The 997,408-nt window shown below is 38.3% G+C and overlaps 24 protein-coding genes and 2 non-coding genes across 66 annotated transcripts in view; 9 read left to right on the top strand and 17 right to left on the bottom strand.

Annotated features, from left to right (window-relative positions):
• Positions 1–22,444: 22,444 nt before the first annotated feature.
• Positions 22,445–36,017, bottom strand: LOC135698382 (phosphatidylserine synthase-like). Its single transcript, XM_065218340.1, has 6 exons — positions 35,399–36,017; positions 33,837–34,095; positions 33,312–33,764; positions 32,910–33,245; positions 32,759–32,843; positions 22,445–23,462 (listed from the first exon to the last, which is right to left on the bottom strand). Exons 1-6 carry the CDS (start codon positions 35,596–35,598, stop codon positions 23,380–23,382), a joined length of 1,416 nt encoding a protein of 471 aa, XP_065074412.1. The 5' UTR covers positions 35,599–36,017; the 3' UTR covers positions 22,445–23,379.
• LOC135698411 (U11 spliceosomal RNA) lies at positions 25,091–25,241 on the bottom strand. The gene has a single exon (XR_010517486.1). It is a non-coding gene; the product is annotated as a U11 spliceosomal RNA (small nuclear RNA).
• A 2,913-nt stretch (positions 36,018–38,930) lies between the features above and the next one.
• On the top strand, positions 38,931–50,423 carry LOC135698347 (endoplasmic reticulum-Golgi intermediate compartment protein 3-like). Its single transcript, XM_065218263.1, has 6 exons — positions 38,931–39,063; positions 39,130–39,288; positions 39,353–39,566; positions 39,634–39,995; positions 49,759–49,960; positions 50,191–50,423. The coding sequence occupies exons 1-6, from the start codon at positions 38,976–38,978 to the stop codon at positions 50,324–50,326; spliced, it is 1,161 nt and encodes a 386-aa protein (XP_065074335.1). The 5' UTR covers positions 38,931–38,975; the 3' UTR covers positions 50,327–50,423.
• Positions 39,970–40,696, bottom strand: LOC135698349 (reactive oxygen species modulator 1-like). The gene is made up of 2 exons (XM_065218265.1): positions 40,423–40,696; positions 39,970–40,197 (listed from the first exon to the last, which is right to left on the bottom strand). The coding sequence occupies exons 1-2, from the start codon at positions 40,557–40,559 to the stop codon at positions 40,089–40,091; spliced, it is 246 nt and encodes an 81-aa protein (XP_065074337.1). The 5' UTR covers positions 40,560–40,696; the 3' UTR covers positions 39,970–40,088.
• On the bottom strand, positions 50,359–51,597 carry LOC135698348 (transcription termination factor 3, mitochondrial-like). Its single transcript, XM_065218264.1, has 2 exons — positions 50,783–51,597; positions 50,359–50,715 (listed from the first exon to the last, which is right to left on the bottom strand). The coding sequence occupies exons 1-2, from the start codon at positions 51,564–51,566 to the stop codon at positions 50,438–50,440; spliced, it is 1,062 nt and encodes a 353-aa protein (XP_065074336.1). The 5' UTR covers positions 51,567–51,597; the 3' UTR covers positions 50,359–50,437.
• An 8,587-nt stretch (positions 51,598–60,184) lies between these two features.
• LOC135698381 (U4/U6 small nuclear ribonucleoprotein Prp31-like) lies at positions 60,185–62,051 on the top strand. Its single transcript, XM_065218339.1, has 5 exons — positions 60,185–60,596; positions 60,661–60,865; positions 60,927–61,181; positions 61,250–61,613; positions 61,677–62,051. The coding sequence occupies exons 1-5, from the start codon at positions 60,224–60,226 to the stop codon at positions 62,013–62,015; spliced, it is 1,536 nt and encodes a 511-aa protein (XP_065074411.1). The 5' UTR covers positions 60,185–60,223; the 3' UTR covers positions 62,016–62,051.
• A 143-nt stretch (positions 62,052–62,194) lies between these two features.
• Positions 62,195–145,350, bottom strand: LOC135698364 (kinase D-interacting substrate of 220 kDa-like). 10 transcript variants are annotated; one of them, XM_065218292.1, is made up of 10 exons: positions 110,005–110,388; positions 78,374–78,505; positions 76,490–78,308; positions 76,281–76,416; positions 75,386–76,224; positions 75,160–75,325; positions 74,147–75,092; positions 63,804–63,900; positions 62,363–62,530; positions 62,195–62,301 (listed from the first exon to the last, which is right to left on the bottom strand). In XM_065218292.1, exons 1-10 carry the CDS (start codon positions 110,371–110,373, stop codon positions 62,255–62,257), a joined length of 4,719 nt encoding a protein of 1,572 aa, XP_065074364.1. In that variant the 5' UTR covers positions 110,374–110,388; the 3' UTR covers positions 62,195–62,254. The 10 variants fall into 10 exon arrangements, with proteins under 10 accessions (XP_065074364.1, XP_065074354.1, XP_065074358.1 ...); XM_065218282.1 differs by lacking the exons at positions 62,195–62,301; positions 62,363–62,530 and adding an exon at positions 144,875–145,350 and having other exon boundaries at positions 63,423–63,900; positions 110,005–110,667; XM_065218286.1 differs by lacking the exons at positions 62,195–62,301; positions 62,363–62,530; positions 110,005–110,388 and adding exons at positions 121,421–121,576; positions 127,479–128,022 and having other exon boundaries at positions 63,423–63,900.
• Positions 145,351–158,718: 13,368 nt separating this feature from the next.
• eIF3b (eukaryotic translation initiation factor 3 subunit b) lies at positions 158,719–161,927 on the bottom strand. Its single transcript, XM_065218274.1, has 5 exons — positions 161,706–161,927; positions 161,047–161,558; positions 159,958–160,983; positions 159,391–159,709; positions 158,719–159,326 (listed from the first exon to the last, which is right to left on the bottom strand). The coding sequence occupies exons 1-5, from the start codon at positions 161,818–161,820 to the stop codon at positions 159,232–159,234; spliced, it is 2,067 nt and encodes a 688-aa protein (XP_065074346.1). The 5' UTR covers positions 161,821–161,927; the 3' UTR covers positions 158,719–159,231.
• Positions 161,928–171,706: 9,779 nt separating this feature from the next.
• On the top strand, positions 171,707–173,638 carry Usp12-46 (Ubiquitin-specific protease 12/46). Its single transcript, XM_065218262.1, has 5 exons — positions 171,707–171,864; positions 171,940–172,020; positions 172,082–172,843; positions 172,909–173,052; positions 173,111–173,638. Exons 1-5 carry the CDS (start codon positions 171,862–171,864, stop codon positions 173,216–173,218), a joined length of 1,098 nt encoding a protein of 365 aa, XP_065074334.1. The 5' UTR covers positions 171,707–171,861; the 3' UTR covers positions 173,219–173,638.
• A 5,560-nt stretch (positions 173,639–179,198) lies between these two features.
• Positions 179,199–183,573, bottom strand: RpL21 (ribosomal protein L21). Its single transcript, XM_065218369.1, has 3 exons — positions 183,477–183,573; positions 183,029–183,193; positions 179,199–179,625 (listed from the first exon to the last, which is right to left on the bottom strand). Exons 2-3 carry the CDS (start codon positions 183,155–183,157, stop codon positions 179,269–179,271), a joined length of 486 nt encoding a protein of 161 aa, XP_065074441.1. The 5' UTR covers positions 183,158–183,193; positions 183,477–183,573; the 3' UTR covers positions 179,199–179,268.
• Positions 183,574–184,541: 968 nt separating this feature from the next.
• On the top strand, positions 184,542–188,213 carry LOC135698345 (protein MMS22-like). The gene is made up of 3 exons (XM_065218261.1): positions 184,542–186,422; positions 186,477–187,455; positions 187,526–188,213. The coding sequence occupies exons 1-3, from the start codon at positions 184,628–184,630 to the stop codon at positions 188,037–188,039; spliced, it is 3,288 nt and encodes a 1,095-aa protein (XP_065074333.1). The 5' UTR covers positions 184,542–184,627; the 3' UTR covers positions 188,040–188,213.
• Positions 188,214–190,713: 2,500 nt separating this feature from the next.
• On the top strand, positions 190,714–207,552 carry scf (Calumenin scf). Of its 2 annotated transcripts, none has more exons than XM_065218360.1 (4): positions 190,714–190,855; positions 206,055–206,296; positions 206,427–206,945; positions 207,013–207,552. In XM_065218360.1, exons 2-4 carry the CDS (start codon positions 206,070–206,072, stop codon positions 207,236–207,238), a joined length of 972 nt encoding a protein of 323 aa, XP_065074432.1. In that variant the 5' UTR covers positions 190,714–190,855; positions 206,055–206,069; the 3' UTR covers positions 207,239–207,552. The 2 variants fall into 2 exon arrangements, with proteins under 2 accessions (XP_065074432.1, XP_065074431.1); XM_065218359.1 differs by lacking the exon at positions 190,714–190,855 and adding an exon at positions 199,044–199,350.
• Positions 207,553–216,898: 9,346 nt separating this feature from the next.
• LOC135698388 (LIM/homeobox protein Lhx8-like) lies at positions 216,899–512,817 on the bottom strand. Of its 2 annotated transcripts, none has more exons than XM_065218352.1 (6): positions 512,300–512,817; positions 501,033–502,191; positions 381,630–381,754; positions 267,478–267,940; positions 253,518–253,659; positions 216,899–219,758 (listed from the first exon to the last, which is right to left on the bottom strand). In XM_065218352.1, exons 3-6 carry the CDS (start codon positions 381,652–381,654, stop codon positions 219,387–219,389), a joined length of 1,002 nt encoding a protein of 333 aa, XP_065074424.1. In that variant the 5' UTR covers positions 381,655–381,754; positions 501,033–502,191; positions 512,300–512,817; the 3' UTR covers positions 216,899–219,386. The 2 variants fall into 2 exon arrangements, with proteins under 2 accessions (XP_065074424.1, XP_065074425.1); XM_065218353.1 differs by having other exon boundaries at positions 512,323–512,817.
• A 213,748-nt stretch (positions 512,818–726,565) lies between these two features.
• LOC135698377 (probable basic-leucine zipper transcription factor N) lies at positions 726,566–731,861 on the top strand. 2 transcript variants are annotated; one of them, XM_065218313.1, is made up of 2 exons: positions 726,566–727,564; positions 730,904–731,861. In XM_065218313.1, the coding sequence occupies exons 1-2, from the start codon at positions 726,831–726,833 to the stop codon at positions 731,859–731,861; spliced, it is 1,692 nt and encodes a 563-aa protein (XP_065074385.1). In that variant the 5' UTR covers positions 726,566–726,830. The 2 variants fall into 2 exon arrangements, with proteins under 2 accessions (XP_065074385.1, XP_065074383.1); XM_065218311.1 differs by having other exon boundaries at positions 730,883–731,861.
• A 110-nt stretch (positions 731,862–731,971) lies between these two features.
• ave (Protein aveugle) lies at positions 731,972–732,565 on the bottom strand. The gene is made up of 3 exons (XM_065218373.1): positions 732,471–732,565; positions 732,285–732,398; positions 731,972–732,222 (listed from the first exon to the last, which is right to left on the bottom strand). Exons 1-3 carry the CDS (start codon positions 732,504–732,506, stop codon positions 732,040–732,042), a joined length of 333 nt encoding a protein of 110 aa, XP_065074445.1. The 5' UTR covers positions 732,507–732,565; the 3' UTR covers positions 731,972–732,039.
• A 14,248-nt stretch (positions 732,566–746,813) lies between these two features.
• Positions 746,814–748,022, bottom strand: LOC135698344 (histone H2A-like). Its single transcript, XM_065218260.1, has one exon. It carries the CDS (start codon positions 747,562–747,564, stop codon positions 747,097–747,099), a length of 468 nt encoding a protein of 155 aa, XP_065074332.1. The 5' UTR covers positions 747,565–748,022; the 3' UTR covers positions 746,814–747,096.
• Positions 748,023–750,200: 2,178 nt separating this feature from the next.
• On the top strand, positions 750,201–752,674 carry LOC135698343 (helicase SRCAP-like). The gene is made up of 2 exons (XM_065218258.1): positions 750,201–751,150; positions 751,524–752,674. The coding sequence occupies exons 1-2, from the start codon at positions 750,447–750,449 to the stop codon at positions 752,650–752,652; spliced, it is 1,833 nt and encodes a 610-aa protein (XP_065074330.1). The 5' UTR covers positions 750,201–750,446; the 3' UTR covers positions 752,653–752,674.
• Positions 752,675–788,533: 35,859 nt separating this feature from the next.
• On the top strand, positions 788,534–810,153 carry Synj (synaptojanin). 2 transcript variants are annotated; one of them, XM_065218296.1, is made up of 7 exons: positions 788,534–789,084; positions 789,992–790,178; positions 805,457–806,893; positions 806,951–807,133; positions 807,194–807,305; positions 807,371–808,949; positions 809,012–810,153. In XM_065218296.1, the coding sequence occupies exons 2-7, from the start codon at positions 790,052–790,054 to the stop codon at positions 809,300–809,302; spliced, it is 3,729 nt and encodes a 1,242-aa protein (XP_065074368.1). In that variant the 5' UTR covers positions 788,534–789,084; positions 789,992–790,051; the 3' UTR covers positions 809,303–810,153. The 2 variants fall into 2 exon arrangements, with proteins under 2 accessions (XP_065074368.1, XP_065074369.1); XM_065218297.1 differs by lacking the exon at positions 788,534–789,084 and adding an exon at positions 789,154–789,798.
• LOC135698386 (gastrula zinc finger protein XlCGF8.2DB-like) lies at positions 809,919–811,869 on the bottom strand. Of its 2 annotated transcripts, none has more exons than XM_065218348.1 (3): positions 811,762–811,869; positions 810,991–811,708; positions 809,919–810,563 (listed from the first exon to the last, which is right to left on the bottom strand). In XM_065218348.1, the coding sequence occupies exons 2-3, from the start codon at positions 811,665–811,667 to the stop codon at positions 810,113–810,115; spliced, it is 1,128 nt and encodes a 375-aa protein (XP_065074420.1). In that variant the 5' UTR covers positions 811,668–811,708; positions 811,762–811,869; the 3' UTR covers positions 809,919–810,112. The 2 variants fall into 2 exon arrangements, with proteins under 2 accessions (XP_065074420.1, XP_065074421.1); XM_065218349.1 differs by having other exon boundaries at positions 810,991–811,689.
• LOC135698412 (U6atac minor spliceosomal RNA) lies at positions 810,707–810,808 on the bottom strand. The gene has a single exon (XR_010517487.1). It is a non-coding gene; the product is annotated as a U6atac minor spliceosomal RNA (small nuclear RNA).
• Positions 811,870–838,786: 26,917 nt separating the features above from the next.
• On the bottom strand, positions 838,787–841,708 carry Su(var)3-3 (lysine-specific histone demethylase Su(var)3-3). The gene is made up of 3 exons (XM_065218272.1): positions 841,627–841,708; positions 839,328–841,556; positions 838,787–839,262 (listed from the first exon to the last, which is right to left on the bottom strand). Exons 2-3 carry the CDS (start codon positions 841,408–841,410, stop codon positions 838,826–838,828), a joined length of 2,520 nt encoding a protein of 839 aa, XP_065074344.1. The 5' UTR covers positions 841,411–841,556; positions 841,627–841,708; the 3' UTR covers positions 838,787–838,825.
• Positions 841,709–851,472: 9,764 nt separating this feature from the next.
• Positions 851,473–875,172, top strand: Sec31 (secretory 31). The gene is made up of 10 exons (XM_065218271.1): positions 851,473–851,575; positions 852,005–852,888; positions 852,954–853,256; positions 853,320–853,563; positions 853,627–853,757; positions 854,430–854,685; positions 854,743–856,139; positions 868,394–868,876; positions 874,465–874,536; positions 874,593–875,172. The coding sequence occupies exons 2-10, from the start codon at positions 852,013–852,015 to the stop codon at positions 874,779–874,781; spliced, it is 3,951 nt and encodes a 1,316-aa protein (XP_065074343.1). The 5' UTR covers positions 851,473–851,575; positions 852,005–852,012; the 3' UTR covers positions 874,782–875,172.
• A 7,764-nt stretch (positions 875,173–882,936) lies between these two features.
• On the bottom strand, positions 882,937–884,744 carry LOC135698342 (bcl-2-related ovarian killer protein-like). The gene is made up of 2 exons (XM_065218257.1): positions 884,380–884,744; positions 882,937–883,964 (listed from the first exon to the last, which is right to left on the bottom strand). The coding sequence occupies exons 1-2, from the start codon at positions 884,482–884,484 to the stop codon at positions 883,365–883,367; spliced, it is 705 nt and encodes a 234-aa protein (XP_065074329.1). The 5' UTR covers positions 884,485–884,744; the 3' UTR covers positions 882,937–883,364.
• Positions 884,745–896,383: 11,639 nt separating this feature from the next.
• LOC135698393 (bcl-2-related ovarian killer protein-like) lies at positions 896,384–975,549 on the bottom strand. Of its 5 annotated transcripts, none has more exons than XM_065218362.1 (5): positions 975,370–975,549; positions 967,834–968,216; positions 896,976–897,423; positions 896,607–896,915; positions 896,384–896,547 (listed from the first exon to the last, which is right to left on the bottom strand). In XM_065218362.1, exons 3-5 carry the CDS (start codon positions 897,411–897,413, stop codon positions 896,395–896,397), a joined length of 900 nt encoding a protein of 299 aa, XP_065074434.1. In that variant the 5' UTR covers positions 897,414–897,423; positions 967,834–968,216; positions 975,370–975,549; the 3' UTR covers positions 896,384–896,394. The 5 variants fall into 5 exon arrangements, with proteins under 5 accessions (XP_065074434.1, XP_065074437.1, XP_065074436.1 ...); XM_065218365.1 differs by having other exon boundaries at positions 967,834–968,213; positions 975,377–975,549; XM_065218364.1 differs by having other exon boundaries at positions 975,380–975,549.
• Positions 918,808–921,261, bottom strand: LOC135698341 (uncharacterized). The gene is made up of 3 exons (XM_065218256.1): positions 919,994–921,261; positions 919,625–919,890; positions 918,808–919,305 (listed from the first exon to the last, which is right to left on the bottom strand). The coding sequence occupies exons 1-3, from the start codon at positions 921,171–921,173 to the stop codon at positions 919,012–919,014; spliced, it is 1,740 nt and encodes a 579-aa protein (XP_065074328.1). The 5' UTR covers positions 921,174–921,261; the 3' UTR covers positions 918,808–919,011.
• An 11,909-nt stretch (positions 975,550–987,458) lies between the features above and the next one.
• LOC135698378 (protein muscleblind-like) overlaps positions 987,459–997,408 on the bottom strand; it is an 847,806-nt gene continuing 837,856 nt past the window's right edge. For 18 of the 23 annotated variants that reach the window (XM_065218320.1, XM_065218321.1, XM_065218314.1 and 15 more), the window contains one exon: positions 987,459–994,463. In XM_065218320.1, the coding sequence (XP_065074392.1) occupies positions 994,312–994,463 (152 nt within the window). In that variant the 3' untranslated portion in view covers positions 987,459–994,311. The remainder of the gene's footprint in view (positions 994,464–997,408) is intronic. The other 5 variants (XR_010517479.1, XR_010517480.1, XR_010517483.1 and 2 more) reach the window with 1 other exon arrangement.

The raw sequence follows: 997,408 nt of genomic DNA, 5'->3' as shown, positions 1-997,408 counted from the left end.
TGCCGAGAAAACTGGAGCCAACGAACAGGCAGCGTCCAGCCTACTGGTGGAACGAGGAAATTAGCACCCTCCGTGCTACTTGTCTTCTAGCCAGAAGGCGTGCTCAGAGAGCAAGAACAGAAGCAGACAGAGAGGAGCGCAGGGTGGTGTTCCGAGAGGCCAGGGCTGCACTGAAACGAAAGATAAAGCTGAGCAAGTCAAATAGTTTCAAGGAGTTGTGCCGCGATGCCGATGCCAACCCCTGGGGCAACGCATACCGAGTTGCGATGGCGAAGATCAGAGGCCCAACGATGCCGGTTGAAATGTGTCACAACAAGCTGAAAGTCATCGTGGAGGGACTTTTCCCACAGCATGACCCAACGAACTGGCCACCTACACCATATGGCGAGGTAGATGAAGACAACGTTGAACAAGTCTCCAACGAGGAACTCATAGCAGCAGCGAAAGGGTTGAAAGCGAATAAAGCTCCCGGCCCAGATGGAATTCCCAACGTGACGTTGAAGGCGGCGATCCAGACGTTCCCGGACATGTTCAGGATGGTGCTGCAGAAATGTCTGGACGATGGTCAGTTCCCTGATAGGTGGAAGGTACAAAAGCTTGTGCTGTTGCCGAAGCCCGGAAAACCGCCGGGGGATCCTGCATCGTATAGGCCAATATGCTTGCTGGATACTGTAGGAAAGCTCTTAGAGAGGATCATCCTCAACAGGCTGACGAAATGCACGGAGAGTGAACACGGATTGTCGGAGAGACAGTTTGGATTCCGGAAAGGGAGATCGACGGTGGATGCAATTCGGACAGTGATTGACAGAGCCGAGAAAGCTTCCAAACAGAAGCGGAGAGGAAATCGATACTGCGCCGTGATTACGATCGATGTCAAGAATGCATTCAATAGCGCCAGCTGGGAGGCCATCGCCAAGGCGCTCCATAGAATGAGGGTTCCAGGCTACCTCTGCAGGATTCTAAGTAGTTATTTCCAGAACCGGGTCCTTGTCTACGTGACAGACACGGGGCAGAAATCGCTTAGAATCACGGCGGGGGTTCCCCAAGGCTCCATTCTAGGTCCCACGCTGTGGAACGGAATGTACAATGGCGTGCTGACGCTCAAGCTGCCCAAAGGAGTTGAGATCGTTGGCTTTGCGGACGATGTCGTCTTGACGGTAACCGGTGAGACGCTGGAAGAAGTGGAAATGTTGACGGCTGAGGCGATAGATACGATTGGTAACTGGATGCAAGGAGCGAAGCTGCAGATAGCCCACCACAAAACAGAAGTGATGTTGGTCAGTAACTGCAAAGCAGTGCAGCGGGCAGAAATTACCGTTGGAGAGCACACCATTGCTTCGAAGCGCATGCTTAAGTATCTGGGAGTGATGATCGACGACCGGCTAAACTTTAATAGTCACATCGAATATGCTTGCGAGAAGGCGACGAAGGTCATCAACGCAATAGCCAGAATCATGCCGAACAATTCTGGTCCAAGCAGCAGCAAGAGACGTCTTCTGGCTAGTGTTTCCTCATCAATACTAAGGTACGGAGGTCCAGCCTGGATTGAAGCGCTGAAAACGAAGCAGAACCAAAGGAAATTGAGCAGTACGTTCCGGCTCATGGCCATGCGAGTCGTGAGTGCGTACAGAACCATTTCGATGGAGGCAGTATGCGTTATCGCCGGTATGATCCCAATCGGCATCACCTTGGCGGAGGACTACGAGTGCTATATGACGAGAGAAACCAGAGGAGTACGAAAAATGGTGAGAACGGAGTCGATGGCTAAGTGGCAGCAGGAGTGGGATGCAGCAGAGAACGGTAGATGGACACACAGGCTAATACCGACTCTTTCGACCTGGGTGAACAGGAAGCATGGAGAAGTCAACTTCCACTTGACGCAGTTCCTGTCTGGTCATGGCTGCTTCAGGAAGTACCTGCATCGGTTCGGACACACAACGTCACCCTTCTGTCCGGAGTGTGGGAATGTGGAAGAATCACCAGAGCACGTGGTCTTCGAATGTCCTAGATTTGATGATGTGCGAGAGGATATGCTCGCCCTTAGCACGGAGAATGTCGTCGAAGAAATGTGTCGAGAGGAGGGCACCTTTAACGCCGTCAGCAGAGCAGTAACGCAGATCATGTCAGCGCTGCAGCGAAAATGGCGGGAAGACCAACTAGAAAGTAGTAATGTGCTCACACAAGTGCGAACTGAAAGCCGAAGCCGGGAGAACTCTCCGTCAGAGTAGGCTGTATCCACCACCAGGGATAACCGAGTAGAACGTGACGCTGGGAGATAAATGGCTCACAAATTGGAGAGACGATCAGCGAACTGGAAGCGCCAATTAGCTGAGGTAAAGTGAGGTGCGTAATGCACGGCCCCCTCCGAAGTAATACGACAAGTGGTTCCGGGGGAAAAGGGCAAGGCGTCTAAGGAGGTTTTAGTGCGGTAAGAATCCCACACACCGTGTCACCGCGACTGTGCGCCCAGTCGTCAAGCGGTGGCACGATGGCCTTTTTGAAGGTTTCCTCCTTGCCAAAAAACAAAAAAAAAACACACACACGCACACACACACACACACACACACACACACACACACACACACACACACACACACACACACAAGAATCAAAAAATATGTGTGGTGAAATAGTGTTAGGTTTTGAACGCTTGTAACTTTGTCATTTATAGATGAAATTAAAATCCAAATACGCCAATCAATAGGATATTACTTAACGAATCTGCTGAAATAAATACTTTTCCAATTTTTAATCAAAAAACTTTTGAAATAAGCGCAAATGATAATTTTATGCCTGCTTTTATGAACTAAACGTTTTCCCCAAGCCCAGTCATCATAAAAGAATACCACTTGGTTGCACATTATTCTGCTTGAACCTGAAAAGATATAAAACACCGCTGCTTTCCTGCCTCTGCTTATTACCGCTTCGGACGGCGTGGCACTAGATACTGCAGCAAGCAGGACCAAGACAGCGGCTAAAGGTGGATCACGGCGTGACTATGACCCCCCCCCCCCTAACAACAACCCGAAAGAGACATGGACTTTGACGATCACTTTTTTCCAGGAAATAAATTTTAAGCAAACCACAATCATGGGCTGTTCATTAACTACGTAGACAGTTTTTTGGGATTCCCCCCCTCCCCCTGCGTAGACAATGGTAATTTTTTCAATTTGTGTGAGCTGTGGATAATTGCCAACCCCCCCCCCCCCCCTTAAAGTCTGCCTACATAGTTTATGAACAGTCCCTTATAAGTAAAACATTTTTTTTTAACACGCAGAGCCAAAATTAAAAAAAAAAAAAAATGCTTAAGAGGAGACATACATTCGATGAATTACCAACAACATCAATTTTGCGTGGTTCTACGTCATACTGCGGTCGTGTCTAGGACACAACCTTTAATTTTTTATTTAGATAAATAATTTATCATTAACAATCGCTTCAAAAAGTTTTGGGATGCTAGAGATAATAGCCATAATATACCACGATAATTACGTATGTTTGATTTTTTTTACCAGACTTTAAAATAGGCACTAGAAATGAACTTTTCCATATTTTTGGGAAGTCTCCGGATTCCAATGACATATTAAAAAGCCAAAATAATGGAGCAGTAAGCTCAGTTGCTAATGTTTTCATAAAGATCGGATGAACTCCATTGGGTCCAGAGCCGTTGGATGCATCACAATGATTTAATGCATCCAAAATGCCACGCACATTGACTTAACAGACGATTATTATTATCATTAGAAAATTCAGGATGGAACCTAAAATATTCACGATTGCTATCTGCTTCCGAATATGTTGTATACATGTCTTGAAAGAAATCTACAGACAAATATATCTTCCGAGCTATTACCTATACTATCGTCAACATACAAACTGCATGGGAAATTTTCAGGTTTTAATTTGATCTTCCCACAATTAAACAAGTTTTTTTTTTACAAGATTTAATTTTATGTTCAGTTTTTGAATGATACTCTTCAAATGTGATATTAATAGCCAAATTAAGTTGATCGCAAATATTTAAATAGTTTTCCATATTTTCATAACTATTTTGCTTCTTGTAAACTTTATGTGCTTTTTGTTTACGTTTTCTTGGGTTTTTTATTTGCCTGGATATTTTGATGAACTTGACTTCTTCGTCTTTTTACCGTTACTTCACTTCTTCGCGTATTATTTTAAACTAGCTGATTCGTGGACGCCGTGGCGCCCATTGTAGTTGGTTTTGTGAAGATTTGAGAGTTAAATTTCTTATTTTCAACGGATTATAACAATTTTGCAAATTTTTGATTGTGCTATTTTGCAAACAAAAGACGCTAACTAATTTTTTGATATCGATTAATATCTAATTCTGATACACACATAAACATGTCACTAAATAATCGTTCCATAAACTTGCTGAAATGCTCCATAAACTACGTTGCCTTCAGATTAATTGTCCTATTCATATTTTTATGAAATAGAGGAGCATAGTGATGATCAAACCAATAGAATTTTATTTTGAAACCTTTTGTTAGAAGCATCTAGAGGAAGCTTGCCCGTCGCTACGCTCATGTAAGGTAGCCACCATCCTTTCAAGACTTGTCTTGTATGCAGCTCCACTTAATAGCAAGATCAATTTGAGCTACCGATATGAATTCACTATATCGCTGTATGAAGGGCCAAAAACGGAGGGGTGGACCCGTAAGTAGAGACACTTACGCGAAATCCACGGGAATTTAAGAATCTCCTTCCAACGATACGCTCCAACAAATCGAATAACACAATTCGCAATACTTATTAAGCTTCCTACTGGATGGTTTGTTAAGAAGGGCGCGTCAATCGCCCTGAAACTGTTGGAGTAGAATTCACACCACCACAATCGAATCGGTAGGATAAAGAAAATGATAGTGTTTATTCTCTCCTAGACTCCAGCTGTCAATCATACCATCGTCCAGTTTCAGTTTGAATGATACCCTGATGCTCCCTCCCAACCCAGTATGTATTTATATAATGAAAATATATGCAATGGAGAAATTAAATATATCAGAATATTAAAATATGACATAATGAAATACATGGATAATATAGTTGCTACTGCAATGAAGAAGTATTTAACATATAATAAGATGCAGCTCTATACCTCCTCAGCTCACAATGGCAGGTGGATGCACCACTGAAATGTATAGGATATATAAGGCAATTAAATATATTTTGCTCGAATGGTACTAACAATAATGCTAAGAATTGTGATGAATAACTAACAGACGAAAAATATAATCTTATTTAATGTTGTTATTTCCTCTGCTTCATCAGCTTCATATTAATTTAGATGACTTGCTTGGGTAACTGAAATATTAAGCTAATAGTAATAGTGTATCATGCAATGTTTAATTTATATAATATATGTAGTGAAATGCAAAATATAAAAAAAAATAAACAAGTTTTGTTATTTATAAATCATTGGTCGTGGTATGATTGAACTCAACTTTACATATTTAATTAATCCACAATTTAAATAAAGAATCAATTTGCTACATAATCGAGGATATTTGAGCATACAAGATTTATAAAAAAAAGTATCAATGAATAATTCTTGAAAGAGCAAAATTCTGCAAAAGTAAAACAAATTAAAAACATTGGCCTAATGTATGATGATATTCAATTTATTCTCTGGGTAGTCCAAATTCTGAAAACCATAGATCACATTATATAATAATAAAATAAATTGTAAATAACAATGATTTGCTATTTGATACACCTTCTGGTCCATCAGTATCTGCAGGACAACTGATATATGATATAATGAGATTTTAAATATGTGAAATAAAAATAATTTACAAGTCATGCAATATATAAAATATAATGAATGTCAAATAAACAAGTATTACAAAATACACATAAGCTCGATTTGAGTTAACCGCAGTACATATAACTGATTACAATTTTTGATATTTGATTGGAATTGAACAAACTCTTTATTATGCACCATGGAATGGTTTAACGCAATATGGAATGCTTTTAAAAATATTGGTAAAATTTAATAAAGAATCAATAGTCAGAAATATAGAGGTTATTTGGACAGTTAACAGTTTTCATGCAATTGTAATCATGCATTACAATGTTTTTGTATTTTCTGAACGAAGGCTGATAAAAGTGAATCATTATAATATTAATTTAAAAATGTTCCATCATCGAAGAGCTGAGAATATACTTAAAGATTTAAATCAATAAATCCAGCCTAAACGGAGGACTCGTGAACACAATAAGTTCCCTCTTCACTCATATTCCGAATCTGATTAAATAAGTATTTACAAGTATACACATAAATATATCAACAAGTAATGTAATTTTGTCTCCTGGAAAGGAAAAATAGAATGGTTAATTGCACTATAAACGGTATGCATACATTAGAGAAAATCAAACAATGTTGCTTTGCTTCTTCCAGTTTGTTTTGCTCCTGTTTTAAATATTTATCATTGAATATATAACAATAATATAATAGGACTCGGGATCAATTCAAACTCAAACTCCACGGCGGCGTCCCCCACACAAGAACAAGCCTCTACCACCAACGAGCCTCCAAACCTGGAAACAAAAACGCCACGAAAAAGCGCCCATTCCCTCATTCAATTCTACTCTTACACGACGTTAATAAAAAAAATAATAAGATTCTCTTCAATTGGTCGCGTCGCGTCCATTCCGGGCGCAGCCCAAGACGGGACTTTTCTTTTTCTAGTCACTCTGTGCACCAAAGCAATGCACATAGTAAACCCCTAACAATAGATCAGCGCCGTTCAAATCAAATTATCGTGCCTAGGACACAAAACACTTTCGTTCGAAAACACTTTTTTATGCAAGCGAACCAATCACACACGTATAAACGTGCGGGAGGCAGAGTGCCAGCGCTAATCCAGCCAATGCAGCTGAAAAATATCATAAAATAAACAGCGTAAGATTAAATTAAAATCACTTACCATAATTCCTCGTAATCCAAATAGTCCAGTAAACGTAACTTACCCTAGATACTCAATTCGCTTCCATTCCATACATTCATTCTCACGTTTTTCACTTTTCCATACATAAAACTCGCAGTCATACAATCACACAGAATGCCTTATATCTGTATTCCTAAGCTCCAGCCTAGATAAGTTGGTTCCACTGAGAGTGTTCTCTTTGTCTGATACACGTACTTCCCCTCTCGTTATCTCGGCCCTCTCCGCTCCAGAATCTCTACGCAGCGCAAGCACCGCTAGAACCATTCGAACACTGCTTTTTTTTTTATTCTCTTTTTTACCACTGCACACGCCAAATAACAGCGCCTTCCAAGTAACCATGGATCAATCACACTACCACTGTGAGCATATTTTTCTTTTCTGTGTTATTCTTACTATTTCGACCCTCCTCGCACTGCGGAAACTTCTTAGCCTGAGCACTCTTTTCTGTATTGGTGGAAACGATTTTTTTGTTCATTCGCTTCCTCCACACTTCACTTGCTGTAGATTTTACACTCTCTATTCGTGTGTGTGCGTATGAACGTTGTAAATCACTCACTTCGTTTTTTCCTATTTTCCCCTCCTTTGAGAAAATTCTATCGCCGTCAAAATGGCGCCCGAAAATTTTTGAAAATTTCACCAATTTGTAGCAAAATAAACACTTCACAGGTTATCCACTGCTGCCTTCTTCCGTCAAGAAGGAAATTTTGCCTCCCTACATATTCTTTGAGCCACTGGGTGGCACCAGCCAGAGACCTCACAAAAAAGAAAAAACGTGCATAAGTACGCTCGTTCCCGCACTGTGCAACACTTTTATTTTTTCAATTACTGGCCGTGAATTAAATGTCTTCCTCGCTGTGGTAGCAAAACACTTCCACTTCTTCTGCAAATAAAATTTTGCCAATTTTCACCAAATAGCACTGTTTTCACTTGATTGAACCCGGCGAAATCGTAATGTTCAAGAGAGATTTCCCGATGCGTTCGCGTTGCTCGACTACCAGACACCGAATGTAAATATGCTAATAAAGATCATGTGTCAAATAAGCTGTCCATGCATAATATGCTTGCCCGTCGCTACGCTCATCTAACTAAAAAAAAAAAAAACATGGGCAGGACAATAAATCTGAGGGCTTCGAGGTAATTGAGCGTTTCTTATTTATGGAGCAATTATTCACATTAAACGCTGCAAAAACCTTTTTCCAAAGGCATTGCATCGATGTTTAGCGAAATCTAATTAATTAAAGATGGAAAAAACTCCTACTGGATCGTCGAACGGCAAACTTGCAATCATTACTCAACCATTTGGTGAGAAATTTCAAATGCTTTGGAAAGTTAAAACTTGTTATTTTAATCAGCACCAGAACTTTTGAAATTCGTCAATAAATATATGTGTTATGATTTTTAAAAAGTTCGGCGTCTTTTCACAAAATCTGCTATTTAAAAAAAAACGAAGGACACGAAAAAAAAAAGCGTTTCTATGACCAAAAATTACGATTGGGTCTGCCAGAGTGTTGTGGTCCATACAAAATTTTAGACTTCCAATACAAAGGATCAAAAATAACCAATTTAAGCGTTACGTAATTTGCGAATGAAACCTATGGTACTTCGTATCAAAAACAAAAAAACGTTCCTACGGCCAGGAAAAGGAATTTTTAAGATTTTTACTCCAAAGTAGGCTTTAAACATTCCTACACTGATTTGATCTGTCGCATGATGGGTTTTAATTCAATTCGTATTCTGACCACTTCCCCTTCGAACCCGGATCATGTCCGGGTATGGCCAATGTGATCCTGGACACTTAATAGGGCTACCATTGAACTACGGCCAGAAAAAAGCGTTTTAAATATGTTGACTCCAAAAATGCTTAAAATTTTCCTAAAAAAAATAAAAAAAAAAATTAATGAAAAAAAAAAAATAAATAAAAAATAAAAAAAAAATAGAATAAAAAAAAAACAATATAAAAAATAAAAAAAAATGAACGATAAAAAAATATTAAAAATAAAAAAAATAATATTTAAAAAAAAATAAAATATTTCAAATAAAAAAAAATAAAAATAAAAAAAATAAAAAATAAAAAAAATGTTCTAAATAAAAAATATTCAAAATTTAAAAATATTAAAAATATAAAAATATTAGAAAAAAAAAATTTTAAAATAAAATAAAATATTTCAAAAATATAAACAATTTTATGGTCTGTTATCTGTGATCTTTCTGCGTCTGTTTCAATTGTCTAGGTGCATTACGGAGGGACGCTGGGCTTTTATATAATATATATTAACTAGCTGAGTGTGCCCGGCCTTGCTCGGGATTCAATATTAGCTTGAGTTTACGCACCAATTAAAAAAAGGATGCTATATTTTACGTAGCCCCCCCTTTATCTAAGGGGCCACCCCTTATGACCTCCACATGCCAACATGGTTCCATTTGCTTGATTAGTTCTCGAGTTATGCAGAAATTTCTGTTTAGTTTGTATGGGAGCCCCCTCTTACAGAGGAGGGAGGGGTCTCAAACCATCATAAGAACCTTCACCGGCCCCAAAAACCCCTGCATACACATTTTCACACCGATCGGTTCAGTAGTTTCTGAGTCTATACACAGCAAAAAAATAATTTTGATATCACGTCAAAGTGGATGCACTACAATCATGTCGAAAATATGGTGTAATATTACTTGCTAAAAAGGACAAAATTATCATTAATACAATGCATGAACTGCCATTACGCTGCTTTTACTGCATTTGTTTATTTATGTGGTCATAAAAATTACATGAAATTTTCGACATGATTGTAGCATAGATGTAACTCTAAGACCACTGGGTCCCGAAGAAAATCATTATTATTTTTGGCTCACTCAGTACCAGAACAACGGTCCCAAGCAGTCCCAAGCTATTTCACTCACCCCTGCATGTTCTGCATGAATCCACACACCCCTGATGTTATCTGTCAAACTTTCATAGCGAATCAAAACAAACATAGTGTAGTAATAGAATTTCAACTAGAATAGGGTACGTTAATCGTTTGCTTGGGACCAATAGGCTACTAAAGTGGTGAGCCTATTTAAAATCGTTAGTTTCGTATTGATTGTTGATTGTAGTGCATCCACTTTGATGTGATATCAAAATTATTTTTTTGCTGTGTAAGGGTCAGACAGACAGACAGACAGACAGAAATTCATTTTTATATATATAGATAGATAGATAGATAGATAATATATTATAGAATATATGAGTTGCACGTGCATTGCTTGGCGGAAAGTACACCGAAACAAAAATATGTGTTTCGCCTGCAACTTGCACTTCCGCCCACACATGCTCAAATTCTTTGAATTTTGTAGTCGTGATGATTTGAAACAGCAACTAGAACTCCACCCCCTCTTGTTTTTTTTCCCAGATCATTGATAATTGCGGTCACTGATATAAACATTGTAATTGCTACCAAAAACCTCTTCACTTCTTACACCTTCATCCCAACTAGTTTCATTGGCTAGAATTATGGTATAAGAACAACTTAGAATTTTGCTTTGAATCTCGTTAGTCTTAGCAGCGCCTCTCATTCGATTAAAGTTTTTACAATATGTATATAGAGATTTCATTCGTCGTATAAGGGTTAAGTGAAGAGCTTGATGGACGTTGAACTAACGTAAAATTAGAATTATTTCTATTAAATATATTTACCATTCCTGTCCGGAATTCGTCAAGTTTAGTGAAACGTCGTGATCCTTGCACAGCAAAAAAATAATTTTGATATCACATCAAAGTGGATGCACTTTAATTGTGCCAAAAATGCGGTGTAATATTACTTGCCAAAAAGGACAAAATTTTCGTTAATACGTATGAACTGACATTACGCTGATTTTACTGCATTTGTTTATTTTTGTGGCTTTAAAAATTACATTAGATTTTCGACATGATTGAAGTGCATCCTCATGGATGCAATATTAAAATTTATTTTTTGCGGTGTAGATGTTTCCAATCTTCCGTTGATTGCGATTGCACTTCGAGAAATTTTAAAAACTCGCAAACCCATCATGCGCATTTTTCATGCTTCTTAAAAATAAAACAAATGGTTTAAGGATCACACAAATTTTTTATCCCGAAAAATGAGTATGAATTTAATAAGCAAGATCACGGTTCAATTTTCAGTCTTCATTTCCTCACTCTGCACTCTTTCGTCTGCCACGATTTTTTTTAACACAAAATTTACTAAGTTGATATTAGATGCATATCGTGAATTGGTGATTAGATCGTAAAATTGAGGCACAGAGAATATGTTCAATTTAGATTTAGATCGAGATTTAGATTTAGACTAAATTTGACAATTTTAGAACAGTAAGTTCTAAACATCTAATATATAGATGAAGCGACTGCAGTCTAGAATTTAATTTAAGTTTGCCATGAGTTTTTTTTTAATAAAAAGATCGTTCTCTTCTTTGTAGTCGCTATAACAGACTGGTCGATCTTTTTACTTTGCTCTATTCCTCCCAAGAATAGCTTCTTCTGTAACACGTCAAACATGGCAAAATTTTCATAACTCATAACGACGAACGTTACACAGCTGAGTTTGACTACAATGATCACCTGCGTAATGCTGCTGCCAACTGAGCACGCTGTCTCTGGAGATACCCAAACCCAAGTACAACAGTTTGTTCGCTTCGATCCAAAATGTCAGTTTCATTTGCGACGGAGATGGTTACCACAAATTTGGTAAGACCCTGAAGGACGTGGACATCGGAGGCTCTCTGAGTAGCTTCACCATCTTTCGGACGTTCCACTGCAGTTGTTCCGTTAGGCTGACTACAACATTGATCACCAAATTTTCAACCGCTGTGCAATGGTGTAAGCACGCCATCCCGAAAGTACCAGCATGTAACTCTCTTGGATCCCAAATGGCCTTCTTCAGGGCCACTATATTTCTACGCTATAGAATTTCTTTTAAGATCTCTAGATGGTGGGTAAAACAGGTTCACAAAATTGAAATATTTTTGAGGCATGGAGAGAAAGAACAGTGTTCGGAAAATCACTATCAGATTTATGTCATTGAGTCTTCGTGAGAGTAGCAGACGTCAATTAGTAGCACGTTTATGCATTTCGTGTTACATCTCCATCCACTGAAGCAAATATAACAGCATTATCAACAAATAGCGCAAAAATAAAAGGAGCGCCAAAAGGCAACAACGATTAGTACCTATTCGTTCCGTACCGTTCGAAAAAAAAACAACAAACGGTCCTTTTCAGGGCCACCATTTGAAAAACAAAAGACCCTTTTCAGGGTCAACAACTAACAAACAAACGACCCTTTTCAGGGCCACAAATTCAAATACAGAAGGCGTTAAGATAATAGATTTTCGAATAATTAAAAAATAAGAGCAAACACGTTTATTCCGACCACTCACGACCTTTACGATACATATTTTTTACATCTTAGGTGTAAATTATTCATCACCTATTTCTCTTACCATCGGCCTATACTTCCTGAAATAGGTAAGTAGTAATATCATCATTTTTTTTTCATCAGCTACACGGTAGCCGTCCCAAACGATCAAAAGGACACCAGAAAAAAAAAACAAATAACGGCCCTTCTCAGGGCTGCCATTCGAGAAAACAACCGACCCTTTTCAGGGCCACCAATTCAAAAACGGAAAGATTTAAGATAATAGATTATCGATCAATGTTTTCAAGTACAAAAAACGATGCGTATTACTACTACAAATTCTGGATAGTGGACTATATAGAGAAGGAGCGGAACCAGATACTGGAAGCCTCGGAACCAATGCCATTGTGTCTATATGACAATGGAATTATCTCAAATAGTCGTCCATGTCCATATCCTACGATTTAACATGCAGTATGATTAATTTGCCATAAATATGAATATGGCCTAAAGCACTAGATTTCATGATCCCAGGAACCGATCTCAATTTGGCCATGTGTCACAGGATTCACGTCAAACTGTTTTCATTGGGCATATCTTGCCTATTAGTCGTGAGCGGTTTTCTTGAATATGATTATACCTTACCATACCATACCGTATTACGGAATCTATTAAACCGAATTCCTGAGCCCCGGAACCGTTGCCAATGTGGTCATATTCAAAGGAATTACACCAAATAACCTTTATTGACCATATCTTATCATGCTAATATGATTTGATATGCAACATAATTATTATATCGCGAATATAACTGTGAGGTTCACGACCCCCGAAACTGATGTCGATGTGGCCATATGTCATCATATACACTAAAACGTGATTTCATTGCTCATATCTTGTAATTTTGGAATCATTTGACATGTAACATGGTATGGTAACCTCAATGCAATTATATCTTTTTCCAATTACTTATTTGTTAGGCGCCAATGTCCAAAAAGACCCTACGGAGCCGAGAACCATTCAATAATGTAATGATTACATTAAAGTATGAAGATGGACAAAGCTTATAAGTTGTTCTTATACATACTTCATTAGAAAGCGAATTCATCCATGCCATCAGCTCCCTTGCTTCTTCCAATTGATTTTCATTCAGCAGCGCCCGCCGCTTAGCCTCCTCTTCGTCCTTTATCCGCTTCTTCTCGGTATAATCCACTATCCAGAATTTGTAGTAGTAATACGCATCGTTTTTGCATTTGAAAATAGGCGACTGCTGTTTCTTAGTAGCGCTTGCTTCCTCTCAACTGTTCTTCCACATCCATCACCACCACCTCTTCTTCCAGGACCTTAACCGCTTCCTCGTTGGCTGCGGCGATGCACCTCCAGTCACACTGGGAGAGTTCTAAGAGGGTGGTACCTATGTCAAAAGTTAATTCAACTATTCCCCTTAATTAAAAATCCAAGTTTATGAAAATCTAATGGGGCATTACTGAGAACGAGTTTTTTGAAAAACAAAATCGTTCTGGTACTTTACGGGTTACGAGAAAGTTGGTGCTAACCGTCGTTCTACCGAAACACAACAACCCCACTCACATTTATCATCAACGGAGGAACTTTCCCGTTCAGATTTCCTCCACCGATCCTGACACGTGAGTGCGTAGACTGTTTTCTTAGACAGTCCAATCCATAGTTACTCTATCTATTGGCGTTGACGGCACCGTCGAAAAATAGTCTCTTCTAGAAAAGATTGACAGTTTCTTATGGGATTTTTCGGTGGAGTGAAAGGATAGTACGAAGTCCGCCATGTTTCACGCACAGTATGACGTTTGCTTATGGATTATACCATAGGAGTAAAGAGCTACAGAGTCGCCATTAACGCCAATTCATCTACAAAAAAAACAAAACAAAATGTAAAAATCGAACGACGCCAAAATGTGAAGAATCGAAACAACCAAAATTTACTGGAAAAGCTTTTTTTTCCTTTATTAGTGAGACTTTCAGCCGTGGGCTGGTTCGCCTCTGAGAGGAAAGCTTTAATTTTACGAAAACAACATTTATTTCAGGGCCAATATAAACGGAAATCATTATATGATTTATTAGTGTTTCTATCCAAGTATTACTTAGGATACAAATGGTTTGGATGAACACGTCGTTAAACAAATTAACCATAACACATTTATTAAGGAAGATTTAGGAACCCGCATAAACGCGAACCATAACTTGACCTTACCAAAAATTGTTAAAAATGGTTTATAATCCCATTAAAGTTTCAACCTTATGTAATATGATTTTTTAGAACTGGACCTTACAAATAATAGGTTGTTAAGAACCATTACCATTCATAATTCTTGATATCTCCATACATTTTCAGAAAGGGAGCTGTATTAGATCCTTTTTATGAATGGTTTGAGAGCATTAATGGTAATGGTTATGGAAGTCAGTAAGGTCAATATATGGTTTTATAATATTGGTCAATTTTATGTGGAATATATCGTGAAAACCACATGGCGCAATATCGATCTCTTCTGCGCTTCTGTTTGGACGCCTGCTCGGCTTTCTCGACCACAGTCCGAATTGCATCCACCATTGATCTCCCTTTCCGGAATCCGAACTGCCTCTCCGACAATCCGTGCTCAGCTCACTCTCCGTGCATTTTGTCAGCCTGTTTGGGATGATCCTCTCCAAGAGTTTTCCGGGTGTATACAGTAGGCATATAGGCTTTTACGATGCCGGATCCCCCGGCGGTTTTCGTTTCGGCAGCAACACTAGCTTCTGTATCTATCACCTGTCAGAGAAGTGACCTTCGTCCAGGCATTTCTGCAGCACCATCATGAACATGGCAAAGTAGTACCAACACCTTCAACGGTGGTGGTGTTGGTGTTGAGCATTGCACCCCGGACTGGTGTGTGTGTGTTGGAGTTGGTACTAAAACTAGCGCCGATTGCAGGTGGCGCAGATGTCGACGAGGGGATCGTCGAAGAGGAACAAAACCGTTGGTTTACCTCCGGTTGGTTCACATGGTTGATATTGGCAGATTTGGCCAACGCTCTGTCGGAGAACAGTGTGATCATAGAGGTAACTCTAAGACTAGAAGGTCTCGAAATAACGTGCTCAACTTTTTGGCTCAGCTCTGGTACTCTCTCCGGTCCCAAGCTAATCGATTCACCCCTCGAAACATAGGAAAAACCAATAACCCCTCATTTTATCTGACAAACTTTCATAGCGAATCAAAACAAACAGTGCGTAGTACTAGAATTTCGACTAGAATGGGGTACGTTAATCGTTTGCTTGGGACCAATAGGCTAGTCAAGTAGTGAGCCAATTTAAAATCGTTAGTTTCGTATTGATTGTTAGTGTGATCGCGGACGGGTAGGATCCCTGGTACGGATAAGTACGGAGCAGGGGTTGAAACGGTTAACGTTTTTACTACACTCGCTTCATTGTCGTTCGCGAAAGTCTGTTTGAATTTAATTTATACTCTCGTGCTCTACCGTCGTCTCTCTTACACTACACAAACGGTAGAACAACATTCGAGCAAAAAGAAAATTATCAAATAACTATGATATGACATGGGTGATTTCGTTCTAATTCCTCAACTTGGTGTAAATTAAGCCATTTCTGTTCAGAAATGTTATTACTAGGACATCGTTGCTTGCTATTTTTAGAATTCACATAAGCACAACAACAACAGCTCTTATTATGAGAAAAACTAAAATACATGCATTCGTGGCGGTTTTCGGCGATAGTGTCGTATGACAGAGCCTGTCATATGACATTGTAGTTTGGTACTGTAATTTGATAGCTTATTTTGCAAGTGTCGGAAGCAAAGGCAGTCGATTATCACAGAAAATGTGTCGACCTCGGTGTCAGCTACACAGAAAAAAAAAAGTTGTTGAATATTACATCCAAACATGCACAGTTTTTTTTTTTTTTTTTTCCTTTATTAGAGAGATTTTTAGCCTAAGGCTAGTTCATCTCTTTTAAAAATTACACAAAAGAATTGGGACCTCAAAAGGAGGATCCCAATCTTGGCAAGTGGGCATTTAGCTTAATTATATAAAATATTGTAAAAACACTACCAAAAGGGCCAACGAATTCAAAAGCACAAACAGAAAACACTCAAATGTTGTAAAAGAGATTCACCTCCTTCAGGAAGGCGATGAGGGCGTCTGCTGCCGGGGACTCGTCGCCAAGCAGACTTCGTATGCTGGTTTCCTGCAGACCGAAGGCAACCCGAAGGTCCTCGAGCTCCACACAGTTGATGAGGATGTGTTCTACGGAGGCTGGCACTCCGCAGGTTTCGCAGGTTCTCCGGAACGGTGTTCCTCCGAAATTATGGGAGGCCCTAAGCTGCACAGAGGTCATTCCGCCGGTTGTGCAATATTACGTTGTACGATGTACAACGATTTTGCGAACAAAATTACATCTATTGATGTAATATTGTATCTGCTTTTTGCTATTACATAATTTTTTCGTACATCAGCTTGAATTACGTTGATCGATATTACATTTTTTTTGCTGTGTACGGTGACTGCTTACAAGACTGATACCATAGAGGTAACTCTAAGACCACTGGGTCCCGAAGAAAATCATTATTATTTTTGGCTCACTCAGTACCAGAACAACGGTCCCAAGCAGTCCCAAGCTATTTCACTCACCCCTGCATGTTCTGCATGAATCCACACACCCCTGATGTTATCTGTCAAACTTTCATAGCGAATCAAAACAAACATAGTGTAGTAATAGAATTTCAACTAGAATAGGGTACGTTAATCGTTTGCTTGGGACCAATAGGCTAGTCAAGTGGTGAGCCAATTTAAAATCGTTAGTTTCGTATTGATTGTTGCTGATACGGAGACGAATAAATGAAATAAAACACACCGATGTGCTCGGCCGTCCTGTCATGGCGGAGGCATGACTACTGATATATTGTTTATTTGTATTCGTTTGTATAGTAGCTACAGTGGGTACACACTTAGAAATTATTACCGTATTCGGTAATTTTTTACCGAACTTTCAACAGCTGAACGTTCGGTAATCCGTTCGGTAAACGAAATAACTACCGAACGATCGGTAAACAGATTTTTGGATTATTTGTCAAAATGACCGAACAATTCGGTGATTTTCTACAGAACAATTCGGTAGCTATTACCGAACTTCCGTAAAACGAGAACGAAATATTTTATTTAAATTATACTACTTTTTTCGATTCATTTATATTGAATTATCTTTTTACAATAATAGTTATTTGATTGTTTTTGTTGAGAAAATTTTGTCAGGGGGGTTTGGTGCAATATTTGAAACGGATAATGGCTGGATGAAAATAGCGAGCAGGAGATACCCAGCATATGGGGCAATCGTTTGTGCCCTCCAAGAATGGTCTTCTGACAAATAGAACGGGTGACATTGTATTTTGGATGGTAAAAATTTCTTCGGTCTATAAAATAGTAATTGTTAAATGTTTGTTGTAAAATACTTCTGTTTATAATACTGTACCTGGTTCCATTCATCAGCACTTTAAGTTAGTTTATCCTCGAAGCACGGTTCACTTATAAATAAAGTTTCTTCACGGTTTGACAGTTTGTACAAACCGAAGTTCGGTAATCTGATTTATGTTTTACGGTTTGTTCGGTGATTTTTTTACCTAACTCGGCGATTATCTCATTTTACAGTTCGTACTGTAATTTTTTTACAGAGTTCGTCACTTAAAAAATCAGACCACCGTTATTTCGGTAAAACTTTACCGAATATTGGTAATTTTTTTATGATTTACCGAAAAATCTGTAATAATTTTCGTTTACCGATTATTTTCGGTAAAAAATTACCGAACAAGCCAAACGTAGCTGAGTGTGTAGGGTAGTTGTACACGTAGATGACGTTGCACAAACACAGTGTAACCAACAATCAATACGAAACTAACGATTTTAAATTGGCTCACCACTTGACTAGCCTATTGGTCCCAAGCAAACGATTAACGTACCCTATTATAGTCGAAATTCTAGTACTACGCAATGTTTGTTTTGATTCGCTATGAAAGTTTGACAGATAAAATAAGGGGTTATTGGTTTTTCCTATGTTTCGAGGGGTGAATCATTAGCTTGGGACCGAAGAGAGTACCAGAGCTGAGCCAAAAAGTTGAGCACGTTATTTCGGGACCTTCTAGTCTTAGAGTTACCTCTATGGTGTAACCATAGAGATAACTCTAAGACCACTGGGTCCCGAAGAAAATCATTATTATTTTTGGCTCACTCAGTACCAGAACAACGGTCCCAAGCAGTCCCAAGCTATTTCACTCACCCCTGCATGTTCTGCATGAATCCACACACCCCTGATGTTATCTGTCAAACTTTCATAGCGAATCAAAACAAACATAGTGTAGTAATAGAATTTCAACTAGAATAGGGTACGTTAATCGTTTGCTTGGGACCAATAGGCTACTAAAGTGGTGAGCCAATTTAAAATCGTTAGTTTCGTATTGATTGTTGGTGTAACCGTGTAACGGCGTCTCCCTTCCGAATTCTACCTCGAACCCGGGAGCCTTGGCGCGTGGGGTCTAGAGAGCGCGATTTAATTTCTTGGGTGTGGTGTACCGAGCAAAGCCATCTATCGTTAGAAGCAATGCGGTGCAACTATCCAATCTGCACAAATAGCCGTCGAACGGCTTTCTATACACACATTCTTCTGACCTAACGTTTGAACTCTATAGGCAAGAAAAACGCACCGCGATACTAAATACACTTATGGTTGGTAAGCTCCAACCGGTATTATCCTCGGATTAAATCCCGATCAAGAATGTCTGGCTGGTTGAATGTCGACATCAGAGTTAATAAACACGATTCTAAGCAAACATTTGGCATATCATCCGAACAGGGTCGGTATTAAAAGTTAATTTACGTTGAAGCTTATAGTACGTTCAGACTACAGAGTTATAACATGTTATAGCGCTATCTTGATGGTGGTTTCTGTGTTGCAATTAGTTGACAACCGTTATAACATGTTATAACTCTCCAGTCTGGACAGCGTTTTACCACCATTAAGTACTAACTTTTCGCACTCCCGCCTCTTCTACGGTTCAAGTCAAAGTGCCGAGTAGAAGTTCCAGAAACCCTCAGATAGGTGTGACTTGAGCGGTCATTGTGACCGGAAGTACGTCAAATTACCAAAGTAATTCAACGACCTTTGAAACGACAATTCTCATCGTCATTCTCTAAAAATCATTCCATCTCTTTCCTTATCATGCAATTTCAATACACTAACTTGCTCAAATCTTTAGACTTGAAATGATCTTTATTTCTAGTTTTTGGTTGGTTGGTATGAATTTTCAAGTGACCGGTAAAAAAAAGAACCATAGAGGCACAATGAAATACATGTAACCATACAATAGAATTTATTGTATTTAAAATAAATCATATAGTCTGCAACAATAAAATAACCACAGCTATATTGTTTTCACAATAGAATCTATGGTGAATGGGGAGATCTACAATAGAACAAGGGGGTTGTCATGTATCTTAACCATAAGAAAAATCACTTTTTCCCGCCCAAATAAAAATTTACCATACAAAAACAATAGAACCTATTGTTACAATACAATAAAACCTATTGTAGCAACAATAAATGTTATTGTCAAAAACAATAAAAATACAATAGAACTTATTGTTATGTACAATATAATCTATTTTTAATGAGACATTAACAATAGAAAAAGGGTGTTTAGTTACCGTAATCATAAAAAATCATTTTTTTCTCGAACAAATTTGATCTTATTACAATACATTTTATTGTTTTTTTACCATTAATTGTCTTGTTGTTCTATTATTGAAAATTCTTAATAAATGGGACGTATTGTAAATCTATTATAACAAAAATATTTTAGGATTTCTTGTACAATATACGTACAATAAGATCGATTGTTGGCAATAGATTTTTATGTAATTGTATTTTATGTTATGGTAATTGTATGGTTATTTTTTTCCGGGGACACAAATGCGTCTTTTCGACTTGAGTTCATTTAAAATTTTAATTACCTATTATTTACAGTTCCTATTAAACGGGACCGTTTAGCGAACACCCACCTTGGTGCGATTGGTTTGTTTGAAATTGGGAAAAAAAGGTGCTACTTAGGGGAACTAGGGACATTAAGGACACCATAAGGATTTTGCCAAGTTTGATAGGAATCAAAATATCGTTATGTGATATTTACTACACACTTTTGTTACTAAGCAACAGTTGCACATTGATGCAAATTTTAAAAAACAATTTGAAAATTTGTTACATTACATTGACATCGTAAAGCTAGCGGGGCAAAATGGACACCCCTACGGGGCAGTATGGACACCTTAAAGTCTACCCCAACGGGGGAAGATATTTTATCGTTAGTTTTTTATTGTTTTAATGTAGGGTAAGGAGGGGCATAGTGAGCAGGTGGGGTATAGTGAGCATCCCGCAGTTTGGCGCTGGATCGCCAGCTGCATGAAACAAATCAACTGGTAGTAGGTTCAATATCATTATGATATTGATCCTACCACCAACCAATTTGTTCCGAACGGCCGGAAGTCCAAGCTGGTGCACAGGATGCTCACTATGCCCCACCTATTCACTATGCCCCAAAAGATCGAAAACAGTAGCGGTCCTAGGTTACTGCCTTACGGAAATCTCGAGTTGTTTAAAAAAACATCCGATTCCGACTCGCCAATCTTAACCCGTACATAGCGATTCACCAAGTAAGATCTGAACCAACCCACAGCCGTTGACGAGACGCCATGTATCTCCAGCTTTGCAAGTAGGATATTATGGTCCACCGTGTCAAATATAGCTTTTAGATCCATATACGCAGCATCCTGAATCCATGCATCGCAAACAGTTAGAAGTAAACTGCACCAGGTTCGTGGACACGGAGCGCTTTGGGTAAAAGCCGTGTTGTTCTGTATCGATATAATTTTTGCAACACGCGAACAGAGCATCATTTATGATAATCTCGAACAGTTTTGAGCAGGTACACAGGGAGGTCATTCCACGATAATTTACGACATTCCGTTTATCTTCTTTTTTGTAGACTGGGAACAGATTAGAAAGTTTCCAGCGGCAGGGGAACTCACATTGTTGAGCCGAGAGATTGAATAGCCTCGCAAGTGGAAGGCAGAGATTGGCTACACAACGTTTTAGAACTGATGACGGAATGCCGTCAGGTCCGGCGGCGAACTAGAGCTTCAGTTTGCGTGTTGCACCAATCACCATGTCTTCTGAAATGCGCGGAATATCGAAACTAAGCACAACACGTGGCATCCCAACAATAGTATCCAGTACTTGTGTCGGCGAAGCGGAGAAACACTTGCTTGAAATGACGAGCAAACAAGTCGCCTTTTTCTCTTTCGCTATTAGCCGCGTCATTCCCGAAAAACATGGAACAAGGCAATCCGGATTCCTTCCGTTTGGAGTTGACAAATGATCAAAAACTTTTCGTATTCGTGCGAGGGTTCGCTTCCGTGCGTCTCACGTGTCGATTATAGAGAAAACAATTGGAATTTCGATAACTACGACTCGCAAAATTGAACAGTCGTTTGTAGTACGGTGAGCGAGTAACAATACTTTCGGAGGGCGGCAGAGCGTTGACGTTTTAACACGCGTAGGCGTGGGTTAGACCAAGGAGGCTTTTGCGGGTGTTGTCGTGCTTTGGTGGTCAGGCTTCGGCCACTTATAACTCTGTCAATAGCGGATGGATTTTAACTCTAAACCAGCCAATGTATTGGACATTTTTCTACGAATCTGCTTAAATAAACACTTTATCAATTTTCTATAGGTCTCTATTGATAATTACACAAATGTTCAACTGTTGCAATGGTTATCAAAATAATCACCGATGTCCAGCAAAAAGCACTTTCCTTAAAACAGTCATCGAATATTGATACCGAGCACGTAATCCTACGTCAAATTTACGGTCGCGTCTTGGATACAACCTCTTACTTTTTTTTTATTGCAACAACTATTTCACCGCAGCACTTAAGAATGTGATACAATCCGACGTATTTAAAAGCATCTACTGGGTAAGTCATCAATGAATGAAAAGATTAACAGTTTGTTTTGTGAAAAGACTTATTTTTATTTATCTCTTAAAATTATGTATCATTCAACTGTCTTTCGCTTGAACCTTATTGACTAGAAACTTTTATCGACGAACGAAAATAGTCTATCTACACTACCGGAAATCTGTTGCGAACTAATTATATGCCTGTACTGCAGCATATAAATTGTAGAATTTGAAAGGTTTAGCATCAGCAAATATGTATTTATACTCCATGCCTCATCGTGCTGAATGTAAGCACCAGTCCAACGTTCCAAAATTAACCCGATAGATTTCAATATGAACTAAACTACATTTCAAATTCTATTGCTTCATGATCAAGTGGATTCTCAAAATGATATGTAAGTTTTTTTAAACAAGCATTCTGTTGGTCTATTTCGGGAGAAGCAATTAAACTATGCGAGTCCTGAACATCATTACAAATTATTTTGTAGTGCCACTAGGTTGAGACTGACTGACATTCTATTAAAACCAGTTATTTGTCAATCACATTCAATTTCATTTTTCAAGGCATACGTCGTTTTTGTTGCAAAACTTTTCTAAATTGGGTCATAACTAATAACCTCAGAGTATATTGACGCTAAAAGAGAACAATTTACATCATCAACTTAAAGTATAACTGAAACAACTAATAACAAAACCACAAAAGCTAAACTTTTTGAACTTATGTGCAGTCTGAATTCTATTCAATCTGTCTATATTTCAAACCGAAACCTAAATTTGGAATTGTTTTCTTCACCACTATTTGAACCTTAGGTTTGCAACTAATTGATAATAACATCAACAGAGGGTCAAATCCCAGTTAAGAACGGTACTATACTTTTACTATTTTTTCTACGATGAAGACAAATCGATAGTTACAGTATAGCATTTGGAAAACGATATGAACTGAGAAAAACAGTTTACGTATTCAGTCAGATGTTCTCACACTTTTGTAGTTCCCACAATATGTATGCTAAAATTAATCCTCTTTAACACTACTATGCTGAGATCTTGCTTTTTTGGTAGGAGTGGTTTTAGGAGAGTTTTTAGCCGATGATTTTCCTATAAGAAAAAAAAAATGAAAACAAATAAGAAACGAATATGGAACATATTTGAAATGCTATTGATCAGTAGGGGAAATGGCTCTAATGCTGGCCTATGGATCTAAGATTGGGCCCATCGCTAAAAATCTGCTATTTATCAATTTCATCTAGATTGGGGCGATACTAGTGGATATTTTTGGTCGCTATTGAATAGTTAGTCGATTGCTAAATTTATGTATGGGCCCACATTAGGGGCATTTAGGCCGACATTAAATCCATTTTCCCTATATAAAATAAACACAAAGCCACGGAGATGATCTCAGCAGGGTTGCCAAAACTACAGATTAATTTGTATTTCTAAAAGAATTTTAGATTTTTAAAACCATTTCATTTCTTTGATTTTGATAAATGTATTTGAAAGAGATCATGTTTCAGAACATAACTATATATTTTGTTCGTTCCCATAGACTTTTATTTCGATTTAAAAAAACAAGAAATATAATGCTTGATTTTTTTTTTTCACTTTTTCAAACAATTAGACACTTTATCTCATACTAAAGCACCATCGAAAAACACTTAGATAGTGATTCTGGCCACTGTAATCGCACTTAATAGTCAGAATAATTCCTGTGCATCAAAATTGATGAAAATTTAAATTTTAATTTGGCGACCCTGAAACAGCGATGCCAACTGGATTCTTACAGTTTTTATGGCGGCATCCAACCAAACAGCCAAACTTACACTTTTTTTAATCATCCATATTACTGTACTTACTGGTCATTATTTTACAAAGAATTGTTCAATACTATATAACTTGCTTGTTACCTTGTAAGACACATTACCATTATTATTGCTTGTAGAGTTTTGCACCAGTCATTAATGTAATATAATCAGTCTATGTAATTCTAAATATTTTTGCCAATCGACATGATGTAAAGTTAAACCACCCATAGATAAGTTAACCATTAGAGGTTGGTTAAACTAGGATTGTAAATTGCGACTATCGCGCAATTATTAAACTACAAATTAATTACTAATTGGAGCAGTTTATGATAGAGATTTAAAAAAAAACCGGGGTAATAAATTGCAAATTTTTTCTAAGGAAATGTTGAATAAAACCCTCTTTTATCAAACCTCCAGAAGAATACCTTATACTAATAATACTGTTTTTTCACCTAAAAAGTTAAAGATATGCTAAAAGATTTTCTCAGGCATAGTGAAAACCATGATATAGGGGAAATGGATGTAATGTCGCTCTAAATGCCTCTAATTTGGGCCTATACATAAATTCATCAATCGACTAAGTTTCCAATAGCGACTAAAAATATCCATTAGTACCATCCCAATGACGCGTTCATCTTGATAAGATTGATAAACAGCAGATTTTTAGCGATGGGCAAAATCTTAGATCCATAGGCCAACATTAGAGCCATCCCCTATCCGGAAACTCTTAAGAAAATGCTGGTTTTACATGAATCCTGATTTGCGCAGCCTTTTCAATAGAATTTGTCCAGTTATTTTTGGAAAACTGTTGGCCACGCTGTCCAGGATCTAAGAAGAGCAAACTTGCCTCATCCCCGCCTCAAATTTAATTCACTAGAGTTTCACGTTGTAGCAGCAACTAGATTATATTCCGACTCCATCAGGGAAGACGCCGACGCATGCAAGCAGCAGTCAACTGTCTTCAAGAAAAAAAATTATGTGCTAAGTATGTCTTGATAACCATACTTCACCTAACCGAACTTCCATTAGAAACCGATCAGATGTGCCATATAAACGTAGAGCAAGCACCCTTTTATAATGGTTCATCATAGTGCAACATTTTACTCATGCCTCTGCTACGACGTGATATGTTAGCGATACACAAATAATGTCACGTATGTCGGTAATGCAGGTTTGGTTATTTATGGAATTGTTACGAAAGGACGATTTGTTTGTGATTGTGTGCACTAAGGACATTGCTCGGGATATTGTGAATTATTGTGATTCTTGCCTATCTGACCGCGATTGAACTATTTTTTCGTACAAAGTTAAAGGAAAGGGATTTTAGAGGAATACTCATAACTTCATCAGTTTTGCTGTTTTATGACTAGTTAGTCCTAACTTTTATTGAAGCAATTATGTAGCATGAAAAGAGAATTGTATTTTAAAATGTTTTCAAACTGATATTTGTTAGCTTGCAGAAGCTATTTAAGTTATCACATTTGTTATGTATTGTTGCTGTTTACTGTTTGAACAAAAACAAATTGACTATCTGGCTACTATTGTGTATATTTGTCAACCTGCAGTTGGCAATCTAAACAATTTTGATTTTTATGTCGTAGTTTGTGCTGGTGATATCAGGGTGTTTGAGTTTTCCATGTGCATGTGCGACAAACAGAGGGTGTACATAATATTCAGGACCTGATATGAGAGTAACGTGGCAAATGATTAATAAGAGACGGGAGATGTGTGTTAAATGTATAAAATTAAAGCAGGGAAAAAGAGTGAAACGAAAAAGGGTAAAGAGCATTTCTAGCTCAAATCGTTAAAAAATATGTCAATTTTGTCTCGACCCCTTCTGATTTGAATGAAACATTGCTCACGTGTTCGCTGCTACTAATGGTTGCATTTTTCATTTAAATATGATTTTTTCCTCCAGAGTAACTTTTGAAAAGGGCGTATACAAAAATGGATTATTTTTTTTCAAAAAATCATAACTTGAAAATTATTGATCTGATCAAAATGGCATATGAGAAAAAGTTTTAGGTAGTTAAATTATCTTTGCGGAAAAAAATACACTGAAAGAAAAACTTAGTAAATTAGTATTTAAAAAACGTAAAACGATGATTATCTCAAAACACCCCCCCTTCGATCTTCATAATTTTTTTTTTTCAAGAAAACTGAAAAAACACCCTAATATTTGGTAAAGAGTGTATGCTGGTAACTTCCTTAAAAAGAAATCTATAATTTTTTAAATTTTTGTTGATTTTTACAAGTTGATGAAAATGCATATTTTTTTGAAAAATAATAATTTATTTGGATTTTACGCATAATTTTCGATAACTTTGCATATAGAAACTTTTTTCCTAAGTCCGGCCGTTCTCAAGTTAATGCAAATTAAAAAAATATAATTATAACAATTTTCAACATTTTAGGCCATTTTCAAATGTTCGTCGAGATGTCCAGCAACGAGATTTTTTTTCATGATTATATATTAAAAAACAAACAATTCATTCTCAGATATGGTAGCTGTCAGACTTACCCGTTTCTATCTAGAGGCAGCGGAAGAGAAGCACGTTGATGTGGTCAAATGAAAGATTTGTTGAGATAAAAAACAGTATATATTTATTATTTTATTTTACAACTCATATTATTTGAATACATTGAATAATTTGGGTGTATCGTTTGAATTAGAGAATATTTTTACTGCAATTTGGTTGTTTGAAACTGGAATATAGCAATGATATTTTCGAGTTCCAGGAATTGGTTTCACTTTCTTAAAAATTGGATCAAATTCCGTGTCAGCCTTTTTGTATTCTTCCGTAGAAACATAACAAAATGACATTTTTGTTTGAAGATCTTCTTTACGACCATTTGCCCAGTCGTACAGTTGTTTAGGGTTCGTTATAGGGTGCTCGTGTTGCTTAGCTAAACTTGCTCTGGTTGCCATTCTCTTAAGGGTACCGCCAATCGCATCACAAGAACCTTTGCCGTGTGAAGTTGCAAAAAAATGCCATTCAATTTCTACATCTACATCTACATCTGACATAAAAATACACTTTTGGACTGTTATTTGCAACTTTAAAAATTCTAATAATTTTGAGATAAACAACTGAACTGCTACTGTGTCATGCTTTGAAATTGATTTAGGTAGAGGTTTACAACACTTGAAATTGTTATCCATCGTAAAAAACTACTTGCTTTTTAACTTGAAACGCTAAGAGAGATGAACTGAATGGAACAGGTGAAGATCGTCCCAATATATATATATATATGTAGCAGAATAATTACAATGTTGACATTATACCTATCTTCATTAGGTACAATTGGCAAATCAAAGTTGGCACTCGTGGAGAATAGATGAACTATGAAAGTGATGATGGTTTCAAAATTTTACACGGTGAGGTATACGAGTTCAATCTTAAAATGCCTTTATTTTGCAAATGGAGCATTTTATTTAAATCTGGTTAGTGCTACGTTAGTAGAAAACTTAAGGACTACTCAATAGATGTATAATATAGAAAAAATAATTTCTTTTCAGATTTTTAAGTGTATGCATAGATTTCAGCTTTTCTACAACTGTAGCAACAACCAGATTTAAATTCAATGCTCAGTTTTCAAAATAAAAGCATTTTAAGATTGCACTCGTATACCTGTCCGTGGAAAATTTTGAAACCATCATCACTTTCATAGTTCGTCTATTCTCCACGAGTGGCAACTTTGATTTGCCAATTGATTATAGCAAACTTTTTTAGGTGTGAGTGTAAGAAGCCTCCACGGGGTGCTTTTTTATGTAGTTGTGATATCGCGGGATGAGCTCTTAAGGCACAATATGGTATACGTCAGAGAAGTACCTAGATAATTTACCTCAATTACAGGTTTAATAACATATTTGTTTACCTGTTTATGTTTTGAGCCTCTGTTATGACATACACAATTCTATCCAGGTAAACAACTAATAGACGACAGAAAAAAGGCACATGAGTGGGTTTGTTGATTATTTGGGTATATTTGAGAGTATTTACTTATAAACTTGTTTCTTTTCCGCTGCGTCTAAATAGAAACGGGTAAGTCTGACAGCTACCATATTTGAGAATGAATTGTCTGTTTTTTAATATATATTCATGGAAAAACATCTCGTTGCTGGACATCACGACTAACATTTGAAAATGGCCCAAAATGTAGAAAATTATCATAATTATTTTTTTTAAATTGCATTAACTTGAGAACGGCTGGACTAAGGAAAAAAGTTTCAATATACAAAGTTTTTGAAAATTATGCGTAGAATCCAAATAAATTACTATTTTACTAAAAAATATGCAATTTCACCAACTTGTAAAAATCAACAAAAATTTCAAAAATTATAAAAAAAAATTTAAGAAAGTTACCAGCATACACTCTTTACCAAATATTAGGGTATTTTTTCAGTTTTCTTGAAAAAAAAAATTATGAAGATCGAAGGGGGGGTGTTTTGAGATAATCATCGTTTTACGTTTTTTAAATACTAATTTACTAAGTTTTTCTTTCAGTGTATTTTTTTCCGCAAAGATAATTTAACTACCTAAAACTTTTTCTCATATGCCATTTTGATCAGATCAATAATTTTCAAGTTATGATTTTTTGGAAAAAAAATGATCCATTTTTTTATACGCCCTTTTCAAAAGTTACTCTGGAGAAAAAAATCTAATTTAAATGAAAAATGCAACCATTAGTAGCAGCGAACACGTGAGAAATGTTTCATTCAAATCGGAAACACTCATGACCAACCGGTTTACGTTTTGGGCTGGAAATGCTCTAAACTAAAATGTGTTTAACGCCCTATGCTTAATGCCAAGTATATTGCGAAAAGGTACCTAAATAAAAAAAAAACAAGTTATTCTTAAATTATACATAGTGTATTGCAAGCAATCCCTCACCGATTATTATAAATTTTGAGTTAACAACACTCTAAACTATCAATTAGCAATGAGAAAATCTCGTACTTTGTTCGATGGAAGATATATTTTCATAGGTAATTTGCATTGTCCCATACATAAATTGAATCCTTCAGAGATGAACACACAGCCATACAGCTCAACTTTTCGAGGTCTCAAGTTTAAATTGATAATAAATGCAAACTTTCCTGCAAGTGATTTTAATAAGCAAAATAATACAAAACTCCCCTTCCTCTATACTGCCCTTTTTCAGCATAGTTGTCCTATTAGTTAAAACAACAAGCTGAGAAAAACATTTTATCAATTTTCAATAGGTCACTAATGTCCAACTGCTGCAATGGTGATAAAAATTATCACCGATTGCCTACAAAAAGTGGTTTCCCTAACACAGTCGCCGAATATTGATACCGAGCACGTAATCCTACGTCAAATCTACGGTCGTGTCTTGGATACAATCTCTTACTTTTTCTTAATGGGCTCTTATGGATGGGACAACATAGTTTTGGTATTTTTCGCGACATTTAGTAGGAAGCTTTTCGTTTAGATTGAAAAGTTATGGTATTTGACAATCGATTCCAATGTATAACTCATTTCCGCCAAAAATGCTAATGGCACAGGGCAGTCAGTATACGACATAACAGCACCGACGAACAGACATGCCACTGGAGCATTTAGTTTGTCCGCAATTCAATTTGTCAAATGAGCGATTTGATCTGTCCAACGGGCGATCAGATCTGTCAAGCAAGGTGAGACGCAAACCAAGACAATATAAATTTTACGTGTGTTCGTGTCCTTGCGAAGATGACGCGATCGGATGAGTAGATGGCGGTAGTGTATAACATATTTTAAAAATAGCGTCTTGGGCAAGAATTTGAATGCAGCTGTCACGTCGGTTCGTCGGTGATAACAGTTTCATCTATGCTTGATGTCATATTCTAATGGGACTGTTATGCCACACATGGCAGTGTAGAAAGATCGGGATTCAAATGTTTACATTAGGGTCGGTCAAGTTTGCATGGTGGATCACAACCCCTAGCTGGCCAATCCTCTTTCAATCCCAACAACTTTGCCGAATTTGAACAAATTTGGTTGCTATCTGGTTTTGTGCGAGAGCTTTCATTTTTGAATGGGAATCGGAACGAAACTTTTAATTTGCTCGTCAAAAATTCAAAAGTTGGTCAATTTTTACCAAACCTGCGACTTAGATTCGGAAAACTTTGTAGAACATCTTTGTCAAGAATCGCAAATCTAAGATGAACTAGCCAAAGGATGAAAATCCCCATAATAAAGATTAAAAAAAATCGCAAACTAATCTTTTACTTAAGGCTTAGTGCTTTGCGCATACTTACAGGCGTATATATATAAGCTTGTAGGTATGCGTGGAGCACTAGGCTTAAAGTAAAAAAAATGGATTTATACACCTATGGTGAGATCTGACCCATCTTACTGATTTAAATTAATTTCTGAATAATATGTTGGTCTGTGTCTATTTTTTCATGCGAGACATTTTGGATCATGGCAGATTTTTTCCCCTTGCCAGTGAGTACTCCGAACATGACCATCGGCGCTCAAAATGTTTTTGAAAATATTGTCAGAATTTCCTTGGAATTTTTATGTTTTTAATATTTTTGATATTCTTCTCAGGATTGCTACTGAATTACCATAAGAATTTTCATTGTATTTCCTTTGGAAGTCTCTAAAATCCCTTGGAATTATTTTTAGAATTACATTTTTTTAACATTATTAGCGAGAGCTCATTAGCTAGTTCATCTAATTAAAATTACCGTTAAATTCTAGTCAGAATTCTCCTCAGAATTTGTTAGGATGTCTCATTTAAATATCACTACTTTATCCCACAAAACAAATATCAAATTTATAAAATATCGAGTTAGCTCCACCAAGCTCAATCGATTCTAAAAAAGGACTAATAATAACAACTAATTATCCTGATATCCTAAAAAGTGGTCTTCAGCGAATATGCAACTGAGAAAATTTCACACATGAGGGGGTTAGAAGGAAAGAGGTGTAAGTGACTTTGATCGATTCTCTTCATCGACTTTCTCTTTTGATAGCCACAGCATTATAAACAGATTTTGCGCAATTTCTGCCACATAGTTTGATAAAGGAGGTTCTCATCTAGCATCCAGAATGACACACGAATCAAGGAATGTGTTTGCAGCTGAATTATTAAAGAAAGAGAAAGTCGATGAAGAGAATCGATCAAAGTCACTTACACCCCTTTCTTTCTAACCCCCTCATATGTAAGTGCAGAAAGCAAGTTTACCTGTAACCGTTTATGGCCGAAGACTAGGACGAAAAGAACAAGAAGTTCACTTTTTCCATATAAACGTATAGGGCGACAAAATTGGCTCAAATTTTGGGAGAATAATCAGAACCTTATTTAGAATCGATTGAGCTTGGTTGAGCAATATCTATATTTTGAGCCGCCCTAATAGGTATGAACCTGGGTACTGCGGACTCACTCAATGTGCTTGTCACTTGGGAGCCAGTTAGAACTGTCAAACGGGAGCCAAACATTCAGAAGCAACAAACTCAGTTACTGTTCTTACCTCTCGTCAAGTATTGCAATCTCATAAAAATGATTCATACTTTTTCATAACATATTCTTAATTGTAAGCTCAAAGACAAAAACCAACAGGCTCCATGATGAAAGTATAAAAACCAGCATAGTTTTTATGACTCAGCTGAGTTTCCAATTGCAGTAAAACATACTTTGGCGAAACATGTTTGTAAACAAACTTTGATAGAGTCATGGGGGCTCGAGCACTCCTGGCTCAGAGCTTTTGGCGGGAATCAACTCAGAAAGAACAAACAATTTTAAACTTGAACAAATTTTCAAGTAGTTTTCCATTGACTTGCAAAATGAAATCGATTTACTCCGCAGTACTCAGGTATGAACATCCTCTAACTACAACTGGAAAATCTACTATACTTTAAGGGGACAAAAATTTACATTTGCCATAGTAATCCCTATATAAACGCGTCGTAAGAGGCAGAAGAAAATAAGGCAGAAAAAAAAATCAAAACGCAGAAAGGGAGACATTTTAAAAAGGCGAAAATTTTCAAAGGCGGAATTTTTTAAAAGGTATAACATTTTAATAGGCGGAAAGTTTTAGATAGCTTGTTTATATAAACGATACAAATAATTCGGCCTTTTTGGAATTCTTCGATGCAAGCAGTGTAAATATTTACGTTAAATCCCAGATAATCATGACATTTAATTATTAAATGAATTAAGAAAGGAGACCTACTGCTCTCATTATTACCCGACTTTTGTCAAATACTGTTATTATTATTGTTCCGTGCATCGAAGAATTCAGCCTTCAGGGATTCTGCCTTTTCAAATTTTAAGTCTTTTTTAAAGTTCCGCCGTATGTTTTTCTGCCTTTTGTCTCTGTTCGATGCAAGATCAAACTTAAAATGTTCAGTGTTAGCCTCAGATTGAGAGGATCACCTTGAATAGATTTGGAGCAAAATGGTTCATTTGAATCACCCAAAAAATAGTCAGCTGACGTAGCGCACAGTTGATAAGGAGTTTAAAACGCAGCATTGAACAAAAACGTGATAACGAAGCAGTTCCGGGATGAGCAAATATGAATATGATTATATTGTATAAGCATTGAAGCACCTACTGAGAAGTCCAATGTTCGTTACGTACCTTTGGAATCACCCGACACGATGGCAGAATCTTTGAACTCTCGGCTCAGCTGTTTTACTGGCGATGCCTCTTGCGATTCGTCACCCTACAAAAACAAGTAAGAAATAATCCTTATCTGAAATTAACACACCCCATGCAAATATATACTAACGTCGACGTATCTGTGCCACAACATACAACCGAATATGAACAGCATAGAAACAGCAGCTTGGACAAATAGCCAAAAGATGATGTTCTTAACTTGGGTTCGTTCAAACAGCTCCTTTCCATTTTTTATGCATAAAATTGCTTCCGAGACTAGAATAGCAATGTACACCCAACATTGCGTTCCCAACCGTTTGCATCGTGTGTCAGTTACGTAGATGTAGTACTGTCGAACGGATGGAGCAGTAAAGAGACCCACGAACATCAGTCGTCCAATTACAATAGGGTGTGAAGGCGGCATCTCGAAAATATGTTTCAGGAAGAATGTGTTCAACTCTGTCAGCTGTGAATGAGAATAATAGAATAGAATACATTTGTCAGCAGAATTATTAATTTTAAACGTTCTTACCTGCCACAACAACACAAGCTGACATACCGCTAAGAACCTCATATACGTACATTTTGGATCCAGCCAACGAACAGGGGCCCAGCTTTCTGGTGTAAATTGGAGTACAACTCGTTTGAGCTTTCCTTTCGTGGAAGAGATATCTCTAATACTAGCCCACTTGTACTCTCTCATTTCGAGCAGTTTGCATATCTTTAAACCACACCAAATACCGAATCCGTTGCAAACGAGCACATCCAGAATGAGCGCATCCCACCAGCACTCAGCGAAATTCGGTAGCAAATGAGCGAAGGTGATCTCCGTTATTTCCCACATAACCGAAATTGCCCACAGAATGCCCATGTGTCTGATAAGGACAGCCTTGAAGGCCCATCCCAGGAAATGTCCCCATGCGAAAACGTCCACGTGAGACCAAATGCGCTCGAAGGAAACATCTGAACAGTTCGCGCCGTATTCCTAAAAGGATAAAAGGATAAAAGTCAAACTAGAAAATTTGTCCTGCACTCGTTGGTAAGTTATCAGCCCTACCTTGTCCATATCAATGTTGAAATTACGTAACCTAGGATCGAACCAGTAGAATATGCCCATGATTGATTTATAGTCTTGGAACATCAGGAAGAGTAGAAACAGGAGATATAGGACGGATAAACCGAACAGCATACGCCACACCACCGGATGGGGTCGTGTGAAAGGACCGTTAGGAAAAGCGAGAATTGAAACTATCAGGAAGAAGAAAATAACACACACCATGCCAGCCCAAATGTTCTCTTGGATATCGGATTGATCACTATGGATGAAAGCGGAGAAAAGATTTAAAAGGTGTATTTAAGTCGATTTGGGAAGTATGCAGTGCCCGAAATCAAAAATCCTTAAAAAATAAAATTGACTATAATTAGGTTTCATGTTTTCTTTAATAAAATAGATATTCGCCTATCCTCCCTTTCCAAGCTGCTCCCCTGATCCTATCCTTCGAACAATGAATTATCGGCTCCGTAAAGCTAACGCGATTGAGCCTTCCAAATAAACGAAGAAGATAAAAGGATACCATCCCTTAGACAAGGTGCCTACTTAAAAGATAATGTTTTCACATGTTGTATGGCGCATTTAGCACCAAAGTAGACTCCTGCGCTGAACATAATCCCTCATAACTTTTTTAGCTCATTCAAGTAAAATTTAAAAATCTTCATTAATACAATAATGTACTAAAGTAGAATAATCATATTGACATACTAGCGGTAATAAAAATTAATTATCTTCATTTTTGGCCTGGGATTAAGTTCAACGCAGCACTCTATGTGGTGCAAAATGCGCAATATGATACCACATCACCGCCACCATTAACTATCCCCGTGGTATATGGACAGCCCTAAAGCATTTTCATTATTATTAAAATTTCGGGCCATGTAATAAAAATGTATTCCTTGTGTTCCACATAGCCCATACCGGATTGCATATGCAATGAGTTTTCAAAACAACCCAGTACGGTACACTAAATAGAACACTAGAGTCCTGATATATATGCTCACCAAGTATAATTAGGTATAACATAATAAATAGCTATATTCACCCATATTCTTGTTTTCGTTCGAATTGTATTTTCAATACAAAGAAAAAACTTTTTTATGTATCGAAAATACTGTTCTAACAAAAACGAGAATATGGGTACATATTTTATTACGAATAATTAATATTTGGCCTCTAAAGGCACATTTCCTGTCTTCTTCAAAAAAATAACAGGCACCTCAAATATGTTGATGATAGATTAAAAAAACTATCATAATATTATTATCTGATCAGTGTGCGCTTTACCCCATAAGTCATATTTAAAGCGCGTGGCGAACAGCAAAAAGAGCAAAGCAGAAAAACCACGACTAGCTCGCCTCACTCGTCGTATTGAATGACAGAGAATGCAAACCGCATCCCCACTACACACATTTTTATTCTCGGCCGATCGATTATCTAACAATTGAAAATATTGTTCCTAGTGCTTTGAGGGGACTGGCGTTTTCTGTTCTGATCTTCTAATATAATTGAATCAAAATCAATTAGGCCTACCCGAATTTATGAAATATGAAAGACCATTCACTCACCGAACGAAGGCAAAGTACATAGTCCCGATGATGGACACCGCTAGCAGGGTGATGGTGTGGGGCTTGTAGAAGAAATCCAGTGAAATATCATCCACAGGCCGCTCGTTTATGAACTTGAATTCATTCATTGTCGTCATGTTATGGCCAGTGCGCGCTGGAGAGTTTTCCAGCGTCGAAGGCGGAGACGTCCGCTTCTTCATCCTACGTTTTAGTACGATGACACCGTATGGAAAATTGTGAGATTCAAGCACTTCCAGCTGTCGGTCGGCCAGAATTTTTGTCGATAATTTCAGTAAAGTGCCCCGTGCGTGGGCACTAATTGCTATAGGGAACCACTACCGTTCTCCAAGAAAAAAGCTACTGATTCATGAAGCACCAACTATTGTGATAAGGCGGAACATCCAGAGCTTTAGGTACTGGTACTTATCACTAAGGGGTTTCTTCTCTAATCACTAAACCAATCAAGCAAACTGTAACATCACGCCACTTTCACGATTACCAGTTTCATCACAAGCTGTATCGATGTTCGAGGCGGGCAAGAAAAATCGATGTTTCTAGCACTAATTTTACACCACGACTGTGCGAACATTGATTATTATTCTTCACAGAAAATCAGCAAAACTAACAAGAAAAGCGGCGTGATCTGCCGAAGAACCGCACTCGTGTGAAAACACTTTGACAGTTTGATAAAAGAACCTTACAAAGTGAACGAAAAAAATACATACACAGAGAAAAAAATTACCCTAAATTAAGTTCTTTTTACTTAATTTTGGGTAATTTTGAGTTTGGCATCCCACTCTCTTTTTGTTGTTGTCAAGAACCAGCCCAGTGGCAGGCGCGTACACGGTAAGAAAAAAGTACCCAACGGCCAGTTCACTTTTACCTACTTTTGACTAGTTTGCCTCCTTTTCTCCTTCTAATGTTGTCAAAAACGGAGGAGCAAAACCACCCAACAAGGGTAGTAAAGTGTAGGAACCCAACGTTGAGTATAATCATATTTACCTACTGTTGGGTACAACTAACTTACTTTTGGTTAAAAAGCCAGTGGAAAATTCCATACGAACTGCACACAAGTAAATGAAAATTACTTTGACCCGCTTTACCTACTTTTGGGTTCCTGCACTGTAGTGCCGAGATGAGTGAAAAGAACTTAATTTTGGGTACTTTTTTCTAACCGTGTAGGCAACATGTTATACAGTGACAGCGGGCCCAGCACAGCAAAACAAATGATTTGAGCCCGGGACATGCTGCCTGCTGTCAAACGCTGCTGTTGGTATAGGCCTTGTCACTGGCCTGTCAAGAAGAGAACGAGAGATTTGACTTTCCCATGACTATCGTTCAATAAGCTACTATAGTGAGTTTATGAGATATGTTCAAATTTGAGTAAATTGAACTTAATTTTGGGTAGAAAATACACACGAGTAAGTTATTATTTTTGCCGTAGCCAAATGTAAACTATTATAAGCGGTTTACTGAAAATTAGCTTATTGAACGGAACATGGGAGATGAGTGAAAAGAACTTAATTTTGGGTAATTTTTCAGTTCCGTGTACACTCAAAAATATTACAAAACGTATATAGATTAAATTTTATGCATTTTATGGTTTTTCAAAATTTATACATTGGTTCGATCGGTTCGATTACAATTTTCGTTAAAATTATATTTAAACATTGGCCGGAACAAACCACTATAACCTCCGTCACATAATCGCAGTACTTTTCTAAGTATTTTAAATGCGATTGTTGTGATTATCACGAAGGAAACCACTGATTCCTTTAGCAAACTTCTGAAGAAGTTGATACAAAGCTGAAATTTTATTTATTTCTTAGTTTTATAAACCTATCATATTGATAAAAACTTACATTTTCAATGTCCTTATTACTAGCTCTGAAATCACAATGAATTCTATGTTTATACACGAAACGAAAATCAATTATTTTATTCATGTGTTTCACTTATACATTTTTGCCAAACATCAGCCTTATACATTCCATAAGACAAACCATATAGGTCCTATAAGAATGCATAAAAGGTATGTGTGACCGCTTATACATTTCATTTGACACATGATCTTCATAAACTTTTTGCAAGGCGTCTGCTCATTAGTTGACTTATACATTTTATGAATAATCAGCAATAGAAATTTGCCAAAAGGTATAAGGAGATTTCTATCCGTGTACATCGAACAATAGACATTGAGGTAAAATAATGCAAATCTACCGCACTGCAAAAACCATTGCACTCAAAACTGACACAACAGCGATTTTTTACCGATTTGCACGCAATATAAAAATGATTGCACATTCTGTCCTGCGCTTCCAGTTCTTTAGAGATGTCTCGAAGAATTGAATTGAAGACATGTATTTAACAATTTTAAGAGTAGAATATATTTTCAAAAATGGGGAAAAAGTACCTGCTTTTAATTTTTGGATAATATAGATTGCTGACGTTTATCGTACGCACACTACGTCGCGTATTCGCGAGCGTATACGTATACGCAAAATGTTTTCATCGGGGAAAAAAATTTCATAGCGGAAAATTTTCCCGATAAAAACAAATCACTGACACATACTTCAGCAATTTATATACCCATTTTTGACAGTTAACTTAAAAATATGAGTACAAGAAACCCATTTAATGGGTACTTTTGAGTTAGTGTGTAGAGGGCTTCCAACAATCCACTTTTTTGCGTTACATGATATTTTAACTGGCTCTAATGGTAAGCATCTAATGTCAAATGGGGGTTATTCAGATTTTATAGCGGGCTAGCGTAAAAAGTTGGATTGTTCTGTCCAGCAAACCCAAATCTGGGTAAAACGCTGTCCAGACTGGAGAGTTATAACATGTTATAACGGTTGTCAACTAATTGCAACACAGAAACCACCATCAAGATAGCGCTATAACATGTTATAACTCTGTAGTCTGAACGTACTATAAAACGCTGTCCAGACTGGAGAGTTATAACATGTTATAACGGTTGTCAAATAATTGCAACACAGAAACCACCATCAAGATAGCACTATAATATGTTATAACTCTGTAGTCTCAACGTACTATACGTTCAGACTACAGAGTTATAACATGTTATAGCGCTATCTTGATGGTGGTTTCTGTGTTGCAATTATTTGACAACCGTTATAACATGTTATAACAGTTATAACATGTAATAACGGTTGTCAAATAATTGCAACACAGAAAGTTACTCTCCAGTCTGGACAGCGTTTAAGTTGATATCCTAAATTAGGGTTTTTTGTTCTTGCGTGTACTTGTCGCGAATATGATGTAAGTGTTCGACATTTATACGGTTTCCCATATTGTACCACCTCTATGTATGTCAGTTGCCTCGAATAAAGCCGGTTTTCAATTTTCGTAACGTCATACAATTTTTTAATCAAAACAAAAAAAAATCACAAACGAAGCTTTTATCGATGGTGGTTATTGACGTGGTGGATACGTGTTTTTTTATCAGACTCTTAATTTATTTCCAGTGGATTTAAGAAGCGGTAATTTTGTTTTGTCAAATCTTCTTCTTGAAACGCGTGTGAATAATATCTGTTTGAAATTGAATTATACCATCATGGCTTTACTGGATTCTCTACGCCGGTTTGACGCGTACCCAAAAATTGATAAGGAGTTCAGCATTAGAACTGTTGGTGGGGCTACATGTAAGTGATTAATATTAAAATTCAGAATATTCTCAAGTAGAGAAATCAATCGTTTTCTACTTACAGTAACATTTATTAGCGGAACGATTATCATTGTTCTTATTTATTCGGAGCTTATATCCTACTTAACGCCAGTCGTTACCGATGAGCTTTTCGTGGACTCAACACGGGGGCAAAAACTGAAAATTAATTTGGATTTTTACATTCCTCGAATCTCATGCGATTGTAAGTTACACTGTGACAAACGTAAGCAATTTAAGAATTAAAAATTAATTCCATTTTTTATTAGATGTATCCCTAGATGCTCAAGATGCTACCGGCGAACAGCACCTACATATTGAGCATACAATTTATAAAAGAAGGATGGATCTTCAGGGAAATCCAATAGAAGAGCCAAAAAAAGAAGATATACAAGCGCCCAAACCACGCATCGAAACCACCGAAACTCCATCTACGGATGATAAATGTGGCTCATGCTATGGAGCTCAAAAGAACAGTTCCCAGTAAGTATTGAGTTATGTTTTTTTTTCATAACCCCTTGTGTAAATCATTCGTCTGGTTTCACAACAGTTGCTGTAATACTTGCCAAGACGTAATCGATGCCTACCGAGACAAGCAATGGAATCCTACATTGGAAGATTTCAAACAATGTCAGAATGATGTTATGATTGGTAAAAAGAGTCTCGAATCCAAAGCATTTAGCGAGGGATGTCAGGTCTATGGGTCAATGCAGGTGAACCGAGTGGGTGGAAGCTTCCACATTGCGCCGGGAAAAAGTTTCTCTATTAGTCACATTCACGTACATGACGTACAACCTTTCTCTTCAAGTCGGTTTAATACGTCCCATCGAATTAATACACTGTCGTTTGGAGAGGAGTTCGGCTACGGACAAACTAGACCATTGGATTTCACGGAGGAAACTGCCCACGAAGGTGAGTAGAACATTGTTTTATTGCTGTTGACATGCTCCTTTCCTTTGGTTGTTGGTTTATAATTGGTTTCGTTAACATATTATTTAAAGTAATTTAACATCTAATTCCGGTTCCAATTGCCATGAAGGTGCCGAATGTGCCGCCACCTTGGATCATGGTTTTGCCGACGTTGTTGATCAACTCACGCCCTCGTAGTCCGTATCTGTAAAAGAATTAAGTTATTCGACACATTATCCTATGGTATTAACGTGCATTATAGATGCAACATAATGCATATCCAGCGTTAACATGCTTGAATATAAAGTAACTAATGTAGGTTTGTTACCTATTTAGATTTTTTTTTTCAAGTTTGAAACAATAGGTAAAGCACAATGCAATTTTAGCAATTTGCATATTAAGAATACTTATTAGAAACTAAGTTGTATACCTCAAAGCAGAAAATCCACCAAACAATGCACCGCTGGCCATTCCTACGCAGAAACCGATGGTAAATCCTGTTTTCATCCGATCGAAACAGGACGGCTGTTGGTTCTGTCCATACATGCTTCCCGGAACAGCTGGCATTTTTGCAACGATGTGAGATTGAAGTGACTGATCTACAGACACGATTTTTAATGATTTTAAATGCTTAATACAGGAATTTTCTAGGTGCAACGCAGGAAAGCAATAGTTCTGATGTGTGATCGCATTAAATCACGTAATCTTGTGAGTAAAGTTTGACTGAATTTTGACAGTGACAATTTTTTGACAAGAGTTAATCACCCGCCTCGCCGAAGCGTTATAATATATTATATATAGCGTTTATGGCACATCAGGAATATTAGAGATGCGAACAGCTATACAATTCCGCGAGCACTGCACTGGGCAAAATAGGCAAAATATCAACCCTTACACGGCCGATGAGAGTAACTCAGTAAGTCGAATTTAACTCAAAATTGCGCAAAAAGTGCACTTAGGCAAAAGAACTTAGCCACAAGAAATCGGCATGAATTCCATTGGTTTGATTTATGAAAAACAATGTTGACAAAATAAATAATTAAACGGAGCAGACTGGAGCCGAACCATGAACGTTGAGACTACGAAGCACTTTTGTTCCCTCAATAGTTTTCGGATATGCAAATAACACGGGGGCAACAATCAAGCATTTCGTCATTGCTCACATCAATGTGATGATTATAGGGGTTAGGATGACTGCAACAGACTCTCGAACAGACTACTCTTTCTAGCATTCAGCACTGCGATGCAAGTGTGAAAGAGTAAGCTGTTTTGTTCTGTCGTACTTCCGTCAGTTTTACCGCTGTCAGTATGTCCAAAAGTGTCAGATTGGCATCAACGAGAGTACAATTTTTAGGAAAAATTCCAAGGGGTGCGTGGAAAATGCAATTCATATGTCGATATGACATTTCGGCGATTGTGACTAACATTAAGACTTATGTCTTTCGGGTTTTTGTGACATTCGGGCGCATGTTATAGAAGAGCAGTTCCAGGCAAAATAGCGAAACAAAAATTAATTTTTGGATCGATCTACTCTGATTTGTATTGCGTAATTGTTTGTTATGGGAAATTATTCACATTTTTGCTAAAATTCGGCCATTTTGGAGCTTGTGAATTTTTAAAAATTACGTACATGAAATTAAAAATATGTATATAACACGGAAACGACATTTCTGACCGAAATGACGTCTAAGACAAAGGTCTAGAGAAAAATTATTTCATGTAAAAATAAACAAAAAATGTTTTATTATACGTAACATTTGATAACGGCAATGAAAAATGTATCGGTTTTTGATGACGATGTATTCATCTGAAAGAGCTTTGTTTTCTGAGCACAACCATATTTTTTTTTCGATCTGTCTATGTCAAATCAAGATAACTAACTAATTAAGCTGTTTGATACTAAACGAACATTTGATAACGGCACAAAAGCTTTTGTAAACAAACTTTGTAAGGCCCTTTGCACACGAACCAAAGGACGCCCACGCAGGGCATCTGATCGTTCCTTTATTCTAGCGAACGGCAGCAGCAGTATGAATTCAATTTCACCACTCCCTTATGTGCGGTAATTTGTATACCATCCAATACCCCCACACTACGCTTTGCATTCATACATACCGATGCACAGTAAAGCGAATAGATACCAAAAAGCATTCCCACTTTCTCTTCTTCAAAATCCTCTCCCGTACAGTCGCTCCCTTTCGCTCTGGTTTCATTCCCATTTTGATTTCATTCAGGTTCCTTTTTGACGTAGGACTACGTCTTTAATTTCTATACTGGGGGACACATTAAAAAATCAAAATTCAGGCATGTAACGAAAAATCCCAAACACGGACGCAACGATAGAGCGCAAATCGATAAAACGACACATTGCGCATGCTCACATGAGCGAGCTCAATGCTCGGTTGATCGACCAATCAAAGGAAGGGAGGAGAAAAGGAGTGGTAATAAAAACGCTTGCCAAAACGTTTTCTTCGTCATGTGCTTTCGAGCACCGGACAGATAAGCGTCGGACACGACGTTTGAGTGGAACACAGGGTGTCGACTACCTGTAATCTTCAAGTAGATTATGCGTCTGCTCGATCCAGCTGTGTCCAACAAAAATCAATCCCTTGAGCGCATTGCATTGGAGTGCCTTTGAGTAAATGCAAGAACGATTAAGAGTTAAGCTGGGTTTAGATAATTCAGTTGAATTCAATTGGCTTGAAGAGTTGAGCCTAGATCACATTTTTTTTCAATTATTCGAGTCAGTTAAATGGCATAGTATGAATTCAACTGAGTTGATCAATTGAAACCCAGCTTTAAGAGAAGATAATGATTTTGGCTGAATACATCTAGTTCTTGTTCTTAATTGTGTTCTTAACAGCTTGATTAGCTCAGAGAACTAACTAAATGAGAATCCAGGATATTGGTCTTGCTTTTGAGTTTTTTTTTCTTGGAGTAGCACTTTTATGATTGAATAATGATTCAAAGATACGTAGACAAGCATTGCTTGGACAGCATAGAGGGGCTGTAGTAAGTATTCTAGGTCTTCATTGTTAACCTGGTTAGCTCGTAAAATTAGTTCACAGTAAAGTTTTAGTATGGTAATGTTGCTGCTATTGCAATTTAGATGGAATTAACTAACAGAACTTTGGAGATGAAAGCGTTGTGTTTACTTTATCCCACCGGAAGAATCCGCCCGTGAATTATCTTTTGGAATATTATCCGGAATAATTTTCTTACGGAGCTGGGTCTCAAAATGTGCTCAAAGCAAATAAAATATAATGGGATTAAAAACAAGTGTTTCATACGTGAAACGCAGAGTGACCAGTGAACCGGGAAACCGGAAAAATCTGGAATTTGAAGTCACCGGGAAAATCCCATGAATTTAATTGACAAATCTGAAAAAAATACCTCGTCCTCTCTTGGAAAAAAAATATGATTTCAAGACCCTTGAGCTGGTCTAGATTTTCAGGATAACTACAGCCACTTTGAAGAACAATTAAGAGAATTTAAGTTTTTGCCAAAGCAAATTTGAGCTGATTCTAGAATGAATTCTAGAGATAACACCAAGGTATTTCAGAGAATATGTTCTAGGTAGCTTTAGGAAAATCTCTAGGAGGGTTTTTACTAGATCTCCCAAGAGTGAAGAGGATGTCAGGAATCTTGAAAAATATCAAGGAACGCGAATTTTGAATTCCAAAATAATTATGCGAAGATCTATAAGGATAGTCGGAGTATAATTCCAAGCGCATTTCGAAAGGAATTTCTAGAGCATATTAATGAGAATTCCATGCAATGTTCAGAAGAATTTAGAGGAGCATTGCAAGATAATTCTGAGCAAAATTTGAAAATAATTCTCGGCGGGAGAATTTCCCCTGCCAGATGGTGTTGGCAGGGAAGGGGGATTACAAGTTTTGCTCACAAAAGCTAATAGTCCCTTTTCAATTGTTGGTCTGAGGTGAATTTCATGCGAATTTAAAAATGAAGCTCCAGTGAATTCTTAGAAAGAGTTTAAAATTAGAAGGAAGGATGAATTTTAAGAATTTTTTGGAGTGTTCTACAGAGAATTTCTGTACTATCATAAAAACAATTTCAAGGGATTTCCAGATAGAATTTCGAATTTATTTTAGAAGGATTCTTGCGAGATCTCTGTGAAAGGAAATTAATGTAAAGGAAAGACATGAGAACAATCAAATAAAAGCTTGTAAAGTTTTGAGCGAAATTTTCGTACACAAATTGTGAAAACTTCGAACCTGTCGCAGATCCAAATTCAAGATCCAGCAAAGGTGCTGCTGTCTTAGAAGCTACCCATTTAACCTTCGGCTTCGTTGCTTTTAGTTTTGTGCATAGTTAAAATACATAAGCCGCGATAATTTTCAAAATTCTGGAAGAAAAACGGGAAAATTGCTAATCGAGATTTGCTGGTCACCATGAAGATGATTTGGATGAATTTATGCCCCTTGGGTAGAATGCGGATCCAACTCGTTTTTGGCAACATGAGATTTCTGTCGTTTTTGCAATCTATAAAATGTATGGAACGCTTTATTTAATTTGGAATTGTACTGGACCACTCTTCGTGGGTTAGAGGTCCGTGTGGTATTTTTGAAAAAATGTACATAAATGTACCAATATATTTTGAGGAAAGTTATAGCTGATGGGGTTGTGTTGCCACTGCACCTCGAATTTTTTGAAAATTACTGGAAAATCAGGGAATATCAAGGAATTTTGTTTTCTTCGTTTAGTCGACACCCTGGGAACGGCACGCATCGCACCAATACGAAGACGACGATGACTACGAAAGCACCCACATCGACCGGAGGAAAGGCTTCCCGCAATAGGAAGCATGACTAGGCCGCCGTCATCCAGTCGGCATCGACTTGCACTGGTGTGGCCACCAATTCAAAACGGAAAGAGTTATTAACTAAATGATCAACATATTTGTTCCGTCCACTAGCGGTCCTACGTCAAGCTTCCGTTCGTGCCCCTAGGCACAGACCCTTCTACTTTTTCGTTTTGGGTTGGGAATGTCCGAAAAAAAAGTCAATGAACGGCATTCATCGAGCAAAGTGGTTGGTGTGTTAGATGCTAAAAAATAATATGTTGGTTTGAAAGAACAATGTTTGGTTTTTGAATAACAACATTCAAGAATCAATATGATTTTTGTTTATCAGAATGAGAGTATTTGAATGAATCTATAGTGCCTTTTCATATAGGATTGTTTAATAAATTTTATTTTTATTAAATTGTCAACCTATTAACTTCTACCTTTTAGAAATTCATCATAAATACATTCGCACGGGTTTCAGACCTTGCACTGGACAGTTTTTTAGCGGACATGTTTGGAGGCTGTCTAGCAGGTTCAAGCAGAGACCCGAAATGTATCCCAAACAAAACGCTTCCAGAACAGTTAAGTGTGTTTTGGATTGCGACAACCACACCATGTCAATGTTTGGGAGTACTGGGTACAGAAGAAAATCATGCAAAAGGATCTCTTTGAAGCAGCTGCTGTAATTTAGGCCGTTCCATCGATGCAAGTTTCAGTGGAACGTGCTTTCAGTGCTCTGGCGTTAACGATTTTAGATCAGCGCACATCCTTGGGTGAAAACACCCTAGAAGATTTGCTCACTATCAAAATAAACCAACCAACTTAAATAATAGAAGTAATGGAATGGTGATGATTTAATGAACTTCAAGGCAACGTGCAATCATTTTTTAACATGCAGAGACATAAAAACCTAAGTCTACTCTACTTAGGTTTTTTTTTATTTCTATGCTTGAAGTTCATTAAATCATCACCCTTCCATTACTTCTATTATTTGAGTTCAACAAGTAGTAGAGTAGATGTTTGGGGCCTCCCTTAGCTCAGTCGATAAGGAGCAGCTACAAAGCAAGATCATGCTGGAAATGGCTGGGTTCGATTCCCGGTCTGGGCCTAGAGTATGATTGGACTTGCCACACAATTATACTACTGCAAAAATGGTACAGGCATCGGAAGCGCTCAATTAATAACTGTGGAAGTGCATCTAGAACACTAAGTTGAGAGCACGAAATAAGCTAATATGCGATAAGCAATAAGCTTGAAATGCGAAGAAGAAGAAGACTAGATGTTTGTATATTTTTTGACTTATTAATGTCATGCCGAGTTCTTATATATCATCATCGTATGACATTTGACGAGTTTAGTCACGTTAGCTCCGTAAATATTAATATTTCAATAGATTTCTTGAGTTCTAAAATGGTATCAAACATCCATTTCCGACTTCTACAAGTTACGCTGTTTCCGGAAATATCCATGTTGTATGGTATTTGCAGGTTCATAGTGTTCTAGTACATCGGAAGTCGTTATCTTGTATTCCAAAATGGCGTCGAAGATCCATTTCTGGCATCTACATTCTGCACCGGTTCCAAAAATATCCATATTGTATGGTATTTGACGAGTATTCATAGTGTTCTAGCATATCGGAGGTCACCATCTTGGATTTCAAAATGACATCGAACATCCATTTCTGGTATCTACATTCCACACCGGTTCCGGAAATATCCATATTGTAAGGTTTTTGACGAGTATTTATAGTATTCTAGCATACCTGAAGTCGCCATCTTGGATTCCAAAATGGCGTCAAACACCCATTTCTGGCATCTAAATTCCGCACCGGTTCCGGAAATATCCATATTGTATGGTATTTATCCAGTATTCATAGTATTCTAGAATATCGGAAGTCACCATCTTGAATTCCAAAATGGCGTCGAACATACATTTCTGGCATCTACATTCCGCACCAGTTCCGGAAATACCCATATTGCATAATGTTTGACGAGTTTTCACAGTTTTATAGCAAACATAGGTCGCCATCTTGGATTCCAAAATGGCGTCAAACTTCCATTTCCTGCATCTACATGTCACACCGGTTCCAAAAATACTCATATTGTGTGGTATTTGACAAGTTTAATTGTTTGCCTAATCGTGCGGGAGTCCTTCATTTACGCGAAATCCGCGTCGCGGATCGCTGTTTTCCAACGCTTAACCCCCTTAATATGACTGCCGATGTATAAAAAAAGATATCATCGAGATGAATCGTATCATACGTATATATTCCAATCGCTGCTATTTCACACTGGAAAGGAAAATAATGTGTGTGCGAAATGCTTCCGTGCGGTAGCCGATAGGTAATCCGTCTGAATTTACAGCTCCCGCAGTTGGCGATCAACTTGACCAAAGCAGAAGGAATGAATTTAAAAATCGGCATCTGCAAAGCAACTGCACAAAGCACAATGCAGCGTAGAAAGGAAATCTGACTGTTTTTAGATCCCATTCAGTGCGACTGTTTTTTCATCAGGTTCAGTGAATGCCGATCACTGCGAATGATGAATGCGGAAAATGTACAAGTTCATGCAGTCACAGGCAGAATGCGTTCCCTTTTCAAGCCCTGCGCCCACGCAAACCAGTATCGCTTTCGGAAAGGTAAGAGTTGCCCCTACCCGATGATGTTGTTGGTTTGCGTGAGCGTACTTTGGTTCGCGTGTAAATGGCCTTACAAAGTTTGTTTACAAAAGCTTTTGTGCCGTTATCAAATGTTCGTTTAGTATCAAACAGCTTAATTAGTTAGTTATCTTGATTTGACATAGACAGATCGAAAAAAAATATCGTTTTGCTCAGAAAACGAAGCTCTTTCAGATGAATACATCGTCATCAAAAACCGATACATTTTTCAAAATTAAGGGATTTTTTTGTTTGGAAAATTTAAAGACGTAATTTCGTAAGTTCCAAAAGATGAACCAGCCTCTGACTGAAAGTCTCCCTAATAAAGATAACCTAACCTAACCTTCGTAAGTTCCACAATGGTAAATTTTATCAAAAATGTGAATCATTTCCCATAACAAACAATAATGCAAAGTTTCATGCAAATCGAAGAAGGTCGAGCTTCCGATTCGTCATTTGGCGTGAACTGCTCAGTACCGAAAAATACATAATAAATAAATAATGTCATCATCTTTTCTGGAGAATGGTTTTCGGGAGAATGTTATAGAACCGATTAGTTTTCCATATCCCGTGCAAAATCCCTTGTGTAGCAAACATTTTTCACAAAAAAATATCACTCTTCAATTCTCAACCGATTTTGCTGAGACAAATTACAATAGATTATCATTTGCTTCTAGTTTTTGACTATGTAAAGATTTTTCGAAGTTTTGGTATAATTTTATTCTGTTTTGTAAATTTCTTGAGGTCAAAACGGTTTTAATAAAAGTAATTTTAATATTTTAAAAGCGTTTTTAAATTATGCTTACCCTTTACTTAATAAAAAAAAACTAGAAGCAATTTCTGATCGCTTGGAAGTTGTACCATAGAGGTAACTCTAAGACTAGAAGGTCCCGAAATAACGTGCTCAACTTTTTGGCTCAGCTCTGGTACTCTCTTCGGTCCCAAGCTAATCGATTCACCCCTCGAAACAAAGGAAAACCCAATAACCCCTCATTTTACCTGTCAAACTTTCATAGCGAATCAAAACAAACATAGTGTAGTACTAGAATTTCGACTAGAATGGGGTAAGTTAATCGTTTGCTTGGGACCAATAGGCTAGTCAAGTAGTGAGCCAATTTAAAATCGTTAGTTTCGTATTGATTGTTGGTTGTACTGCCGTTCTACGCATAACTGTCTCGTGTTACTTTTGGGCATATTATACTTTTATTCATAAAACATTTTTTTTGCATAAACATTCGAATAAAAATGGAAAAACATATTGTTTGTTCTGAGTTTAAAAAAAAAAACTACATCAAGTGTTATTGTCTCCTGTTGAAATTCTAGGCATAACAGTCCTACTAAAACTTGATTGAAGAATGGGACTGATATGTATGCGTTGAATTTCCTGCTGCATAACAGGTTTCTAGGCCAGGCATGGAAAATCATTTGCATTCATTTCGTGCATTCATTTACATTCATTTGTCCCTAACTTTTTTCATCAACAGAATTCCGCAAAATGATGTGTGGAGTTATCATAGGCTTTGTTATTAGCTACAACTTTTTTTTAACAACTCAAATCCGTATCTCTATGCATGACGAACCAGAGCGAACAGAAGCCACTACTGTTTTTCAGTGAATGTATTTTACATTCACTGAAAAACAGTATCAAGTTCTGCCCGCTCTAGTTCGTGATGCATAAGAGATACAGATTTAAATTACAGCCAAAAGTTGTAGCTAATAACAAAACCTACAAAAGCTCTGTACATCATTTTGCGGATTGCCGTTGATGAAATAGTTAGAGGCAAATGAATGTAAATGAATGCATGAAATGAATGTAAATGATTTTCCATGCCTGTTCTAGGCATAACAGTCCCATTGAATATTTTACGTGAAAACAATAATTTAATTTAAAAAAGGCAGTTATGTTCAATTGGGGGTAATATAATATTTTATAGTGACGTATCTGCAATAAGCAAAAGTGATTCGAAACGTTAATCGCGCTTTTTTCTTTTATAAAATTTTAAACATGGGACAGTTATGCGTAGAACGGCAGTGTAGGTAACATAAAAAATAGTCAGGAACTGGCGAAATGGGAGTACGTAATATCAACATTTTCAGAAGGAAAAGGTTGGGTACGATGTACCTGCGACCCCGGTATAGTGGTTATCATCCATATCATATCACGAGTTCAAATCTCATACCCGGAAAAGTCACGAATGAATGACCCACGAGCGTTAGTGACTATGATAGATAAAAAAAAACAAAAACAAAAACAAATTATGTAGGTACCAGATACCAAACATTAAAACCTTTCCTTACTTCCAGGCGCAATCATGTTTCAGTACTACATAAAAATCGTTCCAACGGAATTTGTCCCCTTGAATGGACCTACACTACACACTAATCAATTTTCCGTGACAAAGCATCAAAAGAGTGTATCGGTGATGAGCGGTGAATCTGGAATGCCAGGTATTTTCGTCAATTATGAACTCTCTCCTTTGATGGTCAGGTTTACGGAAAAACGGAAGTAAGTTTTGAACGTGAAGTAAAAGCATATTTCGTTGTCAACATATTTCATTAGGGCGAAACTGCTTTTGTAAACAATGATTTCAACCGCCGATTTCTCGCAAATAAAAGCTCACTCCTGCAAACTAGCCAAACCAGCTGGTGGAGGAAACATTCCAAGCAGTTTCGCCCTTTAAATGTTGATGAAGATTTAACATTTCGTACTAAGATACGATTTCTCTTTCTTTACAGCTCATTCAGCCATTTCGCAACAAATCTCTGTGCGATTATCGGTGGCATTTTCACTGTAGCTGGTATTATCGATTCGTTGCTGTTTACATCAATTCACGCTTTGAAGAGGAAAATCGAACTAGGGAAATTCAGCTAATAGTGACACAACGAGCAACAAAAAACATGATCTGATTCAAAGATGCTTCCAACGCTTATCTTGGTGGATACTTATTTTATTTATACTACCTTATCTTACCGGAGCATAGCATTACAATGTTTTCAAATAGTTGCTGTAGCATTCCATGTTGGATTTGGCAATATTAATTGCAAACTCTATGTCGGTACCTTCTACTAGTGATTTCAAAGAAATATAAAGATCTTTTTTTGGATCATACTGAGCTTTCCCTAAAAATTTCAAAAATCCGTGACGCTGTTTCACACGATGATCTCGTGATTCAAGAATTTCTGGTGTTTTCAGTATCTCTGCGTGGGAAACTTGCATCTTTCGATGTACATAATCAAATCGATATGAAAGCTTGTCCTGATCTATGGATAGAAAAATATTCATGGTTAGATTCAGTTTAATTAAGATCTATAATTAAGTTAAACTTACTTATCATCCACAGTTTTGGTTTACTCAACAGCAACTCCTTCAATTCGTTTTGATCGAAACCCATCTCTTCTTTGATCGAGAAGGTACTTTTCCTTATATGTTCAAGACTATACGTTATAACTCTTGGCTGTTTAGTTGTTAGCAAGCGTACTTCGTCACCCATTAGTTCAAACGTTTTTTGAAAAAATCCTAACCGCCTATCTATCCGCCGAGTGCTTATCATGAGCCAGAATGGATTCTTCGACACAATCCTCGCTACCTGTTCTGGTTGAAACCTTTTCGATTCAAGGTAGTTGATTCGAACCTCCATGTTACCAAGGTCTTCTTTGAATATCAACGGATTTTTGGTGACAAATTCTCCCAGCTGATCCGGCGCAACACCAATTTCGGCAAGAAACTTCAAATGTTCCTTCATATCCCTTTCAAAATCTAGTTGAAGAATAAATTGTGGTATCCCTTTCCGTTTCTCCAGTTTGTGTAGATCCACGCCAAGCTGTACCATTTTTTGTAGAGTGTCGGATTTATTTACGTACGCTGCGAAATTAAACGATGGTTTCGTGTGCGGGTAAAATTCGACGGACCTATCGGCTGAAGCTGGTTCCAAAACCGAGCGAACATCATCACGCAGCATTTGTTTGAATTGCTTCTCCAAATCGTCCTCATACTGTTGAATAGATTGACTTGTAATTAGTGACGTCTTCTCAGCTGCATCATATGCGAAATTCTTTCGTGTAGCAGCGTAAATACTTGTTCTGCACCGCAGAAGTTTAATCACGGAAAACATATTAGTTTAAAATTGTAAGTTTGGTGAAACTTTATGCTTTTAATTTATATTCCAATCTCCGATGTAAACATTATTCTAACACGTGAAATTTCGTCTCACATCCCTCGATTATTAGCGTTAGCCGCCAAGTTGCCGCTTCGCATCTCGATGAGCCATAATCTAGGGGTGGAATTAAAGCATCCATTTTCGGCAGAGTTGCCAGAACTATATTTCGACATCGCAGTGCCAACATTTCAAAGGGGCGTAATTGCTTTTGCACACAATGACTTTAGCCGTCAATTCAGTACCAACATTTCAAAGGGGCGTAATTGCAGTTGTAAACAATGGCTTTAGCCGTCGATTTCTCGCGAATAAAAGCTTACTCATGAAAAATAATGATACTAACAGGTAGATGAATGTTTCTTCTACTAGCTAGCATTGTTAATTTGGAGGGGCAAGCTTTTAGTAGCGAGAAATTGACGGCTAAAGCCATTGTTCACAAAAACAATTACGCCCCTTTGAAATGTTGACACCAAATTTCTCGCGAATGAAATCTTACCTCTCCAAAATAACAATGCTAGCTGGTAGAGGAAACATTGTTCTACCTGCTGGTGTCATTATTTTTCATGAGTGAGCTTTTATTCGCGAGAAATCGACGGCTAAAGCCATTGTTTACAAATACAATTACGCCCCTTTCAAAGGTTGGCACTGATATTCGGTATTATCCGTTCAGCCTAGTACACAGCAAAAAAAAAATTAATATCGATCAATGTAATTCAAGCTGATGTATGAAATAATGATGTAATATCAAAAAGCAGATACAATATTAGATCAATGGATGTAATTTTGTTCGCAAAATCGTTGTACATCGTACAACGTTATATTACACAACCGATGGATTGACCTGGTTGCAGCAATTTAGATGTAATATTCAACAACTTTTTTTTCTGTGTCACTGCAAAAAAAAAATGTAATATCGATCAACGTAATTCAAGCTGATGTATGAAATAATGATGTAATAGCAGAAATCAGATACAATATTACATCACAAGATGTAATTTTGTTCGCAAAATCGGTATATCGTGCAACGTAATATTACACCACCAGTGGAATGAACTCTGTGCAGCTTTTTGGATGTAATATTCAACAACTTTTTTTTTCTGTCTACACTGAAACAAGGACCATGCACAGAAAAAAAAGTTGTTGAATATTTCATCCAGGTTAATCCATCGGTTGTGTAATATAACGTTGTACGATGTACATCGATTTTGCGAACAAAATTACATCCATTGATGTAATATTGTAACTGCTCTTTGCTATTACATCCTTATTTCATACATCAGCTTGAATTACATTGATCGATATTACATTTTTTTTTGCTGTGTAGTTACGAACACTATTTTACAGAAAACAACAATAACTTACTACCGTTAAATCTACTATGAATTCAGTATAGTTGACTATGAATGTTAACAAATTTACTATGAATCTGGCAAAACTACTATACTTGCTCAAAATGCATGGTAATTATGATAGAAATAAAAGTACACTAATTGAATTCCACATATTTTTATTGAAAAATTTCCATGTAAAATTCCACATGATTTTCATGTGACCACACATAAACAGATTACACCCAGAAGCATACATGAAATTTATGGGTCAAATGAATAATATGTGTATCACACAAAAAACAAAAATTGTACCAGTAAAAATATTGACCTTTCAATTTAAAAGTATCAACAAATTCGTTACCCTAACTACGAAGATATTTAATTTAACAATGTAATTTTCAATTCAAAAACGAATGTTTTGATTTTATCTTGTAGTTTTAAAAGCGCAAATTTTCAAATCGAAAATTGTTTTACTGTCAAAATTACTTCTTCATGAGTAGATTTCTACCTTTTATGGGTTATTCTACGGTAGCGTGAGTATATAAAGACAAAACGCGCCAAACAATAGGTGGAACATTTTACCAGCCACCAGCCTGTGCATCGACCCACACAGAAAAACAAAACTACCCACCGCTTGGGTTTTTTAAACTCAAATTTGAGTTATTTGACCTCTGTCCGTTTCATTTCCTCTCGCTATTGTTGTCAAAAATAGAACGAAAGATTCGACTCAACCGTCTAGTTCCGTACAAGAAGCCAAAATTGAGTAATATGCGATATACCCAAATTTGAGTTAATTGAACTTAATTTTGGGTAGAAAAAATTGAAAATAACTTAGTGATGGGTAATTTTTTTTGCCGTGCTTAAATGCAAACTACTTTGAGCCGGTTTACCCAAATTTGGCTTATCGTACGGAACATGGGAGATGAGTGAAAAGAACTTAATTTTGGGTTGTTTTGAATTTCTGTGCATGCAACAGTTCAGTATTGAAATTATTCCCTGTATCGATCAAGAATAAAATATTGTATCTTTCAGTAGAATCCGGTCGTCCATTAGAACGTGAAAACCTACCTGGAACTACCTGAAGGACGTCTATACGGCTCTAGAAACGAGCAGCTCGCCAATGCCGGTAGTGGAATGGAACACGAACACAAAAAACTCTCGAACAGACGCAAACCTCGCAAATGTCCGACAAAGATTCCAGTAAGTGACCTTAAATTTCCTCCTGCTTGGACAAGATTATTTCAGATTACCCCTCACTTTTACACTCTCATTAATTTCTATATACCATTCTAGATTAGATCCACGACGCTTCGCTGGCTGCTTCCCACATAGAACATATCCTCAGCGAAGCCACCAGTTCACTGAGTTTTGTTGCTCCGTACTGGACCACAACAGACATGGATGATGCAGTTCAAAATCTGACTGCTGCTATACGAGGTCTATCTAACCATACAAAAATCTAATAATTATCATGTAAACTGTAAAAACATTCAATATAAAAACATAAATTTATTTTTGGAACATGAAATTGAAGCACAAAAATAGGAATTTTATAATTAATAGATTTTTAAATGAAAATTTTGATTGTTATGATTGAAAATGCTGGTATTCATACTGAAAATAGTGATTTTTTTAATTCGAAATGGTACATATTATTGTAACAGTAAGGAACTTTTATGTTAATAGTTTGTTTTGGTTAAAAAATGATCAACTTTTAATTTCAACACTGTGATGCTTTTGATTTGACAGTAGTACAATTCATTTTGAAAGTTCAAACTTTTAAAAGTAGTGAGTGGACTACTTTTGATTTGACTGTTGGCTAACTTTTATTTTGAAAGCTAACCGCTTTCTACCAAAAAGAACCAACGCAAACTGTTAATTCTACCAACGATTTTTTTAATTTCATCAACGATAATTTTTTGTGTGTACTAGACTGATGCAAAATTTGACTTTTTCGCTCCACAGTGCTTAAATGGTTTCAAATCGGGTCCTGATTAGCCTCCCAAAGTTACAGCTCATTTGGTTAGAAACAGACTTCGCACAAGCCATTTGAAGTTTACATGTAAATTACTATAGGAAATCCCAACCTTTTGTTCATTGCCTTCTAGTCTTTTTCCATATAAGGCTACAAAACAGTTCGATAGCCACTCTTATAGAAAATTTTCTCAGCTACAACTTTGCTGAAGTTCATTTCTATGTAAAACGAGACAGGAAAAAGTTATTAATTATTTAAGAGATTGGTAAACTTATGACATGATTAAGCAGCTGCTCTGTAGGCAACACTGTATTTTGTAGTGTGACATAGTAGCCATGATTTTTGTGTCCTATTCAAAGCCCCAGAAACACCAATGTTGCCTGCTGAGCAGTTGATTGAGCATGATCATAAGACATCAGCGCATTGAACCATTGATAACTTTCGATCCTTGCATTTAATCAAAAAGTGGTCTTCAGCAAAGTTGTAGCTGGGAAAATTTACTACAAGTACAGTTGAAAGTTTTTGAAGCAGACCGATATGGTGAATTATTAGATAGACATGAACAAAAATCTTGGTTTTACCATAGTAATTCCCATACAAACTTCAAATGGTTTGTGCCATCTCAGTTTCTCACCAAATGGGTTCAAATTTTGAGAGGTTAGTCAAGATCCGATATGGAATCGTTTAAGTTGGTTTAAGTATTGTGGAGCGAAAATTTCAAATTTTGCATCACTCTAATGTGTACCCCGTAACATGGGTAGATCACCTTTTCGTGGTACGTTACGAGATGTAAGATCTACCACCGATTCCTAGTCCTTGCTACTTCAAACTACTGTGTTACCTGACTTATAACGAATATACGTTCTATACGAGTACCCCGAATACAACGTAAGACTCGTCTAATTTTGCATAGCATTTGCAATGTAAAATTAGACGAACTATACGTTGTATTCGGGGTACTCGTATAGAACGTATATTCGTTATAAGTCAGGTAACACAGTAGGGTTCTGATGCGTGGTCATTATCGGTGTCATACCTTAATTTTGTTGCTAAGGAATCCAATTTTGACTGACAAAGGGGCGCGCCTTTGGAGGGTGTTTCAACACTCCGAAGGGTATAAATAGTGGGACCTTTAGAGTGGCAACTGTAAAAAATCGAATAATACTTCATCATTTCTCAATAATGATGGAGTAATACCAACAATCAATACGAAACTAACGATTTTAAATTGGCACACTACTTGACTAGCCTATTGGTCCCAAGCAAACGATTAACGTATCTCATTCTAGTCGAAATTCTAATACTACGCAATGTTTGTTTCGATTCGCTATGAAATTTTGACAGATAAAATGAAGGGTTATTGGTTTTTCGTATGTTTCGAGGGGTGAATCGATTAGCTTGGGACCGAAAATAGTACCAGAGCTGAGCCAAAAAGTTGAGCACGTTTCTTCGGGACCTACTACCAACAATCAATACGAAACTAACGATTTTAAATTGGCTCACTACTTGACTAGCCTATTGGTCCCAAGCAAATCGATTAACGCACCCCATTCTAGTCAAAATTCTAGTACTACACAATGTTTGTTTTGATTCGCTATGAAAGTTTGACAGATAAAATGAGGGGTTATTCGACTTTCCTATGTTTCGAGGGGTGAATCGATTAGCTTGGGAAAGAAGATAGTACCAGAGCTGAGCCAAAAAGTTGAGCACATTTCTTCGGGACCTACTACTTTTTTCCTTCTTGTTTACATTCGGCAAACTTAACCGAAAACGGCCTGCAAGCGGTGAAACCGAAGTAGATGGTCCGGAAACCCACACAAGCAAGTGTTCCAAGCTCGACAAAACCGGTGGAACATCACAATATTAACATAGAGGTAACTCTAAGACCACTGGGTCCCGAAGAAAATCATTATTATTTTTGGCTCACTCAGTACCAGAACAACGGTCCCAAGCAGTCCCAAGCTATTTCACTCACCCCTGCATGTTCTGCATGAATCCACACACCCCTGATGTTATCTGTCAAACTTTCATAGCGAATCAAAACAAACATAGTGTAGTAATAGAATTTCAACTAGAATAGGGTACGTTAATCGTTTGCTTGGGACCAATAGGCTACTAAAGTGGTGAGCCAATTTAAAATCGTTAGTTTCGTATTGATTGTTGATATTAACGTCAATCCGTCGTTTCTGATGCCGATCCCCATATCATCCTCACCCCCCACTCGACGTCGAAAAAAAAACAGATCATCCCCGAACACTAAACTTAGAAAGACAAAATGACGTTAATATCACAAAGTTTCATCGGTTTTACTGAACTGGATAGGATCGGACACCCACCCCGACGGCCCCCCGGATCCAAACATCCACAGACTTTCCATAATCGCAGGAATTTCCATTTATTTGCTATCCATTTTATTTTGATTTATTCAGAATTCAAATGCTAAAATAATTTCAAAATATCTTTGTTTATTTTAAACATGAAAAGCATGTTTAAAATAAACATATTAATTTTTGATCGCATATAGTTTTCAAATAAATCAAAAATATTCACGTTTATTTTCAACACGAATGTTTTTAAAATAAACGTAACATTATTTTTGTTTTAAACATTGTTATCAATGGATTCAAACATAGAATACGTTTGAAATCAACCTAGTTTATGTTTGTGGCCAGAACAAACTGAGTTTACGTTTAAATTTGCCTCAAATATTTTTGTTTCGACGGTAAATTTTTCTGCGTGTAATACCATAGAGGTAACTCTAAGACTAAAGGGTCCCGAAATAACGTGCTCAACTTTTTGGCTCAGCTCTGGTACTCTCTTCGGTCCCAAGTTAATCGATTCACCCCTCGAAACATAGGAAAAACCACTAACCCCTCATTTTATCTGTCAAACTTTCATAGCGAATCAAAACAAACATTGCGTAGTACTAGAATTTCGACTAGAATGGGGTACGTTAATCGTTTGCTTGGGACCAATAGGCTAGTCAAGTAGTGAGCCAATTTAAAATCGTTAGTTTCGTATTGATTGTTTGTTAAATCGACATTCACTAAACTAAGGATACGGGATATACTACACAGAAAAAAAAGTTGTTGAATATTACATCCAAACTGCTGCAACCAGGTCAATCCATCGGTTGTGTAATATAACGTTGTACGATGTACATCGATTTTGCGAACAAAATTACATCCATTGATGTAATATTGTATCTGCTTTTTGCAATTACATCATTATTTCATACATCAGCTTGAATTACATTGATCGATATTACATTTTTTTTGCTGTGTACAATAGATCAATTTATTGGTCGCAGTAGTGTTAGGTCCCGAAAGTGAAAAAAAAAAAAAATATGTGTGGTTACACATGGTTTTTATGTATACACATATTAAGTATGTGTCCGACACATAGATATCATTTGTTGATTGGCAAATCAAAGTTGGCACTCGTGGAGAATAGAAGAACTATGAGTGTGATGATGGTTTCAAAATTTTACACGGTGAGGTATACGAGTGCAATCTTAAAATAACAAACGAAGTTACAGACGACTAACTGGTGAAGAAATCAATTAAAATAATGTGGTTTGCTGTAGTACAATTTTCTTATAAGCTTGTGCCATCAGTCACCAGATGGGCTAGTTTTTTTTTGTTTTGATTTGAACAAAGAGGATTTTGTGTTCAATGATCTTTGAGAGTGTGCAAAGAGTATACCATTTTGTCATTTTTAATGCATTTTAGCTTTGAGTAGAGTGAAAGAGATAGAACCAAAACATTCTAGTACATTTAGTGTTGCCATGTGGTTCAATCCAGTATTAGTATTGCCATGTGGTACACTGAAAAATTGCAATAGCAGGTTAGTCACCAAAATTTTCGAGCCGCTCCGTCTGTCACTTCGTTTGTGCTTAAAATGCTTTTATTTTGCAATGGAAGCATTTTATTTTAATCTGGTTAATGCTACTAACTTAAGGACTACTCAATAGACGTTATATTATAATATAGCAAAAGTAATTTCTTTTCTGATTTTTAGTTTTTTTTCTTTATTATAGAAATTTTTAGCCATATGGCTAGTTCATCTCTTAGATTTTAAGGTGTATACATAGATTTTCAGGTTTTCTACCACTGTAGCAGCAACCAGAATTATATAAAATGCTCCATTTGCAAAATAAAACCATCTTAAGATTGCATTCGTATACCTCCCCGTGGAAATTTTTGAAACCATCATCACTTTCATAGTTCTTCTATTCTCCACGAGTGTCATACTTTGATTTGCCAATCACATTGCAAAAAATCATGTGTGGGACACATAAAAATAATCATTGAATTTTTATTATTTAGTGTAGTAAAAATAACCATAACGACGTGTTCGGGGTATCATCCAAACCATTTGTGGGGTATTTTACCCATCCGGGATACAGCTCGTTTAGGCCGTTCGCAATGCTGTTGTATTTTATAAGGATTGTTTCAATTTGAAACTAGAACAGAAACGCACCTCTCGCAATGCTGAGTTGCAGTTTCATTATTCGAGCACTATTTTGCACCAGATTTGCAACTGCTCGACTATTCTGTTTTATTTCTGAGCGAGTTTGAAACACGAATGGAACTCTGTTTCAAATTTCTTTGTATGTATTTAAAGATGTTTCGAAGAGCTTCACAAACAACTCTATGAACTTCATAGAAAACAGTAAAGTTTATGGAACTTGATGATTACAAACATCTTTTAGAACTGTGCGTTGCGCTGATCGTTTTGCAGTTTTATTTTTGACAGTTTCAAATTATAGAATTGTCGAGGAGTTATCAGTGATATAGAAATTCTGAATTATATGTCGGTTATCGGTTTATCGGTATTTCTGGCAACGCTGCTGTTCACTCGTCAAAATACAAAACTACCCAAATTTGGGCAGAATCCACTCAGATCGGTAAAAACTGAACCTATCCAAAAATGGGTAAACTATGTTGGGAGTGACAAGTTGACAAATGAACAACGTTGATCGGATTCATGCCAATGTTGTTCATTTGTCAACTTACCACTCCCAACACAGTTTTCCCATTTTTGGGTAGGTTCAGTTTTGACCGATCAGGGTGGTTTTTACCCAAATTTGGGTAGTTTTGAAATAGCGTGTATCCTGTCTCTTCTGCTCGGTAAAATTTTCATCAAATTGTTTTTGTTTTGAATTTTCACTTGATTTTATTTGCGATTGTCATCAATGACAGCAAAGGCAGGCCTCTCAAATCATTTTGTAAACGTTCGTATGGTTTGCAGACACCGCAGACACTGCTTCTTGAGGTAAATTTTAAATTTAAATTAGAAACGTAATTATGTCGCTCGCCGATGAACTTCTGGCCGACCTGGAGGATGATAACGATGAAACCGAGGAACTGCTGGAAACCGTTAAGCAGGAAGCGCCTGACGAGGTCATAGAAGATCTCGCTTTATCCGGCGGTGAAGAGGAAGCGATTATTATGGATGTGAAGGATGAACCGATGGAGGTGGACGTAAAGGTTGCATCGATCCGAGAGATCTGCAAACTACGTGATTCCGCACGACTGTCTAATGTGCTGTCGCAAATAGCAATGTTTGTCAAGAATCCCCGCAAAACATCCGAAATGATTGGAAATGTAGAATCCGATCCCGAGTATCAGCTGATCGTGGAAGCAAACAACATTGCAGTGGATGTCGATAGCGAAATTTGTAAGTAATGCAGAATAATATAACAGTAGCAAAATAAGATGTCATTAAAAATGTTCTTCTATAGCAATAATTTACAAATTTGTGAAGGATAAATATCAGAAGCGCTTCCCAGAATTGGACTCGCTAATCATGGTGGAAATGGATTACGTACGTAGCGTTAAAGAGTTGGGCAATGATCTGGATCAAGCAAAGAATAATGAACGACTGCAGGAGATATTGACTCAGGCAACCATTATGATCGTTTCGGTAACTGCTTCGACTACCCAGGGGTAATGTTTTATTTGTGTTCCAAAGTAGCAGTAATTTCTCTAGCTTTTAAACGTTTTGCAGAACACGTCTTGAACAGCACGAGCTGCAGCAAATTTACGAAGCCTGTGATATGGCAATAGAGCTGAACGATTTCAAAACAAAAATCTTCGAATATGTTGAAAGCAGAATGACATTCATTGCGCCTAATTTGTCCATGATAGTAGGAGCATCTACTGCTGCTAAGCTGGTAGGACTTGCTGGAGGTCTGACCAGGTTATCGAAAATGCCAGCGTGTAATGTTCTTGTCTTGGGAGCTCAGAAAAAAACTTTATCAGGGTAAGAACCTTGGGTCATTATTATAATTACAGAAACAAATATTAATCAACTCGTTCTAATTTTATTAGCTTCTCCAAGGTAGCAATGTTGCCTCACACTGGATATGTTTATTACTCGGATATCGTCCAGGAAACACCACCCGATATGCGTAGAAAAGCAGCCCGTCTGGTGGCTTCGAAAAGCACTTTGGCCGCTCGTGTGGACGCTTGCCACGAAAGTCATCTGGGGGAGATTGGTCAAAGATTTCGTGAAGATATAGAAAAAAAGCTGGACAAACTGCAAGAACCTCCACCGGTTAAATTTATCAAGCCTCTGCCCAAACCAATCGAAGGCGGTAAGAAGAAGCGTGGCGGAAAACGTGTGCGTAAGATGAAGGAGCGTTACGCCATCACCGAGTTCCGAAAGCAAGCCAATCGAATGAACTTCGGCGATGTAAGTTAACCGGTTACAATATGCTATATAACTTTTCAATCAATAGTTTCAATATTCCTTCAGATCGACGAAGATGCTTACCAGGAAGATTTGGGCTATACGCGTGGTACCATTGGCAAAACAGGTACAGGTAGAATACGGCTACCACAGATCGACGAGAAAACTAAGGTTCGAATTAGCAAAACGCTACAGAAAAATCTTCAGAAACAACAACAGGTGTGGGGAGGAAGTACTACGGTGAAGAAACAAGTTTCCGGAACAGCATCCAGTGTGGCATTCACACCGCTGCAAGGATTAGAAATTGTTAACCCTCAGGCGGCGGAGAAACCTGCTAGTGAAAGTACGGCTAAATATTTCTCCAACACATCTGGTTTTCTTTCGGTGGGCAAGAGAACGACGTAGATGAATCAACTTTTCTTTCAATACTATTGCTACTATGTATTGATGTGTAATTGAATTAATGTTTCCTTTAATAAAAATAATATTTTGACTATTTTTTTTGTCGGACAGAAATTGAAAAGAATTGCATAGCAATGGTAAATTATGTTCTATATATAATGATTCAAAATATTTTCAGTGGGATTGTTCGTATAAGCAGGGATCCGTGTTGGTTTGCTCTATCATGATGGTTTGATTGTAAGTTAAGTAAAATGGCCATCCGGATCATTGACGCTGAATTGTCGTTTTACTGAAAATGATAAAAAGTTTAGATAGGAAGATCAGCGATTATGTCTTATTCAATATCTCACCAGATTTCCGAGCAAGGTTCTCATTCAAAATCTCGATGAACGTTGGCGTCAGATTACCCTCTCCGTCGCACATGGTTACACGTTTGTCACCTTTCCGAATGCTTCCAGTTGGCTTTAGAATAGATGTCATCTGCTTCGGTGAGGGTATTGGTGAACTTCGTATGGACACTATAATTGTCGCAATAGTTTTTTTGTAAATATATTCGAAAAGAATATCGAACACTACAATGACGTGAAAAAGCTATGAAGTTTATGTGTTAGTTTTGGTCATACATGTATTAGTAAATCACAATGACGAATTCTATTCACACTAATTCCACATCATTAGTAGTAGATTATTAGGAAATATAAGAAAAAGCTTTCTCACCTAGTTTTCAACCTTCAACGCCTGTACGATCCGGGTTGAACCTGTGCGATGGAAAGTAATTCACAGCAATTCACAACTCAAATTACTTACCATACCATAGGCCCATATTATTTAAGTCGAGTCGAGCATCACTTCTGGTCAATGGTCTATTTCAGAATTATAGAAGTAATACCAAATTGGACCAGTGACCAGAAGTGACGCACGACTCAAATTACGTAATAGGGCCCATAGCAGCAGATAGTTGTTCGGTTAGGTGCCGATTCAAAATCAAACCTTTAGTAGCAAAAGTGTGCAGAAAATCATTAAATTTGTCAACTGTGATCTCAATAAAATAACACAAACATATCATGTTCGACTGCATCGTAAATATGTATAATTCTGGTTCATTAGCTATACACCACTATGTTACGGTATTACTCTATGCGGCTGGTTTTAGAATCGAGGACCAAATCTGATTTCGTCACTATAATGGCATCTGGATGAAGGATGGAGGATGTTTAGGGCCTAGACTAAAAAAAGTACGAAAAAATCCTCTGGATTTCCGATTGTTTGTGCTGATGAAATTTTAATATTTTCTAAACTTCCGATATTATTTTAGGTACTTTTTCAATTGAGTTTTTCTATTTTTTTTTTCAATTGGCATAGTATGTATATATTTGAAATAAGGGTCAAGGCGACACCATGCCATGCTTTGCTAAAAGGAAGTTCTAGAGTTATAGAAATCAATAGCTTTCATAACTTTCTTCGATAATTTTCTATTTGTCGCGCTGTCGATCGTCTATTGAAGTGAATAAATTTTTACTAACAAAATGAGAAGAACAAAACAGAATTACACCTATAGTTTTGTATCATCCACGTTTGATGGGTGGTGCGGCATGATAATAACACTGGAAAGAGACTCGTCGTGCAAGCTGTGAGACCTTAGCTGAGAACGTTGCTGAAATGAATCTTCGCTACTAGCGGCAGGCGGGTGATCGAGTAAATTGGGGTTAGTGAAGTTATAGCTAAGCCTCGGCGGTGAACCAATTTCCGAGCTCTCACGGATTGGTGCTAGGTACTGAGAAAACATCTCACCAGTGGGGCTGGGACGCTCGCTGCCCGCTACGTCTTCAAATGCATCCTCATTCAGGGTTTGCAAGGCACCGCATATCATTTGTTCTTCCAATGTCACCTGTAATGCAGTAGTTTGGAAGAGCTGTATTAGTATACGCGAACTACATATTTCGATGACGAAAAGTGACTATCCTTATTCTAAGCGTACCGGACACATTTTGAAGGAACTTGTTAAAAGAGTGCGATAAGTGAAACAACATTGAACTAGTACCACGAGAATGAGGATAATAGCTACCTCGTCATCAAATACTGCTGTATTGCGTGAGTAATTGTAAATTGTAATATTGATAGCAAAGAACACACATAGAATCAAACGGAATACAAGAGTGGATTTTTTTTTGCATGAGACCGTATCATGCTGTAAGAAATCGTATGGAATTCATTTTTTTAAACATCTACACGATTTATAACTGCATTGATTATTTCTTGGCCCAATTCTGCTTGTCTAAAGAGCAAAATATAACATAAAAATCATAGACATTTTGAATTTACTTGAAAATCTATAGATTGGTATTAGTTTACTTGCAAATACCAAAATGAAAATAAAACGATACCATAATATACTACCAGTTTATCGGGCGAAATTAAGTAATGGCACTGAATTTAAGCAAATTACGATATCAGCTTAGATCTAGCATTTCTAGTATTGTTACTCCGAATTTCATGTTTGTGATACAGTGCTTTCTCGATCTTGGCAGCCCCTGTGCGTATCAGTCTTTTTTTCTTCAACTAATTCCACATAAATTTGTTCATGCATACTGTGGTATAATAAAACCACCGACAAGGTGCAAGGGCTATGCAAATGAGTAGAATAAAGTGGGCTCAAACTCAAAGCTGACTCCATGCTATTCGCACAAAGACAAATGTTAACATCATGGTGCTGTGTATTATTATCAATGTTATCCTTAATCGGATACATGAGAAAATCTACGACAGCAGGCAAGATTCAGTGCCGGAAGACCTTGTTGAAGAACCGTATTGTCACGCATCGTATCATCCTGGTGCAGATTAACGAGTTCTAATAGTCCCTGTATTTGGTATTCATTGTGGGTCACCCTGAGACGCTAAGAAGTCCCGGATAAAAAGGTCAACCTCAACGAATCGCAATAGGAGGCTTTCACGTACACCCGAGCGTACACCTGTAAAATTGAGCGTTGGAGGATGGAGAATAACCGCTAGTGTTCCTCATCGTATTCGTAGCTGCAATTGACCGTGTACCGAACCGTGGGCTGATTTTATTTTACCCTTTCCGAGTTCCATGAAACTTCGCATTATAATTATTGTTCACTAGGAGCAATGAACCAACGGGTGGAAACTGACGATTTTAAATTGGCTCACTACTTGACTAGCCTATTGGTCCCAAGTAAATTGATTAACGTACCCCATTCTAGTACTACAATATGTTTGTTTTGATTCGCTATGAAAGTTTGACAGATAAAATGAGTATGGTTCGTGGATTTTCCTATTTTTCGAGGGGTGCATCGATTAACTTGGGACCGAAGAGAGTACACTGAAGTTTTTACACGGTTAGTGCAGCAGAGTCGCGATGTACACGGTACGTTTTTAACGATTTCTCGACAACGATACAACCTATCGATTTGATTTCAATCACATTATCCGTTTCAAGCTAATCGGTAATCGGTTCAAGGTAATCGAATGGCATACTTTAAAAAAAAATCACAATTTTTGGTGCAAATACAGATTTTTTTTAAACATGTCTAAATGGACCATAGCATGCTATAATTACGAATGGAATCAAAATCCGATTTTTTTTAAATATTTAAACATGTGAAAAATAAAAATCTCAGTACGTTTTTTTACACGATTTTTTTACACGGTACATATCCCCCGTGTAAAAAAAAACCTGGGTGTACCAGAGCTGAGCCAAAAAGTTGAGCACGTTTCTTCGGGACCTTCTGGTATTAGAGTTACCTCTATGAATGAACCAAGTATGTGCTGTAATTCAACCATTTTGACTCTCGCCTATTTTTTTTAAAGAATGGCGTATTGAATATTTTTAAATAAATCGAAGCCGGGGATTACTTTTTTTCGGAAAAGTTTGGGCCGAAGGTTCTCAGAATGCTACACTGAGACAAAGGAACGTAAGAATTTCATAAGAATCACTTATGAATTTTCGACGAAAGGATTTCTTATGGAGTTAAAGTTTCATGGAATTCTGAGAGGTAACATCAGAAATTCATTTTTCTCTATTTGGCGTCGCTCTACAGAGCATCTCAATTACTTCGGTTTGGCTGATGACGTTGCTTTACTACAGAGATAAAAATATTTTGTAAATTTCAACTACCAACTGGAGCAGGTTATTTAATATAAAATTATACGTTTAACTATTTGAAACTCGCTGAATTAAAGTTGAAATGTACACGTTCATGTAAATTTATATCATAGAGGTAACTCTAAAACTAGTAGGTCCCGAAGAAACGTGCTCTACTTTTTGGCTCAGCTCTGGTACTATCTTTGGTCCCAAGTTAATCGATGCACCCCTCGAAACATAGGAAAATCCACGAACCCCTCATTTTATCTGTCAAACTTTCATAGCAAATCAAAACAAACATTGTGTAGTACTAGAAATTCGACTAGAATGGGGTACGTTCGAGGGGGACGACTCTATCTACGATGCAGAAAATATTGTGCTATGCTGTGGCTAGCTGCGCGCACGCTGAGTAGATAGAAAGAAGATTGATGACGATTCTGAAGATTTCCTGCAAAAAGATGATGCTCGATGCAAGTAGATGCAACAAATGAAAGAAGATTTTTCGAAGATTGATTCGCTAGTGTGAGATTTGTTGAGCATCTTAACTTGAGATTTAGATGTGTTGCCCCCCTCGGGTACGTTAATCGATTTGCTTGGGACTAATAGGCTAGTCAAGTAGTGAGCCAATTTAAAATCGTTAGTTTCCACCGGTTGTTTATATCGCTGTTCGTTGAAATTTAAATCAATTTCAATTGAGCTTTTGATATCCATGTAAAAACACATAAGCATGTAAAATGCAATGCAAATGAATGTATTATTAAATACTTTCATGTAAATTTATTTTTTTTTTCGAATTTGTGATCAATTTTTTTCCACCACAGGATTTAAAGGTTTTTTTTTTAATGTGTGTGGTTTGATCAATTTTCAATAGTTAACTAATGATACATTTTTATTATCTTCATACAAAACAAATCGAGGGGCACGCACTAGTCTTACAATACTACGCAGCCTGCTGACAAAATATTTAAAATCTTGCCATTACTACATTAAATACTTTAAATTCACCCTTAATTTCAATAAATACTTTAATTACTCACTATCTTTTATATTTAAATTATTTTCAATATAGTTAAACTATTTGTCATTATATAAATTATCGTTAATTATTTGTTGATTACTTTCAATGCCGCTTAAAGTATTTAAATTCAAATTATTAAATTATTACTGTCTTCAAGGTATTTAAACTACAACGATGTATTTTTTTTTTTTTATTATTATTGTAGTCACTTTAACGCTCTTGGGTCATTCGTGACTTGTCCGGGGGTGATAATTGAATTCGTGACTTTGGCGTGAGAGGTATGGATGCTTACCATTACGCCGGAGTCGCCACGCCCTTCCAGATATAATATCACGCACTTATATCTGGAAGGGCGCGCCCCTCGAAACAAATCTTTTATCAAATCTGAATCAAATTGGGTAGATAGAAATAAAATCGGTCTATAAACGGCCATGTTTGAGCGTTTAAAACCTGACATTATTTCGTCATACCATTTTTTGATTTGCACCCCAGTATATTCCACAAATACGTAGTCCTACGTAGATACTGTATACGGGAACCTTAAATTATTTCAAATTAAGGTGTATTTTGTTGTTGTTGATTATGTAGTAGGAATTGTTGTTTATTGTTTTATTGTTGTTTTACATCAACAGGCTGAATGAAGCCCCAATGATGTTAACCTTATCAACTATAGTAAAAAAAAATACATTCAAGCATGGTCATAATATAAAAAAAAACATTAAAAATATCTTATAGTCAGTTACTCCTGCCGGCGAAAAACAGAAGAAAACTTTCGACGAAGCGCATCACGGGAGAGATGAAAGTCGAAAACAAATGCAACTCTGTATATTCTCTGCAGTCCGCAAATCGCACCATATGCTCCATAATTTGTGCGACGTAGAGGCAGTCTTAGCATAAGGTTGAACATTAAGGTTAATTTACCTCAGGATAGCCTCGCAATCTGTCCTTCCTTGCAGGATATCGGCCACGGTTAGGGCTCTGCTTGTATCTCTTCTAGTCCGGAGAAGTTCTAGGTCGATAAGTTGACAACGGCTTTCGTAACTAGGTAAACGAAACGGATCATTCCAAGGCAATCTACGTAACGCAAAACGAAGAAAGCGACGTTGCACAGATTCAATTCTCTCGGCACCGTTGTTGTAGTTTGGGTTCCAAACCGCTGAACAATACTCAAGCGTCGATTGAACAACCGAACAATAGAGAGATTTTAGACAGTAGATATCAGTGAAGTTTTTAGGTATCCTAAAAATGAACCCTAAAGTTCTTGACGCCTTATCGACAACATATGCAATGTGTTGCTTGAATGAAAGCTGCGATTCCAAGATCACACCCAAGTCTTTCACCTGATTCACGCGTTCGATTGTCGAACCAAGCAGGTCATAGCTAAATATTATCGGTTGTTGTTTTTGTGAGAACGTAATAGCGAAGCATTTGGCTGGGTTCACTACCATTCTGTTTAAACTGCACCAACTAGCGAGTACATTCAGCTGACGTTGAAGAAACTGACAGTCAGCAATGGAGCAGATTTGTAGGAAGATTTTGAGGTCATCTGCATATGATAACCGTGGAGCTTCGATGACCAGATGCACGTCGTTGAAGTACAGTATAAAAATCAACGGTCCCATGTGGCTTCCCTGAAGTATACCTGATATGGCGAAGAAGCTAGCTGATCTGCAATCTCCTATGGCAACCTTTAGTTGGCGACCGGTAAGATATGATTGAAACCAACTCAAAAGATTACCGCATACACCGAGTCTGCCGAGTTTAGCAATTGCAATAGTTGGTCAATGCGAGCGACAATGGTTCAACTTGGCGGATGCTGCGGATAGGTCTGAATAAATAACGTCCGTTTGAACCCGATCCGACATGCTTTCGGTTATATACGATGTGAGACACAGCAGATTGGTGGTTGTAGAACGACGGACAGTAAACCCATGGTGATCAGCACTCGAATACTGCTTACAATGGGACAGCAACGGTTCCATAATCACTAGCTCGAATAGCTTCGAAACGGCACTTAACGATGTAATTCCTCGATAGTCATGCACAGCTCGTTTCCTTATTTTTTTTGTGGACGGGAAACATGTGCGCAAATTTCCAGCAAGATGGAAATATGCCACTGGAGAGAGACATTCGGAACAGGTGAAGAAGCGGAATTAACAAGCTATATGTCTCTTCAAAAATACAGATGGAACACCATCAGGTCCAGGATTGAAGGATGACTTGAACACAGTCGCGACCTTAGAAATCATCTCAGCATTAACATCAATTGCACCCAGCGTTTGATCATTTACTGGAACGTTCCTGGCAGCCAGGTTAATATGGTCGTCAGTTAGTATCTCATTAGTGAATACACTGACAAACTTGACCAATCATTCGCTTTGATGGCGTCTATGTAACTCTTTACTCCTATGCTAAAATACCGTAAGCAGCTGTTAGCCACGATTCACTGTCGAACTTCTCCTTACCTTTTCACTCCAAAGAAAAATCCCACAAGGGACCATCCATAAATGACGTTGCATATTTTTGATCATCCCCCTGGTAGCGTATTTTGCTATACACAGCAAAAAAAGTTGTTGAATATTACATCGAAACTGCTGCAACCAGGTTGTGTAATATCACATTGTACGATGTACATCGATTTTGCGAACAAAATTACATCCATTGATGTAATATTGTATCTGCTTTTTGCTATTACATAATTATTTCATACATCAGTCCCTCCCCATGGACATGGAGGTTGACGGTACTGAAGCAAAGGGCTATGTTTAATTTCTTTATATTTGCAACGATGATGATTTCCTATAGTGACACATATCACCTTCTTAATGCTTCAGTATGCCTCAAACGATTAATTCTTGGTTGTTAATAGAACTTTCTTGATGAAATCGGCTGCTTCATGCAGACTGAGCAATTCTGATTATAATATCAGATTTGTTCTGTATACAGAGGAACTGGGAGGGCTTATTAGAAACTTCTCACCAATAAAATAATGATCTTCTAGTAAATTTTGCACATAATTTTAATAATATTTTATTTTTTAAGCAAATTATTTTTGTTACAGTCAATTAGCATTAGCATACGATACAAGAGGTTTAATATTACTTGCTCGTTTTTGCGTAAAATAATCAATATTTATTTTATTTGTAATTACCTTTGAAAGTTTTTTTCAAGTTTTTTTTTTTGTGATCTGAAAATTTTCCCAGTTTGGTTAGAAGTTTCGAAGCTAACGCATGTCCACAGGCCTAATAGAAAGATAGGCAGAAAAAGTGAAGAATGGTTGCATGCAGGGTTGCTTCCACTCACTTGCTATAGATGAGTGATTTTCAGAGTTTTGAATTCGTTAGATGTTGTAATGGAGATTTGTGTTAATAGATGCGGGAGGGGATTGAAGGGCGGGTTGAGCTTATCAATTTCGCTTTCAGAGTGTCGCAGTCAGCGGTTTTATGATTCGTGAGCGCTCGTGATTCGTAGAATCGTTGATTGTGACTGCAAGTGGATTTGGCGGGTTTTGTGTGTCGGACGCTTGCTTTTTGGCCTCTTCTTGTGTCTAACATGTGCAGAGTATCATTATAGCGTCTAATGGTTTTGAGATTCCTGGTTGCGTGAAATACATTTGTGAGAATATCTTTTTGAGATTTAGTAGTCACGTTTTGTTTGTAGTTTATATTTTATTTCTTTCATGTAATTATGGTAAATAATAGTTATTCAATAATAGTTAGTTCATCCATATATTCGTACCTTGACGCGAAGCGCTGTGGATTATGAGATGCCCGATGACCCTGGAGGGATCGATTTTGCTTACTCAGCAGAAAATCATGGATTTAACCCCAAGCTCTTCCACAGCACAATAAGTCGCCACCATCATTTGTATATTTGATATTGAACATTAACCTCGGAAACTATTTGCATATTAAGCGAAAACGCAGTCCTGTATTGTCGCAAAGCGTTATAGTTCTGAGATGCTCGATGACCCTGGAGGGATCGTTTTTGCTTACTGAGCAGAAAATTATGGGTTTAATCCCAAGCTCTCCGTCATGACTCTTAAAATCCATGATCACTAAACAAAATGAATATGTTCTTTCGATAGCCGGCTATCGAGAGATTAAATAAACAACAAATAAACAATACATCCTTTTGGTTGCATCGCCAACTTGAGGTGAATCCTAACCGAATACCCTACCCAACCCTCCAACTCCGTAGCACTTATGAGGGTGTCGCTAAGTCGGTGGCCTCTCGTTAAGTAAGTACTACATCAACATTTCCTTCCCTATCCCTAGTTATGGTAAAGATGGGCGTGGCCGGGAATAGCGACAGTCATGCTTCTGTTACTCTTGTTTAGATTGGAACCAATGTTTACTCCCCAGCATTATTCCTGAAAGTAGTCTAACTGAGGATTTCAGAAGAGACGTGAGTGTCGCTAGTATCCAATCTACGAAGTATACCATAACAACGCGTACATCATTATTTCATACATCAGCTTGAATTACGATCGATATTACATTTTTTTTGCTGTGTACATAATACATGGTAGGTCACAACTTCAGGATACATAAGTAAGTTATTGGCCCCGGACCGATAAAGCAAGCTTAAATGAGGTAACGTCGGAAGCTATTGAGTTACTACCAGCAACAGTGGATCCAAAGATGAATACTAAGATGAAACTGTAGGAAGAATTTTTTTCTATTTTAGTGTCCTCTTTCACGGTCCCTTTCATCCAATGAATACCCCCCGTATTCAAGGTAATTTTGTGGTTTTGCTGCCCCCTCGGCAGAGATGAAATGTTGCGCTCATTTTTATCAAAACAAACACACCAAAATTAGAGGTGTCCCATTTTTTAATTACTCGATTAACAACTAATCGATTTTTTTTGTTCGCTGTGCTGCCATATTTCCACCAACGAGAGTGCAGCACATGTTTGAAACGATCGGTGATGATCCTGTGGAGAAGTTAATGCTTATATCGGCATGATATAACCGATTACAAATATTTTACTTTTCGGTTCATTAATCGATTAATCGATTATTCGAATGAAAATCGGCCATCACTAGATGAATGTGAAACGTCATTTCAAATATATGGACCGTACATAAATAATGATACAATTTGAAAGGGACCGGGGCTCATCACAAATTACGTCCACACGGTAACTGAAATAAACACGAGTGTTCACCGGTTGGTGGATCAGCCGAGATTCCAAGCGCTACAGGCGAGAAAGAAGAACACGGAAAAACAATCAAGAGCTCAATTATAAATAAAATATTAGACCCTCGCTTCTGTAGAGCCTACCAAATAAACATTTTGGGAAAAATCCATTGATGTTACCATGCCATCAATTCAACAGTGTTGAAACATTTAAATATAACTTATAAACTATTGCAAAAAGCAGATGGTTGTCTGTGATAATTTATATTACTTAGCACATTGTTATTTCTTGTATAACGAAAACCGCTTTGCTTATAACGCAACACGTAGGATCTCCCCAGTCTTAACATGGCATAAGAGATTTAAGCTGAAAGCACATATACATTCAGTGAATCTTTATCGATACCTAGTGCTGTATCTAAACTTCGAAATAATGCATTGAATCCAGAGTAACAATACATCGATGCGATCCTATGAAAACAAAACAGTTCATTACGACTTGTTGAACAAATAATTGCATCTTAGATAACAAAACTGACATTTAATTTAAAAATATTGGGTCATAATTTGGCTACCAGTCACTACATTGGATAACGCACAAATATACGAAAAATACGAGACGTTAGAAAATAGATTTCAATCAACAGTGTACGAAAAAATTTCAGTTTAATACGTTAGATAGGTATAAATGATAAGATATACCGTGTTGTACGAAATAATAGCACAAGGGCCGATTTTCATTCATACTGGCAAATATTGACATGTTGTAACTCTGTTTTTCTAAATTGGGGATAATGCTTTAATTATGTTGAATATTGCATGCGCGAAAATTTATTGAAACGCCTGTAGAAAAGTGAGACACCAGGTAAAATTGGTCGAAATACAAGTATTTTACGAGCAGAAATTCTTCGTACAGAGTAGGGTAAGGTGGGGCAAGATGGATCAGCTTGTATTGCGCATTTTGCACCAAATTAGACTCCTGTGCAAAAAATAGTTGCACAGTAATATTTTCGCACAGGCCAGAAAATTTAAAAATCGACTTCTTTGAAAACAGTAACAGCTTTAGAACATTACTAGCAAGCTACACTGTTGAATTAAAGCTCTAGAAAGCATTAAGAAGGTCTATATTTAACTTTTATGACCAGTGCGAAAATATTACTGTGTACTTATTTTTAGCGCAGGAGTCTTAATCAGGTGTGAAATCCCCAATACATTTATTACTTTATGTGTTTGTCAAAATCAACAGGTTCAATGCAACCCCAAATACTTTTTCAAACCAGCATTCTGGCTACTTGAGCCTGTTGATGTTGACATGTTGACAATCGAAAAAAATACTCAAATTCAGTGGATCATCCATCTTGTCCCGTGACCCATCTTGCGCCACCTCACCCTTCATATATAATTCAAAATATAGCTCAAATTATAAACTTCTAAACGTTTATAATTTCGAACAATTTTACTTACCTGCAAATGCTCCGCTAAATTCAACATTATTTGTAGCTCAATTTCAAATTTGCAGTTCAATTGGTTATAATACAACATTTCAGAGTTCTGGCTGATATGAATATCGACCTGCGCTAATATTATTCCGAACAGCACTGTTGGGATGGGGCGTGCGTTCTAGCATATACTGAAAACGCTAAAAAGTATTGTTACAATTCCGGATAGACATCCAACATTCAAACATCGAAGGTATCTTGAATGATTCCAAATGCAACCAATACATCCAGAAAAGGAATACAACCAGTACCTGTAGATACTCATAATCATGGACCTTGGTCGGCTGCACATCCAGACATGTGTAATTTGGTTAGCATAATTTAGATTTAACCCAAAACTATAGTTTTATGCTGTGTTTAAATATGCACTTACCTGTTTTTCCATATGAGATTTCTGTCGCACTGGCTGGAAAACAGATGGTGGAGCAGACGACTGAGTTGATGTGGGTATGTTGTCAGTTAATTCCAAACTGTCCCCGACACTTTTTGCGAACGTTGTGGTTTTGGCTTGTTTTCTAGTGGCATTGTTCTCTCTCAACTGCAAAATTAGCATTTTGAAGATTTCCCAGTGTCCAAAGCTAAGATTAAGTACGGATTTAAGCTCATCCAAGCTGCAGTAAGTTAGTACGCGACCAGATATTGCATTTTCTCTTAACACGGGGGACAGCTTATCTAGTGCCGGTTTAAGATCACCAACCCGAGCCAACAAGTCGATAAGCTCTTCCGCGGTAAGCTTATCAAGTTGAATGTTGGAGATATCAAAATCGATCGGTGGTGATCCACGAGATGAGGGATTCTTCAAATGCTGCTTGGTGCTCGCTGATTGCGAAGAAGTACCATTGGAATGATTATCATTGGCGTGCTCGATGAGTATGCTAGTAGAGTTGGTCTTTTTCAAACTGCTGTTATCGGGATGCATCAGACTAGCCAGATTTTGGTTGTAATAATTCATCATAGCCATGGCGGGCGGTGCATTATAGAAGCCAGCCCATGTTGGAAGACTCGGTGGATGCTGTGGTGTTGGATGGAGGATATGTTGATGCGAATGACGAGTCGGAACAAAACTGTGTGGTTTCATAGAGGGGAGCGTGCTCTTAATAGGAATGATGATCCCTTCATCCTCCAATGCTTGCTGATCTTCTTTTAACACTTTTCTTAAATATGGATCTAGATTGATGGTGAAAGGCAAGAATATTCGCAAATCCGATACTAGAAGATCGGACTTGTGCAACTGTAAAAAGGCATCTAGTTTGCGTTCGTCTCTGTCGAGATCTAGTAAATTCACTGCTTCTCTCAGGCAAGCAATTTTTGGCCGAACCCTGTAAGAAGTATATAGGTACATATATCAATAAACAACGCTGACAAATATCAACAGTTTTTTCATACTTATCGTAAACCGACTGTAGTGACATGGAATCTTCAAAGTTATCTCCGGCTTGATCATGTTCCAAAACAATCATGCTTGCACGTAAAGGCCACTGTTCCGTTAAATTAATCCAAGAGCTCAGCCGGTACCAACTAAAATCTATTTTGAATGCCTTCAATAGGCGCACTAGAAATATAATACTTGTAAAAGTTGCAGTTAATGGGGATTATATATTGGTCGACATACCTGTAATGTAAATAACGTTCATCAACCTTCGCATACTACGAGGATTCACGTCACTGAAGTAGTCATCAGTTAGGACGATCTTTGATAAATCTACCGGTGGATTTTGACCTAGTTTATGAAGATTTGATCCAATAGAACTTGCAATCGAATCTGAAACACGTAACTTTTTACTTCCCGCCCTCGACGTTCCAGGCATAGCTCTGAGCTTCTCTTGGCTGGACATAATCTCAGAAGCATTTGACAATCTTCTAGCAGAAACTGAGTGTCCTAAATGTGAATCATCATCTCTGGTTGAATCAGGGACAATCCGGCGATATGTGGCCATGGCAGTACTTTGAGCTCGCTGAACTTTCCGGAGACCTGAGTTCTGCAGATAAACTGGGAGATGAACTAAATTTCTGAGAAAATCGTGCCCTCCTATGCCGCCTTCAGTGAACAATCGCCTGCTATTAGCTTCGGCGGCTTTAGCTATAACGTGAGGATCAACGGCTAACAGCAACACGAAAGGTCGTTGTGGCGCTGAAAGCAGTGTTTGGATGGCGTTCAATATAGTTAACGTGCGTTCTGTATCACAGGAATCCAGAGCATCCACAACTCCAACTAGTCGGCTCTGTTGATTCGTAAATGCATCCAAACAGCGAATCATGTCCGTCATCAAGCTTACTTCTGCACCTAAGGCGGTCAGTGGTGCAGCTTCGTTGTTGTTGAACGCACGTTTTAGATGCTTTCCTTGCGACATAAACAATGCACCAATTAGTTTTGACCACGCGTGTAAATTAGCTATTGTGCCTGCTAGTAGGAACCCAATAAGGATATATATGGTGACGGCAATCTCATCCCTGAGAATAAAATTTACTTTAACAATTAAAAATGGTCAATTTCATCGGCAACTAACCTTCCACTACTTCCGTACTCCGAGTAGACAATAGATAACGAAGCAGTAGTAAGTACACCTAGTATTCCCAGTTCGAAAAGTAATACAACAGGCACACAGCACATACGGCGCCATTTCCAACCTCCACTAGCTTTCACTAAAATGAAAACAAGAATTTATTGTTGAGATTGATGATGGTCACAGTTCAACATCAATGTATATTTACATACATGGCTTTGGTCGAAACGCACGATACAATCCGGTCGCCAGTGATCCATAGTAAGCTTCGATGGCATCGAATATGGAAGCTAACATCAACGCAATAGCAGCATCTCCATTTGGAGCGGCACCACTGGCCTCTGCAAAATGAAACCGTACGGGCATCGGTTGGGAATCATTTTGCGGACCGGGTGGATGACAGAATGCAACTTGTAGAATCAAACGAAGCTTTCCTAGCTTTTTCGATAAGCCATAATTTAAACTATAAAGCCATTCTAGATCATACCGTCTGTCCAGAAATTTAAACAGATAATTAATGAAATAGATGAGAACCAACAATGAAATTCCGGTAGTAAGACCCAGGATGTAGCTCCAGGTAGTGAGACCAACGACGGTTCCAATTACCAGTGCAACGTGAAGACAAACCAGAAAGAACAAGAATGGAGCTCGAATTGGCGGTTCAGACCACTGCTGGGCAAAACATTTCATTTCCTCACGTAGTTTAGCTAAAAGAAAGCTTTTGCCACTGCCCCATTTTGCATATAATCCAACAGTAATAGGAGTTGTCAATGTAGGTTCACTTAGTACATCTGCTAATGCTGAAGAATATAATCCATAGCCTAACATTCCTTCCGAGTCCTCATTCGCATTAAGGCGCCGTGCTCCGAATACTTGTCCCAGAATCGTCTTCTGATGCATTGCATCGATACCATATGGAGTTTCTCCCGCTTTATTTGAACGGTACAGAAGTTGGCTGTATTTTGGATTGCTAAGCAATGCCTCGACAATCGCTTTCGAGCGGGCTCTCATTGCTACGTGCAAGCATGTATCTCCTCGTTTATCTGCTGCACCAACCTTAGCTTTCCGTTCCAACAACATTTGCACCATTTCTAGATTCCTATTACGTACCGCTCGCAAGAGCGGCGTGTCTCCATCTTTAGTTGATAGCTCCAAATCTGGATTGGATTGTAAAATCAGTTTCACTAGTGTAGTGTGTCCCTTCTCAACAGCGGTGTATAAGGCAGTCTTCCTATCTTTTCCCTGTATATCCACGTCAACGTGACGCTTCAGCAAAATTTCTACAACATTGCGGTATCCTCCTTTGACGGCATTTATAAGAGGTGTGTCACCAGCACGGTCCTGCACATTCACATAAGCACCAGCGGCAATCAAAGAGGACGCAATCTCCGTGAGGCCTTCTCGACATGCTATCGATAGTGCAGTCATCCCATCTTTGTCCAGTGCGTTGACATTCGGTTTGCGGTCCAGCAGCAATGGAACACATTCCTGATAGCCACCGCTAACAGCAACCAAAAGCGGAGTCCACGAGTACATACCTGCTGTATCGACGTTTGCTCCAGCTTTCAGAAGAGTGTCCACGATCTCTGCATTACCTTTTCGACATGCCCAAACTAATGGGGTTGTTCCATACTTATCACCCACATTAGGCTTGGCTCCGCCCGTATTAACTAGCACTTTGACAATTTCCGTATGTCCACGACCTGCGGCCCAGAGCAATGGGTTTAGGTGATAATTGCCATGAGCTTGAACATCGGCTCCTTTATGCACCAATAACGAAACAACTGATGTGTGTCCTTTATAAGAACCCCACATAAGAGCGGTCCAGCCACCCATATCCCGATGTTCAATGTCAGCGCCATTATCGAGCAGGATTTCGACTATATCTACGTTGCCAGCTTTGGCAGCAAACAGAAGTGGGGACCAGTTGTCTAAATCCTGTGCTTGGACATCTGCTCCACGTGCAATCAGCTCCTTGACGAAACTCGTGGCACCACGGCCACTAGCGATCATTAACACGGTGGTACCATTCTGTAATACGATAGAATTTAATACAAATCATCTTTGTATATATATTATTAAAATTCGTCTTTTACCTCATCACGGTCATCGACTTGCAGTTGGCGTGTGCCGAGAAATGACTTGAGGCCAGCTAAATCGTCCGATTCCAAATACTGAAGCAGAGCTCGATGACTCAAAGAGCCCATTGAATCGCACCGATTCAATGCCTGAAATGAAATCACAGATATGACGTAGAAAAAGAGCAAAGTAAAAACTGAGTTAGCAAATTTCGCAAAAACAGATCATTTCCTGCGTAAGGTTACGGATAAAAGAAGATAAAGGGTTCAACTCAATTCAAACGTACAAAACTCAATGTTCTGCGCAGTATAAAATAGCAGCAAATAGGTAGTAAAAATATCGGCAAGAGGATAGAGAAGAAAAACACTAGTTTGTGGTAGTTAGTTGGCATTATAATCTGTGTAGAGAGAGAGAGAGAGAGAGAGAGAGAGGAGATCTCTGGATAACGAGAATCAGTTGTCAGGCTCGATTTTAGAATTGGTAATGCAGGTTGATGTTTTCGCAATTCGGAATTACATTAAGCTGAATATAGACTGATAGGACTAATCCGGTTAGAAGAGTGGAAAAAAATACTAGTACAACTAACTAGAGTAGCGTTGAAGGTGTGCCATACGAGTTCTACACCTGCAGGGTGCATAGAAGCAAAGAACAAACAAATTGCACTATTTTAAATTAAACAAAATGACAATAGCAAACGAAATAAGCAATTTAACGAAACCTCTAAGCTGACAAACAAACGATATGACGGATGAAATAACTTCGATTCGAATGAGCTTTGATGAATGAGTATGGACATAGCAGGGTAGTGAACTAATTCGGCATAAGCGACCATTTCCGTCATATCGAGCAGAAACATCAAATTAATATATCCATGGTTTCGACGTGAACGAATCAATCATACGTTTGGTACGATAGTATAGTAGTAAAGCTACAAAACAAAGCCTATAAGAACTCTGCGGTAAGGGTTAACTCTTATGTTCACCTTGCAACTTCGGTACACACTGACTTGGACACAACTCAATAGGTTACGGCAACGGTTCACTGGCACTGAATTCTGGTTTGAAAGATATATTGCCACGTTGGGAGATAGTTTGTTACTGTCAACTCAGCAGAAAAAAAAAACAGACAAAATTTGCATAACATAATTTTCTTCTGTTGTAGTCGCTTGGTGGTAAGACTACACTCAGAAAATTTTTCACTTAGATGTTACATGAAAACATATATAGATTTTTTCCATCTTGCTTTTCACGTAAATTTTACGTTTTTCATATGTGGATTGGTTTGAAAGTTCTAATTTCAATCCACATACAACTCTAATAGGTAGTATAGGATTTGGAAATAAATTTCACTTTATTTTCATGTAGCATCTAAGTGAAAATTACTCAAAGTGAAAAGATCTTTGCCCAATCCACTAGAAAACAACATAGATTTTATGGTACTTTCTAAGTGAATTTTATTATGATTTCACTTAAATTTTACTAAGTTTCTTCGTAGCATCATCCATTGTTAGGAATTTAAAAAAAATTCGAGATAATAAAAATTGTATTGTTCAGAAAGCTGATAATATATTCTTATTAAAAAATACCATACACGAACGATAACCCACATAATAGAACTATTCCTCAAATGGTTTGCATAATTACCAAACACGTCGTTAAGCAAAATAACCATAAAATTTTTATTAGGGATGTCTTATGTGTTCCAGCAGCTTCCGGCCAGCTGCCCTTCCTTTGCCAATCTTTCGGGTGAGATCATTCCTCATAACATATCATAAATAAATGGTGCATCATGACAAAAATAAAACATCATACTTATCAGAAAATTCAACAAATCCAATGGTATTTGTGAATGCAGCAACAACTCGTAAGCAATGCACCGTTTGGACGCCATGTTAAGTTTTGTTTGTGCCATCACCACTCAGGAATTTTCACACTATAAATCCATGTAGAATCTAAGTGAAATTATCTTACATGAAATTCATATGAAACTTATATATATATATATATATTCATCTAAGTTTCAAAGCGTATTACATTGCTTTTAATACGATTTGTAATAAATTTTATTAACGTCATTCACGTTACAGAAAATTTTTAATATCTGAAGGTCACGTGTTTTTTCCAGTAAAATTTATGTGACAAATTTTTTGAATGTAATATATTTTGATTTCTAGTAGGTAGGGTAGAGCGCTACTTCGTCGTAATCGCCCATTTCCGTTCTATCGATCAGAAAAGATCAATAATATCAATGATTTACCGTGCACAAATCAATAATAGGTTTGTTCCGATGCGTTAGTTCATTAGCTACAACATTAATCCTGTTAGAGCGCATTGTATGAATATTTACACTCATTGTTCTCAAAACAAAAGAAGCGTTTCTAGCGAATCCCCTGTTTCTACGTTTATCCGTAGGACGAAGGAAATCAAATGGCGTTTCAATGCGTTTTGACGGAATTGAAACTCGTAGGACGGATTTAGAGTCAAGAAGCAGTATTAGATTTTAAACAATATCTCAACAATTTGTGACTCTTTATCAAATCCAACGGTATGTATGGAAAGGTGAATAAATTTAGAAGTCATCTCTGAAAAAAATATTCCATTTTTTGTTCAAATCCGTTCAAAAACGATAGGTAAAACGCGGGTTGTACTTAGTAGGATGGAAATTAGATCAAAAACCCTATTGATTACTTCATAATTTTTATTTATTTCAGGTGGAATGACTACTGGTCGACCGAAACAGACGCTCTTGGGCACGTCACACCTTTGTTATGGGCATAGTATCATTTTAAGCGGCGCCGGTGTTTTAGTGGTAAGCGTTAGCTCTCACCCCAGCAGGCCTGGGTTCAATCCCAGTCGGTGCCGCCGGGATGTCGGTGCCACGGGAAGTAAAGCCGATGGTCCCCGGTTTATGAGTTGATAGGTCGATATGTAGGGTCCAGGTGTGGGAGCCGCCTCCCTGGCCTGGCGTCAGTGTATCATTGGTGCTCAGCACGGAAAACAAGACCGACGGAGAATAAATCAAGGAAAAAATACATTTCATTTCATTTTAGTATAGAGCATGCTGTCCTTTTGTTTTTTTTTCCTTTGGTTTGTTTTTTCCGTCGATCTTGTTTTCCGTGCTGAGCACCAAAGCTACCGACGTGCCAGGAAGGCAGCTCCCACACCTGGACCCTACCTATCGACCCATCAACTCATGAACCGGGGACCAACGGCTTTACTTCCCATCCGAAGGAAGGCGTGATCAGAGATGTTATGCCTCAGATCATCCCGGCGGCGCCGATTGGGCTTGAACCCAGGCCTGCTGGGGTGAGAGGTAATCACGCTTACCACTACACCACCGGTGCCGTTGCCCTTTTGTTGCATTTTGCCCCGCATAGTTGAAAAATCTAGGATTTAGACGTTGTCGAAACTGTTTCTTAACTTTGCATTTTATATTCACGCATGGAGTAATACAAACATGATTAGTTAAAGTTGTAAGTATTGCAAAGCTGCGACTGAATTTTGAAAAATCGTAAATGGTTTTAACACTTTATTGCGTGAAATCGCCGAAAGCGACTATTTGGTAACTGGTTGCAAGAAATGCGGTTTTTTATGATTTTAATAGATGATGATGATGATGATGATGATGATGGTCCCACCTCTTACCCCTACAAAGGTTTGAGCTGGACGATTTATCTTTAAGATAATTAAATATGACATTTTAACCAGGTTGGCAAACAAAATCGAACTGGTTTCAGTTACAGATATAAATTCCCTCTAGAGTTTACAGTTGCTTCACAGCGATATAAATGTTGAAAAGCTCAGGTGTCCACCTCTTAGTTCACCTTTTTGTCAACCTAAAATATTCATAAGTATTACAAGCAATCAAGAGTTACAATCAACAAAGCATCCTATTACACTAGTAACCCCGCAATCTGATGCTATCATAATTTTCAGCAATGTCAGGAATGCTCACGAACCCCCAACATTTGCCAGAAAACTTACTACTAACTCAAGGTATCTTCCAAATAAGCTTCAAAATTGCATTTTTTTTTATCAAATGTTAAATTCAGTCCTCTATATCCGTAATACGCGCGCGAGGCTCAAACCTTTGTAGACTACTATTTTTTTTTACTACTACTATTAAATCATATATCAAAAATCCATCATCACCATCGTGGCGAACAAAACAGTGCTACAATAATTATTAAAAAGTCGTTATAACAGCTATCCATACAAAGTAATCCGTTAAAAATAACTTCGTCAAGATACATAATTTGTCAATTCATAAAAAAAAAATCACTGGATAACCGTTCAAAAGACAGTTTTAACGTGTGAAATGCAATGTCTCTTAAATTCTGCTAATGTTGTTGAACGTTTAATGTGTCTAGGCATCGAATTGAAAACATTTATTCCTTTAAAAAATAATGAATTCTGTGAAGCACAAGTCAAGAAATGTGGTGTTCTTATTTCAACCGCGTTTCTAGTATTATATCTATGAAAGTCACTTCCTCTTTCAAAGAGATGAACTAGCCTCAGGCTAAAAATCTCTATAATAAAGAAAAAAAAAAAAAAAAAAAACTTCCTCTTTCAATTCGATCACACAAATATCGAGGCAGCAAACCGTTAACTACTTTAAAAATGAACACCATAGTCAAATATACAATTCTTTGCTTCACCGACAACCATTGTAAGGCGTCTAGCATCAAAGTTGAGGAAGTGAATCTATTACATCTCAAAATCAAACGCATTATTTTATTCTGCAAGCGCTGTAATCTCGATATTTGTGTTGCATTAGACAGAAATAAAATGGATGGGCAAAAGTCTAGATGAGGAGAGATGATTGATTTGTATAGCTGTATTTTACTGGCAATAGTTAAATCGTTTTTCAATCGACATAGAATTCCATACTTCTTGGCAATTTTCTTGATGACATTGTCAATGTGAGAGTTGAACTTAAGTTTGTCATCAATAATCACGCCAAGATATTTAATCTCCTGAACGCGATCAATAGTCTCATCATCAATTACAACAAAGACGTTCTCATTTAATCGATTCCGCGAAATTAACATAAATTTAGTTTTACTTGTATTCAATTTTAACTGCTTACACTTCAACCATCTACTTAGATACTGCAAATCTTCATTCAAGTGTGAGATGGCAACTTCTAAATCCTTAGCTGCAATGAATAACACAGTATCATCTGCAAAAAGGTTAATGTCGCAAAACCGTAAAACACGTCGCAAGTCATTAATATACATAATAAATAAAAGGGGCCCTAATACACTTCCCTGGGGCACTCCAAGGTTGTTCTCCACGGGACTGGAAACAGAATCATTAAAAACAGTCCGTTGAGTTCTGTCAGACAAATAGCTTTCAAACCATTTATATGCAGTACTCGTAATTCCAAAGCGCTTGATTGTACTTAACAGTAAGGGCCTAGAAATTGTTTCAAAAGCGCGTTTCAGATCCAAAAAAACAGCAACAATCGTATCTTTACGCTCCAAGTTGTCTTTCCACTTTGCTAACACCAAATTCAATGCAGTTTCACAAGAATGACCTTCCCGATATCCCGATTGTTCTGGTATCAACAAAGAGTTGCTATTCAAATACTCCAACAGCTGGCCTTTAACAACAAGTTCTAAGATTTTCTCTAATGTGTGCAACATGTTGATGGGACGAAACTCTTCGGCTTTAATCGTCCAGCAACTTTTTGAATAGGAATCACTAAGGATTCCTTCCAAATTTGTGGCACATGTCCATTCTGCAATGATTCATTAATAAGGTCCAGAAAGATGTGGCCAATGACATGAAAGCAATCTTGAATAACTCTAGCATTAACATTATCTACTCCAGCCGATTTTCCTAATGAAAAACAAATAACTCTAAGTTCATCTAATGTAATTGGGTGAAAAACTTCAAATCTGCAACTACTATTAACTGGCTGTTTTATTTCGTCAGGTTCATCGACCAATTCAATAGATTGATTAATCAATGAAACACTGTCTACGAAATAATCATTAAACTTAGATGCAATTACTTGTTCTGACTGTTCTAATGTGCCATTAAAAGTTATGGACCGCGGTTTGCAATTACTAGGTTTTAATAAAGATTTCAAAATTTTCCATAACTCTTTGCTGTTGTTTTGATGCTGATCAATCTTCCTTTGAACATATTCACAACGAGTTTTCTTTATCGATTGTGAATACTTATTACGCGCGATTGTGTACCTAGTCCAATGATTGTCATTATTAGATCTACAAAACTTTTTGTACCATTTGTCCCTTTTCCGTTTAAGACGCAAAAGATACAAATTGTACCAGCTGTTCGAGTTTTTCAAAGAAACAAACTTTTGCTCAACTAGTTGATTGGTACACGTTTTCAAAGCGTTATTAAGAACAGCTGTAGATTCATCTAAGTTACCGGCCGCGAATGGAAAATCCAGGCTTCTCTCAACAAGATTTGAAACAGCTTGCTTCGAATATTTCCTCCAGCACTTCAATTTTACAAAATTATCGTTATCGTTAACATGGTCTAAAGTCGTTATCGTTATCGTTAACATCACTAAAGTCTCATGATCGGTTATTTTCAAATCAGTATCCGTAACTGAACAAATGGAATCAAAATTGGAATAAACGTGGTCAATTAAAGTTCTACTGTGCCTGGAAATACGCGTATATTCATTTACCGTTTGCTTTAAATTAAAAAACTCAGCTAAATGCTTCAAATGATTCGAATTATGGTTATCACGCCAATTAATATTAAAATCACCAGCCAATATATTTAATTTACTAGAATCAAGGAATGTCTCGAGCCAGTTCTCTAAAACTTCAACAAAACGCTGGTCACTAGAACTGGGAGAATGATACAAAACACCATAATTACCCATCTTCATGCCACGTACAACTGTAATGCCCAAGAACCAGTTGCCATCAATAACTTCGTTGGTACGAAGGTTGAATTGAACTGATTCTTTGACATAAATAGCAACACCGCCAGTGTGTCTAGAATGTGATAAACAAGCAGCAACAATATATCCCGGAATACTATACTGATCAAAAGCTTCAGTTTCTACAATATGAGTTTCAGATAATAAAACTAAAAGAGGACGTTTTTCCTCAACAATCTGACGTAATGCTACGTAGTTTGTTGACAACCCCGCAATATTCAAATATAAAAAATCGAATTGATTCACATTCCTGGAACTTGGCTGCTATTTATTGAAACGCAAGCTGCTTTTCTTCTGATCAAAAAGTCTTTTATAGAGCAAACATTCCGAGCTAAATGCGGCATGGTTGACGTCCAAGTTCATTTTTCGTTCTTTATTCAATATGATATTCGTTAATACAATATGATCGTATTTCGATATCGTGAAAATCGTTATTGGAAAGCCAGTATGTATTCATATGGCCTCTTTATGGACACATATAGCAAATATGATCATCTTATACGACTTATTTCGTTCATATCGGAATGGAATTATACAGACCAAAATGTTGACTGGAGATTTTCATGCTTTTCGCACTGTTGAACTTCGTTGATCAATTTAAGTTTGCACTTCAAATTGGCCGTCGGCGTGAATGCCGTGTATTGGTTGAAACCTTGGACGGATTCAAACGTCTACTCGAGTATCTTACTCGGAAGGAACACACATTTTTTTAATTACGGCGCCAAAACTGAACGTCTGTTCAAGGTTGTCTTGAAAGATCTGCCTAGTGGTGAAATCCTGGATCAGATCAAAACTGAATTAACAAAATTATTTGGAATTGAGCCAGTTCAAATAGGGTGTGGCATCATTTCAGCATATCTCACTTCACTTCGGCACACCTCCTTATATCAGTCTTCTACAGCCTTGCACAATGTTTCATAATTTAACTCTTGAGCATAGAATTTGATGCTTGAATGTTGAATGTAGCTGTTTGTCTTCATTGCTTTTGAGGCGTACGACGGAAATGGGTAGCATATGCCGAAGTAGTGCTCTATCCTAATTAAAATTAAAATTAAATCCCGTCCTGGTAATTGGCGGTGCGGGATTTCTAATGATTTTTAGTTAGTTCACCTCAAGTAAAAGAAAACAAGGCTTATTCTCCATGTCCGAGTAAAGCGGGAACACTTGAGGAAGACTGGAGGAAGTTTCCAAAACCTTAACCAGTGCCATGAGTGCCAGAGATGAGATCACGGGAAAAAAAATTGCAAGACATTTAAATGTACAAATTGAAGTGAAAATAACAAATCCATGTTTTGAGAATGAAAGACTCGAAAAACGATCTTGCAATCTCCTCTGCTGCTAACAAACATCAGCGCAGAACAAATTCTATTTTCATACCCATTAGAATGGTTCAAAATATTGATCTTGCTCCATCAAGCTCAATCGATTACAAATCAGGATCTGATAGTTCTCTCAAAATTTTAGTTCATTTGGATGCGAACTCATACAGCACTGGCCCTTTGAAGTTTATATGAAAATTACTATGGCAAAAGTGAACTTTTTGTTCTCAACGTTCTAGCGCTTTTCTGAAGTGATCTACGGAATAGTTTGTTATCTGATATTATGGGAGATTTTATCAACTGCAACTTTACTGAAGACCACTTTTTGATTTATTAATTGATTTCGTAGCCGATAACTTTTTGATATTATTAATCGGCTGCTTTGATGCACTCATGACATAGTTGCCTGGATGCAAATATAATAAATTAACTTATAAATTAATTTATAATATTTGCTAATACCCATAGGTACCAACAGTCAGCAACGTCCAAATTCTTTATCCTTACCAGCAGGTAACAATATTCAGCAAGTTAACGGACCTTCCTATGCTGCTATTGCAGCTGGTAGAGATCGAAATCAACGTTCTAGCAATCATAGCAATCAACGTTCTAGCAATCATAGTTCTAACCAATTTAATGATTTATTGATTTTGAATTGGGTAGCATTACTCCTCCTAAACTGGAGTTTTTACAGCAATCATTGACCGATTACTGATATGCTGAATATAAACTATATGTTTGATGCAATCACAAGTGGAGTTTAATTTTCAAATAAAATACCCTAGTAGCACGCTTGTCACAAATAGGTTGTGGCAACTTCTATACAACTAATATTAGTCATAAACAAGTTGCTGCAACTTATTGTGACGGAAATGTGCTACTCGGGTAATACTGACTCTGAAATTCATTAATGGATTCTAAATAGTTGAATATTTTGAATTGGCATGCTCGATATATTGAAGATAATGACGAGGAGCTCTTTAACTTTGTACGATTTCATAACACATATTGGTGTTATTACTGAAACTTTTTTAAAACCTGGCAATAAGGTAAACACCGATCTTATTTTCTTTGTTAATCGTAATGAACGCCTTGATGGAGCCGGTGGGGGCGTTGCTATTATTGTTCATAAGTGTCAACCAAACTATTTCTTCATTTGAAACCAACGGTTTTGAAACATTGGGGATTTCTTTCGATAAGAAATTTGGACAACTTACTTTTATAGTTGCCTGTGTGTTATTTTAATGCATAGGCCAGTAATTTTTTTTTCTCAAGCGTGACCTTTAGGAAATAGCCCGTAATAGGTATAAATTCTTCATTATTGGTGACGTTAATGCAATACACCTCTCATGGAACAATGCCCAAAGCTGTTCGAATGGAAAAATACTATTTGAATATTGTTCTGCAGGCTATTACACTATTCAATATCCATATCCATATCCATATCTGGCGGGATCGTCAAAAACAAATTAAAAAAAGATTTTCTACCCTAAGGAACAAAATCATTGATAATAATTAGTCGAAATTAGACCCGAGTTCCAAACCTTTTTGGACACTCACAAACATTTTGAAAAAAACCTCAAAAACTAATTCCAGAACTATAGGTAAAAAGTTTAAAAATATGAAAGCTCTAGGTGATGATAGAATTTTCCATATCCATAAAATCTCATAGAGAGTACCTTGTCTTTCTTGATAAAATTATTTAACAAATTTTTTCATTTGGCATACTTAACTGATAAATGGAAAAATGCCAAAGTAGTTCCAATTTTGAAGCCGGAGAAAAAAAATCAAGTTGAAGCTTCTAGCTATCGTCTACTAAATTTGCTTTCTTCAATAAGTAAACTTTTTGAAAGGGTGTTCATGAATAGAATGATACTTCACATCAATTCAAACTAAATGTTTGCAGATGAGCAGTTTGGATTTTGCCATGGGCTACTCATCAACTTTTAAGAGCTACTAATTTAATTCATTCTAACCCATCTGAAGGCTGCTATACTGTAGTTGCTCTTCTAAACAGAAAAAGCATACGAAAGTGTGAAAGTTTGATTGACAAATTGAAATAGTTAAATTTTATACTCCTTATTATGAAATTAGTTCAAAATTATTTAACTGATAGAACCTCTGCAAGTAAATTATCAGAATTCCTAATCTCATCGACTACCTGTTAGAGCTGGAGTTCCTCACGTGAGCATTCTTGAGCCGATATTGCATAACATTTTTACTTTGGACCTCTCTGAGTTGCCTCAAGGTTGCCACAAACGTGTTTTCGCCGATGACACAGGCATTTTTGAAAAAAGAAGTCTTCTTGCTATTTGCAGTAGATAAAAAAAAAAGTTTAGATAATTTCTCTTCTTATTTACAATCCAAAACTAAACTTATAATATTCCCGCATAAGCCCAGAGTTTCGTTTTTTAAACCTAGTAGAAGTCACACAGTCACTATGAACGGAGTTCCAATTTCTTGGTCAAGTCAAGTGAAGTATCTTGGACTAGTACTTGTTCATTCCTTTATTTAACGTCGGTCTCTGTTCCGCAATCTAGTGCCAATCACCCACGAACATCGATTGTCATCCATTGACGGCAATTGAATGTGCAGGAAGGCAGCTTTCACACCTGCTTGGAATATCGCACCCATTCAACACACATGGAACGGGACCGACGGTTTTACTTCCCTTCCAAAGGAAGACGTGACCAGAAATTTTTATGCCTCAGAAAAATCCCACGGACCTTGGCTGGGATTGAACCCAGACCTCAGAGGTGAGAAAGCAGTCACGCTTAAAACTACACCACCGACGCCACTTTTAAAGATCACATTGAGGGAATCCAAGCCAAATGTAATAAACAGGTAACCAAAACTATGCCTGAAGCGCAAACTTCTAATATTTAAACACATTTTTAGACCTGCCATGCTTTACGCTAAGGGGCCTCCCTTAGCTCAGTCGGTAAAGGCGCAGCTACAAAGCAAGACCATGCTGGAGGTGGCTGGGTTCGATTCCCGGTCCGGTCTAGGAATTTTTCGGGTTGGAAAATTTCTCGACTTCCCTGGGCATAGAAGTATGATTGGACTTGCCACACAATTATACCAATGCAAAAATGGTACAGGCATCGAAAGCTCTCAATTAAAAACTGTGGAAGTGCATCTAGAACACTATGTTGAGAGCACGCAATAAGCTAATATGGGATATGCAATAAGCTTGAAATGCGAAGAAGAAGAAGAATATAGTTGAAGTTTTTAGTTTTGAGATGACAATTGTTATACTAATACTCAGGTATAGAAAACCTGTTTAAAATACTGAACTCCTATTAAGGTAACAACAATAAAAACACACTTCGATATATATATATATCATAACAAATAAAGCTGGTAAGTTACTGTAGTAGGGGGCTGTTCATAAACTACGTAGACAGTTTATGGGGGGAGGGTTGGCAATTATCTATGGCCCATAAAATTTTTAATTTTTTTGTATGGACAATCGCCTACACAGAGGGGGGGGGGGGTCAATAATCCCAAAAAACTTTCTACGTAGCTAATGGACAGTCCCTAGGTGTCCACCTAAGTTAAAACATAAAAGTAAATCGATTTGAATTTGGAACAAATACAGAGTTAAGCGAAATGATCCAGAGCTCGTTCAAGGTAGAAACGTTTTATTTTCTTTTACAACTCCATTAATTAAAGTGAGATGGAGCGCGGGTTGTGCTCAGTAGGACGGAAATTATATCAAAAACCCTACAACTTCTTATGATTTGGATTGATTACGTCCCTACTGGGACTTTATGCCGGCTCTCAACTTAGTGCCTTTGTGCATTTCCACAGTTGTTAATTGAGAGGATTCTAAGCCTGTACCATTTTTACATTAGTATATATTGTGCAAGTACAATCAGGGAAGTTGAGAAATTTTCCAACTCGAATAAAAATACCTAGACCGAAACGGGAATCGAAGCCAGCCACCTCCAGCATGGTCTTGGTGGAGCTGCGCATTTACAACAAGATTCTAAATAAAGAATGGCTTTCATATTTGGGCCTTTAACTTGCACTACACGCTAGACAGAACGGATAACCATTGCACCCAACCATGCTTTGATTTGAGTATTGCATGAGATCATAGCTTGCTGTCCAGTTAAGTGTTCTACAGAATAGACTAGATCAACAAGACAGGATTTGAGATTACATCAGCAGTTGAATTTCCATACCCAACGGTTCAAACCTAGTCTTTGCTTTGGCAGTGGCATTGAAATGTTGCAACGACCGGTAGCGTAGAAAATCCAGTGCAGGAATAAGCACTGTTCGATATCCGGCTGCCGACTGACAGTAGCTAATGAGTGAATAATGTTTATGAGTTTGCTAAAAATTCGGCTTTGTAATGGGTATAAACTATCCGCACATCCCCGTACAGATACAAGAGTTTCTTCAACTATATTTGCAGCATGATGCGGTCCAAGTACAGTACATTCTCGGTTGAGAGGCAAGAGGTTGCGTGCATTCGATTCTACCAATTATTGATTGTTTCTAAACAAATAAGACGCGGCGCCAGACAAAGAAAGTTTTTTTTTAATGAAGCAAAATAGCATAATAACCTCTAGAACTTCCTTGAACCGGCGACTGATCTTCGGTTTTTATTGTAATTGCAAGCATCACGAGAACAATGTACATATTAGGGTGGATCAATATTGTATGGCGGGTCTAAACGCTCATGCTCCCCATTGCTCTTTATAATGAGGTCCTCAACAACTTTGTCAAATTTAAACGAGTTTGGTTGCGATGTGGAGATCACAGATCGGTTCGACTTCTGTACAAAAAGTTATTGACCATTTATTACCATTTAATTTTAGCGAAAATATAAAAAAATGCAAAGGGGAGCGAGAGGTTGTAAAGGTGACTCACCCTAATATAGGTATATTCTGCTGGCGGCAAAACATGACAACCTGCCTAGGTTTACACTTGGTGAAACAGAGCCCGGTAATAGGCAATAAATTGATTCTGATGGAAGATTGAATTGATGTGTCTCTTTCCGGAGATAGTTACAAAGTTATGGGCTGAATACAAGTAATTTTGTAGACATTTTGGGGGAAACATGGAGTAAGTAAATAAATTGAGTGAAGGCAATTTGAAAATGACCATAGCATATGCTACTACAATCTAAGGAAATCCCACGTCTGCATACTGGCAGATTCCCAAAAAAGATTTCAACCAAACCGGTAAACTTCGTAACACAGTAGTCTAGTTATTATGAACATACTGCTGGTTGGAATAGCTTTATTGATTGATACCAACGCAAAATGCATGAATTGTATGCAACTGGTATCACGAACAAACGTGACTCAGAACCTACAGCTCCGTTATAAAAATGTTTAAGAACTTATAAGAATTGGTATATCAGCAAAACGACGGGTATACACACTCAGTCAGTCATGGTAGTAATTTGAAGTCAACCGGTAATTAATCGGTGCGCGGCGGAGCTTTTGATTTCTGAATATCAACACCCGTATCATGGTGCATTATTTCATTTATGTAAAACAGTGATCTGTGCACCAACACCTCGCCCACGATCTTGACAGTCACCAGTCCATTATTTTTTAAATGACCGGTGGCTGACTGAATGGCTAGTCTCAATCAGGCTAGTATCATTACCACTTTAGCTGGAATGCTGCACAATGCTGTATTTACAGTACCAAAAGAATCTGGAACCACAATAACGAATATTTATTCATAATTTCTACGAAACCTGTTAGACTACTACGAATACTTCAGAATATATGTTTGGAGTCTAGAATTGAATAGAAAAAAAAAACATGATCAACAATCACTAACATGCACTTTGGACGATCTCGATATCCGGCGGCTGTACTCTTTTAGACGTTGGACGTTTAAAATTAACTCGTCGTATCCTATCATCTTCATCTTGATGTGTGTAGAGATGTAGCGGGCAGCGACGAATACTCAAGAATGTGCAAACGTTTCCTGCTGAGTGACGCTGAACGGCTGCTGGGAAATCAGTCTTGAGCTGCGTAATGGCAGTAACGATAAACGAGAGAAGCAGCATTCACGAGGATTTTTGGAACTACCGAATTTCATAAGAATTTATGCTGCCCCATCAAACCCCGAAAAAAAAACAGTCCGAATGTTGAGCTGTTAATATACAATAAAACATATGAATGTGGTTTTGCTTGTGCTTGTGACTCCCACTGGGCTTACCATGCAGATCTCTTTATTTTGCTCGGTTCTTCGAATCACTGATTGTACAGCAAAGCACTGCCGAAAATTTATTTTTATAAACCCAACAAGGCAATATCGTTTATTGCAAAAATTGCGTGCGAGCTCGACAATCATCGTGAAAAGTGCCTCCATCTGTCTCTATATTTTCTCAGAAAGCAGTTGGAGCTCGTAAATTACATGTTTTAAGTTGTCGGATTAATCAGCAAACGATGATTTAACTGCAGAATGATATATGTACAACGTATAGTCTGCATCACAAATTTATTGTACTGACCCTTGACTCACTCATTTAAACGCTTTCTTATTTAAGATGCCAACATTTGGTCAAATAAACTGTTTAAGAAATCGAATATGAAGTAACAGGCATTCCGGTACATATTAAACATAATGTTTTAGATAGCAAATAAAAATTGAGAATGTCAAGGTGAATTATAATATTGAAAAAAGAAAGAGAAAAAACATTACATACGACTTATACCTAGTTTACGAATTCAATGCTAAAACCTCTTTGTTTGTAGGAGCATGGACATGACATAGCGCTTTGGAATAATTTTGCCAATTGGATAGCGTAAACAAACAGTCTGATTTAGTATTCTACATTCATTCATTCATTGATGTGGTGCTTAAAAATCTGTACATGCCAATTTTATACAATACAATTTGCCTATTATAGTTAGGCAAACTCACTACAACGAGTAAGAAGAGTTTTGGGTTTGCGTCCTCTCTACACAAAACAATTCATTTTACCGTCTTCAAGGTGTGTATACTCTCAATCGAAATACACCTCACATAAACAGAGATGTTAATACCATAGAAGGTCCCGAAGAAACGTGCTCAGTTTTGGTACTCTCTTCGATTCCAAGCTAATCGATTCACCCCTCGAAACATAGGAAAATCCACTAACCCCTAATTTTATCTGTCAAACTTTCATAGCGAATCAAAACAAACATTGTGTAGTACTAGAATTTCGACTAGAATGGGGTACGTTAATCGTTTGTTTGAGACCAATATGCTAGTCAAGTAGTGAGCCAATTTAAAATCGTTAGTTTCGTATTGATTGTTGTTAATACTGCAACCTGAGCGGTTGAAAAGTGATGCATTTAATTATAAGTTCAAATAATAAATTGAAAATTGTTTGCCTCAATATTGCGACAGTATCGTTCAGGTCACCGTAGTAAGCGAAATCGGGATTAATTTTTAAATAGGTCCAATGTGCATTTGTCGATAAAAAAATCGATTCACCTTTTACCGCGACCAGCGCAGTATTTTCGCAATAATGATACGTACCTTTAATATAATCTTAGTACTTTAGATTGTATGCATCACTATTACAGATCTACCACTCAGGTCGCGGTAGAAGGCGAATCAGGGTAATCGATTTTTCGATTTTTTTTAATCAAAAAAAAAAAGATGGGAGTTTGCAAACATTAATCGAGAATTTATATTTCAAACATAAGAAAGATGCGTTTATTCGTTCTGAAAGTTATGGGTGATGAAAAACTCTTAAGAACAGAAAAATTATGTCTTGCGTAGCATGTCAAATGCGTATTCTTCGACTTTCTTCATCGATTTTCTCATTGGGTTATTCCGGCAATATCAATAAATTTCTGGTAATGTTCGCAGCGCGGTCGGTAGGAGATGTTTTCAGCTTGTACCTGATATAGCATGTCGGTAGGAAATGCTTTGGGCACATTCTACCATGACGTTACAACACTGATACCGTAACCGGGTCAAATTTATCGCTCATTATCGTAAGTATAGAAATACATTTCTACTAATATCAAAATAGACAAACTAATGCAGGGCTGTTACAAAATTTTAAAAATTTGAACTTTGCTAGCTTTCTACTTTCTATTTATAATTTTCACACTGCCGTACTGTAATGAAACTATCAACTCAATACTTTCATCTCCTCATCTATCGTATAAAATGTTCACTTTAGGGATCTACAACTACATAAAACCTGTCAATTTCGCTATCTGAGAGTCACAATCACCGATGTTTCGATTCGTGAGCCTTTACTCAGAGCGAGGTTTTATATATATAAAAAAAAGACAAAAATCCTAGATTTTTTTTTTTTTTTTCTATTCCAAACATCCCTTTTTTTAATTTTATGCATCTATGTCTATTTTTTTGCAAGGTATCCTGAACATCTCTGTTTATCATTCTGTCTATTCCGGTCAATTATTTGATTATGCACGTATGTCATCGGAGCAGTGCGAAATCTTTTTTTTTATCCCAGAAGGGGCGTTCCCACTGTGTCAAACAATAGTTTTAAACGTTTTGGTGAGTGTTTTTTGTTTTCTTTGATTTGTTTTCCGTCGATCTTGTTTTCCGTGCTGAGCACCAATGCTACCGACGCCAGGAAGGCAGCTCCCACACCTGGACCCTACCTATCGACCCATCAACTCATGAACCGGGGACCAACGGCTTTACTTCCCTTCCGAAGGAAGACGTGATCAGCGATGTTATGCCTCAGAACATCCCGGCGGCGCCGACTGGGTTTGAACCCACGCCTGCTGGGGTGAGAGATAATCACGCTTACCACTACACCACCGGCGCCGCTGTTTTGGTGAGTGTTAAAAACGTTTTGACTACTCAGTTCAGAAATTAATAATCGTCGTTGTGTCACATAACAAAACTGCTCACCAAAACGTTTTGGACTACCAAATTTCGTAAAAAAAAACAATTTCTGCCCGATCTAGTTCGTCATACATAAGATATACAGATTTGAGATATTCACAAAAGTTATAGCTAATATCAAAATCTACAAAAGTTTTACTCTTCATTTTACAGAATTTAGTTGTTTCATCAACTAATCAAGTTAGAGGCAAATGAATGTAAATTAATGCATATGATTTGCCATGCCTGGATATCACTAGAAAAAAGTGTTTCCTTGAAACTTTAATTTCACTGCAATTCGACCATTTCGACTGTTACCTCACAGCTTCACAAGCATTTTCAAAAATATTAGAAAAATGTTTCTTGGATTGTTTTCTACAAATAGTTCTTCCACGACAATTTACCACATTAATTGATTTGGCAGTATGTCCGAAATAGTGAAATCCCTATACACAAAGAGGGTGGCACCGAAAAAACGTGACGTGTTAGGGAATAAGTACAGGGTGACCAATGAATTAAAATATTTAAATTTAATTTCACCTTAAATTTTCGAGTTTGCCGGTTGTTTAACATACTTTTCCTGGTTTGATCGAAACAGCTAAATATGATACAAATACCCCAAGTAACATTGCAAGTTTTATCGAGGTTTTACAAGAGTGAGATCTAATAGAGCACGATAAAACCAACCATGTTACTTGGGACATAGATTATTATTTCGGATAACTTTTGACTCTGAAGAATGCGGTTTGTAGTTGTGAGATCAAAATACGTATCGTGGGAAATTTTAAGAAAATTTTAACGAAATTTCAAAACGAATCCTTGACAAATTTTAAGAAGAATCTCAACGGAATGGTTAGAAGAAACCCTAATGAATTTAATAAGAGAGAATTATGATATTGTTCAGGGAAATCCTGAAGGCAATTGGACATCTTGACATCTTGGGATGATTCTAAGGAAATCCTTGAGAAACGTCCCTATATATTAGGGTGCCAATAAAAATGGCCATCTTGAGTTTTCAAAACCGAACATATACAAAATGTTTATTGACTCGAAAAAAGACCCAGTACAAAATTTGGGCTCAATAGGACATGACTTTGGGTGGCGCAAAATCGCCCAAGTTTGTGTTTGTTTAAACCGAAAAATCACAAAAGTAGTTTTTCGTTAGTGGGAGGCGGGATTTACGTATAATATCACAAATATATTTTAAGATTGTAATCAAATTCCGGTTTTCCTTGGTTCATTTCGCTAAAGCCACATGCTTCGGTTTGGTAGTATAGGACTTGGGTCTGGCGAAGACAAATCGGTCTACTTCAGACTGCTGCGGTGGATTTCAAATCGATAAAAAAAAAAACAAATCAATGCGTTATACCTGTGATTTTGACTTTTTTACCTAGGGATGAGTACTTAAGGGGAAGCTCAACGCTCCGAAAAAATAATTACGTTTTGATTTTTCTAAAAATATTTGAAAAAGATATCAAAATTCTAAGAAAATCACATATTTTTTTAATTTTTCAAAGAAAATTCACGTGCAAAAACATTTTTTATAAGTCATTATGGCATAAAGTTGGACTCAAAAAACCACAAAACATCGACTTTTCGGTTTTGCTGAGAGTCCAATTTTTTTTTCATGATGAGATAGCAAAACAAATTTACATGTAATTTTTGACAAAAATCTAAGGAACAAACTGATTTGCTTTGATTTTTGTTATTTTTTCCCAATATTTTTAAAGAAATAAAAATGTACCGAAAATATTTTTTTTATTTTCGGGCCGGTAAGCTTCCCCTTAAGGGGGTTAGATTTTGATAAGTTCTCTAGTGGGAATGACACTGATGAAGATTGCACATTGTAGTCGAAATACGTATCTGTCATGGATACCAAAATTAATTAAGTGGAATTAAATGGAAGATAACCTTTTTTGCTGTTTTATTTATACCAAAATTCATAAAGAGGGCAATACCGAAAAAGCGTAAAAAGCGTAACTTTTTAACATTAAGGTGGTTCAAAATATTGATTTGCTCAGTTTTTTGAACTCATTTAGTTGCGATATCATACTGTATTATAAGTTTATATGCGAATTAGTATGGAAAAGTAAGCTTTTTGTTCACATTATCCTAACCTTTCACCTCAATGATTTATGGATAAGCTTGCTATCTGAACTTATGGGAAAATATATCAGCTACAACTTTGGTGAAGATGACTTTTTAATTGAACGACAGGATAATTAATAAATTAGGAAGATGATATTCTTCTGATATGCTCAATCAACTACTCAGTAGGCTACATTGACTTGAAGAATAGGACAAACAAGAACAAATCCAGGCTACTATGCCATATGCTATGCAGCTACTATGTCACTATGCAGTGTTGTTCTGCATCCAGTCGATTGATCATACCAGAACGTTATCGGTTTCGAAAACAAATAAAAACTAATTATTTTGCATTTCAATAAAAAATAGGTCTTCAACAAAATTGATTAAATTTCACATAAGACAGATATTGAAGACTGAACCAACCTAATAAGCATATTCCACACTTTAACTCAGGGGCAGTCTTGTAAGTGGTCACGATAGTCGACACATTTTCTATGATAATCGACAGCTTTTACCTCCGACAAAACAAGCTATCATAGTACAGTACCAAACCAAAATTACATATTACAGGCTCTGTCATACGACACTGTCGCTAAAGACCGTCACGAATGTATGTATTTTAGTTTTTCTCATAATAAGAGCTGCTGATGTTGTGCTTGTGTGAATTCTGAAAATAGCAAGCAATTATGTGCTAGTAATAACATTTCTGTTCAGAAATGGTTTAATTTACACCCAATTGAGGAATAAGAACGGAATCACACATGTCATATGATAGTTATTTGATAATTTTATTTTTGCTTGAATGTTATTCTACTGTTTGTGTTGTGCGAGAGAGACGACGGTAGAGCATGATTGTACGAATACAAACAGACAGTCGCGTACGACAACGAAGCGAATGTAGTAAAAAAAACGTCAACCGTTTCAACCCCTGGTCAGGGAACCACAAGAAAGTCAAATGTGGTCAATTTTTTCTGTCCTAGAAAGTCGTGTTGCACAGTGTTATTATTCTCTATATCAGTAATATGTAATTCTACTTTTATGAGATCAACCGTTTAAATAATTTTGTTAGGCTTTCCATAATCATTCCCGCAAAATAGTGGTAATGCAACTATAGCCACACTATTATTACTGAAACAAATACCCTAAATAAGGTAAGTGTACCAGTTTTGGCACTAGTGCTCTAGTTTTTGACCTTATGGCCTAGATCACATTTGAAATAGTTTTTCATGTTTTTGTTTGCTAAGATACCTGACAAAATTGTGAAATTTAAAATAGAGCTAACTATGATCAAAAACTGGCACACTTACCCTATATTAGCATAATATCAATTAACATTCAATACGTGCATTTTGAACACACCAAATATTTCAAGTATCACTAATTGGCTCTATTTCGTGCCTAAGGCACAGTATGTTTCCGGCAGTGTGCTACTGAAACGATATTACTATGGGTACAGTTGTAAACCGGAATAACCCACTAGCGACAATCGATTTTACTCTCGTTCTGTACGTTGAACATAGTGTCGAAAGTAGTGCGCTGTATAGCGCATCATTGTTCGATTACCACGCACTACTTCCGACAATATGTTTAACGTACAGAACGAGAGAAAAATCGATTGTCGCTATTGGGTTATTTAGGTTTTCAAGTGCACTGATAATATTGAAAACTTTCGACCAGATAATCAAAACATCGTAACTGCTTTTCTAAACCAGCTGAATCGCCTACGCAAACTAACACCACCATCGGATTGCTGAAACTTTGCTCTCATGGCGATGTTTGCGTGGGTGAGCTGACAGTTTCCACTAATTGTCAAAGGTCAATTACAAAAGCAGTTACGACGTTTTTACTATTTGCTCGAGAAGTAGTGTTTTGAACAAGATCTGCAATGGTAGTTTTTATTTTCATTCATCAATAAACACAGAGGTGTTTAAATTAAGATGTAAATTACTTTGCGTTTTTTCAACCTAATGGAACTATTCAAGCACAAGCAAAACCATATTTATCCTTTCTGCTGTAAACAAGTGTCGATAAACACTAGAGGTAATACTGATTCACGGCTTCACAAATAGAAATCGATTATTTTACTCGATGTAATGAACTGATGAAAAGAAAGAAAAATTCTGAACACACCGACACACACTACAGTTTGCAATTCAGTACATGATTCTCACAAAACCAATCACACAGTAAAAAGCCACTCGCACAGAAACCCGGCTTGATCTTCTAAGTTTGGTCAAGTCAGGTGTTCCAATCACAGATATTTCTTTTTCGAAACACATTGGCAGTAAACTATTTAAATGTTAAATTTGTTGCTGCAATGGCTGCCGAGAAGCTCGGGTGTACTTGCATACTGTTTAAAGCTAGATGGCACTGGTCATAAGATGCTGCATGCAGGATAATTAGGCATCACTCGATTGAAAAAAATTGCAGCCACCAGCACTTTGTCAACACGCACTACTTTTATGCGCCAACCGCTGTGTGTATGCATTGCAGGTAGTGATTTCACTGGTATTCCGTTAAATCACAGAAAATTGATATTCCTAGGGCTGTTAAACTTTCTCCGCTTTCCGAGATAGAAATTAGATCAGCTTCTTTAGACATTGCAACGGACACTAAAATAAATCACACCATCGTTACAGCCGTTTGTCTAGCCAAAACATAATTCCGTAAAATTTCAAAAACGATCGTTGATCTTTAGAACTAGAACACAATGATCGAACGCGCGCGCGCTACACTCTCCCGGGAGTTTACCAAACGGCGTCCACGAACACGATCGACAGGATCGCCCGCTCTTTCGCTAATGCAAACCGTGCTACTGTCTCGGCAAGTTTTATGTTTAAAATGCAAATAAACATCGGAAGCGAACTCTCTGCGACTTAGCACAGGTATCTTGTTTGTTGCATTGGACATGCAAGCTACAGCGCTCTTATGCCTGCTGCAAGGTATCTCCTATACGAGAGGGAGAGTGTTGCTCGAAGATTCATAGGGTAGGGAACTACTTCGGAATAAGCGCCCAGTTCCGTCATATCGAGCAGAAACATCAAATATGTCAATAATTTCAACGCGAACAAATTAATTATACGTTTGTTACGATACTTTAGTTCAAAAGCTACAAAGCAAATGCTAAAAGAATGCAAAGTAAATCCAATGACGTTTCAATGTGTTGAGAAGGAATTGAAACTCGTATTACGGAATTGGAATCAAGAAGCAGTGATAGATTATTAACAATATCTCAACAATTTGTGAATATTTATCAAATCTAACGGTACGTATGGAAAGGTAAATCAATTTAGAAGTCACCTTTGATTTTTTTTCCTTGATTTGTTTTCCGTGCTGAGCACCAATGCTACCGACGCCAGGAAGGCAGCTCCCACACCTGGACCCTACTACCTATCGACCCATCAACTCATGAACCGGGGACCAACGGTTTAACTTCCCTTCCGAAGGAAGGCGTGATCAGAGATGTTACGCCTCAGAACATCCCGGCGGCGCCGACTGGGATTGAACCCAGGCCTGCTGGGGTGAGAGGTAATCACGCTTACCACTACACCACCGGCGCTGTTGTCTTTGATAGAAACAATCAATTTTTTGTTCAAGCCCGTTCGATAAAGAGAGGTAAAGTGCGGGTTGTGCTTAGTATGACGGAAAATAGATCTTAACCCTACTATGAAGAGACCAGAGAGGAAAAATAAAAGATCTAGCAATATAAGCTACAAATGACCACAATGAATTGTAGCACGCAATCTACCGTGTACGGTTCTCTCTCTCTCTCTCAAACACGTGGGTATAAGATGCAAGTTGAAAATGAGTATAAAACTGGACTCTGCGTACGTACCGGAACAGCTGATCGACAGGGTTGAAGCTAATTTCGGTACTGTGTATTTATTAATAGAATAACGGGTCAAAATCAAACACTACGAACAAAAATTCATTATGCGGAAAAGATGTACTTCGGCCTAATTGCCGATTTTAGGCAATCGAGCAGAAACATCATATATATATATCTATGATTTCGCTGATAGCAATTCAATTATACGTTTGGTACGATACCTTAGCTCGAAAACTGCAACACAAAGTATTTAAGAGCTCAAAGTATGAATATTTACACCCTTTGTTCTCAAAAACAAAACACTCCAAGCGAATCCATGTTTCCATTCAATTTTTGCCTTCCTCTGTAATAGTCAATACGAAGTAAATCCATAAAATAAATAAGCTAAGATTTCAGAAATCTATCTATTCACAGTCTTTCAAAAAGTCAGCGGCGCCGGTGGTGTACTGGTAAGTGTGATTAGCTCTCACCCCAGCAGGCCTGGGTTCCATCCCAGTCAGCGCCGAGACATTGATTTTTAAAATTGCACCCTCAATGTTGCCTTAAAATACATGGTATGTTAGATTTAAACATATCGGAACTGACATCCGCTTGATGACCTTGACAAATGTCCAGAAAATACTCTTTAACAAATTGATGGTGGTCTTGAAAACGACCGTTTTGTCGTGATGGCTGAGTAATGCTGAGCTATTAAGGGTGTTCAACACAGATGAGGCTGGTGAGCTGTATGTTGTTTGGAACGAGGGTGACACGTTTGGCATAGATGGACCACAGCGACTCACGAAGAGAGCTACTGATTCCTATCAGTAGCGGTGCAGCTTCTTCCTCCTTCTGCGGTGAATGGACGCTCATGTGGGTTACAGTTGCGGGCAGCCTTTCGTTGTGTACTGGAGAACAATGTTCAACGCCACGCACCGAAAGCACTGTTGCTGCTGCTGATGATGATAACGGACACCACCACACACGGTGATTGAATAAGCACCGTTCGGTGAGATCGGATGGAATTCGATTTTGAAATCTGTGTTAGGGAAAGCACTTTTTGCAGGCAATAGGTGATAATTTTGATCACCATTGCAACAGTTGGACATTTGTGTAATTTTCAATAGAAGATTCGTAGAAAAGTTTCCAATCGTTTGGATTTTTAGAATTAAATCCATCCGCTATTGACAAAGTTATATGTGGTCAATACCTGACCACTTTTCGTGATGCGGTAATTTTGGTTTTTTTTCGAAATTGCACCCCCAATATGTTGTTGAAAGACGTAATCCTACGTCAAAACAAGAGAGATAGATAATTACAGGAAACCTATGAAGCTTTCGTTTCCATTCAGCCCTATACAGTAAGCCGAGTAAGCAAACCGCGCACGAAAATCAGCACCACTGTCGCTGGTGCGATAAGCGTCCGGAGCGGTATTTTTTTATTAGGGTTCTGCTGTTTAACTTTCACGAAAAGGAACCAATATTATACATCCAGTTATTTTGTACACGATCTCATTTGTTATTTCCCGATATTCAAATGAAACCAACCTTGATGCAACTGGTGTCAAAAAACCGAAAAAAAAATCAAAGAAAAATATGGTACCCATTTTGTTTCTTCATCACAACAAAAGAAAATAAAAAAAAAATAAATAATGGACCCGCATAAAAAAAAAGGTTGGGTGTAAGAGTGTCTGGAAAGGTCATGTGATTTCACACGATCTCCAAGAATTGGAAGCAACCGTTTTTGCATGCCGCTTTGATAACCGTTCGTGACCATAAGCTTTGAAATTGCGAACTTCTAACAGTTCTTTTATTATGTATTTCACGAGGTTATGCTTGTGATAAACACAGTCAGTAATGATTGTTATCTTAATTATGTATATACAGCCATTCCATAGCAAAACGTAAAAATGGTTAGTTATGTTCCTTATCGCAAAATATTAGACCCGTATTTTTTTTTATTTTGTCATTAGGGTGACCATTTCGAAAAAATCGATTGTTTTCAATAATACCTTTTAAAATAATTTTGTTTTTCAAGAATTCATAACTTTTGAACCAATTTTCAAAAATCAAAATATCAAACGAAAGGTAATTAAAACCCATAACTTGATAACTTCAAAAAATATAACTCAAAAACGAAGAAAAAACATTGTTAATTTTTTATATACACAACATAAAAAAGCATAAATTTTCAAAAAAAAATATATAAACATATTGCGGCCTCTGTCTACAAACCATGAATACCATTTAAAAACAAATACAATAAATGTTTTTCAATACAAAATTAAAATTTTGTTGCAGTACGCTTATAAACTACACACCAAAAAAATATGAATTGTGGTGATGTAAATATAGATGCATGCTTAAATTGTAGCATGTAAACTTCCTTTTCACGTTAACTAGCAACTTGCAATAAATATTGCTTACAAAGATAGATGATTGCATACAATATTTAGAATATTTCATTAAATGACTCATAAATTTACACGATCTGTAATGTGAATTTGAATGATATGTGACGCTCCATTTATGTACATCATAGTGACAGAAATTTACACTACTTTTTCGAACTGTTTATAAAGAAAATCAATTCATTTCATAAAATAAAAAAAATTGTTTTAATTATATTTCCTTGCTTTCGCCCTACAATTCAAAGAAAGTAAAATTCAATTGAATTTATTTTTTAAAACATGGAACTTGTAGAACAGGTAGAACTTTAAGTCACAAGGCGAGCCGCTAAAATAATGGCCTGAGACAAACAAAAATAGCTTTAAAAATCTAAATAGCTCAAATAACCAGAAATGCCAGAAAATGCCAAGAAAACATACAAATAAACGCTAAAAACCGGGGAATAGCTTATAAAAGACAACACGTCTTTAAAACACCAAATCAAATGAGCTTAAGAGCGCGCGAAACTGATTTAAAAACACCTAAAGAGCCATCAAGCTTGTATAGTCATGAAACGATAAGACAACATTAAAACGCTAAAAATTAAGATACCTATATAAAAAATCCAAAAAAGTCCTCAAAACGTAACTCCACATATGGCTTCAGAAACGCTAAAATTTAAAAAACTACAAAATGGACTTAAAATTTTCAAAATGGCCTTAAAATTAATGATAAATCAGGCCTAAAACCAACAAACAGACTTAAGCACGAAATGAAAATTCTAAATGATTTTGAAACTCTATAATATTTTAGGCTATTTAAGGGAATTAAAAAGAAATACTCAACCCACTCCAAAAGCCCTGAGAGATTTGATTAATTATAAGTTAATTTAAATTCTATCAATTTGGTTGATGAATAAATAGAAACAAATAGGGAAAATAGCTTTAATGATAGCTTATGGATCTTAAGAGTGGGTCTATCGCTATTCAGTTATCATTTTTTTCTTCTTCTTAGAACAATGTGTCATCTGATCAATGAAAATGGATATTATGGGATGCTAATGACGGATTTCACGCCAACTCGTCCAGTGGTTGGCAGCACCCTCTCAGAACCTTATGGAACTTTGTGGGTGTGGAGACTTAGCAATTTTAAGCAACTTTGCGTACTTATTTTTTTCAAAATTTATCTCGCCTAACATTTGATAAGGGTCAAAGTTTTTTGTCGATTTTTTTTTCAAATCGATATAGCTTAAAAATGACAAGCCCTACAAAAAAGTGATGTATGGCGAACTTTTAGCAAATAATCTGAAATTTTATAAAAAATTTAAATAAAATAAAAAATCGGTTTCTACACTCTAAAAAAATATATTTAAAAATTAAAAGTCATTTTCCCAAAAATGGTACCCCTCAGATTTGCTTGATATTTTTTCTCATGAAAGGCAATATAATTACCTAACTTTTCTTCATACATCGCAAAGTGGGCGCTTTTAAGAAAAAAAAGTTGTTCGAACAACAACTTTTTCATGTTAATTTTTTTTTAGCGTGTTTCACTCAAAGTCGAATAGTAATACGCGCACAACCTTATTAAAATTCGATTAAACTTTATGGGTATACTTTTCGATAATCTGGGCGAAATCTAGCCTAACATTTGAAAAGGGTACAGAGAAGTTACCTGCAAATCGTCCAATAAGAGTTCAGAACAAAACGTTCTAATGAGGAACAGCCATCTCAGCATGGTTTGCACTTTCCTGTGATGGATTGTATTATAATATATGCATACACTCTATCCAACTTCTATAAAACCACCCTCAAATTGTTCCAAATCAACAGGTAAACTAAGTAAAAATCACTTAGTATGTTTTATTCATGAAAAGATTTCAATTCATGTATTTGTGATTAATTTAATTAGAAAAATAATCATTCATTTATTTTTATGTATTAGGTGTGTCCATTAGTAAGCAATATGCATATATGTTTATACCTCATCTCTCAAGTGAATACATATAATAGCGCAGGTAACTTAACGATTATTTAAGGCATGCCTAAAATAATCGTTAAGTTACCTGCTATATAGCAAATCAAATGATTTTGACGAAATGATGATGCAGTTAAAGGAGAAATTTAATTTGCCTTCTACGAGTACAAATGACAAATTAAAAGTGTTATCAGTGCTCCCTAAATCAAGGAAGTAATGATTATGTTTCTGAATATCGAAATGGATATAAAGAGCATGTTCAGAAACGTTTATTGATGATGTCTCTTAAAGAGGCTTTTATGATTTTTGAAGAGAAATACAAAAGTGTTAAAATCGGATTTACTTCGTTCACTCAGCTCCGACCAAAGCATTGCATACTGTTGGATAGTACAGGTACACATAATGTATGTGTCTGTACTATACATGAAAATGTTAAATTGATTATTAATAGTGTAAAATTTGATTCATATAAAGAAATTGCAGACAAAATACTTTGCAGTAGTCCTATTAGAACCATAGATTGTTTTTATCGTACATGTGAAGAATGCATTTCCACAGATAGTATCGTGAGGGAACTTACATCAGTATTAGAAGCAGATGATATGGAAGAAGTTTTATTTCAACAGTGGTTGACTACCGACCGTTGTAATTTGGAAACTATTATTAAACCTGCAGATGAGTTTGTTCAATATTTGACGGAAAAAGTTGAAAAGCTCATAACCCATGATTTTATTCATAAAGAGCAATCATCTTACCTAAGTAATAAAAAAAATTCTCTTCAAAACGGTGAAATTTTAGTGATTTGCGACTTTTCTGAAAATTATTCATTTATTATTCAAAACTCAGCACAGGGGTATCATTGGAACAATAATCAAGCTACGATACATCCTTTCGAAATTTACTACATAAAAGAAAACAAGTTGGAAAATTTAAGCTTTATTATTATTTCAGAAGTATTGACCCATGATACAATAGCAGTTCAATTATTTATATCAAAATTGTTAGATTTCATTAAACAATCTATTAGTTTCACAAAAATTACTTTCATGTCAGATGGAGCAGCGGCTCATTACAAAAATAAAAAGAATTTTGCCAGTTTGTGCAACTTCAAGTCCAAGTATGGATTGGAAGCAGAATGGCACTTCTTCGCAACGTCTCATGGGAAAGGCCCATGTGACGCAATTGGAGGAACTCTCAAACGAATGGCAAAGAGAGCAAGTCTTGCTCGAGATTATGGAAACACAATCACAACTCCACAAGAACTGTATGACTGGGCAGTTAAACAAACAGATACAAGCATAACAAAATTGAACTTCTGCTTCATATCAAATGATCAATACACAGAGATGTCCGATGAACTCAAGGAGCTGTTCAGTCATGTAAAAACTATACCTGGTACACAAAAATTTCATTGTTTTGTACCTATTTCTCAAAACATAATTTCTACTAAGCGATTTTCACATTCAAAGGAAACTCCGAAAAATTTCACTCTGTTTCCGATAGACTAATAATCAATGAAAAACTCAAATTATGTATGGAGAATTATAGGAAAATAAATTATGCACTAAACAAAAACACTAGAGTTTTCATTTATTAAAACACCATTCGAAATGCAGGAAAATCCTCTGTATTAGGCCCTTTCAAATGTTAGGCTAGATTTTTGTTTTAAGCACGCCCAGATTATCAAAAGGTCAAAATCTTTATGCTCATTAAGTTTCAACGGATTTTAATAAGGTTGTGCGCGTATTACTATTCGACTTTGAGTGAAACACGCTAAAAAAAAATTAACATGAAAAAGTTGTTGTTCGAACAACTTTTTTTCCTTAAAAGCGCCCACTTTGCGATGTATGAAGAAAAGTTAGGTAATTATATTGCCTTTCATGAGAAAAAATATCAAGCAAATCTGAAGGGTACCATTTTTGGGAAAATGACTTTTAATTTTTAAATATATTTTTTTAGAGTGTAGAAACTAATTTTTTAATTTATTTAAATTTTTTTATAAAATTTCAGATTATTTGCTAAAAGTTCGCCATATATCACTATTTTGTAGGGCTTGTCATTTTTAAGCTATATCGATTTGAAAAAAAAATCGACAAAAAACTTTGACCCTTATCAAATGTTAGGCGAGATAAATTTTGAAAAAAATAAGTACTCAAAGTTGCTTAAAATTGCTAAGTCTCCACACCCACAAAGTTTCATAAGGTTCTGAGAGGGTGTTGCCAACTCCGAAGACGAGTTGGCGTGAAATCCGTCTAATGGAAAATTTAATATAAATGCTTTGTTTTGGAATTTATTCATAGGCCCAAAATGAGGGAAATTTTGGCCGACATTAGGAACAACAACCCTGCGTTATAGTTTTAGCTCAATTTTGATTATCCCAATATCCCACCTCAGTATTATGGGCTAGTTAGTAACTTTTATGGGCCAGTCAGTTCTGCGTGTTAACAAAATTTAAGTGGCCCATTTATATTGTGGGTGACTTATACTGGGTTGACTGAACAATACAATTTTCAATCAAATTTATAACAAAAATATGCCTAAGTTGTCTGAACTACTGCGACCAGGGCTGTTAATCGATAACCGTGAATAACGTCTGCGTTAATGACTGCAATGCAAATTCATCGTCGTGACTAGGGATAGTGAGAAACGCTGCTCTAAAGAATTTCTAAAACAATGGTTCTCATTACTTAAATAAATCATGTGGAACGATGTTTCATCGTCGACACTTTACTAGCTACAAACGGGATACCTCTCGCGTGTTTGCCAGCAAAACTAATGGGTGCATATGTTTCGACAGTGAAATGCAGCTGTTCATATGTAAGTTGCTAATTAGGATTACCCTTTATATTTTTCACAGATCTGCATAAAATGAACTATTTATTTATAGCCAAAATAATTACGAGTAGGTAAATGCATATTTGGTCATTTCCGCTTGTATCGTCATCGTCGTTTCGTAGTATTAGCACCAACGAAGTAGTAGACTCTAGTTAGATGGATGATGGAGCAATGATATGCGTACTGTTTTATATATGCCAATCTGCAGTTTATTTTGTGAAACGCATTCAGACAAAAAAATGCATGTTTATTAATGTTGTTTTTGTCATATACAAACATTAATAAAGGCAAAAAATCATATACATGGGACGGTACTAATGGATATTTTTGGTCGCTATTGAAAATTTAGTCGATTGCTGAATTTATGTATGGGCCCAAATTAGGGGCATTTAGGCCGACGTTATATCAATTTCGCCTAGAAGTTGAAAATTTTGGATTTCATACGATTTAATTTAAACATTACTAATTTAATTCTTTCTTTGCTTTTTTACTTAATCTGTAGTTATTTACGATAGTAAAGATGTGCATTCACGATATTAATGTTGGACATTGTTATACGACTTCTGGTTGTCTAAGTATAGTAACCCATTTCAAGTACACGATGCAAATGACGAATGACAGATCTCCAATTCTTGAAACTGAAACTATAACGAATGAAATGAAAAACAAGCCTGACACGACGATTTAAAACATTGTTGAACCTATTACTATAATACTGTCCAGAAGAAATCTACTAAGCATGCGTCTTTTTGAACAACCTTTAAACGACTACATTTAGATTAGTAGTATCACATAGGTATAAAACAAAACACAAAACACGTTTTAGTAACTCAAGGTGTCTATTGTGCAATGTATTTGGCTGATACAAAAGGTGTTATCAATATTTTTGAGAAGAGCAATGCTAAAATCAAATTGAATATGAAGGAATCCAATATCCTTTAGTGCCAATCGTTCTTTCAATAATTTTGGTTTATAAATTGAATCAGCCGTAAATACGAGGGATATCTAAGTGAAATTTACTAGGGTAAATTAAGGCTTCGACACTTCTTATAATGTGTTATCGTCAGGAGAGTAAATGAATTCCATTCGGGCTAATATTTTGCATGAATGTGGAATATATTCCAGAGTATCGTTTTGCAAAAAATGAACACTCTAAGACTTCATTTACCCCCTAACGATAATAGACAAATAAGTACCAAGCCGTCATTTCCCCTATGTATCGTCTACTGACACATAACATCGATGGATGGAAATACGGAGATGATTATAACATTATTTACGTATGTATTGTATTAGAGGATACAGCTGCACAGGATAAGGTCTAAAACTACGAGAGCTCAGTTGGCATAGGGAGTTTGAACATAGATTAGTTTGCAATAGCCATACAAAACATCCGCAAATCAAAAACGGAGCAACAGCTCCGTGCTCATCACGTCATATGGCAAATTTGGTGATTGACTAGATTTAGATACCGTGTTCGAGTGACGTCTCATGAGGGCAAAACTGAACCGTCGGAGAGAGTTGTCACTTTCGCCCGCTCCCGGTGGATTGCTGCTCATATGGTAAGGTGACAGCGAACCTGTCACTACCAGTGACGGTATCCTAAGCCGATAGGGCATTTTGCTTGGTGAAACGTGGCCAGATTCACTGGTAGTGTCGGCGGTCGGTGAGGCAGCATCAGCACGGGTGGGCTTAGAATGAACGTTGGTTGTTGCCTCCGTAGCGGACGATGAAGGGTTGCTGCTTGGAAACGCATTGTCAAAAAGAACGGCGCTTGGGAAGGAACCGTGGATGCTGTTCACCAAGGCTTTCACATGACCGAAGCTTCCCTTGCGCTCCATCCCAATACTTTTCAATCCGATAGAATTTGATTTTTTTTTTGGTATTTACGGCTGAGATTATGCTAACTCACGGATTGTCATTACCGTCATTCCTCATAATCACACAAGTCAGAATCAGGAATTATTACACCGGATAACAACGATAATGGGAGATATATGATGGATATAGCCACTTTCTGTGTAACTTCAATTAAATCACCTCCAAAAATAATTCTTTCGAATGTACATTTACGATAACAGACATTAGTAAATACGAGCAATTAACGGTATTGTAGGATAAATATAGTACACATTCTGGAAAAAATATGGATAAAAAACAATCGATGATATCTTGATAAATAAAAACGTAAACACAGAATGATTTATGAAAAGTGGGAAATGAATGTATGTGTACATAATATTTGTTCTATGTTTTGATGATATGACATGAACAAAACATGTTCTGTAAATCTGAAAATTTTAATCATTTTTCAAACTTTCAGAAACTTGTAGGCCTTTTCAAACAAATTATATTTTCCAAGATTTCAAGTTCTTACTTATAAAAGCCAATTTGATTATGCACTGTTATGAGTAATTTGATAAAAGCATTAATAAAAAGTATGCATTTACAAAGTGTTCGACAATATTAATAACTATTCTAGTGACCATAGCATGATTGAAATGGATTTATGTTTCTAATCAACGCTACAGTAGATTCACATTGAATAAAAAAAAAACTATGACGTTTAAGCAATCACTAAGCTCATTGCAGACAGGTCAGTTTGTCACGTTGTCGAGTAACTCCGATAGAGTGAATGCAAAATTTGCATCAGCGGATATCAATCAGTAGGTTCTAGACAGAAAACAACTTAACAAACTCACATTGCATACCAGAAGATCATTACAATATACAAGGGCTAGTAAGCTTGATGAATGAATAAACAGAATGTGTCACATGGTAACGATTTTGAATTTGCTCTCGTTTTATATTTTTGCTGATGCACTAGTAAACATCAAACTGGTCTAGTAGGAATACAATTAAACTCGGAAACAATGTATGTGCGGTCCTGTCACGGTGGCAACTGTTCAAAATGCGCAAAAACGCGCGCGGGTGAAAATTTAATTGTTGGTGAAGCAGACTCACATGAGATTCGTTAGACACCGCGAAGATGATGATGTTATATGAACCATGTGATGAATAATGTGTTTATCATTTTTAATATCGCTCATGAATTTAGAATAACATGTGTTGAGAAATTCGTGGTCTATCGTTGAGGCGTACAATGCAATGATTAAAGGTTCCGTGCTACATTTGCGCACGAAGTGACTGTTGTGTGGTGTCTGATCGGAAGTACAATCGTCAATAATCGAATTTACAGTTTTCAACTGATCCGACACTCTACGGAAGCTGTAGCGAATAACCTATGTTTCGCGGTCAATTTGCTTGTTCAGCACAATTAATTCGTGTTCGAGTTAAAGAGTGCTTTACAATATTCTCAATTTACGTTTCAAGTTCATTCGAATGGAATGTTTGCGGTAATTGTCAGCTCTGACGGAGAGCAGCAGAATGAATGCACTGTGCGGAGTTTGATTCCATTTCCTTACAGCACACTAAATCCCAATTAATGGCGGTAAAAGTGTTTGCAATAAGATACAGATGGAAAAAGAAATAAGAAGACATAAACAAACCCATTGTGAAAATCACAAAACCCCAATACATACACAGTTCAACTAATTCTGTTTATTAGTATATTCAAGTTTCTCGATAATAAAAACTGGTCCACGATGATTGTGTAGAGGAAAAGTCCATCTATACGATAGGATTGATGACTTACATGGACAGACTTAGAATTACGAGAAATTTGTGGAAAAAGCTATTGTATATGATAGCTACTTAAGTTATATTGGTTCAAATAATTGATTTTGCTCCACTCAGCTCAATCGATTCCAAATCAGGTCCTGATCATTTTTCTTAACTTTAAGCTCTTTTGGTTGTGATCTCGAACTGCACGTAGTTATATCAAACTGAACATTGCAATAGGTCGTAAGTAACATTGATCGATTCTCTTAGTCGATTTCTATTTCGTCAATAACTTGGATACAGAACCGTTTCTCGGCCGTGTTTTTCGTATTAGATGCTAGATAAAAGCTTCTTTCATCGATCTGTGTGCTGAAAATACCTGGGAATGTATTTACATGACCGTGGGGATATAAAGAGAAAGTCAACGAAGTGTTTACCACGTACCAGCCTTTCAACACAATCATTTATGGGTAAACCTTGCTATATGTATGTTTAAGAAAAGTTACTGAACTTCAACTTTGCTCAAAACCTTATTTCAATCGAATGCAAGGACAATTAGCTATTATTCAATGAAAAAGCTGATTTGTGTTCTGCAAAGATCTAGCTGAGAAATTTTCCTATGCAGATAGCACCCTTAGATTATTATGACGAAAGGCTAGGATATGGTGAATTAAATTTCCCATGTAAACTTCGCAGGGCCAGTGCAGTATGAGATTGTAACCAAATGAGCTCAAATTTTGGGAGAATGATTAAGGCCTGGGTCTCATTATTGAAGTCAAACGAAGTGAATTTCACATGAACTGTTTGTAAGAAAAAGAAATTTCGAATCTGTTGAGTTAGGGTGAGAAAAATCAATATTTTGAACCACCATAAAGACTATACGTAAAAACAAAAAAATACAGGGTGACGGGTAGCTCGTGGTAATCCCGCAAGAGGGTGATAGAGGACCAAAAACAATGCAAAACAAATCTTACACTGTACCTCAATTGTTGCCTAACTATTTCAATCATTAAAAAGTCGATACGGCCGTTAAGATTCACACTTTTAGACATTTAAGCAGCATAGATTTGGTATAGTAGAGAGTTATTTCTGCCTAATCGCCTATGTTCGTCCTATTGAGCATAAAACATAAAATATTGCTATGATTTTGCCCGAAAATCTATAAAATTTCACATTGTCCGAATATTCGGTGCACCGAATAGTAGCAATAATATTCGACCGAATAAGTCCACTTGATTTACTTGCATGTAGAATTATTATAGTTGAAGATACAGTTAACAGTTATTCATATCATGAATTGTTTCAATTAATGATTTTTTTTTTTTCAATTTCGTTTCAAGCATGTAGGGGAACTGGAAGTAAAATGAACAGATGGCTTTTTAGCGATGAAATTTTCAAGATTCTGCAAATGTAAGCCTCTAACTTAGTATTTTTTGAGCGCTTCTACACTGCCGTTATACGCATAGCATATCTGTCCCATGTTCTAAAAGTGACATCTGAGAAAATCGCGAATAATGTTTCGAATCATTTCTGCTCATTAGAAGAAATATAAGTTAAAATAAGTTAGTGCATTGTTAACATTTCAACAGAATCAATTTGTTTTAGTTAAACTACAGAAATTACCTTCAATGAAATTAGTCAAGCCTATTTTTATACGAAAACAATTCAGTGGGACTGTTATGCCGAGAAATTTGCTATGAATTAGGAAATTCTACGCATATCAATCCCACTAAGAACTATTACTTTTCGTGTGAATCAAACGTTGCGTTTGACGTCTTTACGCTTGTGGTTGTGTTTACATGAGCGTGCTTGAGTTCTCCGCGAAATTTTGAAAGTGGATAGATTGCATAGGTTTGCATCATTGACTGAAACCAACAATAAGTAATTCGACATTGCTGCAATCGTCGTTTGCTACATCTATAAAGCCTATGAGTATGGGCATCTTGAGAACAAATGATGAATGTTCTGTGTAGAACACAATAAGGTTGACGATCGTGGACTTCGATGATTTCAAGAAAGACTTTGGAAAAGTTAACATACACAGTAAGGATTTCATTATATTCCAAAAATGCATCCACGGTAGTATATTGAGAACATTATAACGACTAAATTTACGAAAGGACGATACGACAACGGAAATTCTGAATCAGTCAACAGGAACCTTATTTTAACTACAAAATATGGTAGCAGCTATCAACTAGATGAATGAACACATCATGTGACAGAAAGTACCATCATTGTTAACTGCAAAGTTGTTTTTAGACAATAATACGTACTTTTTTAATCATGCCAATATTGGAAGACGTTTATATATCGTTGCAACATACAATTTAATTTTAAATCATGTTATTTTGTCTTTGGTTTATTTCAAGAACATTACACTGCTTCTTATCAATTGATTATTGCCGTTTCAGGGAAAATAATTCGAAGCAACTGACAGCCACAGCATGCTATTAAAGCTGATAATCTGACGCCAAATGCTAATTTTTCTCTGAATTGGCAATATTATTACTCTAATAATGCACAGTTTGAAATGTGAACTATAATATGGTGTTTTAATATGAACTCCCGTTTCTCTCAATATTTTTCATCATAAAAAAAACCTTCTACTTCCCGAAATGACTAATTGAGTTTCTTTTGATCATATAAATCCTGTGTCAATCATTCGTGCACTCAAATCGATTCGTTGATAAAAGATTCAAATAAAAAATATTTGTGGGACAGTTATGCGTAGAATTTCAACATGAGACAATCAGACTTGATGTTGTTTTTAAAATAAGCCCACAACAAATAACATGGTTTTCAATTTTCATTCGAAACTTTACCTAAAAAGTACTGTTTTATGAACAAAAGTGAAAAACATCCAAAAGTAACTTGGGACAGATATGCGTAGAACGGCAGTACAGTTTTTAATTAAAAGCTTTGTATAAGGTCTAGTAAAAACGTGTATTACGTTGCGTAGTTTTTGTTTTCTCGATCTAATCTAGTTTGCGTTTCGCTGGAATAATCCTGAAGTCCAATTTAATTATATGGGAGAGAATGATAAAAAATGTAATGAACAATGATACAAAATGCGTAAAATTCTGCGGAAATTCAGAATAAACAAAAAATAATAGGCGGTTTGTTTAAACATTATGCGAATATATAAGTGAACATTATTTATTTACTTATTTATTTCGTCAATCAGTGCAGGCTAAATTAATATACAACCAAGACCATGCCTGGAGGTGACTGGGTTCGATTCCCGGTCCGATCTAGGAATTTCTCGACTTCTCTGGGCATAGAGTATGATTGTACTTGCCACAAAATATACTAATGCAAATAAGGGACAGGCATCGAAAGCTCTCAATTAATAGCTGTGGAAGTGCTTCTAGAACACTAAGTTGACAGCACGCAATAAGCAAATATGCGATAAGTAATAAGATTGAAATGCAAAGAAAAAGAAGAAGGACATATACAAATGTAAACGGCGCCGGTGGTGTTGTGGTAAGCGTGATTGCCTCTCACCCCAAAATACCTGGGTTCAATCCCAGTCGGCGTCGCCGGGATGTTCTGAGGCATGCCTTCCTTCGGAAGAGAAGTAAAGCCTTGGTCCCCGGTTCCCATGTACAATTTCACGTCATTAGCATAAGTAAGTGCATTGGGGCGGTTCAACAGATAGCAATCGTCAACAAAAATAATAAATAATAAAGGGCAGCAGAAAATCGTGGGTTCAATCCCAGGCCTCATAACATTACTGAGTTGATAGGTTCACTTCATTTACTTATAAGGTTTTCAATATGGGAACATAATTTTCTAGTACATTGATAATGGTTAGCTCACCCAAGCCCCAACCCTCATTAACTTAGAACTAATGTGCAATTTTGTTACTTCTTCCCTAATACCATAAAAGTACTTATGTTCGGGGTATTATCCAGATTTGTGGAATTATTTTATCATTCTGGTTATCGTTCGTGTATGGTGCCCGTTTATTAGGGTTGTCAATCATTGAACATAGCAACTATGAAATGCACGGTCATATAAGCTCAAGCTCGAAAAATTCCACAGCCGGCTAACGGGATGCACTGAACATGGCATCTTGCGCCTTTACTGCCTGAGCTAAGTGATCTCACTTTGCTCGTCAGCCTGTCATATACTAGCACACAAATGGCAAAAGTTCATTTTGAACAAATTAATTCAATCGCTAATTTATCGCGAAAAAACCACACGCCCGCAAACAAAATACAGCAACCGGGAGTATTCCCCTTCCTTGTGGGGATGATTAGTTTTCGTAGGTAAACTTTAATTTTCGAGAAATCGGTGATTGAAATCAGAGTTTACTGTAGAAAATTCACCCATTTGAAATGTTTGTGTTGGCATTTCGCTGCCGTGTTTGGCAACCTTTCATTTTGCGTTTACTTTGGGGACGTTCTGATAGTGTTGTAGATCCCTGGCGATAATAAGTATGGTAGGTGTACCAGTTTTGACAGTTGTGCAGCTTTTGGCCAAGAGTCTAAGTCAGGCCTGCCTAACATTTTTGAACTGCGGGCCAAATAATAGAATTCATATATACCGGCGGGCCAGAAATTTATATTGCATTATTCTTCCCACATTTTATCCGAAGAGGGTTTACAAAATCCAGAGGCGTCGCGTGCCTCATTTGTTTACCTGTGCACCTAGCTTTGTTCGCTATAGTTTACCACCACCATGAATTCGAGGGACATATTCTCAATTAATGTAACATTTCTTCTTCTTCTTTCCTTTATTTAACGTCGGTCTCTGTTCCGCAATCTAGTGCCAATCACCGACGGACATCGATTGCCATCCATTGACGGCAATCGAATGTGTAGGAAGGCAGCTTCCACACCTGCGTAGGATATCGCACCCATTCAACACACATGGGCCGGGACCAACGGCTTTACTTCCCTTCCGAAGGAAGACGTGACCCGTTGGGGTGTTAGAAAGCAGTGACGCTTACCATTACACCACCGGCGCCGGCTAATAATGTAACATTTGAAGGACCTATCATCTTGTGTAAACAAAACTTGTATGGCCCTTTTCGCGCTAACCGAAGCAGGAGGAATTGCAAAACCTAACTAATTCTTGTTTTTATCACAAGGCTAACTCTTTCGACTGAAGTGTAATGAAGAATATCCGCCAAACACTTCCGAAAACATTGTTTGATACAAAACAGGGCCAAAATCTAGAGAAAATTGATGTGGTCCCCTGGGTAGCAAACTAGAATTAATCAACTCTTTAGTCATCAAAAAACACTATCAGAATGAGCCAGGGGAAGCTCATAAGTTTTGACAGGCGCACCGGCGCAACCATCGGTAATTGAGAGATTTACAACTGTAAATAGAGTGAAAGCGAGCTTTTGCGCTCTCATTCTCCATTACTCTCTTTGCCTGCAATCAGATATCCAAGTGCACTGCGAGAATTGCACACTTTAGACACCCATACATCACAAATGATCTTCTAATTTAAACTCACACATTCAAACCGGTCTGCAAGTATGATACACGTCCAAAGCGTACCAGACTACTGTTTCCGTGTTGCTCCCGTTTGACGCGTGACTGCTGAAAATTTCAATAACAACTAGTGGTGCAAACCGCCATGTATCGTGGAAAATTTGTGGTATGTTTCAAGAGGTGATAGAAGGTCTGCTTGGCTTACATCACAAACTTGCCACCCGCCACCCAAAAAAGATCGCTTTTAGGTGCACTATTTGAAGAGTTTTGTCATGGTAGTAATATCAGAATGCATTAGAAACAATGCATTAGGGATTAGGCAGACCATCCGAACTGAATTTAATCATTTTTGAAGCAATCCATGGTCGAAAATTTAATTGAACCCCACTATAAAATAGTGTATTCATGGTCACATGTGGTCTGGAGTAAAGAAGTACATACAGCTATAATGTGACCATCAAATCTATAAAAATCTGAACGCATTTTTTTAAATTATTTACACCTGTGTCGTGCACAGGTTGCACATGTGGACGCGACACCACTGACAAAATCAGAAGCAGTCATTTTGCAAGCATTGAACATTGCTAAACTAAATAATGAAAACAAAGTAAGGATCGTCAGCAATGTTTCAAAATTCAACTCTTTATTTATTCTTGTTAGTTTTTAAGACAACACTTGGTTGATTGGATTCGCCTACACGAAATTGCGGATTTGGTTAAATCTGTAATGCAAATCCCTTTTCCTATAGCTGTTAGAAGGAACATTGAGTAGGAAGAACACTTAGAAATAACTAATTTTACACGAGACGTAATCCATATTGGACGTAAATCATGGAACGTATACAAACATTTGATGTAAAATTAAGTGTTCTCAAACCGAAACATAAGCAAGTTGACGAAGAGAACGTTTGATTGAATTGATTTGTTCGTTTCTTTCAACTGATTCTTATGTCAAAAGTGCCGCTTGCATGTGTCGGTCGCAGGAAACCGAAATTTACATGACTTTTCCGTGGTGTGCGCGTATGGCCAGGCATTCTTGAAATGGGTCGTTGGATGTACAGTAGAGCTATCACTTTCCTTCGCCAGGGCTAAAAATGTTTGCATCTATGTATAAAAATAGGTGCAAAATAATTTCTTCCATAAAAGCACTACCGGTCAGTGGTAAATCGATATTTGTGAACTAATCCCAACGTTTATTTAATGAGGTTCTATGGAGAGTGTTTCATAGCCTCAAAATATAAGACATTGTAAAAAATGTAACGATTAATGAATAATTTGCGATTTCGCATACTGTTCAAAGTTTGTATGAAGATGTTGATGAATTACTATGGGAATTTTTTAAATTTCCCTAATACCGATCTAACTTTAAATCGTGTTGTCAAATGCAGTCAAAATTGAATAAGTTGTTGCTATTAGAATAGTCAACAAGTCTTTTTCTGCAATAAAATTGTTGTTGCGGCCAAGCTCATTTTCAACCGTCAATTTACTCTACTTTGTCATGTTTAAGTATTGCTACATCTAGCTACAAAACCATAACAAAGACAGGGTGTTGTTTATTGTCATAGCAACATTAGTTGACCTATCTTAGTTGAAATTTCAAATCTTCCATAGTACTCTTCATATAGGCAGTTGTAGTTTGCGCGCCCATTAAACCTAAAGTCATTCATATTTTTTAACAAGTTTTTTTTTTGGGTTATGAATCAAACTAGAGGGTGGCTGTAAAATTTGCAACATTTACATATTTAAACATTTTTCAATTTTATATGGTAGGGGAAATGTAGGTAATGTCGGCCTACATGTCCCTAATTTGGGCCCATCGCTAAAAGTCTGCTATTTATCAATTTTATCTAGATGAACGCGTTATTGGGACGTTACTAATGGATATTTTTGGTTGCTATTGAAAATTTAGTTGATTGCTGAATTTATGTATGGGCCCAAATTAGGGACACTTAGGCCGACATTACCTGCATTTCCCCTACTATATCGGATTTGTTGCCATATAACTCCAAATTTAATTCGCTCTTCAGGCCCACGCACATTAGATCTGGATCGGACGCGTTGCGGCAAAGTGACAGCTAAATCTATTGTCTAACTGTCAAATTTACGTCAACGCAACGCAAACGGATCTAATGTGGGTGGCCCTTTATTGACTAGCAATACTGCATAAAAAAGGAACCACAGGTTTGAAATGTTAAATGTTATCTTTAGTAATAAATTATGTTCGAATAAGGTCGCTCTTAGCTGTCAACACAAGCAGCTGTGTGTATTTTTTGGTGCGAGTTCGTCCGCTTTGGCCGTTGCTCCGTTGGAAGCAAACAACTAATGGAGATGTCGGTGGAAATAAAACTGACGATTAGATTTAGCAACACACCTATCAGTGCAAATCTATCAATGGAAGACATTGTGAATTCTGTGAAATCTCTGGACGCGGATCCCACTGATCGCTACATATCACATAGCGGAGAAAAAATCTATGTTCATCAAGTTTAAATCAGATGCTTCATTGTTTGCTACAGAACCGTGAGCAACTTTTCATTATGCCGATAACAAGTCAGTAGAGGTACGCATATCGCCTGCTGGGGGCACCGTTCAATATGTGAAAGTATACGACCGCCCACCAGAAGTCCCTGACAGCGATCTAGTATTGGTGATAGTGAAGTACGGTGATGTAAAGCGTGTAGTTCGGGAGAAATTTTCAGCCGCCTTGGGCCTCGATATGCACACAGGCGTACGGGGATATATGGATGTAAAAAAGGAGAATCCCAACACGCTGCATTCCCTCAATCGAAAGGGGACATATTCTATCAAGGAGACGGAAGAAGAAAACACACAATGGAATGAGGAAGAGACCAGAACGTACGCTGGTATAGTGACTGGACGTGCATCGTCAAACGAGGAAGCGGTGGATGGATTTGACGTCTTCAGAAACCGAGAAGAACAGTGGACAGGAAGAACACGCTGCTAAGAAACAACTGGCGCCTGTTTTACAGTTCAAAAATGATGTGTATTAATCAGTGTTGAGATTTGTCATTGTCATTGACAGACTTTCGCGTGATATTGACAAAATTGTTCGTCACATAGTCACTGACAGACTTGATCCTCAAAAAAACCTTCGTCAAAATCTCATTCATTTTTTCGTCAATGACAAAGATTCACCTGGTAAAAAAAAGTGTAATTTAGTACATTCTGTGTCACATTTTTGTTATCCAAGTAGCTCAGGACGTAGATACTTGTTCACTGATATGGATCCATGTAATTGTTTTGCTCAAGTCATTTAATTTCGTTACAAATTTAGCTAATAAACAAATCTGCACATGTTCGTCACTGACACCATTGTCATTGACAATTGACATGGTTTGCCTTGACTATGACTGTTAGCTCAAATGAGTGACCAAAGCAGAATTGTCAATATCACCGTGTACTGTCGAGATTTTGCAGCACTGGTATTAATACTACAAATTTGGGACAGTGGAATATACCGAGAAGGAGCGGATAGAGGACGACGAGGAAGCCAAGCGGCGGGTGCTGCTGAAGGGAAAACAATTGGAAGAAGCAAGGGAGTTGAGGGCACGAATGAAAGTGGAAGCTAAACTAATGGAAGAGCAAGAAGAACTCATAAACAATGTCCCTCTTAATATTTTAGTGTACTTATTAAATTTTTTAATGGTTCTCTGCTCCGTGGAATTTTTTTGGGGATTAGGCCTAACTAATAAACTAATTCAAAAAAAGGTATATGGATCCGACACCAGTACATTTTTCACACTCAAGACCACCAAACATTGAAAACACATGAAGGACTATAAATATACACTATTTACCTGTTGTTGCTCACTCGTCGACGAGCGTAATTTGTTACGAAACATTATGCTCAATTATTATAACTTAAAACACTGTTCTTCTTTCCAATTTGCCACTTTTTCATGCACCAGAGCTATGACAACTAATTCGATTACATATCATCACACTGTTCACAGCTTGAGCATCGGAATGATACAGTATATACCGCAGGAATAGATTAACGTGACTGTTGAGAACATTTTACGATATTGAAAACAGTCGATCAATTACACCACTTCTAATATTCATCAATTTCGTGCCTATGATGTTGAGTGATAACGGAACGTCATAGTTCTAAATGATGCCTCGTAAACATTGTTCCAATTGGTTCGAAAGAAACCGAAACTTCCGAACTGGATTCTAGCTAACGACTGATATTTTCAGAATCGGCAGCTTTTACAGCTGCATACGATTGAACACGAACTATGTGGCTTTAAAGATAGTATGAGAGGCCCAGCTAGTGCCAGTAGAAGTGCATTCTGACTGTGTAGCTATGGTCCATCGTAATAGCGCTGCTATTGTACGTGCACTATTTTCAAAGTGCTGGCCTGGTGTATACTTACCTATAACCACTGTTTGTTTATATATTTGCCCACAGATAGTGAAAAGTTGCGACTGTTTTGACGAAGAAGTCGCATTGAAAAACGAAGCATTGACTTTGAACTTAAAGCCGAGTGCACAGGCATAATCGGTGTATCGATTATGCTGATGCCGGTTTTATTCTGGCTGCAAATTTGCATGTATGTATACTACTGAGTGATTGATATCATATTGATTGACTTGTACTGAATTGTATTTCATGCATAAAGACGTGACACTTTAATTTTATCTTATCAATCTTCTACGGCGATATGCTAAGCAGCTGGACAGTTGAGTATCGAGTCCTTTCATTTTACGAATCAAGCACTGAATTTGAGCTTTTGTAAATTTTTTACTCGCCCCATGTTAACCTTGTTCACGAATAAAAGGTCACCCACGCAAATCAACAAAACCATAAGGTAGGGAAGCACTCCTCTACCAGTTGGTGCTGTTTTGTTTTATTGTTTACATAGGTTGTATCGCCCATTTGAAAAGTTGGTATACCATATAGGGTAAACGCACCAATAGTGGAGGTACGTTAGTGCAATGTGTTCCTATAGTGTTCCTAGATTGGATTCTGATAAACCGAATACGTCAAGCACATAAAGTAGGCCATGCATGAGGTGGAGAGTTTTTTCTCTCTTGATTTGATTTCCGTCGATCTTGTTTTCCGTGCTGAGCACCAATGCTACCGACGGCCAGGCAGGCAGCTCCCACTCCTGGACCCCTACCTATCGACCGATCAAACTCATAAACCTGGGACCAACGGCTTTACTTCCCTTCTCAAGGAATGCGTAATCAGAGATGGTATGCCTCAGAACATCCCTGCGGCGCCGACTGGGATTGAACCCAGGCCTGCTGGGGTGAGAGGTAATCACGCTTACCACTACACCACCGGCGCCGCTGGTTGGGATGTCTTAAACCAAGAAAAAAAAAACCTTAAAATTAATCCACATGTTTTAATTAAAGGATTATCTATATACCGGGGACCCCGGTAATCTAACCTCTTATAACCAGAACACTACTTAATTTGAACCAAGCTAATCTGCACGTTATTCAAACGAACACACGGGTGATGAGAGTGCTCGGAATTGAGTCGAATTCGACTCGCAAACAGTGGGGTTATTCAGTGGATGAGTAAAATTATCCTTGATTTTCCTCAAAAATCAGCTCGAATATCATCGGCCGTACAACAGACAATCAAAGCAAAACAGTAGATAAGGTTACCGCTTTTTTAATGATCATGGGAGTACTAGAAGTTCAAAACAAAAATGAACCCCGTTACCATTAATAATACGTACTTCGGAATCCAACCTGGGAGCGAAACTTTTTTTTTTTTTCAAAATAGTGTATCTCTGATTATATTTATCCGTTTTCGTCTCTGCATTTTTGGCAGCTAACTCAACATACATTTATCAGTTATTGTCTCAGTATTAGGATTATTTGGATGATTTTACAAAAAAGTTAGAGCAAGTTAAGGAAACCGCCTTTTTTTTGAAAAAGCATATTTTCTTGAAATAAAATGATCATAACTTCTTGAAATTTTGTCCATTTTTAGTCGTAGTAAGGATCATTCATATGCCACTAATTTTACTAAAATTCGTCCACTCTTGAAATAAAATGATCATAACTTCATACAGGCTCTTCCAATAAAGATCAAAACTATAGCAATAAATCAATAATGTATAGACCAGGTTGAACGCGAATGACTGCGATCCTGGGCGACTGCTTGTTTTTGCTTTAAACTGGGCTCAGATTAAATTCATGTATACTTTCATGATTTCTTTGTTGAGGCTTCAATACAAATTAACCATTGAGCAAACTGTTTATGTTTGTATTTTTTGATTTGGTTGAAAATTTGCAGAAACATTCCTTGTAACCGACAATGCCATTTTGCATCTTCATATCACCATTTTGAATCCAGCCTTATTTTTGAAAAGGGCATATAGAAAAATATCAAGCTTATCTTCAGAAATTTTTTAATCGAAAACTGTTTGCCCGATCGGTTTGGTGTCTTGGGCAATATTGCAGACAATGGATAAGGCTATTTGAAAAAAATATGCACCCTAAAATTTTTTTTTTTTTTAAATTTCAAATAAAATTTTATAAACAATTTTTCTTAAAAAAGGATTTTTTGTATTTTTTTTATTTGTTGATATATTTTAGGGAACAAAAAATGCAATCTATTGCACTATAGGTCAAGATGGAGAAATAATGGACAAAAAAGTTATGATTTTTTTAAAAACTCAAGTTTTTGGAAAAATATTCAAAACTTGGTCCAATTACTTTTTTGACTTTATATAATGAAAGTACACCAAATTCACAATAAAAAAGCACCTGGGTAAAATTTTGCTAAGTCACACCGTTTTCGAGATGTAGCGGTTTGAAAGTAGATATTTTTAAAATGTAAAATTTGCATTTTTAATGTGAATTTTAGTGATCTTTCCGAAAAAAAATATTGTCGGAACTGGAGAACCGCGAAATACATTTAAAAATGGCCAAAAACTACCTCCTTCGGAAGGGAAGTAAAGCCGTTGGTCCCCGGTTCATGAGTTGATGAGTCGATAGGTAGTGTAATACGAAAAAGGACGCTTCAAGGAATCACATTTGATTAAACAAATTTAAATAAAAAAGGATTTGCTTTGTCCATTTTGATTTTAAATTTTTATGGAAGTCTTTCTGTAATTTCATTTCTAGAATATGTGAAGAATAAGTAATTTTTGTGCACTCAAGATTTTTAATCGCAGATCGTTTATAAAGCAGTTATTTATCATATATTCGATCAAGACGATATTTCAATTAGGCTTAAGAGGAAATGGGTCGCAGATCATTTGTCGAAAATTGGAAATAGCACTAACTTATTTTGTACCTGTTCATTAGGTAAACTAAGTGACTTTTAGTAAAACAAAATCAAAATTTTCTATAAGAACATTTCTATCCTATCAACAAAGCAATTGAGCAGTTCCAGGCCAAATAGCGGAATAATAAACAAATTTTAGATTTGACCTCTCAGAATTCCAAGAAATTTTGCATAATTATTCGCTAGGGGCAATGAAGCAAGTTTGTGCTGGAATTCAGTCATTTAGACTCACACCAATTTTTTAAAAAAAGGGTGTGTTCAATATGTTTCAATAAATGATAGCACGATAGCTCATCTAAACGAAATGACGTTTGAGACTAAGTTTAAACTGGGTTGCCTTAAAAATACACAATTACAATTTCGTCAAAAAATTTAAAAACTGATAAAAACTTCAATAATTAAAAAGCACATTTTTTAATTTTTAAACTTATGTTTTTTTGAAATAAGCTTGTAAACGTTTTAATGATAATTCATAAGATGCAAGTAGAGCAGGTAAAGTGTGTGTGTATGACACATAAAACCTGTCAATTTAGCTTTCAGAGGGTCACAAGGGCGATTAGCTGTAACGTGATGCAACGTGATTAGCGAGCAATCAGCGATCATCCCATCGCTAGCTGTGACCGTATGAAAGCAAAATTGACAAATTTTTTATGTCATACACAAACTTTGCCACCTATTCTTGCTTCTTACAAATAAAAATTACCATTATAGTATCTCATAGTTTCATAATTACAAAAAATAGCATTTTACCTGTAATGAGCAATTGCAAGCCTGATTTGAAATCTTATCCAAAATGGTAACTTTTCTTAAATTGACGCAATGGACATTTCATTGATCTAAATCGTAAACATAAACTTTTAGTAAAATGTTTGAAATTTTTCTTTCTGGAACTGTATAAATTCTTTGTGTAATTTTTTTTAGGGCCAACGTGAAGAAAAATTACTAATGTTGATTTTGTACTAATAGTTTGTTCAGTGTGTATTTGTTTTTTCCTGAAAAGATAAATCAGTTGTACTTTACCTCACACGTCATTTTGATTAGATGAGACGTTTTCGTGCTATGACTTATTGGAAAATATAGAATACGCCATTTTGAAAACTATCCAATTTGGGTAGAATCCACGCAGATCGGTCGAAACTGAACCAACCCAAAAATGGGTATGGTTTGGGAGTGACAAGTTGACAAATGGACAACATCAACATTAATCCGATCGACTTTGTTCATTTGTCAACTTTTCACTCCCAACATAGTTTACCCATTTTTGGGTAGGTTCAGTTTTGACCGATCTGGGTGGATTCTACCCAAATTCGGGTAGTTTTGAAATAGCGTTTAAAATCGACCCGTCAGTTGGCGTGGAACCAACCATGCCAGATATACAGACTAACAACGGCGCCGGTGGTGTAGTGGTAAGCGTGATTACCTCTCACCCCAGCAGGCCTGGGTTCAATACCAGTCGGCGCCGCCGGGATGTTCTGAGGCATAACATCTCTGATCACGCCTTCCTTCGGATGGGAAGTAAAGCCGTTGGTCCCCGGTTCATGAGTTGATGGGTCGATAGGTAGGGTCCAGGTGTGGGAGCTGCCTTCCTGGCACGTCGGTAGCATTGGTGCTCAGCACGGAAAACAAGATCGACGGAAAAAACAAACCAAAAGGAAAAAAAAAAAAGATATACAGACTTTTGTACACGATAAAGGTGGACACTATCTTTTTTGAACCCTTGTAACTTTAATTATAATAACGATTTTTCTAATCTCATTAGATATAAAAATAGTTACAAACATTAAATAGTTATTGCATTGATTGTAGCTTCACGAAATACTTCATTTGATATTTTTTGGATACAATTAAAAAAGAGTGACCACTTTTTTCGTGTACAGAAGTCTGTATATATGGCATCGTTGCGTGGAACTGCTCAATTCTGCCAAAAAGCTTCCCGTTTCATAGCACATGCTGTTCAACTGATGGTATGATTATCAACACTTAGTGATTGGAAGTTAATATTAACACTAGGTCAATACAACTTCATGTTTACATAGCCATATTATTCTGTCTTCGGTAAATACCGATCACACACTTTTAAATTTAAATATTGAACAGTTTTGTTTTGAAAAATTGATTTCAACTTATCTGTACCGCGCAGAAACATATCACAAGAAGCTGAAAACAAAAACGTGAATATTTCAAATACATTCATTAACTTTACACATTCTTCTTCTTTGGCTTTATTACGTCCCTACTAGTACTTTAGGATGGCCATTTTTGCATTAGTATAATTGTGTGGCAAGTACAATCATACTCTATGCCCAGGGAAGTCGAGAAATTGTTCAATCCGAATAATTCCTAGACCAAACTGGGAATCGGACTCAGTCGCCTCCAGCATGGTTTTGCTTCATAGCTGCACCTTTACCAATTGAGCTAAATTGAGCAGCACATGCCCCCAGTAATTCTAAAAAAGCTCAATGCAATAAACATCGACACGCCACACCACTAAAGTTTCATTATTAATTAATAGTATTTAGTTTGTCTATGTGCATAATTGATACGACTGTTTACAGAGATGATTAAACATGTTCTCAACACTCTTCACAATGAACACACACACATTAGAGCACAGCTAGGACGTATTAAATCACACAGCACTTTAACGCTTTAAACTAACACGTTGAGATGAACTACCCAAAATGCGTTTTCCACGAGCAACGATCGTGTATATCTAATCAGGAGCACGTCTAGCAGCGGTACTAAAGCATTACACGGCGTAGCTCAACGAACGCAAGTGACAAATATCACTCGCGATTCATATTCACACACCATCACTAAACGACGTACGACATCAACAAAAGGCTGCGACTGTGATTAAAGATCTTTTATGATTAGTTTATATATCTGCAAACAAAACGGTCCAATGATACCTATTATTGTTGTATCAGTACTGGACAAGCCATAGTCGTCGCGAAAATAATTCTCGCAACTTTTTACACTGTGTCCTAACGTAGTAACAAACGGGATGTCCACTGATGAGTACCGTACTAAAAAATGTTTACAACGGTCGTGTAACGCGGTAAAATTGTGGGTGTGCTATGGAGCAGTCTCTGTGTGAGTGCATCACCGGTGCTTAGCAGTTATCAACAAGTGCAAATCATCTGTCCATGTCTTGCAACAAGGCCAATTAAGCATTTAGTCATAAAAGATTTTCACCGAGACGAATGACATATGCACACGAAAGTCTACGCTCTAGGGTTAGATTTGTGTTTTAATTATCTAACACAATCAGTTTTAGGAAGAATGTTTGAAACAGCGACGCTACTATGTACGATGTTTTTGAATATGTTTTGTGTTTTGATTTGCAACTACTTTTATGCCATGGACATTTCCACAGTTTCACTATGATTCAGAACATAGAACTAGGAAGCACTAAAAAATTAGATTCTTATGATAATGCGCTCTACTACCTAGTGACAGTCTACAGCTTGGAATGGAATCTCATCGTTCTATTCATATAATTGGACGATAAGATACTTATTAAGCTCTTAACGATGATAATGACTTCGCTGTGTTCGAGTCGTGTATTTTATAGCCTTGTAAATTTCCAACTGGCTGTCAGATCGACAGCTGATTTGTCCATATCAAAACTTCACTCATATTTCATGGTTTAACGCCAGTGGAGAGATCTTAAGTTGTGTTGAATACTAAGACAAAATGATTATATATTAAAGATAATGTGTACAATCGTTTAGCAAGTATTCTCTTGAACCTAAGCTAAGCATCAGTAGGCATCATCAATGAAATGATTATTTTTTAAATATTCAAGGAAACCAGCAGATCATAAGCCTACATTAAGGTTTACAGAATTAGGCTGTGGTGGGCCTCAGATCACCTAGTCGGTTGCGATATGGTATTACCAAAACAGAGGTAGCGGCTTCGATTCCCGGTCCGGTTTAGAAAACCTTACGGGTTGGAAATTTTCTCGACTTCTAGGCATAGAATAATTATTGTGCTTGCCATACAATATATAAATTCATCATGAATCAGAACATCGAAAATACACTTTTTTATTTAATGGTTGCGTTGAAAGTTTAAATCGGATATCGGTAATTCAAATTACATGAGAGAACACGATGATTGGTGGTTATATTTAGTGTTCAAGGTGCCCGCGGGGAAGTGGCCAGAATGTGACTTGAGCTCTTATCTTGATCGAGACATCAAATCACGGGGGCGAAACCGGCGTAGTGGTTAAGATCCATACCTCTCACGCCAAAGTCACGAGTTCAACTCTCACGCCCGGACAAGTCACGAATGACCCTGGAGCGTTAAAGTGACTATAATACAAACAAAAATCAAGTCACACTGTTAAATATTGTTTAACTAGACCCTTGTATTCCTGAATGTATATAGTATCGTTTTGGTCAAAGTTTAATTTTGAGGACCAGATTTTAATAATTAATAAAATAATTATAACCGAATTCTTCAGAGTATCGAATTCATAAATCACAGGATAAAAAACTGTTCGAAATGGAAAATGTACCCGATGTTCCCATCCTCAGGTCGAATAACACAACAAGAAAATCGTATACTAGTTGTGTGTGATGTGCTCCACATCAATTAAGAAAGTGAGGGACACTCAAAATTAAAAACTAGCTGTAACGAACCAAGCTGATTGGCGTAACGTCAAATGAATGTGTAAATTAGATTATGATCGCTTTGGTGTTCTAACACATGTAAAAAATCATATCATCCAATCTGCGGCTAGCTACACTCCTAACACTGGAAATTTCAGTGAAATTTGTATAACAAAACACTTAGCTTTCACCAACCGCACAAACTCTGCCACTTGAAACTATATTTTTATTTTGCGGAGATGAACCAGCCCAGGGCTGAAAGTCTCCTTAATAAAGATATAAAATTATTGAAGACGACTCCCGACAGATCGAGATAAGAATTTATTATAAGCTAATTCATCGAATACTAGCGTTGCACCCCGTTAGTTTGAATACCTAAAATTGCATTTAAACGGCGCTCGCTTTGTTTAACTGGTACCTCCTACATAGGTGCCCAACGGCGCCAATGTCCTTTATATAAGCTCTGGGCCACCAGCCATATCGGTATTAGGGAAATGTTTAGTGGTGGTCGGATTCCATAGCAATGTTTATCTTTCTACACGAAAGAGCTGTTGACTATGACGTCACAATCAAGTATGGAATGCTGTGGTAGAGTAACGTCGTCTTTTGCGTGCTCAGTAATGTTTATTATTTTGCTTCTATTAACAGCAGCTGCCTGTTGACCCGGACCGTACCTGGGTACCAGTTAAACAAAACTTAAATGAGTGCCGTTTAATCATAATTTAAGCTATTCAAACGGGGTTCAATATCAAATTTACTCATAGAAATGGGTTGATCATAGTAAAGTTGTTTGGACTTTTTTTAGTGAACGTATCTTGAAAATAGGATAAAGACATGAATATTTGTTAAGCGGTCAACTCTCCAGCAGACGGTTGTGTACAGACAAACTTACTACCATATGAACAAAGAAGAATACTAAGTTGGAAGAATAACACTCTATTTTAGTGTCCCTTTCATCCAATGAACACCCCCCGTATGCACGGTGTTTTTATGATTATGCTGCCCCTTCGGTAGAGTTGTAATTTTGCGAGACCAGAGATGTCCCATTTTTAAATTACCCGATTAACAACTAATCGATTATTTTTTGTTCGCTGTGCTGTCATTTTTCCACAAATGAGAGTGCTGAACACGTTTGAAACTATGGGTGAGGATTCTCTGGAGAAATTAATGCTTATATCGGCATGATAAAATCGGTTAAAAATATTTTACTTTTTGGTTCTTTTATCGAATTGAATGAAAATCGGACATGACTAGATGAATGTGAAACATCATTTCAAATATAACGGCCGTTCATAAATAATGAGACAATTTGAATCACAAATTACGTCCCTATGGTAACTGAAATAAACATGAGTGCTGACCGATTGATATGAAAGTTCTTTCAGATACATGTACCTTTAGATGCAGCTAACCACAGTTGCAGTTCTGTACCTGAGAAAAATACATACCGTTCCGATTCAAATTTCGGACGATTCAAATTTCGGACACTTTCATTTTTAATTAAATATTACATCCAGTTAGAAACAAAGTAATAATGTTAGATGATCGTGGAGGGCACTAGTCAAAAAAATTTAAAATTTACAAGACATGTGGATCATATTCGACCGAGATAATCAACTTTTAAAAGTGTCCGAAATTCGAGTTTAAGTGTCCGAAATTTGAATCGGCACGGTACGTCGAAAATATGATGGAAAAACTAGCAAATTTACAACAACTCTTGAAGGAAGTTGTGCATTTTAAGTCAAAAAACAACTTGTACAACATTGTAAAGATGTAGAAGCTAAGAATAAATACATTTTGCTATACAAACTGTTTTTGGGGTCCATTAAAAAAAGATCTCTAAATTAAAAACAGTGCGATATGCGATTTGATTGAAACAATGTTTGCTACAATTTTGGCCGAAGGCATTAAACCTCTATCTCGACATTGTGAAAAAAAAATTATGCATCTCACATTTAGGGGGGATTAATCCCAAAAATTATATCTTTAAAAGATGCAGCAATTTTGCTTAAGATGTCATCACTATTAAGTGCTGAGATAATTATGAGACAGTATAATTATTTACATTGTCACTGGAAAGATTGATTCTAAAAAAAACTTCGTCAAAATCTCATTCATTTGTTCGAAAATGACAAACATTCACTTAAGGTCTGTGTTCACAATTATCCGGTCACATTAAAACTTAAGTAAAACACAAATTTCGCATTATATTTCTATTGAAGTTTCTTTCAGATTCATGGGATATGATTTAAAAATTCACAAATTCAAAACAAAGTTAATCGGAATTTGCATAAAATTTTCGAACTTTGGCCTTAACTGGTTTGTACAGACTCCTCAGATACCGTGGTGGCCATCTTTGTCCAAATTTGTTGGATGTGTTTAATATCTTTGATTCCTTGATTCTTTCCAGAAAGCTTCCGCTTCATCAGAGCCCAATATCTCTCGATTGGACGTAACTCTGGACAATTTGGCGGATTTGCGGTTTTTGGTACAATATTCACTTGATTTGCTTCGTACCACTCCATGACAGTTTTAGCATAATGGCATGATGCCAAATCGGACCAGAGCAAACGGTTTTCTTTGTGGCTTTTCATGAAGGCTAGCAATCGCTTCTGCAGGCACTCATTATGGTAAATCTCCTTGTTGATTGTGCCTGTAGTGACGAAAGGTTTACTCTTTCGGCCACACGTGCGAATTGCTTGCCAAAAAAGGTATTTTTTGAGAAACTTCGATGCCTTCTTCGTCCTTAAATATTCAGCTGTAGCATTTTTAGCCATAGAAGAACAGAAAACCAGCCCTGAAAGCTGCTTTATATCCTCCAGGACATAAGTTTCATCGTCCATAACAACGCATGAAAACTTCGTCAAATATTCGCAGAACAAACGTCGAGCCCGTGACTTTGGTGTCAAATTTTGTATGTCGTTACGATTTGTAACTTATACGACTTCAGCCCCAAACGCTGTTTTTAATTTTGGATAAAACCAGGTGACATTCCTATTTTACGAGCCACCGTTTGAACAGAGAGATTCGGGTTTTCCTTCAACATCCTCTTCACCGTTTGGTCCATCACAGGAGACAACATCAGCACGACCAATGTTTTATCACTTCTCGGTTTCCTCTCGACCGTCAAACGTTCCGAAAATGATTTGAGCACACCGTGAACAGTGGATTTAGGTAAATCCAATTTTTTCAATGCCCGTATTGATAAGTCAGGATTTGCATTACGTTCGTACAAAATCCGATCGCGCACGTGTTTTTCACAAGAGGGGGAGGTGGCTGTCAAATACGAACAATCGTCGCCTACCTCGCATAACTGGTTCCAAACGTAAACAAGCCATAAGAAACCTACAGGGTTTGTTTACGTTTGGAACCAATTTCATACAAGAATGATCAGTAGGCTAATTTGACAGCACGTCCCTCCCCAGGTTTTTCATTCGTCGTGGTAATCTTGAACACTAAACATGGAATGTAAACACCAATCATAGTCTTTTTCATCAATGACTTCCAGACTCACTCCTACGTGCAATATTTCAAATTTTACAGTAATTTGAATGTGTCCGGATTAATGTGGATACAGACCTTAGTAACAAAAAGTGTAATTCCGTGCATCGTGTGTCACATTATAGTTATCCAGGCAGCCAAATCTCGAATAGGATGATGTCCAGTTACGCCAGATTCTTGTTCTCATTGGAATTGTTTTGCTTAATTCATTTAGTTTCGTTACAAATTTCGCTAATGCATAATGCACGTATATTCTAAGTTGTGTCAAAGATATACATAACAAGCAAATCGTTATAAATGCAAAAAATTGCTTATAAGTACAAACGTGGAGGCCATATACGTGCACATTTTAATTTCGCTTTGAACAAGTTGATTTGACATCATATACGATTTAATGTGTAATAACAAATTCAATTTGAAAGGATTATTATGAAATCCGATTTAATTTGTGTAATGTCAATGTATTACATTATTATATACTATGTCGACATTACATTACATTATTATATACCTATCGACCCATGAACTCATGAACCGGGGACCAACTGCTTTACTTCCCTTCCGAAGGAAGACGTGATCAGAGATGTTATGCCTCAGAACATCCCGGCGGCGCCGACTGGGATTGAACCCAGGACTGCTGAGTGAGAGGTAATCACGCTTACCACTACATCACAGGCGCCACTGATGTGTTGACTTAAACTGTAGCAATTTACGATACTGTCTGTACATAATTATACGGCTTCTGGGTTGTCTGGGATGATCATCAGTGACAAATGACATATTTTGCCTTAAAGATGACTTTCAGCTCGAATACGCGACTAAAGCTGTTTTGTCAATATCGCCGTGTATTGTCGAGATTTTTCAGCACATAAACCCACTATTCCTAGTGCTATTGATTAACAGCGCGAAAAAGGACTTTTAAACCATTTAGGTACCTTTTTTGCATCGGTATATTAAGCCTGATTTATTTTCCGTAGGATTTACAAAAACAACATTGATGATCAACAATCTATAGACATCAATCTATACAACTGTTCCAGACTACACAAAATTGTCAAGTGAACTTTCAAAACAGAAGGTTGGGTGTTCCAAAACAAGCCTTAGTTTATGTGAAATTAGTCATTGTGTCCAATTATACACAAATACCATTTAATAACTGTGCAGATTTTGCCGAAATCTATCGCACGATTATACAGTGAAAATCAAAACTATACAAACTTAAAATGAGGCTGAGGATTTGTGAATTTTCACAAAGGTTTTGCCTTTATTCTATTTTTTGAAAGTTTGAAGTTACATTAGGTTAGATACAGTCCATATATCCTACTCGGCTAGAATAATTTAACAAATCAAGCTGAACATTGCATTAGGTCCTAAGTAACATTGACAGATTCTCTTCGTCGACTTTCTCTTTGTATCCCCACGGCCGTGTAAAGACATTTCCAGGTATTTTTAGCACACAGATCGATAAAAGAAACTTTTATCTAGCATCCAATTAGTTATTAACGTTATTAACGAAAGCGAAAGTCGACGAAGAGAATCGTTACTTAGGACCTAATGCAGTGTTTAGCTTGAAATGAGAAAGTTGATGAAGAGAATCGATCAACATTTGGGCCTTTGGCGTTATGGTGAAATTGCCGGCGCTGGTGGTGTAGTGGTAAGCGTGACTGCTTTATCACCCCAATGGGAGTTCAATCCCAGCCGAGGTCGGTGGGATTTTTCTGAGGCATATAAATCTCTGGTCACGTCTTCCTTCGGAAGGGAAGTAAAGCCGTTGGTCCCGGCCCATTATGTTTTGAATGGGTGCGATATACTACCCAGTTGTAGAAGCTACATCCCTGCACATTCGATTGCCTTCAATGGATGGCAATCGATGTCCGTCGGTGATTGGCAATTGCGAAACATAGACCGACGTTAAATAAAGGAAAAAAAAATGGTGGAATTATATCGGGAATAAAACTGTTATAAAAACTAAAACTCAGCGGCGCTGGTGGTGTAGTGTTAAGCGGGATTATCTCTCACCCCAGCAGGCCTGGGTTCAATCGCAGACGGCGCCGCCGGGATGTTCTGAGGCATAACATCTATGATCACGCCACCACTTCCGAAGGGAAGTAAAGCCGTTGGTACCCGGTTCATGAGTTGATGGGTCGATAGGTAGGGTCCAGTCCAGATGTGAGAACTGCCTTCCTGGTGTCGGTAGCATTGGTGCTCAGCACGGAAAACAAATCAAGAAAAAAAACGCAAACCTCAAGGAAAATTACGGGTCGAACTTCAGCCCCGGAACTTACTCCTCACTTCGGCCTATCTATAGCAAACAAATATTTTTTCAGCAATAATTCCAAATTTTAATGACACAAAAAGCTCACTAACTATTCATTTAAAACTGTGAGCCAAAAACGAATCTCTTAGTAATGAGACGAATTGAATACATATCTTGTGCTATTCTAATGAAAAGTTTATGTGCAATTCGTTCAGAAACTTCACCCCAAGCTCCTCCCCTGATCCTATCCTTCAGCAATGTACCCCTCTAACCTCGGGTAAGCCGCGAGTATTCGGCCCAACTCCTACTAGACATAGAAATAAGGGAATTTTTTGGCTCCGTTAAGCTAACGCGATTGAGCCTTCCAAATTAACGAACTAGATAAAAAAAAATCGTTCGATTTTTGCCTACGCTTTACACCGCCATTTTCTATCGCAATGCTGCGCTTGCTGGAGGAGGAACAAAGTTTTCGGTTTTTAGAACGCTTTTTGTTCAATTTAATAAGTGAAATTACTACTAAAATTAAGATAATCGTGTTGTGTACGAGGAATCCAAAATATCTCCAAATTACAAAATGACAAGCGATCAACGAACCGAATGATAACGCTATGTCAGAAGTGGAAAACAATAATGATATAATCTTTGTCCTTTTTTCAATGTCATTTCAAGGATGAAGGACGAGGGGCCGAAGTTACAGCCATTGTTCGGCCTAAGATGGGGACAGTAGGCCGATATTAAATCTATGTTTCTGAAATGTTTTCATGTGATAGTGGTAAGTTTAGTAACTGTTTATCGTGTCGAATTGTTACGGAAATGATAAGCGTATTGTCTGCAGGTCAATTATTTGATGAGATATGATTAAAATCATAATTGAAGGCTGTTTATTTGACCTAGGTTGGGGACATGTACCCTATACTAATGAAATTTAAAATCTACTTACTAATATTCTGAATATTTCCAGAACAGATCCGAAGACAAGATTAAAGATCGTAGCTCGAAGTCTTCGGATTTTAATGCAGTTCGGGATGCAGTGTTTTAATGAATAAGCGTCATCACTGAAAGTTATACAAACAGAAGTAGCAAATAACAATAAAATATACTCACGATTTTTTTTTTGTCGTTTCGTTATCAGTGTACATATCTAACTGTAGCTGTAACTGTGTATCTCAACTATGGAGATTGCTGACGTCGATCATATGCACACTACGTCGCGTATACATATACGCAAAATGTTATCATCAGGAAACAAATTTCATAGGCAATTTTTTTCTTGATGAAAACAAATCACTGACACAATCACACTTTAGCAATCTCTATGCAATGAACTGTCGTAATATGATTACAACGGGTGTTACTGCTAACGATCGTCTTCGTATTCTTGGCTTTTTACGCTTCTATAGCGAGAGTTTTGCTGGATCTCAACTCTCTCATCTAGATGCACTTTAACCGTTACTAATTGATTGCTTTCTATGCCAACTAATGCATGAATTTGTATATTGTTTGGCAAGCACAATGATACTCTATGCCCAGGGAAACCGAGAAAATTTCCTGCGAACCGGCAATCGAACCCGCCACCCCCGGCTTGGTAATACCGTACCCCTTTACTGACTAGAGGCCCTAACGATCGTAGAAACGCTATTATCAATGCATGCCATCTTCAAAAATTCATGCTTATCTTAAGTAATTTTCCATAACGTGGAAGTGTCAACCATCTGTGACTCAGCGCTAGGCAAATCCCATGTCACTAAAAATCTTCAAAGCTTATAGGCCTTAAATAAACCAACTGCAATGCGCTCAATATTCAAAATACGAAAATCAAACGCACTGATTTAAGTACATCAACTAACTAAAATTATTAATACTTATGACTTTAATCATAAGAGGCAAGACCAATTAAATTTATCATACCTATTTACTTAGATTCGACGTTGTTTATATTCTAAAAGTGAGTAATTGCTATTTGCTCTGATAATGTGTGGTACCTGAGTTGACGATGAAGTGGACGGCCTCAGTAAAGAGTTCCGCAAATGCCCAACATATGATATAAAACTGCCATAAGAATTGTTCCGCTGGATGTTGGAGCTGCTCGATGGCTGTGTCAGTGGCGACAGTTCGGACAAAGTCCGGTCCTTTATAAAGGGACGGTTTTCCATTACGACGTTGAAATTCTTCACTTGTAAAATTCCATTACTAGCAAAGAGTAAAACTACACCAGTATGTCACTTTGAATAATCAATGCATTATTTTTTCATTATTAGTATCACTGATTAAAACTTAGAAGCGAAACAAAAATAAATAACTCAAATGGAAAACGGACCGCTCCAGAAAGTGTGCGCACGAGTAAAATGATTCGGTTAGACTAGAGAAGATGCTAGCAGCTAAAAAAAAAAGAGTTACTCAAATCCTGATCTAGATGCATCAACTCGTTCCTTCTCTATCCCACATACTGTCTTCGAGTTGTGCCATGATAGGTGTGGAGCAAGTAGTTCGGAAACGAAGGACTTATCAGTCTGAGCTATACAAATTTACGCCACTATAAACAAAAGTTCACGGTTTTGCTGGCATCGAAAGATTGATGTGCACATGTGGAACGGACATTACTTAGTGTTTTTTTAGCTCAAGAAAAGAGATAGAGCATGCCTAGTAGCCTCGAATATTTACATGGTATATTGTTGCTGTATTTATATTGTGATTAAAATCAAAATGAAATGAACACGTTCCTACCCGAGTAATGAAGTAACTCAAACACTCATCGCATCTCTGTTTCTCTTTCCTGAGTAACCCTTTGGTAACTGGAATGACACAATCAATAGTTCAAGTAGCGTTTTGACATTTAAGTACGGTACGAAATTTTAGTACAAGGTAAAATATATTCGAAACGTTTTGAATGCTTAGAAACTTTAGGATATGCCAAGTAATAGACTGATGCAAAATTTGAAATTTTCGCTCCACAGTGTTCAAACGGTTCCAATTTGGTTCCTGATTAGCCTTCCGAAATTTGAAGTCATTTAGTAAGAAACTGACATGTTACAAACCATTTGAAGTTTGTATGGAAATTACTATGGGAAAACCAAATTTTGTATTCATATCTATATAATAATTAACCCTAATATTCTGCTGTAAAAATCGATAGCTGTACTTGTAGTAAATTTTCACACCTGTAACTTTGTTGAAAACAATTTTTCGATAAAATGTAAGCATTTCGTTGTTGGTTGCTAATCCTCGGGTCCACGGCTGCTGTTGAGCTTATCAACGACAGGCGAACACACTCTAGTATGTGGTTTATTGAAATTTCTGTAAATCTGTTCATACATGAATTCAATATTTATATAACCATCAACCAGTCCGCCATCTAGGTGTAATAGAGGTCAAAAAGGTATCCTCATTGGGTTCCAAATGCCGAGAATCCCACCACGCATGCTATCACGGGTTATTAAATATATAGGCGTAAACTTGAAGAACTACAATGGCAAACATTTGCTGCGTCGCGGCCATCGGTCTTCTCGTTCATTTACCGGCAGATTGCTTCTTCCGATGAAATGCCGAATATGTCGATAAATAATATAAACATTGCCATCTGTCACCTGGTGTGCCTCGAACTCTCTTTAACCAGCGATGCAAATCGATAACAAGGAGATTATAAATGTGCATCGATGGTAATCTTTGTTGTTTTTTGTCAATGTTAAAAGTTACGATGATATCAGTATTTAAATATTTATTGATGAATATTTGTAAAGAACACTAAAGTCCATGTGACATATCGAAATTAAAAGAAATTTAGTATGGCACCTTTATAGATTACTATCATATGACCGATGAAGAAATAATCTTAAATGTAAGCATCGATCAATAAAGATTTTTAAATGTGTACATCGAAATCATAGAAAATGTAAAGTAAAGAATTGCCGACATAAATCTTTATTTCTGTATAAAGAACTTTGAAGAAGTTTCACGAACGGTTGGTCGGGATATTCCATACTGCGAACAGGTAGAATTACGTCGCTGCCAACAGCTGTTTCGTGTAAAAATATAAACATACGGACACAACTAAACATTCGCACATTTAAGTAACATCAATAAGCGCTTTGGCCCACACCTTATATAAAGGACATTGACTTAAGCCTACCACCGACGGACTTGGGATGCATTTTTAATGCAGATTACACAGCTAGGTGGTAACCCTACCTTGTTTTCCTTGCCGTGACGAAATGAGCTAACACCGCTTCGGGCCCGCGATTACTGGTCCCTACTGACAGCTCATACTTTGTAAACAAATGGGAGATTCAAGAAGTCATCGCCACCTACTAGAAGGGAGGAAGAGAACGTCGAAGTCACCAACGAGGAACTCGTAGCAGTGGCGAAAAGATTGAAGGTGAAGAAAGCTCCCGGTCCGGATCAAATCCCCGACGTGGTTTTGAAAGCGGCGATCCAGGCGTCCCCGAACATGTTCAGGATGGTGCTGCAGAAATGCTTAGAAGAGGGTCACTTCCCTAACAGATGGAAGATACAGACGCTAGTGTAGCTGCCGAAGCCACGAAAACCAGCGGAGGATCCAACATCGTTTAAGACTATATGATACACTCGGAAAGCTCTTGCAGAAGATCATCCTAAACAGATGACGAAATGCATGGAGAGTCCGCACAGATTGTAGAAGTGGAAGTTTGGTCTCCGCAAAGGGAAATCAATAGTTGTTTTATTTCGGACAGTGGTCGAGAGAGTCGCGTCCAAACAGAAGCGGGGAGGAGATCGATATTGCGCAGTGACCATCACAATAACGATCGACGTCAAGAACACATTCAATAGCGCCAGCTGGGAGGTCATCGTCGAATCGCTGCATAGAATGAGTTTTATTTGTTAATATGACTACATGGTAATAACAGCAACTCGATGATTAAGAAGGAGCTCGTTTGACTAGTGGCAAACGTGTTTGCTTACTGAGTAGAAGACCGTGGGTTCAATCCCAAGCTTCTTCGCGTTATATGATCGTTAGGACATCAATTCAGCTTATCGTTAACCAAAACGAACCCTCATGCAAACCCAGTGATTCCTCGTGGAAGTGCAGAGGACTTGTCGGTTCCCATCGAAGCGAGTGTCACGTCAACAAATTCCTATTCATTCCTTTCTTGACCTCAGCTGTTCCATTTCAAATGACGATTTTTTTTTTAATTTTTTGATCGACCTTCTACGATTATGTTGAAACTTTGCACAGTTGTTTGTTATTGCCCAACATGCCATGTTTTGTACACGACTAACACTTGAAAAGGGCTTATGCAAAAATGATACGCATCAATAGAAAAACATATATCTTGCGAACGATTTGTTTGATTGAGATGGTGTCTTCGAAGAAGTTGCGGACAAGTATTGTGTCTTTCAAGAAAAAATATACACTGTAAAAAATTATAATTTTTTTTACATAAAAAATCAAAATTATCAAAAAAATATATCAAAAGAGCGAAAATTTCTTAAAATATGCGATAAGTGAATTTTAACCTACGAGTATCTCGAAAATAACAACTTTGGGCAATTTAAATTTAATGTGTTTTAATATTAACACTATTTTAAAGATATTCGATAACTTTTTTTTTCTTTATTTAACGTCGGTCTCTGTTCCGCAATCTAGTGCCAATCACCGACGGACATCGATTGCCATCCATTGACGGCAACCGAATGTGCAGGAAGGCAGCTTCCACACCTGCGTAGGATATCGCACCCATTCACAACAACACACATGGGCCGGGACCAACGGCTTTACTTCCCTTCCGAAGGAAGACGTGACCAGAGATTTTTATGCCTCAGAAAAATCCCACCGACCTCGACTGGGATTGAACCCAGACCCATTGGGGTGTTAGAAAGCACGGTTTTTTTTCACACGGTTTTCCACGATTTACACGGTACGTTTTAAACGATTTCTCGACTACGATACAACCTATCGACTTGATTCTAATCACATTATCCGTTTCAAGCTATAGGTAATCGAATGGCATACTAAAAAAAATCACAATTTTTGGTGTAAATACAGAATTTTTTAAAATATGTCTATATGGACCATATCATGCTTTAATTACAAATGGCATCAAAATCCGATTTTTTAAAAACATTTAAGCATGCGAAAAATCAATATCTCGTAGGTTTTTTTTACACGGTACGTATCCTCCGTGTAAAAAAAGACCTGAGTGTATGTGTCTATTTCCAATTCTAGTTAATACACATCGAAAAAAACACCTATATTTCGTCCTTATCCGTGTTTATGAACATTTTTTACGCGAATCTTACCGTCGAAAACTTTTTTTTTGCACGTAAAAACATTGACAAATGAAATTAAAATTCAAAATAAAATCTGATTTTTTTCTGATATTTTATAAAAATTTAAGTGTAAAGCATGGCCCACTTAGTAATGGAACAACATCTATTTCGGATTTCAAATAACGGATTTGAAAACGGTTTTCACTCAAGTGCATACTATTCCTTATATTGTAAGAAAAACATTTTGATGACTGTACCTTTTACCTTCAGTTTACTCTTTATAATTGCCAGGTAGTTTTCAATAGGCCTGAACTGGGACAATTGGGACAAGCTGGATTCCGTTGTCATTGTACCATTGTTGTACTTCCCAGCTGTAGTGCCAACTCGCAAGATCCGGCCAAAATGTCACCGGACCATCATGTGACTGGATGAAGGGCAGTGACGAAAACCTTTGTCTTCAGGCCGCAGCTGTAAAATCCTTGCCAGAACATATATTTGCGTGACAATTTATCAGCAAAAACAAATTTGAATCTGCTAGGAACACCTCCTCGAGCCTTCGCCTTGTAAATGTTAGTTCTGGGAGCTGTCCGAAGTCGGCCTTTACATAGGTTTTAGCATCCATAAGTATGCACCCACCAGACTTGGTCAGCATGTTTTTTCTTTTTTTTATTAATTTATTTGATAAGGCTCAACCGAATTAACTTTACAGAGCCGAGGATTCTTTTTCACTATACAATGCATCTTAAAACTATAGTCAAAAGTTACAACACAATAAACATTTTATCTTCCGCTATTCAATAAGCCTGCTCTACCAGAACGGGAGCCGCTTCCAGTGGTTTACTTGTATGGCAGATTCGCCAACGAGGGTCAGTGCGCTTCCATTATAGTAATGGACGCAAAACGTGGTCATCACTCACAACTTCACCACGAAACGTTTGCTTTCCAAAGTCGACGATGCTGATGAAGAACAATGAGGAGGACCACACAATGGTTGCTGCCGAGTAAACAGACGATCGCGTGACACACATTGAGAGTGGTATGGTTCTGTCTACAGTCGAGTGAACACTGGTCAGCAGGTTGTAATACAGCTTTCGAGCAAGGATTCTGACTACGATATTCTGCTTGAGGGATCGATTTGGATGCCTACTGGCATGGTATGCCTACTGGCATGGTATGCCTGTAAGCCTTCGTGGTAGCGAATTCGCTGCACTGTACTATGGGTGGCATCAGACTTTATACTCAAATCGCGTTCGGACATACCTGGGTTGCTTCTGATGAACCTCACGACCTTTCCATGGAACTGACGGTTGGCAGTTCCACTTCGGCGTTTACTTTGAAGCTTCCGATTTGTCGTCAAAGTTTCTCTGTACGTTTTGAGCACGCGCCATAAGGTGTTTCTAGGAAAATTCGACACTTTAGCATGGACGCGGACCACATTGGATTTTCCAGGTGACTCAAAGAAACATATGAATGGGGCTTAGGATTAGAAATCAATTCTCATTGTGCAAAATCCGGTGAATCAATATGGTTCATGGTCAATAATGGCGCCGGATACGTCCTTACGATCATCGGAGAGGAAAAGGATTGTTGGTTCGGCACTCGTTGTTAGTAGAGACCGATAGTACCTCTGGTACCTCTGGATCTCTACGGTTGTCATGGGAAAAACGTTTTTGTTAATGGGAAGGGTGAATTAGATCTGGATTAACTTGGGAAAGTGATGCGATCTTTAAAAACATAGTAAGCACATGATGCGATTATATCAACTCAATAAAGTAAAGGAGCTTGAGTTCTAACCCACGATCTTCTGCTCAGTAAACAAAAGTGGTCACTGTAAGGCAACCGTACCCCTCAAATCGTCTAAAGAGCGGAGATCGAGAACAAAGATAATACATTTATAAGAATGTTTTTCAACTGGAACAAACTCACCAAATCTAGCCATGAGCGATGTCTATGACATTAAGAATTAAAATTACACTTGATGGCATATAACGATTCGGAGCTCTTCCAACGTATACAACATGACAGACGAGCCCGAATCATTCTCCAAGATAACCACCGACAAATCTGGCCAATGCATGACCATCATTCCGCGCACATGATTGTACCATTGTTGGCCTAATAGTTTAGTGAACTACTTCACCCTAAGCGACCATGTTATGCCATATTGAGCAGAAAAACATCAAATAAATCTATGATTTCGGCGTTTACAAGTCATTTATGCATTTGGTACGATAATTTAGCGCAAAATCTACCGAACGAAGTCAAAAGGTACGCGTGATATGTATGTTTGTACTTATTATTCTCTAAAACAAAAAAAGCGCTCCGACCAAATCAATTTTTATCTTCATCCGATAGGCCGAAGTGAATTCAATATTTTTGGACAGCTGAGCACCCCCCTCCCCCCCTCCTGCCATGTAGTTGCACGGTTTTCAGATGTATCCCTAATCAAATCCCGCAACATGTCGAATGCACTTTTATATTCTGCTGATCATATGTATCTGCTTTTCAGTATCCTTTCCCTAAAACTATACCAAATCTAAAAAAAATCAAATCCTACAGAATGTTTCTATTTTCTTAATACCGTTCAAAAATGATCGAGATTGGTAACTACCAAGCGACGGTAAGAAGAATTGCACCCAAATATGCATTGGTTTCACCGCTACCTACGTTGACCGCTACTGTAAACGTGTAAACAATGCTGCAATACACAGCCTGTAACAGGGTCATGACTACTCGCATGCAATAACATTTCCTTCCCCAAAACCTTTAAAGGTTCAGTTTGCAGTTCAAAAACCAACCTACATACAGGCATATAACAACGGATTAAAATGAATAGATTGAAGAAGTGAATTTGCCTCCTTGATACGAGTAAATTCAGACGAAATATTTTGCTTTCTTCCATCATTGCTCAGGCAAACAAAAAACAAATACAAACATCACAACGCAAGCGACTGACGATAACACAGAATAATGAAGTGTATAAAAATACTCTTTATATATTTAGGTGTCTTTAAAAATACTCTCTCTATCCATGGGATTGCATACATGGGACAACCCCATGCGTCGAACTCTCCGGACACCGAAAATACGGTCAATTAACTTAAAATAGATTTTAATATTTCCGTTGTGGGACACAATGTTGGGAATTGTACGCATTGTTAGGTACATATATACACATAGTTTTGTATTTCGCTACAGCTTCCGTTTGACGATTTTCATCATTATTTACCAACATGTGTGTGAAAGAAAATGAAATACAAATTTTTAGCATTTGTTTTTCTTTTTCCCGATGATTTTAACTGCTATGAAATGAAGTACGAAAGAGTAGGTAATGAACCGAGATGTGCGAAAAATGATTGACGTATTGAAGACTTACCTGGTTCTATGGAAACACACTCAACCAATGCCAGAAGTTGAGAGCGCCTTATCAAATCACCAAGGGATACTCGAGAAAATGAGGATGAATTATGAGCTCGGGTTCAAAATCAAACCGATGTATTTATCCACTTGGTATTTAGGGTTTTCAATGTCACTTTAATAATCGAACAGCAGCAAAGATAGCACTTGCACAATGCTTTTTCCTTTCTTTATTTTCACTGATGATCACTTTCCATCCACTGATTCATAAACACACGCATCAATCGCGGCCAGGTTAGAAAATTTCATTCGAACTTTTCGTCTATGGTACCGCTACCTTGCAGCAACTATTTATTTATTCCGTACAATGGTAATCCTGGATTGAGAGCAAACAATGCAAAGAATTTGATTGGCTTTTTGAATGGCGAAAGTCGATAAAAATATTCATGCAGGCGAAGATGAGCGATTGCAAAATATTCCTAGATTTTTTTTCTCTTTCGACTTTCGTCACTGACAGAATAACCATCATCAGCGTGCATGACAGCTGTTTTGCGCGACGAGGACGACGAAAAAGATCATGGTGAGTATATACATGGTGATACAGCTCTGTCACTATATGAGCGAGGAGATCACGGGGTGGGGGGGGAGGGCTGATGTGCGGTTTTAGAGCCAAGTGTAAACAAACTCGATCGCTGCCCCATACAAAAATCCAACATGGCTGAATCATAATTTTGACACGTTAGAACACCTATATGTAGTCACCTTGAAAAAGATGATACTGGACTCAGAGGAGGCGGCAAAAACATACAGGTGGGGGCAGTTTTGACCATGTGGCAGATTTCAAAATAAACACGGAAAAGAATTCTGCCAATATGTTTTCAAAACTTGGCCCCTGCAGGGGATAGAAATCTCCTTTTAGACCTTTTTGACGTTTAATCGTCTTTCTCTTTCTAGCACACATGGATGAATGCATGGTTTGTTTTCCCACTAATCTGCTCGCACTCGTTCGATTTAAATAATGCAGTAGTGTGCGCCGATCAAACGTCAAAAAGCTTTATACCTTTTGGCAAATTTCAATTGCTGATTATTCACTAAGAGGAAGAGGTGACAATTGGTATCTTCCTCTTTTATTTCTATCTCTATCTCTATCTTTGTCTATTTCTATCTCTATCTCTATCTCTATCTTACGCACATGAAATCGGCCAATCAGGAGCTGGTTCACGTTTGACAGTAAAATGGTTCATTTTCGCCCCCATATATTGTCACCTCTTCTCTTAGATTATTCATAAAATGTATAAGTCAACTATTAAGTGTAGTAGATAGAGTTAGTGTTGAATAAATAATGAGTAGAATCAAGTAAGCGTGAAGCGTGATAGTTCGTATGTAAACAGAATCTCATTGGTTAGAGAATTTTGATAGGTTAGCAGGTATAAATATGAAGTACCTAAGCTCGTTGAAGTCATCGATTCTCTGCTTGTACGTCAAGCAGTACAGTTCGGTCTTTGCTCGCTCTGTCGAGTTGTTCTAAAGTTTCTAGTTTGTTCCAAAAATTCGCAGTTTAATCGCGTCGTCAGTAGTGTCGGTCGCTTCGTGTGATGGGAAGACAGCGCTCCCGGAGCAGGCTCCGAGAGAAAACGGAGAAGAAGAACAGCGGTGAGGGTAGCTTGAGTGTACCTATTTCGAATAGGTACGCTACTCTTCCCACCGATGTAGGGAATCCCACCTCAGCCACGGTGAAGCGGTCTAAGAAGAGGAAGAAAAATCAAGGCCAGTCCGATGGTGCGAGTGGACGGGACGATGCCACTGCGACGAACGTCAGCGTCATTGGTGATTTCGGCGACGCCGTCGACAACGAAACTGCTGCCACCCCGAGTGCAGCAAAAATGAAGCTTCCTCCACTGGTGGTGAAGCAAGTCCCACTCAACACGCTGATTGGCGATCTTTCATCGCTGGGCGTTGCAGCTGAGTTTAAGCTCGGCAGGATCGGCACCAAGGTGATGCTCCGAACAAAAGCGGAGTACGAAGTGGCCGTGAAATATCTGAAGGATACCAAGGCGGAATTCTTCACGCACGACATCCCCGGTGAGAAGCCCTTCAAGGTAGTCATCAGGGGTCTACCAAACTTCGACCCCAAGATGGTCGAAGCTGAAATCAACCGGTACAAGCTTGCCCCAATCGCTGTCTTCCGAATGACAAGGAGAGACGAAAACGTGAAGACGTACCCGGATTGTCTTTTCCTGGTGCACTTCCAGAAAGGGACGGTGACGCTCAATGCGCTACAAGCCATCCGATCAATCTGCTCCATCATCGTACGGTGGGAGCCATACCGTGGCGGCCATCGTGACGTAACGCAGTGTATGAGGTGCCTCAATTTTGGACACGGTACCCGCAACTGCAACATCAAGCCACGCTGCAGCAACTGCGCTCAAGAACACGCCACTTCCAACTGCCCTGCGGATGGAGCCGTGGCGATAAAATGCGCTAACTGTGGTGGTGCACATCAAGGTTCCGACAGACAGTGCTCCAAACGCGAGGACTTCAAACGCATCCGAAAGCAGGCGTCAAGCAACAATCAACCAGGACGCAAGAAGGACAAAACCCCAGCATTCAGGACGGAGGATTTTCCGCCTCTTCGTGCTCCCCAGCAAAGGCAAGCGAATTCGCGGGTGCAACCCGCCCCCCCTCAAGAAGCTTCCGGTGATTTTGCTGGCCAAAGCTCTCCATCCCTCCCTGGATTCTGGAGACAACCAACAGCGCAAAACAACAACCCCGATCTGTTCTCAGCGGATGAACTGATGGAAATTTTCGTCAACATGTCCGGTGCTCTTCGTAAGTGCCGCAATAAGCCCGAACAGATCCAGGTGCTCGGTAAGTTCATCATCCAGTATGGCGTCTAAACCGCTAACTATCGTCACCTGGAATGCTTGCTCTGTAAGAGCAAAAGAGATTGAGCTTGCCGACTTTCTCCGCAAGCACAGCATCGACGTGGGCCTTCTAACCGAGACCCATCTAAAGTCCGGCGACAGCTTCTGGTTGCCTGACCACAACATTATCCGGCTTGATCGCACCAGCTCCAGGGGGGGTGGTGTTGCGGTCGTCGTCAAGAAAGGAATAAAATACCACACTCTGTCCCATATCCGCACCTCTATCATCGAGGCCCTTGGTGTGGAGGTGGAGTCGTCGACTGGATACGTCCAGTTCATCGCCGTCTACTGCCCTCGACAGTGTGCCGCCAGCAGTGGACTAGCGGCAAAATTTAAGAAGGACCTGTCCACCATCACCCGTACCGGTTCCCGCTTCGTTGTTGGAGGAGATCTGAATGCTCGTCATGAGGCATGGCGGAACTACCAGCAGAACCAGAACGGTCGTCTGCTGTTCGACCATTCGCAGCATGGGCTGTACTCCGTTTGGTTCTCGGACGAGCCAACATTCATCTCACCGGCAGGCAACCCATCGACGCTAGACCTGTTTCTTTCAAATACCGGCTTGTCCAAGCCGGTAGCCTTAAATGAACTCAGCTCCGACCATCAACCGGTGGTGGCTGAACTGGGATACAACGTAGCTGCTGCTCCAAGCCTGCGCAAGGACTACCATCGCGTAAACTGGGCCCAGTTTGGACGCGTGGTAGACAGGCACATCATCGACAACCCGCCGCTTGACTCCGTGGAGAACATCGACCGAGCGTTGGAAGTACTCCACCAAGCCATAACCGTGGCTGACGAGGCGTGCGTCCGACGAGTTCCAGTGAGGGGTAAGTTTATTGCCATTGATTCCCACACCCAACTCTTAATTCGCCTGAGAAATGTTCGTAGACGCCAGTTTCAGAGGACTGGAGATCTAGCGAGGAAACGTGAAATGGCCAATCTGAACAAGGAGATTGCTTCCAGAATGGTCTCACTCCGGAACGAAAGTTTCGGGCGGCTTGTCCAGAATCTGGACGACCGCTCCAGACCATTCTGGAAAGTTGCCAAGGTCTTAAAGACGCACCCTAAACCCATTCCGCCACTAAAAGATGAAAATGATGACGATCGGCTCATAATCACCCCTCAGGAGAAAGCAAATGCGATTGGTGAGCATATTGCCAAATCGCACTTGCTTGGCTCCAACATCCAAAGTCCGCTCGAAGTTCAGGTTGAGCAATGCGTACTCAACCTTGATTCCTCCCCTTGTGCCATCCCTCCGGAGGATAGAATCACAGTGGAACAGATTTGCTCAGCGCTGAAATGCACCAAAAACATGAAGGCCCCCGGGTTTGACGGAATATTCAACCTAGTGTTGAAAAATCTCAGCATGAAGGTTCACTCTCTGCTGGCTGCTGTCTTCAACAGATGCTTGGAACTGCACTACTTTCCAAGTATCTGGAAGATAGCGAAAATCATACCTATCCGCAAACCCGGGAAGGACCCAACGCTAGCTTCAAGCTACAGACCAATCAGCCTCCTTTCAGCGCTGAGCAAATTGTTCGAGAAACTCATTCTCAATTGTTTGCTCAAGTTTGTCGAGGAAAATAACATTCTCCTTCCGGAACAGTTTGGGTTCAGAAAGGGGCACTCCACCAATCACCAGCTAGTGCGGGTGATGAATAACATCCGAAGTAACAAAGCTGTATCCAAGTCCACAGCCATGGCATTGTTAGACGTTGAGAAAGCGTTTGATAATGTCTGGCACAATGGGCTTGTATACAAGCTTTGTAACTTCAACTTTCCATTACATCTGGTTAAAATCACCCGTAGCTACCTCCAGCAAAGGTCGTTTAAGGTATCGTTGAATGGTTGTCTTTCAGACACGTTTTCCATCCCAGCAGGAGTCCCGCAAGGCAGTCTGCTGGGACCCTCGCTTTACAGCATTTACACTTCCGACATTCCTCCCCTTGGAGACGGTTGCGTGTTTTTCCTGTTCGCAGATGATACCGCAATAGCCGTCAAAGGAAGGATGCCTCGCGAAATAACGAACAAACTTCAACGATGCCTTAACGCCTTTGCTGATTATGCCACCACGTGGAAAATCAAAATCAATGCTTCCAAAACACAAACAATCATGTTCCTCCATCGGCAATCACCCAAACTAAAACCGGCTCCCTCTTGTACTGTAATCATGGATGGCACAAGGGTTGAGTGGTCCGCCGAAGTAACCTATCTCGGGATGTTGTTTGACGAAAAGCTCCTATTCCGCTCGCATGTGGAGAAAACCGTAGTCAAGTGTTCCGCCTTGGTTAGGAGTCTGTATCCGCTGATTTGCCGCAGATCCCGCCTCTCAAGGGTGAACAAACTGGCCGTCTACAAACAAATCGTAGCACCTGCGATCCTCTACGCAGCTCCGGTGTGGGAATCATGTGCACAGACTCACAGGAACAAAATTCAGGTCGCTCAGAATAGAGTGCTGAGGATGGTTCTTGATCGTCCTTTCGACACTAGAATAACAAATTTACATGAAGAGGCAGGCATTGCCAAAATAGATTCCAAAATTAACGAAATTAAGACTAAATTTACACAAAAATGTAATTTATCAGAACATGCTTTGATAAGCAATTTGTATATAGTAGGTTAGGTGTACATAGTAGTTGTAGGTTAGTTGTAGTTGTAAATAGTAGTTATAAGTAGTCTCCTTTTTCCAATTCAAATCAAACCAATCCCACCAAGGTGGTCATACTTTAAAATAGGCCTGATAGGACTAGGAACTGTAAATAATAATTAAAATCTCAAATGTACCAAAGTTGAAAAGACGAATCTGTGTCACTTAACAAATTCATACATGTAAACCACACAATCACAAGAAATAAAGATCATTTAAATGCAAAAAAAAAAAAAAATGCTCGTTGAAGTCATTCTTGTAACGAATTTTGGAGGTGACGGACCACCAGCAGCAGCAGAAACAGCAGCAACAGAAACAGCAGCAGCAGAAACAGCAGCAGCAGCAGAAACAGCAGCAGCAGCAGCAGCAGCAGAAACAGCAGCAGCAGCAGCAATAGAAGCAGCCGCACCCGTGGGAGCTACATCGCTTATTCGTGTTGCCGTGGCCGAGGCTGGAAACCTCGGTCCGGTCACGACAATAAGCAGACGGCTTGCAAAAAGTTAATGAATATCATGTGTCAAATTAAATGTATAAGCGGTCACACATACCTTTTATGCATTCTTATATTACCTATGTGGTTTGTCTTATGGAATGTATAAGCACAAACGAAGTGACAGACGGAGCGGCTCGAAAACTTTGGTGACTAACCTGCTATTGCAATTTTTCAGTGTACCACATGGCAACACCACTACTACTGGATTGTACCACATGGCAACACTACTACTGGATTGAACTAGCATTTTCACCAAACATACTACACGGAGATGAAAAACTACCCAAAATTAAGTACTTTTCCCTCAATTCCGGGGTTCTGCCCAATAACCCAAATTTGAGTAAATCGCATATAGTAGTTTCCATTTAACACCAGCAAAAAAAAATACCTACTCTTAAGTATATTCTACCCAAAATTAAGTTTAATTCACGTAAATTTGAGAATATGCATTTTACTCAAAAGTAGCTTATTGGGCTGAACTATATCGTTGGGTCGAATCTCTTGTTCCTTTTTTGACAACAATAACGAGTGCAAGTGAGAGGCTGAAGTCAATATTAAGTAAAAAGAACTCAAATTTTGAGTAATATTTTTTCTCCGTGTAGAGTGTTTTGGTTCTATCTCTTTCACTCTACTCAAAACTGAAATGCATAAAAAATTACAAAATGATACGCACTCTTTGCACACTGTCAAAGAATCATTGTACACAAAATCAACTTTGTGCAAATGATGGTGGATGATGGCACAAGCTTCTAAGAAAATTCTATTACAGCGAACCACATTAATTTAATTGATTTCTTCGCCAGCTAGTCGTCTGTCACTTCGTTTGTGGTATAAGGCTCGGTATAAGCATAGAGGTAACTCTAAGACAAGTAGGTCCCGAACAAACGTGCTCAACTTTTTGGCTCACCTCTGGTACTATCTTCGGTCCCAAGCTTGTCGAATCACCCCTCGAAACAAAGGAAAAACCAATAACCCCTCATTTTATCTGTCAAACTTTCATAGCGAATCAAAACAAACATTGCGTAGTACTAGAATTTCGACTAGAATAGGGTACGTTAATCGTTTGCTTGGGACCAATAGGCTACTAAAGTGGTGAGCCAATTTAAAATCGTTAGTTTCGTATTGATTGTTGGTATAAGGCTGATGTTTTGGCAAAAATGTATAAGTGATAAAATATAGATAGATAGAACATAGATAAAATAATTGATTTTCGTTTCGTGTGGCGGCTTTCTTGAAAAAAAGGCTTGATGAAGATTCCGAAATTTTTCACGGTGATGTATACACACAAAATCGATGGTTAAAAATACTATATTGACGGTTTAAATAAAATACTCTCACCACTCCGGTGGCAGAAACGTCATTCACCAACAGTTTGCTTGAAGCCAAAGTTTTTGGTTCTTTGGCTCGATTATCTGCCAATCTAACACAGCTGATACAAACATTGAGAAATTATGCTCCGTCCACATAGATGTTTGATATGTCGCGCATCAAAATAATCGTGATAAATGTTCAACAAGCGCGTACACACACTTAGAATAGATCACAGAATTCTGTGAAAAAAAATTACCGAAATTGATCTGTAAACGAAAACTTTACAGATTTTTTTACTGTTTTCTACTATTTTTTTTCACAAACTCGCCGAAAGATCGGTGAAATCAAACAAGTTTACAAAAAATTTGTGATTGAAAAATCACCGAACTGTTTACCGAACGTTCTGCTGTTGAGATTTCGGTAAAATTTCACCGAAATTTGTGAAATATTCTAAGTGTGGCTCCTTCTTGGCAGAGAAATTTGTATGGTTATTTTGCTTAACGACGTGTTTAGGGTATCATCCAAACCATTTGTGAAATAGTTCGACCATTTGGATTTTCGTTCGAGTATACACGCTAACTTTTGCTTACTCACCAGGTGAGTCGATCGTACTCACTTTCGTCCGATGTATCGAGTTGTCAAAAATTGAGTAAACTAGAAATGTCAAACTGAGTAAAAGCCACTCAGTCAGCAAAATCCTGGACTTGGAAAAAATGCCAGTCATGTCCGAGGGAAAATGTTACTCAAAACCGGCTGAAATGCCTTCAGGTAAGTACGAATTGCTTAGGGAAACGGTGTTGAACCGTGTTTTGCTCCGGTAGAATGAATCCGAAGCAGGCAATTTCCATTTTCTTGAATGAAAATCAAAACAAAAACCCTCCCCGCAACTGAAAATACCGGCGAGTGGATTTGACTCAGTCTACGTGAGAACGTAGTTTACTCAAAAGTGAGTCAACATAAGGCTACTCAATTTTGAGTAGCCATACTTGCCGCTGAGATGAGTACCTTCGACTCAATTTTGAGTTAACCAGAATAAGCGTGTAGTTTTTTATCGAGGGGGACGACACATCTAAATCTCAATTTTAGATGTTCAAAAAATCTCACACTAGCAAATCAATCTTCGAAAACTCGTCTTGCATTTCTCGCATATATTTGCATCGCGCATCATCTTTTTGCAGGAAATATTCAGAATCGTCATCAATCTTCTTTCTATCTATTCAGCGTGCACGCAGCTAGCCACAGCAAAAGACAATCTTTCCTGCAGCGTAGATAGAGTCGTCCCCCTCGTTTTTTATTAGGGTTTGCAGAAACGAATTTCATTTAATTTTACTATGTTTCTATCAAAACTACTATGCCGCTTGAGCAAGCATAGCAGTCTTGACAGTATCGTAGTATATTTGTTTACATTGATAGTCGACTATTTTGAAATCATGGTAGATTAGAATGATTTTATTGAAACGAAATATGGAGAAGGCAAGTTCGGTGAGCGAAGCGAAGCGTTGGTGACAATGTTTGTAAAATAGAGTTTATTGTTGATGCTCATGTGGTAACAATTACGAAGGTCTCAAAATACGGAAAACGGAAAAGGTTTAGCTGCTGACTATGAGGTCGCAGTTTTGAATACATAAAGTGTGTCATAAAATCTAGGACACACACAAGGAAGTATGAATCTATATTGTTGGGTTTTGACACATGTTAGCCATGTGCCCATTATTGGATGCTACTTTACATGGGAATTAAGGAAGAGTACGGCTACTACAATACCACAGACAAACAGACATAACACATGGAATATTTCTCACTGTAAAATATCGTCGCTAAAACATTACCACCATCTGTTGAGTACACCGTGGTGGGCACTACGCTGAACAGATGGTGGTAGTGTGTAAACGTCAAACGCAAGGGAATTGACACAGGTGGCGGTACTACCAACTACGATACTTTTTAATTGACCGTTAAATGCTGGTTCGATGAACAACTTGCGAGTGATATGTCTGTTTGTCTGTGGATATACAGAAACTAAGACTTGCTCAAGTGCTCAAGTTATTGACGAAAGAGAAAATCGACGAAGAGAATAGATCGATGTTACTTAGGACCTAATGCAATGTTCAGCTTGAATTCCGTTCTAAACGCAGTATCACCATAGAGGTAACTCTAAGACTACTGGGTCCCGAAGAAAATCATTATTATTTTTGGCTCACTCAGTACCAGAACAACGGTCCCAAGCAGTCCCAAGCTATTTCACTCACCCCTGCATGTTCTGCATGAATCCACACACTCCTGATGTTATCTGTCAAACTTTCATAGCGAATCAAAACAAACATAGTGTAGTAATAGAATTTCAAATAGAATAGGGTACGTTAATCGTTTGCTTGGGACCAATAGGCTACTAAAGTGGTGAGCCAATTTAAAATCGTTAGTTTCGTATTGATTGTTGGTATCACCAACAATCAATACGAAACTAACGATTTTAAATTGGCTCACTACTTGACTAGCCTATTGGTCCCAAGCAAACGATTAACGTACCCCATTCTAGTCGAAATTCTAGTACTACACAATGTTTGTTTTGATTCGCTATGAAAGTTTGACAGATAAAATGAGGGGTTCGTGGATTTTCTTATGTTTCGAGGGGTGAATCGATTAGCTTGGGACCGAAGAGAGTACCAGAGCTGAGCCAAAAAGTTGAGCACGTTTCTTCGGGACCTTCTAGTCTTAGAGTTACCTCTATGGTATCACCAACAATCAATACGAAACTAACGATTTTAAATTGGTTCACCACTTTAGTAGCGAGTTTAGTAGCGTGTTGGTCCCAAGCAAACGATTAACGTACCCTATTCTAGTTGAAATTCTATTACTACACTATGTTTGTTTTGATTCGCTATGAAAGTTTGACAGATAACATCAGGGGTGTGTGGATTCATGCAGAACATGCAGGGGTGAGTGAAATAGCTTGGGACTGCTTGGGACCGTTGTTCTGGTACTGAGTGAGCCAAAAATAATAATGATTTTCTTCGGGATCCAGTGGTCTTAGAGTTACCTCTATGGTATCACTGTTTGCAGTATGGAATGCTAATGGTAGAGTGACGTCGTTACTTGAGTGCTCAGCAATGTACACAATATGTTTGCTTCTAACACCAGCAAGCTATAGTCGCTATATTCATACTCTGGCGGATGGAATTTTGGGAACCAATTGAGCTGTCAAATAGCGGAACCAATCACGACCACGGAAACCGTTTTCTCGTGATTCAAGGCTTGCCTACGCAAACTAACACCATATTTGGGTTAGGGAAAGATTCCCCTATCCGATGATGCCGGTAATTTGCGTTCGATTGTCGAAGAAAGAATAATCAACGTTTGGTTTATAAAAGTTGATAGAACCTTTTCAATTGGTTCCGCTTTTTGATAGATCTAAATTCTATCCGCCAGACTATGAATATAGCGACTATAGAGATTAGTGACGTTTAACGCACGCACACTAGCGGGAGCACCACCGTGTAAAGTTGTTTATTATTTTCCTCTGGCTAACCTCGGCAGCTCGGCATTTTATTTTGCTGGTTCTCAGTGAAAAACTTGCCGAGATTCAGCTAACAAACGGGAATTTTGCCGAGATCTCAGCTAACAAACATATTTTTTGCTGAATTTCCAGCAAAATAAAATGCCGAGCTGCTCGGTGGTGCCCATCTCGGCAAAAAAATCTAAGTGTGTACATGCATATGCTGCTTCCCCAGCACAGTCGTCAGAGAGTAGTAAGTAGACGAAACAAGTCAAAGTGGCATTCGCCTCCGATCCTCGTGCGTGCGAATAGGGAGGATGGAATTGCGTAATATTTTGCACACTCATCGCCATATTCAGAACCAAACGCAAATTCTTCGAGATAACCACCATCCGTCGTCTGGCTCGCCGGGGCGGTGTCTGACGTGTCTCCGGTCTGATCTACGAGGTGTGCTGAAGGTGTTCCTGAAGAATGAGATCCGTGATGCTGTCACCTACACTAAACACGCCAAGCGTAAGCGGCCATGGATGTCATCTACGTTTTGAAGTGACAGAGACGCACTCTGTTTGGTTTCGGAGGTTAAATCATCACCAACGGAAAACAAGATCGACGGGAAAATAAATCAAGGGCAAAAAAGAGAATCGATCAATGTAGATAGGACCTATTGAAAAGTGACGCGAGATATGTTTTCCGTACTAAGCTCCAATGCTACCGACGCCAGGGAGGCAGCTCCCACATCTGGACCCTACCAATCGACCCATCAACTCAACCGGGAACCAACGGCTTTACTTCCCGAAGGATGCCTTAGAACATGCCAGTGGCGCCGACTGAGAGGGGTGAGAGGTAATCACGCTAACCACCGACGCCGATATCTTTCAAGGTGATATCACGGCGAATGAGATCGACCCAAATTTGAGTTTAGTTATCTCAGAAATAAGAAATAAAATGCAGGAACTCAGCGATGAGTAAATTTGCCTCATGCTTTCCCTGGTTTTTCCAGGATTTTCCAGGGAAAAAATCCAGAATTTGAGAAAAGTAAAGATTGGATTCACTCAGTCTATTGGTACTCCCCCGAGACTGAATAAAATTTTCGTCAATATCCTCATTTTCTGGCAGATTTTTTAGGTTTTCCAAAGGAAACCATGAGACAAATTTACTCATCGCTGAGTGCCTGCACATTTGGCGATTATGAGAGAACTAAACTCTAATTTGTGTGGTTCTCATTCGTCGTGTACGCAAAAGGAAAAGAGCCACCCTAATAAAAAATAACCATACACGAACGATAACCCAAATCATTGAACTATTCCACAAATGGTTTGGATGATACCCAGAACACGTCGTTAAGCAAATTAACCATACAATTTTTATTAGGGCAGTGTCGCTACTTGATAGCAAACAACTCATAATGGAAGGAGTCTTTGTAGCTTTTATACAACTTGGTTGCACATCATTCTGCTTTAACCTGAAAAGACATAAAATAGAGCTGCTGTATGGCTTTAACTCATTTTCGCTTCGGACGGCGTGGTGAACAGCAATAGCAGATAACAGATAATTGATCTCGCTCTTCACATTTATTTCGTCCACTAGCGGTCCTACGTCAAGCTTTCATTCGTGCCCCTAGGCACAGACCCTTCATTTTTTTATAGAAATGGACAGCAAGTGATCCAATACTATGAACAATTTAATAAAATTTCACAAAAAAAACATTTTTAGTAACTCTAAATTAATATCTACAAAAAGGCGTAACTGATTTTTGTAGTTTACTATAGTGAAGTTAATTTCGCCCCTCGGTTTGTTTGCCACCAGCGAGGGCGAAACTGCATCCAGGTTTGAATTGTGGCCTAATTTTTTAATTTCCGTATTTTTGATGGTTTTCATGCGAATATTTTAGTGTTTTTTATATATAACATAGCCTCGTAGCCATAGCGTTTATAAAGGTGAAAAAAAAATCTCCCAGAGTACTGCACCAACGCATTTCTAGTTGTAGTTGCTAAAATGCATTATTCTAAAATGAATATTACAAGATTGCCCACAACTAAAATTAGCTTAAGATTGGAAACCCCAGAACCCGATTCAGTTATGTTATTTTCGCGGTTCCAAATTAAAGATCATTAATCGTGTCCATCAATCGTCGCAAACGGAAAACGAGTAGCTGCTGGGTCAATTCGCTGCTATCGACGAACAATAGGTCCAGCTGATTTTTGATAGATGAAACAAAGATAAAACCGAGCAAGAAGAAGCAATTTATTACTGAAAAGTACCCGCAGACAAGTGGCCTCCGTTTGATCTAGCATGTTCAGTTTCTATAATTTTTGCGCGTTCATTACCACTTGGAGATACAATTAAAACTTTGATGGCAGTGATTTCTTTTTTTTTTTGTTTTCACAACCATTCAAATGTTGCATTTAATTAAATTAAAGAAAACGAAAGAAATCCAAAATATAAAATTTCTGCAAAAGGACGCAATTGAAAACCGAAAAAAAAAGGCGCTCACAGTGAGGCCAAATTGACAGCTTGTAAAACAAAAGGGCGTAATCAAAATTGATGAATATAAAGGGCAAAATATAATTTTGAGGATTTTTAACACTAAAAACACAAAATAGAAATCTAAACTTCTATGAACTGATTTACAAGGGTCAACTCAAGTTGAACGGTGCAAATAATAGACCTGCACTGTTGTCCGGACCAGCACTGATTTAAAATAAATCCGTTTTTCACAGCTTGACATCATTGTTAGTTTCGCCCTTTTGAAATGTTGATGCCGAATATATACTATTTTAAGCGTTCAGAATGATGAGCGGATATCTGCAGTGATCGATTTTTGGTTCATTGAACTGTAATAATTCAAAGTGAAAATCGATCATCGCTGCTTTTATGATTCTGAACTCTTGATTTTTCATTTATTTACCGTTTTCAAGAGTGATTTTGGTCAGACAAACGAAAATGAAAGGAATCCAGTAAATTCATGAAGGCAAGTTGTGAACTACCAGACGCGTTTGTAATATGCTAATAAGTGACATTTATTATAAGCTATATTGAAAAGTATATTCTCCATGTTCCACATTAAAATACAACTTACAAATCAAGATCGTTCTTGCAAATAAGTGTATATTCCACGAAATATGCGTTCAAACTATAGTTGCTATTGCTAACTTCACACACTGCCTTCCGGGATGTCCTGTTGAGTGGATGGCTATTATCTTTAACTCGCTGGAAATTTCTTTCTGGAAAACACTTTTGTCCGATATTATATATACTGTGCTCAATAAGTCTGTCGCAGTTGTTGTTGTATTAACTAGATGGAGGCGATGTTAAGTCCTGCACAGTTGATTTTTGTTGTTTTGGCAAGAGAGGATACGGTCACGATTTGAGGTGCACTTATCTCTCCCTTGTTATGCTACGATTATAAGCTTATCATGAAACGCTTCTGATCTCTTTTAGTGTCTTTCAGTTTATCTCGTTAATGATGAGATAACACTTGGTAGTCAAACGAGTTGCCTTATACGAACTACTCGAGGAGGGTGGTGTCTTCACGTACTAGAATTTCTACAATTTCTTCTTCAACATTTTCTGGATCAGCCTCCAGCGTATCAGTATCGACATCTGTGAAAAAAAAACGAACGCGTTATGTAAACCTTGCAATATTGTACCGGAATATTTAACTTACTGTTTCGCAATTGCATACGACGATACTTTTGCTCCTCCCATTCGCTTACACGCTTGGTACGGAATTCCACGAACTGCTCGCGCAGCTTGGCACGCTTCTCCAACAGTTCCTTGGAGGCACGAGTCATACGGACACGATCCTTGCTCTCAAATTGTGCGTAGTACTTCTTTAGGTTCTTGCGTATTTCCTTCTGCTTCTCATCAACAAGCAGGGTAGGTGGTCGCGGACGCCATAGGAATAGAATGAAATTCTTCAGATTGACGCGCTTCAATATTCGACCTTGGAAGGACCAAATGTAGTAGCCGTGATCTTCCTTGACCTGAAAAAAAAACATTCATGTGTTTAGATCTGGTAGTAAATTTTTCTGAAAAACTGCCAAAATGGCCTTAGAAACATGTATGACCCTCAAAAATAATTGTAGTGGTAAAAGAGTACCAACCGCAAACGAATTTCAAAGGACAGTTTTAATCTCGGAGGTAAACTAAGGGAAAATCAAGATGGTTATATTTGATAATCTCTAATGGACTCTCCGGTATCGCTGAAATTAAATAAGATAAGCTAACTAACCTTTCCGGACGTTCCGGTCACCACGTATCGTCCAGTAGGGTCCCATTCAACCTCAGAGGCGCGATAATGATCACCACTTTTCATAATGGTAAAGTCGTTGGTATCAACGAACTCAAACGATCCCATCTGGAGGTTCGCCAATACAATAAACTGCCCCCGCGGGGACCAAAACAGGTGACTGCAAATTTTCTTGTCCATCTTCTTCAGCATCGTAGGTTCCTGTCCCCTTTTAGCCTCATAGAAGCTCACATTAGCGTTAGCTGGCTCACCGTGAATGATGGCAAATTTAGAACCCACAGGTTCCCATGCAAAAGCCAGAATAGTTTCCTTCACCTCTACCGAGTCCACGGGAATATCCTTCTCTCGCATATGGAAAATTTCAAAGTTGTAGAACATACCCAGGAACTTCACGTCGGCATCCTTCTTGTCCTTTTTGGATTTCGAATAACGATCGACCTTTACACACAGGTAATCTCCGGACTTTTGCCAATGAATCTTACAATCAGCTACGTTGAACAAGTTCTTATTACGAATTTCCGTTTTCCTAGGAATTTCCATCAGCGTCACACGAGCCGGAGCATCAAGATCTTCCGACATCCAGTAGGCAATAATATTATCAGTCGGAGACCAGCTAAAGTTGCGGATGCCTTGAACCTTAATCGACTTCTTATCCAGTAGGTAGAAAGTAGACGTTTCATAAACGTGAACAGCGTTATCACCCATTCGAGCCACATACTTATCGTCGTGGGACCAACGGAACATCGACATGTTGGAAGAGCCATCCGAGGAAAACGAACGCTTTTCTGTTCCGGTACGAATGTCCCAGATAATAATCTTTTGGCCATTTGGACCATACGTAACCAAATACTGTTCGCATGGAGAGAAGTCCACGTACTGGGTTCCGGGATGGGCAAACTTATTGATCTTAATAAAGTTAGAACCACCCCAAATGACAACACCCTGCTTGTGGAACGTCACAATGTACGTTCCTAGTGGAGACCACTTGACATAGGTTTCGGTAAATCGCTAAAAATAGAAGAGATATATTTTTAACCAAGCTTATAAAAGTATCTAATATATCATTATTACCTCACGAGTCAATAGTTCCACCGGCTCCGGTTGAGTGTTGTGCCAAAATTGAACCTGTACGGCACCCGGGGATGATTCAGCTATTACACAGAATTGATCTTGCGCATCCGGCTCGGTCATGAAATTGTAGAGATCATTTTGCATCTTGTACGGTTGCGGTTCCGGAGGGCTCCAATCCTTGGGAATGTCCGAGTATTTCTGGAAATCCGAAAACAGATTCACCAGCAACGTATGCGACTTATCCATTCGATAGTTGTTGAACGTTTTGACGGCTTCTTCGGCCATCTCCGGATTTTTGAATTCTACGAAGGCATAACCCCTGGTGTTTTCTTCCTCATCCTTGGGATAGTAGAAGTTTACGATCGAACCGGCATTCTTGAACAACTTCTCCAATACTCCTTGAAGTTTGGGAAAGCGAGCCGGTCCCACTACTGGAATATTATCCACGACAATAACATTCTCGACACCGTCGGATTCGCAAGGTTTTTGCTTCAGAAAATCACCAAGTAGCTCTGAAATAACACGGAAACATTAGTTTGACATGCTCCTAATACGTGGACACCTTCGCTTGCGTTCCCACTTTCTTGCGCTTGTAAGATGACAAGCCGCTAATAAGAGAAAGAAGAAACAACCGTAGCACGTATGGAAAGGCAACTTACCGTCATCGGCGACATCGTCAACAAAACCCTCCGGATCGTCGAAGTTGGGCTCCTCATCGAAGTCTTGATCGTCAGCCCCATCGCTATCGTAGTTCTCGCCTTTCTTTTTGGCCATTCTAGCACGGTTCGGAGGCTATTTCACAGGAAAATCTGCTAGACAGTACCAGTAGCAAAAATTTCACGAATTTTGACACCTCTTACACCGGAAAAGAATGAATTTGGTAATTGGGTGCGATAAGGTTGGCAGCATTGGATTCGGTTCGCGAAGCGCCGCCGCTTTGTTGTATGAAATATTTCAACAACCGAGGGGGCTGCTAAAAAAACATGATATTTTCACGTCCGGTTATATTGGTGCGATAAGAGCAACCGTAAAGGGCCACCCACATTAGATCCGTTTGCGTTGCGTTGACGTAAATTTGACAGTTAGATAATAGATTTAGCTGTCACTTTGCCGCAACGCGTCCGATCCGGATCTAATGTGCGTGGGCCTTAACGGTCGTTGTCATTTGCGCGACTATTTTTAACAGCGCACAGCGCTCTCATTTTAGTTTAGTCACTCTTCCCTAATAAAAATTGTATGGTTAATTTGCTTAACGACGTGTTCTGGGTATCATCCAAACCATTTGTGGAATAGTTCAATGATTTGGGTTATCGTACGTTTATGGTTATTTTTTATTAGGGTTCTCCACACCGGTCGCTGCTATCGCAGTTATCAATTTACTCGCCGTAGTCCGTACCGGTAGTGAGCATTTTGACAATTCTACGAATAGAAACCTTTCTCCCGCGCTGCTATCAACAATCAATACGAAACTAACGATTTTAAATTGGCTCACCACTTTAGTAGCCTATTGGTCCCAAGCAAACGATTAACGTACCCTATTCTAGTTGAAATTCTATTACTACACTATGTTTGTTTTGATTCGCTATGAAAGTTTGACAGATAACATCAGGGGTGTGTGGATTCATGCAGAACATGCAGGGTGAGTGAAATAGCTTGGGACTGCTTTGGGCCGTTGTTCTGGTACTGAGTGAGCCAAAAATAATAATGATTTTCTTCGGGACCCAGTGGTCTTAGAGTTACCTCTATGCTGCTATCGCGCTGCTAAATTTGGTAACGCGCTTCTCACCGAGAAGCCGGCTGCTATTTTAGTTACTCGTATGGCAACCCCCGATACGGTAGTTGCGCTATGATGAGGGCTGCAAAAATGAGTTTAGCAGCGTTCCGTTACGGTTGCTCTTTACATCACATTGTGAGAGCGCGCTAGAGAAAATCCGAGGAAAATACATAACAAATCACTGTCAAACTTATTTTGAAAGATCTAATTTCATCGAGAATTTCATACATTTTTTATGTTAGCAATAGAGTACTCTTTCACCGTTAGTATTAGCACACACGAAGTGACAGACGACTAACTGGCGAAGAAATCAATTAAAATAATGTGGTTCGCTGTAATAGAATTTTCTTAGAAGCTTGTGCCATCATCCACCAGATGGGATAGTATTTTTGTTTTGGTTTAGCACAAAGTTGATTTTGTGTACAATGATTCTTTGGCAGTGTGCAAAAAGTGTATCATTTTGTCATTTTTTTATGCATTTCAGTTTTGAGTAGAGTGAAAGAGATAGAACCAAAACATTCTAGTACATTTGTAGCCATGTGGTACAATCAACAATCAATACGAAACTATCGATTTGAAATTGGCTCACTACTTGACTAACCTATTGGTCCCAAGCAAACGATTAACGTATCCCATTCTAGTCGGAATTCTAGTACTACATTATGTTTGTTTTGATTCTCTATGAAACTTTGACAGATAAAATTAGGGGTTCGTGGATTTTCCCATGATTCGAGGGGTGCATCGATTAGCTTGGGACCGAAGAGAGTACCAGAGCTGAGCCAAAAAGTTGAGCTCGTTTTTTCGGGACCTTCTGGTCTTAGAGTTACCTCTATGGTACAATCAACAATCAATACGAAACTAACGATTTTAAATTGGCTCACCACTTTAGTTGCCTATTGGTCCCAAGCAAACGATTAACGTACCCTATTCTAGTTGAAATTCTATTACTACACTATGTTTGTTTTGATTCGCTATGAAAGTTTGACAGATAACATCAGGGGTGTGTGGATTCATGCAGAACATGCAGGGGTGAGTGAAATAGCTTGGGACTGCTTGGGACCGTTGTTCTGGTACTGAGTGAGCCAAAAATAATAATGATTTTCTTCGGGACCCAGTGGTCTTAGAGTTACCTCTATGGTACAATCAACAATCAATACGAAACTAACGATTTTAAATTGGCTCACCACTTTAGTAGCCTATTGGTCCCAAGCAAACGATTAACGTACCCTATTCTAGTTGAAATTCTATTACTACACTATGTTTGTTTTGATTCGCTATGAAAGTTTGACAGATAACATCAGGGGTGTGTGGATTCATGCAGAACATGCAGGGGTGAGTGAAATAGCTTGGGACTGCTTGGGACCGTTGTTCTGGTACTGAGTGAGCCAAAAATAATAATGATTTTCTTCGGGACCCAGTGGTCTTAGAGTTACCTCTATGGTACAATCCAGTAGTAGTGGTGTTGCTATGTGGTACACTGAAAAATTGCAATAGAAAGTTAGTCACCAAAGTTTTCGAGCCGCTCCGTCTGTCACTTCGTTTGTGGTATTAGTGAGCAGTTTCACAAATACATGCATTTTAATGGTTGAAAAAAAAACAACCGTTGTCACGTCAAACACTTTGACAGCTGATTTTGTGACTGAAAAAATAAACAAATCGACCTATAGGTATATGTGTTTGCGGGAAATATTGAGCTATGCCATGAACCCGGATGCAAAAGTTTTGAATTGGTTCGTGTCTGATCTATTCTGGACAAATTATTTTGAGCTAGATCAATAAATCCTATGGTTTTGACAGTTCGGATCACTGCACATTTAAATCGGCCATTTCAGCTTTTCGGGCATAAGTCAGAGTTAAGTGTCACCAAAGATATTTAATTAAAGAGATATACCTCTACTCAATTCCTCGAACAAGGCAATGTGATCGCTGTGCCATCTGGTGAGTGCACATTGAAACTGTTAAGAGTCCCCCACCAACTCCACCATCAGCGCTCAATAACTGACAGGTGTCAGCATGACAGATGCTAACGCAGACGTTGATGATCAGACGAGGGAAGATGACTATATCATCCTCGATGTCATCATCATATCATCATATTGTGATAGCAAGATTGTCACTTTTTTTGTGATTGCTCCGACTTTCAATCATTACCAATTTATACGCAACAGATGCACTTGAGAAAACAATCGCACTTCCAAGCTCGCATCATGATTGGCGTGTAATAAGTTTTGCTTTCCAGTGAAAGAGTTTCCAATATCTTCATCGGTATCAGTAAGATGTAAATCTATAATAGTAATTGATGATTTGCAAAGCTGTTGCTCAAAATAATGTTTGTAAGCGTAGAAGCCCGAAAAACAAATTACAGTGGAAACAATGCTCTAACATTAACATACGCCTTTTTAATGCACCACCAACGTAGAGTGCGCCACGTGAGTTCGAGAAGAAACGTCAACCAAACCGTTTGTTTACATCAGAATAAGTATTTTCCCCAACGCAAATAACAGCATTTTTCATTCAAAATCTTGCCAATTTCTATCGGTAATTGTCGTATTGTACGATTTTCCACAAATCTGAACTGATTTGCACCTTAACTATTCACACACAAGAAATCTGGAAGATCATAACCACTAAGGCACTTTTCTAATTTTCCATTTTTCTCAACAAAAATATTCCTGAACACCAGCAGGATCTTTTCAAAAACGTTACAGAATAAAATTTTTCAACTGTAGATTAAGTTTTGCAGCATTTCTGATGAATCAATTTATCAGGAAAAGTCAAAAAGTGTTCCGCTTCCTATGTCTCAAGGCAAACATTTATGCTCACAACACTCTTTTTGACGTTCTCCTATTCACCACCAGAGGTTGAATCGATCGTTTAGTTTAATATTTATTGTCGACAATAAAAATTATTGTTATGATGTTGTACCCTTCCGAAAACGGCAAAACTGCTACCTAACTGTACAATGAATGTACATAGTAAAATGTTGTTACAATGATTTTTATCGTATTTTTCATTTATTTTATTGTTAACATGATTTGACAATTGTTGTTACATAAAATATTGGTGTGTTTTCATTGTGGGGTACTTCACGAACAATAAAAATAACTCTGATTAAAGCATGCAGACTATGAGAGGGTCAGCAACACACCGAAATGAACGTCCAGAAATCTGACCGATATCGGACTTACTCTATTCGTCAATTGAACGCCTACGACCAGATCGGTTTGAGTTGAATTCAAATCACCTGCCTAATCTAAATCCCGCTTAATGCAGACCTTTTCCGTGACTGCACGGAATACACGGAATCATACAATAATAATAAAAAAAAATCCACCACTTGAAGATGTCAGGAAGAAACTCACAGGTTGAAGCATATTTCATGCGCGATTCTCTCCAGTCGAATGCATTAACTTATCAACGACGCTCAACCACCAAGGAGACGACCTAGAGAGATGGAGTGCAGGGGAGTTGGCCTGCATTTTTCACAAGTTCCGGATCGAATCTCAATCCATAACCAGTAAAAAAAAAGACGCACCCGTAACATACATACCACTCCCTTCCCTTCCCGGGGCGATGTTTTATTTTTTCGATTTATTTTTAAAGTCGATAAAGTAGATCTGTCAAGCCAACACATACACTCTAAAGTACACTGTTATTATTTTTAATCAATAAATTCGCCAACCAACAGAAAATAACAATAATATATAATGTTATTGAAAAAAAATATATATATGGGGAAATCTCGAAAATTTCATTGTTAAGATACTTAACAACCCCCCTTTTTTATTGTAAATTTTCCATTTACCATGAAATTTACTGTTTAGTACAACAAAAATCAAGGTAAATTTATTGTAGACGTAACAATATAAATCATTGTTAAGAAAATAATTTTCGTCTTACTGTTACATTGTTTTTTTAATGTATTGTTGTCGTTATTTTTTTTCGGGAGTAAACATGGAGAAACATTCCCTCTCCCTTAACAATTATTCCAACACACCAGCCACTGGAAATGCAACGTATCGAAACCATTGCTAAACAAACGTATGTATGTATGTATGTAAGTAGCCACCATCCTAGCTTGGGTCTTGCCCTGCATGCGGCTCCACTCAACAGCAAGATCAAATTCCGTCATCATTCTGAATTCAACATACTGCTGTATGAAGGGCCAAAAAGGGTTGGACGGGCCCGTAAGCAGAGGCACTTACGCGAAACCCGCGGGAATAAGAGAATCTCCTTCCAACAATATGATCCAACAAAATGAATAACGAAATTCGCAATACATGTTAAGCTTTCCACGGGATGGTTTGTTAAAGAAGAGCGCGTCAAATTCATTGCAACTGTTGGAGTGAAATGTAACTATCTAAAATGACAGTACACATTCCCTCCTAGACTCCGGTTGGCACTCCACTCCATTGTCCAGTTACAACTTGATGCCCTGATGCTCCCTCCCGTCCCAGTATTTATTGTAATTTACATTATGAATTTATATATAATCATGTAATATATAATGTATATAAAATCTGTAGTAAAATGAAAAATATAATAAAAAATAAAGATGTTAAACAAATTACAAACAACCTAGATTATTGGGTCCTATACACACACTTTTTGTTTTATGTGCCGTGAAATGACATAATGCATCATTGTATGTTTTGAAAATATAATACTAAAGTATTGAATCAATAGACCGAAAATCGAGGTTCTTTGGACATGAGACATTATATTTAAAAGGATACTACCAAACCGACCATCAAACGCACTGCCCACAAAAGCAGACACGTCCCCTCGAAAATGCAATCGAGAAATGTACAAGAACAATCCTCAACTGGAACGTACTCACCAAATCAATATATCCGGGAGCGCATTCCCGATGTCGTCGAACGGCAAAAAAAGGGAACTCGGTGAGCAAATTTGTGATACGGAATTTTCACTGAAAACAACCACGAATTTCACCACATCCAACTGCGAAACACGTTCAGAAGCACTTTTGGTACACTTTCGATATCAATTTCTTTTGATTTTTTTTTTATTTTTTGCTAAAATAGTTGCAAGTGTACCAACATCAACACCAATCGTGCCAAGCTTTACACGCACCTTGCAGCGCATACATAAACTGAAATTAAAATTTTCACTCGCGATGCCACACATTTCTGGTCTGGGAGAAACAATCAAACCACGCAGCGCCACACCTTCTGATGCTTGTTATTTTGCAAACATCATGAATCATGTTTTCTTTCTCGATTCTAAAACTTCTCGGAAAGCGAGAAAACTACCACTCACACACGTATAACCGTCCGGGAGGCAGAGTGCCAGCGCTAATCCGGCAAATGCAGCCGAAAACTATGAAGGCGAACGCACGCACAAAACAGAGAACAAACACAACCTTATCCAAAGGGGTTCCGTGCGCGACTGAAACCATTGCTAAACAAACGTAATGAAATAAATATGCCGTCTTCCATGGCCAACACATCACGTATTCTATTCACAATTACGTTGGAATAATTATTACTTTCCTATTTTTAACGTAAGAATTACTTTCCTATTTTTAACGTAAGTTTGCGTTTTCATTTACCGGCGTATTTTTAAACGCCGGTAAATGAAAACGCAAACGGAAGCTGCCGAAGCTGACTGATGACGATGAATGATGAGACCGCTTAGTGTTTTGATTTGCGCTGTACCGTCAGACGTAGTGGTGTGAGTTCGTGCATGCATAGAGGTTGGTGTGCGTGTTTTCATCCAACGCTGCAGTTCAACTTTGTCTCGTCACAAACCTTTTGGATAACAGCAAACAAAAAAAATGTAATGTCGATCAATGTAATTCAAGCTGATGTATGATATAATTATGATGTAACAAAAAACAGATACAATATTACATCAATCGATGTAATTTTGTTCTCAAAATCGATGTACATCGTAAAACGTTATATTACACAACCGATGGATTGACCTGGTTGCAGCAGTTTGGATGTAATATTCAACAACTTTTTTTTCTGTGTATTCCAACGAGTGAAGGGGGTCGGGTGTCATGTCGGTTTGTCGGTGCCAATATAACCGAACGTGAAAATCTCAATAGATATTATTATCGCGCTTATGTTAAATTCTCATTTGGTGACAGTCGGAGCGCGCCGCTCATAAGCGCGCTGCAACCCCGACCATGAGAATTATACACAGGTGTGTAGCTTAGAAAGTATTTTATGGCAGCGGCTTGAGGGGCGAATCCTGGATAAAGAGCCGCCGTGTGTTAAATCCGAGGGGGGCGTCACATCTAAATCTCAATTCTAGATGCTCGAAAAATCTTACACAAGCAAACCAATCTACTAAAAATCTTTCTCGCATCTACTTGCATCGCACATCATCTTTTTGCAGGAAATCATCAGGATCGTCATACATTTTCTTTCTATCTACTCAGCGTGCGCGCAGCTAACCACACTAAAACAAAATCTTTTTCTTCGCATCGTAGATAGAGTCGTCCCCCTCGGTTAAATCAATGGGCGCAGTCGTACCAACAATCAATACGAAACTAACACTACTTGACTAGCCTATTGGTCCCAAGCAAACGATTAACGTATCCCATTCTAGTCGAAATTCTAGTACTACGCAATGTTTGTTTTGATTCGCTATGAAAGTTTGACAGATGAAATGAGGGGCTATTCGTTTTTCCTATGTTTCGAGGGGTGAATCGATTAGCTTTCAAACGGGAATCGATTAACAATGCCGCCCCTGTTAACGGAAGCCCATAGTGATGGTCCCGTGGTCGTATTACGCTCGATTCGCCATTAGAATGCAACTTGAAGAGATTTGTTGCTGGGGGAACGTCCAGTACCGTTTTTATCATGAATAGCCGAAGACGAAATCGATCAGAGCTATCGAAAACGAAAATCTAGGCAAAAATTAAGACAAACAGAAAGCTGCAGCAAACATAAACAACAACGGTGGAACGTCATTGAGTGTATACGTTAAAGTTACACTGTTATTTTTTTTACTTTGAAGCTTTCCGCTTGACAGTTAATATCATTAATATTTATACTAAAAATTATAATATCTACCAATTTGAGCAATCTTTACATCAAATATTACTTCAGATCAAGTTTTACTTCCCCTATAGGGGTGGCCCTTAAGTAAAAGTGAACTTGGGTACTTTTTTCTTACTGTGTAGGTCGATTTGACTACACTCAAAAGATTTTCAAATATAAATAGATTAAAAGTTACGCTAAATCGCAACTCTCCTGACCGACGCATAGCTTGGTATAAAGTGAGAGAATACGAACTTAGTAAAAAATGGTTTACGCATAGATAGAATAAAGTGAATGTATTTATTCGATTCATAACTGTCAGTTTCATTTGCTTTGTTTTTTAATGCAAATCAAAAATGCTGCTAAAATAACAAAAAAATATTTTATTTTCTTGGTACTAGGTACCTATCAGCATAGAAATAAATAAGGATATTTATTTATAAATTGTTCTGATCCCTGCGTCGTACAAAACCGCTCGAGTTAGAATCCGGTTCACTACCGGACATGGTACCGAGTTAATCAAGTTCAGCCGCATCGCCGCATCGCACTTGTGGACCACCACCATCGAATTACTAGTTAGCACTAATTAGTCCGGTGCAGTATAGGCACAGACAAACAGACATAACACACTGAATATTTATCAATGTAAAACATCGTCGCTAAAACATTACCGCCATCTGTTGCGAACACTGTGGTGGGTAGTACGCTGAACAGATGGCGGTAGTGTGTAAACGTCAAACGCAAGAGAATTGACTATGCGCGCCACAAGTGGCGGTACTACCAACTACGATACTTTTAAATTGTCCGTTAAATGCTTGTTCGATGAACAATTTGCGAGAGTTATGTCTGTTTGTCTGTGGTATAGGTTCTAGAACGGGGGCTTGTTGAACAAATCCGTTAAAATGACCAACAACCACGCGTCTTATCGATTCCCTCGCCAATGAAGTCAGCCGGTAAGCTGTTGATTAGGAAATCCGCAGCATTCGGATAGTGATTCTGTGTGGCATCGGGCATCGAACCGGACTCGAACCAGCAATCACTGTGGAGAATTTCCCAGGAAATTCGACGGGATTTCAAAGTGGTCGATGGCTCTATGGCGAACGCTCATTCGCACACATGAGTACCTACTTATCCAGCTCTTCAATGCTTCCGATGCATGCAACTGGCTGGCCAGCCGTAAAAATCCACGGTGATGTCAGCGATCCTGAGTATCTAAAATTGAGAACCTTGCTAAAAACTAAAAAAAAACTGAATTGTAATCTTAAAAGCTAACCGAACAACTGCAAGCTTCATCCTGTCAACGTTGCAATTTAATAAACATTGGACGAATTCCTCACCAATATTCGAACTTAGTATAATTATGGGATCAAATTTTAAGCCGATCTATGCATAAACATTGCTTAACCATAACATGTTTAAATTTTAATCTTTCTTCGATTAGTTATATTTTTGAGTGTACACATCCTGCCCCTCACGCTAAGATGCACATACCTAAAAGTCGGTAAAGAATACCTAGATATCGGTAAAAATTATCGAAGAAAGTGCACATACCTTAATTATCTGTAATCATGGATTACCAATAATTAACGTTAAAAATGTCCTAATTTATGGTAAAAAATATCCTAAGTAAAGAAAAAAGTAACGATTTTTATCGGTAAAAAATATCGATAATTTTTTACCTATAATTTTAGGTAATCGTAGCTTAGAGTGCTGATTTTCCCTGAATATGATTGAAACATTTCAATCTGACTAGATGGTCGGCACCATTTCTTATTGACATTTTGGCACATCAGCACCAGCTACGTGTTTCACATCCTCTTCAAGTGACATTTTCTGACGTCAGAAACAAACCTTTCAAAACAACATTGAAAATTTTTATCAGCTGTGCATACAATTTTCGCAAAAATGCACAAAAAATCGTGTAAATTGATCTTTAGATCATAAGAGTTTATTCATTTAGTTTTAAAAGCATCAAACCACTATAATTTAATGTTACTTTTCGTCGGTAGTTGTTAATTGTTACAGAAAATGGTAAGAAGTGACTTTTTGCATCATTGTTGTGACGCCTCGTACGCAAATGGAAATGACCTTTCTCTTTCATTCCAGGGAGCAAACGTTTCCCAGCTTGAACGTGATATCGGTGCCGATCAGTTCCCTCCTAATGAACATTATTTCGGTTTAGTGAATGTTAGTGGAATTAAATCCCTTTGAGGAACCGGTACTACGAATTTGTTTATTTTATTTCCAGTTTGGCAACACCTGCTATAGTAATTCAGTATTGCAAGCCCTTTACTTCTGCAGGCCATTTCGGGAAAAGGTGCTAGAATACAAGGCCAAAAATAAGCGCACGAAGGAAACGCTGCTCTCCTGTTTGGCTGACCTATTCTACAGCATTGCCACTCAGAAGAAAAAGGTCGGTTCGATCGCACCGAAAAAATTCATTGCCCGGTTGCGGAAGGAGAAAGAAGAATTCGATAATTATATGCAACAGGATGCACATGAGTTCTTGAACTTCTTGATCAACCATATAAACGAAATAATCCTAGCGGAACGAAACCAAGCGAAAGGTGGCGCAACGGGCGGTAATAAGAACATCGGCAGCTTGGGAGGAAGCCTGAATGGGGACAGCTCGGGACAACCGCAAGAACCCACCTGGGTGCATGAGATATTTCAGGGTATATTGACCAGTGAAACTAGATGTTTAAATTGTGAGACTGTTAGCAGCAAAGATGAAAACTTTTTTGATTTGCAAGTGGATGTCGATCAAAATACTAGCATAACACATTGTTTGAGGTGCTTCAGTAATACCGAGACCCTGTGCAGTGACAACAAGTTTAAATGTGATAATTGCTGCAGTTACCAGGAGGCACAGAAGCGTATGCGAGTTAAAAAATTGCCAATGATACTGGCATTGCATCTCAAAAGGTTCAAATATATGGAGCAGTATAATCGTCACATAAAAGTTTCCCACAGGGTTGTGTTTCCTCTTGAATTGAGACTGTTCAATACGGTATGATTAATGGTTCAACATGATGGCTTTAGGTTCATGCTTAATAATGGTTTATTTTTACCTAGTCGGATGATGCCGTGAACCCTGATCGACTTTATGATCTTATGGCGGTGGTTATTCATTGTGGTTCGGGGCCAAATCGTGGACACTACATTAGTATCGTCAAAAGTCACGGATTCTGGTTGCTGTTTGATGATGACATGGTTGATGTAAGTGAGAGTTGAAATTCAACAATAAGTCGCGTCTAATGTTGAATGATCGTTCTAGAAAATTGAGGCCTCAACAATAGAAGATTTTTATGGTCTTACTTCGGACATACAGAAATCATCAGAAACAGGTTATATTTTATTCTACCAGTCACGGGATGCAACCTGAAGCATGCGTAAGTAAGAAATTTGTTTTATTTTAGGGGAAAGTAAAGTCGTTGAAGTAATTTATTCTTGAGTATAATATATAGCAACTTGTTTAGCATGTCTAGTGGTGAAAAAAGAGCAGCAGAGGAGCACTGTTTTCATTTTAAAATTCTTTCTATTGGCGAAAATTTACAACAAATTCATTTTTGCGCTTAGTTAGAATGCGAGCCTTTAATAATTACGTACGAAAGATACAAAAAATGTTAGAATCTGTCCAAGCAAGTAGTAATAGATATCTAATGTCTATTAGATAAAAAGTGTAAACTTGCTGCAACAAAAAAAAAATAACATGAGTTGTGAGACAAAACTAGCAAGCAAACACAAGTCAACCGCCCGGAAATTATTTCGGATATCATGCTTAAATACAGCCGTTTAGAAGTGAGTACCGTCATCATTTTCTTCTTCTGACATATTCGAAATACCTTTTTTTCCTTTTATTTAAGGGCAAGATAGGCAGAACCCACAAATGACCGATATCATTTTGTGGAGTCATCGAGTCATCGCAATCGAGTGCCAATTCACCGACGAGCGTCGATTGCCAATTGGCCAATCAAGTGCCAGGGAGGCGTCTTCCACACCGGCAACCTCTAGGACACATGGGCCGCAATTTTACTTGCCGTGACTAGAAATGTTTTCACTGGAAATCCTACACTGAGGAAATAATTCGTTCGAATTTCATACGAAATGCTTATGGATTTTAACCAAAAGAATTTGTTTTGAATTTCATACGATAGCATTATGAACGCACGCCTTCGTTATCGTTTATGATTTTCGCTATATATTGATATGAGTTTCATAAAGCTGTCGTATGAAAATATTGTTATGATTATGAAAACCATATTTCATTCATATGGATTTTGAATGAGTGTAATACGGAATATAATCGTATCAACTATGAAATCGTGAATATTTATGCTCCTTCAGATTTTGTTTTATTTTTCATGTGAAATTAATTTAATTTAGTAAAACAAACAATTAAATAATTTGATTTGCATTGTCTATTTGATTTAACCTTAATATTAGTTTATATTAGCACGAGTCAATGCCTGAAATATCTTTTGCTTGGTCCACGTAATTAAGGCTGCCGTATTTACACCACACTCTGTAATTTTAGTCGAAATTCGTTGATTAAATAGTAATATAGATGCTAATTTGTACCCGGAACATCCTTTTACACTGAATTTAGCGTTTTTTACCTCTGAACACAGGCAAAGCATCCACCGGAACCTTGAGATCCGATAACAATTGCTGTTCGTACGCCATATTGTTTTGCTTTGAACAAACGTCATACGATCGTTTCATACAAACGACGCATCACAGACAAACATACATAACACATTGAATATTTCGCATTGTAAAACATCGTCGTTAAAACATTACCGCCATCTTTCGAGTACACTGTGGTGGGTATACTATACTATAGTACGCTGAACAGATGGCGGTAGTGTGTAAACGTCAAACGCAAGGGAATTGACTATGCGCGCCACAGGTGGCAGTACTACCAACTGAGATACTTTTAAATTAACCGTTAAATGCTTGTTCGATGAACAACTTGTGAGAGTTATGTCTGTTTGTCTGTGGACGCATTATTTTTTTCATACAAGGTAAACTAATAAAGTTCATTGTAGTCTCGTATGAACTTCAAACGCGTTTCGTATGAAAATCATGATTGAGACGTGCAATTTGTATAAGCCTGCTATGGAAATTTTCACAGTTCAAAATGCTCGTTCATACGAAACGTATTATAAAAATCTTAATTCTAGTTTTCTCAGTGTATGTATGAGTGCTCATTGCAAGACAGCCTATATTACATTTTTATTTGATCAATTGTAGTATATCCCGTGTCCTTAGTTTAGAGCATGTCGTATTACCAATCGGTGGAAACTAACGATTTTAAATTGGCTCACTACTTGACTAGCCTATTGGTGCCAAGTAAATCTATTAACGTACCCCATTCTAGTCGAAATTCTAGTACTACACTATGTTTGTTTTGATTCACTATGAAAATTTGACAGATATAATGAGAACGACCCAAATTTGAGTTTAGTTCACTCATAATTGCCAAAAGTGCAGGAACTCATTTGCCTCATGTTTTCCCAGCATTTTCCAGGGAAAAATTCCCGAATTTGAGAAAAGTAAAGATTGGATTCACTCAGTCTATTGGTACTGCTCCGAGACTGAATAAAATTTTCGTCAATTAACTCATTTTTCGGCAGATTTTATAGGTTTTCCACAGGAAACCATGAGACAAATTTTACTCATCGCTGAGTTCCTGCACTTTTGGTGATTATGAGTGAACTAAACTCAAATTTGGTTCTCATTCGCCGTGAGGGGTTCGTGGATTTTCTTATGTTTCGAGGGGTGCATCGATTAGCTTGGGACCGAAGATAGTACCAGAGCTAAGCCAAAAAGTTGAGCACGTTTCTTCGGGACCTTCTAGGTATACCTACCTAGATATAACGAAACTGTCACTGATTATCTCATCTATCCGATGGTGATATTACAGAAGAATACTAAGATGAAACAGTTGGAAGATTTTTTTTTTCTATTTTAGTGTCCTCTTTCACGGTCCCTTTCATCCACTGAATACCCCCCGTATGCAAGGTAATTTTGTGGCTTTGCTGCCCCCTCGGTAGAGATGAAATTTTGCGCTCTTTTTTTATAAAAACAATCACACCAAAATCAGAGATGTCCCATTTTTTTAATTATTCGATTAACAATCAATCGATTATTTTTTATTCGCTGTGCTGTCATTTTTCCACCAATGAGAGTGCATTATATGTTTGAAACGATTGATGATGATCCTCTGGAGAAGTTAATGCTTATATCAGCATGATATAACCGATTACAAATATTTTACTTTTCGGTTCGTTAATCGATTAATCTATCATTCGAATGAAAATCGGTCATCACTAGATGAATGTGAAACGTCATTTCAAATTTAAGGCCGTACATAAATAATGATACAATTTGAAAGGGACCGACGCTAATCACAAATTACGTCCCCATGGTAACAGAAATAAACACGAGTGTGGACCGGTTGATATTACCATAGAGGTAACTCTAAGACACGAAGGTCCCGAAATAATGTGCTCCGCTTTTTGGCTCAGCTCTGGTACTCTCTTTGGTCCCAAGCTAATGATTCACCCCTCGAAACATAGGAAAATCCAATAACCCCTCATTTTATCTGTCAAACTTTCATAGCGAATCAAAACAAACATTGTGTAGTACTAGAATTTCGACTAGAATGGGATACGTTAATCGTTTGCTTGGGACCAATAGGCTAGTCAAGTAGTGAGCCAATTTAAAATCGTTAGTTTCGTATTGATTGTTGATATTACTTTGCTTGTTTGAATGATAATTTGCGATAATCGTCGATGGAAGTCAAAAGTTATGTTATATGTATCGAGGTAGCCTTTTTTCGAAAAATAGGTAACTAGTGTAAAGTGAGTGATTGTTTGAGATTATTCAGCGTGCAGTGAGAAACTGTACTTTTCTGTTTGGTATTTTATTACGCTACTAGATGTTTTGACAAAACCTTAATTGATGATATCTTTCAATATTGATTTGTGTGTATTTTGGATGAATTAAAAAGAAACGGTGTCCCATTGAATAAAATATGTGGAAACAACAGTTTGTCATAAATTGTTTTACGCAAGATATCATGTAGGCTGCGCTGAAAATATGACGTGTTGTTTTTTTCAGCTGCGCTTCTTCCTTCCGGAAATTGAACAATTCAGGCATAACATTTGATAACGGCACAAAAGCATTTGTAAACAAACCTTCTAAGGCCCTCTACACGCGAACCAAAGTACGCCCACGCAAACCAATACCTTAGAAAGTTTTTTTTACAAATGCTTTTGTGCCGTTATCAAATGTTATGCCTGAATTATAGTTTCAAAATACTTTAAAGTATGTGCCAAAACTTATATCCAATCATCCAAGAAGTGATCAGTGTCGATTTTGCGTCGGTCGTTTTGTTTTTTCCCTTTATTTGGTTGATGATCCGGGTCCAACTTGCTACCAGAACCAAACATCAAAGTGCATTTATTCACAAGCTGCTTATTCATCTCTGTCTACGACTCTTTGTGAGACAACTGGCTCTGATCATCGCTAACGTGCAATATGAAAATGTACACTTGAAGGATCGAGGCTGGTCTTTTTCACGATGCGTGCACAGAGTGACATGAAGAAGAAAAGTGATATTTAGTTATTGTGTGGTTGGATTCGCTTTAGGAGGAATTGTTTAAAAATGACTAGAGAAAATTAAACATCGGGAATGCGCTCCCGAATATATTGATTTGGTGAGTACGTTCCAGTTGAAGATTGTTCGCTCTAAATAACCCTTTTTTGAATACATTTCATTAATCAAACATTATTATATGCTGGGTTTGGGGGGGCAGCCTAAGGGTTTCAACGGATTTGTAGACTGGACAAGGGTTCGTGGATTTGCCAGTCCCTTGTCACGTGTTGATAGACGTACATCTTGTCGTTTGTCTTCCAAAAGTCTTCAATGAAGTTGATTCACCCTGCTGCAACAAACCATCAGGCAGAACTTTACAACCAGTGAAGTATCTGCAGTCATAGGTAATCCTTGCACTGATGGTGGGTTCTATTCACATCACATCGCATCACAAATAGGTAACTAGTGTAAAGTCTCTATTGGTAAAGTTATGTTTTTCCAGGTTCATTAAAATAAAACAGTCTTTCAATAAGCTGCATGAAATTTTATTGGAAGCTAATATTTTTTAAATTAGTCTTAACAACTCTGCTTTATGTTAAACTATCATGCCGCCCACTTGATCACTTTTGCCGTTTTGTTTCGTATGGGATGAATTTTGGACATTGTTACCCTTATAAATTTATGATGCTCATCTCATTTGAAACTTAATAATATAATTTAATAAAAGCAAATCTATTGAAATTTAAATATTGAACAAGGTAACATTATGTTATTGTATTGTATGGAATGTTCGAATCAGAAAGAAAAGGTCACTAAAACTTATTTTGCAACATTAAAATAATATTTATTTATTTTTGCTAGTTTTGCCAACACTACCATAAATCATGCATAGTGTTAAGCGCTATGTATTTTTTCCGTATATTTTGCCGTACACTGCATAACAACTTAGGGGCTGTTCATGTACTACGTAGACAGTTCATGAAGGGGGAGGGGGGGGGGGGGGTAATTATCCACGCCCCATACAAATTTTAAAATTTGTGTATGGACAATTGTAGACGCAGAGGGGGGGGGGGGGGAGGTCAAGAATAAAAAAAAAATTGTCTACGTAGTTAATGAACAGCCCCTTACTAGTGGAGTGGTTTACTCTTTTCTGCCAAATTAACTGTCAAAAGTTGTGTTTTACAGACGATGCTCGTCTTGCCCCATATGGCCATATTACACCACTATTGTTACAGAGTTCTGTGTCGACTATTGTAAGCGTAATGAAAGTAGTTGTCAATGAGCGTAGCCTGCGGGAATATCGTCGTCGTTCGTCCGTTTGTTAAATAAATAAATAAATATTTATTTATGGTCCAGTAAGGGAAATAAGTTCATAGATAATATAGCAAATTGCAAATCAAGATGAGTAATGCCGAGAAGATCTTAACGGGATTCAAACTTGTTGCCTTCGAAATGGTATGCTTTGCAATCGCAATCACCAAACAAAGGTCAACGAAAACATGTTTAACATTAAATATGTACCTTATACCAAGTACAGACTATGGCTTATGTCATGTAATATAGGCTGTCTTGCAATGAGCACTCATACATTTAGTTTTCACTGGAAATCCTATGTGTGAGTGCTCATTGCAAGGCAGCCTATATTACATGATATAAGCCATAGTCTGTACGGGGTATTAAACATGCCTGCACCATCTTTGAACCCGTGCCTATTTTCTGTCACCAAAGAAGTTCGGACAAATTTTCATTACATCAAATATTTACCTTTAAATTAAATTTGTTTTTATTAAAGATGTACACTCACTCCTCGCCGTTCAAGTTTTCCCTTCTTATGCAACAAACTCGTACGGGATCGGAGCCAGGAAGACTGGCTCTGGTGGGTTCACGATGACCTGCTCGCCCCGTGTTGGATGTGGCTTGCGCTTCAGGCAGATCTTGGCCTTCGGGTTCTTCTGCTTCAGCTCGTGGCGGAGCGCGTCGTTTTCCTTGACACGGCGCAGGAAATCTTCACGGCAACGCGATGGCTTGACGTGTTCGACGCGAACGTTGATGCGCTTGGCTAGGATCTTGCCGCGGACGCGCTTGTTCACGATGACACCGAGAGCGTGCTTGGTGACGTTGTACACACGGCCGGTCTTACCGTGATACGCCTTGTAGGGCATACCCTTGTGGACGGCACCATGACCCTGAAAAGAGCGAAACATTCGTTAGGAGCTATTTACTGATCATCATTTACATCAGACGATACGAAAATCTACAAAATTATTAAAAGCCTCTCGGACTGCTGGGATCTCCAGAATATGTTAGGTATTTTTGCTCACTGGTGCTCAAGAAATTTGATGAGTCTAATACCCTGGACAGACTATGGCTTATATCATGTAATATAGGCTGTCTTGCAATGAGCACTCGTATATAGGATTTCCAGTGAAAACTAGATGTATGAGTGCTCATTGCAAGACAGCCTATATTACATGATATAAACCATAGTCTGTCCAGGGTATAAGCATAGAAAAATGTAACATTATTTCATATCACCGAAAAATTGAACCAATCATGTTTGACTATGTTCTCTACGGACGCTGTCTTGCTCGTGTAGAGCACATAAAGGATCTCGGCGTTACCTTGGACTGCAGACTCACTTTCAGAATCCACTACAATGACATCATCTCCAGAGCTAATCGACAATTGGGCTTTATTTTCAAAATTGCCGACGAGTTTCGTGACCCGCTATGTCTCGGGTCACTTTACTGCTCGCTTGTGCGATCCTTATTGGAGTCAAGTTCAGTTGTTTGGTGCCCTTTCCATGCTAGCTGGATCACTAGAATTGAATCCGTTCAACGCAAGTTTGTGAGATATGCTCTTCGTTTCCTCAACTGGCGTGACCCAACGAACTTGCCACCGTACGAGCAGCGTTGCCGTCTCCTGGGAATCGAGCCATTAGAGGTGAGACGGACGGTCGCTCAAGCTATGTTCGCTGGAAAGCTGACATTGACTGCCCAACACTGCTGTCACAACTAAATATGTATGCCCCTGAGAGGTCTCTTCGTCAACGCGACTTTCTGTTTTTGGAACCACGGAGCCGGAATTATACACAACACGAGCCAATTCGAGCAATCAGCCGGCAATTCAACAACTTTTTTTATATGTTCGACTTCAATGTATCAGCTGACGTGTTTCGTCATCGGCTACTTGGCCTTTTCCGTACCGTTGACCGTAACTATTTAGTTTAAGTTTTATTCATTTAGACAGTATTTGTCAGTTGAATTTTTCAATAAACAATAAACAACAATAACTATTTTTTTATATAACATCATTGGGGCTTCATCCAGCCCAGTATTGATGTAAAACAACAATAAAACATAAACTGAGTTGTAGCAAAAGGCAAAACCCTTTGGTTCAACGATATTGTAGCTACAAAAGAGACTTCTCCTTCGACGTAGAACTGGTAATCTTAGGTCACAGTAAAGGTTTATAGGGCAAAATGGGGCTGTCTACTTGATTTATTTATATTTTTGTTTATCAACAGGTTCAATGTAATCTCAATCAGAGGTGGTATATGTCATGGAAATTGTATGGAGAAAAAATGTGACATTTTCGCCACACACGATTTCATAGTGACATTTTTGTGTAAGTAAGTCTCATTCGGTGTTGAGATTTGTCAATGTCACTGATAGACTTTCGCGTGATATTTTTTTTTCCTTGGTTTGTTTTCCGTCGATCTTGTTTTCCGTGCTGAGCACCAATGCTACCGACGCCATGGAGGCAGCTCCCACACCTGGCAGTTCAGTACGTAGATACTTGTTCGCTTTAACGGCTCCATGTAATTATTTTGCTCAAGTTATTTAATTTCGTATCAAATTTAGCTAATAAAATATCTCTATATGTTCATCACTGACAGTTGACATGGTTTGCCTTGACCATGACTGTTAGCTCAAATGAATGACCATAGCAGAATTTTGAATATCGCTATGTATTGTCGAGATTTTGCAGCACTGGTCGTTAACACCTCTGACCACAATGCATTGAACCTGTTGATATTCACAAACAAATAAAATAATAACTGTACTAACTTATTAATACCCACCTTACCCTACTCTCAATAAGTTTTTGCGACACTAGCGTTTTTCTAGTTCATCAGATGTACCCACAGACCATCGATCATTCTATGCTCTCTAGTACTGTTTTAACATTATAATCGTACTCACGGAGATGAAAAACTATCCAAAATTAAGTACTTTTCCCTCAATTCCGGGGTTCAGCCCAATAACCCAAATTTGAGTAAATCGCGTATAGTAGTTTCCATTTAACACCAGCAAAAACATTACCTACTCTGAAGTATATTCTACCCAAAATTAAGTTTAATTCACGTAAATTTGAGAATATGCAATTTACTCATAAGTAACTTATTGGGCTGAACTATACCGTGGGGTTGAATCTCTTGTTCCTTTTTTGACAACAATAAAGAGTGCAAGGAGAGGCTAAATTCAATATTAAGTAAATTTTGGATACTATTTTTTCTCCGTGTAAGGCAAGGCGTCAACTGGTGTGGTGGCGATGCCATAAACCAGCAAGTTAAACAATGCGTCCATAGCGAGTGACGTGAAGCTCGCATCGACATATTTTTGACATAGGTACGAATGAACGGCACACAACTGGGCACCTGGCCTTGCCTAACATGTGATCTAGGAAATGAATTAGGAAAGGTTAGCTGAAGAGTATTGTTTTCAACGCAAACGGACAACTTTTAATACTGACCCTCATTTGGAGGATCTGCCAAATATTGTTTGTTTAGGATCGACATCGACATCCAAGCAGTTCTGCATTCCTCATAGGGATTTAATCCGATGATAAACCCGGTTGGAACTTACCACCATAAATGACGAAGAACCGTGCAATCCTTATATAACCAGTATTCAAATTTAGCATGTTTGGAAAAATATTTCCATGATCGCTTAGTTAAAAATACTTAGCTTGCACAAAGTGTAAGTAAACATTTTTCTCAGCTTTTGGCTTAGCTACAAACCACGAGCATCTAAAAGAACGACAGCTTTTAATTTTTACGAAATAGGGGAAATGGATGTAATGCCGGCCTAAAAAAATGCCCCTAATTTCAGCAATCGACTAAATTTTCAATAGCGACCAAAATATCCATTAGTACCGTCCCAATGACGCATTCATCTAGATAAAATTGATAAATAGCAGATTTTTAGCAATGGGACCAATCTTATTAATCCATAGGCCAACATTAGACCCATCCTATGCCTAACTATTTTTGTGTCTAAAAAGTAACTGCATTGATTTTGTAAACAAACATCCAATTCACAATCGGAGCTCGCAGGTGGGTAGGGAAGTATTTTCTTTTACCCTGAACTTTTAGATGAAATGTGTAAACATTACAGTTTTGCAATTACACCTTGATGCAACATACGGCAGACGTTGTTCCTCACTGCCACCTACTTTTTCTTCGGAATCACCGAACAAGATCAATTTCGGAGCATAGCTAAGAGGTTAACGGTGAACTTTTCGTACACCCATTCGGAACATTTCCGAATCACTTTCACCAACAAATACGTTCCATAATCTACTCACCTTAATGTCCACGTAGTCTCCGGCTCTGTAGACCTTCAGGTAGGTGGACAGTGGAATGGTACCGTGCTTTCGGAAGGGACGGGAGAACATGTCCCTGGTACCACGACGATAACCCTTCGAGTTGGTCATTTTGTTAGCTTATTGGTATTGTGAGCGGACCAGATGCTGAAATGATGAAAGGAAATCAATTAGAAACGACACTAGCAATTCATATTCAACGCAAGCCGCATTAGATCCATCAATTTTCAATTCAGCATCCAACTAGCAAGCGTTTTGTTTGGAAATTTCAAACGAAAATTACACAAAATATTCAAACAAGTTCGTTTGAAATTCACGATACTAAGATCAATGGCTACGCTGGAATTACTTTACTTTGCGAATTGATTGAAAATTATTAAGTTTTCACCGAAATTTTACAATTTTTTGAGGAAAATTTGTCGATACGTACTGTCAACTTCACGAATAACAAGGAAAAGGTTATGTTGAGGGATTTCAGCTGTCAACATATGTTGGCTGCACTGGCTTCCGGCTAAAAGTCACTAATGTCACAAAGGCCGCCCCGGTGGGATCGAATGCCTTTTGGAGGGGTATATTTTAAAATGATTTTGTAGATTTTGTTTAAAAAATTTGAAGATGATGTTTAATAATTATTCAAATTTTCTAAACCTTATGCACTGTAGTCTTTTTTAAACGATTTTTGCTATGCGGTTTTTATTACACGATTTTTCGCGATTTACACGGTGTTTTTAACGATTTCTCGATAATGATACAACCGAGGATACAACCTATCGACTTCACAGCAAAAAAAGTTGTTGAATATTACATCGAAACTGCTGCAACCAGGTCAATCCATCGGTTGTGTAATATCACATTGTACGATGTACATCGATTTTGCGAACAAAATTACATCCATTGATGTAATATTGTATCTGCTTTTTGCTATTACATCATTATTTCATACATCAGCTTGAATTACGTTGATCGATATTACATTTTTTTTTGCTGTGTTGAATCCAATCACATTATCCGTTTCAAGCTATAGGTAATCGAATGGCATACCTCAAAATCACAATTTTTGGTGTAAATACAAACATTTTTAAAATATGTCTATATGGACCATAGCATGCTATAATTACAAATGGCATCAAAATCCGATTTTTTAAAACATTTAAACATGTGAAAAATCAGAATCTCGTAGTTTTTTTTACACGGTACGTATCCCCCGTGTAAAAAAGGACCTGAGTGTACTAATAATCAAATCACTAGCAGCAAGAAGGCGCGAGGCTTTGAACAGCAGTAAGTCGTGTGATTCACCAGATGTGATAAGATCTTGATTGGAGAATTAATACAGAAAATAATATCCGACTCCCAGTCAAAAGGCCTTTTTATCATTTCGGCGCTCATGAATGAGATGGCCCACATCTTTACGCTTGTTTATTGTTCGAAACATTTGAGAGGTTTGTTTATGTTGTGATAGCTTGTGCTACACATCAGTTTCTCGCGCCAAGTTCAATCGGTGCAAAAAATGTTTACGCTCTGAATAATTATTATATTTTATAGTTTTGTAATTGCTATATGGCTTAGTTCTAGAATAACAAAATGTTTAATTGCAAACAAAGTTTTGTGGAGATTTCCCGTTTTGTGGGTGACGATGTCCGTCAGCTAGTGGATGTGGATAGGTTTCAACAGAACTATTCCGTTCCGATGTCATCCGTTGAAGATTCGCCGGTTCAGCTGTTTGGAATCGAATTCTACTACATGGACGAAGAGTTGCTACAGCAGTTGGTAAGGTCAGCTCGGGACACTATCGGAAAGTTAGCAGTTGATGAAGTTCGCCGTGATTTGGGAGATTCCGAGTGCGGAAGAAAAAGATCCGATGTCAATATGCTTTTCCGGGTGATCCTTGGGCAGATTGTGGAGTTCAACGAGAAAGAGTTGCTGGATGCGATTTTTACGCTGCAGGATAGTTTACCGGACTTCATCGGTGTCGTGGAAGATGCTGGGATGGTGATGATCAAGGAGTTGAGCTTGGTAAGCTACGAATTCTTGCATGCCGTGTTGGATTGGCGGTGGTTGGGATTGCTGCTAAACTTTGAAATGCAGAAAGTTGGGATGGCTTTGCCAGAGTATGAAGGGCTATATCTCGACGTGCTCGTTAGTCTGGTTCGGCTTGCATTGCTGAAATATAACAAAATTGGAAAAGATGAGTTACCAACCGAAAATCAGTTCTACTGCCCTTGTACGAGGAAAATGTGGATAGCAATGATGACGTTGTCTGAAAGTGAAAGTAACAAGCTGGATTTTTGGAATTGTTTGCAAAAAGCTCTAGAAACGGTCCAGTTGGAGAAACAAGAAGTATCCAGGAAGCAGAATAAAATGCACGGGCTTGCTTTGACAAAGGCGAATGACTTCTTGTTCCAAACTTGGATGATGAGTGGAATAGCATCTCTATATCAATATCATATGTTGGATAATGTCAGCTTAAAGGAAACTCCCGTTATTCGGATTAGTGCGGATTATACAATTTTGGATAGAGCAATTAAGGAAGTTATACAAGGAGAAAAATCAGAAGAGCAGCTGAGGGCTTTTCTATTGCTGCTCAAGCCCATTTACTGTCAATGGTGGCCAATAAAGCACGATTTCCTGGTTACGCTGTGGGATTACTTCAACAAGCGACTTAATTCTCCATTCCAATTGCCATCTGAAGCCCTGAGTAAGCTTGCTTGTATAAATCGATCACCAACTGGATTTATCGAGCAAGCTAATTACCGAGCTAGTCAAGAAGCATTCAATGCCCTCGATTCGAAAATATCCAGCTACAAGTGTTATTTAACTCTGATCGCCTTTATGCTGCGTCATTATTCTGAGAGTAACCAGAAAACAAAAGTACAGATACTCTTCAACCGCACTATTTTGAAAATGGCTCCTGTAAAGCTGGACTCCATGACCGAACAAGGTATCTATAACTTCTCGCTGTTGATGCTCACTATGATGGAAGCAACTCCTTATCAGGATGACTATCTTCGTTTATCGAAACAGCTACTGCAGTTCAAGTTGGATCAGCTGAGCCCCTCGGCGATACTAGATTCTACGATTCGTCGCATAACTACGATAGTCTTGGTGAATATGGCACTCATTATAGCATTCAATCAGCGAGGTTACGATAAGGCAAACCATCTGCAACAGTTCCTGGAAAGTTTAGACGAAGCTTGTCGAAAGTATGGGGACCGGTTGCAGCCCTCGTTGCACGTGCTTGCCGAAGGAATGTGCGTCGTCTACGGCAGAGCCATTTCCAAGGGAGAGTTTGAAAAAGGAGAAGAGAAATTTGTTGGCGCTTGGCTGGGGAAGTACCTGAATAGGTGTTCGGAAGGCGAAAGAGATGCGGTGTTAGATAGTAAGTACATTTTGATTTACACTGAATAGTTGCTGACTTGGTTGTCGTTTTCAGTTTTCGCCCGCTTATTTGATTGTTTCCGGTCCAAACAGCTCTGTCGAGTCGATAATAACAGCGACGATCTGCAACCATTGTACGAGGTTGTACTCCCCTATGTGAAGGATGCATTCAACCAACCAACGAACCCGTGCCTACTCATTGCGGACCTTGCGGCCCATTTCACTTTGTTCTCCACCGGGCAGTCATATGCTACGCCATTCATGGCCATGTTTACCTACTTTGTAGATAACGTCGGTGCCGACATAAACCTGCGACTACATTACATCAAGCTCATCGTAAAGAGTGATCGTATTGGTGAGATAGAGGAAAAATTGCTCGTGCGAAGTTGGTTGAAGTTTGCCCTGTTGAACGGTCGAGAACAGCTGCGTGATCTTTCACAGGCAGTTAACAGAATGAAGGAATTCCGATCGCTTTGTGAGATTCCAGAATATGATCTCTGTGATGGAGACGAGGAGCCGATAGGATTGTTTTTCAAATTCGTCGGGAAGAAGTACAGGGAATTCGAAGGAAAGGACAACCGTGCGCAGTACGATATTACAATCAAATTGCATGCATTGTTTCAACATTTCGACAAATGGATTACGAATCCTAGTGTGGTTATACTGAGGAGAGTGATGACAGTACTAGCTCTTGCCCTGAAGGAATGTGGATCTGCCATATACATCAAAAGCAATCCGACGTGCTTGTATCATGTGGCGTTCAATCAGTATTTTCTGCCAATAACCGTACTCACGGACCGGAACGTCTCTAACGATGTAATTCTGGCGATGGGAAAAGTGTGGCATCGGATAATGGATGCTGTGGGACAAATGAACTATACAAGCGATCCAGTAATTAGCGACCACGTGACGAACATGATGGTGAAATGGGCTCCTCAATTTTCCAAATTCAAAGACAAGAACGATGCCGCCCGGCCGTTTGTTACATTTTTCTCGTCACATAATGAGCCTTTTATAACATTCGCGTTCAACAGGTATGTGTAACTTGTATTTATCTAATCAATTGTTAACTTACTAAGTGCTAATTACATTCTTGTATTGTAGATATTTATTCGCGTACGTTGAACTGCAGGGTGCCCTGCCCAAAGCAAACGCTGAAAGCGGTATGAAAATGCTCCTGTACCTCCTGGGATGTTTACAGAGCACCCAGGACAACGGAAAGATAGCACTTTTTATTCGATTGAATGCCTCTACCATCATGGACCACGCGATGATATGCCACGACAGTTTCCCGAGCAAAGTCATCGCCTCCGAGCTCGTTTTCAACATGCTTGATTGCACCCACAACAACTCCAATCTCATTAAGTTGGAACTGAAAAACTGTCTGTCGTCGTTTACCAAGAAAAACCTCCCTATGGAGACTGGCAGTTACTTCCGTTTTATGTACAATCTGGCCGACAGAAATCCGGAATTTATAAAATCAATTATATCGACAATTCGGTCGGAGCTTACGGAAACAGAGCGCTTGCGGGGTGGCGGTGAAGACAAACATCTTCGTCGATTGCTGTTGCAACTGGAAGGAGCCGTAGAAGCTAGTTTTGCCAAACAAAAAGTTTGATTTTTTTTTGTAAATGCATGCGCCGTAAAAACAAAAAAGTCCGGGATTTACCAAGTCACGCAAGATTCCTGCTTCACTGAAATTTTATCAGCAAAACTCATCAAGAGTAAAAGGTGCGTCATGCCAATCAAAACTTCAAAACTTCAGCAAAAGTTATCAAACCTTCAAAGCTTAATAATGTTTCCTCTACAAACTTTGCACGGTGACCGCTTGATTCAGTCGCTGATTGGTTGATGTTCAAGTTTAAGATTGTATTATTTTTTTTTTAATGTGTACAACATTACTGCCAGAACTACTTGCATTTGTTTAGCACGAATAATTTTCAATATGGACTGCAGAAGCGATTAATGAACCTGCAACGAAGAATAAAAAGACGCCAGATGTCCTGGGAAACTTGGACTACCCATTAAACGAGTAAAATTTGATGTCGACATTAGAGTTAATCATCATGACTCTGAGCAAAACCTCTGCAGATCATCTAAATAGGGTCGGTATTAAAAGTTAATCCAAGTTGGAGCTTACCGCCAGTATTTTCTATGGATATTGGGGATGAACAACATGTTAAAATGTTCCCCCATCCCTAGGCTCATGTGTCAAAATACACTGACCATCGAGAAAGAAGAAGAAGAAAATGTTCCCCACATTCTACTGAACATTTTCTTATAATAATTTATGTGTTACATTATAGAGCTGGGAAATAGTTCCTGAAAATCAAATTTAATAGCTCGAATCTGTTAACGAATCAATTTTACGAGAAAACTTAAAAATCAATAATGATATGCAAAACATCGCTTCTACAACACGGCCAAACACAACACTCAAAATTGAGTCGAATCGAATCATAATTGCAAAAAGTGAAGTAACTCAGTTTTTTAAATTCAAATGGATATATTTTGGACTCAGGGCTTAATATATTTTTAATATTGTTTCAAATATTTTTTTTTTATTGTTAAAGTCACTTTAACACTCTTGGGTCATTCGTGACTTTTCCGGGGGTGAGATTTGAACTCGTGACTTTGGCGTGAGAGGTATGGATGTTAACCACTACGCCGGGGTCGCCCCTTGTTTCAAATATATTATTCGGTTAATTCTAAGAAAAATATTTTTTGAATCAACAAATCGGTTGTAGAGTCAATAATCTGTTTGTTGATTTTAAAAACCATTTTGTTGATTCAAAAATATGTTTTGTTGAAATAGTGATACAATATGTTTGAATCAATAACAAAATACATTAGGCCCTGAAACAAAAATCAATTTTTCTGTGTGAAGATTTTGAAAGTAGATTCTATGAGCTGTTACGTCGGTTCGTCGGTTCTTTAATTCCGAAATTTCAACTGTAATTAATAGAGTTAAAAAGTAGTTATATAAGTATTAGTGCAAGAAAACCTTTGAATTCACCCAAAGTTCTGCAGTAATACTTGTGCAATTCGCAAACGTAAGAGAAGTCTATAACATCGCCTCTGATAAAGAATAGTTACTCATGTCATTTTCGTTTTTGCGGTGTAGTTACACCGGTGTTACACCGCCGTTTAGCGATAAAATTCAGGGTGTAGCTATCGGTTGCACCTTTGTTTACAAACAAATGATGATGGGCTGTCAATGACTCACGCTTATTGCTGCTTACACTACACCGGTGTGGTATAGTAAAAACGAAAACGCCATCAGTTGTGCCATTTTTGTCTATTGGTGTTGATTGCGACTCTGTAGTTCTTTAGTCCTATGGTAAAATCCATGAGCAAACATCAGACTGTGCGTGAAACATGGCGGACATCGTACTATCCTTTCACTCCACCGAAAATTCCCATAAGAAGCTGTCAATCTTTGCTAGAAGAGACGGCTTTTCGACGGTGCCGTCAACGCCAATTATTGATAAGTGAGTAGAAGTGACCCACACACAGCCCAGTGGCAGGCGCGTAGGCAACATGTTATACCATGACAGCGGGCCCAGCACAGCAAAATAAACGATTTGAGCCCGGGACATGCTGCCTACTGTCAAACGCTGCTGTTGGTATAGGCCTTGTCACTGGCCTGCCCACACACTAGTCGGCCATACATGCTTTCTTTGAGACCGTTGTAGAGGATACGCTGAGCTACATGACGGTTTTATAACCTAAAATCACCAATGAATCGCTGAATTGATTTGAAACACCTCCTAATATTCACCAATTTGGCTGAGATGCTTATTTTGTAATAAAAAAAAAACACGAAAACAGAAATTTTGCTTAAATGTCTTAATCCCAGATTTTTTTTTTTAAGAAAAAAGAATGTCATATTACGGATGAATACTTTTGAGGTACACTATTAGGTACACTGATAGGTGTCGAATTGTTCTTCCGTACAACTTCTGCATGTTGCGCGTCACTGCAGCTGACACAACATGCGAATGTTACATGTCAATGAACTGGATTACAGAGGTGAAGCAATCGGTTAAGTTGTGTGAGTAAAACCCCTGTACGATACAAGCAATTAGTGATGTCACTACTTGCGTTTACGTTGATTTTTTGGTTTACTAATACAACAATATTTCACGATCTGCTTTACCTCTCTCTGTACTCATTGGTTACATGTCACATTCTCGGATGACAGTGGGAATCAAGAAGTGAAGATAAAAAAAACAGCAATCAGACAGAGACAACTCAGAAGCTTCTGGTAGAAGTCACAGTCAAAAAATCTTCCAAAATGATGTTTTACTAAATAAATTTACGTATGTTTACATACAACTGTGTGTTTCTGTGTAAGTTTTGCGAATCTCTTGTAACTTGAGTGCAATCATAAAAAAGTCGCTTTAAAAATTCAAATATTTATTGCGGTCCAAGGTAAGTCAGCTTCATGTTAAAAATTTGAAATAAATATTTTGTGGACCGGTATGTTGGAGCCGCGTTCATGATGAAGCATACTAATTGATTGTTTATTCTTGGTATTTAGTAGAGAGTAGAGTAGAATTTACCGTTATATGTCATTTCAGAAAGTTCCTATCTGTTCCTATCAAGTGGAACAAGAGCCGGTCTTTTCAAATTTGCTGACATATAAAAAAAAAGTTAACCCTGTGGAGACTGCAATGTTGCTTATAGCAGCTGTACATTATAAGGCTAAACATTAAACTCAAATTAGCACAAAATTAGTTTTACCAGGTTTTGCCTTAGATGCGGTTTCAGGCTTAGCTTACTGCACCTAATATGCTACTTTATTTGAATAACTAATAACACAGTGTTGCTAATAGTTTAAACCTACGTGAGAACCCGCGTCACTTGATACGTGGGCGAATTAATGTTCATACTGTCAAATTTTCTATTCCTACTGCCGTAATTGACGATATAGTAATTCATGAATGCGCCAGATCAGAATGATAGTTAGTTTGAGTATTTAAAAAATATATTTGTCTTTGTAAATATATCATATGTGATTGTAAATATTCTAGCATTCTGTTCCTCTTTTCTAGCTATGTTCCAACGTAAACATTGAGTCTGTCCTCATTTAGCTTCCATGATCTGATAAAAAGTGTAAAACTGCAGGCTAACGTTCTTCTAAATAAATACAAATATAGTTTAATAATTGAGAGTCTGTCATATTTTTGCATTTTTATATTGTGTGTTAATGTCGATCACAATGATACTAGACACTAGAAATTAGAGTGTTTTACGGGTTCGTCAATTCCTTGACTTACTCGTCAGTAAGGAAGGTGGGAAGTAAAATACACACCGGCTAAATAATCGATTTTCGCTTAGTGATCAAAACTATATACTTACATTCTATTTCAATGCCTTTGTCTGATGAATCTTCTTGATAGTACAGGTCGGACTCTATTAATCATCAAATTCAGTAAAATAGAGTACCAAGTTTTCAATTTTAATTATGATTTACTGAACAGTCAATAAAACGAAATTCCAAAATTGCTGATCTCACCAGTAAGTCAACTTGCTTGTGTCATCGTCCTCCGTTTCACCTTGCGCACTTGAACTCGAAAATCTCTATGATAACAGAAAACATTCGTGAAAATAGGTGAAACCTCTGCAAGCCAACGCAGGACTGCAGAACTGCCACGGAATTGGATAGTTTATGTACTACTGTATCGACTTCCAGATGTTCCTCTGATTCACTAACATTGCCTGTTGTATGTAGAGGTCCACGCAATTCGGCACACCTAGAGAACCACTAACCGGTTGAACCACCAGGAAGCGCTAAACATGTTAACCTCAGAATCGCCAAAAATTAGAATAATTTTAATCTTACCGAGAATCTTACCCATCGTATGGAACCCAAAAATAATCATGAACCATCAGTTAATTTTTTTTGATGGTGCGTTGAAGTTAAAATGCAATCAAAAGTACTTAAAGTAATTAATGCGTTTTGAAGTAGAACTGACAGTAATTAAAATTATCTATCCGTAATTATTGTAATTAAAAGTATTGAAAATGTAATTAATGTACTTTAATTACGAAATTTCAACTGTAATTCATGGAGTTAAAAAGTAGTTAATGTTCTACATTGTGTAATTAATGTAATTAGAGCAGTACCCAACAAACAATTGCCTATTGAAGAAACGACTTCTTGACGATTTTATTCCACTTCATGCTTAATAATACTTGTACTATTTTTAATAATAACTTCTGTTCAGGCTTTGTTCACACAAATCTGGAGAATTTATTCAACCACAACATCGAAATATTTGGTGTTGAATAAGGTATGTCTAGAAAGCTTTTATTCGACTTACAAAAGTTGTAACAGAGCTTATTTGACCAAATTTTTGATTATTCAGCGTTTATTAGACATCTGTACTTCCTTAAACAGCGATGGTATAAAGGTGTATATAGACGCTTGATTCTCATGTGAAACAATGTTTAATTATTACATCATTATACATTTATTAAACGATTATTCAACTACGGGATAGTTAATCCGAAAATAAGAACGGCACGAGCAGGGTTGTTCTCGTTAGTGATTGTTGTGTCACATTATTTCTGTCGAATTTATCACATACATACATACACACACACATGTCGTTAAATGGGATTCGAACCATGACCTTCCGATCACCAGCCGCTTGCCTTGCCATCTGAGCTATCGTAGAATACATCATATGAGCAGCTAAATAAGCAATTAAAGCTTGAATCTGAAAACCTATCAGCACTTCGAGCCGTAACTCTAGCTAATTCAAGGAGATGTGAGAATGATTAATTCATTCATAGTTGTTTAACATTAGACCAACGTTACCTCTCCATCTCTCTAATTTCGATGGAAAGGATGTTATTCTTTTCTATAGATCTATGAATTGGTTGTCGTGAGTGATACGATTTATGATTACGATTTAAATTAATTAGGAGTAGAACATAAATAAAAAAAAGGGTTGAGGCTGGGATTGAACTCGCGACCTTCTACTTGGAAAGCGGAAACGGTAACCACTATGCTACCAATTTCGTTTTGTTGTTAGTCTGAAGCACTGTTGTGGAATAATGAATGAATACGCCGTTTGTAAAGCATGCAATTAAAACATGGACGCATAGTGGTATAAGAGCTATGATGCTGACTGTATTCACCTTTATTCAGCAATATTGTTAAGCAATGCAATGGTATCTAGTAATGGAGCTAGAAAACAATTATTAGACGTATAATAAAGCATGTTATTAAATCAATTGAAACATTCGGATTAAAGCGTCAATGTATGTGCAAATTACACTTATTCAGTATGTTATTAGATCAAACTTCTGGTGTTGAATCAGGAAGACAGTCATCGTTTGTATTGATTTTAATAAGTATATTAATCAAATCAGAGCAATCAGTGGAATAAAGGAGCATCATCGATCTCAATGAGGTTTTCTGAGCACATAATTTGACAACCCTGTTTATTCAGCATTGTACACTGTTATAAAGCATTTATTCAATCTATATGCTTATTTGTGACTCTGAATTGTTTTTGGGCAGTGTTGTGGAATAATGAATCTAATACGTCGTTTAAAAAGCATTTGCAAAGCATTCAACTAAAACATGGACGCATAGTGGTATAAGAGCTATTTTGCTGTGTATTCACCTTTATACAGCAATATTGTAAAGCAATGCAATGAAATCTAATAATGGAGCTAGAAAACATTTATAAGACGTCTAATAAAGCATTTTATTAAAGCAATTGAAAACAGTCGAATTAAAGCGACAATGTATGTGAAAATTACACTTTTTCAGTTTGTTATTAGATCAAATTTCTGGTTCTGACAGTCAACGTTTATAAAGCTTTTAATAAGTAAATTAATCATATCAGAGCAAACGGCGGAATAAAGGCGCATCTATCGATCTCAATGAGCTTTTTTCAGTACATAATTCGACAACTTGTTTTATTCAGCATTGTACACTGTTATACAGCATTTATTCAATGTGTATGCTTATTTGTGACTGTGAATTGTTTGTTGGGTAGTTAATGGAATTAATTAAATTACTAAAAATTAGGAATTAGCTGAAAAACATCATTTTACTCGCTAAAAGACTGAAAGCCGATACAATTTATTTACAAATAGTCCACCAGTCGATAGCATAACGATAATTTACTGACTTATTCATCAAAATAATGAAAAATCAGCAGATAATAACGTAAACAAATAAATTACTTATATAGATAGCAACTATTTACTGACTTAAACGGTAATTTTTGACAGTTCAGAGAATATCAGAGTAAAATTTTACCGATTTCGGTAATCTGAACTCTGTGTGAATATTGTGTTAGAGTGCTCAGCAATGTTTACAATATTTTTGCTTCTAACACCAGCAAGCTGCCTGTTGGCCCGGACCTTATATAAACGTCACTGGCTTATATGCCGACGTAGTTGTCTATCCTAAAACACTCTAGTAAAAGTTTGGACGAATGTCACCACAAAACTGAAAAAGTTGTTCCAATCGAGCAAAGCAGTGCATTTTGAAAGGCGTCCATACTTTACTTAGAGGACTTTAGCACCCGGTGGAAACTTACGATTTTAAATTGGCTCACTACTTGACTACCCTAATAAACGGGTACGATACCATAGAGGTAACTCTAAGACCAGAAGATCCCGAAGAAACGAGCTCAACTTTTTGGTTCAGCTCTGGTACTATCTTCGGTCCCAAGCTAATCGATGCACCTCTCGAAACATAGGAAAATCCATTTATCTGTCAAACTTTCATAGCGAATCAAAACAAACTGTAGTACTAGAATTTCGACTAGAATGGGGTACGTTAAACGTTTGCTTGGGACCAATAGGCTAGTCAAGTAGTGAGCAAATTTAAAATCGTTCGTTTCCACTGGTTACTACACACATGCCACACAATACGCAGCGTTACCTACAACATATTTTACAAGACTGACTCAACCGCCGGTTGTAGATAAAAAAATCTCGATGCTCATCTTGCTCCGGGATGTGATCTTGCTCCTTCTACCCCTAATTCTTTGACCACAATTATTTTCAAAACAACGATACGGGGCTCAGTAACGACACCTTGCGAGCTATCCGCGGAACATAAGCTTGCTAGCTAAGTCAATGTTGCAAACAAGCAAATTATATTGTATAGAAACATAGGTAGTTCACGAATCAAGTAATATTTAAATAAAACTTTAATACGCCTTTTTAATGCACCACCAACGTAGAGTGCGCCACGCGAGTTCGAGAAGAAACGTCAACCAAACCGTTTGTTTACATCAGAATAAGTATTTTCCCCAACGCAAATAACAGCATTTTTCATTCAAAATCTTGCCAATTTCCATCATCGGTAATTGTCTTATTGTACGATTTTCCACAAATCTGAACTGATTTGAACCTAAACTATTCACACACAAGAAATCCGGAAGATCATAACCACTAAGGCACTTTTCTAATTTTCCATTTCTCTCAACAAAAATATTCCTGAACTCCAGCAGGATCTTTTCAAAAACGTTACAGAATTAAATTTTTCAACTGTAGATTAAGTTTTGCAGCATCTCAGATGAATCAATTTATCAGGAAAAGTAAAAAAAAGTGTTCCGCTTCCTATGTCTCAAGGCAAAAATTTATGCTCACAACACTCTTTTTGACGTTCTCCTATTCACCACCAGAGGCTGAATCGATCGTTTAGTTTCTATTAAAAAGGCCTATTGCATCATCATGGACGCTATTTAAAAACTACCCAAATTTGGGTAAAATCCGCCCTTTTTTGGGTAAGTTCAGTTTAAACCGATCTGGGTGGATTCTACCCAAATTATGGTACTTCTGAAATAGCGCGTACGGTACTATAGTCCTCTCCAGCCGGGTTCGTATTGGTGCGATTTGCGTGTGTTAGTGAAATGAAATTTTTTGTTAGCTGTGAGAATTTTTTGTTTGCTGTAAGAACTGTCATTCTAAAGTAAAAATAAACAACAAAACGAAAACAAACCCTACGTTTGCACGGTAATAGTCAAGCACCCTTTTGTGAGTAAATGTTAACCCAGTTTTGATAAAGGTGGTTTTACTCGAGGGCGACACATCTAAATCTCAATTCTAGATGCTCAACATATCTTACACTAGCGAATCAATCTTCGAAAAATTTTCTTTCATTTCTCGCATCTACTTGCATCGCGCATCATCTTTTTGCAAGAAATCTTCAGAATCGTCATCAATTTTCTTTCTATCTCCTCAGCGTGTGCACAGCTAACCACAGCAAAATAAAATTTTTCCTACATCGTAGATAGAGTCACCCCCCTCGGTTTTACTCATTAATGAGTAAATTATTTTAACAACAATGAGTTTCTGCTAACAGTAGCTAACAGTTACTACTTAGTTGGCATAATGAATTACTCAGTGGTGCCGCTTTTATTGACAATGGGTTCACTTTTACTCATAAATGGATGTTTGATTCTTACCGTGCACATGCCAGTATACGCTACACAGCAAAAAAAAATGTAATATCGATCAACGTAATTCAAGCTGATGTATGAAATAATTATGTAATAGCAAAAAGCAGATACAATATTACATCAATGGATGTAATTTTGTTCGCAAAATCGATGTACATCGTACAACCATAGAGGTAACCACAAACGAAGTGACAGACGGAGCGGCTCGAAAACTTTGGTGACTAACCTGCTATTGCAATTTTTCAGTGTACCACATGGCAACACCACTACTACTGGATTGTACCACATGGCAACACTACTACTAGATTGAACTAGCATTTTAACCGAATGTACTAGAATGTTTTGGTTCTATCTCTTTCACTCTACTCAAAACTGAAATGCATAAAAAAATGACAAAATGATACGCACTCTTTGCACACTGTCAAAGAATCATTGTACACAAAATCAACTTTGTTCAAATCAAAACAAAAAAACTAACCCATCTGGTGGATGATGGCACAAGCTTCCAAGAAAATTCTATTACAGTGAACCACATTATTTTTATGGATTTCTTCGCCAGTAAGTCGTCTGTCACTTCGTTTGTGGAGGTAACTCTAAGACCACTGGGTCCCGAAGAAAATCATTATTATTTTTGGCTCACTCAGTACCAGAACAACGGTCCCAAGCAGTCCCAAGCTATTTCACTCACCCCTGCATGTTCTGCATGAATCCACACACCCCTGATGTTATCTGTCAAACTTTCATAGCGAATCAAAACAAACATAGTGTAGTAATAGAATTTCAACTAGAATAGGGTACGTTAATCGTTTGCTTGGGACCAATAGGCTACTAAAGTGGTGAGCCAATTTAAAATCGTTAGTTTCGTATTGATTGTTGGTACAACGTAATATTACACAACCGGCGGAATGATCTCTGTGCAGCTGTTTGCATGTAATATTCAACAATTTTTTTTTTCTGTATACAAAGCAAAAAATGTAATGTCGATCAATGTAATTCAAGCTGATGTATGAAATAATTATGTAATAGCAAAAAGCAGACAATATTACATCAATGGATGTAATTTTGTTCGCAAAATCGATTTACATGGTACAACCATAGAGGTAACTCTAAGACCACTGGGTCCCGAAGAAAATCATTATTATTTTTGGCTCACTCAGTACCTCGCTCAGTACCAGAACAACGGTCCCAAGCAGTCCCAAGCTATTTCACTCACCCCTGCATGTTCTGCATGAATCCACACACCCCTGATGTTATCTGTCAAACTTTCATAGCGAACCAAAACAAACATAGTGTAGTAATAGAATTTCAACTAGAATAGGGTACGTTAATCGTTTGCTTGGGACCAATAGGCTACTAAAGTGGTGAGCCAATTTAAAATCGTTAGTTTCGTATTGATTGTTGGTACAACGTTATATTATACAACCGATGGATTCACCTGGTTGCAGCAGTTTGGATGTTATATTCAACAACTTTTTTTCTGTGTAGTGTGCGTAAAATTATATTATTAGTGTAGTGTTCGTGAGATCCTGCTTGGAGAACTCAATAGAAACGTAAAAGTGATATGATGACAGCGCTGTGGCGGGTGATTGACGAAACTAATAATATTTAAATTGAACGTTAAATGTGTGTACGACGAATGAGGAGAAAGAGTTGCGTCTGTTTGTCTGTGAATACATAGCGGAAATGGCTCTAATGGATCTAAGATTGGGTCCATCGCTAAAAATCTGATATTTATCAATTTTATCTAGATGAACGGGACGGTACTAATGAATATTTTTGGTCGCTATTGAAAATTTAGTCGATTGCGAAATTTATGTGTGGGTCCAAATTAGGGGCATTTAGGCCGACATTACATCAAATTCCCCTAATGTTTCGGTTAGTGACAACGACATCAGTTTTCCATATACCCCATAGTGTGAGTCAAAGTAAAAACGCTAACTATTATTGCATATGCCACTCAGCAGACAGAATCTGATCCACAGCATATATGTATACTAAAACAGAATGCTTGTAGGAGATGCTGGAAGCTGACTTTCTACGTGCTTCCTTATCGTCGGCATTTGTGATCGCCGCAGCCAATGTGCGTATTGAGTCTACAGTGGAACGATGAAATGAGTGGAAATATCTCGTAAAAATAACATGCACACAAATGAGTGGCATACATATTAAGAAAAAAAAAAAACCAAGTGCGAAGGAGGCATGAATAATGTACCACATACGTTGGTTAGTTTACAATTCTGCCTGATGCTCACCAAATGTGTGTATACATTTTCTCTACTTCTGGTTAGTTCTAATCTGCACGCCGGACGGTTCGTAACTTGAAATGTGTAAGACATCAAAACCAGAGAAAAGTGTAGATCGCGAACGACGGTTGATTTGCTGACGTGGATTGTGTAACGTGGCAAGATTTTAGCTGGAATATTTAGTGTATTTGCAGTTGACAAAGCCGAATCAGCGTGAAGATCCGGAGCTAGTATACGGTCTAAAGTGAGTGAGTAGGTTAAAACACTGGCAGTATTTCTGGGAAAGGAACGCTTTATAGTAAACGGTTTTAGTCATAAATGATGGAATTTAACTCTTCTATTTAACTATGATGTCACATGGGGAAATTTTATGCTTCTTAAGTTGCATTCCTTGAACCATGATTGAATACTCCCGGTTTTGATTCAGTTTTAAATTCCTTGATTAAAAAAAAACAGTCGAAGGCGAGGGGCACGCAATACAAAGAACCGGTGCGTTGAAGTTAAAATGCAATCAAAAGTACTGACGGTAATTAAAATTATCTATCCATAATTAATGTAATTAAAAGTATTGAAGTACGAAATTTAAACTGTATATAATGGAGTTAAAAAGTAGTTAATGTTCTACATTGTGTAAATAATGTAATTTAAGCAGTAGTTAATGGAATTAATTTAATTACAGCCGTTGCCTGGGTTGGAGTTAAAGGTTATTGCATGCCCCTAGGTCGAAGGTCAGTTTGTCTTGTTTTCGCGATTTTAAATGATGCACATAATCTTTTACAGGAAAGGTGTACCAGTTATGGCTGTATGATCCTATTATGGTGTGTTCCAGTTATGGCCTATTCGAATTCTATATGTCATAATTGGAACACAGCCTTAATTAAAGGTATTGAATAGAATAATACTGGCTAAAACTCCATCCGCAAACAGCGGTACCTCTCTGTAATCAGCTTAAACGGTATAAGACGGAGTTTCACGAAACTTTTGGGCTTAGATAAAAATTGGTCACAAATAAATTTATCAGTACAGAAAATTACGAAGTAAATTATGCACAAATTTGAATTCATAGGGTGTTACAGAACCACACGATTACAATAAGGTGAAAAAAAAAATACAATTTGTGAAAGTTTTATAGAATTTAAGCCAAAATTTCGTTTTGTTTCGTTGTCGTAGGGTTTTCATACCGCAAACCCCTATTCTCAGTACAGGTTGGACTCGAACAAATCAATCATACAAATCGATATTACCAACAGGTGGCGGATTGTCTTCGCTATCCGATGGTGGAGTTACTTTGCGTAATTGAATGGACGTTTGCTAGAAATCAGCGATGGAACTAACAAAAGTTAGTATCGGACAGTCCTATATTTAAAAAAAATATCGATTTTTGACTCGAAAATCGATATAACATGATTTGGTAGATCGATTCGTAACTATAAATGCCGAATCTACATGCACATGAAAATGTCTTTCGAAGTGTTTCATTCTTTTCGAAATGTTTCAAATTTCTTAAAAACATAATATTTTCCTGTTAGTTTTTTTACTACCTACAAAGCTAGGAAATTTTTCTGGAGAGGGCCTAGGCCCTCCTATTAATTTTTGATTAAACTACCGGTTGATAAACTCTCGTGAAAATGCTATTCAATCGTTGCCATATTGTATTGCGTTAAGTCAAGTTAACCTATTTCGATTCATATGTTTATGTTAGTTTCCCCTGCGACCAATTGATCTTTTGTGCTTATGCATACAATTTTTTTGGAATAACAATAATTTTATTATATTAGTTACATTACTTTTAACAACGCTTAGGGTCCAAAAAATATATAAATGGATCTGAAACTGAACTGCCAAAAAGTGCACGTTTCCGTCAAACCGTTTTGATGTCTTCGTTTCGGAGCACTTATTGCTTGTTTTATAAGGAATAAGTGCATCGAAGACACCAAGACGATTAGACGGAAACGCGCACTTTTTTATGAGTGAAAACGCGCTTATTTGTCCAGTTTGGTGTGAAATGCGTAATATTTTCTATAAAACATTCCATGTGGTGTCCGTTCACCGCTCATTTTAGAGCCAAATTTTGTTTACAACGTAAGTATAATAATTTGTATATGTGTATAAGCATATGTTTTATACAAGCGTTCACCGTCATTATCATAGAAATACGGAAAAAAAATTGGATTTAATTTTTTTTATCAATAATTAATTTGAGGCTCATTAGTAAATGTAAACAAGAGTTTATTTATGGCCCTTCGCTCATTCTCAACTTCTAAGAGTTTCATTCACCGCTGATTTCATACACAGCAAAAATTAAATTTTAATATTACATCCAAGAGGATGCACTTCAATCACCGGTTGGAAACCGGTTGGAACGATTTAAAATAGGCTCACTACTTGACTAGCCTATTGGTCCCAAGCAAACGTGTCACGTACCCCATTCTAGTCGAAATTCTAGTACTACAGTTTGTTTTGATTCGCTATGAAAGTTTGACAGATAAAATGAGGGGTTTGTGGATTTTCCTATGTTTCGAGGGGTGCATCGATTAGCATGGGGCCGAAGAGCGTACCAGAGTTGAGCCAAAAAGTTGAGCACGTTTCTTCGGGACCTTCTGGTCTTAGAGTTACCTCTATGCTTCAATCATGTCGAAAATCTCATGTAATTTTTATGGGCACAACAATAAACAAATGCAGTAAAAGCAGCGTAATTTCAGTTCATGATAATGTTGTTCTTTTTGGCAAGTAATATTACACCAAATTTTCGACACGATTGAAGCAACAATCAATACGAAACTAACGATTTTAATTTGGCTCACTGCTTGACTAGCCTATTGGTCACAAGCAAATCGATCAACGTACCCCATTCTTGTATAACTTCCAGTACTACACTATGTTTGTTTTGATTTGCTATGAAAGTTTGACAGATAAAATGAGGAGTTATTGGTTTTTCCTATGTTTCGAGGGGTGAATCAATTAGCTTGGGACCGAAGAGAGTACCAGAGCTGAGCCAAAAAGTTGAGCACGTTATTTCGGGACCTTCTAGTTTTAGAGTTACCTCTATGATTGAAGTGCACCCACTTTGATGTGATTTTAAAATTAATGTTTTGCTGTGTAGAGGAAATGTTTAATTTTTAAAAGTAATTTTTTTGACAATAATCAGTGCAATAATGTGTAGAACGTTTCAACTCATTAGCAGGCATCTAAAATGAGCGCATTTTGAAAAAAAGAGTGGTGAACAGGCACAACAAGGTCAGTAAACGTAAATCTGGTTACATGGCTTAATCCAAGTTTGGCAACCCACAATTTGGTCTTTACATCTAACGACTTTTAATTTGAGCGACTGTCGTTTGCTTCAGTAAAATGAATACATTTTTGACCGTATCAGTAGTGATTATTTGAAATATGCCATTGAAATGCACGGCATCATTATGTAAAAATACACCATAAAACGATACAAAATGTCAGTTTCTTCCGGTTTTCCAAAGACAGCGTCGTCGGAGCAAAGTGGATTCAATTCTGTTGGCTTCCTAGCGATCAAAGTGTGACGGTAAACTCTTGATTATGTAGCGTAAGTAATCTACCATATTGATACACTGCCGCTATTCGCATGTCGGTCCCATAATCGTTTTTCTCGAAACTGAGTTTTTCAATGCAAATTGTAGCTAATCACCTATATTTTCATAATACTGGATGAACTCAACAACTGTGTTCTGAAAAAGTTTGGAAAGACAGTCAAAGAGGCCTTTTTAATAGAAACTAAACGATCGATTCAACCTCTGGTGGTGAATAGGAGAACGTCAAAAAGAGTGTTGTGAGCATAAATTTTTGCCTATAGTCATAGGCAGCGGAACACTTTTTTACTTTTCCTTATAAATTTATTCATCTGAAATGCTGCAAAACTTAATCTACAGTTGAAAAATTTAATTCTGTAACGTTTTGGAAAAGATCCTGCTGGTGTTCAGGAATATTTTTGTTGAGAAAAATGAAAAATTAGAAAAGTGCCTTAGTGGTTATGATCTTCCGGATTTGCTGTGTGTGAATAGTTAAGGTGCAAATCAGTTCAGATTTGTGGAAAATCGTACAATAAGACAATTACCGATTGGCAAATCAAAGTTGGCTCTCGTGGAGAATAGAAGAACTATGAAAGTGATGATGGTTTCAAAATTTTCCACGGGGAAGTATACGAGTGCAACCTTAAAATGCTTTTATTTTGTGAATGGAGCATTTTATTTAAATCTGGTTAATGCTACGTTAGTAGAAAACTTCAGGACTACTCAATAGACATATAATACAGAAAACATAATTTCTTTTCAGATTTTTAGGTGTAAACATAGACTTCCGCTTTTCTACCACTGTAGCAGTAACCAGATTTAAATAAAATGCTCCATTTTCAAAATAAAAGCATTTTAAGATTGCACTCGTATACTTCTCCGTGGAAAATTTTGAAACCATCATCACTTTCATAGTTCTTCTATTCTCCACGAGTGCCAACTTTGATTTGCCAATGGAAATTGGCAAGATTTTGAATGAAAAATGCTGTTATTTGCGTTGGGGAACATACTTATTCTGATGTAAACAAACGGTTTGGTTGACGTTTCTTCTCGAACTCGCGTGGTGCACTCTACGTTGGTGGTGCATTAAAAAGGCGTATTGGTTGTCCCATCACATAAGAAGCAAGGTTGCTAATACTCATTTCAGCTAAAATAATGTTTTTCGGAATAATAAAACCAAAAGATGGTATGATGACATGTTTTACTTGTAACTTACAAGAAGAGGTTACAAAGTATACGTTTGAAACATAAAACCTGTAAATTTTGCCTTCTATGAGTCACAATCAGCGATTTGCTAATCGCAGAGTGAGTAAGTGAGTTAGTGAGTGTGTGAAAAATCGCTGATTGTGACTCTCATGAAGTGAAATAAACAGGTTAAATATGTCAAACACATTATTTGCAACCTCTTCTTGTATCTTACCAATTCAAAATATGATCATAGTATCTAATTATTTCATAATTAAAAAAAAAACATAATACCATAAGAAGCAATGGTACCAACAACCAATACGAAACTAACGATTTTAAATTGGCTCACTACTTGACTAGCCTATTGGTCTCAAGCAAACGCACCCAATTCTAGTCGAAATTCTAGTACTACGCAAAATACATCCATATACCATATAGGTCCACCGTTGTATAATTGGCAATGCACCCGTGTACTGAATGGGAATTGTGTGTTCGAATCCCACCGGTGCCCTTAGATTTTTACGCAAATTTTCTTACACACACGTCTCTTACCGATGATATGTGCTAACCTCTCAGTATGTTCAAACTATCTTATAAACAATTAAATTGAATGCAAAGTCGCTAAACCGTAAATATAATGATTAATTATATTTGCTAAATTTCAATTCCGGTTTAGATTTACGCGTGGCATTGAATACCTGAAAACAATTAACTTCGGATGCAGTTCCTGTTATTGAAGTCGTTGAGGATTTGAACGAGAGAACAGAGAATTAAATTTAATGTAAAACATTATGAAAGGCCTGACATAATTGATGATGTATACATTTATACACAAACTTAATTATAATTATCAAAAACTCAAAAATTTAATTTCAACCGCCATCTTGATACTCCCACACTTTTTCTTATGAAGCACTCGTGTTTATTTACATTGCTCGATTGGAACCGTGTCCGACGGTTTTATTGGAACTTTTGGTTTCAGTCTGAGAGCGTCTGTTAAGGGCCATCCACATTAGATCCGGAACTGACGAGCTGCGGCACAGTGACAGCTAAATCTACTCTCGAACTGTAAAATTTACGTCAACGCAACGCAAACGGATCTAATGTGGGTGGCCCTTTATAAAACATCGTTTCTGCACAAGGTAAGAGGAATTAAAAAAATACCTACTGGCTTTTTAAAGTATTTTTTTCTCGGTCCTATGAATGATTGTCTTTTTTTACCAAAGCAGCTACTTCTAAATGAGATTTAATCAGATCAAGTAATATTTTCAAAAGGAGAAATGCACGAATGGCAAATTTATGTAGAAAATGTTTTTGTTGTTGTTATAGTCACTTTAACGCTCTTAGGTCATTCGTGACTTGTACGAGGATGAGATTTGAAATCGTGACTTTGGCGTGAGAGGTATTCATGCTAACCACTACACCGGGGTCGCCCCCTAGAAAATGTTTGAAATATGAGGGATGCTCATTAAAAAGATACAGAATTTGTAATGTTTACTCCACAGTAGAGGTGATAAATGTACATTTTTACCGCAGAGAAGTAACCACTAAAATGTATGGGGAAAAACATGCATGTACATATATTTTTCCACAGTGCTCAAACGATTCCTGTCCTGATCCTCCCAAAATTCAAACTCATCTGTAAAACTTTTTTTTTCTAACTTGATCATTGACATAGCTGTTTTAAAAATTGCAGTTTATAGCATATAAGATCGTTTACATCTAAATCATCCCTAGATTTTTAGTGCCCTTTATAAAACTGCTATTTCATAAAGAATAATGGATCAAAATTCCAAATCTTTCCGATTACACACAACAGCTTGATTTGAATTTTCGCTATTTAACAATATGTATGATCAATTTATAAGATAATTTTCATTGCATGGTCAACAGTTTCGCAATCTCTGCTGTTTCGAAAATATTGAATTCCCAAATGATGTTATAAATTGGCCATACATTTCTTAGATGCTGTAAAAACTATTTCAGTTGATGAAAAAATCTATCGTTGTGAAATGAGTTTAGTTAACAAGTCTTCTATCACTCAAAAAATAGGGGTATTCACAAAGCGCATCGTAAACATATACATCCTTGTTAATGCCTAAACTTCCTTTAAACTCCAATGCACCCTGGTATTTTAACGATGCGCATTTTAAATACCCCCTTTATATCAAACGCGATATATGCACACATTTACGATCACATCTTGTGTTTCCCCCTGTAGCAATTTTCCGAAACCATGTTCCTGCTACTTCTAGTATCTTCCATTTGCCTTCTATTCAACTGCGCCGTTTCGGCGATTCCCAAGCCGGAAGAGAAACGCGTGCTGGATCATGAAGTCATCAATCGTGTGCAACACTTTCAGAACGATGAGCACAACAAACAGTATGACCACGAAGCATTCCTTGGGGAGGATGCGAAAACATTCGATCAGCTAGAACCAGAGGAGAGTAGACGAAGATTAGGGTAAGATTTGCTTTGCCTATTACTTAGGGTATGCAATCAGATGGCGCGTACGACGGATGTAGCCGATGCAGTTTAGATTAGCACTCGTAGCAGCAGCACTTAATTAATGTGTTCTCTTTTTGTGTTGCAGAATTATCGTGGATAAGATTGACACAGACAAAGATAATTTCGTTAATTTAGCAGAGCTTAAAGCATGGATTCAATACACTCAAAGGCGCTACATCGATGATGATGTAAATCGTCAGTGGAAGCAGCACAACACGAATGGCAGCGATCAGATTCAGTGGGAGACCTATCGAAAAAATGTGTATGGGTTCCTCGACGAAATGGATCCCAAGGATCTTGAACAGGGTGATGAACATTTTTCGTACAAATCCATGCTGACTCGAGATCGTCGACGGTGGAGCGTAGCTGATAAGGATGGTGATGATTCGTTAACTAGAGAGGAGTTTACTGACTTCCTACACCCCGAAGAAAGTCCTTATATGAGAGACATTGTCGTGCAAGAAACTATTGAAGACATTGATAAGGATCATGACGGTAAGGTGTCTGTTGAGGAATACATTGGAGATATGTACCGCGGATCGGAGGACAACGAAGACGAGCCGGAGTGGGTGAAACACGAACGTGAGACGTTTAATAACTTCCGGTAGGTGTTGTTTCAATTATGTGAGATTAACATTAAGAACAGGAAAATTAATCCTTTTTAATTGTAGTGACAAAGATAAGGATGGTTTAATGAATCACCAGGAGGTCAAAGACTGGATTATTCCAGCCGATTTTGATCACGCAGAAGCAGAGGCACGCCATTTGATCTACGAAGCTGATTCCGACGCTGATGAGAAATTAACCAAAGAAGAAATTATCGAAAAGTATGACCTATTTGTGGGGTCACAGGCAACTGATTTTGGAGAGGCTTTGACGCGCCATGACGAATTTTAAGCAATTTACAGGATTCTTCTTGAGTTGAAGATCACAATTACGTGAAGTTCAGGCGATAAAACACTTAAAATGTGCGATATTTTGAGCATAATTTTAACGAATGAATACTCGGACTTCCGATCCCGGAGGTATACAAAATAAGAGTTTAAAAGTGAAACTATTCATTATTAAGTTTATGTGAGTCTGTGCAACGTTTATTCTTTGTTTGAAAAAAATTAATAAATACGTAGTCTAATTTGTTTCAATCTCATGATGCTTAGGCTTATCGTTTTAGTTCAGTATTGCATGTAATAAATGGCTAAAAGTTTTATAAACTTGTTTTTCATTGACCATCTTCAACTTATGTGAACACTACTTCTCGATAACTTTTTCGAATGGACGTAGGGGGAGGATAGGCATAGTGAACAGGTGGGGCATAGTGAGCATCCCGCAGTTTGGCCCTGGATCTCTAGCTGCATGAAACAAATCAACTGGTAGTAGGTTCAATATCATTATGATATTGATCCTACCACCAACCAATTTGTTCCGAACGGCCGGAAGTCCAAGCTGGTGCACAGGATGCTCACTATGCCCCACCTGGGCTTTATAACATTCCCCAGAAAACCATTCCCCAGAAAAACATTCCCCAGAAAAGCATTCCCCAGAATGTACCATTGTATGTATGTATGTATGTAAGGTAGCCACCATCCCTTCAAAGATCTTGTCTTGTATGCAGCTCCACTTAATAGCAAGATCAATTTGAGCTACCGATCTGAATTCACAATATCGCTGTTTAAAGGCCAAAAACAGGGGGGTGGACCCGTTAGCAGAGACACTTACGCGAAATCCACGGGAATTTGAGAATCTCCTTCCAACGATACGATCCAACAAATCGAATAACGCAATTCGCAATACTTATTAAGCTTCCTACAGGATGGTTTGTTAAGAAGGGTGCGTCAATCTCACTGAAACTGTTGGAGTAGAATTTACACCACCACAATCGAATCGGTAGGATAAAGAAAATGATAGTGTTTATTCCCTCCTAGACTCCGGTTGTCATACCACTCCATCGTCCAGTTTCAGGTCAAATGATACCCTGATGCTCCCACCCATCCCAGTATTTATTTATATAATGTAAATATATGTAATGGTGAAATGAAGTATATCGGAACATTAAAATATGAAATGTAGGGAATACAATTAAATGGATGCAATAAAAATTATAAATTTTGTACACATAATAAGATGCACCTCTATGTCTCCTCTGCTTACAATGGTAGGTGGATGTAACACTGAAATGTCAAGGTTATAGTAATAATAGCAAGTAAATATGTTTAGCTCGAAGGATACTTAATATTCCCTTTTTAGAGTAATTGAAAAAAAGTGATGAATAACTAACAGGACTAACAATAAAATTGAAATTGAATCTCATCTAAATGATGTCATGCATGACGAGAAACAAAACCTGAAAAATAATTATTTATGTATATAAGTTATCCACTATCCCTTCCGATCTAAATTCACAAGAATAATAAAATAATTATCAAGCTAAAATTAAACGATCCATAAAATATTATGAGAAGTGCGTAACATAATAAGAAATACAATGAGATATGCATTCCCCAGAATGTACCATTCTCTAGAAAACATGATGAAATTAGTAATTTATCACTTTTTTTTGGTCATTTGATATTATACTTCAGTTTGATATTACAGAACAGGCGTCCATAAATAAACAGGTTCGCAAGTATCTTGCATACTGAATATGAGATACATCTTCTGAATACCAATTTTCTCGATAAATTTTACATATTTGATTTAATAATGATGAATTTGATAATGATAATGATAATGATAATGATAAATTTTCATGATAAAACTCTCTGATTAGTTTCACTTTACTATTGATGATACACTACGTTTACTTTTATGGAACTATGTATTTATCAATTCCAAACCATTTTTATGCATAGAACGTTGAACTACCGATTACAAATTTATAACATTATTATCCCGAATGGGCATTACCCCGAATCCCTTGCGAAAAACTTTTGATTATATATTTTCCTTATATATTAAAAGAAGGGAGTATTCCCTTCTTTGTCGAATATCCAAAGAATTAATTATTTCCTTTTGTTATATTTTCAAAGAAGGGAAAACCCCTTGATCCATTAAGAAGTTTTTCTCTTCTTTTTATATACGCGAAAGAAGATTCCAGGAGTGACTATAATAAACAAAAATAGTCAATCTAATACATGTCATACTTTTCTGGGGAATGGTACATTCTGGGGAATGGTTTTCTGGGGAATGGTTCATTCTAGGCAATGCTTTTCTGGGGAATGGTGCATTCTGGGGGCTGAGATTCTGGGGAATGGTTTTCTGGGGAATGGTTTTCGGGGGAATGGTTTTCTGGGGAATGTTATAGAATCCCCACCTGTTCACTATGCTCCTCTTACCCCTATCTGGTTTTGTAAACAATTGAACGTCGATTTGGCGTAACTGGTAGTTCGTCCAGGCATACGAACACCATTATCAGGTAGGGGGAAATTTCCCCATCTGATGGTAGTTTTAGCATTCGTAGGCGAGCTACCAGTTACGTCGATCAAATGCATTGTTTACAAAAGCAGATAAGCCCCTTCGAAAATTGAATAGAGACTTTATTTTTTAATTACAAGTAAAAGTTTAAGTGGTGAAACGAGGTAAAGGCAAAGTTTTTTTTTTTTATTTATTTAAAGTCGGTCTCTGTTTCGCAATCTAGTGCCAATCCGGATGTCATACGATAGATGGCAGAATTGGGTCTCTGTGGGCACATTCTCCACTTCGTAAAGAATCTTACCGTTAAAGCATTCCGTAGGAAGATGGGCGTGGCAACCAGGGCAGTGTCATTGTGGGCATCGTCTGATGGATTCCGTCTTTCAGGCGGTAAGATCTCTATTATTCACATATGTTCACACCATCAACGTCCTCTCAGCACCCCTATCTACATAGATGGGTCCGTTGTCCCGTTTAAAAAGACAGTCCGCGTGCTAGGGGTTCGTCTTCACCAGCACCTGACTTTTTCTGCACATTTCGACGATGTCAAAAGTGGTTGCAAAACTAGACTAAATCTTCTACGTTCTATCGCTGGACGTCACCATGACAATAACCGGTCCTCCCGACTCCGAGTTGCCAAGGCAATTCTCGAATCATGTCTTTTCTACGGCATCGAAATCATCTGTCTTGCCAGCAATCTTCTTATCTCAAAATTGCCCCCAAGTGCTGAGAAGCTGTCCGGATTTGCTACGGTCTTCTCCCGTCCACGTCTGACGTGGCCACCTGCATCGAAATCGGAATGTTACCGTTCCAACGACTGAACGCCGGCGCACAATAGATACGTTTTCGGGTTTTTTGACAGTTAGCCCATACATTATCTGTCAAAAAACCCGAAAACGTATCTATTGTGCGCCGGCCTTGACTACACAGACGTAAACGGCCAATAAGTTTCGCTGAGAAGACAGATGGCTCTGACGAAGAAGTTTTCCTCCTCAACGAGGCGAACCTACTTCTTTTTAAAACTGCTAATCTAGTGCTCCCCCCGGTGTCCAGGGTCCACAGGTGCGGAGCCAGGGGATGTCAAACCTGCCGTAATTGACTTGACAATTAAGAAGCAGTTTAAAGCAGGATACAACAAACTTACGATGGAAACTTACGATGGAAACTTACGATTTTAAATTGGCTCACTACTTGACTAGCCTATTGTCCCAAGCAAATCGATTAACGTATCCCTTCTAGCCGAAATTCTAGTACTACAAAATGTTTGTTTTGATTCGCTATGAAAGTTTGACAGATAAAATTGTTGTTTATTGTTTATTGTTGTTTATTGAAAAATTCAACTGACAATTATTGTCTAAATGAATAAAACTTAAACTAAATAGTTACGGTCAACGGTACGGAAAAGGCCAAGTAGCCGGTGGCAAGTTCGTTGGGTCACGCCAGTTGAGGAAACGAAGAGCATATCTCACAAACTTGCGTTGAACGGATTCAATTCTAGTGATCCAGCTAGCATGGAAAGGGCACCAAACAACTGAACTTGACTCTAATAAGGATCGCACAAGCGAGCAGTAAAGTGAACTAAGGCATAGCGGGTCATGAAACTCGTCGGCAATTTTGAAAATAAAGCCCAATTCAGTGCCAACATTTCAAAGGGGCGTAATTGCATTTGTAAACAATGGCTTTAGCCGTCGATTTCTCGCGAATAAAAGCTCACTCATGAAAAATAATGACACCAGCAGGTAGAGGAATGTTTCCTCTAGCAACTAGCATTGTAATTCGCGAGAAATTGACGGCTAAAGTCATTGTTTACAAAAGCAATTACGCCCCTTTGAAATGTTGGCACTGAATTGTCGATTAGCTCTGGGATTCCTTTTCTTTCCTTTATTTAACGTCGGTCTCTGTTCCGCAATCTACTGCCAATCACCGACGGACATCGATTTCCATCCATTGACGGCAATCGAATGTGCAGGAAGGCAGCTTCCACACCTGCGTAGGATATCGCACCCATTCAACACACATGGGCCGGGACCAACGGCTTTACTTCCCTTCCGAAGGAAGACGTGACCAGAGATTTTTATACCTCAGAAAAATCCCACCGACCTCGGCTGGGCTTGAACCCATACCCATCGGGGTGTTAGAAAGCAGTCACGCTTACCACTACACCACCAGCGCCGGCTAGCTCTGGAGATGATGTCATAGTATTGGATTCTGAAAGCACAAACGAAGTGACAGACGCTCCGAAAACTTTGGTGACTAACCTGCTATTGCAATTTTTCAGTGTACCACATGGCAACACCACTACCACTGGATTGTACCACATGGCAACACTACTACTGGATTGCACTAGCATTTTCACCAAATGTACTAGAATGTTTTGGTTCTATCTCTTTCACTCTACTCAAAACTGGAATGCATAAAAAAATGACAAAATGATATACACTCTTTGCACATTGTCAAAGAATCATTGTACACAAAATCAACTTAGTGCAAAACCAAAACAAAAATACTATCCCATCTGGTGGATGATGGCACAAGCTTCTAAGAAAATTCTATTAAGTGAACCGCATTATTTTAATTGATTTCTTCGCCAGTAAGTCGTCTGTCACTTAGTTTGTGCTGAAAGTGAGTCTGCCGTCCAAGGTAACGCCGAGATCCTTTATGTGCTCTACACGAGCAAGACAGCGTCCGTAGAGAACAAAGTCAAACATGATTGGTTCGATTTTTCGGTGAAAGGAAATAATGTTACATTTTTCTATGCTTAGATTCATCCAATTTCTTGAGCACCAGTCAGCAAAAATACCTAACGTATTCTGGAGATCCCAGCAGTTCGAGAGGCTTTTAATAATTTTGTAGATTTTTGTATCGTCTGCATAGAAAACGCGGCATCCTGATGGTATCAGCAAGGCGACGTCGTTTAAAAAGATCGAAAATAGTAGCGGTCCTAGGTTACTGCCTTGCGGAACTCCCGAGTTGTTTGAGAAAACATCCGATTCCGACGCGCCAATCTTGACATGTACATAGCGATTCACCAAGTAAGATCTGAACCAATCCACAGCAGTTGATGAGATGCCAAGTATCTCCAGCTTGGCCAGCAAGATATTATGGTCCACCGTGTCAAATGCAGCTTTTAGATCCATATACGCAGCATCGATTTGCCATCCTGAATCCATGCATAGCAGACAGTTAGAAGTGAATTGCACCAGGTTCGTGAACACGGAGCGCTTCGGGTAGAAACCGTGTTGTTCTGTATCGATATAATTTTTGCAGCGTGCGATCAGAGCACCATTTATGATAATCTCGAACAGTTTTGAACAGGCACACGGGAGGTGATTCCACGATAATTTATGACATTCCGTTTATCTCCTTTTTTGTACACTGGGAACAGATAAGAAAGTTTCCAGTGGCAGGGGAACTCACATTACTGTGTCGAGAGATTGAATAGCCTCGCAAGTGGAAGGCCGAGATTGGCTATGCCGTTGCGACTATCACCATGTCTTCTGAAATGCGCGGAATAACGAAACTAAACACATCACGTGGCATCCCAACAGTAGCATCCAGCACTTGTGTTGGCGAAGCGGAGAAATCGTGGAACACTTGCTTGAAATGACGAGCAAACAAGTCGCATTTTTCTCTTTCGCTATTAGTCGAGTTATTCTCGAGAAACATGGAACAAGGCAACCTGGATTCCTTCCGTTTGAAGTTGACAAACGACCAAAAACTTTTCGGATTCGTGCGAAGGTTCGCTTCCGTGTGTCTCACGTGTCGATTATAGAGAAAACGATTGTAATTTCGATAACTACGACTCGCAAAATTGAACAGTCGTTTGTAGTACAGAGAGCGAGAGTTACAATACTTTCGGAGGGCGGCAGAGCGTTGACGTTTTAGCACGCGCAGGTGTGGGTTAGACCATGCAGGAGGACGTCGAGCTGGGACAATGCGGAAAATAGCATCTTCCAGTGCAGCACTGAAAAAATCCAAATCACGCTAGCGGCTGTTTCGATAAATTGCAAATCAATTTCCGCAAGCGCATTGTTCAATGCAACATAATCGGCCCGCCGAAAGTCCAAAGAGTAGCAATCAGATGACAGCGTAAAAAGAATCGGCGTAAGTAAACTAAATGACACGACGAGAGCGGGATGATCGGCATCTAGATCAATCAGTGGCTCGACCGGCAAGGAAACAGAAGTGCCCGGTAGTGCTGAATCATTTTCCAGGACAAGATCTAGCAAACGTCCATTTCGGTTCGGAAAAGTATTCACTTGTGTGAACCCGTAAAAGTTAAAATCGTCCAAAAGAGTACAGCAAGCAACCGGCATATGCGAAAGCAGTGGATCAATTAATGGTGTGCCACTGTCTGTAAAGCGCCACTGCAGACCAGCTTGATTGTAGTCACCAAATACGAAAGTGGGAGAGCAGGGACTTAATTGTGACGACATTGAGCCTAACGATTCCACATGCTCGCGGATGATCGTGCAGTCGTTTTTGCGGTCGGGAGGCAGGTAGATTGCGCCTACACTAAGCTTGCTTTGTGGAAGTTCTATGACAATCCACAGCTGTTCCAGTTGACTGGAAATGGGTGACGTACTTACGTAGCTGGCTAGTCTCGTAGATACTGCGATCAGGACTCCGCCACCGCGCGATTTTTGACTGTTTAGGGCAGACCGGTCAGTTCTGAAGACGGAATAGAGTGACCCGAAAAGTTGCGATGAGCAAATTCGGTCACGTTTCCGTCAGCACAATCAAATGAGGGGTTCGTGGATTTTCCTATGTTTCGAGGGGTGCATCGATTAGCTTGGGACCGAAGATAGTACCAGAGCTGAGCCAAAAAGTTGAGCACGTTTCTTCGGGACCTTCTGGTCTTAGAGTTACCTCTATTATACAACTCCCCCGTGCTAGTGAAATCGGTAACAGAGCTTCAACGAACCGTATACAACGGCCATACAATCCGATATTCCGACGGCTCCGCAGCTTACGGGGGTGTCGGTATAGGAATTACGGATCAGTACTCCAAATTTTCGGTGGAGGCTGCCGCTGCATTCATCGCTGCCACCAATCGCGGTTTTCACGGACTCTCGATCGAAGCCATCGGATCAGATGTTTCCAAGCATCCCTGGATCCGGCTGATTGGCTTCGCTCTGATGGAAGACCAATGCAGAACCTTGACAAAATGGTTAATTAGTAAAATCGATCGACAAATAAAAAAGTGGCCTGGGGTCAAATTGCCCCCAAGGTACAAACAAAGGGTTAAATGTGCAGACGCAAAGCTTAAGAGTGGCGTTAATTTCTTATCGCTCAAGTTTTCGAAAAGTGGAAGGGGTCTGATTTAGCTCAACTCAGTCCTACCTCCTGCCGTGGAGGAGGACATTAGGTTGCTTGAAGCGATTGCCTTAGGATCGAGTTCAGTAGAGTACAATTATCCATTTGGCGAAGATTCAACGATCTGTAGTCCAAACAATAAATTTGGAAGGTTAGGTTAATCAATTCGATTTCAAGCAGCGTTTTAAACAATGTTCTGTAAATAAACAAGTCGCTCAGTATTTAAACGATGAACTTTTCATAAGTTCTGATTTCTAAACCATCAGTTTGTCGATATCATGTTTCATGGTTTTTTACGTCGATATTTTCGATTAAAAGTGATGTAGGGTTACGGTATGTAATGTGGGTCTAGTCCTTTCATTCGGCCTATCACGCAAATAAATAATTAATTAAGGAATATTACACAAAAAATAAGGAAAATATTGATCACTGATGGTTGATAAATGTGTACCACACACAAATCAATTTATATCACAACATTTCAATACATTTTCAGCTCTCGTAAGTAATAAAACTGGTTGAGAATATCACAATGTTCGGAGTTTTTAGCCGCCATGACTTATAAGGTTAAGATGGGAAGGTTGACTGACGATCATCAAATGGCCTGATTATGGCATTTATTGATTGGAATTACCTGATAATACACACTAGACGTAAAACTTACAGTTGCTGTTTGAATATTTTATGTTTATTTTAATTGTTTAACAACGTTTTCACAAGTAAAACATGGACCCAACTTTAGGGACACATTTCTTTTCTATGTTCCTAACTATGGCCCATGAAATTCATTTGACAGCATATAGCAATAAGAGTAACGTCAACAATGTTGTTTTGCATTTGGATGATAAGGAACGAACAGGAAGGGAGATTTTTTCTGCCAAACCTGTATAATGAACATCACAATGTTCTGATTTAGATATTCTGCGGTCAAAAGACGATAAGCGAAATTTTTAATTTTTAATTTTTAAATTGAGTGATTTAATGTAGTTTTCGTAAAATTTTCTCTAAGAAATGTTTTGAGGAATGAAGAGCATTAAGTTAACAGTGATAGTGATAAAAAAAAATACATCAGAAAACGTTACCAAGAGCGTTTTTTTGAGGATCAAACAAGATAGGACGAAGTTGCATCCATAAATAGACCCAATTTGGGGACAATAGACCCATATTACATACATTTCCCTCGTGAGTTATTGTCTTAAAAAAAGTAAGTTTTTCAACTTTTCGTGGTTTCTGATAGCAAACGACATGATAAGCATATCTAAGCATACCATTTAGCAGTAGAATATCGTTTGCAGGTAAATTCATTGATGAGTTATGATTAAAAACGTAATCGATGGCTGCATATTAGACCGAGGTTAGGGACGTATACCCATGGTTTTTTACGTCGATATTTTCGATTAAAAGTGATGTATTACCACCCCTCTCCTCGGCTAACGGATTTCGGATGACCCAATGAATCACTCACTCAGTATGTTTAATCATTTCTTTTTATTTTGCACCAGCTTTTTTTCAGTGAAACTGATCGTATTTACAGCGTTTATCTGCTCCTTGTTGTTTCTTTATCGATTTGTGCCTCCAATAATCTTCCTTCATTTTGCACTCCATTTTGCATAATTTCCAACATTTACCGTGAACAACATTCCATTAGTTTGCCTTACTTCATTCATCCCGAAATCTAGGATCATAATTCTTTGAGAAGCAGTGTCAGTTATGCAATTCTGGTTTTCACTCAAGTGCAATCTGGCTCGATTATTAAATAACACATTATGCAATTTGAAAACTGCTTTCATTCTTCAGCATCCTTTAAGGAGCTGAAAATTTCTGCATATCATGAATAACGATATAATAATGACAAAACAAATGTTTTTAAACGAAATATGTAAGTTGTACACAACTTTGTAGCAGTTGGCCTTTCTGCTTTGTCCTAGAGTAGGCTACGCACATTTTTTTTCAATTATTATTACAGCCTCTGTGCGTACAGTTATCTCAGGAACACTTTTAGGCTCATCATCTGTGTAGTAGAACGTAGAGATATGTTTTCAAAATGTAATCTTTCCCTTAAAACAATCTTCCTACCTTTTAAGTTTACTTTTCCTTATTATGTAGTTACATTAATTCGTTTCTTTTTGTTCGTTCTACAAGAAGAACTTAGCTTTGTATCGGTAATACTTCTCATACTCAATTTTGTTTATAAATTTGCCTATTGATTGCAATAGCTTATTCAATGTGTATCTTCTTGTTGGTGACAATATGTACAGTGCGAGAATCGAAATAAATTAACAACTTTATCACTTAAATGCTACGAGATAAACAATGGTTCGTTCTTATCTTTGATTTTAGGGAATTACATTACCAGTATTTGTAATATTTATTTCGACTAGACTATGTATACAAAGTTTTTTTTTATCTTTCCGTGTGTGTTTCTGCAGGCCTGATTTATAGTTTGTTTGAATGCTTCATGAACTGATGTTGTTGTGGAGTTTGGAGTACATATTTTCCCTAGTTATTTTGATGAAATTGGGTCCGATCTGTCAAGAGATCATTCTAGTTTTTAAATCTTCAAAATATTTCCAAATAATATTACTTTTGGTCCATTGATATACTTCGCAGTCTGACCTGAAGCATATAACAGTGAAACCTAAATTTTACATGAACACATTTAAATTTTTAAATTCGTATTTCAGTGCCAACATTTCAAAGGGGCGTAATTGTGTTTGTCAACAATGGCTAGAGCCGTCAATTTATCGCGAATAAAAGCTCACTCATGAAAAATAATAACACCATCAGGTAGAGGAATGTTTCGTCTACCAGCAAGCATTGTTATTTTGGAGAGGTAAGATTTCATTCGCGAGAAATCAACGGCTAAAGCCATTGTTTACAAAAGCAATTACGCCCTTTTGAAATGTTGGCACTGATTTCTTTGTTCGTTGAAATATGAATAAATCTCAGTTGACCTTTGCACTTTGACCACTTCGTTTTCAATGTGAAGTAACACTCGGCCTCGGCTTGCAAAAAAAAAATGCAAGCGAGTCTCAATGATTTTCTTTTCCCAAGGTCGAAAAATTTAAAAATTGACAGATACTCCTAAAACATAAATCATATTTTTGTAGAGACGAACCAGCCAACGACTGAAAGTCTCTATAATAAAGAAATCAATCAATCAATCATGTTTTTAAGAAGACCTGTTAGTCTTCATTCCTTTATTTAACGTCGGTCTCTGTTCCGCAATCTAGTGCCAGCCAATCAACGGCGGACATCGATTGCCATCCATTGACGGCAATCGAATGTGCAGGAAGGCAGCTTCCACACCTGCGTAAGATATTGCACCCATTCAAACACACATGAGCCGGTACCAACGGCTTTACTTCCCTTCCGAAGGAAGACGTGACCAGAGATTTTTATACCTCAGAAAAATCGCACCGACCTCGGCTGGGATTGAACCCAGACCCACCGGTGCCGGCACCTGATAGTCTACAGTAATAGTTTTAAAAGAATCCATCAATTTGAAAACTTCAAAAATGAATTTCGAAATGTGTTTTAGGTTTCAAAATTCACCGAATGTGGAAAATTTGAAATTTGTTTATAACAATTTAATAGAATTCACCCATCTTATGTTCTGCTTTATTTTCATTTTAGAGGAGGTAAAACAATACCTGACTCCAAATTCGACTGGGGAATTTTTTAAATAGCTAAGATTCTGATTCCGGTTCCAAATCACTAGGATTTTGATTTATAATTACTAGAAACATCTCTTGCGCTTACAGCTTTTACAGTGCCAGAGGATTCCACGAATGAAACAAACCTATCGACATCGTGTAGAAACTACTGTTCTGACGTGCAGGGATGGATCGCTCTTTTGGGACTTTTTCATTACTTTTTAGTATAGAATGCTTAAGTTACATTCAATTGAATTTTCAGTCAACCCATCTCCCTATCAAAATTCAAAATTCACACAACGTAGAGACACACTCTGTGTGTGTACTAACAAAGCACTCTCGAGTGAACCTTTAGTGTGGCTCTACGGTGCGAAAATTTTGCATTTTGATAGTGAGATAGCGTTAAACTATCGATTTTACGATGGGATAACTGAAAATTCAACTGGATTTTACTTTAGCATTACATAATAAAAAGTAATGAAAAAGCCCCAAAAGAGCGATCCATCACAGCCGACGTGGATCAATAGCTATACCAAAAAGGAACCATCAACATCACTTCAGAAACACGTCATTCAACTTGCACGGTATTGAACGAATGATAATAAACCATATCCCACTAGCAGTGGCCGCGACTAAATGGCCTCGCAGAATCAGGGTACTGGCCGTCATTGAGTGGCTGGAGTCTCGAAGGTTTCCGAATCGGGGCTCCCATAGCCGCTAGAGCCATCATCTCGGTGAGGGCCAAGATTGCTAGGATGATGCTGTTGCTGGGCAGGATTCTGGAGATGACTCCCACCAGCCGATTGCTGGGATTGCTGTGGCGATGGTTGGGGAGGCTGAGAATGGTGTTGCGTCGCGTGATTCGATGATACTGGTGGGTGCTGTTGATGTTGGGGTCCTTGCTGTTGCTGCTGCTGTTGCTGTTGCTGTTGTTGCTGCTGTGTTAGACCAAGTTTGTCTGCTACGTATGCAGATCGATTAACGGTTGGCGGCATACGTCCACTGCCGACATTACCGATGAGATTTTCTCCGGCTGGCTGTAAGGGAAAACAGAGAAACGAGAAGAGAGCTTTAGATTAATTAATTGTGAAAAATGTCCCCAGTGGACATGGGCGTGAAAGCACACGGTTCACAGGGAAAAGGTTGGACTGCAGGATTTCTGATGCGAGGGCGAGCAGCAAACGAAGCATCAAGCAGAAAAAAGTTAAATATCTCTTTTTCGCAAAAAATTAATTAACTTTAGCTAATTAAACATCGCAGAGTAGGAAAGTTTTTGTTTTTTAATTTTCAACTCCTTTCGCTCTCAATGCAGCATGATGTCAGCCCGAGAGCCTTTCTTTTGGCGAGTGCTTCTTGTTTTTTTGTGTGCTCCTTCGAGTGCACCCCACTTGGTTTCATCTTGGGAAGGTCCACTCACTGTGTTGCCTTTATTTCTACATGATATGATGGAAAGCTGCATTGTACGTTTTGTTGCAGATTTCATCAGCTCGTCCAGAAAAGATGAATAATGAAAATTAGTTCTTCCAATTATACCCAAATCCTCCGAAAAGTATGAGGAAGCGACGAAGTTGGGAGTGAAATAGAAGCGTGAAAATCATATGTACGTAAAATTCTCTGTTGGTGTTTTATTATTTCGCTCATTCGCTCTCGCGATATGCGCGTACATGCCTCTCTTTCTCTCTAATTATAATTTTTTAATTATCTGGAAAAGATTAAAGATGCGGAGGCAAAGTTATTATCCTTTTTATAATTAATTTTCTTTTGTCCCAGGCTTGATATTTTCCTTGACTTGTAGTGACTGTGTTGCCTCGCGGAAGCCAGTTGACGGACTGTGCGTTGTTTTGCCAAGCAGAGGAAAAAAAGGTCTAATTAAATTCAACGGTATGCTGCGACTCTGCTGGTTCGTAGATTTCTTTCCTGGTCATTTATCATCCACGCATGTTTGTAGAGAGCCTGTGAAGCAAAGTTTATCGCTTTCTAAGCCTCCCAGACGTTGTCTCGAAATTAATACTATTTATATTCTTTTTAAGATTATTATTAATTTACGTATCGATTATGTAGGGTGCGGCACCATTTCAGTATACCCACTTCTCTTTGGCACCCTTCCCTTAAATCCGTCTTAACCGTACAGACCCGTACAATTTATTTTACAGCATTGGTTATTTAACTCGAGAGTAAAGAATTTGATGCATAAATGTTGGATGTAGCTGTTCGTCTTCATTGTTTTGTCGCGCATGACGGAAATGAGTCCATCCATTTCAAACAAAATTTCAGTAAAAAACAAAAAAGTTGAAGATTAGCGTTACGGGAAAACTTTCGCGTTTATATAGGGTAGAGAACTGCTTCGGCGCTCATTTCTGTCATATCGAGCAGAAACATCAAATATATCATACGTTTGGTAAGCTAATTTAGTTCAGAAGCTACCAAACAAGGTCTATAAGAACGCATACCTAGTATGAATGGTTACATCCTGGGTACTGGAGACTCAATTGATTTTATTGTGCAAGCACATTTTCTCAAGAAGCAAATTGTTTTGCTCTTCTTCAGTTGAATCCCGCCACACTGCTTTCGTCGTTGAGCTTTTTTCTTTTTGCCTTTGAGCTTACAATCAATAATGAGTTATGAAACAAGTACGATTAATTTTTATGAGATGACAATACTTGACGATAGATAAGAAGAGTGACTATAATGCTGTCCAGACTGGAGAGTTATAACATGTTATAACGGTTGTCAAATAATTGCAACACAGAAACCACCATAAAGATAGCGCTTTAACATGTTATAACTCTGTAGTCTGAACGTACTATATATCTGTGGCTTCTGAATGTTTGGTTCCCGTTTGTCAGATCACACTGGTACCCAACCTGGTTTATACAAGGTGTGGAGATCTAGCCCTGACGTATGTGTTGGTAGAGGGAAAAATGTCATAACACTCTAAAGCAAATTTGTGAAATAAGAAGTAAACCAAATCCTAGATATTTTTACATGATGATTTTACTTGATTATATTATTTTGTAAAGTCGCCGGGAAATATCAGCTGGCGATTTGTTTTTTTTTTTATCATAACTCCTTACTTGAAAACAGGCAAAAACTCACAAACAGGCTGCTTTTTCATGGTATACAGTGTGATAATTCAATAATCAATATATTATCTCAACATTTAGTGATACAACATTCATAAATTTTGGTAACATACATAAATTCTATAATCCATATTAAATTTCCCATGCAAGCGCCGATCGAAACAAACGTTATGACGTCACTACAAGCAAAGATGAATACTAAGATGAAACTGTCGGAAGAAAAACTTTCAATTTTAGTGTACTCTTTCACGGTCCCTTTCATCCAATGAATACCCCCCGTATTCAAAGTAATTTGGTGGTTTTGCTGCTCCCTCAGTAGAGATGAAATTTTGCGCTCATTTTTATCAAAACAAACACACCAAAACTAGAGATGTCCCATTTTTTAATTACTCGATTAACAACTAACCGATTTTTTTTTGTTCGCTGTGCTGCCATTTTCCACCGATGAGAGTGCAGCACATGTTTGAAACGATCGGTTGTTAATGCTTATATCGGCACGATATAACCGATTACAAATATTTTACTTTTCGGTTCGTTAATCGATTAATCAATTATTCGAATGAAAATCGGCCATCACTAGATGAATGTGAAACGTTATTTCAAATACAAGGACCGTACATAAATAATGATACAATTTGAAAGGACCGGGCTAATCACAAATTACGTCCCCACGGTAACTGAAATAAACACGAGTGTTCACCGGTTGCTACAAGGGTAATTGAGTGAACGAAAAACGAATCGTGCGAAGCGGAATGAAAGCCGAGTGAAAAACGAAGCGCACCGATACATTCAGGCCTACACACTTAGAAATTATCGCAGACTTCGGTAATTTTTACCGAAATCTGAACAGCTGAACTGTTTGGTAAAATTTATGCAATTCAATTCAATTGCTTTTCAGCTACTTTGAAACTAAATCTCCACTAAAATGACAAGATTAGATCTTTTAAACAAGGTTTAACATGTTTTGAAATTATTTTCAAATTCAATAGCCTTTAAAATGAAGGTCAAAGTTTTACCGAACGTTCAGCTGTTCTGATTTCGGTAAAATTTACCGAAAACGGAAACAAAATCTTAGTGTGTACAATTCCACACCTTGTATAGACCAGGTTGACTGGTACCCAGTTGACTAGCATATTGAGTGAGTCCGGTGCGATTTCAATCATATATGGTCTGGAAAAACAGGCAGATTGCTGGTGTTAGAAACAGAAATGTTGTAAACATTGCTGAACAAGCGAATGACGATGTCACATCAGCACAACATTCCATTCTGCAAACAGCAGGCGTGACGTCACAGAAAACAGGTGTTTCGTGTTAAAATATAAACATTACGATGAAATACGAACACAACTAAACATTTCCACTTTTCACTAATACAAATAAGCCAGTTGGGCCAAACCGTGCATGATTGACATCGAGTCCGCAGTACCCAGGTTACATTCGATTCTTCAAAAGAAGTGCTACTAGCGAATTCTTTTTTACTGCAGTCATCCGTATCGCGAAGTGAATCCAATGACGTTTCAATGTGTTAGGACGGAATTGCAACTCGTATGACGGAATTGGAATCAAGAAGCAGTGTTAGATTTTTAACAATATGCCAACAATTTGTGACTCTTTATCAATGCTAACGGTAATAATGGAAAGGTATATGCGGTATAATAATATAAATATTTCACGAGCCTTGAGAAAACATATATTTAAGAGCTTAATGAATGCCAAAAAACATGGTTGCTGGCATCGGTTTGACAAAGGTTTTCGCGAGAGACTTTTATGAAAACGCTCTGCAGTTTCGGTAGAATAATGCAAAACGCGTCATCGCTGGTCATCGAAGACAGTATTCAAATAGGAAGTTGGATTTTGTTTTCGCACGTAAAGTTTGTCCTGATTCAGTGCCGGTTCAAACCCATGATCCTCCATCGGGTAGGAACGACATGGACTCCCTTTTTTCTTCTCACTTGCTCTCCTTTCATGTAACAATTAATATCTGGGAATGGATAAAATCAAGTTCAACTTGCTCAACAACCTCCCAGACGTCGCTAAAAGGCGCTTGTTGAACTTGCAGGAGAGTTTTTGGCATTCAAAAACCCGGTAAACCCGCGTCCGATTATAATTCGTACCGTCCCATTGCGATGCTGTCCTGAATGTCGATGTTTTCGTGAAAATGATTCTTTTTCTCATGGACAAGTGAGTCGAGCCGAATGGTTTATTCTCAGATACGCCAGTTGGATTTTAAAAAGGCAAAGGAACACACGAAGACCTTGCGTTAATTTTTACTGAAATATCACTGGCCAATGTTCAAAAACCAGCAAATGGGTTTAATTTCCTTTGTATCAACGTCACTAACATAAACTTCACTAAAGTGGGTTTTCACTTATTTAAGAAAGCCTTGTAACTAAAGAAAAAAAAACCATCTCAATACTATCACTGGTACTTGGGGGGAGCCCATCCGGATGAGTTGATTAGGTTATACCGACCTTTCGGTATTAGCATACGGTACCTTTTGCTTCCCTTAACAGATCGTTTCATCGTTCGCAGGAAATATTTAGCTAAGCCATGAACCCGCATGCAAAAGTTATGAATTAGTTTGTGTCTGATCTATTCTGGACAAATTATTTTTATCTAGATCAAAAAATCCTATGGTTTTGACAGTTCGGATCACTGCACATTTAAATCGGCCGTTTACGATTTTCGGGCATAAGTCAGAATTAAGTGTGATGTCGGTTTGTCGGTGGTTTCACTACACTTTCTTTTCGGTTTCTCATCCGTTTCAAAGCTAGGAACCCATTGGTGAACTTAGAGAAGTTGCTCGACCGAAATCCTCAAACACGAAGTCTGTACTACACTACGAGTACTGATTGTGCCGTCTTCGTTCAATTCCAATCGTGCTTGCTTCGATGACTTCTCAGTACCTTTTGATCTGACCATGAAGCAGTAAATCCATGGAATACTAGATGTCCATCGTCATATGTTCGTTTCCACAATTTTTGCAATCAATGAGTAGAGGTTTTTCACAGAATTTTGAGTATTCAATGGATTTCATTGCGCCTCCTATAAACTTCAGAAACCCTAAGCGCCTCCTATAAACTTCAGAAACCCTGAGCTTGACGGAGCTAGCAGCTACACGGAAAACAAATGGCATGAATATCAAATGTAGGTAAGGATTTTTTACGTCCTCTGCATTTTCTCTTACAACAAATGAAAAAGCGGTCCTTACAATTAATTATAGCCTACAAGCAAGTTTTTCCAGAATGAATATTTTCGTATAAAACCTTTCGAACTGGTTTCTAGCCACAGGGAATTTGAGGAAACAAGCTTTGTGTAGCTATCATAAAAATATCAAAAAAACTTAAAAAGTAAAGGTGAGGAACCAATCTGATCGGTTACATGTTATTATTAGTCCCAAGCCTTGCGTATTATAATTAAATTAAATTAGTTTTGCGCATACGTTTTGTTCTCGAGTTATTGTAGTTTTTTGGGTCTGTTATTGTGGACCGGTGATCAAATTTTATAAGTTTTATATCCCGTGCGTTATAATTTAATTTGATTGAATAAGTTTTTGCAATTGTTTTCGCATTTCCATTTGTTACTCGGTATGACCTCGATTGCACTGATTTATTGTTCAATTACGGCGATGAGCAACGCCTTTGTTCACGGAGTGTGATGTAAATGAATATATACCGAAAACACGTTCGATCATACAGTGTTTGAGCTTGACCTTTGGCAGATCGGAGTGAATTACCGGAATTGGGGATAGAAGTGCCAGCCAAGCAAAAATGAAAATTATATACAAGAAAAGTAAATCATACCCAAGTATTGTGTGGCTAAAATCAGCAAGTGGAAAATATGCGCAGAACGATGGTCATTAATGTCGGTTTTTCGGCGGTTATCGTGGAGAATGATTCGATTCCTGTATGCCTTATGCTGAATGGACGAGCTCCAGGTCCAAATGAGTGCAAAGGTGAGGTGTGAATCAAATGAATACAAAGTTGATGCAATTTGAATTCATAATCAAGTGAATGCAAAAGTGGAGCATTTGAATTCATAATGTATGAATTCACACATCGATAATTGATAGAATTGGTGAGTTTGTTCCAGTCGAAATACATTCTTATTTATGTATTATCATTTCCATTTGTTAGCCCCGCGGAATAACCTCGATCGCGCGTGGTCTATTGTTTGGTTGTTACGTTAGGTAGTTTTAATTCTTTTGGTTGAATCTTTACCATTAGACTTATTAGAAGCAATTGAAAATATTAAATATATGCGTTTGTTCATGTTGAAATCTCGCTAATAATGAAAAAAAAAGAAGCTTCGTTGGAGGATTAATCAATCATCAACTGTCAAAATATGGAAGCTTTGCATGTCTAAAAACGTATCCGAAGAATTGGTGTGATTCCGATCACGTTTTTTCACCGATTCGCCACTGTGTACCACAATGCTTCTCCCTCGATTAGTCAAATGCAGCAATACAACGGCGACGGACATTAAAACGTTATTTATTCCCCAGTATACCTATTTCCCAGTCCCTTTTCCACCTGTTGCGAAATTGTAGTATTTAACCTCGAGTTAGCCGTTAGTATTCAGCCTTTGTTTTACTAACTTTAGATCTAAAATTTATTGTGAAATTTACATAGAATTACGGCACCGCAAAGCTAACGCATTTGAGCCTTGAAAAATGAATGAACTATATACACAAAAAATATATCACTGCTTCTTGGTTTCAATGCCGTTTTAATACATTGAAACGCCATTGGATTTCCTCCTTCGCGGCGCCGACTGGGATTGAACCCACGCCCATTGGGGTGAGAGGCAATTACGCTTACCACTACACCACCGACGGTGCTAATTATAATATATGATTAATATACACTTCAGACGCCCGATATTAACTTTATATGGCAAAAAGGACGATAAGCAGAAATTGACGACGTCGATCTATGAATGTGATGAAAAATCGAGACGTGCCATTTTAACCCATGGTTGTATTTCAGCTGTCTTGACTGGCTTGTGTATATGCCAGACGTGCTTCCAAATTGCCGCCTATGGTTCATACCCTTACTGAGTTACTTTTTAAACCAGGAAAACATAACGGAATTAAATTTTAGTTGAGAGAGAGAAAACCCATGAAAATTCGTTTTCCAACCTACCCTCACACACAGTCAGCTGGCGCATTGTTCTCCATCGTTGACGTAATATCACCGCAACCCACCATCCGCAGAATTATTTTAATTACGAAAAAATTATACTGTATAAAAAATAAATATTGGGTTGAATTGAAAATATTTTTAATGAATTTAATTAAAATTTTGTAATAGATTGGTAGGGGATGTCATGGGGACATAAAAGGAAAAAAAAAAGTAAAACAACCTCACGCCGTTTGATGGTGAATGGTGGAAAAGAGTCATTGTACACCATCAGATAAGCAGCGAATACAGCAGACAGGCAAATCTACGCGGTAAAAGTCATTATCCTGTGTGTTTCTTTCGGTCGTAGCTGGTGGTGAAAGCGATGATGAGGAGGACTCCGTTGAGGGGTTGATAAGTGGTGTTCTTACGAGTAATGGATGTTATTTTTCGAAGTGATTTGCTGCTAATGGAGCTCAATGCGACGACGGACACCGTGGTTGACGAATGTCAGCATCTATCGAGATGGGCTTATCCACAATTTACATCATTTGAATGCAGTCTATTATAGGACTGTCTTGCGAAACAAAATGTTGGAAAGGATTCACTGAAATTTACGTGCTATTTTGAGCACTGTAGACAGAGATAACCAACGTTTAAAATAGTCCGGATTTGGACAAGTTCCCGGATTTTGAGCCTTTACGGTATCAGTTTTATTCTTCTGAGATATGATTTGAACACGTCTTAGAAAATATTCGATGTATTGTGCTATTTAGTCTTCTCTAGCTCTTATATTGCGACCCCTTTTCTTGGGTTCTTCTCAATACACACTTTCCATATGCTATAAAAGAGCTCTGCATGATTTTTAAGATGCAAATTTTTTGTCTCCAGCCTAGTGAAAATTAAATAAAAAAATGGCGACACAAAAACGAAACTTCTAACTACCCCTTGACATCGCCAAAATGGAGAGCACAGTAACAACATAACGTTTTTTTTTTAAATTAATTAATACGAATAAATCAGTCTGAGGTGGAGTAAGGCGTCTTCACCCTCCTAGTGGAGAACTGCTCGGGCGCAAGGTCTGTGTGCCAGAGGTCAGTCCGACCGTTCGAGGCATGGCATATCGTAGGAACTGGAGGGATGCATCATCGTATCGTACAATGAAGTAGGAGAGAAGTGAGAGAAGGTCGCGAAGACAAGTGAGGCAAAGCAGCAAATTGAAAGTGTTGTGTTGACGGGTTTCGTGGAAATTTTTGGCTTTTAATTTGATTTTTGGCGAGCACCAATCGAGCTTGCGCGAGCGTTTGTTCTTGTAGGGAAGGTCATCCTATTAAGTTTCAATGAAGCAATTAATTTTGTCTAGGAATTTTCCTGGTTTTTTGTAAGGCATGGCTTTTTCATTGTTCAATTACACGATAGCGTGGTTATTGAGTTTTACCGATTGTGTGAAACCTAAATAAGATTGATTGAATATTCCTTAAGATTCTAACAATATGGAAAAATCCACTGCATGCAAGATAAACCATTTCTGTCTTTAGTATCAATTAGTATTAAAAATTAAATTAAATTTTTCGAGTCATTTTTTTCAATACCTCTACTCAAGTTGAAATAATTGTTTTGAAAAGCTTACGATTCTATCGTAGTTCGTTATTATGATGCTCACGATGCGCTGTAAAAAGGATTTTTTACATAGTGGAAATGGCTCTAATGTTGGTCTATGGATCTAAGATTGGGCCCATCGCTAAAAATATGCTATTTATCAATTTTATCTAGATGAACGCGTCATTGGGTCGGTACTAATGGATATTTTTGGTCGCTATTGAAAATTTAGTCGATTGCTGAATTTATGTATGGGCCCAAATTAGGGACATTTCCGTCGACATTACATCCATTTCCCCTATATCTTAAAAAAAACCAATTTAGAACATTCCATACAAACATTTAAGTTGAATCGCAGTGACATCCTTATTCTCGGAACCACTTCGAAACTTTAAGTGCACAAATATCAGCTTCTACCACACGTGCAACATTCAAATTGTTACTCCACGTTTGGTGCAATGCAGCATACATGAAGTAGCAATTTCAGGTGAAATGGGGCACCGATTTTCGAGATTTGTGTAATTGAAAATTTGAAGTGGAAGTGCATGCATAACCTACGTGGCGGCCATTTGTGGACTCTGCAACCTTAAACCTTTATCATTAAAATAAAAACATTTAAGTTGAAAATGTATTCTAACTTCAGATACAGAGAAGTGATGATCTCTATGATTGAGATTAAAAATTGATGGGCTGGATCCCATTCGATAAACAGCTTATTATTTTCGATCTCATAAAAAGAAAGCAATTCAATGTTATTGCATAATTGATTCACGATGCTATAAATCAATTTCAAAAGCATATTTCAGGTTTAAAGTTTTTACAAATTTGAATCATCAGAATTCTAGGAAAAATTCCCAAATACTGGATATTATAACTATTACCTCTGCCGTGTCCACTTTTATTTCCAAATGAATTGTGGCTGTAGTGTTAGCCTAATTTATTGTAACTGGATTTATTACAACCTAATATTCCACGAAACTTCTACTTATTTAAAAAGAACTATCTCTGACAGTATGATTAATAATGAAGTGTCTCTTGACTCAGTCTGAAGTCAAGCAAAGACAGATCAGTGCTCGTTTTATCTCGCTTTGGATGGAGGCCGATGGAGTGGAACGCATCAACAAAAGAATTTGTAATTAAATTTTTGGGTCAAGTAATTTCCCGTTTAAATTTTTATTGTCACTTGGGGTGAGAAGGAGACTGTGAAACCTCCGACGCATAGCAACGGAAAAGGGCCATCCAGCAGCCACTCGCAGTAGCAGTAAATCATTTCCAGCTGGTGACTTCTTGAATGGTCCTCTTTCTTTTATACTTTTTCACACATTTTTGGAGGTCCACGATGAAGTTTGACACAAGAAACATTGAAATAAATTGAATAGCTTTGGGGGCACTTGCCCGCTTTCTGTAGGGAACTGGCTCCTTATACTGGGCCATCATCAGAAAATGTTCCTTGCTCCGGGTTGGTGGCACGTTTCGCTCGAATTACCACTCTGCTGATGATGCCGGTGGGATGGGATAGGGCACTGCGCATTCTAACAAGTGAAAATTCAACAACTTTTCCACACGTATAATAAAGTGAATGATTTCATGAACCCATTTTCTGTAGCGGCGTTTGCTGGTTGTCGTTCAGTGGGTGGCGAATACCCAACGTAGATTTTCCTTTTTGGGATCAGAAATGTATAGAGCATTTTGATATTGCAGCTCGGGAGATTTTATTTAGCAGGGAAGATATTTGATATTATTGATGATGATGATGATGATGGTCCCACCTCTTACCCCTACAAAGGTTTGAGCTGGACGATTTATCTTTAAGATAATTAAATATGACATTTTAACCAGGTTAGCAAACAAAATCGAACTGGTTACAGTTATAGATATAAATTCTCTCTAGAGTTTACAGTTGCTTCACAGCGATATAAATGTGGAAACACTCAGGCGTTCACCTCTTAGTTCGCCTTTTTGTCCACCTAAAATATTCATTAGTAATACAAGCAATCAATAGTTAATCAACAATCAACAAAGCATCTTATTACAGTAGCAACCCCGCAATCTGATGGTATCATAATTTTCAGCTTCGGAGACGAGCCAGCCAACGGCTGAAAGTCTCCTTAATAAAGATATAAAAAAAAAAAAAAAAAAAAAAAAATTTCAGCAATGTCAGGAATGCTCACGAAACTCCCAACATTTGCCAGAAAACTTCATTTTTTTTATCAAATTTTCAATTCAGTCCTCTATATCCGTAATACGCCGGTGAGACTCAAACCTTTGTAGACTACATTTTTTTTTAAATCTACTACTATGAAATCAAATATTAAAGATCCATCATCACCATCAAAGTTGAGGAAGTGAATCTATTACATCTCAAAATTAAACGCATTATTTTATTCTGCAAGCGCTGTAATCTCAATATTTGTGTTGCATTGGCCAACAATAAAATGGAAGGGCAAAAGTCTAGATGAGGAGAGATGATTGATTTGTATAGCTGTATTTGACTGACAATAGTTAAATCGTTTTTTAATCGACATAAAATTCCATACTTCTTGGCAATTTTCTTAATGATATTGTCAATGTGAGAGTTGAAATTAAGGTTGTCATCCATAATCACGCCAAGATATTTAATCTCCCGAACGCTATCAATAGCCTCATCATGAATTACAACGGAGACGTTCTCATTTACTCGATTCCGCGAAATTACCATAAATTTAGTTCTACTTATATACAATCTCAATTGCTTATACTTCAACCATCTACTTAGAGAATGCAAATCTTCATTCAAGTGTGAAACGGCATCATCCGAATCCTTAGCTACAATGAATAAACAGCCCTATTGTTGCGGTACGTTAGCAGCGTTAGAAGCCTATTGTTGTGTATGGAGACCTCCATATACAAAAATAGGCTTCTAACGCTGCTAACGTACCGCAACAATAGGGCTGTTTCCCCTAACACAGTTTCATCTGCAAAAAGATTAATGTTGCGATATCGTAAAACACGTCACAAACCATTAATATACATAAGAAATAAAAGGGGCCCTAATACACTTCCCTGGGGCAATCAAAGGTTATACCCGACGGGACTGGAAACACAATCATTAGAAACAGTCCTTTGAATTCTGTCACACAAATAGCTTACAAACCGTTCATATGCAGTACTTGTAACTCCAAAGCGCTTGATTGATCGTAACAATAAGGGCCTAGAAATTGTTTCAAAAGCGCGTTTTAGATAAAAAAAAAACAGGAACAATCGTATCTTTACACTCCAAGTTATTTTTCCACTTCGCTAATACTAAATTCAACGCGGTTTCACAATAGTGACCTTCCCGATATCCCGATTGTTCTGGTATCAACAAACTATTACTAGTGGCGCCGGTGGTGTAGTTTTAAGCGTGATTATCTCTCACCCAAGCAGGCCTGGGTTCAATCCCAGTCGGTGCCGCCGGGATGTTCTGAGGCATAACACCTGTGATCACGCCTTCCTTTGGAAGGGAAGTAAAGCCGTTGGTCCCCGGTTCAAGAGTTGATGGGTCCAGGTGTGGGAGCTGCCTTCCTGGCGTCGGTAGCATTAGTGCTCAGCACGGAAAACAAGATCAATGGGAAATAAATCAAGGAAAAAAAACTGTTTTTTTGATCATTAGATATTTTTTGCATGTAACATTTCTTAGGAATCTTAGGAAAAAACTGACTCTCTTCGATTTTTGATGTATTTTTCCAATATTTTTTAGTAAAATCAAAACGCGCCAGAAATTTGTTTTGCCGTTTAGTTTCCTCTTAACAACACCTGTATACAATATTTGTGGGTCGCGGGTCGTGGGTCAGAACCTCTGCGTCTAGGGTGTCAATTCCAAGGAGTTTGTATCGATCTTGATATGGTGGCAGGTTTAAAGCATCACGCCATGGGAGATGACGCAAAGCTTGTCGTACACATTTCTTTTGCACGGATTCAAGTCTGTCAATTCAAGTTGCTTGAAATGGACACCAAACTACGGAGCAATCTTTCATTTGAGATCGTACCAGTGAACAGTAGAGTGCACGAAGCTCGTCTGCAATTTTACGTGGATTTATACTGTGTGTCCTATTGGCCTTACTGCTCGCTGTAGTGAGGCCTTAAAGTAAGTTCCTGGTCCAGTATGGCTCTAAGGTCTCTAATATGTTCCATGCGTTCCTGCACAGAATTCGATATTGTTTATTGTGGCGTATATGTCAGCAGGATTCGCGTCCTATGATTTAATGAAGTTTGCAATTTCGTCCATGTTGGGTCTTGAACTCCCATGTGTATAGGAAAAACACAAAGCTTGTTTTATTTCCACCATTATTGGCGATAATTTTGCTGCAATGGAGACGAAAAAGAGCACTGAACTGCAAGCTATTAACAAAGCACACGAAAAGAATACCGCGATCGAGTAAACAACTGTCTATATCGTGATCGACACTGAGAGAAACAAGTGCCGACTGTGTTCTAAGTTGAAAGCAAACTGTAAATTTAAACTGTTTTAATGTTGGAGCTAGTCAGTAAAATTTGGTAGAAGTTTTCAAATATGTATCAAGCCAAGACCTTACAAGGTTTGTTTACAAAATGGAGTTAAGGCCATTTAAATTGTTGGTCTTGAAGTATTCAGTAAGTGAGTCATTTATAAAAATAATGTTTTTGATGCTAAAACTATTGAGTAAGTTGTTTAAATTAGTTTAAAGGCAGAAAATGAAGCAGATTTGAATTTTGTGTTCATTTGACTCTGGTATTCTATATATGAAAAAATCACAAGATTCGATATCTTTCTGATTTTGAGGCAAAATAAACGCCAAACGCATAGTTATCGTAAATTGCGCAGAGTAAACTCAAGCAGAATTGATTTTATGGACTTTTTGCCTTTAGAAAAAATATATTTATGTTATATTTTGGATTTTAGTCGCAGACAATTTCAATCCACTAGTAGCATAATCGTAGCCTCTGAAATGCTGATTTTAATTGAAACTCCTGAACAACAATAAAATTATGTGTAGGGGAAATGGATGAAATGTCGGCCTAAATGTCCCTTATTTAGGCCCATCATACATAAATTCAGCAATCAAATGGATTTTTAATAGCGACCAAAAATAAACATGAGTACTGTCCCAATGACGCGTTCATCTAGATAAAATTGATAAATAGCAGATTTTTAGCGATGGGCCCAATCTTAGATCCATAGGCTAACATTAGAGCCATTTCCCCTATAGGGTAAATGTCGGCTTCGGCACTGTTTTCGGCAATACAAATTCATTGAAATGAAACACACGCATTACAAAATGCTGCTGATTTCGAGTTGCCAATAATAGAAAAGTAGATCAAATGGAAAGGTTGCCGAAGAAAAAGAGACTGCCGATAATAGTCACACTCACCTGAGAAGTTTGGAGCGTTGTAAAAGTTTTCATAAAACAATTTTGTAAACAGTTAAACACGGCAAATTTGTCTGCTACTTAGAGAAAAAGCCCATAGAAGCGCAAGCGCTGCTTAGGTTGCCGAGAATACTTAAGTTCCCGGGTATATATATATTTCACGGGAGACTATGCATTCAATTTATTTTGCAGTGAAGAGCAAACAGCAAATCTGTTGTCAAACTTTTTAACCGACGTTGTTTTTTTTCATCGTGTACTATTCTTCCCTTTTCTTCTTGCTGAACCCTCGTGGCTCCATTTCCTTTTATTAGGTATATATTATTTTAGAGATAAACTGATTTAATTTTACGCTTCATATGTTTACAATCCTTAAAAGTAATAATCAATAACAAATAATCTGATTTCGATGAATGAACAGTCAAGTCAATTTATTTTTGCTCCCCCTGCTTTTCGGTTTGCCCTGGTCCGGCGTTATTTTTTTTCTTTTCCTACTGCCGTTTAGGATCAGGCACTACAGGAGGACTCTGTCGGTAAAGCTATTTTTGCCATGCTGTATATACATAGTCGCACTTTTACACCCCAATTGCACGTGAAGTGGGAGAGTGGTGTGCTACATAAACGAGAGTTTTTTCGTTTTTCCCCTTATTCCATAAGCGTTCAGTGGTGGATACTTTCATCATCTCCCTTTCCACATGTATCCGGGAAGATTTGGAGCAAGAGGGTGGCACTTTAGATGGTGGAAATGCGTTGAGGTAGGTTCAACACGCGCTCTTCGAAGGTGTTTTTGTTGGTCTGCTCTATTCGATGGGCTGAACAAATCCGGAGAGGCCTTGTTCGAATAATGGATCACTGGCAAAGAAAGTGAAAGAAAATACCGGCCGGTACGACGAGGAATCGCACTTCTCTCCATGTATGCCTACGCGGAGAGGTAGAGGAGGGTGCCTAGAATGCGATCAGTGATGGGAAGTGATGGAATTCATTTACAACTTTTAGGCGGGAAAAGTTTAAATTAGATTTGAAGTTTCCATCGAATGGACGCAGATTTGGTGTGGCGGCTTTTTGGAGAGGTTTCAGCAGTTGATTTGTTCACAGAAAAATAGATCGATTTTATGGCGGTATGATGAATGAGAACTGCAGTTGAAGCATGCAATTGTAGTCTGATTTGGTTGTAATATCTAATGTTTTAAATTTATTTCTATGCCCTCACAAAGACTGCGATGGCTTGTAATTGAGATCCAAAATGGGAATTTGTAGGCCAAATAGCAACGAATCGAATTGAATTTGAAATCCAATCCTCTCCTAAATCTACGAATCTTTGGATATTTGTTCACTAGACTGATGCAAAATTTGAAATTTGAATTCATTTGGAAATAAACTGACTTGGCAAAAACCATTTGAAGTTCAAGGATACGCAGCTGAAAAGGAAACGGAAAAGTAATTTTTGAGGGTTATTCCCAAAAGTAGATTTGACAGCTATAAGGAGGTGCCTTTTGCTAAATGTTGAGATCATTACGAGATGTCGATTTGCAACAAACGTTAAAATTAGCTAACGGAATTGATCAATTATTCCGCAAGGAAAGTGAAATTTTATTCGAAGTGCGCCACCTTCATGTCGATCACGATACTAATGTAATTGATCTTTCTTTTACCGATTTCTTTAGAACTGCGTACTGCAACCTTAATTTTTTTTTGCCGAGGTGGGCACCACCGAGCAGCTCGGCAATCTATTTTGCTGGATCTCAGTGAAAATGTTGCCGAGATTCAGTTAACAAACGGGAATTTTGCCGAGGTCTCGGCTAACAAACATAAATTTTGCTGAGATCTCAGTAAAAATAAAAGCCGAGCCTGCTCGGTGGTGTCAATCTCGGCAAAAAAATCTAAGTGTGTGGATCAAGAAATGCTAAAGGAAAATAATTTCTTTAGCATTCCGGGTCCTAAGCCGTAGAAGGTAAAAACGTAATTACTTTCAGCTGTGTACCAGGCTTTATATGGAAATTACTATGGGAAAATCAAATGTTTTGTTTATATCCATCAAACAATTCACTACATCACTCTGCTTTTAAAAAGTATAGTGTTTCACGTCAAATGACGACTCGATCAAACTCGACCTTCTCAGATTTGCATGTAACATAGCATAATTGTTTGTTGTGGGCAATTATTCACATTTCTGTTAAATTTTGACCATTTTGAATACAGTAATGACCCGATTTTGTCAGCCCTTCCACGCCTCAGACTGTTATTTTACAACAATTTCACATAACCGTAATTCCAAATATTTCTCATTCATCCTCAAGATGTATGTATAAGGTATATGCCCCGTAACGTGGGTAGATCACCTTTTCGTGGTACGTTACGGGATGTAAGATCTACCACCGATTCCTAGTCCTGACTACTTCAAACTAGGGGAACAGGATTTTGTCAGTAATCCAAGGAACACATCTTAGTCCTTGTTACTTTTTATGCCTTGTTGATAGTGACAAGACTCGGCTTTGTCTACCGAGGATGATCTTGAAACAAGGCAAAAAAATGAGTTAGTTGTCTTCATCTATGTGATTCCTAATTTTCTCTTCGTTGTTCCCTAGTTTGAAGTGGTTAAGACTAGGGTTCTGATGCATGGTCATTATCGGTGACATACCTTAATTTTGTTGCTAAGGAATCCAATTTTGACTGACAAAAGGGCGCGCCTTTGGAGGGTGTTTCAACACTCCGAAGGGTATAAATAGCGGGACCTTTCAATTAGAGTCGGATCCTTGCGATAAATGCAAGAGTAGCAACTGTAAAAAATCGAATACTTCATCATTTCTCATGCACTAAACTAAGGACACGGGATATACTACAATAGATCAATTTACTGGTCGCAGTAGTGTTAGGTCCCGAACAGAGGAAAAAAATGTATAAGGTATTCTTTGGTACAGTAAGATCACTCAAAAAGCACATGGGTTTCATAGAACATTAGAAAAGATTTTCAAAAAAGAGGCTGACAAAATTACTGTTTTACAATTTTTTTTCTAAATGGCGCGTTCGACAATTTTCAATAAATTGTTATACATAAACGTTACTTCTAATAGAAATGACGCCTGAGACAAAGTTGTAGGGAAATCTAAAGTCCAAAACAAAAATTATGCACGTTATTTTTTTTTGTAAGTCCGGCTAAAGAAAGTGATAAAAGTTTATGTAAAAAATAAGCTTTTGGAATATTGAAAACCATACACACTTAAACATTTTCATAGATAGTAGAATAACAATTTTTCGTCAAATTTTGATCTGTTTGTTCGTACATTTTTTTTTGTAATTTTTGCCCAGAAAAAAATATTTGAAACCATGTTTTCTGGGCAAATATTACTAAAATGATGCTTAAAAAAAGTTCTTAAATTTTACCACAAGTTGTTGTTTAACGATTTTTGTAAATTTTGATGTGCCCATGATTTTCAATATTCCAAAAGTTTGCTTTTTTCATAAGTTTTTATATAAAAATAGTTCAACCATATTGAACAAGGACATTTTTTGTTATTTAATGTTTTATCAATATATGAATATTGAATATGATTATTTTTACAAAATTACTAAAAATAATATACCGTTTATATATGCTTCCTAAGTGACTTTATTTTCACCAACTACTTTGTCTTAGACGTCATTTCGATTAGAGCTTACGTTTTCGTGCTACAATTAGTTGAAAAATGTCATTCAAAATGGCTGGATTTTAGCAGAAATGTGAATAATTTACGATTACAAATAATTATGCAAAGTTTCATGTTAATCGGAGAAAGGTGAGTCAACCAAATTTGATTTTTTTTGTATTTGGCGTGAAACTGCTCTAAAAGTAAGGAATACACGATATTTATCTTCAACGACAATATAGTGTTGTCACGAAATAGCTGATTGGTCATGCGATAAGATTATCAATATCTTAAGTTATTAATAACTATTTAATTTTACATATGACTGATAACCGTATGTACTTGCCCGGAGATGAAAGTGTCAGACTGTCAGGCAAGCAAAAATGAACATGATACGGAACATAAGTTAATCATATCTAATTAACATACAACTTTACAATTTACTAGATGAAACTATGCGTAGAAGTTTCAGGAATTCACACTCGGACATGGATTATGGATTGTTTTGGTGAGTTCAATCCAGTTGAAAAACATTAAATTTATTATTATTATTATTATTGATTCCCATTTGCCACCGCGAGTGATGTATTGCTTGGTTGGGTACGTGTGATGAGATGAGATTTTGTTCGTGCTAGGTCGAGATTGCATAATATGTGTAATATTTGTGCCAATTCTGATCGAAAATCATGGTTGAGCCTTCTGAGGGACAATACACTGAAAATAAAATTTCGTTTATACAACGAAATCGCTTGTTTGTCCTACGCATTTATTCGTTGTTTTCTGCAACGAGATTTATTTGTATACATTGCATGAAGCTAGTTTCGGAAGAACTGTCACACTCGCTATCGCTACACCCAACCAGCGGGTCACAAGTGTTGGTTGCGGAAACCGAAAAATGTGGAGTGTGTTAGTGAGGATGGGTAAAAATAACTTCATCATTGGAAGGAATAAACATGACAAAAAATTTAAAAACAGGCTTCAGACCGGACTTGAATCATGAACCTTGCGGTAGTTAGATCTGTGCTACGAGAAATGGTAAGGCTAAAGGCAAATAAGAAGCACTCATGGAACGGTAGTTCGATTTCGTTTGCTTTTTCTGCTTGCATGTATTTCTTTTGTCTGGCATAAAACCACCACGACCAGTAATTTGATTTATTGTGGTAGCCCAAGTATCCCATCTCCAACACACAATTAGCACTTTAGGAGCCAAGAAGCGCAGTTGTTGGTTTGATTGTACGAAGTTGAATTGGTATATTATACGAATATGGCGTAATATCAGCATTGCACCAGATGACAGGAAAAACGAATGATTCGTACCATTTATGAAAGATGTGTTTTATGTACGATATTCATTTTTACGAAACGGTCTTCAGAAAAATAACGAAAATACATTTTCAGTGTACGTAGACAATCGCTATTGAGATAAAACTCGGTCGAAACAGTGTCAAATATGTGTGAACAATAGTCGTTGGTAACGTAATGTAATATAAGGGACTCGGTTGCCTAGTTCAACCGTTTTTGCTTACTAAGCAGAAGCTCGTGGGTTTTATTCCAGGCCCCTTAACATTACTAAGTTGATAGGATCGCATAATTCACTCATCAAAAGATCGCAAATATTATTCGTGTGAATATTGACTACGATCGTAACGTGAATCCTAATCCAACGAACCCAACTTACTAATAAAATCTCCTCTCCTGTGACCTTTGTGGGACGTAAAGGTAAATACGATCCCCCAAAACAACAAAGGTCATTTTAATATTTCTTGCACACCTGATTGCAAGAACGTGCGTCATTATTGATCTTTAAAATATAGAGTCCTTGAAACTTGTACATTGAGAATGGACAGTAATTCCCAGTCCTATTCATTTGATTCCTTGTGCAATTTCGCTGATTTTGATTTATCACGGAGTAGAGCTGTTTTACACCAACTGACGAATCAGTTTCATTTTTCCCTCTCTGAAACTTCGTATAATTTCTCACTAGGAGCAGTTAACCAATTTTGTGCCAGACCCAAGTCACCAATAAGCCTTATAATTGTCTTTTTGCAATATAAATCTTATATACGGCAAACATAAAGTTCGGAAACCCTATTTTAACCTTATATTGCAAAAGGGTGATTATTAGACTGATGCAACATTTGAAATTTTCGCTCCACAGTGTTCAAACGGCTTCAAATCGGGTCCTGATTAGCCTCCGAAAGTTTAAACTCATTTGAAAAGAAACTGATTTGGCACAAACCATTTGAAGTTTATATGGAAATTACTATGGGAAAACATTTTTTTTGTTTATTGTTTTCTAGCCTTTTTACATATATTGTACTGTTAACCAATTCTATTGCTATTCTTATGGGAATTTTTATCAGCTACAACTTTGCAGAAAATCATTTTTTGACAAACGTCAAATTAAATAATTAAATTAATTGCTTAAGAGACTGATAATCTTATGGCAAGATTAAGCAACTGTATTGTGGGCAACACTGTATTCTGCAGTGACATAGTAGCCATGATTTTTGTCCTCTATTTTACGCGCCATAAACACCAATGTTGCCTGCTGAACAGTTGATTGAGCATAATCATAAGACATTAGTGACTTGAATCATTAATAATTTTAGTTCACGTTTTAGAGAGGTACCACTTAAACGTAGTCGTGGAGGGCCAGCGGTCGTTTCCGCCCAAATGAAATAACAGAGCATTTAGAAGCATTTAAGACCATACGATTCGTCTTGCACAAAGCTTCGAAGGCCTCTAGTGCTTCTTGAAGAAAGGAAGCGTCAATTGGTTTGTTGAGCTCGTCAGCGTAAGATTTTGACGTAAGACTTCCCAAGTAACCAACAAGCCCACTAATCGCCTTTTTTGCAATATAATGCTGATATGCGACTGATATAAAGTTTTAAAGCCCTATAACAGCCTTTTATTGCAGAAAGGGGGATTAGAGGGCTATTAACGGACTTGGTGGTTACTTGGGTACGTCTGTGATTTCTATATAAGAGTACACTTTATGAAAACCGAAAATGGAACATGTAGCAAAACTATGAAAGATTTTGAATGTTAATAACTCAGCTGCCCCTGGACCAAATTCAATAATTTTGTCACCAATCAATCAGAAATATTTCCACACATCGATAACAATGCTAAAAAATCTACCAATTACGTATATGCATATGTTGCCTCCCCTACACAGTCATCAGAGGATCGTTTCTAGACGAAACATGTCGATGTAGCATTGTAGGTTCCCTAGCACTCTCATCAGAGAGTCGTTAGTAGACGAAACAAGTCGAAGTGGCATTCGCCTCCGATCTTCGGGCGTGTGCGAATAGGGAGGATGCAATTGCGTAACATTTTGCACACTCATCGCCATATTCAGAATCACACACCCTCAACGATCACACAAAATGATCTCCAGAGTTGTAATCTTGTAACCAAACTTGGAAGCAGGGGTGATTTTAATCGACTTTTTGTTTCGTTAATAACTCGATGGCAAACACATTCATTGATACAATTGTTGTTCTGGATGATATAAGAGCATAAAGTCTGGAACGCGCAAAAGTTGGTCAACTTCAAATTGGTGTTTTTCTGTTAAAAATGCATAAAAAAACCTGAAATGCTGCATTTGGAAGTTGAGTGGTTGCTTTGATGAGTTTTCACCATTTGCTCTCCAGTTTTCAAAATGACGTCCCAGCAAGAGGAGTAGCGTGTCAAAATTTTGCTCGCGATCTGGGATGTCGCTGACAAACTCAATCACCCCTATTCTGTAATTCGTTTCGAACGAAATACTCATACAAAAAAAAATTTTTTGTATGAGAATTTCGTTCGAAACGAAATACAGAATAGGGGTGAATGTCTCCCATACTACTGTGCAGCGGGCCAAGAAACGAGCCGGGTTGTCGACGTTTAAGAAGGTGAAGGTGGTGAACCGAGACTACAAACAAAACACGTCGGCAAAGCAGCGGTCCCGAAAGCTGTATACGAATCTGCTCGTAACGTTCGACTGTGTCGTCAATGGCGACGAAACTTATGTGAAGGCGGATTTCAAGCAGCTTCCGGGACAGGAGTTTTATGCCGCATCAGGAAAAGGGAAGGTGGCTGACATTTTCAAAACCATCAAACTATCGAAGTTCCCAAAAAATATCTCGTCTGGCAGGCCATATGAACAACAAAAAGAATAAACGAACATTTTACCCTTAAAATATATGAATTGAACCACCAAAAGAAAAAAAAGAAGATTTTTGTGATATGAATTTTGACTGAAAGAAACGATTTTTTTTAGCAGGAATAGTGCGAAATAGGTTAGTGAACCCATGGTCATCAATAGAGGAAATCGATGAAGAGAATTTTAGGGATGCCTAAAACTTCAATTATTCGATTAATGATTAATCGTAAAGATTTTTCCAGCTATTCGATTAAATATTTATCGAATTTTAAATTATTCGAGCGCGTAACCGACATCCCATCTTATTTCTACTCGTTTGATTTAGCGCAGTAGAGAAAATAAATAAAAGTACTAATTTATCTGAACAGGCATAGAGAAGAACCATGACGTGAAACAGGATCATAAATTCGCCGAAAAAAGTGTTAAGCGTCTTTCTGCTAAAGGCTAAGATTTACCAACTGGTTGAGAGAAGGAGTTTAACGAGAAAAACTAAAAAGGGAGGAAATTTAGCTGGGTGGACTCTGATATTCTGAGGCCTTTCAATCTGTCGCAGACACCAGTTCAACCCCTGTCCAGCAGCAGACGGGCCGAGACTCTTGCGTGTGCCCAATTATTGAACCGGAGAATATGGGATTGTCCGGTCCGATTTGCTGATCCAGCTGCCTACACGTCATCATCATCTTCCAAAGCATGTACTACCATCGGTCTTTTTCAGGGCCACCAAGATTTTCCATAAGAGATAAATTTCTGAACATGTCCCAACTAAAATTCATATGAAAAGGTTCTGGGTAGGGTATTCGGTTAGGATTCACCTCAAGTTGGCGATGCAACCAAAAGTAGGTATTGTTTATTTGTTGTTTATTTAATCTCTCGATAGCCGGCTATCGAAAGAACATATTCATCTTGTTTAGTGATCATGAATTTTAGGAGTCATGACGGAGAGCTTGGGATTAAACCCATGATTTTCTGCACTCTTTTCGTTGATCACTAACATAGCGTCAAAATCCTTTTGGTTTCGATTTTAGACTCCGTTGCAAATGATTTGATCTGCGTGAAATAGCTGCTTATTCAGTTTTTTTTATATACCCTATTGGCTCTTAGGTAACGGGCTTTCGACGATGCAGTTTGCGCTTTGCTGATTTTTTTTCAATGCTTTCCTTTTAACCTTTCTTAGACGTTTCAAACGAGAGCTGGTCCAGACAGGGTCAACTTGTTCTTATTGTAACTTCTTCGGAACAAACTGATCGATTGCGTACAGTAATATGTAACAAACAGTGCTAGCTAGGTTGACATCGCAATCACGTATTAGTTCAGCGAGAAGGAGTTCGTACTGGCGTAATCAGCTTTACTGAAGTCGTAGTATATGGTATTAGCCCTAGCATCAACGAAAGTACTTCGAACATCACACTGCAACAATAATTGCAAAGGAGGATGATGCCTGCAATCTTTTACCAACGAACAAGGAGCTCGAATCATGCTAGAGTGAGTACCGAGTTCATCATTAACAAGACAAAGGTTCAACAAACGATAGTTTTCGTTCACGAAACTCTTCAGCTATCTAAGGCAAGCTGTGCTGAAACCGTCTAGCAAACATTCGGATGGAAACTATTCCCAGAACGAGTGGCGTCAGGATAGAAGCACCCATTGGGGTTAAACTGCCAAGTGATGCCATGGAGGTTGAAGTCGCCGATAAAGATGATGAGAGACATCCCAGTTAAGGGAGTTCACCGGACCTGAAAACTCAAAATTTATTCTTTACTAATCAAGATTTTTTTTGCGATGACGATTACAAAGTATGAGATGCTTAAGAAATGTCAATTATCAGACTTAAGGTGAACAGTTTTATACGATAGATGATAAGATGAATTTAAAGAATGTTTTTCCATTACGGCTGTGTGAAAATTGTAATAGAAAGTTGATTCCGAGCAAAGGGAAATTATTGATGACAGTATGAATTGAAATGAGGATTTCTTTTACCAAACTCTTCAGTTGGAAAGGGAAGGGGCGTTAACGAAGGGGTTGCCCCACCTTTATTGGCAAAATAAATGGTCGGATGATTTGCTCATATACCGTCAATTTGCAATTTTGCTAAATTTATGCTAGTCAAATTTTCTTTACGATGGTTTTATTCCTGGTCCGGTCTAGAACATTTTTTGGTTTGGACATTTTCTTGACATTATTGAGTATTATTGTGCTTGCCACACAATGTCCAAATCCTTCATGTATTGGATGGTATATAAAGCTCTCAATTAATAACTGTGAAAGTGCTTCAAAGAACACTAAGTTAAGAGCAGGCTTGTTTTAGTGCGTCAATAGCCATAAACAAGAAGATGAATAATATATTCGTAACGTACTTTATGCTGCAAAATGTTCACATGATGGACATACGTTGCTGTCCACTGCAATTTGTTCGTTTATTCCGCAATACGGCATCTCACTGAAAAGAATGCGTATCCATTATTTAGCGTTCATCAATACCATGGAACGATGCAAAGGAATCGAATGCGCTGCACATTTTCAAGATAAATCAAAACAGACGATAGCAGCGTACAAAATCTAGCCCCATTGCACTACTGGTGCAACAATATTAGCGACGGTTTTATTTATCGCTATCCCAACAAAGTCTAGTAATAGTCGTCCTTTTTTGGGGAAAGCGCAAACATATTACGGAATCCTAAGGGTAATCGTATATCTTCCGGTGGTGGCAACGACGATACGGCCCGGAGCTAGAGCGCGTTCATAAGAGTGATACCAGTAGTGTAGTGACACATCCTTTCTAGCATGTCGCCAGTTACAAATCGTCCTTTTTGGGGCCGTTGTGCTATTATCCAGCCACTTGCTCTCCGCATAAACGTTTGCATCCGGCTCCGACACTCGCTGGCCCCATAAAATTGTATGCGATGATGGAAAGACTTATGCATGCCGCATAGTTCCGCTGTATAGTGACGCCCCTGTGGAGAGCGTGAAAGAACCATATGCGATGAAATCTCGGGCCAAAATGATGGCCAAGTTTCGCTTCCTCTCCATATTCGCTGTCATATTGAATCCAGTAAATTTATTAAAATAACAACGCGACACTTTGTTTCGATATCCATCGTCGACTTGGTAGCTTTCATCGTCGGCGTCGTCGGCGTCGTCATCGTCGTTGTCATCATCATCATCATCGTCATCATTATCATCAAGCAAACGGACGAGCACCAAAGAGCAAAGACTACATCATAGCTCTGCATAGTTTACAGAAGAACGCACTGTGGAACTGCAACTATGGATTAGTTGCGGCAGAAACAGCAACACTTCACAGTGAAGCATGCAGTATTATGCTGGAGTTATTATCATTATTATTATAAACAATATCGTTCAGTCAAAAAACTAATTTAGCATATTATTTTTTCGCTTCTGGAGATTTTATGGTTGTTTTATTTTTTGCTGCTGTTGGTGAATGCAGTGGTGAGTGAGGATCAGTATAGCCTCTATCTGAATGAGAAGCAATGCTTCTGATTAGATTAAGTGTGGTTGGTTAGAAGGTTAACATTTATGATAAAGTTTTTTTTTTCATCATAGAGAAAATATAAAACTTATATAAAACATTCAGCTGTACCAGTACGGGAGTAGAGAATCAAATTAAACTAACAAAGTGTAATATTGTATGACAATTAGAAACTGTAATATAGAGAAATTGAATTAAAAAACAACAACAATGAAACTTATGATTTATTCATACGTTGGAAGGTTAATTCCAAAAACATCACTGAAAATAAAAGCAAAATCGATATTGAATCATCCTGTCAGTGAATATCTTTGTAGCCCTAGCATAGCATCATAGAACATAGTCTACCGAAATACCGACACATGAGAAAGTGACTAGCAGCGCAAAAAAACTATTTAAAATATGTAACTGCAGCGTTATCTATGATTGAGATCGGTTTGCTAACGGTCGAGCAAAAACGTTTCAGAAAAAAAAAAAACAACTGAAAGCTTAGAACCGTGCATACTCATGCATGAGAACGCAGGCACAACACACACCGATTCTAAACTTTTCATCGTACACGTAACGTCTATCGGGTGCCGTCATAATTTAATGGCTTCAATTTGTGCTCCCGCATCAGTCGTGGCTGGATCTTAGTATGAAGGTACGTTGTGGTGCGAAAAAAGTAGATTTTTGTGCGGTGATAAAGAGTATCGAAATTTAATTTAGATGCTTGGTTCTTCAACGTACAGTAGACTAAGCTCCGCATGCATAGATGTGCCTGATATGGTATTGATGGGTTTGATCAATATGTACAACGGGAGGCCTTAATTTACATTTCACGGTCTGTAGAGATTATAAGTTTATGCAACATCTTCTAGTGTCTTCTATGCATCAATACCTACAGATAACAAATATATCATATATCCAAGCAGTGCTCAGAACATAATTTTCAAACTGCATTTCATAGTATGAATCTTCCAATTTAGTGCATCAGAGTACCCTTCCGAATTGGCAAACCGATTGGAACGCTGGAAATCTTGTACGATGCATGCTTTGTTTAAAGCTGACTTTTATAAAAAGTGAATGTGCTTACAATTTTATTCATAGTTGGCCCTGATCGGTGGGTTTTTTTTGACAGCACCAGTTAGATTTTTTTGACAACCATTTCGAGTGACTCCGCACCTCCCTTTGCTCAGTCGGTAAAGGCACAGCGACAAAGCAAGACTATACTGGAGGTGACTGGGTTCAATTCCCGGTCCGGTCTAGGAATTTTTCGGGTTGCAAAATTTCTGGACTTTCCTGGGCATAGTGTATGATTCTACTTGGCACATAATTATACTAATGCAAAAATGGTACAGGCATCGAAAGCTCTCAATTAATAACTGTGGAAGTGCATCTAGAAAACTAAGTGGAGAGAATAATATAAGATAATATGCGATATGCAATAAGCTTGTAATGCAAAGAAGAAGAAAGAAGCACCACGTAGATGGAAACGGCTTGGAGTCAAGGTCAACGACTCTATTTTGGACTGTTGGACTGTTCTATCTAGTCATAAATTTACATTGCAATGATCGGCATTGAAAGATTTGAATGTATCCAACGAGCAGTTTTTAACCAAATTGTAATGATTGGAAAATAGAACAGCAGATCATGGTGTAAAATGCCCCGTAACGTGGGTAGATCACCTTTTCGTGGTACGTTATTGGATGTAAGATCTACCACCGATTCCTAGTCCTGACTAAAGCTCGATTCAAAGTAAATCTGGACGCACGGTTTAATACACCACCCTGGTGGTTGGAACAAAAAACGTTTGACAGGCATTTGTTGATGTTTCATTATTGACGAAGAAATTGGTAAAATGTTTTTCTCGATTGATCGACGCATCCCGAAATTACGGATCATGGAACTTGGGAAAAGAAAATTAAGTGTGCACAAACATCTAGAGAACCCTCCGTGGTCTGCCTCAAAAATAGTAAAAGTGTTAAAATTCCCAAAGTCAACGGTGAGTCTTGTAATCAAACGTTACAAGGATACTCTGAGTGTGGATAGAGCAGAGCGCATCTATCATAAAAGTAGTACTAGGGACAAAGAGCTGAGGGGAAAGGTGTTGAGGTACGTGAAAAGCAACCCAGGTGTCTCCATACGCGATTTTGCAAAGAAATACTATTCCAACTTTTCCACCGTGCGCAACATCCTTTCAAGAGAAGGATATAAGTCTTTTTGTGCCAGTAAACACCGAATCGCTCCCTGAAACAAAATTTAGTGGCCAAAAAGCGAGCACGATTACTATACGAACGAGTTTTGACGAAATTTGGTGGCTGTATTTTAATGGATGATGAAACATATGTCAAAATGGATTATAAACAAATCCCCGGACGAAAATTTTACCTGGCAACTGGTCGTCGATAAGTTTGCTCGGAAACTAATGATTTGGCAAGGAATCTGCAATTGTGGTCTTAAAGGTTTTCATCACATCTCACACAATGACGTCGAAAGTTTACATTAAAGAGTGTCTGAAAAAGCGGATTTTACCCTTCATTCGGCAACACAAGACCAACGTTATGTTTTGGCCAGATCTAGCCAGCTACCACTACTCTAAGGAGGTACTACAATGGTATGCTGCAAAAATGTTAATTTCGTCGCCAAAGAGATTAATCCTTCGAATTGTCCTGAGTTCAGACCGATCAAAAAATATTGGGCAATTGTCAAGCGAAAACTTCGAGGATGCGGTAAAGAAGTGACAAATACACAACAAAAGCGTTAAAGTGGAATAAGTTCGCCGGTACAGTGTCACCACCGACTGTGCAGATCATGATGGCATCGATCACAAGTAAAGTGCGACAGTTCGTTCGAAACGGTAAAATGTAATAACTTATTATATATCGTTTGAAAGCTGAATAAATACCCTTTTGTTTGACGTTGTGATCAACCGTGTATGTTGTTTAATTCTTGAGTTATGATCACTTGAATGCGTCCAAATTTACTTTGAATCGGGTTTTACTTCAAACTAGAGGAACAGGATTTTTCAGTAATCCAAGGAACACATCTTAGTCCTTGTTACTTTTTATGTCCACCGAGGATGATCTTGAAACAAGGAAGAGATGAGTTAGTTGGTCTTCATCTATGTGGTTCCTAATCTTCTATTCGTTGTTCCCTAGTTTAAAGTGCTCAAGACTAGGGTTCTGATGGGTCATTATCGGTGTCATTCCTTAATTTTGTTGCTAAGGAATCCAATTTTTACTGGCAAAGGGGCGCGCCTTTGGAGGGTGTTTCAACACTCCGAAAGGTATAAATAGCGGGACCTTTTTCAATTAGAGTCGGATCCTTGCGATAAATGCGAGAATGACAACTGTAATAAAATCGAATTCTTCATCATTTCTCAATAGTGATGGAGTAATACGACATGCACTAAACTAAGGACACGCGATATACCACAATAGAACAAATTACTGGACGCAGTGGTGTTAGGTCCCTAACAGAGAAAAAAAATGGTGTAAAATACCTTTTCTAATAATGTCTTAGTTTATTATTTTGTGTCTCACATAATAAGACGGTCCTGGCGAAGTGGCTAGCCTCACAAAAAGCTGCCTCGCACAAATTGTTTTGCTTTCAAAATTAACTTCGTTAATAAATTTTGTCTGTATTTTTTTGTGCATCGATCATTGTAATTAAAAATCGGCGGCGACCCCGGCGTAGTGGTTAGCATTCATACCTCTCACGCCAAAGTCACGAGTTCAAATCTCATGAATGACACTGATGAAGGCTGCACATTGTAGTCGAAATACGTATCTGTCATGGATACCAAAATTAATTAAGTGGAATTAAATGGAAGATAATCCCTTTTTTGCTGTTTTATTTAAGCATTCCGCTAACAACCCAATTTCATTACTTCATTATGATGGCTACCAAGCCTTTGGGATTTTCCTTATTAGAGTGTTGAATAGATTTTTTCCTTAAATCTTTGGTTTTAATTAGTTAGGTAGGTTCCGATTCAACACATTGTAGTTTCATTTTTATACCTGTGATCTTGACTTTTATACCTAGGGGATGAGTACTTAAGGGGATTAGATTTTGAAAAGTTCTTTAGTGGGAATGACACTGATGAAGACTGCACATTGTAGTCGAAATACGTATCTGTCATGTATACCAAAATTAATTTAGTGAAATTAAATGGAAGATAACCCCTTTTTTTTCCTTTTTTTATGACAAGAGTTGAAATTTTGTGTGTAGCGGGGATGATGAATTCGTTGAAAAACAGTGTCGATTTTATCTCTTGATCCAGAACACATAAAATGTGTATTGATATTAAAACAGACGTATACAACTACCCTGCCATTATTGTTTTCAACTTTACATGATCACTCTAGAATATTACATTTTTAAATACCTTATTTTGCACGCAAAATGGGGATTCCAGAGCATCATCCTACTTAAACAGTATTTTGATTACGATTTTAAACAGAAAAATCCATGCCATGTATCCTAATTTTTGTACACGAAAAAAGTTGGGACTACATATTTATTTCTGTGGATACCGTAAGGTACTGTAACAAGTTTGCTACCTAATAAAATTGTCCCAAAAATTAACAATTTTGACGTAGGATTACGTCTTTCAGCAACATATTGGGAGGAGCAATTTCTAAAAACCAAAATCGACCGCGTTACGAAAAGTGGTCAGGTTTTAACTCTGCCAATAGAGGATAGAATTTGATTCTAAACAAGTCAATCGATTGTAATTTTTTCTACAATTCTGCTGAAATGAACACCTTATCAATTTTCTATAGGTCACTATAGAAAATGACACAAATGTCCAACTGTTGTAATGGTGATCAAAATCATTACCGATTTCCTGCAAAAAAGTGGTTTCCCTAATACAGTCGCCGAATACTTATATCTAGCATGTAATCCTACGTCAAATCTACGGTCGTGTCTTGGATACAACCTCTTACTTTTTTTACACAAGCAAACTCGTTACAGAACCTTACGGTATCAAAACAAATAATCCTGTCCAATAATCAGGCATCCATTTGTACTGCTCCGATGAGGCATTGTTCTAAGAAAAATTAAGTCGGCAAAGGCACAGCTACAAAGCAAGACCATGCTGGAGGTGGCTGGGTTCGATTCCCGGTCCGGTCTAGGAATTTTTCGGGTTGGAAAATTTCTCGACTTCCCTGGGCATAGAGTATGATTGTACTTGCCACACAATTATACTAATCCAAAAATAGTACAGGCATCGAAAGCTCTCAATTAATAACTGTGGAAGTGCATCTAGGACACTAAGTTGAGAGCACGCAATAAGCTAATATGCCATACGCAAAATGCGAGGAAGAAGAAGAAGAAGACTGGGGGATCGAAAACGCCGCCTCTGACTTGGTAATGCCGAACCATTACTGACTAGACTAGGTTTTCAACTCAGCTCCACGAGATCGGAAAAGGTGATTGAGATTGAGGTGATTCCAAAAACGTAAAGTTAATGGACAAAAATTTGTAAAAGTAACCCTCAAATATTAATGCAGATTTGAAAAGTGCTATAAACTTTCTAGAACAATTGATCAAGGGTTTATGATTTGAGTAGCTCAAAATAATTTGGTGAGCGACTATGTTGCGTGACGTTACAACGTTTTGCACTTCTCAGCTGAACGACTCAACAATTGCTCACCAAAACGTTTTAGGCTACGCAAATCAGAATCTATTGAAACATTTTTATAGGGAATTTAACGCACTTTCCAATGTTGTAATAATATGTAAGGGTTACTTTCATTTTTATTCAGTTACAGTATAAAATCTGTACAAAATAGGAATAAAAAACCGTTATAACGTCACGTAGAATGTGTCAGATAAAGCTTGATTCATTTTATATCTGGACGCACTGTTTATTTTACTGCAGTGCTCCTAGCAGTCGGATCTGGAATGTTTTGACAGCAGTTTGTTTTTTTTTTTAATATATCAATTTATTTGTACAGGCTCAATCGAATAAACTTTACAGAGCCGAGTTATCATTAGCATTATACATGATTAATGTCTTAAATCTAGAATTAAAGGAATTGAACCGATTACTCGCGGTCGTCTCGAGGTTAGTGGAGATTTACAAATAGCAGTTTGTTTTGAAATGTTTCTTTTTTCAGTGTTTAAAAGTTCGTCTCGATTCATTTTGTTAAAAAAGTAATACTTGATGGAACCCGCGTGCCGAAAATTAATTTTGGACATCCACTTAGAAAATCCGACGTAACCGGGTTCAAAAATCGTGAACTCGTTGAAACTGGCTAAATCGACCATGTGCAGTGTTCTCAAATGTTTCCGTGAGCGGCATACTATCGATCGGCAGGATCATAGCAAGCGTCGTAGTGGAACTAAGGATCGGAAGTTGCATTTGAAGGTGTTGAGAACGGTTCGGGCAAACCCAGGGCTGACGCTGTCGGATTATGATATCGCCAAGAAATTCAATGTCAGCCAAAGCACCGTCAGAAGGATTTGTCAGCGAGAAGGATTTCGATCTTTTCGGCCAATAAGCAACCAAACAGGACACTGAAGCAGAATCTAGTGGCCAAGAGACGTGCCTGGAAGTTGTACAATGAGGTTCTTACAAAGTACGAAGGATGCATCTTCATGGACGACGAAACGTACGTGAAGATGGATTATGGTCAGCTTCCCGGACAAAAGTTCTATAAAGCCACTGGTTGAGGTGATATCCCTAGAAAGTCCAAATTCGTTTTTGCCGATAAATTTGCAAGAAAGCTCATGATCTGGCAAGGTAGCTGCAGACAAAAAACCCAGGTTTTCGTGACAAACAAGACTATGGATTCCAAAATGTACAAACAGGAGTACCTGAAAAAAACGTATTCTTCCGTACATTAAGGCTCACCTGTAAAGGTTTGGCCTGATTTGGCAAGCTGCCTCTACATCGTAGAAGTTCTACAGTGGTATCGAGACAACGGGGTAGATTTCATCGAAAAGGATATTAATCCACCCAACTGCCCTCAATTCCGCCCAATTGAGAAATATTGGGCCATTGTCAAACAGAAGTAAGAGAAGAGTCGAAAGGTGACTTGGGATGCGATAGAGATGAAGAGATGGTGGAACAAAACTGCCGCTCAGATTAGCCAACAGAGTGTCTTAAATATGATGAGTGGTATTCGAATAAAAGTTCGAGATTTCATTAAAACGGAAAATCGGAATAATTTGTTTTCCTATTTCTTCCTTTAAAGTGCAATAAATGACCTTTATTGTGAGGGTCAACATTTTTATTTTATTTAGATGGTTCCGAGATACATCCGTTTTTATGCTTGCAGATTTTAAATGAATACCTTTTTCATATTCCTTGTATGAGAAAAGCACGTGTCACCGCTAGATGGAATAATTTCTTTTTTTTTACTGACTTGCCTATGAATAAAAGCCTTTTGATTGAAGTTTGCAGCAGTCGCTATTATCTATTATAAAGATACTGCATCACAAATCATATTAATCCAATCTTGAAACACATGTGCCATATTTTTTAGAGCCTCACCTCCAAAGGTTCGCAATTTATATTCGAGACGCATCATTTAATGTCACATGCGTGAGATTGAAGTTAACAGGATTTTTACGGTGCATTGAATGCGCGGCAAACAGAAACTGACGCTCCCTACTTCCTTCTGAGGTAACCGGAAGGAAAGGCAGCAGTGACATAAATGTATCTTCGGTCCCTTCAGATCTTCGAAAAGAAGGAGCACTCTGATCCATTCTACCACCATCATCATCATCATCATCATCATCATCGGGAGCGCGTATGTGGAGTGACTGGTATGAGGACAAAGTTCACACACTTATTTCGCGCTGGGGACGTAAAATGATGATACGTGAACGAGCTCGAGCGAGTTCTCAAAAAGAGGGCAAGAGGTGCGACTTTTTTCAATAAAAGGATCGTGATTGGATTTTCGTGCTTTGTAAAAAAGTGTTAATATACGTGTATAAAAATGTGCTGCGTATCAATATTCAGCATAACCAATATATTTTATGACACTTAATGCGTGATTCGATATTTATTTATTGGGATCTTCTACTCTTTCAAGATGCGGAAGAGGTGTATTCACATCGTGGTAGTATACCGGGATTGTTGTTGTTTATGTTGTATAGGTAGGAGAGGGCTTAGCCAATGAAGCAAAATTTGATAGATTTGTGTTTCAAAACATTTTCATTCGGTTACATTACCAATATAGCATCTTTACAGGAGTGCTGCGACAAGAGTGTTTATTGAATTTGGTGGAAAATTATGGTTTTAAATCGATACACTGCGTTGTTGCGCTGTTCTAACATATTGGGATTTGGCATAGGATTGAAACAAAAGGATATTTGGCGGGTGAAAAAGGATTAAGAGAAATGAAAAAGTTTAATTCTAGGGAGCTGGTTTTACCTGTAAATTACTAACTTGCCTCCGTATATGCGCTAAACTAGATGGGTTGCATGCCATGCTGGCGAACACTAATCGTTCCTCGTAGTCGTATTCACATAAAATTTTATTATCACATAAATAAAAACGGTCGCCCACGCAGAACCTGGAAGCAAGGAGATTGAAAAAAAAAACGGTTAGGACATATTTCGGAAAATTTTGCAAGAGGAGTAATTATTATGCGCAGAACAATTCATAATTTATATTAATAGGGTTCTGTTGTTGATGCTTATCAGTTATAAGTAGCATGATATTCCTCAATATAATGTTACTGACACTATTCACTTCTATTGCCGATTTCTCGTATATGAACATTAGGGTGTTTCATTTTGAAAAAAAAAAGTAATAATTTTCTTATAGGCCACTCTGTAGTTGGATTCAAAACCCCAACATTTTTATTGATTTATTTATTTGGACAAGCAAAGTAGACTACATACAATGTTTATAATGTTTTACTCGTACATGCTATTCATTATTTCTATTTCCTCTGAGTCGAGTTTTTATTAGGTTTTTGGAGATGTCAATTTCTACGAAATTTATGCTATACAGGCGCATCATTCGATTTATGTGACCATTTTTTGGGTAATTTGTTATGCATGTGTTTTCATAGAATAATTTTCGAGTTCTAGGAAGTCTAAAGGGTGCATACAAATTTAGCTGAGAGAGAATAGCTGTAGATTGTATGCGATGAGAAATAATTTCATTGATAAAGAACAGCATTACAAATTCACGCCATTTCTTTAGTGTTTGTAGATTGATGAGCATGCAGCGTGCTTCATAGGATGGTAGAGGAAATGCAGTCCAATTTAGTCGTCGAAGTGCATTCAAAAGAAATTGTTTTTAGACAGATTCAATGCGTTCTTCGTGTATGGTAGTGTATGGGCTCCATACTATATGGCAGTATTCCTGAATGGGTCTTAGTGTTATGATGTTCTACAAATTTAAGTTTGGTGTCCAGTTTAACGCCTAAGTCCCTTAGCATTTTAGATTTGTCTGCTATTTTGTTTCCTTAATGTATGTTTATGCAAGAGGTTCCAATTTTGACGTAGGACTACGTCTTTGATTTCTATATGGGGGTACACTTTGTGAAAACCGAAAATGGAACATGTAACAAATTAAGAAAGATTTTGAACGTTAACAACTCAGCTGCCCCTGGTCCAATTTCAATAGTTTTATCACCAATCGATCAGAAATATGGCTACGCATCGATAACAATTCTTCCGAATGTTGATTTTCAACAAGAAACTATTGAAAAACTGGTAAATGTCCAGCATTGTCAAAAAGCATCGAATTAACTAACAAATCCACCAATTACCTACATGCATATGCTGCTTCCCCAGCACAGTCATTAGCGAGTAGTAAGTAGACGAAACAAGTCGAAGTGGCATTCGCTTCCGATCCTCGGGCGCGTGCGAATAGGGAGGATGGAATTGCGTAATATTTTGCACACTCATCGCCATACTCAGAACCACACGCTCCCAACGACCACACCACCGTGTGGTGGTGTTCGATCGTTGAAATTAGTAGCAGCAGTAGCAGTGCTTTTGGCGTGTGGCGTTGAAAATTGTTCTCCAGTAACAACGAAAAGCTGCCTGCAAGCAGCGAGCTGCAGAGCCCACATAAGCAACCATCAAAGGAGGAAGAAGCTGCATCGCTATGCTATGGATCGGAATCACTAGCTCTTCGTGAGTCGCTGCGGGTCGGTTATCTATGCCAAGCGTGTCACCCGCGCTCCAAACGACATACAGCTCGATAGCCTCATCCGTGTTAAACTAGCTAGGATTTGTTTTACTTCATATTTCACAAAATTGCTTTCGAGTGTTAAGACATCGTCTCCCGCAAAGTTTACATTTTTCCCTCTACCAACACATACATCAGGGCTAGATAGATCTCCACAGGATCTATAGAATCCACGCAATTTCAAAAAACCAAAATGCACAGCATTACGAAAAGAGGTCAGGTTTCGACCAACAGCAGATAGATTTTAATTCTAAACAAGCCAAACGATTGGAAATTTATCTATGTACCAATCTGCTGAAATGAACACTTAGTTAATTTTTAATAGATCACTATTGAAAAATACCAAATGTCCAACTGTTGCAATGGTGATCAAAATTATCACCGAATGTCTGAAAACAGCGCATTCCCTAACACAGACTTAAAAATCGAATTCGATGCGGTCCCACTGAACGGTGCGTATTCAATCACCGTAAGTGGTGGTGTCCAGTCCAGCAGCAGTAGTAGCAGCAGCAGCAGCAGGAGTGCTTTTAACAACAACAACGAAAGGCTGCCTGCAAGCAGTGAGCACACAACTCATATGAGCAACCATAGAGAAGGAGGAACAAGTCCCACCGCTAGGCTGGGATCGGAATCAGTAGCTCGCCGTGCTCAGCTCAGCATTGCTCAGCCATCATTACAAAACGGTCCTTTTCAGGACCACCATAAATTTGTTAAGAGTATTATTTGAACATTTGTCAAGGTCATCAGTTCCCGCAAGCAGCTAGCTATCAAGGCTCAACCTGGTCTCTATAGAAGGTGTGGATTTCTTGGCCCGAATGTATTGGTGAGATTAATCATCGTCCGACCATTTTCCAGAACACGCTGGTAGGAAGTATTAAAAATCCATATATAATTTGAGAGAAGTGGGAATAATTCGCTTTGGGTGTATATTCAGTCCCCAGAAAGCCAATAAAATCACATTTGCGAGAAAATTAGCTCTCACGAGTTCAATCTCTCGAAGTCCCTCCTTTTTTACATATTCTGCACAAACGATACTTTCCGCCCCGCCCCAATCATATAATTTGGAAGGAAATCCTGTGAGGGGTGAATTGAATACACTTTAATACCAAAATGCACAAAACTTAAAAAAAATCATAAATAACAAAAAATTCAAAATACACCTTTTAAAGTCGGGTAGATGAATCGAAAATACTCAAGTTGACAGTCCCTTGGATTCCCTTCATCAACTTTCTCTTTGAAATAAATACTACAAATTTGATACGCTTGCAAATAAAAAACGGAAAGAGTTAAAATTATTGATGATTGATCAATTAAAAGAACTAAATGTTCACATTTGTTGCGTCCACTAGCGGTCCTACGTCAAGCTTCCGTTAGTGCCCCTAGACACAGACCCTTCTACTTTTTCTACTAAATGTTTTGCGCTATTCTTGTCACGTCTTCCTTCGGAAGTGAATCAAAGCCGTTGGTCCCGGCCCATGTGTGTTGAATGGGTGTGATATCCTACGCAGGTTTGAAAGCTGCCTTCCTGCACATTTTATTGCCGCCAATGGATGGATTGCAGAACAGAGGCCGACGTTAAATAAAGGAAAGTTATTGCGCTACATTTTTTACGTTGAGTGGAGTAAACGTTTGCTACACTACACCAGGTGAAGAATAGATTTATTTCCTTCTGGAATATTTCTGCGTCGGAGTCATTTCTTATTTCTATGAAAAGCTTCATGTCGTCTGCATACACAACTACTTCAATGTTCTTAAGTATGAAGGAAATGTAATTTACGAACAAAATAAAAAGAAGTGGGCCCAAATGAGGTCCCTGGGCGACCCTAGAGGTGACTATAATTGGTGCTGAAAGTTTATTTGAAAGCGTACAATTTGCTTATGGTTTGTTAAGTAGGACTGGAACCACTTCAAAAGTTCGGCTTCCTTTCCTACTTTCTGCACCTTGAAGAGTAATAATGGTATGTTGATTCTGTCAAACGCTTTACTCAGTGTTCGGAAAAACTCAAAAGCTCAAATCTCAAGCATGAGTCTATGCGCCTATGAGTTTTGCCTTGCAAAATTCAACGTCGCAAAAATCACCGATGAGTTTTCAGTTTCAAAAATTCTTTGCTTTATATTTTGGCGTTATTCATTGTAATTACTATTGTTTGTGTATCAAGGGTTGGAAATCTAACACAACATGAATAGGCATGATATCAATTGTATTATTATTATTTAGCTTTATTAAGGAGGCTTTCAGTCTTGGGCTGGTTCGCCTCCAATGATATCAATTGACGTTTGAGTGGTTTTTATGAGTTTAAAGCTGGCATAATTTTCGGCGTTGTGAGTGTGAGTGCGTTAATATGCATGAGAGTCTCTAGCGTGAATTTCGTTTTCCGCATTCGCACGCGAGTTTATTCTCGCAGTGAGGCTCAATGAATGAGATTTGAGAATGATTTTCCGAACACTGGCTTTACTACAGTCAGTGTAGTAAAGAGAGAGAGCTTCTACGTGGTTGCCATTATCCATTGCGTTCAATGTAAAAGAGACAAACTCCAGAAGCAGTGCGCAAAACAGTCAGGTTCATTGAGTCATTTTGATATGAATATGAACTGCCATCTGCCTCATCATTCACTGCCTCGTGAGAGTCTGAATGATTGAGAGGTAAACGAGTCACTGACAGCCGAGCACTCAGTCAGTAGCTCAGTCTACACTTTTATTCTGCCGTGATGGTACCCAATATTTGTTTTGAATGACTGAGCGTACATTTTATATGGAAAAATGGCTCAATTACATGCTGTGTGAGCGAAGGCAAGCGGTGTGCGTCGCTTGCTCGTGAGTGACTGAATGTTTTTGTTGGTTCTTTCATTGCCTCGTCCTTTACCGTTTGGTACAAACGGTCTGCACAGAGCAATGGATTGAATAGACCTTTTTGACGTTTAATAGTCTTTCTCTATCTAGCACACATTAATGAATGAACGGTTTGTTTTCCCACTAATCTGTTTCCCTCTTGCTTGCACTCGCTTGATTTAAATGGTGCAGTAGTGTGCGCCGATTAAACGTCAAAAAGCTCTATAGTGCAGTGCTTTCACACTCAGCCTAGGCAGTCAATAATTTTACGCTCTGTCCAGAAGATTAGGAGCAGTGGAGCGGCCCTTGAAGAAGCAATGCTGTTGACTTGTTATTTGGTTTTTTAATTGTTGATTTTTTTGTCGTTTATGATAGATTCAAAAAGTTTTGGAATGCAAGAAATAATGGCGATTCCACGATAATTTCGGATGTCAGATTTCGTGCCAGATTTGAAAATAGGCACCATAAAAAAAGGCTGAGTCTATGCAAAAATGGTAAAGATTGATGAGGGTTTAGAGGTCCCGCCGATGGATTAAAGTTTGTATGAAGATTTCAGTGAATTACTATGAAAAAATATTGAGTATCACTCACATTGCTCTAACTTTGGTTGAAGTTGTCCTATCTTTAAAAAAAAATATATGTGGTTGTCATGGTTTTGATTATTGTCATTGCAACAACATATTTAATATTTCCAACATTTGGACCAGTACAACCAATGTTAGAGCGATTTAAGTGATTTTTTTTTATAATTCTTTCATAGTAATTTCCACACAAATTTAATACCATTTTTTTGCACATGCTCATATTTCGGGGTTATGAATCGAACTTGAGGGTGGTCTATAAGATTTTTTTTTAAATGAAGCACCAAAATGATTATTAAATCAAGGAAAGTAATATAGCACCATCATTATAACGAAGATAATTTCCCTCAGCTATTGGTAATGGTGATTTGCGTGGCAGACATGTTTTTTTGTTAATTACTTTATTTGTACAGGCTCAATCGAATAAACTTTACAGAGCCAAGTTATAATTAGCGTTATGAATTATTAATGTCTGAAATCTAAAATTAAAGGACCGATTACTCGCGGTCTTCTCGAGGCTAGTGGATGACAATTGTATGGATCAAGAAAGGGAGAAAAAGATTTGGAATATTATTTATGATTAAAACATTTCCCTATTTCGAAAACATGTACTTAATCCTATCAATGTAATATCAACTTTTTAATTATACAATTTTTTTTTTTTTTTTTGTAAAATATAGTTTATTTAGGTCTTAAATAACATATTCAAGATATTTAAAAAATATATCAATCTTCTAGAGTCAAAATGAAATCTAGCTCGCCTACATCTATTATATTATTAATATTCACATTGACAAAGTTGATGTACTTAATGAACGTTTTTAAAATTTGATTTCTTCTCGCTGTTGTCATGTTACCCAAGATTGGCCGTACAAGATCGTCGAAGCTCAGCCTCTGCCAGCCGCCGAGCGTCGTCGTCAATTTTCGCTGGATGTGTGCCCAAGCTGCAGCAACTCGAGGGCATTCGCAAAACTTATGTTGCAAAGTCTCGATTCCTACCGCACAGTGCTGACAGTTTGGGTCGTTTGCACGGCCGATGACGTTCATCAGTCTACGGTGCTCCGTCTTCTCGTTCACTAGCAGGTAGAGATCAGTACGCTGGCTCGACGATAGCCTTCTCGATGATATGTTCATCCAGATCTTTTTCCAATTGATGCCTGGATGGTTTCGTTCCACTCTGGGTAGCTCAGTTTGTTCCAAGTAGAAACGATGGATTTGATCGCTGGAGGGGTTTTGTTGGATGTGGTGTGGAAATAAGGGAATTTGCTGTGAGAGAAGTTTTAGGTAAGGAAGATCGGCGGGGGGAGGAATATTTTGGGCGAGAAGGGACTGATAATAGGGAAGGGAAACGATCTCCTGCAGGTGACGATTGACTAAAAGTGCTTTGCTTTTGATCGCCGGCAGTTGCAGTTTCAATCCACCCTGCTCTCTGCTGCGCGCCAACTGCTGCATTGGGACTCGTGCGGGTAGCCCACGAAAAAGGAAAGTCCCCATCGTTGATGTCAGCTTCGCCGTGTGAGCACATTGCGGTGGAATAACAGACGAGAGGTACCACACCTTCGCTGTAATGAAGATGTTCAGCAGTAGCACTTTCTGCTGCAGGGAAAGGGAGCGCATGTTATGCAACCATATGAGTTGCGAGATCCTCGATACTAAAGCGTCCCAGTTTAGTTTAACCATCAGTCGCACTGAGTTGGTGAAAATAACGCCCAGTACCTTGACATTCTCCTTTGTCTGCAGCCCTGGTAAAAAATACAAAATACAAAATACAGACACACACACACACACACACACACACATATATACACACAAGGAGGTTTTAGTGCGGTAAGAATCCCACATACCGTGTCACCGCGACCGTGCGCTCTGTCGTCAAGCGGTGGCATGATGGCCTTTTAAAAGTTTCCTCCTAGCAAAAAAAAAACACACACACACACACACACACACACACACACACACACACACACACACACACACACACACACACACACACACACACACACACACGCACACACACACACACACACACACACACACACACACACACACACACACACACACACACACACACACACGCACACGCACACAAACACACACACAGACACACACACACACACACACACACACACACACACACACACACACACACACACACACACACACACACACACACACACACACACACACACACACACACACACACACACACACACACACACACAAACAAACACACACACACACACACAAAATACAAACTAAACATAAGGTTAATCAAACTTACAATCTATGGTTAATATTCTTAAAGAAAACATACATGAGTTGCATAAACTCCAGATTGCATCTAGCTAAAATATCCCGAACTGGAGCAAATCTAAATCAATTTTTGATATCAATATCAAACTGAAATCATAATTTGATTTTAGTTTACACAATTGACAAATTTGATAACAAATTTTGTTTTGCATTTTGCTTTACATTTGCTCTTTAAAAATATGTTGTTGCGGTTTTGTTTTCATTGCTTTAGCACAATATTAAATTGAATACTCGTTTTGTTATCCACAGGAAACATTTACATCAAATTGAGTTTTCAGTTTGCTCTCACTGATAGCCCTAGTTTATTTGTGCCCTAGTAAATCACAACATCCAATTTAGTTTTAAATTTGATCTTAGACTTTGCTCGGGTGAGTTGTCTACCTCGAGCCCGAAGGGAATCGTACAAATCGGATCTGACTCCACGGTGCGCAGCACATGACCAAATAATGTGATCTGCGTCCTGGTTACCTTGTCCACATTCACAGAGATTACAACAAGGAACAAGTGAGCGTTTAGCGAATAGTGATAGGACATGAAGCGAGACATCTTCACACGGATCGGACATGTTCCCTAGATTTGTTTTCCGTCGATCTTGTTTTCCGTGCTGAGCACCAATGCTACCGACGCCAGGAAGGCAGCTTCCACAGCTGGACCCTACCTATTGACCCATCAACTCATGAACCGGGGACCAACGGCTTTACTTCCCGTGATCAGATATGTGAAAAGGTGATGACAACAGATCTTAAAGAAAGCACATAGAAGCTCTCGTATTTTCATTGGAAAATACGAGAAGTACTTTACCGGCCTTCATGGAGCGAATTGCCTCGACAGAACTAAGACTCTCTGTAAAAATTGAAATTCGTTATAAATACCAATTCCAGCGAACGCCTTAGAAATCCATCTGTGAAGAACGATCTTACGGAATCAACTTGGCCAAACTTTGCAGCGAAAATTGACGGACAAATCATGGATCTGGGATTCAGCAAATCTCTTGCGTCATGGATAAATCAAAATTAACTGAATTGCCGAAATCGGAGAAGCATACACGATGAGGATTATGCTGTGAAGGGCTAACATCCTGTGTTATGTACACGTAGTACAATGAAATAAAACGAGTTTGAGGGTTCAGTTCAAGGAGCTTCTTGTTGTTTGAAGACCGGTTACGTATCCTTCGCGCCGCGTTCCACAGCGTATTCATCAACGTTTCGCGCGATAACCCATCCATGAATTGCCGATGATCGCTACATTGCTTATTGCACAACCGCGAACAAATAATTTTCCATTGGTGCTAGGGAAATACGGTGATGTAAAGTTTGTAATCCTGAAGAAATTTTCAGATGCCGTTGGCCTCGATATGCTGACAGGTGTACGGGAAATTTACATGGACGTAAAAAAGGATATTCCCAACTCACTGCATTTCCTTCAAAGTGTTTTTTATGTTACTTCATACGCGAAGTTAACGATTTTCAGAGTTGGTTGGAAATGCTAACATGAAGCTTTAGTGTGATGATTTATTAGCTAGATAATGATCTTTAGAAGAGGGTAGGTGGATAGTTCCGTTAGAGTACGGCAGTATGAAAATTGAATAGAAGTTGAAAATGAGCAAAGGGCCATTAAAGCGACAGTTTTTCAAGATAGACGCACATTTTTGCCTAGCCCGTACGATGTACGCGGGGACTTGAAGTATGTCTCCAAGTCCACAGGCAAAAATGTGCGTCCCTCTTGTTGCTCATAAACTGACTGCGGCTGTGGAATAGTTCTAGCGACGTTTTCATCACTACCTATCCACCTACCCTCTTCTAAAGATCATTCTCTAGCTAATAAATCATCACACTAAAGCTTCATGTTAGCATTTCCAACCAACTCTGCATTTCCTTATTCGGAAGGGGAGCAGATTCTACCAAGGGAACAGAAACATGTGTTTCCTTTGTAAGATGGAGGGGCATCGAATGAAATCCTGCCTCAAACGAAAGGAACGGAAGCAATCAGTATTGCAATAACAGGAAGAGGAAAACAAACAACGGAACGGAGAAGAAACCAGTGCCACTACACACACTGGTGTGGTGAATGGAAGTGCCTCGTCAATGAACAATGATAAAGGGACAGAGGAAGCGGTTGAACTGCTGGAAGAAGATATAGTGGAGAAGGATGTGCCGTCCCGCGATGCTGACAAGATCAATATAGACCTTAAAAAATTGTTATAGTTATTTGGCTTATTGACGTGTTATGGGGAATTGGTGGAATAGTTGTATCATTTGTGTTATCTTTTGTTTATGGTCTTTTTAATTAGGAAAGGAAGCAAGCTTCGCGTTAGTGAACTATACCGAGAAAGAGCGGATAAATGGCGTAGAGGAGGCCAAGCGGTGGGTGCTGCTGAAGGAAAAAACAATTGGAAGAACAAAAGTAGTCGCTTCTCAAGAACAGTAAAAGGAACTCATAAACATTGTCCCTCATTAATATTTATTGACATTAAAAAAATTACTGGTTTTCGGCTCCGTGGACCCCTTTAGGCTTTGAGCCTAACAAATAAACAAAAAACAAAAAAAAAATATCGCAATTTTATAGGGATATGAAGTTTTGAGCCAAAAAACTGATCGGTGGTTATTGCGCTATTGAATTTTGCAATTTTAAACTCATAGGTAAATAATTTCGCGCATACCCCGTAACGTGGGTAGATCACCTTTTCGTGGTACCGGAATGTAAGATCTACCATCGATTCCTAGTCCTGACTACTTCAAACTAGGGGAACAGGACTTTTCAGTAATCCAAGGAACACATCTTAGTTCTTGTTACTTTTTATGCCTTGTTGATAGTGACAAGACTCGGCTTTGCCCACCGAGGATGATCTTGAAACAAGGAAAACATTAGGTAGTTAGTCTTCATCTATGTGATTCCTAATCTTCTATTCGTTGTTCTCTAGTTTGAAGTGGTTAAGACTAGGGTTCTGATGCATGGTGTCATTCCTTCATTTTGTTGCTAAGGAATCCAATTTTGACAGAGGGGCGCGCCTTTGGAGGGTGTTTCAACACTCCGAAGGGTATAAATAGCGGGACCTTTCAATTACTGTCGGATCCTTGCATTTAGAATGACTGTAAAAAAATCGAATACTTCATCATTTCTCAATAGTGATTGAGTCATACGACATGCACTAAACTAAGGACAAGGGAAATACTACAATAGATCAAATTACTGGTCGCAGTGGTGTTAGGCCCCGAACAGAGGAAAAAAATTTCACGCATGAGATTTGAGTTTTTTAGTTTTTTGCAATGGGATTTTTTTTTTCAAAAAAAAGCATTTAATTCAATATCTCAAATGCCGCTCGATATGATAGGATTTTTTTTCTTTCCTTAATTTGTTTTCCGTCGATCTTGTTTTCCGTGCTGAGCACCAATGCTACCGACGCCAGGGAGGCAGCTCCCACACCTGGACCCTACCTATCGAACCATCAACTCATGAATCGGGGACCAACGGCTTTACTTTCCCTACTAGAAAGGCGTGATCAGAGATGTTATGCCTCAGAACATCTCGGTAGCGCCGACTGGGATTGAACCCAGGCCTGCTGACAAGAAATCAAGGTTGTGCACGGCACGGATCATTTTCGGGTAGTTTGAGGCAAAAATAAGGAATTTTACCCTATTTTTTAGTGCCTAAAATTGCATATAGTCCATTACTAATTTAAAAAAACCAGTTTCATTCAAGTTTGCAAATACTCATTTCAGCTAAAATAATGTTTTTCGGAATAATAAAATCAAAAGATGGTATGATGACATGTTTTACTTGTAACTCACAAGAAGAGGTTACACAGTATGCGTTTGAAACATAAAACCTGTAATTTTTGCTTTCTATGAGTCACAATCAGCGATTTGCTGATCGCTGAGTGAGTGAGTGAGTGAGTGTGTGAAAAATCGCTGATTGTGACTCTCATGAAGTGAAATAAACAGGATTAATATGTCAAACACATTCTTTGCCGCCTCTTCTTGTAAAGGGTGATACGGTTAAAATTTGGTCAATATCAACTTGACGTATTTCTTTCAATTTTGCATTTAAAAAACCTGAACACCCCTCATTTTGAAGGTGTGTGTGTGTAGAATGTTGCTCCTATTTTGATTTTGGAATTCACTCTTCAGTTGTCAAAATGCCGTCCAAGCAAGAAGAGCAGCGTATCAAAATTTTGCTCGCGCATCGTGAAAATCCGAGCTACTCGCACGCAAAGTTGGCAAAATCGCTAAAAGTTACAAATGTAATTAAAGTGTTTGGGGAACGTTTGTCGACAGCCAGGAAGTCTGGATCGGGGGGAAATCGAAAACCGGAAGCCGCTGAGACGACAAAGAGAGTTGCCGGTAGTTTCAAGCGAAACCCTAACCTCTCTCTCCGAGATGCCGCAAATAAGCTGGGTGTATCGTCTACAACCGTGCATCGAGCCAAAAAACGAGCCGGACTATCGACTTACAAGAAGGTAGTGACTCCAAATCGCGATGATAAACAAAATACGACGGCCAAAGCGCGATCCCGGAGGCTGTACACGACGATGCTGACGAAGTTTGACTGCGTGGTAATGGACGACGAAACCTACGTCAAAGCCGACTACAAGCAGCTTCCGGGACAGGAGTTTTATACGGCAAAAGGAAGGGGAAAGGTAGCAGATGTTTTCAAGCACATGAAACTGTCAAAGTTCGCAAAGAAATATCTGGTTTGACAAGCCATCTGTACCTGTGGATTGAAAAGCAGCATTTTCATAGCTTCCGGGACTATCAACCAAGAAATTTACGTGAAAGAGTGTTTGAATAAACGTCTGCTGCCTTTCCTGAAGAAACACGGTTGTTCCGTACTGTTTTGGCCGGATTTGGCATCTTGCCATTACGGTAAAAAGGCCATGGAGTGGTACGCCGCCAACAACGTGCAGGTGGTTCCCAAGGACAAGAACCCTCCCAACACGCCAGAGCTCCGCCCAATTGAGAAATACTGGGCTATTGTCAAGCGGAACCTAAAGAAGACCAAAAAAACTGCTAAGGGCGAGCAGCAGTTCAAGGCAAACTGGCTTTCTGCGGCGAAGAAGGTGGACAAGGTGGCTGTACAAAGTCTGATGGCAGGGGTCAAGCGTAAGGCCCGGCAATTCGGATTTGGAAAAGCGGAAGCCTAACTGAATATTTTTCCTGAATTTTATACTAATTGAACTTGAAAAAGAAATTTAATTTGATTTTTTAAATAAACGATTTCACCGATTTACACGCGTTTTCCCTTGACCAAATTTTGACCGTATCACCCTTTATCTTACCTATTCAAAATATGATCATAGCATCTGATTATTTCATAATTTAAAAAAAAAAAAACATTGTATTAGCTGAAAAGAGTATTTGCAACCTTGGTTTCATTTTAAGGCTAAGATTGTTATTCATAATCGTATGTATCAAATTGAAAATAGGACTTAAAATTCTTAATATTTGGTGCTACCATTTTCAGTAAAAACAATTAAAATATGTGAAAATAGTACACAACTCATTGAATCATACAATTTCTAAACGGTGCAAAAAAAAGTATCCTACTGTTGTTTTCATTCTGTACCTTTTATTTCACACCGGAGTAAAAGTGACGGCGAATGGAAACGAATGGAAGCCAATACAAACCACCCAAAAATGACAAATCAACAGCTTTATTGTCACTTAACGATTTCCAATTGAAAATGACTTTCTCGGGCCCTGGTAGGCTTTACAAATTGTATTACTATACTAGTTTACGCTTGCAAAAGGCCACAATAAACGGCCGAAACGTCGGACAATGCATAACTGACTGTTTGGATTACCCTAGACTGAGAAGTAATACAAAAGAAATCTCCCCACACACCAGTCGAACAACAAATTAAAAAAATCTTCTCTTTTTGGAATCTGATCTCGATTTGTATATCCAGAAGTCAAATCGATTATATATTCGAGTATATTGGCAAATATGGGCCCATACATAAATTCAGCAATCGGCTAAATTTTCAATAGCGACCAAAAATATCCATTAGTACCGTCAATGACGCGTTCATCTAGATAAAATTGAAAATTGCAGATTTTTTGCGATGGACCCATATGTTCAAATCAAATCAATAGACAACTCTATGGCAGAGGTCTTGCTGATGTCTGAATCCGTCTTCCACAGTATATTGTAACAATTGTATACCGACTGAAAGATGAAACTAATGAAAATTACACGAGCCAAAATTAATTTTTGACTCAATGGATGGTACATAAATGAATATGTCATGTAAAATCAAGTGCTCCAAAGCCGAATACTATGACTATCTACGAAAAGTATGATCGATTGAGATAGTTTTGCGACTTTTATGATTTCATTTGACGTGAAATAATGACGTTCGTATGTGTTGCTCTCAGATCGCCGAAATTTACATGAGTTTTTCGTACCGTGCATACATCTGATATTCCAATCATAGCAAATTAGCAAAGCATAAGTATACCTACCGGTGATTGCACTGCTGACAGGCGAAGCATTCTAAATGGTAGACGTTGTTTTTGGCACGCATCACCATTTCGAACGCCGGTATCACCTTGTTGCACGCGGCACAGTACCCGGTAGTGCCGAACAGTCTGAGATAGTCTCGCTTACACAGTATTAGGTTTGCTTTAGTATACAGGGTAGAGCCGACCTCACCGAGCCGGCAATCACAGCAGCCGCACTTGAGGCAATCCTCGTGCCAGAACAGGTCCAAGGCTTTCAGCAGGAATCGCTCGGTGATACGTTTCCCGCAGCCAGCGCAGTCCTTGGCCATCCCAGTGCTGCTGATGAGATTCGGGGTGGACGAGACCGATGATTGGATTGCCGGTGCGTTCTGTGTAACTGTCGTGTGTCCCATAGCAGTAACACTGGCGGCGTTGAGGGTCCTTGTTGCCTGTACATTGACTGTGTGATCGTTGATCGGTTCCACTGGAAACAAGGAAAGAGGATAGGTGATTAGAGAATAATTCAAGATGTTGCTCTAGACATATGATTTCAACAGGTTCATATGAACAACAGAAAATTCGATCGTAAAAGTTATAATTTAATATGATCGGTAAATGTACAGTCCATACAAATGTCAATTCAATCTATTCACACGCATCGAAGTATCTGTTTTCTCTCTTTCTGCCGAGGCACCCGCCATTTCCCATGCGATAGATTTATCCCCAATTTCAATCAACCAATTCCATTATTATTTGAATCATCCTAGTTACCCTTTCCATATTGACGGGTCATTCTCCTTCTGTATCCCATTTTTGTTCTCTTTCACAAACTACGCCACATCAGCAAACGCTCATGTAGACGGGTAGTGCGACGGCGGTGTGACAATATTAGACTTTTAATATGTAATTTGATTTCATGCGAACTTGAATCTTGAATGATTTGGGCATCGGTAAAGCACCTAGAAATCATCCATAGTTCTTCTTCTTCGTCTTCGTCTTCTTCTCAGTAATGTATTATTATTTTCCTCAAAAATCATCCAAATGAGAAACATCGTTACTCGCATACGTTACGTGCGCCAGTGTACGACAACCACTTCCAACTGAGGCACACGGCCACACATCACATCGACGACGACGGTACATCCTTTTTTTCCTTTCTTCATTTCCGACTTTCAACTCCTTCCTTTTCTGGATGATTGGGCCATAAACTTTTTTCCCATTTTCAATTTTCCCACCCATCGGATATGGATACCCTACAATACGTTTAAGGTAGGGTACGACAGGGTACTATGCGCCAGTGGACAAAATGGCATTTCGTGGGTTTCAAGTGAGTTAATGAAGTTCATTAAGGGGTTTCTTAGAGTGGGAAGATTAAAATACCATTGACAAAAGCGGCAAAGTGTCGCTCTGTCCACTGGTGCGTTTTGAGCTGTCCTCCCCTACAGATGCACCAAGGCAACATTTGATTGTGTATTGCCGGATGGACGAAGGAATTCGCTCCGTCGCCATGTCTAGGTACACTTCCAATAGTCGCGAGGAGTGTTTTTGGAAATAGGAAAATTCCTTTGAATCCGCCAGCCCGCAGTGTCCGACTATGTTTTCGCCCGTACGGGGTGGGAAAGAGGTAGCAGACAAGATTAATGAATCTAGGTATCGTGACGACTGGACTGGTTGATTAAGGCAGGTGCAGACTCGGAAATTGCATTGAGGAAGCATTTATTTATTGAAATATATTGAAGGAATGTTATTGTTTAGATACACAATCCACTAAGCTATCAGTTTATCTGAGATCGAAAATCTCCATCAGCTCATCTAACAAGTGGCATCTATGTCCCACACTTGGATGCAGCTCGCTCAAGTAGATGGTGGGTACTTATCCGCTTTGCAATTCTATTTTTGCCGACTCTCTACTTTTCCTGCACTCCCTGTACATTCTCCCGCTTCCTCACGCGGACGTTCTTAATTACAAAATTTCCTTCTTAACTCAAGCCGAAGGTCGTAGTTAGTAGCTTCTGAAATCATTTAATTAAAATCCCGTCATGCAGATGTTGATTTTAGCAGTGTAGTCGTTTCTATAATTATTATTGAGAAAAGTAATTAGCATTAATTGCATCTCAAGCAATGAATAAGTAATTAGATAGCGAGAATATTTTGTATTCATTAATTAACATCTTATATGATGGCGAAGACGACGACAACGACGACGATGACAGCGATGTGGAAGTTTGCGCCAGAAGAAGCGCATTGCACACGTTATTTTCTTGCATCGCTGTCTTCGTTTCTGCTCTGGCTCTCATTAGGAACCGCACTCGTATTTCAGTTCTTCTTTGAATATAGTCAGGTGGTTCCTACCTAATAATACGTGTTGCAGAATTGGAATGAGTGCTAAGGATAAAGTTGGTCGTTTCCGCTTCAGAAATTCATCCTGTATTTTTTTTAGTCAATATTTTCGTAGATTGACACTCATTCGGTCTACGGTCATGGGATTAACCCGTAAAAGCCCGTGACAAACTTTTTATTTTCAAAAAAATTGTATCTCAGTGATTCCATTGCAAGAATGTGTTGGCACGGGCGTGTTTTTTCAATCTTTATCATATATCTTACTTATCATTGCAACAACTATTGATTGTTTTCGTGGAACTCTTGAAAATGATAGAGAATAATCATAAGACTCCATGCCTACCTTGGAACCGGTTCTGGATATTCCGGATTATGGATCCATATGGTCAAATTTATTATCTATCATAACCATATCAAGCGACATATCAAATCACTTCTACTCGACGAAATATGACCAAACTCCTGGAACGGATTTCATGGAACATTCCTCCTCGCAGATTTCGTAACTCCCTGTTACTGGCAATTACATTCCACAGAACTAACTTTTGATTCATCAACTTTTTTTAATTCCTGTCTGCGTTCCTTTAATGATGTTTGTAACGAATTTGATTTTACTGGAGTAATGGAGTAAAACGTTTATTCTTTTCCTTGAATTGTTTTCCGTCGATCTTGTTTTCCGTGCTGAGCACCAATGCTACCGACGCCAGGGAGGCAGCTTCCGCACCTGGACCCATCAACTCATGAACCGGGGACCAACGGCTTTACTTCCCTTCCGAAGGAAGGCGTGATCAGAGATGTTATGCCTCAGAACATCACGGCGGCACCAACTGGGATTGAACCCAGGCCTACTGACTGGGGTGAGAGGTAATCACGCTTACCACTACACCACCAGCGCCGCTAATAAGAAGTTTAGATTAAACAAGTTTTACTTTTAAGTAATCAGTCTGTACGACGTAGTCGAAGACGGTGTGCAATAAATAAATAAATTAATAAATAAATTAATAAATAAGAGAGACTGCTCCCAAGTAACCAAAAGTTCTGATAAAAGGCTATTTGTGGCTTAAGCAGCTTGGTTGAGGGTGGTCTATAGAATTCTAAGGAGCCTCATTTTTAAGTCGTTATAAGAACTTGAAAGTTCCGGTACCATAATTGAAGAGCATTCTAAGCAGCCTCTGACGGAACTTGAACGGAACTTTAAGAAAATAAATTAAAAAAGGTTTTTGTCCTCTACACTAAATTCTATATTAAGTTCGCAATTTTATGAAAGTTTTTCCTAAAGACAGGTATTTATTGTGTATTCATTTATCAGCATTAGTAGTAGTAACGTGGTTAACGTAGTAGTTTGAAGAATTAAACCCAGTCCTTCTGCGTGAGAGCCTCAGCACGTCGTCATCTGAAATATATTAAAATGAGCTGTTGTCCCGCCTATTGTTGGAGTTTTCTGAGCCAGCTGACTGACTTGAATACGAAACACAACACCTTGATGAATTTTAAGTTGGTGTTCACCCGCATGGTATTCCATCACACTTGAGGGCGCAGTGGTTAGCAATCGTAGATCGCATGCCGAATACACGGGTTCGAGTCCAGGAAATTACTTTTTATTTTTTTTATGTTTGGATTTATTAGGGCCACTGATCATTTCATATTTATGTACATTAAATTTTGTTACTAATAAAGACTTGTGCGAATTGCTTCATGTGGCTTGAAAGTTCTGTCGGAACTTTATTTGAACTTTATGGAACTTGAAAGTTCTGTCAGAACTTTATCTGAACTTTATGGAACTTGAATGTTCTGTCGGAACTTTATTTGAACTTTATGGAACTTGAAAGTTCTGTGATAGGCCGTATGATGGGTTTCAGCTTATGAATGATTTTAGATATTTCCCAGAAGGAAGCTGGAGCATGACCAAGGTGTGTCCGCGTGGTTTTCAATTTGACCACCGATGATTTTGAAAAGCTAATCTTGCCTGCAAATGATCTTTGATGAATCATGGTGAATTTTGGCTCAGCTCAGCTTCTGGTAGCTCTGTAGCAAGCATTTTGCCGGTTCTCAACTTAGTGTTATAGATGCAAATCCACAGTTACTAATTGAGAGCTTTGTATGTCAACCACTGCATGACTTTGTATAATGTGTGGCAAGTCCAATGATACTGCCCAGAAGACAAATTCAAACTCAAAACATTCGAGGGGAATCTTCCGAGTTTGAAATTTTCATGACTTCCGCGGACCGGGAATCGAACACGCAGGTTTGATAAAATATCGTGCTTTTACGGATTAGGTAATCTACAACTTCTCCCACTCCCTACCTAACCCAAGATAAGTATGTATAAGTTAGAGCAAGTATGGTCTAGGACAAACAATGTGAGCACCAATGATGTAGATTTTGAATGTTAATGTGATTTAATGCATCGCATGATGAGTTTTACATGAAGTCCGTGGGGGCCCGAACATGGCCGGATATTAGCAATATGGTCCAGAGTACTTATGACTGGCATTGAACTTGCTGTCGAGTTCTTAAATGATTTAATGTGTCGCATGATAGGTTTTGGCGTTGGTCAGAATCATCCCCTAGGGCACCCTGAGCATTTTCAGGTGTGGTCAAAGTGGACCATGTGGCCATCAATCACCTTCGTTTTGAATTCTTATGTGATTTTGTTGTGTCGTGCTTCAAGTCAAATTCTGAACACTTCATCTTGGGTAGCCGGAACTTGTTCAGATGGTACAGGTATATTGTCTAAGGTACACAGTTAAAAAAAGTTGTGTAGATTTCCGTTACTATGATGCACATAAAAAGAGCCGTCATATATCATACAAGTTTACGTTATAGATCTTGTAAAATAATGGGAAATGTCATGAAATATTCCAAACATTGTATGCAAGTGTCCAACTTTGTAAGCAATCATTCCAGCAAGTTGCTAGATTACGTGAAAGGGAAGTTTACATGCATGGATGTTTACATCACCACTAAAATTCAGAATGAAAATGAATACAATTGAACTTCACACTTAGAAAAAAATCATGTTAATTTAGGTGCTCTCAGACTGACATATACGAGCGTCAATTTTGACATAAAATTGAGTCATACCAGAAGCGAAATTCAACTCAATCAAACGTACTTTTCGACAAGTAACGAACTTTTCAGTCTCGGAACACTTAATTTTCCATGTTATATTTGTTGACGTCTGATCCTTTATGTCACAGATGGATTCCGTCCCGTGTAAAATTAGTTATTTCTAAGTGTGTTGTTTTTGAATTCTCATGTGATTTATTGTTCAATTCTTAAGTCATAAATGTGAGTTTTGGTGCTCTGGGAACTCTATTTCATTACACAGATAATTTGTTTTTGTAATTTCAGTAAAAAATATTGCCGGGAGCTCGGCTGTGCAAATCTCGGCTAAAATGGCTGAGATCAGAAATAATAATAATAAACATGCGCACATGCATGTAAAATTTAATGCAAATGAATGTATTATTGAATAGTTTTTGATCTAATTTCCGTCCTACTAAGCAGAACCCGCGCTTTACCTCTCTTTTCTGAACGAGTTTAAACAAAAAATGGAATATTTCTGTCAAAGATGACTTCTAAATTCATTCACCTTTCCATACGTATCGTTATACGTATACGTATTCGTTGGGGCCTCCCTTAGCTCAGTCGGTAAAGGCGCAGCTACAAAGCAAGACCATGCTGGAGGTGGCTGGGTTCGATTCCCGGTCGGTCTAGGAATTTTTCGGGTTGGAAAATTTCTCGACTTCCCTGGGCATAGAAGTATGATTGGACTTGCCTTGCCACACAGTTATACCAATGCAAAAATGGTACAGGCATCGAAAGCTCTCAATTAATAACTGTGGAAGTGCATCTAGAACACTAAGTTGAGAGCACGCAATAAGCTCTTATGCGATATGCAATGAGCTTGAAATGCGAAGAAGAAGAAGAAGAATGGATTTGATAAAGAGTCACACATTGTTGAGATATTGTTTAAAATCCAACACTGCTTCTTGATTCTAAATTCGTTCTACGAGTTTCAATTTCGTCCTAACTCATTGAAACGTCATTAGATTTTCTTCGTCCTACGGATAAACGTAGAAAAAGAGGATTCGCTAGGAGCGCTTCTTTTGTTTTGAGAACAATGAGCGTAAATATTCATACAATGCGCTCTAACTGGATTTATGTTGTAGCTAATGAACTTACGCATTAGAACAAACCTATTATTGATTTGTGAAATCATTGATATTATTGATCTTTTCTGATCGATAGAACGGAAATGGGCGATTACGACGAAGTAGTGCTCTACCCTACTTGTATTTAAAATTAATGTTTTGTCATTGTATGTTTCAACTAAGGGCAGAAAATAAATAAATGTACCAAATGTAAATTTATGAAGTTTTTGCTGTGACCATTGAACTTTGAATTCTCATTTGATTTGAGGTGTAGAATGCTCTCAATTAAGGTGAAAGTTTATGCTTTTCCGTTGATACTGAATACACATCCGTTCAAACCACACCCAAATTCAAAATGTACCAACACAAACAAGCATTGAAAATTAGGAAAATGAGAAGTATCGAAACCGTATTCGTAAACACAATATTCTTGTATAATTATAATAATTCTACTACTGAAATGACAACTTCAATTCAAAGATTCCATGTTCAGGGAAGTCCTACTAATGCTCAGGGAAGTCTTGCCGTAGTTCAGGGAAGGCCTGTCGAACTTCAGCGAAGTTCTGATGAAGTTCAGGGAAGCCCTGCCGAAGTTCAGGAAAGTTCTTCCGAAGTTCAGGGAAATCTTGCCGAAGTTCAGGGAAGTCCTGCTAGAGTGCAGGGAAATACTGCGGAAATTCAGAGAAGTTCTGCCGTAGATCAGGAAAGTCCTTCCGAAGTTCAGGGAAGTCTTGCCGAAGTTCAGGGAAGTCCTGCTGAAGTTCAGAGAAATCCTGCCGAAGTTCAGAGAACTCCTGCCGAAGATTAGATTTTTCAACTGGTACGTATGGAGATTTCTTTTATATGGCTTTCTCAGTCTTGGGTAATCCAAACAGGGATAGCAAAACTGACTGTTTGGAAGCTCAGGGAAGTCTTGCCAAAGTTCAGGGAACTCCTGCTGAAGTTCAGCGAAGTCCTGCCGAAGTTCAGATAAGTTCAAGGAAGGGCTGCTGAAGTTCAGGGAAGTCCTTTCATTTCAATTCTTGGAAATCAGGGAAGTCGTGATGAAGTTCAGGGAACTCATGCCGAAGTTCAGGGAAGGCCTGCTGAACCTCAGGGAAGTCCTGCGGTAGTTCAAGGAAGGCCTGTCAAAGTTCAGCGAACTCCTGCTGAAGTTCAGTGAAGTCCCGCCGAACTTCAGAGAAGTTCTGCTGAAGTTCAGGGGAGTTCTGCTGAAGTTCAGGGGAGTTCTGCCGAAGTTCAGGGAAGTTCTGCTGAAGTTCAGGGAATTATCTAATTATCTTTAAAAATACCAAGATGTATCAAAATACCTTCGTCAAAAAGGCTAAAAATTTTAAAAAATATACTCAAATACTTGTGAAACAACTTGTTAAATTTCAAGATCAAATTGGTTAAAAAAATATTTTTTTGATCAATGGCAAAGGTGGATGATTTCTACAATATTTGAAGATATAGGGTAAATTATGGCTTTGGCACCCATTGACTGTTTTCGGCAACCGAAATTGAAACGTTTATTTCACTGTATTTTCCCATCCAAACTCTTCACTGAATGTATTAAGCCGATTCCTTACCTTTTCAGCTTCAATCTGATTACATTTTTACGACTGTTCAATCCTGTTCTGCCATATTTTTCTTTAAATGAAATATAAACACTACAAAATACGGCTGATTTCGAGTTGCCGATAATAGAACAGCTGGTTAACACGCAGTTCAAATGGAAAGGGTGCCGAAGAAAAAGAGACTGCCGACAATAGTCACACTCACCTGAGAAGTTTGGAGCGTTGTAAAAACATGTTCAACCCGTTTTGATCAATTCTGTCGATTGGAATTGGTAGAACAGCAAGCAGCAGATAAATGTCAACAAACAAACCTGCCATGTATGTGTGTGACGCTGAGAAATCGCTAATAGAAGTTCAGACGCTGCTTATTTAGATTGACGAGAATACGTAAATTCCCCTAGTTCAATTGCAGTGATCTAATTATCTTTAAAAATACCAAGATATAACAGAAAACCTTCATCAAATAGGCAGAAATTTTCACAGAATATCCTCAAATACAAAATATTATTGCACATATACATGCAAAAGCCAGTTGATTTCTTTAGAAAATGAAATCTAATGCTTGGAATTGCGTTACAAAAAATGGTTTGCATTGAAATAATGCATTTTACAGGTATATTGTCTTCAGAGGAAATGTTCCTAACAATATTTTGAAACGATCTACGGGAGTGAAATATGTCCTTTCATACGAAATACTTGTGTAATTGATGAGCGAAGTTAGCGACCACAATGATTGTGGTCCTAAAATTGAACTTCAAAAATGCTTTTCAGAAAATTTAAACAATATACCAACCTTGTAAAAATTGCTAGAGATAGAAATTTTAGTTCTTCAATTTGGCAGGAAAGAGTTTTTTTTTCGATTGAGCGCTGCGTTTTGTAAAAAATCGATGAAGTCATCCGATTCACTTTCACCTTAATAACTATGCACAGTGTGTGTGTCATCCTCTATCCCTCACCCAGCCAGGGGTGTTGGACTAGTAGAACTGCGAATAATTTGATCAAATCTCATGCTCATTATGTTGTGAAGACTAGTACTTCAAAAAGGGTAACTTTTGAGGCAAGACAGGGTGTCCTCAATAAGTTAAGGGAACAGGATGTACTAGATATCCACAACAGGTACAGCAAAACATCACATAGACGCCCTTATTCACACTTACTACTCAGGGGGTAGAAGGTCAAGAAGAGCCACCGCCGCCAACTAAAGCTTGAAACGGGTACCTGGGACTTCCACGATATACCCGCGGAAATGGTCAGCAGACGATGCCCTGTTTGTATTTAGTATGTAATATGTTTTATTTGGATAAAATAAATGTTTGAAGCCATGCTTTACATAATTTGCATCACCAAAAATACATTTTTCAACATTCTTCAACTGGAACATATTCACCAAATTAATATATCCGGGAGTGCATTCCCGATGCTTCCACGCATATTTTTCTCTAGTTATTTTTAAATAATTCCTCCTCCAGCGATTCCAACCACACAATAACTAAATATCACTTTTCTTTTTCAAGTCACTCTGTGCAGACAAGCAATGCACTTCGCAAAAACCTAACAATAGATCAGCGCGGTCGAGTCACACCGGCAAAAAAGGGAAGCGATAGTACACCAGGTAAGGCACCTACGCAACAGGGGGAAACATCAGAACAAACCATTCCAAATCAAATTATCGCGCCTGGGACACAAAGCTGTTCAAATGCGAGCACCGAAAAACTACACGCCATCACAAAGACAGCCCGAGCTCAAACAAAATAAAATAAAATAAAAGTACGCAGCGAACAAAAACAACCGTTCTCGAACAATTCTCAAAGTCTCAATCAATAACTATGGACAGGCATGGAAAATCATTTACATTCATTTCGTGCATTCATTTACATTCATATACATTCATTTTCTTCTAACTTTTATATCAACTAAATTCTGTTTAATAATATATGAAGCTTTTGTAGGTTTTGTTATTAGATACAGCTTTTGTCTAAAACTCAAATATGTATCTCCAGTAAACTGTAATTTACATTCACCGAACAATAATTATGTTGTAAATGAATGCACGATATGAATGTAAATGATTTTCCATGCCTGTCTATGCAAATATCAAATTGATTGATAAGAATAAGAAGAAGTAATTTAATCAGCTATTTTTTTACAATCTTTTTTTCATTTGACCAAATAGCAAGTTCCAGAGAAGCACCAGTACTGTCAGAACACTAAGAGCTACAGGTAGTCCGATCTGAAAACCCCTATTGTAATAAAATGTGCTTTACATCCTTACAGCTTGTTGCGAATTGTGTCTAGACTAACCACAATAAGAGGGGCACATTCCCCCTCTTGACCCAGGGTTTACGTTGCATTAATTTACCGAAATAATGACAATAAATTAACAGTAAGCGGTGAAGGGAGATTAATGTCAACCTTACGGTATGTTTCTTTGCTTCATCTCCAATATTTTGTAACAATTCTGAATAAAAATAAACGCTGTTTTCTAGAACTCGGCGCATCCTGAAGTTCATCATCGAATTAGTGCCAGTGTTTTGCTAGCTCATCACATTATTTCCTATAGGTATTGATTTGCCAACTTTTCGCTGACTGCATTCATCCATTCCATATCGGTAGTTGACATTTATGACACCACCCGACAAATGTGCCCTCTTGTCCGCTTCACTGCGGCGTTGATGCCGTCTCTGCCTCGACGGATATAAAGAGGCACGAAGAAAGTGGAAAAATTCACCCAGAACGAAATTGCCAACATTTCATCTAAAACAATATTAAATCATAAATTTTACAGCTGCACGTTAGTCTTATTGCTGCGCTGCAGATCTTCGTTAGAGGCACATATAGTGTAAATACTAAATAGAAATATGTCTGGATTTTGGCTTCAATTTGTTGTCCTTCCCTGGTTTCTGAGTTATATCGACTCAGTCAGCAGATGTGCGACACGGGTTGGTCTCCCCTCGAAAGGGCGAAAGGGAGGCTGTTCCATATTTTTTCAGCTGATTTGAACTAACACATGATATCGCCTCACTCCGACACAGGCGAAATCATGCTGTTGTACACCGAGGATAATAAAAAAGATGAAATAAATCAATCCAATATTTAATTTTATTTATTAAATTTTGTTGGACTTCGGTGGTTGTTTCCCCTCCGACGATGGAAGCTTTTTGTCCCCGAAATCAGAATCCATATCACTTCACATCACACATGGATCGCTGATTACAGTTCTCATCATTTGGTTTTTGCCTCGTTAGGTCCGTTTGATTTTTTTATGAGATATTTTTTTTGCACCCTGTCCCCCGGATGGACGGCTGAAATGTGCTCTTTCCTCTGGGACGTAAATAAAATTCAAATATTATATTAAAAATATTTATATTAAAATCAAATAATGCGTTTCGCGCGTAGTTGAAAAAAAAAATCATTAACTGAAGCACACCAATATCATTGGGATTCCGCTTGGATACATGAGGGATCTGATGTTGGTTTTTTTATCTTCTATTTTAATTTTCCATTCTCAGGAAAAAATGGATCTGTTTAGTTTGACGGAAGAGTTTGCGCGAGGAATAATTTTAGTTTAACAAAATACATTTCCACAGCATGCCAATATTTTGTGAGCATGATAAATTGTATTTAATTGTAGCATGATCCTTCAGGGTTTCAAAGACTGATTAAAAATATTTCGTATATTTGCAAAATCATCTTTTATAAAATGAGCCATCTGGACTCAGACGTAAAGTGTCATTTGAATACTCATTTCCTTTCTTTTAAACTTTTTAAAAGTTCATCGACTCCATGGCATTAATGCGTAATGCTCGGGAGCTCATAATTTGATTAATTCTAGACCCTCTTAGGATTTTGAGCTCTACCAGACATTAATTTGTTTTTTTTTTCACATGTTTCAGAACCCTTCATATTTTTCTTAATATGGGAGATGGCAGTGTGGCACTTGTGTCTTTTCCTTTGAGCAAACATTTTCTTACCAATTAAAAACTCAGCACATCACACCACCACCGTCATCGCGCGTATTCATGGCTGAGCATATGCGAACACTTGACAGTCATCCCTAATTAACACAATTTGCTCACCTCCAGTCTCCTGATTCGAGACTAAAGAACCAGATGTGCTCTCAGAGGTGGGCGAAAATATGGACGAGGGAAAACTCTTAGGATCTCCGAGATCTAGCTCAGCGATGAAATTAGCATGTGTGAATTAAAAAAGGAAAATAAATTAAATCGTTTTCTCACGCTGACGTCTACTTCAGTAGCGATGGCGCTGCGCTGTGCATAATGTTGTACTTATTTTTGCTACTTCGCTGATGTCGTTTGGGAAAACATACAGAAATGTAATCTTGACTTTGAATTATGATGTTTATGTATGTACACTAAGGCACTGTTCCAGAGTGGGTTATGATGCGTGATACACAATTTAATTAGGATTTGAAAAGGTGACATCATCATTATAATCATAGATACGTAGAATGATTTGTGGATATATACTACCATGCGAACAGAAATATTTCGAACTACTGTCGCTTGTAGTTTGATAAAAAACTGGTATTGTCGAGCATATAAAGCAATTAGCACAGCTGGGAATTTTGTAGCTGAAATATTAACGTAGATGAGAATCAATCAATGCAGATTGGATTTTTCATAATGTTCTTGTAGAAATTTGTGAAGCCTCTTGTGAACGATTCAATCATAAATTTTGCGCTACTTTCCCTAATATAAATAACCATAAGAAACATTTGTGGAATGGTTCTACCATAAGGCTACCGTTCGTTTATGGTTTAGTTTATTAGGGTTCAAACCTTGCATCCCAATTTTTCCATATTAAATGCACACATTATCACTAACTGTAGGTATGACAGAAGGTTTTGATCTTTGGAATTGTTTGCAAAAGTGCCAGGTCGTTTTCGTTGTCGTTGTATTCGATCACAAAATGAACCTGTTGGATCTTCGAACCATCATATGTGTTGGATCATCAAAAGCATATAGCTATATCTAATGCCAAGATGATCTTATGCGTCTTGATAAAATCTTGATCTTGATAAAATCCCGATAGTTAGAGGAGGTTAGAGGTATTGACCCGTTCATGTGTTAGAATCAAAGAAACACAAATGTTAGACATTACTAACAAATGACTACCAAGATCAGAAATGAAAAGCTATATTCCGTAACGATTTGGGTTTGTGGTCTCTAGACCCTCTGTAATCCAAACTATTGTGCCGTCAAGTTTAACTTTACTGGAGGCACGAAGGTTGCTGTGGCGAGTTCCTCGGTATCAAGTGTTCCGAATGAGCTTTATCAGATCCTCGACGACGTACGGCTCTGATATTTTCCTCTTAAAACATCAGATCAATATACTATTCCAACTTCCCTGACGAATAGTGTTCATAAATGTGTGTACAAGATATCGTTCTTAATTGGACGTTCGAGTTCTGTCACCAGGGTGAAATTAACTGGCATAAGTGCCCTCCCTTAGCTCAGTCGGTAAAGGCACAGCTACAAAGCAAGACCATGCTGGAGGTGGTTGGGTTCGATTCCCGGTCCGGTCTAGGAATTTTTCGGCTTCCCTGGGCATAGAGTATGATTGTGATTGTGATCATTCCATAACGAACCACCTTTGCGTTCGGACGCGCTTTAGCAGCGCTCTTGTATATACTTTTAAATATCCAAACAATTTTTTTATCATATTTTAAAAACTGACCCGCGCGAACTCCGTGTTTATTTTAAACGTTTTTTTTTATCATCCGACGCGAGTGCAATGAAGTGCGGAATAGTGAATTGCGTGCAAAAAGACAATCGCTTTCTATGGCGCTGCCATGGCACCTGCAACCGGACCTTTCACGCAGGTTGTGTTGGTGCACAGCGAAATCATGAAGACATTCTTCGGACCTTCATGCTGCCTTTGTGCCAAGACTGCCAGGATAAGTTCATAAATGAACTTAATCTGAAGGAACTGTCTACAACATTGAATGGCATCAAAGAAAACATTGGCAATACTTTGGAAGCAAATCACAAATTGCTTACTAACTTCAAAAACCTCAGTGCGACGCATGACGCAGTGCTTGAACACATTGAAGAAATGATTGACAATATTAAGCGTAGCATGTCGACCGTCACCAGCAGCAACAAACTTATTGCGGTTGAAATGAAAAATGCAATTTCATCAATTCTGGACACACCTTCGGCGGACACCTGCACAGCTGTAAAAGCGGCAGCCAAATCAGCGGCAACAGCAGCAGTAGCGGCAATAACAACAACAACAACGCACTCAATTAACCAACTACCTGCAATAATTTCCACACTCAAGAATGAGTTAGCGGACTCCCAAAGTACTCTAGCATGTGAAATAAAATCTCACCTAGAAGAAATGGCAAAATCTCTTTCAACACCAGCCGTCATCATTTCCAAGAATTACACAATTGACGAACCAGCCCCCAGCTGGCGAATCTTGGGAAATAAAAAAGTATGGAAGCGTGACTGGACAGAATATGACGCCAAGCAACATTCCCGCCGTCTCCAGGAAAAAAACGAGGAAAAAGCCAGACTTAGGCGCAAAAAACGAGAAAAGAAACCAGGTAACAACCCCCACAACAATACCAACAAAAACAGCGGCAGTAACAACTACACTATTGGCAATTGCAACAATAACAACAACAACAACAACAACAACAACAACAACAACAACAACAACAACAACAACAACAACAACAACAACAACAACAACAACAACAACAACAACAACAACAACAACAACAACAACAACAACAACAACAACAACAACAACAACAACAACAACAACAACAACAACAACAACAACAACAACAACAACAACAACAACAACACCAACGACAACAACAACAACAGCAACAACAACAACTACAACTACAACAATAACAACAACAACAGCAATAACAACAACATCAACAACAACAGGACCCGAAGCAGCCATCTCTACAACAGCACTGCATTACCTTTGGATAAAGAACTTTTGGCTGCTGCACGAATACAATTTTCTCGGCCACCCAAAGAAAGCGGACTAAATTTCATTAATTTCGAAAAAGGGGAAACTATTAACCCTTATCGAACTGAAAAACCAACTGAGCGAGAACACCCTCCTCTTCTGGACCCCATGCGTCCGCCAATAGTGAGACTTACTGAACAGTCCGTAACTGGCGACCAACGCTTCCTGAAGGCCCGTCTAAGGGACCCGAAAATTATGGACATTGTTCGGACCTACCTCTCCTTCCTGCATGACCAGCCATCATCAACATGTATTCGCGGAATCACCAAAACCAGTGCTATTCTAATGCTAGCAGCTGAAGGACTACCAAAAGACAGAAATCTCCTGCACGAAATTTTCCTGGACGTCCATGAAGAACTTGGAATTACTCGAAACGACGCCTTGGCAGACCTGCAATCCTACCGTACATTCCTGTCCAGTGAACGCACGCAACGGCTACAATCTACTAGGGAGGCCGCCCTCAAATTTTACAATCCTGTAAATTTTCAACGCCGCTGACGCACCTTGAGGAAGACTCATTATTTCTATATAACGATGCTCGGCATGAGACTGAGGTAACTAATAATAACAATGACCATACTTTATCAACCGACGTATTTCCAACAATTTCTTCACACAGACAGAATGCGACTGAAATTTTGATTTATTGTCAAAATTTCAATCGCATGAAAAGCCCAGCTAAAATGAAGGAAATTTATCAACATTTATTATGCTCATCCTTTTCGGTCATTCTGGCAACTGAAACAAGCTGGGACGAAAGCGTAAAAAGTGAAGAAATCTTTGGAAATGCCTTTAATGTATTCAGAGACGACAGAAATTTTCATGCAACTCAGAAGAAGTCAGGCGGTGGAGTCCTTATAGCTCTTGCGACCTCAGAACTCATCATTACACCAAAATTTACAGAATTTGAGCATATTTGGGTGAAATCACACATAGCCGGTGAAACGCACGTGTTCGCCTCAGTGTATTTTCCACCAGACCATGCTCATAAAAGCACTTATGAAGCCTTCTTCCAAAGTGCTGAACAAATTCTATCTGACCTTCCTCCTGAGGTTAAAGTTCACATCTATGGAGACTTTAATCAACGCCATGCTGACTTCATTCTGGACTCTGAAAATGAATGTATCTTACTCCCAGTCGTTGGGGATAATGAAACATTGCAGTTCATATTTGACAAAACTGCTAATTTAGGACTGAACCAAATTAACCACATCAAAAACCAACAAAATTGCTATTTGGACTTTTTACTAACGAATATTTATGAAGATTTCTGTGTGACCGAATCATTAAATCCACTGTGGAAAAATGAAGCGTTTCACACAGCAATCGAATATTCTTTATTTATGCATGAAAACCAAAGACCCAACGACTGCGAATACGAAGAAGTCTTTGAATACAAATTAGCAGACTACGAAAAAATAAAATTTAAATTAAACAGTGTCAATTGGCAATTAATTTTAAGGAATGTAGGAAATGTCGAAATTGGTATAGACGTGTTCTACAAAATTTTAACAGAAATAATTTCGGAAGAAATACCTTTGAAGAAAAAAAGACGTAACAGAAACACACAAAATCCAGTCTGGTTTAACAGACAAATAAAAAACTTGAAAAATCGGAAGCAAAAAGCACATAAAATTTATAAAAAACACAATAGTAGTAATAATTTATTAATTTATTTGGATCTATGCGATCAACTGAATTTAGCTATCAGTACTGCATTTGAAGAATATAATGCAAAAACTGAACGTGAAATAAAGTCCTGTCCGAAGAACTTCTTTAATTACGTAAAAACGAAATTAAAATCTGACAATTTTCCTTCAATAATGCATCTAGACGAAAATGTCGGTGATAGTTCGGAAAAAAACTGTAATCTATTCGCAAAATTTTTTCAAGAAATTTATACGACATTTTCTGAAGAAGATCGTGACCGCGATTATTTTGCATTTTATCCAGAATTTTCAAGGGACATTGGCCTCAATCAACTTCAAGTGCAGGACATTTTGCAGGCTTTAAAAAATTTAGATGCCTCAAAAGGTCCTGGACCTGACGGAATTCCTCCAGTATTTATTAAATGTCTAGCAATGGAACTCACTGCTCCATTGTTTTGGCTTTTTAATATGTCCCTGGAATCCGGAACCTTCCCTAAAATTTGGAAAACCTCATTTCTAGTACCTATCTTTAAATCTGGTCGAAAATCTGACGTACGTAATTATCGTGGAATAGCCATTATCTCTTGCATTCCTAAGCTTTTCGAGTCAATTATCAACGAAAAATTATTTCTCCAAATCAAAAATAGAATTACTGACATGCAACACGGCTTTTTCAAGGGTCGTTCGACCTCGACCAACTTACTTGAATTTATAGACTATTCATTGAATGCAATGGATAATGGAAACCACGTAGAAGCTCTCTATACAGACTTTAGCAAGGCATTTGACCGCATTGACATACCAATGTTACACTTTAAACTGCAAAAAATTGGAATTAAGTCAGGGCTCCTGAAATGGCTTGAATCATATTTAACTAACCGCCAACAAATAATTAAATTCAACGGAAAGAAATCGAGCCCAATTCAAGTCACTTCAGGCGTCCCCCAAGGCTCTCATTTGGGACCTCTCCTTTTTATTCTATACGTAAACGACATATCTTACATTCTCAAAAAACTTAAATTGCTCATTTATGCCGACGACATGAAGCTCTTTTTGGAAATAAGAAATGAAGAAGACATCAATATATTCCGGAATGAAATACACATATTCTACATATGGTGCAAAAAAAGTCTACTAGAATTGAATGTAAAAAAATGTAACTTAATATCATTTAGTAGAAAAAGAACAACTTCAAATATTTCAATTGCATTAGGAAATCAAACTGTAGACAAATGTGAAAGAGTTAGGGACTTAGGAATTATCTTAGACTCTAAGCTAACTTTCATAGACCATTACAATACAATTATTCACAGGGCAAATAACATGCTAGGCTTTATCAAGCGCTTTTGCTATAACTTTCAGGACCCTTACACAATTAAAACACTATATATTGCCTATGTGAGGTCAATACTGGAATATTGCAGCATTGTATGGTCTCCATTTTCAATCACGCACGAAGAAAGATTAGAATCAGTACAAAAACAATTTCTATTATACGCTCTTCGTAAATTAGGTTGGACTTCATTTCCTCTTCCATCATATGAAGCACGCTGCATGCTTATAAACATACAAACATTAAAAGAGCGTCGTGAATATGCAATGGTTTCATTTGTAAATGATATCGTTTCGCAGCGAATTGACTCAACAGAACTTTTATCAAAATTAAATTTCCATGCACCCACTCGGCAACTCCGAAATCGAAATTTATTTGCCATAAAACATCATCGCACAAATTATGCAAAATATGGGCCATTAAACCGCATGATGGCCTCTTACAATAAACACTGCGAAACCATTGACTTTACAATGTCTCGGCATAAACTAAAGCAATATTTTTATTCCATAAGAAATAACAACTCATAAAAGAAAAGACAAGAAAGCTGACACTACTTTTTTATATAAATATATATTTAAGAAAACAAAACTGTATTAATTAATTGTACTAGTCTACGTTGGTTGACGAAATAAATAAATAGAATTGTACTTACCACACAATTATACTAATGCAAAAATGGTAGAGGAATCGAAAGCTCACAATTAATAACTGTGAAAGTGTATCTAGAACACTAAGTTGAGAGCACGCAATAAGCTAATATGCCATACGCAATAAGCTTTTAACGCGAGGAAGAAGAAGAAGAAGAAGAAGAAGTGAATTCTCGTGTCACTTTTCAAAAGGTACTAAGTAACAAATGTATAAAGAGAGAGAGAGAGAGAGAGAGATAAGGATTAGTAATTTCCATTTAATTCCACTACCTTATTTACTAATACTCGACTGGTAAATGTAAACAAATCGATTTAAGCGATACAAAATATTGCTCTTCTATCATTGTATGTGATACAAAAAAATACATCACAATATATTTTCATTTATTTAAGATAATTATAAGTCAAAAATTGTGCAATGTACAGTTTGAAATGATGGGTACATGATTATTACTTCGGTCATTCGGACTGCCTAACATGATTGGGGCTAATTTTCTAAAGGCGGGTCCAATCTAAAGTTAGGTTCTCTACTCTGAAATCTGTGAAAGGGAATCTAGTATCATGTAGAACAAAACGTCCAATGTAACACTCATTGATTATGTCATTGAGAAAAATAGTCCAATGTACAACTTGACTAGTCAAAACGGTCTATGTGGTTTTTTCTATATTGTAGCATGAAATTCAAAGTAAAATTGTGATTTTACCGTTTCTACTGGATACTCAACGTTATTATTCACTTATTAGTTTGTTGGTTTAAAGAAAGTGTGCGGTGTTTGTCCGCTCACGGACACTTGGAAGAGTTTGGCAATCCTTGGCTCGGAGGATCCCAGCAGATTGACCAATTTCTCCGTCAGGAAAAATGCCACGACAGGAACGATAGTGAAAATCCAACTCTTTTGAGCCTTGACAAAGGATATTTGATTCGGTTTGTGAGATAGAGAATAGTTTAGAACGCGGATAACCTTAAAAAAACGACATGAAATCTAGTAAAAAAAACAACATCTGTAATGAATTACTGCATTCACGGATTCCAAAAACTCACAATGAGAAAATCATAAACCAATTTGGATGCTTGCTCTCCACAGTAGTTTGTCAATAAAGTCATTTTCCGATTCAAAAATATAACAGAAAATGTAATAAACATATACCTACTTATATTCAATGTATTTGCCGTTTTCAGTTAATTCATCTCTGGACCATATGCACCTACTTTTCATATACCTTTTAGAATATTTCCAAATTTATCTCTTACAGCTGATCGTGCCTTATGTTCATCCTATTCAAAATTCCGATGAATTCACCTATGTGAAATAACGTGCAATTTAAATCATATTAATTCGTCTTTGTTATCGTTTCATTACTAGAAGATTACAATCGTCCTTAACCACCTTCCGCAACCAAATTCCACCGATTGAACCCACTCGTATGATACACCAACAAATATTAGCTCAAGTAAATTTCAATAACACTAGGCTTCCATTATTAGGGATAATAACGTTGAGATCGTCCTTTTGGGGCCCGCCTAACATTCTCAATGCCATTGCCTGTTCCATATGGGATAGCCATTGTGAGAGAACGTGACATCTTAAGTCTAATGAATCAGGGCTCTATAGAGTGTCATTTCTACAACTAACTTGAAGGAATCTTACCAAGCGAAGAACATCAAGACAGTAGTAGTGTGAGCACAAATATTTTAAAGAAAACGAAAATCGAGCTCAATTCTTCTTGTCATTGCCTCATACCGAAGCTTCTTAGGTGGCGAAAGGGGGCAGAGGGCTAAAACATGTGTTTGTTTGAAAACGTGAGTGCCGGTCTAAGTAAGTGAAAATGTGTGTCTCAAGCCGACGTGATTCTCTGTATCTTCTACCGCAGGATGACGTCGGCTGTCGGGTAGGAAGGACTCGAGAAGTTGTTTCTTCCCGCATGACCCAGAAGAAGATACGGCCAAGTTGGATTCAATTTGAATTCTCTTCGTGCATGGAGAAAATATGAAAATTTTAATTAATTTATATCTTTGTCATTCGCATTGTATGAAATTTATTTTGCAAATATTTGCTAAAACCTTCCGCCTTTCGGTTTTACAGCAAGATTGAGTAGCAGCAACAGCTAGGGAGCACACGTCGTTGAGTGTATATGTTGCTTGGTTGATGATGGCTTAAAAGAAAATGGCTTTCGCTCTATCTGAATACTATGGGTGGTGTTAGAGTGGAATGGGCTACGTTTGAATTGTAACAAGGTCGGATGTATGGGAAGAAGCCAGGTGTACACTTAGCAGTATTGCCAAACAAAATGTTTGGCGATGTTGATGCGAACGATGGATAGGGGTAGTGAAAGCGAAATAACTCATCAAAAGATTCATGGGACCATGCATAAACAAGTAAACTTAATTTAGAGAAATCGGGATGGGGCAGAAGAACACATCTGACACCTTGGAAAGTAAATGTGAGGATTGTGCAACTTCATTAGGAGTATAATTGAGAAATCTGCTGATAGAAGATTTAGTACAGCACTCGTTCGATTTTGGTAACGCATGTTTTTGTATTTGTTTACGTTTTACAAATTTTATCATTTGTATATTTGATTACCTGATAAATGTTGCGTGATTGTCAATATGCAAAAGAATGAGAAATTTTTAAAAGAATAGAGCACACAAATTGTGAGATGTTGTTTATTACATTTTGGTCATATATGTATATTGATATTTACCCTGTTGACTAGCAGCTTCTACTCAAACAATACGAGTGCAAGAGTGCTGTATGAAAGTTTATTTATTATTCATTAATTTCAAATGGTCTTCTCAAACGCTTTTTATTTAAGAAACATCACTTTAGCAAATTATTTCAAATCCTCATTATTAAAAGTGGATATTGTGTCCGTTCCGGCGTTGGTCTGTGTGGACCTACTTGTCTGCCGAAGGTGTATGGTTCGCTTTGCCCGTAAGCAGAAAATATATTTTAATTTCATTCGGTTTACATTCGTAAGAAAATTGGTTTGCTTTCTAATGAAAATCCTCAGCCCTGGCACGCTGTGTACTGCCCAGCTAAAAGGGGAGAAGATGTTCGAAATTTTTGAGGGTATGAGGGTGCATAATCTACATCCATCTTCATTTTGCATATTTGTTCTTCGGGTGGGACAGTGCTTCCGTGCGCCTTGCCGTTTGGATGGTCTGGCTTTTGGCTCGTACTTTCCCCAGTCGACATGGTGAAGGAAAGTCCTGGCAGACCAGTGTGTAGAGCAGCGAATCTTACGAACGTGAATCTGGCTCCACATATGAGCTCAAGAGCAACACGAACATTTTTTGTGGTGTGGAGAGTCTCGCATAATGTACACCTCTCTTGATCGGAGAGCTGCACTGTGGGAGAGTTATTTGTAGAATTTGTGCAGTTTAAGAAATTTGTCAAACATGTACATTATTAACATGTAAGCATTATTTTCTAGTAATAAGTTTATGTCTTCAGGGTTTCTCGATAGCCTTGTCAGTAAAGGTGCGACGTACCATACCGGAGAACGTGGATTTAAGCAGGTTGTGAATCCCATAGCTTTTAGTTTTTCCGATGCTTACAGATGTGGCACAATTTCAAGTGATTTTAAAAAATCCACGTAGATAGTGGTTTAGAGAATCAACCTCTCGGAGCAGTGAATAAGAACAGCACAATAAATTCTATCTTGTAGAACGATGCTGGAGAAATCTATGCTGAAATTCTGATATTAAAGGATGAACCAAATTGTTTAAAGCATTGTGAAGGTCTCTAAAACCTTACTTTTACAGCTGTGAAGCGATATTCCACAATAGTTCTCGATACGGTTTCGATTTCCAGATTTGTGAATTGGCACGATTGACAAAACACTGGGAAAAGATTAAATTGCGACCATAATTGGAGATGTTAAAATCTGATAAGATCGCACAGTCTTGTAGCCAGGTTTCTGTGAGGATCAGGGCGTGTTAATCGCAGCTTGGTAACATCAATAGGAGTTCGTTTGTTTTCGTACGTTAACCTCTCACCTTTTGGTAGTAGATGGTAAAAACGGGATCCGTTGAACTGCGTATGGATGATTAATGTCAATGATGTTGACATCTCAGGAGGAAGTACTGGCAGCGTTGGCGGTACGCTGAATTATTGCGGTCGATATAAATGTCGTCGTGAGCACCAGTAGGGGGATTAGGGGCATAATGAAGCACTTTAAGTTGAGGGAGATTAGGGGCACTTTAAGTTGGTTGCTGAATTAAGCATACAAAATGGCTGCAATTTTCAAATATCATAAGCTAACATTCTGCAGTACTGTACAACATGTATTGACAAGCTGATTGGGAAGAGGAAAAACAGAGTTTTATGCAAACAATAAGATTTGGATTTGTGGTCTCTAGATCCTCTGTAATCCAAACTATTGTGCCGTCAAGTTTAACTTTACTGGATGCACGAAGGGTTTTTTTTTTAATAATTCGTTTATTTTTCCAGGCTCATCACGAAGGGTTGCTGCAGCGAGTTCCTCGGTATCAAGTGTTCTGAATGAACTTCATCTGATCCTCGACGACGTACGGCTCTGATAGTTTCCTCTAAAGGATAAGAATAATACACTATTCCAGCATACTTGAGCAGGAGTGTTCGTTATTGTGTGCATAAGATATCATTTTAAACGTGATTCTGGAGTGTTCGGGTTCTGTCACCAGGGTGGAATTAACGGGCATCCGTGAATTCTTTCGAACAACAGGTGTAAAAATTTACCTTTTTGGACAAATCACAGGTAAACCTGACGTTTGATTATTGACAACAATTTGAATGAAGAAAAGAGATCTACTGCTGTTATGATTACCTGAGTTTTGTAAAATTATGTAAATATGTACAATGCTTGCACCGAAGAATATCGACTGAGTCAGACATGCGTGCTGTTGCTGCTGCATCCAGCATTGTAGTTTGTTGGTTTAAGGAAAGTTAACATCGGAATGCGATTGGCAGGCTTTTCCGATGATACGGATTGGAGGCGGAATGTGCATGAGTTCTTTCGAAGATCCGATGGAATGCTGTGAACAATTGATGTTACGCTAGAACTGGAAGCTGTAACCGTCTTTCAAAATTTTCCTTCACGGTGAAAGCATCGTTCATTTGGTGAATTCTCTCCTACAGTAATCCCTCCAGTTATGTAGTACCACTATTTCTCGGCTGTCCTTCAACCAATTTTCTGTAGATAACTAGTTTGTGGTTGACACTAATCACATAGAAAAAATCGGCGTACTTGGTACCACCCACCGCATAAACAGAGGGATTATAATATTTATTTATTCAGCTGTTGCGGCACCAATTTATCTAATTAACATTATAATTGAATATTTTTGGGAATACATGGTATCAGACAAATTGCATGTGTATGCAAATACATGCAGACATGACTTTTTGAAGACACAAACTCACACACAAATATTCGATTTGAGCTACTCACAAAGTATATATATAAAAAAGACAAGATAAATGATGGTCTATCCATAAGTTCCCAGGATGCCTTCAAGAATTGGTTTTGTTGGTGTTAGATTAGATTAGATTAGATCATATGAAAGGGGCGCTAAGGTAGATGTTACAGCGGTGCTTCGTGCAAAACTTCGAATAATGATATCTCATCACAGGCTCTCGAGCGATTGATGCGGTGCCATCGAGATTCAGATGATCAAAATGTTGATAGAATACCGATTGATCTATCGATTGGTTTGCTTGCTTAAGTTGATGATTAGTTTCGTATAGTGTTTTATTGATGTTTCGAAGATTGTCACGGTAGTTCGAAGCCATGTATCCATAGAATCCGTACGCATCAGTTGTTCACGAAGGGCTTTGATGCTCGTTTGCTCTCGTTCAACATTAGCACACCGCAGGATTGGAGTTCAACCGGTTATAATCACAAAACCAATTGTCCTGCTCCTGCTGTTTAAGCTGAATCTTGGTATTTAGTCAATGAAGAGCTTTAATTTCTCCTAATCGAGTTTAGTGGAAGGTATAAAGTAAGTAAAATATATTAACCATAGCTTTATTTATAGGTAAAATCGAAACTTCCAGCCTTAGACTGGTTAGTTTATAAATAAGTTGATACTCTATAATGAAATGGTCTTTTCAAGTTATAGATTTTTTTTCCCTTGATTTGTTTTCCGTACTGTGTACCAATGCTTCTGACGCCAGGGAGGCAGCTCCCGTACCTGGACCCTACCTATCGTCCCATCAACTCATCAGAGATTTTATGCCTCAGAACATCCCGGCGGCACCGACTGGGATTGAACCCAGGCCTTTTGGGGTGAGAAGCAATCACGCTTACCACTACACCGCCGACGCCGCTGAAGTTATGTTGAGTAATAGTTTCTAGCTATAGAACAACAACCACATACGAAATTAATTTAAGGCTACATCTAAGTAGCCATGAAAACTACGTGCTACTATTAGCGAATTTGTTTATTATCGGGGTTGGAACCAGTTCCAACCCAGTGCGAAACCGAACTTTTTGTCAGTGCGAACCTTAACCTGAGGTAGGTTTTAAAAACAAACGATCAAATTGACGTTTGTCAGGAAGCAAGCAGAGTCGATCTTGATACCCGATCCAGGTTGGAACTGAATAATAAACAAATTCGCTATATGATTCTTTAACTCGATATCGACTTAGCGAACATCGAGTTGTTAAGAGTTGACAGAGCATATTAGGTCAATGACCCACTTGATTTGAACCACTTCCTGCAGTCTAATGGTTGGAGATTCAAAATTACGCTAGAAAATATTTACGACCACGCCTTTGTTTATAGTTTACCCATTGTGCAGGGAGGAAATGAATGTGTGGCCAGAGGAGTGCATGCCAACCAGCTTCCAAATTAAAGACGAAATAATGAAGGAAGATGATGATGTGAGCGGATGCCCCCTTCGTTTTCTGGAGAAATGAGCCAACCATGTTGGCTGGTTGGCCGTATCTTGACATACATACATCCTTCCAGTGTGCAGCACGTGTTCCCGGTGGTTCCCGTTCCTTTCCGTTCCGTGTCGGAGTGGGTTGATGGCATGTGGACCTACTGTGCTGGAGCAGCACTTTCAGCTAACTGGTGTTGCTGGTTCAAATGGTCGCCAGTCGTCGGGTTGGTACACGGCTCTGCAGTGTGTTTTCTCGTGCATATAAGGCAAACCAACACGGAGAGTTGCTGCCGGCTCTGCGGAGCTTCGGAGCAGAAGTAAACAATTTTAATTAAAACAACGGATAATTAAACTAGACAAATTTTCTTTGGTAGCTTTTATGAAAATGATTTTATTTAGTTCTTTCCTTCCTTTAGCAGAATTAGTATCAGCAGCCGTAGCAACAGCACTAAATGAGCTTTTTGTGCTTTGGTTGCCGCTGCTACTGCACATTCTTGATTTCACTGGAAGAAAGTGGTTGCAGCGAGAAAGACGGCTGAGTTCCGACGGTGGACCATGAGCTTATTGTTCCTATACGGAGAGTGTATGGTTGTGCCGGCAAATAGGATCTGTTTGGTTTGCGAAGAGATGTGTATTTTTCATTAAAATGTTAATCTTAGAGGTTGGACTTTCGAAAAGGCAGTCACGGCAGTACAGTGTACCGGTAGTGCAAGTGGTTGGAGAAATTGTGTATAATGTTGACGATGATGGCTAGGGATTTTAATTTTAAGGATGAATGTCATTACCTTACTGTCTCATACAATTGTTAGCTTTTTTTTCGTTGGAGACTAACATTATTTCCATATATGGCTATTGATACATTAGGATAAATGATAACTTACAATGATAACACATGAATCCATTTCTCATTGTATCCTAACATAAGCACTAATGAATTGAATTTCCTTAGATGGCACTCAGCTTACCACCTACAGCACGTGATGAAATGCATTACCGGATATGAAACATTTCCACATTGCCTCTCACACGAACCACTAGACAAGGAAAACCTTTCAGGTGAAGGGTATTCATTTGCTTCCGTAGGTTTTCCGACGAGTGTACAAGTGTATATGCTCAACCAGGTCCGATGTCCGGTAATCTATAGCTAATTAATCACAATGGATTTCATTTAATGGTAATAACATCGTTCTACTATTTTTCCAACAGACTTTCTCACTCCGTGGTTTCTATTTCAATGTATCATCCGAGTTTGTCAAGTTGTGCGTGTATAGAGTAAATGGACTAATTATTTTAAAATAATTTAATCGCTTTTAGATGTTGTGATCTTACCCGCATTTAAAATTTCATCATATTGAAGGTTCAATGCATAAATTTAATTCGTCTTACGCAATCAACTATTTTTGCATTCCATCACTTGCCATATTTTCTTAAACAATCCAATATGGCTCAAATGGTAATTTAGCAAGATTTTTTTTTAAACCCTTTTTGTTCGTTCCTATGCGACTAGACTACCATGCGTTGTGACCATGTTGTCGCTATAAATCATTGGAGACGCCATGGAAATTGTCACCCAAATGACAAATTAAAAAAATATGGGTGTAATATTTTGCTATTTTGCTAACAGGGGGCGACCCCGGCGTAGTGGTAAGCATCCATACCTCTCACGTCAAAGTCACGAGTTCAAATCTCACCCGCGGACAAGTCACGAATGACCCAAGAGCGTTAAAGTGACTATAATAAAAAAAAAAAAAAAAAAAAATTTGCTAACAAAGCTATTCTTTAACAAAATTCTGAGAAACACTGTATCGCCTTTCTATGGAATGGTTTAATTATGAAATGTAAATGTAAATTAAAGGTATTAGTTACAGTTTACATTAAATTTGAAATGTGTATTTGAGAAACACAATACATATTTCTTTCAGATTATTAACTCTGTCATGTCAATACACTGCTTATGACATTTTGTTCTAATTAAGTGATCTGCCAAGTACAAAGGATAAGATGTATGTATCCTAAAGACTTCCACGTATGTGGATATAAGGGATCGCATTGCAAAAATGAACAACCTAGCTTGTTTACACTAGGAAACAAAAATGTTTGGAACATGCATTTTGTCATTTTGAAGTTATTCGACTATCATTGATTTATGAAATGCATATTTTTGTTTAGATCATAATCTATACAAATCCAGATTACACAATACGGATGCAATGTAAAATGAAAAATTACAGAACATTTTTGATGTTCGTTTTATAAGCTGAACTATGAACTTTATGGTGTGTTCCAATTACCTATGGCTATGGCATATGAGAGCTCAACAGGCCATAATTGGAACCCACCATAGTAGAAACGTATAGCTATAACTGGTACATTCTCACTACTGTGTTCAAATAATGATAGATAGTAACACTACTTTTTCGTAAATGAATAATGACACATAAACTAATGATCTTCTAATATAAAATATAAAAGCGAAAAACTTAAAAAAAAACTATCAATGCTACTCAGGATTTTAGGATAAAAGTTGTAAAGATCAAATAAATTCCTCGAATCATTAAATCTCTTGTTAGAAAACGTTACCCCCCTTCTCCTCTCATTCTAAGAAACTGTAAGAAATGAGGAGACCGCCTACTCCCCCCTTACATTATTTGTGGATGACCCGTAACTCGAATCATCTTCTTTTTCTTTTGGATCGCCTGAGAACAGAATGGCAAAAGAAAAGTGAGAGAATAAGACAATGAGTGTGCGGGAAGGACTGGACTTGTGGGGGGCAAAGGGGGAAATTTCCGCGACCCCCGGCCAAGGAGGCTGACCAAATATTTGTTGTAATTTATCATATTTTTTCTGCTAAAGCAAATAATCAATTGTCAATGATATATCTGAGCTTATTGGTCACCAATTAGTTAGTTATCTTGATTAAGGAGACTATCAGCCGAACGCTGGTTCGTCTTCGGCTTGGTCACCAATCGTTGAGTTGAGGTATAATCTTACAGCAAAAATGATTTGATGAATTAAAAATAAGGTCATTGAGGACATCGATAACTGATGAACGACTTAGATCTTTTTGTTTGCTGAATATCGAAAGTAATGTACTTAGGAATATGATTTGACGTTTAAATCGATGCTAAATGTAAGCATCAATGCTTCATGGATGTTTCCAATTCTTTTTACTGATTTGTAAACCGGTTCTCTGTGTGGGTAAGTGTGCTCGTGTATTTCATTGCAAATGCATTACACTTACGAGAACTCGGCAAAGCTTATCACGGACAATGCAAATGTTCTGTTCAAGTGTGATAATTGTCTATTAGTTGTGACGAGCAGAATGATCTGATCTCGCGCGTCAAAAGTATAGAGGAAGAAATGAAGAATGAGCATGAGGGGGACGACCCCAGCGTAGTGGTTAGCATCCATACCTCTCACGCCAAAGTCACGAGTTCAAATCTCACCCCCCGAACAAGTCACGAATGACCCAAGAGCGTTAAAATGACTATAATATAAAAAAAGAATGAGCATGAGCATGATTGACCGCCCACGGTTGCTACTTTGTTATTGCCAGATCAGCTGTACATACACAGAGAACCAATAGACGATGCTTGGGACTAGGAATCATCCTCAATGTGTAAAAACTGGTGATCTCAAACTAGGCAATACCAGCGCCGGCCGCGCCCGGACACAGGTCATGAAAGGAATGGGTAGGAATGTGTTGACGTGACACTCGCTTTGATGGAAGCCGAAAAATCCTCTGCACTTCCACGAGAAATCACTGGGATGTTGGATAAGAGGGTAGGGTTTGCAGCAGGGTTCGTTTTGGTAAACGATAAGCTGAATTGACGTTCTAACGATAGCGAGGGGTTACTGTATAAATAAATAAAAACGAATGATCTCACTCAAATAACCAAGTGAAGCTGCCTCAACAGCAACTGGCCTCATCGTAGACTTTCTTCGACCCATCGCAGGTATCTCCTTAAAACACAGACGTCAAAATTCCGGATCCATCTCGTCGATATATAATTAATAAAATATAACAAAATACAAACAACCTCGATTTTAGTCACTCAATTTCCTTAAACTCAAGCTATTATATGAATATTTTGATTGTATGGTGTGGTTCAACTCAACTTTACCTATTTAATGAATCCACAATTTAAGTAAAGAATCAATTTGCTAAATAATCGAGGTTATTGGAGCACATAAGGGTTATAAAAACAAGTATCAATGAATAATTCTTGAAATAGCAAAACACTGCAAAGGTAAAACAATTTAAAAACGTTGGCCTAATGTATGATGATATTCAATTTATTCTCTGGAAAATTCAAATTTTAAAAACCATAGATCATATTATATTATAATAAAATAAAATGTAAATAACAATGATTTGCTATTTGATACACCTTCTGGTCCTTCAGGATCTGCAAGACAGTTATTTTCTGCAGGACAATTATTTTCTGTAAATTAAAATGATAGTTATATTGATATAATGAGATTTTAAATATGTGAAATAAAAATAATTTACTGGTCATGCAATATATAAAATATAATGAATGTAAAATAAATAAGTATTACAAAATAAAAATAAGCTCGATTTCAGTTAACCTCAGTACATTTAACTGATTTCAACTTTTGATATTTTATTAGAATTGAAACAAACACTTTATTGTGCACCAGAAGAAGAGATGAAGAATGTATTCAAACTCTCGGACTCGATCACTGGAATGTGAGATCACAATGCTGCTCAGATGGACATCGCGTTAAAGAGCGGGATGGCAGACATTAGCCGAAATGTAAATGGCATTGAAAAATTAATTTGTGAGAAATTGGAAAATATGAAAATCTTTTTTTTTCTTCAAATTACTGCGGAAAAACAATTAGCTGTAACGAATGATCAGCGCAGTGTATCTAGGACGATGCAGTCGGAATCGGACGCAAAAAAAAAAACGTTTATTAGTAATTAGTAACAGTGATAATGATGATGATGTTTTTCAAAAAAAATGCAAGTTTAGCAGATGTTGTAAAAAGACATAGTCGTGCTAGTAAAAGTAAAAATATTAGTAACAGTAACAGTAACAAACAGAGTAATCGTAAGGTTCGTCCAGTCATTTTGATTGGACCCTGCCTATCGACCCATCAACTCATGGACCGGGGACCAACGGCTTTACTTCCCGAAGGGAGGCGTGATCAGAGATGTTATGCCTCAGAACATCCCAGCGGCGCCGACTGGGATTGAACACATGCCTGCTGGGGTGAGAAGTAATTACTCTTACCCCTACACCTCCGGAGCCGCTGTCTTGACTACTTAAAAAGTCAAAATGAAGACATTGCAGTAAAAGATGTAAAAGTTGTCAATTTGTTTCAAAATCCACGCTTCACTTACAACAAGTTTAGTGTTGTGGTTGCAGCCGATGTAGATACGTATAAATGTTTGTTATGTGCGAAAAAAAATAAATGTAGGGTTCGATCGGTGCTCGATAGTTCCCGCGATTAATGTGTTGAGATGTTTGTAATGTGGAGAATTTGGGCACAAGAGTATGGATTGCGATAATTGTGAGAGATGCTCAAGGTGCAGCCAACAACACAAAACGTCGGAGTGTACGTCAACTGTATTGAAATGTGTTAATTGTTTGAAAATGAATAAAGAACGTAAAATGAACTTGGACGTCAACCATGCCGCATTTAGTTCTGATTGTTTAGTTTATAAAAGACTTATTGATCAGAAGAAAAGCAACTTGCGTTTTAATAAATAGCAGCCAAGTTCCAGGAATGTGAATCAATTCGATTTTTTGTATTTTATTATTGCAGGGTTGTCAAAAAACTACGTTGCATTACGTCATTACGATTGTTGAGGAAAAACGTCCACTATTAGTTTTATTAGCTGAAACTCATATTGTAGAAATTGAAGCTTTTGATCAAGATAGTATTCCGGAACATAATGTTGCTACTTGTTTATCGCATTCTAGACACACTGGCGGTGTTGCTATTTATGTCAAAGAATCAGTTCAATTCAACCTTCGTACCAACGAAGTTATTGATGGCAACTGGTTCTTGGGCATTACAGTTGTACGTGGCATGAAGATCGGTAATTATGGTGTTTTGTATCATTCTCCCAGTCCTAGTGACCAGCGTTTTGTTGAAGTTTTAGAGAAGTGGCTCGTGACATTCCTTATATATATTCTAGAAAATTAAATATATTAGAGATTTTCAATTTAAAGCAAACGGTAAATGAGTATACGCGTATTTCCAGGCACAGAAGAACAGTAACTACAATTGATCATGTTAACTCGAATTTTGATTATATTTGTTCAGTTACGGATACTGATAATGAGACCTTAGTGATTAATGTCTTAGTCCATGTTAACGATAACGATAATCGTGTAAAGTTGAAGTGCTGGAGGAAATATTCGAAGCAAGCTGTTTCGAATCTTGTTGAGAGGAGCTTGGATTTTCCTTTCGCGGCCGGTAACTTAGATGAATCTACAGCTGTTCTTAATAACGCTTTGAAAACGTGTACCAATCAAATAGTTGAGAAAAAGTTTTTTTCTTTGAAAAACTCGAACAGCTGGTACAATTTGGAACTTTTGCGTCTTAAACGAAAAAGGGACAAATGGTACAAAAAGTTTTGTAGATCAAATAGTGACAATCATTGGAATAGCGGCGATTGTGTGCGTAATAAGTATTCACAATCGATAAAAAAAAACTTGTTGTAAATATGTCCAAAGGAAGATTGATCAGCATCAAAACAAAGCAAAGAGTTATGGAAAATTTTGAAATTTTTATTAAAACGTAGTAATTGCAAACAGCGGTCCATAACTTTTAATGGCACATTAGAACAATCAGAACAAGTAATTTTTTTTATCTAGTTCGTTTATTTGTAAGGCTCAATCGCGTTAGCTTTACGGAGCCGATAATTCATTGTTCTTTGTTTGTAACAAAATTCACTTAATTCTATGTCTAGTAGGAGTTGGGCCGAATACTCGCGGCTTACTCGAGGTTAGAGGGGTACATTGTCGAAGGATAGGAAAAGTGGAGGAGCTTGGGGTAGGGTTTCGTTGTCTCATCAGAGTGATGTCGCCAGTATGTACGGTAGTGTGGTTCTAGATTCGTCTGGAGCTCGATTGGCTATGGTGACCAGTGGACGACGATTAGATTCATCGAGACGGGGGACAAGACAAACAAAAACTAATAAAGAGATACAAAAGACAAACGAATTAAATTCTCATACTAGACATTTGCAGAAACACATAAATCGACTGCATATAGCAGAGAACAAGTAATTGCATTGAAGTTTAATTGCATTGAAGTTTAACGATTATTTTTTCGACAGTGTTTCATTGATTAATGAATCCATTAAATTGGTCGATGAAACTGACAACATAAAACAGTCAGTAAGTAGTAGTTGTAGATTTGAAGGTTTTCACCCAATTACATTAGATGAACTTAGAATTATTTGCTTTTCATTGGGAAAATCGACTGGAGTAGATAATGTTAATGCTAGAGTTATTCAAGATTGCTTTCATGTCATTGGTCACATCTTGCTGGACCTTATTAATGAATCTTTGCAGACTGGACATGTTCCAAAAATTTGGAAGGAATCCTAAGTGGTTCCTATTAAAAACGTTGCAGGAACGTTTAAAGCCAAAGAGTTTCGTCCCATCAACATGTTGCACACATTAGAGAAAATTTTAGAACTCGCTGTGAAAGGCCAGCTGTTGGAGTATTTAAATAGTAATAATTTGTTGATACCAAAATAATCGGGAAATCGGGAAGGTCATTCTTGTGAAACCGCGTTGAATTTGGTATTAGTGAAGTGAAAAGATAGCTTGGGGCGTAAAGATACGATTGTTGCTGTTTTTTTGGATCCAAACCACGCTTTTGGAACAATTTCTAGGCGCTTATTGTTACGATCAATCAAGCGCTTTGGGGTTACAAGTACTGCATATTTCCAGTCCCGTGGGGAATAACCTTGGAGTGCCCCAGGGAAGGGTATTAGGGCCCCGTTTATTTATTATGTATATTCATGATTTGCGACGTGTTTTACGATATTGCGACATTAATCTTTTCGCAGATGATACTGTGTTATTCATTGCAGCTAAGGATTTAGATGATGCCGTTTCACACTTGAATGAAGATTTGCATTCTCTAAGTAGAGGGTTTAAGTATAAGCAATTGAGATTGAATACAAGTAGAACTAAATTCATGGTAATTTCGCGGAATCGAGTAAATGAGAACATCTCCGTTGTAGTAGCTTTGAAAAAAATGAAGTCAACAATGATTTGAGCCTCACGCGTGTATTACGGATACAGAGGACTCAATTTAAAATTTTGAAGCTTATTTGGAAGATACCTTGAGTTAGTAGTAAGTTTTCTGGCAAATGTTGGGGGTTCGGGAGCATACCTGACATTGCTTTTTTTTATTAATTACTTTATTTGTACAGGCTCAACCGAATAAACTTTACAGAGCCGAGTTATCATTTTTGTTATACATTATTGATGTCTTATATTTAAAGTTAAAGGAGCTGGACCGGATACTCGCGGTTGTCTCGAGGTTAGTGGAGATTTACAATTTTTTTTTATGGGAAAAGGGAGAGGGAGGTTTGAAATGTGGTTTACGATACAAATATTTAGTTAATCCTAAAACATGAACTAATTTCTATTCATCTTGAAAACAAACATAAAAAAAAATCCCACATACAAAATACAACCTAAACACAAGGTTAATAAAACTTACAATCTAATGTTAATATTCTTAAAGTAAACATATATGAGTTTCATAAACTCCAGATCGCGTCTAACCTGACATTGCTGAAAATTATGATAACGTCAGATTGCGGGTTTTTTTTTTCCTTTGCTTTGTTTTCCGTCGATCTTGTTTTCCGTGCTGAGCACCAATGCTACCGACGCGCCAGTAAGGCAGCTCCCACACCTGGACCCTACCTATCGACCCATCAACTCATGAACCGGCGACCAACGGCTTTACTTCCCTTCCGAAGGAAGACGTGATCAGAGATATTATGCCTTAGAACATCCCGGCGGCGCCGACTGGGATTGAACCCAGGCCTGCTGGGGTGAGAGATAATCATGCTTACCACTACACCACCGGCACCGTTAGGTTGCGGGGTTGCTAGTGAAATGTGATGCTTTGTTGAATGTTCATTTATTCTTGATCGCTTGTAATACTTATGAATATTTTAGGTGGACAATAAGGCGAACTAAAAGGTGAACGCCTGAGCTTTTCCACATTTATATCGCTGTGAAGCAACTGTAAACTTTAGAGGAAATTTATATCTGTAACTGTAACCAGTTCGATTTTGTTTGCTTACCTAGTTAAAATGTCATGTATAATTATCTTAAAGATAAATCGTCCCGCTCAAACCTTTGTAGGGGTAGGACCATCATCATCATCATTTTATTGTTTATATGTAGCATTGAAACAAAGTGAACTCTAAATTGAATACCGTAATTCGGGGCAATTTGATCGCATAAAACGTAAATATGCAAATTAATTCTTACATTGATGAACATTTTCAAACTTATGGTATTGAAATCAATTAGCTATGATGATGCTATCGTTCCGCATGATTATTATATTGAGTATTTTATTTGGTTTTTGAACATTTTTGAAATCTCAAAAAAAAAAAATTATTCTTTATTTAAGAGATGTTTAGCCACAGGCTAGTTCATCTCTTAACAAATCTCAAATTGTAAAATAAAGATATTAGGTGAAATTGATAAATTCCTCAAATGGCTTTCGAGTGATTCTATACGATATTCTTATTAAATTTGGGATCTCAACATCCTTGTACGAAATGTATTTTCAGCAGATATGGATTTTTTAAAATACAGTTGCGCCTAAATTTAGGCATTGTTTTATATCATTGGTAATTTCACAGAAAATCATTAACTTCTATAATTGGACAAATTTTACCAAATTTAAATAAATAGATCGATTGACACTTAGTTCAAACAAAAATGTTACCTTCTAGTTAAGGACAATAATCGTTCCAACCCTATGAATCGTATGTTTGAAAACTAATGGTGAATGCTATTGAACGTCAATTCAATTGGAATTAAATTGAAAAATAAGCAGAAAACTTAACTTTTTTGAAAACAGAAACTCGTTAAAGCTACCCATGGAATCTCATAATGAAATACTATCAAGATTTCTCTTGATTTCTATCACCAACCAACCAATTTTACTCCGGTAATCAATTTGCACCAACAGTTTTATTTTTTTCAATTATATTTTTGTGCCGAAATGTAGATTGCATATTTTTATTACGAATATAGATGAAAAATGCGATCGGGCATTTGAAATTCAAACTTCTAAAGCACACACTTAGAAATAACTAATTTTACCAGTGACGTAATCCATCTTTGACATAAAAGATGAGACGTAAACAAACATGTCATGTAATATTAAGTGCTCCGAGACTGAAAAGTTCGTTGCTCGACGAAAAGTACGTTTGATTAAGCTATATTTCACGTCTGTTATGACTCAAATTTATGTCAAAATTGACGCTCGTATATGTCACTCTCAGAGCACCTAAATTTACATGAGTTTTTCTAAGTGTGCAGATAATATCGACCCCCTCCCTAAATTCAGCACTGTGTGTTGGTAAGTGAATGGTTCACCAGGGCATAAGGGAAGTGAGTTAGCATATTAATGTCACACATTTTCCCGAGCAACGCCGGGGTATTCAACTAGTTATTGATATTTTCAATTAAACGTGACTTTCACCACGTTTTGCCATACATTCTCAACTCGATTTTCTACCAGCTCATACGTTAAAAGGTGGCTCACCCTCTAGTGCTGTCAGAAGCAATGGCAAATACCATATTGTCTCGTCGTAAAATATACAAGGTCATACCTGAGGTCATAGAATGATTCAAGACATATCCTACCCTTGATTAGTAACAATGGTGAGTTGGCACCGGTGGTGTAGTGGTAAGCGTGACTGTTTTCTCACCCCAATTGATCTGGGCTCAATCCCAGCCGAGGTCGGGGGAATTTTTCTGAGGCATTCAAATCTCTGGTCACGTCTTCCTTCGGAAGGGAAGTAAAGCCGTTGGTCCCGGCCCATGTGTGTTTGAATGGGTGCGATATCCTACGCAGGTGTGGAAGCTGCCTCCCTGCACATTCGATTGCCATCAATGGATGGCAATCGACGTTCGTCGGTGATTGGCACTAGATGCGGAACAGAGACCGACGTTAAATAAAGGAATGAAAAAAAAAGTAATAATGGTGGTGCTGAGAACAAAAGTTGAGAGTATCCATACATTTCTAAAGGTACTTTATAAGCCAGGAGAAAGAAAATGACCTGATTTGCTAGAAATTCACCCATCAGTCATCAAAGTTTGTGTGTAAAACTGCCTTGTTTGTTTACCATTTGCTCCGGATTGCAAATGGCTAGCAAATTATAAAGAGCATTCAATTTACGATGGAGTCCTCCCCCCCTTCAATGAAATAGGTAGGTGAATTCCATGTAGTACGAGCTGAGAGGAACGATGACTACCTTTTTCTGTCCCTTCTTCCGATTGATTGATTGATTGATACGCGCGCATGGTATTATTCCACTCATCAACATTGGCATCAACATCATCTTCGTTAAGTACGTCATCATCAAGAGTCTGATTGTGAAGGCAATCGGTCGGCAGAACCATGCTGCAAATATTTCCACAACGATGTATACGGCACAGTGGTCGGTGCCGTGAGTGCGAGGGAGTGTATGGTACAGCACCAACCTATTGAGGAGGCGCAAGGAGTTTAACTTCTCCTCTTGCCCCCTCAACTGCTGTTCCTTCACTATGATGTTTCGTTGAGTGGAATTGAGGCAAACTTAAGTGGCTTTGGAGCGGAAAATGTGAGATCTGAAGGGTGGGAAGCAGCAAAAACACATGACGAAGAGGATTCGATGGAGGAGGGAGACGTACACTTTCTAAATTAGCGCACTCGAGTGCTAATGAGAAATGTATCCCTAGAGGAAAATGAAAGGATTATCTTTAATTAGTCAGATTATCATTTTCCATTAATTACTTCGATTGATCGTGAGTAAGCATTTTGTTGCGATGCTCGAACCATGTACACAGTGGAGCATCCAAAAGGGGAGCAGATTGTGAAGGTGAAATGTATTCCATGATTGGAAATGCTTATGCAAGTGGTATCAAGGATAGATTCGTTTTATTTATGCAAAAAAAAAATGGACGCCACTAATCTATTTATTAGACACAATGTATGTTTTGTTAAAAAAATGCTTTTTGTTCAAAGATTGACTCACCTGAAGTTGTTTGGTGCTCCAGGATATTTTTAATGGGAAACGAAGAGAACCCTAACCATATGGGTCATCGCAGTAGGTATGCAATCCTGAACGAACAACCGCTTTGCTAACAGGCCGAAGGGGACCTGAGGGCATCCCAAGGGTCAAGCTCATTAGAAGATATACACACAGCCGACAGTTGCGCCATAATCCTGCTGGTAGTCAGGAGTATACGTGGTATGTATGTTTACAAATGGGTGTGAAGCAGGACGAACACGGAGATGTTGAAGGGGTCAGAGAAAAGAATTGCCAGAAGCTCACTACTAATGAAGGCGTTGGCTGGGTTGCTGCTACAGTGTAGGGCCCATTATGTATTTGTTGCTGCCTCTTTGGCTGAGCTTGATTTTCTGATTGCTCTATAACCATCTCAATTTCTGTGTCCGCTTAGGCATTGACACACATTATCATTAAGAAGTTTTGTTTTGTATTTAATTTGTTTTGTACAATGTCAAGCATTGGATCACGGCCCAAGGCATCGATTGATCTTAAGAACCGCCAGATTCAGTTAAAGCTGTTGTAACATTGATAGATTCAGAATATAGAACATTTAGAAAATTCCATTATGAATCTTTTTGTAGATTATTCCTTTTTTTAAATGTTACTGATATTAACACTAATTATCACTAATTTTTTAACGTGATAGAATTTAATGTTGGCGAACAGGATGGAACATAACAAAAATAGACCGAAAAATACGAGTGACTAAACCAGACCGACACGAAAAGTTGCATCAACTTGATTATGGATGAAATAAGTCAGTGAGAGGTTTTTTCAACCGATTTGAGACAAGAGTGCTAGTAAGGGAGTTGCTATTCTCTTCAGTGAAAGCAAAGTGTAGAAATTAAAAGAACGCTCGCCTAAACAGCTCACCTCACTCGAGTGTGATACAAAGGCTCCTTTGTGCATACACACCTGCAGCAGCTTCGCGCTCCGGAGTACTTGAATTATCATTGAAAATCACCGTAGAGAGGTGTACTGCTCACTGGGGTGAGTCAGCGTTTGTTTTGCGCAGTGGATGCAAGTATCTGTAGCTTACTGTAAGGGGTCATCCACAAGTTATGTAAGGGGTTTTGAGTGATTATTAGACCCCCTTCTCTATTGTAAGGTACTGTATGATTTCAAGTATAATCTTAGTAAAAATTTCAGGAAATCGATCAATATGGAGTTGTGATCATCTTTATATAAACTTATCACTTTTTCATACAGTAATTTAATTTAGGCTCAGGTTTTTGGCTTAGATCAAATTATTTTCTTTTATCAATAAAATCTTATGTTATAAAATATCCAACCACTCCCCTCATTGTAAATACCTGTAAACAATATTGAGGCCACCTATTTCGTTAAATAATTTGTGAATGACAAGTAAACTGTGTTTGTTTATAAACAAACCAATATCGACCTGATATAACGTGACGTCAACGGTGGTGCTCCGTGGTGTTCTGTAGTGATATGGAAGCTCAATTTCGTTTTTCTTTTTTTCACTGTAGAGAGAGTGAAATATTGTTAACAGATAGTTGTCAAATCTCACGCTCTCCCGTTGTTCCGTCTCTGTTTTGTCTTTAGTGGTGCCCGTAGAGAATCTCTGCAGAGGCGCTTAGTGATTCACCCCTAAGAGGAAGAGGAGACCATACTTAAACGAACCACTTTTCTGCCAAACGCGAACCAGCTCGTGATTGGCCGATTTGAAGTGCGTAAGATAGAGATAGAGATAAAAGAGTAAGAAGCCAGTTGTCTCCTCTTCCTCTTAGATTCACTCCAATGAAAGTGAATCTCTCATCCAGGGGCAGCATACACTACGAAAATGTCATGTAAATTTAGGTTCCCTGAGACCGAACCAAGCGGCTTTTTTGACACCAGAATCAGTTGAAAGAAACGAGAAAATCAATTCAATCAAACATTCTCTTCGTTGAGTTGTTTATGTTTCGGGTTGAAATGTTTGTTTACGTTCCATGATTTACGTCCAATATGGATTACATCTCGCGTAAAAGTACACAGAAAAAAATTCGGAATTTTAATAGTGATGTAAACATTCATTCACGCAAACTTGTATTTAATTTCACTCAACCGAGCAACTTGTAAACAATGGTATTTACAACAATGGGCTTTTGTATACAATATTTGCTACATTGCATGAAATGTCTCAGAACTTTACATGATATATAATGTAAACTTATATGATATGTGACGCTCCATTTATGTGCATCATACTAAACAGAAATTTACACTACTTTTTCGAACTGTGTAATTATTTCTAAGTGTGTAGGGTAAACGCTCCTATAGTTGCGATACGTTAGAAGCGTCAGGTTCCTATAGTTGCTTATGGAGGTTCCTATAGAAACTATAGGAACCTAACGCTTCTAACGTACCGCAACTATACCCGAGTGGACGGGAATGTCAAATCAGTAGCAAGTTTTACTATTGAAATTGGGAAACAGGACATCAAAAATTGCTATTAGTTTCATTGATATAAGAGATCTAATATCAAAAATATGATCAAACAGTAATAGCAAAGTCATTTGTTGCCATATCTAAAGAATTGCAAAAATCAAAGCAAATTAATATCACAATTTACTATTATATTTCATCAAGCTATTGGTATGTTGTTTAAATTATTCAACTTAAGGACATATTAATAGTTTATTCTGCTATCAGATCAAAATAAGCTCTCGAATTCATGATACCAAAATATCATAACAATATCAACTAATAGTTTGATAGTAGAATAAACTACCAACTTGCACAACTTACCAATAACATAATAAATTTTGCTATTCCTCACTACCCAGATAAGAGGGTTTACCCTATTCCAGAGAATTTAGAATTTTCCCTGGACTGAACTGAATTTCACTTCTCCTATGCTATATAGGAAAAAGTGCTGAACTTAAATTGTGATGTAAACATTCATTTACATAAACTTGTATTTCATTTCACGCAAACGAGCAACATGTAAGCAATGGTTTTTACAAAAATGAGCTTTTGTATACAATATTTGCAACATTGCATGAAATATCTTTATATGATTGTAATGTAAACTTATATGATAAGTGTCGCTTCATTTATTACACTACTTTTTCGAACTATGTAGAATGTGTTGACATACACATCAAAACATTCTGAACTTTACTTGTGGTGTAAAAATTGGTACGTGTTAACTGATATTTAATTTCACGCGAACCAGCAACATACAAGAAATGTTGCTTACAAAGATGGAGGGTTGCATACAATATTTGCAATATTCCATGAAATGTCTCAGACACAGCAAAAAATTAATTTTGATATCACATGAAAGACGATGCACTCCAATCGTGTCAAAAATATGGTGTAATATAACATGCCAAAAAGGACAAAATTATCATTAATACAGTGCATGAACTAATATAACGCTGCTTTTACTGCATTTGTTTATTTTTTGATTGAAGTGCATCCGTTTGGATGTAATATTAAAATTTATTTTTTGCTGTGGAACATTACACGATTTATAATGTAGACTTGTATGATAAGTGATGCTCCATTTATGTGCATCATATTGAACATAATTTAACTACTGCGCAATAAATGACGCTCGTGGAAGTCGGAATTAGAGAACAAAAAATAACATGAGCTTTCACAATAGACGTCCACATTCACCACGTCCACGAAAAATTCCCCGTGTTATGTTGATTTATTATGTGTATGGGTCTTAGATAGCCTTATCAGTAGGGTGACCCAAAATAATGCTTTGACTGGAAACCTGGGAGCTCACCCTCCAAATGATAGCTAAGGATGTGTATAAACGGAATTAATTGTTGCAAATGACGAATGCAACGATTTTTGCTTGAAATTATTAATTATTTTGTTGGAAATTTGATCTTTTTACAATTAGCGTGATTAATCACTCTTCGCGAGCACTCAGCTGACATAACTAATTGTGACTCTTTGAAAGTGAATTTGTGTTGTTTTATATACACTGACACGACCTGACTAAGGTTCTAAAAGGTTCTGGAGCTTACTCACAAAATCAATACATCACGATCACATATTGTTTGGGAGCGATTCCTTTGGGGAAGTGGCCACAAACAAACGTGCTTTTCGTCTTGTAACGACATTTTCAGTCTCGGAACACTTAATTTTACATGAAATGTTTTTTTTTCCTTGATTCGTTTTCCGTTGATCAACTCATGGACCGGGGACCAACGGCAGAAAATCCCGGAGGTGCCGACTTGGATTGAACCTAGGCCTTTTGGGGTGAGAGGCAATCACGTGCATAAAACGTTTCATCCTTTATGTCAAAGATGGATTACGTTACGTGTAAAATTAGTTGTTTCTAAGAGTGCATGTATGCTGATGACAACGGTGACAAACAAGGTTATTTTGTTGCTTTCTGTTAGCGATCATCAGCTCCGTGCTCAGGATTGGAACTAAAAGACTTGAAATTGTTGGAAGAGCGTTTTGTCCAATATCAAAATGTCCTTGCAACGCCAAAATCGCTTTAAATATTAAAAATTGGCATTTTTTTTTTTTTTTTTTTTTTTTCCTTTGGTTAGTTTTTTCCGTCGATCTTGTTTTCCGTGCTGAGCATCAATGCTACCGACGTGCCAGGAAGGCAGCTCCCACACCTGGACGCTACACTGAGATAATTATCCCTACAAATTTCATAAACTACATCGTATGAATGCATGCAAATACAAGCCTGAATCAATTTCATAATTATCTTATGTTTTCATACTCCATCTATACTATTCATAATTTGATACAACAAAAGGTATACGAAAAACATAAAAATTTCATAAACACGTCGTATGAATTATTTCGGTTCAGCTTACGGCAAAAAATAATACGATGATCGTATGTAATTTATTTAGACAGTGCAAATCAAAACAACAACAAAACACAAGATGGCGGATCCAGCTTCAAGACGTGACGCAAGGCTCCGTAAACATGTAAGTAAATTAAATTCGTATTGTTTCATTGTAGTTTACAACTTTATTTACATTTGTAGACAGTTAAGCATGCTGCTGCTGCTGCTGCTGCAGCTGCTTCTGCTTTATCGATTTCAACAGCACGTCGGAAGAGACAACCGGATCGGGTAAGTGTCAGATTTATTTTTTTTTTGTTTTGATAATTTAATACAACAGAAACATTTTTTTAACAGGAATCGGACACGAGTACAATTACTGCGAGCCATCACAGTGAACGTTTCCGGGGGTTCAACAGATTCACCAGTCAACACAGCTGCCTCAACAGACATAGTATCTGAAGCGGCTGATCGAGTAACATCCCCGACTGCGACGAAGATTAATGCAACGACAAATTTGAAGGGTTTTGAAGAACTTCCCCCAATTTCCGCAGTTGTACCTGCCAATCTAAAACCCACACTGATTGCATCAGAACCAATATAATAAATATAATAAATAATTGCTTGGTTTAACGGCTTTCTCAGTCTTAATCTCACTCTAAAGACTACGATTTAATCTACCCGACGCTTCGGTCATAGGTTTTAGTTCATGGTCCATGGCCGAAACGTCGGGCAGATTAAATCGTTGTCGTTAGAGTGAGATTAAGACTTAGAAAGCCATTAAACTAAGCAAATCACTCAAGTACTAGTCGTCACCATCACTGATATAATAATTAATCAACTCAAACTATATTTTTCATTCATATCCTTTATGAGTTTCATACGAAATGACAAATGAAATTGTTCGTAATATCCAATGATAGCTATCGTTCGTTTATATTGAGATTCATAGTTATATGCATGAAAAATCATACGATGGCTGATTAACAACAAACTGACAGTTCTTCATAGTTCGGTCGTATGAAATTCAACATAAAATCTTGTCGCAAAAAATCATACGATATTTCTATGAAATTCGTTTGATTAATAATCTCAGTGTACCTATCGACCCATCAACTCATGAACCGGGGACCAACGGCTTTACTTCCCATCCGAAGGAAGGCGTGATCAGAGATGTTATGCCTCAGAACATCCCGGCGGCGCCGACTGGGATTGAACCCAGGCCTGCTGGGGTGAGAGGTAATCACGCTTACCACTACACCACCGGCGCCGTTAAAAAATGGGCATTGATCTAAATTATATTGACGCCAAGAATGCTTTAAAACCACAAAGTAAAAATCGCCAAAACGGACTAAAATACGCTAAAATCGTGTTATCTAACTGAACACGCCAAATGCACAGTAATGCCCTATCAATGCTAGTCTGAACTTGATATTGGCTTGCAAACACTGAAATCATTGGTTAGGTGCTAAATTTTTCATTAACCACTTGTTTTTAAAACGCTTAAATGGCTTAAAAATGTTGAAATTTACGTAATAACGCTAAAATTGATTTTAAACGCCAGCATTGATTTACGATTATTAAAACTCCAAAATAATCTGTAAAACGTCAAAATAGATTGAAATGGTCAAAAACACCAACATGCTTGAGAAATTTCAAAAAGGTCTTCACAATTTCAATATAGCACTAAAAAGTATCATCACAAGTCAGAAAGCTGCTCCGACTAAAGCCCTCCCCTTGGCTAGTTTTTGCACCTTGCTGTTGGTGGGCGGGCTTAATTTCATGCTTTATAGTGGAGTGTTGGAGATGGTAGGTTTGGGGCCGGCGTTGCTGGCTCATGCCGCGATAGAATGGCGTCATGGGCAGGCAATGGGGATTACTAAGCTTCCCCTCTATGATGAACCACTACATGAGAAAACCAAAGATCTAGTCCAGCAGTGATAGTATCACACTTGTTACTCCTTTGATTGAGAGCCGCGTCTGTACGCTTACGTACAGGCACTGACGTTGGGTGTGATACTGGCGGGTTTTGCCGCAAATCACTCTTATTTTATTTATTTTTACTCAGATAGATTTATTTGGGTTACAAGGGAATTATACTATTGAAATATTTCAGAAAGTGCCCATCGGTGCTCCTTCTATTTGCGTGACAAGCTTTCATTGTTGTTTTCATTGAAGTATTACTCAGGAAACAATGTTAAGCATCATTTTTGTACATGGTATTGTAACTAATCTTATATGTGCTTCATTTTGATTTGGGATAAGTGTTTGAACTATGGCTCGGGATTTCCACTGTGGCGTGCTTCTATTGTGACATACCCATACGTATTTTTGTGGTGCGACATAGTGGAAGCGTGTGAGCATAGTTGGAGCATATACCCTATATAATTTAAAAATCAGCTAGGAAACTAACTTCAAAATGAAGCATTTTAGTCACATGAAGGTGTTACCTGGGTCGAACTACGATATAATAAATAGGTATAGGCCAAAATCAAAAGTACTTGAAACACGTTTAATTTTAGATTACAAGCACAAGTGTAGGTACTTAATAAAGCATGGGTTATGATTGATTAGGTAAATTAGAGCTTTTAATAATTTATTAAATTAGACTAATGAGATATCATAATCATCAAATGAACTTAACTAAGAAACTTCAGAAAGTCTAATGACATTAAGTTGATTAACAAAAGAATTAGGATGCGGGGGGTCCGCTTAGGGAGGCAACTAACCTTATTTAGTCTAGAACTTTAATAAGAAAACGCAAGCAGATCAATAGCATTAAGCAGATTAACAAGGAGAGGAATAGTTTAGGAAATAAGTAAAAGTAGAGGTATGTGACAATTAATAACTTTTAAACTTTTGGAGGTATTGTATTCCCCTGAGTTTGTTGTACTCGATTACTATATTATTCTCTTGATACGTGAAATCTCTTATATTTACGGTTAGAGCATTTGAGTTAACTTATTTCTTAGTGTTCAAGTACTTACATTTGTAAACAGTCACTCAGTCACTTCGCATTTCAAGCTTATTGCATATATCGCATATTAGCTTATTGCGTGCTCTCAACTTAGTGTTCTAGATGCACTTCCACAGTTATTAATTGAGAGCTTTCAATGCCTGTACCATTTTTGCATTAGTATAATTGTGTGGCAAGAACAATCATACTCTATGCCCAGGGAAGTCGAGAAATTTTCCAACCCGAAAAACTCCTAGACCGGACCGGGAATCGAACCCAGCCACCTCCAGGATGGTCTTGTTTTGTAGCTGCGCCTTTACCGACTGAGCTAAGGGAGGCCCCAGTCAATGTTAATCTATGAACTAAACCCTACGTAAAATCGATCTTTCCTAATGTGGTATTGATGCATGTTTAACTTTTCGCCGCTGTCGGAATCAACGAGCCTACGTCTACGGAGCTTACGCAGAAGTGATTCGCAATGCGGTAGGGCTCATCAAAAGTTTTTTTGAGCTTCTGTAGTATAGAATTTGTTCGGTACGGTCGCGAAATCTTGAAATGATACGTGCGGTAAAATAACTAAATTGAAACAAAGCTCAACAGTAAAATAAGTTGGGAGGAAACCAAAATTAATCAACTTGCCAACATACACACTTGGAAAAAATCATGTAAATTTAGGTGCTTTGAGACTGACATATACGAGCGCATACTAACCTTAGATTGTAAGTTTGATTAACCTTGTGTTTAGTTTGTGTATTGTGCGCGTAGTTTTTTTTTAATGTTTGTTTTCAAGATGAATAGAAATAAGTTCAGGTTTTAGGATTAATTAAATATTTGTATTATAAATCATATTTCAAACCTCCTTCTTCCTTTCCCCATCCAAAAAATTGTAAATCTTCACTAACCTCGAGACGACCGCGAGTTAGGTATTTCTAAGTGTTTAGGCAATCACATTTATTTTGGTGGCACTATTTAAGTGATAATAAGCTGTTTTTTCTCTACAGTTGTCTCGCGTGGCGTTCACAATTTGCGCGATTTTCGTATCTTACGTAATTTAGATGTTTAGTTCTAAACGGTTTTACTGACTCGAGGTCGTTCCTTAAGCGGTGTTGGTACAGGTTAAACCTTTGCCGACTGTCGGATTCAACGCGCCTACGTCTACGGAGCTTACGCAGAAGTGATACGCAATTCGGTAGAGCTTGTCAAACGCTTTTGAGCTTATGTAGCATAGAATTTGTTCGGTGCGGTCGCGAAATTTTGAAATGATTGATACCTGCCGTTAAATTGCCAAATTTGAAACAAAGCTCAATAGTAAAATAAGTAGAATATCTAGGGAGGAAACCAAAATTAATCAACTTGCCAACATAGGCTATCACATTTATTTTGGTGGCACTCTTTAAATGATAATAAGCCTTTTTTTCTCGCTTCGGTGGTCTCGCACGGCTTTCGGAATTCGGGTGGTTTTCGTAACTTACATAATTTAGATATTTTGTTCGAAACGGATTTACTTATTCAATCGGTTTACTACGCGGATGTATCTACGCGCACACGTCACAGCATTTTTTCTATAACTATCTTTAAACAATACATACGGAATCCAGTGTTCAAGCGGCCAACATAGGCTAGTCCTTCTGCTGTATTGTCAAAGATAGTAGCGAAATATATTCAAATGGGTCAAATCTTGAAAACTAAGCTATCACGCAGCTCCAGCTTGATACCCAATAAAAAAAAAGTATCATTTGCCCCAGTTTCCCCTATGTACGATTGTATAGCAATCGTTGCGATGATGATGAGCAAACATAAAAGGTAGATAGGAATAGGTTATACGCATGCAGCTGCATGGGAATGAAATGAAAAGTGAAGCCTTGAAGGCTTACCTACAAAGGGCGGTCGCTGGTGGTGATGTAGCATTCCTCAGCGTGAAAAGCAGCAAAAGGCTGCAGAGCTGAACACAAAAAAGACAAGGAATAAGGAAGCGTTTTACCGCATATCGGATCGAGCTACTTTTTGTATCCCATGCTCGACTTGCGTTCTAGGGTGGATGATCCTTGTTGGTGCAGGTTATATAGCTCTGATAAACCCTTGTTAGCTGGAATGATTCTAGCTCCTGATTTTGAATGATGCAAATTATGGGAACCGTGCCTGTAGTGTGTGCCTGGAAGATGCTGAGCCTGGATGAATTGTAGAGCGAGTACTGTAAGAAAACATAGATCTTGATTGGAGCCCTCAATAGCAAGGTGTTCGATGATATGATCTGCCTTTTTTTGGTTGAACAAAAACTTGATTATCTGACCAACTATTTCATCGTTCAATAGCGATAAGTGTGCTAGCTTCTTATGAGTTGGTATAAGAACAAGTTATTAAATTATTCTGCAGGTATCTGAATTACACCCATTATATCGTACGCTCTCATGTTCCAGTGGCTAAATGCAACATTGTAACATTACAGAACTCTGCAGGGTACCAATTTGCTTGTGCCGATATTTTATTTTCCTGATTAATTTAGCTCAGTATCATATCATTTCAGTAATGATCGCCGCATACCAATGGCGTAGCGAGGGTAGGTGCGTTGAGGTTCAAATCACTCCCAGGGGGATACATTTTCTATGGGGTCCTTCTTCTTTATTCTGAAAATTGTATAAATCCACTACAAAATTTTCTCGTTGCGTCACTGTTGCATACTCAATGAGCAACATACATTTTATGATTCATGATTTAAAGAGCAAAAGCGAAGAAAGACCGATAACACGAATAGCAATATCCAAATTATTGGTTATCATTGAGAATGCATCTGTAGGTATCAATCGATGCGCTATTGAATGCTCATCAGATGGCAGTCAAGACTTTGCGTAAATTGGTATGTTTGGTTTCTGAAGGGTTCATTACTCTGCAGTGTTGATTCTTGACAGAGTATGGCAGAACGATCTTCTCGGAAGAGAAATGTACAAGTACACCCTGTTGAATGTCAGCATCACATTATGTAATATGCTCTATGTTCATTAGTATCTCTCCTCGTTACATACCTCTTCCCACCATTTAGGTGTCTCCTGACGAACGGCTGCTGTTCAGACATACAGCCTTGTACAATAATGACATTAAAAACTTAAAGCGATGTTTTTTGTATAATTATAACGTATCTTGAGGCTAGGCATTTTTTTTGTTATGATTGTTGCTTGTATTCCTCGTGGATGAAGGAAAGCGAGATACATTTTATATTGAAATCGTATAAATTATTAGCAAACTTCAAATTACAGATAAACAATTGATCATTGAGATATGGTAATGCATGTGGAACAAAACAGCTATTATTTCTTTACAAAGCATCCAAACTTTCACACACCGTCACACTGCAATCTGGCCAGCAAGTGGTCGTTTCTTCGTGCGAGCTATTTAACTATTCTGTAGACTAAAATAATTGACACTTGTTATTCATGAGCAGTAAACATGAATAAATTATAAAGTCGCTGGGAAGCGAGTAACTGTAGCTGTACAGCTTCATCGTGCTTTCGTTTCGCCTTAAGCGCTGACAGCGATATTATAAAGACACATACGCTCATGTGTACAGAGTAATATTTTTTACCTATCCTGATGGATCTGTTTCTTCGCGCTTTTGTTGAAATACTGCAATTTTTCAAATTGGTAACGGTGGAGATGGCTTTGTGTAAAAAAGAAGTACGTATCCTGCACCTGCAACGACGCGATGTTTCATTCACACCCTACGCTGGCGGCATACATCCTACCTACCGACATGCTTCGTTTGGAGATGCCCACCACCGTGGAGCACCGTGATACTACCAGCAGCAAGTGGGTGAGAAACATTTCCTGCCACAGCGCGATTTCTCTTTTCCTGCTAACACTCAGTATTCGCTAACAAGCATGTGATGAAGCATAACGAGGTGTACCTATTCTATAGAAACGTTAAGTTGCATAAAGTTAGAAGTAAGTATTAGAGACAAAGAAAAAGGGATAACTTAATTTGGGTAATTGGATAAAGTCACAGATAGTCAGGTTTGTATAATGTTATTATTTTTAAATAAAAATTCAATTGATGTAACGTCGGGTACAGCACTACTGCGTCATATGCAACCCATTTCCGTCATACCCGTCAAAAACAATGAAGGCACAAAACTACGTATAATATTTATGCACTCAATATTCTTGTTATAATACGATGTTGTGTAGTATGTCAAGTTTCAGCTTATGTCAAATTCTGGTCATTTCTTGAGGGAGTTCTGAGACTTGGCCAGGTATGGCCGATGTGGTCTTTTGTACTGAATATTACCGCCAGAAATGTTTTTTTTTAATTCGCATGTGCTTTGTTGTGTAGTATAAAGAGTTTTCTTCATGTCAGGCGTATGTGTTTGTCAGGTATCTGGAACATATCCGGGTATGAACAAGATGGGTCTGGGAATTGATTATGACCCCTAATGATCTTATAATTTAATTATCATGTGATTTAATGTGTCGTATGATGGGTTTTGACCTATGTCAAAAACTGGCAACGATCCAGGGTAAACCTGGAACGCGTCCGGATGCGGTGATCATTAATACTCGATATGATAACATTGAACTTGTTAATGAATTCTCATGTGATTGGATTTTTCGCATGATGAATTTAGTTCCAAGCCAAAAACTAGTTACACATAGGGGCCTCAGATATCCACCCTTATAAAAATGCCATAGGCGAACGCGAATCAAATGTGAGAACTATTCCACAAATAGATTGGATGATACCCTGAACACGTCGTTAAGCATAATCTTCTATATACATATATATAAATGAATTTCTATCTGCCTGTCTAACCCTTATAGACTTGGAAACTACTGAACCGATCGGCGTGAAAATTTGTATGCAGGGGTTTTTGGAGCCGGGAAAGGTTCTAATGATGGTTCGAAACCCCTCCCCTTCCCATAAAAATTAAACAGAAAAATATAGCATACTTTTTTGAATCGGTGCATAAACTCAAGCTAATATTGAATCCCAAGCAAGGTCGGGCACACTCAGCTAGTAACCATGTAAATTTGACTAGGGTAGTCAGATGAGGCACGCAATTTGGAGGCGATAGGATCGATTCCCGGCTGTCCATGAATATCTTCTTGCTTTCCCTGGGCATGTGCTTGATATACAGTATACAAAATCATGTATTGGTGTATTGGTTGGCATAGGAAGCTTCCAAATAAAGGCTTCAAAGAACACAGTTTATTTCCTCTGTTAGAAACATATCCCCTGCCACAAATAATTTGATCTATAGGGGATAGACAAAATGATCGGGGTAGGTAAAATTTTGTCAAAATTCAAATGGCATTGACTGTTTGGAAAATAAACCAATTTTGACGAAACCGGATGCATTTACCGTAAAATTTATAACAGTTTTAATAAATCATTTGAAAATTTGTGGTAGCCAGTGGCTTATTACGGTCTTTTGAGGGGTATGCCAAAAACTTTTTTTTTTCATTACTGAATACTGGCTATCAATATGGGTCAAACTTCAAGATTTTGCAAGCCAATGCCAAGTATAGACCAAATGATCGGAACAGGCAAAATTTGGCCAAAATTCAAATGGCACCACTAGCGCTCAGGCTGAACGGCAAAAGCAGTGCGGGGAAGAGGAGGCAAGCAACTGATGTATTTACAATTTTAATGAGATGAACTCGACCAAAATGACGACACTTTCAAAAGGCGAAGTAAAAAGATGTTTACAACTACCATTCTTGCGTCACTTTTCAAATAGACCAATCTACATCTCCACATCGACTGTCTCTTTCGTAAATAACTAATATATGCAAGATTATTGCTTCTTCAATAGAACTGTGTGTCGAAAATATCCGGTAATATCTTAACACGACCGTGTCAATCTAAAGAGAAAGTCTATGAAGAGAATCGTTCGATGTAGATAGGACCTATTGAAAATATATTAATAAATTCAATTTAATTTACTAAGTTGAAACTACTTTCGCATCACGAAATAAATAAATAAATAAATAAATAAATGCACAGTGTTTATTGAAACAAAAACAATAAAAGTGCTCTCGAGGCCGAACTTTCCTTTTCGATTTTTTTTTTAAATTACTTCGGAGCACACTTCACTTATTGCTATTTCATTACGTTTAAATTGTTTCTTATCTTATCTTATCTTTCTTTATTAAAGAGACTTTCAGCCATCGACGTTAAAGTGTTTCCACAATCACTTAGACTTTGTTTAAATAAAATTAACATCAATATTCACTTTTAAAATTTCGACTCAGCAGTTCGGCGGTCTGAACGGAAAAGATCTAATCGGTGCTCTTTCCGTAATCATAAACCTAATTTTATGACTTTTGTTTTTATTCCAGGACAACAGTGCTTGGCTCTAAATATTCGTATTCAAATTTTCGGGCCTCAAGATCAATTAATTGACCACTTTGTCAAGCAGTTTTGGCGTGACTTTCTACCAGCGATTTCACAAAACTGGACCAACAAATTTCTATTTTTTTATGAAACGCACAAATGTTGGCTACTTTTCACGAGATTCTAGAAGAAAAAAATCTCAAAATAATGTTTTATTTCAAAGTTCGAGTTTTTCGAGTTCGAGTTTTAACTGCTCGAATGAAGTGGTTAATTGACATGTTACCCCCCTTAATACCATCCTTCCCTACTGATTCGAGCAGTTTGGTTGCCTTCTTCGAAGGCGCAAATTTATACCAAAAATAGAGTTGTTAATGAAACGGTATTGGTATTGGCTTGTAAAATTTTGAAGTTTGAAAATCATATTGACATGTTTCCGGTCATGTTAGAAATTGGCCACTTTTCCAGACGCAGAACATGCTCCATGCTAGCCATGGCACGACTATTGGTATTAACTTGCAAAATCATGAAGTTTGACGCCGATATTGATATGGTTCCGGTCATGTTCCCAAAATGGTCACTGCCCCCGGCGAACCCAGAACCCTCTGGAGGATGGCCATCGCAACTTGTGCCACTGAAAACGTTCCAGTAATGTCTCAAATTGGTCACTTCCCCCGGGGCGTCCAGAACCTGCTCCAGAGTAACCGGGACAAGGGTGAACCTGAAAAGTCTACAATTGGCATTGGCTTGCAAAATCTTGAAGTTTGACAACCATATTTATATGGTTCCGGTAGGTCTCGAATTGGCCACTTCTCCCGGGGCATCCAGAACCTGATTCAGGGTAACCATGGTCAGGTGGGGACATGAAAAAGCTACCATTGCCATTGGCTTGCAAAATCTTGAAATTAGACCATATTGATATGGTTCCGGTCATGTTCCAAATTGACCACTTCCCCCGGGGCATCCAGTACCTGCTACCTATCATATCCGGTCTACGTAATTTATGAACAGCACATTAATTGAACGATAGAAGAAGCATTTTGGAATCAAATAGTTTATTTGTTTAACCCATGTCTTAAAAAATGCAATTGTTTGATTTTTTCATCGATATATGGAGAGTACAAGTCAAGGGACCATCGACACAGAGCAAGTTTTAAATTTAGAGAATATCTTGATGTATAGAAATTTATGTATGGGACTACCCAAATAATCGTGATAGGGAAAAATATCGAGATACAGTCAACTCTCAATTTCTCGTTTTTCTTTATCTCTGAGCAACCTTAAGATTCCTATTCAACCAGGTTTTCATATCTTGATCGTTCTCTACACGACCAATCGACTCAAAATTAAGTGGTTTTCAACTCAAAATTGCAAAAACATAGAACATAGGTCATTCATAGGTTGAGGAAAATTATCCTCGTTTTTCCACAAAAATCTGCTCGAATATGAGGAAAATCGACAAAAATTAAACTCAGTCTAGGAGTATAGACTGAGTGATATCTGATTTGCGGTTTTTGAGAATTTGAGTGATCGAACCTCTAATGATCGACCGTGCACGAAGCACTAGGCCTAAATTCAAAGGCTAGTAACTTTTTGCACAGCTGCAAAGAGTGCACTAAGGCTACGCAGAACAAACGTATTTCTCGAAGGCAATCTTAGTATACTGAAAGATTTTCTCATTAATCCATTAGTAATAATGAACGAAGACTGGATGGCAGAATGGTTAAATGGAAGATATACCGTATAAAGTAGTTAAAGCTAACCGTGAAATATGGAAATTAGGAGGGCCAATAATTCCACCAGGATCAATAATATTCTACACAGATGGTTCAAAAATTAATGATAGCAGGGATCACAGGCCCTGGGCTAAACGTTTCAATACCAACGGGAAAATGGATAACTGTTTTTTCTTGCAGAAATATACGCTATCTTAGAGTGTGCATATATTTGTCGAAAACGGAATTATCGACACACGCGAATCTGCATCTGAAAATTCAGATAGCCGGGCAGCATTGAATGCACTACAATCTTTCACATGCCAATCAAAACTGGTGTGGGAATGCATAATACTTCTGAAGCAACTGGCTGTCAAAACCAGGTTTATCTGTACTGGGTACCAGCCCCTTGCGGAATCGAAGGAAACGAAAAAGCCGATTTACTCGCTAGACAAGGCTCAAGTTTCCAATTTATAGGATTAGAACCTTTCTGTGGGGTATCTAAATTTGTAATACAAAGGGAAATGAAAAAATGGGAAGACAATATGATACAGTCATATTAGGCTGATACGAATACTTCAAGGCAATCCAAATTGTTTATTACTCCCAACAAAGGAATTACGGAAAAAAATACTAAAATTAAATAAAAAACCACTAAACATACTTATTGGGCTACTTACGGGACACTGTCTCGTTAGATATCATTTGAAAAAGATAAATCGAAGTCAAACAGATATCTGTAGGTTTTGTGACTGTGAGTGACCTCTCAACATTTGCTCTGCGAATGTTCGGCACTAATCGTGCGCAGAAGACAATATTTCAACAAAAACATACTAAGTCCTTCTGAGATTTGGTAAAAAAAATCCCAAAGTGGTGGTTGAATTCATTATAAGAATAATACCAAATTAGGGTACTCTGCATTATCAGGCAACAACGGCAGTTACCCTAAATGGTAACTCGTCGTCCTGAACAGATGCGATACTAAACAGGGGTATACCACAATAGATCAGCTTAATGGTAGTTTGAACCGTGGTTCAAATATCAACACAAAAAAATATATATTAAATTTGTCGAACCTCTTAACGGAATCTCTTTATGAAAAGCTTTGAGTGTGTTGGTTTATTTCCTTTTAATTCCGTTATAATTGCTTATCTTTTGACATATACGCGTATTTCGTCTACTATTTGCAGACTACTCTGCAAGTAGTAGACGAAATAGAATTAAAGTGAATTAAACCAACACACTCAAAGCTCTTCATAAAAAAAAATGAACTGCTAATCGAATTTTATCGTTTTAATCGTTTTATATCCCGTGCGCGATAAATTTGATTGAATTAGCTTTTGCAAATATTTTGTTCTTGTGAATACAAGCGAATTGAATTGAAAATTAGAAGACTAAGTTAATTAAAAATAGTAATTTGAGTCCTTGTTTCCCAATATGACCTCGACCGCGCTGAACTATTGTTCGGGGCGGTGATGAGCAACGTCTTTGTCTACGGAGTGTAGTTCAAAATAATACATACCGAAAACACGTTCGATCATGCAGTGTTTGAGCTTGGCCTTTGGATGATCGGAGTGAATAACTGGGATTGGTGATGAAAGTGCCAGCCAAGCAAAAAATAAAATGACATGGAAGAAAAGTAAATCATATCTAATTATTGTGTGGCTAGGGGAAAATATGGTAGAATGATGGTCGGTCTGCCGGTGTTGATTGTAGAGAATGATTCGGGGCTCGTCTGCCTTATGCAAAATGTAATCATTTTGTGTATGTTGAACGAGTTTCCAGTCACTTTTTTTTCCATTTCTGAATCACCCTATGGTACCTTTTTATTTATTTTTTATTATATTGATTTTCAGCCAGTGGCTGGTTCGTCACTTGGTACCTTTTTTAAACCAGTATAAAACGAGAACCATTAGAGAAAATCTGTATATTGCAAAGTTGATTCACTTTTTCTCTCTTTGATTTGTTTCCGTCGATCTTGTTTTCCGTGCTGAGCACCAATGCTACCGACGTCAGGGAGGCAGCTCCCACACCTGGACCCTACTTATCGACCCATCAACTCATGAACCGGGGAACAACGGCTTTACTTCCATTTCGAAGGAAATTGAATTATTTTGAGAATTATTTTTAATTTAGCCAAAACATTATTTCTGATTGATTTTCATGAATTAAATCTTTTTTTAAATGCCAAAATTATCGTTTGAATCATCGAAAATCTGAAATGTGATAAAAAGGGTTAAAATATAGTTGGTTCCCGAAAAAAAACGAATAATTTTGACACCGCGCTTTCCGAATTGGAAATATCGCAAAAAAAAAACTCTCGTAGAACGGTTGCTCAAACATCATGATTGCTTCTCACACCTATCGAGGATGGCAGCGTGTTGTCAATCGGTGACGGAACGCCCTATGCTCGGTCCTTGTAGTGGCGGCGAATCAAGGATGGATGAAGAAGACAAGCGAATTGAATTGAAAATTAGAAGACGAAGTTAATTAAATTAATTAGCAATTTGCGTCATTTGTGTGGAAGATCATTATTGATATACGTATGTGTGTGTGTGGTTCGTTTACAAGCATAGCAGCAACGAGGACGACGATGACTGAGGCAATGATGACAACGAGGCGACAGTGACGATTGGCGATGGTGGCGGTGACGGACGACGACGACGATCAATGACGTTTATATAAGGTCTGGGCCAAAGTGCTTATTGGTGTTAGTGAAATGTGCAAATGTTTAGTGGTGTTCGTATTTTATTGCAATGTTTATCTTTTTACATGAAACAGCTGTTGGCAGTGACGTATTTCTATCTGTTTTCAGTATGTTGGCAGTGACGTATTTCTATCTGTTCGCAGATGTTCAGCAATGTTTACAACATTTTTGCTTCTAACACCAGCAAGCTGCCTGTTGGCCCAGACCTTATATAAATGTCATTGGACGACGATGACAGCAACGATGTTGATACCTACTCAGAAAATGAGGAAATGAAATGTGAGCTGGAGATGGATGGACTGGAAAGAGGAGTTTGCGTGCATTTGGGGTGCTCGATTGGGCGAGGGTGTTGGCTTTGCACAAAAAGGGTGGATTTTAATTAACGAGATGAATGTTGGAATTGTAGACGTGGAACTGACTTTTCTAACGGATTCCCCACAGCCGTCTGACAGGACAGTGAGAATAACACCGGCGCAGGTATACTTTCAGTAATTATAGCGAATCCGTCCCGGCATCCCAATTATGCCATGGTCGTTAGTGAAAGTTTTGTTCGAGCAGCAAGAAGGATGTCAAATGACTATGGTTTACTATTGCACACAGTCACTGTCACCGCAATAATCGGATTGATATCACGATAGTGAGCCAACTTTTTAATTAGCAACTTTTCGAATTAAATTTCATTACACTGACACATAAGCCTCAATTACCACTTCACAATGTTATAATTAATCCTAAACTTGTATGTATGTACATATTTTTTTCTCTCTGCTGCCGTGGCGATGAGAACTACGATTCGCAGAATTATAACTCGCAAATCCGCTCCAATTAAGGGCAGAGTTGTTTGTTATTTTGACCAATTTCAAACTTACTTCCCTTGCCTACCGTCAGCTTCTTGAACATTTCGGAATGCAACCCTTACCTTACACCCCTTTATTCTGGCCTAGGCGGTGAAATCCTTTCCAACGTTTGCTACCTGTCACCATCCGACCACCTGATTTCACAGTTAGCAGCCAATCCTACTCCACTCCGACCGTGCTGGACCTCCTCCGGGGAAACTTTCACCTCATCCGGGGGTGGCAGTATACTTTTATACCCAACAGTTTTTCATTTCATTTATTAAAACTCTCCGCTTTTGCTCATTATGATTTGCATCGTTCTTTTCTCGTCCGCATGCTCTTCCTTTTCTGTGTCGTTTTCTGGAGAAGCGCAAAAAACTCGTAATTGTTATTGTTTCCCCAAGTCGTTATAATTATTCCACACAGCAGAATCTTGTTAGCGGATGGTTAGCAGTGGGTGGAGAAATAACACCACGTTACGGTTGCAGGAAAGAGATAAAGGATAGCGAAAGGTCATTGATTTATTCTATTTTATGAATATCACACGATATTTAGCGCAAATAAACGTTGCTTGGAATCTATGTGGTCTAAGTCTCTGTAGTTTTAGTTATTGTTATATCGATAGTCGTACCCCTGCCTATGACAGTTAGAATGCTTTTGCATGTGTGTTTGAATTGGTATCTAATTAATCCTTGTTTCATAATCCCTTATTTTTTCAATCATAGTCGGAATAAGGTTTTAATGTTGGGTGATAGAGCTCTATCAATCCACATAGTTTTGTCATAAGACATTAAATCTTTAAGAATAAGGTTTTAACATTTTTTTGCTCCCTTCTTTGAGCATGAGCATGAGCATGAGCATGATTGACCGCCCATGGTTGCTACTCTGTTATTGCCAGGCCAGCTGTAATTACACAGAGAACCAATATACGATGCTTGGGACTAGCAATCATCCTCAATGTGTAAATACTGGTGATCTAAAACTAGGCAATACCAGCGCCGGCCGCGCCCGAACAAAGGTCAAGAAAGGAAGGGGTAGGAATGTGTTGACGTGACACTCGCTTTGACGGAAGCCGAGAACACCTCTGCACTTCCACGAGGAATCACTGGGATATTGGGTAATAGGGTAGGGTTTGCAGCAGGGTTCGTTTTGGTAAACGATAAGTTGAATTGATGTCCTAACAATCATATAACGCGAAGGAGCTTAGGATTGAACCCACGGTCTTCTGCTCAGCAAGCAAAAACGTTTGCCACTAGGCAGACGAGCTCCTTTTTAATCATCGAGTTGCTGTTATTACCATGTAGTCATGTTAACAAATAAAACGATTGACGAATCTTGAATGTGGATGGGCTTGAGATTAGGCTCATGATGTTCTGCTAAGTAAGCAAAACCGGTTGCTCTAAGGCCACCGAACCCCTCATAGCACATTATAGCGTTACTCAAGTTTTTATAACTATTCAAACCCGGCACCGACGACAACGAAAAGTTTTACAAAATACACGATAAACAAGTGATCTTACCATAAATTTTTAATATGAATGGACCTAGGACCGCGTTTTTCTGCTCAGTAAGCAAGCCACTGCAACCGACGATCTTTGAAATCCTAAAACTAAAAGCTACGAAAGAGTACTTAGGTCTTCATTAAGATCCACTTTCACGCGACGTTCAATGTTTCGATTTTCTCTTTACGCATGGTTCAGGCAATCATAACAAGCTATGACCGCCGTGTTGATTGTTTAAGACCTGGTTAAACAAGCTATTCAAATGAAATTACGTTCTCGAATTTCACTTGGCATGCAATGAACAACAGAAATACGCGATAATTCATATGTTCAGCGGTTGATGGTTAATTTTAAATATACTAATGGTACTGCCTACGACTACGACGGCGCCTACGACAACGACAACAGCGAATTTGTAACTTACCATTTGTCTAGGATAAACATCTTTGCCCCGCACCTCCAATGGTTCTTCATGTCCGCTATCTGTCACTGTTTGCAAAATATCTAATAGCAATGACCTTTGCTGTAATACTTCCTGTATTGCCATGGCCATCTGGGAGGAGGGTCGCATCTAGTGCTTTCCCCAGGAACCGTTCACGGCCACCAGCTACCGCCCGTCCAGACTTGGGCATATCCAGCGAGACATCCTTCAGCTTACTCACAATCTCCGACACTCAATACAAATCGCAGGCACACTTACGCTAGTTATAATAAAAAAAAAACACCCGTGCAAAGAAACTGATCCAATAAACGTAACTCTTGCGAAAGCACACTCGTCGTCGTCGAACGGCAAAAAAAAAGGAATCGGTGGGCAATTTTGTGATACGGATTTCGACAATCAACCGGGAATGCACGAATTTCACCACACCCAACTGCGAAACACGTTCAGAAGCACTTTTGGTACACTTTCGTTCGAAAACACTCAAATTTTTTTCAAAAATAGTTGCGAGTGAACCAACATCATCACCGCGTAAATAAACTAAAATTAAAATTATCACTCGCGATGCCACACATTTCTCCATTTTTTTGCTCCCTTCTTTGATCGTGTTATAAACACTGCTGCCAACAGATTGATCTTTTGTCATATGTCAGTGCCCTTTGTTTAGGCTGTGGTCCATTTGGTGAATTTTCACTTAAATTTGACACTTCGAAACTAAATTATAATGTTCGAAAATCCCTCTGTTGTTGATCGGCCAATTTTCGAGAAGGTGTGTGTCAAAATTGATTCCTTGTCTGTCAGATATAAGTCTGCTGGAATAGCAGGTTTATTTGGAAATTTTCCATCTGTCAAGTTTAAGTGAAAATTCGCCAAATGGAACACAGCCTTAGTGCATGTCGTTTTCCGTTACTATGGAAATATAATGAGGTATTCGTTTTCGATGATACAGTTATTATCCATACTTGCTGTTCCAGCAAGAATCCTCATTTAATAGTGAATCTCCGCATAATCCAAAGAGTTCTGGGTTCCTTCCAAAGACGTGCTCTCTCGTAAATCAAAATAGGTGTCCTAGTGACAAAAACAAGCGATGATACTGATATTTGACGATGCATCAGATCCCTGATGCGAACCTGTTCTTGTTTCCAATCTCAGTTCCTGGGGCTCTTAAAACTGGAAATAGCAAAGTATCAAGAACTGCTGTCCGTACACAACATATCTTAGCCAGGACAACTTTACACAGAACTTATTAGACAATACACAGTAACGTGATGTCGCCTGGCAGATATGGCTAGATCCTCTTCTTAGGGACTTTCACTAAGACTAGTGGATCTAGTCAGCTGTAAGGATCACGGTATTCCAAATAGGGGCCGTTCATAATCCACGTAGACCAAAATTTGATACTTTTTAACCCCTCCCTCCCCTCACATAGACTAAAGTAAACTTTCCTGAAACCCCTCTCCCACCTCCTAAAGATTGTAATAATTGTGAAAAAAATTTTAAAATCATTGTGCTGTCTCAGATTATATTGTATTCGTAATTATTAATCAACTGTTTCAGGTTATATACCTATTCAATATGAATAAATCAATATTACTTCTTTCGACTTGTTTGTTGGCATCCACTGTACTTTTGTAAAAAAATTGAAAACTTGATACGAAATTGATTCAGTATGCGATCTACTTACTAGTTTTATTTAAACAAAACATGTTTTAAGCTATTTTCACTTTAATTTGCTAGAAATCGGCGATTGTCGTGTTTGTTTACAAAAGCAATTACGCCCTAATCTCAAAGTTCTCCGGAAATACTAGAATCTAACGCGAACCACAATGTATTTGAAACAGGTGAATTATATTCTCTAATCATCAACGGATCATTGGAGTATTTTAATTTACGTCCGGAGAATAATAGTTTCGGAGACTCAACAGGTGCGTAACACCATTGGTAAAACTCTTAATGAGCGCTATTTAATTACAACTGTAGCTATTCAAACTAACGGGGTTCTACGGTAATGTACTGACGCTGCTACCGCAGACAAACAGACATAACTTTCGCAAGTTATTCATCGAACACGCATTTAACGGTCAATTTAAATGTTTTTAATTGGTATTATCGCCACCTGTGGCGCGCATAGTCAATTCCCTTGCGTTTGACGTTTATACATCCGCCATCTGTGCAGCGTTCTGCCCATCACAGTATACTCAACAGATGGCGGTAGTGTTTTAGCTACGATGTTTTATATTGAAAAATATTCTATGAGTTATGTCTGTTTGTCTGTGCCGCTACCGTCACCACCGCTGAATAGGCTGCCCCTTCCGGCTGGGCTTGCGTATTTTAGTGAAGCATTCGTTGGTTTACCACTACTACTGCCGCCGCTGCTGCTACTGCAGGAATGAAATCACGCTTATGGGTTCATGGTATTATGAAATCATGATTTTATTTTGTATTTTCTATAGCATTACGAAATCACTGGTCTTGCTGAACAGGATGATGTTAATTCATTGATTTTCGATTAAATTTATGAAAAACCTATTTACGTGATCACTTTGCGAAATCTAAGTTATGAATTCAGTTCAGCTTATTATGATTTTTTTTTTCATGAACAACGAGACGCTTTTCTTGCGTGTATGAAAGAAATATTAATGAGAATATTATAGGAGAAATGGTTGTACTGTTAGTCTATGGATCTAAGATTGGACCCATGGCTAAAAATCTGCTATTTATCAATTTTATCTAGATAAACGCGTCATTGGGACGAAACTTTACGAAACTACATTAATATACCATTTTTGCGGATAGCTTGGGGTTAGGTTTGAACTTATATTTAGGGTTTCATGCTTCGAATAGCTGATTATATTTGCCGTTCTGATTGAATGAATATTTCATATTATCCAAATTTCATATTTTCATACTTTTTAAGGTATGTGCAGCAGAAAACGAACATATAATTTATCGTAACACATTATTTAGTTATGATACATTACTTAAGTATCCTACTTGAGTTTTCTAAGATGATATTTCAAAGTAAATATCAAAATTTAAAAAAAAAGTTATTTAACTAGGGCTGCCAACACTTCGGACACTTGTCTTTGAGGAGATTCAAATTTTGGACAGAAAAAGATTCAAATTTCGGATATCCAATTTTGTATATGGATTTTAAGCTACCTACACTGTATAATCTAATTTTATTTCGTTTATTATACCTACGTTATATTTGAATTCATGTGTTATATCGTTTAAGCTTATGAAATTATGAAATAAATGAATAAAACTGTCTTGTCCGCAAAAGGTGTCACAGTGAAAAAAAATGTGATTCATATTTCGAACAGTTTAGTTTTTAAGAATGTTGGAACCGCGTTAATATTTTCACCAGCAATGTTCATTCAAGAGTGGTAGCTATAACCAATGGATGAAAAACTGCGGGCTGACTAAAGAAATAAACGTGATATATTTTTCATACACCCAACCGGGGGATGCAAAATTCGCTTACAATTATGTGGGATTCATCATCAGAGGATGTTAGAGGAGACCGCATGAACCGAGGATGCGATGTACCTAGCTGCGGTCCAATGCAAGAAAATTGGAGACCGAGCAATGTGGAGTGTATCAGTGAGTGAAATGAATTATTTCGAAAAAAAAGGAAACAAGTTGCCGACTGGACTCGAACCATGCGTCGTTCTACTATGTTATACAGAAAAAGTTTACTGGTATAGTCGAAAGCGTAGATAGAACACGAAATATAAAAGACAAAAAACCATTACATCGCTTTCAAGGTCAACTTCTAACATTCACTGCGATGTTCATGAACAGAGGATGATAGGAAGTGGAACTAACACTCATTGTAATAAATTTTTGGTTTGCATGTAGGTTCATAGGTATTTCAAAATATAATAGTAAAGTGTCCGAAAGATGAAGGCATCCAAAATATGAATCAGAACGGTATTCATTTTCTTATACAATTCCTAACATGGAAAACCACTAGCGCTCATGAAAATTTGCTTGCCATTTCTAGCATCCACTTCCTGTGAACCCTACTGGCCGCTAACGAATGGCAAGTCATCCGCTAGCACTGCATTGTGTTCAGCAAAAATCCAATTAAAAGTATTGTACCAGACTTGGTTAATTAGCTTTTATACCCCAAACCATAATTTAATTCATTAAAGGAAATTTTGTGATACTTATTCTCCACTTTCTCCGCAGCCTTGACCCACCTAGCCGAGGATGTTTTCATTCCGCTCTCGTAAACTCCAAGCGGGCCCATCATTGCTATCAAATTAACCAACGTTGACGACGAAGACGACGACGACGCTGATGTTGCGATACTTCGTTGAGCAAACTTAGCTCTCCGCTCTCATGATGCTGGTGTGTATCATCCGAATGGATAGACAGCGAGTACATTAAAAGTGACAATAGAGAAAAACTGCGTGCAAAAACAACCACCGAACGAGGGTGACGTCGTCGAGCGGTAGCATAGACACAGAACGGTGCTGTTTTGCAGATCATGATGCCAAAATACGAAGCAAAAGCACAAAGTATGTTTTAGCGGAAAACATCAAAATTCGACCACCGTGGCTGATCCTATAGTGGAAAGCGAAGCAGTGAAAGTAAAATCACCGAGCTGATCTGCTGCCACGAGCATGGGTGGTGTTGCGAAGTTGGCGAGAATACATTCGCAGATGCTAATGGAGGGATTAACGAAGTGCGCGCTTCCTTATTCAATGCAGTAATCTGTAAAATGGAATATAAATGAATTACTGAATCTCGGCGATAGTGAGTGATTTCATGGCAGTTAGTGGGATGAGATTTCCAGAAACAATACCGCGAATGTCTGTACAGCCGTAAACGCAAAAGGGACTGTGGTGGGCTAGTTGCCCAAACTATAATTGCATATCAGTCCCATGTGGATTTTTGTCAATTTTGAGATAACAACGCTATCCACTATCAATTGGCATCATATTATGCGATAAAGCTACGGTCTTTGATCATGAAAAATGTGAAAAAAAAACATCAAGTTAGTTTGTTCCATCAAGCAAAGTAATGGCATATCAGACCCATCTTTAAATTAAAATTTTGCAGAGGTGAAGTTCCAGTTCTGCTTTTTTAGTTGCCATATTTTCATTCAGATAACGTAACATGCAAAATTTTAATGCAGCTGATTTTATGTTGAAAAAATATTTGAAAAAATTGATTTTCCAAATATTCACATGGGAATCGCACTTCGGAACTTAGACTACTATTTTCTTTTTATGATAGCTGCTACTAAAAATGTTCGAATTAACGGGTGTTCAATAAAAAATGAGAATGATATCAGTGCCGTCCAGTGCTCTTGTGAGAGCATCGCGACTAAGTTGCGTCGTACGCCTGACCAAGGCCCCTTCTCCAAATATTCATTGACGTTTTTTTGAAGACTATTAATTTTTTTTATTAGCTATATGACTGAAAAAATTCTCATTTTTTATTGAACACCCGTTAGTAGCCCCATCGTACTTTGTCGTGTTGCGGTTCCGGTTGCAAGTGTAGGCGTGAAAGAGATGTTCCATCAAGTCTGTACGAGAGGAGCGGATCGTTCTGCATCAAATTTCTTGTTTCGTAAGAACCCATTGATTGGAAGTACCTCAACTGTTCCGCATGTATGTTGCTATCTTTCGAGTGACGTATTCACCAGCCACCGTACAGTACGTAAAGAACGTCAACGTAAGACAGCTGGAGTTTACATGAGCTATTGAGGAAATCGTTTTCAACCACTCCTTAGACGACTACTGTTATTGGAACGACTCTTAGATACAATCCTATTGTTACGCTGAAACCCCGAGCTGGTATTCAAGTAGCTCAATGGTTAAGTGTGGATCAGTTAGAATCCGAAATCTCAGTTGATTTTGTAGCAGCGCCACTAGTGGTCTGTAACACACACGTTTGTGTCAGTACTGTCACAGCTATTGAATATTCAATTTTCATTCATAATACTTCCTCCTCCAGCAACATTGGCATACGAAGAAGTACTGGACTATCATAATACAAATCATGAAGAAGTAAAAAGTAGACTAAGTAAAATTAATTGGCAGCATGTAATAAGATTTCGTTTTTATGGCTTTCTCAGTCTAGGGTAATCCAAACAGTTAGTTGGGCAATGCACAACTAACTGTTTGGATTACCCTAGACTGAGAAAACCATAAAAACGAAATCTCCATACAACCAGTCGAACAACCAAAAGCATGTAATAAGTATTGAAGGAAATGTCAAGACCGAAGTTGACAAATTTCATGCAATTATGAAAAACTGAATTTCTGAAACTGTACCAGTATAAATAAGAAGAAGAAGAAGGACTCATAGCAGTAAATTGCCAGTGTGGTTCAACCCGCAAGTGAAACATTTAAGGAACGAAAAACATAAAGTGCATAAATTATACAGAAAGAGAAAACATCTGAGAATTTGCAGAGCTATCACAACATTTGCATTGAACTCAACACAGCCATTACCTCATCACATGAAGAATACAATCTTAAAGTTGAAACTGAAGTCAAATCATGTCTCAAGAACTTCTTCAATAACGTGAACACGAAATTGAAAAGTAGCATCTTTCCGTCACGAATGCACTTCGACAGACATGTAGGACATAACTCTTTAGAAATATACACTGCATTTTCTGAAGAAGACAGCGGCCGCATTCATCCCTGACTTTTCAAATGCTATGTCTGTCAACCAACTATTTCAACAAAAAATCCACAAAGTACTAAAAAACTTGAACGTATCCAAAGGACCAGGACCTGATGGGATAGCACCTGTATTCCTGAATTCAGTAGAACTCTGCCTTCCTTTAGAACGTCTTTAAAAAATTCAATATTACCTGAAATTTTTAAAATCTGGCACGAAATCAGACATCTGAAATTACCGTGGAATTGCCGTTATTTTTTGCATTCCAGAACTTTTTGAATCTATCATAAACGACAAAATTTATCAACAAGTAAACACAGCATGGCTTCTTCAAGGGCCGCTCCACTGCTTCTAATCTTCTGGAGTTTGTCTCTTTTACACTGAATAACATCGATAATGGAAACCACGTAGAAGCTCTTTACACTGACTGCAGTAAAGCATTTGACAGAATCGACATACCATTATTACTCCAAGCTGCAGAAAGTAGGAATCGAAACCGGACTTTTGAGCTGGTTCCAGTCCTACTTAACAAACCGTAAGCTAATTGTTCACTTTCAAAATAAATTTCAGAACCAATTTTAGTCACCTGGCTCGACCAGGGATCTCATTTGGGTCCACTTATTTTTCTTTTGTTCGTAAACGACATTTCCCTCATATTTAAGAATATTAAAGTACTTGTGTATGCAGACGACATGAAGCTCTTCATAGAAATAAGAAATGCCTCCAACGCACACATATTCCAGAATGAAATAAATCTATTCTAAACCTGGTGTAGCAAAAGTCTACTCCAACTCAACGTAAAAAAATGTAACACAATAAATTTTAGTACAAAAATTGGAACCCCTTGTATAAACACAATTTAGGAAACGAAATAGTAGACAATGGCAAAATTGTAAGGGACTTAGACGTAATTCTGGACGCCAAACACACATTTTGTAGAATATTTTAACACTATCATAAGTAAATACCCTTTCGAGTTGGCAAATCGATTAGGACACTGGAAATCTTGAACGGTGGTTACATTCAATTATTCCTAATGTTTCTTCGAGAACGTAGATTAAAGGCTTGGGCTTAAGCCGTGACTTCATTCGCGTAATGAGTAGACTTATGTCCAACCACTACTCGCTAGATGCGCATCTCAATAGAATAAACCTCGTGGACAGCAACATCTGTCGGTGTGGAAACGGTTACGATGACATCGATCACGCAGTTTGACAATGTACGGATAATGACGCCGCCAGAGAGCGACTTTTGAATACCCTCGAGGCCCAAGGAAGACAACCCTCCTCTTTTCCTATCCTTCGACAATGTACACCTCTAACCTCGGGTAAGCCGCGAGCTTTCGGCCCAACTCCTACTAGACATAGAATTAAGTGAATTTTGTTACAAACAAAAAACAAAGCTAACGCGATTCAGCCTTACAAATAAACGAACTAGATAAAAAAAACATAAGTATATGAAATAGCATGCTGGGCTTCATTAAGCGGTTCAGTTACAATTTTCAGAGCCCATACACTATAAAATTACTGTATACTACATATGTAAGACATATTCTGGAATACTGCCACATAGTATGGAGGCCATACCCGAGCAAAGTCGGTTAACAAAATGAAAGCAAATCGATATTAAAGATTGCAGTTCCTATCATAATGAATACTCATTTTGATTACAATTGTCACGACATTAGTCTGATATCATATTGTGCTTTCATTATGCAGTCAAGACATTTTAAATGAAAGCAACTTAACTTGAAGTTCTGCTGTTAACGTCTTGTTTAAAATTTAAGTTAAGCTTATCTGTCGTTGAACTAACGATTATTGTTTAATTGTTTTGTTTAACACATTTTAGGTCATTCGTAACCAACTTTTCAGTCTTTCAGCGTGAGGAGCTAGGATGCTAACCATTTACACCAGGCTCGTATTCAGTCAAACATTATGAATGCAAAATCAGTAATCAAATTGATTTCATTGAAAGCAGGATTAGTTTTCCGTTTGATTCAACAGTGTAAAATTTTGCTCTCATTTTTGTTGTGTTAACCGTTAAGTCAACCAAAATGAGATCAAATGGAGTATTCAAAATAAGTTACTTCATAACAGCAAATTCTGATTTCAATTTGATCTCTAACTTTGCTCGGGTACACTGCCGTACACGAAGAACGCATTGAATCTGTCCAAAATCATTTTTTTTGTATGCTCTTCGACGACTAAATTGGACTACATTTCCTTAACCATCCTATGAAGCACGCTGTATGCTCATCCACCTACAAACACGAAGAAACGGCATAGAATCTGCAGCAATATTCTTTCAACTAAATTATTATGCACCCTTTAGACTTCTTAGAACTCCAAAAATATTCTATGAAAACACATGCAGAACAAATTACGCAAAAAATGGTCCCATCAATCAAATGATGCGTCTGTATAACATAAATTGCGAAGAAATTGATATCACTATGTAACGATTCTGTCTGTTACGATCAGTTGACGGCTTAACCGCCACCTTCTTCACTCAGAAGGACCGTGAGCTGTGATTTAATCCCGGCACGAGATGTCTTTCACTCAGGGCAGGTTTTCTGTATTTCCAGAACAAAAAAAGCTAATAATTTGACTCGACCAACAAGTGACTCTCAAAACTCACTAATCCCCGATGATAATTCAATCACCGAAAACACATTCAAGCCGTCAATAAAAGTGTCTCGGCTTAACGCCACCCAATTCGTTCGTCACACAAAATTATTCGAACGCGATCTGGTGAAGTCTCAAACTAAACTGGAAGTAATTATGTTAGTCCGTCAATCAATCGAGAAATAATTACGCAAAAACTGAATACTTTTCGTTAGGTTAACAATAGTCTATTTGGAGTGTGCTAATGACTGAAGGAAAACCAATTTATTCAAGTTTTCGAATGAGAACAAACCTTACTCAATTGTGACGTCACAACTAACTAATAATCTTCGAAATCTTCGTTTTTCTTTCTTCGAACAATAGAGTTCAATTTCAAAAGCAATGAATTGATCTGACGTTGATTAACACGGCGTCCAGTGAAGCTGTAACTGTTGCTCAGTGTTGATTTCCTCTGCAGTTGTACGGACGGAGAAGTAGCATCGACGAACAAGCCCATTAATCGACGAACAAGCCCATTAATCGACGAACATCCACCGTGCCTTGGCGACCAACTTCAGGGTAAATGCGTCCCCGGAACGGATGGAGTGCCGAGCTCGATTATGACTGCTCGACTCGACGGGTTGGATTTCGGGTTCATGTACAGGCTGAAGAACTCGAGCTGTGGAAAACGTACAGCTGCTCGATATTTCGATGTATACGCGGGGGTCGACTCAAAAGAACGCCACGACCGCTAGCTCTTGACGTTTCTCAACGTCCTAGCCAGCTATGACCGACTACACGGCAAACGATCCGATTCCAACGGATCCGACACAAACCGCCCACGTTGGTAGGCTGGACCTGAACATCGTGGTATTTTAGTTTCTGTTCGGTCAGAATCTTAAGCACTTTTCTTACCTGAATTCTGCTATAAACTTTTTCACACGAATTCAATTGTTCTCAACGACCAAATACCCTATTCAACTCACAAAAAGAATTCTAAAAGAAATAAACTAGAAATCAACTTCTTCTAATTATTCAAATTTCACTCACGGAATTACTTCGAATTCAGTTTTACTTATTCACTTTTTCAACTTGATAACTTTGAGCAAATTTAAATTGCTTTAATTTCAAAATTAGATCACTTCGAAATTTGAACTACTCACTTCGAGCACTCCACCACTTATGAGCAATCGATCCCGTATAAAATTGGGTCGGAGTTAAAACGTACGACGCAATTAAATCGGCTTCCTGTGCGAGCAGAATATAAAACTTTTTGCGATTGGAAAATTCAAGGCCAGAAAGTTTTTCTATAGTCATAATAGGTCGTTTGGTGTATTCAAATTAATTTTCTCAAATTAAATTGCGCATTATTTATTCGAGTTTGATCATTCGCCTAACGTTATACCTACAAGCATGCAAAGCTATTCGAAGCAATCTTATGCCGGAGCTTTGACACAGTTTCAGGTTTTGACACACAGGTGGCTAAAATATCCATACGCACAATATGGCTACCAAATATGTGCATACAACCGTACGAAACAATATTCGTACACTCTAAATATTTTTTATTGTAAATAAAATTAAATCAAATGTCTTAGAGACAATTAAATATGAAATGGAACACATTTACTGTTACAACTATATCCAAAAACCATATAAAAAATCTACTAAGAGGAAATAGAAACAATGCATGGCATGTAAAAAAAGACAAAAGACAAGTTTGATGTGTCATAGTCCCTCAGGGAATAGTAAGTGTCGAAGTTCCCTACGAATTTCATGCCTTTCGCAACAACTACAACCGTAAATGGCCAAGTCTACATGAATGAGTGCCTGAAGAAACGACTGCTTCTGTTTCTCAAATCACACAACGTTCCTACATTTTTTGACCGGATCTAGCCTCTTGTCACCACTCCAAGGACGTTCTGGAGTGGTACAAGACGTATGAGGTCAATTTCGTGCCGAAGGATCTCAATTCCCCAAACACATCGGAGCTGCGGCCGATCGAGAGATACTGAGGTATAACGAAGCACGAACTCCGTAAGCATCCTAAGGTTTTCATTACAGAGCAGAAAATGTTGAAATCATGGTTGAAAGGAGATAAAAAATTGCCAATTCGACCGTTGTACAAAACCTTATTGGTCGAATTAAGAAGAAAGTATGGGCATTTGGATTCGGTGCAAAAAAAGAAGAGTGAAATAAATCGAATTTTGATGTTTAATGCTTTTATTACCAACCGTAGCGAAAATACCGGATGAGACCTCTAATCTGAGCAAAAGTTAAGGAGGGAATCCAGTGGAAGTGAGATCAACATGCATCACTCCTCCGAAAAATTAAATCGACTCCAACTCAATTTTGAGTCGATCTCATCGTCCGTGTATGTGTGGTTTGTATATTCTAAGTATTGCTGACATTTACAGCCTTTGATAAAGATTGAATGTGTTGTAGTGTTAATATTAATCAAAGAGAGTAATCCTCCTGTGTTCACCCGGGGCATCTTGACTTTACACGATCCGATACCGAAATGTAAGATGAATGGTACGCGAAAACGGAACCGTTTAATGTTATATAGAAACCGAGCGTTGTACACTAATTAAAAAGTATATACTTCATGGAGTGGGCGCTGGTTCCGTGGTTGCCATCGCAGGAAACGTGTTTAGGAAAATTGCGTTTTTCTTAATATGTTTTATTCCGGTTCTCCCTGGAGTATTGCCGTTTACTGGTTGGCTGCGTCTTTTATTGTGGCACGCTTACAATTTTTCTTCCGTTTCTTTCGGAAGTCTTAAACCAAGTGCAGGCACGGACGCGGAGGAAGTGGAGTGGCTTATTTATTTCCACCGTTTCATTTACTGAAATGCTTTCCGGGAAAAATTAAACGTGTTGTACAGCTTAAAGAAATGGCATCTTGGGGAAACTCAGAACTCATAGTTAGTGAATATCAATGTTTACAAGAAGTTTGTTAAATAGTTCAATTTGCCTACAGTAATTTAACACATAATGGACAGCACCTAAACGATTGCACAGAGGAGTATTTGGGTCGGAAAGCTGGCCAAAATTATGTTCATGTATCTTTGAGTTTAAATCTTTGCATATTGTTAGAATAACAATGGAATGGTTTATATTCACCTAGAAGTGATATATTGCTGCTACAGTTGAAATCAGAAATAACCCAATAGCAAAAATCGAATTTACTCTCGTTCTAAACGTTATGCATAGTGACGAAAGTAGTGCGCTGTATAGTGCATCATTGTGCGATTACAGCGTCCTACTTCCGAAAGTAAAAATTATTTTCGTAAGTGGGTTACAATGTTCAGTTTACAAGTGTAGAGACAATATCGACCTTTTGTGTTTTTTGGGTGTGTGTCCAAAATTTCAAATCACGTTTTCTCATGGTTTTCTGTTATAAAAAGCTTTTAATATACTTCAAATATCCCAAAGCCCGTTAATTGCCAATTAATAGCCCTCTTGCCTTATTTTTTGATAATTTTAAGGCTTGTTGGGTGTATATAAGCAGCATATTACAAAAAGATGCTATTATTGGGGTTGTTGGTTATTTGAGTTGTTATTTTTAAGAGTATTTTTTTTTCAATCTACCGTTGTTTGTCGTAAAAAAACAGCAAATATATATAACACAATATTAAAGTATTAATCGAAGCATAAAACATCGATATATCACGAATTCGAAAATATTCCCAAAATTGTCTTCCACAGGTAATTTCTTAGAATTCAAATCTATCCAACGGTATCACATATTTGGCTCGGAAAGGTCCGGAAGCTTAACAAAAAAATAAAAAGAAAAATTCTTGGTAGCTTCTTTCCTATTATAACTATGTTTATGCTTGAGAACTCAGTGGGCTATTAGCTGCCGACAGAAGCAGCTGTGTCAGTTGGTAGTAGGCAGCAGTATCCAGTATCTCCCGATGTGTACCTCGCGATCGTCTGTATACTCAATAGCAACTATTGTGTGGTGTTCAATGTTCATCATCTGTAGTTTCCTCGGTTGAAGTGATTCTTATTGGGTTTAAAATATCCTACATGCCTGTTAATATGTGATGGCATATTTTAATCATGATGTCGAAATTCGCGAAATCAGTAAACATCGTCAAACATAAAAGAAGGAAAAACACTTAAAAATATTGCATGTTAATTGTTTTAATTTCACGGTCATGCATGAAATTCCTTCGTTCCCGGATAATCAAAAAATCGAAGTCCGAGGTCTCTCAAAAAGTTTTACAAGTCCGAATATTTCGAAACATATCTTAGTGTTGAAAATCTTAAAAGCATATTTATAATAACTGGGTCAACATTTATTTAAGTCTGGGATAAATATTAAGCCTACTGACGTTTTAGCCTAATGGCCATTTGGTCTAATGGCCGGGCACCATTTGAATGCAGGTTGATTATTATCCCGACATTCGAGCAAACTTCGATTGATTTCTTTTTTAAATGAAGGCGCACTGTGCTTCAAACGGCAAGTATTTGACAGCTGCTGCTGTTTGTAAATAGATCAAATTAAACCAAAAATGATTGCCACACCAAGCATTGAGCATCTAGGAACACAGTGGGGTACAATGAACAGAGTTAATGCGAGTTATGAGTTTGCCTATTTTGGCCAGCTTTCCGACGCAAATACTCCTCTATGACTTGTCGCAAACTCAAACCCCGCACTGCTTTTGCAGGTTGCGGTGAAATTTTCTTCGAGGAAGTGTTTGCGTCTGACATTTTCCGGTTGCCTCGCACACGACGCCGATAGTGATGCTGGATTCGCTCTCAGCGTCCTCGCATTCTCCGGGGGGTAAATATGAGGAGGCCGCAGCTCGCTCTTTCTGTTTTCCGCTCAGAACGTGTCGGATGCCGTAGGTAGAATGCCAGGTATAAGAAGAAAGGAAGGAGGGGACCGATTTGCTTCTGGGAAGTGTTTTTTAATTAAATTTATCTCATATTAATTTTTTGCTCTGTTTTTAATAACTCGAAATTAAACTGGAACTGAAATGGAACAATGTGCGGCAAATGGGTGGCTTGGAATTAGAAAGTGTGGGAGGATGCGAGCTTTGCTGGTGGAATGTTTAAAGAAGGGCTCACTGGGGACAATTTCAAATGCTCTGTATAATTAGAATATAGCATTTGGGAACATTTGCCGGAGTTGTTGGAATGGATAATGGGGGCAAAAAAGGAATAGAGTGGTGGTGTAATCGACTTCGCGACAATGATGATTTTAGAGTCTGTTCATATTAGTAGTTTGTTGTTGCCGCATGACAAGTTGCTGTCGGCTGCTGGGAATGTCCGTTGGTCTCATTAATATTTCCATACGCAATCCTCCCAAACACAGTTTCGACGAGGAGACTTGGTATGCGGAACCGACACAGCACCAATGACAACCCGGGTAGAGGTGCATTGCAAGATCATATAAAAGTATTATTATGTTCTTTGACTATATGTTTAGTATTACTTCTGCGTGAAGTCAACGATTTACATAGTTGAAGATGCTATTTCGAATAACAGACTGAAGTGGTAGTTTTTATACGATAGATGAGGAGGAGATGAAAGTATAGAATGGATGGTTCCGTTTAAACGGAACTATCAATTCTATACTTTCATCTCCTCCTCATCTATCGTATAAAAACTACCACTTCAGTCTGTTATTCGAAATAGCATTATTATGTTGTTCAACTAAATAACATGCTATTAACTTATTCTAAAATCATAACATAATTTACTATTTTCATAATACTTTGAAAACTCATAAAAATATAATCTAAAGTTTTGAAAATATCATTATGATAACATAATGCGTTATTTGTATGATATTGAGTTGATTTATAGAACAACAAACCAATAGCTTTATGAGATACGATAGCAAGTTTTGATATTATCTAGTTATGCACATCTACCGGAAACCTCTTTCGAGATAAGCTGAATCTAGATTCATAGAATAATATAATATAATAATATCTCATACGCTGAAGACAATATCTTCTCTACGCTGAAGACAATATCTTCTAGAACTCACGTACATCCAAAGTGGTTTCTGTGATATACAAACATATATACAAACAAACAAATCGTATAGAATGCATACAAATGGGAGGCAAGATACAAATTAGATTTTTTTTTCGAGCGGATTTATTTAACATCGACTTACTTATCTGTTTTACGATATAATCCGATTTAATTTCTGATACAGTACGATGGAAAAATGATTTATTGTGTATAACTCGGAAATTCGTATTCTATACGATTTAACTTAAACATAAGGCGATGTATGTAATTTTTATATGGGTCATTCCAGCTCAAGTGGGTACACCACCTGTGGTCGATGTCACCGATTTGAGCCAAACTTGGCCAAAACGCTTATTTTGGCATTCTGAACAAACGCCTTTTTTTTTATTTTGCACTGATGTGCCTAGATTCCTCTCGGCTACAACCCTGGATTTTCGAGATTTTTAAAAATTTAAACTTTCAGAAGAGATTACTCCACAACCAAATAAGCTATTCGTGATCTTAGAACGTTAATTTGAAGGTTTTAATGTAGATTCTTATAGGTGTACCCACATTTTGTTTTTGTTATAGTAACTACAATAAAAAAGCTGATTACCGGCAGGTATCCAAATTGTCAAAAAATGACATATTTTCAGCATGGGCGGGATTTTTTATTTCTTCAAATGTATCGATTACAAATCAAGATATTCTTCAACAATCCGAAAATCACCCTTCACGCGTTCTTCTTTATTTCAGTCTCTGACTATAACCATGACAGTTTTCCGACAGCCTCGTAGATTTTACAGCATTCGTAATTTAACTCGTGAGCAAAGAATTTGTTGCATCAATGTTGGCTGCCCGAGTAGACGAGAATTTTAAATCAAAAACAAGTTTAACTATCAAATTTGTATTTGCTATTAATTTTATTGATATAAGAAGTAAATGATCATAACTGAGTAATATCAAAATCAGTTGTTGCCATATCTAATGAATAGCAAAAATCAAATCAAATTAATATCACCTGCTATTATATCTCATCAAGCTATTTGTATGTAGTTTGAATTAATTAAAGCTTATTCTGAGTTAAAAGAGTTTTTTCAAATTTCCTATTTTTGATTTCAAAATGAGCTATTCATATGGCATGATCATTTGCAAATTGTTATTATTCCGCTCTCAAAATCACGTGTGATCAGTGTTCCAAAATTCAACGTCGTGAAAATCATCGATGAGTTTCCAGGTTCAAAAATTCATTTCCTTATATGTCGGCACTATTAATTGCTATTACTATTGTTTGTCCATCAGGAGTTGGAAAAGTAACACAACATGTATAAGTCTGCTATCAATTGACGTTTGAGTGTTTTTTATGAGTTTAAAGCTGGAATGATTTTTCGGCGTTGTGAGTACGTGGATATGTATGAGAATCTCAAGCGTGAATTTTGTTTACCACATTTGCACGCGAATTAATTCTCCCAAGAAGGCTCAATGAATGAGATTTGGGAATGATTTTCCGAACACTGCGTGTAATATTGGAGCAAAATATCATGTACGATATTGATTCTACAAGCTCCTATGATATTGCGAGACTAAGCTAAGCTGAGAGTTGAATCGACGCAAAAATGATTCCGTTAAACCTGGTTTTCTTAGAAAGAGAAGGTATAATAATGCTATCTCTGTTTCTCTTCACCGATGGCAGACACGAAGCAACTGCTGCCAGCCGTTATGAATGCTTAGGTTGCGTTGGGGTGTATAGTAAAAATCATGAATTTCAGCGTTGCCAGATTGTTTTCATGCTTATCGGTATAATTTTTTTTAAATCGATGTTTATCGGTATTTACTATTTTAATAAATTTATGTTCATACCGATGAAATTCAAACTTTTGGACTAAGAACGGAAAATTTACTCTCCAACGAAGTCGATAAAACATACAATTAAAAAATAAAGAAGCTTTTCTGGAGGAAGTTTGAAGAAAGTTCTGCGAAAAGTTGGAAACACATCCGGAGAACTTCCAGGACGATTATTGAAAAACTTCTGGCGAAAATTCAACGAACCATTCGGGAAAAAACCAGAGGAAGCCAAAAAAGCTTCGGAAACCCAAAGAAAATTCCATGAGTTGTTATTTACAGTGGATGCGAGAAGATGCTCGGATAAACCTTCCAATAGAAGACGGAAAAAAACAACAGGGAATGGCTTATGGAGAAACTTCTGGAGGAAGACGACCGAAACTTCTGGGAGAATTCGATGGAGTAGACGGAAGAAACTTCCTGGAGACGCTGGAAGGTAGATTGGAAGAAACTTTTGGAGTAAGTCGGATGCCAGAGGGCTTACGAAACAGTCGTATGAAACTTAAAAGAGAAGTTGGGAATACATTCCGGAAGATAGAGATTTCTGGGGGATATTAGCACAACACTCCCTGAAGTCTCTTACATGTTCTAATGAACCAGCAGTTTATCTGATATTCATAAAATATCCCTGAAGACCTCGCAATGTCTCTGAAGTTTTTGAAAGATTGCTGAAATGCACTCCCATAATTCCTTGCAACTCCTTGAAAATTCTTGCAATTTTACTGAATTTAATGGGGTTGTTTAGAAGTTCTCTAATCATTCTCGGAGTATTTGTAGCATCAATGAAACAACGGGAAAATATTAAATCTTCTTTGAAGGTCTCTGGACTTTTTTGAAGATTTCGGAACTTCCCTAGCAGCACTTTCTGCTACAGTTTTGTGCTGCTTGGGTTCTTAAGTGCTCTCACAATTTTCATGACATTAATGGAACATCAACATTGAAATTCTCCGATATTTCCGATTATTTTTAATTTTGAAAAGTTCTTCAAACTGCCATTACGTTTCAAAAATTTTCATGAACCTCTCGGAACTTTGCTGTAGTTTTCGGAAATTCCCTGAGTTTCTCGAAAGTGCTTTAAAAGATTCAGTAATATCCTTGAACTTAATTGATCTGTACTGATGTTCTCTAAGCTTCCCTAAATTTATCTCAATTCGCCTGAAAACTACTCATTCATATAATTATGTTGAGTAAACTGCTTTACAACCAAAACCACTCATATATAGGTTGCATAAACTGTTATAGAACATGTGTGTTGCTTGGGTTATGTTAACTGGAGTTCTCTGGACATTTTTGACATTAATGTAACTGTCTTTAATTTGAAGAAACTTACCCTTACAGATCTTTCAACTTACCCAAAAATTTAGACATTTCAGAGGTTTCAGAACTTATTAAAAGTTCGTGTAGATTTCCTAAAACTAATGGAACTGAAACAAAGCTCTGGAAGCATCCCTAAAGTTCCGGGGAAGTTGAAAAAAAAACTTATGTGAGAAGACGGAAGATATTCAAAAAGACTGAAGACTCTCATAATAGTTTCTCCTGACAGTTAAGCGTGGGTAGACAATACACATTTTGATTATTTAAAAATATCGGTATAAATCGGTATAAAACCTCAAAAATCTGTATTCTGAAAAACCTTATCTCTATATCGGTATCTCGGAAATATCCCACAATATGCTTATTTTTGGAATCGGGATGACGTGTAGGGATGGACTGGCAATAAAGATCTTTAAGGGTTGATTCCAAGAAATTCACTTCAGTTCTATGAACTTTAGGAAATTTTAATGAACTTCAGATCAGAGAACTTTTTGACAGAAACCTGCAAGAAACTCCAGTAAACTTTAGGTAAGATCAAAGATCTTTAGCAAAATTCAGAAAGCTGCGGGTTCTAAAAAAATCATTTCCATTCCATGAACATCTGGAAAATTAGGAAAACTTAAGGGAAGTTCTCGGGGAAGTTCCAAAAACTTCTGGCGTTCGTTTTTTTTTATTAATTTGTTATAGGTCGATCTTGTTTTCCGTACTGAGTACCAATGCTACAAACACCAGGGAGACAGCTCCCACACCTAGACCCTACCTATCGACCCATCAACTAATTAACTGGAGACAAACGGCTTTACTTCCGAAAATCCCGAAAATCACCACGGGACCGACTGGGATTGAAGCCTTTGGTGGTGCGTTCGATTAAAACACTTAATTTTGTTTGTTGAATTTCGGAAATTTTAGCCGAGCTCACGGAAAACATATTTTGCCGAGAATTCAGCAAAACGGAAGTTAAGAGACCCATGAACGTCGGAAAAATGATAGGAACTTAATGTAAGTTTAAAGAAAATTTGGAAAAAAATTAAAACTTTATGTGAGTTCCATTAAAATCAGAAAAAAAAAAAATGCATGGAAGGTCTGATAATGTTATGGAAATTAATGTAAATTCCGAAAACATTAAGATCGCTCAAAACGATCAGAACAACATGGATGCTTTAAGGTTCAATTTACTTTGATGCATTTTTAAAAAATTCAAAAGCAGTTTTTTTTCGACGCATTATTTTAGATTGCAAAAAGCTCGCGTCATTTTGTGTAAAATATCAAAAGAAATCGAATAGTGCAAGCTTTTTGCAATCTGAAATAAGGCGTCAGAGAAAACTGCTTTTGAATTTTTCCAAAAAGCATCAAAGTAAATTGAACCTTAAGAGGTAGATCTCTTCAAGAAGTGCAAACAAATAATGACAGAGAACATGAAAAATGTCGGCAAATTCACAGTAAAAAAAAAACTATCACAGTACAGGTCTTAAAAAAACTTGAGGAAAATTGTTTCAATTACTTTTAGCCATTTCGCTTCGGCTTTCAGTATTGAAGAAAAAGTTTTACAGTTTTATTATTGTCAACGTTTGATCCAGGGGCTTGGATCTTCATCAGGGCTGGTTTTAATTTAAGATCGTAAATGTTTTGTGAGATATAACTCGGTTGAAAGTGCGAAAGAATTGGTTTCCCGGTAAAATATGACGTATGGTTGATAAGAGACATCATTTTATTTAAATTGCTTTATGCCACCGGGCATGAACAATCATAGTTGGCAATAGTTTGCTGTGATGTAAGGGGCTCGGTTGTCTATTCCAACCGTTTTTGCTTATTGAGCGGAGGACCGTGGGTTTTATACCAGGCCTCTTTACATTACTGAGTTCATATGGTTGCAACCTTATGGCAAGTCATATTCGCGATAATTTTGGAATCCTATATATATAAACTACGATTGCACCGGAAGCAGCCGGAAAAGTCAAAACAAAAACAGAACGAAGAGCATAGCGGTATCAGTACGTACGCTGGTGTGATGGCAGGAGTTGTATCGCTAAAGAACAATAACGAGACAACAGAGGAAGAGGTGTTTGATGAACAAGTAGTAGAAATGGACGTGACGACCCCGAAAGCCGAGAAGAACTGTGAAGAGAAAGCGAGCGATGCCCAATAGCCACCGGTATTCGAATGATGCGTATTTCTTCTGCAAATATGGCGCCTAAACTCAAGCTAATATTGAATCCCGAGCAAGGCCGGGGACACTCAGCTAGCATATAAATAAAAACTCTATTCACATTCTTATCTAAAATTTCAACTGTCACTTGGAGGGTTAATGAGAACAAACAGTATAGGGTAGGTGTACCAGCTATGGCTATGCGTTCCTATTGTGGTGTGCTTCAATTCTGGCGTATGAGAATTCCATAGTTCATAATTGGAACACACCATAATTGTAACGTATAACCAAACTGGTATTTACCCTAATAAAAAATCAGTCGGTCTACGCTGGATGTAGATGGTTTTATTTTTTTTTAAATATAGACAATCGATGTCATTACATTATAAATAAAAGTTGAACTGAACATCAAACATGGCCCCTTACTTATTTTCATGGTGTCAGTATGAGAAGGGAAAATAGCAATACGACAAGAAGTAGGAAAGCAACAAGCCATGTGTTGCCAACTATGTCCATCTTCTGCACAAAGGATAGTGTGGCACCAAATTTTCCAATAAACCATCATTCGGTTAGTTGAGCAAAGTTATTTGCATCGACAAGGAAGTGAAAGGAAAAGAAATTTCATTAAGCTCATTCATCGCTCATTTTTCTCTCTGCTTCCCCACAGTCCCGCAATGCTGAATTTAATTAAATATCAGTTTTCACAAGTTGGACAGGTGTTAGCTCGTGTGGCCGACTGGGAGAGTGTGAGTGTGTGGGTGGCAATTCGTACATATGTATGTTCGGATTATTTCTGCTCTGCAGTCTGCACCAACCAAGATGGCCAGTGGTTAGGCAAACGGAAAGAACTTCCAAGACATTTGCAGGACGAAGAAAAGCATTGCCGGTGAGAGCAAGTTTGCGGTACAGGAAAAAGTTCAACCGGACTGGGAGTGTGTGTATTATTTATATACGCCACTCTCTTCGAGTCCGACCTCGAGTTTAGTGAGTTCAAAAGTTGTTAAAATGAAATCTGAAACCTGACCCGTTGGACGTCTCCCTGTTGGTTGGCATTGTCGATGTGGGGAAGGTGGAGAAAGATGGCAGCACCCGATTATAAGCCAAGGCAGTCAAGAATCTTGAACTTTTGCGCTGTTGGTTCTTTCTGTTGGCTATACGTACACCACAGAAGCAGCAGCAGAGCAAGTCGTCGACAAAACGGCAAGACGATGATCGTCAGCTTAATATGTGAAGTTGCCACAAGGAAACTTCTAGTTTGCACTTTGCTTTTTCCTCACTCGATATCAATGGTCATTTAAGGGGAAGTGTGGGTGTTTTTGTCAGTGAAACGGAAATCCCCATTCCTGTATTTATTACGTACTGCTTTTGCTGTGCTGATTTTGTGTTATTATTAGCGTTATCGTCTCTGATGTGAATTGTTTCGATATCATACACGGAGCGAAAAAGATTTTGTTTGATTGCCGAGAAATGGCATCCCAAAAACGTTTCTTAAAAGTAAAAAAGGTACAATCTATTATTGGGAATTAATTCAATTGATTGAACAGTTTAAAAAAATAAAAGCATCCTCCAATCTCATTCAATGAACTCGCGTACGGAACAGCAAACAAATTTCATGCTATAGAATCTCATGCACGAACTCACAGTAACAACATTAAAATTTAATTACATCTGGTAGATGTCTCCCAATTATTGAAGTGTTGAATAAATTAAGTAAGATTTTTAGTTTGTATGTTTATAACCTTTCAGTACTCGCACCAAGTTTTGTCACACGAGCACTCGGGCAATGTAAAAAATACAACAGTATATTATATACCTTGAAGGCATTCCTTGAAACATGATATTCTCCAAAATATTCCAAAATATAAGAATCGTTCTATTGGATATGGGTATTAAATTTCATGAAACATGTTTAGCTTCGTCTAGAGCAAGTTCCAAAGTTAGTAGGTTTTTAATTTTTTTTTTTTTGTGTTTTACTTTGTACAATGGCGCGAGTACTGAAATGTTAAATAAACCACAATTAGTGACCCTTAGCCTATTGTCTCCACGGTGCCGGCTAGGGTACGAGGAAAGATCAGGTAACAAACACCTTGGTCGTATTCTGACAGGGAAAGGGGGTTCCAATCTCCGGAGGGTTCAGCCTACCCGAGCGTCTGTTCCCATGCACAGTTGTAAAGGTATGCAATCTAGCTGGACATAATAAATAACTCCAAAACGAAGTATTGAATTGGTTTCTGCAACAATGTTAATTATTATAATGAGGACCATCGATCAACATAAACAGACAACTCGATGTTCATATGCATATATGGCTCCAAAATTGGACTTTTCACTCTGAACCATTTTATGGCTATACGTTCATATTATGGTGTGTTCCAATTATGACTTGTGGCATTCTCATAGGCTATAATTGGAACACATTATAATAAGAACGTACAGCCATAACTGGTACACCTACCCTGAATTATTTTTTATGCACAACCAATAATATTTGATCGAAGTGTTTGATAAACTTTCCGTGTCTGGCTGTCTTCAATGCAGTTCCTTCCAGTGAATCATTGCTCTGTAGCTTAGAGGTTACTGTTTTGAAGAGCCAACTAGCTACGTTTGCATTATTTCGATAAATACGTGCACATAGGGTAGAGAACTACTTCGGCATAAGCGCCCATTTCCGCCATATCGAACAGAAACATCAAATATTTCGACGTGAACGGATCCGATACGATACGGATACGATAGTTCAGTTCAAAAGCTACATAACAAAGTATATAACAGCGCATAATATTAATATTTACAGCAATTCTTCTCAAAAACAAAAGAAGCGCTCCTAACGAATATCTTTTTTTCTGCCTTCATATGTGTGTCGATGTGAATCGAATGTTTCAATATGTGTTCCATATGACGGAATTGGAATCAAGAAGCAGTGTTAGATTTTCAACAATATCTTAACAATTATCAAATCTAAAGGTACGTATGGAATGGTAAATAAATTTAAACATCATCTTTGACAGCAAAATTCAATCTCTTGTTGAAACTCGTTCGAAAATAGAGGCAAAGAGCGGGTTCGGCTTAGTATGACGGAAAATAGATCTTAACCCTACTCACATTCACATCGGCAAACATACATGCATTGTTTGTTGTCATCGGAAAATCACAAACACTCACCACACGTGTCGGGTCTGCCAGCTTCAGAAAGTCTTTTCTAATTTAGTTCATTTCTTGGCCGGAAGTGGTCCGGTACCTTCCTGACGAAGCTGGCACGCTGCGCCAAAATCTTATGCTGTAGCAAAAGGAAGGAAGAGTGTGGAAGCCGGGTGTGCCGTATACGTACATAAATTAAGTTAGATTCCTTGCAACGATTCGACCAGCGAGAATATCGGAGAGGAAGCGTGTGAGAGGCGGCAGTTTGCTGGGAGTTGTATGAGAAAGGGCCGAAAGCTTCGGTGTGTAAGAAATTAATTAAGAAAATTTTCTTGATTGCGGTACTCCTTCCCACAGCTTGTGATGGTGTTGTTCCGTTCTTCAGTGACTGGCAGCACTGACTGTTGGTTTGGGTGGGTGGAACACATGTAGCGAAAAGGAGGAAACTCGTTTTCGGTGAAATAAGCGGGTATAAAGGTTAGGTATAGTGGAGTTTCCTCTGGCTTGGAAGAAGACGGGTTGGTGGGAGGGGTGGCAGCGTATAGCATTGTTGCTGAGAGATGGAGGGATTGCATGGTCTCGAGACTGTTGGTGCTATGCGATTATTATTGAATAGTTCATTATAAAGGACTTTGGCTAGAGGCAGGCTGCAAGCATGGAGTAAACTTGGATGGTCCTCACGCGTTGGAGGCAAGAAAACCGTAATTGAGTTCCGACGTAGCCTCACTGTGACGAAAAGTTTTTAATTGGAATTTTTTCGGTGATGTGTAGCCACGTCACAGTGAAACCTCGAGGTTTATTGCTGTTTGGCTGGGAGGTTTATATGAGGAAAAAAGGCGTGTGCTGGATATTTATGAATAAGTTGAATAATCGAAGTACGGTAATATATTTTCGTATTTACAAACAAAGCTAGAACAGAGGGTTCAGTATTGACAACCTGATGTCAGTTTCTAAATTGTAGCATGTGTACTATCGATTAACATAAACTGACGCTTGGTAATGTATTATATTTGTTAAAAACTTTAAAGACGTTAGGAATTAGTATAGTGTAATTCAGCCATTCTATAGCAAAACAAAATACTGGTTCTCAGAATTTCCTAAAAATTGTAGTTTTGTTCCTTATTGCAAAATATTAGACCCGTTTTTTTATTTTATCATTAGGGTGACCATGGTGCTACAAAAAATATTTTTACACAATTGACATTTTTCAAAAATTTATAAATTTTGAACCACCAAAGATCGAATTATCAAATTAAAGGCAGGCTTGCAATTGCTCATTACAGCTAAAATGCTATTTTTCGTAATTATTAAACAATGAGATACTATAATGATAATTTTTATTTGTAAGATGCAAGAAGAGGTGGTAAAGTTTGTTAATGACATATAAAATTTGTCAATTTTGCTTTCAGAAGGTCACAACTAGCGATTAGCTGTAACGATGAGCAACTCGATGAGCGAGCAATCAGCGATCATACGATCAACATATAAAAAAGTCAGCAATTTGATTTTTGTTATTTTTGAGTTATATTTTTTTGAAAACATCATGTTTTGGGTTTTCACTCAATATTCCAATGCGGCTATGTGATTATAGCTTTGCCCCGAAGAACGCGTTACCCACTGAGTTCTACCCACTGTTTTGTCTCTTTGGGTTTTCAACCAAGCGCCCTGATTTTCTGCTAGTGACTAGTTCTCAGACCGGTTGGTTGAAACCACGCCGAGAAAAAGCGGTGGGTGCAATTCAGTGGGTAACGCGTTCTTCGGGGATAGCTGTATGAAAATTATGTGACTTTGTTATCTACATATGTTTTAATGGAGACGCACGATCCTAGTCACATACTCATTGAGCAAAAACCTAACACTTGATAACTTCAAAAAAATATAACTCAAAAACGAAAAAAAACATTGCTGATTTTTTTTGTATCTTGTGTAAAAAAGCCTAAATTTTAAAGGAAAAATATAAAAACATATTGCGCCCTCTGTTTACAACCCATGAAAACAATAGAAAAAAAAACAAATATAATCAAAATCCCAATTTTTTAATAGCATTATGCTTTTCCTGAAAAGTATTTCGGACAAAAAAAAAACGGGTCAACGGGTGAACCACTATATGGTTTTGCTATGGAATGGCTGAACTAAAAAATTCAGCATACAAGAGACATCCGCGGCCATGATAATATATAAAAAATGCACAACATTTTCGATGTTAAGACCAACTGCCCACTTTCTGTCTTCGTGCAATAACAAAACATTGACAGTGCTGAAGCTAGGAACTTTCCTTAAACCACGTAAACAGTGTAAGATGTGATACATTTCTAAAAATGTTTATGAACGACTATCAACGACAGGGCTAGGGGCAGTCAATTGGATCAAAAATCCATCAACAACTATTTGCGTAATTTTTGGACTGCCTCGTATTCCTTTTATCAATTTAGCCTCCCATGATATCTCATTTTCTTCGAATTTCTCAATGCACACGACGACGTTGACGACGCGAGCTCATCTTGTCGTCATTATTACGTTGCGTTCATTCTCTCTTTTGCTTTTCGTGTACTTCTTCCATTCAGTTCAACTGTCTCGCCTCAAACTCCTACAAATTATTTAATTAAGTTTTCATTTAATTATTCCCTTCTCTGAGCTTGAGCGAAACATAATTATGATGATGTTTACATTACACATTTATTAAATTAATTTTATTCTCCGTAAAAATGGTGCATTCAAGCGACGGCAACTGGCATCGGATGGTGCTTCATGAGAAAATCTTATAGTAACCAAAGAACACCATATTGTCAACACGTAGTACACTTCTTCTTTGCTTCCCACAGGGTTTATCATATACAATTTTTTAAACCGGTTTCCTTCAAGTCCTTTCTTCATCATCCTCGCAAAAATTTGAAGCTTTCAGTTGGATTAAATAGCGATATATATTTTTAAGTATAATAAGGTACACCGGCGTAAGCTGAAATGGAAGCCGTAACTATATGAGGAAGTAAGTTATCGTTGTCAAAACAGGTACACACTTAGAATAACTAATTTTACACACAAACATGTCATGTGCTCCGAGACTGAAAAGCTGGTTGCTCGACGAAAAGTACGTTTGATTGAGCTATATTTCGCGTCTGTTATGACTCAAATTTATATCAAAATTGACACTCGTATATGTGACTCTCAGAGCACCTAAATTTATATAAATTTTTCTAAGTGTGTAGTTATAAACAGCTTAGCGTGCTGCTCAGCTTTGTTTATTTTCATTTGATATGCAATTTACAACACACATTTTTTAAGCATCGCTTAAAACATCCCTATGTATGCACTAGGGAAGCATATTGAGGCAAGTTGGAGTGATGATATAGAAAAACCCGGTAACAAATGAAGTTTCACAAAATATCCACAACAATTTAAGCATTTATTTTCAAAGTGTTTTTTATGTTACTTCATACGCGAAGTTAACGATTTTCAGAGTTGGTTGGAAATGCTAACATGAAGCTTTAGTGTGATGATTTATTAGCTAGAGAATGATCTTTAGAAGAGGGTAGGTGGATAGTTCCGTTAGAGTACGGCAGTATGAAAATTGAATAGAAGTTGAAAATGAGCGAAGGGCCATTAAAGCGACAGTTTTCAAGATAGACGCACATTTTTGCCTAGCCCGTACGATGTACGCGGGGACTTGAAGTATGTCTCCAAGTCCACAGGCAAAAATGTGCGTCCCTCTTGTTGCTCATAAACTGACTGCGGCTGTGGAATAGTTCTAGCGACGTTTTCATCACTACCTAAAGCCCCACGTTTTGCGAGAGCATTTCCAGTCGATGGTGTGTTATAATGCAGTTCTTCTTTACCCAACTATTGTGTTGCTCCTCTCGTCATGACCAACGTGATCATCTCAGAGAGGAAGCAGTAGGGTGGTTGTTGCGTGCTGTACCATCATCAGCATTGTTGACGGCTACTCCCGCCTTGAGTATGTAACAACAAAGTAACTGAATATATGAGTGACATAAAAAAGCTAAATTTATATTAATAGCATGTAGTGATCAGTCGTTAGTGACGCTAGACGATTACGTTTGACACAGGAGGGATGTTGTATAAAAGATGTACAAATTATGAATATTTTACAGATTCTGTATAACTGTCGTTTGTAGTATGCGATTCCACTTTTTCAAATGTGGTATTGTGAGGCACTTCTGTAATTCTAACGAAGCTGTTCGGAAGCGTATATTCGATTCTGCGGCATTCACATCGGATTATATCTGACGATATGCCAATTTTTCCGCTCAATTTCCGCTTTTTGTTCGTCGTTGGATAGCTTGAGTGCGGTGGCAAATTTATCACAATCGCCAGACGTGTCCATTTTGGGTTTTCTAAAGCTTATGCTCATTTTTTTTTCAACACTCTCCGATGTCTCGAATGTCTCGACCAATTAGTTGCTTCTCTGCCAACAGTCGAAGTATTTTATCCTTGACATCCAATGTTGACATGAAAAATCAGGTAGAAAATATAATAGCGTAAATATGCGCCTTGAAAATTTTGGTAATTTCAATATAGGTTTAATTGTGCTTTATGAAGAACGTGTTACTTGGGAATAATCATGATAAATTTAACCTAGTGACTTCTTTGACTTAATTTCATTCGATGTTATGCTCAATTTAAATAAATATTGCGCAACTGGGAAAATTGCCATATTCAGATAATAAAACGGAGAAAAACCAGCAAATTGATAATCGGCATTTTCTGCTAACCATGTTATTTTGAGAGCCCGCCACAGGCTTGACCGCATTCAGATTCTGTTTCTGACCTCTCTTAGTGAGTTAACAATTCACCTCTACCTTTGTTCTTTATTGTTTGTTATTATCGGTTCTGAGTAGAGAGGTTCTAGATTCCAATCCCTAGCCACTTGCTTGCACAGAATGTTATGTAATCTGCACCCCTTCCATGCGTTTCTCTACGATCACTTCATAGCAGTCTTCTGCAATCAATCGGGACTTGAGGCTTACCATCCGTACCTTGATTGCACTTGAATACCGGCTTCTAGCCAACAGTCTTTAACAATTTCAATTCCATTTTTTCTAAGGCTTATTTTAAGGAAATTTTTAAGTTCTTCGTTACCATCCAGCTATAATAGTACAAAATAAAAGAATTAATTTATTCTGAAGTTCAAACCTTAATCTTTAGAAGATTAAAAGGTATTTCCGTCCGTTGAGACTTAATTCAAAGATATGTATTCAAAAGTCCTCGTAGAGCCTAATTACACCACATTAATTTAAAAAAAACAGCATATACGAGGCAAATCATTCTGAAGAATTGGTCTTGAAGTTCTACATGCTCAATCAAGATTTCCACAACGTCCCGACTATGGGTTCAGTGAGCTAGCTTAGAGCTCATTATATCCTATTAGATTTATATTTGAATTAACAAAATATCTAAGATTCCCCAAATGTTCCTGGAGTACATATCTTGAAGTTCTACAGGCTCAACGAAAGCCTTGTATGATGTCCTGACCTATTATGTGCATCCATGGAACTACGTTGGGCCTCATAACATCAAGTGGGATGAGAAGTTGTACAAGCAAAATATGTTCTATTTTTCAAATTGTCTTGGAGTTCAGATCTTGATGTTCTTCAGATTCAACGAGATATTGTACGATGTCATGCGGGATATGTCGTTGTAATGACATCGGGGGTTATTACGGATGTCACTTCACTGTGAAAACTTGTCACTTGTCATCACGGTGAAGTGATTCCCATTTGATTTGTACGGCAAACACTGCTCTTATTCTGTGTATCACTTCCTTATCATCGTGTAGTGACACGTAATAAGGCCCATCATATTTTGGGGTCTCCTAGTTATCCTGAGGCTTGATGTTTTACAGGCTCAACAAAGTATTATGTGATGCACAGATTTGTTATACGGATCTATGAAGCTCCGCGGAATTTAAAAATACAAAGTGATAAGAATTTGTGAAATAAAAATATGTTCTATTCTCTAAATTGTCCAGGAGTCCTGATCTTGACGATCAACAGACCCTACGAGATATTGTACGATTATATAATGTAGGAAATATAGTTGAAATGACTAAATAATTCCAGTCCTCCAAATCAACCATAAATTAAAATCTTGAAGTTCTACAGGCTCAACCAAAGTCTTGTACGATATTCTGAATTATTTTTTAAATCCATGGAGCTACGTGGAACTTTATCGCATGATATCAGACATACAGATGTGTTGAAAAAATATCTTACATTATGCAAATGAGTTCAGATTTTATGGTTCTTCAGACTCAAGGAGATACTTTACGTTGCTACGACCACATTTTTTGAACACACAGAGTTTCATTGAGCCTTTCATATCATGCAGGATATATAAAGATTGAACACGTAAAAATCCGGACACAAACATTTACCTCTAACTTTTTTCATCAACATATTAGCTACAAGTTTTGTAAATATCCAAAATCTGTATCTCTTGGGTTCAGCAAAATCTGTATCTCTTGGGTTCAGCAATGGATGCTATACATAACGAATAGTAATCTATTCAGTCATATCGACACCTCACAGGAGGGACCATCACCCAATTGAAGCGATTTGGATGAGGAGAGTGAAGATGTCATCTCCCTGTTGCTAAAATTTCGTGGATAAAAGGCGGGCTCTCCTCCCCATTCATTGGGGCATCTTCCTGTTCGATGGCTCGTTTTCTGATCAATTAGCTGATCAAGTTGTTGGAATGAGATTCTTAACTATTTCAAGGAAATTAATAGGTCCTTCATACAGCGATTTGCTGATGACAATCAGAGGTTATTAAGCTTGATCAAGTTCAACAGTGAGGAGAGCCCACAGCTATCGGACTAATTTCCGTGCTACAATGATTGATTGATTGATTTATCTTTATTTAGAAGGCTTTCAGCCTGAGACTGGTTCGCCTCCAACGTGCTACAATGAGTGGTAGACCACTATCATCATTGTGTCAATTGTGTTTTATTGAGGACAAGGTTGATAGAATCCACTAATGCCCATTGTCATAGCTGATTTGCAATTTAAATTGAACCATGATAGCGGCCATTTGCGGGCCGTTCTTATTTTTTCTGAAAATAATGGAATAAGATATAAAAATTCAAGGAAATAATCTTCTTAGATTTCTGAAAAAAATTACTTGTTAAAAACTGTTTTCTTTTTCAACATGAATCAGTTTTAGGCTCTAAACAAAATCATAAGGTCAATTTTTGCGATAGTTTGACTCCAACTTGTGCCATGATGACCGAAGTGAAAACATATAAAAAATATATTTACACTTAGATTTTCCTTAGAAAATAGAAAAAAAAACATTTTTGTTATATTTTTTATATCTTTTTTCAATATTTTTAGAAAAAAATAATACGTAATTTATTTTCTCGGGGCTGTAAGCTTCCACTAAAGTAAAGGCTTTAAATTTAATATTGGAATTGCTGTTGTCCGAATAGCCATATGATTGCTCAAAAACTGGTTTTATCCGGACCATGAAAGCTTCAATAGATTTTCTAATAATTTCTTTCGAGTGTTCTCATCATATGTCTTGAAACATTAGAGCTTCGGGCGACCGCGGCGTAGTGGTTAACATCCATACCTCTCACACTAAAGTCACGAGTTCAAATCTCACCCCCGGACAAGTCACGAATGACTCAAGAGTGTTAAAGTGACTATAATAATAAAACCCGAATTTATCCACCTATGGTGTGATCAGACCCTTCTTACTTATTCAAGTTTATTTATTTTATTGTCATTATCAGTGACCAAGCCCCCCACCCCCGTGTCATCCAGTGACGCTACGCCACTGCCTGGGGGTACCCGGAATATATCCGGGTGTAGTCTATTTGGTGGGGCTACCAATCACCTTATCATCGTATTTTAATGTGATTTAAGGGGAGGTTTACTTGGATTTTTTCAAAAAAAAATTGATTTTTTTTGCATAAAATGAAAGCTACAAGTGTGTAGAATATGTGGCCAAAAGGATTTTACGATCCGAAACATATTTAGCGAGTTATGGCGCTGAGGGACGCAACAAAAACTTTAAACGCGTTTTTCTCGAAACCATATTTTTTATAACAACTTAGAGCATAGGGATTGAACAAATGATCCGATTTACAATCGGAAAATTGCGCTTTGAAGGATACTATTTTTTGTATGGCTTATATCTAAAATTAAAAAAAAATTGTTAGTTACTATTTTTTAAGCAAGGTCAAAGTGAGAAAAAAAGTTGTAAAAAAAGCACTAAATTTTCAAATGTCCATAATTTGGTCAATTTTTGTCGGATTTCGTTCTAGTTAGGTATAAGCCATAGGGAATATTATCAACTTTAACCACAATAAAAAAAATTTCATTTCAGTTCACCACCAGAGGGTGTGCACTCGAAGTTCTGCAGCAAAACCTGACTGACACTCCTCCACGCGAGCCGCCATTTTGAGCCGCCATTTTGTTTTTTTACCTTCAAGTATTCCAAGTATACCAAGTATTCAGGAATAGTGGACAAATATAATTATCGAAACCGGAAGTTCGTATGTCTTTTCATTCTCCTGAAAAAAAATTCCAAAGTTCAACTGTTTTTCAGCCAAATCCAAGTAAACCTCCCCTTAATGGGTTTTAATTCAATTCATATTCAAGCAACTTCACCGGGGTACCCGGAACATGTCCAAGTGTGTCCAATGTGGTCTGGAACACTTAACACGACTTGCATTGATCTTATTTTTGAATTCTGTAGTAATTTGATGTGTCGCATGATGGTTTTGATACGTTTTCCGTTAAATCCAGCGTGAAGGCCCATATTCACCGGATCTTATTCCGGCCATATCTCCGGAACCGGTTCACCGATTCCAAAACCGTTCAATAGCGTTCAATGGGACCCCAAGACCTATCATTTGGCGCCGAGTTTGTCCAAATCGGTTGAGCGGTTGCTGAGAAACGTGAGCGCATTCATTTCGTTACATACACACACACATACACACATACACAGGTACACACACACACAGACATGTTCCGATCTCGTCGAGCTGAGTCGAATGGTATATGACACTCGGCCCTCCGGATCGATAGTCGGTTTTTCAGGTGATATTTATACCCTTCTTTGTAAGAAGGGTAAAAAATAGAGCTTCGTACAACTACATGGTGGTTTCACACTGCGGGCAACTACTTAATGGCCGTTAGATTGTCTATACTCTAAGCCTTGCATTCGTGCATGTTGTGCAATATTCTGTTTATTGGTCTTCGGCTTCTTGGACGTCGGGACGTGTCAATTTCATCAAATCCCAAATCTCCATCTTTCAACTGTAGTTCACTCCAGGGGTTGTCGTAACGGAGAGTCTCTTTAAAAGAAACTTATTTTAATTAGCATACACAGCAAAAAATAAATTTTAATATTACATCCAAGAGGATGCACTTCAATCATGTCGAAAATCTCATGAAATTTTTATGGCCACAAAAATAAACAAATGCAGTAAAAGCTGCGTAATATCAGTTCATGCACTGTATTAATGATAATTTTGTCCTTTCTGGCAAGTAATATTACACCATATTTTCAACACGATTGAAGTGCATACACTTTGATGTGATATTAAAATTATTTTTTTGTTGTGTATTAGCAGTGATTTTTAGAGTTTGTAAACAAATAAAAAAAAATTTACATTTTCACACAAGACAACAAGGTTGTTGGACCGAAGACTTTCAAGGACACTAAATGTCTTCAATACTTACCAATATTTGTGTTAACAGATCTCCATACATCTGGATAATTGGTTCCATTGCCAACCACTGTCAAATAAATGTTACACAGCAAAAAAATAATTTTGATATCACATCAAAGTGGATGCACTACAATCATGTCGAAAATTTCATGTAATTTTTATGACCACATAAATAAACAAATGCAGTAAAAGCAGCGTAATGTCAGTTCATGCATTGTATTAATGATAATTTTGTCCTTTTTAGCAAGTAATATTACACCATATTTTCGACATGATTGTAGTGCATCCACTTTGACGTGATATCAAAATTATTTTTTTGCTGTGTAGATTATTAGTTTTCTAAAATAAATTACTGCATACCTTAATTTTCTTTGATATTAACCGGTTCGTCATCGTCGATCATTAAGGTTGGATTCTGGTTCTTCTCAATATATTCTTCAACAATAAATTCGGTAAACAATGTTAAGTCACCAATTCGCCTTTCCTGGTCTTCGTCGTACACATCTCCGCATTCTGATTCCTGATCTTCGCCATCGACATCTTCGCATTCTGATTCAGAAACAGATTTTGCAATAGACGCATTTCGCGCCAAATCGTATTCGGAGCTGGCAGCACCCTCTCAGATTTCAATGAAACTTTCTGGATATGTGGACCTTGACTAAATATGCCACTTTGCGTACTTAGTTTTTACAAAATTTATCTAGACTAACATTTGAGAAGGGCCAAACTTTTTCTGCCGATTTTTTTCAAAAAAATATTATGGAAAAATGACAACTCCTACAAAAATGTGTTGCATGGATGATTTTTAGGAAATTGTTCAAGTTATCGAAAAAAATACTGGAAAAAATTTCATTTGAGACCTACACTGAAAAAAATCGATTTTTAAAATTTAAAGTCGATTTCAAAAAAAGGCCTTTTTTGATTTTGATGAAATTTTGCCTCAAGATAGGTAATAATGTTTACTACCTACCCTCCAAGGGACCTCCCTTAGCTCAGTCGGTAAAGGCGCAGCTACAAAGCAAGACCATGCTGGAGGTGGCTGGGTTCGATTCCCGGTCCGGTCTAGAAATTTTTCGGGTTGGAAAACTTCTCGACTTCCCTGGGCATAGAAGTATGATTGGACTTGCCACACAATTATGCCAATGCAAAAATTGTACAGGCATCGAAAGCTCTCAATTTTAATAACTGTGGAAGTGCATCTAGAACACTAAGTTGAGAGCACGTAATAAGCTTATATGCGTATGCAATAAGCTTGAAATGCGAAGAAGAAGAAGAAGAAGAAGAACCAACCGTCCATACATTCCCTAATAAAAAAATACCATAATCGAACGATAACCCAAATTGTCGAACTTTCCACAAATGGTTTGGATGATATCCCAAACACGTCGTTAAGCTAAATAACCATACAAATTTTGTTAGGGTTGCGAGATGGGCACTTTTAAGGAAAAAAAGTTTTTCTTACAAAAACTTTTTCATGTCTGAACTGATTTTTTTTTTATTTGCCATTTTCACACAAAACTAAACCAGTGAAGCACAAAATCATCTCAGAATCCAATGAAGCTCAATTTGCAATTCAATTTTGTCTAATCAGCACTTAAGTTCACTTTGATTAATCGAGAATTTCATATGAAAAGGGCTCATGATGCATTTCTCGCCAAATCGTATTTGGAATTGGCAGCACCCTCTCAGAGTTCAATAAAACTATTTGGACATGTAGACCTTGTCAAAAAAATATCATTCCCTTTTTCTGTTGTCTACTACTGATGCAAAATTTGATAATATGTGAGAGAAAAAAGACAAGATTTTTCATATTTCATTTATTTATATATTTTCAATGTTTTAAACCTAATATAAAAATAAATATTTAAAACAGGAGCAAAACAAACTGGAATAAGCAAAGCAACATTGTTTGATTTTCTCTAATGTATGCATACCGTTTATAGTGCAATTAACCATTCTATTTTTCCTTTCCAGGAGACAAAATTACATTACTTGTTGATATATTTATGTGTATACTTGTAAATACTTATTTAATCAGATTCGGAATATGAGTGAAGAGGGAACTTATTGTGTTCACGAGTCCTCCGTTTAGGCTGGATTTATTGATTTAAATCTTTAAGTATATTCTCAGCTCTTCGATGATGGAACATTTTTAAATTAATATTATAATGATTCACTTTTATCAGCCTTCGTTCAGGAAAATACAAAAACATTGTAATGCATGATTACAATTGCATGAAAACTGTTAACTGTCCAAATAACCTCTATATTTCTGACTATTGATTCTTTATTAAAGTTTACCAATATTTTTAAAAGCATTCCATATTGCGTTAAACCATTCCATGGTGCATAATAAAGAGTTTGTTCAATTCCAATCAAATATCAAAAATTGTAATCAGTTATATGTACTGCGGTTAACTTAAATCGAGCTTATGTGTATTTTGTAATACTTGTTTATTTGACATTCATTATATTTTATATATTGCATGACTTGTAAATTATTTTTATTTCACATATTTAAAATCTCATTATATCATATATCAGTTGTCCTGCAGATACTGATGGACCAGAAGGTGTATCAAATAGCAAATCATTGTTATTTACAATTTATTTTATTATTATATAATGTGATCTATGGTTTTCAGAATTTGGACTACCCAGAGAATAAATTGAATATCATCATACATTAGGCCAATGTTTTTAATTTGTTTTACTTTTGCAGAATTTTGCTCTTTCAAGAATTATTCATTGATACTTTTTTTTTTATAAATCTTGTATGCTCATCCTCGATTATGTAGCAAATTGATTCTTTATTTAAATTGTGGATTAATTAAATATGTAAAGTTGAGTTCAATCATACCACGACCAATGATTTATAAATAACAAAACTTGTTTATTTTTTTTATATTTTGCATTTCACTACATATATTATATAAATTAAACATTGCATGATACACTATTACTATTAGCTTAATATTTCAGTTACCCAAGCAAGTCATCTAAATTAATATGAAGCTGATGAAGCAGAGGAAATAACAACATTAAATAAGATTATATTTTTCGTCTGTTAGTTATTCATCACAATTCTTAGCATTATTGTTAGTACCATTCGAGCAAAATATATTTAATTGCCTTATATATCCTATACATTTCAGTGGTGCATCCACCTGCCATTGTGAGCTGAGGAGGTATAGAGCTGCATCTTATTATATGTTAAATACTTCTTCATTGCAGTAGCAACTATATTATCCATGTATTTCATTATGTCATATTTTAATATTCTGATATATTTAATTTCTCCATTGCATATATTTTCATTATATAAATACATACTGGGTTGGGAGGGAGCATCAGGGTATCATTCAAACTGAAACTGGACGATGGTATGATTGACAGCCGGAGTCTAGGAGGGAATAAACCCTATCATTTTCTTTATCCTACCGATTCGATTGTGGTGGTGTGAATTCTACTCCAACAGTTTCAGGGCGATTGACGCGCCCTTCTTAACAAACCATCCAGTAGGAAGCTTAATAAGTATTGCGAATTGTGTTATTCAATTTGTTGGAGCGTATCGTTCGAAGGAGATTCTTAAATTCCCGTGGATTTCGCGTAAGTGTCTCTGCTTACGGGTCCGCACCTCCGTTTTTGGCCCTTCATACAGCGATATTGTGAATTCAGATCGGTAACTCAAATTGATCTTGCTATTAAGTGGAGCTGCATCCAAGACAAGTCTTGAAAGGATGGTGGCTACCTTACATACATACAGCATTGACAAGGTCATTACGAGTATTTTTATGTACCACTTCAATACTGTTATGCATTTAGCGTTAGCGTTGTTATGATATACTTCGTAGATTGGATACTAGCGACACTCACGTCTCTTCTGAAATTCTCAGTTAGACTACTTTCAGGAATAATTCTGGGGAGTAAACATTGGTTCCAATCTAAACAAGAGTAACAGAAGCATGACTGTCGCTATTCCCGGCCACGCCCATCTTTACTATAACTAGGGATAGGGAAGGAAATGTTGATGTAGTACTTACTTAACGAGAGGCCACCGACTTAGCGACACCCTCATAAGTGCTACGGAGTTGGAGGGTTGGGTAGGGTATCCGGTTAGGATTCACCTCAAGTTGGCGATGCAACCAAAAGTATGTATTGTTTATTTGTTGTTTATTTAATCTCTCGATAGCCGGCTGTCGAAAGAACAGATTCATTTTGTTTAGTGATCATGAATTTTAAGAGTCATGACGGAGAGCTTGGGATTAAACCCATGATTTTCTGCTCAGTAAGCAAAAACGATCTCTCCGGGGTCATCGAGCATCTCAGAACCATAACGCTTCGCGACAATACAGGACTACGTTTTCGCTTGATATGCAAATAGTTTCCGAGGTTAATGTTCAATATCAAATATACAAATGATGGTGGCGATTTATTGTGCTGTGGAAGAGCTTGGGGTTAAATCCATGATTTTCTGCTCATTCAGCAAAATCGATCCCTCCAGGGTCATCGAGCATCTCATAATCCACAGCGCTTCGCGTCAAAGTACGATTAAGTTCTCTTTAGGTATGTAACGAACGATTAAGATTTGCAGAATTCATATGCTATTATTGAATAACTATTATTTAAGATAGTTACATGAAAGAAATAAAATATAAACTACAAACAAAACGTGACTACTAAAACCTCAAAAAGATATTCTCACTAATATATTTCACGCAACCAGGAATCTCAAAACCATTAGACGCTAAAATGATACTCTGCACATGTTAGACACAAAAAGAGGCCAAAAAGCAAGCGTCTGACACACAAAGCGAATTTGACAGGCTCTATGCGTCCAATCTCCTCCCGCATCCAACAACACAAATCCCCATTACAACATCTAACGAAAACGAAAACTACGAAAATCACTCATCTATAGCAAGTGAGTGGAAGCAACCCTGCACGCAACCATTCTTCTTGATACGCTTTTTCTGCCTATCTTTATATTAGGGCTGTGGACATGCGTTAGCTTCGCTTCTAACCAAACTGGGAAATCTATCAGATCACAAAAAAAAAACTTTCAAATTACAAGTAAAATAAATATTGATAATTTTACGCAAAAACGAGCAAGTAATATTAAATCTCTTGTATCGTATGCTAATGCTAATTGACTGTTACAAAAACAATATGCTTAAATAAAATAAAATATTAATAAAGTTATATGCAAAATTTACTAGAAGATCATTACTTTATTGGTGAGAAGTTTCTAATAAGCCCTCCCATTTCCTCTGTATGAAAATTGATAAAGTCTTAATTTTAACAGATTCGTAGAAAAAAAATCCTATAGATTGGCGTATTAAGAATTGAAATCCATCATCTTTGGATCAAAATCAGACCGCTTTCATGCCGCCACTGACTCTGGGTTTTGAAATTGCACCCCCAAAGTTGCCTTAAAAATACATGCACATATGTTAGATTTAAACTTATGGGAACTGATATCCGATTAATTATCTCGACAAATGTCCAGAAAATACTCTTTAACAAATTTACGGTGGTCCTGAAAAGGACCGTTTTGGTTGAGTAATGCTGAGCTATCAGGGTGTTCAACACAGATTAGGCTGGAGAGCTGTATGTTGTTTGGAATGAGAGTGACGCACTTGGCGTAAAAGGCCCACAGCGGCTCACTGAATCCGATCAGTAGCGGTGCAGCTTCTTCCTCCTTCTTTGGTGAATGGACGCTCATGTGTGCTGTAGCTCGCTGCTTGCGGGCAGCCTTTCGTTGTGTACTGGAGAACAATGTCCAATGCCACGCGTCGAAAGCACTGCTGCTGCTGTTGATGATAACGACCGACCGGACACCACCACACACGGTGATTGCATAAGCACCGTTCGGCGAGACCAGATGGAATTCGATTTTGAAATCTGTGTTAGGGAAAGCGCTTTTTGAAGGCAAACGGTGCAATTTACAATAGTAATAAAAATTGAAAATTAATCAAGTGTTCATTTTTGCACATTCGTAGCAAAATTTCCAATCGATTGGCTTGTGAAGAATTAAAATCCATACACTAGTGACAGAGTTATAAGTGGTCAAAACCTGTTTTTTTTAAATTGCACCATCAATATGTTGCCGAAAGACATAATCCTACGTCATATATCATATCAATACAGTTATCGTTTACCAAAACGAACACTACTGCAAACCCAACCCTTTTACCCAAAATCCCAGTGATTCCTCATGGAAGTGCAGAGGACTCCTCCGCTTCCAACAAAGCGAGTGTCACGACAACACATTCCTACCCATTCCTTTCTTGATCTGCATTCGGACGTGGCCGGCGCTGGTATTGCCTAATTTAAGATCACCAGTATTTACACATTGAGGATGATTGCTAATCCCAAGCATCGTCTATTGGTTTTCTGTGTAATTACAGCTGATCTGGTAATAACGGAATTGCATCCTCAGGCGATAAATCATGCTCATGCCCATGCTCAGGACACAACGCAAACTGTGAGCGTATTTTTCATTTATTGGATCTCAGTGGAGTGATGAGAGGAATCGTCTTACGATAGGAACGGTTAAGCATCTATCAACTGTCAAATTTGCAGGCGCCGGTGATGTAGTGGTAAGCGTGACTGCTATCTCACCCCAATGGGTCTGGGTTCAATCCCAGCCGAGGTCGGTGGGATTTTTCTGAGGCATAAAAATCTCTGGTCACGTCTTCCTCCGGAGGAAGGCAATCGATGTCCGTCGGTGATTGGCACTAGATTGAGGAACAGAGACCAACGTTAAATAAAGGAAAAGAAGAATAACCGCAAATTTAATTTGAAATTTTTCCTTGTGTCGATTTTTTCATGCAGGGTAAGGTGGGGCAAAATGGGTCACGGGGCAAGATGGGTCAGCTAGTACATTTGTTAATTTACTTGATTGTTAAAATCACCAGGTTCAATGCAACCCCAATGATAGTTTTCTTTTCCAAACCAACGGTGGGGCTACATTAAGCCTGTCGATGTTGACAGTCAATAAAATAATAAATTAGGTAGATGAGCTATCTTGCCCTATAACCTATCTTGCCCCGTGACTCATCTTGCCCCACCTTTCCCTATTTACTTTTGCCTGGTCATTCGAAATTGTTCGAGATGATTCGATCGTCCGAGAAATATGACAAAATAGACTTGCTATCTGTAAGTATCGATGTATTCAGTATGAATGTTTGGTTTTAAATAACTTGTAAGTATTTTTAAATAAAAAAAATAAGCATAGTATCACTTTTAATAAAAAAATAAACAAAAATAAGCATATTACGCTATTTTATGCATGGTTTGATTTTCGCAGGCCGAAATACGGGTAGAAACCAACAATTATTAATGGAATAAATTTCTTGAAAAGGTACTTGTTACTTATTTCAAAATGTCCAGATTTTGAACCTTCACCAGATGGTATCCCTACTATTGACCCTTTTTCTTCGACAACCTTTTCATTTAAGCTGCGTGCTAACCAGCTGTTCTATTGTCGGCAACTCGAAATCAGCCGTATTTTTAGTGTGTATGTTTCATTTGAAGAAAAATCTGAAAGAACAGGTTTGCTCAATCGTAAAAATGTAATGAGATTGAAGCTGAAAGACTAAGGAATCGTTTAAATACATTCAGCGAAGTGTTTTCCTAACAAAAAGAGCGAAATTAACGTTTAAATTTTGGTTGCCATTATTTACCCTACATCCTTAGGATTTACAAGTTTTCTATTGATTTTGTTTACATTTTCACATTTGACGGCTCCCATACCAAGTTTTGTTTTCTAAAATGCTTCACATATTGTAAACTAAGAATGGATATGACACAAACCCATAAATCAATAGTTGAGCCGTCAAACAATCATCTGTCAGTGATAATTTAGACGCTCCATATTCTGTGTCTGGTGCTCTACACGGCAAGAAAAAAGTATCCCAACGGCCAGTTCACTTTTACCTACTTTTGACTCTTTTGTCTCCTTTTCTTCTTCTAATGTTGTCAAAAACTGAGGAGCAAAACCGCCCAACAGGGGTAGTAAAGTGTGGGAACCCAACGTTGAGTATAATCATATTTACCTACTGTTGGGTACAACTAACTTACTTTTTTAGCCAGTGGAAAATTCCATACGAACTGCACACAAGTAAATGGAAATTACTTTGACCCGCTTTACCTAATTTTGAGTTCCTGCACTATAGTGCCGAGATGAGTGAAAAGAACTTATTTTCGGGTACTTTTTTCTAACCGTGTAGAGAACGTTTGCCTCTCCAAATATGAGAGTTTAGTTAGAGAGCGTATGAGCAACTTTCGAGTGAGATAGTTGTTTACTTTAATGCAGGGTAGGGTTAACTACCCTATTTCCGGCCTATTAACCACAACCCGCACTTAGTCTTACTTAATCTACCGTATGCGTGATAATGTTTGCACCATCGTACAAATAAGGTTCCCGTTTCACCTGTGCATACAATGCCTTGGTTTTCTTTGCATGCACGTAACCTATAGCTCATACCGCAGTAGGCTTTATACACAGAAAATGATTAAGGGAAATAGCTCTAATGTTGGCCTATGGATATAAGATTGGGACCATCGCTAAAAATCTGCTATTTGTCAATTTTATCCAGATAAACGCGTCATTGGGACGGTACTACTTAGGCCGACATTACATACATTTCCCCTACTTAGTTTGACAGTTTCACCATGACGAAGTGGCAGCGTATTCGTGATTTGACCCACGCGCAAATGTCGCAAAAAGACATTTCAATCGCCGTGGGAGTGTCACGGTGGACTGTCAAAACGGTTTTAGACCGAGAAAAGAAAGGACAACTATCCGCGAAGGTGGCCACATGTCGTTCGAGGTCAGCTCGGGTTCCGAGGGTTATCGCTGCTATCAAAAGGAAGATTCGGGTGAATCCAGTGCGTTCAATAAGGAAAATGGCAAAGGAACACGGGATCAGTGACTTTAGGGCACGGAAGATCGTAAAGGAAGATTACTGGGCGAAGTCGAGGGCACGGAAAAAAAAACTCACATGATTACCAACCGCATCCGGGAGCTACGAGTCGAACGATGCAAGAAAATCTTGAACTTCCTTTAGCGAAAAAAATCCGGTAATCCTGTTCACCGACGAGAGCATGTATACCGTCGATCCCGTACCAAATTCCAGAACCGACCGGTATACTAGTTTTCTTCCGGTAAAAGACGTGGCCGACGAGCACAAGAACGTGTATCTGACCAAGCATCATGCTAGCGTTATGATGTTTGGATTGGTGGCTTCCGATGGCAAAAAAAATGGACCCGGTGTTCATTCCAGAAGGCGACAAGGTCAACACGGAGGTCTACATCGGGATTTTAAGTAAGTATGTTCTTCCGTGGATCAAAGAACAGTACGGTCCGAAGCCAAATGTTGTATTTCAACAAGATGGGGCTCCGTGCCACACCTCGAACCGCACTCAAAAGTGGTTGTAGCCGCCATCCAGCCCGATTACTCAATATGGCGCGTCATGAAGGCCAAGGCCTATTCTAAACGCCACCCGAGTACAGCAAGCCTCGGACAAACATTGACCCGTACCTGGAGAGAAATGGATCCAGACTACATTATTAGAACCTGCCGTGCATTCCGGAAGCGTGTGGAGGCCGTAATTACAGCAAGTGGAAACTCGATCGATGATTAACATAGTTTAAGACTCTTTTTTTTTATCTTTCCGTACGTACCGCAAGAGAAGAGAAGTTGTTTGAGATATTGATAAAAGTCTAACACTGCTTCTTGACACCAAACTTGGCCTACGGATTCTAAACTCGGTCTAACGCATTGAAACGCCATTGAAACGCCAATGAAATCACTGTGGCCTATCGGATGAAGATAAATAAAGATTGATTCGGTTGGAGCGCTTCATTTGTTTTTGAGAATATTGGGTGCAAATATTCATATCACGCGTTCTTATTGACTTCGGTAGCATTTGAACTAAAGTATCGTACTAAATGCATAATTTATCTGTTAACGCTGAAATCATGGATTTTTTTGATGTTTGCTGCTTGACAGGCCCAAAATGGGAGCTTAGGCCGAAGTAGTTCTCTACCCTACTTTTCATTAGTTCAATTTGACCAAACTGTGCTGAATAGTATCCCAACGATAGCGTTATGAAAGGTGAATGTATTAAAATTTAACTTGGGCTTTAATAAATAAACAACACCAATATGTATTATTCAATTAAACAAATTCTATACGAATTAACAGCAATTGTAATTAACTGTACTAGCAAACTTCGTTTCAACTGAAAATTAAATAAAAAAAAAATCAGTAACGAACATCAGGATAAAAAGAAACTCCCCCGAAACGTATACCGGCTAATGGATATTGGAAATTGTTGTTTTATTTATTGAATTTTTTTTGATGCTTCATCATTGTTTGTCAAGCAATCTATCTGCTGAGAATTCTGCAGGATATTGTTTTCAACTCGTTTTCTTGGCCTCCGGTGCCATTAAATCGTGGCGTCGCCGGTCGTTCCAGCAGTAAGGGCAAGTGACCATCCAGATATGTCAGCAGAGTCAATCTCTTCGTCTAGCCTTTTCTGCTGCTGCTGCTGCTCGGGGGTGGTGGGGAGTGAAACAATGGACTTACCGGCAGAAGAATGCTTCGGCGCTGGCTGACTGGGTTCTTGTTGAATGGAGAAAGGATAAAAACAGTAGAGAAAAGGACACAAACTGATTCGCTTCGCTCGAGAAGCCAGGACCGCCCGGTGGACAAATCGAAAGAGATATAACGGACGGATATGGCCAGGCGCGCGCGCTGATGGAAAAGAAAAGTCAATTCAAAACTGTCACCGAACCGGAAAAGTGAATTATATTGAAAGATTCCCAGTTTAGTGAAGTATTTCCAGATGGGATGATATCTGTGATCCGGGTTTTCGCATTTGTTTCTCGTTGTTGTTCTACCTATGATGTGTCTTGCCAGAGCATAGTTCATTTCAATTTAGATTTTGGAGTTTTGCTTTGAGTTTGCAATGACCTTCAAATCGCACAGATCACTTATCTAATAGTATTAACAAACCAATACAAAAAAGGCATAAATACTGATTTCGATTTGTTTTCTTATCCTAACGCCCCCATAAATGAGCCGTGTAATTGAATGACTGAATTGGTTTTTGTTGGACGATTGCTATATGGAACCCACATCCGAAGAAAACACTTGAAACAAGCGGCTCTATATTGTGCGTTCAAGATTAATGTTCACTGAATGTTCTGTAATGGTTTTATTTGTAGGCTTTAAAGACTCCATTGACAGCAGAAATTTCGTACTATAGTTGAAAGTCATTGTCCATTGACAAAAAGCTTTTAATTGCGATCATTCAGTAAAATTACTGCCTATCATTTTTCTCCCTTTCAAACATCATTAGAAGTCCACTTCTCATACCCAAAATGTCCTGCCAGCTTTTGTCTAGCAGCTTTTAACTGCCTCTACTTTCCACGATTCGCTTCAAAATAGAGTGATGCTTGGGTCAGGCTTGGATTCGTTCGGTATGGCAAACATTCGGGAGACGATGGAAAATGATACAGATTGCGGTTTTCAACAGCATCCTCTAGCACAAACACAGGCATACGCCACCCAATAGGAAGAAAAAATCAACTCTGACGAGGACAAGTTGAGCTGGAGAAGGGCGCGGAAGATAGACTTCCCCAGTCAAAGGCCATTATGGGCACCATAACGTGAATAGGGGGCAAAATTGAAAAAAAAGAGAAGACAAAAACGAAACAGAATGGATCGGAAGAAAAGGAAATTTATCCCATTAAAATGTTCTGTTCATTCTTAGAAACAAATGTGATCTGACGGACGACGGTTCGGTTTGGTGGAAGAAAAATCAACAAAAAGCTTTTCACTGTTCTTGCGCGAGTAGTACCTACTGGACCTAAAAATGGAAAGCGTACGACGGTTTTTAATGGTCGTGATATGGCTGCTCTTTAGCTTTGTTATAGTGAAAACAATTGCTAGTACCTACATGCCGATTTGCACTGGTGGTTAATGTATTATATTGTGTTTCATGCTGTGTCACATAAAACACTGCATATTCCAAAGATAATTAAACAGCAAAAAAAAAAAAAATAAAGCAGAAAAATGGCTCGCGTAATTTAGGCTCTAGCGTAGTTTTATGCAATACATCGCGCACATGAAGTGTATCTCACTAATCATTGCAATATTACCAACCGGTGGAAACTAACGATTTTAAATTGGCTCACTACTTGCCTAGCCTATTAGTCCCAATCAAAACGATTAACGTACCCCATTCTAGTCAAAATTCTAGTACATACTACACTATGTTTGTTTTGATTCACTATGAAAATTTGACAGATAAAATGAGGGGTTCGTGGATTTACCTATGTTTCCAGGGGTGCATCGATTTGCTTTGGACCGAAGAGAGTACCAAAAAGTTGAGCACGTTTCTTCGGGACCTTCTAGTCTTAGAGTTACCTCTATGATATTACGCTGCGCAAGTAATTCTCTGCGGCATCTCCTATAAATTTACACAACTTTGGCGCAGAATTTCTGGACGTGTTCAGCGTACCTGCCTGGAAGCAGAAAAATTAGTCTGCCATTTTTCTTGTGCGTTTTGGTTGGTTTCTAGTTTCATGATCAAACAAAATCTTCGTTTTTTTTAAATTATAAAATCTAGTAAATGGTTGGTTATGGCGAAGACAACAAATCAAGAAGCCAGGGTTACTTCCACTCACTTCGCTATAAAAAATATTTTTCGACAAATGGAATCTTTAGATGCAATAATCAGGCATAACATTTGATAGCGGCACAAAAGCATTTGTAAACAAACTTTCTAAGGCCCTTTACACGCGAACCAAAGTACGCCCATGCAAACAAATACCACTTTCGGAAAGATGATAGTTGCCCCTATCCGATGATGTTGTTGATTTGCGTGGGCGTACTTTGGTTCGCGTGTAAAGGGCCTTAGAAAGTTAGTTTGCAAATGCTTTTGTGCCGTTATCAAATGTTATGCCTGTAATGATATTTTGTACTTGTCAGATGGAAGAAGAGGTTGGAAAGTATGTATTTGACACAGAACACCTGTCATTTTCGCTATCAGTGCGTCACAATCAGCGAACTTATAACTCGTGAGCGCTCACTCAGAGTGAGCACTCACGAATCTTAAAATCGCTGATTGTGACGCACTGAAAGCAATGATGACAGGTTTTATCTGTCAAAGACCTAGTTTACAACCTTTTATTGTAACTTACAAGTACAACATATCATTATAATATCTAATGATATCATAATTTCGAAAAACATATTTTTATAGCAAGTGAGTGGAAGCAACCCTAAGACTGGCAACTCTTCAATTTTCTCATACGAACGCTATGAGACAGGTACAATCGCGTCATTTGCCGCTCAAAGGTAAATGCTTCGAACGAATTTGATAGCAAAAATTACATCCTCAGAAGAAGGGTTTGTGTATTTGCTCATTTTTCTATGCGTTGCTTCCACCTTCACTCAAGCGCAGCGCCATTGTATCTGTCGCTTGGATTCTGGCAAAATTACCAGTCTTCTTGATTTGTTGTCTTCGGTTACAGTAATGGTTGGTTGGCAATACGTGATGCGTCGTTGTTTATTCTTTTTTAGAGACTTTTTCAATTTCCACGGTAACAAAAACGGATTTCTGCTGGTCTGGCTGCCCAGACCGATAGAAGACGTTTCTAGCTTGAATATAGAATATTATGCACCAGTGACCAGAAGTGACGGTTGACTTGAATTACATAATAGGGCAAATAGTTATAATAAGATGGTCTACAGTAAATGTTATAGTAACTGAATAGTGAAAATTCATTATGGAATGCTTTGAATAGGATTAAACCTTAATACTTTTTCTACATAGGATCTTAAAATTTTGAGTCATATCGTCTTGGATTAATTATAAAGTCAACCAAGATGATCTTAAAAACAGGTCTGGCAATAAAATTTAAACCTATCTCAATTATACCATCATGAGTACCCAAGTAAGAAAAAAAAAAAGCATCAAAAATTCACAATCGATACTAATAGGAGTAAAATTATACGATCGTTGTAAACGTTTTACATGACAAGTGGCATGTAAATTTAACAAAAATTATGCTAGGCCACGTTCATTGTATGTGCGCTAGATTTAGCGAAAATTTACATGTTTTTTCGAACTGTGAACCAGAAGAAGATGATTTGTACAAACAAATTATTGACAGATACGTTCCGAAAAAGATGCATCATCATACGACCCATCCTCCATGGCATACGAGCGAATGTTGACTACTGAAATCCAGAAAGAGAGCCGCTCTAAGGAAATTCACCAAGCACCGCACACTATCCCTTCAACGTCACTATGTCATACTCGATCACGGATAAAAACGAGTTGCAAAACGTTGCTTTCTTCAGTATCGACGTTGATTGAAGAGAAAGCTTAAGTCACGCTCCAAGAAGTTTTGGAAGTTTGTCAATGAAAAACGTCATGAAGCTGGTCTGCCGTCGTCTATGATACATAATGGTAACGTGGCCTCATTTACGCAAGATATCTGTCAACTGTTCTCTGAAAATTTTGCTAGTGTCTTCACGGACAAGAGACTGAGTGACGACCATGCCCGACTGGCTGCCAGTTACGTACCACTCTCTGGCCAAACCATGAGCAGAATTGACATACATCCCGAGATGTTTTCCAACTTCCTCGAAGCTCAATTCGTCGTACAATCCGGGTCCTGACGGAGTTCCATAGGTATTTCTCAAAACGCACTTGGACAGTTTGTTGTCTCTACTGTTATAGACGGATGTTATTTATACTGACTTATCTGCAGCCTTCCATACATTTAATCTCCACATATCTATCGCAAAACTGGACAGGCTTGGTATCCACGGCTGCCTTTTGCTATGGTTTCAGTCGTACCTCACCGATCGCTATCTTACTGTGATCACTTACTGTCATTGGTGATCACCAGTCCTGTATGTTCGCTGCCACGTCCGGCATACCCCAGGGTAATCACATGGGCCGCTGATTTTCCTGATTTACTTCAACGACGTGAATCTGGTAATTGAGGGACCGCGATTATTTTACGCAGATGACCTTAAACTCTTCCTTCGAATTCACTCAATTGAAGACTATTGCTTCCTTCAACGTCAGCTGAATGCTTTTGCTGTATGATGTATTCTGAATCATATGGACCCGTCTAAATACTCGGTTATCTCTTTGTCGCGCATGAAATAGACTATTATGTTCAAGTATGTTTGGTTAGGCATTGAAATTGAGCGCGTCAGCCAAATTAAGGACCTAGGTGTGATTCTGGATTTACAAATCTCTTTCAAGCAGCACATCTAGTATGCCGTCGACAAAGCTTCCAGAACTCTACAGTTTTTCTTCAGGATTGCCAAAAACTTCACGGATATCTACTGCCTTAAATCGTTATAGTGCTCCTTGTCTCCCTCCATATTAGAATACTGCTCGCGGTTGTCTGGACTCCTCACTACAGCAACGGTGTCGAAAGAGTTGAGTCTGTTCAGCGACAGTTCCTGAGATATGCGCTACGTAAACTGCCGTGGACGGATCCTTTCCGATTGCCTAGTTACGAAAGCCGTTTGCAACTGATCCATCTAGAGACCCTGTCGGTATGAAGAGATACAACAAGGGCATTGCTGATTGCGGATATTTTACAAGGACGCACAGATTGCCCTGTTCTCCTTGAGCAAGTTGACAACAATGTTCAACCCTGAGCCCTACGGAATAATTCAATGCAGCGCCTCTCCATATATCGAACTAATTATAGCATGTTCGGCGCGATCGGTGGAGAGACTCAGAGTCTCTTCAATAGGGTCTCCGCACTGACTCACCAGCTGCTTCACCGGAGGTTTAGTTTTTTTTCTAGATCAATTTAGTTTGTCAAGTAATGTTCTTTTGACGTAGGCTTACGTCTTTCGGCAACATATTGGTGCGCAAAAAAAAAAAAAAGCAAAACCGACCGCATTACGAAAAGTGGCCAGGTTTTGACCACATATAACTCTGACAATACAGTGGTGGCGGTGGTGTAGTGGTAAGCATGATTATCTCTCACTCCAGCAGGCCTGGGTTCAATCCCAGTCGGCACCACCGGGGATGTTCTGAGGCATAACATCTCTGATCACGCTTTCCGTTGGTCTCCGGTTTATGAGTTGATGGGTCGAAAGGTAGGGTCCAGGTATGGGAGCTGCCTCGCTGGCGTCGGTAGCATTGGTGCTCAGCACGGAAACAAGATCGACGAAAACAAATCAAGGAAAAAATAAATTAAAGTGTTGTGTCCTAGACACGACCGCAGTATGACGTAGAACCACGCCAATTTGATGTAACGGGTGTTCAATAAAAAATGAGAATTTTTCAGTCATATAGCTAGTAAATAATAAATTTTTTCAACAAATTCTGTGTTTTTTTTATTAAAACCATAATGTTTATTCTTCAAAAAAACGTCAATGAATATTGGAGAAGGGGTCCTGGTCAGCCGTACGACGCAACTTAGTCGTGATGCTCTCACAAGAGCGCTGGACGGCACTGAAATCATTCTCATTTTTTAATGAACACCCGTTATGTCATGCATTCTTGACTATTATACTTTATCTTAAATTTTTCAAGTATTTAAAAAAAAATTACACATTTCTGTTGACAAATTTTCATGTGAAATTCCACATGATTTTCAGTTGACCACACACAAACAGAATCCACTCAGAAGTACACATGAAATGTATACGTCAAATGAATTGTGTGGTCAGGCATGGAATCTATATGTACCCATATTAAGTATGTGTTCAACACATAGATATCATTTGTTGATCACATTGCAACAATTCATGTGTGGGACACATAAAACAATATTTGAAATTTTGTTAGCGTTCAATGTTGGTTCAAGTATTTTTCCTGGAAGGTAATAAATTGTGAAAATTTAAATGTGCGCTCCTAAACAAGCCGTTATACATTTTAGCGTAGAAAGGGCTATTTGAATTTACATTATATGCAATTAAATTTTAAAATCAACTCTTTTAATTTTATTTGTGGCCATTTGATATTGTTGTTCCGAAAGAACCGTTGAGTGATTTTGATGATATTTGTCCCTCCTAATCATCGTGATCGTTGAAGTCCATGTCTTTTTCGGGTTGTCGTTATAGGGCGTGGAGTGGGGGGTGTTTTGCATATATAACTTTTCCGCGTTTCGTTTTAGTTAAACGGGAACCAAGTCTCATTCCAGCCCATCGCTGGTTGTAAGAAGGTGATCACGCCGTGATCCACCTTTATCCGCTGACTTGCTCCTGATTGCTGCAGGACCAAGTGCCACGCCGTCCGAAGTGGTAATGAGCAGAGGCACGAAAGCAACGCTGTTTTATATTTTTTCAGGTTCAAGCAGAACGACGTGCAACCAAGTGGTACTCGATTATGACGACTGGGTTTGGGGAAAACGTTTATTTCATGAAACAGAGATAAAATATCATTTGTACATGTTTCAAACGTTTGTTTTTGGAAAACTGAAGAAAAAATATTTATTTCAGCAGATTTGTAATGTAATATCCTTTCGATTGGCGTATTTAGATTTTATTTTCATCTATAAATGGCAAAATTATAAGCGTTCGAAACCTAACAATATTTCACCACACATATTTTTTTATTTGCACCCCAGTATACTCGACAAAGACGTAGTTCTACGTAAAAAAAACTCTGTCAATAGCGGATTTAATTCTATTAAGGACCGTTTTGTCGTGATGGTCGATTTTGAAATCTGTGTTAGGGAAAGCGCTTTTTGCAGGCAATCGCTGATAATTTTAATTATCATAGCAACAGTTGCACATTCGGGAAATTTTCAATAGTGACTTTTTGATAATTTATATAGTCTTAATTTTAACAGATTCGTAGAAAACAAATTCCTATAGATTGGCGTATTAAGAATTAAAATCCATCATCTCTGGATCAAAATCTGATCAGTTTCATGCCGCCACTGACTTTGTTTTTTGAAATAGCATCCCCAATGTTGCCTTAAAGTTCAATTTACTTTGATGCATTTTCGAAAAAATCGAATGCAGTCTTATTCGATGCATCATTTCAGATTGCAATAAACTCGCGTCATTTTGTGTAAAATAGCAAAAAGAATAGAATGACGCGAGCTTTCTGCAATCTAAAATGATGCGTCGAAAAAACCACATTTGAATTTTTCGAAAATGCATCAAAGTAAATTGAACCTTAAAACTACATGGTATGTTAGATTTAAACTTATGGGAACTGACATCCGATTAATTATCTCCACAAATGTTCAGAAAATACCCTTTAACAAAATTATGGTGGTCCTGAAAACGACCGTTTTGATTGAGTAATGCTGAGCTATTAGGGTGTTCAACACAGATTAGGCTGACAAGCCGGAACGAGGGTGACGCGCTTGGCATAAAAGGCCCACAGCGGCTCACTGAATCCGATCAGTAGCGGTGCAGCTTCTTCCTCCTTCTTTGGTGAATGGACGGTCATGTGGGCTGTGCTAGCTGCTTGCGAGCAGCCTTTCGTTGTGTACTGGAGAACAATGTTCAACACCACGCGCCAAAAACACTGCTGCTGCTGCTCCTGCTGACGACCGACCGGACATCACCACACACGGTGATAGAATAAGCACCGTTCAGTTAGACCAGATGGAATTCAATTTTGAAATCTGTGTTAGGGAAAGTGGTTTTTGAAGGCAATCGCTGATTATTTTGATCACCATTGAAACAGTTGGACATTTGTGTATTTTTCAATAGTGACCTATTGAAAATTAATAAAGTGTTCAATTTAGCAGATTTGTAGCAAAATTTCTAATCTATTCGCTTGTTTTGAATTAAAATCCATCCGCTATTGACAGAGTTATATTTGTTTAAAACCTGACCACTTTTCGTAATGCGATCGATTTTTTTTTTTTGAAATTGACCCCCTCCCCCATATTTGTTGCCGAAAAACGTAATACTACGTCAAAAATTACCTGTGTTTAGGTTATGGCAAAACATAGCAGCGCCCAGGATGGAAATCTTTCACGTTGACCTAATGCACTATTGTAGGTGCTCTGGATGCAAGAGTGTGTGAGTTATGTACATCCATAAAAAGTCAAAAAGTCATTTTTGATAAACAGACTATGTTAAAAAATAAGTTTCAAAAACTAGACGTACTGATATCAGCGGTTGAAGTCGTTTCATTTCTAAATGTGACCAAGCACGTTCATACAAATAATACTATCAAATCCACGAATTATTATCATTGTCATCAGGTTAGTAAAATGTTGTGTGCATGAATGTTTCATTCCAAAAGAATGCTTCAAAAGTTTAGCGAAAGTCATTATCTTGATATGTTGGTATCCAAACGTGATACCCAAAACAGATTACTTATCCGGAAATGCACTTACAGTTCAACTATGGGGAAACTATACCAAGCCTGCGTTCCACCCTTCCCTTGGCAGAAGGGTGAGGTAACAAAGAATCGAAATCAACTGTACAGCCCGCGAGCACCAAAGTGCAGGACAGGAAAAACGTATAAATCCATTTTAAATATGTGAACTTTTCCATCCGTCTCAAAGTAACTAACAGATGGAGGAACGAAGCAAAAACAGCTAACGAAAGGGGACAGCAATCGAAAAGGATTGCATTTTCTACTGGTGTCCTCCATGCCCTGCCCACAGCCTTGAGCTCTAGCAACAGCACCGTCTTCTCGCATCCCCTTCCTCCAAGACCGGCTCTCATTGCGATGTCTTGACAAACGACATAAAGAGGAACTTCGGCTGATTGAAAACAAAGTGCATGAGACCGGGCCCCCATGAATGAATGTATGCTGCCAGAGCTCAGTATATGTGTGTGATTGTATTCCAAGAGTCGGAAATGGAAATTGGATCTGAAATGCACTTAACGAAACGATTCGCCATCCATATATTGTACGTGGAGTTGTTGGACGGACTGACTGGGTCGCTTGCCAAATAATATCGAAATGGATTTAGTCAACAACATTTGAACGATTTGTTTAAATTGTTTTGTCTCTGTAATATTGATTGGGTATGAGGAATATTGGCAATGCATACGAAATGTGCAAATCTGACGAGTGAATAGAAGTATGTATAGCAAAAACAATTCTGGTTCTTTTCAGAACACTATAGTAAAATCCATGTTGCATTTTGAGTGAATGCAGGTAGAATTCTTAAGTATTGGAATAGAGTCCCATTTTCACATCGAAAGATGCTGGATCGCTTTGAAAATGTTAACAATATCAATTATCAATCAGTTATCAATAGGTGCTTCTATGCGAAATTGTTTTCGATTTAATAGGACTATACTTTAGCGAAGACTACAAATGAAGAAGACTGGAAACTCTGCCAAAAATCAGGAGACAGTAACGGCAACGCCTCTTCTGAGCAAAAGTGGAACCTGGTTATGATGGTGTGTGTAAATTCACGAGTGCATTCAAACACATAGAAATAAATAGCTGTCAATTATTGGTTTTGTTATGATTGTCGTAAAAAGTGAAACGTTTCTTTCTTTGCTTTATGCTGACAACGAGTAAAATTTCAGCTAAAATTGAATAGATGCATAAGTATTTTTTTTTTGAAAATTAAAACTATGGCAATGATGCCATTAGCAATGGGATCTTCCTCGATCATTAATTTGCTATCTCAAAATTATCAAGCCCTTGCATCACTTTTGGGCATTTGCATTATGTGCATTAGTAAGATGCATGCCCGTTCCGCACGGCTTTGGCACCTGGCCACTGGGCCTGGGCAGTTAAATTGTCCACATTCTGTACATAAAATAACCCAATAAGCTTAAGGATTGATGCCATCCAAACTCATTCAATATGGTTTATTATCCTAAAAGCATCCTACTACTTACTCATCGTCAATCAGCCTTTCCAGGATTGTGCTCTCAACGACCATTTGCAGGAGTGGCACCAGACCAGTGGCTTTACATCCACCTTGGACACTCAACTCAACCAATAGAATTGGCGCTGGGGATCGAGTTATCTCAACTCTGGCAATACATCACAATATTTATCCGTTAAATTATATCATCGATTACAAATCAACTGCATAGAAATGCTTTTAAGAATATTACTTATATATATGTTCAGGGATGAAGAAGGCGGGGATGATGGAACTCGAAGAGAAAGTTTTTTCCATCCTCTGCAGGACACACCTGAGGGAAAACCAAGCTGAAAGCGAATGAGACGCCGTGGGACGGTGGGGGTGTGATTTAGGTGCGATGGACAGCTTTTTTCGCTCCATCTCCTTCATTGCTAACTCTTTCGACTATTTTTTTTCCCTCGTCTGTCTGTCTTCCCTAGGAAGGGCTAATACAATTGTGGTTGCTTTCATGAATATGTATCCTCTTGGCGATTTTGGATCCTAATGCGTTCGATCCATCATTTTGTGGAGTTTGGACAAATTGGGAAGTGGCTTTTACTTCTATTTACGTGATGAGTGTTTGCTTGAGTATTTGATGATTCATTGTTCGGAATTGCTTGATTTATATGCAATTCACTATTATCAGATTGATTGAATTCAATAATGTGCCGGACATCAACTTACATACAAAAAAGGAGATAATGGAGTCTTATTGGAATCACAAATTAAGTATAAGGTGAAAATCGTTCCTTGGAAAGCTTTTTACGGATAGCATATAAGAAGTAATGTGCTCAATTAAAAAAATCCATTATAGAACACTTACCAGCAACATTTTCAGTGCTGTGCATTCCTGACACTGGACGCTTGACGTCACCGAAGCTTAAGTTTTTCACAGGAGGCTCATGTCCAGCCCCTCGGCGTTTCGGTGTCCCATGGGTGCCCAGTTTGCTGGAAATCAACAAGAGAAAAAAAAGAATATTAATATTTGCTTAATCGATGAATGCAGAAAAAACGACTCATCCCGCTGAACTGCATCTACTTTCATTGACCAATTAATGCTTGATGAGAGTGAAAAATATGGTTGGACAAGCACCAAATTAACATACCACCGCTGGCAGTTGATGGTTCATTGGAAACTGACGGAACGAAATTAATTTAAAATAATTATTACCATTCAATTAATATTATTCTCAACAAGCCACACGTTCGATGTGGAATAATATTACACTTTGAGAAGAGGATGGCTGAAATAAATTATGTTTGCTTGATGTTCTATCGGAAATCATTTTTCAGCAATCCTCATTCACTCTCTTGTTTCCCCCCTGAAGAACGTTGCAGCCAAAAAAATGCCAGATATTAATTGGTAAATAATATTTTAATTGAAGCCTGCCCATTTCATCCTATAATAGATGATGCTTCATTTATTTTAATTCCAGTGAACGAAAAGAGTCAACTTTTTGATGATTATATTATATTGTTTTAAGGTATGTTCTTGTGATTGTTATTTCTCCACGGTTGACTGTTTCACTAACATAAAATGATGTAACCGATTTAGTTTGATTTCTAGTCATGGACTTATTGTTATTCATATTTCAATTCCAAAAATATCTGTTCGAAAACAGCCTTCATCGTAGTCGTAATAGCTCAGATGAAGTCTATTATTAAGCAAATATGTGATTTTGAATCGATATTGATAAATTTTGTCAAACAAAGTGACGCATGTCATGCAAACATCTCTTTGATGAATTGTTGATGATGAAAATGTTGAAAAATATTGATCCAAATTTTTCAAACGTTGTATTTTTAAATGCTAAAATGTGAAATTTTTTCTGGTGAATACGTTACTTTGCCTTCAGATGGAGCTGCTATTGGTAAGCATAATGCACATAGAATCTGGATGCAATGAATCAGCTCTATCTCGCAAGAAAAATGTTAAGTAGTCAAATTATACCTTTTGATGTGCAGTTTCATAAAAAATGTCAGGCTCATGAAAAAATCTCGTGTTAATTAAATTGACAATATATTATTTGCACACTCTTCTGTCTAACCTCAGTAACCTCTATGCATGCACGAACTCACACCACTACGTCTGACGGTACAGCGCAAATCAAAACACTAAGCGGTCTCATCATTCATCGTCATCAGTCAGCTTCGGCAGCTTCCGTTTGCGTTTTCATTTACCGGCGTTTAAAAATACGCCGGTAAATGAAAACGCAAACTTACGTTAAAAATAGGAAAGTAATTCTTACGTTAAAAATAGGAAAGTAATAATTATTCCAACGTAATTGTGAATAGAATACGTGATGTGTTGGCCATGGAAGACAGCATATTTATTTCATTACGTTTGTTTAGCAATGGTTTCAGTCGCGCACGGAACCCCTTTGGATAAGGTTGTGTTTGTTCTCTGTTTTGTGCGTGCGTTCGCCTTCATAGTTTTCGGCTGCATTTGCTGGATTAGCGCTGGCACTCTGCCTCCCGGACGGTTATACGTGTGTGAGTGGTAGTTTTCTCGCTTTCCGAGAAGTTTTAGAATCGAGAAAGAAAACATGATTCATGATGTTTGCAAAATAACAAGCATCAGAAGGTGTGGCGCTGCGTGGTTTGATTGTTTCTCCCAGACCAGAAATGTGTGGCATCGCGAGTGAAAATTTTAATTTCAGTTTATGTATGCGCTGCAAGGTGCGTGTAAAGCTTGGCACGATTGGTGTTGATGTTGGTACACTTGCAACTATTTTAGCAAAAAATAAAAAAAAAATCAAAAGAAATTGATATCGAAAGTGTACCAAAAGTGCTTCTGAACGTGTTTCGCAGTTGGATGTGGTGAAATTCGTGGTTGTTTTCAGTGAAAATTCCGTATCACAAATTTGCTCACCGAGTTCCCTTTTTTTGCCGTTCGACGACATCGGGAATGCGCTCCCGGATATATTGATTTGGTGAGTACGTTCCAGTTGAGGATTGTTCTTGTACATTTCTCGATTGCATTTTCGAGGGGACGTGTCTGCTTTTGTGGGCAGTGCGTTTGATGGTCGGTTTGGTAGTATCCTTTTAAATATAATGTCTCATGTCCAAAGAACCTCGATTTTCGGTCTATTGATTCAATACTTTAGTATTATATTTTCAAAACATACAATGATGCATTATGTCATTTCACGGCACATAAAACAAAAAGTGTGTGTATAGGACCCAATAATCTAGGTTGTTTGTAATTTGTTAAACATCTTTATTTTTTATTATATTTTTCATTTTACTACAGATTTTATATACATTATATATTACATGATTATATATATAAAGTCATAATGTAAATTACAATAAATACTGGGACGGGAGGGAGCATCAGGGCATCATTGAAGTTGTAACTGGACAATGGAGTGGAGTGCCAACCGGAGTCTAGGAGGGAATGTGTACTGTCATTTTAGATAGTTACATTTCACTCCAACAGTTGCAATGAATTTGACGCGCTCTTCTTTAACAAACCATCCCGTGGAAAGCTTAACATGTATTGCGAATTTCGTTATTCATTTTGTTGGATCATATTGTTGGAAGGAGATTCTCTTATTCCCGCGGGTTTCGCGTAAGTGCCTCTGCTTACGGGCCCGTCCAACCCTTTTTGGCCCTTCATACAGCAGTATGTTGAATTCAGAATGATGACGGAATTTGATCTTGCTGTTGAGTGGAGCCGCATGCAGGGCAAGACCCAAGCTAGGATGGTGGCTACTTACATACATACATACTCTTCTGTCTAACCTCAGCATGTCTCAGTGGCTGCTAAAAGTTAACTGTTCAGCATCCTTGCCAGGTTTCTTCAACATCCGCTTGGATTGGGTGGAACTGGAGGCGATTGGATGGATTAATATATTTTTCGATAAAATCCACTCCGTTGACACGATACCACTAAAATATCTTCCAGTTGTTATGACATCTTCTCAAATCAGGCCAAAGCTTCACAAGTTCTTGGGATTTTTTGTGTGTTTCTTTCGATTTCATCGTCTTTTTTGTGGTGAAAATCTATGTATTTGCGGTCACAACTGCATCATCAGCCACACGACAGAAGTTTCGTCAATATTTCCATCAATATTTTCATCAATTTTTGCGTTAATATTTTTATCAATATTTTTCATCGTCATTGTCCTCTTTTTTCTCACACGAAAATCTTACTCAGTTGTGGGTCAAAAGGGACCATTTTCAGTCACTGAACTGCAACTGAGTAACATTTCTGTGAATGAAAAGAGAGGGCAATAAAATTCTACTCAGTCACTGAGTTGTATTGAAATAGAGTGTAGGGGTTGTGAGGTACACCATAAAATAGGCTGATTTCTGCTATATCGTATCCCTCATTCAGCAGTCAATCGAATGAACTTCGTGTTAATATCAACAAGAAGTAAAATGTCACCAAAATGGTGATATTTTTGTTTACTGTGTAGTGGTCAGCTGTCAACATGTGTTGTTACCGTTTGTAACATTTGTCTTTTTTGTACTATTGTTAGCTATATGTTTTCTGTATGTCCTTGTTAAAATTTAAATACTAGAATTGCCATTAAATATACCCGTAGGTTTAGTACACAATACACTACCACAGTACACTACCAACTGCTGGAACCTGAGTCGAAGTAATAGTTCAGTGGATAAATTAGAAGAAAACAACAAGAGAAGACCAACAGGAAAGGGATAAGTAATTTGCAAAGTTATGTACTCTTTCACTTACCAAGTAACCATAGAAGAGAGTAGAAGCGGATTAAATGTTAATAGTTGGTGAAAATTAAAGAAACCATTTGGAAAGTTGGAAAATAGAAATGAGGAAGTAAATTAAACATAATTAGAGTGTGAAAAGAAGAGGATCTGGACCCGAAAATCATAAACCGGAAACGAACTTCAGGGAAGGCTCCGATTAAGCTGTCTGGGACCATTCCGTCCTTTTAAGAGCCAACTTCGTTCTCCCACGAGAGATCTGGGCTGATCCTTGTTGCACTGATCAGGGGATTACCTAGTTATATACCCACGGACCCAGTTACGTCACCAATCGGGTTACCGGTGCCATAGTAGTGAGCAACTGAAACCTACTCTCGCCACGGCGCCCACTCACCACGGTAATTGTCGTCCTTCTCGAGCCCAGTCACCACCACGTTTCCCACCATCAAGCTAGCCATCATCATCAACATCACCACCACTACCACCCAGCGTTGTTCAGCAGTTGCCGGCCGGCCAGGTATAGTTTAAACGAACACACTACACACCACACACATACACACAGCATGTAAAATTTAGGGAATTAAGGAATTTAAATGTAAATCATTAGCTTTTTATTCTGTTACACCACACTATCCGAGTCCTGATTAGTCTAGTAAATCTACACCAGCCGACCTTGAGACTAAGTATAGTTATCCAGATCGAGCTAGCCATCACTGGTAGGCCGTTGCTTAGCCAAGCCCGCCGAGGTGTTTGTCTGGTAACCACCCTAGCAGCAACAGTGTTTGCATGCAAATCAGTTATCGCGCAGTTAGCGACCGATTTTTTCTATTGACTGGTGACGCTCGATAGATCAGGTATCTCGAGCAAATAATGTTCAATTGGCTTTTGAGTACCAAATACACTTTGAAAAGAACTGTATAAATATCTATATAGATGAACATATATGAGACATTTAAATTTTATAAGTTTATATTTTATTGTTTTTCAAGCGCACTTTACAAAATTAATGGAACCCAATACAAAACAATACGTCCAGATTTAAACTAAACATAACATGTTCTGTCTAAATCAGTTGGTTGCTTGCGACAAATCCTCGCACATCACATACATTGTTATTATAGTTAATGAGACACCATGCGTCTGCTTTGAAAACACATGTTAGAATTGTTAGAATTTAGAAAATTTGAGATTTTGGCGCAAAATGGCTCAAAATACCACTATGATTTTCGGAAACTTAACTAAAATCTACGTAATATGCAATAGGTGCGGTTCATTTACTAGCATTTACTGATAAGTGTATGACTGAACATTGATAAGACAAGTATCAATTATATAAAAAACATTATTTTGACAGTAACTTTTAGGAACTCCTCTTTGAAAGCAATTTCATGTATTCATGTAACCTCACCTTTTCAATTACAACAACTTTGGAAACATAATTTAAAGTCATATCTATTTTCAAATCGATTCTAAAATGCATAGGATCTTCTAGTTCCGCTGATTTGTATCGATTTAAAGAATATATTTTTATTTGATTTGTTTTAGAGTTGTTTAAAAGGTAGGGTATGAGCTCGAGTGGAATCGAAAATCTCCTCTACTTTGCAGTCATTATTCGCTGGAATCAAATGACAGCACAGCCTAATGAAGACACCTGCATTAGTTCATGAAAGTCGCATTAAAACCGGACATAATTTTCACATTACGCCCATAAAACACAAACCGCGTCACTTGCAGCGTAAAACCAACTCGGTCATCACGAGCACAAATAAAGCCAACGCATGTTCTCATTCCATTCCGAAAAAAAAACACTCCGCTTTGGTTGTTCTCTCCAGTTGATGATTATCCCTTGTCAGTATCCCGCTCAGCATGGTACACCGTTATGAACTTCCTCCTTTCACGCCAACCCGCTCTCGGTTCATCGATGATGATCCCGCGTGATGAATAAGCGTCCATGCGGAAAATCCATATCATGATTACCCACAGCCAGTGAAGTGATTTCCCACCAACAACGTGCGATAGGATTCCCCAAAACTGAAAGTCCGAAAATTGCGAACCAACCAGGTTCGAAACATTAACATTGATACCACTACATATATGTATTCAAAAGCACGGATTCATATCAAAGCTAAAATCGTATCTTTCCTTTCGTCTCTACCGAAATATCGGTGAACCGGTACCGTCCAAACAATTCGGAAACGCACCAATTCGCTTTCACACGCCCGTAATCACTAAACGGCTCGCATGAAGCCAGCATGTTTGCAAAATGCAACAGTTAAAACTATTTTGGTACGTGATTGTATCCCGTAAATAGAGTGGTGCATATTGAAAACATTTATGAATCCAATAACGTGCCTACCGAATCAGCCTTCAAATCAATGCCCGGCAACTGGCAGTTTCCTGTCCTCGACTAGGATGGGGATGATTATAATTACGATTGCTATAGAATAATTTCGATTGAAACGAAAATTAATTTAAATTAACAGGAATTGCTAAATGCAATTTACAAATTTATGCATCAAAATTGGCGAACCAACTGAGGAATTGATGACACGAGCCAGCAGGGTTGATGGTACAACGAGTCCGAGTCAGGAGATTGTGGAGCAGGAAATTTAAACCACGTTGACCATTCTCGGAATCATTTGTCGGCTGGTGCATTATTTGGTGAGGATTTTCGTGAACAGTGGGCTGATAGCTTTTCAGCGAATCAAACTGAAGAATTATGTCCTTATAACTTTTGTTTTCTTTTAGAGCATTCTAAGAAATGATCATATGGATTGTGCAATACAAGTTAACCAACCGCTTCGTCAATAAAATCTAAATCAGCAAATAAATACCATCAAATAAGCTTCCAGATCCACTATCCCTTCAAACGATGCAAAACAACGAAATCAAGTGCCGTGAATGCATTTTGATGTGCACTCCTGTGTTTATTGAAATAAGCGGGAGAAGGTGAACACGAGTTGGCCGTTCAATCCGGGAGGTCGATAAATTGTCGTTTCCGCTACTCATATCCTTTCTTCTCGTTCTCCCGCTCAGCTATGATGGGTGGATTTACGATTCTTCCCCATTTCACATCGCTTTTATGAGCTGGCTTCGATTGCGCTCCGGGAGGATGGTTTGAACCGCCTGTAGTTGGGTGAATGGTGATGATCAATTGGAACGAGGATTGAACCGTGGTATGCATGTGATTATATTAATTACATTTTACAAGCAATTATAATATAAATTAATTAACGCGTGCAAAATGCAGTTCACGTATCCTACGTTGCTTCTGTTCTGTTGCGCACATATTGAAATAATAATAATAATGAGTGCGGTGATGATTATACACTCGATGTGGTTTTTGATGTTGCTCTCCCGGTTTCGTCCCGGTGGGTGGTGCCGAGGAGGGCAGGGAGCACCTGAAACTGAGTAGGAGATTGGCAACCGATGAGAGTAGCACCATCTGGTAATGCATGGTCAGAGCGTTGCAATAGATTATACGGACCGAAAAGGTATAGATGCCGAAGAGTGCACAGAGGGTTGGCCGATAGGGTTGACCAAACTGACCTTTGATTCGTGTGAGCTTACGGAAGTGGGGTGACGCAATGGAAATAAGTTAATGAGAATCATTTTAATAACCGCTGGATCCCCGATAATTGCATCAATTTGTTGCACCGAACGGAAACGGAAGAATGCAAGCGTAACGGCTCTCAGGAAGTGCGGCACTTCCACAAAATTGCTGAAATAATATTGGTGCTCCTAGTTCTGTGCTTACACTGCTGTTACCAAAATAGAAATAACAAAACTGAGATTTGGAACATTATATTTGACACTGTCACTGGAAGAATTGACTCTGAGGCCTTTATGTTACTCTACCGCTTGATGAAAAAATGGCTATTATGATGCGGAACTGCAAAAATACATTGTGTCCGACGCCTATAATTTTCAATAGGGGCCACTGAACTGGGAAAACTGGGAGACCTGGGAATTAACCAGGAATTGGTATTAAAAAAACAGGAAAATAGTCGGTAATTTGAATACATCCATCCATTATGCAAAGCCTTTGTATAGCTATTTTAGTCCTGATTTATTTTTAAAATCAATCTAGGTCCTCCACCGCTGGATTCAAGATAGTTTTTGATAGTTAAATAGATAGTTTTTCATAGCTGATGATTTTTGAAGATGTAGAATTTTGAAATGTTTTGATCAGTTCTTAAAAATTTGTTCAAGTATGAGATGACCCTAAATTCAATTTCCCCGCATGATCCATCACCCAAAAATTTATTACTCAACTTTTAAAATAAAGTATGCAGAGTATACAATATTAGGACAATTAATTCATCCTTTGATATTTTAATTGAATATTCACTCACATGAAAAATTAAATAAAAAAGGAGACAAACTTTCTTAATCAAAATATAAAATTAAATTACGAAATTTTCAGGGAAATGGTCACTGGTAATTTTATGATTTACTAACCGAATCCAACCAACTGAATGATAACAGCTTTCAAATGGTGGAAAAATAATGCGATTTTGTTCATAGTGCCAAAAATCACGAGAACAGTAAAACTGCTCCTGTTTAAAAAAGGATTATTTTTTTAAATTTGTTTTAGATTTCTTCCTGAAAAGCCAGCCCTAGTTCATCGATAATTCAATGGATAGCACCTATTTTGGCCCTGTATTGGCATACATTTAGGATTTTTTGTTTGTTTTAGATTTTCAGATGTGGTAAGGTTGTTTATTCAAATCATATGCATCGGGATACACATTTGCATTGTGCCCAAACGGTAAGAAGATAGTGATTAAATATTTTTTCAGAGGTGACTCAACTCAGTATTCATAGGTAACAGGTAATGGGTCTGGGTTCAATCCCAGCCGAGATCGGTGGGATTTTTCTGAGGCATAAACATCTCTGGTCACGTCTTCCTTCGGAAGAGAAGTAAAGCCGTTGGTCCCGGCCCATGTGTGTTGATGAATGGATGCGATATCCTACGCAGATATGGAAGCTGCCTTCCTGCGCATTCGATTGCCGTTAATGGATGGCCATCGATGTCGGTCGATGATCGGTACTAGATTGCCGAACAGAGTCCGACGTTAAATAAAGGAATGAATGAAGAAAGTTGATTCTTAGGTCTTCAACCTACATTTGGTAACATTATTGTGGTTAACAATTCTGCCACTTAGGTAGCACTGTGCCTGTTCTAAACAGATTTCGATGAAACAACTTACTATGAATCAGAAATTGGTTCAAGTATCCATATGTGTAAAATTTGAACACACATTTTGTTTCAATTTCAAAATATTTTAAAATGTACTGGGGTATTTGCCCATTTTCACTCCACCGAAAAATTCCGTAAGAGACAATCCATATATGACGTAGCATATTTTTAACCAATTTTAGACTCCCCTGCCCTCCCGAAGTGTATTTTGCTATCCATAATACGTAGTCAGTCACAACTAAACCCTCCCTTTCCCAGTAAAATGCTAAGTAATTTATGCATGTTCCCGGAGAAACTGTCATTCTTTACGTGCATCGAAGTCTGGTTTCATGTAAATCTTTTAAAAAAATATATATATTTCAAATTCCATTTTATGTAACCTTGCGTTGATCAATTGTGATGAAATTTTCACCAATTATTCATCAAAGTATTATAAATAATGAGCTTTCAAAAGTTTCTGTTTTGAGTTTGTGGTGCATTAAAACCTGCGTTCCGAGTTATTGTGTAGTTGGAATCGCTGGAGGAGGAATTGCTTAAAAATGACTAGAGAAAAATAAGCATTGGGAATGCGCTCCCGGATATATTGTTTTGGTGAGTACGTTCCAGTTGAAGATTGTTCATATACATTTCTCGATTGCATTTTCGAGGGAACGTGTCTGCTTTTGTGGACAGTGCGTTTGATGGTCGGTTTGGTGTGGCTGGTGGCTCGCCTGCGCTGGCATGCGTGGGCGGGATGCCGGTTGCGCCGGTTATGCCGGATTGGGGATCGGATGCATTGTTTGCGGGAGCGGATGCGTCCCTTCGGGGGAATAATCGAGGTTTATATACATCGTTCCCATTTGTCAGAGGGATGACCTCGATCGCATGAAGCATGTTCTTCAGGTTTTTACGGTTAGGTGTCAACGAGTAATCCATTATGATTTTTTTCATGTTGAAGCATGATTCGTTACTTGACCGATTTTCTTTTCTTTTGTTGTGTTGTTAGCTGTGTGTCCTCAACACGGTCATAAGGGCCGTGATTGAAGACTGACGGCAGTCACGGCGAGTCGTGTTTGATTGTGGGGTTTGGTGGTTTTGACAACGAAATATGAAGGAGAAAACAGTCGTTTTAAAACGCAATGGAGTTCGGTCGAGATAACTTAAAAGATGTGCAATATTTGTACGCTGGTAAAATCGTCAAGCGTGAAGTAAGGGGCACGGTAGCTCAAAAATGTGAAATTTTTATGGATTCTGTTCACGTCTTACGTAAGGACCAAATCGAAATAACGAACGTCGCGTAAAAGTAGAATTTAATGAAGGCATAAGCGCTATTTCGGTGCTTTTTTGTCTCCAGGTTTAAAAGATCATCGGTAGTGAAGGCTTATTCTTGTTTAAATGGCACCACCGTGTAGTTTGAGTTTGAATAAGTCCCAGGTTCTATTATGTTATTATTATATATCCAATGATTAATATTTATAATAGCAGCAAAACACAACTGGAAGAAGCATCGTAGCATCATTTGATTTTATCTAATGTATGTTTAACGTTTATATGACAGTGCTTTTAACCATTTTATTTTTCCTTTCCAAGAGAAAATTACAATACTTGTTGATATATTTATTTGTATACTTGTAAATACTTATTTAATCAGATTTGGACTATGAGTGATGAGTGAGCTCCGTTTAGGCAGAATTTGTTGATATAAACCATTAAGTTTATTTTCAGCTCTTCGATGCTGGAACATTTTTAAATTAATATTATAATGAATCACTTTTTTCAGCCTTCGTTCAGGAAAATACAAAAACATTATAATTATGCAGCAATTGGATGAAAACTCTTAACTGTCCAAATAACCTCAATTTTTCTGACTATTGATTCATTATTAAAGTTTACCAATATTTTTGAAAGCATTCCATATTGTGTTAAACCATTCCATGGTGCATAATAAAAATTTTGTTTCAATTTAAAAAAAAAAAAATATCAAAAGTTGAAAAATGAATTGAGGTTCACTAAAATCGAGCTTATTTGTATTTTGTATACATGTTTATTTTACATTTTTTTTATATATTGCATGACTAGTAAATTATGTACTTTTTTCTTCACATATTTAAATTCTTATTATATCATTACAACTATAATTTTCATTTATAGAAACTGCAGATCCTGAAGGACCAGAATGTGTATCAAATAGCATATCCGGAGTGATTTGAGATTTGGGCGTGGTTGCTTTTGTGGACGGGAGCGTCGGTCGTTCGATTTCTCGTGAATGGGGCCTCAATCTCGTAAACAAGCTATGCCAAATAAAAGAGGAATAATTCCTTCACCTCATAGTGTTATTAGTTTTCAAAATTGAGCTTTCATTCGCGAGAGGTCGGCGATTGGCGTGTTTTTTTGCAGATGCGGTTGCGCCCAGGTCTCGAATTACTCCGGATATCATTGTTATTTACATTTTATTTTATTTTAATATAATATGATTTATGGTTTTCAATTTAGAATTCATTATATTAGGTCAATGTTTTTAATATTGTTTTACCTTTGCAGAGTTTCGCTATTTCAAGAATTATTCATGGACACTTGTTTTAATAACTCTTGTATGCTCAAATAACCTCGATTATATAGTAAATTGATTCTTTACTTGAATTTTGGATTCATTAAATATACAAAGTTGAGTTCAATCATACCTGTGTAATTACAGCTGATGTGGCAATAACAGAGTAGCAACCGTGGGCGGTCAATAATGCTCATACTCATGCTCATGTGGTGCATTCAAACCTGCGTTCCATATTTACATTTAACCATGATTTATTAACTGTTACTGAGTTTTTTTTTTGATTCAGTTCTAAAATGATTCGGGTATCAAGATTGGGCTTTCGGTTTTCTGAACGTTTGTTTTTAAAACCTACCTCAAGTAGGCTTCGCACTATTCGGTTCGGTTTTCAGTGTATTGCTATTCTTAATTTTCGTCGATGAAAATCTATGATAGGTTATAGACGTCTTCGACAATATTTTCTAAATTTGAACCAAGTTTTTATAATCCTGATGATTACAGCTTTCTCAGTCTCGAATGACTATTTTAATTTACTCTGCCATGGGTTTTTGCCTTTTTCTAGGGAAAATTGGTCTATTGTTGTTTTCAACTAAAACCGTGACAACAACGATAGACAAATTTTCCCTTGAAAAATGCCTAAACGTCGGGCTATTTAATTTTTAATTCTTTAATTCATTTAAAACTGAGAAAGCCGTTAACATCAGTGTTAAACACAATGTTAAAAAAAGTTGATCTTCTTATTGCTCGTGTGCATATATTTTACAAACCATTTATCTAGGCAACTATTATCTACCATTATTTGTGGTTGAGAAAATGTGATTGAATTCACAAGCATTTATTTTAAAGCCTATTGTAGCAATTTGCTGTATATTGGGAGATGCGGAACATTAGCACACAATGACAAACAAATTAATAAAAGAAACTTTAATGTGATACTAAACGTATAAATTATGATTATTTTAAAGTAATATATATTCGCAAAGAATATGCTGCAATTAAAGATTCAGACGAAATAGGTGAATATAGTTTGACAACCTTAATTTCTTTGAAAATTTACGTAATTACAACTGGCAGGACACCTTCAGTAATATTGTCCAAAAGCATTTATTTGTTGAAAAACTGCTCATGTTTTAAAGAAGGAGTCAACTACAAGAGAAAGAGAGGTTTACGAGTATTTCAATAAGATTGTTCAACAGATCATGTTTCAAAGAAAGAATTATCTTCAAATGCATCTCAAAGAGAGAGGCATTAATTGTTAGCCATCAAACTAAAAAACAACCCATCTCAACTCTATGATAATTTGAAAAAAAAAAACCGTAACTTTACATTACAGAAAATATGCAAAAACTCTTTAAATTTAATAAAGTTATTCCTGAAGTAGGAAAAATTTCCATCTAGGAATAAGTTTTCGAAATTCGGAGTAATAATACATTCGGGGTAATAGCATTAGGGGTAATGACATTCGGGGTAACGGGCCATTCGGGTAACGCCTTTGAGGTAATGTGGTGTTCGGGGTAGTGGCATTCGGGGTAATACCTTAAAGTCTTTTTGAAGACTGTATGGTGAATATTTTTTACAATTTACTTTTGTCATCGATATGCCGGATATACGGATTTAAAGAAAATCTGCTCTACGGCTTCCGTAGAGTTCTACCGCAGCGGTTTAAGTTTTACCGGTAGTCTGAAAATTAGCTGAATACTGAAAAAAAAAAAAACGTGTGAGGTAAAACTAAATTTTTTGCTGTCTATTCATTGAATTCTTGTTTATTTATTTATTTGTCATTAATCAGGTGTAGACCATTTTGTTACAATGATAATTATATTTTATGTCTTGTTTTTAAAAAATATATAATAATTAAAAATACTTAACTAAACAGCCATAGCGTTTAACGTTTGTTTAAGTTTCATGAAGTACCAACTTTGGTCCCCCTTGCCCTTGTAGCGTAATTTTCTACATGGATGGTTACTCTACGTTATCGTCCCTTATAGTATTCTCTAGAATTATCCATCAGTTATTATAGTAACTAAATTATTTATTAGTTTGTTATTCGTAGAACATTTTTGAGGTACTATTTTTGGAATTTTACCAGCGACGAACCGACATACCACAGGTGCCTTTCGTTTATCCACAATTCGATTTGTCAAACGAGCGATTCGAACTGTCAAACGATCAGATCTGTCAAATGAAGTGAGACGCAAACCAAGGCAATATAAATTTATGTTGTATGTTCATGTCCTTACTACGACGCGATCGGATGAGTAGATAGCGATACTTTTTAACGTATTTTAAATTTGGCGTCGTGGGCAAAAATTTGGATGTAGCTTGCATGAGCTATCACGATGGTTCAACGTTGATTTTACCTTTTAAGTGCACCCACACTACATAAATTGCGTCAATGGGGTTCGGGGGTTCATTAATACAGGGTCACTCCTCACTAACATTGATAGTTCCAAGTTTTATCACAACCATCTTGACAAAAGTTGCCAAGAAACAGACACCAACTGCTGCTGTAGTCAAACAGAACGGGAAAGTGAGGGGAAATATTGTAACAATCAAACTTTTCTAATTTTACGTCAATGTTTTCATCAGAATTTTCGTCGTCAATATTTGCATCAATATGATGGACAATATTTTGGCCCGTGTGGTACTTGCTTTATGCCAAGCTCGTCAATTTCATATTTAGGTTGCCAGTTATGCTATTTTAATACCTGAATTCGGTATATTAATAGGTTATTTTCTCCTGCTCGGGCAAGCATGACAGAAGATAGTAACCTAACAGTTATGGTAACAAATTTAAGGGTTGTGTCCTAGACACGACCGCAATATGACGTAGAACTACGCAAAATTGATGTGTCATGCATTTTTGATTATTATACTTTATCTTAAATTTATAAAGTATTTCAATGTTTCGGTTATGGTTCAAAACTCGTGACAATTCATGTTAGCATAATCAGACCACGGTTCATCTTATGCATGAGATAATGAATTTAAATTTAATGTAATGGTTAAGAATTGACAGAATTTTCCATACAGGAACTGACACAATTTCGTCACACATTTTTTGTTGATTTGCACCTCAGTATAATACACAAAAACGCCATGCATGTTGTGGAATAAAACAATTGCCAAAATATACATTAATTTTTTCAGTAGCTCCATCATTAGTTTTAAGTTAGGTTTCTGAAGCAGAGAAGAAAGTGAAGATTGCATGTTATGATAACGCAACAGGCAGTTGTTTTACCTGTCAGAAGGCAGTACTTTAAATATTGAACAAAATGTTGGTTCATATGTCAACGAAGTAGGGGAGGAAGGGGTATAACGATCATACGTTTAAGCATGTATACGGGTTTAAACAATGTGGGTTTAAGCACCTCTTTGTTCTCTAATTTGGAGGACAACCCTAACATAAAATTACCATGTATCATCATTATGTACTTTACAGCGTTTACTGTGACTTTTCTCAAAATAAACGTTTGATTTCCAATAAGTAGGTGCTTAGTACAACATTAATTGAAAAATAGGGGATTCAGCTATTGAATTTCAAAGTCAGAGCAAAAGCTTGTATACAGGTTCTCTACCTGTTTAATGTTTTGATGGTAAACATCATAGTTAAGGTATACCGGTGCAAGTTGAAACAGTACGTATATCTCTTTGGAAGTGAATATTCACTGTAATTATTTTTGAGAGGCATTGGAGGAAGTGAATAATCACTGAGATTATTTCTAATATAGTTTGCGGTTGTACAGCAAACTATATTAGAAATAATCTCAGTGATTATTCACTTCCGCTAAGAACTACATCTACCGTTTCAACTTCCCCACGCGTTTCTACTTGCCCCGGTGAAGGGTAATGGATTTTGGTTGGACCTATTCATGTCATTTTCGCACTGCGTCTAAGTGTATGCCGGGTTTTTTTCTATGAATATTACATATGGACATGAATAATGTGTGATTGTCTTTGTCTTTGATTGTTGATTGTCTAAATTTCTAGTTTCTAAAAATACTAAAAAAATGAACAATGTTCTCAAAACAGGATTTTATTGAAACGCGGGCTCGTAATCACACAAGCATTCCTGAGTAATTGTGCTCATTAGGTTCTTGAATTTAAAAAAGTGTGTTGATTTTTATACATCATCTGAAAGAGCTTCGTTTTTTAGCGCAACGATATTTTTTTTCGAAACCGTTGATTTTCATCTCAATTTTAAATTAAAGATAAAAGAAAATATTAACTCCACTGTTTGACACTAAACTAACATTGACAGCTCGCTTCCATACAAAGTCCCACTGAGGGGCGCTTAGATGGTGATATTTGCTAATGTAATCGCACTTATTTAAAATAGTTCCAGTGCTCCAATTTTGATAAAAATTTCGTATTTTGATGCAATGTTTAATGTAGATTACGAATATGCCTTTACCTCAATACCCTTAAAGAAGCCAATTGGAAACAGTAGATAGAGCTTCTTTCTCTATGATGCACCGTATATGCATTTGGGTTAACATCCGACGCTCCTTCTTCTTTACATATGATTGGAGGCGAACCAGCCTAAGGCTGAAAGCCTCCTAAATAAAGCTAAATAATAATAATTCTTTACATATTCTGCATAAAAAATACTTTCTAAGCCCCGCCCCTGACAGGATTTCCACCGTTTTTTTATGAATGGGGTGGGGCAGAAAGTATCTTTTGTGCAGAATATGTAAAAAAAAGGATGGACTTCGGATGTTTATCTGATTGCATATACAGAGGTACCAGATATGTTTTGAAGTCAATTGGTGGTAAATCACCCACAGAATAACATCAACATATTGTGAGCGATTTTTAGTTATAGTCGTTATAGGGGAAGGGGTGTTTTGCATAAATAACTTTTCCGCGTTTCGTATTAGGGGCTGTTCATTAACTACGTAGACAATTTTTTTAGGATTCTTGCCCCCTCGTTTTCCCCCCCCCCCTTCGTAATTAATGAACAGCCTCTTAGTTGAACGGGACCCACCTTTAACCATTGACTTGCTCCTGCTTACTGCAGGACCAAGCGCCACGCCGTCCGAAGCGGTAATGAGCAGAAGCGTGACAGCAGTGCTGTTTTATGTCTTTTCAGAACGATATGCAACCAAGTGGTACTCGATTATGATGACTGGGTTTGGGAAAAACGCTTATTTCATGAAAACAGTGATAAAATTTCATTTGTACATTTTCAACAGTTTTATTACAGAAAAAATTGAAAAAATGTTTAGTCCAACAGGTATGTAATGTAATATCCTATCGATTGGCGTATTTGGATTTTAATTTCATCTTTAAATGACAAAGTTACAAGCGTTCAAAACCTAACACTATTTCACCACACGTATTTTTTGATTTGCACCCCAGTATAGTCGACAAAGACGTAGTTCTACGTCAAAACAACATTAGTATAATCAGTTCGGTCAGGCTAACCAGCCTTTGCCATTTTGCAAAATAAACTGTTTACAAAATCATCTTGCCCTCCCGCCCAAAAATTTCATAAAGTTGGTGGTTCTGGTAGATAAAGACTGGAACGTGCAAAAATTGGTCGAAAAAAAATCGTTTCTTTCAGTCAAAATTCATATCACAAAAACCTTCTTATTTTTCTTTTGGTAGTTCAATTCATATATTTAAAGGAAAAAATGTTCGTTCATTGTTTTGGTTTGCCAAATCCGAACTGACCTGCCTTCCGCTTAACCCCTTCCATTAAGTTTTGCACAGTGGTCTCATCGACCTTATTCGCCGCCGAACGCCAGTTAGATTTAAACTGCTACTCGTTTTCCATAGATTTATTAGTTTTTTTGAGATTCCGTTTGACCAAGGCCCAACACCGTTCGATAGGGCGGAGTTCTGGGCTGTTGGGAGGGTTGTGGTCTTTGGGTACCACAACCACGTTGTCCGCATCGTACCACTCGATTGCCTTTTTCCCATAGTGGCAGCTCGCCAAGTCCGGCCAAAACAGCACAGGTCTATTATGTTGCTTTAGGAATGGTAGCAGTTGCTTTTCCAGGCACTCCTGGACGTAGATCTCTTGATTGATGGTTCCCGTAGTAATGAAAATGTCACTTTTTAGACCACACGTGCATATGGCCTGCCAGACGAGATATTTTTTCGGGACCTTCGCTTATGGTTTTGAAAATTTCAGCCACCTTCCCTTTTCCTGATGCGCTATAAAACTCCTGTCCCGGAAGCTGCTTGAAATCCGCTTTCACATAAGTTTCGTCGTTCATGACGACACAGTCGAATTTTGCGAGCAAATTCGTATACAGCCTTCAAGACCGCTGCTTTGCCGACGTGTTTTGTTTGTAATCTCGGTTCGCCATCTTCACCTTCTTAAACGTCGACAACCCGGCTCGTTTCTTGGCATTGAGCTTGCCAGCGACGTCCCAGATAGAGAGGTTAGGATTCCTCATATATTTCACCGCCGCCTTCTTCGTCGTCACTGTCACGTTCGGATTACGATTGCCGCCGCTTCCAGGCTTCCTAGCGGTCGACAGACTTTCCCCGAACACTTTTAAAACGTTTGTCACGGTCGATTTGGCCCCATCCAGCAATTTTGCCAACTTGGCGTGTTAGAACGTCGGATTCTCTTGCTGCGCGAGCACAATTTTAACACGCTGCTCCTCTTGCTTGGACGACATTTTGAAAACTGGAGAGCAAACGGTGAAAACTCATCATAGCAACTATTGTATTTACAGTCAACTTCCAAATGCAGCATTTCAGGTTTTTATGCATTTTTAACAGAAATGCACCAATTTGAAGTTGATCAATTTTTGCGCGTTCCAGACTTTACATTCCAAGTTGTTGTTCAAATCCATTAGTAAAGGAAAGGTAAACTGTGTGTTTTGCTTAGTGGGTCGGAAATTAAATTCAAAAGATTTAAATTAAGTTAAAAAAAACTATAGATTCAGCTGTTTATCATGTACTAAACTCAATTATAAATTTAATAAAATTTAAAAACCATCAAATACAGTTTATTTATAGCTATTGGTCACAAGTCATCACCATATATCCACATCATTTTAACTTATGGGGCTAAGAGTAGGTGATGAGATAGCTTACCCTCACACAGAGAATAAGGGTACAAATCGATGTGCAAAATTCATATACACTTTTTCTGAGATTTTGCTGTTCTGTTTTTTGTGGTGAGTATTTTCGGCAACCTGCTACTATTCGACAACCTGTCCATTTAACTTTCGTAATGTATAAGAGAAAAAATAAACTGTGCTTCCAGGCCAAAAATGACCAAAATGCACTAAGATGGTTTAACTGCATGTTTGACAGATGTTCTAAATATTATCGGCAACTCGAAATTAGCTGCATTTTAAAGTGCGTATGTTTTTGATAATAATGAGATACCAATAAAAATCACAATAATTAACGACCTGGCACAAATTTGCACAACATTCTATTGGCGTATTTTGAAAGGAGAGAAAAAATCCTACCAAATTGATTTAATTACATTTATACGAAATGATACGCATTTTAAACTTATAAAATGGTTTCCCAATCATATATAAATCACAAATTGAAATTAATGTTAAAATCTTAAATATCAAAAATTGACGCCCTTCAATTATTTTGTTCTGGTGACACTGGTGAAGACTGTACATTAAGGTTGAAATACGTATCAGACTTGCATACAAAATGTTAAGTAGAATTAAATGGAGAATAAACACTTTGTTTTGCTGTTATGTATATTTCACTATGAACCCAATTTCATAGCTTTCATTATTCAGGGATTAGTTAGTCTTTTGTAGCGGTGATTACTTTCAATCTGGTGGAATCCTAAATCTATGCAGCACAATTAGGTCTCTTCAACGGATAACATTCATCACAGCCCTCTTGATATACTGTCTGTAGCGATTCGCGGTGTTTATTTATACTCAATCAGTGTTTTATTAATTAGGTCCATTTCTCGTCACGAGAATCATACCCGTAGGCACTCGAAAACAACACGTGTCAGATTGACTATCGTTCTCTTTTCACGGAACCGGTATGTCCTAGCTGCAGTATCAACATATGAGTGGTTATCAGTCACTGTCAGTCCGAGTTGAGCGTGGCATTCTAGGTACCTAGTCCAGACATTAAATCAAAATTCGCAATCGACAGTACACAAAATTGCTTTGGTTTGGTACTCTGTTGCATCTAAATTGGACTTGAAACTAACACCGTTCACACTATTCTGCGATGCACGATGAAAATAATCACGCAGCTTCTCCATTGCAAAATTTTGCAAATGCTTTTTTTTTTAAATCAAAAATGTATTCATGAATTTAAAACAAAATCAATAATTCTGAATGAGCATCAAAACTATTAAACTATTAAAGATTCACTTGAAATTCTTTCAGTGCATCCGTAAACTGCACAGCTGCATTCTACGATGCTACGTTCGGTTGGTGTTGTTGTGTTCGGACTCTGCTGCAACAGAACGGAAGGACGAATGGAAATTAGACATGGAAAACGTTTATAATTGGCAAAGTTTATTATGAAATCAGAAAATTAAATTAAACTCCGTGCACCATACGTATAGGAAGGTATGTTAGAAGCAATCATCACCTCTTCACATCAGGATTGAATAGGTTCTATCGGAATGCGGAAGGAGTCCCATCGAGTATGTCGTAATATTCAACGTAGGTTTGGAATTCTCTTCTACGAATCAGCTTGGGGGAAAAATGCATTCTATTACAGCCCTTTGGTATGCTGTTCTTTTGAAACTAATTTAGAAATCGATGGTAAAATTACCACAAGAAATATTAATTTAAGTTTATTCAACAGAACTTTCCATTCACCTGCCCAGACAATTTCTGGACCCATACATTGTCCCGTTTGCATATTGGCAACAATGTGCTCTGAACGTCAGCATAGTTGCTATGGAACATCAATTCCCGGGGTTTCATCACTTTGGCTAATGAATAATTAATTTAATTGGTTATTATCACAATATGGAGGCCGAAAAGAAGCAACTCTCTGTAGGTAGTAATAATAGCGTATGAGATGCAATGTAGAACCGCGGTGCTGGTTACCAGTCCCTTGGAGGATGGTAGCTGGAATATGCGAGGAATGCGGTTGAGGCTATCATTAGCGATATTAATTCTCACACCTGGTTTTTGTTTGCATTGACCTTCTATATACACTGAAACAAATCGACATGTACCGATTTCTATCGTAATTTCACATACTTTGTACTTGATAATACTTTGCTTTGAACGTAGTTAGCGATAGGTAAAAAGTATATGAATATTGTCTGATATATTTCATGGTGAAAAATTGTTGATATGTCATGTTGATATATGTGGGAACAGACATCTAGAAAGTAATGGAAAATCATATAAGTTTGCATTATTAGATAATTCAGTACAATATACCTGTTTTCATGATGAATATTGCTCACTAAAAGATATATCTTATAAGATAATCATGTATATTTCATTGAAGTTGCTTTTAACGATTTTTGACGTTTGTTGATATGTCGCGTGTAAACAGACATGTAGAAACTATTGGACTGTCATTTAACTTTGCAGTATAGGAAAACATGTTGCCTATTGAAGCAACGACTTCTTGACGATTTTATTCCACTTCATGCTTAATAATACTTGTACTATTTTTAATAATAACTTCTGTTCAGGCTTTGTTCACGCAAATCTGGAGAATTTATTCAACCACAACATCGAAATATTTGGTGTTGAATAAGGTATGTCTAGAAGCTTTTATTCGACTTACAAAAGTTGTAACATAGCTTATTCGATCAAATTTTTGATTATTCAGCGTTTATTAGACATCTGTACTTCCTTAAACAGCGATGGTATAAAGGTGTATGTAGACGCTTGATTCTCATGTGAAACAATGTTTAATGATTACATCATTATACATTTATTAAACGATTATTCAACTACGGGATAATTAATCCGAAAATAAGAACGCCACGAGCAGGGTTGTTCTCGTTAGTGATTGTTGTGTCACATTTTTTCTGTCGAATTTATTACATACATACATACACACACATGTCGTTAAATGGGATTCGAACCATGACCTTCCGATCACCAGCCGCTTGCCTTGCCATCTGAGCTATCCTAGAATACATCATATGAGCAGCTATATAAGCAATAAAAGCTTGAATCTGAAAACCTATCAGCACTCCCAGCCGTAACTCTAGCTAATTCAAGGAGATGTGAGAATGATTAATTCATTAATAGTTGTTTAACATTAGACCAAGGTAACGTTCCCTCTAATTTCGATGGAAAGGACGCTATTCTTTTCTATAGATCTATGAATTGGTTGTCGTGAGTGATACGATTTATGATTACGATTTAAATTAATTAGGAGTAGAACATAAATAAAAAAAGGGTTGAGGCTGGGATTGAACTCGCGACCTTCTACTTGGAAAGCGGAAACGGTAACCACTATGCTACCAATTTCGTTTTGTTATTAGTCTGAAGCACTGTTGTGGAATAATGAATGAATACGCCGTTTGTAAAGCATGCAATTAAAATATGGACGCATAGTGGTATAAGAGCTATTATGCTGACTGTATTCACCTTTATTCAGCAATATGTATTGTTAAGCAATGCAATGGAATCTAGTAATGGAGCTAGAAAACAATTATTAGACGTATAATAAAGCATGTTATTAAATCAATTGAAACAGTCGGATTAAAGCGTCAATGTATGTGCAAATTACACTTATTCAGTATGTTATTAGATCAAACTTCTGGTGTTGAATCAGGAAGACAGTCATCGTTTGTATAGATTTTAATAAGTATATTAATCAAATCAGAGCAATCAGCGGAATAAAGGCGCATCATCGATCTCAATGAGGTTTTCTGAGCACATAATTTGACAACCCGTTTTATTCAGCATTGTACACTGTTATAAAGCATTTATTCAATCTATATGCTTATTTGTGACTCTGAATTGTTTTGGGCAGTGCTGTGGAATAATGAATCTAATACGTCGTATATAAAGCATTTACAAAGCATTCAACTAAAACATGGACGCATAGTGGTATAAGAGCTATTTTGCTGACTGTATTCACCTTTATACAGCAATATTGTAAAGTAATGCAATGAAATCTAATAATGGAGCTAGAAAACATTTATGAGACGTCTAATAAAGCATTTTATTAAAGCAATTGAAAACAGTCGAATTAAAGCGACAATTTATGTGAAAATTACACTTATTCAGTTTGTTATTAGATCAAACTTCTGGTTCTGAATCAGAAAGACAGTCAACGTTTATAAAGCTTTTAATAAGTAAATTAATCATATCAGAGCAAACGGCGGAATAAAGGCGCATCTATCGATCTCAATGAGCTTTTTTCAGCACATAATTCGACAACTTGTTTTATTCAGCATTGTAAACTGTTATACAGCATTTATTCAATGTGTATGCTTATTTGTGACTGTGATTTGTTTGTTGGGTATCTCATATCTCATTGGAATAGCTTCCTTTGATTTTTAAGGTTTAAAGATTGTAAACAGATTTATCCCAATCATTATATAGTCATATAGATTTGCCTTTTAAGAAATCCAACAGCAAACATTTGTTTTGGCATGTTTTTCTGGGATGAATATCGCTCAAAATAAAATACATCTTACATGATTGCTCTTCATAAATTATTGAAACAATTTTCAACGATGTTATCGTACACTCATTAAAATGATTAGTTGATATTGTTGATATTGTAAATATTGCTAACAACAATGATACTGTATTGAATAATCTTTGTTTGTTATTGTTTCATAAGATAAGGGGTTCCGGAAAAGAATGTATTGAGATTGAAAAAAAAAATGATTCTACTGCAATATTTACTTTGCTGTGATTCTAATTGTAAGCCTTCTACACAGCTAATTCAGATTCCAGCCCTAGTACTCGAACTTCATGAACCAGTTCCATCAACTCATATAATTTAGTCGTTGTTTTATTGCACACAGGCGCATTAAGAAAGATTTGAACAAACGACACCACCGAAACGGAACATAAACTTGTCAGTGCTATTTGTCTTCACTCTAGCAAAACGAGCATAAAGTTGCACTACATTCCATGTCGGGAGAGCTGTTCTTACTTCATGCTAATTGAACGAGCTCAATCTTGAAGTCAGCCGTGGCCCAGTGGAATCGAGCGCAGAAACCGAAAGCATCACACCTCAACAGTTCTTGATCGAATCCCAAATCAGCTACAATAAAAAAAAGACACAACTGTGAAAGCTCCCACTGCCTGATGTTTATTTTTCGATTTATTTTTAGAAATCGATTAAATATATGTGTCAAAAGAAGAAGTAAATTTCATGTGATTTTCACATAAACTTTACTTCGATTGATTTATGACACATATATTATATTGTGGTGAAACGTAAAGCTTATGCTTATGGGTTTCAAATCCATTTCAGTTAATTATTATAATTTGACTGATTTTCATTTATCATATGACGATCACATAAAAGTTACCAAATTATCAGCATTGTAAATGTATCAGATATTCATATAGAATTTACCTGACACATTTTCAATCATATCATTTTCAATGGATTATCTTATAGCGCAAATTTATTAGATTTCCACATAACAGGAATATGTCAAATTGGTTCAGTGTAGTAATAATGTTTTCCGTGGTTCTTCTTGGTATTCATAATTCAATGATGCTCAATTCCGAATGTAGTGATGACGCTAATAAAATATTGTTGAGTCAATAATTGTGATGCTCACATGAGCTGAATCAAGATGTAATTTTGATTTAATTTTATAAAACATCTAATTTTCATAGTTGAAGATGCTAATTTCAAATAACAGACTAAAGTGGTAATTTTTATACGATAGATGAGAAGATGAAAGTATAGAATTGATAGTTCCGTTTAGAGTACGGCAGTGTGAAAATTGCATATAGAAGTAGGAAGCGAGCTAGACAACTTTTAGGAAGGTACAAATCAGTTTTATCATCTCTCTTTACCAAACTCCCCTTTTGGAGAAGGATGGTGAGGGGTGTCCCCCACCAATTTTCATCATTTTCATTTTATAAAACATCTAATACAAGTATCATCACAGCCAGTTCTTGAAAGCATTCTGGGAGGATATACCTCATGCATTTTTTTTGTCTCACCGTAACGCATGTTGAACACCTCTTCGTGGTGCGTAGCGATTCAAGAAACAAGACAAAAAATGGGTTAGTCTTCTATGTGATTTATAATCTTCAGTTAGTTTGAAGTGGTTTAGACTACTTCCACGCACAATTGATCAGGTTGTGATACTTTACGACAGATTCTACAGATAATTTATGGTTAACTGTCAAATTGAACGAAACTATTCCAATCGGATCCAATTATGCGTGGCAGCTTAGAATTGGTTCCTTGCGATAAAGGCAAGAATGACAACTATATCAAAACCGTATGATTTTTCCAATGATGATGGACTAATACTACATGTATTAAACTAAGTACACCCCAACAAGCAATTAAGAGCTACAACTAAGCATAAAGGGTGTCCACAGTTAAATTGCATCACTTTAAAAAAGTTTGCCCTTTGGGTTAGTTTTAATTAAATTTTGGGTGATATTGGCCTAAGCGTGAGTTTCATTGTGAAATTTCTAGTAGTTTTGAAAATAAAGTTGAAGGAAAGATGTTGGGAATCCAACAATCTACTGTTTCTCGTGGTATAAAACGTTTCCCAGAAAGTTTAACTGTCGATCGGTAGCAAGTGAGTGCAAGAAAAAAATAATCCGTACTGCGTTGCAGATCACAAACGAGTGATTGCTGTCTTCAAATGCAAACGCAACTATTTCGTTCGGATTGTCGCTAAAAAACTGCGCCTGGCAAAAAGTTTCGTGCAGAAAGCCAAGAAACGAGCAGGACTACGTTCATTCAAGGTTCAGAAAGTACCAAACCGCTATGAACGACATAATAGGACAGCTAGAGCGCGGGCACGTAAGTTGTACACACAAATGTTGACAAAACCACACTGCTGTATCATGAAAGATGGAACATAGCGGACTTCAAACAAATTCAGGGAAACCAGTATGTGACTGCGATAGACAATTTTGTTTATTTCTCATTAGTTCTGGACTAAAATTAATAATGGTGAATAAAATTGGACTATAATGATATCAGAACCTGAGACCACGTCTGGCCCGCGGGCCGCACGTTGGACAGCGCAGGTCTAGACGATACTTTGTAAAAACATACCTGAAAAAAGTCTGCTCAGGATTTCGAGAAACCAAGGAGGGATCAAGCCTCCCCGAGGATCAAGTCTATTCACTCTTTACTTTCGCTGAAATACCATCGCAATGAAACCTAAAGGTCTACCCTTTCAAAGAAGATCAAATTGGAAATTTTTAGTATGGGATTCCACGATTTCAAAATGTTGTAAGCTAGAACATTTAGAAATTAGTATCAAATGAAAGAAAGGACTCTAAGCTTTCATCCGGCGAATGATACAGTGAACCTGATTTTTTAGATATTGGTTTCTTTCAGTGAAACCGTGATATCGGTGGTTCCGGAGCATAAAATGTCCATTTAAAAATTATATGGTCAAAATGCCTTGAATAAAGAACCATAGCGCGATCTGTTTTGGTGAAAACTATTGCATTGTTGATTAGGTTGGTTGGTTATCTTTATTAAGGAGACTTTCAGTCAGATGCTGGTTAGTCTCCGGGCTACTATTGTGTTAGTTAATCCTGGAAAGGTGATTGGTTTCATAAACAACGTCATACGTGACTGGAAGACTGGAACGTGTCGAGGCAATCAGCTGACCAGCTATTCAATAGTGGTCGACTTGCACGATGCGTAAATCAAATAGAGATATACTGCAAAAGTTCTAATAAATAGACGCAATAGTTTCTATGATCCAACAAAAAAAAAAGTATAAGTTGGAAAAATTTTGCAGGTAGGAAAACCTAATAATAATAATCGTATAATAATCGGTCTATATTTGACGATTTTACATCACTCCAAATTTGGATAAAAAATTGTTCACACCGATTATTTTTGTGATCCCCTAAATTACTAATTGCAACTCTCTAAAACACCTGCATTTATAAAAAAAAAACGATTTTCCAAGTACGTGATTTAATTACCTACACACTTAGAAATTATTATTTTTACACGAGACGGAATTCAGCTTTGACGTAAATCATGGAACGTAAACAAAAATTGCATGTAAATTTAAGTGTATTGAAACTGAAACATAGACAACTCGACGAAAAGTGCGTTTGATTGAATTGATTTTCCCGTCCTTTTTAGCTGATTCTTATGTCAAAAGGGCCGCTTACATGTGTCGGTCTCAGGGCACTGCAATTCACATGTCTTTTTCGTAGTGTGTATGACTCAAACTGAATGAAGCGGAATGAGATCGATAGGTTGTACCTTTTTCTAAAAATCGCTAAAATTCGAGGGGAAAATTCTGTAAAAATAAACTGCATTAAATCTTTAATTCCGAAATCCGCGAAAAAAAAATAAACCGCGTGAATTCCAAAATCCGCGTAAAAACTACTCCGCGTAATGTACTCTAACAGCTGATACAAGACATCAGTTTTAGCACTGAGCTACAAGTTGTGCTTCCGAACGATGGTAATATTTTAAATCTGAGCTGAGAATGTGTGTCCTTGCGTTCTGACAACCACCAAGTATTATGCTTGATGCCAATGTACCCCTTTTTAGTTGTACACAAATCACACGCTGCAGAAAAGTCATACCACTTACACATATTCACATCGACGATGGCACTCGCCTCGATGCAAGTGAGTAGCGAAAGCCCCCATCATACCATATATCCTAACAAGCTGAACGACAACAATGCTTTTAACGGAGAATGGGTTTTGCTTGTAGCCGATATAAATGTTTTAAAGAGCATTTTAATGTTTTCAAATATATACGCAACTCCCAGATCCTTGCTATTGCTGCTGCCACTCTTGATGGTTTGTGTTGCTGCTGCTGCTGCAGAAAATGCGGAAAAGAGCGGATCCAACTGAGTGAGTGAGTGAGTGAGCGAATGGGAAAAACGGCGGAAAAATACGATCCGAGTGACAGAAAAGCGGTAATTTCTCTTCATAAACCTTTCAACGTTGATGTTGGCGCGAGAATGGAGTAAGACACGTGGAACGAAAGTGCCATGTGGCAAATCGGGGGCGTGAATGGTGGGTTCCTAATAGGATTGTAGTAATGCAGTCAATTATAGGGGAGCACTAATATAATTACTCAAAAAGCCCCTGAAGCAAAGACAATGGCTCATTCGGTTTTAATACCACGAATGGTTTTCTTGTGATTCGCTATCTACTCGAAACCGTTCCGATCGATGACTGAACATTCTCGCCAAAAAGCAATTTTAATTTCCCCGCTAGTCACAAAAACAAGCACAATTCCGTGTCATTTATCTAAAAGCCAATATCGAATCAATATTTTATTTCATCAAATTAATTGAAAACGCGCCTGTTTCCATAAAAACCAAAGCGAGGAGAATGGTATTCTCTCTTCCTCTGTCTGTTGCATGGGTCTGGATGGGGAGCAGTTATTTGTGATGGTATCCACCCACAATCCTTCCTTTGTCGGGCTGCTGTGGCAATTCACTTCTGGATCTGGAAAACGATATGAGCTTACTCACAACCACACCGTTATGGTAGGTACCTTACCCTCCAATCCAGTTGAGAGTGGTCCCCAAATGGCGTCATTTTTAGAGTGGAGTAATAATAAAAATCAAATTAAATTAAATTGAAAAATAATTAGCGGTATGAGCTAAACCTATGTAAGGGGAATCAGCGTTGATGGTTAGGTGTGTGTGTGTGGCAATATTTGAATCGTTGTGTGATCCAAAATGATGGCGTTTAATTTCTACAGTCGTTATATCGGAGAAAATATTCGGGTTTATGAAATAGAGACGGCATCTGGGGAAATCTGATGATTATCGGTAAAATGGGTTACTTACTAATGTCGATATAATGAGCTCATTTTGATAATACAGTAGCTTCCTGTGTTTTTGGAAAGTAACTGTATTTCAAAATCTTCCTATGCTGGAGGCTGTGAGTGATGGAAACTACGTTGAGGACAAGCGTAAAGGTCCAGTTGAGACGTCAAGACAATTAGAAGGTATTTTTCCCTTGAACATCCCTAATAAATGGGACCCATAAATGAAAGATATCACGCATGGTAAAAATATTCCACAAATAATCTGGATTATACACCAAACACGACGTTATGCACCTTTCATGGTACTTTATTTAAGGATGTTAGCTCACAAGTAAAATCATGATTGGTGTATCAAAATTAGAATCTGAGCCAAATGTATAGGGGTATCCTGACTGGCGTAGTCTAGCGCAATGTAGATTAATTATTTTTAATTACCTTTACTGAAGTAACTTATGATTTATATCTAATGGTTCACGTTTTATACTTTTTTGTAATAAATAAGTTAGGGTGACCCATTAATTCTTTTTAACAAATAAAATTTATAATTTATTACGAATTATTGTTATAACTTTTGATCGTGCACATTTTTGTCGAGTCAAAAAATCGTATTTCTATTTTTGGAAAAGTTATAAAAAAACTGTTAAATATATATGGCTTTTACAAAAGTGGAGTAAAATATTTAAGTATATAAAAAGCTGGTAGTTTATTCACCGTAGATTAACAAAAGTAAGATTTTTTTTTATATTCACACAGGATCATAAAAATCCACTTGATTCATTTTAAGAAATATACATATATAAAGAGCGTATGTTTTAAATAAATTCATGAGGAAAATCGATTATAATGCCCCAACCAATAGAAAATTTCTAATTTAATAACCGCCCAGGTACCCAAGAAGTATTAAAACAGCACGATATCAGCAGTAAATGGTACTTAAAAACCACTTTCAACAAAATATTTGGTTTCACACTTAGGGTGCACCTTCTTGAGTTAGGGTGGTAAAAAAATTGACATTTTAGCCGATATGCCCAACTTTGAAAAATCATCACTTTTTAACTACTAAATCGTACGGGTTAGGCAAAAGATGACTTCAAAAATTGTCGCATTAATGGCCCTTCGCTCATTTTCAACTTCTATTCAATTTTCATACTGCCGTACTCTATCGGAACTATCCACCAACCCTCTTCTAAAGATCATTCTCTAGCTTATAAATTATCACACTAAAGCTTCATGTTAGCATTTCCAACCAACTCTGAAAATCGCTAACTTCGCGTATGAAGTAACATAAAAAAAAAACACTTTGAATGTACTAAATCAATTATCGATCTTCTTTCCAGCAATTAAAAGGTGTTTAAAAGGGCTATCTATGAAAATATTAAACTCAAGGTCAAATGAGTTTTATTTTTTTTTCCTTTGTTTGTTTTCCGTCGATCTTGTTTTCCGTGCTGAGGACCAATGCTACCGACGCCAGGGAGGCAGCATCCAAACCTGGACGCTATATATCGAGCCATCAACTCATGAACCGGGGACCAACGGCTTTACTTCCCTTCCGAAGGAAGGCGTGATCAGAGATGTTATGCCTCAGAACATCCCGGCGGCGCCGACTGGGATTGAACCCAGGCCTGCTGGGGTGAGAGGTAATAACGCTTACCACTACACCACTGGCGCCGCTAAATGAGTTTTAGTATAATAAAATATATTTTTCTTTTTATATGGATTTCACAGTACCGAGACCAAAAAGACCCTAGTTTATGTCTTATTTTTTTAAAAGCTCATTTTTTTAACTTAACCTATCAATATATCAGGCATTTTTTGTTTCTGTTTTTGAGATCTATTTTTTTTTTAAATTAATAAGTCTTATATTTTTGCCTCAAAATTACCATGCGTTTCCATTGGATAAAACTGACTGATCTGTCACTGGCTGGCTTGTTAAACAGACATTCCATAGCAAAACAATATAGTGGTTCCGAGAAAATTTTTACCAGTAAAAATTGGTAGTTGTGTTCTTTATCGCAAAATATGAGGCCCGTATGTTTTTATTGGGGTGGTCCAAAAATTCATTAAAAACGTTTTCGTTCCTCACACAGTAGCGTAAACCCTCATCAACCACGAAACATACTCGAGCTGCTCCAACTAGAGGGACCTCAGAAGAGAAAAAAAAAAATACTGCGCCAACTTTCCATCACCAAAACAACGACTAGAGTTCGCCAGAACACTGTCTGTAAGACCCAGTGCCAGCTCATTACCAGCCGAATCAACTCGCGACCAGTGGCGAAATCAGAACCGAAAACTCCAGTGACCGAAAACAAACGCGTGTCTAGTCACATAGGAGTATTGAGCGGATTCCGAAAACTTGATAATTTAAAAAATATAACTCAAACACGAAAAAAAAACACATCGCTGTTGTTTCGATTTGTTGTGTGAAAACGCCTAAATTTTCAGGATAAAATATACAAAAATATTGCGCCCTCTGTCTACAAACCACGAAAACGATAAAAAATAAAATCAAGCAATGTTTTTCAATACACAATCCCAATTTTTTAATATAATTTAGTATTTTTAATTAAGTTTCATTTGCTATTTTGATCTTTGAAATCGGTGCAGGGTACTGCAGTGGTTCAAAAGATATTAATTTTTGAAAAGTCATTTTTGGAAAAAATCGATTTTTTGACCACCTTAACATGGAAATGATCACTCTTATGATAAAATTAAAAAAAATACAGGAACAAAACTACAATTTTTTACGAAATTCTGAGAAACACTATATAGTTTTCCTATGGAATGGCTGTATATTTAAATTGAAGGTTCATTGAAGCATAACATACCGAATATTCAATAATTAAAAAGCAAGATTGTTCCGAAAAAGATCCACTTTTTCTCAGATGGATCATGGAGCCAGTACAAACATAAGATGACAGCTTTTAATATGTGCCATATGCAAAAAGACTTCGGTCTTCATGCGGAGTTGATTTTTTTCGCTACATGCCAAGGTAAAGGTCCATGTTGAAACAACTTTTCTATGACCCTGGAACCGCTGGGTACCAGTCAAGGACCCGAGCTGCTGGTCTTAAGCCAACGGCAGCTCCCGGAGTTGGCACTCAAGGCCATCTGTATTGGGTCCGGGTCCCAGGGCGTTTTTTTTTTGTTGCGTTCGAGGGGGTAGAGGGGTTTTCGTAACACGGAATCCTACATAATTATTCGCGGACAACGGTTCAATACCTTTTATTTGATTTATCCTCAGAGACGAACCAGCTGAAAGTCTTTATAATAAAGAAATCAATCAATCAATTTATCCGGTACACTGTCGGATGGCAGTGGCCGGATGGCAGTGGCCGGATTGAATCAATGAAGGTTCAGCGATCGTGATTATGGTCAGTGTTGCTAACAGCGCACGTGCAGGCACCAACACCAGATCGTGGTAGAGGCTAATATTGCTGACGGAACAGGCGGAATCGTGGCGGGTACCAACGACCGGTAAGGCAGCGGCCAAGTAGAATTCCTTGAAGCCCAACTCTAACTACAACCCTAACTCTATATTAGAAATTAGTTCAAAAATATTTAAAATTTCAAATCTGAACGACTACCTGTTAGAGCAGGAGTTCCTCAGGGTAGCATTTTTGGGGCTATATTGTATAACATTTTCATGTCGGACCACCCTGATCTACTTCAGGGTTGCCACAAGTCTTTGTTCGCAGATGACACAGGAATTTCCACTAAAGGAAGAAGTCTTCGTGTTATTTGCAGCAGACTGCAAAAAAGTGTGGATATTCTCTCTTCTTATTTTCAAAAATGTTAGATTTTTCCCAACGCTTCCAAAACTCAACTTATAATATTCCCACATGAGCGTAGAACTTAACGGCGCCGGTGGTGTAGTGGTAAGCGTGATTACCTCTCACCCCAGCAGGCCTGGGTTCAATCCCAGTCGGCGCCGCCGGGATGTTCTGAGGCATAACATCTCTGATCACGCCTTCCTTCGGATGGGAAGTAAAGCCGTTGGTCCCCGGTTCCTGAGTTGATGGGTCGATAGGTAGGGTCCAGGTGTGAGAGCTGCCTTCCTGGCACGTCGGTAGCATTGGTGCTCAGGAAGAATAACATTCGAGCTAAAAGAAAATTATCAAAATAGCTATCATATGACATGTGTGATTTTGTTGTAATTCCTCAATTTGGTGTAAATAAAACCATTTCTGATCAGAAATATTATTACTAGGGCATCATTGCTTGCTATTTTCAGAAATCACTTAAGCACACCATCAGCAGCTCTTATTATGAGAAAAACTAAAATACATACATTCGTGACGGTCTTTGGCGACAGTGTCGTATGACAGAGCCTGTCATATGACATTTTAGTTTGGTGTTGTACTATGATAGCTTGTTTTGCAAGTGTTGGAGGCAAAGGCAGTCAATTATCACAGAAAATGTGTCGACTACCGTGACCGCTTACAAGACTGGTCAAGTCAAGTGAAATATCTTGGACAAGTACTTGACCAAAAATTTGACATTCAAGCCAAATGTAACTAATATATAAAATGTTTGCATACTCTTATGAACAAGAAATGCAAACTTTGCTTGAAGAATAAACTTCTTATATCTAAACAAGTTTTAATACTGGCTGCTGCGTTAATATGGTCTAATTGTTGCCCTACCGGGAAAAAAAATCACTTCAAGTGATGCAGAACAAAGTTATTTTATTTCAAATTTGGAACAAATTCAGTGTTAAAAACTACAAGGGACAACCCTATGGGGTTGTACGCAATGGTGACGTAGGACTACGTGGTCTTATATAATATATGTTATTTGTTAACTGTAACAGGGTTCTCTCTGTTTATACTTTTTAATATGACTATGATTGCCCTGAAAAGAACCTTTTGATGTGAATTTTAGTTGGGACATGTTCAGAAATTTATCTCTTTTGGAAAATCTTGGTGGCGTGTAGGCAGCTTGATCAGTAAATCGGACCGAACAATCCCATATGCTTCAGTTCACTGATTGGGCACTCGCATGAGTCTCGGACCGTCTGCTGCTGGACAGGGATAAAACTGGTGTCTGAGACAGGTTGGAAGGCCGCAGAATATCAGTGTCCACCCAGCTAAAGTTCCTCCCCTTTTTAGCTTTATTCGTTAAACTCCTTCTCTTAACAAGTTGGTAAATCTTAGCCTTTAGCAGAAAGACGCTTAACACTTTTTTCGGTGAATTGATGATCCTGTTTCACGTCATAGTTCTTCTCTATGCCTGTTCAGATAAATTTGTACTTTTATTTATTTTCTCTACTGCGCTAAATCAAACGGGTAGAATTAAGAATTGATGTCGGTTACGCGCTTGAGTAATTGAAAATTCGTATAAATATTTAATCGAATAGCTGGAAACATCTTTACGATTAATCGTTAATCGAATAATTGGAATTTAGGCATCCCTAGAAAATAGCATAATTTAATGTTTTTTGGTGGTCCTTTGAAAATGTCGAACAGTAGAATTGCTACTAGCAAGTGTAACCCATTGCTATGACGACGACTGAATTAAGAAGCTTAGAAGCAGAGGAGTGAAAGTCAATTCTCTTCATCGATTTCCAATTTTTATGACCATGGCGTCACTAACCTATTTCGCACTATTTCTGCTATGCTTTTCTATCATCCAGAACAACAAACGTATCAATGAATGTGTTTGCCGTCAAGTTATTAACGAAACAGAAAGTGCTTCCAAGTTTGGTTACAAAATTACAACTCTGAAGAGCATTTTTTGTGGTCATTGGAGGCGTGTGGTTCTGAATATGGCGACGAGTGTGCGAAATGTTCCCTATTCGCACAAGCCCGAAGGTTGGAGGCGAATTCCACTTGTTTCGTCTACTAACGACTCTCCGATGACAGTGATGGGGAAACATCAATGCACAGTGGTCCAGAATGCAGATTTAGGTGGAATGATATGTTTTGAGCCTGAAATTGAAACTTAAGACTAAAAGTCTCTTCTACAAAGTTGTTCCTTATAGTTAGGCCCTCGTTTTTATGACAATGAATTCTAGGGTAGTTCCTATTATCATTAAAATCAAAAATCTAACTTTTTTGTTTGAATAAATTAAGGTATACATTCTTTGGCAAAGTTATAGCTGAACTAATTTCAAGCAACTTTGTTGAATATAACTTTTTTGTATCTCTTAAATTGGCCGATTTAGAGCTATTTTCTTGAATTGAGTTAGGGTGGCTCTTAAAAAAACAGTTTTTTGCTCTAATTTTATTATTTAGAATTTCTCAGCAAAGGTGTCTCCAGATAACTTTTAGATCTTAAAAAAGCGCAAATTTTTGCTGCACAAAGTTTGGCAATATCTTTCGCCGATCAAGAGTTATTGACGTTTTTATACTAAAAATATGCACTTTTCAAATGTTAATATCTCTGGTTGGGGCAAACAAAAAAAAGTTTTTTTACGGCATTTGAAAGGGCGTATATTATTCTCAATAATATGACAAAATTGGAGGTATGTTATTTTTTAAACTTTTATAAAATCAATTTGAATTTATTCATATTTTATCATGAAAGTCATCTTCTAGAGACTTTTAAAACTCTTTAAGACGAATGTTTTATAGCTGCATTTGTTGCCTGTATCTCTTCTAATAAAAAAGATATACCCAAATATAGTAAAAAATATGAATAAATTCAAACTGATTTTAAACGAGTTTAAAAAATAACATACCTCCAATTTTGTCATATTATTGAGAATAACATACGCCCTTTTAAATGCCGTAAAAAAACTTTGTTTTTGTTTGCCCCAACCAGAGATATTAACATTTGAAAAGTGCATATTTTTAGTATAAAAACGTCAATAACACTAGATCGGCGAAAGATATTGACAAACTTTGTGCAGCAAAAATTTGCGCCTCCTTAAGATCTAAAAGTTATCTGGAGACACCTTTGCTGAGAAATTCTAAATAATAAAATTAGAGCAAAAAAACTGTTTTTTTAAGAGCCACCCTAACTCAATTCAAGAAAATAGCTCTAAATCGGCCAATTTAAGAGATACAAAAAAGTTATATTCAACAAAGTTGCTTGAAATTAGTTCAGCTATAACTTTGCCGAAGAATGTATACCTTAATTTATTCAAGCAAAAAAGTTAGAATTTTTATTTTAATGATGATAGGAACCACCCTAGAATTCATTGTCATAAAAATGAGGGCGTAACTATAAGGAACAACTTTGTAGAAGAGACTTGTAGTCTAAAGTTTCACTTTCAGGCTCAAAACATATCATTCCACCTAAATCGGCATTCTGGACCACTGTGCAATGCTACATCGACATGTTTCGTCTAGAAACGATTCTATGATGACTGTGTTGGGAAAGCAGCATATGCATGTACGGAATTGGTGGATTTGTTAGTTATTTCGACGCTTTTGAACAATGCTTGAAATTTACCACTTTTTCATTAGGTTTTTTTTAAATCATCAGTCGAAATATACTGAAATATACAGAAATAGAAATATTACTGATCGTTTGCTGATAAAATTATTGAAATTGGTCCAGGTGCAGCTGAGCTATTAACGTTCAAAATCTTTCATAATTTCGTTACATGTTCCATTTTCGGTTTCCACAAAGTGTACCCTCATATAGAAATCACAGACGCAGTCTTACGTTAAAAATATAAAATTTCGTTTATCGCCTCACATAGTATGAGTACTTTTGAAGGAATTTCTATTGGTAAGGAGTGCCAAATCTCACCGATAGGGGATTATTTTGGGATTTATTATTTATATTATTATTATTATTATTATTATTATTATTATTATTATTATTATTATTATTATTATTATTATTATTATTATTATTATTATTATTATTATTATTATTATTATTATTATTATTATTATTATTATTTTTATTATTATTATTATAGTCACTTTAACACTCTTGAGTCATTCGTGACTTGTCCAGAGATTAGATATGAACTCGTTAGTATGGCGCTACACTGAGTCTACCTCCATAATTGAGCTGAAACCCGGCATGCCATACCTCACATGAGAATTCAAAAAACAGAACATTGGTAGTCTTATTGACTGATTGGCATCACATAGACCGATGCTGTACATGTGCTGGTGTCCCCTGGAAAATAAGCCAGAATCTGACTTGAAAATCTGACAAATCATATTAAAATCCAAAAATAAAAACATTTAGTAGTCATATTAAGTGTAAAATGAGTTCGATTTCACCATAGTTGCATTAATTTTGGTTTTTTATGAGTATGCATTTAAAATAATTAATTAGAGCTGATTTTATATTTCCAGATTCTAACTGAACTACTATGTATTTAGACACCAGGCTACATTCATGTGCTTATCATAGATCGACAACGAATTATACCCGAACAACTAGGTACCGTCTAATTGGTTCACTTGATCTTTTTCAACATCATGTTGTTTTTCCTCAAATTGCAAACTTCTGATCTCTCAAGGCCAAGGTTGCGTCGTTTTGCTACACTCACCGTTCATGAGAGTAGGTATCATGCTTGGAAAAGTGCATCAAGTCCTATGGCAGGAAAACAAATAAAATCGCATCAGTATCATCAACAAGTTATTCTGCTTTGCTTCTTCTTTCGCCCTTATCCTATCTCACTTTCACACTAACACATACCGTCAAACACACGCCGCCCATTCACCACATTCCTCTCTGCAGACATAGTCAAATACTGCTGAAAATGCTGAAAATCACACTCCCTACCAAGAAAGTTTAAATGGAAAGAAAACATCATTAAAGAATTTATTCAGACCTCGTTAGAGAAGTTTAAATTCAAAAGTTATTATAATTTAATGGTGGCAAATCAGGGCTGCATTATTATAATTTTCTGTATGACATTAATGATGACGACGATGACGACGAACTGGCGCATTCTAGGAAAGCGCCAGATGTGGGCCTAGTTAGGAATCTCCGTTTGAGATTATCCAGCCACGATTGAATTGGGGCAGCAGGGAGAAAGTCGTCGTTGTGGGCTGGCTGGCGATTGCGATCCTTATGCATGACAATTACAGTCAGCGTTGAGTTTGTTAGCTGTTTCCATCCTGCGTCCGGGTATTCTGGTGTGAACACGAGTATAGCAAACGAAAAAGTGCTATAATAATAACCGACACAATTTGCCAGTCAGAACTCCCAGTCAGACAGTGGTAGCCCGAATTGGTGGTTTTGCACAGATAGATAGTAAAAGAAGGGTTGACTGGAAACCGTAAATGAGAACGGAAAGAGAGATGGGAAGTTTTCGTCTTGATGCAAGTGTCACTTTTTCTTGGAAAGAGATACCAAAAGCCAGGATGTTAGTCTTTCCAGTTGGGCTTAAACTTTCTTTTCTTTATATATTAGAAATTGCAAGTTTTTGTCTCTCATTTGTAGAACGATAATAGGAATAATTATTTAAATTAAATGAAATTTAATAGTGTAATTAACATTTTCCATCATAATGATTCTTTAATTATAGAGGAATGGGATGGTCTTACAAATGAATATCTCCATATATTAGGAATAGTGCTCAGTAGATGGGTAGTCTGGATTTTGAAATATCAAGTCCATCCTCCACGTGTCACTATTTGTTACCAGTTATCAGTTACCGGTAATAAAATAATCAAACTGCACATACATAGCCATATTGATGTCACTTGCTCGTTATAATCCTAGAATAAAAGCATACTCACGTAATGTGTATCAAAATTAATTAAACTAACACAAAAGAACTGTAATTGCATATTCCATTTTCTACCACTCCCAACTTGTTTTTGCCAGTCGAAAGAGAAAACAAATTACAACTAGATAGTAGCTTGCACGTTGCCTCCCATATCTCTGGGAATACGGCATATATGAATATTGAAACACGATCTTACACTTTCTTTCTGTACAGTACTCGCGTAGGTACACCCAACTTACAGCTATGCCTTTCCCCGTGCAAAGTTCGCAAATGAGGTGTTGATGGTGTACAGACACACAATGATAAATACATGTACCGTTTTGGATCGAATTCCGAACACTTGGTTTCATATGACAACATTGGATTTTTTTTCAGGCGCAGTAAAAGTCCCAACTAACAATTTTTACAATGTAAACGCTTTACTCATTTCATTTATACAGCCTCAAGCTGTATTCAAACGTTATACGATTTGAGGCAACCTTTACTCAACCTCTATACAAGCAAATCTGGCGAACTTAGTCAGCTACTTATGGCTGTTACGCATCTATACAGCTGTTATTCTGCTGTTTAGTTGTCTGTTAACTTCAAAGGCGCTTATTCAACCTTTTCCCGGTTATCCAATAATCACTACACAGCTTTTCGTTGAAGCCGGGTTAAATATTGTTTACGGTGTTTTTGTTGGAGTAATTTATTGAGTTTATTTTGCTGTGAGAATCAAATTAATCGAAATTAGTTCTAAGCACACCACCAAATTATTTACCCTGCACCGGAACCTGGAATCGAACTCGAGACGACCCCAATACGCCCTGACACTACCAACTTCGCTACGCTAACACTTTGAACTGACGTAAACGAATATACATGAGTTTCTACAATAATATCGTTGAGTAGAGGCTTTATAATAGTGCTCATGAATCACTTTTCTCGAGTAGTTACTTCAGCTTTGTAAAGGAGCAGAGTAAAAGCTGTAAAACTTCACACGTCTAAAAATAAACCTAGTTGACAATACAAATGCTTCCAAAGTAGCGCTAACACAGTTTAGTTGAGTCCAGGTTGTTTAGTTTTTGAAAAAGCACTTTTGATGTTTATGTTATTCAGCAAGAGTGGTTGGTTGTATAGAAGCCATCAAATGAATAATATATTCACTTAATTAGCTTTGTTTTGCAGCTACAAAATGAAAGCGATTAATATTTGCATAGAAGTGGCATTAGCGTTTATTGGCTGCTGTTATTCAGTGCTACTGACAAATTAAATAATGGTTGTGAAAAAGTTGAGTAAACGCTCTCCAAAACTATTTTGCCAGCTTCTGCTTGTAGCTTTTTTTTCCCTTTGGTTTGTTTTCCGTCGATCTTGTTTTCCGTGCTGAGCACCAATGCTACCGACGCCAGGAAGGCAGCTCCCACACCTGGACCTTACCTATCGACCCATCAACTCATGAACCGGGGACCAACGGGTTAACTTTTCCTTCCGAAGGAAGGCGTGATCAGAGATGTTATGCCTCAGAACATCCCGGCGGTGCCGACTAGGATTGAACCCAGGACTGCTGGGGTGAGAGGCAATCACGCTTACCACTACACCACCGGCGCCGCTTCTGCTTGTAGCTGTATTTGCAGCTTTTTTCAGCTACTTTACAGCACAATGCTGGTAAAGTTGGCTTATAAAGCTGAAAATGTTAGTTGGGGTGAACATTTGAAGTGCATTTTCCAAATATTTGCGTAACATTTCCAGTAAAATACTTTGGCAAACTACTTTTCATCTAAAAAGGGAATTCATATCAACGTGTTAGAAACGCCAAGAAAGTTAATAAAACTCGCTTGCAGGCGATTGATGTCTTTATAAAACTTGATGCTCTCAAGATAGACATTTGAATGCTTTGATAGAACCATACGTTTTATGGTAGGCTAGAGATTCTAAATTGAAAGGAGGAAATATTACAACATTTGAGGAAATACTCCTTATTTGATCACATTCATCACATTCAGAACATTGTTATGGTGTACACTGACAGTGAGACTAACCCAGCGAGAGAGTCGTTTTTACTCATTTTAGTCAACGCCCCAAACCCCGGATTTTCAAAAAAAAAAAGGAAACCTGTTTGTTATACGCCAGTGAACGTCGATCTCCATCGTCGATGTCAACAGAGGCCGATATCAACAGAAATTAGAGAACGTTAGTGGGCAGTAACAAACTATGAAGAGGCGGAAACGGAATAATAAAACCAAAAGATGGTATGATGACATATTTTACTTGTAACTTACAAGAAGAGGTTACAAAGTATGCGTTTGAAACATAAAACCTGTAAATTTTGCTTTCTATGAGTCACAATTAGCGATTTACTGATCGATGAATGAGTGAGTGAGTGGGTGAGTGTGTGAAAAATCGCTGATTGTGACTCTCATGAAGTGAAATAAACAGGTTTAATATGTCAAACACATTCTTTGCAACCTCTTCTTGTATCTTACCAATTCAAAATATGATCATAGTATCTAATTATTTCATAATTTAAAAAAAAAAACATTGTTTTAGCTGAAATGAGTATTTGCAACCTTGGATTGGATCCCAGCAGGACACCGTAGCAGAGGCAGCCCTTGTACTCATGGCGGTGGAGCCTCATCAAAGAATTCATGAAAGTCGATAGGAAAAAAACCTGGCATTTCGGCAAACCTTCCGAATCGTGAAAATCTGGTTCGTGGTAGTGCGTATATCCACGAATTCCACTTGATCCCACGAACTCTGCTAGTATCGGTGATAAATGATAGATTTGAGAGACAACTTTTTATGTGGCGTTCAGCATTGTGAACGCTCGGTTGTAGCAGTAATTCAACTTTTCGCCGGTCATGTTCCGAGTGTGCTCTTGCCTAAATTTGCCATGAGCAAACGTATTGCATGTAAATTCAGACACATACCCACTATAGTCGCTATATTCATAGTCTGGCGGATAGAATCTCGGGAACCAATTGAGCTGTCAAATAGTGGAACCAATCGAGCAAATCACGACTAACAACAGAAAAAAAGCACATCAGCTATTGCGACCAAAACTTCGGAAACCGTTTTCTCGTGACTCAAGGCTCACCTACGCAAACTAACACCATGTTTAGGTTGGGGAATGTTTCCCCTATCCGATGATGCTGGTAATTTATCTTCAATTGGGTTCTTTAATGGTATTGAGGTAAATGCATATTCGTAATCTGCATTAAAAATGGAGCCCAAACCCAAAATTTCATCAATTTTGGTACACTGGAACTATTTTAAATAAGTACGATTACATTTGCAAAAATCACCTTATTAGCGTTTTTACCCTCGGTGTCACTTTGTATGGGAGCGAGCTGTCAGTTTGTTAGTTTAGTGTCAAACAGTGAAGTTATTATTTTGATTTAAATTTTGATTTAAAAATCAAGATGAAAGTATGTGGGTTCGAAAAAAATATCGCTGAGCTCAGAAAACGAAGCTCTTTCAGATGATGTATGAAAACCGATACATTTTTTAAAATTAAAGAACCCAATTGGCGCGGAAAGAATAATCAACGTTTTGTTTATAAAAGTTGATAGTACATTTTCAATTGTTGGTCTCCAATATATTGAATTGGTTCTGCTTTTTGATAGATCTAAATTCCATCTGCCAGGCTATAAATATAGCGACTATTATACCCACAGATCATTCAGAACAAATCTATACAGAGCTGGGAAAAGGGCCAATCTACTTTGATCGATTCTCTTAATCGAATTTCTCTTTTGATAACCACGGTTAGGCAAACAGTGTTCGTGACATTTTACCACATAGCATGATAAAGAAGGTTTTTATCTACCGTCTAAATCGTTAAATACAACAGAAAATGTTGTTGCAGCTGAGTTATTAACGAAAGAGATAGTCAATAAAGAGAATCGATCTAAGCAGATAGGTCCTTTTACCAGCTATGTAAAGAAATATCTTACTTCTCACGTAACATTTGAAAATGGCCTATCCTCGTTGATCGATTCTCTTCATCGACTTTCTCTTTGGTTTACCATGACAATATAAACGAATTTCTCGCTTTGCTCGCAGCACAGTTCTTCAGAAGATGATGTTAGCTTGCACCTGAAACAACACACTGCGTTGGAAATACATTTGCAGTCAGGTTATTCGCGAAAGAGAATATCGATGAAGATAATTGATGAACAATGATAGGGCCTTTTCTCGTGTTGCGCGAGTCTTCTGTTTCTCAAATGCGGACTGGAGCAATTTTGTCGGAATTTGAATAAGTAAGAAGGGTCTAATCTCACTATTGGTGGATGTATTCGGGTTTATTCAGTGCATTTACCAAACCTAAGCTTAGAATACCGCGAAAAAATATTTAAAATTTAACTTTTTCAAAAATCCTGATTATCAACATCATGGACCTGAGTTCAACAGTGTTCGTAATTTTGATCAGAACGGTACACACTGCTTCATCAGAAAATTTCCCTCTATGCGACCATTGCATCCCTGCCAATGACTGTAATGTTTGTAGAACGTAGCGCAGCAATTATGCGGACTTTGTTTGTTGTGTGCACAAACATATTGCACATGCACTTCACGGACGGTGTGTGTATGTATTGGCAAGCAAATAAGCGGCCACACTGGGAAAGCGATAGCGGTAAATGATTCCCTCATCAGTTTTCCGCCTGCTCCTAGCGTGAGGTGGCACTTTGAATTATGTGGCAGGAGAGATTCTGTGATGCATTTAGAGTGTGTTAAGAAGCAAAAGTTTGAATGGAATGTAGAAGTTTAGCGTTATTGTCTTTCCTTTTTAAACCGCAGTCTCTAATGGGAGGCCTGGTCAGTAAATGTGTGATTATAAAGCAGACACTTAGGGTAGCGCTTATACTTAAAACTCCCGTTACAAATATAAAAAAAGTCAGCCCTCGTCCAGCTTCCCACCCCTTCAAACCTATCACAAATTATCAATGGACAGAAAACTGATGTACTGCAAAAGTTGGCTCGCCAGCTAGAAGTAATGTTTTAACTTGTTCTCAAGACATATTATAAAAAAAATAAAAATATATATAAACAAAGACAAAATTGTAAACATAGCTCTTAAGACAACAATTGTAACATGGTCTACACAGTACACAGTATTAATGTTTTTGTGAATGCACGTAAGATCTTCGCCTTTGCTTTTATTATTTAACTTTGAATTTCTGGGAACATATTTGCCCTGGTGAAACAAAGTTGGAAGTATTTTGTTATGCACAATCATAATTTTGACCTGGTTCACTCTACCAGATGGAACCGAGGTGGTGAAGGTGGTACCCCGGAAAGCCATACAGAAAACTCATTTAATGGCTCTATCATCATTATCCTCACGGAAACTCACACACTGCCAGATCTATTTAATTAATTAATCTATTAATTAAAATCGATTAAGGTACCCGCCGTTCACGCAAATACACACTTATGTGTGCTTCAGACACACACTCACATACCCACCCACCCACATATGTGATGGTAATTTGAGCTGTGCATACAAAATGTAATTAACTTTGGTTCGGTTTCGGCACTCCGCGCCTTCCTCATCTACCAACTTCGGTCGGGAGAGGTCGGCCACGGGTTCGACGCAACCATAAATTAAGCGCGAAAATGTAGTACTTTGCCAGGAGGCACTCCAAATATTTGAGAGGAAATATCAAATTACTTACACTCGACTGATGGGATAGTGAGGATGGCTCGAGGGTATTTATCCAAGGGTTGGGTTTGTTGCATAATTAAGAACCTCCGAAGGCCACATGCACTGCTGCGGGCAATCAGATAATCACTTACTTATTAGACCCAGAGGCATTAGAGCAAAAAAAGACAAATGCCTCTAATTAAATCTAGGTGAGGCTATTGCTGCTGAAGTATTGAAGATGCTGATAGGTACTGGTTAATGCGCATTCAAATTACATTGTGTCGTATTGCTTACATCAAGCTAAAAAGTATTTGGAAAAATCAGGCATACAATATGTGGAACCAACATTAGCCGTTAGTCGTGAAATGGAGAACCATAATCAGGTTAAAGACGACGGGTTTTATTTCCGGTCCATTTGTTGATCAGTTCTGGTAGGAATTTTGGTAATGTTCATTTGGCGCGGGCAGTCATAGAGTTCTGGGAACTCCGATAAAAATACAAAGGGTCGTTGAATTAAAGGGAGCAGTGGCTAGTGCTGTATCCCAGGAAATACAAAGTACTAGATGTGAGCTGGAACAGACTGAAACTGCAATTGAAAAGTTATATGATTTTCTGTCTTCTAAGTTTGATATCATCGTTACTGATTTCCAAGAAAAGAAGAAAATAAATGAATCTTTAATCCAAGTAATTGATAAATTAAAGAATAATCAACCAACTTTAACGAAAACGGTTTATTTAACTATATTATATTTAAAATCAAGTAGATAAAAGCAACCGAGAAATAAATTGCAGTATTACGGTAGTTCTCAGTGTCCCATTTGTCCTTGATGAAATTACTCAAGATAATTATTCGGCCACCAGATTGAATGCAAACATAAAGTCCAACATTCATATTTATGTAGCCAAAGAGATTTTTTTTACCAAGCAAAAATTACTCTCATCATCACTAGATCCCAGTTATACGATCAATGGTAAGTCCACTATCCATGTAACTTTTAACTGAACTGAGAGGGTATCATAGAAAAAGTTACAGCTGACATTTGTTTGGTCCATCCTCCCTCTAGATGTATTAATAAAAAAAAATGAAAACTCTAAGCCTGATATTATGATGACGATTTAATTGAATTGGACCCGAAAATGCAACTCCTTTTCCTAAAAGGAAGCGTTGTAACAATAATTCTAGTAAGTATGCTTTTAAGAATTTATGTGTCCTATGATTTTTTTTTATCAACTATTGTCAACTATATTTGTCATAAATAAACTTAATTATAGAATACATTTTGACATGATAATAGAAATAAGTTTAACCCTAATTATCTACGTATATCACAATGAAAGTTGAGAGGAATGAATATCATGCATAAGTTTGATAATATTATTTTGTTTTGAAATAATAAAAAAATCCATATTGATATATTTGTTGTTATAAAAGTGTACTTGATTCGTATGATTATATTTGTTCAAATACATATACGACTCGCCTAAATCCTGTATGTTAAAAATCTGGTATGTAAAGAGGGATGGCAAATATAACCTGCCTTTTCATTTATTTGTTTGGTTCGCCCTTAAGCTAATAATACGTTCAGACTATACCTGATATCTCGTAATATAGGCTTTCTTGGTACCATATATATCAACTCTAGTCTGAACATAGTTAGCTGTCATGACGTCAGGGTAGGAGTGAAAGAATGCGTGAGAAAGCTGATACTGTCTGCCACACCTTTTATTTTACTAAACTTACGAATTGATTACACGCTGAAATAATGATACTCCGAATGGTTTTAGTCAGCTTTCTCACCGGGAGAGGGTATTACTGTTGTGTCTTTTCATAAGCATATGGGAATTCGGGAAGTGGATCTTATTGTTAATTTATAATATTTGGTTATATCAGCCGTATTCTCACTTGCCCCGGTGTACCTTACCAGGAAAAGAGATTTCAACCCAATGAGGCATGAAGAGCATTATGCGAATACAGGAATCACTCCAAATAGCGCGGGGGGTGGTGCAGTCCACCCACCACTGAATCATATACTAGTCACCTACAAAAATCAGCTCAAACGGTAGGATGTCAGCCGAGAAATAGCGGTAGGTAGATGCCTGTATACATACAGCTCTTCATGCCTGATTGGGTAGAAATTATCTCTGTTCCAGGATCAATTCACGAAAGAACAAAGTGACGAAGCCGCAGGTTAATTTAATTAGCAATAAACAATTTTAAATTCCATTTCAACATATAATCACACCTTGCAAGCACCTTCCGCATTCGTTCATTCGACATCCGATAATTAAAATGCAAATTCGTTCGATCCTGTCCATTGTAGTTAATTATAAATTGCAAAAGTCGAACACGATGCAATTACTCACGGTCTTAACATCCAGTAGATCCCATCGTCCGTGGCGTTGTTAAGTGAGCTATCCGTATAAATACATACACTCGGTATAAGTGCAAATGACCTCGGTGTGATATGATACGGCTGGGTTGATAGCGGTGCAGCTACAAACTAGTGGGTAGCAGCAGCAACTACGTCGGGATATTCTGACCGTTCAGAATAATTTCACTTACCTAAAACGAAAGAGAAGAGAGAGAGAGAGGATCAGTTTGGTGAGTGTGAGGATTGACAGTGATGAATGGATTCGATAAGTTGCGAAAGGCGATAATAATTGGTAATGGTCACATTATTTAAATTGAATTTTATGGTACGAAGAAGAGCAAGCACGAATAAGCTTCAGAGTAGTTTATTTCTGGAGAAAATTATGTAAAAGTATTTGGAATGGTTACGAACCATGGCTAGGATGGGAGACGAACCAGCCTTAAGCTAACAGTCTCGATAATAAAGCATACAAAATAGATGCCTTCGAAGATTTGCTCAGCATAGGAAATACCATCAGTAGAATGTTCTGATTAATTTACAATTGTGTTGCTAAAATTTTCATAAAATACCGATCATGTTGATATTGTTATGGATCATTCGAACTGTTAACTGTTGGTACATAATAACGCAGAATACAAACGCACTCTTAATTTGAACGTAAGTCAGCTGCGTGTATTTACGAGCTAACCAAAAAGGGTCAACCATCAACCTGACTCAATGCCGTCATTGTCGAACCGTGCCGCAAGCCGTCTAGTCGTCCTGAGGCACAATGTTGGAAAATAATTTGTATGTAAAAAAGTTTTATTTTCTCCATGCTATTCAAATGTTTACTCATCGAGTTAATGACTACAACGACACGCCATCCAATTAAAACTGCAGAAAACAGCAGCAGTCAGTGGAGGCACAACGCGCAACATAGGAAAATATACATTCTCTCGTATACATTTTTTTGTTGTTTCCTTTCTCCTCAACTAGACTCCCCTATTAAGCTGCTGGCGGCGTCCTTAGGATGGAAAAACTGCGAGAAATTACGATCGGTGCGGTACATGCTGCTGCCTTTGCTTGAAGATGAGGCAGGTTACCGGCCCGGGAAAGGGCAAAGCTGCAAAAGTATATACAGTTCAAATAATAACCCTTCTTTGCTCCTTCCGTTTTGGGAAAATGATGCTACTTTGAGCGAGGAAGCCTCCGTATCTGAATGGCTAAAACGTCGTAATGAAGAAAGTTAGTTTTTGCTATGGTTACAATTTTTAAATGTGCTTAAAAATTGCCTTTGCTGGGTAGAGGGGAGGGTTTGGTGTAGAGGTTATTTGAGGGATTCACCCAACTGCCCGGTGGCACTAATTGGACCAACTTTGGCCAGCTGCAGGGTGGGAAACAAGGTCCTCATGTGCTAATTGAAATGGTTGTGTCATTTGTTTCGCTTAGGTTTCACATGGCCACTAGTAAACGAATTTCTACAGGTCCTCTGGGATGCAGTATCGAAATTTCAGTTTTATTGATGTGCAAAAAGGAAAAAAGTAGGTTGGGAATGTTCAAAAGTGTTTGATTGATGATGATATTTACAGTAAATATGTAAAGTCTCTCATAACTCTCATGCAAATCGAATTTTCATTTTGTGCACTATTAAATGTATATCAGAAATTTTTCATCGTTGAATACTGATGTTGTGAGGCTAAAATTACCTTAAAATATCCAAAATGGCTATAACATGGCAGAAAAGGTTTTGAACTGCAACAACAAAATGGCATTCAAACGGTATTCAAATAAGCAAAATCAGTCAATAAAAAAGTCTAAAATATGCAAAACCGGTCTTAAAACCATCATAACGCACGAGTAGTCATAGACATATAAGAAAAAAATACATATTAAGGACGGACTGTAAAGGCAGCTGCTAGTAGACCTCTTACATGGAGCATGGTGAAACACGTGGAGAAAACCCGAAGGAGCAGGTCGTTTACGGGAATCTCATTCTACCAGGATCAAAGGTCTCCCCAAAGTCCACAAATCGGGGAATGAAATGCGAGAGATCGTGTCTGCAGTTGGTTCTCCTACCCACAAACTAGCGAAGTGACTAGTCACAGAGTTCCAGAGTATGCCGAATCAGTTCCAGAGTAAGGCAGTTACTAACACCCAGGAGTTCACCCAGTAATTACAATCTTCAGGAGACATCAACGAGGACGAGATTATGGTATCTTTCTTTTTCCCAGCGTACCGGCCAAGAAGGTAGCGATCAACCATTTGGAGGACTAGTTATCAACACAACAAAAGGATGCAGTATGGAGAAACAAGGTTCGCACGTACCTTAAAAGCTCACCCGCCTTTGAAAGGAAGAGAACTACTTCTCTTTCCCCTAGGTAACTTCTACAAGCAGAAGAAAGGAGCCACAATTGGAAATCCCTTAATCCCCATTCCTGTGTGATCTTTTCATGGTTAACTTGGAAACAATCCTGAAGGAGAAATAACTATTAACAAACCGTTGGTGGAGGTTTGTCGCCGATATCTTCAGCGTAGTTACGGGAAGCCCTTCCGCACATTTTAGATGAGATCAACAGAATTTACAAGAATATAAAATTCGCTCACGAGGTAGAAAAGACGGAAAACTCGCATTTCTCGATCTTCTTGTCATCAAGGAGTCGTCATCATCTTCTTCTTTTGAACACTTGAAGATTACTGGAAACCAACAAGCACGAAAAGAGTTATCCCTTATACTTCCAACCATTCATTAAAGCAAAAATGCCGCCTTCCATCGCATGCTTCATCGGATGCAGAATCTTTCACTCAGCGAAACAGGAAAGGTTACAGAGTTGCAGTACATCTTCGAAACAGCGAGAATCAACGGATACAAGGAGACCACAATCCAAGCAATCATAGATAAAAAAGCAAAAATTCTACAAAGGAGATTATTTACAACCCTCACCATAGCAACTGAACCCTTGAAACGAGTGTCCGTTCCATTTCAGATATTACTTGTAAGCTAAGACTACAGTTAAAAAAATTCGGATTTAGTTTTCACATAACCAGTTAAAATCATTGTTAGGATCCACTAAAGACAGCCAACTTACTGCTAACTTTCCATCTGTACAAATTGTAATCAAAAGTTAATATAAATCAGACAAATGGTTCATAGCCTAATCTGACAGATGGCAGATGGCCACGGGAAAACAAGGTGACGAATCGGAATCTCATTCTGTTATTGTTCGGAATCGGCAAATTGAACGAACAAATAAATTTGCTCTACATCATAGAATTCGCAGGTAATTAAAATGAAATTAATGCTTCTAAAACGTAATTCTATAATGTAATTTACAAAAGTTTATGTATAGTATATTATAGAACTTCATGAAAAGGCATGGATCTTCACAGAATTTCATGAAAGTGCTTGCGTTTTTCATTCCAAACATATATTCTCTCATTTCATTTCAAACTGCTCAGAAAATATTCCAAAGATCTTCACGTGGCTTAAAATCACCATGAAGTCCGATTTATTTTTTGTTTTAAAGACTTCAGGTTGATCAAGTATTATTCTAAATATCTTAAACTATCAAAAAATTCAAATCACGATTATTAGATGTTCTCTCATGATACCAGGTGGCTCAAAAATTATTCCGAAGTCCATTAGGTGATCAGAGATCCCCATGTTAACCTCAAGATACTCTTTCAAGATTTCAGGTTGATCAGGTATCATTTCGAAAATATTCAACAATCACATCTCTCATATATTTTCTCGTTTGATACCAGACAGGTCAGAAATTATTCCAAGGACCTTCATGTGTTTTAAGCTTTGTTATAGTCCTCTGGATACTTTTTCAAGACTTCAGGTTGATCACGTCTCATACTGTCCAACAATTCAAATCACATCTTCCAAATATTCTCTCATTATACCAGAAGACTCAGAAAACATTCCACAGACCTTCAGGTGATCAGAGATATCCAAAAACTTCTCATGATATTTTTTCAAGTCTTCAGTTTGATCAAGTATAATTCTGAAGATCTTCAACAGTCCAATATTTTAAATCACGTCTCTCTTATATTCACCCGCGATTCCAGGGTGCTCAGAAATTATTTCATAGACCATCAGATCAGATCAGAGATCTCCATAAAATAATCTCCTCCGTCATCAAATTGCACTTCAGATAGTACTATCTATACATGTTTTGACAGAAGAAGAAGTTACGTTGTTGTAATCATCTTGTGCCAGGAAACATGTTCTTGAATCAGAATCACCGCTGACTATGTTGCAGTTTCATTTTTGACAGTTTTAAATTGGCGAATAGTTTGAAACAATTTTGAAACTCAGCATTTGTTTCTTTGGCTTTACGCCGCAACCCCGATATTGCTGTCTTTGTTATAAACTTATGTGTTTGATCATATATACAATAGATAATCTCAATACCCATTCATCTGACTGATTAATTTACTTGTTGATGCCCAGAATTAAATTATTATTACTTTTCTTGCAGAGAAGGGTATACATTTCGTTACAAAACAAACAACTAAGCGTTTGACTCAGCTTCACAAGATCGGAAATTGTCGGAGTGTATGTGTGTGTGCGTGTATCACAAAATAAAGAACGGCTTGTTTCTGAGCACCAACTGATATGACCAGAACATGTTCCCGTTTGATTAAGGCCATGAGACTTAATCCGACATGAAACAAAAAAAAAACATCATACGACACATAAAATCACATGAAAATTTAAAAACCAGTTCAATGGTAGTAATTTAAACGTCCATGCTCACATCTGGCCATGTTCCGGGATTCCCGGAGAAGTTGCCAGTTTCTGACTATGGTCAAAATCCATCTTACGATACCTTAAATCACATGAGAATTCAAAAACCAGTTCAGTGATAGTAATTTAGAGTGCACAGGACCACGCTGTTCACATCCAGCCATGATCTGGGAATCTGCGGGGAAGTGACCAGTATCTGACTATACCAAACCAGGACAAGTAAGATTCTATTACAGATTTACATGTAAAGTATGCAGAATTTGCAATGTTTCGCTAAATTAATTAATTTAATTTAGTATTTTTTAGGATAGTTTATTTTTCGAACATTGTTTGTTTTCCCAAATACATTGCGTCTAGAAAATCATCTCGTGAAGGTTTTATAAAACAAATGCAGTCTGGAAAAACTGGATTACACGCTGTAGTTCATTATACAAACTCCCATTACATTTGTTCTATAAAACATATACAGAGGATGTTCTGGGTACCCCGGGGAAGTGGCCAATTTATGACTAGGGTCAAAATCCAGCATGCAAAACCTCAAATCACATGAGAATTCATTGTTCATCTCACATAAAATGAGCATTTTTTCTACTAGTAAGAAGGGTCAGATCTCTCCATAGGTGGATTGATTCAGGTTATTTCAATTTAGATTACACCCGATATTGCTTGGACCATACGTCCTCAAAAGAGTTGACTAGGCCTTCGTTAACATGTAAACCGATTCGAGTTGTTTTGGTCTTCGTCTGTATGCAGATAACAATCTTTCTGCATATCATCCCAAACTGCCGTAGAAACATTAAATAAATAATCCAAGCGATATTAAAAACATGCGCATCTACTTAGGAACTTTTTCTTCGGAAGTTGTCGCGTGATGGTAGCTGATTTCACTTCCTCCGATCCGAGTTCTCCGAAGACGATTCCCACATATGCAATCTACTTACTAATATATTTTACTTTCATCCAAAAACTAATAATAGAAAGAATGGAGCCACATTCCTCCCCTCTTTGTGCAATTTCTTATTTTTCTCTTTCGGTTTTTCGTATGTGTATGTGTGGTGGTGCAAACGTATGAAACTACTTGCCCCTTCCACGAAAGGGTGATAAAATGAAAATCTTTTCCATCCTTACCATTCCCCGGATCTCTGATCTCTCAGCAGGCATCCAGACTTGGCTTTCAGTTCCTGATGTTCTCCAAAGTGGCGGAGAGAAAATTGAAAATGGAAAAATATTAAATTGATTTCCCCTTGCTGGCATACATTCACATACCAGTGCAAGGGCACGGTGCGGCACCGGCTCCACCATCATCACCGTCTCGCGCTGTCATACACATTCGCAAACTGTCCATGTGTGGACGATGGGGATGCTCGAATTAGACCGACCCCATCGGTTTTAGTTGCTAGATGGAAAAACTTTACTTCATTGTATTGTCTCCTTTTTAAATCACGCACAAAACAAGATTAGAATCTATACAAAATCAATTTCTATTTTACGCCCTTGGTAAATAAGGTTGGACATCATTTCCTCATTCATCATATGAAACCCGCTGCCTGCTTATAAACATACAAATATTAAACGAGCGTCGTGAATATGCAATGGCTTCATTTGTAAGCGGTATGGTTTCGCAGCGCATTGAACTTTAATAAAAAATATATTATCACGCAACTCTGAAATCGAGATTTATTTGCCATAAACCATCATCGCACAAATTAGGCCATTAAATAGGATGCTGTCTTCTCATAATCAATAATGCGAAACCGTTGAATTCGGCATAAACTAAAACAATATTTTATCTCCATTCGGAATCATAACTAATTAGACGAGAATTAGGAAAGTAGACGATGCTTAATTCTTTATTTTGCAAAATTCAACTTTTTACACGTCTACAAAGTTATCATTCAAGGATAGAAAAAAAAAGCAGGCACGATTTTCATGATGAAAGGTTGTACCTTAATCTGTTCACCTAATTGGGGGGGACACACTTAGAAATAACTAATTTTACACGTGACGGAATCCATCTTTGACATAAAGGATCAGACGTAAACAAATATTTCATGTAAAATAAGGTGCTCCGGGACTGAAAAGTTAATTACTCGACGAAAATTACGTTTGATTGAGTTGAATTTCACGTCTTTCATGACTCAATTTTATGTCAAAATTGACGCTCGTATATGTCAGTCTCAGAGCACCTAAACTTGCATGATTTTTTTTAAGTGTGTAGATTTTCATAGTTTTGTTGCAAGATATGAGAAATTTGAAATGGATTACTGTGTTGTATTCAAAAGCATCCCTAACGCACAAGCCAATTTGGCTAAGATCTTTTTGAACTCCCCGCTGGTCAACTGGTGGGAGGAACTGGCAGGGAATCGAAAAGAAAGCAAGAAAGAAAGTGAATCAGATACGCTCGTAGATTGGATGGACAATAGAGCGATATTGAAAACGAGATGATGCGAGAGGTCAGCCAGGAGCAAAGGCGCATGATGTAGAGTAGACGAACGGAACGTGTGTACAACATCCTTTCTGGCAATACGTGCAAAAGAGGTTCATACAGCGTACAGTCATAAGGATATGCAAATAGCAATGCCGAGAAGTTTTTTCCGTCCGCGTACAAGGCAAAGTCATAAGATATTGGATTGTGAGTGGATATAAATCTAATGTTCACTGTAAAAGACCGATTTTGTTTTAGAAGGTTGGGGAAATCAACCAGTGTACTTGGATTTATAATCGATTTTTCATTCATCTTCATGTTTTATTTTATTATTGATAGGATTAATGTGGATTTACAAAAAATCACTAGATGCCCGTTCTTAAATAGGTTCTACGAGGATATAGGAGCGTTGATTATGATTGCAATCGAAAAATCTAATGCTAATGTTAAACAAATCTACGACAAACGATGGGATGCATACTTTTTGGATGTAGGTTAAAAATCTAAATTCCGTCATTCTAAGCACAAATTGCACTTTACCTCTCTTTTTCAAATGGATTTGAATATAAAATTGAATGTTTCTATCAAAGATGACTTCTACATTTATTTACCTTTCCAATCGTACCGTAAGCTTTGATAAAGAGACACAAATTGTTGAGATATTATTAAAAATCTAACACTGTTTCTTGATTCCAATTCTGACATACGAGTTTTAATTCTGTCAAACACACTATAACATCATTATTATGGACTTTGCATTGTAGCATTTGAACTAAACTATTATACCACGACGAAATCATTGATATATTTGATGATTCTGCTCGATATGACGAAAATGGGCGCTTATTTATACCTAACCCAAGCAACACGGCTTGTCATAAAGAAGTTGAAAAAATGTTTTAATGACTTACGTAAAGAATCAATAAAACTTTAATATACATCATTTCATACATTTATACTACCTAAAAAGCGCAAGACGCGGAGCTTATAAACCTAAATATTGGTCTTATAACATGTTTTGGAAACATAATAAAATCCAGCGGCAAAAAAAAAAACCAAAACAAAACTTCAGCAAGGGATTCGAACACTGGTCCATGGCATGGTAGACTTATTACGTCCTAGCTAAACCAACTCCGCTTGATGAGAGTTTAGTTATAAGCATGTATCATATTCTTGCCAATGGCATGAAAATTATATTCTCGTTCAACACGCCTTCGATCCGCCATAAAGACGTTTTGTTAGCAGCAAAGCGTACATTTAATTGCCAGGGTGTTGTTTAAAAGTACTTTCAACTCCTTATAAGACAACCTGCATATTTACAGTTTTATTAATTTATGAGATGTCAAACCTCCGAAAACCTCAAAAGAAACTGTCAATCACTGCATGAAGAGACAGTCCGGCTCAATGGTGCCGTCAATGTTTACGTTAATCTGGAAAGTAAGTAGATGTATACCCTACCACACATCTGAAAATAAATTTTGCTCACCTCTTTATTCAAGATGTCAATATTATTTTTAATTATTAATTCCCCTTAATCAATTTACGTATCCATGACAGATACGTGAATAAAATGGAATATCTCTGTTGAAGATGACTTCTAAATTTATTAACCTTTCCATACGTACCGTTGGATTTGATAAAGAATGACAAACTGTTGAGATTTTGTTTAAAATCTAATAGGGTTAACTACCCCATTTCCAGCCTATTAAGCACAACCCGCACTTAGTCTTTCTTAGAAACACTGGAATAAGAGATCAGCTGAGAAAAAAAAACATGAATTTAGCAACAAGATAGACATCAAAGCAATCCTGGCATCACTTGCATTTGTAACTGCTTTCGAGTGACTTCGCCAATGCACCGACGAGGGAGTTCATGAGTGATTGTTAAACGATGTTAATACTCCTTCCTAATTGAAGCAAACCATTTGTAAACATTGCAGATTGGAACCGCTTTTGACAGTTCGATTGGAATCATAACAGTGCCTCCGCTGGTCTCTTATTCCAGTGTTTCTAGTCTTTCTTAATCTAGCACAGTTTAGCACCAATCGGAATGTTATTATTACTGATGGCTTTTTTTTCCTCTGTTCGGGACATAACACTACCCTAATACAAAATAACCATAAACGAACGATAACCCAAATCATTGAACTATTCAATTAATGGTTTGGATGATACACAGAACACGTCGTTAAGCAAATTAACCATACATTTTTTATTAGGGTACTGCGACCAGTAATTTAATCTATTGTATTGTGATGGCTTCCAAATTTATTTTCCCTTTCCGTACGTACCGTAAGCTTTGATAAAGAGAAACCAATCGTTGGGATATTGTCAAAAGTCTAACACTGTTTCTTGACGCCAAACTCGGCCTACGGATTCTAAACTCGGCCTAACGCATTGAAACGACATTGGAACACCAATGAATTCACTTCGGCATATCGGATGAAGATAAAAATTGATTCGGTCGGAACGCTTCTTTTGTTTTTGGTTATAATGGGTGCAAACCTTCATATCACGCGTTCTCATTAACTTCGGACGGTAGCTTCCCTAATAAAAATAACCATAAAAGAGAGCTTAACGACGTGTTCGGGATATCATCCAAACCATTTGTGGGATAGTTTACCCATGCGGGATACAGTTCGTTTATGGTATTTGTTTATTAGGGTTACTAACTTAAGTATTGAACCAAACGCAGAAATTGACTTGTTCACTCAGAAATCATGGATTTATTTGAAGTTTTCTGCTCGATAGGCCCAAAATGGGCGATTAGGCCGAAGTAGTTCTCTACCCTACTGCTTCTTAATTCTAAATTCGTTCTTCGAGTTTCAATTCCGCCCTAACGCATTGAAACGCTATAAGATTTTCTTCGTCCTACGGATAAAAGTAGAAAAATTGGATTCTCTAGGAGCGCTTCTTTTGTTTTGAGATCACGCTCTAATAGGATTTATGTTGTAGCTTGTGAACTAACGCATCGGAACAAACCTATTATTTATTTGTGCATGGTGAAATCATTGATATTATTGATCTTTCTGATCGATAGAATCGAAATGGACGATTACGAAGAAGTAGTGCTCTACCCTATCGGCAACTAAAAATCTGCATCATTTTGCAGCGTTTATGTGTATTTTCAGACCGTATGCCGTAGGGGCTTAGCCTAGTGGAGAAGGCTCAGGCAGTGCTGATAAAAATCATTCATTCTACACTCAACATAGCTGAAAATGAAGACAACCTTAACAGATAGACCAACTACCTGCATGAATCCAATTTTAACCATAGAGATTGCTAAAGTATGATTGTGTCAGTGATTTGTTTTCATCGGGAAAATTTTTCGCTATGAAGTTTTTTTCCCGATGAAAACATTTTGCGTATACGTATACGTGACGTAGTGTGCGTACGATAAACGTCAGCAATCTCTATACATTCTCTTAATCAAGGCAACCTTTGAGTATCGAAGTCAACATTGTTTTTCTTCATTCGTGGCTGAATGTTCATTATCGCCTCCGTTGTTGTCAATATTAATATTCGTTTTCATCTTGGTGGGGATGATTTTGAGGATCAAATGCAAAATGATTATTTTCATTTTACTCAAATATAGCGCTGAAGGAAGTGTCGTGTTAGTTTTTACATACAAACCGATGGCAAATTATTGCCTCAAGCTGAACTGATGATAAATTCCCGGTTTTAGGCTCTGGAGTCGACAATATTCAAAATAATCATTTTGCCCAAACTGAATTTGATAATTTTGCTTTTGAGGAACATTTCTGATTTTGACAATTTTGGGTTGGATAATCAAGCACTGGAGAATATCAACAAACGTGTACTCGTTGATGTATAATGAACTCATTTGTTCATTTCGCTCGTACGCAAACGCAATTCATCTACACTGGGTTGAAGCGATACTCCATAGTCACATTCACTGTGAATGGAATTCCAATTTCTTTGTCAACTCAAGTGAAATATCTTGGATTAGTACTTGACCAAAACTTAGCTTTTAAAGATCACATTGCGGGCATTCAAGCCAAATGTAACATATAGGGGAAATAGATGTTATGTCAGCCTAAATGCCCCTAATTTGGGCCCATATATAAAAATATCCATTAGTACCGTCCCAATGACACGTTCATCTATATAAAATTGATAAATAGTAGATTTTTAGTGATGGGCCCAATCTTAGATCCATCCCAAGTAACACATAAAACATCTTTTTGAAAAAGAATTAGACCGGTTTGTTGTATAAATGTATTATAAGAGATGCAGAAAACATCCCACGTTATATATGAGGTTTAAAGATGTTTTTCCAAAATAGTTTTCTTTTGCTTTTATCTTTAAATGTTATTTGAACGTGCATCTTACTGTTTTAATACCACTATAAAACTTGTCGTATACAAAATCAATCCAGATTGACGTAAACATTGACGGTGCCTTTGAGCCGGACTGTGACGGATCGAAGGCGTGATGAACGAGAAAATAATTTTCATGCCATTGGCAAGAACATGCTAGATACTTATAACAAACCTTTCATCAAGCGGTGTTGGTCTAGTTAGGTAGTAACAAGTCTACCACGGCAAGGACCAGTGATCGAATCCCATGCTCAAGTTTTTTTTTATTGTTTTTTTTTGTCGCTGGTTTTTATGATGTTTCCAAAACATGTTATAAGACCAGTTTTTAGTTGTATAAGCTCCGCGTCTTGCGCTTTTTAGGTTGTATAAATGTATTAAATGATGTATATTAAAGTATTAGTGATTCTTTGCGTTAGTCATTACAAAGTATTTTCAACTTCTTTATGACAAGCCGTGTTGCTTGGGATAGGCAAACATTAGATCCATTTCCCCTACATAAAATGTTTGTATTCTCTTATAAACAGGAAAACCAAACTTTGCCTGAAGAATAAACCTCTAATGTTTAAACAAGTTTTCAGACCGTCCATGCTTTATGCTGTGCCAATATGGTCTAGTTGTTGCACTAACAGGAAAAAACCACTTCAAAGGATTCTGAACAAAGCTCCCTGTTACAGTACTACCGAGGTACAAAGAATTTCGAATGTTGAGACTTTAGAACAAATGTCCAACAAAATAATTAATAATTTCAGGAAATAATCGTTGCATTCCTCAAATGCAACGATTAATTCGCTTTATATTTTGATCAGGTTCAGTATTAGTTTTAGTTTTGAGATGACAATTGTTATACTAATATGCAAGTATAGAAAACCTGTTGGAAATGCTTAATTGCCAAAGCAAAAACAATGTAATAACAATTAGATATATATCATAACAATTAATGCTGGTAAGCTACTGTATTAACTGGAGCACGTAGATTAACATGAAATGTTATTTGGAACAGCTAAAGAGCAAAAAAAAAAATCTACAGGCAAATGCCAAACCCTATCTGATTTATGCCACAAAATTAGTTTAATATGCCAAATCTCGGTCATTTCGGTACCATCTGAACAGTTCAGCAATAAGTTTTACTGAGATCTCAGCAAAAATGAAGCTTGGTTTGCTGAGTGTCGGAAAATTTTATGCTGAATCTCAGCAAGCAAACGTTAGGTTTTGCCATGATATCAGCGACACTTATTGTGAACTCTAGTCAGAACTATAATGAGAAAAAATAAAAATCAAAATTTACAGGTAAATCGTGAGAGTTGGACTAGAACGTAACAGATAATGGGCACAGTTTTTCACAATTAAGGTTAATCAAAGAGACTGTTTTAATTACATCAACGCTAGACTGAGGCAATATAAAGAGTTTTCGTTCAATCTTAAATCGAAAACCCTGTTGCTATGGTCTTGCCATAATAGCTAAAAAGCAGGCAGCCAATTAACACCACCTCCCGATCTGACAAGCTTACCAAAACGGACAACTTCTGTCAACTATTTTCAAATAGCAATAAAATTTAATTTTTATCCTCGTGTTATTTCAATTTTCATTCCCAAATTTCCCATCCGATAAAATCAGAAAGAATAACATTTTATCGTGGCTTGCGGGTGTGATGCTCGGCAGTAGTAGGTAGATATACCTAGTAGGATGGTGTGTGACAATCAGTGCGATGCGGCGGTAGAATGCGAGAGCACAGAGTAGTCCTTTGCAAGTCGTAGTCGTCGTCATCATCGTCGACGCCGTCCCAATGATCCCAACGATTGCATCTATTTCTCACATCGTCGTCCCGTCTGTCTGCCCACCTACCATCATTTGCCGGATGGTTCTTGTGCCGTTCGGAAGTGATTGCCATTTTCGTCAGTCGGCCAACTAGACACCGAAATTGAAATGAAAACCCCAAAAAAGTCAACCACGAACCATTCTTGCTCGCAATCCCGTTCGGCTCGTCTGCTCTGTTGCTTTCGGGTTATTCCTCGGTTGTCCAATTTTTGTCATCCGAATTTTGCGGAGCAATCGGTAGGTGAAGACGGGGAGAAGGTCAAACTTGGTGGGAAAATTGCTGGATGGTGATATAGCTAGAAGTGGATTTTTCGGAGCTATTCCAAAGAGGAGAAGAGACATCATCGTTGGCAGTTTGAGTGCCTGCCTAGACTGCAAGCCAATGTATAAGGATTGGAACATGGGAGGCATAGCCATACACTGCTGATTTCCAACGCAGCATTGGAATACATATAATAGTTTTGGGGTGTCGACAGTAGAGAATTTGGTGCGTTTGTACGAATTCGGTAACAATTTTTGCAAAAAGTGGCGTTATGCCAGCTGGTTTGTAGGAAGAGCCAGCTGAGGGAAGGAGCTGCTATGAATTGCCGGTAGATTGCTGTTGAATGTGCTTTGACTTCGTTTTGGTGGATGGTCTTTTCTTGCGTCGTTTAGCAGCCGCGCTCCTTCGAATCGTTTTGGCTAGCAAGACTTCGAGGACTATTCGTGTCGAAGTGCATGGTGGGATTCAGCTGCGCAAAGATTTTTCTTTATACATTGTATCTTTCTGATTTCGAGCTGGTTGTGAAATAGAAGAGGAAATTTTAACCAGCTTTCCAAGATTGGGGAACATTGTGCCTTGGTCTGGAGAAATGCTAGAGACAGTGGAAACAGTGATTGTTTCGAAGCACTTTCCTCCAAGTGTATGCCACCGAGCTGCTTCGCCATGTGTATATCTGCTTGGATATAGAAATTTGCCCTCAGTGGATAAAGTGCCATAAGCAAGTATGATAATATCTCCAGAGCATAGCAACAGTTTAATATTATTATTATTGAAATGTTTCATTTTGATTCAAAATATTATTTTATATTTTTTTCTATCTACGGCTTCAATCGGAATTTGAGTCTAGAAGTTGAATGACAACTAGCATGAGTAGAAGCATTTGGGAAATTTCTTTCCAAGTGGATTTTAAGATATGACCATACCGAAACAATATAGGATAATAAAAAAAGCAGAATCTTCAAGTTCAAGGGTTTCAGCTGGCCTAGTCAGTATAGGGCCCGGTATTACCAAGCCGAAAGTGGCTGGTTGGATTCCCGGTGCGGTATAGAAAATATTTTGAGTTAAAAATTACCATTTCAAAAAATTCAAGTATATCAAGATATAGTATTCCAGAGCATAGCAATAGAAAAATATTATTATTATTCAAATATTTCATTCATTCAGATCATTGCGCATGAAATGAAGGCTACGCCAATGCGCATTAAATGAAAGGTATAATCCAAATAAGAAGGGAATTGAAGCTCGTAGGACGGATTTGTATTCAAGAAGCTAGTGATATGTTTTTAATAAAATAAAAGCAATTTGTAATTTTTCATCTCATTAATTGCTACGCATGTGTAAGATATATGATCTACACTTATCCTTGGTAGAAACATTTCATTTTCTTGTACAAATACATTCATAAAAGTGAAGTAAAATGCGGTCTATACTTCCTGCTGTAGTACAGCTGTGTTCAATATAATAGCAGCGCATGCCGATTTCACTTAAGCTCAATTCAGCTGAAACGTTCGCCAAAGAATTACAAATATGTTCAATACATTACAAAATACCAAATTTTTTGAAGCACCTGTTGGAAAGTGAGACGCTAGGTAAAATTGTTTAAAATAACAGCAGTTTTTGATTCGAATTTTTATGTACTGCAAATATTTTAAACATTTTTAACTATTATGTACATTTGGTGGGGATTTTTAGAATTTTGAGAAACGTAAAATTTTTAAATCTCAAACTTGAGCTGGAATGTTAATTATTAGTACTGCTATTATTTTGAACAATTTTACCTAGTGTCTCACTTTTCGGTAGGTGCTTCCAAAAATTTGGTATTTTGTAATCGTTAAATTGAACATATTTGTAGGTCTGTGGCGAACGTTTCAGCTCAGTTGGTAATAAGTTAACATAGTTACAACTTGTGAAAGTTTACCTTTTTGTGTGGAAATCGGCATGCGCTGCTATTATATTGAACACAGGTGTATATCAAAAGCCTCTCCGAGTAGACGAGAATATCAAATAAATAGCAAGTTTTACTATTAAAATTGGAAAACAGAACATCTATTGATTTTTTAATTATAGAGACTTTCAGCCATTGCACAGTGGGGATTTTTACAACAAAAAATATTGAAATTGTCTGCCGCTGAAACCACACATTTTAGCATATGAGTTTCTTTGGGAAAAATGTAAAGAAATTTATTCTTCATATTTTGAATCGGCGCACGCTGTGATAAGTGCATGTTTGGAGCCTGTTTTGCCCCAAAAATCCCACATTTTCTGTAGCTTTTTTTCCCATTATGATACTTCATGATTCAAATTTTCAGTACCTTTTATCAGAAGTAGCCAATATTTCTTCTAGTAGTCAACTTGTGCCTTTTAAAAACTATTGAAAACATTTATAGGGGCGCATGGGGTCAAATAAACCAGGCTTAAAAATAAAATAAAAAATAATTCCGAATTTAAACTCAATATTAAAAATTTAAATATGAGATGCACAAAACACTCAGAAAGTGGATTACAATAGTCTAAAAGACAAAACTTATAAAGCAAGTACCAAGGGTACTGGTGCAAAACAAAGTTTATGCTTAAACTTGGTTAATTTTGGTCTTTTAGACAAAACAGTATACAGCGTACATATTTATTTTTTAATATGCCATCAAAATGAGCAAACTTGTATATTTGACACAGGCTTATTTGACGCCTCATTCTCCTATGAATGTTTCCAATAGTTAATCAAAGCTCAATTCGTGGTTTCTAAAAGGTATATTTGGAAATTTTAAAAGAGAGATATTGTCTATTTAGGCCAATAAACCAGTTCAAATGCTTTCAATTGATAGAGGATTTTGAGGTTAATCAGGTTCTAAACGTGTATTTATTTGTGCGTACTCAGTATGCAAACAAGCACATTGGATGCTTAGACTCCTTTTTACTTCAAGAAAACCTAAATCTCGTGTTAGCATTTCAGCGGTAGAAATCTTTCAAATAAAGTGGATTATTTTGATATGAGATACCGGGGAAAAATACGCTCAAAACATGCACTTGAATCAGTTTTGTCCTTTAGACTATTTAAATCCACTTTCTGAGTGTTTTGTGCTTCTCATATTTAAATTTTTAATATTGAGTTTAAATTCGGAGAACTTTTATATTTTATTAAAAAAATCTGGTTTATTTGACCCCATACTCTCCTATACATGTTTTAAATAGTTTTAAAAGGCACAAGCTGCCTACTAGAAGACATTTTGGCTACTTCTGAAAATTTGAATCAATGAAGTATCATAATGGAAAAAAAACTACAGAAAATATGGGATTTTGGGGCGAAATAGGCTCCAAACATGCACTTATCACAGCGTGCGGCGATTCAAAATATGCATAATGAATTTATAGACATTTTTCCCAAAGAAAGTCATATGTTACAATGTGTGGTTTCAGCGGCAGACAATTTCAGGCCTTTTTGTTGCAAAAATCCCCACTGTGCATTGGCTAGTTCGTCTCTGAAAAGATAATGTGGGGTTCAGAAGGGACCTCATCTAGTTACAAAGCTGTCTTACTTTTTTTTTCATCTATAAAAGGACTCCTCTAGTTAAGTACTGAAGCTGTCAATGTGATTTCTTTCTTCGGGGTTTTGATTATTGAGTTTTACTTTTGTTTGAGATTATATTTGTTGGATGATAAGAGAAAGTCCATTGGTCCGGTGGTCGGCATTCTGACAGGTTTCATATGTGATCAAGGAGACTGGCCTCACGGAGTAAGTCCATTAGTGCTGCGGGTTGTTACTCAGTGCATCCCTAACGCTACCCAGTATGCCGTACAGTGAGTCTTTGTATTGAGTACAGTGGCAGATTATGTGTTCCACTGAATAGTTGGTGCACGCAAAATTTCCGGACGGCCCACTCACTGAAAAGTAATGTGAAACTCTGGTATGACCTGTTCTGCGTCTTGCGAGGACAACCTGAATTCGGTGGTCAGGGGGGTCTTCCCATCTTCGTGTGTCAGCCTTCACCTTTCTAAGGAATATGCTTGTTGATTGGGACCATGTATGTGACCATGAGTCTCAGATTTTGTGGGTAACCCATTTTTCAGGTTCCCCCTCTGGAACCTTCTTGATAAAAAGTTAAACTTGTCTTCCAGAAGCCACGAATGCCGCAGTGACCCGAAATCCATACAAATGTATTGTTTTCCGCTGAATGGCTTGGATGCATGTGTGATTGATAGAGTCTGAGTTGAGGGATTGAACTACACTTGCGGCGTGCGTAAATACGGCAATAGGCTTGTTTAAGGGAGTGGTAGCAGCAATAAAAGCAGGGACCGCTTCTACCGAGAATATAGTATACTGGTTTGGAAGTCGATGGAATACGGACATATGGAGGTCCTTGATGCCGATGCCAACCCCTTCACGGGCAACCGATCCGTCGGAGTAACGGATAGCGTGGTTGCAGTATCTGGTTCTCTGGAGTTCCTGGACAGATCTCACAAGTACCGTAGCGTTGGATCCTGCCTTGAACTTCTTCTTTATCACCATGTCAATAATGAGTTTGGGCAGGGTCCAATCTCTGAACACCAATGGATGCTAGACACTGGAGGGAGTTCCAGATTGGCGGTGGTTGGAAGGAGCTGTTTAACCTCGGTAGGGAGGACAACTCCTTTATCAGAGCCAGCTGTCTTCTCCTCGAAGCTAATCGATTGATTGCAGATGGCCAGAGCTCCCCGTTCAACGCAAGCTGCAATTGCAGGTGTGGATCGTAGTAGGCCGAATGAGATACGGATAGCTTGATGGTATGTAAAGGCTAGTTTTATGATATGTTGTTCGCGAGCGAGACAGTTAACTTCGATTCCGTAAAGGAGACGTGATTCCAGAATCGCTGTAGCAACTCGAAGCCGAATAGACCGGTTACTGTCTGAGTGTCGACCTGCTATGGATCGTATAAAATTAAGACGAGTCTAGCAGGCATTCTTGACTTCATCGAAGTAGGCAGAGAAGGTAAAATGTCAGTCGATTCAGACTCCGAAGATACGGACTGACCTCCTGATGGGAATAACTGTACCATTTGGTTTGTATAAGAGGTAAAATAGCAAAAATAATATCAAAAAATATATGGAACAGTAGCTGAGTAAGAGCAAAGTCAGTTGTTGCCATATAGTTATTTAATCAATTAATGACATATTACTCAAAATTAGCTCTTTAACTCATGATACTAACATTTCATAACAATAGCAAATATTGATAGCACAATAAGCTATTAACATGTTAGAACACACTCCGAGCAGGATAAATTAGCATATGAATTCTGTTCCTGATTCTAAATTTTTTGTTAAAGAAGTAAATCACTAAAGAATACTACCAACAAGTTTCATGCAAAATACTTTCTTAATAACAAACATTTACATTTTTTACGTAGGGGATGAGTATTTAAGGGTTTAGATATGCATAAGTCTTTAGTGGAAATGTTATTGATGAAGACTGCACATTGTAGTCGAAATACGTATCTGTCATGGATACCAAAAGTAATTAAGTTGAACTAAATGGGAGATAACCTTTTTTGCTGTTTAACTAAATATGGTAAAACAGGTATTCCAGCATGGTTGATTACAGCAATTAATGTAAATAAATTTGCTGAAATTGCTAAACGAAATCTTTGCAGAAGACTTTTAAACTAATGGAATTTACGGGAAATTTGAAGAAATATCAGGAAGATTCGGAGGATATTTTCAAAGAAACTCTAATAAAGTTCTAGGAGATTCTAATGAAATTTTCAAGAGATTTTCCAAAAGATCCTGCTCAACAGCATTTCTAGGAAATTCTGATGTATATTTCTATGTAAAATCCAAGAAAACTTTGGATCACACTTTTCTAAATTCAAAATGGTATTCCACAAGATATCCAGGATTATTTCAAATGCATTGTAAAAATTATAATGGAGAGAATGCTAAGAAATTTCTCGCGAGAATTTTTAAGAATACATAGTTAGTAAAGTTGAATTCAAGAGTTTTCTGGATGGAATTCATAAAGTGTTCTGCATAAAATTCTGACTTATATGCAGACAATTTCTAGGGATTACCGGACAAACCCATTAGATTATTGAGGGGAAGCTTGAAAGTAAAATTATTTCAGAAGAAATAATGCTAAGAAAATCCTTGAGAAATGTGCAAAAGTATCCTGAGATAAAGGTCAAAGAAATATTTTAGTTAAGATTAAGATTCCGTACATAGAAATTCAAAATCCAGGATTAACTGATTAGTTGTCAAGATTTTGATATTTTCGTTAGGAAAAATTTAAAGATCCTGGTCTTTAAAACATTTCAAGATTATGGGGTAGGATTCAAAATTCTAAGAGAAATATTAAAGACATCGGAATTTGAATGTTATGTTATGAATAATATGGTCAAGTTCCAATCAAATTCATGTTCGTGCAGGCAACAACTACTAGTTACTGTACCTAAATATAGATAACACCACTTCTCTTTTTATCATTGTCATTGCTTATTATGTACTGTTCTAAAGGGTGATACGGTCAAAATTTGGTCAATATCAACTTGACGTATTTCTTTCAATTTTGCATTTAAAAAACCTGAACACCCCTCATTTTGAAGGTGTGTGTGTGTAGAATGTTGCTCCTATTTTGATTTTGGAATTCACTCTTCAGTTGTCAAAATGCCGTCCAAGCAAGAAGAGCAGCGTATCAAAATTTTGCTCGCGCATCGCGAAAATCCGAGCTACTCGCACGCAAAGTTGGCAAAATCGCTAAAAGTTGCCAAATCAACCGTTACAAATGTAATTAAAGTGTTTGGGGAACGTTTGTCGACAGCCAGGAAGTCTGGATCGGGGGGAAATCGAAAACCGGAAGCCGCTGAGACGACAAAGAGAGTTGCCGGTAGTTTCAAGCGAAACCCTAACCTCTCTCTCCGAGATGCCGCAAATAAGCTGGGTGTATCGTCTACAACCGTGCATCGAGCCAAAAAACGAGCCGGACTATCGACTTACAAGAAGGTAGTGACTCCAAATCGTGATGATAAACAAAATACGACGGCCAAAGCGCGATCCCGGAGGCTGTACACGACGATGCTGACGAAGTTTGACTGCGTGGTAATGGACGACGAAACCTACGTCAAAGCCGACTACAAGCAGCTTCCGGGACAGGAGTTTTATACGGCAAAAGGAAGGGGAAAGGTAGCAGATGTTTTCAAGCACATGAAACTGTCAAAGTTCGCAAAGAAATATCTGGTTTGGCAAGCCATCTGTACCTGTGGCTTGAAAAGCAGCATTTTCATAGCTTCCGGGACTGTCAACCAAGAAATTTACGTGAAAGAGTGTTTGAATAAACGTCTGCTGCCTTTCCTGAAGAAACACGGTTGTTCCGTACTGTTTTGGCCGGATTTGGCATCTTGCCATTACGGTAAAAAAGCCATGGAGTGGTACGCCGCCAACAACGTGCAGGTGGTTCCCAAGGACAAGAACCCTCCCAACACGCCAGAGCTCCGCCCAATTGAGAAATACTGGGCTATTGTCAAGCGGAACCTAAAGAAGACCAAAAAAACTGCTAAGGGCGAGCAGCAGTTCAAGGCAAACTGGCTTTCTGCGGCGAAGAAGGTGGACAAGGTGGCTGTACAAAATCTGATGGCAGGGGTCAAGCGTAAGGCCCGGCAATTCGGATTTGGAAAAGCGGAAGCCTAACTGAATATTTTTCCTGAATTTTATACTAATTGAACTTGAAAAAGAAATTTAATTTGATTTTTTAAATAAACCATTTCACCGATTTACACGCGTTTTCCCTTGACCAAATTTTGACCGTATCACCCTTTAGTTATGTTACAATAAAAAAAATCTGTACCTCCGCCATGGCAGGACGGCCAGTGAATCGTATCAACGTACAAATTGTGCCCGAACCGAGCACGATCAAGAGACTTTCAGCCATTAGCTGGATTTTCTCTGGGAACCCTATGTCTCCTGGAAACGTCTTGTAGTCAACACACGATTACATTCACCGATTTTACGTTAAGCAAATTATCATACAGTTTCCGAGCCATCGGTTTACGAATTCGATATATTTCTGACATCCCTTCTGTATCCGCAATTTAAGATTTTTAGCATATCCCCTGATATGTCTGGCGTATCCCTGGAAGTACGCGTACCCCAGGTTGAGAAGCGCCATACCAGATGGTTTTGGAGTATTCCAATATTTACTTCCTCCTTTTTCTCCACACTCAAAAAATTCTACACGTCATCATCATGTGTCTCACACTTAATTTTGCGCTTATTGTGAAACACATCCATTTCATGTGTGAATCTTATGCTATGAACCATGCCTGAACACTATGGATTCGAATTGTGACACATTTGGATTCTATGTGCCTCATATGGTGATATCAATAGCTTTGCACATCATAGTTCAATATCCTACAATATTCTACTTTATCGACTTCTACTTTTCCGACCCTAAAAATGAATCGACAAATATATAAACAAAACTGCCAGAGGCCAAGAGCTTACACATTTAATGGGTCTGATTTGGGGTTCGATCATGGACTGTTGGGGTGTGCTGCTGCCGGAGTCTTCGTTCGATCCGACTGTGCCACGGTTGTTCTCATATATATGAGGCGGGTTGATAGGATAAAGTTACAACTCTTGTTTTCGATGTTTGCCTCTCTGAGCAAGCAATTCACATCGCATTGAAATGCAAAACACTTTAAATCCATCTGTTTTGAACAGTAGTGTGATTCAATGTGCAATACACATGAATAGATAGTGAAAGATTTTCAACATTTCAAAGTTTGAAACACTAGAAATTAACGTGTATAACACTTTGAACCAAGGTGAAATACACTTAAAGTATATGTGATTGTGCATTTAAATAATCAAGTGTTTAAACACTTCGATCACACGTGTGGAATTTTTTGAGTGCAATTTCTTGAGTGGTAGCTGGCAAAGCTGGCAAAAAGTGCATCATCAGCACGACCATTGAATTCAACTCAAATTTGAGTTTCGTTTACTGATGTTCTCAAAAAAAAAAACACTGATAACTCATGGACTAAGTAAATTTTCCTTAAATATCGTCAAGTATTAGTAAAAGACACTGAAGAAGTCTGCAAATTGTAGAGGAAATACGCGTATCTGTCAAGGATAAGCAAATAAGGTAGTGGAATTAAATGGAAATTACTAATCTTTCTCTCTCATTATACAGGTATTCCAGATGCCCACATTCATCAGGATTCTTAAATATCTGCCTGATTATGAGGAAAGTCGAAAAAAAAAATTATTCAATCTACGAGTACATTGATTTTCTTCATATTCGAGCAGGTTTCTGAGGAAAATCGAGGAAAATTCACTCACTCTATGAGTGACCTGCGTTGTTGCGAAACTAAGCAAACGGAACTCAAAAACTGAGTCAGACTCAACGGCCGTGTGTGCACAATCTGTTTGCGCTTTTCCAGGGAAATGTTTCACATTTTGATGATTTCGATTTAAAATTGCCACGCCTGCACTAGGCTAAGGAAAGCCGTTCGCCCTATTTTTTAATGCTCTTCTTTTCCCGGTTTTGTTCTTTGTTTCTTCCTCTTTCGATCAATTAAGGATTTTAAGTTATGCCTCGAAATTCCGTTTGAATTATTTTCAATCATTCTCAATTTCTCAAGCCCAACCCCAATGTTCAATGAAAGTTGCAATTAAACAACCGATAAAAATCTCACCGTTTAAACCCAATTTATTTAACCTGTATTTATCTGATAATTAAATATGCTTTTGTGTATACTCCGGAACCGGTTCATTTTCAAACCCCACATGAAAACCGTAAACTTTGGCTCAGTCGGAAAAGTGTAGAGAGAATCCGAAAAGCAAGAATTCACACAGTAAAATGCTTGCAGAGAGTAGCGGGGAGTCGATTTGTGCTTTTTGGTTCGTTTCTCCCTCGCGAACAGAAGTGCAAGTTTTCCCACCGGAGTGACCTCTAGTATTCCATACACCCCAAATAGTCCTGAACTGCAGTATTACATGCATTGGAGGTATGTTTGAGCCCGAATACATCATGCCTTATGTTGGCGAGTGAGTTAGTTTTTGTCATGTTTTGTTGCTTTAGACTATCGTCGTTTATGTTATTATTGACGGTGAACTTTAAAATTTCAACCCTCAATAACTGGATGTTATGCTTCTGCATCCAATATTCATATTCTAATCAAGTTTTCTATATCTCGGTATCTTATCTATCTCGATGTTGCACAGTGATCGGGGAAGTTTCAATTCGCAACATTATAAATAGATTCGGTGACATTAAGGTATTTCGGAATCCTACCACTAGAGCAGCGCTGGCTGTAGCAAACTTTTTAATACATCATTATAGTGAGATGGCGTCTTCGGCAAGTTTGTAGAGAATTCCTTTCGAGCAGCTTCTTTTTAGGTACTAGCTTTGCAAATCCTTTGCATACAAACATCTTCATTATAACCAAGCGCAATGGTGCCCAACACGAGACCCGGAGGCTACTTTTCACAGGTGAACAAAATGGTGATGTTTATTTAAATGCTGTAAGAACTAACAAAACCCGCTGAATTAGTGTTCGTGATATTCTGCTTTGAGAACGCAATTGTATCAAACATTAAACACTGCGCTGCACAGCTGAGCTGTTCTGAAAAAGGCGGTTTAGGCCTTATGATGTGTTAGTTTAGAGGTTATGTGTAAGAAGTTGCTTAAAATGTAACTCCGCATATTTTGAAATAGTCTCCAGAATTCATATTAAGCTAGCATTACACAATCAAATTCTAACTTTCTAAATTTTCGAGATAACGTATTAATGCCTTCGACAAAGTTGTAGAACTTTTTTTTTTAATTCTGCTGAATGCACCAAATTCATTCATCTGTACCTTAAAGAGGTATACAGTCAAATCTCTACAACTTGATATCGAACTATAGAACCGTAGTAAAAATGAATTTCATGGCTACTGCGATGGTGATTTCCTATGGGAATGTTGTTCTAAGACATTATATTTCTATAACTCCATGGTCCCTTCAATATCGAGTTGTAGATTTCTAGGACTATCCTAAAATTAGTTTCGTTTTGGTTGTATAGTATTTTACTCATATTAGATCAATCCTATATGTTCTAGAAAGCTTTAGATATCATAAACATAGGCAACTTTTCTGAAGATACCTTTTAGATGATACCAAACTGATATTGAGCAAATTTAAAATAAAAATAGATAAATTTTCTGATTTTTTTATATCTATGATCGACGGAAAACAAACCAAGAAAAAAAAAAAAGTTTGTGATCCAACTCTCCACATCAATAACTTGTGCAAGGTTTGAAGCATAAGCATAAGACTAATGCAAAATTTGAAATTTTCGCTCCACAATACTCAAACGGTTCCTATTTGGGTCCTGATTAGCCTCCCAATATTTGAACTCATTTGGTAAGAAACTGATTTGCCACAAGCCATTATTTATTTGGGAACTACTATGGAAAACAATTGTTTTGTTCATATCGATCTAAAAATTCACCAGTTTACTCTTCTTCAAAAAATGGTAGCTGTGCTTGTTGGAAATAACAGCTACAACTTTGTTCAAGACCACTTGTCGATCAATTTATAGGAACAAAAGTTATTAATGATGCAAGTCACTGATGATGTCCTATGGTTATACTCAATTAACTGTTCGGCAGGCAACATTGATATTTCTGGTGCATAGAATAGAGCACAAGAATCATGGCTACTATGTAACTCTGCAAAATACAGTGCTGCCCACAAAACAGTCACTTGATCATACCATAAGGTTCTCAATCTCTTAGGCTATTAACACTCCGAACACGATGCCGTGTAACGGAAAACTTGCAATGTTTGAATAATCATAGCTAAGTCATTTATTGACGAATTTTAAATCTATTTTCAAATCTATTTGAAGCTACATAATTTAGTATCAACGGAGTAAAAACCTATCGATAAATTGCTGAGCAATGATTATTTAAACAGTGTTAATAACTATATCATTTGGCTTTTGGTGATCTTGTACAAAGTAGTAGCTGAGATAATTTCCCATAAGAGTGGCTATAGATCTATTTAACAGTACAGTATAGCAAAAGGCTAGAAGACAATGAATAAAAGTTTGGTTTTCCCTTAGGAATTTCGTGATTTAGAACCGTTTAAGCAATCATTGTGTGCATTTGTGCATTTTTACTGAACATTTCAGCTGATTTCATGGTACTTATTAACCTTTCTACAGTAGCTTTTCCGATGATATATGGTACAATTACACTTCAAAATGGTGCAAACCGGTGCATACTAAGGAGCATTTTCAAATGCTTAATGTACAGTTTTCTCTATTTTAGGGAGCGTACTTTAAATATTTACTGAGCATTTTAAGATTTTTAACGTATTTTGATCAATCATTTAAGGAGCAACCCTATCTATTTTAAGGCGATTTTTTTTTACTTATTAAGTATAATTTTATCTGTTTTATTGAGCAAAAGTAGGGCTGCCCTGAGAAACATCCCCCCTTTGAATAAATAAAAAACTCGAAAACGAAATTTTTGAGAATTTTTTAAATTTTGACATTGCTCAATGGTACAAACATTATCACGCAAACGGTATATAAATGGTTTTACATTAAAGATAAAAAAGGTTTATTATTATATATTTTCATAAAACATACCTGTGGGAACAGTGAGACATGCCTGTATACCTTGTTTTGTATGAAGGTTGAAATGTATTCTTTATATAAGCAGGCATGGCAAATCATTAACATTAATTTCGTGCATTCATTTACATTTATTTGGTTCTAACTTTTGCCATCAACATAATTCCATAAAATCATACATAAAGCATTTGTAGATTTTGATATTAGCTAAAACTTTTGTCAATAACTCAAATCTTTACCTCTTATGCATGACGAACTATAGCGGGCAGAACTTGTTATAGTGAAAGTAATTTACATTCACTGAAAAACAGTGGTGCGTTCTGTTCGCTCTGATTCATCATGCATAAGAGTAATAGATTTGAGCTATTAATAAAAGTTGTAGCTAACCTCAACATCCACTAAAGCTTCATACATAATTTTACAGAATTCTGTTGATGAAAAAAGGTAGACGCAAATGAATGTAAATGAATGCACGAAATGAATGTAAATGATTTGCCATGCCTGTATATAGGGAATGTCATTTAATTGAGTCATGCAAAAGGCCCATTTTCAAGCCCCCTTTCCCTTTTGCCACGTTTTTTGTATGGACCTTAAATTTTGTTTGTATTGACCATATTTTTTTTGTATGGATCGTCATCTTCTTCTTCTTCCTCGCATTTCAAGCTTATTGCGTATCGCATTTCAAGCTTATTGCGTATCGCTCTCAACTTAGTGTTCTGGATGCTCCCACAGTTATTAATTAGTTCAGAGCTTTCGATGCCTGTACCATTTTTGCATTAGTATAATTGTGTGGCAAGTACAATCATACTCTACGCCCAGGTAAGTCGAGAAATTTTCCAACCCGAAAAATTCCTAGACCGGAACGGGAATCGAACCCAACCACCTCCAACATGGTTTTGCTTTGTAGCTGTGCCTTTACCGACTGAGCTAAGAGAGGCCCCGTATGGATCGTCATGCTTTTTCCTTATAGTGATGCTATAGCAACCTATAATATCATATTTTTTTCAGATGACGCATTGCTCTGAGAAAAACAAAATTAAAATCTGAAGATTTGTATCGACGGACACAATGTCTAGATCTATACACCAATATTAGAGCCATTTCTCCTACTTCTCTTTAGAAACATAAATACCACTTTGCTCAAATAGCGCATCATAATCATTTGGTTTTATGCAAATTTCAATTTTTCATCTCTCGCTGATGGTCATTAGAGAGGGTCTAGTATAATAGAAGACTGGATTCAAAACAAACTGCCTTTGCAACCCATGCCTAGGTGATTTCTAGTAACATTGCCAACCGTTTGGATCAAAACCAGCCGGTCCACTCCTCTCTCATACTAGACCCACTCTAATGGTCATGAAGTGATTATGTTACCGCTGTCAACGTTGAAAATAAATATCTCCGCATCACCTTGGTTACGATCCATTATGAAAAATGCAATGTAATCTTGCAAATAAGCATTGCATTTTTCTTTTGCTTCTAAGGACTCGCTAAGACCATGTAGCATTATTTTCCAATTGATTTTTAATTTCGAAATCCACTTGCAATCCTCACTCAACCGGTCAAATCCTGATTGCCCGTCAAGTGCAAATCTTCATAAAATTTCCCTAAAATGTCCCCTTTTGTTTCATGTGTGCCGTGTCATGTCCGTGCCTGCCGCAGGACATGGCACGGGTGACGTTCACCGGAAGGGAAAGGATTGCAATTGAAATAAAAACCTACATACGTCCAAAAATGTTTAATTAAAAAACAACAATTTAAATTAAATTGAAATAACTCCAAATATTTGATATGAAAGAGAAATGAAAAACAATCAATTATTATTATTTTTCTACCGTTCTGCAAAAACCGCCACCACAGCGAAACATGCGTCTACCAATAAACATCCTGCTCTCATTCGCTGCCACGGTTGTGGACTTCGTTCGTTCCACTCCCCTCTCTCAATTATGGTGCTCAGGACTAATCCGAAAATGGGGGATTTCTATTCGTGACCGCTTTCAAGCCGTAATAGGTTTCTAGTGGTAGTTTATCCTTCTTGATCTCTTTTCCCAAAATGTAGGCATTGTGCGACAATGTTTTTTTTAATTGTTTTATTATTGTTTATCAATACCAGCTTCCCTCTGAGCATGGTTTCCATTCTATGAGCTTTATTCTAAGAAGATATGAAATAATCTGTTCATATGTTGTTTAGAGCTCAGCGTTTCTGTGCCTAATGTCACGGAGAAGGGTTTTATTCAAAAAATTCCATCGTACACAAGATTATGTATGTTCTGAAACGTGATTCTAATCGTATGATTATAAATCAGATAACAGTAAATTTGGCGTTCATTTTTTATTAATTATCAACTATTCGTCTCAGTGTATAATTAGAAATACAATTATATGTATAAAAAACATGTTTAAATTTTTATATACACTAAACCTAATCATGGATAACAACCCTTACCCAGGAAAATTCTTGCAATTAATCATAACAACCTTCATAACGAGCAGAAAAGCATATCAATATTATATTATTAAAACAGAAAACATACAGTTCGCTTCCAGATATGACAATAAAAATTCCATTCTACGTAATTATCAGCATGACTGCTCGAGACAGTGCGCAGAAAGGAACATATATTCATCAATATATATGTACATGTGTGTGTATTTCCTATATTGGAAATTCCTATCCCATAGCAGCCGGAACGCGAGCATATGCAATATAACACCCACCATCGTCGTCTTGTAGTGTGCCCCAGTAAAATGTGGGTGGAGCAGATTAAAGTAAAAGAGGAAGTAGGTTTGGTGTTTGGTGGGAAATCCGTTCAAGCACATACACCTACATTTTTGATTGCTTGCGATAGTGGCTGGATAGTTGCTGAAAATTTTGCCGTTACAAAATACTTTTCGATTTGAAAAATATGACCTCAATTCCATGTAAAACTCAGGGCTACAAAACATGACTCTTTCAACACATTCATGCACCATATAATGATCAAAATTATCAATTGCAATGAAAGCTTCCGTTAATGCAGAAAGTACTAAAGCACAGCACAAGAAACTTATGCCCTAAGGATCATTCCCATTTCCGAATGCTGAAAAACGTTTTAGTATCCCCCTTGAAATGTCCTCATCCGCATTTTCCCTAATAGCATGCAGATAGTATTATTTCCATCCTTCCCTAATGAAAAACCACCATCTCGTATAAGCGACGGTATCATCATCAGTGCAAAAGTTTCCACCACACTTAGCCTTCTGCACATTTTCTGCCACATACATTTAATTCTATTTAATTAATCTAATTGGTTGGATTCGTGCTTTGTCTTCTGCTGCAGTCTAAATGGGTTGGCCTGATCGTCGCGCCTTCGGATTCTCTTTGGATACATTTCCTTTGGCAGCTGAGGGTCTCACTACAATCCCCACCACATACATTAGCTTAGCTGCAAGACAGGATGACCAACACGCTCTCAGACTGCCACTTACACATATCCTTTTTCCTTTCAGTTGAAAAAATACCAACGGAGCTCACGCACCCGACCAGGCTAATTATATTCGTCGAGCCATATTAAGTCGAGAGCTTTTTCCGCCAACTAGCGAGCTGATGGTTATAACTCCTTCACAAATTACGTATGGCAAAAAAAAATCGTAGATCCAGTGGCTCAGCAAGGGTTTCTGCATTGGGATAGGAGGGTTTGTAAAACTGACGTAATAACAAAAATTCCACAGTGAGCATGCATAAGGGCGTAAACGCAATGATCGCTTCTCTTCGTCGATTTTCTCTTTTGTTAATAACTCGCTAGATTTAACGTTTCTCGGTGCTTTTGCTGTTGCTTTTGATAGCCAATACAACCTGTTGCAACTCTGCATTGAACAAATTCTAGAAAATTGTTTCGCATAGCTGTAGTAATGCAAAGAGAAAATCGATGAAGAGAATCGATCATCGCGTATACGCCCTTATGCATGCTCACTGTCGAAATCATTTTTTTCCTGAAATTTTAAGTTTTATTAGTGTTTTGAGTAGGTTTTAATATTGTTTGTAAAACTGACGTGATAAAAAACATCAACTTTTCTACTGAAATTTTAAGTTTTATAAGTGTTTCCTACCAGTAAAGGGTGTCTACAGTTAAATTGCAACATATAGATGCATGCTTGGCATACACAGTTGTACACACCAACTGCTCATTTGTTAATAACTTTTCACTCAGTTGAAGAAATTTGTTTTTCTTTAAAATAATTGGTAGATTAGGATCATAGTTTACTAAAGGGTGATACGGTCAAAATTTGGTCAAGGGAAAACGCGTGTAAATCGGTGAAATCGTTTATTTAAAAAATCAAATTAAATTTCTTTTTCAAGTTCAATTAGTATAAAATTCAGGAAAAATATTCAGTTAGGCTTCCGCTTTTCCAAATCCGAATTGCCGGGCCTTACGCTTGACCCCTGCCATCAGATTTTGTACAGCCACCTTGTCCACCTTCTTCGCCGCAGAAAGCCAGTTTGCCTTGAACTGCTGCTCGCCCTTAGCAGTTTTTTTGGTCTTCTTTAGGTTCCGCTTGACAATAGCCCAGTATTTCTCAATTGGGCGGAGCTCTGGCGTGTTGGGAGGGTTCTTGTCCTTGGGAACCACCTGCACGTTGTTGGCGGCGTACCACTCCATGGCCTTTTTACCGTAATGGCAAGATGCCAAATCTGGCCAAAACAGTACGGAACAACCGTGTTTCTTCAGGAAAGGCAGCAGACGTTTATTCAAACACTCTTTCACGTAAATTTCTTGGTTGACAGTCCCGGAAGCTATGAAAATGCTGCTTTTCAAGCCACAGGTACAGATGGCTTGCCAAACCAGATATTTCTTTGCGAACTTTGACAGTTTCATGTGCTTGAAAACATCTGCTACCTTTCCCCTTCCTTTTGCCGTATAAAACTCCTGTCCCGGAAGCTGCTTGTAGTCGGCTTTGACGTAGGTTTCGTCGTCCATTACCACGCAGTCAAACTTCGTCAGCATCGTCGTGTACAGCCTCCGGGATCGCGCTTTGGCCGTCGTATTTTGTTTATCATCGCGATTTGGAGTCACTACCTTCTTGTAAGTCGATAGTCCGGCTCGTTTTTTGGCTCGATGCACGGTTGTAGACGATACACCCAGCTTATTTGCGGCATCTCGGAGAGAGAGGTTAGGGTTTCGCTTGAAACTACCGGCAACTCTCTTTGTCGTCTCAGCGGCTTCCGGTTTTCGATTTCCCCCCGATCCAGACTTCCTGGCTGTCGACAAACGTTCCCCAAACACTTTAATAACATTTGTAACGGTTGATTTGGCAACTTTTAGCGATTTTGCCAACTTTGCGTGCGAGTAGCTCGGATTTTCGCGATGCGCGAGCAAAATTTTGATACGCTGCTCTTCTTGCTTGGACGGCATTTTGACAACTGAAGAGTGAATTCCAAAATCAAAATAGGAGCAACATTCTACACACACACACCTTCAAAATGAGGGGTGTTCAGGTTTTTTAAATGCAAAATTGAAAGAAATACGTCAAGTTGATATTGACCAAATTTTGACCGTATCACCCTTTATAGATATGCAAAGAGTAGGTAAATCTTAACATTTGAAACAACGCCAATGATTTTTTACACTTTAAGTACGAGATGTGCAGCGAGCATTTCTCACTTCATTTTTACAACGCAAAAACAAACACAGTTTATTACTAGGATTAAAATCTTCTTGGTTTTACGTATCTATAATAAGCTTAAACTCTTTTCTATCTACTGCTTCAAAAAGAACTATGTTACGTCAACTGTGTGCGAAGTTATTAGTAAATGAGCAGTTTGTGTGTAAAACTGTGTATGCCAAGCATGCATAGATGTACTCGCCAAAATAAGTCTCTCAACCGATTGTCATGAATTTTTCAGGGAATGTAATATTATATATAAGCTTGTTTACATATCATTATTTCACTCTATTTCTTAACCAAATTCAAATTCCCGAATTATCTTCTAAATTCTACCCATAAGGTTTTGTACAACGGTTGAATCGACATTTTTTTTTTTTTGCTTTCAACCATGATTCCAACATTTCCTACTCCGTAGAGACAACTTTAGGATGCTTACGGAGTTCGAGCTTCATAATAGCCCGGTATCTTTCGATCGGCTGCAACTCTGGTGTGTTTGGGGGATTGAGATAATTCAGCACAAAATTGACCCCATTCGTCTTGTACCAATCCATAACGTCCTTGGAGTAGTGACAAGAGGCTAGATCTGGCTAAAAAATCGTAGGAACGTTGTGTGATTTTAGAAACAGAAGCAGTCGTTTCCTCAGGCACTCATTCATGTAGACTTGGCCATTCACGGTTGTAGTTGTTACGAAAGACTTGCTCCGTTTTCCGCACGAACAAATTGCTTGCCAAATCATGAATTTCTTGGGGAACTTCGACACTTGCTGCTTCCTGAGGGACTTTGAACTTGTCTTTCGCAGTCACATACTGGTTTCCCTGAATTTGTTTGAAGTCCGCTTTTACGTATGTTTCATCGTCCAGTGGTGTGGTTTTGTCAACATTTGTGTGTATAGCTTACGAGCCCGCGTTCTAGATGTCTTATTCTGTCGTTCATTGAGATTTGGTGCTTTTTGAACCTTGAATGAACGTAGTCCTACTCGTTTCTTGGCTTTCTGCACGTAACCTTTTGTCAGGTGCAGTATTTTCACGACATCCCGAACTGAATAGTTGAGTTTGCATTTGAAGGCAGCAACCACTCGCTTGTGATCTTCAACGCAGTACGGAATACGTTAAACGTTTTCCGAAACGCTTTATGATACGAGGGACAGTAGATTGTTGGATTCCCAACATCTTTCCGATGGCTTGGTTGTTGAGGTGAGTGTGCAAAATTTTCTCTCGAACGCACTTTTCCTTCGACTTTATTTTCAAAACTACTAGAAATTTCAAAATGAAACTCACGCAGTGTAAACAATACACGCTGTTACAGATTTTTGAAAGTGATGCAATTTGACTGTGGACACCCCTTATACGATTCCCGCGAAACAACTAAATAGGATATACTGAATATAGGGTAGAGAGCTACTTGAGCATAAGCGCCTATTTACGGCATATCGAGAAGAAAACATTAGCAATGATTTCGACGTAATCGACTCAATCATGGGTTTGGTACGATATTGAGCTAAACTACGCTACAAAATTAGACCAAAAGAGCGCATAATATCAAAATTAACATCCATTCTACTCAGAAACAAAAGAAGCCCTCCTTGCGAATTCGTTTTTTTCTGCCATCATCCGTATGCCGAAGTGAATCCAATGACGTTTCAATGTGTTTGGATGGAATTGAAATTCGTAGGACGGAATTGGAATCAAGAAGCAGTGTTAGATTTTCGATAGTATCTTTACAATTTGTAACTCTTTAGCAAATCGAACGATATGAATGGAAAGGTATATAAAATTAGACGTCATCGTTCCATTGTACGTTTGAACGTAACATTAAAAAGAGAGGTAAAGTGCGGCTTTTGCATAGTATGACGGAAATTAGATTGGTTGTTTTACTTGCTAACCGGCAAGTCACACCGATTTCAAAGTTTGCGTCGGATATTTCGGACTAGCGTAGAAACGTGAGATGATTTTGCTGGTCTGATCGTAACTAAATTGTATTTCGGTTTCTCTAGTTTTACACTTGTGTGGGGATGAGAATGTATGATGGCAATAGAAGAAAATGATAAAGAGTGTTGCATAAGAGCGTTCAATTTAAGGTAGATAAGTATCACATAGAAATAATTGTATAGTGTGGTTGTATTTCATATTTAATTTAAATTTTCTTATTTTATACCTTAGCTTAGATTCTTCCGGAACACTCCGGCCCCCGTTGAAACATCATAATGTTGCACTAGCAGCGATTGGCGGCAATTGATGCAGAGGCTATGTTTCTTGGCTAGATCGAACCGTTTGTATGATGTGAGCTTTTGGAACTTGTCACACAGGAAAAGGAAGTGTGGTTGCTGGTAACAGAGAGCTCCTGCTAAGTTGGGTGAGCTGAAGGGTTTGCAAGATACGTGATCTCTTTTGGATGAATTCGAGGATTTGTTTGTATGTTTGCCTGGCGTCCCCCACCGATTGAGTCTCCCATTCACGGAGTGATGTGCGATAGAGACAGCTACTCAATCATTTGACCAAGAACGAATTCCAGTGCTTTTCGACGTCCTCGAGTTTGCGAGTCTACACACAAATCATAACACGTGTGATCTTCTAGGCAGCTCCGGTGTGGAAATCAAATTCATGTCGCTCTGAATAGAGCGCTGAGGATGGTCTTTGATCGTTCCATGGACTTAAGAATTTTAGTCTTCCATCAAGAGGCGAACGTTCAAAAATTAGATTTTAAAACTCATGACATTAAAACTAGGTTTGTGCAGAAATGCAACAGATCAGAACATGCTTTAATAAGCAATTTACATATAAAAGGATACGTGTGTATAATACACGTATATAGTAGTTGTAGGTTAGTTGTAGTTGTAAATAGTAGTTACAAGCAGAGTGGCCATACTTACCGATTTATCGGTAGTCCTTCCGATTTTCGGGATGCCTGCCGATTCACAGACGAAAGGTTCAAAACTACCGATTTTTCACTTTTCCTATCGAGAATCACAGTTTTAAGTAATCTTGAAAAATTTTCAATACCTATGCTGACTTTCTCTGTTTATTTATCCCTTTTTTGATTTGTATTCCGTTCGTCCTACTCACACTTACTTGTTATGATTAGACTAGGGTCGGTGTATAATGAGTCAGGCCAAGAGAAAAACAGTTGAACTCGCATCACGGTTTTCTTCTACATCAACTTCAAATGACTTCTAGCGAGAAAAAATGACTTCTAGTGAGAAAAAAATAGCGGCTGTAGTAAACCATTATATCAGTGATTTTGTCAAATTATCTTTACAAAAAAAAAGAAATTTTTATTACTCACTGCGTGTTTATGATCATTTCGTCGATTATATTTGATATTTAATTGCAATACCTTTCGTGAACCTTTCATAGCATTGTAATGTTTGTTTACTTTGCACGATAGGTAGCTGATTTGACAGTTTAATAGGTAGACTTGGCTTCACTCTTGGTGTGACTCATTATAAACCGACTCTAGTTTCGACTATCCAATGTGTGAGGTTGAAGGACTGATGGCTCGGTTCGAAAGTTCAAAGTTGCGCGTGATTTATTTTCATCCTTTCCTCGTTCACAAAGGTTTTAAGTTTCGGGAAGCCTTCTTAAGACGGCCTACCGATAACTACCGATACATAGTTTATAGTATAGTTTTGAGAAGCTACCGATAATGTAAAAAAAAAATAATCTGGCCATCCTGGTTACAAGTAGTATCCTTTTTCCAATTTAAAACAAACCAATCCCACCAAGGTGGTCTAAAACAGGCCTGATAGGATTAGGATCATTAAATAATAATTAAAAATTTCAAACGAACTGAAGATGAAAAGCCGCATCTGTGTCACTTGAAAACTCATACATGTTAACCACGCAATCTCAAGAAATAAAGATCATTTAAACTCAAACATGTTACTAAATTAAATATATATACCTTAGAAAAGTTGTTGTTTTTGAAACTTCCTTCAATATGTAAAATAAGAATGTAATTTTGAAAACAAAAACTCTAAAACAGATTTCAAGGTAAAGGTATTCACACTAGATCTTTATGTTCAACAGTTTTGATTTTGTTCTGCAATTATGTCGTGATTACAGAAAGATACACGGAAACTAAAAAGGTGTGACATTGAGTGTTATAGTACGTTCAGACTGTTGCTCATATCATGTAATGTAGGTAGTAGGATGGGTTATCATGATCATTTTTTCAGAACAATATTTTTTTGGTTCCATTTGGGGTCCCAAACAACAATGCAAAATTTGGGGATGGGCTTTCCGCATTGCGTTTGAAATTTGTAAGGAAATTAGTATGGGTAAACCTACTTTTTGCATCTTTATTACTAGGGACCACAATACGCAAATTTAAATACGCATCTAAATACGTTAAAATATAGCCCAAGAAGTGCCTAACAACTTTGCTCAATGATGTATTGTTCTAGAATGCATCTAAAAAAAGTTATAGCTATTGAATGATCTATGTTGCGAATTAAATGCCAAAATTCCCTTTTCTGCCAACACTGCCGGTGTACCAAAGAAAGTCAGACTCCAAATTGAAATAAATAATTTTATCGGATTGGTATGTTCATATGAAATATTGAAAAACAATAGATCTATCTCATATGCGTAGTCAGAGGGGGGGGGGGGGTGTCACTCATATCAATAGAAGTAAAGTTTCAAACTGAAATAACTTCGGAGTTTCTTATCTTATCGATTTGGTATGTTCAGATGAATTATCCAAAAACAATTGTTCAATCTCATAGGCATAATAAGTGATGAGGGGAGGCTAACTATATCCCCACCCCCTCACTAATATAAATGGAAGTAAAGCTTCAAACTGCAATAACTTTGGTGTTTCTGATCTGGTCAAGTTGGTATGTTCAGATGTATTCAAAAACATGTGCTACATTTAAAAGGCGTAGTTAGATATGGAGAGGGGGGGGGAGCTTGCTGTATCCTTTCCGCCCATCACTTATATCAATGAAAGTAAACATAAAGACTTAAATAACTTCGGAGTTTCGGGTTATTCAAAAACATTTGCTCAATCTCATAAGAGTAGTTGGAAAGCTAGTACCCTCATTCCCTTCGCTACTCTTTTGGTGCAATATACAATGTCAGATATATTAACACAAATGTCATTGGATTGTAATGGTTATATTTAATTTTAATTTAATTTTTGCTGTTGAACTAGGTCTCGGGTGAATTTTTTTCATAAGTCAGAAATTAGTTTCACACCTTATTCAGCCATATCGTTGACAACCATCAAGGAAGCAACTCGTTGTATCGCATAATCTGTATCATTACTCCACTCGTTTGCCAGTTTTTTCATGGAGCCGGTCGAAATTTAGAAAAAGAATCAGCACTGTTCGAAATGACGTTTGACTTGGGAACCCAACTGAAACGTAGCCCACTTAAAGTTAGCCTAATAATTCAAATGACATCTCCTCACTAGCAAATGAACGAACAATTGGATATTATATATTTACACTACAACAATTTTCGTTTTAAAACTGCTTATAGAGTAACTCCCCCCCCCCCCGCCAGTTTTCTAACTACGGTTATGACATTAAGCAAATGTTTTTGAAGAATTCATCCTGAACATACCAAATCGGTAAGATAAGAAACTCCGAAGTTATTTCAGTTTGAGGGGGGTGGAGTATATTATTTCTCCCTCCTCCCACCCTCTCCAACTACAATATGAGATAGAGCAATTGTTATTGAATAATTCATCTGAACATACCAAATCGGCAAGATAAGAAACTCCGAAAATATTTCAGTGTGAAATCTGACTTCCATTGGTACACCGGCAGTGTTCGCAGAAAAAATGATTTTTAGTGTTTAACTCAAACCATAAATATTTGAATAGTTATAACTTTTTTTTAGATACATTATAGCATCGTACTTCTTTTGGCACTGTTAAGCACTTTCTGGACTATATTTGCACATACTTAGTTGCATGGTTCATGCAAAATTGTGGTCTCTAGGGATAAAAATGCAATGGTTTTCGCATACTAATTTCATTACAAATTTTAAACGCAATGCGGAAAACCGAGCTACAACCAATCGTCCCCAAATTCTGCACAGTTGTGGAACCAAAAAAGGGTTGTTCTTGATTGGTGAGGTAAAGTTTGCGTTTTTCCATATAACGATGACCCACTCTAATAGGCAGTCTTGCAATGAGCACTCATACGTCTAATTTTCTCTGGAAATCATAGGTATGACTTTTAAAGAGTATCAAGATAGCCTTTATTACATGATATCAGCTAAAGTCTGAACGTACTATTAGTTGTATTTCCTATCATCCACCGCAGCGAATGATATAACTTGACCTCGCAGACTATGTGTTTATTATATTAAAATATATAGTTATTGGTCATAATGATGTAATGAAATTGGAATGCTGAAATAAAATATCAAAAAAGATTGTTTTCCATTTAATTCCAAATTAATTTTGGTATCCATGAAAGATACGTATTTTGACTACCATGTGCAGTCTTCATCAGTGCCATTCCACTTAAAGAACTTATCAAAATCTAACCTCTTAAGTACTCATTACCTAAGGGGTTAGATTTTGATAAGTTGATGGAAGATAACCTTTTTTGCTGTTTTATTTGTTATAAGCATTCGACTATACGAGTAAGCTTTATATTTATAACATTGTAGAACGACGCACACACTTGCTTCAATTCTTTCCAATTCGCGTTCAGCATAAAAGCATGCGAAATCAAATTATCGTACTATGAGGGCTTCTTATTCGCTTTTAGCCTATCAGTGGAAAAAAGCACAGGTCTGAAAATCGCAACGTTTGTGGTTCGAGACTCGGTCGGCATTTTTTTTCTATTTTTTTCGACATGATTCATTTCACTCACTAAGGGGCTGTTATTAACTACGTAGACATTATTTTAGGATTGATCCCCTCCCCTCCTGCATAGACTATTGTCCATACTTCTTTTTCTACTTCTTGATCGCATTTCAAGCTTATTACATATCGCATATTAGCTTATTGCGTGCTCTCAACTTAGTGTTCTAGATGCAGTTCCACAGTTATTAATAGAGAGCTTTCGATGGCTGTACCATTTTTCCATTAGTATACTTGTGTGGCACAGAAAATCATGCTCTATGCCCAGGAAAGTCGAGAAATTTTCCAACCCGAAATATTCCTAGACAGGACCGGGAATTGAACCCAGCCACCACCAGCATGGTCGTGCTTTGTAGCTGTGCCTTTACCGATCGAGCTAAGGAAGGCTCGCCAATACACAATTTTTTTAAAATTTTTATGGGTCATGATATAAATCGTAGATAAAAGATGGATTCTTCAGTGGTGTTAAGTACTTGGCACTGATGAAGTCTGCAAGTAGTAGACGAAATACGCGTATCTGTCTGAAAGATAAGCAATTATAACGGAATTGAAAGGAAATTAATCAACACACTAAAAAAAGCTCTAGATTGTAGTGTTTTTATTCCTGGCGATGATTACTAGAGCAATTCTTGAGCCACTCCAAACCATCCAAGCCCTATTAATTGCATCCCTTCCTAGTTGTTTAATAACTTTATCTATCGCGCTTTACTGGAGGAACTAAGTAAAGTTCATTCATACAGCCGTAATTCGATTGATATTACAATTGATAATTCAAAAGCACAAATATCAGATACACAAAACATACAATAGTTATGAAATTGCTACTATCGGTTTGTTATAGCACAGCAACCCAGGAGTAGCAATTTCATATATGTATGTTTTGTAGAAACTGACATTTGTGCGTACCAAGTTTCAAGCTTCATTATAGTAAGGTAGAGCGCTACTTCGTCGTAATCGTCCATTTCCGTACTATCGAGCAGAAAACATCAGTATAATCAATGATTTCACCGTGCAAAAATCAGTAATACGTTTGTACCGATGCGTTAGTTCAAAAGCTTCAACACAAAGCCTATTAGAGCATATTGTGTGCATAATTACACTCATTGTTCTCAAAACGACTTCGCTTTTTCTACCTTCATCCGTAGGACGAAGAAAATCCAATGGTGTTTCAATGCGTTTGGACGGAATTGAAACTCGTAGGACGAATTTGGAATCAAGAAGCAGTGTTAGATTTCAAACAATATCTCAACAATGTTTGGCTGTTTATCAAATTCAACGGTACTTATGGAAAGAGGAATACATTTTGTTGTCCTCTATGGTAAAAACATTTCATTTATGGAAATTAGATCAAAACCCTATCTGTATTACAGTTTCTTTCTGCTGAAAACGCAAATAATCACTAGCTTACACAGCAGCGTTGGTAAACATCTGTCATATTGATCTCGTTACTTATTTTGTTCATTTGGGGTTTTTGGAGCACCTAAAATTAATTCACATGGGTCTTGCAAATCTAAGAGTAATCTAGAGCAAGTTTGCCACGATTAGTAGAGAGTTCTTCACTCAATGTTGGTAAGCTTTCCAATATTTTATAATATGCTACCAAAACAAACAGAATCCAAGTTCTGAAATTGGATATGTAATAAAAAAAAAAAAATGAATGATATTCGTTGTGATTGGTTTTATTACCACTAATGTTCATCAGCTAAATGCTTGAAACAATTGTTTTTGTCTTCTAACTAATCGATAAACACATGGAAACCTATTGTAACACCGTACTAGGTACATACCGGCTGGTGTGCCTTTCAGCTCAGTCGCATTTTCAATATCAAATATTTCCATCTTGGAACGTATATCGTTTCCAAGATCTGCTCATAATCCAATGAAACAGACTGAAACTGACAAGGGGTGACGTACGATTGGCTTTAATTTTATTTGCGCTTACGTCTGTTCTTCTAACATCCGATGCCTCTCAATCCATATCCACGCACACTCATATAATGTCGAAATTCCTACATATCGATAAATAATAGATTTTTCTTCTTCCACCCACTGGCAGCTTCGAGCTCACTTCCATTCGTTTCCTTCTGCTTCAATTTTCTCCAGACTCACAACACATCCTCCCCTTGTCCCATTTTACCGTTCTTTCTCCTCTCTTTGATGGAGTAATAATTCATTTTCCCATGTTATTAAAAAGAGAAATAGATCGCGTTTTCGCTCTGCCATTTTTACTACATCCGTTTTTTATTGTATTTTATTATTATTTTCCATTTCAGCGGAAAGTAACGTAAATAATGTCGGTGAAAGTGCGGGAGATGTCTCCGTTTATACCGAGCCCGATGCCTGCTATTCAAAAAGACCGTCCGAACCCGGCGTGTGCGACAGTCTCGACCGAGCCGACCTCTCTCCTTCTACTTGTCCATTTTCCGCTTTCCGCCAACTCAAGATTGGTTTCTTGGAAGACGCGAGAGTTTGCGTTTGTTCAGAACCTTCTTCTACGGCTCTGTTCGGGACAGGAAAGGTAGCTGGGAGTGATACAAGGAAAAGAATTTTGCGTGCGCAAACGAGCTGTTACAAGTAATTAGACAACTTTTAATTGATTTTCCTCTCGAGAGTGTCTTGAAATTGCTTTTATAAAGCTGTTGACTAACGACATAAAAGTGGTGTGCTGTTTTTCTCTGGGTCTCAATCGGTTGAACTGAAGTAGGTAGGTGGATGGTGGACAGAGAAAGGAGCATGGTTTTAGAGTGAAAGTGAGTTTTGGGGATAGATTTGAGTGGTTGAGCTGAAGCTGGAGCTTAAATTGGGAAAATTGATCATTAGTGGATGAGATTTCACTGGGCAAGAACGCACAAACAAGTGGTTTGAGAATTGTGAACTGTTAAGATTTAGAGTGAAGTGTTTCAAGTGTTGAGACGCATGAAGCAGTAGAAATTTATCCGGGATGTGTTTTAGAAAAGATTATGATTATTCAACTAAATGAATAATTATGTTATTTTATGCACACACTACATCTACACCTCTTAGTCTTATGAAATTCAAACCATTAATGGATGAAATCCATGAACGGTGATTTCTCGAATGATCAAGAGGCGCGTGGATTTATCTTTGGTCGATTTTGTTTTTTTTTTCACTTTGGCCAATCTGCTATGTAACAATTCTCATTACCCTCTCCACCCCATGTAACGATAAGTAACGGAAGCTCAGTGAGGGGCCGAACGGAGTACCTCTCATTAATGCGTTACGTCATTTGTGCACGAAGCCTTAACAAGCTTCTTCTGTAAGCATAATTTAAAATCATTTTAAGAAGTTTCTTATAGAATATTCTTGAATAGTATACTTTAAAATCTTCTTTAGAAGCAACACACTTAGAAAAATTCATGTAAATTTAGGTGCTCTGGGACTGACAACATAGCGTCAATTTTGACATAAAAGCGACGCTAAATTCAGGTCAATCAAACGTACTTTTCGTCGAGTAGCGAACTTTTCAGTCTCGCAGCACTTAATTTTACATGACATGTTTGTTTTCGTCTTATTATTTATGTCAAATATAGATTCCCTCACGTGTAAAATTAGGTATTCCTAAATGTGTACTTTTAGAATCTTCTTTAAAAGCTACTTTTAGCATCTTCTTTTCAGAAGCTACTTTTAAAATCTTTTTTAGAAGCTTCTTTTAGAGTCATCTTTAGATGCTACTTGTAGAATCCTTTTTAGAAGCTTCTTTTAGAATCTTCTTTATAATCTACTACTAGAATCTTCTTTAGACGCTTCGTTTAGAATCTTCTTTAGAAGCTTCTATTAGAATATTCTTCATAAGCTTCTTTTAGCAACTTTTCCTTAAAAATATTCTTTTAGTATCTTCTTTTGGAAGCTTATTCTAGACGCTTGCTCGTCACTCCACTACTCTGACAAAAAATAAAAACATGGACGGTTTGGTAAATCTGAGTAGCTACGCCGTAAAGGAGCATGTTTCCAAGGTTGAAGAAGCATTTCATCGTTCTTACAAAAACCATTTTCTCGTTTGATAAAAGCTACTCTAGCTGTTGATAGGACCTGATATTCTCATGGTATATTTCATGTACTTAAGCTACTGCCTCCATTTTTTTAATTTATTCATTTATTTGAAAGGCTCAATTGCGTTAGCTTTACGGAGGCGATATATAATTGATTGATGTTAATAGAATAACTTAATACTACGTATAGTAGGGGTGGACCGATTACTCGCCGTTGACTCGAGGTTTGAAAGGTCAGGGGGAGGAGCATGGAAAACTTCCTCCATTTCCTTCCTGCTGTGTCAGATGAGAGTCTATCTGCCAATGCCAATAACGTACTCGAGTGCCTTCGACTACCGACTAGTTGCCGGAAACGGTGTTTAAACTAAAAACAATCACACAAAACGGACCACGCATACAACACAGAAAAGCTGCATTTCTGATAACAATTCTCGTTGTGGTGGCTTCCACACAGTGATGAACCCATTTTTAATTAGAAATGTTTTATTATTTATTGACTTCTTGCGTTTCTCGTGTTGTTACCAACTAGTACACAAATGCATTTCAATGTTGTTTTCTTCTCTCTGCTTCAACCTGCGAAACAGATGCTAGCACTTTTTCTTTTTTCGTTTTCGTCATATGGAACGACACACTACTAACTTAGCGCTAACGGCAGTCGGTATGGCGGCCGGCGTTCTCTCCAGAGAACGATGGAATGAATTTCCGGCAAAAGTGAGTGGAAAATCCTACTCACAGGATCCGTTATCACAGCCAGCACTCCAACTGATGTGCCGAAGCTGGAGAAGGGTCAAAAGCTATGGCTGGAAAAGTTTTAAATTGAAATTAAATTTATTTCGAGAGTGCTATTCTGCAGCAGTGTCCGTGATTGTTGTTTGCTTTGGTTCATTTCGGGGAGTTAAACAAAAAAAATAAAACAGGCAGAGCACGTGATCTCCGCTGTGCAATGCGGTGGAAGAGGGTGCAAATTAAAAAGCATATTCGGAAGTCTATCCCAAACGTGTGAACATCATAAATCCATATAAATACTAACAAAGCACAACTGCTGACAGTGCCCGTGGCTTCAAAGCTAGGAAGAGACCCGACAATCGGTAAGCTATTTCGAGCCAATTTGCTGTCAAATCTGAGCCAGTTGGTATAATTGTATAATTAAAAGTTCAGTGGGGTCACATAAATCTGACAGGTGAAGATGCCAACTGTAGTAGAAAATAACATTCTGCTATTTGACGACTCTGTCAAACATCATGCAAAAGTTTTCAATGGGCATTAGAGTGATACAAAATATGATATGTTCGCTCCACAGTGCTCAAGTGGCTTCAAATCTGATCCTGATAAGCCTCCCTACAATTGAACTCATTTGGTGAGAAATTGGTTTGGCACAAATCATTTTAAGTTAATATGGAAATTACTAGTGAGGTGAAAAGTAATCTCCTTGGAAATGATTTTGTTTTTTTTTTTATTTTATTTTAATGTTTTTATATTTTATTTAATGTAGTCCCCTTTAGCTCAATACACTTATTCCAGCGATTCTCCAACTTCATGATCCCGTTCGAAAAGTAATTTTCCGAAAGGTCTGCAAAATACTCCTCCGCGGCGTCGATGATTTTTTCATGTGAGCTGATTTTTTTTTATTGATGAGCAATCTTTTGAGGTTTGGGAAGAGATAATAGTCTGAGGGAGCCAAATCGGGCGGTGGATGCGACAGCAATTGGAGCCGTAAGTCATTGATTTTAGTCATTGTCTTGCAAAAACATTTTTTTTTCGCTTCACGTGAGGCCGTTTTGCAGCGATTTTGGCCTTCAATCTCTCCAATAATGCACAGTAATACTATGCTGGTTTTCCTTTTTCTAGGTAGTCCACGAAGAGTATGCCATGACAATCCCAGAAAACTGACGCCATAACCTTTCCGACCCATCGAGCCTCCCTCGGCCGCTTCGGAGCACTCGTGCCGGCTTCAGTCCATTGTCGGGCACTCATTCTGTTCTGTGGGGTATAATAGTGGATCCAGGTTTCATCAACAGATACCAATCGACAACAAAAGTCCGTCCGATTCCGCATCAGCAAGTCCAAACACTCTTTCGAAGTGTTCTCGCGTTTGTGTTTTTGGTCAGGAGTGAGCTTGCGCGGCACCCAGCGGCACCCAGCGGCAGGATAACTTTTTCATATGCAGAATCTCACCCAAAATATGGCGTGTGCGCTCAGTACTAATCTTTGTGGTATCTGCTAGCTCGCGCACCTTCACTTTCCGGTCAGCCAACACTATTTCATGTATTTTTTGACATTGTCTTCTATAACCGCATCGGAGGGCCTGCCGCTGAGGGCTTGAACGGTAGTGGAGTTGCAGCCACCACGAAGCTCTCGAAACCATTATTTGACGGTGTAATCTGACGGAGCATTAGCCCCATAATATTTATCCAACTGCTTTTCTGTTGTTTCCTTCGCCGTTTTGCCTCTCAAAAAATAATGTTTTATGAGAGAACGAAAATAGTTTTTATCCATACTCAACATGATGCCAAACACGTCAACAACAAAACAAAACAAAACAGCTGTCAAAACAAAACTAAAGACAGTATCGCACGGAAATTTGGCATGTCTACCTAAATATGAACGGACTAGGCACCATAATCGCCGGCGCCGGTGGTGTAGTGGTAAGCGTGACTGCTTTCAAACACCCCGATGGGTCTGGGCTCAATCCCAGCCGAGGTCGGTGGGATTTTTCTGAGGCATAAAAATCTCTGGTCACGTCTTCCTTCGGAAGGGAAGTAAAGCCGTTGGTCCCGGCCCATGTGTGTTGTGAATGGGTGCGATATCCTACCCAGGTGTGGAAGCTGCCTTCCTGCACATTCGATTGCCGTCAATGGATGGCAATCGATGTCCGTCGGTGATTGGCACTAGATTGCGGAACAGAGACCGACGTTAAATAAAGGAAAGAAATAGGCACCATAACCTTTTTTGCAGTAGCAGCGCATTCTGGCGGTCAAGGAGGTTACTTTGCACCCCACCTTGTACTATGGAAAAACCAAACTTTTTGTTTATTACATTCTAGCCATTTTCCATATTGCTCTGATAAAAAAATTTATAGCCTTTCATATTGGAAATTTTCCTAGCTACAACTGCGGAAGAACGTTTTTAAACAGACCATAAATTAAATAGTTATTAATTATTTAAGATATTGATAATTGATCGCGCACGAACTGGACCCTTTCGACGTTGTGTTATGAAAATAAAATACACGACCGATTATTTGGCCGTCCTGCCATGGCAGAGGCATACGAACTATTGACTTTTTATTTGTTATTGTCTATCATTCAATACAATACTAAACAGTACAGAACAAGAATATAGACACTGTATACATAAGTAATGACATCTGTGTGATGTATCTATCTTTAGTGTGTAGGGTAGTTGCACATATGTTCGACGTGCGCCCAAACAATAATCTTATGGCATGATCAAGCAGCTGTTTTGTGGACAACACTGTATTGTACAGTGTGACATAGTAGCCATTATTTATGTGATCAATTTCATGCGCCAGAAACACCAATGTTGCCTGCTGAGTAGTTTATTGAGCATAATCATAAGACACCAGCATCTTGAATCATTAATAGCTTTGGATCCTTACATTTTGTCTAAGAGTGGTATACAGCAAAGTTGTAGCTGATGCCCTACAAGCACAGCTATCATTGTTTGAAGCAGGGTGATATGGTGAATTTTTAGATAGATATGAACAATTATTTCTGTGAATTTCCAAATAAACTTCAAATGGTTTCTGCCAAGTCTGTTCTGGTCTTGTCAAAGGAGTTCAAATTTTGGGAGGCTGATCAGGACTCGGTTTTAAATTTGTGCATTCAGTTTATGAATTTTTATTCGTAGGTTATATATTGTCCATATAAGTCTAGCACTATTATTATATTGTTATATAAGTCTAGCACTCAAGTGCGATGTAACTTTTCAGGAAGCATTTCAAAATACCGATTTAATTGAGATATTTAAAAATTAATGTGATTCATACTTTTAGCAAATGGTAGAAAACTTTTTATTCCTCTGTTCGAGACATTAATCCACTGCAACCAGTGATTTGATTTATTGTAGTATATTATGTGTCCTTAGTTGTTATCGTTCTATTTAATCACTATTGAGAAATGATGAAGTATTCGGTATTAATACAGTTGTTATGGTTGCCTGTATCGCAAGGAATCAACTACATAATAAACAGTAAATTCTTGTTTTTAGTATAGATGTATTGAATATATATTAAATGTTAATTACAAGTTTTTATCACTTCTTGAGAGGGTGCCCTGGTGCCTGCGTGTCCGAACCGATGCAGGTTTTTCATGAAGTAGCCATGGCCAGACAGGAATTGCATAAGGTGGAAGTTAAATTCTCCGTGTTTTATGTTCACCCAGGTCAAAAAAATCGGTATTAGTCTATGTGTCCATCTACCGTTCTCCACCGTGTTCCACTCCTGTTGTCACTTAGCCAACGAATCCACTCTCACCACTTTCCGTACTCTTCCGGTTTCTCTCCGTCGGTGGCACTCGCTGTTCTCCCACAGGGTGATGCCTATATGGATCGTTCCAGAGATAACGCATACTGCTTCCGGCGAGATGGTTCTGTACACACTTACGACTCGCATTGTCATGAGCCGGAACGTACTTATTTATTTATTTATTTACTATTACTCAACGGATAAAATATGTACCGCAATGACAGATAACTATATCAAAACATACAATACTAACATAATCATATTTTAAAACCATACTTATTTTTCTCACGGGACACATTAAAGAAAAGACAACATGGTAACAATTAATGAAAACGCGGCACATGCTCAGCACTGGTTCGTGTGCACCATAGTTGGTCCTGGAACGCCGATTGTTGAAGAAAGCATGCATACGGAGGTTGCGTTGACGAATGTTAATGTCAAGGAGACTAAGAAGTGTAGAGCAGTTAACGCTCCCCTGCAGAAGATCGCCGATGAAACACGCCTTAGCTACTTTGCGCCTTCCTTCCTGGAGCTTGCCGATGAGCTTACAGCGACTTTCATAACTTGGTAAGTTACGTGGATCAAGCCAAGGAAAATGTTGCCAAGCTAAACGAACAAACTTTCGCTGAACAGCTTCAATCATCTGGATAGCGTTTTGATAGAATGGAGACCAGACAACGGCTGAATATTCCAGTATAGGACCAACAAGAGAACAATATAACGCCTTCAGGCAATACACGTCCTCGAAGCTTTTGGCGAAACGGAATAAAAACCCTAGGTGCGATGAAGCCTTAAATACGGCATAAGCAGTGTGGTCCTTGAACGTCAGCTTGGAGTCGAGCATGACGCTCAAATCCTTAATAGTTGATTCACGTTTCAAGCTCGTCCCTTTTAAGGCGTAATCTTGCAAGTACATCGCATGTTTTCGACCGAAGATCCTGTTAATCATGCACCAATAATCGAACACTTTTAATTCCTGTTGTAGGAAGTGAGCGTCTTGAGGCCTTAGCTCTTATTTGTGAGAAACCGGTGATTGGCGCGTTTGTTTACAAAAGCAATTACGCCCAAATCTCAAATCACTCCGAAGTTGTCGACGTACGATAGTTTAAGGCATTTGAGGAATGAATGACCCCAGGTGACTGGTTTGAGGAACACCAGATGTAACATAAAACGGTAGGGAAACGTAATCGCCGGTATTAACAGACATAGATCTGTCAGTCAGATAGGAACGAAGCCAGATTAGTAGATTGCCGTGAACACCCATTTTATCATATTTAGAGGTGGTAATGTCTTGGTTCCTTTGTCGACAGCAGCAAAAAGGTCGGTATATATGCCATCAAGGCCACGCTCGATCTCACGGATAATGATCGATGTAAAGGTGGTTAGATTGGTCTTCGTTGAACTCTTGGGCATAAAACCGTGTCGATCCTGTGAAATGCTATGCGAGCAGTCTTTAACCAACGTATCCAGAACAATTAGCTCAGTTTGGAAATTGCATTTGGTACAGCTTCTTCTTCTTCTTCTTCGCATTTCAAGCTTATTGCATATCGCATATTAGCTTATTGCGTGCTCTCAACTTAGTGTTCTAGATGCACTTCCACAGTTATTAATTGAGAGCTCTCGATGCCTGTACCATTTTTGCATTGGTATAATTGTGTGGCAAGTCCAATCATACTTCTATGCCCAGGGAAGTCGAGAAATTTTCCAACCCGAAAAATTCCTAGACCGGACCGGGAATCGAACCCAGCCACCTCCAGCATGGTCTTGCTTTGTAGCTGCGCCTTTACCGACTGAGCTAAGGGAGGCCCATTTGGTACAGCTATACTGCGATAATTAGCAACTGTCCGTTTGCACCCTTTTTGTGAATAGCGAAAACGAAAGAATCCTTCCAACAGGAGAAACGCCAAATCAATGACAGGTTGAATACCGTGGTTAAGGGTGTCGCGAGAGTGTTTAAGCAGCGTTTTAGGACTAGTGAGGGAATGCCATCAGGACCAGATCCCGTTGAGGTTTTCATCTGCTTCCCGGTTGAAATCACCATTTCACAGTGGATGGTGAATGGAGAGCTGAACACAGACGAATGTGAGACGTTACTAGTGGCAGATGCAATATCCTGTGCATTAAGAATTTCGTCTGACAAAACACTGCTGAATTGCGTACGAAACAAGTTGGCAATATCGACAACAGAGTTGGCATCCGCAACGCCGTCGGTCATACTACATCGTTCGAAAAATTCATGTAAAGTTCTGCGAGATATAGCGCACATAAAATTAACGCTAGATTTGGCATAAATTTACGAGATATTTCATGTAAATTTAAGCGTAATATCGCATAAATTAGCAATATTGTATACAAGCTTTTAAACGATTTTGCTGTTCATGCCAAGTATTGCACAACATTGAAGAAGGGAGGTTTTACGCGATAGTTAAAATTCAGAATTTTGTTCTGTGTAGAAGATAATCCCGTGTCTTTCCGTTGCTCGTTCACGCCAGAAATCCTTAGGATTCGCTTTGAGATGACTCTGCAATTGAGACTGATGGGCATGGTATAAGCTAATATTGAGGCGTTTGTAGTCTTTGTTCGCGCGTTCGTACACAGCAAAAAAATAATTTTGATATCACGTCAAAGTGGATGCACTACAATCATGTCGAAAATATGGTGTAATATTACTTGCTAAAAAGGACAAAATTATCATTAATACAATGCATGAACTGACATTACGCTGCTTTTACTGCATTTGTTTATTTATGTGGTCATAAAAATTACATGAAATTTTCGACATGATTGTAGTGCATCCACTGTGATGTGATATCAAAATTATTTTTTTGCTGTGTAATTTGCTTTCGTAGAATCCGTGTGATGTTTGCTATGTTTCCTCAGAGCAGCCCTTTTCAGCCGTTTCAAACGTTTGTGTTCGGAGTTCGTCCAAGCGGGTTTGGCAGGCTTACGACTGAGTTTTTTTTTTGCGCGAACTGATCGACTGGTAAAGTAGGATACTACAGATGGTCGAAGCTGCAAAATTCGCATCCCCGTTGCCAAGTGTTGCGTTCCAGTCCACACTAGCGAGAAAGATATTTACTCCGTCAAAAGTCTGCTTTGAAAAATTCGTAGTAAACGTTTTCGGCGTTGTCCAGAAAGCGATTCACAAGTTTGATCTCAAGCGTCAACAGTAGAGGAGAATGATGTTTGCAGTTTTCGACGAGCGGTGCCAGAGCATGAATGGCAGAACAACCTTGGCCCAATTCATCGCTGACAAAGCACAGATCGAAGGATGACGATGCTGTCTCTGACTCCCATCTGAAAGACAATCCAATCCAGAGAAAGTGCGTGATTCTCAATAAGGCTACAGTCGTTAACGTGATCGGGAGGAATATATATCACGCAGATAAGAAGTTTGCCATTCTGAGTGGAAATCGCAACCCACAGATGCTCAACCGGTGAATCTTCATGGAGTTTTAGTAACCGAGATATGAAGCTGGGGTGAACGGCTAAAAGAACTATTGCTGTTGAGGGTTGATCGGTCATGCCGGTAAACGGAATCTGTGTCGTCAAACAATTGCTTTGACAAAATCTGGTTGTTCAGCCATGCTTCCGTAAAAGCATAAATGTTGTAACAAGCGTCACTGCCTGCTAGTTGGTACCCTTCGAGGGAACGATTAATACCACCAACGTTCTGGTAGTACAGTAGGCCGTGAGATACAGGTGCACGCGGAACAGCAGATGGCGATCTGGAAATGTAGGCTGCATCAGATCGAGCAACGTCAAAAGAAGAAGGATACTTGCCGTGGATGGCAGCTTAGAAAGCCCTGTCCCTAGTACTAGAATCAAGGCCGGAATGACTATGATGGCGAGAACTAGCGAACTGAGGAGAGCTGGAACCAACAACTGAGCTAGGTGGGCCCAGGGCTTGCATACTGCTTTGTGACGTGCATCCCAGGCTAGTTGAAATGACGACCAATGGATCGTGAAGATGAGTGTGGACGTGATGAAGAGCATGTTGTTGGCAGGTAGCGATATCATTGGTGGCTGTCAACTGGATACGCTTACAGGGCAATGTTGTTTAGAAGCGGAGGATCGATCAGGAAGAGTAGGTTCACTAAATTGCTTGTACTTGCCTGGGAGAGTAGGTTGGAGAACCTCTTCAACAGATACGACCACAGGACCACGACCTGCTCAGTTTCCTTTGGTTCTGCTTGGTTTCTAGCGCTGCAACCGAGGCTGGACTTCCATATCTCAGTATCGACGACGACACACTGGCCAGAAGACGCCTCCCCTAGCAGCACACTTGTTGTAAATCGATTATGGTAACGTCTATACGACCTATTCCAGTCATAAACAAGTTGCTGCAACTTATTGTGACGGTAATGTGCTACTCGGGTCTTGCTACTGCTGGGACCAGAGTTATTCGGCATGATTCTAGCTACCCCGTTGATGGTTTTCGAAGCCTTCTCACAGGCATATTCGACGTGACTGTTCAAATTTGGCAAGTCATCGATCATAACTCCTAAGTATTTAAACACACGCTTTGAGGCTATAAAGTGCTCCCAACGGTGATTTCTGCCAGCTGCATCGCTTTACAGTTACTTTTACCAATAGCACATACGTTTTGTGGTGTAGCACCTCTTCCAGCGTCTCGCCTGTTATCGTCAAGACGACGTCGTCCGCAAAGCCAACGATCTCAACTCCTTTGGGCAGCTTCACCGTAAGCAGGCCGTTGTGCATCCCGTTCCAAAACGTTGGACCAAGGATGGAACCTTTTGGAACTCCCGCTTTGATCCTAATCGATCTCTGTCCCATGTCTTTCTCGTAGACCAGAACCCGGTTCTGGAAATAACTCCTCATGATCCTGCACAGGTAGTCAGGGACCCTCAATCTATGCAGCGCTTTGGCGATGGCCTCTCAGCTGGCGCTGTTGAACGCATTCTTGACGTCGATCTTTATCACGGCGCAATATCGATCACCTCTCCGCTTCTGTTTGGACGCCTTCTCGGCTCTCTCGACCGCTGTCCGAATTGCATCGACCGTTGATCGACAATCCGTGCTCACTCTCCGTGCATTTCGTCAGCCTGTTTAGGACGATCCTCTCCAAGAGTTTTCCGAGTGTATCCTGCAGGCATATAGGCCTATACGATGCTGGATCCTCTGGCGGCTTTCCTGGTTTTTGCAGCAACACTAGCTTCTGTATCTTCCACCTGTCAGGGAAGTGACCCTCGTCCAGGCATTTCTGCAGCGCCTGGATCGTCGCTCTCAACGCCACATTGGGATTTCATCCAGACCTGTAGCACGCTACGAGTTCCTCGTTGGTGACTTCTGCGTTATCTCCCTCTCCTTCCCCGTATGGTGTAGGTGAAATTGTAATTAAATTGTATTAAATTGTAAGACCATTGGCGGTTATATTGTACTTTGACTATATGTTTTTAGTATTACTTCTACGTGAAGTCAACGATTTACATAGTTGAAGATGCTAATTTCAAATAACAGACTGTGACTACAGTCTGTTATTTGAAATCAGGTTATATTGTGTTCTGAGGCCCGCATTGTTCTATATTGAATAGGGTTGATACAGCGGATCACAACCCCCGGCTCCCTACAGCTTTTTCAATTCGTATTAAGATTCCCAGCCACTATACCATATTTGAATGAATTCAGTTACGACCAGAATTTGCGGGAGGGCTCTACAATTTTTATGGGAAAATGTAAAGGAAACAGAAGAAAACAAATTCAAAAATTTCACAATTTACTCCAAACCTGGGACTTAGATTGAGAAACCTGGTGTTCCGGGCATACTAACAAGCTTATATACACCCCTGTAGGAATGCGCGGACCACATGGCCATAAATAAAAAATAAAAACTTTTTGCACAGCAATTGAATCGATTTGCGATCTTCAACAAAGTTTTTCTGTATGGTTTTCTCAATCCAAGTTCCAGGTTTGGGAAAAATTGAGCGATTTTTGAAATTTTGACAAATTTTCAGACCGTTTCTTATACATTTTCGGAATTTGGGATCGTTTTCCATAAATTTTTCCATACAAATTATAAAGCTCTCCCGCAAATCCAGATCGTAACCAAATTCGTTCACACTTGGCACAGTTTATGGGGAGCTCAATACGAATCGAAAGAGCTGTTGTAAAGATGACCCTCGCTAATATTGAACTATATTTAATTTAGAATTTATCTTACTCGTCTTCCCTGAAAGAGGGCTTGAGCAATTTAGTCAAAATTTCAATAAGAAACAATGAGCTCTTGCCATAAGTTTTTGTTTTAAAACTTTATTTTAGAGATTTTTAGCCGTAGCCTAGTTCATCTCTTATTTTGCCATAAGTGGAAAATTCAGGTTTTATATTTTAGTACAGTGCCTGTTTTTTTTACTGAACTCTTAATTAAACATAGCAAAACAAATGGTGTAACATCGATCAATGCACACAATATTGATGTAACTAATAGCAAAGAGCATATACAATATTACATTCATGGATGTAAATTTGTTTTCGATTTTTGTGTACATCGTGCAATGTTATACCACACAATCGATGGAATTACATGGTTGTAGCAGTTTGGAGGTAATATTTCAACATCTTCCTTTGCTGTGCATTCGTGATTTCACTAGGGATTGTAGGGATTAGAGATGCTTGGAATCCCTAATTACAAATATTATTGAAATACAATTAAAAGTATCGTTTCAATGCAATAAAACCAATTGTCTACACCATTAAAACAACGGTTAGTCCAAATTAAAATTTAATAACGCATATTGTTATGAACCAAAAAATGTATGGTAAATTAGTAAATCAATGGTTTTAATATAAACTCTATGTATCATTGGGTATCTTTACGAGTAAAATAATTTTTTTGCGAAAAAATTTGTGATTAATACCATTTCATTTATTTTCTTTGTGTAGTAAAATTTTTCAACCTTTAGGAGTTTATTTTAGTTTACTTATTTACGAGTTTTATTTTATTGAGAACCTCAATTTGAATAACAGGGTTTAAAGCATATTTATCTTTTTTTTTGTGGTTTTACGGATTTTCGATTTTCCACTAAAAAAAGCATATTTGAATTGTTGGAAATTATCCCATGTATTCATGTTCGGTAAATCACACGACATTATATATTTCTCCATTCGACTTCTCAGAAACAATGTACATTAACTTTTTAATGAGTGTTTCCTCGAAACCCAACCCACTTATAACTCAGAAAAGCAATCCAATCGAATCCATTGAAATTACAAATGGACATTAATTTCCACCCCATTGTTATTCAATTATACGCATTTTATTCCTCGTTCCACCCGTCCCACCCTCGATCGATATCAGCTGCAGGCACTTTGGGGGCGTTGGGAGCACGTCAGCGGCACATTCCATGAACAGGCTCACACATTTATTTAATTAATTTTCCCACCCTTCGCACAACCTGAAGGCTCCACCGAAGAGCATCATAGGCAGGGTGAAGTCCCAGATCGTCGTCCACCCGCGAGGTGGGAGTTGGATGTCTAACAGGCAGTAGGTGGGAAGGAGCATAAACCTGATGGGGAGCGTGCGCGCGCGACCGAAAATTACTTCATTTCGTAAATCACTCACATTTAATCAATCAACTCGTTTCATTTCAACGCTCTCTATTCTCCAGCATAAGCTTTACCAGCCGGTGTCGTTGCCAGTTTCAAGGATAAAAAGGCATTTGACATGTTTCGGGTTTGAGTGTATGAGCTTTTGGTTTTCCTTTTTGGAAACAAACATCTCGACACTTAACTTCCATTTCTGTGCTGAATTGGTTGGTGGTTGGAAAGAATTTCGAGGTATGGCCAAGTTGGCAACCGAGGGAATGGAAAATAGCAATCAAGTGATTGCAAAACACGCTCTGCAATGCCATTACTCTTTCGCGCCCGGTCTTTTGACGGTGGCGGCAACGTCTTATAGCTACGGTGTTCAATATAAATGATTTTATCGAATTTTATTCTAGGTATGTATAGAGGTAGGCATTTTCATATTTCAGAACATAACGATGTATGAAACAACAAGTTCGGATGACTGATAATAGGCTCATGGAAGACATTTATGTTTTTCTTATAATTATTTCATGTCCTGAAAACTGCACCGCTATCATCAACAGAGCACGTGAATCCGTCATGCACACAGCGGGGTCGACCGACAACGACAACCGTGGAGGCGGCGGAAACTCATTTTTGCCAAAACATTTTCCACACTTTCTATTTCGTTTCCAGTGCGTCCAAAACAGCCTTGATGCAAGAAGTGCCGTGGTAAGGAAGTGATCCGCAAGGGGCCTAAATTTTCGCTTAGATATTAATAGTTCCACATTTATATCATAGATTTTTCATGATAAACGTTATGTATATTTAAGTTTTTAATATGTTTACACGCATCTTCTGGATTCTACTAACATGGAATGAATCAAATTCAAAAATGAATTTCCCAGACCAGGTCATTCCCAACTAACATTTTCAGCTTTATAAGCCAACTTTTCCAGCATTGTGCTGTAAAGTAGCTTAAAAAAAGCTGCAGATACAGCTACAAGCAGAAGCTAGCAAAATAGTTTTGGAGAGTATTTACTAAACTTTTTCACTAAACTTCGAGTTCGATTCCAGGTTCCGGTGCAGGGTAAATAATTTGGTGGTGTGCTACTTATTTCGATTAATTTGATTCTCACAGCAAAATAAACTCAATAAATTCCTCCAACAAAAAAAGCGTAAACAATATTTAACCCGGGTTCAACAGAAAGCTGTGTAGTGATTATTGGATAACCGGGAAAAGGTTGAATAAGCGCTTTTCAAGTTCACAAACACCAAAAACAGCAGAATAACAGCAGTATAGAAGCGTAAATTGATATGCAATAAGAGCTTGCCACAACCGTCCCAACAGCCATAAGAAGCTGACTAAGTTCACCAGATTTGTTTGTATAGAGGTTGAGAAAAGGTTGCCTCATATCGTATAGCGTTTGAATACAGCTTGAGTCTGTATAAATGAAATGAGCAAAGCGTTTACATTGTGAAAATTGTTAGTTGGGTTGAAACCTGTCAAAACTAAAATTTAAAAAATATTCATCTTCAAAAATTGTGCTGAGTTGCGTAATCAATGAAGTAACAGAATGCGGAAAGCTCTGATTTAATTTATCTGTTGCTCCACAGTTCGATTCTGTTACTATGATGCACATAAATAAATCTTCATGTATCATACAAGTGTTCATTACGTATTATGAAATATTCTATTAATTGTATTCAACCGTCCATATTTGTAAGCAACAGTTATTGCAAGTTCCTTGTTTACGTGCAAAGGAAGTTTACATGCATGAATATTTTTGGCCCTAGTGGGTCTTCTGATTGACCCTATCTTAAATTTAGCATATTTTTATTCAACACCAAATTTATTTCGATAAAAGGTGAGAACAAACATTTGTCCGTACATTGTTTTGGTGATGAACTCATAGGTATTTATTAAGTTGGTCTACCGAAACCTTCCGGTAGCCCCAAAATTCCATATTGTAAATTATCAAATAATAGATTTTTGCAAGAATACAGGAAAAGTCTTAGCCTGGTTCACGGAAAAACAAGCGAAGCTGTTTATAATGATTTTTCCCAAACATGGAGTAGCTATAAAGCAGTGGAAAATAATGTCAGATACGACAAAAACTTGATGAAAGCGGTGAAAAAAGTGATCTTTTGAAGTACCGTAAAACGGGGTATCTTCGATAATGCGGGTAACTTTGATAGTATAATGTAAAAATTAAATTTACTCGCTACGCTTTTTCCAAATTAGAAACGTTGGTTCCATTAGGGTAGTTCCGTTGATATCGTATATAGTTTTTATATAGTATGTGTTACATATTTTGCAAACATATTAAAAAACAATTTTCGTGTTTTTCGCCTGTTTGAAAAAGCACTCAAACCATCACTTATGAAATGTATTTCCGATACAGCCATCACAAATTCAATGTTGTATTCTTATTGCTTATGATTTTTTTCTGATTATATACTCTTTCAAACTTTCATATTTAAAGAACTAAATTGTTTGAGTTTCACACATTTGTTCTACATTCATCGAGCATTATCAAAGTAACCCCAATTCAAAACACTGAAGTTTGGTCACAAAACTAAAAAAAAAATAGTGCAAATGCTTTAATTTTCGTTAAATATATTACTAACGAATTGACTCTTGGATCCTCAGTACTTGTTTTAAAAATATAAAATTTGAAAAACATTCATTGCTGTAAAAAACATTTAGAATATACTTTAAAAAGCTATCAATGTAACCCCGTTTTACGGTAATCTCCTTTTATTCGCAGAGATAAACCAGCCAACGGCTGAGAGTCTCTATAATAAAGAAATCAATCATTAATCCTTTTCTAAACAGCATAATTTTTTTATCATTCTCTTTAGATATTTATGTAAGCATTCATAAGAATGGATGAAACAGATGGAATTGATAACAATAGTAAGTTTAGAGACTAAACCATTATATAATTATTTTATTTATTTAAACATTATGAGATGATGACAGAGTTACGATATCTTACGGTACCGAAGAGGGAATCTTACTGTAAAAGTAAAACCTAGTATTTTGAATACTTTTATCTCCTTTGAATCATGTGAAGCTAGATTTGTTTCGATCCGAATCAAGAAGCAATATCTCAACAATTTGTGACTCTATATCAAATCCAACTATATATGGAAAGGTGAATAAATTTAGAAGTCATTTTTGACAGAAATGTTCCATTTTTTGTTCAAACCCGTTCAAAAAAGAGAGGTAACCGCGGGTTGTGCTTAGTAGGACGGAAATTAGATCAAAAACCCTACATGAAAGTTGCAAAAAACTGCCTTCAGACATAGCGTGCGCCGATGCATTTTCACCCAACACTGACAAAATTACAATTTCTGTTAAATATTCTCATGTTACAACATAACATAACATGAAAAGTATGTAACAGAAATTGTCATTGCCACTTTGTATTGCGGCCTTTTCGTATGTTCAATGCCATTTCACAACAACAGAATAATATTTAGCAAACTTTATTTTTTATTGAAAGCTGTGCTCTTAGTCGTTACTATGTGGTTAACATGAAAGTTATGAAACCTCGTAAAAATATGGGAGCTATATATGGGAGCTTGATGTGACCAGTTTTTGTTTGTACGTTCTTTGGTATTAAAGTTCCTTATTTATATCTCATTTAAATTGATGTTATTAGTGGCATCTAAAGTGCAATCAATACCATAGACAATCCCATCACTTTGCCTGCCTCTGATTGCAGCGCAGAGCGCGTCGGATTCATACCGTACCTCCTTTCACCCGCGGTGCGTCGCTAACACTCATACATTTTTCGAAGCCATTTTCGTTATTATTATTACTTAATTTAATCCTCGTGCTTTCCTTTTCTCTTCTATATTTCTCGTTCCTATACAACGAAGGTCGCTCCAAGGCAAAAGGACGTGTTCCAAACGAGACGGCGTCGGCGGCGGCGGCGGCAGGAAATAAAGACGACGTCATGTGTCGTTATAAGGTATTAGCCTATAGCGGGCCCATTCTACGAGTGAAATTGGGGCGAGTGCGATACACAAACAGATCCTTCTGCTCCGCTTTTCCCATGTGCATCTCTTCCTCAGCAGCCAGGATCCTACGGTAAGGATAGAAGCGCCAGAAGCGCACGCTGCGCCGCCGTCATAGTCGTCAACGCGTTTAGTTAAAGCGGACAAAGGAAGGACCATTCCCATGTTTGAAGCGCTCCTGCTTCCTTCACTTCACTGAAATAAATGCCGATACAATCAATTTCCATTATTATGTGTTTTTCCAACGTCACTCCACCCGTTGTCGTATGTGTAGTTCCATTAAATCACAACCGAGCGGAACTTTGATGTGAACGCGAAGGAAATGGAAAAGCACGGCGCACTCCGAGTAAAAAGAGCAACGTCGCCCTCGTTTCGTAGGTTGGGGATTTCGGGTTGGACTTTTTAGTTTGAAGGTTTGTCCATTTGGAAGATTACAGAACGATGTCAACCCATTCCACGAGGCAATCTTGCTACGTAATCCTTTTACTGGGAGCTTGTTTCTTTAGTGCACGATGATATTTCAGGACGAAGCACACTGTCTCTACCTGAGCGAAGTTGAGTGTGTTTCTTGATAAACAGAAGAAAAAAAAACTGTCAGGGGCGGAAAATGTTGTGATGTCAGTATTTTTTTTTTTAGGAAAATAATATTCATGCGATGGACAAAGAAGCTGGATCAATTAACGGAGCCTTGTTGCTTAACATTTCTTCAATTTCAAATGATAAATACAATACAATACCTATTTCTTTGCAGACTTATGAACTGACTCATAGTTTACGTCTGAAGTACCTACATATATTTCATTATTTCATGCGCTTTATTTTATTTATTTATTTGCTTCATCGAAGTTGAAGTGTAAATGGAACTTGATGGGGAAAACCCTGTCTGCTTTGGCGTAAAACCCATATCATTTAAGGCTAAGAACAAAATAAATGAAATGCATATACACTTTTAACTCAAACCAGCGGTTCTCAAACTATTGTCGATTGCACCCCTTTTTGAGTAATTTAATAAAATCAAACTGGGCATTAAATGAAAAAAAAAAATCTTAATTAAAGTAGGGTAAATTTTAGCACGATGTGGCATTGATATAAAACATAGCAAAATTCAAATAGTTACTTAGAATACGTTTATCATTCATCAGAGTTGGTCTAGTTACGAAACTACAAACCTACTACGCCAAGGACCAGCGTTCAAATCCCATGCTCGGCTGATTTATTTTGCTCGAATTATACGTTTTGCCACTAAAATCTATTTTTTTTCCTTTGGTTTGTTTTTTCCGTCGATCTTGTTTTCCGTGCTGAGCACCAATGCTACCGACGTGCCAGGAAGGCAGCTCCCACACCTGGACCCTACCTATCGACCCATCAACTCATGAACCGGGGACCAACGGCTTTACTTCCCATCCGAAGGAAGGCGTGATCAGAGATGTTATGCCTCAGAACATCCCGGCGGCGCCGACTGGGATTGAATCCAGGCCTGCTGGGGTGAACTAAAATCTATTGGTTTTTATGATGTTTTCTGAAACAGTTGTAAGATCAATATTTAGTTTTGTTAGCTAGCATTTAACTAGCATAAGTCATTGAACAGTATTTTCAACATTGTTATGCTGTGTTGAAATTGACCAAGAAGATGATTTTCTCACAAAAACATGATAGATTCTTAGAATAAGTTTATCATTCATCCAAAATGATCTAGTTAGGATTCCAAGTTTCAGTGTTTGAATTCCATACTTGGTTGTTTTTTTTTTTTAAATTATGTTTGTGCCACTTAAATGTATTGGTTACTTTGATGTTTTCCAAACAATTATGTAAGACCAGTATTTAGTTTTATAAGCTTCAGACACTGCGCTTTTTTGGTTGGATAAATGTATAAAATTAAGTAATTAATAATACTATTGATTATTTACAGAAGTCATTAAACAGTATTTTCAACTTATGCTGTGCTGCTTGGGTGCCAACCATTTACCACATTACCAATATTTGTAATTACATTAAGTATGAATAAGATACATTAATTACGTAATGTGCTCTTTATTGCATTCTATTGCGTTCCCACTATTTGCTCAAGATACTAAGATATCTGCAGTAGGGAAAACAGCCCGAAATTTTGTTTTATATATTTATCAAGGAAATCTTCAGGCCTGAGCTGGTTCGTCTCCGGGAAACAGCCCAAAATGCACCTCGGGGCAATTTTCCATAGCATTCCCGTTTTTAATTCATAAATGTGACAAGCCACAGTGCTAGCTTAGTACTTGAACTAGCATTTCGGCACAACAAATCCCAGAATTAAGAGTGAAATATCTCATCATATCTATCATATTTCAAAACTATTTTAATTTTTTAGAGTCTTGTGAGCCATTTTTTAGAGATTTTTGATTATTCTATATTTAGAAAAAAAATACAGGATTGGAATTTTTCCAACAATATGAAACTCAGAGAAATAGTCAAAATGTGGGATTTTGAAATTTTTTCAAGATCCCTGATTTTTTTTTCAAGATTCTAGATTTGGGAAAATACAGTCCCTGGAAAATTTTGTGATCTTGGAAAAATGTTCAGAGTTCTAATAAGAAGATTTTTTTTAGAATTTTGAAAATTCAAAATTCTGAAAAGAACTCGAGGAAAAATTCAACGGAGCTCTGACAAGAATCCTAAATTAATTCTAGGATTAAGTCCTGACGAACTCTTAGAAGAATTAAAAAGAAGTTGTGGGGAGAACTTCAAGGAGAATTCCTAAGTGATTTTGAACACAAATGTATGCAGAATGTGAGGAGAATAGCAGATAAATTTTAAGGAGCATTTAAAATGAAAAATAAACAGAATTTAAAGGGTTTTCTGATAATATTTTCAAAAGAATACTGAGGAAGATTCACAAAAGAACTTCAAGCTAGATCCGGGAAAAATGCTGACAGAATCGTGTCCTGAGTTAAATAAAAAAAATACTGAAGAATTTAAATTAAATTCTTAAGAAAGTTTCATGAAAATTCAGCACAGAATTCCAAGGTATTCTGAGGATTCCAAAGGATTTCTGAGGAGAGTTTTGCGAAAGGTCAAAAAGATTTAAAGTTTTAGATAATTAAGAACTGAATAAACCATGTTTGCACTGAAGAAACATATGTTTGGTTGTTTAAGCCCAAGCTGTTATTCAAGTTTTAATTTTCATTGGAATATATTAAGGTTTATTGATTCCCTGGTTCTCCCGTCCAATTCCCGGCTTTTCCCCGGTTTTCCAGGCTTCTTTTAAAATTCCCGGTTATTTCCTGGTTTTTACGGTTTCCCGGTTCACTGGCCACCCTGTATATCGCGACATTCTCTCTACTTATTCTCTTTGTCGATGGTTCGGGATCAAATTACTCTCCATATGACGGTTGAAAAATCTAGTTAACCATTTTTTCTACGATAGAAGTAAGCGATCGAGTTTTGCTTTGGATACGGGATAAACAAATACACGTTTTGAACCCGAAGTGCTTCTAGAATCGTATAAATAGAATAATAAAATGATGTTCTAATGTCAATCTCTCCTTATATCGATGGTCCCTCCAATATCGAGAAATTGAAAATTGACTGTATTCTTATCTGACGGTACAAGTGAGCCTTAGTGGATAATAACTGAATATTAGTTTCTTCTATGATTGGTACCATTGGTACCACAAGTATCTGTAGGTATCAAATAGACCTCTATTAGTGGTTCGAAGAACAAAAATTTGAATGAAAAAACGTCGAATGAGAAAAGATCGAACGGTCAAATTGAACAAAAATTTATGCATATTTTATAGTTGTTTTGCTATCCCCATTCGTAGTTAAACTAACACTGCAAGTTTGAATTATTATTTAATTTATTCCTTCTTTTAATCACTGCTGGTTCTTTTATATAATCAAAGATGTATCGATTCTGATGATTAGTCATTTAATTTTAATCGTAACGGTGTCTGAAGGCAAGTATTCTTTCAACTATTTGCCATCTGGTCAAGTGAGCTTCACAACTGAATTTACCACCATCCCATCTTTTGCCTCTCTTTGAGTCATTTGCTGTATTTTGAATTTCAACTTTTTGTCACCTTTTCCAGCTTGGGCCTTTTGTGATTCGACGTTTTGTTCATTTTTCCCGTTTTTGAATCGTTCAACCTTTTGTCCCTCTTTGATTCAATCGACCATTTTTTCCGTCCGAAGTTTTATCCATTCAATCTTTTTTCCATTCAACGTTTTGTCCATTCGACCTGTTGTCCATTCAACCTTTTGTACATTCAACCATTTTTCCATTCATCTTTTTGTTCATTCGACCATGTGTTCTTTAGACCTTTTCTCCATTCAACCTTTTTTCATTCGACATTTTGTCCATTCGACCGTTTCTTCATTCGACCTTTATCCATTCAAAATTTGGTCCATTCGACGTTTTGTCCCCCTTCTCATCAATCGACCTTTTGTCTTCCTTCTCATCATTCGACCTTTTCTCCATTCAACCTTTGTCCATTCAACCTTTTGTCCATCCGACCTTCTGTATATTCGACCTTTTGTCCATTAAACATTTTGTCACTCGAGCTGTTGTCATTCGACCTTTTGTCTTTCGACCTTTTGTCATACAATCGCCTCTTATCTAGTTAGAACTGTGCACCACCGCGCTACGCCCCCACCGCACAGTGGGACAATTCTGAAAAAAAGACGGTCAATACCTTTTTCTCCCTTTTATCGTCGTTTTAAAGACTTGGTGTCTTGGAAGAAGTTTCTCGTAATAATGGTCCGAGTCTTTTGAAATAATTACCTAAATATTTATTAAGCTGGTATGACACTTGCAAAATCTCAAATAAACGGGGTGATATGTTCTACAAAATTTTCAATATTCTCAAAATACACAATTTTGCTCAAGACAACGGTAGTCTATATAGTTTTGTTCGGACTATAAACCGGTTTAAAGGCAAAAAATTACATTTTTTTCAATTTAAATTTCTTTTGAGTTTGCAGGTTTTAGCAGCCCAATTTAACATGTTTTGATCAGTCATGATGTGAAGTATAAACGAACCTGAAATCTCAATCGGGTCTGGTCGGGCAATTAGGTTTTGTCAGTAATTTGTTTCTATGCTTTTGTTAGTAAATCATATTTGTATTTTCATTTTCCAATGTTAAGAGACCAAAAACAATAAAAAAAATTAACAGTTGCCAACATAATATATAGCATTCAAAGTGTTTTTTTTTGTTTGTTACTTCATACGTGAAGTTTACGATTTTCAGAGTTGGTTGGAAATGCTATACTAATAATATTAATGTGAAGCTTTAGTGTGATAATTTATTAACTAGAGTAAGTTCTGAAGAGGATAGGTTGATAGTTCCGTTAGAGTACGGCAGTCTGAAAATTGAATAGAAGCTGAAATGAACGAAGGGCCATCAATGCGACAAGTAAGTCAAACGCACACTTCTTTGCCTAACCCACCACATTTGTGGGGAGACTCGAAGTATCTCTTCGAATCTACAGGCATGTTACATGTAAATTATATTACCCCGAATTGATAGATTGATCTTGGAAATTATGCTAACATTTGCATAATATCACTGAAATTTTATTCGTAGATTTTCACATCCTTGAACTTCAGATTTTTCATTTTAAATTTGAAAGATCTCAGATTAAAAAATCATGGCTCGTGGACTTGGATACTTTATTAGGATTCTGACACCACCCAAGGTTTTATTATGGTCTTCAAGTGCATTCTAAGCCTAATAAACCTCTTCAAACACATTTTAAACCAACATTGTTACTTGAGCATGTAGCATTGAGCATAGGTATAGATTAAATCTAGGGATAATTCTAGAGGAACTCTTGGTAGAATACCAATGGAAGTTATCTAGAAATTTTTGCACATTTTTAGGAGAATCCCATGAAACTTGAAAGGAGACGTAAAAGTGAGTATTAAGGTAGTTCTGAAGAGACTATGAGGATTAATATTGTAATTCTAGGAAACTCTAAAGCAAATCAAAAGGTATTACAGGAAGCACTCTAAGGTACTTCGATGTCAAATCTTCTTTTTTTTGTTTTTAATTATTATATATGATATTTTTAGCCGTAGGCTCAATAACCTCAGGTTCCTTCACAGTGAGCTAACCCTACAGCAAACTTGTTATTGTTATTGAAACTACACATACGGATGAGAATATCTTAAATGTTGAACAATCATTCAATCAAAGAAAAATCTAACTAATTCTTAAAATAGCCCGCAAATTGTTTTGAGAATTTCATGCTAGTTCGAGGGTAATCTGAAAAGAGAATAATGGCACCGGTGGTGTAGTGGTAAGCGTGATTGCATCTTACCCAAGCAGGCCTGGGTTCAATCCCACTCGGCGCCACCGGGATGTTCTGCGGCATAACATCTTTGATCACGCCTTCCTTCGGAAGGGAAGTAAAACCGTTGGTCCCTGGAGTTGATGGGTGGATATGTAGGGTCCAGGTGTGGGAGCTGCCTCCCTGGTAAGAGAATTTATAAGAATTTTGAAGAAATATAAGAAGTTTCCGGGAGTATTTGGCAAGAAGAATTGAGTATATTTCCAAAGAAACTATGAGCAGTGCTCCAAGATAATCTGAAGAAATTTCCAAGGAAATACTAAGAACAATTCCTCTAAAGGTAATTTTAAGAAGAAGAATTGCCTGAAGTAAAAGCCTAGAAAATTTTAGGAGAATGCATTTCTCAATTCTTAATGGCATACCAAGAAATTTCAAAGAAAAAGGTTGTTTGCTTGTCTTTATTTAGGACACTTTCAGCCCTAGGCTAGTTCTTCTCCGAAATATCCAAGGAATATTCCAAGCGAATTCTAAAGAAAAATATGGGGTGAAATTAACAGTCATAATTCCAAACATTCAAAATGAGTGTGGATTCTGCGAACAATCTTGATTCTTGACAACGGGACAAGCATGCTGTGTCACAATATCGACCTACATTTTGTAGGTTCAGTATTATGACAGTTAAACAAATTCTTACGAGAATTATTTAGAATGTAACAATAAAGCTAGAGATAATTTCATGAATTTTCTGGAAGGAGTTCTCAAATAAACATCAAGCTCCGGGATTTAAAAAAACTTTTTGTTTGATAGTTGATTATGGAGCTGTTTTCAGATAACTGTAACAGTAAGGATGTAACTTTATTATCTTATGATTAATTGAGCTGAAATCTTCTCCAAATAACTAGAAATATGGATCAGTTCTACGCTTACCGAACACCAAATATTATGAAGCACCTGCCGGATAGTAAGATAGTAAGGAAAATAATTATGTAAAATAGTACGACTTTCTGATTTGAAAACATTTGTGCTACATATATTTTAAGCCGGCGCCGGTGGTGTAGTGGTAAGCGTGACTGCTTTCTCATCGCAATGGGTCTGGCTTCAATCCCAGCCGAGGTCGGTGGGATTTTTCAGAGGCATAAAAATCTCTGGTCACATCTTCCTTCCACGAAGGGAAGTAAAGCCGTTGGTTCCGGCCCATGTGTGTTTGAATGGGTGCGATATACTACGCAGGTGTGGAACCTGCCTTCCTGCAAATTTGATTGCCGTCAATCGATGGCAATTGATGTCCGTCGGTGATTGGTACTAGATTGCGGAACAAGGCCGACGTTAAAAAAGGAATGAATGACATATATTTTAAACATTTTCAACTAGTTGTTACTATTTTGAAAATGTTCGAGGGAGGGTGAGGGTTAATAATGAATAATGTTAAATTTGAAAAACCTAAATAGAGTTGAAATATAAATTATAAAAGCTGCTATTATTTCGAACAACTCTTCCTAGTAGCTCACTTTCCGGCAGGTGCTTCAAAATAGTTGATATTTGATAAGCGTTGAATTGAACATATTTGTAGCTCTGTGGTGAATATTTCAGCTCAATTGGTCATAAGAAAGTAAAATTACATTATTTCCATATCGAACAGCAATGCATACAAAATCTGGGCTTACGACAAGTTTGAAAGAGAGTAGGACTAGAAATCCGGAATGTATTTTTTTTTAAATTATTCTAGGCCTTGAAAAAGATTTGAATACTTGGAAAATTGAATACGCTCAGTCAGACCTAGTTCACTACGGTGAATAGATTTAGCACGCCCACTGTTTTTTAACCAAGAAAATGCATTCATCAAGTGATTTATATTGTGCGTGTTCTAGACCATGAAGAATTGCCAAGGATAAAATATTCAGGATGATTCATAGAACAGAAAATTTAATATATTCATAATGCGAATGAGCCATAAATTAAAAATTTATCTAATTATATTCAGTACTGTACAAAAAGTAGTTTTACCAATTTTTTACAGTAGGAAATGCACACTTTCAGTAATTTACATGAAAATACTGAAAAATGTTATTAATAAATCATTCAGCAACATTTTAGATAGGCTCAGTAAAACTTAATGAACGCACTGTAAAATCACCGAACCATTTACAAAATGGGTTCCATATTAGCTAAACATTATTATATGATGATTTAATATGTACAAACCATTCTATCATTATTCAAAACTTCGGAACGGCTTGGAGAACCTAGTTAGAAGTTCAATATTTAAGTTATAAGTCACTAGTGCCAGTGAATTGTTTTGTTTGATAGTTATTATTCAAATTATTGTGGAGATGTCCAAATTAAATAATATTATCATGAAAGAAGGCCGAAGATGAATTGTATATTTTGTAATAATTTTGTTAAAATTCGAGATCTCAGAACCTTTTTACAGTAGAATGGAAAAACTGTCGTGCGATTAGTATTGAAGCATATGAAGTTCTCCACGCCGATGCACGCCGTCACCGCCGCCGCTGAAAGTTGCGCACGACGTGACATCACCAACGCCGGCAAAATACACGTCGGGGCATTGGTCTATGTCCAGTAACTTCTGTTCCTACCTCTACGCAGTCCCGTTTGGGGAACGGTCGGGTAACCAACCTCAGATTGACCTTGCTATTAAGCAGAAGGGAAGAGGGCATTTAAGATCCTGAGAAGAGAATGAAAACAAAATGAAAACTAATTTTGATCTTTTGATATAAGCGTTCGTGATAACATATTTTACCTACCGTATGTTCAAGTTAACAGTAATCATAACAAAAATGAGATCTAAATGATTTATGAAGGGTATAAAAAGATAAAAAATCATGTTTTCCTGATAACAAATTCATGCATAAGTTTTTTTTTTGGTGGGCGTTGGCCAGATCTGGATTTTTTAGATATAATCCTTAATAGGACCTAGATTATTTAATACTCTAGTAACCTCAAGTCACGTGCTATGTCACAATGTTTCATTGTGATTAATCAACACTCAAAGGGGTAAAATATAAAATTTGGGGTGAATTTGAAAGAAAGTGAACTTGGAGTGTAGAGCGCACTGCCCAGTGGACGATTCTGAAGCCTGGCCAAGTGAGTGGGGTATGGGTTTATTTGATTGAACGTCATTTCCAATATATATATTTATACAAACCATTGGCATTTGGTATTTGAGATCATGCAAAGATAGGATGCAGAAGGCCCGCTTAGGGAGAGCGTAATCCATGTTATGGTTTCCATTAATAATGTAAATTCAGATAGGCTAGAAATGACAGGTTTATAGTGAGATAATCTACCATATAGTGCTCATTCACTGATCAAAATCAGATTCACATCGTCAGACCCTGCCAAAGAATAAGGGGATTGACGATGATTTGTCAGGTTTTATTTTGCATTTGCATATAATTGTTATTTTAAGTAAACATGTAAAAAAATAAAATAAATCATCAAACTGGATTCGAACCAAGAACCTTACGATCACTAAACCCATACTTTGACCACTAGACTATCAATACTTGTATCAGAAGGAAGGCAAAAGGCGTATAAGAGATACCTATGTAGTGCAGTGAACACGATTTTTCAGGTAACGCTTGAAGCGGTCATGATTCCGCTGCATTATGAAATCATGAATTTCCATAACGAAATCATGAATCATTGTTATGATTTCAAGGGTTGGCAAGTTTTTTGATTTCATGATTTTTTGTTCATGATACTGGAATCGGATTTTTTCCCGTGTAATCCTAAGAGGGACCTAGATTATTTAATAGCCTTGTAACCTCAAGTCCGCGTTCGGTCAAAATTTGTATTGTGATTAATCAACACTCAATGGGTAAAGTATGAAATTTGAGATGAATGTGAAACCAAGGGAGTGTGGAGTGCACTGCCCACCGGTTGATGCTGAAGTCTGGCCAAGTAAGTGGGTTAGGGTCTAATGATTTCTGAATGAACAATAAAGTGCAGGTGGATATTTTATTTTATACTACAAAATCATGTAAATTTAGGTGCTCTGAGAGTGACATATACGAGCGTCAATTTTGACATAAATTTGAGTTATAATAGACGCGAAATATAGCCCAATCAAACGTACTTTTCGTCGAGCACTTAATATTACATGACATGTTTGTTTACGTCACATCTTTTATGTCAAAGACGGATTCCGCCACGTGTAAGTTTAGTTATTTCTAAGTGTGTATCTATATTATAATCTTTGAATCAGTTTTAGGGTTTTGGATTAACAGAGGCAGAGCGCGGAGGGACCGCTTGGGAAAACATAATGTTCATGCTTGAAGGGTTCAGAGCGGCTGAGCTATTCGGTTGTAGTTTGACCTTCCTTTCAAACCCAATTTGGCTCTAGAACAATTTTAAACTTGTTCTGCATTATTCACATGTTGAAATTATTGAAAAGAGCTCGATATAAAGTAAAAGATACATTTAAATAGAAATACAAAAATCTTACCGAATAGTTTAGCTGTTCGGTATTTCGGTACAGTTTGTTGAGATCGGGTATAGTTTTTGAGTATTTTGTTTGTGGATTCCCATTTTGAAATAACTCAGATTAGCACAGAGTAATAGTTTTATTGCTAGGGAACTTTCTTTTTGGATCGTCTTTTCTTCATACAATTCTCATTATTCATACTATATTAATCATGATCAGTCTTAGAAAATTTTATATGTTTGAGCCCAGTTCGAGATTAGTTTGTTATTAATTTCTTTTGAATTGCACTAGCGAGAACGAGACTTGGTAACCAATATGGGTTCTCTTTTTCACCCATAAAAGTTTGGGGGGAGGGGAAAAGTGATGCGATCTGAGAGCGAAATAAACGCAATTAAAATAGGGAACACAACACCATGACCTAAACGGCTAACCTACGCATGCGGCTCACACTAAACTTGTTCTATTTCTTTCTTCCTCTCATGTACCAATATTACCTGCCTGATTCCAAATGGGAACACGGCCAGATGCTCAATAGAAAGGAAAAAAGCGAGAAAGCGTGAACAAGAAAAGAAGAGAAGAGAGAAGCAATCAGAAAGGATCACGTTGGTTGGAGACAGCCAATTTATATTGGACGGAAATGGTAAGTAGGATAAGAATTGTGAAAGGTGTGTGCTTGCATCAGAACCTCATTTCCTTCAATTACTGCTCCATCGCAGCACACACCTAACATTGATCACTAACCTTCATATAGTTTCAGCATTATCGACAATATAATCAAAAAGTGAGTTGTAAAGTATAATTACCATGCATAGAGATAAGTTAATGTACCAGAACCTGGACGGACACGAGCCTAGCCAGGGAAGGACCCGGATACGACCACCCATGTGTGTCTAGAGTATCGCATGAGCTGACGAGTGCAACAGGAAGGACAGTAGTGGTGGTAAGCTCCAACCGGTATTATCCTCGGATTAAATCCCGATCAAGAATGTCCGGCTGGTTTGATGTCGACATCAGAGTTAATCAACATAATTCTGAGCAAACATTTTTCAGATCATACAAACAGGGACGGTATTAAAAGTTAATCCGAGTTGGAGCTTACCGCCATAGGTGTATAGACTAGGGGGTTAGTCCCTAGATAAGCCAACTTAGCGGTTAGCACAGCCTATACACTGAACAATTACAATTACAATTAGAAATTCATGTATGCGTTTTGATATTAGTAATTTCATTAATAATAAGCAAAATAAACAATCAATTTGTTATTATAACTATGGTAGGAAAACAAAAAAAAAAGCAAATTTACTTATTATTTTAATATCATGATATCAAATTTAGTAATCTGAATATTTTGAAATCTATATCAAATCAAGCTTCAAAATCAAAAAATTAATTATCAATAAGTTTTCATCTATTCAAAATAAAACCAAACCTATTTTTCAATCAGTTTTACCGATATCAATCAGTTCTGTCGATATCTATCAGTTGTATCGATTTCTAACAGTTATTTCGATTCGTAGATTCAATTCGCAGGTAGATTAATATCAATAAATTTTGTAAAATATAACTGTAAAAATCATAATTGTCTCTGTGATGTTCATATAGAAAACAGCAAGCATCCTGATTGACTCATAAGAAAAAAATAAAAATAAATTAGATTTCAGTGATAAATGTGGATGCTCAATTTATAAAACATCAAATTTTGCTTAAAATTACATTTTTTAGAGATATAAAAATAATATCAAAATATTAATTCAACCGAAATTAAAAAATAGCTTATCAGAATATGTTATCAACATGATTTCAAAAAAAAATAATTTGATATAATTTTGAAAGTATTTTTATATCAACCTTTGCTCGGGATGTTACTATAGGCCGCTTAGATTGATATGTGTTCACGTTTTTATGCTGGCTAAGAAAAGATGGCGACGTGTTAGACCCTTGCTTTTGAAACAATAGCCTTTGCTAGTTTTAGTATTATAAGGAGATGAAACCAATTAGTCAACGCACATCAAAATCCTAATTTTCAATGCATATATGGAATCTTCGATTTTATACACCAAGCTGCTGGTCATCATCAACCGATGGCTGGGGTAGATATATAATTCGGTCTTAGTAGATCTTGAATGCTGAGCTCCATCGTCTATGTCACCAGAAACCAAAATTAACAGAAATTCCAGAACGGAAGTGGAGATGAGGGCAAGAACGATATCTATAAGCAATTAGGGTAGATTCGATTAATTTTGGAGACAGCCCCGGTAATCATTCAGAACAGGACTTTTGGTCTGATTTATGGATTGTTTTGTACATTGGTCAATATGATAGGGCTAAACTGATTTAAATAAACCATCGTACGGTTAAAACTAACAAACACAATCTCGAACCTCTGTAAAAAAAAAACGTTTTCTGCAAACTAACGATTTTCACCAACATATCTTTTAATTTTTAGGGCAATTTATGTATTCAAGCAAAGATTTCCAATAATGATTTATATTCACTTCACTGATGATCTTCCGTCTTAACCCATCTTCCGCACAGAAACGTGATTCCAAACTTCTCCATATCGGATAATTTCCTTGTGGACCAGAAAGAAAACAGAAAACGATCCGAAACAACAAACTGGAAATTTATTCTTGCCTCAATCCATCCGGTGGTGTCACGGACCGAGGGGGAGAGAAAATCGAGCAACTTTTACAACGTGCATACATAAATCGAATACATCAGTTTTCCATGCTCAAAGGTAATCGAGTGGAAAAGTGATATAAATTTCCCGCCTTATTCCCCGAAACCTCTTTTCCACACTTCTTTTTTTATTCGCTCCATTCCGCAGACCAATTTTCCACTTATTTTGTTTTTCTCATTTCACACACCCCGCTTTGCTCACATCACATCGCATCGGATCGAAGAGAAAACAAGTTCACTCGACTAGTAGCCAATTTCGTTCGATTGTTTCATACTGCAGCTTCCCCCTCCCTTGGCTTTGGTTTGATTCTAGCGGCAAAGCGGGAAGGTGTGTTCACTTGTATCTGCTCTTTTTGCATCGAATACTTCACGTGCCGTTCAGCGATGATGTTTTAATTTGCGAATTAAAAAAGCATCACACTTAATTTGTTTATCGAAATAAAATTTAATTGAATTCAGACCGTATCACACGCCGGGTGGTCTTAATTTGCGAGTTGCATTCCAAGTGGGAGAGAAGGAAAAAAATGTAGGCACCATGATGAGAGATGCGGTCTTTCCATGTCTGTAAAGCAGAGTACATCGCTCGATTGTTCGGTGGGTTCGATTCCCGGTTCGGTCAAGAATCTTTTGAGGTTGAAAATGTTTCTCCAACTTCCATTGACTTGCTTCACAACATTCAAAGTCATGTAACGATGGTTACTGAAATCGTTGCACCCACTGAGGAAGCGCAACGCATAACCTGAGCTCTGTGGACATCAGAACAAAAACCATTCGCAAACATTTATATTTCAGAAGATGTGTAAGTAATTTTCGATCAACTGTGTTGCAGAAATAGCAGTATGAGTCAGAACTATACTTAATCCACCAGATTAAATAACTTTCCCGCAGGAAACAGACCAAGCATAATCGATAAGACGTTTCATCGAAATCTACTACACAACTCTTCACACTACCTTGATAAATTGTTTGAAAGAAATCATCCCCAGCAAGCTCCAACAGAATAAAACAATATTGAACACCAACCACCAACCAACCCACTGATCAAGGTATCCTTTTTTACGCCATACCTTGCATATCCTACGTCGTCCTGCATCGTACCGCCTGAATGCCTTGCACCACCGTTTTATTTTCCCTCCTATTTTACTGGCATTCATTAAAATCCGTTAAATTAAATTACTTTTATATTACGATATTGAAACGTGCACTTACCCAATTGATTATACGAGCTCGGTGCGCCTCAGTGCTGCCGCTGCCTGATATTTTTTGCTCTCTTTCTGTTCCACACTCGCAAACTGAGACCTGCTCGTTAAGTCCTCTCACTTCCACTGTATTTTTTTCTCTCCGGTTTCGCTACTTTTTTCGCTTTTTTCCCCAGGAATTTAATGGAGTTCTGTTACACTGAGCAGGACTGGTGCTGGCACTCTGCCTCTTTTGGAGCTTGATCTTTCTCCCCTTCTCACACTCTTCGCACTCTCTTTCTCTGCCTACCGTTGTTCACTCTCCGGGTGGAAAATATCCTTATAACGTTTCACCGGTAGTTGGGAAAACCGAACGAGCGTCTGTGGACAAAAAAGGTGCTGACGATAACGGCACCCGTGAAAAGGGAGGAAGAGTAGAAGCCGGCGTGCGCGATGTTTTTCCACCCAAGCTTCGTCAACTGTTCACCCGCCTATTGGTGATGGGTGCTGCTGGCAGAGGAAGGAAGGTGATTTCACTTCTCGCTAGACTTGCAGCTTGGTTTAGCGGCAGCGAACGAGGCGCGTGTCTCCTGTGAGAGCAGCAAGCAAGCTTCCAACTGCCGTCGTCTGTTGATGCCGACGCTGACTGTCAGGCCAGAAGGAACTACGCCGCGTGGTATGTGATGTTATTACTCCGCTTATAAAGAGAGGTGTGTAAAGTGATTTTATTTGATTGTATGGGAAATGTTTTGATATTTTTTATCCTATTCTGTTCCGAGCTTGAATGCTGCTTAGCACTAAAGGTATGAGTATGAAAACACTTTCCATTGGCCTGTACGCAAAGTTGCTGTGTACGTTTTCTATTATTCCTTCCGGAAATGTTGAGAAGAGCACGCGTTCCAAAAGTATGAGCAGGGAACGAGATGAATTTTCTGGTACTGTTCACCTTATTTTACACACCGTAAAGCGTTTTCTATACTTTCATTCACTTTTTGTCTGCTTTCAGGCTTGTATATTTTTTATTCTGCTTTTGTGAGATGCACGCGTCACTTGTGCTTATCAATCCGTATGTTGGAAGTACAAGAACAACATAGATGTTGCTATTTAGTTTGTTGTACATTTAGTCCAACTAATCGGACTTATCCAGGAATTTACTTGTGGTTTCCGAGTATCACACTTTAATTTAGCACCTGTAAAAAAGGAAGAAAAAGAAAAGTAATAACTCTTGATATGTAAAATTATATTCTGAACAATAAAAGTAAATGTAGTAGCGTTTGCATAAATGTTGTCTATAATAAAGTAGTGCTCCCCTTTAGGCAACAAACGTTTCCGTTTTTATTCACATAGAAAATAAACTCTGGAATCTGGATAATGGAATCTATAACAAAAGATCGAAAGGACAGATGACGATAAAGTCGAAACACAAAATGACGATTGGACAGAATCTCATGAGGCCGTTTGGGACAAAAGGTCAGAAGGAGAAGAGAAGAAGGAATTATATAGTTTTCTATAATGATTACATTCATTTATAAAGTAATATCAAAGTTCTACATTGATGCAAAGTCATATGAGAAACAAATTTAGGGCTGCTCATAAACTAAATATGTAGACTGTTTTGGTGAAGTTTTAAACAAAAGTGTAGACAATCGATGATATCCGTATATGGATGATTAAACTGGAATATGAACGATTGAACGAATGGACGTTTGGCACAAAGACGTTTAGCCGAATGGACGTACAGTCCAAAAAACATTTGAAACACAGCAATTAAACACAAATTAGTTTGATGCATATCGTCAGTAAAATCGAAGACAACATGTCAACAAGACTGACACTATGAGATAGACACTATGGCGTCATCTGTTGGTCAATAACATTTGATAGCATAGATTCCAACCTCAGGTTTGTGTATTTGCTCATTAGAAGGGATCCGTCCACGGCAGTTTACGTAGCGCATATCTCAAGAACCGTCGCTGAACAGACTCAACTCTTTCGATACCGTTGTTGTAGTGAGGAGTCCAGACAACCGAGCAGTATTCTAATATGGAGCGAGACAATGAGCAGTACAACGATTTGAAGCAGTAGATATCCGTGAAGTCTTTGGCAATCCTAAAGAAAAACTGTAGAATTCTGGAAGCTTTGTCGACGGCATACGAGATGTGCTGCTTGAAAGAGAGTTATGTACCCAGAATCACACCTAGGCCCTTAATTTGGCTGACACGCTTAATTTAAATGTCAAACAAAACATACTTGAACATAAAAGTCTATTTCTTGCGCGACAAAGAGATAACCGATTATTTGGACGGGTCCATATAATTGAGAATACACCAATCACCAAAAGCATTCAACTGACGTTGAAGGAAGCAACATTGAGTTAATTCGAAGGAAGAGTGTAGGGTCATCTGAGTAAGTTAATTGTGGTCCCTCAATTACTAGATTCGCGTCGTTGAAGTAAATCAGGAAAATTAGTCCTAGGTGACTACCCTGGGGTATGCCGGACGTGGCAGCGAACATACGGAACTAGTGATCACCAATGACAACAGTAAATTAGCGATCAGCCTGTCCAGTTTTGCGATAGATATGCGGTGATTCAATTTATCGAAGACTGCAGGTAAGTCAGTAAATATAAATGACATCCATCTGAGCACGATCCAGCATACTGTTAGCGATGTAGGAAGTAAGGCACGGCAAGTTAGTGGCAGTGGAGCGACCAGTCATGAAACCATGCTGGTCGATACTAATATACGGCTTACAGTGAGCGAGTAACGGTTCCATAACAACGAGTTCGAACAATTTAGCAACAGCGCTAAGCGATGTGATGCCACGGTAGTTGCCAACGTCCTGTTTGTTGCTCTTCTTGTATACTGAAAACATGTGCGCTAGGACAGGAACAGGATAGGAAAACGCTGACGCCAACGGACCGTTGAAAAACGTGCAACAGTGGAGACAACAAACTGTCCAAGTGCGTTTTGAGAAAAACCGATGGAACTCCGTCAGAACCCGGATTGTACGACGAATTGAGTTTCAAGGAAGCCGGAAAACATCTCGGGACTTATGTCCATTCTGCTCATGGCGTCACTCAATCTCTTGTCCGTGAAGACACTAGCAAATTTTTCAGAGAACAGCTGACAAATATCTTGCGTTGATCAGGCCACGTTACCATTATGTATCATAGACGACGGAAGACCAGCTTCATGACGTTGTTCGTTGACAAACTTCCAAAACTGCTTGGGGCGTGACTTAAGCTTTCTCTGCAATCCACGTCGATACTGAAGACAGCACCGTTTCGCAACTCGTTTGTATTCGTGATTGATCCTGACATAGTGACGTTGAAGGAATAGTGATGCTTGGTGAGTTTCCTAAGAGCTGCTCTCTTTCTGGATTTCAGTCGACAAAATTCACTCGTATGCCATGGTGGATGGGTCGTATGATGATGAATCTTTTTGGAACGTGTCTGTCAATGACATATGCCAAGACATTGGAAATAGTTTGAGCGGTGGACTCAATGTCAACGGTGTCCAATGACTACAACAACTACCATGGTCGGCGTTGCGAAAATCGTAGGAAAAGGTGGCAGGTGAAGTATTAAAATCATGCATCAGGTTAGTACTTAACGTCACCAGTAGCGGCGGGTAGTGCCGATTCAGTCTCACCAGAGAAGTGGGCGCCTCGCATAAGAAAGGAGCTATGTCCTGAAAGGTTACAAAACAAAGATCCAAACTGCGGTTGTTCTGACATAGATGACAGAGTGATCCATATCAGGATAGAGGAAGCAGTTACGAAATTTTTTTCCATGAAATCCCAGGGAGATTGAAGGCACCAAACACAATAACTTCATCGGTTGCTTTAGTGGTATCCAGAACAGAGAAAACCGATTGACAATTGGGTTTCGATGAGGTCACGCTCGCGTATACGGTCGGGTACGATCGCCCTGTTTGATTGACGTTCACACATGCTCTAAGCCAGTCTTCTTGATATGATGTCTTTGGTAAAATTGTAAATGTAAAATAAAATAGGATGATATTTTGTAAAACTAATCAATATTTTCATAACAGCATTTTTTTTATTAATATTTATTAACTCAGTTCAACAGCTTCTTCTACTTTTAATTTTGTTTGCCTTTAAAATCTCTGGGCTCTCCCCTTAGGTTAGTCGAAATAAGCACAGGTATAAAGCAAGACCTTTTTGTAGTTTTCTGGGTTCGATTCACGGTCCGGTGTAGGCATTTTTCGGGATGATAAATTTCTCAACTTCCCTGGACAAAGCGTATAATTGTACATGCCACACAGACTTTGAAATCTCTCAATTAACAACTGCGGAAGTGTTCAAAGAACACTAAGTTGAGAACCAGCGTAAATTTCCAGTAGGCCAAATTTTACGTAATAAAGCCAAAGAAGAAGATATAGTTGATGGGTTGGGAGTTAGGGTCTAGGTGTGGAAACTGCCTCCCTGGCGTCGGTAGCATTGATTTTCAGTACGGAAAACAAGATCGACGGAAAATGAAATAAAATACAAAAAATTCTTCTTCTAACGGGTTTGAACAAATAATGGAAACAAATGGAATCAAAGATTTATTTTTTGCTTGATTTGTTTTCCGTGCTGAGCACGGCAAGGAGGCAGTTCCCACACCTGGACTCTACCTATCGACTCATCAACTCATGAACCGGGAACCAACGGCTTTACTTCTCTTCCGAAGGAAGGCGTGATCAGAGATGTTATGCCTCAGAACATCCCGGCGGCGCCGACTGGGATTGAACCCAGGCCTGCTGGGGTGAGAGGCAATCACGCTTACCACTACACCACCGGCGCCGCAAATTGTTGAGATATTTTTAAAATTCTAACACTGTTTCCATCATACGAGTTTCAATTCCGTCCAAACACATTGAAACGTCATTGGATTCACTTCGCCATACGGATGAAGGCGGAAAAATGGATTCGCTAGGAGCGTTTATTTTTAATTCGGGAAGAACGGATGTAAATGCTCATATTATGTGTTTTTATGGACCTTGTTTTGTTGCTTTTGAACTAAACTGTCGTAAGAAACGTATGATTGGTTCATTCACATTGAAATCATTGATATTGTTATGTTTCTGCTCAATATGACGTTAATGGACGCTTATGCCGATGTAGTGCGCTACCTTATATCAAGTTTCTTCTTTTCTGGAAGTCTTTAAAAGCACAGTGAAATAGTTATCATAGAGATCTAGGCACCACTTCGGCCACCATTGATCTAGAGAATTATCTATGTGTTGAAAATATCGAAAACATCACTACGTCTAGAAGCTATCAAGAAAATCCAAGAAACCTCAAAACTTCACATAAGGGACCATGCACTTATTACGCAAGATGTGGCTATCCAAGCTCCTTCCTAGTAAGATCTAATATCGAACAACACTTCATGATTTCTTAAGGTATTTCTGATATTCTTTGGCTCCCCTGTACGGAAACGTATGTAAATGTATTTTTTTTTATCTTTCGTAATTATTGCATGGTCCCTACGCTCAGGAAAGCTTAAGAATTTCTTTGAATTCTTTTAATTCCTTTTAAATAATTTGAAAAAAAAAGCTTCCATGTCTGCAATACTTTGATACAAATTAATGCACATTTTTCGGACAAACGTCTCGATGTCAAACTTCCTTATGCTGAACATACCACACCCTCCCCTAAATTGTATACGCAGTTAATGAACAGCACCTTTAAAAGAACGAGCAGCTTTAAAGCAAGGAATATAATATCTAGTCATTTATTCTTATTTTTAAGAATCGGTTTGAAAGCATGTAAAATCAGGTTCAGAATAGGGTAAATGAGCCAGCTTTGGCTCCTATGGCCTAAATTTAATTGTAAAAAGTTAATCTTGCTTTTATTTTCGTAGGCAAATTTTATGTTTTAATTATGAGACGAAATAAATTTTATAAAACTAGAAAAAAAGGTGAAACTTTCGATTGGCCCAAATAGATACCACTATGATATGATGATATGGAACTTTCACCCAAGACAACTGTCGGTAGACTGTCGACTATCCTCGTTGTTCAACTTGATCAAGTTTATTAACCTCTAATGGTACTCAACCTGCCATTATATGAAGGGCCAAAAACGGTTTGGATGAATCCGTCGGCAATATCGCCTACGTGCATCCACGGGATAAATGAGTCTCCTTGCAACAACATGATCATACAATCGGTCAAAAACAGGCCTTCCAACAGGAGGATGCCCCAATGAGTGGGGAGAAGAGTCCGCCCTCTTTTCACGAAATATAAAAGACAGGGAGTTGGCATTTCCACTTTCCCTATACATTCCGCTTCAATCGGGTGCCCTGATGGACCGTCCCGTATCCAGCATATAATGTTTTACATAATAATCGAATGAAAGTTAAGAGTTTTCTCTTTTTTCTAAAGGAAAAAGCTCACCCGATATGTTGCTAAGAAAGATTGGGCCAAATAAAGTCCACTAGAGCCAAAACCTGGCATACTACCCTATTTTCACCAGTTTTTAACTTTTAGACCTTTTGACCTTTTGACCTTCCCAAGCAACACAATTAGCTTAGCTTGGCTTAGCTTAGACTGACTGCACATATCACTGGTTGCTACTCCATGATCCAAACCAGTGAAATTGCACAATTAATCAACTGAATGACTGACTGGGAGTGACCTTTCATTCGCACTGTACAATTTTCAATGATTCCAGATATTTAAGGATGCAATCAGGGAATCAGATAATGTTAGAGCGTGATCTTTGCTGCATGTCTTAGAAACCGAGTATACCTCTGCAGACCCACAAAGCTCACGAGAGGGGAGCTTTGTTATAGGGATTGATCAGCTGATCTTGAATGATCAGGATTCACCTTGATAAGTGAATTGTGGCTTGTGAAAAATAAAATTAATTTTAAATAAATCAATCTCTCACCCCAGCAGGCCTGGGTTCAATCCCAGTCGGCGCCGCCGGGATGTTCTAACGCATAACATTTCTGATCACGCCTTCCTTCGGAAGGGAAGTAAAGCCGTTGGTCCCTGGTTCATGAGCTGATGGGTCGATATGTAGGGTTCAGGTGTGGGAGAGCTGAATCTATTGAAACACTCGAGAATTAAATTTAGTTAGATAGTTTTTTTTTATAATAAAAAGGCTTTCAATTTCTTCAAACGCGCTTTTCATTTAGATGTGTAAGTTTCGGATTCGGATAACATAATTTTACACGAAATTTTTGTTTACGTATCAAGATTTACGTCAAAGGTGAATTACAGCACGTGAAAAATAGTCAGTAAAACTTAAAAAAAAAAATTTATAAAATTTCATGTTTTGTACATTTGTGACAAATGTTATACGTTTTGGCTCAAATCAAATTGAATACACTTTCTGATGGGCAGTGTTCGAAAAAACTCAAAAAATAAAATCTTATGCGTGAGATTATTCGCCTATGACTTTTGCATTGCGACACTCACCTTCACAAAAAATGCCGAGGAGTATTTCGGTTAAAAAATTAATTTATATGTTATTCTAACGCTATTGGTTGGAAAACTGATCATACATTCATGTGCATGCTATCAATTGACGTTTGACCAGATTTTATGAGTTTTGAGATGGAATGAATTGTTGGCGTTGTGCCAGCGTAAAAATGCATAAAAATCTCAAGCGTAAGATTTAATTGCAAATTCACACGTGATTTAAATCACTCAAAAGTGCTCAATGAATGAGAATTGGGAATGACTTTCCGAACACTACTGATGGGCTGCTCCCGAGATTTGGCAGGGTATTACCAACGGTACTACAGTAATGGCCCGATTTTGTCAGCCCCCTTTTTGAAAATCTGCTCGAATTACGAAACCCACGTGCTTTTTCTGTAGTCTTATTGCACCAAAGTATACCTTAAACATCCATCTTGACGATGGATGAGAAAGATTTGGTATTACGGTTATACGAAGTTATTGAAAGGTATCGGTATCATTGCTGTAAACGTAACCACCAGAAAAGTTCATTTTGAAATCACATTTGATTTGAAATTTTTTGGTATAAGTATAAGATATATTTTTTGGCCGAAGGTTTCGGCTTTAAAACATCTGATCACGGGAAGTAAAGCCGTTGATCCCCGGTCCATGGATTGATGAGTAGATAGGTAGGGTTCAGGTGTGGGAGCTGCCTTCCTGGCGTCAGTAGCATTGATTCTCAGCACAAAAAACAAGATCGACGGAAATCAATAAAAAAAAAAGTTTTGGCTTCCCCGAAGGTACCACTACTATCCGGATGTGACCAATGTGGGCATATGAACTCAATATATTATATAATTCTCATGTGATTTAATGGCCCCTGTAAGAACCTAGAACTCGTAAAATATTCCGATGAGGCCAGTGTAGTCCTGGGCACTTCATATGAACTTGATTTTGAATTTTCATAAGATTTGAAGTGTCTCTGGATGGGATGTGCTCGAACGATGTAATTGAGAAAAGTTCTGGTAAAGCGAATTTGCCGTTTCTTTCATTTTCCCACTGTTCTGATGTAGCGACGAGTTTGACTTCAAACTCGCTGTTACATAATAATTGCCTGTTCTCTATGACATTCGGTCTCCAAGTCAGAGACTGGTAATTTACCCGGGGTACCCTTAACATGGCCAATGTGGTTCAGGGCACTCGATATGACACCTTTGAACTTGTTACTTGCCGGGGGTATCCATAACATGTCCTGATGTTACCAATGTGGGCCTGGGCCAGAGGTGGTAACGAGACTTTTTTATAAAAATATTTCACTATAAAAACGAAAAAAAAACTATAACATTTACCTGAGCATTCAAAAAGACCAATATTGAGCATTTTTGTACTAATTTTCAAAGGATTCGAGTTTTGCATGAGGGATGTTGATCCAAGTAAGAAACTGCCCACTTCCGCAGGGAAACCCGGAATATAACCGGGTGTAGTTAATGTGGTTCTGAGCACTTAATATGACATCCATCCTAAGGATAGATTAATTAGTTGCGCCAGTCGTATAGTGGTAAGCATGATTGCCTCTCACTTCAAAGGGCCTGGGGTCAATCCCAGTCGGCGCCACCGAGATTTTCTAAGACATAACATCTCTGATCACGCCTTCCCCCAGAAGGGAAGTAAAGCCGTTGGTCCCCGGTCCATGAGTTGATGGGTCAATAGGCATGGTCCAGGTGTGGGAGCTGCCTTCCTGGCGTTGGTAGCATTGATACTCAGTACGGAAAATAAGATCGACGGAAAACAAATCCAGCAAAACAAATCAAGGGAAAAAAGGTTCGATTGATCGAACATACTACATTCGGATACATCAAAACCACTTCCAGTAGGGCCCTTGTGATAACAGTTTAAATTTCTCATCTTAATGTGCCGTTGATCAATCAATCCATGTTTTTTTCTTCGTATCATGGGTTCTGTGTCCAGAGTTGCGGCCATTCGTTTGCTTTAAAAAATATTTCTAGGATTATGAATTAACTAGATGATATGATGATGTTTTGTACTTGTAAGTTACAAGAAGAGGTTGTAATTTTTGTGTTTGACGCATAAAACCTGTCATTTTACCATTTAGAGAGTCACAATCAGCCATTTTATGTGTGGTAAATATTTACTCTTCGTGAACTGTGAATATTCATTGAATATACAATTATGACTCTGTGAAAGTGAAATTGACAGGTTTTGTGTTAAAAATACATACTTTACAATCTCTTCATGTAACTTGAATTGCGAGTGCAAAATATCATCATAACATCTAGCGATTTCATAATTCCGAAAAACATGTGTTTTAGCAAACGAATGTCCCCTTGCTGTGAAAACCACTTATCGTCCACAACGCAAACATTGGGCGACTACGGTCGGCTGGTCAGATCGTAAGAATGTCGGATGATAGCCTGGTGAAAATCATTATCGATAGCGAACCAACTGGTACAATGCTAAGAAGCACGCAGCGGACAAGGTGGATCGACCAGGTGGACTACCGACGGAGCCTCCGTTGAGACAACGAAAAAGGATCGAGTGGAATGGAGACGAATTTTGCGAACAGCAAAGGACAGCCAGGCCTTATTCTGCATGGCAAGGTAAGATTTGTAGATCTAGTAGGTACCCAACGGGATTTTGACCAAACTCTAATTTATTGAATGATTTAGGAACTGGTTTAAATATCTTGTCTCATCGAAATTGGCTAAGATTTGGCCAAGTTTGGACAGTATAACAACATATTTTAATATTTTTCGTACATTCTAAATAAAATTTCAATTATACATAAAAAATAAGTAAACAAATGCCATTGATATCTTGCATAAGGTCTATAAGTTTGAAACATATAAATATTTGAGTTGAGACAAGCCTTTTATAACTGTACTGTATTCGTGACATTATTTGAACATGGTGACAAACATGTAATCTGAATAAAAATCATATGAAAGTGATTCTGTATCAAGAGTAAATTTGGGTTATTTATTATAGTTAACAGTGTATCAAGCAATGACTTATACATTCGTCTAAACGAATACCTGAAACCATGGATGTATATATCCACGTGATGAATTATATGGGATAGAATAGGATTACGTTAAAAATGGTGTGATTGTTAAATTGTATAAACGGGCATCTGAAATCTCTGGATGCTGACATGTTCGAACTCTGTCTTTATCTTTTATCTTTATCCAGAAAATTTACCCGACGTAATGTACATGATTTAGTAGCATTCGTTCAATTAGAATTAAGCGGTGTTTTATCATATTTATAAATTCAGAATTCAATTTAAAACCAGCTACACGCTGCATAGCTCAACACCTCATTATTCAAAACTTGGTCGAAGTTTGAGTAGTGTCATTCGATGTTTTCTCTAGTAATTTTTTATGTATAACGATAAGTTTGTCGAGTATTGTTTCTAGTATTATAGGGGATTCTTTAATATTATCCTGCATTTTAGACAAGAAATAAGTCAAGCTACCGGTGTTAAACCTATTGATAAACATGAATAAGGTCGCTCTTTTTTGGGCTTTTCCATTACTTGTTATTATTAAATGCAAAAAAAAATGCGGTTGAATTTTCAGTTAACCCATCTTAAACTAGATAGTTTAATGCTATTAATCTTCCTGTAAAAATGCAAAAATTTCTGTGTGGATCTGCGGTGCGAAAATTTTGAATTTCGATAGGGATAAACTTTCTATTTTAACATTGGTTAACTAACAATTCAATTGCATATAACGTAAGCATTCCATATTAAAAAAGTAATGAAAAAGTACCAAAAGAGCCATCCATCAACGGACAAACAGCTGACAAAGATTTTAATTGAATATCTGCTCGATGAAAGCTACTGTTCAACTATACTTACAATATTCGCTTCCAATAACTCACTTTTGCTGTTTGCGAAGTCGTAAATAGTAGTCACAAACTTGTTTTTCCTTTCTATATGCACAATTCACATATTTAAACTATTTTAAACCTTCAAATCCCGCACAGTTTACCTGTTATAAAAATTATAATAATGACAATCAATATTACTCTCTTTTTCCATACACTATTTGCTTCGAATCACTCAATTGCTTTCAATTTCCACCGAACGTCTGCGAAATCTCCAATTTCATGCCAATTTTCCACTCTTCCACTTAATACCAATCAAGCGGTTCAATCCACCAAAAGCAACCATCTATCACACCGCACTAATATCACTTAGTTTATTACGCTCTCCCACTCTCGAGCGTGTGTCTGACTGCCAGGTCTCCCTCGTACCAACTCCCAGACAGTGCGCTATCAAACTTTAGATGTTTTCTATGTCCACACTGGTTTGAGTGCTCCAACAGACTGAAGGTGAACTTCGCGAAACTGTAGCAGCGAAAAGCAAACACATCCTTTCACCTCGTAACCCGAACTTGAAATGATGAGCCAAGCTGTGCTCCACATAGTTCAGAGTCCCGTCGTTGACGTTGTGAGCTCCTCGAGCATCATGAATCGGGACGAACTTCTCTTCAAAACTTGCATTCTCCTGCTCTTCGGTGACGGTCATGCTCAGTTACGGACGAAAAAATCAAAACAGAGAGCGAAAATTGGATGTTTTCCACTCTCCGCACGGCGTGGGATGATTCCCAGTGTGTGGAATCCTGCCACCCTCTGGACCATAACCATCGCCATAATTGTAATTGGATGAATATTGCCGTGTTTATGCTTTCCGACCACCCATCCACCCACCCCGTGGTGGTGGAATGGTGGGTGACATAATTGGAATAGAGAGCGAGCGCTCACGTGCTGCATCCTCTCGTTTGGTGCTCTCGGATATTGGTAGATTTGTAGCAGCATGCTGTCTGTTGGACTCGTTTCAAACAGGTCGGAAGATATAACGAAGAATAGGGATCAAAACAAAACTGCATACGATGCAAACAACACACACACATACTAGTGTGGGTGTTCGGGAATTTTCGCAGACGGTTATATGCTCACTAATGATGGTGATAGCATGGGTTGAATGGAATAAGATTGTATGATCAGGGGTTTCAGCATGGTACGATATATTTCACAATACCATTTTCCATGAGCTGCAAGTTTAATTGTATAGGTTTCATGAACTGTATTAATCCTTTTTAGATATTGCACAACTAATTAAAATCAAAAGAGCCATAAGATGTTAGTAAGAATACTATTAATTGACTCATTCAAAAGCATTCAGACATTGGAAAACAAAACTGAGCAAACCTCCTTTGCCCGAGCATGGAATATTTCAACGGAAAAGATAAGCTGCTATACTGTAACTAAATGTAATCAATTTTCCACAGCCTGGCAGCGCTGTCAAGCTCAGACACAATGCTCTCATTTCCTGTCTGCACATAACGAGGCGGCACGCGACGACCGCATGAGTTTCCCACCTACCGACACCGAACGGTCAGGTTCCCGAAACGCAGGACGCAGGATGAAATGGAATGACAGAGCAGAAAATAATTGCACACTTTATTTACTCTTTTCCTTCCCTGTACCCTTGTACACCTGCTGTCCACAACCCACCCAGCTAGCTGCAAAAGGTGGGAAGGATCTACTGGGTGACGGAACGGCCAGGAGTGGCACTCTCTCGTACGTTCTCATCGAAGAGGGAAAATTTCCCTTCGAACGTACCATCGGTGAGAGCATCCGAACCAAAAACTCCGGAGATTCCCGACCGAACCGACCGCATTTGATGCTGCGTATCATTGTTACTGTTATTATTATTTTATTTCATCATTTACCGGCAATGGAGAATGATGCTTATTTAATATCAATTTGATACAAGAAGGAAATGTTCTCTTCATCGTTTCGCTCTCCGTCCTCCACCGACCAAGCACGTCGTGGTGGCGCGTCGCCCACCAGATCATTCCCATGTCCTCAGTGACTGCTCGTCAGACAGGGATGGTTTTATTTTATATTTTCCTACAACAAGAGCAGAACACAACCAGCCTGCCGCGTGCCGTCTTGATTTCTGACTTTGGTTCACTTCAATTCATGTCTCGTTATTTATTTTATTATTGAAATTATGTGATGTTATCAGGCGCGCACGCTGCCTTTTTTATGCTTTTCCTCATCTTCGCGGGAACTGTCTGTTTTGTTTTGAACGTCTGTTTCTAGCGAAGTTTTCCGGCTTCACGATGGGATGCTTTACTTTTGTTCGTTTTTATGGTAAATGATCCGGATGCAAACTGATTACCATCATATCAATTCAATTATAAGAGTTTGGCGCATTGGATAGGAGTGTGAGATTGATTTGTTTTATGTCTTGAAAATTGAAAACTTATCGGATGCAGGAGAACTACTGCTTTTCTTTTATTAAACATTAGTATCATTAGATATACGGACTTTGTCATATCTGCTTCTGGTAGTTTCTTAAATATAATTAAATCGGGCAAAACTGTAAACGACTAAAAAATGTATTCAATAATCGATTTTTCGCAAATAAATGCTCCTTCGCAATGCTTTGCAAGAAAATGTAGAATGGGCTTCTTGCAAGATACCAACTTGCTTAGCAGTACTGCATGTGTGCGTCACGTATGATGCAGTATGTATTGTGTGTGTGACGTGATATGATATAGTGGAGACCGGGTAATGCCTCTGGATCCGAAGATCTCGGGTTTGAGACTGGTTTCAAACTTTTTTGCTGTGAACTCAAAAATATAATGAAGCCCCGTAAATTCATTCCGACATATTTCGAAACCATTCAAGAGACTTCAACAATAAAACTCAAACCGTGAGGCATCAAACTCTTGCATCACTCCTCGCATACAAATTAACAAATACCAGTTTCGACCCCACGACAGTCGTATCCAAAGCTCAACCCTTGCTCTTCTACAGTAACGTATCGCTTGTAAAACGCAACAGCTTTTACAAATCATAAACGCAGGCTGTTACTCGCTCTGTGAAAAGGGTTGTGTTTGCCTTAATATATCTGTTGGGCGGATTTATATTGGTTCATTGCCTCTATTGACGGCTTTCACAAGTTACATTTTACGTTTTATGAAGTACTTCAAGGCTAATATAAAACAACTTTAACAAAAACCTGGTTAAGACAGCTTTGCGTTTATGTCATCCACCAAAACCTCATTAGGACTAGAATCAGTCTAGTTGACCCAACCTAGAGAAGGTATTGAAAGGTATTGTTCGAGATACTTCAAGTTTGATTTGTTTCACATTGGTTATATGATGATAGCATTGATAACTTTTTTAAACTACAATAAACGCAATTTGCCATCAATAAAAACCAAAATTGCTTACCTTCGCTCACTCAGCATGTAATTGAGGCATTTTTACATAGAAAATATATGCCCAGTCATTCACAACAAGGATTGGGTACCATCACGGATGAATAAACGTGCTGACTGAGCTACTGACTGAGTGCTCTGCTGTCAGTAACTTGTTTACTTCTCAATCATTCAGACTATTTATCACGAGGCAGTGGATGATGAGGCGGATGGCAGTTCACATGGATATGAAAATGACTCATTGAACCTGACTGTTTTGCGCACTGTTCATTATTGTTTCAAATTCAAATCAATTAACATTCATATTTTAACCTTCCCAAAACATACAATTACGCTAAATTGTATGCAAATTACAGAAGAGCGAGTTTTTTTTCCGATTCGTCATTTGATGTGGAACTGCTCTAGAGCAACAGCTGCAATGCCCACCACTGCTGACGGTTCATCGTGTTGGTGGGTATTCCTGCAGCAGACAGCTGTGATCATACACCATCTCCTGGAATTTGGTAACTGGCGTATATCTACGATGGCGAGGCCGGTTGACCGTACCCTTGTTCAGCCGATATGAGTGCACGAGAAGCATGTTGTACGACCTTGACGGGCACATCAGGAGTCTTGTGGCTGAGCGTAGCTTCAACTCCCACCGAAGAAGCGTCAGCCGAAACAATGATCGACAGGTCTCGATTGTAGTGCGTCAACAGGAGATAACGTTTATTATTGCGTTTGTCGTATTAGATGCTAGATAAAAGCTTCTTTTACCGATATGTGAGCTGAAAATACATGAGAATGTATTTACATGGCCATGTCAACAAAGAGAATCTGTCAATGTTACTTAGGACCTAATGCAATGTTCAGCTTGAATTGAACTTTTCTATATCAGTCTTACATATTGCTGAAAGAATAATTATCTGGCTTGTTGGATACTTGAAACCCGTCGTGGCGGGCTTCTTTTGACTGTAGGGCTACTTTTTACACTTTCAAATTTGTTGACTCAAATTAAGTACATTAAAGAATCGACTGAATGCTTATTCGCAGCTTGTTACAGTATACTCGATCGTATTAATTCATTAAGCAAATATCATTAAGCATTTCCTAGAATTAAGCGGAAAATGCTACCAACAAGTTCTATGAACAGTACACTTTCCCAAAAGTTTTACCCAAAATCGGTGTTGAATCTTATAAAAACATTTACTAGTAACTCTCGGGAATCGAAAAGCATTCGTAATACCGGATAGTGCAGGATATTTAAAGGGAAAATTGTTTATTACAATGTTATGCACAGGGATTGTTCATTCGGCTGTCGACAGAAGCAGGCCACTCTCGATGTGTGTCCTGCGATCGTCTGCTCATTCAGCAGCAAGCATTGTGTGGTAATCCTCATTATTCTTTATCAGCAGTTCTTTTGGTCGATGCGTCGTCGAATTAGGAAAACAACCGTTTCGTGATGAGTGTGTGAATGCTAACCACGTTTTGCATCCATTGCACAGTGGTCCAGAATGCAGATTTAGGTGGAATGATATGTTTTGAGCCTGAAATTGAAACTTTAGACTAAAAGTCTCTTCTACAAAGTTGTTTCTTATAGTTAGGCCCTCATTTTTATGACAACCACCCTAGAAGGTTCTTATTATCATTAAAATCAAAAATCTAACTTTTTTGTATGAATAAATTAAGGTATACATTCTCGGGCAAAGTTATAGTTGAGCTAATTTTAAGCAACTTTGTTGTGAAAAACTTTTTTGTATCTCTTAAATTGGCCGATTTAGAGCTATTTTCTTGAATTGAGTCAGAGTGGCGCTAAAAAGAAACAGTTATTTTGCTCTAGTTTTCTTATTTCGATTTTCTTAGCAAAGATGTTCTGAATTAACTTTTAGATCATAAAAACGCGCAAATTTTGCTGCACAGAGCTTGTCAATATCTTCCGCCGATCAAGAGTTATTGACGTTTTTATACTTAAAATATGCACTTTTCAAATGTTAATATCTCTGGTTGGGGCAAACAAAAAAAAAAGTTTTTTTATGGCATTTGAAAGGGCGTATGTTATTCACAATAATTTGAAAAAATTGGAGGTATGTTATTTTTTAAACTCGTATAAAATCAATTTGAATTTATTAATATGTTTTACTGGGTAGGGGAAATGCAGGTAATGTCGGCCTAAGTGTCCCTAATTTGGGCCCATACATAAATTCAGCAATCAACTAAATTTTCAATAGCAACCAAAAATATCCATTAGTAACGTCCCAATAACGCGTTCATCTAGATAAAATTGATAGATAGCAGACTTTTAGCGATGGGCCCAAATTAGGGACATGTAGGCCGACATTACCTACATTTCCCCTATATCTTTTTTATTAAAAGAGATACAGGCCAAAAAATTTGCTATAAAACATTTGTCTTAAAGAGCTTCAAAAGTCTCTAGAAGATGACTTTCATGAGAAATTTTTAGCGCCACCCTAACTCAGTTCAAGAAAACAGCTCTAAATCGGCCAATTTAAGAGATAAAAAAAAGTTGTTTACAACAAAGTTGCTTGAAATTAGCTCAGCTATAACTTTGCCGAAGAATATGTACCTTGATTTATTCATAAAAAAAAGTAAGATTTTTGATTTTAATGATAATAAGAACCACCCTAGAATTCATTGTCATAAAAATGAGGGCCTAACTATAAGAAACAACTTTGTAGAAGAGACTTTTAGTCTTTAGTTTAAATTTCAGGCTCAAAACATATCATTCCACCTAAATCTGCATTCTGGACCACTGTGCATTGCTGCAATGGAAGCGCTCTGCCCCCGTCAGCGATACTGCCAAACAATGAAACCACTGGAAGCGGATCCCGTTCTGATGGAGGAGGCTTATTGGATAGCGGAAGATAAAGTGTTCATTGAGTTGTACCTTTTTACTATATTTTTAATATATTTTGTATTGTGTACAAGAATCCTTAGCGATGTAAAGTTAATTCGAGTGGGCCTTATCAAATAAATTAATGAACAAAAAAAAATTTTTGCACTGGTGAAAATAAAAGACGCTGTGTTTCTCCATATTGAATCAACACCATACCATAAATTCATGATTTAGAAAAAGTTCTGCTAAACCAGAAATTTTATTGATCTGACTAAGAATTTTGTAGGATAAGTTGCCAATTGTTGCACACCAGCCCGATGTTTGGTTCAAATTCACATTGTTTACTGTGCAGCATTTATCCATGACCATGACGTATACCATCATGATACAATTGCTGAATAATATATAATTTTATTTGGATATTAAATTTACTTGCTCAAAATTCAATTAACTGAAGCTTTTTATTTAACATTACTATTGAGATTTTTTAGGCTAGTTCATCTAATTCATTAACTTAAGTAATCTTTACAAGAAAATATTATTTTATCCAACTACTTATTGCAATACATCCATCAACCATGGATAAACATTAAAGTTAAATAATTGAATCGTATTTAGACGCTTGGTATTTAAAATATAAACCAGCTGCTGCGTATATTGACTTACCTTCTTTTAATGTCGTCTCATGGTTAAACAGTCGAATAAAATAAATAAAATAAATAAATAAAAAATATAAAATATTTTTTTTTGTAAATGAGTTTTTCGCGAAATTTGCTGAACGAAACATGTAACTTTTTGTGCACAGCGTAAAATGCCGGCAGTTTACAATCGCTTCTAATGAATATCTCATGTTTGTCAAAAATTCATATGGGACTGTTATGCTTTTATGGGCACTATACTAACTCCTTAGTACAAAACTTGAGCTGCACTTATAAGAATTTCTATCCATAAAAGGTGCTTGAATTATTTTATATTGCAAGAGTAAATGACTAATAATGAGTCAAACATTTTTTTTTACTTTTTGAAACGATACTTGAATAGTGGTAGAGCACCCGTCTAGTATATTGGGAGGAGTGGGTTCGATTCCCATCTATTGTATGCAATGGATATGTCCACCATTTTCGCAACATATCTCACCAATGAATTATGTCAAATAAATATTGAGACATATCCCAGTAGTAAAAATTACTCATTGATCAAGTGTCTACTACAATCAAAATATTTGCTTTGGGTTTGACATTTTAATGAAACATAAGTTCGACAAATGACTATGCGCTTATAGGAATTTCTTTCACTATTCATTCATTTCGTATTTTAATTTATTTGTTTACAGCGCCATCACGTTTTTTTTTTTTTCAAAACACGTGTTTTTTTTTGTATCTTAATTTTCTATAAAAATCCATCGAACACTAAATTCAATTTTTGTCATTACTAGAACGCTTTTTAGATACCTTTTTTAATGTGTTCAAAGCTATGCAGAACGTATTATTTACTGCAAAACTAGGGAAAAATTAACAGAAAAAGTAGTATGCCCAAAAACATGAAGGCACTTTGTAACTGTATATAAGAACTATTTTCTTTTTGACAATCATTTTGAACTAGGCAAACATTTTATTAATTTCACCTTAAATTGTCATCCCATATGACATTGGTCTGAGCACACCGTTTTCAATAATAGCCTGAACGAAACTAAACTACATTTTCACAGCTGATTGAATCTGCAATCCACTTTCAAAAACATCCTGGGGTGATTTAGACACCGATGAAGCCGGAAACAAGTATCGCTTTCCCATTATTTACTTTCCACGACGAGTGTTATTCTAGCGCAACATAAATATAAACTTGACTTGACTCGGAACGTTAAATACCCCTAGGACACATACATCACTTAGAAGCGACACGTTTTCAGGTGGAAATCAAACATAATGCAGCAGCGTTCGGATTTTCGATTTAGCTGTATTCATGGCACTATTCGGAATGCAGTCCCATTCAAACTGATTCTCCCACTTCTTATGCTTTTACAAAATTTAGTACTTGGATCTAAGGTGGTTTGGGTTAAGAAACGATTTTGAATACATTCGCTGATTTAGTGCGATTGAAAATTATGGTGAGCAGTTTTACAGTTGTTTGAAGTTTCCTTTGAATTCTACTGGTCCATGGATTCACCTGATGTGAGACATCATTGAAATAATCATTTCGACAGATACTTGTGAAACGAAATACCCTTTAGGGAATTTGCGTGTTCAATCTAATTACATTACAAGTGGAACAAGAGTTCATTCACTGTTACGTGTACCCCGGATAGAGATTTCAATGGTTCGCTATTTCCTAATTCTCTCTCGGTTCAGTGCCATTCTCTGGTCCCAATCGGATTGCACACTCTGTCGGAGTAGATTTATTCTTCGTACAACTTTTTCACATTTCACAAGTGTCACATTGCACTATTCTCAAGCTTGGATCGCAGAAGGAATACCCAAATACCAACCGAAATCGAAAATAAATTTTATCGCTCGAGATTTAGTTGAAATAATAGAAAATGCACTCAACGAAATTTATCTTATCCACTGCCTTGTGCAAAAGGCACATTCGCTCCAAAATCATTGGCCGAACAGTTGGCAGTCCGACGTGGAGGGTAGTCCTTATGATGACCAAACGATTTGTCTCCAAGCACTACAGCTGATCCTTATCCTCCTGCTTCCTCCATCGTCGCTGGTCTAGAATTGCACTTTTCTGTCCATTGTTCGCATCACTGGACATAATTCATTTTTGCATAATTCATTTTCCATTCCTCCTTGTATACGGAAAAACTCCTCCGTGGTGCAGACAGAGAACAGAAAGAGAACGATAAAAATGTGCATTTACATACAAACACTTGCACACGCTCCCATACATACACTCCATCCACAGAGTCCAGTTCCAGAATGTAGAAACCTAGTAGGTACTCTTCTAACTCATACCCTCTGGTCAGCATGGTGGAACGAATGTGGGAGGAACTGTCCAGTCAAATAACACAACAAATTCAATTTATTTGAGATAACTTTTTAGGATTTTTCTTTTCAAAGTCTCTTTTCCTCGGTGTTTGGCCAGGGGAAGGGATTACAATACGTTGTCTTCGAAGTATGCCTGACTAGTCCGGCAGCAGAAACCCTGATCCAGAAGAGCTCAAGATCGAGAATTGCTTCTTCAAGCAGATTGTGATGCTAAAGGAAGTGGACAAACCTAAACTATTGGATAGATGCTAGTACACAACGGAGCACTATAAGAAATGGAGCGGTCGTCAGTCGTCACGGATTACGCTCAAGGGATATGGCCTAGCTAGATGCTTCGTGGTCTCTGTGTGTATGCAGTAGGTTGAAGCTCAAATTGAAAAAAAAACAGAAGAAAGACATTTGCTTACATGGAATGTTGCCGAAAAATGGATCCTTTTGTTGCCAAAATCATTCGGAATGTATCAATTAGATGTTTTTTCCCTTGATTTGTTTTCCACCGATTTTGTTTTCCGTACTGAGTACCAATGCTACCGACGCCAAGAAGGCAGCTCCCACACCAAAACCCTACCTATCGACCCATCAACTAAATTAACTCATGTACCAGGTATAAGCGGCTTTACTTCAGCGATCAGATATATTATGCCTCAAAAAATCCCGCCGGTGCCGAATCGGATTGAACCCAGGCCCTTTGGGGTGACAGGCAGGGAGACGCTTACCACTACACCACCGGTGCTGCTATCAATTAGATGTTAGGACAGAGTGGAATACTGAAAATAAGGACAACGTTGAGCTTAACGTAGTATGGTGATTGTTTAAATACACACTAGCGCAGTTCCACATCGATCAAACCTGACCTTCTGCCATTTGTATGAAACTTTACACAATTGTTTGTTTGAAGTAATAATCCACATTTGTATTAAAATTCGGTAATTTTGCATGTTGCATAATAATATCAAATATCGTTATTTTTCATTAAATCATTGCGCTAAATCGTCACTTCTAATCTAAATAACGTCTGAGACAAAATTTTAGTAATAAATCGAATCTTATAGAAGAAAAATTCACGGTTAAAACAGAATAGTAATTGTTTGTGAAAAACCGACAATATGTAAGAAAGAATAAATAACAAAATTAAATTTTGTTTTTGAATAGATTTCATTAACAAGCGTATGATAATTATAAACTTGTAAGCAATTTTCATGTTCGTACAATAATCGTAGAGCAACAATTTTTGATCAAATTTTGGAACTTTTCTTATGCAACTGTTTAGTGATTTTTGCTCAGAATTGAAACAAAAGTTTTAGTTTTTGCTCACTATTCAAACTTGATTTTTATGAAATTTTTGCTAGATCGATTTTATAATACGTCTTCATCACTAGAATAAGGAAGAGTTAATCTTGGAATACAGGCAATACTCGGATCGCTTAGAACGAAATTTTCTGCGAAGTCGGTGAAATATATTCCGACTCAGACTCATACTACTTATTTATTTATGGCCTGTTTATAATCAATGTGTTATTACAGTTCAAGTGTGTATACCACCATAGGTCATAGTCTCCAATTTATACCAAACTTTTAAAATTGTTATTTTGATATTGGGAAAAATCTATTTTTTTATGTATTTTGCTCTTAAGTGGGCTAAACTCTGGATTTTTGAAAGGTTGGAAAAAATTATAAGATAAGCGAATATATTATACACTCCAATTGAAATGCTCAAATATTATTTCTCTTTTTGAGTTGACTCCTTCTTTGCATCATGACCTTTGATAGGTCAAAGTAAGGTAGCAAATATGAATTCAAGATAAAAAAAAAATGATTTTCTGGATTATTAAATCCTTACGTGTTATGATCTTTATTTGTATTAGATACAAGAAGACGTTGCAAAGTATATGTTTGACACATATCAATTTCTGTTCTTTAGAGTAGCAATTTGGTATTAAATCTATTTTCATTCACTCACTCAGCGATCATAAAATCGCTGATTGTGACTCTTTTAGAATGAAAAATCGCCAAATTCTTTGTGTCAAATACATACGTTGCAACCTCTTCTTGTAGCTTACTAGTAAAACATATGAGTATAACATCTTTTCGATTAATTATTTTTAAAAACATGATGTTATGGAAGAAGATAAATTGCAACCTTGGGATAAAATTTATCGTCAATCGCCAACATTATTACTCTTTTCCAGTTTACTCCTTCTTTTCATCATAAACTGTTCATTTACAGGAAGAAGCAGACAAGGATATTTTTTCAAAAAGACGTAAGGGTAATGTCTTGCCACCATGATGGTGGTGTTAGTTTGCGTGGAAGTGCTAAGCGTTTCGATAAATTGACGTTCGTCTTTGTTTACAAAAGCATATGGGGTAGGAAACGGCTTAACCAGAGTGCGACTGTTTTCATCAGTTAAAGAGAAATCCGGCTAAAATTCCTATAGTTTGTTCATTATTATACATTTTTTGATAGGACCGCAAACTCTGATAATCACAGTAATTTAAGAGATTTATAAATTTCAGCCTGAAGACTAATCGTTTTCTAAGTGCAGAAAAAGTTTAATTGTTTGCAGCCTCTGTGATTTTTTTTTCTTTTTGTTTTGTTTCATATAACGAAGTGTCTCTTGATCAGTTCTTATTTTACAACTAACCTTGTAGCCAGAATGCACTGATGAGTATTGTGCATAATTTTCATAATTTTGGTTTCATGTGACATGTGCACCGATGTTATACTTATTGCGGAATTTGACAATTTATTTGTCATCATTAAGGTGAAAGTGGATTGTATTGGTCATCGATTTTTTACAAAATAACGCAGCACTCAATCGAAAAAACTCTTCCGTGCTAAATTAAAGAACTAAAATAGCTATCTCTAGTAATTTTTACAAGGTTGATTTATTGTTTAAATTTTCTGAAAACCATTTTCTAAGTTCAAATTTAAGACCACAATCATAGTGGTCGCTAACTTTGCTCATCAATTACACAAGTATTTCGTAGGAAATGTCATATTTCACTCCCGTAGATCGTTTCAAAATATTGTTAGGAACATTTCCTTCCAAGACAACATACCTGTAAAATGCATTTTTTCAATGCAAACCATTTTTTTGTAACGCAATTCCAAGCATTAGATTTCATTTTCCTAAGCAATCAACTGGCTTTTGCATGAATCTGTGCGTAAGAATGCTCCAGATTTAAGAACAATGTGATTTGGAACCCTCGCACAAAACAGAGAGGCGAAAAAAAAGCCACACGACGGGGCGATCCATGAATGAATTAGCAAGAAAAACCATCATCACCGTCAGCAGGATCAAGCTCGCGCGTGACGTTTTCCATTCGCAATAATTAATGCATGTTATAAGATATCTATTGGTATTTCAATTCGAAATATTTTGCGAAAATTATCGATAGTTGAACACGGATGCTATTCGGCGATATCGCAAGAACTCAATTATGAAAGTGCTTGAAAATAAATAGTAAAAATATTTCTAAATAGAGAGAATTTCTAAGTCGTAAAAAAAAACAATTCATGTGTGGATATGTGTAAGCTAATTGAAGGATATTCTGTGAATGTTTCAGCCTATTTGATGGAGGTTTTCTGATATATCTGGATATTTTTAAAGATAAATGGAACTATTTTAGAAATCACCCACCTTTGCCATTGCTAAATGAAATATTTTTCAAATCAAAAGGTTCCTCAATTTTCACATGTTGTTTCACAAGTATTTGAGGATATTCTGCGAAAATTTCAGCTTGTTTGATGACGGTATGCTGTTATATCTTGGTATTTTTATAGATAATTAGATAAATTGAACTAGTGGCAGGACATCGCTGAACTTCAGCAGGAGTTCCCTGAACTTTAACAGGCCTTCCCTGAGCTACGGGAGGACTTCTCTGAGGTTCGGCAGGCCTTCCCGAACTTCGGCATGAGTTCCCTGAACTTCATCATTCCCTGATTTCCGAGAATTGAAATGAAAGGACTTCCCTGAACTGCAGCAGTCCTTCCCTGAACTCCGGCAGAACTTCTCTGAACATCGGCAGGACTTTCCTGAACTTTTCTGAACTTCGGCAGAACTTCCCTGAACTTCGGCAAGCCTTCCCTGAACTTAATTTTTCTTTATTTATTTATTTATTTATTTATTCATCTGACTTTTTGTCGTCTTAATGAATGTGATGGGGAAAAGCCAATTTAAATGGCGTAAAAACCCCATATCTTTTCACAATACAGTACAAACATTACAAAACAAGCACATCCGTGAACATAACATAAAGTGAACATGGCTTCAAATATCAACTGTAGTCAAAAACATAAAAAATATAACTCTATCAGCTTCGGAAGGGCTTTCCTGAACTTCGGCAAGGCTTCCCTGAACTTCAGCAGAACTTTCCTGAACTTCAGCTGCCCTTCCCTGAACTTTGGCAGAACTTCCCTGAACTTCGGCAGAACTTCTCTGAACTTCGGCATGACTTCTCTGAACTTCGGCAGGAGTTCTCTGAACATTGGTACGACTTCCCTATAGTTCGAAAAAAAAACTTCCCTGAACATCGGCAGAACTTCCCTGAACTTCAACAGAACTTCTCCGAATTCCCGCAGAACTTCTCTGAACTTCAGCATGACTTCCCTGAACTTCGGCAAGGCTTCCCTGAACTTCGAAAGGACTTTCCTGAACTTCGAAAGGACTTTTCTGAACTTCGGCAGGACTTTAGACAGGGCTTCCCTAAGCTTCATCAGGACTTCGCCGAAGTTCCCTGAGCATTAGTAGGACTACCCTGAACTTGGAATCTTGGAATTGAAGTTGTCATTTCAGTAGTAGAATTATTATAATTATACAATGATATTTTTTTACGAATATGTTCAAAATTTCAATACTTCCCATTTTTCTAATTTGCAATGCTTGTTAGTATTGGTGTATTTCGAATTTGGGTGTGGTTTGAACGGGTGTGGATTCAGTATCAACGGAAAAGCATTAACTTTCACCTTAAGCGCAAAAAATTCCAAAAACATACTTTTTACTTTTATATTCTGGGTCACAGTGTATTGAACAGAATACACTGTGACCCAGAATATTGGATTGCATAGAATTATGGCTAATCTAATCATAACTATGGCATCACTGATTCGTAGTAGTGTGCGTTTTTCTCATAACATGGTAATAGACAAGTGAACGATCATTCTATTCTTTTTGCTATTTTACACAAAATGACGCGAGCTTTTCGCAATCTGAAATGATGCGTCGAAAAAAACTGCATTTGAATTTTTCTAAAATGCATCAAAGTAAATTGAACCATAAGCATTTGACGTATTGCGGTTGATTGATTTCGAGAAAGTGTTGGTGAAACGATGCAGCGGGTTGAGAAAATTTACGTTTGAAGCAAACCGTACACGGCGAATGAGAACGACTCAAATTTGAGTTTAGTTCACTCATAATCGCCAAAAGTGCAGGAACTCAGCGATGAGTTAATTTGCCTCATGTTTTCCCAGGTTTTTCCAGGATTTTCCAGGGAAAAATTCCTGAATTTGAGAAAAGTAAAGATTGGATTCACTCAGTCTATTGGTACTACTCCGAGACTGAATAAAATTTTCGTCAATTTCCTCATTTTCCGGCAGATTTTTTAGGTTTTCCACAGAAAACCATGAGGCAAATTTTACTCATCGCTGAGTTCCTGCACTTTTGGCGATTATGAGTGAACTAAACTCAAATTTGAGTCGTTCTCATTCGCCGTGTAAACTGTGATAGAGTTTCATTTTGCATGGATTCGTAGTTTGTCTACTATGCTCGATAGGCTGACGGTTTGACAGTTCGATAGGTAGATTTTGATTTCAGCCTGTGTAACTATTCTATTATCAACTCTGCGATAGACAAGAGGTGTATTGTTTTCGAGACAGTAACGGTGGAACACGAGCGCTAAGTGAAGAAATTAAAGTAAGAAGTTTGTGTATGGATTTAGCTGCTGAATAAACATTTTGTGTGATTTTGTTGATCAAAATGCAATCTGGCTGATAAAAATAGTGTCCTTATACTGGGGACTTTATCCCATTACTGCGAAAGCTTCCAAGGCTGATTTTCTGTTCAGAAGGTATGTTCTGTTAGATAACAATTAAGCTGGTAGATTTACAAATCACACAAACTTCCGCTAAATATCCCAGTGAGTGTATGGACTGCTTACATTTGGTGCCCTACCTTACGTCAATTTGAATAATCATCTTTGCAATGTTGAATTCACGACCTAAGTAATGACCCAGACGATTACGAGGCGTTAAGTCCCGGTCATTTTTTATTCAGCGACTCCTATCTGCAATTCCGAACCCCGACCTGAAATTGCTGAAAATCCTCTGTCAGCGTGGCAAAAATCGCAGTGATTCACGCAACAGCTGTGGACTAAGTGGACAGTAAGATGAAACAATCTGGTGGTTGGAACCAGGGTTGTTAATGACGTTAATGTCCGTTAATGCCTTCAATGCTTGATATGACCTAGCCTACGGCTAATCATCTCATAAATAAAGAATAAAAAAGTCTTGAATGAAAATTATCATTCGAGACGTTAACCCTGACGTGGATACACTCGGATACCGCGGATACACTTGGATGACAAACTATGAGCATGAGCATTATTTGTATAATAAATTATGAGCACATCCATAGTGGCACCGGTGGTGTAGTGGTAAGCGTTGACTTCTTCAGCAAAGTTGTTTATCTTGATAAAATAAACAACTCTTCTGAAGAGTCAAAACTCCACAGTCTACTGTTTTCGAGTTATATGCATTTAAACAATTATATATTTAAAATTAAAACACATTTTTCTGTAATTCTAAATAACTCGAAAACAGTAGGCTGTGGAGTTTTGACTTCTTGAAAAGAGTTGTTTATTTTATCAAAATAAACAACTTTGCCTAAGTCGTCAAGTCTACAAAACGCCATTTCAATGCAAAGAAAAAAGTAATAGAAATAATACATGCTCCACTAAAATGATAAAATCTCAAAAACACCAAAATATACTCCCTCAAGTTTTGATATTTTGTTTATAAAGTATTGCTAAATTTTTGCTGAAAATGCCAGGTTGCGATTTTTTGCGCTTTGGGAGATATTAAAGCTCAAAAATTGTTGTTTTTTAGGTTTTTCAACAATATCTATAAAATTTGAAGCTAAAACCAGTATGTTTCTTCACAAAAGTTATTTATTTAATGCATTTGCATAAGAGAAAAATATAACATTATATGCTTGTCAGCAAAAAAACCGAAACAGAAAGAAAAACCATATTTTCGACATTTTTTTTTTCTTTAACTCCATAGAACCAGTAGGCTGTGGAAATTTTACGTCTTCAAAAGAGTTGTTTATTTTGTCAAGGCAAACAACTTTTTCGAAGACATCAAATCTCCAAAACGTCAAAGAAAGAAGTTAGATTGTGGCGCCATCTTTGCGGAAGAGTTTTGAACTATTTGTTTATGTCAATAGATGGTGCTTATTATGATGAGAAACTTTACCGAAAACTCCAAGGAGTTATTAATTTTGCTTCGCTAGATTGCATTTCTGGCCCAGTGTGCAATGGTAGTTACCTAAGAGGAAGAGGTGACATTTGGATTCTTCCTCTTTTATTTCTATCTCTTTCTCTATCTTTATCTATCTCTATCTCTATCTTACGCACATGAAATACGGCCAATCAAGAGCTGGTGCACGTTTGACAGAAAAGTGGTTCATTTTCGCCCCCGTATTGTCACCTCTTCTCTTAAGTAGTTACTGGAGAGCTAAGAGAAAGAGGAGACAAAAGTAGGACACACCATTTAATTTTTTCGTATGTTGTGTTATTCGTAAAAATAACCCCGCTCATCATTTCTCAGTCACGATTCGCCCTTGGTTTCGGTCACCCAAACAGTCTCAGATGGTTAATCGAGCCCATCGAGCCAGTCAGTCCCTTTCAGTCGAGGTCTGTATACACTGATAGGCAAAATAAAGTGCCCACCCCATCATTTTTGAAATTTCTCTCATTTATTTGGTTCAAATTCAAATAAACACACCGTAGTCTGTTTCGATGTCTTACCTTTATTATTCTTTTAAAGTTACACCTATGGAATACTGAAAATATAAAGTTTTACTTGAAGTAAAAGAAAATCAATTTGGATTGAAAAAGAAAACAGTGACAAAAAAAAGTGCCCACTTCAAAAATCGGTATGTTTTCGATAAGTTTCCATCGGAAAACCCCTCGATTGTTTTTGTTTTGAAAGTTTGACATGTATTGAAGCAAACGGGTGGAACTGGTGCATTTGTACACGTGATCGCATTTGAATCAGTTGAAAAAAATGGAGGACGTAGTGATTTCGAAAGCAATTCCCGTGTGTATCCGAAAATTGGTTGTTCGTGATGTGCAAAACGGTGAATCGCACCGGTCTGTCGCTAGGAAGTACAATATCAGCAAAACAGCGGTCGGGAAAATTCTGCAGAAAATGAAATCGTTCGGATCAGTGGTGGATCGCCCTGGCAGAGGCAGGATGCGCAAAACGGATGCGAGAACGGACACCAAGATCATGCGTGAAGTGAAGAAGAACCCGAAGGTAACTGTCCGCGAGATCCAGGAGGCTCTTCAGCTAACAGTTTCCAGTCGAACTGTTCGTCGCCGTCTCGTAGCACAGGGGTTGAACAGCAAAGTTGCTCGGAAGCGCCCATTTATCAGCAAGGCAAACAAAGTCAAACGGCTTAAGTTTGCTAAGGAGCATGCTGATAAGCCCCTAGAGTTCTGGAAAACGGTTCTCTGGACGGACGAATCAAAATTCGAACTGTTCAACCGGAAGCGACGGGTTCGTGTGTGGTGTAGATCGGGTGAGGAGCTTCAGGAGCGCCACATACAAGGCACGGTGAAGCATGGAGGAGGAAATGTGATGGTCTGGGGGTGCTTTTCGTGGGGTGGAGTGGGAAGCCTGGTGAAAATCGACGGGATAATGACGGCAGATTCCTACATCGACATCCTGCGGGAAAATCTGGAAGTTTCGCTGATCCAGACGGGCCTTGAGGAGAAATTCGTATTCCAGCAGGACAACGATCCGAAGCATACTGCCAAGAAGACTAAGTCTTTCTTCCGGTCATGTCGAATTAAACCACTGGAATGGCCTCCACAAAGCCCGGACCTCAACCCCATCGAGAATTTGTGGGCGATTCTCGATGCCAGGGTTGACAAAACTGGTGTTACCAATAAAAATAACTATTTTGAAGCCCTGGAGCGCGCCTGGGAAGAACTAGATCCACAGCACCTGAAGAATCTAGTGGAGAGCATGCCGAAGCGCCTGCAGCTGGTCCTGAAGGCCAAAGGAGGACACATTAACTATTAGGCTGGTATTCTTTTACTTTATTTTATGTTTTCTGGAGTTAAAATGCAGTGGGCACTTTTTTTTGTCACTGTTCTTTTTTACACCCATTTTGATTTTTTTTTCTTCGAGTCAGTCTCTTCTTTTTATCTGGTATTCTATAAGTGAAACTTAAAAAGAATATAAAGAATAAGATATAAAAAATACTACAGTGTATTTACTTTAATTTGAACCAAATAAATGAGAGAAATTCAAAAAATGATGGGGTGGGCACTTTATTTTGCCTATCAGTGTAGTTTCGGTGGTGATGAAGGTTTTTGTCCATCCATTCAAGCATGATATGAATTCAGCGGCACCCAACGCCAGCGCTTCAGCGTCCCGTCAGTATCGTAATTTATTTTTATATAGGGTAGAGAACTACTTCAGCCTAATCGCCCATTTTGGGCCTATCGAGCAGAAAACTTCAAATAAATCCATGATTTCAGAGTTAACAAGTCAATTATGCGTTTGGTACGATACTTTAGCTAATAAACTACGGAACGAAGTCAATGATAACGCTAGATATGAAGGTTTGCACACATTATTGTTTCAATGCGTTAGGCCAAGTTTAGAATCCGTAGGCCGAGTTTGGCGTCAAGAAGCAGTGTTAGACTTTTGACAATATCTCAACGATTGGTTTCTTTTTATCAAATCTTATGGTACATACGGAAAGGTAAATAAATTTGAAATCCATCAGTAATAATAACATTCCGTTTTGTGCTAAACTGCGCTAGATTACGAAAGACTAAGTCCGGGTTGTGCTTTATAGGCCGGAAATGGTTTAGTGAACCCTAGTCCTCCACTCCAAAATAATGCGAAAGAAAGTGTTCCCGGGTATAAAACCAATTGACCCGTATTCTTTAAACTATCATTTAAGACAAAAAAAAATACATTTTTGAAACCGTAGCGGGCCTAACCCGTTAATGATCGGCAGTTCCAAAGACAACCTAGAAGCAATCTTCAGTACGGGAAGTTTCACTGATGCCAACTGGCTCCCATGGAGACCAGGGGGAATTCTCGAATTACTTTTCAAAGAGGCTGCTTTTGAAAATATATAATCAAACGTCAATTTGTCGAAACCAATCTTGTAAGCGGTTACCGTAGTCGACACATGTTCTGTGATTATAGACTGCTTTTGCTTCAGACACTTGCAAAACAAACTATCAAATTACAGTACCAAACTAAAATGTCATATAACAGGCTCTGTCATACGACACTGTCGCCGAAGACCGTCATGAATGTATGTATGTTTTTCTTATCGTAAAGGCTACTGATGTTGTGCTTGTGTGAATTCTGCAAATAGCAAGCAGAAATAAAATTTCTGATCAGAAATGGTTTAATTTGCACCAAATTGAGGAATTAGAACGAAATCAAAGATGATAGGGGAAATGGCTCTAATGTTGGCCTATGGATCTAAGATTGGGCCCATCGCTAAAAATCCACTATTTATCAATTTTATCTAGATAAACGCGTCATTGGGACGGTACTTATGGATATTTTCGGTCGCTATTGAAAATTTTGCATATTGCTTAATTTATGTATGGGCCCAAATTAGGGACATTTAGGTTGACATTACATCCATTTCCCCTATATGATAGTTATTTGATAATTTTCTTTCTGGTCGAATATTGTTCTACCGTCTGTGTTGTGTAAGAGAGACGACGGTAGAATATGAGAGTATGAATACAAACAGACTGTCGCGGACGACAACGAAGCGAGTGTAATAAAAAACCAATCCTCTGCCAAGAAGGAGGGTTGCTGAAGCCACCCCCATTGGTGGTGTCAGCACTGTAGCCCACAGTTTTTATGCCTTGTTTATATGTACATTGACGATACGTATACGTTAAAAAATCTTATGTGAATAATCATTACTGAAATTTAAATTTTTCAAAATTAGCTTGCCTAATTTAAAAATTAATATAATAAATATTTAATTCATACATGTACGCGCTTGTTGAACATTTATCACGATTATTTTGCCGCGCAATAAATCAAACATCTATGTGAACGGATCATAACTTCTCTATGTTTGTATCACCTGTCTTAGATTGGCAGATAATCGAGCCAAAGAACCAACAACTTTGGCTTTAAGCTTAATGTTGGTGGATGACGTTTCTGCCAGCGGAGTGTAAAAACGTCAACAGTTTCAACCCCTGGTCGAAACTCTTAGCACTCCTACGAAAACAAACAAAACCATCTTTTTATGCAAACGGGGCGACCCCGACGTAGTGGTTAGCATCCATACCTCTCACACCAAAGTCACGAGTTCAAACCTCACCCCCGGAGGAGTCAAAACTGACCCAAAAGTGTTAAAGTGACTATAAAAAAAAAAAAAATTGGAGAAACGTTACCTTTTCTGAAGATGGGGTTTGTTTGTGTGGGATGCTAAGTATTTCGACAAATTCACATTTGAATCTATCTCTAAAAAAACAGGTACAGATATTTATCAGTTGAAATAAACCGTAGCCGGTGCCGATGGTGTAGTGGTAAGCGTGACTGCTTTCTCACCCCAACGTGTCTGGGTTCAATCCCAGCCAAGGTCGGTGGGGTTTTTTTTTTTGAGGCATAAAAATCTCTGGTCAGGTTCCTTCGGAAGGGAAGTTAAGCCGTTGGTTCCGGCCCATGTGTGTTGTTGAATGGGTGCGATATTCTACGCAGGTGTGGAAGCCGAACAGAGACCGACGTTAAATAAAGGAAAGAAGAATAAATAAATCGTCGCTGAAGACACTTCGTTCGTTCCGTACTATTTACCATAAAGTTTTTTTTGTTTATTAGTGTTTGCGTAATAAAGTTTATCTTTGTTCAGCAAAATCGATGTTTTGAATTGTCCGAAATAATACCTGCTAAAGATATCGAGGATTTTTTTCCTTTGGTTTGTTTTCCGTTGATCTTGTTTTCCATGATCAGCACCAATGCTATCGACGCCAGGGAGACAGCTCCCACACCTGGACCCTACATATTGACTCATGAAGCGGGGACCAACGACTTTACTTCCCGACGTGATCAGAGACCAAAGACGTGATCAGAGATATTATGCCTCTAAACATCCCAGCGGCGCCGACTGGGATTGAACCCAGTCCTGCTGGGGTGAGAGATAATCACGCTTACCACTACACCACCGGTGCCGCTATACAAAGACTGGATTGATAAGTATCGATCGAAGAAAAATGATAAAAATGTTCTATATTCAGAATATAATACCTAAAAAACTAGAGTTTCAGACAAATTTTATACAACTTCGTATATCTCAGATGTCTGAGGATATACAGCTTGTATGTCTTCTGCAGCACACGTTCATCAAAATAAGTTGCTGCAACTTAATTGCGACTGAAATAAGTTGCAAACAACTGTTCAGTGACAAGTGTGCTGCTTGAGTGATGTAGTGGTAAGTGTGACTGCCTCTCACTCCAAAGGGCGTGGGTTCAATCACTGTCAGCGTCGTCGGGGTATTCTGAAGCATAAAATACCTGATCACGTCTTCGTTCGGTATGTAAACTCGATGGTCCTCGGTCCATGGATTTGATGGGTCGATAGGTGGGGGATCTACCTGCCTGACGTCGGTAGCATTGATATTCAGTACGGAAAACAAGATCGACGGATAACAAATAAAGGATGTAAATTTGAAATAATTGATGACGTTTTGCGTTTGCTTGCGCAAAAAATAATTCAGAAAATCATGTTTTTTCTCAAATTTCATTTGATGTATATTTTTAGTACTCCAGAAATAATAGCACTGATCTGGAAAAGATTGGATCAATCAGTACCGATCCATGAAAAATGATAAAAATTTTCTTTTGAATTATTGAGCAGAAAATAATACTAAAAACGTGATTTCCAGGTAAATTTTATAAAACTTCGTATATCTCAGATGTTTGAAGATGTACAGCTTTTATCTTTTCGGCAACTTTTCATAAAAACCTACGTTCTACCATTTTTTCCAAGACAGCAAACTTCTATCTTGCGAAATAAAGAAGTTTGTATCGCTGCGCCATCCTTGCAGCCAAAACTTGAACTATTTTTATCTTTAAAACTGTAGAGTTGGTTGGAAATGCTATCTTACATAAAGCTTCTGGTGTGATAATTTATTAGCTAGAGAATGATCTTAGAAGAGGGTAGGTGGATAGTTCCGTTAGAGTACGGCAGTATGATAATTGAATAAAGTTGAAAATGAGCGAAGGGCCATTAATGCGACAGGACAAAGTCAAACGCACACCTTTTGCACAACCCATACGATTTACGCGGAGATTTTAAGTATGTCTTTAAATCTACAGGCAAAAAGTGTGCGCCCGCCTTTGCTCATTACTGTCTTCGGCTGTGGAATAGTTCTTGCGATGCAAAAAAAATGAATATGGCAAAACTTCGCGTATGAAGTAACATAAAAACACTTTGAATGTTTAAAACTGTAGTCCTAAGCAATTCAAGAAACTTCACTCAAGACGTCTACTATTAGACTCAATTCCTGGCCCACTGTGCAATGTGAATGACTATCATTTATCTTGTTTTCGAATTCTAATGTGATTTGATGTATCGTGGTTTGGACTGTTTCAGGCCAGTTCTAAAGGGCGAACACGAAATTATTGCGACACATTCAACAGGGCATAACTTTTTTACCATTGGGTAAAAATCAACCAAATTTTGCACACTTTCTTATTGATGTGTATTGTGTACATGCTGTCAAACTCGAAGTTGTGTTTTTCGATTCAACGAAAATGGAGGTGAACCAACGCGAGTTGAGAGAACAAATTCTTTCCAAACACCTGGAATTTCCTGACCTGTCGCACCGGCAGTTGGGAAAAATGTTGAACATTCACCATTCAACCGTCTCCAGAGTGTTGAAGCGGTTCCAGGAGCGGTTGACGTTGGACCACGGCAAAGGAGCTGGAAGAAAACCAGGACCGGAGAACAAAAAGACGGAGGGAAAGGTGAAGCGGATGATTAAAGCAAATCCCAACGTCTCAAGCCGTGATTTGGCTAAAAAGATCGGCATGTCGCAGAGCTACGTCCAGAATGCAAAGAAGAGAGCTGGACTACATACATACAAGGTACAGAACTTGCCAAACCGCGATGAGCGGCAACAATCGACGGCTAAAACTCGGGCACGGAAGCTCTACGAGAAGATGCTGACAAAATATGGCTGCTGTGTGATGGACGACAAAACGTATATAAAAGCCGATTTAAACAAATTCCGGGGTTGGAGTTTTTCACCGGCAAGAGCAAGTTCGATGTGGACGACAAATTTAAGAAGAAGAAAATGTCGAAGTTCGCCTCCAAATATCTCATTTGGCAGGTCATCTGCTCTTGCGGACTGAGGAGTGCGCCTTTCGTGAAAAAGGGCACAGTAAATGGCGAGATCTACAAATCTGAGTGTCTCGAGAAGCGCCTTTTGCCGTTCTTGCAGCAGCACGACGAAGCTCCGCTATTTTGGCCAGATTTGGCATCATGCCACTATTCTAAAAGTGTCCTGGAGTGGTATGAGGCCAATTCTGTCCATTTTGTTCCAAAGGACATAAATCCGCCAAACTGTCCGGAGCTGCGCCCGGTGGAGCAGTACTGGGCAATAATGAAACGGGAACTTCGGAAGAGCAAGAAGACAGTCAAAGACTAGAAGGACATGTTAAGAAAATGGAAAAAAAAAACTGAGAAACTGGTACCGGATGACACTGTAAAGACTTGGATGGAGGGCATCAAGCGAAAATGCGTTCAATTTTACACTCAAGGCTCCATCGATTAACTTTTCTTTTGATTTTTGAAGTAAATATATGTATAAAACTACCCTAAAATTTTGGTTTGATTCTAAACATTATAAGAAAATTGGCATGACATTTTCGGTGTCGCAATAATTTCGTGTTCACCCTTTAGTCTCATGACTCGTACTTGCCGGATCATGGACTATGTAGGTATTTAGTTATAGTATAACACCTAGTTTGGCTATTGTTGGGTCCAATTTGGTGCAGTGGTTGCCGAGAAATATACCTTACTTTATGCAGTTACAATCAGACACACACAGACAGGTTCCGATCTAGTAGGGCTGAGTCAATTGGTTGGGTTTCCAAGCGGTATGTTTACCATTCATTGTAAAGGGTAAAAAAATACAAAGTTGTAACTTCCTTGGAAAGTAATAGAATCTTCCAAATGTTGGAAAAAAAAATTAACATGGGGAATCGGAAGAAGCTTCAAAAGAAATTCTGATAAAATCTTGAGGAAGCTGGAAAATGTTTGCAGGTGAAATCAGAGCATACTTACGTGGAAAATTGGACAAAATTCAAGGAGATGTCAAATAAACTTTTCTGGATATGACGGGAGAACCTGGATGACATTTACGGGGGAAGTTGAAAGAAACTTTTAAGGAAAGATACAAGGACAATGGGATAGTTTGAAGAATCTTCCCGGAAAAGTCGGACAAAACATCCAGATGGAATCTGAGGTAACGGCGAAGGAAACGCAAACTAACCTTGTTGAGACTGAAAAGCCCTTTTCAATGAACAACAATTTATAGCTTATCAGCAACAAGATAGACATTTTTTCTCCATCAATCGTCATCATTTGTGATTTTCGACTACTTGCTAAAATTGATAGAAAATAATATGCTTTAAAAAGACAAAATCTCTACCTCTAATGATTCAATTACTGACAAAACGGAAATTAAATGCGGCTTTCAGACAAACCGATTAGATTTGACTCCCTGGTGTCATTCTCACTTTGCTGGGTTTTGCATGTGGAGCCAATCCAATCAGAGTGTTGGGGAATGCAAAAAAATGGAGAATTCCATCAGAAAAATTAAATCAATTTAAGAAATTAGAAGAACGAAAAATAACAGCGTTGGAAGAAAGCCATCTAGTTCAAAACGATTGCCAATGCGAAAGGTTGATGGGTGGACCAGAGCAGGAAGAAGTCCAATGGTAGTGCGGAACTGGCGGAAGAGGCAAATTCAATCTTCTCTCCATTTTTAAAATGATTACAAATGCTTCCCCAAGCAGTGGATGAGAGTGGAGTAGTATAAATCCAAATCGAAGACATCGAAGAGGTTGCCAACAACAGTTTGGGAAGAAAAGGTGCATCCCCGTCCGAGCAACAAGCTCAGTGCATCGGCTCTTCGTCAACAAGAAACGTTTTTAGAAAAGAAAAATAAATCGAAAAAAGGTGGATCCGGTAGACTCACAAACACCAGCTTGAAAAGTAAAGGGTACAAATGCTTAAGGATGATAAAGATTGGTTGGATATGCGGTTGCGGTGTTTTTTTTTTCTCTATGTTGGGACTGATTTCGTGATGCATTTCTTCACACATGATCGCATTTGCTCGGTTGGAATGGGGATGCGGTGGAACTATAGTAGTTCAACAACATAGTGAATTCGAATCATTTTTAGAACAAATTTTACTATTGACACTTTCGGCCGTAGAAGTCGGGAAGTCCAACCCTTGAAAAATATACTCTTGACACATTTTACGTGACGTTAGAACGGGTTTTGCCAGTTTTTTTTAATTTAACTGAAAAATATGAAAAGTAATCCCTAAATATTATTGAAGATCTGAATAGTGCGTTAAACTTCCGATAATAACTGATCAAGCGTATCTGATTTAAGTAGCTCAACACGATTTGGTGAGTACTTGTTGAGAAGTGTAGGTTAGAAGTGTAAAACGTTGTTATGTCACGAAACATAATCATGTTATGTCACGAAACAAAATCATTTTGAGCTACTCAAATTATTAACTTAAGATCAATTCTTATAGGAAATTTATCACACTTCCAAATGTGCAATAATATTTGATAGTTCATACTATTTTTGTTTCATCTTGTTTTAAACCTGTTGGATTGGTGTTTGTGAAGTATTCAACCTTTCTGACAGGAAATTGTTATCTTGAAGTTATAATTCAGTATTGTATGTCTCAATTACCTGTTTATAACACATTTATAACTGAGTGTATTTGGAGAAAACTTGCTTGCCTTATATACAATATGTTTTCTCATTCAGTTTTAGAGACATGAGCGAACATGAATACATCTTAAATATAACATATTTATTAAGTATGTTATTAATAAGTTATATTTCAGTTGTAATCATGTTTCCACCAAATGACATTGTAGATAAGGCTAGTACGTTTACATAATATACAATCAGTTGTCAATTAAGTCAATGTTATATACAGGTAATTGATAGTTGCAATATCAAATTTAAACTTCAATAAATTATATGTTTTTCGTGTTACAAACAACTTATAGTATAAAGAAGGAGTTAACTCAAAGCAAGAAATGAAATGTGAGTACAATATCCATTCGATTTTGCAAATCACAAAGCTGTTCGATTTTGGCAACAAAATCACAGAGCCGTTCGATTTTGGGTCGGGGTTCGACTAAACGGATTTCGAAGATTATGTAGTTTTGCTCCATGCGATCACAATTTTTAATAAAATTAAAATTATTAAAGTCTTAAATAGTCATGCAGATGATTCCTCTCTACTTCGCGGTGGTCCAAAATCATCGGAATCATAAAGCAAATTTCAAAATAAAACCGTTCGGTTTTGGCAACGCTACATTTTCGGGATTGTTTACAACATACTTATAACGGGTACTGCATTACAATTGGATTACAAAAAAAAAATATGGCTATCGTCTTTATGGCGATCGTACGTATGGCAAACATCCGTATGGCTAACGTATTTATGGCTAATGTCTGGTCACGGTATTTGATCACTAGGTTTCTAATTGTTTTGTAAAGATATAATGCTTTTTATGTCAAATAATGCTGAAATAGGATGCATTCTTAGACCTTGAAACAACAAACATGAAGAAAAATAATTAGAAATATCAGTGATCAAACACACTCCACTAATTACATTTACCCTTATTTACTATACTTCGGTTCCTCGTTACGAGACCAATGATCCTTCTACACAGCCAAAATTAATATTGATACCACATTAAAGTGAATGCACTCAGTCGAAAATATTGTGTAATATTACTTGCAAAAAAGGACAAAATTATCATTAATACAGTGCATGAACTAACATTACGCTGCTTTTACTGATTTATTTTTTATTTTTGTGGCCATCCCCTATCAGTTACTAAATACGAATATAAAAATTCCATGTCATAAGGAAACCCAATTAAACATTGATTTCAAGAACCTGAAATAACTTTAACTGAATGTTCAATTGTCATATAATGTTGTTTAAATAATACATTGCTCGTACCGTTGAAAGCTTTTTCCAGTGCAGAAATTAACTACAATTACAATAAACTAGAAGAAAAAAAATCGTACCAAATGACCAGGGAAAGCAAACAAGCTCCACACATAAAACGATAGTTTTGCAATCTCGTAAATGCATTGAATTTATATTAAAAGCATTAAATGTGATTGGGAAGTTCTCACTGTTGCTATTGGGTCCGTTTGAAGTCAACATTTGCTTTCGTTCCTGCTTTCTGCTTTTCAATATGCCTCCCCACAGCATGTACGATGACTGAAAGGAACTACACTGCTTGCAGGATCAAGGTCCCTATCTTGAGCTAACCCTTGGAGCAGTGTGAAAAATTTCACCTATTTGTACAAATGCTACCATTCCCACGATGCCTCCTCCGCATCGAGAGACATAGAACGGACGGGCTTGACCAGACGTGTGAGTAGAGAGTTAGAAAGAGAGGGGGATCACTTTTGGAAGGAAAATAATTTATCCTTTTATGGGTTTCTTGTGGTTTGTTCTCCGGCACCTGACCTTTCCCTCAAGTCCGTCTTCGCTAGGAATTTCAGTATCGAATGCACTATCATGGATGAAGGAGGAGAAAAAATGTAATAAAACGAGTTACCCACCGGTTCATCTACGGTAATGTGTTTTATTTTGATTTATACTGTGCACCCTCTGGAGGCTAGATCTCGATGCATTATTTATTTGATTTGATTGAGAGTTATTGCTTGCATTAGCTTTGTAAAGCTAATATTTACCTTACTGATTTGTGATTTCATAAGATGGAGGCTGAATCGATACGTTTATTCTATCTAGATTGGTTTTTATTGTAAATGCATATCATTAAGCTAAGTGAAAAATGTATGTGTTTTATCAACTTAAATCAATTTAGTTTGACGTGAATTTGCTTACGCTTTGTGTAAGGCTGTCCGATAACAGATATCACGAGGAAATTTTCATATGTCGAAAGTAACTAATGTACTTTTTGGAGCTGTTAGTTCACTCTCACAAACTTACCCCACCAACAGGTAGAGTAAATTGTCACCTTCCTGATAGGCTAGTTTTCCTTAGGTGAGCTAAAAAATCTGTAAAATTTTCGTTGGAAGAGGTTTTTTATATTTGTTACTTTCGACGTAATGAAAATTTAGCTCCAGTCCGTAGTGAAAGTAGTAGTAACATTACCCCAACCAACATAATTTGTCATAAACGGGTTTACATAACTTATTTATGACAATATCAGCGGTAAAAATTTACGTCTAGTCACTTATTTATAACTTATTTATACTGAAAAAAGCGCAAGAGGTGGGATCTATATATAACATATGCTTGACTTGCGCATCTTATTTATGACTATAACGCAACCTTCTGTATTGGACATGTTGTAAATTAATTTCATCCTTCCTACGAATTTGTTTATCATCAATTTACACAACTTATTCTTCTGAGGAATTTTATCATGCGAATAAAGTACCTAAGCTGAGATTCCGTACTGCAAACATTTATGCGGTTGCAAATTTATGGTAGATCTATACACTCTTCTTCTAAAAAAACTCATTGGCTCTTAGAAAAAGCTTAATATAATAAATTGAATTGCATAAAAAATCCTGGATAAAATTCCCCAACCTTGCAAAAAACAAAAACAAATAGAATATCATTTTTCTTTTTTTATTATCTAACTTTTCTCTTTTACAAAACGTACATGTGATGGTGAAAGCACAAATTTAATGTTTTTTCATTCTATACATTGCTTCATTGGTCAGCCATATTGTAGTGCAGTTTGTAGAATGCATTAAGAAATTTCATAATTGTTATCAAAACATGTTTATAACACGAAAAACAAGAACATTACTTGTATCGTATATTGAAGTTATAATTAGGTATGGCTACTCTCAATTGCCTATTTATAACACTTTTATAACTGATTGTTTTTGATGAAAACTTGCTAGCCTTATATACAACATGTTATTTTTGGAAACATGAGTCCAACTGAAATATAACTTATTAATAACATGTTATCAATAAGTTATATCTCAGATGTATTCATGCTTCTAATAATGACATATGAAAACATGTTGTACATAAGGCTAGCCATAAATGTGTTGTAAACTGGAAATTGAGACATGCAATATCGAATTATAACTTCAAGATAACAAGTGCTTGTCAGAAAGGTTGAATACTTCACAAACATCAATACAACGCGTCTATAACAGGATGTTTTAAAAGCAATTAATGTATAACTTATTTACAACTGGAATTACAAGTGTTACTTGGGACATTTCAAAGCATGGCCCACTTAGTAATGGAACAACATCATTTGGGTCTATTTCGGATTTGAAAACGGTTTTCACTCAAGTGCATACTATTCCTATTTTAAGAAAAAAATAAATACAAAACGATTTATTCGTCGTGGTTTCGAAGGAATTATCGAACTTTTCCCTTAATACGACCTATCAAGCGGCGCACAACGGTCTCGTTCACTGTTTTGGCGATTTTTTCCCACAAATTTTTCATCTGAGCTGCCGTTTTGATGACTGTACATTTTACCTTCAGCTTCCTCTTTATAATTACCCAGTAGTTTTCAATGGGCCTGAACTGGGGACAATTGGGCGGATTCAGGGTTTTTGGAACAAACTGCACTCCGTTGTCATTGGACCATTGTTGTACTTCCCGGCTGTAGTGACAACTCGCAGGATCCGGCCAAAATGTCACCATCATGTGACTGGATGAAGGGCAGAATTCGTTTCTGGAGACATTCGGTTTGGTGAACCTCCGAGTTCATAATTTTCTCAGTGACGAAAACCGTTGTCTTCTGGCCGCAGCTGCACATTCCCTGCCAGATCATATATTTGAAATTGAATTTATCCGCAAAACAATCTTGAATCTGCCAGGGCCACCTCCTCGAGCATTTGCTGTGTACAATGTTGGTTCTGGAAGCTGTCCGAAGCCGGCCTTAACATAGGTTTCATCATCCATAAGTATGCACCCACCGGACTTGGTTCTAGTAACGGTATTCTGCTTGAGTTGGTTTGGTTGCCTACTAGCGGTATTACTGTAAGCCTTTGCGGTAGCAAATTCGCTGCACTGTCACGATCGGACATATCTGGGTTGCTTCTGATGGGCCTTACGACCTTTCCGTGGAGCTGACGGTTGACAGTTCCACTCCGGTGTTCCAAGTGAAGGTTAAGGTTTTCCTGTACGTTTTGAACACGCGCCATACGGTTTTTCTAGGCAAATTCAACACTTTAACCAGCTTGGACCAAGATGGATTTTCCAGGTGACTGTGATCGATTTTTTTTTCTACGCTCCTTGCATGCAGGCTGTCTCCAAAACAAGAGCGTTTATGAACTGAAAAAATACACTATTATTGTTTTTGTTGTTGTCAACAAGTAGACGTCAAAAGCATCCAAAAACGTCCACTAGGAGCGCTATAAAAAGCAAAAGAGTTTGTTCCATTACTTAGTGGGCCATGATTTATATCCAATTATTATAATGTTACATTTGTTGCAATTTAGATAGGACCTTATGCATTGTTCGGGTTAATTTCAAACCAGACGGTTATATGCATTGGCGTAGCTAGAAACTTTTTTAATTTTGCAAAACTACTTATTAGGCAACTTATTTTTGGGTTTTTCTGTGACCAATAATATGACATTGAGGCTTACTATTATTTTAATGGTGAAACAATAAATTTGATTATATTTATTCCATAACAACGATTGTGACCTCTGAACAAGCAATTATCGTTTGTTCATGTTTTTTGTAATAAAATCACAGTCCGGATCTTGTAAATGTAAGCATCTCAAACTTAAGAAAATTCTCAGTGTTAGGTAATTTAATGAATTTTGTAACTAGATTTTTTATTGAGCAACAAATCTCAGACATAGGAACCAAAATTAAATTCTAGTAGTTTGAATTTTATAATTTTATAAAATTCTGGCTGTTTCAAGGTAAAGTGCACACAAAATAAAATTTAATACATATAGGACGTAGGAAAATGTTCAAGATGCACAATTTTTCGACGTAGGACTACGTCAGTGATTTCTATATGGGGGTACACTTTGTGAAAACTGAAAATGGAACATGTAACGAAATTATGAAAGATTTTGAACGTTAATAACTCAGCTGCTCCTGGACCAATTTCAATAATTTTATCACCAATCGATCAGAAATATTTCTACGCATCGGAAATGTCAAGAATTGTTAAAAAGCGTCGAAATAACTAACAAATCTACTAATTACGTACATGCACATGCTGCAGATGTACAATCCTTAACATTGTTAATGTTAAAATAAAAATAGTTTTGTGATCCCAAACCCATATGTTTTCAAGATTTTGTAACTGATAAAAAGAGGATATTCAAAAAAAAAGAAATTTATACATGTTAGGTATATGCAGAAATTGAAATTTCTGCCCGGAATTTAGCTGCTGGAGTGCAAATTTGTAACAAAATAGCTAAAACACCAAGGCACGGATCTTCCTAATAGAGAATGTACAAATATGGCCATAAAAACAAGATTCATCATTCAAGATTCCATCTGATTCCATTACCTGGCAAACTTTTGAATACTTCCTGATCAACCTACAACCTACCAAATATCCAGTGAACTTTACTAATATTTGAAAGCATATCCTGTAACTTATACAACGTTTCCAGAACATCTACCAAACTTAGGTATTACAAAATTTCCTCAACTTCTACGAAGTTCCCTGAATTTATTCCACATTCCATATTTTTTCCATTTCTTTAAATTCTACAAAGATCTATGAACATCTTTTCACTTCTGGAAAGACACCTAATACATCTACAAATATTCTTGAACACCTAGAAAGTTCCTTGAATTTAGCGAAGTTCCCAAAACCTCCGAGAAGTTCATGGAGCTTTTTTGGAGTAAGATCTCTGAAAAACTGCAACGAAGTTCCCTAAACTGAGGTGCAAATCCCTGAAGTTCTTAGAAGTTTATTGAACTATTTTGAGATCTTTTAAAAAAATCCCTGAACTTTTTCAAAATTCCTTACACTTATATGAAGTTTTACACAGCTTCTCAGAAAGCTACGAAATTCGAAAATCTTCTACAGAGTTTGCTGTTGAATTTCCACAACTATTTCATGTCCATGAGGCTAAAAAAAAAACTGAAATTATTTAGAGGTTCCCGGTCAATAATGAGCTTTTCTAAAATAAAATAATGTTTCTTTAACTTCTACGAAGCTCCTCAAATTTAAATGAATTCTCTACTTCTACGCAGTTTTCAGAACTTTTCGAAGTTCCTTTATTCTACGAATTTTTCTGAAGGTCTATGAATTTTCCAGAATATCTGCCAAGTTTACTTAATTTCTACGATCTTCCCTGTACTTCTATTTGAAGTTTTACGAAGTTTCCACAAGTTAAAGAAAAATTCCTGGGCTCATGGCCAATTTGTAGAGCCTGAAGACGTCTTACTGCCATCGATTTGGCATAATATAATTTCTCAAAATTGTGTCTTATAGTCCAGAACATAACAAAAGTAATTAACATAAAGGCCTTTAAAAATCTTCGTTGGTGGTCCAATTTTATGAATCACTGTAAAATAGTTTTGAACTTAACTAGTATGAAAAAATACCGGTGAGTCAAAAACAAACACCAACAATTCTGGAGGGGGCCTAGATAATTCTCGAGGGGGCCTGGCCCCCCTGGCACCCCCATTAGTTACGCCAATGGTTATATGGTAAGCTAGAGAGAGTCTAGTATAAGTGAAGAGTGGACTGGCTGGGTTTGAGCCAAACTAACTTTCAAAGCCAGAGCCAACGAGCAGCACCTATCTTGATTGCATTGGCAGTGTTGTTAGAAATCACCTAGGCATAGGTTTTTTCGATGTAGGATTACGTCTTTCGGCAACACATTAGGGCTGCTATTTAAAAAAGAAACCAAAATCGACCGCGCTACGAAAAGTGGTCAGGTTTTGACAACTTATAACTCTTATAACATTCCGATTTAAGGTAAGGTTTTCTCCAGGACGCTAGAAAAAAGCAAAACAAGTTTTAATATATATGATTGATTGTGAATTTTCTCGCAATTGAAAAATTGTAGCAAGGGATTGCTCCAATCAATTTTTGCATTTTTTATTATCATTATTTTATTATTTTAATAAACCAAAAATTCTGTGCGTTTTGTGCAATAAAATGTACGAAAATGCGTAACGAGGCGTTTCAGTGATGCACAGTAAAAAATTAATGTTATTATCACATCAAGGTGAATGTACTTTAATCGTGTTGAAAGTATTGTGTAAAAGCCAAAAGGACAAAATTATAATTAATACATGAACTGAAATTACGCTGCTTTTACTGTACTTGCTTATTTTTGTGGTCATAAAAATTGAATAAGATTTTTGACATGATTGATTTTTTTAAATTTTTTTTTTGCTGTGTGGGAAAAAGTTGTTTCCCTAACACAGTCACCGAAAATTGTTACCGAGCACGTAATCCTACGTCAAATCTACGGTAGTGTCTTGGATACAACCTCTTACTTTTTTTCCATGATTTGTTTTTCGTCGATCTTGTTTGCACTGCCAGTGCCGCAACCTACCCGAGCAAAGTCTGAGATCAAATTGAAATCTAAATTTGATGTTGTGATTTCGCTGATAATGATTACTTAAGTTGCTGTCGTGTTAGTCGTTTTAACGGTTAAAATATCAAAATTGAGAGCAAACAAATTTTCCTGTGACATCACATTGAAAACTATTTCTGCTATCAGTGAGAGCAAACTGAAAACTCAATTTGATATCAATTTTTCCTATTGATAACAAAACAAGTATTCAATTTGATGTTATTTTTTTTTTCCTTTATTTGTTTTGCGTCGATCTTGTTTTCCGTGCTGAGCACCAATGCTACCGACGCCAGGGAGGCAGCTTCCACACCTGGACCCTACCTATCGACCCATCAACTCATGAACCGTAGACCAACGGCTTTACTTCCCTTCCGAAGGAAGGCGTGATCATAGATGTTATGCCTCAGAACATCCCGGCGGCGCCGACTGGGATTGAACCCAGGCCTGCTGGGGTGAGAGGTTATCACGCTTACCACTACACTACCGGCGCCGCTAATTTGATGTTATGCTAAGGCAATGAAAACAAACCCGTAATAACATATTTTTTAAGAGCAAGTGTACAGTAAAACGAAAACAAAATTTGGTATCAAATTTGTCAATTGCATAAACTGAAATCAAATTAGGATTTCAGTTTGATGTTGAGATCAAAACATAATTTAAATTTGCTGTCATTTTGATGCTGGACTTTGCTCGGGTAGGTATACACACCACGAAAAAGTAAATTTCAAGTGAATTTCGGTTCCCTGAGACCGATACATGTAAGCGGCTTTTTGACATAAGAATCAGTTGAAAGAAACGAGAAAATAAATTCAATCAAACGTTCTCTTCGTCGAGTTGCTTATGTTTAGGTTTGAGAACACTTAAATTTACATGAAATTTTAGTTCATGTTCCATGATTTACGTCTAATATGGATTACGTCTCGTGTAAAAGTAGTTATTTCTAAGTGTGTAGGTTGTTAAGGCAGTTCATTTTTAATCCGCTCCACTTTTATACTTGACCCTCTCTAGTCTGCAGCCATTCGTTTGATATAAATCCTTGGTTTTCAGAATTATGAAATCATGGTTATGGTAATGGTAATGTTTTATACTTGTGAGTTACAACAAGAGATTGTAATTTATGTGTGGGACATATGAAATATGTCAATTTAGCGTTTAGAGAATCACAACCAGTAATTTCATGCTCGGTGAATATTCACTCTTCATGAAGAATTAACATTCATTGATCATCGAATTGTGACTCTCTGAAAGTAAAATTGACAAGTTTCATGTGTCAAGCACATACTTCACAATCTCTTGAAAGTGAAAAATATCATCAAAACATCTAATGATCTAATGAATTCCGAAAATCATTTTTTATAGCAAAAGGATGGCCGCAAACATGCTTGATGGAACAAACCACTATTATAAAATGGGCAGTATGCGTGTCTTATACGAAAAAATATGAAATTTCTTGGCTTGACAATCATATTGCTGATTCACATAAATCTTAGCATGCATCGACATTTCACTAATAAGAAGAATCATACAAAAGAACAACAATTCCGTATAATACAAACGTAGACCACGAAACATTTTTTTTTTTAACTTTATTATAGCAAGCCACGAAACAAATAACAACCGAATAATAACTATCATTCTTCGATTATCAATAGAATTACTCAGGCTATACTGGAACCATATGTAACCCTAAAATCTACGAAATAATTGTGGAGACGTGTGTCGGCATGAAATGAAGTAGTAGTAGTACATATGTTGGTTGGAGGATCTTCCTGTGCCAATGCGCTGAAATGCAGTTTTCATTTACTTTTCAATTCGAATAGCTTCAGATTTCTTCAATTTATCTAGCAAATTTCCATCTGACTTGTTGTTTTAAATGTTTTCTTGAATGTTTTACGTGTTGTCATATGAACAAGGTCTTCTGGCAAACCGATTGGGACAATGGAAATCTTGGACGGTGGTTACATTCAATTATTCCTAATGTTTCTTCGAGAGCGTGGTTTAAAGGCTTGGACTTAAGTCGTGACTTCATTCGCGTGATGAGTAGACGTATGTCCAACCACTACTCGCTAGATGCTCATCTCAATAGAATAAACCTCGTGAACAGCAATATCTGTCGGTGTGGAAACGGTTACGATGACATCGATCACGCAGTTTGGCAATGTACGGATAAGGACGCCGCCAGAAAGCGACTTTTGAATACCTTCGAGGCCCAAGGAAGACAACCCTATGTTCCTTTAAGAGACGTGTTGGGAACTCGCGATATCTGCTATATGCACTCGGTTTATGTGTTTCTTCAAATGTCTAGTATAAGAATTTAATTCCTTTGTCTTTTGTCTCTCTTTAATAGTTTTTGTTTGTCTTGTCCCCCCGTCTCGATGAGTCTGATCATCATCCACTGGTCACCATAGCCGGTCAAAACCAAACGAAACTAGAACCGCACTACCGTTCATACTGGCAACAACGCTCTGATACGACAACGAAACCTTACCCCCAAGGTCCTCCCCTGATCCTATCCTTCGTAAATGTACCTCTCTAACCTCGGATAAGCCGCGAGTATTCGGCTCAACTCCTACTAGACATAGAATTAAGTGAATTTTGCCACAAACAAAGAACAATTAATTATCGGCTCCGTAAAGCTAACGAGATAGAGCCTTCCAAATAAACGAACTAGTTTAAAAAAAAAACAAGGTCTTTAACTCGGTCTTCAAGCAACGATTTTTTTTCAGTGTTCGAAAATCCCAAAAACAATTTCGGTTGTCAAATTTGACGCCAAATGATATTTTTTTTTTCAGAACTGGCAATAGATAGGGGAAATGACGGCTTCGGCATGACAGACTATTTTCGGCAACGCAAATTGAAACACTATTTTCACTGGATTTTCTTACGAAAACACTTCGCCGAATGCATGCAAACGATTCTTTATGCTTTCAGCTTCAATTTGACTATATTTTTACCACTGAGAAAAAGCAATCTAGCAGGGTTTTCTTGAAATGAAACACACGCACTACAAATTGTAGCTGATTTCGAGCTGCCGATAATAGAACAGCAGATTTACATGCAGTTCAAATGGAACGGATGCCGAAGAAAAACTGGTTGCCGACAATACTCGCTCTCACTAGAGAAGATTGGAGCTTTGTAAAAGCGTTTCAAAACAGTTTTTGACAATTCTTTCGACTGAAGTTGTTAGAGCAGCTGACAGCAAAAGATTGTAAACAAACCAATACTGCATATGTGTGCGTTCCATAGAGAAAAAGGCTATAGAAAGAAGGTCGCTGCTTAGGTTGCCGAGAATACGTAAATTCCCCTAGATAACTACCAACATACTTTGATCATCAATACAAAATGACAGACTGTCTTATCAGCAATGAATGAAGCATTAGTGATGTGTCACACGTCGTTTGATAACGATGTTGTAATGGTCGTCATAATAGCTCACACTTATACAGTGACGGTGACAATTTTCAGCACTGGTCCGGGCTAGACTACCTCTTAGAGCCATTTCACCACTGGCACATTTAAGCGCATTTTGTTATTCGTAGACGGAACAAGTCTGGCGAATGAGAATGCAGAAAAATAATGCCTTGGGTCTTCGCAGCGTTGATACGAAACTTCCAGTTGAGCGGTTCCACGAACAAGTGGGAAATTTTTCCAGTTTTTATTTTTTGTATTTTTTGATTTGCATGAAACCTTGCATACAAGTTTTTGGGGAAGAAAAACGCCGTTTTGCATACTTGGTTCGCCATTTTGAATCTAGCCTTACTTATGAGAAGGGCCTATGAAAAATGCACATGATATCTTCAAAAAATTGTATCTCGGAAACGGTTTGTCCGATTGGTTTGGTGTCTTGGGCAAAGTTTTAGACAATTGTTGGTGTTATATGGAGAAAATATGCACGGTAAAAAAAAAAGTTTGGTATTTGTGTTTTGAACTAAAATATAAATTTTCCCTTTAAAGTGACATGTCAATAATTTTTTTATTATCCTTATGTTATAGCTGACTGAAAATGCTATCTAGTGCACAGTAGGTTGTTCTGGAGAAAAATAGGTTACAATGAAAAAAATTGTTTTTTAAAAAAATACAATTTTCAAAAAAGCTATTAAGAAAAGTCAAAAAAGTTTGTCACCCTAATTTTATGAAAGTTTATCAAATTTGCAAACAAAAAGTACTTCGGTAACATTTTTCTAAGATGCACCGTTTAGAAGATATTACTGATTTAATATTGTTTTTTTTTGATAACTTAATAAGTTTTGGCCCTTTTCGGATGTACTCCGTGTTTTTCCAGTTTCAAAAGTATTTTTTCGAAAAGATTGGAAAATTTTGAGTTAAAATGACACTGACAGCTTAAAGATTCGAGTGAAATTCTCTGCCTTAAAAGAATTTTGAAAAACAAGTTACAAAATCCCACTATCAGGAACAATGATTTCTTCAAATGATTTTTGGTGCATTGTGCTGAAAACGTGCTAACAAGTATTAGATACAGGTAATCAGATACCAGTTAGCTGTACTACGTACAGTTGGTGATTGTAAACATGGTCTTTGTTGGAACTAGTCCACCATGGCCACGCTGGCCATAACGAGGCTAGCTCCGTCGTTGACCGTTCCTTAATAATAAATAAAAAGAACGCAGTAGTCACCTTCCATCAAACTAGAGGGCTGCCGACTGATACCTCAATCAACAACCGCCGCACTCTTTATTCATTCCAGGTATATACAATTTACAATCTTCTTCAATAACAATATACCTACGCCAGCAAATCTACCTCGCTCCAACTCTCCAAACTCGTACCTGAAGGTTCGACGATACCTGAGCGTTCAACTCTACCTATCTCCCAACAGTCTTTACCCAGCATTCTATGATTTCTACCCGCGAGCTGTATAATAATGTCTGACTCGGTTCTGAATTCATCCAGTATCTACTAGGGAAAACCAGCAACAGTTTACAGTTGATCAACAGTAAATGCAGAAAGGTTGCTAGTAGCATAGTGATTATAGTAATTTCAGCTCATAATCCTGTGTTTTTGAACGAGATCCAGTGTTGTTTGATAACATAATAATTGTAAAGGAAAGTGTAACACGTTTTGGTGCAAAGGTAAGTTTTAAATACACATTTTAATTATATGTTTTGTGATATTTTCGTACAAAACTAACAATTGGAAAATATTTTCTATGTTACAGATTACAAAATGAGTAAAATAAGATGTATTCGCCCATTCAAAGACATTCAGTGTTCGAAAGAGCTGCGATATCTCACGGATGGTATCATCCAAAAACTAAAATCAATTAGATTTTCCAAGGTATCCACACTGAACACCAAGGATTTTCGTGTCTGTTCGTCTTGCCGTCTACATATTGATTCAAGAGCTCACCTCACCCAAAACGAGGAACAAAGCGTAGCCGGCGGCTCAAGGATGCCAACTGTTCAGACCATACCTGATGTACCTGATTCGCAAAGCTATGAAAGTTTGGTCACGCTAAGCACAATTAAATCAAATGAAGACCTGTAGATTTAGGTAAGGTTAAAAATGTTCACTATCCTGAAAAAAAAGTGCGCTGAAATCGTCGAAGGTGTACGAAGAAATCTTTTTAAATTAGACGCTAAAACAGAAAAAGCAAACGAGTTTGATGAAGTCATAGAAAATATGAAAATTAAATTTTTAAATTCAGCCACAAGGCAAGAAAAACTATCAATTTTATCATTGTTGCCAAAATCATGGTCAGTACAAAAAATTGTAGACGAATTTAAAACCAGTAGAAATATGGCATCAGATGCAAGAAAGGAAAGAGATAATGTATTTGATTCATCTCAAGGTTCAAGCTCTGGAAAAGCTTTGAGTAATGAAACAAAAGAAATGGTTTTGAATTTTTTTTTGAGGACGATGATATAAGCCGTGCAATGCCAGGCCAAAGAGATTTTGTTAGCGTAAAGACAGGAAATAAGAGATTAGCTGTTCAGAAAAGATTGTTAATGATGACATTGAAAGAAGCTTTTAATCGCTTTAATGAAATGTACGTCAATGTAAAAATAGGGTTTTCATCATTTGCAAGCCTCCGGCCAAGGCAATGTAAACTATTGACTATCACAGGAACACATAATGTTTGCGTTTGCACTACGCATGAAAATGTCAATTTAATTCTACATAGCTTAAAAAATACAATGTCTTGAATGATCTAAAAACATTAACGAATAGATTACTTTGCGAAAATAAGACAACTCATTGCCATCTACGAAGATGTAAAAACTGCCCAGATACCTCAGTTTTAGAAGACAGTTTATTGAAACAACTGGAAGAAAACTTTGTTGAAAAGCTTTCATTCGAACAATGGGTTACCACTGACAGATGTGATTTAGAAACTATTGTAAAGCAAACCGATGAGTTTGTTTCATTTTTCAGCTCAAAATTAGAAAGTTTGATTCCGCTTGATTTTGTAAAAACCGAACAATCCAATTTTTTGAAAACTACAAAACAAAACTTGCAAGATGGTGAATTTTTAGCTATTTGTGACTTTTCTGAAAATAACAGCTTCGTTTTGCAGGATGAAGTTCAATCACACCATTGGAACGTGCAACAGGCCACAATCCATCCTTTCGTAATATATTATACTGAAAATATGCAAATTAAACATTTTAGCTTCATTATAATTTCTGAAGAACTAAGACATGATTCAGTCGCTGTCAATTTGTTTATTGATAAAATGATAAACTTTTTACAAATTGATCAAAATAAAAACATAAAAAAAAAAATTATTTTATGTCAGATGGTGCTGCTTCACAGTATAAAAACCGAAAAAACTTTTCTAGCCTTTGTAAATTTAAGTCAAAGTATGGTATTGACGCTGAATGGCATTTCTTCGCAACATCGCACGGAAAAGGTCCATGCGATGCTATTGGAGGTACGATAAAACGCATGGCTACCAGAGCAAGTTTAGCCAAAGAACGCGAACACCCGATAAAGACTGCAAGAGAGTTGTTTAATTGGGCAAACAAACGAAAAGAAGAAGAACTTACAAAGTTGTCATTTTGTTATTCTACTACAGAAGAATACGAAAATATGTCTTTGCAGCTAAATAATCAATATAATAATGCAAAAACAATTCAAGGAACTCTAAAATTCCACTCATTTCTCCCTCTATCAGAAAATACAATAAAGGCAAAGCTTTATTCAAACTGTCCTGACAATGATGCCAAAATATTCAATATTGTTAAGAAAGTTGTGTAAACAATAATTTTATAAAAATACAGGAATAAAAATAAACTGATGATATCCAACATATAATGTTATTTTTTATTGCGCACAATCACCATCCCTGAAAAATAAGCTTAATTCGCTCTTTTGAATCTTGCTAATTGAGGAGCTTACATTTGCAGTTCTCAAAAAGGTGTATCTCGAAATCGAGTTGTCTCATCGGTTTGATGTCTGTGGCGATGTTCGGCAATAGAGAGAAAATATGCACAGTATAAACACATCCAGTTTAAATGGATTAAACTGTTAGGCGATATGCAAGAGTTGAATGCACATTTTCAGCACAACGCACCAAAAATCACTTGAAGAAATCATTGTTCCTGATAGTGGGATTTTGTAACTTGTTTTTCAAAATACTTTTAAGGCAGAGAATTTCACTCGAATCTTTAAGCTGTCAGTGTCATTTTAACTCAAAATTTTCCAATCTTTCCGAAAAAAATACTTTTGAAACTGAAAAAACACGTAGTACATCCGAAAAGGGCCAAAACTTATTAAGTTATCAAAAAAAACAATATTAAATCAGTAATATCTTCTAAACGGTGCATCTTAGAAAAATGTTACCTAAGTACTTTTTGTTTGCAAATTTGATGTACTTTCATAAAATTAGGGTGACAAACTTTTTTGACTTTTCTTAATAGCTTTTTTGAAAATTGTATTTTTTTAAAAAACAATTTTTTTCATTGTAACCTATTTTTCTCCAGAACAACCTACTGTGCACTAGATAGCATTTTCAGTCAGCTATAACATAAGGATAATAAAAAAAATATTGACATGTCACTTTAAAGGGAAAATTTATATTTTAGTTCAAAACACAAATACCAAACTTTTTTTTTACCGTGCATATTTTCTCCATATAACACCAACAATTGTCTAAAACTTTGCCCAAGACACCAAAACAATCGGACAAACCGTTTCCGAGATACAATTTTTTGAAGATATCATGTGCATTTTTCATAGGCCCTTCTCATAAGTAAGGCTAGATTCAAAATGGCGAACCAAGTATGCAAAACGGCGTTTTTCTTCCCCAAAAACTTGTATGCAAGGTTTCATGCAAATCAAAAAAGATGAAAATTACTCGTTGCTTTAATGATATGGAACCGCTCAGTTGTTAAAATACTCAGATAGGACATTCATTTGTCTGTTTCTGCTACTGTATAACTTGTTTGTCGCAGATATTTTGATATACGGCAGTTTGTTTACGTTTTTATTGTCAGTGTTCGGTTTGGTTGGCTTGGATCAGAAAGCATTTGGTTGTATGATCACAAGTGACGTGAAAATGAACGATTGCGGTAAAAATTTAAGCAAAAACTGCCAATCGTCGAACGGAGATTCATAAGCGGTCGAATGAAGAATCCTTACATTACACTACCGGCATTCTATCACTCAAATTGAAAACAAATTCTTTAAACTTTAATCGCTCTTCCGTTCACTGTCGAACTCGCAGATAGTCTTCCAATGTGATCGCCTACTTAGTTTTCTCTGTCCTTACAATTTAATCATCATACAGAAATCCGGAGTGCTTTTTGAATAGGTCTTTTGTAACAAATGTAAGCAAATTGACATTTTAATGCTACCAGACCCTACTCTGCTTACTCTTCCTAAAGGCAAAATTTGTTCCCGCTAGATCATTTCTGTTTCATTTTCTCATTAAAAAACTATTTGTCGTATGTGAAAACTGCACACTTAGAAAAATTAATGTAAATTTAGGTGCTCTGAGACTGACATATACGCGAGGGGGACGACTCTATCTACGATGCAGAAAAGATTGTGTTTTGCTGTGGCTAGCTGCATGCACGCTGAGTAGATATAAGGAAGATTTATGTCGATTTTGAAGATTTCCTGCAAAAAGATGAAGTACGATGCAAGTAGATGCGAGAAATGAAAGATGATTTTTCGAAGATTGATTCGCTAGTGTGAGATTTTTTGAGCATCTGGAATTGAGATTTAGATGTGTCGCCCCCCTCGCATATACGAGCGTCAATTTTGACAAAAATTGAGTCATAATAGACACGACATTCAGCTCCTTCAAACGTACTTTTCGTCGAGTAACGAACATTTCAGTCTTGGAGCACTTAATTTTACATGACATGTTTGTTGACGTCTCATCCTTTATGTCAAAGATGGATTCCGTCACGTGTAAAATTAAGTATTTCTAAGTGTGTGATCAAAACATACATCAATGTTACATACGACACCTAACCTCAATGATCGTATGCAACAAATTTAACCGAAGCGTAAAAACTGTACATACGGCTAATAAAAATGCAAATTTTGCAAATCTTCAATGTAAAATGGTTGGGGTTGGTCTGTAAAATGAAAACTACACAGCAAAAAAAAATTGTGTAAATTTCCGTTACTATGATGCACATAAATGGAGTGTCATATATCATACAAGTTGAGATAATAGATCGTGTAAATTTATGAGACATGTCATGCAATATTCCATATATTGTATGCAACTGTCCACTTTTGTTTGCAACATTTCTTGCAAGCTGCTTGTTTACGTGAAAAGGAAGTTTACGTGTATGAATGTTTGCATGCATAGATGTTTACATCGCCAGTAAAATTCAGAATTTATTGGTGTGTATGCTATCCGTGAGATAATACTAATAATAATACATTTGAACCACTAAAATGCACAATGTCGAATGTAGCATCACCGCATGCATTGTCGTATTTATTGTTTAAAAAAGGTTTTTTTTTTACATGAACGATATAATACCTTGCTCAGTCAATAGCAACACCCATGAGATATTAGTTAATTGAAATTTTGAAAGAATTTTCTACCTCATTGAAATTAGAAACAAGTTTTTGTTCACCAAAACAAAATACCTCGTTTCTCTAATTGACAAAAATGTTACATTCGACCCAATTAAAAAGAGACTCCAGGAATGACTGTCACAGTCATAAAAAAATAACTGCAAACATATTTTCCGTCGACAGTCAAATTTGACTGTGACAATCACTTAACTGTAAGTAGTGTGATCATGTTGCCAGACAAATTTTCTACAGTAAAATATTTACAAGTCTGTGGCAACTGTCTGATCGTATCTGAAGCCTTGTCCATTTTTACATCAATATTATTGTGTGGCAAATACAATCGTACTCTATTCCCAGGAAAGTCTAGAAATTTTTCATCCCGAAAAATCCCAGTAGCGGACCGGGAATCGAACCCAGCCGCCTCCAGCATGGTTTTGCTTTATAGCTGCGCCTTTACTGACTGAGCTAAGGCAGACCTTCTTCACATATATGACGAGAATAGGTTCCATACGACAAAATACAATGGAACCCTATTCTTAGCAATCTTCCCAAGTAACAATTTTGGTTTTATGCAGGTTCTATAGACCATGATTTAGAATTATAGAATGCTATAAAACCTCTATAAAACTTGCAATGGTGCATGGGTTTACAAATTAGCTAGATATTTATATGTTTAACGCACAATCGTCATTGCATACAAGTTATCAAACTTTTTATTTCATTTTGCCATCAGCTTTTTCCGAGATTACGTAAATTCACTTACAATCAGCGTCATCAATTACCCACGCCAAGCATTGTCGATGTTTTGGAAAATCCACTTAGACCACAGTTACAAATACCGCATAATTGATCAAAAGAAGCGAAAATGTCATTTGCAAAACAACTTGCACCGCATAGTGTAGCACAAGTGTACGTCCGATGGTATCCACTGTGATTAATAATTTAACCTATTTAGTGTTACACAGCTCTACAAACTGATCCATGGCGAGCTATCCAGTGCACCTAAAACTAACTCTCAAGTCAGTAGCACTGGGAGCTTCTTCATTGTGCGTAGATTGCAATCAGCACTACCAACTCCCATCAAAGTCATTAAACTGATAGGCCCCAATCGTATTGACCACAATCGGAAACGTTTAATTAAAATTCTGCAAACGAGGAGAGATGCATCGATATGTTCCTTTTGTAAACGATTTCAGTTACCATCATTGTCCATTATATTCTGATGAAAGCTCTGCATCGCACAACTAGTTCTACCGTACGTCTGCTTGGGAGTGGGTGGATGGATATCGGAATCCCATACCTACAAGACAAACAACTGCTAGATCGAGAAGTAAGCTGTCTATCCATCGAAAGTCAATATCAGCTATATAATCCCCGGATGCTGATGCAGCACGGTGTAGTTAATTAATTATTCTTATTCATCTTAATCTCTGAAGCACGAAATCCTGAAATTGAAGTTCCATTCCCAATTGCCCCTCCCTACCTATCGTCGAGCCACCATCGCATGGTGGACGACATTCTTTCTTCAATTGGAGCATCCGTTCGGTCGAGGCAGCCATTGCAGCGGATTCAGGCAGGTCTAGGACGAGAGCCAATCTGCTGCCATCGCCAGAAAGCAATCAAAATTCAAAATATCATCTTCCTCGCATGCCTTTTTGGCTTTCGCGCAGTGTCCACCTAGTGTCCATTGTTCACGAAGCAACGCGCCAGCATGACCTACCTGGAAAGCGAAAGCTATTTTGTCGATATGAGCAACGGTGGTCATCAAGGGTGATGCAGTGAGCCGTATTCTTATACTTTGGCCGAGGAAGAGGATGAAGTCTCCTCCCTCACTAAACGGTAGAAACAGTTTGTTTTAATTGGATTTCGACAGAGCAGCTGACCACCGCTCCATATCGTCTCAACTGCTTCGTAGAGGTACGTGTTATTGTGGAAAGGCAAGAGGAGCGACGAATCGAAAGCTTTGGTGCAATTGGAAATTTAAAATGGTGTCACCGCGGGAAATTGAATTTATGACGCAAATATAGATTTCAGCTGAACCGGGATAGAACCCAGCCCAGGTGAAATGTAATAATATGTGTACATTTTGATTGATTGTAATAAAAGCTGAGCAGATTACTGAATTATTAACAAGATGTAAATCATAGACATTTAAAAATGGAAGAACAAACATGGCGTGTATTTCGGATTTGAATTCTCTAATTACATAGCTGTTTCGACTCAAATGTAAAATCTTATGTAGGGGAAATGGCTCTAATGTTGGCATATGGATCTAAGATTGGGTCCATCGCTAAAAATCTACTATATATCAATTTTATCTAGATGAACGCGTCATTGAGACGGTACTAATGGATATTTTTGGTCGCTATTGGAAATTTAGTCGATTGCCCAAATTAGGGGCATGTAGGCCGACATTACATCCATTTCCCCTATGTTATGATTTATATCATCATGGTTTCGAAGACATTCCGGTACTTTACTGGACCCCGGTTAATCAACCCGCGCACACATTCGTTGCCCATCGTTTTGGTAAAGCGTGTCCACGATGAAATTGCCACACTATGAAATTGCTCTAACTTTTTAACCGTTGGGTAGAATTTAATGAAAATTTGGGTGGATTTAGTTCATAGTGCATTATTTACATCCTGCAAGTTTTAAAGTCCTGTGATCAAAACTCGCGGAAATGGAGTCGAAAGAACAGCTCGTGCGTGATAAAATCTTGCGCATTCATCACGAGAACAAGGATCTCTCGCATCGTTCCATCGCTAAAACGTTGGGAATCGCGAATTCCACGGTGTCGCGAGTGATTAAGCGGTTCGAGGAACGGTTGATCACCGATCGGAAGCCCAGAAGTGAAGGAAAAAGTATTCCGTACAACACCAAAAATCACAACCGCGTAGTTGGGGCCTTCAACCGAAATCCGAACGCCTCCGTTAGGGATGTGGCTAAGAAGCTGCACCTAAGCCGAAGTTTTGTCCAGAAGGCCAAAACTAAGGCTGGGCTTTGAACGTTCAAGGTACAAAAGGCCCCTAATCGCGACGAGAAGCAGAACAAGTCCGCCAAAACCCGTGCCAGGAAGTTGTACCTCAACATGCTGACGAAAGTTGAATGCTTCATCATGGACGACGAAACATATGTGAAGGCTGACTTCAAACAGATCCCCGGCAACCTGTTTTTCACGGCCAAGGATAAGTTCAGCGTTCCGGAGCATGTCCGCACTCAGAAGATGTCCAAATTTGCGAAGAAATTCCTGGTTTGGCAAGCCATCTGCACGTGCGGGAAGTGGAGTGCACCTTTCGTGACCCAGGACACGATGAACGGACAGGTGTACATAAAAGAGTGCCTCCAGAAGCGGCTGCTTCCTCTCCTGAAGGCCCACAACGTCCCAACAATCTTCTGGCCGGATTTGGCCTCATGCCACTACTCCAAGGACGTGCTGAAGTGGTATGCGGACAATAAGGTCAATTTCGTGCCGAAAATGTTCAACCCTCCCAACACTCCGGAGCTCCGCCCCATCGAGAAGTACTGGGCGATTATGAAGCAGCACCTTCTTACATGCAAAAAACGGTTGATTCACAGGTTGTGCAGAATCTTATGGCCGGGGTTAAGGCCAAGGTGCGGGCATTTGCGTATGGACTGTAAATAAAATACGAGTAAAATGGTAAAATGAAGTTTAATAGTTATTTCTCAATCCCTGAAAATTTGATGGCAATCGGATGAAAACTCGAATTTTGCGAATCAATTTTGTGTGTGGCAATTTCATGGTGAACACCCTTTAATAAACCTAATCCATCATATTTTCAATTGACTGTTGTTTTTTATCAGTTTACCCATCCTCTTCATAATTGCAGTTGAGTAGGTTGGGATTTTTTGGAACAAACTGAACTTATTTGACCTCGTACAATTGTAACACATTGTACTGCAAAAACAGGTTATCTGGTCATATTCCGAGGACACCATCGAAGGATAATGAATGGCAATATTTGCTAGAGACCTTTCTTACTCTCACCTCTTTGTTCGGGTTATAATCACTGCGATCAACACATTCATCTTTTGTTATACGTCCGTGTTCTTTGTTCAGTAATAGGTATTCGTTTGCGATACAATTATCATACATACTTGCTCTTCTAACAAGAAACCTCATTTAATTGTGATGTTCCGCATCATTATACGAGTTTTGGTACATTTCCAAAGACTCACATCAATCAAAATAGGTCTCACAAGCAGGGTTGCTTCAACTCATTTCACTATGAAACACGTTTATCGGAATTATGGAATCATTAGATGCAGAATGATATTTTGAACTTGTAAGTTACAAGAAGAGGTTGTAAAGTACACTAGTGAAAATTAATATAAGGACACTTTCAAAAGTATGGCTGCTACCAGTTATAAGAATCAATTTATTTATTTTTTAAATGCATCAATTGAACCGTAATATAACAAAACAACTGTTGCCAAGCAACTGTAGGCTAGCAAAGTTTTGTAAACACCAAGCCTAAATTACCCGGCAGAACGCAGGAGGCGATTTGAACGAGTATGGCCCAACTACTGATACTCAATGCACATGCATAATGCATAATGCATGCTAACACCACCATCAGATAGGGGAAATTTTTCCCTACCTGCTAGTGGTGTTAGTAAGCGTGTGCGAGCTACCAGTTACGCCAAATCGACGATCAAATGCATTGTTTACAAATTCTGATACGTCCCTTTGAAAGAGTAATCGAGATTGGGTTTATTATGTTTTTTTTTCCTTTGGTTTGTTTTTTCCGTCGATCTTGTTTACCGTGCTGAGCACCAATGCTACCGACGTACCAGGAAGGCAGCTCCCACACCTGGACCCTACCTATCGACCCATCAAACTCATGAACCGGGGACCAACGGCTTTACTTCCCATCCGAAGGAAGGCGTGATCAGAGATGTTATGCCTCAGAACATCCCGGCGGCGCCGATTGGGATTAAACCCAGGCCTGCTGGGGTGAGAGGTAATCACGCTTACCACTACACCACCGGCGCCGTTGGGTTTATTATGTTGATAAACATAATCTTCCATTAAGAATATATAAGGAATTAAAAAAAAAATGCAAAAATGTGTTCTCGTAAATCGTGACCTCAGCGAGATTCAACAAAGAATTATACTTTTTTCGGCAGATTTGTTTTTCATCAAATTTACCATCTTTTTGTTCCATTAGGTTAATAACAGCATTATGTTTGGTACCCACTTTTGATGGTTAAATGCATGAGTATTTAAAAATCATCGAAATCCGCTTCCGCGTAGCTAGAGCCATCATCGACAGTCGCCTACTGCACGGTGTAGAGATTACATACCTTGCCGCCGAGAAGCCGTCGAGATTCTGGAACCGGTGTACAACGGCTACGTTCGAACAGTCTCCGATCTCTTTCCCTCTACTCCGGCCGACGCTGCATGCGTTGAAGCCGGTATCCTACCTTTTCGGCTCGTTTTCACCGCAGCTACTGCTACCAAAGCCGCTGCCTTTCTCACTAAAACGTCTTGAAGCAACAGGATCGTTCTCCTCGACGAGGCGAACCGACTCCTCCGCACGGCCGCCGACGTAGATCTCCCTCCAGTGGTCAGTGTCCACTGACACGGAGACAAAAGTTGGCAATCGCACAAGATCAAAATTGACAGCCGAATCAAGGACCATTTCAGGGCAGGAGACAACTCGCTGGCTTTACGCCGGAAAGTTGTCGAAACTCTCAGGGCGCACTACCAAGGTTATGAAGTTAGGTACACCGACGGCTCTCTCTCCAGGAGCGAAGTGGGAATGGGGGTGTCCGGAGATGGTCTGCTTGTGAGCAGATCGCTCCCGACCCAATGCTCGGTATTCTCAGCTGAGGCAGCAGCCATTCTCCACGCTGTTAAGTTGGCTTTTTTTTTTGGCAACACTGCTTATCAGCATAGTTGTACTTTTCTTTATTAAGTTTTAAATCTGTATTTAAGGAGTGTAAATTGTCCAAAAAAATACATTTAATGCTCTATGTCGCTGGTTCATAGTGTTCTTTGACTATTACTAAATCAGTAATATCAATATTGTGTTCGAAGTTGCCTGAAAAAAGATTATTAGATTGAGTGGTATACTACAAAATAAACAGGGAAATAGCTGTGCATTGTGTTGTTGCTGAATTGACCGTTGAATGCTGCTGTTGTTGTTGCTGTATGGTTTGGTTTTAAAAAATAAAGTATATTTGAGTTTTTTTTTGCATTGAGTTTGAATTAGTTCTAATAGTGCACACTATTTGGTTCTTTTTATTTAGTGCGGATGAAACTCATGTTGGGTAGTTTATTGTTGAATCGGCAGATTTAGTGAAAATTTAGTGAACAGGCGTCGTACACATTCTAGCCGTTGGTTCGCGCTTTGGTGTATTGGTGCTGAAGTAGCTCTATTAGTAGCACACAGGGTGGTTAGATCGTCAGATTTGGTGAAAATTTAGTGAACGGGCGTCGTACACAATCTAGCTAGTTGGTTCGAGCTTGGTGTATGGGTGCTGAAGTAGCTCGATTAGTAGCTCACGCTGTGGCTCTGTTGAACCGACAAATAAATGAAATGCATGTTGTTGAAGCTCCCACAGAATAAATAGATTTGGTAACAAACAGAGTGAACGGGCGTCGTACACAATCAAGCCGTTGGTTCGAGCTTGGTGTATTGGTGCTGAAGTAGCCTGCTGGTAGTAACACTTTGCGTGGTTCTGTCGATTTCTAGCAAGGGCGAAATTCACTGCGTGCAACATTGTACGCAAGTTTGAGTAGTCCTGGTTTGGATAGGCAGATTTGGCCGAAATTAGAGCAAATGAGCGTCAGGTAAACTCAAACCTACTAAACCCAATTATAATTCAATATTTTCTTGTCGTGATACGTCCTCTGGTGGTCTTGCAGTCTATGTCAAGAATTAGTTTAGCTTTAATGTAAAGAAAAACATCTCTATTGATGGAATTCACTTAATTCATATTGAAATTAATATAAATGGATTGATCTACGATATTGTAGGAGTTTACAGACCTCCATCGTTCGATTTCAATCAATTTCATAATGAGCTGGAGAGTTTGTTGTCAACTCAGGGTTCACGTCCGCTTTTTATTGTCGGTGACATGAATATTCCAATAAATTTAATTAATAATAATATTGTTTGTCGTTATACAAGTTTATTGGAATCATATGATTATATTTGTTCGAATACATATACAACTCGCCCAGTTAGTAATAACATTTTAGACCATGTTATTGGACGAAAAGAGGATATTGCTTGTACAAAAAATGATACAATTTATTCGGATATCAGTGATCACTTAGTAATTGTTTCATCCTTCAGAATAAGCAATCCAAAAGAACATGTCGTGTTAACAAAAAAAATTGTAGATAACTACAAACTTAATCAACTCTTTACTGGTTTTTTAAATGGTTTCGTTTGCTCCGAAGATGTCAATGAATCCATTATCGCTATAAAAACGGCTTATAATGATATATTAGCACAATGCACCAAGTCGATAACTGAACGAGTGAATGTTAAAACTAAACATTGTCCTTGGCTTAACTATCATACGTGGCAATGGATAAAACTTAAAAACAAATATTTGAAAAAAGTAAAGAAAAATCCTTATAATGATCATCTGAAAGAAATGTTGAAACATATAACTAAAAAGACTGATATTGCTAAAAAAAGATGTAAAAATGATTATTTCATTAAATTATTTGAGGACACAAGTAGTGCCAAGGTTTGGAAAAACTTAAATGGAATATTGGGAAGGAAAAAACATGCTCCAAATATTGAACTTCAATATGATGGACATAAAACATCAAATTGTTCAGAAATTTGTGAAACAACGGCGCCGGTGGTGTAGTGGTAAGCGTGATTACCTCTCACCCCAGCAGGCCTGGGTTCAATCCCAGTCGGCGCCGCCGGGATGTTCTGAGGCATAACATCTCTGATCACGCCTTCCTTCGGATGGGAAGTAAAGCCGTTGGTCCCCGGTTCATGAGTTGATGGGTCGATAGGTAGGGTCCAGGTGTGGGAGCTGCCTTCCTGGCACGTCGGTAGCATTGGTGCTCAGCACGGAAAACAAGATCGACGGAAAAAAAAACAAACCAAAGGAAAAAAAAAAAAAAAAAAAATTTGTGAAATGTTTAACCAATTCTTCTCAAACATTGGAGCTAATCTTGCTAGTAGTATTCGAAAAAATAACTTAAATCCTTTGAGTACTGTAAGTCACCTAGAGCATACTATTTTTCTCAAACCTACTGATGTAATTGAGGTTTCTTCCTTGATTAATAATCTAAATACTAAAAAAAGCTGTGGCCCTGATAATCTTCCAGCAAGTATCATCAAACATAACCTCAATGAGTTTGCAAAAATTTTTACTCGACTTTTCAATTGTATACTGAGACAAGGGAAGTATCCAGATTGTCTCAAAGTAGCAAGAGTGGTGCCTATTTTTAAAGCCGGCGATGTGTCTGATCCTTGTAATTATCGTCCTATTTCCACACTGTCTGTAATAAATAAACTTTTCGAAAAATTGCTAGTAAATAGACTTGTCAATTTCTTGAACAAATTTAATGTTTTGTATAAATTTCAATACGGGTTTCGGAAAGGATGTAGTACTTCAACAGCAATAGCCGAGCTAGTTGATTTTTTACTGAATACAATTGATAATAAATGTATCGTAGGAGGCCTCTTTATTGACCTAAAAAAAGCATTTGATACCTTGAATCACAATATTTTACTGAAAAAATTAGAAAGCTATGGGATACGTGGATTGGCTAATGACATTATACGTAGTTATTTGACTGATAGGAAACAGTTTGTGGTATATAAAGAAGCACAGAGCTCTCTCCGATCAGTAAATATAGGGGTTCCACAAGGTAGTAATATCGGGCCTCTCTTATTTCTTATCTATATAAACGATATAGGAAATTTACCTCTTAAGGGAATAGCTAAATTATTTGCTGACGATACAGCACTTTTTTACCCAAATCAGGATACTGCATCTATCGTTTCCTGCATAAACGATGATTTACAGGTACTCATGAGATACTTTGATACTAACTTACTTTCGTTAAACTTATCAAAGACTAAATATATGGTGTTCCACTCACCGAGGAAAAAAATTTCTCAACACAACAGTCCGTCAATTGGGTCTAACGTAATAGAGAAAGTATCAAGTTTTAAATATTTGGGCTTGGTATTAGATCCTACGCTCTCTTGGGGGGATCATATAGAACATGTACAACGCAAAGTATCATCTCTATGTGGCCTAATGTATCGTGTTAGTAAATTTGTGCCTAGGAACGCACTTCTAACTTTTTATCATGGCTGTATTCATTCTCATCTGCAGTACTTAATCAACGTTTGGGGACATGCTTGCAAGGCTAAACTAAAAAACTTGCAAGTATTGCAAAATAGGTGCATAAAAATCATCCATCACCTTCCACAATTGTTTTCCACTCTTCAACTCTACGCAAATAATTCGCACAGTATTCTCCCGTTACGCGGTTTGTGCAAGTTACAGTCTTGTTTGTTTATATATGATTCGCTAAAAAATCCCAACATGCATCGTAACCTCATTTTACCGATCACAAATCATGATCATAACACTCGGTATGCGAATAACCTAATACGCTCGAGAGCATTCACATGCCTCGGTCAAATACGAATTTCCTTTAATGGTCCATCTCTGTACAATGCACTTCCGGAATGTTTGAAAAACTTAAACAACCGACAAGACAATTTTTCAAAACCAGTTTAAAGCGATACTACAAATCCTAAATCAACGAGTTTTTGATATAAATTCGTGTTCAGCTATCGATTTATAATTATAAAATTTACACTCTTTACGCTAAGCTTAAGATATTAAATTGTATATATTAATTAATTGAATTGTTTAAGAGTTAGGATCCCTTCAAAGGAACTTTGTTCCACTGGGTACATCCTAACCTTAATGATTGTTATTTTGCATCACACACCTTTAAAATTAGTAATGTTATATTTATATGTCTATATGTTTTCTTTTGTAACGTTAAAAAAAATATTATCGAGGAGTCCACTACCAGGGGGCTCTCAGTGGGAGCTCTTTGGTGTGGGGGTGTGTTGGCGGGCCTCAAGTTAAAAAAAAAAAAAAAAAAGTTACCGGCCAACCGGCCGATATTAGATATTAGATAACTGACTCACACAGCTCTGGCTCTAACAACAGAAACACTGAAGCATCCGTGGATCCAAGGAACGGTAAAGCACGCACCGCCCAACACAGTATTCATGTGGGTACCCGGTCACTGCGGGATCCAAGGGAACGTAATAGCTGACCACCTCGCCGGCTCATGCCACACCGGACCCAGGATCACCGGAAATGTACCCGCTCCAAGATGTCAAAAAGTGGATCAAGCGGACGATTCGGAGAGCCTGGGACACCGAGTGGAGGAACAACAGGACACACCATCTTCGGAAGATCAAGGAGACCACCGGAACCTGGAAGGATCGACCAAACTTACGAGAACAGCGAGTGGTGTCAAGGCTTCGTCCCGGACACAGCAGAGTCTCTCACAACTTCGGAGGAACACCGTTCCGGAGGACCTGCGAAACCTGCGGAGTGCCAGCCACCGTGGAGCACATCCTCGTGAACTGCGTGGAGTTGGAAGGCCTTCGGGCTGCCTTCGGCTTGGAGTCAATCAGCATTCGGAACCTGTTGGGCGACGAATCCCCGGTAGCAGCCGCCCTCATCACCTTCCTAAAGGAGGCGAACCTTTACCACAATATCTGAGTGTTCCTTGTTTGTATTTCCGTTTTGTTGGCCATTTTGGCAGTTTTCTACACCTTTCCATTATAGCAAGATAAATGTACCACAGCCATGATTGAGAATCTTTTTCTGAGAACCCAATTTTTTTCTCCTTTTCTCAATCTTAAGAGATGAATTAGCCATATGGCTAAAAATCTCTATAATAAAGAAAACAATATTTAAAAGTCCTAGGAGTCGACTGACCATGTCAGTTACAATCAACTATTATAAAAATTATACCGATTGGAATGCTGAACAACGTTTCAAAATCATGTTTAACGAAGAGCTTTGAGTGTGTTGGTTTATTTTCTTTTGATTCTGTTATAATTGCTTATCTTTTGATAGATACGCGTATTTCGTCTACTACTTTCAGACTTCATCAGTGCCAAGTATACAACACCACAGTACTTGGCACTGATGAAGTCTGCAAGTAGTAGACGAAATACGCGGATCTGTCAAAAGATAAGCAATTATAACGGAATTAAAAGGAAATAAACCAACACACTCAAAGCTCTTCATAAAGGTATTCAAGTTTAACGATTATTTAAACTAGCTCATTGGTAATGTTGGTGCAATAATAAATATATACATGCTTAAACCAAGGTTGCAAAGACTCATTTCAGCTAAAACAATGTTTTTCTAAATTATGAAATAATTAGATGCCATGATCAAATTTTGAATTGGTAGGATACAAGAAGAGGTTGCAAAGAATGTGTTTGACATATTAAACCTGTTTATTTCACTTCATGAGAGTCACAATCAGCGATTTTTCACAAACTCACTCACTCACTCACTCACTCACTCACTCAGCGATCAGCAAATCGCTGATTGTGACTCATAGAAAGCAAAATTTACAGGTTTTATGTTTCCAACGCATACTTTGTAACCTCTTCTTACCCATGTTCGGAATATTAGTCAATTTGGAATCATTTTTAAACACGTCAAAACTTGTTGTGTCAGCAAAATAACTAATAAATTTGTTCAAATAATTATTGAATTTGATTTTTGCAAAGTTCTGTTGAGATTCAACCGGTAAAACATATACACTGAAGTCGCTTTTTACGCGGATTTTTTTTTACACTGCTTTTTTTATGCGTTTTTTTACGTGGATTTCGGAATTTACACGGTTTTTTTTACGCGAATTTCGGAATTTACGCAGTTTTTTTACGCGGATTTTGGTTTTTTTACGCGGATTTAAGAATTTACGCGGTTTATCGTTATACACTAGAGTCGCTTTTTACGTGGTTTTTTTTTGCACGGTTTTTTTTCTACGCGGTTTTTTTTAAGCGGATTTTGGAATTTACGTGGTTTTTTTGAACGCGGATTCCGGAATTAACGCAGTTTTTTTTACGCGGTTTTTTTACGCGGACGTATCACCCGCGTAAAAAGCGACTCCAGTGTATATATACATATATTTGTTAATTACTATATTTGTACAGGCTTAATCGAATAAACTATACAGAGCCAAATGTCATTTCTGTTATACATTATTACTAAATTGACACAAAATATCACGAAAATTTATGAAAAATCTAGCGTTAATTTTATGTGCGCTATATCTTGCAGAAATTTACATGAATTTTTCGAACGGTGTAGATGACAATTTAATGGATGTGGAGAAGGAGAAAGAGATTTGAAGTATGATTTATACTACGAAAATTTCACTATTTCTAAAACATGTAATTAATCATATTCAATGTTATATCAGCTCTGCAATTATACAATTATTACAGAAAGAAAAAAAAAACACTCACCCACAAAATACAAACTAAACACAAGGTTAATCAAACTTACAATCTAAGATTAATATTCTTCAAGAAACATATATGAGTTTCGTAAACTCCAGATCGTATCTAGCCAGAATATCCCAAACAGGAAAGGCAGAACTTATAGAACATTCAAATTTAATCGACATGGTTGCAGAGAAACAAGCCAGAGAAACACCCTAAAAGTATGTACACTGAAGTCTTTTTTACACGTTTTTTTACGCGGTATTTTTTTATTACACGGTTTTTTTTACACGATTTTTCGCGATTTTACACGGTACGTTTTTAACGATGTCTCGACAACGATACAACCTATCGACATGATTCCAATCACATTATCCGTTTCAAGCTATGGGTAATCGAATGGCATACTTGAAAAAACTCCCAGTTTTTGCTGTAAATACAGAATTTTTAAAAATATGTTTATATGGACCATAGCATGCTATTATTACAAATGGCATCAAATCCGATTTTTTAAAAACATTTAAGCATGTGAAAAATCAAAATCTCGTAGGTTTTTTACACGGCTTTTTTACACGGTACATATCCCCCGTGTAAAAAAAGACCTGAGTGTAAATACTAAGTGATCATCGACGATCAACCAATGATTTTTTTGAATTTTGAAAACTTCTACCGATTGGATATGATAACAACTTTGCAAAAATCATATTTAATGATTATTTGAACAAATCCTTCGCTGAAACTATTTTTCGTTAATTCTTAAACTATCGTTTCGTAAAACTGGGTTTCGTAAATATATGTTTTTTTTTTCGTGAATTGAATGAAGCATTTGTATTGCCTGCAAAAAACTAATATTACGCCTTATTCGTACAATACACGAGCTTAATTTCGTACGGACCAGCAAACTGCTGCTCTTCTTGTCTTCTAAGGTGCCTATTTACATTTTTGCTGCTTCGTTGCATCCTTAATGAATTGATTCCTCAGGACATTAGTTTGCTTTGTTCCTCCTCAATAATGCGGAGGGGTAAAATTATTAGTTTAAATCATTTGTGGAATTAAAAAATAAAGGTGTAATCGTAGAAAATGACATCGTGTATGTCACGATAACCAGAAAGACAATTGTTTTTCAACAAAAATGTATAAGCCCTTTGTATTATTTACATACAACGCACATATATTCTTTTTTGAGTATAGAATATTATCGTACTTTTTTCTATCGACCCGAATTTTTCGCATTTATTTAATTTTATTCGTTATACGAAATAAAACCATTCATAACAAAACTAGCTTTAAAATAAGTACGAATCTATTTCGTTGCAGAAAACTATGAATGGATTTATTTATTTATGTTATGGTCAACAGGTAAAATATTCATCCCAATGACAGTATACTTACATACTAAACAAATTAACATAAAATACTCTTGAAATTGCACTTATTTCTAAAACGGGAAACATTGAAGTCAAATACATTGTAGCATCTGTTAAAGATGCGACACATCCTCCACATGGGCTCATTCCATCCGTATAGTTGGTTCGTGAAAGGCGGTTGTTCAGGAAAGCATGCGATCGTAGATTACGCCGGCGGGTATTGATGTCGATACTACTCAGCAGTGTAGAATAATCAACGTTTCCCTGAAGAATATCACCGACGAAGCTGACCATTGCTACGTTACGTCTCGCACCCAAAAGTTCTAAATTGATAAGCATACAACGGCTTTCATAGCTAGGCAGATTTCTAGGGTCATTCCAGCGAAAATGCCTTAAAGCATACCGGATGAACTTCCGTTAAATAGCTTCAATACGCATGATTTCATTTTGGTATTACGGAGATCACACGACCGTGAATACTCTAAAATTGGTCGCACCAACGAACAGTATAATGCTTTTAGGCAGTATACATTTTTGAATTTTTTTGGCAAAGCGGAATATGAACCCGAGTTGTGAGGAAGCTTTGGATACTACGTATGCAACATGATCCTTGAAGCTGAGCTTGGAGTCGATCAGTATTCCCAGATCCTTGATAGTCGATTCACGTTTCAAAGTTATGCGCTGAAGCTGGTCTTGCTATGCATGGTACAGTTGGTTGTTGATTCGCTTGTAATCCGTGTTCGCTTTAGAATAACATGCTTTCGTGGAATCGGTTCGGTATTTGCTGTGCTTACGAAGAGCAGCCCTTTTAAATTTTTTTCAATCGCTTAAGCTCTGAATTCGACCAGGCAGGTTTAACAGGTTCGCGACTGATTCGCTCAGGTACGAATTGATCGATTGCGTACAAAAGAATATTGGATATCGTCGATGCCGCGAGATTAGAATCACAGTCACGCAGTGCTTCTTCCCAGTCGACATTTGAGAGAAAATCATTCATTTCGCTGAAGTTGGCTTCGCCAACCATTTCGTGATGAACCCGCATTCATCAGTTTGACATCCAGTGGTGGTTTGTTTACCTTTGCTTGTTAGTCGATTCAAGTGGATTTGAGATTTTAAATTAAAAGAATTAAAAAATATGATATCCGACTATGTTCGTTTGAAAAATATTCCTCTTTTTTTTTCTAAGTCTATGTAAACAAACCACTGCCAGGTGTCAAAAAAGTAAGGTTAACCCGACGGTGCAGCTCCCTATAGAAGACGCTCTCTACAGTGTCTTTGAAATTACGATGAACGTTGAGCTTTATGCTCACCAGCAGAGGAGGATGATGTCTACAGTTTTTAACAAGCGCGGAGGGGGCTGATATGATAGAACAATCAGTGCACATCTCCTCACTTACGAAACAGAGATCGAGCATGCGGTTGTTATGGTTTGGAATTCCATTCATCTGTCCGAGTCTTGCAGTGCAATAGTCATCCAGTAAATTACATAATGCCTGACCAATCAACGAACGGGATGCGCAAGGAAAGTGAAATCCACGAGCATTGCGCTTCCAGCAGACGTCGCGTAGTTTGAAGTCTCCCAGGATGATTAAGTCTTTGGCGCCCGAAACAATCCAATCGAGTGACAACAGGTGCTTTTCGATGAGAGTACCATCGTTTACACGTTTCGGAGGAATGTACACCACGAAAACGTAAAGGGTAGAAGCACGAGGAGTAATTGACACCCACAATTGCTCAACGGACGAATTTTCAGGAGGTGATAGTAACCGTGAGATGTAGCAGGAACGACCGGCTAAAAGAACACCACCGCCAGTGTTTTTACTGCTGTTGTATGGCGACCGGTCTTGGTGGAAAACGGTGTATGTACGGTCGAACAACTGACATGATAATATATTGCCATTGAGCCAAGTTTCGGTAAAAGCAGGCGTCACTGCATGTAAGCTGGTACTCTGCCAGGGAGCTGTTGATTCCACCCACACGGTAAGAAAAAAATACCCAACTTACAGTTCACTTTTACCTACTTTTGACTAGTTTGTCTGCTTTTCCCCTTCTAATGTTGTCAAAAACGGAGGAGCAAAACCACCCAACAGGGGCAGGGTTGCTTCCACTCACTTGCTATAAAAAAATATTATTCGGAATTGTGCAATCATTAGATGCAATAATGCTATGTTGTACTTGTAAGTAACAAGAAGAGGTAGTAAAGTATGTGTTTGACTCATAAAACCTGTCAATTTCGCTTTGAGAGCGTCACAATTAGCGATCTTATGATTCGTGAGCGTTCACTCAGAGTGAGCGCTCACGAGTCGTAAAATCGCTGATTGTGACGCACTGAAAGCAATTTTGACAGATTTTATGTGTCAGACATATACTTCATGACCTCCTCTTGTAACTTACAAGTACTAATTAGCATTATACTATATCATGATTTCATAATTCCGAAAAACTTTTTTTTATAGCAAGTGAGTGGAAGTAACCCTGAACAGGGGTAGTAAAGTGTGGGAACCCAACGTTGAGTATAATCATATTTACCTACTATTGGGTACAACTAACTTACTTTTGGGTAGAAAACTAGTGGAAAATTCCATACGAATTGCACACAAGTAAATGAAAATTACTTTGACCCGCTTTACCTACTTTTGGGTTCCTGCACTATAGTGCCGAGATGAGTGAAAAGAACTTACTTTTGGGTACTCTTTTCTTACCGTGCAGGTTTTGATAATACAGCAAGACATCAGATGACACTTGCTTATCATTTTTACGGACTGCGGCTTGAACCTGGCGAGAATATAACTGTGTTGTATGTGGTGGGGGTTCAGGATCTTCCATAAAGTCAGGGGCGGTGCGTCTCATTATCCGGTGGCTTCCATTTGCGTGACGCTTAGCGATAGGAGAGATAGACAACTGTCCATGCAGCGATGATCGATTATGAAATGACGAACTACAACCAAGCGATGAATCAACGGATAAATTGTCAAGAGCGGGATCATAACTTACTTGCCAGAAACGACGGGTTGGAAGACCCCGTCACCAGGCCCACACACACAGGACCAGGACGGCTGTAGATCGCTGGCTGGAATGGCTCGTCATCTCATCACCCAATTGAACATTGGCCGGAGGCCAGACGAAACCCAAAAAAAAAAGTTTTGTTATTTTGAGTATTTTGTAACTTTCCTAGCTTTCTCACACCTTGAATGACGTTGTCTCAAAATTTGATGACTATTTGATGTAATTTCGAATTTCTGCAGCACTTTAAACGTTGCTGTGTCAAATAATTTTGATGGTTTTTAGTTCAAAAACTACATTTTTAAGGCTCGCTTCAAATGCCTGTTATTCTTACAATTTTAAACTGATTTGAGCACAACATGTTTCATTCTGGACGAGAACGGCTTTCCTGGGAAGCTGATCAGACTGATCAAAGCAACGATGGACGGTGTGCAAAACTGCGTAAGGGTTTCGGGTGAACTATCCAGTTCATTCGAATCTCGCCGGGGACTGCGACAAGGTGACGGTCTCTCATGCCTACTCTTCCACATTGCTCTAGAAGTTGTAATGCGACGAGCCGGGCTCAATAGCCGGGGTACGATTTTCACGAAATCCGGTCAATTTGTGTGCTTTGCGGACGACATGGACATTATCGCAAGAACATTTGGAACGGTGGCAGAACTATACTACCCATAATTGCATATCAGTCCTATCTTTGCTTGATTTCCTATCCATATGGGACTGATATGCGAGTATGGGCAGTATACACCCGCCTGAAACACGAAGCAGCAAAGGTCGGACTGGTGGTGAGTGCGTCAAAAACAAAGTACATGCTAGTAGGTGGAACCGAACATGACAGGATTCGTCTAGGAAGTAATGTCACGATAGACGGGGATACTTTCGAGGTAGTGGAGGAATTCGTTTACCTTGGATCCTTAATGACGGCTGACAACAATATGAGTCGTGAAATACGAAGGCGCATCATCAGTGGAAGTCATGCCTACTACGGGCTCCAGAAGAAACTACGGTCAAAAAAGATTCACCCCCGCACCAAATGTACCATGTACTGAACGCTAATAAGACCGGTGGTCCTCTATGGACACGACACATGGACTATGCTCGAGGAGGACCTGCAAGCACTCGGAGTTTTCGAGCGACGTGTGCTAAGGACGATCTTCGGCGGTGTGCAGGAGAACGGTGAGTGGCGGCGAAGAATGAACCACGAGCTCGCTGCACTCTACGGCGAACCCAGCATCCAGAAGGTGGCCAAAGCCGGAAGGATGCGGTGGGCAGGGCATGTTGCAATAATGCCGGACAACAACCTTGCAAAGTTGGTGTTCGCTACTGATCCGGTTGGCACAAGAAGGCGTGGAGCGCAGAGAGCACGATGGGCGGACCAGGTAGAGCGCGATCTAGCGAGCATTGGGCATGACCGAGGATGGAGAGCGGCAGCCGCAAACCGAGTATTGTGGCGTACTATTGTTGATTATGTCTTATCTTAAATGTGATGTTGTACAAATAAATGTATGTATGTATGTTTCATTTTGAAGTTAAATGGAAAAACATATTGTGTTGTTCTAAAGTATGGAAAAATGTTGATTATGTATGGTTAGGGGTATGATGAAACTTTTCGAAAAGACCGCTTCCAGTATATATATTTTTTTAACAACATCAAAAACAATCATTAAATGTAAATAATACTTTTTTTCAATATAAGATAAATTACCTTTTGGTTTAGAACACACTTTAAGAATGTTTTCTTTTTTATAAATTCATGCCGGATAAAGTACACCGGAAACTTCCAGTCACATAGTCAACGTATTTAAACTACTCTGGTATTCGTTTGACGTTTGAAAACACTTCTACCCAAGTTGCATTGCAAGTTTTATTAAGATTTTAAAGCACACTGCAAGTCTTAATCATGGTCTACAGAACCCTCATAAAACCCAAATTTTTACTTGGGTAGGAACCTCCGCAATTTACATAAGAGCAGCACAGTATATACTTATGAAATATTTCAGTGTCACGCTGAATACCCGAGTAAAAGATCGGAGAGAATATAAATTTTAGTTTATATTGAACATTGAAACATAGTTGAAATATCATGTAGCGCGAAACAATAAATTTTGATTGGAAAATGAAATGCTTCACATTACATAATATTTAAAAGGCCTCATAACGGAACCGACGATCAAAATGAGTTGAAATAACTCAACAAATTATCAGTCATAAAATTGATTCGGGTCCGCAAGATTATTTCGCACTTTAGGGGGATGAGTTTGCATTTTTAATGGTTATTGACTTCAAAAATGAACTCAGCACCCAAAAATTAACATAATATGTCATTTTCAATTAGTTTCACTCACAATTAGATTTCGTCCGACTTTTGTTCGCAATGCCGCCACTGTGCATCGTACCCTAGCCAATTCTAAAGATACACGATAATTATATATGATCAACTTTTCTTCCATTTAGTTCAAGCAATTCTAGTCATACGCTCTGATCAGCCAAAGGCATAGCTCAAACACTGCATGATCGAACTTTCTTTTGTTGTTTTTTATTCGTTTTCGAACACACCACTTTCGAATGAACCAATTCCTGGCTCATCGCACCAATAAAAAAAAACAATCACGCACTATCGAGATCATACCGGGTAACAAAGGGAAATGCAGGAGCTCACCAGCAGTACGAGAACAAAACATTTGAGAATACTTATTCAAACAAATTAAATTATCGCGTACGGGACAGCAGCACCTTCGGAAGTGAAGTAAAGCCGTCGGTCGCCGGTTCATGAGTTGATGGGTCGGTAGGTAGGGTCAAGATGTGCGAGCTGCCTCCCTGGCGTCGGTAGCATTGGTGCTCAGCACATTCCTAGTTGAGCATTCGTCCCGGTTTCAGTTGCGCGGCATCTAGTTTTTTTCGGTGTTTTTTCCGCCCGAGCGGTTTTTTTCACCCCCCATTGGGTGCCCCAAGTGACCAGTGTCCAACAGAGGAAGTGGAATTCCATCGGCCGAGCCCCTTGGAGTTACCATCCAGCTTTAATTCATTCCGGTAATCCATCACCGGAGTTAACGGCGTCGTCAAGTCCATCATTTTTTCACGCCGTCGCGTGGGTGTGCAAGTGATAGTGAAGCGTGTCGTATCACCAGCTTGCCGACCCACCAACACCAACCATCACCACCGGATAGCAGCGTGGACCAACACCAACGCACCACGTGATAACAGCGTTTCCACACACACGCTTTGTGCCGGTGTAGTTAAGTAGCGAATAAGTTTTATTTATTGCCCCTTTGTTTTAGTTTCCCCTTTCTCCCATCCCACGCAAATATTTTCTTCTTCTTCTTCTTTTTCTCTTGTCCCTGTGTGTTCCCTGTGTGTAGTTGTTTTGTATCTATTGCGGTGGCAGTTGCCCCGCAATGGATGGTAATAGTGATGGCGGGGGGAATACCCTTCCTGCCCTTCCCACTGAAGACGAACTGTCCGACGTGGAAACGTCAGCCACGGTGAAGAAGTACACCGGAACCATCCCGAAGCAGCCCAGGCGAAAACGAGCACCGGAGCCCGTACCGCCTACCCCATCTCCTTCTACCCCGCCTAATCCATCGCCACCAACACCACCAGCACCGTCACCCCCCGCACCACCAAACCCGTTTCCCCCTACCCCACCTAATCCCTCTCCCACCACACCGCCAAAACCGTCTCCCCCTACTCCGCCTAACCCCGCCAAGAAAACAAAAACTGCCCCCCGCCATAAGTCATACCCAGACGCCTCGACAGGCCCATGGGTTGTTTTTTTCCGACCCAAACAAAAACCGCTTAACGTTAACCAGATCGAAAAAGATCTATTCAAACGTTTCTCGTCAGTGACCGACATTTTGAAGGTGAGGCCAGACAAACTGCGCGTCACTGTTGGTAACCGCAAGCAGGCGAATGAGATTGTTGCCTGCGAGCTTTTTACGTTAGAGTACCGCGTTTACATTCCCAGTCGTGACGTGGAAATCGAAGGAGTGGTCACCGAAGCGAGTTTGACCTGCGATGACTTCTTGAAGAGGGGGGTTGGTGTCTTCAAGAACCCCGTTCTTCCAGAAGTCAAGATTCTTGACTGCACCCAAATGCAGTCAGCATCCCTCGACGGGACAAAAAAAATCTATTCGCTGACTGACTCGTTTCGAGTGACTTTCTCCGGATCGACTCTGCCAGATTACGTCCGAATTGGGAGGGTTCGACTTCCTGTGTGTTTATACCAAGGGTGATGAACTGCACCAAGTGCAAACAATTAGGCCACACCGCCGCCTTCTGCGGCAACAAGCCACGATGCGATCAGTGCGGCGAGAAGCATGCGGAGGGTGCTTGTGGTGCTCCTCCTAAATGTGTTTATTGTTTGGCACCTCCGCATCCTCTCGCAGATTGCCCGAAGTATAAACAGCAAGGAAAAAAACTTGAACGGTCTCTGAAGGCGCGCTCTCAGCGTTCCTTTGCGGAGATCTTGAAGACTTTCAATCCTCCTCCCAAAATCACTCCGGAAAAAGAAAACAATAATCCGTTCAATCTTCTCCCAGTTGACGAGGACGACACTGACTCAGAGGGCAATGACGGAAGTCCTTTTGTTTTCAAAGGTCCTTCAAGGAAGCGATCCAAGAATGACTCGCAGAAAACTAAAAAAACTGACTCCCAAGCCCACTTGGATAAATCAAGAGGTCACGGAAATAAACCGAAACCCAATCCACCGGGTTTTAAGCCTGTCGATTATGACAAAGAATTTCCGGGGCTTCCGGGAACATCTAAAACCCCAGATGTCCCAGTTTTGCAACCAGAACAGCAGAACGCCATGTTCACGCTTTCTGGAATTGTGGACAGCATTCTCGATCTGTTCAACATCACTGACCCTCTTCGGAGCATCATTAACATGATGCTTCCAATCGTGAAACCTTTTCTGAAGCAATTTGCTTCCAAGTGGCCCCTCCTTGCTTCATTCGTATCCTTCGATGGATAATTTTCCAAAAAATGATACGGTATCTCTCATTCAATGGAATTGTAGAAGCATTTTACCAAAACTAGACATATTCAAATTTTTACTGCATAGCATACACTGTGATGCGTTTGCTCTCTGCGAAACATGGCTCTCTCCAGATGTTAACCTTTCTCTTCACGACTACAACATTATCCGTCTCGATCGTGCAGATTCGTACGGTGGGGTGCTCCTAGGGGTCAACAAACAACACTCATTCTACAGAATCGACCTTCCTCCAGTGTCAGGTATTGAAATTGTCGCATGTCAGGTGAATATTAAAAACCTTCAGTATTACCTCGTTATACATCCCTCCGAGAACGGCTGTTTCTCGGCGAGCGCTATCTGACATCTGCTCAGTGCTACCTGAGCCGCGGTTGATATTAGGGGATTTTAATTCCCACGGTACAGGCTGGGGAGAGCTGTACGATGACAACCGCTCAACCATCATCTATGACCTATGCGACGATTTCAATATGACCATTCTAAACACCGGTGAAGTAACTCGAATAGCCAAACCTCCAGCAAGAGAGAGCAGACTAGACTTGTCACTCTGTTCGAACTCACTATCATTGGATTGCATGTGGGAGGTAATGGTAGTGATCATTTGCCCATCAAAATTTCGATTTCCAACGGTTCATCTTCACAGTGTCCAATCAACATCGCGTACGATCTCACGAGAAACATCAATTGGGAAGAAAACGCGAACGCGGTTCGTGACGGTTCAGAATCGGTCGACGTTCTCTCTCCATTGGATGAGTACTCCTTCCTATCGCGGCTCATAGTGGATTGCGCGCTTCAAGCACAAACGAAGCCTGTTCCTGGCACTACCATTCGCAAACGTCCTCCCACTGTGCGGTGGGACCAGGAATGCACCGACGTGAATAAAGAGAAGTCTACCGCGTTTAAACAGTTTCGTAAATACGGTTCCCGCGAATACTTTGAGCGGTATACGGAGCTAGAGGAAAAGTTTAAGAGCTTGGTCCGATGCAACACTCGCGATCAGCCGCTGGAAAACGATGACATGGACTCCCCGTTTTCGATGGTAGAATTCTCAATTGCTCTTCTTTCATGCAATAACTCAGCTCCGGGAATTGATCGAATCAAGTTCAACCTGCTCAAGAACCTCCCAGAAGTCACAAAGAGGCGATTGTTGAACTTGTTCAATCGATTCCTTGAGCTCAACGTTGTTCCGGATGATTGGAGACAAGTGAGAGTTATCGCCATCCAGAAGCCCGGTAAACCCGCTTCGGATCATAATTCGTACCGTCCCATCGCGATGCTGTCGTGTATTCGGAAGCTGTTAGAAAAAATGATTCTTCTTCGTCTGGACAAGTGGGTCGAGGTGAATGGCTTACTCTCAGATACGCAATTGGATTCCGTAGGGGCAAAGGGACGAACGACTGCCTTGCGTTGCTTTCAACTGAAATCCAATTAGCCTATGCTGAAAAACAGCAGATGGGTTCAGTTTTCTTGGACATTAAAGGGGCGTTTGATTCTATTTGCATCGACATCCTTTCGGAAAAACTCCATGCGAGTGGGCTTTCTCCGATTATCAACAATTTTCTGTTTAATTTGTTGTCCGAGAAACGAATGAGCTTCTCTCATGGCAACACGGAAATTGCACGAATCAGCTACATGGGTCTTCCACAAGGCTCATGTTTAAGTCCCCTCCTGTACAACTTCTATGTCAAAGACATTGATGAATGTCTGGCCGAAAATTGCACGCTAAGGCAGCTTGCAGATGACGGCGTGGTTTCCATGGTTGGACCAACAGCACCGGACCTGCAAGGACCATTGCAAGATACCTTGGATAATTTGTCTACTTGGGCAATGAATCTGGGTATCGAATTCTCTCCGGAGAAAACAGAGATGGTTGTTTTTTCTAGGAAGCTTTATCCAGCACAGTTTCAGCTTCAACTTATGGGTAGAACAATCACTCACAGCATGTCGTTTAAGTATTTAGGTGTCTGGTTCGATTCCAAGTGCACTTGGGGAAAACACATAGCGTATCTGAGGCAGAGATGCCAACAGCGAATCAATTTCCTTCGTTCCATTACCGGCACTTCATGGGGAGCCCATCCGGAAGATCTGATAAGACTCTACAAGACCACCATTCTCTCGATTTTGGAGTACGGTAGCTTTTGCTTTCAATCGGCGGCGGGGACGCACATATTGAAGCTCCAAAGGATTCAATATCGTTGCATTCGAATCGCGCTAGGTTGTATGCAATCGACGCATACCATGAGTCTTGAAGTTCTTGCGGGCGTCCTCCCCTTAACAAATCGTTTTGCGGATTTATCGTTCCGGTTCCTCATCCGCTGTGAAGTCATGAACCCGCTGGTGATCGAAAACTTTGAGAAGCTGCTAGAGCGGAATCCTCAAACACGATTCATGAGCTTGTACTACGAGTACATGACTCTGGACATCGGCCCCTCCTCGTTCAACCCCAATCGCGCTGTCTCCCATCATTTCAGTGGTTCTTCCGTGAGATTCGATCTCACAATGAAGCAGGAGATTCAAGGAATTCCAGAGCCTCACCGTGCCCTGATTGTCCCAACTATTTTTGCGAACAAATACCGCCACGTCCCCACCGAGAAGAGATTTTTCACAGATGGGTCGGTGATAAATGCGTCCACTGGTTTTGGAGTATTCCACGATCTTCATAGCGCCTCATACAAGCTTCAAAAGCCGTGTTCGGTATACGTTGCTGAACTAGCAGCTATATCGTACACGTAAGAGCGTATTGCCTCACTTCCACCTGACCATTATTTCATTTTTACGGATAGCCTAAGCTCCCTGGAGGCTATGCGTTCAATGAGGCCGATGAAGCACTCGGCGTATTTCCTCCAGGAAATACGATCGTCATTGAGTGCTTTATCAAACAGCTCACATGTCATCACCTTGGTATGGGTCCCTTCTCATTGCTCTATCCCGGGCAATGAGAAAGCGGACTCGCTGGCCAAGGTGGGCGCTATGGAAGGCGATATTTACGAGCGACAAATCGCCTACCACGAATTTTTCACGATCTCTCGTCAGCAAGTCCTCGCCAACTGGCAACAAAAGTGGAATGATGGTGATCTGGGAAGATGGCTACATTCTATTGTCCCACAGGTGTCGATCAAACCCTGGTTCAAAGGGTTGGATATGAGTCGTGATTTTATTCGTGTAATGTCCAGGCTCATGTCCAATCACTGTTCGTTAAACGCCCACCTCTTCCGTATTACGCTCGCCGACAGCAACTTATGTACCTGTGGAAACGGTTATCACGACATCGAGCATGTTGTTTGGTCCTGCTCCTTGCATTGTGAGGCGAGATCCGTTCTGTGTGATTCCCTTAGGGTCCGAGGAAAACAACCCTTTAAGCCAATTAGAGACGTCTTGGCTTGCCGTGATATCGACATTATGAAGCTTATTTACGACTTTCTTAAAGCTGTTGATGTATGTGTTTAGTGTTTTGTGTTTTAGTCATCCTTTACGTTTAAGTTTTAAATTAGTTCAAAATGCTTTCCCTTGTCCTCCCTCCAAATGATCAATAAATGTAATCCCTAATCTCGAGCAAACCGCGAGTAATCGGCCCCCGTTCTACTAACATTAGTTGTAAGAAAATTATATTCACACACAATAATGTAAAAAATATTCGGCTCCGCAAAGCTAACGCATTTGAGCCTTGACAAATAAATGGATTATTAAAAAAAAAAAATTGGTGCTCAGCACGGAAAACAAATCGAGGGAAAAAATGCGTACGGGGTATATAACTAATAAAATGCGATCACCGGTCTACAATATCACAACCGAAAAACTCCAATCACTCGAGAACAAATCGAAATCGAAAATCTAATTTAATCAAATTATTACACATAGGCCCAACATGTGACAGAACCGATCGGCTTCTAACACAGCACTTCCCTTAAAAATAATGAATTATTCATGTACACAAACATCTCAAAAGATACTGTATGTCTAATATAATACATTTTCTTGTTAATAATAAAACGTATATGTTAACGCTTTTAAAACCACAATGCAGTGGGTGCCTAGCCAACGTCTCATCCCCGGTCATCAGTTTAAAATTTATGGCATTTGAACTGACCTAAAATAAATCTGATATTACTCTTGTGTTTGAATAATTTTTCCACCTCTTTTTTTTTTTGAGATCGACTTTTTGGCGATCTGCATTGAGGCTCTTAGAACGTTGCCATATTTGAACGAATTTGGTAACTATCTGGATTTGACAAATTAAAAGAGCAGTGTAGCAGGTTTTTGTGCACAATAACTTTTCTTTTTGAATTTCTCGAGAATTTGTCTCTAGAAAGAAGATCACTATGGATTGCAGTAAATAAAAACTTTTTTTCCTTAATTCTTCTTAACGCTCATTTATTCGTAAAATGGGGTTTGAAATTAACATTTTTTTTTGTTCAATGATTGAGGGATAATAATAGTGTTAGAAATATGATTGCCCATCTCTAATCCAGAGCTAATGCTCAAATTTTAAATTAAACTGAGACTGCAACACAGCATATATGTATACAAGTATATAATATATAATAATACTTTTAATATGATTAATTACTCACTATCTGACATAGTGGTTTTGAACTCATAACACAATACCCAGGTAACCACCAAGCCCGCTAACTACCCGATAATCACCCTTTTTGCGATATAAAGTAAACATAGGGTTTCCGAACTTTATATTATAACTTATTTTTCCAAGCTAATAATAATAGAGGTATTAATAAAGAAACAACGTTTCAAATCCACATTACATATTTTGAAGGATCCGAGTGCAAAAGCAAAAATAGTAATGATTCGTAAACAGAAAAAACAAACTCAAGTAAATCAGTTCAATTAGAACAGAAAATTCTGGTTACGGTAGCAATCGATGAAAATATGTTATTAAAATTGAAATCCGAATTCAACATCGTTGTTTGATAAAATAATACGTTTCCTAAGACCACCAGGACCTCCAATGATGTAAGAAAACTGAAAAATATCCAAACATAAAAAATAAACCCCCTTTTAACCGTTCATAAATGCATCAATTGACGGACATTTGAATTTGAAGCATATATTTGCCCCGAAAAATAGAATCCATTTTATTTCAATTTCCCCCAATCTAGGCTAACCAACCTGTTTGCTCACTCAATCAAGGGCTCGAGGCATCTTGCATTGCACGTCGACTAGTCACGGTTTCGAATATTGGCTTCGGTTATTTCCCTCCCGGAAAATGAAGTGATTTTTAATTAAAAAATATCCATTTGAAGAATAACGTTAAAATAATACAGCACCGATCGGACAAAAAACAAAATTCACACTGCACAAAATGGTACAGATGTAGCAGAAAGAAGTGAACAGGTTATAGCAGAGTGCTCTTTTTCTGTCTATATAAAATCTATTTTTCCACTGAACAGCATGCAGAACGTAAATGTTTGTCGCGACGCAGTTATTGTGATGATACATCTCGATTTGGATTCCACCTGCTACCAGCCAGAGTTGGTTTTGGCTGCGATGAATCATGTAATTGAATGAGTTGGAAATTTCATCCCGTAAATGATCGTATCAGTTTCTTTTTTAATTAACTTTTTCGATTATGTTTTTGAATGCACATCGTAGTTCATTCTGGCAAATCCATCAGAGTCTCTTGATGATGGAGACGCCTCATATTTGGCTTGGAAGGTTTTCTGATTCTATTGTTCTCTAGTTAATGCCACCGCTGCACTTCCATTCAAGTATCGATTTCAGAGATCATTAATCTTCACTGAACATTTCCGTTTTGGAATGCCAATGACAACTAATCAAGAAATGTTCATTCTCTTCATCGGTTTTATAGCCTGATATGATGCTAACACATAATTGCAATGTACGTAATTAGAAAATTCCTCTAGATGATTGATAGCCTGCTATTAAAATGGACTCGATGGCATCGAATATGGACCAATTTCAATGTTGAAGCGAAGTGGGAAAGTGAATGGAAGTAGCACTTTGAATTTTGTGTGAATACGGTAGTGTACACTCAGCAAGACGAATCCTTTGCAGTGCCAAACCACACTCACTCTTGTGTGGGTGGTCATTAAACTAAATTCAATTAAACAGTCAGCCTTTGTTTGCATTCGGGCAGTGGATAGGAATGGAAAACCTGTCAGATAAATGTTCGAAACTTAGTCCTATACGTGCTAATGCATCTTACGGCTCGTTTCCTCGATCTTGGTGCACGTAAAAGTTTTTGCTTCCTCTATGAGTGTTGCTCGTCCGTCAATTGAGGGACGGGGGATGAGGATTCTTTGCACTTAATTAAAATATTTCTTCCTGGTTTCAGTGTTCTAGAAAACATTTGAACCGCAGACGGAGTTGACTGCTGTTGCGATGATGTGACATGCAATAGTGGAAATGATGTGAAAAACAATTGGTGATTAACTAATTTGTCAATTTGTGATTTCTTGTAAGTAATTATTGAATTCCCATGCCTCCACGTAGTTTACCAATGAAGTCTCCAGCAGGAAATTTGAAAAAAATAGATCAATTTGCCAATCCAAATAATATCAAATGAACCCATTCGACTTGTACCCAGTTCGATTTTTTATTAATATCGTCCTACTCCACATCATACGCTCGCAAATAGTCGTTTCCTTTAATGCGCCATAAAGGAGTGTATAATATTTATAGCATCTGCAATTTCATTTTCTTACGAAATACCGCACATTTGTTATGCTGCTTCATCTGGATTCGGCAAGTCACCACAGGCCGCAATGTTTTCATACTGATTCCTGTCCGGAAGCTTTCGAACCGGCAGCAAATGGTAGCGCCAAAGACACAGCAAGCAAGCAAGCAAGCAAGTTAGTAAGCAAAGAATCATCAGGGCAAAAATCATCTGTGAGATCTTTTTGCTGGTACCCTTTCCTTAAATGAAGCGGTGCTTCTCATCATGCATTATCTGTTAAAACATTACCAAGGGACAAAATCTTTACTTAAAAATACAACGAAGAGCTCTCAGTTGCGTCGATTGAAAATTATATGCGATCTGCAATGGAACATTCTGGCTGAATGATTTACCAATTTTGTCGATTGATTTCTTTATTAATTTATTTGATAAGGCTCAACCGAATTAACTTTACAGAGCCGAGGATTCTTGGTCACTATACAATACATCTTAAAACTATAGTCAAAAAGTACAACACAATAAACACTTTATCTTCCGCTATCCAAAAAGCCTCCTCCATCAGAACTGGAGCCGCTTCTAGTAGTTTCATTGTATGGCAAATTGTTGTACGCCAACGAGGGTCAGAGCGCGTCCATTGCAAAAACGTCAGCACTCACACACTCATCACTAAACGGTTGCTTTCCAAAGTCGACGACGCATCGACCGAAAGAACTGCTGATGAAGAACAATGAGGAGGACCACACAATGGTTGCTGCCGAGAAAACAGACGATCGCGTAGCACACATCGAGAGTGGCCTGCTTTTGTCGACAGCCGAGTGAACACTGTCGATTGATTTCGCAGAAGTTATTTGTGACTTTATTTTTCTTTGAATTGTTTTCTGTCGATCTTGGTTTCCATGCTGAGTAACAATGCTACCGACACCAGGAAGGCAGCTCCCACATCTAGACCCTACCTATCGACCAACTCATGAACTGGGGATCAACGGCTTTACATCCCTACACAGCTAAAAAAAAGTAGTGTAAATTTCCGTTACTATGATGCACATAAATGGAGCGTCATAAATCATACAAGTTTAGATTATAGATCGTGTAAATTTATGAGACATGTCATGCAATATCCCATATATTGTATGCAATTGTCGACTTTTGTTTGCAACATTTCTTGCAAGCTGCTAGTTTATGAATGTTTGCATGCATGGATGTTTACATCGCCAGTAAAATTCAGAACTTTTTGGTGTGTACATTTTAAACCTCAGAAAATCCCGGCGGCGCCGACTGGGATTGAACTCAGCCCTTTTGGGGTGAGTGGCAATCACGCTTACCACTACACTTTGGTGTGCTCGTTTGACACGTTTGTGTGTTTTTAATAATGAAAGATTAATGGTAATATATTTGAATGTTTTGCTGACGTTAATATTAATAACAAAGGGTAAGAATGGGGGGTGAAATCCAACATACCCACACTAGGTGTTATTGAACCACCAGTTGCCTCTAAGAGCAGGACTGGGTGAGAAATTGTCTTGGTACATAATTTCATAGATCATGAGGTTATTAAATGTAGGAGAGCTTGGGACTGAACCCAAGATCTTCAGCTCAGCAAGCAAAGACGGTTACCTTTAGGCCACCAAGCCCCGTACATACATGAAAGGTAGTGCGATTAAAGATCATTCGAGCCCGGCTATTCAAATTGAATGATGTCTCCGAAAGAAGTCATCGAGCATACGTCATATGTTTAAAGAAGATATAACTTATTCGCATCGTTTCGAGTTCTATGAGAACCTGAGCATGAATAATTCCCCACGGTTGCCACTTCGTTATTAACAGATAACACCCAGAGAACAAACAGATGCTTGGGACTAGCTATCACCATCAATGTGTAAAAACTGGTGATCTTAAACTTCATAATAGGCAATACCAGCGCTTGCCGCGTCCGATGCAGGTGAACTAAGCAATGGGCAAGCAACTGTTGACGTGATACTCGTTTTGTTGAAAGCCAAGAAATTATCTGCATTTCCTGGTTAACGATACACTAAAATTAAGTGACGATTGAAAGGAAAAATATACGGTTCTACACTAACGGCTGTGAAGAAGCCTGTGAATGAATCCACGATCTCTTCTTGATCGCTGTATGGCGAATCCTTTTCAGTTGCAGGTTTCGCCTTCAACCATATTCCGAATCTCCTCCTGTTCGTTGATGCGAAAACTACCAGTATCCATTACTTGACCCCGACGGATATTGACTGTTCGACATTTATCGACTCTAAACTCCATCCGGATGTCATTACTCAAAACCGTTACAAGCTGCAAGAGACGGTGCAGGTTCTCCATTGTTTCCGCAAACAGCTTCAAGTCGTCCATGTAGAAGGTGTGGGTAACATTTGTATTTCTTACTCCACTTTTCAAATGGTAGCCATTGTTGCATTGTTTGAGTGCTCTGCTGAGGGGATTCATCGCAAGGCAGAACCATAGCGAACTAAAGGTATCGCCTTGGAAAATCCCCCTTCTTATGCTGAGAGTTCTGGACCGTAACACCACTGCTCCGTCAGTAGCCGTTCGAACTGCTAGCAGCACAATCCATAGTACGAATTTCAATTCGGATACAAGCGAAGAATTGGAACAACACCAGTCTGCCTCTTATTCGGCGAGCATTGGATCGCTTCAATGAGCTGACAGACTCTGCGCTCCCCGCTGTTGGTCAACTTGTGCGGCAGACCGATCGTCCGTGGCACACACGGAAAGATTCGATGCTGTGGGACGTCAAAAAAATGTGTACGAGCCGGCGATCCTCCAAAGAAAGTCCGTCCGATAGTCTAACAACTACTGTCGACCCGCTTCCACCGATCAACCGTCGTCTACACCGATGGATCCAAACACGACAACACTGTAGGTGCCGCATTCCATAACAAAGAATAGACTCCCGAAGGTATGTAACGTTTTATCTGCGGAGGCGTACGCCATTAAGAAGGCTGTTTCCATCCCGAACATTTCGAACGAATTAGTCATTCTTACGGACTCTGCAAGTTGTCTCCAGGCATTATAAGCTGGAACATCTAAGCACCCGTGGATTCAGGAAGTGGAACAAATAACACGAATCAAATCCACCCGTTTCTGCTAGATACCTGGACACGCCGGCATCTACGGAAACAACGAAGCTGATCGGTTAGCAAACATTGCGAGAACACAACCTCCCATTGATGAAACAATCCCAGGCGATGATGTGCTGAGAATGGTGATGCAAAACATTCGCCAACGCGTCCAGAGACTCCAAACTAAGAGAAGTCAAAGACGACACGCACAAGTGGACGGAACGGGGAAGCACTTTCGACCAGCGTGTGCTAACACGACTAAGAATTGGTCACACGCGGCTAACCCATACCTTCTTATTGAAGAAAGAAGCCCCACCCAGTTGTTGTGGAACGGCTTGAGATGTGCGACACGTTATTCTGCAGTGTAAAAACTACGAGAGTCAACGACAAGAGAACGACATTGACACAACAAGCTTGCGAGATGCGCTAGGAAACTCTGAGGAGCAAACCACAAATTTGCTGAATTTTCTACGGCAAACTTTACCGGACTGTACCGAAAAACAGTAAGGATGTGAAGATAAGAAGAAGAAGCAGCCGAAACCCGGTGCAGAGGCAAGAAGGTTAAGCAGTTAACGGAGCAAGGAAGGAAGGAAGGATGTGAGGAAGGAAAATATGCAACTGGATGAAGATCAAAGAAGATGAACTAAGCTGGACAAAATTAATACGGTCATACGGATAGCGGATGGAAGAAGAAGAAGAAGAAGAAGAAGAAGAAGAAGGAGAAGAAGATGATGATGATGAAAATAAAAATTATGATGAAGTAAAAGCAGAGCGGAAAATGAAGCGGAAGAAGACGAAGAAGATCAAGAAGATAAAGCGGAAAATAGCGAAATGAATAAGTTGACACCGATGGAAAATTGAAAAAATCGTGAAGACGTGGAAGACGAAATCAAAGCATTGGAATTAAAGAAGGATGAAGAAACAAGACGATGAAGAAGTAAAGAAAATAATTTGATGTATGGTGAGAAGAAAGAAGAAGATAGATTAAAAGTGAATGAAGATGAATACCAACAAGCACAAATGATCTGAAGTGAAGAAGATATAAGATGACGCAGCCGATTCAGCAAGATGAAGGAGACCCGTCAACAAAATATCAAGGTACCAGGTACACCCTAAAAGTTCGTAACCCTTCCCAGGTTGAAAAATTGTTGAAGATGACAGCATTGATCGATAACACTGAGGTTTTGGTCCAGCCACATCCAAACCTGAACGTTAGTCGCTGCGTCATTTCCTGTTTCGAGTTGATTGACATGGAGGAAAAAGATGTACTGCTGGAACTTTTAAGACAGGGGGTGATTCGTGTTCAACGAATTACTCGTAATGATAACGGTAGCCGTGTCAACACGTCCACTTTAATTCTTACTGTTGCTAAATGTAATTATCCCGACAATTTTAAGATTGGTCTCTTGAGTGTTGCTACCCGTCCTTATTACCCAAACCCGCTGCTATGTTATGGTTGTTTCCGTTATGGTCATCCGCGTGTCCGCTGTCCTGGTCCACAACGTTGCCTGCATTGTTCTGCCGAGCGCCATGTTGAGGAAAATGAGGAATGTGGAGAAGCTGCCCACTGCATTAACTGTAGAGGACCGCATCGTTCGAATAATCGCCAGTGCCCCGTTTACAAGAAGGAGACAGATGTTATCCGTATCAAGGTCGATCGCAATCTCACGTACCCGGAAGCACGCAAGCAGGTTGAAGCAGGAGTGAGAAGCTACGCAGCAGCAGCAGCCCAGCCAAGTGTCGATCGTCTAAAGCTCGAACAACTCGAAAAAGAGATGAAGAAGAAAGAGGCCCAGATTGCCAATCTGTTGGAAGCAATGAAGCGAAAGGACGAGAAGATCGACAAGCTGATTTCCCATATCAAGAACATGTGCCATTCAGAAAGCCAACCAGCTCAACAACCACAACAGCAGCAGCAACAACAGCAGCAGCAAGTCAGAGAGTCGCGAGCAGCGGGACCATCCATGCATCTAAGGACCCGCTCACCTGCAGTTGTAGAACCGAAACAAAGTCAACCTGGGAAAAAGAAAAAACGCAACAAGTCGAACAATACATCACCCGGTCGCCAAAGTCCTCCTTTGAAGAAATTGATCGCCGAACAAAACGCACCGCACGATTCCAAAACTGTAAGTGTCGACGAGGAGTCTGAAATCGACGAAACGCCCCCTAGCCAGCAAAATCGACGACATCAACTTCTCTAATTACACAATAAGCAGCATTAATGACCAAGCAACGAACACGGACAACGATTTGGACCATCGATTTGGAAGCAGGGAATGTGTAGTACCTCTTCCACTCTCACAATCGAGAGCGCAGCAGGTGGGAGGATCTGTCCGGGACGTCTTACCCCAACCCGTTGATAGAGATTCCCCCTCTGCGATCGATGTTAATGTAACGGATTTTTCGAACACCTACCTACCTACCAACCAACCACAACCACACGTATACATATCGCCACGTCACGAAGCTCTTTCCAATTCGGGAACAGCAACAGCGCACACTAGCAATCACAGCAGCGTTCTCAACAACAGTCCTAGTAGCCGGATTGGGTCTGCTCGGGGGGAAGAAAGTGCTCCCTGCTTTTTGGAAAGTCAGTCCATGCAGTTTTTCTCCCGACATTCCACCGGTGAAGTTCGTCCAAATCAGCAGCATTATTTTTCTTCTTACCGCACAATCGATCCTAGTAACCGGCATTCCGCCGGTGAAGTCCGTCGAGATGCATCGACACCGTCATCATCACTGCGACAGCCAGTACCGCAAAGTCGGTGTGGGGAGGGAGAGCGTGAAGTAACCTCCCCCCTCCCTAGGACGGGAGCGGATGTCACTAGTGTCTTGCACCTTCTATCTCCTCCTGGAATCCGGCCGATATTTCTTCACGAGTACACAGATCGTCGTCAACGTCATCACTATCATCCGCTTATAGCCGCCCTGGCGTTTGTTTCGCCCTTCAATGGAACCTGCGAGAACTACGGGCCAACATTAACGAGCTAAAACTCCTCATCGCCGACCATGAACCGTCCATTGTAGCACTTCAGGAGACCAAGGTGAATCAAAACGTGTTACAACCAGACTTCGTTGGAAGGAACTACACGCTCCTCTTAGAGTCGAACAGCGTACACCACTGGCAGCACGGAGTAGGCCTTGCTATCCGGGAAGGTATACCTTTCGAGCGCGTGCACATCGATACCTCTTTACAGCTCGTAGCTGCACACATCTACGCACCGATGCAGGTAACAGTTGTATCCGTCTATATTCCGCCGAGTGCAATCCAGGGTAGTCAGGCCGCACTGAATGAGTTGTTCGAGCAACTAAACGGTCCGGTTATATTTCTGGGTGACTTCAACGCGCACCATCTCGCTTGGGGATCACAAACATCAACCGCTCTCGGCAGATTCATTGCCGAAAAAACCCTGGACAAACAACTAGTTATTCTTAACAACGGCTCCGCTACTCGTATCGATCCGGCTACAGGTAACACTTCGGCAATCGACCTGACGTTCCGCTCCGAGTATCTGGCACGTAGATTTACTTGGCAAACCCTTTCGGACACTTTCAACAGCGACCACTTTCCGATAACGGTATCCATCCCCGGGTGGTCGTATTCGCGAACGACGCGACAAAAATGGCTTTACGAACAAGCCGACTGGTCGTTATACGAAAGCATCACAGCCGAAAGTATTCGATCAGATGTCGAGTGGGACGTCAACAGTTTCACCGAAATGATCATCAACGCAGCAACTAAGTCCATACCACGAACCAGTGGTCATGTTGGACCAAAAGCGGTACCATGGTGGTGCCCCGAAGTAAAGGCGGCTATTCGACGGCGAAGAAAATGTTTACGATCCCTGCGACGTCTACAACTTTCCGACCCAGACCAACACGAAGCATTGGCTAGATTCCAGGAAGCCAGAGCAGTGGCACGACAGGCTATCAACCAGGCCAAAACGAATTCGTGGGAAAACTTCGTTGCGAAAATCTCACCAACTAGCTCGACCACCGATTTGTGGAGAACGGTCAACACTCTGCGAGGCAATCGACAACAACGCACCGTAGTACTCAAGCGAGCAGATGGATTCACGGACAAGCCCGAAGAAGTAGCGGAGGAATTAGCGAAATGCTATAGTGGAAGATCAGCAACCTCTAGCTACTCTCCATCTTTCCAGATGATTAAGACAGCAGCCGAACGAGAATCCTTGGATCTCTCATCAAACACCGATGAAGACTACAACGTCGATATCACCCTTAACGAGCTCCTGTGGGCCCTCGACAAAGGGCGAGGTGCATCGACTGGTCCTGACTTAATTGGGTATCCGTTACTCCAACGTCTTCCTTTGCCCGCGAAAATGACGCTTCTTGAGCTACTCAATAGAATCTGGAACGAGGGTGTGTTTCCCGTTAGCTGGCGGAATGCTGTCGTCGTACCTATTCCAAAACCGCACTGCAACGATTCCGGACCTGATGCCTTCCGTCCAATATCGCTCACCAGTTGCATGGCGAAGCTGTTCGAGCGAATTCTCAATCGTCGATTGACCACCGAACTAAAGTTGAGTGGACGTCTTGACAAACGTCAGCATGCCTTTCGTACAGGCCGCGGGACTGATACTTATTTTGCCGAGTTGTAAAGATCGCTGCCAACACACGACGAACACTGCCTGATAGCCTCCTTGGACCTGTCGAAGGCATACGATACTACCTGGCGACACGGAGTTCTGCGCACACTGAAATCATGGCGATTACGTGGTCGGATGATGAATATGCTACAAAGCTTTCTATCGGAAAGGACGTTCCAGGTGTCTGTAGGAGGGCATATGTCTCGCAAACACCAGTTGGAAAATGGAGTACCACAGGGTTCTGTCCTAACAGTGACTCTTTTTCTCGTTGCGATGCAGCCTATCTTTCGGGTAATACCGAGAGGAGTCGACACTCTTCTGTACGCGGACGACATTCTCCTCGTCGTACGAGGGGCAAAAGGTGAAGGACTACATCGCAAACTACAAGCCGCCGTCAAAGCTGTCGACAAGTGGACGAAAAGCGTTGGATTCAAGATATCAGCATCAAAGTCCTACATTTTTTATTGCAGTCCGAATGCACGTCGAGAACCTGGAAGTAACATCGTGATAGACCGAGTATCCATCCCGAAGACAAACCGCTTGAGAGTCCTGGGTGTAACCCTCGACCGAACTCTGAGCTTCAAACCTCATTGTCAAATGGTGAAGAAAGCGTGTGAACCTCGGTTACAAATCCTTCGGATGATCGGTGCCAAACTTCCACGTGGCGAACGAAAATCGCTACTGCAGGTGGGCTCGGCCCTAGTGACCGAGAAACTGATGTATGGAATTGGAGTAGTTAGCCGAGGAGGCCCGGTAACCCTGCAAAACCTTGCCTAAGCATACAATAAAATGGTAAGGTTTGCTTCCGGAGCCTTCGTCACTAGCCCGATACAATCGATCATGGCTGAAGCGGGCACCTTACCGTTTGAACTGCTAGCAGCACAATCCATCGCGCGAATTGCAATTCGGATAATAGCAAAGAATCACAATAACAACAGCCTCCCTCTCATTCGACGAGCATCGGATCGCCTCAATGAGCTGACAGACTCTGCGCTCCCCGCTGTCGATCAACTTGTACGGCAGAACGACCGTCCGTGGCACACACGAAAACCTTCAATCCTGTGGGACGTTAAAAAATGTGTACGAGCCGGCGATCTGCCAGGGAAAGTCCGCCCGGTAGTGCAACAACTACTGACGACCCGCTTCCATCGATCAACCGTCGTCTACACCGATGGATCCAAACACGACAACACTGTAGGTGCCGCATTCCATAACAATGGTTTAACGGGAAAATACAGCCTCCCAAAGGAATGTAGCGTTTTTTCTGCGGAGGCGTACGCCATTAAGATGGCTGTCTCCATTCCGAATATTTCGAACGAATTAGTCATTCTAACGGACTCTGCTAGTTGTCTCCAGGCCTTAGAAGCTGGAACATCTAAGCACCCGTGGATTCAGGAAGTGGAGCAAATATCGCGAAACAAATCCATCCGTTTCTGCTGGATACCTGGACACGCCGGCATCCACGGAAACAACGAAGCTGATCGATTGGCAAACACGGCGAGAACACAACCTCCCATTGATATACCAATCCCAGGCGATGATGCGCTGAGAATGGTGATGCAAAACATTCGCCAACGTTGGAACGACCACTGGTTCGCGACCAGAGACTCAAAACTAAGAGAAGTCAAAGACGACACGCACAAGTGGACGGAAAGGGGAAGCACTTTCGACCAGCGTGTGCTAACACGACTAAAAATTGGTCACACGCGGCTAACCCATACATACTTATTGAAGAAGGAAGCCCCGCCCAGTTGTTGTGGAACGGTTTTAGACGTCCGACACGTGATTTTGCAGTGCAAAAACTATGAAAGGCAACGACAAGAGAACGACATTGACCTAACAAGCTTGCGAGATGCGTTAGGAAACTCTGAGGAGCAAACCACAAATATGCTGAATTTTCTACGGCAAACTGGACTGTACCGAAAAATTTGAAGTATACAGAGAAAAGAAGAAGGAACAGCCGAAACCCGGTGTAATGGCAATGAAGGTTAAGCAGATAACGGAGCAAGCAAGGAAGGAAAAGTGTGAAGAAGATGGAGCAGCCGAAGCCCAGTGTAGCGGCAAGAAGGTGAAGCAGTTAATGAAGCAAGGAAGGAAGGAAGAATGTGAAGAAGATGAAACAGCCGAAACCCGGTGTAGAGGCAAGAAGGTGAAACAGTTAACTGAGCAAGGAAGGAAGGAAGAATATGATGAAGGCAAACATGTAACTGGATGAAGATCAAGTAAAGAAAGTGAAGGTCATCAAGAATACAAAGCGGATAGCGGATGCAAGGAAAAAAAGAAGAAGAAGAAGATCTAAAGAAAAATTATGATGAAGTAAAGGCGGAATGCAAGATTAAGTGGAAAAATACGAAGAAGATCAAGAAGATAAAGCGGAAAATAGCAAAATGGAGAAGACGACACCGATGAAAATCTGGAAAAATCGTGAAGACGTGGAAGAGGAAATAAAAGCAATGGAATTAAAGAAGGATGAAGAAAGAAGATGATGAAGAAGTAAAGAAAATAATTTGAAGTATGGTGAGAAGAAAGAAGAAGATAGATCAAAAGTGAATGAAGAAGAATACCATTAAGCAACAAATTATCAGAAGTGAAGAAGATATAAGAAGATGACGCAGCCAATTCAGCAAGATGAAGGAGACCCGTCAACAAAATATCAAGATGGCGGATAACAAGAAACGGACGAAGGCTACGAACAAAAACGAAGATGATGAAGAAAGAAGATGAAGAAAAGGTAGATGAAGTATAAGTGAAATTCATTGAGAAGAAGAAGAAGTAAAAGAGATGCAATGTTATGATCAACGATGAACCAGAAGGAGACGAAACAAAGCTAAGTGCAATCAACCATAAACACTAACACTCACACCCACACATCATTACACAAAACGGAAACAGACATGAATGCATCTATGGATGTAAAATGTCTTAAATAAATACAAAAAAAAAATATATATTATTATTATTATTATTATTATTATTATTATTATTATTATTATTATTATTATTATTATTATTATTAATATTATTATTATTATTATTATTATTATTATTATTATTATTATTATTATTATTATTATTATTATTATTATTATTAATATTACTGTTTGCCAGCTCCTTGGAGCTCTTTCAAAAACTTGAGCCTTAATGAAAAAAAATAATTGAAAAAAAAACAAAATCTCAAGCTTAGGAAAATAATGATATACAAGATCAGAATATTACTAATTTGAATATAAATGAAATATCATCTATAAAGTGTATAAGATCAAATCAAACATCCATGGTTAATTGTGCCTGAGACACGCCGCGCTCAACATTTTAGGAGACCACATCTAGAAACAGCTGAGCAATCACATTGCCTGGCGGTGCTTGAACTAAACAGAAACCCAAAAGTGGCCTTTGGAACCAGCTCTCAATTCGTATACACTCTTGATCAAACGAAGCATAAAACACATAACTCTTGATGCATTTTTAGGATTTTGATTATTTATTTATGTTGCGGGAAAAGATTACAAGGCTAAAGACGAAGACGGTTCTGCGTCTTGTCCACTACCAAGTCAGTTTACGTTCGGAAACAAAAATTTAACAACTCTACTCCCAGAAGTCGAAGTGACTGAATGCTGTCGCTGAGCTCTGTATAAAAAATGTACTTAATAAATAATGTAAAATTGAACCCGTCCTTATGAAAAATAATACAAACAGTGATAGTTGATATAATAACAAGTTAACAATAATAGAAATAAAAGAGTCGCAATTAATAAATCTAAAATTATTCAACCTTCAACAAGAAACAGTATCATTCTGAAACGAAAACAAAACAATCAAAATGAACCCTTTGCTCCCCTTTCTTAGGTAAAATCTTTTCCACCCAACGAACGGTAAACACCACCAACAGCTATAAAGAAGCCCACAACTAGCAAACGATGCAATATGAAGACGTATAGATGCTGACTGCTGCTTGACTCCACCGCTCTCTATAATGGTAAGAACCAAACCATAAAATACTTCTCAAGATGCTAGCCACATGTAAACACACATTTGAATGTGGAGAAAGGGTCACCCTCCAGAGGTACTAGCCATTAGCACAGAAGATTTTGCAGTCACCGTGTCGGACACATCTTGCCGAGGTTAGAAGCTAGAAAAGAGCTTACCCAAGCAAGTTGTGAAATATTCAGTGAGAAATTTGCCCATAATTAATGCATAAACTAACAAACATTGGGAGTTTCGAATCGCCAAACACTGTCGGCTTTTTATTCCATGCCCCATATAGAAACAACCCCACGGGGCAATTTATTCAACCGAAACTAATGACAATGCATGTTTGGCTTCAAGTATGGCTAGGAGTGTGTTTGTGCAAACACTCCTGCTAAGGAAATTATTTCCATAAACTGGCGTTGAAAGTTTAGCAAAGAATATGAAATGAGCGAATAATGCAATTTAAAATTTATAAAACAAAGTTTGAAGCACACAGCCACATGGCCCATTCCAAACATAACCTCTCAGCAACAGCAACAACTGCCAAATGAGCACTCACTCGCATGACCAAAGGCAAATATGTTCGTTCGGCTCACACAAGACGAACAACAATAAGAAACTGACCATATCTTGAGAAGTTTTCACAATATCAAAAACATACAACCGCTCAAGAAACGAACAAAACCACACTCACTTCATTTTGCCTACTCTACTAGGTATTCATGCTGAAGAAAAGCGAGAATCCTTCTGGATGTGGCTACGAGATCCCGAGTACAACGTTTTCTAAATCAGTTAGACATTCAACTAGCCTCAAATAAAAAAAAAAATGCAAAATGGTAATTTGTTTAATTACACACTAGGGAAAATTGATGTAATGTTGGCCTAAATGCCCCTAATTTGGGCCCATATATTAATTCAGCAATCGACTAAATTTTCAATAGCAACCAAAAATATCCATTAGTACCGTCCCAATGACGCGTTCATCTAGATAAAATTGATAAATAGCAGATTTTTAGAGATGATCCCAATCAATAGGCCAACATTAGAGCCATTTCCCTTATGTTTCATTTTCCCATCACTGCAACAATTTTCCAGATTTTTTTAAGAGCAGCTCATCAGTTTGCAACTCTTTTGGAAATCAATCCATGCTCCACGTGTGTTAATTAATTAACATAACTTAGTTTATGCATACGTTTTGATCTCGATCTGTTATGCATTGTTTGGGCTTGACTAATTTAAGTGAATGACCGGACGCAACAAATATGCAATTCCATCCAATGTAAGGTTGGATTTATTACATCCTCCGCATATGTTTCATACAAAAAATGTAATGGCAGTTCTTGCAAATTTTTGTTCCTAAAATAAGCTAACATAAAAATAACAAAATTATTATAAAAACCTGAAATCCAACCCAAATCTGTAATTGAATCCTACATTTACCGTTTGGGTGCGATAGTGGTCTTGAGATAGTGTATATTGGTATTAATCAGGAGGGTGGTGAGCCTGTCAGTCTACATATACATGGCGCGTTACGAACAAGTGCCAAGATTTTGGTACTTAGGGCTACCATTTTTTTGTTTGATAGAGTGACCAGAGAACTTTTCTGAATGTTTTTATTTTTTTACAAGCATTTGAAAAAGTTATTTTTGTCATCAATATCAAAAAATGATCGGTAAAAGTGTTCATAATATGTTTAATGGAAAGCGTGTTTGTTTTTTTTTTTTGTTATTGGAAAATTCAGACAATCCCTTTGCTGGATGAGTTATTTGTGTGATAGTAGACATTGAACATATTGTCGTATTGTTGACACATCGCTTTGTACAGAAAAACAGTTTGGATCTGATTAAATGCTTTTGGTTGGGAAACAGTATTATTATTAGTTGGAATGTTATGTGTAAACTTAGCGTTTGGAGGTTGTTCGATTGGAGGCAATTTATGATTGTACGCCTTATGTTGTGCTTTTTAATTTACCATTGAGACCTTCAGTAGGAAGTTCTGGATCATCTATACCAGGTACGGAACACACCCACGCCCATTTTCTTTTTTATTTGCGCTGTTTCTCTCTGTTTCTCAAATGAAATACAGTGTATAAAGTTTCGAATCTTATTTATTAATAATAACCAGCGTTCCAAAAACTAAGCTAATTATGCTAATGTTATGCTAATAATGACGATTTTCAAACAAAACTTCTCGCGAAACTACCGAAACGATCAAAACTACCGTCTGAAAGACGAAAACTCGATGAAAACATTATATGAGTGAATCAAAAGAAACAACGATTGACAGAGTTGACAGATGACCGGGCGCCATGATGGTTTTGATACCAGTTACGTAATTTTTGACAGACAACACCCCCCTGGTATTAATAATGCGCACTGCGGGAAGCTATTCTTTTAGCAGCTCGACATGTATTACGCCCCAGATTATATGAGGGAAAAAGGGATAGAATCATGTTCTGCATGCGCTTGTCTATATTGGGGTTTAAAAAAGCGGTCTTCGGCTAGTGCCCAAGCAACACACTTCCATCACAATAAGTTGCTATAACTTGATTGTGACTGGAATAAATTGCAAACAAGTAACCATATCTGTTTAGTGACAAGTATGCTGCAAGGGTGGTTATATGTCGCCCAATAGCATTCTTGCGAGTAATTCTGGTCTGCATGGTGACTTAATTTTTCAGTTTGCGTCGTCGGTGATGAGGCAGACGAGTGGCGCATGATCACCGCATTACGGCATATTGAGAAAAACTTGCAAACCCGTAATAAAGTTGTCCAGGACTTATTGGATAAGCAATATTTGTGGTGAAATCGAAGGCGTGCTAGGTTCTGATCGGAAATCACGGTTGAATCGTTCAGACAGGTTATTCTGTGCCCATACCTTCATTTCTGTCGTTTTGTTAGTTTGGTTTTATTTTGCGTGACCAAAGCTTAGCTCACGTATTTCATCGGCGATATCAACACACAATTACGTACACACAGTTGTATAGTGATTTATAGTGATATGAGGGGCTAAGTTAACTTCTGACAACCGTTTCTGCTTGCTGAGCAGAAGATCCTGGATTCAATCCCTAGCTTCTTCACAATAGGAAGTTTTGAGGGTTCGTATGGATTCTTTGTGCTTTTTTTTAGGCAGAACTAGGTATTTGTGGACTATACTGGGGTGAAAATCAAAACAATTAAATAAGTTTTAGTTGAAAGCCGCTTGTCTGTCATCGTTCTGCAACATAAAGATTTGTGATGTCAGGTGCACTTTGATTTATAAAGTTGTTTTTCCATGGCTAAAATTTCCGAAATTTGAGTGAACAAAAGTAATTATGAATAACAAAGGATCTGTTTTCTAATATCAAATTTAATAATATCAACCTAAATTTAAAAAAAATTGAATTGTTCATTTTGGAGTAGAATCTCTAAACATTTTTTTTTTGTTATTAATGAATAGTTTATTTGTATTATTGAATGAAGCAGCAAACATAATATCGTAGCTCTGAGTCAACAATGGACAGAACTCTTAACTTTAACATTTACTTTTTAATTACACGACAAAATGATTAATCAAGTCGAACCTACGTCAACTTTATATTTCTCGATATTTAAGAGGCCATCGACATTTCCGGTTTTATTATGACCTTCACGCCACTTTTAAGCTTAATAAACCTCTTTACAACCATAATAAATTCAAAATTGTTACTCAGGAGGGATTGACGTTTAGAATAGTAATGTATTAGTCTATTAATACGATTCTAGAAGCTTGGGCTCAAAAAGTGTATTTGTTTATCCCATATCGAACTCGACCACTTTTTTTTTCCTTTGTTGGGTACATTTTTCCACTGCGACCAGTTATTTATCTATTGTGGCGGTCCCCGGTTTAATTTATGTCACATGAGGGTGTTGTATTACTTTTTGTTTGAGTGATTTCCACTAGCTGACTATAGGCATTATCCCAGTAAGCTATTATAGATCGAATGAATTGCCTTACTGGGAGAAGTCATCCATACTATAGCCTTATAGATCCAATTGATCATTTTAGGTTTCAGTCCCCATTTATTACCAAATGTTTTTTTGCTTATCCATAGGGCATTTGTAGCCTTACTTATTATTTGATTCAAATGTAACTCGACCAATTACTTCAAAGTAGAAAAAAACTAGGGAACTAGATTTTTCCATCGACATATGGAGAGTAATTTGTTTCCGATTGTTTTATAGGAACCGGCGACATAGTGTTGTAGACCTACTTGTGCCCAGCTGTTCCCTAATTTCATTAATCAATCCATTACATAAAGCTCATAAAATACATCCACAATTCTAGATAGAGCTAGAATTAGGGCCTAACAGCTTTTGTAAACAATGACTTCTATCGATGATTTCTAGAAATTCAGGGCTCGCCCACGCAAACCAATATCCTCATCGGGTAGAGAAAGATTTCCCCTATACGATGGCTTAGAGAAATAATTATAATAGAGAGCTCACTTAATCATTTCCCGAATAAAATAATTTCAACACTGTCATGAGCGCAATCTATTGATAAACGGGTGAAGCTTTTTGTTCCTGCTCTGTGCATTTTGTGTTCGTACCATGCGCACGCATAATACTTACCGGCGCATTTTTTTTTTTTTTGACAATGAAAACCGAGATGACAACTTGACCAGCTGGAAGTTAAACTCGATTGATTTTAGAATAGGTCCGATCTTCATTTGTCGATCAAATAATCGATTTACTTTATTCGCTTTCTACCACGATCTGAGCGGTGGATTTGCAATACTTATACATGCAATCAACAGTTCAAGGTTTGAGCTTTTGATTGCGTGGGTCAATATTGCAAATCCATCGCGGTTGCGGTAGAAACCGAATAAAATTAAACAATTATTTGATCGAAAAATGGAGATAGGACCTATTGTAAAATCAATCTAGCTATCTCGTCCATGTATGGTCCATACAAAAGGTCTATACCACAATGATAAAAATAACCTCAATTTTTGATGCTTTCCTCATTTTTGATTAATTCTAGATAAACATTTCAAGGGGTGCAATCTGCATTGATCGATTCTCTTCATCGACTTCCTCTTTCGTTAATAACTCAGCTGCAAAACTTTTCCCTATTGTATTTGAAGTCGCTGAAAAGAATCGATCAAAGCAGATAGGACCATTTAAAATGTTCATCGAGAATTATGTCGAGAATTATGTGGTAATTATTGATACAAAAAATATCTTTGTTTCTACGGAAAAAAGTGTGTTGGAATGCATTTTTTGAATTTCTAAAATTAATATTATCAAATTATATCCCGGTACTGTCATTCCTTCGGTGTTGAACCAGCTTCGAACGGATTTTGGAATTCTTCGTCACTGTACCCGTTTCAGACACGCTTCGTGCTTTATTTTGCTGCACGCCTATCCGGTAGTCCAATGTACACTCGATATCTGATTTTCGTCGAATGCATAATCTTCACAAGTTTACTCCTGTCATTCAATCTTGAAGCGTGTATCAATAAATAATTACTTATTTTGGTAAGTTGACAGCTGGTAGTTCATCGTACATGTAAAATGCGCACACTTGCTGTGAATTAGTTCACCCGTTGGCTGTCATAATTGAAAGAGGCGCTGTTTCAGTGATGCGAAGTTTCCTTCGAAATGAGCTCTCTATTTTAATTATTTCTCTAAGACGATGGTTATGTTGGGCTGCGTGGGCGTGCCTCGAGTTCCTAGAAATCATCGATAGAAGTCATTGTTTACAAAAGCTGTTACGCCCTAATTCCAGCTCTATCTAGAATTGTTACTTAATCGGGATGGCCGTCTGCCTACTTACAGTAAAATACATAACAACAAATGTGATGCACTCCGTGGCATCAAGTTTCATTCTCTACATCTAATCGTATGCCGTAAAAGCTTAACGTGCAGGACTCATATCGGTAGTCGCGTTCCTCCATGTTGGTTTACAAATTCTGAGAAATGCTTTTATTTACTTCAGGCGTCTCACCGATATAAAGTTAGGCAATAGAAATTAAGGCAACTTTGCAAAATATATTTGTAATGATGCATTAAGGATTCGACGTAAAAACTAGTATTTATGTTATACTATTTGGATTAATAAACGAATCTTGTTCTACCATCAGACTCGTCTTTTATTGTGCTACCTCAGGACAACAAATCCAAGTGGAGTTCGAGTTAAGTATGAAATGATCGAATAGTGAGTATCTTCCTGTGAATCCGGATAAGTAATGTCGTAAGTAACGCGAAGATACTACTAGCGTGGTGAGATATTTCAATTGCTTGGATAATAGGAAACAAACGAGATAGAGCGGATATCGAGATTCTATAGAATTTTATGTATGAGAATCTTAAGGGACAACTCAAATCATCAAACATTGGGAGGAACATCGAGATATAGAACATCGATAAATCGAGAGATGACTGTACATGAAAAGCTTCATGAGGCCAGGTTGAATCGATCGTTAGTCTTAATGGCCTGTTGTGGTGTAATGAGCTCGTTGGCTCAGTAGCGACCGATAACCGTCTATAACGTCTGCGTTAACATCTGCTATACAAATTTACCATTACAGACGTTAAGGTTCAATTTACTTTGATGCATTTTCGAAAAATGCAAATGCAGTTTTTTTCGACGCATCATTTCGAATTACAAAATGTTATTTTGTGTAAAATAGCAAAAAGAATAGAATGACGCGAGCTTTTTGTAATTTGAAATGATGCGTCGAAAAAAACTGCATTTGAATTTTTCGAAAATACATCAAAGTAAATTGAACCTTAACGCTGACGTCATCTACGGTTATCGATTAACAACCCTGGTAGCGGACGATTTAGCTTATCGTGGATTTAATCCCAGATTCCTTCGTGTCCTTCGTGGGTCTCAACATAATCGTTTCCTTTTTATTGTTTCTGTTTGTCTTTTGTATGAGAATCAAGAAGGAATCAAACACTGATAGAACTCGGTAGGACCGGATCGTTCAAATATGACGTATGCTCACGGTTCGAAAACTAGTCGCTCGTCATGGTTTGTTATAACGAATTAAAAAAAAAGGTAGGTATTTAAAAGAAATTTTATTCGCGAAACAATGAAGCGTGCTGGTTGAAAATCTCGATTAAATCCTTCCAGAGAGGTCATTCATCCGGAATTGCTTCTTTGCTGTCGTTTTCTTGCGGATGATTTCGGATGATTAATTTCATGTGGCAATCATTGTCAACGTCATTTACGCCACCGGCGAGATTGAACGATAATAACAACAGCTCGATCGGAGACTCGACTAATTGTTTCATATGCATTAATAATGGGCTATCTTCTGCTTCAGTAGCAAGGGCAATCGTTTTTGCTTACTGAGCAGAAGATCGTGGGGAAAGTCTCCATAAAGAAATAAAAAAAAAGATCGTGGGTTCGTTATATAGAGTTTTAGGGTTAGAATGCAAACATACGATCGCATTACTTATCATAGGGAATTCTGATTTCCTACCTTTCCACTAACGTTAATTCCCTTCCCATGATAAGCCTAGTACGCAGCAGAAAAGAAAACGGAAAAGTAATTTTTGAGGAATATTCCCAAAAGTAAATTTGACAGCTATAGGGAGTTGTCTTTTGCTAAATTTTGAGATCATAGCGGGGTGTCGTCTAATTTTAAAATCAACAATTATCAGTTTTTATGTTGTTAAAATGCATCTAAAACATCATTTTTACAACAAACGTTAAAATTACCTTACGGAATAATTGATCAGACCATTATTCCGCAAGGAAAGTGAAATTGCATTCAGAATGCGCCACCTTCATGTCGATCACGATACTAATTTAATCGATCTTTCCTTTACTGATTTCTTTTGAACTGCGTACTGGGTCAAGAAATTCTAAGGAAAAGTAATTTCTTTAGCATTCCGTGTCCTATCCCATAGCACGTAAAAATGTTATTACTTTTCAGCTGCGTACCAGGCTACAGATGTGGGGATACATAGGTTATTTACATTATATTTATAAACCATGGCCCACTTAGTAATGGAGCAAACTCTTTTGCTTATTACAGCGCTCCTAGTGAAAGTTTTCGAAAGCTTTTGACATATATGTGTTTACAACAACAATAACAATAACAGTGTTTGTTTTTAGTTCATAAAACTCTCTTGTTTTGGAGACAGTCACCATGTAAGAGGAATATAAAAAAATCGTGTGCAGTTACCTGGAAAATCCATCGTGGTCCGCATCCAAGCTGGGTAAAGTGTTGAATTGTCCTAAAAACACCGTATGGCGTTTGCTCAAAACGTACAGAGAAGCCTTGACGACGAATCGTCAGCTTCAAAGTAATCGTCGGAACGGAACTGCCTCCATGGGAAGGTCGTGAGGTCTATCAGAAGCAACCCAAGTATGTCCGATCGCGATTTGAGTAAAAAGTAAGATGCCTTACAGGAATACCGCGCCAGTAGGCAACCAAATCGATCACTTGAGTAGAATACCGTAGCTAGAACCCGTGCTTGAAAACTGTATGACAACCTGCTGACCAAGTCCGGTGGATACATATGATGAAACTTGTGTTGAGGCCGGCTTCGGGCAGCTTCCAGGACCAACATTTAACAAATCGAAGGCTCTAGGCCGGGTTCCTTGGCATATTCAAATTTGTTTTTGCGTGTAAATTCGCACAAATATATGACCTGGCATGGAATTTGCAGCTGCTGCCAGAAGATAAAGGTTTTCGTCGTTGAGAAAATGAAAAACTCGTCGGTTTACAAAACAAAATGTCTCCGGAAGCAGATTCTGCCCTTCAATCAGTCACATGCTGGTGATATTTTGGCCGGATCTTGCGAGGTGTCACTACAGCCGGGAAGTAGAACAATACTACAATGACAACGGGGTTCAGTTTGTTCCGCAAACGCTCAATCCGCCCAATTGTCCCCAGTTCAGGCCCATTGAAAACTACTGGGAAATTATGAAGGAATTAAGGAAGCTGAAGGTAAAAGGAACACTCATTAAAACAGCAGCTCAGATAAAAAATTGGTGGGATAAAATCGCCAACAGTGGACGAGACCGTTGTGCGCCGCTTGATGGGTCGTTTTAAGGAAAAAGGTCGAGAATTCTTTTTTTCCTATAATGTAATGAATAGTAGGCTTTCGAGTGAAAACCGTTTTCAAATCCGTCAAGGTGTTTCGTTGTGAGATCCTTATTCTCGCTACCACTTCGAAAGTTTAAGTGCACAAATATCAGCTTCCACGACACGTAACACAATGGAACTGTTACTCCACGTAATTTCAGGTGAAATGGGGCACTAATTTCCGAGTTTATGTAATTGAAAATTTGAGGTGGAAGTGCATTGACTCAGTGGGCCATGCTTTATTATATTTACATTACAGGGTGATTCGCAGTAACTGTCACCGATTTCCATGTATGCAATTCTCATCATCAATGGGTAAAATGAATATATGTTCAAGTATTTTTGTTTTAAAACGTTTACAGATGTTAGCGTGTTTAATAAAGAGCTGTCCACATTCTACGTGGATAGTATTTTAATGCTTCTAGACGCCCCCTCCTCCTGCGTGGACAATCATCCATGCAAATTTTACGTCGAATTCATTGATATTATTAATGCTTCTGCTTGATATGACAGAAAATGGCGTTTTGTCGAAGGAGTTCTCTACCCTACATTCTGAACCAAAAACCGGGATAAGAAGCGCCACCTGGAAGAGTTGGAGTGTGAAGATATGGAGTAGTTGCCCAACAAACAATCTATTGGAGAATCAACATTTTGATCATTTTATTCAACTGCATGCTTAATAATACTTACACTATTTTTAATAATAACTTCTGATCTGGCTTTATTCACACAAAACTGAAGATCTTATTCAACCACAACATTGAACTACTTGACGTAGGATAACGTGTGTCGAGAAGCTTTTATTCGACTTACATGAGTTGTAAACAGAGCTTATTCGATCATTTTTTTGATTATTCTGCATTTATTAGACATCATTGCTTCTTTAAGCAGAGATGATACAAAGGTGTATTATATATGCTTGGTTCTCATGTAAAGTAACGTTTAATTAGACACTATTATGCATTTATTAAACGATTACTCAACTACGGGATAATTAATCCGAAAATAAGAACGGAAGAAGGAGCAGGGTTGTTGTATCTCTCTTGTTAGTGATTGTTGTCATTATAGATACTATAGATTCCATAGATAAGCGGAGACACAAAAAGTTGTTTTGGCAACCATGAAAAATAAATGATCTTACTGGCATCCGTGAAAAAAGTTCATGCCATCATAGAGCTCTTCGTTGTGCAGTTTTGTTTTGTTTCGTGCGTAAAAGTTCAAAATGAAGTGCAAAGCAAATCTTTGCAACAATGTATCGAGAAATGGTTTGCTTTATCTTTTCTTCTTCCGTTGTCCACGAAATAAATCAGAATGTGAAGCGTGGAAAGCGTTTTGTGCTCATTGTATTACAATACTTCTCCCTCAAACAACACCATGCTGACGTCATGCTCGTTTGGCTACACTAACTGACATTTCGGTTGGCTACATTATACTTTTCCTCCGCTTATGTATGGAATCTATAGTATCTACACACTTAGAAAAAATAATGTAAATTTAGGTGCTCTCCCAAGTAACAATTACGGTTTTATGAGGGTTCTGTAGACCATGATTTAGACTTGTAGAATTTTTTAAAACTACGATAAAACTATCAATGTTACTTGGGCTGAGACTGACATATACGAGCGTCAATTTTGGCATAAAATTGAGTCATAATAGACGCGGAAATTCAGCTCAATCAAACGTACTTTTCGTCGATTACCGAACTTTTCAGTTTCGGAGCACTTAATTTTACATGACATGTTTGTTTACGTCTCATCCTTTTTGTCAAAGATGGATTCCGTCACGTGTAAGATTAGGTATTTCTAAGTGTGTAGATAGAGCTGGAATAAGGGCGAAGGGCAATGTCATTATTTTTGTCGCACGCACCCACACAGATAGGTACTATAACATTTATTACATACATATATACATACACATGTTGTTGCTTGGTCAACTAAAGAAATGCAGTCCGAATTTTGACGCGTCTTTTTTATTGGGAACGGTTAACATTTTCGTTTGTTATTAGATCAAACTTATGCTATTAAATCAGGAAGATAGTCACCGTTTATATAGATTTTAATAAGTTAATTTACAGATCAGATCAAACAGCGGATTAAGGGCGCATCTATTGATCTCAATGAGGTTTTTTCAGCACATAATTCGACAACCCGTTTTTTCAGCATTGTACACTGTAATTAAGCATTTATTCAATAAGTATGCTTATTAGTGACTCTGAATTGTTTGTATCGTTCTCAAGAGACGCGTATGCTCCACAAGAAACTCTACGCATCCCACAAAAGCGTTGTGCTGTGTGCCGAAAAATCTCGGGATAACGATGGATGTATTTTGACGAATGAAAGTAAGGTTATCGATAGGTAGAAGCAGCACTACGATGAAAAAAAATGAATTACGTTGATCAGAAATTGATGCACCAATGTTAATTAGTACAGAAAAACTATTTACTTCCAGTTAATAACCATGCGTAGGCTAACGACAGGCTCACTAGCACGTGAATCAGCGCAAGTGTAAACACCCCACTAGGCGACGTGGGAGACCCGCCAACTCCCACGATAAGAACAACAAGGCTGCTGGGGAGGATGGTATTGTTGTTGTTATTGTTTCTTTAGTAAGGAGACTCTCAGCCCAAGGCTGGTTCGTCTCAGAAAAGAGAAGGATGGTATCGGAGCATAATTAAAATCTTCCCTGATAAGTTGGCTACTTGTCTGCATCGACTGATAGTCAGGATTTGGGAAACAGAACAGCTGTCGGAGGAGTGGACAAAGGGATTCATATGCCCTATACACAAACAAGGTGACAAGTTAGAATGTGAGAACTAATGAGCGATCAATATTCTCAAGCCTACAAAGTGCTTTTTAATGTCATCTTCCACCGTCTAATACCGATACCAAGCAGATTTGTGGGAAGATACCAAGCCGGTTGGGGACACGCGATCGACATCAGACTAAATCTTTACGTTGCGGTAGATTCTCCAAAAGTGTCGCAATTATAAAGTCCCTACGCGCCACCATCGATTTCTGAGTGAAACTATCGTTAGTTTATCGGTCTCATTTGAAATTGTGATAATCAACGGAGATGAATTTGATGTAGGGGCTGAATAACAACTGCAGCAGAGAAATTTGAAGACGCATTATTACGGGAAGTCCTGCTTACTAAGGTCTCCATTAGAGAGGAGGAGAATGAAGCAGAAGGAGTTAGATCAGCAAAAGTAATTAAACTAATGTACTGCAGTAGATTCTGACCACTATAGGCATATAACATTAGTTACAGTATGCATGTGAATAAACATGTGGGATCGTTTGTGAATCAAAATCTTTTTATATGTAGGTATGATTTATCGTGAAAATAATTTCATTTTGGTTTTCTACTCGGGAACCTTACCTGATAGCTTTGACGCAAACATTCGTTAGGAAACAAATTTGCTTATAATCTCAGTCCGCATTGAAGATAAATACTGGCCTAAGCAAGTTGAACTTCTTGCAAAGAAAAAAAAATGTTTCATAAAAGCACAATCAAACCTAAGCTAGGTTTCTTACTCTTACCGGAGCTTCTCTGCACAAAGGCCGGCTAAAGTGTTGAAGACACGAATCACAGAGTTTTCCACATATGCTATATGGCTAAGACACCGGATGAGAGCACTCTCTATGCCTGTCTTGGTCTTGCTTAGCTCAACAATAATAACAATAATCTTTAACTAAACTAACACACAGCACTCTTGAGGCTATTAATTTTGTTCAAATTAGAAAGTTTAGCAGAAAAGTTTGCACCCATCCACCACCCACTTCTGGAGTCAGCCAACACAGACACAAAGCACCACTTAGATTATCGCCCTGCTGCCGTTGCATCGTACGGTAAAGTAGGCAACAGCTAGGCGCTCAAATCCTGGCAAACAAAAGCCCAAAATCACCACTTGCCTTCAGTGAGGAGGATCTACTGCAACGAGCAGACCAAAAAACCGTCCAGCTTCCACTTTTCCACCATACCACTCGAAGCACAAACAAACCATTCACTTTTGCACATCCACTCCACATAGTATTCCCACAACAACAGCTCGTTCACATTTCAGCATAATTATTCAACTTTTATTTAATTAAGCTTTGGAACAAACAATTACAATTAAATACCTTCTTCCCTGTTGGCTCAGCTGATCCAATTCTGTTGCGGCCGAGCATGTGGCCTCTTGAGATGTTCTCGTTGTTTCATATTTTCACGCAAAACTTTTAATGAATGATGCAGGCACATACACGATGAACTGCTGAACCTGGAAAATTAAATAAAAATCATACATCTGACATATCAGTGGATAAATGATGAGAAGAATGGTGTCTTTTGTGTACCTGCCAACAAATGCCGAGAACAAACAGCTAAGAAAAGAGTTCAGAGAGCAAGAATCATGAATAGCATGAAGGCTAAGGATCAAAACGATATTTGGAGATTTTATAAAAATGTCAGTGACGTAAATCGAGCCATGCAATCAAATTAATTTGATGTTCAAAATATTCTGCCTTCAATTAAATATTTATTAGGCGCTGTTTATTATGAATCATTTTTATTTTAAATCATGAAAAGATCGTGTTCTGGGGTTGTTAAAATCCTAATGTAAATAAGCTTTATGGATTTGCTTAAGATGATTCCGATAGAACTAATTTGATGTCAATTACCAACAATGATATTTTTATAATGTGTAACACAGAGTCATTATCCTTGCAACATAATTATCATCTTCACTATAGGGTAAACAATCCTGAACTTTTCAGTTAGGGGCTGTTTACAACCTACGTTGAAATTTGTCTAAAGATGCAAGAAATGTTTACCCTTTCTACCGCTGCATGAATAATCATCAATACAATTCTTTAAACAAATAAAGGACCCTATACACTCGAACATCCCTCATCCTACACGGAACGAAAATGACACTTAAAAACTATTGATTTTCATATAGAATTGCGTGTCATTGCGAAAATCATTAACACATAAGTTTCATTGGATTTTTCAAAGCGATATCTTAATTGGACATCCAATGAAATGTAAAGGATTTCACCAATGGCGATTACGTGAAGTTTTGCTTCAGTGTACAATCCCCACGTGGTTTATGGACGGCCACTAACGATAAAAAATAACTTACCTTAATCCTTTTATTTTAACAAGTTGTGCCTGTTTATACTCAATACCCTAGTAAATAGTAGATCTCTGACATGGTTAGTATGAGATTAAATAAAACAAATCTGATTATTTATTATTATTAAGTTATGATTGTGATGTCTTAGATAGTGAATTTAGCATTCTAAATAAAGAGAAAAATAGCGGCGCCGGTGGTGTAGTGGTAAGCGTGATTACCTCTCACCCCAGCAGGCCTGGGTTCAATCCCAGTCGGTGCCGCCGGGATGTTCTGAGGTATAACATTTCTGATCACGCCGTACCTTAGCTTGTAGCATTTCGGTCACTCTGCAACTATTTACTCTTATGGTAAAATCCCATAAACAAACGTCAGTCTGTGCGTGAAACATGGTGGACATGTCCTTATGCTTCCACGCTTATAAAAATCCCATAAGATACTGTCAATCTTTGGGTGAAGAGACGGCGGCTCGCACAATGGGAAATTTCCATACAAGCAGGCGGACAAAAATATTTTCTTCATTTTTGCTTCCATGTAAGATGTTGAATGGTTGTAATTATTAACTAAGTGGCGAGGAACACATTTGATGATTCACGAACAACTTTTGATAAGGGCTTAGTTTTGATCTTTAATGATAATATTTTCAAGTCTTTTTCTGTAACATTTACCTACGGACAACATATTGTGAATTTGACAACATAGCTTCCATTTCAATTAATGGTTATATTTGTTCTTCCTAGTTTATTTCAGTTATAAGATAGGTAACAGAATGAGTGAAAAATGGGGGATTAAAATTAACTTTTGCGGGGCAAACTCAGGCGTAGAAGTTAAATGATAGAACAGTCTTGAAAACGCCAAAAGAGTCTTAACGCCCAAATAGGGGAAATGAATGTAATGTCGGCCTAAATGCCCCTAATTTGGGCCCATACATTAATTCAGCAATCGACTAAATTTTCAATAGTGACCAAAAATATCCATTAGTACCGTCCCAATGACGCATTCATCTAGATAAATTGATAAATAGCAGATTTTTAGCGATGGGCCTAATCTTAGATCCATAGGCCAACGATTGCATCTTGTCTACTCAATTATTCAACGACTCTTACACTGTGTTCAGGACAGGTCGTAGCTCTTTGAACAGTCGAAAAACTCGTGGTGGAGGTGTATTGATAGCCGTCTCTTCTAAATTGTGTTACTGTATTGATCCAGCTCCGATAAGTAATGCTCTCGAGCAGCTTTGGATCAAAATCAAACTACAGAACTATGATGTCAGCATTGGAGTGCTTTACCTACCACCTGATTGTAGAAACGACCTGTCGCTCATACAGCAGCATACTGACTCCATTGATTCAATCCTTTCCGGCTTGAGGCCTCATGACCTTGCTTTCCAGTTTGGAGACTATAATCATCCTGAAATGCACTGGGTACCATCAGAGGATGGTGGCCTCACAATAGATTCCCATTCATCGAGATTAACGAATGCTAGTTGTACATTGTACGATGCCTTCTGCTTCCAGGGTCTGACACAAATCAATACTGGGAAGAACTCCAGTTCACGGATTCTCGATTTAGTACTCGTGAATGACTCAGCGTTATCAAGCTGCTGCGTATCCGAAGCGGCTGAATCGCTCGTAGAAATCGATACTCCACATCCTGCTATTGATGTCACCGTTTCTATTTCGGTACCAGTGTCATTTGAACCATCTCTAGACGACTGCCGGTTCGATTTTCGTCGGGCTGATTATAGTTCGATGAATGATGCGCTATTATCAATCGATTGGCAATTTTTGGATTCTGATCAGGATCTGGACGATATTGTATGTATTTTCAACACGGAGATACGTCAAGTCATCGAAGCTCACGTGCCTCTTCAGCGCCCTCTACTGAAGCCTCCTTGGACGAACAGGAGCCTCCGCCAGTTGAAGCGCCGTAGGCGATCTGCACTTCGAACGTATAGTCGGAGTCGTTCGCAGCACTCGAAACATCGCTTTGTAATGGCCAGTAACAAGTACACACGGTATAACCGTCTATTGTATGCTCGATACGTTGATCGTACGCAGAGAAATTTACGTCTACATCCCAAACAGTTCTGGTCTTTTGTTCGTACTAAACGCAAGGAAGATGGATTGCCTACGTCCATGTATTTCGGCGACCGATTTGCTAGCACAGCCTCTAGTAAATGTGAGATCTGTACTGAACACTTCAAGCATGTCTTCTCAAATACGCCTGCTACGCCACCGTAGATAGAGGCTGCTGTTCGTGATACGCCGCTAGACAGAAAACTTCGTTTCTGTCACCGATTCACAAAAAGGGTGACAAATGTAACGTCGTCAACTACCGTGGAATAACGTCCTTGAGCGCTTACTCTAAGGTTTTTGAAATAATTGTAAACAACGCTCTCTTTGAAGCCACCAAAAACTACATTTCATGTGCCCAGCATGGATTCTACGCGAAACGATCTGTTACTACTAACCTCACTCAGTTCACCTCGCTCTGCATACGCTCTATGGACGCTGGTTCACAAGTGGACGCCGTATACACGGACTTCAAGGCTGCATTCGATCGTGTGAATCATGATATCCTGTTGCAAAAACTCGAGAAGCTCGGGGTATCTTCCGCGCTTGTTAGCTGGTTTAGGTCATATCTGTCTGAAAGATCCGTGAGAGTAAGGATTGGTTCGTCACATTCGGAGCCGTTTATGATTCCTTCTGGCGTACCGCAAGGGAGTAATCTTGGACCGCTGCTTTTCTCATTATTCATAAATGACATTGCCTTTGTGTTGCCACGTGGACAGCGAATATTCTATGCCGACGATGTTAAGATCTTTATGATCATCACGTGCACTGAGGATTGCCTGGAGTTGCAGAGATTATTAGATTTGTTCGAGGACTGGAGCAAGCGAAACCTACTCGACTTATGCATAGCCAAATACAACACAATATCATTCAACTACAGCATGTGTGGACAAACTCTCGATCGCTTGTATCAGGTTAAGGATCTCGGTGTGATATTGGACCGCGAACTCACTTTCCGACCGCATTACGAAGACGTGATTGCAAAAGCCAATAAACAGCTCGGCTTCATGTATAAGCTTGCTGATGAATTTCGTGATCCTCTCTGCCTGAAGTTCCTTTTCTGTGCACTGGTTCGATCTATTTTGAAATCTTCCGTGCTGGTATGGTGCACGTACAACAGAAACTGGATTGACCGTATCGAGGCGGTGCAGAAAAAGTTTGTGTGCCTCGCTCTTCGGCACTTACCCTGGCGTGATTCGTCAAATCTTCCTCCATATGAACATCGTTGTATGCTGTTAGGCATCGATACTCTGGAGAAGCGAAGATCCAATTTGCAAGCCATCTTCGTCGCTAAGGTAATGACCAATGAAATCGATGCCCCAGATATTCTTGCTGAATTGAACGTTTTGTCATTTGTATTCATTTGTATTCAACGTATTCTGTGTATTGACTATTTGTAATTTTATTTATTGTTATATGTATGAAAATACATGGGGTTGTTACGCCTCTTTGAGCCAACTGAATGGTTTACTCAAAGAGGCTTTTCCCCATCCTAGATTTCATTAAGACTGAAAAAAGTCAGATGAAATGAGAATAAATAAATAAATAAATAAATAAATAAAATTCCCCTATTTATTAGAATATTAGATCCGTAAACAAGCTGTAATGTCCGCTGGAGTACCGACAATGAAGATACTGAAACAGGTATGCAAAACGCACATTATGTTGAGCACCCCTAATGGCAAACGTTTACATGACTATTTGTCGTTTTCTGTTTTGTTATGCAAATCGTCTTTAGGCGAAATGTCCCGTCTCTTGTTTGCTGAAGTAATATTTTTGATATTTTCAAGAAACACTAGACTCTAAAACAGGCCTGCCCAACCTTTATAATCTTGCTTTTTAAATGGCTGTATCTTTGTTCGATGAACATGGTTGCTTCCATTCATTTACTTTAAAATATTATTTTTCGGAATTATGAAACCATTAGATATTATAATGGTAGTTAGTACTTGTAAGCTAGGGGAAATGGATGTAATGTAGGCCTAAATGCTCCTAATTTGGGCCCATACATTAATTCAGAAATCGACTTAATTTACAATAGTCACCAAAAATATCCATTAGTGCCGTGCCAATGACGCGTTCATCTAAATAAAATTGTTAAATAGCAGATTTTTAGCGATGGGCCCAATCTTAGATCCATACGCCAACATTAGAGCCATTTCCCCTATCATTATATCATCCAACGATTCCATAATTCTGAAAAACAATTGTTTATAGCAAGTGTGTGAAAGCAACCCTGGTTTTAAGCTGCATTTTGTTTATTTCTCATTCATTGTGGGCTAAAACTCATAATGATTAACAAAATTGGACTAGAGTTAGGTACATCATTGTTGAGATCCTGAGACCACGTCCGGCCCGCGAGACGCACATTGGGCAGCACTGCTCTAGAACTATATAGTTAAGCGTTGTATCATATGGATCATATGAATGATTTTCTTTTAATTTCTGTTCATCTATATGCTTATGAATTTTTAATGAGCATTTGCTGTTGAAATACTCTGAAGGATATGATACTGCGAAGGATGCCAGTTGGTGGCTTATTGTTTTCTAATATCCGGTATAATGTTCGAAAGGAGCTACTTAAATGGCATTCTACTTCACTGCTTCTGGCGGGGTTCTTCCGACGTGTGTTCGTATCAACATTTGGGAAAGCATTCAAGCGAACACGATCCTAATGTTCAGAAGGAGAAACTTCTCACACGAAATTGAAGGGTGAGTGAAATGAATGTCTCGAACATACACTCAGTGCCAACATGTCAAAAGGGCGTAATTGCATTTGTAAACAATGGCTGTAGCCGTCGTTTTCTCGCGAATAAAAGCTCACTCATGAAAATTAATAAGACCAACAGGTAGGGGAATGTTTTCTCTACCAGCTAGTATTGTTAATTTGAAGAGGTGAGCTTTTATTTGCGAGAAATCGACGGCTAAAGCTATTGTTTACAGAAGCAATTACGCCCCTTTGAATTGTTGGCAATGTATTATTGTCTGCGGTGCATGTGTGCGTTGATCCCTGAATCGTCGCTAAACGTGAAGGAGAAAAGTGAAATTCTCCTGTCTAGTTTCATAATGTAACGATAAAAAATATAATCTTTTATCACTCGCATCTTATTAATTATTATCACATCGCATTAAAAATAAAATGTACATTTCTACAACAATATTTACTGTATCCGGCATGTTAAAGCAAAAGATTTAAAACGTATTTTTGAGGAACATTGTTCACATTGTAACTGTTTTGTATGTTTTTCATTCCTTTTCTTACGAAAACAATTCGGTGCGTTCCTAATCCTGGCAACGTTATTTCTAACAGCTTAAAGCGTCCCAATTTGTTCCACAAGTCCACAATCCAGCAGTCAGGTAGTCATCTCCCAACAAATCATCAGGACACGCGCCCATCTGCCAACCTGTAGCGCTCGCTCACAGAACAATGTAGGTAGATATCCGCCGCGTACACACTGCTCACAAATGAATTTCCACCGGAGACACTGCGCTTTATGTATACGTATTCACCTAATTTACATAAACCACGTGATAAAATCACTGCTGAAAACCCCAAATAATAGAGTGTTGGCGAAGTGGAAAACTGGAAATGGAAAATGGCATTTCTGTGGCGGGAAAATAGCATAAACGAGCACGAGCAGAAAAGCGACAAGTGAAAATGGTTAAATATATAAACCCGCTAACGCGGTCGGTTGAGTTGACGGTGGGCGATGAGAAACAAGCGCCATGGAAAACACACCGGGAGACACGCAGGAAGAGATTTTCAGCTGTGCTGCGCGTTGTGTGGTAATCGGTTTGATGCAGGAGGCAAAAAATAGCAAGTTTGCTACTTCGCATTGTGCTGCAACAGTAAAGTTTACGTTCGTAGGAGAGTGGAAAATAGTAGGACAAATAATCTGCACGTTCACCGTTTTTCGCTTCTGGTTACCCGTTCCATTACATTTTATGCAACTGTATGCAGCGTCACAAGGAATGATGTATTTATGTGTTTAATTTAATAAACGTAGTATTCTGGTAATACGAATAGCTTGGCATTGTATGGAAGTTAGACTCATTTCGATTTTTTACAGAATGCTAAAAAATAAAAGGAATTGTACAGTCCAAGCTGGAGCTGAGGTACATGGTACAAATAAAAAAAAATGTGTGACGAAATAGTGTCAGGTTTTGAACGCTTATATCATGGTCATTTACAAATGAAATTCAATTTTAATTACACAATTTTATTAGGATTCAATGTCAGATTTGTTTGGTATAAAGATGATAGTTGTTTATCAATGGTTAACTATCGAAAATTGATCAAAGTTTTTAACCGTAATCAACCAATCACGTGCTCGCTTGCTATGACTATCGAGAGAACATGGAGACGAGCCGTACCACCGCCAGTCTTGTAAGCGGTCACGGTAGTCGACACATTTTCTGTGATAATCGACTGCCTTTGCCTCCGACACTTGCAAAACAAGCTATCATAGTACAGTACCAAACTCAAATGTCATTTGACAGGCTCTGTCATACGACACTGTCACCGAAGACCGTCACGAATGTATGTATTTTAGTTTCTCTCATAATAAGAGCTGCTGATGTTGTGCTTGTGTGAATTCTGAAAAAATCAATCTATTATGTCCTAGGAATAACATTTTTGATCAGAAATGGTTTAATTTACACCAAACTGAGGAATTAGAACAAAATCACTCATATCATATGATAGTTATTTGATCATTTTCTTTTTGTTCGAATGTTATTCTACCGGTTGTGTTGTGTGAGAGAGACGACGGTAGAGCATGAGAGTACGAATAAAAACAGACTGTCGCGCATGACAACGAAGCGAGTGTCGTAAAAAACGTCAACAGTTTCAACCTCTGACCACCGCACTTAATAAACAATGTATTTTTTGTTTTTATTTTTTTCTATTCATTGACCTACATTAGCAAAATACAGAAAAAAAGGTGAGGCTTAGAATGCTAATCTAAATGCATAACCCTTAAATGCATGATTTTTAATTTTTTATTTTTTTTCTGTGTTATATATTGCGTTTACTGTTAAAAGGTATGTTTCCAAATAGCAACGCTATGCATTTAAGGGATAAGTAAGGGAAACGTAGAAAATTTGACTGCAGTCATCGTTTGACTGCCGTGTGCCGTAAAGTGGTGTTCGTTGCGTTGTACACTGACAACGAAACTAACTCAGAGAGTGGGTCACTTTTACTCATTCGTATGGAAAAAATTCTAAAAGCGTAGGTCACTGAGCAACCTACGTTTTTACTGTATTCAGTAAAGCTATTCGGATGGACAAGACTTATCGCATGATTGGCCTCTCAGTTCAGAATTCACTCACCATGCAGCGCTAGTGTTGTTTGATTCAAAAGGTTTGCTTAAGTAGTCTACATTAACAGAAAACGAATCTTATCTAGAAAGTGAGTAACTTTTCCTCATTCGTATGGAGAAATTTCTAAAAGCGTATGTTACCCACGCACTGAGTGACCTAAGCTTTTAGAAATTTTTCCTTACCAATATTGCTATTTTACATATTACAATTGAGCACAGGTAAAACTGAATTTAAGTTAACTTAAATAAGTTTAAGTTGAAAGCCACTTCTCTGCCATAGTACTGCAGCATATATATTTGTGATGGGTTGTTTTGCCATGACTAACATTAGTATGTTTCCGAAAGTTGAATGAACATGTTTGGAACCTAATTATGAACAACAAAAGAACTGATTTTCTAATTTCAAAAATTTAATCATAATTATTCAACAACCACTCAATTTAAAAAAAAGAATTGTTCATTTTGAAGATAAATTTTTAAAGCACTTATTTTGTTATTAATATATTATTGAAGCATTGGACACAACCCACAATGCGACACAACCCACACAATGCCAATGCACAACCCTTAACTTTTTGTTTTAGGTTTAAGACTGCGTGGATAAGAGAGAGCCCAAACAATCTTTATTATCGAAAAATTAACTTTTTTTTTCCTTGGTTTGTTTCGATCTTCTTTTCCGTGATGAGCACCAATGCTACCGACGCCAGGGAGGCAGCTCCCACACCTGAACTCTACCTATCGACCCATCAACTTATGAACACGGGGACCAACGGCTTTACTTCCCTTCCGAAGGAAAACGTGATCAGTAGACTGATGCAAAATTTGACTTTTTCGCTCCACAGTGCTTAAATGGTTTCAAATCGGGTCGTGATTAGCCTCCAAAAGTTACAACTCATTTGGTTAGAAACAGACTTCGCACAAACCATTTGAAGTTTACATGTAAATTACTATGGGAAATCTCAACTTTTTGTTCATTGCCTTCTAGTCTTTTTCCATATTGAGCTGCAAAACAGCTCGATAGCTATTCTTATAGAAAATTTTCTCGGCTACAAGATCGTTTCTATGTAAAAAGAGACAGGAAATAGTTATTAATTATTTAAGAGATTGGTAAACTTATGACATGATCATGCAGCTGCTCTGTAGGCAACACTGTATTTTGCAGTGTGACATAGTAGCCATATTTTTTGTGTCCTATTCAACGCCCCAGAAACACCAATGTTGCCTGCTGAGCAGTTGATTGAGCATGATCATAAGACATCAGTGCATTGAACCATTAATAACTTTCGATCCTTGCATTTAATCAAAAAGTGGTCTTGAGCAAAGTTGTAGCTGGGAAAATTTCCTACAAGTAAAGTTAAAAGTTTTTGAAGCAAACTGATATGGTGAATTATTAGATAGAAATTAACAAAAATCTTGCTTTTACCATAGTAATTCCCATACAAACTTCAAATGGTATGTGCCATCTCAGTTTCTCACCAAAGGTTTCAAATTTTGAGAGGTTAGTCAAGATCCGATTTGGAATCGTTTAAGTATTGTGGAGCGAAAATTTCAAATTTTGCATCACTTTAGTGATCAGAGATGTTATGTCTCAGAACATCCCGGCGAACCCAGGCCTCTGGGGTTGGGGTGAGAAGTTATCACGCACCACTACACCACCGGCGCCTACTGAAAAATTAACTTGATCATCCCTAGAATAGGGGAAATGGCTCTAATGTTGGCCTATGGATATAAGATAGGGCCCATCGCTAAAAATCTGCTATTTATCCATTTTATCTAGATGAACGCGTCGTTAGGACGGTACAAATAGATATTTTTGGATGCTATTGAAAATTTGGTCAATTGCTGAATTTATGTATGGGCCCAAATTAGGGGCATTTAGGCCGACATTACATCCATTTCCCCTATACAGTAGATGTTTTTGAGGTATCAAACTACAATCCTCTGGGTCATGAAAGTTTGTTTCTTGTGTTTAGTAGTATTTTTATGAACGAGTAATCGTAAATTTTCAACTTAAAATAACATAAATGCACATGCAAAAAGATGTAAAAATTGATGTTTTTCTTTCAAAAAAACTAATTCTATAAAAAAAATATATGTAAATTACTAATGCCAATGGAAGATAATGGTTATCTGCAAACTGGACCAAGACATATATTAATTTTAGTGAAGATATAATCCTGCTGAACTGTGCAAAATTTGAGGACGATTGGCTGTAAGACGGCTTTCCGCATTTCATTTGAAATTTGTATGGAAATTAGTATGGGAAAACCTACTTTTTTGCATCTTTATTACTAGGGACCACAATTTTGTACAAACCACTCATCAAAATACGTTTAGTTATAGTCCAGAAAGTTCCAAACAACTTTGCTCAAGGATGTGTGGTGAATGACAATAACAAAGATAAAGCTGTTCAAAGATCAATGTTTCGAATTAAATGCTAAAAATCCATTTTCCTGACAACACTGCCGGTATACCAATGAAAGTCAGACTTCAAACTGAAATAACTTCGGAGTTTTTTATCTTATCGATTTGGTATGTTCAGATGAATTATTCACAAACAATTGTTCAATCTCATCTCGCCCTTCTCACTCATATAAATGAAAGTAAAGCTTCAAACTGCAATAACTTCGGTGCTTCTGATCTTGTCAAGTAGATGTATTCAAAAACATGTGCTCCATTTAATAGGCGTAGTTAGATATGGGGGGCTTACTGTATGCTTTCCGGTCTTCACTTATATCAATGAAAGTAAAAATAAAGACTAAAATAACTTCGGAGTTTCCCATCTCTCGAGTTGTTCGGGTGGGTTATTCAAAAACATTTGCTAAATCTCATAAAAGCAGTTGTAAAGTGAGTACTCCGGTCCCTTTCCTACTCTTTCGGTGTAATATACAATGTCAGATACATTCGCACAAATGTTATTGGATTGTAATGATTATATTTCATTTTAATATATTCTACGATTTCTCAGGGTACTCTTTTCGATGCTGTTCTATCCCCTGAAGCAAATATTGCTGTTGAACTAGGTCTCGGTTGGATCTCTTGATAAGTCAGAAATTAGCATCACCCCTCATACAGCCATACCGTTGGCAACCACCAAGGAAGCAACTCGTTAATCTGTATCATTACTCCACTCGTTTGCCGGTTTTTGCATGAAGTCGGTCGAAATTTCTAAAAGGAATCAGCAATGTTAGAAATGACGTTTGACTTGGGAACCCAACTAAAACGTAGCCCACTTATAGTTAGCCCAACAAGCGAAATCCGAATGTACCTGTGTCTGAGGTGAAACTGGTGAAGACAGTTTACGTTTTCTCCTGTTTTTGGTTTTTGACGTACGACTACTTCTGTGTTTTCTATATGCGGGTGGCCCGAATGGCAGTGTAATATTTCAAACAAAACCTTTATATAGAAATAATATAGCAGTTGGCCTAATAATTCAAACAACATCTCCTCACTAACAAATGAACGAACAAGTGGATATTAAATATTTACACTACAACAAATTGGGGCCTCCCTTAGCTCAGTCGGTAAAGGCGCAGCAACAAAGCAAGACCATGCTGGAGGTGGCTGGGTTCGATTCCCGGTCCGGTCTAGAAATTTTTCGGGTTGGAAAACCTCTCGACTTCCCTGGGCATAGAAATATGATTGGACTTGCCACACAATTATGCCAATGCAAAAATGGTACAGGCATCGAAAGCTCTCAATTTTAATTAATAAATAGTAAGACTACACCCTCACTCTCTAACTACGCTTATGAGATTGAGCAAATGTTTTTGAATAATTCATCTGAACATACCAAATCGATAAGATAAGAAACTCCGAAGTTATTTCAGTTTGAAACTTCACTTCTATTGATATGAGTGAGGAAGCGTGGTATATTATTATCCCCTCCCCCCTCCAAGTACACATATGAGATAGAGCAATTGTTTTAGAATAATTCATCTGAACATACCAAATCGGGAAGATAAGAAATTCCGAAAAAAAATTTCAGTTTGTAATCTGACTCCCATTGGCAGAAAAGGTATTTTTGGTGTTTAATTCAAACCATACATATTTGAATAGTTGTAACTTTTTTTAAATTCATTCTAACACCATACTCTCTTTGGCAAAGTTGTTAGGCACTTCCTGGAATATATTTGTACATACTTAGTTGCATATTTCATGCAAAATTGTGGTCTCTTGGGATAAAAATGCAAGAAAGTTGGTTTTCCCGTACTAATTTCCATACAAATTTCAAACACAATGCGGAAATCCGAGTTAAAACCAATCGTCCCCAATTTTTGCACAGTTGTTTGGGACTCCAAATGGAACTAAAAAAGGGTTGTTCAAAACAGAAATTCATGGAAATCACTAGAGGTATGCGAAAAATATATTCAACTTTCCAGAAGAAGGCGACGAGGCAGCCGTTAATAGATGTTAAGCCGATCAGTTTGACGAAATAATTAATCAATTAAATGAGACATTTTTCGCTACTAAGATTACAAGGCCAGATACATTTTGAATATTAAATTTTTTACCAAAGTAAACATAAAAAAATGTTGATAAATATGGTATTAATAAGTACATGGTCATGCAAGCCAAACAAAAATGGCTAGTGGAAAAAGGGAATTGTCTACGCCAGACAGCAAATGTGGACAAAGCTTGAGTCATTACGTGGAATATAAAAATCTTCAATACTATTTCATGATAAAATGCATCAGCATGTTCAAAAAGATTATTTATTATATGATTACGAAAAACATTCAACCGATTTCTTAAAATTAATCAAAATTTGAAAATTGGCTTTAGTTCAGCTATAGTACATCATTATGACCTAAGCCCTGAAAATTACTAAATAGTTCAGGGTCTCATAACGTTTGAGTTTATACATTTCTTGAGAACTTAAACCTCATGCTTCATAGTCCTAAAACATATTCCTTTAACATAGAATCCAAACAATATTTCGTAAAAATAGCCAAACATATCAAAATACTGTTTCCTTCGTGAATGTAAAAATTCTCCATAAATTGAAGAGTTTAAAAGTTTCTAGAAGAACTTGGGAAACACAACTAGTTTGATATTTCTTATGAACAATGGATTTTTACTGATAGATGCAATATGGAAACGCTTTTTATTTATCTTCGTAACTCAATCGCGTTAGCTTTACGGAGCCGATAATGCACTGTTCTATGTTTATTATAAAATTTTCTTAATACTATGTCTAGTAGGAGTTCGGCCGAATACTCGTGGCATACCAGAGGTTAGAGCGGTACATTTTCGAAGGATAGGATCAGGAAAGGAGTTTGGGGGTGGGGTTTCTTTTTCATCAGAGCGTTGTCGCCAGTATGAATGGTAGTGCGGTTCTAGATTCCCCTGTAGTTCAACCGGCTATGGTGACCAGTAGGCGACGATGAAACTCATCGAGACGGGGGGACAAGACAAACAAAACCTAATAAAGAGAAACAAAAGATAAAGGTATTGAATTCATTCCTAGTTGAACACTCAGTCGGTTAACAACGTCCCGGTCTCAGTCACGCGGCATCTAGTTTTTTTCGGAGTTTTTTTCCGCCCGAGCGGTTTTTTCACCCCCCATTGGGTGCCCCAAGTGACCAGTGTGCAACAGAGGAAGTGGAATTCCATGGGCCGAGCCCCTTGGAGTTGCCATCCAGCTTTAATTCACCCCGGTAATCCATCCGGTCGTCAAGCCATTTTTTCATCATCGTGCCGACCCACCAACACCAACATCACCACCAGCAGCAGCAAACGGACCATCTAGCTGCACCGGCTGATAGGTTGTTTACAACCGGCATAAGTATTAGACAATACATTTTGCAAGTCCATTGCCTCCCTATTGTAGTTAAATTTTGCCTCGTGGCGCGTGACTCTGTCTCTCACCCCTGGTAGGGGAGTATGGGTCATAGTGAGACAACTTTTTGCAAGTAGATATAAGTTTTTTTTTGTTTCGATTTTTTTTTTTTTTTTTTTTGATTTGTTCGTACGTCGGGCAAAAAATTTAATTACTAGTAATTAAAATTAATTAATTAGTGAAGGTTTTAATTTTTTTCCTTCTTAAGTGGTTGCGCACCGCTTTTGCGCAACACTTATGGCATCTTCCGATGCCTACGTTACGCGAACCAGATACTATGAACCGTCTTCGAAAGGACCATGGGTTGTCTTTTTTCGGCCCAAAAATAAACCTTTGAAAACTCTCGACATAACGAGAGATTTGCTGCGTAAGTATCCGGGAATCTTGGTACACAAAGAAAGATTCAACAAACTGCGTGTAGAAGCACCGACTTATGATGTGGCAAATAAAATTGCTGATCACGAGCTTTTTAGTGTTGAGTATAACATCTACATCCCTTCTCGAGATGTGGAGATAGAAGGCGTGGTCTCCGACGCGAGTCTGACTGTCGAGGACTTGAAACATGCCTCGGGAACGTTTAAAAACTCGACATTCGCTACCGCGCTAGTGAAGATACTGGATGTAAGGCAACTGCATTCAGCATCTTTGCTAGACGGTAAAAAAGTTTATAAACATTCAGACTCGTTCCGGGTGACTTTCGCAGGTTCAGTTCTCCCAAACTTTGTTAAAATTGATGGTGCTTTTTTTCCGGTGCGGTTGTTTGTACAGAGGGTATATAATTGTACCAACTGCAAAAGGCTGGGACACTCGGCCAGCCATTGCGGCAACAAAACTCGTTGTGGCAAATGTGGTGAAAACCACAAAGAGGATTCTTGCCACAAAGAATCAGTAAAATGCGCGTACTGTGGCGAGAATCCTCACCCCTTGCAGGAGTGCCCGATGTACAAACAGCACTCCGATAAAGTGCAGCGTTCAATCTCTGGACGCTCCAAGCAGACATATGCTCAAATGTTGAAGGCTGCATCAGCCGTCCAAGATGCAAACCAATTTTCGGTTTTGTCAGTTGAAGAATCGGACTCTGACTCATCCGATGAAGGTGATTCTACGGTGGTACACGCACCTTCAAAAATGGACGGTTCCTCAAAAAGAAAATGCCCCTCCCCGAAAGTGCGCCGTAAGAAAACTAAAGTCACCTCCAGACGATTGCCAAATTCCCAGGGTAATGGGGATGAAAAAACAAAACCGAAGGCTCCTGTTGATCCAATCCCTGGATGCAGCAAGAATTTTCCGCCATTGCCCAACAAAGATAAAAAAAATAAAAAAGCTGCTCCTCAAACTTCTCAAAAGAAATCCAAGTCCGAACGAGGTTTGCTAGCTTTTTCGGACATTGTGGAATTCATATTAAACATGTTCAACATACAAGACCCTCTAAGAAGCTTAGTTTCTGCCTTGCTTCCAACATTAGAATCATATCTTAAGCAATTGACTGTTTCATGGCCCCTCCTTGCATCAATCATATCTTTCGATGGATAATTCGTCGAACGAGGTTGAAGATATGATCACTGTGCTACAGTGGAACTGCCGTAGTCTAGTGCCTAAACTAGACTCGTTCAAATTTTTACTTCACAATTCTGATTGTGATATATTTGCTCTCTGTGAAACATGGCTTTCTTCCGATAAAGAACTCAACTTCCACGATTTTAACATTATACGCCTGGATAGAGACGATTCTTATGGAGGAGTACTTTTAGGGATCAAAAAGTGCTACCCTTTCTACAAAATTTCCCTTCCTGCTCTATCCGGCGTCGAAATCGTTGCTTGCCAAATAAATGTGAAGAACAAAGATCTTTGCATAGCTTCAGTATACGTTCCACCAAGAACCTCCATTAGCCGTAGTCAACTCTGGAATCTAGTTTCGATTCTTCCATCCCCAGTATTAATTCTGGGTGATATGAACTCCCATGGTACTGGGTGGGGCGATCTATATGACGACAATAGAGCGGCTATTTTTTACGATTTATGTGACGATTTCAATTTGACAATTTTGAACACTGGTGAAGCGACACGTATAGCAAAACCTCCGGCTCGAGAAAGCCGACTCGACCTATCTTTGTGTTCAAGATCGCTATCATTGGATTGTCAGTGGAAGGTTATCAATGATCCCCATGGTAGCGATCATTTGCCAATCATCATTTCAATAAAGTGTGGCCCTCACTCTGCAGAACCATCTCGGGTTCCATTTGATCTTACAAGGAACATCGACTGGCAGAAATATGCATCGGCGGTGACAATCGGTGTCAAATCAATAGATGCGCTTCCACCATTGGAAGAATATCGATTCCTCGCCGATTTGATTTACAAAAGCTCACTGGAAGCACAAAAAAGAAAAGTTCCAAGTGCACCCTTTAAAAGGAGACCAGCCACACCTGGTTGGGACGAAGAATGCACAAAATTGTATGTAGAAAAATCTGATGCTTTCAAAGCTTTTCGTAGACACAAAACCTCCACTTACTTCGAGGAATATTCAAAGCTTGAGACAAAGCTGAAACAATTAATCAAAGCAAAAAAACGCGGTTATTGGCGCAATTTCGTCGAGGGACTCTCACGAGAAACCTCAATGAACACCTTGTGGAGGGTGGCTCGCAACATGCGTAACCGCTCATCTTTCAATGAGAGTGAAGAATACTCCAACCGATGGATATTCGATTTCGCTAAAAAGGTCTGTCCGGACTCAGTTCCAGCACAAAATATTCTTCGAGAAGCGTCTCCTAGTGGCGGCTCTCTGGATAGACCATTCTCAATGCTGGATTTCTCTATGGCTCTTCTTTCATCGAACAACTCCTCACCGGGAAGCGATATGATTAAATTCAATCTTCTGAAAAATCTCCCAGATATCGCTAAAAGACGCTTGCTAGATTTATTCAATTCCTTGCTAGAAAACAACATTGTACCGCCTGAATGGAGACAGGTCAAAGTAATAGCCATTAAAAAACCTGGCAAATCAGCGTCTGACCATAACTCATACCGTCCGATTGCTATGCTTTCGTGCATTAGGAAATTGTTGGAGAAAATGATCCTTCGGAGACTCGATCACTGGGTCGAATCAAATAACTTGCTATCAAATACACAGTTTGGGTTCCGCAAGAGCAAAGGAACAAACGATTGTCTAGCGCTGCTTTCCACAGATATTCAACTGGCCTTTGCGCACAAGGAGCAATTGGCTTCAGTATTCTTGGACATTAAGGGGGCTTTTGATTCAGTTTCCATTGAAATTCTGTCAGACAATCTGCACAGTAGTGGACTTTCTGGAATTTTAAATAATTTCTTGTACAATTTATTGTCAGAAAAGCAAATGAACTTTTCTCTTGGAAAACTGACAACTTCCAGAATTAGTTACATGGGCCTGCCCCAAGGCTCATGTCTCAGCCCTCTTCTTTATAACTTTTATGTCAAAGATATCGACAACTGTTTGGCAGAACAATGCACGCTAAGACAACTTGCAGATGACGGTGTGGTTTCCGTAAGAGGTCCACATGCCGTGGACTTGCAAGGACCATTGCAAAATTCCTTAGATAACTTGTCTTCTTGGGCTATGAATCTAGGGATCGAATTCTCGCCGCAGAAAACTGAACTGGTAGTGTTTACTCGAAAGCGGTACCCAGCCCAAATGCAGCTTAATCTTTTGGACAGAAACATTACCCAATCATTGTCTTTCAAGTACCTTGGGGTCTGGTTTGATTCAAAGTGCACTTGGAATGCCCATATTACGTATTTGAAGCAAAAATGTCAGCAGAGGATCAACTTTCTCCGTTCAATTTGCGGCACATGGTGGGGTGCTCATCCGGGAGACCTCATAACGCTTTATAAAACAACTATTCTCTCTGTTCTAGAGTACGGCTCTTTCTGCTTTCTCTCGGCAAGAAAAAGTCACCTAATAAAATTGGAACGAATTCAATATCGTTGTCTGCGTATTGCTCTAGGCTGTATGCACTCAACGCATAACATGAGTCTCGAGGTTCTGGCAGGAGTAACACCCCTCCAGAACCGTTTCTGGGAGCTCTCTCTCAGAATACTAATCAAATGCGGAGTGACGAACACACTTATAATTGCTAATTTTGAAGAAATTCTTGGGCTGAACACACAATCTCGATTTATGAGAATCTACCACCACTACATATCATCAGATATGTGTCTTCCTTGTTATACTCAAGACCGTGTTCACTTCACCAATCGCAGTTCCTCAATTGAATATGATCTGACCATGAAACAAGCAACTCATGGGATTCCCGATCAACTTCGACCTATTATTATTCCGCGTATTTTTACTGAAAAGTACCAACAAGTCAATTGCATGAAAAGATATTTTACAGACGGGTCCCGTCTCAATGGATCCACTGGCTTCGGTGTCTTCAATGAAAACTCTAGCGCCTTCCGCAAACTTCAGGAACCTTGTTCCGTTTTTGTTGCTGAGCTGGCAGCAATCAACTTCGCATTGGGGATGATTTCCAACATGCCCGCAGACCATTACTTCATCTTCTCGGATAGTCTCAGTTCCATTGAGGCTATTCGGTCGATGAAACCAAGTAGGCACTCATCTTATTTCCTTTCAAAGGTAAGGGAGCAGATGTGTGTGCTGGTCGAAAGATCATATATGATTACCTTTGTATGGGTCCCCTCACATTGCTCAATCCCAGGCAATGAGAAGGCGGACTCTCTCGCAAAGGTGGGCGCGCAGGAAGGCGAATTGTATGACAGGCAAATTTCACACGATGAATTTTACCATTTAGTGCGTCAGAGTACCCTTTCGAGTTGGCAAACCGATTGGGACACTGGAAATCTTGGACGGTGGTTACATTCAATTATTCCTAATGTTTCTTCGAGAGCGTGGTTTAAAGGCTTGGGCTTAAGTCGTGACTTCATTCGCGTGATGAGTAGACTTATGTCCAACCACTACTCGCTAGATGCTCATCTCAATAGAATAAACCTCGTGGACAGCAACATCTGTCGGTGTGGAAACGGTTACGATGACATCGAACACGCAGTTTGGCAATGTACGGATAATGACGCCGCCAGAGAGCGACTTTTGAATACCCTCGAGGCCCAAGGAAGACAACCCTATGTTCCTATCAGAGACGTGTTGGCAACCCGTGATCTCTGCTATATGCAGTCCGTTTATGTTTTTCTTCAAATGTCTAGTATAAGAATTTAATTCCTTTTGTCTTTTGTCTCTCTTTATTAGTTTTTGTTTGTCTTGTCCCCCCGTCTCGATGAGTCTCATCGTCGCCCACTGGTCACCACAGCCGGTCGAACTCCGGACGAAGCTAGAACAGCACTACCGTTCATACTGGCGACAACGCTCTGATGAGACAACGAAACCCTACCCCAAGCTCCTCCCCTGATCCTATCCTTCAAAAATGTACCCTTCTAACCTCGAGTAAGCCGCGAGTAATCGGCCCAACTCCTACTAGACATAGAATTAAGTGAATCTTGTTACACACAGTGAACAATGAATTATCGGCTCCGTAAAGCTAACGCGATTGAGCCTTCCAAATAAACGAACTAGATAAAAAAAAAAAAAAAAAGGTATTGAATTCTTATATTAGACATTTTCAGAAACACATAAATAGACTGCATATAGCAGAGATCGCAGGTTATCAACATGCCTCTGATAGGAACATAGGGTTGTCTTCCTTGGGATATAGAAGCGCTTGTTAAACTAGTAGATGAATTTGTATAATATTTTAGTGAGAAATTATAAAAACTACTATCTCAGGCACGTAGCCATAGGGAGGGGGCTATGGAGCTGAAGCCCTCCCGAAATTATTATCATTATGTGAAAAAAAAATCTGGCCAAGATAATGGATATCTGTCACCTGTACTGTACAGGTAATAGATATCCATTACATGGGTAAGGTTTTTTATTTTTCACATTATATTAAAATAATTTCTGGAGAAGGTTTGCAAGTGCATGAACCATCGAGTTTATATGAAAGATCAGCCTTGTTTCACTTCCATAGGGTGTAGACCCAATTTGTATTCTACTAAACACAATCCGCACTTTGACCCTCTTTTTCAAGCAGTATTTCACACAAAATAGAATGTTTCTACAATAAATGGCTTCTTAATTTATGTACCTTTCCATACGTTCCATTGGATTTAATAAAGAGTCACACATTGTTTCTATTTTGTTTTTAACTCTTTATTTGTTCCAAATTCAAAATAAATTACATTTTATTTTAACCTAGGTGCTCCAACCACTGCAGTAACTTACCAGCTATAATTTTATGGTATATATCTAAGTGTTTTTACACTGCAAGAAGATTGCAACGATTTTTCCCAGAAATTATTAATTATTTTGTTGAACATTTGTTCTAAAGTCTCAACATTCAAAATTCTCTGTTCAACGGTAGTAATGTACCAGGGAGACAACTTCAAAATCATCTTCAGAACTTTGTTCTTAATCCTTTGAAGCGTTTTTTTTTTCCTGGTAGTGCAATATCTAGACCATATTGGCACAGCATAAAGCAGGGCTGGTCTAAAAGCTTATTTAAATAATAGAAGTTAATTCTTCAGGCAAAGTTTGGATTTTATGTTTATAAGAGGATACACACATTTTATACTACTACTTGTAACATTTGGCTTGTATGTGATCTTTAAAAACTACCACTTTCAATAGGATTACAATCTAAATCTGTGAACTTCATATCGACTCTTAATCATGCTAGCAGTATAATACAGGTTTTTATGGAGAGACGAGCTGGCGCTGAAGCAAAAGTTGCTGAAAATTTCTATGCAGCCTCAAAGCTGCATATGTATATTTTCGATAGGGCAATTACGACTCCACGTGCATCCAAGCTAACAATACGCGCAAATCAACCAGCAGAAACACCAGAGGAATTCTATCGAAGAGCAGCATTCCATGTCTCAATGGATTGATCCAAAACATTATGGAACGTTTCAAACAAAATGGTAACATCCTTCCAGTGTTCCAATTACTGTTGCCTGGTTTTACAGATATTGGATAGTTATCCCAACTTGACAAACTTAACTGTTATTTCGGTGATTTCACCAGCGTGGTTGCAGTAATGGCGGAATACGAGCTCTGGTGCCAGACATCCATAAATATTAACAAAAATTTTGAGGCATTGGGGTTTGCTTGATAAATGTGACCCAACGTATTTTCAAACAATACATCTTTTGTTGAAGATTTTGGCGACACTCCCGGTCACTATAGCCAGTGTGAAGATATCTTTTTCCACACTGAAACGAATTAAAACAAATGGGAAAGCAGTGACTTTCTGGCTTGGTTATAATATCAATTAACTGGGATTATGCCATTGACCCGAACCACGTGTTTGATATACTAGCCATGAGTAAAGCTAGAAAATTACCTCTGTAATTTTTTTTTATTGATTATTTTATTTGTGCAGGCTCAATCGAATAAACTTTACAGAGCCAAGTTATCATTTGCGTTATACATAATTGATTTCTTAAATCTAGAGTTAAAGGAACTGAACCGATTACTCGCGGTCGTCTCGAGGTTAGAAGAGATGTACAGTTTTATGGATGGGGTGAGGGAGGAGGAGGTTTTAGTTATGATTTACGATACAAACATTTCATTATTCCTAAAACATGAACTTATTCCTATTCAATTTGGTATCCATAGTGCAATTATACAATTATTACAGAAACAAACATTAAAAAAAAACCCACACGAACAAAACAAAAGCTTAACACAAGGTTAGTCAAACTTACAATCTAAGGTTAATATTGTTAAAGAAAACATATATAAGTTTCATAAACTCCAGATCACGTCTACCCAAAATATCCCGAACTGGAACATTAGGTTGTCTACCTCGAGCCCGAAGGGAATCGTACAGTTCAGATCTGACTCCGCGATGCTCAGCACAAGACCAAATAATGTGATCTGCGTCCTAGTAACCTTGTCCACATTCACAGAGATTGCTGTCCCCAAGCCCAACACGGACAAGTGAGCGTTTAACGAGTAGTGATTGGACATGAGGCGAGACATCATACGAATGAAGTCTCGACCCACATCCAACCCCTTGAACCAAGGACTTTTCGACACCTTAGGGATGATCGAATATAGCCATCGTCCCAAACTTCCTTCGCTCCATTTATTCTGCCAGCTGACGAGTGACTGTTGACGATAAATGAAGAAAAATTCATCGTAGGCGATTTGTCGATTGTAAATATCGCCTTCCATAGCACCCACCTTAGCAAGTGAGTCCGCCATCTTATTGCCCGGAATCGAGCAATGAGATGGGACCCATGCAAAGGTGATGACAAATGATCTTAAAGATAAAGAACTTAGAAGCTCTCGTATTTTCATGAGAAAATACGAGGAGTGCTTTACCGGCCTCATGGAGCGAATAGCCTCGACAGAACTGATACTATCCGTAAATAAAATAGTGATCTGGTGGAAGTGAGGCGATCGTTCCTAGCGTATAGTATATAGCCGCCAGCTCAGAAATATATACGGAACAGGGAGCTTGAAGCAATACCAAAACCAGCGGACGCCTTACACAGCAAAAAAATAATTTTGATATCACGTCAAAGTGGATGCACTACAATCATGTCGAAAATATGGTGTAATATTACTTGCTAAAAAGGACAAAATTATCATTAATACAATGCATGAACTGACATTACGCTGCTTTTACTGCATTTGTTTATTTATGTGGTGATAAAAATTACATGAAATTTTCGACATGATTGTAGTGCATCCACTTTGATGTGATATCAAAATTATTTTTTTGCTGTGTAATGATCCATCTGTGAAGAACGATCTTGCGGAATCAACTTGGCCAAACTTTGCAGCATAAATTGACGAACAATCATGGAACGATGATGTTCTGGGATCCCACGAATCTCCCGCGTCATAGATAAATCAAAACTAAATTAATTGCCGAAGTCGGAGAAGCATACACGATGAGGATTATGCTGTGAAGGGCTGACATCCAGTGTTATGTACTCGTAGTACAATGACATAAAACGAGTTTGCGGGTTCAGCTCAAGAAACTTTTTTAAGTTTTCGATTACCAGTGGGTTCATAACTTCACAACGGGTGAGGAGCCTGAGGGACAATTCCGAAAACCGATCCGATAGTGGTAACATGCCCGCCAACACTTCTAGACTCATCGTATGAGTCGAGTGCATGCATGCTAACGCGATACGAAGACAACAATACTGGATACTTTCCAGTTTGATGATGTGAGTTTTAGCCGCCGACTGGAAACAAAAACTACCGTATTCTAAAACCGATAAAATCGTTGTCCGGTACAACGTAAGAAGATCTTGTGGATGAGCTCCCCACCACGTTCCGGTAATTGTTCGGAGAAAATTGATCCTTTGTTGGCATTTTCGTCTCAGATACTCAATGTGGGATCGCCAGGTGCATTTGGAATCGAACCAGACCCCAAGATATTTGAAGGACATAGAATGAGTGATCGGCTTACCCAAAAGTTGAAGCTTTGGTTGTGCTGGGCTATGCTTCCTAGAAAAAAACGACCAACTCAGTTTTCTCCGAGGAGAATTCGATACCTAGCTCGATAGCCCAAGTAGACAAATTATCTAAGGTATTCTGTAAGGGTCCTTACAGGTCGACTCCTTTGGGCCCTGTCATAGACACTACGCCGTCATCTGCAAGTACAAGCGTAGTAGCAAGCAAATTGTACAAAAGTTATTTATTAATGGAGAAAGGCCACAAGCGTGGAGTTTATCTGAAAGAACTTAACCCGATACTGAATCAAAAACCCCCTTGATATCCAAGAATACAGAAGCCATTTGCTCCTTTTTAGCAAAAGCCAACTGAATTTCTGTACTTCTGTAATAACCAGGTGTTATGTTAAGGATGTGGCCCTACGTTGTGTTTAATTTTTTGCTCAGAATTCAGGACAGCACCCTGATCGGAGGTCAAATTCAAACTTAATCTAATTACATTAAATATTTGAACTTATATAGCTAACTGGAACAATACAAAATTTCACAGAATAAGGATCACTTCAAAAACAAAACAAAAATTCACCGATGGTAAAACAAAAACATAAAAAGCATGCAGAATGATGAAGGCAAAAGTAGCCCCTGTTCTCTTCGTGTGAGTTACTTGCTACCACTGCATCGAGAAACGTTTGTTTTTACCGCCTTCATAAATTTAAATGAATTAGGATGCGGTGCCGGTGGTGCGATTCAACACCATTTAATATGTTAAACCTTAAATAATTAATTTTCAAAAAATATCTAACATATTTTTGTCCTTCTCAACAGAATGCAAATCTTGATCATCATTACCAGCAGAAAACAAATAAAACTACAAACATGTTCTTAAAATTCAACTTTTCTTATAACTGCTTATGAAAGGGTTTGAAAAATTATTATTTTACATTCTAATGGTTCATTGAAAATTCCGATCAAAGATTAAAACGAATTAAAAAAAAAAACTTGATGACACATGATTTTGAACGATTTTGGTGAAATGATACTGTCATCATATGTGATTTTTCTGAAATACTTCCTTTGTTCATCAGGATGCAGTTCAAACCCATCACTGGAACAACGATCAATCAAAAGTTATATATTTTACTAACGCGAAACACTAAAAAATGAGCTAGATTGTGATTTTTAAAGTCTTGAATACAAAAGCGGTACATTTTTTTTTCAAACATAAATTTGGGAGAACAAAATTTGTTTGAAACATAAGCTAACATAAAAATTACAAAATTATTTTAAGCCCCATCCGGCGACCACTTTACAGAATTTTTTCATGCTGCGAAAAATTGCAAATTCTGCATACTTGTCATGCAAATCTGCAAAAGAATCTAAAATACGGCGAAATGGTGTATAAGAATAGAGTTTTTAAATTTAGTAGCTCAAAACGTGTTGGTGATTATTTGATCAAAACGTTGAAACTTCGCGCAACATAGTCGCTCACCAAATAATTTTGAGCTGCTTAAACCATTAACTCTAAATCAATTCTTGTAGGAAATTAATCAGACCTTCCAAAACTCCAATAATATTTGAGAGTTGCATTTTTTGCAGTTGCAGATCGAAACCTGTCGAAAAAACATGCAAAGTAGTCTTCTGTGTTGCAAAAAATGTAGACATATTCTGATTGAGAAGAAGTGACTACGCCACTGCGTTTATTAAAACATATACAGTAATCTCTCCATATATGCGGTGGGTAGTAATATTGATTTTCTCTTTTGAACTCGGCTTGATTAACATTTCTCGATGCGTTTGATGTTGCTTTCACTACACTGTATTGTGATCATTTCACTGAACTGAGGTAATGTAAAGAGACAATCGATGAAGAGAATCGATCATCGCAGTTAGGCCCTTATGATTCTGAACGCTAAATGTATTCAATTACAAAATCATTGGTAGTCATTTGGTGTTCACATGACAACGATTCTCTCAACTTAAAGTTTTCTGAATAAGAATTTTAATATGTAAGAAGGTTCATTTCTTGCCATTGATGGATTAATTTAGTTATTTGTGTTATTTTCTTTTTGTTTTTTATACATAAAATAGGGATAAGATTTCATCGTAGAATGATTCACTAATTTTTAAGCAAGAATCATTTGAAGTGTTTCTATTTCTCACTCTTGTCTCGAATATTTGGCGTGATGCAAGTCTTTCATATTGTCTCACACATTCATTACATTCATCCTCGCCGTCGAGGGCTTCCATGTACGAAACAATCTCACACATAATGCTGTAAACCGAATGACTCCCTCCAGCAGCTACCTATAGTGTAAAGACAGTTGAAAATCCGACGGCATGTGTGAGAACAGTTTTCAACTCTGTAAAACACCGACACTTGTAGTACTAATAGTGCTGATGACTGCTGCTGTTGCTAAATCCCTGATGTTTGGTGCTTCGCTTCCTGTTCCTGTTCCATCCGGACACAGTCTTTCCGTCATGCGAGTATGGGTTAGGGATAGTAGTGAGGAACACACTTTTACCACCCCATGGCGAGCGTGCTGTAGTTTATGCCACTCACAAACTTCTTCTCAACCTCTCGGTCGGCGAGTGGGTAAGCATCATCTAGCACTACGCTCTAGCCTATCCCAAGTGCACTGTAAAAGAGCGAAGGCAGATTCCGGAAAACGGATCTACATACAGCATACAGAACTTAATTAAATTCTAAGATGAATTGTTTGAGTAAATTACATAAATAAATAGATTATTTTAATTACATTCTTCTTAAAATTAATGAAATAAATTATAATGGAAAGAGCTGCTCATCGGAAAACGGCAAAGTTGGATGGAACGTGCCAGCGAGAGAACACAGGAAAAACTATATGATACCTACTGATGAATTCCGTAGTAAATAGGTTTCATTGAAAACCAACAGGTTGCCCCTTGGTCTTGATTAGAAATAGATTGAGAAGAATACGGGATAAAATACACAATTCAGCAAATCTTTTTTTTTTTTTATATTTCGATAAATTCTCATGAATTATTACTAGTTGAGACATCGAACTTTCAAAGTTACTTGAGTAATCTCAGACAAATATAGCGGTAAACGGTGCATTTAACCCTTGTTTCTTGGTTGATAATTTATTCTTATTTTAAGGCTGAGGATTCATCCCGCTGACTGTTGCACTAAATACTATTAATGTCAGGAAGCAAAATTTGACAGAAACAACGTGTGGACATCCAAAAACGTGGTCAGCCGAAAGCATGAACTAGCTCGTTGTTGGTACAAAGAAAACGGAACCGACGAAAAAATGTAATTTAATATGATTTATTGTCTCGCTTCTGTATATAATAAATCCCAGCATATTATTCGCGGGGGTAATACATTTCATACTTATGTCAGCTTATGTATGTTTTAAAAAGTTCTCCCGTTGTATGCGAAAGTGTCCTCCCGAAACTAATATGAAAATATTTTTCCTCAACAGCTGGAGCCAACAGCAGTGTGGCTGCAATGTTTGTGAAAGATTATGGTTGTCCAGAGCGGTTTTTGCTCCGCTATTTGCACGGATTGTCCATCTTCTTTTTTATCAGAATCGCAAAAACCGCTGTCTTCACACGTGTTGACACATTTGAGGAAATCTTTCGTTTTGTGTTATTCTCGCAACTCTGTATTCATACAACTGCACGCGAATAATTTATTACATCCAATTAAACAAGGCTTGTTTAGAATCCGTTTTGTCAATTTACTTTGTTAATTTTGATTTCAATTTTCGCCATAAACTTTAGCGAAGAATCCATAATTCCATACGCTTCCAGATTACGCAATAAAAACAGCAAAGCTAATGCAGTAATGCTCCGGGTCATTATTTGTTTGTATTAATTAGCAGTCAAGCGACGATCATACATCCCCTGGACATATTTGCGGGAAGGTACAAATATAATTTGCACGACAAGTTGGAGCAATTATAATCACCATCTATGTTTCCGCCATATATGTGCGTGTAACCAACAATATCATAGTCAACTATAACCCCTCCAGGGCCGGATATTCCGCTTATGTGACGCTGACTGTTGCGCTGAATCCGTGAGCACGGAAGCAAACAGGTTCATGCAGTATGTATACCATTGCTTTGGTTGCAGTTTATCGCTAAACCAGGCGATGCAGTGGTAATCTCTGGAGGAAAATTACTATCGAAAGCAGATTGCTCCGGAACTGCAGCTGCGGATGATAGAACAGATTTGATGAAACTTTAAACGACAATACATCAAACAAAGAAAGCAAGGGTAAAGCGAATTTCATATTGTTGATGAAATATTTAGCGGAACCGGGGCTAATACCGACTTAAACATTATGATAAGTTTAAAATGATAAAGATCTAAAGGTTGAACCCGAGAAAATCGGGACACAAAAATCTTGTGGGGGTTTAAAAATGCGTTTTTTTTTTTTTAATTGTTATGGTCACTTTAACACTCTTGGGTCATTCGTGACTTGTCCGGGGGTGAGATTTGAACTCGTGACTTTGGCGTGAGAGGTATGGATGTTAACCACTACGCCGGGGTCGCTCCCCAAAAATGTGTTTTATTTTTCATAGCTCAATGTAACTGTATAGCTGTTAGCACAGTTAGAAAAAAATATGTAAATGTAGGTTCTCTGAGACTGACATATACGAGCGTCAATTTTGACATAAAATTGAGTCATAATAGACACGAGAGAATTCAGTTCAATCAAACGTGCTTTTCGTCGAGTACATAACTTTTCAGTCTCGCAGCACTTAATTTTACATGACATGTTTGTTTACGTCACATCCTTTATGGATTCCGTCACGTTTTACACGTATTTACAGGTATTTCCAAGTGAGTTAGTATATATTATGCTTATTGTAAGACCATTATTTCAGTCTTTCTTCTAACCAAACTACAAACTTGTCTTCGTACACGGTACACCATCTTTTGCACGAGCCCTGTTCCCACTTGTTTGGCTGATAAAGTCCATTTCCGCTTGAAATCCTTAAGGTCAATTACAGTTCAATCCTTTTTCTTCAGTATGTGCTTCACAATTGACTAGTATTCCTCAATTGGTTTTAGTTCCGGAGTATCGGCCGGATTTATTTATCTCTTTGTTTTCGCTGTACCACTGTTTGCTGGAATTTGAGTAGTGGCAGTTTTCCAAGTCCGGACAGAATAGGCAGTCCACCTCATGCTGCTCCAGAAAGGAAGTAGTCTCTTCCGTAGGCACTCCTCCTGATAAAATGGCTGGATCATGGTCTCAAAAGTAACGAAGGTTTCGCTTTTCAGTCCACAACTGCAGATTGCTTGGCAGATAAGGAACTTTTTGGGTAATTATGACTTCTCTCTTCGCACTCTTCCGGTCAAACGAGGTATAAAATTCCTGCCCAGGAATTTGATCGAAAACAGTCAGGGGCGGATAGACCGAGCGTGCAGGATCGAATAGTGGTGTGCTTGCTGCGGTGAAGCCATGATGTAAACAAATGAACTCATCCTGACAAACAAAGCCTACTGTGAATATATACACTTTTAGCTTGATTCAATGAAATTTTGATTTTGTCCGAATTTTTTCGTGTACCTTTAATACCGTCATGCATCCCACGCAAGGCCCTTGTCTAGATAGTTTCCTATAAACAATGTGCGCTAGCGGGGTTTTAAAAGTTTTTTTTGATTGCTGTTCATTACGAAAAATTTTAAAAATTTACGTACCGTAAAAGGGGTAACATTGATAGTATTTTTAAGTATATTCTTAATATTTTTTAACAACAATGTTTTTTTTCATTTTTTTAACAATTACTGAGGATCCTAGAGTTAATTCGTTAGAATTATGTTGAACGGAAATTAAAGCATTTGCACTATTTTTTTGTGTTGTGACCGAACATCAGTATTTTGATTTTGGGTTACTTTGATAATGCTCGATGAATATAGAAAAAAAAATGCGTGAAACTCAGACAATTTAGCTCTAGATCAGAAAACATCATAAGTAATAAGAATTCAACATTGAATTTGTGATGGTTATATCGGAAATACATTTCATAAGTGATGGTTTGAGTGTTTTTTTTTCAAACAGGCGAAAAACACGAAAATTGTGTTTTAATATGTTTGTAAAATATGTACCATATACTATATAGACGATATAGATACGTACGATATCAACGGAAATACTCTAAGCTACAATATGGAACCAAAGTTTCTAATTCAGAAAAAGCGCAGAGAGTAAATTAATCCATTATATTATACTATCAAAATTACCCGCATTATGAAAGATACCCCGTTTTTGAAATAATAAACAAATGAGAAGATTGTGAAAAAATATTTATGGGATAAATGATGATAAAGAGAGCATTCATTAATTTCATCAAACATTAATTTACTAGCTTTCCAGTATTTCACATTTATGCCCGGTTTACATTAGTGCTGGTTCATAATGATGCCTAATTTAGCTTAGTCGACAATAATGCAAGACCATGCTGGAGGCGGCTGGGTTCGGTTCCCGGTATGGTCTAGGACAGATTACAATTACGTTTTTTGATTGACGAATAAATAAATAAACAAATAAACATAAACAGCCTTTCTCAATCTATAGGTCGCGACCCATCTGGTGGGTCAAGACACACCGTGGGAATTTTATTTTTTCAACGTTGATTGGTTCTTAAGTTTCAGGTTAGCAATTATATGTATACACATACAGTATTTTATTATATACATACACATATTACAACTGTGTGCAATATTCAAAACGTTGAGAGTTTATTAATTTCAAAAGAAGAAATTTAAGAAAATGAAGATTGCGAAACCCAGGTCTAGGAGTTTTTTTGACTTCCCTGGGCATAGCATATAATTGAAATTACATAATCATGATTTATTTATTACCATTATTCATATGACATTTTTGTCGTCGTGGAAAAACGCTGCAGGCTTAGAAAGCTATTAGTTAACAACTGTGGAAGTGCTCATAGAACATTAACACTCCGAACACGATGCCTCCAGTAAAATGTGTATTGACGAATTTCAAATTGATGCCATTTCAAACTACATTCAAGATTCATTTAGGATCAATCGATTTAAAATCTATCGATAAATTGCTGAGTAATGATTTTTCAAACATTGCCAACTTGCCGTTTCAAGTTTTACTGGAGACATCGTGTTCAGAGTGTTAAGTTGAGGGCCAAACTAGAAGAAGGAAGAGCAGCTTGAGATTTGAAAATGACGTATACAACAATATTTAGAATTAACAAAAACAAATAACTCTTAGGGAAAACTTTAGCCTAGGCAGTAAAAGCATGGTATTACCAAGCCGGAGGCGGCGGGTTCGATTCCCGGTCCGTTCGAGGGAATCTTTCGGGTTGGAAATTTTCTCGACTTTCCTGGGCATAGAATATTGTGCTTGCCACACAATATACAAATTCATGCATTGGTATTGGCATCGAAAGCTCTCAATTAATAATTGTGGAAGTGCATTTCGAACACTAAGTTAGGAGCACGCAATAAGCTAATATGTGCTAAGCAATAAGCTTGAAATGCGAATAAGAAGAAGAAGGAAAACAAGATCTCAAACTCAGGAATAATCTGGTCTCCGATATTTTAGAAATTTTCAAATTCTAAGAATTCTAAGTGGCACTGGTGGTGCAGTGGTAAGCGTGATTACCTTTCACCCCAGCAGGCCTGGGTTCAATCCCAGTCGGTGCCGCCAGGATGTTCTGAGGCATAACATTCCTGATCACGCCGTTAGGGTAGTAAAGCCGTTGGTCCCCGGTTCATGAGTTGTTGGATCGATAGGTAGGGTCCAGGTGTGGGAGCTGCTGCCTCCATGGCTTCGGTAACATTGGTGCCCAGCATGAAAAACAAGATCGACGGAAAAAGAAAATCAAGGAAAAAAAATTCTAAGAATTGTATTTTTATTCAGGTCTGCACCTAATATCTTAATTGACTAGGATTTTTTTTAACCTGCACCTAAAACAAAATAAATAATGCAATCTGACTTTTGGACTTGCAAAAATCATGACTCGTGCAATTATCATGAGAATTTCAATAGCGGTGCCAGTAGTGTAGTGGTAAGCGTGATTGCCTCTCAACCCAAAGGGCCTGGGTTCAATCACAGTTGGCGCCGCCGGGATTTTCTGAGGCATAGAATCTCCCTTAAGGCCGTAGGGTCCAGGTATAGGAGCTGCCTTCCTGGCGTCGGTAGCATTGGTACTCAGTACGGAAAACAAGATCGACGGAAAACAAATCAAGGAAAAACAATTTGAATTTTATTACAATTCCTAAGTAATGTAGAGGCTTATAATATAAAACGAACTCTAGAGATGATTTCAAGGTAGTTCTGAGATAAGTTGTGGGGCAAATGGTATAAATACAAAACGCCGAATGACGAAAGGTCGAAAGTACAAAAGGTCGAAGGTACAAAAGGTCGAAGGTACAAAAGGTCGAATGGTGAGAAGGGGGACAAAAGGTCAAATGGACAAATAATCGAATAGACAAAAGGGCAAATGAACAAATGGTCTTATGGAAAAATTGTTTTGGTTCCGGATTATTGCCTTAAAATAATAATAAAAACCTTTTTTTTAAATTAAAAAAATAGGTCTTAGAGGCTCCAAGTTACAAGCTCGTAGCGTGAGTTTCGAACACCATCAATTTGTTTTGGGTCTGAGTTATGTTGCATGGACTAAAGACTGAATACGAGTTCTGAATGGTGGTAAATATGAATATTATATATGTCCTCAAGCGAGTTATGTAGCTTTGAACATTGGGAAACAAGATTAATTTCGATATTACTGAGCACAAATTGCTTAGAAATACTTTTTAACGAATTTCCTTGGAGGATAACTAATCGTACTAAAAATCTGGTACAGATTTGAGCTTGATCGGATTCCTATACTCCTTAATGTAGAAAACATGAATTACATTCTTGGAGGATGGAATGGGAGGATAACTAATCGTACTAAACCTTGAGTACAAATTCCTTGGAGGATAACAAAACTGCGGTATCAACTGAGACGTGGAAACAGCTAGGAAAACCACTCAACCAGAACAGTGGACCAAAATCTCAAAAATCACTTAAATTGCTATCGGAGCTCGATCTAAGCCGTTACGCAATATCTGCACATCTTTGAATTTTGTGATAGTATTCTGGCTCGATTTTGATCTGATGAACGTGTACTATTGATTGATCAGCAACTTCTCTTGCTCACATCAATCGTGAACCGTAAAGCTCGACCAAAAGGCAAGACAAAAGCCAGCATTTCGGGGTACATGACATCCTTGCTATCGATAAGGGATTGGGCCACCTCAAGCGCTTTTGATCATCACACCAATCGACATAACCAAAGCAAGCTTGTGGTTACATCGATGACATCGTAGTCAGCAGAAAAGATGAGGAACAGCATGGTCCAAACTTTACGCTATTTCAGTGTCGTAAGTTTTTGAGTTACCAACAGTGCAATTCAAAAAGTGCTCCTTAGGGCGCCAGTAGATGAAATATGTCGAACATTTACTCGACCAGCATGGAGCTCGTCCCGATCCAACCCAGATCGAAGCCATCAAGGCCTGCACCCATAGTGTTCGGTCATTTCTCGGAACCGTAAACTTCTACATGAAATTCGTACTAAATATTCGAGATCAACTTTACCCACTTTGGATAAATTACTGAAGACAAGGATTAAATTCGCTTCGACGGTGGGTGTCAAAGGGCGTTCGAAAAATTCAAAACAATGTTTTTATCGGACTTGCGCTTGACTCATTATAAACCCAAGTAGTTACCTACTGCTGTGTCCAGGTAGACTTCTTCGATTCCAACATCGCCGTGAATGACTAGCCATGGTGCGGGACTGCATTCTATTTGGCGAAAAGTTTGTTATTGCATCGATGAGCTCCGCCAGGGGCATCCCAGAATACAGTAATTGAAAGCACTTTTCCACAACTATGGGTCCTCGCTTAACAGCGAGATGGCCATTTACGTGACGGCATGCTTCCCATGCGTCCCAACAATCAACTGCAACTACCAGTCCTGGCCCAAGCTCATATGTCCTTAGCTGGCCCCATCCACGGCGACCACTATCTGCTCACCGTGGATTCATTTTCGGCTTCTACAACGAAAGGCATGCTCCGCATATCTTCACACGCCTTGCCCTGGCATGCCAGAGGCGTTAGTTCATAGCACCCAATTCACAAGCTTGAAGATCACCCAGTTCTGCGCTATGAACGGAATTAACCAAGTACGACCAACCGCTATTACGTTTCAAATACAACTGTACACCAGGCCTCCAGCATAGTATGCCACGTCTTTACTAACTAGTTTATCGTGAGGCTTTTTATTTTTAAGCGCAATGCGGTGTTTAGAGCGTGGATAGTTCAGTCGTAACCTTAACTGCGTTGATGGAAGTAACTGTCTTAAAAAACGTTAAGAATTGTTCTATCTACTTCTCTAGTCAATATTGCTCTAATTAAAATTAATTTCAAACTATTTTCACTTCTATCATTCCGACGCGTTATGCAATAAGCATAACGTAATCTATGGCCTGTGCACATGCTTTGAGCACATTATAGACGGCTGGGAGCTACGAAAGAAGCAATAAATAAACTGTTTATCAATGTTCTCCACGCATTTTACATTTTAATAAAACCATGTTCAACGGAAACAGATTTAAACGCAAATTTTCCGATCTCGTACGAATGAAGTACGCAAAACGTTTATTATTCCGCAATTTCTGTAGCGATCACCACGTGGTATATATGGCTGGCAATATAAGTACCATATGTTGCTCCCACTTCTACTGAATGCTGGCTAGTGGCAGACTATGCTTTGCCTCCTTCACCAAGATCCGTCGTCGTCATTTCTGGGGTTCGCATTACAGTATTCGATTCACCTCCATCGACCCGAGGGAGGAGAATTCCTACGTGTCGTTTGGCGCGGCATTTATTGGTACTAGCCAAAACTTTTGTCGGTAATCAATCATATCGAAATTGATTTCGTATATTATACATATGAGCCAACGCAAGCGGTTGCTGCAAGCGAAAACCAGTACTCCCATGCTATTATGACCTTTTGTTTGGGAAAATTATATCGTAAAAGAGATTTATGCGCGAATCGTTAAAGCCGATTTAAATTGATTCTGATACCGTGGAGTATTGGGAGGATGAAACTTTGAGTAAGAATCGATTCAAACTAGGGATCACTGAGCGAATAAATTGTGACAGCAATTTATACTTAATTTATTGTGGATTAACCATTGGAATATTATACGATTATGAAAGTAAGTTATAATACCATCGGATGAAAATTTTCCTCACTAAGACAAAAAAAACTATGCAGCCAGGATTTGAACCATGAACTTCGTGATTAGAAGATGCACACCTAGCGCACTATTTAAAAAAAAAAAAACAGGGTGAAACCCGTTTAATTCCTTTACAAATAAGTTATTTGTACATAGTAAGGTGCCAATGAACAGTATAGGGAAAAAGCCATTGAATTTTTTAAATGGACCATATTTTTTTTTGTTCTGGTCAAAATCACTGCGACCAATACTTTGATCTTATGTGATATGTTCGTGTTCTTTGTTTAGTACATGTCGTAGTACCTCATAAATATTAAAAAGTAACGAGGTATTCATTTTCGATACAGTTAAATCACAGACAAATAGACGTAACTCTTTGAATAAAATTATCTTCAAAACATAGTACCGCCAAACATAGGACTGCAGTAACGATATCTCGCGAGTTTCTCGCGGAAAACAAGCTTTCTCGCTGATTATATAGAAACGTCAAAGTGATCCGATCCCAGCGCTGCGGAAACGATAACATTCAAGTCAATCGTTAAATGCGCAAAAGATGATCCAGAATGAAGAGTTACGTCTGTTTGTCTGTGGTACTTGCTCTTCTCACAAGAAACCTCATTCAATTTTGAAGTTCCACGTCATTTTAAGTGTTCCGGGCCCTCTAATCAATCAAAATAAATCTTACTTGATCCTTATTCAATTGTGATGTTCCATATCATTTTATACATTCTTGGACCTCTCCAAATATGCGCCTTCTTTTCAATCAAAATTGGGATTCTTAACGACAAAACCAGCGGTGATAATGAATGAAATTTCCTTAAAATGCTTTAAACATCTAGATCTAGTGTTACAACAATTTATTTTTCGAAAAAAAAGTGTCTTTTTGGCACTTAGTGATTTTTTTTTTAAATCGAGGAATTAGCCCGGGAAAGTGCTGATAATGTGTCCGTCGCTTGTTTTGGATGGTGATTCGATGGCCAGCGTTTCCGTAAATCAGCAAGTTTTCCGCATGCAAAAGTGTTCGGCTGTTAGTCTCTCTCGCAAGTGTCGGAGATTGCGAGTAATCTGAAGAATGCATCGCTGGATAAAACCAAGACTGGACGGGTGGTAGCTGGTGGCCGCGAACGGTTCCTGGGGAAAGCACTAGACGCAAACCTCCTCCCAGGTGACCATGGCACTGCAAGAACATTTGTTTTCGACAGATGATCCAGAACACGGCAAGAAAAAAATACTCATAATTAAGTTAAAAAAAACTCAACGTTGGGTTCTATCATTTGAGGTCCGCCGTTGAGTAAATCAGAAAAGCGGCGTTGGTTAAAATTTACTCAACTATTGAGTAATAATAAATAAACTCAAATATAAGTTTATTTTAATTGAGGTTGCTCTTATGCGACTTTAACCATTTCATTTTCACAAGCGTTGATAGACGAGTGGTCAACAAACGGGCCCCGTAAGCTCAACGTCCATGGTTCGGTTCCAGCCTGCTCCGTTTTATTATTTTTTTGTCAACTTCAGGATTACTCAAAATTGAGTTTTCTTATTTAACTTAATTTTACCTAGCCCCACGGAAGCCACGTGATGAGTGAAAGGAACTCAATTTTGGGTACTTTTTTCTTACCGTGAAGGTGAAGGGCATACACAGAAAAAAAATCTGATTTAAATTGTTATGTAAATATTCATTCACGTAAACTTGTATTTCATTTCACGCAAACGAGCAACTTGTAAGTAATGTTGTTTACAAATATGGGCTTTTGTGTACAATATTTGCAACATATCATGAAATGTCTCAGAACTTTACACTTAGATGAGCTGTGACGCTCCTTTTATGTACATCATATTGAATATAAATTTACACTACTTTTTCGAACTGTGTAGGTGTTATATCCTACACCTTACCGGGGGATGTAAGATTCCCTTAAAGCCGGGGCACAATAGATAAGTTTTCGAGTTTTTTGACAGTTAGCCCATGCATTATCTGTCAAAAAAAACCCGGAAACTTCTGCATTGTGCGCCAGCCTTTTCAATTATGTGGGATTCATTACCAGAGGATGGTAGTGGAGACCGCATGAATCGAGGATGCGATAGCTGCAGTTCAATGCAAGAAAATGGAAAAATAAAAATGTGGCGTGTATTAGTGAGTGAAATAGATTATGTCGAGAAAAAAGTTGGAAGGGTTGTATACTAGATACGACTGCAGGGTTGGCGTTGGATAACGTCTGTTATGTGTTGTACTTAATTGTGTATATTATATTTTAGGAATATTCCTTAATAACTCTTTTGCGAAAGTTTGGTGGCCCTGAAAAGGCCGTTTTGTTGGGCTGATGTTGTTGGATTTGCTCTACTCTGTCGCCCTGGAGGAGTTTTGGAATGATGTTGGTAGTTCGAAGACAGACAGCATCTCCCCTTCCAGCGTTCACACAACCCAGTATAGTCCCCAAATTTAAGTGTAACTGTGATATTCTGGAAAGAAATTGTCTTCAAAACTAACTCTTTGTCGAATTATTGGTGGCCCTGAAAAGGGCCGTTTTGGTTTTTCTTGATAATGTTGTGGCCATTTTTCCAACGTGCTCGGCGTAGTTGCCCTTGCGGAGCAGACGGTGAATACTACCGACTGAGAACTGCAGCAGCTGGGCATTCCATGACGGCGGCCCAGTATACCGGAGCACTGGCACCAACGCACTCGGCGTAGTTGCTCTTTCGCCCCTAGGCTCTGCTGCCGTTGCTCTGCTGCCGTTGCTCTGCTTCCGCTGCTCTGGTACTGCTGCTCTGCTGCTGGGTCGACGATCGAATAGACAATGATGGAACGGGCGACCTTGTTGGACGCTTATATAGTAGAACAGAAAATATCAGAGGTGTCAGATACTCGCATCTGATGTCTCGGTTGGAGAAAGTATAAGAATATAAAAAAATCAATCGATTTTCACCATCTTTAGACAATGGTTTACTTTTAACCATTTTTCAATAGTTTACAGAATGAAATCAATAGTTTTGAAACATTCAGCAAATTGCTAGAAATATTTCCAATCGATTGATGCCATTATCTCGTAAATCTATCGAGAGACGGTTGAGTTATTATCGTTCAAAATCTTTCGATTTTTCGTAACGCATCCAAAATGACTGTTTTCAATTTTGTACCCCCGTATGTTGCCGAAAGACGTTATCCAACGTCAAAAGGTAGGCGGACTGAGGAAACTCGATTCACGAACATTGCGAATATCTGACCTGTGCTTTCTCCACTGCTTCCTTCATGCTTCTGAATATGAATAGCCTAAAAGCAAACAAGAAGCGATCACTTCCTCTCTTATTCGACTTCGTATGCTTTTTCTGCCGGAGAGATTCGAGGCAAGTGTGTGCGTCGTTCTACAATATTATAAATAAAGAGCTAACTGGTATAGTCGAAAGCGTAGATAGAACACGAAATAAAAAAGAAAAAAAAAACCAACCTGCGAGGTCAAAACATTCGCTGCGATGTTCATGAACAGAGGATAATAGGATGCTGCACGCTGACGTCACGAATGAACGCAATGAACCCACATTCATCAGTTTGACATCCAGTGGTGGTTTGTTTACCTTTTCTTTTAAGTCGATTCAAGTGGATTACAGGTTTTAAATAAAAAGAATTACAAGATATGATATCTGACTATGTTCGTTTAAAATATATTCCTCTCCAAAAAATCTAAAAAAACATTTAATAATTTTTTTAATTTTTTTTTTCTATGTCCATGTAAACAAACCTCTGCCAGATGTCAAAAAGAGTGAGGTTAACCCGACGGTGCAGCTTCCTATAGGAAATGAAACTAACATTCATTGTAATATATTTTGGGTTTGCGTGTAGACAAATTCTATACATAGCTGGAAAAAGGGCCTATCTGCTTTGATTGATTCTCTTCATCGACTTTCTCTTTTGTTAATAACTCAACTACAACAACATTCCTTGTTGTATTTGATGATTTAGACGATAGACAAAAACCTCCTTTATCATGCTATGTGGCAAAAATACCACGATAACTGTTTGCACAGCCGTGGTTATCAAAAGAGAAAGTCGATGAAGAGAATCGATCAAAGCAGATAGGCCCTTTTTCCAGTTCTGTATAGAATTGTAAGATCCAAATTCGCTGTTGTCGCCGTCGTAGTCGCCGTCGTAGTCGCCGTCGTAGTCGCCGTCGTAGTCGCCGTCGTAGGCAGTACAATTCGTCGTTCTATCAACCGATGAAACTATATGAATTATCGCGTATCTCTGTTGTTCATTACATACCAAGCGAAAACGGAATCATATTTTGACGTGGAGTGTTGTAGTTTTTAAATGCTCCATGACCCTGGAGGGATCGTTTTTGCTCAACACACCGAACACGATGCCTCCTGTAAAATGTGTAACGGCAAACTTACAATGTTTGAAAAATCATAGCTCAGTCAATTTTTAACGAATTTCAAATCTATTGGCGCCTTTAAAGGAAGCTGTCTGAATTTATGCGACCCACCTGTGAACAGCCCACGACCCACCGGTGGGACTCTTAGATTGAGAAACGGAGGTTTAAACCATGAATTTTGGAAAGGGTGTATTAGTGATCCATATTATTTATGAATAGCTTTTTGTTAGGTCTTCGGTCGTAGCTTATGGTAATGTAAGGAGCACGGTGGCTATAGAGCAACCGTTTTTGCTGATTGAGTAGAAGATCATAGGTTAAAACCCAAGCTCTATCCAGACCTATATTGTAGAAAATCGTTAATAATAGAAATCGGTGGAAAGATTCGGAAAAGTAATACGTACATTTGAAAAAATGTGACTTAAGCCTGATCCGGTTCAGAAGACATTGTTAACTACTTTCGGGGGTTTCATTTCATTGTAATAGCTTCTTGTAACCTTTAATGAACGATCATCGGTCGTACATTGTTGTGGTGTAAGGCGCAAGGTGGCTTTAGAGTGACCATTTTTGCTTACTGAGCAGAAAATCGTGGGTTAGAACCCAAGTACCTTACAGCGTAATGAAATTCGGTTAAAAGGACGGGTACGTTAAAGAAGTAATATTTGAGATTTAGGAATGACGTGTTGATTGGAAATCCATGTCAAATTCTTCTGAAGAGCAATTGTTGTCGTCGTCGGTGAGGTCGTCGGTATCGAAACGTATCGATATCGAAACGTAATAACAACAAATTGAACGGAAACATTATCGTAATTGTTTTGTGATATAAGGAGCTCGGTGGCCTAGTGGGGACCAATTTTGCTTACTTAGCAGATGCCTTTGCACATTGAATCGTTAGTGCATCAATTAAGGTTCAATTTACTTTCATGCTTTTTGGAAAATTTCAAAAGCAGTTTTTTCCGACGCATTATTTCAGATTGCAAAAAGCTCGCACTATTCGATTCCTTTTGATATTTTACACAAAATGACGCGGCTTTTTGCAATCTAAAATAATGCGTCGAAAAAACTGTTTTTGAATTTTTAAAAAAATGCATCAAAGTAAATTGAACTTTAAGCATATCGTTTACCAAAGGTAATCCTAACCCTTTATCCAACATCCCAGTAATTAATTGTGGAAGTGCAGAGGTGTTCTCGGCATTCATTAAGGTGATTCGCTGTAACATCCTTATTCTCGTAACCACTTTGAAACTTTAAGTGCACAAATATCAGCTTCTACGATACGTGCAACATTCAAATTGCTACTCCTCGTATACTGCACTGCAGCATACATGAAGTAGAAATTTCAGGTGAAATTGGGCACCGATTTCTGAGATTTGTGTAATTGAAAATTCGAAGTGGAAATGCATGTATAGCCTATGTAGCGGCCATTTATGGAATCACCTTAAAGTGAATATTACGTCAGCATATTCCTACCCATTCTTTTCTTGAACAGCATTCGGACGTGGCTGGCGCTGTAATTATTTAATTTTAGATAACCAGTGTTCACACATTGAGGCTGAATGCTAGTCCCAAGTCTATTGGTTCGCTGTGTAATTACAGTTGATCTGGCAATAATGGCGTTGCATCCTCCGGCCGTCAATCATGTTCAAGCTCATGCTCATGCTTAGTGAATTTTTAAAAATCTATTTTTTATGCCAAATAACTTTATGCATGAAACATGCAGATTAAGTGTTATATGTAAAAAAAAAACAAATCATGTCCAAAATTTACTTTCTAGGACTTTTTAACTTTTACCAAAAAAAAATCGAGTGAACACTAGATCTTGACGTCTCATGCATTTGTAAGTCGTTCTGCATCAAAAGCAATTTCGATTTCTGAAATTTGTCTAAATTTTTTTTTCAACGAATTCAGTATTTTTTTATTAAAAACATAATGATTATTCTTCAAAAAACCGTTAATGAATATTGGAGAAGAAACCCTGGTCAGCCATACGACGCAACTTAGTCGCCATGCTCTCACAAGAGCGCTGGACGGCACTGAAATCATTCTCATTTTTTATTGAACACCCGTTAGATCACGACGCTTCATGCATTTTTAAGATATTTGGCATTACAAAAAACGTTTTTGGGATATTTTTTTAGAAGAAAAAATTCAAACTTAGACCACTTTGCGGCATCTTTAAATCATTCCAAATTAAGCACAAATTTGACATACGGAGCTTTTTCCAAGGCACTTAACAATTTGTATATGACCCATTTAAAAAAAAATCATTTTTTTTTCCGTCGATCTTGTTTTCTGTGCTGAGCACCAATGCTACCGACGTGCCAGGAAGGCAGCTCCCACACCTGGACCCTACCTATCGACCCATCAACTCATGAACCGGGGACCAACGGCTTTACTTCCCATCCGAAGGAAGGCGTGATCAGAGATGTTATGCCTCAGAACATCCCGGCGGCGCCGACTGGGATTGAACCCAGGTCTGCTGGGGTGAGAGGTAATCACGCTTACCACTACACCACCGGCGCCGTTAAAAAAAATCATTTGCTACCTAGTGTTCGTTGATATCTTATGAAAAAAATCCACGTTAGCTTCGAGCTTCATTACCAAAACGTAGAAATATTGTACATCTACACAGCAAAAAATAAATTACTATCATATCAATGTCGATGCATCGACACCCATGCCGAAAATATGGTGAACTTTTGGCTACGTTAGAATTGGCATTCCCTCTTGTGATTGCAGTATGCATGAACATATTCAAATTAATGATTGATGTATTTATCATCTCCGCCTGCATCTGCTCGAAACTAATTAGTGTACCTGTCAGGAAGGCATAATCGGGAAGAAGAGAGTTTCCTCAAGACGTGCAAATTATTGAAACGTTTCCTGTCCTCACCAATTGCCCAGAGCGATATAACTCAAGACTTCTGCTTGTTTGTCTTTCAATCGGACCGTATCACTATCAATAATTGAGAATGACATTTCCTCATGTATGAACACACCTATAGGCACACAAATGCGCACACACGTACTCTACACTAGCATTGCATTAGCCACAAACGGACATGCACTGATGCCGAGGACCGGGTGTGTTTATAAATCAAAACTCTGCCTCCGGGATAATTTAATCTAATTAACTCCTTTGTTTCAGCTGGAACTAATCATTCATATAATTAAACAATATCAATAACATATGCCCTGTCATCCTTCGGGAAAACGAGATATGAGCGCACACCGCATACCGGTAATACGGTGGGGGATAGGCCGACAAGTGGGCCGGAATATGGTGTCAAGAAGACTAAGAACAAGAAGCAACATCAAGCCGGAAATATCTGCTCCAAGCGGAAGAAAATTGACATCAAGAGGCTTAATAACAATAACAATAACCGCACCACATCTAATGAGACTCCAGCCCGCAAATATACAAGCAAGTAGGCTTTGATATCCTGATGGTGGCATTGCAAGGTAATGTCGCACATTTTCATTTCACGGCTCTGTTCTTGCTAAATACATAAAGGGCTTTCGCTATTTCAAAATAGGTACATGAATGTAGTTTTTCATTTAAGTTGTTTCATAAAGCTTACCGCTCATTGTCAAATCTGACCAATATCCAGAGTGACAGCCCTATGCGATCCAAAGGTGCTTTTAGACCAGAGGATGCGAAGATTTTCCGCGAAAAAAGTGCACATCCATAGGCAGCTGTAAATTTTTATTTTGCTTTGTAAGAGTCCCAATCAGCGATTTTATGATCGCGGAGTGTAAAAATTGATAAAATCGCTTATTGCAACCTCTTGTATATTACTAGTATAAGCTATGATCAGAATATCTAATAATAATTAAACAATTAAAAAAAATATGTTTTTATATGACATGAGTATTTGCATTTTTGTTGTTTAACCACGATACCGAATAACTTGAATTTGTTGTGAAATTTTTTTAATCCATATTGCATAGGTAAAATTCCTATGAAGGTCTGAGATGTGTTTCATTCTGAGTTACATTAGAGAAAACATGAACTACCTACTTTAAAAAACCTAAAGAACCAAATTTGAAATTAGCAGTTATGCAAGGGAATTCGTTTGTTATTGTTGCTATTGATTCACGGAGCCTACCCAATATCTAAGGCAGTTGTTCAGAAATGACAATGTGGTTCTGAATATGGACAAACAAGCACAGATAAATTCTATTCCAACTCTTTACTGATGTAAGCTTGATGGCCCTGAAAAGGGCCGTTTTATTGAAGAGGACATCCATGGCCACTTACGTTTGGCGTGTTTAGAGTAGGTGACAGCATCACGGACCTCATTTTCCACGAACACCTTCAGCACACCTCGTAGATCAGACCGGAGATACGTCAGACACTGCCACGGCGAGCCAGACGACGGATGGTGGTTATCTCGAAGAATTTGCGATGACGATTGGCACCTCCTTTGCCACGACCTACTGCTGCTATTGCTGACCACGCCGTCCGAAGCGAAAATGAGCTGATACCAGTTAGTTTAGTTTTTTTTAGTTTAAATGATCTTTATTTTAGTTTAACTTGGACGATTACCATATAAATTTTTACTAAGTGATTTAATTGCTTTCTTCATCTTTAGGTATGGGCAAAATTCAAAATTTGTTTTACAGAATTAGTCCTAGACTTAGTACACGGTCGACCACCTTGGTGGGATTGGTTTGTTTTGTTTTTAGAATTTGAAGAGAAACTACTTAATACTACTATTTACAGCTTAAAACTAACCTACTCTACTATATACACTTAACCTACTATGTACAAATTGCTTATTAAAGCATGTCCAGAAAGATTGCATTTTTGAATAAATTTAGTTGTCATATCATCAATTTTGGAATCTACTTTGGGAATTTCTGCCTCTTGATGGAGGTCTGCTATTCTTGTGTCGAATGGACGATCTAGGATCATCCTCAGCACTCTATTCTGTGCAACCTGGATTTTGTTCCTGTGGGTCTGAGCGCACGATTCCCACACCGGGGCGGCATAGAAGATCGCGGGGGCTATGATCTGTTTGTAAACAGCCAGTTTGTTTTGCCTTGAGAGGCGGGATCTGCGGCAAATGAGCGGATACAAACACCTAACCAAGGCGGAGCACTTAACTAGGGTTTTCTCTATGTGCGAGCGGAACAGGAGCTTCTCATCGAACAACATCCCGAGATAAGTAAGATCAGTGGACCACTCGACCCTTGTACCATCCATTATTACGGTACAGGAGGGAGACGGTTTAAGTTTTGGCGATTGTCTGTGAAGGAACATGATTGCTTGGGTTTTCGAGGCGTTGATTTTGATTTTCCACGTGGTGGCATAATCAGTAAAGGTGTCAAGGCATCGTTGGAGCTTGTTCGTAATTTCACGAGGCATCCTACCCTTGACGGCTATCGTGGTGTCATCTGCAAACAGAAAGAACACGCAACCGTCTCCTAGAGGAGGGATGTCCGACGTGTAGATGCTGTAAAGCAGTGGTCCCAGCAGACTCCCTTGCGGAACACCTGCTGGGATCGGAAATTGTCCCGAAAGGGAACTATTCAACGACACCCTGAACGACCTTTGCTGGAGATAGTTACGGGTGATTTTCACAAGGTATGGTGGAAAGTTGGAGTTACAAAGCTTGTATATAAGTCCGTCGTGCCAGACATTGTCAAACGCCTTTTCGACGTCTAACAAGGCCATGGCTGTGGACTTGGATACAGCTTTGTTACTTCGGATGTTATTTATCACCCGCACTAGCTGATGATTGGTGGAATGCCCCTTGCGGAACCCGAACTGTTCCGGAAGAAGAATGTTATGTTCCTCCACAAACTTGTTTAGTCGGCTGAGGATCAATTTTTCGAACAGCTTGCTCAGCGCTGAGAGCAGGCTAATCGGTCTGTAGCTTGACGGTAGTGAAGGGTCTTTCCCAGGTTTGCGGATCGGGATGATTTTTGCCACCTTCCAGATGCTTGGAAAGTAGTGCAGCTCCAAGCATCTGTTGAGGATGGCAGCCAGCAGCGAGTGCACCCTCGCGCTGAGATTTTTCAACTCTAGGTTGAATATTCCGTCAAACCCGGGAGCCTTCATGTTCGTACTGTGTTTCAGCGCTGAGCAAATTTGTTCCTCTGTAATCCGTTCTTCTGGAGGGACGGCACAAGGGGAGGCATCTAACGTCTGGACGCACTGCACAACCTGGTTCTCGAGTGGACTTGGGATTGTAGAGCCAAGCAAATGCGACTGGGCAATGTGCTCCCCAATTGCATTGGCCTTCTCTTCGTTGGTGATAAGCCGTTCGTCATTGACTCTAAGTGGTGGAATGGGTAGAATGGTCTGGAACGGTCGTCCAGGTTCTGAACGAGCCGCCCGAAACTCTCGTTCCGGATTGAGACCATTCTGGAAGCGATCTGCCGATTCAGATCGACCATTTCGTATTTACGCTGCAGATCCCCAGTCCGCTGAAACTGGCGTCTACGAACATTTCTGAGCCGAATCAGGAGTTTGGTGTGGGAATCAATTGCTTGAAACTTACCCCTCACAGGAACTCGTCGAACGCACTCTTCGTCAGCCACGGATATGGCTTGATGGAGACCCTCCAGGGCCCGGTCGATGTCCTCCACTGTGTCGAGCGGTGGGTTGTCGTCGATGTGGCGGTCGACCACGCGTCGAAACTGGACCCAGTTGACTCGATGGTAGTCCTTCCGCTGGCACGGTGCAGGGGCCACGTTGTAGCCCAGCTCGGTCAGCACCGGTTGGTGGTCCGAACTCAGGTCGTTGACGGCAACCGGCTTGGCTAATCTGGTGTTTGCCAAGAACAGGTCCAGCGTCGATGGGTTGCCCGTCGGTGATGTGAAGGTTGGTTCGTCCGGAAACCAGACGGAATAGAGACCATGCTGGGAATGGTCGAATAGCAGGCGGCCGTTCTGGTTCTGCTGGTAGTTCCGCCAGGCCTCGTGCCGGGCGTTCAGGTCCCCTCCGATTACAAAGCGGGCATTGGTGTGGGTTATGATGGCAAGGTCGTTCTTGAACTGCTGTGCTGTACCATTGCTAACGGTACATTGCCGGGGGCAGTAGACAACGATGAACCGGACGTTTCCGGTCGATGTTTCCACCTCAACGCCGACGGCCTCGATGATGGAAGTGCGGTAGTGGGGTAGGGTGCAGTACTTGATGCCTTTCTTGATGATGACCGCGACACCGCCCCCCCTGGAGCTGGTGCGATCAAGCCGGACAATGCTGTGGTCGGGCAGCCAGAAGCTGTCACCGGTCTTGAGGTGGGTCTCGGTGAGAAGGCCCACGTCGATGTCGTGCTTGCGGAGGAAGTCTGCAAGCTCAATGTTTTTCGCCCCTACGGAGCGAGCGTTCCAGTTGGCGATCTTTATGGGTTCACGGTCCATAATTAGCGACGAAGGAGATGATAGCTTGGAGCTGTTGTGTTCTTGTTGCGCAGGTGCGCTTGATGATGATGGCCTGGGCCAACAGTGTGACGATCTCATCCGTTGACAGCGGAGAATCGTCTGTAGCTTCACCGGTTGTACCGGCCAATCCCGGAGCAGGGGGATCCGTCGATGGCCCGGAGGCTTGACCGGGTACTGCAGCGGCAGCCAACTGTTGGTTGAGCGGGAGCGGCGGCAACACTGGAATTGGCCGTGATTGGACCGGTGATAACGGAGGAAAGTTCTGCGCGTTGTTTTCTGGAACCTTCTTGCGACCGGGCTGGCTGTTGGACGAGGCCTTCTTCCGGATCTCGGCGTATTCGGCCCGCTTCGGACAGGCCTTACTCGTGGCCTTGTGGGCGGCACCGCAGTTGGCGCATGTGGGAGTGGCTTCCTCGATGCTGTCGCAGTTGTCGATCTTGTGGTTTTTGCCGCATTTGATGCAGCGGCTGGCCATGCGGCAATTCCTGGTGCCGTGCCCGAACAATAGGCAGTTCGAGCACTGAGTGACGCCACGGTGGGTGGGTTTATACCGCTCCCACTTCACTACGATGTGGAACAGTGTGCGTGTCGTCTGGAGATCCTTCACGGTTGTGGAGTTCTTCTCCAGATGGACCAGGTAGAGCTGGTCACGATACTTGATGGCCTTGCTGCGGGTCATCTTGTGGACTTCGACCGGCTTGAGGCCGTTCGCCTTAATCTCGTCCATTAAGGTGGTGGTGTCCATGTCGTGGAGCCCGCGCAGCACCACTTTCAGCGGCTTGGTGGCCTCGATGTCGTGGGAGAAGTACTCCAGCTTCATTCTGTCCAAGAGGGCCTGAACTGCGTTGAAGTGTTTTTCGGCTGGGACCATCAGTTTGTAGCCTTCCGTGCACCGTTGAATGGTGCAGCGAAGGCCCTGCTTAATGTAGAAATCCAGCTGCTCCCATAGCCCGGGAGGGAAGCCCTTCACATAGAAGGGTGGCAACTTAACTTTTTTCGGCACCGTCTCAGGGTCCGACTGCGGCTAGGCTCCGTTCTGCAGGGTGGAGAACGGATTGTTGCTCAGCAGCTTTTTTGCTGCTGATACGGTGGCGCTGCTGTCTTCAGGTCTGGGTCGTTTAGTTCCGGGAGGCCCCGGCTGCGGGTCCGCAACGCCTGTCGGGATGGGTAATGGGGTTTTCTTCTGCTTCTTCTGGGCTGGCTCGGTGGTCGCGCCGTCTCCTGGGAGAGTCTGTTTACCCGGTAAACCGGCACTCGCGTTACCGCGCGATTTCTTACCCATGGCTGGGTCAGCGAGAGCGTCACTACACAACGCGGAGCTAATTCGACTTGCGAACGAACGAACGAAACTTAGAGAGAATTCAAATCGACTGAACTGCTCAACAGTCTGGCAGCGAATGATCGAGCTGAGCTGATACCAGACAGCAGCGCTGCTTTATATTTTTTTAGGTTAAAGCAGAATAATGTGCAACCAAGTGGTATAAAAGCTACAAAGACTCCTCCCATTATGAGTAGTTTGCTATCAAGTAGCGACACTGGCTATTTTCTTTTTGCGTACACTGCGAATGAGAACGACCCAAATTTGAGTTTAGTTCACTCATAATCGCTAAAAGTGTAGGAACTCAGCGATGAGTAAATTTGTCTCATGATTTCGTGTGGAACCCCTAAAAAATCTGCCAGAAAATGAGGAAATTGACGAAAATTTTATTCAGTCTCGGAGTAGTACCAATAGACTGAGTGAATCCAATCTATACTTTTCTCAAATTCGGCAATTTTTCCCTGGAAAATCCTGGAAAAACCTGGGAAAACATGAAGAATATTTACTCATCGCTGAGTTCCTGCACTTATTTCTGAGATAACTGAACTCAAATTTGGGTCGTTCTCATTCGCCGTGATAGATATCGGTGCCGGTGGTTAGCGTGATTACCTCTCACCCCAGTAGGCCTGGTTACAATCTCAGTCGGCGCCATCGGCATGTTCTAAGGCATAACATCTCTGGGAGCTGCCTCCCTCGCGTCGGTAGCATTGGAGCTCAGTACGGAAAACAAATCCCGCGTCACTTTTCAATAGGTCCTATCTACATTGATCGATTCTCTTCATCGACACTCTCTTTCGTAAATATTCGGCTTCACAAATGTGGATCAACAATAGAAAAGAGCCCATCAGCATTTGTAAACAAACCGTTCCAAAGCCCTTTACTCACAAAGCGAAGGCCACCCACACAAACCAACACCATCATCGGATAGGGGAAACTTCTACCTACAAGATGTTGGTGTTTTTTTTTTTTTTTTTTTTTTTTTATCATGGTCACTTTAACACTCTTGGGTCATTCGTGACTTGTCCGGGGGTGAGATTTGAACTCAAGACTTTGGCGTGAGAGGTATGGATGTCAACCACTACGCCGGGGTCGCCCCACATGTTGGTGTTGGTTTGTGTGAGCGGCCTTCGATTTGTGAGGCTTTGGAACGGTTTGTTTACAAATGCTGATGGGCCCTATTCTATTGTTGATCCAGAAATGTTTCCTGCCGTCTTCGTCGAATTAGATGCTAGATTGTTGCTTCTTCCATCGAAAATATCCCGCCGTGGCGATTCAAAGTTGATCAAGGTTGATCAAAATAATTTGTATCCCTGCTTCCAGTTTGATAACATGAGCATTTTGTGTGGTCGGTGGTTCTGAATATGGACAAACAGGCAGATGAATTCGATTCCTACTCTTTTCTGTAATAAGATTGGTGGCCCTGAAAAGAGCCGTTTTGTTTCCAATGTTGGTGATGATTTACCTCCGAAACCAAACAGAGTGCGTCTCTGTCACTTCAAAAACGTACATGACATCCATGGCCGCTTACGCTTGGCGTGTTTAGTGTAGGTGACAGCATCACGGATCTCATTTTTCAGGAACACCTTCAGCACACCTCGTAAATCAAACCGTAGATACGTCAGACACCGCCACGGCGAGCCAGACGACGGATGGTGGTTATCTCGAAGAATTTGCTTTTGGTTCTGAACATGGCTCCCTATTCGCACGCGCCCGAGGATCGGAGGCGAATGCCACTTCGACTTGTTTCGTCTACTTACTACTCTCTGACGACTGTGCTGGGGAAGCAGCATATGCATGTAGGTAATTGGTGGATTTGTTAGTTAATTCGACGCTTTTGGACATTTACCAGTTTTTCAATAGTTTCTTGTTGAAAATCAACATTCGGAAGCATTTTTATCAATGCGTAGCCATATTACTGATCGATTGGTGATAAAGTTATTGAAATTGGACCAGGGGCAGCTGAGTTATTAACGTTCAAAATCTTTCTTAATTTGTTACATGTTCCATTTTCGGTTTTCACAAAGTGTATCCCCATATAGAAATCAAAGACGTAGTCCTACGTCAAAAATTGCAGCAGTTTATTGGCGTCATGCAATGAAACTTTTGCGAACTTTCACAACCTGCATTTAGCAGTGAGAACTATTAGAGGGAGGTTAGTTGCCAAATTCGCCAAGTAAAACAGGTGACTTTCGGGGAAAACCGCTGCATAAAGCAAAAATAAATTTTTTTTCATTGTTATACATAGTCACTTTAATACTCCTGGATCATTCGTGACTTGTCCGGGGGTGAGATTTGAGCTCGTGACTTTGGCGTGAGAGGTATGGATGTTTACCACTATGCCGGTGTCACCTCCACCAAAAATAATTATTTCCCGCGGCAATTTTTGCTTGGATCGCTTAGGAAAACGTGTTTGCAAACTAACTGTTACATTGAATAAAGCAGAAATTTGTTTTGCGTGCACGCATAACAAAACCGACTAACAATTAGCTACTCTCCTCTACCAAACGCTGCACCGTACCATGTTAACCACATAAACCGAATCGTTTACGGATGTGCCGGCTAAGTACAGATGGCATTAATTATTATCACGATAATTGATAATTTCCATATTAATGCGGTTTAAGCTGTTCACTGTATGCATATCATGGTGGTAACCGACTTCACCTAATATTTGTTCGATCAATATGATTTTGATTTGATACTGCGCACCATCACGCAATTTGGAAAACTAAGTGTTCTTAAACTATGCCACGATTAGTAAGCTGGTCATTTAAATGTAGGCGTCTTTTTGAAATTTACTTTTTATTAATTTATTTATTTCATCAACCGATGTAGACTAATACAAATTTGTTTTTTTTTTAAGAATATTTAAAAAAATTATTGACTGCTATTCTATTTTTACTTCTTACGAGTTATGATTCCGTATGGAGTTAAAATATTGTTTTAGTTTATGCCGATACATTGTAAAGTCAATGATTTCGCAGTATTGATTGTAAGAAGCCATCGTGCGATTTAATGGCCCATATTTTGCATAATTTGTGCGATAATGGTTTATGGCAAATAAATTTCGATTTCGGAGTTGCCCAGTAGGTGCAAAGAAATTAAATTTTGATAAAAGTACTGTTGTGTCAATGCGTTGCGAAACAATATCGATTAAAAATGAAGCCATTACATTTAATGTTTGTATGTTTAAAAGCATGCAGCGTGCTGCATATGATGGAAGTGGAAATGATGTCCAACCTAATTTACGAAGGGCATATAATAGAAATTTCTTTTGTACTGATTCTAATATTTCTTCGTGCGTGATTGAAAATGTAGACCATACAATGCTGCAATATTCCAGTATTGACCTCACATAGGCAATATACAGTGTTTTAATTGTGTATGGGTCCTGAAAGTTATAGCAAAAGCGCTTGATAAAGCCTAGCATCTTATTTGCACTGTGTATAATTGTATTGTAATGGTATATGAAAGTTAGTTTGGAGTCAAAGATAATCCCTTAGTAACATAATAAACCAAAATCCGATCAATACACAAAATCTGTACACAAATCCAGAAACGTATAAAAGTTAATTAGTATCTTTCTCTAGTCTATTAGTATCGCTCAGTCTGGATTAACAAACCGTCCGGTATTCGGTTCATACACAATAATTTTTGAGGTTTTTTGCGCACATCGAAGAACAAAAATTAAAAAAAAATTATCAAGAAAATTTTGAAATTCTTATGTTTTGTTTACTTTACAAAATATATGCAATACTATAACAAATGGTGCAAGTACCCGTTTCACAACACAATATAATTTTCAATAAATCGATCAATTAGGTACGTTACTTAAACTGTACATTCACAATTCTGTTCGCTTAACTATCGACGTTGCATGAATGCAAAGCATTGATCTGCATTTGGCCATCCATTTTACTGCTCTTCAGTTAACGAGCAAGAAATTCATAACGAACCATAAAGCACCATAATACGACGAACGATATTTGCAAAATCAACCAGTCAATCCAGTGTGCTACCAATCGACCAATAAATCAAACATCAGTTTAAACGAGAAACCGTTTGATCTTTTACATTTCCTATCATTCTGAAATCTCGATCTCACTGCCAACCGGTTACTCGTTTGTAGACTTTATCCCATGGAAATTGGGCAACATGAAATACGCAGGTGAGTCATACATCTTGTTGATTACACAGTATGAATAATTCTAGATTGTCACAGGAGTTAGGAAACAAAGATTCTAAAATAAACTCAAGTTTTGAAGAAAAACAAATGTTAAACATATCAGATGAATTCAACTGTGATCATGACACAGATAGCGAACAGGACATCAATGATCAGAAGTCAATCGAAAATAGAATCAAACATCAAAACTGACACTGTTCAGCGATCCGCAAAAATAACTCTGAACTGCACCGTCAGAAATCGCTGGCCAGGAACGATAGACAGCTAGAAGATTGCAGTTCTCCCGAGAGTAGTGCGGTAGAGGAAAGTCATCCTTCAATTAAACGTACACAGATTTCAAGCAGCACGAGTAAATACAGCTCTCCAAACATGTGCAGTACAGCTTCAATATTTCATCCGAGCGGAATCACATGTTGAATATGTGATCTGTTTAGCCGAATCAGTTACTTCCGCTGGCAGGAAACAATCTGGTATGACTTTTATTTGAATGATTGATATCATTATTGTAATTGGCATTACGACTGCAACCCCCAGCGACTGGGAAACGGGCATGAGAAAGAGACATAAAATGAGGGTTTCCAGTTCTACATGCAAAATATCCCTGCCTCGCAGAGCTGAGCGTACCTATACGAAGTACACAGTACAAAGTTTAGAGCAGAACTGCGGAACAAGCTATAGGTATAACGAGCATTTTCCCCTGCATCAATTATTTAGCCGAAGCGGGCAAAGCGGAGTAGCGCTTTCAGTCAGAGGGACCATCACAGGGCCTTTTCTTTATTCATGCTTTCGGAAAAATCCCTCCTTCGGCTTTGGGGTAGTGCCGCACTCACTTTGATTATGGATATCACTTTTGTAAAAGACTTTCCGTTAAATTTGATTGCCAATTATGGGTAAACCATTCTCGGTCTTTTGTACTTTCTGGATTGCCTTGCGCTCCCCTCTTGTGAATGATTGGAACCAAATCAGTTGGAAGGCTAGTTGAGTTAGTATTATTTTGTCTTCTTAATGGCTTACTATGTTCTTCTTGGATCATATGTCCACTCTCAACTAATCGATAGTGGGTACCGATCCCACGTTAGTGCTATTGATGGTTGACCCTTCACAGGAAAAAATAAATTTTGATATCACATCAAAGTGGGTGCACTTCAATCGTGCCAAAAAGGACAAAATTATAAATAATACAGTGCTGACATTACGCTGTTTTTAAGACATTTGTTTATGTTTGTGGCCATAAAAAATACATGAGATTTTCGACATGATTGAAGTGCATCCTCTTGGATGTAATATTAAATTTATTTTTTGCTGTGTTCTTACAAAGAAGGGTATACATACAGTATGCAAAAAAAGTTTATCCACCCCCCTACCAATTTACATCTTTTTTTCGTTTTTCTGGTAAAAATCAGTTTAATTTTATGAGTGTTCCTCCATGATTTATCAATTTATGTTTATTTATCACATTGCCATTGAAAATACGGCGTTTATATCTTTTCTTGAGATTTCATGTGATAAATTATGAAAAATGGTAAAAAATTACGCAAAAAAAGTTTATCCACCCCCAAACGGATACTATGATTTAAGTGTGTTTTACAGAGTTTTAGCACAAACGAAGTGACAGACGACTAACTGGCGAAGAAATCCATTAAAATAATGTGGTTCACTGTAATAGAATTTTCTTGGAAGCTTGTGCCATCATCCACCAGATGGGTTAGTTTTTTTGTTTTGATTTGAACAAAGTTGATTTTGTGTATAATGATTCTTTGACAGTGTGCAAAGAGTGTATCATTTTGTCATTTTTTTATGCATTTCAGTTTTGAGTAGAGTGAAAGAGATAGAACCAAAACATTCTAATACATTTGGTGAAATTGCTAGTACAATCCAGTAGTAGTGTTGCCATGTGGTACAATCCAGTAGTAGTGGTGCTGCCATGTGGTACACTGAAAAATTGAAATAGCAGGTTAGTCACCAAAGTTTTCGAGCCGCTCCGTCTGTCACTTCGTTTGTGGTTTTAGTGTGTATTCTGCAACTTTATCCAATGTAAACATTGTGTTTATCTGTCATTTAGTGCTCTTGAAGTTTTCGTGCTCAAAATTTCAGTTTTGTGTTCAAAATTGGAAGTTATTTGTTTCAAAATGCCCAAAAAAGACCAAATTTCGATCAGTATCCGAAATTTGATTATTGAACATCACAAAACTGGTAAAAGCTACCGTGATATTGCCGATATTGTCCAGCTTCACAAAGATACGGTCGCTAGAATTGTGCAGAGTACAAAAAGCGTGGTTCTATCTCACCAGCTAAGCGATCGGGGCGTCCTCCAAAGACAACTGATCGAATTGGCAGAGCTATCGTGAAGAAGGCGGAGCTGGACCGGGGACTATCATCTTTACAATTCTAGCGACCGTATCTTTGTGAAGCTGGACAATATCAGCAATATCACGATAGCTTTTGTCAGTTTTGTGATGTTCAATAATCAAATTTCGGATACTGATCGAAATTTGGTCTTTTTTGGGCATTTTGAAACAAATAACTTCCAATTTTGAACACAAAACTGAAATTTTGAGCACGAAAACTTCAAGAGCACTAAATGACAGATAGACACTATGTTAACATTCGATAAAGTTGCAGAATACACACTAAAACTCTGTAAAACACACTTAAATCATAGTATCCGTTTGGGGGTGGATAAACTTTTTTTGCGTAATTTTTCACCATTTTTCATAATTTATCACATGAAATCTCAAGAAAAGATATAAACGCCGTATTTTCAATGGCAATGTGATAAATAACCATAAATTGATAAATCATGGAGGAACACTCATAAAATTAAACTGATTTTCACCAGAAAAATAAAAAAATTGTAAATTGGTAGGGGGGTGGATAAACTTTTTTTGCATACTGTATAGCTTGAAAACCCGACTTCCGATCCGAGGCCCGGAAGGCCGAGTGCCAAATATACCAATCGACTCAGCTCGTTCATATTCCAATGAATATGGGTTACGAGAGTGGAGATTACCTAAAACTAGTCAAACTCATCATGCGACTCCTCAAATCACATGAGAATTCAATATTTAAGTTCATTGGTAGTCAAACCGAGTGCCCAGGACCATATTTTTCACATCCGGCCATGTTCCGGGTACCCCCAGGGAAGTGGCCAGATTCCGACATGACCAAACGCTATCATGCGACACCTCAAATCACACGAGAATTCAAAAACAAGTTCATGGATAGCCATACCTAATGCAAGTACATTGCACTATGGTCCAGAAGCCGTATTTAGGTGGAATAAATTGTTTGTGTCTAAATCTTTACTTTTAGGTAAAAATTTATGGAAGCCCTTCGAAATCATCATGATTTCATGGATTCCTTTGAAACATCGGGTGAGATCTTTCTTTTATTTTTCTCTTAACTTTCATTCCACTATTATATGAAACATTATATACTGGGTAAGGGAGAGCCCACCACGGCACCCGATTGAAGGGAAGTGGATGGGGAGAGTGAAAATGCCAACTCCCTGCCTTTAACATTTCGTGAAAAAAGGGCGGACTCTTCTCCCCACTCATTGGGACATCCTCCTGTTGGATGCCATGTTTTTTGACCGGTTGTATGATCCTGTTGTTGAAAGGAGATTCTCATTTATCCCGTGGATGCACGTGGGCGATGTTGCTAGCTGGGTTCAATCCCATTCGGCCGGGATTTTCTGAGGCATAAAATCTCTGGTCACGCCAAGTAAAACCGTTGGTCCCCGGTCCATGAGATGATGGGTCGATATGTAGGGTCATGGTGTTGGAGCTGCCTCCCTGGCGTCGGTAGCATTGGTACTCTGGGTACTGCGAAGTCAATCGATTTTATTTTGCAAGCCAATGAAAAATTTCTTGAAAATTGTGGCATGTGTATAATTGGTTTTGTTATTTTTCTGTTAATTCACACCCAAAAGCTCTCAGACAGGAGTGTTCGAACCCCCATGACTCTAATAAAGATTGTTTACGTTCCTGTTTCACCAACGTATTTTTATTGTGATTGAAAACCCAGCTCAGTCATAGAAACTGTGCTAGTTTATATGCTCTCGTCACTTAGCCTGTTGGTTTCTGCTGTTGAGCTTAGCATTAAAAATATGTTACGAAAAAGAATGGATGATTTCTATGAGATTACAATATTTGGCAATGCATAAGAAGAGTAACTACTTTTGTGGCTTCTGAATGTTTGGCTCCTGTTTGACAGTTCACGCTGTCTCCCAGTTGACAAGCACATTGAGTGACTTCGCAGTACCCAGTTGGTACTCAGTACGGAAAACAAATCAAGGAAAATAAAGGAGCGGTTGATTTTAACACTGGATACGGTATAAACAAATACACTCTTTAATATCGAGATATGGAAGGGTGACTCTATTTAAGATTCAATTAAATCAGTTTTCTTTCATTTGCACAAATATCACAATCATATCTTCAGAAAACTTCAATAACTAAATTTCGAGCAAAGATAGAAACGATCTCTTTCTAGTAAAGTTGAACATCATCATGCTTACTGCACCTCATAAAAATGTGCCTATTTCAATAATGATCGATAGTCTTGTAAACTCTACAGAAAATATGTTGCTATGCCAATGGTATACATAATAATTGCTCACCTGTACTGGCCAGGTAAATTAATAGTTCTAATGATTTAAAAATTTATTTTAAATTTTGAACCAGGCATGAAATTGAAAGGAAAATAAGCAATCTTGAAATATGATTAATGTATTATCAAAATTTGAACAGAAACGAAATCGTTTCATGAGCTCGTAATGTTATATTATGAACATAAAAACATAAAAGCTAACGAAATCAACGGCCTCTATGTCCGGGCACTAGTGATTTTTCAAAAGCAAAGATGATAATATGATTTGAACACAGTGGGACATTAGTAAGTTTTAAGTTTTTACAGTGTACACATTGTGACGTCACTGTGAGACCCGTCAAAATTTTCGACCTGTTAAAAAAAAGAAACGTCAAAATTTTGCGGAAGTGTAGTTGCGTGTTTGCCTTGTCTTCAAGAAATCGGAAAAAAAAAACGTTTCATAAGGTGCTCAACGTACAAATACTGGACCCAAAAGACTTGCCAGGAATATTAAGGGGGGAAATACAAGTAACACGCCAAAAACTCGACGACTTTCGGAATTTTTTTGTGAGCAAATGAAACAACGCAAACGTTTGGGGTTTTTTGCATTAATTTGCTTAAATCTTCCTCTACATTTGAGATTTTTTTCATTGGTGTGTGACCTCTGTGGCTCCTTGGGGTCACATCGGAAGGAGGTCGCCTCCGGTGGGGATTGGTAATTGGCGGGCGTTCTAGAGACCTGAAAAATGGACAAAAATTCCTTTAATCAATTGGACCTTATTCAGAAAAGATTTTTGTTCTTGTAAACCTCTAAAACCCAAAAAAAAACAATTTAAAAATTTAGAAAAAAATATCTGAAAAAAAAGTCGATTTTTCACTGTTTTTTTTTTTTCACTTTAGGCAGACCTGAAAATTATTTATTGTTAATTTTTACATGATATCAGTGGTTCACATAGAGTAAAAATCTATGTCCGGACCTTGAACACACGAAGCCCAGCTCGTTTCATGGTTTGCTGAACGAACCAGGCGGAACACTTTGCCTTCAGAGCCGCGTCGCGAATCGAAAGGTTCGGATTACGCTTGAAATAATCCAACACCTTCCGGGCCTTCACAGGGTCAGCTGTCTTCGATTTTCTTCCACTTCCAGCCCGCCGCTCGGTCGTCTGGGACTCCTTAAACGATTTAACCACCCGACACATAGTTGTATGGGTGATTCCCAGTTGTCTTCCGATCCATCTCATGGTCGCAGTCGGATTTTCCATGACGGCGCGCAAAATTCTCCGGCGATTTTCTTCTTGTTTCCACTGAACCGATTGTTATGAAATTTTGCACATGTAAACAATTCACTCCAAACTAGTTATACCCAGATTTTCATCAATTTTTACCCACGGATAAAACAGTTACACACGGATAAAAATGGTGCATTTTTTTTCGAGTACAAGCCTTATGTGCCAATGCATTGGTGTAAGCTTTAATAAAGCAGATCGTCATGTCCTAGCATAGGAGACATTTTTTGGTCTGACCTAATTTCCACATAAAATTAATTATAGGGGTTGAGTTTTTCGTATGTTTTTTTTTTTCCTTATGATATTATTTTTCTCAGCGGTGCCGGTGGTGTAGTGGTAAGCGTGATTGCCTCTCACCCCAGCAGGCCTGGGTTTATCCCAGTCAGCACCGCCGGGATGTTCTGAGGCATAACATTTCTGAAGTAAAGCCGTTGGTCTACGGTTCATAAGTTAATGGCTCGATAGGTAGGGTTCAGGTGTGGGAGCTGCCTCCCTGGTGTCGGTAGCATTGGTGCTCAGCACGGAAAACAAGATCGACGGAAAACAAATCAAGGAAAAAAAATATTTTTCTTTGAATAATAAATAACAAAAGGTGTCCGAGGACTTCCAACTTTTACTCATTTTGATATCATGAAACTTTTTGAAAAGCCGGTATCAATTTTTGTTTTAATGTTGTGATCACATGTTTTTTCTAGTAAGTTACAAGAAGAAGTTGCAAAGTGTGGGTTAGTCACATCAAACCTGTCAATTTTTTATGAGCGCTGAGCAGGTGAGTGAGTTAAAATATATAAAATCACTGATTCTGACTCTTATGATATACCATAACAAACAATTATTCAAAGTTTCATGCAAATCGGAGAAGGTAGAGTATGAAACTTATTTTTATTTTGCTATTTGGCATAATTTACATTGCTTACATCTTCGCTTATCGAAAGATCGAAAATTTTATTCATGTGAATTACAAAAAACAATATACGCAGCAATTCCACAAAAAAACGTACTGCCAAAAAAAAATTGCTCCGATTTCGCAAAAAACCTTGTTCTTTACCGATTAATTTTAGACCCGTACTTTTTTATTTCACCGCTCAGGGTGCACCTTCTTGAGTTAGGGTGATCCAAAAAATCGACATTTTTGCTTATATACGATACTTTGAAAATGCATAACTTTTTAACTAGTGTTATGGGATGTAATGTCCGGCGTCACAATATCAGCTTCAATCGACCAAATCGACGCGATGAAGAGCCAGCTGGCTTTTTTTTAAAGTCGAACAGCTTCACAGCATTCTAGAACCTCAGTACGCCGACTGCACGGCGTGCACAAACAATTGTTCAATTGCTTTCGGCTTTCTATTACTTGAATTATTGAAAGATAAAAGTCTGATGAGTGAAGTGGCTGACAAAACCGCAACATTACTGTATTTTCATGCGTGTTTTGATGAAATGCTATCTAAATTTGAAATAATGTTTAGCGATAATTTCATACGGTAAATAAAAACGTTTATCTATACATCAAATATATAGTACCAACATTGCTTAAGTAAAAAAAGCCTCTGATATATTCAATAGTTTGGGTTTTGAATCATTATTTCACACAGTACAATCAATAAGTGCTGATATACAAAAAAAGTAAATCCCCTCAAAAGTGAGTAGCATATCCCATTTACGTGCTGTCAATTGGCGTCAATTTGAAGGTCTCCCGTTGACAACCAGGCGATAAATTCTGATGAAAAATTATTGCAAAATATAAACCGCAAATAGCTTGATGAAATTAAATTTTGACACGCTTGATAAGCAAGCAACCATCGTTTTTTTTTACGTACCGACATACAAAACCGATAGCGTATGCAAAATATAATATCAACAATATAAGCATCATTAATATCCCACACCCCTCAATTCGGCCGCAGCGTACATATGCAAAAGCGACGATAGCTGCCTTGCGGAAGGGACCATAAATTATTGAACATGCTTGAAATTGGAAAATCCATTCAAGCATAGATAAGACACCCGAATCTTCTTTCAATTAATCTTCATTATTGCTAAAAGCCAGAGCTCGTTTTTGCTAATAAACTAACTATATAGTGACTTAGAACCGACCTATCAAGAGAAGCAGATACCTGTACGCAAACATCTTGCCAAAAGAAACATCCAGTCAAGCTGCACCCTTTGCCGGACTTTGGTCACAATCTTTTCCGCAAAGTTCTTAAGGACTTCCCCCATTCGACCCATCCTCCACGCATACACAATCTTGCACACATACATACCACTAACAACACAGAATCGGGTGCACCATCTCAGCAACTGGAGACTTTATCATAATTATCTATCAAGAAGTGGAAGGAGTGCTTATGTTGGTTTATAGTTTATGCTAATCCCTTTCGTAGATTGTGTTCTCCGGAGGAAACGAGATTCACATGCTGCTCACAAGAAGGAAACAAGGTGCCAGAGTGTTTGCTGCACCCTTATCCTGCAGAAGAAATTAAAACTCTTGATCTTTGCTACCGGTCAGAAGAGCTAGAAGCACATCCTAGCGTTGAGATAGATGCTTTAGGGTTTGCAAACGAGGAAGTAGGGACGATAAGTTAAGCAAGAATCACGAGCTACGCAATTCTTCTTGGATATACATGTATTGCCCTTAAATGATGGATGCTTGTATGTATTGTATAAATCATCTCTGTAAATTGCAACCCAACTATTCGGGTTATTTTTTAGTGCAGCAGAGGTCATGCATCGCAATTTTTAAAATATTTTTTTAAGAGTAAGGTGATGTGCATTTGAAATGACTTTTCAGTCTTGACATAATCAAAATTCTAATTGTTCAGCATTTCAGTCCATTTAAGATTTGCTAAATGGACGATTTAAATATTATGATAACTTTTGAGGGGGGGGGTTTCTAGAAATTGTAACAGTACGTGTAATAAGTATGGGAAAATGCGTGACACAGGAAGAAAGGGAGGTTAATAAATCGAAAAAGTATTGGATGTTATATTTGATTCAGCTCTATAATAAATCTCTATAATAAATATAATAAACCTAAAGATATGTGTCACACGATCTTACACCTTTTCTCAAGATATGCAATCCAGTCTACATATAGATTGTATTGCTGATGTTAACTCTCCAGCAGAACTGTTCTCACTATTCTCGGCTTCAGCTCCAGATCATCAGCTCAGATCCGGATCTGGAGCTGAATCGTGAAGAATCAAGAGAGAAAAAGATCTGAAGAGCTGGAAGGCTCCGACGGCAGGACGCATCCGAGAGCTGGACGGGTCCGAGCGCTGTCATCTTAAACAGCATCATTATCATCATCCTCAAGCGACAAGAGTAGTAGGATATGCATAGCCACATTCGATATTTAACACGAGGGTTCCACGTGTATCAGTTTCAATACCAGCTCCGAACGGGTCGGGGCAGAACAATCATCAAAGCGCGTTTGGTCCTAATGCAGTGCAAATCGCTGCACGACAGGTTTTACCACGAGAGTTTCCAGTCTTTGCTGGTGATCCCCAAGACCGGTCAATTTTCTACAGCTCATTCTGTAACTCCACTGAAGTATTTGGATACAGCTATGCAGAAAACGAAGTTGTCTTCTGATTCCGGAATCGATTCTCCACGTGATGGCGACGCTACAACGATTGTAGCGATTGGCGACCGGAAGTCATCATCAAAACTTTTCTGTACCTTCTCCGAAGCCGGACGACCAGAAAACGTTGATCAGATTTGGTTCAAAATCTGGTCGAGCATATTATCATAAAGGAGCAACAGCAGCGTCCTCCGAATCCTATGCTACTATACGAGTTAGTGGAGAGGTTAGCATCAAACTTCAAGCTCGAGTGGGCAAGCTACAAGCACGCATTGCTTGACGTGAACCTACACAGCTAAAAAAAAGTAGTGTAAATTTCCGTTACTATGATGCACATAAATATAGCGTCATATATCATACAAGTTTAGATTATAGATCGTGTAAATTTATGAGACATGTCATGCAGTATTCCATATATTGTATGCAACTGTCCACTTTTGTTTGCAACATTTCTTGCAAGCTGCTAGTTTACGTGAAAAGGAAGTTTACATGTATGAATGTTTGCATGCATGGATGTTTACATTGTCAGTAAAATTCAGATTTTTTTGGTGTGTAGCAACCTTCAGTGAGTTTATGTCACTATTGGTAGCAATGGCTAGTGATGTTACCATGCACGTCGATCCATGTTATGCTGCTAATGTGATACCAGAAAAGAACAAACGTGAAAAGCTGCCGAAGGAGAAACTGATCATTCATCATATGGATTCTACCTGTCCAGATTGCTGATTGTGCTTCGTTCAAACGATTGAACATTTATGGTCGACGGAGAGCAGTCCGCGAGAATGGTTTCTGTCGCCAATGTCTAGTATCGCATAAATCCTAGTCTTGTCACTCCAATCAGGAGTGTTCTGAAAACCTGCTCACTTCTACGTTACCTGCCCACCATTATCTACGGTAGTGGTAAGAAAGTGGAGATTTTCGATTTTCTAGGCGATGGCTTACATCGATGGTTATGGAAGCTGAAGTAGCTGAGTTGCTTGTATTTAGTAATAGTCCAGAAGAGCCTATATATCTCTGTTGGACGGGTGACGTTATGAGAGTTGAAAAACGTCAGATGATAATTTCCGGCTACGGTATAAAGCAACAACACCTCTTGTCAAATATACGTACAGTCAAGCAACTGAAGCTTCTAGTCAACGATGAGTTACGAGGACATCTATCCATACCTCAAGGACCTGTCGATTGGAAATTATGCCGATACGGCTCATCATTAGGGTTGATAATGTAAAGTTTATAAGTGCATTGAATGTTCGAAAAGGTCGTCAGGGAAGACTCGTAGCAGCTCAAACCAGGCTGGATTGGCGTGTCTACGGACGGCACTCGGAATCGGAAGATAGCTTTCGTAGCTTCCGATAGGCAGGTCAGGAAAGCTAGGAATCAGACGTTGAAAGGGATCGTCTCGAAACCATTAGTGAAGATTGCAGCCTCGGGTCGGGGAATTTTGCGACAACCAATGGGACGTCACCGGGCGATTGTGCGACCGGGCACTCCCTCGTCTCCGGCGTATGACAGATAGCATCGGAGATGTCAACCATTGATATAACAACTCAGAAATTATCATTGTCACACATACGCCACAATAGGCAAATACGAAGTGCAGTTTAGTTCTCATCGTAGAATAGTATTTTCTTTAAGTTATTGCTAGATTTGTTTGAAATCACTGATTTGGATTGTCTACATGGTTTTGTCAACACGCCCTTATCAACTATTACTTTCCTCAGATATGTACTACGCAACAAACAATTTTAGCTGCAGACCAGCCTATACAGGCACAAATTAGATGCATAAGGACATTTTTAACTGTATTAGCTAGTTTGCAGCGAAAATTGTTAGTTGGATAGTGCTTTCTAGACATTTTTTCATGAAATACCACATGGACCTCTAACTCATGGAGAGTGGTCCAGTACAATCTCAAATTTTATTAAGCTTTCGATACATTTTTAGGATGCAAAAACAGACAGAAATCGGCAAAAATGAGAAGGCACCGCATTTTTCTAAATTCACAAATTGTAAGCGGCAGGGAATCAGTTCAATTCATGATTAATAGTGGTGTGTGAAGGAAACTGCAACCATCTCGATTTCAATCTACAAACAAGGCTTGCTTAGTCGCTCGAATTTGCTCGATTAACTTCATGATATGAGAAGAGGTGGCGATTTTCTCACTCTTAGAAGCAGTGTTGAAAATATTCATCAAAACTCCTTATGACTCGCGAACTTTTCTCTTGTTGAACTTGGTGAAATATCGTGAACTATTTCAATCTACGCTGGGGCAAAAATTTACACAGTTCTCCTTCATCTTGCATAAGAAAGACTTGTCTTTAATCCCTTTATAATTGTTTACCTTGAGTACAATTTGAGACCCAGCTCCACAAGAAAACTAAATCAGTGGTTTTCAATCTTTTCTGTTTCAAAAGTTGTTTATCACCGTTCCCCCGTCAATAAAAAAAAGTTAACAAATTAGATCCACACACGTTACAATGCATATTTACATACTCTGTCGTAAAAACACTAGAGTCCTTATAATTTTAATTAACTTTACGTATTTTCAAATGTTTATGCGTTTACGATGCGCTATTTATGTGAAGGCCCCTATTAAATTTGTAAATTAAACGTCAATGAGAAACTCTATAATCAAAGAAAAATCCTTTAAATATGTCGAACCTAGAAGAATACTAAGATGAAACAGTCGGAAGAAAAACTTTCGATTTTAGTGTCCTCTTTCACGGTCCCTTTCATCCAATTTGTACGGGGGGGTATGCAAAGTAATTTTATGGTTTTGCTGCCCCCTCAGTAGAGATGATATTTTGCCGCCTTTTTCTCAAAACAATGACATCCAAATCAGAGGTGCCGCTTTTTTACCACCAATGAGAGTGCAGCACATGTTTGAAATGATGGTCGATGATCCTCTGGAGAAGTTAATGCGTGTCTCGGCATGATATACCCGAATACAAATATTTTACTTTTCGGTTCATTAATCGATTAATCGATTAATTGAATGAAAATCGGCCAACACTAGATGAATGTGAAACGTCATTTCAAATACACTAAAGTCGCTTTTTACGCGGTTTTTTTACACGATTTTTTTTACGCGATTTTTTTACGTGGATTTCGGAATTTACGCGGTTTTTTTACGCGGATTCCGGAATTTACGCGGGACGTATCACCCGCGTAAAAAGCGACTCCAGTGTATAAGGACCATACATAAATAATGATACAATTTGAAAGGGACCGGGACTAATCACAAATTACGTCCCACGGTAACTGAAATAAACACGAGTGCTCACCGGTTGGTATAATTGTACTTGCCACACAATTATAATAATGCAAAAATGGTACAGGCATCGAAAGCTCTCAATTAATAACTGTGGAAGTGCAGCTATAACACTAAGTTGAGAGCACGCCATAAGCTAAAATGTGATAAGGAATAAGCTTGAAATTAGAAGAAGAAGAACGATGAGAGTTGATGGAATTAGAAGCAAGAAATGACAGAAGACTTATTCTTGAGATTTTTAGAGCGTATAGATTGCTGATGACGTAAAATTATATATTCATAATCGCTGAAACGAATACTTTGGGGATGAATCCAATATACCGTCATCAATTTGGTCATCATTTCCCACTTTGATACAGGCTGAAAAAAATGGGATGTAAACATAAGAACTGCTCTCAAAAACATATAAGTTTCAAAATCAGACGCAAATTTCACCATAAAATTACTTTCCGACTGGACAAAACTTCGTGGAAACTTATTTAAAAAAAAAACTTTTCTGGGTTTTGAGAAAACATCGGTATATACAGTGTGTCCAATTTCCCCTAACAAAATTAGCAAAGAATGAGTGGTATCTGATTTCAAATCATGGTGGCCTTCATGGTGCTCATAGTTGATCACGAAATACCATCGTGCCACAAATATGATACATTATCTGCGGAATGTTACATAAGATAAATACTCCCCTCTCCTCTATAAAAATTAATTCTCAAATACAAGCATCTGAACTTTTTGCCCATTTTTCATGGACATCTACGCAGAGGGGGGGGGGAGGGTGTTCAAGAATCCAAAAAAAACTGTCTACGTAGTTATTGAACAGCCCCTAAATTCCTTTTTCTCATCACACTTCGCATTTTCAAGATCACATATCTCAAGAGCTACGAGGTTTATAACTTTGTAATTTTCAGACATTGCTTGCTTCTCCACATCAAACAACAAACAGTAGCTTCAGCTACGTGTATTTACAGAAAACCATATTTAAAAAAAAACTTTTTGAATATCAGGGGTTATACAACAAATGGGTTTGATTTAGATATTAAGTTCCAATTTCTACATATCTACTTTCGGTGTCATAATTATGACATCGCACTAAATCCAAATTCCCATGTGTACCAAATGCTCATATAGGAAGCAAATTAATTTAACAATATTTAGTTCCGTTCTGCAGTGCACAAATTTATTTATTCCACAACATTAAATTAAAACTTGCACAATACATTAATTAACAACTATAATTTGGTTCCGAAAACAACCCCGCTTTCTTTCCCGGAAACTCCGCTATTACTCACATCCTTCCTGTGTTCCAGCCCTACCATAATTGCGCAGATATACATTTCACACGTAAAAATAGTTTCCATTTCCATTACATACATGCAAAACAGCACCACATCGCTTGCATTCCTTCGCTTTATTGTGTTTGACGCGAAATCCTGGAGTGAAGAGAATCTGTAGAGAGTGTAAAACGTAACCATCAACTGAATAGCGAAGAGCATAGTTTTACCCGGTAAAAAAATCAGCAAACACAAAAAATAAAACGAAGCAAACAAGCACTAAATAGCATTGAAATATATTACACCACATCTAACTTTTGCATATACAGCTGATTCATTATGGGGCGCTGGAGCTGCTCTGCACAACTCACCGTCGTTGGCGAAGCTTTGCAACGCTTCATGTATCGGACGGAAGCGGAAGGAGTTGACTGCCTCTGGAGAATCTTCGAATTCTGACGGCACCTCCTGCGGCCTCTAGGTGGTGGATGGCAGAGGCAGCACCGTTCACTCTATACCCACCACCATATCAGACAAGCAAGAGGTAAGTGAAGTGAAAACACATAAACTAAAAGTTGTGAAACAAAACAGTTCGAGCGAACGGCTGAGGAAAACGAATGGAGTGCATTAATGCACATTTCCTGTAATATAGCAAATTGATCCTCGTGAGTATTCTCTTTCCATCTTGCCGACAGAGTTTTTTCCCTCGGTTCCATGAATGAACGGAACATGGTATCACACTCTCATGGCTAAAGCTTATTGCCCTTCCCACAGCAACTCGTAAGATGAAGTTTTCGGAAAAGTGTACGATATTCTATGTAGTAAAAGTTGAGAGCAAGAGTGATTATTGGTGCTGTTCATGAGCGTTTTGGCGGAAGGAAGAAGGTTAAGATTTCCGAATTTCATCGAACGCAACATCACACATAAATATAGAGTGAATTTACTAATTACATGCTAAACAAATTTCTCTTACATCCAATGTAAGGTTGGATTTATTACATCCTCTGCATATGTTTCATACAAAAAATGTAATGGCAGTTCTTGCAATGCAGCGAAAAGCAAGTTTTTCCAGAATGAATATTTTTGTATGTTTAACCTTCACAAAATGATTTTCTAGCAGGAATACATTTAGGAACACAAACTTTGTTCAAAAAATAAGCTAACATAAAAACTACACAACTGTTTTAGAAATATTTTATGCAAAACTGTAATAGAATATTGCAATTTCTGGGTGGGTATAGGGGCTCCTTAGTAGCAATAAGCATGTAAAGACAAATCATGGTACAACAATCAACAAATCAAATAATCGTTGCAGATTTGCGAGTAAGAGCACAGGTAATCCAATCTTAGCTCTTACATCAACATAATTTATCAAACCTGACGGCTCACCCTTCAATTGATAGCTTAGGGTGTTACAAGTAATCTTTTGTATGACGGCAACTTTGGGAAATGATGTTTATAGGTTTCAATATCAAAACAATGTATTTCCGATTTTTGAAAGTCTTGTAAAACTTAACCTTTTTTAAATTTATTACAGATTCTTAATTTTTTTTTTTAATGCCTCAAATTAAATTGAATCATAATACAGTGTGCGTCTGATTGCAAAACTGTGAACTGCAAAGTTTAAGGAAATTAATTGGGCTTTTCGTTAAAAATATTTTTTTTGAATTGGACACTCACGAATAACATCTCAAAATGGTAAAAATTACTCAAATTATGCGATAAGGGAATTTTAACCTACGAGTATCTCGAAAATAAAAAATATTGGGTAATTTAAGCACTAAGAGCTACTTTGTTGTAAATGTCATGTCTTTTAATAATAACACCATTTTAAAGATATTCGATAACTGCAGGTAGTATTTTGAAAAATAGTACTCATTATTTTTTTGTGTATGAATTGCCCAGCATATACACATTATCAGTAGGTATCGCTTAATCTAAACTACAATATAAATATTACAAAATAATTGAAAAAAATATATGCAATTTAAGTAATTTTATCATTTTTTTATAATTTTGATTTTTTTTTTTTGTAAATAATAAAACAATTTTTAACAGTGAATATTTTTTCTTGAAAGGTACAATACTTGTCCACAACTTCGCCGAAGACACCATCTCGATCAAACAAATCGTTCGCGAGATATATGTTTTTCTATTGATGCGTATCATTTTTGCATAATCCCTTTTCAAGTGTTAGTCGTGTACAAAACTAGGAAACGAAATATGTAAAATTACATGTTGGACAATAATGAACAACTGTGCAAAATTACAAGTCATTCTAAAAATATCGATCCGAAACTATATGCGAATCTGTGTGGAACTACTCAGTGGCAAGCGTGATAACCTCTCACCCCAGCAGGCCTGGGTTCAATCCCAGTCGGCGTCGCCGGGATGTTCTGAGGCATAACATCTCTGATCACGCCTTCCTTCGGAAGGGAAGTAAAGCCGTTGGCCCCCAGTTCATGAGTTGATGGGTCGATAGGTAGGGTTCAGCTGGCGTCGGTAGCATGGGTTCTCAGCACGGAAAACAAGATCGACGAAAAACAAATCAAGGAAAAAAATGCTGCTTGGAGGAAATTTCCTGCTCCTTCAAAAATATTAACAAATTTAACCACTTGCTCATAATCTGTATAATGTATTACTGGTATTTAAATTATTAAACAATGGTTTATAATTATAAAACTGATTTTAAAGAATATTTGTTTTTTTTTCGTTTTCCCAAACTTTTTACCGTTCTTATCATCATCGAATTGTGATAACCGCACATACTTTCAAACATATATTTTCTAGTTTTTCTGCTTTCAGCCATGCCCTCAACTTCCATGGTTCTTTCAATTGTTTTTCCCTTCAGCAGGGCCAGCCACTTGGCCTTATCTTCATCTTGTATCTCGGTACAGTCCACTATCCTGAATTTGTAGTAGTAATACGTGGCGTTTCGATGTTTGAAAACCAGTGGTTGCTGTTCCTCAGCAGCGCTGCCTTCCTCTCCATTGTTCTTGTCAGCATCCGGGGACGTCACATCCATCTCCACTATATCTTCTTTCAGCACTCCATCCGCTTCTTAAACATGTGTCTTTATTGTTGTCCATTAATGACGCACCTCCATTCACTACACCAGCGTACGTACTGGCGCTGGTTTCTTCTTCGTTCCGTTGTTTGTTTTCCTGTAGTTGCGGTACTAACTACTTCCGTTCCTTCCCTTGGGGCAGGAGTGCATCCGATGCCCCTCCATCTTACAAAGGAAACACAAGTTTTTGTTCCCTTAGTACAATATGTTCACCTTCCGATTAAGGAAATGCTGCGAGTTGGAAATCATTTTTTAACGTCCATGTAAATGCCGCGTACACCTTTCAACATTTCCAGGCCCAAGGCGGCTGAAATTTTTTCCCGAATGACACGCTTCACATCACCGTATTTCCCCAGCACCAACGATTGATTATTATCCGGGGCTTCTGGCGGTAGGTCGTAAACCCTCACGTACTAAACGGTACCCCCCGTTCACGACATGCGTACCTCGACTGAGTGAGATCCGCGTCCAGCACTTTCACAAAGATCGTAATTTCGTCCTTTGACGGTTTTTTTGCAGCTAGCTGCGAAGCTAAAAAAAACAGCAGCTGTGTCGACAGCTAAGAGAACACTTAAACTCAAAAAAAAATGTGGCATGCTTCTTAAGCCGATTTCCTAGATAAATTTAGGAAATCTTTCTGGAATTCATCTGAAATTTTCTCCACAACATAATAGAATTTCTCTGCAGAACACTCTGACGATTATCTCCAATCAAATTTTGGCATTCATGTTCAAATTCACTTCGATTTTTTTTATTCTTGCAAGAATTTTCTCAAATTTATTTCCACAGCTTCCTGTAACGTTTCCTTGAATTATTCATCCCTAATTTTCCCTTGAAGTTCTTATCTGAATACGTTCGTGAAATGTTCTCCACAACTTATTATAATTTATTTATAGAACTCTTAATAAAATGGATAAAAAAAATTGGAAATCACTCGCAATCATTTTTGAATTTGTTATACATATTTCATTTCAAATTTTCGGTGAATATTCGTTAGATTTTCATGGTAAAAGCCTTATACAGGGTGTTTGGTTCCGGGTTTTACATATTTTCAGGGTAGATAGGGCTCCTAAAGTTATGAAAAAATCCCAATGAAACATAGGGTCGGAAATGACTGCTAAGTGAGTTATTCAACATTTTATTTTTTTTTGTATTACCAACTTTGGTTAGTTATATTTTTTAATCTTAATGTGGTTTTCTGAATTCAACATACCAAATGAAAGATTAAAGTCTTAGCTATTAATACTCTTTGAAAAAGAACTCGAATAAAGTTAACTATCATACATTAAAATTGAAAAGTATGTTGAAAGTACCAAAAAAACTGGTAAAATTTCATACATTTTAGTGTTTTTGAGTTGAAAATTTTCATTTCTGTTTATTTAGTTGTTCTACAAAACATTTTCCATGCAGTTCCCTAGATTTGTGTCTTTGGTAGTAACCTTGTAGGCTTTATGGTTTCTTCGTAATTATTGATTTAAAACAGCGATAAAAACTTATGACGTTTTCATAAAATGCGCTATAGTCACCCTATTCGTTCGTACGTTCGGCTTTGTTTGATATGTTTACAAAGTTTGCAAACAGAAATGAGCATTGCAGTGTAGTTACCAATTTTCCAAGTCATAGACTTCAGATAACTGTTCAAAGTCCCTGATTTGTTATAACTGAATCATGAACAAAAAACCAAAGACAACTATGACAAACGCGATCGGTCTGAAGGGATATATGGGTGAAATTTTACAGATACAGGTATCGGTTCTCACTTTGACAACCAATTTATGTACACAAACATCAGATCACAAACAAAGTGAGAACATGGACAAAGAAAATGATCAATTTGTAAGTGTGTAAGTTTATGTGTAGCTGTAGGTAAATTATTATTTTTTTGTGAAAATTAGTAATTTATCTAAGTTCAACAATAAACTTTCCAGCTTTAGAACGTGCGACAGCAGCGTTCAACTTTGATTTTTGTTGCTCGCTTCTTGGCAAAGGGCCAACCGTGATGTGTCACAACATCGACACACAATTCGTAAGGTCGGTATTATGACAGTTAATCATTAAATTCTTACCACATAATACGTGCCTAAGCAATGATAATAATAGTGATGCATCATACTTTAATTATGTCACACCCAATTGAGGAAAAATTTACCTCTCTCCCCCTTTTCGTCACGTTTTTCCTATACCTAATGCAGTGCTTGTCACAGATTCTCACACCGCTCATCCCTCCCCCCTTAGAGCGTGACATAATATGTATGTCACCCCGAAATTCTATCAACCGTTTGTATTTTCCATAATCCATTTCAGGACAGATTTATAAACCCTGTCAATACTCAAGACGAAACCTAGCATACCATGGTCGCCCAAACACTTCAATGTTCCACCGTTCATTGAACACCGATTCCATTAAACGTTACATAAAATTGTATTATGAAAGTTTTTCGTAAGCCCAACCTAATGAAGAACTTATACTCCCGTAACTTTTTTCATTAAAAAACTCATTCAGGAAATTAAAAATACGCCAATACAGTCAGTGTGAGTGATGGACTGCCGTACGCTTCCAATTCTGGTTGCTATTGTAAATATTTCGCCTACGATGCCACCAGTTGCTGCCACCGTAAATCGACCGATCTTGCACAGTTTATTCTTCGGACGGCGTGCTTCTGCAGCAAAAGGGTGGGAAAATTGACTTGCGTGCCACCACGTGGTAAAAATCAGAGCTGAAAGTGATTTTCTTGTAGGAACCTGCCTTTGAATCGATTGCCTTGTTCTCCTAAAAGTAAGCAAGCATTGGAAGGGCCCCACATTGTGTGGAAGGAAAGGTTCGATGAGGAGGATTGAGAAAACTTGAGTTTCGTGGTTGTAAAATGAATGTGCACACTCTTTCTCGGCTCCCTGCTGCGTATTGTTGTTATTAGGTAGCAGAGTGAACAGCTGTTAGCAGCCGGTACGATGATGCACGAAGATGTGTGAGTTTTTGCACGTGGGAAAGAGGAAGCTGTTTTTCATTGGCTGGTGTGCTTTCGCTCAGGAAACAGCGGTTTTGATATTGAAAAATTCCCATTCGAGAGCTGGCCCTTGAGCAGGTTTGACAGGTTAGGGGTGGCATGGCATGTCTAGTGGTGGTGCAGCACCACTAAAAAGCTTTTTCCATTATTATTACTCTCTGCCGTCAGTCGTTACTTTTACCAGACTACGCAGAATAGGAGTGAGAAGCGAATAGAAATTGAGGAGGAAAACTTTAGACCATTGCGTCAGGAAGGTGTCCCATCGTCGGGGAGGTGGTCTGGAATGTGTAACAGTATACAGCTTTTTTAATATATTTAATGTAAAAATGTTCCATTATTTATTACTTTGTTTCATTTTTGTTTTCCTCGTGATGAACAAGTTGTTCACTTGATGTCTGAAGACACGGAACAGAGGGGTGGATCTAGAATCATGTTGATTTTTGGGTTTTGTGTTCGTTTCAATTATCTTCCTATAACAAGAATCAAGCGAGGCGATGAGGTGATGTGTAAGTACATGGCAATAGGTAACACGATGAAGAACAGATGGATGTGATATGGTGCGGTATTCTTTATAGACGATGTGTCCGAGATGAGCAGAGGCTAATAAAGGAGATTGGTTTACATTAGCTGTGTGAAATGGGATTACTTTTAATTTAGGATGCAACAGATGTTGGAACTGTTTGGAGAAAACTTCCCTGAAAGAGTACACTGAGAGTGTGTTTGTTGGGAGTGTGTTTAATATTCTGGATTGTTAGCTAACTCGAGATTATATGCTTAAGATAGTTTCTTCGATTCTGCGGATTAGAGATTGAATTTTTTACGTTGCGTTAAAAATTGAGGTATCAGGAAATGCAAATTCAGGGGGTGTGGGGGGAGGGAGGGGGAATGGCATTACAATTTATCCCAGACTACTATTGTAGAAACCCGTAACTGATATATATTGGGTGTAACGTTTCGGAATGTTTAGAAAAAGTTGGGCGCACGCTTGATCCAGTTTGGGATACGTTATTGACAGCTTTCGAGAACGTAATTTCATTTGAATAGCTTGTTTAACCAGGGCTTAAACAATCGTCACGCCAGGCTTGTTATGATAGCCTGAACAATGCGTAATAGTGGGATCAATCCCAAGCTCCTTCGCGTTATACGATCGTTAGGACATCAATACAGCTTATCGTTTACCAAAACGAACCCTGACATAGGCGTATCCAGAGGTGGTCTAAACTCAGCAACACAAAGGCTTCCGGGGAAATGGCGTTCGGTGAATTTCCATTCGGCAAAATTTTCAATAGTAAATTTTTTCGCACCACCCTAGCTCGAAACCTGGCTAGGCCCTTGCAGCCTGATGCAAACCCATCCCTCTTACCCAACATCTCAGTGATTCCTCGTGGAAGTGCAGAGGACTCCCCGGCTTCCATCAAAGCGAATGTCACGTCAACACATTCCTACCCATTCCATTCTTGACCTTCGGTATTGCCTAGGATGAGATCACCAAATTTTACACATTGAGAATGAATTCTAGCATAGAGGTAACTCTAAGACTAGAAGGTCCCGAAATATCGTGCTCAACTTTTTGGCTCAGCTCTGGTACTCTCTTCGGTCCCAAGCTAATCGATTCACCCCTCGAAACATAGGAAAAACCAATAACCCCTCATTTTATCTGTCAAACTTTCATAGCGAATCAAAACAAACATTGCGTAGTACTAGAATTTCAACTAGAATGGGATACGTTAATCATTTGCTTGAGACCAATAGGCTAGTCAAGTATTGAGCCAATTTAAAATCGTTAGTTTCGTATTGATTGTTGATTCTAGTCCCAAGCATCGTCTATTGGTTCTATGTGTAATTACACATAATCTGGCAATAACAAAGTAGCAGCCGTGGGTGATCAATCATGCTCATGTTTCTCTCGAACGGTGATCGAATTTTATTTACCGTAAGCCCCGTGGCGATATTGCAAACTAATGCAATTAGATGTAAATTTATTTATTTGTACAGGCCCAATCGAATAATGAAATTACATGTTTTGAAACGTTTTGTTCTTGGATCGCAGCTGCAATCATGCTGCTCTCATATTCTCTTTTGTTTTTGTGTCGATGAAGTATGACATCGATCGCATGTGATGTATTGTTCGGTGGTGATGGTATGATGAGGCGAATTTTTTTCACGGTAGTGTAATGTGTTCTTAAAATAAGCTTTGCTCTTGGCTTTTTTTAACTCTTTTTTTTTTAAACCTGAATGTCAGTATAACAATTGAAATTTTAAAACTAAAAACCAGTGTTGGCAAAATCAGAAATCAATTGATATTTTTTCGCTCTCATGGGCTCGCAATATCACGCGTGATATTGGAACAAAATATCATGCTTGATATTGATTCTACAAGCTCCTTTGATATTGCGAGACTATTCACAACGCGCAAAAATCAAGCTGAGAGTTGACTCGACACAAAAATGATTCCATTGCACAACGTTTTCTTAGAAAGAGAAAGCATAGTTTGCTATCACTTTTTAATCTTCACCGATGGTAGACGCGAAGAGACTGCTGCAAGCCGTTATAGAAGTTTCGGTTGCATTCGGGTGTAAAGCAAAAATCATTAAACTCAATCTCACCACATTTTGGTGAGATTTGCAGTTGGTGAGTTTTGTTAGCTTGATATTCCAAGCTGCGATATCACAGCTTGCAAAATCAACCGCAGTTGTGTGCTTGTTGATTTTTGTCTACAAAAATCAAGCGTGATCTTGGGCGTTGGTGAGATTTGATTTTTTGATATTTTCCCAACACTGCTAAAAACTAAAACTAAATTTTATCTAGGTAGGGTAGAGCGCTACTTCGTCGTAATCGCCCATTTCCGTTCTATCGATCACAAAAGCTCAATAATATCAATGGTTTCACTGTGCACAAATCAATAATAAGTTTATTCCGATGCGTTAGTTCATAAGCTACAACATAAATCCTGTTAGAGCGCATTGTATGAATATTTACGCTCATTGTTCTCAAAACAAAAGGACGGAATTGAAACTCGTAGAACGAATTTAGAATCAAGAAGCAGTATTAGATTTTAAACAATATCTCAACAATTTGTGACTGTTTATGAAATCCAATAGTACGTATGGCAAGGTGAATAAATTTAGAAGTCATCTTTGACATAAGTATTGCATTTTTTGTTCAAACCCGTTAAAAAAGGGGATAAAGCGCAGGTTGTGCTTAGTAGGACGGAAATCAGATCAAAAACCCTATAAAGGGAATTAATCGTTGCAACGATTTTTGCCTGAAATTATTAATTATTTTGTTGAACATTTGTTCTAACATTCGAAATTCAATGTACTTCGGTAATACTGTACCAGGGAGGCAACTTCAAAATCATCTTCAGAACTTTGTTCTGAATCCTTTGAAGTGCTTTTTTCCTGGCAGTGCAACAATTAGACCATATTGGCACAGCGTAAAGCATACTTACCTTACCAATCAGACTAAGGCCTTGTAGGGACGTTGCGATACTACTGATATCAGTAAAGTATCGATACTTTTATTTCGATACTTTACAATCGATACTTCTCCAATATCGATATTTTTATCGTGTGTATTGGAACAATGGGAGGACATGAAGTCAGTTTTTCCAGCGCTGTATCAGCAGGTTAGGATGCATATGGTCAGCATGGCAACTTCTGTTCCATGCGAACGACTCTTTTCAAAGGCTGGATCTATAATTACTGAGACCACAAACCGATTGTCAGCAAAATATTTACAGAAACTAATATTTCTAGCAAGCGTCGATGATGCTGAATGGTTCAATTAGTTGGTTTAAATGCTTTTGTTTTTAATCAAGTATCGATACTTTTAAGTATCGCAACGTCCCTAAGGCCTTGTTGTCCTCTGCTGTCCGAAGAAGTCGTCTCCACTCTACTCGATCCATGGCCACACTTCGCCAGCCTCGTAGTCTGCGAAGGGTTCGCAAGTCGCCTTCTACTTGGTCGATCCACCTTGCCCGCTGCGCGCCTCTTCTTCTTGTTCCTGTTGGGTCGCTTTCTAGAACCATTTTCACTGGGTCGTCGTACGGCATTCTTACGTCGTGCCCAGCCCACCGTAGTTGCCCAATTTTTGCAATGTGGACGATGGATGGTTCGTGCAATTCGTGGTTCATTCGCCTCCTCGCCGTTCCGTCATCCATGTGCACTCCACCGTAGATGGTACGCAACACCTTCCGTTCGAAAACACCAAGCGCGTTGGTCCTCCACGAGTATAGTCCAGGTCTCGTGGCCGTAGAGGACCACCGGTCTAATCAGCGTCTTGTAGACAGTCTTGTAGAATAGCTTTTTTGGGGAAAAAAAATTCTGACACCTAAAAACCCTCCAAATCTCGATTAGAGCCGTATTAACGGAGATAAATCGATTTAAACATTTTCATACAAGCCAGCCTGAAAATAATAGGTTGGGACATTTATTTGGGGAAAAAAATTTTGACGCCTAAAAACCCTCCAAATCTCGATAAGAGCCGTATTAACGGAGATAAATCGATTTAAAGATTTTCATAGCCGCCAGCCTGAAAATAATGGGTTAGGACATTTTTTTTTTGGGAAAAAAATTCTGACACCTAAAAACCCTCCAAATCTCGATTAGAGCCATATTAACGGAGATAAATCGATTTAAACATTTTCATACCAGCCAGCCTGAAAATAATAGGTCGTGACATTTTTTTTTTTTTGGAAAAAAAATTCTGACACCTTAAAACCCTCCAAATCTCGATTAGAGCCATATTAACGGTGATAAATCGATTTAAACATTTTCATACCAGCTAGCCTGAAAATAATAGATCGGGTCCAAATTTCGATTAGAGCCATATTAACGGAGATAATTGCGCTCCAATTATGACCCTTGGAATTCCAAGGCATAAATGTACCAATCATGGCTATATATGTAAAGGTACGTAATATGCCTTGGAATTCAAAGGATCATAATTGGAGCAATATGGCCATGATTGGTACATTTATCCTACATCATGTTAACAAATATAAATACCCTTAAGGTACACCGGGCATGTTGAAACGGACGGGGAAGATAAAACGGTACGTGTATCTCTTAGCGGAAGTGAATATTCACTGATTTTTTTTTTTTTTTTTGGGCATTGTGTACTGCCACAAACTACTAGATTAGAAATAATCTCAGTGATTATTCACTTCCACTAAGAGGTATCTCTTACCATACCTACCACTTCAACTTCTCCACGCGTTTCAACTTGCCCGGTGTACCTTATTAAATGTAATGTACTTATATTATTGCAATCAGAAATAATGAAATTAAAATTGAATATACCATAAAACAGGGGAAATTAAATCTTTGCCTTGTACAGAGGGTTATCAAAATTTCGAAAGAGTTTTTAAATTACCACAAATGGTTTCAGTCGATCAGTTCCAAGGTTATTAATCACTCGGACATGGTCCCGGGTCGTGTTAAATTTTCTTCTTCTGCTTTGGCTTTATTACACTCTTACTGCGATTTTACACCGGCTCTCAACTTAGTGTTCTTTGAGAACTTCCACAGCTGTTAATTGAGAGGTGTCTAAGCCTGTACCATTTTTGCATTAGTATAATTGTGTGGGAAGTACCTACATTCATTTCATGCATTCATTTGCCTCTAACTTTTTCCATTAACAGAGTTCCGTAAAATGAAGTTGAAGCTTTTGTAGATTTTAATACTAGCTAAAACATTTGTCACTAACTTAAATCTGTACCTCTTATGCATGACGAACTAGAACGGGCAGAATTAGTTATTACTTTTCAGTGAATGTAATTTATATTCAATGAAAAACAATGGTGGGTTCTGTTCGCAATTCGGGAAATTCCTGGACCAGACTGGGAATTGAACCCAGCCGCCTTCAGAATGGTCTTGCTTTATAGCTACGCCTTTACCAACTGAGCAGAGGGAAGCCCACATGTGTTAAATAAAAGTGTAAATATTTCCGAACCAAATATCAAAAACAGTGACAACAGGAGTTCAGTTCCTTCTAATCTTTCAAATTTCAGCGGATCACAGCACCGCAAAGGCACAATCAACTATTCACATATTCGAACAATTTCGCTTGACCGACAAAATCGTTTGATGCTATATTTATGAAGTGTTTTGCTGTTTCCTTGAGACCGGTGAATAAAACATTAGCTGCCCTGAGTGCGCTTTTAGAGAACTAAACCGTTCAACTTCACACGGTTGGCTGAGAAGGTTGCTTTTCGAATGTCTTTGATGAGGACTCACGGCCGGAAGGAAGAGGTGCAATGTATGTTTAAACAGGTTGCTTGTTCCGGCAGCATATGTTTGAGATTCGGACGCGACAAATGAACCGTGGCAACGAGAGCTTCCGACATGCAGGACAAAGCTCGATGATGGCATAGACAAATAACCCCTCAGGAGGAAATATTTTAAAAGCTATTCAATATTCTAGAAGGATAACGTTGGAAGAGATGGAAGTGTTATTTTAAGTTGCATTCACAGAAATATTCGATTTTCAAATTCTATTCGGTAATGTACCTGTGACTGTGACGAGAAAGCAAAACCATCTTGATAATAAATATGTAATATTGTACGCATGCCGTAGATGATAATAACTAAGCTGTACGCCGACGGTAAATCTTCTCGAAAGCTATAAAAGATCCCATATCCTTGATGCTGCCTATTATTCAAAACAATAATGCAACACAAAACGCCAAGTCATTTGCAAACATAACATATTTTTATGTCGTTGGCAGTTATTCTCTTATAATGCAAATGTATGGTCTACCGCCGAGGATTCGATGCTTGCATTCCAATTGTCAAAAGAAGTGACTTTGTTTGTATTTTCAAAGGCCGAGTCGTAAGCTTGTTCTGTTAAAAATACATGATGTCGCTGCTCTTTTATTTCATGCGGTTTTGTATCATGACCATGATGGAATATAACCGTTGTTGGAGGGCTGGAGGGTTTAGTATCGGGCGATATACTACGGAAAACCCGAGTGATATGTTGGCAAACTCTGGCATTATCTTATTGGAGATATATTATTATCTTCGTGTACTCACATCCCCAGTGGAGTTCGAGGTCAAGCGGGGAGTGAGTGGTAGGTGATATTTCCCTTTCAAGACTTAGGAAACTAAGGCGAGCATCAGCAACAGAGTACGTATTGCTCTCGCATGAATTGTTCATTTTCATTGCTTTTTCTGACATACTGATGGCCTTTGTGGTTGAAAAGGCCTACATTTGACGTGAATAATTTTCTCGTACTATGTGATTCACATAGTACTCAAATAAAAAAGGTACATCGAACGTTGGATAAATCTGAAATTATTTATCGTACCATACTTAGATCATGAATTTTTGCATGGACTGAATATATGAGTGACATAAAAAAGCTAAATTTATATTAATAGCATGTAGTGATCAGTCGTTAGTGACGCTAGACGATTACGTTTGACACAGGAGGGATGTTGTATAAAAGATGTACAAATTATGAATATTTTACAGATTCTGTATAACTGTCGTTTGTAGTATGCGATTCCACTTTTTCAAATGTGGTGTTGTGAGGCACTTCTGTAATTCTAACGAAGCTGTTCGGAAGCGTATATTCGATTTTGCGGCATTTACATCGGATTATATCTGACGATATGCCAATTTTTCCGCTCAATTTCCGCTTTTTGTTCGTCGTTGGATAGCTTGAGTGCGATGGCAAATTTATCACAATCGCCAGACGTGTTCATTTTGGGTTTTCTGAAGCTTATGCTCATTTTTTTTTTTCAACACTCTCCGATGTCTCGAATGTCTCGACCAATTAGTTGCTTCTCTGCCAACAGTCGAAGTATTTTATCCTTAACATCCAATGTTGACATGAAAAATCAGGTAGAAAATATAATAGCGTAAATATGCGCCTTGAAAGTTTTGGTAATTTCAATATAGGTTTAATTGTGCTTTATGAAGAACGTGTTACTTGGGAATAATCATGATAAATTTAACCTAGTGACTTCTTTGACTTAATTGCATTCGATGTTATGCTCAATTTAAATAAATATTGCGCAACTGGGAAAATTGCCATATTCAGAGAATAAAACGGAGAAAAACCCAGCAAATTGATAATCGGCATTTTCTGCTTACCATGTTATTTTTAGAGCTCGCCACAGGCTTGACCGCATTTCAGATTCTGTTTCTGACCTCTCTTAGTGAGTTAACAATTCACCTATGCCTTTGTTCTTTATTGTTTGTTATTATCGGTTCTGAGTAGAGAGGTTCTAGATTCCAATCCCTAGCCACTTGCTTGCACAGAATGTTATGTAATCTGCACCCCTTCCATGCGTTTCTCTACGATCACTTCATAGCAGTCTTCTGCAATCAATCGGGACTTGAGGCTTACCATCCGTACCTTGATTGCACTTGAATACCGGCTTCTAGCCAACAGTCTTTAACAATTTCAATTCCATTTTTTCTAAGGCTTATTTTAAGGAAATTTTTAAGATCTTCGTTACAATCCAGCTATAATAGTACAAAAAAAAGAATTAATTTATTCTGAAGTTCAAACCTTAATCTTTAGAAGATTAAAAGGTATTTCCGTCCGTTGAGACTTAATTCAAAGATATGTATTCAAAAGACCTCGTAGAGCCTAATTACACCACATTAATTTAAAAAACAGCATATACGAGGCAAATCATTCTGAAGAATTGGTCTTGTAGTTCTACATGCTCAATTAAGATTTCCACAACGTCCCGACTATGGGTTTAGTGAGCTAGCTTAGAGCTCATTATATCCTATTAGATTTATATTTGAATTAACAAAATATCTAAGATTCCCCAAATGTTCCTGGAGTACATATCTTGAAGTTCTACAGGCTCAACGAAAGCCTTGTATGATGTCCTGACCTATTATGTGCATCCATGGAACTACGTTGGGCCTCATCACATTAAGTGGGATGAGAAGTTGTACAAGCAAAATATGTTCTATTTTTCAAATTGTCTTGGAGTTCAGATCTTGATGTTCTTCAGATTCAACGAGATATTGTACGATGTCATGCGGGATATGTCGTTGTAATGACATCGTGGGTTATTACGGATGTCACTTCACGGTGAAAACTTGTCACTTGTCATCACGGTGAAGTGATTCCCATTTGATTTGTACGGCAAACACTGCTCTTATTCTGTGTATCACTTCCTTATCATCGTGTAGTGACACGTAATAAGGCCCATCATATTTTGGGGTCTCCTAGTTATCCTGAGGATTTGGGCTTGATGTTTACAGGCTCAACAAAGTATTATGTGATGCACAGATTTGTTAAACGGATCTATGAAGCTCCGCGGAATTTAAAAATACAAAGTGATAAGAATTTGTGAAATAAAAATATGTTCTATTCTCTAAATTGTCCAGGAGTCCTGATCTTGACGATCAACAGACCCTACGAGATATTGTACAATTATATAATGTAGGAAATATAGTTGAAATGACTAAATAATTCCAGTCCTCCAAATCAACCATAAATTAAAATCTTGAAGTTCTACAGGCTCAACCAAAGTCTTGTACGATATTCTGACTTATTTTTTAAATCCATGGAGCTACGTGGAACTTTATCGCATGATATCAGACATACAGATGTATTGAAAAAATATCTTACATTATGCAAATGAGTTCAGATTTTATGGTTCTTCAGACTCAAGGAGATATTTTACGTTGCTACGACCACATTTTTTGAACACACAGAGTTTCATTGAGCCTTTCATATCATGCAGGATATATAAAGATTGAACACGTAAAAATCCGGACACAAACATTTACCTCTAACTTTTTTCATCAACATATTAGCTACAACTTTTGTAAATATCCAAAATCTGTATCTCTTGGGTTCAGCAAAATCTGTATCTCTTGGGTTCAGCAATGGATGCTATACATAACGAATAGTAATCTATTCAGTCATATCGACACCTCACAGGAGGGACCATCACCCAATTGAAGCGATTCGGATGAGGAGAGTGAAGATGTCATCTCCCTGTTGCTAAAATTTCGTGGATAAAAGGCGGGCTCTCCTCCCCATTCATTGGGGCATCTTCCTGTTCGATGGCTCGTTTTCTGATCAATTAGCTGATCAAGTTGTTGGAATGAGATTCTTAACTATTTCAAGGAAATTAATAGGTCCTTCATACAGCGATTTGCTGATGACAATCAGAGGTTATTAAGCTTGATCAAGTTCAACAGTGAGGAGAGCCCACAGCTATCGGACTAATTTCCGTGCTACAATGATTAATTGATTGATTTATCTTTATTTAGAAGGCTTTCAGCCTGAGACTGGTTCGCCTCCAACGTGCTACAATGAGTGGTAGACCACTATCATCATTGTGTCAATTGTGTTTTATTGAGGACAAGGTTGATAGAATCCACTAATGCCCATTGTCATAGCTGATTTGCAATTTAAATTGAACCATGATAGCGGCCATTTGCGGGCCGTTCTTATTTTTTCTGAAAATAATGAAATAAGATATAAAAATTCAAAGAAATAATCTTCTTAGATTTCTGAAAAAAATTACTTGTTAAAAACTGTTTTCTTTTTCAACATGCATCAGTTTTAGGCTCTAAACAAAATCATAAGGTCAATTTTTGCGATAGTTTGACTCCAACTTGTGCCATGATGACCGAAGTGAAAACATATAAAAAATGTATTTACACTTAGATTTTCCTTAGAAAAATAGAAAAACAAAAACATTTTTGTTATATTTTTTATATCCTTTTTCAATATTTAAAAAAAAAAAATAATACGTAATTTATTTTCTCGGGGCTGTAAGCTTCCACTAAAGTAAAGGCTTTAAATTTAATATTGGAATTGCTGTTGTCCGAATAGCCATATGATTGCTCAAAAACTGATTTTATCCGGACCATGAAAGCTTCAATAGATTTTCTAATAATTTCTTTCGAGTGTTCTCATCATATGTCTTGAAACATTAGAGCTTCGGGCGACCCCGGCGTAGTGGTTAACATCCATACCTCTCACACTAAAGTCACGAGTTCAAATCTCACCCCCGGACAAGTCACGAATGACTCAAGAGTGTTAAAGTGACTATAATAATAAAACCCGAATTTATCCACCTATGGTGTGATCAGACCCTTCTTACTTATTCAAGTTTATTTATTTTATTGTCATTATCAGTGACCAAGCCCCCCACCCCCGTGTCATCCAGTGACGCTACGCCACTGCCTGGGGGTACCCGGAATATATCCGGGTGTAGTCTATTTGGTGGGGCTACCAATCACCTTATCATCGTATTTTAATGTGATTTAAGGGGAGGTTTACTTGGATTTTTCAAAAAAATTTGATTTTTTTGCATAAAATGAAAGCTACAAGTGTGTAGAATATGTGGCCAAAAGGATTTTACGATCCGAAACATATTTAGCGAGTTATGGCGCTTTGAGTGAACCTTTGTCATGCGCGCTGAGGGACGCAACAAAAACTTTAAACGCATTTTTCTCGAAACCATATTTTTTATAACAACTTAGAGCATAGGGCTTGAACAAATGATCCGATTTACAATCGGAAAATTGCGCTTTGAAGGATACTATTTTTTGTATGGCTTATATCTAAAATGAAAAAAAAATGTTAGTTACTATTTTTTAAGCAAGGTCAAAGTGAGAATAAAAAGGGGTAAAAAAAGCACTAAATTTTCAAATGTCCATAATTTGGTCAATTTTTGTCGGATTTCGTTCTAGTTAGGTATAAGCGATAGGGAATATTATCAACTTTAACCACAATAAAAAAATTTCATTTCAGTTCACCACCAGAGGGTGTGCACTCGAAGTTCTGCAGCAAAACCTGACTGACACTCCTCCACGCGAGCCGCCATTTTGAGCCGCCATTTTGTTTTTTTACCTTCAAAAAATTTCCAAGTATTCAGGAATAGTGGACAAATATAATTATCGAAACCAGAAGTTCGTATGTCTTTTCATTCTACTGAAAAAAAATTCCAAAGTTCAACTGTTTTTCAGCCAAATCCAAGTAAACCTCCCCTTAATGGGTTTTAATTCAATTCATATTCAAGCAACTTCACCGGGGTACCCGGAACATGTCCAAGTGTGTCCAATGTGGTCTGGAACACTTAACACGACTTGCATTGATCTTATTTTTGAATTCTGTAGTAATTTGATGTGTCGCATGATGGTTTTGATACGTTTTCCGTTAAATCCAGCGTGAAGGCCCATATTCACCGGATCTTATTCCGGCCATATCTCCGGAACCGGTTCACCGATTCCAAAACCGTTCAATAGCGTTTAATGGGACCCCAAGACCTATCATTTGGCGCCGAGTTTGTCCAAATCGGTTGAGCGGTTGCTGAGAAACGTGAGCGCATTCATTTCGTTACATACACACACACACATACACACATACACACGTACACACACACACACAGACATGTTCCGATCTCGTCGAGCTGAGTCGAATGGTATATGACACTCGGCCCTCCGGATCGATAGTCGGTTTTTCAGGTGATATCTATACCCTTCTTTGTAAGAAGGGTAAAAAATAGAGCTTCGTACAACTACATGGTGGTTTCACACTGCGGGCAACTACTTAATGGCCGTTAGATTGTCTATAGGGTAAACGCTCCTATAGTAGCGGTACGTTAGAAGCGTTAGGTTCCTATAGTTGTGTATGGAGACTCAATACACAACTATAGGAACCTAACGCTTCTAACGTACCGCAACTATAGGAGCGTTTACCCTACTCTAAGCCTCGCATTCGTGCATGTTGTGCAATATTCTGTTTATTGGTCTTCGGCTTCTTGGACGTCGGGACGTGTCAATTTCATCAAATCCCAAATCTCCATCTTTCAACTGTAGTTCACTCCAGGGGTTGTCGTAACGGAGAGTCTCTTAAAAAGAAACTTATTTTAATTACCATACACAGCAAAAAATAAATTTTAATATTACATCCAAGAGGATGCACTTCAATCATGTCGAAAATCTCATGAAATTTTTATGGCCACAAAAATAAACAAATGCAGTAAAAGCTGCGTAATATCAGTTCATGCACTGTATTAATGATAATTTTGTCCTTTCTGGCAAGTAATATTACACCATATTTTCAACACGATTGAAGTGCATCCACTTTGATGTGATATTAAAATTAATTTTTTGTTGTGTATTAGCAGTGATTTTTAGAGTTTGTACACAAATAAAAAAAAAATACATTTTCACACAAGACAACAAGGTTGTTGGACCGAAGACTTTCAAGGACACTAAATGTCTTCAATACTTACCAATATTTGTGTTAACAGATCTCCATACATCTGGATAATTGGTTCCATTGCCAACCACTGTCAAATAAATGTTAGATTATTAGTTTTCTAAAATAAATTACTGCATACCTTAATTTTCTTTGATATTAACCGGTACGTCATCGTCGATCATTAAGGTTAGATTCTGATTCTTCTCAACATATTCTTCAACAATAAATTCGGTAAACAATGTTAAGTCACCAATTCGCCTTTCCTGGTCTTCGTCGTACACATCTCCGCATTCTGATTCCTGATCTTCGCCATCGACATCTTCGCATTCTGAATCAGAAACAGATTTTGCAATAGACGCATTTCGCGTCAAATCGTATTCGGAGCTGGCAGCACCCTCTCAGATTTCAATGAAACTTTCTGGATATGTGGACCTTGACTAAATATGCCACTTTGCGTACTTAGTTTTCCCAAAATTTATCTAGACTAACATTTGAGAAGGGCCAAACTTTTTCTGCTGATTTTTTTCAAAAAAATATTATGGAAAAATGACAACTCCTACAAAAATGTGTTGCATGGATGATTTTTAGGAAATTGTTCAAGTTATCGAAAAAAATACTGGAAAAAATTTCATTTGAGACCTACACTGAAAAAAATCGGTTTTTAAAATTTAAAGTCGATTTAAAAAAAGAGCTTTTTTTGATTTTGATGAAATTTTGCCTCAAGATAGGTAATAATGTTTACTACCTACCCTCCAAGGGACCTCCCTTAGCTCAGTCGCTAAAGGCGCAGCTACAAAGCAAGACCATGCTGAAGGTGGCTGGGTTCGATTCCCGGTCCGGTCAAGAAATTTTTCGGGTTGGAAAACTTCTCGCTTCCCTGGGCATAGAAGTATGATTGGACTTGCCACACAATTATGCCAATGCAAAAATTGTACAGGCATCGAAAGCTCTCAATTTTAATAACTGTGGAAGTGCATCTAGAACACTAAGTTGAGAGCACGCAATAAGCTTATATGCGTATGCAATAAGCTTGAAATGCGAAGAAGAAGAAGAAGAAGAAGAAGAAGAAGAAGAAGAAGAGCCAACCGTCCTGTTGGTCATCGTCCTGTTGGTCACATCGTAAACAAATAGTTCGCTTTCAAAATAAACTTTCAGAACCAATTTCGGTCACCTCTGGGGTACCCCAGGGTTCTCATTTAGGCCCACTTCTTTTTATTTTGTACATAAACGACATTTCCTACATACTTAAAAAAATAAAATTGCTTGTATATGCAGACGACATGAAGCTCTTTATGGAAATAAGTAATTCTAGCGATGCAGAAGAATTCCAGAATGAAATCAATATATTCCACACCTGGTGTAGTAAAAGTCTACTTCAACTGAACGTAAAAAAATGTACTGCAATAGCATTTAGCAGAAAAATTGAAACACCGCATATTGAAATATCATTAGGCAACCAAATAGTAGAAAAAAGCAAAATTGTAAGAGATCTAGGTGTAATCCTAGACTCCAAACTAACTTTTATAGAACATTACAATACTATCATTAGTAAAGCAAACAGAATGCTAGGCTTCATCAAAAGGTTCAGTCATAATTTCGAAGACCCATACACTATTAAGCTTTTATATACCACATATGTAAGGCCAATTCTGGAATACTGCCACCTACAGGGTTACCCACTCGAAGTGTTACCTATTCAAACGACTATAATTTTTTTTGTGTGAAATATTTTTTATTGATTCCAATGACAAAAATGTTTATAAATACTCAAAATTTCAGAATCCATTCACTTTAGCTCGATGTGGCCACCTTTTGCCTTGACTATGGCCTTCAAACGGTCAAAAAACGAGTTGCATGCTGCACGAATGTGAGCTTGTGGTATTTTGGTCCATTCACGTACAATCGCTTTCTTCAGCGCATCCATACTGGCATATTTTTTAGTCCGCACCTTGCTCTCTAAAATTGACCAGATGGAAAAGTCCATCGGATTTGCGTCTGGCGAATTCGAAAGCCATTGTGTCGACGAAATGAAGCGTGGAATATGATTTTTTAACCATTCTTGGTTAATTTTTGCTTTATGTGACGGTGCCGAGTCTTGTTGGAACGTCCATGCTTTGCGACCGAAGTGTTTGCGTGCCCACGGCTCTAAAGCAGCTTCCAAAATATTTTAACGATAATAAGTCGCATTTACTTTGACACCAGGCTCGATGAAAACGATTGGAGAGCGCCCATCAGCGGTCACGGCTGCCCATACCATCACTTGCGATGGGAAATTGCTTCGGGTGGCCATTCGTTGGCTTATATTCTCGTACGTGCGTTCGGTCAAGTAAACACGATCGTTTTGAGAGTTTACGAATTGCTCGATAGGGAAATTTTTCTCATCAGAGAACACAATGTTTGGAAATTCGCCACGTTCGTGCAGGCGCAACAACTCCTTTGCTCTTTCGAGTCTAACTTTTTTTTGCTGTGGTGTAAGATCGTGTGCTTTTTGGAACTTGTAGGGCTTGACCTTTAGCTCAGTTTTCAACAGTCGTTGCATTGAACTTTGTGAAATTTTCAGCTCTTTAGCCATTTGATTGCCACTTCGACGTGGATTTCGTTCAAGTCGAGCCTTCACTTTTCGAATCATCTCAGGTGATGTTGCTGTTTTTTTACGACCACCTCCATGGCGTTTTGCAATGCTGCCAGTACTATTGTAACGAGTTATGGTGCGATACACGAACATTTTGTTTACTTTGAGATGTTTTAGCTGCCGAACAATTGCTGGTTGTGATTTTCCAGCCAAATATAAAGCAATCACTCTATTTCTTTTAAATTCCATCACGAATAACTTTTTTTCTAAAAGACGGAGAGAAAAATGCTTTTGTAAGCTTGTAAACAATAGAATGAACTGTCATTGGTATAAATTTGAGCGCGCTGTCATTAATAGTGTGGTAGTTATAGCAGTTTGAATCTGGTAACACTTCGAGTGGGTAACCCTGTAGTATGGAATCCATACATTTCCATACACGAAGAACGCATAGAATCTGTCCAAAAACAATTCCTTTTATATGCTTTACGTAAATTGAATTGGACTGCATTTCCATTACCATCTTATGAAGCGCGCTGCATGCTCATCAATATACAAACATTTAAGGAGCGCCGCCAATTTGCAATGCTTTTCTTCATCAACGACATTATTTCAATGCGCATAGATTCGGCAGAAATTCTCGCACAATTAAATTTTTACACACCTTGTCGATATCTTAGAACACGGAATTTATTTTCAGAAACATACAGAACAAACTATGCAAAAAATAGCCCAATCAATCGAATGATGCGCCTATATAATTTGCATTGCGGAAGTATTGACATCACTATGTCCAAGCAGTAAATACAAACTAAGCTAAAACAGAATAGAATTAATGCATAGTATGTAAGTAAACATTGTAATAATCATTGTATGTAGTCTACACTGGCTTGACGAAATGGAAATAAATAAATTAAATTCATACATTCCCTAATAAAAAAATACCATAAACGAACGATAACCCAAATTGTCGAACTTTTCCACAAATGGTTTGGATGATATCCCAAATACGTCGTTAAGCAAAATAACCATACAAATTTTGTTAGGGTTGCGAGATGGGCACTTTTAAGGAAAAAAAGTTTTTCTTACAAAAACTTTTTCATGTCTGAACTGATTTTTTTTTTTATTTGCCATTTTCACACAAAACTAAACCAGTGAGGCACAAAATCATCTCAAAATCCAATGAAGCTCAATTTGCAATTCAATTTTGTCTAATCAGCACTTAAGTTCACTTTGATTAATCGAGAATTTCATATGAAAAGGGCTCATGATGCATTTCTCGCCAAATCGTATTTGGAATTAGCAGCACCCTCTCAGAGTTCAATAAAACTATTTGGACATGTAGACCTTGTCAAAAAAATATCATTCCCTTATTCTGTTGTCTACTACTGATGCAAAATTTGATAATATGTGAGAGAAAAAAGACAAGATTTTTCATATTTCATTTATTTATATATTTTCAATGTTTTAAACCTATTTTCATACATGCTATTTATTCCTTTTTCCAATCACGCTAAATATTTTTGGTTCATCTTCTGAATTAGAATACCTTTTTGCCGCTACTTTGTCACCAGTTATAGGCACAAAACTGTGGAATTTGCTTAGTGGGTGTGTTTAGAATACCCTGCTCATTAACAAGGCTCTTCACCTGCCTCACCATGTACGTTGGTGCGTTGAATTCTGCTACAACTTTATTCACAGACCAAGATTTTGGCAATACTGATAATACTGTTATCTGATCTCTGATTCTGTCAGCTGTAGGGGAATTGAACTTGGCTAGTTTTTTTTTTAATCGACTTGGAATTTTAAAAATCGATTTTTTTCAGTGTAGGTCTTAAATGAAATTTTTTTCAGTTTTTTTGTTCGATAATTTGGTCAATTTCCTAAAAGTTATCCATACAACATATTTTTGTTGGAGTTGTCATTTTTCCATAATATTTTTTTGAAAAAAAAAATCGGCAGAAAAAGTTTGGCCCTTCTCAAATGTTAGTCTAGATAAATTTTGGAAAAACTGAGTATGCAAAAGTGCTTATTTAGTCAAAGTCTACACATCCAGAAAATTTTATTGAAATCTGAGAGGGTGCTGCCAGCTTCGATTCGATTTGGCGCGAAATGCGTCAATAGCTAACATGTGCGCCCGAGGCATATTACAGTCGTGAATCGACGTTCCATATCTACCACAATTACTAGCTTCAATCAAATTGAAGGCATGTGGCAAATGAGCTATATTTGGATTGCGTTCAACATGGCACATAACGATTTAACTGTCTTTGGGTCTCGTGGGCCAGCACTGTTGGAGACGGAAGATTTGTTTTCCGGATCGTGTACAAAACGGGACGTTTCTGTATCACTGAAGGCAGAATAACTACAAATTTTGTTGCGAGGATCGTGGGCCATCTTTTCACGTGGATCGTGCTCGACACGTGGCGATTCGACGTCACCAGAGGTGAAAAATCTGGAAGGTTTGTTGCGAGGATCGTATTCAATCTTTTCACATGACGATTGAATTGTCTTTGGGACACGTGGGTCGGCACCGGTAGATAAGAAAATTTTGTGGTTCGTGCTTGGCACGAGATGATTCAACGTCACTCGAGTCGGAAGAGCAGAAAGACTTATTGCGAGGGCCGTGGGTGATCTTTCCACATAAGGATTCAACTGTCTTCAGGTCTCGTGGACTGGCATTGATGGATACGGAACATTTGTTTTGCAATTCTACATCACCGGAGACAGAAGAACAACAATACTTGTTGCAAGGTTCGTGTGCGATCTGATGACATGAACCATGCTCGACACTGGACGACTCGATGTCACCAGGTACGGAATACCTGGAAGATAAATACGGAAGATTTATGATGGGGATCGTGCTCATCGTTACTTGGGGTTGTGGTTGAGTTGGGGTGGTCGTGGCTGATCATGCCACATGACGATTGAACTGATGTCTTCGGGTATCGTGGACCTGCTCTTATGGAAACGGAAGATTTGTTTTGTGGATCGTGATCGTGGGCGATCTTTTCACGTGGACCGTGCTCAACACGAGGTGATTTGACATCACCAGACGCGGAAAACTTGGTAGATTTGGTGCGAGAATCATAGGCAATCTTTTCACATGACGATTGAATTGTTTTCTTGTCACATGGACCGGCTCCGGTGGATAAGGGAGATTTGTTTTGCGGATCGTGCTCGACACGGGACGATTCGATATCACCAGAGGCAGATGAATTATAATACTTGTAGCGAGGACCGTGGACGATCTTTCCACGACGACCGTGCTCGACACTGGACGATTCGATATCACCAGAGGCGGAACACCTGGAAGATAAATACGAAAGATTTATTTTGGGGTTCGTGCTCGACGCCACTAGAGAGCAGAAATACTTGTTGCGAGGATATTGGCCAATCTTGTCACATGACGCTTAAACTGTCTTCGGGTCTCGTGAGCCAGCTCTGATAGAAACGCAAGATTTGTTTTACGGATCGTGCTCGACACGGGACGATTCGAAATCACTATAGGTGAAAGAGTAGGATGACTTATACCGAGAATCTTGGACGAGTTTGCCATGCAACGATTTGCTAGTTCTTAGGTCTTGTGCAACCAGTTCCTGACAGACACTTTTTTGGACAGATTCTACTGCTGGTAAATGCTTCCCGTAGATTTTTTTTTATTCCTTGGACTGTACTTCAAATCAAGTGGCTCGTGGTTTCGCAGTATACTTTTTTTTTAAATAGATGTGTGTACATTTTCGAAAGAAATATGAACCAAGATCGTAGAATCTAGTTCATTAACCACAGGTAGTCGATAAGTCGAGGGGACTTTCCTGAGGTGCACTGGTGCATACTGCTTTGTAACATCCTACCGTAACGTGGGTAGATCACCTTTTCGTGGTACGTTACGAGATGTAAGATCTACCACCGATTCCTAGTCCTGACTTCTTCAAACTAGGGGAACAGGTTTTTTCAGTAATCAAAGGAACACATCTTAGTCCTTGTTACTTTTTATGCCTTGTTGATAGTGATAAGTCCTCGGGTTGCCTGGACCGAGGATGATCTTGAAACAAGGAAAAAATTAGTTAGTTAGTATTCACCTATGTATGTGATTCCTAATCTTCTATTCGTTGTTCCCTAGTTAAAGTGATTAAGACTAGGGTTCTGATGCATGGTCATTATCGGTTTCATAGCTTGTTTTTGTTGTTAAGGAATCCAATTTTGACTGACAAAGGGGCGCGCCTTTGGAGGGTGTTTCAACACTCCGAAGGGTATAAAAAGCGGGACCTTTCAATTAGAGTCGGATCCTTGCGATAAATGCAAGAGTGGCAACTGTAAAAAAATCGAATACTTCATCATTTCTCAATAGTGATGGAGTAAAACGACATGCACTAAACTAAGGACACGGGATATACCACAATAGATCAAATTACTGGTCGCAGTTGTGTTATGTCCCTAACAGAGGAAAACAAAAACCTACCGACGACATCGAATTAAGTGGTGGGTTCGAGTCATTCCCAAGAGTTTCATCTTTGATACATTGTGAGATATTTGTACATCCGAATACCACAACAGCAACATCTAACAAAAATTTTATTTTTACTGTCAGGTTTCAATCAGTTTTTTTTTCTTTGATTTTATTTTCCGTCTATCTTGTTTTCCGTGCTGAGCACCAATGCTACCGACGCCAAGGGAGGCAGTTCCCACACCTGGACCCTACATATCGACCCATCAAACTCATGAACCGGGGACCAACGGCTTTCTTCCCTTCCGAAAGAAGGTGTGATCAGAGATGTTATGCCTCAGTACATCCCGGCGGCACCGACTGGGAACCCAGGCCTGCTGGGATGAGAAGTAATCACGCTTACCACTACACCACCCACTCCGCTGGGTTTCAATCAGTTGTTATTTGTTTCTTATCGAGAAGCAGCTCGATTCCAGATAAATCCATGTTTTGTGCTGTTTGTGTTTCTTTTTTTATGTCTCGAACAGTTAAGCAATGTTTTCATTTGATTAAGATTTTTTAACAACCGGTAATTGCAAAAAAATAGTTGTCTATCGCCTTGTGTTGAGAAAATATGACAGTTTTGCCCCATACGGGCGAAAGTGGGCGAAAGAAAAGACGCAATTTGTTAACAAAAAGAATCTTGATTTCACTCTTTTGTTTTTTGCAAGGTTATGTATTAATGTTTTAATTTTTTTGTAATAATATTTTTTATTGTATTTTAATAGTAATACAATGCTCTATCTAGAAGTTACGTTACTTAAGTTAGCTACCTATTTGCCATTCTAATGCGTAGGCCAGCAAAATGATTTTTTCAAGGGTGACCTTTAGAAACTTACCCGTCATACATAGGTCTAAATTCTTCATTAGTGGTGTTTTTAATGCAAAACATTATGATGATGAACTGTGCAAGGTACAAAAATCAATTATTATTGATAAGGAAGGATACTTGCAAGCAAGATATGATTTTTATCATTTCAGCCTCGATATCAGCTTCCTCTAAGTCCAATTAATTATCGAAATGATCAACGTTGTCCACTTTTTATCGACGGCTTCGTTTTCTTGGTACTATTTCTTTGCAAAGCGTTGCATAGTAAGCCTTATTAGACGCAAATACCATAAGCTCACTAAGATCTTGGAAGTTTCTCCTCGGCCAATGGTATTGGCTCATCTGTGATCGGCGGTGGCAGGGTAACTGGAATACTGAAGTCTTTTCTCATCAAGAAGCTCTTGTATTCGACGTCGCTTAGATTGTTTTTGTAAAATACAATCCCGGGATGATCGGTGCAATACTTAAATTTAGATATGTCCTTAAATTTTAACGGTTCATTCTCACAGTTATTTTTAGGACGTTTGAAGTATGTGTCCAACATGGATGGTACCATTTCATGTACAGAAAATGGATCCTTGCGATGTATGATTTCTATCAGCATCAATCCGAGTAATACACTATTTCCTCTACACGAGGATCCATACCGTTAAGATCCTATAGCAGACACGATCCAATCTCTTGCAAATCACGTTTTGTCATGCTGACTCATCCCATAAAAAAACAGTTGACAGTATTACTACCAATGTGGGTACTGAAGACCGTCAGATTCAGCGTGTATAACTGCCGCTTGCAGTATGCGATTCCACTTTTTTAAGTGGTGGTTTTAATGCAAAGCACCACTCATGAAATAATGCTCAAATCAATTCCAATGGTAATATTATGTTTGATGGTTGTTCTGCAGGTTATTACACTATTCAATATCCAAACAGCCCAATATGCTTTTCTTCAGCAAGAAATCCATCAACTATTGATTTGGTCTTGACTGACTCATATCAACTTTGTAGCCAATTGGTTACCCATGCTGACTTCGGGGGGGAGGTAGCTCATCGATTCTTCCGGTTCGCCTCCTAGCATCGTGCTATAAGGTACCAGGCGATAACCAGGGTAGTTGATCGATAGCTCGATGACGTCATTTCGTGGGCGTCTGCAATGGGAAATTCTCATAGCAGGCGTTGACGATGGGACGTTGTCGAGTTGTTGAATAGCAACTATCGTGGTAACTCACCGATTACCTGTCGATCTGCCAAATTTGAAAAGACGTCTGCATTGAATTGTCTCATATAAGAATATTCCGCCCACTATATCACAAGAAATTGCGAGTAGCTGAGTGGAATGGAGATAAGTTAAGCATTGGGTACAGGACCAAGTCTCCCCTGGGTGGTGCCAGAAGATGAGTGCAATAGAATCATCAAGTTGCCATAAGGCACGGAATGAGACTATTGCATGGCTGGGTAGTCAAAGTCTTCCATTCGTTAGTCATTTCAGGTGGATTAGAACAGGTTTAGGTTTAGGGTGGGCGTTGGCCAGATTTGGATTTTTCAGATATAATCCTAAATAGGACCTAGATTATTTAATACACTAGTAACCTCAACTTCTGTCACAATGTTTCATTGTGACTAATCAACACTCAATGGGTAAAATATCAAATTTGCGGTAAATTTGAAAAAAAGGAACTTGGAGTGTAGAGCGCACTGCCCACTGGACGATTCTGAAGCCTGACCAAGTGAGTGGGTTACGGGTTTATTTGATTGTACGTCATTTCCAAGTTATATATAGATACATTCATACCATTGGCATTTTGTATTTGAGATAAGACAGAGACAGGATGCGGAGGGCCCGCTTAGGGGGAGTGTAACCCATGTTATGGCTTCCATTTATTAAATAGTTCAGATAGGCTGGAAATGATAGGTTCATGGTGAGAAAATGTACCATATAGTGCCCGTTCACTGATCAAAATTAGATTCAAATCGTCAGGCCCTGCCCTGGAATAACGGGATTGACGATGATTTGTCAAGTTTCATTTTGCATTTGCATATAATTGTAAGTTTAGGTTTGCTTTTGTAATTGTAAGATAGATAGTTTGCCTCAATTGAAACATAGAGTTGTATAAACTTGACGAATCATGCCTCTAAAATAGTAGTAGTTACAGTGCCGCATTATCTAACAACCACTGCCTGCAACTAATGTTGAGGGGACGGCAGGGCTGATTACGGATCAAAACTAACATAACTCTAACACTGAAATGATCCCGAAACTAACGCTCATTCATTGCACTTTGAGTCATAAAGTAGTTTTATTTATTTTCCTACTAATCTATCTACACACTTAGTTTTTTCTACCGAGCTCGGCTGTGCGGGTCTCGGCGGGGAGGGGGTTTCGCTGAGATCTCGTCGGGAGTGACATTTGATTGCTGAGTCTCGGATAATGCCTTTTCTAATAATCTGCCTACGTTTCTTTTCTTTGTTATCTACTTTATCCCCTTTTTATTTTTCTGCTCTTCTTTCCTCTTCTCTTCTTTTGTGTTGTTTGTTTACATATAACTAATACTAATACCTCCTTGTTTTCTCTCTAATTTGTCTACTATGTCCCACCATCACGATAAGAGATGAGCTACCGTACATGGTACACGCTCATATACACTCCCAAAATAGTATGCCACAAGTAAGTATATCACAGAGGCAACTAAAGATCCAGAAACAAAAACCGATAACGCTGAACGGCAGATTGGTTTACAGTGCTGATAAATTACAACAATTACATCATTATTTCATACATCAGCTTGAATTACGTTGATCGATATTACATTTTTTTTACTGTGCACTACACCACCGGAGCCAGCAAAGTTCAACAATCCATCGTTGCTTATGCCTTTGTTGTCGTTTGGACCAGTTTTGCGAGGTAGGCGACGATTGTGTGTATTTCTCGCGTAACTTTTGAAAAGGGCCTAGCCTGAACAATACGTAAAGAGCAAATTGAAACATTGTACGTCGCGTGAAAGTAGATTTTAATGAAGGCCTAAGTACTTTTTCGTAGTTTTTAGTTTTCGGATTTGAAAGATCGTCGGTTACAGTGGCCTGCTTACTGAGCAGAAAAACGCGGTCCCAGGTCCTTACATATCAAAGAGATTTATGGTAAAATCGCTTGTGTATCGTGTATTTTGCGAAACTCGTTGTTGTCGTTGGTTCCGGGTTTGAATGGATATAACAATTTGAGCAACGGTATTATGTGATATGAGGGGCTCGGTGGCCTTAGAGCAACCGTTTTTGCTTACTGAGCAGAACATCATGAGTCTAATCTCAGGCCCATCCACATTCAAGATTCGTCAATCGTTTTATTTGTTAATATGACTACATGGTAATAACAGCAACTCGGTGATTAAAAAGGTGCTCGTCTGCCTAGTGGCAAACGTTTTTGCTTACTGAGCAGAAGACCGTGGGTTTAGTCCCAAGCTCCTTCGCGTTATATGATCGTTAGGACATCAATTCAGCTTATCGTTTACCAAAACGAACCCTGCTGCAAACCCAACCCTCTTATCTAACATCCCAGTGATTCCTCGTGGAAGTGCAGAGGTGTTCTCGGCTTCCATCAAAGCGAGTGTCATGTCAACACAATCCTTCCCATTCCTTTCTTGACCTGTGTTCGGGCGCGGCCGGCGCTGGTATTGCCTAATTTAAGATCACCAGTTTTTACACATTGAGGATGATTGCTAGTCCCAAGCAGCGTCTATTGGTTCTCTGTGTAATTACAGCTGATCTGGGCAATAACAGAGTAGCAACCGTGGGCGGTCAATCAAGCTCAAACTCAAGCTCAATTGGTTACCCATGCCGACTTCGGGTTTGATCACCTTTGATATCACAAGAAATAATTTATAATCCCAACAGCTCTACTTTTAATTACTATAGAGCTGATTGGGAGCAATATCGAATGTGTATGGAATATAATTTTGATACAAATATTCCTTTGCAAACGAAAGATGATGTTAATTATGCTCTTGAATCTCTGACTACTTATTTAGTTGAAACAAGAGCTGCCTCTGTACCAAAATGCGATGTTAAATTCGATTCAATTATTATATACGAAGACCTTCAGCTCTTGATGCGTCCGAAAAATGTCCTTCACTCAACTTTTTAAATAGGCCCTTGCGATACAAAGAGAAAAACAATGAAGAGAATCGATCGATTGAGAGATTGAGCAAGATTTATTTTCCTTTTCCCGTATCACACAGACGGCTTATAATTTATATTATAGAAATGAAGGCGTTTTCATAAACTTCTTTAAATGTTTGATTAAAATTGTTGTGCTAGCTGTTGGATCTTGTTATTTTTTAACTTCTAGTATATGTTTCGGATAAGATACAGGGTTTTTTGTGGCTGTTTGAGCAAGAAAGTGCTAAAGCAAACTAGCTCACTGGCTTTCCCCTGTCCCTTTATTAAGACAATGTAGTCAGGTGAAGTACTCAAAATAAATAAATAAATCACATCAGTAGATCACATAAAAAATATGCCTAAGAACATCACATCAAGTAATGCAATTTTATTCAGTAGCCCTGCCAACATTCCAGCATACCTGGCATTTGAATCTTTCATGAACCCATCCTTCTGTGTACCGTACACCGTTATCTTTTTTGCTCTATTTGGTCTGTCGTGGTAATGAAGTTACGCCGTATACATCACCCAATCAACATTTTAAACAAGCTTCCGTGTTCCGGTTACAGAATCCAAGTCCCTTGGACTCATAACATTTTCTCTCTCCCAATGGTTATTTATGCCACTTAGAAGAAAATTTTATTGCATTTTTCAATGTAACAGACCAGTGACTATTCTGCTTCGTAATAATAAAAAAAGCCAAAACACATTTCAGCTTCCAGTATTTAAGGGCTGGGTTCGCGTACAACTACATTCCGTATTGGTAGGGCGATTTTGACCAAATCCTCCAAGGAACCATGGCCAGTGCGGCAGAAAAGGTTAAACTGATTTACTTGCCCCGCTTCCACTATAAATAATGCAACAGATTTCAATAAATCTAATTGACTTTTCTCGTCGAATCTAGGTAGGTACCGGTGGGCCAGAATAAGGAGTGGAAAAGCGGAAAACTGATACTGCCAACAATATCACGAGGAAAGTCATACTTCTTAGAGTCGCGTAGCATAGCTTTGCTAATACATATGAGCGAAATTACACTATAAAGCAAGGAAGCGCAGTTGCTCTCGTTCGGAAAGCTTTGGCTGTAAAAGGAAGCACGGAAACAAAAGGATAGTCCAACAACATTGCGATGCCTTGAGAAGCAGCTCAAACTGGCCGCGGAGAAAACCTCGGCGATCAAATTCGCGAGCTCAGTACAGACGAGAGAAATACCAAATGGAATTGGTCATGCATTATTTAGCATTGAATTTTTATATTTCAGCACCCTTGTACCCCTCCGCATCATACTGGCAAATGGCATTAGCTTGGTGGAAAGTGGAAATGTGAAATAATGGGATATATCTTCTCAGAGACTTTGAGTAGGCTATCAAAAATGAAAACAAAGCAATAACGAGAACGGTTGGCTTCCGCTGAACAATGGCGATATGAAAATGATGTGAATGATTACCAATCGTATAAAGTAAACCATTCATCCTTGAACAACATACTATGCTACGGTCAGACCATACCGGATAGTATTTAGTAGCTAGCCTCATAAACACTTACTAAAAGAAAACCAAAGTTACAACAATTTAGCAAGAAATCTAATTGTATGACTTCTTATACGATAGTTGAAAAAATCCAAAAATGATCGAAATTGTTTCATTTTAAATTTATACGATGCAATGGAAAATCAATTTTTATACTGGTTAAAACATAAATATGGCAACAATAAATCGCTAAAAAATAATTCAAAATAAACAATGAAAAACTAATGTTTTAACCATACAATTTCCATTTCAAAGTAGGAAAGTCAAAATAAGCAATTCAAAACCCTATAATTTTCCATATATTATTAAAATGTGACCGACGAACATTGGAAAATACAATAAAAATTGGTTTTATGAATTATTTATTTCACTGTGGAACAGACTTTCTAGGACAGAACAATTGACCATATTTGACTTTCTTGTAGTCCTCTGAGTAAAAGTGTAGAATATAGTTATGCTCACGTCACGTATTTTAGTACTTTCCGTAGCCGCTAATTTCTCTAGACTAAACAATCTACACTGAAAATTTCAATGCATTTTGTATAATAGTTACAAAGCCACAGCTGTTTATAGGTAGTGAATGGGAGGCGAAAGTGCCAAAGTCCACGATTGTCTTTCGCAAATTTACAGTTATCCTTACTACCCTTAATGATCATAGTCTAAATGTTATCAGAGCTTACGCAGTCAGTATGTTACCTACAATCATAACTTTCATTGGAACTGTGCAAACTATTGTGTTCTTAATGAATATTTGGGAGTAACGGAACATTCTGATGCAAGATGGTCGTCAAAGCGACAAGCAGTTCCAGCTGCTTCCTTGTCTTCTCGATCTATAGGAGAGAATCCTCAATAATATTAACAAAGTAAACAAATCATTGCAATCAAATTTAAATGAAAAAGGATGGAGCTGATCGTGCTATACATCTCGCTTACGAAAAATCCATTGAGCTCCCCTATCAACTGAAAAAAAGTTTTCAACAGTTAGTACGCTCCGTATTTAACAAAATTGTATAACAGATAGAACAGCGTAGATAAACAATTGTATCGTGAATATAGCTTTGGGTATTTATTTTTTGACATTAAACAGTCAGTGACCATGCATTAATTGAAGAAGGCCGTGATAGACATCGGGCTTAAGTATTATTCTGATATTGATATAATGGAGCTTGTATAAGAGCTGGAAGCATTTAAAACACAAATGAAAAAGCTATTACCTTTCCTTAGATCTTCGACTCGATTTGGAACTGTAGGTATCCTTGCAAATTGTCTTGAAAAAAGTTATCCTAGCATCGAAACGGCTGAAAGATTTTTTTCGTTTCAATACAGCTTCGGATAGTTCAAAATTATAAAAAGTTACATACGTTCCCAAATTAGCCAACAGAAAAGTTGAATTAATATTCATAATTTATTCATTTTTATTAATAATTCTTTCAGTGTATTGCCTAACCTAACGGATAGAATCACTTGAAGTTCGCCTCAGCATTCACTTAGTATTCTCCTGATATTACCATGGAATTATCATAGGAATTCCGTTTCAGTTCTGCTCATTATTTCCATTAATGCTTTGAAATGCTCCTCATAATTTCCTTGGAACTCCTGATTGAATTTTCTTAAAACTGCAATCGAAATTTCCTTGAAAATTTTGTTGTTTTCCTCAAAAAAAAATTGAAACCCTCCTCGGAGTTCACAATTCAATTCCATTGGAATTACCATAAAATTATCCTTAGAGTTCTTTTGAAATTCTCTAAAGAAATTAATTGGAATTATTTTCAGAGTTTTCGAAGGCTACAGAATTCCCTTTTATTTTCTCCTAAGAATGCACTTGCAGTTCTCATCATATTTTTTTTTCTCCTCAACATTTGTTTGGCATTCAAGTCAGAACTCTCTTGGAATTCATTTAAATTTGTTTTGGAATTATTCTCAGATTTAATTGTAGTCCTATTAATAAATGATCAAAACTCTCAAATGACATTGTTGATTCTTATGAACATTTGTCAGTATTTATAGATCAGATAGATTCGTAATGGAAAATATAGTGAACTTTTTCCAATTCAAAATTTCAACGAAAAATAGTAATGCTAAAACTTCTTAGGTCCAGTATTAATTCACCTTTGCGTGCCTAACGTCTAAATTTGCATAGATTTGAAAGTTCAATTAGCTCTAAAAACAGAATTTCTCAATCTTTTTCTGCACAAGTTGGATTTTACCGGGAAGCTATTCAAGTTTTTGAATCATCAGGAAAAGCTTGGTAACTTTTTGAAGTATATTCTAAATATTTTTTTAAATCAATGTTTTTTTCCCAAATCATATTAGTTTAAAACAAGAACCGTAAAACGGGGTAACATTGATAGTTTTTTAAAGTATATTCTTAATTTTTTATACAACAATGAATGTTTTTCAAATTTTATATTTTTAAAACAAGTACTGAAGATCCAAGACTTAATTCGTTAGTAATATGTTTAACGGAAATTAAAGCATTTGCACTTTTGTTTTAGTTTTGTGACCGAACTTCAGTATTTTGATGTGGGGTTACTTTAATGGAGCTCGATGAATGTAGAAAGAAATGAACGAAGCTCAAACAATTTAGTTCTCTAAATATGAAACTTTGAATGAGTATATAATCAGAAAACATCATAAGAAATAAGAATACAACATTGAATTTGTGATGGCTATATCGTAAATACATTTCATAAGTGATGGTTTGAGTGCTTTTTCAAGCAGGCGAAAAACACAAAAATTGTTTTTCAATAGTTTGGCAAACATGTAACACAAACTGTATAAAAACTGGAACCAATGTTTCTTATTCGAAAAAAGGGCAGAGAGTAATTTAAATAATTATATTCTACTATCAAAGTTACCCGCATTATGAAAGATACCCCATTTTACGGCAACATTTTTTTACCATCCTAACTTGGAATTGGGTACCCCCCTATTGAGAGAAATCCCGAAAGAGAGAAATGGCTTCTCAAGATAAAATTTATTAAAATCAAACATTATTTTTTTTTCCAAAATTCTGTACAGCAATTTTAAATCGAGGATTAACAAAATATTTTAAGGTTCTGAGACTTCGATTGAGGACAAAACCTGGTCATAAAAACGGACAAAGATCATGTATCAGATCAGTATCTCAGAAATGCAGACTAAACATTGTGAAATGAAAGTTTTCTTCAAAGTTGCAAATACTCATTTCAGCTAAAATAATGTTTTTCGGAATAATAAAACCAAAAGATGGTATGATGACATATTTAACTTGTAACTTACAATAAGAGGTTACACAGTATGCATTTGCCACATAAAAACTGCAATTTTTGCTTTCTATGAGTCACAATCAGCGATTTGCTGATCGCTGAGTGAGTGAGTGAGTGAGTGTGTGAAAAATCGCTAATTGTGACTCTCATGAAGTGAATTAAACAGGTTTAATATGTCAAACACATTCTTTGCAACCTCTTATTGTATCTTACCTATTCAAAATATGATCATAGCATCTAATTATTTCATGCATTTAGCTGAAATGAGTATTTGCAACCTTGGTTTTCTTGGTCTTTAATGCTATGTTCTGTAGTCTGTATTATGTTCAAAGAATATCTTGATAACGTTTTTCTTATTGATAATTCTTGTAACATCTCTGTAACATACACGAAGCATACATTACCAAAAATGATTAAAATGCCAGACTCTTACAATGCTGTTTTTTCATGTTGAAAAAATATAAACAAGCTTAATTTTTTACGTACCATCACACATGTTAAAAACTCGAAACGTATTTCAACTGTCACCTCACAGAACGAATTATGGTAAAAATGAACCTATCAATAGAATGATGAATGTTTATTATAATTATTGTGAGCGTTTAGATCTAACTATGTCTAAAGATACAGTAAGGAGAACACTAACTGCTAGGCTTTCCTCTCGTTAAGTTTAAAACATTTTTTATTTCTTAGATATATGTAGACTACTACATTGATTGTCAATTTCAAATACGCATGTTTTGAAATAGCATGTAAGGCAACAGCACTATTGTAAACACTGATTGACGACAAATAAATAAATTCATCTCATGTGGACCGTACACGATTGCTTTTATTGACAATAATCGTATTGTCAATACATTTTATATTGACGTCAATACATCGGTATTGACAATATTTCTGTATTCACATCATCAATATTATTGTCAATACTTGTAAGTATTGACAATATTTCTTACCGTGTGGGGTTCGCTTAAGTCATTCAAGTCATTTTGAACAAATTTGTAACCCATAAATATGGATTCATTTTTCAAACCTGCTTCTTCTTCTTCAAGAATTTACGCTTCATTTGTGTCGCACTCCATGCCCAAGGAATTCGACAAAATATCCAACCCGACCGATTTCCTCGAACGGAATCGAACCTGCGCCTCCGGTTTGGTAATGCCACTATCGACTATGCTTTCTGAGGCCCAAGCCTTGAAATTGAAAATTAGAATGGGTGAAACAGGTGCGACAGTTAGTTAACAGTACCAGCACAATACTGCCGGTGGAAACATAATAGTCCCATTTGCAATGGAATCTCCAATACACATGGGACAGTTATGCGTCCACCGGTAGCATGATTAGTTTGATTACCTTTCTAACGAAGGAAACGTGCTGTCTGAAGCGCGGTTTGTTCGATCGAATTCACACAGCATACACGTTGCATGTTACTTGTTGCACTACACTCTACTTGCAACATCATTATTATAAGTCTGAAACTTTATGCTCCCTGAGAGAAAAGCTTCCGTATTTCTTAAATCATCCTTAGGCTTTATGGTTATAAAGCTCTCCTAAGGATATTTTTATAGTAAATTCAAAATGCATCTAACAAAGCTCAATAATGCAAACTTCTCTCCTAAGTAAATGAGCTTGAAAGCTGTTGTACCGCGTTCTGGATAACATTTGAAACACGATAGGGAAAGGATATGAAAGTATTGTTCTTCAGACATATGATTCAAGTCCACAGTGATTAGATTAAGAGAGAGTCTTAAAAGCAAGCTTTATGTTTAAAGTAAATCGGATTTAAAGTACAAAACACAACAAATGACACTTCTCACGAAACATAACATGATAATTCTTGCTTCAGAACAACATCATTGTTTTACCATGATAATCGTACTTTGTTTTGGTTCTCCCATGTTGAAAGCGTGCTGCAAGCTAAAAGCGTGGCAGTAGACATGCGTGTTGAGCGATCAAATATTAGAATAAGGGGAAAAGCCCACACGCCAGGTGTTTGAATGGGAGAAAGAGGAGTACGATAAACGAGTGATGCAAGTGGCGATAGACTATTTCGCAATAAGACTTAAATGAGGTCTATGGTATATGATCCCTTCACCGATAATAAGCAATTATTCAGTTATGATTACTTTGATCAGATCAATAGGGCTTGAAGAGTTCAAAAATGAAGCTCAAGACAATTTTGCAACAATAATCAAACTACGTTGTGTTTTAAAAGGACTTAAGACACAGATGTTTAGTTATAACAATCGTTAAATCGTTCTACGCTTCACCAGCAGTTTACGTCCTACATAATCAATCAGGCTAAACTATGTTACCTTTGGTAACTCTGCATCTTTTTTTTAACAAAAGGTCGCTCTAGGCAGACATCTGTCGGCGCTTAGTTCCGACTAACAATATATAACGCTCAGCTGCTCAAGTCCAATGCAGTCAACCAAATTATAAATCAGGAACTGAATTAAATCAGCCCTTCTTTATTAAAGCGCATAAATAAAAGAGCTTCTCAAGAGGGTGAACTACATTCTACTTATGAAGCTGAAAATACAACTAGGGTGGCTAACCCCACATTTCGAGCATGCGCATAACAGTCTCATATGGTTGCTAATATCCTTTGCCACGCGTACGTATACACCAAAAGTGCTAACACACGAAAAAAAAAGTACCTACTCCTCAATCGCGCTGTAATTACGAACGCGACCAAAACCCACACACAATTTGACTCAGCCGGGTACTTAAGCGCATGCGTGGCGTTGAATCATTCGCGGCCCTTCCATCACCGACATAAACACGGACACGACGTACCTACGGCCTTGCCACCCTCTACCCTTCGCTTGTGTTATTTTCTCCGATGACTGGAATGACGCGCTGAGGCAGCGAAAAATCAGCATGTGTGTCCTGTGGCAAAGCCAAGCAATTCGTTCAACACCGCATACAACCACCCTCCCACCGACCGGCGCGTACTCGTACGGTCCGAGATGGATTTTATGAGCTTATTCTATAGGTATACGGACGATTGATTTGTTCTTTTTTTTCACGCCAAGATTGTTGATGTAGTTCAGGTTCTACGAAGGTAATTATGATTCACATTCCATATTTTCTGCAGAGCCACCACACTTCAGTAAATTATTACTCATGAAACAAATTATCATATCCATGTCTATTTTCTAACTTAGGTCAACATAAGGAAAACAATTACTGAGATGACATTTTTTCTACAGTTCTACAAATGTGTTTATAGCTAGGTTTATAGTCATTAATAATTGAAACCTCTCCCATAAAACTTGATACATTTATCTTAACCAATGCATGCTCCAAAATAATCAGAATAATATAAGCGTGTGTACCGTAGATCGGGAGCGAATATTTTCAACGAAAGGCATCAAGTGAAATCTTGATTGCATTTAATCAGAAAACATCACATAATAGTCTAAATAAGTGTTTAATTACGGTCGAACTCCAGACGGATCTAGAACCGCACTACCGTTCATACTGGCGACAACACTCTGATGAGACAACGAAACCTCACCCTCAAGCTACTCCCCTGATCGTATACTTCGACAATGTAACCCTCTTACCTCGGGTAAGCCGCGACTATTCGGCCCAACTACTACTAGACATGGAAATAAGTGAATTTTGTTACAAATAATGAACAATGAATTTTCCGTAAAGCTAACGCGATTGAGCCTTCCAAATAAACGAACTAGATAAAAAAAAGTGTTTAATTGCTCAAAAGTGTTTTTTTTTTTGCTGCATAAAATAACAACCTTCAAACGATTCATGTTATTAGTTCAGTAATGGCACAATCTTACAGTACCAGTACCAGTTTTATCCTACACCATTTATATAAAATAGGCCATGGCTGATACTGGGTGCTTTTCCCTTACTATAATAAACCAAGGATAACATAGTCAGAATTATATGCTTTTTTGTAAAGATTCTAGTGATTTCTAAGAAATTAATTATACACTTTCATGTTAACGATGAAACGTAAACAATCATATTGAGCAATTCCAGGCCAAAAGTTAAAAAAAAACCTTCTCCGATTTGCATAAAACTAGTTGTTTGTTAAGGGCAATCATTCATATTCCGGATGATTTTGAAATTTTGAACACAACAAAAAATTAATGTTGATATCACATTAAAGTGGATGCAGTTCAATCGTGTCAAAAATATGGTGTAATATTACTTGCCAAAAAGGACAAAATTGTCATTAATACAGTGCATGAACTGACATTACGCTGCTTTTACTGCATTTGTTTATTTTTTCAAGCGCTGAGACTTCGACTCTCTCAATGCTGAATTGTCATCGGTTGGCTGGGAACAGCTTCTTCTAGGTTAAATTGTTTATCAATTTGCCTTGTGGAAACGTCCTGTAAAGAGCTTGTAGCAACTACTGTAATAAAATTGTTATGGTTATTTTGCTTAACAACGTGTTCGGGGATCATCCGAAGGCTGCGTGTTTAATACAGGATCTCCCCAACCCCACCCTGGTTGTTATCAACACGTGTCATCTCATGATAACCGTCTTCCGTTCTTCAATTTTTCTCTTGATCAAGTGTTGAGAGCACTGGCTAAACTAGATTGGTCGAAAGGAGCTGAAGTTGATGGATTAGCTCCTATTTTACTGAATAATTGCGCTGAGATTTTAGCCGCACCAATGAGAATACTGTTCAATGGTTCGTTAGATGAAAAATCATCCCCGAGTTTATGCAACAATGCAAAAATGATTCCAATCCACAAGACAAGTAGCTTGCGCCTCGTCGAAAATTACCGAGGGATATCGATTCTCTGCTGACTAGGAAAACTCATTGAATCTTTGATCCACTGTACTGGACTGTAGTGATTTGCAGGCAAACATCGGTGTCCTTTCACGATGGTGCAATTATCCACGGCGCATACAAATTTTAAAAATTGTGTATGGACAATTGCCTACGCAGGGGAAAGGGGGAGTCAATAATCCCAAAAAACTGTCTACGTAGTTAATGAACAGCCCCTATCGTAGAATACGCTGCTCCCATTTAGGCCCCATACCATACTTCTCAGGTGATTCGTATTGAGCGTGTGCAGAAGTCTTTCATTCGCTTTGCTCTTTGGCATCTACCATGGAATCCTGTACATCTCCGCGATTATCATGAACAATGTCGACTACCCAGACAACCAGAAGTCATATAACAATGTATAGACAGTGTCGTATATTGTTACAGTTTAAGTCAACATCGCATATAAGAATGTCATACATCGCAAAATTTGCACGTATATGGCACGTATATGGCCTCCACTTTTGTACGTATAAGCCATTTTTTGGCATTTTATACGATTTGTTTGTTTGTATATATGTTTGTAAATCACAGACACTACGTTGAATACACGTGCATTCTGGTTGTCTGGGTAATTGATTTCTGCCGAACTACTTCAAACTAGGGGAACAGAATTGTTTTGTAATCAAAGGAACACATCTTAGACCTTTTTACTTTGTATGCCTTGTTGATAGTGAAAAGTTTTGTCTACCGAGAATGATATTGAAACAAGGAAAACATGAGTTAGGTCGTTATTTTTCATCTACGTGATTCCGAATCTTTTATTCTCTGTTCTCTAGTTTGAAGTGGTTAAGACTAGGCTTCTGATGCATGGTCATTATCGGCGTTATTGCTCGATTTTGTTGCTAAGGAATCCGTTTTGACTGCAAAAGGGGCACGCCTTTGAAGGGTGTTCCAACACACCAAAGGGTATAAAGAGTGGGACCTTACAATTAAGTCAAATCTTTGCGATAAAGGCAAAAATGACAACTGTATCAAAACCGATTACTTCTTCATTTCTCAATAGTGATTGAGTAATACGACATGCACTAAACAAAGCACATGGGGTATACCACAATAGATCAAATAACTGGTTGCAGTGGATTTATGTCTCGAACAGAGGAAAAAAATGATTTCGAACTACTCTCGACAAGACGGCTGAAATTCCAACGGCTGGTTGTATTTGACATCCTCAAGAATAACGTGGATTGCTCGGACCTTCTCCTGCAAATACCTCTGAAGGTTCCTCAGCGTCAGTTGCGGCACTCTGCACTCATTGCTGTTCCAGGACATAGGACGTGTAATGGCTATATCAATCCGCTCAGTTCCTGCCTCAGAGCCTTCAACGAGGTCTGTGAGGTTTTTGATTTTAATGTGTCCAAAACTTATTTTAAATATAACATTAAAAACTTAAGTTCAACCAGTCTGTACGATACTATCGAAGACGATGAACAAATAAATAAATAAACAAATATGTTTGCTAAAATTCTGCCAATATGGCGTCTTTTACCTTAAAAAATAAATTGTAGCACGAAAAGCTCACTTCTGATCGAAATGACGACTGAGACAAAGTTGAAGAGAAAAATAAATTGTTGCTGGGAAAAATAAAAATGGAAATTTTTTTAAAGTAATCTTGCATAAAAATTCTAAAAAAGTGTTAAACACTCAAATATCTCCAACTGTCCTTACTCAATTTTTATATCTATTGATTTAGAAAAAGTTCATTAAAAATGCAAACTGTTGGTATATTTCAAACTATAGACATTTGAAAATTGACACAAATCCAATTTTTGGTCAAATGTTTAAATTACTTGTTAGCACACATTTTTACGTATTTTTTTTTAACAGAAAACGATTATAAATTTTTTGAATATTGTTTCCTGTGTAAAATTCGAAAGATTGCATTTTTATGAGTTTTTTATAAATAAATAAAATTTGAACATTTTCATATTTACATATTCTTAAAGCGCTTGAAATTTTTACCATGCATATTTTTCTCAGAAACATTGTATTTTTCTCTACAACTTTGTTGTCACCTCGATCAGAAGTGAGCTTTTCGTGCTACAATTTATTTTAAAATGTCAAAGACACCATTTTGAAAAAAAAAACTGGAAGATCCAAACTGGACGAAATTAAGCACAAATGTGAATTATTGCCCATAATAAACAATTATACAAAGTTTCATGCAAATCAGGCAAGGTCAAGTTTTATCAATTCGTCATTTGGCGTGGAACTGCTCTATTGTAGCATAGCATAGCATTAAGCTAGTTGCAAAAATTCATGATTGGTACAAGTCCTACCTAGACCATTGTAGGAGGTTTTAAAATTTTCATTAACTCACTCACTCAGTCACTCACTCATTCGATTATAATCGATCTAAATAGGAGAGAACTTGCAAAAAGTGGAATTGTAGGAACTTTGCAGATGTTCCAAAAACACAGTCCAGAAACCTTAAAGTTCTTAGAGTTCCATTAACAAGCCATTAGCATCTGAAAAATCGTGGGAGTTTTCAAAAAGTTCTGAGAATTTCATGGAAATTTCAAGAATTGAAAAGAAATTCTGATAACTTCAGGGTTTTTTCCAAAACCTCCAAAAACGTCCAGAACAACATAGCAGTTTAAAGTAGGTTCCAATACCGTTAGGACAGTTCAATAGATTTCAGGAAAATTCAGGATCGACAAACCTTATTCTATTATCGTCAGGGGTAAAACAACGTCCTTGAGGGCTCAATTTTGGCATGTGGATACATTGTGTTTCAGAGCATCTATTGACCAAATTTGAGTGCTCTAGGACTTTAACATCAATAAAATTGCAGGAAGCACGGGATCTTCAGTGAAGTTCCGAGTACTTTTGAACAGTTCTATTAACTTCAGAAAAAGGAGTTCCAAAAGTTGAAGATAGTCTTGAGAACATCACGGAAGTTTTGCGAACTCAAGAAAACTGCCCGAAACTTCACATAAGTTCCGAAAAATTCATGAAACTGCAGAAAACGAGGGTAAGTTAAGAAATCTTACAGAAAGTTTTATTAATTTCAGGGCAACCGTTAGAGCAGGTATCTAGAGATATCCAAAGAACTTAAGGAAAGCCAAAGAAACACCAGAGAAGTCCAGGGAACAATAGGAAACTTGTTAAAACTTTAATCTCTCTATCTTCTTTAAGAAGTTCTAGGAATTTCATTAAAGTCCGGAGATCTACCGAAAATTTTAGAGAACAGATGTCCAATGTTTTTCAGGGGAGTTTAAGGGTTTTAAATACAGTTACATTAATTTCAGGGCAGTACGAAAAAACTACCGGAGAATCGTGAGAACTACAGGGTAGCTTCGAGATCATCAGGAGAGATCGAAGAACTTCATTACAGTTTATTTAATTTCAATGAAATTACAGGAACTTTCCAGAAGTTAAAAGAAACTCAAGGAATGTCCTGAACTTCCGCAAAGTTCTGATATCTTCACTGCCCATAAAAACATTAAAGTCCTATATGGATTTTTGTCAGAAATGAGTTATCTATTAAAATTAATCGTAAACTACCGTAAACTGCACTAAAAATTACATGATGTGTTCCAAAAATACCATGGAAAACATCAAAACTAGCTTGCCCCATCCATAAGAGCCTACGGAGAAATAAATTTTGAACAGTATTTTTCTCGGTATGCTGTTTTTCCAGCTGGGACTGATAAGCTTTTATAGGTAGTTCAGGGAAGTCCATAGAACTTCAGAGAAGTTTAAATATTTTCAAGCAGTTTCATTGTTCACAGGAATGTTTAGAGTATTTCGAGGTATATCAGAGAACTTCAGAGCTTTTCCATTAGAGGAAACATCAAGAAGTTCCAAGAATTATGAAACATTCCAAAAAGTTCAGGAATGATCCAAAAAATTCTGGAAATCCATGAATATCAGGAAAATTGTAAAAGAAGTTGATAGAACTACTTGCAAATTTAGGTATAAGTTTAGATTTTCAGATGTTTAACACCATTGTTGGTGCTTTAGAATTTATATTAGGAATTCAAGATCATTCTGGCTATTCTAGATCATTTTGTCTTTTATAAAGTCATCTTTAGAGTTTTTTTACACACCAAATTTTGATACCCCTTCAGCAAAAGTTATTTCCAGATAAAAATTTGCTGGTTTCCAGCAAACTCCGGGCGATTTTTTTTCCTGGATAACTAGTAAAATTGACTTTGCTGGATTGCTGGTTTTCCAATATTTTTCAGCATAATAAAAATAGTCTGTAAACTATGACGAATCTTTTTAATTTGCCAATTCTATCATGAATAACTTTGGTAATATACAAATATTAGTAAATATTATAATTATATTATAGTATTTTCAAAAACTAATACATACTTTTTGTGTGTATTCTACGATTATGTATGTCTGCAAGAATATTCCAAGATTAAATAGCTTCACCAAGGGAGTGATCAACGATTCCGAACACATCTTCAGAACGGACGCAGGAATGACGTCCAGCCCGGCAGCAAACGAGATTGTTTTATTTTTTAAGAGCCAGATTAGCGGTTTGTTCACTGATGTGATGTGATGTGGCATATGACTAAAAATGAGCAAAATTTAAAGAAGTTCCGTTCATTTCATTTCAAGAAAATAGGATTTTTCAAGAAAAAGGTGTTTTTCCTAAATTGCTCTAACTTTTTGCAAACTCATCCAAATATGCCCAATACTGAGTCAATAATTAATAAATGTATGCTGAGTCAGCTGCCAAACGTTCAGACATATTTTTTTTTTAATTGTGCTATTAGAGCCGTTTTTCTAAAATTTAAGTACAGCTGTACGATCAATTTTGAGATACACTGTGGCTCAAAAGCATCTCTTCGAGAATCAGTAATAGCAATCTTAACTAGATTTGGTGAGGCCGAGGTTTCGTTGAATGAACTCATGAAATGTTGAGCGAAGAAGCGGTACTTCTCATGTTCAGAACCAGCGGTTAGCTCACGAAGATGAACTGACAATGGCAAACCAACTTCTTTCTTTTTTGAGTTTACAAATGACCAGAAACGCTTTGGATTTCTGCGAACAGATGACTGCGTACGGAGAATCGTCGATACAGGAATCTGTTGTATTTACTACAGTCATTACTTGTGCGGTTGCACTCCTGTTTCGTAATGTAAGAACGATTTCGGTAGTATCTTCGTAGCGCTTTTGCTCTGGACCCTTTCATTTGTACATTAGACCAAGCGGGCAATACGTACAAATTCAGCCATGATTCAAATCATTTGGTTGATATATTCAGCGGCATCGTCAACACATCTTGATTTTAGTAGTCGCCACTCAATGCGGGAGATAACGGCTCGTCGGAAATCCAGTGTACGATAATTCTCGCAACAATCCTTAAAAACGATTGGCGCTGGAAGATTCATCCGGACGTCTAAAGCAGGGTGGCCCGCGTCAAAAACGGTCAAAGATTATATCAGGCATAAGATTTGATAACGGCACAAAAGCTTTTGTTAAAAAACTTTTTAAGGCCCTTTACAGGTGAATCGAAGTACGCTCACGCAAACCAACAACATCATCGGATAAGGGCAACTCTCACCTTTTCGAAAGTGGTATTAGTTTGCTTGGGCGTACTTTGGTTCGCGTGTTAAGGGCCTTAAAAAGTTTGTTTAAAAAAGCTTTTGTGCCGTTATCAAATGTTATGCCTGATATGGTTTTTGAAACGGTGCATGCTAGAGTTGTCGCTTTGTTAGACAGAACAACGTTCTAGAAAACAAGCGTTCCTATTCGATACACCATTGATCTGCGTGAGGCCATTTAAAGCGTTGAACTAGCAACCGATAAAACCGTTTGAAGTTTAACCTGGAAAAACCCATTGCCTGACTTACTCCACCGGAGTAAAGGTTGGATATAATCTCCGAGCTGCAGAGCATAGTCATTGAATTCCAAATCGGAAACACCGGTAGAGTTCACAAGGTCTTGAATATTAATCACGCCCACGCTTACCACTCGACTTGGCGTAGTGATTCTAAACCGATGTCAATCATACAAGGTCTGGAACAACAGGCAGCTTGCTATTGTTAGAAGCAAAAATGTTGTAAACATTGCTGAGCAAGCGTTTGCCGATGTCACGGCAGCACAACATTCCATACTGCGATTAGCAGACGTGTCGTCACAGAAAACAGCTGTTTCGTGTGAAAAGATAAACATTGCGATGAAATACGACCACTATCTGTTGTACGTTTTCACATTTCACTAATACCAATAAGCCGGTTGGGCCAGACGTTGTATAATTGACATCGATTCTAATGTCGTTTTCGTTTTTGCGGTGTAGCTACACCGGTGCTACACTGCCGAACACCGAAAAAAATTAGGGTGTAGCTATCGGTTGCACCTTTGTTTACAAAGAAGTGATGATGAACTGTCAATGACTCGCACTTATTGCTGCTTACACCGGTATAGTGTAGTAAAAACGAAAACGACATAAGCCACCGCTGCACCAGAACATCGGAAATAACTGTTCCAACGAGTTGAAACAGCTATCCATACACCTCCACCCCACCACGGGTTTTCACACTATTAGAGGCATTACGGTCAGTCCGATAAACAACAAAGGCATTGCCAAACAGTAGTGCGCTGTATAAAAGGTCATTGAGCCATGTCTCAGTCAATACAATAACGTCATAATCGCTAGCGGCCAAAAAGAACGAATTCACCATAGTCAGTAGTCCTCGCACATTTTTATAGTAGTGCTAACTGGAACAGATCCGTTGTTGGACGATGGAGCCGTGGTAGAAGGTGGAGAGATGCATACAATACCACTGGAATTCATGACATGAAGAGGAAATTCTACATTACGAGGTACTTGCCTACTAGAACAGGTTGGAAGACCCTCTCCCTACATCCAACAATGGGTCCGCGACGACTGTGAAGAGCGCAGGCAGCGAAAGGCAGGACCTTATTGGAAAGATCAAGGGCTTCCAAAGTGCTTTCCACGATGCATACCGGGACTAAAGAGAATTCAATAGTTAAAGAGCTATTGACGGATGAGTAGTGGGAGGAAGCATCATCAGCGTGTTCAGAATGAAGTCCAATGTGGCAGGTAGAATGCGCAGCGACATAATAAGCAGGCCAACTGTGAAGCGAAACATCTTCAGGCATGAACTTCTTCTTCTTCGCTTTTCAAGCTTTTTGCATATCGCATATTAGCTTATTGCGTGCACTTCCACAGTTATTAATTGAGTGCTTTCGATGCCTGTACCATTTTTGCATTGGTATAATTGTGCGGCAAGTCCAAGCATACATCTATGCCCAGGGAAGTCGAGAAACTTTCCAACCCGAAAAATTCCTAGACCGGACCGGGAATTGAACCCAGCCACCTCCAGCATGGTCTTGCTTTGTAGCTGCGCCTTTACCGACTGAGCTAAGGGAGGCCCCTAAGGCATGAAACACATATTATTACATTGATACATGCCTTGCAGTGAACCCTACACATTTTGCTTTTATTGACAATAATCGTATTGTCAATACATTATATATTGACGTCAATACATAGATATTGACAATATTTATGTATTAACATCATATATTATTGTCAATAATTCCTCTTCACGTTAATATATTGATACGTGTGGGGTTTGCTTGATGAGCAAGCTGGAAGACCTCTTCACGCACTCCAGACACAAGGCCAGCACGACTTGGGCTGCATTGAGGAACAAACGGTTCGGCTTTACTGGGTGGATTAGAGGCTTCCGTGTTGCTTTCTAACGTGCGTACCGGAGTTTCCTATCCGTCATAAGTGACTTCCCGTACTCTCCTCTTCATCTTCGATTACAAGACCAGGATAACCGCAACTGCATACAACACGATCCGGTGGGACAGAGTTCAGTGGGATAGGGAGTAATATTAAGCCAAATAGCTACGAAATAATTTTCATTCAATACCTTTCAAATCACCTTTAGAGAATGCAAATTGAACGTAAAATGGAAGAGATATGAACAATAAAGATTTGCATGTTTTACCCTTCTTACAAAGAAGGGTATAGATATCACTTGAAAAACCGACTATCGATCCGAGGCCCGGAGGGCCGATTGTCATATACCATTCGACTCAGCTCGACGAGATAGGAACATGTCTGTGTGTGTGTGTACGTGTGTATGTGTGTATGTGTGTATGTGTGTATGTGTGTATGTGTGTATGTGTGTATGTGTGTGTGTATGTAACGAAATGAATGCGCTCACGTTTCTCAGCAACCGCTCAACCGATTTGGACAAACTCGGCGCCAAATGATAGGTCTTGGGCCATTGAACGGTTTTGGAATCGGTGAACCGGTTCCGGAGATATGGCCGAAATAAGATCCGGTGAATATGGGCCTTCACGCTGGATTTAACGGAAAACGTATTAAAACCATCATGCGACACATCAAATTACTACAGAATTCAAAAATAAGATCAATGCAAGTCGTGTTAAGTGTTCCAGACCACATTGGACACACTTGGACATGTTCCGGGTACCCCGGGGAAGTTGCTTGAATATGAATTGAATTAAAACCCATTAAATCACATTAAAATACGATGATAAGGTGATTGAGAGCCTCACCAAATAGACTACACCCGGATATATTCCGGGTACCCCCAGGCAGTGGCGTAGCGTCACTGGATGACACGGGGGTGGGGGGGCTTGGTCACTGATAATGACAATAAAATAAATAAACTTGAATAAGTAAGAAGGGTCTGATCACACCATAGGTGGATAAATTCGGGTTTTTTTTTTCTGATCGGGAGTGTACTCCTAATTTACAATTTGATCAATGTTTTTAATATAAGTAATCTACCTGCTGTAATTTGTTTTTCTAGCACTCTTGAAATCGACAAGGATAACTAGCAGCAGCTGAAAATCTGTCTCAAAAATGTGCTCTAACCCGGTTTGGGCAAGCCCACCGTTTTCTACGCTAAACACCTTTATCGATTTTCATGATAATTCCATGGTCGCTGTTAAGTCTGTGTGTGTACCCTCCTATAGCTTCTTAACTCAAATACCCCCTCCGATCGAGCCATATTCACCGGGAAAAATAATCACTCTTACCATACCATGAAACATACACGCTCAGCCAAACAGGCGCTAGACTTGCTTGCCGTAAAGTAAAGCGTAATGCCATGCGACGATGGCAAGGGACGTAAATCTCGTCCTTTTTCATGCTTTACGTTTTGGTTCCTGCTGCTGTTGTTGTTATTCATATCATATTGGTTGGTTCTGCGTGTATCCTTTTTATTGCGCTACCGCTCACTGCTCTGAGTAGCAATGTTTGAACTGCATTTGATTCCAGTAGGATTGTCGCGTGTACGTGAATGAAGGAAGAAAAGCAGACATGCGCACCTTGCCGGAATCGAAGTTTCCCTCCATTCTAGCACAAGCAAAAGCACGTATCGCACCACTAGCTGCCAGGCTACTGCTTGGCAAAAAGAGGGGAAAAGCTGGATTTGCCTGTGCGACATGTAGCTGAACCAACCGAGGGCCAAAAGGAGGCCGATTAGGCTGAGTCGACCAGTTTGAGTTTGGCGATCCTATCGAGAGGGACACTCACGCAGAACGCGAGTAGAACGAAATAAGTTTGTGGGGTTGGGAAATAAAACCATCATAGCAAGCGGTGGCTTGTGAGTTATCGATTTTTTTTCTGCGCCTCACCGCGGTAACCAACTTGCGACTCAGCACCCTCTCGTTGTCTTGCCACCCCGTGTTTGACTGCAGTGTGTTTGTGGATCAGAAGCAGCAGTAGTGATTGGTAGTTGACTTGACGTGTGGATTAATCAATCAGTTGGTGAAATAAATGAGCATGGGTTTACGGAGACGGACAATTGACTCATCGGATGCAGCCCACCGAGAACCGGTTCATCGGGAAACATGGGTTTCGACGAACAAAATTCTGAACAGCAGTATGAGTTTAAAGCGCATCAATAGCCGTAATCCAAACTTTGACTACGACGAAACCAAAATGCTCATCTCGCTGTGGGGCGACCCGCAAGTGCAGAAAACCCTCATCACCACCCACAAGAAACACCCGGTTATCGCTGATCTGGCAAAGAAAATGCGTGAACATGGATACAATCGCTCGACGGAGGAAATTAACACGCGCATCAAAAATCTCAAGTGCTTCTACAATCGCATCAAAAAGGACATGGCAGCCGGAATCATCAACCAAACGACTTGGAAGCATTATGCCGAGATGGATGAGATTATAAGTCGACCAGTGTTTGGTAATGCCCATCGGATGCACATGATTCAGCAACAGAAGCAACAAGAAGAACAGGAAGAGCTTAAGAAGCAAATCTTAGAGCAGCAGGAACAGATGCAACGGTTTCCTGTCAAGCTGGAAGTGATGAGCGATGATGATTCAACTGAGATTCGAGCGGAAGATTTACTGACCATCGATACCAACGCACCGGAGGAAGGTGATACACTGCAAAAGGAAGAACTCGACATCAAGGATGATAACGATAAGAATTGTGATGATGATGAGGACGATGACGATGACGACGATGACAGCGACTTTGATGTGGAAAAGTAAGTGTTACTAGGACTTATTTGAGTTATGATAATTCTAATTAATCATTACATGTCAGCTGGAACTTTACACCTGCTCTCAAATTAATGTTCTTTGAGCACTTTCACAGCTGTTGTGTTGTTTACCATTTGTATGATGTGTGGCAAGCATAATGATGAAAATTTTCAAGGCAAGCATATTCTAGTTCGGGTAGTCGGAGGTTTTTTTTTAAATACTTTATTATAGAGATTTTTAGCCGTAGGCTAGTTCATCTCTCGGTAGTCGGAGGTTCTAAACTGGGTGTCCATTCCAATACTTTTTTTACTCCTGGTTTTTCCCGGTTTTGAAAATGAACCCATTATCTGTAATTTAACCAATTCGATCCCTCGGGATCAAATATAGCTCCTTACATAAAATCTGCTGTCAAAAGTCAACCCGCCGGCGCCGGTGGTGTAGTGGTAAGCGTAACTGCTTTCTCACCCCAATGGGTCTTGGTTCAATCCCAGCCGAGGTCGGTGGGATTTTTCTGAGGCATAAAAATCTCTGGTCACGTCTTCCTTCGGAAGGGAAGTAAAGCCGTTGGTCCCGGCCCATGTGTGTTTGAATGGGTGCGATATCCTACGCAGGTGTGGAAGCTGCCTTCCTGCACATTCGATTGCCGTCAATGGATGGCAATCGATGTCCGTCGGTGATTGGCACTAGATTGCGGAACAGAAACCGACGTTAAATAAAAGAAAGAAAAGAAAAATCAACCCTTATTATAAAAATACGTAGAGCTTCGTGGGACCTCACATCATGCGGGACATAAGATGTATTGGAAAAGTATCTTATGTTTTCCAAAATACCTGGTGTTCAAGTCTTGATGTTCTAAAGACTCAACAAGGTCTTCTATGATGTACAGATAAAAATATATTGTAATTTTCAATTACAAACTGGAGCAACTTTTTAAATATCAAATTACACGTTCAACGATCAGAATTTCAATGAATTAAAACTGAAATGTACACGATTATGTAAATTTATATTGTTGTTGGTTGAAAATTCTATTATGTTCAATTGAACTTTGCACTGTTCTGTGAGCTGTTCTGATGCATGTAAAATTCAATGTAAATTTATGGATTATTAAATCCTTTCACGTAAAATTATATTTGAATTGCTGTATGTTTCAACTACGGCCAGAAAATACATCAATGTACCAAATGTAAATTTACAATTTTTGCTGTGTGTTCCGACTATTGTGTCAACCCGTTGAGCTTTGAGAAGCTCCATAATATTTTTTTAAAGACCGTGTACGTCGTCGTTGCTTCTCCGTTACTGATCAGAAACAGTGAAATTGCACAGAGAACCACTTAAATGGAGCTTAGTACATTCATGGTATACCATGGTGGCCAGCAAATCCTCATTAGCAATCTCGTTGTTTTTCATACAACCGAATGCGATTGAGCTGAAGGTATCACTAGATTAGTCATTAAGAAGACCGCAGATTTTTTTCTGTGTTTGTCTATGTTTTAACCACCTCGAAAATTCGTACAGATCTCTTTACAGGATTTATTTGCAATATCCTATAGTATTTTTTTTTTAAATCATTTCCTTTCTCAGAGTTCTTCTCAGAATTCCCTCTCTGGAAGTCCCTTGACAATTATCTCTTACTGGGAGTCGCTTAACATTTTTTTACAAAACGGTCTAGCAATTCTCTACCGAACATTACAAAAATCATGGAATTCATCAATAGATTCTCCTTGAACTTTTATTGATTATTCTTTGAATTCACTGAAGCTTCCTTTCATAATTTTGTTTCTTAAATACTCCTGAAAATTCATTCTCCTTAGGATTCCATAGAAATTCTTCTCGAGATGTAATTGGAACTTCGTAATTCTCTTAAACCTCTTCTTAGAATTCTTTTGGAATTGTACCATCAAAGTTCGAATCCCTTGGTATTTTATGTAGAATTTTTGAATTTTTCATCAAAACTTTCTTAAAATTCTTTCCAGAGCATATTTTAATAATTTAATTAAAAAGGACAATGAATCCTCTATTCCTATCGTCATGGAATTTTCCACATAGTTCTAGTCTAAAATCTCCTTTGGAATTTTTCTTTGAAATACTTTGGTATTATCCTTAGAATTTATTCTAATATTTCCTCAAAATTCTATTGGAATTCGTGTCAAAATGCTCTTATTAGCTCTTCAAAATGGCTCTATTCAGAAAATCTAGTCCAGAATCTTTCGTGTTCTTTGTGAGGGTGTGGTGGAAAATAGTTTACAAAGAAATATGACCGCTTACCATCCCCGTGATTCAAACTGATTGTATGGGGCTTGACAGCAAATGACTTAAATAACAAAATCAACGACCTCAATGAAAAAGCTCAGTCGTCGTCAAACAAATCCCATTTCCTTCATCCCATGGAAAGTAATTTAACTTGCTGTTGAATATTTCTGAAGCTGTTACCTGTTTTAATAAACAGTAAACCCGCAGTAACAGTGGAAAATAAACCAGCAGTAGGCAGAAAATCCATTTAGGATATCTAGTGCCGAAGTTAATCGAAACAATTATGAATGCTTCGTATATATATATATATATATATATATACTGCCTAATGGCTCCACCAAGCACAATCGATTTCAAATCAGGTGTTATCAGGTAATTCCTCCAAAATTTTAGCTCATTTGGATGCGAACTCACACTGCACTGGCCCTTTGAAGTTTATGTGGGAATTACTATGGAAAAAGCGAACTTTTTAGTCTCATCGTTCTAGCTCTTCGCTATAATTATCTAAAGTTTGCCTTCTGTACTAATGTAAAATATTCTCAGCTGCAACTTTGCTAAAGGCCGCACTTGAACGTCAGGATAATTAGTTATTAATTAGGATAGCTAAAAACTTCACTGATATCTACAGTCTAAAATCTCTCTATTGTTCGCTTGTTCGATCGACGCTTGAGTATTGTTCAGCGGTTTGGAACCCAAACTACAACAACGGTGCAGTATCAGTTCGCATCCAAATAAGCTTAAAATTTGGGAGAATAATCAAAACCTTATTTAAAATCGATTGTCCCAAGTGGAGCAAAATCGATATTTTGAATCACCCTAGTAGTGTATATTAAAGTGCGCAGCACATGGGACAGTTATGCATCCACCGGCAATATATGAAACAAAACACTACTGTATTTCATAGGGATATTTGGTCTCAAATATTGCTTGAAATAATGATTGGATGCTCCAAGTTTGTCTTACGTCAAATAGGTACCTATTAAAAACTTCCGAAAAGTGGAAATAAGCTTCATCTTGTTTCTTGATGACCCATTGAAATTCCTCTGAATATTGATACTAATTGTAATAAGTCATGAACTTTTTGATTCCAGTGAATTTAACGACGGTTTGGATGAGATCCTTTCGAAAGCAAGGGCTGCGGCCAAAGTAACAGAATCAGCCCCACCGGACCGTTCCAGCCCTCACGTGAACAATGCCAGTGGCAGCGCTACTGCAGTTATTACGACCCCAACAACGACAACCGTACCTATAAGCTCACAGGGTAAAATATCCGTGGTGCCGACAAACCTGCTATTGAAGCCTCCGACCTCCAGCGTGAACATGAATTCCCCGATACAAATCTACACTCAGCCTACCGTAAGCCTGGCAAACTCAGTTTGCCATACATCCATGACCATGACGTCGACTAGTTCTGCCCCAGGGATGGCCCCAATGAAGCTTTTGCTGGTGAACACAGTATCAAAAGATGGAACCACTAAGCAAATTCTCACTCCAGCTTCAGAAATCCCATCAATGCCTCAAATGCGGCCGGCACCAATGCTCCAACCGAGGCCATCCATGGTTCCTATCGCCCCGAAACCACCCACAGTGAGTATTCCAGCCATCAACGTAACTCAGAAGCCTGCTACTATTACTCCCATCACGAATGCAACGAGCGCCCCAAAGCCAAAGCCGAATTTACTCAACGGAGAAAAATCGCCTGGCTTCAAGAAAATGTTCGGCCAGTTGATTGCCATACAACGCGAAAATCTAATAGTTTCGAGAGCAAGACTGGCCCTGGAGAAGGAACGGTTGGAATTCGAGAAACAAATAGGAGGCCCTTTGGTTGACGTGGTACGCAGCTTAAGTGGTTTCTTCAACGGTTTCCTGCAGCAACAATTACAGCAGAAACATTGTCCAGCAGCAAAGAAAACTCAACGCGCGGAAAGTGAACTACCACCAGCCAAGAAAAAACGTACTGAAGGAAGCGTTGAAAAGCAACAGCAATCTGCCGTTACTACCACGGAAACCATGAAAACGGAAGTGATAAGTGATAATGATGATAACTAAAAGGATTTTCTCTAAATTTGTACAATTCATTCAACGATTTTAAGTTTGTTGTTTATGAGCTTATAATTTATTTTAATTATAACTGACAGCTAGCAATAGGTTTAGAATAAAGATAATTTATTGAATTAGGCTATGAAGAAGAGACGCACTTGCTATTAGAATAAAAGACCCTATATTTCTAGTAACAATTCTCGTACACGTTATTCATCAGTTCCATATCACGAATTTCCATAATATCGGTTTTAAGTCTCTGCTTGATCATTTCACGCAAAATGTCCTCTCGGTCTTTATCATCTACAATGCCCATCCGGTAAAGTGAATTATCTGTTATCCTCAGCAATGCTCGGCCGGTAATTTCATGCTATATTAAACCGTAACTGTTGGCCATCATTTATCAGCACAAAAACATATAAGTTCACTTACCTTCTGAAACAGATCGCTATATTTTCCGCATTGTTCACTACAGTGTCTTCGAAGCCACTTGATTGTGTCCGCCACTGTCCAAAGGTAAACAGGTTTTGGTCGAGCTGTTTTTGTCTGGAAAAAAGAGGGAAAACAAACAAATTAAAATGCAAAGAATAACAATATTGTTATTCAAGCCTTCTTTACCTTTGCCTTTACCACGGGTACTGTTTCCTCAACCATATTTTACAATAATTATTATAGTTGATACTACCCTGCAAACAAAAAAATTTAACGCTCCCGAAAAACAATGTTTTTGTTTGATGTTTTCACTGTTGACCAATTGACGAGTGCACGGATGGATTTGAGTTCACTCACTCGACAAAAAGTGACACAACAGCGGGGCCCTGTTTACTAAAAATGAACACATATGTGTTCATTTTTAGTAAACAGGGCCCCGCTGTTGTGTCACTTTTTTGCCGAGTGAGTGAACTCAAATCCATCCGTGCACTCGTCAATTAGGTTTTGCACCGTCGGGGTTAACCTCAATCTGATGACAGTTTAGTGGTACTGTTTACGTGGACTTAGCCGATTTTTTCTTGGGTGGATTTTCTCGATAATTTTTCAGACTGCAGTGAGATGTAAACCACATTTCTGCAATGTTTACGAGCAACATCCTTGCAATGCGCTGTTCCTCGACAATTTTCAAGTTAAAATTCGGAAATTTTAGAATTTTTTTTTCGAAAAAACGACTAAGTGCTTGTAAACAGTACCACTGAACTGTCAAAAAGGTTCAGCCGATTAACACTGAGTTCATTCGTGACGTCACGCTGCAGAACCTAATTAGGTTTTGCACCGTCGGGGTTAACCTCAATCTGATGACAGTTTAGTGGTACTGTTTACGTGGACTTAGCCGATTTTTTCTTGGGTGGATTTTCTCGATAATTTTTCAGACTGCAGTGAGATGTAAACCACATTTCTGCAATGTTCACGAGCAACATCCTTGCAATGCGCTGTTCCTCGACAATTTTCAAGTTAAAATTAGGAAATTTTAGAATTTTTTTTTTCGAAAAAACGACTAAGTGCTTGTAAACAGTACCACTGAACTGTCAAAAAGGTTCAGCCTATTAACACTGAGTTCATTTGTGACGTCACGCTGCAGAACCTAATTAGGTTCTGCAGCGTGACGTCACAAATGAACTCAGTGTTAAACGGCTGAACCTTTTTGACAGTTCAGTGGTACTGTTTACAAGCACTTAGTCGTTTTTTCGAAAAAAAATTTTCTAAAGTTTCTAAATTTTAACTTGAAAATTGTCGAGGAACAGCGCGTTGCAAGGATGTTGCTCGTGAACATTGCAGAAATGCTGTGTACATCTCACTGCAGTCTGAAAAATTATCGAGAAAATCCACCCAAGAAAAAATCGACTAAGTCCACGTAAACAGTACCACTGAACTGTCATCAGATTGAGTTAACCCCGACGGTGCAAAACCTAATGAGCTACCGTCCACATTGACTGTTGACAAGCGATGTCGGCCAATGAGTACAGAGACAGGTGAACAGATCATGAAATATGATTGTATTAGTAAACCAAAAAATCAACGTAAACGCAATTAGTGACGTCACTAATTGCTTGTATCGTATAGACCTTTTTGACGTTTCCAGAACAACATGTGAAAAGGGCATACAAGCTTTTTGTAAACAAACCTTCTTATGCCCTTTTCTCGCCACCCATATGACACCAACGCAAACCTTTAACATCACCGGGTAGGGGGCACTTTACCCTTTCCGATGATATTGCTGGTTTGCGTGGGCGACCCTCGGTTGGTGAGAAAAGGGCTTACAAAGGTTTGTTTGCAAAAAGCTTGTATGCCCTTTTCACATGTTGTTCTGGGTTTAATCGTCTTTCTCTATCTATCACATATGGATGAATGGACGGTTTGTTTTCCCACTAATCTATTTCCCTCTTGCTCGCACTCGTTCGATTTAAATGGTGCAGTAGTGTGCGCCGATTAAACGTCAAAAAGCTCTATACAGTGGTTGTTTAAGGACCGACTCAGGCTCTGAACCATTTGGTGGATTATTTTAACTTTTGGTTAAAATTTGACAGATGGAAAGTTATCGATTAACCCTGCTATCCGAGCGTGGTTACTTCTGACAGACAAGAAGTTAAATTTTGACAACCTTGGCTAAGTTCTGCTCGAAAACCGGTCGATTGACAGCACAGGGATTTTCGAACATAGAAAATAACTTTCGAAATGTCACTTTTAACCACGAGTTAAATTTAACTCGGCAAATGGTTCACAGCCTCAAAAGGCAGCTTGCTGGTGTTAGCTGCAAAAATATTGTATACATTGCTGAGCAGTCAAGTGATGACGTCAATCTACCATAACATTCCATACTGCGAACAGTGAGATTTATGTCACTGCCAACCTCGCTGCCAACAGCTGTTTCATTGAAAAAAGATAAATCTCACGCAACACGAGAAAAGGGCCTATCATTGTTGATCAATTCTCTTAATCGATTTTCTCTTTCGCGAATAACCCAACAGCAAATGAATTTCCCATTCTGTCGAACTGTGCTGTGAGCTTAGCGAGAAATTCGTTTATTTTGACATGGTAAACCAAAGAGAAAGTCGATGAAGAAAATCGATCAACGAGGATAGGCACTTTTCAAATGTTACGCGAGAAACATTGTACACGCTATTTCAAAACTACCCAAATTTGGGTAGAATCCATCCAGATCGGTCAAAACTGAACCTACCCAAAAATGGGTAAACCACAGACAAACAGACATAACACATTGAATATTTCTCATGGTAAAACATCGTCGCTAAAACATTACTGCCATCTGTTGAGTACACGATGGTGGGTAATACGCAGAACAGATGGCGGTAGTGTGTAAACGTCAAACGCAAGGGAATTGACTATGCGCGCCACAGGTGGCGGTACTACCAACTACGATACTTTTAAATTGACCGTTAAATTCTTGTTCAATGAACAAGTTGCGAGTGTTATGTCTGTTTGTCTGTGGGTAAACTATGTTGGGAGTGACAGGTTGACAAAATTTTAATTTACAACATCGACATTAATCTGATGGACTTTGTTCATTTGTCAACTTGTCACTCACAACATAGTTTACCCATTTTTGGGTAAATTTATAAAGAGGTGACATCTTATCCATTTGACAGGTCTTCTGCTCGATTGAAATGACCTTTCTTATGACTTTGACAGACAATTGATTGTTCCAATTTTGACATGTCGCCTCTTTATAAATTTACACGGAGATGAAAAACAACCCAAAATTAAGTACTTTTCCCTCAATTCCGGGGTTCAGCCCAATAACCCAAATTTGAGTAAATCGCATATAGTAGTTTCCATTTAACACCAGCAAAAAAATTACCTACACTTAAGTATATTCTACCCAAATTTAAGTTTAATTCACGTAAATTTGAGAATATGCAATTTACTCAAAAGTAACTTATTGGGCTGAACTATATCGTTGGGTTGAATCTCTCGCTCCTTTTTTGACAACAATAACGAGTGCAAGTGAGAGGCTGAAGCCAATATTAAGTAAAAAGAACTCAAATTTTGGGTAGTATTTTTTCTCCGTGTAGGCTCTTTAAGTTTACCCATTTTTGGGTAGGTTCAGTTTTGACTGATCTGGGTGGATTGTACCCAAATTTGGATGAATCTACGTTACGGTCGGCCAGCAGATGGAAATTAGAGTCGGTGTATAATGAGTCACGCCAAGAGAAAAACAGTTGAACTCGCATCACGGTTTCCGAAGGATTCCCTTTCTTTTCACTTGGCAACAGAGGACTTCTACACACTTAAATTTTTTCGCCGAGATTCCAACAGCCGAGTAGTTCTGCAATTTATTTTGCTGAGATTCAGTAAAATAATTACCGAGACTCAGCTTTGCTGAGATATCAGCTAACAAACAGATATTTTGCAGATATATCAGCAAAAGTAAATGCCGAGGTAATCGGCTGTTGGGGATTTTACCGAGCTCGATTAAGTGTGTACATCAACTTTAAATGACTTCTAGCGAGAACCAAAAATAACGGCTGTAGTGAATCAGTGATTTTGTCAAATTATCTTATCAAAAAATAGTAGAAATTCTCATTACTGATCAAAACCAAACGTATCCCATGACCATTTAATGCTCGCTGCGTGTTTATGATGATTTCTTCAATTTTATTTTATATTTCATTGCAATACCTTTCGTAGACCTTTCATAGCATCGTAATGTTTATTTACTTTGCACGATAGGTAGCCGATTTGACAGTTCAATAGGTAGACTTGGCTTCACTCTTGGCGTGACTCATTATACACCGACTCTAATGGAAATGATGTGAAAATGATAATGACGTTTTGCTAGCTTTAAAATCGTATGGAATATTTTTTAGTACATCATCACTTTTGTGGTTTTGGATTTCAAACCTAGGTGTCGCATGCACTGGTGCAGTTTCGCGTATCCAGCTTTCCATGCTCGGTAATGGCGGCCTGGTTGTATGAATAAATGTATCCTTCACTGTGCTTTTTGACACTAACTGGAGGGCGTATGTTGTTGTTCCATTTTCTACTGTTCCTGGGAGAGGGAAAGGGAAGGGGTTGAAATTCGAACATCCAGATAGTGTCAAAAAGCACAGTGAAGGATACATTTATTCATACAAACAGGCCGCCATTACCGAACATGGAAAGCTGGATAGATTCATCAATAACATTCCTCAGAAAACCATTCCCCAGAATGCACCATTCCCCAGAATGTACCATTCCCCAGAAAAGGTGATGAAATTAGTAATTTGTCACTTATTTTTTGTTCATTTGATATTATATTTCAGTTTTATATTACAGAACAGGCGTCCATAAATAAACAGGTCCGCAAGTATCTTGCACACTGAAAAATACATCTTCTGAATACCAATTTTCTCGATAAATTTTACACATTTGATTTAATATATTTTTCATGATAAAACTCTCTGATTAGTTTCACTTTACTATTGTTGATACACTACACAGCAAAAAAATGTAATATCGATCAATGTAATTCAAGCTGATGTATGAAATAATGATGTAATAGCTAAAAGCAGATACAATATAACATCAATGGATATAATTTTGTTCGCAAAATCGATGTACATCGTACAACGTTATATTACACAACCGATGGATTGACCTGGTTGCAGCAATTTGGATGTAATATTCAACAACTTTTTGTTTTGTGTACGTTTACTTTTATGCAACTATATTTATCAATTAACCACTTCATTCGAGCACTTAAAATGACGTTTACTACCACTCGAACTTTGAAATAAAACATTATTTTGATATTTTTTCTTCTAGAATCTCGAGAAAAGTAGCCAACATTTGTGCGTTTCATAAAAAAATAGAAATTAGTTTGTCCAGTTTTGGGAAATCGCTGGTAGAAAGTCACGCCAAAACTGCTTGACAAAGTGGTCAATTCCAAACCATTTTATAGCTCTTTAGAAAATGACAACCTTCAAGTTTTCGAGCACTTCGTTCATCATTTAAAAAGTAAAAGGTTATGCAATCCAATTCATCCAGTCGGAAACTGTTAAACCTTATCGAAGAATTGTTCGACCTGAGTTGAAGAATTTCTCGTGATGGATTAAAAAATCGGTGCATGGAACGTTGAACTACCGATTACAAATTTATACCATTATTCCACACGTCATTATCCCGAATTGGCAGTACCAACAATCAATACGAAACTAACGATTTTAAATTGGCTCACTACTTGACTAGCCTATTGGTCCCAAGCAAACGATTAACGTACCCCATTCTAGTCGCAATTCTAGTACTACGCAATGTTTGTTTTGATTCGCTATGAAAGTTTGACAGATAAAATGAGGGGTTATTGGATTTTCCTATGTTTCTAGGGGTGAATCGATTAGCTTGGGACCGAAGAGAGTACCAGAGCTGAGCCAAAAAGTGGAGCACGTTACTTCGGGACCTTCAAGTCTTAGAGTTACCTCTATGGCATTACCCCGAATCCTTTGCGAAAAAGTATTGATTATATATTTTACTTATATAGGTATTAAAAGAAGGGAATATTCCATTCTTTATCGTTTATCCAAAGAATTAATTATTTCTCAAATTATTTCATTTTCTTATATTTTCAAAGAAGGGAAAACCCGAGGGAAAACCCTCGGGAAAACCCTCGGGAAAACCCCTTGATCCATTGATGAATTTGCGTTACGGTCGACCAGCAGATGGAAATGATAATTTGCTACCTGTCAAATCGTATGGAATATTTTTAGTACATCATCAGACTTGTAATTGCAAATCTCAAAACTAGGTGTCGCATGGCCAGTTTTACCTTTGCTTTAAATGATGAATCTACGCGAAACTGCACGAGTGCATGCGACACCTAGGTTTGAAATCCAAAACCACAAAAGTGATGATGTACTAAAAAATATTCCATACGATTTGACAGCTAGCAAAACATCATTATCATTTTCACATCATTTCCATCTGCTGGCCGACCGTAACGTAGATTCATCAAATGCATCAATTCAAAAGCAAATTTTCATTACGTCGAAAGTAACAAAGGTAAATAAAGCCGAGCTATCAGTGTCAATCGATGCTCCTGCTATTACACTGTATACTGTCCGAATATAGGATCACATCCCATTTTTTAATTTATTTACCAGTCAAATTGCTTTTTGACGTAATCACCATCCAATCAAAATAGTTTTCGATGTTACTTAAGTCACCCGATTTCTATGGAGATGCCGTTTGTCTTAAGTAACAGCGCTGAGAAACCCGTAAAAAGTGTTCTTTCGTCGTTTCGCTTTCTCATTATTAAAGTGAATAAATCGAACCTCGAATCGAGCTGTTTGTTGCTAAGATGATTTCGGTGGTCCTAAAATGATGAATGGGTTGCAGGTAAGGAGACGTAATTGATAATTCTCCCGAATATCCTAGTAAATACACCGTCAAGCAGTTTTGGCGTGACTTTCTACCAGCGATTTCCCAAAACTGCACCAACTAATTTCTATTTTTTTATGAAACGCACAAATTTTGGCTACTTTTCTTGTGGTTCTAAAAGAAAAAAATCTCAAAATAATGTTTCATTTTAAAGTTCGAGTGGTAGTAAACGTCATTTTAACTGCTCGAATGAAGTGGTTAATTGACATCGGGCCTCTACTGCTAAACTAGCAGGAAAAAAAGTCGAGCAAGAGAATTTTTTCGAGCTACTACGTGGCGCTGTGGAACAGATTAACAAGACGATGTTTTCCTCAGCTATCGTCCAACTTTGTTCAGAAACTTGTGTAAAGATAAGTGGGAACGTCGCCGTTACGTGGCGCTAGCCTCGACGCTAGCATCTTCTAATTTCCTCTATAATTTTACCACTTTCGACCAATTAACCACTCCATTCTAGCAGTTAAAATGACGTTTACTACCACTCGAACTTTGAAATAAAACATTATTTTGAGATTTTTTCTTCTAAAACCACGAAAAAAGTACACGAAACGAAAATCAATTATTTAATTCATGTATTTCACTTATACATTTTTGCCAAAGCATCAGCCTTATACATTCCATAATACAAACCACATAGGTCCTATTAGAATGCTTAAAAGGTATGTGTGATCGCTTATACATTTCATTTGACACATGATCTTTATTAACTTTTTGCAAGGCGTCCGCTTATTAGTCAACTTATACAATTCAGTACCAACATTTCAAAGGGGCGTAATTGCATTTGTAAACAATGGCTTTAGTCGTCGATTTCTCACGAATGAAAGCTCACTCATGAAAATGAATGACACCAGCACGAAGAGAAATGTTTCCTGTATCAGCTAGCATTTGTAATTTGGAGGGGTGGGTTTTCATTTGCGAGAAATCGACGTCTAAAGCCATTGTTTACAAAAGCAATTACGCCCCTTTGAAATGTTGGCACTGAATTTATGAATAATCAGCAATGGAAATTTGCCAAAAGGTATAAGGAGATTTCTATCCGTGTAGCCAACATTTGTGTGTTTCATATAAAAATAGAAATTAGTGGAATTAGTTGTCCTACACTAAGTTTTTTTTTGATTCGCTATGAAAGTTTGACAGATAGGCGACTACTACCAACAATCAATACGAAACTAACGATTTTAAATTGGCTCACCACTTTAGTAGCCTATTGGTCCCAAGCAAACGATTAACGTACCCTATTCTAGTTGAAATTCTATTACTACACTATGTTTGTTTTGATTCGCTATGAAAGTTTGACAGATAACATCAGGGGTGTGTGGATTGATGCAGAACATGCAGGGGTGAGTGAAATAGCTTGGGACTGCTTGAGACCGTTGTTCTGGTACTGAGTGAGCCAAAAATAATAATGATTTTCTTCGGGACCCAGTGGTCTTAGAGTTACCTCTATGCTACTACTGCCTCTACCCTTAACATAAAATATGTACTGTGCCTACCCATAGATGTCACCACTTGTCCCCGTATCATTGTTATAGCTTAATGTACTGTTCTTGTCATGTTACAGTAAATAAACGTCTGTAGTACTTTTACGTCCGCCATGGCAGGACGGTCAGTAAATCGATCGTAAATCATTAATTTCAACTATCACACAACGTACAAATCGGGTCCTATCCGTGCGCGATCAGAGGGTTTCGTGGATATTCCTATGTTTCGAGGGGTACATCGATTAGCTTGGGACCGAAGAGATTAACAGAGCTGAGCCAAAAAGTTGAGCTCGTTTCTTCGGGACCTTCTGGTCTTAGAGTTACCTCTATGGTAGAACCATAGAAGTAACTCTAAGACCACTGGGTCCCGAAGAAAATCATTATTATTTTTGGCTCACTCAGTACCAGAACAACGGTCCCAAGCAGTCCCAAGCTATTTCCCTCACCCCTGCATGTTCTGCATGAATCCACACACCCCTGATGTTATCTGTCAAACTTTCATAGCGAATCAAAACAAACATAGTGTAGTAATAGAATTTCAACTAGAATGGGGTACGCCATAGAAGTACTTGGGACCAATAGGCTACTCAAGCAGTGAATCAATTTAAAATCGTTAGTTTCCACCCCCTGGTAGAACCAACCGGTTGAAACTAACGATTTTAAATTGGCTCACTACTTGACTAGCCCATTGGTCCTAAGCAAACGATCAACGTATCCCATTCTAGTCGACATTCTAGTACTACACTATGTTTGTTTTGATTCGCTATGAAAGTTTGACAGATAAAATTAGGGGTTCGTGGATTTTCCTTTGTTTCGAGGGGTGCATCGATTAGCTTGGGACCGAAGATAGTACCAGAGCTGAGCCAAAAAGTTGAGCACGTTTCTTCGGGACCTTCTGGTCTTAGAGTTACCTCTATGGTAGAATTAGTTGCAAGACTAGAATGGAGTACGTCAATCGATTTGCTTGGGACCAATAGGCTAGTCAAGCAGTGAGCCAATTTAAAATCGTTAGTTTCGTATTGATTGTTGATTGCATACAAATTTTCAAGCCGATCGGTTCAGTAGTTTCCGAGTCTATACGGGTCAGACAGCCAGACAGACAGAAATTCAATGGAAAATGGCTCTCATGTTGGCCTAGGGATCTAAGATTGGGCTCATCGCTAAAAATCTGCTATTTATCAATTTTATCTAGATGAACGCATCATTGGGATGGCACTAATGGATATTTTTGGTCACTATTGAAAATTTAGTCGATTGCTGAATTTATGTATGGGCCCAAATTAGAGGTATTTAGAGGTATTACATCCATTTCTCCTATATAGATTACGTTTGGCTTGAATGGCCTCAATGTGATCTTTAAAAGATAATTTTGGTCAAGTACTCGCTTCCTGTCACTACGGGAAAATCAGTCGTACCCAAGGACAAAAACGCTCCAAACTCGCCGGAGCTGCACCCAATTGAAAAAAATTGGGCAATCGTTAAGCGGAACCTCAAGAAACTCAGAAATCAGTTGTAAATGAGAAACAGGTCAAAGCAAATTGACTTTCAGCATCAATAATAAGGTTGATACAACAGCGGTACAAAATCTGATGCAAGGTGTAAAACGTAAAGCCCGACAATTTGCATTTGGAAGCCAAATCAAATAAGTTTCCTGTATTTTGTAGTAATTGAACTTCAAAAAGAAATAAAGTTTGATCATGTATACAATAAAATAAACAGTGTGCACTTAATCGTGCTTGTCCAATTTTAATCCAAGATATTTCCAAGACCAAGAAATTGGAACTCCGTTCATACACTGAAACAAGGACCATAGTTAGGAATATTATTTTGCAGAAAACACTTATTATCAATATAACCACGCTTATTGCTGTTGAATCCACTATGAATTCAGTATAGTTGAATATGAATGTTAACAAATTTACTATGATTCTGGCAATACTACTATGCTTGCTTAAAATGCATAGTAATTTTGATAGAAATAATAGTAAAATTAAATGAAATTGTTTTCTGCAAAAATCTATTGGTGAGGGTATTTAATCTAAACCATCAATATAGTATTTTTGCCAATGGATTTTGTTTCAGTGTAGTGACTATGTGACTACTAGGGCTTAGATCTAATTTTGGTCCTACTAAGCACTCTATTTTTCGAGTGAATTTTTTCAACAAAATGGAATGTGTTGACTGCAGATTTATTTATATTAAAATGTATTTACCTTTCCGTACGTACCGTAAGATTTGCTAAAGAGGAACAAATTGATTGTTAAAAATCTAACACTGCTTCTTGGCCCCAAACTCCGCCTACGGATTCTAAATTAGGCCTAATGCATAGAAACGCTATTCAAACGCCATTGAATTCACTTTGGCCTATCGGATGAAGATAAAAATTGATTCGGTTGGAGCGCTTCTTTTGTTTTGAGAAAATGGGTTTAACATTCATATAACCGACAAACCGACATGAAACTTAAACTTAACTCTTGATCGAGAATCCATAACGGCCGATTCAAATGTGCAGCGATCCCATCTGTCAAAACCATAGCAATATTTTATCTAGATAAAAATATTTTTTTCCAAAATAGATTTGACACGAACCAAATTCGTGTTCGTAGCTAGGATAAATATTTTCCGCGAACACGGCGGCAAACGTCAGTTTTGTGCTTTGATCAGAAATTTCTTTGTAATTTGTATGATCATTCATGTCGGTTTGTCGGTGTTCATATCACGCGTTCTCATTGACTTCGTTTGGTAGCTTTTGAACTAAAGTATCGTACCAAACGCAACTGACTTGTAAACTCTGAAACAATGGATTTATTTGATGATGCTATTATTTGACTGCTCGATAGGCCCAAAATAGGCGATTTCATCGAAAATAGAAGCAATGTTTCCTCTATTATAGGACAACAATTAGGAACTTCCACAACTATACATAATTGATGACGAGCTTAATAATTTACTTTGCAATTAAATCATAAATTTGTTTTCTTATGATTTCGAAGTAGCAGGTGTTGATGAAAAGTATCAAGCGCATGGGGTGCGAACTCAAACTTAACTTAAACCTACTGCTTTTTGCTATTGCATCAATATTAATACATCAGCTTGAACTACGTTGATCGATATAACAATTTTTATTTTGGTGTTTAGTTGAATAATCGTTTAATAAAAACAGAACAGTATCTAATTAAACGTTACTTCACATGCCAAATAACTGTATACAGCATTAATGTTAAAGAAAGAAATTATGCTTCCTGATCAAGACGCTGAGTAAACTCTGTTAAAACTCATGCACATTTGAATAAAAATCTCTTCGATGTACCTTAAAAATCAACAAGCAATTGTTGTGCTTGAATAAATTCCCCTAATTTATCCTTTGGAGGCGAACCAGCCTAAGGCTGAAAGCCTCCTAAATAAAGCTAAATTAATTAATTAATCCCCTAATTTATTAACACTGCCTGGACAGAAGTCATTATGGAAAATAGTACAGGTATTATTCATCATGTAGGTAGTTGATAAAATCACCAAGAAGTTGTTTCTTCAATAATCAACTGTTTATATTTGCTGAGGTATATATAATCCAGCCACGAATTTTAAACAACCTTTATAACTTCAGTAGAGCTTAAGCTAACAATTTCACAAAGTAAACGCTTTACTCATTTCATTTATACAACCTCAAGCTGTATTCAAATGTTATAGGATATGAGGAAACCTTTATTCAACCTCTATACAAGCAAATCTAGAGAACTTAGTCAGCTACTTATGGCTATTGGGACGGTTGGGTCAATCTCTTATTACATATCCATTAACGCTTATATACAGCTGTTATCCTGCTGTTTAGTTGTGTGTGGACTTGAAAGGCGCTTATTCAACCTTTTCCCGGTTATCCAATAATCACTACACAGCTTTGTCTTGAAGCCGGGTTAAATATTGTCTACGATATTTTTGATTGAAGGAATTTATTGAGTTTATATTTTGCTGTAAATCAAATTAATCCAAATTAGTTACAAGCAACACCACCAAATTATTTACCCTGCACCGGAAATCTGGAATCGAGCTTTAGACGACCGCATTGGCAATCCTTGACACTAAAGGCCCACCCACATTAGATCCGTTTGCGTTGCGTTGACGTAAATTTGACAGTTAGACAATAGATTTAGCTGTCACTTTGCCGCAACGCGTCCGATCCGGATCTAATGTGCGTGGGCCTTAACAGTTACTTCATCTTTGTAAAGGAGCAGAGTAGAAGCTGTAAAACTGCACACGTCTAAAATTAAATCTAGCTGACTGTAAAAATGCGTCCAAAGTAGCGCTAACACAGTTAATTAGCTGAGTACAAGTTGTTTTGTTGTTGTTGAAAAAACACTTTTGATGTTTATGTTATTCAGCAAGAGTGGTTGGTTGTGTAGAAGCCATCAAATGAGTATTATATTCACTTTATTAGCTTTTTTTTGCAGCTACAAGTTGAAAGTTGATTAGGATGTGTATAAAAGTGACATTAGCGTTTATTGGCTGTTGTTATTCAGTGAGATTGGTAAATTGAATAATGGTTCTGAAAAAGTTGAGTAAACGCTCTACAAAACAATTTTGGTAGCTTCTACTTGTAGCTGTATCTGCAGCTTTTGACGTTGGATAACGTCTTTCGGCAACATACGGGGGTACAAAATTGAAAACAGTCATTTTGGATGAGTTACGAAAAATTAAAAGATTTTGAACGATTATAACTCAACCGTCTCTCGATAGATTTACGAGATAATGGCATCAATCGATTGGAAATATTTCTAGCAATTTGCTTAATATTTCAAAACTATTGATTTCATTCTGTAAACTATTGAAAAATGGTTAAAAGTAAACCATTGTCTAAAGATGGTGAAAATCGATTGATTTTTTTATATTCTTATACTTTCTCCAACCGAGACATCAGATGCGAGTATCTGACACCTCTGATATTTTCTGTTCTACTATATGAGCGTCCAACAAGGTCGCCCGTTCCGTCATTGTCTATCCGATCGTCGACCCAGCAGCAGAGCAGCAGTACCAGAGCAGCAGAAGCAGAGCAACGGCAGCAGAGCAGCGGCAGCAGAGCCTGGGGGCGAAAGGGCAACTACGCCGAGCGCGTTGGAAAAATGGCCCTTTTCAGGGCCACAACATTATCAAGAAAGAGTTGAACGATTAATTTTCTAATACCTTTCCGACACTTTTTTCATGACTTTCATCGTCCTCCTGATATTCATGTGATTTTGTGGTGGGATTTTTAGCTATGTGAAATTCACATGGTTTTCATCCATTAGATACCTATGTGGTAAATTTTTTGAGTGTATGCTTCGGCAATCACAATAAAGTTTGCACGATGGAAGCGCACATCGTAAATTTCGTTCATTTTAGTAATAATTAAATTGCCTCTCTCCCCCTACCCTCTGGCAGTACATGAAAAGCCTTTTTGTGAGGGGAATTTTTCAAAAGGATGCCGATTAAAATAATGGGTACCATTTTCTGAGGATGAGATGAGGACGGTTCGTCATCCATATGAAGCGTGTCACGATCATTCCCAAGGATTCGTGGTTAACGCGTCTTATTTCTCTGGTAATACCGGTTAAACTCAATAAGAGGATTGTGATCGACTGGTTCCTCTCAAAATATCTGTTTGGATTTCATCCGAAGTTTCGGTCGCATATACTGTGCCTTTTTGAAGGAATCTCTTAGACTCTATATGTTGGTAGAATGTTCTACTTTAGTATTTTGTGTTCACCTACTAACCAGGCTCGGTTTTATTGTTCTATGCGCCCACAGTATAGGCGTAATAATAATCTAGAAGTATCGCTTCAATACGATTAACCGGTTGGCTAAGCAAAGAAGACCGGAAGTCCCAACGGTAACGGTAAATGTTGAGCAATGAAGGAACAATACAGTTCAGAATCAGTGGTCCGAGGAAAACCTCTTTTGAAGTTACTAGTCAAATCACTCAATTTATTGAAGGCAAGCAGTTTACGTCCAAAGCGGAGAGTAAGGTACATTAACCGGGATCCAGTAAACCGATGTCATTATCAGAAATCACACCACACTTCAAATTGGACGCACACCATGACCATTTCTGAAATCTCAACCGTAATTTGCTAATGAATTTCATTCCGCTGCATCAATGTAGGCCATAAGTCCAGGGCCACCGCAGCTCTGCAAGGTAGGGGAAATGGATCTAAGATTGGGCCCATCAACCATCATCGAACCTACTCGATGAGGATATCAATTAACTAGGGAGAGCATGACAGAAAGATTCAACCATGTTTTTAATGGATTCATTTTATCACTCCTTGCGCACCACGAAGGAAACTGTTTTGAAAACGAAACTCTTTACCATCAAATTGGTCGTCCTGAAAAGGACGGATTTTGTTAAAGGGTAGGAACTTGGATCGAATTTAGGCCTTCTTTTCGGTCTTCTTGGGCAACAGGACGGCCTGGATGTTTGGTAAGACACCACCCTGAGCGATGGTCACTCCGGAAAGAAGTTTGTTCAGCTCTTCGTCGTTGCGGATGGCCAACTGCAGGTGACGTGGGATAATTCGGGTTTTCTTGTTGTCACGAGCGGCATTTCCTGCCAACTCGAGAACTTCAGCGGCCAGATACTCCATTACGGCAGCCAGGTAGACGGGAGCACCGGCTCCAACACGCTCGGAATAGTTGCCCTTTCGGAGTAGACGGTGAATACGACCGACTGGAAACTGCAATCCAGCGCGGCTCGAACGGGACTTTGTCTTTCCCTTGACTTTGCCTCCTTTTCCACGTCCAGACATAATGCAACGAACGACACGAACAGTTCGATGCTGAAACTGTAATGATGACATTTCGACCGTCGAGGGTGGTTTTATACCTGCGTCGAGTAGCATATTATGAATACAGGGACGGTACAATAAATACTGTGGGTAGCAAAATACTCAAAATGGGATGAGTGTCGGTTGTCTCTACGGGCATAAAACGAGACAGCGTTGCCAGTATTCCTGATTTATTTGATTTTCCAGATTTTCAATCGTCTTGCCAGATACTAACCCAGATATCAAGAGCAAATTTTCATTACGTCGAATGTAACAAAGGTAAACAAAGTCGAGCTATCAGTGTCAATCGATGCTCCTGCTATTACACTATATACTGTCCGAATATAGGATCACATTCCATTTTTAAATGTATTTACCAGTCAAATTGCTTTTTGACGTAATCACCTTCCGATCAAAATAGTTTTCGATGTTACTTACACGCAGAGAAATGATTCTTAAATTCAAATGGATATATTTTTGGCTCAGGGCCTAATATATTTTTGGCATAGATTCAAATATATTATTCGGTTGATTCAAAGAAAAATATTTTTGAATCAAGAAACCGGTTGTAGAGTTAATAATCTGTTTGTTGATTCTAAAAACTATTTTGTTGATTAAAAAATATGTATTGTTGAAATAGTGATACAATATGTTTGAATCAAGAACAAAATACATTAGGCCCTGAAACAAAAATCCATTTTTCTGCGTGTAAGTCACCCGATTTCTATGGAGATGCCGTTTGCCTTAAGTAACAGCGCTGAGAAACCCGTGAAAAGTGTACGTTCGTCGTTTCGCTTTCTCATTATTAAAGTGAATAAATCGAACTGTTTGTTGCTAAGATGATTTCGGTGGTCCTAAAATGATGAATGGGCTGCACGTAAGGAGACGTAATTGATAATTCTCCCGCATATCCTGGTAAATACACTTTGACTTAAGTAACAATAGGGGCCACCAAACGACGTATAATAACTTTTGACTCAAAAACCAGTATTTTTTAGCATGAAAGCTAGCGATTTGCATTTGTATGATTAAAATCTGGCTAAATATGTTAAACATTGCAATCACTATGAGATTATATGTGTTTAATTGGAAATAGGAATAACTTTTCGGTTATCAAAACAAAACTTAATTTTTCTCGGATCGGTGCGAATGTTACTTACGACATAATGAAAATTTGCTCTTGATATAATTCACTTATATGTTAATACGTTTATTTCAAGAATTTTCAATTATGTTCCGGATTTTCCCAGATTTTTTAAATATGTTGCTTTAGAGAATTTCCAGCCCAAAACGAAACCGGTTGGACATGAGCGTTTCCGAATTCAGTCCAATAGAGGCGATGGGGGCAAGAAGACCATACGGGGCGAGATGGGCCACCGTTCGTTTGGGCATAATACTTATTAACTCAATCTATTTTTTTTACAAACTTGTTGAAAATGCTCTAATATGCATCTCCATGAAAAACGTATCAAAATTCAATTACATGTCTAAGATAATAATGGAAATGTAACATTAGCTCAAAATCTCTAGAATATTATAAGATATGCAGTCAAGAAAACAAGCATCGCATTCACTATATTACATTTTACTGGTCCGCTGGTTCTACAGCGAGCAATACACGTAACTGTTGCTAAAAGAACTTATGTTTCTATTTCACTTGATTCATGCATGTTATTTTCTAGTGAAAACCTGTCAAAACCTTAACTTTTACTAGGGTGCTCATATTGCCCCGTATGGTTGTTGATCGGAGCAAAAACTGAAATTTTTCAAACATAATCATTTATTCAGTCTATCATTCCAAAACCACAACCAAAACGGCCCTTTTCAGGGCCACCAATAATTCGACAAAGAGTTAGTTTTGAAGACAATTTCTATCCAGAATATCACAGTTACACTTAAATTTGGGGACTATACTGGGGTGTGGGAACGCTGGAAGGGGAGATGCTGTCTGTCTTCGAACTACCAACATCATTCCAAAGCTCCTCCAGGGCGACAGAGTAGAGCAAACCCAACAACATCAGCCCAACAAAACGGCCCTTTTCAGGGCCACCAAACTTTCGCAAAAGAGTTATTAAGGAATATTCCTAAAATATAATATACACAATTAAATACAACACATAACAGACGTTATCCAACGCCAACCCTGCGGTCGTATCTAGTATACAACCCTTCCAACTTTTTTTCAGCTACTTTACAGCACAACGCCGCAAAAGTTGGCTTACAAAGCAGAAAATGTTAGTTGGGTTTGTCCTTAAATTAACCTTTACCAAAATTAATTGCGTGTGATTGAATATGAGCACCTTACATTCCAACAGCGTCAACGCTTTGAACCAATTTGATGTTGAATCATTTAGTTGGCCGTTGCATACTCTCCACAAGAAGTTTTAATTACGAAAACTATGTCAGCACCTGCACTGCATACATTGTATTAAAAGCTGGATTCGTATGTTGCATGAACCCCATGCTCATCAACGAAAATTCATTCCAAAAGTTCACCAGTTCAAACATTAGATTTGTGTTTTCTTGCTTGGAGTGACGCTTTATGTACGCTATATTCTACCATATGACACGTGCGCAGATAAGGGAGCTACGGATACAAAATTCAGATTACTGGGCATGTGCGTCTTGCGCACCGCACATTTTCATTCCCTTCAGACGTGAGGGTTGATTTATTCAAGCTTGGTGGTGCAAGTCAGTCGTGAATAGTGCACCAGCGTTTATGGCGCATGTTTCTGCTTCCTGCTCGCAAGCGTGAACTTTTTTCTTTGCTCCCTGCTGAAATAAAGTGGTGGATGGGGTAGGAATGAGAAATATCGATTTTTCAGACTAAATTTACACCTATTGCGCTGTGTAAAATACTTGGTACTGCAGAAACATTAAAGTGGCAGTCCAGTGCGTGGGACATAATATTTGGAAGTGAATCCGTGTAAAAGTTTGAATGCTTTAATATAATAAATATGAGTACACGCCCTAAACGTTCTACGTCTGAAGGAAATTCGTTCAACATGTGGGTGTCGACTAATAAAGTGTTAATAGGCTCTGTAGGTGGACCGAAGAAGCCACACTGTCGCAATCCAAATTTTGATTTTGAAGAAACAAAACTGCTGATTTCCCTCTGGGGTGATCCTTCAGTGCAGAAAACGTTAGTGACAACTCACAAGAAACATCCGGTAATAGCCGGATTGGCTGAAAAAATGCGTGAGTATGGATACAATAGATCGACTGAAGAGATCAACACGAGGATCAAGAACATAAAATGCTTTTACAATCGGATCAAAAAAGATCTTGAAACCGGTATAGTTACATCGTGGAAGCATTTCCAAGCTATGGATGAAATTATGACTCGTCCAGTATTTGGCAATAATCAACAATCCAATTCTGAGGCAGGTCCATCAAATGATGATATTTCGTCATCAGATCAGGTACAAGTGAAACTTGAAATGGTTACTGACGATGACAAAGAAATAAGAACCGATGAATTGCTGAAAAATGCAGAACAAGTTGAACTGAAGGAACCAAATTTGTTGATACCAAAAGACGAACCAATGGACCAGGACAATGATGATGATGATCCCAATGATCCAGATTTTGAAAATGATGGAGATGATGAGGAAGAAAGTATGAGCGATGACAGCGACGAGTCAGATTTTGATATAGACGAGTGAGTATGATTTTAATTTATTGTATACCTAAGAATAGCAGGGTAAAGTACAAACTCACCCTTCTTGATTTCATCACCAAACCACCCCTCAATGGGTGACGTCTGGAAAAATAATATTGTATATATTCATTTCTGTGTTTTAAAGTACTGCACATGCGCGTGAATTACAGTTTGTGTTCATGATTATATAGTCATGATTGGAATGAATTTTAATTCTTAAGCTTCCATGAGTACACGTTGTAGTTCTTTCGAGCATGCGCAAAGCACGCTTGAATATTGTGTTGGTGTTCATCGCAAGCCGGCAAACACGTGTTATGAGCAACAGGTGATGGTTCATTTTCAATAATATACGTTTGTTTTGTTTTATTCCCAGTGAACGTAGAAGAGCACGTTTGCGCAGACGGACTTCTCGCAAACCATCCAAGGTGAATGTAAATAAACCAACGAGTGCACCAGTGGCTTCATTACCCGCTATAACAGTGGTATCATGTGCACCAACAATCACGACTCCGACAATAACAAGTCCAGTGCAAACAAAGGCTCCAGCTCCAGCTCCGGTTCCAGCTCCAGCTCCAGCTCCAGCTCCAGCTCCGGCTCCAGCTCAAGCTCCGGCTCCAGCTCCTGGCACCATAAAAATAATTAATTACACTGGAAACTCCGGCATCAACTTTTCAACTATAGTTCCCAATTCGAATGTTATTGCTCAATCTTCAGGGCAAAATGTGACAATTGTTCCAAGAACTACTACTACCGCATCTAATACGGCTGGGAAAATATCTCTAGTTCCAACCAATTTTCTCCTCAAGCAACAGGCACCTAAGATAAATTTCAACTCACCAATTCAGCTCTACACCAAGCCAACAGTATCTGTTGCCAGTAATGTGTCGACTTCCACAATCGTGTCCTCTTCTAATTCCGTACAACCTATGAAACTACTATTTGTGAATACTGCAGGAAGTCAGAAACAACAGATCATTACTCCTTCGAAGCACATTTATACCACTACTCCAACGTCCATAGCACAAACAACTTCAGCAACTCAAATATCTATTCAACCTAAACCCGTAATAACAGCGGCAGCAAGTCTAATGGCCATCCCTCAAAAGAAGCCTGATCCTCCACCACCAGTGACGATTACTCCAGTGGCTCCAAGACAAGACGGAATCAAAGCACTGCTTGGACAATTGGTATCTGTTCAACGGGAAAACTTGGCTCTTTCTCGCAGCAGAGCTACCGTTGAGAAGGAACGTTTCAACAACGAGAAGCAAATTGTTTGCTCCCTAGTGGAGGCATTGAATGACTTAAATAATATGCTACAAGGTTTCAGCAGCACCGTGAATATTGGAGATGAATATGGGTTTGGAACTTCTCAACCAATGTCCAACGAATCCGATGGTGCCGATTCCAGGATGAATGATAATAATCAGGACGTACCCCCAGTTGGTAGCCTTATTCCTGTCGTTGACACTATTAAAGCAGAAGTGATTAGTGATTCCGATTGAACGAACAAGATAACAAGAGCTCTCACAAAGAAGCCAAATACTCTAGTCAATGTACAGTAAGTCTGTCAGCATTTGCTTGAGTGACCCAATAGTAGGCCCTATTTTAATATTCACATGTTTAGCTTTCTCACAAAGGTAATTCTGTTATGAGTTTAAAGCACATATTTTGTTCTAATCTAGACAAAAAACATAAAATCAGATTACAAAATCTGGGCCGACTATTGAAGCACTTGTGGCAAAACTGGTACACTTACCCTATTACGATGTAAGCTAAAAACGACAAAACTCAAAATAATGCTCAAATACGAAAGTTTTGTAGCTGTTTGATAAGTTTTCAAAAATGAAAATAAAACCCAACTCAATTCTATTTTCTATGTTTTTTTTTGTTGTCTTAGATGACCTTAGAATTCCATTGCAGAACATTTTTCCGAGCATTTTTCAAATATTTTCAATATTAAATTCTTTATTTATACAGACCTTCATACAGAGCATGCTCCAGACTATTGGCGAATCAAATCAAAGCCAAAACTGGTCATGCGACACCTAGTTTTTAGATCCGCAATTACAAAAATGATGATGTACTAAAAAAAATCATGCAATTTGAAATATATCAAAACGTCTTACCATCATTACGACATTTTTTTAGTACATCATAATTTTTTCGAGAGGGCGACTCTATCTACGATGAAGGAAAAATGAGACCAATGTTACCTCTCCATCTTTCTAATTTCGATGGAAAGGATGCTGAGTTATTCTTTTCGATAGATCGATGAATTGGTTGTCGTGAGTAATACGATCTATGATTACGATTTAAATTAATTAGGCGTAGAAAATAAATATAAAAAATGAGGTTGGGATTGAACTCGCGACCTGGTTGGGATTGAACTCACGACCTTTTTTTTTCCTTGATTTGTTTTCCGTTGATCTTGTTTTCCGTGCTTAGTATCAATGCTACCAACGCCAGGGAGACAGCTCCCACACCTGGACCCTACCTAACGACCCATCAACTCATGAACCGGGGACCAACGACTTTACTTCCCGTGATCAGAGATGTTATGCCTCAGAACATCCCGGCGGCGCCGACTGGTATTGAACTCAGGCCTGCTGGGGTGAGAGGCAATCACGCTTACCACTACACCACCGGCGCCGCTAAACTCGGAACCTTCTACTTGGAAAGCGGAAACGGTAACCACTATGCTAACAATTTCGTTTTGTTGTTAGCCTGAAACAGTATTGTGGAATAATGAATGAATACGCCGTTTGTAAAGCATTTACAAAGCATGCAATTAACACATGGACGCATATTATCAACAATTAAAACGAAACTAACGATTTTAAATTGGCTCACTATAGTAGTAGTATACTTGACTAGCTAGCCTATTGGTCCCAAGCAAACGATTAACGTATCCCATTCTAGTCGAAATTCTAGTACTACACAATGTTTGTTTTGATTCGCTATGAAAGTTTGACAGATAAAATGAGGGGTTAGTGGATTTTCCTATGTTTCGAGGGGTGAATCGATTAGCTTGGGACCGAAGAGAGTACCAGAGCTGCGCCAAAAAGATGAGCACGTTTATTCGGGACCTTCTAGTCTTAAGGCCGGCGCACAATAGATACGTTTTCGGGTTTTTTGACAGATAATGCATGGGCTAACTGTCAAAAAACCTGAAAACGTATCAATTGTGCGCCGGCCTTTAGAGTTACCTCTATGCTAATATGCTGACCGAGGGGGACATCTAAATCTCAATGTTAGATGCTCAATAAATCTCACACTAGCGAACAAATCTTCGAAAAATCTTCTTTCATTTTTCGCATCTACTTGCATCGCGCATCATCTTTTTGCAGGAAATCTTCAAAATTGTGATAAATCTTCTTTCTATCTACTCAGCGTACGCGCAGCTAGTCACAGCAAAACACAATATTTCCTGCATCGTAGATAGAGTCGTCCCCCTCGTTGCTTACTGTATTCACCTTTATTCAGCAATATTGTTAAGCAATGCAATGGAATCTACACTCAAAAATAAATTAAATAAAAAAAAAGCTTAAAAAGTATGCAGATTCCCGCTTAACCTTATTGAGTCCGAGCCATGATTACTTTGGCAGTAGTCATGCATGATTAAATTCGAAATAATCTTTCCAGTATTAAATTTTATTCTTTTTCAATACTAATAGATAAACCAAAAAAAAAAAAATTCAATAAAAAAAATATTAAAATAGAATCAAAAATGATTCAAATTTATTAAAAAAAAATAATCTTCAATCTAATCAACCATGATGAAACTAGGATTAATATCAGATGCTTATTTTTTAGAATGAGAGTATTAATTTTTAATCATTCGGTATGATTAAATCACAAACGAAGTGACAGACGACTAACTGGCGAAAAAATCAATTAAAATAATGTGGTTCGCTGTAATAGAATTTTCTTAGAAGCTTGTGCCATCAGCCACTAGATGGGCTAGTATTTTTGTTTTGATTTGAATATAGTTGATTTTGTGTGCAATATGATCTTTGACAGTGTGCAAAGAGTGTATCATTTTGTCATTTTTTTTATGCATTTCAGTTTAGAGTAGAGTGAAAGAGATAGAACCAAAACATTCTAGTACATTTAGTGTTGCCATGTGGTACAATCCATTAGTAGTGTTGCCATGTGGCACAATCCAGTAGTAGTGATGTTGCCATGTGGTACACTGAAAAATTGATTTAGCAGGTGCGTCACCAAAGCTTTCGAGCCGCTTCGTTTGTGATTAAACTGAGCAAAATGGGAACAGTTTAATTTATCAGTGTAATAACGGAGCTAGAAAACTATTATTAGACGTATAATAAAGCATGTTATTAAATCAATTGAAAACAGTCAAATTAAAGCGTCAATGTGTGTGCAAATTACACTTATTCCATAGAGGTAACTCTAAGACCACTGGGTCCCGAAGAAAATCATTATTATTTTTGGCTCACTCAGTACCAGAACAACGGTCCCAAGCAGTCCCAAGCTATTTCACTCACCCCTGCATGTTCTGCATGAATCCACACACCCCTGATGTTATCTGTCAAACTTTCATAGCGAATCAAAACAAACATAGTGTAGTAATAGAATTTCAACTAGAATAGGGTACGTTAATCGTTTGCTTGGGACCAATAGGCTACTAAAGTGGTGAGCCAATTTAAAATCGTTAGTTTCGTATTGATTGTTGCTTATTCAATGTTATTAGATTAAACTTCTGGTGTTGAATAAGGAAGACAGTCATCGTTTGAATAGCTTTTAATAATTAGGAGAAATGCAGGTAATGTCGACCTAAGTGTCCCTAATTTGGGCCCATACATAAATTCAGCAATCGACTAAATTTTCAATAGCAACCAAAAATATCCATTAGTAACGTCCCACACACAAAAAATTATCGTTAGTAAAATTGAAATATCCATTGGTAGAATTAAAAGTTTCTGTTGGTTCTTTTTGGTAGAAAGTCTTTAGCTTTCAAAACAAAAGTCAGCTAACTGTTAATTCAAAAGTAACTCGTTTTTTACTTTTAAAAGTTGAAACTTTCAAACCGAATTGTAGAACTGTCAATATGAAAACCTATTTTTTAAATAGACTCATGAAAGGATTTAATTTAAAAGATGGGCAGTTTTATCGCAATGATTTATGTTTTCATTTCAAATATGAATTCTTTTTAATTCAATTGCTTTTTACTTTGAAAGAAATAAAGCATAGAAATATTTTATTTAATATATTTTAGTTTATTTATATGATGCTGACTGAAAGGGCACGGCATTATGGAACTTCAAAGCATGGGAAGCGTATTACGCAAATATACAGTTGGCTGAACAGCTGGTGATGGTGATGGTGGGAGTAGCCTTCCTTTCCGGCAATTCTGACGAGGCTGCTGAAAATCAAAACACATCAATTAGGAAAATCGGAACCAAGCAAACTCTTCGAAAATTTCATCATCTTACCTCCAAATCCCGCAGCTGGAGAATCCTTCCAATCCTTCCACTTCATAGCGTCACCACGAATGTCTCCATCTTATTATTTGTATCTTACAGAAGAGAAACAAGCGCACCGGTGGATGAAAATGTGGAAAAGTTCAAGAAACTGCTGCTGCTCATGCTAATTCTCACAGCTGCTTTTGTTCTGTTTGTTTGTTTCACATGTCCAATTTGGCGGGAAACACAGGTCCAGTACTGTCAAACACATTGCAAGGAAGAGATTTTTTGACAATTTTCCAACTTTTATTCTAAAAAATAGACTTTTAAAATTACAAGCCGAAAGTGAAAGAAACACTTTTGAATTAAAAAAAATATTTTACATTTGAAAAATTTCATAGTTGAAACTACGAAATTTGGGAAACTTTTAATTTGATCATGCATTATTCTTAAAGCAACAATTTTTGTTTTTTGTGTGCAATAACGCGTTCATCTCTTGGTTCATCTAGATAAAATTGATAAATAGCAGATTTTTAGTGATGGGCCCAATCTTAGATCCATAGGCCAGCATTAGAGACATTTCCCGAGGGGGGCGACACATCTAAATCTCAATTCTAGATGCTCCGAAAATCTCACACTAGCGAATGAATCTTCGAAAAAACTTCTATCATTTTTCGCATCTACTTGCATCGAGCATACTCTTTTGGCAGGAAATCGTCAGAATCGTCATCAATCTTCTTTCTATCTAGTCAGCGTGTGCGCAGCTAACCACAGCAAATCAAAAACTTTCCTGCATCACAGATAGAGTCGCCCCCCTCGACATTTCCCTTGTATTAATTCTATCAGAGCAAACAGCGGAATAAAGGCGCATCTATCGATCTCAATGAGGACCACTGGGTCCCGAAGAAAATCATTATTATTTTTGGCTCACTCAGTACCAGAACAACGGTCCCAAGCAGTCCCAAGCTATTTCACTCACCCCTGCATGTTCTGCATGAATCCACACACCCCTGATGTTATCTGTCAAACTTTCATAGCGAATTGGCGTTGACGGCGACTCTGTAGCTCTTTACTCCTATGAGAAAATCCATAAGCAAACGTCAGACTGTGCGTGAAACATGGCGGACTTTGTACTATCCTTTCACTCCACTGAAAATTCCCATAAGAAACTGTCTAAATTTGCTGGAAGAGCAAATTTTTCGACGGTGCCGTCATCGCCAATCAAAATAAACATAGTGTAGTGTCGCGACCGTCCATTATTTCTTCCTCCATATGGAGGGTTTGATACTGGCTTGATTGATGAGCGCTACTGTCGAGCAGTCCCGGTCAGGGTATCACCCTGCGACTGATGATTAGATCTTCGAAGCCGCAGTGAGGGAAACTCTTCAAAAGCCCTCACTGTGTGTTACCGCGAGGCAATTAATTTAAAACCAAAACCATAAGATAACCACATAGTTGCATCCCGTTTGCATAGCCCTAGCTGACGTTGATACCAAGGCCAAGAATATGAAATGAAAAGTAGGGCAAAAGGAGCGAGAGCTCGTTTTACATAATCTAACTGCAGTATTTACTTAGGAACGTTTCTGCGTTCAAGTAGGATAAACACGCCCACGCATGGCATGCTTGCGCATCTAGGTTACGTTTAGCTTTCCCTCTCTGTTTATCCTTAACGAAGGATATAATTATAATGTTTAAACGTTACAAATGTCTCATTCTTATTTGTAGAGCCATATCAGATCTGAGTTACAAAAAGAAATAAACTTACAAGATAACCCGAGAAATCCCAGATCTGAGAGGGCATAGTATATAAGATCCAAATAACACAAATTTGCCCTTTCAAGGGCGATCGAAATCCTAGCTAATAGAATAGGCAAAATTAGGTCAAAAGTCCGGTATTGAAAGGGATATGTAAAACCCTGGACAAATCATGTAAAAGTTTTACATAATTATAAGTTGCTAATGCAACACGTAGCCGTAAGATCACTTTGTACAATTTTGTTGAATAAAATTAAGTTTCATAGGTTACTCCAGATTCTTCTCTTTTTTGAATCCGAAAGAACTTTCGGCCTAGAAGTGAAAACTTCTCTCCTTAACCGGGGAAAAAAGTAGCTCCTAGAATCGAGAAACAGTGTCTGACCTGAAAGCGAAAGACTCTCCCTAACCGGAGAAGAAAGTAGCTTTTGGCGGCGACATTTCATGGTGGCTCCAGAGAGGAATCTTGGAGGACGTTTTCCGACGTTTTGAGCCCGCGAACTTCCAGTCAGTCGAAATCTGACTGTAAAAGAACCGCAAGTTGGCAGTTCCAGTGGGCCTTTGTGCCAAATAGTGTGGCTTTAAGCCAAATAGCAGTCAGTCGAAATCTGACTGTAAAAGAACCGCAAGTTGGCAGTTCCAGTGGGCCTTTGTGCCAAATAGTGTGGCGTTAAGCCAAATAGCAGTCAGTCGAAATCTGACTGTAAAAGAACCGCAAGTTGGCAGTTCCAGTGGGTCTTTGTGCCAAATAGTGTGGCGTTAAGCCAAATAGCAGTCAGTCGAAATCTGACTGTAAAGAACCGCAAGTTGGCAGTTCCAGTGGGCCTTTGTGCCAAATAGTGTGGCGTTAAGCCAAATAGCAGTCAGTCGAAATCTGACTGTAAAGAACCGCAAGTTGGCAGTTCCAGTGGGCCTTTGTGCCAAATAGTGTGGCGTTAAGCCAAATAGCAGTCAGTCGAAATCTGACTGTAAAGAACCGCAAGTTGGCAGTTCCAGTGGGCCTTTGTGCCAAATAGTGTGGCGTTAAGCCAAATAGCAGTCAGTCGAAATCTGACTGTAAAGAACCGCAAGTTGGCAGTTCCAGTGGGCCTTTGTGCCAAATAGTGTGGCGTTAAGCCAAATAGCAGTCAGTCGAAATCTGACTGTAAAGAACCGCAAGTTGGCAGTTCCAGTGGGCCTTTGTGCCAAATAGTGTGGCGTTAAGCCAAATAGCAGTCAGTCGAAATCTGACTGTAAAGAACCGCAAGTTGGCAGTTCCAGTGGGCCTTTGTGCCAAATAGTGTGGCGTTAAGCCAAATAGCAGTCAGTCGAAATCTGACTGTAAAGAACCGCAAGTTGGCAGTTCCAGTGGGCCTTTGTGCCAAATAGTGTGGCGTTAAGCCAAATAGCAGTCAGTCGAAATCTGACTGTAAAGAACCGCAAGTTGGCAGTTCCAGTGGGCCTTTGTGCCAAATAGTGTGGCGTTAAGCCAAATAGCAGTCAGTCGAAATCTGACCGTAAAGAACCGCAAGTTAGCAGTTTCAGTGGGCCTTTGTGCCAAATAGTGTGGCGTTAAGCCAAATAGCAGTCAGTCGAAATCTGACTGCAAAGAACCGCAAAGTTGGCGTTTTAAGTGGGCCGTTGAGCCAAAGTGCAAATCTGACAAAGGTCAGATAGTTCGAACATTTGGGCTCGTCAAAGCCAAGTAGGTTTATAGCCAAGTGATCTGAAAAGTTTCAGAAAATCCGGACATCGGTGGAAGTGGACATGAACGATTTGCAAAAAAAAATTGATGAATTGGTCGAGTATTTCAACGAAATCGACATTCAGGTTGCAAAATTAAAAAAAGTGGCTAAATGAACCCTTTCCAAAGGGAGTGTATTGTGTAAGCAAGGCGTTTCCAGTGACCTTGTGGCGCGGTACCGATAAAGAAAAACAACATATTAGCAAATTCACTTCACACCACGCCACAAAGAAGTAGCTCAAGCCAGAGTAATAAAACGCCGCACTTTCCCACGGCTGAAGGCCAGAAGCAGACCACAAGCAACAAGGCTACAAGTTCATCAAATCCGGACTCCCACGGCTGAAGGCCGAAAATATCACAAAAGCTATAGGCCAACCGAAGTCCTAGAAGGACGTCCAGTGGCAAGGAGCAGACCAATGGCGAGCTGCTAGGCCATTAATATCAACAAAGTTCAGATTAAAGTGTGAGTAAAATCAGAGTTGACGCTATTATATTATCAGATAGAAATTTATAAATTAAAAAAAAAAAAAAAACAAGATGAGTGAAAAATTTGTTGTTAATAAAAACGGACACTGTCGTCTTTGTTTTGAGAAAGACGACAGTGATAACATGGTGGCCTGCGACGATTGCGATCGCTGGTTCCACCTGACCTGTGTAGGATTAGATCACATACCGAAGAAAAAAGAGCCTTGGACATGTACAAAATGTACTAAGATTAGAGTCCATTTGGCTACACAGGAAGAGCAAATACAAACTCTTCAAAACAGGAAAGAATACAAGACTAATGCAGATAGCCAAGTAGAAGCTTTCGAAGCGATCATTAAAAAAATTAATGGTATCAATGTTAACGGACAAAACACAACGGAAAAATACATTTTAAGACAGTCATTACTGGAGTTGCCATATTTTGATGGAAACTTCAAAGCTTGGCCAAGATTTAAAAAAACATACCTCGAAACCACACAGCGGGGAAATTTTTCGGACCTTGAAAATTTACACCGTATACAGAAAAGTCTAAAAGGAGATGCATTGCGCGCGGTTAGCGCACTTCTTCTCGACTCCGATAATGTGGATTTGATAATACGAAAATTAGAGGACCAATTTGGAAGTGTAGAATTGGTTTATTCTGGATTATTGCAAGAGGTTCTTGCAACTAGAAATCCTCGTTTTGAAACCCCAAAAACAATGGTGGATTTCATCTCTGCAATTGGGAATTTGGTAATTAATATGACGTGTCTTGATCATATGGAATATCTAAATGATCAAAGATTAATTAGAGATCTGGCGGGAAAATTACCCAATGGGCTGCATCAACAATGGTTGATGCATGTAAATGAAAATAAGACATTGTCAACTATATTAAATCCATTTATCGCTCCAACGCTAAGTGATTTCTATGAATGGTTAAAGCCCCAAGAAAAACTGGATACAATGTTGATAGCTGATAAGGGGATTAAAAATGAAAAGTTTTCCAGATTGGAAAGACCCGATAGAGTGAACTACCACAGTACAGGGTATCCTAAGTGCCTTAAGTGTGGACAAAATCACCGATTAACAGGATGCAATGAATTTAGAGGATTGTCTTCCGAAGAAAGAAGACAGTTTATAATGAAGAAGAAACTTTGTTTTTCATGTTGCAATCCAAATCATCTATTAAAGGATTGTAGAGTAGCACGACCATGCAATATTGACGGATGTACCAGTAAACATAATCGATTGCTACATCCAAGAACTGATAAAAAAGAAAATTTAAGAAAAAGTTCTGAAACCACTATTGCGTCTGACAAAGTAAACTGTCACGTACAAAAACACAACATGGTGTATTATCAAATTTTGCCTGTTACTTTGAACAACGGAAAAGACAGTTTAAAAACTCACATATTTTTCGATTCAGGTTCATCAGTAAGCTTAATTCATAATAGCGTAGTTGAACGATTGAATATTTCAGGATTTAATAAGCCTATGACTATAGCTTGGACAAACGGAGAGGTCCAAGAAGAAACTAAGAGTATGACCGTTCAAGTACATATCAAAGGTGAAAACGGGAAATCGTTTTTGCTTAAGGATTTACGTACAATTAATGAACTGGCTTTACCCATGCAATCTATTGATTCAAAACAAATACAAGAACAGTTCCCATATCTAAAGGGAATAGAACTGCAATCTTACGATAAGGCAGTCCCAACGATATTATTAGGATTACCACATGCATATCTCTTTAAGGGTATTGAAGAAAGATCGCGTGGATTTTCTGAACCTATTGCCAAGAAAACAAAGTTGGGATGGGTTATATTCGGTACCAGCCGAAATAACACCGAAAACAAAAATCATGTGTTTGTAATGAATGAGGTGAATGAAGAAGAAAAAACAATGAAGGAGATAATGGCAGATTACTTCTCTACAGAAGCCTTTGGCGTAAAGGTACCTCAGAGCGAATTAATATCAAAATTAGACGTACGCGCTCTAAAAATTATGCAAGAAACATGGAAACCAACTGATAAGGGTTACGAAATCGGTCTCTTGTGGAAAAATGATAAGGTCGAATTTCCAAATAGTTTTTCTACGGCTCTGAATCGCTTTCTGTTATTAGAAAAGAAATTAGAGAAGGATTCTTCTTTAAAAGAATGGTATAGTACACAAATTGATGAGTATGTAAGGAAAGGATATCTTAAAAAGTTAAGTCCTGATGAGTATATGATTGAGACTGCGAGAACCTTTTACATACCTCATTTTATAACTATCAACCAAAGTAAACAACCGCCTAAACCAAGAATGGTATTTGATGCGGCAACTAAGTTCAGCAGCAAACCCGGCTGATGAAGGAACTAAAGTAAGGCAATCGAAATCGTCTTGGATTGAAGGACCCGCGTTTTTGAAGCTGGACGAGAAACATTGGCCATCCGTGAATGGGGACAATCATAGTTCAGACTTAAGTCATGAAGAATTACGTCCCGTACATTCAATAAAGAGCATAAGCAAACCAAATTTAGATTGGCTGAACGTTAAATGGTGTTCGGATTGGGACCGTTTAAAGAGGTCTGTATGCATTACAATAAAATATATAGAGTGGCTTAGGTCTAAAACAAACAAAGAATTGAGATTCGATAAGACCATCAGTGCTGTTGATATGGAAAGGGCAGAAATTTTGCTGATTCTGAAAACTCAATGGGATGCATTTCCAGATGAGTTAACGGAACTCAATGTTAAACAGACGGTTGACAAATCTAGCAAAATACGAACGCTAACACCATTCCTAGATCAAAATGGTACAATAAAATCAGAAACACGATATAAGGATGCAGAGTGCGTTCCTTATGCGGCTCGATATCCTTACATACTTCCAGCAAAGCATCATGTAGTTGATTTAATATTGAAAAATCAACATGAACAGTTTAAACATAAAAAAATGAAGGCTACGATAGCAGCAGTGCAACAAAAATATCATGTTATCCAAATAGATGCTGGAATGAAGAGGACAATAAAAAAATGTCAACATTGTAAAAATGAAAATGCGAAGATAAATACCCCTAAAATGGCACCTCTACCTGAGTGTCGATTGCAACCGTTCGTGAAACCATTCACCCATACCGGAGTAGATTACTTTGGGCCGTACAATGTGTCCATCGGACGAAGAACAGAAAAACGATGGGGAGCATTGTTTACATGTATGACAACAAGGGCAGTATATCTTGAAATAGCCCATGATCTGTCTGCAGATGCATTTTTATTATGCTTGAACTCAGTGCAGAACAGACGAGGCAGAATAAAATTCCTTTATAGCGACAACGGTACTAATTTTGTAGGAGCTGACAATGAACTAAAAAAGATTCAGCACAGACTTGCGTCAAGAGGAATTGAATGGCATTTCAACCCTCCATCATCTCCACACTTTGGTGGAGCATGGGAAAGATTGGTTCAAGAAGTTAAAAGTCTTTTACCAAATCAAACTATGCCAGAACACACATTCCGTGCGTTATTAACAGAAATCGAAAATATAATAAATAGTACACTCAAAAAATTCCACACGTTTGATTGAAGTGTTTAAACACTTGATTTTTTAAATGCACAATCACATTTACTTTAAGTGTATTTCACCTTGGTTGTTATACACGTTAATTTCTAGTGTTTCAAACTTTGAAATGTTGAAAATCTTTCACTATCTATTCAAGTGTATTGCACATTGAATCACACTACTGTTCAAAACAGATGGATTTAAAGTGTTTTGCATTTCAATACGATGTGAATTGCTTGCTCAGAAAGGTAAACATCGAAAACAAGAGTTGTGACTTTATCCTATCAACCCGCCTCATATATGAGAACAACCGTGGCACAGTGAGATCGAACGAAGACTCCAGCAGCAGCACACCCCAACAGTCCATGATCGAATCCCAAATCAGACCCATGCATTAAAAATATATGTGAAAGCTCTGGCCTCTGGAAGTTTTGTTTATGTATTTTTCGATTCATTTTAGAGTCGGTAAAGCAGAAGTCGATAAAGTAGAATATGGAACTATGATGTGCAAAGCTATTGATATAACCATATGAAGCACATAGAATCCAAGTGTGTCACAATTCAAATCCATAGTGTTCAGGCATGATTCATAGCATAAGAGTCACACATGAAATGGATGTGTTTCACAATAAGCGCAAAATTAAGTGTGAGACACATGATGATGACGTGTAGAATTTTTTGAGTGTAGACCTTTGACGAAAATATCTTTAGATGCCACGGATGACGAACCACTCACTCCAAACCACTTCCTAATTGGTTGTGCCGGCGGTGCCGAACCATCATTGAATGATGTGTCGAAGGCAGAGGCCACTAGACAACAATGGAAGAAAGTGCAGTCTATGGCTAAAACTTACTGGGATAGGTGGTTACACGAATACCTTCCTTCATTAGCCAAAAGATCAAAATGGTCGGAAGCTGTGAAAAATGTAAAGGAAGGAGACATCGTTATGATTGCTGAAGATGATCAAAAGGCAAAGTGGAAAAAGGGAGTTGTTTTGAAAACACATGTAGGCAAGGATGGTCAGGTAAGATCGGCTGTTGTGAAAACAGCCTCTGGAGAATACACTCGACCAGTAGTCAAATTGGCTATTATGGATGTTGAGCCGCCAGGCGAAGCTTCTTCAAATGAAGACAATAAAAAAGAACAAGTAGCATCAAAACGGGTGTTGAAACACCAAGATGTTGAAACTATCATTAAAAAAGATTGCTTTGTGGGAATGATACACAAAGTAAATGACGAAACACTCGCGGAATAACGATCATATATAAGTAAACCTAGAAGGATTTACGGGCTCCGGAATGTTACCGCGAGGCAATTAATTTAAAACCAAAACCATAAGATAACCACATAGTTGCATCCCGTTTGCATAGCCCTAGCTGACGTTGATACCAAGGCCAAGAATATGAAATGAAAAGTAGGGCAAAAGGAGCGAGAGCTCGTTTTACATAATCTAACTGCAGTATTTACTTAGGAACGTTTCTGCGTTCAAGTAGGATAAACACGCCCACGCATGGCATGCTTGCGCATCTAGGTTACGTTTAGCTTTCCCTCTCTGTTTATCCTTAACGAAGGATATAATTATAATGTTTAAACGTTACAAATGTCTCATTCTTATTTGTAGAGCCATATCAGATCTGAGTTACAAAAAGAAATAAACTTACAAGATAACCCGAGAAATCCCAGATCTGAGAGGGCATAGTATATAAGATCCAAATAACACAAATTTGCCCTTTCAAGGGCGATCGAAATCCTAGCTAATAGAATAGGCAAAATTAGGTCAAAAGTCCGGTATTGAAAGGGATATGTAAAACCCTGGACAAATCATGTAAAAGTTTTACATAATTATAAGTTGCTAATGCAACACGTAGCCGTAAGATCACTTTGTACAATTTTGTTGAATAAAATTAAGTTTCATAGGTTACTCCAGATTCTTCTCTTTTTTGAATCCGAAAGAACTTTCGGCCTAGAAGTGAAAACTTCTCTCCTTAACCGGGGAAAAAAGTAGCTCCTAGAATCGAGAAACAGTGTCTGACCTGAAAGCGAAAGACTCTCCCTAACCGGAGAAGAAAGTAGCTTTTGGCGGCGACACTGTGGATGCCACAGAAGCTGTGGTTGCTGGATGGGCACTACTGTTGAGTAGCCTCGGCCCGGATGTTGATGCTGGATGGGCGCTACTGGTGAGTAGCCTCGGCCCGGATGTTGTTGTTCCTGGATGGGCGCTATTGTTGAGTAGCCTCGGCCCGGATGTTGTTGCTGGATGGGCGCTACTGGTGAGTAGCCTCGGCCCGGATGTTGTTGTTCCTGGATGGGCGCTACTGTTGAGTAGCCTCGGCCCGGATGTTGTTGCTGGATGGGCGCTACTGGTGAGTAGCCTCGGCCCGGATGTTGTTGTTCCTGGATGGGCGCTACTGTTAAGTAGCCTCAGCCCGGGTGTTGTTGTTGCTGGATGGGCGCTACTGGTTAGTAGCCTCGGCCCGGATTTGATTCACTGTCGTTGTTGCTGTATCTGCTGCTGGTTCTTGGTGCTGCCGCTTCCAAGTCTGCCGTAATTCTCCTCGTTTCTCTGTTTTGCATGAGCTTATATAGGCACATATGCTTCTTCTTATTTTCTTTTTTTTTCGTAACAGTACACTGAACCAATATGACATATTCCTGTTATGTGGAAATCTTATAAATTTGCGCTATAAGATAATCCATTGAAAATTATATGATTGAAAATGTGCCAGGTAAATTCTATATGAATATCTGATACATTTACAATGCTGATAATTTGGTAACTTTTATATGATCGTCGTATGATAAATGAAAATCGATCAAATTATAATAATTAACTGAAATGGATTTGAAACCCATAAGCATAAGCTACACTTTTCACCACAATATAATATATGTGTCATAAATCAATCGAAGTAAAGTTTGTGTGAAAATCACATGAAATTTACTTCTTCTTTTGACACATATATTTAATCGATTTCTAAAAATAAATCGAAAAATAAACATCAGGCAGTGGGAGCTTTCACAGTTGTGCCTTTTTTTATTGTAGCTGATTTGGGATTCGATCAAGGACTGTTGAGGTGTGATGCTTTCGGTGTCTGCGCTCGATTTCACTGGGCCACGACTGACTTCAAGATTGAGCTCGTTCAAATAGCATGAAGTAAGAACAGCTCTCTCGACATGGAATGCAGTGCAACGTTATGCTCGTTTTGCTAGAGTGAAGACAAATAGCACTGACAAATTTATGTTCCGTTTCGGTGGTGTGGTTTGTTCAAATCTTTCTTAATGCACCTGTGTGCAATAAATCAACGACTAAATTATATAAGTTGATGTAACTGGTTCATGAAGTTCGAGTACTAGGGCTGGAATCTGAATTAGCCGTGTAGAAGGCTTACAATTAGAATCATAGCAAAGTAAATATTGCAGTAGAATCATTTTTTTTTCAATCTCAATACATTCTTTTCCGGAAACAAACAAAGATTATTCAATAGAGTATCATTGTTGTTAGTAGTATTTAGTTCAACTAATCATTTTAATGAGTGTACGATAACATCGTTGAAAATTGTTTCAATAATTTATAAAGAACAATCATGTAAGATGTATTTTATTGGGAGCGATATTCAGCCCAGAAAAACATGCAAAAACAAACGTTTGCTGTTGGATTTCTTAAAAGGCATATCTATATAACTATTAAATGATTGGGATGGATCTGTTTACAATCTTTAAACCTCAAAAATCAAAGGAAGCTATTCCAATGAGATATACATGTTTTCCTATACTGCAAAGTTAAATGACAGTCCAATAGTTTCTTCATGTCTGTTTACACGCGACATATCAACAAACGTCAAAAATCATTAAAAGCAACTCCAATAAAATATACATCATTATCTTATAAGATAAACATTTTAGTGAGCAATATTCATCATGAAAACAGGTATATTTTACTGGATTTTCTCATAGTGCAAACTTATATGATTTTCCATTAGTTTCTAGATGTCTGTTCCTACCCATGACATATCAACAGTTTTTCACCATGAAATATATCAGACAATATTCATATACTTATTACCTATCGCTAAACACGTTCGAAGCAAAGTATTATCAAGTACTAAGTATGTGAAATTACGATAGAAATCATTCCATATCGCAGTCATAGTTTTTAAGTGATAATCCAATGGAATCTATCAATCATCACATAGAATGAATAAATCTGCTGACATTGCTATGTTATAAGATGGATCCAATAAACGGTACATGTCGATTTGTTTCAGTGTAGGCGCTCGGCAGCCGTTCGGATTACGGAGCAATGGGCGATCGTACATAGCAATGAGCGATTTCATTTTTGTTTTCGATCAAAATATAAAAATTCATTTAAATTTTGAAACTACAATTTAAGAAAATAGATTATTATTTCTTATTCCACTCTCCACTACCACAATCCCTCTCACCCCTACTCTCTAATAAATAAACTCAAATTGGTTTCAAGTATCCTTTCAAGTTTATGACGCATTGGAATGTGTGTTGAGTAAACGTCTTTTTGCTGGTAATGGTTCTCTTAATTCGAAGAATAAATTTCAGAGGTAGTTTTACAAACTTTTAAATACCTTTTTCCAGACGTTTAAAACGTATCAAAGATTTCATTTAGCAAGTGTAATATGGAGAAGCGGAAAGTGTCAGGATGGTTTCCTCTACAGGAAAGTAGTTTCAGTGGTTCGCAATATGAGTTACAGAATACAATGGACAAAATTGTCAAGGACGAAGCAGGAATTTGAAAAAAATTTCAAAGAATTTCAAAATCAACTATTAACGAGTATAAGCGGCTCCTTGTATCGATCAAACGGGGCTATGGTATCGGAAAATCTCGAAAAAGAAGAAGAAGAATTATAGTTTGATTATTTTGAACAAGCCGTTTATTCAGTAAAATCTAATTTATTTATTTAACAAATTTGATAATTCATAGTTTCCAATCAATTCACCCTTGTTATCTAACTATAAATGTTATACAAAACCATATCTCTCAAATGATTCGGCATCCTCCTTTCTCGTTGCGGTCGAGACACAGTAGAATTTCCGCTTTCCATTTGCCCTCTGTTTCCTTTATCGTCTTGAGGTTCAGCTGCAGGGATAAAATAAATCTTAGGAAATAAACTCACATATTATTATAATTATCATACCAATTATCAGACTTTGATGATTGTCTACATCAGAATTTCCGCTTTCAATTTGCCCTCTGTTTCCTTTATCGTCTTGAGATTCACCTGCAGGGATTAAATAAATCTTAGAAAATAAACTCACATATTATTATAATTATCATACCAATTATCAGACTTTGATGAATGTCTACATCAGACCCTTGATTTTGCGAACCGCTGGTGGAAGATGTTCCATGTTCTTCATCATCATTGTCGGCAAGATTCCGAAAATTACCCGAAAAGTCTTCACTTCGGTCTTCATATTCTTCAAATGCTCGTTTTGCATCTCCTACGTTTCTTGTGTATAGGACACCTCGGTTGCTTCTGACGACTATTTTAGCTCCTTCTCTTGCTACTATCGTAAACTTTTCTGGGCTAAACGTTGGATCCGATTTATTCCGCTTGATTTGTAATAATATAACCTTATCACCTACGGAAAGATTGGAATCTCTGGCGTTCCTTTGAAAATCAGCATTTTTCTTGCTCTTTAGTTTTGAAAATGCATCCTTTTCTCTAACCTCTTCTCTATCCAGTTCTTCTGAAGGGTCAGCTTTCCATAACTTAGGGAATGTTCCCCTGAATTTCCACCCAACTAGCAACTCAAATGGCGTTACACCCAATCGAGTGTGTGGACGCACCTTGTTATGCATGTGTATATACTTCTCTAGGGCAAATTTCCAATTTGTTCCATCCAACTTAGAGGCTGTCAACGCTCGTTTTATCCCTTCATTTTGCCTTTCAACGGCTCCGTTGGATTAAGGGCTCAGGGGAATGGATTTGCGAATTTTTATGCCTTTATTTTCCCAGGTTCGCACAAACTTGTTGCTTTGAAATGGGGGACCATTGTCACTTTGTATTACCAGTGGATAACCCCATTCAGCAAAGATCTTATGTAAAGCTTTGATTGTTGATTCTGCATCCATGTGCTTCATCTCTATGACATGCAAGTAACGTGAATACGTATCCACAACTATGAGGAATTCGCCAAATCCAAACTCTTTGTTGGTAAAAAAGTCAATTTGTAATATCTCCCAAGGACCATACGGAAGTTCTCTGTTGATTAGTGGAATAGGTGGGTTCTTTTTTGAGAGCAAAAGGCACGTTTCACAGCGCTTGATAAATGATTCTACCGCTGTACTCATACCTGGCCACCAAAAATGATCACGCAGAATTCTTTTAGTAGAACCAATTCCCATATGGCCCTGATGAGCCGATTCAATGGCCTTTGTTCTTAAAGCATTAGGAAGAACAATTTTGTCGTTTTTGAAGACTGAACTACCGGATACGCTAAGCTCCTTAGCTTGTGATTCATATCTGCGTAGACCATCCTCCCAGCAACCTGTCTCCATCGATGTTCTCACCTTCTTTAGTTCGGTGTCTCTTTCTGAGTATTTTTCAATCTCGCTCCAGGAGATTTCTATAGCACCAGCATCAATAAAATAGAGCAAATGATTGTCATCAGCTTCACTATCAAATGACTCAACTGGTTGTGTTTGTTTAACCAGCCTGGACAAAGCATCTGCGACATTCATTTCACCTGCGATTCTTTTAACACTGAAGTTGTATGGCTGTAAACGCAACGCCCAAGACTCTGCTCTGGTCACTGCTCTTTTCCCGATTCTGTGTAGACCTCCAAAAATGAACTCGTTGGATTCAGCATCCGTTCTAATTGTAAAATGTATACTCATTAGGTACACCGAAAATCTTTCGACCGCCCAGACCATTGCCAAGGCTTCTTTTTGTGTCTGGGGATACTTCTGCTCCGTAGTAGATAGGGCCTTAGAAGCACAGGCGATCACTCTCGGTTTAGACTCGATGTCAAATTGTACTAGAACGGCCCCCAGGCCAAAGGGAGAAGCATCCACGAATAATTCAGTACGGTCTTCTCTCCGGAAATATCCAAGGGTAGTGATTGCTTTCCATGCTGAATTCTTTAGAAACTCGAATTCATCATCCAACTCTTCATTCCAGTAATAAATTCCAGATTTTGCTAATGAGCGAAGTCTAATCGTTTTGTCTGCTCTGTGGGGAATGAACTTTTCGACAAAATTCACCAATCCTAAGAAGCTTTTCACTTCTGCTAATGATTCCGGATGTCTAAAATTCTTTAAGGCTGAAATTTTCTCATCTTCGATTTTCCAACCTTCGGCAGATACTACGAATCCAAGAAAGTTGACAGATTGCTTTTCAAAAGCGCACTTTGACTCATTTATTTTTACGTTATGATTTTGCAAGCTCTTCATGACCTGTGCTAAATTTTCATCATGCTCTTGTTTTGTTCGGCCAAAAATCATTATGTCGTCCAAATAATTAACCTGTCCTTTACATCCAGCTAGAACTACTGTTTGTAGAGCCTCTTGAAATATATCAGGGGCATTTGTTAATCCGAAAGGAAGTCTGCGATAACGGTAGAGTCCATCTCCCGCGAAAAAATTAGTTAGATGACGGGATCCTTCGTCTAACTCAATATGGAAAAATGCGTTTGTTAGATCAACAGTGGAGAACCATTTGGCACCATGAAGCTCCATAAGAATCGACTCAAGTGTGGGCATTTTGAAAGGTGTTCGGTAGATACATCGATTAGGTCCTCGTAAGTCGATGACAAGTCGAATATTGTTCTTGCCTTTAGGTATCACCAAAAGTGACGAGCAGAATGAACGATCCATGTCCATAGTGACTTTCTCAATAATACCGCTCGATAATAGGTAATTTAGCTTCTGTTTCGCTAGTTCCTTATACGCCACTGGGATGTTGGTGTACACAATTCGTGCTGGAGGCATGTCAGTGTTGTACTTTAAAGACACCGGAGGAATGTTAAATTTAGGAAATTCTTCAATTGAAACTGCATGAGCGTAGAGTGTATCACGTTCAAAAACTTGAAGTTGTTGTTGTCGTATTGGTACATCCAAACCAATATTAAGAACAGAGTATCTGATTGCCGTATTGAAACCCAAAAGTGCTCTTAACTCATCCACAACATAAAACTTCTCTACCATCACTGGTCTATCGTCCGAGATGAACAATGCAGCAGAAAAATTGGCAACTACTTTGATGTGCTCTTTCATAGCATATGCTTTCAAGGGTTTGCTAGACGAAGACTGTAAGCTAAGGATTTGAGATGAAGCGTTCTTGTCAGCTAAAATCTTATTAAATGATGCCTTTGTTATAGTGTTGACTTGAGCACCAGAGTCTATTAAAAATGCAATCTCAACTCCAGCTACTTTTGCCTCAATCATTGCATCGTTTTCATTGGGTGCTTTATAACTGAACGAAGATTGTAGATGATTCACTGCTCGTTTATAAGATTCTGCGATTTTTTGTTGTTCGATCATTTTCTAAAAAATTGTAGCAATTATTAGTAATAAGCATTTAATTTTTATTGATACTTTTCAGATGTTCTGTTAACAAATTAAGTTTATTCACATTAAAAAAAAAATAGGTTCAAAATGTTACCCAATCAAAAAAAAATTTACTCAATATCTTCATCATTTTCGCGTACCTTCGTGTCCAACTCAGCTTCGGTTTTTCCACACTCGATGGCTGCAACTTTTCGCTCAACAACTGCCTCCTCTTGCTCTGCATGACGCTTCAATGGTCTACTCTGGTCTCCTGTAGAATTTGATGGACAAACACGTGCAATATGACCCATTTGTCTACAAACTCGACACTCTTTCCTGATCGCAAAACACTCAGATGCTCGGTGGTAAACGCTTCCACATCTCCAGCAATTGGAACTAAAATTGGGACGATGATTTCCTCTCGAGAATCCTCTTCCTCCTCTTCCACCACCACGGTTTGCTCGTTGAAATCCTCTTCCTCTTCCATTTGAATTAAACGCTACATGATTGTTGCGGAATCCATATGACACTGCTGCTACCAATGATGCCTCTTCATGGCCATGAACTTTTTGGAACTCTTCCTCGTTGGTTTTCTCAATCTCTCGATCTCGTACCAGGTCTATTAGGTCCTTCATCGTTCCTTGTTTCACCCAATTCCGATGGGCTAGGATCCTTACCCTTCCATCACTGGCACCTTTTGTAACCACCCTTACTACAGCTTCCATTTCCTCGTCGATCCCATAATTACACAGTTTTGCTGCAGAAGCCACGCGTTGAACAAATGCAATACTACTTTCAGAGGAGCCTTGACTTATCATCATGAGTCTTCCTCGCTGCGACAGTGTGTACGTTCTTGAACCGTAGTACTCATCCAGTCGAGCCAATGCGTTTGAAAATGGAGCTATTTTTTCATCGGGCATTCCTGGTGTCGAAGCTGTTGTTTGGAATATTTCTCGAAGCTTTGGCCCTGATTTGACTTTAAACACCCCAAATTTCGATTGCTCGTCAACAGCGTTAATAAGCTGCAGTGATGAAACGAGTATGTCTTTCCAGTACTCGAATGCACGTTTGTCAATCTCGGTTTCACCTAGCGATGGTGTACATTCCGGTATGTTGAGGGAGCCCAGCGTCCAACTGTTCATTGTGGAAAGTAACGAGTCTTCACGAAAAGTGCTCGATGCAGCATGACGGAAGTCATTGTCATAGCCAGCTGTCAAACTTGCCACTTTCTCACGAAGAGCATTGTTCTTGTCGAGCGCCTCCTTTAACTCCTTCATAATTTTCTTCTTTGAAGGCGTCCTGTAACGAAACATCAATATTCTTTAGCTCGTCGTTCACTCTTATCTATACATTTTTTTTTTTTTAGCACTCCGTCTATTTCCATCGGAGCCTTCGTCGGAGCAATCCGTCTATCTCCATCGGATTACGTTTGTTTCCTTTTTTTTTAATTGGGACTCCGCCTTTTTCATCGGAGCCCAACATAAACTAAATGAAACTTACTTTGTGGGAGCCAAAGGTCCACTATCTCTTGCGCCATTGTCGCGACCGTCCATTATTTCTTCCTCCATATGGAGGGTTTGATACTGGCTTGATTGATGAGCGCTACTGTCGAGCAGTCCCGGTCAGGGTATCACCCTGCGACTGATGATTAGATCTTCGAAGCCGCAGTGAGGGAAACTCTTCAAAAGCCCTCACTGTGGATGCCACAGAAGCTGTGGTTGCTGGATGGGCACTACTGTTGAGTAGCCTCGGCCCGGATGTTGATGCTGGATGGGCGCTACTGGTGAGTAGCCTCGGCCCGGATGTTGTTGTTCCTGGATGGGCGCTATTGTTGAGTAGCCTCGGCCCGGATGTTGTTGCTGGATGGGCGCTACTGGTGAGTAGCCTCGGCCCGGATGTTGTTGTTCCTGGATGGGCGCTACTGTTGAGTAGCCTCGGCCCGAATGTTGTTGCTGGATGGGCGCTACTGGTGAGTAGCCTCGGCCCGGATGTTGTTGTTCCTGGATGGGCGCTACTGTTAAGTAGCCTCAGCCCGGGTGTTGTTGTTGCTGGATGGGCGCTACTGGTTAGTAGCCTCGGCCCGGATTTGATTCACTGTCGTTGTTGCTGTATCTGCTGCTGGTTCTTGGTGCTGCCGCTTCCAAGTCTGCCGTAATTCTCCTCGTTTCTCTTTTAGTTTTAGTTTTAGTTTAAATGATCTTTATTTTAGTTTAACTTGGACGATTACCATATAAATTTTTACTAAGTGATTTAATTGCTTTCTTCATCTTTAGGTATGGGCAAAATTTAAAATTTGTTTTACAGGATTAGTCCTAGACTTAGTACACGGTCGACCACCTTGGTGGGATTGGTTTGTTTTGTTTTTAGAATTTGAAGAGAAACTACTTAATACTACTATTTACAGCTTAAAACTAACCTACTCTACTATATACACTTAACCTACTATGTACAAATTGCTTATTAAAGCATGTTCAGAAAGATTGCATTTTTGAATAAATTTAGTTGTCATATCATCAATTTTGGAATCTACTTTGGGAATTTCTGCCTCTTGATGGAGGTCTGCTATTCTTGTGTCGAATGGACGATCTAGGATCATCCTCAACACTCTATTCTGTGCAACCTGGATTTTGTTCCTGTGGGTCTGAGCGCACGATTCCCACACCGGGGCGGCATAGAAGATCGCGGGGGCTATGATCTGTTTGTAAACAGCCAGTTTGTTTTGCCTTGAGAGGCGGGATCTGCGGCAAATGAGCGGATACAAACACCTAACCAAGGCGGAGCACTTAGCTAGGGTTTTCTCTATGTGCGAGCGGAACAGGAGCTTCTCATCGAACAACATCCCGAGATAAGTAACATCAGTGGACCACTCGACCCTTGTACCATCCATTATTACGGTACAGGAGGGAGACGGTTTAAGTTTTGGTGATTGTCTGTGAAGGAACATGATCGCTTGGGTTTTCGAGGCGTTGATTTTGATTTTCCACGAGGTGGCATAATCAGTAAAGGTGTCAAGGCATCGTTGCAGCTTGTTCGTAATTTCACGAGGCATCCTACCCTTGACGGCTATCGCGGTGTCATCTGCGAACAGAAAGAACACGCAACCGTCTCCTAGAGGAGGGATGTCCGACGTGTAGATGCTGTAAAGCAGTGGTCCCAGCAGACTCCCTTGCGGAACACCTGCTGGGATCGGAAATTGTCCCGAAAGGGAACTATTCAACGACACCCTGAACGACCTTTGCTGGAGATAGTTACGGGTGATTTTCACAAGGTATGATGGAAAGTTGGAGTTACAAAGCTTGTATATAAGTCCGTCGTGCCAGACATTGTCAAACGCCTTTTCGACGTCTAACAAGGCCATGGCTGTGGACTTGGATACAGCTTTGTTACTTCGGATGTTATTCATCACCCGCCGCTGATGATTGGTGGAATGCCCCTTGCGGAACCCGAACTGTTCCGGAAGAAGAATGTCATGTTCCTCCACAAACTTGTTTAGTCGGCTGAGGATCAATTTTTCAAACAGCTTGCTCAGCGCTGAGAGCAGGCTAATCGGTCTGTAGCTTGACGGTAGTGAAGGGTCTTTCCCAGGTTTGCGGATCGGGATGATTTTTGCCACCTTCCAGATGCTTGGAAAGTAGTGCAGCTCCAAGCATCTGTTGAGGATGGCAGCCAGCAGCGAGTGGACCCTCGGGCTGATATTTTTCAACGCTAGGTTGAATATTCCGTCAAACCCGGGAGCCTTCATGTTTTTACTATATTTCAGCGCTGAGCAAATTTGTTCCTCTGTAATCCGTTCTTCTGGAGGGACGGCACAAGGGGAGGTATCTAACGTCTGGACGCACTGCACTGAACGAATTTGACATATTCCTGTTATGTGGAAGTCTAATAAATTTGCGCTATAAGATAATCCATTGAAAATGATATGATTGAAAATGTGTCAGGTAAATTCTATATGAATATCTGATACATTTACAATGCTGATAATTTGGTAACTTTTATATGATCGTCATATGATAAATGAAAATCGATTAAATAATAATAATTAACTGAAATGGATTTGAAACCCATAAGCATAAGCTATACTTTTCACCACAATATAATATATGTGTCATAAATCAATCGAAGTAAAGTTTATGTGAAAATAACATGAAATTTACTTCTTCTTTTGACACATATATTTAATCGATTTCTAAAAATAAATTCGAAAAATAAACATCAGGCAGTGGGAGCTTTCACAGTTGTGCCTTTTTTTTTATTGTAGCTGATTTGGGATTCGATCAAGATCTGTTGAGGTGTGATGCTTTCGGTGTCTGTGCTCGATTCCACTGGGCCACGGCTGACTTCAAGATTGAGCTCGTTCAAATAGCATGAAGTAAGAACAGCTCTCCCGACATGGAATGTAGTGCAACTTTATGCTCGTTTTGCTAGAGTGAAGACAAATAGCACTGACAAATTTATGTTCCGTTTCGGTGGTGTGGTTTGTTCAAATCTTTCTTAATGCACCTGTGTGCAATAAATCAACGACTAAATTATATGATTTGATAGAACTGGCTCATGAAGTTCCAGTACTACTTAGGGCTGGAATCTGAATTAGCCGTGTAGAAGGCTTACAATTAGAATCATAGCAAAGTAAATATTACAGTAGAATCATTTTTTTTTCAATCTCAATACATTCTTTTCTGGAACCAATTATCATATGAATGAGTGTACGTTAACATCGTTGAAAATTGTTTCAATAATTTATAAAGAACAATCATGTAAGATGTATTTTATTGGGAGCGATATTCATCCCAGAAAAATATGCAAAAACAAATGCTTGCTGTTGGATTTCTTAAAAGGCATTTCTATATGACTATTTAATGATTGGGATAGATCTGTTTACAATCTTTAAACGTCAAAAATCAAAGCAAGCTATTACAATGAGATATACATGTTTCCTATACTGCAAAGTTAAATGACAGTCCAATAGTTTCTACATGTCTATTTACACGCGACATATCAACAAACGTCAAAAATCAGTAAAAGCAACTCCAATAAAATATACATGATTATCTTATAAGATATATATCATGAAAACAGGTATATTTTACTGAATTTTCTCATAGTGCAAACTTATATGATTTTCCATTAGTTTCTAGATGTCTGTTCCCACCCATGACATATCAACAGTTTTTCACCATGAAATATATCAGACAATATTCATATACTTCTTACCTTCGCTAACCAGGTTCGAAGCAAAGTACTATCAAGTAGTAAGTATGTGAAATTACGATAGAAATCATTCCATATCGCAGTCATAGTTTTTAAGTGATAATCCAATGGAATCTATCAATCATCACATAGAATGAATAAATGTGCTGACATTGCTATGTTATAAGATGGATCCAATAAACGGTACATGTCGATTTGTTTCAGTGTGCACAACCTGGTTCTCGAGTGGACTTGGGATTGTAGAGCCAAGCAAATGCGATTGGGCAATGTGCTCCCCAATTGCATTGGCCTTCTCTTCGTTGGTGATAAGCCGTTCGTCATTGACTCTAAGTGGTGGAATGGGCTTGGGGTGAGACTTCAGCACCTTGGCAACCTTCCAGAATGGTCTGGAACGGTCGTCCAGGTTCTGAACGAGCCGCCCGAAACTCTCGTTCCGGATTGAGACCATTCTGGAAGCGATCTGCCGATTCAGATCGACCATTTCGTATTTACGCTGCAGATCCCCAGTCCGCTGAAACTGGCGTCTACGAACATTTCTGAGCCGAATCAAGAGTTTGGTGTGGGAATCAATTGCTTGAAACTTACCCCTCACAGGAACTCGTCGAACGCACTCTTCGTCAGCCACGGATATGGCTTGATGGAGACCCTCCAGAGCCCGGTCGATGTCCTCCACTGTGTCGAGTGGTGGGTTGTCGTCGATGTGGCGGTCGACCACGCGTCGAAACTGGACCCAGTTGACTCGATGGTAGTCCTTCCGCTGGCACGGTGCAGGGGCCACGTTGTAGCCCAGCTCGGTCAGCACCGGTTGGTGGTCCGAACTCAGGTCGTTGACGGCAACCGGCTTGGCTAATCTGGTGTTTGCCAAGAACAGGTCCAGCGTCGATGGGTTGCCCGCCGGTGATGTGAAGGTTGGTTCGTCCGGAAACCAGACGGAATAGAGACCATGCTGGGAATGGTCGAATAGCAGGCGGCCGTTTTGGTTCTGCTGGTAGTTCCGCCAGGCCTCGTGCCGGGCGTTCAGGTCCCCTCCGATTACGAAGCGGGCATTGGTGCGGGTTATGATGGCAAGGTCGTTCTTGAACTGCTGTGCTGTACCATTGCTAACGGTACATTGCCGGGGGCAGTAGACAACGATGAACCGGACGTTTCCGGTCGATGTTTCCACCTCAACGCCGACGGCCTCGATGATGGAAGTGCGGTAGTGGGGTAGGGTGCAGTACTTGATGCCTTTCTTGATGATGACCGCGACACCGCCCCCCCTGGAGCTGGTGCGATCAAGCCGGACAATGCTGTGGTCGGGCAGCCAGAAGCTGTCACCGGTCTTGAGGTGGGTCTCGGTGAGAAGGCCCACGTCGATGTCGTGCTTGCGGAGGAAGTCTGCAAGCTCAATGTTTTTCGCCCCTACGGAGCGAGCGTTCCAGTTGGCGATCTTTATGGGTTCACGGTCCATAATTAGCGACGAAGGAGATGATAGCTTGGAGCTGTTGTGTTCTTGTTGCGCAGGTGCGCTTGATGATGATGGCCTGGGCCAACAGTGTGACGATCTCATCCGTTGACAGCGGAGAATCGTCTGTAGCTTCACCGGTTGTACCGGCCAATCCCGGAGCAGGGGGATCCGTCGATGGGCCGGAGGCTTGACTGGGTACTGCAGCGGCAGCCGACTGGGCAGCAGCCAACTGTTGGTTGAGCGGGAGCGGCGCCAACACTGGAATTGGCCGTGGTTGGACCGGTGATAACGGAGGAAAGTTCTGCGCGTTGTTTTCCGGGACCTTCTTGCGACCGGGCTGGTTGTTGGACGAGGCCTTCTTCCGGATCTCGGCGTATTCGGCCCGCTTCGGACAGGCCTTACTCGTGGCCTTGTGGGCAGCACCGCAGTTGGCGTATGTGGGAGCGGCTTCCTCGATGCTGTCGCAGTCGTCGATCTTGTGGTTTTTGCCGCATTTGATGCAGCGGCTGACCATGCGGCAGTTCCTGGTGCCGTGCCCGAACAATAGGCAGTTCGAGCACTGAGTGACGCCACGGTGGGTTGGCTTATACCGCTCCCACTTCACTACGATGTGGAACAGTGTGCGTGTCGTATGGAGATCCTTCACGGTTGTGGAGTTCTTCTGCAGATGGACCAAGTAGAGCTGGTCACGATACTTGATGGCCTTGCTGCGGGTCATCTTGTGGATTTCGACCGGCTTGAGGCCGTTCGCCTTAATCTCGTCCATTAAGGTGGTGGTGTCCATGTCGTGGAGCCCGCGCAGCACCACTTTCAGCGGCTTGGTGGCCTCGACGTCGTGGGAGAAGTACTCCAGCTTCATCCTGTCCAAGAGGGCCTGGACTGCGTTGTAGTGATTTTCGGCCGAGACCATCAGTTTGTAGCCTTCCGTGCACCGTTGAATGGTGCAGCGAAGGCCCTGCTTAATGTAGAAATCCAGCTGCTCCCATAGCCCGGGAGGGAAGCCCTTCACATAGAAGGGTGGCAACTTAACTTTTTTCGGCACCGTCTCAGGGTCCGACTGCGGCTGGGCTCCGTTCTGCAGGGCGGAGAACGGATTGTTGCTCAGCAGCTTTTTTGCTGCTGATGCGGTGGCGCTGCTGTCTTCAGGTCTGGGTCGTTTAGTTCCGGGAGGCCCCGGCTGCGGGTCCGCAATGCCTGTCGGGATGGGCAATGGGGTTTTCTTCTGCTTCTTCTGGGCTGGCTCGGTGGTCGCGCCATCTCCTGGGAGAGTCTGTTTTCCCGGTAAACCGGCACTCGCGTTACCGCGATTTCTTACCCATGGCTGGGTCAGCGAGAGCGTCACTACACAACGCGGAGCTAATTCGACTTGCGAACGAACGAACGAAACTAGAGAGAATTCAAATCGACTGAACTGCTCAACAGTCTGGCAGCGAATGTTCCTCGTTTCTCTGTTTTGCATGAGCTTATATAGGCACATATGCTTCTTCTTATTTTCTTTTTTTTTTTTTTTTTTTTTTCGTAACAGTAGGCGCTCGGCAGCCGTTCGGATTACGGAGCAATGGGCGATCGTACATAGCAATGAGCGATTTCATTTTTGTTTTCGATCAAAATATAAAAATTCATTTAAATTTTGAAACTACAATTTAAGAAAATAGATTATTATTTCTTATTCCACTCTCCACTACCACATGTAGTAATAGAATTTCAACTAGAATAGGGTACGTTAATCGTTTGCTTGGGACCAATAGGCTACTAAAGTGGTGAGCCAATTTAAAATCGTTAGTTTCGTATTGATTGTTGGTTATAACATGTTATAGCGCTATCTTGATGGTGGTTTCGGTGTTGCAATTATTTGACAACCGTTATAACAACAATCAATACGAAACTAACGATTTTAAATTGGCTCACCACTTTAGTAGCCTATTGGTCCCAAGCAAACGATTATCGTACCCTATTCTAGTTGAAATTCTATTACTACACTATGTTTGTTTTGATTCGCTATGAAAGTTTGACAGATAACATCAGGGGTGTGTGGATTCATGCAGAACATGCAGGGGTGAGTGAAATAGCTTGGGACTGCTTGGGACCGTTGTTCTGGTACTGAGTGAGCCAAAAATAATAATGATTTTCTTCGGGACCCAGTGGTCTTAGAGTTACCTCTATGGTTATAACATGTTATAACCATAGAGGTAACTCTAAGACAAGTAGGTCCCGAAGAAACGTGCTCAACTTTTTGGCTCACCTCTGGTACTATCTTCGGTCCCAAGCTTGTCGAATCACCCCTCGAAACATAGGAAAAACCAATAACCCCTCATTTTATCTGTCAAACTTTCATAGCGAATCAAAACAAACATTGCGTAGTACTAGAATTTCGACTAGAATAGGGTACGTTAATCGTTTGCTTGGGACCAATAGGGTACTAAAGTGGTGAGCCAATTTAAAATCGTTAGTTTCGTATTGATTGTTGTTATAACTCTCCAGTCTGGACAGCGTTTAAAACCACTAAAACGATTGTGGGTGGTATATAAAATGTTAACTACGCTTTCCGTAAGGCATACATTTTAAACCGCTAAAATGCACACGGTCGAATGTAACACTACGGCATGCAAAAGGTCGTATAATATTGATGGTTAAAAATCATTTATTTATTAACAGGAACGCTATCAGTACCTTGCGCAATCTTCTTTTATTTAGGAGATTTTTAGCCGTAGGCTAGTTCATCTCCGTGAACCTTGCGCAATCATTGACGAGTGCACGGATGGATTTGAGTTCACTCACTCGACAAAATGTGACACAACAGCGGGGCCCTGTTTACTAAAAATGAACATATATGTGTTCATTTTTAGTAAACAGGGCCCCGCTGTTGTGTCACTTTTTGTCGAGTGAGTGAACTCAAATCCATCCGTGCACTCGTCAATTAGCAGCACTCCTGCACGGACAGAAAATTGTTTGCATTGTACAAAAAAAAGCTTTATTTGTATTTAAACAAACAATCTCGCGTCACTTTTCAAATAGACCAATGTAACAAATATAAACAAATCGAGTTAAGCGATTCAAACTATTGCTCTTCTATCATTGTATGTGATACAAAAACATCCATCCATATTTACTTTCATTTATTTAAGATAAACATACATATATGATATGTGACGCTCCATTTATGTGCATCATACTAAACAGAAATTTACACTACTTTTTCGTACTGTGTAGGTCAAAAATTGTCCAATGTACAGTTTGAAATGATGGGTACATGTTTGTTACTCCGGTCATTCGGACTGCCTAATATGATTGGTGCTCATTTTGTAAAGGCGGGGCCAATCTAAAGTTAGGTACTCTACTATGACATCTGTGAAAGGGAATCTAGTATCATGTAGAACAAATCGTCCAATGTAACACTAATTGATTATGTCATTGAGAAATATCGTCCAATGTAACATGTCCGATGTACAACTTGACTAGTCAAAACGTCCTTTGTGGTTTTTGCTATATTGTAGCATGAATTTCAAATCAAAATTGTGATTTTACCGTTTCTACTGAATTTTCAACGTTATTATTCACTGACTACATTAAAAATAGTATTGCAAAATGTATTGTTTGTAAACAGTTAAAATAATAATCTGTCGAACTTCTACTTCGATTTTCTCAAAATGGTGGATATGTTACATAGGTCTATTTGAAAAGTGACGCGTTGAAATTATATTGCATTTTGTTGTTTCAATAATACTTATTCATATAAATTCAGAATAGGATTCTTTTTGTTTAATAAGCCACTTTTCAACACAATAACAATAACAATATTCTATTATTAAGCCAACAATAGTTAATTTTAATTTAGCATTTATTTGCTGTGTCCGTTCCCCGGCCATGAATGCAAACATAACTACCAACCATTCCCTCGTTTTCACCCGGACAAAAATGTAAACAATAACAAAACTTGTGAATTTCTGGAAATGAGTGCGAAATTTCCGAAAATCTTGAGACTTGAGGTAAGTAAGTATGCTGCAGTTCGAGCTGCAGTTGCTAAATTTAATCAATTTTCTGTTTTTTTCCTTGATTTTTTTTTCCGTCGATCTTGTTTTCCGTACTGAGTAACAATGCTCCCGACGTCAGGAAGGCAGCTCCCACACCTGGACCCTACATATCGACCCATCAACTAATGAACCGGGGACCAACGGCTTTACTTCCCTTCCGAAGGAAGATCAGTGAAAAAGAAAACAAAACATAAAAAAAATTGGCCATTTTATTTCCGGAGTGATTTGAGATTTGGGCGTTATTGCATTTGTAAACAAACACGTTAATCACCGATTTCTCGCGAATAAAAGCTCAATCTCGAAAAGTAATAACACTATGAGATCATTTGGTATAGTTTGTTTGTGAGATTGAGCTTTTGTTCAAGAGAAATCAGTAATTGACGTGTTTGTTTACAAAATCAATTACGCCCAAATCTTAAAATAAATATGATTGAATCAACAAGAAATCTCTTTTGAAAACAAACATATTTCTGTTGTTGACCCAGCTGCCAAATTTGACAGCTTACGTCAATACCATGAAATATAATACTTGTGAATTCGAAAAGATTTTCTTTTTGATTTAACAATCCATGGGTTTTGAAGAACAAAAATACTGGATTGTTGAAACAATAATGATTTCTTTTTGCAGTCAAAACAAATTAAAATTCTTATTGATTTTACGTCAAATATTATTACGTTTAAAATATTTTTTCTGCGTGTGAGCAGTGTTCGAAAAAACTAAAAACTGAAATTTCATGCATGGGTTTATGCGCCTACGAATTAAGCAAGGGCGTAGCCAGGTTTCGAACTAGGGAGGGGCGAAAAAAATTACCAAATTACTATGGAAAATTTGGCCGAATGCCATTTCACAGAACGCCATATCCCCGAAAGCCTTTGTGTTACTGAGTTTAGCCTTGCAAAATTCAACGTCGCAAAAATCACCAATGAGTTTTAGGTTCAAAACTTGGTTCAAAAGTTCATTTATTTATATTTTGGCTTTATTCATTGTTATTACTATTGTTTGTGTATCAGGGGTTGAAAAACTAACACAACATGCATAAGCATACTATCAGCACAAACGAAGTGACAGACGACTAACTGGCGAAGAAATCCATTAAAATAATGTGGTTCACTGTAATAGAATTTTCTTGGAAGCTTGTGCCATCATCCACCAGATGGGTTAGTTTTTTTGTTTTGATTTGAACAAAGTTGATTTTGTGTATAATGATTCTTTGACAGTGTGCAAAGAGTGTATCATTTTGTCATTTTTTTATGCATTTCAGTTTTGAGTAGAGTGAAAGAGATAGAACCAAAACATTCTAATACATTTGGTGAAATTGCTAGTACAATCCAGTAGTAGTGTTGCCATGTGGTACAATCCAGTAGTAGTGGTGCTGCCATGTGGTACACTGAAAAATTGAAATAGCAGGTTAGTCACCAAAGTTTTCGAGCCGCTCCGTCTGTCACTTCGTTTGTGGTAATAAGTTTCATATAAGTAACCGCAACTGTTCAGCGACAAGTGTGCTGCTCGGGATACTTCTTCTTACTCTCCCTGGCTTTCACGCTCTCACACAAGTTTACTCCTGCAATCAAGTACGTGTTCTATGGAGCCCTTCCTTAGCTATTTATGCCAACCAAAGATCAGCAACACTAATGCCATCCAGACATTTATAAAATGTGCAAGATCACATCCTGAATTTAGCTTATTGCTAAGAGTTAGACCATAGAGCCTTATTCCTATGTCATACCAAAAAGATTAGTCAGGTCTCTTCTAATTGGGTTGTTTAACTTCGAAAAATATATCGATTTTTACACATCATCTGATAGAGCTTTGTTTTCTGAGCACAACGATATTTTTATCGATCCCGTAGACATTCATCTCGATTTTTAAATCAATATTTAATTTTTTAATCGTTAACACTAGATCTATTCGTTGACAGCTCGCTCCTATACAAAGTTCCACCAAGGGGCACTAAGATGGTGATTTTTGCTAATGCTATCGTTCCAGTGTACCAAAAGTGATGAAATTTTGGATTTCGGTTCAATTTTTTTTATTGACGTTGGCCTCAGCTCCGCAATCAAGTGCCGCCGACCGGCATCGATTGACGACCCTTGACGACCATCGAATTCCATGGGGCTGCATTCACACCTGGGTAGATATCGCACCCGTCACTATATGGACCAGGACCAACGACTTTACTTCTCTTTCAAAGGAAGACGTTATCAGACACATCACACAAAAACCCAAAGATATCGAAAGAAATTGAAAGCTTTCACACTGGGATAAGAAGCAGTCACGTTTATCACTACACCACGGACGCCGTTTTCATACTGTCTGAGAAAGTTTCTCATTGTGTTATGGTTCATCATTTAGATTAGTGTTCGATTCTCAGTCCATCCAACAACAACGGCATCTGTGTGCGTGCTTGGAAATATTATCCGTAGGTCTGCAGTTGTACTCGGTGTTTTAGATCAGTACTCAAATCTCAAATAAAAATTTACAAACACACGTGTTGAATAGTTTTCTTGAGAAGACTGACTGGCATCCATGTTTTTTATGCTATCATCTGCCCTGTCCTTTTGCTTCAAATATGATTTTCCATCCTTTTCCACCATCCATACGTCATGCGGGCAGAATTTAAATAAGGCCCGCGATGTCACGGTCAAACGTATAGGATTGATATAGGGATGCTAGTCCCCTGGTTTCCTGTTCTATGCTTCATATTTCTCTGGTCCAGAATTAATTATATGATTTGAGTAGTAGCTATACTGAAGATCCGAGAGATGTCGCCCCTTCAGTGGTAGGAAAATCATTTTTGCAGTATGGAGAATATCAGAAAGTCCACGATTTGTGACTTATCATGCTTTCACAGAAAGAAACAAATAAACAAGTGTTTACCTTATCACCATAGTTATGTACTCGTGTAATTTTTGTGCATCTAAAACTGCCCATAAAGAAGATAATGAATAAATAATCATTTAATTGAGAAAATCGTACATCACTATACTATTCAGCCACATTTGCTGGTCAATTCCAGATTAGTCATGTGCTACAGTCTGAAACAACTGGTCTCGCTCACTCACTTATCAAAAAGCGCTAAGGTAGATCACCTGTCTCGCTATTGCTCTTCAGCCTGTAGGCTGGCATAGCAATGTAGTAGTAGTAGTGCGCTTCAGTGTTTTACTGGACTCGCTTTTTCCTGTAGCGCTTCGGTTTACAACCGGACTCGCTTGTGCTCTGCAGCTCATCAGCTGGCCTAGCAATGTTGTACCTAATGCGCTTCAGTATTTCACTGGACTCGCTTTTTTTTCTCTAGCGCTTCGGTTTATAACCGGACTCGCTTGTGCTCTACTGGCCTAGCAATGTGATAGTGCGCTTCAGTGTTCCACTGGACTCGCTTTTTCCTCTAGCGCTTCGGTTGAAAACCGGACTCGCGTAGCACTGCAGTTTCTTAGCTGGACTTGCTTCATCATAATTTGTTTCCACAGGTGCATCTTTAAACACAATTCATGAAATTACCTCTACGTACCGTATCCAAGTAAAATTATCCTCCCAGTCACCGATCTCTATAAAAAAAATCGTGCCGGCTGCGCCAAATTGTAGAATCACCCGATGCCTCTTCACGGAGACCAAATTCGTTAAGTTAAGATAACAATCCTAATAGTTACTTTCACATGGAAAAGTATTGTTGTTTGAAAGAAACCTATAGTTATTCCAACATTAATTTGACCGTCAAATCAATCATATCTACCTAATAGATTCAACTGTTCATCTTATACTCAATTCAACTATAATTTGATCAATTATAACAACCGTCAAATTAATTTATTTATATAATTTGGTTTCAAGTGATCATCATAAATCCACATACTTTTAACTTGTGATGCGTAGAGCAGGCCATAAGATAGCTGGCTCTCACGCAGATGAACACGGTTCAAATCTAAGTTGAATGTTTATGTTCACTTTTTTATGATTTTGCAGTTGTGTTTTTGAGATCGATAAAGAAGCAAAACAAACTTTATTTAATATGTCGATAATGAAGAGCAGTTCGTTTAATGAACATTGTAAAATTTTGCTTTTCTAACAATAGTTTTCTTGAATCAACTAACGCATAGTTGTATTTTGAAGTTTGGCGTTTGTTCATCTACTGAAAAATATAGTTGAGCCAACCGAGGAGCCAACTATGGACTATAGTTGTTGCCCTCTATATATAGTCAAATCAACTATAGTTTCGGGTTATCTCTAAAACAATTGAACAATATAGTTATTTTGACCGGAAAAATAATTGCGTCTGCTATAATTTGTTCTCCGTGTTGGTTCGTTCTGCTTCAACCAGCTACTGTCGTCCACCTCCAGTGATATTCGTATCGCAACTAACTCGATACCGCTTTTGATCATCCTCTCGTTCCTATTGTTCGCCAACACTACTAGAAGAATACAGGGATGTATTCTAGTCCAACCATACAGAGGCGTACCTCTGCATAACGTATAATCACAGATAATATTACTGAACTCTACACATCTCAATTAAAATAGAATCAATTTGTTGTTCACCAAAACCAAACAAAGTTGACAAAAATGTTATATTCCGGAGAACTTTGAGATTAGGGCGTAATTGCGTTTGTAAACAAACACTTCAATCGCCGATTTCTCGCGAATTAAACCTCAATCTCACAAACTAACAACACAAACAGATAGAGGAATGGTTCCTCTATCTTTTCGTATAGTTTGTTCGTGAGATTGTCCTTTAATTCGCGAGAAATCGGTGATTTAAGTGTTTGTTTACAAACGCAATTACGCCCTAATCTCGAAGTTCTCCGGATATGCGACTCAATCAACCAGGACTCCTGAGATTGGTGGTTGCGCGACAGTACAATAAAGCCTTGTGTTCCAACCTAAGAGGAAGAGGTGACAATTGGCTTCTTCCTCTTTTATTTCTATCTCTATCTCTATCTTTATCTATCTCTATCTCTATCTTACGCACATGAAATCGACCAATCAGGAAGTGGTTCGCGTTTGACAGAAAAGTGGTTTTTTTTCGCCCCCGTATTGTCACCTCTTCTCTTAGGTTCCAACGAACTTTTCAAATTTACATTCTGTGAATTTCAGTATGAAGCATTTACCTCTTGAAAAGTACGCAGCCGCAAGGACAGCAAAACCAAAACAAAAGCATAGCTGTCAGTTCGGAAAACAAAAATAAACATAAAACATATTTTGTTCTCTGTCCGGATTCTCTCCTTTAGCATGCTTTGGCGATCCGCCACGAAATAGATTGCAGAACACAATCGATTTTTCATTCGTGAAACGTCAAACAACTTGCAAGCAGCGCACGGAATGCGTCGGATCGGTCGGGTCGAGTTCACAAAGTGAAAATATTTACCATTTCGGAACGCGATGCAGTGATTTCCTAGAGTTTTGACATGCTCTCCAATTTCCGATGCAAAGCGGTGATTTTATTGTGATAAACTAGTGAAGATAAGGAAGTTAAAGATGCCTCTGTGTCGAAAGGTAGCCCGTTTACAGTGGTAGGAAAATTGTAGCATTGAAGGAAGCAAGAGGAAGGACGAACGCAAAAAGCACTCTTACGTCACTGCAGATTTTCTACATAGCTGGGGATTTCACTCTTGTTTTTTGCTCGTTGCAGTTCGTTGATTGCACAGCAACGAAAGTGAATCGAACAAGAACAGTCAGATAATAATTGGGTTAAATTAGTTCGAAGCCTTTCGGTGGAAATTTTCCTCCTATCAAAGACGGTGTAGGCCAGACGCGGGGGCGTTTAGCTGATTCTCCGAACGAATACGGCATCAAGGAAGACGGAATACGAAAACGAGAGGTATGTGCCAACGATCGAATCGCGGGAGGGTTCCCAATGTGGTGGATTCCTGGAATAAAGCGTTACCATTAGGTTAGCTATGAAGAGGACTGTTTCTTGTATATTTTTTTCAAATGTTCATGAAGAGCGATAAGCAGTTTGATAAAGTTTAATAGTTAGTAATCATTCGATGCTGGAGAAAACAAACATTTTGTAAACCCTATTTAGGTCGAAAAGCTATACACCCATTTTTAGGATATAAGAAGCGCAATACGAATACGGAAAATAAACGATACAGACGATTCATCTTGGATTCGTTAGAAACCTGCATATAAGTGTTTGTATGTGCAAAGGTCGAACAGCATTGATTCAATATACCGTGACCGTGAAGATGGAGAGGAAAGCGGAACAAAGCAAAACATTCTGTGTATAGATGAACGTTGATCTGCGCCGGTAACAAGAAACAACAACGCAAGATATGGTTGTCAGTTTTGAATATTTTATTGCGAAGAACGAAAGTTTTTATTTCAAACATTTTTTACTGAAACCCTCGTTAAAGCCAAGTAACTGTATCGTTTCCATTGAGTTTTATAGCCAACTGTAATCACAAACCAACCATGCAGTTACCTGCAATTTGTTTCAAAATAGAAGTGAATACACTGGCAACACAGGCGCTAAGCTGTAATTACCATTTGTCGTGGGAAAATGTTGGGATCGTGAGAAAGTTCAGAAAAGGTAGAAAAAATATCCGAAATGATTCCTCTTCATCAGCAGCGGCCGTAGACCGCAGATGATAGTTTGAAGGGCCACAATTAGTCACTTTCGTGTAGACGTGGCGATAGAATGGTACTATACCATCTCTTCAATTTTGTTTTCATTATATTTTTTTTTCCATATGGCATCGGAATTTACCTACTTCCTTTTGCAGGTTTACGACATCGATTGAACCGAAACGCATAATACAAACAATTCACAGTACGGCCTCACCATGGCAATGTCGAAGGGATTCCGTGTGCTTGAAAAATCGAAACCACCTTCACCGCACAGTGTACTGTTGGAGCATCGGAACAAATCGGAAACGCTGCTATTCGAGTCGCAGGCAGTAGCAGTTCTCTGTAAGTATTGCATGGTTAATATTCCGTATGTGTTTAGGGAAAGGTTGTTAATTTCTGTAGCCGCATGTTACAGTCACGGCTGTTAGGCGTTGATTGATACAAAACTGTGTAGGTGAAATATTCTTCCATGCATAAAAATTGTTGGTGCATAGCTATTTCGCAAAAAGATTTGTCAACATTATCAATCCACTTGTCCACTAATTTATGGAGTCACTGAAGCTTGTACAATGAGAATGGACGGTCACTCACAGCCCCGATCAGTTAATTCATTATGCAATTTTACCAACTCTGATCAATCACGGAGTAGCAACCATTGCACAGTGGACCATGAATTAAACCCAGCAGGGGAAAAATAATAACGCTCTGGGACTGCATCCAATAGAGTTGACGTCTTCAGTGAAGTTTCTTGGGTTAATGAAGACTAAAATTATGGTGGATAAAAATAGTTCATGTTTTAGCTGCAAAGATGGCAAAGATGTTTCAACAAAGTTGAAGAATGTAAAATTTTATGAAAAGTTGCAGTAAACATAAAAGTAGTACATCTTCACACAACTGAGATAGGGGAAATGGCTCTAATGTTGGCATATGGATCTAAGATTAGGCCCATAGCTAAAATTCTGCTATTTATCCATTTTATCTAGATGAACGCGCCATAATCGTATTATCAATACATTATATATTGACGTCAATACATCGGTATTGTCAATAATTCTGTATTCACATCATCAATAATATCTTCGCGTCAATATATTGATACGTGCGGGGTTCGCTTTAAAACAGTCTATACAGAACTCTGTTACCCTTAAACGCTGTAAAAAAAACACTATGTAATTTTATTTTTTCGGGACCCCCTCAGGAGACGAACCAGCTAAGGGCTGAAAGTCTCTATAATAAAGCAAAAGAAGAAGAGAACTTATATTCAATTTTTACACTGCCGTACTCTAGCGGAACTATCAACCTATCAGAATCAGAACTTTCTCTAGTTAATAAATTGATACACCAAAGCTTCATGTTGATATTAGTATTAGCATTTCCAACGAACTCTGAAAATCGTAAACTTTACAAATGACGTAACAAAAACCACTGATTTTTTTTTTGTTCTTTAGGTTTAATTCAAAAACACAGTTAAAAATATTGCTTGCTTGGACATGTTTTAATTTTGTATACTGAGTTTACTTTTCTATCGTTAAACTTTTGAAAACAGGTGCTTGATCGTACGCTTATATTTTGTTCTTATTTTGAAAATGTTCAATTGCCTAGATATAAAGAATCAAAAATTTATTGAAAAATCTTAACTTCATTTAATGAAAGGGAAGAGGGCTTTAAGAACGTTACGTAATAAATAGAAGGGATTACTCTCCGCATTACGTTTTGTTACAAAGGATAGGAAGGGGTCAAACAGTTCGATTTTTAGCGTTACGTAATTAATGGGCGCCGCCTAACCAGTGATTCACCACCGTATTTTAATAACTCGCTTGATGGTTGGTTAATTAATTCTTCGCTTTTATTGTTTTTTAACCAACCAACAACTTCTGCGCGTGCTCTTAGATCTGTTCCCGTACCACTCGAGGGGGGTAACTCTATCTTAGATGCATGAAAAATTTCCCTTAGTTGTTGTGAGATGCGCGCACGCTTAGTATATAGAAAGAAGATTGATGGAGATTTTGAAGATTTTCTACAAACAGTTGGAGGGCTATGCGAGTAGATGGATTGCAAGAGATGAAAAAAAATTTATCGTAGATTGATTCGATAACTTAAAATTTTCTGACCATCTAAAATTGCAACAACCACTTTCATACTCCCTTTGCGCGAGCTGTTCAACTTCTCTTAGAACTTTGATTTACGATTTAGCGACTTTGCAGTCAATTTAATTTTTATGAGAAAGTTTGATACTTTCTCATAAATATTCTCTTAGTACTTCCGTGTGTCTTTAACGCTTCGCGATTTCGGTCTTCCTGTGTGGCAGCTGGGACAACCCAGAACAACCTGATGGACAGTTCAAAACAGGAAGCCGATGTCGACTCTTAGCTCAGAGTTGACTGCTCGTGCACGGACTCTACTTCGATGAGAGTGACGATTTTATCCGGGTGCTTGAGTCGGTCGAAAGCTTTTTTTTCTTTTTCAATGAATACCAACTTTACACAGAACTTTGCAGTCATTTCATAGCAGAACGATATAGTGGTTCTCAGAATTTCGTAAAAATTGGTAGTTTTGTTCCCGTATTTTTTTTATGTTGTCATTAGGATGACCATTTCCGTGTTAGTGTGGTCCAAAAAATCGTTTTTTTTACGTAGGGCTACGTCTTTAATTTCTATACTGGGGGTCACATTAAAAAAAATCAAAATTCAGACATGTAACGAAAAATCTCAAACACGGACGCAACGATAGAGCGCAAATCGGACAAACGGATACATTGCGCATGCTCACATGAGCGAGCTCAACGCTCGGTTGATCGCTCACCATTTCACCAATGAAAGGAAGGGAGGAGAAAAGCAGCGATCATAAAAATGCTTGCCAAATCGGTTTCTTAGTCATTTGCTTTCGAGCAACGGACGGATAAGCGTGGGACACGACATATGATTGGAACAGCATGCATCGCCAGCGTTGCCAGTATTTCAGATTTATCGGGATTTTACAGATTTTCAGTCGTCTTGCCAGATACACAGACAGATCACGTTTATTTCCAGATTTTTGAAATATGGTCCAGATTTTCCCAGATTTTTAAAGTGTGTTGCTTTATAAATATCACTGCAATTAATGGACCCTCTTATCAAAAAATAAAAAGCCAAACGTACTACTTTAATTACTAAAGGCCATCAGCGTTGGACATTATTGCAACATCATACATGGAATTGTTACAACATGTTTGCAATGGGTTGCAGAATCATGACAATTGAGACATTTTCTTAACATTGTTGGCTGTCAATCTTCAAATTTTTAAAAATATCGAGCCAGGATTTTTTTAATTTCAAGTTTTTGTTTAGATTTTGGCTATAATTTTGTTTTTAGGAATCCTGGATTTATAAAAATCAATATTTCAATATGAAAGAATTTCCCTAATTTTGAAATTTAGAGAAATCGAAAATTGTTCAGGATTGAAAGCAATAAATTGAGCTTTAAAAAATTACCAAGGCTTTTGAATCTAGACAACCATCAGGACTTTGAAGTATGTTCGTGATATTTTTGAGAATAATTCATTAGATTTTTAAATAGAGTTTTATAGTACCTGTAAATATTGAGTTACCTTAGCAGTCTGAAATACTTTAGAATTCTGAATTGCCCTAGATTTCAGAATTTTAAGGTAATTCTGAAAATAGTTTACAGTGAGGTGTAAGTATGCAGTCTGTGCAACTTTTGATTGAAGTGAAGACGGTATGAATTGTCTTTTGCAAACTCTGATGACAATTGCATGGAGATTTTGTGAAGAAAGGAAATAGTTAGAATTCGGAAAAGAAATCATAGAAAATTCTTAAGATGAAATTTAACGAGAACGCTAATACGAATCGTGAGAATAATTTCAATAGAATTCTGTCTAATGTTTCTATGGAGATTAATTTTTATCAAGTTTTAAGAAATCTGGCAATTTATGAGAGACTTTCAAGGCCTTTTTTGAAAAGCACTTGAGTACTTTGGAAATACTGAAGAGGATTTCAAAACAATTCTGATCTTATCAAAAAAGCAGTTCAAAGGAGTTAAGTCTGAGAAGAATGTGACGGTCATTCTGAAGAGCGTACCCAGGAAATTATTAAGAATATTCTAAAGGAATTTCATACAGAAAAATGAGACAAAATTATGCCAATTCTCGGAAGTTGTTACCAGTTTGAGGGAATTGTGGAATCAGAGAGCGATTTACAAGAGATTAAAACAGATAATGCTAAGCACTCTTAGAATGTTGCTGGAAAAGTTTGGATATTATCAAGATTAGTTTAGGGGAATTCAAAATAGAAGTATGATGAAATTCTAGGATAAATAAAATTGAACTCTGTAAATGAAGTACATTCAGACTAACAAAAAAATTCATGATCTGGGATCCAGGAAAAATATCAATAAGAATCATTTCAAGACCCTGAGATCATTAGATTGTCTGTGGAAGGTTATCAATGATCCCCATGGTAGTGATCACTTGCCAATTATTATTTCTATCAAAACTGGTTGTCTAAAAACAGATCAGTAGTCAATTCAAGTTCCTTTTGACCTCACGAGGAACATTGATTGGCAAAAATTTGTATCGGCGGTAACTCTTGATATTGATTCTACCGATCCTCTACCACCTCTGGAAGAGTATCGTTTCTTTGCCGAACTAATCTACTTAAGCGCATTAGAAGCTCAGAAACGACGTGTTCCAAGTGCATCCCTCAAAGAAGACCCGCCACCCCTGGATGGGATGACGAATGCACAAAGTTGTATCTTGAGAAATCCGATGCCTTTAAAGATTATCGTAGACATGAAAGATCTGAGCTTTTTGAAAAGTATCTAAAGCTTGAAAAAAAGCTTAAAAACTTACTAAAAGCAAAGAAACGAAACTACTGGCGTACTTTTATCGAGAGACTTTCTAGAGAAACCTCGATGACAACGCTTTGGAAAAAGGCTCGCTATATGCGAAACCGCTCATCTTCCAATGAGAGTGAAGAATACTCCTCCCAATGGATATTCGACTTCGCTAAAAAGGTTTGTCCAGATTCTGTTCCAGCACAACCAACTTTACGGGATACAGCCCGAAGTAACGGTTCTCTGGATGAACCATTCACAATACTGGAATTTTCAATGGCACTTCTTTCATCAAGTGCTCCGGGAAGCGATATGATCAAATTCGACCTTCTTAAAAACCTCCCCGATATCGCTAAAAGACGATTACTTAACCTATATAATTCATTTATGGAATTCAATATAGTTCCACCAGCATGGAGACAGATTTAAGTAATAGCTATTCAAAAGCCTGGGAAACCAGCGTCTGATCACAATTCTTACCGTCCGATCTCTATGTTATCATGCCTGAAGAAATTATTAGAAAAAATGATCCTATTAAGACTTGACCATTGGGTTGAATCAAACAATCTACTTTCAGTCCGCATCGTGCTCTCTTGCCGTGCGGATATATTTGCTTTTTGCTGAAGGAAGTGTTACTACTACCTAAAGCTACAACAAATTTAAACAGCACTTTTCAGTGCTCAACCTGTAAAATTTCTACCTTGTTCAACTTTCACTTTTTATGTTGTTTTTGTGCTAACGTAAGAACTCCACGACACACATAACACGTCTCGCGTCGCGTGTTATGTGTGTTGTTCAACTTTATTCCTCTTCGATCCTTGTTTGGACCCTACCCGAGGTAATCCTTCTTGGATATCGATTTGGAAAATTCCTCTTCGATCCTTCAGATTCTTATAGTAATCTGCTTGGAAGTCGATTTGGATAAAAATTTACTGCCGCCATGGCGCCTAAACGCAAAAGAAAGGGGCAAACTCTTGACCCCCCTTCTGATGAAATTAATTTGAGTAATCAATTTGATTTGCTCACGGATGATGAGAATGATCCATCATCCAAGAAAAATTCTAGTAAACTTTCCCGGCTTAATGCCAAGAAAGAAAAGATTCCCCCTATTGTGATAACCACTACCGATTTCCATGCTCTTCGCATGGAGCTTTTGAATTTCGTGAATGTTAAGTTTTCTCTACAAATTGGACGTCGGGGTGAATGCCGTGTATTGGCTGAAACCTTGGACGGATTTAAATGTCTTCTCAAGTATCTTACTGAGAAGAAGCACATTTTTTTTACTTACGACACCAAAACTGAACGTGTGTTCAAGGTTGTCATGAAAGGACTGCCCAGTGGTGAATCCCTGGATCAGATCAAAGATGAACAGGCAAAATTACTTGGAGTTGTGCCACTCCAAGTAATCAAAATGAAAATGAAATCCCGTCCTGGCGATTCGCACAACGGGATTTCTAATGATTTTTATTTTGTTCACTTCAAGTCTAGTGAACTAAACAACCTTAAGGCCTTAGAAAAAGCTAGCCTAATGCTCCATGTCCGAGTGAAGTGGGAACACTTCAGGAAGACTGGAGGAAATTTCCAAAACCTCACTCAGTGCCGTAAGTGCCAGGGATGGGGTCACGGAACTAAAAATTGCTACATGCCAGGTAAATGCATGAATTGTGGTGATTCCTCTCACGCAAAGGACGACTGTCCTGTGAAGGAAGATCCTAAGAAATTTAAATGTTCAAATTGTGGTGAAAACCACAAATCCAATTTTTGGGAATGTAAGACTCGCAAAGCGATCCTACAATCTCATTCTAACCGACAGGTAAGAAACGCTCCACGTTTCCGAACAGGTACAAATTCCTCTGCTGTTAACAACGGTCAGCGAGGAACAAATTCTACATTCATACCCGTAGGTACAAATATCACCCCTGCTTCAAATTTTTCATCTGTACCTACTCCCCTCGCTGCTAACAATGTTCAGCGAGTTAATGGAGCTACCTATGCTGCTATTGCAGCGGGTAGAAATCAAAATACTAACCAAAGTAATTCTAACGGAAATTTTGACAATTTTGACTTAGGAAGCATTACTGCCCCTAAAATGGAATTTTTACAGAAATCATTAATTGACATGATTTCTGATATGCTTAAATCTAACTCCATGTTTGATGCTATTCAAACTGGAGTAAAATTTGCAAATAATATTGTCATGACTTTAAAATTCAGTAATGGATTTTAAAGCATTAAATATTGTAAATTGGAATGCTCGATCTCTTAAAGATAATGAAGACGAGCTATTTAACTTTTTGAGAGTTCATAACGTGCATATTGCCGTTATAACTGAAACGTTCCTTAAACCTGACCATAAGGTTAAGAAGGACGCAAATTACTTGATTTATAGAAATGATCGTCTTGATGGACCCTGTGGTGGCGTTGCCATCATTGTTCATAGACGAATCAAACATAAAATTCTTTCTTCATTTGAAACCAAAGTTTTTGAAACTTTGGGAGTTTCTGTTGAAACAAAATTTGGACAACTTACGTTTATAGCTGCCTATTTGCCATTCCAATGCGTAGGTCAGAAAAAGAATTTTCTCAAGGGTGACCTCCAGAAACTTACCCGTCATAGGTCTAAATTCTTCATTATTGGTGATTTTAATGCAAAACACCGCTCATGGAATAATGCTAAAAGCAATTCCAATGGTAATATTCTGTTTGATGATTGTTCTGCAGGTTATTACACTATTCAATATCCAAACAGCCCAACATGCTTTTCTTCTGCAAGAAATCCCTCCACTATTGATTTGGTCTTAACTGATTCATGTCAACTTTGTAGCCAACTGGTTACCCATGCTGACTTCGGTTCTGATCACCTTCCAGTAACTTTTGAAATATCCCAAGAAATAATTTGTAATCCCAACAGCTCTACTTTCAATTACCATAGAGCTGATTGGGAGCAGTATCGAACATTTATGGAATATAACTTCGATCCAAACATTCCTTTGCAAACCAAAGATGAAATTAATTATGCTCTTGAATCTCTGACTACTTCTATAGTTGCAGCAAGAGCTGCCTCAGTACCAAAATGCGACGTTAAATTCGATTCAATTATAATAGACGACGATCTTCAGCTCTTGATCCGTCTTAAAAATGTCCGTAGGAGACAATATCAAAGAACACGCGATCCTGCCATGAAGGTTATCTGGCGGGATTTGCAAAAACAAATTAAAAAGCGATTCTCTGCCCTGAGGAACAAAACTTTTGAAAATAATATTTCTAAATTAGACCCGAGTTCCAAACCCTTTTGGAAACTCACAAAAATTTTGAAAAAACCTCAAAAGCCTATTCCAGCGCTTAAAGAAGGTGGTAAAACTTTGATCACAAATTTGGAAAAAGCTCAGAAACTTGCTAAGCAATTCGAGAGTTCCCATAATTTCAGTTTGGGTCTTACTAGTCCTATTGAGAATCAGGTTGCTCGGGATTTTCTGAATATTTTCTCTCGGGAAAATATTTTTGATGATTCCTGGGGGACTGATTTGGACGAAGTAAGGTATAACTAAAAAGTTTCAAAATATGAAAGCTCCAGGTGATGATGGAATTTTCTATATCCTCATTAAAAAACTCCCAGAGAGTACCTTGTCTTTCTTGGTAAAATTATTTAACAGATATTTCCATTTGGCATACTTTCCTGATAAATGGAAAAATGCAAAAGTTGTTCCAATTTTGAAGCCGGATAAAAATCCAGCTGAAGCTTCTAGCTACCGCCCAATAAGTTTGCTTTCTTCAATAAGTAAACTTTTTGAAAAGATAATTTTGAATAGAATGATGCTTCACATCAATACGAACTCAATTTTTGCAGATGAGCAGTTTGGATTTCGCCATGGGCATTCAACTACTCATCAACTCTTAAGAGTTACCAATTTAATTCGTTCAAACAAATCGGAAGGCCACTCAACTGGAGTTGCTCTTCTAGACATAGAAAAAGCATTCGACAGTGTTTGGCATGAAGGTTTGATTGCTAAATTGAAAAAGTTTAATTTTCCACTTTATATTATGAAATTAGTTCAAAATTATTTAACTGACAGAACTCTGCAGGTAAATTATCAAAATTCCAAATCTAATCGACTACCTGTTAGAGCAGGAGTTCCTCAGGGTAGCATTCTTGGGCCTATATTGTATAACATTTTCACTTCGGACCTCTCTGATTTGCCTCAGGGTTGCCACAAATCTTTGTTCGCTGATGACACAGGCATTTCCGCTAAAGGAAGAAGTCTTCGTGTTATTTGCAGCAGACTGCAGAAAAGTTTAGATATTTTCTCTTCTTATTTACAAAAATGGAAGATTTCTCCCAACGCTTCCAAAACTCAACTTATAATATTTCCACACAAGCCTAGAGCTTCGTTTTTGAATCCTAGTAGTAGTCACATAGTCACTATGAACGGAGTTCCAATTTCCTGGTCAAACCAAGTGAAATATCTTGGATTAATACTTGACCAAAAATTAACTTTTAAAGATCACATTGAGGGCATTCAAGCCAAATGTAACAAATATATAAAATGTTTGTATCCTCTTATAAACAGGAAATCCAAACTTTGCCTGACGAATAAACTTCTAATATTTAAACAAGTTTTTAGACCGGCCATGCTTTACGCTGTGCCAATATGGTCTTGTTGTTGCACTACCAGGAAAAAAGCACTTCAAAGGATTCAGAACAAAGTTCTGAAGATGATTTTGAAGTTGCCTCCCTGGTACAGTACTACCGAGGTACATAGAATTTCGAATGTTGAGACTTTAGCACAAATGTCCAACAAAATAATTAATAATTTCAGGCAAAAATCGTTGCAATCCTCAATTGCAACGATTAATTCCCTTTATACTTAGATAAGATTTAGTTTTAGCTTTTAGTTTTAAGATATCAATTGTTATACTGACATGCAGGTTAAAAAACCTGTTTAAAATACTTAATTGCCAAGACATGAACAATGTAAAAACACTTAGATATATATCATAACAATTAATATGGTACGTTACTGCAGTAACAGGAGCACCTAGGTTAAAAATGAAATGTAATTTATTATGAATTTGGAACAAATAAAGAGTTAAAAAAAAAAAAAACAATCTACTTTTAAATACGCAATTTGGTTTCCGGAAGAGTAAAGGAACAAACAATTGTCTAGGGATGCTTTCATCTGATATTCAACTGGCCTCTGCGCACAAGGAGCAATTAGCTTCAGTATTTTTGGATATTAAGGGCGCATTTGATTCGGTTTCCATAGACATACTGTCAGACAATTTGCACAGTAGTGGATTACCCGGTATTTTGAATAATTTCTTGTATAATTTGCTGTCAGAAAAACAAATGACCTTCAATCTAGGTCAACTGACAACTTCTAGAATTAGCTACATGGGCTTACCCCAAGGTTCATGTTTAAGTCTCTTACTTTATAATTTCTATGTCAAAGATATTGATAACTGCTTAGATAATCTATGCACGCTTAGACAGCTTACAGACGATGCCGTGGTTTCCATGAGAGGTCCACGTGCAGAAATCTTGCTAAGACCATTGCAAAATTCCCTAAATAATCTGTCTCTCTGGGCAAGTAATTTAGGGATCGAGTTTTCACCGCAAAAAACTGAATTGGTAGTGTTTACAAGGAAGCGGTTTCCAGCCCAACTGCGTCTAAATTTTGTGGGCAGAGACATTACCCAATCTTTAACCTTCAAATACCTTGGAGTCTGGTTTGATTCAAAATGCACTTGGGGTACCCACATTACGTATTTGAAACAACTCAACAAAGGATCAACTTTCTACTATCAATTTCCGGGACATGGTGGGGTGCTCACCCGAAGACCTCATTAAGCTATATAAAACGACTATTCTTGCAGTTCTTGAGTATGGCTCTTTTTGCTTCCTCTCGGCAAGAAAAAGCCACCTAATCAAATTGAAACGTATTCAATATCGTTGTTTACGTATTGCCCTTGGCTGTATGCATTCAACACACAATATGAGCCTAGAGGTCCTAGCGGGCGTAAAACCCCTGCAGAACCGTTTCTGGGAGCTCTCATTAAGAATATTGATTAAATGTAGTGTCAGTAACAACCTTGTTATTGAAAACTTCGAAGAAATGCTTGAATTGAGCATCCGTCTAGATTCGTGCGAACCTATCTTAATTATACGTCATCGGATATTAGCCTTCCTTGCTATAACCCCTCTCGTGTATGCTTTACTAACTACCGTTCCCCCATTAACTTTGATCTCTCCATGAAACAGGCTATTCAAGGAGTTCCAGATCAACTTCGACCTATCTCAATTCCCCACATTTTTGCTGAAAAGTATCAACAAGTCAATTGCAATAGAAGATTTTTCACTGATGGGTCACGCATTGATGGATCCACTGGCTTCGGCGTCTTCAATGAATACTCAACCGCCTTTCGGAAACTTCACGGAACCTTGTTCCGTTTATGTTGCTGAGCTAGCAGTAATCAACTTCGCATTGGGGATGATTTCCGATATGCCCAAAGACCATTACTTCATCTTCTCGGGTAGTCTCAGTTCGATTGAGGCTATTCGGTCGATGAAACAAGGTAGGCACTCATCTTATTTCCTTTCAAAGGTAAGGGAGCAGATGAGTTTGCTGGTCGAAAGATCATATATGATTACCTTTGTATGGGTCCCCTCACATTGCTCAATCCCAGGCAATGAAAAGGCAGACTCTCTCGCAAAGGTGGGCGCCCAACAAAGCGAGATTTATGATAGAAGAATTTCACATGATGAATTTTTCCCATTAGTACGTCTGAGTTCTCTTTTAAGTTGGCAAAACGATTGGACAAGTAATTCTCTTGGGCGGTGGTTACATTCCATTATTCCAAATGTGTCTTCGAGAGCGTGGTTCAAAGGTCTGGATGTAAGTCGGGGATTCATTCGAGTGATGTCAAGACTTATGTCCAACCACTACTCGCTGAAGTAAGAGATGTATTGGGAACACGTGATCTTCCCTACATGCAAGGGATCTACGAATTCCTTTGTTTGTCTGATGTTAGAGTTTGATGTGACTATCCCCTCCTTTATTATCCTCCTGTTCCTGTGCTGCCCAGCCAGGATTTGGTCAACCGTCCGAGAGTAGTATCTGAAGGAGGCTTCAGAAACCAGTTTCCTACCTAGATCCTTCCAATCGAAATTGTTACCCATTAACCTCGAGCCCGCCACGAGTAATTGGTACCCAATACTAACCTAGAAATACTGCTATTTAAAATGTAAATCAAACATTACGCAAAGTGTCACACACGGCTGAGCCTAGTAAATAAACGAGCTAGTTAAAAAAAAGGCCCTGAGACTTCAAACATGACTTTCATTTTAGTTATATAATAATATTATTCTTTGACATAAAATTATTTGTAATGGTCATGTGGAGTAGCCCGTAGTTTAGGTAGACTGTGCGTGAGTACCACGATGTTAGGCTTTGATTCTCATTTCAGCCAGGAGAATTTTAGCTTGAAATAAAATTGCCTACTGGTCTACCGAGTGTTGTGAGTTGAATGATGTCAAGAATGAAATTGGAGGTCTGATCAATCTCAGAGTAATATTAGCATTATTTAGAACTAATAAAATCTTTAAGACATATTTTGGTACTGCATCAGATAGTAAGGACTAGTAAAAAAATCATCCCATCAAAGTTGCTTGAATCTTTGCTGCTTCAGAATCCTAAAAATATTTTCGGCAGTATTTTACCAAAGATTTAAATCAATTGATTGATTGATTTATCTTTATTATTCAGCCTGAGGCTGGTTCGTCTCCAACTTTAAATTAATTTCGAAATGCTGCGTAATGGATATTTAAACTTTTTGGGAACACTGTGTCAATGCTTTTCTTAACATTTGGATGATTTTAGCAATGCTAACAAGTTTGCTTAGTATATATTTTTTGAACATGGAATTCACAAACATTCTGGTATACTTTGAATAAATTCCAGATAATCATCCTGACTGATTTTTACGGGAGATTGACACGTCACTTTATTAGATTTTATATTTTGACTGATCCAGATTTTTCTGAAAATTACCTGGCATCGCTGCGCATCGCACCAATACGAACGCGAAGACGACCACGACGACGAAAGCACCTACATAGACCGAAGGAAAGGCCTCGGGAAAGGCTTCCCACAATAGGAAGCATAACTAGGCATCCGGTCGGCATCGACTTGCACTGGTAGGGCCACCATTTGAAAAAAAAACCGGCCTTTTTCAGTTAAGAACTAAATTCAAGTGTAACTATTCAAATCGACGTATCTGCTTTTGTAAACAATCGCTTCAACCGACGATTTGTCTTAACTGCTAACTCACCCACGCAAACAAACACCATCAGCTGGTGTTATTAGTTTCTGTGAGTGAGCTAGCAGTTGCCACAAATCGTCGATTGAAGTCATTGTTTACAAAATCAGATACGTCGATTTGAATAGTTACGCTTGAAATGATCAACATATTTGTTCCGTCCACTAGCGGTCCTACGTCAAGCTTCCGTTCGTGCCCCTAGGCACAGACTCTTCTACTTTTGTTTTCAAAAATCATAACTTTTGAACTACTGAGCCGATTCTAAAGATCAACATATCAAATGAAAGGTAATTGAAAAATATAATGATGCAAAAAAAAAGTTTTTATCGAAAAACATTGTTTTTTTTATGGTTTTCATGGTTTGTAGACAGAGAGCCTAATATGTTTTTATATTTTTCCTTGAAAATTTCGGCAACACGAAACATATAAAAAATCGGCTATGCGTTTTTTTTTTTGTTTTTTTTTTGAGTTATATTTTTTTGAAGTTATCAAGTTTTGGGTTGTCGCTCAATACTCCTATGTGACTAGACTACCATGCGGCGTGACTATATGTTATAGTAACTATAAATCAACGGAGACGCATGGTTGTCTAGGAGTATTGAGCGAAACTCCAAAACTCGATAGCTTAAAAAATATACAGCTTTCCCCCGAAGAACGCGTTACCCACTGAGTTCTACCCACCACTTTGTTTCGATGGGTTTTCAATCAAGCGCTCTGATTTTCTACGAGTGACTAGTTCTCCATTGGCACTACTCACATGCAAAAAATCAAACCAACTGGTTGAAACCCCGCCGAGAAAAAGCGGTGGGTGCAACTCAGTGGGTAACGCGTTCTTCGGGGGATAGCTGTACACGGTAAGAAAAAAGTACCCAAAAATAAGTTCTTTTCACTCATCTCGGCACTATAGTGCAAGAACCCAAAAGTAGGTAAAGCGGGTTAAAGTAGTTTTCATTTCCTTGTGTGCAATTCGTATGAAATTTTCCACTAGCTTTCAACGTAAAAGTAAGTTAGTTGTACCCAAAAGTAGGTAAATATGATTATACCACAGACAAACAGACGTAACTCTTTGAAAAACTTGTTCTTGAAAACATAGTATTTCAAAACATATAACCTCAGTAACGACATCTCTCTGGCTTCTCGCGGAAAACAAGCTTGCTCGCTAACTCGTAAACAATATTGCATAAAAGTTCTATAGAATATATAGGAACGTCAAAGTGATCCGATGCCAGCGCTGCGGCGAGTAGTTCGCGGAACTGATAATATTCAAATCAACCGTTAAATGCATGAACGAAGATACACAATGAAGAGTTACGTCTGTTTGTCTGTGATTATACTTAACGTTGGGTTCCCACACTTTACTGCCCCTGTTGGGTGGTTTTGCTCCTCTGTGTTTGACATCATTAGAAGGAGAAAAGGAGACAAACTAGTCAAAAGTAGGTACAAGCAAGCAGGCATGGAAAATCATTTGCATTCATTTCGTGCATTCATTTACATTCATTTGCCTCTAACTTTTATCTTGAACAGCATTCCGCAAAATGATATATAGAACTTTTAAACACCAAACCTACAAAATCTCTATGTATCATTTTGCGGAATGCTGTTGATGAAAAAAGTTAGAGGCCCATGAATGTAAATGAATGCAAATGATTTTCCATGCCTGGGTACAAGTGAACTGGTCGTAGAGTACTTTTTTCTTACCGTGTATGACTCAAGAACGAAAAAAAGCACATCGCTAATCTTTTGATATGTTGTGTGGAAAAGCCTAAATTTTCAAGGAAAATTATAAAAACATATTGCTCCCTCTGTCTACACACCATGAAAACCATAAAAAAACACAATCAATGTTTTTCAATACAAAATCCTAATTTATAACTATCATTATAGGGGACACTGATGTAATGTCGGTCTAAATGCCCCTAATTTGGGCCCATACATAAATTCAGCAATCGACTAAATTTTCAATAGCGACCAAAAATATCCATTAGTACCGTCACAATGACGCGTTCATCTAGATAAAATTGATAAATAGCATATTTTTAGCGATGGGCCATTTCCCCTATTTTTCCTAAAAAGTACCTTTCATTTGATATTTTGATCTTTGAAATTGGCTCAGTGGTTCAGAAGTTATGATTTTTTTTAAGTCATTTTTATAAAAACCGATTTTTTGGACCACCCTAACATGGAAATGGTCACCCTAATGAAAAAACCACAGGTTTAATATTTTGCGATAAGAAACAAAACTACCAATTATTACGAAATTCTGAGAACCACTATATCGTTTTGCTATGGAATGGCGGTTTGAAAACCATACCATAGTTTCAACATTCTATTTCCATACAAAGAGCACCGTACCAACCATGATGCCCTTACTCCGTGCCAAATCTACTATACCTATCACAGTGGTTTTCTCGATGTAATGGTTCAACAGATTAAAAATAAAGTAAATCATATTTATCTTTCCTTCACCTAAACAGCTGATCAGGAAACGGAAATCGTTCGCAAGCAATATACCAAGGTTCTAGATGCATACGGATGCCTCGGTGTGCTCCAGCTGAATGCTGGCGACAGCTCTCTACTCTATCTGGTGATGGTCACCGGTTGCTTCTCGGTCGGCAAAATACTGGACAATGAAGTATTCCGCATCACCCAGACCCAGTTCGTTTCGCTGCAGTACCAACCGACGAACGAAGATCGAATCTCGGAAATCCGAAAGGTCCTGAACTCGGGCACATTCTACTTTTCGTTCACGAACGTTTCGGCCAGTAACAATATGCAGTTGGCAAGCGGAGGATTCAATTTCGATATTACACTATCGGCGCAAAGACGTCGAAGGACCACTGAAACGGATAACCGGTTCTTCTGGAATCGGATGCTGTTTATTCACATGTTACGATTCGGGGTAGAGTGCGATTTTTGGCTGCTGAAGGCAATGTGTGGATCGGTTGAGATCAGAACGGTTTACGCCGGAAGTAAGCAAGCCAGAGCTTCTATTATATCAAGATTGAGCTGCGAGCGTGCAGGAACACGATTTAACGTACGCGGAACAAATGACGAAGGCTGTGTGGCAAATTTCGTGGAAACGGAGCAATGTATTTACCTTGACAATGAGATATCGTCGTACATCCAGTCCAGGGGAAGTGTTCCACTGTTTTGGGAACAGCCTGGCGTTCAGGTGGGGTCCCATAAGGTGAAGCTATCGCGTGGTTTTGAGGCATCTAGATCAGCATTTGATCGTCATATGACTACCATGAAATCCCGCTACGGTAAGCAAGCAATAATAAACCTTCTCGGAACAAGTTTGATTGGCAGCAAGGAAGGTGAAGCTATGCTGAGCAACGAGTTTCAGCGACATCACAAGGAATCCAACCACACGGACGTGCCGCATATAGTTTTTGACTATCACCAGGAATGCAGAGGTGGCAATACTAGCGCGCTGTCCAAGCTGAAGGCCAAAATCGACGCCATGTGCTCGGACTTTGGCCTGTTTCATGCCGTCGGAGATAGTGTGTTCCGTGAGCAAAAAGGTACCCTTCGAACGAACTGTCTGGACTGTTTGGATCGAACCAACTGCGTTCAGACCTACATTGGGTTGGAGATGTTGAACGAGCAAATTTCCCAGATGTCTGCCCTGTCAGACAAGAAGCAGCAGATTGCTTCTCGGTTTGAGGAAATTTTCCGTCAGATGTGGATCAATAATGGCAACGAGGTAAGCAAAATTTACGCCGGAACCGGTGCCATACAGGGTGGATCCAAGTTGATGGATGGCGCACGATCGGCAGCTAGGACAATCCAGAACAATCTGCTGGACAGCTCAAAACAGGAAGCCATCGATGTTTTGCTCGTCGGGTCGACTCTCAGTTCAGAATTGGCTGACCGTGCAAGGATTCTGCTTCCCTCGAATATGCTGCATGGTATGTTTTTTTAACGGTTTTCTGCTGAAAATTTATTAAACATGATTTAATTTGCAGCACCGACACCAGTGCTACGAGAAATGTGTCGCCGTTACGAGGAGTTTGTCAGTCCGCTCGATCTACGCATTGCATGCGGAACGTACAACGTTAACGGTGGGAAGCACTTCCGAAGCGTTGCCTACAAGGATGTATCGCTTGCCGACTGGTTGCTGGACTGCCATCGTCTGGCACGATCAAAATGTCAGTCTTATCTATTATAAGTTATAAAGACGATAATTTATGATGATTTTTTTTTTGTAGCCTTGGTCGATGTTACCCATCCAGAAGATAGCAATGAACCACCAATAGATGTATTCGCTATTGGATTCCAGGAAATCGTGGATCTGAATGCTTCTAATATTGTAGCGGCGAGGTGAGTGCTATTCAAAGTTGACAATGTTTGGCATTAGGGTTACAAAATGGTCTTAACATTTTCAGTTCTGACAACGCAAAAGCATGGGCTGAAGAGTTGCAGAAGGTTATCAGCAGAGATGAAGAGTATGTCTTGCTAACCTACCAGCAGTTGGTAGGTGTTTGCTTGTACATCTACATTCGACCTCAGCATGCACAATACATTCGCGACGTGGCCATTGATTGTGTGAAAACGGGCTTGGGAGGAGCCACCGGCAATAAAGGCGCTGCAGCGATTCGTTTTGTCATCCACGGAACATCGATTTGCTTTGTATGTGCTCACTTTGCTGCTGGTCAATCACAGGTCGCCGAACGGAATGCGGATTATGCTGAAATCACTCGAAAGATTGCATTTCCAATGGGCCGATCGTTGAAGTCGCACGATTACATCTTCTGGTGCGGTGACTTCAACTACCGTATCGATATGGAAAAAGATGAGCTGAAGGATTTGCTAAAGCAAAACGATATAGGTGGGGTATTGCAGTACGACCAGTTGAGAATCCAGCAGAATACTGGAAGCGTATTTAACGATTTCTTGGAGGGAGAAATCTCGTTCCCTCCGACTTATAAATACGATTTGTTCAGCGACGATTACGATACGAGCGAAAAGTGTCGTGCTCCTGCTTGGACGGATCGAGTATTGTGGCGACGTCGCAAGCAGAGTCCGGATGCAGATAAACATCCAAACTGGAACCCTGGCAATCTGGTGCACTACGGACGAGCAGAACTGAAACAAAGCGATCATCGGCCGGTGATTGCGATAATTGATATAGAAATTTGCAAGATCGATCAGCAACGAAGATCGCAAGTGTTTAACGATGTGATCAGAGATTTGGGACCACCGGACGGAACTATTTTAATACAAGCAACGAATGTTTCCAGTTGTGCAGATTCCGGCGATGAGGATGAGGGCAGTATTTACGACGAGAACTTGATGAGTGCGCTGATCCAGGAATTGACTCAGATCGGAGAAGTTACTTTGGTGCGATTCGTCGGCGATACCATGTGGGTTACTTTCCGCGATGGACAATCGGCCTTGACTGCCGCCCAGAAGCAGTTTGTTCAAGTTTGTGGAGTAAACCTAACAATCAAATTAAAAACCGAAAACTGGATCCAGCGAGTTGAACAGGAGATTTTCCTTTGCACACCCAATACGGTCACTTTCTGTGACAGTCAAATAGGCGATTACAACAGTCTTGGCATTCCGGAGGTTCCTTCACGACCAAAAAGCCCTCCCGCTCAACAGCAAGCTCCTCTCAGACCAGCCCCACCCAATAGACCACCTCTTCCCAAGTCACCGCAAGCTTCGCCAAAACATCAGCCACAACAACCTCCTCAACACCATCATCATCATCATCATCATCATCCGAAAGCAGGTGTCATCAGTTTGGGTGCTGAAGTGCTTATGGCATCCAAATTGCATCAAAAACCGGCAGTTCCACCTTCGCCACTGCTGCCCTCGTCGGCAACAACGAAAACCACTCCTCCCATTGAGGAATATGCTAGCTCTAGTCCAATACTTGGTTCTCCAGCGCATGGATCATCACTGGCCAACACACCTCTCCAGGATACAGGCGCAATCTATGAAGAAATCAATGACGACATTGTAAGTGTTTCGTTTTTTTGGTTTCGTTTTTGTGAACTTATGCAAAGGAGTTTTCCTTTCAGGCCATACCAGAACCACGAGGCCCCCCACCGCCACCACCGCGCTGTGATGTGTACGATCTGGACGTGGTCAGCAACAACAAATCCAACAAATCATCTCCTCCGGGTACCTCCGGGGGAAGCTCAGGTGCAGGATCGCCACAATCATCCATTCCAGCTGGCGTAGGAATGTCATCGCAAGCTCCTCCTAAGACTAATCCACCTCCTTTACCCGTTCGTCGGGGTGTCCCTCCACCAATACCAAACAGAAGTGGCGGAGCACCTCCACTTCCAGCTCGACCCAATAATCCGTAAATGGAACAGATCATCCAAAGTTTATGATTCAATCAGTCAATAATCTCCTATAGACTATCTGAGAGAGTTTTACTAATAACTGTCATAGTATTTAATCATCCAGTAGCTATCCATAGAAACTGAGAACTGTTATTATGAGGTAAAGCTTATCCGGAGAAAAGAGACATATTTAAGCGGTAACCACTTGACTGTGCATGTTGCATTGAATATAATATCAAAGAAGATATTTACTAGGCAAAACTTAACACATTCCACAATTTATTTGCACGTAGGTTTTATTAGGTATTTAAACGGCATTCACTGCAATCATGTTATGTGTATCATTGAGGGAGCAGCTTTATGTGTATATTTCGTGTATTTATTTAAATTATGGGTTGGATCAGCAGAAAACTGAATGTTCGAATATTGCAAAAATGCTCACCACCTCCGTTGCATGAGTTTCGATTGTAAAATAAAAGTTATGGATTCTTTAATGGTTACTTTGTGATTCATTGAAAAAAGTTTGTGAATGTGGTACAATAAGCTACACTATTGTGAACAAAATCAAATTATTATTGTTAATAATTGCTGTAAACAAATGGAAGTCCCATTATCTCGAATAAAAGGTAAACCAATTCAATAGCTATTACCGCGTAATAAGTAATGTTTTTATTGAATTCATAATCGTGTATACATAAAAAGGTAAGAACATTATCTAGTGAAATAATATTGCAATGAAATAAACGCCCATAGAACAACAGCAAACAATTATTAAGTATTGATCGATTGTACCTATATCAGCCGTTATAGAAAACAACAGAAATAAACTATTCAAAATAGCAAATCCTCTTCTATGGTTTCTTCGGATTCCACCTTGAGTTCAAAAGACTCCTCCACGACGATTTCCGATTCAATTGTTTCACCATCCTCTCCGGGATCATCGGCATCGTGTTCTGCACACTGCTCGTCGCCATCGATCCCATGTTGCTGCTTGCGATGGTCGCGCAGCGCAAAAACCCGCGCATAGTTGGCACCGCAGATATCACAACTGTAGCTCAGCTTATTGTCCGCCTGCTGGTGGACCTGCATATGCTTCCTAACCGAGTACAGTGATCCGAAAGGGCGGTTACACTCCGAACAGGAAAACGGTTTGGTATGGCTCTTCTGGTGCCCATTCAGTTGGACAGAGGTTTTGAAAGACTTCGAACAATACGAACAATGATAGTTGCGTTCGTGCGAATGAATTTTCAGATGATGATTGTATGCCGATTGCACTTTAAACCTGGAACGAGAAAAAGTTTTTTTTTTCTGATTCTAAACTGTTAAGTGCATGACAGGGAACCCAGATACCCAGCTCCCATTTGAATAACACGATGAAGAAAATAGCAAAAAAAAACCTTCGCTACACATAAGGGTGGTGTGAATAAAAAAAATCGACTAGGGCCGAGAATTTTGTGCCTTCCCGGCCCAAAGTGTGTTCCATCCTTGTCAAGGGGAGTGCTAACCTGCTCTCCTTTCAAAAGACACAAGTGAAGCGACAAAATCTTTGCTATATATACACATCAATATTAAAAAACAGTTCTATCGATGTATAAGGAACCTTACAATTGTTACACAACTGACAGCATAAACATTATTTATAGCCTGTGTACACCGTTATTGATGACACACCAATTGACTTAAATGTTTACACTCACATCGTTCGTTACCTCTTTTTACAATGCGGGCACACAAATGGTCTCGAATCGTCATGCGTCCTCAAATGAAGTGTCAGGCAGCTGGACACCCGGAACCGCTTTCCACATGTATTACACGAAAACGGTCGTTCCCCGGTATGTATACGTTCATGTTTAACCTTCTCGAATGGCCGTTTGAACCGCTTCCCACAATAGTTGCACGGATAACCGGACCCCTCCTTCTCTCCACTATCGAAATCAACCAGCTGAGTCTTGTCGTGAGCGAGGAGATGCAACTTGAGATGCTCGTCATTGCTGAAGCCTCGGTTGCAAAGCTTACAAAGGTGCTTCAGCTCATTGTTTGCATCGCCTTTATCTGCTTTAGCATCATGTACTCTCATATGCAACTTCAAGCTTCTCCCACTTTTCAATACAGTGCAGCAAATTTGGCACTTGAAGCAGGACGATTCATCAACTATATCCTCAATAACTTCTTCGAAGCCATAATTGTCTGCAATTTCCTCTTCCACTTCCACTACTATTCCTTCGTTCGGATGAAAATTGCGAATATGTTGGTCAACCGAGGAGAACGTCATATCACAGGAATTGCAGTTGTACACCACTGATCCTTCGGCATCGTTCACGATTACTTCATCACTCTGTTGATAAATTTCTCCTCTGCGGTCAACATTATCAAGAACTTCTTCCATATTCCTCAAATTTTATGTTTATCTGTACATATTGTTGACATCTATAACATAATATAAGCAACATAAAATTGCGATAGAAAATTTTAATACCTACCACCGGTAGTGAACATTAAGCTGAACGCGCTCAGTAACATGCTGCTGTGAATTTCACGAACTTCATCACAATTTCAAATCAGAAGACGATTTTAAATTTTCCATCGGAAGCAACTTCACTATATATACATATGGATGCGGAGAAAGTGATGCTGTCAGATGTCATCCGGGCAGGGTTGCCAGGTATTTTTCAGATATCAGGACACATGAAAAATTATTGCTGCTTGCATCGAAAATTGGCCTGCTCCAAAAATTAAAAAGTGTTATATTAAAGTGCACATTTAGGTCAAAATTTGACCTAATTAATGGTCTTGAGGTCTTGAGAGCACTTGATGTTTGCAGCATAAGGAATAAGTGCACCGAAAACACTAAAACAATTACGTAAAAGTGTATTTTTGTCACACTTTTTATTGATAAAAAACGCGCTTCTTCATCCAACTTGGTTGTGAAATCAAGCTAAATATTGGATTAGGTCCTAAGTAACATTGATCGATTCTCTTCGTCGACTTTCTCTTTCATTAATAACTTGTGCACATAACTGTGTTGTATTTGTCATATTAGATGCTAGATAAAAGCTGCTTTTATCGATCTGTGTGCCGAAAATACCTGAGAATATATTTATATGGCCGTGGGATAACAAGAGAAAGTAGACGAAGAGAATCTGTCAATGTTACTTAGGACCGAGCTTAGGACCTAATGTTCAGCTTGAAATGTGCAATAATTCGGATGGTGTCAGACCTCCTTCACTCTTTGGAATTTATAGAGACAGATAACAGCGCCAAAAGGATTGTGACGAGACAATATTGAACTGTAGCCTTGGAAGTAAACACGCACACCAAACATCTATGCATTTAAGAACCCACACCACTGAGAGGACGGTACAGCGCAAATCCAAACACGTAGCGGTGTCATCACTTATCTTCGGCAGCTTCCGATTGCGTTTGTATTCGCAGGCGTTGACAAATACCTTCCTATGTTATAGAATATACTGAAGTCTGAATACATTAAGGGTACAGCAATACACGTTAAAATTTAATGTACTGAAGATGTCTGCTGATGCTTCCTACATTACAATTTCTATTCGGGTTCTAACATTAGGATTATCGATCCGGTATTAGGTTTTGCACCGTCGGGGTTAACCTCAATCTGATGACAGTTCAGTGGTACTGTTTACGTGGACTTAGTCGTTTTTTTCTTGGGTAGATTTTCTCGATAATTTTTCAGACTGCAGTGAGATGTAAACCACACTTCTGCATTGTCCACGAGCAACATCTTTTTCACCGCGCTGTTCCTCGACAATTTTCAAGTTAAAATTCGGAAATTTTAGAATTTTTTTTTTTCGAAAAAACGACTAAGTGCTTGTAAACAGTACCACTGGTACCTGGTACCAAAATTACATAAATTCTCACAAAATGTACTGAAAAGGCTTACCTTGAATTGTATTGTAATTGTATTCATTGTATAGCAGCAAATAACTACATATTGATTACTACACATTTAAGCTCACATTTGAGTTCGTGCAATAAAATTGATTGAGACTCAGCTAAAAGGGACCTTAACGAAAGGACCTTCACATCGATTCAACTGGGTGACAACATGAAAAAGATCTTTCGAGGCACTTTCGTCGACTAACGGAATTATTAATTGTTTATCTACAATTTCAGGGTGGCAACTCAAAAACCCAAATGAAATTCTCTTACTTTTCCAGGAATCTACAAATAAATTCCATGTTTAAATTTTATGCTGGTTTTCGGTTGAACTCTTCCCAAAAACACATAATAAAATTACATAAAAAGTTAAAAGATGCCTACCAGCATAAACGCGAACCATAAATTGACCTTACCTAAAATGGTTAAAAATTGTTTATAATCCCTGCTAAACTTTAACTGAAATGGTTATGGAACTTTACACGAACGTTTAATGATAAAGTTTCAACCTTATGTATTATGGTTTTTTGGAACTGGACCTTACAAATAATGGGTTGTTAAGAACCATTACCGTTCCAAATTCTTGTTTTCTCCATACATTTTCGGAAAGAGAACTATATTAGAACCTTTTAACTTATGGTTTGAGAACTTTAATGGTAATAGTTATGGTAGTCAGTAAGGTCCACGAATGGTTTTGTAACATCTATCAACTTTATGTGGAATATATCGCGAATTGGTTGCCTGTAATTTACTGATTACCAATTCACGATATATTCCACGTAAAGTTGAGCGATAATACAAAACCATTAATGGACCTTACTGACTACCATAACCATTACCATTAATGTTCTCAAATCATAAGTAAAAACGTTCTTATATAGTTCTCTTTCTGAAAATGTATGGAGAAAACAAGAATTTGGAATGGTAATGGTTCTTAACAACCCATTATTTGTAAGGTCCAGTTCCAAAAAACCATAATACATAAGGTTGAAACTTTATCATTAAACGTTCATGTAAAGTTCCATAACCATTTCAGTTAAAGTTTAGCAAGGATTATAAACAATTTTTAACCATTTTAGGTAAGGTCAATTTATGGTTCGCGTTTATGCGGGTATGCAACACGAACCGGCTCATAAATGGTACCGTGAATCAAAAGACTCAGTTGACGCCAGCGGTGCACCAAAATCTGGGTCATTCTTCATTGTGCATTACCCGATCTGCACCCAGGTGATCACGGTATTCCGACAAATCGCAATCGATCAGATCCTAAATCTGCTGCGAATCAAAAAGAAAATTTATGTGAAATACTAGCTTCTAGCAAGGGTTGCAAGATAAAATACATACAAAACCCTGCTGACGAATTGTACCTTATTTTCTCCGCCCATCCCTCTCTCTGAGTATTTCTAATACTTAATATGTGTACACATAAAAACCATGTGTGACCAAACATACTATTGAGTTGACTCATAAATTTCACGTGTACTTCCGAGTGAATTCTGTTTATGTGTGGCCACATGAAAATCATGTGGAATTTCGCATGGAAATTCGTCAATAAAAATGTGTAGAATTTTATCAGTGTAGCTTTTATTTCGGGAATTTCTAAAGAAACAGGCAATATCTATGATAATTAAATATGTAAATTAAATTATTTACATAACCAGATGTACTTGCTACCAAAACATACCTGCAATGTTAAGAACATAAACTATATGCAAACAATTACACTTCTCACGATCACCCTCCTTGTATGTTTTCAACATGGCCGGATTCTCCGGAGCCTTTTTCGTCATATCCGTGTTAAAATATGTCGGATATTTTTTATTTATTTTCACGTTTTCACAGTATATCCAACTCATCGGCACTACTTTTTTCAATCCATCTTTAAACTGGATCACACAGTACTTCATGTTCACAAAACGACAGATTATACACGGATTAAACAAAATTCAATTACGCCACGCTAGACGCTAACTTTTAACTGCGGCAAGGCAAGAGCAGTATGAGGCAAAGTAACTGTTGTTTTCTTTTTTGCGGTTCAGCAAATAACGCGAGTCATTGACAGGTCAACATCAGTTGTTTGTAACAAAACGTTCATCTGATATCTACACTCTGAACAATTTTAGTATATAGTGAAGCAACAGCAATGTATAGAGCTTTGCTTTAAAACTGAGAACAACATAACCATATTCATGCAGGGTGGCCAGATGGTTTTCTTCATTTGCCTTGGAATTAATATTGTCGTTTAATTGAAAACCTACACAGTAAAAAAAGTTGTTGAATATTACATCCAAACAGCTGCACAGAGGTCATTCCACCGGTGGTGTAATATTACGTTGTACGATGCACATCGATTTTGCGAACAAAATTACATCTATTGATGTAATATTGTATCTGCTTTTTGCTATTACATCATTATTTCATACATCAGCTTGAATTACGTTGATCAATATTAAATAAAAAATTTTTTTGCTGTGTAGTTGAAAATCCCACACGTGACAACCGATTTCACTCTCGTTTTGTATACGCGATGCGCATTACACAAAAAAAAAAATGTAATATCAATCAACGTAATTCAAGCTGATGTATGAAATAATGATGTGATAGCAAAAAGCAGATACAAAATTACATCAATGGATGTAATTTTGTTCGCAGAATCGATGTACATCGTAAAATGTGATATTACACAACCGATGGATTGACCTGGTTGCAGCAGTTTCGATGTAATATTCAATAACTTTTTTTGCTGTGTACCGCCATTAACGTTTCGTTCAAAATGAGTATTATATAATATATATTACCCAAATAAAATGTGTATGGTTATTTTGCTTAACGACGTGTTCAGGGTATCATCCAAGCATTTGTGGAATAGTTCTATCATTTGGATTATCGTTCGGGTATGGTATTTTTTATTAGGGTATCGTTTCAGTTGAAAACCGAAAAATTCCACACGCGACAATCGATTTTACTCTCGTTCTGTACATTAAACACAATGTCGGACATAGTGCGCTGTTTTCGCATAAAGACACGAGTGTCGCGTGTGGGGTTTTAGATGGTTTTAGCATAGAGGTAACTCTAAGACTAGAAGGTCCCGAAACAACGTGCTCAACTTTTTGGCTCAGCTCTGGTACTCTCTTCGGTCTCAAACTAATCGATTCACCCCTCGAAACATAGGAAAAACCACGAACCCCTCATTTTATCTGTCAAACTTTCATAGCGAATCAAAACAAACATTTCGTAGTACTAGAATTACGACTAGAATGGGATACGTTAATCGTTTGATTGGGACCAATAGGCTAGTCAAGTAGTGAGCCAAATTGAAATCGTTAGTTTCGTATTGATTGTTGGTTTTAGGGTGTCCAACTTGACTGACAATGAAAACACTAATTAACTCTTGCACGGTGACGTCATCGCCTGAAGGAAAAAAAAATTGAGGGCAATAATGTCTCCCATACAAAAAATAAACATTTCCCACAGGGTATTATTATTATTATTATTATTATTATTATTATTATTATAGTCACTTTGACACTCTTGCGTCATTCGTGTCTTGTCTGGGGGTGAGATTTGAACTCGTGACTTTGGCGTGAGAGGTATGGACCACTGCGCCGGGGTCACCCCCAATAATAATAAAAGAGTGCTTTTACGTTAAATTGTTGTTGTGTTTTCAGCGCACTTATTCCTTGGTGCATGAGGAATAAGTGCGCAGAAGGCGTACGATACAACGCGCACTTTGTATTTCTTCTCTTCGAAAAAGTCCAGTGTTTCACAGCAAAAAAAAAAATGTAATATCGATCAACGTAATTCAAGCTGATGTATGAAATAATGATGTAATAGCAAAAAGCAGATACAATATAACATCAATGGATGTAATTTTGTTCGCAAAATCGATGTACATCGTACAATGTGATATTACACAACCGATGGATTGACCTGGTTGCAGCAGTTTCGATGTAATATTCAACAACTTTTTTTGCTGTGTTTATTTGCAATGGATAATGTCACAAAAATCTGCAAAGCAGGCATCACTGCACTGCAAGCCACTTTCATTCAATGAGTACAGAGAGAGGTGGCGCAGATCGTGAAATAGGGTTGTATTAGTAAACCAAAAAATCAACGTAAACGCAAGTAGTGACGTCACTACTTGCGTGTACTTGCGTGTATCGTACAGTGGTTGTGTGAGTGATTGCTTCACCTCGGTAATCCAGCTCATTGACTTTCATTAGCCTTTCTATTGATCAGTTCACGAAGATTTGCCGCACTCTTCTCTCACCCGTAAGTTTTGACAGTTTTGGGTGGTTTGTTTTGGCTCCCATTCGTTGCTATCTCTTTTACTCAGAAGCAAAATGATAGGGAGCAAAAAGTGAGGTTAGGGACCGTGCACTGATCTATGCGCACGAGTATTCAAGGTGCGAAAGTGAGGTTAACAATAACAAACCAACATTTTTGCCTGTAGCGAAAGTGAGGATAACAAAATTCGCACTTGAAAATGGGATTACGCAAGTGTGCGTGTTATAAACGTCAGAAAGGTCAATGGCGGTTAACTCCAACTCGGATAAACTCGTTGTTTGGATAACCTGCAAAATGTTTGCTTAGAGTCGTGTTGATTAAATCTGATGTCGACATCAAAGCAGCCGGACATTCTTGTTCAAAATATATTTCGAGGATAATACCGGTTGGAACTTACCTCCATCAACTTCCAACCGAGCGTGCGATGTGGGGTGAGGTGGAAGAAAACGAGTTGGTGCTTTTGTTCTCGCAATAGACGTGACGTCATGCCTGTTGTTGCATAAGAATACCGTGTATGAAAGAGTCGATTAGTTTCCTTCTTCCTCACCTGTACCCGAATAGAAATTGTAATGTAGGAAACATCAGCAGACATCTTCAATACATTAAATTTTAACGTGTATTGCTGTAACCTTAATGTATTCAGACTTCAGTGTGACGTCCAAGTACATAAAAATACATTAGCCTCAAACGTTACATCAGAATCAAACGTCTTGACGATGTAAAATTTGACATCAGAATACATCCAATGACAACAGAACCTAACGTTACATTAGAATCAAACATCATCACGATGTAATTTGTTGCACGCATAAAACATCAGAATACATCCAATGACAACAGAACCTAACGTTACATTAGAATCAAACATCATCACGATGTAATTTGTTGCACGCATAAAACATCAGAATACATCCAATGATAACAGAACCTAACGTTACATTAGAATCAAACTTTATCACGATGTAATTTGTTGCACGCATAAAACATCAGAATACATCCAATGACAACAGAACCTAACGTTACATTAGAATCAAACATCATCACGATGTAATTTGTTGCACGCATAAAACATCAGAATACATCCAATGATAACAGAACCTAACGTTACATTAGAATCAAACTTTATCACGATGTAATTTGTTGCACGCATAAAACATCAGAATACATCCAATGACAACAGAACCAAACGTTACATTAGAATCAAAGTTCATCACGATGTAAATTGTTGTCCCTCGGTCTCTCGCCGCATGCAAAGTTTGTTTTGTCCTGAGTCAGCACTACACGGCGAATGAGAACGACCCAAATTTGAGGTTAGTTCACTCATAAATCGCAAAAAGAGCAGGAACTCAGTTTTGAATTAATTTCCCTCATGTTCCGAATATGAGAAAAGCAAAGATTGGATTCTCTGGATTCTCGTAAATTTTCCTTATTTTAGGGCAGATTTTTGAGGTTTTCCACAGGAAAACATGCGGCAAATTTACTCATCCTGCACTTTTTTCGATATTGAGTACACTCAAATATGCGTGATCTCATTGGCCGTGTACAGTTTTTTTTCGCAGTATGGGAAAAGTTTGATTTGTTTACGAATTAGCCCGGGAAAGTGCCAATAATGTGTCCGTCGCAAGTTTTGGTGCATTGCAATGTTTTTCTGGTAAGTAAATGTGAATTTATTAATTTAATGTAATGTAATTATTTTTTTTTTTAGGAAAGTGTACCGGTACCAGTCCCAGCCGAATCCCGGTAGGGAATCCGAAGCTGGATCCCGGGCGGGGAGTTTGCAGCCAGATCTCTTTGCAGGTTAGTCAGTGTATTTTTTTACTAAAAGCTACAAGCCCGATGACGGGTTCCGTAAACGGAGCCCGATGGGGATTCCGTAGACGGATCCCGATGGGGAAACCGAATACGGATCCCGATGGGGAAACCGAATACGGATCCCGATGGGAAAACCGAATACGGATCCCGATGGGGATTCCGTAGACGGATCCCGACGGGGAAACCGAATACGGATCCCGATGGGGAAACCGAATACGGATCCCGATGGGAAAACCGAATACGGGTCCCAATGGGGAAACCGAATACGGATCCCGATGGGGAAACCGAATACGGATCCCGATGGGGATTCCGTAGACGGATCCCGACGGGGAAACCGAATATGGATCCCGATGGGGAAACCGAATACGGATCCCGATGGGAAAACCGAATACGGATCCCAATGGGAAAACCAAATACGGGTCCCAATGGGAAAACCGAATACGGATCCCGATGGGGATTCCGTAGACGGATCCCGACGGGGAAACCGAATACGGATCCCGATGGGGAAACCGAATACGGATCCCGATGGGGATTCCGTAGACGGATCCCGACGGGGAAACCGAATACGGATCCCGATGGGGAAACCGAATACGGATCCCGATGGGGATTCCGTAGACGGATCCCGACGGGGAAACCGAATACGGATCCCGATGGGGAAACCGAATACGGATCCCGATGGGAAAACCGAATACGGGTCCCAATGGGGAAACCGAATACGGATCCCGATGGGGAAACCGAATACGGATCCCGATGGGAAAACCGAATACGGGTCCCAATGGGGAAACCGAATACGGATCCCGATGGGGATTCCGTAGACGGATCCCGACGGGGAAACCGAATATGGATCCCGATGGGGAAACCGAGATGGGGAAACCGAATACGGATCCCGATGGGGATTCCGTAGACGGATCCCGACGGGGAAACCGAATACGGATCCCGATGGGGAAACCGAATACGGATCCCGATGGGAAAACCGAATACGGGTCCCAATGGGGAAACCGAATACGGATCCCGATGGGGAAACCGAATACGGATCCCGATGGGAAAACTGAATACGGGTCCCAATGGGGAAACCGAATACGGATCCCGATGGGGATTCCGTAGACGGATCCCGACGGGAAAACCGAATATGGATCCCGATGGGGAAACCGAATACGGATCCCGATGGGAAAACCGAATACGGATCCCAATGGGAAAACCAAATACGGGTCCCAATGGGGAAACCGAATACGGATCCCGATGGGGATTCCGTAGACGGATCCCGACGGGGAAACCGAATACGGATCCCGATGGGGAAACCGAATACGGATCCCGATGGGGATTCCGTAGACGGATCCCGACGGGGAAACCGAATACGGATCCCGATGGGGAAACCAAATACGAATCCCGATGGGAAAACCGAATACGGGTCCCAATGGGGAAACCGAATACGGATCCCGATGGGGATTCCGTAGACAGATCCCGATGGGGAAACCGAATACGGATCCCGATGGGGATTCCGTAGACAGATCCCGATGGGGAAACCGAATACGGATCCCGATGGGAAAACCGAATACGGATCCCGATGGGAAAACCGAATACGGATCCCGATGGGAAAACCGAATACGGATCCCGATGGGGAAACCGAATACGGATCCCGATGGGAAAACCGAACACGGGTCCCAATGGGGAAACCGAATACGGATCCCGATGGGGATTCCGTAGACAGATCCCGATGGGGAAACCGAATACGGATCCCGATGGGGAAACCGAATACGGGTCCCAATGGGGAAACCGAATACGGATCCCGATGGGGATTCCGTAGACGGATCCCGACGGGGAAACCGAATACGGATCCCGATGGGGAAACCGAATACGGATCCCGATGGGGATTCCGTAGACGGATCCCGACGGGGAAACCGAATACGGATCCCGATGGGGAAACCAAATACGAATCCCGATGGGAAAACCGAATACGGGTCCCAATGGGGAAACCGAATACGGATCCCGATGGGGAAACCGAATACGGATCCCGATGGGGAAACCGAATACGGATCCCGATGGGAAAACCAAATACGGGTCCCAATGGGGAAACCGAATACGGATCCCGATGGGGAAACCGAATACGGATCCCGATGGGAAAACCGAATACGGATCCCGACGGGGAAACCGAATACGGATCCCGATGGGAAAACCAAATACGGGTCCCAATGGGGAAACCGAATACGGATCCCGATGGGGAAACCGAATACGGATCCCGACGGGGAAACCGAATACGGATCCCGATGGGGAAACCGAATACGGATCCCGATGGGAAAACCGAATACGGGTCCCAATGGGGAAACCGAATACGGATCCCGATGGGGATTCCGTAGACGGATCCTGACGGGGAAACCGAATACGGATCCCGATGGGGAAACCGAATACGGATCCCGATGGGAAAACCAAATACGGGTCCCAATGGGGAAACCGAATACGTATCCCTATGGGGAAACCGAATACGTATCCATTAGTTATCGTTTCGTGTGGAAAACCTGGAATTGGGTTGTATAATTTCGAAAAACAAACAAATTTTTATACATCATCTGAACGAGCTTCGTTTTCTGAGCACAAATATATTTTTATCGTTCCCATAGACATTCATCTCGATTTGTAAACCAAGATTTAAATTGTCGATAAATTGCTTTAGATGACATTAATATCCTTTTGAATGACAGTTCGCTCTATGGCGAGGGCCGCTAAAATGGTGATGTTTGCAAATGTAATAACACTGATTTATCATAGTTCATGTGAACCAAAATTTATGAAATTTTGGATTTAGGTTCCATTTTTAAACCATTTTTTCAACCTATTAATATTGGATTCAGAGAGCCGCAATAATGGCGGTAAGCTCCAACTCGGATTAACTTTTAATACCGTCCCTGTTTGGATGATCTGCGTATTGTTTGCATAGCATCGTGTTGAATAACTCTGATGTCGACATCAAAGCAGCCGGACATTCTTGATCGGGATATAATCCGAGGATAATACCGATTGAAGCTTACAGCCATAAGTGATTTAATGAATAATTCGCTGATTGCGACTCTCTGAAAACTAAATGCACAGGTTTCATACGTCAAACTCATCCTTTGCAACGTCCTCTTGTAACTTAAAAATACAAAATGTCATAATAACGTAGGGTAGAGAACTACTTCGGCCTAATCGCCCGTTTTGGGCCTATCGAGCAGAAAACTTCAATAGAAATCCATTATTTCAGAGTTCGTCAATTCAATTATGCATTTGGTACGATACTTTAGTTAATAAGCTACGGAACGAAGTCAATGAGAACACGTGATATGAAGGTTTGCACCCATTATTCCCAAAAACAAAAGAAGCGCTCCGACCGAATCAATTTTTATCTTCATTCTTTATTCTTTATTTCCATTTCGTCAAGCCAGTGTAGACTACATACAATGATTAATACAATGTTTAATCTTCATCCGATAGGCCGAAGTGAATTCATTGGCGTTTCAATGGCGTTTCAATGCGCTAGGACGAGTTTAGAATCCGTAGGCCGAGTTTGGTGTCAAGAAGCAGTGTTAGACTTTTGACAATATCTCAACGATTGGTTTCTCTTTATCAAATCTTACGGTACATACGGAAAGGTAAATAAATTTGGAAGCCATCAGTAATAATAACATTCCGTTTGGTGCTAAACTACGCTAGATAAAGAAGGACTAAGTGCGGGTTGTGCTTAATAGGCCGAAAATGGGGTAGTTAACCCTATAATGACTTCATAATTCCGAAAAAACATGTTTCCGGGCGGAATAAGTTTCATCAAGCCTTATGATGGTACACAAGATGGGTCGCAAGTTTATATAAAATTTAAAGTGTGGTTCGCAATCAGGGAAAGACTGAGATTTAAGAATTCTAATGTAAATTTTTCATAAATAATGCCAATTTAGAATTCTGTACTATCTAATAACTATTCTTCGAACTTTTAGGCAGTTTGGATAACAATTTAGCCAACGTATAAGATACTTACCACAGACAAATAGACATAACACATTGAATATTTCTCACTGTAAAACATCGTCGTTAAAACATTACCGCCCTCTGTTGAGTACACTGTGGTGGGTAGTACGCTGAACAGATGGCGGTAGTGTGGAAACGTCAAACGCAAGGGAATTGACTATGCGCGCCACTGGTGGCGGTACTACCAACTAAGATACTTTTAAATTGACCGATAAATGCTTGTTCGATGAACATCTTGCGAGTTTTATGTCTGTTTGTCTGTATACTTACTTTACTTTTGCTGATCCGACATCCCTCGGAACCTAACCTGTATAACAAGTTGCGCCAACTAACTCGGTCCCTGGTTGCTTGTCTCCAATTTCTCGAGCGTCCCACACTTCCTACATCTTACTCCACTTGGTCTAACCACATAGCACGCTGTGCTTTTCTGCGTCTTGTACCGGCCGGATTTGAGGAAAACACCATTTTTGCGGGATTGTTGTCCGGCATTCTTACAACGTGTCCCGCCCGTGGAAGGGTACAATCTCCCACTTTTAGCGACTTTCTGGATATTGGGTTCGCCATAAAGTTACGCCAGTTCGTGGTTCATTCCTAAATAGAGCTGGAACTAGGGCGTAACAGCTTTTGTAATCAATGACTTCTCTCGATGATTTCGCGGAAGTCATGGCTCTCCAAGGCGAATCGACATCACCATCGATTAGAGAAAGACTTCTACTACCCGATGGATATATTGGTTTGTGTAGGCGTGTCTTGAATTCCGAGAAATCAACAAGAGAAGTCATTGTTTACAAAGGCTGTTACGCCCTAATTCCAGCTCTATCTTGATTCTTCTACTCCATTCACCATTTTCATATACCCTCTGCCAAAGATGGTCCTAAGCACGCGTCGTTCGAAAACTCCCAGTGCTCCTCGAGCATTGTCCATTGTCATATTTTTCATGCACAATAATTTTGTTTATTATATATTTGCAGTTCGTTTGCAGCAATTTTTGGAGCGATCCGTGAAGGGAAGGCTTGCCACTTGTATATCCGAACAGTGGACCAAACAAGCCAGCAACCCCGTCCAAAGTGTCATGCATTATTGACAAATTGGCACAGTGAGTCGATTTAAAGGGAGATCTGGAGGCGCAGCGATCACATTGTCATGATTGTCTGGTAGTTCACTCAAAAATGCTATAACAATCGCCAAGCTCGCTGTAATGTCACCAAGTGCCTCGTCACCCACGAATAGGCGTCTATGTCAGTGGTCTAACAACTCTTAGCGCGCTAATGGCATAGTTCCCCTGCCGCATAGAGAGTTGCCACAATGATATTAGGTTAGCTAAGGTCAGTTAACTGACTGGTGGGAAACGGGAGCTTAAGCAATGGCTATTCTTTATGCATTTAAGAGATAGTCTACCAGAATGGATGACTTTTTTTGTACAATTTTATGTTTTCTGATGGTTTCGGTTGTGCAAAACATGAGAATTAACTTTTTCAATACTTTCAATTGTACAAAGCATTAGAGAAACAAGATCTTGTAAACACTACACACCTTAACTGGTAGTTTGCTAAAAAAAATGCTGCAAAAATCGTCAAGCTCGCTGTAATGTCACCAAGTGCCTCGTCACCTACAAATTGGCGCCTATGTCAGTGGTCTAACAACTCTTAGCGCGCTAATGGCATAGTTCCCCTGCCGCATAGAGAGTTGCCGCAATGATATTAGGTTAGCTAAGGTCAGTTAACTGACTGGTGGGAAACGGGAGCTTCAGCATTGACTGTTATGCACGCATTTTTATGATGTAATCTAACAACAATCGTGTGTAGTGTTTACACGATCATGTTTCTAGTTCTAATGTGTTGTAAATATAATTGAAAGCATTTGAAAAGTAAGATTCTAGTGTTTTGTATATCTAAAAACATTAGTAAACATCTACATTTGAAAACATTCAAACAGCGTTTACTTTAAACGTTTTGTACATCTGAAAACATCAGAGAACATCAAACACGAAGTACAATTGAAAACATCCGAACAACGTTTAGTTCTAACGTTGTGTACATCCGAAAACATCCAAAAAAAGTTTGGTTCCAGCATCGGGAGGCATCTACGTTAGAAAACATCAGAATACATTTACATATAAAAACATCCGAACAACGTTTAGTTCTAACGTTTTTTACATCCGAAAACAACCGAAAAACGTTTGATTCTAACATCAGGAAACCTCTACATTAGAAAACATCAGAAAACGTTTACATATAAAAACATCCGAAAAACGTTTAGTTCTAACGTTTTTTACATCTGAAAACATCCAAAAACGTTTGTTTCTAACATCAGGAAACATCTACATTAGAAAACATCAGAAAACGTTTACATTTAAAAACATCCGAACAACGTTTAGTTCTAACGTTTTGTACATCTGAAAACATCCTTAAAACGTTTGGTTCTAATGTCAATAGATTGAAATTTTTGACGTCAGACCGACATTAGAATGGCAAAATTTTGTTCCAAAATTTCTGATGTATACACCATGTTACGTTGCTTAAATACAACTAAATCATAATGTTTCCTAATGTTTGACATCAGGCATACATTTGATTTCGATGCTGATGTAGACATCAAAATCAAACGTTGGGCTAATGTAAATTTCTATTCGGGTAGATAGTGCACATCGATGCAGGTGTACCAACGAGTGCGTATAAAAGGTATAAAACATGTGCTCCAATAGGGCGAAATTGTTTTTGTAAACTCAAGCATTAACCCCATTAACCCAGGCTTTAACAGTCAAGTTCATACTTACCAAAGGTCACACAAGCAAACACAGTATTCTACCTGTTTATAGTTTTATTTATTTTAAAGAATAGTGAGTTTATTCGTGATTAATCGGTGACTGGAGCCATTAATTATTAAAGAAGTTTCGCTCTTTTGAAATGTTGTTATCCAGTTTCAGCTATCCGATGTTGGAATATTTTATTAAACGGGAAAATAAATACAGCTGTTCGCTAAAGATTTTTAATCGGTAACTGATTTCAATTTTATTGTTTGTATTCTCTGGGGATAACTCAACATGAAGCGAAATCGAATTGCTTATCCAAATTACATTGCGCTCCTGAGAAAGACAAAACGAAGGGTGATTATTTTACAATTAACAACTGCTTCTAATGTGCTTACCTATATAACGTTCTTTCTATCCGTAATATTTAGAGTATACATCCAGTTGCTCATATAGGCAAAAACAACTCGATGCTTAGAGAGGAATATGTCGGAATAAATTCAGAACACATCGAAGATCATTCTGATCAAGATTCTGAATGTGTTGCTACCATTCAGGTAAGGATAATGTCTAGGTTGTTTACCACCAGAACTGATAGCGTACTAAAAATACAAGGAGTTCTTATCTTAAAAACATTGATGTTACAATTTCTTGTAGAATTCATGCAAGTAAGTAAGCTTTAGTAGAGCTTTAAAGATTTATGGTCTGGAGCCTGCAGCACCAGACTATAAATCCTTAAAGCTCTTACTAAAGCTTACTTAAGAGCTTTATAAATCCTCGCATAAATCATTAAGTTTTATCTACAACCTAGCTCTATCGATGTTATATTCTAGTCTGCTAGTCATATTTAATATAATAGTATTGTTTCCTAGATTTTTTCTAGTTTAGGAATTTTCTGAAAACTATGGATTTTATTTCGAAATTACCTTCTACTCTCTCGGTGTGTTATTCTTATTAAATAAATTTATTGTAAATGTTTATGAGGGACCCGCAATTTTATTATATTTTCTAGCGTGTACAACAACATTGCAATGATGAAGTTAATATTGAAGCGACGTGTTTGGTGCCAGATCATTGTACAGATTTGAACAATTCTGAATACAATTATTCTGACCGGAATACAACGATTCAAGTAAGTGAAACATATGTTTAATGGTTCTACTAGCGTGCGGGACTGGTATTATGGTTACCGTGCGGGATGGGTACTATGAACACAACCTTAAAGTGAGTTGAGTATACTCCTCTTTTGGCTTTATTACTTCCCTACTGGGACTTTACGCCGGCCCTCAACTTAGTGTGCTAGATTCACTTCCTCAGTTGTTAATTGATAGCTGTCTAAGCCTGTATCATTTTTGCATTTAGTATTATTGTGTCGCAAGCACAACATACACTCCAAAAAAATGTCACATTGTTTCCAGCTGAAATTTCAAGTAAGCTTACTTCTAATTCTAATTACTTGATTTAAATGACTTTGTTCAAGAATGTTTTGAAAATTCTATAGTACATATATTTTATTTGAGTAGTTAGAATGAGATACAGTGCGTCGAGTAAGGTCCCCGTATGTTTTGATCAATTTTCTGATTTTTGTTAAAGGTTAGATTGAAATTCAGGTTGAGTCATTGTATCGGGGGCCTCAGCCTAGTCAGTAAAGGCACGGCGGGTTCGATTCCTAGTCAAGTCGAAGGAATCTTTCAAGTTGATTCTGATTGAAATTCTAATTTCTGAATAATTTGTTTATGTTTTCTTCCTTAAAGTTTGCCTAGGTCAAGTCCCTATTTATGTTATCTTTTGTCAATTTCTACCTTACAGGTTGTCAGGCTTCTAACATGGAGCCCAGATCATTTTAGATAGATAATTGCTTGGAGTTTTTATCAAAATCAGCCGAATTGATTCCTGACATTTATTTATTTAGATCTAGCTCACTTTTTTTCAACTCTCAAAAAAACATAAGATACACAAGTGTAATAGAGTTGCCGGCACCGGTGGTGTAGTGGTAAGCGTGACTGCTTTCTAACCCCAATGAGTCTGGGTTCAATCTCAGCCGAAGTCGGTGGGATTTTTCTGAGGCATAAAAATCTCTGGTCACGTCTTCCTTCGGTCTTTCGGAAGGGCAGTAAAGCCGTTGGTCCCGGTGTGGAAACTGCCTCTCTGTACATTCGATTGTCGTCAATGGATGGCAATTCGCCCTGTGGGGGGGGGGGGGACGTGCTGTCAAATCTGCCTACTGATCATTCTTTTATGAAACTGGTTCCAAACGTAAACAAACGCTATAGGTTTCTTATGGCTTGTTTACGTTTGGAACCAGCTATGCGAGGTAGGCAACGATTGTTCGTATTTGACAGCCACCTCCCCCCCTTGAATTCGCCTTGACACCAGTCCCGAAGTGACGTTTCTTCACACACATTTTGACAGTTCCTTATGTGGTTTTGCGTTGGAGTGAGAGAATAAGAAAAAGTCCGCCATGTTTCACACATAGACTGACAGTTACATATGGGATTTCTCCATAGGAGTAAAGAGTTACAGAGCTGTCGTCGACGCCAATCGGTGTCCGTCGGTGATTGGCACTAGACTGCGGAACAGAGAACGACGTTAAATAAAGGAATTAAGGGTTTAAGTGTAATAGAGTGTAATAATGTTATAACATTTAATTTCTCTTTTCAGGACGACCCTCGAAACATAGATGAACCTTTACATAAACTGACAAGCTTATCTAAGCTTGACATAATGCATATGGTGTTGTGCTTTTTTATAAGGCATAATATTTCCATTGAAGCAGTAACTGATTTACTCAAAATGCTCAATGTCATAATTGGAACTGAATGTCTCCCTGATACATATTATGGTTTTTCCAACGCGTTTAAGTTTAACGCCTATACTAAACACTTTTGTTGTCGTAGCTGTGAATATTATTTTCTAAATCCGGAAGAAATATGCATATGTTCATGCTGTGGTGATGATCAAAGGGTATATTTCGTCACCCTTCCTCTAAAAAGCCAGCTGAGAACTGTAGTGCAAAAACATCAAGACACAATAAATGATATTAAAACTAAACATAATCCTACTTCCGAAGTTCTGTCGGATATCCATGCCGGAAGGATTTTGAAAGACGACGATGCACATATGTTGAGTATAAGCTTTTCAGTAGATGGAGTTTCAACAGCAAATTCAAACGTGAAGAAAAGTATGTGGCCTATTGTATTAGTTATAAATGATCTGCCGAGAGACAAACGGTTCGCTCGTAGAAACATGATTCTATCTGGAATATGGCTCTCCCAAGGAAGCCCGCCAATGGCCGTGTTTCTCAAAGCATTTACTCAGGAACTGAAAAATTTATATTCCGAAGGGCTGGTAATCGATGGAACTAATTACAAATTCAGAGCTGCAGCAGTTATTGCAGATGTACCAGGAAAAAGCAAAATTATCAACATGACACAATTCAATGGACGGTTCGGATGTAATTACTGCTATCATCCTGGAACAAAAATTTCAAATAACCAGATCAGATATTCGCATAAAAATTCAAGAATGTTTAAAGATCGCACCCACTCCGATCAAATTTGTGCAATGATGGAAGCTCATAATACGGGCACACCAGTGAAAGGTATGTATTTTATACTTTTTTTTTATAGGGTTACGGTATGTAATGTGGGTCTAGTCCTTTCATTCGGCCTATCACGCAAATAAATAATTAATTAAGGAATATTACACAAAAAATAAGGAAAATATTGATCACTGATGGTTGATAAATGTGTACCACACACAAATCAATTTATATCACAACATTTCAATACATTTTCAGCTCTCGTAAGTAATAAAACTGGTTGAGAATATCACAATGTTCGGAGTTTTTAGCCGCCATGACTTATAAGGTTAAGATGGGAAGGTTGACTGACGATCATCAAATGGCCTGATTATGGCATTTATTGATTGGAATTACCTGATAATACACACTAGACGTAAAACTTACAGTTGCTGTTTGAATATTTTATGTTTATTTTAATTGTTTAACAACGTTTTCACAAGTAAAACATGGACCCAACTTTAGGGACACATTTCTTTTCTATGTTCCTAACTATGGCCCATGAAATTCATTTGACAGCATATAGCAATAAGAGTAACGTCAACAATGTTGTTTTGCATTTGGATGATAAGGAACGAACAGGAAGGGAGATTTTTTCTGCCAAACCTGTATAATGAACATCACAATGTTCTGATTTAGATATTCTGCGGTCAAAAGACGATAAGCGAAATTTTTAATTTTTAATTTTTAAATTGAGTGATTTAATGTAGTTTTCGTAAAATTTTCTCTAAGAAATGTTTTGAGGAATGAAGAGCATTAAGTTAACAGTGATAGTGATAAAAAAAAATACATCAGAAAACGTTACCAATAGCGTTTTTTTGAGGATCAAACAAGATAGGACGAAGTTGCATCCATAAATAGACCCAATTTGGGGACAATAGACCCATATTACATACATTTCCCTCGTGAGTTATTGTCTTAAAAAAAGTAAGTTTTTCAACTTTTCGTGGTTTCTGATAGCAAACGACATGATAAGCATATCTAAGCATACCATTTAGCAGTAGAATATCGTTTGCAGGTAAATTCATTGATGAGTTATGATTAAAAACGTAATCGATGGCTGCATATTAGACCGAGGTTAGGGACGTATACCCTATAATGGTATTGTAAGCACCGTATTGTTTCATAATTCTGCTCAGCGTCTAATTCCGCGCATTAAGACAACATGTTGCGATTCTATCTATTTTTTTTTTTCAATCGCGGAAGCTTTACGGAGCTGAAAGTTCATTTTTGTTTGCAATAACACATGTAGGGGAGACTGAGTAGACTTAATCCTCCCCTTGGTTTTACAAAATCCTGAGCAAATCTACGGCTTTACGTTCAATCTTGTTAGTGTCTTCGTTGCTGGATTCCTCATGAGCCTTGAAACCGTAGATTTAAATGCGTTGACGCGCAAAGAGCAGTAAGATTAAAAAGTTTCTTTAACACATACATTTTTTGAATACCTATTCTGCGAATTCAAATGTAAATGTTTGCGGACTTAAAAAATTCTAATGATCCTGAGACTTGAAAAAAAAAATATCCAAAATAGACAAATTTTGATAATTCTGGAACTTGGAACTTTTTTTTCAGATTTCGTGGGCTGTTTCAGCAAAACAATTTGAAACGTCGGAAGATTTTCAAGATGTTTTCTTGCTCACTTGAAAAATAAAATCGGCTAAGTTCACAGTACTCAGTTAAACACTACCGACATCAAGGCGAACCAGCCAATGGCTGAAAGCCTTGTAAATAAAGGAAAAAAAAAAAAAAAAAAAAAACTACCGACATCTACTCATCCGATCGCGTCATATCGTGAGCAAGGACACGAACCCAAGTAGAATTTATATTGCCTTGGTTTGCGTCTCACCTCGTATGACAAATCTGATCGCCGGTTTGATAGTTCAAATCCGAGCTCAAATCGCTCGTTTGACAAATCAAATTATGGACAAACAGAATGCTCCTGTGGCATGTCGGTTCGCCGGTGCTTTTACCCCACCTACAGAATTATGGCGCTTTACGATATGTACAACGAATTCTATTTTTAATTTTTATATAGGCCCTATCTGCTTTCCTTTCAAAAAGTAAATAACTTTCAAAGTATACACTGGAGTCGCTTTTTACGCGGTTTTTTTTTACACGGTTTTTTTACGCGGTTTTTTTTACGCGGATTTCGGAATTTACGCGGATTCCGGAATTTACGCGGTTTTTTTTTACGTGGATTTTGGTTTTTTTTTACGCGGATTTTAGAATTGACGCGGTATATCGCTTTTTACGCGGTTTTTTCTTACACGGTCTTTTTTTACGCGGTTTTTTTACGCGTATTTAGGAATTTACGCGGTTTTTTTTTACGCGGATTCCGGAATTTACGCGGTTTTTTTTACGCGGGACGTATCACCCGCGTAAAAAGCGACTCCAGTGTACTTTACAACATGGTAATAAGAGTGATGTACAATGCATCCTAATGCGATACTTTGCGGTTAACAATATATTTATTTGCCATTTTCCATGACACATCTGGAATATAAATACATAGAGAAACAAGCCAATATATTTTTTCACTGCTTATTGTAGGGTTCACGCCCCACCACTAATATTATCAATCATCTCTTTTTAGGTATCAAAGGATTATCACCGCTCGTTGCACTTGACAATTTTGACGTCGTAAGACAGATACCTATCGATTATATGCATAACTGTTTATTAGGTGTCACTAAAACGTTGTTAACGTTATGGACTGATTCAAAAAACCACAAAAAAAAAATTGGTATCTTGGTAGTATTCGCCGTAAAGCTGTTTTGAAAACTAGGTATGATAAAGTTTGTGGGTTTAATGAAGTTTCTCGCGCTCCACGGAACGTCTTTGATGTAACCAAATTGAAAGCTAATGAGCTACAAGATTGGCTCTTGTATTATAGTATAGGATACCTTAATGGTGTGCTCCCCGAGAAATATGTAACTCATTTTAACTTGTTTCGTGCTTCTGTTAGTAAGCTTCTCTCAAATCACAGTACAATGTTGGACCTTATTAGTATTAAAAAAGACCTAGTCCAATTCGTCACTGACTTTGAAAAGCTTTACGGGGTAAAATCCATGACAATAAATATACATTTGATTCTTCATTTGATAGATCAGGTTGACAACTTTGGACCATTGTGGACAGTTTCAATGTTTTGCTACGAAGATTTTTATGGATATTTGAAAGGTTTGATCAAAGGACCAAATAGCCCAATTATACAAATAGTTCGAAAATACTCGTTGATGAAAAGTTGTCATTTTGCTTTTGATACAAATCTGTCACACAAAGCAACTAATTACTATAGAACAATTTTCAAGACATCACAACACACAAAAAAGAAAACAAATACGGTTTATTGTGATGATACTACAGACAAATATTTCATGTTAAAATATTTTTGTCATTCTGGAATTAAATTTAAATCTAAAGCATACAACTCAAAAAAAAGTGACGATTCTTTAATATCGTATTCCACTAATCACAAAGAACAATTTGGATGCATAGTGAACATTTTAGTAAATGATACGACCAACACATATTATTTTGAATTAGAATTAATGGAGAGCATAGAAGTAGATTTTAATATGTATTATTTAGAGAATACAGATAACAAGACGCTACTGGAAATAAGGGAAGATTTACTAATAACAAAATGTGTTAGATTATTCCGTGGAGAATATTATTGTTCAAAATTGTTGAATCCAATGTACAAAGATTGATTGAATAAACTCAAATTTACTGTTAAATAAAGTTTTGATGAAAATTTTCAAAATCTGCATCCAAAGAAGAGAATTCAAATCAATTATTATCAATTACTAGCTGAGTGTGCCCGGTCTTGCTTGGGATTCAATATTAGCTTGAGTTTATGCTACCCCCTATGATTATCTCCTTATATCCCCACACTCGCCCCCACATGCCTAATTTGGTTCCATTTGCTTGATTAGTTCTCGAGTTATGCAGAAATTTCTGTTTCATTTGTATGGGAGCCCCCCCCCCCTTACAGAAGGGGGAGGGGTCTCGAACCATCATAAGAACCTTCCACGGCCCCAAAAACCCCTGTATACAAATTTTCACGCCAATCGGATCAGTAGTTTCCGAGTCTATAAGGGTCAGACAGACAGACAGAAATTCATTTTTATATATATAGATATATAGATATATATATATATACTGCCGCTCTTCGCATGTCGGTCCCATAGTCGTTTTTGTCAAAACTGAGTTTTTCAATGCAAATGGTAGCAAACTACCCATATTTTCATAATACTGGATGAACTTATCAACTTTGTTCTGACAAAGTTTGGAAAGACAGTCACATTGGTTGTCCCATCACATAAGAAGCAATCGTACGAAGCAAACTTAAAACGCGATTTTCTCGGCTTGCCGATTTTCGCTATGGGACGGACATGCGAAGAGCTGCAGTATATAGATATGAACACGTCGTTTGCAAGAAATCGGCGATCGAAGACCAGTTTCAGTTGCATTGTTATGAAGTTTGATTCTAATGTAACGTTTGGTTCTGTTGTCATTGGATGTATTCTGATGTTTTATGCGAGCAACAAATTACATCGTGATGAAGTTTGATTCTAATGTCGTTTTCGTTTTTACTACACTACACCGGTGTAGTGTAAGCAGCAATAAGTGCGAGTCATTGACAGTTCATCATCACTTCTTTGTAAACAAAGGTGCAACCGATAGCTACACCCTAATTTTTTTCGGTGTTCGGCAGTGTAGCACCGGTGTAGCTACACCGCAAAAACGAAAACGATATAATGTAACGTTAGGTTCTGTTGTCGTTGGATGTATTTTGATGTTTTATGCGTGCAACAAATTACATCGTGATGAAGTTTGATTCTAATGTAACGTTAGGTTCTGTTGTCATTGGATGTATTTTGATGTTTTATGCGTGCAACAAATTACATCGTGATGAAGTTTGATTCTAATGTAACGTTAGGTTCTGTTGTCATTGGATGTATTCTGATGTTTTATGCGAGCAACAAATTACATCGTGATGAAGTTTGATTCTAATGTAACGTTAAGTTCTGTTGTCATTGGATGTATTCTGATGTCAAAGTTTACATCGTCAAGACGTTTGATTCTGATGTAACGTTTGAGGCTAATGTATTTATATGTACTTGGACGTCACACTGAAGTTTGAATACATTAAGGGTACAGCAATACACGTTAAAATTTAATGTATTGAAGATGTCTGCTGATGTTTCCTACATTACAATTTCTATTCGGGGACCAATAGTTTCGTGTATAGCAAGTTGCAGTTCTTTACATTTCCGTGACAATGCGAAGCATTTCTCTGGAAAAGCGCAAACAGATCGTGCACAAATGGTAAACTATACCCATTTTCTTTTAAATATCATTATTAAGGAGACTTTCAGCCCAACCTCCAACATTTCTCTGAGTAAATTAGTGAAATTGGAAGGTGTAAACATCGGAGCCGTTCGAAACGCGATTCGGAAGTATAGTGATGAAGCAACTAAAAACAAGCCGCATCCGTCAAACCGAGGGCTCGGAAGCAGGGTGGCCAGATTGTTTTTTTCATTATCGGTAGCTTCTCAAAACTTTTATCGGTAGTTATCGGTAGGCTGTCTGAAGAAGGCTTTCCTGATACTTGAAACCTTTGTGAGCGGAGGGGGGGGGGGGGGGGGTGTAACTGTCTTTCAGTTCTTCTGCTTTAAACGCGTCGAAATCAATATAAATATTTTTCAAGATTACTAAAAATCTGTGATTCTCGGTAGGAAAAGTGAAAAATCGGTAGTTTTTAACCTTTTGTCTGTGAATCGGTAGTCATATCGAAAATCGATAGGACTACTGATAAATCTGATAATCACCCTGCTCGGAAGTTATAGAGCTTTCTGACGTTTAATTGGCGCACCGTTCATTCATCCATGTATGCTAGATAGAGAAAGACTATTAAACGTTAAAAAGGTTTATACGACCAGTTGCTGTGCGGAAAATCGGTGTTCGAGATTATGGACGTAGAATAATACGTTAAATTTTATTACAAAACGCTTCCTAGTGATCAGTACTACACCGTTCGCGATGGCCGAAGTGTTGACGACGCGGATAAGTCGTTTTTTTCCGAAAAAAAAACGGAAAAAAATGCTATGGGCAAGCCATTTGTGAGTGTGGTATGCTTTCCAAACTGTTTGTGACAACGGAGACAATGACAACCGATGTTTAAGTGCGTGAGTGTTCAAACAAGCGTCTGTTACCCATGATCCGCAAACATGACGCCACACTGCTGTTTTGGCAGGATTTGGCGTCGGTTCATTACTCCAAGGACACGATAGCCTGGTATAAAGCCAACAAAGTCCAATTCGTACCCAAGGAGATGAATCCACCAAACTTTCCCCAGGCCAGGCCAATCGATATAAAAATCGTATTTGCTGTAAACAAAGTTACGTTATCGTTTTTTTTTTTTTCAAATCGTGCTTAGACATTCTGCAACACCCTATATTACTAACAACACGTTGATATTTGAACTTTTTTTTAATCTCTTACAGGTCCAAGTTGTGCTTCAAATACATAAACCAAAAGTTGTATGACTACAATGCGTGTACATTCAAATATGTATCAGAGTAGTACAAGCATATCATTTATCGCTATTAACATATAAAAAACGTGTAATGCTCAATAAATGAAAGAATTCCTAGGGCCCATTAAAATGTTACGTAAGGCAACAATACTATCCACCCCTACATAACGTACTTTTTTTATACTTAATAGAAAGGTTTGCAATACGACTTCACCAACCAGCACTTGACATACTTTCCTAAACAAATTCCACATGCACGGCCAATGATAACGACTCAAAATTGAGTAAGAGTTACTCATATTTGAGTTTAGTTATTTTTTTTTTTTTTTTTTTTGAGGATTGAAGTAAAAACCACTCCGTGCATTATTTGAACTTTTGTGGTACCCGTATTTGTTGTTTGTATCATGCAAATCGACCACTATTTAACGAGTAGACAGCTAATTGCCTGGACACATCTTTTCCCAGTCCGGTATAATATGGTTTATAAAACCAACTACATTTCCATGATTTGCAGACTAAATATCACTAGGTTGTAAGCCAATACTTCCAAGAAATTTGGATCTACGCTTATTTAATGCACCACAACTGCAGAATAGATGTTCCGAGGTTTCACGTTCCAAATTACAGAAACGACAGATATTACTCTGAACCCGACCAATCTTCTTAATGTGATATCTACTAGGACAGTGCTCAGTTACTAGGCTAGTGTATATACTAAGAGTTCTTTTATTGAGCTCTATGAGCTTTTTGGTGTATGTTATATTAGGAGTTATAAATCTTTTCGACTGGTTGCAGTTTGTGCATCTGCAATTGGCCATCACCCTTTGCTCTTCCCAGCATTTGAGTTCCATTTTTACCGTACAGTATGATATTCCACAGTATGGTTCGCTTGAAACACCTTTGGAAAATGTCCCATCGCAACTGAAATATTTGTCCCGGGGTCAAAGATTCCTGCATCTGTTCATATTCCAATTTTTGAGCCATCTGTGAAAAATATGATTGAGCCTTGACGAACGTTAGGACCACCAGTTTCCCAATCCGAACGTGCCGTTTCACATACGTTGAAGGGAATTTCATAGTTGTCTTCTGGTTTCATCCAGTCTCCATTCATACTCATCACTGGTCCTCTTTGGAAGTATTGTAAGATGCTTAGATGACCAACAAGATCAACTGACATTACCTTTTTAGCTCTTTTGAGCCTTAGAGCCCTTCTTTCCACTTCTAGTTGCACATGTTCATGCAAGGGCAGCAGATTGAGGATTGCTTCTAATGCTTTTGATGGGGTGCTACGCACCGCACCCATTATTGCAATGCATGTTAGACGTTGAAGTTTTGCTAGCTTCCTCTGTGCAGTAGCCTCTTTTGATTTTGGCCACCACACTAACGAAGCATGAGAGTTCAGGTTACTCAAATTCGCGAAATCTTAGGTCACTCATAGATTGAGTAAATTTTCCGACGCTTTCCCGAGAAAAACTTCTCGAATATGAGGAAAACTGATTGTGGTTTTAATCTGTCTTCTAGTACACTTTTAACCTGTGTACAATTTTCTTAATTTTTCCCATATCCGAGAAGTTTTCCCCAGGAAAGTGTCGGAAAATCAAATATGGGTAGCATTTTTTGTCCATGTGCGATTGGTTTGGAAAGTAATTATTTTTCTAAATCAGTTGGAATAAACTCACGCCGACCCACGCCGCCACGCCACCGCCGTCGAAAGCAAACGGCGTGACGCTGCCACGCCGCCGCCGCCGGCAGAAAATAACATATCACGCCGCCGCCGAAAATATTTTGATCGGCGCACAGGTCTAGCTGACACCTGTCAGTTATTGAGCCCTGGTGGTGAAGTTGGTGGGGAACTTCAAACAGTTTCAATGTGCACTCACCAGATGGCACTGTGATCACATAAGAGTTGTGTATCCATTGCCTTGTTCGAGGAATTGATTAGTGGGATATCTTGTTAATAAGGTATCTTTGCTTCCTGCTCATTCGATTGCCGTCAATGGCCGATTGGCACTAGATTAAGATTGCGGAACAGAGACCGACGTTAAATAAAGGAATGAAGAAGAAGAAGAAGAACGTTTGGTTATGGTGTTTGTTTTCTCATGACCATGAGGCCCAAAATTAATGAATGGTACAAGCGTACAAGCAAGGACACGAGGGGCCTTATTGGGGAAGTCGAAACGAAGCGTTTTCCGTTTGATAAGTCTTAAAAGCTCAGTTTCCGCTATTTTTTTGTTTACTTTGTTAGGTTGGTAGCATTGAATATAATGCATTTAACAGTCGGATTATTAGGACAACCTCGCTAATCCAGCCCCAAATTTGTAAAAATACAGTACAATTCCATTGGTAGCTAAAATGTAGTGAATGCAATAATGATTTGAAAACAAAGTTAAGTTGTCCTAAGGGGTATCTTCAAAATTGATAAGTAAGCCATTAACTTGATCGCATAATTTCATCATCGTCACATCTTATTCAAAGTCAGAGAGTAGCTTTTCTAATCTCAAATTTTAGTTCCATTGTGTACAATTACAATAAAAGTCCTTCCATTGTGGAAGTTGATGTGCTATTTTCTATTGTTATCTAGCAAACCACAGTTAATAATTGAGTGATCTCATTCAATTAATAATTTAAAATTTGTCTTACATACTGAATGAAGCTAAAAGGTATTACATATCTCTATTTTTTCGGTTCTTCCTTCGGTGCATCAGGGTAAGTGTTTGGGAAACCTAAATAGTAATCCGCTATCCGACCAGCTTCTCGCAGACCACTTAGCAATGCTCCATGAACAGTGGCAGGATAGTTGCGTATGGTGTGCTCACCAGCGAAGAACAACCGTGGAATGTCCGTTTTGCTACCATCGTCATCATCATTCCCATTTGTACCAGAATGCGATCCTCCATTGATACCGCCCAGGCCTCCAACGTCGCATCCACTAAACCGTGGCGTTACGGGTGCCGCCAGAAGATCATAATCGCTTCCTGACGAACCAACCGAAACAAAACTGTATGATCCACGGGCCCAAGGATCCGCTCGCCAACGGGTGACGACGGTTTCCTTGGGTTGTGGAACGGACGAATTGCCGAATATACCTTTTAGCACAGCAATGCACCGACCTGGGGAATAGGAAGGATAAAAAGATTACTCAAACAGGACTTGCAACAATCTGGACCTAACTTGCCAACGATGACGTCGTCGGAGACGTTCTCCATGATGGCTGCTGATTGACCGGCGACAAGTGCCAACAAAACAGGCGACTGCGAGATATTCCAAAACAGGAACAACTCACCTCGGCTAGCGGTGGTACTTCCAACGTGCCCGAACAAATTGGTATTGGGATCCCAGAAGATCCTATCGAAACAAAGCACTACTTTGTTGAGATTTCCAAAGCCCAACCGTTGAATTGCTGATTGTTTCCACTCTGGTAGTGGTGGATCGAACCGGACGGTGTTCAATTGTGAGGATTGCTCTGAGATTGCCACTTTGAGAACGCCCAGCGTTAACGTGCACAGTACGAGGTCAGCCTTGTAAGAGACTGAAGAGTTGTTCGATTTGAGATCTGCCGTCACTTCGACTCCTCCAGGGAAATACTTGATACGTTTTACCGCCGTATTGACTCGGACATCCAGTCCTTCGGTTAGTGCGATTGGAACGCAAGAGTAACCATTCTTTACGGTGGTATGATTGCCGATGAATTCAAAATCATCATCTTGGTCCCAATGTTTCAGCGAGAGATTACTCAACGGAGTAGCATTGGCAAACTCTAGGTTGGCAAAGTGCCAATCTAGGATTTGACGATCCTTGGAGGAAAGATAAACCTCGCTGACTTGATCGTTCTCGAGCTCCTTCAGTTTGGTTTCGATCTTTTCCTGACTAGAGCGAAGCAGTTCGATTTCCTTCCAAGCGAGTTGTTCCTCCCGTGCCGTCAAGCGAATACTGAATTCATGCTCTATGTATTTGCTATCAATTTCATTCGGTTTAGCTGGTTTCGTTTCAATGAGTTCTTTATGTTTTGTGCGAAGGCTTTTAATTCGATCCATCGTTTCTTTGATGGAGTTTTGGTTTTCAATCAATTTCTGCTGCCACAAGATTATGTTATTCAAATGTTGAACTTGCTTTTCTTTAACATGCTTTTCCTGAAGCTTGATGATCCATTCGAGGGCTTGTCCTAATGAAACGGGATGATTCCCAGCGTAATTGAAATCAAGTTGATGCGAGAGGTAGCTCGTGGCTTCTAGTAGCCGATTGAACTCCCGTTCCACCATATCGTCCTTGTGTTTAGGTACAGGTTTCCCTCCAGATCCATACAACGGGCATGCTGTTTTGATAGGACACATCTCCATCCCTGTTTGCTGACTTAAGATTGTGATTGGATTGCCCCAAATACCAGTGACCACCATTGCTCCCAAGTCCGCAGTATAGGAATTCTTACGAAATGTGGCAATTCTTCCTCCTACTCTGTCCCTTGCCTCGAGAACAATTACATCGAATCCAAATTGCTGAAGTTGTTGTGCAGCCGATAGGCCAGATATTCCTGCACCAATGACAATAATTTTTGCCAGCTTTTTAGTCGGTATCGGTTTCAAGCGCTTAAATATCCCGAAATTTATGAACCCATGCCTTTCTAAAAATGCGTGCACCTTTCGCACCAAATTCGGATCGCTATCGAAAGGCTGTTCAATATTTTTCAGTGCATTTTCGACAGTCAACTGCAAGGTAGGATTCTCAATCCACATTTGCAGTATACGATTGCGTACGTTCAGGAACACCCGTTGAGCTACAAGGCCATGTTTGGTAATTTCAGGGAAGCAAACCGCTTCTGAGGCAGTCATCTTTTCAAAAGGTAAACGGGACTGGAATGCTGCTCCCTCAAGACCCGCCATAATTTCACGATGGGGATTGGGATCAACCTCACCTTTTTCGTCCTTGGCCGTTGCCTCCGTTTCTCGTTTTTTAACTTTCGGTTCAATTTTCGCTTCAGGCTTCTTCTCACTGTTTGAAGCATCCATTGAATTTGTCGGTTTCGTGTCGGAATATTCCACTTTGGGTTTTTTCCGTCGACTGATTCGCCGACCTTCCTCCCCATCTTTACCCTCTGTCTGGTTGGATCCAGGCCCAGTTCTTCTATTTCCCTTCGGAGTAAATTCAGTCATCTCGATGTCGGAATCATCGCTGATAATCGTGACCGTCTCAATCTCCAGCGCTGATGCATTATTCGATGGCCCCCCGCTGGTAGTGGCCCCAGCACCTGAACTTGCACTCATGATTCGGTCCTCTCTTGAGGGCTTCCGTGGTTGTGCGTTGAATGATGCAACTTCTTATTCTTACCGTTCAAAGTAGCTTCAAACTGCGAACTGTTTATGGCACCATTTCCGAAGGAACTGTATTTTTTCCTGTCTAGAAAATTCCCCTGTTGGAAAATGTGTTTAAAAATAGTAAAATTAATCCGAAAGATGCGGAAAAATAATACAAATAAGTACTTTTTCCTAAAAATTTTAATCCGGAGGGTACGCAAGGGATGCAGAACAGGCACAACAAAAAAATATGACAAGCGAACAACCGCGATGAAAAACTCGATAGATGTGTTGCAAAAACCATCGCATTTTATGTACCTTTTGAATCAGGGGTGCCAGATTGTTTCCAACGCTCCATAAAAAATATCAGGCGTAATATTTGAAAATGGCACAAAAACTTTTGTAACACAAAGCTGTAACTGAAGTACTATGTAAAATAAGGCATTTTACGAGACGTTTCGAGTCAGCTGTTTTTTTTCTTTCTGTTTACCTATTTTGAAGGTTACCAGTGGGCCGATTTGTTGACATACCACGACCAAAATCAAAACAAAAACATCAGACGTAAACAATAACAATGCCTCGAGCGCGTTCGAGTGGCCCGCCAGGAACTGTCATCAAGACGTCACGTAAAATAGCTTATAGTCGCTAAATTCATAGTCTGGCGGATAGAATCTCGGGAACTAATTGAGCTGTCTTGTCTTGACGACGTCTTCCTGCTGGAGCAACATTGTTCTCCATGAACTGACGATGAGGAATCTACAAAAACAAAAATACAACCTTTGAAATACAAGCCACAATGATTGCATACCACAAAAGTGGAACACTCACCGTATAGCAATATCCAGCAGAATGGTGAAGACATTCATAAATGTCATCAGCATCGATTGGAGGCAGGGTTCCTTCCATTCATTTTGGCTAAAAAAATGTTTTATAAAATTATGGAATAATAAGATATTATAATGATATTTTGTTTGTGTAAGCAACAAGAAAAGATTGTGGAGTTTGTGTTTGACACATAATACCAGCCAATGTTGCTGCATGAGAGTCACAATAAGTGATTTTGTCATTTATCTCACCCACTCTTCACTCTTAAGTCTTCGCGAAGAGGCGATCAGAAAATCGCTCATTGTGGCTCTGTCAAAGCTAAATTTGCAGGTTTTATGTGTCAAACACAAACTTTAAAAATTTGTCTTGTTCCTTACACATACAAAATACCATCATAATATCGTATTATTCCATAATTTCCTAGAACATTTTTTTAGTCATAATGAATGGAAGGCACCCTGATTGGAGGTAGTTTTCGTACACTGCACAGCAAAAAAAGTTGTTGAATATTACATCGAAACTGATGCAACCAGGTCAATCCATCGGTTGTGTAATATCACATTGTACGATGTACATCGATTTTGCGAACAAAATTACATCCATTGATGTAATATTGTATCTGCTTTTTGCTATTACATCATTATTTCATACATCAGCTTGAATTACGTTGATCGATATTACATTTTTTTTTGCTGTGTGATTCCACCGTAAAATGCTTTTTTTTTACTTCGTCTGGTCCACTCAAATTCAATTTTGGCGGCAAATAAAGTTGGGTTCAGAGCTTCAGTGCTGCCAAAAACTTTGCTATGAACAGGTATGTTTGACAGTTGAAAAACTTTTATAAACATAATGCATTTGTAAAATCACAACCCTAATAAAAAAATACCATACACGAACCACAGACAAACAGACGTAACTCTTCATTGTGTATCTTCGTTCACGCATTTAACGGTTGATTTGAATATTATCAGTTTCGCGAACTACTCGCCTCAGCGCTGGCATCGGATCACTTTGACGTTTCTATACATTCTATAGAATTTTAATGCAATATTGTTTGCGAGTTAAGGAGCAAGCTTGTTTTCCGTGAGAAGCCTGAGAGATGTCGTTACTGAGCTCGTTACTGAGGTCCTATGTTTTGAGATGCTATGTTTTCAAGAAAAACTTTTTCAAAGAGTTACGTCTGTTTGTCTGTGCACGAACGATAACCCAAATGATTGAACTATTCCATAAATCGTTTGGATGATACCCCGAACACGTCATTAAGCAAATTAACCATAACATTTTTATTAGGGAAGTCCAAAGTGAAAGAAAAACTTTTAAACCAAAGATATAACTTTCATTTTGAAAATTTTCACAGTTAAAACCTCGGTTAAAACAACGAAATTTGGGAAACTTTCATTTTGAAATTGCATTATTTTTATAGCAACAATTTTTGTTTTTTGTGTGTGTGTTATGTACACGTAGTACAATCAACAATCAATACGAAACTAACGATTTTAAATTGGCTGACTACTTGACTAGCCTATTGGTCCCAAGCAAACGATTAGCGTACCCGAGGTACCCCATACTAGTCGAAATGCTAGTACCAACAATCAATACGAAACTAACGATTTTAAATTGGCTCACCACTTTAGTAGCCTATTGGTCCCAAGCAAACGATTAACGTACCCTATTCTAGTCGAAATTCTAGTACTACGCAATGTTTGTTTTGATTCGCTATGAAAGTTTGACAGATAAAATGAGGGGTTATTGGTTTTTCCTATGTTTCGAGGGGTGAGTGAAATAGCTTGGGACCGAAGAGAGTACCAGGGTACCAGCATAGAGGTAACTCTAAGACCACTGGGTCCCGAAGAAAATCATTATTATTTTTGGCTCACTCAGTACCAGAACAACGGTCCCAAGCAGTCCCAAGCTATTTCACTCACCCCTGCATGTTCTGCATGAATCCACACACCCCTGATGTTATCTGTCAAACTTTCATAGCGAATCAAAACAAACATAGTGTAGTAATAGAATTTCAACTAGAATAGGGTACGTTAAACGTTTGCTTGGGACCAATAGGCTACTAAAGTGGTGAGCCAATTTAAAATCGTTAGTTTCGTATTGATTGTTGGTACCAGAGCTGTGCCAAAAAGTTGAGCACGTTTCTGCGGGACCTTCTAGTCTTAGAGTTACCACCACCCGAGTTTTTGAATTGCGGAACTCTTCGGAAAAATTTAAAAAATCTGTGAAAAATTCAAAGTTGAGAAAATGTGTTACGAAAATTTACAGACTAACTTCTGTCAACCCCGTGTAATGATGAAAAATAAAAATTTTCGATTTAATCCAATCTTTACGAATAACAGTCATTTGAATTTTAACCAAGTCAGTAATCCAAAAATCCAGTAAAAATACTAAAGGCCCAAGCGCAATGACAGCGGAAGCGGAACGGCAGCGGCAGCGGAAAAGCCCAATCTGAGTAAGCCTACATGTCGGATTGAAAACTAGTTAGATCCAAATCGGCATCGGTTAGGCTTCTTGATGTCATTTGTGACAACTGTCGAACTTTCCGTTTCCGTTCCGCTTCCGTCCACATTGCGTGTGGGCCTTAACTCTTGTAAAAAAATCTAAGTGTGTATACAAGAGCAGCGAAGCTCCACACTCCTCCATCGAAACAGCATCGCAGCTGAGCTGCGAGTGCTATGAAATAAAAAGGACATCGACTTATTACGAACGAATAGGGTGACTATAGCGCATTTTATGAAAACGTCACAAGTTTTTATGGCTGCTTTAATTCAATAATTACGAAGAAACCATAAAGCCTACAAGGTTACTATCAAAGGCACAAATCTAGGGAACTGCATGGAAAATGTTTTGTAAAACAACTAAACAAAGAGAGATAATAATAAGATGATAAGATTAAAAAATATACCTAACCAAAGTTGGCAATACAAAAAAACATAAAATGTTGAATAACTCACTTAGCAGTCATTTCCGACCCTATGTTTCATGGGGATTTTTTCATAACTTTAGGAGCCCTATCTACCCTGAAAATATGTAAAACCCGGAACCAAACACCCTGTATGTACCTCGCTTGGGACCAATGGCAAGTCAAGTAGTGAGCCAATTTTAAATCGTTAGTTTCGAATTGATTGTTGGTACAATGACATAAAACGAGTTTGAGGGTTTAGCTCAAGAAGCTCCTCAAAGTTTGCAATCACCAGTGGGTTCATAATTTCCCAATGGGTGAGGAGCCTGAGGGACAATTCCTAAAACCGATCAGAGAGTGACAACATGCCCGCCAACACTTCAAGACTCATCGTATGAGTCGAGTGCATGCATCCTAACGCGATATGAAGACAGCGATACCAACAATCAATACGAAACTAACGATTTTAAATTGGCTCACCACTTTAGTAGCCTATTGGTCCCAAGCAAACGATTAACGTACCCTATTCTAGTTGAAATTCTATTACTACACTATGTTTGTTTTGATTCGCTATGAAAGTTTGACAGATAACATCAGGGGTGTGTGGATTCATGCAGAACATGCAGGGGTGAGTGAAATAGCTTGGGACTGCTTGGGACCGTTGTTCTGGTACTGAGTGAGCCAAAAATAATAATGATTTTCTTCGGGACCCAGTGGTCTTAGAGTTACCTCTATGGCGATACTGGATCCGTTCCAGTTTGATGATGTACGTTTTAGCCCCCGACTGGAAGCAGAAACTACCGTACTCTAAAACCGATAAAATCGTTGTCGGGTACAACGTTAGAAGATCTTGCGGATGGGCTCCCCACCACGTTCCGGTAATTTTACGGAGAAAATTGATCCTTTGTTGGCATTTCCGCTTCAGATACTCAATGTGGGATCTCCAGGTGCATTTTGAATCGAACCAGACCCCAAGATATTTGAAGGACATAGAATCGGTTTACCCAAAAGTTGAAAAGTTGAGTTGAGCAAATCGATTAACGTACCCCATTCTAGTTGATATTCTAGTACTACACTATGTTTGTTTTTATTCGCTATGAAAGTTTTACAGATAAAATGAGGGGTTCGTGGATTTTCCTATGTTTCGAGGGGTGCATCGATTAGCTTGGTACCGAAGATAGTACATACATAGAGGTAACTCTAAGACTAGAAGGTCCCGAAATAACGTGCTCAACTTTTTGACTCAGCTCTGGCACTCTCTTCGGTCCCAAGCTAATCGATGCACCCCTCGAAACATAGGAAAGACCAGTAATCCCTCATTTTATCTGTCAAACTTTCATAGCGAATCAAAACAAACATTGCGTAGTACTAGAATTTCGACTAGAATCGGGTACGTTAATCGTTTGCTTGGGACCAATATGCTAGTCAAGTAGTGAACCAATTTAAAATCGTTAGTTTCATATTGATTGTTGGTACATACACTCATAAAATAATTCACATAACCAGTGGAAAATATCCATGTAAATTTCACATAACTTTCATGTGATCCCATTATTGGAAATTGCACCACTAAATCACATGAACTTTATGTGTCCAATGAAATCTATATGATTTCTCATATAGAATTTCTTATGCTACGTGATATTCAGATAAAAGTAATTATTTTTGTTATTGGAAAAATATTATGTGCGTTCCTAATAGAAACTAAGTGAAAACGTTTTTCAGTGTAGCTGAGCCAAAAAGTTCAGCACGTTTCTTCGGGCCACAGACTAGTTTGCACAGTTGAAAATTTGAATAGCTACGGACTCGGCTACGGATGTGATTGTCTTACGCAGTTTACTGCGGCTTTGAATTTCTGTTGCTTGCGAGCCATCGATTTGTAAACCATTTCGTGCTTCGATCCAGATACAAATGTCACGATGGTTCACCGTTTGCAACCGGGTGGCACCATTCCGGCCATATTCTGATCAGAACCATGAAGGACATTGTGGATATATGAAGCACCAGATTGATTGAAACTGCCAGCTGGACGGTGGATCGATTTGAAGAACGGCTGCAAGATACTCTATCCTTGGTAAATAGAGTAAATCTGGTTAGTCTGGCAGCTCCTCGACTGCAGTCTTTGAGTTGCTCGATCAAATCAAAACATTCAATCTATCAAAAATACCGGGTGCATTGTGCATTGATTGTCGATGACAAACATGCCATAATATTTACAAACAAATAAAGCCTGCTTGAAGACAGCCACTTTTGGCACAGTCGGTACATCTGTGGTACACCTGAGGCATACTGAGAAAAATAATGGTAAAATCTCTGGTAAAATACAAGTGTGCACACAGATGGAAATCTCCTTATACACAGCAAAAAAATATGTAATATCGATCAACGTAATTCAAGCTGATGTATGAAATAATGATGTAATACCAAAAAGCAGATACAATATTACATCAATCGATGTAATTTTGTTCGCAGAATCGATGTACATCGTGCAATGTGATATTACGCAACCGATGGATTGACCTGGTTGCAGCAGTTTCGATGTAATATTCAACAACTTTTTTTGCTGTGTACCTTTTGGCAAATTTCAATTGCTGATTATACATAAAATAATTCAACTAATAAGCAGACGCATTGCAAAAAGTTAATGAAGATCATGTCGACAGTGAGCATGCATAAGGGCCTATACGCGATGATCGATTCTCTTCATCGATTTTCTCTTTGCATTGCTACAGCTAAGCGCAACAATTTTGTAGAATTTATTCAATGTAGAGTTGTAACAGGTTGCATTCCCTAATAAAAATTGTATGGTTAATTTGCTTAACGACGTGTTCTGGGTATCATCCAAACCATTTGTGGAATAGTTCAATGATTTGGGTTATCGTTCGTTTATGGTTATTTTTTATTAGGGTTGGCTATCAAAAGCAACAGCAAACGCACCGACAAACGTTAAATCTAGCGAGTTATTAACAAAAGAGAAAATCGATGAAGAGAATCGATCATCGCGTATACGCCCTTATGAATGCTCACTGTCGATGTGTCAAATGAAATGTATAAGTGATCACACATACCTTTTATGCATTCTTATAGGACCTATGTGGTTTGTCTTATAGAATGTAAAAGCAACAATCAATACGAAACTAACGATTTTAAATTGGCTCACTACTTGACTAGCCTATTGGTCCCAAGCAAACGATTAACGTACTCCATTCTAGTCGAAATTCTAGTACTACGCAATGTTTGTTTTGATTTGCTATAAAAGTTTGACAGATAAAATGAGGGTGATGGCACACTAATCCAGCATTTAGTTGTTCGGTATTTTTTTGTACTGGGCTTACACGGTAAAACGAAAGATTTACTGAACATTCAGTTTAAATCAGGTGAATAACCGACGTTTTGCAAAACACAAACTGAACTTCGGTATCGTTTGATGCAAAATACTGAACACAGAATATTTATTTACTGAGAAAGTCGTTAATTTCCAAATTTTCGTGATTTCACGAAAAGTCAGCAAAAATAATTACTGTACCCAAAGTAGTCTTTATTTTTTTACCGACTGGTCAGCAAAATAGCCACCTTGTTTTACCGACCACGAATTGTAAAACTCTAACCTGTTAATTTTATTCCCGCCGCCATTTTAGCTTCAGTAAAATCCGGGAGCAAGTGTTTAATCGCGCGGTTTTGTTAAAATTTGAATTATATCATGACGGAACTGAGAAAGCTCGACAGCGAAATTGAAGAAATATTTCGTTAGTACCAACACGTTACTCTCTTTGCAGTTCCTTGGTATCCAACAAATTTTGATTAAGAAAATGCATGTTTGCATTGTTTGCTTTCACTGTCGACGCGCTATTCCGGGGTACGTCAAGGGATTAAGTCGTCATATTAATTGGCATATTATAAACGGTGAATTGCACCAGGATTCATGCTTTTATGACTGCAAATTCACTACTTTTAATATACCTGGGTAACACGGTATAATCATAGAGGTAACTCTAAGACCACTGGGTCCCGAAGAAAATCATTATTATTTTTGGCTCACTCAGTACCAGAACAACGGTCCCAAGCAGTCCCAAGCTATTTCACTCACCCCTGCATGTTCTGCATGAATCCACACACCCCTGATGTTATCTGTCAAACTTTCATAGCGAATCAAAACAAACATAGTGTAGTAATAGAATTTCAACTAGAATAGGGTACGTTAATCGTTTGCTTGGGACCAATAGGCTACTAAAGTGGTGAGTCAATTTAAAATCGTTAGTTTCGTATTGATTGTTGGTATAATTAAGGGACCAAATAACTGTCTTTTCAGTTAAATTGCAGCAAAATAAACAAAAAGAAAATACTGGGTTTTCCAGTATACGCAACTCGAACCAATTACTGAATGAACAGTTATTTTTGACAGATTGACTTTACGGACAGTTCGGTAATGCAAATTATTTTTGTGATGACTACTGGGCGATCCGCAATTCAAAAACCCAGTAAAATTTTACTGACTCCAGTAATCTAAAGTTAGTGTGGGCGCACGGGCGGGATCCCTACGTTGTGTTTTTGTGATACGGATTGATTAATAATAAAGAACACCGATTGTTTTGCCGTCCTGCCATGGCGGAGGCATACGAAACACTGTTGTATAGTTTATTTGTATTGCTCGTTACAGCGGGTAGGGTAGTTATACATATAACTGACGTTGCACAAACATACTCCTCCCCAAAACGAACTGTTTTCTATTAACTAGTCGTATATACATATAATGGTAAAATACTATTTCTGATAACACAAAGATAACAGTGAAACAAAACACGATACTGCTGAAGAATCCGACATACGCACTCGCCCTTGTACAGTGAGTATGTTTCCTGACCAGAACTCTCGTAGTTCCCGGTGAGCCAGGAACGTACATAATCTGCCAGATGGCTACCTGAGGGCCACACCATCGTAGCGGGAAGTGAAACGGGATTCTTTGAGTCGATGTCGCTATTCACTGCTGCATCTTCATCATCGTCCTCGGTGTCGTCACAATTGTTGGATGGTTGTGCACTATCTTTTGTAGTTTGCCCGTCGGTATCAAGTGGTTGGTCACGGCACCATATGATCGCGCACGGGCGGGATCCCTACGTTGTGTTTTTGTGATACGGATTGATTAATAATAAAGAACACCGATTGTTTTGCCGTCCTGCCATGGCGGAGGCATACGAGACACTGTTGTATAGTTTATTTGTATTGCTCGTTACAGCGGGTAGGGTAGTTATACATATAACTGACGTTGCACAAACAGAGGGGTTATTGGTTTTTCCTATGTTTCGAGGCGTGAATCGATTAGCTTGGGACCGAAGAGAGTACCAGAGCTGAGCCAAAAAGTTGAGCACGTTATATCCGGACCTTCTAGTCTTTGAGTTACCTCTATGGTATAAGCACAGACAAACAGACATAACACATTGAATATTTCTCACTTTAAAACATCGTCGCTAAAACATTACCGCCATCTGTTGAATACACAATGGTGGGTAGTACGCTGAACAGATGGCGGTAGTGTGTAAACGTCAAACGCAAGAGAATTTACTATGCGCGCCACAGGTGGCGGTACTACCAACTACGATACTTTTAAATCGACCGTTAAATGCTTGTTCGATGAACAACTTGCGAGTGTTATGTCTGTTTGTCTGTGGTATAAGCATAGAGGTAACTCTAAGACCAGAAGGTCCCGAAGAAACGTGCCCAACTTTTTGGTTCAGCTCTGGTACTCTCTTCGGTCCCAAGCTAATCGATTCACCCCTCGAAACATAGACAAAATCACTAACCCCTCATTTTATCTGTCAAACTTTCATAGCGAATCAAAACAAACATAGTGTAGTACTAGAATTTCGACTAGAATGGAGTACGTTAATCGTTTGCTTGGGACCAATAGGCTAGTCAAGTAGTGAGACAATTTAAAATCGTTAGTTTCGTATTGATTGTTGGTATAAGGCTGATGTTTTGGCAAAAATGTATAAGTGAAACACATGAATAAAATAATTGATTTTCGTTTCGGGTAGAGTGCCCCCCCTTGATACGGTATGAAATGCATGATATTAGGCCTTTTTGCTTTGTTTGGCATGCGGTGTTTTTTGAATGAGTTTATCAACACGCTTTATGTAGAAACAACATCGAAATTGAACGCCTCGAGAACTGAACGGAATGTTTACCATTTTTTAACGAAATGCGGCCCGATTTGACAACCGGTTGACGGTAAAGCAGAGCGGCAATCGGCAATCTGCTTTATCAGCCACGTTGGAACGTATGACAGAAATAAAAAGAAAAAATCGGTCGATTCGATTTGCTTACTCGAACTTTGTGTAATTGTGCCGTAAAAAAAGTGAATTTTCGTGTGATTTTTACAAAATTGGATCGCATCTGCTACTGAAGGTAGGAAATAAGCCTGCAAATGGCGAGCATTGAGTGTTATTCATTGGAAAAAATGGAGGAATCAATGCATTTTGTCGAGCAAAAATATTTTCATTGATTCTGTTTTCGCATTCAGCCAAGTCATCAAATTCAATCTGTGTTGTAAATCAGTGGGTTACATCTATTTTTAGTGCCAAAAACTCTAAAAAGAATAATACCTAATCAATGTTTCCACATCTTGCATCCTAAAAGTATCTATACTCAATACAATTCAGGAAACCGTTTTTAAAAGCAATGTAGTTTGGTTTAGCTTGTAGTATACCGAGGTTTATTGACCTAGAAAACATGCAAGAAGAAAAATAATATGAAAAAGAAAACCACCGGCTCTTATCGGTGGTATCAAGTGATATGAAAGAAGTTAACAGGAACAACTTTTATGTTTGATTACAGCATCCAAAATGAAGATTAAGGAGCTCCAGAAAACGGTAAACGTGGCATGGTCCCCGGTTCAGCAAACCCCCATTATGCTGGCTGCTGGAACAGCAGCTCAGCAGTTGGATTCCTCTTTCAGCACCTCGGCCGCTTTGGAGTTGTACTCGATCAACCTATCGGATCCGAGTTATGATTTGGAATTAGTTGGGAGTCAGACTAGCTCTCATCGATTCCACAAGGTGCTATGGAGTCCGTTCGATTATGGTGAAAATCACCCCAACGGTCTAATTGTTGGAGGATGCGAAAGTGGAATTATTCAAGTGTATAGTGCAGCAAAACTGCTGGAAGGTGAAAATGGCCTGATTGCTCAGCAGGATAAACATAACGGTGCTGTTCGAAGCATGGACTACAATCCATTCCAACACAATTTGCTAGCGTCGGGTGCATCAGAATCGGAAATATTCATTTGGGATCTAAACAACACTACTATGCCAATGAGTCCCGGTCAAAAAATTCAACCATACGAGGACATTCAAGGTCTAGCGTGGAACCGTCAGGTTCAGCATATTCTTGCTTCCGTGTTTCCCTCTCGATGTGTGATTTGGGATTTGAGGAAGAACGAACCCATTATTAAGCTGAGTGATACACAGACACGGGTTCGCTGGCGAGCTGTCCAGTGGCATCCGGAGGTCGCCACCCAACTCTGGATGGCCAGTGAAGAGGACCAGGCTCCGTCGATACAATTGTGGGATTTGCGTTATGCCACTGCACCAGCTAAAAGTTTCCATATTCATCAGCGTGGAGTGCTTGGGCTTACCTGGTGTTCAAAAGATTTCGATCTAGTTGCTTCCTGTGGCAAAGATAATAAGATTTACTGCTGGAATCAAAATTCAGAGGATCCGGTAAGTCGGATGGATGCAGTAAACGTTAGTTTGTGTATAATTTTGTTACGTTTCATGTTTCTTAGAACGGCGAAATTCTTTCCGAGCTGGCAACAACGAACCAGTGGAACTTTGACGTTGCATGGTGTCCTCGAAATCCGGCGTTGATCGCAGGATCTAGCTTCGATGGCAATGTAACAGTCTATTCGATATTTGGCGGTGTTCATCAGCAAGTGCAGACCGTGAATAAAATAGCCGACTCGTTTCCAGGAATGGAGAGCATTGGGCACGAACCGGTTCATCAGTTGACCGCCCAAGTCCAGCCTACGTGTAATGATCTCAAGCGGGCACCTAAATGGCTGAAGCGACCCGCTGGTGCTTGCTTCGGTGTATGTTCAACAGCTTGATTGTTTAAATGGTACATCTTTCATGTAACTGCTTACCTATTTCAGTTCGGTGGTAAGCTGATCACTTTCAATGGAACCAATCGATGGATTACGGTAAATCAAGTGATAACCGATCCTGAGCTAGTGGACCGCTCAAACAGGCTAGAGCAGGTCCTAGCTGAGGGTAGTTTTGCCGATTATTGCCGCCAGAAGGCAGATCAGACAAACGATCAACATTCGCGCTTCCTGTGGTACTTTTTGAAGGCAAATTTTGAGGAGAATCCACATGCTGAGATGCTCAATCTACTGGGTGAGTAGACGAATTTGCGATGATTAGAGGGTGACTCTAAGAAACGCTTCATTCTTATTTTAGGCTACCATGCTGAGGATATTGTCAACAAGTTTAAGAAATATACAGACAGTAGCAAGGAAACTATGACTCCACCGGCAGAACCAGTCAACCCGGTCGATAGTTTGACTGATCAAATGGCGGGACTGAGTAGGGTGAGTTTCATTTAAAGGTCTTCCTTGAATTGAACCTCTTGTTTGTAACGGTTTGTTTTACTTGAATGCTTTTGGTTCCCAATTGGCTGCAAATTTCAATCCTTTCTTTTTGATTTTGTGCGTGGTCTTGGTGGAATAAGATCGATATTCTGTCGATGTTATTTGTTGACCATCGAGAATAGGGCATAATTATCTTCTGCTTTATCAGTTCCGTCGTTTCAGTTCTCAAATTCTTTGTACATAATTTCATACGAAACCATAACTTTACTTTGCTTGAACTGAAATTGCAACCTGTGGCGTTTTCCATATTTTGTGATAGAATAATTCCACCGAGACGGATCCAAGCACCGACGATAGCACTGATCTCTCGGTAAGACGAGTCACACTTTCAATTAGAGGAAAATATTTTATCCATGGAGTAGAACAACAATATTGAACTCATTCTACTACTATTACTACCACTACTATTACCAGTAGATGCATCAGCAAAAAATGCTTTGAATATGCTTTCATTGTTCGTTTGATATTGCAATCAGCAAATGCGTTGTTCCTATTGAACAGTCAATGATCGTGACGCAAATTACTCAGTAGATTTGAATGTTCGAATAAGTAGAATTTACTCTTGCTCGACGTGGCAATACTAACCGAAATCCATCCCCCGCGCACATACAGACAATGGATAACAATGCTGTCTTCGATGCCATCGCTGCCGGTAACAAAATGTTGAACGACCCGAATTCCTCGACCGAGGTGGAGCCGAAAAGTGATGAAACCGAGAAGAAAACCTACTGTCCCTACCGAATTCGCACCGGTCAAGATAGTGAGGGTTTGATCTGTGAGGCTCTGCTGACCGGAAACTTGGAGGCAGCCGTTGAACTTTGCATGAACGCCGGCAAGACCACCGAAGCGCTAATTCTGGCTATGAATGGTACACAAGTTGGTATAATACCGTTGTCTGTTTCTAATATATGCTTTCTGTTTTCAGGCGGGTCTGAACTGTTGGCACGAGTGCAGTTACGTTACTTGAAGAATAGCGAAAGTTATCTAGCGAACATCATCTCGGCCCTCGTGACGGAAGATTGGAGTGGTGTCGTTACGCAATGCACGATCGACTCCTGGAAGGAAGCATTAGTGGCGGCCCTGACGCATTGCAAGAATCAGTTGCCTTTGCTTTGTGAGAGGCTCGGAGAACGACTGCAGATTGAAGCTGGAACGGACACTGAATTGGCTCGGAATGCAATTTTCTGCTACATTTGCGCGGGAAGCACTGAAAGGCTGGTGGAAGCTTGGAATCTCCAAAAGCCGAACAATGCATTGACTGATTTCGTAAACGGAGAACCTGACAAGAACAACAACAGTAACCGGGACCTACAGGAACTGGTAGAAGTAGCAATGCTGCTTCAAAAGGCTCTGGAAAAGCAAGGAAGAGCAACAAACGTCACCGGAAAGTTAGCCGATCTTTTGTCGCAGTATGCTAGTTTGTTAGCAGCACAGGGCTCGTTGAATTCGGCTTTGACTTACGTTGGCAATTCCACGGATCCTGGAATGGAAGATTTGAGAGACCGTCTATATTACGCCCTAGGGCACAAGAGCAATGTGCCAGTTCAGCAAAATAATTATTACGCTACGGGACAACGTGGTTCTGTAAGCAATCAACAGCCACCAACTTTTAACCCAATGTTCCCAACTGTTGGTCAAGCTGCCAAAATGAAGGGTTGGCAATCAACTAATGCAGCTCCAGTTGCTGCCCCAGCTCCGGTTCCTACCATCCCTCAACCAATGAATCAGACATCTTGGAATACAAGCCCGTTCCAAAGCGGACATCCTCCACAACAGTCTCCTGTGGTTTCTCAATTCGCTCCGGTTGCCCCACTGACTGCAGCACCCCCCGTAACAAGCAAACCTCCAATGGGACCTCCACCGACAACAGACCCATTGCTACCACCTCGTCCATCATCTGTAAACTCCCAATCGGGATCTACTCCACTAACTCGAGCCAAATATGTTCTTGATCCTTCGGTAACGTCCGGTCCATCATACGGCCAAACATCTGCCAATCTGTACAACCCAAATGCTTTCCAATCATCTCCCTCATCACAGTTTAATCAATTCAACACTCAATCAATCAACCAACAGCCCCAAGCATCGCTATATAATCCCCCGCAGCAAGCTCAGCACACCAACAACTTCAAGCCCTTCACTCCGGCTCCTCTGGTACAACCGGGCGCATCTCCGTACATCCCTGGAGTTTCGCCATTGGACGTTTCGGCACCGCCCACAGCGTCGATGGCTCCACCACCAATGGGCAACTATCAGAAAAATCCAACTCCCCCTCCTGGTTGGAACGATCCACCTGCCCTGAAGAGCAATACCCGATCACAGGTAAGCAGACATTTAATACCACATCCCCCGGATATCACTCAACTTCTCTATTACTTTGATTTTCTCTCTATCTTCTCTTTCACCTAATGTGTATTAAATATTCTTTTGTTCGTTTCGTTGTTGATCACCACTGCCTTGTGACTTCACCCGTATTAATAGTTATGTGATCAATATGAAATGTCGGCGGTCCACGCCGGTACCCGTAGATGGCGTAAAATCATTGATTCACACGATCACTCGAATCGATCTTCGCCGCAGGTTAGAGCAAAACGTCTTTGCATATAGCAGTTGTTTTTTTCTCTCTCTTACTCTATACTGCCGCTATTCGCATAACAGTTCCATGTCCTGTAGATTTCCTATCCATATGGGACTGTCATGCGAATAGCGGCAGTATATTCCCCTAATATTTTTCATGTTTTACTTCCTTTTTATGCTCCTGTTTGTTCATAGTGTTTTTTGTTAGTTATTTTTAATTGCTTTTATCGACATGATCTTATAAATAAAATCCAAGGCCTATACAATTTGCAGAAGGACACAACATTGGAATAGATGCCTACGCCATACAACTTATGATTAAAATTGATGAGTTTAACTAACAGTATTTTTTTTATTCGTTCATTGTTGTAGAAATCATCCTGCTATAAATTTGAGGTTCAGATTATGAAATATAATTAATGCCTTCAAGTGTTCAATTGTTTCGGAAGATCAACTTGTTAGCTTTTATTTTTAACATACTAGTGGTAAGAGGGGCATAATGAGTATCCTGCACTTGAGCCTTGAATTTATAATTGTTCAAAACAAATTAATTGGAAGTAGGTTCACTATAGTGCTTTATGCCAAGTGCCAATTAGTGAAAACTTTTTTAGGCGGCGTCAATAAATTACGTAACGCCTATTGGAAGGGGGTCACCTAAAGCGTTACGAATTGTTACATAGGGGAAGGGGGGAGTAAAGATTTGCAATATAGGCAAAAAACTATGATTTTTTGGACCACCCTAACTCAGAAAGGTGCACCCTTATGCCGAAAAAAAAATACGGGTCTAAAGTTTTCAGAAAAGGAACAAGTACACAAAATTTGAACAAAATCGGAGCATTTTTGAAAATCAATAGTACCTTTTCACGTGAAATTGCTGATAAACGAATATTATTCAACTGGATTGATCTCACCAAATCAATCCATAATCGTTGTCCGGGACCCGGGTGTGATTTCCAGAAGCTTTCACGCATACTTTCCTCTAGTCAATTCTATAGCTGCACTATTATTAGACATGATTAACATTTTCATTTTTGCTTGCTTTTGATCACCAATTCCGATCATCAGCCGGAGATCAGTCAAAGGCTAAGTTAAAACACTGCATGCTCGAACGTGTTTTTTTGTTGTTTTTTTTTTATTCGTTTTCGAACATAAAATCGGTGAACCAAAGCCTGGCTCACGCTCATCGCACCAATCGAACAAAAAATCACGCACAATCATGGTCATATAGGGTAACAAAGTCTTGTATTCCTCACGCCAAGCAATATCAGAACAAAACATTTGCCATCATTTCAGGCATAACATTTGTTAACGGCACAAAAGCATTTGTAAACAAACTTTCTAAGGCCCTTTACACGTGAACCAAAGTACACCCACGCAAACCAACAACAACATCGGATAGGGGCAACTATCACCTTTTCGAAAGTGGTATTGGTTTGCGTGGGCGTACTTTGGTTCGCGTGTAAAGGGCCTTAGAAAGTTTGTTTACAAATGCTTTTGTGCCGTTATCAAATGTTATGCCTGATTTATTCAAATAAATTAAAAAACTCGCAGGCGATAGTGCGGACTCACTCAATGTGCTTGTCAACTTGGAGCCATTGTGAACTATCAGCCAAACATTCAGAAGCCACAAATGTAGTACTGTTCTTATATATCATCAAGTATTATCATCTCATAGAAATTAATATCACTTTCTCGAAACACAATTTAAGACTAGTAGGTCCCGAAAAAACGTGCTCAACTTTTTGGCTCAGCTCTGGTACTCTCTTCGGTCCCAAGCTAATCGATGGACCCCTCGAAACATAGGAGAATCCACGAACCCCTCATTTTATCTGTCAAACTTTCATAGCGAATCAAAACAAACATCGTGTAGTACTAGATTTTCGACTAGAATGGGGTACGTTAATCGATTTGCTTGGGACCAATAGGCTAGTCAAGTTGTGAGCCAATTTAAAATCGTTAGTTTCCAACCTTGCTACACGCAAGGAGTAGCGCTTCAACCCAGTGTAGATGAATTGCGTTCGTTTTGAATATCTTCGCTGTGAAGTACGAGCGAAACGAACAAATGAGTTCATTAAACATCAACGAATACGCGTTTGTTGATATTCACCACTGCTTGATTATCCGACCCGAAATTGTCAAAATCAGAAGCGTGTGTGTGTGTCCTATCCCTCACCCAGCCGGGGGCGTTGGACAAGTAGAACTGCGAATAATTTGATCAAATCTCATGCTCCGTAATGGTGGTATTTTGTGAAGACTAGTACTTCAAAAAGGGTAACTTTTGAGGCAAGACAGGGTGTCCTCAACAAGTTAAGGGAACAGGATGCACTAGATGTCCACAACAGGTACAGCAAAACATCACATAGACACCCTTATTCACACTAAGTACTCAGGGGGTAGAAGGTCAAGAAAAACCACCGCCGCCAACTAAAGCTTGAATCGATTACCTGGGACTATCACGATATACCCGCGGCAATGGTCAGCAGACGATGCCCTGTGCGTATTTAGTATGTAATATGTTTTATTTGGATACACAAAATGTTTGAAGCCATGAGTCATCTAAACCATAATTTGCATCACCACAAATACACTTGTCAACAATCTTCAACTGGAACGTACTCACCAAATCACTTCACGCGGGAGCGCATTCCCGATGCTTCCACGCATATTTTTCTCTAGTCATCCCTAAACAATTCTTCATCCAGCGACTCCAACCACACAACAACCAAATATCACTTTTCTTCGCTTTTCTTTTTCAAGTCACTCCGTGCACAAAAGCAATGCACATCGCAAAACCCTAACAATAGATCAACGCCATTCTCATCACCGCGTAAATAAACTGAAATTAAAATTTTCACTCGCGATGCCACAAATTTCTGGTCTGGGTGAAAAAATCAAACCACGCAGATAGCGCCAAATCTTCTTATGCTTGCAATTTTGCAAACATGATGAATCATGTTTTCTTTCTCGATTCTAAAACTTCTCGGAAAGCGAGAAAACCACCACTCACACACGTATAACCGTCCGGGAGGCAGAGTGCCAGCGCTAATCTGGCAAATGCAGCCGAAAACTATGAAAGCGAATGCACGCACAAAACAGAGAACAAACTTAAAACACGACCGTATCCAAAGGCGTACGTAACTCGACTCCGAAATTGTCAAAATCAGAAGCGATCCTCAAAAGCAAAATAATCAAACTCATTTTGCGCAAAATGATTATTTTGAATATTGTCGAATTCACAGCCTTATAGCATAGAGGTAACTCTAAGACCACTGGGTCCCGAAGAAAATCATTATTATTTTTGGCTCACTCAGTACCAGAACAACGGTCCCAAGCAGTCCCAAGCTATTTCACTCACCCCTGCATGTTCTGCATGAATCCACTCCCCTGATGTTATCTGTCAAACTTTCATAGCGAATCAAAACAAACATAGTGTAGTAATAGAATTTCAACTAGAATAGGGTACGTTAATCGTTAAGTTTTTGTGCCGTTATCAAATGTTACACCTGAAATTTACCGAACACCAAAACAAAATCTTAGTGTGTGCCTAAAGCTGGGTTTAGACAGGGCAAGTCAATTGATCAAGTCAGTTGAATTCAACTGACTTGAACGCGAATTTAACGTGTAAACCATGTCATTCAACTGACTGGATCAACTCACTTGAATTGAAAAAAGTTGAACTTTTCAAGCCAATTGAATTCAACTGAGTTGATCATTTGACTTGCTTAGTCTAAACCCAACTTAAGTGTAAAGCAGCAGATAAGAGAAGAAAGACACAGTGTACATGCTATTTCAAAATTACCCAAATTTGGGTAGAATCCACCCACATCCGTCAAAACTGAATCTACCCAAAAATGGGTAAACTATGTTTGGAGTGACAAGTTGACAAATGAACAAAGTCGACCGGATTCATGTCGATGTTGTCCATTTGTCAACTTGTCACTCCCAACATAGTTTACTCATTTTTGGGTAGATTCAGTTTTGATCGGTCTGGGTGGATTCTACCCAAATATGGGTAGTTTTGAGATAGCGTGTAGCCTTTACACCGACACAAAAAGCGAAAGATCGATCTAAGATCGCCCAATCCTAGTGGAAATGTAAACAACAATCGAATTATAAATTTAATTTAAAGTATTTGCAAGTCATCCTATTCTTAAATTGTTGTCCTGTATGCGCTGTATGTTTCACTGTCATTTTTCGAATAAATATCCTTTATCTGGATGACATTCATGCATGCTCGTCAGCTGTTGACGAATTCAACCATAGAAATTCGAAAGCATATTGTTAAAGGGCTCGAGCAATGCAATAATCATTCGAATTATTGTGGATGTTTTCGGTCAGTGTATGCATGCTATCGTGGTAAGCAAAGACGAACAATAAAACTAAGGCTGTGAACCATTTGCCGAGTTAAATTTAACTCGTGGTTAAAAGTGACATTTCGAAAGTTATTTCTTATGTTCGAAAATCCCCGTGCTGTCGATCGACCGGTTTTCGAGCCACGGTCGTCAAAATTTAACTTCTTGTCTGTCAGAAGTAACCACGCTCGGATAGCAGGGTTAATCGATAACTTTTCATCTGTCAAATTTTAACCAAAAGTTAAAATAATCCACCAAATGGTTCAGAGCCTAAGAAGACATATAGCTGCTTGTTGTCATTCTCGAGTTGTTCGAAAAGCTCGTGGCGATAGTGTTCGCGCTCTCTCTTTCGCGGTTTTTTTTTGTGTGCGTGCCCCGAAATGGGGAAGCATCGCTCGCGAAGGCTGGTGAAGGACAAGAACCCCGGTGAAGGAAGCTCGGGTGTACCTACATCCAACAGGTTTGCTGTTCACTCCATGGATGGGAATATCCAGCCAGCTGTGACGGAAAAACTCAGCAAGAAGAGGAAGAAAAATCGGGGCCAGTCCGATGGCTCTGCGACGAACGGAGATTTCGGTGACGCTGCCGAAAAAGAAAATGCTGCCGACATGAGCGCGGCAAGAGTGAAGCTACCTCCACTGGTAGTGAAAAATGCCCATCTTAACGAGCTCATCACGGATCTGGCATCGCTGGGCGTCAAAGCAGAATTCAAGCTGGGCAGAGTCGGTACCAAGGTGGTGCTCCGTACGAAAGCGGAGTATGACTTGGTCATCGCCCACCTGAGGACTTCCAAGGTGGAATTCTTCACCCACGACATTCCCTGTGCGAAACCGTTCAAGGTCGTCATCAGGGGCCTACCAAACTTCGACCCGAAGTTTATTAAACATGAAATCAGGGACCGGTACAAGCTGGCCCCAAGTGTCGTCTATTGGATGACAAGGAAGGACGAAAATGTGCCAACCGTGGTGGTGCTCATAAAGGATCCGACAAGCAGTGCCCTAAACACGAAGATTTGAAGTGCATCCGAAAACAGGCGTCCACCAACAAGCAACCAGGAGGAAGGAAGGCTAAGGCCCCTGCTGGAGGAGGATTTTCCGCCTCTTCACGGACAAGCGAATTTGCGGGTGCGATCTGCTTCCCCTAAAGAAACGTTTGGATCTTCTGCTGGACAAAGCTCTCCATCCCCCTGGATACTGGAGACGACCAAAAATGCAAAACAACAACCCCGATCTGTTTTCAGTGGATGAACTGATGGAAAATTTTGTCAACATGACCGGTGCACTACGTAGGTGCCGCAATAAGCCCGAACATATCCAAGTGCTCGATAAGTTCATCATCCAGTATGGTGTTTAAACCGCTAACCATCGCTCCTTGGAACGCTTGCTCTGTAAGAGCTAAACAGATTGAGCTTGCCGACTTCCTCTGCAAGCACAGCATCGAAATCCAATTCAAGAACTACCTGATCGCCATAACTCGTACTAGCTCCCGATTCATCATTGCGGGTGAGCTTAATGCCCGCCATGATGCTTGACGGAACTACCAGCGGAACCGAAATTGATGTCTATTGATCGACCACGCACAACATGGACTGTACAGTAGACTGATGCAAAATTTGAAATTTTCGCTCCACACTGCTCAAACGGTTCCGAATTGGGTCCTGATTAGCCTCCTAAAATTTGAACCCATTTAGTAAGAGACTGATTTGGCACAAACCATTTGAAGTTTATATGGAAACTAACTTTTCAATCCATTTAAGGAACAAAAGTTATTAATGATTCAAGTCACTGATGTCTTATGATTATGCTCATTCAACTGTTCAGCAGGCAGCATTGGTGTTTATGGCGCCTAGAATAGAGGACAAAAATCATTGCTGCTATGTCACACTGCAACGGCGCCGGTGGTGTAGTGGTAAGCGTGATTACCTCTCACCCCAACAGGCCTGGGTTCAATCCCAGTCGGCGCCGCCGGGATGTTCTGAGGCATAACATCTCTGATCACGCCTTCCTTCGGATGGGAAGTAAAGCCGTTGGTCCCCGGTTCATGAGTTGATGGGTCGATAGGTAGGGTCCAGGTGTGGGAGCTGCCTTCCTGGCACGTCGGTAGCATTGGTGCTCAGCACGGAAAACAAGATCGACGGAAAACAAACCAAAGAAAAAAAAAAAAAAAAAAAAAAATGTCACACTGCAAAATACAGTGTTGCCCACAATACAGCTGCTTGATCATGCCATAAGGTTATAAATCTCTTAAACAATTAATAACTATTTAATTTGACGTTTGGCTGAAAAACAAACTTTCGCAAAGTTGTAGTTTAGAAAATTTCCATAAGAATAGCGGTTTGTGCCACGTCAGTTTCTTACCAAAAAAGTTTAAATTTTGTGTAGCTAATAAGGACCCGATTTGGAACCGTTTGAGCACCGTGGAGCGAAAATTTCAAATTTTGCATCAGTCTACTATACGCTGTGCAGTTTCCGGACGGTCCAATTTTTATCTCCGGCGGGAAATTCCTCCACCCTGAACTTTTTCCTGTCGAACATCGGACTATCCAAGCCGGAGGCGCACAACGATCTCAGCTCCGATCACCAACCGGTGCACAGTGGGACGAAATCAAAAAAGAGGGGTATGGCCATTTGCGACGAAACTATTGAGTGTAGCATTTTGATGTCTTCTAAAATGTTTCTTCAATTTAAAAATACTTTATTGCACTAGTGAATTTTTTTGCTAAGGTTATACACTAAGAAAAAAAATAACTTTTTTATACTTGAAGATGCTTATTTCAAATAACAGATTAAAGTGGTAATTTTTATACGATAGATGAGGAGATGAAAGTATAGAATTGATAGTTCTATAGTAAAATTTTGGACGTCTGAGAGGGCTTTAGTCAAATGGTCTATTAATAAAGTGCAAAACAAAATAGTTGACAGATGCAAAAGTCATAATGAAGGATACCATGACAGTTCTGGAGGTATCCAGGCGTAGTTATGACCAATATGATCGTCCTTAATTCAAGTGATGACTAACATTCGGAGTTATATATAAATTCAAGATTTAACTTAACTTCTTATCGAAGGGAATTAACTCGAAACTTGAATAATTTTGTCCTTGTTTGTAACTTGATAATAATTTAATTTATTTTTACAAAAGCATTGTGATATTTTTTAAATTTAAAATGGAATGGTTAAACCTATTCGGTACCAATTTATTATTTACACGTACTTTATACGGATAAGAATTTTTTCAGTATTTTTGATTTATTTAATAAAAAAACACATCAAGCACGGATTTCTTATGTGCTGAGCCATTCAAACTATCCTGTAGCTGAATTCCGGGCATACATTTAATCGAAAAGAAAAACATTTATGCATATTAGGTATATGTAGAAATTTTCATCTCTTCGTTGAAATTTATACCCGGAATTCAGCTGCTTAAGTGCTAATTGTTGACAATATAGCTAAATCACCAAGGCACAGGTTTTCCCTATAGAGAATGTTCAAACAGGTCCATAAAATCTAGATTTACCATTCAAGATTCCATCAGATTCAATATTCAAATTCAGAATATTTGAATTTTTAAACAGTTGTAGATCCTCAGAACTTGATTAACCTGAAGTCTTGGAAAAATATTTTGAGAACTTTACTAATATTTTCGGTGCCTATATGGAGATCTTTTAAATATTCCAAGTTGTCTAAGATGTGTTAAAGAATATCCTGTAACTCATGCAACGTTTCCCGAACGTCTACAAAACTCCCTCAAGTTTTACAAAATGTCTTCAATTTTTACGATGTTCCCTGAATTTATTCCAAATTCCATATTTTTTCCATTTCTCTTATTTCTACGAAGATCTCTAAATATCTTTGCACTTCTGGAAAGACACCTAAGACATCTACAAATATTCTTGAACATCTAGAAAGTTTCTTGAAATTTAACGAAGTTCCCTAAACCTCCAAGAAGTTCATGGAGCTTTTTTTGAAGTAAGATCTCTGACAAATTGCAACGAAGTTCCCTAAACTGAAGCGAGGATCCCTGAACTTTTTAAAAGTTTTTGATGAACTATTTTTAGATCTTCTACAACATTCCCGGAACTTTTTCAAAATTCCTTACACTTGTATGAAGTTTTACGCAGCTTCTCAAAATACTACGAAATTCGCAAAACTTCCTCAAAATTTGCTGCACTTCTACGTTTCTTGATTTATGGTGAAGGTCCACGAACGAAATGTCTTGAATTTGAACGTTATTTCCACAACTATTGCAAGTCCATGAGGTTTAAAAAATTGTAATTATATCAATTATGAGCTTCCCTGTAATAGAATAATGTTCCCTTAACTTCTAATAAGCTCCTCAAACTTAAATAAATTTTCCACTTCTGTGCAGTTTTCAGGTATTGATCTTCTTTCTTTCCACAGCATGTCAGCCACCATAAATCTATGGGTGGACTCAAAATGACAGAGCACAATCCCTTTTAGACCTCCACTCACCTTGCTAAGTAGTATAGCAAGATGCGAAGAAGTTTTTGTTCTACACATATCATTCATCATTAGTCTCTTGCTGGAGAATAACTAGCCAGTCGGCTAAAAATCTGCAGTTTAAAAAAAAAAATTGTTTCTCGAAATGCTCATACTACATACTGCTAGGCTTCATATATGTAGCAAACGACAACCATGGACCGACGACCTGACTTTAAAGACTTCATATATGTAGCAACGAGCCATGGCAACGCACTAACTGTTGGTTTCAGTTAATGATGCAAACCTATGCAAACTATCCAGGAACTCTCGAAATTTCGCGGAGACTGAAAGCACGTTCATCTAAACGCAACCACAACGACAAGAGTAAATAACAGTCCCACTGAATAGTTTTCGTATAAAAATAGGCTTAACTGATTTCATTGAAGGTAATTTATGTAGCTTTCACTAAAACAAATTGATTCTGTTGAAATGTGACTGCACAGACTAATTTTAACTTATACCTATTTCTTCAAATGAGCAGAATTGATTCGAAACATTATTCGCGATTTTCTCATAGTCAACTTTTAGAACATGAGACACCTTTAGACATTCTTGGATGAACCATTTCTAAAAAAGATGTACTTCGAGCACTTATAGGGTAAGGTGGTTCAAGATTGGTCATGGGGCAAGACGGGTTATCTATTATTTGTCTCTGTAGTTTATTAACAGTCCCTTACCTACCACCCAGTCCCTTATGTGGTGTTAACATCTGTACTAAAGGGTGTCCACGATGAAATTGCCACACACAAAATTGATTCGCAAAATTCGAGTTTTCATCCGATTGCCATCAAATTTTCAGGGATTGAGAAATAACTATTAAACTTCATTTTACCATTTTACTCGTATTTTATTTACAGTCCATACGCAAATGCCCGCACCTTGGCCTTAACCCCGGCCATAAGATTCTGCACAACCTGTGAATCAACCGTTTTTTGCATGTAAACCCATACTTTCTTCAGTTCCTCGACTGTCTTCACTACCTTAGGTCGTTTAAGAAGGTGCTGCTTCATAATCGCCCAGTACTTCTCGATGGGGCGGAGCTCCAGAGTGTTGGGAAGGTTGAACATTTTCGGCACGAAATTGACCTTATTGTCCGCATACCACTTCAGCACGTCCTTGGAGTAGTGGCATGAGGCCAAATCCGGCCAGAAGATTGTTGGGACGTTGTGGGCCTTCAGGAGAGGAAGCAGCCGCTTCTGGAGGCACTCTTTTATGTACACCTGTCCGTTCATCGTGTCCTGGGTCACGAAAGGTGCACTCCGCTTCCCGCACGTGCAGATGGCTTGCCAAACCAGGAATTTCTTCGCAAATTTGGACATCTTCTGAGTGCGGACATGCTCCGGAACGCTGAACTTATCCTTGGCCGTGAAAAACAGGTTGCCGGGGATCTGTTTGAAGTCGGCCTTCACATATGTTTCGTCGTCCATGATGCAGCATTCAACTTTCGTCAGCATGTTGAGGTACAACTTCCTGGCACGGGTTTTGGCGGACTTGTTCTGCTTCTCGTCGCGATTAGGGGCCTTTTGTACCTTGAACGTTCGAAGCCCAGCCTTAGTTTTGGCCTTCTGGACAAAACTTCGGCTTAGGTGCAACTTCTTAGCCACATCCCTAACGGAGGCGTTCGGATTTCGGTTGAAGGCCCCAACTACGCGGTTGTGATTTTTGGTGTTGTACGGAATACTTTTTCCTTCACTTCTGGGCTTCCGATTGGTGGTCAACCGTTCCTCGAATCGCTTAATCACTCGCGACACCGTGGAATTCGCGATTCCCAACGTTTTAGCGATGGAACGATGCGAGAGATCCTTGTTCTCGTGATGAATGCGCAAGATTTTATCACGCACGAGCTGTTCTTTCGACTCCATTTCCGCGAGTTTTGATCACAGGACTTTAAAACTTGCAGGATGTAAATAATGCACTATGAACTAAATCCACCCAAATTTTTATTAAATTCTACCCAACGGTTAAAAAGTTAGAGCAATTTCATAGTGTGGCAATTTCATCGTGGACACCCTTTAGTATGCTGGTGCTAGTGTGCTAGAACTGTACTAAAAATAATTTAGCATAATGTAGGGCGTCAGCAACTGAAAATCGTGCTAGTTGCTTGAGCTGGTTGAGCTAGTTAGCAGTGCTGAACCAGTATAATGTAACCACATTATGTACGGTACCGACGGTGATGTGGACAATTAGTTAAGTGCATCAAAAAAAAAAAAAATAGTTTCCACCATATACATATTTGAATGCATGATCGACTAAAGCTTAAATAACAATTTGTTTATTTGATTGCATTCGCAAAAAAAATCCGATCCCATATTCGTTAACGAGAACGGATTAATGGGAACGGATTGTTTTCCGAGCAGTTTAGAAAGTTTGTAAGTTAAGAGTATGTGATCAAAAATACAATGGAGCCATACAATCATAAATAGGGTTAACTATCCCATTTCCGGCCTATTAAGCATAACCCGCACTTAGTCTTTCTTAACCTAGTTGAGTTTAGCACCAAAAGGAATGTTATTATTACTGATGGCTTCCAAATTTATTTACCTTTCCGTACGTACCATAAGATTTGAAAATCGTTGAGATATTGTCAAAAGTCCAACACTGCTTCTTGACGCCAAACTCGGCCTAAGGATTTTGAACTCGGCCTAACGCATTGAAACGCAATTGAAACGCCAATGAATTTACTTCGGCCTATCGGATGAAGATAAAAATTGATTCGGTCGGAGCGCTTTTTTTGTTTTTGGGAATAATGGGTGCAAACCTTCATACCACGCGTTCTCATTGACTTCGTTCGGTAGCCTTTTAACTAAAGTATCTTACCAAACGCATAATTGACTTGTTAACTCTGAAATCATGGATTTTTTTGAAGTTTTCTGCTCGCTAGGCCCAAAATGGGTGATTAGGCCGAAGTAGTTCTCTACCCTACATAGATTAACAGGTCGAAGCAGTGAGCCGGATATTATCAGAAAATATTTCACATGTTCAAAACCAATTCGATGCCATTATTTGCCTTTTCGATCATATTGAGCTAAAGCCATGAACTTCAAACTTATTAACACCTGTTTGCCATATTTTCTGCTCATTCCATCAAAATAGCAAACCATTTGGATACTTGTGATAACCTTCCGTTTGTTTTTTACCATTTCAGGCGAAACCTGAAGCTGCTACAGTGGCCCCCATTACATCGCCGCTACCAGGTGGTTTCCCAACACAACCGCAAAACGGATATCCGGATCCGAATAGTAATTATATGCCGGGTCAGTACTTACCAACCGGAACACCTGGCTTGCCACCCCAGCAGCCGGCCATATTTAATCCTGCTATGGCTGGTAGTCAACCTCAGCAGCAAACCGGAGTTGTCAACTATCAGAACTTCCAACAAAACTTGCCATACCAGCAGCAACAGCAGCAGCAGCAGCAGCAGCAGCCGCTACAGCAGCAACAACAACAACAACAACAGCCAGGAGCCAATTTCAATGCCAACTATCGGCAACAACCCACCCCTCAGCCGGCTGCACCGGTTGTACCCGAGCCACCAAAGCAGAAGCCACCACTACCCGAAGAGTATATCTACTTACAGACAGTATTCGAAGAGTTGAAAAAGAACTGCATTGATGCGGCTGGTAACCCGGTAAGTTACCCAGTTCATTATTATAATAATAGTCAAGTAATGTACCGTGTAATGCCAGTTCACCGCTCACTTTTAGATCAAATCTGCGATTTACAACGTTAGTACAATTGTTTTTCACAGGTAGCCCTTCCACCCATCTTGCCCCGTGATATTTGCTAGACTTTTTGAAATGTTTGCCTTTTCTGGCCGTGTATTACCGTTGTAAGTATAGTCGCTATATTCATAGTCTGGCGGATAGAATTTCGATCTATCAAAAAGCGGAACCAATTCACTATATTTTAGACCAACAATTGAAAAGGTACTAAAACTTTTTTAAACAAAACATTAATTATTCTTTCCTCGCCAATCGAACGCAAATTATCGGCATCATCGGATAGGGCAAACTTTCCTCAACCTAGGTTTGCGTAGGCGCGCCTTGAGTCACGCGAAAAGGGTATCCGAAGTTTTGTTCGCAATAGCTGATGTGCTCTTTTCTGTTGTTGGTCGTGATTTGCTCGATTGGTTCCGCTATTTGACAGCTTAATTGGTTCCCGAGATTCTATCCGCCAGACTATGAATATAGCGACTATAGTTGTAAGTTGTTAATAGCGGCGCCGGTGGTGTACTGGTCTGGGTTCAATCCCGGTCGGCGCCGCCGGGATTTTCTGAGGCATTAAACCTGTGATCACGCCTTCCTTCGAAAGGGAAGTAAAGCCGTTGGTCCCCGGCACATGTGTTGATGGGTCAATAGGTGCAGTAGGGTCCAGGTGTGGGAGCTGCCTTCCTGGCGTCGGTAGCATTGGTACTCAGTAGTGAAAACAAGACCGACGGAAAACAAATCAAGGAAAATAAAAATAATTAAGTTGTTTAATGGGGGAGTTTACACTTGTGCTGGTGTGCTAGTGCTAGTGTACTAGAACTGTACTAAAAAGTAGCCAGCATAATGTAAACAGGGCGTCAGTATCTACCAGCATTCAGGAGCAACTGAAATTCTTGCGAGTTGGTTGAGCTGGTGAGCTAGCATAAGTGTAAACACCCCATAAGCTGTGAAATACTGATTCCATTCTCACCTTGCAAATGAAATATTAGTCTTAATGTCTATTTTAAGTTCAAGATCTTCATTCACCGTTCGCATGTGATGTAAACAAAAGTTTTTTTTTCGACTAAACGTATTATACTGCCCATAAAACATCTTTGTTTTGGAAAATTTGGGAAAAATAGCAGAACGGATTGTCCCATTACATAAGAAGCAATGGTGCGAAGCAAATTTAAAATGCGTTTTTCTCAGCTTGCTGGCTTGTGGACCGCCATGCGAAAAGCGGCAGTATAATTATGGCGCAGAACTATAATGTTTTTTTGGCCATAATTCTCTTAATAGGAGGGGCTTAAAATTTGCATCAATTGGCATAAACATAGGTACGGTCTGGCATGCTCAGTGCTTGGTATCAATATTCGGTGACTGTGTTAGGGAAACCACTTTTCCCATCACGGAAACGCCTCGTTTTCTGATGTCAAAATTACGCATTTTCGTGCACAACACGCACAGAACTTTTGGTTTATTCAATAGATAATGAAAAACCGAAAATTTATTGGAGGAATTACTTGCTAAATTTTTTCCAATCGCGAGATATTCGCGATCAATCATATTCGAGATTTTTTTTTTGCTTTTTCTAGCGTACTGGAGAAAACCTAACGAAGTGTGTCTGGTTATTTGATATGGTCATGTGGTATTCGGTCATTGCGAGAATTTGTATGTACCACTTCAATAACGTTAGGCATTTGACCACAAACGTTTGATTGCTGGGTACATTATCAAAGAGCTTTGGGGTGATGTGGCTGGCAGCAAGGCGAGCGAACATTCAATGAAAATTAACTCTTAAACAGCAATAATATATGATAGTCCTGAAAAGAACCGTTTGGTCGTGATGGTTGAGTAATGTTGAGTTATTAGGTTGTTCAACACAGATGAGGCTGGCGAGTTGTATGTTGTTTGGAACGAGGGTGACGCGCTTGGCATAGATGGCCCACACCAACTCACAAAGAGCTACTGAATCCGATCAATAGTGGTGCAGCTTCTTCCTCCTTCTTCGGTGAATGGACACTCATGTGGGCTGCAGCTCGCTGCTTGCGGGCAGCCTTTCGTTGTGTACTGGAGAACAATGTTCAACGTGACGCGCCGAAAGCACTGCTGCTGCTGATGAGGACCGAATGGACACCACCACACACGGTGATTGAATAAGCACCGTTCAGTGTGACTACATGGAATTCTATTTTGAAATCTTTGTTAGGGAAAGCGCTTTTTGCAGGCAATCGATGATAATTTTGATCACGATATAACAGTTGGACATTAGAGTAATTTTCAATAGCGACCAAGCTGAAAATTAATAAGGTGTTAATTTTAGCAGATTTGTAGAAAAAATTCCAATCGATTGGCTTGTTTACAATTAAAATCCATCCGCTATTGGCAGAGGCAGAGGTTTTGACCCCTCCCCTTGGCTAGTTTTTGCACCTTGCTGTTGGTGGGCGGGCTTAATTTCATGCTTTATAGTGGAGTGTTGGAGACGGTAGGTTTATGGTCGGTGTTGCTGGCTCATGCCGCGATAGAATGGCGACATGGGCAGGCGATGGGGATTACTAAGCTTCCCCTCTCTGATAAACCGCTGCATGAGAGAACCAAAGATCTAGTCTAGCAGTGATAGTATCACACTTGTTACTCCTTTTATTGAGAGCCGTACGTATAGGCACTGACGTTGGGTGTGATACTGGCGGGTTTTGCCGCAAATCACTCTTATTTTATTTATTTTTTACGCAGATAGATTTATTTGGGTTTGCAAGGGAATTATACTACTGAAATATTTCAGAAAGTGCCCAACAGTGCTCCTTCTATTTGCGTGACAAGCTTTCATTGTTGTTTTCATTGAGGTATTACTCAGAAAACAATGTTAAACATCATTTTTGTACATGGTATTGTAACTAATCTTATATGTGCTTCATTTTGATTTGGGATAAGTGTTTGAACTATGGCTCGGGATTTCCACTGTGGTGTGCTTCTATTGTGACATGCCCATATGTATTTTTGTGGTGCCACATAGTGGAAATGTGAGAGCGTAGTTGGAACATTTACCCTATACAATATACAATTTAAAATTAGCTTGGAAACTAACTTCAAAGTGAAGCATTTTAGTCACTTGAAGGTGTCATCTGGGACGAACAAAGATATAAGATAAGATATGTAAAAGCCAGAAGTACTTGAAACACGTTAAATTGTAGTTTAAAAGCATGGGTTATGTAGGTAGATTAGAGATTTCAGTTATTTATTAAATAAACTTCAATTATAGAATTCAGAAAGCTAATTAACATAAATAAATCTTCCTATTTAGTGTATTTGTTAATTACAGACAAAGTCAAAAGCGAAAGTCATATCTTCAACCAGGCGCTTACGAACAAGTTAAATTTTAGGAAAGATGTGTTAAATATGTTGATAGGTTTGAAATAAGAATTAGGATTATTGTGCTTTAGTTTTCGGTAAGGTATGATGTGTCAACAAAGCCCTTTTGAGCAAATTTTCAAACATCAAATTGATTGAGTGATTTATTGAAAGACATTGCGTTGCGAAAATTGCCAAGTCATACATCTAACATAGTAGGAGTAGCAGTGTCGCATAATCTTATCACAATTGCTGCAAATAGTGCTTGAGGGGCCAGCAGGGCTGAATACGGATCAAAACTAACATAACTACTAACACTAAAATGATCCCGGAACTAACACTTATCCATTGCACTTTTAGTTATTTATTAGTTTTATTTTTCTACTAAGTCATCTATGCTTCTTTCTATTGTTTGGATCAAGTACAACTAATACTAATCTACCTTTATGTATGTTTTACTCCCTTTTAACCCATTATCTTTATGAATGGCGAATCATATGACGTGAGACACGTACAAGCTGGAACTCAAAGAATTACTTCGAACAGGATGTCAAACAAATTCAGGACCAATCCAAATGAGACCAGAAACCAACAAAGCATTGGGGAGTTATATATTCTGGGAGAGTTATTTGATAAATAATCAAAAAGTGGTAAGTTAAAATCAGAGCCAAGGATCATGAGAGGTAATTGTCAATAATTCATTAATTAGTAGAAATCTCGATAACTTTTTCAAGGATGCGTACCGGCTTTTGTAGGCGGTGCGTTTGGTCGTCGATTTGGCGTAACTGGTGGCTCGCCCGCGCGTGCTGGCACTATCATCAGATAGGGGAAATTTTCCTCTACCTGCTGGTGGTGTTGATAAGCGTGTGCGAGCTGCCGGTTGCGCCGGATCGACGATCGGATGCATTGTTTGCAGGAGCTGGTGCTTCCCTTTGAAAAAGTAATCGAGAAATAACCATATTATCCCGTAATTAATATTACTATTTTTATATATCAATGAAATTAGTCATGACAGAGTAACAGATGGGGAAGGACAATAGACACAAGTTGACACAATAAACAAGACAAGTGGGGGTTAATACACAAGACAAAATGACAAAATAAGTGACGACAGAAGACAAGACTGGGACGAAAATCAACCTTTTAAAAAAACAAGAATGCGCAATTATATTATCAAAACTATTTTGATCAGCACAAAAACAACAGTGACCAAACGGGCACCATAGCCTAGGAACGTCTGTGTGCTGATTTAAAATAGAGGCTCATAGAAGCAAAATTTACCAATAAAAGGGGTCCAGTGTAGAGTTTTAGCAAGTTGCTGCCACTGGATCACTACAAAAAAAAAAAAAAAAAAAAATTCCATCCGCTATTGGCAGAGGCAGAGGTTTTGACCACTTATACGTAACGCGGTAGATTTTGGTTTTTTTGAAATTGCACCCCCAATATGTTGCCAAAAGACGTAATCCTTCGCAAAAAAAGGATGAAGCTCGGACGGGGCAACAACTACATGATACATGAGTGTCTATTGTCGATTTTTGTATATTTTTTTAAATTTGCTGAAAAGTTTACAAAATTAGTTTACTAGTTTATTCCCGCTGATGCCTGCTAATCATATTTAATCATCTACACTATACTATCATTGATTTTTGTGGGAAAAAAATAATGTTGTTTACAGCTATTATGACTGGTGAATGGAGAACCAAACACGATCAAGGGTCCCATTCACCGCTCACTCCAAAATTAAACATTACAAATAGACATTACAACGAATATTCCATAAGGAAGGCGTGTGTATAGTAACATTCTTATGCCTCAATAGCTTACAAACTATATAGGAATGCGTTAAGTGGCCAGAAAAGGTAACACTTTCAAAAGGTTAATGTTTCCACTATGAGCGTTGAATAAGACCCGTGGTTACATGTTCTAGTATGTGTCGAAATTAATTGCCCATAAAGCATAACATTTACATCTCTGCTTGATTTCCTATTTAAATGGAACTATTATACGTTTAAGGGTAAAGCTAGTACAAAAATATGCTCAGTACAATTATGAAACAATATTTTGCTATCGATATGAACATAATGTTGCTCTAAAGTGAGCGCTGAACGGAAACCACACAGTAGTCCATTGTAATTGTTATATAACAAATGTTTCTTAATCGAATATTTCTTTCCTTTAATAGCAAACTAAGAGGAAACTAGAGGATGTCTCGAAAAGATTAGAGTCTTTATACGATTTGCTCCGTGACCATCGGGTAAGTTTCTCGGCTTTTATGTTAAACTGAATTATAATGTGTTTTTGTTCCATCAGTTATCGCAAAATACCCTCACGTCACTCGGTCAGTTGGTGCAGCTGATTCAAGCTGGTGATTACGCCAACGGCATTGGACTGCACACACAAATGGTATCTGGGCCCGATTTCGCTCAGATTGCTAGCTTCATGCCGGGTATCAAAGTTTTGCTGCAGTCCGCAATGCAACTGCAGGTGTATCTTCGGTAAGCAAAGGGTACGGATCAACAAAAGACAGTGTAGTAGCTGTAAGGCGAACAGAGTTAATTAGATAACGAAAATACAAAATTCACTGTTGACGAATTCTACTTGTGACAGTTGCGAATGAAGCAAAGACGATATGGTTGCATTTAAGTTAGATTACTTCCAGATTTTTGCGTTGTTTCTTGTTTGACCAGACACGATCCGTTATTTGTCCATTTTGTACTGTGTATGATCGCGTGAGTATGTGGACCATAAATTAATGTTAGTAAAAATGTATTTCCTGAAGTTCTTATTATCCTGAATATATGTACGCATTACTCTCAGTTAAACTCTATTTACAGTGCATTATTTTAACGCTAATATACTCGAGAATAAATTTCAAAATATTACAAAATGACGTTAGTTGCGTGTTGTTACATGTGTTTGTCTTTCCCTTTTTACAGGAAATAAAATCTGATAAGGATAATATCATTGCTCATGCCGCTGGCTGAATTTTTATCGCAAATGGTAAGTATTTTTTTTCAATACATTGTCTGTTCTGATATTCCGATATTCTCAACGTTCCCCATTCTATGTCCTGTCGATTTCCTATCTTCATGGGACTGTTATGAGAATAGCGACAGTATACTGCCAAGAAAGGAATATCAGTCACATCTGAAAAAAAAAACAACAAGCCTAGAAAAACAGTGTTGAGAATTTATTTATCCTTAGGCTCTTATGGGTGTGACAACCTAGTTTTGTTTTTTTCACGATATTATCCGAACAAAACATGCAACATGTAACCAGGGCTGATAGCAGGTCACTTCTTAGTGGGTAGGTTACTATTTTCAAGCCATTCACAAAAAAAGGTCATTTTTCATCAAAAAGTAATTAAAGTCACTATTTTCTAAAATGTGTGTGTGTGTGTGTGTGTGTGTGTCATCTTCAATCCCTCACCCAGCCGGGGGCGTTGGACAAGTAGAACTGCGAATAATTTGATCAAATCTCATGCTCCGTAATGGTGCCTTTTATGTTGTGAAAACTAGTACTTCAAAAAGGGTAACTTTTGAGGCAAGACAGGGTGTCCTCATCAAGTTAAGGGAACAGGATGCACTAGATGTCCACAACAGGTACAGCAAAACATCACATAGACGCCCTTATTCACATTAACTACTCAGGGGGTAGAAGGTAAAGAAGAGCCACCGCCGCCAACTAAAGCTTGAACCGGGTACCTGGGATTCCCACGATATACCCGCGGCAATGATCAGCAGACGATGCCCTGTGCGTATTTAGTATGTAATATGTTTTATTTGGATACACAAAATGTTTGAAGTCATGCGTCATCTAAACCATAATTTGTATCACCACAAATACACTTGTCAACAATCTTCAACTGGAACGTACTCACCAAATCACTTCACGCGGGAGCGCATTCCCGATGCTTCCACGCATATTTTTCTCTAGTCATCCCTAAACAATTCTTCATCCAGCGACTCCAACCACACAACAACCAAATATCACTTTTCTTCGCTTTTCTTTTTCAAGTCACTCCGTGCACAAAAGCAATGCACATCGCAAAACCCTAACAATAGATCAACGCCATTCTCATCACCGCGTAAATAAACTGAAATTAAAATTTTCACTCGCGATGCCACAAATTTCTGGTCCGCACGAATAAATAATTTTTTCAGTCACTATTTTCTAAAATGTAGTTACTAAAGTCAACGTTGTGGGTGAAGAATTTCACTTTTAAAACTCACATCAGATCACAGCTTGATTTGGTAACAAATTTGTGTTAGAAAGATTGATTAAAAATCAGTTTCCCTTTCTTGTGATCTCGAAATTGTCATAGACCTCACAAATTTTCTGAAGTTTCGAAAAAAACTCTTGACCCTATACAGTGCCTTCCCGTTTATGGCAACACAACCTCATCAAATAATTCTTTCTTCAAATTCGTGCCAGCGCTTTCTGGGTAATTTTCCATGGAATTCCAAGTAGGTATGATCCTTAAAGAGGGGTCTAGTGATATCAGAAATTGGGTTAAGGTGAATCGCTGTGACATCCTTATTCTCGGAATCACTTCGAAACTTTAAGTGCACAAATATCAGATTTTCGGGATTGTAATTGAAAATTCGAAGTGGAAGTTCATGTATAGCCAACGTGGCGGCCATTTGTGAACTCTACAAGGAATCACCTTAAGAGTTGGATTGATTATCTAGAAAGTGAAGAAGACAAAAATTATGTGTTGCCAAAAACGGGAAGGCACTGTATTCTGGATATTTTACTTCGTGATCTTGATAGTTTGCCAAGCCAAAAAGATGTCAAAAAATGGTCAACGAAAATTTTCAAGGTCTCGAATATTTTTCATAGTTCAGAAATTTAAAAAAAATAGAAGGGTCTGTGCCTAGGGGCACGAACGGAAGCTTGTCATTGGACCGCTAGTGGACGGAACAAATATGTTGATCAGAGGCGTCGCGTGCCTCATTTGTTTACCTGTGCACCAAACTTTGTTCGTTATAGTTTAACACCACATATTAGTTTTTTCTCTCTTTTCAATGCTCCATCAAGGTACATATTCTCAATTAATATATTAATCACTATCTAACGTAACATTTGAAGGGCCTATCATCATGTGTAAACAAAACTTATATGGACCTTTTCGCGCTAATCGAAGTAGGAGGAATTGCAAAACTTAACTAATTTTAGTTTTTATCACAAGGCTAACTCTTTCGACTGAAGTGTATTAAAGAATATCCGTCAAACAATTTCGAAAAATCTAGAACTTGAATAAACGAACTCTTTATTCATCAGAACAACACTATCAGAATGAACCAGGGGAAGCTCATAAGTTTTTACAGGCGCACCGGCGCAACCATCGGTAATTGAGAGATTTACAACTGAAGAGAGTGAGACCGAGCTTTTGTGCTCTCTTTCTCCATTACTTTCTTTGCCTGCAATCCAGGTGCACAGCGAGAAATGCACGCTTTGGGCACCCATACATCACAAATGTTCTTCTAATTTAAACTCACACATTCAAACTGTTCTGCAAGTATCATACACGTAAAAAGCGTACCAGACTGCTGTTTCCGTGTTGCTCCCGTTTGACGCGTGACTGCTGAAAGTTTCAATTACAACTAGTGGTGCAAACCGCCATGTATTGTGGAACATTTTTGCTATGTTTCAAGATGTGATAGAAGGTCTGCTTGGCTTACATCAGGCATTTGACCATTCACTCGCTCAGGCATTTGACCATTCACTCAGCTCGCTTTTAGGTGCACTATTCAACAAGTTTTGTCATGGTAGTGATATCGACATGCTTAGAAATCATTGCATTAGGGATAAGGCAGACCATCCGAACTGAATTTAATCCTTTTTGAAACAAACCCTTCGACCTTGCCACACTTTAAAATAGTGTATTCATCCTATGTGATGAACTAGCCTACGGCTAAAAATCACAAAAATAAAGAAAAAAAAAAAAAAAAATAGTGTATTCATGGTCACTTGTGGTCTGGTAAAGAAGTTGTAATGTGAAATCTATAAAAATCTAAACATATTTTTTTTTTAATCATTTACACCTGTGTCGTGCACAGGTTGCACATGTGGATGCGACGCCACTGATGTTGATCATTCTTAATCATTCCGTTTTTGAATTGGTGGCCCTGAAAAGGGCCGATTGTTTTTCAAACGGTGCAAGTCGATGCCGACCGGATGACGGCAGCCTAGCCATGCTTCCTATTGTGGGAAGCCTTTCCTCCGGTCGATGTGGGTGCTTTCGTCGTCGTCGTCGTCGTCTTCGCATTGGTGCGATGCGTGCTGTTCAATTCATACGTCGTGTCCGACGCTATTGGTTCGTTGATCGAAAGCAAATGACGAAGAAAATGATTTTATTATCGCTGCTTTTCTCCTCCCTTTCTTTTATTGGTGAAATGGTGATCGGTCAACCGAGAATTGAGCTCGCTCATGTGAGCATACGCAATGTTCGTTTGTTCGATTTGCGCTCTATCGTTGCGTCCGTGTTTGGGATTTTTCGTTACATGTCTGAATTTAGATTTTTTTAATGTGACCCCCATTATAGAAATTAAAGACGTAGTCCTACGTCAAAAAGAAACCTGGTACTTTAGTATTTGTTAAAAAATCGAGAAAAATAAATCATGTTACAGAATCTTGAGTTCCTTTTTAAGTTCATTAGATTGTATTATTTTTTTCAGACTTATGTCTACCTATGTCCAAGATCATGAAAAGTTTTCTATGTTTCAGGAGCATTCAATTTTTTCAAGGAATTGGTGGAATTTGTGAAAACTCAATGATCCAGAAATATAAAAATGGTCCAAAAACCAGGGTCCACTCATTTCGCTATAAAACATGTTTTCCGGAATTATGGAATCATTGTACGCTATTATGATAGTTTGTAATTTTCAGAAACAATAAGAGGTTGAAAAGTGTGTATTTTACATTTGACTCATAAAACCTGTCAATTTCGCTTTCAGTGCGTCAGTTTTTAGGCGTGCGTGACAGATAAGGGGTGCATCGATTAGCTTGGGTCCGAAGAGAGTACCAAAGCTGAGCCAAAAAGCACGTTTCTTCGGGATCTGTTATCTCTATGGTAGCATCAAGTCTACGGTAGCATAGCATAGTAGAGCGCCTGTCTAGCGTATTGGAAGGTGAGGGTTCGATTACCACCTGTAGACAGTGAATTTTTCATCATTCTCGCGACATCTCTCCACCCAAACACATGGTCTTGACTTCTGGTATAGTTTTCAAAAAAGTAGAAAATAGCCGATTTTTGAAGAAAAGCACAGCTAATTTTTTCACTGTTTCTTTTATTTTGTTTCTTTTCAGCAAAAACTTCCACAATTGAATCTTCTTCTTCTTCTTCTTCTTCTTCTTCGCATTTCAAGCTTATTGCATATCGCATATTAGCTTATTGCGTGCTCTCAACTTAGTGTTCTAGATGCACTTCCACAGTTATTAATTGAGAGCTTTCGATGCCTATACCATTTTTGCATTGATATAATTGTGTGGCAAGTCCAATCATACTTCTATGCCCAGGGAAGTCGAGAAATTTTCCAACCCGAAAAATTCCTAGACCGGACCGGGAATTGAACCCTGCCACCTCCAGCATGGTCTTACTTTGTAGCTGCGCCTTTACCGACTGAGCTAAGGGAGGCCCCTGAATCTTAGCTGAGGTAGATAGCAAGGTTGCAAATACTCATTTCAGCTAAAATAATGTTTTTCGGAATAATAAAACCAAAAAATGGTATGATGGCATGTTTTACTTGTAACTTACAAGAAGAGGTTACAAAGTATGCGTTTGAAACATAAAACCAGTAAATTTTTCTTTCTATGAGTCACAATCAGCGATTTTCTGACTTTCTGACATTCTTTGCAACCTCTTCTTGTATCCTACCAATTCAAAATATGATCATGGCATCTAATTATTTCATAATTAAAAACAAAACATTGTTTTAGCTGAAATGAATATTTGCAACCTTGGTAGATAGTGTTGGTTATGGAAAAATAATAATGCTATACTGCCGGTAATCGCAAGTCAGTCCCATCTGCATTTTTATCAATTTTAAGTTAGCATCATTATTCAGTTTATCTTTCTATGTTTTTTGAAATGTGCTATTGAAAAAAGGATGTTTGTTCAAGAAAAATGAAAAACAATACCAAGTCCAATTGTCCCACAGCGAAAAGTAACCATTAGAAAAACATATCATTTGCCTTCAGAGCCGCGTCGCGCATCGAAAAGTTCGGATTACGCTTGAAATAATCCAACACCCTCCGGGCCTTCACAGGGTCAGCTGTCTTCGATTTTCTTCCACTTCCAGCCCGCCGCTTAGTCGTCTGGGACTCCTTAAACGATTTTACCACTCGAGACACAGTTGTATGGGTGATTCCCAGTTGTCTTCCGATCCATCTCATAGTCGTAGTCGGATTTTCCATGACGGCGCGCAAAATTCTCCGGCAATTTTCTTCTTGTTTCGATGACATCTCAATAACCACTGAACCGATTGTTATGAAATTTTGCACATGTAAACAATTCACTCCAAACTAGTTATACCCAGATTTTCATCAATTTTTACCCACGGATAAAAAAGTTACACACGGATAAAAATGCTGCATTTTTTTTCGAGTACAAGCCTTAATGTCCACAACCAGCAAAACATCACAAGAAAAGAAGAACCACCGCAGCTAACTGAAGCTTGAACCGGGTACCTGTGAACCCAACAATACCCGCGGCAACAGTCAGCAAACCATGCCCTGGCGTATTTAGTTTTTGAATATTGTTGCATTTATAAATGTATTTTATGTTATGTACTGGAATACAATTAATTTTTATTAAATAGATAGATCACACAAAATTTTGAGCTGGTTGACTCAATTTGTTCCAATCGTAGCGATATGAAACCTCTGATAACGCTTAAAAAACACTACCGACCGAATAAATCGCCAATAGAACGACGGTTGTTCATTTTATTTTCTTTCGTGTGCTGCTTCAATCTCAATAAGTAAAAAAAAAAAAACACAAGAACAACAATAACAAAACGTTATATCATCATCACCCGTGATGGGCAAACGATTTCTGGTGATTCCCGATATCACAATGGATACATACTGCATACACTATACTTAGCGTTTTTCTGGACACGTGGGATTCGCGAGGATCTATAAATGACACAATCTCTTCAATTGTCGAAATCTGTCAGCACTGTTTAATGGAGATGTTAATGCTCATACATAATGAGGCAATGTGAAAAAGTAACTGAAAAAACATGAGTGCTGACCGGCATGCTTGGCATGCACAGTTGTACACACCAACTGCTCATTTGGTAATAACTTTTCACTCAGATGTTGAAATTTATTTTTCTTTAAAGTAATTGATAGATTAGGCTCATAGTTTACTATAGATATGCGAAGATTAGGTAAAGCTTAACATTTGAATCAACACTAATCAATGTAACACTTAAATTCCGAGATGTGTAGTGAGCATTTCTCACCTCATTTTTACAACGCAAAAACAAATACATTTTACTACTACCATTAAAATCTACTTTTTTTTACATATCTGTAACAAGTTTACACTCTATTCTATCTACTGCTTCAAAAAGAACTATGTTCCGTCAACTGTGTGCAAAGTTATTAGCAAAAGAGCAGTTCGTGACCAAAACTGTGTATGCCAAGCATGCTGACCGGCACATTTTCACACATTAATGACACATAAATGCATTGTTTCACCCCAATGGGTCTGGGTTGAACCCCAACCGAGGTCGATGGGATTTTTCTGAGGCATAAAAATCTCTGGTCACGTCTTCCTTCGGAAGGGAAGTAAAGCCGTTGGTCCCGGCCCATGTGTGTGTTGAATGGGTGCGATATCCTACGCAGGTGTGGAAGCTGCCTTCCTGCACATTCGATTGCCGTCAATGGATGGAAATCGATGTCACATTGAACCAAGGTGAAATACACTTAAAGTAAATGTGATTGTGCATTTAAAAAACCAAGTGTTTAAACACTTCGGTCATACGTGTGGAATTTTTTGAGTGTACTTTATAGGCCAGTACTGCCAGTTTTCCGGTACACTTAGGCTGTGAACCATTTGCCGAGTTAAATTAAACTCGTGGTTAAAAGTGACATTTCGAAAGTTATTCTCTATGTTCGAAAATCCCTGTGCTGTCGATCGACCGGTTTTCGATAAGAACTCAGCCACGGTTGTCAAAATTTAACTTCTTGTCTGTCAGAAATAACCACTCTCGGATAGCGGGGTTAATCGATAACTTTCCATCTGTCAAATTTTAATCAAAAGTTATAAAAAATCCACCAAATGGTTCAGAGCCTTAGATCCCCCACAGTAACACTTAAATTAATTATAAGTAAAGAGGCTGAATTTATAAAGAGACGACATGGAACAATCGATTATCTGTCAAAGTCATAGGAAAAGTTCTTCCAATCGAGCAGAAGACCTGTCAAATGGATAAGATGTCGCCTCTTTACCCAATTCAGTCTCTTTAATTAAAAGTACTTCATTCGAAAAATATAAGCGTTTTAAAACTTCTCTCCTATATGCTCTAGCGTAGGCTTAGTAGGTTCTCACCAAGGTTAAGTGCCGATGGGTTGCTGGTGAGAGCTGAGCAATGACAATGACAATATTTGTTATGAATAATACCACGATTTATGTATTTCAAAAAATTTATTTACGTCTATATTCAATACAAAGAAAAAAACAGAGTCAAAATTAGCTATTCATTGCTTTGAGCATTAGTATCACTCATTATTGCAGCTGGAACGTTTTGGTAAAGAATGGATTACGTAAGCAGGCTTTTAAAAACAGTAAAACAATCAACATTAGTAGACATTTTCAAAGAGCACCATTGTATTCAATGTTAAAATTATACCTCCCAGCCTAAGAGAAAAGTCTGGTTTCATTGCCATTCCCCTTTTTGTGTCAATGTTTTGTTTGCTCTTAAGGTTATCTACATTTAAAGAGATTCGATTAACATGCATAGTGCTAATAAGTGAGCTTGCAATTTGCAACCTGGTATTTTTTATGATCATCATAAACATGGTTATAAACATAAAACTATTATGCGAATAATTGCGTTTATGTCCTAGTTAAAATTTCGATAGATAACTGGAACCAAGATATTTAAGTAAAACCGAAATTAAGTAAATCACAAAGAGTGTTGAAATGGTGATTGCCATCCAGCCGAGGAATGTAATTTCGGTCTGCGGTGGATGAACGTGATCTTGTAGCCCTAGCCAGCCTCCTTTTTCGAGTAGCCATGCGCTTAGGTCCTCTTCAATTACATCGGTTGTCCCTTCGATAAGTTGTTGTAGATAATCATAATGCTCCTGGCGTACGCAATCAACGGCTAAACCACCGGCGATCGCGAATAGTGAGATCACTTTTCCCCAGGTTATATCTGTTTTGAAGAGATCCTTTGCTACGATGTGCAGCAGGTAACAAACCGAGTCGGGTTCGGTCAGTTCACCCCATGGTTCCACTGAAATTTGCCGGCTCACATTATTGTACAGCCGAGGGTGCATTCGTTCCAGCTCTTCACCCATTCCATTCAAAATTGGAGTTGTTTCACGAACGACCACACAGTTAGGAACTTCCATCGTGCTGCGCAAACGCTGTAAAATTTTTCTGTTCAGCAGTCCAGATCGCCTCAGTCTAGCTCGAATGTATTCGCCACAGAGACATTTTCCCTGTTCGTACATGCAATAGCACAGTTGGAAAAAAGAAAGGTATTAGAAAATATGCACGACCTTGAAAATCGCTAAGTAGGTATGCCGCTATATGCCGGAAAAAAATCTATTCTTTCTACTTGGGCTGTTCCTCATGTATTTATGTATTATTTTACCCTGCATCTCTTCGTCTCGATCTTCTTAAAGGTTAGTTGTTTTTATTGATATACCTACATACTTAGCTGTAGCAGCTCAGTAATAATTCGTATTGTTAGGTATTCCACTGTAAATCTTATCTGATCGTTGAATGGCTCGAGCACATAGGTTGTACTATAAAACGGACTGTGCATGAAATTGATAAGTGTTCACTAGTATACAACTCGAGAATGCAAATCAAATTGGATCGGCATGATGAATGAACACCATCCTTACTAACCTGGTTGATCACATCCTGCGTGGTGGTTAGATGATGGATTGGGCTACGTCGATTGGTCCAAACATTTGTAAAATTATTGGCAAGCGTTGGTGATGACTTCTCCATGATAAGTTTATGAAAGGTCCATCGATTTGGAAGCTGCACGGGCGATGATACTAATTGATCGTGCTGAGCGGTAACATTTGCACTAATCTACACATCGGATATTGTTCGTATTGATTCGCGACTATCGGAAAACCGCTTAGTTCTGATCGATTGATTGAATGACAGTGGTTAGATAACTCAGTCGTGACCAGCTGCTGGCACTACTAAAAATCTCCAGATCGAAACGATGATCGCGATCTTACTCTGGACTGGGGATGAGCTTGTGTGAAATGTCAGATCCAAGCGGTGTAAATATACGTGTATAATAAATATATCGTGTATTTGTATGCGTTCATGAAGCTGCTGCAAGTTAGCCCACGTTGAGCTTTTCTGTGATCATTCATATATGACACGATCAGTGGGACTATGCAGCAGTGTTTCCAAGGTTTTTTATTCAAAAGCTTATGATTATGTGGTTAAACACACTTTGTACCATATAAAATGTTGTAAAAAATTGTGCACCCACATAATCAGGAACCATAACCTTGACCTTACCAAAAACCATTACCATTGCCACAAACCATTACCATTGAAAATTGTTGTTTTCTACGGTTCGCGATCTTTAATAGTATTGGTAATCTTTAAGCCGAAAAACCGAAAAACTTTCAGCAATTTTAACAGAAAAATGGAGAAACTACGGTCCAAACTGTAACACAGCAACGGTGGACAAGCTAGAGGGTAAGTGATTTACATTATTTTCATAGCTAAGCCATAGAAAAATAATCTTTATTATGGTTTTCACTGCCCGGTGTCTGGCTGTGATTTTTGTTTAATAAAATATTATTGAATCCCATCAATCTTTATTTTATCATTGACACAAATAAGAAATCTCTGATAATAATAAAAAATCATGCATCCTTATCATATTTAATTTCTTTGAATGATTACTTTTTACACATTTTGCAGTAAAAACCGTTCTTGAAAAATGTGTAAAAAATACGTTTTATGGGTTTACACATAAATGTGTAAACGCAGTTTACACATTTTATGAGTAGACCCCTTTTTTCACGAAATGTGTGAAATTTTACACATTAATGCTGGTTACCGTGTAGCCACACTTACGGTGTGTCTGACAGAACAATATTATTAAAAAAGCAGTATTGAGGGATCCCCCACCATACGAAATTTTACACGCAGAGAAATTACATGTAGTTGAATCAAAAACAAATCTTTTTTGAACTCAATAATTCGATATTTTTGTTTTAAAAATTGATCATGGTTGAATCAACAATATTTTATTTAAATTCTAAACAACATATTTGCTGATTATGGAGCGTTGTGAAGGGGAAGAGCTGACTCAAGTCCCATTTTTGGTGGAGGGGATCAAATTTTTCTACGGATTGAATCTGGAGAAAAGCTCAGGTAATTTAATTTAATGGATATTGTTTACTCATAACGTTGAGCATATTGTGCATCAGATTTTTTAATGTAATGTTGCTTTTTTCTCGTTTCTAGGGCCTTCCTATTCTAAAGGAATAACTTGTAACGTTGCAGCCAACTGCCGCTACCCCGCTAGTATTGCAGGAAGCTGCAGACCAAACTGCTCGCTGTATTTAAGGCATTATAATAAGATTAATGTACTAAATACTGAAATGACATAAAATACATGGAAAAGCATCATTGTTCTTTCAAAACTGAAGGAAAAAGCATCAGAAATAAAAAAAGGAATATTATTGAGCTAACTAATTAATATTTTTGATTCAAACATACAAATTATTGATTCAACAAACAAAAATTGTTTCGCTATTTCAAAGAAAATTATTTTTGATCAATAATTTAAAAATAAAAAAATATCTTTGAATTCAATAAAAAATTGTTGGTGTCAACAATATTTATTGTTTGCCGGGAGACAACGATTTTTTTTTTATTGAATTCAATACAGAATATTGTTGAAATTAAAAATATATTTCTCTGCGTGTAGAGGTGCTTATTTTTCATGCGATACTTCTGTGTATCACACTTAGAAATAACTAATTTTACACGTGGCGGAATCCATCTTTGACATAAAGGATCAGACGTATGCAAATATTTCATGTAAAATTTAGTGCTCCGAGACTGAAAAGTTCGTTACTCAACGTTACTCGTTACATACGTTATATTGAGTTGAATTTCGCGTCTGTTATGACTCAATTTTATGTCAAAATTGACGCTCGTATATGTCAGTCTCAGAGAACCTGAATTTATATGATTTTTTTCTAAGTGTGTAGCGTTATATATACGTTGTGTCCGTGGGCCTCGAATACAGCGTATAATTCGTGTAACTTAACATTGCATTGGTTTAACCCAGCCCAGTGGCAGGCGCGTAGGCAACATGTTATACCGTGACAGCGGGCCCAGCAAAGCAAAATAAACGATTTGAGCCCGTTAAATGCTGTCTACTGTCAAACGCTGCTGTTGGTATAGGCCTTGTCAGTGGCCTGGTTTAACCCTTTCATAGGGAGCTAAGTAGTATCGGAATGGTCTATAGCAGCGTTTCTCAATCTATGGGTCGCGACCCATTGGTGGGTCGCGGGATGTCCTTTGGTGGGTTGCAGAAATTCTGATAACTTAGTTAGAAGCATTTAATTTTTATAATACTTATTTAAATCTGTTAACGGAATCCTGCATTAAAAATTATTAACACAGACAAACAGACATAACCCTAGTAGCACGCTTGTCACAAATCAATTGTAGAAACTTATATACGACTTATTTCAGTCATAAGCAAGTTGCTGTAACTTATTGTGATGAAAGTGTGCTACTCGGGAACACTCGCAAGTTGTTCATCGAACAAGCATTTAACGGTAAATTTAAAAGTATCGTAGTTGGTAGTATCACCAACAATCAATACAAAACTAACGATTTAAAATTGGCTCACTACTTGACTAGCCTATTGGTCCCAAGCAAACGATTAGCGTCCCCCATTCTAGTCGAAATTCTAGTACTACACTATGTTTGTTTTGATTAGCTATGAAAGTTTGACAGATAAAATGAGGGGTTAGTGGATTTTCTTATGTTTCGGGGGGGTGAATCGATTAGCTTGGGACCGAAGAGAGTACCAGAACTGAGTCAAAAAGTTGAGCACGTTTCTTCGGGACCTTCTAGTCTTAGAGTTACCTCTATGGTATCACCACCTGTGGCGCGCATAGTCAATTCCCTTGCGTTTGACGTTTAATCACTACCGCCATCTGTTCAGCGTACTACCCACCACAGTATACTCAACAGATGGCGGTAATGTTTATGATCACGGTAACCCCTATGCCAGGTAAGTATAGCGGTAATGTTTAAGCGACGATGTTTTACAGTAAGAAATATTCAATGAGTTATGTCTGTTTGTCTGTGATATTAATGTCATTTTCAAGATAAACGAATTATTTGATATGGCGGCTTCAAGCAAATTGTTCGTGGATGACGTTTCTGCCACCGGAGTGACATTTACGATACCTCAGATGCAACAATTGCATTTTGGCATTTTGGGTTTCAGGAAATCATGCAGTTTTAAGGCTTTTTATGCTTATATGTTATAGCCTTTGGAGTTTTAAAGACAGTTTTGGCCTTATAGTATCTGTATTCAATATTGGAGGGTCGCGAGCTTATGAAATTGGTCAAGATGGGACTCCAGATCCAAGTCAACATTTGTTTTTGTTCATTCAAATAGCGTTACATAAATAGAACTCGTTGGTTATCAGGGTTGGGACCAGTTCCAACCCAGAGTGTAGCCGAACTTTTTGGCAGTGTGAACCTCAACCTGAAGTAGGGCTTAAAAACAAACGATCAAACTGACGTTTATAAAAAAAAAACAAACAGACCCAATATTGATACCCGATTTAGGTTGGCACTGAATAATAAACGAATTCGCTAAAAGATGAGTATTCATTATCGTCTGTCCTGTTGCCAGTAGCATCTTGGTGGGGATGATTTTGAGTACCAAATGCGAAATGCTTATTTTCATCCTACACAAATGTACCGTTGTGGAACGTGTTATGTTGCTTTTCTCACTCAGATCGATAGAAGATTATTGCCTTTTGCAGAATTGATGATAATATCGATGTTTTAGGCTTTTGGGATCGATAATATTCAAAATAATAATTTATGCCAAAATTAATTTGATTTTTTTTTGCTTTTGAGGATCGTTTCCGATTTTGCCAATTTTGGGTTGGAAACTCAAGCGTTGATGAATATCAACAAAAGCGTATTCGTCGATGGATAATGAACTCATTTGTTCATTTCACTCATATGTTGACAGCAAAAACAATTTTCTGGAATTAATTCCTAAAGTAATCTACAAAAAAACCTCGCAGCTATTATGGAGCACATTTAGCAATGATTTATGATTAACCAAAATATTTAGTTGTGAACTTTTTACATATTAATTGTTAATCTGTCTGCCATATTAATAATTTCTGTCTGCCTGTCTGACCCTTATAGACTCGAAAACTACTGAACTATCGGCGTAGAAATTTGTATGCAGAGGTTTTTGGGGCCGGGAAAGGTTCTTATGATGGTTTGAGACCCAGAGAAAAATATAGCATTCTTTTTTGAATCGGCGCATAAACTAATATTGGATTCCGAGCAAGGCCGGGCACACGCAGCTAGTGTTGTATAATTCATGCTAAATGCTAATGATTAACCATTCATGATTAATTGTTGATTATTTTTTACGGCCTGGTTCTGACATTTCGGGTTGCTTTCTTCGAATAAAAAATCAAAGATATCTTGTGAATAAATTCATAGAAATTATCTGGTTAATTCTGACATTGAAAGTTCGAAGATATTTCCATAATTTTCAAAATCGTTCAATAACGGTATAAACAAATATTATAAGGATTAAATAAAATTCCCACACAGGAAAAAATCCATTCCAGCATTCGTCAACATCATGTCACGATTTTCGGGATAAGAAAATTTTTCGTTTACGAAACACCATGTATAAAAATCATGAACTCGTGAACATTGTTCCGTAAAATAAACGGTACACCTGTGTTACGTTGCACCGGGCACCAACAAAAGAATAAAAGTCATAGAAACGTGAACTTTGTTCTGGAAATCATGACCTTATTCTGGTAAACGTGATAAAATTTCATGAGGTGTGCTTAATATCGTAAACCTGTTCTTGAAGACGGGAACATGGTTCTCGTGTAAATCGTCAACATTAAATTATTTTCAATGTTTTGATTCGATTGTTCAGCATGGAAGTGGAAGGAAACTGCAAACGATGGAAGACTAGGTTGGAACAACGGAACGATGCAGGTTTCGCCCACACCCCAAATTGGCAACAGGCATTTGTCCAGCAGATGGAGGGTGTCCTTTCAGCTTATCAATTCAACGGATCTTCGGTCACCATGAACGCAGCTGCCACCACATTCATCATCATCATAACAAGCAACAAGCACCGAACTAGCGGAAATCATAGCGGTGGAGTAATCGTAAAAGTTTTCTCCATAACTCCACAACGCTTTGCCGCTTTGGAACAGGACGTTCACTGGTTCACCCTTTCCTTCGAAGATTACGGCCAACTTGATGAACTCCACCACTATTCTGACGATACGGCTCAGCGGTCTTAGGGATGGTCCATTAATTATCTCACGCAAATTTGGCCCATTTTCAACTCCCATTTCACATTTTTTGTATGGATCTTATTTTTGACGTAGGACTACGTCTTTGATTTCTATATAGGGTACACTTTGTGAAAACCGAAAATGGAACATGTAACAAATTAAGAAAGATTTTGACCGTTAATAACTCAGCTGCCCCTGGTCCAATTTCAATAATTTTATCACCAATCGATCAAAAATATGGCTACGCATCGATAACAATGCTATCGAATGTTGATTTTCAACAAGAAACTATTGAAAAACTGGTAAATTTTCAGCATTGTCCAAAAGAGTCGAATTAACTAACAAATCCACGAATTACCTACATGCATATGCTGCTTCCCCAGCACAGTCGTCAGAGAGTAGTAAGAAGACGAAACAAGTCGAAGTGGCATTCGCCTCCGATCCTCGGGCTCGTGCGAATAGGGAGGATGGAATTGCGTAATATTTTGCACACTCATCGCCATATTCAGAACCAAACGCAAATTCTTCGAGATAACCACCATCCGTCGTTTGGCTCGCCGTGGCGGTGTCTGACGTATCTCCGGTCTGATTTACGAGGTGTGCTGAAGGTGTTCCTGAAAAATGAGATCCGTGATGCTGTCACCTACACTGAACACGCCAAGCGTAAGCGGCCATGGATGTCATCTACGTTTTTGAAGTGACAGAGACGCACTCTGTTTGGTTTCGGAGGTTAAATCATCACCAACTTTGGAAACAAAACGGCTCTTTTCAGGCCCACCAAGCTTATTACAGTAAAGAGTAGGAATAGAATTCATCTGCCTGTTTGTCCATATTCAGAACCAACGACCACACAAAATGCTCATGTAATCAAACTGGAAGCAGGGGTACAAATTATTTAGATCAACCTTGATCAACTTTGAATCGCCACGGCCGGATATTTTCGATGGAAGAAGCAACAATCTAGCATCTAATTCGACGAAGACGGCAGGAAACATTTCTGGATCAACAACAGAAAAGGGCCCATCAGCATTTGTAAACAAACCGTTCCAAAGCCCATTCTTCAAAAATCGAAGGCCGCTCAAACAAACCAACACCATCATCGTGTAGGTAGAAGTTTCCCCTATCCGATGATGGTGTTGGTTTGTGTGGGTGGCCTTCGCTTTGTGAGTAAAGGGCTTTGGAACGGTTTGTTTACAAATGCTGATGGGCCCTTTTCTATTGTTGATCCAGATTTGTGAAGCCGAGTTATTTACGAAAGAGAGTGTCGATGAAGAGAATCGATCAATGTAGATAGGACCTATTTAAAAGTGACGCGAGATTTGTTTTCCGTACTGAGCTCTAATGCTACCGACGCCAGGGAGGCAGCTCCCAGAGATGTTATGCCTTAGAACATGCCGGTGGCGCCGACTGAGATTGGACCCAGGCCTGCTGGGGTGAGAGGTAATCACGCTAACCACCGGCGCCGATATCTTTGAAGGTGATATAACGGCGAATGAGAACGACCCAAATTTGAGTTTAGTTATCTCAGAAATAAGAAATAAAGTGCAGGAACTCAGCGATGAGTAAATTTGCCTCATGTATTCCCAGGTTTTTCCAGGATTTTCCATGGAAACATTCCCGAATTTGAGAAAAGTAAAAATTGGATTCACTCAGTCTATTGGTACTACTCCGAGACTGAATACAATTTTCGTCAATATATTCATTTTCTGGCAGATTGTTTAGGTTTTCCACAGGAAACCATGAGACAAATTTACTCATCGCTGAGTTCCTACACTTTTGGCGATTATGAATGAACTAAACTCAAATTTGGGTCGTTCTCATTCGCCGTGTACGCAAAAAGAAAATAGCCAGTGTCGCTACTTGATAGCAAACTACTCATAATGGGAGGAGTCTTTGTAGCTTTTATACCACTTGGTTGCACATCATTCTGCTTTAATCTAAAAAGATATAAAGCAGCGCTGCTGTCTGGTATCAGCTCATTTTTGCTTCGGACGGCGTGGTCAGCAATAGCAGCAGTAGGAAGGTGGTTAGTCCACTTTTCTATAACCTTACAAGCAACAATTGACTGGTCGTGGCAAAGGAGGTGCCAATCGTCATAGCAAATTCTTAGAGATAACCACCATCCGTCGTCTGGCTCGCCGTGGTGGTGTCTGACGTATCTCCGGTCTGATCTACGAGGTGTGTTGAAGGTGTTCCTGGAAAATGAGGTCCGTGATGCTGTCACCTACACTAAACACGCCAAGCGTAAGTAGCCATGGATGTCCTCTTCAATAAAACGGCCCTTTTCAGGGCCATCAAGCTTACATCAGTAAAGAGTTGGAATAGAATTTATCTGTGCTTGTTTGTCCATATTCAGAACCACAAGCCCCCAACGACCACACAAACTTGGTAGCAGGGGTGCAAGTGATTTTGATTGATTCTCGTAATCAACTTTTTCTTTGAAAAAGATTACAATAAATTTGGTACGCCTACAATTCAAAAACGGAAAGAGTTGAGATAATAGATATTTAATCAATTAAAAGAGCTTAATGCTCTTCACATATTCCGTCCACTAGCGAATAGCCGAATGACAAATGACCGAAAGAACGAATGGCCGAATGGACGACACTGGACGAATGGACGAATTAACCCTCATATTTTTTATTTTATTCTACATTCTTTATGCAATATGGATTTCTGTATTATTATTTTTATTAATAACACAATTTGAAATAATAGCCCATGTTTAACAGAAGGAAATATCTCTATTAAAAATATTAATTCTAAAGCGCAAAAAATCAGTTAAAAAAAAAGGATTTTGGAAGATCAACTCATGTTTAAACGAAGGAAAAATTGCTGTTAAAAATATTAGTTTACGAAGCTCTAAAAATCACTACAAAAATATGTTTCGCAAGAATAGAAGATTCATCTACTTCTACCACTTTCAACCAGACGGTTGTTCATCTCAGTTTTTACTGTTATGTGCATGACGGGGTTACCCGGGTACTCAGTACCCATTTGAATAACACGGTGTAGAAAAAATCAAAAAAATCTTGACGCACAAAGAGGTTAAATGTGAAAAATCTCACGAATAATTGCAGCGTCAATGAATCTGCTACAATCTAACTCGAAAGAACAGCTCATGTTTAAAAAAATTAAATATCTATATGAAAATATTATTTTGAAAGCGCTTAAGATCACCACAAAAAATATTTAAGAATATATTTTATTTATTTATTAAGATCTAAGATTATATATTTCAGTTGTTGTTAAGACTGTTTCCTAATTTATCGATCTTATTGCTGATTTGTGCAACATTAAAATCAAATGTATCTTTAGCAATTGTCAAGTTGATTAAGGGTATTAATTTCATTAATCCATTCGGCTATTTGTCATTCCGGGTCAGCTGTATGCACTTATAATCAAAACACTATTGTTGACGAATCCAAGCACCCAGTAGGGATAAGTTTGATAATAACCTGAAAATGACAGCTGCAGCTTTGCATGTGATCCAAGTTCACAATTGACCATTTTGTCAAGCAGTTTTTGCGTGACTTTCTACCAGCGATTTCACAAAACTGGACCAACTTATTTCAATTTTTTAGAAACGCACAAATGTTGGCTACTTTTCTCGAGGTTCTAGAAGAAAAATCTCAAAATAATGTTTCATTTCAAAGTTCGAGTGGTAGTAAACGTCAGTTTATCTGCTCGAATGAAGTGATTAATTGTAGGAATGAGAATCACAATTCAAGAGCCACATGTAAAAAGGGCATACAAGCTTTTTGTAAACAAACCTTTGTAGATCCTTTTCTCGCCAACCGAGGGTCGCCCACGTAAACCAACAACATCATCCGGAAGGGTACAGTTTCTCCATTCTGTACAAGTCAGTCTCGCACATGATTTTGGTAGGGTAAATGATGGCTTCGCCAGCCATCGACTGTTTTCGGCAACCACAATTTAAACGTTATTTTCGCTGTATTTTCTCACTAAAACACTTCGCTGAATGTATTTAAACGATTCCTTAGTCTTTAAGCTTCAATCCTAATACATTTTTATGGCTGAGAAAATCTGTTATGCCAGGTGTTTCTTCAAATGAAACATAAGCACATGAAAATACGGCTGATTTCGAGTTGCCGACAATAGAACAGCTGACAGTTTAAACGGAAAGGTTGCTGAGAAGTTTGGAGCGCCTTAAAAACGTTTTCTACCCGTTTTGGACAGTTCTGTCGATTGGAATGGATAGAATAGCTAGCAGCAGATAAATGTAAACAAACAGACACGTCATATGTGTGTGTGACGCTGAGAAAATGCTTATAGAAGTGCGGAAACTGCTTAGATTGCCGAGAATACGTAAATTCCCTTATGTCTTATCATTTTTGGAGTTATTTTTTTTGTAGAAAAAGTTGGTAAAAAGTTCTGTCCTGTTCAATTTTTTTCAAGCATAATAAGTAGGCAAAGTTGCTTCAGTAAACAAAACTTTTAAAATCACAATGTTTCACTGGAATCTAAGAGGGTGCGCCAACTCCTTAGTCGAGGTATTGTGAAATTCGTCATTTTTAAGCTCATTTTTTTACGTTGGAAGTTGGGTTTCTTTTACCATTTCATCATTTTAGTTTTTAGACTACTTCATCGTTTTTAATACTGCTCATTCGTTTCGATGACTCTTTCAGTATTTTCAAACCATTTTCGCACAATTAAGGCCGTTTTTCTAACGGCACCGGTGGTGTAGTGTTAAGCGAGATTGCCTCTCACCACAGCAGGCCTGGATTCAATCTCAGTCGGCGCCGCCGGGATGTTCTGAGGCATAACATCTCTGATCAAGCCTTCCTTCGGAAGGGAAGTAAAGCCGTTGGTCCCCGGTTCATGAGTTGATGGGTCGATAGGTGGTAGGGTCCAGGTGTGGGAGCTGCCTTCCTTGCGTCGGTTGCATTGGTGCTCAGCACGGAAAACAAAATGGACGGAAAACAAATAAAAAAAGGCCGTTTTTCAACTGACCTGGCGTTTTTTAGTTTTCCACCATTCAGCCATAATGATAGGCAATCATACAGTTTGATTGTATTTTTTTGGCGTTGTAAATCCATTTTGGGGCTTTCAAGTCAATTTTGGCCTTACAACATATTCAGTGTTGGTGGGTCGCAATATCATATTTTTTTCAAAGTGGGTCTCAATCGAAAAAGTTTGAGAACCGCTGCTTTACACTGTGGCCAATAGGGGCCGTTCATTAACTACGTAGACAGTTTTTGGGATTTGGGACAGCCTCCTAATTGTTCCACTACCAGGAGAAAAGCGCTTCCTAGGATTCAAAATAAAGTTCTGAAGATGATTTTGAAGTACCTATTACAATACTACACAGGTACACAGAATTTCGTATGTTGATACTTTGGAACAAATGTCCAACAAAAATCATTAATAATTTCAGGAAAAATCGTTACAATCTTCAATTGCAACTATCAATTCTCTTTAAAATTAGAAAGATTTAGTTTAAGTTTTTAGTTTTAAGATTACCATTGTTATACTGACATGTACTGCCCATAAAACCATAACTGTCACATATGAATAGGAAATCAATCAAAGATGGGACAATTATGCGAGTATCAGCAGTGCAGGTATAGAAAACCTGTTTGAAAAACTAAATTTCTAAGGCAGACACAATGTAAAAACCCTTACTGCTATTATACGCATAAGAGTCCCACGGTGCATAAGGATTACATAGAACATGGGACAGTTATGCGTATAACGGCAGCTTAGATCCTAACAAATAAGGTTGGTAAGTTACTGTAGTAGCTCGAGCGCCTAGATTGAAACATGAATGTATATTGATTAGAGTTTTGGAACAAATTAAGATTAAAAAAGGGGTCGAAGTGGACTTGTTTAAAATAATTGATTTGATAAATTAAGAGCGACGCCGGTGGTGTAGTGGTAAGCGTGATTACCTCTCACCCCAGCAGGCCTGGGTTCAATCCCAGTCGGCGCCGCCGGAATGTTCTGAGGAATAACATCTCTGATCACGCCTTCCTTCGGAAGGGAAGTAAAGCCGTTGGTCCCCGGTTCATGAGTTGATGGGTCGATAGATATGGTCCAGGTGTGGGAGCTGCCTCGCTGGCGTCGGTAGCATTGGTGCTCAGCACGGAAAATAAGATCAACGGAAAACAAACCAAGAAAAAAAAAGTGCCGTTTAAATCTTTAAACTACGGCAAAGATATTTTTTAAGGAACGAAGTTTGTATAATAAATTTACTGTAAAAGCTACTGATCAGTACCTATTGGGCAATTAGAATATGGATAACAATCTTGGCTCTGTATAGGACCTTTTCTTTCAACAGCAAACATCCTGTTCTTACATAATTCATCTTTTGTTATGTAAATATATTTGGAAACAAGTACAATCCTAACGTCTTAAATAAAAACACTACTATAAATAGACAAACTAACAAACCAGCTCCAACAAAACAACGTCCTGCAAAAGTTATCTCTTCCGGTGGGGGTCGAACTTTGTTGGCAAGCCCAACCTGTAATAAAAGAAAGTGGCTCATAGAACGATTAAATCAAAATGTTAAAAGAAACCTACCCAACCTCCGTTTTCGGAAATCCAAGTAACCAGTTCATCTTCAATAACATCAGCCACTCCTTCGATCAGTTTTGGTAGGTAGTCTGGGTGCCCTTGACGGACGCAGTCTACTGAAAGCCCACCAGCGATGGCAAACAACGAAACCACTTTGCCCCATGTAATATCGCTTTTGAACAAATCCCTAGCTATTGCACTTAACAGTACGGGAGCTGTTTCCGGCGTCTTAAGTTCACCTCGTCCGAATCGACTCAGTTGTCGAGCTACTCCGTTGTAAACCCGGGGATACATTCGTTCGAGCTCTTCGCCGACCTAGATGAGAGCAGAATATGATTAGTTTGATGCCGTGGAGACTTGTTTGAGATGTAATACACTTAGCAATGCTGGGAAAACTTCGCGCACGACATGGATGGTTGGTGTCCCAACGATGCTTCTAATTCTTTGTAGGCCAAGTTTTCTATTGAACACACCGGACTTTTTCAATCTACATCGGATGTACTGGCCGCAGAGGCATTTTCCTTGGGTTATAATATCCTGTGATGGAAGCACAGGTTGTTTCCATCCTATTGTGCTTGATAGTTTCCTAGTGACTACATCGCTAACATTACTCAGTCGTCTCCGTGCTGACGATGCTGAACTGAATGGTTGCAACGATCCAGAATTTATTGATCCTGGAGGGTCTCCGAGAAGGACCGTCGAGTGAAGGTTGGCCGGAAAACTAAATTTCCGGCGTGCTAATACGGGAGCACTCAGTCGGTCCGGCAGCAGATGATGATTGTGACTTAAGGGAGGAGCTTCGGTCGTTAGCATGGTGGATAACCTGCGAAAAAGTAACATAAAACCTTAATTATTGAGATGCAATCATCATGACTATCAGTTTCGAAAACTTATGATTCGTGAGGAAATTTGTTCAGGTCATACAGTTTTAATTAAATACGGTAAAACAAATCACGTGAGCGGTGATTAATTTTTTATCTCTGCGTCTTAATCATGTCGATGGATTTACAAGCTTTTACATGCATCTTGCACGTCCCACGCGACTTTCCTCCTTCTGAGCTTACTGGCAAGCCTTAGAGAAAATTGAAATATCTTTTTTCGCGACTGCGTTCACAATCGATTAAAGCATACTGGTAGGTACAGCCAGCTGGCTTAAGCTATCAAGATGGCCTGGAATTATGCGATGCATAATTGATACTTTTAAAACACCGCTCTACCCTTAACAAATCGATCTTAATTCATGGTAGTGTGCTTTTGATTTCAGTTTATAAAGGGTGGTTTCAAAATTGTTTGAACACTTTTGAATGCTTGTAGTTTGAAGTAACTTAACATTGAACAATTTCGTGGTTTTGTAATGCAAATAATAGAGCTGTAGATAAACAATGGAGATTTAATGTGTAAACAAGTTGGGTGTAATATGTAAATGCTAGTTTTACAGGAATATGTAAACAATTAAATTTTGGGGGACGTCCCTGTCATAGCGGTTAACATCCATAACTCTCACGCCAAAGTAACGAGTTCAAATCCCCGGACAATTCACGATTGCCCCTAGAGTCTTGCCTAAGTTACACATATTCATGGAATTTTGTTGAGTATACTTCCTTACAAAAAAAATATAATAATACGTATCTACATATTCAGCTCAACTTAAAATATCTACATTAAGGGTATTCACAAAGCGTATCGTAAACCTAACACCGTAAATGCCCAAACTTCCAGTACACTCCTTGCCAAAGAGTCCTTGGTATATTTACGATAGTGTATATGTTTACGATGCGCATAGTGAATAATGTACGCCGGGACAAATTGAAATGTGGGGTAATTAAAAACGGAAGATGTGACTATTAGCGGAAGTGAATAATCACTGTGATTATTTTTAACAATACTTATATACTCAAACGCATCTCTTGACTGTCAAAATGGATAGTTGGTTCACTCTAGGAACCGCCACTTCACATATCCGCTCCGGGTGTTATTGATACACTCGACGCCACTGGGCAGAGCGCTTTGTCGAAATCGCCCATTTCCGTTATATCGAGCAGAATACATCCACAATATCAATGATTTCATCGTGCACATATGAATAATACGTTTGTTCCAATGCATTCGTTAATAAGCCACAAAGCCTATTAGAGCGTATTGTATGAATATTTACCCTCATTGTTCTCAAAAACAAAAGAAGCCTTCTAGCGAATCCTTTTTTCTGCCTTCATCCGTAGGACGATGAAAATCCAATGGCGTTTCAACACAATTGAAACTCGTAGATCGAGTATTGAATCAAGAAGCAGTGTTAAATTTTTAGCAATAGCGCAACAATTTGTGACTCTTTATTAAATAATGGTACGTAAATTTGGAAGTCACCTATAGCAGATTTTTGTTTGTTCATACCCGTTCGATAAAGATAGGAAAAGAGTGGGTTGTGCATAGTATGACGGAAATTAGATCATAAACGCTAACACCAGATCTCGACGTTTGTTGCAGTTTTAAGTCATTTGGCAGCCACAATTTATTTTTCGCACTCCGAAATTAATTTTACGGGTGATTTTACGGTTAAAAAACAAATCTTTGGCGATTTTACGCCACTCCTAAATCATGTCCGATTGAACCCAAATTTTGCACAGAGTATTTTTTCGAGGCAATACACATTTTGCACATGGTCGGTTTTGGAAATTCGATCATCACTGTTGGTACCCTAACTGATATAGGGTAATTGATTCTGGTTGGACCTATCCAAAAACTGATGATGGTTGGACCTATTTTTTCAATCGCTAGTTTAGTCAATCTTCGCTAATTTTTTTTTATTTTCAAAGATCACTTTACTATCATAAAAAACTCTTTTTCTTCAATTTGCATGGGTGTTTTATTGAAAAAACTTCAAAACAATTGAGTTTCAATTTGTTTTCAAAACAGTTCACTATTCACGCATTAGCTCGTCATCATGCCTTACTTTCAAACATACAAAAAAGGAATATTTTTTACATTTATTTTTTATTTTCATGCAGTAAAATACTGCTTTAAGGTGTAAACAACACGTTAGTACGCCATTTATCTATTGGTTTCACTAAAATGTTTGAATAATTGACGAAATTCGAATAGATAAATATGATCAAGGTTGGACCTACGCATGATGATGGTTGGACCTATGTGTTTCCTAAGACGGCCGCTAGGTGCGCTTTGGTTTGTCTACGTCCTTCATGCGCAGCTGATTTGAAATTCGATTTAGTTTTGGCCGAGTGATCAGTTTCTTCGATTGAAAAAATGTCTAAAGAAAAGAGTTATACGATCGAAAATCTTCAAGAGGCTGTTCTTTTAGTAAGAAATAAATCACTTACCGCGTATCAGGCACAGAAAAGGTACAATATTCCGAAAACGACACTTCACGCAAAAATTAAGGGAAGCCACGGCAAGAAATATGGAAGGGAAATAGTGTTGAGTGTTGATTTGGAGAACCAGCTAGGGGATTGGGTTTGTATGTGTGCTGCTTCGGGCAGTCCCAAGACGATCAAAAAGATCTTGGAAGCTGCTAAAGACCTTGCGTCACTAGTTGGGCGTAAATTTAAAGGAGGAATTCCATCGTCAGGTTGGCTGAAAGGGTAACCACCAATTTTCGAACTACCACGAAAGCGCCGAAAGAATCTGTTAATATGAATTTACATTAAGCACTTCTCATACACCTTCTGTGTGTGAATTAACTTGAAATAAAATGTTAACAAACTAAAAATTGCTAACTGAAACTTATTTCCGGAAAAAAAACTCCTAGGAGAAAAAAAAACCATAAAACCGGAATTAAGTTCTGATATTCTGCTCCTAAATTCCCCGGGGGCATCCAGAACATGCCCGGAAGTGGCCAATGTGGTCCAAGGCACTCAATTTTGTTATTGATATTTTTATCGAATTTGGAAGTAATGTGAAGTGTCCTTCCATGTCAAAATTAGCTCCATGTTCCATAAACCCTGGAACTTGTTCCGACCGGAATAAGTTGACCGATTCCAAAAATATTCGATAGCTTTCAATGGGACCACAATACCTATAGTTTGACGTTAAAAAATTTCCAAATCGGGTCAATGATTTCCCAGAAAATGAGCCATGATGAATAGCTAATGCGTGGAAAGTGAACTTTTTTAAAAACGAAGTTAAACTCAAATTTCTTCTCAAAAAAACTGTATAAAAAGGGTTTTTTTTTTCATGATACCAATAAGCTTTAAACAAAGTTTTTGAACAAATATGGGCTAAACTAGCATTTGCAAAAATAGTTCCAACCATCATCATTTTTTAGGTCCAACCAAGATCAGTATAGGTCCAAACAACATCATAATTCTTTGCTGAATAAAAACGTTTTATAAAATCATTTGTTCATAATATTAAACTTTTTATGTTATTATTAGAAACAAGAAAGGCAGATCTTTCCCCTAATCACGCATTTTTCATAATTATACACGAAACGAAAATCAATTATTTTATTCATATGTTTCACTTATACATTTTTGCCAAAACAACAGCCTTATACATTCCATAAGACATACCACATAGGTCCTATAATAATGCATAAAAGGTATGTGTGACCGCTTATACATTTCATTTGACACATGATCTTCATTAACTTTTTGCAAGGCGTCTGCTTATTAGTTGACTTATACATTTTATGAATAATCAGCAATAGAAATTTGCCAAAAGGTATAAGGAGATTTCTATCCGTGATTGAATTCATAAAAAAAATACGACATGAATGTCGACGTCGTGTAAAACCGGCCTAAATAGGTCCAACCATCATCAGTTACCCTAAACGCATACAGACATTTTTCGATCTCGTTGAGTTGAGTCGAATGGTGTATGACACTCGGCTTTCCAGCTCTCGAATCGAAAATCCATTTTCCAAAAGATATGTATGTAGGGTTAACGATCCGATAGTTGATGTATGTTAGAAGCGTTATGTTCCTATAATTGTGTATTGAGTCTCCATACACAACTATTGGAGCCTAACGCCTCTAACGTACCGCAACTATAGGAGCGTTTCCCCTACCTTTTTGTAAGCAGGGTAAACCCCCCCCCCTGAGGTAGGAAATAGGGACTACCCTGCCCTTGCTTATTTTTTGTTTGTTTGTTGGGGGATGTTAATCTATGGTGTACAGTATTTAGAATTCCTCGATCCGTTCGTATATCTATTACTACTACAAGTTCAGAATTAATAATAAACTGTTCGGGAGTAACTTCACCCTTCCTTAGCTATGCTATTGGAAAAAGTGTAGAGTTTCTTCTCAGATCTTACCGCGTGGAATCATATTAGGTATCCATTGCCCGTTCGACTGAAAACCGATGCAAAGTTTTGGCAGGCAGCACTTTTTGTTTTTACTTCGCAAGTGTAACTTCGCACACGCGGTTCCGGATTAGTGGTGTGACGGCAATATCCTCTCTTTTGGGCAACATACTGTAAACGAATCTTACTCAGAGAGTGAGTCACTTTTACTCATTAATGGAAAAATTTCTCACTCTCTGAGGAAGATTCGTTTTCAGTGTTACTATGGACCGATAATAGGATACACGCTACACACCCTGAGTTCGGTAAAAAAAATACCGTCTTAGATCGATAATGCTAAAAATTACAGATGTTTCGGTATTTTCTCGCTTTATTGCTGAAAACTGTAAATGAAATGACCGAATTTCGGTAATTTCATTTTAATTTACCAAAAACGGTAAACATTTTTACCGGCAGGTCACTGACTTCGGTGAAATATTTTACTGAAGTTTCGGTAAACAAAGCGTTCCATTACTGAGTTCGGTAATGGTCTAGGTAAACGTCAAATCCACCATATTGTTATTTTCGATCGACTTTAAAAGCGTTCGTGCTTGTGAAAAATAAAAAGGTGAAATTATAGAGGCTGTTATTCAACACCAAAATGAGTGAATCGTATATATTTTCCGTAAATAATTAATTTTCGTTATCTAAATAAATACCGATTACAGATGGCTGATGTTGTTGCTAGTTTTTTTTCTGTCGGTCCAAGTTCCATTCCCGTTGGCGACGATCTGAAAACAGCATTTGGAATATTCTTCCAAAGCTTCCTTGTTTTCAGTGTAGCGCCGAATCCTTCCGACAAAAACTTGGTTTTGTTGATTGGTGGTGCAATTTGCACTAACTTATTGATCACGACAATAGCCAAATTTCTGCATGGGTTGCAGTGACCGCCACCTTGAAACAATATTAAAGAAAATTACAGTTGAGTCGGTTACCTTTTTAAAAAATTACAAATCTCTCGGTAATTTTCGATTTGCATATCGTCCTCAAAATTACAGTTCTCCGGTAAAGTCGACTACAAATCAAGCAATGCACATCGGTAAACGTTACCGATCGTTCGGTAAATTTGACAGCTAATTTAGCTGATCCAGTTTACAGATTTTTCGGATATGTTCTCGATTACCGAAAAAATTACCGACCGTTACGCTGTTGAGAATTCGGTAAATGAATTACCGAAGTCGGTGATTTTTTCTAAGTGTGTAAGATGCACATACCTTAAAGTCGGTAAAGAATACCTAGATATCCTTAAAAATATTTTTTTACCTATAATCTTACGTAATCGTAGCTAAGAGTGTAGAAGAATATTAGGAAGCGATAACGATCATGGGATCTTTAGGGGGGGTCTTGATGCCTTTATGAAAGTGTCCCCAATTAGACTCACAGATCACAGCAGACAATTTTGTCACACTACAAAATATTCACTCCGTTTTCAGCATACATTGGTTGGTTTCGTTACTACAATTTGCAGTAGCGGGTACGTATTTCGGGGTGGTGTATCGAATAATCGGTTTGTTGACATGCTTTTCCCTTTGTGATTGACGTGTAAACAAATGTTTTCAACGGTCGAATATTTTCACGACAGTCGAACATTGATTATAAACTCCTGCATGGTTTATGGATAGCTCCATTTTTTACTTATAGCTAATTTTTCATCAGCCTTTCGTGACTTCTTTCGTTCAGGTTCATGTTCATATGTTTTTCCCATCCCAACACCTATTGAACGGTTCATTAATTTACACACTGCCGTAGCCGTCGTAGGACGTCTTGGTACCTTATGAAAGCGGGTGTTGGTATGAGCGCTTGATTGGGGTTACATCCATCAATTTAATTGTTCCTCACGCAGCGCATTCGCAACATCAATACAGCCCATATATAGGGTAAATGTCGGCGGCGGCAATACATTATTCTATTATCGTCAGGGGGTAAACAACATCATTTAGAGCTCAATTTTGGCATGGGAATACATTGTGTTTCAGAGCATCTATTTCCCAAATATCAGTGCTCTAGGGCTTTGTTTACCCCCTGACGATAATAGGTTAAGGTATTATCAAAGCCGACATTTCCCCTGTATATTATCTGAGACGAAAATGCCAACTAAGGATCAATTTCCTTCGATCAATTACCGGAACGTGGTGGGGAGCCCATCCACAAGATCTTCTGACGTTGTACCGGACAACGATTTTATCGGTTCTAGAATATGGTAGTTTTTGTTTCCAGTCGGCAGCTAAAACGCACATCATCAAGCTGGAACGGATCCAGTATCGTTGCCTTCGTATCGCGTTAGGATGCATGCACTCGACTCATACTATGAGTCTCGAAGTGCTGGCGGGCATGTTGCCACTATCCGTCCGTTTTTCAGAGTTATCTCTGAGGCTCCTCACCCGTTGCGAAGTAATGAACCCACTGGTGATCGAAAACTTTGAGAAGCTTCTGGAGCTAAATCCTCAAACATGTTTTATGACTTTGTACTACCTATATTTAACACAGGATGTCAGCCCTTCAAGAAATATTCCCAATCGTGTAGTCTTCTCCGATTTCGGCAATTCAGTGAATTTTGATTTATCTATGACGCAGGAAATCCGCGGAATTCCAGAGCATCATCGTCCTATGATTGCTCCGTCATTATACTCTGCAAAGTTTGGCCATGTTGATTCTGCAAGAACGTTTTTCACAGATGGATCTCTAATAGAGGAGTCCGCTGGTTTTGGTGTATTTAATGAATTTCATAGCGCCTCTCGAAAACTTGAAGCTCCTTGTTCTGTGTATGTGGCTGAACTGGCAGTAATACACTACACTTTGGAAACTATTGCTTCACTTCTTCCGCACCACTACTTTATTTTTACGGATAGTCTCAGTTCTGTCGAGGCTATCCGTTTCATTAGGCCGGTAAAGCACTTCTCGTATTTTCTCTTGAAAATACGAGAACTGCTTAGTGCTTTATCCGTGCGCTCTTTCATCATCACCTTCGCGTGGGTCCCTTCGCATTGCTCAATTTTGGGCAATGAGAAGGCGGATTCACTTGCGAAGGTATAGCGCCCACTTATGATCGATTTATGATCGACAAATCGCCTATAGTGAATTTTTCTCTATTTATCGTCAGCAGTCGCTCGTTAGCTGGCAACATCAATGGAGTGAAGGGAGCTTGGGACGATGGCTACATTCAATTATCCCTAAGGTGTCGAAGTTTGCATGGTTCAAAGGGTTGGACTTGGGTCGAGACTTCATACGCGTGATGTCTCGTCTCATGTCCAATCACTATTGTCTAAACGCTCACTTGTTCCGTGTGGGGTTGGGAGACAGCAATCTTTGTGAATGTGGACAAGGTTATCAGGACGCTGATCACATCCTTTGGTCTTGTGCGGAGTATCGTGGAGTCAGATCACATTTTTATGATTCCCTTCGGGCTCGAGGTAGACAACCTAATGTTCCAGTTAGGGATATTTTGGCTAGACGCGATCTGGAGTTTATGAAACTCATATATGTTTACTTTAAGGATATTAACCTTAGATTGTAAGTTTGATTAACTTTGTGTTTAGTTTGTATTTTGTACGTGTGGGTTTTTTTTTCAATGTTTGTTTTTAAGATGAATAGAAATAATTTCATGCTTTAGGATTAATTAAATAGTTGTATCGTAAACCACATTTCAAACCTCCTTCTTCCTTTTTCCCATCCAAAAAATTGTAAATCTCCACTAACCTCGAGACAACCGCGAGTACTCGGTCCAGTTCCTTTAACTTTAAATTTAAGACAGTAATAATGTATAACGCAAAGGATAACTCGGCTCTGTAAAGTTTATTCGATTGAGCCTGTACAAATAAAGTAACTATAAAAAAAAAATTCCCCTGTATATATATACTTCCACATGAATCTTAACATATTAAATATTTAGAAATATACAAATTCATTACATAATTTAAAGTTATTGTTAAACTGGTTTAGTGATTTTTGGGACGTATGCAACACCACCTAGCGCCACTTCTTTGAAAATTGTGTTTTTTAATATATTTTAAACTTCATGTCGGAAAAAATATCTTCAAATAGGTAAAATTTGAACGATTTGGCTCAAATTTTGAACGAAACCTGTATGGAGTACATGGCGTCTAAAGTTTCAAAGAAGGGATTTGTTTGTATACAAATTAGAAAAATATCAACGAATTTCAGCAGCGGCGCCGGTGGTGTAGTGGTAAGCGTGATAACCTCTCACCCCAGCAGGCCTGTGTTCAATCCCAGTCGGCGCCGCCGGGATGTTCTGAGGCATAAAATCTCTGATCACGCCTTCCTTCGGATGGGAAGTAAAGCCGTTGGTCCCCGGTTCATGAGTTGATGGGTCGATAGGTAGGGTCCAGGTGTGGGAGCTGCCTTCCTGGCGTCGGTAGCATTGGTGCTCAGCATGGAAAACAAGATCGACGGAAAACAAACCAAGGAAAAAAAAAACGAATTTCAGTAAAATCATCATAAATGTGTTTGGGTCATTCCACGCCAAGTGACCGAGAATAAAAAATGCAAAAGCTAAATCGCCCTCTTGCAAATTCGGCGAGAGTTTATTCAAGTTCAGATTTCAAAAATACATTTTTTATGCTTATCGGAGCACCCCTCGGTCTAGTGGAGCATTTTATATGTTTTGGGATTTTCAAGAAAGCACTACATTCTTTTGTTAATATCTCCGGAACGAATGAAGCTATACATAGATATTTAAAAAAGAATGTAGTGCTTTCTTGAAAATCGCGGAAAACAGAAAATGCCTACTTGATCGAGAAGTGTTCCGATCAGCACAAAAAGCTGTATTTGTTAAATGTGTTGCTAACTTAACTTTTCCTCCAAATTTGGTTCGAATTGCATGGTGTCGACTACATGGAAAAACCTGGAAAATCAGGGAATATCATGGAAATCTTGTTTGGACCTGGAAAATCAGGGAATCTCAGGGAATTTCATAAAAAGTCAGGGAAATATTTCTTTATAACAGAAACTTATTAATAAGTATGGCTGACTTTGCTAGTTTTAAACAACTTAATTACTGGTTGTAGTTTAAGGATGGTCTTTCATTCCAAATTTTAAATAGAGTTGCGAACTTCTGGTTGTTCAATGTTTGATATTGAATTTTTGCAAGTTGAGCAAAAGTTACTCAATTATAATTTTATTTTATTTTTATTTATAATTTTTTATAAATTCAGCTCCCACTGGGTGTTGTCACATTCCAGAGTTGAACCCAAATAAAAATTCATTTTCGTAGAGACGCTAGTCGTTGTTAGTTGTTGCCAAATTTAAGTTGCTTATTGCAATGTGCGTCTCTTAATAAATTTTATAACTAATTGCGTCTGACAAAATTTTACCTTCGAGTAGATTGGTGCGTCTGCTCGATCCAGCTGTGCCCAACAAAATTCAATCCCTTGAGCGCATTGGAGCGCCTTTGAGTAAATGCAAGAATGATTAAGAGTTAAGCTGGGCTTAGAAAAGGCAAGTCATTTATCAACTCAGTTGAATTCAAATGACTTGAAAAGTTGAGACTGGTTCAACTTTTTAAAATTCGAGTGAGTTGATCAAGTCAGTTGAATGGCATGTTTTACACGTTCAATTCAGTTGAATTCAACTGAGTTAATCAATTCACTTGCCATATCTAAACCCAGTTTAGATTTTCCACCGGAGGAATTAGCTTTTGGTTAAGCGTATTATCCGGAATAATTTTCTTGCGGAGCTGGGTCTCAAATAGAGCTCAAGGCAAAACAAATATAATGGGATTAAAAACAAGTGTTTCATATGTGAAATGCAGAGTGACCAGTGAACCGAGAAAGGCTGGGAATTTGAAGTCACTGGAAAAATCCCTTGGACTGGACTAGATTTTCAGGATAACTACAGTCACTTTGAAGAGCTATTGAGATAATTTTAGGATTATTCCAAACCAAATTTGAGCAGATTTTAAAATAAATTCTAGAGATAACACCAAGGTATTTCAGCGAATGTTTTCTGGGGAGCTTTAGGAAAATTTCTGAGAGTGTTTTTACTAAAACTCCCAAGAGTGAAGAGGATTCCAGGATTCTTAAAAATACGAATGGACGCAAATTTTGAGGGTACGGTTAAAAAATAATTCTGCAAAGCAAAGTCGGAGTATAATTCCAAGCGCATTTCGAATGGAATTTCTAGAGAATGAAAATGACAATTCCATGCAATTTCCAGAAGAATTTATTGGAGAACATTAAGATAATTCCGAGCAAATTTGAATACAATTCTCAGCGGGAGAATTTCCCCTGGTGCTATCAGGGAAGGATGATTACAAGTTTTGTTCACAAAAGCTAGTAGGCCCTTTCCAATTGTCGGTCGAGAATCTGAGGTGAATTGCATGGAAATTCTACAAATTAAAAAAAAATGAAGCACCAGTGAATTCTTAGTGTTCAACGGAGAGTATTATTATAAAAAATAAAGAGATTTCCAGAGAGAATTTCAAGTTTATTTTAGAAGAATTCTGGAAAGATCTCTGTGACAGGAAATTAATCTAAAGTAAAGGAAAAGCTTGAGAACAATAAGTATAAGCCTGTAAAGTTTTGAGAGAAATTTTCATACCCAAATTTTGAAGACTTCAAACTCGTTGCAGAACCAAATTCAAGATCCAGCAAAGGTGCTGTTGCCTTGGAAATTACCCATTTAACCTTCGGCTTAATCGCATTCAGTTTTATGCTTAATTAAAATACCTAAACCGCAAAAATTTCCAAAATTCCGGGAGAAAAACGAAAAAAATTCGAAAAAAATGAATATGCAGAAGATCTCGATGAATGTATGCCCCTAGGGTATAATGCGGATCCTTTCCGGTTTTGGCAACACGAGATTTCTGTCTTTTTTGCATTCTATAAAATGTATCGAACGCTTTATTTAATTTGAATTTGTACTGGACCACTCTTCGTGGGTTAGAGGCCCGTGTGGTATTTCCTGAAAAATGTCCATAAAGCACTGAGAAATGATATAGCTGATGGGGTTGTATTGCCAAAAACGGGTAGGCACTGCACCTGTTTTTTTTTATTACTGGAAAATCAGGGAATATCAGGGAATTTTGTTTTCTTCGTTGAGTCGACACTCTGAATTGTAAAAGGTAAACTTCAACTACCACGGACACTTGGTGCGGAATGACCCTATGTATTTTGTAGGGTGCTTTCTAAAACCGTTTAACAATAAAAAATCTCGAAAAAATGAGATAGTATGCGGACACTCACCCGAAATCGGGTGTTTAACAATAACTTAAAATTATGGGGGTGTTAGAACAATTTCAAATGTGACTTCATGGTGTACTCGAATAGACTAACAACCTTCAATAGAACACTTGTAATTTGTTTTATCGTGTAACAGTACTTCTACTGTGTTATGCGTTCTATCTGCGTAAGTGTATGCTTCGTCTAGTTTAACAGTGTTTATGTTTTACCGGATAATTCGTTATAAGTCAGGTAACACAGTAGGCATAATTGATCGGGATTTAATCCAAAGATAGTACCGCTTGAAGCATACCACCTTTATCATAATATGGAATCATTGAATAGTTCCATTCCCACAATGTATTTTCGATATTATACTGTGGTGAGGACGTGTCAGCCTCCCGAGAGGTCCGCTTGCATCCGCCGACTAGCCTGTGTCGGCAAGATATTATCACCAACGATGACTCTCTTGTAAATATATTATGAGTAATTTTAAGCTTCGTGTATATAATTATAACATTATTAAGATTTTATCACTTTTTAATGTTACATTTTATCTTTTTATTAATCTTTCGAAATGACAGAGTTTCGCGGCTTCTCCGCCACGGGGATTTAAATAACTTACTTTTTGCATATCCACTGGCTACGCTGCACACGCAGGAAAAGGAACTTGTGCGTGGCCAATCAGTCAAACCGCGCCCACCAATGTTTATATTAAAACGATCCCTGCTGTACGTATGTATTAAACTTTTATTTTTTTCTTTACCACCTTTGGGGTGATTCAAATATGACATCCACAAGTTTTTCGAATTTTTACTTACCATCTCCCCCCCTGTGTCACGCTTTTTCCCATACCTATTACGTGTACTGTCACAAATTTTAGGACCCCCTCCTCCCCTTCAAGAGTGGACGTCATATTTGAATCGCCCTTTTATAGACGGTGGCGTCTAGACTAGAAGGCAATGCACGGAGAGCTGGTTTCTAGGTAAGCCTCCGCAAATGTAATTGGTATCGGTTCAGTGTGGGTATGTCGTAGAAGTTGCCCGGTAGCCGTGTGTTTAATCTTATCGGGTGCTTGTTGCCATGTAAAACTTGAAAATAGTTGTACTTTAACGGTTTGATTGATGGTTGATCTCTGATTAGGTACAGTTTGTTGTAGTACATTGCCGACTATTTTTTCCAATAGAATGAGTGTTTTAATCTTAGAAGAACAAGGACATAGATTTGGAATATCTTTTTAGAGCGCAAACAATTGCCTTTTGAATTCCCCATCATACCCTTTTGTTTAACGCCCATCAATTTGCCTGATGAAATTGTGATGGTGATTGATTTTCATCGTTTTTTCATCACGCATATGCTGTTGGTTCGTTTTTGGAAATGTCATAATTTTTCATCACGCTGTTAATTATGGGTAGTGCTGAATAAATCATCAGACTTCCATATATAACATCATATTGGCATTATTCATTGTTGATACGGCGGTGCCCCTTAAAGCAATCGAGCCATCAGCTACCCCAAACCCACGCTTATACGCGTCAATGTTAAAAATTGTTCGCTTTTTTATTGTAGCCATCTGTCAGTGACAATACTGGCTCCAACAAATTATGTTGTACGAGCAAGCGATAAACAGGCATTTATCAAACATCGACTTGATTCTGTGATCGTCATCAAACTTTGGTGTTTATTCCGCCCCCACACCACACTGTCAACCCCTACCTATTCGTTCAGAGTTGCATTTGCAACTACCGAGATATTAATCTATGCTGGAAACATGCGTGGTCTATATATTTCCGTTGACATACGCGTGTTAACAACCAACGCTTGAAGTTTATAAATTATATTTTTCATCCTCTTTTAGTCATAATTGTTCTGCTAAACGAGCCTGTGCAGAATCTAACGCTATTGGCCAGTCAGAACCACACAAACTGTGCTGGGAGCTGTTGGGGATTTTTCGCGAGCACTCGATGTGGCGGGACGTTTGTTATGCGAAAGCGCACTTCGCTGTCGTCGTCGTCGGTTGACCATAAAATGCCGAAAGCATAGAGGCGGAAAACGTCCATAAAGCGGTAAATTATGAAATTAACAGTAACAAACTTATATCTTGTTCATCAGTGCCCAATATGGCTAGAACAACATAAATTGCAATTTTGCCGTATTCCCTGCAGGTGCATACATTTTTTTTGTCGATGTTGTCTTTGGCTGGCTGTACGCGTGCAATGAAGTTGCACAAGGCTTGTTTAGGGCAGGCGCAGATTACTCATGCTACCTTTTTAGCGTAAGGGATTGAGGGGCATCGAATGCTGCTTTGAACTATTTTGAATACATACTCGGATAAATTATTTGACCAGGGAAATAATTCATCTCAGTCACCTTCATACAGAATGTCAGCAACTTTTCGTTGAAATCTCATTAATTTCTTTATCATGATCATCAACTCTTCTTCTCCTCCTTAACACGATATTCTCCCTAACTTCGAAGGCTAATTTGACCACATTTCCCAGGAAAATTTCCCAAATTTACCACAGTATCTCAATATCCTCCCTAACTTGATGGTTCTAAAAATACAGATTTAGAGAGAGTTCACCGTAATAAGATTTATTTAAGGTGATTCCTTGTAGCGTCGTTTTTCGCATAACACTTAGCTATTTCGCAAGTTAAAATACTAAGGTGTTTATGAATGCATGTAGCTAAAGTTAGTACTTGTTGTTTGCTGCGGAGAAGCAATCAATGTCAGAAATGTTCAGATTAATAAAACTCATAAATCTTGAGATTTGTGTTCTTGAAATTGCAAAGTGTGATAAGAAAAAGGATTCAACAAAATTTCTGGGATTCAGGATTCTATTTTTCAAAATCTCGGGACGAGAAAAACTTCAAGATACTTAGAATTTAATAAATTTCCCAAAAAATAATGCCATTATGCAATTTTGAAGCTTGAGAAAACAGTATTAAGAAAAAAATAAAGTTGGACATATTTATCAGTCATAGTAGTCAATTTTCTTAAAATAACATTTGAGAAAGCAAAATTTCAGACGTCAATAACATAGCATCTCGACACTCTCAACTTTATTAACGAATCAAATATGCTTCAAACCCTCAAAGAAGAATTTTATTAAAACACCACTAATTTTTTTTCCTTGGTTTGTTTTCCGTCGATCTTGTTTTCCGTGCTGAGCACCAATGCTACCGATGCCAGGGAGGCAGCTCCCATACCTGAACCCTACCTATAGACTCATCAACTCATGAACCGGGGACCAACGACTTTTCTTCCCGGCGTGATCAGAACATCCCGGTGGCACCGACTGGAATTGAACCCAGGCCTACTGGGGTGAGAGGTAATCACGCTTACCACTACACCATCGACGCCGCTACAACTAAATACGAAACTAAAAATTCTCCACGCTTATTGCGTACTGCCTTGACTCATTCATTAAAAATTGAGTAATGATTGATAAAGAATGAAATCCCTCTATTCTCTATTAGGACCATACTGCCATGCTTTGAATCATCCTGGAGTAGTCTGCCGCTCATCGCCCAGTTTATCAATGAAAATGGTAGCTAGTCACTCAGCCTATGGCTAGTTCATCTCCGCAGTCACTCATATTTTCATAATACTGGATGAACTTAACAACTTTGTTCTGATCGAAGCTTTCACGTTCAGAGTCCTGAGTAACGGAACCATGTCCGACTCTATCCGGGTTGTAGCTAGCATGACGCATATCGACTACTGTTGCTCATGGTGGTTAGCAGTGAGCTCAGATTAGGTGAAATAGATCGTGTACCGAATCGTGGACATCTCATCGCCTTCAATTCGTCTGATGATGTTGCTTCATTAGCACAACGGTCCTTTGATATGTAGAGTTAGATTGACGAATTAGCCGATTGCACCTCTGCTGCGGATTTCACAATCATCGTTAACAAGAGCAACTCGTATGATGTCTTCACAAACATCGTTTATAACTTTATGATAGCTGAGCAAGCAATGACGAAAATCGATAGTTTTCAATATCCTGGCAGGACCAAGAGCAACATAGGTGTACGAATTACGAAACCTTTGACTGACTTTGCGAAAAGACACCAAAATCTGAATCTACAAGGTAGGTTCATGTCGCCGGGCTTGAACGTTCGTTGCTTATATTGGTTTATTGTGATTTAAGAAGTCCGGTGGCCTAGTGGTGACTGTTTATGCTTACTAAGTTGAAGGTCATGGAATCAATGCCAGGATCCTTATTATAGAAGTTTTATTTATAGAAGAGAACCCAGAAAATTGCTACTAAAACCCAGTTGGAACAGTGCGGGAAAAAAGTGATGCTCACATCATTTAAAAGCTTCATGTCGCCAAGCTTGAACATTCGTTGGTAGCAGTGGTTTGTTGGGATATAAAAGGCTTGGTGGCCTAGTGGTGACCCTATTGTGCGTGCTAAGCAGTAGATTGTGGGTTCTATCCCAGGCTGTACATCACTGAGTTGATAGAGTCGCATAATTTCTTCCCCCCGATGACAGTAAGTTTTATTGACCATATAAATTAATAAAATTATTTATGCTTGGTGACCGCACAACTGTATCTCGAACGCTGAGCTCTTTCGTTGATGATGTTGTCAGAAGCCGATATAAACAGAAATTTGAGAACGTAAGTGGTAAGAAAGGCAGTGCTTCATCAAGGAAATCTTGAAATTCGACAAAAATTTGACCTACATCCAGGTCAAGGCAAAAACAAGCAGTCGTCCAAAATGGGAATCTTTTGAGTTGACGTTGACGCATTGCCGAAGATGAACCAGTACGGCTGAAAATCTTCTAAATAAAGGAGCTCTATTAACCGTTGACCCTATGCATTGGATGCGCTCAGGATACTTTAATGAGCTAGTTATGGCTAATTGAATAAGAGGTATATTGAGGGATTCTATAACATTAGCCCGAATGTCACTAATCCGATTGGCATTTGGCGGAACGTCACTAGAATACCACTAGCTCAAATACAACATAAGGTCAAATGTAACACAAGTCCGAATCGTTTGAAAATACTTTGGATTTGTATCTTTGTAGCAGTGTTGGAAAAGTTCGCGATATTTCACGAAGTTCACCAAGGGAAAAGTTCGCGAGTCATAGGGAACTTTGATGAACTTTTCCATCACTGCTTTGTAGAAAATAAATAAAATTTCTGAAATGATTAAATATCTGATATTCTGATATTAGATTCTAATGATTCATGACAGTATGAACTGTTTATGTTTGAAAGAAAGATAAATCTTCTCTAGAACATTTGATTCTGATATCTAATCAAACTTCCAAATCATTCAACCTGAAATCACAAATTTTACCAAAGTCCTTTTTAATAATCATATTAAAACTTCATTAGTTGTACACATACAGCCTGAAAGAAGTGCTCTTGTTTAAAATAATCAAAAATCTCATAAAATTATTATTTTTGGGCTAGTGTTACATTCGGGCTAATAAGATTAGGCCTCGATTTTGCTATTTTAGACTATGTTAACAATTCAAAAAGGCATATTATATATATCCCTGTGATATTAATATAGTTTAATGCCTCCGCCATGGCAGGCCGGCCAATAAATCGGTTTCTTTTAATTAATGATAACACAACGTAGAAAATCGGGTCCTACTGTGCACGATTATATGGTGCCGTGACCAGGATAGCGCGAACCGTATTAAAAGTAATGTGATCATCCAACTGCATCGATCCCACAACACCGGACACTTTTTGCGAACAGCACCAGTCAGTGAGTGCAGTGCTGTGGATAATAATTCAACTACGCTACCGGCTACGATTAAAGTAGCCATCTAGTAGAGCATCCCGCTCGAATCTAGCTCATCTTCCAATACTGCTGCAAACGGCTCTGTGTTCGGCTAGAAGCGTATGCTCATCAACAACGGGCAAGTGTCTACGTTGGATATTCGTCAGACTGCATGACTGGACCACCGTACTTTCTTCATCGGTCAACAATGGGCAACAAGCTGCTCGTTTTTCATCATTGTACGTGCAAAGTCAACAACAGATTTATTCTCATCAAATGAAATAAAAACCGTTGTTTTGGGGGGGAGGAGTATGTTCGTGCAGGCGACAACTACTACCTCTACCCTTAGCATATACTATTTACTGTACCAACCGACAGATGTCACCACTTAGTTATGTTGCATATTGTAAGTCGACAATTAGCATGCATAAGGGCGTAAACGCGATGATCGATTCTACTCGTCGATTTTCTCTTTTGTTAAAAACTCGCGAGAATTAACGTTTCTCGGTGCGTTTGCTGTTACTTTTGACAGCCAATACAACCTGTTACAACTCTGCATTGAACAAATAACTGTTTCGCTTAGCTGTAGCAATGCAAAGAGAAAATCGATGCATACTTACTGTCGAACTATTCGTTATTGTTTCTCTGTCATGTGCTGTCCCTGTGATATGAATATAGTTTGATGCCCATTTTTGGGTAACTTCCCTTTTGGGACTGAGTTCGACTCAAAAATGAGTAGTCTCAAAATAGCGTGTAGACCACAGATGCTAAATGCTGTCTTTAAAAAAGCGCATTTGCAATAATTTTTTTTACACTGTTACCGCAAAATATCCAATAATGACTACAAAGTAAGCAACTGGGACTATCCATTAAATAAATAATTTTTTTTTCCATTTATGAGTATGTAGTAAGTATGCATTTGTGAGTAACAAATATTCATAATGGGTAATTTTTTTACCCATTTAAACAGAGTGATCCTATACCAAATGAATGTCTTGCTCTATTTACTGCATAATTTTCTTCAGTTTCCCGTCTTATTGTTTTTAGAATTTAATCAGTCAGCAATATTGCTAATTGATTTTTGTCGTCTCAATTTCAGGTGTAAAGTGCATGGTCCTTAAAAGAAAATATTGAAGATGCTGGACTTTGGAAACAAAAATTTGTAAAAACCGAACATGAATTATTCTTTTCCGGGGTTTTAGTTTTTCGTTGTTCCAAATTCGCATGATATGAATTCCAGAATTAACTTGGAATTCTGCTCTGAATTATCTTGAAATTGTTCTGAAATTAACCAGAAAACACTCCGAGTATTAATTACCGTTGAATTGTTTTTGGAATTTCCTTGCAACCCCTTCTAAGAATTTAATTGGAATCCTTCTTAGAATTCCCTTGAGCCTATCCGGAGACTTTTATTCCTTTGAAAATCTTTTCAAAAATTTATTTTAACTCTATTCAAAACAGCAGAAATCTTTCGAAATTTTATTTAGAAACCCCTTGGAGTATTTTAAAGAATTTCTTACTAATTGATGAATCTTTCGCACTAGGGTTGAAATTATTGCCAGAACATTCGAAGAACTCTGTTTTTTGTTGAATTTTGATCATAATGCTCTTGGAATTCTTATTAAAATTCATCTGTCATTTTCCTCATGATACCCATACAAATCTCCTCAAAATCACGTAGGAATTTTCCGCAAAGTTTTCTTTTTCACAACTCCTTTTTAAATCTTCTAAAATTACATAACAATTCAATTTAGCACTTGTATTCTTCTCCACAGACATCCTTCCAAATTCATCTAACAATTTCTAGGGTTTTCATGTCACAATAGTTCTGGAAATCTGCTCAGAACTTTTCCTTCGAAAACTGTGTGGGAACCCTTCTCAATATTTGTTTGAAATCAACACTTTGAATTATTTTAAATTTTACTAAAAATTCCAGGGTTTGTCCGCTAGATTCTATAGATTGTTATGTAATTTGTTATAACCCTTAAAATGCTTCCAAGTCGCAGAGCGTGACAATTATGACTCCACGACTCATAAGTATGATTTTTTTTTTCAAATCTGTGAACTGGAATTTTTTTCAAAATCTCACATTTTAATTATTTTTACTCCAAATCACGAAGATTGTTATCAATCACAAATTTTGAAAAAAAAATTCTAGTTTCAGGCACTACCCAAATTTTAAAGCTCATCAATCTTGGGAATCTTCTTAAATCACATTTTTTTATCCTTTTAGTAAATTCCTTTGAGCACGTTCCTAAAATTGCGTTCAATTTCGTTTTTTTGTTGAAAATTAACAACCGGGATTTTTTAAAGATTTGAACCGGGAAAACCGGGAATTTCAAAATGAAAATTCACTGGCCACCACAGGTAAACTCTAACCATTATTATCATTGGATTAAATCCCGATCACGAATATCGGGCTGTTCTGTTGCCGACGTCGATGTTAATCAATATAATCCTTAACAAACATTTTGCAGATCCTCCAATTAGGGCAGGTATTGAAAGTTAATCCGAGTTGGAACTTACCGCCATTAGTGCTTAAAGAAATTGAAGCATAAATCGCTGAATGCAGTTGCATTCTCTGCTTACGTCTTTTTACGAATATACAAGAGTTTTTCTTAGTTACACAGTTAAATCATGTTTCAAGACCTTTAACTGTTAGCTTCATTGTTAACCCCATATTCTCCTTTCTAACGTACATCTTCCAAAACGCTATTGAAACCACTAAACTGATCGCGATACTGATAAGGGTGGAGATATTTGTTTGAATTTAATTTATCTTGGCATGATCAGCCGCACTGTCACCCTTTACTTAACGTTGGCTGATTATGGAGAACGCGCCGCAGACAAGACAAGATTCACCGCTTAGGTGAAGTTGTATGGAAAGAAATAAAAAAAAAAAACAAGCCCATAAAATAAAGCAACATCAAGATTCATCCTACCGCGGGTAAAGTAGCTTTGGGCCATCCTTGCATGGCATGCAACTACCGGGTGAAAGGATGGTGTCGCAGGTTCAGTAATAATTTATTGCTTCTTTCACACGCTTCTGAAAACGGCCGCTAACTGTGACGAGCTGGGTGCGTACAAGTCGAACGAACCAGAAATGTCCATAAGAGGTTCGGTCGCTTCGGGTTGATGAAGCCAGTCCCAGTCGGCTTCGGTCTCTCGAGGGCGGCGCGGCCAATCGGCGTCCGTGTACTCTTGTTCGTTTATTAAAAAAGGAAACAAGTAATGTTATCGGAAGGTAATCAAATTTATGTGCGCTTGACAATTTTGATTGATCTTTGGTGGTATTTTGCACGGTTAATTGAGCGGCACTCTTTTAAGTGAGCTTGATATTTTTGTGAAGCAGTTCGTTCACATCGACCCTGTATTTGGAGTGTCTCATTCAACCCATTTGAATATACAGTGATAGTGAAATGCTTGACGTTTAAATATCGACTTTACCCAGATTTGGAGCTTTTCTGTGCGGCTCTTTTGGATATGTTTTTCATTCCCTCGCCGTTTAAGTGCAGACCAACAATTGAAATATAAAAAGAAAATAACTACCCAATGATCATTTACTGCTACTTATTCAATAAAACTTTTACCATTAAATTGATTTATTGTCACTCAATATAATACACATCGTTACACATACTACAAAATAAATATATAATTAATTAAATTACATTAGCGCCGTAAAAAGCGAGGTAGCTCGTGGTCTCATTACTATGTTACTATGATCTTTCATTGCCTTTGTGATTAGCAGGAATCACTACGCGGCTGACTTGGCTTGACGATACGTTGATGAGGTAATATAATTCTCAAGGGATTTCATTAGGCTTCCAGTTTTTGTTGAGTTCGTGCTTGCCCGCATTTTTCCTTAGCACCATACAATAAATATAATAACTTATTTATCTCATCGATAACTGCACCAGACACAGCTCATGAATAACAGATATTTTTTCCTTCTTTTGCTGCAACACTGTTTAGTGATTGGATTGGCTCTTTTTGTGTTTTATTGCATCTGTTTGGCCTGACCACCTAGTAAAGTACACACGCGCAATCACTCTCAGGCTGGGTATCTTAATAGCAACGGCATGCGCTAAGAGCTACCGCAACGTGCGCCGGTTGACCAGTTCTTCAACTCACGTTCACTTTCGTTCGGAACATCGGGGAAATAGAGCTGATCGCGTCGCGTTTTATTACACTTAATCCGATCGATACTCGTCGTAGTGAAGCTGCTTGGTTCGGTACAGTTTTATGACGGTAATCAACACGATTAACGCTATGAGCATTATCAAAGAGATGACCACTGCCACCGAGAGCGTGAGAAACTGCGTCGTTGGTTCAGCACTAGGTCGAAGGTCGATTGTAGAATTGGAAGGCAACATGATCCGGAATGAAATCGATGCTACCTCTGAAGGAAGCTCGTCCTCTTGGAAGGTATCATCTGTGGAATTATCTGCGATGTCTCGTTTGGACCGAACGGTTGCGCAATTCTCCTGGAATATGGAATATGTTATATGTTTTCTTTTTGTGTTAATTAACATTAGGAGCGATTCCAAAATGACTTCAACAATTTCGAATTAATTTTCTATGTATCACGCACTTTCCATTATCTAGTACACGTTCTGTCACAAAGTTTAGGACCGTCTCCATCCCTCCCTCAACGGTGGATGTCATTTTTAAATCGCCTTTTACCAATCATATTAGACGAAAGACTGAATTCTAATAAATATTGCGACTTACATCAATTACTTCGAATGAAAAGTGATCGATTTCAAGTGTTTTCATAGAGCAAAAGATAGATCTTCAACTTACCACCGCACACTCCCGCCGGTCAACGCATCCAACTATTCGCACTCTCATGACCATCTCGTCTCCACTGCGCATTCCTTGGAACATGGCTGCCCTGAAAGCCAATCTATAACTGAGGGGTGATTCTGAAACAGGAGCCAGTGGACTAATGGCTCGCATTGTTGGATTCAGGCAACCGTTCGTAGTCACCAGGGTCACGGAGTTCAATACATTCCCCGCAGGGGATTGCCGTTGCATGACGACATCGGACAGCCGGGTAAAGTTCCAACCTGCAACAGGGAGTCCTATAAAATTTGATCTAAATGTTCTAGGTAAATGCAGACTCCTGGCCTTACAAATCCGAGCAAATCTTGCAACCACTGAAGAACTCACCATCACCGCTTCGAACTTGTGTACGCAGAAGCAATTCTTCTCCCAAAACTACTGATCCGCCAGGTTCGAGTGATCGAGTGAAGCCGTTACCACTGTCTGATCTCCGAAAAAGCCCCAACTGTGTCCGAAATGGCCGTTGGGTTCCTCCATAGGCAAACGTTCCCGAAGCACTTCTTTCTTGAATGTCATTGTTAATACCAAGTCGAACAGAATGTGTTTTTGCTACGACCCGTGGCTGTATTTTGCACTGTAGGGTAAGAATTGAATCAGCAGCGGTTCGCATGTCAACTATTTGAGGAAATCTCAACCGCAAACACAGCTCTCGTGCATTGACACCGCACTGTTGTACACCACACTTGTTAAAATTACTTGCATCAATGTCCACCAGTAGTCTATTCTGAGCAACCCGAACATCACACCCATTTAGGTCACCATCACTAGTCACATCAACTAGTGGAACACTGTCAATAGCACTTTGAATGGTGAGAGAAGATCGGAAGAATCCTCCAGTGTTGTCCAGGCAGGTCAGATCGTTCAGTTGTAGTCTTATGGGGCGTGCATTATTTGGCAGCTCATCCCGCAATGCTCTTCCTGTCGGAGGAAGGTAAGCATTGGAAGGTCGATTATAGTTATATCCATTATCCGTCGAAGGGTTAGAGAAACCTTCGTCCGCAAACGGAGGAGCTGGTGAACTCGGTGGGTTATACTGATATCCGGGTTCATTTGTCACAATAATAATTTCATCACGCTGTGGTGGTTGCTGAGGTGGTGGTAGATAATCGTTGACTGGTGGGTCAGCAAATGGGACATTATCGGGAGTCTCAGGATCTTCGTTTGGTGGCAGATATTGATTATCCACCGACGGATATTGATCCGAAAGAGGAGGAATCTGTAGTGGTGGTTGCGGCTCATCTGCGAATGGCTGCTCGGGTGGGATATATGTGTTACTTGGAGGATCGTAGTAATATCCTTGGAAATCTCGTTGAGGAGCAGTAGTTGTTCTCACTGGCTGGCGATTGATGATCACTTCTGGGAGGGACGTCGTTGTAGAATAGGTGTTTCTATACTCGGAACTTTTTCGCGGCGGAACCAATGCTCGAGTGATGCTTTTACTTGCAAAAATGTCACTACGCGTCGATTGTATCGAAAAAAGTACAACGAATAGAATCCTTCCAATCATGTTTAGACAGAATTGCTTAGTAGCTCATTTCCGACCGAAATCTTTGACAAAACTGAAACTTCAATTTCAAACGTGTCCACTTTTATAACCAACATTGAGTGAGTATTTCTCTGTATATCGAAAATCTGCATATAACCAACGGCAGCGATCACGCAGTGACAATTTCCTGAACTTATTTCGAAACATCTTAATATTATTGCCTCACACCAAAGCGAGTGCTCGAAAAAAGCATTAAACATTTTGAAAGACCTAAGGCACGCTCAACAAGCGACGAACTTGCCCGGTGTGCATATAGAATTCCACCGCTCACCAGCAGTGGCAGGCAAATTAAGTCACATTACTCACTTTCCGTAACAATGCCAATCGTGATTGGCAGCTTGTTCCAGATATCCCTTCTGACTCCTTCCGCTGCGCCAAAAACTAATTCAATTTTTGCTTTCTTTGAATGATTCTACGTGCGGCGCCATGCAGCACGATTTAACCCGAACCGGTCGGCCTTCATGTGTAGAGGCATTCGAAATGGTCGGATGAAAGAAAAAGAAGCACGAATGAAAGTAAACAAATGTTCAATAAACTTTCGGTGAAACCTGGCTGCGTGTAGTTTCGGAAGATGCCCTGACACCTTCCGCACGTTGGAGGGCATCAGACGGTGAATCATTCGAAATATAAATCGTGATAATGTAAGCGCGAATTTTGTCAGGCGTTGAAAGTACCTATGCGCTGGAAAAGGGGTAGGTATGTTCAATAGGGTGCTAGCACTACTAGAAATTTTCTGGGGTGCAAACGTGCGAGTTTACAGAGCAGACTATCGAATGCTATAGAATCAGAATCAGATTCATTTCTATTTCATTCAGGAGTATAGCAACTCCTGCATCCCCGATTCCTACGATAATGGTCATACTTCACTTTGCCTCGGCACCCCCCTTAAATCTGTAATTTGAAATCCCCGTAGAATTTATTTCACTTCAGTCTTAATTAATTTAACTCGTGAGCAGCGTTGGTAAAGTTCACGATGTTTCACTAAGTTCATCAAAGGAGTCCTATAGCGAATTTGTTTATTAATCAGTTCCAACCCGTGTGAATCCAAACTTATTGCCAGTGCGATCCTGCTCGTGAGCAAAGAACTTAATGCATGAATGTTAGATTTAGCTGATTGTCTTTATTGTTCTTGAGGCGTATATCGGATATGGGTCCCGTATGACGAAGTAGTGCTTCACCCTATATAGTTGGAAAACGAAATCATTCAGGATTGGCGTTGACGGCACCGTCGAAAAAATTGATCTTCCAGCAAATATGGACAGTGTCTTATGGGAATTTTCGGTGGAGTGAAAGGATAGTACAAAGTCCGCCATGTTTCACGCACAGTCTGACGTTTGCTTATGGATTTTCTCATAGGAGTAAAGAGCTACAGAGTCGCCGTCAACGCCAATTGAGCGTGGTAGGGTGTAGCACTACTTCAGCATATGGGACCCATGTACGTCATATGCGTCAAAAACAATGAAGACAAGCAGCTACATCCATGCATCAAATTCTTTACTCATGAGTTGAATTATGAATGCTGTAAACAAGCTGATTTACCGAAGTGTAGTGAAGTATGCCAAAATGGTTTCGCACCCTAATTGGGAAGATGCTTTCAGTTTCGTTTTACTTTTTGTGTACGTGCAGACAGCGGACTTTTACTAAAGCCCTCTAATAAAAGTATGAACGACTGAGACCATAAAACTGAAAAAAATGTTCCAATCCACCATTTTGACAGTCAGATTGGAACAGCTTTTGGCAGACGTCCATACTTTTGCTAGAGGTCTTTAACTTTTACGAGGTCAACAACGCCAGCGCAAAACCGAAATTGAAGAGATTCGGATTGAAAATTGTTTTTTACTTTATTCGGTCATCATTGTTGTCAACAATATTCTGTTTTTGGATGTGGTAACGGCAACTGATCGGTTCATCCTTGTCTGATTGATTGATGAGTGATCCACTGCCTGTTGTTTTTGGGTAGGGGTGAGATATGTTTTTTTCTTGAATTAACAAGGCTCCCACCAATTAATACCGTTGTGGTAGTTTATAGGCTGAGTGGATCGGTTTTAGTAAATTAGTTATAGCAACATCCAATTGTGGTGGTTCAAGTTATCGATTCTGCTTAACACAGCTCAATCGTTTCCAAATCAAGTCCTGATCATGCTTATAAAATGTTTGCACATTTGTTTGCGTTATCACGGAATAATATGGGAATGAAATACCTAGACTTTGGCCATAATAATTTACAGGTAATCTTACTATTAATACGTACATGAAATTTCCTCGTTAATGACCGCCGTTTTGCCAGAAAAACTTCTTTTTACCCTTTTTACAAAGAAGGGTATGCATATCGCTTGAAAATCCGACTTTGTACAAATATCAAATCAATTCGCAGTCTTCGACAAAGTTGTTTTGTATAGTATGTTCAATATAAGACCGATTTTTGGTGAAATTTGAGCATAATTTGGATATTTGGTAAGCAAATGAATAAAATCGTTCCGTTTCTCATGCATTTTTCCATACAAAATTTAAAATTCTCCCTCAAATCAAGATTATAAACAAATTTGTTCAAATTTTCCATAGTTGTTGGGGACCTCAACATGCATTGAAAGAGCTGTGGGGAAGAGGGGGTTGTAAAGATTAGACGAAAGATTAGTTAAAATGTGTTTCTCGGCAACCGCTGTAATTGGGCGCAACAACCACCAAATGGAAAGTGTCATCGTCCCATAGAACGCTTTTGAATATTTTTGGAATTGGTCAATTATTTCCGGATTTACTTTGGATTTCCGGATCCAATATGGATGTTAGGAACTAAGTCATGTTTCTCGGCAACAACTGAACCGAATTGGACGCAACAACCATTAAATGAAAGATTTCATGGTCTCATAGAACAAATTGAATCGGTCAACTGGTTACGAAGATAAAGGGTGTATTCGATAAAAATGGCACACACATATTTACTCACCAAAATTAAACCCATTATTGGATTTTCTTGAAATTTTCAGTGAATGAAAAACTACTAATGAGTTATGATTTACAAAATTTGTTTTAGCCGCCACCGACGGTGTAGTGGTAAGCGTGACTGCTTTCTCACCCCAATGGGTCTTTGTTCAATCCCAGCCGAGGTCGATGGGATTTTTCTGAGGCATAACAATCTGTGGTCAAGTCTTCCTTCGGAAGAGAAGTCAAGCCGTTGGTCCCGGCCCATGTGTGTTGACTGGGTGAGATATCCTACGCAGGTGTGGAAGCTGCCTTCCTGCACATTCGATTGCCGTCAATGGATGGCAATCGATGTCCGTTGGCGATTGGCACTAGATGTTAAGTATAGGAAAAGAAAATTTGTTTTATTCAATTTCGTCTCCCATCCCGAATGCCCGCACCTTCCTTTTCACTCCACCCATCAAATTTTGTGTAACCGATTTTTCTAAAGAGCCTGACATTTTATCCATTTGACAGGTCTTCTGCTCGATTGGAATGACTTTTCCTATGACTTTGACAGACAATCGATTGTTCCAATTTTGACATGTCGTCTCTTTGTAAATTTAGGCTCTTTAGATTTTTCTAGTGTTGTTGTTTGTTGTTTTTACCCAAATTTTCTTCAACTACAGCTCTGTTTTAATAGTTTTAGTATGGTTGCGAAGTTCCGTCTTCATAATTGCCCGGTGAATTTGGTGAGTTCATATCGTTATAACAAAATTGACTCCGTTGGCTCGGTACCACTCCAACACGTTTCGAGCGTAGTAACAGGATGCTAGATCAGGCCAAAACAGAGTTGATCCTTTGAGCTTCCTTATGAATGGCAAGATTCACTTCTTAAGGCACTCTTCCGTGTAAATCGCCCCGTTGATTGTTCTGGGAGTAATAGAGCGCTTATTTCACCACATCCGCCAATCGCCTGCCAGATCAGGAAATTTCGATAATTTCTTGTTTTGAGCATCCTCCGGAACGTCGAACTTAGACTTGGCAACGAAATATTCTTGCCCGCACACCAAAAAAATTCTGAATTTTACTGGCGATGTAAACATCCATGCATGCAAACATTCATACATGTAAATTTCTTTTTTACGTAAACTAGCAGCTTGCAAGAAATGTTGCAAACAAAAGTGGACAGTTGCATACAATATATGGAATATTCCATGATATGTCTCATAAATTTACACGATCTATAATCTAAACTTGTATGATATATGAGGCTCCATTTATGTGCATCATAGTAATACCCCGTTCACATTACAGCGTATATCACGTGATATACGCTGTCTTGCAATGAGCACTCATACATCTAGTTTTCACTGGAAATCCTATATATGAGTGCTCATTGCAAGACAGCCTATATTACGTGATATAGGCTGTAATGTGAACGGGGTATAACGGAAATTTACACTACTTTTTTTTTAGCTGTGCGGGAAGTTGACGGAAGTCAGCCTTGACGTAAGTTTCGTCATCCATCACAATGCAACACGATTTGGTGAGCAACTTCGTGTAAAGTTTCCGGGCGCGGGTTTTTGCAGTGATGTTTTGCTTTTCATTCTGGTTTGGGACTTTTTGCACCTTGTAAACATGTAACCCAGAATGCCCAACTAACAATTTTCGCAATGTAAACGCTTTACTCATTTCATTTATACAGCCTCAAGCTGTATTAAAATGTTAAATGATATGAGGAAACCTTTACTCAACCTCTATACAAGCAAATCTGGCGAACTTAGTCAGCTTATTATGGCTGTTGAGACGGTAGTGGCAAGCTCTTATTGCATATCCATTTACGCTTCTATACAGCTGTTATTCTGCTGTTTAGTTGTGTGTGAACTTCAAAGGCGCTTACTCAACCTTTACCCGATTATCCAATAATCACTACACAGTTTTTTCTTGACGCCAAGTTAAATATTGTTTACGCTTTTTTTTTGGTGGAGGAATTTATCAAATTTATTTTACTGCGAATTAAATCAATCGAAATTAGTTATAAGCACACCACCAAATGATTTACACTGTACCGGAACCGGGAATCGAATTCGAGACGACCGCATTGGCGAACCTTGAAACTACCAACTTCGCTACGCCAACACTTTGAACTGACGTAAACAAATTTACATGCCCTCAAAGAAAGGAAGCTCATCTCTGCTTCAAAAAGCGAAAAAAAAATCGATGTACTTCAGAAAGCCACCTAGCGGTGGAAAGCACGCTTTTTACACGGAAAATATAAGTAGCATTATACCAGTTTTAAAGACAGGTATAAGTACAGCCTGACTTCTTTAAAGCGGTTTCATAGCAAATGAAATATTTTTCTACCAAGAAAATTCATTCGTACAGTAACGTATACGGTAAAGTAGAAAACCGAAAATTCCGACACAGGCCAATTGATTTTACTCTCGATATGTAAGTAAAACATAACGTAGAACAAAATGCGCTGTATTCGTACAACGTTGTATTCTACAGTCTGTCGAATTGAAATATGCGTATGGCGGAACCCTCAACCGGTATTGTCATTCCACTTGGAAGATGGAAAATAAGGCTCGAAAAATACAAAAATGCAATCAACGTGATTACCTCTCACCCCAGCAGGGCTGGGTTCAATCCCAGTCGGCGCCACCGGGATGTTCTGAGGCATAACATCTCTGGTCCCCGGTTCATAAGTTGATGGGTCGATAGGTAGGGTCAAAGTGTGGGAGCTGTCTCCCTGGCGTCGGTAGCATTGGTGTTCAGCACGGAAAACATGATCGACGGAAAACAAATCAAGGGAAAAAAAAGCAATAAAACTGCCAAACGAGCAAATTAAAGGAAGGTATGATAAATCATATAAAGTTTTTTTCGCGAAATAATTCAGATATCACTATTTATTAATTTTTGATTCAAATAAATTCAACATTTATTAGTGATGAAAATCAATTTCGAATCGGAACGTTTTATTTAGTTTTATGGTAGTAAAAATGATTGCGCTGCAAGCAAAACAGTAAAATATGACAAAAGTTATACCACAAACGAAGTGACAGACGACTAACTGGCGAAGAAATCAATTAAAATAATGTGGTTCGCTGTAATAGAATTATTTTAGAAGCTTGTACCATCAGCCAACAGATGGGCTAGTATTTTTGTTTTGATTTGAACAAAGTTGATTTTGTGTGCAATGATCTTTGACAGTGTGCAAAGAGTGTACCATTTTGCCTTTTTTTATGCATTTCAGTTTTGAGTAGAAAACAAAATGAAAGAGACAGAATCAAAACATTCTAGTACATTTGGTGAAAATGCTAGTACAATCCAGCAGTAGTGTTGCCATGTGGTACACTGAAAAATTGCAATAGTAGGTTCGTCACCAAAGTTTTCGAGACGCACCGTCTGTCACTTCGTTTGTGGTTATACTGTCATGGAGCGACTGTCATCTCTCGTCCTAGATTTATTTTTGCAAAATGTTCCGCGCACTTCATTTCTATTCAGTTCCGGTCGAACGTTCAAATTTTCTCAACAGCATTGTGACACTGTATGAAAGTCATTTGAAGCCACTCGAAGAAACATGTTTGCCAGTGACATTGCCAAAAGATCCCTCAAAAACCGTGCTGCTGTTTTGACAGAAATTTCCTTTGCGCGTCTATATCAACGTCTCTGACAAATGCGAGCTTAAATCACAAAAAAAATGCATTAAAATTAATTATTGACGTTTACTCACTGCACGGTAACTTTATAGTACCCATTTATGAGTAGAATTTCTCCCATTTTGTGAAAAACACAATTATGGCGGTAAGCTCCAACTTGGATTAACTTTTAATACAGTCCCTGTTTGGATGACCTGCTAAATATTTTCTTAGAGTCGTGTTGATCAACTCTGATGTCGACATCAAAGTAGCCAGACATTCTTGATCGGGATTTAATCCGAGGATAATACCGGCTCGAGCTTACCACCATAAATAATTAATAAATTGCCTATTAATTAGTAACTGTAATCCACAAATGAGTAAAAATTATTCATTGGTAGATAACCGAGTGCATAACACATACTCATTCACGAGCTCGTTTACGAGCTTATTAATGGATAATGTGTAATATAATAATTTATCAAACTGCATGTAATTTTACTCATCACTGAGTATTTTATAGTTAGCGTGTGATTGACGCATTTGTCAAACAAAACGCAAGACAAAACGTCAAATAACATCAAAACAACAACATTTGTGAGTTGTTGTCCTCGACTCCCGGAAAATTTTAAATGATCGATTTTCTTCACTTTTTTTTTATATTGTTGCAAAAACATTCACTGCTGTGATTGTTATTATATTTAGTAGATATGCAATACATTACATCTTTTTAAGCCTCCCTTAGATGTATTCATACTATTTCTGCTACATAGTTTGATACTTAAAGGAGGTTATCATCTGTCATGCAGCATAGCAACCGCATCAAGGAATATGCTTGCAACTGAATTATTAACGAAAGACAAAGTCGATGAAGAGAACCAATCAAAATCACTTGCACCCTGTTGTCTCTAATCCCCTCAGTTGAGAGCAAGAGTAAACTTCTAGTTGGGGCATAATAGCCAAAGAAGAAAAAGAAGAAGATTAAATGTTTTCTTTAAACTATTTGGTACAAATAGCATGAAGAATGTTTGCAAAACTGTGGTTACTCAATTAGAATATCAAATGAATCCTGAAAAGAATAGATAAATGCAGACAGAACCTCTTGAAATGTTAATCTAGATATGGTCAGCATATGCATAAATACAAAAAACTTTTTTGTACACATTTTTGTGTTAAAGCTCAACAGTTCGTATTAAGCAGGATGAACTGTTAAGCTAACGGTCATTTCAAAACGTAGTCAGAAATTGAACCGTTTTATGTCAGATTAAGCTGGCACAAACGAACACGCTAAATATAAAATGATTATAGGAAGAAATAATCGATGTTGATTTTTCAATCGTCAGTGTAAACACTTTCTGGATCAGCGATTGCATAAAGTTGATGTTCCTTTCTTTGATGCTCTTCTACAACAAGATCGCTGAGTAGAGGCTTTATAATAGTGCACATGAATCACTTTTCTCGACTAGTTAATTCAGCTTTGTAAAGAAGCAGAGTAAAAGCTGTAAAACTGTACACGTCTAAAAATAAACCTAGTTGACTGTAAAATAGCTTCCAAAGTAGCGCTAACACAGTTTATTATCTGAGTACAGGTTGTTTAGTTGTTGAAAAAGCACTTTGATGTTTATGTTATTCAGCAAGAGTGGCTGGTTGTGTAGAAGCCATCAAATAAGTAATAAATATGTTCGCTTTATTAGCTTTGTTTTGCAGCTACAAGTTGAAAGTTGATTAATATTTGCATAGAAGTGAAATTAGCGTTTATTGGCTGTTGTTATTAAGTGCGACTGACAAATTGAATAATGGTTGTGAAAAAGTTGAGGAAACGTTCTCCAAAACTATTTGGCTAGTATCTGTATCTGCAGCTTTGTTTCAGCTACTTTACAGCACAACGCTGGAAATGTTGGCTTATTAATCTGAAAATGTTAGTTAGGTGATTCATGGTTTTCTGCAAAAAAAAACCGAATTTTTAGCGACATCTCGAATTGACGTGTTTAGACGGTTCTTGAACTGTTGCACCACACTTTATTGGGCACTCAGACGCTTCGCTGAAGGTTCTTATCACACGAGACACAGTTGTATTTGAAATTCCAAGCTTTTTAGCGATCCATCTGTGGGACGCTCCCTGATTTTGATTGTAAGTGCACAACATTTTTCAACGGACAATTTCTTGTTTCGATGTTTTGACTGGAACTACTGTATGAATAACTATGAAACTTGACAGATGTAAACAATACACTATGAATAATAATTACTAAAATTTTCAAGTTTTAACTAAAAAGAAGTTACAAAAGTTACAGAAATTTTGATTCCGGAAAGTCAGAAGTCTGGTCCTCCGGAAGACCTGGAACATCCGTAAAAGTGGTCAATTCATGAAACTGATTCTAGAGGGGACTACAGGATGGTCTACCGGAAGATCCGGAACATCCATAAAAAGTGGTCAATTCATGAAACTGATCTTAGAGCTTCGATAATTTTTTGCAACCACTCATAGACGTCTTATCAGAATGAATTCGGAGTTATGACTGGAATATGGACGCTGGGGATTACGGGATGGTTCACCGGTAGATTCGGAACATCTGTGAAAGTGATCAAGTCATGAAACTGATCCTAGAGCTCCTCGTTTTTTCTCGAAACCATCATTCACGATAATGAACACAAAGAGATATTAAGGCTGATTACAGAAACCTTTAAATGTACTGGAAATCTTGCCCAAAGCCAAGAATTGCACTGCATTGAAAATATTCGGTTCGAAATAGGTCGAGCACATCAAAATAAACACATTTTCAGCAGAAATTGGTAAAATTATGTAATCAAATCAATATGCATAGATTACCCTGCTGCCAGAAATTTTAAAGAACCCGGTTGAATCGATGTCACTACACTTGTTGTAAGTAATAAGAAACATAGAAAAACAATCATACTGCAAATCTTGTGGAATTTCAAAGTTATAAACTGCTTAAATGGAATTTCTGCTCTTATCTTGAATTAGTAGCTGTTTTATGTTTTTCTTATTTTTAGTAGAATAATTATTTACCTTACTGCATAGGGGAAATGGCTCTATTGTTGGCCTATGGTTATAAGATTGGGCCCATCACTAAAAATCTGCTATTTATCAATTTTATCTAGATGAACGCGTCATTGGGACGGTACTAATGGATATTTTTTGTCACTATTGAAAATTTAGTCGATTGCTGAATTTATGTTTGGGCCCCAATTAGGGGCATTTAGGCCGACATTACATCTAATTCTCCTACACGGTAATCTCTGGTGTGGACGAGCATGTATGGACAGAAAATCATTTGAAATATGTTAAGGTTTGCTGTTTATTTACATTTTTTCTATGATGATATATTTGTTTGATAAATTTTGCACTACAGTAAACACTAAAATTTCAGTACATTTGAAATAAAAAAAAATCAATATAATGATCGCACTAGACCTTGTTGGGATTAATTGTACAGGTTTTTATTAGTAATGAACGATTTGACAATAGTAAAAAGTTTGTGCTATGACATGGCTTAGAGCACAAAGTAGAGCATGATAATTAGTTTATTTTTTCAATATAAAGATGTTGGTTGTTTGTCGATCAACAGCGTGTATACTATTGAATGCAAGTTGTGCATCTAATTCAAATAGCAAGCTGCATCTTACACACAAATGTTGAGCCGTAATGGCCAAGCTGAGCAAAGAGCAAATGTTTAATCGCCAGGCGTCTAATAACATGTGTTGCTCAGCGAACGTGTCACATCGAACGGCGGCGTTTGTCACTCATCCGTACACCATACACCAAAACGTATAACGTTAATTGATAAATCAACCTCGTTCTGCAAAGTTGTATATGCGATAATGATTTGTTGGTGATTATTATTTCATTAACGACCATTATGAAAGGATATTAACCTACTCCGGCTGTAAGAGGGTAGACCATACCCGCTGCCTGCTGCGACCCCAATCAGCATGTTCCGATCAGACATTAATACTTCGACCGACTACCGTTTTAAATTATAGTCCACCAAGTCTGTGTCGACCAACCACCACCGATTCGACATAAATCAAACAGTTCAATCCGAGGCTGCTGGCCTGTGGGCATTTCACCGACAAAGTTGTCAACTAAAGGAGTACCATTAAATGCAATTACACGCCTCCCGCGTTACGATGAAAAACCAACAGCAACTGCACTAGTTGCAAGTGCGTGGTTCGGTAGCTAAGACCTACCGAAAAGATCATTTCTTACCACCATTGGCGAGCCGTTGTGGTCATCATCGTCGTGTGTATCGCAAAGTACTTAATTTATGTGCCTTTTTCATGTTTAATTCATAGAACAGAACCAAACTCGGGAAGGATTTCTTTCAGAGGCACGACTCTAACACACTGCCACGGTTAACGTTTTTCATATCTTTATTGAGAGTCTAGTAAGTAAATAAAAACTAGAAGAAATCACGCAACTTTTACCCCTGGGGTCGTTCGTCGATTGCACGGTAGCTGCAACTGAATACTACCTATATACACTATCCATGCGAAAGAAGTAGCTGCAAGGATTAAATAAATTAATTTTAATTGCATCAACTATTCACTTAGCCGATTGTATAACATAAATTATTCATTTGTCATCTGTACTGAGGACTGTTATATGTCAGTTGTAGCAGAAATGAGCACTGAGCACCATCTCCAGCTAGACTGCATGATTAAGGTCGTAATAAATAAATAGATAGCATTGTATAAAGATTAACTGTCGGGAATTTTGATATGCAAATGGATCTTGTAGAGTTTAAATTCTTCTTCTGGGACAATAACATTCCGACTGGAACTCATGTAAGTCCAGGATGAGTCTATTTCAGAATATACGGAGATTTTTTTTAATTGTTTACCTTTTGTGGCTATTGCTTATTAATTAAAGTAGGCCCTTTATAGCTTTAAATGTTGCAAAGCAATACAAATCCGATGCATATCTAAACCCCAAACCTTCGTGTTTTCAAAAGTAGGTACCCATTAGCTTCCATATCAGTGACATGGAAATCTCAACTCAAGTCTGCAATCATACCGCAATTTTCCATTAGAGAATAATTATACACGAGGCGATCTGTCCTCATCCGGCGAAGCGAACCGGACCAAGCAGATTAGCCGCAAACTAAGCTTGGTATGCCGCTTAGTTTCACACAAAAAACCGTATGGTTATGATCCGTGTGTGTGCTGGCTGATGGTCGACAACTGTCCCTTCATATATGCTACTGCCGATGCTGACTGGTGTTAGATCAATCATCAACCGAAGGGTGCTGTTCGCGTTGCTCGAGTTTTTCGCACTTTATAATGGAGATTTTAATTCGGTCTTTAAAAAGCTATAAAAACTATTGAACTATAATTATTTAATTTGATTACAGGCACTTATAGGGAATTATTAGCACATTTTGTGAAAATTGCATTTAATCGCTTGTGAAACACAGGACCATGCGAGGATCTAGGTTCGACGACTAACAAGTCAGCTAAGTTGAAATCAGTGGCACTCACGTGGTTGAAGTAGCTTATATGCAATTTTTCTCTGGGTCACATTAACTACAATTACGACAGTAGCATGTCTGGGATAAACCTAGAGCCAAATTGACATTCTGGTATTAACTACATATGTTTGCTTCTTTGGCATACGTTGCCACATGGCCTAAGGTTCCATGTAAGAAAAATTAAATGAGAAGAATTTTGATTGGCTTCGGCAATTGTTCCGCCGCCCTGTTTAAAAGGGTTTCCACTGTGGTAGACCAATAAGATGCAATAAATGCACTTCAGGGTGCTCCATGCTGTAATGCTCTCGGTGCGATGAAATATGCGTTTTGTCCATTGGGTAATGATCGAGAATTTGCCGCTGCAAAAAATGTTCACTGCACTGCATTTTTTTTGCTGACGGGTACATTTTAAACCGCTCATTATTTTTTATACTAGAACTAATAGGGGCTACATATTGACATCATTGTCATTTCGTAATTCTACAATACAATGCTAAAAGCCCTCGTGCATTATAGTGCGAAAATATTGAATTTATCATTTCATAGGATTCCATGCTTTGTATTATGAAATAATATGGATTGTATTTTTTAAGCGATCAATCAATTGCAAAATGTTCTTTAAAACGTGCAACTGCGATTTCCACAATGTAATAAGTGCAATTATTTTCGAGCAACATTATACGACATTAAAGGAACAGTTTCGGTGGTTCAATGCATCGATGTAATAGGACGTGGGTTCAATTCGTCCACATAATTATGATGGTGGTTATCTTCTTCTTCTTCTTAACGTAGACCCTGCGTAGACAAACATCCATACACATTATTGGAAATTTGTATGGACCGTAGACAATCGCCAATACTCCCACCCTCCCTTATGAACAGTCCCTTAGTGTTCGTGATGCACCACGAAAAACTGTTTGTGGAGAGCCTTATTAGGCCAATATATGACCGAAAGAAAAATTGCATCTGTCAAATGCGTCAATATTCATCTGCCTAAACAAAGAAGCGTTGATTGATCATTTTTTATCGGTTTTCGAATTAAAAATATTATTTTAATAATAAAATCGTCGTTAAATGGAAGAACATAAGCTTCAACATAAGCTTCAACATAAGCTACGCTTGGGAACTGAGCCTAAATTCATCGATTAAAGAATTGATATTCGTTTCAGAACGTCGGATATTATATTCTATTTAAAAAACCCGAATTTATCCACCCATGGTGTGATCAGACCCTTCTTACTTATTCAAGTTTATTTATTTTATTGTCATTATCAGTGACCAAGCTCCCCACCCCCGTGTCATCCAGTGACGCTACGCCACTGCCTGGGGGTACCCGGAATATATCCGGGTGTAGTCTATTTGGTGAGGCTACCAATCACCTTATCATCGTATTTTAATGTGATTTAATGGGTTTTAATTCAATTCATATTCAAGCAACTTCCCCGGGGTACCCGGAACATGTCCAAGTGTGTCCAATGTGGTCTGGAACACTTAACACGACTTGCATTGATCTTATTTTTTGAATTCTGTAGTAATTTGATGTGTCGCATGATGGTTTTAATACGTTTTCCGTTAAATCCAGCGTGAAGGCCCATATTCACCGGATCTTATTCCGGCCATATCTCCGGAACCGGTTCACTGATTCCAAAACCGTTCAATAGCGTTCAATGGGACCACAAGACCTATCATTTGGCGCCGAGTTTGTCCAAATCGGTTGAGCGGTTGCTGAGAAACGTGAGCGCATTCATTTCGTTACATACACACACACATACACACATACACACATACACACATACACACGTACACACACACACACACAGACATGTTCCGATCTCGTCGAGCTGAGTCGATACGTTTTCCGTTAAATCCAGCGTGAAGGTCCATATTCACCGGATCTTATTCCGGCCATATCTCCGGAACCGGTTCACCGATTCCAAAGCCTCGGATCGATAGTCGGTTTTTCAAGTGATATCTATACCCTTCTTTGTAAGAAGGGTAAAACGTACATTCATGATTTAAACCAGTTTCTCTCAAAACAAGTGGTCTAGAAATTATTGACCTCTGCTTTCTTGTTCACATCCGATCGACATAGAGGCTGACTAAAAGTAAATTGGTACGCCCCTCGCGCGCCACTAGCACGCCTCTAGTGTTGGGAATCAAAAATCTTTGACATAACATCAATTGGAACTCTAAAGAACATTAAATATTACGCACAAACACCTGGAAAATCCGGATTTGTCCGGTTCCAAGCTGGCTAAAGTGCTGAAGATGCCGAAAACAATAGTACAATAGATATCAGTGGACCTACGAATTAACTGGAACCAGGGATCGTCAGCTGCGCAGCAAGGTGTTGAGGTGCTATGATGTGGCTAGAATGTACAACGCCATCTTTCAAACGGTGCGGAACATCCTTGTCAGGGAAAGATACAAGTCGTACAAAGCCAGTAAACATCCGAACCGGCACATGAAGCAGAATTCCGTGGCCAAAAAGCGCGCAAGGCTCTTGTACGACCTGTTTTGACGAAACACAAGGGTTACACTTTGTTCGATGAAGAAACATACGTCAAACTCGATTTTAAGAAGCTTCCCGGTCAAATTTTTTTTCATCGCGGCTGGACGTGGGGATGTGCCGGAAAGATTCAAGTTCGTGTTTGCCGACAAGTTCGCGAAGAAGGCTATGATTTGGCAAGCGATTTGCAGTTGTGGCCTGAAAACGGAACCATTCGTCAAATCCAGTCAAAGTCATCTTTTGGCCCGATTTGGCCAGCTGTCACCACTTCAAGGCGGTTCTGGAGTGGTCTCAAGAATGCTGCCAACAAGATCGATTTTGTCCTCCAGCAAATGAATCCTCCGAATTTCCCGGAATTTCGACCAATCGAAAGATAATGGGCAAGATTTTTTGGCGCGTACCAATTTACTTTTAGTCAGCCTTTATGTAGAAAAGTTGAGATGAGCTACTGTTTCAAGAGTTAAAATCCCTTGAGATATATCACATCGAAATATGAAGCGTTGTATGTAGTCACTTCAACCATTTTTTAGTCCTATGTAAGTCACAGGGGAGAGATTCAAACCCACGACTTCCAGCGTAAGATGTTATTGATGCATTGATGTCGACCCAGTCCCAATTTGATATAGCATAAAAAAGGTTTACTAACATTTTTAGATTGTATCATCATCATCATTGTGTCAAATATCATCAATCAATGATATTTTTATATGATTTAATGAAAACTTTAGGAAACTTGAGCATTAAAATACGTTGAAAAATTGGTGTGTTTCTTAATGAGATAGGGGAAATAGCTCTAATGTTGACCTATGGATCTAAGATTGGGCCCATCGCTAAAAATCTGCTGTTTATCAATTTTATCTAGATGAACGCGTCATTGGGACGGTACTAATGGATATTTTTGGTCGTTATTGAAAATTTAGTCGATTGCTGAATTTATGCATGGCCCAAATTCGAAGCATTTAGGCCGAAATTACATCCATTTCCCCTATATTCTTTTGTCTAATTTCATTTGAGAAATCTAATAGTTCTTTACATATTTTTGCTAACGTGAACATATGTGATTTCACGTTTGCAATTAGTCCCACTCCCCATACCTCACAAATGGTAATGAATCTTCAAACCCTCTCCCCCTAAATGCGTGACGTAATTTATAGATGGCCTCTAAGAATTGGTTACTCCTACAGAAGCTCACAGTTCAAATGATACATATTCATTCACGTATTGGACATATTGGACAGAAATTTACATTTTTTTTTCAACTGCGTGCCGCTAAATTTTTCTAGATAAAAATTAAGAAATTACTTTTATTTTTGCAAGAGCCATGAAATTTTTTTCAGTCATATTCGCGTTCAAAAGCTGGCACCGACATGTAGGCGGCGCTTTCGTCCATGTGATGATAATTTTGCTTGCATCTGTCAAATTCTTTGGTTGAATGTAAATATTAAATTTTAATTTCAAAATTACCCGCAAAATACTGTAAGACCGTAGGAAAAAAACGATGAACTGACCTTAGTTTCGATAGTTGAATATTCAACGCAAACATGAAACAACATGGGGCCTCCCTTAGCTCAGTGGGTAAAGGCGGGGCTACACAGCAAGACCATGCTGGAGGTGGCTGGGTTCGATTCCCGGTCCAGTCTAGGAATTTTTCGGGTTGGAAAATTTCTCGACTTCCCTGGGCATAGAAGTATGATTGGACTTTGCCACACAATTATACCAATGCAAAAATGGTAAAGGCTTCGAAAGCTCTCAATTAATAACTGTGGAAGTGCATCTAGAACACTATGTTGAGAGCACGCAATAAGCTAATATGCGATATGCAATAAGCTTGAAATGCAAAGAAGAAGAAGAAAATATGAAACAACGTATGAAGTTGAATTAGTATGCAATCCCAACGGCGCCGATGGTGTAGTGGTAAGCGCGATTACCTCTCACCCCAGCAGGCCTGGGTTCAATCCCAGTCGGCGCCGCCGGGATGTTCTGAGGCATAACATCTCTGATCACGCCTTCCTTCGGATGGGAAGTAAAGCCGTTGGTCCCCGGTTCATGAGTTGATGGGTCGATAGGTAGGGTCCAGGTTTGAGAGCTGCCTTCCTGGCACGTCGGTAGCATTGGTGCTCAGCACGAAAAACAAGATCGACGAAAAAAAAACCAAAGGAAAAAAAAATAGTATGCAATCCCCGCATTATAGATCTAAAAGTTGCGTACTGGACGAGGAGTATGTAGTGTCGTAGGATACAAGACAAAACACACGGAAAGGTAATCTGCACAACTTCCCGTCCAATAAAAAATTTGCTGCGGAAGTGGAAAATGGCTTTTGGAGTTGAGAAAAATTGATATCGAGGCACGCAAGATCAGTTAAAGTTTGTGTGAAACCTGGCCCAGAGTGGAGCTTTGGGTTATATATTCCGGTTGGCGTTAAAAACGGTGAACCCTTCTCTGATTGGACGCACCAATCCTCCCACGTAGTCCAAGATATCAACTATGATAATATCCACATAATGATATTCAGCAGCTGGAACACATTTACTTTAAAACTGTTTTTCAAAATTCAATCTGTTTAGATTTGTGTCGCTTGCGTATTGCTACATTGCATAGATTTTAACCTCAATCAAATGAAAATTTGAAAACTGGAACTCAATTTTCGATCGGATTAATCTTTAAAATGCCTATAAAATGTGTTGGATACAGTAGTTGATATGTTTTTTACCATTTCAGCCTAGTTTCATTATAGAAACCCGTGAAATTCGCAGTGACCAACAAGTATTTTTCAGTAGTTCCGTATCACCTCCATTCAATAAAAACAAAACTATCATCACGGTTTTAGTTACTGAACCGGAATGTAGGTGTCACCACAAACAGTTTGTTTTGCTTTTGATCTCCTATAGCTAGTAAATTTTTTTTTTTCAACGAAGTCAGTATTTTTATTAGAAACATAATGTTTATTCTTCAAAAAACGTCAATGAATATTGGAGAAGGGGTCCTGGTCAGCCGTACGACGCAACTTAGTCGCGATGCTCTCACAAGAGCGCTGGACGGCACTGACGTCCATCTTCCGGATACAACTCCGGATCCTCGTGGTCAACTGCTTCATATCCTTGGCCCGCCAATTATTTTTGTACACTAGGGCACTGAGGGAGCCGAAAAAATCCTCAATGGGACGGCACTGGGGCAAGTTGGTCGGGTTCCTTTCTTTCGGCACGTACGGTATCTTTTCCTGCTCAAGATACTCCAGCGTCTTCTTGGCGTAATGGGAAGACGCCTGCCCGGCCAGAAGACGTACTTCCCATCCGCATGATGCTCCTTTGAGAACGGCAGAAGAATTTTCTCAAGACACTCCTCCTGGTACACTTGTTCCGCTTGGCTTGAACCACGGCTTTGAAATCCCTCTGCCCGATGTGGCGATGTACAGCATAACTTTTTTTTTCAAATTTGTGCATAAACTTATATTTTACGTCGGCCACACCGTATCGCTGGAATAGTAGCTGGAATGTGGGTCTTCGAGAGCGGAAAGTAACTTTCGTCGTCCAGCACGAACGACGTCCCGCTGAAGTTCTTCGTCGTCTACAGGCACTGCGATTTCACGGTCGCTATCGCCTCGTCCGTGTACTCTGGGAACCGAGTCTTCTTCCGACAGATGATGCCCTCCATCTTGAGGGTTCGGTGAATCATGGTATGGGAGCAGTGATATTTTCGGCCGGCGTCACGCAAACTCGTTTCGTCCTTGTTGTCGAACAGCTTTTTCAACGCTTCCTTCTACTTCTTCGTCATTATCTTCGCCGGACGGCCGCTATCGGCCTTCCGCTCCACGCTCAGGGATGCCAGGATCCGGTAAACTGTACTCACGGGCACGTTTTCGTCTCGAAAGTGTTCTACCGTAAACTTTTTTCCACGATGACCATGCGTTTCGTAAAACCGTACAACACGCTCACGGAGTGCTTGCTGTTTCGACGCCATCTTCGATTGAACTGACAGCACCCGAGCGAAAATAAACATGCCACCCATTTTTAGGGAATCCAGAGAGCAATTCTCTTGGAGAGAAAAAAATTACGCTCTTTACTTTAATTACAGAAAGGTATTGAAATCATTTTCATTTTTTATTGAACACCCGTTAAAACGACGTCGCAAAACATGTCATTTTTGCAGTGCGGCCTACTTCGAAAAAGACGCAAATAAATTTCATCGCAAAAACCATTTTAAATCAGGTCCTGATCATTATCCCAAAATTTGAGCTCATTTGGTAGCGTTCTCATACTGCACTGACTCTTTGAAGTTTATATGGGAATTAACATGGGAAAAGTAAACTTCATGTTCTTCTCGTCCTAGTATTTCGCTTGTAATGTGTAAGCCTGGCTAATGAGTTTACGGAAGAATTGTAAGAGAGTTTTGACTACAACTCCTAGTCAATTGTGTGAGTTTAGAGTAGAATTTTGAAGTAGCTATGAGGAAAATTCCAGGTTCCGTGAAAAATACCAAGGGAATCGAATGTTGAGGGTACAAATCCAAAGAATTCTGTGAATATTTTTTAGGAGATTCGTAGGATAATTCAAATGGTATCTAGAGAAGAATTATTTCTAGAGAATTTTAAGGAAAATATCAAGTGAATTTTGAAAGGAATTTAGAGGAGGACTCCATGATAATTGTAAGCAAAATATTTAGTCAACGCTGAGGTGAATTGCATGTGATTTCTTAAGAGAATTCATGCGTATTTTAAATATAATTATGGAATCTGTTGATTCTGAGAAACATAATGAAATAAAAGAGAGTCCGAGAATGAATTTCATTAATTTTTTGGAGTGCTCTACAGATAATTTCTGGACAGTTATATAGATAATTCAAAGGAATTTCCAAAGAAAATCTTAAATTTATTTTAACTTAATTCTGAAAAGAATTCTATGAAGCGAAATTACATTCCGATATATAAATAGTTTTGAGTGAATTTTCAAATTAGTTAAATCAAAACAAATTTTTAAGACTTCGAATGCAGAACCAAATCTATGATTAAAGAAAAATGCTTATGTCTTAGCAATGACCCATTTAACCTTGTGATCCTTTCGGTTTTCGGTTTTATTCCTAATTTATACATATTTCTCAAGCTGAAAATTTTGCAAAATTCCGGGAAAAACGAGAAAATCGGGTTTCACTGATCACCATGATTAATAACTGCTTGGCGTTCAATTCAAAAGTGGTCTTCAGCCACGTTGTAGCTGATCAAAATTCAAAGAAATACAAATATCAAGCTTATCCGTAAATCGATTTAACGAAAGGTTAGGATGATTAGAACAAATAGTTCACATTACCCATAGTAAGTTCCATACAAACATCAGTGCAGTGCGAGATCGTATCCAAATGAGCTCAAACTTTGGGAGAATTGTCAGGACCTTTTTTTCCCTTATTTTTTTTTCCGTAGAGCTTGTTTTACGTATTAAGTACCAATGCTACACACTTAGAAATAACTACTTTTACACGAGGCGTAATCCATATTGGACGTAAATAATAGAACGTAAACAAACATTTCATGTAAAATTAAGTGGTCTCAAACCGAAACATCAGCTAGTCGACGAAGAGAACGGTTGATTGAATTGATTTTCACGTTTCTTTCAACTGATTATTATGTCAAAAAGCCCGCTTACATGTGTCGGTCTCAGGAAACCGAAATTTACATGACTTTTTAGTAGTGTGTACCGACGCCAGGGAGGCAGCTCCTACATCTTTCTTTCCGAAGGAAGGCGTGAAAATCCCGGTGGCGCCGACTGGGATTGAACCAGGCTTTTTGGAGTAAGAAGCAATCACACCACCGGCGCCGCTATTTGTCAGGACCTGAATTAGAATTAATTGTGCTTGGCGGCACTGCACATCATCAAGGGCCACGCACAATGGATACGTTGCGTGAGCGTTTGCGTGGATTTGACAGTCAACTCATGGGTTATCGGCAAATTTACGTCAACGGAATGCAAACGTATTCATTGTGTGTGGCCCCAAATATTTGCGTTGTTGCTCAATTAGATGCTATCAAAATTACCGGCCAAAATTAAAAAGTCACAGCTGCTCAATTATTGCCATTCGATATCGCAAATTTGATAATAAAATCCGCAAAAACTAATTGAGTAGACCGCAGGATCTGTGCCGCCGCAGCTTTTCTACCCTTTCCGTTATGGTGCGATTGCATCAATCGTAGTACCACCCGCTTTCTGTTATCCTCCGTGATAGGATATGCATTTCGGATCGCAGTCGAATAATGCACGGACACGGCAGAGGTGACTTATTTGCACGCATTTTTTTAATATAAATTAAATATATGTACATGTGTTCGACATCGGAATACCAAATAGTGACATTTAACCAGAAAATTTCTGATATCCGGCCAAGTTCGAATGTGCGGGTCACATGTTAAATCGCGTAACGATATAGGTGTCCTCTGCAGAAGCGCTTCAGCATTGCCGGCAGTGTGGTTGTGGAAAACCACATCCCACATAAATTGAGCGATTACGGTTAATATGTTTGTAATTGAGATTAATCAAATATTTAATGATAATCGTCGTATTAATTATTTTAACGAACGGATCTTCTCTTGCTCCAGTGACCAGTTAACCTAACATTCCAATCGAATTTTTGACTTTCGGATGACCAATATATGATAAAGGTGTATCGCTCAACTGATGTCAACATAGACCTGGTGTTAATCGATCTGTTTGGCTGAGTAAATATTTGTCGGGATATTTCCACGGTTGTTCACATATGCTCTACCGGAAGTTTTTCACGGTATAATCTTTAAATTTGCTTTTTTTCAGCAACCAGCACGAGATCTTTTATATAAATACGACAGTGCGCGAACGAAAATCATGGTTAGGGTCTCGTGCAACTTTGCCTTATGGGGCCAATATCTGTCGTAGCGATAAAACCAATAAAGACGAAGCATTCCAGGCAAGTGTTTACTTTATTTGTTCACATGTTAACTTACAATGTACCATTTTCTTCTTCTTATTCTTCGCATTTAAAGGTTATCGCATATTGCGTGCTCTCAACTTAGTGTTTTAGATGCACTTCCACTTCCAATTAATAACTATCGAGAGCTTTCGATGTCTGTAACATTTTTGCATTAGTATAATTCAAGCTGAACAATGCATTAGGTCCTTAATAAAATTGATCGATTCTCTTCCCGATTTCCTCTTTCGTTAATAACATGAGTACATGACCGTTTCTTGTTATGTTTTTTTGTATTAGAAGATAGATAATAGCTTCTTTCATCTGTGTGCTGAAAATAGCTGGGAATGCCTTAGCATGGCCGTGAGGTTGCAAAGAGAAAGTCGACGAAGCGAATCTGTCAATGTTACTAAGGACATAATGCATTGTTCAGCTTGAATTGTGTGACAAGAAAAATCATACGCTATGCTCAGCGAAGTTGAAAAATTTTCTAACCTGAAAAATTCCTAGACCGGATCGGGAATTGAACCCAGCCACCTCCAGCATGGTCTTTCATTGTAGTTGTGCCTTTACCGATTGAGCTAAGGGAGGCCCCGATTGCAGTAATTATATTAGCATTATTTTGTTACCTTTTCTCTCATTAAGGTTTTAAAAGGTTAGCCTCCACTCTCTCTTGTAAAAAAAACAATGTAGGAACATTTCAAATACACTAGAGTCGCTTTTTACGCGGTTTTTTTGTACACGGTTTTTTAACGCGGTTTTTTTTACGCGGAACGTATCAACCGCGTAAAAAGCGACTCCAGTGTATTTCCATAATCATAATCGTAATTGTTGCATGGTCTCTAGACAGGTTTGAATTGGGTTGCAGGTAAGGCCGATTTTATGTGGGTACAATGAAGCAGCGTGGTACCCTAACTTGTTCAAACAGCAACAAATTAAAAAGCAATGTGCATACAGAACGGAGATGAATACACACACATCCGTACTGTGTAGTACACACACATATGTGCATGCATAAAATATCATATTGTCATTTAATTTAAATTTATAATGATTGTGATGAGTTTGAATTGTGCACAGATTAAAGCAAAACAAGATGCAGTGTTTTAATTGTGCCACCACCAATCCCAATTGACGGTGTCCTTGTAATTCATGTTTCCAGTGATCTTGATTCTTCAGTCTTGCTGCTGTTATAATATAAAGTGGCTTAAAGTGCACCCCACACGGTAGCAGTGTTTCCAATATTTATATCAATATTTTAAACAATAATTTAGGTGACCCACCTAAATTATTGTTTAAAATATTGATATATCGATATATGTATATATGTATTGATGACCCATCAATACAGGGCTGCTGCTAGTTATTTTTGTTTTAACCGATGGACTATTCCGATATAAATTGCCACTTTCCTGACAAAAAATGCCATCACTGCTCAGAAGTATTAGATTCCAGAGTATTTTCAATTCCTGTATTTGCAGGCTTTACAGGGAATCAAACTCATTGTCCGAAGTCCGAATTATGGTGTGCTCATAACCGCGGTCGGCTTCCACAAAACTTTCAGCGAAAGCTTGGATCTGCAAATCTGATTAACTCTGCTAAATGTGTTGAAGACTGAGAATTTCCCGATAAAATTTCCCAACTTTGAACATCCCAACTATGACAGAGACTACTTTCATCTGGCTTTGGAACGAGGCTAGTTGTTGCACTCGTGTCAATCTTGGTTGGGTTCATTTGGCATACGATGCTTATAATGGCGTGCTTCGTCCCGCAACCAACTGGGAAGGCCAGACCATTACCAGGGCCGCAGATGCATTATTATTGGAACGATCCAAACATGGAAAGTAGTGGCAAGTACGGAACGACCGATGGCGATGTGGATGCACATAACACAGGCTTCTATGAATATTGCCCGCTGGTCTCCGGTGGCACATTTTGCACATTTCAATTACCTATTTAATACGCATGGTTCGATGAGCGCTAACGCAATATACCACCTACTACTCCAAAAACTGAAGAAGCATTAACATTGGGTAACATTGCAGAGACAAATACAAGGCAGATACCTGGGTTTTCGGCCCAATTGGGAATTGCGCTGGAAAAGACCATCGTTGGTATCGTGATTATGAAGCGAAAAACTTTAACGAGAACTAGTACTAGGTGATTTTAAAGGGGAAATCGTGTTTTCCGGAGGCCGTTAAGGTAATTGTTTTGTACAAAGCAAAGCCATTGCAATTATCACAAATTAAAGTATGAGTTTCAAATTTTAGAGTTGAAACAAAACATTAATTGGACCATACTTTAAAATATAGTCTGAATGTATACCAGTCATAAGATTCAACGAATATTTAGATTAGTTCATTTGCTACGACTATTCATGTAAGCTTTAACTTCAACATACCGTCTATTATCTGCAAATGAAGCACGTACGAATGGCACGATTTTGTACCCAGGCGTATTGTCTAAATTCTGTTTCATCATTGCAATCGACAGACTTCACTTATTTAATCACCAACAGTCAACAATTGACTGTACTATATGGATAAACATGGGATAGATCAGCAGCATAGGCCTCATTTAACTGTGCCGTTGAGTGTTGACTAAGCGAATCCCAACCAGAACCACCATGGGGGATCAAGGGAGTCGCGTACTCATTGGTACGCACGGTTTACGTTTTCATCATGGCAATTAAATTACGTTTAGAGTTTCAAAGTAGCAGAATGGCGGAGGCCTAGGCGCCACAGAGTGCATATTCGTGTGAACGCGTTTCTGTTTCGCAACTGGTGAAATTGGAAGCGAAATTGTCGGTACCTATCCCAGGCACGATAGTTATTGTCGGTGTCGTACATACATAAATTCCATGCCAGCTGTTTGCATATTGGCTTGGAAAAAATTAGACACCGATGAACTCTGTGGGTTGTGCGTCCTCATTAGATGGGTTTCGTTGGCTTAACCTCATAGAGTGGGTGTTGAACGATTGTATCTAAATCGTTGGAACAACTGCTGTTGAATCCAGTAGTTGCCTAGGCTTGTAACGCTATTAATGAACACAAGTATTACACATGTATTTACTGAAGTGCATTAGAATTTAACATAAACTGACTATACATGTAGTAGATGTTCACATTGGAGGCGAACCAGCCTAAGGCTGAAAGCCTCCTTAATAAAGCTAAATAATAATAATAATAGTAGATGTTCGACTGCCAAAGTTTGAACCAGTGGTTGCAAGTCTGTTAAATGTTTATTTCTACGGTAGTTTCGAGCGTGAAGTATTGGAAAAAATGGCAATCTCGCCCCAATGTGGATCCAGGTCGTAAACATTATAAATCGAACGAAAGCATTCGTCCTAACAAAAATCTAGTCAACGGGAACATATGAAATCTTTCGACGCGCTATCTGACATTTCATCGCTGCATTATCAAACGTCACGCGTATTAGAGCATTCGTTGCAATATCTGTGATATTTTTTTACTACAATTGGTTGATGGTTTTTTTGTGTTCGGAAAACTTTTCAACAATTTCACGTGTGTTAAAAGACGCAAATCAGTGGTATTTTAGTCGTGGAATTTGGTGAGATCTATCTGATTGTAAATGATTTAGGAAAACTGTGAGTAAGCCCGGCACCCCAACACTTTTGCAAGATAACAGTTTTTGTACATCTAAATAAACGTAGGTCATTCTTCATTTTCATTATTTTCACATCGAACTGTCAAATGCCAAGAAAACAAACAAACCATTACCATGCAACAACCCCAAATTCTAACTTCCTTATAATCCTTATAATTAATTGACCGTAATGGTTACATACAGTATTAAAACACAATTTCAATTGCAACAAAAATGGTATAGATCAATTAAACATATAATTAACGTACGTCAGATAGCCAAATTTCCATAACAGCAAAACGCGTTCTTTCGAATCAAACAAACGTTGCACAACGTAGGCTAAAAATCTCTTAAATAAAGAATTTAAAAAAAAAAGTTGCACAACGTGTCTATTATGGGCCAACATGATAAAACTTGCTAACGCAGATGATTAAGTCAAATGACAAAATATAATTGAGCAATTCCCTAAGAACTCGCAAATCGGTTTATTTTTGTATATTTTGATTAGGTTGAAATTTTGCAGAAACGTTCCTTATGACCAACAATGCCATTTTGCATCTTCATATCACCATTTTGAATCCAGCCTTATTTTTGAAAAATGGCATATAGATAAAATAGCTTATCTTCAGAAAAAATTTACTCGAAAACTGTTTGCCCGATCAGTTTGGTGTCTTTGGCAATATTGCAGACAATAGATGAGATTATTAGAAAAAAATATGCACTCTAAAAAAACTACCCAACTTTCTTTTTTAAATTTGAAATAAAATCTTAAAAACAATTTTTCTTAAAAAAGGATTTTTTGTATTTTTTTTTATTTGTTGATGTATTTTAGAGGACAAAAACTGCCATCAAACCGCTACATCTCGAAAACGGTGCGATTTAGCAAAATTTTAACTTTATTGTTTTCTAATTGTAAATTTGGTTTACTTTCATTATATAAAGTCGAAAAAGTAAATGGATAAAGTTTTGGATATTTTTCCAAAAACTTGAGTTTTTTTTAGTATCATAACTTTTTTGTCCATCATTTCTCCATCTTGACCTATAGTGCAATAGATGGCATTTTTCGTCCCCTAAAACATATCAACAAATAAAAAAGTACAAAAAATCCTTTCTTAAGAAAAATTGTTTTTAACATTTTATTTGAAATTGAAAAAAACGTTGGGTAATTTTTTTAGAGTGCATATTTTTTTCATATATTGCCGAAGACACCAAACCGATCGGGCAAACAGTTTTCGAGAAAAAAAATTTCTGAAAAAAAGTTCAATATTTTTCTATATGCGGAAGAAGAACGGATTCAAAATGGTGATATGAAGATGCAAAATGGCAGTGTCGGTCATAAGGAACGTTTCTGCAAAATTTCAACCTAATCAAAAATACAAAAATAAACTGATTTGCGAATTCGTAGGGAATTGCTCAATTAAAGTAAAATTGATTGAATAAGTTTATTAGCAGTATAGAATAGGGCCCTAAGAAAGGCCTTTCAGATCAATATGAGTTAAGATAGTAAAATAATAAAATAATAAAAAGATCCAGATTAAATTAGAAAATAGAGACTAGTTACCAGCGCATATCCTTGAGAAGAATCTCTTTGATATAATTCTCAAGCTGGTTAAGTATAAGGGGATGCAATTGCAGCATCAATTCGAGTAGGAAATTAACCAGTATTAGACCCCCATACGGTAGAAGAAAATACATTATCTACAACAGCAGCAGTAACAAAAGTCGCACATTTCAGTGTCAGTTGTTTATAAACAGTTGCTACCGCGTCGTCTGCGATGCGCGATGGCCTAATTCGGTGCTTCGCGAAAGCTCAAAGTAAACAAAACATGTAGGTAGTGAAACTCGCAATGTTCAATGTAAATTCCGAACTTGGATGAAAGAGTGGAAGGGGTTATTAAAACCCGAAACATAATGTAATATAGTAGACATAACTATTGTGTAGAGTTTAAGTAACAAATTCATGTATAAATGGCTTGGAAGAATAAAGGATCGGGGAAGTTGTTCTGATGAGTTACTTTATTCGAGATTTGCCAGTGCGGACAAGCACAGTTCCAACCTTAGAATAAGTGATCATCTAGAGCATTTCTATACAGTAGTTCTGGAAATCATAATTTCGAAAAGAAACGACCACGCGACTGAAAAAAAAATTTCCTTAACGAAGTGCTTCATCGTTTTTCCGCAGTTGGATGTTATTTTTTTACAGCAGATTTTAAGGTTTCAACAGCTCTAAAAGTTTAAAATCCTGCTATTTTTGCATATATATTTTCAACTTGACTCTGATGAAAAAGCAAGACCAACGAAGCCAGCTGATTTTGTGGATCAGCGTGAAGAACCGGAGGTGTACGTGGTGCAAGTAATGACGTTCGGTGCAGCATGTTCGCCGTGTTGTGCGCACTACGTCAAGAACCAGAATGCGGACAGATTCGTAGAAGATTATCCAAGGGCAGTCGAGTGCATCAAACACGAACACTATGTTGATGACATGTTGACCAGCGTTGAGACTGAAGAGGAAGCGGTGAAATTGGCGAGCGAAGTCCGATCCATTCACTTACAGGGTGGCTTCGAAATACGTAACTGGCTGTCGAATTCATCAGCAGTCGTCAAGCGTCTACACGAAAACAGAAAAGGACATGAGCCTTTGTGCGGACATCGCAACGGAAAAGGTGCTGGGCATGTGGTGGGATACTGCCACCGATTCGTTTACATTCCGAATGTCACCGAAGCACAATGTGGAATTGCTTTCCGGAAGCAGGATGCCTATCAAACGAGAAGTCCTGCGTATGTTGATGGCGATTTACAACCCTATGAGACTCATCTCCAACTTCCTCATCTACTTGAAGATCCTACTGCAGGAAATATGGCGTGCCGTATGCGGCTGGGATGATGAAATCAATGGAAAGCTAGCCGAAAGATGGATAACCTGGGTAGAAGCGTTGCCGAACGTCCAACAAGTGGTCCCGAAGAAACGTGCTCAACTTTTCGGCTCAGCTCTGGTACTCTCTTCGGTCCCAAACTAATCGATGCACCCCTCGAAACATAGGAAAATCCACGAACCCCTCATTTTATCTGTCAAACTTTCATAGTGAATCAAAACAAACATAGTGTAGAACTAGAATTTCAACTACAATGGGGTATGTTAATCGTTTGCATGGGACTAATAGGCTAGTCAAGTAGTGAGCCAATTTAAAATCATTAGTTTCCACCGGTTGGTACCTCACTGTTACCACAATGTGACAACTGCCGAGCCTATGAATACCGTAGAATTGCATATTTTCTGCGATGCGAGTTAAAACGGAATGGCTGCCGTGGCTTACTTCAGGTTCGAAGAAGAAGGAAACACGGAGTGCGCACTGGTTGGCTCAAAAACAAAGGTGGCCCCTTTGAAATTCCTCTCGATCCCGCGACTTGAATTACAAGCGGCCGTATCACTAGCTCACATCGGATGAAAATATCGCGGCGGGTTTTCTGGACCGACTCCCGTGATGTGATATGCTGGCTCCGTTCTGATCACCGACGTTACCGCCTATTTGTGGCATTCAGGATCAGAGAGTTATTAGATACAACACAAGTAAACGAGTTGAGATGGATTCCGACCAGAAAGAACGCTGCTGACGATGGGACGAAGTGGGCACGGTTACCGGACTTTCAGCCAAACAGTCGTTGGTTCCGTGGACCCGATTTGTTGTGGGAGCCTGAAAGCGAATGGCCTGGCGATGGCGGAGATTAAGGCTCAACCACGGAAGAAATCCGTCTCAGCGTTCTCCAGCATACAATCACCGAACCTTTGTTATGTTTTAAACGCTTCTCCAAATGGAAACGGCTGCTGAGGACAGTTGCATACGTTCATCGCTCGTTCAACAGCAAGTTTACCCGGACGAAATCCAACTGATCTGCAGGAGTAATCCAGAGGCGCAGCCATGGGAGCGTACTTTGCCGAAGACTAGCCCGCTATATAAGCTCAGTCCATTCATAGACGAGCACGGTGTTCTACGGATGCGTGGACGTATTGATGCTTGCGAGTATGTAGATGAACCAGATTCGACTAAAGTACAACATCCCCCGTCTCCGTACAGAGTTCGAACGAGTTCGCAGAAACTGTCAGCGTTGCAAATTTGGCAAGCGAGTCCCAAGCCTCCAGCAATGGGGAACCTCCCAGCGTTGGTACCACTCCAGCGACCGTTTTCTTACACCGGAGTCGACAATTTCGGGCCGATGCTAGTGCTAATCGGCAGACGTATAGAGAAAAGATGGGGAGTGCTTCTCACCTGCATGACAAGCAGAGGCGTGCATATTGACATTTGAAATTGCACATTCGTTGACGACAGACTCGTGCATCCTAGCGCTACGCAATTTTATTGCTAGTTCGTCGGCCCTAACATCAAGTGGACGTTCAACCCTCCGGCTGCTCCACATTTTGGTGGACCCCCCCCCCCCCCCTCTTAACACCGAACCACTTTCTGTTGGGTTTTTCGAATGGGAGTAAGCCCCCGATCGTTTTCGACGACAATCCCACTGTGCTGAAGCAATCGTGGAAGATGGCCCAGGTATACGCCGACATTTCTGGAAGAAGTGGGTTGAAGAGTACTTGCCTACTTTGACTCGCAAGACCACATGGTTTTAACCCGTAAAACCCATCGAGGAAGGCGATCTGGTGTTGATCGAGGAAGGCGATCTGGTGTTTCGGAGAAACTGCTGGCCACGAGGACGTGTAGTCGAGGCAGTCCAGGCCAAAAACGGACAGGTTCGACGCGGGACCGTGCAGACATCTAGTGGACTTCTGACGAGGCCAGCGACTAAGGTTGCGGTGTTAGACGTCGGTTCCAATGGTGGTAAGCCGCTTCAGTGGCGTACCGAGGGGGATTGTCACAACCCTGCGCTTGTGACGAACCCGTCTACCTACATTAAAGTTGACACGACGATGCGCCCAACTACGGCCCTGGCTAACGGACTGACAGCCGTTCTGTCAGATGGTGATGACGTGGCACTTTCCGTAAGTAAATATAAAAAAATATATAAGTGAATTGAAAGTTGAAGTGGATAGGTGAGAAAGCTAGGGTATTTTTTTGTCGAAGGAAAAACTATAATTAATTGTATTATTGTACCTAAATCTAGCTTAACATTATTCTGGAAAGTGTCAACTTTACTTATCTTATTGATTAATTTCGAAACATACATAAATAACAGCTAAACACGGATGTAAAAAGGTGCACAACTTAACCTAATTCTAAAACGATTTCCCACAGTACACTTAACAGAAATAGTACGGGTGGTTGCAGCAAGTACGGACAGATCGATTCATTTAGAAGAACACTAAACGTAAGTACATTCTTATGAACTAAAGCAAGAATTGAAGACTAGATCTAACACGAATCCTAAACGTTTGACTTCTTCTTCTTCTTCGCTTTTCAAGCTTATTGCATATCGCATATTAGCTTATTGCGTGCTCTCAACTTAGTGTTCTAGATGCACTTCCACAGTTATTAATTGAGTGCTTTCTATGCCTGTACCATTTTTGCATTGGTATAATTGTGTGGCAAGTCCAATCATACTTCTATGCCCAGGGAAGTCGAGAAATTTTCCAACCCGAAAAATTCCTAGACCGGACCGGGAATTGAACCCAGCCACCTCCAGCATGGTCTTGCTTTGTAGCTGCGCCTTTACCGACTGAAATAAGGGAGGCCCCTAAACGTTTGAACTAAACAAATTAAAAAACCTAATACTAAGCATGAAACCTACGCATAGAACCTAACCTTATTGAAATTTGTATTGATTTCCCCAAGGGATTTTATAACACCCTGCCACAATAAAAGTGTTACGAAATCGGAACTTTTTCTTCTATCTGTCGGTTGCTAGCGCAACATAAATTGAAGCTGAATGACTAAGTAATCGTTTGAATACATAAAGCGAAGTGTTTTGGTGATAAAATGTAGTGAAATTACCATTAAAATTTTGGTTACTTGAAACAGACAATGGGTGCCGATGCCGTCTTTACCCTTCAATATTTTCATTTTTTAAGAATTCCCCGATTGGAAGTTACATTGCTGTAGATCCTTGATACGTTGTTGCTAAACGGGTTTCTGAAGGTACACGTTGGACAATTCACGAGCAAGTGATAATCGTTGCAAGATAGATGACCGTATGATAAATGTAATACAAGATCGTATCGTGAACTTGTTGTGTAGGTATGAGCACGCACGTGGTACCCAATTGAGAAAAACTACAGCTTAAAGAAGTTAATTGCACCGCTAGTCGTGACTTTCCCGTCATCTCAACTCATTCTCGCATAAAACGCCAAAGTATTTTTTTCCTTTGATTTGTTTTCCGTCGATCTTGTCTTTCGTGCTGAGCACCAATGCTACCGACGCCAGGGAGGCCTGGACCTTACCTATCGACTCATCAACCCGTACTGAGTACCAATGCTAACTTCCCTTCCGAAAGAAGGCGGGATCCGACATGTTATGCCTCAGAACATCCCGGCGACGCCGACTGGGATTGAACCCAGGCTTGCTGGGGTGAGAGGTAATCACGCTTATCACTACACCACCGGCGCCAATAACACCAAAGTATGGCACTATTTAATCTGATTTGCAAGAGCTTGGCAGATTTCGTGAATAATTTTCTTTCGCTCGTCACACTCATTCGTCAATAGGTCTCTTTTGCGGTTATGGTTAGTACGAGAGTTTAGATCTCTCGTTTTGCGCTGATTGATAATAGCTTTCTGGTGTAAACTATAGTCGTACTTTACGATATTGACACCTATTCGCGTGTACGTTGATTAGTGGTTATGTGCAAAACTTAAATTGCTACTGATTTTTACGTCTTTTTTTTTCTTTGCTTCGTACCGCCTCGCCCATTTGAACTTGTTCGGCATACCGGTCACATCTTGCCTGGCCCACTCGGTAGTCTATTTCTACACATGTAGACATGTTACAACTCCGAAGAGGGAAGCAAACAGATTTGATAAGCTATGAAGAGCACTTTTGCAGTTTCTTGCGCCGCGCCGTCTCCGTCATGTGCTCAAGGTACTGTGCTGCGGTAATTCCTATTCATTTATTCAAATTGCTTCTGACATGGCAGAAATCTAATATGACATGCGACTTGCAATCAATCAATTCTACGTGAGAAATGCACAAATCTGTGCGGAAAAATGATACCTCCCCGCTTTCTGATTGCACTAGATCGAAGTTATGCAAACCGTGCCAAACAGCGGACTATTGTGGGTTTGCGGGAAGTTTGCCGGTGGTATTACCGTACGAGTTAGGTATTCATCGTAACACTAGATCAGTGAATCTTCACTTGCTTGCTTTTACGACACTAGGCAGTACTGGCGAGAAAAAATGATCTTTTTAATTCATAGTTAGAAGATGCTGGTAGCCTAGTTGATGTAAGCCACAATTTGACATCTGCATTTAGTGCATTCCTTTTCATGTGGTTAATGTTGATTTGTGAACCACTGGCAGGTGTAGATAAACATCAGTTCAATCTGTTAATCTTGATTTCTCTTACATTTTTGTGTTCTTGCCGCATATCACTCGTGGCCTAAGGTATGCGTTATCAAAGATGTTTTGATTGTAATAGTTGCTAATAGGTTGTTGAAATAAGCAGTTGTAAGTGGCAAGTACTTCCATTGCTACGTTGTGGCTACTGTATTGGACGGGCATATAGGGTTGACAGCTCTAATATCAGTCCAAGTGTCCTTGATATTAATGAGTGCCTCTTTTTTTAGAGCTATTTTTCAGAATTGACTCAGGGTGTTTTTGATAAAATTGTTTGTTGGTCTATAATTTTCTTCAAATTTTTGGTGGTTTCATTGTGCAAAATTTGCCTTTAGGACTCAATAGGAAACAGTAAAAATAACAGTAGATTTTTTCTGCTACGCCAATAGAAAATAACTTACTAGATGTATGGAAATCCCAATAGGACCGTATATAAGCGTTTCGTAGAAATGCATTGAAATGTCATTGGATTTACTTCGTCATACGGATGATGGCAAAAATGGAAAAATTGATTCGCTTGGGCCACTTCTTTTGTTTTTTTGGAAAATGGGTATATATATAGGGGAAATGGCTCTAATGTTGGCCAATGGATCTAAGATTGGGCCCATCGCTAAAAATCTGCTATTTATCAATTTTATCTAGATGAACGCGTCATTGGGACGGTACTAATGGATATTTTTGGTTACTATTGAAAATTTAGTCGATTGCTGAATTTATATATGGGCCCAAATTAGGGGCATTTAGGCTGTCATTACATCCAGTTCCCCTATTTGTCTATAAAACGCAATGGAACTTGTTCTCTAGGTTTTGAGCTAAAGTATCGTACTGAACGTATGATTGATTCGTTTACGCGGAAACTGGATGTTTTCTGCTCGATAGGCCAAAAATAGGCGCTTAGGCTGAAACAGATCTCTCCCCTAAGATAAAATAAGTTGGAGCATTACAGGGCGGAATTTCTGCAGAAGCGAGTACAATTGCCGTTCATCCGATCCCTTGAGGATTCCGTAATATTCTGACCAGATCCTGTAAGCTGTTATTATAGCAAGGATGTGCTACAATTCTTCTTCTTATTATTATTATTCGCATTTCAAACTTATTGCTTATCGAAAATTAGCTTATTGCGTGCTCTCAACTTAGTGTTCTATAGATGCACTTACAAAGTTATTAATTGAGAGATTTAGATGTCTGTACCATTTTTGCATTAGTATAATTTTGTGGCAAGTACAATCATACTCTATGCTATGCCCAAGGATGTCGAGCAATTTTCGAACCCGAAAAATTCCTAGACCGGACCGGGAATCGAACCCAGCCACCTCCAGCATTGCCTTGCTTTGAAGCTGCGCCTTTACTGACTGAGGTAAGGAAGGCTACAATACTACATACAAGATTAACTTGGTTCAGTTTGATATAGAAGGCTTTATGCCACCCAATTTTCCCCAGTACAGGCCGATTGTGAAATATTGGGGAGTTATAAAAGGGTTGCTGATGGATAAGAGTAAAGGGATCAAAACAATCCAGCCTGATGTAAACATTGTGAATTAGGATTTCAAAAACTTTGGACGACGAAGGTGTGCGTTACACAGTAGGTGAAGGCTGTAGCAATTTAATTTTTTTTAATGATTATAATTTTTATAATTTGTATTTTTTTCATGATTATAATTTTTATACTTTTTTGTCAGATTTTCAGACATATTTTAGCCTCATATGCATTTTCGTATTTGAGAGTTGTATAGATTTTTTTCCTATACTTAACTTAAATCTTTGGTTATTATTAGTTAGGTAGGTTCCGATTCTACACGTTGTAGTTTCATTTTGATACCTAGGGGATGAGTACTTAAGGTGATTAGATTTTGATAAGTTTTAAGTGGGAATGACACTGATGAATACTGCACATTGTAGTCGAAACACGTGTATGTCAAGTGGAATTAAATGGAAGATAACCTTTTTTGCTAACGGCGCCGGTGGTCATGCTTGGCATGCACAGTTGTACACACCAACTGCTCATTTGGTGATAACTTTTCACTCAGATGTTGAAATTTATTTTTCTTTAAAGTAATTGATAGATTAGGCTCATAGTTTACTATACATATGCGAAGATTAGGTAAAGCTTAACATTTGAATCAACACTAATCAATTTAACACTTTAATTCCGAGATGTGTAGTGAGCATTTCTCACCTCATTTTTACAACTCAAAAACAAATACAGTTTACTACTAGCATTAAAATCTACTTTTTTTTACATATCTATAACAAGGTTACACTCTATTCTATCTATTGCTTCAATAAGAACTATGTTCCGTCAACGGTGTGCAAAGTTATTAGCAAATGAGCAGTTCGTTACCAAAACTGTGTATGCCAAGCATGCCGGTGGTGTAGTGGTAAGCGTGATTACCTCTCACGCCAGCAGGCCTGGGTTCAATACCAGTCGGCGCCGCCGGGATGTTCTGAGGCATAACATCTCTGATCACGCCTTTCTTCCGAAGGGAAGTAAAGCCGTTGATCCCCGGTTCATGAGTTGATGGGTCGATAGGTAGGGTCCAGGTGTGGGAGCTGCCTTCCTGGCACGTCGGTAGCATTGGTGCTCAGCACGGAAAACAAGATCGACGAAAAAAAAACAAACCAAAGGAAAAAAAAAACCTTTTTTGCTGTTTTCACTCATATGCACACTTTCAGGATAATCCGACGAGAATTGAATTTTGAACATAGCGTTGAAGATGAAAATTCGTTGGAAATATATTTTTTACCAAGATATATCAAAGTGTCATCTTCCAAGGAATTCAATCAGCGGCGCCGTTGGTGTAGTAGGAAGCGTGACTACCTCTCACCCCAGTAGGCCTGGGTTCAATCCCAGTCGGCACCGCCGGGATGTTCTGAGGCATAACATTTCTGATCACGCCTTCCTTCGGAAAGGTGTGGGAGCTGTCTCCCTAGCGTCGGTAGCATTGGTGCTCAGCATGGCAAAAGATCGACGGAAAACAAAATCAAGGGAAAAAAAAAGGAGTTCAATAAATACGAATTGTTAATTTCTATACCATGTATCTCATCTTCAACAATGTAAACGAACACTTCATACAAAAAAAATACCTAAAGAAGTTATTTGTTACTGTGCTTGTGCACTCTAATTACGGGGAAATGTACTTTTGGTTTGTATAGTCTGAAAAAAAAAGTTGATTGATAAAACAAACCTAGAAGCATGTTGGCCTCAATTTTATACAACATGTTTGATAATGATCGGTTTTTGTATGGAGTCGCCCACTGTGCCGGGATCTATATGTTTACATATAAATCGTCTTTTGATTCGGCACAGTTCTTTGAGCGAGTTGGTGACTTGGCCTAGAGACGTGCGATTCAAAGAGTTTGGGATTTACGAGATGAGACATGTAAGCCTACTAGATTTCCTCGAGCAAAGCGGGAATCGAACCCACTGCCTCCTACATGGCAATACCGGGCCTTTACTGACTAGACTATCTGAGGCCCAGACGACGATCCGTTTGGACTGAAATCCGTATATACGCCACATTTACAGGCAACGATACCATACCCAACAAACAATTTGAGTTGATTAACAGCTGAATAAGCATTTTTTTAGCGGAACAATCTTATTTTTGCCTGAATAAACTCTTATCCAACATTCAATGTTGGTTTTTTTTTACATATTTCGGTACACGAAAAAACCCTTTTTTATCATCATTTTTCAATTTTATCCTTAAAATACAAAATAAAATATTTCTTAATGCAATGCAATTGCTAGGTAGTTAGTTTTTGGAACTATTTTTCTATCGAAACAGATTAAAAAAATCGTTATTATAATTGATGTTACAAGGGTTCAAAAAAGATGGTGCCCAATTTTTTCGTGTATGAAATCTGGTCTGTTAATCTGGCTTCGTTGTTTCCAGGTCATTTTTTTTCGCATTGTTGTAGAGTCATAAATGTCATGTCTTCATTCGTGTACAGTTCGTTTGAGCAACAATTAAGCCATTATACTAATGGTTCCCAAATTGGGGCCTAGACATTCGAAAACGTAGTAATTTAAAGACATGAATCAACAAACGTTAAATTAATGTTCTGTTCGAATTTCTTTATTGCAGTTGATATCGGATCATCAATACATGAAAATATACCACGCGAAAAGAGGATAGCTCTCAAAATAAATAAATTTAATTGACCCACGATCGACCAGCAGTTGCCATCAAGCTCATATAAGGAGCTATAATTAAGTGACAATGTAGACTTTTTTTTCGCGCCAGTCCACACCGGTTTCCAAATGCTGCAATCAGAGAAGCCAAAAAAAATATGCATGTAAGTACAACCACGATCTTCGTCTGTAAACTATAAAAATCCATATGGGTCTGGAATGCCCCTCGCACACCAACGATGTTGGCGTTGATCGTTCGTGCTGGTGCCCTGGGGGAAAATCAATAAATTAAAGTACATGTAAATATAGGGGAGTCTGAAACAAAAAAGCTGATATTTTCTCTTCCTCTTGCATTAATTGGCAGTACAGTGTCTTTCTTGTTTCGTACCTCCATGCCAGATATCAGACCTATGCTTCTGAACCTCGTTTTCCTCATGGTTTGACAGTTGGTGTGGCACTTTTAGCGTTTTTATTAGGTGTACGATTAATGTGTGATCGCTACAGTATGAATTATCGTCATGTGTCAGATGAAGGAAATTAATCGATTGGGTTATGCGTACGCAGCAGAGCGAAAACGGTTTTTGCTGCAGGATAGTAGGGATATACGTATTGATTAACACTTTGCTATAAATACTCTGTTCGGGAAGTTAACTGACCGTGGTCGAACAATTATCATACGTGATTTACCTCTTTTGGAGGGTAATGAAAATGCACAGTTGGGAGGTCATTTGACTTTTCGATTCAGTAGAGTTTTTGGAATTTGTTCAGTTAGTATTTCAGGCCTTAGATTTTAAGTTTAAAGAGCTTATTTGAGAACTGTAGGTAGCTGTACGTAGCAGTTCATTGAACCCATTAATATAGGTATGTTCCATATTGGAAATGCCGTAGCAACATTGTAGACATAAGTACGCACACATGTATATCCATGGTCCGGTTTGCAAAATCATCACCACACGCAACAATTGCAGCTGAGAAAGGCCACTCTGTAATGGGTCACTGAGCACTGTTCTCGCAGAATTCCATAACCACAAGCTATTTGGTCTGCCGTAAAAGAAGATTTGCATACATAATTATAGGTATTTGCATGTAATTAAATTATAATAAATTATCATGAAAAATGTATTCATTAAAATTAATTTCTCGACTGTCAGTAATCAGTCCGGGACCGACAGACTCTACTCTCTCCAGGTTGGAGGTTTTGTGGCACTCCGAAAGTCAACGACTACCGAAGTGCTTTAAGGCTTCCTGTCCGAATGGTGAGTGAGCTTGTCACCGTTCTTAAATTCCTGGAGGAATTTCCGCTCCACTCCGGTGCATGGCCAGTCGATGTCGCAATGCAGTTATGACTGCTGCAGCACGTCGATAATTGAGCGGGTAACTATTATAGCCACTACCGTTCAGAACACATCCCATAGAGTTAGAGAGGAGCCGTTTTCGTGCCATTAATAAAGTGTCGTCGTCACCAAATCGATAAATTATCCACACAAGCTCATTATGAGGGTGTCATTATGGTGATGATTTATACACATAAATCTCCAGGGAAAATGTGATTACCAGGCCTGTAGGTTAATTAACATTATAATCTAAAATAATTTGTTGTAATTTTGACGTTGTTTGAAGGTGAGTTATGTTGGAAACTACTTTGGCATGATGCTCGAACCCGTCTGTCGATGTAACTCAATGGCCTGTGTACGTTGATGACACCATCGCTGAGCATGTGAGTAGCTAGGCGAGTGCAAAATATATTGCCAATATTTTAAGCATCTAGTTTTTTGTAGTTGATGTTTTGTTCTAGGGATGTACAACAGATTTTGAAAATTGTAAGTTATACCCATTTGTATAATGTCATTAGCCTATTCGGGCACCTAATTTCACCGACCGATTATTTTTTTTAAAATTTTGATGGTACAAAAGTATTTTGCAGACAATTTTACATAATAAACACTTATCGAAATAATAAGACAATTTGTGTAGCTTTGGAGGTATTGAATTAAAAAATATATAAGTTTTTAAAATTGATCCATTCCACCAAAATGGTTCGATTTAGTCGGTGCCGCCGGGATGTTCTGAGGTATAACATCTCTGACCACGCCTTCCTTCGGAAGGGAAGTAAAGCCGTTGGTCCCTGCTTCATGAGTTGATGATGGGTCGATAGGTAGGGTTCAGGTGTGGGAGCTGCCTCCCTGGCGTCGGTAGCATTGGTGCTCAGAGCGGAAAACAAGATAGACGGAAAACAGATCAAGGAAAAAAAGACTATCACAACATTTTCCATCAGGATTGAACATTTTGGAACAAATACTGGACTATTTCCAAGCAATCTGAACCGAAAGCTGCTGCAATTGAGAACATTTTTTCTCCTTTTCAATTCGCTGTACAGCACCGACCATGCCTCAGGACTCCTAAGGCTATATAACAAAATAATATTGAGCAACATCATGTAGACCACAAACCTGGACACAAATGCTCTTGGGCTACGTATCTTTATACTGACTCTCGCCTTAATATTTCACATTCACATTCGACTCCTTTTCTTTTCTAGCGAACGTATCATTGAACAAGCGTTGCCAGATGATAACAATGATATAAGTTTATATGAGTGTATTTATTTCATGGTAAATAAATATTAAAAACTGAATATATAAACCTAAAAGGACCTTTTATGAAACTTATACGTTTCAATTAAAAATGTAAAACAAGATTGAATTAAACACAAACAGCGGAGACGGCAGCAGCGCTCGTAACGTGTCATTTGATTTTCCGCTCAGGGGTGTCAACAAAATTTCATACAGCGCAGTCTGGCAATGTCTCCGAATGTGACGTAACATTTTCTGTTGTATGGAAAAGTGAAGGCATAAAAGAGGTGGTACAATTTTGCTCACCATAAGACTAGATATTTATGATGCATTGACAATTTGGCACGGCGACGCACACTACCAATGAATTTTACCAATTCTTTTAGAAAGTGATGATTTAGGAATACAAGAAGAAGAAGCAGAAGCAAATCGAGTGATGGCTAGTTGCCTCTTAAGGTGATACGGCACGTCATGCAACAATGCTGTCCCCACAATCATTAAATAAACGTGTTTTGGTATGCGTACGAAAGATATATTCCTACAAAATAGTAAATTACCAATTAAATACTTTAAAAAATAGGCCAAAATTGTATGAATAAGATCTGGATACATATGTGGACACAATTCATTCACGCATTCACAATATTTGCATTAAAAAGTACAATCAGTTTTCACTAGCTTTCACTTCTCACAACCACACTAAGAACAATAACGACAAGTACTTCAAGATAATTCACTTTTAAAGACGATATTTACTTAAATAATATTATCACTAGTTCACATTTACCTACTTCTGACTTTAAGTATAATCACGGTCACCTACTCTGACTTAATTTTGGGTAGAAAGCGAATTTTGAATTCAATACGATTTGAACACAAGTAAATGAAAACTACTTTGACTCACTTTACCTACTTTTGGCTTCCTGCAATAAAGTGGCGAGATGTGTGAAAATAACTTACTTTTGGGTACTTTTTTCTTACCATGTACCTGGAGGTCTGAGTGCTGGAATCATTTTTGGACCGGTCGTGTGTAACCAAAGTGTACAAAGTGTGACTTTGAATTAATCAACTACTATGATTACTTGACTTGGTTGGACTTGGTGGCTAGGCGTATGATATGTTTCTGTATAGAAAGGGATGTCCTTGGGAGGTGGTAGATCGTTAATTTTGGCAAATTGAATAGAAATGTGGTAATGGTTTCAATATTGGATGATAAATGGATAATCTTTAAAAGATGATGAATGTTGAAATTTACAGTAAAATATATATCACTTTTTCTTTAATTTTCGATATGTTTTATTAACTGTTACACATTCAACCTATTAATAACGAACTCAAGCAGTTATGTTTACGGCAGTTGCGATAGTGCATGATTTACACTCACACCCCTGCAGCATCAATGATAATCATTTCACTGACACATAGAAACGAGAGAAAAAAAGCAAAAAAAGCGTGACGTATCTTATTATTTGTAGGGGAAATGGCTCTAATGTTGGCCTATCGATCAAAGATTGGGCCCATCGCTAAAAATCTGCTAATTATCAATTTTATCTAGATGAACGTGTCATTGGGACGATACTATTGGATATTTTGGTCGCTATTGAAAATTTAGTCGATTACTGAATTTATGTATGGGCCCAAATCAGGGAATGACCGAAATTACATCCATTTCCCCTATCTTTTTTATTTTGTTTACAGTTGCAAATATTTTTTTTTATTTTAGTCATTTAACGCTCTTGGGTTATTCATAACTTGTCTGGGGGTGAGATTTGAACTCGTGACTTTGGCGTGAGAGGTATGGATTCTAACCACTACGCCGGGGTCGCGCCCACAGTTTTTTTTTCCTTGATTTGTTTTCCGTCGATCTTGTTTTTCGTGCTAAGCACCAATGCTACCGATGCCAGGGAGGCAGCTCCCACACCTGGACCCTACCTATCGACCTATCGACTCATAAACCGGGGACCAACGGCTTTACTTCCCTTCGGAAGAAAGGCGTGATCAGAGATGTTATGCCTCAGAACATCACGTCGGCGCCGACTGGGTTTGAACCCAGGCCTGCTGGGGTGAGAGGTAATCACGATTACAACTACACCACCGGCGCCGCTCCCCCCCCCCCCCACAGTTGAAAATGTATATTTTGATGCCCTGAAAACAAGTTCAAACACAAATTTAAATGTGTGCTTATACCAAACCATGATGTTTTTACCGACTTACCTATATGTATCCCCTTAAAGAAAGAAGTGTCAGGTCTTCAGCATACTCACCGATTTGATTGTTTTGAAAAACTTTCAAGAATATTCCAAGATTCTATATCGATTTTGGTGTACATTGGTTCGACATCGACCTTAAATTTGCCTTACATTGATCTGACATCGGGTCGACTTGTCTGTGCGGGACCATTTTGCTGGGTTTCTTCCATACTGCACTGTCGTATATCAAATGATAGTGAGTGACTCAATTGACAGTGACGATGAGCTTCGAATGAGAAGGGGGCTTTTCAAATTATGGTCATATGAGAATTTGTTTTCACAGAATTGATAGAATGGTTATAATGGTTCATCTTCAATCGAATGATATGAAAATTAACATCATTGCTTAGAGAGAAAAGCAGTAGGATGGGCTGTAATATCATATTACAGCCCATCCTACTGCTTTACTCTTTGAGATGACTGCGTTGGTCATGAAGAGAGGAGCAACACAATAGGGGAAACAGCCCTATTGTTGCAGTGTTAGAAGCCTATTGTTGTGTATGGAGACCTCCATACACAACAATAGACTTCTAACGCTGCTAACGTACCGCAACAATAGGGCTGTTTTCCCTAGTTGGTTAAAGAAGAATTGCATTAAAACACACCATCGCCTGGAAATGCTTTCGGTGAAGTGGGGATTTAGGTAGTTATAAACTTCACTAGAACTATTCCACAGCCGCATACAACTCAAACGCATACAACTCAAACGCATACAACTCAAACGCGCACTATTTTGCCTATGGATTTGAAGAAAAACTTCAAGTCCCCTCATCAATTAATGTATGAGTTAGGTAAAGGAGTGTGCGTTTGATTAGTACTGTCGCATTAATGGCCCTTCGCACATTTTCAACGGTTTTGAAGGGGGTACTACCGTTTGTACTCCATTTTCACCCTATAATTTCGTCCATTTGAGAGATAGAAAACTGTCGTCTTGGGAAAAGTTTCTTAAAATGACTTCATTTATCATCATCGATTTTAACAAGACATGAAAAATATATTTTTTTTTTATCTTAGTGTATACCCCCCTTGAGCAAATATTTCAACAATGGTAATTTGGTAACTATTAGAACATTTTTTATCAACTAAATGTGGTGATTGATATTGCTTTTGAAGAGCACAAGAACAAAACTTGAAATTAAATCTTGTCCATACAATTTAATATAAATTAAAATCAGAGAACTTTTCATCATGAATAAATTTTTACGAAAAGGAAGGTGATAACTAGGAAAAATACTTACTTTTCATTCTTCCCGGAATTTACAAGAGACATTAGTGTCAATAAAATCAAAGTGGATGACATAATAGTGCAGCAGTTCCATTGAATGACGATGATTTTTTTTTAAATTTTTTGATCGACCTTCTACGATTATGTTGAAACTTTGCACAGTTGTTTGTTATTGTCCAACATGCCATTTTACATATTTGGTTCCCTAGTTTTGTACACGACAAACACTTGAAAAGGGCTTATGTTAAAATGATACACATCAATAGACAAAACATATATCTTGCGAACGATTTGTTTGATTGAGATGGTGTCTTCGAAGAAGTTGCGGACAAGTATTGTGCCTTTCAAGAAAAAGTATACACTGTAAAAAAATATAATTATCAAAATTACCAAAAATAAATTAAAATTACTCAAATTGCATATTTTTTTATAATTATTTTGTAGTTTAGATAAGGTAATGATAAAAAAAACTGTGAATAGCAAAGTTTAAGGAAATTAATTGGACTTGCTAAAAATATTTTCAAGATTAAACACTCACGAATAACATCTCAAAAGAGTGGAAATTTTAACCTACGAGTATCTCGAAAATAACAACTCTGGGCAATATAAGCAATAGAAGCTTTTTTTGTTGTAAATTTAATGTGTTTTAATATTAACACTATTTCAAAGATATTAGATAACTATCGGTAGTATTTGGGAAAATACTTATTTTTCCAACAATTCATAACTTTTTTAATTATGATTTTCCCAGCAAATACACAGTGTCAATAGGTATTTCTTTACCTTAGCTACAAAAAAAAAAAATATATAAAAAAAAATAATTTAAAAAAAAAAAATGCAATCTGAGTAATTTTAATTTTTTTTTATAATTTTGATTTTTTTTGTAAAAAAAATTATAATTTTTCACAGTGTATATTTATTCTCGGAATGCACAATACTTTTCTGCAACTTCTCAAAGACACTATCTCGATCAAACAAATCGTTCACGAGATATATATTTTTCTATTGCTGCGTATCATTTTTGCATAAGCCCTTTTCAAGTGTTAGTCGTGTGCAAAACTAGGGAACCAAATATGTAAAATGGCATGTTGGGCAATAACAAACAACTGTGCAAAGTTTCAACATAATCGTAGAAGGTCGATCCGAAACGATTTGTGATTCTGTGTGGAACTGCTCAGTGGCTTTAAGAAATTTAGACATCTCCAAAGGTTCAGGACCTAACGGGATTCCACCTATATGTATGAAAAGCTTGGCAATAGAACCTATGGCCCCACTGTATTGGATTTCTAATACGTGGCTAAGATCTGGGAACTTCCCCAAAACATGGAAAAGTTCTTTCTTTTTTCTTTTTAAATTGCCATGCGATATAGTAGCTTCGAATATATCATTCCTAGTCATAATCCAGAATTTATGGAACCAGATACTGAAGGCATTGGAACAGATGCCAATGTGTCAATATGACAATGAAAGTATCTGAAATAATCGTTCATGGCCATATCCTATGATTTGATATGCAGTATGATTCATTTGCCTCAAATATGACTATGGCCTAAAGAACTGGGTTTCAGAATCACAGGAACCGATGTCAATGTGGCCATGTGTCACAGGATTCATCTGAAACTGTTTTCATTAGACATATTTACTTTTTTTGTCGTGATTGGAACCACCACATGATATGGTTTTCATGAATATGATTATACCTTACTGTATTGTGGAATCTATAAAAATGGAATTCCGGAATCCCTGAACATCTAAATTCAGTGTTACTAATCATATTTCATCTACCTGATATCATTTGCTGCACCAGACAACCGATTCGTGTGAAAATTTAAAACATTTGGTCCAGCTGGTAAAAAAAGTACAAAAAAACACAGACATATTTACATCTGCCAAGAACGAGGAGGATTCTAAGGGAGTGGTACTTACGACAAAAGTTAGTTCAACTAATTCCCTTGAATAAAAATTCAAGTTTATGAAAATCGGATAAGGCATTGCTGAGAACAAGTTTGTTAAAAAAAAATCATTCGTCCTGGTTCTTTACGGGTTAACAAGTATGATCCGTTTTATTCAACAGAAAAGGGCGGAATATTCCATGCAAGCGCATCGCAGGGTAGTGGCGCGTGTAAATGGTATTGAATTGAATATTGATCATCCCGTGCTCAGTTTATGTCAGCACAATTAGTGGCTATTTAGTTCGAATGGTTTTACCTGACCTTTTTGCACTGATGGCTGCTCTTTTGGGAATACACATCTCAACATTTCATATAGGACTGGGAAGATTAGCTTAAAAGCTTGTTGTTGCTGGAAAATTATCCGTGTGAGTCCACCAAACCAAACGACATTCTCTGAGTTCGAATTTACTGATAACGCAAAGCAAATTATTCCCCCTCGATGAAGATCATCAATTCGCTGCTCTTGTGCCACCATTTGCGAACGTGACAATATTGGATTTTTTTAATCCACTTTTGCCGTTGAACATAAACGCATTAAGAGATAAAAATCTCCATCGCCCGATTTCGGCACAGCTTGAAGGTGGCAAAAGCAGGTCGATGGCAATATTTTGTCGCATTTGTTAATGAGTGTCGTAAAAATCGCTTCGCTTATTACGCGCCACAAGAAGCCTGTTATATCGGTAATGTCGTCGTATTGAGCAGTAATCGAAAGCCGATGCGCGATCCGTTATTTCGCATATTTTAAAATTCATAATTACCCTTATAAAAAGTTCTGTCCAATTTGTTGATGTGTTGTAAGGCTTGCACGTCGTCGCTTCAGCACGGGATACTGGAAGATATTTTCCTCTCGAAGCGGTATGGGAGTAATCTTGTTAGTTGTTGATCTTCGATATTAACTATTAATGCAAATCTGCATGAGCATTTTGTGAATTATATAAAAAAAAAGCAGGATCAGCTAAGAAGTCATTGGTTTTGGTAAACAGATGTTTCTTTAGAAACACTCCACGATGGGGTGATATGATAAACCAAGTAAACATTTTCAAATTTGAGAGTGTGTTTATCGTATGTTTGTTTTAAATCTCGATGCTATTCGTTTACAAATATTATCACAGTTGGTGGTGTTGAGATAGCCGGTTTCCAGTTGCCTGGTACTGTAGAACATGCGTTACATAGGTGCGAAAATATTACTATTGGATTTAAGATGCATCAAATTCCGGTGGTCTGCGTACATTCATTATACACATATTTAACGTTCAGCAATACTAACGTCGTTCTTTACAGTTCAATGTCACTGTCAGGTGACTGTAAGCATGTAATCATGGGTGGATATGTGTACAAATCGATGCTACTGTGTTGAGTAAAAAATTGTTATCAATTCTAAAAACTACTCTACGTATATCAGTAACAACTTACACAAATAATCATACCGTAGATACACTGTTTGGAATAGGATTACTTCGTTCCGTGTATTATGGGAATGATTTGATGTCAACATGTTGATGAGTGATTGAACTCTCCTTTCATGGGTCGGTAGTGTGGGAGACAAACGTGCAAGAGAATGTAGATCGGACCCCCCCAATTGCACAGGAATGCAGTAAGGAAAGAAAGTTTTATTGGTGTTTCCACGACCGTCTCGTCCCCTGCCCAGTCCAAACAAGCAGAGCTACCTCAATTGCAAAGAAAGTTAAATCGATTTGAAGAAGAACTTCGTTTGAAAAGACACGTTGCATTAAGCAGATAAGGATGGCATTCCGGGTTGCGTATTTTCCACTACTGCACACAAGCTGTCGTTCTTGTGGACTCAACGTGCTGTCTCAGAGACTTAGTGTTCTTTTTGCCTTCACTGATCTTTTGATGAATTTCGATGTAAAAAGATGGCAGGGAAAGTTTCTTTGAATTGAATCTTTTATGAACTTACTATTTTTTCTCTCTATCGTTGTCCTTTTGGGCTCGTCGTCTGCTGCACTTTAACTCCCACCCCGACTATCAGATGAACTGTCAAGATACTTCAGATCAAAACTTTGCTCGTGTCGTTCATCCGCGATTTCTTCCACAAGCTCTCCGGTAGACTCACTTGACGGAGAACTTTATCATTTTTCAATTAATCACGCTGCATTTCATCTGCTCTTTCAACGTATGCAGCTATTTCTACTTCTTTGCCTTCACTTCACTGCACCTTTTTTTTCTTTCTTATGCTCTTGTTGAACTGTGGATTTTTTCCCGCTTAACTTTTATGCACTTTTATGTCACGTTTTTGATATTTATTCACCTCCGCTCACTTTATGCTTGAATTGGGCCCTTCTAACGACTCGGGAATTAGCAAGCAGTGAGAGACGGCCTGTCACGAGTCGCGCTTCCAGTGTTAATAAAAAATAATGCATGACTTTCGGGACGTTGATGGCGATTTATCACTTCGTACTAAGTAGGAAAACTGAGAGCGATTTTTTGATGGGAAGCTTCCTCTGTTGTATTCAAGTTGTTTATGAAACACTTGTTGTGTTATTGCTGCGATTATAATGCAGTTATTATTCGAATACGTATGCGCAAATGTTTTGCATAATTCAGTACTATTTGTGAATGATGGATTATTATTTAATTGAGTTTACTTCTGAATGTTTTGACAAGATACAATAATATCTCTGTAGAAGTTCTTCTTATCCTTATATTATCCTTATCCTCCATATACCACGAGGACAGAAAAATCATGACTTTTGACTCCCCCATCCTGCCTAGTGGATAAGTCTAGATACAGCTGGAAATAGGGGTAACAGCTATTATAAAAAAATGACTTCTCTCGATGATTTCTCGAATGTCATGGCTCATTTTGACAAATCGACATCACCATTGAGTAGGGGAAGACTTCCCCTATCCAATGAATGTGCTGGTTTATGTAGGTGTGCCTTGAATTATTAGAAATCAACGGGAGAAGTCATTGTGTACAAACGCTGTTACGCCCTAATCCAGCTCTATCTAGAAGTGTGGATATAGGCTCCTATGATGTCCACGCGAACTTTCATTTTTGTTGTCAAGTTATCCCATAAAATATTCATGTCGTGCTCAATTTTCGTTTTCAACTTCATTTTAGTTTATTTTATTAAAAAGGACGCCTTCATTCGAACTAATAATTTCGGTAATAAAAGGCACCGCAATGTAAAGCCAGCGTAATTTGGTTATTCAAATTTGCTTGAAACAATATAAACCTATATTTATATTCACCTAGTAGTGTTCTCTTTGCTACGCACATTAATAAGAGGTCATCCCAGAAAATAAAGCGCATATATAACAACAAATGAGTGTTCTGAGGATTTTTAACTCTTTGGAAGACTAAGGCAAGTTACAAGTTCAAATGACCCAGAGATAACTCCAAAAGACTTCCATACCTAACCTAGCATACTTAAGGATAAGGATCCAGGGAAAAATCCAAATGTCTAAAATAAATAAATTATAATAGAACAAATGTCCAGTTACTTGGAAATTTCTTTCAGATCATTTAAGCTTCCTTTATTCTATGGACACGTTATGGAAATGTTTGACTCAACATTAACTTTCAAAGTCAGCTTACCCATCAAAATCCATTAGGACCGTCTTGAAAGCTTCGTATCCTTTAAACTCGAAGGATATTTTGTAGAATCTTTAAAAGTCCGCCCAACCTGCTCTGAAACTCACACTTAATTCGGTTTGAAGTCATCTAGATCGACCTTAGATGTTCTGCGATTCTATTTATAAAATCAAATAAGCACACTCCCTGTAGTAATACATAGAAACCAACTCAGTTTACTAGTGAACATAATGATAGTGGAAACAGCAGCCCTTCTGTTTTGAAGTTTAAGCGCTATAAAAATTCCTTGAAGTTCCTGAAACCTTGCGTTGAAGGAATATACCAAACATTAGCTAATTCCTTAAGATTTTCAAATGCCACCATACAAAAGCAATAAATAAAATGGTGTTCACAAAATTGTTCCATACATATTGTTTTCATCGCAACCTATTGAATTAACTGAATGTCTTAGAAATTTTAAGATATCTTAGAAATGATACAACTTATCTTCAGGCTTCTGGCAATTTGGTGAATTGTAATTTTGGGATTTTTTTTTAGATTCTAGTGATAATTTCTAGAGAATTATGAGGAAAATTCCTAGGAAAATCTTAAGTAAACTTCAAGAGAGTTCAGAATACCAAGAGAGCTCTGGCTGGAATTTCAAGTTTCTGAGAAGAATTCCAAACGAATTGTAGGAATAGTTCAGTAAGGTGAATTCAATAAAGATTCTGAGAAGATTTCTATCCCCCTTACGAGGAGAATGTGTGAATGTGAAGGAGAATTCCTAGGAAATTTTGATGAGAATACAATGGGAAATCTGATGTAAATTTGATAGGAATTCTAAAGACAATCTCATCGAAACTCTGAGGTCAGCTTATAATACAGCCATTCCAATCGGCCAAATGGTTCAAAAGTAATAAAAAGGTAATTTTTGGTAAAAATTGAAAAAAAAAAAATGTTTTTCTGGACCACCCTAACATGGAAATATTCAGACAAAAAAAAACGGGTCTAATATTTTGCTATAAGGAACAAAACTAACATTTTTCACGAAATTCTGAGAACCACTATATCGTTTTGCTATGGAATGGCTGGAATGGAATCAAAAAATCTTCAGACCTCAGGTAGCGTAGTCATTAAAGGCACGGCATTACCAAGCGAGAGACGGTGGGTTCGATTCCCTATCCGGTCTGGATAATATTTCGGGGTTGAACATCTTCTCGATTTCTCTGGACATACACAACTTCATGCATTGGTTGGCATGGGAAGCTCTTAATTAATAACTTTTTTTTATTATAGTCATTTAGGCCATTTAGGTCATTCGTGACTTGTCCGGGAATAATATTTAGACTCGTGACATTTAGCTTGAGAGGCATGGATGCTAAACCCTACTCCGTCAACCCAATTAATAACTGTATGAGCTTCAGAGAACACTAAGTTGATAGTCGGCTAATTGCTTGCATAAGAAGCGTCAAAAATCAATATGAAGATGAGGAGTATCCCCGGGGGATTCTGAGGAAACTCCGACAAGATTTTTGGGAAGTGCTCCAAGGGAATTCCGATTAGAATTCTTAGTAATTCAATACAATTTAGAGGATTTGTAGTTTTGAAGGAATTTGAGCTTATGGTTTGACCTCTCACAAATAACTCACTAAGAAGTATGATACCCCTATGGCGTAGGGCAAAAATGCTACGGGATGGGTTGGGGAGTCGCGTGGAACAATGCATAGCTTGCAGAAAATATAGACCCATTAAATGAAGTTATTCACCATGACTTTTCGTCTACATTTCTTATTTTCTCTTTTTTTTCTTTTATTTGAGGTTTACTTTAGCCAAAGTTTGAAAAACATGTTTGAAATTATTTTAGTTATATCCACACATTTTCAATGACCGGAAAATCTATATATATATATATAGGGGATATGGATGTAATTTCGGCCTAAATGCCCCTAATTTGGGCCCATACATAAATTCAGCAATCGACTAAACTTTCAATAGCAACCAAAATATCCATTAATATCGGCCCAATGACGCGTTTATCTAGATAAAATTGATAAATAGCAGATGTTTAGCGATTGACCCAATCTTAGATCCATAGGCCAATATTAGAGCCATCCCCTATAAAAACGAATTTCTGTCTGTCTGTCTAACCCTTATAGACTCGGAAACTACTAAACCGATCGGCGTGAAAATTTGTATGCAGGAGTTTATGGGGCCGGGAAAGGTTCTTATGATGGTTCAAGACCCCTCCCCCTCCGTCTGACTCCCATACAAATGAATCAGACAAATATAGCATGCTTTTTTTGAATCGGTGCATAAACTCAAGCTAATATTGAATCCCGAGCAAGACCGAACACACTCAGCTAGTTTCTAATAAAATAGAGTTTAAGTCCAAAAACGCTATTGCTAGGTCGCGTTGTCACGTCACGCAGTGTTTTAATTCTATTAGCATTCATTAGGGACTATATTCATAGCTACTGATTGGAATAAAAAGTAAATCACGAGGAGTTTGTATTGGTGCACATAACATGATCATAGTAAGAAGTTTACTAAAGGGTTTGAAACAAAAATAGTAATCACGGACAGAAAATCCGCTTGTCACGTCACCTAATATGTTTTGGATAATGCATAATGATGAAGATTGAATTAAAATTTAGAGTATTGTTTGCAGCTTTTGAAATTTATTAAGAAAAAATATATTATGTGATGCATCAGACAATATATTTAAGGTTTTGTACACATGAGAAAAAATAATTAAGAGCAAGGGTTTTGAATATTTCTCAGGGGCGACCCCGGCGTAGTGGTTAACATCCATACCTCTCACGCCAAAGTCACGAGTTCAAATCTTACCCCCGGACAAGTAACAAATGACCCAAGAGTGTTAAAGTGACTATAAAAAAATATTAATATATATATATTTTTCATGATTCTAAAATTTAGAAATAATTTTGCCACCTCTATTTTGAAGCCCTCGTAAATTTCATCGGTCAAATTTTATGTTACCGAAAATGGTCTTGGACGTCAAAGTCAGAACGTGCCAAAAAGGAAACGCTCCCAGCAAAAACTGAAAACGGAACTCTACCAGCAAAACTTGACACTGAAAAGAGCTAGAAAATCTTGAAAGTGACCTTTATGATTGGATTTGTGTATGATAGTAGTTCATAATATTATGCATATTCCATTAAAGCTGAAGAAGGCTGCATCGACGATTTTTTTTGCATGCATGTTTGTGTAGTTACAAATATACTCTATAGGGTGTCCCAGAAAGTAACAACACACTTTCAATACGCCAGCATTTGTGTCCCAATAACGTGTGTTGTTGTTTACATATTGATCAACAAGTGTTTCGAAAGGGCACTTTCTTGCGAAATAATAAAAATCGGGACATTTTTCCGAAAGAACACAAATGGTGCCCTACCAGTTACTCAAGAATTTGCAAAAGTGTATGAATTAAGTATCAAAGCAGCCCAAATCACTATCCGGAAGTCTTAGTTCTTAGAAGAACAATCTCTAGACAAGATAGATGAACCAGACCGAAAACAAAAACCGAAAGCTTAGCTGAAAGATCACACACACTGTTTCTAGAGTGCCTCTGCTCGAGATTTTGCTGAAAACTGCAAACATCGACGAGAAGCGACATGAATACCCGAAACGGAGTCCAAAGCAGCATCCGACAAACCGAAGGGTTGGAAATTATGGGAAATTGGGGGTAAGATGAACACTCAAAGGATTGCTATTGTTTTGTCGTTAATAAATACAGCATTTGGCTGGTTATATCAGTATTCTGTGGGTGTACCTAATACTTAATGAAACTAAGTATAAGGATTTGTGATAAACCCTAATGAAATATATTTTTTTTTAAACAAAAATTTTCAAAAAAAATCACAACTTTGTTTTAGTGCGGGGGAAACGGATAGGTGCTGATGATAAGATGAACAGTCTTGAAAAGTCAATGCTTCTATATTATAAAAAAACAATTGAACTGATTGTGTGCTTATTGTAGATAATAATGAGGATCCAACACATTGGTCACGTCTGAATATGTTCTGGATCCCCCGGGAGGAGTCACATAAAGTCACATGAGAATTCATGTCGGTGACGGTGGATCTATTTACCTCATAAATTCAAGGCATCCACATCCAATAAATTACCTACTTTTACCCCCATGGTAAACTTTTTAGGAAAACGCCTCTACACGCCTGTGTAAAAACAAGGTTTGATTACTTATTTCAACAATCAATCTAGAAATGAACCAGAAACAGGATCGTAAACATTGTTGTAAGCATTGTAATGTTTTGATGCTGCACAACCTTAGCAACTGCACATCAAAATTTGCATAACATCGCAACAATAGCAATTCATAATTGTTTTTGTTTATATTTTCACCTTTGACAGTTCCCGTACCAAGTTGTATATTCTGAAATTCATTAAATATCGTTAACTAAGAGTGGATAAAACCTTATAATTCAAAACCTGAGCCACCAAACAATCAACTGTCCGACCTACCCCCACTGTCCGTCTTACCCACAGCTATCATAGGGGTATGATGCTTTCAATATTGTGTGAAAAATCACCTAGCTCCTAGCTGTCCGGATGTCCTCCTCATAAAAACCATTTTAGCCCTGGCCAATGATTATCTACAAAACCCTTCGTGTAAGCGAATCCTTTTCCTTACAATTTTCTATGCCACTTCGCATTTTCACGGGCCCACGTCTGGCGATCTACTTAATGTACAAAGCTCAACATGAATCTATATGTTTACTGCAGAGAAGTAAGCATCGCCTTCAATTTTCAGATCTGTATGACTTCTAGATGGCTTAATTAGTGTCAGTGAAAACGCGTAGTGGAGGGATTCCGTGAAGCTTGTCCTTAAATAGACGACACTTAAAAAGGCTACACCAAAACAATCAAAAAAGACCCTGTGTGTGTAGTTTTTTATTTGAAGTGATAGAAACTAATGTTTTATTCTCGGTCTTTTAACATGCTGGAAGTAATTTAACGTATCGATTTCAGGTCTACAGGTCTACATTAATGTGACCAAAACATTTCATTTGAGCTTGTGACTTCTTTCTGTTCAGATATCACATTGTCTAACTTCGTTGCTTGTGGAGATCAATTGATTGCGATAGAATTTTCCAAAACGTATCACCACAGCACAGCTCAATCGTTTATGTTAATATTTAAATTTCAGATCGCTGCTGACTGCATCATACAGTAGTCATGATGATTTAAAAGCTCACGCTCAGTAAACGGCCCTCATTCCAATAACCAGCCAAGTCGCATAAACACTCTTCCACGAACGACAACAGAGCTTCTTCCCACCGAACACTTGTTGATATGAATTCAAAAATGAAAAATAAAACGCGGTTACGCTTCGGTCCAGTCCGGATCGTGCCGTCGTGAATTTATAATTGAATTTCGTCGAAGTCTCTTTTGTTGATTGAACGCTTTGCTTGGTCGCACGCGCGTTAATTATAGATTCACTTATTTCCTCCCGACGCTGGTGACTTGATGAAGACTGCGGTGACTCCGGGAACGGCCGATTATGACAATGACACTTTGCGCGGTCTGTGTGCTGCTTACTATACTCTTCTCGATGTCGACCCTAATTAGTCATCGTCCCTTACGGTTCATGAACGGCTCACTGTCTAAATTGAATAGTGTTTTATTGTTGCACACAAATTGGTGTCGCGTTTCGCATCGCGTTATCACTGACTAATGTATTAGCATTGTTTCACGAAAAATGGCAGTTCCGGAACGTCATTTGGAACTTGATTACCTCAACTAGGTACAGCCTTCCCCGTTTTATTCTTAAGTGTGTCACGTTACATTGTGCAACCGACGCCGCACACCGACGCCAAGTAGCTGAGTTGTTGTTATCAGAACCTAGCTTTCTGATACAAAACTAAAGGGAATTACTTGTTACTACAGGTGGATCCAAATTCTTGAAGCCGAAGAATACCAGCAAGTGTAATAATGCAGCTATCGGACGATATTGCGTCCAGTCACGTTTCCGACGATGCGCTTTCGCCTTGTGCGCGGTTGAGCTACTTGTCAGACGAGCGCGTACACGCTGCAGCAGTAACCTGCAAACAGATCGACCGGCGATCGAATACTAATCATACATGGTTAGTACGCGAGAAGCCTTCCTCAGGTCAATGAAGCCAGTGCTGCCAACCGGCAGTGCATGATTTTTGCTACATTATTAACGTTGATTTATCTTTACATGAAGAACACATACTGTATAGCAAAATGTTTGATGGTTAGATAATTGATTTATCACTCTGTTTGATGTAAAGCTAATTTGAGTTTTTTTAGAATATTTTCCGGCGGTCTTTAATTAGCAATCGAGTGACAATCTACATGCGTGAACCCTAGATAATGGGCTGGAACTAACGGATTTGCTTCCCCTTCCTAAAGAAGAAGCCTTCCGTTGTGCTGTGCATATTGAAATGTCCAACTAGGTTTACATGAATAACTCCGAATAAATGTGTCCGTCCATTTCTGTCCAAATAAGTTTAAATGGCATTTCCATACACCACTAGTTGAAACATTTTTGAAAAAATGTAAAAAATGTAAAAAAAATGTATTAAAAATCTCAAAATTTGAAAACATTGGGATTTTTTTTGCATTTTGATAAAGTACTGCGTATTAAGCTTAATCTTCTGAGCTAAAAACGTTAATAAATAGTGATAATTTTTTTTGAGGAATTTGGATAGTCTTCTTCTCTCACATTCATTTTGGCATTCTTTTTATTATTTTGCTTTATTATAGAGATTTTCAGCCTTTAGCTGGTTTGTCTCTTATTTTGCCATTCTATTCTCAGTCTATCGAAAATAAAAAAGTGAAGATAAGCATTACGAAAAAACTTTCGCATTTATAAATTAGATAAGGACTGGTGTTCACTACCATCAAAATGAGGGTCCAATTGTAAGTCGCAACATTGTTGAAGACACTTTCTAAGGTTGCAATTTCAGACCTAAGATGTATCTTTCCTCCATTGGAACTACTGTGCGTGGTTCAGGATGGGATTTCTAAAAGTCACTTGAAGCACCTTTATAAAGTCTAGTCCACTTAGAATCCGGACACGTAAAACCAGGTGTTTCTCGGGATTGATTTGACGTAAGAAAAATTAATTTAGTCAGAATAAAGGTCAAAAACAAATTGCAAATTCACTCCGATGGCGTTCGAATGAACTCGCGGACTTTTTTTGGAATTCCCATTAATCATCTGTCATTTTTTTTCCAACATCGAGCTCAGCTGCACAGATGCTCAGGACGAGTTGCCTTTCCAGTTTTCTTAAACATCCGTTGGATAATTGCCCAATATTTTTCGATTGGTCGGAATTGCGGGCAGTTGGGTGGATTGATATCTTTCGACGAAATCCGCCTTATTGTCGCGGTACCACTGTAGCACCTCCCAGCTAAAGTGGTTGCTTGCCAAATCTTGCCAGAACTTCACTGGAACTTTGTGAGCCTTAATGAAAGGTAGTATACATTTCTCCAGGTACTCTTGCTTATACAGCTTCGAGTCCATCGTTTTGTTGGTGATGAAAAGCTTGGTTTTGAGTCCGCAGCTGCAATTTCCTTGCCAGATCATCAGAATAAATAAAGTTTCCGGATTCTAAGTGGACCAGACTTTAGCCTACCCAAGTATCAACCAAGCGCGCTAATCGCCCTTTTTGCAATATACACACTAAGATTTTGTTTCCGTATTCGGTAAATTTTACCGAAATCAGAACAGCTTAACGTTCGGTAAAACTTTGAGCTTCATTTTAAAGGCTATTGAATTTGAAAATAATTTCAAAACATGTTCAACCTTGTTTAAATGATCAAATCTTGTCATTTTAGTGGAGCTTTAGTTTCAATGTAGCTGGAAAGCAATTAAACTTAATTGAATAAATTTTACCAAACAGTTCAGCTATTCAGATTTCGGTAAAAATTACCGAAGTCGGTGATAATTTCTAAGTGTGTATGGTTAATAAAGGGCTTCCGAACTTTATATTAGTCGTATATCAGCCTTCCCTAGTAGCATACTTGTCACAAACCGGTTGAGATAACTTATATAGGATTCATTTTATTCACAATAAAGTTGCACCAACTTTGTGTGGCAGTTGTGTGCTACTTGGGTTGTATCACAAAAGGGCAATTAGCAATTGATTACTGTCTAAATAATATGCATGACATTTGATATCAGCATACTATACATATATCACGGGGCCTCCCCAATGGTGTAGCGTGCACTGAAAATAAAATGTAGTTTATGCAACGAAATCGTTCGTTCACGATCCGCATTCGCTATTCTCTGCAACGAAATTTAACGTACTTTTTAAGAACTTAATATCGTTATGAATGCCAAACTCGCTACTGATTTCATTTCGTATTGGGAACAAATGAATGATTCATAAAATAATTACAAAATTTTCGTGTCAATGGAAAAAGTAGGAAACATTTGGAAATTTCGTTAACAAATAAATTGGGTTTCTGGTTGTCGTTGCATGTACGAAGGCATTTCGTACGATCGCACTTTTATTTTCTAATTGATCTCTGATTAATGAGGAAAAAAGCAAACTAATGCCAACGGGTCAAGAGGAATCAATTAACATAGCCGCCAGCCAGCCTCCATTCCTTTCCGTGAAGAATGATTTCCCTCCATTAGCACTAAATATAAAGTCTGTCCCTGATTGTAATCCAATCTCCAACATCAACTTGGCGATTTCACCTTCATGGATGGCTGTCAAAACAATTTCTACTACTTAGTATATATGATGAGACACCTAGGACGACAACAACAGTAACAGCAAGACCATACTGGACGCGGCTGGGTTCGATTCCCGGTCCGTTCTAGGTACTTTACGGGCTGATAAATTTCTCGACTTCCCTGGGCATAGAGTATGATTGTACTTGCATCACAATTAAACTAATGCAAAAATGGTACAGGCTTAGAAAGCTCTCAATTAACAACTGTGTAGCTGCTCAAAGAACACTAAGTTGAGGCCTGGCGTAAAATCCCAGTAGGAACGAAATAAAGCCAAAGCAAAGAAGAGATACTTTATATCACGTTATTACAAGAGATAGAAAACATATTTCATCATCAAATAAGTTTGAAATCTACTCAGCAACAACTTTGGCATAGAATACCTATCCTAATGCTAAACAATTAGAAAGTTAACCTTAATATTTAAAATCACAAAAAAGGTACTTTTTAAGCAAAAAGATTTCACCAATGACACCAAACGTCTAAAAGTATAAAAAAAAAACTTGAACTTGCCTTGTTAAATTCCTATCCTGGACCATTGTGCAGTGTCGATTGTCGAAATTCGTTGAGATTTACTCAATTCAAGTTAATGAAATAATTGTTACTTTAAATCTGTCGAACAAGATTTTCCTCATGTTTGCTGTTTATTTCACATACAAATAATGTTGTACTTTAAAATAAAATGAATCCAGAATCGGTTGAAATGAAAAATAAAAGAACATCTTCCAACACTGCACACGCTTTCATATGCTACATCAACAATGTAGGTATGGCGATGTTAGGGGTAGAGCCGCGGAACGCGATGTTTTACCTGTATAATGCCTGTGGCATATGTGCAAGTAAGGCACAACCCACCTTCTACCAGAGCGGTAACCGCGTCTTTAGCTCCTATGGTGGGGAGGTAAAAATTCCGTCTTTCATTTGTTTTGATTCAACGCCGATAGCCGGCATCGGTGGATGCTGACGTTCATTTATGCACTTTTAGGTGAAAGAATTATCACATCCATATAAACTCATATAAGTAGAGGCAGGACGCGGGTGGGCGTAAGTACTTGGTAAACAATTCGCACCGTAGATCTATTTTTGAATTTTTATGTACTGATACATATATTGGTTATGAGCTGTCGGTTGATTTTATTTCTTCGAAACAAGGTTAGGTAACGAAAATTGATTTTCTATTGAAATTAATGGTAGCAACGGGTTTCAACTGAACTACGGAGATTTAACGTGTTATAAACGATGTTACAAGAACTAATGCCGCGGATACACTTGGATGACCTACTATGACCATGAGCATTATTTGTATAATAATTATCAGCACTGTACAACAACTATACGCAAACTATAAACAAGTGTGACCATGTATGTGCTTATAATTTATTTCTTTTATATGGCTTTCTCAGTCTAGGGTAATCCATACAGTTAGTTTTGTATTTCCCGACGTTTCGGCCGTTTATTGTGGCCTTTTTCAAGGGTAAAACAGTCTGAGAAAGCCATATAAAAGAAATCTCCATATAAAATCTAATAAAAAACTTATAATTTATTATACAAATAATGCTCATGGTCATAGTTTGTGATCGAAATGTTTATGTACACCAATGAATATGATTTTTTTTCCTTGATTTTGTTTTCCGTCGATTTTGTTTTCCGTGCTGAGCACCAATGCTACCGACGCCAGGGAGGCAGCTCCCACACCTGGACCCTACCTATCGACCCATCAACTCATGAACCGGGGACCAACGGCTTTACTTCCCATCCGAAGGAAGGCGTGATCAGAGATGTTATGCCTCAGAACATCCCGGCGGCGCCGACTGGGATTGAACCCAGGCCTGCTGGGGTGAGAGGTAATCACGCTTACCACTACACCACCGGCACCGATAATGAATATGATATGAATATGTACCAACAAACTGAACGTCTCAAAATCGTTAAGAACGTTAAATATTGTTAAAAGGTGGCCAAAATAGGAACATGTTTAGAGATGGCGCACAGCAAAGTGATTCCACGATAGTTGTCCATATCTTTCCTGTCTTGGAAGCGGTCACCGTTTGAAAAATAATAGCTTATTCGGTTTCAATGGATTTAAAATCGATTGATAATAAAGCTGAGCAATGAATTTCCAAACATTGCCAAATTGCCGTTACACATTTTATTTTATGTTCGGAGTGTTAAGTGATCCTCCAGGAATTTGGGCGGAGTTCCGTTTGCCCAGGTGAGTCAATTTCAGTTTGGATGATATCGATGATATTAGTGGTTCGCCAACAAGAATTTCGTTCAGTGCTTGACTGTAGGTTGTTTTTTTTTAACTTCATTTCGTCCCAACTGGGACTTCGCGCTGACTATCCACATAGTGTCCTTTGAGCATTTTTTCAATCCCAAAAGTTCCTGGGTTGGGCTAGGAATTAGCCCCTAAAACTCTTTTGTAGATCACTTATTCGTTACATTTGAAACAAAAAAGTTAAAATAAATAAACTGTTTTTTTAGGCACACGCTAACTTAAAGCTGAAAAATAGCCCTAGAAGAATGGCAGGTAAAGAGTTAAACAAATTGTTCCTTTATTAAAGTTACTTAAAGAGTTGTGTTTGTTCACATCGACCGATACTGAGTGGTTGCGGTACAAGCACATATCGTCGGTAATAGACGATTGTTGTGTATTGAGAACGCTTGTGAAAAAAGACTAAGGGAGGGAAACGGATTCGAAACTCATATGTCATTAGCCAAATACATCCGTAGACCATAGGTCCACCGTTGTATAATTGGCAATGCACCCGTGTACTGAATGGGAATTTTGGGTTCGAATCCCACCGGTGCCCTTAGATTTTTTCGCAAATTTTCTCACACGCACGTCTCTTGCCGATGATATGTGCTAACCTGTCAGTATCTTCTAACTGTCGCATATAACAAATAAAAATTGACTTTCAGTCGCTAACCTAAATCGAAAATTAAAGTTACTTGAAATATTTTTTCTACAACTTTGGTGAAGAATACCTATAGCTTCAAACAAAAAAGTTAGATTCCTGAATTTTGTTAAAATGAGGACCACCCTTATCATCGCTTTTACAAAAAGAAGGCCCATGTCAATATAAACAACTTCTCTGATGACACTAACCCTCTAAAATCAATAGCAGCAGAGTTAACATTTTGACGTAGACTACGTCTTACGGGAAGCTACTGGGGGTAAATCTAAAATCTAAAATTGCGACCGTCACGAAAAGGTGTAAGGTTTTGAACGCTTATAACTTTGTCATTTATAGATGAAATGAAAATCCAAATACACCAATCGATAGGAAATAACTCTCATAATCTACTACAATAAACGTTTATTCAATTTTCCATAAAAAAGTGGTGAAATTTGCACAAATAAAAAATGATTATTTCATCACTGTTTTCATGAAATAAACGTTCTCCCCAAACCCAGACGTCATAATCGAGTACCATTTGGTTGCCCATCGTGTTGCTTGCATTTGAAGTTATGAAAAAAAAAATGGTGGGGCTGTGTATAAGACACGACCGCATGGTTGACGTAAGCTACGTTAAGCTGTGTAGTGAAATTCTAGTGCATTTTTCTAGATACTGATTTAAAATACAGTTGAAGTAACTTATGATTTCAGTGCTATGTACAGATTTTGGATTTCCTACTTAGTACAACTTGGTTAAATTCAGGACCTCATAAAATTGCTTATACATATTCTATTACATTTGGATCCTAAATTAAATCCTGAAGTAAGGCTTTCTTCAGGATTTATTGGAGCGTCCAACAATAACCATCATGATGGCAGATTTTTTATATCATTTCAAGATTTCTAGGGTACAAATCTTGGACGGTTGTGGCAGCACTCATGTCAAGTTCCAGTTTCTTTGTTATAAGTTTTGTGAGAGCTGATATTTGTGATATTTTTATGTGGTAATGACATATTGATCAGAAATAAAGCTTCCACAGAGATTCAACTTCAAAACGCTAAATAAAATGCACACAAAAAATCGGAGTGCACAATTTTGCACCAATGTTATGCAACAATTCGTAGTTGATCGGGAATATCTCGATTAGCAATAAATCCCTCAGATAATTTCTCGGTACATCTTTTATCTACCGATTGAGCAAAAAAAACTAAATATTGCTTAGTTGAAGATGCTAATTTCAATAACAGACTGTAGCGGTAATTTTTATACGATAGATGGAGTAGATGAAAGCATAGAGTTGATAGTTCCGTTAGAGTACGGCAGTGTGAAGATTGTATATAGATATTAGAATAGCGAACTAGGACAACTTTTAAGGAAGGTACAAATCGGTTTTTTCATCTCTCTTTACCAAACTCCCCCTTTGGAGAGGGATGGTGAGGGGTGTCCCCCCCCGCCACCACTGGCAAAAAGAGATGAAAACCGACCCGTTCAAGTACCAACTGTGTGTTTGAAACAGTTCTACCGATTTTTACCGCACTTCAATTGTTATTTGAAGGAAGGCATCCAGTCGTAGGTTTGGAAATTGCAACTATTGTTTACCCCTACCACGATATGTGCTCCTGTCATCGTCGACTTGACGATCTCGAGGGGACACGGGTGGGGTAGGTGTTGCTACTGTACCTTTCGACCATTGACAGTAATTGATGGTATGCTCCCATCCAGAGTTATGTACTTTGACTATATGTTTTTAGTATTACTTCTACGTGAAGTCAACGATTTACATAGTTGAAGATGCTAATTTCAAATAACAGACTGTAGTGGTAATTTTTATACGATAGATGGAGTAGATGAAAGCATAGAGTTGATAGTTCCGTTAGAGTACGGCAGTGTGAAGATTGTATATAGATATTAGAATAGCGAACTAGGACAACTTTTAAGGAAGGTACAAATCGGTATGTAAATCGTTGACTTCACGTAGAAGTAATACTAAAACATATAGTCAAAGTAAATATTGCTGTTTTTTAAAGATTTCGTTCGCACATGCATCATTTGGCATAAGAACAATGGCCTGTGGTGGGAAAAAAGTGAATATTTATCACTTATTACAAATTCGACAGTGAGCATACACATAAGGACGGAACCGCGATGATCGATTTTTTCTTTTGTTAATAGCTCGCTTGGATTAACATTTCTCGGTGCGTTTACTGTTGCTTTTAATAGCCAATACAACCTGTACAGCACTACATTTAAGAAAAAAAATCAGATGATATTCAAGCTGAACATTGCATTAGGTCCTAAGCAACATTGATCGATTCTCTTCGTCGACTTTCTCTTTCGTTAATAACTTGAGCATATAATTTGTCGTATTAGATGCTAGATAAAAGCTTCTTTATCGTTCTGTGTGCTAAAAATACCTGGGAATGTCTATACATGGCCGAGGGGATACAAGGAGGAGTCGACAAAGAGAATCTTGTCAATGTAAATTAGGACCTAATGCAATATTCAGCTTGAATTGTTTCGCTTAGCTGTAGCAATGTAAAGAGAAAATCGATGAAGAGAATCGATCAGTGCAATTAGGCCCTTTTGAATGCACACTGTCGAATTTCAGCACCTATCACTGAAAAAAACTCGACGGTACCTCTATTTATGCTAAGAGATAAGCATTGTAAGTCCATCCTACTTGGAGAATTTTTCAACCGAACGGCTTGCTATGCCTCGCCCCCCATCAGCAAAAAATCTGGGATTTTATAAACCGTTATAATTTTCCAAGTAGGATGGACTTACATAGCTTATTGTGTGGCAGGATAATTTCTCAAAAAGGGATTATAGGGGAAATGGATATAATGTCGGCCTAAATGTCCCTAACTTGGGCCCATACATAAATTCAGCAATCGACTAAATTTTCAATAGCGACCAAAAATATCCATGAGTACCGTCCCAATGGCATTCATCTAGATAAAATTTATAAATAGCAGATTTTTAGCGATGGGCCTAATCTTAGATCCATAGGTCAACATTAGAGCCATTTCCCCTGCCATCCGTTTTCTGTTTATGACCGTACGACTGCACCCATTGATGTAACATACGGCGGCTCTTTATCTAGGATTCGCTCCTCAGCCGCTGCCATAAACAACTATCTAAGTTACACACCTGTGTAGAATACTTATGGGCGGGGTTGCAGCGCGCAATACAGCGGCGTGCTTCGACCGTCACCAAATGATAATTTAACATAAGTGCGACAATATTGTGTGTGGCAGGATAATTTCTCAAAATGGGATTACACCATCTGCTTTCTGTTTATGGCCGCCCATTGATTTAACACACGGCGGTTCTTTATCCAGGATTCGCTCCTCAAGCCGCTGCCATACAATACTATCTAAGTTACACACCTGTGTATAATTCTTATGGGCGGGGTTGCATCGCGGCGTTTCGGCCGTCACCAAATGAGAATTTAACATAAGCGCGACAATATCTTAAAGCATAAATAATGCTTGGTACAGAAATCTGTAATCTGTGTACGGAAATCAGTTTTTCCCACCACAGAAACACTCCGTTTTATTTTGCAATATAATGGATTGGCGTTCACAAACCGCACGAAATTAAAAAAAAAAAAACAATATTTACTATTTTTTTAATTCAATCAATAGATACAAGATGTACCAAGAATTAACTGGAGGGATTTCAAGCTAAAATGTTCTGATCGCGAGATATTCACTATCAATACCGAAATTTCGCATAAATGTTCAACCCGTTTTGTGTGTGCTTCTGATTTTCACTGTTGCCCAATACTTAGGGAACTTTCATAAATAACGTAGTAGTTGAGAGGAGAGAGGAGTTTCAGAAGTTGTGACCGGCCATGTATTAGGTATAGCAAAACACGCTACGAGGGGGAAGGAGGGTAAGTTGGTCAAAAAAATTCTACGTCATTTATGGATGGTCCATAATTTTACTTCCAAGGCTGTGTCCCAATGGGCGAGTTAAATTAACTCGTGAGTTATCGAATAACCTTGCTATCCGAGCGTGCTTGTTTCTGACCGACTAGAAGTTAGATTTTGGCAACCGTGGCTGAGTTCTGTTTTAAAAAGGAACAATTTCCGGGATTTTCGAACATTGGAAATAACTTTCGAAATGTTACGTTTAACCACGAGTTAAATTGAACTCGGCAATTGGGACACAGCCCAAGAAGTATTTCTCGATTACTTTTTCGAAGTATCAGCTTTTGTAAACATCGCATATGATCGTCGATTTGGCGTAACTGGTAGCTCACCCACGCATGCTAACACTACCATCAGATAGGGGAAATCTTCCCCTACCTGATATAGTGGTATTAGTATGCGTGGGCGAGCTATCAGTTTCTCCAAACTGACGATAAAAAGCGTTGTTTGAAAAAGCTGATATATCCTTTCGAAAAAGTAATCGAGATTTGTTGAATGCGGGATCATTATCATTCAGGCAAGGAGGTGGATCCACTTTGGAGTGCTTGCGACATCGAGGCGATGCCGCTGCCAGCAGTCAGTGATCTCGACGGGAACGACCCGCAAGGTTCGAGGTGCAAAACTCGAACGCTGCGCGCTTGACAGGAACCGCTGCCTTCCTACTGCTGCTGCTATTGCTGCTACCAGCTCACCCGCCGTTCCAATCGAAAATGAGTTGAGGCATAAAAGCAGCACTGTTTTATAACTTCAAATTCAAGCAGCACGATGTGCAATCAAATGGTACTCGTTTATGACGACTGGGTTTGGGGAGAACGTTTATTTCATGAAAACAGTCTTAAAATAATCACTTTTAATTTGTACATTTTTCAACAGTTTTTTTATGGAAAATCGAAAAAGCGTTTTTTAGCAGATTATGAGAGTTATTTCCTATCGATTGGTGTATTTGGATTTTAATTTCATCTATAAATGACATAGTTATAAGCGTTAAAAGCCTTACACCTTTTCGTGACGGTTGGAATTTTAGATTTTAGATTTACCCCTAGTACCTTCCCGTAAGACGTAGTCTAAATCAAAAAGCTAGTTACAAAATTCATGAAATCACCTAGCGTTGACAATTTTCTTAAGATTGATATGCTTATATTTATGAGATTTGGATGCTATGTGATTTCATTACAAAACACACAAATACGAACAAACGATGGTTGTTTAAAATCAGAAAGCTTTTAAGGCTCTTACAATCGAGGTCGCAATCGTTGTTATGAAATAAATATTGTCAAATTTATATTTAACCGCAGTTTAGCAAATTAAAAAAAAAATGCAACTGGCCCCCTCCAGATAAATTTTCTAGCTACGCCAGTGCCCTTGCCCATTCGGATTACTGATCCTTACGACATGCTAGCCTATTGGCAAATCAAAGTTGGGACTCGTGGAGAATAGAAGAACTATGAGAGTGATGATGGTTTCAAAATTTTCCACGGGGAGGTATACGAGTGCAATCTTAAAATGTTTTTATTTTGCAAATGGAGCATTTTATTTAAATCTGGTTGCTGCTACAGTTGTAGAAAAGCTGAAATCTATGTCTACACATAAAAATCTGAAAAGAAATTATGTTTTCTATATTATATGTCTATTGATTGCACTCGTATACCTCTCCGTTGAAAATTTTGAAATCATCATCACGTTCATAGTTCTTCTATTCTGCACGAGTGCCAACTTTAATTTGCCAATTACATAAAGTCTGTTTTCTGACCAATGTACTAAATGGATTAACGTCTTCGTCATCGAAGACATTAAGACGAGTCTTATCCTATATGATCCAAATGCGTCTCTAGGTTAAATAAAATCGTTCACGATAACATTCTCCTCTACGTATGCAAGCCCACGCACCTTCTTGCATGCAACAGTAACAACAGACCATACACGGCCGATGAGACTAACTCAGAGAGAGTCACTTAAGGCCGGCGCATATTGCATCCGCTGATGATACGTTGCGGCAAACTGGCAGCTTAATCTGTTGTCTAACTGTCAAATTTTGTCTGTTCATAGTTCTTCAATTCTCCACGGGAGCCAACTTTGATTTGCCAATATCGTGGAATGCAAGAACGTTGATGATTAAAACAGTTTTTAATTTTTGAGGACTTCTACAAATATGGTGCATGTCACTTTTGTGTATAAGCAGTAAAACATTATCACTGATTATCGGAAAATATATTGGTGACGTCCACTTAAGGGAGGAATGTTTGTGGGTGTTATTTAGGACGAAAGGGGAAAATTGATCATGTTGGCATTTGAGTGGCTTTGTCATCTAATGCCTGAGAAATATGCACTTTTTTACGTTTATACTATTCTTATGTATCCAGAGCTTATTGCCATTCACAGGTTATGTTCTTTCAAATTAAACAACACGGTAAACGATTAAATTTGAATTGAAATGTTTTATTTTGAAAATAATTTTAGTACATAAATCAGTTTTTATCTTTCTTCCAGTTTTGTGTTCATTCTTGCTTTCGCGTGTGTAAGTGTATGTGTGTATGTTTTTTTTCTTGCCTTGAAAAATAAAAGTGGTTGTACTTCAATATTATTATTCTTCATTATTACTTGTTTCCACTTATTCACCATTAATTTACTTATATTTCCTTTCCTTTTTTGTATTGGTTGCTGATAAACTGAAGAAAAATAGGTTTCACAATGATTGATCAGTTTTGTTTTCCCACTTTCTAGTGTTACTTTTTTCTCACATAGTTTTAATATATTTAAAAAATGGAACATATGTATAATTTGTAATATTTTTACTTTCATATTTTTTTGCTTCGGTTTCTCGAAAACACTAGTTTTTTTCATTTCCTTATGTTAATTTAGATACTTTTCTCATGTGTTCATTTAAATTTTATTTCATATTGTATTTTAATCCCTTAATTAAAGAATTGCTACACAACTAATCATAGTTTTTCCTCAAGTTTTTTTTTAATAATAAAAGTGATGTTTTTATTTATTTTTATCAACAACAATTTATCATTTAACATTATTTTATTACTTTTTTTAAATTTAATGTATTTCTTCACTCTGCTCCATGACCCCAGTTCCGTCATTGACGAGCTGGACTTGCTTGGCAGCTCACTCAGAATCACGGGTCACGGGCCCGAATGGGAAACGCCTCGGGGGGAGAATGGATCCAAAAAAAGATCCTCCGATCGCCTTGTGCTCCAAGTCCGAGTGCGCCCGGAGCGTGTTTGCTTGCTTTTGATTTTTTTGATTTTCATTCTTGCTACTTTTGCTTACTTGCGAATATCCATGTTTTATGCACAACGCGCACCTTAATTCCATAGACTTGATCTAGTACGTTAAAATTTTCTTTAGAACTATCACAGACGCAGTGATGAATGCACGCGAGTGGCTCGATACCGGGACGGATTGCCGCCCGAGGGAAGGATCATCCGAACCTGGTATCGATTCACTTTTGCGTGAGTTCCTATGTTTTTTTCTCTTTTGTTTCTCGGATGTGCCGGTCACTTTGCACATATGTTTTTGTGTTTCCAGTTGCTTTCGGTTGTTCACATTTTGTTTTATGCTTTTTGTTGTTTTCTGCGGGAAAGTTTTGCTGTACTAGAGCAATGCTATTCTACTACTTTCTTCCTCGAACACTGAGGTCACTGATTTTTTTTTAAATGTTTAATTTTTTTCCGCTACTGAAAGAGTAGTGTTTTACTTTCTCGGTTGTTACTTTTTGCCGATTTTATAAGGTATGTCATTTGCTCATTAAGGATTCACTATTCGATCAACTATAGGTTCACGTTGGAGCTTTTCTCTTTTGTTCACTTGTGTAAAGGTTTACCAGTGAATTATTTAACTGAAATACTTTCTGTGTGTGATTTTATGTGTGTGTGTGTGTGTTTTATTATCAATAATGATAATAGTGATTTTTTTATTCATACAATATTTTAAAGTATTTTTGAGTAAAGTTTTCAATAATATTTTATTACTAAAAATCTTACAGATTATTTATGTTTAAGTTATTTTTGTTTATTTTCCATTACTTCAATTAGAATATTTGTTTGTTTCACTTTCATTCATACTACGATTTCCGTTTTTTTACAAATAATATAATCTTGTGTGTGTGAATGTATTTTTATTTATCCTTTTTATCAGACACGTTCCATACAAATTGTGGGATTTGAAGTGTGTTGACTGTGCTTCCAAAACCAACTGCATTTTTTTTTATTGTATTGTGTACCTTTATCCGGTTCTGAGGCTACTCGAATTTATTTCGAAGTGTGGACAATGTGTGTGCATGGTTGGTTTTTCCTTTTGCTGTCTGTGTTCGAGTGTGAATCAAGAAGGTGTTTGGGGAAAAAATCCTTCACAATATGGTTTATTGTTATTGTTTGTTTTTCTATCCCTATCTGTTTGGGTAGTTAATTTTCCATTTTTTTTTTAGAGCACACGACACAATAGCAGGTGTCGATGAACTTGATGTATGTTTTGTTTTTTTGTTTTTTTCAGGAACATTTTGTAAGAGATTTTGCGTTCTTCATTCCATTTCTTGTGTGAATAAATAGGAAACAAAAATTGATGAAAATAAAACACACAAATTTTTAGATTGGTTTAAATTAACGGAACACTGACATGCAACCGAAGGTGGAGTATTCGCTTGAAATGGTAGTGTGTGTAGTCCGATGTTATCGAAAACTGAGTATTTCATACTAGTGTAAATTGGAAAAGTTGAATGCCGGATGGGTTGTATCCTATCAAACATAATAGTAAATGAATAATGGCGATGATCTTTATTTGTTTCACTAAGTGTTGACTAGACATATACTGAATGATGATATCTGCCAGGGAGGTGTCCGTCAGCTCAGAACTGTCAAATGTCATGTTTTGATCGAAAAAAAAAGAACTAGATGGAAGTATGATTAACAAAAATCAGCGGAATTTCTGTTTCCGGGAACATATTTCTAGTCACTTGTCCAGATAATTTCAATATTCGTTTGCTTTTTATGCTTAATATTATCACAGTATTTGCTGTTTATCATTCGAAATATTTTGTGTGTTGACGTAAAGCATAAAAAATCCATACAGAACGTGATTTGTTTTTGGTTGTTGAATAATTTATTTTGGGGGAATTAAACTAAACTTATGAAGGGGAAAATCAAAATGATCATAGGAACTCAAAAATTATCACTTTTCAAATAAAATCAAATACAAAATGGGTTATTCCGTAAAACACTGAAATTGTTGTTCAGTTACTGTCAACTTTCATAATTTTGATAACGTTAAATTAAATTTTGTTCTGCGTTTCATACAAACAAAAAAAAAACACAAATCACTTTTGAAAACAAGATGTACTTTAAATAATTTCACAACATCGCATTTGCTTTCCACTTGATATTTTCCAGTTCGATTCTGTTCTCGGATAAGATTCAGCAGCTTTCGGTTCCTTTTTCATGTTCTGTTTTGCTTAAAATACAATTTCATTGTGTTTCACATCTTTAAGTATTTCCTTCAATCAGATTCAATTCTTTTAGTTAATAATAATATATAAATGTATCTCCTAGCTATCTAAAAAATATTTTCTTCTGTTCACGATTAGTTGTCTGCTTGCCTTTCCATATATTCTTCCATGCAGTTTCGGTTGCTTTGCTTTTTAACGAACACTCGATTCGGATTTTCCCCAAAGCCTTTGGAAACAAACGGCAGTCACGGCTTGTTCGAACGGAAGTAACGTAAGTCATAAACGGTCAGGGTGGCAGGACGAAAACTGTACGGATTACAGTCACAGTACATAATGGGAAATTTCGTTCCAGATTGATACCAGGAGCAGTGATAAGTTTTCCACATTTTGGTTTTGAAGAAGATATGTGTTCAAACTGTGCGAAGTTCGACTGATCGGAACACAACAATGGGTTTCGGCAATCGCTTCTGTCTCACTAATAAAGTTTCTCTCATCGGTTTCTGTTACCTTCTCTCATTGTTTCCTGCATTTAAGTTTACTACTTTCCTCTATCTCTCTCTCTCCGTGAAATGAAATACAGTTGCAGGGTAAGATTTTTAGAAAATCATTCCCTGGTTCAGTCTTGACAAATCATATTTGGTTCACTGTAGTTGTGATACTTTATGCATTTTGTATCATGCTCTCGTTTGTGTAGTTTTTCCTAAGAATAATCTCTCTGTCGAGGTGTGGTTCTGTTTGTTCCGAGGGATTCACTGTAGCCAAGCGAAGCGGAGATTCTAGGACACAAATAAGAGCTCAAATGCGCGCAAATCGGTGAACGGATGGTGGTATTTTGAGTGCACGAAGCTTGCAAATCATCTGGTGTCTGAAATCGTACATGATTTTTTCTTGTTTCTGTGAACAACACAGATAAAAGCATCGTAGTCATGTTGACCATGGTGAACATATTAGGTTCATTTTATATATCCCGAATGGACCATTTTTGCATTCCAACGGAAAGTGTTCTGAATTTAGATGGAATCTTGCAGATATAAATTTATAATCATTAAATAGATATTGCGAACATTGTTGTTTGCGTAGGTGTTTTTGTATTATTTTTACTTTGCAGTAGGTAAAATCATTAGGTGAGCAATTCAGTCCTAAAATTTACAGGACTTGTATACAGTGCGTGCTGGTTAACCAATAATTTTGTTTGATATAGCTATATTTTAAACTAAAGTTTTTGAAATTTGTGAATAAAATTACTTTTAAATAGTTTTCAAATGTATTATATCATTGAATTTTTTTCAATTATATTGCAATCATGAGGGATAATCAATGCTCCTATTCAGGATTGTTAGCATGATCTTAAATAGTATTTTTACAGAGATTTGAAACTACATAGATTTGTCGTTTTGTAGTTCACCTATGTTCGGAATTGATTTATTCTGAGCAACGCTGAGATTCAATCCGTAAAAAAGTTGCCACTAGGCTATTCTAGCCATTTCAACCCCTCATTCCAACCACCGATCACCGATGAGAAGCTTTCAGGTTTCTGGTTCGAAATCTGAAACAAGCGATTGCATTGAAGATGTAGGTTTGGAAAAAAAAATGTAAATATCTAAAATCAGGAACAAACAAATAATCGAATATCACATTTCTTCACTTCGTATATGTTTATAGGAAACTGAAAACGTACACCAACGCAAAAAGGTAGTCGTGACTGATTGGGATCCGTTCCCGCAGCAAAAAGCAAGCCATGGTCTATTTTCCGCGGTTGTTCCATTTGACCGTGGTTGTTTAATATCCTTCTAAAGTTGTTTAAATTTACTTTTGTTTAATCTTACTTTAGTTTGTTTTTGTTATTTTAAAACGATTAGTTCTTTTTTGCTAGGGTAAATTTTCCATCATGGTGCAAAAACATTTTGAATGTTTTTGAACGCAACTTGAAATCGTTTCCATGTGTAATTCCCACATTTTCAATTATAATACAAACTCCCCACCTTTTCCGGTCGGTTGCTAGAGTACAATTAACGTTACAAAAAGGAATCAATTCAACAGTTTTGTTTGTAATGTTGAAAAACAGAAAATCTTTAAATTACTTCAAATGTAGATAATTTTTTTTTGCCGAGAATCACTCTTGTTTACTGATACTTTTAGTACTTACACGTAAGAGATTGTAATAGGAATACTTTTGATTTAGTGTGTATGAGTGTGGTTGTGTATGTGTGTTCTACTCCTTGAACTTTCTTAGGGAGAATAATAATACTAACAAAATATGAAAATATATCACTAATCAAACAAATAAAACAAAAACAATGAACTTAACGTAACATGAATAATAGTTCAGAATTAATGTAAAAAAAAATAGAGAGGTATAATCTGAATTCCATTTCTGCTTCCAACTTTAATTTTTTTTTCATTTCAATCAACCATAATTTCACCACTTTTTGATATATAATATAAACATATAAACTATTCATTATCGTTGCTCCAATAGGACGTGATTTATCATTTATTAGTTGTGTTTTTGCTTGTATTGAGTTATCTTCAATAGAGTGTGTGTCACCGTTTCAGTGTGTTAGTGTCAGTATCGGTACATAGAAGTAGTCAAATGTTTGAGTGTTTGTTTTTGTGTTTGAAAGTTTATGATACAGAGAATTAACGTGTTTTCTTTTCTGTGTGATCTTTTCAACGCGAACATGTGAGAGTGTGAACTTTTACCGTTCATGTGTATAAACTCGAATATAATTTGTAGATATTTTGCAGTTTTTCCCCAGTCGGTAAATTAGGTAAAAAAAGTCATGTTTGAGTAGTTTACTGCTGTTTAGAGTTGGTTTGTATATCGTTTGTTAGGTTTTTCGATTATTGTTTGTTTTCATTTATTTGTTTTAGAGAGTACAAATGAAAAGGTGTTCTGTGTGTAGAATAACGTCAATAAATTTGTATAGGCTGTTTCAATACGGAATTATTAGTTTTTGGTTGACTTAGTACAAAATTCAATACATTTGTTTTTGTTAGTTTTCTAATTTCATGTAGAAAATGTATAGTTATAGAACTTGTGGTGTTTAGTCTGAACTTATAAATATATTTATGCAACCATAGGATTATAAATTTGATGTTTCTTACTTCCAGATCATCGCATTTTCGTCATTCGTTAAAAATAATTACGCTAAATTTATCCCGCTAGATGTACAAGTACATTTCAATTATCTTAAGATGTACAGTAAATAAAAAAAATGCTCCAATATATAACATATTTACTAAATACAAATACAAAAAATATACAAAAAATACACAGAAATAATACAGATTAATTTTCTTTTTTATCGCGAAAAACGAGTCAAATATAAATTCGAGTCAAATATTAATTTCCAATATCAACATATAAAACTTGTATAACACACGACTACACAGTTCTAAAGTATATTAGCAAACATATCGCAAAATTCACCACTTACGAAGGAAAAAAAAGCAAAAGAATACTTTTCTGTACATTCAATAGTAGAGCAAAACGTCCGTTATGACTATTTTGGTTGTTGCAATTTTAACTTGTGTAGTTCGATGCTCACTCTCTTCTGTTCTGACGGGTTTTGTGTTGATGATTCTTCTTATTGTTCTCGCATTCACTGTTGTGTACTTATTTATTCTTGCTGCACTGTGTAGGATTCTATTCGTTCAAAAAATTCCACCATTTTGCCACATTTCTTAGCGATCGGCTAGGATCTGGGCTTCGGGGTTCTGCATTGAAGTGGTTGGTTGGTAGGTTGATTGATCGGTTGGTTGGTAGGTGTATTTCATATTGCAACTGCTGCTGCTGTTGTTGATGTTGTTCTTGTTCTACTCTGCTAGTTTTGCTGTGGCGGCCATCACGTTCGCTGGTGGCAGTACTATCGGTATGTGGTAATATTTACATTGTTTGCGCTTACACATACCCTTTGCATGATCACGACAGACCGCCACGCGTTGATCACATACTTCTACTTTATCACCTGTTTGGAAGAAATATTGGAGTTGGGGGAGTTAGAAAAGGATCTACTTATTTAATTGAATACATAACAATTAGTTGAAATAATTGACTGAATCTTATGAGAAGAGGACCTGATGAATTGTTGACTGAATTTGAGTTCGTAAAGTGATCAGTTCCAAATAAAAAGAGTATTTTTGACTATTTGCTTGTGGAATATTCCTCTTTTCGTATTCATCAGAATAACCATAGAACTCTGCTATGTAATATCTCAGGATTCTTCTGTAAATTTCCTAGGAACTTCAAGATTCTATGATCCTCCATAATTCGCTTTGAATGGTGCCCAAATTTTGCTTGGAGCGACTCCAGAGATTTTTTGAAATTCTCCTAAAAATTTCTTAGGAGTTCACAACGGTATTCTTCAAGCATATTTGTAAACTTTCCGTTCTGTTATTACAAAATCGAGGCGAATTTAGCGATGATAGTGACAGAGCCTCCTCTGTAAATATCGCGTGGAATTTTTCATTGACAATCACAGTAGTCCAGGAGGGTGTTTTTCAGGTAAAAACTAAAAAAGTGCATAAAGATGCAGTTTAATTAAATTGGTGTCTTGAGACAAGTTTAGATTTGAGAAAAGGCGCATCTGATGAAGAGGTCGTCCATAATTTAAATCCCTTAGGACAAAAAATAAAATTTCTAACTTTTTTTCTATGAGTTTTAAAAAAAAAATGTTCCACAAAGTTGTAGATCTTATCATTTACACAAACTTTGCTGAAAACATCGATGGTTTAAATCGTCGTTTTCATTGAGATATGAAGTATTTTTTAAGGAAGGTCCCTTCAAATCGTTTTTTAACCATAACATTTTTATTTGATTTTTTCATGGCATACTATGTTAGAAAGATTTTTTCATTTGCCAAAACAAGCAACTTTCTAGAATACTTCGTTAGCGACGTCAGCGGTTTAGTGGTAAGCGTGATTGCCTCTCACCCCAAAAAGCTTGGGGTCAATCCCAGTCAGCGACGCCCGATTTTCTGAGGCATAAAATCCATGATTACAACTTCCTTCGGAAGGGAAGTAAAGCCGCTGGTCCCCGGTCCATGAGTTAATAAGCTGATAGGTAGGGTCCATTGGTACTCAATACTGCCTTCCTGTTGTTGGTAGCATTGGTACTCAGTACGGAAAACAAGATCAACGGAAAACAAGTCAAAGAAAAAAAAATCAATCGTAAGTTAAAATGCATTTCATATAACATTCCTGTTTATAATACATTGCAGTGCATCTGACATCATATAACATTTTTATATTACATCTAATAGGTATTGTCCACCTGCACAACTTTCCCGAAGACACCAACCTTCTATCAAATCGGGATGTCATCTTAAGCAAGTAATTAGAGATAAAATGACACACTCTCGCTACCTAGTGAGCGAGTTCTGAACTGAGCATTCCACCATTCAATACGCTTTATCCATCTGAACAACTTTGGCCAAGACATCAACCTTCAGTTTAGTTTACATGCAAAAAATTCGAATCATTAATTAATTTTAAGTAAGTTTTTACCTTATTGTTGGTAAAGCTTTTACCTATTTTTGGATTCCTCTTGTTTACTCCGAAAATAATTCATCCTATTCTACACATTTTTGAGTAATTTAGAACGGGCGTATAAAAACTATAAGCCAAATCTCGATGAACATTTTAAAAGGCTCGATTTCCTTTGATTGATTTGCTTAACTGACTTTCTCTTGCGTTAATACATCCGTAGATGAACTAACACAAAAATTACAGGTGCGCTCTTTTACAACCTCACTATCGGCTATCTGCCTGATAGTCATAGCAAGTGCGAGAGCAAGCGAGTACTGAATGGTTGATTATGGTAAAAATGTTTGATCCATTTTCAATAGTTTGCTATTGATAAACAACTATAATATTTACACTAAACGAATCAAATTTTAATCAAGTGATGTAATAAGATTCGAAATCCATCCATAATTGGTCAAGTTATAAGCGTTCAAAACACACACTATTTTTTCGATTTGCAGCTCAGTTTATTCCTCAAAGACGTAGTTCATACGTCAATAAACCATCAGCATGAACTACCTCTCATAATATTTGAACGAAGTTATCTATGCATTTGGATTTAGTTGGTTCGGAGAGTATCAAAACTGACATTATGATCAGAACTATTCAAGACCTGAAATACTGCGGATCGTTAATCGAAAATAATCTGATTAAGCGAGCACAAATAGGACGCGTGAATTGAGCGAGCATTTTTCTTCAAAGGAACTGATGTTTGCCGCAGCATCTAGTGTTGAACCGCCAGGTATTAAGCTTGATGAATTTGAAATTAATGTCAAATGCATTACCTTATTTTACGTAACAGGAAAGAAGAATGCCAAGATTGTAGAGAACATCATGAAAGCACCAAGTTCAATGGAAACCTCAGAAACCAAAATCTAATTATGTTTGCCTATAAACGCAAGAGCTTCTTCTGGGAAATACGGCCAGAAGAAGATCATGCGTTTATATGTAAACATAATTTCTCAAAAGCGCAATACACGAGTATTCGGCTTAGTATTCTTCAAAGTGGCGCAGATATTGTTCCAGCGTATGGCAAAATTCTCGAAGCAAAGGAAATGTACTATCCACCTGGTAAATTTTAAAAGGAACTGTATGATGAACTACAACTGTAATTACACTGCCTTATACAGGAATATCGATTTCGCCATCCGTGGCAGTAGTTAGGCTTCAAGAACTTCTGGACCATACAACGACCCGCTTAATAAACAGTCAGGTTGAAAAACTGCAACAGTTCTATGGTAGCTATGAACTAACCGTTGTCTACAAGTGGGTATGTGATAGCAGCAGTAATCACGCCAAGTATAAGCAAGGTTTTAGTCACGAGCTCAAAGACGGTGCAGTTGAGGAGTATAGTGATTCATATTGCAATGATATCTTCCAGCACTGAATG

Source organism: Ochlerotatus camptorhynchus, unplaced genomic scaffold (assembly GCF_037179485.1).
Source record: "Ochlerotatus camptorhynchus isolate MF236.1 unplaced genomic scaffold, CSIRO-AGI_Acam_v1.1 ptg000085l, whole genome shotgun sequence".
Lineage (NCBI taxonomy): Eukaryota > Metazoa > Arthropoda > Insecta > Diptera > Culicidae > Ochlerotatus > Ochlerotatus camptorhynchus.
This window is presented reverse-complemented; position numbering and strand designations above follow the sequence as displayed.

Excerpts from the sequence above, each read along its gene's own strand:
- LOC135698349 (XM_065218265.1), bottom strand. The coding sequence starts at position 40,559 with ATGCCAGCTGTTCCGGGAAGCATGTATGGACAGAACCAACAGCCGTCC. Across the intron at positions 40,198-40,422 it reads GGTGGATTTTCTGCTTTGAG|ATACGGACTACGAGGGCGTG; the intron begins GTATACAACTTA and ends ATTCTTTTACAG.
- RpL21 (XM_065218369.1), bottom strand. The coding sequence starts at position 183,157 with ATGACCAACTCGAAGGGTTATCGTCGTGGTACCAGGGACATGTTCTCC. Across the intron at positions 179,626-183,028 it reads GAGACTACGTGGACATTAAG|GGTCATGGTGCCGTCCACAA; the intron begins GTGAGTAGATTA and ends CGCTCTTTTCAG.
- ave (XM_065218373.1), bottom strand. The coding sequence starts at position 732,506 with ATGGTTGAGGAAACAGTACCCGTGGTAAAGGCAAAG. Across the intron at positions 732,399-732,470 it reads TACCCGTGGTAAAGGCAAAG|ACAAAAACAGCTCGACCAAA; the intron begins GTAAAGAAGGCT and ends TCTTTTTTCCAG. Across the intron at positions 732,223-732,284 it reads ATAGCGATCTGTTTCAGAAG|CATGAAATTACCGGCCGAGC; the intron begins GTAAGTGAACTT and ends GGTTTAATATAG.
- LOC135698364 (XM_065218282.1), bottom strand. The coding sequence starts at position 110,373 with ATGGAGCGCAAGGGAAGCTTCGGTCATGTGAAAGCCTTGGTGAACAGC. Across the intron at positions 76,417-76,489 it reads TGCGTTTCGACCAAAGCCAT|TGAAAGCTAGTGGAGGTTGG; the intron begins GTATGTAAATAT and ends TTTTCATTTTAG. Across the intron at positions 76,225-76,280 it reads GAGTACGGAAGTAGTGGAAG|GGATGAGATTGCCGTCACCA; the intron begins GTTAGTTGCCGA and ends TTTTATTCTCAG.
- LOC135698386 (XM_065218348.1), bottom strand. The coding sequence starts at position 811,667 with ATGGAAGAAGTTCTTGATAATGTTGACCGCAGAGGAGAAATTTATCAA. Across the intron at positions 810,564-810,990 it reads TGCCCGCATTGTAAAAAGAG|GTTTAAAGTGCAATCGGCAT; the intron begins GTAACGAACGAT and ends TTCTCGTTCCAG.
- LOC135698348 (XM_065218264.1), bottom strand. The coding sequence starts at position 51,566 with ATGTTTTCCGTGATTAAACTTCTGCGGTGCAGAACAAGTATTTACGCT. Across the intron at positions 50,716-50,782 it reads ACCAAAACTGTGGATGATAA|ATCAGGACAAGCTTTCATAT; the intron begins GTAAGTTTAACT and ends TTCTATCCATAG.
- Sec31 (XM_065218271.1), top strand. The coding sequence starts at position 852,013 with ATGAAGATTAAGGAGCTCCAGAAAACGGTAAACGTGGCATGGTCCCCG. Across the intron at positions 853,257-853,319 it reads CCGCTGGTGCTTGCTTCGGT|TTCGGTGGTAAGCTGATCAC; the intron begins GTATGTTCAACA and ends TACCTATTTCAG. Across the intron at positions 868,877-874,464 it reads TTGATGCGGCTGGTAACCCG|CAAACTAAGAGGAAACTAGA; the intron begins GTAAGTTACCCA and ends TTCCTTTAATAG.
- Usp12-46 (XM_065218262.1), top strand. Across the intron at positions 172,021-172,081 it reads ATTATTTCGGTTTAGTGAAT|TTTGGCAACACCTGCTATAG; the intron begins GTTAGTGGAATT and ends TTTTATTTCCAG. Across the intron at positions 173,053-173,110 it reads TTGATGATGACATGGTTGAT|AAAATTGAGGCCTCAACAAT; the intron begins GTAAGTGAGAGT and ends TGATCGTTCTAG.
- LOC135698393 (XM_065218362.1), bottom strand. The coding sequence starts at position 897,413 with ATGCTAACGACCGAAGCTCCTCCCTTAAGTCACAATCATCATCTGCTG. Across the intron at positions 896,916-896,975 it reads TTTTCCCAGCATTGCTAAGT|GTCGGCGAAGAGCTCGAACG; the intron begins GTATTACATCTC and ends GCTCTCATCTAG. Across the intron at positions 896,548-896,606 it reads TTTCCGAAAACGGAGGTTGG|GTTGGGCTTGCCAACAAAGT; the intron begins GTAGGTTTCTTT and ends CTTTTATTACAG.
- eIF3b (XM_065218274.1), bottom strand. The coding sequence starts at position 161,820 with ATGGCCAAAAAGAAAGGCGAGAACTACGATAGCGATGGGGCTGACGAT. Across the intron at positions 160,984-161,046 it reads TGGAACTATTGACTCGTGAG|CGATTTACCGAAACCTATGT; the intron begins GTAATAATGATA and ends TTCTATTTTTAG. Across the intron at positions 159,710-159,957 it reads TGACCGGAACGTCCGGAAAG|GTCAAGGAAGATCACGGCTA; the intron begins GTTAGTTAGCTT and ends TTTTTTTTTCAG.
- LOC135698345 (XM_065218261.1), top strand. The coding sequence starts at position 184,628 with ATGTTTAATTGCAAACAAAGTTTTGTGGAGATTTCCCGTTTTGTGGGT. Across the intron at positions 186,423-186,476 it reads AAGAGATGCGGTGTTAGATA|TTTTCGCCCGCTTATTTGAT; the intron begins GTAAGTACATTT and ends TGTCGTTTTCAG. Across the intron at positions 187,456-187,525 it reads ATAACATTCGCGTTCAACAG|ATATTTATTCGCGTACGTTG; the intron begins GTATGTGTAACT and ends CTTGTATTGTAG.
- scf (XM_065218360.1), top strand. The coding sequence starts at position 206,070 with ATGTTCCTGCTACTTCTAGTATCTTCCATTTGCCTTCTATTCAACTGC. Across the intron at positions 206,297-206,426 it reads GAGAGTAGACGAAGATTAGG|AATTATCGTGGATAAGATTG; the intron begins GTAAGATTTGCT and ends TTTGTGTTGCAG. Across the intron at positions 206,946-207,012 it reads GAGACGTTTAATAACTTCCG|TGACAAAGATAAGGATGGTT; the intron begins GTAGGTGTTGTT and ends TTTTAATTGTAG.
- LOC135698344 (XM_065218260.1), bottom strand. The coding sequence starts at position 747,564 with ATGCTACTCGACGCAGGTATAAAACCACCCTCGACGGTCGAAATGTCA.
- LOC135698377 (XM_065218311.1), top strand. The coding sequence starts at position 726,831 with ATGAGCATGGGTTTACGGAGACGGACAATTGACTCATCGGATGCAGCC. Across the intron at positions 727,565-730,882 it reads AGCGACTTTGATGTGGAAAA|TCATGAACTTTTTGATTCCA; the intron begins GTAAGTGTTACT and ends AATTGTAATAAG.
- LOC135698382 (XM_065218340.1), bottom strand. The coding sequence starts at position 35,598 with ATGAAGAAGCGGACGTCTCCGCCTTCGACGCTGGAAAACTCTCCAGCG. Across the intron at positions 33,765-33,836 it reads TCAACATTGATATGGACAAG|GAATACGGCGCGAACTGTTC; the intron begins GTAGGGCTGATA and ends TTATCCTTTTAG. Across the intron at positions 23,463-32,758 it reads CGTGTCGGGTGATTCCAAAG|GAAAATCATCGGCTAAAAAC; the intron begins GTACGTAACGAA and ends TTTTTCTTATAG.
- LOC135698347 (XM_065218263.1), top strand. The coding sequence starts at position 38,976 with ATGGCTTTACTGGATTCTCTACGCCGGTTTGACGCGTACCCAAAAATT. Across the intron at positions 39,996-49,758 it reads GGAGGAAACTGCCCACGAAG|GCGCAATCATGTTTCAGTAC; the intron begins GTGAGTAGAACA and ends CCTTACTTCCAG. Across the intron at positions 49,961-50,190 it reads AGGTTTACGGAAAAACGGAA|CTCATTCAGCCATTTCGCAA; the intron begins GTAAGTTTTGAA and ends CTTTCTTTACAG.
- LOC135698341 (XM_065218256.1), bottom strand. The coding sequence starts at position 921,173 with ATGATTGGAAGGATTCTATTCGTTGTACTTTTTTCGATACAATCGACG. Across the intron at positions 919,891-919,993 it reads ACAAGTTCGAAGCGGTGATG|GTTGGAACTTTACCCGGCTG; the intron begins GTGAGTTCTTCA and ends TCCCTGTTGCAG. Across the intron at positions 919,306-919,624 it reads ACCGGCGGGAGTGTGCGGTG|GAGAATTGCGCAACCGTTCG; the intron begins GTAAGTTGAAGA and ends TCCATATTCCAG.
- LOC135698381 (XM_065218339.1), top strand. The coding sequence starts at position 60,224 with ATGTCGCTCGCCGATGAACTTCTGGCCGACCTGGAGGATGATAACGAT. Across the intron at positions 60,597-60,660 it reads GGATGTCGATAGCGAAATTT|CAATAATTTACAAATTTGTG; the intron begins GTAAGTAATGCA and ends GTTCTTCTATAG. Across the intron at positions 60,866-60,926 it reads ACTGCTTCGACTACCCAGGG|AACACGTCTTGAACAGCACG; the intron begins GTAATGTTTTAT and ends AACGTTTTGCAG.
- LOC135698388 (XM_065218352.1), bottom strand. The coding sequence starts at position 381,654 with ATGCACAGCACTGAAAATGTTGCTG. Across the intron at positions 267,941-381,629 it reads CAGCACTGAAAATGTTGCTG|TGGAACCGATCAACGATCAC; the intron begins GTAAGTGTTCTA and ends CCTTGTTTCCAG. Across the intron at positions 219,759-253,517 it reads GGCAAGTTAGTAATTTACAG|CCAGCCGGAGAAAATCTCAT; the intron begins GTAAAACCAGCT and ends TTTCCCTTACAG.
- LOC135698343 (XM_065218258.1), top strand. The coding sequence starts at position 750,447 with ATGAGTACACGCCCTAAACGTTCTACGTCTGAAGGAAATTCGTTCAAC. Across the intron at positions 751,151-751,523 it reads TCAGATTTTGATATAGACGA|TGAACGTAGAAGAGCACGTT; the intron begins GTGAGTATGATT and ends TTTTATTCCCAG.
- Synj (XM_065218296.1), top strand. The coding sequence starts at position 790,052 with ATGGCAATGTCGAAGGGATTCCGTGTGCTTGAAAAATCGAAACCACCT. Across the intron at positions 807,134-807,193 it reads TCGTCTGGCACGATCAAAAT|CCTTGGTCGATGTTACCCAT; the intron begins GTCAGTCTTATC and ends TTTTTTTTGTAG. Across the intron at positions 807,306-807,370 it reads TCTAATATTGTAGCGGCGAG|TTCTGACAACGCAAAAGCAT; the intron begins GTGAGTGCTATT and ends TAACATTTTCAG.
- LOC135698342 (XM_065218257.1), bottom strand. The coding sequence starts at position 884,484 with ATGGAGAAGTCATCACCAACGCTTGCCAATAATTTTACAAATGTTTGG. Across the intron at positions 883,965-884,379 it reads CGCAGGATGTGATCAACCAG|GGAAAATGTCTCTGTGGCGA; the intron begins GTTAGTAAGGAT and ends ATGTACGAACAG.